The 1,153,433-nt window shown below is 40.8% G+C and overlaps 4 protein-coding genes and 3 long non-coding RNA genes across 15 annotated transcripts; 2 read left to right on the forward strand and 5 right to left on the reverse strand.

Moving 5' to 3' along the window:
• LOC110256799 lies at positions 83,055-135,042 on the reverse strand. Its single transcript, XR_002338807.1, has 4 exons — positions 133,800-135,042; positions 128,251-128,323; positions 120,072-120,153; positions 83,055-83,151 (listed from the first exon to the last, which is right to left on the reverse strand). It is a non-coding gene; the product is annotated as an uncharacterized LOC110256799 (long non-coding RNA).
• Positions 136,963-219,439, reverse strand: SLC16A9 (solute carrier family 16 member 9). 3 transcript variants are annotated; one of them, XM_001926829.4, is made up of 6 exons: positions 219,074-219,317; positions 180,230-180,461; positions 159,650-159,793; positions 144,978-145,073; positions 140,539-141,456; positions 136,963-139,840 (listed from the first exon to the last, which is right to left on the reverse strand). In XM_001926829.4, exons 2-6 carry the CDS (start codon positions 180,423-180,425, stop codon positions 139,653-139,655), a joined length of 1,542 nt encoding a protein of 513 aa, XP_001926864.1. In that variant the 5' UTR covers positions 180,426-180,461; positions 219,074-219,317; the 3' UTR covers positions 136,963-139,652. The 3 variants fall into 3 exon arrangements, with proteins under 3 accessions (XP_001926864.1, XP_020928347.1, XP_005671068.1); XM_021072688.1 differs by lacking the exon at positions 219,074-219,317 and adding an exon at positions 200,302-200,474 and having other exon boundaries at positions 136,971-139,840; XM_005671011.3 differs by lacking the exon at positions 159,650-159,793 and having other exon boundaries at positions 136,971-139,840; positions 219,074-219,439.
• On the reverse strand, positions 234,490-263,147 carry MRLN (myoregulin). 4 transcript variants are annotated; one of them, XM_021072068.1, is made up of 3 exons: positions 262,792-262,953; positions 237,575-237,686; positions 234,490-235,670 (listed from the first exon to the last, which is right to left on the reverse strand). In XM_021072068.1, exons 2-3 carry the CDS (start codon positions 237,651-237,653, stop codon positions 235,510-235,512), a joined length of 240 nt encoding a protein of 79 aa, XP_020927727.1. In that variant the 5' UTR covers positions 237,654-237,686; positions 262,792-262,953; the 3' UTR covers positions 234,490-235,509.
• CCDC6 (coiled-coil domain containing 6) lies at positions 285,952-410,327 on the reverse strand. Its single transcript, XM_001929282.5, has 9 exons — positions 409,281-410,327; positions 347,500-347,649; positions 331,286-331,414; positions 313,428-313,531; positions 310,746-310,906; positions 304,049-304,205; positions 300,864-300,964; positions 291,477-291,601; positions 285,952-290,262 (listed from the first exon to the last, which is right to left on the reverse strand). Exons 1-9 carry the CDS (start codon positions 409,593-409,595, stop codon positions 290,068-290,070), a joined length of 1,437 nt encoding a protein of 478 aa, XP_001929317.3. The 5' UTR covers positions 409,596-410,327; the 3' UTR covers positions 285,952-290,067.
• LOC110256850 lies at positions 438,746-546,997 on the forward strand. Of its 4 annotated transcripts, XR_002338892.1 has the most exons (5): positions 438,746-438,833; positions 457,536-457,640; positions 489,880-489,970; positions 542,326-542,407; positions 546,493-546,653. It is a non-coding gene; the product is annotated as an uncharacterized LOC110256850 (long non-coding RNA). The 4 variants fall into 4 exon arrangements; XR_002338891.1 differs by having other exon boundaries at positions 542,326-546,997; XR_002338894.1 differs by lacking the exon at positions 457,536-457,640 and having other exon boundaries at positions 542,326-546,997.
• On the reverse strand, positions 526,456-919,522 carry ANK3 (ankyrin 3). Its single transcript, XM_005671012.3, is given in 47 exon segments — positions 526,456-527,889; positions 538,578-538,668; positions 552,498-552,876; positions 555,815-555,905; positions 559,392-559,535; positions 560,425-560,556; positions 564,212-564,286; positions 564,916-565,246; positions 565,249-567,926; positions 567,929-571,876; positions 571,879-572,721; positions 577,721-577,802; positions 579,053-579,079; positions 579,505-579,627; positions 580,377-580,502; positions 581,262-581,490; positions 582,213-582,309; positions 583,930-584,137; positions 585,799-586,010; positions 605,391-605,545; positions 608,266-608,490; positions 613,080-613,186; positions 634,338-634,440; positions 640,280-640,403; positions 666,785-666,847; positions 667,010-667,082; positions 672,397-672,492; positions 673,762-673,860; positions 673,948-674,046; positions 676,369-676,467; positions 682,972-683,169; positions 690,248-690,346; positions 690,634-690,732; positions 692,790-692,987; positions 696,624-696,722; positions 699,123-699,221; positions 702,325-702,423; positions 704,945-705,142; positions 710,811-710,909; positions 735,510-735,608; positions 770,999-771,097; positions 772,984-773,169; positions 780,436-780,534; positions 790,576-790,674; positions 790,886-790,984; positions 791,792-791,893; positions 915,529-919,522. Coding segments are annotated over 46 exon segments (13,122 nt in total). The 5' UTR covers positions 915,643-919,522; the 3' UTR covers positions 526,456-527,889; positions 538,578-538,599.
• On the forward strand, positions 641,365-646,224 carry LOC102158192. Its single transcript, XR_307563.3, has 2 exons — positions 641,365-641,656; positions 642,026-646,224. It is a non-coding gene; the product is annotated as an uncharacterized LOC102158192 (long non-coding RNA).

Raw genomic sequence — 1,153,433 nt, forward strand, 5'->3', positions numbered from 1 at the left:
TCAGCTTTCAGAGTAAACTCTACAGGTGTAACTTAGGTGACTCCCTCCCTTCTTTCAATAGCCTTGAGAGAAAGCTAGTGGCCCAATTTGTTCAGAGAGATACTTGGAAAAAAGACTGTTTTGCATCCAAAGAAAGGGATTTATTAGAAGATCAGCCAGTTTCCAGGAATTTGTGACAAGGCAACATTAACATTAATGAAACATGTGACCCAAAGATAGCATCTACTTTTTTGATTATCATTGCACAGAGTAAGACTCAGCAAATGACAACCCAGTGCCTTTTTGGGTAAGAGCTTATTGAGAAAGAATTCACATACCATATAATTCACCTATTTAAAGTATACAATTTAATTATTTTTTTACTGTATTCAAAGCGTTGTAAAACCATCACCATAGTCCATTTAGAAAATATTTTCCTCACCCCAAAAAGGAAATCCTTACCTTTTAATAGTCATCTCCAGTCCCCTTAGCCCTAGGCAACCACTCATCTACTGTCTGTATAATTTTGCCTATTCTGGATATTTCATTATTTTTTTTAAGTTTTATTGAAGTATAGTTGATTTATAAGGTTGTGATAATTTCTGCTATACTACAAAATGATTCAGTCATACACATACACATATCTGTTCTCTTTCAGATTCTTTTCCTACATAGATTATCACAGAATATTGGGCCGAGTTCTAGACATTTCATTTAAATTTAATGATACAACAGAAGATCTTTGTAAGTGGCTTCTTTCTTTCATTTTACCTAATGTTTTCCAGGTTCTTCCATGTGGTAGCATGTCTCAGTACAACATTCCTTCCTATGGACGAATACACCATTGACGTGGCACAGAGGTACCATATTTTGTTTATTCATTCATCAGATGATGTATGTATGGGTTGTTTCCAACTTTTAGAAATGGAGCCAGTGTTCCTGGCTCTAGGCTGTCCCCTCCCCATCTACTGTTGCCTTGAGAGATCAGATTAGGAGGAGAGAAGTGATTGAAACAAGCAGGCTCTCTATGCTTTCTGCCCAGAGTTGGTTTATGGCCTTTAAGATCATCTCCTTTCCTGGCTATTGTTTTCAAAGACTAAATTCATATATCAGATGTGCTATATGGTCTAGAGGGAGAGAAGCAAGAAATGGTCTCTAAAGAAAGCACAAGAGAGAGGAAGGTAAATCTCTATTTCTAGGGAGGAGGAGAACAAAAATGTAGAGAGACTCTGGGTCTGAGGAGCAGTGGGCCCCACCCTGTCAGTGCTCTGGGACTCTCAGCAGGGAATATGTCAAATGCAGTCAGCAAGCAGCAGAGGGCAGCCCTGAGTCAGGGGGAAATTCCTTGAGAGGGTTCCCCAGTAGGAATGGAAGTTCAATTCCCCTTTGACTGCAGGCTTCTAGGCTCAGAGATAATGCCACCTTAAATTACAATTTCATGCAAAACTAGGTTTGTGGACTGAGATTCATAAAACAGAAGAGATAAAAAGAAGTCAAAAAGGAGACTAAGTGTGTGATTAAGACTCAGAAGACCAGTGCCTCAAGCCTTCCTTTATGGGGGCGGGGGTAAGCAAGAGCAGATGAAAAGCAAGAAATCTAAACAGGTATATGGAATGACTGACAGGTCAAAGGGGACCTGCTGTATAGCACAGGGAACTCTACCCACTATTCTGTGATCATCCACATGGGAAATGAATCTGAAAGAGGATGGTTGTGTATATATGTATGACTGAATCACTTTGTTGTACGGAAGAAATTAACACAACATTGTAAATCAACTATTCTCAATAAAACTTTAAAAAATGTAAAAAGAAAGAAAGAAATTCAGACAAACCCAGAATGGCAGCCAGTCTCAGATGTTTATTTTAGATTGAGGTGTGGCAGAAGCCAGGGAGAGTATCTCCAACAATTAACAGATGCTCAACAGACTGCTAGGTACCCTGAGCATGTCCTTCATGTTAATTTCTATTTGCAATTTATACTTTATACTGAGCTCCATGGTGGGCTTTAAGTTTAAGTAAAAGATTTTATTTAAGTAAAGGTTACATGCTATGTTATGTTGGAAAAAATATATATACATATATACATATACACAAAGATATATATATATATAGATATATATACACACACATATATGGTCACAAAGATATATATATGATGTGACCATAAGCAATTCCTTTGCTCTACTATAGTGATGGATTTCTATAATCACAACTCATTTACTCCTGCCAAAACCTATTTTACAGCCAGCTTGCAGTCACCAAAAACCAAAAGTGGGTGGATAAATGTGAATTTGGAAGTAAATTTTAGTAATGTCTTGTGATGTGCTTTTTAACAGAAAATTTTCCTCCCGCAGGAGGCAAAGTCATTATGCTTGTCCTTTCCATCAAAGGAAAGCTTATTTATTTACAGTTTACAACTCCTACCTTTCCAACTGAGTCTCCCATTTACAGTTTACAACTCTTACTTTCCAACTGAGTCGTCCATTTATAGTTTACAACTCTTACCTTTCCACCCCATCACCCATCATTTAGGAGCCAAAAAGGACCTACTTAACATTTCTCATGGACATACTCTATGCCTCTGCGCAGAATGTTCCATTTGTCCCATCTGTCTACACAATCCTTCCCTTCTGGGTTCTCTCAGAGCCACTTGATAAGGACTTCTGTCTCTGTCCAAAGTTTATCGATAAAAGCTAAATTCTTATTTTTTTTTTAAATGTCCACCTTATTGAAGATTCAACTATAGATCTAATTTAAGGGCAATTCTAAATGTCATTAGAGACAAAGATTTTGAGACCTTAGTCTTAATTGCATTTCCAATGCCTAAACTATGCATAGTTCAATAAGTGTTTGATGAAGCAATGAACGGATAAATGAATGAATGGACAAATGTATGAATGAAGACCCATATTTTACCCTATCCTGTTGCTTTACTCTACTCTGTTTTGCCCTGTAAGGGTTACAAACAGAATATATTTCATATTTCCTTTTTCCTAAGCCATTATCATGGATGTTTGGCCCACCCTTCTCCTCCCTACTCAGGCCCTTTCTCTCCATGCTGAAGTCTCAGGAATCTTAGCATTGTGCAGTCAGATGACATGTAATACTTGGAAACCGACTGTTACTATAGAAATGACCAGGTACCTGAGAGCACAGGAAAACTATTGGAAAAGCATGCCTTTAGCTTTCCTTACCTCAGATACACTCACCTCCATCTCATTAGTGTCCCATTGAATCAGTTTGTTTCTATGTCCGTGGATTTTCTCATAGCTCAAATTATTCTTCATTACTTATAGATCCATCACCCCACTAATGATCTTTATTAACATACAGCAAACCAAGAACACTAACCAGACACTTCAAAAGGAAATGGTTTGCAATCTTCGGAGTGGCCCAGAAGCATGTATTGCTTTTCATTAGAGAAAGGAAGTTTTTGGCATGCATTCTGTTAGCTCCTCATTCTCTTAAACAAACCCTTGATATTCATTTCCAAATCCATCATGAAAATTAGTCTGCTCAGCACTTCACTTTCCAAATAGAAATACAACTTGAGAATTCGCCTACCAGTCACTTTCTGAAAGCAGAAATTCCAGCAGGCAGTTGAGCAGGGAGCCTCAGTATAGGGGATGGGAAGGGATATATAAGCAACTTTCTAGCTCTCTTTTTGGCACGGTGACTGAGATTCTACTGAGTTCAAGGACAGGGCAACAGGAAAGAGTGGAAGCCCTGGGTGCAAGTCACAAGACCTGTGTTCCATAAGGTAGTCCATTAATCTCAAGTCTAGAGTAAGTTCCCAGCCAAGAAAACTTTGGCAAGTCCCATATTTCACTTTTAGAAATCTAGATCAGTGGAATAGGATAGGAAGCCCAGAATTAAACCCACACACCTACAGCCAACTAATCTGTGACAAAGGAGGCAAGGATATACAATGGAGAAAGGACAGTTTGTTCAATAAGTGGTGCTGGGAAAACTGGACAGCCACATGTAAGAGAATGAAAATAGAACACCCCCTAATACCATACACAAAAATAAACTCCAAATGGATTAAAGGTCTAGATATAAGACCAGACACTATCAAACTCTTAGAGGAAAACATAGACCAAACACTCTCTGACATAAATGACAGCAACATCTTCTCAGATCCACCTATCAGAGTATTGACAATAAAAAGAAAAATAAACAAATGGGACCTAATCACACTTCAAAGTTTCTGCACAGCAAAGGAAACCCTAAACAACACAAAAAGGCAACCCACAGAATGGGAGAAAATCTTTGCAAGTGAATCGACTGACAAGAGATTAATCTCCAAAATTTATAAACAACTTCTGCAGTTTCATACCAAAAACACAAACAAGCCTATCAAAAAATGGGCAGAAGATCTAAACAGACAGTTCTCCAAAAAAGACATACAGATGGCCGAAAAACACATGAAAAGACGTTCAACATCACTCACTATTAGAGAAAATCACTCTGAGGTACCACCTTACACCAGCCAGCATGGCCATCATCAAAAAGTCTACAAACAATAAGTGCTGGAGAGGGTGTGGAGAAAAAGGAAACCTATTCCACTGTTGGTGGGATTGTACATTGGTGCAACCACTGTGAAGAGCAGTATGGAGATTCCTCAGAAAACTAAAAATAGAACTACCCTTTGATCCAACAATCCCACTCCTGGGCATCTATCCAGAGAAAACCACGACTCACAAAGACACATGTACTCCAATGTTCATTGCAGCACTCTTTGCAATAGCCAAGACATGGAAACAACCTAAATGTCCATCAACAGAGGAGTGGATCAAGAAGAAGTGGTACATATACACAATGGAATATTACTCAGCCATTAAAAGAATGAAATACTGGCATTCTTAGAAACATAGATGGACCTAGAAACTATCATGCTAAGTGAAGTCAGCCATACAATGAGACACCAACATCAAATGCTCTCACTGACATGTGGAATCTGAAGAAAGGACAGACTGAACTTCTTTGCAGAACAGATGCTGACTCACAGACATTGAAAAACTTATGGTCTCCGGAGAAGACAGTTTGGGGGTGGGGGGATGTGCTTGGGCTGTGGGATGGAAATCCTGTGAAATCAGATTGTTATGATCATTTATCAGATGTGATAAATTCATTTGAGTAATAAAAAAAAGTAAAAAAAAAAAAAAAGGGAGAGAGAATATTTATTTTCTCTCTGACCACCCATCCATTTCTTACCTATAAAAGGGAGACGATAAAACACAACTTTACCTTTCATTAAGAAAATCAGAACAGAACATGGAGTTTACTAATGGATAATTGTTATTAGCTGAAGTCCCTGTTAAATGTGACTTCTGTCAATTTAGCAGGGGCCCCAAAATGATGCTACTCTGTTCGATATAGTTCTTTTTTATTGAGCTATAGTTCATGTATCATAAAATTCACCATTTTAAAGTATTCGGCTTAATGGCCTTTAGTATATTGACAAGGCCATGCAACAATCACCACTATTCTAGTATGTTTTGCATTATTTATAGTACATTTAAAAAGAAACCTCAAACCCATTAGCAATCACTCTTCTTTCCCTCCATCTCCTCTATCCTAGACAACCAATAATTTACTTTCTGTCCCTATGGATTTGCCTGTTCTGCACATTTCATATAAATAGAGTCACATAATATTTAGCTTTTGGTGTATAGCTCCTTTCACTTAGCATAATGTTTTCAAGGTTCGTCTATGTTGTAGCATGTATCTGTACGGCTTTCCTTTTTATGGATGAATAATATTCCAGTACATGAACATACCACATTTTTTGTTTGTCCCTTCATGAGTTGGTAGGCATTTGGTTGTTTTCACATTTTACCAATTATGAATAACGTTGCCAAGAAGACTCATGTACAAGTGGACATATGTTTCCATCTCTCTTGGGAGTATAACTAGGAGTGAAAACACTGCATCATATGGTACCTATGTTTAACTTTTCCAGGAACTGCCAAATTGTTTTCTGCAACAGCTAGATCATTTTACATTCCCACCAGCAAAGTAAGAAGGTTCAGAATTTTCCACCTTCTCACCAGGTTCATTTACTTTTAGGATCTAATTTTCTTTAGGTTATGGAGCATTTCTCAGAGGAATAGAAATTTCACGTTTGTCTCTGTCTTCTTGACTTTCTGTTCTTTTCTTTTTCTTTCCTTCTCTCTCTTCCTTTCTCCTTCCTTTCCTCTTAGTGCAAAATGCCTTCCTAAATAGAAGCATGATCAAAGCAACACCAATTTTTACTAGGTTGTATTTGGAAAAGTATGGAAAATTGTGTAGCTTATATAGAAGAGCAATCTTCCTTAAAATTAACATGACCAAATGACCTGCTTAAAAAAACAACTACCAGGAGTTCCCATTGTGGTTCAGCAGTATGAAACCTGACTAGTATCCATGTGAACTCAAGTTTGACCCCCGGCCTCCCATAGTGAGTTAAGGATATAGTGCTGCCCTGTGCTGTGGTGTAGGTTGCAGAAACAGCTCAAATCCCACATTGCTGTGACTGTGCCATAGGACGGCAGATGTAGCTCTGCTTAGACTGCTAGCTTGAGAACTTCCATATGCCACAAGCGCATATGGAAAAAGAAAGAAAGAAAAAACTACCTTTTTCGCTCTGCTGTAATCACTAATTAGAGGGGGCCCTGGGGACTTGGGGTTATGTGATTTTCTCACACCCTGTGAAGAATGACCAGGTCTTTTCTTTTTTAAAAAGGTCTTTGGGAGTTCCCGTCGTGGCGCAGTGGTTAACTAATCCGACTAGGAACCATGAGGTTGCGGGTTCGGTCCCTGCCCTTGCTCAGTGGGTTAACGATCCGGCGTTGCCGTGAGCTGTGGTACAGGTTGCAGACGCGGCTGGGATCCCGCGTTGCTGTGGCTCTGGCATAGGCCAGTGGCTACAGCTCCAATTCGACCCCTAGCCTGGGAACCTCCATATGCCGCGGAAGTGGCCCAAGAAATAGCAAAAAAGACAAAAAAAAAAAAAAAGTCTTTGGTTAATATGAGTAGATAGGAAAGAGGCTTTAATATCAAAGTGTTAAAGGAAAAGCAGCCTAATCTTTGTGGTCCCCCTGAGACTCTGGGGGTCCAGAGTAGGAGGGTTGCAAGTCTACAGAGGGGCATGGACTCTGGAATGGGAGCTACAAGAATCCCTGGGGAGCATTAGTGAGGCCCCCTCTGACCACCCTAGCACAGAGTAGTGGTTTCTACTACGATTAGAACCAGCTACCTGTGTATACTCCAGTAATGACAATAAGGGATTAATAAACCATGACTTCTACTCTAATGGTCTTTTTTTTTCTCACATTAACAAGGGAAAAATAATTTTAATTTATATGACAAGAGGTCTCATAGAAAGGAGAAAGTAAAGCAGCCACATATATATCATTTTTAGAGAAAGAGACAATTATTTGTGAAGATTTTACAAAACAAAATTATTTTGTGCTTAGGGTAGCAAATTTGTGCAGAAGTAACAAAGTTTGTTTATATAACTTCATTAGCCTAGAATTCCCAAATCTGGTGATAAGATTTCTCTTCTCCTAGTAAATATAAAATACATTCACATGAGAGATTTATTTTCTCTCATTGTCTTATCATTGGACTTTTAGAAACCTTGGGGAGTGGAAGTAGATTTGATTTACAAATTAAGGAAGTCATCTTGTATATTTTGCATTGTAAAGCAGCTCACAGCTATTTACCTCTATGTATCTGTTTGGGGGCAGGAGGGGAGTGGGGAATAGGGCATCCTTGTTCTTATAAAAAGGTAATAGAGGTTCAGAGGAAGCAAGAAATTTGCAAAGCCTACAGAACTAACAAGGGGGGAAAGCTGGACTTCACATCTTAGTGGGGATGAAAAAACAAACCCTTTCCCACCATATCACTGTAGCCTTCGGGTACCAGGGCCTGCAATCTAGAATCGGTAATATTTGAAAAGGAAAAGAACCCCCTGTCAAGCAGCATTTTCCTCTGGCCTGCACTCCCCTTTCTCCATCCAATGCTATTGGTTGTCTGATTCATCCTTCCTAAAGGGGGTGGGGGCACAATGGACCTTATTTGTTATCAAAGGACAGCTAACTTTATCTCTATGAGGAGAGAAATGGTAAATGAGAAGGATTGTCTGTCTTTTTTACAGGATCAGGAAAATGTACTGCTTTGAAAAATTAGCACTTATTCTACTGAATGTTCCCCAAACTGGGAATAATCTTTCAATTTTTTCTGTAATTGCATCCAACAACTTAGATCATACATTTTACATTTGGTTTGGAGATTTATTTCATCTATTGCTTATTTGTTTCTAAATATTCTAACACTGCCAATTCTCTTTCTCTTTTTTAATTCAAATTAAAACCAGAAAGATGCAGTCATTTTTAAATGACTTTGCTTCATCCATCACATTCTTAGTTCACTTTCCTTTCGCTTAAGCAAGAAACCAGCTGGCAGGATCTTAACCCTGGGAGAGAACATTAGTCAAACTTTACACTTTGAGAAGATACATTTATAATGCAACACAAATTATTAATAACATCCTCTTTGTGAAACAGAGTAGGACATTAACATGAAAAAATTAATGAGAGAAAAATAGAAAGAGTCTGGTTGTATTGAGATGGGATGTAAAATTAACTTGTTAAAAAAAAGAAGAATTTTCCCTAAAAGTTTACATCTTTTTACATTTACATCACTTTTATCTTTAATCAGCATTTCCTAGAACCTACACTGGCCCATGTTTTCATGTAGTGATCAAGGTTTAATAGTCCCTTTTATTTCACTTTGAATTTTCATCAGCTCTTTTGTGGGAGTTTACAACATGATGTCACCCTCATGTTTACCCAAGTAAGGGCAGAGGTCACGTTGGTGTTTATGGCATTTGATGAGAGGGAATCACTGGATGAGGACACTGTTTAAACAAGTAAATTGGAGAAATTCCCATTAGAAATGTATCCCAAATATTTTAATTATATAATTCTATGCCTCAGAATAATTTTTGTAACACTTTCAAAGGAATGGGGAATTAACCAGCTGCAAGTGACAGAAAGCCAATTGAAAATGGGCAGGAAAACAAAGAGAAAGGAAGAATGTATTGACCCATGGAATTGGAAGGGACAATTTCTGAGGGCAATGGAAATTTTAATTTTTAAAGCCTTTGACAAAATTCTACATCCATTTATGATAAAAAAAAAAAAACTCTTATCAAAGTGGGTATAGAGGGAACACATCTCAACATAATAAAAGCCATTTATGGCAAGCTCATAGCCAATATAATACTCAATGGAAAAAAGCTAAAAGCTTTCCCACTAAAATCTGGAACAGGAATGCCCACTCCCACCACTTTTATTCAAAATTGCATTGGAAATAGTCCTAGCCACAGGAATCAGACAAAAAAAGAAAAAGAAAAAGAAAAAAAGAAGAAAAAGAAGAAGAAGGAAAAAAAGAAAAGAAATAAAAAGGTATCCAAATTAGAAGACTGGATACCAAAACAGTCACTATATGCAGATGACATGATACTATATACAGAAAACCCTAAGGACGCCACAAAAAAAATTACTTGATCTAATCAACAAATTCAGCAAAGTAGCAGAGTACAAGGTTAACTTTCAGAAATCAGTTGCATTTCTGTATACTAACAATGAAATATTAGAAAAGGAATATAAAAAATATATCATACCCCCCAAAATTAAATACCTAGGAATAAATCTGACCAATGAGGTGAAAGACTTATATGCTGAGAACTTTAAAATATTAATCAAGGAAATTAAAGAGTATTCAAAAAATGGAAAGATATTCCACGCTCTTGGATTGGAAGAATTAATATTGTTAAAATGGCTATACTACCCAAAGCAATGTACATATTTAATATGATCCCTATCAAATTACCCATGACATTTTTCATAGAACTAGAACAAATAATCTAAAATTTTATATGGAACCATAAAAGACCCAGAATTACCAAAGCAACCCTGGGGTGGGGGGGATCAGGGGTTAATCCTCCCAGATTTCAGACAATATTACAGAAGCTACAGTAATCAAGACAGTGTGTTAATGGCACAAAAACAGACATATGGATCAAGGAAACAGAATAGAGAGCCCAGAAATAAAACTAAATAAACTAAATACCTACAGTCAATTTTCAACAAAGGAAGCAAGAATATATAATGGGAAAAAGACAGTCTCTTTAAAAAGGAGTGCTGGGAAAACTGGACAACTGCATGTATATCAATGAAACATCCTCACACCATGCACAAATACAAGATACTAATGGCTTGAAGACTTAAACATAATATATGAAACCATAGAGAATATAGGCAAAACATTCTCTGACATAATAAATAGAAACAGACTCACAGACATGGAGAACAAACTTGTGGTTCCCAAGTGGAGAGGGGAGAGAGTCAGATGGACAGAGAGCTTGGGGTCAGTAGATGCATTTAAAAAGATAAGAAATGAGGTCCTACTGTATAGCACAAGGAACTATGTCTAATCTCTTGGGATAGACCATGATGGAAGATAATATAAGAAAGGGAATATATATTTATATTTATATTTATATTTATTTTATATTTATATATACATATTTAGGAGTTCCAACACAGTGGGTTAAAGGATCTGGCATTGCCACAGCTGTAGTGTAGACTGCAAGAGCAGCTCAGATTCAATCTCTGGCCCTGATTTATACATATATATAAATCAATCACTGGGTCACATTTCTGTATAGCAGAAACTGGCACAGCCTTGTAAAGCAACTATGCTTTAATAAAAAATATATATATTTTTAAGCTTTTTACTTCCTTCTTTTATTTATTCCTTCCTTCTTCCTCCTCCTTACTGCCTTCTATTTCACTATAGAATCTCTTTCCAAGTGTTGAGGAAGAATGTTTGTGCTCCTCCAAAGTTCAAATGTTAAAGCCCTAACCCCCATTTTGGTAGGTGAGGCCTCTGGAAGGTGATTAGGTTTAGATGAGATCATGAGGGTAGTGTCCCCCATCATGGGATTCGTGTTCTGATAAAAAGAAGAAAGATCAGATCTTTCTCTCTCTCCACCACAAGAGGGTGGCCATCTGCAACCCAAGGAGAGAGATCCCACCAGACACCAACCCTCACAGCAGCTTGATCTTGGACCTTCCAGTTTCCAGAGCTGTGAGAAAAAAAAAAAAAAAAATGTCTATTGCTTAAGCCACCCGGTCTATAGTATTCTGTTTGAGCAGGCTAACAGACTAATCCAGATTTTTTATAGCAATAATTTGAGTAGTTGATATTTTCACTGCATCATAGCTGAAGTATGAAAATTTATGACTAGCAGTGTAATTTTTGAAAAGGTAATGCTTACAGAATTTAATGATGCATTTCAGAGCCTGGCCTCTGGAATTAGACCTGGGGACTGAACTCAATACCTCTCTTGCATCTCATCTCAGCTTGTTTTCACATGTTCATCAATCTCATTACCTCCTACTACAGACATGACTTCCTGGATGGATGGCCAAAACACGGCCACTGAGAGTCTGGCAACCCTACCAGAAAGAGGAATGTGTTTTCCAGCCATAAAAACTCAATCTAATTCCAAAGATGGCCTCTGATTATCCTAGCTTGGGTCACATGGCCATCTCTGTGGTCAGAATCTTTCCCAGAATGGGGATTGGGAACCCTGACGCACAGGTCCAGTTAGTCATCACATCCACTACAAATGGAAGATTTATTTTGTTCCCAACATGCAGGCTACATATCACATGTCTTTAGGATGTGAAGACTCTTCAGTAAATGTCTATGTTTTCTGATAACATGCTAGACTTTATAAAAGGTCCCTTTGCAAATTCAGGCTCTTCAATGAGTCACACCACTTTTAAAAAGCCTGAACATCCTCTCCATGAGCTAACTGTCAAAAGCCATTAGAAATCACTGTTCATAATAAAATAGCAGAACTATAGCCAATCTCTTGGCAGAGACCATGATGGAAGATAATATAAGGAATATGTATCCATGTGTGACTGGGTCACTTTGCAAAAAATTGGCACAACACTGTAAATCAATTATACTTTAATTTAAAAAATAAGAATAAAATGGCAGAAGTTTCCATAACCTTCAAAAATGTACATATATAGGAGTTCTGGTGTAGTGGGTTAAAGGATCTGGTTATTGCCACAGCTGTGGTATAGGATGCAGCTGCAGCTCAGATACAACCCCTGGCCCAGGAAACTCCATATGCCATGGGTACATCCATAAAAAGATTTTTTAATATGCATATTTATATCCTAACATATTTCTTTATATTACAACAAAAAACTTGGTATTGCTATACCTTTTTCTTTTCTTTCTTTTTTTTTCTGGCTGAGGTGTGCAGCAGCTTGATGTGGCATCTCAGTTCCCAGTCCAGGGATTGAACTCAGGCTACAGTGGTGAAAACACTGAGTCCTAACCACTAGACTACCAAGGAACTCCCACTATACCTTTTAAAATAAGACAATACAGTGTTCAGGTTTCTGGCTACACAATTCATGAAGAGACTTTTTTTTTTTAAGATTTCTATCACAAAAGCTAACATTGTGAGAGTCCAGCCATGGCCACTTGATCCATCTGCTTATTGTGAGTGGCAGGAATTAAGCAAATCAACAGAAGCAGAAGTGGCTTTTGTAGTAGAACACCACTTGAAAGCTTTCCATCACACATATTTAATGATCATTATGTATTAATGAAATTTCTAAATTTCAAAGCAACCTATTAGTTCGCTAATTGGTTGCCTGCCCCTGAACAAAGGAGAAACTGGCATTTTCACCTGATATTTAGAACTTTCTAGATGGCACCACTGATGAGCTTAAAGTCACACTTTAGGTTGGGTAAGAACTTCTAGAATCAATAGTAATGGAATATAGCTCAGAGGTAAACACTGGTAGGAAACACAAGTCACCAGCTATTAGCAAATCTCATACCATACTTGGCTAGTTGAGAAGCAATTCAGGAAATATTCATGAAATATGCTTCTCAGAGAACAACTTAGCTTTATTTGCAATTACCATGGAGTAAAGAGCACAAGCTTTGTGTCAAAAGCAAGACAAACAAATGAATCTCCTAATCCTTCCTTTAAAACCTGCTCCTCCCATATTCTTTCCATCTCAGTCCATGAAAAGTCTATCCTTTCAGTTGCTCAGGGCAAAATCTTTGAAGGCATCTGTATCCATGAGCTTTCACTGACTTATGTTACTGTAACAACAATGACAAGTCTCAACTTCTTAAAAAGCAGTGTTTACTACTCACTCATGTTATGTATCAGTAGAGGGAGGGCTCTGGCTCTATTTCAAATCTTCTGGGGTCTAAAGTCCAGACTGAAAGAGCAGCCCCCTCTAAGACATTGATTTTTCTCCTGGCAAAGGACAGAAGTGTTCTAACATGATGGCATTCAAAGATTCTGCTAGATGGTGGAACATCACTTTCCATTCCAAATTCACTAGCCAGAGAGAATCACGTGTCCTAACCTGGTAGAATTCTCCCAGTAGGTAGCATCCATAAATATTTTGGTAGTAATATAAGAATCTTTGACTCCTCTCTTTCCTGTAGGCCTCATATCTAATCTATTAGAAAATAATGTAGGTTCTATCTTCAAAATATATCCAGAAGGCAACCATTTCTTTTTACCTTCCCTGCCATTTCCCTGGTCTAACATCCCACAATGTCGTGCATGGAATATTGCAGTAGCCCCTAACTGACCTCTGTGCTTCTGCCCTTGTCTTCTTATTGTCCATTCTTCACACTACACCCTGGATAATTCCATGAAAATGGAATTCAATCATGTCACCCTCTCTGCTTGAATCTATTGATGGATCTCTATTTTTCTTAAAAATAAAATCAAAGTCCTTACAATGGGATATGGTTCACAAGACATTACATTGTTTGTCTAACACCTCTATTTCCCTTCTAACTCCATTCCTTGATCTCCCACCAACCCCAGCTCCAATCCAACTACATTGAATTTCTTGTTCTTCCTCTCAAATTATAGGTACACCTCTTTTCTTTTGCTTGGAAACCTCTTCCCTTAGATATATGCTGGCTGGCTTCCTCCTTTGGGTCTTAAATATACCTTCTTAACAAGGCCTGACGTAGTTACCTCATTTAAACTTTCAGCTCCTTACACCACGGTAATTTTTACTCTGAGTTGATACATTAAAAATATAACCACAAATCATTAATAGCATCCTTTTCATGAAGCAGAGTAGGACATTTCCACTTACTATATAGTTTACTTATTATACAACAATATTTGTTACTTGTTATATAATAAGTGGAAATGTTACAACACATTTCAAGTTATTATGTATGTAGTTGACTTGTTATTTATTCTCTTGCCACATCCTGTTAAAATATAAGCCTCTCAAAGGCAGGAAACTGTTTCATTGTCAGATGCTCCTAAAGGCATCTAGTTAAACACATCTAATTAGACACTGACTAGAACAGTGTTTGGCACAAGTAGGAAATTCAACATTTCATTCATTGCTGAATGAATGAATGAATCTTGAATAATTTTCTTATACTGCCTTGTCGATTTTTCTCCCTTACATGGTAAAATTAAGAAGATATTCCAATTAAGTATAGGTGATATCAAAATTTTCTCCTTCATTAGGCTTCCTTACAACTTATTAATGTCCTGAAGAAAAAATAAGGATTGGAACAAATAAAATTGAGAGTCATTTTAGCTTAGTAAAAATTTTGCTATTTCTCTAATTGTATTAGAATTAGCATTTAAAACAATTGTTTTCTTTTATTGTTTTTTCAGATTTTGGGGGGATGGGCATGGGTATAAGAGATGGGGCCAAATATTTTAAACCAAAGTCTAGGTCTTAGAGACTTTGAAAAAGAAGCCCCCAAAGAATTCATCTAAAAAAGATGGAGTTCCTGTCGTGGCGCAGCAGAAACGAATCTGACTAGGAACCATGAGGTTTCGGGTTTGACCACTGGCTTCACTCAGTGGGTTAAGGATCTGGTGTTTCCATGAGCTGTGGTGTAGGTCACAGATGTGGCTCAGATCTGGCGTTGCTGTGGCATAGGCTGGTAGCAACAGCTCCGATTAGACTCCTAGCCTGGGAACCTCCATGTGCCATGGGTGCAGCCCTCAAAAGACAGAAGACCAAAAAAAAAAAAAAAAAAAAATCATCTGAAAAAGAGTGACATCTTAATTATAATCATTTTAGAAAGCAACATATTTATACAAAATAACTAGCTCAGGAAAAAGGAAAAATGATAAATAAAAATATTTTCAGATAATACTGGGTTATTTTTTATTTTGAATAAGACCTTATAGTTAAGCTGAGATATTTCTGCAATTGTGCAGTCTCCTTGTAAGAAAACCAATTTCTTTGGTTATTGGGCCCATTTTAATCTTTTTGAAATAGATTGAACCAATCTCTCCCTGCTATTTCACATGCCATCATTGATAAAGTCTCAACCAATTTCTCTATTTAGTAGCAGGAATCAACATAATTAACCAGAATGGTATAAGCATTAAAACAAAAAGTGACAAGTAGAGTTAGTCCAAGAAAAATAAAATTAGTCTCTACATATAACAAGTCTCAGAGTTCCCATCGTGGCTCAGTGGTTAACGAATCCAACTAGGAATCATGAGGTTGCAGATTCTATCCCTGGCCTTGCTCAGTGGGTTAAGGATCTGTTGTTGCCATGAGCTGTGGTGTAGGTCGCAGATGCAGCTCAGATCCCAAGTTGCTGTGGCTCTGGCATAGGCCGGTAGCTACAGCTCCAATTGGACCCCTGGCCTGGGAACCTCCACATGCCATGGATGTGGGCCTAGAAAAGGTGAGAAAAGACTAAATAAATAAATAAATAAAAATAAATAAACAAGTCTCATGAATAGATTATTGGAATTGACTAAGACCAAATATATGTCTCCTTTTCATAATCAGAAATAAATGCATGAAAATTTTTCAATGGGGATGTGCAAAATGTAATAAGTCACCAAAATGAATAGTGATCATACCACCAAAAATCTATAATTGCAGAGAAGACTAAGTGTCTACCCAAAATTCATGGTCCTCCTTGGAGATTATATAGCTGTTTCTGGATAGTGTCTGTCCAGTCAGGGCTGCGTTGCCAGAACTTCCTGCATCTGGGTGAGGCCATGTGTCAAGCTGTCATCAATAAAATGGAAACTGGAAGGATGAGTGCCACTTCTTAGCCACGTGGGTAAGAAACAGGTACCTTCCATGCTCTTGCCCTCTGTCAGCTAGAAGCAGACCCAGAGGTCATAAGGGATGGGCAACCACAGATGCAAAGGGCCTGGGTTCATAAATAACCATGAGGGAAACACTGAAAGATTGGGAACTTATCTGTACTGTTATCTTTTTTAAAAGTGAAATTTGGAAAAGAAAAGGGGTAAATAGGTTCCTTTGAAGCATTATTTATAACAAAAAATGGAACTAAAACTTAATAGCAAGAAAATTAGTAAATAATGGGACATTTGCTTAGAATGGTTATTATTATTATTATTGCAAAAAGTTATATAAAATATATCAGAGCTAATGTGATGAGATTGTTGTTGGACAGATGGTGAAGATGAAAGACAGATACGTACATACATACATACATGTATACATACATACTGTCTATGGAGGTATCTGTGGAGGTTTCAGCTATTATGTAGAAGGCTATCTCTCTCACTGAAATTTTAGTGACTGGTATTTTTTTCCCTATCATTTCCTGAAAGCCAGACTGTACAAATCAGGCTAAGATCAAGGAGCTCAAGTTTTCATCATCTATACTTCAGTGGCTTAGAAATGAGTACACTTTCTTCTAACATGTATCCTTCTCCATCAGTGACTTCCTTTCAGGAATAATTCCATGCTATTTCCTTCAAAAAAATTAAGCTCCTGGGGAGGAGGGCCATGTCTTGTGTACCTCTGCATCCACACCAATGATCGCACACAGTAGGCTCTTCATGAATTCATTTAGGCATTCATTCTACAAATATTTCTGTGCTTACTATGTGCTCAGCCTTTTTCCAGACACTAAGGACAGCGCGTGAACAAAGCCACTCTCTTTCTGCAGCTCACATCTGGAAACATGTGGGGCTGGTGCTATCTGCTTTCCTTTCTCACTCACAAAGAATCCATCTGGGCTGAAAGACATCACTAAAATACTTTCAAAATAATTTTAAGGAGCCTTTACCACTATACTCCCAGTAGGATGGCTATCATAAAAACAAAGAAAAATAATAACAAGTGTTGGAAAGCATGTGGAAAAATTGGAACATTCACACTGCTGGGGGAACATAAAATGCTGCAGTCACTTTGGCAGTCTTGCAGTTTCTCAAAAGTCTAAGTAAGCACAGCCGTATGATGCAGCAATTCCACTCCTAGGTATGCACCCAAGAGAAATGGAAACACGCCCACACAAAGGCTTGCCCATGCAGCACTGGGCATAATAGTCAAAAATGGATAACTCAGATCTCCATCCATAGATGAATGGATAAACACATTGTGGTACATCCATACAATAGAATATAATATGGCTATTAAAACAAATAGAATACTCATAGGAACTAGGATATGAATGAACAAATTTTGAAAACATTATGTTCAGTGAAAGAAGTTAGTCACAAGGGACCACATATTGTATTATTCCATTGATAGGAAATGCCCAGACTAGGCACTTGTCCGCACTTGCCTAGGGCTAGGGTGAGGTGCGGGGAATGAATGGGGTTGATAGCTAAGAGAAGCAGGGCTTCCTTTTGGGGTGATGAAAATGTTCTAAAATTGATAGTAGTTATGGCTGCATGGCTTTTGTAAATATACTTTTAAAATCATTGAATTGTACACTTTAAATGAGTAAATTATATGCTATGTGAATATCTCAATAAAGCTTTTTTAAAAGGAGGAAGTGGAGGAAGAGGTAGAAGGGGAAAAGAAAGAGAAAGAGGAAGCAGCAGCAACTGTTGCTACTTTCAGTGCATAAAACATGAGTGTTAGGTATGGAGATTGGGTATTCAGAGCCACTATGAAAGCTTCTGCATGGAGCCTGGCAAATTATCAAAGGATGTGAAGCTCCCTTCTATACAACTCAGTCATGTTTGCAAGAAAGTAATTCATCAATATTAAATCTTCCCGATAAATTGAAAAATGGCATCCCACAACAACAACACTTTTTTTTTTTAAATGGAAGGGACATTAGAAAAAGTTACCAACCCCTTTTCAGTGGAAATAATAATTTCCAAAGTTGCACAGCTGGAACACATCAATCGACTGAGAAGGTTTCTGCTTCCCTAACAACTGTTAGCAACAATGAGTCAGACAGAAAACAGATAGATCTGTCTGAACAGACAGATCCATCTTTCTGTCCAGCTGGAATACACTCATTGAATAATAGATGAGAAGTGCAATCATGTTAGACTTCTTTCTATATAAGCCTTAAAGTAAAATAACCCCAGAGTCCTTACTGGATACTGCAATATTACTATTAGAGAAAAGTATTTGGAGCAAACTGGTCTCTTTTACAAAAATGCAAATGAAAACATGAGTCTGATCACTGGCAGCAGTCTGAAATTAATACATTATCTGAATTATTATGCTGATAATTCATGGCCAGAAGGCTGGCCATGATTTGTATCCTGACCACATACAATTACCCCAATGACAGGGGCAGGAAGGCAGTGTGGCTCCGTCAGTGCCTGTCATGGCTGAGCTTTCTAGCCGGCTCTGGGGGCTGACCTGTCCCCTGCCCTGCCACGCCAGGCTGAGGAACCTTCTGTCCCATCCCCATGCATGCTATCCTATCGCAGCAAGCCCTAGTAATGTTTACTTTTTGGTTTTCTTGATAGGATTTCAACATCATTTCCATGTTTCATTCTGACAGGACCTTCCTCTGGGTTCAGTGTTCTGTGTCTATTGATTTAGACTTCCACACCACGCAGAGATCACAAAAAGCTCTTTTCAGAAACAAGGCTGCCGAGGCCATCAGGTGGATTTGGTCAAATAGCAGGCTGGCTTTCACATTCGATTTAAACAAAGACATCCTCTGGGTGCTGATGCTACACATGTGGCATGATTTCTCTGTCTATATCTCTTAGTTCTAAGGAATAAAATCTCATCCATGAGACATTCTTATGCAAATAATGGCAGAGAGCCTCGTTGGTAATGGTCAGAAATCTTAGAGAATTGACATACCAGAATGAGCACTGGGTGAGACGCCTCTCTGTCCTCCCTGTGTACCCAACCCACTGTGTGCTCTCAGACAAGGCTTTCCCCCTCTCTGGTCCCTTAAGAAGAGATTAAATTAGGTGTTCTCTAAGGTCTTTTCTGACTCTAAAGAATTTGTCTTTTAACTTAGCTAAAATTGGCCTCTATAGGACCTACTTAATTCTGCCAATCACTAACAGGCAAAAGTATTTTTACATGAGAAATTAGCTCTTGGCTACTCTTTCAAGGGAAATAATCAGAATTTGTAGCAAACGACACATGATTTATCTTTCTGCACTTAGGATTTTGGCTTCAACTTGAAAATCATTTCCCGAAATGCAAAATGAAAGAATTTAAAAACAAGAAGCAGCCAAAAGATTCCTGGCCAAGAAATTGCCTCAGCAGCATCTTGATTTCTCCAGTCACTTTTTGGATTTTACCCTGCAGTTGTGTTCTGGCAAATCTGATTGAATCAAGATGTCTTTTATGGCCAGACTGTGTCCTCTGGCTTCATCTATCATCTGCTCTAGAAAAAGCCATTAAGTCAGTATAAAAGACATTGGGAGAGATTCTACTGCAGAGACCGAGTATTTTTTTTTTTTTTCATTACAAATACTGACCCTACTGGAAAAGTGTGAATGTAGCAGTTTCAAAAATCAATGTCAAGATCGTCTTAACCAACAGAATAAGTGGAGACTCTCTCATTAAAATCTCCCTCTCTCTGACCCTCACTAACCCTGGACGATCATAGGAAATATCTCTCTGTGATCAGCGAGCATCTTATTCTCAAATGTAAATTTTCTCTGAGGATGGCAGAGGAGAATGGGAGCAGGTGGGGAGCTCAGGGCCGTGCCATGGGCAGGGCTGACATTTTGGAGTTGGACATCTGGAAAATTCCCCCAGGACACCAAAGAGCAGGAAAGAAAATAACTCCTGAGACAAACCTCCCCACATTGCTCAACCATCTTAACATTTGTTTTTTATTTCAAGCCATAGTCTATATTTCTGGTAAGCAAGCAAATCATACGACAGAACTATTGACTAGAGTTTGGTGCTGGCTGAAGCTGAAAGATTGCTGTTCTTTTTTTCAAGTTGGAAGGAAACGTTTTCGCCCATCGTTATTAGACAGGACTCTGAACTCTGTGGAAGCTCAGGCTTCAAAGAGAATTTATTCTCCACCTTTCCTGCCAGGTGCCTCCCAACAAGCTAACACGGCAGCTCTATTTAAGCAGAGGTACTGTGTGTCCAGGTTCGGCCTCTGGAAGCCTGCAAGCGGTATAGGGGAGGCTCAGTGCTTCAAGTGCAGTATTGTGTGAGTCACACAGCCTGAGATGCTGGTTCTGGGCACAGAGAAGGTCCATTTGCCCTGGGATTCTCAGGTGTGAGGAGTGGCAGCCCTGCGCTAGGTTAGCTTTTCCGAGATGCTTCACTGGGGAGAAGTCACTGACAAAAAACTTTAGCTTGCAATAACCAACCATTGTATCCCAGACCCATCCCTTACAGGGTCAGTGGCTACCCACCTCCCCCTCCCCTGCAGGGTCATGAAGGGGCAGCCCTGGTTGGGAGGAAATGTCAGCACCAGAGAGGAAAGGTAGGAATGGAGCCGGTCAGCAGCACAGCCCTCCCAAACAGACCTGAGACTGAAGTCCTTGCAGAGGCTCCAAGCTTCTTATATTGAAACCCAGCAGGACCCAGTGGGGCTCCAGACACAAGCCTTTCTGTGCCCCTCATTTCTTTCTTTTTAGGGTCTTACCTGCAGCATTTGGAAGTTCCTCAGCTAAGGGTCGAATCAGAGCTGCAGCTGCCGGCCTACACCACAGCCACATCTGTGACCTATGCCACAATTTGCAGCAATACTGGTTCCTCAACCAACTGAGCGAGGCCAGGGAGCAAACCCGCATCCTCATATATACTAGTCAGGAGCCACAATGGGAACTCCCCCATTTCTTGTTTTTAGGGAATAAGCTTCAGCCTCCATGACCTTCCCTGAGTTCCAAAGGGCAGGTTCCAGCAGTTGCTGATCAGGGAAGGGAGGGGCTGCAGAGACCAGGGAGGAGCAGTCAAGAAACCACAGTGCAGCCTTGGACAGGGTCCTGGTTTCTTCTCCAGGAATATACATAACAACATCTTTGAGTTCTTCTGCAGAATTAAACCCTCCAACAAATGAAAACCAGAGAGGAGGATCACCTGAACTAGTGCTGCCACCACTAAATGCCAACTTTGAAGAAGAATGAAAGCTTGCGTCTACCCTGATCCTTATCTTATCCATGGCCAAATTTTCTACTCCCAGACTCTAAAACCACTTCCATGGAGGACACTCTTTAGAGCATTAGCCTGCTGTGGCCTCCTTTGTCTGGCAAAGCAATAAAGCTATTCTTTTCTCCTTCACCTCAAACTCTGTCTCTGTGTTTCTATTCGGCACCAGTGGGCAGAGGCCAAGTTTTGGCAACAGTATGAGGCAGGAAGATGGATCAGGGTATGGACCCTCCCACTGGGTATGAACTGTGCTTTATGTGCAGATCAATGCACCTCCTCCACAAAGCCCTCCCCAGCCTCTGAAGCCCACATCCATCTCCTCGTGACTGCCTTCTGAGACATGAGGTGTTCATTTCACCACCTAATGATCCTGGTGTGGCTCTCCAGGGGACCAACTGGGAAAACATCCTGGGCCAGTCTCAGGCTCAGCAGGAAAGAATATCCTGGCTGAGCACTGATGCCTGCCCTGCACCCAAGAGCTGAGAGCAGTGGAGAGTCCACGGAGAGCAGTGAGAGTCCAGCTATGTTCTTGGCCAGCAGTGTATGGCTTATGTAACCAGCAAACCTATGAGGCTTTCCTAGGGCAGGCTTTTCCCCCATATGGTCTGTTGTATCTCCTCTCTGAAGCAGCCAAATAGCATCTCATGCATATTTCCTGAATTTTTCAGATGCAGAAAACCACCACCAAATGGAAAAAATTAACTACTTGAGGATGATGAATATGTAGCCCCAAGACCTACTAGTGCCTAAGGATTAATAAAATTAACCACCCTGTTACCTCAATATCAACCAATCAGAGAATTGTGCATAATCACTACCCTGCAGTCACCCCACCCACCCACCTGGCCTTTAAAAATGCTTTGCTGGAGTTCCCATTGTAGCTCAGCAGGTTTAAGACCCAATGTAGGCCCCATAGGGATGCAGGTTTAATCCCTGGCCTTGCTCTCTTGGCTAAGGATCCAGCATTGCCACAAACTGCAGTGAAGGATGCAGATGCGGCTTGGATCCAGTGTTACTGTGGCTGTTGAGTAGGCCCATGGCTGCAGCTCCAATTCAACCCCTAGCCTGGGGAACGTCCATATGCCACAGGTGTGGCCGCAAAAAGAAAAAAAAATTAAAATTGAAAAAAAAATGCATTGCTGAAACCCCTCATGGAGTTTGGGGTTTGGGAGCACAAGCCGCTCATCTCCCTTCATGACGCTGCTAATTAACCTTTCTCTGTTCCAAACTCTGATGTTTCTATTTGGTTTGGCCTCACTGGGCATCGGGCACAGAAACTCCCAACTGCTAACACTTACAATCAACCTGACCTTCCTTTCCGGGTGGGAAGTGACGTCCTTTGGCTTAATGACTATGTATTCTGCTTCTCATAAACTTTCTCCCAGTGCCCAGCATAACGCTAGATACATTTATCTACTTCTCTATAATGATCACAAATTTCCAGCGGTTCTAGAAACACTGGCACAGAGTCTTCCGGGACATCCTGTAAATTTGCTACATAATCTCTGGGATCACTGCAGAATCTCTTAATTGGCATAGGCTTTCTGTCTTTTACCCACTCCCCCTCGCTCACTCTCCATGTTAGTAGAGATGATTAGGTTGATGGGATGACATACATTAGAGAAGACTAAAAGTGCTAAATTATGTGGGACAAATTGTGGGAATTCAGGGATAATGAACACCAACCTTGTAGGCAATACCCTATTTGTCAATGGACTCTCTTATTCCACCAAGATTTATTATAAGGGATACAGTTTTATGAGCCAGGTAGAGAGAGGCAGTCACTGGAAATGATGGCACTAAAACTGGCATGGTCCCTGTCCTCTTGGCATTTACAGGCTTCTACTCCCAGCTATGTACATGCAGATGGGTACCAAATGTGCCAGGGACAGGTCTTAGATCTGTCACCACTGCCCTGAACCTCTGAAGGTCGAGGACCTCGGTGTCCTATTTCCAACTAAATATCTACCACAACCATTGCTTTTATCTTTTCCACTATAGACTGATTTTTCCTATTCTTGAATTTTGTATGACTGGAATCACCTAGTATGTATTCTCTTGTGTGTGGCTTCTTTGACTAAGCACACATGTATTAGAGGTTGGTCCACACAGCTGCCTGCTGTCACAGCTTGCTCCTTTGGGTTATTGCACTGGCCTGTCCTATGAATGGACCTCAGTTGGTTTTTCCATATCACTCTTCCTGGACACCCAGGCTAGTGCCAGCTTTGGGGTCTGCCCTCTTGTCTGACATTTTGCCTCCCACCTGCCCATATGGATTTCCTCCCATGGTTAGACACATGTTCTCTGGAGTCCAACTGAGCTACTTGCTGAGTGATAGTGTTAGACCTCTCTGATTCTCAGTTTGCTTCTTCAGGGGGATAGTTATAATTCCTTAGAGCAGAAAACAGCTCTAAGGCAGGGGACCTGGAATGTAGCTGGTGCTTAATAATAGGAGCTTTATTTTTTGTCTATTGTATTCATCTCTTAAGGCTGCTATCACAAAGTGCTGTAAACTTTGTAGCTCAAAACAGAGGAACAATATTCTCTCACAGTTCTGGAGGCTAGGAGTCTGAGATCAAAGTGTCCAGATGGCCACTACTTCTGAAGGCTCTAGAACAGGAGTTGTTCCATGCCTTTCTTAGAGCTTCAGCTGTGACCCCCAAACCCTGGAGTTCTTCAGCTTATAAACTCATCACTCCAATTTCTGCCTCTGTCTTCACATAGTATCCTTCCCTGTGTCTCTTTTCCATTTCTTATAAGCACACAAGTCACATGGATCCCATATCACCTCTTCTGAACTAATTACACATGCAGCAAACCTATTTCTAAATAAATTCTCATTCAGAGGCTTCAGGAAAGACCTGAATTTAGGGGTGGGAGGAAGATTATCCAGGCACAAATCCAGCTAAATTATAAAACCATTTATTTAAAAGATGGTGTCTTATAAACTATTGCTCTGCATCCCTTGCACACACTCAGTGGTCAATAAATATATGATAAAGCAGAAACTGATAATGATGATGAATTTAATCTATATTCTGAGGGGAGGTAAGAAAAAAAAGATCCAAGCACAGAATAAAACATAGATGTTTAGCCTCCATTTCTGTAGGTTTTGCTGTTCTATTTGGACGCTTTAAAGTCAATAAACTAAATGCTTCCAAAATAAAATAGTATTTTCATATAATCAGAGATCTACATTGTTCCATCTAGGAAACTTGATAAAAAATAAAATTAGGAGGAGTTCCCTTGTAGTGCAGCGGGTTAAGGACCCAGCATTGTCACTGCAACGGTGCAGGTTTGATCCCTAGCCCGAGAACTTCTACAGGCTATGAGCACAGCCAAAAAAAAAAAGTTAGAAAATACTGAAGATGACTTTCAGATTTTATTCCACCTATAGTAACACATTTTTGTCATATTTATTCTTGGCTGCAACAGTGCTCTGACTTTCTACTAGACCTGGCAAAGTCCTCCTAGGAGGCAGAGACTCTGAAATACATAATCACTCACCCACCCACCCCTAACCCAGAATCATTTATTTCTCAGTTCCTTAGCTAAGAGAGAAAAAAAATCAAGTTCAAATTTCTTGTTTTCACAAGTATAGATATTAACAGGGACCATAGCTACCCTCATTTCCTTTGCACCTTCTTTGTTATTTATGTAACTTTGCTCTCATGGCCTCAAATTCTGTAGAAGTAGAGTTGGTCAAGCATCAGAATCACAATTAAGTATAAGTTAGATGATAAAGTTCAGTTTTACTATCTATGACATCCAGAGGGTAGGACATATGAAGCCTGCCTGGTTTCCTCCTTATGGTCCTCAATCACTTTTTAGGATAAAAAATTACCAAAACTCCCCAACAGTGCTATATCTCCAAGATGGTGAAATGTTAAGATTTGTGTGTGTGTGTGTGTGTGTGTGTGTGTGTTTTGTCTTTTGTGGACCGCACCCACAGCATATGGAGGTTCCCAGTCTAGGGGGTCTAATCAGAGATGTAGCCGCCGGCCTATGCCAGAGTCACAGCTCATGGCAACGCTGATCCTTTACCCACTGAGCAAGGCCAGGGATCGAACCCACAACCTCATGGTTCCTAGTCGGTTTCGTTAACCACTGAGCAACGTTGGGAACTCATGTTAAGATTTTAGTCTTAAAAACTTTAGGCTCAAAAAAATGACCATTTTCTCATGACAGTCTTCTATTTAGTTCTGCAAGTAACCTAGTTTTAGGAATGTGTATATTTTTCCAAAGGATTCCCCCCCCCCAAAAAAAGTGCTTTTATTTAAAATGTAAACCAGATAAAAAACAGTCATTTTTATTTTTTCTAAGCTCATTTCAATTCTAAAGCAGATTCTTTCTACCCTAATGAAATTTTGCCCAAGTATCAAAGCAATTCTCATACCCCCTAGAAGAGGAGAACCAACTATACAAATAAAGAATAAAAGCCAATTACCTACATAGTGAGGTGTACAGCCCAAAAGGGGGTTCCCTATAGCCCAAATATGACCCAGGTATGTTCCTCCATCTTTCCTGAATTTCCTCCATTATAATCATGTTTGATTTAAATTCTTAAAGTCATGAGTTAAAAATGTGAACCCTTGCTGAAAAATACAACTAAAAAATAAAAATTAAAAAAAAAAAAAAGCTTGCCCAGTTAAATGTGTAATATTAGCTTATGCATGGGTAGGGTCATGAGGGAACGGGATCCTACACAGGTACCCTTCTACAAGTATGAAAACAATGTTTGCAATCATATCTTCAGGATAATCTAGCAGAAGATTTTTTAAAATCGAAGTTAAATTCACATATCATAAAATCAACCACTTTAAAGTATACAATTCAGTGACATGTAGCACATTCACAATATTGTGCAACTACCATTCCTATCTAGTTCCAAAACATTTTCATTTCTCCAAAATAAAACCCATAGCAATTAAGATATTCCCCATTCCTCCCTCTCTCTAGCCCTGGCAACCACCAGTTTGCATTTTGTCTCATGGATTTACCAATTCTGGATATTTCAAATAAGTGAAATCATACAATACATGGCCTTTTTGTGTCTGGCTTCTTTCACTTGGCATAATGCTTCTGAGGTTCACCCATGTAGTAGCTTATAGCAGTACTTCATTCTCATTTAAGACTGAATAATATTCCATTACATGGATATAACATATTTTGTTCATCCATTCATCTGTTGATGGGTATTTGCACTATTTTCACCTTTTGGCTAATGTAAATGGTGCTGCTATAAATATACATGCACAATTATTTGTCTGAGAACCTGTTTTTAATTCTTTGGGGTAGAATTAGAAGTGAAGTCTTCCATTTCTCCAGAAGTGGAATAGCTAACTCATAAGGTAATTTTATGTTTAACTTTGATGAACCGCCAAACTGTTTTTCATAGCAACTGAACAGTTTTATACTCCCTCCAACAATGCATAAGGGTTCCAATTTCTCCACATCTTCCCTAGAGTTTATTTTCCTTTTTTTTCCTTTTTCTTTAAATTGTAGCCAGCCTCATAGGTGTGAAGTAGTATCTTATTGTGTTTTTTTATTTACATTTACCCAGTGACTAAAGATATTGAACATAGAAGTCATTTCTTCTCAACCCATTCTCCAAAGGTGCAAAACCTCTGTAAAAACCTACATGATGTTCTGTGCATTTTTAGTAGCATTATGCAAGGACAGTGAGTTAATAAATGTGTTCTTGATTGTTCAATATCATCAAGGATCTTTTATGATTTCATAAGTATTTTTAGGTATATTTTTCAGGGTTAAAATTTACTTTGTACAGCTCTTTTGTAGAATAGTATGTATATATTTTTAAATACTTAATTACATATTATATAATAATCTTATACTTAATTGTATAATAAGTATTATATAAATAAAATTATTATTATTGTTGATTTCTTTAATACTTATCCTCAACAAATCTTCTGTCATGGATCACAGTATTAAAAGTGTGCTGTGTGGAGTTCCCATCGTGGCTAAGTAGAAACAAATATGACTAGCATCCATGAGGATGCAGGTTCAATCCCTGGCCTCCCTCAGTGGGTTAAGGATCTGGCGTTGCCATAAGCTGTAGGGTAGGTCACAGACCCAGCTCCAATCCATATTGCTGTGGCTATGGGGTAGGCCAATGGCTACAGCTCCAATTCAACCCCTAGCCTGAGACTCTCCATATGCCACAGGTATGGCCTAAAAAGACAAAAAAACAAAACAAACAAACAAAAAAAACCAAAAAACTGTGCTGTGGTTCATAGCAGCACTACTTACAACAGCCACAACATAAAATCAACTTAAGTGTTCATCAACAGATGGGTGGACAAAGATGTGCAGCACACACACACACACACACACACACACACACACACACACACACAATGGAATACTACTTAGCCATTAAAAAGGATGAAACAATGCCATTTGCAGCAACATGGATGGACCTAGAGATTACCATACTAAATGAAGTCAGACCAAGACAAATATTATATGATAGCACATATATGTGGAATCTAATGCAAATGAATTTATCTACAAAACAGAAAAAAACTCACAGACATAGAAAATAAACTTACAGTTTCCAAAGGGGAAATGTTGGGGGAGGCATAAATTAGGAGTTTGGGATTAACAGGTACACACTACTACATATAGGACAGATAACCAACAAGGAACTACTTTATAACACAGGAAGCTATATTCAAGATCTTATAATAACCTACAATGGAAAAGAATCTTAAAAAAAGAATATATATACACACAAACACACATATATATGTGAATGTATATGAATGATGTATACATAACTGAATCGCTTTGCTGTACTCCTGAAACTAACACAGCATGGTAAATCGACTACACTTCAATTTAAAAAAAAATAACCAAAATTGCTGTGAACATTCAGAGATGAGGACCACTAGGCTAGTCTATGTTTTCCAGTGTGTTTCCCACTCTGGAAGTAGTTTACATTTCCGTTTATGTAAAATTTGGGAAATAAAAATGAATCAATAGTAATAGGAAAGAGATTAGCAGTTGACTCAGAACAGGGCAGAGAGGTATTAAACTCCACTAGAGAAGGACTATAAAGAGATACAAGGAAATGCTTTGGGGTGACATACATATTCATTTCTATTGACTGTGGTTATGGTTTCACTCATCTATAAATATGTCAAAATTCATCAAATTGTATACTATAAATATGTACAGTTTAATCACATGTCAATTACATCTCAAAAAGCTGGAGAAAACTTTTTAAAAGAAGGACGTACAGTATGTATTTTATGATCTATTTTCAAAAAAAAATACCACACAAAAGTATGCATTCATGAAGAATTGGGAGTTTAAATAAGTAAAATTAAATAAATGAAAAAATTGGAAAAAAAAAAAGAACTGGGAGAATATATTCCAAAATATTAGCAACCCCCAGCTAAGAGTTTCTTCTATGTTTTCTTTTAGACATTTTGCAGTTTTAAGTTTGACATTTAGGGTCTATAAACCATTCTAAGATCTAAGATTTTTATATAGCAGTTGAAGGTGGTTTTTTACACATGAATATCTAGTTCTTTCAGCACCATTTCTTAAATCATCATTTCCCAATTTGATGATCATGGCACTATTGTCAAAAATCAGTTTCTATGTATTAATTATTTCAGTAGTCTGTTTTGTTCCATTGATCTGTTTATCTTAATACCAAATATCACAATGTCTTAATTATGGAAGCTATACAGTAAGTCTTGAAATCCCGTAGTATTAGTCATTCAATTTTGCTCTTATTTTTAAATTTTTTGACTATTTGATGTCTTTTGCATCTTCATATAAATTTTAAAATCAATCTATTAGTATCTACAATAAAGCCTCCTGGGATTTCAACTGAGTATGTTGGATCTATAGAATATTTTGGAAAGAAATGACATCTTAATATTCAGTCTTTCAATATAGGAACATGATGTATTTCCCCCCCATTTAATTAGGTCCTCTTTAATCTTTCTAAGCAATGTTTTATAGTTTTTAGTGTGCATTGCATGCACGTCTTTTGTCAGATTTATTCCTAAGTATTACTTGTTTTTTGATATTACTACAAATGATATTTCAATTTTCAATTGTACATGGCTAGTAGATGAATATATGATTAGCTTTTGTATACTGACCTTATATCCTGCAACACTGATAAATTCATTTATTATAGAAGCTTTTTGTAGATTAATAGGCTTTTCTATATAGACAATAATGATATCTGTAAGTATATAATAGATTTACTTCTTCCTTTCCAATGTACTTTGTTTTCATTTCTTTATTTTCCAGGCAGATATGCTCTCACTGTTTGAACTGATAAAAATGTGTGAGGTTTTGTGGGTCATGTAGACTTCACTCAAGGTAGCGAGGTGTCAACTCTCTGGAAAGGAGCCACCTCAGACTTGCAACTGCAGAAGGGAATTCCAGTAGCAACAGGACGTGAGGTGACAGTGAATAGCCTGGAGCAGGAACTGGGAGCAGGGATATTGGGAGAAGCTGAATTGGAGCAAGATCAAAGGAGATCTCTCACAACAAGGAATCAACACTGGGAAGGCTTCCCCCTTAAGGCAACTTGCCCCACAAGACCCAGCATTTAGACGCTTGCCATATAGAGGGCTTCAGTAGCCTCATCGTCAGCCTTGGCTAGAAAAGCATCATCAACCAACAGAGAGAACAACACAACCAGTCAGTTCAATAAGAGACTCTTGTTCTCTTTCTCCCTTCTCCTGTTTCAACGTAATGAAGGGTTAGAGCCCAGAAGGAGAGAAAGAGACTAAATGAGCTCATTTTGTCCCCTGATATGAGGAAGGGGCATACAGAATAAAGGAGCATGTCATAATCATCCCCCTACAAAAACACAGACAGATACTACAGTCCTTATAAAACTGAAATTTTTGAATCAGATATGAAATTGAAATTTCAAATGAATCAGTCTTCTAAAATCAGGGACCAAGAAATTATTTTTTCCTAAGATGCTATTATCTGGGATCTGTTATACAGGAGGGAAGGGAGATTTGACATAGGTCATGAAGGATGTGGCAATAGAAAAACAGCAATTCAATGTCATACCCCACTAATTGAGATAGGTCAGTAAGCCAGACATGTATGGTTTAAAGATGTCTATCAAATTAGTTGACTGAATAGAAATAGTGAATTTATCTGGCCAAAACGTGTTGGAAAGACCTTCCTATTTAATGGTAGAAGATCAGATATATTCTAGCAGATCCCATCACCTGGGACCTCTTGAGCTGGGCTGAAGCACTGATAAGCTCTTAAAGCAAAATTTAAAATGCACTGGTTGGGCAGAACACTCTTTAGTATAAAATGTAACAATATCTTTTTTATATATCTCCTAAAGCAAAGGAAATAAAGGAAAAAAATAAACGCATAGGACCCTAATTAAATTTAAAGGCTTTTGTACAGCAAAGGAAAACAAAGAAAAAATGAAAAGACAACCTACTGAATGAGAGAAAATATTTGCAAATGATATGACTGATAAGGGGTAAATATGCAAAATATATAAACGGCTCATATACTTTAACATCATCAAAAAAAACCCTGATTTTAAAGAGGGCAGAAAACCTGAATCGACGTTTTTTTCCAAGGAAGACATGCAGATGGCCAACAGGCACATGAAAAAACACTCAACATTGTTAATCATCAGAGAAATGCAAATCAAAATCATGAGATATTGGAGTTCCCATCATGGCACAGCAGAGACAATCCAACTAGGAACCATGAGGTTGCGGGTTCAATCCCTGCCCTTGCTCAGTGGGTTAAGGATCCAGCATTGCCATGAGCTGTGGTGTAGGTCACAGACAGGGCTTGGATTTGGCATTGCTGTGGCTGTGGCTGTGGCATAGGCTGGTGGCTACAGCTCTGATTCAACCCTTAGCCTGGGAATCTCCATATGCCATGGGGGCAGCCCTAAAACAAAACAAAACAAAAAATTTATGAGATATCATCTCACACCTCTCAGAATGGCCATCATCAAAAAAAAAAAAAAACCCACAAATAACAAATGTTCATGAGTATGTGGGGAAAAGAGAACTCTTATACACTATTGGTAGGGATGTAAATTGGTACAGCTACTATGGAAAACACTATGGAGGTTCCTCAAAAAACTAAAAAGAGAACTACATATGATCCAGCATTTCCACTCCTGGGTATTTATCCTAAAAAAAAAAAATGGAAACACTAATTTGAAAAGATACATGCAGCCCAATGTTTACAACAGCATTATTTACAATTACCAAGAAATGTCTATCAACAGATGAATGGATAAAGAAAATGTGGTACAAATATACAATGGAATATTAGCCATAAAAAAAGAATTAGATAATGTAACATGCAGCAACATAAATGGACCTAGAGATTATCATACTAAGTGAAGTCAGACAAAGAAAAACATTATATATTATCACCGTTTTTGGTTTTTTTTTGGTCTTCTTAGGGCTGTACCCTAAAAGAAGTTCCCAGCTAGGGGTCGAATCAGAGCTGTTGCTGCCAGCCTGCACCACAGCTGCAGCAACACAAGATCCAAGCCACGTCTGCAACCTACACCACAGTTCATGGCAACACCAGATCCTTAGCCCACCAGCAAACCTGTGTCCTAATGGATATGGTCAGGTTCATTACCATTGAGCCACCTTGAAAGGAACTCCTATGTTATCACTTATACATGGAATCTAAAACATGATACAAATGAACTTATTTACAAAACAGAAACAGACTCACAGACTTTGAAAACAAACCTATATTTACCAAAGGGGAAAGGTGGTAGAGAGGGATGAATTGGGGGTTTAGGATTTGTAAATGCACACTATCATATGTGTAATGGATGCTCAACAAGGACCTAGGGTATGCACAGGGAATTTTATTCAATATTTCTCTGATTATATGGGAAAATAATTTGAAAAAGAATGGATATGCGTATATGTGTAATTGAATTACTCTGCTGTACAGCAAAAATTATCACAACTTTGTAAATTTACTTTAATAAAACTCTTTTTAAAAAGAGAAGATGTGGTATGTACAGACAATGGAATATTACTCAGCCATAAAAAAGAATAAAACTTTGCCATTTGCAACAACATCAATGGACTTGGAGGGTATTAAACTAAATGAAATAAGTCAGAAAAGACAAATACTATATGATATCACTTTGATGTGAAATCTAAAAAATACAACAAGCTAGTGAATATAACAAAAAAGAAACAGACTCAAAGACGTAAAGAATAAACTAGTTGTTACCGGTGGGGAGAAGGAAGAGGGAGGGGCAAGATAGGGGTAGAAGATTAAGAGGTACAAACTACTATGTATAAAATAAATAAGCTACAAGGATATATAATACAACAGAAGGAATATAGCCAATATTTTATAATAACTATAAATGGATTATTACCTTTAAAATTGTGAATCACTATGCTATACAACTGAAACATATAATACTGTACATTAAATATACCTCAATTAAAAAAGAATTTTAAAACTAAATTAATTTTTTAAAACTAATAAAAATAATGTATTTGTTGGGCCTCCATCTCCTAGACAGTAAAATGAAAAGGTTGGGCTTGGAGTTCCCATTATGGCACAGCAGAAATGAATCCGACTGGGAACCATGAGGTTGTGGGTTCAATCCCTTGCCTTGCTCATCAGGTTAAGAGTCCAGCGTTGCCATGAGCTGTGATGTAGGCCACAGACGTGGCTTGGATCCTATGTTGCTGTGGCTGTGGCATAGGCCAGCAGCTGTAGCTCTGATTAGGCCCCTAGCCTGGGAACCTCCATATGCTGTGGTGTGGCCCTAAAAAGCAAAAAAAAAAAAAAAAAAAAGGTTGTGTTAAATTCTCTCTGATCCTCTTAGCTCAACTGTCTTTTTCAAAATAACCAATTTATATTTTCCTCTTGCTTCTAAATATTTGGGATTTATCTCGAAAAGAATAATTTATCTATTCCTCAAATACACCATACCTGTGCATACCAATGACTTTGGCATATGTTGCCCCCTCAGCCTGGAATGCTTCTCTCCCACTCGTCACCTGGAAAAACCCCATCATCCTTCCAAAGATTAGCTTCTGTGACTCCTTCTCTCTCACTCTCCAGGTGAGAATGACTACCTGCCCTTCTCTGACTTCCACTATACAAAATTTATTCCTCCATGGCATGGGTTTTTTTTTAATGATACTGAGTTGTCTTCTCCCTAACCCTTCTCTCCTTTAAGGCAAAAAACAAAAACAAACAAACAAACAAAAACAGCTTCTAGCCAGTTCCTAAGAAAGTCTTCATCCTACAAAACTTGAGTGAAACAGGAACAAGAAAAGTGAAAGCAATCAGAGTGGTTAAGTCAATGGATACAATAAAGACATGAGCTTGAGAGGAGGCTGGCAAGAAACCAGACAGACAGCATGGGTCAAATTTGTAGGAGAGTTTGGGGAAGCTTGCAGTGAAAGAGTGAGGTGCATTCAACAAATAGTGCTGTAATTATTAGATACTCGACATACCCAAAATGGTACCTCGGTGTCATGGTAGCTATTGCAGGTGTGAGATGCATGGAAAGGAGAATAAACAGATGTATTGTTAGACTGTACAAATGGGATTGCCTTTGGCATCCTTAGAGAAACTTCCACTGAACTTAAATTGTGTTTCAGTCATTCTGCATTCGAGCTATTTTTGTCTTTGAACATGACTGTGCAATAGGCTGGAGCTTTAAGCTAGTGACATCTGTCTCGTAAGCCTTTGCGACTTATAATAATACTTTTATGTCTGTTTTCTCTTCTCACCCACCCCGCCCCTGTTTCCAGACTCTCCTTGAGAGCAAGGACTATGTCTTGTTTATCCATTTACCCTGCTTCTATGAATGAAGATTCACCTAGAAATGGAGACTGGAACTCTGCACATAATCCCAAATCAGGTTCTAGAAGCACACAAATGGATACATATGGAAGGCTTAAGAGCCCGGAGGTTAAAGTGGTTTGGGTTCTAATCCCAGCTCTCCCCCTTACTAGCTTTGGGATCTCTAACTCCCTAAGTCTCAGTTCCCTCAACTATTAAATGATGGACATCCTTGAACTAGGCACAAAGAATTGTTAAGAGAACCAAATGAGATAACACATATTAAATACTAAGTACAGAACCCAGCCGAGACAGGCATACATATTATAGAGATATAGAGAAATAGACATAGTATACCTAAATATAGTCAAATATATACAGACACATTAACTTCCATTCCGAATCATCCCTTAGAAATATTCTTATCTTTTAGATATGTATATATTAAATCTGGCATTTTCTAAAAAGGAAGCAACAGTAACATGATCACAGTTATTATAAGTATGTTTAATTGACCGAAAAAATAGCATTGGGCACATGAAACCTAAAAGAATATGCATCACTTTAAACTATTGCTCTAAGTCATTTTATGTCGTATACATATCTGTCAGGCAAAGGTTAATAGAGAGTTTATGAAATTGGGAATGTAATTAAGTCTCCCAGGAATCTCAGTTGGAGGCCATGCCAGTTTCTATGGCAACCAAAGGGCTCAGGCAAAAAGTGGGGGGAGGGGAGTTAATTTAAAAGCAAGATAAGCACATAAATATGGTTCTTGTCCACATTTTCTTTGGAATTCCCATAATCAATCTTTGCTGCAATTAAATGATTATACAAAGGAAAGTGTAAATGAGAATGATTTTTTCACTTTCTAGAATTAAATACATTTTTGCAAAATTTTAAAGGTGATTCCAGTTTTTAAAAAATGTATCGCTTTTCTGGATATACAGTTTATGAAGTGTGTCATGTATGTCTCAGATTCTTCATGGGGAGGAAAAAATAGGAGAGGAGATTAAAATAACAGAATAAGATGTCCAGGATGATTAGACTATACCATGCATAACCTCAACAACAGCTAATTAGATCTTAGTTATGATCTCAGAAAGTGCATTCAGGCCAAAGGGAGAAAATGTAAAGAATTAGTTTTCCTATGACAAATTTCACAATATCATTTAATTAAAGACTTTAATGATCACCTAACAAAAAATCTTAATTTTATCACCAAAAACACTTACCTTGAGAAATTAATTTAGCTCCCTAATTTAGTTGAGGGAACAAGATACCAGCAGAACCATGGCTAGAATCTGAGATCCCTGACTGTAGCTCATTCTATAGTCCACATACCACTTTCTTCTCCTTCTCTCCTTTGTTATTTGCAAAACTTAGGAATGTCCTTAACCAAGTAGTTTCCAACTGTTGAGTTCCCTAATCTCTAGATTATTTCAGATTTGTTTCATAAAATTAGATGTATCTTATTTTAGTACACTCCACCTAAGCTCTTAATTTGGTTCACATTTAACAAGCAACTTCAGATTTGCCATAAAACTGCTTTATGGAATTTCTACAATTACTCACCTGCTTTATCTTCCAGTCCATCAGCTCCATGTTTATTGGCAGCTCCTGTATGTATCCCATGTAGTTTGTGTTAAGAGGGACCTGAAAGAAAGAAGAGGCCAGAGAAATTCACATTTGGAGCCAAGACATTTAAAAAAAAAAAAATCCCATGGTTGTCCCAAATCCAAGTCTCAAAGGGGAAATTTTACAATGGAAATCTTCCCCCATGCCTTTAAAATTGTGTTTGGGCTGTATTTGTTATGGTGTTGTGAGAACCTGAAGAGTGACATAGTAAAGGAAGATGAGTTGCAGAAACAAAGACCTATTTAGACAGCGGTCACCGTGAAAATTCCAGGTTCACTTACTGGCTCCCTCTTAGGGTTCTCTCCCTGCTGTCTAGTGGTTGGTCTGCTCTGCTGTGCTGGACTGACTTGAAAAGTTTCTACTCTCTGCAGAAGCAGGGGCCTTCTCATTAGCATCAACATCAAGGAACATTTGAGATTGCTATGGAAACTTGGTGGGGAAGAACCAAGCCTTGCACTAGTTAAATTGAGGGTCAGGAACACGGAATAGCTAAAGGCTGTTGAGAAAATGAGGAAAATTCTATTGCACAGTCAAATTTTCATTTTGTAATCTCAAGTGATTCCTTTGTTAAAAGGAAGAGAAAATGGGATACAGAAAAAATAGAATGTGGTTATAACTCAACCAGCATTGTTAAAAGAGTGATTTTCTGCTGCTCTCTCAAGGTTTGCATTAAATGAAATCTGAAGTTTCTCATTTTATTTCAAATAAATACAATAGAGTCATGGTGGACATGTTATGGCAATCTCTCTGGCTCTCAGCATACACGCAAAAAGGGTGCTTGGTACAAGTGAGGTGACATGTGGCTAGACCAGAATCTAATTCTCCATCTCTAATATTTCAAGACTGAGAAAGGAAATCAAAAGTATAAATAAAATGCTGACTCTACTTATCTCTACAAAACACATTCCCTCTGAAGTTCTGTCTTCTCATTCATAAAATGGAGATAATCCTAGCCAAGCATAGCTTGCAATGTTATTATGTGGCTGAAATGAGACTGTACTTGGAAATTTTGATTTATTGTGAAACTCACCCTGAGTATATCAGCCACTGTTCTGTGTCTGTGTCCTTCTAAGGGACACTTCCCCACACACGGCCTCTACTAAACAGGTAGCCATATTTTTTCACATAACCCTACTGACTTTCACGTGCACATTTAGCTAATGTAAAGGACTACCACTCCGATGCCTGACTAAACGCCTGTGTGGCTTTGCTCCAAACAATAGGCTAGATCAATCAGACTAACTTACCCAGACATTTGAACCAAGACACATTTTTAAAAAATAGTGCATGAGTAGTGGGAACTATAGCTAAAAGGTCCCAAAGAACTGAGGGGAGTTCCTGCTATGCCTCAGTGGAAAATAATCTAACATCCATGAGGACACAGGTTCGATCCCCGGCCTTGCTCAGTGGGTTAAGGACCCGGTGCTGCCGTGAGCTGTGGTGTAGGTCACAGATGCAGCACGGATCCCACATTGCTATGGCTGTGGCATAGGCCAGCAGCTACAGCTCCGATTCAACCCCTAGCCTGGGAACCTCCATATGCTGCAAGTGCATCCCTAAAAAGACAAAAATAAATAAACAAAAAAGACTGAGGTAGGTCAAGCAGCAGAAAGTATGAGAGAGGAGGCATCAGAAACAGAACAGAAAGGAGAGGACAGTAGCTGATTCCCACTGAGAGCAAAACACTGTAGTAGAGACACACTAGGTCTCCCCAAAGCTTGCTGGAAACAAGATTCACAAAATAGTTCTCTGTAATTCCTCAACTGCCACTTTGGTCCATTGTTATAAAATTAGTTAATCAATTAATTAGTTAATAACTCCAATCTTTCAACACAAATTCTTTCTTTTTTAATTTTCAGTATTTTTTTGAGGAAAAAATGGATTAAAATCAAGCAGCACCAAACCAGAAGTGGTTAGGAGAGCTCTACCAACAGGAGCTTGGAGAGAAACTTTCATAGAGAAAAGGCAGAAACCAAGTAAGGCAATTTTTCATTGCCTAAAGCTAGCTGGCTATTTGTGATTGGTTGTCCTTGGTGTTTTCATTTCATAACCTTGAAGCAGTTACAGGCCTTTGGGTTTGGGTTGCTTAGGGAGGCTGCCAAGGCACTAGAGCCACCTCAATCTGATGGCTTCCTTGTTTAATTAATCTAAAAACTCTCTCCTCTTGGTCATCCTCTCATATGTGAGAGATGAGCCAAAAATGTGTTATTAGCACCACTCTCAGTCACTATCAGAGTTAATTTTCTCTTGTCTCATTGTGAAACTTGTGGGTTATGATATCATATCTGTAGAAAAATTGTGCGTTTATCTCATTGTTCATCTTGTTTCAGTTTCTCTAAGCACAGCAAAACCTTCTGATTTGCTGCTGATGGCTATCAATAGGCATTTAAGACTTTTGAGGGAACACAGTGCATCACGGAGATTGCAATATTAGAAGAGTATTAGGAGTTACTGTTGTGGTGCAATGGGATCAGCAGCAACTCTGGAGCACTGGGGTGCAGGTTCAATCCCCAGCTGGCACAGTGGTTATCCATTGCTGCCACTGCAGCATAGTTTGCAACTACAGCTCGGATCTGATCCCTGGCCTGGGATGGGGAACTCCATATGCCGAGGGGCAACCAAAAATGATTTTTTTTAAATGTTAGATACTAGAAGGATAACACCAAGAAACTGATGTATACTCCAAAGCCAGAGCCCCACAAACCAAACCAAGTGGTATCAGACAAATCAAAGAATTTACACAAAGGGGCATCAATCTATTTGGCTATTTCTAGTAGTTGCTATAATATCAGAGGTGTTGATCCATCAGGTATTATTTTCTGTGGCACAGACTCTCCTTTGTCAGTCAATAAATAAGACAATTCTATTGTCTAAAATCACTTTAACAAGAAACTTGTCGTGCAGCTATCACCTTAGCAGTAAATTCAGCAATAGTTGCCAACTGTCTCCCTGTGCATTAAAAGAGAGAAAAAGTAGCAAAAAGGGAAATGAAATAAAGTTTTATATTGGAGATAAGGATTTTGATCCATGATGTTAGAACTGTTTACCACAAAATGCTGTATATTTCTGAGGAGGAGTCTTCCTAGTCATTTACATTTTAGATTCTCCAGTTGATGTTCATTTCCAAATATTAGGAGGGCAACTTCTTTTTTTTTTTTGGCTTTCTGTCTTTTTCTTTACACCCATGGCATTTGGAGGTTCCCATGCTAGGGGTCTAAGCGGAGCTGTAGTTGCTGGCCTACGCCAGAGCCACAGCAACATGGGATCCCAGCTGCATCTGCAACCTACAACCACAGCTCACAGTAACGCCAGATCCTTAATCCACTGAGTGAGGCCAGGGATCAAACCCACAAACTCATGGTTCCTAGTCAGATTTGTTAACCACTGAGCCATGATGGGAACTCCTCAGGAGGGCAACTTTTTAACTGAGGGATGTGGACGCAAGTTTTGAATCATTGCTGTTTAGCTTCCCTCTGGATAGCAAGGAAGATCTTCTATGATTCTGGGGCATTCTTTGTTTTTAGTGATTCCAAATCAGAAGGGTGGAAAATTATTGGAAATGTAAGTTTGGAGAATTGCAGCCAAATGTTTGAGGAAACTGTAAGAATTCAGGATCCAGTTCCATTTACAGATATAAAATAAAATCTCAAAGACAATGAACAAGGCTAGAATATGTTATATACAAGGTTGTATTACAATATTCTACTGAAACACATTTTTTTCCCCGCTGCAATCACCCTCATCTCTATCAAGGATAATCACAATAAGACTAATTTGTTTACAAAATAAGCCTAGTCTTATTAAGTGACCTTAGTAAGTGGCCTATTATCCACTTAAATATAGCAAGATTAGTGATTGGCCATATAAACTTTTAAAAATCTACTTTCCTGGAACTTTTCATAATGAGTCACAGATTGGACTTTTATTTCATTTTATTTTATTTTTTTGTCTTTTTGCCTTTTCTAGGGCTGCTCCCACGGCATTGAGGTTCCCAGGCTAGGGGTCGAATCAGAGATGTAGCCACCGGCCTACACCACGGCCACAGCAACGCGGGATCCAAGCTGCGTCTGCAACCTACACGACAGCTCAAGGCAATGCCGGATCCTTAACCCACTGAGCAAGGCCGGGGATTGAACCCACAACCTCACAGCTCCCAGTTGGATTCATTAACCACTGCACCACAACAGGAACTCCTAGACTGGACTTTTAAAAGCCTCGCCAGGATTAGAAGCCAACAAAGAACTCACTTTCAGACTCCACTTGGAATATCTAGATTTGTGCAAATTCCTCTCTTCTAGTTGTCCCCAAGATATTCTGAAGTTCCTGAGCTTATCAGGAAGTGATTTTCCTTTCTCACCTAGTACAGCTTCCAGGAACTCTAAGCAAGGCATCAGGTCAGTTTTTCCAAGATTTTGTTGGCTGCATAAATCAACCACAATTCCTCTAACCTGTCTGGTCATATCTGACTTTATGCATATTTTCAAACATGACATTCTAGTCAAAGCCTTAGTAATTTAACTAGTGTTTCCAATTGTCTCTTGTTATAAGAACAGATTCTTACTGAACTTATGCACATAACTATGGTATCACGAAAATAAGAATACTCAATAAGCTTCTGAATTCTGGAGATATCAGATAGGGAGGAAATGGTAAATATTTCAATTCTGTTTACAGAAATATACTTTACAAAATTATTGGAAGTCATAGATAGCTTAAGAGAAAAGAAAGGTTTCCTTAAATCTGGAAAAATAGGGAGGAGAGATCAAAGGTTGTGTGCATTAAAAATAGAGCCACTCATAGAGAAAGACAGAAAGGAAGGAGGTGGGGTGTGCAGTGGCACAGAGACGCAGTGGCTGTAACACAATATTTGAATTTCCAATTTTGTCTTGAAAAGTAAATCAATCTGAGAATGGCTCTACAGTCTCCATGGTTACAAGTGATTTGTCAAAAAGCTCCTGTTCTATCTCTTTGGAGATAGAGCCCAAGGGCCACCTGATACCTTAGCATTAAGATTAATCCCCCATGTTTGGAAGGGAGAAGTGGGCAAAATAAGCAGTGTGCATGGCTGAGCAGGTTGAATGCCTGAGGCCAAAGAGAAATGATGCCAGCATACATCAACATTTCTCATCATTCTCCTCCCAGGATCCTGTTCTTTTCAGGATACTGTGGGTGTACTTCATGGTTGATTTCTGTAATATTCATTTATCAAATACATTATACTATTAAAAATATATCTATATATGGAGAAGTTTTCACTGAAAACAAACTGGAGACTGGCAGAATGACTCCTATACAAATAAGACTATAAAGAGAGATCTACATGGTGTCAGTCAGGAAGAGAAGAGAAGCAATCAGGTCAGGACCTGTGCTCCTGGCAGGAGACACACAAGAGGAAGTGGATCACATGGACTCAGAGATCCTCCCAGGGGAGTAAGCAGTTCAAGCCACATATTGGTTCTCCCAGACCTGATGTTCAAAACCAGGAAGACAATCTCTTCGTTGACTTGAAAACCAGTGAGACTAACAGGAGGGTTGTAAGAAACCTAGACTCCACTTGTGAAAAGTACACACAGGCTTTCTCAATCCAGGAAAAGGGAGAGGAATGAGACTGAAACTGCCTCGGACTTCATCCAGTTTCCCACAACCACCCCAGCAGGCACAGTGGCCCACATCAAGTGCTCGCTCTGGTACAGCTTCCCACTAGGACAAAGGGTGCTATTGTCAAGGAGAGGCACAGTTGGTGGGATGGAGCCAGCTTGGACCTGGCACTCAACTGAACAGGGAAAGGGGGGCCATTGCTGGCATTTGTAGAGGCAGCAGATTGGGGGTGGTCTGGAACTCTGACTCAGTTCCAGACCCACAGTGAACACCTACTCTGTAGGCTCCAGCTCCAGCATTGCTCCAGAGCCCTTAGGTTTGGGTCCAAGCTGTTTCCATTCCCTTTAAGTGTGTCTCCCTCTCCCAACATTGGCATTTTTGCCTCACTGGGAGCACCTAAATATATAAAGCAAATATTAACAGATATAAAAAGGATAAATTGACAATAATACAATAACAGAAGGATAATTTAACACCTTAATTCAATGGACAGATCATGGAGACAATTAAAACCGTGGTCTTAAATGACATTAGATCAGATTAACTTTATACATATTTAAATATTATATATATAGATAGATCTATATCTATATCTACATCTATATAAAACATTCCATTCCCAGACTTTTCAAGTGCATGTGAAACATTCTCTAGATCATCTCTAAGCCAGAAAACAACTCTCAACAAATGTAAAAGGATGGAAATTACAGCAAGCATTTTCTCTCAAGCCACAACAGTATGAAACTAGAAATCAGTTACAGGAAGAAATATGCAAAAAGCACAAAAACATGAAGACTAAACAATAGGCTACTGAAAAATCAAAGAGTCAATGAAGAAATCAAAAAGGAAATCAGAAAAGACCTTGAGACAAATGAAAATGCAAACATAACTCTCTAAAATATACAGGTTACAGAAAAAAAGCCATTCTAAGAGAGAAGTTCATAGCCATATAGGCCTTCCTCAAGAAACAAGAAAAATCTCAAATAAACAACCTAACCTACCATGTAAATGAATTATAAAAAAAGCTAACAAAGGCCAATGTCAGCAGAAGGAAGGAAATAATAAAGGATAGAGAGGAAATAAAACAGAAATAATACAACAACAGAAAAGATCAATGAAACCAAGAGCTGTGTTTTTGAAAAGATAAACAAAATTAAAAAACCCTTAGCTGGGTTCATCAAGAAGAAAAGAGAGAGAAATAAGGAAGAAATAACATGGGATAGAAATCCTGTGAAATTGGATTGTTATGATCATTATACAACTACAGATGTGATTAAAAAAAAAAAAAAGTCCAAACTCTTTCTACCTGGGTTCAAAAAAAAAAGGAAGAAATAACAAATAACAACAATAACACAGATAAAGAAAAATATCCTAAGAGAATACTACAAACAGTTATATGCCAACAAACTGGATAACCTATAAAAAATGGTCAAATTTCTAGAAACATACAACTTGGCAAGACTGAATCAGGAACAAATAGGCAATGTGAACAGACTGATCACTAACCTAGTGAAGTTGAATTTGTAGTAAATAAAACTCTCAGCAAAAAAAGTTATCCATTGTGGTCACTGTAATTCAAGAGTGTCTTTGGTTAGGTTAACCTATTTGTTCAATCTTAAACCAAAATTTTACTCACTCAAAACCTCACATTGGACCTGGTTCAGTTTAAATCAGGGTAGTCTGACCCTGCACCCAGTCCAGTTTTAAGTTGAACCAGTCCAATACAGACACAGTCCAATTCCTGCTTATTCCTAGACCCAGTCCAAAAAATTAAATGCTCAATTAGTCTGAAAGGTCATAATGCAATAGTTGTGGAGCTAGGATCCAGGATCTGAGAGGGACCAATGAACTCCTGAGGTAGCAAGTAAGTATCAAGCTCAAGGGGCTAAGCAGGTATTCACTCCTTGCTCCAGGGAGGCCAACTGGGGTCTCCTTTGGTTCCTTCCTCCTACACCAGAACTGCTAAAAGATAAACTGAGGCATACAAAGAATTTTAAGAGTTTATTGGAGCAAAATATAATTAAAATCAGGCAGGGCTAACCCAGAAGTAGTTAGGAGCACTCCTCAACATAAATTCTTGAACCTACTTTACAAGAGCTAATTGAGTAGGTCTATACAAACGGTGTTTTTTTTAATTATTATTATTACTCAATGAATTTATCACATCTATAGTTGTATAATGATCATAACAATCCAGTTTCACAGGATTTCCATCCATAACCCAAGCACATCCCCCACCCCCCAACTGTCTCCTCTGGAGACCATAAGTTTTTCAATGTCTGTGAGTCAGCATCTGTTCTGCAAAGAAGTTCAGTCTGTTTTTTCTTCAGATTCCACATGTCAGTGAAAGCATTTGATGTTGGTGTCTCATTGTATGGCTGACTTCACTTAGCATGGTAATTTCTAGGTCCATCCATGTTGCTAAAAGTCTGGTATTTCATTCTTTTAATGGCTGAGTAATATTCCATTGTGTATATGTACCACTTCTTGATCCACTCCTCTATCGATGGACATTTAGGTTGTTTCCATGTCTTGGCTATTGCAAAGAGTGCTGCAATGAACATCGGAGTACATGTGTCTTTGCAAGTCATGGTTTTCTCTGGATAAATGCCCAGAAGTGGGATTGCTGGATCAAAGGGTAGTTCTATTTTTAGTTTTCTGAGGCATCTCCATACTGTTTTCCACAGTGGTTGCACCAATGTACAATTCCACCAATAGTGGAATAGGTTTCCTTTTTCTCCACACCCTCTCCAGCACTTATTGTTTGTAGACTTTTTGATGATGGCCATTCTGGCTGATGTAAAGTGGTCAAACAAAGAGTCTTATAAATACTTGCTGCTTAACCTTCACCCTTGGCTTAGAAAAAGGACTTTACTCAAATACTGTAGTAACACTTGATTTGACACCTCAGATTTGTATAATTTTGTTCTCCCTTACAGCAACACACACACACACACTCTCTTCTATACTCTTGTCTGGAGATTCTAGCATTAATATGTCTTATACTGGATAAGCCATTTTTCCCCCACTTAGAAAGGTAACACGGTAACTGGCTAATGCCTTCGAAGGGATGATCAGCAGATCTTTTCCTATCTTATAACAATAAGAGTACACAGAATAGCAATTTATGGATGGAAGTGTGGCTTAATGAGGTTAAAAAAAGAGTTTCAAGACCAACTGAATTGCCAAACAACCAATAGAAGTCCAAGCTAGCAGGAACACGGATCAGATATTCCTACAATTCAGAAAAGGCACAAAATAAAACATCATAGAATGCTGGCACCAGAGGAGACCTCTGAAGTCTCTGTGTTGTGACCAGAAAAGAAAATGGGCATGACAGAAAAGTCACATGACTTATCCAAGACACATCATTGTAAGAAGGCTCATGACCAGAACTCAGGGTCATCTGCTTCCCCAGCTGAGACCTTTCTCAGCCCACCTCATGACACTTGTCAAAAGCAGCTCCATTTTGCCATCTCATTTAGCCATGGACAAAGTTTGATCAAGATCCCAAAGAGCAACATTTTAGAACAGGGCTCACTGAAATAACCATGAATGTCTCATCTACATAACTACACTGGTAATTCGAGAGCAGAAGTGTGCTGCTTCTGGGACTTAGGAAGACTGATAGACCTGGGATACCGTGTTTCCCAGGCTGACCTTTCACAGCTAGAGACAGCATCCAGGGTTGTCTTCAGGGATTGACTTAAGTTTACATTCAGATAAAAGATAGTGCACAAATCCAGTCATCTACTTTCCACAGTTTTCACCTCTCTAGCTCTGAGCAGGGCTGTTTCTGTCATCTTATTTTCCGTCTGAGAGAAAAGGAGATAATGACAGTGAACTTTCTGATTTTCTGATTTGAATCTCCCACTGAGACTCTGCTGAGACACTGATACTTCCTGGCTTTTTCCTCTACTTTCATTTTTTCTCCTACATTACTCACAGGGTGGTGACCTCTCCCATGGCCGCTTCCATTTTCCTGCCTCTCTAGCTCACTCATACAACATACCAAGAGACAGACACCATCACTCTGCTTTGCAATCACAGGTTTTCCAGCATTGGTTCCATGTTTTCTGAGTATTTCAGGATACTTTCCAAATGACTGTATGTGTGAGTCATACTGCTATTTAACATTTCTCATTGTTCCAAGCTTCTCTTACCAAAAGAATTATAAGAATGATCCTCCAAACTCTGAGTTATAACAGCATCATGATAACACTCATGATGGATAAACTGAAAATATCCAAGGCATGTCCAGATTCCTTTGAGGAATAACATTCAATAATGCTGTCAAGTCTCCTGAAAAACTTAATTGACTTTGCAAAGCTATGCAAAAACTGACCAGAAAACATACACATATTGGCTAACTGTATTGCACTTGGTAAGTTTGTGTTAGGGATGCCTGACAATGGTCTGTTTCTGTTGGATGCTGATATTTGACAGAACACAAAATCTCCATTAAATACAACGCTCAGTCTTTGTGAGAAGCACCAAACCAAGAGCCTGGAGATGAGGCTCCCAATACCAGCTTTAGCAACCCACTAGCTGCATGACCTAGGGAAAGATATTTAACTTCTCTGGGTATCATTTTTGTCATTTTTCCAAATCATAGGGAATTTTTCAAGTCTCTGACACTCCTTCCAGCTCTATAATTCTACACAATAAGATTCAGAAAAGATTTTAGGATCACACAAGGCATGTGAATCATAACTATTCAATGAAATAAATGTTGATTGACAACTTTATAAGGAAGATTATTAGAAAAGAAACTGAGAGAACAAAGGGCAGGGCAGGACATGGCCTCTGCTCTCCAGTTTTTCTCAATCTAGGAGGCTGCCATAGGAATCATCAGCTGTAACGTTTTGTGTCCCCACACAAAAAAGCAATGGGTGGGGCAGCACTGGCCTATATCTGTGTAAGCCTGACTCCCTGGTCTGGCACATGTGAGATCAGAAGCCAAGAGGCAGAGGTTCCAGTTGGAAATCATATGGCATTGAAGGAGAGGGTGACAGATACTCAAGAATTGCAGAAGACAGAATTATTCATGCATTTGAAAAATCAGCAACTTTGGGAGGGGCAGGGAGAAGAAACTCCTAATCTGTAACTTACCTGGTCCCTAACCTGTTCAGGAACATAAAGAGCCAGGGATGTGATAGCAATGAAGAGGACTCGGACCCAAATTGAGGGGAAAAGGAGGAGGAGGAAGAAGTCATTAACCCTTGAGACACAGATGGGTAACCAGTGATTTGGAGCTGCAGGGAGCCAGCATCTTTGGTCCTGATGCCTAGAGTCCAACAAACATGTGACAGGCTTAGTCTCTGTGCTAAAGGCTGTTGCTGCTGACTGCCATCAGCTGAGTCCTCAAATGGTACTGGACAGCTGATTGCAGTGATAGGAGGAAATAAATACTGAATAAAGCCAAAGCATAGAGCTGGGCAAATGGCCACAAAATTGCTGAAAGACAAACTAAAGCCAAATAACTGCTGGAGCTGCCTTATCTAAGCTACGGGAAATCCTGGAGCTCTTTCCTTGCAGAGTAGGTCAGGGACCATACTGGTCAGAAGTTACATCTTTCCAAGGTCATCTCCTTTCTAAGCCCACAGACTGATGTGAATACTCCCTCCATCCTCTAATCTCTGAAGCCATTAGATCATTGAAGAAAGCGTCACATGAATATCTTATGAAATGCTGTGGTGTTATGTTATATGGCATTATGAAAGGCTGTGTGCTGTTGACCATGGTAGGAATAGCCTACAGGTCACAGCAGCTAAAACATTCACCTACCCTTGAACTTCATTACCTCGATGAGAAAATCTTAGCATCACTGGCCTGCATCCCAGATTTCTCCTTGCTTCTTGACTTCCAAACATCCCTATTTGTGACTCTGGGATAGAATTGTGTTCCTGAATGAAAAATGGAGAACTTGAGTCTCCCTTTGGGAAGGTGATATAATCACAGTGGACATTACCGAATGGATTCTGAAGGTCTGTGTTTGGTTGATACCTGTGAGTTTCTGTGGTGAACCTAGACTTGGAGGACAGCCAAGACCTCTGGCCTTGCCTTTCTTGGGAATCAATAATGAACAGCAAAGTCTTTGTAGATGAAAGACTTTAGCAAATTCTTTTCAGCATGTAGCTAAGTGTCTCCTGAAATAAAGATATGAGAAGCATATGAGGTGGTAAAACAAAGCCAGATTGGATTGAGGCCTGTAGGTCATGAGGGACTGTGTCCAGGGTGAAGAGAACCAATCAGAAGTGACCCCACTGGTTCTGTAAGCTGGAAGGGGGGCTCCCAGCAGCTTTTCTCCACTATGGTACAAGGGTTAGAGGGCACAGGGAAAGAGAGAGGAAAGAGGGAGCCCCTGGCTCTGACCCCATCTTTGGCTCTGTGAAAGGTCCCCACTGAGCCATACAGAGACTTAAGAGCACCTCCGGTTTCTGATGAACTTGATCTCAACATCTCCTCTCCCTTCTCTCCCTTGCCCAGGCATATTCACTTCCCTATTAAAGCTAAAATGATAAGTCCACAATTAACAAATGCTGGAGTGGGTGTAGAGAAAAGGGAACCCTCCTGCACTGTTGGTGGGAATGTAAGTTGGTACAACCACTATGGACAACAGTATGGAAGTACCTTAGAAAAATATACATAGAACTACCATATGACCCAGTAGTCCCACTCTCTTGGGCATATATCCGGACAAAACTTTCCTTGAAAAAGACACATGCACCCACTTGTTCATTGCAGCACTATTCACAATAGCCAAGACATGGAAACAAACTAAATGTCCATTGACAGATGACTGGATTAAGAAGATGGGGGGGAAATGCTCGACATCGTTGATTATAAGAGAAATGCAAATCAAAACTAACATGAGAAACCACCTCACACCAGTCACAATGGCCATCAAAATAAATCACAAATAACAAGTGCTGGAGGGGCTGTGGAGAAAAGGGAACCCTCCTGCACTGTTGGTGGGAATGTAAACTGGTACAGCCACTATGGAGAACAGTTTGGAGATATCTTAGAAATCTATACATAGAACTTCTATATGACCCCACAATCCCACTCTTGGGCATCTATCCGGACAAAACTCTACTTAAAAGAGACACATGCATCGCATGTTCATTGCAGCACTATTCACAATAGCCAGGACATGGAAACAACCCAAATGTCCATCAACAGAGGATTGGGTTCGGAAGATGTGATATATATAAATACAATGGAATACTACACAGCCATAAAAAAAAATGACATAATGCCATTTGCAGCAACATGGATGGAACTAGAGAATCTCATACTGAGTGAAATGAGCCAGAAAGACAAAGGCAAATACCATATGATATCACTTATAACTGGAATCTAATATCCAACACAAATGAAGATCTCCCCAGAAAAGAAAATCATGGACTTGGAGAAAAGACTTGTGGCTGCCTGATGGAGGGGAGGGAGTGGGAGGGATTGGAGCTTGGGCTTATCAGACACAATTTAGAATAGATTTGCAAGGAGATCCTGCTGAGTAGCATTGAGAACTTTGTCTAGATACTCATGTTGCAACAGAACAAAGGGTGGGGGGGAAATGTAATTGTAATGTATACATGTAAGGATAACTTGATCCCCTTGCTGTACAGTGGGAAAATAAAATAAAAAAATAATAATAAAAAAAAGAAGATGGGGGGTGTACACACACACACACACACACACACACACACACACACACAAAATGGAATACTACTCAACCATAAAAAAGAACAAAATAATGCCATTTGCAGCAACATGGATGGAACTAGAGACTGTCATACTGAGTGAAGTAAGTCAGAAAGAGCAAGGCAAATACCGTATGATATCACTTATATCTGGAATCTAATATACGGCACAAATGAACTTTCCACAGAAAAGAAAATCATGGACATGGAGAACAGACTTGTAGTTGCCAAGCAGGGGGGGAATGGGATGGATTGGGAATTTGGGGTTAATAGATGCAAACTATTGCCTTTGGAATGGATAAGCAATGAGATCCTGCTGTATAGCACTGGGAACTATACCTAGTCACTTATGATGGAGCATGATAATGTGAGAAAAAAGAATGTATACATGTATGTATAACTGGGTCACCTTGCTGTACTGTAGAAAATTGACAGAACACTATAAATCAGCTATAATGGAAAAAAATTAAAAAAAAAAAAAAACTAAAATGGTGGTCCAGGGTCAGGATGTTTGTTTTCTTGGCCATGCACTGAACTTGTGCCACAGCGGTGACAATGTCAGATCCTTAACTTGTTGAACCACCAGGGTTCTCCAAAAATGGCTTGTTTAAACCTTGTTTTCCATAACGTCATAGAAAGCATGGTGAAAGTGGACAGAGCTAATTTATAGAAGGGGCTATGTAAAAATAAAGAACTGGGACTCCACGTGGCTAAGAATTCACAGGCTGGGGTCCCATCTAACTACTGAATAAGATCCCGTCTGGCACTCATCACAGACAGTCACTATTCCTCATAATGCCTTGTGAATATAGATCACCCCAGAAATACCAAGGACACTGAGGGGTGATCATTGGAAGGAACAAGCTTCAATGCAGAGTCAAAGTTCCAGAGCACTGGGGAGAAAGCCCACAATTTCCTGCACCCACTGAAATGGGTGATGATAATGGCAGGGAACGGGAGGGCTGAGAGAGCAATGTGAACCCATGACTAGTGATGAAAAGCTCTTGAGCATCACTTCTTCTCACAGAGAGGAAAAAAAACTCTTGCAGGAATACAGGCCAAAATGTGTGGCGTGCACAAGGCTGTTGCTCTTTCTCTGGTCAACCGGGCTTTGCGGCCACTCTGACCATGCACCTCTAGGGACAAAAGAAATCAATAGCAAATTGAAAGAGCCAAGGCACCAAAAAAAAAAAAAAAAATCCCCTTAGGAGTTCGCACTGCGGTACAATGGAATCAGCAGAATCTCTGCAGCAGTGGGACACAGGTTCCATCCTAGGCTGACACAGTGGGTTAAGGATCTGATGATGCTGCAGCTACGCATACGTGGCAACTGTGGCTCAGATTTGATCCCTGGCCTAGGAACTCCATATGCCAAAAAGAAAAAAAATAAATAGATAAAATATGTGTTTAAAAAAAAAAAAGAATCCCCTTAAAGGCAACTCACTTACCCACCCTCCCTGCCTTCCTAGTCCTATTCCTTGAAGCAAAACTCACCTGCTCAGCTCCAGAGATCGACCCCACCCTCCTCTGCACTTATCATTGGAGTCATCTCCCCAGCAGAGCCCCCACCCTAGAGCACTGGTTTCTCTCACCATTTACTGCCTGAAATAGCCTCCTAAATCGTCTCCCCATTGGCACTCCTTAGAACCCGGTGATCTAGTCTCCGTGCCACAACCAGAGCAATCTTTTGTGTAATTTTATTTTGATATAATATCAAACTCAAAGTTGCAAGAATAGTACAAAGAATTTGTGCACACCCTTTATCAGCTGTCCTCATTGTTTGCATGTTGTCCATTTGCCCACATCCATTGTCTCTCTTTCTCTCTCAAACATGCACATAACATTTGTACATTGTTGTCAAACCATTAAAAGTAAATTGCATATATCATGCCCCATTACCTCTAAACTCCTTAGTGTGCGTTTCCTAAGACAGAGACGGCTCAGAGACCTCAGCACAACTACAGAGTGACCTTTGAAAAGGCAGATCTGCTCTTGACACTCTCTTCAGCTCTTCCACTCTTAAGGTTAAGACCAAAATCCTTAACTTGGCCTGCGAGTTAGACAAGACTTAGCCCACCTCATTCTCCAGGCTCTGCCCCTTGTCACTTGCTTTTTATTTGCTCTAGCCACCCTGGTCATCCTCTGGTGAGTTAACAGCCTTGTTCCTTCCCACCTTTGGGATTTACCTGCACAAGTCTTTCTGCACAGGCCCACCTCCAGCAGTGGCACCTGCCTTCTTTCTCTTGGCTAATCTCTACTTAATGATTAGGTTTTCATTACCTCCTCTGCTTACTGAAGTATGCAATCACCTTCTAAATTGTCTTCACCGGAGTTCCTGTCATAGCTCGTGGTTAACGAATCCGACTAGGAACCATGAGGTTGCAGCTTCGATCCCTGGCCTTGCTCAGTGGGTTAAGGATCCAGCATTGCCATGAGCTGTGGTGTAGGTCACAGACGCTGCTCAGATCCCACGTTGCTGTGGCTCTGGCGTAGGCTGGCAGCTACAGCTCTGATGAGACCCTAGCCTGGGAATCTCCATATGCCGCAGGTGTGGCCATAGGAAAGATGAAAAGACAAAATAAATAAATTAAATAAATAAATAAATAAATAGTCTTCACCATCAAATCATGGGCTCCTTAGGACAGAGATGTCATCTTACGTGTCTGTCCTTGCATTTTCCAAATCCTAGAACAGAACTTGATACATGATAAGCTCTTAAATAATATATGTGCATGAATGAACTAAAAATTCCTTCTGGATTATTGAGCAATGATGATTTATTTAATGTCATTTCCACAGATTGTCAACTCCTGTGATTCAGAGATGATTTTTAAAAATAAGATTTGGTATATCTCGTGCTTAGTATATGCCCTGACACCTGATAGGTGTTCAATAAATATTGAGTGAATGAACTAATAAATATGTATTTATTGAATGCTTAGTATTCACCCAAGCTGCAGTAGATATCATAGTGGGTAATGTATTCATGATCCCTGCTGAATCTGAAATCTTCATTTTTTACATATGAGAATTCAATCAGTTTGTAAATGATATTTCTATTTTATTTCAGGTTACAAGTTTCTCACTGAGGACTTGAACCAAAAGCACTATTAGTTCAATGACTCTGTGGGTGTATAGAAATTTGATTTCATTACTTTAGTACGTATATGAATTCAGTTCTGATTATTCAAGTATCTTGTTTACAAGCGAAAAATAAATCTATAACTATTTCAGCAAAAATGAGAAATTATCTGAAAGTCTAGTTCTCTGATGTAAAGTTAACAGCAGAAATCTCAGAGTTCAAGTGCACTGTGAATCTTCAGTGAGGACCATATTATGCATAAATTCCCTGATCTTATTTGAACACGAAATTGTAATCTGTAATTGATATTTTTCCTTTATACTTATTAATATCTTATGAAACACTGGATTTCATGCAATACACACTAGGAAATATTATATCAGAGAGGAGACCTTATGTCATTTCTCAACTTCCCACCCACCTTAACATATGGATAGGTGTTTGGACTGTCTCAACTACTCAAAAAACAAACATACCAGATCAGTAAGTGATCTTATCCTGGTTTGTGTGAAGGCCTAGAACTAAGAATCAGACCTAGTGAATGTGGAACTGGCTTCACCTGATTGAGCAGTGTGAGGTCGTGATTCCTTTTGTTTGTTTTGCTTTCTTTGCTCTGTTTTAGGTCATGGTAATTGAACCATCTACATATTAATGATGAATCAATCTTCTTCAATAAAGAGTGGTGTCGAAGTACATTAAACATTCACTTTGATTGCATATTGCTATGGATGCTTATGTCCCTCCAAAATGCATATGTTGAAATCCTAGCCTAGTGTGATGGTATTTGGGGTGGAGCACTTGGGAAGTGATTAGGTCATGAGGGTAGAGCCCTCATGAATGGGATTAGTGTCCTTATAAAAGATGCCTCAAAGGACTCCTCTCCCCTTCTGCCATGTGAAGTTACAACTAGAAGGTGCTATCTATGAACCAGAAAAGTTCTCATCAGACACCAAATTCAGCAGTGCCTTGATCATGGATCTCCCAGCCACAAGACCTGTGAGAAATAAATTTTTGTTGTCCATAAATCACATAGCGTAGGGTATTTTGTGACAGCAGCACAAATACAGTAAGATATATGCTTGTAACTTTTGAAAGGGATCAGCATTTTGTGGATTTATGGTGGATTTATGGTGCAACAAAGATAACATTCAAGCTCCCATATGAAACAACTAAAAAAAAAACAACTAAAAGAAAAAATGGCTCCCAAAACATCCAATATTAGGCAACAGAAGACAGTGATCCCAATTGTCTCAGTTTACTACCTGGGGAAAGTTTTCAGGCCACAAAGCAGGAAGGAAAAACTCAGGCTGAGAACAGCAATATCTATGAGCTGGGAAAACTGAAGTGGGACCACAGCAGCTACAGTCTGTAAGTCATAGTATACTAAGACAGAGATGTACAAAGACAGAATTCTGAATACTTGAAGAGGCTTTCCCTTAATTATTCACCGAGTACTGATCAGTGCATAAATGTGGAGAAGTATGAAGCCAGAGGGGAAAAAACCACTCAAATGGGTGTGAGGAAATAATCTCTGGCATTCATATAGGGCTGGGAATAGAGGCTGTTCTAACAGCCAGGGTAGAATGCGTCACAATCCATGGAGCAGTGGGAATTATACTCAAAAAGTATAGGTTACTTCAGTTAGGAAAAAAAAAAAAAAGAAATAACCCTAGAATAAATGCTGCTCTGGTTCCAGGAAAAATGTCCTTAAAGACAAGACCCAAAGGATCAAACCATCTTCAACTTACTAAATTCTAGCAAATGCAAAATTCACAATATCTGCAGCCAATAAAAAAATTACCAGCCACACAAAAAAGAAGGAAAATAAGACCCAAGAAGAAGAGAAAAATCAATTAATCAAAATGGACTCAGAAATGACACTGATGATAGAATTAGGAGCCAGGGACATTAAAACTGTTATTGGAACTCCATCCACAAACTCAAGAAGCTTGAGAAACATTGAACAAGACATAAAAAACAAAACAAAGATCCAAACTGAACTTCTAGTGATAAAAACTAGAAGTTCAGTTTGGATTGAACTTGCATTGTATGGGATTAAGGACAAACTAGATATTGTGAGGGGAAAAAAAGGTTAGAAAAATTAAAGACAGTAATATAAACTATCCAAAATGAAGCACATAACCAAAAAAAGACAAAAATTAATAATAGACAGAGGATTAGGGAATTATGGGAGCGTTTCAAGCCATGTAATATACGTGTAATTGAAGTCCACAAGGAGGAAAAAGAACAGAAAAATAATATTTGAATAAATAATGGGCTGAAATTTTCCAACTTGATGAAAACTATAAACCCACAGACTGAAGGGCTTGATGAAGTCCAAGCATAAGAAACACAAAAGAAACTACACCAAGGCACACCATGAGCAAATTACTTAAAACCGTAAACATTGGATCTTTAAAAACATACTCTAAATAACCCATGGGACAAAGTATACATAAAAGAGCAAGTATGAGCTATATCGAACAGACTTAAAATGAAAACACAATATATCAGTATTTGTGAGATGCAGATAAAACTGTACTTAGAAAATGTATAGCACTAAATGCCAGTATTAGAAAAGAAGGAGTTCCTATTGTGGCTCAGTGGGTTAAGAACCCAACATAGTGTCCATGAGGATACGGGTTTAATCCCTGGCCTGAATCAGTGGGTTAAGGAACCAACATAGTGTCCATGAGGATACGGGTTTAATCCCTGGCCTCACTCAGTGGGTTAAGGATCCAGCACTGCTGCAAGCTGCAATGCAGGTTGCAGATGCGGCTCAGATCCTGAATTGCTGTGGCTGTAGCAAAGGCCTGCAGCTGCAGCTCTGATTTGACCCCTAGTGCTTGGGAACTTCTATATGCCGCACGTGCAGTGGAAGAAAGGAAGGAAGGAAAGAAGGAAAGGGAGGGGAGGGAGGAAGGAAGCTTTCAAATCAAAAACCTCAGCTTCCACCTTAAAAAACAGTAATAGAAGAGCAAATAGAACTCACATTAAACAGGATAAGTAAAATAATAAAGATGAGAACAGAAATCAATTAAATAGAAAATAACAATAAACTTAATGAAACCAAAAAGTTGGTATCTGAGAAGATCGATAGCCTAGAAGATGAATAAATGTCTAGCCAATGTGATCAGGAAAAAAGTAGAGAAGACACAAATTACCAATATCAGAAATGGGAGAGGTGATATCACCTGAGATTCTATAGACATTAAAGGAATAATAAGGAAATAATATGAAGAGCTTTATGCCAACAAACCTAACAACTTAAATGAAACTGACAAGTTCCTTGAAAGACACAAGTTACCAAAAGTAACTCAAGAAGAATTAGATTTACAGGGTTGTATGTCCATATATCTCAATAAAAATGGAATAAAAAATGTTTTAAGAATTACATTAATTAAATCATCATGTATCAATTAATAAATTGAATTTCAGTTATAAATCATTCTATGAAGAAAACTATAGGCCCCGAGGGCTTGAGTGGAAAATTCTCCCAAAGGAAGAGATGATACCAATTTTATGCAAACTCTTCCAGGAAAGTGCACAGAGGACACTTCTCAACTCATTTGATGAGGACACTATTACATTGATACCCAAACTAGACAAAGACATTACAAGAAGGAAAACAACAGAGCAATATCTCTCATGACACAGATTACCAAAATTCTTTTAAAAAGTTAGTAAATTCAATCCAACAATATAGTAAAAGGATAATACATCATAAGTAAATGGGTTTGGTCAGTATAAGTTTTGAAAATCAGTGAAAATCAAAACCTGAAGTTTAAAGAAAGAAAAACCATAAGATCACTTCAATAGAAGCACAAAAACATTTAATAAAACCCCCCCCAAAAAATTTAATAAAACCCAAAGCCCATTCTTCATTAAAACTTTCAACAAACTAGGAATAGAAAAGAGTTTACTCAGTCTGAAAAAGAGGGCATTTTTGAAACCCTACAGCTAACATCATGTGTAACAGTGAAAAACTAAATATTTTCTCCCTAAAATCTGAAACAAGGCAAGAATGTTCATTCTCACTTCTTCTATTCAGCATTGTGCTGAAGATACCAGCCAGCACAGTAAGGCAAAAAAAGCAATACAAGGTGGCATAATTGAAAAGGAAGACATATAATTCTCTTTATTCACTGACATATGATTTTCTATGTAGAAAAATTTGGTGAAATCTACAAAAAAATACTGGTACTAATGAGTGAATTTAGCAAGATTCCAAAATTCAAGGCAATGCAGAAATATCAATTGCATTTCTATAACCAGCAACAATCTAAAATTAAATTTTTTTATATCCATTTATAAAAGCATGAAAAATATGCAATACTTAGGAATAAATCTGATAAAGGATGTTCAAGAACTTATCCTAAAAACTACAAACTGTTGCTGAAATAAAAGCACCCTAAATAAATTAAGCATACCAATCTATAGGGATTGTAGAAAATAGGCCAGTTGTGGCAGGGATGTCGGGGCGGGGAGGGAGGAAGGTGGGAGCGAAAAAGAGGAACTACCAAGGGGCAAAAGGAAACTTTTGTAGATAATGATTATGTTCTTTACCTTGAGGTTGTGATAGTTTCATGGGTATAACATTTGTTAACACTCATCAAAATTTATACTTTAAAACATGTCATTCATTATATGTCTATTATACTGCAACAAAGCTATTAAAAAAAAAAAAAAAAAAAAAGATCAGTAAGAATCTACCACTAAGTCACATTGACTCTGAGTAGGGAAATCTGGAAAGTTCCATATAGTACTCTTAAGAACTGAGTCAGGATATCCCTCAACCTGGAAATATAGAAGGCAAAATCTACAAGGTTATTTTCTGCACATTTCTCTTCTTATTCCATTTCTACGTTCAGTCTGCTTTCTTGACCTTAAAGGAAATAAAATAGGAATAAAGATAATTAAAATAAGGACAATGAAGATAAGAGGATTATTTAGACTGCAGCAGAACCTCAGCATTATTTTACTAAGAATGTTTTATATGGAGCACCATTTAGTCAGAGGGAGATGATCATCTTGTCATCTGTCCTCCATCCTTTCAAAGGAAAAGAGACTAGTTTTCACAAGAGGAAGTAAAAAGAAAAATATCGGAAGGTTCCCATTGTGGCTCAGCAGGTTAAGAACCCGACATGGTGTCCATGAAGATTCAGGTTTGACCCCTGGCCTCAGTCTGTGGGTTAAGGATCCAGCACTGCCACAAGCTGCAGTGTCAGTCAGATGTGGCTTGGATTTAGTATTGCTGTGGCTGTGGTGTAGGCCTCAGCTGCAGCTCAGTTTGACCCCTAGCCTGGGAACTTCTATACGCTGCAGGTGCAGCCACATAAAAAGATTTTAAAAATGCATTGGAGTTCTCGTCATGGCTCAGTGGTTAACGAACCCAACTAATAACCAAGATACTGCAGGTTCGATCCCTGGCCTCGCTCAGTGGGATAAGGATCTGGCGTTGCCGTGAGCTGTGGTGTAAGTTGCAGACACGGCTCGGATCCCATGTTGCTGTGACTGTGGCATAGACCAGCAGCTGCAGCTCTGATTGGACGCCTAACCTGGGAACCTCCATATGCCGCAGGTGTGGCCCTAAAAAGACAAAAAAGGAAAAAGCCTTGAAATGAGGGTTATTTTTGTGTGTGCTGGGGTGAATACTCATGAGAACAATTAATTTACAAGCATGAGACACATGGTCCTGATGGATGGCAGAGGATTGGACAATATGACTCATATGTTTCCTTCCAACCTCTGAATCTTACTTATGTCTTTTATAGCCATGGACAATAAGTGTATGGCTTAACACATCTTTTCATATTAGCCAAGAAACTCAACCTGAGTACACATGATCTTTTTCTTGAGAATTTGTATTTGCCAAGGCAGACAACTCAACCTCCAGATTATGCTCAGTTGGAAAAACACTCAGGATAAAGCCATTTGTTGGTTGAGGTCAACAAATATCCTGACCAAAAACAATTTCCTGGGTCGGGGGTGGAGTAGATGGGGTAGTGGACTTGATGGCTGTGGTAGCCCTTTCCTATGGATTAATCGGGGGTAGGATGGAAGATAGGGGACTCTGGAAATCCCAGCCACAGTTTCTAGGAATTCCTGTTGCATCCTATAAAATGAGACATGTCCTGAATTCCTGTGTAGCTCAGTGGGTTAAGGGTCCAGAATTGTCACTGCAGTGGCTCAGGTTGCTGCTGTGGCACAGGTGCAATCCCTGGCCTGGGAACCATATGCTGTGGGTATGGGCAAAAAAAAAGAAGACATGTCCTTGACATCCGTGTTCACCTGTATAGAACGTACCTCCAAACAGAGGTCTGAGATTCTTTTCCTGAAACAGTTGGTCACTGCATGGCAGCTGTTATCTCATTCATGTGGTTCATCATCCATGCCCTCATCTCCTGTGTGATCAGCTTAACCCACAACGTCCTCATTGCCTCTTAGTGGTTATCTCATCTCCCATTAAGTCCAGAGCATAACATTCCCTAATTCATTACTTACTACCCCATCTTCGAAGTTAGCAGCTGTGGTTTAAAAATCCCTCCACAAAGGTTCTTCAGCATATGGGCTTTTTGAAGATCCACCTGATGGTATAAGGGAAAGACTTTGAATTGGGAATGAATTGGGACTCCAAAGCTACTGCCAATACTGGAGAATCTCCTTAACCATTCATCTTTGCATAAGCAAATACAGAGAGAACAGGAAAAATAGACCCCAAAGCCTCAATTGCATTGCTTACTCATTTCCTTCCTAAACCCTATCTGCTCCTGGTAGCAGATTAAATAGGCTTTTGCCCAAAATGGCATTGATATGAATAAACAAAGTCAGCAATCAATACGCTATGCTTAACTTTTTGAGTAGAGTCTGGGAGGGGAATATTATCAGCATGAACAGACGCAACCCCCAACTTATTCTCTGGAAGGTCACCCAGTGTTTTAGAGGACAGGTGATGGGCCATAAAATTTTGGACAATAGAACAGTGGTCTTGGGAATCACCATGAGGCTCAACAAGACTAAGAACAATTCTTTTTTTGTTTGAAAAACATTTTACAGTCTGCAACTGAACATTTGCTAGGAAGTAATGCTTTCACCCCATTTCCAGGGGACACTAAAATCTGGTGAGACAGGAAAGTTAGAATAAAAGGTATCCACGTAACAATGTTTCCTGGTACAGCCGCAGATCTTAGTGCTTCTCGGTGACCTCCCACATTTCCCCCAGAATGGCAGGAAAGACGCTTTTCATTCCCAGGTACTGTGGGTTTCTGAGAAGACACCGTAACCGTGACTTTGGTCCTAATGGGAAAGGGGGAGGATATAAGGCATTGTGACAGGCTTTTTCCTTTCTCAAGTACAGAACACTTTCAAGTTTTTCTAAACTTCAATTTCAATGCTATCAATGGTAGGAAACTAAAGTGGAACTCATTCCCCGATTCCTTTTCTTTTGGGATCCTAAAGAGATGAGAGGTGTTGAATTTATGGGTTCTAGGCTTAAGTGGGTTAATCATACTGATCTCCCTCCCATCACTCCCCAGAACAAACATTTCAGTTCTAGGTTATGGCCTGGACATCAGGGTTTTATTTCATCTCCCCAGGTAATCACAACATGCAGCCAAGGATGGGAACTACTGTTCTTATGTCTAATTCTACCTCAAACATATAACAGTAATCTTTGAAGAAAAAAATCCAATGGGTTTTGCTAGTAGCAGCAAGGAAAAACAGCTGGAGGTAAAACATTGCCTTCTCAGCCCCCTTGTTGCTAAGCCTTTGTCACTATTGTGGGATGATAAGCTGTCACAGCAGGTCAGGTTTATAAAGCATTCACAGCGATCAGAAAGATTCAGAAGATAGGAATGTTAAAATAAGATGTCAAGATGAGGGAGTTACAACGAGTTGGCCACCGATTTTGTTACAAAGTGAGTTTGCTGCTCGCCATCGAGGGGGTGAAGGCAGCCAGGACCAGAGTGCTCTGGCATCTTCCAGTTTGGTTACTGTGAGGATATTTCTGCTGAAATTCCCAAATTAACGTTTTTAAATTACGAAATCAAGAGCACAGCAAAGATCAGGAGCACAATACTGACCCCAAGTGGAATGAAACTTAAATGGCACTTCATGTCCCTGAAAAGATGAAAACTACTGGTTCTGATGGAAAAGAAATGCTACATTCAAGACAAGCCTATTCTGCTTTAAAGATGCTTGGGAGAAACAGATAAGTTGAGTTACTTATCTGTAATAAGTTTTTATATAAAATATAGTGGTGATTCATGAGAGAACATTTGTTTTCCGGTTAAATGTCTCCTAAGGACATTACACACACAGATTTCCAACCATCAGTCTATACGGTTAAAGTTAAAATTTTTCAGTTTAGGCTATATGCTGATGGTTTGTTTGTTTGTTTGTTTTTTCCTGAGGACCTTCAGTAATGTGCTCAAAATGGAAATGTCCTCAAAATGAAAATGTTTTTTCCCAAAATATTTCAAAGAGGATTTTGTAATTTGGTTTATCAAAAATTTGAAACTCATTTCTGGGTTCAGTGTTTATGAGTAGATGCTGAAGGGTATAAAATTAAGTACCCTAAAGGGGGAAGATGGGGAGTTCCCGCTGGAGCAAAGTGTATTAAGGATCTGGCACTGCTGCAGCTGTGGCATAGGTTGCCGCTCCAGCTTGGATTCAATCCCTGACCCAGAAACTTCTATATGTTGCAGGGGCAACAAAAAAGAAAAAAAAAATTTTTAATAAGAATTTAAAAATTAAGGGGAAGATGGAGTCAGGCATTCCTAAGGCAAATGTTGGAGCTGCCAGCCTGCCTCTGCTTCTCCAGCTCCTTCACTGGTCACACATATGTGTTCACTTACCTGAGTGCATTAAGAGGGGGGTGGGAATGGTAGGAGATTTGGAAAGAAATTGCATCAGCTTTTAAAATCACTCTGAAATCTCTCTGCATCAGATTTAGCCCAGCCTATCGCTTGGTACTCACTTCTTAGGAAATTCCCAATGGCCAAAAAACTCATCCCAAATCCTTTTGACCAAAAGCCCTGATTTATTACCCCAGGACTGCTTGACTGCACAATATGGAGGGGGCTTGGGGGTGAATTCAGCCATAACAGAACTCTACAAATGAAGAGGATGCCCAGCAGTATATTTGCAGGGACAGGAAGGGACTGTTGGGCAGAACAGGTGTGATACGGCCCTTCATAAGAAAAGGTTACAGCGAAGAGTCTCCTTCTTACCTAGGAGCTAGACAGTCGCATCAGTCTGCATTATGAAGAAAAGGGCAAGGCTTCCCAAACGACAGCATGAAATGAAAACAGAAACTGGACATGGAAAATTATGTCTCTTGTCACTCGGCCAGACCTTGCTTCAGACTGAATATGAGCCTCTGGGAGCCTTGAGCAGCATCTGCCAAGTTTTCTTTTCTTTTCTTTTTTTTCCTTCTGCTTTTTAGGGCTGAATATAGAAGTTCCCAGGCTAGGGGTCAAATTGGAGCTGCAGTTGGAACCTGCACCACAATCACAGCAATGTGGGATCCAAGCCATGTCTGCAACTTCCACCACAGCTCACAGCAACACCAGATAATTAACTCCCTGAGCAAGACCAGGGATCAAACCCATATCCTCATGGATATTAGTTGGGTTCATTACCACTGGGCCACAACAGGAACTCCCTGCCAAGTCTTCTTGATAATAAGAATCACCTGCATCATCCTTTTTTAACATTTAATTTTTGGAGTTCCCGTAGTGGCGCAGTGGTTAATGAATCTGACTAGGAACCATGAGGTTGTGGGTTTGATCCCTGACCTTGCTCAGTGGATTAACGATCTGACATTGCCGTGAGCTATGGTATAGGTCATAGACAGGGCTCGGATCCCATGTTGCTGTGGCTCTGGCGTAGGCCGGTGACTACAGCTCCATTTAGACCCCTAGCCTGGGAACCTCCATATGCCGTGGGAAGCAGCCCTAGAAAAGGCAAAAAGACAAAAACAAAATAATAATTTTTATTTTATACTGGAGTGTAGTTGCTTTACAATGTGGTGTTAGTTTCAGGTGTATGGCAAAGTGAAACAGTTCTACATACACATATGTCTACACTTTCTCAGATTCTTTTCCCATGAAGGTTATTATAGAATATTGAAGATGCTTCCCTGTGATATACAATAAGTCCTTGTTGATTATTTTATATAGAGTAGTATGTATATGTTAATCCCAAACTCCTAATTTATACCTACCTTTCCCGTATGGTAACCATAAATTTGTTTTCTGTGTTGGTGAGTGGGTTTCTGTTTGGTGAATAATCTCATTTGTGTCATTTTTTTAGAAGAATCACCAGCATCCTTGTTAGATACAGAAATTCCCAGCCCCCGTCCCACCCCAGGCCTCTCCCAGACACATTGAACCAGAATCTCCAAGGCCTTGGAATCTGTAGGTTTCACATTGCCCAGGCTGTTCTAAAGAAAGAGATAGGGCAAAAGACCTGAATAGACATTTCTCCAAAGAAGATATACAGATGGCCAACAAACACATGAAAAAATGCTCAACATCGCTGATTATAAGAGAAATGCAAATCAAAACTACCATGAGATACCACCTCACACCAGTCAGAATGGCCATCATTAATAAATCCACAAATAACAAGTGCTGGAGGGGCTGTGGAGAAAAGGGAACCCTCCTGCACTGCTGGTGGGAATGTAAACTGGTACAGCCACTATGGAGAACAGTTTGGAGATACCTTAGAAATCTATACATAGAACTTCCATATGACCCTACAATCCCACTCTTGGGCATCTATCCGGACAAAACTCTACTTAAAAGAGACACGTGCACCCACATGTTCATTGCAGCACTATTCACAATAGCCAGGATATGGAAACAACCTAAATGTCCATCAACAGATGATTGGATTCGGAAGGTGTGGTATATATACACAATGGAATACTACTCAGCCATAAAAAAGGATGACATCATGCCATTTGCAGCAACATGGATGGAACTAGAGAATCTCATACTGAGTGAAATGAGCCAGAAAGACAAAGACAAATACCATATGATATCACTTATAACTGGAATCTAATATTCAGCACAAATGAACATCTCCTCAGAAAAGAAAATCATGGACTTGGAGAAGAGACTTGTGGTTGCCTGATGGGAGGGGGAGGGAGTGGGAGGGATCGGGAGCTTGGGCTTATCAGACACAACTTAGAATAGATTTACAAGGAGATCCTGCTGGATAGCATTGAGAACTATGTCTAGATACTCATGTTGCTACAGAACAAAGGGTGGGGGAAAAACTGTAATTGTAATGTATACATGTAAGGATAACCTGACCCCCTTGCTGTACAGTGGGAAAATAAAAAAATAAAATAAAAAAATTTAAAAAAAAGAGTGATCAAAAAAATAAAATAAAAAAAGAAAGAGATAGACAGTTATTAGGTAATTATATAAATATCCAATACCACAATGAAAAGAGAAAGACATGTGGGCACCTGACTTAGTCTGAGGAGTCCAGGAAGACTCCCCAGAAGTGTCTCTCAGGAGTTTGCAATGTGGCTCAACAGTTATGAACCCGAATAGTACCCATGAGAATGTGGGTTTGATCTCTGGCCTCGCTCAGTGGGTTAAGGATTCAGCATTGCCATGAGCTGTGGTGTAGGTTGCAGACTCGGCTCAGATCTAATGTTGCTGTGGTTGTGGCATAGGCTGGCAGCTGCAGCTCCAATTTGACTTCTGGCCTGGGAACTTCCCTATGCCACAGGTACGGCCTTTAAATTTAAAAAAAAAAAAAAATTGTCTCTCAGTCACCTGAAGATGAGTCTCAAGAGCTAATTAGAAAGGGTGTGGGGAGGGAAGGGAAGACAATTATTTCAGCTATACAGGGCAAAAAAAAAAAATGTGCAAAAGCTCAAGGTAGCTTAGAGTAAAAGCAGAACATGGACCTCTCACATTAGAAAACAAGGTAATATGTTTTCAGTGTCATGGGGCCAGATGCTGTGTAACATGCAATAAAAATTTAGAATAGAGATTGGGAAAGTGTGAGGGTGTGGGTTTGAGGAATTCAAAGAATTCCCATCAGAGATTACAGCTTGCTGAACAGAAGGGACAGGACAAGCAGAGATAAGGAGACAGAGGAGCCTCCGGACAGCCCAGGAAATGGGGGCCCAGGGCATGTGAAGAAAAGAGGGCAGAGAGGGTGAAGAACTTGGGCTTTGCAGTTGGCATATGTTTGAAATGTTGCCAGATTTCTTATTCTGACAAGCAAGGTTTGTGGAATAAAAACATAAATATATAAATATATCTTCCCCTCATCAATCTGCTAAGTGAAGATTAACTCATCCTGAGAAAGACATTTTAAAACAACTAGATGAAATTGGAGGAGAGACTATCAATTATTCAAATGGTAATGTGAATGCAATTAATTAAAATTTTTAAAAATGCTTATTTGCTAGCAGCAAAAAGTTCTAAGCAATGAGGTCTGTTAATCACAGAAGGAAAATACTATATATTCAAAAAATATATATGTCAGACTGTGAATAGATAAGGGATTTTTTTTCTCTCTCTCTCTCCCAAGTTGCATGATCCTCCATTTCTGCTCTAGCCCTTGGAATAATTTTGCCTATGATCCATAGTCCTACTTAAAATCTTCTCACCCTTCTCAGGCTTTGGTACTCCTAGTACATTTTATTCTCATTTGAAAGATTCTGTTGTGACAGAACTCTCATCAACTGTCCTCAGTTTCCCAGGAAGTAAGAAATTATAGACTCTAAAGGTACATCGGCGGCCGTATGAAAGCAGTGGTATAAATGGCATTGGCTGGTTATTTTCCATTGTTCCTTATAATTAACTCAGCTTAAATTAACTATGATTTTCTTTTCAAATTAGTGTTCTCAGAGGAAAATGTATTAGATTGAGGCTTTTCATTTGGAAAACCATAATATTCTCATTACCATTTCAATGTCCATTGGGTTATTAAAAGTGATCCTTCATGCTCATGGGCAGCAGCCCTGAATCAAGGCCAATTTGAGAAAGGGGAGCATTCTTTAGGCTTCTGGGCTTCAGCTGCCGACCTCTTCTAACCTCGGCACAGTGAGGGTCTCTCTCTTCAGAGCCCGGGCCGGTCTTGCAGATGTGCTCAAAGATATTCCTGGTATGGTGCTGCTTGCCATAAATTTTATGATTTCAGTGGGTCCTTGTCTTGGTTTCATTTAATGGAATGAATGACTATTGGCTTGAAACTATACTGATTTGTCTGGCTCTTTTACTTCAAGAACAGATTTATTCAGGAACCAGGGATTTGGTTTAGGCACCTACATGGAGTCTTAATAGAACTAGAATGTATTCAGTGATTGAAGTGGATCCTGGAACCGACTGTTCTGTCCCTCTCTCAGGCCATCTGTTCTCTCATGCTATCCCTCCCACCCCACCGCCCTCTCTCAGCTCTGTCTCTACTCTTTCCGGCTCACTGAGGCCAGCTTCCTCACATTTCAGTTTTTCCCAGAGCTCACTCTGGCCACAACTCCTCACAACCCTCTTGATGTTCCAATTCCTCCCTAAAGATCCCACTGCCCTGTCTTCTAGGTACAAATTCTTGAAAGAGAGAATATGATTGACTCAGCTCATCCTATTGACCAAAGGCACCAACACCAGGTTGGGGAGACATTTAAAAGACTGAATTTAGCCTTTCACTCTGCACTTGCACTGAAAGATCAGAGAGGCCTGGACCAGAGTCCCCTCAGTTCCTGAGCCTGCCAGGCTTAACTCTTTAGCTGCTGGATTGTGGGAAACTGAGGGGAGAGATGATAAAGACGATCAGGTCAGTGGAAGGGCACAAGTCCAGGAAAACCATGACCTCCAACAGATACAGAAATACTTCAATATTTTAGTCACCAGTAGGGCTGTACTGGTATACACTGCTGAAAATGCCAAGTCCCTGGGGGTGAGGAGGGACAGAGATGTAATATACACAATACGGTCTACTTCAAAGGTGGTCTGGGTTTAACAGGCATTTAAAGCTCAACCTGTCCAATACCTATGTGTATATTTGAAAGGGTTATGAACCATGAGGGCAGTAAACACTTAAGTGTTTACCTCTTATTCAACTCCCCAAAGAACCACAGATGCTTTCCTGCACAGAGGGGAACTGGTCCACCGCTCAGGGCTGTCAGCTAACTGGTGAGTGAGGGCTTCCCTGGGTATGAGTCCTGGCTTTGCACATCTGATTGTGGGGCTTGGGATGCAAGCTCTTTGTTTTCTCAACTTTAAAATGATGAGGTTTTTTTTGGTTAAACTCTGCAGTCCCTTTTCCATTTCGGAATCCTCTCATGTTCAAGGGGCTTTTTTTTTTTTTTTATTTTAATGGCCACACCCAGCATATGGAAGTTCCTGACCAAGGGATTGAATCCTATAGCCGCAGCTTCAATCTATGCCACAGTTACAGCAACACTGGTTCCTTTACCCCACTGTGCAGGTCCAGGGATTGAACCTCATGCCTCTGCAGCAACCCCAGCCAATGCAGTCAGATGCTTAACTCACTGTGCCACAGTGGGAACTCCTCAGAGGGCTTATTTTAAGATTTGTGAGTGGAGGTACAGCAGGACCAATTTCAGGAGGGGGAGGAAAGGTAGAAAACTAATCTTATTTGAAGAAATTCAGCACAGTGATAGAGAACACGGGCTCTGGGATCAAATCCCAACTCAGCCCATTGTGGTTTGTGTCACTTTGGACAGCTGACGCACACTCTCTCCACCTCCGTTTTCTCATGTGCAAAATGGGAATCATAATAAGACTTCACAGAATGGTAATAAAGTATAAATGAGAAAACCCATATAAAGTGTTTAAATCAGTGCTTAGTACACAGCAAGCAATCAATAACTTTTAGCCAATATTATTAGTAGAAGTCAGACTAGGACATTCCATTATGTCATTAATTATTTCAATAATCATACAAGATAGGTGCTATTAATCTCATATTATGGATGAGAAAATCTGAAGACTTTAATTCACCTAAGTCAAGGGTTGCTAAACTTTGTCTTAAAGGGCCAGTAGTAAACACTGTCACAACTACTCAACTCAGCCATTAGAGCTGGAAATAGTCACAGACAATGGTATATAAATGGGCAGGGCTGTGTTTCAATACAACTTTACCAAAACAGCCTGGCTAGCCCTTGGCAATCAGCAGTCCTTTGCCAACACCTGGCCTAATATCACATGACAACCAATTGGTAGTCAGAAGATGAATCCAAGAAAACATATTCTCTATACACCAGAAACTTTCTAATTCTTCTTTTAGTCATGGAGACATTTTCTGCAAATAAAATTCTATGGAGACACCAAGAGATAAATTACAGCTAGAAGCTTGCTTACCCTGTCTCTTCTCAACCAGCCCAGCTGCTGCCCTTAAAGAAGTCAATGGTTCTCAAACCCTAGGGGTTTGTTAAAAGTGCAGACCTGGAGGGCCCTACTTCCACGACTTCTGATTCAGATGGTTGGGGGTGGTACCAGGGGATGGCCATCATTTATAAACCACCCAGATGGTCCTGACTCAGAGGATCCTCAGACCACTCTTTGAGAATATAGTTTTAGGATCTTCCCATAAATGTAAAAGAATTTAATAACCTATATGGAAAAAGAATCTGAAAAGGAATGGATATATATATGTGTGTGTGTGTATAAATATAACTGATTCACTTTCTTGTACACCTGAAACTAACACAACATTGTAAGTCAAATATACACCAATAAAGTTTAAATTTAAAAAAGAATTTAATTCTTTTTTCATACCACACATATTTTTATTAAAGTATAATTGATTTACAATGTTGTGCCAATTTCTGCAATGCAGGAAAGTGACCCATCAAACATTCTTTTTAATTATTCTTTTCCATCATGGTCTATCCCAAGAGATTGGATATAGTTCCTTATGCTATACAGAGGGACCTCATTGCTTATCCATTCTAAATGTAAGAGTTTGCATCTATTAACCCCAAACTCCCCATACATCCCCCCTCCCCCCTGTCCTTCCCCTTGGCAACCACAAGTCTGTTCTCTATGTCTGTGAGTCTGTTTCTGTTCTAAAGACAAGTTCATTTGTGCTCATCTGTGTATTTTAGGTTGCACATATAAGTGATATTATATGGTATTTGTCTTCCTGTTTCTGACTTAGTATGAGAATCTCTGGTTGCATCCATAAGAATTTAATTCTTAAGTTTGGTTTTATTGCAGATAGGAGCACAAAACACAGAATCTGAGTTTCACTGACTTCCTAATTTTGCCTTGAATTTGGGTCAGGGATTAATATTTCTTTGGATCTTCAGTGCCTTTGCCTAAAAGCTTCTCATTTGCCTTGGAAAGCAATGAGCCTCTCCTATTTATGTCATAGATGTCCTTGGTACCTGATCTTATTAATGTGAAGTACCTACAGAATCTTTCCTTAATCCTGCTGTGACTCTAACAAGAAGCCAGAACAGCACAGGAAAAATTCCTTTAAGACATTGGGGTAGAAGATGGATGACAGGAAATTATTCCACAAGCTGGCCCCTGAAAGGAACTTCCTAGTGTTCTGACACACCTGCAGAGAGTAAAAGCCACATGAAGTCACATGACAGATATATCATATGAGTGTCTGACCTAAGTGGACAGTGAAAGCTCCTTTCAAGACAGGCTTAACTAGGGTGTCACACAAGCAGATGCCTGAGAAGCGTGAGCTGCTACCTGGTCCTGTTTCTGAAAGAATACTGTTAGCTGGAGAAAGCACAAGCATTAAATTTCAATATCATTGTAAGGGCTGGCATGTCCACATAACACTGGAGAATCTGTGCTTGCTGGGCCCTCAGAGGACAGTCTGCACTTTTCTGGGCTATATACTTGCCTAGGTAGAGTGCCAGTAAGGGGGGCCAGTTGGGAGTTCTCTGGTGGCCTAGCAGTTAAGGATCCTGTCTTGTCACTGCTGTAATGTGGGTTCGATCCCTGGCCCAGGACTTTTATATGCCACAGGTGTGGCCAAAACAAAACAAAAAAGAAAGAAGAATCAGTCTTTCCTTTAGCTGGCCTTCCCCATCCTTGGCCTTTCAGAGGCCACCTTCAGGAAAGATACTCCAACAGCACTGGCAGCCCACATGTGGCTTGTCCCGGAGCAGCTGGAGATGCTAGAGACAGACCCATTAAATAACACTTCCCCTCAGATAACTAAGGCTAGAAACAGCCTGGAGACCCTGCCTGGGAGGCTCTCCACCAATTTCCTTCTACTTTGCAGAACCTTCCACCAGACCCTGCTCAGACTTACAGGGCCACAGCTCTGCAAACACATTTATCAGGGGCCTTCCTATGAAGGCTAGTTGCTGAGCCCTTTATATACACTATGCTTGAATCTCCCCACAACCTTAGCAGGTGGTGTTTTGTAGGTCACTGCTACCTAAAATTTGGTGTAAGGACAAGCAGCATGGGCCTCACCCCCACCCCAACCTACTAAGCCAGACCCTGAGTTTTTTTCTTTTTAAAGCTCTATTGACGTATGCTTGATTCACAAGGTTGTGATAATTTCTGCTGTACAACAAAGTGATTCAGTCATACATGTACACACATCATTCTGTTTCAGATTCTTTTTCCACATATATTATCACAGAATATTGGGTAGAGTTCCCTGTGCTATACAGCAGGTCCCTGCTGGCCAGTCATTTCATAGACCACAGTGTGCATATGCCAATATTAAACCTCTAGTCCATCCCTCCCCAACCTGTCCACTTTGGTAACCATAAGCTTTTCAAAGTCTATGAGTCTGTTTCTGTTCTGCAAATAAGTTCTAAAAAAGGATACAAATGAACTTATTTTTGTTTTCTTCTTTTGTCCCAACCTGTGGCATATGGAAGTTCCCAGGCCAGGGACCAGATCCCAGCTGCAGCCGTGACCTGAGCAGCCTTCCCCGTCCACAAGCCACGTATGGGCTGCCAGTGCTGTTGGAGTATCTTTCCTGCAGAAACTACACTGGATCCTCAACCCACTGCACCACAGTGGGAACTCCCAGGACCTGTATTTTTAACAAGCTCCCCTGGGCAATTTTTGGGCACTCTGCAGTTGGAAATGCACTGACATATCGCAAAGTAATAGCTCAGTCATGTCCCTTAGTTTTGGTTTTCTTATCTGAAAAAATGAGGGAGTTGCTAATGATCACTTCCACATTGTGAGCACATTGCTATGCATGACTCCCCTCTCACCCTCACAAAAGCCCTGAAAGGCTGGTTTTCAGATGCCCAATGTAACACTCAAGAAATCAAGGCCAATGCAGTAAAACAGTTTCCCCATTTGCTTGGTTAAGAAGTCAAGTCAGGATTCAGAACTTCCCTGCTGAACTAAAAGATAATCCTCACTCTTCTTACCATGTTGCCTCTCAGATGATTTCAGGGATCTTTTAGCTCTTAGCAACTGGCTTGACCGTGGTGCTTCCTCTATGGACATCTTAACCAGCAGCCTTCTGCGACTCCGCCCCCTCCAGTTGGCTCCAAAGAATGCCTTGTTCTCACTCTCAGCCCCTCACTGACCTCAGAGCCTACCATTATCCACCCCTGTGAGGCCCCGGGCCCTTCAGACCTCAGGTCAGCAGTACACTGAGTAGCTGACCGGCCTCCTGCTCCCAGAATGCTTCACCACAATCAGCTCCCCCTGATTACCAGGCACACCTGTTTTCTGCAGGTCAAGAGACAGCCTCACCTGAAAACTCCTGGGAATGGTCCTGCCTTTCCCAGACCTTTTTTTTTCTTTTTTCTTTTAATGGCCACACCTACAGCATATGGAAGCTCCTGGGCCAGGGGTCAAATTGGAGCTACAGCTGCCACCCTACTCCTCAGCCACAGCAACGTGGGATCCAAGTTGCGTCTGCGACCTATGTCACAGCTTGTGGCAATGCCAGATCCTTAACCCACTGAGTGGGGCCAGAGATCGAACCCTCATCCTCACAGAGATGATGATGGGTTCTTAACCTGCTGAGCCACAATGGGAACTTCATCCCTGTCCTTTTTAGATACCAGGATGTTCCTAAAGTAGTTTCTTAGTAATAGAGACAGTCAGCTCAGTACAGTTTTTCACTACATCTGACCCATTCCTAGTGAGGGGAAAACACTGACATGTGTTAACGCAAAGAAAAACACAGCATAAGAGTTGCGAATTTCAGGACACTTACTGAAGACTACAGCCTGGAAAGCAGGCTCTGAGATAGCTCTGAGGAGCTGCTCTGAAGAGGTAGGGAAAGGATTTCCCACTGTGGCTCAGCAGAAATGAATCTGACTAGCATCCATGGGGATGCAAATTTGATTCCTGGCCTCTTTCAGTGGGTTAAGGATCGGCATTGCTACAAGGTGTGCTGTAGGTTGCAGATGCAGCTGAGATCCCATGTTGCTGTGGCTGTGGTGTAGACTGGCAGCTACAACTCCGATTTGACCCCCAGCCTGGGAACCTCACATACTGCAGGTACAGCCCTAAAAAGACCAAAAAAAAAAAAAAAAAAGTGGTAGGGAAGGAACCACTTTTTTAGCAGTAGGAAATACATGTAGTCAAGCATACATCTTGGTAAAAGATTATCGCTGGTCACCAAGAACAGATATCTCAAGTTAATGATTTTTGTGCTTTTCTGTATAAGATGCAAGAACCTGAGGTCACTGAAATTCTTTCTGACATAGCCAGCTAACTGTCTAGGAGCCTACATATCCAAAGCACAGAGTGCCTCATCCTGGTTTTCATCTTGAACTCCTCTCAGGCACATGGTTGTGGGCAACTGCAGTGGGTTGCGACTTAACCCTGTATAACTGGGTGCTGTTCTTCTCTGTTCAAGCATGTTATCTAGCTCAGCCTTTCATTTCACAGGGAGCTTTGCAAGGTCCAGAAAGGGAAAGTCCATCGCCATTTTTCTCGTGGTCAGATCTGTGTGACACTTGCCCTAAGTCTCAGGAATGGAATTTTAGCCCATCCTATTATACTCTGCAACATTATCATCCTTATTAGTACATTCAAGAATAATAACACAAACCCCTGCAACATGTCCTATTTCTCTAGGAAGCCTAGCAGAATGATAAAGGTTTAAAGAAGAGATAAGGTAGAAGAGGGAGAAACAGAGAGATGAAAGAAAAAAAAAAGGAGAAAATACAGAATCTTGAATCAGTTTTCACCAATTCAGGAGTGGGGTTTATTAAAATTCTTCAGTGGTAATAGTAAAAAGAGCTACCATTTTGTGAATATACTGTGCAGTTAGGCACTCTTATGCATTCTCCAGCTATTAAACCCCCAGGAAGTTTCCGTCCAGAAACAGTGGGTTAACTGTTTGGGCAGCAACTCGGGTTGCCACGGGGGTGCAGGTTTGATTCCCGGTCCAATACAGTGGATTAAAGGATCCAGTGTTGCTGCAGCTGCAGCTCGGATTTTTCCATATGCCACAAGTGTGGCCATTAAAAAATAAATAAATAGGAGTTCCCGTCGTGGTGCAGTGGTTAATGAATCCGACTAGGAACCATGAGGTTGCGGATTCCACATCCCCGGCCTTGCTCAGTGGGTTAAGGATCTGGCGTTGCCGTGAGCTGTGGTGTGGGTTGCAGATGCGGCTCGAATCCCGTGTTGCTGTGGCTGTGGTATAGGCCGACGGCTACAGCTCTGATTGGACCCCTAGCCTGGGAACCTCCATATGCCGTGGGAGCAGCCCAAGAAATGGCAAAAAGACAAAAAATAAAAAAATAAAAAATAAAAATAAATAATAAATAAAGTCCCCCTAAAACCAAGTTCCCTGAGTTTATGATTACCTCTCTATCCAAGACTATATTCCCTTTCTTTTCCCTTCTGACCTCAATCTTGTGCTAACTGAACACTAATCAATCAGAGTCAGATGACTGAAATTGCTTTTGTGGATAACATTGCTAACATACAAACTCAAGTTGTTTCTCCAGGGCAAGAGCAGCTAACAGACCCCTGAGCCATGGTCCACCCAACCTGAGAATCCTAAACCAGAGACATCTTGACTCCCAAAACTACAATTAAGAAACAATGCAGAATTGTTGCTTCTATTAACACAAAACTTGAAAACTGCCTAAAGGTGTGTTTAAAAAAAAAGCTCATCGACTATAAATTATGACAAACAGGTGTGGTATACCTCAGCAACATTGAAGGTTCAATTCCAGACCATTACAATAAAACAAATACTGTGACAACACACAGATACAAAGAACTGTTGTAGAAATGTCACAAGACCATAATTAATCCCAGCTTCTTTGCCCCTCCCCTTTTCGAAATCCCTCACTCAAAGACCAAGTCAGAGTAGATCTGGGCATGCTGCAAATAAATTCTTACTTTGCTGCAAACACCTGCTATCTGTTTAGTTTTCTGCACCAAGAGCACATAAACCCTTGCTCAGTTACACCCTGAATTTATTTCATCCTGACAACTCTGATAGGGCACTATTATCAGCTCCAAAAAGAGAAAAGCGAGACCTAATGATTGAAGAGCTTCCCAGAGTTGGTAAATGAGAGGGCTGAGATTCAAACCCTGGCTGGAAGCATGCACCCTTCACCCTGATGCCACAGGACGCAACAGGAACTGGGGGTTTTTGCTCCCCTCACTGCAAACTTCCATAGGTGCCCAGAAATGTCAGCTGTAATGTGACCAAGCTGGTCTCAAACTCAGGAACAGCAGTGAAACTGTAAGCCAGAGAGATTGAATTGGTGAATCGGGGAATTTGACGATAAAGGCAATATTCCCTCATCTCTTGGACACTTGTGCTACTGTGGACGCTTTGTGAACCAACATTGAACACTGCCCAGTTCCTGTGCTTCCCCCACCCTAGAAAAACAAAAGGATCTCCAGTTCCACATTAGCTGGTTCTCATTATATACTCTGAGCCATCTTCATTCAATTTATTGCTACATTAGTCTCTAACCTGGCTGGGGAAATACATTAACTTTTAATAACATGCCTTTGATGACTTGTACAAATCAGTCCCTGCCAGCTCCTTCTGAAATTTATCCTTGTGCATCAAGGAGCCACAGGGAAGAGCAGCAAATTAAACCTGGTGTCCGACTGCAGCAGAGGGAAAGAAAGGAATTTGGAATTCTTGGGAGAACTTCAAAAAGATAACTAATGTTTAATCATCTGCTGGATACATGCGGCAGTAAATAGCAAAAACTTTCTTGCAGCAGGTTCCAGGTACTGTTCATGCCTTTTCTCCAAATCCTGGTGCAAATTAGCATCAGGGCAAAGGGAGAAACTTAGACCTTCTTTGGGAGTGATTCTTCCTGATCACAGCCCTGCTCTTCCAAGGAGGGAGCAACTTAGGTTTTATTTATTGCTCTGATAGACCTGGAATTAATTCAGAATTTAATCACAAGAGGAGCCTGGAGAATCAATCCAGTTTTTGGTCAACATCATTATCCTCACCATCCACAAATGTTTATTGAGCATCTAGGACACTAGGTGCTAAGAATACAAAGAAGCCTGAGGCCTCTTCCTGCTCTGAAAGGGCTTCAACAGAGAGAACATTAACAACATATATTAGAATCCATTCAAGATAAAAGCTGTGACAGGAGGTAGGCTGGGACAATGCAGGAAAGCTGGGACAATGCAGGAAAGCTGGGACAATGCAGGAAAGCCAGAAAGAAGCAGCAGCAAGACACAGGGTCAGAAATCAGAGAAGCTGCCCCAAGGGAAAATTCTGGAGCGGGAGTGGGATTGAAACTGAGTCGATAGGGAAACTCTCCAAGGGCTTGTGCAGTAGGAGACAGGGATGTTGACAAACTCAGCCTCTATCCACAGATGCTGAATAGAAATTTGGAGGCAGAGCTTTGGGTGAAGGAGAGAAAGAGAACTTTTACTGCATTGCCAGGCAAAGGAGGCCACAGCAAGCTAATGCCTTAAAGACTGTGCCTTCCATTGGTAAGAACTGCAGGGAGTTTTAAGGTAAAAAGGAGAAAAACAAGTTTTCAGATAGGAATCAGGATTGGGACAAACATGCATTCTTCTTTCTTTGGGGAACTTAGTTGCCCAAGCTGCATCAGGGGATCTCAGCATCATCACGGTCTTCTGGGTTATTGCCTAGAATAACAGTAATTGCGGAAAGGATCATGGATCAGAGATTAGAACTAGGAAAGTTCCTGAAAAACATCATGTGCTAATAATCTTTAATCTACAGGCAATTATGCTCAGGGTGCCTGATCATTAGCATACAGGTGATTGTGTTTATGGTGCAATTAATCCAGGGAGAAGGACAAGGAAGGGCTCTAAGCTGTTCAGTTTTAGAGTATTCATTTCTAAAAGAAGCATAAGAAATATCGCTTAGGTGTATAAGATGCTGCATCATTTCGTGTTTCCCTTGAGAGGGAACCAGGACCCTGCCCAAGGCTGTACTATTGTTCTTTGACTGCTCCTCCCTCGTCTCTGCATCCCCTCCCTTCCCTGATCAGCAACCACCTGAACCTGTCCCTTAGACTGTGGAAGATGAATGAGTCCCACTTACTCAAAAGAAGAAATGGGAGACACTAAAAGGGTTTTGTGCCAGGAGCCCCACAGGGTCCTGCTTGGTTACAGGGTGATAAGTATGGGAAATGGTCCCTGGTTATGTGTGAGAATTAACATATGTCTTTTCGATCAAAGGAAGCCTTGGTTACTCCATTTTGTTCCTGCTTTGTCTGAGACACCCTCCTCTGCCCCCTCGCCCCTTTCTCTCTTCTCCCAGTGACAATTTGTTTCAGAGTAGCCGACTGAGAAGAGTGGGTGCCCTGACCTGATCAGTGGGAAGGGGGCAGATATACCACCTGTGTTAGGGATAAATGGGGGGGGGGGTCTTCTTTCTTCGAGAGCGCTTTTTCAGCATTGGCACCCTTCTGCAGAAGTAAAGAGCCTTGTCAAGATCCCCCTGTGTTTATGTGTCTCACTGTCCAACACTGATGATCCCAGCAGAAGTTACTTTTCCCCAACATACGTAAGGCAGATCCAGACTCTAGGGGCGGCCTGTGGGAGTATATAATAAAGGACACTATATCAGAGTTCCCTGGTGGCCTAGTGGTTAAGGACCTGGTGTCACCACTGCTGTGGTGAGGGTTGGCTCCCTGGCCTAAGAACTGCATGCCTTGGTTGTTGCCAAAACAAACACTTAAATAAACAAAGCACCACTATAATTCCGAACAAGAGGAAATAAGAAACCCACACTTTCCCCACCCTGTGTCTCCAAAACTCTCTGCAGTTTCTCTCTGATCATTCTACCCATGACACAACAGAGAAACTAGGTTCAAACACTTTTTCTCTCACTGATTCTTATACTCTTAAATTTTCTTTGATTTGGCTTGCCTTCTTTAGCGTATTTTTTTAAGTTTTTACATTGTACCCTTTTTGAAAAGAGGCTTTGTTTCAAGCCATCCCCTTTTAATAACCCATCTTCCTCAAAGAGCCTTTGTGCAAGTTGTTTATTAAGGTGCAGTATCAATGGAGTTTTGGGGGCTCCTCTAAAGATCGATGCTGGTTAATGTAAAAGCAGCTACAGGCAGCTGGTGTTGGTTTGCTGCCTGGGGCTTTATTCTTTTAATTAGCATTGGAATAACTGTGGCCTCTAAGAGCTGATTAATTTCTCCAAACAATGGCAGAAACAAACCATTTAGGTTGGACATCCCCAAGTTATGAATGGATTGTGTTCTGGAAATATGTGAATTTGTTATTTGAAAGTCAGGTCAAGCCATCCCATAAAGGTGAACAAAAAAACAATCCATAGGACAAGCAGTGCAATAGCCAGTGGTGCCTCTGCCCCTCCTCTTTAGATGGGCACTATACTGGGCTGTTCACATGAATTATTCCATTTATTCCTCACAGCAAATTTTGTAAATTTGGTGTGGTCATTATTCTTGTTTTCCTAAGGGAAAAGCTGGGCTACAGAGTATGTAATTAACATGCCTAGGATGATACAGCTAAAATGCAGTGCCAATGATCCCATCCTCCTTTTTCTTTTTCTTCTATTTTTCTTTTTTTGGCTGCTCTGTGGCAATGGAGTTCCCAGGCCAGGAATCAGATCCGAGCCTCAGTTGCAACCTATGCCACAGCTGAAGCAACAATGGATCTTAAATCCACTGTGCCAGGACAGGGATCAAACCTTCATCCCAGCACCCCAGAGATTCTGCTGATCCTGTTACACCACAGCGGGAACTCTGATCCCATACTCTTAACCAGTGTTTGATTCTGCCTTCTCTGGTTGTACACAGATTCCAAGCAGGGCCAGGACTAGGGTGAGGTAAGTGAGGGACTCCCTTGAAGCACAAAACTAAAGGGGCTGCAAAAAACTCAGTAGGCCAGTCCACACAGCCTGTCTAATCTCACCTAACATACTCTTCATACTACAGGGGTTGGCCAGCCTGGGCCGTCCAGTTTATCTGTCTTGCCAAACTTCAATGGCCCTCAAACCTTAGTTTGTATCAGAATCCCCTACAGCTCCTTGTCAATTTCAGATTCCTAGGCCCCACCCTAAGAAATTAGGATTCGCTAAATTTGGAATGGCCTTTGTTATCCTCACCTCTGTAGCTGGCATTGACCCCTCTGCCTGGCTACTCACCTGAGGCAGAGAGCCAAGCCTTGGATGGGGAATGGGGACAGGGAAAGGCAGCCTGAGAACACTTCTACTCGGCAGTGGAACAGAGTGGTAAAGCAGAGGGACGAGAAATCAAGGTTGGGCTCTTTGGGGATTGAGGATGGCACAATCAGGTTGGCTCTTCCCAGGAAGGGCAGAGCTATTTGAATAGAGAAATATGGGGGAAACCATTAAGAATTAGCCGAGCCAGAGTTCCCACTGTGGCACAGCAGGTTAAGGATCTGGTGTTGCTGCAGCTATGGTGTAAGATGTAGCTGCAGCTCAGATTCAGTGGTGAGCCTGGGAACTTCCATATCACAGGTACAGCCAAGAAAAAAAATTAGCTAAGCTGGAACAGCATTATGGAGAATCACTTTTAACAGATGCTACTTGTCATTACAACAAAACACATGCCATGCACAGATTAAATATGCAATGTTCAGAGCAAATTTTAAAATGTGTACTTGTACATATTAAAAATATTTCTTTGAGTATTTATCAAATACTCAAAGGAATGATGTATTTATCCATGTTTAACTCTTTCTCATTCTTTAGAGTTAATACCACCGAGGAAATGTCAATAAAGAAGGAGAAAATATGGATCTAATAATTAGTAATCACCAATGCTATATCACTATATACTATATGCAAAGAGCATATGCTGTATATATGGACTACATACATGTACAGACTTCATTCTATATCACACTATAATCCATGTACAGACTACATAGTTTCTCACTCTGTACTCAATGCACTGACTACAGACTGTATTACTCTATACTCCATGTATGGACTACATTCTATGTCACTCTATACTCCATGTATGGACTAAAGACTATGTCACAGGAGTTCCCGTCATGGCTCAGTGGTTAACGAATCCGACTAGGAACCATGAGGTTGCGGGTTCGATCCCTGGCCTTGCTCAGTGGGTTAACGATCCGGCGTTGCCATGAGCTGTGGTTTAGGCTGCAGATGCGGCTCGGATCCCGCATTGCTGTGGCTCTGGTGTAGGCTGGTGGCTACAGCTACCCAATTCGACCCCTAGCCTGGGAACCTCCATATGCCGCAGGAGTGGCCCAAGAAATAGCAAAAAGACAAAAAAAAAAAAAAAGACTATGTCATTATATACTCTAGGTAGAGACTATATACTAGTAACTCTATACTCTACGTACATACTATATTCTATATCACTACATAGTTACTCCACTGGGATGAAAATCCCTGGAGAAGCTTCCTGTCTATTTCACCATTATTTTGCCACCAGTGCCTAGTACTGTACCTGGCACATAAACAGTGACTATTCCTTTATTCCAATGAATATTCCAGTAATATACAAAATTCCACAGAATATATTTGAATGTTAAATTCCATCACATTGTTACAAATGGTGTAGGAAAAGCAAGAAATACAAATATAGGTATAGCCTAGATAATGAGAAGTTTTGAAAATGAAGTAAGACTTACTCTGAGTTTCTAAGGATTTAAGCCCATGAACCCCTTCTATCCCTGCCCCTCCCCTTCTAATTCTTCCTTTTCTCTTTTCTCCTCTCTCTACAACCACTCCTTGGTAACCTCATCTAGTTCTATGACTTCAAATACCACCTATAGCACAGCAATTCCACATGCGTATTTTCAGACCTCAGTTATCTCCATAAATCCACATTCACCTCTCCGGCTACGTGCCTGTCATTTCCATGTGGAGTTCAGTCAAAATTGAACTCTTGGAGTTCCTGTTGTGGCTCAGCAGAAATGAACCCGACTAGTATCCATGAGGATGTGGGTTCGATCCCTGGTCTTGCTCAGTAGGTTAAGGATCTGGTGTTGCTGTGAGCTGTGGTGTAGGTAGCAGACGTGGCTCGGATCCTGCATTGCTGTGGCTGTGGCATAGGCCAGTAGCTACAGCTCCTATTCAACCCCAATCCTGGGAATTTCCATATGCCACAAGTATGGCCCTAAAAGCAAATCAATAACATTTAAAAAAAATTTTTTTAAATTGAACTCTAAATATACCCCAGTACCCACCACCACTGCCAACCTGATCTTATCAATTTCCCCATTTTGGTAAATACACTTTCCAAGTTGCTTAGGCTGAAAACACCAAAATCACCATTGACTCCTCACCTTCTCTCCATCCCCACTTCCAAAACCAAGTCTTGTTGGTTAACATACCCATAAACTGATCATTTCTCATCAACACAATAATATCCTGCCAGAATTTCTTCTATAACTTCCTACCAGCCACCTGTTCCCACTCCCAGCCCCCTCTAGCCCCTTCTCCACACAGCAACCAGGGGAGCTCATCCTACATCCATGGCAACTTGGAACTACTCTGTTCAGAAGCCCCCACTGGTGTCTCAACTCTCTCAGAACAGAAGATACCCCAAGTTCTTACCACGATGCCTCCTGATCTCACTGACCTGTCTCCCATTCCTTATACTGGACGAGCTCAAACCATGCTGGACTGAAATTCCCTTGATCCTCCAAGCACAGTCCAGGCTCAGGGTCTTTGAACTTGCAGAGAGATTCCTCCAGAGAGCCCCAGAGTTTACTCTTTCACCTCTTTCAGGTCTTTGCTTAAATCTCCCCACAACACTATTTAAAAGAGCACTTCACTCACTGCTGTGAATCTTAGCCACTCACCCAGCTCTCACTGTCTAAGATTTCCACAGAACATAAATCCATGAGAGCCGAGACTTCATTATATCCACTGTTTTATTCCCAGCCCAAGAACAGTGCCTGCCTGGCACACTGTAGGTCTTAAATAAATATTAGCCGAGATAAACTAATAAGGAACGAATCTTTGATTTAGGCTGATGGAAAAGAGGATAAAGATTAGCCAGGCGGGTCCCAGTCTAAGTAATAGGTTGGGAGCAGATGGGAAAGAACTTGTCTAGAATGTGGTGGCGAGTTGATCTTAATATGCAGTTGGAACTGGTTGGATTTATTTAGTTTTATTTATTGCCTTTTTAGGGTCACACCCACAGCATATGGAGTTCCCAGGCTAGGGGTTGAATTTGAGCTACAGCTGCCAGCTTACACCACAGCCACAGCCCCACGGGATCTGAGCCATATCTGCAACCTACACCACACCTCATGGGAATGCTGGATTCTAAACCCACTGAGTGAGGCCAGGGATTGAATCTACATCCTCATGGATGCTAGTCAGATTCATTTCCACTGCACCACAACGGGAACTCTGGGACTAGTTGGATTTAAAACAAAGCTCTGGAATTCCTGCTGTGGTTAACAATCTGACTGCAGTGGCTCTGACTGATGAGTAGGGGCAGATTCAATCTCCAGCCCAGCACAGTGGGTTAAGGATCCAATGTTGCTGCAGCTATGGCATAGGTTGCAGATAAAGCTTGGATCAGTCTCTGGTGCTGGAACTTCCATATGCCATGGATGCAGCCATTAAAAAGCAAACTAACAAACAAAAAACACTCTAATGAGATTTAATGAGATAAAAAGCTGTCTAGATTGTCAGGGAAGATTATCATATGCCAGGCATTCTAAAGAGGAACAATAGTGTATGATACATATGACCGTACACAAAAGGAGAGAGAAACTAGCTGAATATTAATAATATTACCTCAGGAAAATGGAGTTATGGGTGGTTTTAGTTCTCTTCCTTTACTTTTCTATGTTTTTCATATTTTCTTAAGCATGGACTAAATTTACAACTAGAAAAAACACTTTTCAAATTGCTTTTGAGTTCTAAAGTACTGAAACATAAGTGCCTCTGTAAAGTCACTATTTTCTGTTTGAAATATGACTAATGAATGCCATGTATATTTATGAATAGGCAAAGATGGGAGAAGGGCTGCAAGAAAAAAAAAAAGATTTAAAGTCCTCTCTAAGAAATGATTTTTGAGGAGTTCCCATGGTGACTCAATGGAAACAAATCTGACTGGAATCCATGAGGACGCAGGTTTGATCCCTGGCCTCACTCATTGGGTTAAGTATCTGGCATTGCTGTGAGCTGTGGTGTAGTTTGCAGATGCAGCTCGGATCTAACATTGCTGTGGCTGTGGGGTAGGACAGCAGCTACAGCTCTGATTTGACCCCTAGCCTGGGAATCTCCATATGCTGCAGGTGTGACTCAAAAAAGACAAAAAAAAAAATAATAAGAAAGAAAGGGATATGACTTTTGGGCTAGATGTGAAAGATAGTATGAGCCAGCTGTGGAAGGGGGAGAAGTTTCCAAATTTTCCAAGGTGGAATAAACTTGAAGTGTCTGATCCTCAATGAGCTTAGAGGATCATTTATATTCTCTTTCTGCTGTGCAAAAAATGAAAGGGGTTGCAGGGTTTGGAGCAGATGGAGGGAAAAAAGAAGCATGGAATGCAGTCCAAAAAGCTAGTAATTAACCTAAAAGGATGATTTGGTCTGGGTTAATAATCGTAGAGACAGAGAGAAGTGCAAAGAGTTGGGATATATGTTAAGGGTAGAGCTACTAACTAGACTTGCTATTAGTTGTGGTAGGTGAAGAAAAAAAAAAAAAAGAAATAAAGGAAATCACTGCCAAGTCATATGGAAACTATCCTAAGCCACCATCACCGACAGCTTCTGGATTAGTGTCACACTTAGAGCACACTACTGAAATTCTGGCATTACTTCTCTAAAGGCAACTGCACCCCAAAGAGAAAAGTGTCGTCACTCACTGTTAAGCAGGTGTCCACTGGGTGCTAAAGCAGTGCAGTGGTCGGGGGAGCAGTACTATAAAAAGGAGTAAAAAATATGGAAGGGAGGAATATTTTTCTCTGAAGTTGATGCATTTACAGGTGAGAAAGGACACAAAGATATATATAAATAGGACTTCTTCGGAGGCTCAATCATTGACAGGAACACATGCTCTGATTAATCAAAGAGGCTGATGCGCTTGTTGCAATCTCATCAAGAATTATGGCTCTAGTAAATTACACTCAAAAATCCATCTCAGTGATTTATAATTATAGGATCTGGAAATGATCAGAGTTAAAAATGTTAATGTATAGAGGGAAGTTGATACACATGCCCGTCTTTATCCTTCGTGGTTCTATAATGGCATGTCCATCTGAAGGATAGATCCATCTATCTATTTGATTTTAGAGCTGAATTTACAGAGCACCAAAAAGAAAAGGCCGTCTGAATGATGGGCTACAGTTTTACCTGTCACACAAGTGTTTTGAATTCTGTAATCTAGACAGAACAGAAGGACATATAAGACACTTGCCTTCTAGGGGAGCTGCCCAAGACAAATTTGCCATCAGAATAAACCAAGGATAGAATTGGAAGAATTTCTTGACACGGTGAACCTGTTACATGTCAACTTGAACTCTGAGAAAAAAGCAAATTTAAAAACTTAGGTAATTATGGCATTGCTTGTAAATTAGGTATCATTCAGTACTGATAATTCATCAGATTCTGGAAAGTTTACTCATGCTCACAAGAAAAACAGAATGAAAATAACTACCAAACTGATTTTTTTAATTCTACATCATTATACCTATTGAATCTTAACAAGCTTCAACAAATGACTAATCAGTTAATCATTTTTCTTCCTCTCCCTGGTGGTTAAACTATAATTGCCAATTTTATTTTTCACATTTTTATTCACCACCAGGAGGAATAAGAATTTAACAATTTGTTCAATGGCCAAAGAACCTACAGGCCAATGTATTAATGTATTAATTGGGAAGATTCCCTTTCTTCTTGAAAACAAGTGTCACATGGACTTCAAGGACTGGAAGAATCAAGAGTCTATTCTCTCATCTGGGAACTGCGAGAAAGGAATCAAGGCAGGCAGAGTTATGGTTAAGGTCCTTGGCATTAGAGTCAGATTTTGAGTTTTAAACTCAGCTACTCCGTGTACTTGGAGTGGAACAACTGGCATATTACTTAAGCTCCCTCAGATGTAAAACAGGAATTCTAAAATCAACTCATAGGGATTAAGTAAAATAATGTGTTTTAGGTTTGGGGCACAGTGCCAAACACACAGTTCTAAACTGGCTAAAGGATTATCCAAAAAAACCCTCAAACTCTATGTAGTTTACCATGACTGCAGCCTTCTCCCATCTACCGCAGCTCTTAAATTATGCTTATTCCCTGTTCCTTGGTTTATGCCTTCACTTAACAGCTGTTTACTGAGCAGTTATTTGTGCCAGATGTTGGGCTGAGTGCTATAAACATGATGAATGGGCTCTCCATGCTTAGGGTTTTGTAGCCTACTTTGGGTTGGAGTCAATATAATATGATATTTGCCTTGGTGTGAGAAGTTTAGGCTATAATTGGACCCCTTAGCACAAGTTTGGTTGAAACCTGGACTTGAGGAGTCACAGAAGACTTGCTTGTGGTCAGTATATTTAAATGGTAAATAAAAGGAGAAGGAGGAGTTTCTAGGAGAAGGGAAAAAGAATAGTATTTCAGGCGAAAAGATCGATATGAGCAGGGCTCCAACTGTGGCTTGCCAGGTTAAGAGCTAGGTTAGATCCCTAGCCTCGCTCTAGTGGGTTAAGGATCTGGCATTGCTATAAGCTGTGGCAGAGGTCACAGATGCACCTTGGATCCGGTGTTGCTGTGGTTGTGGTGTAGACTGGCAACTGCAGTTCTTTTCAACCCCTAGCCTGGGAACTTCGCTATGCTGCAGGGGCAGCCATAAAAAGAAAATTAAAAAGATCAATGTGAGCAAAAGCCCGGGGATGAAAGATGTTGGTGCAGTGCTCTCAGAGGTGAAAGCATAAGAAGGATGCGGGAGATGGCTGTGGAAAAACAGCAGCGCCCCATCATAAAGACACCTACTACTGTCTTCTAACCAGTCACCACCAACCTGCCTCCCATTCTACCTAAGTGATTTTTACAGGGGCTGCCATGTGTTCACCAGATCCCACTCCCTCTCTATAGCTGATTGGTCCAGGAGTAGCCACTGGCCTAACCTTCACCAATGACCTCCTTCCCTGGGATTGTTGGTCTTCAAGGTGACAAGGGTAGTGTTGTTCTTTCTCTACTGGATGGAGCAGTAAGGTAAAAACTCAAGACCCACCAGCTCATGGTTTATGCTGTGGAGAAAGCAAGTCCGTGGTGAGAGACAAGGATGACAACTCAGAATCAGATACAGAAGAAAAAGTTTGAGGCTTGATTGTGTTTCAGTCTCTTTGTTTTCAGTTGTTACTTTAAGGCTCAACAGCACCTTTAACATCCACACGGCTTGCTTTTTCCATGAGAACCCTAGTACCCTTCCAATAGATTGACCTTTTTACTTAACCTGGTTTCTAATTGGCTTTTAACAGCAAATTTTTGGTTTGTTGGTTTTTTGTTTTGTTTTGTTTTTGTTTCTTTTTAGGGTCTAGGGTGTGAATATAGAGAAGTTCCCAGGTCAAATCCAAGCTATAGCTGATGGCCTACACCACAGTAACTGGAGATCCAAGCTGCATCTGCAACCTACACCACAGCTCATAGCAACTCCAGATCCCCAACCCACTGAGCAAGGCCAGGGATCAAACCCGCATCCTCATGGATACTAGTCAGATTCACAACGGGAACTCCCACAAACAATTTTTTAAACTAAAAATATTGATTCAAGTATTTTTAAGTTTAGTTTTTCACTCAGTTCTCTATTTCAAAAGAAGTCTTATTTTGTGATAAATAAATGGATATCTCTTGTTCAATAATGGAAATAAAATAATAGACACTGGAAAGAATTTTCTCTGGAGCCTGATTTATAACAATAATAGGAGATCACAACCCTGCATCCTCCGAAAAAATTTCTTAGGTTGAAGTATGTTAGTTTGTGCAGACCTGGCAATTAAAATTATTTCCTTTATTATCCAAGTATTTGATGTATGAATTGGTTATGAGAAAGAGTGCATGTTGATTAAAAGACACTCTGACAAATTCAACAGTATCAATATCAGTCATAAATTACAAACTTTGGAGTTCCCATTGTGGCTCAGCAGGTTAAGAACACAACATTGTCTCTGTGAGGGTACTGGTTCAATCCCTGGCCTCACTCAGTGGCCTAAGGATCTGGCATTGCTTCAAGCTGCAGCATAAGTCACAGATGCTGCTGTGGTTGTGGCTGTGGCGTAGGCCTGCAACTGCAACTTCAATTTTACATGTAGCCTGGGAATTTCCATATGTTGCAGGTGCAGCCATAAAAAAAAAAAAAAAAAAAAAAAAAATTACAAACTTTGAAAAATGAATCTTGCTAGGAAAAGACTGGAAAATACATCTTGAGAGCTTAAGTCCTGATAATTTTTTATTTATTTATTTGTCTTTTGTCTTCTTAGGGACACACTTGCAGCATATGGAGGTTCCCAGGCTAGGTGTCGAATCAGAGCTATTGCTGCCAGTCTACTTGAGAACCACAGCAATGAGGGATCTGAGCAGCATCTATGACCTACACCACAGCTCATGGCAATGCTGGATCCTTAACCCACTGAGCGAGGCCAGGGATCGAACCTGCAACCTCATGGTTCCTAGTCAGATTAGTTTCCACTGCACCATTACGAGAACTCCTGATACTTTTTTAAAAATATTCAGAATGCATATTCAAAATTTGCCTTACTTTCATTTCTTTAAATTTACAGATAAAGATCTGTAAAAAAAAGTAACTTTCAATAATGCATCAGTTTCATCAGTTTCTTTAAAGGAAGGGCAGGTGAAACTTCACAGATTTCCTGTCATGTGTTAGGCACACTGGGCAGAACTTTCACATATGCTATTTCATTTAATCCTAACAGTTTATTTACAAAGGAGGAAACAAAAGTTCAAAGATGTTGCTCTAAGTTCAGGGTTTTTGAGCACAAGTCATCCTTTCTACTGGCTTGGCCCTACAATAAACATTCTCCTGCTAAAGGAAAACAAAAAACAAACAAACAAACAAAAAACTGAAAACCCAAAAACAAAGATGTTGCTCTGCTTAAGGGTCGCCATAATGGTGGCTCAGTGGTTAATGAACCCAGCTGGTATCCATGAGGATGGGGGTTTGATCCCTGGCCTTGTTCAGTGGGTGAAGTATACCACATTGAGGTGAGCCATGGTGTAGGTTGCAGACATTGCTAATATCTGGCATTGCTGTGACTGTGGCATAAGCCAGCAGCTGCAGCTCCAATGTGACCCCCAGCCTAGGAAACGCAGCTGTAGCCCTAAAAAGAAAAAAAAAAACAAAAAGGAAAGGTCATGCAACATGAAGTGAATCTTTAAATTAGCTAATGATGACTATGTTTTAATGATGACTATTTTTTAATTGAGTTATGGGGTGGAAGGGAGATAATGTGGATAATAGTGTTTTTAATTTTTTGCTGCTTGCTTTGTTTTAGTTTATGATATAAGCTGTGTTAAACCTGCTTTAGGGACAAAGATTTAATACTCAGAGACCACAAGAACAAATGTGTTACTTCGGCTTCTATTTTACTTCCATCTGCTCTGTCTAAAAGCATTGCTGTCACACTGGGAACGGTGAAATCAATACTGTCAAGAAGGAATTGAAGCCACAGATGGATACAGAGGTTGTAAATGAGGACCTAAGTGTTCTAAACAAGTTTCAAGCTGGACAAAGAACAGTACAGGGATCACAGAGAACTGCTAAGGAATCTCTGAGGAACTGGAAAGAAGAAAATGTAATTATAATCCCCATTCACACAAAACAAAAGAAGACAATGGATTCTACAAGCTCTCAGTGGTTTAAATATCCAAAGAGAAATAGAAGGTTTTAATGCAATATACTAGTGATGCTATGACTGTGTGGCTGGTTGGGAGGTGACACAAGAAATCAAACCCCTTCCTTCCCTCCAATTAACTTCTCCTTTGTGCTTCACGAGGGTAGAAAGGGAGGGAACTGGCTATTCACTCCATGTTTGAACAAAAAGCAAGGATTTGGAGCAAAGATCCATAAAATGACCATGGTTGAATGGCTAGAACTCTCTGAGAGTTGAATGATTTCAAGTATCCAGTCCCAATTCTCATCTATAAGTAATGTACAAAGTAGGAGCTCCCATTGTGGCTCAGTAGTTAGCGAACCCTGCTAGCATCCATGAGGACGCAGGTTCAATCCCTGGCCTTGCCCAGTGAGTTAAGGATACAGCATTGTGGTGAGCTGTGGTGTAGAAAGCAGATGCAGCTGGGATCCTGAGTTGCTGTGGCTCCACCATAGGCCGGTGGCTATAGTTCCAACTGGACCCCTAGCCTGGGAACCTCCATATACCACGGGTGCAACCCTAAAAGAAAAAGAGCCAAAAAAAAAAAAAGTAATGTACAGAGTAGATGAAACACTTAAAAATTAAATTTTTATTCACATATACATTCCTTCCTGCCATAAATATATATATACTTATATATACATTATATATATATACATATGCCATATATGTGTGTATGCCATGTGTGTATATACATGTATGTACACTTATATGTGTGTATACATATATACATATATGTATATACACGTCACATGTGTATACACATGTGTATATGCATACACATATGGACACTCATACATCCCTACATATACATACATGTATACGCGTGTGTATATTGTGTGCACGCACGTGTGCATACACGTTTGTTTATACATGTATGTGTACGCCATATGCACCATATATATGGCAGCTTTTGCTAAAACTACTCTAAATATTGAGAATAAAGTACTGACACTTGCAGTGCACAAATATCCTTGCCTTCTACATGGGAATATAACTGAAATTATACTATAGGCCATTTGATGTAAAACACTCCTGAAAGGGAAATTTAGTAACAAGAAATTGTGTCTGAACAAAATTCACAAGACAATGTTGCTGTCAGGCTCCATGGCTTTTGGGTTCACTCCTGCAACAGGAGGCCCCAAGACCCCTATGTCACTTGAGGTGGTGAATACAAGACTTCTATAATGTGTGAGATGAATTCTATCATGTTTCTGTTTGATGCTGAAGAGCTGTCAACCCCATTTCACAAAAGCGTTGGCACATGAAGTCTGACTCATGTGAAGATAGTTGAAAATTATAACCTTTCAGTAGCACATTAGTCTTCATTTCCCAATTTATTTGTAGCATTTTCAGACTGCAAGGCATTTTTATAGCATACATATATTACTGTAGCTGCATAAAAGTCACATTTTGTTCTAAAGCAAAGATGGATGACAGATCGGCTGTCATTTCCCATCCCCCAGAGAAAACAGATTGTGGCGTCTGAGCTTACCAATATAATTTGAGATAGCAATTGAGGCGAGATAATAATTTAGCGAGTATCAGAATACTAAACTGGGAATTAAGGAGCACTTCTGTATTCCTAAAACTCATGATGTAACCTTGAGCATGTTAATTTTTGTATTATTCATCTTCCTTTTTGATACAGTTAGAATGACATGCCAAATCTTTTCTCTCTCCTGGGGATGTTCTGATGCTGGCAGAAATGAGGCTGGAGACCCGGGAATCATCAGAGAGTCCCAAGGTCTCTGCCTCTTTTTTTCCCTCAACTTGCTCATCAGAATAATAAGTTTCTCTTCAGTGCTCCTATGGCTCCTTCTCCATGTCTGTGTTATAGCATTTTCTCAATGATCATATGTGTGGCTTTTATATTGATTTTTACTAATGCAGTTCTTACCACTATTTAGAGGGGAAAAAATAAGTCCTAGCCACAGGCAGTTTATAAACTGGGATTGGAAGAAAAAATAAATCCTGTAGCTAGCTGACATACAAATGCAATGAATTCTCTGAAACCAGTGGGTAATATTTTCCCAAATTATTCCAAACTCGGAGGAACTAGTTTGTCGACAATGTGGTTGATGCCCTAGGCCAGGTGGTCCCTGGATGCTTATCATTTCGGTGCAGGTTGGCTCCAATTCCCACTGCCAATAGCTCAGCTCTTTGCCTAAAGGCGTTCTCTCATCACAGGAACCCACTCTTTTCCCCCCTGGGCAGACCAGGAATGCCAGCAATTAATGCTCCCCAGGACAGCCTTCAACCAATGACTGACAGGAGACAATGAACAGACACTCCAACTCTTGCCTACTTTCTGGAGCAATCAGCTCTAAGATCCAGAGCCAACCAACTGAAGCTACTGAAGTCATTCACCTATAATACCAGAGCAAGTGCACAAGAAGTTACTTCATGCATCCCCCCAAGATCCTTCGGTCATTTACCCATGTAATCATACACTGCGGAGAAGGGAATTGACCAGATCACTTGAGGAATGTTTGGTACAGGGTCTGAGAAAGTCACCATACCCCGGCAGAGTGGAGGGAGTGGCGATGACACAATAAACGGAGAATTGGCCCAAGTGTGTCTCTCAGTAGATGGCTTTTTCTTCATTCCTAGATGCAGAAGTGAGATGATATCCTTATGCTGGATAAAACTCCCACCTTCGTTCAGCTCTGGGGAATAAGAGTGTGGATGAGCCGGTGGTGAGGAGAATGCTTCTGCCAGAGAAAACAGTAAGGGTTTCACCAAATTTCTCATCATGGGCAGGTCAAGAAAGGAGTGTCTACACTGCCACAGCTCACTGTCTCAGATCATGATAAACTGATAAGGGTTGGTGCTACATGACAGGCATAGAAGAGAGGTCTGGAACCAGAGAATTCATCAGAGCCTGTCTTGATGCTGCCATGCCCTCCAGGAACTGTAAATAAGCAATTTAACTACAGAATCACTAAGACTCTAACCAGGGGCCAGACCCCAAGAGATGAAGGCATGAGTCCCTGACTGTGTAAGTGACCTCCAGGTGCTAAAGTGCTGGCTATGGGGGGGAGGGGCTCCAGAGTGGATGGTGGAGGAAGGAGATGATAAATATCAGTCATGTCCTTGCAATGAACTGCAGCAGTGGGGACTGTAGCTTGACCACTAACACCTCCTGATTGGCCTCAAACTTAGAAAAGAGTATAAGATAGTAATTCCTGCTGTGGCTAGGATTGATGCCATCTTGGGGGCACTGAGACACAGGTTCAACCCCCTGCCCAGCACAGTGGGTTAAGGATCCAGTGTTGCCACAGCTGCAGCATAGGTCACAATTGCAGCTCAGATCTGACCCTGGCCCAGGAACTCCATATGCTACAGTGGCCAAAAAAACAAAAGAGTATGAGATAAAGTTAAAACAGGATACAAGGGAATAGGAGAGGCAAGAAACAGACTGTAGCAGAAACCATTAAAGCCATGGCTGCATCCTCTTGACATTTATCATTTTCTTCACTCAGTTTCTCATTGCCAGCACCCTTAATTGCTTGCCTAAGGGCTCTCTCTGTCCCAGAGCCATGAGATGAACCAGGGATTTAATCCACGCCCACCCTGGAGCACCAACCCTCCAACGCCAAGGGAAATGGATAGAAAATACCCAGATCCCTCACACCTCCAGTGAGAAAATCCTGAGTCACATCTTCACACCATCTCACAGACTTAGAGGAATTAAATTCCTACCGCCTACAATGCTACCTTATGGATAACACATCTTTTTTTGGCCACCTTTCCTTCCTTGTTTCATTCGCCTACTCCTCTACAGTGTTTTCTTTGATCATATTCCAAACTTCAATTCTTAACTCAGGTTTGTTTTTGAAGGGACACATCTTGTTAGGAATGTCGTGACTCTTATACAATTACAAGGGGAGAGGTATTTACTGGATAACATCTCTTCTGTAAATAAGCAAAGAAGATTCACTCTTCTCCATGGTGTAAACCTACTGTGTGCAGCACCCCGCCTTAGGGGACCAAATACAGCTACTGCTTTTTCTCCATGTTTTCCTTAAAGATCTTTTTTTTTTTTTTTTTTTTGGCTTTTTGTCTTTTTAGGGCTGCACCCACAGCACATGAAGGTTCCCAGGCCAGGGGTCTAATTGGAGCTGTAGCCGCCGGCCTACGCCAGAGCCACAGCAACGTCGGATCTGAGCCATGTCTGCTAACTACACCACAGCTCACAGCAATGCCGGATCCCCAACCCACTGAGCAGGGCCAGGGATCGAACCGCAACCTCATGGTTCCTAGTCGGATTCATTTCCTCTGTGCCATGATGGGAACTCCTCCTTTTTAAAGATCTTGATAGGGGTGGAAACAGCTATAGAACTTTGAAAGACTTCGCTTTAGGTGGAAATCATCTCAGCATGAATACACACAGAAAAGTTATGATCAGAACGTGTAATTTATTCAGCACCTCTGTATACCTGATCCTCTGTAAAGTGTTTTGTGTGCATTACTCTTTCCTTTTATTCTCACAGCAACTCTATGAAGTAGTTAGGATTGTTATCCCCACTTTACCCTGAGAATGTGGAAGCATGGAGAGTTCATATAGCTTGGAAGATTCAAGTTTGAGCATGGCTGCCTTGGGATTCCATGTATGCACTTTCCACTATGCTACCAAGACTCTGTGCAATAAAACCAAACATTGGCTTTGTACGTGGCCTAGATTTGTAGCTTGGAGCACAAACCAACTAAGCATAGTTCCCCAAACAGAACTATTAAAAAGCTTGAGGAAGAATATCAGTTGTGGAGTTCCCCTCATGGCTTAGTGGTTAACGAATCCAACTAGGAACCATGAGGTTGCAGGTTCAATCCCTGTCCTTGCTCAGTCGGTTGAGGATCAGCATTGCCAGGAGCTGTGGTGTAGGTTGCAGACACGGCTTGGATCCTGTGTTGCTGTGGCTCTGGCGTAGGCCAGCAGCTACAGCTCCGACTGGACCCCTAGCCTGGGAACCTCCATATGCTGTAGAATCAGCCCTAGAAAAGGTAAAAAGACAAAAAAAAAAAAAAAAAAAAAAAAAAAGAGAGAATATCAGTTGTGAGAATCAAGAGGAAAATGTCTTCATAAATGCTGTTTGTATTTACCAGGTGTCTAGTTATCACCTGCACTGTTCAGCTGGCTATAAAGCAAAGAATTGAAGTTCACCTAACATGAGTAAACCGCTGAAAGTATGAAAACATACAGAACTCATAACAGTACCCTTCTCGAAGTGTTCCTTTTAGCTGCAAAAATGCATACCTCAAGATAATACATAGGGATAAAAATGAAGTATGATACCAGAAACATAGGAAAAATTAACTTTAAAAAACTGAAAGAATTCTCATTGTGGCTCAGCAGGTTAAGGACCCAGCATTGTCTCTGTGAGGATGTGGGTTTGATCCAGCATAGCTACAGGCTATAGCATAGGTCACAGATGCAGCTTGGATCCGGTGTTGCTGTGGCTGTAGCCTAGGCCCCAGCAGGAACATCTGTATGCACAAGTGCAGCCATAAAAAGAAAAAAAATAATAATTGAAAAATAGACTTCATCAAAAGCCAAAACTCCCTCCGCAAAAAACAAACAAAACAAAAACGCTTTTGCTCTGTGAGGTATCCTGTGAAAAGGATAAAAAGAGAAACTACAGAGCAAAAGAAAATATTTGCAAACCACATCTTCGATAAAGGACTTGTATCCAGAATATACACAAAACATTCCAAACTCAACAGTTTAAAAAAAAAAGTTAAAAATAAACATTTAGAAAATGGGCAAGAGACATGAACAAACATTTCACTTAAGAGGATAAACAGATGGTAAATAAGCACATGAAACAATGTTCAACTTCATTAGCCACTACAGAAACACAGGCGCTATCTTTATACACCTGTCAAAAGTGCTAAAATAAAAAATGGTGTTAACCTTCTAAATTCTATAGCATTGTGTCTTACATTTATGTCTTTAATCCATTTTGAGTTTATTTTTGTGTAGGGTGTTAGAGAATGCTCTAATTTCATTTTTTTACACATAGCTGTGCAGTTTTCCCAGCAGCACTTATTGAAAAGACTGTCTATTGAAAAGACTGTCTTTTTCCCATTGTATAATCTTACTCCCTTTGTCATAGATTAATTGACCATAGGTGCATGGGTTTATTTCTGGGCTTTCTATCCTGCTCCACTGAAAACATAGGCAGAACACTTGTTTTACATAAATTGCAACAATATCTCTTTGGATCCACCTCACAGAGTAATGAAAATAAAAACAAAAATAAACATATGGGACCTAATTAAACTTAAAAGCTTTTGCACAGCAAAGGAAATCATAAACAAAATGAAAAGACAACCGACAGAATGGGAGAAAAATCTCTATAAACAAAGCAAATAACAAGGAATTAATCTCCAAAATACATAAACAACTCATGAAGATCAATATTAAAAAAAAAACCAAGCCAATCAAAAAAATGAGAAAATATAAATAGACATTTCTTCAAAGAAGACATGCAGGTGGCCAAAAAGCACATGAAAAGTTGATCAATGTTACTAAGTATTAGAGAAATGCAAATAAAAACTACAAGGTATCACCACACACCAGTCAGAATGGCCATCATCAAAAAGTCTATAAACAATAAAAGCTGGAGAGGGTGCAGAGAAAAGGAACCATCCCACCCTATTGGTGGGAATGTAAACTGGTACAACCACTATGGAGAACAGTATGGAAGTTCCTGAAAAAACTAAAAATAGAACTGCATATATCCAGCAGTTCTCATTCACTCCTGAGCATATATCTGGAGAAAAATCATAATCTGAAAAGATTCATGCAGCCCAATGTTCATTGCAGCAGTATTTACAGTAGATAAGACTTGGAAACGACCTAAATGTCCATCAACAGAGAAAGATAATGTGGTACATACAATGAAATATTACTCAGCTATAAAAAAGAATGAAATAATATCAATTTTCTGCAACATGGATGGACCTAGAGATTATCATACTAAGTGAAGTAAGCCAGACAAACACAAACATATGATATCACTTACTTGTGAAATCTAAAAATATGATACAAATGAACTAATTTACAAAACAGAAACAGACTCACACACTTCAGAAAGAAACTTATGGTTACCAAATGGGAAAGGTTGGAGGGAAGGATAGATTGGAAGCTTGGGATTGGCATATGCACAGTATTGTATATGAAAAGGATGGTCAACAGGGATCTGCTGTGTAACTCTACTCAATATTCTGTGATAACCTATGGGAAAGAATGTGAAAAAGAATGGATATGTGTATATATATAACTGAATCACTTTGTGGTACAGCAAAAATTATCACAACAATGTAAATCAACTATACTTCAACAAAATTAAAAAAAAAAAACAGAATTATGATAACCCCAAATGCTGACAAGAATGTGGAAAAACTGGACCACGCATGTGTTGGTGGTGGGAATGTAAAATAGTACAGACACTCTGGAAAAGAGGATAGAGGTTTCTTCAAAAATAAGCTTACCCCTATTATTGGATCCAGCTGTTACTCTTGGTCATTTATCCCAAGAGTCATGAAAACTTATATTCACACAAAAACCTGTACACGAATCTCCACAGCAACTTTACTCATAATATCCAAAAACTGGAAGCAATCCAAATGCCTTTCAGCTACTAAATGGTTAAACAAGCTGTGGTACATCCATGTAATGGAACACTTCCCAGCAATAAAAGGAATGTACCATGTTTGTTTGTCTGTTTGTTTGTTTTGCTTTTTAGGGGCCACACTCGTGGCATATGGAGGTTCCCAGCTAGGGGTCGAATCAGAGCTACAGCTGCCAGCCTACACCACAGGCACAGCAACGCAGGATTCTAGCCACGGCTTTGACCTACATCACAGCTTGTGGCAATGCCGCATCCCCGGCCAAGGATTAAACCCGAATCCTCATGGATACTAGTTGGATTTGTTTCCGCTGAGCCAAAATGGGAACTCCCAGGAATGGACTGTTGATACTCGCAAGAACCTGAGTGGGTCTCAAGGGAATTGTGCTTGGATCTCAAAGTTTTCAATATTATATGAGCCTATTTATATAGCATTCTTGAAATGATTAAATTATAGAGAACTGATTAGTGGTTGCTGTGAGTTAGGGAGGAGGGGCAGGAAGGGAAATGGTGTGGTTGTAAAAAAAGTAGCATGAGAGTTCCCTGTGATGGAACTATTTTGTATCTTACACTGGGTGGTAGTCCCACTATTCTTAACAAATGACAAAATTGCATTGAACTAAATACACACACACACACATACACACACATTCATACAAGTGGCTGTAAAACTACTGAAATCTGAATAAGGTAAGTGGATTTTATCAGTATTAATTTCCTGGTCATGATACCGCACTATAAATTATACAAGATGTTACCATTGGGAGAAGCTGAGTGAAGGGTATGTAGGCACTACCTGTAATATCTATTATCAGCACATGTGAATCTACAATAATTTCAAAAAGTTTTAAAAGTGCTCTTAACACATGCTTTTAAATTGGATTATCTAACATAACCAATTTTAGGTTTGCTTCTACTGATTAAAATGTAGTTTTACCTTCACAAAATGATGAAGGGGGAGGTTTTTTACATGTTGATGCCACAGTTGATCACCTATTTCTTTTAAGTAAATAGAGCAATGAGGTCCAACAGTAAATTAAAATATATTTGGAACTTTTCATTTTTCATGTCCATATGAAACTCTTAACTCACATGTCTTCAGGTCAGAGTGCAAATGACCTTCATGTAAGGAGCCTCAGGTTCTAAGTCTGGTTTTGCCTCTTTCTAGCCTAGGTCACAAATATAATTTCCTTTATAACATCCAGTTTTAGAGTGTTCCTCCTTACTGAAGATTCTTAAAGTATCTTATTTAACTTACAGCAAGCAAGAACAGTTTTTCTCATATTTCTCCTACTCAACTCACATTCCATAAGCCAAACTTTTTTTTTTTAACAAACGAATGGAAGACCTCAATTATATATATATATATATAAAAAACTTTAGCCATCTGGAGTTCCTGTCGTGGTGCAGTGGTTAACAAATCCGACTAGGAACCATGAGGTTGTGGGTTCGATCCCTGGCCTTGCTCAGTGGGTTAAGGATCCGGCATTGCCATGAGCTGTGGTGTAGGTCGCAGATGCGGCTGGGATCCCGCGCTGCTGTGGCTGTGGTGTCGGCCGGCAGCTACAGCTCCATTTAGACCCCTAGCCTAGGAACCTCCATATGCCACGGGAAGCTGCCCTAGAAAAGGTAAAAAGAAAAAAAAAAGAAAAAAAAAAAAACTTTAGCCATCTATCTGTTTAAAGATTAAAATGGGAGTTCCATTGTGGCTCAGCAGTAATGAATCTGACTAGCATCCACTAGGATGTGGGTTCAATCCCTGGCCTCACTCAGTGGGTTAAGGATCCAGCATTGCCGTGAGCTGTGCTTGGATCTGGTGTTGAAGTGGCTGTGGTGTAGGCTGGCAGTTACAGCTTCCATTTGACCCCAGCCTGGAAACTGCCATGTGTTGCAGGCACAACCCAAAAAAAGACAAAAAATAAAAAATAAAGAGTAAAATGTACCCAAGCCAGAAGCCGCCAAGTGTCCTAGCAGACTTCATCTCTTACACACACTGCTAATATCCTAGCAGAGCAGATTTTTCCCAATTATTCACTCCTTCTTTAGCCAAAATAAAACTTTCATTCATTCCAGAGGACTATGTCATTAGAGGAACATTTGCTAGCTAGTTGTGCTGATCTAGCTCAATTTCCACAAGAGTACAGCATGATTGATAAAGCTAGGGAGAAACATGCTGACATGTCCTCAGGGTTTTTCCTCATTTAGTTTATACCTGGACAAAAAGCTTTAAAAATGCCAAACACTGATTGTATCTTGCAATTAATGTTAATAGTATGTATCTGTTCTAAAGCATCTCTGACTGATACAATTTCTTTTTCTCTTGAACTTTGAGTCACGATGCTGGAATGTTGGGGAGGCTGCATTATAATGTGGGGACACCCCCCACCACTACCCTCAGACATCTTGTTCATGACTTTAAATCAGGTAGGTTTTAAAGGAACTTTGGAAAAAGGGATGGTCATCCCCAGTAAATACAGGTCATGGAAAGAGACTCTGGTAGAAATTCCTTCAGACTATTGCTGCAAGAGAAGGTTTTGATTAAAATAACTTGTAGCAGGAGTTCCCATCGTGGCACAGTGGTTAAGGAATCCTACTAGGAACTATGAAGTTGCAGGTTCGATCCCTGGCCTCGCTCAGTGGGTTAAGGATCTGGTATTGCTGTGGCTGTGGTGTAGGTCAGCAGCTATATCTCCGATTAGACCTCTAGCCTGGGAACCTCCATATGCCATGGGTGTGGCCCTAAAAAGACAAAAGACAAAAAAATAAAAATAAAATAATTTGTAGCAAATACTTTCTAAGGGAAAAAAAGGCTTTGGATTTGGGGTAATATATTTGAAACTTATAAGAGGTGGTAAATACAAAATGACCTTTAAAATAAATTCTGGGAGTTCCCGTCCTGGCTCAGGGGAAATGAATCTGACTGGTATCCATGAGGGCACAGGTTTGATCCCTGGCCTGGGTCAGTGGGTTAAGGGTCCGGTGTTGCCACGAGCTGTGGCGCAAATCGCAGAACAGCTCAGATCTGGCAATGCTATGGCTGTGGCATGGGCCAGTGTCCATAGCTCTGATTTGACCCCTAGCCTGGGAAGCTCCATATGCTGCGGTTGCAGCCCTTAAAAAATAAATAAATAAATAAATAAAAAGAAATTCTGAAGTTCAAAATAGAGCAAAGTTTTGCAGGACCATATAAATAAGTAACATTTAAAACTATCATCATAAAGGGAATCAAACCTTAAGTCACTGTGCAGGGTCTGAAGGCCTAAAATTTTTTTCTTTCTCTTTCTATCTTTCTTTCTTTTCTTTCTTTTTCTTTTTTTTTTTAATTTGATGCATTGGTCTGCAGTGGGTTTAAAATTTTGAAGCAGCGGTACAAAGAAAAAGAAATTACTTCAGAGACTAATGGATCTCCATCAAACAATAAGTAACAAATATTTATCATTATATTAAAAGGTTATTCGCCTCTAAAAATAAATAAGCAAATAAACAAATACACGTATTTCCATGCCACCGAACCCCTCCCCCAACCCAAATAAGTCGACTCCTTGGCAGGGGCTTCCTGAAGGTCTCAGTGCTAGGACTTTATGGGGTGAAGTGCAGGCATGATAATGTTAATGGGGAGGTTTTGGTGTGTAGAGCTATTGCTGATGATTTTTGCCTAATCTTCCTCTCATCACTGGCAGCCAGTACTCCCCCTACCATTATGTCAAAATAACAATTCTGAAACAAATAAAAGCAGGGGAGGAATTGAGTGAAGAAGTAAAAGAAAGTCATTTCCTGGATTTCTCCATTTTCTGGAGCCCCCACAGTTGGAACTGTGCAGAAACACCAGTGGCTAAGCACCAATTATACATGCTGCAGGGTCCAGATTTCGAGGTGCTGTCTGTAGTATGTTTCCCTTTTGATATCCCCCAGACTTTAGTAAAGTCCTTTCTGACTGTCCCAGCTGCATCTTGCAGGTGATGTGAGGACAAAAAAAGAAAAAAAAAGGTCAACAGACTAGCGTGGGCTGGAATTCTAAAATGAAGATGGAGAGCATGGCAATAGTAGTGGAAATAAGGAAGTCCCAAGGGGGAGTTCTCTCACTGTGGTGCAATGGGATCAGTAGCGTCTCCACAGCAGTGGGATGCAGGTTCAATCCCCAGCCCCACACAGTGGGTTAAGGATCTGGTGTTGCCAAAGCTGGGGCTTAGGTGCCTGCCAGCCCACCTAAAAAAGACATCCTCTTACAAAGCAGTCTTGGAGGTTCCGGGTTTGTCTCCTCAGTCATTGGTAGTAATGACATTTCTGCTTCTCCCTTCCCTGACCTCTTAGACCACTTCAAACCTATTCATTGCCTCAGGCTTCACCCCATGCATTAAAGCCACCAAAGCCAATTTGTCCAGAGAAGCATGCAAAGCTGGATATAGAACAGACCTTCAGGGTGCCCACCATGACCAGGAAAACTATAACCCTCTGGCCGAATCTGACCACCAACTGTTTGTATCAGTAAAGTTTTAGTGGAAACCAGCCATGTCCATTCATATTGTCTATGACAGATCTCATGCTACAGAGTTGAGCAGTTGTAACAAAGAGCACATGATCCTCAAAGCCTGAAATATTTACTATCTGATCTTTATAGAAACATTTTGCTGATCCCTGGTATAGATAGTAAAAATAAGGTAATAAAAAGAAATGGATACTTGGTACTAAACTTTTTAAAGCTTCTTTCACATACATAACCCTGTTTATTTATTTATGTATGTATTTATTTATTTTTCTATATAAGGCCACACCTGTGGCATATGGAAGTTCCCAGTCTAGGGGTTGGATCAGAGCTGCAGCTCTACACCACAGCTCACAGCAATGCCATATCTGAGTCGCATCTGTGACCTACACCACACTTGTAGCAACATTGGTTCTGTAAACCACTGAACAAGGCCAGGGATTGAATGGCATCCTTGTGTACACTATGTTGGAGTCTTAACCCGCTGAGCCACAATGGGAATTCCAATAACCCTATCTGAATCTCTCAATACACTCTCTGGTTTTCCCACAAGAACCCTGAATGAAAAAAACAAAAACAAAAAACTACCTTCTAAAAAACCATTCAGATAAGCACAGAGCTCTAGTAAAATGTGTGATGATAATCTGCTTACTATAATGTTCACACATTCTACTTCTATAAAGGGTAGAGTCCAATGATGTTAATTTCTGACCTTCTCAAGTCTGAAAAAGAAATTAACAGCAGGTAATTTAACTAGCAAATCCCCCTCCCGCCCCTAATCTAGGGATGTGACAATGAGAACAAGAAGACAGAGGGAACTGGGATATCTCTATAGGCCTGGCCTTTAAGAAAAGACATGTGGCAGCTTCCTCAGTTGGAAATACCTCACAGAAGGAGCTACACTTCTTGAAGTTATCCAATATCTTCAATGCCTTGTGCATTCAGACTTCTTTTTCTGAGATAGTTTTAAATTTTTCTTCTTTGAGTTTTTTGATATTTTTCAAATTTTCTGAGATAGATATTTATTTCCTTTGGCATCAGAAAAAAACTATTTAAAAATAAAATATACAAATACACACTGTTTTCGTATGCACTATTTAGATTACATATATGTCATCAAAAGCTAATTTTCTAAAGAGAGAACCATCAAAAACTGACCATTGGGAGTTCCTGTCGTGGCTCAGTGGTCAACGAACCTGACTAGTATCTGTGAGGACACGGGTTCGATCTCTGGCCTCACTCAGTGGGTTAAGGATCTGGCATTGCTGTGAGCTGTGGTGTAGCTCTCAGACATGGCTCAGATCTCACATTGCTGTGGCTGTGGTGTAAGCCAGTAGCTGCAGCTCTGATTTGACCCCTAGCCTGGGAACCTTCATATGCCATGGGTGAGGCCCTAAAAAGACCAAAAAAAAAAAAAAAAAAGTGAATGTTGCCATATACAGTGGTCTATGAACACCTAAGTATTTAATGTCTACCACAGAATAACTGTTCACCTATAAGGTCTAATACAGATCTCTCCAAACCTCCTTGGTAGAGAATTTGTTTTTTTAGAATAGTTTTAAATTTATATGACCATGTCCAAGAGGGATTCATGCAAAGTTCACAAGGATAGTTCAGCATACACAAACCAATCAATGTAATACACTGCCTTAACAAAAGTCAAAAACCACATGATCATCTAAATAGACGCAGAAAAGCATTTGACAAAATCCAACATCCATTCACTATAAAAAAAAACTCTTACCAAAGTGGGTATAGAGGGAAATATCCCAACATCATAAGAGCTGTTTATGAGAAACCCACAACCAACATAATACCCAATGGTGAAAAGCTGAAAGCCTTCCTGCTAAAATCTGGAGCAAGACAAGGATGCTCACTCTCAATGTTTTAATGTGTTCTAATCAACACAGTATTGAAAGTCTTAGCTACAACAATCAGACAAGAAAGTGAAAGTATCCAAACTGGAAGGGACGAGGTATGTGCTGATGACATGGTGCTATATATAGCAAACCCTAAAGACTCCACACAAAAACTACTAGAACTGATTAATGAATTAAAGAAAGTTAGCAGGATACAAGATTACACGCAGAAATCTGTTGCATTTCTTTATACTAACAATGAAATATCAGAAAAGGAATGTTTTAAAAAAATATCCTTTAAAATTGCAGCAAAAAAAAAAAAAAAACCTAAGAATAAACCTGACCAAGGAGGTGAAAGACTTATATGCTTAGAACTATAAAATATTAATAAAGGAAATCAAAGAAGATTCAAAGAGATGGAAAGGTATCCCATGCTCCTGGATTAGAAGAATTAATATCTTTAAAATGGCCATACTACCCAAAGCAATCTACAGATTTAATGCAATCCTTGTTACATTACCCATGACATTTGGAACAAACTATCCAAAGCTTATATGGAAACTATCCAAAGCTTATATGGAAACCTGAAACACCCAGACTTGCTTGCAAAGCAATCATCAAAGCTACAGTAACTAAGACAATGTGGTACTGGTCAAAAAAAAAAAAAAAAAAAAAAAAACAGACATGCAGACCAATGGAACAGAATAGAAATCCCATAAATAAATCCAGACACCTGTGGTCAGTTAATCTTTGAAAAAGGAGGTGAGAATATAAAATAAGAAAAAGACAGTCTTTTCAGGAAGTAGTGTTGGGAAAACTGGACAGCTGCATGCATAATCACTGAAACTAGAACACACCCTCACACCATGCACAAAAATAAACTCAAAATGGCTTAAAGACTTAAACACAGGACAGGACACCATAAAACTCCTAAAAGAGAATAAACATTTTCCGACATCAAACATACAAATGTTTTCTTAGGTCAGTCTCCCAAGGCAATAGGAATAAAAACAAAAATAAACCAATGGGAGCTAATCAAATTTATAAGCTGTTGTACAGCAGTGGAAACCATAAAAAAAAAATGACAATCTACAGAATGTAAGAAGATAGTTGCAAACAATGCAAACAACACGGGTTTAATCTCCAAAATATACAAACAACTCACACAACTCAACAGCAAAAAAAAAAAAAATCCAATTGGAAAATGGGCAGAAGACCTAAACAGACATTTCTCCAAAGAAAACACACAGATGGCCAGTAGGCACCCGAAAAAAATGTTCAACATCACTAATTATTAGAGAAATGCAAACCAAAACTACAAAGAGGTGCTACCTCACACTGATTAGAATGGCCATCATTAATAAATCTACAAATAACAAGTGCTGGGGAGAGTGTGGAGAAAAGGGAACCCTCCTACGCTGTTGGTGGGAATGTAAATTGGTACAACCATTATGGAAAACAGTATGGAGGTACCTCAGAAAACTAAATAAAGAACTACCATATGACCCAGCAATCTCACTCCTCAGCATATATTGGGACAAAACTTTCATTGAAAAAGATACATGCACCCCCATGTTCATTGCAGCACTATTCACAATAGCCAAAACATGGAAACAATCTAAATGTCCACCAACAGATGAATGGATTAAGAAGATGTGGTATATATACATCATGGAATGCAATTCAGTCATTAAAATAACAAAATAACGCCATTTGAAGCAACATGGAGGGAACTAGAGACTCTCATACTAAGTCAGAAAGAGAAAGAAAAATATCATATGATATCACTTATATCTGGAATCTAATACATGGCACAAATGAACCTATCTACAGAAAAGAAACAAACTTATGGACATGGAGAACAGATTCGTGGTTGCCATGGGGGAGTTTAGGATTAGTAGATGCAAACTATTCCATTTAGAAAGGATAAGCAATGAGGTCCTGCTGTATAGCACAGAAACTATATCCAAGCACTTGTGATAGAACATGTTAGAAGACAATATGAGAAAAACATATATATATGACTGGGTCAATTTGCTCCACAGCATAAATTGACAAAACATTGTAAATCAACTGTACTTTAAATTTTTTTTTTAAAGAATAATTTTAAATTGGAGTTACCGTTGTGGCTTAGTGGTTAACGAATCCGACTAGGAACCATGGGGTTGCAGTTCGATCCTTGCCCTTGCTCAGTGGATTAAGGATCCGGTGTTGCCATGAGCTGTTGGTGTAGTTTACAGACACGGCTCAGATCCAGATCCCACGTTGCTGTGGCTCTGGTTAGGCCAGTGGCTACAGCTACAGCTCTGATTCGACCCCTAGCCTGGAAACCTCCATATGCCATGGGAGTGGCCCTAGAAATGGCAAAAAGACCAAACAAAAAAAAGAATAATTTTAAATTTACCAAAAAAAAAAATTGAGAAGATTATACACATACCCATCCCAGACCCAGTTTCCTCTATCAACATTTTTACAATAGGACAGTTACATTTACTTTAATTAATAAACCAAGAGTGATATATTGTTAACTAAAGTCAATAGTATATTCAGACTCCCTTATTTCTTTACCTAATGTCTTTTTTCTGTTGTGGGATCCCATCCAGGATACCATATTACATTATATTTCCTTAGGCTCCTCTAGGCTGTAACAATTCTTTGGATTTCTCTTGTTTTTGATGATCTTAATTTGGAGGAGTAATGGTCAGGCATATTGTAGGGTGTGCCACTATTGGAATTTGTATAATGTTCTTATGATTTGACTATGGTTCTTGGATTTGTGGGGAGCAAGACCACAGAGGAAAAGTACCATTTTCATTACCTCACATCTAGGGTGTATAGTACCTTTTTAAAGTTGTATTGACCTTGTATAGTTGATACACAAGGTTGTAATAATTTCCGCTGTGCAAAAAAGTGATTCAGTCATACATATACACACGTCCATTCTCTTTCAGATTCTTTTCCCAAGTAGATTATCACAGAATATCGGGTAGAGTTCCCTGTGCTATAGAGCTTGTCCCTGTGGGCCAATCATTCCATATACTTCAGTGTACACATGCCAGTCCCAAACCCCCAGTCCATCCCTCCCTCCCCAAGGAGATGTATATATACATTAACATGACGTATAACTATTGTTGTTGACCTTGATCCATTGGATAAAGTAGCATTTGTCAGGTTTCTCCATTGTACAGATACTCTTTTCTTCCCCTCTCCCTTTCCACACTCTTCTCCTTGGAACCAAGTCACCATGAGCAGCCCACAGTCAAGGAGTGGGGTGCTAGACTTCACCTCATTGAGGGGTAGTATCTGCATAAATTACTTGGAATTCTTCCACCTAGGAGATCTGCCTTTTCTCCCCATACTTTAATCTATTCAATCACATATCAGTATGAGCTCATGGACACCGACCTTACACTTTGGGCTCTAGGAGAACACACTTTAACAGACCTGTAAAATGCAGTCTTCCCAAGGAAAACAGGAGTAAGAGTTCAGGCCCTGCCTGTGCTGCTGGAAAAAATCGAAGCTTTTAATTGGAACAACCTGTGTCCATGTCCGGCTCCATCCCTCTGGGGATGCTTCTTCCACAATAGAAAATAGAATAGATTAAAAGTCAATTCCAGCAACACCTGCCTTATGGTTTCTGCCTGCAATACTCATCTAAGAAGTGCTTGCAAAATGATCCGTCAGCGGACGACTGAGTCCAGTAAATCTCTGAAGAGCGCTGAGTATCAGAGAATGTGGTGAAGAACATTCTCCTCCAAACCTGCCCTGGTTCAGACAGAAACCCTGGTTTTGCACAGAACTCCTTCCCCTGCCCCATATAACCATAGGATTACTGACTTCCAGCAAATCAGGCAAGGCACAGGCATGCCCCCTAATTGAATCTTGTTGTTGAACTAAGAATCTATCATTGGGCACATGAAAAATTCATGTAACACGTTTGGATTTTTTGTACTTTACCCAGAAGGCAAGCCTCTTTTGAACCAGGGAAGGGCTTCCCCCCAAGGACAAAGCTCTCCTCTAAGAGGGGATCAGGACTGTCGGAACAGCAGCTGCTTCACTGTAGCCCCTCATGCTCACAAAGAAAAGAAGATAAATATAGATGAATGAATTGGAAGAAAGAACAGAGGATCATGCATCAGATGAACTGTGGTACTGTCCTCTAACTAGCTTTCTGTCCCAGAGTAGTCTCTAGGAATCACTTCCTAACTCTGGGTCTCAACTTTTCTCTGGCAGGGATAAGGAGAGGCTCTTCTTTCCATTAAAAAGCAAAAGCAAGCATTCCCACTATGGCACAGTAGATTAAGAATCCAACTGCAGCGGCTCCGGTTGCTGCTGAGGTGAGGGTTCAATCCCGGCCCAGCACAGTGGGTTAAAAGACCCAGCGGTGCTGCTTGGATTAAATCCAAGCCCAGGAAGTTCTATATGCCATATTTTTTTTTATTTATAAAAAAAATAAAAAGCAAGGAATTCCCATTGTGGTTCAGCAGGTTAAGAACCCAACTCATATCTATGAGGATGTGGATTCAATCCCTGGCCTTGCTCAGTGGGTTAATGATCTAGCAAGCTGCAGTGTAGGTCACAGACATGGCTCGGATCTGGGGTTGCTATGGCTGTGGTGTAGGCCAGCATCTGCAGTCCTGATTTGATCCCTAGCCTGGGAACTTCCCTATGCCACAGGTGTGGCCCTAAAAAAATAAAATGAAAATTAAATTAAAAAATAAAAAGCATTCAACATACCTTGTACTGGACATTCTTTATCTTTAAAATACGTTCCAAGAACCCTGCCGTGAAAATGCCTTTGCTGAGTGGAAGTAGCCAGATTGTTTACAATTGCGTGAGAGTCGCAGATAATATTTAAGGCAGCCACTTCCAGCAGCTTCAGCAATTGCTCTTGAAGGGAAAGGAGGAGTGAGAATAAATAACACAGCTAGTTTTCATAGCTATTCTTCTCAATGGAGCCAGATTTCAGCAAAATTGAGAATTAAATAGACAGGGCTTTTCCATTCTCTCACCTGTGTGTGTGTGTTTGGTTTAATAATTTTTAAAACCACCTTTTAAAATGACCTGTTATTTACAGAAACAGGACTTAACATCGTGGAAAATCATAAAATGCAAACAAGTGAAACAAAAAATAAAACTATCACCTTTTTATCATAAAGATCACCTCTGTTAACATCTTAGTTCATGTCTTTCTGGATCATTTTCTACATGTATATATTTAACTGACATGAGCTCATACAGGTTTTGTTTGTTTGTTTGTTTGTCTTTTGCTATTTCTTGGGCCGCTCTCACAGCATATGGAGGTTCCCAGGCTAGGGGTCTAATCGGAGCTGTAGCCGCTGGCCTACACCAGAGCCACAGCAACAAGGGATCTGAGCCTGGTCTGCGACCTACACCACAGCTCATGGCAACGCCGGATCTTTAACCCACTGACTAAGGCCAGGGATCGAACCCACAACCTCATGGTTCCTAGTCGGATTCGTTAACCACTGCGCCACGACGGGAACTCCGCTAATACAGTATTTTATCTATTTTTTTCAATGAACAATCTCTACAGTATTATATCTGCTAATATCCCGATGATATTTAAATATTCCTAACTGATGCTAAAATGTCATTTAGCTGGTTTGTTCAAACCAATGTCTAATCCAGGACGATGATGACATCTCATCTTTTTCTTTTTCCCCTCAGTCTCTTTTAACTTAGTTCTGACATGAAATAGGTGGCCCCAAATATCTTGGAAAATGCACCCCCTTCTGGATTTGGATTTATCTTTGCTGCTATCTTAGAGTCTTGTTTAGCTGTTCCTGTACAAGAAGTTCAGCCTAAAGGCTTGAATGGATTCACGGTACAGCACATCGGAAGACATGTAATAACTCAGTGCACCAACTGGTGGTGCTAAATCGGGTTCTGAATTACCCTGCTGGCTGTCTGGTGTCCCATTGGACTGTAGAGCCTGTGCCTGGCCTCTGAGTGCCTATCTGTGTGGTATTACTTTGGCACTATTGGAATGTTCTTTAACCATCCATCTAGTGACTTTTTATACAGACTTATCACGTCTGCCTGGATCAATACTTTCACTATAGCTGCCCAAATGACATTTTCCCTATTTCTTTCCTTCTTTGCAGATTTCATGTCCCTGTCCCCTTGAGCATCACAGCTGTCATAGCCACTTGTGGATTTAGCCATGGTAATGGTCCCTTTAACCTTCCTGCCAACACAGATACATGTGAAAGTACAAGTATCCATATTTGCATTTTGTGTTAAATATTCAGGAGTCTGGTCACATCCTCAGGAAATGATGCCCAGGGCCTTTCTGTTTTACAATTTTACAACCACACTCTTTGAAATGAAACCAATGGGAGCTCCCTGGTGGCTCAGTGGGTTAAGGATCCGGCATTGTCACGACTTTGGTTCTGGTTACAGCTAGGGTGCCGGTTTGATCCCTGGCCTGGGAACTTCCACATGCCATGGGCTCACTCTCCCTCAAAAGAAGTGACACCCATGCAGGGAAGCCAGGAAAGGGTTTTCAACTTCCTAAGTAGAATTATGAAACAAATCTAGGAAAAGACATATTCTGAAGTGCTCTGTATGTGTTATTAGGAAGTATTCAAAACTTTTTTTTCCCCTGGTAGAATTTACTTTCTTCCCCACCTCAGCACAGCACCATCTTACTCTTCTGTGAGGCCTAGTAGAAAGGCGCAAGCTCTATCTAAGTCAAAGTCACTTGCCTTGGTCATCTGTCCTATCTGGCCCACACAACCCAAGAACAGGTGACCATTGGGATGACAGAGTTCTGAAATTCTTGAGCTGTGGAGGCTGGAAGCAAAAGAATGCACATTTTAATGAGCTCATCTTGTGTCTGTATTCTGATAGGAATGTGTCTAAGCTCTGGCTGCTCTCACAGAAAACCATAGACTGATTGGCCTATAAACAACAAAAATGTATTTCTCATGGTTCGGGAGGCTGGGAGGTCTGGGAGCAAAGTACCAGCAGCTTGGTGCCTAGTGACCATTTTTCTGGTTTGTAGACGTCTGTCTTCTCCCTGTGTCCTCATGCGGTGGAAAGGGCAAGGGAGCTCTCTGGAGCATCTTTTCTTTCTTTTTTTTTTTTTTTTTTTTTTTTTTTTTTGTCTTTATAGGGCTGCACCCTTGGCATATGAAGTTTCCCAAGCTAGGGGTCTAATCAGAGCTGTAGCTACCAGCCTATGCCACAGCCACAGCAACTCAGGATCCAAGCTACATCTACAACCTACACCACAGCTCACGGCAACACCAGATCCTTAACCCACTGAGTGAGGCCAGGGACCAAATCCGCATCCTCAAGGATGCTAGCCAGGTTCATTAACCACTGAGCCACAGCGGGAACTCCTGGAGCATCTTTTATCAGGGCATTAATTCCATTCATGAGAGCTCTGCCATTAGACCTAATCACTTTCCAAAGGCCTCACCGCCTATTATCATTACATTGGATATTAAGACATCAACATATAGGAGTTCCCCCTAGGGTGCAGTGCGTTAAGAATCCCACTGTAGTGGCTCAGGTTGCTGGGGAGGTGTGAGCTTGATCCCTAGCCTGGCACAGTGGGTTAAAGGATACAGCATTGCTGTAGCAGCAGCTCAGATTCAATCCCTGGCCTGGGAATTTCCATATACTGCAGGTGTGGCCATTAAAAAAAAAAAAAACTTAATTAAAAAAAAAAGATTTCCACATATACGTTTGGGGGAGATACAAACAGTCTACAGCAGAACATAATTCTGAAACACTGAGTTGTGGATGAAGAAACCGAGGATAGAGATAATAAGGTTCTCGCCCTGTGTTTCAGACCCTTAGTTGCCTATCTGATCAGGTGACCCCCCACTTCTTCCCTGCTGGCAGAGTCCACCTCCCATGCTAGAGGCTAGAAACATCACAGCTGGAGCATGAGCAGTGACCCATCCAGGCCAGTGGTACTCGAGGAGTCTTCAAGGGGCTTCCGAGAAAGCAGTGCAGGAGAAGAAACTACCCTCTCTCTACTTTTTTTTTTTTTTTTTTTTACATTCTTTCCTCTGCAATCAGTTCCAAGTCTCTTGTACTCTCCTCTTCTTCCCCCTCCCACCTCAACTAGTCCCTGTTAAAACGTCCTCTGAGCTCAATCTTAGGGAAATATCAAGGACAGGACGAGAGCCTAACGTGTAGCTCTCCTGAGGTCTTCTCGTGCCTTACCTAGGATTGAAGCCCTTACAGTGACATCTCAGAAGGAGAGGAAGAAGCAATGTGATCAAGGCTGTCTAGCTCACTCAGAATGTCTCTCTGGCTCACCTTGAGCTCAATAATATTATTAACACTCTGAATAGTGTTGTTATGGACCAAACACGAATGTTCCTTTAAAATTCATGCATTGAAATCCTAACCCCCAAATGTGACAGTACTAGGGGGTAGGGCCTTTGGGAGGTGATTAGGTCACCAGGGTGGAGCCCCAGGTTGGGATTAGTGTCCTTCTAAGAAAGGAAGAGAGGAGTTACCATTGTGGCTCAGTGGTTAGCGAATCCAACTAGGAACCATGAGATTGCGGGTTCGATCCCTGCCTGGCTCAGTGGGTTAAGGATCCAGCATTGCCGTGAGCTGTGGTGTAGGTTGCAGACGTGGCTCAGATCCTGCATTGCTGTAGCTGTGGTGCAGGCTGGAGGCTACAGCTCTGATTAGACCCCTAGCCTGGGAACCTCCATATGCCGCGGGAGCGGCCCTAGAAATTGCAAAAAGACAAAAAAAAAAAAAAGGAAGAGAGCCAGCTCCCATCTCTGCTCTCTTCCAAGAGAGGATATAATGAGAAAACAGCCATCCACACACCAGAGAGTCCTCACCAGAAACCAATTGTGCTGCCACCCTGTCCTCAGACTTCCAGCTTCCGGAACCATAAGAAGTATATTTGAGTCATTTATAATAAGCCTGAGGTCTTTTAATACAACACTCCAAATGGACCAAGGCAAATGGCACATCAGTCGTAGTTTCACCATCTTTGTCATTAGGATCAGGACTGGAGGGAGACCCTCACGTTCAGAATCATTTACAAACTCACTAGCCTCATCTCAGTCTTAGCCCTGATTCTCAACATCAGTGAATTCCTGGCATGTCCCAGGGCCTGTTGTAAAGCCTTTCTATGTTCTTAATTCATCTAATGAGAAGAAGAAATTGAGGCAAAGAAATCTCACCCGTAGCCCTTCTGCCCAAGTTACACAGCTAAGGGAGGCTAGAGTTTAGATTTGAATAGGTGACAACAGCTAAGCACATCCCCTAAGGTTCTGATGTTTGGAGACATAGGCTTCTGCATATTGTCTCCATTCCTCACGCTGAATACAAGCATATCTCTGCAACCAAAAAAACCTGATGACTTATTTCTAATAGGAAATCTGTGGATGAAGCAGACAATCCATTAAGAGTGTGAAATCAGTCTATAAGGTCCGGCCAGTAACTAATGAATAGTGTGATCACAGGGCAATCCATTGTCCTCTCTGGACAAGTAAGGAAACTGCAAACTCAGGCACTTTTTGCCTGAAGCAAATGATAAAGGGATAAAAGCATAGGGGAGCCAGATAATAGCAAAGTAGGTGAAGGGATGGGGATGGGTAAAACTGTCTATCAGTTTTCTAATGCCATTTCTTTTCTTTTGTCTTTTTAAGGCCCCACCCACGGCATATGGAGGTTTCAGAGCTGTAGCTGCTGGCTACACCACTGCCACAGCAATGCAGGATCTGAGCTGCATCTGCAATCTACACCACAGCTCATGGCAACGCTGGATCCTTAACCCATTGAGCGAGGCCAGGGATCAAACCTGCGAACTCATGGATGCCAGTCAGATTCGTTTTCACTGAGCCACGACGAGAATTCTGCCATTTATTTCAACTAGTGCTGGCCAAATCCGTGTGTCTTACTGAAATTCAGGTGCAGGTTGGGTTACAGATCCTTGAGTGAATGCAGTTTCCAGGGCGTATCACTGACGTCCAGAAGCTAATTCCTAACTTGGAGCAACTCAAAACATGAGCTCAACATTTTACAGTAACAGCAGCTGGAGATGCCAAGTTCTCTGGCTAAGCCAAGTCATGTGTGAAATGTGGACACAATTCAATTTAAATAATAGAACAGTAGCAGCCTGGATTTATGTTTCTGCCTGACTCTCTGCTTATTCAAATTGGACCCACTACACCGCCTGATTTCTCAGCAGGCAGTTAGCCTGTAGGAGACGTTCCATATCCAGTAACAAATCTCATTTCCTCTCAGACTAAAGGAGACAACAAAAGCCAGATGGCCCTTCAAAGCTGTTAATTTTGCTCCATGATCCAAGATGGATGCGGCCTACTTCTGGACTTTTCCCCCACACACCACAAGGTGGCGCTAAAGCACAGGAAATGCTTCTAAAGCTTTGGGTGTCACCAGCCAGGAGGAGGGAAAAAAAGGAAAGCAAAGATCCCTGGTCTCAAGTGGCTGAATTGAAAAAGAAGATGCAGGCCTAGGAATGGCCTAGCAAGGAAGGTTTTCTCTGCACACAGTGAATTCCCAGTTATCCTTGTATCCACAGGTGCCTGAGTTTCAGGAGCTTGAGGTTGCAGGTAAATTAGGTCTGAAAATTCAAAAGAGCTTGAAAAGCAATTAAGTCACATTTTGGTCTGTTAATGAAGCCAGCATCAAGCAATGGGGCAGGTAATTACTGTAACGTAGCTCAGAGCTGAAAAAGCCACCTCATCTCTGTTGTAAATTCTATACCTGTTAAGGGCTGCAGGTGTGTTTTATAGGTGGGCTCAACAGTGAAAGAAACCCCAGAAAGATCCTGCAGGAAATTGTAGACAACTAGGAGGTCTCTTCCCTCAATATCCGGGGAGCAGGGAGACCGCCACTGTCTCTCATGTGCCCATTGGGTACTTTGTGAATTGAAATGGGCTATAATTTTTTTTTTTTTTTTTTTGTCTTCTCTAGGGCCGCTCCCATGGCATATGGAGGTTTCCAGGCTAGGGGTCTAATCGGAGCTATAGCCACCAGCCTATGCCAGAGCCACAGCAACGAGGGATCCAAGCCTCGTCTGCAACCTTCACCACAGCTCACAGCAACGCCGGGTCCTTAACCCACTGAATGAGGCCAGAGATCGAACCCGCAACCTCATGGTTCCCACTCAGATTCGTTAACCACTGAGCCACGACAGGAACTCCTAAATGGGCTATAATTTTTAACTATACACTAGATTTAAAAAAAAAAAAAAAAAAAAAAAAGGAGTTCCCACTGTAGTGCAACAGGATCAGCAGCATCTGCAGGGCGCCAGGACACAGGGTCAATCCCCAGCTCAGCACAGAAGGGTAAGTATCCAGCATAGGTTGCAATTGCACTCAGATCTGATCCCTAGCCCTAGGATTCCATATGCTGCGGGGTGAAAAAAAAAAAAAAAAAAAAAAAAAAAAACCTGTAAACCATCTCATTAATTACATTGTATATTGATTTAAAAGTTGAAATAACATTTTGGATCTATTGAGTAAAATCAAATATTAAACAATTTCTAGAGTTCTATTGTGGCGCAGCAGGTTAAGGATCCAGCATTGTCACAGAGCAGCTCAGGAACCTGCTGTGGCAAGTGTTTGATCCCTGGCCCTGGGAACTTCAGCATGCCATGGGTGCAGCCAAAAAAAAGAAACGGGGGGAAAAAAAAAAAAGGATTTCCCATTTATTTTTACTTTTTTATTTGGTCCTTAAAATATTAAATTACGTATGTGGCTAACATATTTCTATAGGATATTTCTGCTCTAGGAGCAAGACACTGGTGCAACAATATCCATGGGAAAATATTGAAACACTTCCATAGGAACAGGATCCTAACATTGCCCTGGTCCCTCCTTGTGTCCCCCTTGGCCACTCAAGTTCCTCAGCCTTGCAGTGCCCGCCACTCAGCCAGCTCATGGTAAGTGCCTCATTCCCTTGTGTCCATCCCACCACCCCCAGAATGTACTAGGATCCATGGCACTCTTGGGGGGTGGGTGCTGCCCCTCTGCCCGGGCCCTGCCACAGTTGTTGGTGACAAACACAGCCTTTGCAGTGACTCTACATGTCAAATATTTTGCCCCTCACCCATACCTGTAAAGCCTGCACTTGTCTCTATCAGATATTTATCACTTTGTGTTCTCTTTGTAGGTTGGTCTCCCCAAGTGGATAGAACATGAGCTCATGGATGCAAGGCAAATCCTAACCAGACTTTCATTCCCTGCTTGAGGTACTATGAGTACATGCATAGATGGAGGTTGCACATATGTCCTTTGTATATATGTTGGTTGAAGGTAAGAAATGGAAAGACATCTGAGCCGTGTCAAGAGGCTGGCTCCTTAGACCTGCCTCCACATCCAGAAAGGAGGCAGACCTTTCCCAAAGAGATTCCAAGGTCAGTTTCCCCCTCAGGGTTAAGCTACTTAGGAAAAATAAGGAGCAGGAAGTCTCTGAAGGGTTTACATGGTGAAGAAAGCTAGAATCAAGTTGAACTGCTTTGTCAGAAATCCTCATGGTGTAAAATGACCAAGTCACTTTCAGTCTGTGCTTTAAGATCTCAATCTAATTTGAATTTTCAAATCCCCATTAATTCTGTTTCTCATTTATAGATGTCTTTGTCTCCCTAAAACCGAGTCCCCCTAAAACAAAGTCCCCCTAAAACCAAGTTCCCTAACCAAGTTTATGGTTCACCTCTTTAGCCAAAACTTGATTCCCTTTCTTGTCCCATCTGACCTCAATTCTGTGCTAACTGAACACAAATCAGAGTCAGATGACTGAGATTACTGTTGTCGATAACATCACTAATTCACTAAAATTGCTATTACAGCTATCATTGTACAAACTCAGGTTATTTCTCCAGGGCAAGATGAGCTAACAGACCCCTGGACCGTGGGCCACCTGGCTTGAGAACCATAAACCAAAGATATCCTGAATCCCAAACTATGATTAAGAAATGTCACAGATGAGTTCCTGCTATGGTCATCTCTGGAGCTCTGGGATGCAGGTTCAATCTCCAGCCTGGCTGAGTGGGTTAAGGATTCTGCATTGCTGCAGCTGTGGTGTAGTTCGCAACTGCAGCTTGGATCTGATCCCTGGCCTACAAACTCCATGTGCTGCTAAGTGGCCAAAAAGGAAGGAAGGAAGGAAGAGAAGTCACAAGACAATAATTAATCCCAGCCTCTTTGTTATTCCCCTTTTCGAAACCCCTCACTCAAAGACCAAGTTGGAGGGCATCTAAGACTTGTTGCCCACTCCCCTGTTTGGTACCCTGAAATAAACACTTTACTTTCCCTCACCACAACCTGGTGGCACCAGATTGGCTTGGTTGCTTGTCAGGTGCATGGACCAAGTCCAGTTTGGTAAATTATCCAAGCTATCACTGGACTCAAAAATTTCAGGAGACAGGATAGTTTTCATTTCTCAGAAAGTAGCTCTTACATAATACCTGCCACAATAGACCTTGTAAATGAAGGCTTTTTACCTAGATCTTTGGAGAAAGAGCTGCCCCAGCTCACCAGCAGTGAATCCCTTGTCAACTTGAAAGGATGAGGCAGGGAATGACTGTACACCCTGGGGGAAATCGAAACCCATCTGCACATCTATAGAAATCAGACCGTGGCCCCACGCCTGGCCAGCACAGCCAGGCTTTCATTGTGCAGAAGAACTCTGCTCCAGGGCTTTCTTCTCTAGTCACAACTGCTGTGGAGCTGACAGAAGGTGTGGAGGAAATGCCTTGCCCATCTAAATGCACAGTGCCTGGGGTGATTCTCCAGAATTCCAGTGCTTCTACTAGATGAGGAGGCAGAAACAGCAGATATGGGTCCAGAGTGACAAAAGTAGGGTAGCCTTGACCGAAAAGGAACATCATGCCTTCCAAGAGAAGAGCCCCCAACCATGGCCAGTCTTGCAGTTACCCTTTATTGCCTGCTCACACAGAGCCAAGCTCTGTGCTAAATGTTATCTTAAATCAATATTCCAAAGAGATCAGTACTGCTACTGATCCCTGCTTTACAGATGAGGAAACTGACATTCAGAGGGGTTGAACAACTTGCTTGATATCACACAGCAAATAGGTGCTGTGGTCTGTCTAAATTCCAAGCTTTTTTTCTTCTTCTTCCTACGACCACAGCCACAGCATATATAAGTTCCCAGGCCAGGGGTTAAATTGGAGCCACAGCTGGGGCCTACACCACAGCCATGGCAACACCAGATTCAACCAGCATCTTTGACTTATACAGCAGCTTGTGGCAATGCTGGATCCTTAACCCACTGACTGAGACCAGGGGTTGAACCTGCATCCTCACAGAGACAATGTTGAGTCCTTAACTAGCTGAATCACAAGGGAAAGCCTTAAAGTTCATGCTCTTAATCACTACAAAATGCTACTCCTCATACACAGGAGATTGTGATTAGTCAAGAAGGGACCATGCAGAACATTAGCCTGGCAGCAAGATACATCTTAGCAGCTCCTCTCTTTACAAGCAGTGTGGAGGGAAGGGATGCGACTCAGCACTGAATAGGGGAGATGGTATCACCTTGTATGTCTATGGTCACATCTAACATCTGATGACTCTTCTTTGAGTTCTAGTGGCTGATTTGGGGGCTGTTTGATGAGCATGATAACTGTGAGTCAACTGTGAGTGAGAAAAACACAGCTGTGATCACCTCCTATTGAAAAGGACAGAAGAGAGGAACAGAAAACTTACTGAGGTACATGTATACATCACTTCAATTTAACCTTCACAACACAGGAGGGACCAGAGGCTCAGAGAGGTTAAGTGATTTGTAATTGTCACAGAGTAAGAACCAAAGCAAGGATTTAACCCAGGACTCAATCTCCAAAGTAACAGAAGGCTTCTCCCAGAAACTATTCTCAAGCCTCATGATTTATGACTTTAGGAGGAATTCAGATGCTAAAAAGAATTTGCAATTACAGTGCCTGGCAAAAGGTAATCCTCATTAATTAATGTCATATTCCCTTTCCTCTGTATGATAGCTCTTTGTGATAGGATTTATCACATTTATACTAGTTAAAAATACTGATGGAAATGCAATCATCTAAGGGATGTGGAACTTTCTCCTTTGAGGCATGGATCATAAGAGTCAAACAGAAAATGTTATTTGTAGCTTTCTTATTTAGACACAGAACTTAAGAGAGTTTAGTGAATAAAGCAGAATGACCTGTCAGGAAAGTCAGACACAAAGACTCCTCCTTTCTCCCTAGCCTTTCACAGATAATTCATTGAATATTACTCAGCTGTAAAAAAGAATGAAATGATGCCATTTGTAGCCACATGGATGTAACTAGAGATTCTCATACTAAGCAAAGTAAGTCAGAAAGAGAAAGAAAAATGTCATATGATATCACATGTATGTAGAATCTTTAAAAATTGATACAAATGGAGTTCCTACTGTGGCTCAGTAGGTTAAGAACCTGACTAGTATCCATGAGGATGCAAGTTCAATCTCTGCCCTCGCTCAGTGGGTTAAGGATCCACTATTGCCGCAAGCTGTGATATAGGTCACAGATACGGCTCAGATCTGGCATTGCTGTGGCCATGGTGTAGGCCGGCAGCTGCAGCTCCAATTCAACCCCTAGCCTGGGAATTTCCATATGCCACAAGTGTGCCCCTAAATGGGGGGGGGGGAGATACAAATGAACTTATTTACAAAACAAATAGACTCAGACATCAGAAAAAAATACCTATGGTTATGAAAGGGGATAGAGGGGGGGTGGGGTAGGAGGGATTAGGATTTAAGGATTTAAAAAAGGAAAGAAAGCCTCCTAAAATAGCTCTGCCTAAAATATCTCTCTTCTCATCCTCTCCACCACAATTCAAGTATCCATCATCTTCATCTAGATTTTTGAAATGGCCTCCAACAGCCTCCCTGCCTCCAGTGTTACCCCTGCCTTCTACCACCTGCTTAGATTTCTACCAGAGGGAGATTTCTAAAATGCAAATTTTGGAGTTCCCGTCGTGGTCAGTGGTTAACGAATCTGATTAGGAACCGTGAGGTTTCGGGTTCAATCCCTGGCCTCACTCAGTGGGTTAAGGACCCAGCGTTGCTGTGAGCTGTGATGTAGGTCACAGATGTAGCTCAGATCCCATGTTGCTATTGCTCTGGTGTAGGCCAGCAGCTACAGCTCCGATTAGACCCCTAGCCTGGGAACATCCACATGCCGAGGGAGCAGCCCTAGAAAAGGCAAAAAGACAAAAAATAAATAAAAATAAATAAAATAAAATGCAAATTTTACCATAGCACTCCGATGCTCAAATTTTTTCCACAGAGTATAAAATGAAAAACTTGGTGGTTGTTACAACCAAAGATGCATTTCTAGTTCACTACTCAGCAATTCTACTTCTAGGTGTTTCTTCCAAAAGAAATACACAGCATCTTGGGAGTTCCCATTGTGGCATAGCAGAAATGAATCTGACTAGTATCCATGAGGATGCAGGTTCGATCCCTGGCCTTGCTCAGTGGGCTGGGGATCTGGCATTGCCACGAGCTGTGGAGTAGGTCACAGATTTGGCTCAGAGCCCGAGTTGCTGTGGCTGTGGTGTAGGACGACAGCTCTGATTCAAACCCCTAGCCATGTGTGAAAGAAAGAAAAGAAATACACAGCATCTTAATTCATATCAACCAAAATCAACTTAGGAGAAAAAAATGACCTAAATGTGGTACATTCATACTATAGAGTACAACTCAGCGTTCTTTTAATGAACTACTAAAACAAGACAATATGGATTAAGTTTACCAATATGGATTAAGTTTACAACTATTGCATGGAACATATCTGAAATTCAAAATTAAATGGGCATCCTATACTTTATTTCACAAGCTTAGCATGGCTTAATCTCAAAACTACTATTACATTAAGAAAACAAAGCCAGACACAAAAACATAGACCCTAATATATTCCTTTTATATGAAGTCCATGAGCAGGCAAAATTAATATTTGGTGATAGAAATCAGAATAGTAGTCACCACTGGATAATGAAGATTAAATAGAAGGGAACCTAAGGAAAATTTCCAGGGTAATAGAAATGTAGATTAGGATGGAAATTAGATCGGTATATACATTTAGCAAAATGCACTGTACACTTGATTTTATCTAAAAAAAAAAAAACTATTTCCCATGGATTTTCAATACCTAAACTCTTGATGATAGCATACAAGTCCCTTCCTTCTCTTGCAGTTATTTATCCATTATCCTTAATGTGACCTACTGGCCAAGAATGATGAAAATCTTACTCAGTGTTTCAGCTCAGATTTGGCTCTATCTCCTTTAAGATGAAGACTTGCTAAGAGAGATTTAGACCCACTTTCTTCTCTGGTCCATTGCACCTTGCAGTTCACCTCCATTTACAGTGCTATCCCATTGTTAGAGAACCACTGACCGAAACCATCCACCGTTGCCAGGCATGACAAATACTACTTGCATGAGTTATCTCCCAACAGGAGGGCCCAATAAGGAACACATAACAGACAAGCTACCACCAGCCAGAAGAATTCAGGTTGAGGCTAAAAGGGGTAAGGGGATCCTAGCCCTTAATATGACCTGCCAACTTCCCCGAGGCCCTCGCACTGGAATCCTTCTTGACTAAGAGATGCATGCTGCTAGGAAGGACCCTGAGTCAGACCAACTATGGGCACCAGCAAGACAATTAGCTAGAGAAAACCTGAAAACTAACCCAATTCCCACAAAACCACAGACTGCAAGCCACCTGGCAGAGCGGTTCTCCTGGTTTCCCTTACCCTGCTGTTCTCTGCTCAGGCACCACTTTCTAATAAAGTCTTTGCTTTGTCAGTACCTTTGTCTCCTCAGACCATTCATTTCCAAGGGTTAGACAAGAGCCCACTCTTGGGCACTTGAAGGGATTCCCCTTCCAGCAATACCATGCATTATTGTCATCATCTACACCACACTAAGCTGGAAATTCCTGGAGAGCAGAGAACTTTCCTCTTTGAATTCATGCAATTCATTATAAGGCACCCAGTATCCACAAGTATTAAACATATATGGACATACATTAAAAAATTTTTTCAAGTGGTCAGAAAAGAGTGAATGAAGGGCAAGTCTCCTTCCTATCCTAGTTGCGTAGTTGCCCTAACCTCCAGAAACAACCACTACATTTTATTCTAGGTCATTTCAGAAATGTTGTATGCATAAACAAGCATATTTTATATGTTATTAGCATATCTATTATGATATGCATATATTCTTACATACATGTATATATCTATATATTCCTCCTGTCTATATAAATGGAAGATACTGTGCTACTTACTATCCATTTGCTAGTCTCATTCTCAATTCATTTTGTCCTATTTGCCCCCAAGAGGTGGTCCCTGCATACCTCATCACCCAGACTCCCTTGCTGGCTGGTTTCCAATTATGTCTGTCCAGTGAGAGACATGGAAGGGGCTTGGAGGGAGAGAAGAGAGAAAAGTTTTGGTGTGTCTTCTTCCTCTGCTCTGGCCCCATGTCCCTGGTGGTGGCTATACACCTCCACATCTAAAGCTCCTGCATGCAGCCCCTACTCCAGGCTCCAGCACTTTAGTCTCTTCAGCTCCAAAGATGTACCTTAATCTAGGTTTCCTGGAAACAGACTGAGATGGAGACAGCTTGCACATGGCTTACTGAGGAATAATCTTGGGATATACACCTGTAAGGAAAGGAGGAAAACAGGATTAGCCAGAAAGGAAGACTAACATGAAATACAGCTCAGTGAGCCCTCGGATGATGCTCTGGAACTCAGGTGGCCCTTCAGAAATGTCCCAAATTGAGAAAAGGGGGTTGGGCTTTTGTGTTCCTGCATCAGATAGTCATTGGCCATAGCCAACCCCAGCAGGGAGTGTAACCTGAATGAATCTGTCTCTTGCAGTGGCTGAGGGCAACTCAGTGCAGGGCCAACTGTGAGCCAACAGCAGTTGGTATTTCCCACCCCTGGGAATGGGTGCATCAGCCCTGGAAAGGAGACCTGGGTAGAGAACCTCAGTTTCCATTCTAGGGAGATGGTAGCTTCTTCCCCCTGGTGCTGGCATCTAGGTGCTTCTGACCCTATCTCTGCAACACTATCCTTTCATTAAAGTCTCAACATTTAACCGTCTCATGACAAATTGTTTCTTGAGGGGTCCTGACTAATACAGTATACACATACCCTGCTCCTTGCACATATATACACTTATACTTACCATGTATTGAGACACATCCCACCTCAGTACATTATTACCAAAGGTCCCTACTGTCATCACTGTATCAATACAATATAATGCAATTTTCTAATTCCCTTATTAGACATTGAAGTTATTTCCAGCTTCGCTCTTGCCAATGCTGCCAACAACAAGCACTGTGGGTACATCTTTGCACACATCTCTAAGAAAAAGATAAATTCTCCGTAGTACAATTGCTGTATCTAAGAGTATATTCATCTTAATCTTGATAGATGTCACCAAACTGCCCATGAATAGTTTTCTTCATTATCTGCTATCATGAGTATATGACAATGACTATATCTGCCCTGACTCACCAAATGTGCACTCACTACTTTTAAAGCGGCCCATTGGATTGGAGCTCTCCCAAAGGCATGGATCCTCTTCTCCATATCTTTCACCGCCACCCTACTTGCCTCTTTGGACACATGCTTTTTGCTGGGCTGGCAGGAGACCACTGTTGGACAAGTAGGGCTTCACTACCCATTTTCCCACTTTCCTTTTGCCTTCCCTTCATGTAGACTGACCTAGGATGCTTGACCCTCAGGGCTACAGTGACAAGTGTGACTCATGGAGGAATTCCATCTGTTCCTTCTCCTCTGTGAGTTCAGGATGCCCTTAGTCATTCCATCAAGTGTCTAGAGCCAGAAGACAGGACGTTAACTGGAATAATGAAACCTGGCCTGTGTGAATGTCCCTTACTGTGGAATTCAGCAGATGCTGACACGCTATATGTGTTTGCTCATATAGGATGCTACTGATCTCACCTAGATGCCTGCCTATTTATTTATTTATTTGTTTGTTTATTTTGCTTTGTAGGGCCAGAGCTGTAGCTGCCAGCCTACATCACCACCATAGTCACACCAGATCTGAGCCACTCCTGTGACCTATACCACAGCTTATGGCAATGCCAGATCCTTAACCCACTGAGCAGAGCTAGAGATCTAAGACACATCCTCACGGATACTAGTCAGATTCGTTACCACTGAGCCACAATGGGAACTCTGGGACGCCCATTTAAATAATTTCTCAAAGGAGGAATGACCCATTTCAGAAAAAAAAAAATCAGTTTCACCCATTCCACCACCTCAGTTCCAAATTTCCCTTTGAACGCCCTCCTACCCAAGCCTCACATTATAGATATAGCTCATTTGTTTTGACTGGGAACACAGATACGTGAATTATACTCTCTAAAATTAGTTCTGGAACATTCTTAGAAATGGAAAAGAAGTTATATAATCTCAGGCACACAACATGAAGGCACACCTGACATTTCATCTAATACGTCATTTCATCTAATGCTTTAATCCCTTGGTTTTAAAAGGAGATATGCTTGACTTAATAGAAGTGGATGTCATCCAGCATGATCCCATGGGCTTGTCATAGCCCATCAAACTTTGAGACACAACCCATGAAAACAATCTGGAAGTGTCGGTCCATGAGAAGAGAGCAGAGTCTCCAGTATGACTTCTAGATGCTGAGGCAGGGCAGGGCAGCCTCAGGCTATTCAAGTACTACAGTAAGGGCTCAAGGCTATCCCCCTTTCCCTTCCTGTTGCCAGGAACACATGACACAGGGGAAAAGATCTAGGTTGCTGATCACTCGAACTAAGTGCAATGGGGCTGACTTAGCCAGTGGAATCTGAGTGAATTAGAGATGGTTAGAAGTCCTAGGTGCTCAAACCAGCTCTGTGCCCTGAAGCAATGCCTCAGCCACTGGAGTCTTCAGTTTCCTCCCCTGTTAAACGGCCCCTGTTAAACATCATTGGTCTGGTCTATATCACATGGTTATTATGAGGATCAAATGCTGGATAAGAAAGAACTTTGTAAACCAGGTAGTGCCGTGCAATCAAAGGGGATTATCATTTTCCACCCTCATCCAGTGACCTGCCATCCAACAGGCCCAACCAGACTGTCTTGTCCCAGTTTACTGCACACAGTAGAGATGTCTTTCATAGCAGAGATGGCCAGGAGCCACCTGTTAACCAGACAGACATTGCAAGTTGTTTTTCCCGGGACTGTGGCTGAGTTTGCAATATTTGTCCACTTTCTCTCAGGTCATCCCCAGAGGTGACTGTCATGTATGATCAAAGTCAGGAATTTGGTTCTGGTCATGAAATAAAGCAAAGCTAATTGGCCCTGTCTTTAAAGCTCACAAAGGGACAGAAACAGTCATTCTGGGCTAATTAGCACGAGGCCCAATTCAGCCACAGAGTTAATGATATTTTCGTCATACATAAGAATAAGCTTCCTTAAGAGACTTCTGTATTCATGGTCTCCTACCACTTTCACCCATTCTCTTTTGAACCTAATCTCATAAGACCCTTGGGTGCTGTTTCTCCACATAACATCAAGACCACCAAGGTCTTGGGAATGTAAATTGGTGCAGCCAATATAGAAAACAGTATGGACGTTCCTCAAAAAACTAGAAATAGAAGTTTCCATCATGGCTCAGTGGAAATGAATCTGACTAGTATACATGACAACATAGGTTTGATCCATGGCCTTGCTCAGTGGGTTAAGGATCTGGCATTGCCGTGAGCTGTGGTATATAGGTCATACATGGCTTGGATCTGGCATTGCTGTGGCTGTGGTGTAGGCCAGCAGCTACAGCTCTGATTCAAACTCCATATGCCTTGGGTGCAGCCCTAAAAAGAAAAAAAAATAAAAAAATAAAAATACCATATGATCCTGCAATCCTTCTCCTTGGCATATATTTGGACAAAACTACTATTCAAAAAGATACATGTACCCCTGTGTTCAAAGCAGAACTATTTACAGTAACCAAGACATAGAAGCAACCTAAATGTCCATGGACAGATGACTAGATTAAGAAGATATGGTATATATACCATGGACTACTACTCAGCCATAAAAAAGAATAAAATAATATCATCTGTAGCAACATGGAGGGACAATACTAAGTAAAGATAGAGGTTATCATACTAAGTGAAATAAGTCAGAAAGAGAAAGACAAATGCCATAGGATATCACTTATATATGGAATCTAAAATATGACACAAATGAATTTATGCATAAAACAGAAACAGACTCACAGATATAAAGAACAGACTTGTGGTTGCCAAGGGGGAGGGGGAGGTGGGAGAGGGAAGGCATGGGAGTTTGGAATTAGCAGATGTATACTGTGATATATAGGATGGATAAACAACAAGGTCCTTTACAGAGCACAGGGAGCTATTTCAATATCCTGTGACAAATATGGAAAAGAATATATACATATGTATAACTGAATCACTTTGCCATGTAGCAGAAACTAATACAACCTTATAATCAACTATACATCAATAAAATATTTTTTAAAAGACCAAAAAAAAAAAAAAAACCCACCAAAGGATCTCCATGCTGCTCAAGACAACACCACATCTGCAGTGCTACTTCACCTGGCCCATCAGCATCATTTAGCACAGTTGATCACTCTCTCCTCCATGAATCACTTCCTTCATTTGGGTTCAAAACACTATTCTTCTTTTATCCTCCTATCATACAGTCTTGCTCCTTTTCGGCCTTCTTTGTTGATTCCATCTCATCTTCCAAATTTCTAAATGATAGAATGCCCAGACCTGCCCTTCTTCTCTTTCCTATCTACATTCACTTCCCAGAGCTCTCATCCTGACTCCCGTCTTTATTCCAAATGCACAGACAGTGGCCCTAAACACTGTGACCTGTGCATCCAACTGCTCAGCATCTCCAGGTGAATGTAGAGCAGATCTCTCAAGCTTGATACACCTGTAGCAGAACTCTTATTTTACAACCCACAGAACGTCTCTGAAAATGGCAGCCCCATCCCTTCCATTGATGATACCAAAGCCTAGGAATCCACTTTGTCTCTCTCCCTCTCTCTCATAATCCACACCAAGCCCATCAACAGATCACCTTGGCTCTACCTTCAAAGCATAACCAGAATCTGGTCCCTTCTCACCACCTCTGGTCTGTTTCCAGTCATTTCTCAACTGATCATTACAACAGCTTCTGACCTCATGTTTCAGCTTCCCACCCCTGTCTTCCTATAGGTCATTCTCAAAACCAGAATGATCTTCTTAAAGCATTATTCGGATCGGTCCTTTCCTTCTTTCTTCTCTTCTCTTCCTTCCTTCCTTTTTTTCCTTCCTTCCTTCCTTCCATCTTCCCTCCATCACTAGAGTGGTCTCTACCTCATTTAGAGGAAAAGCCAATGTCCTTACAACAACCTAGAAGACCCTGGATAAAGCTTAGATGCTCCTTCAACTCTCTGGTCTCATCTCTTGAATTCACTCTATCACCCGCTAGTCCTAAGAACACTCTTGCCTGAGGGCCTTGGTACCTGATTCCTCTACCCAGACTGATTTCTCCCTAGACAGTCATGTAGCTGGTTCTGCTCATGCCTCTATTCAAATGTCATCTCGTAGTGGAACTTCCCTAACAATCACATTTAAAAACACTCCTCATACCCTGGCACTCTCATCCCTCTTACTCTGCTTTTTTTCCATTGTATGCGTACAATGTACACGTACACACACACACACACACAGAGTATGTTTGCTCTTGTCTCGCTTCCTCATGTAAAATATAAGCTTTTTAAGGACACCATGTGGCTGGCACATAGTGGGCATTTAGTTATTTTTGTAGTAAATAAGATACAGGTATATTTAAGCATTCAATTTTTAAAAAGCTAACATGTCATGTGCCTTTTCAGCACAGGATTCCTGATTTTTAAGGCATATTTCACACTGTTTGTCTAGGGTTTAGATGTACAGATTACATCATTGATCGGGTTCTGACATTGTGGACTTGGCATGTGTAGGAATGTAATTTGAAAGTGCTGTCTCATGGAGTTTTATATGAGATAGTGAACTAAAAGAAAAAAACTTGACCCCAAATTCCCATGGTATCAGCAGATTTTCCTCAATGCTTCCTCTTAGAAACTGGCATAAGATAGCTGATTAAAAAGATAATTATTTAATAAGTAGGACATTTAACTATCTGTTTAAGGAAAAAATAATAAGCTTGATCCCTAGCTCACTGCTTATACCAACAAATATTTTAGTGGCATCAAAGATTTGTATGTAAGAAATAAATCTACAAAACTATGCAATAGTGATTCTTTCCTTCTTCCTTACTCAAAAAAAAAATCCAGATCATGTGTTCCCACTGTAGCACAGTAGGTTAAGGATCTGGCGTTGCTGCAACTGTGGCATAAGTCACAGCTGAGGCTTGGATTCAATCCCTGGCCCGGGAAATTTCATATGCCATGGGTGCAGCCATAAAAAAAAAATCCAGATCATGCTCAGATAGGTGATGATCATCTGCTTCAGGCTTTTCTGAAGGCCCGGGTTAAATCTTCACTAGTCATTGTTGCCAAGTTTATCTCCAACACCAGTGATGACATTGGAAATGAACAGAGGGCACTATTCAGACTTAAGACTTTCCATAGACCTTCAGAAAAATTTTCCACATTCTTAAAATCTAAAATTTGAGGCGGTACCTCATTTTCTACATTTGTAGTTGTTTGCATGTGATACCTGGAACAGAGGTGGCTCTCAGAGGCCAGGAGAAGGTTAATCTTAAAAGGATAAACTATCATGCCTATGAGCGCAAAATTGAAAAATGAAAGAGATTGAGTCCTTAATGACACTGTTGGACTACAAAGCTAACCAATGTTGGGATTGGCCTTGCTCCAGATTTTTGGCTCTGCAAAATAATGAATATTCTTAACATACTCACAACTTTTAATTTTATATTATATAGCTTATAGCTAAAAATATTGTGATTTTTTTTTTAATCATCTTGAAGTTGAGGCCTTCTTAAGCATGACATGAAACTCAGAAGGCATAAGTGGAAGAGTTAACAAAGTTCTCTCCATAACACATAAACTCTATATTATAATTACAAAAGTAAGTAAAATTTCCAAAACCTGCACACAGCAAATATTGGAAATATATAAATTCTTATTTAAAATCCAGTTGAAAACATCCAATTAAAAAATCAGTCAAATATAAATATTTAAGAAGTTCCCTAGTGGTCTAGCAATTAAGGATCCAGAATTGTCACTGCTCTGGCACAGGTTCGATCACTGGCTTGGGAACTCCCTCATGCTGTGGGCACAGCCAAAAGAAAAAAAAATTTAAAGCTTCAACATGGCAAAAGATATCTTTTTTTAAACTATTTTTTTGTCTGCCCCTTGCCATGTGGGAGTTCCTGAGCCAGGAATCAAACCTACACAACAGTAGTGATAACACTGGATCCTTAACCCACTGAGTGACGAGGGAATGCTGGCAAAAGATATCTTGAACAAAGTAAAAAGACAAATCACTTTCAACCTACAAAGGGCAAAGATCCCTAATATACAGTTTTAAAAGATAGAGAATAAGGGAGCTCCCATTGTGGCTCAGCAGAAATGAATCCAACTAGTATCCATGAGGATGCAGGTTCAATCCTAGTCGCACTCAGAGAGTTAAGAATCAGGCACTGCCATGAGCTGTGGTGTAGGAGGCAGACATGGCTTGGATCCCGCATTGCTATAGCTGTGGTATAGACTGGCATCTACAGCTCCAATTCAACCCCTAACCTGGGAACTACCATATGCCATGGGTTTGGCCTAAAAAAAAAAAAAGAAAGAAAGAGAGAGAGAGAATAAAAAAGGCCAATAACCCTACAGAAAAACAAAGTCCACAAAGAAAAAAAATTCTAATGTCTCTTACACATATGCAAAAATGCTCAACATCACTCATAATAGGAGAAATGCAAATTAGTACTGCACAACTAAACCTGAGTATCAAGTTGTGACTTAATCACATAGAGAGGAATTATTTCAAGGGACTAAAACATAACAATCTGATTTCACATCTTGAATAGTTGACCCTAAGGACAGAAAGTGCTGCAAAGCAATCTTAAAATGTTTTCAGTAATCGTGTTATCCATCATAACAGTAATGTTATTGTTTTGAAAATGTTACATACATGGTAGGATAGAACAAATACTATCATTAGAAAAATCAGAATTTTCAACATCAAAGAACGGGTTTTTAAATTAAAAATCAATGAATTTAGGTTAAAACATGTGATCCTCAATTTAAATTATAATTATTGGTATTAACTCATGATGAATTGTCTGTTTCCTAAAAACGATCTTCAACCCGCTAGTGATGAACACCCCTAGTGCCTAGATTGTGGTCTAACAACCATCCACAGGGATCCTTGAAGAAATGTCTAATTTATAATCTGGGGCATAAAATGTAAAAGATGAGCCTGAAATATCAGGTCACTTCAAAAAGTAAGACAACTACCAAAGACTACTGAGTTTGTGACATTAGGACAGAGGAGTCAACTTTATGGCAAGATTTGAGCATCAGAAAAGAAAAAAAAAAAAATAAAAAAACCTGCAATTTCTGGAAACTTACCACCCACCAAAATTTTAAATCCATGTGTTCATCATGAGGTCTTCCCCTGAGTCAATGCAAACCAACTCATTGGTGACATCTGGACTATGCCAGAAAACCAATTTATCTTTCTGAAACTGGTAAGTAAAAAGAAAGACTCAAAATACGTGTCTTACTTCGCTTGTATCCGCTGTTCCTTGGGGACACAGAAGTTGACAAGGGAAATCATATCGTAGAGAGGTATGTCAACTAAAAAGAGAAAAATGATAGAATATCACCATTTTGACCTCTAATGAAATAATGAGCATAAGCAATGATCATATATAATACAGAAGTCATACGTGAAGAAAATGTTATGGGGAAATGGATAATGGATGATCATGCTAACCCACTGCTCAATCTTAACACCAAAAAAAGAGACGGCCAGATATTTATGCACCTTGTTGGAAATATACACCTGCCAGTGAATTCTTCTTACCAAAATAAACATACTTGGATGTGACCAAGCCTCTAGATATGACCCTCAGTTTCCAGGTAATATAAGGTATGAAGGAATATATGAAATGACACCAGGAAGGTACAATCACAAAATTCAGAATGTGGGGATCTCTACAAGCCAAATAATCTGATTTCTTTAACAACTAAATCAAAGAAAACTCTTAAATGAAAAGAGACAAGATTCATATCACTATACTTTAATAAAAAAGACAGATTCATATCAACTAAATGTAATAAGCAGTAATAATTTTAAATCTGCTTTTGGATGACAATATCTACCAGAGTACTGCCCAGTAAATACATACTATGAGCCATATGCATAATCTTTTTTTGGACATTTGGACATGCCCATGGCATGTGGAAGTTCCCAGGCCAAGGATCGAATCTGAGCCATAGCAGTGACAACACCGTTCCTTAATGGCTAGACTGCCAGAGAACTCTCATAGGTGTAATCTTCAATTTTCTCACAGGCACAAAGTAAAAAGCAGATGAAATTAATTTCAACAATGTATTTAACATAATGTAACTACAGTATTATCTAATTTTAAAATAATTAAACATGTGCACAATATTTTTAAAGATTCGTAGGTATTTTATTTTTCTCATGTGTACTAAATCTTTGAAATTCGGTCTCTATTTTATACTTACAAAACATCTCACTTCAGCTAAGTCTTACTTCAAGTGCTCAGTAGCTACATGCTTTTAGTGGCTACCACAATGGACAACACAGAAGAAGGCTCTTACTGCTAATGAAGTTCTGGTTACATATTAAATGCCTGTTTGGGAGAAAATGTTTGCAAATGAAGCAACCAACTGGGATTTTTTTTTTTTTCTTGCCTTTTCTAGGGTTGCTCCCCCAGCACATGGAGGTTCCAGGCTAGGGGTTTAATCAGAGCTGTAGCTGCAGGCCTACACTAGAGCCACAGCAACTCAGGATCTGAGACGCGTCTGTGACCTACACCACAGCTCACAGCAATGCTGGATCCTTAACCCACTGAGCAAGCCAGGGTTTGAACTGGTAACCTCATGGTTCTTAGTCAGATTTGTTAACCGCTGAGCCACGACGGGAACTCCCCAACTGGGATTAATCTCCAAAATATGAAAACAGCTCAGGCAGCTTGTCAAAAAAACACACAACCCAATCAAAAAAAATGGGCAGAAAATCTAAGTAGACATTTCTCCGAAGAAGACACAAAGATGGCCAAAAAGCACATCAAAAGATGTTCAACATCACCAAGTATTAGAGAAATGGAAATCAAAACTACAATGAGGTATCACCTCACACCAGACAGAATGGCCATCATCAAAAAGTTCACAAACAGTAAGTGCCGGAGGGGTGTAGGGAAGAGGGAACCCTCCTGTACTGATGGTAGGAATGTAAATTGGTGTAACCATTAGGGAGAACAGTATGGAGTTTCCTTTAAAATCTAAAAATAGAAGTACCATATGATCCAGCAATCCCACTCCTGGGAATACAACTGGAGAAAACCATACTTCAAAAAAAAAAAAAAATACGGATGCACCCCAATGTTCATTGCAGGGCTATGCACAATAGCCAAAACGTGGAAGCAACCTAAATTGCCATCAATAGAGGAATGGATAAAGAAGATATGGTACATATACACAATGGAATAGTACTCAGCCATAAAACGAACAAAATAATGCCATTTGCAGCAACATGAATGGTCCTAAAAATTACCAAGTGAAGTCATACAGAGAAAGACAAACATATAATATCACTTATATGTGGAATCTAAAAACATGATACAATGACATATTTACAAGACAGAAACAGACTCGAAGACTTCAAAAACAAACTTACGATTGCCAAAGAGGAAAGGGGGCAGAGATGGGGGGCGTGGGCAGGTATAAATTAGAAGTTTGGGATTAACACATACACCCATGTATAAAATAGATAATCAACAAGGACCTACTGTATAGCACAAGGAATTCTACTCAATATTCTCTAATAACCTATACAAGAATCTGAAAAAAAATGGATATATGTTACACGCACAACTGAAGCACTTATACTTAACTGAAGCTGTATACCAGAAACTAACACAGCACTGCAGATTAACTATACTTCAATAAAAATAAATTTAAACACCCCCTCCCCCGCCCCACCCCGACACACTCATATGCCTCCATATGCTGCATGCATGGCCCTAAAAAAAAAAAGAAAAAAGATGAAAAAAAAGTTATCAAGGGAGAGGATAGGGACTGGTCAGCCACAATGCTGATTGCTGTGGAGACAAATATCATCTATGCCCAGCAATGCAGGGTCCAGAAGCAGAGCCTCAAGTGGTGAACGTTGAATCAGGCTATCTTATCATGCTGTTAAACATGTCACTTGACAAGCCACCATGCCCCTGATCCCAGGAACCTCAAATACCTTCTGATTAGAACTTGGCTTCTCATTGGGAAAGGGAGACAAGCAAGTGAACCAGAAAATTCTCATGCACATGAATAAAGTGGTATTTTGGCCCCTATAGCCATTATTGCAGGAATCTTAGTGTGAGTTTGAAATAACTAAACTGGGGCAGGGCTGAAGGGCCATCCCATCCAGAGCTCCCCATAAGGTATGAGGCAAGCTCAAAGAGTTGAGGAACCTTGCCTCTCTCACTCACAGTTGTATCCTATGTGCCTGGAGGAGTGCCTGCCACATAGTAGATGTTCAGTTAATATGTGCTGTGTGAATAACAAGTGAAGAATATGGACCTGCTCAAGAAAGCCAGACCCTACATATACAAAGATAAAAGGCACTTTTATGGCATCTTGACAGTTAAGCAGGTACACTTGCCTGGTGACAATCTTTGCCAAAGTCGTTGGAACTTAAACAGGTCAAGATATGGCTGTGAAGTATCTGGGACAATATTGGGCACATTTAGGCCCTCAAGGAAGATGTCTTCCTTTCCCCTCTGCTCTGATGACCCTGTGACAGTACTGGGATCACAGGTGTCTTCAGTCAGGTTTCCTGGTGAAAAGCAGACTATGCAACCAATTTTGCATGCAGGAAGTTGATTGGAGAGGGTTTTCCAGAAAAGCACCTTTAAGGGAGCAGGGGGAGCAAGGTTGAGCAGTAGGAAAAGTTGAGCTGTGATACAATCACAGCAGAGGCCTTAGTTCTGACCGGAAGCTCTGGAGCTAGAAGAGTACTTCTGAGTCATCCCAGTTGAGTCTTTGAGGCCAGGGTGATTGGGATCTGGCTTCCCATGAGGGAGTGTAATCCCTTTAGCTGAAGGCAGTGCCCAGAGCACAACTCAGCTGTGAGCCCTCAGCAGCCAATCCCAGCCCCTGAAGGACATTGGGGTGGTATAACATAGCACTCACCACATGGGTACAGCAAATATGGGTAAATTTTTCTCCCACAGGACAATCTCACAGAGAGAATTGAAATCTTAAAACACAAACACCAGTTAGAGTACCATAAGATCTAATTTTGGCTTTAAGAAATCACTGTGGGGGAGTTCCCGTCGTGGCCCAGCGCTTAATGAATCCAATTAGCATTCATGAGGACACAGGTTTGATCCCTGGCCTCGCTCAGTGGGTTAAGGATCTGGTGTTGCCATGAGCTGTGGTGTAGGTTGCAGACGAGGCTCAGATCCTGAGTTGCTATGGCTGTGGTGTAGGCCGGCAGCTACAGCTCTGATTCGACCTCTAGCCTGCGAACCTCCATTTGCCACAGGTGTGGCCCTGAAAAGCAGGAAAAAAAAAAAAAAAAAAAAAAAACCACTGTGAACACAAGGACTACATCCACCCTGTTCCTATCCATTACCTCAATCCCTATGTCCTCAGCACAAGGTGTGCGCCATATCAGAGTTTGCTGAGTGGATACATCAATTAACAAGTTTTAAAAGTGTTTCTGCATTTATACTTAACTGGAGTAAGTTGCTCCTATTAAACAATGAACTCCTCAGGGCAAGAGGGTTTCTTTCCGTTTTTGGGGAGTGGGAGTGAGGCACACCCAGGACATGTGGAAGTTCCCAGGCCAGGGATCAAACCTGCACTGCAGTTGCGACCTACACAACCACTACGATACTGGATCCTTAACCTGCTGCGCCACAGGGGAGATTCTGAGGCTTTCTCAATTATTCCTGTACTTCCAGCATCTAGGACAGGCCCTAAGAGTAATTCACTATCCCTCCCACCACCACCACCAAAATACACACAAAATCGTTGGCAGAACAATCACTTGATAATACGTTCCCTGAGGCAAGAATCCAATCTACCACATATATTGTGTACCTACAAGTTTACCATATACTTCCTACTTTTATGATATTGGGGTTCACTTTCTAAAATGCCACTTATAGGAGCAGGGGTTAAAAATACTTTTTTTTAAATAAACTACTATACACTGGACATTTTGCATCTATTATTTCTAAACCTGCCAGCAATAGAGTTCACCAATAATGAAAACTGAGCTCAGAGAGTTTAACAAACCAAAGGTTACCCATCTAATGAGATAGTAACTGGAGGAGTTAGGAAGCCAAAGGCTGCTCTGTTGGACTCCAAAGCCCAGGCTTCCTGTGCTAAGTCAGGCTTTCTTGTTCCCAAGTATCTTTTACGTCCAGCTTACCAGGCCTCAGGTAGTTATGACAGCCCTGGGCATTCCTCCAGATTTCCTGGAGGTAAGCTCCTACTCACAGAACTGCTCAGGCTACCTCGGCACTGAGCTGTGTCTCCTCTGTTACTAGGAGCCCACGCCCTCCCAGAAGTTTCCTTGAGGGGGGTGGGGTTAGCCAAATCCCTCTAAGGCAAAGCCAGCTACCCACGAAGGAAGCCCAGCTGAAAAGAGGCTGCCTCTTGCCTAAAAACAACCCAGCAGTTTTCAGGTCTTTCTGGAAAGGCTGGGATGCCCCAGGTCCTGAGACAAGGTCTTCTGAGATGTTTCATAATTGTTGCTTCAGTGGATTGAGATAACGAAGACACACCCCACCTCCCCACCACACACACACACACACACACCCACACACACACCCACACACACCTTCTCTCAGGTTTCTTTGGGACATCCATTGCCAGTCCCAAGAGCTGACCCCTGGGGTTCCTCACGTCTTCTGTTGTCATCTTTCCTTTGTTCATATCACTTCCTGGGGCTTTGAAAACAAGGCACAGACAGAGCCCGCCAGCCTCTCAGCTAGTGACTGCTAAAATGTCCCCTGGGAATTGGTTATTTTCAGTCTTGGACAGAGGAAAATCCCACATCATTGAACAAACTTACACTTTACAGTTCTTTCCGGGGACCTGAGCTCATCCCAACTCTGTGGACCATGGCACTGTCACTGATGTCAAATGATTCCCCCACCTGGGCCTTGTTCACGTTTGACCTTCGGGGAGATGCATATCCCACAGGAGGAGGTCCTGCCCAGAACTTTTCAAAATGGCATCCTCCCAGCAGCCTTAGCGACCATATGCAAACGAGCTGCTGACCCTGGTCCATGGATAGAACCAGTCCCACCTGATCTCCTCTGTTGTTATGGTGCTAGAGTCATCTGGGCTAGTCTTGGAAACGCTCTATTAAAACAGGTGTTCAGGAGTTTTCAAATCTAAGCTAGAGGAATAACAACCTGCCTTATCACATGAGGTACACTGCCAGGAAGGAAAAAAAAAAAACCAAACAGGCATATCTCTGTGGCTATGCAGTTTTAAGTTGACCTACAGAAGTTCAGCACTTTGATCACAGCTAATTCTTCTTTTTGGAAAACATGCTGTTTACCAAAGGCTTTCGGCTGTCAGAGAAAACTGATAAAATTTTTAAAAATATATGTTTCTACTTTTGAAGGGAGAGAAAATAAAAGTAAATGACACTTTAGGACAAGGAATGCATGTAGTAAAAAGCAACTAATATGACTGAAACCTACGGGGAATTGAATCCCAGAAGACCTGACAGGGAATTCCATTCCCTCAAGGGTCAATCTCCAAGGAGAACTGAGAAGGCAGGAGGTAAGGGCCCTGGGCTGAAGCCAATTAGTGCTCAATAAACAAATGGGAGTGTTTTGCTTTCTGCCCAACTTTAGTCCTGCCTTCCAAGCAGCTGGGGTGATGAGCTCCTAAGGAAAAAAAAAAAAAACAGAAGTTCCAATTCCCATGGTAATTCAGTTTACCAAGTGGATTCTCTTCGATTTGTGAAGGAACAGCCTGTGTTTTGTTTTACTTTGTGTCAGAGCTTCTGAATGGCAATTTCAGAAAAATGTGCTGAGTCATGAATCCCTAAGGAGAAAAGATTTTGACAAGAACAGGCTTGGGGGAGGCAAGGGCTGTGGCAGTTGTAGAAGTTAGGGATAACACAGGGCTCATTATTTTTCTTCTAAATGAGGCCCTTCACTGTAAATATTTACCCCACACCTGTACCCAGAAACACTTGATACTTTCCCTGGGTACTGAGAAGCCACACACCAAAGAGTAATGGCCACAACAAAAATAATAATAGCTAGGAGTTCCTACTGTGGCACAGAGGGTTAAGATCTGACTGCAGCAGCTCAGGTTGCTATGGAGTCATGGGTTTGAACCCTGGCCTGGCAGAGTAGGTTAAAGATCTGGCATTGCTACAGCTGTGGTGTAGGTTGCAGCTGCAGCTGGGATTCAATTCTTGGCCCAGGAACTTCCATATGCAGTGGGTGCAGCTGTAAAATTAAAAAAAAAATTGTATACAACATTGTGTTAATTTCTAAAATAATTATAACAATAGCTAATATTACTGATATGTACCAGGTCTATATGTATGGGTTATCTTATTTAATTCCCACAATAGCCCTATGATGTGTATAAAAAATGAAGAAACAGGCCTTGAGAGACTGAATAATTTGTTGAAAATCACCCAGCCACAGAAACTGGGCTAGGATCTAAACCCAGAAGGCACTATTTTAATAAGTATGTACGCTCTCCAAATATGAGAGACTCTCTAGGACTCTAATCATTTTAACTGACTGTGGTTAAACTCATTACGCAAAGAGGCATCAACAAATTGACATTCTTCAAATACAAATGACTGTAGAGCGAAAAGTCCCAAGATCATGATTAATGAAGGAGAAATTGTACGGTGCCGCTCATATAAAGGGTCTATTTTATGTGTTGATATTATACTCCTTCCAAGTAAAAGAAAAAAGGAGACACTCTTTTATTCAAAGCAGAACTCATTTCCTCTCAAGTCCTAAGCTGAAATAATCCTACAATGATTGCTAGAAGTTGAGGCTATCTCAGGTCACGAGGATTTCTGGCAGCACAGAACAACTAACATACAGCAAAGTCATGACCTCCCCATGCAGAAACTCCTAGTTCTTGGGAATTGTTCCTCTTGGGGCCTTTAGAAGCTGATGGCTGAAGCCTCTCCCCCTGGAGACACAGTCACTCTAGACAAAATGAGATCACAGGCTGGCTCCAGGAGGCGCATCAGAGAGAGAATGAGAGAGAAAGAGGGAAAGGGAGGTGCAGGAGGAGGAAAGGAGAATTGAGGAGGTATTCAAGTCAGGGAAGAGGGCCCCAAATAAACTTTCTTATTTCATGCATTCCACCAAACAGCCCTAGGCACTTGGAATATCAAAAAAAAATCTCCTAAGTCATAAAAGAAAGATCAAATTCTCTCAAATTTCATTATTAAATGAGTTAAATTCTTAGGAAGTAGGCAGGCATGAGTAATTACTTACCTAATCATGACTCTTCTATTCACTCAAGAATTGGATTTAAAGCCACCCTCCCAGCTAGGTCCCATTTCCTAGCCATGTAAGAAATCAAAGGGTTTGGGAGTTCCTGCTGTAGCTCACTGGGTTAAGGACCTGACAGTCTCCCTGAAGGTGTGGGTTCCATCCCTGGCCTGGCTCAGTGGGTTAAAATCAGGCGTTGCTGCGAGCAATGGTGTAGGCCAGCAGCTGCAGTTTGATTTGATCCCTAGCCTGGGAACTTCCATATGCCACAGGTGCAGCCATAAAAATAAAATAAAAAGTCAAAGGGTTTGCTGGAAACCTTTCTCATTTTGCTTTTGAAAATTACCAGTATATGATATCTCTATCATGACAATTATATTTCATACCATACAATGAAAATCTTTGTATGGTATAAAATCCCCATCTTTGTATGGCCTTCATGAGGGATGAGTATTATAATGTGCTTACAATATACCAAGAATTCCATTAATGATTAGTAAGATCAATATTAAGAATCTCAAAGGGGAGTCTGTCCCTCTTTCCTCCAAAGGATTCTGGGGGACTGACATTTTAGCTTTTTGGAAGGTGATGGTCAAAAGAGTTTAGCAAATGGACTTTTGAACATGTAAATGTCTAATCTCCAGATTCTGGATCAGAAGTGAAATCAGATCATTTGTATTTTTACACCCAAGTGAAGTGTACTGTAATTCGGGGCGCTAAGAAGAGAGAAAGCAACCAAGCCGATGCAAAACAAAGAAAAAATATTTTATTGTAACTTAAAATTCATTCCTAGACAATGGATAATGCACACACTGGACGACATTAGTAAACACAGTGAAGACGCACCTGGACAATTACCAACATTGATGGACAGGGGATGTCCTTAAGAGTTAAGAAAACACTACTGGATTTCCAGAGCATGATACTGGCAAAAAGGGAAACTTTGACACAAAAACGCCTAGTTTAATTTCTTTTGAATGTTATTTTACTTACTATCCTTGACAGTGACCAAAGAATGAGGTACAGAAAACTTTTCAGAAGTTTTGGAGCAGAGTATGGAGCAGAAGTTCAAGGCGCTTTGGAGCCCCATTATTGCGTGATTGAGTAGGATTCACTCAGCTATGAAGTTCCCCATACTCCAGGGTTACTGCATAGAAAAGCACTATTTACCTACTTCACTGAGGTGTTGTGGGGATTCGTGTTTATAAAGTGCTTCAGGCGCCTTTGAAGAAAGGCAACATAGAAATATAAAATAACCTTACATATTTCGTAAGAAATGAAAAGACAATTTTGGCACAATGGGAAAAGTGCCTCCTATTTAAAGAACCAAACTTGGCTATTTATAAAAAAAACAAACAAAAAAAAACAACCCTCATCTCAAAGGGTTATTGTGTTTTTTATTTTTTAAGAGGAAAAAATGTTTCTCTATAGCCAATATTATGAGTCGTTCTCAACTCAGGCTGTGCTATCAGATTTGAAGAGTTCATTAAAAATATAGATGCTTAGGGAGTTCCCACTGTGTCACTGCGAGTAAAGGATCCAGCATTGTCTCTGAGGTGGCTCAGGCCACTGCTGAGGGGCAGGTTTGATTCCTGGCCTGGCACAGCAGGCTAAGGAACAGGCGTTGCCGCGGCTGTGGTGTAGGTCGGTCTCTGGCCCAGGAAATTTCATATGCCACAGGTACAGCAACAACAACAATACACACACACACACACACACACACACGCGTGTGCACACACACACGTATATATACAAACATATACATATATATATGCATATATACATATATATGTGTTTGTATATATATATGCTTAGTCAATTCCCTGATAGTCTGGTGATTAGGACTTGGCACTTTGGCACTTTCATAGGTGTGGCCTGGGTTCAATGGCACACTGCAGCCTATATAAGCTTAGACCACAGCCTAGACCTACATAATTAAAAATCTCTACTAGTGGTACTCAAGCAACTACCTTTTTAAAAGGATCTATAGAAGATTCTGGTGCATACCAAAGCTAAAAAAACCATTTCTTTAGAAAAATGTCAATTCATTAAATGTTGATTTTCTTCCTCGATGAGGGTATCAATTTATTGCCTTTTTCCCTTTCCATGTTGCACACGGACTCAGAGCATAACACACATGCACGCGCGCGCGCGCACACACGCGCACACACACACACACACACTTTTTAGTTCTGCCCTTGAATTAAAACTTGATGGTGGTAAAATCTGATAGTAGGAAAGAAACGCTTCACTGAGAAACATGCAAGGACTTGCAATTCATTCCCACTGTGCCTGAAGCAAATGGCTGTTTCCCATTTGCCAGAATGGAATGGTTTAAATATGCATTTCCAATTTGGAAACAGGTAAAATCAGCACTTCTTGGGAAACATCAGCTAAGTCGATGCTAGGAAACAAAAGTGAGCAAGGTTACAGCAGCCAACCATGAAAAAAAGCTACAGGGACTCCTCCTCCATTTGGACACTGCCTGCATCTCAGGCAACACCTTGGGAATTGAAAGGATGTATGCGTAGCAGGTACCAAACATGTGGGTGCTTCATCAAGGGAAACACAATCATGAAAACTGGTGACTGTCATTATAATATTATTTTTTAAAAATGATTGGTTTGTGGAACTCCTTTGGGGCACAGAGGGTTAAGAATCCAGAGTTGTCACTGCAGCAGCTTGGGTCACTGCTGTGGTGTAGGTTTGATCCCTGGTCTAAGGAACTTCCATGTGCCACAGGCATAGCCAAAAAAAAAAAAAAAAAAAAAAAAATCCGTTGGTTCCACTGCAACCCTTAATGCTATTTTAGCAACCACTTTCATTTCCTGACTGGCTCAAAGTCTTCTATTTACTAACTAGCCTAACAGAGAGAAGAGAATGATTTAGTCCCCAGCAGCCTTCACACAGGTTTAAAAGAGAAAAGTGTTGGAGTTGCCGCTGTGGTGCATCGGATTAAGAATCTGACAGCGGTGGCTCGGGTAGCTTTGAGGCACTGGTTTGATCCTCAACGCAGTGCAGTGGGTTAAGGATCTGGAATTGCTGCGCCCACAGCTCAGATTCAGTCCCTGGCCCAGGAACTTCTATCTGCTGTGGGTGCAGCCATAATATTAAAAAGATTAAAATAAAAAAAAGAGTCCCCTCTGGCTACCCTAAATGGAACTAAATGGAGCCTGCAGAGAAATTACACTTCTTTACACAGAGAAAGACTTCTGAGGCTGGCCAAAATTTTCACAATGTCAAGAACTCATGAATAATAATAGCAAAACAGAATAGTCCCACTTTTTGGAAAAAGAGAAAAAAATAATACAGGAGATAGAGGCTACATATACAGTACATAGAAAATAGGATATATAAAAAGAAAAGTTCATTCAAATCAGCCACAGTGAAATTTTGCTATGAAAAAACAGTCTTGAGTGCCTTCCAATATTCCTCTAAACATTAGAGGAATTAGAGGCAACTTTGTACAAAAAGGTTGTGGGAGCGGGCTTGGGGAGTTGCTTCTTGCATGTATCACAGGAAGGCAAGGCTGCCAGCAGCAAAATAAGACCTCCCAGCAGGACGCAGAAGCCACTAAAATAAAATGCAATGTCATAGGTCTGGGTCCAGTCATAAAACCAACCTGAAAAAAGAGGAAGAAAACAGTGAATTTGATTGACATAGTATGAGTGTAAATACTCTAATTTTGTCAATTTATATGCAGTTCAGATTAGGATATATGTCACCCAATCTGCTCCCAGAGTGGCCCACTGGGAATTAGAAGAGGAGAATGTCTCAGACCAGACATTCTGGTCCAATGTTAGACCAGAATAAGCAGGCATTTGGGGTTTCTCCTCAGTGAGGAGTGAACACAAATTCTTGAGCAAGTATACTGGCTTTTCCAACTCCATCAAAGCGATTTTGAATGAATCATGGCCATAAGACACCCCTTGAAGATTTATTTTGTATAAATCTGGCTGTCATTACAGTCTGAATTTCTATACCCAGAGATGTTAAAAAGAAGAATAGCAAAACGGGTTGACTTTAGGAGTTCCCGTCGTGACACAGTGGTTAACGAATCCAACTAGGAACCATGAGGTAGTGGGTTCAAACCCTGGCCTTGCTCAGTGGGTTAAGGATCCAGCGTTGCCGTGAGCTGTGGTGTAAGTCACAGACACAGCTCGCATCCCGCGTTGCTGTGGCTGTGGCGCAGTCCGGCAGCTACAGCTCTGATTAGACCCCTAGCCTGGGAACCTCCATATGCTGCAGGTGCAGCTCTAGAAAAGGTAAAAAGACAAAAAAAAAAAAAAAAAAAGGTTGACTTTAAGATAAACATCTTACCAACAATTGGTGGTCCAAGGCTATTTCCAAGTCCAGCAAAGAACATTAATATCCCATAGGCGTGAGCTAATTTTTCAATTCCCACAGTCTTCGTGGTCACATACGGAAAGATGGACCAATTACCAGTAAGAAACCCTAGGATCCCAGAAAGTAATGCCAATGTGACGTAACTTTTGGCAAATGGAATTGCACACAAGGCTAGGCTCATGATTATTAAGGTAGCTACGTAAAGATATAAGGTATTAATCCACTTGAAGTCAGCCAGTATTCCTAAAAGGAGTTTACCAACTGCTGTCATGATGCCGATAATGGAAATAAGAGGCATCAGAAACTCTTCTTCTTTCACATTTGAACTTCTTGCTACATCTTCCATGAGTAATGAAGGCGGAAACCCTCCAATGTCGAAAAGAAAGATGGCAATGAAGAGGGCTGAAAATACTTTGTTTTTAAAAAGAGCCACAGTTTCTCCACAGTAGTTTTTATATAGCTGCCATTTCCTCTTGGCAAGCTGTTTGCAAAAATATGTCCGTTCTGCTACTTTCTTTTTGTACGTTTCAGTTTCTTTTGTTTGTGCTGCTGTTGTTGGGTTTTGATGAAGGAGACTGTCTGATTTCCAGTCACCATTGGCTAAAGTGCTCTTACATGTTTCCTCACCACTGTAGCTCTTTTCAAGAATGTTTATGTTTTCTTCCAGGTTCTTTTCTTTTTCATTATAAATTGAGTATCTATCTGGTATATTTTCCAGAGCTGTTTTTTCAGGCAAAGGGCAATCAGAGGACTGGAGGGGTCTCATCAGACTGCCACAGGCTAGTATGTTTAAAGCTAAAGCACCCACAATCAGCAGGCATCCATCCAGTCCATATAAATCAATCAGCAGCCTCTGCAGAGCAGCATATATAAAAAGTCCAACACTTGAACCTAGAAAGAAAATGGGAACTGTTTAATCTCTTATAATTTGGGGCTCTTGGGACAAGCATTATTAGTCTTACAATTTGATTTCCTTTTTACACTGATATTCATGTGTGCCTTCATATTAAAATCACTACAGTGGAGTTCTCATTGTGGCTCAGTGGTAACGAGCCTAACTAGTATCCATGAGGATGCAGGTTTGATCCCTGGCCTTGCTCAGTGGGTTAAGGATCTGGCATTGCCGTGAGCTGTGGTGTAGGTAGAAGACGCAGCTTGGATCTGGTGTTTCTATGGCTGTGGTGTAGGCTGGTGGCTGCACCTCTGAATTGACCCCTAGCCTGGGAACCTCCATATGCCTCAGGTGTAGCCTTAAAGAGATTTAAAAAAAAAAAAGTCTAAATAGGTCAGTCATACTTTTTAAATGGTCCATATCAAAATGCCTCAGAACCCCAACAGGATGCCAAGCTTATGGGTAAAACCCAGCAAAAATTCTTACAAAATAACAAATGAGGACACATGTTCAATCCCTGGCCTCGCTCAGTGGGTTAAGGATCTGGCATTGCCATGAGCTGTGGAATAGGTTGCAGACTTGGCTGGGATCCTGAGTTGCTATGGCTGTGGTATAGGACAGCAGATGAAGCTCTGATTCAACCCCTAGCCTGGGAACCTCCATATGCCACAAGTGTGGCCCTAAAAGCAAAACAAACCAAAAAAATTCCATAAGTTGAAAACTTAACCCCAAGCATGATGGCATTGGGGGCGCGGCCTTTGGGTGATTACATCATAGGGCAGAGCCCTCCTGAATGGAACTAGTGCCCTTAGAAGAGACCCCAGGGAGCTTCCTCCCTTTCTGCCCCGTGAGGACAAAGGGAGAAGACGGCAGTCTGTAACCTAGAAGAGGGCTCTCACCAGAACCCAACCGTGCTGACCTTGACATCCTGACCTCAGACGTCCAGCCTCCAGAACTATGAGAAATAAACTTCTGTTGCCTAAGCCACTCAGTCTATGGTACTTTACAGCAGGTTGAATAATGTAAGACAGTGGATTCATGCTTCTTCCTAATTTTGCCTTAGCTAGCTTCCTTTGTGTTGCAACTAAAAACTTCCTAATTCCACCAAATCTTGACTGTCTCAGTCAAATCTTTTTTGTTCAATGGTCCATGCCCCAGGCCCCTATGCCCTCCTTTTTAGACTAAGTGAAAGCCAGAGAAGCTCTTTCAGTGTTCAATTTCCCACATCTTCCTCACAAATGAATCTGGGTGTTAAGGGAAACCTAGGTCCTGATTATAATGGTTATTACTTTTAGGGCCCTCGTGATGTGCTGTTTACCCATATGGTCCTTTAATATTTCCAAAAACCCAATGGGATGGGTACCATTATTATCCTCTTATTACAGTTCAGAAGACTGAGGCTTTCACTTAACAGTTAATTTCACAGAACAGTTCAGTAACTTGTCCATCACCAGACAGCTAGGGATTCAGACATAAGATGGGATTCAAAACCAGGGGGTCTGGCTCCAGGGGCTAGGCTTGTCACTATGTTATAGTGCCTCCACAAAATAGGTAGTATAGGAGAGTTCCCGCTGTGATGCAGTGGGTTAAGAACCCAACTGCAGCAGCTCAGGTGGTTGTGGAGGTATTGGTTCGATCCCCAACCAAGCACAGTGGGTTAAAGGATCTACCATTGCTGCTACTCTGACATAGGTCACAGCTGTGGCTTGGATTCAGTCCCTAGCCCAAGAACTTCCATATGCCATGCATGTGGCCATAAAATATATGAATACTGTATATAATATAGTGTGTGTATATATATACACACACACACACACTATATATACTATACTATACATACTACATATAGTATGTGTGCTATATATGCACACTATATTATACTATATACACACTGTAATACTATACTACACATCCACAATACTATATACACACTATATATAGTATAGGCAAGAGCTATTATCTTTTAAGCTGCCAGGCAGGCTCTCACACTCCCTCTCACACTTGAGGGAGATACTGTCAGGCTCTTTAAACTGCTTTCCAGTCTTCATCTTTTGTTTTTCTATTTCTTCTCCCAATTCTTCCTTAGTCATGTCCTCAGACTCAGGCCGTGTTGCCTCCTAGACACATATTTCACCTGGAAATGCTTCCTTAAACCACCCCTTGGGTATACATCCAGCTTGATTTAGTTTGATCTAGAATCACTTTGTTACCCTGTGTTGGCCTCAAAGACAAAACATTAATTTGGATCCTGTGGCCAGAGAGACGATAGAAGGAACTCAACATATGAAAATCTGACCTCCACGGAATAGCCACCCCATTAACAAGCAGCATGTAAACTTCCAACTTCTAGTTAGCTTGGCAATCTTAAGTCCTAAGCAAACTCGTAAAACATTGGCCACAGAAATTCTGATATTTCCTACAGAGCTTTGAAAAAAATCCATCTGAAAAGTAAAACACCACGTTCAAATATCAGGGGACGTCCAGAAGGCTTTTATACTTACGCTGCCCCCCTCCAAGTGATCATCTCTTGATTATTAAAGGAATATCAAGAGTAAACAGTCTGTCATTTGGATATGCACATAGGCTAGTGCGATGTACTCACAAATCGTACTTTAGAAAAACTGTAAATTTCATAATAAATGGAGATGGAGAGGTGTCAGCCAGCTTCAGTCTCCCTGACAGTGGCCTCAAGAGTCCCCATTTTCCTTCCATTTCTTCTATCTTTCTCAGGGATCAGGTACTTTATTTTATTATTACTATTTTTTTTAATGCTGTACCCATGGCATATGGAAGTACCTGGGCCAGGGATTGAATCCAAATGGCAATGCCAGATCCTTTAACCCATTGCACCAGGCCAGAGATTATACCCATGTCTCTGCACTGTAGTCAGATTCTTAACCCACTGCGCCATGGCAGGAACTCCCTCAGGTGCTTTTCTTAAGTGCTTCTCTGCTTTTTTTTTAGCACCAGCATGTTCTCACCACCATGTGTCTCATTTACTGGACCCATAAGCTTTCTTTTCCTGTATTATATTGGACAGCTAATCTCCCTTATTTTTTATTTATGAATCTTAGGGATTTTTTTTCTTTTGGGGGCTGTAACCATAGCATATGGAAGTTCCCAGGCTAGAAACTGAATCAGAGCTGCAGCTGCCAGCCTACACCACAGCCACAGCAACATGGGATCTGAGCTGTGTCTGTGACCTACACCACAGCTCACAGCAGCAGTGGATCCTTAACCCACTGATCGGGGTCAGGGATCAAACCCGCATCCTTATGGATACTAATCAGGTTCTTAACCTGCTAAGCCACAGCAGGAACTCTTTAGGGATTTTTATTTAAGCTTTGCCTATAGTTAGAGTGGAAAATAAAAATTTCCTTCTAGGATTAGAGTTAAAAAAAAATTATTTTCCTGGGTGGTAGCTGGGGAGTGGCTGGTTAAACACATCTGTGCTTGGTAACCTTTATCTTTCATTAGAAGGCTGAATAGTGGCAATGCTATACTTATATTGAAAATGTACCTGTTGAAATCAGGCCAAGTGCAAGGCCACGGCGGCTGTCGAAATACTGGCATGTAATGGTCACTGTTGCAGTGTATAATAAACCACATCCAAGACCTAAACATAAGAAGACAATGCATAAATTAAAACAGACTCTATTACTTCAATGCAAAAAAAAAAAAAGGAGTAATTAAATAACTCAAATAGGACATTCTGTTACTGAATGGCTAAAACTCTTCCAAGATGGATTCCTAGATCCCTCTGATATTGGTTGTACAGTGCAATGGACATATTGGGACAGCTTGTTTTCACTCTATATCCACCCTAAGGTCAGGGTCAAGTCAAATATATAATCCCATTTCTAGAACATGAATGAATAATACAAATTTACATTAAGACGTAATTGGGAGATAGAAAAAAAATGGTTAAATGATATACCAAATAGTAAAACTGAATCAAACCTGCCCATTAAAATCTCTCTTTCACATCCTTACCTTCAGCTGTTCTGCCTCCTATAAGTCCTCTAAACAATTTTATAAAATCCCCTTGTCAACCCAAGTTATTTTGCTAGACTTCTTAGCTTACACATGCCAGTCTGCAAAACAAAGGCCCTCAGGCAGGTCCTCTGGGGCTCTCAGATAACCCCATCATCATAAAATGTATATTTGTAAGTTTTTATCTTTTAGAAATGCAAACTACCTTATTTAGGAGTATAATGTCATGTATTTAGTTTAAATTCTTTGCAAAAAAGAAAAAAAAGAGAGAGAGAAAGAGAGAGAAAGAAAATAGAATAAAGTATTAAAAATGGTTAAATTTAAGTGGTGACCGTATGGTTGCTTAATATACTAGTCTCTGCTTTTCTGGAAATTTGAAAACTTTTTTGGCCATTCCCATGGCATGTGTAAGTCCCCAAGCCAGGGATCAAACCCATGCCACAGCAGGGACCCAAGCCACTGCAATGACAATGCCAAATCCTTAACCTGCTGTGCCACATGGGAACTCCCTGAAATTGTTTTACAATTAAAATAAAAAATAACTTACAACTAAATATCCCTTTCTTGAGACCCCAGGACAATATTTAAGGCTCTCATTTGTTAGCTTAATCTTTTTCTCCCTATTAAGTACCTAATAACCCCAGTTATGTTTTTCATAAAATTTTCCTCTGGCTTCTAATTCATAACACTTTGTCTTTTTTCTGCAACATCATTTGTTCTTGGGAATCACTCTACAAACACAAATGCCATAGTCTAAAAATTAATTTTAACCCACGGTCCATTAGGTGAGTTATGAAGATCATTTTCATTACTTTCAATTGTTACCTGGACTATGATTAGAAAGAATACATGAGTTTAACAAACACACTGCATAAACATTTTAGGAAATTGGTGCTTAAAACCACTAGGACTCATCTGTGTTTGCATAAAAAGTCTTCTTAACAAAATGAGATAGATTAAAATAATTACACTTTAAACAAACCTTTTAAAATGTGCCACCCTTTTGTATGATTGAAGGGAAGAGACACTATCATATTAACTGAACCATGAATTGGACTTATTCACACATTTACCACTATTATATATAGGATACTACAACGAAATAAGACCTGTTCCTGAATGAGCAATTTTATAAAGCCAAAAAAATGTCACCTTTAACTAAAACTACATTTCAGAAAGCCTTTGGAGAGGGACTGGATTGACTTTTATGTAATTTGTCTGTCAAGGCTCTTTCAAATATTAGGCATCAGAGACAAGAGAAAAAAGATATTTCTGATTACTAAAGGCCAATGCCAGAAAAGTTTAAAACAGTAACTTTTAAACATTTTATATTGAATGAAAAAGAAAGAAGATTTTTAAAAAATTATTTCAAGGCCATGGGTTTCAAATAAGATCATTTCACTTTTTTTTTTCTTTTAATGTAGCGGAAATTTTAAATGCTTTTTCTCTAAACTTTTCAAAAAGCAGAAGGTGACATGACACTTTCCCACATCGGTATTAGGATGACTTTGAACCATCAGTTATTAAAGAGACAGTCCTCAGGTCTTTCATGAAGTCCCTAAAATCAAAATTATTTTTATAGCTATACTGAAATGTTCTCTAGTTTTTGTTTGTTTTCTTCCACTGTGTTCACATCTATGCTATTGGTACAAAAGAAATGGTGAGTAAATCTGCAAAGACTTAGAACAAATCAAGGTATTGATATCCAACTTTGTAGCTTATGTTTCAACACCACTCAGAGTAAAAACAAATACATTTTAAAAACATCAACAACAACAACAAAACCCTTCATGTGAATTACAATTGTTGCAAGAAAAAGCACTTGGGTAATTGTTTTAGCACCCGCCAGCTAACATAGCTACTTTTTCCATGTAACACTAAGTATTTGAAAGAATGTCTGAGGAACTGTGGTTACCCAGCCTTGAGTGTTGGGTAGACATTTTCTTGAAAACAAACCAAAAAGGCAAATAACTGATAATAACTGTTACCAATGATAAAATTCAAGCCTTTCAGCAAAAAAATCAGAATTTTTGGAAACTTGTATCCATATAATGACTTGACTGCTTCCCAACCAACACATAAGATTTTCTGAAGAGCCTATTGGTGATACTAATAACCAAAGCAATTTTTCAGCTGTCCTTTAATTAAAATGTGTCAACATTTTAAAGCTCTTGCATAGCTCAGAGAACCAATATTTTTCACATAACCACTTCATGATGTTACAAAATCAGACTTGAATGCACATCGATTCCAAGTACAGAATAAACAAATTGATTTAATGTTATAGAGCACAAGTATACTGATGTGATTTTCAGGTTCCAGATTGCAATTAACCCTTAGAAAACTATCATGTATCAAGTTTTGGGATAGTATCAAAGAAGAGAATCTTCAGTTACCTGAAAAGACTGTTAAAAACTCTTCCATTTTCCAACTACATCTTTGTGTGAGACTAGATTTCCTTCATACATATCAACCAAAAATACATATTGCAACAGACTGAGTACAGAACAGACATGAGAACCCATATATATTCTATGAAGCCAGACATTAAAGAGATTTGCAAAAATATAAAAGTTTCTAAAAAAAAAATTTTTTTTTTGATGGCCACACCCAATGCATGGGAAGAACTACCATTCTCCTCACTAAATTTTGTTTTGTTTTGAAAGACAGATTTGTTTTCCATAAGTACGTTTTCCATAAGTATGTACTGGGTTTGTTATTACTATCTTTCACTAAATTACTAAACACATGTTTTCAAATTTCTCAGCTTCTAATATAGTGAATTTTAACAGAATAAGTATAAATAAGTATAATCCACATATTTAAAAGTTCCTTGGGGTCTTAAATAAAAGAGGGTTCCAAGAATATATATAAAGTTTGGAAACTACTACCTTAAAACTTTCCGTGGTCTCTATCATTTTTGATCAGACTCCTCTCAGTGAAAAAAATTTTAGCATCAACCTCTAGTATAAGAATAATAATTTGTAAACTACTTATACTACTAACAACTCCAAGCATAAGCAATAGTAAAATATAATTGCTTTCCTTGAAGTTCCCATGGTGATGCAGTGGCTTAAGAATCTGACTGCAGTAGCTCAGTTCCCTACAGAGGTGGGGGTTCAACCCCAAGCCTGGCAAAGTGGGTTAAAGGATATGGCATTGCCACAGCTGCAGTGTAGGTTGCAGCTGTGGCTCAGATTCAACCCCTGGCCAGGGAACTTCCCGTGCATTGGGCGTGGCCATAAAAAATTTTTTTTAAAAAAAACTGTCTTCCTATACTTAAATAAATGAAACTAAACATATTTACCTGTTCTAACATTTTCCCCCATACCTTACATTTCATTTCACAAACCTCTAGGTGAGACCATAGAGATCTCTTTATTCTCATCTCCTCCCATCAGACCAGACATCCCACTCTTTATCACATCTACCGCCTAAATTATCATCGCCCCCACCTCTCTGTGAACTGCCACTGCCTCGATTCACCTCCTCATCTTTTCTCATCACTGTCTCAGTCTCCAGTACTTTTCGCACCAATCTATCCTCTTCCTGACTTTCACACAGTTATTACATCACTCTCCTGCAATAACATCCATGTAAACCCTTTATCACTGGGCCTCTGCTGCAAGCCATGCTTTGACATATTAGCAAGTCCCCTCAGGACGTGCATTCTTTAAACAAAGAGCCATAAAAAGACCTGTTCTGGGAGTTCCCGTTGTGGCTCAGCGGAAATGAATCCGACTAGGAACCATGAGGATGCAGGTTTGACCCCTGGCCTTGCTCAGTGGGTTAAGGGTCCCAAGTTGCTGTGAGCTGTGGCATAGGTCACAGATGTGGCTCAGATCCCGCGTTGCTGTGGATGTGGTAGAGGCCGGCAGCTACAGCTCTGTTTCAATCCCTAGCCTGGGAACCTCCATTCTACAGGTGCAACCCTAAAAGGACAAAAACTTTTTAAAAAGACCCCTGTTCTATTACCCATTGTATCTTAACCTCTGAGTATTTGAGCTCCTGGAATGTCTTTCTCCCACCACCCTCACCACTTTTTCAACCCGTGCCCACCTCATCACATCCCACCTGCCCTTCAAGACGCAGCTCAAGCACCAATTCTTGCAGGAAGCCTTCCTCAGAACCCCTCTCCCCAACATACATGCTATATACTATGTCTGCACTGAATGTTGCTTTTTTTTTATGATTGCACTTATTTCACAGTGTTACAAGTTACATATTTACACATCTCTTCCCCTAACTAGACAATGAGCCAGCTGTGGGCAGGCTATGTGTGCCTTATGCATCTGAGTACCCCAGTTCAAGGTCTGGGCCTGGTACAGAGTGTTAAAGTAATTCTACCTTTCCCCATAAATCCCACTTAAGTTGCCCAATTTTAAGTCACACTGGCTAATTTCAACCATTGCTATCTATTCTTTTTTGTTTGTTCTCTTTTTTGGGCATACGCACGGCATATGGAAGTTCCCAGGGACTGAATCCAAGACAGAGCTGTAACCTACACTCCAGGCTGCAGCAACATCAGATCCTTAACTCCATTGCTATCTATTCTTAATTTGGCTGTTACTCTTGCATTTTTCTCTTCCTCTATATGTCATATTTTCTCTTTCACATAACACAAACAATGTATATGCTTATATGTGTGTAAACATATGTATTTTAAAAAATAATATCTTTATGTCTGCTTTCCAATTAAATGATGCTGATTTTTTTAACTTAGCCCAGAAATTCAATCTTAGCTGAAAAATATATTAAAGTTTTTTTCACAACAATTCATGCAATAGAATAGCATCATTACAAATACAGAATTAGAATTCTTTGGTTTGAAAAAAAGATATAACTAATTTACAACTTGTGGAGTTCCCATTGTGGCACAGCAGAAACAAATCTGACTAGTAACCATGAGGTTGCGAGGTTTGATCCCTGGCCTCACTGAGTGTGTTAAAGATCCAGCGTTGCCATGAGCTGTGGTGCAGGGTGCAGATGAGGCTCAGATCCTGCATTGCTGGGGCAGTGGCATAGGCCAGCAGCTGTAGCTCAGATTCAACCCCTAGTCTGGGAACCTCCATGCTGTGGGTGTGGCCCTAAGAAGCAAAAAAAACAAAAAACAAAAAAACTTAAAACTTGTATGCATTATATGATGATGCTTTGGGCAAATCTCACTAAACTGCCTTATTTCCTCATTTTTTTCTCAATCCTTATCTGTAACTAAAAATACCGAAATCAGTTAAGCTGATGAGAGATATTAAAAAAAAAAAAACTGATGTAAAACACTCTAATATTATAAAATGCATCAATTTCAGAATACATGAAGCAAGTATCTCTAAGGAATCTGTATATAGATAAAGTCACACAAAATGGAATTTTGATTTATTTTAGGGGGACAAGCAATAAAACACTGGCAATCATGTACATATTTTGAAAATTGTTATTATTTTAAAATATTCTTTCATTATATATATATTCTTGTGTGTAACTAAGCAGATACCTATCAAGCCCCCACATTTATATATGAAATTTTCTCCCTGCCTTACTATGATTATTATTCTTTATCACCACATCCATAGCATATGGAAATTCCCAGGTGGGAGACTATATCCAAGCCACAGCTGTGACCTACACTACAGCTGCAGCAATACCAGATCCTTTAACCAACTGCACTGGGCTGAGGAGCAAACCTGCACCTTGACAGCGACCCAACTCACTGCAGTCAGATTCTTAACCCACTGCACCACAGCAGGAACTCCCCTGCAGTACTATTTCTCTGAACGGGAACTATTTAGTAATAGTGCATTCTAATACAGCAGTCCTAAAAAGTGACGAGGGTAAAGTCACAGAACCTAGACTCTATGTGTAAAATGGGGGTTAGGGGTAACACCCAGGACCTTCTTGGTTTGGTTACCAGAAGTCTTATAGCCTAGAAAACCCCTTAGTACTGGACAAACCAGGACAGCTGGTCGCTGTGTATGGGGACCTGCTTCTTGATCATTTGGGAGAATTCTCCGTCTCTCTGTTCTGAAATAAGTATTTGAGCACCTCTGAGAATAGCTGAGCCAGGATGATTTATCACCTTGACCAAAGGTTATAGGCAATTGCATATGGTACTCTAGAAATAATCTACTGCTAGAAATGAAATTGTGAGAAGGTAACTTTGGATGATGACAAAGATAAATAAGTGTAGGATATACACATGAAGTTACTGTTCATGTTTCTAGGCTAAAACATCTGCAAAGGAAAAGTTTGAAAGTTTAAGCAACTGGCTAGCTTTTTGACTGACATGGCTTTACAGAAGCACTAATTCTACATGCTTAGCATGAGTATACCCTGAATATGACATCAACTGGTCAAGAGCACAGGCTTGGAATCAGGTAGACAATGGATTCAAATCCCAATGCTACTACCTACTGGCCATGTGACTTTTGGTTTCCTGAAGATCATCTTATCTCAAGATAGTTGTAAAGTTTAAGAGACATAAAAAGTGTAAAAGACTTTATTATCTGTGCTTAGAATATAACAAAGTATAAAAAAAAAGCTGCTGAAGTGATATTTTTTCACTTTTCACCTGAGTATTAAGGCATTATATAGCTAGAGCCTCAAACTAATTAGAAAATCATAGTTCTTACATCTGAACATCTATGAAAGACAAAAGACAATCTTGAACAGCATAACCATTAACAACAAACAAAAAAAGGACTTATAAAACTCTAACTGCTAAACCGAATATCCAGAATACCCAGAAAAGGATCTTTACCTAACTGGCCTTTACTAGATTAGGAGAATTGGATTGTCCATGAATGTGGGTTATGCCACCTGCATAGTCCATCAAGCTCAATGGACTATGCAGGTATTACCAAGAAAATGAAGGAAGGAAATTGATTTTTTCCCAAGTCAAGGAAGGACTATTAAAAGACTATTAAAGAAAACAGTAATCAAGAGTTTCCACTGTGGCACGGGGGGTTAAGAATCTGACTGCAGTGGCTTGGGTCACTGCGGAGGCTTGGGTTTGAGCCTTAGCCTGGCACAGTGGGTTAAGGATCCAGCATGGATGCAGCTGCTGCATAGGTCACCACTCAGCTCAGATTCAATCCCTGGCCTGGGAACTTCCATATGCCACACAGGATGGGTGAAAAAGAAAAAAGAAAAGAGTAATCAGGTAGCGAAACAACAATATGATCTGAAATTGATTTTGAGTTGTGGTTTTCAGAGAAGCAAAAAAAAAAAATAATTGGGAAGAAGCTTGAGCAATTCATTAAGGACCTATTTCCTGCACCCCCTCTCCCTGAACCTCCCCCTCTCCCACCACACTTTTCTTTTGCCTGATTTAGTAAAGTTATTGAGAAAATAGGAGCCTGAATGACCAGGTTTGGCAGAATGACAGACAATCACTCGAAAACTAGTAAGCTGTCATTTTTTGTTTTAGCTACAAAAACCAAACAAGATGACATCGTATTTCCAAAATGATATTTTTAAAAAAGAGTAACAGAGAATTATTCCAATTAATACACTTAAGTATTCTTTTTGATGTTTTATATTATAAACATATTATATAGCTTTCACTTATTTTACATGTTACTTAACCTGTTATAAAAATATTTCTGATTCAATAGAGCTTCTGGGAGTTTCCATCGTGGCTCGTGGTTAATGAATCCGACTAGGAACCATGAGGTTGCAGGTTCAATCCCTGGCCGTGCTCAGCGGGTTAAGGATTCGGCGTTGCCATGAGCTGTGGTGTAGGTTGCAGACGCAGCTGGGATCCCACGTTGCTGTGGCTCTAGAGTAGGCTGGCAGCTATAGCTCCAATTAGACCCCTAGCCTGGGAACCTCCATATGCTGCAGGAGCGGCCCTAGAAAAGGCGAAAAGACCAAAAAAAAAAAAAAAAAAAAAAAATTGAGCTTCTGAAGTTGCAAAAATACTGCTGCTGTGGTCCTGAACCAAGAGGTCAGAAAGGAATTTAGGGGAAGGCCTAATATGTATTAAACACTTGTGTGCCTCGCTATAGACATTATCTCATGAATAGTCACAATATTTCTGTGAAGTCATATTAGTCTCATTTCCTAAGAAATACAAATGGAAGCTCAGAGAGGTGGGAGAATTTTCCAAGGTCACAAAACTGATAATGATGGTTATGCTAGCTAATGTTTGTTGCATTAACTCATTAATTCACAAAACCCTATAAGGTGGATACCATTATTATGCTCAGTTTAAAAAATGAGAAAACAGGAGTTCTCATTGTGACTCAGTGAGTTAAGAACCTGACTAGTAACCATGAGGATGTGGGGGTTGATCCCTGGCCTCACTCAGTGGGTTAAGGATCCGGCATTGCCATGAGCTGTGGTATAGGCACAGGCACCGCCTGAATCTAGTGTTGCTGTGACTGTGGCGTAGCGCTGACAGCTGCAGCTCTGATTCGGCCTGGGAACTTCCACATGCTGTGAGTGTAGCCATAAAAAAGACCAAAAAAAAAGGAGAGAGAGAGAACAGTACATAAGTAACTTGTCTGCAGTCCTTGGCTGGCAAGTGGGTAAAATAAGATTAACCCACACGGTCGAACCCCGGAGCCTGCCTGTGCTTGTTCCTGATGCCATGCTGTTTATCTTAAGGGGCCATCTTATTCATTTGAGAGAAATGAAAATGCTTGGAATTCTGCACAGAGTTGGTGCTCAATATATGTTATCATTAGACTGAATCTTTCTTGATTTTTTTCCTAAGGAACTCATGATACAGATGGGAGAATGAGCTTAGACTGTGTAACAATTTCCTGTCACTTCCTTTTCAACTGGATAGCCTGCTTCAATTGGTAACAGAATGGGAGTGTCATTGTTCATTATTATCCTATTCATCTACCCCACAAATATTCCATGAGCCCTAGACTCTAAGCCTATTGATGAAACAAAACCACAAAGAAGTCAGCCATGATAACATGTGTTAATAATCTCCCAGCAAGGAATAGCTCGCTGGGGCCCAACAATGACCACAGTGAACAATTTTTAATTATTGAAATAAAAACTTATATTTTTATATATTTTTTTCTTTTTACAGCTGGTGGCATATGCAAGTTCCTGGGCTAGGGGTCAGATCAGAGCTGCATCTGCTGGCCTACACCACAGCCATGGCAACACAGGATCTGAGCTGCATCTGTGACCTACACTGCAGCTTGCAGCAACACCAGATCCTTAACCCACTGAGTGAGTCCAAGGGTCGAACCCACATTCTTATGGACACTGTGTAAGGTTCTTAACCTGCTGAATCACAACAGGAACTCCAAAACTTGACTTTTCAAAAAATTATTTAAAATTACTGTAAATTTTAAATTTATCATCGAAGTTAAAATTAAACTGATTTTTATTAGTGAAATCCAGTGCAACTCTCTTTTACTTTTATTTTGCTTGACTTCACTTAATCCTCACAAGACCTCAATGAGGCAGGTTCCTCAGTCTGCCTTTACAGAAAAGGGGACAGTGATTCATGGAGATTGAGGGGCGTGCTTAGGATCAAAGGATCCCTAGTGCCCATGCACTCTCCATGAGCTGACAATTCCCTCCAAAGTCATGGGGATTCAGAACCTGTTGCCAAATCAGAGTCATCTACAGTCTTCAGATGTGAGCCTTGTGTTTTTGACCCAAAGTGAAGGAGAAGCCATGATTCCAGAAGGAAAGACCTGGCAACAAATGCTGTGACAAACATACAGATAATAATGCCCTGAATCTTTCCCCAAGGAGAGCCACAGTCACTTATTTAGGTATCACACATTAGGGACAGTGTGTGATACCCTAAAAAGTGACAGCCTTTTAAGAATTATGGGACACAAGAAATGAACTGACATTTTTTTTTTTTTTAAGGCCACACCTGCAGCATATTGACGTTCCTGGGCTAGGGGTTGAAACAGAGCTGTATTTGCAGCCTACACCACGACTGTTGCAACACCAGATCCTTAACTCAGTTGAGCAAGGCCAGGGATCGAACCTGCATCCTCACAGACACTACATCAGGTTCTTAACCCACTGAGCCACAACAGGAACTCCTGAACTGGCAGTGTTAACTAGGGGCCTGAAACATTTACATGACTTCCCCTTAGAGGAGGGTCTCATAGTGGGTCCATGGAGTCCAGGGACCCATCCTACAGTCATTTTCCCACTTCCTGATATTTAACTGGAGCACATGCATGCGGCAGTTTGTACAACCTTCTTTCTACATTGTTCTTTGTCCAGTGGAATAAAAGTTACCATAGTGGGGAGAGCCCAGTGGAAGCCCTATAAGCCCAACACCACGTGCAGCAGTCGGAAGAGTAAATCAAGACCAATGTCAAATCCTATCTAATTAATTGAAGATCATCATTCATGGTGAAGGGAGGACAGAGTTAGCTATTGAAAGGTTCCAACATCAGCCAAATCAAAGTCAGTTTCACAGCTTGGTCTCCATTGCTATAGAAATTTTCAAATTTAGTTATGGGAATAAATTAATTTTGTCTTTTTCTTTCTATATACCTTTAGATATGCTTCCAACACAATGTATATAAAATCTTAGACAATGTATATACAATCTTAGACAATGTACACTGATTTTTTTTCTTTTTAAAAATTCATTTTTACCTATGGGTAATGCAAATACTATGCTATCACTCACTTGTCAATTTTTAAGTCAGTGACAACTTTGGATATGTAACCATATGAGGGAGCAGAACCCCAGGAAATTTTAAATGCTTAGTCCAAAGTTCTGGAGAAAATGCCCTAATCATACCACTGACATAATGATTCAGTTTTGCTATATAAAAAGGAGTTTGTCCTAAAAGGAATAATTCAATGTTCTTGCACAAATATCAACATATTTATTTCCATGATTTTAGACGAGAATGTAAGATGACTATTCCTTGAATACTTTCAAATTTTACACCAGAGATGAACACATTTGCATGTACAGGTTTAAACTGTATTAAGCTTTATAGAGAATGGGTAATATAAAATATCAAACATAAAACCTGTTCTCAAAGAACTCACAAGTGACCTGCTTATTTAGACTATGATTTGAGTAGTATTAGAGTATGTAGTTAAATTCAAAATAAACTTAAAGAGTTCTAAAAATAATTACAAACATGTAAAAGAGGTCAGGATCTGGTGTCAGACTGAATGGACGCAACTCCAAGCCTCCTAGCTATGTGGCTTTGGTAGGTAGTATCACTTTGCTGAGCCTCACTTTCCCTCTCTGTAAAATGGGTTCATGTGAAGACTGACTGTGATCATAAAAAGCAGAGTTTAATAAGAGTTCCTGCTGTGGTGCAGTGGGTTAATGATGAGGCTTGTCTCTGGTGCTGCCCAGCCCAGTGGGTTAAGGATTCTGCATTGCCGCAGCACTGGCATATGTCACAGATGCAGCTTAGATTCAATCCCTGGCCTGGGGAACTTCCAAATGCCACAGGTGTGGCTGAAAGAAAAAAAAAAAAAGCAGACCTAGCACACAGTACATACTTGAATATTAGTAGCTATTATTTTAATTATTTATTATTGGGGAACAAGTCCCTTGTGAAAAAGAGGAATATTGGTAGTCAACAAAATCAAGTTCTTTCAGACATTAAGAAGAAATTTTGAAAGCCAGAATCTTTTAAAAATTCCCTACCAACAGCCCCTAGGAATATTGAGTTCACAATAATGGGACACTGAATAATTAACATTGACTATAATGAGTTCAATACCTCATAAAAGCATCCCCCCCTCAAATTGTCAGTGTTCTCAGGCCCTGATTCCTCTATTTTTTTCTCTCCTGTAATCAAGATCATCAACATCCCTACCACTCATTCAGTTTTCTTTGCTCATGCTTTTTCTTTCAAAGAAAAAAAAAAATTGGGAGTTCCTGTCGTGTGCAGTGGAAATGAATCTGACAAGGAACCATGAGGTTGCAGGTTTGATCCCTGGCCTCGCTCAGTAGGTTAAGGATCTGGCTTTGCCGTGAGCTGTGCTGTAGGTCACAGACACAGCTCAGATCTGGTGTTGCTGTGGCTGTGGTGTAGGCCAGGGGCAACAGCTCCAATTAGACCCCTAGTCTGGGAACCTCCATATACCATGGGTGCGGCCCTCAAAAAAAGACAAAAAAAATTCCACCCCGCCCCTACCTCGTTGGGGGTTGGCTAGTGAGCACGCGGGGGTGGGGTCTGTGAGGTGCAGAGTTGGCGGCTCTGGCACCTGTTCGTCGCCCCTGAGCACCAACCTTCCACCGCGCCAGTCCTCACTTATCTTTCAGGTACCAGTGCAAAAGTGACTCCTGCTTTGGGGCTGTAGCAATGTTTTATCTTTAAAAAAAACATTGTTGGCATAGGCATGAGGTTTAGGTGAAGGGCTTTTAGGGTTTAGGTAAAGAACACAAAGGAGTTCTCTTGTGGCACGGTGGGTTAAGGATCTGGCGTTGTCACTGCAGCGGCTTGGGTCCCTGCTATGGCACGGGTTCCTTCCCTGGCCCAGAAACTTCCACGTGCTATGGGCAAAGCCAAAAAAAAAAAAAAAAAAAAATCAGTTGGGTATTTGTTGAATGTTTCTGGGTTCTCTGCCCTGGTCCATTGATCTCCATGCCTTCTTGTCTGCCAACACCACAGTCTTCACCAAAGTAGCTTTACAGCAAGCCACAATATGGGGTGGAAGATTCCTCCCACTTTATTCTGTTTTTCATTTTGGCAGACCCTCAGCATAAGAAGTTCCGCAGCCAGAGATCAGATCCAAGCCAAAGTTACCACCTATGCCACACCTGTGGCAACCCACAGCTTAACCAACCATGCCAGGCCAGGGATTGAACCTACGTCCCAGAGTAGCAGAGACACTGCCAATCCCATTGTGCCACAGCAGGAACTCCTTATTTTTATTATTATTATTTATTATTAAGGTATTATGTGTATACAATATAATTAGCCCATTTTATGTGTTCAGTTCAATGATTTTTAAAGTAAGTTCAGTTACACTTACTAAATTTTAGTAAATAACACTGAGCTTAATCCATTTAGTTGAAGCTGGATCTATTGCAGGCTGTTGTAGAACATTTTGATAGCTCCAAGGATCCCTCTTGTCCATATACACTCTGTTCCCCTCCACCAGCCCCTGACAACCACTAATCTGTTTTCTTTCTCTATTGATTGGCCTATTCCATACATTTCATATAAATAAAATCTCACACCATGTGAAAAAAAAAAGACAAAAAAAATAAAATAAATAAATAAATATTATTACTGTTTTAATTAAAGTTTATTGGAGTATAGTTGATTTACAATGCTGTGCTAGTTTCAGGTGTATAGCAAAGTGATTCAGTTATATATGTAGTGTGTGTGTGTAAATGTCTGCATACACACACACACACACACACACACACATTTTTCAGATTCTTTTCCCTTAAAGGGTTCCCTGTGCTATATAGCAGGTCCTTGATGGTTGCTTATTTTATTTTAGTGTGTATCTGTTAATCCCAACCTCCTCATTTACCTCCCTCCACCCCAACATTTCCCCTTTGGTAACCATAGTTTGATTTTGAGATCTGTGAGTCTGTTTCTGTTTTGTAAATAAGTTCATTTGAATCATTTCGGTTTTTTGTGCTTTTTTTTTTTTTAATGATCTCATACGGTATTTGACTTTCTCTGTCTGACTTACTTCATTTAGGATGATAATCTCTAGATCCATCCATGTTGTGGCAAATGGTATTATTTCATTCTTTTTTATGGCTGAATAATAGTAATTATTATTATGTGCTTTAAAATCTACTTGTTACCTCTGCTATGACTTTGTGATTGGGGCCCTGAGCACAGATGCTGTGAAAGCAGGATGTTTAGAGCACCAACAAACAATTCAACAGAGCTCTGCTCAACAGCCCAATAGGAAAGGGACCACTTCCTAAATTAGTGACAAGTGACAGGTGTCATGGACATCTAAGTTTCATGCCCTCCCTTTTCTTTTTCTGTGCTAGAGAGACAAGTGCTGAAATGAAAAGCCTCGCTGTGCCTTGCAAGAAGACATAATGTACATCATATGACACATTTATCCTTTGAAATATTTTGATTCACTGGGCAGACATTTCACTAAAGCAACAGTTTTTGGTGAAATGATTGCTGGAAGTGAATTATCCTTGAACATTTTCACTCCTTATAGTAAGTGAACAATAAATGTCACACTGGTAAATGATATTTGACTCTCAAAGCTTAGAAAAGTTACAGTGACCAGGTTTCTTACCTACAACAATGCCGTAGGAAAAAAACAGAAAGTAGATATTGGGGGCAAAACTGCTCAACATGAGGCCTCCTGCTACCATGAAGCCACTGAAGATTGTCACGGCTCTTGCTCCAAAAGATGAGACACATAGGCTGCAGACAGGACCTAAAATCATACATGAAAACTTCACTTATTTAACAATAACCTCCTCTCTACAATGCAAATTACTCATCCCATCATAAGTTTAAAGTGATTCTTTCCATTATAAAATAACAATGATAGGGAGTTCCCATTGCAGCTCAGCTGAGTTAAGAACCCAACTAATATCTATGAGGATGTGGGTTTGATCCCTGGCCTTGCTCAGTGGGTTAAGGATCCAACATTGCCATGAGCTGTGGTATAGGTCACAGAGGCAGCTCAGATCCTGTGTTGCTGTGGCTGTGGCATAGGCTGGCATTTATGGCTCCAATTCAACTCCTAGCCTGGGAACTTCCATATGTCGTGGGTGTGGCCCTAAGAAAAAAAAAACAAAAAGAAATTGGGGTTCTGGAGTCAGACTTTATTCAATTTGGCAGGGAGCGTTACAGCAGCAGTCTCTCCCAAGTAGCACTGAAGAAATAGGAACCCAGCAATCTGATTCTGGAACCCGTCCTCTTAACCCTCACACTCTTCTGAGGACTTCCTTCTCCCATATGTGCCATACATCGCTTCTACTCAGAGCTCTAATCCAGTACCAGGCCAGTCACAGAATGGATGATAAGCATAACCTTGATAATGCACTACATGCAATCAAGAGCAACCCTATAGCGGGATGAAGTGAGGGAGAGGTGATTGCTCCCTTCCTAAAGAATATTCCGGCAGGTGCGGCCAGTGCCTGCACCCCACCCACCCAGGCCTGAATGTCAGTATCACTGTTCTGCATCCCACATGTAACCTGGAACTGTGGGGAGGAAGTACACTGTTGACTGATAAGCAAAAGAGACCATTATCTGGACAAGTTCTACCCATGGGATTTAAGGGGTAGTGAAATTCTTTCATGGGAGGAAAATGAAGCTCAGAGAAGTTGTCCAAGACCATGGTAGAAAACAGAGCCCAACATTTGAAAGCAAAGAGAGGCATTCCCATTATGGCTCAGCTGGTTAAGAACCAGACACAGTGTCTGTGAGGATGCGGGTTCGATCCCTGGCCTGATTCGAGCCCTAACCCAGGAACTTTCATATGCCACAGGTGTGGCTATAAAAAGGGAAAAAAAAAAAAAAAAAAAGGAAGAAAGCAGAGAGAAATATCTTGAGTTGACCACAATCTTTCAAGGTACAAATTATTATAAGCGGTATACGGAAATGGTCACACAGCAGAACTAGTCACAGTAGCCAGCCAAGATATTCTTCAGATGTAAAAGGCATAAGTAGATTCTGGCATATTCATACAATGGACTACCTTTGGCCATTATAATGAAGGACTTACAGCTACACAGGGCCCTGTGGGTATATCTCACAAATGTATGTGGAGTGAAAGACACAACACAGAAAAGCATGCTGTGTAGTTCCAATCATAAAATGTACAGGAATTCCCGCTGTGGTGCACAGGGACCAGTGGCATCTTGGGAGCACTGGGATACAGGTTCAATTCCTGGCCCAGCACAGTGGATTAAGGATTCAGGGTTGCTGTAGCTGTGGCACAGGTCACTGCTATGGCTCAGATTCAATCCCTGGCCCAGGAACTTCCATATGCCATGGACGTGGCCATAAAAAAAAAAAAAAAAAAAAAGGACAAAAACAGGCAAAATTAATCTACAGTCAGAAGGGGCAAGGAGCTATTAACTAGAAAAACACAGTCCAGCTTCCAGGTATTGCCAACATCCTTTTTCTGGACGTGTACGTGCTTGTTATGTGGGTGTATCTGGCTTGTAAAAAATTCATTGAACTACGCTTTCATGACATGTATATTTTCTGTACCTATCTTCAACGCTGACAAAAAAATTAAGAAACCTCAGCTGAGACGGTGTTGTCCACTTGAAGTCTCATTGTTATAATAAGTGGTACAGCCAAGACCTAATGATGCCAAGTCCAACATTCTTGCTGATACCAGAGTCTCTTTTTTGGCTATGCCCATGGCATGTGGAAATTCCCAGGCCAGGGACTGAACCCACGTCACAGCAGTGACAACACCAGATCCTTTACCTGCTGAGCCAACACCAGAGTACCTTTTTGTTTTTTCTTTTTTGGCCACCCCATGGCATATGGAGTTCCCAGGCAAGGGGTAAGATCTGAGCCACAGTTGTGATCCACGCCACAGCTGTGGCAACACTGGATCCTTTAACCCAATACTGCTGACCAGGGATCAAACCTGTGTCCCAGCGCTCCAAGAGATGCTGCCCATTCCATTGTGCCACAGCAGGAACTCCCTAGAGTACCTTAAGTGCATAATTAAGACCAGGTTATAACCACTGAGATGCCATTAGCTTTCAAAGCCTACAGCTATCCCCTGCTCCTCCCCAGATAGCATCTGGCTCCTGTCATTTCAGGACCTTGTGAGTGAGTCAGTACAGGAAAGCAGACACATATTTATACATATTTATTCATGTTACATATTTACATGACAAACAGAGGGGAACATTCTATACCAGTTTTGGGAGGAAAATCCATTTGAAAGACCAAACTTATCATTGATAGTTGAGCTGTCTATATACCTGATGAGAAATACTTAGATACCTCAAAAATAGAAATGATTAAAAAAAATAGAAATGATTTTTAAGAGTCAAATTTCATAAATGGATGTCTGACATCATAAAGTCATGACCCTTCTCTGTTGTTTACAAACTGTATTGACATTGAAAGTCAGTGTTTACAAATTGAACAGGCACACAGAACTGAAAGAGAGATTTTTACTGGCATACTTGAAAAGTTTCAAGTTTCCTTCTCAGAGTAGGACTTTAAATTTATGCTCCTTTTAATACATGCTAACTCCACAAGGAATCCCAGGGTTTGGGAAGCTGAGGGTGGGATGAAGGGTAATAATTTTTACAGCATGTACAACCAAAAGCACTATGTTATAAAGTACATAGTATTATCATCAATTTTTGGATAAATTCTTAAATCACTTTTGCCTAGTACATGACTCTTTGGAAAATAATTAAGCATAAGGAAGAAATGAGCACTCATTCTATGAGGCCACCATCACTCTAATACCAAAACCAGACAAAGATACCACAAAAAAAGAAAACTACAGGCCAATTTCACTGATGAACATCGATGCAAAAATCCTCAACAAAATACTAGCAAACCACATCCAACAATACATTAAAAGGATTGTACATCATGATCAAGTGGGATTTATCACAGGGATGCAAGGGTTCTTCAATATCTGCCAATCCATCAGTGTGATACACCACATTAACAAACGAAGAATAAAAACAGTATGATCCTCTCAATAGACGTGGAAAAAGCCTTTGACAAAATCCAACACCCATTTCTGATAAAAAACCCTTCAGAAAGTGGGCATAGAGGGAACCTACCTCAACATAAAAGGCCATATATGACAAACCCACAGTGAACATCATTCTCAATGGTGGAAAAGCTGAAAGAATTCCCACTGAGATCAGGAACAAGACAAGGATGTCCGCTCTCGCCACTACTCTTCAACATAGTTTTGGAAGTCCTAGACACAGCAATCAGAGAAGTAAAAGAAATAAAAGGAATCCAAATTGGAAAGGAAGAAGTAAAACTATCACTATTTGCAGATGACATAATACTATACCTAGAGAATCCTAAAGACTCTACCAGAAAACAGAGCTCATCCACGAATTTGGCAAAGTCGCAGGATACAAAATTAATACACAGAAATCGATGGCATTTCGTTTTTTTTTCTTTTTTTGTCTTTTTGCCTTTTCTAGGGCTGATCCTGCGGCATATGGAGGTTCCCAGGCTAGAGGTCTAATTGGAGCAGTAGCCACCGGCCTACGCCAGAGCCACAGCAACACAGTATCCGAGCCGTGTTTGCAACCTACACTACTGCTCACAGCAATGCTGGATCCTTAACCCACTGAGCAAGGGCAGGGATCAAACCTGCAACCTCATGGTTCCTAGTCAGATTTGTTAGCCACTGAGTCACGATGGGAACTCCTTGATGGCATTTCTACATACTAACAATGAAAGATCAGAAAGAGAAATTAGGGAAGCAATCCCGTTTACCATTGCATCCAAAAGAATAAAATACCTAGGAGTAAACCTACCTAAAGAGACAAAAGACCTATATTCTGAAAACTACAAGCCACTGATGAAAGAAATCAAAGATGACACAAATAGATGGAAAGATATACCATGCTCATGGATTGGAAGAGTTAATATTATCAAAATGACTATACTACCTAAGGCAATCTACAGATTCAATGCAATCCCTACCAAATTACCAAGGACATTTTTCACAGAACTTGAACAAAATATTTTAAAGTTTGTTTGGAAGCACAAAAGACCCAGAATAGCCAAAGACATCCTGAAAAAGAAAAATGGAGCTGGAGGAATCAGGCTCCCGGACTTCAGACTATACTACAAAGCAACAGTCATCAAAACCGCATGGTACTGGCACAAAGACAGAAATATAGATCAGTGGAACAGGATAGAAAGCCCAGAATTAAACCCACACACCTACAGCCAACTAATCTATGACAAAGGAGGCAAGGATATACAATGGAGAAAGGACAGATTGTTCAATAAGTGGTGCTGGGAAAACTGGACAGCCACATGGAAAAGAATGAAATTAGAACACTCCCTAACATCACACACAAAATAAACTCAAAATGGATTAAAGACCTGGATATAAGACCAGATACTATAAAACTCTTAGAGGAAAACATAGGCCAAACACTCTCTGACCTAAATGATAGCAACATCTTCTCAGATCCACCTCTTAGAGTATTGACAATAAAAACAAAAATAAACAAATGGGACCTAATCAAACGTCAAAGTCTTTGCACAGCATAGGAAATGCTAAACAAAAAGAAAAGACAACCCACAGAATGGGAGAAAATCTTTGCAAGTGAATCAACTGACAAGGGATTAATCTCCAAAATTTATAAACACCTTCTGTAGCTCCACACCAAAAAAAAAAAAACAACCCCATCAAAAAATGAGCAGAAGATCTAAACAGACAGTTCTCCAAAGAAGACATACAAATGGCCAAAAAACACATGAAAAGATGTTGGCCAGCATCAAAAAGTCTACAAACAATAAGTGCTAGAGAGGGTCTGGAGAAAAAGGAACACTAGTACACTGTTGGTGGGATTGTAAATTGGTGCAACCACTGTGGAAAACAGTATGGAGATGCCTCAGAAAACTAAACATAGAACTACCATTTGATCCAGCAATCCCACTTCTGGGCATCTATCCAGAGAAAACCATGACTCACAAAGATACATGTACTCCAATGTTCATTACAGCACTATTTACAATAGCCAAGACATGGAAACAACCTAAATGTCCATCAACAGAGGAGTGGATCAAGAAGAAGTGGTACATATACACAATGGAATATTACTCAGCCGTTAAAAGGAATGAAATACCAGCACTTTTAGCAACATGGATGGACCTAGAAATTACCATGCTAAGTAAAGTCAGTCATACAATGAGACACCAACATCAAATGCTTTCACTGACATGTGGAATGTGAAAAAAGGACAGACGGAACTTCTTTGCAGAGCAGATTCTGACTCACAGACATTGAAAAACTTATGGTCTCCGGAGGAGACAGTTTGGGGGGTGGGAGGATGTGCTTGGGTTGTGGGATGGAAATCCTGTGAAATTGGATTGATATGATAATTATACAACTATAGATGTGATAAATTCATTTGAGTAATAAAAAAAAGGAAGAAATGAGCAGAAATTCTTTGACAGATGAAAACAGTACATTGAAAACTTCTTTAAAAATTGTCACCTAAAAAAAAAATTAAAAAAAAAAAAAAAAAAAAACAAAAACACAGAGTTCCCATCATAGTTCAGTGGTTAATGAATCCGACTAGGGACCATGAGGTGTCAGGTTGGATCCCTGGCCTTGCTCAGTGAATTAAGGATCTGGCGTTGCCATGAGCTCTGGTGTAGGTCACAGACGTGGCTCGAATCTGGCATGGCTGTAGCCGTGGTGTAGGCTAGCAGCTATAGCTCCAGTTAGACCCCTAGCCTGGGAACCTCCATGAACTGGAAGTGCAGCCCTAAAAAGACAAAGAAAAAAAAAAAGATAGCAAATAACAAGAGCTGATGAAGAAGATGTGGATAAAAGGGAGCCCTCAGGCACTCTTGGTGGGAATGCAAATTGGTGTAGCCACAATGGAAAACAATATGGAGATTTCTCAAAAACTTAAAATTAGGAGCTCCCTGGTGGTAAAGTGGGTTAAGGATATGGGGATATGGAGTTGTCACTGCTGTGGCTCAGGTCACATATATGGCATGGGTTCAATTTCCGGCCCTGGAATTGCCTCATGCCACAGGTGCAGCAAAACAAACAAAAAGCTTAATAATAGATCTACCATATGATCCAACAATTCCACTCCGGGATGTTTATCCAAGGAAAACAAAAATAATAATTCAAAAACACATAAGCATCCCAATGTTCGAGCAGTACTATTTAGACTAGCCAAGATATGAAACCAACCTATATATCCATAAATAAATGCATAGATGAAGAAGACGTGGTACATATTTACAATGGAATATTAGTCATAAAAAACAGAAATCTTGTCACTTGCAACAGCATGGATTAGGGAGTATTACATTAAGTGAAATGAAGTCTGACAGAGAAAGACAAATACTTGTTATGATTTCACTTATATGTGTAATCTAAAAACCAAAACAGGAGTTCCCATCGTGGCACAATGGAAACGAATCCAACTAGGAACCATAAGGTTGCAGGTTCGATCCCTGGCCTCTCTCAGTGGGTTAAGGCTCCAGCATTGCTGTGAGCAGTGGTGTAGGTCGCAGACATGGCTCAGATCTGGCATTGCCGTGGCTGTGGTATAGGCCAGCAGCTTCAGCTCCGATTAGACCCCTAGCCTGGGAACCTCCATATGCCACGTGTGTGGCCCTAAAAGGACAAAGACCAAAATAAATAAATAAATAAAAAATAAAAACCAAAACAAATGAACAAACATATCTAAACAAAAACAGAGTCATAGATATAAAGAACCAACTGGTAGTTAGTTGATGGAGAGGAGAAGGTTGTGGGGAGGAGAGGAATGAATGAGCATGACTAAGTACAAACTTCTAGTTACAGAATAAATGAGTCACAGGTATGAAAGGTACAGAAATATACAGTGGGGAATATAGTCAATAATGATGTAATATCTTAAAGTATGGCAACATATTGTAATTAGACTTACTGTGGTGATCATTTTGAAATGTATAGAAATATCAAATCACTAAGCTGTGTAGTGGAACTAACACAGTGTTATAAGTCAGACATACTTCACAAACAAACAAACAAGCCAACAAACAGGCTCACAGGAAAAGACATCAAATTTTTGGTTACCAAAGGTAGGGGAGGGGAGGGGAAATTAGATGAAAGTGGTTAAACGGTACGAACTTATAATTAGAAGATAAATAAGTACTAGAGATTTAACGTATAACATGATAAATATAAATAATGCTGTTGTATGTTATATATGAAAGTCATTCAGAGAATAAATCCTAAGAGTTTTCATCATGAGGAAAAAATATTTTTTTCTATCTCTTTAATGTTGATCTGCAGGAGATGATGGGTGTTCACTAACTGCGATAATCATTTCATGATATATGTAAGTCAAATCATTATTCTGTACACTTTAAATTTATACAGCACTGTATGTCAATTATATCGCAATAAAACTAGGAGGAAAAAATTCTCTTTCACACATCAACTGCTGCTCAAATAGAGGAAAAAATCTTGATGTCAGAGGTTAAAGACAAAGAATTTTAGAGCTTGAAGAGACCTTGGAAAGCGTCCAAAGACCTCATTTAAAAACGATAAAACTGGAGTTCCCATCGTGGCTCAGTGATTAACGAACCCGACTAGCCTCCATGAGGACACAGTTTCAATCCCTGGCCTCGCTCAGTGGATTAAGGATCAGGCATTTCCATGCGTTGTGGCATAGGTCGCATACGTGGCTCAGATCCCAAGTTGCTGTGGCTGTGCCATAGGCCAGCAGCTACAGCTGATTCGACCCCCTAGCCTGGGAACCTCCATATGCTGCAGGTGCTGCCCTAAAAAGAAAAAAAAAGACCAAAAAATGATGAAACTTTAGTTCAGAAGGATCACGTGATTTGACCAAGAATCCATAGCTAATCAATGGCACAGCTAAGGCCACCAAAATAAGTCCAGCATTCTTCCCAATTGACAAGTTATTTCCCGGGATGGGATTAAGATGGCGAATAGAAGGACTGGAGCTCAACTTCTCTCCTAAAAACAACAAAAACTACAAAAAAATGCTGAGCAACCTTCAACCAAATGGACTAGAAACTTTCAAAAAGATATCCTACTCCAGAAGACAGAGGAGGCCACATCAAGAGGTAGGAGGGGCAATTACACGCTATAAGCAACCCCATACCTCCTGGGTGGGAAGCCCCACAGACCGGAAACTAACTGGTTCACAGAGACTCACCTACAGGAGTGAGAGTTCTGAGCCCTACATCAAACTCCCACGTGTGGGGATCTGGCACTGGGTGAAAGAGCTCCCCCCACCACCCCAGCATCTGGCATTGAAGCCCAGTGGGGCCTGTGCGCAGGAGCTCCACAGGACTTGGGGAAACGGAGACCCCATTCTGAAAAAGGGCACACAGACTTTCACATGCACTGGGTCCCAGGGCAAAGCAAAATCTCCATAGGAATCTGGGTCAGACCTGACTGAAGTTCTTGGAGGACCTCCCTGGGAAAACAGGGGTGAATGTGGCTTGTTGTGGGGGAAGGGCATTGGAAGCAAAGCTCTTGGGAATATTCAGCAGCATGCCTTTCTCTGGAGGTGGCCATTGTGGGAAAATCTGGCCCCACCCATCAGCGCTGAGAAGCCCCAGGCAAACAATCCAGGTGGGATCACAGCCCCGCCCTTCAGTAAATCAGCTGTTTAAAGACCCCCAGGCACACAGCTCCCTCTAATCTCACCCAGAGACAAAGCCCCACCCACCAGAGGGATAGTAATCAGCTCCACTTACCAGTGGGCAGGCATCAGTCCCTCCTATTGGGAAGCCTATAGCAAACTGCCCCCTCCCCCCATACCAACTTCAGCCACAAGGGGGGCAGATGCCAGAAGTAAGAGAGGCTACAACTCTATTGCCCACAAAAAGAGAAGTATTTGCACAGGCACCTTGATTTTTCTCAAGAAATCTAATAAAAGTCAAAAAAAAAGTACGTACTTTTGTCAGTGTCTCACAGCTTAAGCAGTTTTAATTTATGGAAGATGAACATATTTATGGTTATTTTGGTGTTTAAAAGCTTACAGAAAATTATTTTATTCTCATCCTCAGAACCAGGGTTATTTTTAGACTTGATTCACACAGCTTTAAACCAGGAGACCCATGTTTCATCAATAACAATAAGGGCAAAGTGTAACTGGAAGTGACCATTGAGTCACAACCGCAAAATTTGATACATTTCCACGTTTAGCTCTTTTTAATAATCGGTGAGCTCTCCAAGATGACAAACCATAGACTACACCCCAGCACTGGACTAGATTCAAGAGATTAATTAAATCAAAAGACCACCCTCAGGAGAGATTTCTTATGAGGCTGCAGGTCTTTTACTTTGCAGAAGGGACCTTTGGAACAAAAGTTGGTTAACTTGTAATATGAACAAGTGACTTCACTTCTTGGGATTTGTAATGTTTTAGAAAAAGGGGAAGGGAAGTGACATCATGGGGTTACCAATTTTTATTTCAAAAAGTAAAGGCTTTTTTTTTTTTTTTTTTTTTTTTTTTTTGGCCACACCTGCATCATGCGGAATTTCCTGGGCCAGGGATCAAATCTGAGTTGTAGCTGTGACCTATGCCACAACTGTAACAATGTCAAATCCTGTGCCAGGCCAGGGGTGAACCTGAGCCTCAGCAGTGACCCAAGCCACTGCAGAGACAATGATGAATCCTTAAGCTCCTGCACAACAACTATTACTCCAATAAAAAACATTTTTTAAATGTAACATCTATTAACACTGCCAAATCACTACAGAAGTAGAGGGACTATTTTAATAAGGAAATAGTGAGGATATAATTTCAGAGTAAAATGGAAGCCACTAAGGAGACAGTTTGGGGTTGCGAGGGAAGGGTCCCATTGTGGCTCAGCAGGTTACAAACCCAACTAGTGTCAATGAGGATGCAGGTTTGATCCTTGGCCTCACTCAGTGAGCTAAGAATCTGGCACTGCCAGGAGATGCAGTGTCTGGTGTTGCCATGGCTGTGGCTGCAGCTCCAATTCAACCCTAGCCTGGGAACTTCCATATGCCCCAGGTGCAGCCCTAAAAAAGCAAAAAAAAAAAAGAAAGAAAGAAAAAAAGATGATCTCGGGAACTTTACACACACACACATGTGCGTGCACGCGCGCACTGCATTTATATTCTTTTTGACTTTAGAGAGAAGTTTTCTTTAACTTACAGCTACTTGTATGTGTATTGGTATTTAGGAGCCGTTATTACTATTACTACCTTCTCTTTGGGTGATTAATCTTGACTGATTCAATGAACTGAAAATGTTAAGTAGCAGGGCTGGTAGTCAGCACAGAAGAATGGGCTGAAGATGGCAAGTGGCAGTGTGGGGCACTGAGAGGTGTACAGACTCTTAAAAGATCCTCTATGCTCCTGCATACTGGCCTGGAAACATCTGTGGCACAACGCTGACCCGTACTCTCAAAAAAGGCAAGAACCTCTCTAAGAGGAGGATAAGGATGGGCTTTTGAGCCCTACAACCTCTTTATTTATTTATTTATTTATTTGCTTTTTAGGGCCACACCCACGGCATACGTAAGTTCCCAGGCTAGGGTTCGAATCGGAGCTATAGCTGCTGGCCTACACCACAGCCACAGCAAATGGGGATCTGAGCCATATCTGCAACCTACACCATTACTCATAACACCACCAGATCCTTAACCCACTGAGGGAGGCCAGGGATCAAACCCACATCCTCATGGATAACTAGTCGGATTCGTTTCTGCTGAGCCACTGACAGGAACTCACCCTACAAGCTCTTAAATACTAAATGAAACAAAAATATAAAATAATTTGTTAATAGTCATCTGCAAATCAGACTGATGAATGTAATGCTCAGCCAATGAGGGGAATAAAAATGAGGGAAATTAAACTGAAAACTAGCCAAAAAGGGTTCGGTTATGATCAAGAAAATGAGAAGGATGAGTTGTTCTAAGAAAGTCAGAATGAGCTACAGGTAAGTAATGAAATTGTTTCCTCTAGCTCTTCAGGGAAATGAGGGAAGAGACAGGTAAATTTTTGCTCGCTGTTGAAAGTAGCATGAAGCAAGAAGACATTTCTTAAAATTTAAAAGTTTGCTAAGGACATAAATTTAGGTCTGCATTAATCAAACAAAAAAATAAATATCCGACCACTGTCATTCCTTCACTATTTACCCAAGCATCTGCTCAAGCAGCACTGCTGCAAAATGGACAGGTAAGGAGCCACACATGGAATTTTAAACTTTCCAGTAGCTACAACAGAAAAATGAGAAGAGTTCCCATCGTGGCACAGTGGAAACGAACCCGACTAGGAACCATGAGGTTGCGGGTTTGATCCCTGGCCTCCCTCAGTGGGTTAAGGATCTGGTGTTGTTGTGAGCTATGGTGTACGTTTCAGACTCGGCTCAAATCCCGAGATGGCGTAGGCCAGCAGCTGTAGCTCTGATTAGACCCCTAGCCTGGGAATCGCCATATGCCACAGGTGCAACCCTAAAAAGCCAAAAAAAAAAAAAAAAGAAAAAGAAAGAAAAAAAGAAAAAGAAGAGGTAAATTAACTTCAATAATACATTTTATCTAACCAAATATATCAGAAACAATATCATTTTGACATTTCAATATCATTAAAGAGATATTTTACATGCCTTTGTTTTGTACTAAATTTCTGAGATCCAGTGTGTATTTGTTATAGCACATTTCATCTTGAACCAGCCATATTTCAAGCGTCTGATAACTACACATGGCTAGTGTCTACTGCACTAGACCACACAGCACTGGAATCTCACATCACCATAGAAGAGGACACAGAGAACACACACAGTCCAGGATCTAAACCAAAAGGCAAAACAAACACATATTAAAATCTAAGGCCGAGAGTAACAAGCACCAAAAGCAAGGTTTAGATCATGAGTTTGGTTGATTTCAGAGAAGGGCAGTCACCATGATTCTTGAACTGGGCTGTAAAGAGTGGTTATATTGACCAAAGGGATGAAAATACATTCTAAGTGGAGGGAATAGTATCATAATGTGGTTTTTCCAATGTATAGTATTTCTTTTTGTCTTTTTGTCTTTTTAGCGCCGCAACCTCAGCATATGGAGGTTCCCAGGCTAGGGGTCTAAATGGAGCTGTAGCCACCAGCCTACGCCAGAGCCACAGCAACGCGGGATCTGAGCCGCATCTGCAACCTACACGACAGCTCACGGCAATGCCAGATCTTTAACCCACTGAGCAAGTCCAGGGATCAAACACGCAACCTCATGTTTCCTAGTCAGATTCATTTCTGCTGTGCCACTAAGGGAACTCCCCAATGTTTAATTTTTATAAGCCAGTTTACGAAAGAAAGTATTCCCTTTGGGAAATACATCAACTTCCATGCCCTTCTCTCTCTCCAAAAAGTTTCAAAGAGTCCCCAAAGCAGTAGGATGGCCAGCCTGCTGCCAGAAGTAGGCTGATAGTGCACTGAGAAATAAATTATTGCAGTAACCAGGTTGTGTGCTTGCAGCCCCTGCAAAAAAACGCTTACATGCAGAGGGAGTGGGCCCATGAGTCCTACCCCTCCACTCACAAGGCAAGGAGCCCAACAAACCTCCAGGTTTCTCACTCATTACTCCCACTGAGAGCAGGAATTTTAAGTTCATCTTCCTGGGGAAGAGAAAGCCAATAAGGAGTCACACCCACTCAAATCCCTGCTCTCAAGTATCACCTTGCTTGTCGGTTGGTTTGTGGTATTATGTATATCTGCCTTCTTCAAGTCAGCAAAACCTGTCATTACTCACACCAACCCTAGACCTGCCTCGCACACTGGGAATTGGCCCAGGTAACAGAATCCTTATAGGAGGCAGAAACAGGGTTTGGGGGTAAAACTGTACAGATATGCTCAAGCCCAGCTCTGCCAACATCAAAACTCATGCAGCTGGAGTTCCCGTCGTGGTGCAGTGGTTAACGAATCCGACTAGGAACCATGAGGTTGTGGGTTCGATCCCTGCCCTATGCTCAGTGGGTTAACGATCCGGCGTTGCCGTGAGCTGTGGTGTAGGTTGCAGACGCGGCTCGGATCCCGTGTTGCTGTGGCTCTGGCGTAGGCCGGTGGCTACAGTTCCGATTCAACCCCTAGCCTGGGAACCTCCATATGCCGCGGGAGCGGCCCAAGAAATAGCAACAACAACAAAAAAGACAAAAAGACAAAAGACAAAAAAAAAAAAAAAAAAAAACAACTCATGCAGCAAGCCTGTGGCTGTACTGACTCACTATCTTAACTTGGAAGTAGAGGTACTGACTCATTAGAGGGGACTATTAAATCTATTTCGAGTACACAACTACAGAGCAAAAGATCTCCCTGCTGTACCAGCAATTCTATTGTCTGAAAAATGGCCCTACCCCTTCTTCTTCTTCTTCTTTTTTTTTTTTTTTTGTTTGTCTTTTTGCATGTTCTAGATCCGCCCCCACGGCATATGGAAGTTCCCAGGCTAGAGCTCCAATCAGAGCTGCAGCCACCAGCCTACACCAGAGCCACAGCAACGCCAGATCTGAGCCGTGTCTGCGACCTACAGCACAGCTCACAGCTGGATCCTTAACCCACTGAGCAAGGCCAGGGATCGAAACCGCAACCTCATGGTTCCTAGTTGGATTCATTAACCACTGAGCCACGACGGGAACTCCTAGCCCTTCTTCTTGAATTTGAAGAAAGACATCTACCAAAGAGTGTCCTCTCAACTTAAAACAATGCAAGGCCATGATCACTCTCTAGTTCTGTTACCTCCCATTCCTTCTGTATCCTTCAAGTTTCAACCAGAGAAACAGAACCAGAAGAAAACATACATTAACAGATTTATTACAAGGAATGGGCTTATGTGGTTGTGGGGCCTAGCTAGGCAAATACACATCCACAGGATAGGCCACCAAGGAAGGTCAGGTGAGAATTCTCTGGCACAGCCCGAAGGCAGAATTTCTTCTTCTAAAAAAGCTCCTTTCTGCTCCTAAAGCTTTTCAATAAGTTGGATCAGATCTACCTAGATTATTTAGAATAATCTCGCTTACTTAAAGTCAACTGATTATGGACTTGGAACATATCAACAAAGTATTTTCACAGCAACACCTCCATTCATGTTTGAATAACTCCGGAAAGTAGCCTCGCCAAGCTGACACTGACTACCAACACAATTCCAACACGATCCTTCCTTCTCCAGCCAAATTTACTCTAACGTATCACCAGCAGCCCAGACTTTGCATACAGCGACTTTCAGTGGACTGCCCTCTCCTTGCCCATTCACCTTGCACAGACAGCCCTCCTATTTGGCCCACTTCACAGCCTAACTCTATAAAACTCCATTCTTGCTATTCTTGGTATTTGTGGTAAAGTCTCAAAGTACCACTACTCTGTTGTTTCCTGTCTCTCCCTTAAGGCTACAAATCCCTTGCAGCTCAAATGATGTCTTTAATCTTGACTGCCCCAACCTAGAGGAGAGGAGGCTCTCTGCAAGTAGTTAATGATGGTGTATAGCCCAAAGAGGCAGAATCCTTGATACTCAGCTTTCTTCATCCAGGATCGCCTGGAAAAGACAATTCAGATGAGAGGTCTACTTCTTAGCGTTTTCTCAATTACTCAAGTTTCAAAGAGAAGGAATGGAGATTATAGAGAGTGTAAAGTTAAGAACTGTATGTCTTTCCACAGTTTCAATATGGTATTCTGAGCTACTGCCAAAACCTAGCTTTGCTAAAGACAAAGTGTGGGCCTTTAAATTCCCGATGCATGGGTACAATCTTGACAGAGTTGCAGCTCTCCCTCCTGCTTATTTTCATAGAAATGTCTCTGTCTTTCATGACAAAGTCTCTTTCTCTTGCAGGTTCTACAGTTTGGCTGGAATTGCCTGGGAGAATAATTTTATTGGTGGGTTATGCTTGTTCTCCAATAACTAATATTGGTTGAGTTCCTACCATATACCAAGCACCATTTCAATTATTCTACATAATAATCACATAAGGTAGGTACCTTTATTATCTCCAATTTAAAGATGAACAAACAGGAATTCCTGCTGTGGCCCAGTGGGTTAAGAATCCAACTGCAGGGGCTCAGGTTGCTGCTGAGGTGTGGATTTGATCTTGCCCTGGCGCAGTGGGTTAAAGGACCCAGTGTTGCCACAGCTGCTGTGTAGGTTACAGCTGCAGCTCAGATTCAGTCCCTGGCCCAGGAACTTCCATCTGCTATGGGAGCAGCCATTTACAAAAAAAAAAAAAAAATATATATATATAAATATAATCATACATATAAATATATTTAAATTAATTTTTACCAGAAATGATGCAAATATGTCCATTCTTGTGTTTTTTCACCATTAACTGGCACTACTGGATACAACTTATTTGTCATAATTTACATGGAATAAGCAGTGATACATTCCAACAGAAACCTATAGTTTCTTTTAAAAAGAAGTTGAAGCCAGGAGTTCCCACTGTGGCACAACAGAATCGGCAGTGTCTTGGCAGCGCCAGGACACCGGATTAATCCCTGGCCTGGCACAGTGGATTAAGGATGTAAGTGTGGTGTAAGTAACAACTGGGGCTTGGATCTGATCCTTGGCCCAGGAACTCCTTATGCCATGAGGCAGCCAAAAAAGAAAAGATTAAAATGAGTCAAAGCTAATTGTACATTGGAGAATTATCAAAAAGTGCGAGGTTGAAATCTAAGTAGAGAGGGCTTAAGCTAGCAGTGGTTCCCAAATGAAAATCACTTTGGAGGCTTAAAAAAAATTCACGTAGGAGTTCCCGTTGTGGCGCAGTGGTTAACGAATCCGACTAGGAACCATGAGGTTGCGGGTTCGGTCCCTGCCCTTGCTCAGTGGGTTAACGATCCGGCGTTGCCGTGAGCTGTGGTGTAGGTCGCAGACGTGGCTTGGATCCCGTGTTGCCAGTGGCTACAGCTCCGATTCGACCCCTAGCCTGGGAACCTCCATATGCTGCGGGAGTGGCCCAAAGAAATAGCAAAAAGACAAAAAAAAAAAAAAAAAAAAATTCACGTAGATAGGTCTCATTATAGACTAACTGAATCAGAATGTCTGAGGGACAAATCCAGGCATTTATGCACTGAAACTTTTTCTATAGATGATTCTAATGATCTCCTTGGTTAAGAGTCACTGATAACCATCATGAGATCTCCTTTTCCTATTTCCAAGGTAGTACTGATCTGTTCTTTCTATTCAGAACTAAATTATCAACAAGGCAGAAGAATATGGCTGACACACTATAGACACTTCTTGCGAACACTGTGTTACCACAGCTTTCAGGATTGGTCCCTTAATTTACACTATAAAGAGCCAAAGGAGAATTGACAGAACACTATAAATCAACTATAATAAAAAAACTTTTAAAAGAAGAGCCAAGGAAGGCCAACATCACATCTGTTCAGTAGACACTAAAATGCACACACACAGACACTCATAAGCAGTAGGTCTCCAGCCATCATTTTTTCTCATGGCTTCCTTGTTCTAGGACCCTTTGGTCTCCATATTCTTTGCTTAGCTTCAAAACCTTTGATAAGCTGGTCCAAGTGTCTCCTCATCTAGCTGAAGACACTGAAGATAAGTGACTTGTACGGGCTCCTTCAGCTACATGGCAGGAGACACCGGACTTGGATAAGCTCTGACTTCAGCCCAACGTTCTCTCTGACTTTGGTTGGGATGCGCTCTCCAGCCTGAAAAGAAGGGCTTACTCATGGGCACATGACCAGCGCAGTTACTCAGGGCTCAGCTCTGAGAAGGGCCATGCACTTGGACTGCTGCTCCACTGATGCTGATACTCTTAATTCTTAATTTTTTTCCTTTTAACAACTGAACCTGTGGCTTATGGAAGTTCCTGGGCTAGGGGTCAAATCAGAGCTGCAGCCGCCAGCCTATTACCACGGCCACAGTAACACCAGATCTTTAACCCACTGAGTGAGGCCAGGGATCAAATCTATATCCTCACAGACACCATGTCAGGTTCTTAACCCACTGAGCCACAACAGGAACTCTGAAATTCTTAATTCTTTTAACAGGATACCCTGCATTTTCATTTTGCACTTGGGCTTGCAAATTATGCAGCTGGCCCTGTCTAGAAGTGAAGGGGACTGCTTGTGGCCCCTGAGACAAACTGGTTGTCCACCTAGGGACTTAGAGAAAGAGAAGAGCTGCAGCTCAGTTTTCAGAGTGCCAGCCTCAGCTCTAACCACGAATGCTCAACCCATCTCTAAGAAAATCTCAGCTTTACTGAACCCTCAAGTCCTACCTGGACAGATGCCACAAAGAGCTTTATTTTCCAGGTATGTGCTAATGGAGGTTAGCATTTCAATTACCCTTTGAAATGAAAGGTAATTGCACTTCTGTTTAACTTTGTATTTGCTTATAGAAATGATGACTTTTAAAGTCATCAAAAATGAGGTACCACCTCACATCAGTCAGAATGGCTATCATTAACAAATCAACAAATGCTGGAGAGCTGTGGAGAAAAGGGTACCCTCCTACACTGTTGATGGGAATGTAAATTGGTACAACCACTATGGAAAACAGTATGGAGGTACCTCAGAAAACTAAATATAGAAATACCATACGATCCAAAAATCCCATTCCTGGGCATATATCCAGACAAAATGTTCATTGAAAAAGAAAACATGCACCCCTATGTTCATTGCAGCAATATTCGCAATATCCAAGACATAGAAAGAACTTAAATGTCCATCGAAAGAAGACTAAGAAGATGTATATATACACAACAGAATACTATTCAGTCATAAAAAAGACAAAATAATGCCATTTGCAGCAACATGGATGGAACTAGAGACTCTCATACTAAGTAAAGTAAGTCAGAAAGAGAAAGACAGATACCATATGATATCTCATATCTGGAATCTAATATATAGCACAAATGAACCTAACTACAGAAAAGAAACAAACTCAAGGACATGGAGAACAGACCTGTAGTTGCCAAGGGGGAGGGGGAAGGAGATACTGGGCGTTTGGGGTTGGTAGATGCAAACTATTGCATTTGGAGAGGATTAGCAATGAGATCCTGCTGTATAGCACAGGGAACTTTATCTAGTCAACTGTGATGGAACATGATGGAGGATAAGGTGAGAAAAAGAATGTGTGTGTATATATATATTTATGTATATACACTATATATATATATATACACACAAATATACATATGTATGACTGGATCACTTTACAGCAAAAATTGACAGAACATTGTAAATCAACTATAATTTTTAAAGATCTTTTAAAAAAATTCTCCTCTCTTCTTGGGAGTTCCCTTGTGGTTCAGCAGGTTAAGGATCTGGCATTGTCACTGCTGTGGCATGGGTTCAATCCCTAGCCAGGAACTTCCGCATGCTAAGACCATGGCCAAAAAAAAAAAAAAAAATTCTCTTCTCACCAGATAATTTTCTAAAAATTTATACTCTCAAACCTATCAACCATCATCCACTTGTACACTGACAGCTTTACAAACAATCCACATTTTGAAAACTCTTCCAAACAAATCTTGGCAAACATTTCCTGTTTTTCTTGAACTTATAATTCATTTGTTTAGTTATGTTTGGTTATCTTATCTGACACGACCAGATGATCCAGCATTGTTTTTCAAGTCTTCTTTTTAATTTAACAAGGTAATACATCAATTGGAAGCAACCAGTTTTGTTTTGTTTTGTTTTGTTTTTTAAAAAGTCCCTTTTAGTGATCAGGAAAGATAACAGTTTCAAAAGAAGGAATGGCCAAAGCATTTCACTTGGATATCATGTTAGATCTGAAAAATACCTTATAAAGCACCACATTCAATGTCCTTTTTTCCTCCATAAAAATACAGACTATGATTTGCTCAACAAATCATGTCAAGTTCACAGTGCAGGAAGAAACTCCAGGGCTATGTCTTAGTACTCAGTTTTTTGGTTGTATTTTGGGGGGTTTTTTTGGCTATAAGCAAGGCATGTAGAAGTTCCCAGGCCGGGGATCAAATCTGAGCCACAACAGTGACAATGCCAAATCCTTAACTACTAGTTCACCAGGAAACTCCTTAGCAGGTCTGTTCTTAACTAGTTCCAAGTAAGTTAGACTTATGATCACTAAATATTACTTCAGCGTTTAAACAATACCTCCAGAAACTGAAGTTCATGTGATTTTAACCCTTAAAAAAAAGCCCCTCTACTGCGTTCTCTGACAATAAGAATCACGATTGTACCATACTTGATAAATGTGTATCAAGAATATTACTTCTGGAGACATTATATGAAAGTCACATAACACATCATGTGCATCTTACACTGTATTTAAATCCTTAATGGCATTATCACCGTGAGATGGGACTACCCTTTGCTGTATCAAATTTTTCTTACGAAGGTGACATAAATGTCGGACATACCATTTGATCAAGGTATGTCTGAATCAGAGAGGAGTAATCATGAATCACAGAGGAACTGTTCCCAGGGATGCTGAACATTTGGTCCTTTGATCACCAATACTCATTGGACTTATCTGGATCACTGCCCTGCCCCTGTATCTTTCTTACTCATAACATATGTGTGTCTCACTAGACTGTGAGCCTCTTAAAGGCAGAAATGGTGTGGTTACTGTTCAGCCTTTCATACCCAGCATTCATCATACTGCCTGGCACAAAGTAAATAAACAGCAAATACATGAATAAAGAAACGAATGGATGAATGATTGAATATCCCCTGGAATTCCTGTATTTTCACACAGATTTCTTTTCTTTTCTTTTCTTTTTTTTTTTTTGTTGTTGTTGTTATTGTTGTTGCTGTTGTTTGCTATTTCTTGGGCCGCTCCCGCGGCATATGGAGGTTCCCAGGCTAGGGGTCGAATCGGAGCTGCAGCCACCGGCTTACGCCAGAGCCACAGCAACGCGGGATCTGAGCCGCGTCTGCAACCTACACCACAGCTCACGGCAATGCCGGATCCTTAACCCACTGAGCAAGGGCAGGGACCAAACCCGCAACCTCATGGTTCCTAGTCGGATTCGTTAACCGCTGCGCCACGACGGGAACTCCCTCACACAGATTTCTTACAGTGAGAGAACCGTTGATAACCTCAGTGAAGGCAGCACTCTGGGTTATACTTTTGAAAACAAAGAGCCTCCTATGTCTTGCACAATATTAATGATGCAGCAAACATAAATGCCTAAGGAATGAAGAGAAGAAATTTATCCACTTACTTGCAAGCAAGCCAACTCCACTTGCAAGGGATCCGACCCAGGCTGTTTTTCCTTTCCCTTCACCAAAGGCGTCCAGCCATTCTACGTATAAGACGCCAACAGCTAACGGAGATCCATAGCACAAAAACTGAGTACAGAAGGAGACAAACACAATTACCCAGCCCCAGCCTCCATCAGGGGACTTTTTATATTCCATCGTAATGTGAGATCAGCAAGTGTTCCTTTGGAGGTCCTAAGCAAAAACAAAAAGAAAAGAAAAGCATATTTAGAGAGTAGGGAGGCATGGTATTTTTTTGGTAGAGGCTACAGAACACAGAAATTCCCAGGCCAGGAATTGAACCCTCTCTACGGCAGTGACCTGAGTTGCTACAGTGACAATGCAGGATCCTTAACCTGGCTGGGCCACCAGGGAACTTCAAGGCACAGTATTTTAGATTAAAAATACCTCCTCCTAAATTCAAACATTGAAAAAGTTCTCCATAAATATACAAAGAAAAGGATAAAAGATCACAGACATATCAAGTTAACTTTAAAATTTATGACTTGAGGGAGTTCCCATCATGGCTCAGTGGTTAATGAATCTGACTAGGAACCATGAGGTTTCGGGCTGGATCCCTGGCCTTGCTCAATGGGTTAAGGATCATGCGTTGCCATGAGCTATGGTGTAGATTGCAGATGCAGCTTGGATCCCACATTGCTGTGGCTGTGGTATAGGCTGGCAGCTACAGCTCCGATTCGACCCCTAGCCTGGGAACCTCCATATGCCGCGGGAGCAGCCCAAGAAATGGCAAAAAGACAAAAAATAATAATAATAATTAATAAATAAAATAAAATTTATGACTTGAATAAGTAATATATCCACATTTCCAAAAAAAATTTTTTTTAATTATAAAAAGGCACAGAGTAAAAAATCTCTTTCTAGGACTTGCCCCCCATTCCCCAGGTCTCACCCCCACTCATAAGTTGGGTGGTTTCTTGTCATACATTAAGTTCCCCAGGAAGCAAGAGGTTTATTAAAAGTGCTCTCTTTCTAAGGAAGAGAACAGACAGCAGCAGGAGAGGTAAGCATGTTGGGCTAAGGACAGGGATTTCTTTTTTCTTTTTTCTTTTTTTTTTTTTTTGTCTTTTTAGGACCACACCCACGGCATATGGAGGTTCCCAGTCTAGGGGTCTAATCAGAGCTATAGCCACCAGCCTACACCACAGCCACAGCAACTCGGGATCGGAGTCGTGTCTGCGACCTACACCACAGCTCATGGCAACGCTGGATCCTTAACCCACTGATAGAGGCCAGGGATCGAACCCCGCAACTTCATGGATGCTAGTCGGATCCGTTAACCACTGCACCACGACAGGAACGCCTAGAATTAATTTATGAATACATTAAGCCAACTCAAATGAAGACTTCTCTTAATTTTTTACACAAAAACAGAGCATGTAACATACACTCGTATGTGTCTTGCTTTTTGTATTCACTTGACAAATACCTTGAAGATCTTTCACATCAATGCATAGTAACCTTCCTCATTCCTTTCTTTCTGCTACATTGTGTTCCAGTAATTCTTAATTCTTAAACCAGTCCCTTTGGCTTTCTAATGAAAAACAACACTGCAGTGAATGACCTTTCATACACATATATCTTTCTGCATATATGTATATGTCGGGAATTTCTGAGTCAATTACAAATGTACATTAATGAATACTATATTTAGTATTAGCAAATTAACTTTAGGGGATGAATTATATGACCCCCAGCAACAGTGGCTGTGCTGTGAAACTTCTAGATTTTTGCCAATCTGTTGGCTTTAAAACAGCGCCTCATAGTTTTAACTTGCATTTCTCAGCATTTTCTGAATGATGTGTGTCATTTCATAGGTGGAAAACCATTTGTAATTCCTATCTAATTCTCGAGTACATGCGTTTGATTTTCTTTTCTGTTCCACTGATCCGTCTATTCATTCACCATTACCACATTAATTTAACTACTAAGGGTTTTTTTTTTTTTTTTAAGTCTTTTTAATATATTTTAAGTTCCAGTGAGAAGAGTTTCCTCTCTCTCTCTCCATCATTGTACAACTTTTCAATATTTTTCCTGGCTCTTCTTGTTTACTTTTTTCTATGAACTTCAGAATCAGTCTGTTTGGTTCTAAAAGAAATCTGAGGAGTTCCCACTGTGGTGCATTGGGATCTATGGTGTGTCTGCAGTGGCAGGTACTCCGGTTCTATCCCCAGGTTTGTACAGTGAGCTGAGCTGGCCTTGCTAGAGCTGTGGCATAGGTTGCAACTGCAGCTTGGTTCTCTGGCCCAGGAACTCCATAGGCCAAAGGGCAGCCAAAAAAGAAAACAAAAAACAAATGAAACCTCATGGTGTTTTCATTAGCACTGAGTTAAATTAGAAGTTGATTTAGGAAAAATACTTCTTTTATGATGCTGCATTTTTCTATCTTCCATTTCATATTTTTCCATTTGTTCAAGTCTACCTTTATTTTCTTAGAGTTTAAAGATTTTCCCAACATTTTTATTCTTAGATATCTTATCCTTTTTGCTAATATTATAATTGAGTTTATTTCTTTGATTTGTCTTCTTTTAGTACATGTAAAAGCTATTGATACCTGTATGTTAATTTGGATTCCACTACCTTGCTATAAAACCTGTTGATTGCAGTAGGTTTTTGGATGACTCACTTGGATATATACAATACATAGTAAAACACAGTTACACAACTACAAAGAGTGAATAGTTTTACTCCCTTATTTGGATTTTTATGCTTCTAATTTCTTTATTTTGTCTTTGCATGAAACAAGTCATCCAGAATAATGTTAAATAATAAAAGTATCCCTCTTTGTTTAGTTCCTAACTTTAATGGGAATGCCTTCAAGTGCCAAGGTACTGCCTCTGAGACTTAGATATATTTCAAAGAGTTAGGGGGAAAAGTTTTTACTTTTGAGTGTTATTATAATGAATATTTATTATGTTTTTCTCAAATGCATTTCCAGTGCATAGGGAGATGATACTGATTTTCTCCTTTTAATTTTTAATGTAATAAAATCCATATTTGAGTCATCATTAAATCAGTGGACTAAATCTTCCTTAGAACATGGTACTATTTTGATTATGTCAGTCTTTGTGGGATGAGGTTTAAATTCATTAGTGAAATCTATTTTGGTGGGGTCACCCATGGCATATGGAAGTTCCTGGGCCAGAGACTGAATCTGAGCTACAGCTGCAACCTATGCCATAGCTGCAGCAACACTGGACCCTTTAACCTACTGTGCCAGGCCAGGGATCAAAGCCATGCCACTACAGAGACAACGTCAGATCTTAACTCGCTGTGCCACAGCAGGAACTAAGATCTAATATTGCTTTTAATTTTGACTAGGTTTTGGTGTCAAAGTGATATTGGAAAAAAATTTTGAAAACATTGTTTCTAAGTTTTGAGACATTTTACATGGCAATAGATTTGGAGACCCAAGGCCTGAACTTCCTGCTCCCAACAGGGCCTCCCACTCAATCTTCACCTCGCATCTCTCTTCACCATGCCAGGTTTACAGGCAGGTTCAGCCGAGTCTTCTATGCCTGAAGCTTTGCCAAACCATCCTCTTGGCTGTGATTTCATCAGATAATAACTAGACAGTAGGAATATCATTCATCCATTCATGCACATCTATAATTAGGCACTTGGCTTGCTTAAGAGAGTCCTAGTTACACCCATTAATTTACCTGGCTTCATTGAATTTCTTTACACTGACATTCACAGCACTGGGCAAAAATCACGTCACTACCTGCCACAGGCTTCTGTACAAATTAACTTTTGATATGTCATAACTGAAAACTGAAAGATGTTACAGTTTGTGTACAAAACTGCAGAGTCTAAAATCCACTTCTCTCAGACCACCTGATTGTGTCAGCAGTCAGAATACTCCCCACTTCCAATTATTAACATGTTTTGAAGTCATCAGATATACCCCTTCATCAGAAGTTTCCTCCCTCTAGTACCTACCCCACTGTAAAAGTAAATAACCTAATTCTGTTCCTCCTACTGACAATTTAGTAGTACTTTGGAATTCCCATTCAGAATATCTTTTAAAGGAAAGAGAGTTTTAATTCCCTGAAGTAAATAATATATGATAGCAATAGCTAAACACCTCATGAGACTAAGAGGTTGTGTAAAAACATAAGCATAAGAGATTGTCCTTAACATAAACCTTCAAGTTACAGCACTCCAGGAAAAGTACACATTTACCAAGGCAAAGCATCACAAGCACAAACAAAGCCAGTATTTTCTGCAGGGCCAAGGAAGGGGAGGAAAAGAGTGAGACGTTATCGCCTTTGCCAGTTTTCAAACTGCAGTAGACAGAAATGGCTTCATACACCAAATACCTTTGCCTTGCCTTGTTTTGCTTTGTCTTGCCTTGGGTGACATTTCAACATGCCAGACAGGAGCCAGAGAACTACTTCTCACAGTAAATATTTGGGAGAGAAAAACTTTGAAATACAAAGCTCCCACATACATCAACATGGACTAGAAAGACGAGTTTTTATAAAGAGTTGGCTAACAGCTTCTAACCTTTTTAACTGGCTCATTGTTTGAGATATATGTCGTCTCAATAGAACATGGTGAAAAATACCACTTAGTGATTTCTTGTTTTCTGTCAGGGCAACACCTTTCTCCTGCCATTTCCACTACCCCTTAGAGGTCTCTCTATAGTTCTGCTATTTCTCTGATATTCTATATTCTGTAAGGTGATTTCACAAATAGACTAGCCTTTACTTTCTCACTTTTGCAATAGTACCCATTTTCGTTTGGGGCACATGGGTCTTCCTCATGGGTAGATGGTTGATGGGCTGCTCATCACGGTTCCTTGATTTTGACCCACAGAGTAGAACCTACTTCAAGCAAGGCCAGTAGGACCTCTCTCCCAGGATCCTGAAAGGGTCTAATAAAAGAAAAATATCTGGAGTTTATTGATCCCAGGGGCAGTGCATTAAAAAAACCCAGTCTCAGATCCTACAACCTTGGATTCCTAAGGATACCCAAGCCTGGTTTCTCCAGCCTTCCATTTCATTCTATGAGCTAACCTAGTAAATTATTTTATAAAGTTAGCTGGTATTTGTTTCTTTTAAGTGAAACAGAATAAGCATGTGAGTATGCATAATTTCAAGTTTATTATTTTAACTGTCCATACCCTACTTGATTCTATTTAGGCCAAAGATTAAGCTTAGGAGTATAGTCTATGGCCACAAAATATAGGAAACATAGCCATGCCATATTTCTATTTCCAAAAACTTCACTTACTAACCCTCCTTCACAGCTTATGATCCAAAATTATAAAATATTTTCCCTCACATTCTTTTAAATAAAAATTCTAGGAGTTCCGCTGTGGCACAACAGGATCAGTGGAGTCTTGAGAGTGCTGGGATGCAAGTTCGATCCGCAGCCCAACACAGTGGCTTAAGGATCTGGCACTGCTGCAGCTTTGGCTGGGGTCACAACTGTGGCTCAGATCTGATCCCAGGCCCAGGAACTCAATATGCTACGGGGCAACCAAAAATGAAAAAAAAAAAAAAAAAAAGAAGCAGCAGCCTAAATTAACTGAAAATTTCCACTAAGCATATTTGTCCTAATATTTACAGATATGCAAGCTTTCTAAAAATGAGATCTTCATTCAGGGGGTTCCTTGGTGGTGCAGTAGGTTATGGATCTGTTGTTGTTACTGTAGTGACAGGTTACTGCTGTGGCGCAGGTTGGATCCCTGACCCAGGAAGCTCCACAGACCACGGGCACAGCCAAAACAAAAAACAAAAAAAGGGATCTTCATTCAAAAAGTTTTTGGAGGCGTTCCCATTGTGGCTCAGTGGTTAACAAATCCGACTAGGAACCATGAGGTTGGGGGTTCGATCCCTGGCCTTGCTCAGTGGGTTAAGGATCCGGCGTTGCCGTGAGCTGTGGTGTAGGTTGCAGACACGGCTCGGATCCCACATTGCTGTGGCTCTGGCATAGGCTGGTGGCTACAGCTCCGATTGGACTCCTAGCCTGGGAACCTCCATATGCTGCAGGAGCGGCCCAAGAAATGGCAAAAAGACAAAAAAAAAAAAAAAAGTTTTTTGATCACTTTCAATGTAAATTATATTGCACTAGGTACCAAGGGAAATTAGAAATGTAAGGCATCGCCCTTGCCATGGAGAAGCTTGTAACTCCATTAGGAGACAGAGCACCACAGAGGTGGATGGATATTAAATGTTTAGGAGTCAGAGGAAAATGAAGGCAAGCAAGGCAGAAGCAGGAAAGGAAGGCCTCATAAGGCAGGCTGATTCTAAAGAACAATGGAGAGGAGTTACTGTTGTGGCTCAGCAGGTTAGGAACCCAATTAGTATCCATTAGGATGCAGGTTCGATCCTGGTCTTGTTCAGTGGGTTAAGGATCCATCATTGCCATGAGCTACAGTGTAGGTTTCAAACAAAGCTCAAAATTGGTGTTGCTGTGGCTGTGGCATAGGCCAACAACTGTAGCTCCAATTTGATCCCTAGCCTGGGAACTTCCCAAATGCCACAGTTACAGCCATAAAAAGAAGGGGGAAAAGAAAGAACAATGTAGAGATTTATGAAAAAGTGGTCAGGCAAGATGATTAACATAAACAAAACATGGGTGTGGAATCAGTCCTGATAGGTTTGGTATAAAATGAAGAGGGCAGATCTTAAGTCTCACAGAGGAAAACAAGATTAGAAAGGCCACACCCTCCATTGAAATATAAGAAGAAAGTGCCTCAAGAAGCCTGTGCTTATAGCCCCAAAACAGAATTCCTTTCACACCTTAGGTGATAAATCCTGGCATTAATAATCCATTCATTTTATCTAAGTGGTGGATTTTTTTCCCCCTAAAAAAATAGCAAGATTAGTAAGTACCAGAACATGTTGTTTTATCTGGACCAATGTTGCATGAGTATATTTAAAGTTTAGGCTTTAATTCATATAACTGTGTAAAAATATGCTTCTAGGAAACATATACATTGTAGTATATTCAAGAATTTGAAATCTTGTAACCTGTGTTAACGAATTCAGACTCTGCATGACAAGACAGCTTATAAAACTCAAAATTAGAAGACATTTTGAAAGACAATTTGAGGAGCAACTGTGACACTGTCATGGTACAGTGTCTGACAGAATACCGTAAAATCAATGTTAACTTATAATTTCAGTGTATTTATCTTTAACTTAAAATTTAAATATATTGCATAGAGCAGTCAAGATGGTGGAGAAAGACCCTGAGCTCAACTCCTCTCATGAGCACACCCAAACCACAACTATCTGCAGAACAATCATCAATGAGAAAGAATGGAACCTACCAGAAAAGATCTTCTACAACTAAAAACATAAAGAAGGGACCATAGTGAGACAGGCAGAAGGGCAGACTTGTAACACAATTAAGTCCCATACCCCCAGGTCAGCGACTAGACTGGAAAATAATTCTATTGCATAGGTTCTCCCCTATGAATAAGAGTTCTGAGCCCCACATCAGGCTCCCAAGCCCAGGAGTTCTGCACTGAGGAAACAAGCCCCCAGAGCATCTGGCTGTGAAGGCTAGCAAGGCTTAACTTTGGCAGCCCCAAAGGACTGGGAGTAATAGAGATTTCACTCTTAAAAGGGTACATACAAAATTTCACATGCACTGGGACCCAGTGCGAAAGCAGCAATTTGATAGGAACCTGGGCCAGACCTACATGCTAGTCTTGAAGAATCTCCTGGAGAGGTCGGGGCAGGGAGGCTGTGACAGACCCTGGGGACACACACACTGATGGCAGAAATGTTTAAGAACATTCTACTGATGCTAGTGGCTTCCATCTTGGCTCATTAGTGCCAAGATCTGGTTCCACCCAAAAGCCTGCAGGACACATCCCCACCCATCAGCAGAGAGGCTCCCTAAACACTTCCTGAGCCCACAGTCACCTCTAGACATGCCCCTAAACATGTCTTTGTCCCATCAGAGGGCCAAGTTACAGCCACCCACCAGTGGGCGAGCACCAGCCCTTCCCTCTAGGAAGCCTGCTCTAGCCTCTAGGCCAGCCTCACTCACCGGGAAGCAGGTACCAGAAGCAATAAAATCATAATCTTATGGCCTGCAGACCAAGCCTGCTCAGAGCTGGCCAGACCCTACCCTATCTGGCCATTGGCCTTGCCCACTAGCAGACCAACACAAATTTAAGGACACACTGGACCCCATATCCAACTATGTCAGGAACACCTCCTCCTCACCTCAATGATGTGAAATGAGCTCTGGGATCTCTGGCTCTGTGGCCAGAGTCCAGGAACCAGCTCTGCCTGCCACTAACCCAGGACCTGGCTTCACCTGCCAGTGAGCAAGCATCATCCCTGGACTCTTTGGGACCCTGACTCTGCCCAGCAGTGAGCCAGTACTAGCCTTGGGGCCCCCTAGGTTCTGCAGTCAGCTGCCTGTGATCAGACCCCACTAACAAGCAACCAACTGCCACTGCACAAGGCAGGGCCTGGCAACCAGTGGGGCTGGGATCATGGATACTAGTCAGATTCATTTCCACTGAGGCACAATGGGAATGCCCTTAAGAGATTTCTGAGACATAAAATGCACTATTATTTGCATTATAGGGGGTCCCAGAAGGAGAACAGAGAGAGAGAAAGGGTCTGAGAAAATATCTGAAATCATAATAGCTGGAAATTTCCCTAACCTGGGAAAGGAAAGACACCTAAGCCCACAAAGTACAGAGACTCCCATATAGGATGAATCCGAAGAGAATTATACCAAGATATAATATAATCAAAATGACAAAAATTAAAAATAAAGAGCATATCAAAAGCAGCATGGAAAAGCAACAACAACCAAAAACATACAGGGGAACTCCCATAAGGCTAGCAGCTGATTTTCTCAGCAAAAACTCTGCAAGCAAGAAGGGAGTGGCATGATATATTTAAAGTGATGAAAGGGAAAAGCATAACTAAGAATACTTACACAGCAAGGCTCTCATTCAGATATGATGGAGAAATCAAAGGCTTTACAGAGAAGCAAAAGCTAAAAGAGTTCAGCACCACCAAACCAGCTTTACAACAAATGTTAAAGAAACTTGTCTAGGCAGAAAATCAAAGGCCACAACTAGAAACAATAAAATTATGAAATATGGCTTGCCAGTAAAGGCAAAGATATAGGAAAGATAGGAAATCACCTGCTCATGAAACTAGTAGGGAGGTTGAAAGAACAAAGTAGTAAAATCATCTATATCCACAATAAACAGTTAAGGGATACATAAAACAAATGTAAAATATGATATTGAAATCAGCAATCATGAGAAGAGGAGAGTACAAATGCAGGGTTTTAAATGCATTTGAAATTAAGAGATCAGCAACTTAAAACAGTCATATATATATATAAACATACATATATATATACATGTATATACATATATGTGTGTGTGTGTGTGTGTGTGTGTATAGTGCTATACAAAAACCTCATGGTAACTGCAAACCAAAAATCTATAATAGATATACATATAAAAAAGTAAAAGGAATCTATATATAACAGTAAATTCATCAAATTGCAAGAGAAGAGAACAAAAGAAGTGAGAGGAAAAAAAAGACCTACAAACACAAAACCAAAACTGTTAACAAAATGGCAATAAGAACGTACATACTGATAATCACCTTAAATGTAAATGGACTAAAGGCGCCAACCAAAAGACATAAAGTGACTGAATGGATACAAATATAAGATTTGTATATATGCTCCCTACAAGAGACTCCCTTCATATCTAGAGACACAAACAGACTGAAAGGGGTGGATGGAAAAAGATATTCCATGCAAATGAAATCAAAATAAAGCCAGAGCAGCAATGCTTATAGACAAATAAATACGTAGCAGAAAAAAATAGACTTTAAAATAAAACACTATTACAAGAGACAAAGAAGGACACTACCTAATGATCAAGGGATTAATCCAAGAATACATAACAACTGTAAATATATATGCACCCAACACAGGAGCACCTCACTATGATAGGCAACTATTAATAGATACAAAAGGAGAAATCAATAGTAATACAAAATAGTTGGGGACTTTAACACTCAATCAATAGACAGATAATTCAAATAGAAAGTCAATAAGGAAACACAGCCCTTAAGTAACACATTTAACAAAAGGAACTTAATTAGATATAGCGCATTCTATCTAAAAACAGCACAAAACATTCTTTTTATTCTCCAGGATAGATGCACACTAGGCCACAAAACAAGCCTCAGGAAATTTAAGATAATTGCAATCATATCAAGCATCTTTTCAGACCACAATGCTAAGAGGCTAGAAATAACTACAGAAAAAAAAACTGCAAAAAAACCACACAAATACATGGAGGCTAAACAATACAATATTAAGCAACTAAATGGATCACTGAAGAAATCAAAGAGGAAATTAAAAAAAAAACCTAGAGAAAAATAAAAATGGAAACACAAAGATCCAAAAACCTACGGGATGCAGCAAAAGCAGTTCTAAGGGGAAATTTTATAGCAATTCAAGCTCACACAAGAAACAAGAAAAATATCAAATAAATAACCTTACCTTACACCTGAAGGAACTAGAAAAAGAAGACCAAACAAAATCCAAAGTTAGTAAGTAGAAGGAAAGAAATCATAAATATCAGAGCAGAAATAAATGAAACAAAAAAAATAGAAAAGATCAATGAAACTAAAAGCTAATTCTTTTTAAAAAATAAACAAAATTGACAAAACTTTCACCAGAATTATAAAGAAAAAAAGGGGAGAGGACCCAAAATAATGAAATCAGAAGTGAAAAAAGGGGGAAGTTACAGCAAACACCACAGACATACAAAGGATCCTAAGAGACTACTACAAACAACTATATGCAAATAAAATGGACAGTCTGGAAGAAATGGAAAAATTCTTAGAAAGGTGTAATCTCCCAAGACTGAACCAGGAATAAATAGAAACTATGAACAGAAAAATTATCAGTAATGAAATTGGATCCATAACTTAAAACTTCCCAACAAACAAAAGTCCATGACCAGATGGCTTCGCAGGTGAATTCTAGCAAACATTTAGAGAAGGCTTAACAGCTATCCTTCTGAAACTATCCCCAAAAAAATCACTCCCAAATTCATTCTATGAGGCCAGCATTACTGTGATACCAAAGCCAGACAAAGATACCACAAAAAAAAAAAAAAAAAAGAAAACTATAGGTCAATATCACTGGTGAACATAGATGCAAACATCCTCAATGAAATTCTAGCAAACCAAATCCACTAATACATTAAAAGAATCAAACACCATGATCAAGTGGGATTTATCCCAAGGATGCAAGGATTCTTCAATATCCACAAATCAATTAATGTGATAGACTACATTAATAAATTGAAGAATGAAAAACATGTGGTCATCTCAATAGATGCAGAAAAAGATTTTGGTAAAATTCAACATCCATTTATGATAAAAAAAAAAAAACCTCTCCAGAAAGTGAGCAGAGAGGGAACATACCTCCACATAATAAAACCCACATATGACAGACCCACAGCTAACATTGTACTCAGCATTGAAAAGCCGAAAGCATGTCCTCTAAGATTAGGAACACAAACAGGATGCCCATTTTTACCACTTTTATTCAACATAGTTTTGGAAGTCCTAGCCATGGTGATCAAAGGAGAAAAAGAAATAAAAGGCATCCAAATTGGAAACGAAGAAGTAAAACTGTCACTGTTTGCAAATGACATGATACTATAAATAGGAATTGCTAAAGATGCCACTACTATAACTCATTAATCAATTTGGTCAAGTTGTAAGATATGAAATTAATATATAGACAGCTATTGCATTTCTATACACTAACAATGAAATATCAGAAAGAGAAATTAAGGAAACAATGCCACTAATCACATCAAAAAGCATAAAATGCAAAGGAAAAAAACCTACCTAAAGAGGCAAAAGATCTGTACTCTGAAAACTGTAAGGTGCTGATGAAAGAAATTGAAGATGACACAAACAGATGGAAAGATATACCATGTTACTGAATTTGAAGAATCAACATTGTTAAAATGACCATACTACCCAAAGCAACTTACACATTTGATGCAACTCCTACTAAAATGCCAACAGCATTTTTTATAGAACAAGAAAAAATAATTTCAAAATTTTTGTGGGAAAAAAAAAAAGATTTTGAATAGCCAAAACTATCTTGAGAGAGAAGACCAGAGCTGGCAGAAGAATGCTCCCTGATTTCAGATTATACTACAAAGTTATAGTAATCAAAAGAGATGATACAGGCATAAAAACAGACATGTAATCAATGGAACAGAAATAGAGAGTCCAGAAATAAACCCACACACTTATTGTCAATTAACCTGCAACAAAGAAGGCAAGACTATATGATGGAGAAAAAACAGTCTCTTTAATATGAGATGCTGAGAAAACTGGAAAACTACATGTAAAAGAATGACATTATAACATTCTCTAGAAAAATAAAACCAAAAATGGATTAAAGGCCTAAAGGTAAAACCATATCCCATAAAGCTCTTAGAGGAAAACATAGGCAGAACACCCTTTGACATAAATTGAAGCAATATTTTTTTCGATCCATCTCCTACAGTAAACAAAATAAAATCAAAAATAAACAAATGAGACCTGATTAAACTTAAAAACTTTTGCATGGCAAAGGAAATCACTGACAAAACAAAACAATCTATTGAACGGGAGAATATATTCGCAAATGATATGACTGATAAGGAATAAATATCTAACATATGAACAGCTCATACAACTCAACATCAAAGAAACAAACAACTGATTTAAAAATGGGCAGAAGAACTTAATAGACATTTTTCCAAAGAGGAAATGCAGATGGCCAACAGGCATATGAAAAGGTGCTCAATTGCTAATCATCAGGGAAATGCAAATCAAAACCACAATAAGATATCACCTTAGAATGGCTGTCATCAAAAAGAACACAAATAACAAATGTTAGAAAGGATGCAGAGAAAAGGGAACCAACCTACACTGTTTGTGGGAATGTAAACTGTTGCAGCCACTGGGGAAAACATTTATGGAGGTTTCTCAAAAAACTGAAAATAGAACTACCATATGACCCAGAAATTCCATTCCTGTGTATATATCCAAAAAACTCCACTAATTTGAAAAAGATGCGGGCACATAAATGTTCATAGTAGCATTATTTACAACTGCCAAGGTATAAAGGCAACATAAGTGTCCATCAGCACAATAAATGGATAAAGGAGATGTGGTCAATGTATGCAATGGAATACTACTCAGCTATAAAAAAGAATATTTCTGCATTTCCAACAACACAGATAGACTTGGAGGGTATTATGCTAAGTTAAATAAGTCAGACAGAGAAAGACAAATAATGTTTTATATCACTTATATGTGAGATCTAAAAAATACAACAAATGAGTTAATAGAACAAAAAAGAAGCAGACTCATAGATATAGAGAACAAACTAGTGGTTACCAGTGGTGGGGGGGTGGCAATATAGGGTGGAGGAGTCAGAGGTACAAACCACTGGCTCAAGGATGAATGGTACAATGCAGGGAATATAGCCAATATTTTATCACAACTGTAAGTTGAAGGTAAGCATTAAACACTATTAAATTTTAAAATTATTGTATTTATAAAAATTCCTAATGAAGAAAAACTATAGTTACCTTTTTAAAAAAATTAAGTATATTCCATCTATTACAAACCTCCCTTGGAGAAGAAAGGAGGGCATGAAATAAACCTAACCATAAGATATCATTATTCAATAAAATCAGATAGTCATTAGTATAAAGGCTCTCCTAAAGCTAGAATTTGTCTTGTTAGAGGGGAAGGAGAGTTAGGTAAATTCCAAGATATTTTCTTTGGCAAATGAAAAGGACTGTTGGTGAAAGTATATTTTCCCTCCCTCATGGCAAACTTTTAAGCTCCAATGTCTTAGCATTCAATTCTGTTCAAATGATGCCAATTCTTTGTTATTTCCTCAAGTCTGCCATGGCTGAAAATTTCTATTCTCCCGGATACAGGACGTCAGATTTGTGTATCTGACATTTCTGAATGTGTAATGTTGACACAGAAGCTTTCTGTCCATGAAATGTATTCAAACATTCTGTATTCAAACATTCTGTACTATTTTCTGCCTAATACAGAGTGATTTACAACCATTTGATGTTATCTTGGGTTAACAGTTGCCTGTTGCCTTTGGTCCACTGACAATAATAGTTCTCTAATAACTCCTTTTTGAAAGTTATCTTTAAATATCTTTAAAGATACCTAGGTAGACTTTTTTTTTTTTCACTTGAATTATAGAAGTAAGTAAAAACAGCAAATTTTTATTTGAATCTCAATCACTACTAAATTTTCTGGTACTGAATTAGCACTTTATGGTAATTGAGAGCCTAGGATCATGTGACTCCATCCTAGGGGGGAAAAATGGTTGATTCCAAGTTGATTTTGTCTTGGATCTAGGTATCCATGAGAAGTGACAAAAATGAGGGTTTTTTTGGTTTGGTTTGGTTTTTTTGTCTTTTTTTTTTTTTTTTTTTTTTTTTTTTTTTTTAGGGCCACACCTGCGGCTTATGAAAGTTCCCTGGCTAGGGGTGAAATCAGAGTTGTGGCTGCCAGCCTACACCACAGACATAGCAACTCGGGGTGTGAGCCTTGTCTGCCACCTAACCACTGCTCATGGCAACGCAAGATCTGTAACCCACTGAGGGAGGCCAGGGATTGAACCTGCATCCTCATGGATACTAGTTGGGCTCATTACCAACTGAGCCACAATGGGAACTTCCAGTGCCAAAAGTTTAAGTCATACTGAGTTTCATGACCTTCCTTCAGTTACATTAATGCCAATTTTATTGGGTGGGAGGCTCTAAACCATGGGCCAGGAGGTAGGGAGTTGAAACCTTCTCATGTTGCTGGTGGGGATGAAAAAGCTGTAGCCACTTTGGAAAACAGTTTGAGGAGCAAGAATGTGGCATGGCAGTTAGAAGGACAAGGTTTCTTTAGGGGTGATGAAAATGTTTTACAATTATTATTGAGGGTTTTTTATGGCCACACCTCCAGCATATGGAAGTTTCCCAGCCAGGGATTGAATCTGAGCCACAGCTGCAGCAACACCAGATCCTTTAACCCAGCAATCCAGGCCAGGGATTGAACCCGCACCTCCCTTCCAAAGGAACACAACCCACCACACCACAGTGAGAACTCCTACAATTATTTTTAAATGTCTTCAAAGCAGATTGTGGTACAGTCTGTACAACTCTTGAATAAAATCCAGTCAAGTGTACACAATAAATGGGTGAATTTTATCATATGTGAATTTTATCTCAATAAAGCTGTCAAAACAAAACACATGCAGAAAGCTGCTAGACTTGACTCTAATATAGGTAACACATTTCATAAATTAAAAGGCGGGCCTGCTCTGCCCAGAGTAGTTCTTGTGTTAATATTGCTCTTTCTCTACTGTGCTTTTTGTCCATCCAAACATATACCTATTCATTTTCTAGGACCATAGTTTGGGTAAAGAGATTCTGGGGATTAGGGGAAAAAATTCTTTGGGAATTCTAATAAAAATGAAGGTAAAAAAAAATCATTCTTTGGGAGTTCTAATAAAAATGAAAATAAGTAAATCCTTTGGGAATTCTATTAAAATAGAGGTAAACATATATAATAAATATAACTAGTACATACTAATGCTCATAGTTTAAACATAAGTTAATTAAATTTCATTGAATAGGAGACAAGCATAAACAAGGTAGTTAAGTTGTGTATCATATAATACCACTTATATGTGGAATCTTAAAAAACAACACAGGAGTACCCTGGTGGTGCAACGGGTTAAGGATCTGGCATTGGTCAATGCTCTGGTGTGGTTTCAATCCCTGGCCCTGGAATTTCAGCATGCCATGGGCACAGCCAAAAAAAAAAAAAAAAAAAGTATAAATAAACTTTTATACAAAACAGAAATAGACCCACAGACATAGAAGACAAACTGGTTACCAAAAGGGAAAGAGGGGGTAGAGATAAATTAGGAATTTGGGATTAACAGATACACACTGCAATATATAAAACAGATAAACAACAGGGACCTAATGCATAGCACAGGGAACTCTATTTTGTAATATCCTATAAGGGAAAAGAATCTGAAAAAGAATATATATATATATGTGTGTGTGTGTGTGTGTGTGTAAGTGTGTGTGTATAACTGAATCACTTTGCTGTACACCTGAAACTGATACAATGTTGTAAATCATCTACACTTTAATTTAAAAAATTTAAAAATAAAAGACACTACCAAAAAAAAAAGATGTATAATAATGCCTGTTCCTAGGTCTTCTTTCTATCACGGCTATTATTCCATTTCCACTTTTACTTTCCAACTTAAGTACTTCCACCCTACAATGTTTGAGGAGTGGAAAGTGCAACGTCTACAGTTACCAGCAGCAAAAGTGTCAACATTGTTATGACTGAGCCACATCAGGAAATCCAAAATTGTACATGTTCAATTGATGAGTTATAAAAGGTATGTGAATTATATTTTAATAAAACTGTTATTAAAAAATTAATGCATGGAGTTCCTGTGGTGGCTCAGTGGAAACAAACCTGACTGGTATCCATTAGGATGCAGGTTCAATCCCTGGCCTTGCTCAGTGGGTTAAGGATTGGCATTGCTGTAAGCTGTGGTGTAGGTCACAGACATGGCTCAGATATGGAGTTGCTGTGGCTGTGGTGTAGGCCAGCAGCTGCAGCTCTGATTGGAACCCTAGCCTGGGAACTCCCATGTGCCACAGGTGTGGCCCTAAAAAGCAAAAAATTAAAAAAAAACTTTTTTAAATTAATGCAGAATTCCCTGGGGGTTCAGCAGGTTAAGGATCCAGTGTTATCACTACAGCAGGAATCCTGATCCAGGAACTTCCATATGCCATGGATGTGGCCAAAAAGTAAATAAATAATGAAAAAATTAAAAATTAATGCAAAAATCCAACTGAATATATTTGTCAAAACCCATCACATTGTACACATAACTCTTGGATTTTACTGTATGTAAATTATACATCAAAAAAGCTGATTTTATATGAAAAATAATTAACACTTTAAACACACATACACTTGCAATGACAGTATACACGGCCTGATTTGGAGATAAAATCAGCAATATCTGTTTGAGGCCTTGCATGAATGTGAGGCCCCTCCCCCAGGCTAATGGTGCTCCTCCCCACCCGTGTCCACACAGCTCCCAACACACATACACCCAGACTTTTAACTCAGAAACAGGTTTAAACGAGGGCACTAAAATCAGGAGATTATGTTTTTACTGCAGCTCCTCAAGTAAAGGAGAAACAGCTTCTGTTCAAGCGCGGGAATGACTACACATCATAACAGAAGAATCTAAGCAATGAAAATAAAACATAAATCAGGGTTTCTGAAGTAAACGCCAGCGATCTTTGGCTGCTTTGAGTACATACTGAAGGGGGTAAAGAAAATGATTTGGAGCAAGTTAAGCTCAAGAGCTTCCCTTTATTCCTCTTCATTTTACCATAAAGATGGGCTAGAGAGAGGAAGAGGAGACATTTTTCTAGGATCTGGTTCCGCAGTGGTAGGCACTGAGTAATGGTTAAGATCATGAGCTTTGTAATTGCATGGATATCTGGGTTCCCATCCAGTCTATGCTATTTACCATGTGTTTTTGAGCCAACTACTTAATGGCTCTAAGTCTCAGTTTTCTGTGAAATAGGACAATAGTGAATTTGTTTGGGGGAGGATTTTCTGGCTGCACCCACACTTATGGAAGTTCCAGGGCCAAGAATCGAATCCACACCACAGTGGCAGCCCGAGCAGGTGAAGTGACACTGGATCCTTAACCCACTTTGCCACAAGGGAACTCCAATAGTGAATTTAAAGTGCAAAGCTCAGTGCCTAGCACGCAATAAAGCAATTTGCTAAATATTAGCTATTGGTTTACAACTATAAGAGATTTTTGCTAATTTGATTAGCCACTTTTTAAGAAGTAGTTCCCAGTTACTTACAGCTGAATTCTACAGCAACTAGTTACTGTATCATTTCTAAATCTAGGACTTCTTGATTTTTAGTTATTTCTTAATACTTAGAACATTTGAATCAAGATCTGGTATTGGCAGACTACAATTTGGAATGATTCCAAACTGGTGTTTACAAGTAAGATTTGGTTTCAAGGTTTAGGTACAAGGCCTATGCAGTTTTAATGTGTTAGGAATCCCAGAATTTGCATTTTTAAAAAGTCACCCAAAGATTCTGTCCCAGGACATCCATAATCACACTCCAAAAATGCTGCCCCATCACAGTGTTCTTGACCTTGAATGCACTCATCTGGGAAGCTTTTAAGCATATCTGACGCCATGTCCCATTACCAGCCTGCTCAGGGGTGGAACTTGACTCTTCCTGCCATGCTAACATGCACCAGGGAATCACTCCCCTATAGGGCAGAACACCTTCTGACCAACTGCCCTGTTTTCTGTCCCACTGGAAGAAGGGCACAGATGAGGGAGGAAAGAGGATAAGATGCAACAGGGAGTAAGTGCAAACTCTCTGCCTGGAGCCCCCCCACCCCAGGGCAACAGCCAGAACACACTGTCTTTTTAGCTCTATCCTGTCATTATAGTTTCAAGGACAAAGCTTATTCAGCCTCCCTAATCTACTGATTATCACAACTAGGTTTCAAACAGAATTAAAAGCAAAAATTTGGAGTTCTTGTTGTGGCTCAGCGGGTTAAGAACCCAACACGGTGTCTGTGAGGATACAGGTTTGATTCTTGGCCTTACTCAATGGGTAAAGGATCCCAAGAGCTGCAGTGTGGTGTAGGTCACAGAGGTAGCTTGAATCCTGCATTGCTATGGCTGTGGTGTTGGCCAGCAGCTGCAGCTCTGATTCGACCCCTAGCCTGGGAACTTCCATATGCTGTAGGTGAGGGCCTAAAAAGAAAAAAATTAAAAAAAAAAAAAAAAAAAAGGCAGAAGTTCTTCTAGGAGTGATGACCATGGCAAAAGTTAGTTTCTTGATTTTCTATATAATGTTTGGGATAAAAATGCAGAAAGGGATCAGTCTAGCCTACAAAATTTAAAAGATGATTACATCCATTTATCTGCTTTTTTAATGAAAATAGGAGAAAGTAGTATAAGAAAATATATCAAGGAGTTCCCGTCGTGGCACAGTGGTTAACGAATCCGACTAGGAACCATGAGGTTGCAGGTTCGATCCCTGCCCTTGCTCAGTGGGTTAAGGATCCGGCGTTGCCGTGAGCTGTGGTGTAGGTCACAGATGCGGCTCGGATCCCGCATTGCTGTGGCTCTGGCATAGGCCAGTGGCTGCGGCTCCAATTAGACCCCTAGCCTGGGATCCTCCATATGCTGCGGGAGCGGCCCTAGAAAAGGCAAAAAGACAAAAAAAAGGAAAAAAAAGAAAATATATCAAACAATTCAAAGGGAAAAAACCCTCTGCCATGCTAACGCGCCTAAGTGAATGGAAAGGTTATGGAAAAGCAGCATCTCTCTCCAAAGAGTCAAAAGTTTACAAAACAAAAGAGCAGAATAATTAGACCATCTCAGGAGAGCATGACTTTTTCTCCTTTTTACAAGTTTAAACTAATTTAGTAGATACACATTTACTGACTTAGAATGATAGAAGAATGTTCATCATATGCTGTTAGGAAAAGAGATTATAAAACAGAATGTATGCTGACATTCTGGTTTTGTTTAAAATACATACACTTGGAGTTCCCATTGTGGCTCAATGGTTAACAAATCCAACTAGGAACCATGAGGTTGTGGGTTCAATCCCTGGCCTTGCTCAGTGGGTTAAGGATCCAGCGTTGCTGTGAGCTGTGGTATAGGTTGCAGACACAGCTCGGATCCTGAGTTGCTGTGGCTCTGGCGTAGGCCGGTGGCTACGGCTCCAATTAGACCCCTAGCCTGGGAATCTCCATATGCTGTGGGAGCGGCCCTAGAAAAGGCAAAAAGACAAAAATAAAATAAAATAAAATAAAATAATAAAATAAAATAAAATAAAATGCATACACTTACTTCTATGTAACACTGAACAAAAGAATGTAAGTCCGAAACGGCAGCAGTCATCTCAGAGTGGTAGAATAGTGGCTGTTTTTTTAATGTTCTTATAGATTACATGTCCTTTATAAAAGACTACAATAAAAGTATATTCCTGTTTTACTGATACAAATGCCAATGTTACTTATTTGCTAAAAAAAAAAAAAGTCACTTTTAAAATTATTACAACACAAATGAGGAGCGCATGACTTATTTTTCCGGGCACCCTTGATGGAGTAAAAAGGAATGGACAGTTGCCTGCTCCCTCTTCACTTGTGACATTTGGCTCTGTCCCCACTGGTGGTAGCGATGCCCCACACTTTGATGTGGCAAGTCCCCAAAATCTGGTGGCTGGTTTCTGGTGAGAAAACAAGTAGTTTCACCCTTGTAGCTCCAGAAAAAGCAAACACACACCATCGCCAGCCAGATGAGAAAAAAAATATATCTTTTCCTGGATCTTTCCCATTCACATGGCTCAATCATCCATAATGCCATCCTGCTCCTGGACAGCAGCCCAAGAAAAGACCTGAGAGGACCAGCTTCATGAATCCCCAGGCCAGAGTTCACTGGTGGCACAGCAGGTTCGGGATCTGGTGTTGTCTGTGGCTCTGGTTATAGCTGTGGTACAGGTTCATTCACTGGCCAGGGAACTTCCACATGCTGTGGGTGCAGTGAGGGAAAAAAAAAAAAAAAAACCTCCAGATAGCCTGTGCCAAGATAATCACCCCACCTCTCTGGGTCCAAGCCTCACTGCCCCAGTCAGCCTCTGCCAGGCCCACCGAAGCACAAGGGTGGCAGGTGAAACTAAGAGCAGATTCTAACGATGGTGATATTGTTAATGACGATGGTGAGAATTATGATAAACTGTTAACATGACTATGAAGTCACCTATTTGGTCAGATTAGCAAAGCATCTCAGTTTGGGGAACACAGTGGGAGAGAAGCTGGTATCTTCTAGTAACATTATTATGTGGTCCCCAATTATGGTTAGAATTTCCACCTTTCTGTTATGTCAGTAGCTACAGTTTCATCACAAGTACCTACACAGATATTTGTATTGATTAAATACATTGACACAATATTCTTGAAAATTTAGCATAAGGAATAAGAGCATGGGCTTGGGTCCTAAATAACCTGAGTGTCCATCCCAGCTCTGATACCTGCAAGTTACCTAAATATCTCTGTGCCTCACTTTATCTATAAAATGGGGGGAATGATGACACTTAACCCATCAGACTGTCTTGATGATTAAATGAGTCCATTATATAAAGCTTTAACACCCCTGGCACACATGAATCTCAATATTTTTTGTCCCTTAATAATAATCCCATCATCAAAATAATCTCATCACTTAATAATTCCATCATCATTTTTATCCCTTTTAACATTAAACCTTTAATCCTCTTAGACATTGAAAAGTGTTATAAAAAGATAGTGTTTTGGGGCTTTTTTGTGTTTTTTGTTTTGTTTTGTTTTGTTTTTTCCAGCTGCCTCTATGTCATATGGAAGTTCTGGGCTAGGGGTTGAATAGGAGCTGCAGCTGCTGGCCTATGCCACAGCCATAGCAACGCCCAGGATCTGAGCTACATCTGTGACCTATGCCACAGCTGAAGGCAATGCCAGATCCTTAACCCACTGATGGAGGCCAGGAATCCAAACCCACATCCTCACTGATACTATGTTAGATTCTTGACCCACTGAGCCACAACAGGAACTCCAAAAGATTTTTTTTTTGGACTTTCCTAGGGCGCTCCCGTGTCATATGGAGGTTCCCAGGCTAGGGGTCTAATCGGAGCTGTAGCTTCCGGCCTATACCACAGCCACAGCAACTTGGGATCCAATCGGCATCTGTGACCTACATCACAGCTCACGGCAACGCTGGATCCTTAACCCACTGAGCAAGGCCAGGGATCGAACCAGAAACCTCATGGTTCCTAGTCGGATTCATTAACCACTGCACCATGATGGCAACTCCCAAAAGATTATTTTTTATCTTGACACAGATCCCCCCCGCCATTGCAAAACAAAAGTACTATCCCTACAAATACAGCTGGTCAGAACATCTATGACCCTCTGCTTTCCTGTACAGCTGCAGAGCTTCTCTTATTAGACACTTGTTTCTAGGCTTTGGAATCACCTGCATTGAAAATATATACACAGCAGAGGCACACCAAAAAGATACAGGTTCTTCATCTTTTCATGTCACATATTTGCTATTATTTTCTTTCTCCATAGGGGAAGTCAAACTATGTACCAGAAAGCTTATAAACACAGCATACCATTTTCCCAGATTCCAAGTTTCCATCAACCAAGGAGCATTAAGCCCCTGATCATAAGTGGATCCACCAAGCTTGCTGTCCCTGGAATAAATTCGACACTGAGGAGCACACAGTCCAACTCAAGACTCAGATTCACCAGGTTCTCCAAAGTCAATCAGAACTCAAATAGCAGGAGGGAGGCAGTCTGGTACCAGGAGGGTGTCAGAGGGCCTCTTTATTGGGGGCTTGCTGCCCCACCCAGGGAAAAGTGGAGCTGCCTAAAACTTGCCTGATCCAATAATTTTCCAAACAAAATGCAAATCCATCCATAATTGGCTTGTCAGGGACTCTAAAAATGAAAATGTCTGCTTCAGAATCTCCTCACTGGGTTAAGTTCTCATGAATCACAGAATCCCTACCCTAGCTCTCAGTTTCAGTGGTTTATTACCTGGGGGTCCCTCACTGGTAATTAAACACTCTCTTTCGTGATTGGGGAAGATGACCCTATTATACCTTTTACCTTCCTTGAATTATAAAGCTGCTAGCCCTGAAGAAAGAAAAAAAGAAAGGAAGGAAGGAAGGAAGAAATCTCGTCATTATTTTTATCTCTTTAAAGATTAAACCTTTAATCCTTTTAAACATTAAGCAATTGTTATCAGCAAGTGAAGAATCTGACTAGTATCCACTTGAGGATGCAGATTCAATCCCTGGCCCTGTTCAGTGGATTAAGGATCTGGTGTTGCTGTGAGCTGTGGTGTAGGTTGCAGATGCAGCTTGGATCCCATGTTGCTCTGGCTGTGGCATAGGCCAGCAGCTGCAGCTCTGTCTGACTTGACTCTAGCCCTAAAAAAACCAAAATGAAACAAAAAGCCAAAGGTCCCTGTTATAAGGTTGTATTGCCATCGTCAGAGCACAAACTCTGCAGGGGATTTCAAACCCCGCTGCACACTAGAGGGCTTACAAATGACCAATATCAGAGTTCCCATCGTGGCTCACTGGAAATGAATCTGACTAGCATCCATGAGGACGCAGGTCCGATCCTTGTCCTTGCTCTTGCTCGGTGGGTTAAGGATCCGGTGTTGCCGTGAGCTGTAGTGTAGGTCGCAGATGCAGCTTGGATCCTGTGTTGCTGTCGCTGTAGCGTAGGTAAGCAGCTACAGCTCCAATTCAACCCCTAGCCTAGGAACCTCCATATGGTGAGGGTGCAGCCCTAAAAAAAAAGGCAAAAAACTCCCACAAATGACCGATATCTAGGCCATCCCTAGACCCATGAAAACAGGATCTCTGGGGAAAAAAAAAATAAAGGATCTCTGGGGTTGAGACGAGGTTGCTAAAGGGCTCCAGTAGATAGATCCCCAAGTGAAGTCCCCAAGCAGAAGGAGTGAGACCCAGCACCATCAGACAACTGCAGGTCCTAGTGTCCAAGCATAAAAGGAAAGCCTTGACTGCTTTTATTTACTTATTTATTTATTTATTTATGTTTTGCTTTTTAGGACCACACCTGCGGCATATGGAGGTTCCCAGGCTAGGGGTCCAATCGGAGCTGTAGCTGCTGGCCTATACCACAGCCAGAGCAACATGGGATCCAAGCTGCCTCTATGACCTACACCAGAGGTCATGGCAACACCAGATCCTTAACCCACTGAGCGAGGCCAGGGATCAAACCCGCAACCTCATAGTTCCTAGTCGGATTCATTTCTGCTGTGCTACAAGGAAACTCCTTTCGTTATTTAAATTGATCTTTTTTACATACTTCAAACATGGGTATGGGAAAAAAATGTATCCAAATTCAAATATCCTGAAATCCCAATGATAATACCATTCTTTCTTTGGAGTTCTTTCAACTGTGGAATTAAGAAAAATTCTAAGAATTAGAAATTTTTTTCTTTTTTTTTGGCCACACCCCAGGCAAATGGAAGCTCCTGGGCCAGGGATCGAATCTGAATCACAGCTGTGACCTACACCACAGCTGCAGCAATGTCAGATCCTTGACCCTCTGCACCACAGTGGGAACTCCTTAATTACCATTTTTTATGAACACTTTCTATGTATCAGACACAGTACCAAGATTTTCAAACAGTATCTTTTTAATCTATGTAAGATACATTAGGAAAATATGAATAACCCTCTTTCTACCTTCAGGGTCCACAGGACTTTTGCTAGATTCTACTTAAGGCTCTCTCCACTTAACCCTAGGATTTATCACCAAATACAGCTTAATAAATAGTATATAGGGTTTTCATTTTTTTACTTTGGGAAGTTGACTGGAAACTTTTTTTTTCTTTTTTGGCAGTCTCTCGGCATTTGGAGTTCTCCAGGCCAGGGATCAGACCAAAGCCACAGTCATAACCTAAGCTGCAGCTGTGGCAATACCAGATCCTTAACCTACTGTGCCAGGCCAAGGATGGAAGCTGCGTCCCAGCATTCCCAAGATGTCACCATCCTGCTGCACCACAACGGGAACTCCTGGAATCTTTTTTTGAAAATGGATCCTCTTTAACATGACTGAACATGCTAACATTCTTCAGGGGCTCATACTGGACAAACTAATATCTAAATAATAATGATGATACTTTGACCACTTCAAGGACTTTGAGAATAATACAAAGACTATTTCAGTCTTCAGATTCCCTTTGGCCTTAAGTCCTAAAGATCTTTACCAAAGACATTTTCATTTATTTGGTAAAAGTCTTTGAATGTTTTCTTGTAGCACACACACAAAAAACCCCACTAAATACTACTGTTAAATCATATACATTTAGAGGGAGTTCTCTTGTAGTGCAGTGGGTTAGGATCTGGCATTGTCACTGCAGTGGTTTGGGTTGCTGCTGTGGTGCGGGTTCAATCCCTGGCCCAGGAACTTCTACATGCCATGGGTGTGGACCAAAAAAAAAACACATTTAGAGCTAGTATCTATCACTTCTTCTTCTGTGTTCTCCCACTATATATGGCTTGTGCCTCTCTTATTTTTTTCCTGGCATGCATAATTATTAGCCATTACTTGTTTTTCTCTTGACTACACTGAAAAATTCCTTGGGATCAGGGCATACCTTATATTCTTTATGTTCTTTCCACATGTCTGCATATAATAGGCGCTGAATAAATACTTGCTGAATTTAACAGAAAAGGGTTTTAAGGAGTCCCCTGGTGGCCCAGCAGTTAAGGATTCAGTTGTTACTGCTGTGGTGTGGGTTTGAACCCTGGCCTGGAAACTTCTGCATGGTGGGCATGGCCAAAAAAAAAAAAGAAGAAGAAGAAAGAGAGGGGCATTAAGTTACAGTTTGGGAAGCAATGCAAAGCAGAGGGCTAAAAAGTATTGTCCAAATTCTGCAATGCATTATGTGTCATGAAATCAATTGTGGATGGTGAGCAGCATTGCCTAATACTGAAATTTAAACTAGAATAAAACAGATGAAAGGAAGAAAATAGAAGAGCACCTCCTGCACAGTGGTAAGGGTTAAGCACTATTTTGAGAAAATTTCTGGAGTTCCTGTCATGGCTCAGTGGAAATGAGTCTGACCAGTATCCATGAGGACACAGGTTCGATCCCTGACCTCGCTCAGTGGGTTAAGGATCTGGCATTGCCATGAGCTGTGGCGTAGTTCACAGACGTAGCTCGGATCTCGTGTTGCTGTCACTATGGCTATGGCTACTGCTCCAATTCGACCCCTAGCTTAGGAATCTCCATATGCGATGGGTGCAGCCCTAAAAAAAAGAAAAAGAAAACATTTCCTTCATGTTAAGATGTGTGCCTGTGTATGTGGGCAGGGTTGGGCTATAAAATGCATCTTACTGTGGGTCACGGTCGAAAACATGGAAAGTCCCTTGTCTGGAACATGGACCCTTGAGTCATTAATCTTGGGTTTGTAGTTAAGGTTCTGCTATTAGCCATGTCACTTTAGTGACTTTTTTTTTTTTTTTTTTTTTTTTTTTTTTTTTGTCCATGCCCATGGCATGTGAAAGTTCCCAGGCCAGGGACAGAACCAAGCCACAGCATCAACCTAAGTTGCTTCAGTGACAATGCTAGGTCCTTAATCTGCGGCACTACAAAGAGAACTCCTATCCATGTGGCTTTCAGCAACTTAATAACCTTCTCAGTTTCCTCATTGATAAAATGAGATTAGGAAGAACTCCTTCCTCATGGGACTTTTATGAGGAATAGGAAATAATCTCCACAAAGCATTAGTTGTGGTCCTTGGCAGAGAGTAAATGTTTATAGACACTATTATAGTTGTGGCATCTTTTAAAGATTTTCTTAGAAAAACTTGAGAGTACCTTCCCCACTTCCACTTCCTCAAGACCTAGTCACTCATCTGCTCAATGTTTTTTGGCTTCTATGCAACCAAACAAGAAAAATGCTCTTGGAGTTCCTGTTGTGGCACAGTGGTTAACGAATCCGACTAGGAACCATGAGGTTGTGGGTTCAATCCCTGGCCTAACTCAGTGGGTTAAGGATCCAGTGTTGCCATGAGCTGTGGTATAGGTCACAGATGCGGCTGGGATCCCGCATTGCTGTGGCTCTGGCGTAGGTTGGCGGCTACAGCTCCGATTCGACCCCTAGCCTGGGAATCTCCATATGCCATGGGTGTGGCCCTAAAAAGACAAAAAGACAAAAAAAGAAAGAAAGAAAAATGTTCTTACTATGGTTTCTATTTAACTTCTAAGTTCAAAAGAAAATCAAAGGCAATTATTCCTGCACTCACGAAGTTCACAGCTCTCCATCAATACATAATGTTCTTCAAAAATTATAAATAGGAGTTCCCACTGTGGCACAGTGTGTTAAGAATCCAACTGCAGTGGCTCAGGTCACTCTGGAGATGCAGATTCAATCCCTTACCCACCACAGTGGGTTAGAGATCTAGTGTTGCTGCAGCTGCAGTGTAGATTGCAGCTGTAGCTTGGATTCAATCCCTGGCCCAGGAATTGCTATATGTCATGGGTATGGCCATAAAAAAAACAAATTATAAATAAAAATGAAAAAATTAGTTTTACAAATCATATGCTATTAGGTATTTAGATCTTTCAATACCAAGCTACCTACCTCATTCTTTTGGTTTTCCTCTAAAGATTTGCAACAATCCAGCCCCCAACCACCTCTCTAGGATGTCCCCCAAACCTGTGCTCCCCAAGCCACTGTCACAACTCAGCCCCCGAGCCCTGCTCCTTCCTCTTCTGTGCCTTTGCCTCTTTGGTTCCCAGCAGCTTGCTAAAGGGGCTGTCATCCTTTCTCCAACTTGTCTACAGACAACTCCTGCTTTTCCTTCAGGGCTTGGCCTAAATGTCCCCTCTTCCTTGATGCTATCTGACCCTCCAACAGTTAGTCATTCTTCCTCTAAGGTCTGACAATAATTTGGGCAATCTTGCTATTATAACATTAATCACAATATATTATTAATCTTTAAGGTATCTAACCCACAAGCCTGTCCCATCTCCCCAGCACTAAGAATTGCACTTGGCACATAGTACAAGTCAACATATCTTTAGGAATTCAATGAATGAATGCAATAGGGAACTTACCTAAATCTCCTGTATAGTAAAATGATACATATCTCTCATTCAACAAAATGAACTGAGTACATTTGGAAGGTATTGTGCCTTTCAAAGAAAATGAATTGAGTGCATTTAGAAGATGTTGTGGTAGTTTCCGTTGTAGTTCAGTGGGTTAAGAACTCAACTAGTATCTATGAGGCTGTGGGTTCAATCTGTGGCCTCACTCAGTGGGTTAAGATTCCAGCGTGCTGTGGCTGTGGTGCAGGTGGGCAACTGCAGCTCCAATTCAACCCCTTGCCAGGGAACTTCCATTTGCCACAAGTGTGGCCCTAAAATAAACAAATAAATAAGATATTGTAGAACAAAGGTGATGTGGTCTCTGCCTCCATGGAGTGTAGAGCCTGCTTCTATCACTTCATCTGAAAGGCTAGCTAAATATATGGGTGAAAATGAAGAAGTTGATTTTTTTTGGCCAGGCCCACAGCATGAGGAGTTCGCAGGCCGGCGTCAAACCCACACTGCATCAGTGACCTGAGCCATGGTAGTGACGATGCCAAATCCTTAACCCACTGAGCCACCAGGGAACTCCAAAAAACTTGATTTTACTTTATTTATTTATTTATTTATTTATTTATTTATTTATTGCTTTTTAGGGCTGCATGTGTGGCACTTGGAGGTTCCCAGGCTAGGAGTTGAATCAGAGCTACAGCTGCTGGCCTATGCCACGGTCATAGCAACGCAGGATCCAAACCACATCTGCTACCTACACCTCAGCTCACAGCAACGCCAGATCCTTAACCCACTGAGCAAGGCCAGGGATCAAACCCACATCCTCATGGACCTTAGTCGGGTTTGTTAACTGCTGAGCCATGAAGGGAACTCCCAAGAAGTTGATTTTTAAATCCAAATACTTTACCAATAAAGAGAGAAGGATCAAGATGGCGGATGAGTAAGATGTGGCACTAACCTTCTCCCACAGACAAATTAAAAAAACACATCTACATGTAGAACAGTTCACACAGAACATCTACTGAACACTTGCAGAAGAACTTAACTCACCAAAAAAAGGCAAGAAACTCTTCACATAACTGGGTAGAACAAAAGAAAAAAAGAGAAAGAGGAAGAGAGAGAAAAGGAATCAGGAAGGGACTAGTACTCCTGAAAGGGAGCTGTTAAAGAGAAAAGGAACCCACACCCTAGGAAGCCATCTTATCGATGGGGAGATGAGCAGAGATGGAAGGATCGCAAAGTCGCTGAGAAAAGCATAGCAGCTGGACTGAGGAGGGCAAAGCAAAGCGAGAGCCGCACAGATCATCTGCACCACTGCTCCAGACATCACAGCCTGAGACTGGGTGCTGAAACTCTAGCTCTGGAGGTCAGTTCCAGGGAGACGACTAGGGTTGGCTGTGTTGAGACAGCCTGAGGGGCTAGGGAGCAGTGTGCAAAGAGCTGGAGAGCAGAACACCACAGCCAAGGGAACCCAGGAGGAGGTCTGGGCCCACAGGAGAAGCCAAGAAGGCAAGAGGAGGAAGGGGTGACTGCCATAGGAATCTTTCCCAGTGCACTCGCAGGTTCTCAGAGGGCAAGGTGCCTCTGGCACAGGCTACGAGTAGCAAGAGGCCACTTGCTCGGGCTACCAGACACCGGGCACTTCTTGGGTGGGCTATGGGTAGCTGGGCACCTCTTGTGGGAGCTAAGGGCATCAGGCGGCTAAGCACAATGCAGCACCTCTTGCATGATCTACAGGCAGCAGGGACAAACCACAGCAGTCATCTCAGAAACCAGAGAGGGGCATGGCCCGCCACCACTAGGGGTCTGTGAACAGGCTCCACCTGCAGCCCCAGTCACCTCAGAGGTTGGCAAATAGGAGGGCACTGTAACCCAGAACCACCTGTTGTTGGCCTCACTCCCCTGAGAATACATCTGCCCTGCTGCTGCTATTGCCAAACACTCCAGGCAGTGCCCACACATGCCTGATCACTGTCACTTCCCAGGACCCTGCAACTTGGAGCAGCCTGTACAGCACTTCCTGAGTGGGCTAAGTGGGATGGGTTACTTCTTGTGAGGTCTACAGGTGGCAGAGGCAAACCACTGCAGTTATCTGACTCCAGAGGTAGGTGTGGCCCACCACCACTAGGGATCCATGAACAGGCACTACTTGCAGCCCCAGTCACCTCAGACAGCACCATAGAGGAGGGCATTTTGACCAAACCCCACCCATTGTCACTCTCACTCCCCTGGGTACTCACACACCCTGCTGCTGCCACTGCCAAATGCTCTAGGCACCATGTAAATATACCTGAGGCTCATTACCACTTCCCAGGGCCCTGCAACTAGGAGTAGCCTGTGCCACCATCCTGCAGGTCCTTGCTACTGTCAAGAGCCCAGCATCTAGGCACTGACTACTAGCCCTGCCCATTACCTCCTCCTCCCTCGAAACACACTCAGCACCCTATTAAGGAGGTAACAACTTGCACTGAAGAAAGAGACAGCAAATATCCAAACTCCCACACTAAAAATAAATAGTAACCCCCAACAAAATACAAAGGGGTACTCTTGCCTAGACATAGGCCTCCAAGACTACAGAAGTTGGTTTGCCTAAACTCACAGAAAAAGAAAAATATAAGCAAAATGAAGAAGCTCAGGAACCATTCCCATTTATAAGAACAGGAGAATTCGCATGAAGCAGCAAACAATGGAACAGACCTCTGCAGTCTAATAGACACTAGGTTCAAAAAGGAGATAGTGAAACTACTGAAGGAAGTAAGGGTGAATATGAAGGAATTAAGAGCAGATATAAACAGTAATGCAGATTCCTTTAGAAAGGAACTAGAAAATATAAGGAGGAACATGGAAAAATTATAAAATTCATTTGCAGAGACACAAACTGAGTTAAAGGCACTAAAGAGCAGAATGAATAATTCAGAGGAATGAATTAGTGACTTGGAAGATAGAATAATGGAAATCACCCAATCATGAGAGCAGACAGAAAACCAAAAGCAAAACGTGAAAGTAATATAAGAGATCTATGGGATAATATAAAGTGGGCCCATCTATGCATAAGAGGGATTCCAGAAGGAGAAGAAAAAGAAAAGGGGATTGAAAATATATTTGAATAAATCATGTCTGAAAAGTTTCCAAATTTAAAGAAAACAGATTTCGAGATACAGGAGGCACAGAGGGCTCCAAAGAAGTCAAACCCAACAGGCCCACAGCAAGACATATTATAATAAAAACAGCAAAACATAAAGACAAAGAGAGACTTCTAAAAGCAGCAAGAGAAACACAAAGCTTAATTATAAAGGAATCCTCATAAGGCTATCAGCTGAAAAAGAGTGACAAGATATATATTCAAAGTTCCAAAAAGGAAAAATTTGCAGCCCAGAATACTCTACCCAGCAAGAATATCATTTAACATAGAAGAAGAAATAAAGAATTTCTCCAACAAACAAAAACTGAAAGAGTAATCCAATACTAAACTCATTCTAAAAGAAATACTGAAAGGGCTTTTCTAAATAAAGAAGTGAAAAGAAATAGGATGGAGGAAACCACAACTGGAAAGCAATCACTTAAACAAGCCAGCATATGGATCTAAGAGTCGGGGGGGGACAAACGAACTACTGTAAAAGTGACGATAAATACAAGGAACAGCAAAAAGAGAAAAGCAAAAATGTTTAAAAAAAAAAAAAAAAGGACTTCAAAATCATAGAATGTGGGGAAGGAAGGTAAGAAAATCTAGATTCTTCTTTTTTTTTTTTTTCAGAATGTGTTTGAGCCTATATGACATCAGGCTAAAGCAGGCAGATATTGGAAGGGGTTAACATACTTGAAAAACAGGGATTAAGAAGATGTGATATATATACACAATGGAATAACACTCAGCCATAAAAGAAGAACAAAATAATGCCATTTCCAGCAACATAGATGGAACTAGAGACTCTCATACTAAATGAAGTAAGTCAGAAAGAGAAAGACAAATACCATATGAATTCACTTATATCTGGAATCTAATATACAACACAAATGAAACTTTCCACAGAATAGAAACTCATGGACTTGGAGAACAGACTTGGGGCTGCCAAGGGGGAAGGGGAGGGAGTAGGATGGACTGGGAGTTTGGGGTTAATAGATGAAAACTATTGCATTTGGAGTGGATAAGCAAAGAGATCCTGCTGTATAGCACAGGGAGCTATATCTAGTCACTTGTGATAGAACATGATGGAGGATAATTCGAGAAAATGAATATATATATGTATGACTGGGTCACTTTGCTGTACAGTAGAAATTGACAAAACACTGTAAATCAACTATAACGGAAAAAACAAAAATCATATAAACTTAAAAAAAAGTATTTTATTAATATTACATCAGATGGTATGTCTTTAATGATCAGATAATTACCTGATTCTTTCAGGTTTGGTTTTATTTTGTTTTATTTTTGTCTTTTTAGGGCCTATGGAGGTTCCCAGGCTAGGTTGGAATTAGAGCCTCAGCTGCCAGCCTACCTCCTGCAATGCCAGATCTGAGCCACATTTGCAACCTACGCTGCAGCTTGCAGCAACATGGATCCTTAAAACCCACTGAGCAAAGCCAGGGATTGAACCTGCATCCCCATGGATATTAGTCAGGTTCTTAACCCACTAAGCCACAACAGGAATGCCTCAGGTGTGGTTTTAAATGTTAAACTTCCAGAGCTTGTTGACACTCTCTGAAGGGCAAGGGAGAGTTGACCTACCACAAGAGCCAGGACAAGGACAAACTATGGCTCAGAACTATCATCCAGAGCCTTCTGTTGGTCCTGGCTCAGTCAGCCCAGTCATAATAAGGAATGCAGTTTCTCTGAACATGCTGTTCTTATTTTATTTACTCAGATGTTTCCTTCCCACTGTCAAGATCTGCTCTGAACTTTTCAGGTAGATTCAGGCCCACTTGTCTGTAAAATAGACTTTTGGCATAAAGCAAAGAACATATCTTAGCTCATCTAATCCAAGAAGCTCAGCTTTAAAAATACTGTATTAAAGAATTTAATGGCATAGTTCTTCTAGGAATGAGTTATTAAAAAATAATATGGGATTGGAGTCACGTGTCAATCCATTAGTTTCATTTTCATTTTTATTTCCTGGATCTATATAAAAATGCCTTTAAAAAAAAAAAAAAAAAACCTAGGAGTTTCCGCTTGTGGCACAGCAGGTTAAGGATCCAGCATTGCCATAGCTCAGGTCTAGGTTGCAGCTGAGGCTTGGATGCAATCCCTGGCTGGGGAACTTCCATACGCTGCAGGTACAGCCAAAAAAGAAAAAATAAATCTAAACTTCCATACTAACACAACTCATCAAAGCCAAACTTTTTCTTTTTGGCTGCACTCTCAGCATACAGAAGTTCCCAGGCCAGGGACCAAATCCTCACCACAGCAGTGACACAGCTGGATCCTTAACCTGTTGAGCCACCAGGGAACTCCTCAAAATTTTAACTTAGTCACCTCACCTTAAGGACATCCCCAGATAGCTCTATATTTTTTTTTTAATTTTATTGGAGTCTAGTTGACTTAAAATGTTGTATTAGTTTTAGATGTACAGCAAAGTGAATCAGTTATACATATTCATATATCCATTCTTTCCCAGATTCTTTTCCCATATAAGTTATTACAGAGTATTAAGTAGAGTTCCCTGTGCTATGCAGGTGGTCCTTGTTAGTTACCTTAGCTCTGTTTTAAGAAGAGACAGTGCTCACTTCAGCAGCACATATACTGGGGAAAAAAAAAAAAAAAAAAAAAAAGAAGGAAAAAAAAAGGAGCGACAGACTGAATGTTGAAATCCTGCTGGCATAAAGATGATAAAAGATTTCTTTGTCTAAGCACCATAAGACAAGCCTATATATACCTTCTCCAAATGGAAACCAAGATCAGTTTCTCAGCTGGTTGTTATCTCACGTTGGGGTAGAAGGAGAAGCAGGAAGGAAAATGCTTACAGAATCAGTTCTGGGTCCTGGAAGTAAACCACACTAATTGTCCCTGAAAGAGATAATTAACACACGCAATTAACTGCTGGGGCTTCTGAATTATGTCAACAGCATAATAATGTCAACACTGAAAAAGAGCATTCCTTGACCTTAAAGGCCTTGTAGATTTATCTGAGTCCAATCCTTGCCAAAGAACTTCTCTAAAGCCATCGTAACTTAGATATGGTGAGTACAGGAATATATTTTGGCAAAGGAGAAGAAATGCGGTACAGATCAGATGGACGAAGTATAGGCCCATGGCAGTCTGGAGCCAAAAGGAAGCTTGGAAATCAGCTAGCAAGGCAGCAGCAGACAGGTCAAATCTGATCTCTTGATCTCTAGAAGTGTTCTGTCTAGCCTGCCCTATTTATTTATTTATGTATTTATTTATTTATTTTTGGTTTTTTTAGGGCTACACCCACAGCATATGGAAATTCCCAGGCTAGGGGTTGAATTGGAGATGTAGCCACTGGCCTACACCACAGATATAGCAACTCTGGATCTAAGCTGCATCTTCATCCTACACAACTCACAGTAACGCTGGATTCCTCACAGTAACGCTGGATTCCTAACCCACTGAGCAAGGCCAGGAATTGAATTCACATCCTCGTGGATACTACTCAGATTCGTTACTGCTGAGCCACAGCAGGAATTCCTCAGAAGTCTCTTGAAAACTCAGAAGATCTGGCAACTGTTGGCCTTGTTCTTACGTAACAACTGGCTGGAACTGAGTAACTCCAGCCCAGGCTGAAGTGGCATGTTCTCTCTGGTTCCTCCCATGCCCTCTCATCTCCCTAAAACAGGACCAAAATTGACTGGGCATGGAGAGTTTCACCTGTGCTCTCCCCGCCTCCCATCTGGGTCTGCTCTGCTTATCTTCAATGCCAGTCTCCCTGGGGAGAACCTTGGGAACTCACCACCGCCAATCTTAACAACTCCTCAATTTCCTTCTCTGTGTGAGGAACTGAGGTTTCGAGAGGTCATGTGAGGGGAGAGACCAATATCAAGAACCCTTACTGACCCATCCAGCAAATGGTCATCTGTTTCTAGTCCTGCTATGAGGCTCAGAAGAGAAAGCAGTGGAATTTGTCAATCATTCAGTCTGAGAAAAGACAAAAAGATCCAGAGATTTAACAGAGTCATTGTAGGCAAAATGAGGGCCAGACACTTAGATATAAGTTGGAATTGTCATCTCCCTTTATCCCACACTCTCATGCTCCCTGTGCTACCAGGCTCTTGTCTCAATTTATTTACTCCCCACAACCCCATCCCATAAAGCTCAGTTCCACAAGTAGCCATGACGCCCTGGTGAAGAAATCTCTGATGATGCTATGTACACTGGTGTGTTCTTTTGCTTAGCACATGTTTTGCACAATTAGCACATGATCACATATAGTGTCCAATCTGTTGCCTGAATATACACACTGGTATGTCATGTACAAACTAGCAGATTTGCTATACCAATTTCAGTGTAAAAAAATCCATACACATAGTAATATATATGGGATGCTGAAATGCATCAGAATGATAGATTATGTGCACCGTGGTGACTACAGTTAATATACCCTATTGTATATTTGAAAGCTGCTAAGAGAGTGTATATATACATATACATACATATACATATATACATATACATACACATATATATACATGTATATACATATATATATTTTTTTTGTTTTGGTCTTTTTAGGGCTGCACCCACAGCATATGGAAGTTCCCAGGCCAGGGGTTGAATCAAAGCTGTAACTGCAGGCCTACACCACAGCCACAGCAATGCCAGATCCAAGCTGCATCTGCAACCTACACCACAGCTCAAGGCAATGCCGGATCCTTAACCACTGAGCAAGGCCAGAGATTGAACTCGCAACCTTATGGATGCTAGTCAGATTCATCACCACTAAGCCACAGCAGGGAACTCCAAAGAGAGTATATTTTAAAAGTTCTCACACATGAAATAATTGTCACTCTGTGTGGTGATGCATGTTAATTAAACTTACTATGGAGATCATTTGGCAATATACACATATATCAAATCATTACATGGTGCCCTTAAAAGTAACATGTTATGTGGCAATTACATCTGTTTAAAAAAAAATCAAATCAAATCAGAATGACAGAAATGGGATGCAAAGAAAAAAAAGAAACACTTCTACAGGTAGCAGGCCCAATTTCTAAATACTATTAATAACCTTTATCAAATATTATGCTCTTGTTCAAAGGATAGGCTCTCAAGACTGACTTCCTGCGTTCAAATCCTGGTCCCACCATTTACTTAGCTGAGTGACCTTATTAAAATTCTCAGACCAAGGTCAAAATCATGCCTCCCTAGATAATACAAGGCATTTGGATCACCTGACATATCATACTTAATAGGTAATTGAAACAGTAAATAAAACTCGCCTTTACATATTGGCTCAGAAAGGGGAGGTGTCTTCCAATTCAAAATTTTAATCAAACTAAGAGTTGTTACACCATAAGATTGCAGATTTAGGGGGAAAACAACCACTGGGTTTAAACAAAGCATTGAAGGCTGTTTGAAACACATTACTCTTACAGAGACATTTATAGGAGGCAAATATTGAGACTTCACTCATTTACTTATTGAGGGGGAAGCTCACAAAAAATGAACTTCAAGGTGTAAACTACAGTTAAGGATGTTAGTTTTGGTATCAATACAATAATAATGCTCAGTCACATTTTAATTTCTTAGCATGGCTTGTCATGTTCTCCATAACCTAGCTGCATCCTACCTCCCGGCCTTATTGATCTGAAATTCCAAGCTCCAGCCACTCCAAACCACTCCACTACCTCTGAAGACACCAGAGATGCATTCCTCCGTGGTACTCCCTTGTTTCAGCAGCCCTCCTTTCCAGCAAGGAAATTCTCCTCCTTCCTCAAAGCCCAGCTCAAATGCTACACCCACAACACAACTTTTCTCTGTTCTTAACCTTGAATGACCCTATCTTGTTCTCTTGCCATTTAATAGCACACTATTGATGTCACTGCCATATGACTCCATTTTTACTATCTTATACAGTAGATATTTGTAAACTTGCCTTTCCCACTAGACTAAACTCTTTGAAGGCGGGGGTCATGTGTTCTTTCCTTGAACTCAGTTTTGAGTTACAGTTCAATTTCATTATCTACAGGGAATACTCTGATGTCCTACAAATAACCTCCCAAAGAGGCCAACTAGCTCATGATGTATGAATTCTTGCCATCTTTAATTAATATTAAATTCACTAGGTGATTCTTTCTTATAAAACTATAGTTACACAAGCAAGACACTATTTCTTTTGTACTTTCTCAATGGCTTTCTATAGCCAGGTGCATTGTATGAATTAAGTTCAAGAGATAGCTCACTTGAGAAAATGATTACACAAAGTGGGGGTTCAAAGATTGTAGAGAGACATTAAAGTCTGCAAATTGATCACATCTGTCAAATTGTCATCCTCCAGGCTCTAGCTTCATGCTCAGATTCACCCAAATTCAGACACCAACCACTGCACCACCATCTTTTCAGAGTTGCAATCAGAAGTCAGAAAAGATACCCATTCTGAGCTACCTCTGCGGATCTTTTATCCTTCCCTTTTATTCATCCCACAGACAGGAAGGGTTCTTGTGATCCCCTACTTGCCTACACATAGAAGAGAAGAAACAGAGGAGAATGTTCTTAGGCAGTCAGTTCAGGGCTGCTAAAAGAACGAGTTGTGGCAAAATGCAGGTTAAGCTTTTTTTATTATGTAATTTCCACTTCCCAGGGCCTTTAAAAAAAGCAGATTTATTTCTGGCAATGATATGGACACTAACCCTGTTATCTGGATGCACATCTTATTTAAAAGGTGTAATCCTATCATGAATAACTGCTGCTTTCACTTCGGAATCTTCTCCAGCTCCCTCAGTCCTCTGCCTGTATCAGCCAGACCCATTTTGCACAGCTGATGCCAACTCAAATTTTAAAAACTGTTAGGAACAAATTAACAGGACTTGATGCAAAAGGCTACTTCGGGGTGGGGAATCCACCTGCTATCTGAATAGTTTCCAAGTAATTTAAGTTTAAAAAATAATTACACTCAAACTAACTGTGACCCAAGAAACTGATCCAAAAGGTATTATATTAAATAGCTTACTGTGTAAGTAATATGTATATTCAGCGTAAATCCTACCTAAACCTTCAGGATTGACTGCCTTGGGCTGGATTAGACGTGGCATCCTAAGAAGCATTGATGTGTTTTCAATGACCAAGGTTTTAACAGGTTATCAGTTCTTTCCAAAGCCTCTGTGAGCTGCTGAAGCTAAGGCAGGTTACCCAGGACGAGTCTCAGGTGGAGCGTTAAGCACCTGGTCCTTCCAAGTTACCGCTCTGCGTCCTGGCGGCCGAGGCGCCGCGCGTCTCGCGGCGGTCACGGAGGATGGGCTGCGCTCGCCCCAGCTGACCCCGCGGTGCTGAACCTGGCGCAGCGTGCAGAACCCGCCCGCCCCGCGCCCTCTTTTCCTCCCTCCCCGGGACACCTGCGCTCACCAGCTCCAACAGTGCGTTTGGAGGCTTGGCTGCCCTCTGGGAGACAGGGGCTCACCTGAGTGGCTTTCCCCCACCTCCCCTCTGCCACCCGCAGTCCCAGAAGCTGTCTCGGGGTTCCTGGAGCAGATCTCTACACAAAGCGCCCCCCCTCCAGGTCGCCCCCTCCCCGCCTCCCCCAGCTCTGTGCAAAAGGCCCCCCTGGGGCCCTGGGAAAACTGGCCCACCGCGGAGAAGCACCCCACCAAAGTGGGGGTCACCGGGTGGGCGCGAGCGCACTGAGGACACGCTCAGCCCTCGGCACACAGCCCAAACTAGAAACCAGTTCCGAGCTGCTCGGCAGCTGATGATGACAGCGTTGTTGCCGCCGCCGCCACCTCCTAGTGCTCGGAGTCGGCTGAGTTACTTGACGCTTCCGGGAGGTTAGACAGACGGGTGCCCGCCGACCTCTGGGACCCACCCCGCAAGCTCCAACCCTTTACCTGAGTACCAGCCTCGGCAGGGTCTCCGGGGCGCAGCACAGGGCGCAGTGCCCCGGGAACGTGGTCGGAGGTAAGACCGCTGCCGCTGCTCTCCCCTGCAGCTCCGGGCTTGCCGGGCGGCTATTTATCCGGGGGCCCGGCCCCGGCCCCTGCCGGAGTATTGGGCAATCGGTCCCGCTACGCGCTGCCCCGGGAGCCGCCGCCCTCTGCCCCCGCCGAGCCCCGCGGCAGCGGCGGCCACATGGAGGGAAGGAGCCGGCCCCTCCTCTGGGCTCCACCTTCTCGTTCTCCTCCTCCTGGGGAAGTTATTCCCAGTGTTTTCCCCCCCTCTCTCTCTTCTTTGCGGGGCACCCTGGCCAGTCTGAACCGGTTGTGACTGAGCTAGTGGCTGGGGGAAGGAGGCGGAGGAGATGGAGGTGGAAAAGCTGGCGGTAGGGGCGCTGCTTCTGCTCTCGCGGCGCTGGGCCGGGCCAGGCCGGCCTGGAAGAGGGAGGGCACGGCTGGGGCCACGGCCCCGGCCCGGCCCGGCCCGGCCCGGAGCCACCAAGGCCGCAGGAGAGATGGGCACCACCGGCCAGGCGCCCTCTGGGTGTGCGCACACGCGCGCGCGCGTCCCGGGCGCCGCTGCGTCCCCGCCGCCCACCGCACGCCCGCACCCGCTGCTCGGGGCACTGTGCATGTCGGAGGAGCCCGGGTCTAGAGATGAGTGCGAGTTCCCTCCTGGTCTCTCAGGCTCTTGGGCCGCTGGGCGCCCTCCTGGCCGGAGCTCTATCCCCAGCTGGCAGTGATCCCAGAGAAACGGGCACCAGAACTTTGTGGAGTCAGTGCTCCTGGGCAGTGAGGAGTGAGGGTGCCAAGTGCTGTCCTTTGTGACAGCTCCGTGGAAAAGGAGGGAGCTCCCCCCCACTCCCCCGAGTGCACATAATGTGCTGATTGGAGAGGCTGCATCTGAGGACGCTGAGTCTGTCAAGGCAGGTGGGCTTCACTAACAATACACTCCTATTTTTGGCTGAAAGGTAAAGGGCTCTGAGATTCCCAGTCACTGCAGCAGACTGGAGACAGTCCGTAGGTAGGACACTAGGGCTTTCTAGGTGTGCCCCCCTCCCAAAATAATGTGCACTTTTTTGTGTTCCTGTGTATATAGGTATTTGTGGGAAGGGGCGCCATACCTTCTACTAACTTCTTAAAGGGGGCTGGGACCACCCATCACCGGGATGAGAATTCCGTTTATACACTGAACCTCTATTCTGACGTACCCCCTGGAAAGGGTTGGTTAGATGAGGCTTCAGTTTCTCAATTTTCCCACATCCGGGAGTCTATGTGAGATGAGAGTCCAAAAAAAACCTGTGAACATCCTGGTGAGTTTTCTAGAAGACAGGTCATCAGTTCATCTCTTTTGCCTCACATCATTCCTTTCCACTCAATTTACTGACTTTCCTTTAGGTTATGGGAAGAGAATGGCCAGTGCTAATTGATATAATTTTAATTTGTCCTAAGTAAGATGGGGGGATTAAGTACAAGTAAAAATCAGAGAGAGGTGGTCCCAGGAATAGTTTCTGGAAGGAAAAATGAAGTGATTCTCTCCACACCATCAAAAAAATGTACTCCAGAGTTCCCTGGTGGCCAAGCAGTTAAGGGTCCCGCATTGTCACGGCTGTGTCTTGGATCCCTGCTGTGGCTATGGTGAAGGTTCAGTCCCTGGCCTCGTCTTCAGCATGCCACAGGCACAGACAAGAAAAAGAAAAAAAAAAAAAATGTATTTCCAAGGAGCGAGGATACAAAAGGAGCTTCTCATCCTCTTCTGTTTTTGATCTGGTTTGTGGTTACTCAGGCGTGTCTCTTTATAATAATGCATGAACCTATACACTGATAATCTGTGTGATTTTCTCTCTACGTGTCAATAAAATGTATTTTAGAAGGTTTTTCCTTTGATTTAGATATCCCCTAACCACCACAGCAAATGTCACCTTGATAATTAGTTGGAGTCATTGAGGGGACAAGGAAACCTTGCTCAAAAAATACTTCTTTGTTCGCCATTTGGAAGAAGCTGCCATGTCCACATCCTCATCTTGACTGAGTTTTCCCAGATTTCTTTTAAAGAGGATGTTATGACCAGCCTTGCCATTTCCGCTCAGCCAGTCCACACCTATCAACTAAGAACTGAAAATTAGCTCCTTCTTAGGCACAGCATGGTTCCAACCTCTATCTAAGACTGAATCACAAGTGTCAAAAACTCAAATGGCTGGGGTGGAGGGTGGGGAGTCCAGATTATAATGCAGTGAATGAGGTGGGTAGAATGTAGCCTTGGAGAACTTGGTGAGCCATGGAAGCTGCCTTGGGGATGGGGGTAGGGACAGTGGCCATTTGGCCTAGGGAATTATTGCCTGGCTAGAGTGTGAAAATCGCCCCCACCTCCTTGTGAAGGTTCATTGTTCAGTCACACCTCAGCAGAGCATTTAGACATGCAAGAGGACTCAGAAATCTGGTCCAAATTTGACACTTTATACCATCAAATGGAATTTGACCCAAGAAGCCAAGGATGAGTTCCCTGATCAACCCCTGCCCTAGGACAGAGTGTGGTGGAAAGCAGGTTTGGCAGAGGCCGCACTATCTCAAAGCAATCTCAAGTGGTTAAGTATAGTTAGCTCCAATTACAGACAAAGCAACTGGTTGAGAGAGGTTGTTACTTGCTAAATTCCTCAATCTGTAAAGACAGAAATGACCTCCCTACTACCCAGGGTCTTTATTCCCAGTGACAGGAAGATGCAAGTTCTGCTTATGAGGGTCGGAGTAGTTCAGTGTTGCTGGTTTTTAGAGCTCTGTGTATCCCCTGCCCTTGGGGGTCTCTCTTGGGCCCAGAAGTGGATGCACTTTCAACAAGGTGGAGTGAGAGGCAAAGTCAGGTCATAAAATAAGCCTGGATTTAAATGAGCCTCCGTTGGGAGTTCCTGTCGTGGCGCAGCGGAAGCAAGTCTGACTAGGAACCATGAGGTTGCAGTTTAGATGCCCGGTTAGATCCAATGGGTTGAGGATCCGGTGTTGCCGTGAGCTGTGGTGTAGGTCTCATGCGCAGCTCGGATCTGGCATTGCTCTGGCTCTGGAGTAAGCCAGCAGCTACAGCTCAGATTAGACCCCTAGCCTGGGAACCTCCATATGCCGAGAGTGCAGCGGCCCAGAAAAGACAAAAATAAATAAATAAATGAGCCTCCCTTGGGAAGAAAGAAACCTGAGAGAAAGCACTTTTTTTTTCTTTTTATGGCTGCACCTGTGGCATATGGAAGGTCCCAGGCTAGGGGTCGAATCAGAGCTGTAGCTGCCCACCTACGCTTCAGCCCCAGCAACCCAGGATCCAAGCTGTGTCTGTGACCTACACCACAGATCATGGCAAGCCGGGATCCTTAACCCACTGAGCAAGGCCAGGGATGGAATCTGCGTCCTCATGGATGCTAGTCAGATTCGTTAACCGCTGAGCCATGACGGGAATTCTGGGAAAGCATTTATTTATTTATTCATTTATTCTTTTTTTTTTTTTTTTGTCTTTTGTCTTTTTAGGGCCGCACCCACGGCATATGGAGGTTCCCAGGCTAGGGGTCTAATCAGAGCTGTAGCTGCTGGCCTATGCCAAAGCCACAGCAACGCCAGATCCAAGCCTCGGGATCTGAACTGTATCTGCGACCTACGCCATAGCTTGCAGCAAAGCCAGATCCTTAACCCACTGAGCAAGGCCAGGGATGGAACCCACAACCTCATGGTTCCTAGTTGGATTCGTTTCCGCTGAGCCACGATGGGAACTCCCTATTCATTTATTTATTTATTTTTATTTTTTGCTCTCCGGAAGTTCCCTGGCCAGGGATCAGATCCCAGGGGCGATTTTGAACCATGCCCCTGCAGCCGCAGCAATGCCAGATCCTTAACCCACTGTGCTGGGCAGGCAGGGGAGCGGGGGGGAATAGAACCTGCATCCTAGTGCTCCAGAGACATTACCTGTTTTGTGCCACAGCGAGAACTCGGAGGGAAAGCATTTAAAGAAAAATTGATGGAAATTGTCACAACATTGTAAAAACTATAATATGAAAAAAAATGATAGAGATGGTGCCCTGGATGAAGGCATTTGTTTTTTGCTTTGTGATATTATTATGGCACATTTGTAATTTGTCAAGTATTCTAAAGGTCCCTTCTTAGACTATCTGCTGTCTCAAGCTTTTAGAGCGTAAGACAGAGAAGTTAACCTAAAATCTCCCTACGCTCCTCAGCCCAGCAAGGAAGCCTGGAAGCATGGAGGGCAGAGGAAGGTGGGGGAGGGCTAGGACTTCCGCCCAGCCCTTCGGGCTCTGGTGTAGCACCTGCCGGGCTGACCAGACTTTTCTTTCCCACTTACTGCATCAGGGTAGGTTTCTTCTCTTTTGTACATCTTGTTCTTCCCCTGTTTATGAATGACAGTGTAGACACTGTCATAGACACTACAATTTGATAAAAAAAAAAATAACTAAAGAAAACAGACTTAAGAGTTTTTGTAGCAGTTAGCTCAGAGATTGAAAGATCACTGTGTTAGTGCCATTACATTCACTCACCCTGTAACAAATAAAAGATCAGAAAATAGAAGAAGTGGATAAATCCTTCCTCCTCATGCTTCTATAGCTTTTGCTGAAAAGGACAAATTTTCAAGTGTCAAAAATGATCTTAAGGAGTTCTCTTGTGGCACAGCGGATTGAGGATCCAGCATTGTCACTGCTGTGGTTTGGGTTTAATCCCTGGCTCTGGAATTTCTGCAGGTGAGGTAAAAAACAAAAGAACAAAACAAAACAAAAAAACAAACCTTAAAGACATACTGTATCATTTTTTTTACTTGTAATTCTCCAAAATATTATTTCACCTTTTTCTTGCCTTTTCCTTCATCATTCTCTCTCACTCAAATAATGTTTAATCTTAGAAGAATGTGGGCCGAGAAATAAATGCAATTCTTTGAGTCCCTGGTAATTGCCAAGAACTCTCCTATCTCATTGACTCCTCCAAGCAATCTCCTGTGGGTAAGTATTGTTATCTTCATTTTATAGACCAGGAAACTGGAATTCAGAGAGGTTAAGTTACTTGCTGAGTCACGCAATGGATAGATGAGGGAATCAGATTCAGGCCTTGGTCTGGCTGACTGCTAAGCCTGTGTGCTTCCCAACACTAACTTAAGAAAAAATAATTCTAGGATGGTACAAGCTAACATTGAGACCTGACTTCCAATTTGTATTAACTCATCTAAGGCTCACAATAAACCTAAAGAGTAGGTGCTATTATTATCACCCATGCATTGCCAGTGATGAAAAAGAACTAGAGAGAAGTTAAATAATTTGCGCCCCATTACAGAGTTAATGAGGGGCAGGCTGGGTTTCAAATCTGGGCATCCAGGCTACAGAGAACTGTGTACTCTGAACCACCACTCTGTCTCATGAAAGTGGAAATTAGAAATGTAAAATTACATAAAATGCACACATCCGTGTGTGTGTATGTGAGTGTACACATACACATACTTCCCACTTTACAACCTTCTGACTTGCATTGCCTGGTTTCAATGCCATAATCAAAAGCGATACCTGTTTCCAAACACCCAGTTTGTCTCCACGTGTTGGATTGACAACATCAGTAATGTGCTTATCGTCTGTTTGCACAGCGAAACTATAAATTCCTGAGAGCAGGTACCAGATCTGTCCTGTTCATCACTGATTCCTAGAGCACAGTGGCAGCAAGAGTAGAACTTTCTTAATGACCTTTTGTTGAATGAATGAATGAGGGAAGAAATGAATGATTAAACCAGCAGGGGGATGAATGCATGCTCAAACTGTCAGTAATATTTCTGCAACAACTAATCATTGAAATTCTGCAGTAGCCTTACTCTGCCAAGCTCTAGTCATCCAAGTAATTATTACAATCTTCTCACTGAATCCCATAGGACGAGTGCTTCTTTTTACCTGTTTCATAGATGAGAAACTAAGACCTCCTGGGGTTAAGCGAGCCTCCCAGAGTGAGGGCACCAAAGCAGCAGAGACAGGAGGTCAACACTGGCAATGGGAACCCAAGGTGTGCCTATGTAAGGCTAGGCACACAGTCCCCTGCCTCACTTTGTTCACAGCTCTAGCCCAGAATCTAGCGCAGTGCTTGGTATGTAGTAGATCTCCGTAAATGTATTGAAGGAGAAATTTCCCCAGTCTAAGGCCATATCCCATATCTTTTAATTCACTCATGGAACCATGTATCTTACAAATTCAGCTTGGGTGATCCATGATGTAATCATACTAGATAATAGATTATCAAAGAAGGATTTACTCCTAAAGGTAGGTTCTCCAGTTCAAATGCACCAATGGATCCAATTGCTTCTTGTGAAAATACAGATGCAATTGATGAATGTTATTTTAAAATTATCAGAAGACCATTGAATTGAATCTGTTTATGAAGCAGTGCCAATTTTTTAAAAAATATGCCTCTGCCTAATTGGCTATGTGTATTACCTAACAAAGTTTCAGACATCTTCAAACAATATTTCAGTTCAACATAGTAAGTCTTAGCCTTCTTGCCTTATTCCTTCAGTGATATAGGAGAAAAAGCATGACCTCTACTCTATGTTCAGGGTCATCCAAATTCTGTGGGCAGCGCTGTCCTAACCAAGAAGAATCAAGGTTGATTATTAGGCTAAGGAGAACTTAGAGGCAAGGGACCAGATCTTTTGGCAGCAAACAAGCAAACATGAATCAACCCCCGGATGTACAGCTGGGCAGACAGAGGTATGCCAACAGCCCTAATATCCACGACCAAATCCATCAGTCTGTACATAGAGAAGAGTCATTACATTTCTAAATCTAGAGTGGGATGACCCACAGTGCAAATACTTGGATTGATCGCACAGACTCTGGTACCCACCAAATGATAGCTGAATGAACTCCCAACATCATGGACAGAAATGATTACAGGCATCGCCTTCCATGGAACCTGGATCTGCAGACATCCTTGGAGGCTCGAAGAGGCTGCTTCTGGATATTTCAACACTCCCAGGATCCTCTGTGTCTTGATCATTTCTCTTAGTCACACATAGTCAGGTGTGCTTCTTTTGAGATTGATGAATTTGAATCCATCTTAGAAGAGGCCCTGGAGATTAGCAGGTATAACCTCACATTTGGTCTGGGCTTTTTTTTTTTCTTTCTTTTTTTGGTCTTTTTAGGGACACATCTGTGGCATATGGAAGTTCCCAGGCTGATCAGAGCTGTAGCTGCTGGCCTACGCCACAGCCACATCAACATGGAATCCGAGCCACATCTGCAACCTACACCACAGCTCACAGCAACACTGGATCCTTAACCCACTGAGCGGGGCCAGGGATCAAGCCCGAGTCCTCATGGATAATAGTCGGGTTCGTTACCACTGAGCCATGATGGGAACTCCCTGCTGTAGTACTTAATAAACTAATTTTTCAGGTGAAGAAACAGAGGCTCCAAAAGGTTGAATGATAAGAAGTAGAGAGGAGAGGATAAGAGCATACAGCTTGAAGCCAAGACTAATGATGAGCTCTGTAACCTTGATGAGCTTCCTTCTCCTCTCGGTACCTGTTTTCTCACCTATGAAATTGGGAGAATGACAACCATCTCATATGGTGGTTGAGAAGAATCAGTGAATTAAACCAGATATAGCACTCTGTATAGCCTCACAGGAAATATGTGTTATATAAGTGCTTGTATTCATGAACAGATCAAAGAACTCGACAACAACTAAGAATCTGACCCTACATTTCCTATATGTAGTTAGAAGAGAAAACTTGGGAATTCCCATTGTGGCTCAGCAGGTTAAAAACCCAGCATTGTCTCCCTAAGGATTTGGGTTCAACTCCTGGACTCACTCATGGGGTTAAGGATCTGGTGTTGCTGCAAGCTGCAGTGTAGGTCGCAGATACAGCTCAGATCTGGCATTACATACAGAGGCCTTAGCTGCAGCTCCAATTCGACCCCTAGCCAAGGAACTTCCATATGCCACAGGTGCGGCCCTAAAAAGAAAAAAAAAAAAAAAGAGGAAAACTTGACCTGTGGGCAAATTTACAATGATTATGAATGGTTCTCATATGTAATATCTTTTTAGGATGTCTTGTCAAAACCTGCATCTGAGTTCTTGAAATTCACTCAAAAAGAGTGCCTGTAGTGACAAGTAGGTATGATAACCATCCCAGGAAGTCAACAAAGTCTGAAAATAACCTTTTAACCAAGGAATCTCAGGTGTCTCCCTCACCCCACTTCACACCAATCTTTCTACAACTTGGGTCTGTCTTCTGTCAACAACTGGTCTTAATAAAGTGAAGGACTGGAATTTGGCTTAGATGTAATTCTTGGCAAGTCTGTTATTTCAACTTTTCTTGGGCTGGTCAAGATCATTTTTCAACAGGTTCTGAAACCAACAGTGTTACAGAATACCACTAAAGAGATCAAGAGCGAACATGGCTGTAGGTGGGAGAAGAAACATCTAATGGAACTGCTGTCAAGCTGGTAACTATCATCTACAACATGTTTGATGCACTAAGTTTGACAAATAGAGTATATTTTATGAGATGTTTTCATCTCAGCATTCCCATCATGGATCAGCAGAAACAAATCCAACTATTATCCATGAGGATGCAGGGTCGATCTCTGGCCCTGGTCAGTGGGTTAAGGATCCAGCATTGCTGAGCTGTGGTGTGGTTCACAGATGTGGCTCGGATCCCACATTGCTGTGGCTGTGGGGTAGGCCAGCAGCTGTAGCTAGGATTCAACCCCTAGCCTGGGAACTTCCGTGTGGCCTTAAAAAGCAATAAACAAACAAAAAAGTTCATCTCATGAATACAAAGGCCAAAAACTCAAATCTGTCAGCCTGCAGGGTCTGCTTATGGAAAATGAGCTCTGAGAATCATTTGCACTATAAAATATTCCTCCAACCACACAACTAATAAAATGAACCTCCTAGAGTAAAAAGTAGCATGGAAAATATCCAGCACCTTGAACATGCCTGGCTTAAAGTATCTATCCAAGGAAAAGTAATTGAATAAATCTAATCTCTGCCAATGAAAAAATATCCCACATTAACTTAGATCTTTATTATTCAAGCTATTTGAAGGAAATGTGAAAATTTTCTTATGTAATCAACTCTTTGACTTGAAATGGGTAATAAGGAGCCCAAATAATGAGCTATGATTGCTAGGTAGCACAAAATAGAGATTTCAAAGGAGTTACCATTGGGGCTCAGTGGGTTAAGAACCCAACATAGTGTCTGTGAGGATGCAGGTTTGATCCCTGGCCTCACTCAGCAAGTTAAGGATCTGGCGTTACCACAAGCTGCCATGTAAGTCGTAGATGCAGCTCAGACTCAATGTTGCCCTGGCTGTGGCTCCTTTTCAACCCCTAGCCCAGGAATTTCCATGTGCCATAGATATGGCCTTAAGAAGAAAAAGAAAAAAATAGAGATTTCAAGAAAATAGATGAAGCTTTTAAAATTTAAATCAAAAGGAAGAGAGCAAACATTTTAATCTTTAGCCTTTATTTCATAACCTACCCGTTTCGCATTTGGAATCCTGAAGATTATCAGGGTGACAAAAATGTTTATTTTCCTTTAGAGATCAAGAGAAAACTTTTCCAAAATTATAGATGTTGGGGTGTATGCTTTGTAAAGTAGTCTGGCATTCTCTCAAAAGATTAAAGTTACCACATGACCCAATAATTCCACAAACAGGTACATACCCAAGATAAATGAAAACACATGCCTTTGCAAAAACTGAGTTTTCATACCAGCATTATTCATAATCGACAAAAATAAAAACCATGCAAATGTTCATCAGCTGATCAAAGGATAAATAAAATGTGGTATATCCATACAATGAAATGTTTTTCAGCCATAAAGAAGCCAAGCACAAAAGGCTATGTATTGTATGATTCTTTTATATGAAATGCCCAGAATTGGTTATTCTATAGAGAAAAAACAGTAGATTAATATTGCCTAGGGCTGGCAGGGGTGGTGGTTGGAGGTAGGGTAGAATGGGGGACAAAGTTAATGGGGACTAATGGGTATGAGGTTTCTTTTTAGGGTGATAAAATTCTTTCAAAATTGATTGTGGTGATAGTTTTACAACTCTGTAAGTATAATTTAAAAAATCATTGAATAGTACACTTTTTAAATAAAGTAGTCGTATAGCATATGAATAATATCTCAGTAAGGTTGCTATTAAAAGAAACTGCAGCAGGAGTTCCCTGGTGGCATAGTGATTTAGGAGCTGGCATTGTCACTTCTGTGGATTGGGCCACTGCTGTGGCACAGGTTCAATGCCTGGCCCAGGAACTTCCACATGCTGTGGGAAATAAATAATTTAAACGTAATAAAATAAAATAAACTACAGCAGTTGCAATTTTAGGTCTGCTCATGGTTTTTCAACAGCCCTCCTATAAGTGAAGCAATGAGATACAGGACTTATTTGGGGTAAGACATTCAAAGCCCTCCTAAAAGTACAGCTTATCTAGTAGAGTGATGAGCTGCCTAACATTGTAACAAGGGAGGGGCCAGACATGATCAGCCTGGAGTAGCCATGGCAAAATTGGAACCCCCAGAGAGAGGATTCATTGTTTAATATAAGTTGGGATGTATACCATGCAAAGGACACGGAACAGCAGAGTCTCACATTCTCTCTTTATTCTGCCATGTAAAGATTTTCCTAAACTATCCATGTTGTGGAACAAATGTCAGAGAAGTTGTGTAGAAGCTATCAGTTGTCAATACTAAAAAAATCTACTCCCCAGAGTTCCTGCTGTGGCACAATGGGATTGGCAGTATCTCTGGAGCGCTGGGATGCAGGTTCGATCCCCAGCCCAGGACAGTGGGTTAAAGGATCCTTCTTTGCTGCAGCTGTGGCATAGGTCCCACCTGCAGCTTGGATCTCATCCCTGTCCCAGGAGCTACTTATGCTGTGGGGTGGCCAAAAAAAAAAATGTACTCCAGGAGTTCCCATTGTGACTTAGTGCGTTAAGAACTCAACGTAGTGTCCGTGAGGATGCAGATTCAATCCCTGGCCTCACTCAGTGGGTTAAGGATCTGGTGTTGCCACAAGCTGCAGTGTAGGTCATAGATGTGGATCGGATCTGGTGTTGCCATGGCTGTAGCTGCAGCTCTGATTCAACTCCTAGGCTGGGAACTTCATGTGCCATGGGTGCGGCCATAAAAAAAAAAATGTACCCCTCACTTCTTCACTAAGCTGTAGCCATACTGGACATACTGGACCTCCTAACGTTTTGCAGAGCTCTCCCTCCCTCAGGGCCTTTGTACCTGCTATTCTCCCCATATGAAGTCCTTACTGGTCCCCAGGTCTTCACCCAGTTGGCTCCTCATCAGTCAAGACCCCTGAGCTCCTCCTAGTTAAGACATTCTTACCCCCACCCCCACATAAGTCCTATCTCTCATTGCTTCGCTTTTTTTCCTCCTCGCACCTAGCACTCTCTGAGATTCTCACATGTTTATCAGTTTGTTGTTTGCCTCCCCCAGAGGAAAGCAAGCTCCTGGAGGAAAGGGATCACAATACTGCCCGGGTGCCTACAAGGCTATCCCATAAGCAGCGAGTGCCTGATAAAGATTTACTGAGTAAATGATCTCCACAGGGCAAGTCATAATTAACTCTACAACAACACCGGAAAGGTCAGACTCTGTACCTTAAGATCACAGCTCAGACAGGAGTCCAGAGACACTGACACTACTTCAGAGAACAGTCTGTAGCCACCTCCAGGCTGAAAGGGCAACCGGTCCAGACCAAAACCCCAGTTGGCCACCCAAGGCTTCCCAGCCTCCGGCAGTAATCTTCTCACATCATGGTGACAGGTCAGGTGGCAGATCAGCTCTGGGGCCTTTCCTGTGGGTTTATAAATAAGTCTGGGCTCATGGCTGATCCCAGAGTGGCCTACATGGCACCTTGCCTTCAGCTTGCTCAGTTAGTAGGGCCGCTTACAGGAAGAGCAGTAAACAATAGCCATGCAGAGAGCAACCCGGAACAGCAGCCTGCCTCTGTGTGGTCACACACCCGCCACACGCTGAAGAGCCTCTCACAAACCTTGACCCTGGTCCCTACAGAAGCACTTCATCCCAGTCATGTCCCGAAGTTAGGAACTGTCCATTCTAACTCAGAAGGGCTATCTGGCTAAATTTTCTGGTAAGTCATATCATTCAAGTGAACACTTAAAGAATCACTAATGCTTCATAAGCTGTAGAGTACTTGTCACTCAATTCCAGGAAAAAAAGTGCTTCCCTAACCCAGGCTGCATATGTATACATATGCCATGGATATTGTCACTGTTCATGAATATGATCCTTTTCCAATCCTACAGAATAGGATCCCAGGTCCCTTACCTCACAGAGCTACTCTTGTTTTCTTCTTCTTCTTCTCCTTCTTTTTCTTCTTCTTCTTTGTCTGTGCCCTCAGCATGCGGATGTTCCCAGGCCAGGAATCGAACCTGCACCTCAGCAGCAACCTGAGCCACAGCAGTGACAATGCTGGATCCTTAACCCACAGAGCCACCAGAGAACTCCTACTCATGTTTTCTTTTTCTTTTCTTTTTTAATAGGGCCATGCCTGAGGCATATGGAAGTTCCCAGGCTAGGGGTCAAATCAGAGCTACAGCTGCTGGCTTACACCACAGCCAGAGCAACACAGGATCCAGGCTGCATCTTTGACTTACACCATAGCTTAGGGCAATACCGGATCCCCAGCCCACTGAGCGAGGCCAGGGATCAAACCCGCATTCTCATGGATACTAGTTGGATTCATTTCCACAGCACCACAACAGAAACTCCCTACTCATGTCTTATTGATGTTTATAACAATGTCTTAAATTTATAGGACTCCTGGAAGTTCCCTGGTGGCACATTGGTTTAAGGATCCTGTGTTGTCACTGCCAAGGCTCAGGTCAGTGTACTGAGACAGGTTCAATCCCTGTCCCCAGGAACTTCTTCATGCCAAAGTTGTGGCCAAAAGAAATTAAACATTAAAAAAATTGGAGTTCCTATTGTGGCTCAGTGGGTTAAGGACCTGATACAATATCCATGAGGTTGCAGGTTCGGTTCCTGGCCATGCTCAGTGAGTTAAAGATCCAGCATTGCTGAAAGCTGTGGCATTGCTGTGCTGCTATGGCTGTGGAATACGCCAGCAGGTGCAGATTGGATTCAACTCCTAGTCCAGGAACTTCCATATGCTACAAGTGTGACCATAAAAAGAAAAAAAAAAGATTTATAGAACTCTTTTCTGTTATATATCTTCATAGAAGTATCAGTCCAGTTCATTGAATAGTCACGGTGTTTCTACATGATGTGCAAAGTGGGTGGTATTAATCCCACTTTGGGGTTTTTTTCTTGGTTCTAGCAGAGGAAGAGCATGAGTCCTAAAGAGGTTAAGCAACTTACCCTGAGGTCACATAATTGTTCAGAGCCAGACAGTAGGAACACTTAGTCCATGAGCTGCCCTGCACATCAGTTTCTCAAACTGCAGAGTGAACATGAATCACCGGGGATCGGGTTACAGTGCAGGTTCTGAATTCAACAGGTCTGGAAGGAGCCTGGATTCTATGTTTCCCAAACTCCCAGAAGTTGCTGCTACGGGATGTCCTCAGAACTTCTTTCACCCCACCCTTCATACACCCTGGGCATGTCCATCCTGCTACCAGCTCCACAGCATTCCGTCATTCTCCCCCACTAACCCATGAACTCCAGGAGAGCAGGACATGGGTTTTACTCACCACTTTGAACTGGCCGCAAAAAGGAACTGTTTGGAGAGTGAAGGAAAAGTGACCTCTTTCCAACTACAGAGCCACAACCATCGCACATGAAGCCTCTGATTTCTTATTGAAAAAAGATATTTGTCAAGTATCCTTGTTGTCTGGAGTCATGTTATCTAATTGTCCCTTTTGGGTCCCCAAATGACATAAGCAAATTAAATCCTGGTAGGGTCAACCGGTTTATACCTATGTTTGCTGCAGACTCTGCCTGGGTTCAGTGAGTCTCAATCACATCCTTGGGGCAATGGGATGGGTTAATGCGAGGTCATTTTAAGGGCAAAGGGGAAGCATAGAACAGGCAGGGTGATTGAGGCTGCAAATAGCCTGAAGTGAGCCACTCTGACCCATTCCTGATGAGGATGCTGCCAACATACTGTCCGTCTCAATGGAGATGGACTGTGCATTTTCCGTAAGCCAGGCACTCAGCTAAGCACTGTGCACCCATCATCTCATGTCATCCTCTCAACAAACCCATGACAAAAGCACTTATTTTACAGGTAAGGAAGCAGACAATGATTAAACCATAAGGGATGAAGCCATGATCTGGACCCAGGCAGTTCCACTTCAGCGTCAGTGCTTCTCACCACCTTGTCAACTGCCTGGAAGCATCCAGAGAAAAGAAACAATCGCCCAGGACTGGGGATGTCTTGACTCCCCTGCCAGCAATCTGATCCTAGGCTCCGACAAACCCCAAACAGAGCAGGGTGAGGAGAACCACAAAACATCCCTATAATATCCAAAAGGAAGGACGCAACAATACAGTATAGGGGAAAAAAGGATTTTTCTGTTACAGCAAAGGTGCACATAGTTTGACTCCATTTGGCTTATGGTTAAATATACAACACCGCTGCAAGGTTAAGGAAGAGTCAGTGAAGTAATAAGTTTCAAAGGTCCCAGATTCCTTTCACACCTCATTAGGTCTCTTATGAAACCTTGCATTAATGACTGGGCCAAATCGCAAAGATGGACATCACATGGAAGAGATCAGAATTTTGTGAAGCATGTGTGTCCAATGTGAAAAATCAAAAAGTCTAAAGGACAGAGGGAACTTGTTTTTCAAGGTCTTAAAGAGCAGAAGTTCAACAGTTATATTTTAACACAGTCAGAACATGGGGTCGGGGAAGAGAATGCATTGTCAAATTGGATATGAGAACATGGTAAATCTAACCTCTTTTTTTGATACAAGATTTGTATATGTGGAATAACAAAACGAATCAGAGCAATACTAAAATACAGCCATGGGTCTTGAATGAAACATTATCGTGGAAGTTGCCTGTGGCATAGCAGGTTAAGAGTTGCCCAAAAAGTGAGTTCCCTTCATGGCTCAGTGGTTAACAAACCTGACTAGGATCCATGAGGATGCAGGTTCTATCCCTGGCCTCGCTTAGTGGGTTAAGGATCCAGCGTTGCGGTGAGCTGTAGTGTAGGTCACAAACGCGACTCATATCTGGCACTGCTGTGGCTGTGGTGTAGGTCGGCAGCTACAGCTCCCATTCGACTCCTAGCCTGGGAGCTACCATATGCTGAGGGTGCAGCCCCAGGGGAAAAAAAAAAAAAAAGAATTGTCCAAAAAAAAAAAAAAAACTGCTGTGAAAGAACTTGGGTTCGACAGATCAGTTTTTAATCACCCTTGTTTTATTGTAATTATTTTTCTTTGGAAGCAACATGATATAAGGGATTCTGAAGGCCCAAGACCTGGATCTGCCACTTCCTAGTTAGGGTCTCAAGCTTAGCATAATTCTCCTAGGACTCAGTGTCTTCATCTGTGAAATGGGGACAGCTAACACCTGTCTCCTAGGATTCCATGAGTCTTACATCAAGTGACATACTATGACTGTTAAGTCCCAACTAGAAAGTCAACACAGGTTGTACCATTTTCTTTCCTCTCTTATAAGTTCTATTTTCCTAAAAGAATCTCTTTTAGGTATTTCCATTCCTAACTTTATTTTTTTGTGGATAGAAGCATAAAATTGTTGAGGATTAAGGAAAACAATCTACATTTTTCTTCTAAAGTAAAATATATATATATATATACTTACACCCAGATGAAATGTATATATAAGCAAGTGAGTGTAAACTATTAGTATATCATATGGAAAGATTATTGTATGTTAAGCTGAGTGTGTTAAAAATAGACCATATAAAATTTCACACAGGCATACATCCTTAAAAAAGCAACTTCACTCATAATTATACCTGCAAATTTTAGTCAGTCTACCAACCAACAATCCTGTTAGAAAGTGAGTGGCTTTAGGAAGTTGCCTTGTGGTGCAGCAGGTTAAGGATCTGGCATTGCTTCAGCAGTGGCCCAGGCCACAACTATGGTACAGGTTAAATCTGGGAACTTCCACATGCTGCAGGTGCCCATCCTCCCCCCTACACAAAAAAAAATCAAGAAGATTTATGACTCAGTAATGTAGATTTGGGGGAAAAAAATTTTCCACTTTAACTTATGCGAATGTTTTAGAAACCATAAGGTACTAAATAATAGACAATATTGATTTTTATTGTAGCGTCCTGTTTGCTTCTTGAATAATTGGAGATATCCTCAAAAATCACTAAACATATTAAATTACAAAAATTTATTCACAGGAGTTCAATATGAAATTCACATGTAAAGTAAGGGAAGTCAGTTTTCTAAGATGTTATAACAACATACATTATAGACAGAAAGTCAACAAAGATTACAAACAAAATTTTTAGAAGTCTTCCCACAATTTCATCTTCCAGACTTGTGGGGGTAGTAGTAGAAATGAGCATCCAGTTTTTACACGTCATAGCCAAAATTCTCCTGCTCCCTAGGAGGGGGGGGAAAGAGAAAATACCCTTAAATTAACATATTTATAATCCTGATTCTTTAAACTCGATCTAATATTTGCCTTGTAAAGAAATAGTGATGAAGAGATGTCTTTCAACCAGGACTCACATAGTTGCAAGCAATAAATCAACTAAAATATTTTTTCTTCTAATGAATGAAAACATTTCACTCACTCATTTTGACCACTTTATGTTATAATTATAGATTTTTCTACATGCCAAATTTACTTTTCTTTAAAAAAGAAAAGAAAGAAAAAAAAAAAAAAGCTCAAGGAATGTCAGGATTACCATTCTCTTTATTTAATCAATTTTTTTTTTTTTTTTTTTTTTTTTTTTTAAGGGCTGCACCCGTGGCGTACGGAGATTCCCAGACTAGGGGTCGAATCAGAGCTGTAGCCACTGACCTACGCCACAGCCACAGCAATGCAGGATCCGAGCCATGTCTGCCACCTACACCACAGCTCACAGCAACACCAGATCCTTAACCCACTGAGCAAGGCCAGAGATCAAACCTGCATCCTTGAGGATACTAGTCAGATTCATTTCTGCTGAGCCATGATGGGAACTCCATCAATAATTAATTTTTGAAGTCTTATCTGCAAAGTTATTTACAATGATTTTTATAACATAAATGAAAGTACCATTTTTCTAACCTGTACAGTCAGTATTACCAGGAAATGAGAATTTGAAGGCATGGGAAAAGGCTAGTAACATTCCTACTTTTTTTAATTAAACAACAAAAGATCTTTCTCATTTCCTCAATCTTTCCTCAGAATCCTTTTTCACATATTTGGGTCACTTAATAAGACATTAAATATTTTAATTTTTTCCACACTTCTGTGTTAATCAAGTAGTTTTTTAAAAATAGCTGGTATTTCTTTTGGAGTTCCCGTCGTGGCGCAGTGGTTCACGAGTCCGACTAGGAACCATGAGGTTGCGGGTTCGGTCCCTGCCCTTGCTCAGTGGGTTAACGATCCGGCGTTGCCATGAGCTGTGGTGTAGGTTGCAAATGCGGCTCGGATCCCGCGTTGCTGTGGCTCTGGTGTAGGCCGGTGGCTACAGCTCCGATTGGACCCCTAGCCTGGGAATCTCCATATGCCGTGGGAGCGGCCCAAGAAATAGCAAAAAGACCAAGAAAAAAAAAAAAAGCTGGTATTTTTTAAAGTGCAATGGAATTTTAAAAGATATTTATTTGTGGTCTGTTTAGCACACTGTCAGAGCATTTTACTGAACGTCTGTCAGGTAAGGAATTAGAACCATTTTAACTCCTTTTTCCAGGAATGTAAAGCCAAATGAGTTAATTTTCAAAGTCTTCCATTCAAGTCCCTTATACTCAACTTATACTCAATTTAAGCACTGATACTTTTAAAAAGTGGCAATATGAGGGGTAAGAAGATATTTTCTGCTATTTTTCATTCAAAAACCAAAAAGGCAGGTTGAGTTTTAAGAAAGAAGAAGAAAGAGAGAGGGGGAGACAGATGAGATTTATGCAAGGATCAACTCCTACTTTTAGCAATTTTCATGAATTTCTGCAATAAGTAACCCCCTTTCTAAAGGAACAACCACGTTCCTAAAGGAGAGAATAACATGCCCCAAGTTATACAGCAATCACTAGCAAAGTGAACACCTAGGATTTCCCCACATTCAACAATTCTTTATGCCTATGTTTGAGAAACAAGGAGTAAGAATAACACATGGCTTTGCAAAGTGATTTTCCTTGCCTCCTGTGGCCTCAGCCTTCAGCTTGCATTTCTCCAGTCTGTGCTCTGAGCGATACCTTCCATTTTTTCCAACAAGGTGAGAGAGACTGAAATAGGAAGCAAGGAAAAGACAACTGGGGTGGGGGGGAGTGGCTTGGAAGAATGAGCAGAAACCCATTTCTCACCTGACTTAATCCCAGGCAGTGGTAAATCACGCTGCTCCTTGGTTTTCTCTCTGGCTGCTCTTGCTAGAACAAAGTGCATGCAGTACAGGTGGTCTCTTAGCAACCTTGGTTCCTGTGTCAAAGCACATTAAAAGCTTTTATTGGATGGTGAGGTGGTCTGTGAAGTGGATGGACAGGGAGCCTGCATGGAGAAACTCTAAAATGAGTCTCAAAGAAGTCAGCAAGGAGATGTTAAGGAGTGGAGTTTGGAAAATGTGACATGTTGATTTCAGTTTATCATAGAATTGGAGAGCTGTAAATGAGACTTTTAACAGAAAGTTTAAACTGAATGCTAGAATTTTCCTGGTGAAGCAAACATTTACCATGCTCTTAAAACCACCGTTCTCAGGGAATGAGGGGATGGAAGAGATGTTGTTTAAAGGGTTACACACTTGCAACTAGTAGATAAGTAAGTTCTGGAGACCTAATACACAGTACAGTGAGTAAAGACATAAGAGTGTATTATAAACATTAAACTTGCTAGGAGACTAGATTTAAGTTGTTTCCAGCACTAGAAGAAATGATCATCATGCAATGCAATAGAGGTGTTAGCTAACACCCACTATGGCAACCATATTGCAGTAGAAATATATCAAATCTGTGTGTTGTACACCTTAAATTTACACAATGTTGTACGTCAAATATAACTCAATAAAAAATTTCCTAAAATTAAATATATTTGCTTCGATATCTTCCATGATACAACTAACCAACATAATTTCTCTATGTAAAAGACCATAATTCATGAGGTTTTTATATCAGCTATAAATTCTGTAAGTTTTAAGATTTTGTATCACTTTTACAAATTAGAAAGTAGAGGAGTGAATTTATTACAGAAGACAGGCTATAAAAATCAGCCACAAATGAAAGACTGCTTACCCCACAAAATGATGGTTATTACCACTATGAAATAATAGAAACGCTACTTTGAAACTATGCTACAATATTTAGTCATGATTAAAACCCACACCTTATGGCCACCAATTACATATGGGTAATATACCCTAAAGAAAAGCATGGATAACCACACCAGGACACATATCCAAACACTAATTTTAACTTCCTCAACTTAGAAATAAGCCAAGTGTCCATTAGCAAATAGATAAATCCACATAATGAAATATTACACAATAATGAAAATTAAGTTAGCTACATACAAAAACAGTGGTAAATTTCATAAACATAATATTGAGATTGTAAAAAGCAAGGCACAAAATAAGACACACAGTGCAAGTATATTTATATAAAGTAGGAAAACAGAGTTAAAAATACTTGGTTTGGGGTACCTGTATGGGTGGCAATGTTGTAGATGGTTAATTTATCAAGAAAAGCGAAGTATTGGCTTCTATAAAATTAGGATAGTGGTGACATTAGGGAGAGAAAGGGAAGGGATAAATGGGGATGGGGAGCTTCCAGCAATATTTCATGTCTTGCCCTGGGTGGTGGTTACATTAGCAATCACTTTGTAACTACTTGCTAAATCACACAGGGACATTTTATGTGCTTTTCTATATGTATATTAGCCCTTACAACTGAAATATTTAAAAAAAGAAAATAGAATTACCTACAAATGTTAATAATGATCATAGCAGTCAAGTTTGGATGAAGGACTCTATGTAATTTTTTTTTCCTTGCTTTTTCCATTTCTCCTGTTTCATTTAAAAGGATGATGCTTATGCTCTATTCACAATGGCCAAGACATGGAAACAACCTAGATGTCCATCAACAAAGAAATGGATTAAGATGATGTGGTGCAGGAGGCGGAGCAAGATGGTGGAGGAGTAAGATGTCGTGCTCACCTTCTCCCACAAATACATCAAAAAAACACATCTATGTGTAAAACTACTCACACAGAACATCAACTGAATGCTGGCAGAACTTAAACCTCCAAAAAGGGCAAGAAACTTGACATAACGGAGTACAACAAAAGAAAAAAAGAGAGGGAAAAGGAATTAGGATGGGACTAGCATTCCCAAGAGGGAGCTGTGAAAGAGAAAAGGAACCCACATCCTGGGAAGCCACCTAACTGACAGAAAGATCAGCCAAGTCGGCAGGACCTCAAAGCTGCTGAGAAAAGCACAGCAGCTGGACTGAGAACAGCAAAGCAGAGTGAGAGCCACACAGGTCATCTGAACCACTGGCCCGGACACCACAACCTGAGATACTTGGGCAGGGCTGTGCACTGAGACTCAGGCTCCAGAGGTCTTGCTGCTGTTGCGAGCCCAATGACCAAGCACTAACTGCTGGCCCTACCCATTGCCTCCTTCTCCCTGAAAACACACTGAGCATCCTGGGAATAGCAGCCTGCTCATACCAAAAAAAGAGACAGCAAATATTCAAACTCTCACACCAAAAATAAATAGTAAACCCCTCAAAAATACAAAGAGGTATTCTTGCATAGAAGTAGCCTTACAAGACTACAGTTTTTGCTTCCTGAAACTCACTGAAAAAGAAAAACACAAGCAAGATGAAGAAGCTCAGAAACCATTCCCAGTTAAAGGAACAATAGAATTCACCTAAAGCAGTCAGCAATGAAACAGACCTCTGCAGTCTGACAGACCTTGAATTCAAAAGGGAGATAGTGAAAATACTGAAGGAATTAAGAGAGGATATGAACAGCAATGCAGATTCCTTTAGAAAGGAACTAGAAAATATAAGGAGGAGCCAAGAAAACCTAGAAAATTCATTTGCAGAGATACAAACTGAGTTAAAGGCAATAAAGAATGGAATGAATGATGCAGAGGAACAAACTAGTGACGTGGAAGATAGAATAATGGAAATCACGCAATCAGGACAGCAGACAGAAAACCAAATGAAAAAACATGAAAGCAACATAAGAGATCCATGGGATAATACAAAGTGGGCCAATCTACACATAATAGGAATTCCAGGAGAAGAAAAAGAAAAGGGGGTTGAAATTACATTTGAAGAAATTATGGCTGAAAACTTTCCAAATCTAAATGATACTGATATCAAGAAACAGGAGGCACAGAGAGCCCCAAACAAGCTGAACCCAAACAGGCCCACACCAAGACATATTATAATAAAAACGGCAAAAGTTAAAGATAAAGAGAGGATTCTAAAGGCAGCGAGAGAAAAGCAAAGCATTAATTATAAGGGAATCCCCATAAGGCTATTGGCTTATTTCTCTACAGAAATACTACAGGCCAGAAGGGAGTGGCAAGATATATAAGTGCTGAAAGGAAAAAATTTGCAACCTAGAATACTCTATCCAGCAAGAATATCATTTAAAATAGAAGGGGAAATAAAGAATTTCTCCAACAAACAAAAGCTAAAAGAGTACAGCAATACTAAACCCGTTCTAAAAGAAATACTGAAAGGGCTTCTCTAAATTAAAAAAAAAAGAGAGAGAGAAAAAAGAAAAAAAAGAAGAATTAGGATGGAGGAAACCACAGCTAGAAAGCAGTCACTTAAATAAGCCAGCATACAGATCTAAACATGAAGATGTTAAAAAAAAATACATCAAAATCATAAAATGTGGGGAAGGAAAGTAAGAAAATATAGAGTCTTTTTTTATTTTAATGATGTGTTTGAGTCTATATGACTATCAGGCAAAAGCAAGTAGATATAGGAAGGGGTTAATGTACTTAAAAAACAAGGCAACCACAAATCAAAACCAAACATTACATTCACAAAAACTAAAAAGAAAAGTACACAAGCATAAAATAAATGGAAATAATCAAACAACAACAAAAAAAAGGAGAAACACAGAATCGATTGGAAAACAAGGTTTAAAATGGCAATAAATACATATCTATCAATAATCATCTTAAATGTCAATCTACTGAATGCTCCAATCAAAAGACACAGAGTAGCAGATTGGATAAAAAAGCAAAAACCTTCCATCTGCTATCTACAAGAAACTCACCTTAGGGCAAAGGACACATATAGATTGAAAGTGAGGGGATGGGACAAGATATTTCATGCCAATGGACAAGATGGAAAGCAGGAGTTTCAATACTCATATCAGACAAAATAGACTTTAAAACGAAGTCCGCAAAGGAAGACAAAGAAGGACACTATTTAATTGTTAAAGCATCCAGTCAAGAAGAGGATATTACAGTTGTCAATATATATGTCCCTAATATAGGAGCACCCAGACAAATACTAACAGACATAAAAGGAGAAATCGATGGGAATACAATCAGAGTAGGAGACTTTAACACCCCACTCACATCAATGGACAGATCCTCTAGACAGAAAACCAATAAGGCAACAGAGATCCTAAAGGACACAATAGAAAAGTTAGACTTAATCAACATTTTCAGGACATTACATCCAAAAAAATAAGAATATACATTCTTCTAAAGTGCACATGGAACATTCTCAAGAATTGATCACATACTGGGGCACAAAGCTAACCTTGACAAATTTAAGAATATAGAAATTATTTCAAGTATCTTCTCTGACAACAATGGCATGAAACTAGAAATCAACCACAGGAAAGGAAATGAGAAAAAACTTAGTACATGGAGACTAAACAACATGCTACTAAAAAACCCATGGGACAATGTGGAAATCAAGAAGGAAATTAAAAAATACCTTGAGACAAATGATAATGAAGACACAACCACTCAAAAAAGGAGAAAAATCTCAAATCGACAACTAACCCACCAGCTAAAAAGAACAAACAAAACCAAAAGTCAGCAGAAGGAAGGAAATCATAAAGACCAAAGAGGAATTCAATAAAATAGAGATTCAAAAAACAATAGAAGAAATAAATAAAACCAAGAGCTGGTTCTTTAAAAAGGTAAACAAAATTGACAAACCTCTGGCTAAACTCACCAAGAGGAAAGAAAAACCCAAATAAACAAATAGGAAATGAAAATGGAGAAGTCACAGCTGATACTACAGAAATACAAAAAAAACCACGAGAGAACACTATGAACAAATGTATGGCAACAAATTGGACAACGTAGAAGAAATGGATAATGTTCTAGAGACTTACAGCCTGTCAAAACTGAATCAAAAAGAAATGGATCAACTGAACAGACCAATCACTAGAAATGAAATTGAATATGTCATAAAAATACACCCTACAAATAAAAGTCCAGGACCACATGGTTTCACAGGTGAATTCTACCAAACATACAAAGAGAAGCTTATACCCATCCTCCTTAAACTTTTTCAAAAGGTTGAAGAAGGTACACACCCAAAGACATTCTAATTCCAAAACCAGATAAAGACACCACCAAAAAAGGCCAATATCTTTGATGAATATAGATGCAAAAATTCTCAACAAAATTTTAGCCAACTGAATCCAACAACATATAAAAAAGATTGTATACTACAACCAGCTGGGATTCATCCCAGGTGCACAAGGATGGTTCAACATACAGAAATCAATCAATGTCATACACCACATTAACAAAAGAAAAGTCAAAAACCACATGATCATCTCAATAGGTGCATAAAAATCATCTGACAAAGTACAACATCCCTTCATGATCAAAACTCTTACCAAAGTGGGTATAGAGGGAACATACCTTAACATAATAAAAGCCACTTACAACAAACCCACAGCAAATATAATACTCAATGGAGAAAAGCTGAAAGCTTTGCACTAAAATCTGAAACAAGATAAGGATGCCCACTCTCACCACTATTATTCAACATAGTAGTGGAAATCCTAGCTGCAGCAATCAGACAAACAAAAGAAATAAAAGGCATCCAAATGGGAAGAGAAGAGGTAAAACTGTCACTGTATGCAGATGACATGATGCTATATGTAGAAAACCCTAAGGACTCAACCCATAAACTACTGGAACTGATAAATTAATACAGCAAAGTAGCAGGATGTAAGATTAACATTCAGAAATGAGTCTCATTTCTGTATACTAATAATTAAATATTAGAAAAGGAATATAAAAATACAATACCTTTTAAAATTGCTCCTCAAAAAATCAAATACCTGGGAATACACCTGACCAAGGAGAAATATTCCTTGTAAAGGACTTATATGCCAAGAACTATAAAACATTAATCAAGGAAATTAAAGAAGATGTAAAGAAATGGAAAGATATTCCATGCTCCTGGGTTGGAAAAATTAATATGGTAAAAATGGCCATACTACCAAAGCAATCTACAGATTCAATGCAATCCCTACCAAATTACCCATGACATTTTTTATAGAACTAGACCAAACAATCCAGAAATTTACATGGAACCACAAAAGACCCAGAATTGCCAAAGCAATGCTGAGAAACAAAACCCAAACAGGAGGCATAACTCTCCCAGACTTCAGGAAATACTACAAAGCCACAGTCATCAAGACAGTATATTGCTGGTACCAAAACAGACATAGAGACCAACAGAACAGAATAAAGAATCCAGCAATAAACCCAGACACCTATGGTCAATTAATCTTTGACAAAGGTGGCAAGAACATAAAATGGGGAAAAGACAGTCTTTTCAGCAAGTCTTGCTGGGAAACCTGGACAGCTGCATGCAAATCAATGAAACTAGAACACACCCTCACACCATGCACAAAAATAAACTCAAAATGGCTGAAACACTTATATTTAAGACAAGACCAGAGAGGATTAAGATGGCAGAATAGAAGGACTGGAGCTCAACTTCTCTCCTAAAAGCGACAAAATTCACAACTAAAGGCTGAGCAATCTCCACCCAAATGGACCAGAAACCTTAAAAAAGATACCCTACTCCAGAAGAAAAAGAGGAGGTCACATCAAGAGGTAGGAGGGGCAATTTCACGATATAAACAATCCCATACCTCCCAGGCAGGAAGCTCCACAGACTGAAAACTAATTGGTTCACAGAGACTCACCTACAGGAGTGAGAGTTCCAAGCCTCACATCAAACCCTCATGTGCAGGGATCTGGCACTGGGAAAAAGAGCCCCTGGAGCATCTGGCATTGAAGGCCAGTGAGGCTTGTGCACAGGAACTCCACAGGACTGGGGGAAATGGAAACCCCATTCTTAAAAGGCACACACAGACTTTTCACGTGTACTAGGTCCCAGGGCAGAGCAAGGTCTCCATAGGAATCTGGGTCAAACCTGACTGCAGCTCTTGGAGGACATCTTGGGAACACTGGGGTGAATGTGGCTTGTTGTGAGGGACGAACATTGAAAGCAAAGCTTTCAGGAATATTCAGCAGCATGCCTTTTCTGGAGGTGGCCATTTTGGGAAAATCTGGCCCCACCCATCAGTCAGGCTGAGAAGCCCCTGGACAAACAACAATCCAGGTGGGATCACAGCCCCACCCCTCAGTAAACAGACTACCTAAAGACCCCTCAGGCACACAGCTGCCTCTAATCCCATCCAGAGACTAAGCCCCACCCACCAGAGGGATTAGAATCAGCTCCACCTACCAGTGGGCAGGCATCAGCCCCTCCCATCAGAGGGCCTACAGCAAGCCCCCCATACAGACTTCAGCCACAGTGGGACAGACAACTCTATTACCTGTAAAAAGGTCACTACACCAAAAACCTATAAAAATGAAAAGACAGAGAACTATAACTCAGATGAGGGAGAAAGGAAAAACCCCAGAAAAATCAGCTAAGCAAGGAGGAGATTCTCAGCCTCCAGGAATAAGACTTTAGACTGTTGATGCTGAAGATGATGCAAGACATTGGACATAAACTGGAGGCAAAGATAGATAACTTACAGGAAACACTGACCAAAGAGATACAAGATATAAAAATTAAACAAGAAGAGATGCAAAATACAATCACTGAAATAAAAAATTCACTAGAAGCAGCTAACAGCAGAATACAGGAGACAGAAGAACGAATAAGCAAGGTGGAGGACAAATTAGTGGAAAATACTAATGCAGAACAGAAAAGACAAAGATTGAAAACAAATGAAGAGAGTCTCAGAGAACTCTGGGACAACGTTAAATGCACCAATATCCGAATTATAGAGGTTCCAGGGGGAGAAGAGAGAGAGAAGGGGACAAAAAAAATATTCCAAGAGACAATAGCCGAAAACTTACCTAAAATGGGAAAGGAACCACTCACTCAAATCCAGGAAGCACAACGAGTACCATATAAAATAAACCCAAGGAGGAACACCCTGAGACACACATTAATCAAACTGACCAAAATTAAAGACAAAGAGAAAATCTTGAAAGCAGCTAGGGAATAAAAACAAGTAACATACAAGGGAACCCCAATAAGGTTATCAACAGATTTTTTCAGCAGAAACTCTGCAGGCCAGAAGGAAGTGGCATGATATACTTAACATGAGGAAAGGAAAAACCTCCAACCAAGATTATTCAACCCAGCAAGGCTCTTATTCAGATTTGAAGGAGGAATCAAAACCTTCACAGATAAGCAAAAGTGGAGAGAATTCAGCAACACTAAACCAGCCTTACAACAAATACTAAAGGAACTTCTCTAGGCAGAAAAGAAAAGGCCGCAATCAGAAATAAAAATACCACAAATGACAAGGCTCACCAGTAAAGGTATATATACAGTAAAGATATGAAATCATCCATGCACAATTATACCACCAAAATCAGAAATCATGAGAAGAGGTGGATACAAATGCAGGACACTGGAGATGAACTTGCAATTAAGAGAACAACTTAAAACAATCTCATATACATATAGACTCATATTAAACCAAAAATCTATAATTGATACACAAACAAGGAATCTCTGGAGAAGAAATACATCTCATAGTAAATAAGTGCATAATCCACCATGTGGGGGGGTCATTTGACATCATTCTTGGAATGCTGAAGTCTCCTTAGATCTGATTCTGATTTCCTCTCCATCAAAGAATTTATGATAATTATAATTAAATAATGCAACTGTACAATTAAAAAATACAGTTCTACAATTGTATTATTAATAACCATTTCTCTCCATGGTACAATGTAAGGTCTATAATGTCTTGTTTATCACACCACCTAGAATGGCATAATGCCTATATTGAAGAATCAATAAGATGTACAAATTGCAAGGACATATTTATATAGTTACACTGTTTCTTAACTAATTTATGCATTTTATATTTTACTTATTTTCAGAGGGTGTATTATTTTTGTTATTCTTACCAGTTATGTTATTCTTTTTATTATGCTATATAAAATATTTAATGGTATATAAGGCTTTCTTTATAAATTTTAGTTGCATAATATACACAATTTTAATATAATGCTAATTTTTAAAGAAAAATTGAAATGTAATAGATAATACTAAATAGTAAAGATGAAAGCCATACAAAATGGGATAAAGTATAGAATAAATTTCCTATTTGTCTCAGCATATTTCCCATTCCACTTCTCCAGAGGGAGTCACTTAATCTCTTTCTTAAGATCCATGATATAATAATCTGTGTGAACGTAATTGTGTTTAAATATATGTATTTTATTCTATAACAAAAATAATAATAAAATTAAAAAAAAAAAGACAAGACCACCATCAAACTCCTGGAAGAGAACATAGGCAAAACATTCTCTGACATCAACCTTACAAATGTTTTCTCAGGTCAGTCTCCCAAAGCAACAGAAATAAAAGCAAAAATAAACCAATGGGACCTCATCAAACTGACAAGCTTTTGCACAGCAAAGGAAACCAAAAAGAAAACAAAAAGACATCTTACAGAATGGGAGAAAATAGTTTCAAATGATGCAACTGACAAGGGCTTAATCTCTAAAATATACAAACAACTTATACAACTCAACAGCACAAAAGCCAACAACCCAATGGAAAAATGGGAAAAAGACCTGCCTGAATAGACATTTCTCCAAGGAAGATATACAGATTGCCAACAAGCACATGAAAAAAATGCTCAACATCCCTGATTATTAGAGAAATGCAAATAAAAACAACCATGAGATACCACCTCACACCAGTCAGAATGAGCATCATTAATAAGTCTACAAATAACAAATGCTGGAGCGGTTGTGGAGAAAAGGGAATCCTCCTGCACTGTTGGGGGGAATGTAAGCTGGTACAGCCACTATGGAGAGCAGTATAGAGGTGCCTTAGAAAACTATACATAGAACTACCATATGACCCAGCAATCCCACTCTTGGGCATATATCCGGACAAAAATTTCCTTAAAAAAGACACATGCACCCGCATATTCGTTGCAGCACTATTCACAATAGCCACAACATGGAAACAACCCAATTGTCCATGAGAGATGATTGGATTAGGAAGAGGTGGTATATATACACAATGGAATACTACTCAGCCATAAAAAAGAACATAATAATGCTATTTTTAGCAACATGAATGGAACTAGAGACTCTCACACTGAGTGAAGTAAGTCAGAAAGAAAAAGACAAGTACCATATGAATTCACTTTTATCTGGAATCTAATAGATGGCACAAATGAAACTTTCCACAGAAAAGAAAATCATGGACTTGGAGAACAGACTTGTGGTTGCCAAGGGGGAGGGGGAGGGAGTGGGGTGGATTGGGAGCTTGGGGTTAATAGATGCAAACTATTGCCTTTGGAATGGATTAGCAATGAGATCCTGCTGTAGCACTGGGAACTATGTCTAGTCACTTATTTATTTTTATTTTTTATTTTTTTCCTTTTCTAGGGCCACTCCCGCAGCACATGGAGGTTCCCAGGCTAGGGGTCGAATCAGAGCTGCAGCTGCCGGCCTACACCACAGTGGGATTCGAGCCACGTCTGCAAGCTACACCATAGCTCATGGCACCTACACCACAGCTCACGGCAATGCTGGAACCTCAACCCACTGAGCCAGGCCAAGGATCGAACCCACAACCTCATGGTTCCTAGTCGGATTTGTTAACCACTGACCCATGATGGGAACTCCTGTCTATTCACTTATGATGGAACATGATAATGTGAGAAAATAGAATGTATACGTGTATGTGTAACTGGGTCACCATGCTGTACAGTAGGAAAAAAAATTGTATTGGGGAAAATAACAATTAAAAATTAAAATTAAAAAAAAACGATGATGTGGTGCATACATACAATGGAATACTACTCAGCCACAAAAGAGAACAAAATAATGCCATTTGCAATGACATGTATACAACTGAAAATTCTCATACTAAGTGAAGTAAGTCAGAAACAGAAAGACAAATATCATATGATATCATATATCTGGAATCTCATAATATGGCACAAAAGAACCTATCTTAAGAAAAGAAATAAACTTATGGACAGACATGGAGAAAAGACTTGTGGTTGCCAAGGGGCAGAGGGAGGAAGTGGGAAGAACTGGGAGACTGGGGTTGGTAGATGCAAACTGTTGCATTTGGAGTGGATAGGCAATGAGATCCTGCTGTATAGCACAGGGAACTGTATCTAATCACTTGTGATGGAACATGGTGGAGGATAATGTAGGGAAAAGAATGTGTGTCTTTTTTGTTTGTTTGTTTGTTTGTTTGTTGCTATTTCTTGGGCTGCTCCTGCGGCATATGGAAGTTCCCAGGCTAGGGGTCCAATCGGAGCTGTAGCCACCGGCCTACGCCAGAGCCACAGCAACGCGGGATCTGAGCCGCGTCTGCAACCTACACCACAGCTCACGACAACGTCGGATCCTTAACCCACTGAGCAAGGGCAGGGATTGAACCGGAAACCTCATGGTTCCTAGTCGGATTCATTAACCACTGCGCCATGACGGGAACTCCCAGAATGTGTGTATATGTGTAGCTAGATCACTTTGCTATACAGCAGAAATTGCCAGAACATTGTAAATCAACTATAATAAAAATTTTCTTAAAAATAAATAAAAGTAATTATACTGAGTTTTTATCTGTCAACCCAATCATTTTAACAACTATGAACTTGGGGAAAATGAAATGTATCAGTGAAACCTTTTAATGAAAGTATGTAACTTAACTTAAATGTTTCACTGATACATTTCATTTTCCTTGAGTTTATATTGTCTTTTTTTGCCCAAGAACATGTTCTTATTTCATTCAAAATGCTCATGAGAAACAGGGGTGTGGTGGTTCCTGTTTGGTTCTTCTCCTTGATATTAGATCTATTTCCAGATCTAAATCATTGGAAGAACATGAATCTGTACCACTATAAGTTTACTAACACATGCAGATTTTAGCGTAGACCAAAATTACGAGTGTTACAGTGCTTGATATATGTTTTGCCTGATCAATTCTTACTTTACCTAGCTAGAGCTTGGTAATAATGTTTTTTCTTTGCAGGAATTTTGTTTTGGGGGAAAGGCTATTTTTTTTTTTTTTTCTTTTTCAGCTGCTCCTGCAACATATGGAAGTTCCCAGGCCAGGGATCAAATCTGAGCTGGAGCTACAACTTATACCACAATTGTGGCAACACCAGATCCTTAACCCACTGCACCGGACTGGGGATTGAGCCAGTGCCTGCACCAAGAAAAGCCAGATCATTAACACACTGCGCCTTTCCAAGAGAAAGGCTATTTAACAGGAGAAATTTTCAGGAAAAAAAAAATATATTTGTAGTTTTTTTATTGGATAAAATAAGCACCCTCAAAATAAATTAAAACATAAATAAATACATATATTTCAAACAAGTTAGGTCTCATCTAAAAGTATGCTAGAATGTACTAAGTGTGACTAGCCCAAGACTGGTCTGATCTTGAGTGTAGTATTTAAAAATCATAGCCAAAATGGCATCATTTCTCATTTCTGATATAAGACATCTTAGGTCATCAGGGGCCAAATATAGTCCATGTTGTAATTGCAGATGACCGCAAATAATTTCCCCTCCCATTTGAATGTCTCTCCCTACCTTTCTTTTCCCTGCTTCCAAAAGGCCCTGAGAATCAATTTATTTTACAGAAATTATTTTATAGAATGTTATACTGAACTTAGAAAGAATACTCTTACCTCGTTTTTAAAACTTGTCTTTATTTTTTCTTTTGACTCCACCAAGAGTCCACATAACCTAATGCAAGTTGACCTGTTCATTGAGTGGCTAACAATGGTATCCCACCAAGAAAGTTAGACAAATGGCTATTAGCAGTAACATTTGGTCTCTGGGGGTTGAACTTCACTGCATTTGCTGTCCTCACCATGTCATCAGCTTGCAGACTCTGGCCTTTCAAACCTTTACAATCTTTTATTTTTCTTTTTTTCCTTTTTATGGCCATACCTGCAGCATACAGAAGTGCCCAGGCTAGTGGGTGAATCAGAACCACACCAGTGACCTACTCGACAGCCACAGCAACACCGAATCTGAGCCGCATCTACCACCTACACAGCAGCTTGTGGCAATGCCAGATCCTTAACCCACTGATGAGGCCAGGGATCGAAACTGCATCCTCATAGTGACAATGTTGGGTCCTTAACCCACTAAACCACAATAGGAACTCCTAAACCTTTACAATCGTGTTTTTATACAAAACAAGGTTTCTCAAGTCAACTCTGACTCCTGGGGCCATAAGAAGAGTACATTTGCTAAATGGCTTGGTCCGCCGGCAAAAACAAAACAATGTGAAAGAAACAAGTCAAAACCCCTCTATTATATAAAGTTATTACTAGTACTAAAACATCACCCATTTCTCAATCTCTCTCAACCTTTCCCATTTTCCCTTATTAGGCACGGAATCTTGGTCAAGACAAAGAACAGAACATACTTTGCAAAGCCTCTTTTTCAGTCGAAAGAAAAACACTTTTCATTGGATTCAAGATCATAGTCTTAAACACATGAGGCACATTTCAAAAATATTTTCCTTTTTGATAAGAATTTGCTAATCCTATTCCTTGTTTCTGTCAATATCTAATGGCCAAGAAAATATTGACCAAAGTTCCCTAGAGACACATGTTGGAAAATGAGACACAATTGAAATCTGTTCACTCTTGCTTAAGTAAAGTATAATCATATATCATTTATGAAAGATCTAGTATGTGCCCAGCTGGGATTATCCACTGTTGGGAGATGGAACAGCTGCCCAAGGCTCCTCAGTGTTCTCTGCTGGAACCTCGAAGCTACTAACCCAGGACTGAGTCTCCAGATGCCACTCACTTTCAACTACTTGGATTTATTCTTTCTTTCTTCTCTTCTACTTTCTTTCTTCCTTTTTTCCTTCATCTGTCTTTCTTTCTTCCTTCATCTTGCTTTCCTTCTTGCCATGCCCAAGGCATGCAGAAGTTCCGGGGCCAGAGATCAACCCCGAGCCACAGCAGGGACTGTGCCAGATCCTTAACTCACTGCATCACAGGAGAACCCCTTTTTGTCTATTGTTTTATTAGCTTTTACGCTCTGCAACTTTATTCTCTTTTATTATTTTTATCTAGCCACTGATCAACTTATAACTAAGTTTCTCTCCTTGATCTTATTAACATTAGTTGGACAGAGAAATAACAAGATTGCTTCTAGGACTTGATGGTTGACAGATGGGTTAGGAATAAGACTGATGGGGTTTGACTCGGATCAGCCATTTAGCGTGAGCCCTTGGACAAGTTACCTGAATGCTCTCTGTGCCTCAATCAGCACTTCTATAAAGTGGAGATGATAATAACAGTATCCACTTTTTTTTTTTTTTTTTTTTTTTGTCTTTTTAGGGCTGTGCCCTCAGCATATGGAAGTTCCCAGGCCAGGGGTTGAATCAGAGCTGTAACTGCCAGTCCACACCACAACCACGGCAACACTGGCTCCTTTTCTTTTTTTTTTTTTTTTTTTTTTTTTTTTGCTTTTTAGGGCTGCACCCACGGCATATGGAGGTTCCCAGGCTAGGGGTTTGTGAGCTGCATCTGTGACCTACACCATAGCTCACGGGAAAGCTGGATCCTCAACACACTAAGCGAGGCCAGGGATCAAACCTGCATCCTCGTGGATGCTAGTCAGATTCATTTCTGCTACACCACAATGGGAACTCCAACACCAGATCCTTTAACCCACCGAGCAAGTCCAAGGATCAGACCTGCATCCTTATGGATACTAGTCGGATTCTTAACCTCTGAGCCGCAAATGGAACTCCCAGTATCATATCCACTTCTTAAGATAAATGTGAAAATTGGAGTTCCCGTTGTGGCTCAGTGGTTAACAAACCCGACTAGCATCCATGAGGATGTGGGTTTGATCCATGGCCTTGCTCAGTGGGTTAAGAATCTGGCATTGCTGTGAGCTGTGTTGTAGGCTGCAGATGCAGCTCAGATTCCAAGTTGCTGTGGCTGTGGCGTAGGCCGGCAGCTACAGCTCCAACTGGACCCCTAGCCTGGGAACTTCCATATGCCTCAAATGTGGCCCTAAAAAGTCAAAAGACCAAAAAAACAAACAGAAAAAGATAGTGTGAAAATTAAATGGGATAATACTTGTGCCTAGGGAATTAACATGTAAAAATTGGGGGTGATTCTCATTATTGATTCTACTCTATCTTATTACCTCCTATATGGCAACCCTTGAATAAATGTCTTCTCAGTTTCTCTTTAGGCACCCAAACATGCAAAACTCTCACACACCTACTCAGCCTTTGAGACCCAGCGTTACCTCCTCTGTGATCCATTCTGACGTTTTCAATTGCCCACTTGTCTGTAACCAATGGCAACTCACTCCAGTGTACTATGGTTATTTGCTTGCATGCACCACCCCATAAACAGGTGGTATCTTCCTAGAAAGTGGGGGTGGTCCTTCCCATCCTGGATCCCAGTGCCTCATGGGGTTTGAGGCTAATCAGTTTTCAGCAACTATTATTCATTTAGTAAGAATCAAGGAGAAGGTTTCTCTTGGAAGACTGATACTTCATTTTGTTAAAAAGACAACTATAATAAGGAAATCGTATATTAGGTCTACTTTGCCCAGCAAGTATTTCAAAAATAAAATCCCACAGTTGGGTATTTTCAACTTGGTCCCCACATAAAAAAACATCTCTTTCCCATACAATTTATAATCAATACAATTATCTTTAGAAACCTGAGAAATCATATGGGAACTATTGACTTATTGATGTTTCTGCTTTTGTTTTGTTTTTTTGCTTGTAAGTTGGGAATCTAGTCAAGTTGTTGGAAGGCCACAAAAGTTTGGCACCAGCCTACAGGGTTTTAAGTTGGAAATGTCCTGTTGGGATGGATATGGTTTCTGCAGCATGGTAGATATTTGGCCCCTTAAGTTTTCAGAAATGGTGTGGTAGACAGGAGACATAAACTTCTCAATTCTGAGTCATTCAGAAGTTAACTGAAAACTCAGGCTTATTCAATGGGTGAGTGGATTTTGTGTGTTCCGCAAGTTTCGAACATTGAGTGCAAGTTTTATTTCCTAAACAAATTATGTGAGGATTTATATGAGGGATGGAATTTAACAGACATCTGAGAAATGAACTTATCAGTGATATGAGCCCTGTATGAGAGAAAGCTTGAATGAGAATATTGATAAACAACATATGGCTTTACACTGAAACGATTATAGGCCCGATTATCATACCTTGTTTCCTGACTAAGATATGATTTCAAAGAGATTTTTCTCTCTCCAACTAAGAAAAACAACTGTAGTGAAAGGCTTGAGATATCACAGAAATGCTGACGCTGGAAAGATAGTTGAGATTTCTTGAACTTCTTGTTTGTCAAAAGAGGACCAGAGAAGTACAGCAACTTGTCTGAGGTCACACAGTTACTTTTCTCCAGAGCTACTGTAATAATTTCCTCAGTGAGGTTATTTTTTTGTTTGTTTTTGTTTGTTTGTTTTTTCAGGGTTAGGCCTGTACCTGCAGAATATGGAAGTCCCAGGCCAGGGGTCGAATAGGAGCTGCAGCTACAGGCTTTTGCCACAGCCACAGCAACACCGGATCTGAGCCGCGTCTGAGACCTACCCCACAGCTTGTGGCAATACCAGATCCTTAGCCCACTGAGCCAGGGGAGATGTCGAACCTGCATCCTCACAGACACTATGTGGAGTTCTTAACCCACTGAGACACAATGGGAACTCCTCCAGCCTTAGCAAGTTTTTGACATGATTGTGATAAACTGGATTCTGCATTTCCCCAGAGTTGGCTATTTCAAGATATTCTACCTTCCTGACCTCCCAACTTCTTTGAGTAAGAACTTCTTTCAGGTCAAGGTAAGACCAGAGAGTCCAGCAGAAAATAAGGTACAAGTGAAAACTAGAAAACTTGGCAAGTCAGACTCACACAACTTGACAGAGTGGACTTTGCCTGAAAACAAAATCACGTGCTTTGTCACAAATGGTCTTGTCAGCAAGGTGGAGCGGGGAAGAGAGTGTGGGTTTTGAAACAAGATGGAACTGGTTTGCCATCCCGGTTCTGGCTGGTATTAGTGCTATAGCCTTGGACCAGGCATCTCACCTCAGCTGCTACCTCTTCTGGAGACAAAGAAAATATCTATCTAGCAGGGGATTGAAAGGATTTTATTTGTAATGACAATTAAGAAGGGCTGACCCACACTTTAATTTTAATCTCATAAAGACTTAAGAGGTGTTACTAATACTCCACTTTCCTGAGTTGGAGGGATCTAAGACCAGAGACTTTGGTGAGCTGGTTCCAATCACAAGTGAGGGATGACCAGGGATTTGAATGAAAGGATGTTTGGCTCCAAAGCCTCAGCCACTGCAGTGTCTCAGGACTGGTATAAAGATGAGCCAAGGGCCTGGTATGCTGCCTGGCACTGCATCAAATAGTGGTTGGTCTGATGAAGCCATGGAGTCAGAAATTGGCCACTTGCTTGCAGCCCAACAATGGTGAAGGCTGAAATGGTCAAGATGAAACAGGTGGACTTAAGAGATGGAAAGTCCTAGGAAGACAAGATAGACCCAGAGACATGTGGCCACAGGGCATTGGCGCCAGCCCTGTGTGGCAATCACTCTCCTTTTCTTCTCTTCAGCTGGACCTCTCATGCTTTCCTCCATGCCAACACCTGTTCATTTGGGGCCCTCCCAAGCCACCTATGACCAAATGCCTCAAATGTTTTGTGTAAATATTTCAGCCCTAAAATGAACTAGTTTTCAACCTATGAACAAACATCTCCTCTTAATCATCCACAGTGAAGCCTCCTGAAGGCTGAGACTTTTTGCCATCCCATGCCTGCCCAAATAAACGACTGCATTGCCCCTAAGACGACATAAATTACTCAGTTACAGGCACTTAACATTAAGAAAGATTTTGGAAGCAAAATAATCAAAATGTTTCCACCTTCCCCGTGCCAGATTCCACAACCTCTCCAAGAATCCCAGCTGTAGAGTACCCCTGCAAGGCCAAAGGAACTGCCCGGAGTCCCAGCCCCACCAGGCTTCCTTGGGAAACCCCAACAGGGCAGTTTCCTCTGAGGTGTGATGAAACAGGGTGGGGCTTGTTTGCTGGGTCTTGTGTCTTTACCTGCATAACTCATATATCAAAGCAAGTGTCATCCCAATTTGGGGGTTGGTGAGTGGAGAAGAATGGACAATCTCTGGACCTGTTTGACATCTTTTTTTTTCCAACTGCACCTACAACATATGGAAGTTCCCTGGCCAGGGATCAAATCCAAGCTGGAGCTTACACCACTTACACCACAGCTGCAGCAATGCCAGATCCTTAGCCCACTGCTCTACAGTGGGGACGCCTCATTTGACTTCTTAAAAGCATTTGGCAAAACCTTCTCAGCCTGCCACACACCCTCCTCTGCATAAATTCATTGGTGGCAGTTTTGATCTATTGTTAAGGTGCAGATTTGATTTCTGAAACCAACTAAATGTGACTTGGAGTCAGGTTGAGTTGAGAAGGTAGAAGGCCAGGTTGAAGAAGGGAATGTCAAGGTAAATGAAAGACTGTGACCTCATTTAAGGCCATATTATATATCCAGCCTTTAGCATAGGGCTCAAAAGAAAACAGGTGCTCAAGGAGTTCCCATGTGGCACAGTGGGTTAAGGATCTGGTGTTGTCATTGCTATGGCGAGGATTTGATCCCTAGTCCTGGAACTTCTGCATACTGTGGGCACAGCCAAAAAAAACAAAAACAAAAAATAGGGGCTCAACTGAAAAAAAGAAATTGGGGTAGGTAGGATGAAATGCAACTTCTACAAAAAAGAGCCCTGAAAGTCACTGATGCATTTTCTAAGAATGTTCAGCTCTCCCAGGGGAAGTCTGATCAATAATGCCCATTTCTGGTGAATAAGTTTGGGGCGTGATGGCCCTGCGGGATGCCCACCGGGTCCTGTCCATAGCCCTTGTGGACTCTGGAACCAGTCCATTCTGACTTATATCAGAGCTACTCATGAAACGACTTCTTTCTCCTGCTGTTTTTAGAGGTCACTGACCCCTCACTAACCTAGTGCCACATCTTCACACAGTGGGAGTTAAACATTTGCAGAACAAAAGCTTGCAGCGGAAAACAAAAATCCTTTCCTATCCCGAGTGTCCAGGGTACAACTCTGGGAAGCAAGTATTCTCTGAGACCCACCCTTTTATCTGTCTCAATCCAGACACAGGATCCAAACTAGCAAAGGGGGTAAACAATCCACCAAAGCACACGACCCCAAGGCTGAATGCTGGTTATAGTTGCAGAGAAGTTTATTAAAATAGTTTATGCTTTGAAATTGTTTTGAAAGGTCCCCCATCATCATTGATCTTAGCTTTCGCCCTACTATCCTAAACTGCTAAACAAATACCATCCTCCAAAGTCTCTCTCCTCAGCATACCCACGGCTTACACTGTCCTAAAGATGAAGTTTCTTTTTCTTTTTTTTTTTTTTTTAATGAGAGTTGCAATGTTTACTTCAGGTTCTCCCTTTGTTTGTTTGTTTTTCTTTTTTTTTGCCACACAGGCAGTACGCAGGAATTTCTGGGCCAGAGATTGAACCTATGCCGCATAGCAGTAACCAGAGCCATAGCAGTGAGAACGCAGGAGCCTCAACCCACTAGGCCCTCAGAGAACTACCTATGAAGTTATCAAAAGCAGTAAAAGCTAATGATTGTCTCTAGAGTTTAAAGTTTCCCACCAAAGGCCACACGGGAGGTTCTAGGTTTGAATTTGAACCAAATGAGAGATGATATGAAGATTCAGGAAAAATTCCAGTGAAGGATTTCATGAAGAACGTCACCATGCTGCAGAGCAGCCAAAAAAGAAAAAAAAAAAAAAAATGTTGCCACACTTGGTCACTTATATACATTAGGAGTAAAAGCCACCAACTTATCAAAAAGGTTTAATTCTCATCTCACAAACAAGGAGACTGAGGCTCAGAAATGTTGAGTACTTGCCTAAGGTCACACAGCTTGGTAGCGGTTGAGCCAGGGCTCAATAGCCAGCTGACATCTGCCTCCTTCCAGTTCACTGTGATGTCTCCCTTATTAGAAGCCTGATGCACATGTTGAAGAGAATTGGACATGTGTAACCAATGCAGAAAACAGGACCGGTCCATCGCCCTGAGGAAGGGCTAAAAGGTCAGGTTTTACCTCTGCTCAGAGGACTGGGCCCTCCTGGGCTTCCAGGTCCTCCTTTTCCAGACAGAAAACACAGTGACCTACTTTGCAGGACTCTCCAAAGCAACCATTATTAAAAACAAAAACAAAAACTACAAAAACAAAGCCTTTGGCCAAGAAACCAAGAAGACAATGAATCTGTGGAACACGACAGGTGCTGCTCTGAACCAAATCTCAAACATGGAAAAATGACAGGGCCCGAGTTTCCTGTCCAGCATTCCCCTGCGGATACCTTCCATATGTGACATTTCTCTTTGAAATCACTGAAATCTTCGATCTGGAGAGGAGGCGCAGAGAGATGGAAACATCTAGCCCAGCCCCAAGGTGTGCTCAAGACATGTAGCTTTTAGGAACCCCTCGCTCCTCCACCTGCCTTTATTTAGCCAGAAGGAAATGAAGGGATCCGATTCTAATTCATTGATTTCTCTCTCTCTTTTTTTTTTTTTTGTCTTTTTAGGGCCGTAACCATAGCATACGGAGGTTACCAGGCTAGGAGTCAAGTTGGAGCTACAGCTGCCAGCCTACGCTACAGCCACAGCAATGCCAGACCTGAGCCTCATTGGTGACCCACACCACAGCTCACGGCAGCACAGGATCCTCAACCTACTGGGCAAGATCAGGGATCGAACTCATGTCCTCTGGATACTAGTCGGGTTCATTACCACTGAGCCAAGATGGGCACTCCTGATCTCTCTTATAATCAGCCTTATGAAGACTGGAGAGACAGTGAACAGCAGGGCAGGGAAACAGGCTTTCTGACCCCAGAGTTTTCCATCTTCTCCCTCCTCCAGACGCAAGCAAGACCCACTCTGAACTTTCCTCCTACGTCAACATTTTAAAAGACCACATTTAAAAAAAAAACCCAAACTTACTGTTCAGGGGTTCAACAAGCGAAGTCCAAAGTCAAGGAGACAGTCTCTCTCTTTTGTAAAAAAACACCATATGCTGTTAGGTGGCCTGGGAGACTCACTGGGCTGTTATTAATAACTGGCTTGGAGCTTACGGAAGAAACATGAGCCAAGCTGTCACGGGAGGAGGCGAGTGGAGAGGAACTGACAGACACAGGTGGGATAAATTATGACAAAAATATATTTGGGCCCACACAGGAGCACAAACAGCCCCTGATGAGGGGCTCAGCCCCTCCACAATAGACCCTTATGTCAAAGTTCTAAGAGTTCAACAGTCAACTCTCAAAAAACTCTACTGTTTCACTCTCTTGAAAAACATCATGACTCATCTATGCTACCCTTTGTCCATCTGAGCAATTCTTTTCCAGGGATATCTGAATAACTTCTCAAATTATACATATTGGCCTTGTTTCCTTGGACTTCCCGCTGTTTTTAAAATATATAAACAAATGGATTTTCAAATACACATTAGCAACTTGTTGAGGGTAGTTTACCTGTGAGCCTATCAGTCTCTCTCCCTTAATGATCCCAAAATCATTCCTGCAAAAAAGTGTGTGTGTGTGTGTGTGTGTGTGCGCGCTGGGGAAGGGGCGGGCCTTGTGATTGTGTCATACATAACAGGGAACCTGTCCAATTCAAGTCCGAAGAATGGAAGTAGAGTCATGACCTGGCTCCTGGTTTGCAGCCAGTCTCCCCTTGTGAAAAACTTTATTTCCAAAAATCCCAAGTCTATGCCTCCCCTCCCCCAACCATGGACATCAAATTGTTCAGAACCAGCCACAACATGTCTTTGGACCTAAATGATATTAAACAATAGCTCTGGGTCTGTCTGAAGCGTTAAAAAGAAAACTGAGAATCGGACAAAAGTTATTGGACAATATAAAGATACAAAACTGAAAGGAACAAATGCTTGTCAAGTTGTGTCATTCTCAAGGATCCAGCTGCTTGTCACCCTGGCTCAGGCCTGATAACTATTCCTTTCTCAGCTCAGTGCTGGGGGCAGTGGGGAGGCCAGAACCTCTCACCTCAAACCTCTCACAATGAGTGTGTTCTGTGGCGGGGGGTGGGGGTTGGAGGAGGAGTGTTGTTAAAATGAGAAAGTAATACACCAGTGACCAGTGGCCACCAGTTTAATAAAAGCAGGAGACAGAGTAGGGTAGGTACAGGGCTTTAGTCTTTCTTTTTTATTTAAAATGTTTTAATTATGTCAAGTATTTTTCTTAAAATATTCACAATTTTAGCATTTTCATTGTCTTTCTAGTTGCCAAAGTTAAGAATCAGCATAAACTACAGAACAGAAACAGACTCATAGACAGAGAGCAGACTTGTGGTTGCTCAGGGGGAGGGAGTGGATGGAGGGGAGTTTGGGGTTAGCAGATGCAAACCATTACATTTATAAAGGATAAGCAATGAGGTCCTGCTGTATAGCACAGGGAACTATATACAATCACTTGTGATAGAACATGATGGAGGATAAAGTGAGGAAAAAATGTGTATATATATATATGTATGTGTATATGTATGGTTGGTTCACTTTACAGCAGAAACTGACAGGACATTGTAAATCAACTATAATGAAAATAACAACAAAACAAAAAAGAATCAGCATCAAGAAACAAAACAAAAAAAGCAAAAACAATTTTTTGGAAAGAATCAACATCATACTTGAGGGATATCACCCCTAGATCTCACATATACGAATTTTTAAAATTATAGTTGATTTAATTGAAAGGTCTTTATTTAAAAAAAATTTTTCATACTGACCAGTTTTCAAAGATTGACAGTCCACAGAGTGCATGTATTTTTACAGGCCATATTCATGTACTATTGTCGACATATGTATCGCAGAACACAAATAGAAATGTTCAAAAGATGGAAGTTTAACATGGACATTCTAACACTGTCTTAGCACTCCTCCTGCGTCATTTTCGTCTTTTTGCCATTTCTTGGGCCGCTCCCGTGGCATGTGGAGGTTCCCAGGCTAGGGGTCTAATCAGAGCTGTGGCTGCCAGCCTACACCAGAGACACAGCAACACAGGATCCGAGCTGAGTCTGCAACCTACACCACAGCTCATGGCAACGCCAGATCCTTAACCCACTGAGCAAGGGCAGGGACCGAACCCGCAACCTCATGGTTCCTAGTCGGATTCGTTAACCACTGCGCCACGACGGGAACTCCTCGTGCGTCATTTTTACTGGTCTCCGGTGCATGAACACCCCAGTCTGCAGATGATTAGGGAGTAGTTCAGGCCTTCATTCCACCACTTCTTAATTCTACAAGTGGAAGTGTCTCCCTCCAAAAGATGGGTTTGGGTCTAACCCTGCACCTGTGAATGTGACTGTATTGGATGTAGGGCCTTGCTGATGTAATCAAGTGGAGCTGAGTCAGACTGGATCAGAGTGGGCCTTAATCCAATGGCTGCTATCCTCACAGCAGAGGGAAACTTGGACAGAGTGAACGCCACGTGACGAAGATGCTCGCCAAGGAATGCCAAGGGTCACTGGCAGCAACCAGAGCTACGCAAAGGCCAGGAAGTGTCCTCCCTGAGTGACTTCAGAGACAGATGGCCTTGCTGACTCCTGGATTTTCTTTCCAGTTTCCAGAACCGAGACAACAGATGTCTGCTGTTGTAACTCACCAAGTCTATGGCCATTTGCACGGTGGCTTTAGGAAAAGTACACACTAGTCCTGTGACGTTTGCCCAGGGACATCAGGCATGTTATTTACTCTCTTGGTGTCTCAGTGTCTTCAGCTAAAATGGCAATTACAACCTCCACATACCTCATCAGATTATTTTGAGAAATAAGTGCCAGAAGGAGTATGGTGGCCTCCACGTGGACAGGTAAGCAATAGCTCACACTCACTGGGCCTTGACACATGAGGCTGGGGCTGGCCAGCTTCGGCAGAGCAGCCCTTCAAAAACTCACAACTCAGAAACTCACCATCAGGGTAGGGGCTGGGGGAGGTGGAGAGCAGCTGCAGGGGCTGACAGCGTGGAAGAGCACCTGAGTCCTGGGCCCCTAGAAAAGAGCTGGGTACAGGGATCCCCACCCTCTGTGTTCCAGGAAAAGCCTTCCTGCACAGAACCACCCTTCCTCGAGTGGCTTTGATGAGACTGGAGGATGACTCCCTTGTTTACCCAGGACAAGGCCAAACACAGGCTCTCAGTTCCCATTCTCTGTGTCATAAATGACCAGCCAAACTGTTTGTTCCCACCGACCAATCTGGACGAGATGCTCCTGAGTTGCCTTGACCAAATTCAACTCAGGCTTCTCCTTTCCAGGCAGGACCTGTCCTCTGACCCACCTTCAACCTGAGCCAGCCCTGGAATGCACAGTAGCCTTTCCTTAACGACCTCCTCAAAGGAGCTGACCACAAAGAAAGACCTTCCCTGGTCTAGTCATAAACCTGCCCACCCCATGGCCAACATCCAGTTCTTTCTAGCTTTCTTTACTCTTTTTTTTTTTTTTTTTTTTTTTTGCCTCACCTGCAGCATGTGAAATTTCCTGGGCCACGGATCGAACCCTGGGCCACAGCAGCCCCATCCTTAATCACTAGGCCACCAGGGAACTCCTACTCCTTTTGAATAAAAGAAAAGGCTATTTTCCTGTCCAATCTTGAGATCCTTGCAGATCTGGTTGTCAATGTGTTCTCAATTTTGCAGTAGGCCCCCCTTCCCTATATTTTAAGTCTTTTTTTATTTTGCTAAGACTTTCGAAAATGCATGTACGTATCAAAAACTTTAGCACCTTGACCCTTTCTAAGTGTGTGATTCAATCGCATTAAGTACACTCACATGGTTGGGCAAGAGATGGCCAGAACCTTCTCCTCTTGCAGCGCTGAAGCTCTCATATGCATTAGAGAACCCCTGCCCTCTGGTCCTCTTCCCCCACGCCCAAGTTCTGGCAACCACCAACCACAGTGTTTTCGAAGAATCTCCACTTACCTAAATCTGGGTTTGTCTTCCCTGATAGTCTTCAGGTGCTGCGTCTCAGACTGAGGGCCAACCATCCTTCATAGCACTCTGTCTTCACCCAGGTGTTCGCGGTGGCTTCTCCAACCCTCTGTGTCCCGGGGCTGGGGACCCCAACAGGGAGCCACTGGACATCTATGCTCTGTCACAGCACACTGAGGAGTTACATGGACCTCGTCTTTCAGGCAAAGAGATTTTTCTCTGGCTCTTTTTCCAAGCCTCGTCTGTTTCTCCTTTGTTCCTCTAGTGGAGATTTTTCAATCAACTTCCCTCAGATCCTCAATGGAGGCTTGAATGAAGGAAGCTTCTGTGGCTTGGGCTTGAGTGGGGAGCCCTGGCGCAGGAACCCAAGGAGGATTATCTTTCCTGTCTTCTTTAAGGTCCTACATCTGATTTAATGATCTAAGCCAAGGTTACTAACCGTACTAGTTTCCTAGCACTGGCATGACAAAATACCACAGCTGGATGGCTTAAAACAACAGATAGTTGTGGTCTCAGAGTTCTGGAGGCTACAAGTCAGAAATCAAGGTGTCGGAGTTCCCATTGTGGCTCAGTAGGTTAAGAACCTGACATGGTGTCCATGACAATGTGGGTTCAATCCCTGGCCTTGTTCATTGGGTTGAGGATCCAGCGTTGCCACAAGCTGTGACATAGGTGGAAGATTCGGCTCGGATCCAGTGTTGCCGTGGCTGTGGCGGAGGCCAGCAGCTGATTGATTTGACCCCTAGCCCAGGAACTGCTGTATACAGCAGGTTCAGCCAAAAGAAAGAGAGAGAGAAAGAGGGAAGGAGGAAGGGAGGAAAGAAATCAAGGTGGCAGCAGGGCATCCTCCCTCTGCAGGCTCCAAGGGAAGACCTTTTCTCACCCGGTCCTGGCATTTGGTGATGGTCTGCAGTTCTTGGCAGGCGTTCCATGGTTTACAGCTGCAGCACTCAGATCTCTGCTCCATCATCATATCCCTGTGTACCTCTAGCTTCCCTTCGTATAAAGGCACCAGGCGTACTCGATTAGGGCCAATCTTAATGACCTCATCTTAAATTGATTACATCTGCAAAGACCCCATTTCTAGAAAAGCCTACTTCACAGGGTCGGGACATCAACATATCTTTTTCAGGGAAGGGGGGTGGGGGTGGGGGAGACAATTCAGCCATAGCAGTACTTTTCTACCCGATGACCACTCACTGCCTGCTTCACCCCTATGGTATTCGTTCCGTATCTTCGGTAATTGCCCAATTTTACTCAAGACCACTGGGAATTTCAGTGGCTTCTTGGGGGACTATAAACCGCCCCCATCTGACTCTCATCCAGAATCGCTCCCTCCCCATCACTCCCTGCACTGCCCCCCCACCACGTTTCTCCCTCTTCCTCCTTTTTACCAAATCCAACCATCCCTTAAACTCCCTTGAATTGTTAGATCTATTCCCCTTCAAAACCTTCACTGCCTCCACCCCTTGATCCACCCCTCCACCCCTTCCCCTTCCCACTCTGGCCCCTCAGTAGTACAAATTTAGGTGGGCATCCCCTTGCCAGGGGTTCTAGTGTGTCTCAAGGACCCCAAGCACAATCATCTACCACTAAAAATACTAATTGGAAGCCGGATGGATATTTTACCCACTTGGCTGAGCCTTGGAGACACCTGGGTGGCCATTTGGTCCTCCTCAGCCATTTGTCCCAAATGTTGCCGTGAACTTCACACACCAGGGAAAAGGAAGTCTTAAAAGAATCCCCTCCACAAGTATTGGTGGGTGCTTCAGAACTCATGTTGAGCAGATGATCTCAACTTATCCTATCTGCCAGAAACACAATCCTAGTAAAAGCGTAACGATGGTGGAGTTCCCTGGTGGCTCAGTGGGTTAAGGATCTGTTGTTGTCACTGCTGTGGCATAGGTTTGAACCCTAGCCCAGCAATTTCCACATGCTACAGGTATGGCCAAACAAATAAAATGAATAAAAAAATCTAACAGTGAGACAAGGACAAGAGCCCACATCTTCATAGCAACCAGGGAATTGAAATTTTATAATTGGGAGATCCCCTTGTGGGCTCAGACGGCCCCGACATTGTCTCGATGAGGATGCGGGTTCAATCCCTGGCCTTGCTCAGTGGATTAAGGATACAGCATTGCCAAAAGCTGCAGTGCAGGTCACAGATGTGGCTGGGGTGCCACATTGTTGTGGCTGTGGTGTAGGCCTGCAGGCTGCAGCTCTAATTCAATCCCTAGCCTGGGAACTTCCATATGCCACAGGTGTGGAACAAAAAAGAAAAAAGAAAAAAATGAATAAAATGAACAAAAAAAAGTTGTAGAAGATTCACAGAAAGGGAAATGCATTTGTTATGGTTAATGTTAGCTAAGGTTTGATGGGCTTATTATAAGATTTCTTTAAAAGACCATTAGTGTTAAATATTAAACTGATGCCAAACTGAAATTTTCTTTTTCTTTGCTAAATAACAAAATTTTCTTGGATTATTGATTGGCTTCTTAGGAGGTTGTAAAAGGTTTCTCTTCGCCTTCTGAGAAATCTGCCTTAAAGGAAAAGATTCTGTGTCTTACCGGGATACTTTTCTGTGCTTTAGGTGAAATTCATCGTGTCCTTGATGACTTCAAAGAACAGTCTCCTCACTTTGGAAGAGCCAAAAGTTCTTTACAATCATATTACCTCTTATTTAAAAAAAAAATTGTTATTTTGATTTCAGATTGATTTGATTTTGTTTTGAATGCCCAGAACCAACCACATTTCCTTGTCAACTGCATTGCTTCTGTAATAAGCTCTTATCAGATCTTTCAGCTTTGAAAATTATCATTGATCACCTAACCATGGCCAGTTGCAGCCTCTTGCCATCTACAGATAAGTTTTTTTTTAATTACTCAATGAATTTATTCCATATACACAGATGGTTTTTTAATTTACTTGGTTGCTTTCCTGAACATGTTTGCAAATCGGCTACAGGCCAGACGGCTTTGAGTTTAACAAAGGATGGTCTCAGAGCCACAAGGAAAAGGGCTACGCCAAGTACCCTTGAGCAAAGTTCTGATGCTATTTGTCCAGCGCTGGATTGAGTCAGGATTTTCAGCACACTCTAATGGGTTGCTGAGACTGCTAAGCCACAATGGAGTAGAACAAGAGTGACACAGGAAAAGGAATGAGCTGATGGGGGATGATTGGGTTTTGTTTGGAATGTTGCTGATATTTAATATTCCATTTTCTGTATAGAGGGAAACCCTTTCTCTTAGGCTGTCTATAACAATTCTGATGACTATGTTTTTAAAAAAAGGGAAATGAAATACGGACCATTTTCTCCCCAATTTCTCTAGAATTCAGCAACACTTATTGAGTATTTTCATTTTTATGGCAATGTAATTATTTGCATAAGTTAGTAAGAATCCGACCTTCTTATTAACAGGATATGATTGCAAACACTGATTATACAGCAAAGGCTTTGTGTGGAAGGTCATATTTGAAAATGAATCAGGAGTTCCCGTCGTGGCGCAGTGGTTAACGAATCCGACTAGGAACCATGAGGTTGTGGGTTCAGTCCCTGCCCCTGCTCAGTGGGTTAACGATCCGGCGTTGCCGTGAGCTGTGGTGTAGGTTGCAGACGCGGCTCGGATCCCGAGTTGCTGTGGTTCTGGCGTAGGCCGGTGGCTACAGCTCCAATTCGACCCCTAGCCTGGGAACCTCCATATGCCACAGAAGCGGCCCAAAGAAATAGCAAAAAAAAAAAAAAAAAGACAAAAAAAAAAGAAAATGAATTAGCTATGACCTGTCAGTTCTAAGGAACTAGGGTTGATTTTAGGGAGCAAGTGGTTACAAAGCTCTCTTGGGAAATTCTCACTGGGAAAGGAGGTGCTGTCTCTCATCTCATGGAAAACAGGGCTCTTTCCAGTACAAACACGCCCAGCCGTGGTCAATTTTAAGGGTAGGTTTGGGGAAATCATTGCAAAAATTTGATGAAAAAACATTCTCCAGTGTTCCAAGAAAGGCAAATTGGAGAGTGAAAGAAATAAATGGGGAGTTCCTGTTGTGGCTCAGCAGTAATGAACCTGACACAGTATCCATGAGGATGTGGGTTCGATCCCTGGCTGTGCTCAGAGGGTTGGGGATCTGGTGTTGCCATGAGCTGCGGAGTAGAGCGAAGACGTAGCTTGGATCCCAAGTTGCTGAGGCTGTGGTATAGGCCAGCAGCTGCAGCTCTGATTTGACCCCTAGCCTGGGAACTTCCATGTGCTGTGGGTGTGGCCCTGAGAAGAAAAAAAAAAGAAAGAAATGGAGTACTCAGAGCTTCTGGGAACCACTTCTAATCTCTGGAAATGAATGAAGGCCATCCAAGTGAGAACAAAGAAAGGATATTTATTCAGAGCTTGCTCTGGCAAGGGAGTCGACCTCACTCACTCGAATTTGGTAGAAACTCAAAAGCAGGCAGAAGAGTGTGGAAGTTTTCTAGTGGCAGCAAAAAGAAAGAGAGAGACAGAGAGACAGAGAGAGAAGGCATCAGGTATGTCCCGATTAGAGGCGGTTAGGCTGGGGAAGCAGGCCAGCTGGAGGGGAGTGTCCTCTGGGATGAGTCAGGGGTACATCTTGGCTTTCTCCTGATTGTCTTAAAATAGAAGTGGATGCAAACATTAGGGAAGCTATCAGTTATTATTCAGGTCCTGGCTGTTTGGGACCCATATGATTTGGCTTCCTGGACTGGTTACTCTTACTGGTAGGCTGGCTTCCTGGATGGATTGCAGCCCGTGGTGGGTCAGAGTTCTTTGTTTATTTTCAGTCTGACCATTGTGTATTTGGTCTCTCATGTCTCTACAGAGACCCTGCATTAAGAAAAGGCTTTCAGGCGTTCCCTGGCTGTTCAGCGAGTTAAGGATCTGGCATTGTCGCTGCAGTGGCTCAGGTCACTGTTGCAGTGTGGGTTTGATCCCTGGCCTGTGAACTTCCATACCCTGTAGGCATGGCCAAAAAAGAAGAAGAAGAAGAATAGGAGGAAGGAGAAGGAGAAGAAGCAGAAGAAGAAGAAGAAGGGGCTTTAAGACATCTAGACAACCCTGAAGATGATTCCACACTCAGCCAGGGGTATTGACAGGAGGCTTTCTGCTTCTGGTCTGTAGGAGGGAAAGTAGCTAGCAGCTAAGTGTGTCTTAACTACAACTCCTCCCTGACCCCATAACCCTCTTTTTTCACCAAGAGGTTAAAATCAGGGCCTGAGCAGCACCTCCAGTAGCCTCCCAGGACCCTCAGGCCATCCTCAGACCAGCCCTCCTTCTTGCCTTCTTTTTCCTACATAATTCATAGAATCTCAGAAAATCCAAAGGACTTTCTGAGCAATCTCCTCAACATGGCCCTTATCTTTAACAGGTGCAGACAGGATCCCAGAGATTCCAGTGTCTGGGTTCCAGTCTCATATCCACTGAGACCTCTCTGAACCAGCCAAAAGGGGTATGGCATCCTTGAGGAGCCCAGCCAAGTGGCAAAGAACAGTAAATAGGTGAACACACTCACTAATTGCCCCAAACCTCCCTTAGGTTGTCCTAGCTCTGAGCTTGCAAATGCCAGTCCTTCTTTCTAGACAGCCTTCCCTGCCCCCGGCTCCTCACTGTGGATTTCTTTCCATCTGTGAGGCCTCAGCTTCAACATTCCCTCCTCTAGGAGGGCCTTCTCCACACCCGAGGCTGGAGTCTTCAACCGCTAGTGTGTCCTCTCGTGGTGCCTTGTGCTTACCTTTCCAGGGCTGCTCAGGCTCTTGAGCTCCAGGGGTTTTGCCACTTTTCCCCAAATGACCTTAAGATCCTAAGGGCCACCTCCCGATTTTTGTTTCCATAGTCCGTCTCCTCCCTGACCCAAAGCAGCCCCTCAGGTCTTCGGAGGTGTGCGCAGAGCCCTGGGCAAGCCAGGTGGGAAGACTGAGTGATGGGGGAGGGGATGCCAAGGTCAGGTCTAGAAGGAGAAGTCAGAGCGTGTCAAGGAGTCAACAGGAAAAGCATTCCAAGCAGAGCTACTAGGAGCAACAGAAGCACGGGAGGAGGAGAAGCGGGTCTGTGTGGGGGAAGACAAGCATGTAGCTTGCATTGCTGATGGGATAAAGAACAAGGCAGAAGTGGCCAGAGACAAGTCTGAGACTGAGCAGGGAGCATAAGACTTTCATATTCTCGGCTTCCTCTCTTACTCGCAGTTGAAAGCCAATCAATTATTTAACCTCTCCTATGCCTTAGTTTCCTCACTAGTTAACTGATGATCATAATAGTTATTCTGATGGAAATAACATATACGCACTACTATGTATAAAATAGATCATTAACAAGAACCTCTGTATACCACAAGGAAACCTCCTCAATCGTCTGTAATAACCTATATGGGAAAAGACTCTGAAGAAGAATGGATATATTGGAGTTCCTGATGTGATGCAACAGAATCAGTGCTGTCTCTGCAGCAGCAGGACACGGGTTCGATCCTTGACTCGGCACAGTGGTTAAGGATCCAGTGTTGCCACAGCTGCAGCACAGGTTGCAACTGCAGCTCAGACCTGACCCTGGTCCAGGAACTCCATATGCAGCAAAAAAAGAAAAAGAAAAAAAAAAAAGGATATATGTATTCAATCTGGTTCACTTTGCTGCACACCTGAAACAACATTGTAAGTCAACTACACTCCCATAAAATTTAGAAACATTAAGAGTCATTCTCATATAAAGTTGTTGCAAAGGTGAAGTGAGTTAAAGTGCATGGAACTTTAGAAGAACACACAGTAAGAAGGATGAAAGTGGCTGCTATTTTTATCATGCTGAAGCCTTCATTCTACAGGCCAGGTGGGGCTAATGCTTCTATCCTAAGCCGGGGTGAGTACAGTTAGTGCAACAAGACCTGAGGCCAGAACAGAGAAGCTATTGCCTACAAGAGTCCAGTGAGTGATGAGGACTGAACTGACCCGGGGCAGGAGTGGAGAGGACAAGCAAGAATAAGCAGCTTTTAGCGGGTGTAACTGGCAACACATAGCGCCTGGCTAGAACTGGGTAGGGAGAGACTATGAGAAGCCCAGAACAAGCCAGACGGGCCATTCGGAAAAATTGAGTGAGTAAGATACAGCAAGACAAGGAGTTTGTGAGCATTTCCTATGTGCCAGACACAGAGCTCGATGCTTGATGCCAAGAGATGCTGAGCAACTGGTCCAGAGCCAGAGCCAGCAAGTGGCCAAAGAAGACATGAAACTCTGTCTCCTGATGCCCAGTGTATGCACCTTCCAGCACACTCCAGAATTGGGTCCTTACCAGAGATAAGATTTCTGCCCCACACATCACAGCTTTTAACCCTTAAGAACCAACAAGGGGAGTTCCCATCGTGGCGCAGCGGAAACATATCCGACTGGGAGCTATGAGGTTGCAGGTTCGATCCCTGGCCTCACTTAGTGGGTTGAGGATCTGGCGTTGCTGTAGCTGTGGTGCAGGCCAGTGGCTGCAGCTCTGATTAGACCCCCAGCCTGGCAACCTCTATATGCCACAGGTGCGGTCCTAAAACAAACAAGCAAGCAAACAAAAACCGAACCAACAAGGAAAATTCAGGCACTGGAAGAGATGAGAGGGGGTACTTTTGAACTGCATGGGCTTTCTACACCAAATAATAATAGTAATGATAATAATAATAATGAGTTCCCACTGTGGAGCAGTGGGTTAAGAATCTGACTTCAAGGGCTCTGGTCACTGCAGTTCTCACAACTGTGGCTCAGATTCAATCCCTGGCCCAGGAAAATCCATCTGTTGTGAGTGTGGCCATAAATAACAATAATAAGAATAATAATAATAGTAATAATAGTGTGGCACAATCCTCCTCCCATTGGCAAATTCCTTTTATTCCATTCACTCTGATGTAATCCATGTTACACAAATTTCAGTGCTTTGCCTCTAACACCCATTTTTATTGCTGGAGGCAGACTTCCCACATGTATCCCATAAATTTCAACAAGGGTTGGAGTTTTCAAACTGCCCTCGAGTATAAGAAATGAAATAAAGCATCCTATGGAGTTCGGTATGCAAGCTGTTTTTCAAGTATTTTCCCCTAATTTCATTTCAAGAAGCTGGTTTGGGTCTTTGTTATTAAGCAGAACCTGGCTTGATATACGGGTGTGGAATGAAGGCGTCAGTGAAGCTAGTAAGAAAACCAAGCAAACTCTCAATCACTAGCTGAGAAGAAAACTAACCAACGCCCTCTCTTCTCTCAAGCCAGCCCCTCCAAGAATCCTCCAGCAGCAGAAGGGAGTGTTCATCAAACTCCAGGCTCTGAATGTCCCTGGGCAATACTGTGAGTGTCAGGGAGAGACTGTTTGTGTTTTCCCTTAGCGGAAGGCACAGAATGTTTGAGGAAGGACTTCTTGCAGGTAGGTTCATTCAAAGTGAAGATAATTGGCAACAGGCAACTCAAGGACTGCCCTTCAGTCCTTGATAATGTTTATCAGGAAATTGACTTCCTGTCCTTAATCAGCCCACTATTTTTTAAAGAGACAAGAATGGCTTGGACAGTGGAGAGGAAGCGACAGAGAACAGTACTCAAAAGCTGTTGCTTATGTCTCTGCCCTGTCTGGCTCAATTTCAGCCCCGTCGCAACTTCTGGGCAAGATGAGGGCAACTTGTATGGCAGATGCAGGCATGGACCTTGGAGGCTGAAAGTTCTGCTCAGTTTTTGACCCTGACACACATCTCACCAGAACCAAGCAAGTCCCTATGGGGCCTTCGCAGGTCTTCCCCCTACCCCTCCATGTCCTCCTTCTGCCTTTTGTCTACAGAAAAACCTTTGTCAAAGAATCAGTTTACTCAGAGAGGTGAGAAAATGCCGAAAGAAAGGAAAACAGGTAAGGCAAAAATAGTAATAGTTTAGCTATTAAACAAAGTCAAGGACCTTTAAGTTCCTCCTCAAGGACTATAGATACTATTCTGAGCTGTGTCCTTTGAGCTGTTTTGCAAAGACTGAAACCCCCACCAGATGGAAGAAGTTAACTCTGTGTTGCCCACAAGCACGTAGACCCAGACTAGTTGGAACCAGAAGGTTGATAATGTTGATTCCTGATTATCTCACCCACGACCAATCAGAAGAGTGTCCATGAGCTGATCACACGACCCACAACCCTCCTCCCTCACCCTGTCTTTAAAAACCTTGCCCTGAAAGCCTTCAGGGAGTTTGGATCTTTTTTTTTTTTTGGCTGAGCCTGAGGCATATGGAATTTCCTGGGCCAGGGATCAAACCTGCACCGAGCAGCAACCCAAGCTGCTGCAGCGACAACACCAGCTGAGCCACCAGGCAACTCCCAAGTTAAAGTCTTTTGGCTTCTTTTTTTTTTTTTTAAAGGCTGCACCCACGGCATATGGAGGTTCCCAGGCTAGGGGTCTAATCAGAGATACAGCTGCTGTCTGCCTCTGCCAGAACCACAGCAACGCCAGATCCAAGCCCTGTCTGCGACCTACACCACAGCTCACAGCAACGCTGGATCCTTAAGCCACTGAACAAGGCCAGGGATCGAACCTGAAACCTCATGGTTCCTAGTCAGATTTGTTTCCCCTACGCCATGACAGGAACTCCCTTAAAGTCTTTTAAACACCAGCTGCCTGGACTCCTTGCCTGGCACCTGGCAATAAACACTGCACTTTCCTTCACCCCAACCGAGTATCAGTAGGTTGGCTCTACTGTGTGTGGGCAAGGGGAACCAAGTTTGGTTTGGTAACATCATCACATTTTCCAGGTGGGATTAAGCACCTAAGCAATTCTCTTTTTTTTTTTTTTTTTTGCTTTTTAGGGCCGCACCTGCAGCACACGGCGGTTCCCAGCCTAGGGGTCAAATTGGAGCTACAGCTGCCGGCCTATGTCACATCAAGGCCAGATCTGAGCCACGTCTTTGACATACATCACAGCTTGGGGGAACACCAGATCCTAACCCACTGAGTGAGACCTGGGATAGAACCCGCATCCTCATGGATACTAGTCAGATTTGTTTCCGCTGAGCCACAATGGGAACTCCAGTACCTAAGTACTTCTTAAGACACTACAGCACTCCAAAGGAGTCTATATAAAACTCAGACAAAAATTGGTAATCTTACATTTTTACTGTATTTTATTTTTTGGCCACCCTGAAGCATATGGAATTCCCAGGCCAGGGATCAGATCTGAGCTGCAGTTGGGACCTATGCTGCAGCTATGGCAATGCCAGATCCTTAACCCACTGGGCCAGACCGGGGATTGATCCTGCATCCCAGCACTCCAGTGACACTGTGATCCCGTTGGACAATAGCTGGAACTCCTACCTCACGTATTTAGATGCAGCATTCTCATACCACTACCGGCAAGAAAAGTAAGTTTGGTTTTGAAAAATAGCATTGTCTTTTTTTGTTGTTGTTTTTTAATTGTGCCTTCAGAAAATGAACACTGAAAAAAGAAAACCTTAGAGATATGAGAAGCTAAGTTGACATCTACTGTTAGAACTTAATATCATGACAATCCTAGAGTGAAAAGCCAGGGAATGCAGAAATATGTAATGACATTTCTCATATAATACGGGTTTGAATTGTCCTAAGTTCTAAGTCCTCATTCTAAGAGCTTCATCTACAGTGATATATTTATTCTACACAGCTCTGTGAGGAAGATGAGAAAGAGGACTCTGAGTGGTTATGCAATTCATCCAAGGATCTGAGTTTCAGAGCTGATATCTGAAATCAGGCACAGAGGTTCCAAAGCCCAGTCTCTCACCTATGCTTGCAAAATACACAATATTGTAAATGGGAAGCTATAACAGAAGTGTATGTGTTGAGGAGTTCCCTTGTGGCTCAGCCAGCATTGTCACTGCTGTGGCTCTGGCTCAGGTTCAGTCCCTGGCCTGGGAACTTCTTCATGCTGAGGGAGCTGGAAAAAAAAAAAAAAAAGCAGATGTTTTAATGGTTTTAATGCAAAGAAATAAAGGTGACGGAGCCATAGCTAGTATCAACTGATGGGCGAGAGAGATCAAGCATGCTGAGTGCCAGCACCCTCTTTAGATATAGACTTGAGTTTTCCTTCAGAGACAAAAATGGGCTGATCCAAGCTTCTGGACAATTCCATTTATCATGCAAAACCAACCAACCAACCAAAAATACAACTCAGCGTATCGGGTTCATGGTTATTTCATTTCAAACTTGGCTCAGAGTCTGCAGTTGTGGGTATTTCCCATCTAACCTTTAGAGGGACTCTGAATGCATACGCATGGCCAATAACATAAATAACTTGTACTTGGTCTAAACGGTAATAAAACTTACTGAACAACTGAGGTTCTTAATGCCTATTAAAGGCACTTGTTTTCCTAAAACACAGTAACATTAAAAAACACTTGGTTTTTAATTGCTTGACAAATAAAATCACTCCTTTCCCCCTTTAAGCTGCTACAATTGCCATCTCAGTAAATCAACTCTGCAGAGCTGAGCTGAACTAGTCTCTGAAGTATTTTCTTTAGAACCAAGGAAACCAAAGATCTTTGTCTTTTTAGAACCAAGGAAACCAAAGATCTTTCTTTGTCTTTTTATTATTTCTGTCTTTTTATTATTATTTTGTCTTTTATTATTGTCTTTATTATTATTATTATTATTATTATTTTTGCTTTTTAGGGCCACACTGGAGGCATATGGAGGCTCCCAGGCTAGGGGTCTAATCAGAGCTATAGATGCTGGCCTACACCACAGCCACAGCAACACCAGATCCTTAACCCACTGAGCAAGGCCAGGGATTGAACCTGCAACCTCATGGTTCCTTGTCAGATTCGTTTCCACTGTGCCACGATAGGAACTCCATGTCTGTTTTTTTCAAATGGCTGCACCCAAGGCATATGGAGGTTCCTGGGCCAGGGGCTAAATCCGAGCTGCAGGTGCAGCAACACCAGATCCTGTAACCCACTGCACCAGGCCGGGAATCGAACTCACACTTCTGCAGCTACCTGAGCCACTGCAGTTGGATTCTTAACCCTCCGTGTCACAGTAGGAACTCCCTAAAGACCTCTTTTCAGATGAGGGAATGGGCCTTGAAGACAGGGTTCCTCAGAGGAATCTGAGGAAGAGGGTTGGAAACCTGGGGACCAGTGGAATCTAATCAAACTTTTGCTGGTTCTATGACTCAAGATCACTGTCCTAACCTCTAACCCAAACTAACAAATTCCACCCTTGTGGGGAAGCTAAGAGGAGAGTAGAGAATTTAAGAACTTTCCTCCACCTTACATTTCTTTATATTTAGTTTTATTAAGCCATTTGGTTTAACAGCCAAGACTAATTATGTGATGATTCCTTTAGTGAAGGAGTTCAAGAGTATCAGAAATGTGCTATCCACATCCATGTGGCCATTTAAATTTCCTTTCTTTCTTCCTCCTTCCCTTCACTCCCTTCCTTCCTTTCTTTCCTTCACAGATGCACTTGCTCCATATGGAAGGAAACAAAAAATAGGAACCCCCCCCCCCAAAAAAAAGGAAGCTTAGAGAGATTTAGGAACTCCTGTAAAGTCCTGAGCCAAGCAAGAGTCAATCTACCTCTAACCTGCATCTCCTGTTGCTTGAAATTCTGCCCTTTTGGAGCCATACCCTGTGACTTCTCAAGCAACCCTATCTGTCTCAGATGGCTCTGCTGAGTAAGCCTTTGAACTCATGTTTAAGGGCAAAGCTCCTCCAACTACAAAATCTGCCTAAAGCCATGAGAAACATCTCAGCGTAAACCTGGAATCTTCCCCAGATGGATTTCTGTCTCTCTGGCCTTCCCCAGCACCCTCACTCCAGGGTCCTAATATCTTCTGATGGATCTGGGGCCCAGGTTCTATGGGAAAGAGTCACTGGTTAAAATAAAAACCTTAAAAAAAAAGGGGAGGAGTTCCAGTTGTGGCTCAGTGGGTTAAGGACCTGACTTAGTGTCCATAAGGATGCTTCACTCCCAGGCCTCGATCAGTGGGTTGAGGATCTGGCATTGCCGCAAGATGTGTTACAGATCACAGATACGGCTTGGATCTGGTATTGCTGTGACTGTGGAATAGCTACAGCTCTGATATGACCCCTGGCCAGGAAACCTCTATATACTGCAGGCATGGCTGTAAAGAGAAAAAGAAAAAAAAAAAAAAAAAAAGGAAATATCTACAATCTTTTCATAGCTGGAAAAGAAATTGACAATAATTTTTTTTTTTTTTGTCTTTTGTCTTTTTTTTCAGGGCCTCACCCATGGAATATGGAGGTTCCCAGGCTAGGGGTCTAATCAGAGCTGTTGCTGCTGGCCTATGCCACAGCCACAGCCACGCCAGATCCAAGCTGCATCTGCGACCTACACCACAGCTCATGGCAACGCTGGATCCTTAACCCACTGAGCGAGGCCAGGAATCGAACCTGCCACCTCATGGTTCCTAGTCAGATTCATTTCTGCTGTGCCACGACAGAAACTCCAACAATAATTCTTAAATAGCAACCCTCCAAGGGGTGTTTGATCCATTTCCCCTTGACCTAGGTAGTCCTGGTCTCTCAGGTGCTGGACTGGACACGGGGAGGGGAAACCTCTTTGCTCCATGGGTTCCCCCAATCCCAAGCCCACTTCTCTACTCCTAGATCCCCAACATCTGCCCAAGGACTTGTGGCAGTCATCCGTGACCACCGCTCTGGAATTCTGGAATTCTGTAAATCTGCAAGGGCTGACTCATGGTCATACACCCATCCTGTCCTCACCTGCCTGTCCCACCACAGTGGTTAAGACCGTCTGGGCTTGCTACTTCCTGCGTGATTTCAGGCAAGTTATTTAAACTTCACGGGTCCTACTCATTTCATAGACCAATTAAGACAAAGAGGAACGAAATGAGGGGCAGACTGTCTAGTCTAGGGAACATTTGAGGGAGAGAACTCAGCTCCCTGAAGAACAAAGTTCTAACCTCCTGTGCTGGCTGAAACCTGGGATGATGGGGAGGAAAGGTAAAGGCAGAATAGGGGGAAACATGATTGCAGAATCTGCAACTGCATGTGCCTGAGGCCAGGGTGTCTGGGTCTGACAAGTCATGGGATCCTTCCCGAGAGGGCAGTTGCCTCAGCTGCCTTGAGATTCCTCAGGAAGTCTTACCCTCAACCTTTTGCCCTCTGCCAAGTCCAGATCCAGCCTTGCACAGGGCTTTGCACCTGTGCTTGGGGTTTGAGGGCTCCTAAATAAATCACTTTCCCTGCCATCAACACTGCCCTGGCAATGGGACAGATAAACATCCAGAGGCCCCTGGTATAAGAGCCTCCACCTACCCCTGGCCCAGAGGGATCCTAGAACAAGTTCCGAAGGCTCAAGAGAAGAGTTCCCTGGTGGCTCAGTAGGTTAAGGATCTGGTGTTGTCACTGCTGTGGCTCATGTCAGCCCTGTCACGACGGTTCAATCCCCGGCCCCAGGAACATTGGTATGCTGCAGGTACAGCCAAAAAAGAAAAAAAAAAAAGGCTCAAGAGAGCTGATTGTTAAATTTCCACCAATTTTGTGAGCTAGTTATTAAACACAGACACTATTAAAACTTATAAAAAATAATTCAAGGAGTTTCTATTGTAGCTCAGTGAGTTAAGAACTGGACATAGGGGAGTTCCCGTCGTGGCGCAGTGGTTAACGAATCCGACTAGGAGCCATGAGGTTGCGGGTTCGGTCCCTGCCCTTGCTCAGTGGGTTAACGATCCGGCGTTGCCGTGAGCTGTGGTGTAGGTTGCAGACGCGGCTCGGATCCCGCGTTGCTGTGGCTCTGGCGTAGGCCGGTGGCTACAGCTCCGATTGGACCCCTAGCCTGGGAACCTCCATATGCCGCGGGAGCGGCCCAAGAAATAGCAACAACAACAACAACAACAACAACAACAACAACAAAAAGACAAAAGACAAAAAAAAAAAAAAAAAAAAAAAAGAACTGGACATAGTGTCTATGAGGATGCACGTTCGATCCCTGCCTCACTCAGTGAGTTAAAGATCTGGCATTGCTGCAAGCTCAGATCCGGTGTTGCCATGACTGTGGCATAGGTTGGCAGCTGCAGCTCTGATTCAATCCCTAGCCTGGGAACTTCCATCTGCCACAGGTGTGGCCATAAACAGAAAAGGAAAAAAAAATGTTTTTAAAGATTAAAAACATAGGTAATACATACACATTTTACTACTCTTATGCATTTAATGCTATTTACACCTAAAATATCTGTACAGTAGAAATATCATGTCATGGTGTTAATATTTCGTCAGTCTCTCCAAGTTTAGTGACTTCCTGGTGGTGGTTTGAAATCAGCCATCGTGGGGAGTATTTACACCAGGAAAACTGGTAAGCAATACAAACCAATACAAACCAGGGCAGACTTTGCTCAACATCCCCACCTGCCCATCTCCTCGGCCATTCTCCACTGTGGGCACATGCTCCTCTCGGCCTACCGAGAGCATGCTGTCTGCTAAATCTGGGGAGAGCAAGAGGCAACCTAGATGGCATCACAGCTAAGAGGATCCAGGAACACTTTAATCCTATCTCAAATCCTGGCAACCCTTCCCATGAAGCTCACAAAAAAAGACCTATTTCCCTCAGTCCATTGTGTGTTTATAAACTACCTTCTTATTAGCTGGACTTGCACTGGGAGCTGGTGGTGTAGACCTCTCTCCACACAGGGCTTCAGTGCTTGCCTCTCACTCTCCCACTCTTCTCCCTTCTCTCTTTCTCATGCACACACAAGCTTTGGCCACATCATACCTCCTTCATTCCTTAAGTATCCCCTGTCCTGGCTTCACAAACTCAATGACTTGTGTGTTGGTGGGTTGACACTGTGGCTCTGAAAAGGGGCAGATGTTCTCTATTCCCCAGACACAGTGATTACTCAGCCCCGGCTGACTGAGTGATGGAGGGGCAAGGCCCTGCTGAGGTCTTATTTCTTCAGAGAAATCAGACACCTGAATTTCTTCAAAATAAAAATCTCCCTCATTTCAAATCAAGAGGCATTTCAGATGTTCATAAATTGAGTTGCCATTGTGGCTCAGTGGTAATGAACCTGACTAGTATCCATGAGGACACAGGTTCAATCCTGGCCTCGATCAGTGGGTTAAGGATCCGGCATTGCTGTGAGCTGTGGTGTAGGTTGCAGACAAGGCTCAGATCTGGTGTTGCTGTGGCTGAGGTGTAGGCCAGTAGCTACAGCTCCAATGCTACTTCAGCCTGGGAATTTCCATATATGGTGGGCATGGCCCTAAATAGACCAAAAAAAAAAAAATCATAAATTGTAAATATGTGAGATGACAGATGTGTTAACTAACTTTATTGGGGTAATCATTATGCAATATATGTATGTGTCATCATTACACTGTATACCTGAAACTTACACCTTGTGTTCTGTGTCAATTATTTCCTAATAAAGCTAGGTGTGGGGGGAAGAAAAAAGGAAAATAAAACACATTACATTTTTCCACATTTAAGGAAAAAAGGAAAATAGGAGTGCCCATTGTGGTTCAGCAGATTAAGAAACTAACATCCATGAGGATGCGGGTTTGATCTCTGGCCCCACTCAGTGGGTTAAGTATCCAGCATTGCCATGAGCTGTGGTGTAGGTCACAGATGTGGCTTGGGTCCACCTTTACTGTGGCTGTGGCGTAGGCCAGCAACTGCAGTTCCAGTTTGACCCTTAGCCTGGGAACTTCCATATGCTGCAGGTGTGGCCCTAAAAAGGAAAGAAAGAAAAAGAAAGAGAAAAGAAAGAAAAGAAAAAGAAAGATAAGGAAAATAAAGCACATTATAGTTTTCCACATTTGGGGAAAAAATCATGCAGTATGTGTGTCTCAAACTATGATGCTGTACAACTTAAAATCTTAATTATTATGTTGTACAACCTAAGATAGGGAGAAAAAATAAAAAAGGAAAATAAGATACATCACATTTTTCCACAATTGGGGAAAAAACACTATGTAATATATATGTATTACATCATTATGGTATACAACTTAACCTTACACCATGTTGTATGTCAGTTATTTCTCAATAAAACTGGGGAGAAAAAACAAAAAAGGAAAATAGAACACATTACATTTTTCCATATTTGGGGGAAAAAAGGAATAGTTAGGCCAAACCAAAGGATGGTGAGAGGTATTTAGCCTCCAGGCCACCTGTAGCATACCTGATGCAACGCATCACAGCCCCTTGGCCCACCTGATTTCACTGCAAACACTCGTGTACCTTGCCAGAACCCCTCAGCAAACACGAGGTGGCCATCATAGGGCCAGAAAACAGATCAGTGTGGCTGCCCAGTAGGGGTGGAAGGAGGTAACTGGATATAAAAGGGAATGAGGAAACTTTGGGGTGGGTTGATGAAAATGAAAGAGCTAACTACTTCTGGTCCTAGATGATGGTGTGAAGAGGAACAAAAGGACATTGCAGGAAAGTTATTTTGAGCATACAGTTCCATTGTCTTGAGCAACAGAGTCATCTGCCTGGGTTTTGGCTTTGGAAAATGGTACTGATTTCATTTCCATGTTCTTTACAACATCAACGAGAAATTAGCAAGCACAGAATCTGCAAAGGATTGAGGATACCCTCAAAGCTGAGCTCTGGTTCTTAACTACCTGCAAAAGACATTAAAGGGATTAAAATATGGTTCTCCTTCAGAAAGCATTGCCATGTTTTACAGAGGAGTTATGTGTTCAATTGCAGTGTTCTGTTTTGGCGAGGCTACCTGTGGTTTGTTTGAGAATTTTGATAAGTTTGTAATGGAAAGATTTTGCCCCAATAAAGTGCAGCACATCAAAGTTCCCAGGCTCGGGCTGAATCGGAGCTGTAGATGCCAGCCTACACTACAGCCACAGCAACGCTGGATCTGAGCTGCGTCTGTGACCTACCTCACAGCTCATGGCAACGCCAGATCCTTAACCCACTGAACAAGGTCAGGGATCGAACCCGCAACTTCATGGTTCCTAGTTGGATTCGTTAACCACTGTGCCACGACGGGAACTCCTGGTATAGGTTTTTAAAAACTTACTATTGCTGCTATAAATTTCTCCCCTGTGTATCGGCTGTACATAGTCACATGCCTGCACACTGATTATTAAGCACTGGGAGTTTGTCAATAGGCATTCCACTCAGATATTACTTTTACTTCTGAGTTTAAAACATTACCATTTCAACACCATGGTATAAACACGTCCATTTCCAGACACGGGATTTTCAAAAGTGCAGATTAAGTGCTAAACAAACAAATGAAACCATGGGGCAGCCAACTCTTGGCTTTGCTATCTCAGGCTTTCCAGGAAGCCTCCTGCACAACCCAGAAAATCCAAATGGCATCTCCCCAGAGGCACCTTCAACCCATAGATGAAAGGAGCTGGGGAATTCAAGTCCCAGCATTCCTGTCCTCTGGCGGGATATTCCTGAGGCACGTTCTAAATATTCCTTGGGGAGACTCATTGGAGTTGAACTCCAGGTGACCACAATGCTACCAGGCTCATCCACATACCCCTCATGTTCTCACCTTCTCATTCTGCTTCCTGGATTCACCTCCCAGATAAGCTTCCTGCGCGCAAGTCCCTTAGTTTGCTTTCAAACTTGAACCCAGATAGCCAGCACTTAGATCATATCTTACCTCCAGGTTTCCACACATGCTGTTCCTTCTGTCCCAAACAGTCTTCATTCAGTTCCCACCTGCTCTTCAAGAATGTGCTTAAAGAGCAACCTAAATATCCATCTACAGAGGAAAGGATTAAGAAGACATGGTGTGTGCGTGTGTGTGTGTGTGTGTGCGCACGCACATGCTCACACACAAATGGAATACTACTCAGCCATAAAAAGAATAAAATAATGCAGGAACATGGATGCAACTAGAGATTCTTTTCCAGCCTATGCCAGAGCCACAGCAACGCCAGATCGGAGCTGCGTCTGCGACCTATACCACAGCTCACGGGCAGCGCTTGATCTTTAACCCACTGAGCAAGGCCAGGGATCGAACTTGCAACCTCATGGTTCCTAGTCGGATTTGTTTCTGCTGCACCATGATAGGAACTCCTAGAGATTCTCATACTATGTGAAGTCAGAAAGAGAAAGACAAATACTCTATGACATCACTTACATGTAGAATCTAAAATGTGGCCCAGGAGTTCCCATTGTGGTGCAGAGGTTAACGAATCCGACTAATCGGAGATTAGTCAGATGCAAACTATTACAGTTAGAATGAATAAGCAATCAGGTCCTGTTGTATAGCACAGGGAAGCTATATCCAATCTCTTAGGATAGACCCCGATGGAAAATAAGAAAAGGAATATATATATATATATATATATATATATATATATATAAATGACTGGGTCACTTTGCTATAAACAGAAATTGGCACAACATTGTAAAGTATACTTTAATAGAAAATTAAAAAATAAAAAATTGCTTAAAGATCAATTTCTCTGGAAGCCTTCTCTGACCCTTGCTCACTTCTAATGCTATGTGATCCCACTGTGCTATTTCCTCAGCCACAGCACTTACACATTCATAAAGAGTAAACACCGCAAGAGAAGGAAGTATGGTATTCTTGTCTCCACCCCCACTGTGTTCCCAGTACTGTACATAATGGCTGGCATGACTCACATTTTTAACATTTGTAGTATGAGTGAAATGATATTAAAAATAGTTTAAAAGTGACAATATGAGGAATCTTACACACTCTAAAAGTTTTAACAATGTTCAGTGGATCCCCAAAAGCTTCCTTGGAACAGAGAACAAAACTGTTCTCTGACAGCTATAGATCCATGTTGGATCTGTTCCTATAGCTCTAACCCTTTGCTATGTGATCTGTGCTTAGTCAGCTCATTCTGCACCTTTGTGAAAGAATGTTCCCTATAGCCTGAAATACACAAGACTCTGACCTTCAAAGATAGAACACTCTTTATTCATATAGAGATAAAGAGTTGCAGAACGAAGAATAACATTTGTCTTGGAGGTTTACAGGAACATTGTGACCTAACCTACGCCACCAGCAGCAAGAACAAAGGATACCTGCACCAAGAAGTTTGCAACAAACAGCCACCCCTCCTGCCTCTACCCCCATCCCTGATTAGTATTAAAAAAAAAAAAAAAAAAAAAAAAAAAAAAAAAAAAACCTGAATTCTTTCTCAGGTGAGATGGTTCTTTGGGACATTAGTCCACCATCTTCACAGTCTGTTGGCTTTCCAAATTAAGCTGCTGCTACTCCTTTCCCCAACACCTGTCTCTCAATTTATTGGCCTGTTGTACAGGAATCAGTGTGACCTTAGCCTCAGTACCACATTCTCATTAAAGTGACAAAGAGGAGTCATCAGTCAGTTCCCAAGGTTAATGATTTCCCAAGAGCAGTTCACCAGAATCCAGACAAAGAAAGTGGTCCCTGAGGAGAGGCAGTAGGAGAAAAGGAGGTTAACTGGGCTTAACCTGAATTTCAGTAGTTGCCTTTCAAAGGAACATATTTAAAGAGCACAAATACAAGTCCATGGAAGAATTAAGTTGTCTATTATTTTTAAAAAAAGTTTCAGATACCATATTTTTTGGTCTCTAGAAATTCAACTGGGGTCTTTTTTTATATGTTGCATTTTTCTCATCATGCTGGCACATCTTCTGCCTTCTAAGAACAGACGAAGAACATTTACTACAATAGCCATCTTCACACTCTTGTCTAATTCTATCCTGTTTAACTTCTCGGTCTGGCTATTCCTTTCTTGTTTTTTTAAAAAAGTTACTTTATTGAAGTATAGTTGATTCACAATGTTGTTAGTTTCAGGTGTACAGCAAAGTGATTTCAATCATATACATGTATTTTTTTCTTTTTTCAGATTCTTTCCCCTTATAGGTTATTGCAAACTATTAAGTATACTTTTCCCTGTGCTATACAGTAAGTCTTTGTTGCTTATTTACCTTTTCTTGATTTTAAAATGAAAAATTTTCAGATAATTACTAAGATAATTAGTAATATTATCTTAAAGTTGCACTCAATCATTAGTAGGGTATCAGAAAATAAGATCTTTAGAAAAAGATTTAAATACATTTAGTTCAACAGCATGCAAGGAAATATGGAATTGGGGTGATACATAAGGCAGAATAAAAACTTTTAAGGAACAGAAATTCAATGTCTCATGTTGACAACCATTTGACACAAACAATATTTACCATGTACTGACCTCTTCCTCTATTTCTAAAGAGAATATTAAAAAGTTTGGGCCTGGGAGTTCCCATCGTGGTGCAATGGTTAACAAATCTGACTGGGAACCATGAGGTTGTGGGTTCGATCCCTGGCCTTCCTTGCTCAGTGGGTTGGGGACCCGGCATTGCCATGAGCTGTGGTGTAGCTCACAGACAAGGCTTGGATTCCCCATTGCTGTGGCTGTGGTATAGGCCAGCAGATGCATCTCCGATTGACCCCTGGCCTGGGAATTTCCATATGCTGCAGGTGCAGCCCTAAAAAGACAAAAACCAAAACAACAAAAAAAAAAGTTTTGGCCTGAATTTGACATTAGTGACAATTACAATTGCATTTCCCCAAATATTTTTTAAATATTAAAAAAAAAAATTTATGGTCACACCCACAGCATATGGAAGCTGCCCAGTCAGGGGTTGAAATCTGGCCACAGCTGCAGCAATGCGGGATTCTTTATCCCACCGCACCAGACCAGGGATTGAACTCGCATCTCTGCAGTGACCCGAGTTACTGTAGTCAGGTTCTTAAACTACTGTGCCAGCAGGAACTCATTCCCAAGGTATTTTTTAATTTAAATAGCCTATATGTTAAGACAAGGACCCAGACTTACCTTTAGAGATTTACACAAACACACAAAAAATTTCTAAACCAACCTTTTCCATGTTAGAAGTACCATGTAGACAAATAGCCTCCAAAAGCTTTTTAAAGAAAGAAAGTGCACATACAGCTTAAACCTTACAACTTACATGTTGTTAAAGCACTTCATTTTATCCTGTGTTCTTCAAATTCTACCTGAAATAAGAATGGCTACCCCCATTATATAGATTAGAAAAGTGAAGCTGGCAGATGAAGCCAAGTCCTCAATTCAGAGGTCCTGGGTAGTGTTTTAGTCAACACTTTCATCAAGTTACAACTAAAACCTCACTGCCATGAGAAGAGCAGCATTTGAGATTTTGGTCAATTCATCAGATCCTGCCATGGCACAGTGGGTTAAAGGATCTGGCATCGCTGTAGCTGTGGTGTAGGTCACAGCTGTGGCTTGGTTTCAACCCTTGGCCCAGGAACTTCCATGTGATGAGGGTGTGGCCATAAAAAGAAAAAAAAATGAAACTTTTCATTAATTAGTGAGATTTTGCTTAAGCCAAAGTGAGGCAAGACTTACTCAAAGTTTACTTAGCTCTTTAATATAGAAAAGGACCTAGATTAAAACTATTTCATTCCTAACACAGTATCACAATTGGATTCCTGGAAAACTATGCTCCTAGGACAGGATCCTGCTAAGTCCTATGCCCCCACACACACCCCCACCCCCGCCCTAGATCATGGAATAACTGCTTATTGAAATGCAATGATCGTACACCCCCCAAACACACATAAAACATCACCCCAAATATTCATTCCAAGCTTCTTTCCTAAATTAATGGATATGCATGGGACTTGTGTCTTACCGTGTGTATAAAGGACTGTACTGAAGGGTTTCATCTCGATTTTCTCATCTTAGCAAGACATATAGCATTGCTGTTTTGCAGGTAAGGAACTGGAGTTCCAGGGAGGTGAAGTAACTGAGCCAGTGAAGCAACTAGTACTGAAACCCAGAACTGATTCTAAAGCCATGTTTTCAACAGGTAGGAAGAGAAAACCACAAAGATGGACTTAAAAATTTAATAATAATATATATAGGAAGCGTCATTCCCAAAGCCTGACTATACATGTAGGTGTGTGTGTACATACATATGTGTCTATTAGTTTATATGGAACATTGGGGAATGAGTGTGGTTTTCCCTTCCTTTTCATAATTTCCTAGGGTTAATGGTTTTCAAGTGAAATACAGCACAGATAAGGAACAGTGTACAAATCATAAACATACAGCTCAATGAATTTTCAAAAACCCAGAGGCTCATATTCAGAACCTAAGCCAGATGTCTACCCTAAGCAACAGGGAAACAATGTGCATTTTCTGACTCAAAAAGACCAGATACAAAGAGAGAGGGTGTAAGGCTCAAGAGGTTCATTTTAAAAAATTATCTTTATTTAGGTTTCTGATTCAGCACATGTATCAAAGACTAATCAACATAAAGAAGTAAATAAGACATTAATTGGAAGTCTTACATCTCTCTAAACTCTGACCAAGAAATGTCAAGATTGCCACTATTACCAGAACTCCGACCTAGTCAAGTTGTAGACAAGCTATATCATGAACGACATACAGTGTGTACAGATAGGCAGAGGCAAAAGACACGCTAGCACTCGGCTCTCCTCTCTTCCTTGTCGATGTCTTTCCATGGGACAGTCCACTTTTGCTTTCCATGCCTAGCTCCAAAGAAAGTCCAAAGGCGGCTCAGGGTCAACCTCATCAAACGCTTTTCTGGAGGAATGCATTCTTAAACTGTTGTGCCCGCAACTTTGTTTTTTTGCCAGGATGAAGTTCAGATCGAGATGTACAGTACAATCTAGATGACGGTGCAGACGAAGTCAAGAACTAAGTTGAGCAGTAACCCAAGTTAAGGCATGAATACACACACACACACATACACACACACACACTCTCTCTCTCTCACATATACACAGCACTCACTCTATCATGAACATAGGATTCCTTCCATTGCCTAGTATGAGGCAACCAGGGCTTGGCAGTTAACTACAACCAAGCATTCTGAAGCATGCTCCCTGGAATTTTATGCTAACAACTGTGTGTGTGTGTTTTATCAAAAAAAAAAAAAAAAAAAAGTCAAAAGGAAAGGAAAACTTAAAAAAATAAACAAAAAAACCCAAAACAACGCCCCCCACCCCAAACCTAAAAACCTCTTAATCTCTTACAATGGCTCTTGAGCATGGAACTCAGGTAGCAGCGTCAATGGCTGGCTCTTTAATAATTTGGAAATAAAAGGTTGTTTTACTATGCATTTCTTTGGTAGTCATTACTACAAAGTTCTCAAGTGTTGGTTACCTATGAGACAAATACTAGATAAAAGATCAGGTTACACAGAAATCTTTCTTCCATACTGATAAGATTTAAAATATTGAATGAGCTCTGAAAGCACAAGTTACTATGCTTTTTCTTGCCTTTTTGGGCCTCCTCTACAAGCAAGGCTTTGTGCGGGAAAAGTTCATGTCTGCCTAACAAAGGGTGATACATACTCTATTTTCCTACAATTGAACAGTTAACAAAAATTCACATTGGAAGTTATTTTGGTCAAATCAGAAGCCAATGACAAAGGGGCAGCAGCACTTGGTGTCAAAGCCACATTCTGGTCACACATTCATCCCATGGTTGGGCTCAGTCTCTCTGGAGCTCAGAATTTAAAACTCCTTTTCCATTCCCAAAGGAGCAAGTCAAATCAAATCTTTAATACTTCCACCCTCTGCCAAAGTTCTAGAATTTGGTCTAGCATGCCAGCATGATTGATGAGAACGATCAGTTCAGAGCCCAGAGGGGTGGCGGGTCTTAGGGAAAGTAATTTGGTTTCGTATAAAAGGCATGGTAATCTGGCGATGAGGTCTGATCCTGTTAGCAGCACAGTGTGTAGCCAATGGTCTCTGTCAGCAAGACAGGCAAGTGAAGCTACTGAACCTGCTGTTGCTCCCACTTGCCTTCCAGGGCCTCTGGGAGGCAGGAGGGGTTACCTGGGGCGGGGAAGGGCAACAGCAGGAACCGCATTCAGCCCCTGAGGGGCAGCTTCCTGTGGGCAAGCGGGCTTTGGCCTCTCTGGCCTTGGGATCTGAATCTTCGGGGTCCTTGGGGCTGAACAATGGCCAAGGAAGGAACTGCCCCTAGCAGGTACTGCCCAAATGTGACAGGCTCCACACGAGGGCCTTAAACACTCGAATAGGACACGAACCAGCAGAGATTCCAAAGAGTAGTGTTTGTACTATCAATCCAGAACAACTGCCCGGACAGGCAACTAATTTATGGGGAAAAGGTACTGTTTGAAGGAGCTGTGTTTTATTCTGCAATGAAATAACGAGTCTGGGGAAACCAGCATTACATTTCTGCAGAGGTCTGGATGTCAACAACCTGTCTCTAAAAGGCATTTGTCAGCAACTGTCTGCTCACTCCCAGATCTTTTTCAGTCACCCCATGGCCACATTCTCTCTTGTGCTTTCGGGAGTCTCTAAATTGCCAGCAAGCGAAGGGAACAGCGTTACCTTGTGGACATTCTTGCTTGAGTACAAGACACTATCCAACAGCGCTGCGTCTCGTGGAAGATTCTTGTAAACATGTACCATATTTCTCCTATAGGAAAAAGAGAACTGTACCAACGCGGCAGCATTTGCTGGCCGGCTCTCAGAATTCCTCAGAAGGGCCAGGTACCAGGAGGACAGTGAGCTGTTGGCTAGAACCCCGTCTGATCGAATTAAAAGCCTCAAGCCTCAGTAATTAAATGCCAAACACTTCTTCCCCATATTTGAGAACCAGACGATGATTATGTATATTACACATCATAAATAAAACAGATGCAGACCTACGATTTCTTTCAAACAATGGAGGAGGGACACTCTCAGTTTGGGGGCCGGAAGCTGAAAGAGCTGAAAAATCCTATTGTTGCTTTTACTCTCAAATTCTTAAGCTTCTAGTTGAACGCTATTATCCAACAAGACTTTTGTTTCATTCTGTAACTCTTAAATATGCATTCAAAGGCAAAAATGGAGGTTTCTCTACTGTACAGTATTAAGTATCTACAATGCCATGGTTCCTTATGCTTATGAGCATGTTCAAGAAAGGGCTAGCTATCAGAGATGCTGTCACAAAACATGGAGTCTGCAAAATTACGGATAAATTAATTTTCAGTTCTCTGATTATATTCAACAGATACACATTCTCATCATAAAATATACATTCTCTAGTAAGTTATTTTCATCCACAGCATATATAAATATGCGAACACAGGTGGTAATAATCACTTTACTACCAAAGTACAAAACAGTAACTGCTGAAAAGCAAAAATAAAGATGTTGCAAGTGTTAAGAAAAGAGTGACTCACGGTGTTCCACTTCCAAGTGAAACCAAACGATTTATTTGTGCTGAATGAATGGAAATAACGCATTCAGGATATTATACTTCTTTGTACACTGCACTTGCCTTCACTGGGCGAAACAAGCAGTCTTCAATGCTAATGTGCTACTTTCCTCTATACCTCTTTTCTGCCAAGCAATAAAGTATTTTGTGGCCATTATGCCAAGATATTCCTATAAGGTTCATTTCAAATAGTATTTTCTAATAGTACTCTGCACCTTTAAAATATTTGTTCGAACTCTGTTTTCGGGACACACAGGTAAAGAATGCAAAGGGAGGACCACTGTTTCTGTTACAGCCACACTGCCCTCTGCAGCAGAAACCACATAGCACGTTCTCATCAGCCATCGCAACCACTGGTGGGTGGGACAACCTTTACCACCTCACGTGAGAGGGGGCCGGTTTGGGTAGATTAACATCAGGGATAAAGAAAGAATCATACCTTGATGCACAATTATCCAAAGGTACAGCCATGTGACCCGTTACTTCAGGCTGTTTTACAAGAGACACGCGGATGGTGATATATACTGAAAATAACCTAGACAAAGAGTATCTGTAGAAAGCTCTATTAAACATTGGCTTGGGCATGGATCCAGCTAAGTTCCCATTCTAGACTGAAAGCTAGATCCTCAAAGGTCTGGACTGTAGTGCTGAATTATTGGTAGGTTTGGGAAATACCATTATAATGGGGGGAAGGGGGCCTAACAGCTCAGTAATATTCTGCCAATTCATGGGGGGAAAATATAAAAAGATATCCCTTTTTTATTTTACAAACCTACAGGCCAGGGGAATGAAGCTCTGGGGCCAAGCGAAAATTGCACACCGCTGCTGAACTACCAAACATCGAATAGCCAATGTTCCAGCCAGGGAATGGACGTACGTGTAGATTCAAGTAAAACACCGATGGAAAAAAGTCGTCGTGTAGTGTTGTAGACCCACGACACTGGCTGCGTTGCCGACAAACATTTACAACATAATGAAGAGTGAAGCCTACATAACCTCAGTGCAAATAAGTCAGATCCAAATATGCCAGGGAAGGAAGCCTTTGGCGTCGAGGAGACGGCTCCACTGTACGAGTCCCCACGTGACAGTCGGACTAAGCACATGCATTAAGGCTGGGAGGAGGGGTGCACCGAATGTGGCGAGGGGGCGGGCGGCGAGGTGGCTGCCGAGGGGACCGCGGGCTGCATGGGTGGCGGAGGCGGAGGCGGCGGTGGCTGGACAGGGGTCTGTGTGTTGGGAGACGGAGGCGGTGTGGGCCGCTTGAATTTGTCAGGACTGTTGCTTCTCCGCGGTGAAGGCCTCTGTGGAGGGGGCAGGAACAGCAGGTCAGTCTGGGCACGGACCTCTCTCATTTCTAACACAGCCCGAGCCAGAGCCGAGGCTGCTGAAAAGTGGACAGAGACCAGACACTGGAGATGTCCTTGTCTGTCGCTACTGGTTTCTGAACTAGTAATGAAAACTTAACTAAGGCAGAGTTTACACTGACGCCTAGGAAAAAGCTGTGCAAAATGACTATGAAAACTGCACTGACCAGGATCTCTGAAGGCCCAGTGGGTTAAGGATCAGGCACTGTTGCTGCTATGGCTCTGGTTACTGCCATGGCACAGGTTCGGTGCCTGGGCTGGGGAACTTCCGCATGCCATGGAACTGGCCAAAAAAAATGTATTAATTAAAAAAAAAAGGAAACTTGCATTGACCAAGCTATTGGACTCAGGCCCTCCAATGAGACAGTCGTAAAATTGAAAAAAATGCTGTCACGTCCTCCCTTTAAATATGTGTATACCTAGGTCCTTCCATGCCTCAAACAAATTTTCAATATCCTGAAAGCTCCAGCTCAACCAGAAGTTCTCCTGCTTCTATGTAAGACTCATCGAACCAGCAAAACAGCCCCAGAAATATCTTACAGGCTTTTTTTTTTTTGGTAAAATATGGTTCTTCGTTTAAAGATATCTTCCCTAGGAATACCCTCAAGTCTACCCTATTCTCAAAGTCCTACCAGCTACTCTTCCAACTGGCCTATGAGTCAATTAAATAATCAGCTCTAAGGAAAACACTCCCCAGAGTAGAGTTTGAACCTGATGCACTTAAGGTTCCTTCTAATTCCAGGAAAGAAAATTCTGAGTGAAACTAGAAACTAGTCTAATTTCAGGAAGGATCCTGAGGCTCAGTGGATTGTGAAGGTGCAGGCAATAAATATTTTAGATATCATGGCACCTAGCGACAATTCGTTATGGCAAGGAGCTGGCCAGAGTTCAAATTACGTTTCACAAAGGGCAGTTTTTCACAGAAAGTGAAGTTCAAGTTTTGCCTCCTGGGAAGGATTTTAGTTTCAACACCAGAATGTGGTATTGAACTGCTTGCTAGGAGGCCTCTAGAAGTTGAAGGTGAACTGATGGAAGGGGGAAGAAAAAAGACACCAGGTAAATATCCAAGTTCATCAGTGCTGGCCTCCCATGGAGGATAAGTCGCTACTATCGGGAAGTAAAGCGCTGCCTCCTGCCCTGGGCACACTTACCGTGACACCATGGGATGCTCCCATATGCTGCACGTGGAGACCTGGGGAAGTGTAGTAAGACATTCCGGCTCTAGTCAGGGAAGTGGGTGGCGTGAAACCAACCGTGTGACTTGCATATGAGAGACCTGAAATACAACAACAACTTGTGAGGATTACTCCAAACTCAATTACTGGATGTCTTTAAGCACTGAGAAGGCTTTCCAATGCCCAGGTTCTTAGTTACCCACAAAAACGCAAGCAGGTGAAAGAGGTGGTGGGCTGACTAAATGGTCTGCTGTATGGATAAAAGGGATATCAAAGTCAAGGCCTGGAACAGACTAGAAAGCCCAGAAATAAGTCCACGCACAAATGGTCAGATTGTCTTCAACAAAGGTGTCAGGAATATGCCATGGGTAAAAGGTGGTCCCTTCAACGAATGGTGCTGGGAAAACTGAAGATCCATGTGAAAAAGAATGAAATCAGACTCTCATCTTACACCATGCACACAAAAATCAACTCCAAGTTGATTGAAACTTAAGACCTGAAACTGTACAACTCCCAGAAAGAAAGACAGGGGGAAAACTAGATGCCACTGGTCTTGACAATGACTTCTTAGATATGACGCCAAAGGCAGAGCCACAAAAGTAAAAACAGCCAAGTGGGACTACATCATACTGAAAAAGCTTCTGCTCAGCAAAGGAAATAATCAACATAAAGGTAACCTGTGGAATGGGAGAAAATACTTACAAACCATACATCATGTAAGAGATGAGCATCCAAAATATACAAGGAACTCCTACAACTCAAAAGCAGAGCCACAAATAACCTGGTTAAGAAATGGGCAAAGGGCTTGAATAGACAGTTCTCAAATAAGGCAACAGGTATAGGAAAAGATGCTCAACACCACTGATCGTCAGGAAAAAGAAAACCAAACCACAAAAGGATATCACCTTATACCCGTTACTAAAAAAAAATAAAAATAAGAAACATTTTTAAAGATAAATGTTGGCAAGGATGGAGAAAAAGGAACCCTGTGCACTGCTGATGGGAATATAAGTTGGTGTGGTCCCTATGGAAAGCAATATGGAGCGTCCTCAAAAATTAAAAAGAAAAAAAGAAAAAGAAATTAAAAATTTAAAAATGGAGTTCCATTCTGGCTCAGTGGTTAACGAATCTGACTAGTATCTAAGAGGATGCAGGTCTGGGATGGGTCCAAATGCCTACATCTTTCAAACATTCCAGAAGTGGTCGTCACCACATGCAGCCTACACAGCCCCGGTCCTTGCGAGTTAGGAGCTAATGGTCCAGTGGTCTGGGGCATCACTTATTTAACACTGTGTGAATGCAGTTATCTTCATACCTCTGAGTTCCTAGCATCTGCCAGGGTATCAAGCACAGGGTAAGTTCCATCCAAATGAATGGAGTAAAGCAGAAACAAAGGAGCAACTGGGAGAGTTTGGACAGAACATCTCTAAGGTCACTCATTCTACAGCTAAGATCAGCGGCTGGATGCCAAGCAACGTGAACTTCATTCAGCTCTTTTATGAATGACATAAAAATAGGAAGCTGTTCAAGATGCTATTATGGTGCCTCTTGACCTCCATGGCTGGGATAAGCAGCCACCATGCCTATCTTTAGTGGTCCCGTTGCAGACTGTGTCTGTGCCCTCAACATCTAACGGGAAGGATTGTATTTCTTTGTTTGACTATCAACTCATGCTGCTTTCTACTTGACATATTTCCATTTCCGAGTGTGGATTTCTGGTTCATATTTACACAATGGAGGTTTGGGGCAAAGCAAAAGTGTTTGCCAGGCAAGTGGTCATTTATTGGTTATCACAGGGACTTTTTGTTCCATTGGAAGGAAGGAACAGAGGTTTTCTTTAAGAGGCTTTGGGGAATAAAACCCTAATTCCATTTCTTAAGAAAGTGATGAAATTTAAGAGAAAAGCTTGGAAAGTAGATCCTTATCTCCAGATAGAAAAGTTCAGGGGTTCAGTTCATAATAAAAAAATAGCTAAGATCAAGCCCATGGTCTAGTATTCCAAGGTTAATTATATGAATATGTTAAACTGCTAATCAAGAATCTTCAAAGACTCCCTATTGCCTACCTAAGGGGAAAAAAAAAAAAAAATCTCTCCTCTGGCTGTTGGAAATTTGTCCTGAGGTTCCAGGTCAGTGATTCTCAATACTGACGGTCAACGTCCTCATCCAACCTCAAACCCAATGAATTGGAATTTACAAGGAGCAGGGCCCCAGGGCAAACGATAAGAACCAGAGTGACCTTATCACTCTTGATTCCGACCTCCACGTCTCAGTCCATACGGTGCCCTTTGCCTGGCATGTCTTTGCTTTGCTATAGGACTTGGTTCTTTTTTCTCCCCATGTCAATCAGTCTTTTTTTTTTTTTTTTTTTTTTTTTAATATATTTGTTCATTTGTTCCTTTCTGGGCTGCACCTGTAGCATGTATAAGTTCCCCAGCCAGGGATCAAATCTGATCTGCAACTGTGGCAACGCCAGATCCTTAACCTACTGCACTGGGCCAGGGATTGAACTGGCCACCACTGAGACAAGCTAGATCATTAACCCACTGCACCACAGCGGGAACTCCCCATCAGCATTTGAAGGGGCAAAGAGCCCAGACTCTAGAGCCGAATGCTGTGTTACTCGGACTCTAGTTCTGCCACTGATTGAGTGTACCTGAGTTCCCTGAGCTATAAAACAGGATTACCACAGTGACCTCATGAGTGAAATGAGCGCCTGGCACAAGGTAAGGGCTCAGCAAGTTTCAGCTCATTAACCTCCCCTTCGAGGTCCATCTCAAAAGCTCTCCAAGCTGGAGGCTCTCTTCTCTTTGAACCTCTTTTAAAACTATTTAGCTTTCTTAATTATAACTTTTAATTTTATCATAACTCTTTGAGATAGTTTATGATTCATAACAAGTTGCAAAAATGCTGCAGGGTCCTTGCATATCCTTCCCCAGCTTCCTCCAATGATAGTTTACATCATCACAGCACAACATCAAAACAGCAAAACTGACACTGATCCAAAATAAGTGACTAAGGTCCAGACTGTATTTGGGTTTCATCAGTTTTTAATGCACTGTGTGTGTGTGTGTGTGTGTGTACAGCTCAATGCAATTTTATCACATGGGTAGATTCAAGTAATTATCACCACAATCAGGACACAGAATTGTTACAAAACCATAAAGTAATTCCCTTGTGTTGGTCACTTTAATAGGCACACCTTCCTTTTCTAATCCTAACCACTGGCAACAATGGATCTATTCTCCATCACTGTAATTTTGTCACTGAGAGAATGTTACAGAAATGAAATCACATAGTATATAAGCCTTTGAGATTAGTTTTTCATTCCCTGTGATGCATCCAAATTATTGTATCAAGTTAATTCCTTTTTAATACTGGGCAATACGTCATTGAGTGGATGTACCACTTCTTAACTTTTTAAGTGATATAAAATACATAAAACTCACTACACTTGGCCTTGTATTAAGAGTTTCTTATTTCTCATGTTTCTACCCCTACTTCCCTGCGCTCTCTTGTTGATTATAACCTCTTAGAGGCCACAAACTATGCCTTCCTTTAAGTTCTAATCATCATGTGTCTGACTCTCTGGCCCAGGAATATAAATAAGGATAAGAATCCCCAAAAATCTAGGTGGAAATTACCTCCTGAATAGATTATGACGCTACAAAGCTATTCTTGTAATAAATTGCTCTTAATCCAATACAGAAATGCAGTAACTAAAGTAAAAATTTTAAGATATACTTCACTGTCCACAAGCTCAAGACTGTAAATTTTTAAATGATTCATTAAAAGCAATACATGACCAACCCCCCCCTCCAAAATACTAAGCAAAATGAAACAAGATACAAAGCGCATAATCCATAGAAAACCAGCTGCCTTAAAGAAAACTGCAAAGGGTGGTGGGGCTAGGCAAGAAGGGGCACTTGAAAATACTAAAATATTAACACTGTCTTTGGATAAAAGGATTCTGGCTGACTTTTTTCCTCCTGCTTCTTACCCTTCTAACTGACCCCAAACTTCCTCTAATAAATCTTTGCTAAAGAAAAAAACATTGTAAAGCCAAACTAAAGGCAGACACTTTCTGTTCCTCTGAAGATTACTTTTTAATTAATTTATTTTTTTGGCCACACCTGAGGAATACAGAGGTTCCCAGGCCAGGGATCAAATACGAGCAACACCAATAACCAGAGCTGCAGCAGTGACAACATCGGATCCTTAAACTGCCGAGCCACCAGGGAACTCCTGGAGATTATTTTAGTTCCACAAAACATACATAAAAACACTGTCTCTGTAAAAATCCATACATGAGAGATACGATGTCATCTCAAACACTCCCTGATCTGGCTCAGTCCCCATCCCTCCATCAAGCTGCTCTTGCCAAGGCTGGCAGTGCTCTCCTGCTGCCAATCGCATTGCTGTTCTCCACTTCTCATTGCACTTGACCTTGGAGCAACGAGCAACAGAGCGGACCGCTCCTTCTTGCTGACATGCTTTGTCTTAATTTCAGTGACACTGGATACTGGTTTTCCTTTCCTTCCTTGGTAGCCACTTCCCAATCTCCTTTGCCAGGTTTCCTCCTGCACTTGACCTCAAAATATCAGTCTCTTCAGGATCAGATGGGAAGGTTTTCTCTTCTTCCTCTACCTTCCAGGACTAGGTGATCTCATCTGTTTCAGGAGCTTCTTTCAAAATAAATCTTCTAGCTGTCAATAGCTTCAAGTTTACAGATGAATAGTAAAAACAGTAGAGATAGTTCCTGCATACCCCACACTCAGACCCCTTATTTTTTTTTCCTTTTTTAATGGCCCCACTTGCAGCATATGGACGTTCCTAGGCTGGGGGATCAAACCTACACCTCCACAGCAACCCAAGCTGCTGCAGTTGGACAGATCCCCTATTATTACCTTCTGATGCTAGTATAATACATTTGTCACAATGGATAAACCAATACTGATACATTATTATTGACTCCACTCCACACTTTATCTGGATTTCCTGAGGTTTTTCCTAATGTCCTCTTCCTGTTTCAGGAACCCGGTTAGGATACCACGTTATACTTAGCTGTCCTGTCTCCTCAGGCACCTCCTGGCTGAGAGAGTTCCTCAAATTTCCTTGTTTTTGATGACCTTGTCAGTTTTAAGGGTCTTCATTAGGTACTTTACAGACAGACTCTCCCTCAATTGTCTGATGTTCTCCACGCGGTTAGACGAGGGTTACCGGTTTGGGGAGGAAGACCTCAGAGGTCAAGTGGCCCTTCTCAGCACATCCCATCTAGGGTACACACCACTCACGTGACTGGCCACTGTCCATGCTGACCTTGATTACCTGGCAGCGTCCGCCAAGTTTCTCTTCTGTAAAGGTACTCTTTCCCCTCCTTTTCGCACTGTATTCTTTGGAAGGAAGTCTCTAAGCACAGCTCACACTTAAAGGGCGGGGAGCTAGTTCCACTTCCTTAAGGATAGAATAGCTACATAAATTCTTTGGAATTCTTCCGTGTGGGAGATTTTTCTCTTTTCCCTTGTTTATTTATGTATTCAGTCATTTATATCAGTGTGAACAGATGGATATTTATCTTTGGGTTACGATCTAATATTACTTACTTCATTGTTCAAATGGTTCCAGTTCTGGTCTTTGAGAGCTCTTTCATTTAGCTTGTGTTTTTGGACATACCATCACCCGTGTTTTTTTTTTTTTTTTTTTCTCCCGGCGTCTCCTTACTTTCTGACATTAGCAGATTGTCCAGTACATCTTGTATGTTCCCTGCCCCAGCCCTAGAAACACCCATTTCTCCAAGGAGCCCTACTTCTTTTCGTTGGAGACTGAAATTAGAAACCAAGATCTGGAAGTCTCTATTGCGGCTCATGGGTTAAGAACCCAACACAATAGCCATGAGGATGCATATTCAATTCCTGGCCTCGATCAGTGGGTTAAGGATCCAACAATGCTGTGAGCTGTGGTGTAGGTTGCAGATGCAGCTCCAATTCGGCGTTGCTGTGGCTGTTGCACAGGCCAGCAGCTGCAGCTCTGATTTGACCCCTGGCCTGGGAACTTCCATATGCCGTAGGTGCGGCTGTAAAAAAGAAAAAAAGAAACCAAGATCTGGGCAGTGAGTGTGCTTGTTGCTAATGGGGTGTAGACCCTTCTTAAAACTTCATTATTCCCCATGCCTGATGTATTCACATGAAAATACGCTAACTGAGGATGTCTTTTCCTTAGGCTGCATAAATTGGTGAACTACCTGCAAAGTAATTGTTGAAAAAATAATCTTGTCTGTCCCCCTATATAATCCACATATAAGCAAGAAGGTGATTTTCTTAAATTCTAGGAAACATACCTTTCAATCAAGTTGTGATATATATATTTTTTTTTCTACACACACACATATATGGAATATATATTAATGTTCCAACAAGTTGGTGGAAATGCAAGATTGCCAACGTTAATCAGAAACGGTAAGGGAGGAAGAAGAGCCAAAATGCTTAAAATGGAAATGAAAACTATACAAAGAGCATAATTCCACTAAAGAAGTGGTTAGATATTCTTAATACTGAGAACCACAAATTCTTCCAGTAAAAACTTAAGTGAAAAGAAAACTTGAAAATCCAGATTTTGCTAATGTATTATGCATGCGATGGACTAGATTAGGAGTAATTTGACTGCCAAAAAGGAGATTAAAATCTACTCTGATGATACTACAGAACTTAAAATAGGATATGAATGTTCTCACTTAGACTGGCTGAAAGAAGAACCTAGGTGTTACTTATTATGATGTAGTTTAAAGGAAAACCAAGCATCTTGTCCACACAAGCAGGCCCCATGTTATAGGAATGGAGCATTGGAAGCCAAAATTCTGTACATGGAATAAAATCTTCCTGCAGAGTTATTTGTTACCATAGAAATTAATATTCCCAACCAAGGTCTCACGTTTGTTTTTTCTTTCTTCAATGACCACAAGACTATATTTAATGAATTGGAATTGACACGCCTTTAGATTTCAATAAATCAAACAGAACATTAAATTACACTTAATATGCATCAGCATCACTATCTGTGAAAGCCCCCTCTTTCTTGCTTCTTCCTAACTCATGACTTCCTTTTACAGCAATAAATCAGGAGGTAAAGAAGACTTTCATCTTAGTAATGAAAGGCCAAGCAATACTGGGGGAAAACTGAGAGGCAGCAAGGGGGAGAGGCTCCTGGAGAGACCAAAAGGCCACCACAGAGCAGGAGAAACAGATTCAGGATCATACTTTGGGCAAGAACAAGTGATGATTGTGCTGCTGATCCTTTTGGTTTGCAAACAGCCCCTCTTTACTCTGTCAGCTGCCAGAGGGATATGCTGGCCCCAAGTGCACCAAAGCTGCCACACTCTGCGGTGAACTTTTAAAAAACTACCTTCTGGAGTTCCCGTCGTGGTGCAGTGGTTAACGAATCCGACTAGGAACCATGAGGTTGCGGGTTCGGTCCCTGCCCTTGCTCAGTGGGTTAACGATCCGGCGTTGCCGTGAGCTGTGGTGTAGGTTGCAGACGCGGCTCGGATCCTGCGTTGCTGTGGCTCTGGCGTAGGCCGGTGGCTACAGCTCCAATTCGACCCCTAGCCTGGGAACCTCCATATGCCGCGGAAGCGGCCCAAGAAATAGCAACAATAACAACAACAACAAAAACTACCTTCTTAGAAAACCAGAAAGTCACAGCAGCACAATGGTGGGCTGGATGCTAAACTCACAAAACCAAGCCATGTTTACCTCCCGCCATCTCTGCAACTTGCAATACTGCAGCATTTCCTCTTTACCAACCTGATGGGCCCCCCCTTCCACCCCCAACTCCGGTGTCTATGACAACCACCAAAATGAGATGTCACCCTAACCTAAAGCTGTTTTACTGTCCCAAACCACAACATCTTCATGGCTGCCATCCTCCTAAACTGTCACCTCACTTTATTCTGCTGTGAAACTGCTCCTCCGCCCCTCCCCCCATCACTTTTTCCCCCCCGGGCTCTGTTGAAAATCTGTTTACCAGTGAACACAAGAAGATCAGCCTGGACACTCCAGTCACAAGACACACTCCCTTGGCTGGCTCCCTCTTCTCTCCTCCCTCCCCTCCTGTCGCCAAACCCCTCAATTCCCTACCCCCTTCTTCCCTGCTGGATCATTTACTTGCCCTCCTGGCCTGAAAGCCCCATGCTGTGCTGGGACCAAGCCAGAGACCCTGGGGAGAGAGTTTTCGGGGTCAAATAAAGACAAGCATGCCTTTGAGGGAAAGGCTTCTGAGGTACAGAGCCAGAGGCAGCAGTAAAGCCGGTTCCTTCTCGAATGGCCTGCCCACTACGGCCAAGGCCCACTCGCCCAGCCCTGGAAATATCAGGTGGCTCGAGCTCAAAAAACACAGGCTTTGGACACAAGATAGGCCCTGCCTCGCCATTTCCCGGCCACAGGACCAGCAGCTAAGGAACCTCTCCATCACTGCTTCCTCAACTTTAACATGATGCCTGCGTTATTCTGAGGATGAAAAAAAAATGAGATAATGCACAGAGAACATAATGTGAGAACCCAAAAAAGATATGCCAGGATGCACTTTGGAAATCTACACAAGGTTTCTGTCAATCCATTGGTACTTAAAATCATAGTCAAAGACAGTCTTTTAAAAAAGGTTTTTTACACTTACTTTTTTTAGCATCGAAGAAAACTAAAGAAAACCACCAGCTGACACTATAGCATTTACGCTTAAAAATTTCAAGCTAAGGAGTTCCCGTCGTGGCGCAGTGGTTAACGAATCCGACTAGGAACCATGAGGTTGTGGGTTCGGTCCCTGCCCTTGCTCAGTGGGTTAACGATCCGGCGTTGCTGTGAGCTGTGGGTGTAGGTCGCAGACGCGGCTCGGATCCTGCGTTGCTCTGGCGTAGGCTGGCAGCTACAGCTCCGATTAGACCCCTAGCCTGGGAACCTCCATGTGCCATGGGAGCGGCCCAAGAAATGGCAAAAAGACAAAAAGACCAAAAAAAAAACAAACAAAAAAAAAATTTCAAGCTAAGACTCAGTCATGATAGTTTTGATCGTTTTTGATATGTTTGGAAAACACATGACCATCCTCTGTTGGTAAGATTTGTATATGCTACAAGGAAACATATTCAGGGATGCCTACCTCTTTAAGACAATTTTTTGAAAAAATTTTTGGCTGTACTTACAGCATGCAGAAGTTCCCAGGCCAGCGCTCGAGCCTGTGCCACAGCAGCAACCTGAGCCACTGCAGTGACCATGCCGGATCCTTGATCCACGGAGTCACCACAGAAATCCATGCCTATTAGATACCTATTAAACACAGCAGAAAGTAGGCACAGAGCTGCCCAAGACCATGTACTCACCAGGTGATATGGGCCTGCTCGAACTCGGAGAAGGTGTGTAAGGGATCGGGCTAGACACAGTGCGAGGTCTTAATCCTTGGGCAGACATCTCGTTAAAATACCTAGGAGGAGAGGAGAAAATGGTGAGAACTACCTGTATGCCAACAGTTCTTTAAAAAAGCTTCTAGGAGGGAGTTCCCATTGTGGTGTAGTGGAAATGAATCCAACTAGCATGGATGAGAGTTCGAACCCTGGCCTTGCTCAGTGGGACAGGGATCTGGCATTGTTGGGAGTGGTGTAGATCACAGACACGGCTCAGATGCCATGTGGCTGTGGCCAGCAGCTGTAGGTCTGATTTGACCCCTAGCCTGGGAAATTCCATATGCCGCCACCTGTGGCCCTGAAAAGCAAAAAAAAAAAAAAAACTCCTAGGCGAAAATGTTGGGGGTTCCCATCTTGGGGGCAAACTCCTGAAGGTTTAGGAAGCTATAGCTAGGAGCCTTGTATCATACAGACCCCAGAGCCACCCAGCCCCACTGCTCAGCCAAGCTCTCCCCAGGGGCATAGGTGAAGGAACCTGAGGTGCTTCTGATCAGGATGGAGGCCTGGTGACAGAGCTCTGTCACACAACAGAGAGCCAGACTTTTCTCCATCACACAACAGTGACACAGAACTTTACCTCCAGTGTCCCAAGAAGAAGACACGTCCACATTCTGGGGCTAGGTATAAACTGTTACTTGACAGGCAAACCCAGACGAGCCCTCTGAGATTTAAGTTGTAGAATTAAAGCTTAAAGATATGTGTTCCCCTGAACCAGTGTCAATCGTTTACAAGGCAGACCATGCTCAACAAGCAGCCAGGCATTCGAATGTAATAAAAGACATGTGGGCCGAGCACCCACGGCAGGGTCACGCTGAGCCGTCTGACTTCTCCTGGATTTGGAAATCACATCAGATCTCATTTTGTGGGCAAGTGCAGAGAGATGACCAGGAGGAATTTCTGCCTGAGAGGCTCCCTAAGAAGCGATCCTTCCCAGGCCTTACAGTCAAAGGAAGGAACAGACATGTGTGCAGGCATTTTTCTCCCTGGGACATCTCAGCTCTGATATTCAATCAGTTCATGTGAGGACCTTGAACATGGCCATTCCTACGCTGGCTCATTCAACTCAAAGAAAACCAGGCTTCCCAGTTTGGCATGCACCTCTTGGTGCTCTCCCTACCACAAATTCTTCCTACTCTGTTCCGTGTAGCCCACAGCAGCGCCTCCAGGCTGGACCTCTTGTATCCTACAGCCAGCTAAGACGGCCCCTTGGCCTTTTATGAATTAAACATGCTTACAGACGTCTCACATGGCTATTTCTTTCTCCCAAGTGTTACATCATCATTCCCAGTAGGCAGCTGTACTCTGACTGGGATAATCTGACCTAAACAGGTAAGGCAGGTTTACCTTCTTGTGGCTCAGCAGATTAAGTACCCGGCATTGACACTGTAGCAGCTTGGGTCACTGCTGTGGTATGGGTTTGAGCCCTGGCCCAGGAACTTCAGTATGTTGCACATGGCCCCCAATCAATCAATCAACCAATCAAGACAATCAGTCAACCATAATTCAGTGAATGAAGGACTCAGAGGTGTGCTTAGGACACTATCTGCCTCACCAATGTGGAATTTAGTTTTGCTATTACAAAATCATGTCACCCAGCTCCTTTTTCATCTCAACCTATTATCCTTTTATCTTGTATTATTTTTCTCTTTTTACTATTCATTTGTTTTTGGCTTCCTATGCATTTTTACTCAAGTCCATGCCAAATAAAAATTTTCTAGGATTAAAAAAAGGGGGTGGGGTAAGGCAAACCTTATGGAGTGAATACCAACTCAGGAAAAAAAAAAAATATCTGGAAGTCTGAGACAGCTTAAGGGCTGTCACAACAGTCAGAAGAAACTGTCCCTCAGAGTGTATCTTACTCAAAGTCAAGCACAGGGTGCTGTATGTGTTAATACATGGTCTGCTCTGTATCTTAAGGTAGTTAATAAAGTAGTTAATAAGTTATCTAGTATTGTAGCTGATGTTCCCAAATGGTTCAAAGATTTCAGAAAGAATGAGACACTATAAGAGAAACAGACCAATGACATGCAGACTTAAGGATGATAGTTTTATAACAGAAACTGCTGAGACTCATCTTTATTCTTTTCAAATGAGGGAGATATTTTAAATAGGGTGATCTGTTAGTCTGTTTTTATAAAATCTTTTAAATTAAAAAAAATAAATCTTCGTTATAGAAAATCTTGCGTTTTTCATGCCATGAGAATACGGCTGTCCATAGCAGATTAATCAAAGCCATGCTAGTCCTCTGGCTCTACTCAATAAAGAACACAAGAGGGCTGGTCGACTAATGCTACCCACATGTTTGCAAACAGCATGTTTTGGCCTCAGCAGCCAGTACTTGTCATCACAGCCACTGGCAGCCCTGGTCTGAGACACTGGCGGCCCAGGCCTGTTGGATGGTACTTATTTTAGCAATCACCTCACTCCCAAGTCCAGAGGAGGAGAGGCGAGGGGGTGTGGTGGGGGGAGGGGGGGGGAAGGAAAATGTGGGTGAGAGAGAAATGAGACATTTCCTCTAGTTTATCCAAAGGCTGACTCTCTTATTCTAGCCCCTTTCTCAGTGGGATAATGAGGGTACTTGATGTTGACGCTTGAGCAGATTAATGCACTCCATCTGCTTTATTTTTGTAGAATAGCTGCAAAAAGACTGCAAAGTTACCAAGTATGTTAAAGCAAAGCCTCTAGCTTTCAAGAGCCTCCACTATCTCTGGCAGATTCTTTCGCCCCACAGGGCTGTACCACGCACGGCCTATTTATCTGCATCTATGACTTCAGATGCTCCCATGCTCTAAATAGACAGAGCACAGGGTTGGACCAGATCAACTCAGTGACAAGTGCAGATGCTGCCTCTCCACCTGTAACCCACCTCCTTTTCTCTGCCACCAAGTCGTTTTGGAAAGGCAATTTTTTTCCTGTCTTTTGTATTTAGGGAAAGCAGTTAATCTTTTTTCCCACTCTCAGCATCTACTGTAGGACAATGGCATTCGTCATCATGCTAAATCACTCTTCCAGCCATCTCCTGCCACATCTCTCAGGCTGTGAAGAGAAGCTGGAGCCTGGGTTTTGGTTGCTGTCTCCACAAGGCCCACTGTGCCTGCACGCACCTTTCGTCGTCCATCTCTAAGCTGGACTCGCTCTCGGAGAGCTGCCGACAGAGGGCCTCCCTTCTTTCCATCTCCCTCTGCAGCTTTCTCTGCAGCCTCAAGTTCTCTTCCCTCATGTGACGCTCCTCCTCCAGGTACTGTGCCATCTTCTCAGAATCTGAAATGCCAGAGTTTCCAATGAAACCACGGTCTGTGCCGGCATGCATCCCCCAACCACTAAAAAGACAGTGGTCCAGCTCCCGTCTAGGCCACCAGTCGAGGGTTGAGAGGTGGTCGCTCTCACTCTCCCACACACAGAGGAGACCTGGATTTCAAGTTCATCCCAAGCGCCATGATTGATCAATGATTTGCAATGAGAGAAAAAAAAAAGAAAAGTAGTGCTGGGAGATTAGGCACCTTCGCTCCTACTGCCTTGCCTTCTACAGCACTTTCCATGGAGGAGAGGATCCTGGAGCTGCAGCCAAGTCTGGACTGAATGGCTACCAAAGTTCTGCCTACACTTCCAGAGCTGAGAGGGGAGGAGGTTGAGGGGAGGAAACAGACTCAGCCCATGGGCTTCCCTCCAGACACAGTGGGCTAGGTCACCTATGAGATACCCACAGGTCATACTTGTTAGCACCCCCAGTAACACCATGGAGAGGGGGGCACACAGAGAACCAGTATGATTAACACGCGACATAACAATTACAAGTCTTCTGATAAAACTAGAAACTGACTGGAGTTCCCAACGTGTGCAGCGGAAATGAATCCGACTAGTAACCATGAGGTTGTGGGTTCAAACCCTGGTCTTACTCAGTGGGTTAAGGATCTCGTGTAGCTAGTGAGCTATGGTGTAGGCTGCAGACATGGCTTGAATCTGACACTGCTGTGGCCAGTGGCTACAGCTATAATTTGACCTCTAGCCTGGGAACCTCCATATGCCATGGGTGCAATCCTAACCCCCCCCCCAAAAAAAGAAAAGAAAAATTAAAAAAGAAACTTTAATTAAAAAAAAAAAAAACTTTCCAGTTGTGGATCAGTGGGTTAAGAACCCAACTAGTATCCATGAAGATGTGGGTTTGATCCCTGGCCTTGCTCAGTGGGTTAAGGATCAGGCATTGCCATGGCTGTGGCATACGCTGGGAGCTGCAGCTCCAATTCAAACCCTAGCCTGGGAACTTACATATGCCACAAGTGCAGCCCTTAAAAAAAAAAAAAAAAAAACAAACAAACAAAAAACCTCTAAAAACTGACTTAGTACACTACATCAATATTTCAAATTCATCTATTTTGGGTGCATGTGTTACTCTGCTTCCATGAAGTATGCAGTCTTTGGAGAAAGCAGGTTAACATCCACATGCAGCCAGGCTCTTGGGATGACATCTTGCTTATGACAAAGATCACTTCCTCAGGCTGCCCCCTCTGTGGCTCTGCTCCAGGGCCAGCCAGAGCTGACCAGCCCCAGGGCTAGACGATGGACCCAGGCTAAGCCAGCCAGATTATCTTTCCCAGGAATCTGAAATGTGGAGCTGATATCTTCCCATGGCTCTGGAATCTCCTTCGGCTGAGCTGCCTGGGGCCACTGTAACCCCTTGTCCTTATGAGTGACTCTGTGCAGGATTCTGTGGCATGACCAGACCCTGCCAATCAAATGTAAAGCATGACCCTCCCTCCCTTTTCTGGTTTACTTGAGACAGAATGTATCGTTACTAAGTAACCAAAATAACCTTAATACAAACCTGAGTGTCTGTCCAACTTCTTGTGTCCTGCTTTTTCCCTGTCTCTGCCAATGAACTTGGGAAAAGCAAAAATCTCCATCTACTTCTCTTTTCTAAAAAACTGCTACAAGTTCAGAGTGGACATAAACATCCCTAAGAGACCTTCTTCCAGGATACTGGCCATGTTTTCAGCCCAGTACAAGTTTAAGAAGGAAGGAAGGAGCTGAATGCCACTGACTATTTCTCTCCCACAAACTGACCCTATTTCAACTGCCAACTCTATCCCCTTAGTTTCAGCTTTAAGCGCCTCTATGGAGGTCTGGCATTTTAGCAAGTAGCAACTCTCAATAAGCACTCACTGATTTCCAACAGCATCATTACAGAATATAGAAAAGTTCTTGACTACCCTTATTTTTAGAAATTAAAATGCAAATACCAAAATTATTAAACACTATTATGTGCACCAAACACTAAACCCTTCAGCCGTTTTCAATATATCCAGGAAACCCTGCTGTCTAATCCAGATGTCAAAAATCTCTTTAATTGAAGGCATGCTGGGGAAATAATTACAAAGTACACTTTTAATATAAATGATTTAAATGATTTCATCCCAAACATGTACGTGTAAGTGGGCAGAATTTTTTGCTTGCTCTACAGGAAGCACTACCTTGGCCTATTGGGAGTATTTACTGTTTCTACAACTAGAAGGGCAGTGATCAGAGCAACATGCCTTGCTCTTTCATAAATAGGAAAGCGACATAGAATTGAGGATTCATAAGGCTTCAAGAATAATTCTTTTTTTTTTCTTGCTTTTTTTTTTTTTTAGGGCCAGACTTGCGGCATATGGAAGTTCCTATGTCCAGTCACTTATGATAGAGAATGATATTGTGAGAAAAAAGAATGTATACATGTATGTGTAACCGGGTCACCATGCTTTACAGTAGAAAAAGAAATGTATTAACAATTAATTACAATTAAAAAATAACAATTACAATTAAAAAAAAAAAAAGAAGTTCCTAGGCTAGGGGTCAAATCAGAGCTGTAGCTGTCAGCCTATGCCACAGCAACACAGGACCCAAGCTGTGTCTGTGACCTACACCACAGCTCACAGCAACGCTGGACCCTTAACCCACTGAGCAAGGCCAGGGATGGAAAGTGCAACCTCATGGTTACTAATTGGATTCATTTCTGCTGTGCCACAACGGAAACTCACAAAATAATTCTTTAAGTAGTTCCCATTGTGGCTCAGCGGGTTAAGAACCCAACTAGAATCCATGAGGATGCAGGTTTGATCCCTGGCTTCACTCAGTGGGTTAAGGACCTGGTGTTGCCACAAGCTGCAGTGTAGGTGGCACATGTGATTCAGACTTCGTGTTGCTGTTGCTGTGGCTGTGGTGCAGGCTGGCAGCTGCAGCTCTGATTCAACTTCTAGCCTGGGAACTTCCGTATGCTATAGGTGCAGCCCTAAAAAAAATTATTAAAAAAAAGTATAATAGGAGTTCCTGTCATGGCTCAGTGGTTAACGAATCTGACTAGGAACCATGAGGTTTCAGGTTTGACTCCTGGCCTCACTCAGTGGGTTAAGGATCTGGCGTTACCATGAGCTGTACTGCAGGTCACAGACAGGGCTCGGATCCTGCGTTGCTGTCCTGTGGTGTAGGCCGGCAGCTACAGCTCCAATTAGATCCCTAGCTTGGGAACCTCCATATGCTGCAGGCCTAGAAAAGACCAAAAAAAAAAAAAAAAGAATAAAGAAAATGGCAACCCTTAGCATCTGGAGAAACCAGCAGGGGGATCCTTAAACGATAAGCTGTAGACCAGAATGTGAATGACCAGGAGTGATGGCTGTCCAGCTTCCTAGCAGCTTAGCAATTAGCCCAGAAGCCAGAGGCAGAGAGAAGGCACCAGGCCTGCAGCCTCTGCACCTCAGGGACCAGGCACAGATGGCTGACACCAGGGCATTCCTTGGGTGCCCTCTGCTGGCAAGCCGCCGCACTGATTTCAAGGGACGGGATTTACTCCCATGAGTCATCTTCTTTCTCCCACCCAGAGCTTTCTAGGACTCAGGGGCTTCAGCTTATATTTCCCCTGCCTTCAGCCATCTCACAACATTCAGTCAAAGAGTGTTAACTGCGGGTGACTTTCAGATAGTCTCCAAGAGACAGTTCCAGGGCATCCAAAGGGTGGCTGTATATTTCGCATGCCCTTTCAAGTTTATTGGTAAAATATACTGATGCCAGACCTCACCACAATTAAGTCAGAATCCCAGAGGATGAAGCCTCTCCACTGGGGACTCTAATGCTCAACCAGCATTGAAGACTATTGGGAGAGAGGTTCAAGTTTAGACCTAGCTGGGCTAGGGGGATAGGGGCCAATTGCCCCAGGAGCTTTCAAAGGGGACCAGTTACCTGATCTGAAGAGGCAGAGACAGGTGGAGGAGGAAAGTCACTCATTCATCCTCAAAACGCAACCCAAACCCACAGTGCACAGCGCAGTGCAATGTGCTACTGCTTCGGTGTGGCCTTCCTTATCCTTGCAAAAACTCAAACAGCACTAAAACAGGTGCCTGTCTCCGTATCTTCAGTCTCTCCAAAGACCAAATAAGGCAGTAGGGAGGAAGCTACTTCTTCCCAAATTTCTCCTAAAAATGTTGTCTGGGGAACAACAAGGTAAGTATAGAAAAGAAAGAAAAAATAGAAACCAACAGCCCTGGAAAGAGTTCAGAAAGTTGCTGAAAAGACCTGTGCTTGTCCAACAGCAAAAACTCAAAAAACATCCCAACCCAGAGTTCCTGCTGTGGCCCAACAGGATCAGTGGCATCGCTGGAGTGTTGGGATGCAGGTTGGATCCCCGGTCTGGCACGGTGGGTTAAGCAATCAGTATTGTCACAGGTGCAGCTGGAACCCGATCCCTGACCTGGGAACTCCATACTCTTCAGGGCAGCCAAAAAAAAAAAAAAAAAAAAAATCTCAAAATATCCCAACCTAAAACAACTAGTATTTGATTTGTTTTCACTGAATGTGGACAAGCCTCAGAGGCTGGAAAAGCAAGGAAACAGATTCTCCCTTAGAATCTTTTATAGCCTTTTATAAGGAACCAGCCTGGCTGACACCTTGATTTCAGTGCAGGGGGACTATTTTGAAGCCAGACCTCCCAAAACCATAATCAATCTGTGTTGTTTGGAGTTACCAAGTTTGTGCTCATTTGTTAGAGCAGCAATAGGAACCTAACACACTATATTTCTTCCTTCCCTTCCTCTGTTTCTTCCTCTCTTTTTTCTTTTTGGCCATACCCGCAGCATACAGAAGTTCCCTGGTTAGGGACAGAATCCGCATAACAGCAATGACCCAAGTCAGATCCTGAACCCACCAGGCCACCAGGGAACTCCTAACACACTAGTTCTTAAAGGCTCCTAGGCTGACTCTGACGCCTTCATCCCAGATGCACTCATGGACTAGAATGTGCAATGATGAACTTCAGGGAAGAAAAGGTAAGAATCAGTGAAATTTTAAATGCACACGCTATCTCAGCAAATCCATGTCCTGGAACTTATCCTGACAGTGTTCTTGCACAGGAATCCCATATGTGGACAGAGATGTTCACTGTGGTTGCAGTATCCCAGAATAAAAGGGTCTGTTGGTAGAGTTGAGTTAAATAAATTACAGTATATCCAAATAATCAAATATCACACAGCCTTTAAAAAAGGGAGTAAGGCAGCTCTGTAGGTATTGGCAGGGAAAAAACTGTAAGATATAGTAAGTGAAAAGAGAAAAATGCAAAAGACTATGTACATTGTGCTACTATTTGTATACAAGAAGTCTACACCCCCCCCCAAATAATATATTAAAAATGTGTTAATTGTGAGAACTAGGGGGCTGGGGATCAGAGGTGAAGGTAGGACTTACTTTTTCCATGTAAACCTTTCACTGTATTATCAACACAAATTTGAACAGCCTAAAAGCCAAAACAGCAGAAATCCAAGCAAATGCACAGTGAGTGACCTAATCGGGTCCAGCAATCTAGTTCCTTTGATTTTTAAAAATAAAAAGTAATCAATTTCAAAAGTATTTATTCTTCAAGTACCATGAACAATTATCAGGTGAGGCCCAGTTTTGGCAGTAAGGAAGATAAACATTGTTCTCTGCCTTAATTCTCCCAAAGGACAGGGTGGTCTCTTCCTGGCTCCATCCCCTGAACTGCTTCTGTGAGCACAGTCCAGGAGATGAACTTCTGGGAGAAGGTTAGAAATGGCACGTGTGATTCCGGTCCCTCCTAAAATGATATGCTGTTTTCTGGAATTATTCTAAAGTTATTTGCCCCACCCTACTATAACTTTTTAAATCCAACTAGTAACCATGAGGTTGCGGGTTCGATCCCTGGCCTCCCTCAGTGGGTTAAGGAACTGGCGTTTCTGTGAACTGTGGTGTAGGTTGCAGACGCAGCTCGGATCTGGCATTGCTGTGGCTCTGGTGTAGGCCAGCAGCAACAGCTCTGATTAGACCCCTAGCCTGGGAACCTCCATATGCCGTGGGTGTGGCCCTAAAAGGACAAAAGACTAAAATAAAACAAAAATCACCTATTCTAGGAGTTCCTGCTGCGGCTCGGGGGATTGAGGACCTGATGTTGTCTCTGTGAGTATGCGGGTTTGATCCCTGGCGTCACTCACTAGGTTAAGGAACCATCATCGTTGCCACAAGCCAAAGTGTAGGTTGCAGATGCGGCTCAGATGTGGCATTGCTGTGGCTGTGGCATAGGCCTCAGCTGCAGCTCCAATATGACCCCTGGCCTGGGAATTTCCATATGCCGCAGGTGTGGCCCTAAAAAGAAAAAAAAAAAAAACATCTACGCCAGGATGGCAGACTTATATACATGTGTACTGGCAATGGAATATAATATGAATTCAATTTATACAAATTCAATGGTAAATATTGGTAGAACCCTGTAGGTGGTACGTGGATTAGTTCTTTGGACAGACAGTCAGGGACACCAAGGCTACGTACGCTGTAGCTGGGCAGCTCTCAGTTGCTTCTTCAGCCTCTCCACTTCATTCTTTAGAAACCTGATGTGTCGCATCATGTTTTCTGGAGAGTCGATCTCCATGGAGATGTCTCTAGGCGATGGGGGAGCTGAGACCGGCTGATCTAATTTCTCCTGCAGGATTCTTTATTGAAAAGAAAAATTCCAACAATGAGAAACAGGTTGCCTTTAAAAGACAGAATAACAAATGCTAGCTGGGAGGTTTGTGCCTGTTAAATGGCCAAAATTCACTGAATTGTTTAACTCCTCTGTCCATTTTCCATCCACTTCTGGTCACCCTTATGGGATATTCAGATCAAAGAGCAGAGCTGAAGGAGCTGCCTTCCTTTTTTTTGCCTTTTAAATCACTACTGGTCATGAAGCATTACTGAACAAGTCTCTAACACTGGCTTTTCTTTTTTTTTAACAGCCACACCTGCAGCACATGGAAGTTCCTGAGTCAGGGTTTGAATTGGCACTGCAGCTGCAGGACTACGTCACAGCCACAGTAACACTAGATCTGAGCTGCATCTTCGATCTAAGCCTCAGCTTGGCGGCAATGCCAGATCCTTGATCCACTGGGCGAGGCCAGGGACCAACACACATCCTGTTGGACACTATGTCAGGCTCTTAAACCCTCTGAGCCACAATGGGAACTCCTCTAACACTGGCTTCTGAGCATTGTGCTGGAGATAAAATGGGCAAGCAGAATGTCCACTGACTAAACGTTCCATGCTTTGGGTTTGAGGCTGTGGGGTTACTGAGGGAATTTTACTCTCAATGCACTCAGCTGAAATTTACAAACTACAGACTATCACTCTCGTTGGAAGATAGCATCATATAAAGAGACCCACTTCTAAACTTCCCTCCTGAAAAGTGAATCTTGAGTCTCCTGGTGGCTCAGGGGGTTAAGGGTCCTGCGTTGTCACTGCTACGCCTCAAGATTTGATCCCTGGTCCAGGAACGTCTGCATGCCAAGGTGTGGCCAAAATACAACAACAACAACAACAACAACAACAAAAACTAACCCCAAGGTCATGGCAAACTGGACTAAAGCCCCTTTGGTTCAGTAAAGGTGAGAAGATTTAAAATAACAAAAATAAAAAATTTATTGGGTTAATAATTGATGGTGCCACCTTCTCTACCAATTATCATTAGTTTGAAGCACCTAAAACATTAATATTCTACAAAATAACAGTGTCATACTGTTCAGTGCAATAATTTGGTACTTAAATATATAAAACCTCCAAGTGGCTTTCTGCAAAGGAAGACAGACTGGCAATGGATCTCTAAAAACTGCTGGGAAGCTTTTGGTTTAGTTTGGTTTTGAACTTTTTAACCTTTGAGTTTATCCACGTGCAAACTGTGAATTACCATCAGGCCTGGCCTTCTGAGAAAGCTAGTATGTTAAATACGGTAATGGTCCCTACATTTATTACATAAACAGCTTCTTCCGATTCAGTTTATTCATATCACTACAATGAGGCAAAACATAGCTGATTCAACTACTACTTGAATAATTTCCTATAAAGGCATCTTGAATTTTCATTTTTCTTAAAGCCTGTGGTACGACTCTATTTTGCAAACCTTAAGATGAACTCAATTTACGGATGTTCATCCAAACCAAAGACCTATGGCAAAATGGCTTTGGTTAGCAAATAAAAGGTCCTGGTAAAGTAAATTCGTGAACATTTTCAAGGAACACTCTTTCCACACATACACACGTTCTGCCTACAGAACCTCCTCACCACCACTGGACCCCTGCCCTACCAGCCCTAAAGAACACAGTATTTAAATCTAAGGGCCTGAATGGATCTTGCACGAAGGGTTCAAGAAATGTGTGCTGCTGAGTATTTCATAACCATGTATGTACATTTAACACCAAGAACCCTAATTTTAAATACGCACAAGTCTTTCTTTACAGTAAGTCTTAAAACACATAGGTGATAATTTTTCTATTAAAATTCCAGCCTTCCTAATGAAGTACATTCTAGAGGTGTATGATAATTCATGCAACATAGCTCCTAGTCTAAGTACTTCAGAAAATAACCGGTGGAGAAGTTCCTGTTGTGGTTCAACAGTAACAAACCCGACTGGTATCCATGAGGATGTGGGTTTGACCCTGGCCTTGCTCAGTGGATTAAGGATCTGGCATCGCAGTGAACTGTGGTGTAGGTTGCAGATGCAGCTCAGATCTGGTGTTCATGTGGCTGTGGTGTAGGCCGGCAGCTGTAGACCCCTAGCCTGGAAACTTCCATTATGCCTCACGTGTGGCCCTAAGGAAAAAAAAAAAAAAGCAGAAAATAACTGGGGAAGCCATCTCAGTAAGGTAAAACGTTGAAACTGCAACCATCCTCCAGAACAATAATAATAATAATAATGAGGCAAACAACAGCTCCTTAATTAATTTTTTCATAACCTTTAACACCAAATGAAGAGAAATTCTACTGGGACAGTAAGAGAGAAACAAAGAAGTGGCTAATATGAAGATAGGCTTTCAATAGTTCAGAAGGCTTTCAACATTTTTTTCACTTGTCAAATTAAAATAATGTGCATTAACCAAGGAATTAAATATCTACTGTTATTCCTCAGTCACACCCAGCACAGTATCTGCCGCCCCCACCACCCAACACATACACAATACTGAACAGCAAGACTAAACAAACCGCTTTTCAGCTTCAAGTTTATCCATCCTTTTCCAGAGACGATTAACTAGTGCTTCCTGTTCTTGTTCGAGGGTGTTTTCAAGGTCGATCTTCTCTCGTCTCAACTAAAAGAGGAAAAAAAAGTTCTACTGAGAATTGCTGGCCACTTAAATTTGGTTCATTAGATTTTTTGATTGGACTGTTAGGACCCCTTTCCATGGAGAAAACTGCAAATAAATGGCCAATTTCCTGACACAGACACATTAAGTGCATATAGTTCTTAAACTCTGAGAAACCAAGACAGGCCCATTCTTTGATGTTAAAGCTTAACTGCTCCCTGGTACTCAAATCACAGTGGTTGTTTCAGCATTTATTCAAGGCACATGGAAAGTCTTCCTTAAGGAGGGTTTGAGAAGTTCTGCTTTATCAGTTGTACCAGGGCTTATCTGGGTTGTTCCCCTAGTCCTGCATGTGGTACAATGTTAAATCAGAAAGTTTCTAGGTTCTATTACCTTTTCCATCATAACTCAAACACCTGAAGACAATTCTACACAGTGGCAAATGGGTGCACATAAATTGTACTAAGTTACAAAAACAGGCATAAAAAGGATAAACACGAAATTCACAATACTGGTTAACTTCGGGGAGGTAGGGGAAAAAGAAAATTGGATTTGGGGAAAGGCAGGTGTTGTAGAGGGAAGCCCAAACTGCATTCTACTTCATAAAAAGCAGCAATACGGGAAGCAATTAATTTAATCACTTCATATAGAACAATATGCAGATACTGGGAACAATGCCAGATCCTGGGTTAATAGGATGTAGCAGAAACCAAGGAGTCCAAAATGTATACCCCTCAGGAAAGTAACATTTGAGTGGGCTTCAAGACAGTAAACAAAATAAATGACAAACTTTGGTAGAGAGTGACAGAGATATGAAGAAAAAGAGGGCTGGTGAGGGAGACAGAAAGTGCAATGATAAATATATTTCATAGTGGCAGGTAGAGGGAATGTGTTATATTATTCTTTGTACTTGCCTATGTGCTTGAGCTATTAAGTAATTTTAATTAAAAAAAAAAGTTTTTACTTTAACTTTTTTTTTTTGGCTGCCCCTATAGCACATGGAATATTTGGGGTTAGGGATTGAATCCAAGCTGTAGCTTGGACCTACGCCACAGCCATGTCAACAATGGATCCTTAATCCACTGCACCAGCTGGGGAACAAACCTGAGACTCCTGCAGTGACCTGAGCCGCTGTAGAGAAAACACAAGACGCTGGACCAGCTGTACCACAGTGGGAACTCCTAATAGGAATCTTTTTTAAAAGAGAAAAAGGTTATGTTAAGGCCCCTGATGCTGTCTCTCCAAAACCAAAAGCAATTTATCTTTTCAACCACTAACACTCTTTGATTGCACAGCTACAAAGATGTCAAAGCAGCAGAGTTTCTATTTCTTTAGCAGTTACAGAGACAAGTTCCTCATTGATCAAAGATACCTATATTTACAGTAAAGTGAAACCAATATCATGGACAAAATATAGTCTTTTAAAGCAATCAAAGCAGACCTTATACAGCAAGGGAATAAGCCAAGATCACACAACCACCTGAAAAAAAAAAAAAAACAGCTTCAAGATATTTTCTTTGCATGGGGCAAGGGAGTCAGAATATGTTGGAAGTATTGTGTGCTGTGAAGCTAGGAGTGGGCTGATGCACAAATGCTTCTCAAGATGTTAAACACAGTCCCTGCCCACAGCAAGGAAGGGAAGCCCAGAACACTTCATACCTCCTGTGACACTTCATGATCCCTGGTGCTAATCACATTGCGGCCAAGCTTTGAAGTACAATTCAGTTTGTTTAAAGGAAGGTAATTCCAAGGCATTCACCTTTAAGGACCCTAGTCCCATGTTCAACTAAAGCATGATAGAGGGTACCTGGTAGGCAAGAAAAAAATTCAAGCAAGGCATCATTTCATAACAGAATGCCTAGCAGAGAAACTTAGGCCCAAGGACTTTTAATTTTAGAATAATCATGCACCATGATAATCAATAACCCTAAAAAGCAGAATCAGAACAAAGCTGTCTTTACCCATATATAATTTACTTGGCTTGTGGCTTTAGGCAGGTATGCACCTGCCCTCATCTATGAAATGAGAAGGTTGGCCTCAATGACCTCTGAGGTCCCTTCGAGGGCCAACCCTTCTATTATCATCCTCTGTCAATCTCAAGATAGCAGCTGTTTTCAGTCTGAGCTAGCTCAGATTTTTAGAGCTGGAAGCAGCAAGGTAAATCATCAGAATCCACACTTTCATTTTATTTATTTATTTATTTTTTGTCTTTTGGGGCTGCCCTTGCAACACATGGAGGTCCCCAGGCTAGGTAGGGGTTGAAGGAGAGCTGTAGCACCGGTCTACACCACAGCCACAGAAGCGCCAGATCCAAGCTGTGTCTGCGACCTACACCATATCTCATGGTGACACCAGATCTTTAACCCACTGAGCAAGGCCAGGGATCAAACCTGCATCCTCATGGATGATAGTCAGATTCGTTTCCACTGAGCCATGACGGGAACTCCCAACCTTTCATTTTAGAGCTGAGGAAACCACTAGCCTGGGAGATGGCAGAACACAGGAAAAGTGAAACCACCGGAACAGGAATGGCTATTGGTCACCTTGGTGGCCAAAAGCTGAGTCCTGGCCAGCCAGCAAGTATAGAAGATCTTGAGGAGAAAGTAGGATTTGGGGTATGCTACCCAATAATTCTTGGGAGTAGTGGAGTAGGGGGTGGCCTAGTGACTTTGAGAGCATGCAGAAACAACTAAGAGAGCAGAAGAAACAGAAGCTGAAAATGAACATGAATCTCAGCTCTTTTCTGGCACCTGTTGGCAAAACTACCAGCTATCCATTTACTGCCCACTTTGGTGAACCAAGGCTTCCAGGGGTGAAACTTGGGTTTGCTATACCACTATGCTCCACTACTTTATTTCCATGAAGCAGGCATCACAGGAAGCCCCAGAGCAGCAGCTTAGATGTGGGTATTTCATTACACAGCTGGCAGTGCTATGGGATCCCATATTCTCCCTAGCCTTAGAAAGAACAGGGTTTCTAGCATTTTTTTTTCTATTAAAAAAAAAAAAATCTTAACTTTTCAGCATCGTTCAGGAGCTCTCACTGACACTAAAGACCAGAGAAATCAGAATGGTATTGTGATTATGATCAATTTTCCTCAAGTTCTTTATCAGAGCTGCCCTTTCATCTCCTTTCCATCTAATTCCATAACCTAGATATTTATGGCCACAGTCCACAACAGTCTTACCAGTCAATTCAGAGAGAAGTACATTTTCAGTGCCTGCATTACCCTGATAGCAAACAACCTTCAAATTAGACAGTGCATGTTAAATTTATAGTCTCAGAAGTCAGAGAGCCTTGCTGGGACGGAAACTGCAGCCCAGGGAGGCATCGCTTTTGCTGTGCTGATCTCTATATGTAATACTCTCGCCTATCTATCACCTAATAATCTCTGATGGCTTTTTTTATTTAGTGTTCACACAACAGGTACCCACTCTTCCAACACCAAACATCAGATTCTGAGGCTAACTTAAGCCCCTTCGAACTGCTTGCTCCGTGAGCACACAACACCAACAGATACATCTGATCTGCGGAATATTCATTTGAAAGCCTTTGTCCTGCTGTGGGGTCAATGGACTGTCAGCCAAACTCTTCCTTCAACATCTCTCTTCCCCACTGTAAGTCATTAACATCACACCGAGTTCTTACCATGTTCTCCAAATAAATATAAAATGTCAATGGATAAACAATGTATAAAAATAGCCAAACTATTATTAGCTGGTTCCTATGAATTCACAGCCCATCCTAGCTGTGTCTTTTCAGTGGGCAGACACCACCAAAGACCGCAGAAAAGGGAGAGAGCTAGCCAAGAGATGGCTCCCAACATCACTACATTTCTTTTTCATTATAGCATTTTCCCATTTCTTTTATTTTTTTCTTTTTTTCGGCCAAGCCCATGGCATGTAGAAGTTTCCAGACCAGGGATAGAACCCATGCCACAGCAGTAGCAACGCCGGGTCCTTAACTGCTAGGCCACCAGGGAACTCCTGAATTTTCCCATTTAAAGAGAACCATGATGATGCTGGGATGGAGACAGAGGTGGAGGAGAGGAATACTTGGCAAAAAAAAAAAAAAAAAATCCTGATGAGAACTTTAGCATGACCACTGTGCTCAACTATAGAGCTAGGAAAGGGTTTTAGTGGATCTTTTCAATCTGCTTTGAGAAATTTTAGTCTAACTGCCATATTATCATTATTTCTATGGGAAAATATATTTTGAACCCCAAACATCTGTCTTAAGAAAGAAATTTTGGAAGACAGCCTATGACAACTAATCCAAGAAGATAGAGAGGGGAAATCCCATGAAATAATGGCTAACATATACAGAGAACACAGATGTGAAGTTTCTAACAACAGAACATAAAAGCACTTAGAATGATGATGATGCAAGAAGTGTACCTGATATTTAAAAATAAACAGCAGAGCACTCTAAGATCTGCATCAACCAAACTATTATTAGCAGGCTAAATGCTTTTTTTTTTTTTTTTTTTTTTTTTTTAAGAGAAAGGGGCAAATCCTAAGTAAACAAGTGGGTGCCGGAGATTAACACAATTCTCAAAAACCTTCCTAGCTAGGTAGCATCTGCGGGCCAAAAACAGCTCAGCCCAATTTCCTATCAGTTTATTACATAACACCATAGACGTTCAAAGTGGAGACCCTGAAGTGCACCACAATTACTAGGAATTCCCTGGTGGCTCAGTGGGTTAAAGGTCTGACATTGTAACCACTGCAGCTCTGGATGCTGTTACAGTGCAGGTTAGATCCCTGGTCTGGGAACTTCCGCATGCCACAGGTGTAGCCAAAAAAAAAAAGAGAATTACCTGGGAAAATAAAAAGTATAATATTCAGAAAATGACTAAACCCAAGTCAAAAAAATGAACACCGTTTTTGCAATGGACTGAATGTTTGTGTCGAAAATTCACATGTTGAAGCCTAGATCCCCAGTGTGATTTGAAGGTGGGGCCTTTGGGAGATAATTAGGTTTAGTTGATGGGGGGCGGGAGGGTGGGGAAATGGGATTGGTGTCCTTTCTACACAGTCCTTAATGACCTTGCAGCTTGCTGCTCTGTGCTACTAATGCAGGACATAAAAAGTCAGTAATGATCAGAACTCCATCAAGCTGGCAGCCTGATCCTGGACCTCCAACTTTTAAAACTGTGAGAAATAAATTCCAGTTGTTTATAAGCCAGTGTGTGTTATTTGTAATAACACCCCAAGTGGGCCAAGACAGTTTTTTTCTACCACGAGAGTAGAGACAGTAAAAGATCTTCCCTCATTCCATCAGCCTACTTTGCCAGTACATTTGAGTTGATCAAGGTTTTCCTTACACATAGGAAATGACTAATAGGATTCATGAAGGGACTATTTAAACATACTGTGTGCAAATGACGTGAAAAGAGCTGAGAACCATAAACAACGGTCTCAGCTCCATGGCAAAGCCCACACAAATGAAAGCAACAGAGACAAGTTAGGTATAACTTAAACACGGCCTCTGTTGGTGTCTGTTCATACAATCAGGGGAGTTTTGCTCAGCCCTGGGAATTCTCCTAGGCTGGAAGACATCTGACCTTTGACTTCAGGGAAAACAAACAAAAAAATTTTTTTAAAGAAATAGAGCAGCCAATCTGTGTTACAGATAAGTTAAGACAGGTGTTCATAGACCAGAGTCCCAGAGGTACCTATTTGATTAGTCAAGCTGTGGCTGGCTTCAGAATTAAAAGCAAGTCCTAGGGTTATTATACACAGGTTCATGCAATGCTGAGCCCAGAAAGAGGCAACTGAAGTTCATCGGTGAAGAGCAGGAGAAAAGAACAGAAAGGATGAGCACTTTCAAGTCCAAGAGGTCCAATATTACAGCTGAAAAGAACGTGATCTATGTGCATAAGAGATAAACTGATAGGCGTTCCTGTTGTGGCTCAGCAGGTTAAGAACCTGACATAGTATCAGTGAGGATGTAGGTTCAATTCCTGGCCTCGCTCAGTAGGTTAAGGACCGATGTTGCTGCAGCTATAGCATAGGCTGCAGATGTAGCTCAGATCCAATGTTGCTATGCCAATGGCATAGGCCAGCAACTGCAGCTCCAATTTGACCCCTGACCCCAGGAACTTCCATATGCCGCAGGTGCTGCCATAGAAAAAGGGGAAGAAAAATAAATAAACTGATAGAGAAAAGATGCAAAAAAAAAAAAACCAAAAACCATAAAGAACTACATAGCAACATAAATAGGGCTGGCCTAGGGTATAAGCAATACTGGTGGTAATTTACCCTTCTACTTTTCCCTGCCCCCACCCAATTTTTTAATAAACATCTACTATTTTTGTAACACAAAATTTTAAGTTATCTAATCTTAAAAATTAACCATTTCCTAATAGAATATCTGTTAATTTAGGATGTTAATTTACATATCTAAAATATGGAGTGAACCAATAAACTTATATCACGGTGTATGTTGTAAATACAGTATCACAGCAATGACTACCATAAGCTCATTATCTAAAATAAGCCTCTTTAAGAAAACAATGTTAGGGAAACTTCTCTCCATGTGCTTTATCCTAAATGGAAGTTTCCTGGAAAAAAGAAATCATTTCTTGGAGCTCCCATTAAGAACCTGACTAGTATTCATGAGGATGCAGGTTTGATCCCTGGCCTCGTTCAGTGGGTTAAGGATGTGGTTTTGCCACAAGCTGCAGCACAGGTCATGGATGCGGTGTTGCCATGGGCATAGTGCAGGCCCCCTACCCCAGGAACTTCATATGTCGAAGGTGCGGCTGTAAAAAGAAAAAAAAAACACAAAAAGCAAGAAATTGTTTCTTTCTAGTCATCACCACATCCATCCACTTCCTCAGAGATGTAGGATTTGTTGGCTATTCATTCACATACTGTGTATGTTTAGCTAAAAAGACCACCTTTTCTAAGTCAAAACCAAATTCTTATTCTGGTCAGAAAGAAACGAATGGACTTTGGGCCTAACGAAGGAATTCTGGGGGATTTTTACAGCATTCCTGCAGAGACTGATCATGTCCCGGGCAGAGCTCGGCGTTTACTCCCACAGGTCTGCAGGAGAGATCTCTCAGTTGGCTTCGTGACATCCTGACAGCTCCTGGATTACAAATCGACTGAAGAAAGCCTGCCGAAGCTTCCTAAGCAGCACCTGTTGTCCCTGGTTTGCATGCTACCAAAGCATATAACCCCACTTATTTTCCAGCTAGGCTCCGAGGCTTTTCCCACCCTCCCCAATAAGCAGTAGGTGGGATGTTTATACTCCAGATTCAAGTGACGCACACATTCATCCTCAAGGACTTGCCAGTCAAATCCCCCCCACCTCAAGCTGACTTCAGAGTTTACTATGATTACATCTGGCCATGCCCCTATGCAGCTCGTCTAAATGTGCAGAGGTAGATGATGTTTTATTTAAAAAAATTAAAAGCAGGGCAGCGGGAGTTCCCTAGTGGCCTTATGGTGAAGGATCTGGCCTTGTCACTGCTGTGGCTTGGGTCACAGCTATGGCTCAGGTTTGATCCTGGCTCCAGGAATTTCCACATGCTGAGAATTTTAAAATCAAAGCAGAGCAGCAAATTATAATATACTATTGTTAGGGAGGAAAAAGAGAAGAAAGAGGAAGAGGATGAAGAAAAAATGTGAATAGCAGTTGTCTATGGTAATATTTTTTTTCATTTTTGTACTTCTATGTCTACGTTTTCCAAAGAGCAATGGGTTATTATTATTATTATTATTCTTTTAATGGCTGCACCCATGGCATATAGAAGTTCCCAGCCTAGGTTCAAATACAAGCTACAGCTGCAGCCTATGCCACAGGTGCATCAACCCCAGATCCTTAACCCACTGTACCACAGCAGAACTCCAATGGGTGACATTTAATAATGTAAACACTTAATATTTAAAGTTTTCAAGACTTTCCTAATTTGTGATTAAGATTTGAAATCAAACTTCAAATATGCCTAGGGGTCACTAAATTTATCTCCTTAATGCCAATGAACCCTCAAGAAACATGGTTGTTTTTTTGCAATTGATCCTTCCCACTGCCAGTATCTGCAAGGTCAGCTGCTAGTAGGAATGGAATTTCCACAAAACCCAGCATGGCCATACTCCCCATGAACTGAAGAAATACTTCACACCAATTACAAGTATCAATCAAGGATGCAAACCTGAACATGAGCCACTAGCCACTTAACTCACTGCTAAGTCACAAGAACACAGAATATCTAGAGTTAGTCACTATAGCCTCAGAACTGTACGTGGGAATTCCCACGTGGCACAACAGGATCCTCGGAGTCTCTGGAGTGCTAGGATCAAGATTTGATAAAGGCCCAGCACTGTGGGTTAAAGACGCCCTGTTGCTGCTGTGGCTCAGATCTGATCCCTGGAATTCCATATGCCTCAAGGGAGCCAAAAAGAAAAACAGAAACAAACAAAAAACACCCCAACTGTATGTGGACTGAGTGGGATGTCAGTTGGTTTGTATCATTTAGACATTGATCTAAGAGCTGGAAACCTAAAACTTTCCTTTCTTCTTCACAGAACTTAAAATATGCTAAATGTGGCCTAATTTCACTTTTTAAAATTGAACAAAGGAGTTCCTGTTATGACTCAGCAGTAATGATATCCATGAAGACACAGGTTTGATCCCTGGCCCTGCTCCAGTGGGTTAAGTCTCCGGTGTTGCTGTGAGCTAAAGTAAAGTCACAGACGTGGCTCAGATCCCTCGTTGCTGTGGCTGTGGTGTAGGCTGGCAGCTGCAGCTCTGATTCGACCCCTAGCCTGGGAACCTCCTTATGCCTCAGGTGTGGCCCTAAAAGGAGGAAAGAAAAAAAAAACAAAAGAAAGAAATCTGGTTGAGTTCCCTGCTGGCTCAGCAGGTTAAGGATCCGGCATCATCACTGCTCTGGTGGGGGCCCGATCCCTGGCCTAAGGACTTTGTATGCCATGAGTGCAGGTAAACAAACAAAAAACTGGTGCCAGGAATTGAAATTCATTCTAAATCCAAGCATCTGTGACTTGCTCCAGTTAGAGATGGCGAGGGACACTGGGAGAGGTAGGGACAGCCCTGCAATGCTCCTGGGATGCTGGGGTCTTGTCAAGCCTCTGTGGTCATCTGATGCTGGCTAGTGGCCGATGGTAACCACTGGGCCCTGTACGTGTCCTAGTCCTGTGATTTGGCTGCCCTCCACCAGACATCCCCCAGAAAGACCAGCATATGCAGACTGCCAAAGCCCCTTCTCTTTCCCAGCCCAGGGACACAGAACTGGGATTCAGGACCTCTCCTCTCTGCTCTGAGCATCTTTTCCCCATGGGGTACCTGCACCCACTTTTTACAGTGTATCTTCTCTCCAGTGTCTCTCTCCTGCACATCCCCATCTCCCTGCACCAGGTGAACTTAGATGAATCTATCCTATGTGTGTCAATTAACAACAATTAAACCAAGTGTCAGGTCCTTCTCAGTGGGGCTTGGGGAGGTGGGGAGCCTGCTGCAGGAGTAATGCCGCGCCCCCCTCCACTTCAGCACTTCACAGAGCAGCCCTCATCACTGTGCATAGTTCTGCTAGGCTCCCCAGACCAGGATCCGCCAGGCCTGCAACCTAACGTCATCTCCTTAGCAGGGCTTATGGCAGATGGCAGACAGGTAATAAAGGTGTGCTGAATTAACACAGGATGTGTGCCACCCAAGTGCAACAACTGCAGTGCAGGCAGAAAGAGATGCACGGATCCATGAATTAACCAGGTGGATCACCAGGTCAAGGAAGGCGGCAAGACATTCGGGGCTCATTTTGTTACAAGATGGGGACGGCAAAGTACCATAGAAATTAGATGGCAACTTTTAGGGCAGCAGGTACCATTTTTGGAGAGCGTACCCCAGGTGAGTCAGCAGGGATACAGAGGTGAGGTTAATTTCGCTCCTGTCCTTGTAGGGACCCTACAGGGAAGAAAGGACTGTTAACCCTTCACTGCTGTTGTGTGCCAAGTGTGACGGGAGAAGGAGAACAGTGTGGAAACACTTTACAGCACAGACCTCACTACAGGAGGGGAATGGGTAATAAGTAAACAGGGATGGGACAGGAGAGGGACAAAATGGTCCAGGCAGAGGAAACAGATACACGGAGATCTGGGGGCAGGAAATGGGCCCATCAAAGCACGATTTTCAAACTGCTGGTCATGACCCATTACTGGATTATGAAATTAGTTTAGTCAGTAGTCACCTACATTTTGCTAAAAAAAAAAAAAAAAAAAAAGAAAAAGAAAAAGGACTGAATGGGAAATCAGTGCAAAGCACACAGACATTGTTTTATAAAACTTGTCCTAGTCACATATATCGCTATAAAAACATCAGTGTCCTGAGTTACCATATAAACTTATTTATAATGCTATGCAGTCCACACTGAATGACTCTGCATTAGAGTATAGGGGAACATAATTTGTCATCCTAAAATAGGACTTTGTGGCATGAGGATCAATGTAGGCTGAGTGTTTTTAAGGTCCCAAAGAATCAGGAAGAACCCTTGACCTTCCCCCAAATTGCCTAAAAGACAGAAAACCTCCCTCAGGAAGGGGGCTGTCACTAGAGATAACTAGAGTAGGAACAGGTGAAGCACACAGGGAGGAACCCAGCAAAGTCTGTCAAAACTCCTCTCCGTGTCCCACCACCTTCACAGGGCCCAGCAAACACCTGTTCACCTAACCTTTGCTTTTCCCTGTGAGTGTCAACTGCCTTCCTCCCCCTCCTCTGCAGCCCCAAACCTCTACGCACAACATCCTCATTTGCCTTTAACGCTGAAGACAGTGCTTCAGTGAGGCTTTCGACCATTTGGACGAATGTTCTGGGTTTCTCCCATGTCCCCGTGTCATTAACCTCTTGTTGTTAATCTCTCTCATGTCAATTTCATTCTTAAATCAGCCAGGAGAACCGAGAAGGGTAAAGCAAAGTGTCTTCCTCCATGACAAGAGAAATGAAAGAAACCCAATATGGATGGAGTGTGAGGAGAGGCAGAACGGAAGGTCAACCTTCCCATCAAACCTCAAGTTAGATACTATATCTGACTCACAGAAGAGGGCACACAGCTCACCTGAAGTCACAAGCTGATTTGGATGAAGGGGAGATCTGAACCCGAGAGTGTCCCTAAATTACAGGAGCTAAGACACTATGATTATAAATGGATGCTAATGAATACAATTACCATTCCAATCCAACCTTTAGAAAAGGGCATCTGTGCTTTGGGAAGAAAGGACATTTTTGGAGTTTCCTTTGTGGTGCAGCGGAAATGATTCTGACTGGCATCTGCGAGGATCAGGTTCGATCCCTGGCCTTGCTCAGTGAGTTAAGGATCCCACATTTCCGTGATCTGTGGTGTAGGTCGCAGACATGGCTTGGATCCTGCATTGCTGCGGCTGTGGCTATGCTGTGGCCAGCAGCTATAGCTGCAATTCGATCCTTAGCCTGGGAATCTCCGTATGCCTCAGGTACAACCCTAAAGAGACGAAAGACAAAAAGGAAAAAGAAATGACATTTCTGACAAGGGAATAATGCCAGAAATAACAGAAAACTTTACTGGGCCAACTACAGGAAACAAGATGTTTAGCACATGACAGGCAATCCTGTTCATCGTGTAAGGATTAGCTAATTACATGACTAATTCTCAACTAATTTATTCCAGATTTTTCTATTGTACTAGCTAATAATAAGGCATCAAATCTACCTGTTTATGACTACTGTTTTCTTCTTTCCCAAAATTTTCTAAGCAAAGTGCACAGAAGGTCCTCATATCTGCTGAGCTGAACTTTGCTTAATAAATAAACTCATCTGTGCTTTTTCATGCTAGTTATCCTCCAGAGAAGGAAAAATTCTTCCTAGCAGGCAGAAAACATTCAGATGAAGAGGTCTTAACACTAAGAGAATACTTTAAGTTCTACATGTTTTAGCAACACCTGAATGTAACAGTGACCATATGATGGAAAAAAATCTTCAAATAAGAGCTTATATTGGGAGTTCCTGTCATGGCTCAGCAGTAACAAACCAGACTACAATCCATGAGGATGTAGGTTTGTTCCCACGTCTCGCTCAGTGAGTTAAGGATCTGGCGTTGTCGTAAGCTGTGGCATATAGGTCGCAGACTTGGCTCCCATCTGGCATTGCTATGGCATAGACTGGCAGCTGCAGTTCCAATTCGAACCCTAGCCTGGGAACTTCCATATTCCATGAGTTCAGCCGTAAAAAAGCAAAAAAAAAAAAAAAGTTTATAGGCATTGCTCACCAGCACTTATTTAAGAGATACTAAGAGTACTAAAAGTCATATTGACTAAACTATTCCAGCTTATTAGGCCAATACTAACTATTAGTAATGCAAAGACCTCATAACTTTACATTTTGCTGAACATGCTTTTCTTTTTCCTTTTTGTAGATTCACCTGCAGCATATGGAAGTTCCAGGCTAAGGGATGAATCAGAGCTGCAGGTGTAAGCCTACGCCACAGCCACTCTAACACCACAGCTTGTGGCAATGCTAGATCCTTAACCCACTGAGCGAAGCCAGGGATAGAACCTTCATCCTCACGGAGACTATGTCGGGTCCTTAACCCAATGAGCCACAATGGGAACTCCTGAACATGCTTTTTTACATCTGCTTATAAATTGTCTTTGAGAGTTACACATTCAAAATGCTAGGTTGTATGATTTGAAAAAAGCCTCTGAGTCTCTTGGTTTCCATTTCTGAAAAAGTGTGAGCAGGTATGAGTGGGCTGGGCCACCTACAGGTCAAGTTGGTCTATCACCCTCCTAAGCCTCCTCCATGGATAGCAAGCTCTCAAAGGAGAGCAAAAGTACAGGTAGCTGTGGTTCCAAGTCCTAGAGTGAATCTGATGTCCCTTGCCTCTGAATTTCCTCAGGATCTCCCCATGGAGGATCTGGGGAGAATGACAAAGGTAGTCTTTCTTACAACATGGCCATCCAGCTCTAAAATTCATATACTACAAAACATCAACAGAAGTTTCCACTGTGGCATAGCAGGTTAAGGATCCAGGATCCGGCATCACTGCAGCAGTAGCTTGGATTTGATTCCTGGCCCAGGAACATCCATATGCTGTGGGTATACACCAAAAAAAAAAAGGGGGACAAAAACATCAACAACAACAAAACACCACCAGAACCATTTATAACCCAGAGACCCTGATGATCAAGCTGGTAACATTTCCTAAATATCCTTTAAAAAAAAAAAAAAAAAAAAAAAGGAAAGCATTCCAGATTCTGAGTCTAAGAGAACAAATGCTACATGATAAAGTGTCTATGCCGAAGGACCTTTGGTGAGATCAACTTAAAATTAGGCCTCCAGCACCTGAGGTAAGTGGAGCCTACTTTGTAAGGAGTTGAAGACTTAGTCTCAAACCCAGGTAAGTTCTGCTTTACAGAGAACAGGAAGGTGCCTTCTTGAAAACCCTTACTACCAAAGCCACACCTTCAAAATAAACACATATCCCTGGCAGATAGACCTTCCAGCATCCCTTCTGAGGTTCAACCTATTAGGTTCAAAAAATTGATTATTTTTAAATTAACAGCAGTAACTACCTCATATTGAGTGCTGATGTAGCAGGCATGATGCAAATCACTTACCACTCCCTCATTCATTATACCTGACACAGGTTTGCTATTTATTGCCCTTTTACAGAGAAGAAAACTGAGGCTCAGAAATGAACTGAAAGAGACAACTGGATGGCCACATGCAAAAGAATGAATTTGGACCCTATTTTACACATATAAAAATTAACTCAAAACAGGAGTTCCCATTGTGGTCAGCAGGAACAAACCCAACTCATAACCATGAGGATGCAGGTTCAATCCCTGGCCCCACTCAGTGGGTTAAGGATATGGCATTGCTGTGAGCTGTGGTACAGGTCACCAATGCAGCTCGGATCTGGCATTGCTGTGGCTTTGGTGTAGGTTGGCAGCTGTAGTTCCGATTAGATCTCTAGCCTAGGAACTTCCATAGGCTGCAGGTGTGGCCCTAAAAAGAAGGAAAAAAAAAAAAAAAACTCAAAATGAATCTAAATGTAGAGAGCTAAATGTAAAGCCAAAAAAGAAAACAGGGCTGAGTCTTTGTGACCTCAAATTCTAAGATATGACACCAAAGCACAACAAACAGAAGGAAAAAAAAAAAAAAAAGAATAATTAGACTTCACCGCAACTAAAAATCTCCATGCTTCAAAGGACCCTCTCTCCATATGCTGCAGGAGTGACCCTAGAAAAGGCAAAAAGACAAAAAAAAAAAACCAAAAACAAAAACCAAAGGACCCGCTCAAGAAAATGAAAAGGATATACACAGAAAAGGAGAAAATATTTGTAACTATGTATCTGGTAAGGGTGTCTAGAATATATGAGGAACTCTTACAATTCAATAACAAAAATACCTTGAATAGACATTTTTCCAAAGAAGATATACAACAGTCAATAAGCACCTAAAAAGATATTTATTATCATCAGCCATTAGGGGAATATAAAGCCACCCTGAGATACCACCTTACACTCACCAGGATGCTAAAATCATATGGCACAGCCACTTTGGAAAACAGTCTGGCATTTCGGCCAAAAAGTTTGCATGTGACCGTTCAATTCCACTCCTAGGTATGTACCCAAGAAAAATTAAAAGACATGTCCAGAGAAACGGTTGTTCATGAATGTTCACAGCAGCATTTCTCATGATAACCAAAAGGGTGAACAACCCAAATGTTCAACAAATGAAGAATGGAGACACAAAATGTGGTTGGTATATCCACAGCATGGAATATTATTTGGCCAGGAGAAGGAATGAAGTCCTCATCTGTCACACCATGGACAAAAATAGGATGCCACGTGAAAGAAGCCAGTCACAAAAGACCACACACTGCATGATTCCATTTATATGAAGCATCCAGAATAAGCAAATGCACAGAGAGAGCACAGTAGCAACTGCTTCAGGAGATCAGAGTCAAGTGACAGCTGAAAGGTACAGGCTTTCTTTTGGAGGTGATGAAAATGTCCTAAAAATCTATTCTGGTTATGGTTGCACAACTCTGCAAATAGGCTAAAAGCCATCACATCCTACACTTGAAATGGGTGATTTGTATGGTTGGTGAATTATGTCTCAATAATGCCCCTACCAAAATTAATTATTAATTAATTAAAAGATATGAGGCAGAGGAAACAGGTTCACATCTGGTTCTATTCAGGTCCAGTACAAAGGCCCCGAACCTATCCTACATGGCTTTTCAAAGTACAAATGAGAGCTCTTCAGTCACCTGTCCGAAACCACACTTCTAAAACACTTCCAACAAAGCAGTGTTAAGACACGCGACACACTGGGTAACTGCCTTGAGAGAGCTTTATTGTCACAAGAGCAAAGGTATGTATCACATATATACTGTACACATATGCATATATAATGCATAGTGACGTCCACACCTTGGCTCTTCTGATAATCATTTCAGGGTAGGATATATCATATAGATTATGACCTACAGTAAATACTATAATATAGATGATACTCCCATGAGATGGTCAGAAGAGAGGGCCAGATCCTATCCATGGAAATATGAAGAGATTTATTTTTACTGGTGGAAAAAACAAAAAACAAAAAACATTGCCCTTAGACCCTGACTTTTACTCATGGCAAAACAAAACATAGTGGAAAATCCCCGATGTCTAATCATCCTGGACACATCCAAAACAAAGAGAGGAAAGTTTTATGATAATATTAATGTCTCCATCTTATTTACATAGGAACTCGATATCCCAGCTCTGAAGGTTACCTCTAATTTAGGGCTTTGCAATTCACATTTCACCGTGGAAATCCATTTCTTGAGTGCAGGGGTCGAAAAATAAGCCTTACCATGGACTAAATCGCTAACGTGGGGAAAATGTTCATCTTGGACTTCATTTTACAGGGGTTTAGTGACTAAAGTCCCAAAGAGCCTTAAGACTGTGCAGCAGTTCATCCTCTCTCCCGGCGGCCCTAGGATGGCTTTCTGACTCTAGGCCACTACCTCCACCTTGTGGCCACAGCTAAACTGTGGGGGGAGGGGGGTCACAGCCCCAGTCCGCAAGTCTCCTTAGGAGATGGTGAACAAATATAAGACATAAGCTGTTTGAATCACTGACAGCCAGCAACGTGAAGGTTTTGACCAGGTGACACTCTTATAATGCCAACCACTGTGAGAACTGTACTCAGTCACTTGGTTAACTCTAGATTAACATGTACCAGTAACAAGATCTTGGTATGTCATGGACTCAAATAAGAATCTTCACAACTTTAATGTGAACTGAACTGGCTACCTGCTTATCCCGGAAATTAAACAGGTGAACTTCAGAACATAAATGTCTTTAAACTGGAGGGTGGGGGGTGGGGGTGGAGGAGCCTTCTAAATTTAGAAACTGCATCTGAATTCCAAAGATGAACAGTAAGAATAGATTACTCTGCATATGTATAAACTAGTCAACCCTTGGAAAGAGAACTTTTTGTTCTTTAGCCTATAAAGAATGGAAAAAATAAAGTCATTATTCATAGTCTTGGAAAACCCAGTATCATTCCACCCTTTGATATAGGGAGATACAAGAATAACACCAAAAACAAAAGTTCGTTTAACAAGAAGTACGGACTTCCTCTCAAACCTGATATTCCCATCATGGTTCATCTCAAATACAATGAGGAAAATATGAGGTCCTTGGGGTGATTCAAGAACCAGTCAGCCTGGACTAAGATGCCCAGCAAGATCTTAAAATTGGTATAAATGAGACAACTTTCCATGAAAGGCTTGGTCAAATCATCAAAAATGGCAATCAAGATCCAAATTACAAAGAGCTAAAAGATGTTAATACATGGAATTTTACATGGAAACCAGGCTCTTCTGACCTGGAACATAAATCAGCGTAGGGCAAAGCATTAGGGTCACTAGGCCAGAGATAACAGGTACTTCTGTCTGTCACACCAACTTGGATGGACTGGTATCGGCTGTCCAGTTCTGTGTGTTGGTGGATAAGGACCAGCATGGATGCCTGAGGCAAAGCCAATGCTCCAGCACTGTCTCCCAAAGGCAATGGTCAAAGGGCCTGTGCACTCTTATTACCTTCCCCCTTTTGTGCCTTTTTAAGCCTGCCAGTTCCTGATTGTAGTCCATGCTGCTCTGTTTACAAATGGAAAACATGGGCCCAGAGAAGTTGATGAAGTTAATGCAAGGTCATATAACTAGTCTGTGGTTGAACCAGGATGAGCAACGAAGTCTGTGATTCCGTATCTGTACCAACAAATTGAGCTGGACAAAGACAGGGTTGGTATAAGGTTGCTAGTATTTCAAAGAAGAAAAATGCTAGTTGTTCATTCTGAAGAATCCTTGAAAGAAAAGCTTTGAGTTCCACAGCCATGCTGTCTCAGGAACTTTCACTGAAACTATCTTGTGGTTAAAAACACATCTTTCCCCCCCTCGCAAAAGGAACCTAACATTTCCTGCCTATAAATCAGCACATTGCAACCTATCTCCTGAAACTTTATTAATTGTGGTTAAAAAAAGCAAGTGTGTGAGAGAGAGCAGGTGCTATGCAGATCTGTTCCTGCTTTGCTTCAGATGTGCAGTCTTCACTGTGGGAAGACGAAGTAGAAAAATATTTTTCACTGATGAAAATTCCTCAGGGCATGTTAAAGCTTGAAAGAACAGTTGATGATATGAAGGGGGGGAAAGAGAATGAGAGAACTATCCTAATAGAGATACAGAGAGAACCCACACTTTCGTACCTGTTCCAATGTAAGCTGCTTAGAAATGGTATCGTTCTCCAGTTTTTTAATTTTCTTCATCAGTTTGTTGACCTGGAATTCCTGCTCCTGTTCGAGATGCTGTTCCAGCTCAGCTTTCTCGTGTTGCAACTGGAAAATGAAAAAAAACAGAGATGGGGAAATCAAGACACCCAAAAGTCAAGGAAACAGTGGCTCCAAAAGCTGGTTAAACTGAGTAAGAGGGATCACATAAAAGTTACATTACTCATGTCTGCTTATATATCCAAATGTACACCTAGTAACTTGTTCCAAACTGATTCCTCTAACTTATAACCAAAAATTCATAGAACACAGACAGAGGCACTTGATCTTAGCCAAAAGGCCAAGAAATGATAGGGTGAATATATCTGAGCATCGAACCATGATTCAACACTGATTTCAATTTTTAAAAGCATTTAAGGGGGTTCCCACAGTGGCTTAGCAGGTTATGAACTCGACTAGTATCCATGAGGATGAGGGTTCGATCCCTGGCCTTGACCAGTGGGTTAAAGATCCTGCGTTGCTGTGGTTGTGGTGTAGGTTGCAGATGCAGTACCAAATTTGACCCCTAGCCTGGGAACCTCCATATGCCACAGGTGCTGTCATAAAAAGACAAAAAAAATATTTAAGTAGTTGTCTCTGTGGGAAGAATAAGGGATGAGGTACAGAAGCCAACTTTTCAGCATGTGTATAACCTTTTGTGCTTTAAAATTTTACACCATGGGCATAAAAATGATTAAATTAAAAAATAAAAAATTTGGAGTTCCCATCATGGTGCAGCACAGCAAATCTGACTAGGAACCATGAGGTTGCAGGTTCCATCCCTGGCCTTGCTCAGTGGGTTAAGGATTCGGCGTTGCCGTGATTTGTAGTGTAGGTCACAGAGGCGGCTTGGGTCTGGCATTGCTGTGGCTGTGGTGTAGGCCGGCAGCTATAGCTCCAATTAGACCCCTAGCCTGGGAACTTCCATATGCCTTGGGTGCGGCCCTTAAAAAAAAAAAAAAAATTGTAGCTGTCCATCTTTATAAGTGAATTACAGTTTACCTGCATTTATACGATGTGTATAGAAAGGGAAGAGATGTTAAAAATCACAAAAAAATACTTAGTACATTATTCCGAATGCTATTTCTCAATGTACTAGTAAGCATGATTGACAAAAATCAGTACAAATCATTAACTTTCTGCAATGAGAGGAGACACCACACTTCCTACATCTTTCCTAAAAACCAAGAGGGAAGGCTTCTTATTTATGCCGTTATGCTGTTGCTGCAAAAGAAATTTAAAAAAAAAAAAAAAAACACTCCAACCTTCAAAACCAAAAGGGAATAAAAGAAATTCAGTGGACACATGACAACCAGGGTTCGTGTTAAAAATGATGCACTGAAGTTCCCATTGTGGCTCAGCAGGTTAAGAACCTAACATAGTGTCCAAGAGGGTGCGAGTTCAATCCCTGGCCTCACTCAGTGTGTTAAGGATCCCAAGTTGCTGCAAGCTGCAGTGTAGGTCACAGATGCGGCTTGGATCCGGCGTTGCTGTGGCTACAGCACAGGCCGGCAGTTACAGCTCCAATTTGACCCTTAGCCCATGAACTTCCATATGCCAAGGGTGCAGCTATAAAAAGAAAAAGAAAAAAAAAAAAAAAGATGCATTATTTCCAACATTCTTAATTGGGAGGGGCCGCTGATTCGTAGTGGGGATGAAAGGGAGTGAAAGCCAAAGGGCCCAATATTTTCAGAACCATGGGGAGATAACAAAAGCTATTAAAAACAATGAAGCACATAGAATTTGAACTGCGAGTCTAAGATGACACAGCTCCCTAATTCTATCTTTAAAACCATTTCTTCAGACAGGCACTGCTTACTAGGCTCATCACAGGCATTAGGCAAGCCTAGTCAACCCTCATTTCCAATGTGACAAAACACATCACTGGACCAAAGTTACTGGAAGACAGCAGAGCTTGGAGCCCAAACCCTGCTCTTAACCCTGAACTACAGTTCTCCCCGGATCCTGAGCAAACCTCAGAAGAGTAGACCTCAGACTACTCCATCCATATGCCAGTGCACCCTTGGCATTTGTAATGTCACATGATTAAACAGAGAAAACAACAGACCAAGCACACTCGCCCAGAGGATGCTAGGTCTCTCTGTAAACCCTGCACAGGGTGCGACGGACAACAGAAACAGCTCAGCTGGGCTGGATCAGCCTCGAAATGGCCACACCTAGCTGTTTCCACACTTGAAGCAATTGCCACTGCTCTGAGAGCACCAGAATTGGTTTGAGAGAAAAAAAAAAGTTTAAAATCTGACATCGTCTTCCAACACTGGAAATGTTGATGAAACAGATGCTGTTTTTCCTCCAACTGTTTTTGATGTGCAACTCCAAAAAAGGCTGGTCAACCTTGCAAAGACTGAGAAAAAAAGCAGATGTGAAGAGGTGCTTACAGTGACAAGTCTATTTTTAGCTAGCCCTTTAAAACTCAGGTTCTGCACAACCCAACAGTAATTAAAAGAACTGAGAGGAACGGACAGAGGATGAGAAAAGTTCCCAGCATGTCCAATACAAAGGCCCCAATGGGACAAATATCATTTATGAGGAAAAAATAGCAAAACATGATCATCTTCATTTAACACTTTTATTCTATAAACATGACTGGTGTGGCATGTCTTCTCTCTGCAGGTGTTATGTTAGAGGTAGTAAAATCTACAGTTAAGATATCATCCTTGCCCTAAAGTGGTTTCTGAATGCTAAGCGTAAATGCCATCTCCCAGTTTTAGAAAAATGAACTTTAGTATTAAAACCTTTAAACCATTCGCATGGTTTTTTTTTTTTTTTCTTACATTAACTGTTTTCCTCCAATATGTTTTCAATTGCTGGCATTTTTATTTGAAAGAGCCCCCTTCCTCCATTTTTTTTTTTTTTTCTAGGGCCACACCCTCTGCATAAGGAGGTTCCCAAGCTAGGGGTCTAATCGGAGCCTTTGCTGCTGGCCTACGCCACAGCTACAGCAACATGGGATCTGAGCCACATCTGCAATCTACACCACAGCTTACTGAAACGCTTAACCCACTGAGTGAGGCCAGGGATTGAACCCAAACCTCATGGTTCCTAGTTGGATTCGTTTCCGCTGCGCCACGATGGGAACTCCCCTGCTTCCTCCATTTTTTAGTGTTCTGCTTTGAGGTAAAATTAAGACAATAAAGGATGCAAGCTAATGTCAAAAAAAAAAAAAAAATCTCTTGCACCCCAAACAGCATTTGTCATAGAACATTAATCTGAGGAAAGAGAAGGTTCTCCTTGGCTTAGAGGAAAATACTCAGATACAGGCAGATGGCCTAACACGGTCAATATCTGATTAAGTATTTCCTTTAAGAATAGAGATTAAACTAGTAATGATATCTATCAAAGCTCTTAATTTTAAAAGGCTTTTTTCCTCTCAAAAGCTATACACTAAGGAAAATTTGGTGGCTGAGCTGTCATTACCAGACTTCAAGCAAGGTCCCTGGGTTACGCTAACCCATTTGGAAAATATCAAGCCGTCCTGAGCTCTAACTCTGCCAAAGATTCACAGTTTTCATCATCCCCCAAAGACGGGCCTGAAACAAACAGCTCTACTGCCTGCTTTGTTCTGCCAGCTCTCAGGTGACAGGCAATGCAGGGGCAGGGCAGGGAGTTCCTGAACAGAACACTGGAAACAGAAAATACGGTTCTTCCTTGGAACAAATAAACCCGCAAGAAAAAAAGAAACACAGAAATACAGAAAAACCCTCCCCAAACGATCATGAGATGGGAGTTAAGATGGGCAAGGAGAAGGGGCAAGCCAGGGAAGAGACCTTGAGGAACTAATAGCCATAGTGTTTGCCTCAGAACCTTTTGCCTGAGAAAATTCAGATACTGTTTCTCTTTTAAACAGATACGACATAAATTCAAGCCATTTGGCCCCAAGGGGGCTTGAACCAAAACCACCCTGAATCCACCTGCCTATTTTAAAGCTGTAGCCCAGGACACCACAAAAACCCAAAAAGGAAGCCTAGTGTAGGCAGACCCAGGACCTATCAGAAGAAATAAACTCCAGTTTCATCTCTGAGTAGCATCTTCGACATGGGCATGAAATTCAAGACAAGATTTTAAATTTCTAATCAAAGGTCTTAACACCTTATGAACAATTTTTAATCTTCCAAATGGGTCAGAAACCTAGAACAAAAATCATTCAAACTAAGAAGAGTCAAAAGAATGGATGTGTGTATATGTATGACTGCATCACTTTGTTGTACAGTGGAAATTATCACTACACTGTAAATCAACTATACTTCAATAAAACTTTAAAAAATGAAAAAAAAAAGTCAAGCAAATTCGATTAACATGTTTGAAAAGAACAAAACTCATATGTTTGCCTTAAATGTTTCTAAAGCAAAATGCTTAGGTAGATGAAAATTTGCTGTCAAAACCAGAATTGTCTGTAAATACGATTTTTTTTTTCTTTTTTTGGCCATGCCCACGGCATGTGGAAGTTCCTGGGCCAAGGGGTCGAACCCATACCACAGCAGCAACCCAAGTCACTGCAGTGAAAATGCCAGATTCTTTTCCTGCTGTGCCACAAGGGAATTTCCTGTAAATACCCTTCTTACAAAGTCAATCTCCAAGATTATGGAAGAGCTTGTTAACTCTTACTTGTGCAATCTATTAACGTGAACAACAAAAAGCCTTGTAGAAGGGAAATTATCATCTATCCACCGGCCTCACATTTTCAACAGAATTAGGGTTATACAAATAGAGGTTGTATAGGATTCAGCATGAAAAACATATTAATGTAAGTGAAAAAGCCATGAGCAAAAATACAACTATAACCCTGTAAAATTAGAAGTAGTAAAACGGAAGCGTTTTCTGACTGCATCCATTCCCATATGGAGTCCCAAAGCAAATGTCTAGCCCATTAAAAATACAAGTAGAGCATTAATTTGATCTAAAACAGGCTAGCCCTAAGCATCACTGAATTACCAATAATTATTGTCTTCCTCATAATTTACAGAAGCTTTCTGGAGCCACTTCAGGGACCCTGGCTTTGTCTGTAAGAGATTCAGGAACTCTTCACTGCGTGGCTTTGATTCTGTGCACAATCCTCTCCAGCAGGTAATGGCCTTGAGCCTTGTTCACCTGCAAGAACCACCACAGGTGCACACATAGGTTGGCTGTCTAGCCAGGCCACCCACCCAGCATGCAGCAGGTTTGCCAAATCCCAGGCTGGGCGAACAGTGTTTACAAGTCTGGGCCTGTTGTCAATCCAGCCAGTGCCAAGTGAGGCATGCCTTCTGGCCACCAGCCCCAGGACTCAGCTTTCTCAAAGCAACTTGAGAATAAACTCAAAAGATGTCCCCGTCTCTGTTGTCACTAGTCAGTGCTAGCCTAGCAATTTTCTCTGTGCGCTACCCACAGTTCTGCAACCAATATGCCTGGTTTATTAACAACTACCCAGGAATAGTCACCTGCACTAGGCCAAGTAAAGGCCACCATAGGACAGCAACTACATTAAGTCACTGGATTGTCAAAAACAATTCTCATGTAGTTACTACCGGCTTTGAAAAGAAGCCCAGAACCATCACTCACCATACTGGGTCTCTTAACCAACTTTGAACTGCTCTGCTGAACAGCCTGAGCAGGAAGCCAGCCTCCCACCTCAAATTCTGCATCACCACTAAATGTCTCTTGGGCCCACACTTATGCCCACCTCCTTCCCCCTTCTGTTACTGGTACCATTCTTCTCAGTCAACACCTCATATCTCATCAGTTACTGAGTGGCACTAAGTCAGCCCCCATAGCAGCTGTCACACACACCTGTTCTTTAGGTGCTCTAGTTTTTTGATCGAAGCCTTCCAATGGAGCTCCCCAGGTCCAGTGCAAATCAAGCTAAAGTCAACTAAGAAAATTTTCTATTACTTCAACATCCTGCTCAATGGCTCCTCACAGCCTACAGAGCAAGTTCAAGCTCATTAACATGACGTTCAAGTCCTTCCACGGTCCAGTCCCCATGCAAGTTTCCTGTGCTTTCCTCATGCTACTTTCACACTCAGCCCAAGTGCTAGTCTCAGGTTTGCAAACATCAAGGCCTGCCGGCAAAGAATGATGGTTCTAAGCAAAGAGAGTGGTGGTAACTGCATTTACAGGCACAGCCCCTGCCTTTTTCTAAAGACTCTCTTCCTGCAAAGACACTTTTTTAAAAATGAAACACATCATCCTGGGCAAACATGTCTGGAGACCTCTCCAGTTCAGGGGCCTCCAGGCTGCAAGCTCTGCCAGTCACATAGGATCAAGCTAACACCAGCCACTGCATAGCCCTGGTCACACCCCTGCTCACGCTGTGCCCTCTGCCTAAAGTACCAGAATCCCTCCCTCCAACTTACTGAAACTGTGTGATGGCTCAAAAGACATCTCCCCCCAGAAACTTCCCACACGTCCTCAGCATCACGTACACTCCCCCTCCTTCAGGCTGGGATGAGCTCAGTGTTCTTCAGAGGCACCTTCATATCTAGTTCATGGTGGATTCAAATCCTTTCTATGAGTTATTTCTAAAAGCAGGGAATATTCCATAGTACTAATTACTATGCAGCAAGCCTTTTACACAAACCAATGTACTTACTGGGCTTAACTCTGTGGTAGATACTATCATCTGCATTTTACAAATGATGAAAGCGCAGGTGACAGTAATAAGACGAAATTCCTGCTGTGGCACAGTGGGTTAAGAATCCAATCAAGTCGCTGCAGAGGCTCCGGTTCAATTCCCAGCCTGGCACAGCAGGTTAAGGATCCAGGTTACCATAGCTGTGACATAGGTTGCAGTTGCAGCTCGGATTCATTCCCTGGCCCAGAAACTTCCATATGCCACAGGTGAAGCCAAAAAAAAAAGAAAGAGAGAAATTAGGTAATCTGCCCCGAGTCACACGGCTCATAATGGGAAGCTCCTGAGTTGAAACACAAGCTTTTGCCTTCCAAGCCTGTGTCCTTACCTCTGATGTGAGCTGATCCTCAAGCGCCTGGGTACATTCTCAATCACCCTCACAGCACTACAAGCTCTACGAACTGTAGTGACCAGGACTTACTCAATTCTACCCCAGAACATCTAGACGCCTGATCTATGCAAATATTGACTGGATAAATGGTAATAACCTCACTTGCTACAGACTGTTTTCCCCTCGATTAAGTCTCCGGATGAAAACATCACAATTTATCCACTCTACAGATGATGAATACTTAGGTCATCTCTAGTTTTTCACCATTATGAACAATGCCACAAAGAACATTCTCCTACACATCTGGTGCACATATGCAAACCATTATCAAATATATTCAAGAGTGGAACTGCTGGGTTAAGGACAAAGACTATTTCCAACTTCATTAGGTAATGCCAAATTATTTTTAAAACAGAATAAAACCATTTCCATCCTCTGATGGTATGCATGAGAATTCTCTAGTAATATCTTTTTGCAGTTTATTTCACTTTCCTGATTACTAATTGGGTTGTGTACCTTTCCTTTCCCTTTTTTGGTCCACACCCATGGGATGCAGAAGTTCCCGGGCTAGGGATCAAACCTGTACCACCAAGTCACTGCAATGACAATGCCAGATTCTTAACCCTACTGCACCACACTGAAACTCCTGTGTATCTTTTCATATGGTGACTGGCCATTTAGCCATCTGCTTCCATGAAGAGCCAGTTTAAGCCACTTGCCTGTTTTTCTTACTGATTTGTAGTTTTACTGTGGTTACATATGTTGACAATATCTTCTTCCATGCTGTGATTGTCCCTGCATTCTCCCTATATGATTTCCTATGATGTACTCTGCCTCAGGCTTCCCTTCCACTCAATACCTAAAGGGCTAAGCTGAGTTTCCTAAATTCCCAATAGCATCATGCTGCTGAAAGCATTAACCTTTAAAGAAATCTGGTTAGAAGGAAGATTTTTAAAAACATGCTCCACAAATAAGATAAAGAAGTCCTTTAGGCTCTGGAGTCAACCTGCAAAACAAACAAACAAAAAAATAAAACAAACAAAAACAAAAAAAAAAACTGTTTTGTAAAAACTAGCCCTTCCTTCTTTGAGAAACAGTATTTAAGCCAAAGAAAGAATTCATCCTAAGCCAAGACCTCATGGTAAATTAAAATAAAAAGCCACATCTTTCTTACCGAGTTTATGAATACAGAGGAAAAAGGAAAGTAAAGATAATCAGCAACAGGATAAGACTCTATATTTTAAGGTAACTACTAATTGGGCTGACTGTTCTGAAAAGGAAAAAAAAAAAAAAAAAAACTACCCAAGAAATTCAAACATCACAACATTTATAACTGCAAATTTTGACATCATTTGAAAAGCTTTTCCAGGAGTTCCCGTCTTGGCGCAGTGGTTAACAAATCCAACTAGGAACCATGAGGGTGCGGGTTCAATCCCTGGCCTTGCTCAATGGGTTAAGGATCCAGTGTTTCCATGAGCTGTGGTGTAGGTTGCAGAAGCAGCTGGGATCCCACGTTGCTGTGGCTCTGGCGTAGGCTGGCAGCTACAGCTCCAATTCGACCCCTAGCCTGGGAATCTCCATATGCTACAGGAACGGCCCTAGAAAAGGCAAAAAGACGAGGGGAAAAAAAAAAAAGAAAAGCTTTTCCAGTGACAGCTGATGTCCATTTACAAGTGGAACCAAACATCCTTTAATAGCCAAGATTTACCTCTTCAACTAAAATGGATAAGGGTTATCTCCCCTACCCTGCTGAATAAAGCAACCGCGCTCCAGCTTCATCTCATTATTTTTAATTTCCTTTTCCTCCTACCTTTACTTTCTACCTGCATTTTCCCAAATTTTGTCAAAGACAGCCTAGGAAGCTTCTAACCCCCTACTCTTGCTCTTACATTTTGAGGGGGTCCAGGCTGGCATATAACTCCAGCCACAATGGCAACACACACTGTGGGAAAAACTCAGTGATACCCTAAGACTAAAAAACTGTGTCCAGTTTATTGTATTTTCTAATCATAATGCAAATTACATTGGACAGAGAGATTTCTGGCATGCTACTAAGAGGAAAATTCTGGCTTATAATTTGGCCTCTGGTGGTTGCAGCATTTAAAATGCAATAAAAACATTCCAGAAGCCTTTTGCAGATGTATCCTGAACACAATGCATAAGCCCCTTGCTCCACAAAAAGAAACAGAGAACACAGAAAGCTGAGGTTTGGAGAATCTGGAATGAAAAGCAACAATAAAAACAACAGCAACAAAAACCCCAACTTTGCCTCCAAATGTGCTGTTAGCTATCAGCTGACAGCAAATTTTTTCTGATTAGCATTAATAGCTCTGAAAAACTAAAAGGTTTTTCCCGGTTGAGCCACCTTGATGAAGAAGAACGTATTTCAAGGTCTCTCCGCCCCTGCCATGGAGAGAAATGAATTTTCACCTGAATGGATGCAATGGTGCAGTGTAAGCCTTGGTGTCTTTCAAATGAACTAGCCAGTTTCATACATATTTATCACCCTGACACGTGATTCTGCTGCCTGCACAAACAAATTCACTTCACTGCCACCTCGGTGACATGGAGAACCTGGGGTCAAAAGGGCGGCCTCAGATGCCAGTGCACATGCCTGAGAAGGAACCTGAGAGACCAGACTCACTTCTAAGGCCTGTACACTTGCCTGCTGCCCAGAGACACAGCCACGCAGGGGTCAGGGAAGTGCAAGCTCCAGAAAAAACCTGAATCCACTGGGATGGTATTGCAAGGAGAACCAACTGCTCCAGAATTGAGGGGAGGAAGGGAGAAGGTAAATTTGTCTAAATGAATAGGCAGATTTGGAGACTTACTGCAATCCCTTCTCTGGGTTCCATTCCTATGCAAAGGGAGATGGAAGAATAAAGCTGTTTCCTGACAGCCTTCTGAACAGCTCGGCTACAAATCACTTGGCAGTGGCTTTTGCCCACAACTTCCTTCCTCTCCTCCACGTAACATCTTGCCATAGATGCGAGACAACTTCAACTGCTTTAAAAATTCCAGGAGTCATCACCTCAGGGGCCAAATCGATAACAATAAAAAATAAGCCCTGCCACACTGAACAAGAGACTCAGATAACTTTCATCCTTAAGTGCTTTCAGTCATCAATAAGCATGTGCCTCCCCCATAAGGAAATGAGTACAGTAATTTCTATTATAGCTCTAGCAGCATTATTTTCTGAAGGCCAGATCCAAATTCAAGTGTGAAGCAAAGGACAAACCTACGAACCTATTTGTTATTTTAGGTCTAAAATTTGGAAACTGGGTTAGAGGGAAAAGATTCAGAGGAGTAAGTAACACCTGGTTCTCTTATCTCAACCCTGTTCCATGGTTTTCAAAACAGAAAAAGTACTCGTTCACTTTTGGCAGTGGTATTGGTGGAGAAGAGTGCCAAGCAACCACTGAACAAGGGCTCCCAAGAGCAGGAAGTGAACCTGATGCCTCAGGCTTACATAAAAGCAAGTGAGCAAATCCCTAATTGCCAAAACCATTCTTAATCTCAGCAACACCAGGTCTTCCAGTTGGCCCTGGTGGTTGGTGGTTAACAGTTAGCCAGAGGATATAGGGATTTTTAAAAAAGTGATTTTAGGATGGGGGGGGGGGGCAGTGGAATGAATCCTATCAAGACTGACAAGACAGCTAAGCTAGTAAGCTAGTCATGAGAGCCTTCTGGCTTCGCTAGTTCTCAATGATCTGGGCGGTCCCGAACCTTGCCTCGCAGCAAATGGGCCTGACTCTGCAGGAGGCTCCTGTGCCCTGCTGTCCATGACAAATATGCAACTATGACGATAAAACTGAGCAGGAGCTTCCTAAGCATGGATGTCCCATCTCACCTCAGACCCCACCGTGTCCTCTGCCTCTTGTTTTCAAAAAAGCTTTAGCCTCTGAGGCCTTCTCTGAGTTCCAAAGAGCAAATTTAACCAGAGAAGTGAGGAAAACAGTCAAGCAAGACAAAATTTAGACATAAAACAAAGCAAGGACCTTTAGTTCCTCCTCTAGGGCTGTAAATAATATCCTGAGCCATATCCTTGAGCTGTTTTGCAGATACTAAAACCCCCACCAGGTGGAAGAAGTTAGCTGCTTGTGGATCACCAGCATGGGCACCTCAGACTGGTTGGAAACTGAAGGTTGATGACTGAGATTAAATGTCACCATTATCTCACCATCAACCAATTAGAGAGTGTGCACCAGTGGATCACACAGGCTGTGACTTTCCTTCCCCTCATATTGTCTTTAAAAATTCTTCCAAAGCCATCAGGGAGTTCAGGTCTTTTAAGCATGAGCTGCCCATTCTCCCTGCTTGGTGCCACTGTATCTTCCCTTCACCACAGCCTGCAGTTAGTGGACTGGCTTTGCTGTTTGTGGGGTAAATAGACCCAGGTCTGGTTTGGTAATGGCAGCAGGACTGTGAGCTTTCAAAGTCAGTGACACAGAAGGAGGTTCCAAAAGCTAAGGACAAAACATGCATTAAAATTTTTAAATTTCCTTTTTAGGAAATAAGATGTTTTCCAATTACAAAAGTAACGCATGTTGCTTTTACAAAGTTGGAAGGAAAGGGATGTAAGAAAATTAACATAACCTATAAGCTCAGCACCCAAATATATAGCTAACATTTCAGAAGAGTCTTTTAGATTTCTCTTTTCTAACATAAATATTATATATCATGTTCTGATGAAGAGTTTGCTTACAAAACATTTCTTATAAATTTTAATTACAAATTCTGATTAAACGACAACCTCTCTGCAAGGCATTCCAGAGCTGAATTTAGTTCTGATGCAGGCCTGTGTTAGGCTTGGCAAATGTACTAGAAGGTTCTTTTTAGGACAGTTCTCAGCAGTCAGATCATCAATCCCACAGTCTGGGCTCAGAAGGATATAGACTTTTCAGACAAGAGTTTTTACAAAATCAAGGTATGATTTCTGCCTACCTGGTAGATATGCACAAAAACTGGAGAGAAAAGCTACATGCTCTTTTTTGGCTTTTTGTTTCAGAGAGGATTATCATATTTGGAGGTGTCAAAGCTACCTCCTAAACTTGATCTTCTAAAAAGGCAAGGGATTTCCACTCATCTAAACTTAAATGTGGTTCAGTTTTTAAAGGTACTAGCTAGCATCTCTGTTGTAGCAGGTGGGAAGGGAGCCATCTTCTCTATAGCAATAATCTCATTTTGTTCTCAGGACCAAAGAATTCTTTTGAAATGCACATAAAAGCATTGTTCAATCACTATCGGACTCAACAGCCAGAGTACAGTGACAAAACCCAAAACCGTTCTAGAAATAGCCTCTCAGGGGCCTTTGGGTGAAAAACACTAAGCACTTTCCTGGTGAACAATTTACTCATCTGTCCATCAGTGGCACCTGCAGCAGAGTTTCTCTTCGGAGGCCATCACAGTAAGGTCTTATCCAGAAGCCAACATCCTAGAGAGCCATATTCAAGTAATCACACAGTTGGGAAAAGTCTATTGGTACCAATTACTCTTAAAAATCTTCCAGATGGAGATCAGTTCTTCCATATTGGGTGGCAGAAAATGTGAGACTTCAACAAAGGACTGGCTGAAACCCTTAAGTGGGGACAGCAGGCCTATAGCCCTTTGTCCACAAAGCCATACAAAAGCCTTCCAACTGGCCAAAGAGGCGTTCTCAGGAATTTACCACAAAATGGCATGTTGTGATGCCTGGTGTCTTAAGTCAGGGGCCACCCACCATGCCACAGGACAGACATAGCTCCAGAACTTGCCAGAGACCTCAACCTCAAACAGCCAGCCACCCATGTCCTTTCAAAAGTCTAAATAAGAACCAGGAGCGAGGAACGAGGGGCTATTTTTAAATGGGTTCGGAGTTACAGTTTGAAAAGGTTCTGGGGATAGATGGTGGTAACAGTTGCCTAACAATATGAATGTACTTAATGCCACTGCATTATACACTCAAAAAAGACTGAAGTGGTTAATTTTACATTATGTATATTTCCCCAGAAAATAGAAGCTGGGATTAATGAAAGATAGTCTCAGAGACATGCTGACCATCTGTCCAGATTCTACAGGTGAGATCGCTAACCGGCTACAGACCCACCTAAAGCTCCCCAAAGAACAGATTTACACCCTCACAAGGGATGCTATGTTTTTTTGAATTTTTTTCTGTTTTCTTTTTAGGATCACACCTGCTGCATGTGGAAACTCCCGGGCCAGGGGTCAAATCAGAGCTGTAGCTGCTGGCCTACACCACAGCCATGGCAACACCAGATCTGAGCCACATGTGCAACATACACTGTAGCTTGCAGCAACACAGGATCCTTAACCCACCAAGCAAGGCCAGGGATGGAACCGGCATCCTCGCAGACACTATGTTGGATTCTTAACCCACTGAGCCACAATGGGAACTCTGGGACTTTGTCTTTTAACTGAGGGCCAAAGACCAATGTTCCACATTACAGACTACTTTTGGCAAGAACAGTTTCTTACGTTGTTCAGTTTGAATATTATTCAGTCTTAAAAAGATCCATGTCCCTCAAAAAATTTGTTTTTAAATATATGAACATTTTTTTCTCCTGATCAAGTAAAACTATTTTTTTAATGGAAGAACTATGAAAACAAGTCATTACATTTCTCCAGGTTGTAGATTTACAGGATGCTCAGAGCTTAAATTTCCCATTCAAATCTTCTTCCACCAAGTGTATTCCTACAACTAACCTTGTTTTCTGTTGCACATGGCTCTTACTCATTCTTTCTATTCAGTAGCTTATTTAAGGGACATCCATGTCCTTGGAAAGTATGTAGGTCATGATTGTAAGTGAATCAGAGGCTGGTTATAAACTACACATGGCAGAACCACTCACAATGAAAATGAATCTTTATAGAGAAAAGGGGCATATCTGGCTAGGTTCTGACTGCTTTATAGCATACTTCAATCAAAGATTCCAAATACAAGAACTATACAAGCTAAAAATAAAAAGTGTTTCTTGTTAGTTTTGGTTTTTCTGGATGTACCAGCAGCATGTGGAGGGTCCCAGGCCAGGGCTTAAACCCACGCCACAGCAGTGACTCAAATCCCTGCAGTGACAAAGCCAGACTCGTAAGCCCCTGAATCACCAGAGAACTCCCCAAAAGTGGGTAAGTATTAAAAATGAAGGCATCTGGGAGTTCCCTTCATGGCTTAGAGGTTAATGAACCTGACTAGGATCCATGAGGATGCAGGTTCGATTCCTGGCCTCACTCAATGGATTAAGGATCCAGTGTTGCTGTGGCTGTGGTGTAGGCCAGCAGCTGCAGCTCCAAATGGACCCCTAGCCTGAGGATCTCCATATGCCAGGGGTGTGGCCCTAAAAAGCAAAAAAAGAAGGCATCTGATTACACACTAAACTCAAAAAAAAAAACAAGCAAACCATAATTGCATCCTTCTAGTTCTAGAAGCAACATGCAGCATAATTAGTCTAATGCTGCCAAGATGAGATAGAGTCAAAGGTCAAACTCACCTTCTCCCTCATGGTCTCTCTAAATCAGAATGCACAGAGATAAAGAAAAGGTCTCAATGCAGAAATTATGCCATAAATCTCTGCTAGACAATAATGCCTGGGTACTTCTATCCTTCACATTCCAACAGTTACCATATAAATCAAATTTTGTACAAGACTGTAATGCTGTCTTTATTCAGTAATTAGGTAGGAAAATGAGAATAAAAAAAAGATGGGGTAGGAGTTGCCCAGACCACTGCATAATCTTAACACTAAAGCTCCTGATCCTCTCTTCCAATATTTTATATGTTAGAAGGTAAGAAGGGAATTTAGAAAGTTTTTTAAAAGCCCAAATATCCTTTTATCATAATCTCACTAAAACACACATTTCAATCAAATCAGTGAGTGAAATTGTTAGTAATAACAGTGAACAGAAAATATAAGGAAGTATTTCTACCTTTTACAGCCATTTGACAAAATGGTAATAATGGTTCTCCTTAGATAATTTTATACCTGCCCACTATTCTGGACATGCTGTGCTAAATAATGAAAACTCAATGTCCTGCTTATTCTCAAGGTCATACTAAATAACCCACAAAATATTTGCCCCGAACAAATTTTACTTTCATACTTGACCGGTAAGCGTCAAGGGGAAAAAACAAACAAACCAACAGGAGGGGGAGCACTCCTGTGGCACAATGGTTAAGGATCTGGTGTTGTCATTGCAGTGGCTTGGGTGGTTGCAGTGATTCAGGTTTGATCCCTGGCCCAGGAATTTGCATGTGCTACAGGTGTGGCCAAAAAAAAAAAAAATTTTTTTTTTGTTTAAAGAACCAGGAAAGGGGGAGAATCTCTGAACTAGAAGAATCAAAACTTTTATTTATATGTTTTGTGTGTTGTTTTCTATATACTGTCAGTGATTAATGTTGTTTCAAAAGCAGTCGGAGTTCCCGTCACGGCTCAGTGGTTGACAAATCTGACTAGGAACCATGAGGTTGCAGATTCAATCCCTGGCCTTGCTCAGTGGGTTAACGATCCGGTGTTACCGTGAGCTGTGGTGTAGGTGGCAGACTCGGTTTGGATCCGAGTTGCTGTGGCTCTGGTGTAGGCCGGCAGCTGTAGATTAGACCCCTAGCTTGGGAACCTCCATATGCCGTGAGTGCGGCCCTAGACAAGGCAAAAAGACAAAAAACAAAACAAAAAAACAGAAGCCATCTGTTATTTGTTCAGTAACATATTACCCATTTGAACAAATTGATTGTGTATAATTTTAACTATCACAGATACGTTTATTTTTCTCCCCCCAAATTGACATTTCACTTTGCGTTCTCATCTATTAGTGCAAAAGACCCACTCTGGTTGCCAAAAACGGTTATTTATCATAGATTCAACATTAAAGGGGAAAGAAATCTTCCCTTTGGTGTTACTCCTCCCGTTTCCAAAATATCACATACAGCATTTACTGTGACTCTGATGAACTCAGGCTCATCAGCAATTTCTGGAAACAGTCAGGGAATAAAATCTCTTACCTTTCCTAAGCAGATGAGCTGGGAACCACAGTCTTGAGTATTACACTGCTGCCATCTTTACAAGGTATTTCTAATCTCTAAAGAATTTTACCTACAACCTCATCAGCAAATGTTTCAAGCAAAGTGCTGTATCAAAGTCATTTTTTTTTTTCCTGGAGAAGAAAATAGGCAGAGAAGATGAGAGGGTAGGAAAGGTAATTTACCTGCATCAATTTTCTGGAGAGCTCATTAGTGAGGAACTCTTCTTCCTTCTCATAATTTACAGCAAGGGTTTCCTTCTCCTTCTGCAAAGCCTGAATTTTCTTGAATAAAGTGTTACTGATGAATTCTTCTTCCTGCTCAGCCCTGGCTTGCTGTTAAAACAGAAAAATAAATTAAAAATAAATTAAAACCAAAAAAAAAATATGTTAAGGAAACAGGAGTTTACTTATTGAAACATAGTTCTTATTTCCAAAGAGGGCACCTGTTTTAATTAGAGCTCTATTTTTAACTGTGAACCAATACACCCCAAGAAGCACAAAAGACAGGAGGAACTCAGTAGCAACCATCAAAGCAAATCTTCCCCCAAAGGACCTCCCTGTACTCTGCACCCACCCCTCTTATTACAAGGAGATTCCAAATGCATTAACAAAGACGGTTTTGCAATTTCTGGACACAATCCTGAGTCCATCACCAGAATGCAAAAAGCTGCTTTCATATGGCAGACAGGTCCAATGCTGCGGTATGTGCATCAATTAATGATCTCTTTCTTCAAGTCTCCACATCACAAAGGTTCAGAATCAAAGTATCTAGGGATCATATTCTACTGAAGCATAGAAGAGTGAAATCATGTCACCTCTTTAAGATGTTACTGAAGGGGTTTGGATGTGCAATTTAAAAGGCAATGCAGATATACATGGATTAATTTACATGTTCATGAGAGTTTCTGCTGTGGTGCAACGGAAACAAATCCAACTAGTATACATGAGGAGGCAGGTTTGATCCCTGGGCTGCTCAGTGGGTTAAGGACCCGGCATTGCCGTGAGCTGTGCTATATAGGCGGTAGATATGGCTCAGATCTGGCATTGCTGTGGCTGTGGGGTAAGCCGGCAGCTACAGCTCCAATTTGACCCCTAGTGTGGGAACTTCTATATGCTGTGGGTAGGGTATAGCCCTAAAAAGCAAGAAAAAAAGAAAAGTTTACATGTTCACTGAATATTTACTAGAAGGAAATAGAGCAAACGGCTAAAAAGTCATTACTGCAAAGTAGTGAGAATCCAGGTGGTGAAGAGTAAGGATGGATGAGAGGAGTTCCATCTTCCATTTATTTATTTCCCTACAGGGAATTTTTTGGAGATGAGGGCAAAGACAGGCATCAGGGAATATTAAAAACAGAAGAAGAGGATCTGGTATCATTCAGTGTAAAGGAGAAATTTCTTTTCTGTAGATCTCTTCCTCTACCTATGTTTTAAGAGAACAAACAGGAACATCTACCCATCCTTGAAGGAAATGCATCTTTTTAGAAAAAGAGTACTTACTTTTAACAGAGGCAACTCTATTCAAACAGCTTTTTAAACTGCAACATTTTGACACATTAATCCCAAATAATGCATTTCTGTTTCACCTGCTAACTCTAGGAAAGGAGAGCTGCATCATCAACTCCAAACCTCTAGAACCTGTCGCTTACCATAATACAAGAGAGCCAGAGGGCAAGAGACAAAAGGGCATCCACATTAAACAATTACCACCTTTTATCTCAAAAGGTTCAACAACTACTTCCGCCTCAGCTGGTTTGGATTTCTGTATGTAGGCACTGGCTTCCCCAACACCCACACCTTGAGAGCCATGGTTTCTGGGGAGTTCATCCTCCCTGCTCTCCATCACAGTCGCCTGGGGGGGAAGACGCCAGTGCCTGGCAAGCAAACCTACCAAAGAGAGCCAAATGCAGTACTTAGACTGAAAAACAGGGCTACATAGAAAATGGAAACTTTGGGAGGAGGTCTGGCACTCCAGTCCTTCAAGAAGCCACCTGGGACAGGCCAGGATGGTTGGGCAACAAGGAACACGGCGCTAACAAGTTTATTAGTGGCCAAGAGCACAGGGTAAGCAGGCCCTAGGTTCCCAGGGGCTCCCTTACACACTCCGTAATTCATTAGCGCTTCCCAAGGTCGTAAAGCTTCTCAAGGTCATACCCTTTACGGGGGGGGATGGTCTAGGGATTCTGAGGACTGGCACTTGGCCTCCTCTTTAAATTCATCCCCACTCGGCTTCAAAACTTGCAAACTTCAAGCTCTCCTACCAGTGCAGTGGGAAGGAATCCAAAGCATTTATTTAAGGCATATTTGACACACATATCCAACCCGGCAATCTGTTCGAGCTACCTGTTTTTCTGGTTTTGACTGATGAAGTTCTATACGATTTGAATTCTGATTATTCTAAAAGCTACAGGACAAAAAGGTCCAGAGGAACTGTAATGCCTTTGCAGGTGTTTCTGCACTTAGAATTCAGAAGTCTGCTGGCCATCAATTCATTTCATTATCTGGTCAGACTCGACTTCTTGCATGTTACCAGACCTTCCCTGTTTTAGATGACTGGTTAATGCACCCATAAACAGTAACTGAGAACCACTCAGAGGCTCAGCAGACCACCTTCCCCTTGGCATAGGGATTTAGAAATGAGAAGTTAAAAGTAAAAGGCTAGATCCTAAGAGTTTATTCATGTAACTTCCAACCACCACTCCTCCCTGTCCCCACATTTCATCTAACCACTGAGTTACAGGGACAACAAATTTCAATGTAATATAAAACAGAACTTTGGAACAGAAAGTAGCTTAGTGGTTGCCAGGGGCTGGGCGGTAGAGGTGGGGCAACGAGAAGGACTGCTTCTGAGTACTGGGTTTCTTCTAGGGTGTCAAAACGTTGTGGAATTAGTACCAACAGTATATGTAACCTTGTGAATATACTAAAAGCCGTTAATTGTACATTTTAAAAGGATGGATTTTATGGTATGTGAATTATAACCCATTAAGGAAAAAAACTTTGATCAAAATGGCAGGGTCTGTGCTTCACAGAACACCTAGTTTCCTTTGAAATTTTTCCCATGGAAAGTAGCACATTTAGAAAGGATTGGGAGGAGTGCCTGTTATGGCTTAACAGGTTAAGAACCTGACAGGGTGTCGGCGAGGTTGTGGGTTTGATCCTGGGCCCTGCTCAGTAGGTTAAGGATCCAGTGTTGCTTCGAGCTATGGTGTAGGTCACAGATGTGGCTTGGATGCGGTGTTGCTGTGGTGTAGACGGGCAGATGCAACTCCAATTGGACCCCTAGCCCAGGAACTTCCATATGCTTCAGGTGCAGCAGTAAAAAGAACAAAAGAAAAAGGACTGGGAGAGGGAGATGTTAGAGCCAGATCTGCTCTAAAGGGCCTTCCCAAGTAAGTAACAGTCATGAGAGACTGAGGCTTTAACAGACAAATTCTTCACTGTTTCAGAACAGGCACTTATTTCTAGGCAAAATCTATTAACAGAAAATGCCACTCTCAGGACCCATGAAAAACAGGAGGAACTGTTCTTTGGAAACTGGTTGAAGCCTATCTACTTAAACAAAGGCTTAACTAGGCCTAACACAGATCTTGATAAAGGCCTCCTTTAACTAAGTCTTCGCACCAGGGACTGTTACTCTGCCTCCCACAGCATCTGAACACCTGGAGGGTAAGAGTCCAGGTCCCCTGAACAAAGCCCTAGCTCGCCCTTGTTCCAACTGGTCACAAAGCATTTTTAGGAACTCACACATAAATGAGGACAAAAGACAAAAGTGCTGTATCCAATACAGCCCCAGAGAAAATTGTTTAAAAGATCAGATCTAGGGTACCGACAACCACGGTTAAACGTGATTATCAGAGTTTGTGCCATGCATCGCAGACAAGTGGGAAGCATCCATTTGGATTTCTCCCTGAAGCTTTCTCCCAGTTCTCCATACATTATCTTCTCAGTTTGAATCTGAAGTCCTGGCTTGTTGTTCTCCTAAACTCCAAAATAGGCCTTTCCTCGCACCCCACCCCCTGCACCCCCTGCTCTTTTTAGGGCTGCAAGCATACTAAGTTCCCAGCTAGGGGTCAAATAGGAGCTACGACTGCAGGACTATACCACGGCAACACCATATCCAAGCCGTGTCTGCGACCAACACCACAGTTCATGGCATCACCAGATCCTTAACCCAATGAGCAAGACCAGGGATTGAACCCGCATCCTTATGGATACTAATTGGGTTTGTTTCTTCTGAGCCACGATGGGAACTCTCCAAAATAGGCCTTTTTATTTAGGCTGTAAAACAAACTACCTTTCCAGTTTATTTCCCCTAAAGAAGCCAAGAGCTAGGTAAACAAAGGCCTAGGAGCAAAATAGGCAGCCTCACGTGCCATTTGCAACAGGTGGACAGAGTGGAGATAAAATAGGCTAATTTATGAAATCTCATCAGGTTTTAACACTATATTTCCCTTCTTACCTGAAATGCTTGAAAATCTCAGCATACCTAATACATCCAAATTCAAAAATCAAACTCTGTTTCCAAAGTTAGATAAATCAATCAAGGTTGGCCTGTAACTCTGAGACTCTCAAAAGAAGATATGGACCCCAAAATTAGGAACGCTGGTGTGTATGTTTGTTGAGTTGAAGATTAAGAAAATCTAGGGGAAATTTAAAAATCTGTGATTAAAGACATAAAGAACCAATGGTTACTAGTATGGAGAGGGAAGGGAGAGAGGGGCATTCTAGGGGTAAAGGAGTGAGAGGCACAAATGATTAGGTATAAAATAAGCTATAGGGATATATTGTACAACACAGAATATAGAGAATGCTTTATAATAACTATAAATGGAATATAATTTAAAACTGTTAATCAATGCTTTATAATAACTATAACAGAATAATTTAAAATTGTTAATCACACTACTGCACAGCTGCAACTTATTTAATATTGTACGGCAACTATACTTCAATTTTTAAAATGTGATAATACCTTCCTGTTCAGTCAAGTTCTAACTGTATGCTCAAAAGTAGAGTGATATGTTATAATCTTACTGAGCAGGGTCGGGCGATTTTGCTGCTCACCCAGCGGTGATCACTCCATATCTGGGGGATATGAGGACTAGAGCATAAAGTAAATCTCCACCATTCTATCCCTCTTCTACAAAAACTGCCGCCCCAAAAGGGCGAAGCTGGTGGGGTGGGAGGAAGGGGAGAGACGACAGCAATTTACCAAAGTCCTCTGGGAAAAAATAAACACACACACAAAAATTCTTAGAAGAAATCATTTCCTCCTGAGTCACCACATATGTAGGCAACCATAGTCGTGGTGAGCACAATTTTCTGCTGATAAGGAAATCATTCTGACCCACTGCTATTATGACCGGGATGCAAATTTGAGAGGAGATTCCAGTGTGATTGTTCAGTGCTTCTGCTCTTTACCAGGGCTATTTTGGAGATCCAGGGTTAGGACAGAAAGAGAATTCAAAAACTCTCAACAATAGCTGACTGCTGATGAGAAAAATCCAAGTGCCAAAACCAAAATTATGTAAGATGATGAAACTCATGATCTGTCAAGAATAAGAAACAAGAGAGCTCCCAAAGCAAGAAATATGGGCAACCTCTATTTGATAGCAGGTGGAGGTCAAGAATATAATCAAGAGAAAGTCCAAGTGCCCACCAAGATAACACATTTGCATTTGTTTGAAAACAATTAGTTTTAAATTGAATGCTGGCTTGCTTTAATAACAGAAAATCATAATAAGATACGTTGAGGCACTAATGCTTAAGAATCCAGGCAGGCTCTATTGAGTATTTTAATTATTTAAATTCTTTAAATTTAGGAATCTTTTTTCATTTTTTAAAAGTGTATTGAAGTACAGTTGACTTACAGTGTTGTGATACAGTGCTGTACAACAAAGTGATTCAGTTATACATATACACACATACATTTAGGAATCTATTTAAATGTATTATTCTAATTCTTAAAATTTGCTATTCTGTTGCTTAGTCACTTACATCTAAATTTTAACGATCTTAACGCCTCAGTTTGAAATAGCATCTGAAACTGAACTGTCTGGATAGCAGAATCCACCCAACTGAATAGCGCTCTGTTCTTTCTCTGCTGTCATTTATTAGGTGCACCGCTGCCCAGATCGATTGTCCTGGGCAATGCACGGCATTCGGCAGAGCTCCTGACTGATGGTTGGCACCTCTGATAGGATAGGCCTGAACATCAGTCATGCCCGTGGTTTTATCAACACAAACGACCAGCCTGCAGCAGTCCTGCAGTCGAACATTTGAAATGCCAGTACTGCAGGGGCAGATGACAGGTGGTACATGCGACAAGCCCAAAGCCCATGCCCGCATTTCTTCTATTAGAAGGACTAGGGAGGCGATTTCAATTCCGTGCCTGAGAATTACAATTCTCTATTTAGTCGGTGGAAGCATTGGGTTATTTTGTGCTTCCTCCACACACTGCATACCGGCCCACAAACACAATTAATCGCTGATAGATGAAAGCACTTCTATGATTTACTTTCTTCCAGTGCACTGCCAGCAATTCACTCAGCACAGAGGGGTCAGAGCAGAATCATTACCAGGCCTCACGACCGTGCTATTCTGCCCAGGCACAATGCCTAGGCCAGTGCTCCAAGAACACAGGGCAAGAGAGGAGAGAAACAGCTACAAACAGTGACTTGCAGGACAAGAACAACTCAGAGAATTTTGATGTTAAAAAGAACCCTGATGGTCACCAAGTCTGATCAAGCTGTAGTGCCTCACAAACCAGCTTTAGTGAGAGATCAGTCCTCACCACCCATCTGCAGGGGACAATACATCCCACTGTGCACATCTGATTAGACGGGACCAGAACACAGCTCCACACACAGCCTTTGCTCCGTGAATTCAACAACACCCAAACTAGTTTACATCTGGTACAAGAAGTCCACTGGTCACTTGCTCGGACACAGAGCAATGAGAAATTGCTAGAGAAGTTGCCAAATGTTTACACTGGATGATGGATTAAGAACTTATCCCCCTTGGTCTGGTAACGAAGAAGAGTGGCCCATATGCCAAATTCTGAATAGCACAGGCATGGGGGGAGGCTCAGATACACCATCGACTCTGGAGTCAGGCTGCCTATGCTCACCCTCAGCTGCGTGACCCTGGGGGAGTCATGGGACCTCTCTGGGCCATTGCTTTCTTCTCTGTAAAGTGAAAATAATGGCACCTCGCTCTGGGTTGGTTATGAAGATAAATGCACATAATTCACATAGAGAGCTTATCATCATACCTTGCATGAGTAAGCACTCAAGCGATATTTACAAAAAGCTTAAGGAGGGACTATGTCCAGGATGATTCATGAGAAGACAGTGAGGTCTTAGGGAATCTGGCTGCATTTAGCTAAAAGGAGAAATGGACGGAATTATGGCACAGCCATAGGAAAAAATACAGTGGATCCATTTTATATAAAATATGGTTTGAGAGTTCCCATTGTGGCTCAGCAGAAACAAATCCAACTAGCATCCATGAGGAGCCAAGTTCAATCCCTGGTCTCGCTTAGTGGGTTAAGGATCCAGCATTGCTGTGAGTTGTGGTGTAGGTCGCAGACATGGCTCAGATCTGGTGTTACTATAGCTGTGGTGTAGGCCAGCGGCTATAGCTCCGATTCAACCCCTAGCTTGGGAACCTCCATATGCTGTGGGTGCAGCCTTAGAAAGACAAAAGACCAAAAAAAAAAAAAAAAAAAAAAAGAACTGCAGGGTGAGTGGGTAGGTGGAGGGAGGAGGGATAACTGTGCTGAGACACATTTCAATCCAACTGTACAACATTAAGAAAAAGCTTTAAAAAATCCTAAGAGAAAAGACGGATGATCTACAAAGAAACAAGCAGACTGACAATCACTTCTCAATATCAACAGGGAAAGGAGACAGTGGAATGTTCTCAAAATGCGAAGAGAAAACAACTACGCATTCTCGGATATTCAAGAAAGACTTTGAAAAAAGCACATTTCCGATATACACCCAAATGGAAAGACCTGATCACCGACGGACCTACACTAAGAGGGTGTCTACAGGATGGACTTATTCCAGAAGCAAGGTCTACAATACACAAACAGAATGGTGGGCAAATAAAATGGTAAAAATGTAGGAAAATCTAACAAAAGTTACAGCTAATCTGTGAGCTTCTAACTAAAATACTGAACCATAGCAAAAGTCAAGGGGCAGTATGAAAATTAAAATATTTTAAGGTCTTCTTATTTTCTTTTTTTTTTTCTTTTTTTGGCTGTGCCCACGGCATGCAGAAGTTCCCAGGCCAGGGGATGAACCCTTTACCATAGCAGCGACCTGAGCTATAGCAGTGACAATACCAGATCCTTAACCTACTGAACAAACTCCAAGGTCCTCATATTTTCTCATGAAGAGATCTAACATACGACTTTTAAATATTCATGGTAAAATTTCAAGGGCAATAGTGAAAGAATAGCAATGGAAAACTTCTAAACCAGTGGTATAGTAATTTAATTTAAAAAGGTACAAATAGAGGTTTTTTTTTTAAAAAAAAAAAAAGGTGGCAGAAATAAGTTAAGTCAGTTATAAAAATAAAGAAACCCAAGTAGACTAACCTCGCCAGACCATGAAATTGGGGGTGGGGAGTGCAGGAGCAAGCGACACCTAAAACATATGGATATAAAGGTTGAAAATGAGGAAGTTTTTTTTTAAGTGCTACCACAAACATAAACCCCCCTCACACACACAAAAAGGGTAGTTATATTAATATCTATCTTAGACTTGAAGAAAAACATATTTTTAGGAAGTTCTAGCCAGCAGGGGTGAGGGGTGGGGTGAGGGGAGGGGGGAACCAAACAGTATAAAGATTGGCAAGGAAGAAACAGACTTGTTATTAGCTGCATTATTTGAAAACTCTAAAGCTATACCAAAAATTCAAATAACTAGAAAAAAGACATAGACCATGGCATTTTGTATTTACCAGCCATAAAAACTTTAAGGCACCTAAGAATAAATTAATCAAAAGATATCAAGGAGCTATATGAAGAAAAGTTTTGACTGAAATATACTTAATAAATGAAAATTGATGAACAGACATACAAAACTTACTACTGTAAACATGTCAGTTCTTTCCCAAACAGTTCATGAATTCAATGCAATTTAATAAAACTATCAACAGGACTCTTAGAGAAATTGGACAAGCTGATTCTGAAATTCATACTAAGACACCAAAGCCTAAAAGAGGCAAGACTCATGAAAAAGACTATGAGGAAGAAATCTGCCCTATTACAGATAAATACCTATTTTAAAACTCCAGCTATTACCTCATACGCTGCTGCTATAAAGGTCAAATGCTGAAATCACTTTGCAAAATAGTCTGGCAGTTTTTCGAAGTTAAACCTAAAGTTACCACATGACTCAACTCCACTCCTAGGCATGTATATAAGAACAATGAAAACCTATTTTCTTGCAAAAACGTGTATGCAAATGTTCATAGAGGCATCATTTATAATAGCCCTCCCCATGGAAACAATACAAATGCCCATCAACTGATGACTAAATAAGCAAAATGTGTTCTGGACATTAAAAAAAAAAAAATGAAGTACATGATATTACAGCATGGATGAACCATGAAAACTTCATGCCAAGTAAAAGAAACCAGACCCAAAAAGTCACATATTGTATGATCCCATTTATAAGAACAGGAATCTTAAATCCAAAGGGACAGAAAACAGATTAGTGGGTGACTAGCTGAAGGGAGAATGAAATGAACTCTCTACCAATCAAGGGTAGAGATTTCTGGGGTTCCCTGGTTTGCACAGTGGGTTAAGGATCTGGCATTGTCACTGCAGCAGCTCAGATGACTGCTGTGGCAGAGGTTCAATCCCTGGCCTGAGAATTCCCACATTCTTCAGGTGTGGCCAAAAAAAAAAAAAAAAAAAAAAGAGAGTTTCTTTTTAGGGTGATGAAAATGTTCTGCAATTAAATAGCGCTTCTGGTTGAAAAAATTTACAAAATACTACTGAACTGTATATTTTTAAGGGATGTCATGGTATATGAGTGAGATCTCAATTTTTTTTTAAAATGGCCTTAAGGAAGAGCCTTAAGCCATTCTGGTAAATAAAGCAAATCCTCCAGTGCCCAGTCCCCAGGCAGAGACCCTGCTTTGGGAGGAGGAGAAGCAGCAAAACCTGTCTGCATGGGGGAGCAGAGGCAGGAAACCTTCCTCCCTTCCCAGGACAAGAGCAAAGCTCCACCGCCTCCAGAGAAAGGGCAGGAAACTGTCTCCCAACACCCTCAGTGGATTCTGATCAGGTCTGGCTGCAGCAGAGGGGGCCCAGCATTCCCCAGGGCCCAGGCCCACAAAGCTTCCAGAGGAACTGAGAACCACCCCCTTCCTCTACCAGGAGCCTGGTAAGGAGAAACCACTACCAGCAGCCTGTTGCAAGGACGTGATGTTAAGGTACAGCCAAAGCTGAGAAGGGGCGGCAGGAAGACTGAGGACAGCGAGGTACCACAGACCCTACTTTAAAGATAAGGCAAGAGCAGCCGGCCCCTGGAATTCAAAGCCTGTGGCACAATGACAGAAAGACCACCACCAACAAAATTTAAACGCATCTCAACTACTGATGAGACCAACTCAATCCCACACTGATGGCTCAACCAAAGAAGAGACATGTGCTTTTCTGGGGATAAATACTATTTATCAGCAATCTACATAAAATGTCTATAGTTGATCAAAAATTATAAAAATCATAAAAATGCATAAACAGAAAAATCTATTACTCAAGAGACAAAGTGATCAACAGAATAGACTCAGGGATGACCTAGGCATAGGAATTATCATACATTATTTAAAAATAACTATGGAGAGTTCCCATTGTGGTGCAGCAGAAACAAATCCGACTAGTATCCATGAAGATGAGGGTTTGATCCCCTGGCCTCACTCAGTGGGTTAAGGATCTGATGTTGCTGTGAGCTGTAATGTAGGTCCCAGACGCAGCTCAGATCCCGTGTTGCTATGGCAGCTATAGCTCTGATGCAACCCCTAACCTGGAAACTTCCATATGCTTGCCATGGGTGTGGCCCTAAAAAACAAAAACAAAAAAAAAAGGAAAAAAAAAGAAAGAAATTATTCAAACTGGAATAATAATTGGGAGTGGGGATTAAAAAAGTGGGAAGGAGCAGCAGACAGACAGAACATCCATGGAGCAATTTCAAAGGGTCCAATAGTGTAACTGGAGTCCCAGAAGAAGATGGAGCAATTTCAAAGGATCCAATAGTGTAATTGGAGTCCCAGAAGAAGAGAAAGAGATCCAAACAGAAGAGTTATTTGAAAGGAAAATAACATACAGAACTACCATATGATCTAGCAATCCCACTCCTGGGCATATATCCATAAAAAACTCTCATTCAAAAAGATGTTCACAGCAGTATCTCATGTTCACAGCAGTACTACTTCTAATCGCCAAGACATGGAAGCACCTAAATGTCCACTGACAGATGAATGGATTAAGAAGGTGTGGTACATATATACAATGGAATACAACTCAGCCATAAAAAAGAACGAAATCATGCCATTTGCAACAACATGGATGAAACTAGAGATTCTCATACTAAGCAAAGTCAAACAGAGAAAGACAACTACAATATAATATCTCGTATATGTGGAATCTAAAATATGGCACAAATGAACCTATCTACAAAACAGAAACACACTCACTGACAGAGAAAACAGACTTGTGGTTGCCAAGTGGGAGAGGGGAAGGAGTGGGCTGGACAAGGAGTTTGGTTATTAGTCAGATGCAAACTACCACATTTAGAATAGATAAGCAATGAGGTCCTGCTCCACAGCACAGGGAAACTCTATCTAACCTCTTAGTATAGACTATTATGAAATATAAGAAAGGGAATGTGTATGTGTGTGTGTGTGTGTGTGTGTGTGTGTGTATGACTGGTTCACTTTACTATAGAGTAGAAATTGACAGAACATCCATGTAAATCAACTGTATTCTAATAAAAAAAAAATTTAGAAAAACCAAAAGACAATGACAAAGAATTTTCCAAAAATTAACAAAAGATAACAAATCATAAAATCCAAGAAGCTCAGAGAACCCCAATCAGGATAAATAAAACAGACATATACCCGTAATAATCAGAATCAAACTGTGGGGAAATCAAAGAGAAAAGGAAAATCCTGAAGCCAGCCAGAGGAAAGGACTTCATAAAAAGAGTAAAAAGGCAGCCCTCAAGTTGAAGGATACTTGAAGTACATATAACAAATGAATAGAATCCCAAATACACAGACAACTACTGTGAAGAAACATAACCTTCCAAGAGAAAAAAAAAATGACATAAATAGGAATTTTTTTAAAGACGGAGATTTGAATGGGAGTTTTTAAAATTTCATAATCAACCTCACAAGTAATCAAGAAGGTACAAATGAAGATCCCCATTTTCTGCATTCTTTTGGATTGGCAAAAATTAAGAAGTCTGATTATATCAAGTGTTGATGAGGATGTGGATCATAGAGAATTCCCATGTGATGCAGATTAAAGTGTGAATTGGCATAGCAACTGTGAAGAATCAAATATCCTCATAAACCACCACGTGCTATTTCTACTGCTAAGAATGAGCCCTAGAGGAATCTTTCCTCATGTATATAGAGCAGTTCAAGAAAATTTGTTGCATCCTCACTCCTATTAAGTAAAATAGTAGAAACACTCCAAAAATCTACTCATTCTATACATTCACATTGAAAACTAAAAAAGCAGTGAAATCCAAAAAGGCAGAACTAAATGCAACACAAAGCAATCTAAGAAACATAATATGGGGGGGGGGAGCTGCAGAAAAATCTATTTTTAATTAAATAGCAAGCAAAATAAATGTGTTGTAATAGGAAACATGTGTAAGGTAAGAGGTTGGGGAATAGGGAAGGAATGAAATTCCTGGGTAGAGACAACGGGATCAGTACCACTCTTGTTCTTGAGTGGTGGGAACCCAGCTGTTCATTTTGTCATGTTGTGTAGCTTACATGTGTTATACAGCCCATTTGTTGTTTCTGTTTGAATAAAATACACGGTAAAAGTGTTAAACGACGGTTACACATCCATGGTGGGTAAATTATTTTCCTTCTTAGTGTGAATACATGCTACAACATGGACAAAGCTCAAAAACATTACATCAAGTGACAGAAGCCTACCATAGAAGACCACATATTATATGGTTCCATGTACATGAAAAGTCTAAAACAGGGAAATTTATAGTGATGGAAAGATTTGTGGGGTTGGGGTGCGGGGGGGACAAGATCGAGGAGTGGACCACCAATAGGTACAAAGTTTCTTCTTGGGGTGGGAAACTGTTCTACCATGAGATTATAGTAATAACTGTACAACTCTGAAAATATACGCAAACCACTGAACTAAACCCTTTAGATGGATGAACTTGACAGCATACAAATTATATATCAAAAAAGCCATTTTTAAAAAGATATTTTTTCCTAACAAGCATGTTTTCATTTATGTCAGCAATATCAATGGAATATAAAGATGTTAAATGGCCTTAGAAAGAAATGGAGAGAAAGAGGCTTAGAAACAAATCTATAACAGAATTAAATATATGAAAAAGCCCTAACTTTATATCACTATAACAATTTACTGACTTGAAAAACAATTATTAGGCATGTCTAACATTTACTATTTTGAGAAATGTAGAAAATAGCTGGTCTATTCTTCAAATGTCAGCTCTACCATGGATATAAAGCAGGCCGCAACTCACCAACACTCTGAAGTTAAAAATGCTCTAATTTACAAGTTGGTTGTTGGGATAACATTTTCTATTGCAACAACATAAATTGTGGTTAAATTCCCAAAGCCAGCTTTCAAAAACCCATTCATGCCATGACCCAACAGAAAATAAGTAGTCTGAGTCTGGGTTCTAGAAAAGCAAAGAGGTCCTGCATGAAACGAGTAGGATAAAGGAAGATTCCCCCCGACCCAAAACACACCTTCTTGCTTTAAGAGTGAAACCAATTCAAGACACTTGCAAAAATTTCCTTGGTACTTTCTCATTTTTCCTCTCAAAATTCTTTATCTCCTACTGCAACACTTATCAGATCCATAGAATACTCTAACTGCTATAGGACTTGTTCTCCTAAACAATCCTCCCTCCAAAATGAATCATGCTCCCAAATCAGCGACCTTCCTTCCTTTACAAAACAAAGTTGTGAGCACCTAGCAGCCCTTTCAGCTGCCAATGAAGAAGAAAGCAATCAGGTTGATCTAAGTCATACTAGAATGTGAAAGACCTCTTTCCCTAACCCTGATGATGCGGCAGGGGGCGCGGCGGGGAGGGAGAACAACACACTACAGGAAGGTATAATAGGATCCTGGCTTGAGTGTTTTCACCCAGAACAAGTTTGTTCTATCAGTTACCTATTGCTAGGTATCCCCAAACATGTACTATTTGTCATTATCCTGTAGGTTGATGGGTGACTCCTTGGTTTCTCGGAGCTCACTCATAAAGTTGCATTCAGCAGGAGGTTCAGTGGAGCTAGACTATTCCAAGATCAAGGGGAAGGAAATAGACTCAAACAGATTCCATCTCTTAACAAGTGGAGCAGGAAAATACTATGCTGGTGATTTTCAAGTGACCACACTCTACCAGGATACTTCCCTTTTTCAAAGCTTCTTCCCTTCTTCTAAAGCCACAGATGTCCTAAAATCTCTCAAGATTGGTAACTGATCAGCCCAGGAGAGAAGCAACCATGGAATTTGGTTAGGATGTTTAATCAGATGAAGTGGGACTGCCCATATTGGTAATGACCACCAGACAAAGTCCAGTCAGAAGCTTATTTCCTTGCAATCTGACATGATATATTTGTACTCTAAATTCATTTCCTCTCTTGCTGACAGCACTCAAGAACATAATCTCATGGAGTTCCCGTCATGGCGCAGCGGAAACAAATCCGACTGGGAACCATGAGGTTGCGGGTTTGATCCCTGGCCTCACTCAGCAGGTCAAGGATCAGGCATTGCTGTGAACTGTAGTGTAGGTCGCAGACGTGGCTCAGATCTGGCATTGCTGTGGCTGTAGTGTAGGCTAGGGGCTACAGCTCCGATGAGACCCCCTAACCTGGGAACTCGCATATGCCACGGGTGTGGCCCTAAAAAGACAAAAAAAAAAAGAATAGTCTCACAGTTAAGTAACAACCCATTTTCCCAACATAAACATGGGGACTGGTCCTGCAGAATTAAGACAGGTAATCTCAGATCTATTAGCAATATATAAAAAGAAATCAGACCAAACAATGTCTGTACCTAACTCTCAAGCCACACACAATTTTAAGAAGTGGGGTCATAAGCTAGACAGATACAGAGATATATGGACAGAAACACAAAGGAAGAAAAGAGCATATCGGTGTTTGTGATTCACATCACTGATTAACTTAAATTCACAATCTTCACATTGATCAAATTTGTTTTTCTTTTTTTCTTTTTTTTTCCTTGTCTTTTTAGGGCCACACCTGCAGCATATGGAAATTTCCACGCCAGGTGTTAAATTGGAGCTGCAGCTGCATGCCTATGCCACACCTCGTGGCAACGCTGGATTCTTAACCCAATGAGTAAGGCCAGAGATCAAACTCACATCCTCACAGACACTATGTCGGGTTCTTAACCCACTGAGCCACAATGGGAATGCCTTTTTTCCCATTTTTTAAAAGTTTTATTGAAGTATAGTTAATTTACAATGTTATGATAATTTCTGCTGTACAAAAAAGGGACTCAGTTATTCATATACACATATCCATTCTTTTTCAGATTCTTTTCCCATATAGATTATCACAGAATTTTGGGTAGAGTTCTCTGTGCTATATGGCAGGTCTCTGTTGGCCAGTCATTTCATATACCAGCATGCCTACACCAATCCCAAACCTTCAGTCCCTCCCTCCCCCCGAGCTGTCTCCTTTGGTAACCATAAATTTGTTTTCAAAGTCTGTAAGTCTGTTTCTGTTCTGTTCTTATTCCACATAAAAGTGATATTATATGATACTTGTCTTTCACTGACCAACTTCACTTAGTGTGATAATCTCTAGGTCCATTCATAATGCTGCAAATGGCATTCCTTCTTTTTTACGGCTGAGTAATATTCCATTATATGTATGTACCACATCTTCTGTATCCATTCATCTGTCCATGGGCACTTAGCTTGCTTCCATGTCTTGGCTACTGTAAATTGTGCTGCAATGGACACTGGGGTGCATGCATCTTTACAAATTACAGTGTTTTCTGGCTATTTTTTGACAGAAGGCTTTTTTTTTTATTACAGCTAAAGAGGTCTACATAAACAGGTAACATTCAATTAGTAAACAATCTCCAGGGTTTATTTTGGCCCTGAACCGTAAGGGAAGTTACCCACTGCTCTCTGAAGATGTGTTCTTAAATCTGAGGTCTCTCTTATTTTTTTTCCACAAGAAAACCACCAATGCCACATTCTCTATAACTCTGCCTACCCCCAGGCACCCCAGGGTTTCTCAACTTGGTGCCAGGGCAGTAACTGAGGCCTGGAGTACAGGGATATGACATTCCCTGTCTACATTCTTAGAAAATTAGTGTTGCTTCTTAGTTACCACCTGGGCAGAGAAGTTAGGCAAGTGCTACTCCAGAGAACTGACAGGGAGAGCTACGGTAAAGTGACCTCTGGGACATGAAGGCAGGAGGATTCCAGGCAAAAGGACAGGAATTCACCTCTCATTCAACTCTTTCCCCTCGTACAAGGGACTTTTTTGAAGAAAGCAAAATTGTGAAGGAAATTAAAAGCAACAAAACAAAATGCTAAGCAAAGAGTAAACTTGCTGGCAGGCAGTTTCACCCTGGAGGTAAAGTTGACTGCAAATGAATATTATTCCAGATTGAATACTGGCCATGTACCACTCACCATATGCCTAACTTGAAACTTCTCTACAACCAGGAGCCCTGTGTTTCTACGCATGTCCCCATTATTTATGACAGGAGTAGGACTCAGCATCAACACTATTCCCAGAGGCACTCCCCATTCTACCTCCTCACTCCAATAATAAGTTCCTAACCGGAAATGCCGACAAGTAAAGGCCAACTACAGTTATTTAGATTTTTTAAATTGAATTCAACACACAAAAAAGAGCATCTCTAACACAGTAAATGCTGTGTGGACACGACAGTGAATACCAGACATTCTTCCTACCCTGAAGGGGTATATCATCCTTCTAGCAATTAAAGAAAAGTAACATCATTCATCCATATATTTAGCAATCGGCCTTGGAATGATTTTGGTTCTGTCAAGTAGCATCAAGAACCAAGGGATTTAAAATAAGATCAAGCTGTTATATCAAAAACACAAAACACCTAATCAAAAATGGGCAGAAGATCTAAATAGACATTCCTCCAAAGGAGACAGAGGGCCAAAAAACACATGAAAAGATGCTCAACATCACTAATTATTAGAGAAATACAAGTCAAAACTACAGTGAGGTATCACCTTAGAATGGCCATCACCAAAAGGTCTACAAATGCTGGAGAGGGTGCAGAGAAAAGGGAACCCTCCTACACTGCTGGTGACAATGTAATGTGGTACAACCACTACGGAGAACAGTATGGAGGTTCCTTTAAAAACTAAATATAGAACTTCCATAGGATCTATCAATCCCATGGGCCTGGGCCTGGGCATATATCCAGAGAAAACCATAACTCAAAAAGATATGTGCACCCCAATGTTCACTGCAACACTATTTACAATAGCCAAAACATGGAAGCAACCTAAATGTCCATTACCAGCAGAATGGATAAAGATGTGATACATATTTAGAGTGGAATATTATTCAGCCATAAAAAAGAATAAACCAACACCATTTGCAGCAACATGTACGGACCTAGAGATTATTGTACTGAGTGAAGTCAGAGAAAGACAAATATTGTATGTACCACTTAACACGTGGAATCTAATAAAAATGATACAAAAGAATTTTTGTCTTTTTTTTTTAGGGCCTCACCTGTGGCACATGGAAATTCCAGGCTAGGGGTCAAATTGGAGCAGGTAATCTTTAAGAATCGCAGCCACCGGCCTATGCCACAGCACAGCCACTGCCACGTCAGATCTGAGCCATGTATGTGACCTACTCCACAGCTCACAGCAACACTGGACCCTCAACCCACTCAGTGAGGCCAGGGATCCAACCTGCATCCTCACAGATGTTAGTCAGATTTGTTTTCATTGATCAATGATGTGAACTCCCCAAAAGAATTTATTTATAAAACAGAAACAAACTCACAGACTTCAAAACCAATCTTATGGTTATCATAGGTGAAACCAGGGGGGAGGAAGAACTGGGAGTGTGGGAATAACATATACATACTACTGTATAAAATAGATGACTAGCAAGAACCTATTCTATAGCAGAGGAAAACGTAATCAATAGTTTTTAACAACCTACATGGAAAAAAAGAATGGGTATACTTATATGTATGACTGACTCACTTTGCTGTACACCTGAAACAATACAACATTGTTAAGTCAACTATACTCCAATAAAATTAAATTTAAAAAAAAAATGAGGGAGTTCCTGTCCTGGCTCAGTGGTTAACGAATCCAACTAGGAACCACGAGGTTGCAGGTTTGATCCCTGGCCTTGCTCAGTAGGTTAAGGATCCGGCATTGTCTTGAGCTGTGGTGTAGGTCGCAGACGTGGCTTGGATCCCGCATTGCTGTGGCTCTGGTGTAGGCCGGTGGCTACAGCTCCGATAAGACCCCTAACCTGGGAACTTCCATATGCTGCGGGAGCGGCCCAAGCAATGGCAAAAAGACAAAAAAAAAAAAAAAAGAGGTTAAGCTGCACAGAAGAAAAAGCTAGAAGAAAAAGCTAAGTATTTTATCCACTACAGTAACAGAAGAAATCGCCCAACACGTAAGCACTCATACAGCCACTGAATGATGAAGAGCATGATCATATAAAAATATAAAAACTTTATACTATTTATATATGTGTATATGTATACTTAGAATATTTACAGAATCTCTTTCTATAATAAATGATAATGGAAATCAATGCTGAGGTATTTATTTTATTTCTGGCTCTGTTAGCAGGCTCTTTCATAGTCTCTGATTTAATCCGCCCTCTGGCTGTACACCGCTCACCCCCACATCAAACACAGGGAAACAGGGGCTGAGAATGGTGAAGCAACTTGCCCTAATTATTAGGGTTACACTTCAAACCTCAACCATGGACTGGCCCCAAAGCACCGAGTCCTTCTATGGTCTACCCCATCAGCCAGTAACAACATCTTCCACTAGTTCGAGGGATGGAGAACCAGGCTCCAAAAGCCTGACCCGCTAACTTGCTACCAAAGCCAACATTACTTGTGCTGTCACACAGGCCTGAACATCACTAGGCAGTTCATCTTTGGGAGGAGATACCCTGTAATTTCCTTGCCTAAACAAAGTAACTAAATGCTAGGTGAGTGACAGGTAATCTTTAAGAACCGCAAAAGAGCCACTTTTTGCTACTACTACCACTGCTGCTTACAAGTTAGAGACAACCTATTTTCTGGTGGCATACACGTCATACTTGTCCATGTCTGTATCATTCCTGTTGTTGACAGTAAGCTCTGGTAATTTCACTTTAACACTACACGCCCTTCTTCCCTCCTTTTTCAGAGAGTGAATGAAGGTGTAGCTGTTGGGGGGAAGAGAAGACACATCAAAGAGAACAGGGGGACAGGTCTGCCTTAAAAGCAAGTCAGCTGGGAGTCTGGGGTAGCCCTTGGTTGGAGCCTGCGAACTTGGACTTGGGGAAAGTTCCCACCACCCTAATAAAAGTGGCTTGCTGTGTCCAAACTTTACAAACAAGATGGTTTGCTTTCCTTGAGAAGTCTGGAATTTGGGCACAGGTTAAGCAGAGGGCATCTTTACAGGACCAGTCACCAGTGAAAAGCCTGGGTGCTGTGTCTCTAATTGGTAGCCAGCATCATACATTCGCTGTCACAACTTGATGCTGGGGGAAGGTAAGTGCCACCTAAACGACTCCACCAGGACAGAACTCTTGGAAGCTTGCGCCTGGTTTCCTACGGACTTCATTCCATGCACCTTTTTCCTATGCTGATTTTGCTTTGTAGTCTTTTGCTGAAAAGATTGCAGTCCTGAGTCTGACTACATTCTGAATCCTGTGAGTTCTCCCTGCAAATCATTAAACCTGGGGGTGGTCTTGGGGACCCTCAACACACCCCATATCTAAAAAGAATGCTCTTTCATCTCTCTCTCAAAAGCCAGAGGGAAGCATACAGGAGAATCCACCTCATACCAATCGCCCTGATGATCTCAGCACAGGGGTATAAACTGTCGTGCAAAGTATTGAATTTAAGTGCATCCTAAAATGGACTGGAGAGCTCTTAGCCAGAAAAATCTCCCCAGATCTCCAGACTCTTAACCAACTATCTACTTGCCAGCTTCCACTGGAGACCATAAAGCCATCTCCAACAACCAACCCCAACACATCTCTTGAACGAATCTTGGTTTTTCTTTCCTTCACTGCCTCGTGCCCATTCCATCAGAAAGTCACACACACGCCCTTTTTAAGGCCACATTTGCAGCGCAGGAGAGTTTCCGGGCTAGGGGTCAAATTGGAGCCCAGCTGCAGGCCTACATCACATCCAGGGCAACGCAAGATCATCAACCTACTGAGCAAGGCCAGGGATCGAACTGAATCCTCATTGATACTACATCGAATTCTTAGCCCACTGAGCCACAGCGGGAACTCCCAAACAATTTTTTCTTTGTCCCCCTACCCCCTGTGGCGTGTGGACGTTCCCAGGCCAGGGAATGAACTCGTGCCACAACAGCTACACCAGCCACAGCAGTGACACAAGGCATCCTGAAACAGATCTGGAATGTGCCTATCTCTTCTTCTCGTGGCCTTTGGTCCAAGAAGCCACTTAGCGGGCCCTGTTGACGCTTCTATTCTTGCTCTCATACAATCTATGCTCCATTTTACATTTTAAATTTTTGCAAAAAAAAACATCTGGTGTTTTTAGAGGCAGAAAACTGACTCGGCATCAGGTCCTCCTAAGGCTTTGGGTCATTTTCAGAAGTAGCCATTCCCTCCTACAATCCACCAGCCCTCCCGGGGTAGAGCCTCTGCCCCTCCCCAACCCATGCTCATGACACACACCAGCAAGTCTATCCCCACAAGTTCCCGCTGTGGGACGTGGGCGCTAACTAGACCCTCTGCCCCAGGGCAAGCTGGCTACCTGTCATTCGCCATCTCCCCATAGAGGCTGTCCCTGCCACCAAGCCTAAAGGCAGCCCTCAAGTGGCTGGCCAGCCCACTACCTTGCTTTCTTTACATCAGAGTATCCACTGCTACTGGAGTTTCTTCCCCCCACCCCTTTCCTGTGTCACCCGGTGACTCTTCACCAGAATGTGGGCTTATGAGGCAGAGCTAGGTCTGGTCTGCTGGGAGCTGTTGAGCCTGTGAGCCGAGAACCACACCTGGCAGAGGGCAGGCACTCAAACGCCGGGTCAACAGGCACACACTGAGATGCGGGGAAACATTTCTCTTTGTCTCTGGGCCTTTTTTCCCTCCCTCCACTGCTGGCTGGCTCACAGTCAAAACCTTAGGTCAGGTTCTCATGGCAGAAAAGTGATGAAAAGGAACACACAGTTCAACAGTTCCAGACCCTTCACAGCCTTTCACACCCCGACATCAGCCTTCAAGATGCTTGCTGCCAAATCACAGTCCTGTGCTGGGCAGCTCTAACATCCACCTGCCCCCCCAGTACCACTGCAGGGCAGTGGCCGAGCTATAGCAGAGGGCAAGTGACGGACCCCCAGCATCCTTCTCCCTCCTTGTGCTAATAGGATCCTGCTGCATACTAGCTGGACCACACCTCCCAGCCTCCCCGTCTGCTAGGTGCAGCCATGAGACTAATTTCTGGTCTACAGGAGGTAAAAGGAAAAAGCAGGCAACAACTCTCAGGAGTCACACCTTTAAAAAGGAGGCGAGTGTCACCCAGGCTTGTTCCTGCTTCCCACAGGCTGGAATCAGACCCAGCTCCCAGCTCAGGGGCCAGGTTTACCCCCAGACCAGTCAACAACCTCATGGAACCCCAGGCTGTTATGTGAGAGTGAGAAAAACTCAGAGCCACTGGACTTGGGGGTCTCCCTGTCAGCAGTTTAACATCTACTTTAACACAATTCCCTAAATGAAAACTCATTCAGTAAGAGAGGAGAGGCAGATATAAGTTCAGAAATGAGAAGTTCCTCCAGGATAGCATAAATTAAAAAGGCAAAAGGCTAGAGCATGGGTATCAAGTTTTCCTAACAAGTGTATTTAAAATGCATTCATTTATTAACAAACTATATAGTACGATATAAATGCATATAAATATCATGTATCTAAACCACTATAATATTTAAAAATCAATTGTACCCCAGATATGTTGACAGTGCCTCTGGAGTTGTTAAGTGGCTAATTTGCCACACAACATCCACAGGACTGAAAACATTGCCTTACACATACTAGTCACTCAAGCACCATAAAAATGAGTATTCACCTTGCACTTATATGTACACACACACATCTGAGAAAGACTGCCTTGAAGGCAAAGGATTCCCAAAATCCAGTACCAAGACTGCATTAGCATCACCTAATACTCATTTTTTAAAAAGAGGAGGTTAAAACTACTGATGCCCAGCCCCTCCGCCAACACCCTGGGCCAGCTCTGAGAAGCAGGGCCCAGAGGTTCCGAGGAGCAGCCCGGGTAGCAAACCAGAAGCAGATGAACGGACATTGTACCAGCCATTGGAAGACCTCAGTTCTGGCCCTGGCTTTGCTGTCAACTTCTAATAAACCTCAGCAAATGTCCTTCTTCCCTAAGCCTACATTTCCCCCATGTAAAATATTAGGTAATCCCTTATGACATAGAAGCTGAGAAAAAAAATCAGTCACTACTCAAGAGGGATTCTAGGAAACATGTGCTGCCACCAGAGGACACAGAGACCAAGCGAGTTAGCTGGTCAGGAGGGAAGCGAGAACTGGAGCCAAATACCCCTAGAGCCCATCCAGTGTTCCTCCCTCAACACCATCCTGCCCTGGTATCCTGCTTGGAACAGTAACTCCTATGGAACAGTTACCCCAAACTCAGTTGGTAACTGGCAGCAATGAAGGACAGTACTGTGATTAAATATAAGAGAATCCAATCCCCCGCCCAAAGTAACAGGCCCCTGGACCAAGGAATTTAGAGGGGACAAAGAGGGAAAAAAAATAAGAATAGATTACAGAAAAGCAGAAAACACTCAAGTAGAAAGCAAATAGTCTATTGTGAAATGCACTGCTCACACTGTTATCCATCCCTTCAAGACCCAACACTTCCACATTTGATAAAACTGGTTGACATTCTAAAGTGTCCTGTCTCCCTTCACCTCCCTTACTCTAAATATTCTCTGCGACTAAACATTCCTCTGAGGGTTTTTGATGTCACAAATGTCCTTTCTCACTGATGGGCATCTCCCTGACATTCCAGATGTTGCCAATACTTCTGCCGTTAAGGACTGTCGTAATGAATGTGCATGAACGAGGTCTGATGCCATTCTAGCTGGATGTTCCTTCTAGCAGTTCTCTGTGTGCAGTCAAGATACGGGGATTTAAGCAAACTGCCTATTTTCGCAGCTAGAAAACAGGGTCTGTTTCTTGTGCAGCTGTGGGTGAGAAGGCTGCAGCCAATTTACTTCCTATTCATCCTCTGCCTGCTCCTTCAAAGGTGTCTAGGGGTTTGGCTTCTACGCTGACTTTCTGTGGACACAAGCTCCCCTGAATAGGGGAAAGGCATGGAGCTTTGGTTAAAGAGGAGACTGGCTTTGTGACTTGGGGTGGTTGGTGGAGCGATTCTGTTTTTCTCTGAGGGAGAAGGGCAAGGAGGTTTACCATTTAGCACGAGTCTAACTTTCAGCATAAAGTTTCTACTCTGGTTGAACAGGAGCATGTGATGGTCAAACTACATTACCTCCTTGCTACCTGGGGCTGAGTCTGTGCAACCAGAGAGGTGACTTCCCAGGTAGGAGAAAATGAACTAGAACAAGATAACATTTGATAGCACATATGAAGAAACCCTCCTCTGTCAGAAATGACAAGCAAGCTCACGAAATCACTGCTGGGAGTCAAGGTCAAAATCTAATGCAGATTCTCTAACTTTAAAGACAACTCCAAATCCAAGAGATTCTGAAAACCAAAAGCTGCAGCCGTCTAGGAAGAAGCCAGCCAGCCTGACCAGTTGCGTTTTAGTGTGTTTGGTGGTGAAACCTGCTCTGAAAGGCCCTGAGGCTGCTTGCAGCTTTAATTACCAGCCCTGGGGGGCCTGGTCACTGTCTGATGGCAGGTTTGATGATGGGCTGCTGTTCCCACCCAATGGAGATATCATTACACACTGCATGTGCTCAGCATTACTGTCCTATACCCCACTTGGTTATGAGTTGAAATGTGTCCCCACCCCCATCCCTGAAAAGATCTGCTAAAGTCTTAACTCCAAAGTACCTGTGAATGTGGCTTAGTTTGGAAACAGGGTCTTTGCAGATATAATCAAATTACGATGAGGTCATTATGTCTGATGTCCTTATAAGAAGGGGAAACAGACACACAGGGACTGTTGACAGTGGACGCAGAGACTGAAATGTTGCAGCTGCAAGCCTAGGAACGCCTGGAATCAACAAAGACAGGCGGGGGGCAAGGAAGGACCTCCCCTAAAGGCTTCTGGGTGGGGGGGCACAGCCCAGCCAATGCCTTGACTTCAGACCTTTAGCCTCCAGAACTGTGAGGGAATAAATTTCTGTAGTATTAAGCCGCCCAGTGTGTGCAACTTTGTTGTGGCAACCCTAAGAGACTAAAACCCCATCCTCACCACCCAAAAACCTTAATTCTCAAACACATCTGGCCCCAGGGATAAGGGACTGTGCAGCAATCATTTAAAGCATCATTTTAGGGAGTTCCCAAGTGGCCTAGCAGTTAAGGATCCGGCCTTATCATTCCTGTGGTATGGGTTTGATCCCTGGCCTGGGAACTTCAGCATGTGGTGGGCATGGTCAAAAATAAATTTTTAAAATAAGGCATCATTTTATTTTGCCTATTTCAACATAACTCAAGGTTTCATTCACTCTTTCTGGCATTTATACAAATTTGTGATGATTTTAAACTTAACTTTTCCTATTAAAAAAGAAAAAGATGTAAACTATTCCATTTAGAATGGATAAGCAATGAGGCCCTACTGTACAGCACAGGGAACTATATCCAGTCTCTTGGGAGAGACCACGATGGAAAATAACATAAGAAAGGGAATGTATATATGTACGGGTGTGTGTGTGTGTTTGTGTATGACATATATATATGTGTGTATATATATGACATATATGTGTGTATATATATGACATATATGTGTGTATATATATGACATATATATGTGTGTGTATGTATATATATATATGACTGGGTCACTTTGCCGTACAGCAGAAATTGACAAAATACTGTAAATCAACCATATTTTAACTTTAAAAAAAAGAAAAAGAAAAGAAAAAGGAGGGAGGGAGAAAGAGAGAACACAGGACACATATTTAACCTTTAAAATCAGCAAGACAGAAGAGTTAAAAACCATCCAAGTATACCTTAAATGCTTTATGTGAGAACAAACATCCCTCATTTCAATGATGTTGAGGCAGTGTTACATTTAAACACAAAGCAGCTGTCAACTCCCAAAATCTACAAAATTAACAGTGGTTAGTAATTCAGACAGATTATCTATTAAGATTTAATACTGGAAAAGAAACAAAGCAAAAGGAGTTTAATGGAAGGAGTGACGTACGTGTGTGTGTAATTTCCTTACTCGTTTATCTAGCAAATAGATAGCAAATAAACGCATATTACGTCAGTCAGAAGGTGCAGGGGATATAATAAAGCTATAATGAGAAACAGAACCATACATTCTAATTGAAGTGCAACTAAGGAAGAAAAGCATCTCTTCCCTGCGCTGAAAATTTCTCTTTGGCATTCAACTTGCCTTCTGTTCTCCTCCCCAACCAAGACTGGAGTTTCGGTAATTCGGTAATTTTTGTCAGAAATGTGAAAATTCTCACTTTGAAATATTCCATTTACAGAAAGGTGGTCTGTGGATTAACCAGAGATCAATATGAAGGTGCTCACTGAACTGTCATACACACTGATGCACACAACCAGTTCATCAACCATGGGAGGCCAGCGCGGACAGGAGAATGGCCACCTCCCCAAAGATACTGACACCCTAAATCCTGTGACTATAATACTTCCATGACAAAGGGGAAATAAGGGAAGAGATGGAATTCAGGCTGCTAATCAACTGACCTTAAATTAAGATTATCCTTTATATCTGGGTGACCTCAGTGTAATCACAGAGGTCCTTTACAATTATAAATGGAGGAGTTCCTGCCATGGTGCAGTGGGCTAAGAATCCGACTGCAGCGGCTCAAGTCACTGGGGAGGCGCAGGTTTGATCCTCTGCCCGGCGCAGTGGGTCAAGGATGTGGCATTCCCACAGCTGTGACTCAGATGCGATCCCGGGCCCAGGAACTTCCATATGCCACAGATGCAGCCATTAAAAAAAAAATAAAATGGTAAATGGAAGCAGAGATGTGGTCAAAGAGAGGCCAGGTGAGAAGGACTTGTCCTGGAGTGGCCGGCTTTGAAGATGGAAGAGGGACCACCAGGCAAAGAACGGAGGCAGCCTCTACAAGCCAGACGAGACAAGGGAATGGACTGTCCTCTAGAGCCTCTAGAATGGAAGGCAGCCCCACCACACCTTGACTGCAGCTCAGTGAGACCTGAGTTGGACTGTTACAACACCATAAGATAATAAGTTTATGTTGTTCCAAACCACTAAGTGTGTGTAATTTGCTGCTGCAGAAGCAGGAAATATAGGCACCGATTAATACTACTTTATTCTAACAATGGAATAATTACACTGCCCTAATTCAGAACAAGTGACAGTTGGAGTTCCCATCATGGCGCAGAAGAAATGAATCTGACTAGGAACCATGAGGTTGTGGGTTTGATCCCTGGCCTCGCTCAGTGGGTTAAGGATCCAGAGTTGCTGCAAGCTATGGTGTAGGTTGCAGAAGTGGCTTGGATCTGATATTGCTGTGGCTGTGGCGTAGGCCAGCAACTGTAGCTCCGATTCTACCCCCTAGCCTGGGAACCTCCATATGCCACAGGAGCAGCCCTAAAAAGCAAAAATTAAAAAAATATATATAAGAACAAGTGACAATTATCACATGTATTCCATAGGTAAGAACAGGACTGGATGGACAACATGACCCCAATTCTGCTTGCTTAAAAGATCCACGGAGGAGTTCCCTGGTGGCCTAGTGGTGAAGGAGCCAGCATTGGCACTGCTGTGGCGTGGGGGAACTTCGAGCATAGTCAAAATGAAAAAAAAAAAGTTCCACCCCCAACCCTCAGATGCATTAGAAATGATGGAGGCACATAAACCAGAGCAACAGAGGTGGTTCTGAAGGATGGCACTGATGACAGTCTTTTTACAGGGAAGCTGTTTTTCCAAGTTTCCTCAATAAATTGTTATTTATCCTCCAGAAAAAAACACTTGAAGTCTGGCAGGCCTGTTCATAGAGAGAAACTGTGACAGGCTCCTTCGTGACTGTATCAGGTGAGGCCTGGGATGAACAACCTCTTTTTTTTTTTTTTTTTAATCTTTTTAGGGTCACACCCACAGCATATGGAGGTTCCTAGGCTAGGGGTCGAATTGGAGCTGTAGCCACTAGCCTACACCACAGCTCACAGCAGCACTGGATCCTTAACCTACTGAGCGAGGCCAGGGATTAAACCTGCATACTCATGGATGCTAGTCAGATTTGCTTCCACTGAGCCACGACGGGAACTCCTGGACAACCTCTTTCTAAGGGGTAAGAGAAGAAGAAGTTTGAAGTTCAAAGATTCTTGTCCAGGAGAACTTCCAGGACAAAGACCTTATTTATCTTTTTATCTCAAAGGGCTGAGTCCTGGGCACACAGCAGGCACTTCAGGCATTGGCAGTTCATCATCCAAAAGCTGCTCATCTCCAGAAAACCACTCCACAAGTCCAAGTTGCATGTCCCAAGTTACTCAGAACTACTTGGTTAGTTCTCCAAGTTACAACATCAGGCCAAGAGCGTTCGGCCTCAACACTGCTGTTCCCTCAAGCACTGATTATTTTTAGGTGTTATTTTGCAGAATGCAATATTTTTCAGGAGACACATTTCATGTTAAGGCAGAAACCTCTGGACTCAATATGATGTTTTAAGACCTTCATAGGCACCAAACTGGCTGAAACGTACCAAGCCAAGAGCCCTGACCACCCGTCCCCACAAACCTGCCAAATGGCATTTTGAAAGTGTCAGATGATATTATGCCAAGAACATGGACATGTGGACATAATTTGGTACTATTTACTCCTACCAAAATAATAGATGCAATTCTGCAATCCTGAAAAAAAAACAGCGCTTGCTAAAAAGTCCTGAGGAGCAATTTCACAACCCTGAGCGCATGCGGGAGCAACACACATGCACACACACGGATGTGTATACACACCTGTCACTTTTTTAAAAGTGCCACCACTGATGTGTGATGTATTCAGCTCCCTCACTAAATAGGTTACTTGTCACCACTACTCTTCCACCATGAGCACTTGTGACATTTTTTTAAAGCCTCCCCTATCTAGAAAGGATACCATCCCAGATGCTGGGTTTTTTTGTTTTTTTTTACTGCCGGTTCTTCCAAACTTTTAAGATAAACTGCCATGTTATACAAACTATACTTGTTAATTAAAATGAAAAACAATCAAGGAAAGCTACCCCAAAGTGACCTTGCTTCCAAAACTATCCAATGAAAAAAGCCAAAGGCAATTTTACATAATATATGTACAGAGATCTTGAATAAGGTATTAGCAGAGTATGAATTCAGCAATGCATCAAAATTAAATATATTACCTAATAAGGTTTACCTCAAGAATAAGTGGATACTTCAACATTAGATGATGTCTTACTGCACTTTATTCATATTTTTAAAATATTAACAGATGTACAACATTTGCCCCCAAACTCGGCTCCCTCGTGATAGCCAACAAAACAAAGCAAAATCCTCTGTCCAAGCTTCTACCCAAAGCTTTCGTCAAACAACATATTTATGAATAGAACACCAGAAGCACTCCCATTAAAACTGAGAATGTGAGAAAGACATGTGCTATCATCAGACTGTCTCAGCACAACCAACAGGAAATCTGGTGAAGGGGCTTTTGACATTTGGGTTGGCTTCCAAGGTCGGGCTGTGACTGGGAAATGGCATCAAGTCATTTCTCCTTTGCTTATGATATGGTTGGGTTCCTGTTCAGCCAACAGAGAGAAGGCAAGAATGACCCAGGGCCTACAAATGCTCATGGAGCAAGAGAGGAGGCGCCATCACGGTCTAAATCAGTACTTTCTTCTGTTTACTAGGTACAACTAACTAGCTGAACACATTAAGTTAAATGTAGGACATGATTCTGCAGTAAGAGATTGGGCAATGCTAGGAAGGAGGGAGCACAAATCTGTCATTCCAGATGTCATCCACCTAGAAAGCCCAAGAGAAGCAACCAATAGCTGTCCAGCAACATCACCAGAAGCCAAGCAACATATTAAACATACACACACAAATCCTCCCCAAATAGGAAAAAGTAAAACAGAAGAATTCCTATTCATAAAGGCAAGAACAAGATACCTAAGAAAAAAGATGAAGAGCTTGCAAGATCTACATGAAGGAAAGTAGTTTTAAAAGCCTCACTAGGAGTTCCTGCCATGGTGCAGTGGGTTAAGATTCCAACTGCAGCAGCTCAGGTCACTCTAGAGGCACGGGTTCGATCCCCAGCCCAGCACAGTGGGTTAAGGATCCCGTTACTGCAGCTATGGCACAGGTGGCAGCTGTGGCTCGGATTTAATACCTGGCCCAGGAATTTCTATATACTTCAGGTACAGCCATTAAAAAAAAAAAAAAAAAAAAAAAAAAAAAAAAAACCTCACTAGAGAGCTAAAGAAATATGAACCTTAATAAATGGATTAATAGAAGATTTTTAGGATGCAGGTTCTCCCCAAAGTAAAAACCCATTAAGATTTAAGGGCCATGACATGGAAGGGGAAAGTTAAAACAGCCATGACAATAATGAAAACAATGTGTCACAACCTGCCATATGGCAGAGTAAAACCTACTCTCAGGTGATTAACACAGGAACACAGATTAAAAAATCAGAAAAGTGTATATAATTAAATCTTGGTATTTATGAATATAGATGCCACTTCAAGGACTTTCAGTGGGATAAACAGCCATATATTTATTCAAAAATAAAATCAAAACATCACAACATGCACAAGGAGTTCCCTGGTAGCCTAACAGGTAAGGATCCAATGTTGTCACTGCTGTGATACAGGTTCCATACCTGGCTGGGGAACTTCCATATGCTGAGGGCATGCTAAAAAGAACAAACAAACAAACAAATAAAAAACACAAAAAGCACGACTCTTGGCTCCAAAATATCTTTCTAGCTCCTTTTTTTTTTTTTTTTTTTTTTTTTTTTTTTTTAACCTATCCATTGGTTTGAAGCTCTTATTCAACTGCTCCAAATACTCCTCTCCTCTTTTCCCTTCTTTTTCTTGAATATTGTCAGGCTGGATGTTACAGGGTAAAACTCATCATTCTCACTAGCCAGTTTCCCTTTCTGGTCCAGGAAACGGGATGAACATTCATACACTGCCATTCATACACTGCTGCAGCACACAGAAAAGGCTACATTTTACAAGCAGTCAAGCAGCAAACAGAGGGAGAAGAAACCCAAAGGTAAAATGCTCTGTTCCACAGGAAAATTAAAAAAGCATGTGTCCATCGAATGCCATCCCTCGCCCTTATAAAAAGGTCAGGAGTCTAAGGTGACCCAGCATGTAAGGCACAAGCCCCTAACTCTTCACAAACCACCAGAATGCAGAGCTGGCCAAAATACAAAGCCTTCTGTTGCACATACCCTACATTAAAAAGCAATCACAGGGTTCCCACTGTGGTGCAGTGGGGTTAGAATCTGACATAGGGATATGGGTTTGATCCCTGGCCTGGCTCAGTGGGTTAAGGATCCAGCAGCACTGCAAGGTACAGCATAATCACAGCTGTGGCTCAGATTCAATCCCTGGCCCAGGAACTTCCATATGCCAGTGCAGTGCTATCCAGGTGCAGCTGAAAAAAAAAATTTTTTTAAAGCAATCACAGCAGATCTAGAGAACAAACCAGTGGTTACCAGTGGGGAGAGGGAAGATGGACAGCCAAGTTAGGGGTAAGGGAGTAAGAGACATAAACTGCTACATATAAAATAAATAAGCTACAAGGATCTACTTTTGTACAGCACAGGGAACATAGCCAATATTTTATAATAGCTATAAATGATAAACTTTAAAAATTGTGAACCACTATGCTGTACACCTAAAACATAAATATTGTAAATCAACCATATCTCAATTTTTTAAAACTAAAAAAAAAAAAAAAAAAAGAAAAAAGAAAAAAAATTACAATGTGTTATCTCAGTACCTCCACGGGGCATCTAAGATGCAGTTTTCTTAGAAGAAGGAACCCTCCTCCCCCTATGTCTCAGAAAATTTTTTTCTTTGTGGGCAGATTGTCTCACAGTTGTGACTGCTCATCTAGGCCAGGCCAGGAGGGGAAGGAAAGGGGAAAAAAAGGGAAAAGGCGTGGTTAGAAGGCTCAGAGGAAAGGCCCATGGGCCTGGTCAGCTCGAATCCTTTTTGGAAGCAAGTGCGGTACAAATGAGCAGATATCGTATCTCATCACCGGGAGCCTGAACCATTACATCACAAGAAATGTGGGTCACTGTTATAATTAGCTTCACTCAGCAGGTAAGGGGAGAAGGGGCTAGTGTGAAGGAGCCATTGCCAAAGGCCCACGTGACTTCGCAAGGATTACCTAAAACCGCCACAAACCAGTCCACACAGGCCAACCCCGTCACTTAAAAAGCCTGAACACAAGGCTCTAAAGGGTAAGGTTCTAAATATACTTTCTGTTCACAATCCTTATTGAGTATCTTAAGGCCTAAGTATCTACTAAAGGTCAGTCCTATTTTAAGACCACCCATACTATAAAAGTGTAGGTTTATGGAAAACAGAAGCCTAAGAAAATTTCCTTGAGAAAGAAAGAAAAAAACAAAAACAGCAACAGCCCCTAACACCCAGGTGTGGGTCTGAGGCTCACAGCTAAAGCTCAATGTCACAAACCAATGTGACATGGCTAGGCCACGATGTTCACAAACAAGCTCACAGGACATCCACATCAAAGTCACTCTGAGACCAAGACAGAATGAGACAACACAAGATCACTGTGAAACCCACAAACTACCAAACATCCCCCCTCTCAGCTAATGGGAATGCCTGCTACTGTTTCGCCAATTAACTAATTATAGCTTTCATCTGACTCCACTCCTCTTTGGGTATGGAGGTACCCAATCACAGAACTGATCCCGCCTTTTTTTACCCTTTTTTGGCTACACCTGCGGCATGTGGAAGATTCCAAGCCAAGGATCAAACCCGTGCCACAGCAGTGACATGCTGGATCCTTAACCCACTGTACCACAAGGGAACTCCTGCCTCTACTCTTTCAAAAACACTCAATCCAGAGGGAACTTGTGCTTTGCAGACCACCCCTCACTCCGCCCCCAATATTAGCCGAATCCCAGGGATAGGTGCTTTCTAACCTCTCCTCTCCAACCAGTGCTCTCCTTCACTGCAATGAGGCATAGATTTAATTTATTTAATGATAGGTGGTTCCTGATGGTCTTTTGCAAAACAGCACAACTTCCACTTCGCCAATTTCCAACTTCTTTCCCCATACGCTGACACTTCAATAAAACCAAATTTTATTTCATTTACAAACAAGCTTTTCAGGATCCTAGCTACCGTATAAAAACACATTTCATCTCTAAAAGAAAATGTCTCTGGCAGAGACACTGAATGCACCAAGATCTTACTCTTTTAAAAATATGAAATGTAGGAGTTCCCATGTGGCTCAGCAGGTTAAGGACTCCTGGCATTGTCACTGCTATGGCTCAGCTCAGATTCGATCCCTGGCCTAGAAAATCCCACATGCTGTGAATACGGCCCCCATCCCACCCCCAAATACTCAAAGCATTTCCCTGAATATAGAAGGAATCCTTTATACCAAGGAGCTGAAAATCCAGATGGCTTTTTCTTCCAAAGGTCAAAACACAAGAAACTGTGATGACACCTAATTAACTCCATCTTCCGAATTTTAAGTTTTGAAAATACCTACTGTACCCTAAGGGGATTTTATAGCCCTAGAGTACGAATGGTTTTTCTAGACACAATCTGAAAAACAAAGAGGTCAACAACACAAATGAATCTTACAGATATAAGGTTGGGAGAATGAAGTCTAACTTTTCTAACGAAAAGAGTATATACTGTAGGACTCTGGTTAAAGAGAGTTCAAACTCAGGACAGTGGTTGTTCTTGGAGGAATCATGATTGAAGGGCATGCAAAGCAGGTCCAGAGTGTTAATAAAGTTCTGTTTCTTGATCTGGGTCCAAGTTATTAATACAAGTGCCTTCAATCTGTGAAAATCCATTGAGCTGTGCTTTCAGTTTATGTGTACACTACTTAGGTTATACTTCCCAAAAAAGTTTTTTTGAAAAAAGGAAGGATGGGGGAGGAGTTCCCGCTGTGGCACAGTGGGTTAAGAACCTGACTGCTGCAGCCTCGGGTCACTGTGAAGGCGCAAATTCAATCCTGGCCCCGGGAACCTTCATATGACCCTGGAGGTAGCACGTGTTCACATGTGAGGCCAGTTTCTTAACCTCTCCAAGCCTTATTTTCCACTGGCAAAGTGAGAATTGCTTACACTTCACAGGGCTCTTCTGAGGCCACGTGAGATGACGAAGGTACAGAGCCTGGCCCAGAACGTGGCAATTCTACCAACTAGATGTCCTGCCATCCAGTCTCCACCCTGAGTCTCCCCTCTGCAACTGAGGAGGGGTGGCCATCTGTGGCATGATCCAAGGAGAGGGCACAGGGCAGAGTGACATCTGGCCAACCCCGTCCACACTCCCTTTATCTCCTCCTCCCGGGCCTGGGCTCTAGTCCAGGTCAGCAGGTCTCAGCACTCTCCTCCAGCAGCACGTGGCTTCCAACCATCCCCACAACCGGTACTAGTTCAGACAATATCCATGTGTTATGAACAGCCCACAGCACTGTCTCTAGCATTCCATCAAGACCCTTTCTGCCATCTTCACTTAGTTCCCACAGAGGTAACCAACAACAGGCTGCTCACGTCCCACCCAATGCCAGGGGCCCCTGGTTCCCAAAAGTCACACCAGGTCCGAGTGGGCAGAGCCACTCCCGAGAGAACATGAGGCTCGGGACTTTCTCGGAGAGGTGGGTGTGTGTGCCGGGGTGTGACTTGTCCTGTACCACCTACGATGACAGTGCCTTTAAGATTAAGCTCGAGGAAGTATATTCAAAAGAAAAAAGCAAGTAGGATGGCTTTAGGTGGGGGAAATTCCAGCCGCGTAGTCTTGGTGTCCCAGAAAGGGCATGAAGAAGCCAGATAACGTTGACCTGTTCCTCTTTGATGGGTCAGCTGAGGGCACACTGCAATTTCAGATTCACTTTGAGTGAATTTTTATACACCAACTCATTCTAAAGTTCCTGGGGGTTCTCTGCATAACCATATAAGATTTTAAAAGGGAAAAGAGTTATGAATGGTCACAGGAAGAAAAAAAGTCTAATAGCCAAATAAGGTCACAGTTACAGATGCTCATCAACAGGTCCTATGCCTTTTGAAAATTGAATTGAGTGTCCTAGCAGCCTCACAGTGTTTCTTGCCCAAAAGCTGAGGAGCTTTATTTAGTATTAAGGCCTAAGAGAAGAATTTCTTCTGTGAGTCCCCATAAAGGGGACACTGTGTGACAGGGTAGGTGGCAGCTTCCTCAAAAATATTCTCACTCTCATGTCGCTGCTCCTGGGAGATGCACACTGAATACTTAGGAATGAAGTAACCAATATTTAAAGCCTACTTTCAGATGGCTGGGCAAAAGCAAACAGAGAGGAAAGGAGAGGTGTGTGTATGTGGGAGTGGTATGGTGTTAAAAAGGGTGAGTTTACCCCTCTGTTCATAGCAGTACTATTTATAGTAGCCAAGACATGGAAATAACCTAAATGTCCATCCACAGATGAACAGAAAAACATGTGGGACATATATATACATATATATATACACACACACACATAAACAGTGGAATACTACTCAGTCATAAAATGAAATAATCCCATTTTGCAGCGACATGGATGGACCTACAGATTATCATACTAAGTGAAGTAAGTCAGACAAACCAAGACACATACCATATATCATTTATATGTGGAATCTAAAATATGACACAAATGGGGGGGGAGGGAGTGGGAAGGATTGGGAACTTGTGGTTAACGGATGCAGCCTATTGCCTTTGAAATGGATTAGCAATGAGATCCTGCCATGTAGCACTGGAAATATGTCTAGTCACTGACAATGGAGCATGATAATGTGAGAAAAAAGAATGTATACATATATGCACAACTGGGTCATCATGCTGTACAGTGGGGGAAAAAATGTATTGGGGAAATTTAAAAAAATAAAAATTTTTAAAATAAAATATGACACAAATGAACTTATCTATGAAACAAACAGACTCACAGATACAGAGAACAGACTTGTGGTTGCCAAGGATGGAGTGGGAGTTTGGGATTAGCAGATGCAAACTATTATATATAGAATGGATAAACAACAAGGTCCTACTGTGTAGCACAGGGAGTCATATTCGACATCCTGTAATAAACCATAATACGAAAAAGAATGAAATATATGTATAACTGAACCACTCTGCTGTGCAGCAGAAATTAACACTGTAAATCAACTACATGTCAATAAAAAAATTTTTTACATTGGTATGAGTGTTTGTTGCACTGATCTGTCTACGTCTTAATTGAAAAAAAATTCAACTCAGTAAGAAAAAGGGGAAAAGGGGGGATATACTGTTACCCCCAAAGCACAGTGAGTTAACAGCAATTCTGAAAGATCATATCAAGTTAGTAATGCACTGGGTTCACTGCGCCCATTGGTCCTTTCTTTCCATTTCCTTGTACTGGCAAGGGCCTTCAGAGTCTCAGTCTTTCAAGGAGTACAAACTTGTGGTTGCCAAGAGGGAGAGGGAGAGATTGGGATGGACAGGGAGTTTGGGGTTGGTAGATGCAAACTATTCAATTTAGAACGGATAAGCAATGAGGTCCTACTGTATAACACAGAGAACTATATCCAGTCTCTTGGGATAGAACATGATGGAATATGAGAAAAAGACTTACATATATACACACACACATATATGAGTGAGTCACTTTGTGTACAGCACAACACTGTAGATCAACTCTATTGTATATGTGTGTGTATGTGTGTATATAAAGAATCCTAGTCTTTGAGTTCCAACCCCACGCCTCTTTGCAACAGCCACCAACTCATCAGTTCTGCAGAAGATTCAGGTTTAGCTATGCAGGAAATGCGAGATAAACACACCCTTTTGTGACATTCAGTACCTTACAAAACATGAAAAAGGGTCACATATAAGACACGCTTTGTGTGACCAAGGATGCAATCATCCTGAGAGATACCAGAAGCAGTCAGTGCTAGCACCTCTCGTAGGAGCCATCACCTCCCACGGCTTCACAGTCAGAAATCCAGGCTTTCCTTTTTCTTCTTCTTGCACTTCCCTTTTCTATTAACTGAACCCACGTAAGCATGGGGTTAATGATAGGAAAACTGCCACTGACTAACTGATGAGCAGGTTTTACTGCAAGGTTGCTCAAATGATAAATCCTGTCCAACTGAACCATAATATTAAAAGCTGGTGTTCCTTTTATAGGTCAAACTTACATAAACTGGAGTGGGTTCAATAGATTATGTACTCAATGACGAAATCCACTTTACTCTAAAACTCCCCTAAATATGTATTTCAGAACATGAGGCTAAGATTCCTATCAAGAAAGTGACCTGATGGACGTCAGGATAGAGAGCCTGTTTTAGGAACATGAATCTATAGAGTTTGTACACAGTATGCACCAGATTAAGTTTAATGTGTGTTAGTCAGAGTTCAAAAGCCTCAACAGAGAGCCCCAAACTTTTGACGAATTTCCTAACATTTCCTGGCTTTCTCAAAAGACCATCACCTTCTTCTGTGACTTGGGCAAATCAGCCCTGCTAGGGACAAGCCTTTAGCAGCACCCCAAAAAAAGAGTTCTGAACTCCCAATATCTACTCAGATACAGATTCCTAGTAAAAGGACAATTTGATCATAAAAGCCATTTATTTTTTGTTTTCTCACTCCTAAGTTCTTGAGACAAAAGGAGAGTTTTCAATGCTAAGAAAGCTGAATTAAGTTCCTGGCCAGGGGATTGGGGGAGGAAGCAACAAGGCATGCTTGAGGTCCTGGGCCAGGGATCAAACCCAAGCCACAGCAGCAACAACACCATATCCTTAACCCACAGAGCCACCAGGGAACTCCAACATGGCAGATTTCTGAGGAAAACTAATTCCTTCAAAACTCAATAAAGAATAAAAGGTATTTCCACAGAAGGGATAAAGAAAAAAAAAAACAAAATGGGTAAGAGAGCAAAAAGAAGGAGGAACTATGAGTGCAAAGAGATGAGAATAAGCAAAACGGGACAGTACCACCCAAATGAATATATCAACAAGAACACTGGAAAACACATCTGCTCTGAACTGGGAATTCCACCACTAGATATTTATCCCATAGATAACATTCACCAACTATTGCTAAGATTCATGTTAAACATTTTTTAAAGAATGTTTACTGTGACTTTCTTTGTAAAAAACCAAAGACTGGAAACAATCAATTGAGGAAGAGTCACAAAAATACAGTGCACTCCCCTCTTGTGAAATCCTTAACGGGGAGTCCTTTATAAGCACAAGGCAGCTCCATGCTCGACAGGGACAAAGTCATGAGCTGAGCTGACAAGTGAAAAAGAAGCAAGAAACAGAAGAGCGTGCACAACACGCTCCCATCTCTGTGTGTGTTTTACGCATAAAATACACCCAGAAGAAAACACTTAAGAAACTGCCTAAGAACCTAGTGACAGTGGCTGTGTCTACAAGGACAAACCAACGTCCAGGATAAGAGAAATTTTAACTCTCTTTCATTTGTACACAGCTTGAATTCCAAAGACACCAATTACATAATTTTTTTACACCTACCTTTCCTAAAAATATAAAACTATGTACATGTTTTCAGTCTTATCATGGAGCCTGTGCATTTGGATCAGTGAGACAGGAATCTCAGATGATCTTTACAAAGTGAAGAGCCGTGGAGGGCTCAGCGCTGGGGACAAAACTCAAGCAGTTAATAACATTTAATGATGGAATGGGGGTAAAGTGAACACACAGAATATATAACGGGAAAACGCTAGCAGGATATTCCCACTTGTCTTCATCTATAGGCTTAAACCCACCAACAAAGAGAGAGGGAACAGCCTTGGGCAGAAAATGCAGAAGGGTTCTCTCTGCCTTACCAAATGGCTCCTCAAGCCCAGTTAAGGCTCCCAGTGCCCTCTGCTGATCAGATCACCCCCCTAAATAACCTGATTCTTCTCCACTCACCTCTCCAGGTGGGAGATCCAGGCATGAGGGAACTTTCCTACATCTGACCCCTGCCTATCACAGTCCCTAAAAGTTAACTGTTCCTCCATACTCGCCTTCACCTCCCCTCTGGCCCTCCTCGTCGGTAGTACCACCAAATCCACCTTCGCGTCCAGGCTTTCTTCCCATCCCCTACACAAGCAGCCAAGATCTGAAATGTGCATGAGACATTTCAGAGATAACTGCAGCACAAAAACATACAGGCTCTGATTGGAAAGGTCTCGAGTCTTTGACTCACTCAAGATGCCAGTTAAAGGACCCCTTAACTCATGGCACGTAAGTAAGATGCCAAGAAATTCCACTGAGGACAGAGAAGAGCCTGACATACCTAAGGATCTAAGACTCCAGGAGAAGAATGTGCCTGCCACCATCTTCCTTTTTTTTCCCTTTGTACAAGGAAAGCACAGAGCAGGCTACTCATCTTTCAATTCAGAATGGATAGAGAATAAAGCGTGAACCAGGGGTAGGAAGGGAGAAGATACATTGACTATATATCGACAGTCGTCCCATCTTGACTCCTTCCCTCAATCCTCCAGCCAAGTGGAGGTTTGCTTAACAAGCAGTAAATCTTTTTGCCACACGTGGGTTTTAAAACATGCAGACTATTGGCAAAAACACATCTTAAAGAAAAACTCAAACAGGATGGATTAAAACGCCATTTCTGCAGGCCAAGTTTATTCCTCTGAAGAATGTTCTAGATTGGCACAAACACTGGAATAAACACCTATTCCTAATTGAAAAGACATATACGCCAGCACTGCTCCTTGAGTGAGATGCACTAGATACTACGGGGAATATAGGAGCCATGGGACCAGAAGCACAGATGTGGTCTCAGTAGATTCTACCTTCTAGAAGGCCGTCTCCCCGTTTGCATAGTGTTTTTAATAAATGTTATGCCACAAAATTCTTAAAAGATTTGTAATACCGTCATTAGATTTCTCATACAAATCAAGGAAAAAACTACACATCAAAACGCATTTTCATTTTTAGACAGGACACAAGTGTTCTGAGGGAAGAGGAAGTGCAGAGAGAACACCGTCTATGAGCCAGGAGACCAAGGTTCAAATTCTGACACTGGCTACCCACGTAGGTTTGAGTAAGGTCATTTCACGACCCTGGTCTGTCATCTGTTAAAGTGAGCAGGAAGGTATTCTCAGCTCAGAAATGTGAAGACAGCCAGGGATAAAGCTAAAGAGCAGGTTTCTCCCCTTCAAACTGACGTCTTACATATGTCCCCAAAGGTTCAAGCTTTACTCAAAGGAAAACTCAGTAGCATCCAAAGACAAATCAACCCTGTCAAAACTGGCCCCACCTACTTCCAGATCCTTCCTCGGGCCACATCCAGATGCTACTCTGACCACACTCTCTTTCAGTTCCTCAAACTCACCATGCTTCCGTTGCTTTCAGGATTTTTGCATGGCCTGTTATCTTGGCCCAGAACATGTATTTTATCAACCCTCTGCGTAGGTCGCAGTTGATACATCTTTAGATGATGACAGCCTGCATGTGCCCTCGGGGGAGCTCTCCCTGGCTGCCCCAAACTAGATCAGTTCCCCAGTCCTATCCTCTGAGAACCATATGCGTATCTTTCACAGCACCTGTCGCATCTTTAATGCTATAACTTGAAATTAGTTGTCTGATATCTATTCTCCCCACCCCCACTCCCTTTAGAACATAATCTCCAAGAGGCCAGGGACTGTCCCCTAGACCCTAGTACAGTACCTAGCACACACAACAGCCTCAGAAATATTGGTGAGATTCACAAAGACGACAGGCTAACTGGTCGATATGGCAGATGATTAAATGGATTAAATTTCCCCATTCTCAAAGCAAGGGAAATGGAAAATACCGCAGAGTAAAATAAAAGCTCCAGATACAGAGTTTGAAGCTGACCAGGAAAGAGAAATAGTATCAATTAAATGTAAGGCTATTTAAGAAGGTTCTGGAAAGAGGAAAAGGCTACAGTAATCTTATCTGAAACTGACACAATTCAGTAACTGATCAATTCATCACAGGAGAGGATTTATTCTGATTTAAAATCTTCTAAGAAATATAAACTGATGCTGTAGAGAAAGACAAGGGGGAGAGACCCCAGGCGATGTGCCCCTATTACTCAGCCACAAATTCAAGTAGTTTAATGCCATGTAGAAGAGTATCTGGCCTTTTACTTCTACAATTTCTCTTAAATGAACTGTTTATCATTCAAACAAAATCCAGTAGTCCATCCTATATTTTTTTTTCAAAAGCATACACAGTGGTTCTACCCTAACGTCCTAACAGTATTTCCTATAGATTATAAATGGCATTAAGAAAGCATAAAGAAACTTCATTGTGGCAAAAAAAGAAAAAAAAAAAAAGCCAAGTCCAAAGATAAATGACAAGTGGGAAATTTTTTTGGAACTCAAAATTAGAAAACAGGGCAATATTCTGTAATATATAGAGTACTGAGAAAAATGGCTAAGAGAAAGATCAATGTCCCAATAGACAGATGAGAATGACTATGAACTAAGCGTTTACAGAAAAGGACAACCAAATGCTTTTACACACATATGGAAAGATGCCTGCCCACCCCCTGGAGAGAAATGCAAAGAGACTACACCAAGATGCCATTTTTGATCCACCAGATTAGCAAAATCCAAGCTTGATAAAAATGTGGGAAGAGACCACACACACTCTCTCACACATCCTACAAATGGAAGTGTAAGTAAATTAATACAAGGCCCATCCAGGCAACTTGGCAACATCTACTCCAATTACACATGCAAAGTGTATCTGACCCCCAATGTCACATCTGAGAATTAACCCAGAAAGGCAGTGTCTCAAAGTGAAGGAACTCCTCTGGAATTAACTTGCCTAGTGTGAATTCTGACTTTGCTACTCTCTGAGGTGTGATTTTGAGCAAGTTACTCAAGCCTCTCTGAGCCTCAGTTTCCTTGGCTGTAAAGTGGAGATAATAATACTGGCTACTGCACAGACTAATGTGAAGATTGAACCAATATAAGGAAAAGGTTTAAGAGACTAGCCAATGTGTAATATACTCTAGGTAAGCATTAACCAATGCACTGTACCCCCTCAGATATACTCACCCACATACAGTTACATGGTTTCGGAAACCAAAGACTGAAAACAAATTAGATGCCCAATAGTAAGAGCCAGCCATACAATGGATTATTATGCAACTATAAAAAAGAATGAGGAAGCCATCAATGTACTGTTAAGGAAAAATCTCCAAAATATAATTAAGGGGGAGAGGAAAAAGGCACAGAACAAAGAAACATTTGTAACGCCTTTTGTGTAAAAGGGAAGCGGAAAGCATATCATGAGCTGTCTCTGCCATTTAAAAAACTCAATTAAGAAATAAAAGAACATTCTAGGTAACTAGATGATGCCATGCAGGTGCCATGCAGGTGGTTAGCAGTCATCATTTTGGCTCAGGAACTTGCACATGCTGCAGGCAGAGTCAAGACAAAAACCAAAACAAAACAAACAACTAAAGCCTAGCTCTTCTCGCCAGACTTTAAAGGATGTGGCCCCAGGTATCATGACTTTTGAAGTTCTCCAAGTGATTCAAATAGAGCAAAGTCTGTGAACCACCCACTGAAAGGTGGAAGGTTATTGCCTACAGAGGTCAAATAATTCCCACAAAGGCTCCAAAAGTGACCAAAGGTCCAATCCCCCAAGTCAGCAGCCCACTTCAAACACTCAGTGACACAGGCAGATGAGAACAAAGTCAAACAATCCAGACCAGCCCTTGGAGCTGGGCCCACCCACCATTTCTTCTCCTGGACTCACATAAGCTGTCCTGCCCCAGCGCCCCCAGGGCTTCATTCCCCACTGGACAGGCCCCATCCCATGGGGTAACGGCTGGTAAAAGGACACTTGCTACCTGTCACCTCACTCTCCTTCAGGAACTACTGTCGAAGTTACATCAGTCCCCTCTAAGTGTGGACCTACCAGATCCCTGGCCGGGGAGTAAGGCCATTACCCGGCAATCTCACCGCCCCATTGACCAGCACTCCTCCGTGGCCAAGAATTTAAAAGCATTCCACTGGAACCCCAGATCTTTTGTTCTTCAAGTGAGGCATCCCCTACCGACCCCACAGACTTGCCATGAGATTCAAGAGAAATCGCCAAGGCGAAACCATTCTGCAGATGCTGGCCTGGGTGCAGATTTCAGAGCTGGAGATTCTGTGCAAAGATGCTCATTTCCTACCTGTCCCGGAGACATGTGTCTGCACACACTGCCCACAGATTCCTGTCTGGTGCTCTTGAACCCTGTGAGGCTTCACACATAACACCACACCCAACTTTCTGGAAGCCCTAGATGCCTGCCCATTTGGCTATACGGCATGATTCCTCCAGCTCTAAGCTTCCAGGGAAGTCTGAAGAGATCTCTTTGCAGCAGAGCTGCAAATGCCAAGATTCTTGCCCTATAGTCACAAGGCACTGACCTGAGGCTCACACGGCTGTGTGCCATGGGGCTGGGAAGCCAGTCTGCATACCTTCCTGAGGGCAGATCCAGCATGACTAGGATGCATGGGAGATTAGGACCAAGAAACAGGGCAGCAGGTAAAAGGTCCCAGAGCCTGCAGTCAATATACAGGGAGGAAGAGGAGGTTTCTACCTGGGGCCAGCAGACTCAGTGCATAGGGACAAAGCCTTAAAGCGGAGGTGAAGCAAGGATAGCTCATTTGATTCCAGAAAAGCTATTTACCTATCAAACACAAATCTACCAAGGGGAAATACTACTATTTTTTTAATGTGATAATGGTATGGTGGTTATAAAATCCTTATCAGAGATACAAACTGAACTATTTTTGCATGAAACCATCTCAAGACTGACCATGTGTTGATAATCGGTGAGGGTGGGTGGTTTGTTCGTTCACTCTCCATTTGTGCATGCTTGAAAATTTCCATGATGAGAAAAAGTTTAAGCAAAATCTTCTATCATCATAAAAACAAATTTCACAGCAGGGGCATGTGAGAAACATTCTAACAGCATGCGGAGTGCCTGATGTTCAGGGTTAGAAGACAAGCCACTAAAAGCACTGATGTTAGCAGCTCTGTCCTCCCGAGGCATCAGCATCCTCATTAGGGCTCTGCGGATGCAGGGACCCAGGCACCAGATAGATGTAACTGGCACTGGCCAGGAACTGCTTTCTGGGGCTGGTGGGGCACCCCATCTGCTGCCCACTGTGAACTGATGCCTGCTCTGTGAAGGAAACAACTGGTCTTCAGGATATTTGGGGTGCAGAGCTCCCCACCTGCTTTCCCTGCCAGAAATGAGAACATGGACACGAGAAAGCACTGCGGGAAAGGGGCTTCTGAGACAGGACAAAGAGGGACAGGAAGAAGACCTCAAGTATTGCTTCAGCCCCTCAGAGCTCTGTGATGCTACAAGGGGAGGCTGCAGTTTCAAGCTGCCCTGCCTCTGTCCATGCTGTTCCTCCTCCCAGAACACCCTTAACTCACCTTCTTTGGAGGGAATGAAAACCTACAAGTCCAACATTCTGTCATCTGTGAAGCAGGAAGGGACTGCCAGGGCCCAACTGAGTCACTGCATTTGCATTTCAAGCCAATCCTGGGTCTGCCTGGCTCACGATCCCTGCACTGCCCTTCTCCCGCCCTGTGCAGGAGGGGTGACCTCTGTGGGCTGCATCTCCGGGCTACCTTCCAGCTGGGTGCAGCCACTGAGAAACACAGGCAAGAGGCTAGAGGAGGAGGGGGCGATCGGGGCGTTTCTCCCCTCTCCTCTCCACCTTGGGCAGTATTCCTACCTCAAGGTCCCCCAGGTTCCAGCTCTGAGTGACCCCTGCCCTGAAGCTCTGATGACGCCACCTCCACCTTTGCCCTCCAAAGGCCACAGGGGAGTGGTGTCCTGCTGCTTCAAACCTCCGGCTGCCGCACTGCACCTCCCAGGGAGCTATACTCTCAGCAATTCTCCCGCCAGGATAACCCAATGCTGGGGATGAAATTCTCTCCCTCCTACTTCACATGGTCTGTTTTCCTGTGTGAACCCAAACTGAGTTCCATCTTCTTTCAACCACACTGTGGTCACTGCTTCCTCACCTGCCTCCTCCCAGCCTCTGAAGTCCCAGTGAAGACTCACAAGGTCTTCTTGGGCTTTGGACGCCATTAGCCCGGGCAGGGCACTGAGTTACTACTCACATCCTTGCTCCTAAAAGGACATCAAGCACATAGCTGACACTTAGCAGGTATCCCAAAGCTAAACTGAGTTAAATGAATGCCAAGGTTACCTTATCATCTATAAAGGTTAAAGGAAGGCCACAGGAAGAGAAAACTCTCAGAAACATCTTTAAGGTACAGGGAATAAATAGGGTAGAGGGCTACCCCAGAGAAAGAGAACCAGGCCCAGCTTTCTCTCTTTTCCTTTTTTGGCCACGTCCGTGGCATGTGGAAGTTTCCAGACCAGGGATGGAATCTGCTCCATAGCAGTGGCCTGACCCATAGCAGTGACAACACGGGATCCTTAACCAGCCGAGCCACAAGAAGCTCCCATGACATAAGAGAAGTCATTTATGGACTAAGTCATTTTGATAACTAAGTCTGGCCACAATGCTTGCCCGTGAACAGGTCTCAGTAAATCAAGATATTAAGGGAAGTGAGGGGATGCAGGAGCAAAAGAAAAGCAGTCAAGAAACAACAGTTCAGCAAAAACAGGATCCTACTTCCTCCTCAAGGGATATACATCACAACCGGATACAGATCTTTGAGTTCTGCAGGTAAAGGCTCCCCACCAGGTGGAGGATGGGAAATTCAGGCTGAGATCCCAGGCTGCTCAGAGCCTCAGGAATGATGGTGTTGGCCTTTTCTGACCCTTCTGACTTCAATCAACTAAAGCCTGGACTCTGTCAACCTCGCCCCAATTCTGTGAGTTCTTTGAGCTCCTTCATATGCATGTGCCCATAGCTAAGAAGTTCTCCAGTTTTGCTGTTGGAGAGACATTGCTTTGGGAAAGACCCCCAGTGTTCTCCTTATTTGTTGCTAATAATAAATCCTTCCTTCTCCAGATCTTTGGCTCGGTTGTATCTTTTGGCTCAAAACCCACCAGCTTTCAGGTAATCCTTGACAGGAAACTGAGTATAAGGATTCACTACCTAAGCGTCAAAGCAACTGCCCAGACGACAGGGCAAGGACTTATGAATTTAAAAAACAAACAAAAACTGTGCTCTACTCTGAGCTCCCCCGAGGAATTTTACAGAACCTCATAGCTGTAAGTGGTCACAGGAATGAACACAGTGGTTAAGGACTGCAGGGCCAGGATGCCAATCCAGTGACTGGCAAGTTAACCACTCTGTACCTCAGCTCTCTCCATCTGTGAGGTTGCAGTAACCATGCCCTTTGGTTTTGCTGCAAGAGCAAAATCAAGTAGTGCACGCTGGTTTCCTTAGTCATTATCTGCCGTATAACCCCGAAGGTCTAAAACCCTTCTACCATCAGGGCGGAAGTGTATCAGCAACAGACAAAGGTGATGCCCAAGGCAAACTGAAGCAACAGTGCTTTTCCTAAGACCTCCTTCCAAGGGCTTTCAAAACTCTGAGGCCATAAAGTTTGTCTTCTATATCTGTGAGTATATTTGTTTTGTTCGTAAGTTGTATTTTTTTATATTCCAAGTGTAAGTGACATCATATGATATTTGTCTTTGGCTTATGTCACTTAGTATGATAATCTCTGGGTCCATCTATATTTGCTGCACATTATCCATTCTTCTTTTTTATAACTGAGTAATATTCCATTGTATAAACATTACCACATCTTCTTTAGCCATTCATCTGTTGATGGACACTGAGGTTGTTTCCATGTCTTGGCTATTATAAATAGTGCTGCTGTGAACACTGAGGTGTATATCTTTTCAAATTATGGTTTTCTCTGGATAGATGTGCAGGAGTGGGATTGTTGGATCATATGGTGGCTCTATTTTTTCAGGAACCTCCATACTGTTTTCCATAGTGGCTGCATCAATTTACATTCCCACCAACAGTGGAGGTGGATTTCTTTTTTTGGGGGGGGGGAATCAGTATTAAAATATACACACTACTATATATAAAATAAATAACCAACAGGACCTACTGTACAGCACAGGGAACTATACTCAATGTCTTGTAATATAATAAAGAATGTAAAATATATATATGTGAATGTATGTATATACACACACATATATATAACTGAATCAGTTTACTGTATACCTGAAACTAATACAACATTGTAAATGAAACATATTTCAATAAAAATTTAAAAACAAAAACAAAAAACTTCTGAAGCAAAACCACTCACCCATGGGCCAAAGGCAGCCCACCAGTTTGCAAGCCCTGAACCCTTAACAAGCCTTCTCAGAGAACTGAGGAGAAAACAAAGGCCCCATAAGTACACATGATTGCTGCCTGGCCCCACAGTGAGAGGCTAAAAGGCCCCCAAAGTCAAGCTCAGCCAAAAAGGAGAAATGAAACAAGAGGGCTGGTAGCACACAGAGAGGGAAACACCTGAGACACACAGGCAACGATGGCTTCCAGAGAGGAGTAAACACGGGAGCTGGAGGTGGGAAGACAGAGCAAGTGACAGCAAAGTGAAAGCAGCTGGAGGAAGATGAGGAGGTGATGTCCTGAGACCCCAAGGGACCACACCAAAGGAGGGGACAGTGGGTTGGCTGAGGAGAAGAGGAGGAAAAGGAAGATGGGCAAGAAACAAATCCACAGCCACCACAGAGAGAGAGAAAAGGAAGATAAAAGTGTTCAAGCGGCCTGAGGGCTTCAGGAGTCTCACCATCTACTCCCCAAACCTGGGCGCTAAGAGAGCAGCAGGAGCCCTTTTCAGAGCGGCTCAGTGGCTTAGCGGTCAAGGTGCCATATGAACAGAGGGAGAAAGGAGTGGATTTTGGGGGGTGGGGGGAGCACACGCATGGCATGTGGAAGTCTCCGGGCCAGGGATCACACTCATGGCACAGCAGCAACCTGAGTCACAGCAGTGACAATGCCCGATCCTTAACCCACTAAACCACCAGGGAACTCAAACAGTTTTTTTTTTAAGACCTATGGGTCTTAGGATTGCCAGACAAGATATAGGATGCCTGGTTAAACTGGCATTTCAGATAAACAACAAATAATTTTTCAGTAAAAGTGTTCCTTGCCACTCTGGGGACATACATATACTTAAAAAACTACTCTGTTTACTTGAAATTTACTCATTTATTTTAGCTTTTTAGGGCTGCATCTGCAGCATATGGAGGTTCCCAGGCTAGGGGTCTAATCAGAGCTATTGCTACCGGCTTACACCACAGCCAAAGCAACTCAGGATCTGAGCCACATCTGCAACCTACACCACAGCTCACGGCAACGCTGGATCCTTACCCCACTGATCGAGGGCAGGGATCGAACCTACAACCTCATGGTTCCTAGTCGGATTCGTTTCCGCTGTGCCACAAAAGGAACTCCCTACCTGAAATTTAAATATGATGACTCCTCCTGTATTTCTATTTGCTGAATCTGGCAACCCTATCTAGTTTCCAAGTCTCTCCCCATTACACCAAGATCTCTCCAAGGACCTTGGGTTGGAAACACAGAAAGGAGTTAATGAATAAAAGGAATGAAGGGATGAGTCACACAGCCAGCTTCTGGGAGAAGGCTAACCTGCAACACACAACATTAAAGCCTAAGAACAAAAGAGTTGAGCTGTGGAACCACAGGAATCTGAGAGAAAGAATACACTGTCCTTATGAGAAGCGGCACAGCTGGCTGGTTTTCATGTGGGGGCTGACAGGTGGACTCCAGGTGCCTTTTCACATCACCCACCAGGTACGGCACTAGAGCTGCAAGGCTCAGGGCCAAGTAAGAACCAGCCAATCAGGAGTTAAAGTCATCAGTGCTAACCTTCCCCACCTAAAAGAGTTCAATGGACAGGCACTCAAAGTAGCTTTGGGAATGGAGTTCGCTGGTGGCCTAGAAGTTAAGGATCTGATGTTGTCACTGCTGTGGCAAGGGTTCCATCCCTGGCCCGGAAATTTCTGCGTGCCTGAGGCTTGGCCAAAAAAAAAGTTGCACAGAAGGGAGGTGGGGAGAAACCGAAGACTCCAACAGCCTTGGCTCGAGCTAAGAGATGACAGCGAGACAGGTATGTGCCTTCCTGGGTTCGCATCAGCTTACTTTTCAGCTTGTTTACTTACAATGGTAGCTGAGTCCCTGAAGTGCACCCACAGCCTGTCTGTCCTCCTTTCCCCCTCATCACACCAAAAGCCTTCACGCAGGGCAATAAATCCCAACAGGGCCTTAATGAAAAGCATGTTCCTTCAACCTTCAGAAAGTCCCCAGGCTACCACTTCTATGGCTAGAGGGGGAGCCAGAGATGACAGAAAGACAACTGGGTCCATTGAGAGGTCCCCTGTGAACAGAGCAAACTGCAGGCCTCCCACAGACCGGCCCCCAACCAGTTCACAGGCTGAGGCGGTCCCTCCATTCCTCCAGCAGGTGCGCACTGCAAGCCCCAATGTCATCAGATTCAGGGAGTCCTGTTTTGGTTTCCATTTTTTAGACAGGTCACTTGGCAGGAATGGCACTCGTGTCTCAGCCATCAAAGTCTACCCTCTAGAATTGGTACCCCCACGAAACAGGGTTAAGGGTGACACCACAGAGACGCTGGTGGACTATCTGCTGCCGGCTGTTTCCAGACAGAAAACCGGGGAAAGGCACATGTTGGGTCTTTTTTCAAGAAATAACAGAAAAGAGCCCTACAACCGACTGACAAGAAAAAAGCAGATCTTTTAGGAAAAGTGTTTCCCTCCTGCTGGCCTGTAACTTTGACGCGGCCACACAGGCTGGCTTTATCCTGACTCACCAAACCCTAGGAAATCGGCCGAGTTCCCAGGCATCCCCAAGTGCCAGAAAAACACAGGCCCTAATAAGCCAGGCTGCAGAGCTCTGCAGCCTGAGGTCTCCAGAGAGCTCCGAGCTTGCGGCCTCTGCCGCCCCCTCTCAGCTTTCCAGAGGCTGTTTTGCACCATCATATTATGTACAGGATGATATTATATACCAAAACACTTGGATGTGTACTGTTTCACCCGATCCTACTAAGAGAAGGTGGAAGCAAGACTGGTACTAATCCTAAAAACTGTTGTTCTGTTTTGTTTGGGGGTTTTTGGGCCACACTCATGGCACGCATAAGTTCCTGGACCAGGGATTGAACCTGTGCCACGGCAGTGACAATGCCAGATCCTTAACCCACTGCACTACCTGGGAACTCCTAAAGACTATAGTTTTACCAGGTAAGTCCACCGAGGCTCAGAGGGCAATGTAACATGATTAGCGAAGTAGCCAGAACCTCAATTAACTGGAACCCACATTCTCTAGGGCCTTGTGTCCTCTGTTGTGCCACACCTTCTCACGTTGTCCCAGTGCCCTGATCAACACGTCCCAGTGCCCTGATCAACACGAACGGAAGGGGGCAGGGCTGTCCAGGGGCAGGGTTACAACTAGAAACAATCCCACAGATACTTGGGCAGGGGAATACTGCACAGCAATAGCAAAGAACCACTGCTACAGGTAACACGGATGCTGTTAAATATGAGTCACTGCAGGAACTAGGATAAGAAATCAAAGCATCTACACAAATCCAAAACACATTCTATCTAAAGCCACTTATAATACAAAGCTCAAAAATAAGCAAAATTAATCTCCAGTAAGAGAAGTTAGAACAAGGTTACTTTTAGGGGATGATGACAGAGCACACGGGAAATGTGGGAGTGCTGATCCTGGCATGCATCTTGAGGAGTGTAATGACTGACACTGGTGAATTCACCTCTAAATTCACCGGGCATTTTTCCATCAATTTGTGTATTCAAAGCCCGGGTACTTTACTGTATGTCATACTCCATTAGAGAGTTTATAAAAAGTAAACCTGGGCGCCCCCCCAAAATAAATTCCACAAACTTTACTGAACAGCTGCTGCACTGAGGACGTGGAAAAGGCCAATGATACTTCAAATGTAGGCTCTGATGTGTGGTCTGCACGCAAGGAATGGTCAGACTGACTGCCCGGCTCGAACCCTGGACTCACCTCTCGCTGCCACCTTCGCCAGGCTGCTGAGGCTCCTACACGCTGTTTCTTCATCTGAGACACAGAGACGGTACAGGGCTGCTGTGAGAGTGAAGTGAGTCCCTGACCGTAGCTCTAGTATCATGGAATAAGATGGACCATCTTAGAGATGACAGATGACAAAGTACTCATCTCACAAGAATCTCGAAGGAAAACACCGTCTGCACCAAGCAGCCAAGAGTGGATTAAGAGCTCCTACTGCCACCCCACCCAACCGCAGCCCCCCGGTTCTGTCATCAGCCCCTGGACAGAACCCAGGAACAGAGCCCAAACAGGGCTCTGCACACTCATGGATACCTCCTCCTGCCCCCGCCGAGATTCACTTCAATTTATCCTCCATGTTTCAGCTTAAACATCACCTCCCAAGCGAGAGCCCAGCCCCACTCTCGGCTGGAGTCAGGGGCCCTCCACCAACTCCCCAAGGGCAATCTCATCCCACTTGCTAACCGTGGCACACTGCCCAGCATACAGCAGATGATCAATACATTTGCTGAAAAAAACCCACTCTTACTGCACTCGTCAGACTATTTTTGAGTAGAAGCTATAACATAAGTATAAAGAAACTGGTTCCAGACTGGGGTGTGGGGGAGGGATTGGGGAGGCAGGGGGAGGGGCCCAGATGGCTGGGCTCTCAGCAGAGGTGGCACCTACTGGGGTACACTGGACAGGATAAGGGGTGGAACAGACCAAGGCCCAATGCTGGAGGGAGACAGAGCTGGAAAGGGGTGCAAGAGACAACTCCACACACACTGAAGGCCCCCTCTTTACCACTATTTCTTTTCCAAAGTAGGGAGTTTGCTACCTGGGAAACATTCCCTTAGGCCTGGGCTGGTAGTCTGGGAACTTGCTGCGGGAATGGGCCCTAACTACTCTCAATAGGGGAAGAGGACAATGAAAATGAAAACGTCAACAAGATAAAAACTTCATAAATTGTGTAGCCTTGTGCTTAGCACAAGGGTGCTGAGGCCAGACCAGAGTCCAAATTCCAGCACCCTGATAAGCCCTGGGTCCTCAGGCAAGTCACCTAACCTCTCTGGGCATAAATTTGCAAGTTTGCAGTCATGGGGCAGTGCAGTGCCGAGGGTTCAATCAGAGACTACAGGCAAACCCCCTCAGACAGCATCCATTCCAGAGTAAGCACCAGATAAACACCAGCTGTTGTCACAGCAATGCAAGACGACATGCAAGGAGAGCAATGCTGGCAAGTAAGGGCTGCTCTTCATTTCTCCAAACTTTTCCTTTTCAAGCTTTCTTAAATGATGGTTTACTTAAAATGCTATCAAGGAAATTAAGTATAAGAAAGGAGAAAGGAAAGAAAAACAAAAAAAAAAAAAAAGGAAGGAAGGAAAGAAGAAAGAAACAACCAACCATCATCTACAAGGTGCTAGGCCAATTCTTTTCTCATTCCCAGAGGACAAGCTTTCCCTGCAGGTTCCAGACTCTCAAGGGCTCTCCACAGCTGGGTGCTTACTCTAAAGGCAAATGAGGACCAGTGGTGCGGGGCTCAGGGCTGGGGTGCCATGTGTTTGCTGAATGACAGAAAAGAACCAGATGGGGGATAGCCAACAGGCAAGAAAAACTGAAGTCGGAGCAAGATATCAACAGCACTTTAATTAAAACGCTTTGGGTCCAAATTCATAACTTCAACACCAGAACAATAACAAAAAGCAGGTAGCTGCTTTTATAGATCAGAGAAAAATTTTCCTTTAAAAAATAAAAAAAAAATTTTTTTTGGCTGTACCCATGGCATGAAGAAGTTCCCAGGCCAGGGATCAAACAAGCACCACAGTGGCAACCCCAGCCACTGCAGAGACAACAATGGATCCTTAACCTAAGCTACATGGGAACTCCCAAAAAAAAAATTCAATCACTAGAAATAGAGGTTTTTCAGGGACGGAAGGTAAGGGAAAATGGAGAGTCATTGTTTAATGAAGGCAGTTTCTGCTTGAAAAAGTTCTGGAAATGGATAGTGGTGATGGTTGTACAACACTGTGAATGTAACTGTGCCAATGAATGTACACTTTAAAATGATTAAAATGGTAAATTTTGGAGTTTCCGTCGTGACTCAGTGGAAACCAATCTAACCAGTATCCATGAGGACATGGGTTTGATCCCTGGCCTCACTCAGTAGGTTAAGGATCTGGAATGGCCGTGAGCTGTGGTATAGGGCAAAGGTAAGGCTCGGATCCGGCGTTGCTGTAGCTGTGGTGTAGGTCAGCAGCTGTAGATACAATTCAGCTCCAAGCCTGGGAACCTCCATAAGCCATGCGTGCAGCCCTAAAGAGACAAAAAAACAAAACAAAATAAAATGGTAAATTTTATGTCATGCATACATTCCCACAAAAAACAATCACCAAAAAAAAGAGTCACTGGCCTTCTTCTCTGGGTACCTAAGATATTTCTCAATAATAAGCTACATGCAATCAAGGTTTAAAATGATGTGAAATAATTAATATACTTTTTAAAAGACAAAGCACTTTATCCAGTAGTCATGTCGACCTAAGGTAGTCCACACCTCTGCTTTATGGTATATATTCTTAAAATTGTCCTCCTTGGTTAACAAAGATGTTAAAATTATATAGCTGATTTTTTTTCCCTCAAATCTTAGTGTTTCTATAGTCAGGAGCTACTATACGAAGCAGAGACACAATGTTTTGACTCCAAGCAAATGTTTTTGTTTAGATAAATTAAGGCCTGTCTAGTGAAGAACCAAAAACAAAAACAAAGACCTCAATAAAAGTTATTATTTGAGTTGGTATATTAAGATAATTGGGGGAAAAAAAAAACCCTCTGCTCACATGCAAATAATTTCATGAGTTGAGAAGATCTTTCTATAATTAAACCCCAAATAAATTATTTTCCTCTCAAGACTATTTTAAGCCCTTCTAATTCAATCTCAAAAGCTTTGAGAGCACTCTGTTCACTTAGGAAAGAAACACCTGAGGAGTTTAATGCAGATACTAGATTTCTAAGAACTTTCCTTAGCTACACCCCTAACTCCATGTTGTTTATTTTCATTCTTTTACTTTCCTCTTTCCTTCCATGGAAAACTTTTTTGAGAGATGACCTCTGGCTGGCTGGCTAAGTATCCCAGCTCTGCCCCTCAGTACCGCGTGGCCTCATTTGATCCCAGGTGCCCTGAGATGCCCTGGAGGGAATTAACCAGCTCACTCAGGACACACACCTGGCGCCCCCTGAGCCCGCGTTGATCTGGAACAGATGCGGGGCAGATTACCCCGTCAATCAACACTGCTTTTTTAAAAAACTGGTTTGAAACCGCCCATAAACTAGAATCTCGAATCTGAAGCTTAAGAAGTTTTTGCTTCACAGTTCCCGACAAAAGACTTAAGAAATGTGGTCCATTTTCTGTGAAAGGAAAGTGGGTGGGCCCTAGAGTGTAACAGGAATAGAGGGAAATAACATCTAGATGATTTCGAGCTACAGGCAGATGTAAATGATGAAATTAAAAACATTTATGACATTTCCTCTCAATCATCACCACGTAAGAAAGAAAATTAAAAACCAACAGCCTTTCGGTGCCACCTGGACACAGACAAATTGAGCAACAGTTCTCTCCATTTCTGCCATACAAAATAAACGACAAGCTAATTAAACTAGCAGGAGATATGACATACTGTTTCCCTCCAAGGTGTTCACGCAGAAAGATGCACTTCATTTCCAGATTGATTAGATGAACTTCGATGTGGATGGTGTAAGGTACAAGACCTCTGTGGACCCCGTGCACCTGTCTGCCTGAAGGGCCTATCTTGCTTGAACTTGCATGTGGGTTATTTCTGCACTTTACAACTATCTGGGCTGCAAAGTGCTGGAGGGGGAAGGACCATTCCTTCTGCTCAGAATTCCTTACAGCACCAGCCAGGGCCAAGCTGAATGAAGTCCAGTGCAGTCCTTGGTAGGAGAAGCCCTTTGAGTCTTGCAGAGTATTTGGCACAAGAGAGATAGGCAGTTCACAAGTACTTATAGGTTGACTCCTGCCTATTTCAGGCTGTATTTATCACACCCCATTCTGTGCCTTACTGGCGGGGGGGGGGGGGGGGGCAGTCACAGACAATTTCCCAGCATTCAGCAAGTATTAAGATGAATTTTAATCACCAACCCCCATACATCAGATCCAGGGACCAATAATAAGGAAGGGGGTGAGTTAATTCTCAATAACCATCAAACTATTAGCCCCTTTTTCCAGTATTCTCCCTAGGAAAACACCTATGCAAAGCGACACTTGTGATTTACCGATAGGTGCACTGCAATAAAATCCACAGCTCTGAGCTTGACAGCCATAAAGATAAGAAAATATAACCAGCATGGCGAATAAAGAAGAGTCTCCAAGTTAACCCCCCTCCAAGATCCTGATGATTAGACATATTTTCCAGAGCATTCGCTGCCCTGTCAGGAAAATTTCAACCACCCCTAAGCAGGAACACCCTGAACCCGTGAACATTTACTTTGCCAGCTTTGACAATCACGCCATCGATCTAAAAGCAACTGCACTGTGATGGAAAACAAAAAGCAACACCTACCCACTGAGGGGGAAAGGACAGGAGGGAACAAGGAAGATGACTGTTACTCCTTGCTCAGCCTGGCTGTCTAAATTTAAAAGCTCAGATTAGCCTTTCATGGTGCAAACACAATTATCTCGGCAAGGCATGACTTGAGGAAGAAGAAAAAAATGCAAGCCAGTCAGGTGTGACACTGCGTCAAACCCAAGCCCCAGGTCGACGCCCACAAGGATTCAGCATGTCTCCTGGTCCTGTTTGGAGATAATTCAAGTTTCAGGCATTTCAGGTGCCTAGGACTTGCACTGATGCAGCCCCATCCCCATGGCCCACTGCTGTTTCCCAGAAGCGGCTGTGGAGCATTTCAACCTTAAATCAAGTTATAAGTAACACCTGCGGTGATCTGTCACCATCACCAAAACAGAGGCAGCAAATCTGAACACTTCCAAGAGAGCCACTTTTCCCCCTAAGCCTTGCTCAAAAACCCTTGGAAATGTGAACCCAAAGACACTTTGTCCCCTTTTAGAAGTGAAATGTATCATGAATACCTAGGTATAGGCTACAGTTAGAAGTCAAAGGCTGTAGGACATATGTTCTCCAAAGTATACAGTGTAGCCATTCATTATCCAACTGCAGTGAAGATGGTGTTTGCTGTGGTTCTGGACACAGGCCTGAAGGTGGATCTATGAAGCACAAGGTCAGGAGACAGTCTCCCTTACCCAGCAGAAAAACAAAAACACTTCATCAGCAATGCCTCTGGGGCCAACCCAACATCCCCTTGAGTGTCTACTGCACGGCAGGCACTGAGGAATGGAAGTGAACAAGTCAAATGCTGCCCCCAAAGGAATGAACACATCTTCCATCTCCCAAAGGGGAGACTGATGTGATGGGGGGTCAACTGCAGGAAGTTTCATGAATGGGCACATAACCCAGTGTGTGGCTGGCAAAGGGGCAGTGATGGTGTTCAGTGGGGTCAGGGAAGAAGTACAGTCTACTTGGATTTACAAGGTGGGGGGTGGGGAGAAGAACATTTAAGGACTTTAAAGTCGACGTACATCCTAGAGAAGCCAGAGAAACCTACTGAAATTTCAGGAACTAGCAGTTGAGCATAGTGAGAGCTTTAAGAATGTGAGGGTTGTGTCTGGGGCCAAATCACACTGGGCCTGGTAAATCACAGAAAGTTCACCTGGATCCAGAAGGCAATGGAAGCTTTTAAACAATGACTACTTCAGATTTTTGCTTCAGACCAACGTCTCTGGTCTTGAATAAGTAGTCACCACAAACTAGATACTGGCAATTCTCTCAACTACTTCCCATCCTCAGCAAAATAAAGAAAAGCTCAATAATAGACTGTCACAACCTCCTCTACGATTTTGTGGGTTTTTTCTTAATCAAATACAAACATTACATGAAACACCAAGAAGAAATCTAAGAATAGCCCCTATTTAAGACTGGACCTGTGGGAGTTCCCATCATAGCTCAGTGGTTAATGAACCCAGCTAGTATCCATGAGGACCCAGGTTCAATCCCTGGCCTTGCTCAGTGGGTTAAGGATCCAGCGTTGCCATGAGCTATGGTGTAGGTCACAGAGGCGGCTCGGATCCCGAGTGGCTGTGGCGAAGGCTGGCAGCTACATCTCTGATTCGACCCCTAGCCTGGGAACTTCCATATGCCATGGTGCGGCCCTAAAAAGATTAAAAAAAAAAAAAAAAAGACTAGACTTGTGGATAATGAGACCCAACTGTGACGCCATTCTTTTCTCAAAGTTGTATCTAAATTTAGGTGCTTCCCTAAGAATCCAAGAAAATAGAAAAATTTTTTAAGCAGGAAAAAAGAGAAAGACACACACTATACCTTTTTGACAAGGGCAATATCAATCTGATAGCTATATAGTCTGCTAAAATATAGTCTTTAAAAGTGGAAAACAGTGTATTAGGCTTCCAAAGTAAATAATCCAAAATCCATAACATTAACTACACGACGGCCTTATTTGGTGAATAAAATCATTACACTGTTCATGTTTAAAATAGCCAGGTTTTCTAATCATGCCACACTAACATGTTTCTTTACTATAACTTCAAAACATCTTTGTATTTCTGTATTTTCCTAAATTTCCATAATGAAAGACTGGTTTTATAGATAAAGACACTTAAATTCTAGTGATTTATTATAGGCCTTTATTTCCAAACTAAACTAATGTTGAAGTTCTGAACTGGCCCAGAAAACACATCTTAGAGAACTAGCCATGCCAGGTATGGCTGAGAAACTAGTCAGAACTTATAAGCCATTCAATTACTCCACACAATTGCATTTCCGCACCATCTCAGAGACCGTGACCCCTGAACACCTCTCACCACACTGAATCAGATAATCTCCAACTACATTTTAACCCATGGTACAAGCCAGATAGATCTAGCCTAACATCTAAAAGCTGCTCAACAGCGTGACTGAGCGTTTGTTTTTTGTTTATTTTCTCTGCTCCAAAGAAGAAATTATGATCTATAATCAGCAGCCTAGTTCCACTGCTGATTTACTGGGAGAAATTGGATAATCATGCAAAACATTCCATTCCACCTCTAACCCAAATAAAACACACCAGGGGCAAGCTGGAACACCAGAACTTGTAGCACATGGATGAAAGGCTTGGTTGGGTTGATTCTTCCCTATAGCTGATGTTAACCTCTCAAATACATGCTGAGAACAGACACCCAGGAAGCCAGTCCTTTATTATATGGGTAACTTGACCAGACAAAGCAACTACATACCAAAAGAAACAAAATAACCATTGGTTAAGACTATGGTTCTACTGGCTTTTGGACTTGGCTTAAAAAAAAAGAGAATACAGGAGTTCCCTTGTGGCATAGCAGGGTAAGGATCTGGCATTGTCACTGCAGTGGTTCAGGTTGCTGCTGTGGTGCAGGTTCAATCCCTGGCCCAGGAACTTCTATAGATTGCGAGCACAACCAAAAAAAAAAACACAATACAGAGATACCACTGCACACCTACCAGAATGGACTAATTCAAAATACTGCTAACACCAAATGCTAGCCAGGGTGTGGAGCCACAGGAACTCTCATGCACTGCTGGTGGGAATGTGAAATGGTACAGCCACTTTAAAAAAAAGCCTGGCAGTTTCTTAACGAAAGCAAAATATTCTTAGCATACCATCCAGTAATTGTGCTCCTTGGTATTGACCCAATCGAGCTGAAACCTTGAGTCCACACCAAAACCTGCACACAGATATTTACTGCAGCTTTATGCATAACTGCCGAAACTTGGAAGCAACCAAGTCCTTCAGTAAGTAAATGGCAACCAAACAATGGATTATTATTCAACACTACAAAGAAATAAGCTATCAAGCCATGAAAAACATGAAGGAAACTTAAATGCGTACGACTAAGTGAAAGAAGCCAATCTGAAAAGTCTGCAGACTGTATGATGCCAACAATAAGACATTCTGGAAAAAACTATGGAGACAGTGAAAAGATCAGTGGTGGTGAGGAGTCAGTGAGGGACGAAAAGGCAGAGTATAGGGGATTTTTAAAGCAATGATCTGCTCTGTATTCTATACTGGAGATTTATGTCCTGGCACACCTGTCCAAACCCATGGAAAGTACAGAAAAATGAACCTTAATATAAACTGTAGACCTCAGGTGACTATGATTTTTCAATGTTGGTTAATCTAATGTAACAAACGTACCACTCAGGTGGGGCATGTTGCTAATAAAGGAGGGGAGGAAAGGCAAGGGCATTTTGGGGAAATCTCTGTAACTTCTCAATTTTGCTGCGAATCTAAAACTACTCCAAAAAATAGTTTAAAAAAAAAAAGAGGGCCCATTCTCTTCCCGGGGTGTGGCTGATTCACGATGTACCTTCCTGAATATGTTCAGGGAAAAGGAAAAACATCCATAAACATCACCTTTAGTTCTCAAAAACATGAAAGTTAATACTAATAATTAGAGGCGCTAGTAAAGAGCCATGAGAGTAAGTAGTAATAGGATTAGGGTACCATCTTCTCTTCAAACAAACATTAACAGTGAAAAATCCCGCAAGGCTTCATTGAATTCAATTTCTAGGCCTTGTCACAAACTTCCCAGGCAGCTACCAACAAGGGCTATGTTTCAGTCAGAAGTGTCAGGGGCTGTGAAGTTTAACCTTGACATGGATTACTACATAGTGTTGTTCAGTGGAATCCTTACATCCACAGATCCACTCCACGTAGTCAGACATTTCTCCTCCCAAATTATATACCTGAGGAGTCACGCCCACCCAACACAATCTGGGTCCTAGGTCAGTTGCTTAACTCTAACAAAAGTCTCAAAAGCTTAAAGGAATCTCTTCTCTCTTTGGCCTTAGGAACACCTGCCAAGGACCAGGGAACTAAGTAAACTGCAAGCACTTTGTTTCCCTGAATATATTCATCAGAGATTAAAGAAGTGAGAGGCCTCTGGTATGTAGAGCTGCCATCTAAAACAATTTTAAAATCTGACTCAGTGTGGCCACAGAACATTTCACAAAGCATATTTGGTAGGGTGTCAGTTTTAATAGAGGCTAAGGGCAAAGAAAGCCACCACCATGCACACTCTTCAAGCCAAGCTCTCAGAGGCCTCTGATCTTAGACACCAGGAATGAACATGTTTGTCCACGCAAAGCCAACGTGTTTGTGTCCAATCTACGGACTTACTTATAATATGGTCAAATGTCAAACAGATAACCCTTTTATTTTATCTCCACTCCCCCAGCCTCCCTCCCAAACAAACAAAAACAGCCTAAATTGCTCATTATAGGCAAGAGGCCAGAGATTCGGCTTCATAGAAGTTTTACTACTTTCGGTGGTTCACATTTTCCAAGAGGCTAGACCAATCTTCTCATTTACCAACCCCAATCTTAAATAAACTGTTTCCACCAACTTTCCCCTCCTCTCAAACCCCCACTCACCAAAAACATCTCTTTCAGCCAAGAAAGCTGCAGAAGAGGCTTGGAAGTGGCTGCCTCTGCAAATTCCTCCCCCTTCCTATCAAAAGGGCACTTCAAGAACTTTACAGTCTGGAGACTTGTGAATATTGCTCCAATTCCATTCACCAGAGCTGGATTTGAGCATGTGAAGTCTCTTTAGGCAATCAACTTCTCTCCAAGCAGCCAATCCCACAGAAACTTTGGTGGAAACCTGCTTCCTAAGCAAATTCAGGATGCCATCCAGTTCCCAAGCGTGAGCTAGCACAAAGGAAGCTTCCACACACGCTTACTCCTCCACTGCAGACTTTTCTCGCAAGGGGGGCATCCTAAACTTGCCCCATTTCCTTTTCTAGAGTGTGATCTTTGGTCCATCCCCACGTTCATGCCTTTTTCTCCATCTGCACGTTCAGTTCTAATCAGCTATTGTGCAACAGCTGCGGCAATTTAGCCCCTTGATTTCGTGACATAGTCCTCTCTCCTCCCGGCTGGGAAACTGTTTTGATCTGAATAGAGTTGTCTGTATGGGGATTCTGCATGTTAATGATGTGGCTAGCTGGCAGGGATGTTAGGTGAGAGCACACAGTGTACTTTTTCCAGTTACGTTTCGCCTCATCACAGCTAATAGGGGCCTTTCTAAGGGCCTGCTACGCTAGAAGGGAGAACTGCACACCTAATCTTATCCTCTTCGGGGGAGCCTCCAGGGGCCAGGTGGAAAGAGAACAGACAGCCTGTTCTCCCACCAAGTCTCTGGACTCCGAAGCAAAATAACCGAGACACTCCACCGCCCGTGAAGCAAACACGTATATCTTGCTCAGCCAAGGAGTCAGTCGATCCCCTTCACCCAGGCTTCAGCTTGTCCAGGCTTCAAACCGTTCCCCCCGTCCAGGCCAGTCTAAGATGCTGCGTTCTCCCGGCTATATACCGCCGCCGCCACCCCCACCCGCCCCCTGTCCAAGGAAAGGACTTCCAACGTGGTGGGAGCATCAGCTCCGGTACCCGCCCTTCCCTCTCGATCCCGGCCAGAAAACTCCACTTCCCGGATTCCCGGCCACTCTCTCCCGCGCCCTCCCCGGGCGACCCAGCCAGCGCCGTCCAGATGCCAGCCAAGTGCCCAGCCCAGCTGCGCACTCCCCGCACCCCAAACTAGGCCCCTGGAACAGGCCCCAGCCGCCTCTCTCTCCCTCAGCCTAGGTCTCCCAGATTCTGGACGCACCCCTCAGGCAGACGAGGACTGGAAAAAGTCCCACCCCGCCCCCCAGCCACGCCGCCGACCTCCAGCTCTGCCCAAGAGGGGCCTCCTCCCCAGAAGCGACAAGGGAACGTGGGTGGCGGTCCCAGCAGCCTCCTCCCGCACCCCGCGAGGGGCCTGGACCCCCGGGGAGGGCAGACCCGAGCGGCCCCGAAGGGACACCTCCCTCTCCCCCACCCTCCCGGGCCGGCAGGTCTTGGCAGGGAGCTTGCTCGCTGCGGGTCCTCGAGAGCCTGGGAGAAGTCCGGGGGACTGCCCGGGGTGGGGTGCAGCCTCTCCCCGGGGCGGGAGGAGGTCGCCCGCTGCCGCGCGCCCCCCGGGAGGGGGGGTGCACTCACGATGGTCACGCTGGCTTTGCGCAGGTCGCGGTTCTCCTCCTGCAGCGCCTTGCACTTGAGTTTGTAGGTCTCCAGCTCAATCTTGAGCACCTTGTTCTCCTGCTGCAGCGAAGCCAGGCGGTTGGTGAGCTCCTCCAGGCGGAACGGCGAGATGACAATGCCCCCCGATTTTCCCCCGCCGCCGCCGCCGCCTCCGCCTCCCCCGCCGCCGCCACCGCCGCCCGAGGTCGACGAGCAAGACGACTGCATGGCTGCCGAGCTGCCGCTGTTGCCCCCCGCCCCGTCCGTGTCGCTCTCGCTGGCGCTGTCCGCCATGACCGCGGCGGGCTGGGGAGACAACCAGGAGGAGGAGCGGGGAGGCGGCGGCGGCGAAGGCTGGGCTGCAAATGAGTGGGCGCCGGGCGAGCACAGGGGAGCGCCGATCTGGGCGCCTGGCACCAGGGCGCAGACTCCGAACGGCGGCAAGAGAAAGAGAGGGAGCTTCCCGCTGCCAAGGGACCTCCTCTGCCAGAGAACAGAGACCCCGCCCGGGCTCGGGCAGTATTGCACTGGGGCTCGCTCCAGCCGGGCCTGGCGCGCTCGCTTAGGCCGCCCAGCAAAGCAGGCCGAAAAGCTCCGAGACCCGCCTGCCGCCGCCGTCAGCCTTCTGGCGTCCGCCGGCGGGCTGGGGACGCGCGGGGCGGGCCGGTGCCTGCCGACCAGGTCAGCCTCCGCACCAGCTGCTCCCCCGCCACACGTGTTCAGAGGGAGGGCCTCCCACCTCTCTCTGCCCTAAGCCCGCCGCCGCCCAGCCTCTTCCGGGCTCGCGCCCGCTCCTGGGAAAAGGAAACCTAATGCCCCACTAGCCTCGCAGGTGCTGAGGACACGTGGAAAGGTCAGCCCGGCTCCGGCACCCAGCCCCAGCCGAGTTGTGGCCCCATCTTCTGGCGACTGTTGTGTGCTCCTGTCTCCCTCTGTCTGCTTCAAACACAGACGCAGCCCTTTTAGTTGGATCTCAGCGAGCTTGCCTAGGAAGGTTTGGAGAGCGTTCACAGAACGTTAAGTTCCTCTGCAAGGAGCCAAGGAGGGCGACGCGACAGCACCCACAGGTTAACCTCCTTAAGAAAAAAATTGCAGGAGAGACAATGTCTTTTCTCCTCCTCCTAATCATCTCGTAAACCACACTGTGCTCAATTGTTTAAACAAGGTGCAAGGTTTTTTTCCTTTTCTCTCCGTATCTTGCAGACAATGCCAGGACCTGTCGTGCAGTAGGATTAAGACAGTAACATTTATCTAATCCAAAAGAAAAAAAGATAAACACTTTTTGTGGATTAAAATATCCCTTTAAGTGCCAACTTTCCAAAGTAACTGCGGACAGAGCATTATGCTATACAAATAGTGATTAAGTGGAAATAGAACATGACCATCATTTGCCTTTACTATCATCTTGCCCACTCCTAGAAAACTTTAAGAAGTCAAAAAAAAAAAAAAAAATTACCCTACTGTGGTCTAATACAGGGTTTTAGTTTTGAAGCATAAGAAATGCAAGATCAAAACTTGTATTTCCCCTTTACCGTCCCAAACAAAGGCTTACAGGAAATTGGCCCAGCAGGTGAGGTGATTCTAAACACTTTACACTGTTGACACAAAACAGCTTTCACTTATGTATAAAAATCAGAAAATGAAACTGACCAGACTAGTTTTATTTTCCAAGCTTAGTCAACAGAAGAACAAACCTGGAAACAGGGGAAAAAAGTGTAAATTTTTTTTCTATTGCTTTGAACTTCTGGGAAAGTTTGTAATGTGTTAGGAAGGATAAAGAAGTGCTTTAATGATTTTTATTTCAACTCCTCCATTGTCTTTAAACCTAAATTTGACCTAATGATTACAGTGTTAATTCAACAGCTAATTCCTAACAGCAGGTACCTGGGAATAAACTAAAATGCCAAGGGTTCCAAATGACATCATCTTTTACCAAGATGGCTGCTTGCAGCAGACAGCTCCAAAATGCCAATGGCAATTAAACCCCAAATTTGTCCTAATTATTTAGTTTAGTACTAGAGGACTTCTGAACTCAGCCATTATTGGTGTAGCAGGAGAACAAAAAAAAAAGTTGACTTTACTCTTCAGAAACATATAGCCAATGTCAACAATTCTGTTAGAAGTGATCCAGTTTAGTATTCACTGAGACTTAACTCCTCTCCCTCACTTTTTCCTTTTGAGGATGTGCTACTTAAGACAAGCAGCTCCTCAGATTGGAAGTGGCTTCTGGAAATCTCACTTGCTGGGTGAAATGGAGGGGTAAAGCTAGCAGGGAGTCGTGCCACATGGGGAAACTCAGACTTAACAGCATTCTTTCCGCTTTACCCCAGCACCGTGATAGAATCTTAAGAGCCAGTCTGGCTTCCATACTTCACAAGTTTCCATTGTTCCCTATCCCATAGTATCTTAAAGCTTCCACTTTCAGAGCTTACTTAAAAACATTCCTTCCAGGCAAAGCTGGGAGCAAGCTGGCTCTCTCTCAGCTTTATCACCAACTGCCTCAGAAAGAGGACTTAAATGCTTCAAGTCAGCGGAGGGGTGGAGTTTCAAGAGCCTGACTTTCTTAAAGGGCCCACGTTACAGTAACTTAAAATGGATTGGTCTGAATAGAATTAGGACAAAAACTGCTTTTTGACACGATACTTGAGGCAATAACTGCGTTTAAAAGACATTAAGAGGAAAGCCATCTTCTTAAAGCTTCCCTGCTGATACAGATGGAAATAAACGAGGGAATTTTTTTTCACTGTGGTTTTTATTGTTATTGCAAAGCAGAAGCGTGTCTAATTTTCTACTTCTTGTAAAAGTGATTACCCTTATAAACAGACCGTTTATCACAACATTAGTTCAGTAATAGCATTACGATGGAAACACTAGTTAGAAAACCAATAATATCATTTCTCTGCTTTCTGGGGGAAATGAATCAGAAGTGTGTGCTGCCTGGAGGAAGAAGAGACCAATGTAGGCCATCATTTTCATTGGAGAAATAACAAAATCTACCTTTGTCCTAAATTCAAACTGCAAAAATATAAAAACAATGAAAAAGAATACCTAGAGTCTAATTGCAAGGCACAACATCAAAATCTTTTGGTCTAATGCCATTTTTGTAGCTGATTTACTCTCTGACCTTGGAACTTTCAATAACAAAGTTAAAATAAGGGCATAAATCATAGGAAATTTGTTTAATTCTCTTTTTTTTTTTAATGGCTGCACCTGTAGCATACAGAAGTTCCCTGACCAGGGATTGAATCTGAGCTGCAGCTGTGGCAACACCAGATCCTTTAACCCACTGTGCCAGACCACAGATGGAACCAGCAACTCTGCAGTCACTTGAGCCACCACAGTCAGGTTCTTGACCCACTGTGCCACAGAGGGAACTCCTGTTATTTAACTTTTAATGCTGTACACACCTAGTTACATTACTGTCAAATATAAGTGATTTCATGCAAATCGAATGGATTTGGTGGTTGCAGAACCCACCATTTCAGTTTTAAAAAGAACTGGAGTGAAGCAAGTATGAGCTGACTATCACAGAGGGTCAGAATTTGGATAGACTCATAGAATGTGCCACTGTGGTGCTATCATTTCTTGAAAGGTAGTTGATAGTATTTATTTAACTGTACCTTGATTTAGAGGCTAAGTCTGCTCCCTGGGTCCAGTATAAGGTTTCTTACCCTTGGCACTGTTGACACTTAAAGCTGGGAAAATCTTCATTGGGGGTACAGGGAGGGGGGCTGTCCTGTGAATTGTAAGATGTTTAACAGCACTCCCAGCCTCTAACCCACTAGATACCAACAGCATGCCAACCAAACGTATCTGCAGGAGTTCCAGCTATGGCATCGTGGGTTAAAGGATCCGATGTAGGTCACAGCTAAGGCAGAGATTCGATCCCTGGCCCAGGACTTCCATGTGCCAAAAGTATAGCCGTAAAATAAGATAATAATAATAGTAATAAAAAGTGTCTCCAGACATTGCAAAATATCCTCTGAGGCGCAACATTGCCCGTGGTTGAGAACCGCTGATCTAGTGAAACAGTTACTTTTGCAGGGCAAAAGGAGGCCCACTTGGGAGTGGCTCAGGCCACATATTGATAGCATACCACTGAGTCATTAACAGGAGCTCCCTCTCATTTCAAATTCCTTGTGTCACCTAGCCAGCTCGGAGATACTGGACCCAACAGCCACATCCACACTTCTTACTATGGCTTGTCTTCAACCACCCTATTTCTTTAACACACCTTTTCAATATTTTACACTTATTCATGTTTAACTGGCCTTGCACATGCACTATCCCACCCAGGAAAGAGATCAAGTCTGCAAGATTAATTACATATCATATCTATATCCTGCCATTTGTGTTTTACTCATTATTGGTTCACAGGGAATCAAAACCCCTTCTACAAACAGCAGTCTAAGGAAATAAGTCATTAGCTAAAATAAATCAGGATGCTATTTAATTATTCCCTTGGCTGCAGGGTGTCCTTCTTTCTGTCTTGTTCCAAACCTCTAGATGGAGAGCCTTATCTGGTCATTGTTTTTACTCTATTAGCATTGTCTTCTTTCAATTAGGAACAACTGAACTACTACCTGCTCAGTTTTTTACTTTATTAAGTGATTAAATTTTAAAACCCTCAAGGAGTTAAATTATTTAGCAGATTGACATACCTGAACAGAGAACTATCAAAGTAGAAGATAAATCTGAGAAAATTAGGATGCCGCATAGAGACATACCAAGTTATAAGAGCACACAGGAGATGGAGTTCCTGCTGTAGCACAATGGGTTAAGAACCTGACTGAAGTTGCTCAGGTGGCTATAGAGGCATGGATCAATCCCCAGCCCTGTGCAGTGGGTTAAAGGATCTGGACTTGCAGCTGTGGGTAGATTCAGTCTCTGGCCCAGGAACATTCATATGTCACAGGTGTTGCCATTTAAAAAAAAAGAGGATAGAGCAACAAATCCTGACACACATATAATAGGTATTCAAGAATTATAAAACAAAGAGGAAGAATGAAGAGGCAATATTTAAAGTGATTGCTGACAACTTTTTGGAACTTTTTTGGAACTTAATATGAATGGTCATATTAAGAATGTAAAATGAGAATGGAATAAGATAAATAAAAACAAAGCTATATAAAAAGAAATTCACACATATACTGGTAAAAATTCTGAAGACCAAATGCAAAAAAATGAAAGCAATCTTATATAAAACCAGAAAGAGAAAAAAACAACAACAGAAAAATTGTTCTTTAAAGAAAAGTTACTAACAATTAGAGTGTCAATAGATTTCTTAGCAGCAATAGAAGCCAAACGACAATGCAATTATGTCAAAATGCTAAGAGAAAATAACTATACTAGGATTCTATGCATGGATATTCAAATTTTTAAAAATAAAACTCAATTAAAGATATAAGACAAATACAATGCCACTAACATGGTCCAACTAAAAGAATTTCTAGATGCTTTACTGGAAGAAGTAAGATAAAAGAAAGTATCATGGGCAAAGAAACTTGGAAGGAAGTAGATAAATTTAAACAAATACTAATTATGTAAATTAAAATAATAATGATAGCGAATAATGGGAGTTAAAAACAATTTTAATAATTACTATCTTAGGGAGAATTACAATACTGGGAAACAACAACAAATTAATAGAGCAGAATTAGAGTTAAGGCATTCTAAAAACTTTATGTTCAAAAGGAAAATGGAGATCATGATTTGCTTAAGTTTTTGAGTAACATATGTTAAAATTTTAGAGTAATCCACTAAAGGAATAGAAATGAAAATTTTAACTTCCAAATCAGTAGAGGGGAATAAAGGAGAACAGCAAATGCTTGATCAATCCACTAGAGGATTAAGAGTTCTCTTATAATAATAATGAGTTCTCTTGTGGCTCAGCAGCTTAATGACCTGGCATCACTGCAGCAGCTCAGGTCACTGCTGTGGTGTAGGTTCGATCCCTGGCCCAGGAACTTTCATATGCTACTGGGTGTGGCCCAGAAATTAAAAATTAAAATTAAAAAATTAAAAGCTAAAAGGAGAAAAGAGAACAGAGAAAATCAGAAATAGAAACCACACACATAAGCAAAAAATCAGAGAAATTCATGCAAATATATGAGAAAGCATAATAACTATAATTGATCCTACCTATAAAAACAGCAAGATAATCAGACTAGGAAAAAAATCAGCCATATTTTTATAAGACCATAAGACATTTAAACTAAGTACTTTGAAAAAAAATGAAAAATGGTGTATTTTACAAAAACCTACAATAGAAAACTGAAGAATCATGGACTTGGAGAAGAGACTTGTGGTTGCCTGATGGGAGGGGAAGGGAGTGGGAGGGATCGGGAGCTTGGGCTTATCAGACACAACCTAGAATAGATTTACAAGGAGATCCTGCTGAATAGCATTGAGAACTATGTCTAGATACTCATGTTGCAACAGAAGAAAGGGTGGGGGAAAAACTGTAATTGCAATGTATACATGTAAGGATAACCTGACCCCCTTGCTGTACAGTGGGAAAATTAAAAAAAAAAAAATTTATCATAGAAAAAAAAAAAAAAAGAAAACTGAAGAAGCCATATTAAAATGTCTCTCAAAGAAATCAAAAGTGCTATCAGTGCTATAAACTACAACAGAAAGCAGAACATAATAACTAGAGAAAGAAATTACATTTTTATGTACCTAGTAATATAGCCTCAAATATATGTATTAAAAATTAACAGTTATAAGTTGACAAATCCACAATTATCATCTGTGACTGCAGCACATCTCGCTGTTGAAAGATTAAGCAAATAGAAAACTTAAAAGAATGTGAAAGATTTTGACTACAATTAACAAGCTTGATCAAATATGTGTGTGTGTTTGTGTGTGTGTGTGTACACCTGCACTTAACAATTGTAGAACACATGGAACAAGCCTTATTTTCAGGCACATGACTTACCAAAACTGACAATGAACTAGGTTACAAGGCAAGTTTCAACACATAATATCTCATATTTATTAGGTGCTTACTCTGTGCCAGACACTGGCAAAATGCTTCAGTGCTTCACATGTGTTAACTTGTTTAATCCTCACAATAACCCTAGAGGAGTAGTTATTATTATCGCCATGGTAAAGATGAGGAAACTCATGCTAGGAGAAATAAAGAAAATTGCCCGAGCTCATCAACTGACAGATTGGACTGTGGTTCAAACTAATGTAGTCTGCAGATACACAGTTGTGTTGTTTTTTTGTTTGTTTTTTTTTTGTAGAGAGAAAAATTTTAAAGATACATTCTAGTAAACATTCTAAACACCCTGAATTGATAAGTTTTGCCATTTGGTCCTATTTCTTTAGTATTTTCCTCCTTTTCAAAGTCATAGAACACTTACAGGTAAGCCCCTTTAATAAGGACTCAGAGTTTGATTTCCAACCTCTTCTCCATTATAGATATATATCCTTCTAGTTTTATATGTATAGATATGTATCCTTCTAGTTTTGTATGTATTTTATACATTAAAAGACCAATATGTGCCACTATTAAACATATTTAATATTGTTTTTTGATGAGCATGTGCTAATTGCACATATACATAGATATCAATTTTTTTTTTTTTTAATGACTGCACCCATGGCATATGGCAGTTCCCTGAGCCAGGGATCAAATCTGAACCACAGCTGCAGCAACATGGATCCTTTAACCCACTGTACTGGGCCAGGGATCAAACCCAAACCTCCACAGTGACCTGAACTGCTGCAATCGGATTCTGTACCCAGTGTGCCAAGTCGGAAACTCCTATATGGGTATCAATTTTAAAAATTATATGGAGAGGGTAGGGAAGGTCATCTTGTGTAGAAAAAATGAGATTGCGGTTTAGACCAAAAAAAGAGTGAATACTTGAGTGAGGTCAGAGGAGAAGCTCTATGAGAGCAAGTGACAAGAGATGGAAATTAAGACAGATTTCCAGCATTTTTCTATGCCACAGGAAGGAATTTAGATTTTATCCTGTAGGAAATAAATTAGAACTCTTTTCCTTTCTAAAGAGGAAAGTAATATGTTCATCTTAAAGCAAAATAGAGACATCATAATATTTCACTCCAAATAATTTTCCTACATAACCACAATACAATTATTATCCCTGATAAAATTAACTGCATTTCCCTTAATATCATTTAATACTCTATTGATATCAAATTTTCACAATTGTCTCCAGCATGTCATCAACAGCTGGCTTATTCAAATCAGGATTTAATCGAAGACCACATATTGTATTGCATTTGGGGCTTTTTTGTCTTGTCTTTTTCATTGTAATAAAGCCCTCCCATCACTTTTTCTTTTTTTTTTTCTTCATCACTTTTTCATTTCATTAAAATACTGAAGATAATTGTAGAATATCCCACTTATAGCTTTGCCCAATTTCTTTCTTTAGAAATTGTTTTGGAGTTCCCGTCGTGGCGCAGTGGTTAACGAATCCAACTAGGAACCATGAGGTTGTGGGTTCGGTCCCTGCCCTTGCTCAGTGGGTTAAGGATCCGGCGTTGCCGTGAGCTGTGGTGTAGGTTGCAGGCGCGGCTCGGATCCCGCGTTGCTGTGACTCTGGCGTAGGCCGGTGGCTACAGCTCCGATTGGACCCCTAGCCTGGGAACCTCCATATGCCGTGGGAGCGGCCCAAGAAATAGCAACAACAACAACAACAACAAAAAAAAAGACAAAAAAGACAAAAAAAAAAAAAAAAAAAAAAGAAATTGTTTTAATTTTTTCTCTGCCCTTTGTATATCCTGTAAATCAGAATTTAGATATGAAGCTTCTTTTTTTTAAGATTTTTATTTTTCTATTATAGCTTTTTTTTTTTTTTTTTTTTTTTTTTTTTGTCCTTTTGCCTTTTCTAAGGCCGCTCCCGAACATGGAGGTTCCCAGGCTAGTGGTCTAATCGGAGCTGTAGCCGCTGGCCCACACCAGAGCCACAGCAACGCGGGATCTGAGCCACGTCTTTGACCTACACCACAGCTCACAGCAACGCCAGATCCTTAACCCACTGAGCAAGGCCAGGGATCGAACCCGCAACCTCATGGTTTCTAGTCGGATTCGTTAACCACTGCTCCACGACGGGGACTCCAAAAGATGTACTTTTTGTAGAAAAAAATTGCTTGCCAAGAATGAATAGTAAACCTAAATGTAACCATTTAACATATTGAATCTGAAGTTTAACATGTACCCCTTCCCCCAAAGAAAACTCCCTTGTGGTCTGAAAGTTTTATAAGATGGTGCTACCAAACAAAGAAAACAAATAATCCCTGTCTTATACAAAGTGTTCCAGAAAATAGAAAAACAAGGAAATAACCCACAACTATTTTATGAGGATAATAAACCTGGTACTAAAACCAGACAGGGGCAGTACAAAAAAAAAAAAGAAAAAAAAAGTTAAGTGTTAGACTTCTAACTATTCACCAAAATTGTTCATATCCCCCAACCTCCCTTGCAGTCAGTTATGAACACATGACATTTTTCCCCAGAGTGGATATGTGTCACCACCACCATACACAGAAAATGAAAAATTTCAAGCACGTGGGGGGTCCCCTGCTGGTTCAGTGGGTTAAGCTTCCAGCATTGCACTGCTGTGGTTCAGGTCACTGCTATGATATCAGTTCAACCCCTGGCATGGGAACTTCCTCATGACACAGGTGTGACCAAAAGAAGAGTTTCAAACATAGTCTTTAGTACTTTTTTTCCTTTATGATTAACTGTAACATTGACCTCCAGGTCTACCATAAAGAACCCACATTCAAGATGGCAGAGCCTCTGTCCACCTTGATCCCTGAACGATTACATGTAGCAGATGAGATCTTGGCATCTCATATAACTGACAAAGGATTAGTATCAGAATATATGAACAACTCCTACAAGTGGATTTAAAAAAAAAAAAAAAAAGGACAAAAAAAATCCATTAATTAAAAAAAAAAAAGGCAAAAGCTATTGATCAGGCAAGTCAAAAGAAGTACAAAACCAAATCATCAGCAAACAAATGACAAAATACTCAATCTCACAGTCTCACTAGTAATCCAAAATAATACCACAGTGCGAAGTTCCCATAGCACAGTGGGTTAAGAATCTGACTGCAGCAGCTTGGGTCCTACAGAGGTGCAGGTTTGATGCCCAGCCCTGCGCAGTGGGTTAAAGGATCCGGTGTTGCCACAGCTGTGGCTCAGTTTTGATCCTGGCCTGGGAACTTCCATATGCCCCAGGCATGGCTTTAAAAACAAACAAATAAAAAACAAGAGAAAATAATACCACAGTGAGATAACCTTGCATAACCTTCAAACTGGCAACAAAATTTACATCCAACAATATCAAGTGTTGGTGAGAACATCTCATTTGTTATTGACAGAAGTGTAAACTGGAGAAAAAATTGGTAATAACTAATAAAGTTGAAAATGCACATTTCTTATAATTAGCAATTCTATTACTTAGTATACATTCTAGAAAACAATTGCACACAAACAAGGAAACAAACAGAATCTTTGTAAAATTTTGTGAAAGAGCAAACATAGGAATAAATAAACGTTCATCAGTAGAAAAGCAGATAAATAAATAATTAAAGCAGATAAATAAACTCATTCTATGCAGCATAGATAATTCTCAAAAACATGTTCAAGGAAAACAAAACAAGTAGCAGAGATATAGTACATATGATACAATTTACATAAAGTTCAAAGGTGGGCAAAACAGTGACCATTTGTGGTCATGTGTAATAAATATATGCAGTAGTTATATAAAAGATATACATAATGATAAACAAATACAGGATAGTGGTTGCTTCCAGGAAGAGAGAAAAGATAACAGAGGGCTTTGCCTGTCTCTGTAATGTTTTATTTCCTTAAAAAAATAAGCACAGAAAGGATTACATGTAAATGTAACAAAACGTTAAGATTTGATAAGACTAGATCCTACATGCCTGTTTGTTCAATATTTTTCTGTATGTTTACAATACAATTGGCCATATTTACGAATTTGCCTACTCCCTAAAATTTATTTGTAATTCCCAAATCAATACACACGGTGCTTTTTTGGTCATGAGAAGACATGTGCTGAAGACAGAAAACTTGAGTCACTTGATAGGCAAGTTCCCAGCTGAGGCAGAAGAAGACAGCACTGTCTTTTTGTTTCCGCTCTTAACCTGTAAATAGTGACCTCTTCATGGTCTATTTGGTGCCTCACCTTTTGCATTGTTGTGTTTCTTTGTTGATGATTTCATTGTTTAAAATGGCCCTCCAGTGCACAAGAAAGTTGTGGTGCCTTAGGGAGGAAATAATTTATGTCAGATTTGCTGCCTTCAAGCATGAGTTATAGTGCTATTGGACAGGAGTTCAGTATTCATCAATGAACAATATATATTAAACGAGATGTCTTTAAAGAGAAACTCACATAGAACAAGCCTATGTATTGATGGACATGAAAAATTGTGACCAGAAGCTCATAGGAACCAAATTCTGTATTTCCCCTAGAAGCAATGGCTCAATATTTGCTAATTTCCTAGGTCAGGGACAGGGAAATTTCCCCCCTACACACCTCTAGTTCTTTTCACTGGTCTAAGGATTAACGTGACACATGAAGGTTTAACAGGAGAAAACCAAATTAATTTGTACCCACAGAGATCTGATGGAAATGGGACCTCCAAACTGATCAAAGCAGGCTGTTTATATATCATTTTTAGACAAACAATTATTTGTAGAGATTTAATGAGTGTTTGTGCTTAGGGTGGCAGAATAATGAAGAAGTAACAAAGTTTGTTTAAAGCTTTCTTAGCTTTAAATTCCCTAATTTAAATAATCCTTATTTCCATCTCTGGAAATAAGAATGTTTTCTATCCTGGTACAGAGAGAGGACTTTCACATGGGAGATTTATTTCCTGCTTTCAGGGAGAAAGAATGGGGTGGGAGTGGTTTTTTGTTTGTTTTATTGAAATAGAGTTCATTTACAATATTATATTAGTTTCAGGAGTACAGCCAAGTGATTCAGTTGCATATATATATATATATATACACACACACACATATCTTTTTTCAGATTCTTTTCACTTATAGGTTATTGAAAAATATTGATTATAGCAGTTCCCACTGTGGCACAGTGGGTTAAGGATCCAGTGTTGCTGCAGCTGTGGTTCAGAAGAAATCCCTGGCCCAGAGACTTCCATATGCCACAGATGCAGCCACTAAAAAAATAAATAAAAATATTGAGTACAGGAGTTCCCGTCATGGCGCAGTGGTTAACGAATCCGACCATGAGGTTGCGGGTTCGGTCTCTGCCCTTGCTCAGTGGGTTAACAATCCGGTGTTGCCGTGAGCTGTGGTGTAGGTTGCAGATGCGGCTCGGATCCCGAGTTGCTCTGGCTCTGGCCTAGGCTGGCAGCTACAGCTCCGATTGGACCCCTAGCCTGGGAACCTCCATATGCCGCAGGAGTGGCCCAAAAAATAGCAAAAAAAAAAAAAAAAAGATAAAAATATGTATATATTGAGTATAGCTCCCAGTGATATACAGTAGGTCCTTGTTAGTTATCTGTTTTATATGTAGTATTGTGTATGTATTAACCCCAAACTCCTAATTTGCACAGTCTTTCTCCTTTGGTAATCTTAAATTTGTTTTCTATATTTGTGAGTCTATTTCTGATTTGTAAATAGGTTCATTTTTATCTCTTTTTGTTTGTTTTTTAGATTTCACATATAAGGAATATCATATGATATTTGTCTTCCTCTAGCTTACTTCAATTAATCTCTAGATCCATCCATGTTGCTGCAAATGACATTATTTCCTTCTTTTTGATGGCTGTTGTATAAATATACCACATCTTCTTTATCCATTCCTCTGTCAATGGACCTTTAGGTGGTTTCCATGTCTTGGCTACTGTAAATAGCTCTGCAGTGACTGGGATGCAGGTGTTTTTGTTTGTTTGTTTGTTTGTTTGTTTTTTGCCACACCCATGGCGTGCAGAAGTTCCCAGGCCAGGGATCAAATTAAAGCCATAGCAGCGACCCAAGCCACTGCAGTGACAACACTGCATCCTTAACCCACTGAGCAAGGCCAGGGATTGAACCCGCATCCTCATGGATATTAGTTGTGTTCATTACCGCTGAGCCACAATGGGGACTCCCATTTGTTTTTAACATGTGTGTTCTCTTATGATGAACCAGGGATCACTGATCACAAAGCAGAGTCTGTTGAGTGTGATTCACTATCTCATCCATGTTTGTTACTCTATCTATTCCTTTCTCCCCTCTCTTCATTCCCCGCTCCTTCCCTTCCTTCCTTCTTTCCTTTCTTCTGCCCTTCCTCCCTTCCTCCCTCTCTTCCTTCCTTCCATTTCAAACTTTTCACCATGGAAGTTTTAACACAGATTCAAAACAAACTGTATAATGAATTTCCTATGAATCTGAGAGTACTGTATGTGGTCAGAAAGATTCAGCATCTAGCTTCAACTATGACCATCATTACATAGCCAATTTAAAAAAAAAAAATCAAGGGGGAGGCAGAGGGAGTGGGATGGACTGGAATCTGGGTTAGCAGATGCAAACTACTGCATTTGGAATGGATAAGCAGTGAGATCCTGCTGTATAGCACAGGGAACTATATCTAGTCACTTATGATGGAACGTGATGGAGGATAATGTGGGAAAAAGAATGTAGATATATATGTGACTGGATTACTTTTCTGTAGAGTAGAAATTGATAGACCACTGTAAACTAACTGTAATGGAAAAAATAAAAATCATTAAAAAAAATCTATGGGCCGATTGATTCTTGTGTTAGATGTGGTACTCTGACAAATAAATATGAAGACAGGATAAGGTGAACAGAGATTTTTTTAGGAAAATACCTGAGGGGAAAGGGGAAGAGAGCCAGAGGAGGCTAGGAGAGCTGCTAGAGGGCAATGCAAGGTCTAACCCCTGTGGAGAAGAGAGGGGAGGCAGGGTGGCTCAGAAAAGTCTCAGACCTCAGTGCATGTTTAAAAAACCTTTCACAAAGCCACTGGGGAATTTTTGAGCCTAGGTGACAGGTCAGATGAGTCCTCCCCCATCCTAGGGATGGGCCTGCCTTAGATCTCTCTGCACTCAGCCATTGGCTGGGAGTAGTCCATGGGAAGCGTGGTCTCCGTGTACACTGGCAATTTCAGAGTACGAATCAGCTGGGTGCCATTTCCTACATCCACCGAGCATTTTCACAGACAAAATTGCACATAAATTCAAAATTTGCATTATGCGCAGATCATTTCCTAATAAATCAATTGCACTGGAATAAATTCTCATTTTCAAAACAAGTGTTATAGCAAAACTGACAGAATAGCAAAGGCTAGGGAGTTCCCATTGTGGCTCAGCAGTAATGAACCTGACTAGTAGCTGTGAGGACATGGGTTCAATCCCTGGCCCCACTCAGTGGGTTAAAGATCCAGCATTGTCATGAGCTGTGGTGTAGGTCATATATGCAACTTGGATCTGGCCTTGCTATGGCTGTGGCATAGGCTGGCAGCTCGAGATCTCATTTGACCCCTAGCCTGGAAACTTCCATATGCTGCTAGTGCAGCCCTTGAAAGAAAGAAAGAAAGAAAGAAAGAAAGAAAGAAAGAAAGAAAGAAAGAAAGAAAGAAAGAAAGAAAGAAAGAAAGGAAAGAAAGAAAGAAGGAAAGAAAGAAAGAAAGAAAGAAAGAAAGAAAGAAAGAAAGAAAGAAAGAAAGAAAGAAAGGGAAAGAAAAGAAAAGAAAAAGAAAAAGAAAAGAAAGGAAAAGCAACGGCCATCTCTGCCTCTCCTTCAAATAGCACTGAAAAAATCCATTGAAAAATAAGGGAAACTGGTAGATCACTCGACTCACCCCCACTCCAGGAAAGATTATGTGCTAGAGTTCAGTCTCATTTCCTTGATACGAGTGTGTTGATCAATTTCTAAGTGTTTGTCAGAAAGAATGAGGTAGAATCAAACAGGCCTTTGGAAAAAATACAAAAAACATGCATTTGATACTATGTTTACATGGCCAAAACCTAAAGGAAATTCTTTGGAGAAATTGATATATCATCTGGCAAATTGCCTCTAATCCTTTGACTTTTTTTTAGGTTGTTCACTGTGACCACTTTATTTTTTCTTTTCTTTCTCTTGACCCCAAAGTTTGTCAATTAAAAAAAAATTTTCCCCCCAGATTTCCCTGGAATACATTTTTTGTCCAGGAAAGTACTAATCAAAAACTTTTAAAGGCCTTGAATTCCCTATTCTCTACAGAAAAAAAAAAAAGTGATTAAACATCCGACTTTGGCAATGTCAGTATAGTGTTTCTTTATAGTAGCAAATTTATGAAGAAAATTTTCCTAATATTTCTGTAATCCGGGAAGGAATGGAGCAGTATAGGAAAAGGTACCAAATGGACATAGGAGATTGAATTATATAGCTTTTGTTTTTATTTTATTGTGATATATTTATAATTTCAGGCTCCACAACATTCGCTGGAATGAATATTTATTGGAGCCTACTCAAAAATAAATTTTAGGGAGTTCCCGTTGTGGCCCAGCAGTAACGAACCCAACTAGTATCCATGAGGATGCAGGTTCTATCCCTGGCCTCGCTCAGTGGGTTAAGGATCCGGCATTGCAGTGAGCTATGGTGTAGGTCATAGACTCGGCTCAGACCCCGTGTTGCTGTGGCTGTGGCGTAGGCTGGCAGCTATAGCTCTGATTCGAATCGTAGCCTGGGAACTTGCATATGCCTTGAGCGCGGCCCTAAAAAAAGAAGAAAAAAAAAGAATAAATTCTAGGAATTCCTGCTCTGGCACAGTGGGTTAAGAATCTAACTGCAGTGGCTCAGGTCCATGCAGAGGCAAAGGTTTAATCCCCTGGCTTGGTACAGTGGGTTAAAGGATTCAGTGTTGCCACAGCTTCAATCCCTGGTTCAGGGAACTGCCATATGCTGCCTGTGTGGCCATTTAGAAAAAAAAAAAAAGATACATTTTAGAGACTCTGTTTTCCTCCACAGAAATTTTGATTTTTTTTCAACTATATTGACCAGTTAATTAATACTGGTTCACTTTTTAACCGCCCTATATTTATATTATTTTCCTCCACAACTCTGTGATTTGGGTTTTTAAGATGATTTTATTGGACTATACAAGGACAATAAATATAATTTTATGGGTGATAATTTCACTTTTTGGCAAATAATCCTTCACTTGTTCTACTTTGTTATTCATTTCTTTAATGAAGAATATTCTAATGTGATTCTTTTTTTGGGGGGGTGCCTCACCCACAGCATATGAAAGTTCCCAGGCCAGGGATTGAATCTGAGCCATAGCTGTGACCTACGCTGCAAGTGTGGCCATGCTGGATTCTTTAACCCACTGCAACAGGCCAGGGATCAAACCCAACCCTCTACTGCAACCCAAGCCGCTGTAGTCGGATTCTTGTTGTTGTCCTTTGTTTTTGTTTTTTTGTCTTTTTAGGGCTGCACCTGATGTATATGGAGGTTTCCAGGCTAGGGGTCAAATTGGAACTGTAGCTGCTGGCCTACACCATAGCCACAGCAATGCTGGATCCTTAACCCATTGAGCAAGGCCAGGGATCAAACCTGTGTCCTCACGTATGCTAGTCAGATTCATCTCTGTTGAGCCATGTCGGGAACTCCTTTAGTCAGATTCTTAACCCACTCTGCCATAGCAGGAATTCCTTCAATGTGATTCTTAAAGTAATGTTTGCATAAGTGATACATAATAATGAGTTATTAACCACTTTAATACTGCTTTTTGAAACTATTACAGTTTAATTCTCATGTAACAACCTAATAATTAAGAAATAAATTGCATTTTGAAGATGGCAATTAAAATTCTGTTTTTCTCTTACTGAGAAAATTAGAAACAATTTCTTGCCTTTGGTTTTGGGAAATTTTACTCTATTTCAAATAGTTGAAACTGTCTTCTGAATAAAAATCATTAAAAAGCCTTATGTTTTTAATTAAAGGGAAAGAATTAAGCATTTACTTGCTGTTTTAAAAGGAAATGTAGTTCAGCTTCAGTTAATGAGGATAAATGCTCCTTTACAAAAGCATATCAGCTAATAAAGGAGGAAGAGATGATCCAATTAGAAAGTCAGAATCGTGCATCCTCTACCCCCATGAAATAAATGATGTAGGCAAAAGTCTTCAATCGATAATAAGTAATCAGGTGGAACGTTGTTGAAAAACAGGATATTCTCATGAAACCAAAGCATTTGTTCCAGACAAAGGGAAAAATTATCTTTATGATGAAGCAACATGACAGTCACTACCTTAACCAAGTCATCAAATTTAGAAATACAAATTGTAGAATAGGCAGAAATTGGCTGTCTATTAATAGAATGCTGAAAGACATTCTATGAAATATATGTGCTACAAATGTCTAACTCAAATTGAACTAGGTCTTTAGATTTAATATCCAGTGTATAGTAAATACAAGTGTTAGAGGAGCAAATTAAATGCACTGTAAGGAAAAAACAAATCAAATACTGAAGGCAGGACATTCTACAACATAGCTTCCTGGTCTCATAAAATACTCAATATCATCAAAGAAGAGTTGAAACAATACTCTAGAACAATATGTAAGAAACACAATAGTCAAAAGCAATGTATAGACTTGATTGGATCCTAGTTCAAAACAAAAACAAAAACAAAAAACCTATGAGAGATTTGAAAAATTGTTAAGAGAAATTAGAATTCTGACTCAGTATTGGATGCTATTAGAGAATTTTTTTTACATGTGATACTGGCATTTTAGTTACATAGGATAATTTTATTTTTATTTTTTATTTAATTAATTTATTTTTTGTCTTTTTGTCTTTTCTAGGGCTGTACCCTTGGCATATGGAAGTTCCCAGGCTACGGGAATAATCAGAGTTGTAGCCGATGGCCTTTGCCAGAGCCACAGCAATGCAGGATCTGAGCTACATCTATGACCTACATCACAGCTCATGGCAACGCCAGATCCTTAATCCACTGAGCGAGGCCGGGGGATCAAACCTGCAACCTCATGGTTCCTAGTCGGATTTGTTAACCACTGAGCCATGATGGGAACTCCTTTCTTATTTTTAGAAAATGCCTGCTGAAGAATTTAGAGGTAAACTGACATGTGGTCTGAAACTTCTTTTCAAATGGTTTAGCAAAAAAAAGTTATATAAGTATATAAAACATATAAAAATATTTTTATGGAGTTCCCGTCGTGGTGCAATGGTTAACGAATCCGACTAGGAACCATGAGGTTGCGGATTCAGTCCCTGCCCTTGCTCAGTGGGTTAAGGATCCGGCGTTGCCCTAAGTTGTGGTGTAGGTCGAAGACGCGGCTTGGATCCCACGTTGCTGTGGCTCTGGCGTACGCCGGTGGCTACAGCTCTGATTAGACCCCTAATGTGGGAACTTCCATATGCCGCGGGAGCGGCCCAAGAAACGGCAAAAAGACAAAAAAAAATATATATATACACATATATATTTTTTTTAATGGTAAAAGATTTTTTTAATTGCTGAATAATAAATGCTAGGTATGTGGATAATTATTGCGCTATTCTTTCAATTTCCCTGCATTTTTTTTTTTTTTTTGTCTTTTATTTTAGGACCTCATCAATGGCATATGGAAGTTCCCAGGCTAGGGTCAAATGGAAGCTACAGAGGCCAGCCTGCGCCACAGCAACTCCACATCTGATCCGAATCTGTGACTTACACCACAGCTCATGGCAACGCTGGATGCCTAACCTACTGAGAGAGGCCAGGAATGGAATCTGTGCCCTCATGGATCTTAGTCAAGTTCGTTACTGCTGAGCTGCAAAGAGAACTCCTCCCTGCATATTTAAAATTTTTCATAATAAAAGTATGGGTAGCATGAGGAAAGCTTCCTTTTTTATTTCAGTTAGTTAAATATTATTTTATACAATTTATATAAGCATAGCAGAGATTTAAGAATATGTAGGAATACAGCAGCCCAGGAAAAGTTTGAAGAGAGGAAAAAAGTTCAGTTTCTTAGCATCAAATACACTACAGACCAAGCTTTTTGCTTAGAATGAGAAGCCATATCTGAAGTAATTTCTAAAGTGCTAACCCAGGGCAACTGCCCTGGGGAAAAAGTAATTCTCCAAGATGCTAAAACTATCCATGAATATAAATATAATTAGACAGGAAGGAAAGGTAGGCGCAAGACTCTGAGATGCCACTCTAAAACTGAAACAGGAGGGAAGAGGGTAGGTTTAAAGAAAAACCTTTAAAAAAAAGGTGACAGGGATTTCTCACTGTGGCTCAGTGGTAGTGAAAGTGACTAGCATTCATGAGGATGCAGGTTTGATCCCTGGCCTTGTTCAGTGAGTTAGGGATCCGGCATTGCCATGAGCTGTGGTGTAGATTGCAGACATGGCTCATATCCAGTGTTGCTGTGCCGTGGTATAGGCCAGTAGCTGCAGCTCCAATTTGACCCCTAGCCTGGGAAACTTCATATGCCGTGGGTGCAGCCCTAAAAAAACAAACAAACAAAAATAAATCAATAATAATAAATAAATGAATTTTAAAAAGATGACACAGCCACTGAGGACCAAACAAAAACTGGTTAGAAGCAACGAGGTCCAAGATGGTGGATGATTCGACCTCCAGTAGATCACAGAAGCGACCCAAGCCACTGCAGTGACAGTGCCAGATCCTTAACCTGTACAAGAAAACTCCCAGGGGTTATTTTATTTTTTATTATTTTATTATTACAGTTGCACCTGCAGCATATGGAAGTTCCTGGTCTAGGGGCTGAAGCCACAGCCATAGACATACCGGATACAAGCCACATCTTCCACTTACACCCCTATGCTGCAGCTTGCAGCAATGTTGGATCCTTAACTCACTGAGTAGGGCCAGGGTTCAAAATGGAATCCTCACAAACACTATGTGGGTTTCTTAACCTGCTGAGCCACAAGAAACTCTCAGTGGTTCTTAACCCGGGGTGATTTTTACCTCCCAGGTGACACTTGACAGCGTTTGGAGACATCTTTGGTTGTCACAACTGGAGGCTGTTACTAGTATCTAGCAGGTAGAGGCCAGGGATGCTGCTAAACATCCTACAGTACACAGGATAGGTCCTCAAAGCAAACAATTATCTGGCCCAAAATGTTAATAGCACTAAGGCCAAGAAGCCCTGCATTAAACTGCAAATGTCAGTTGTTATCTGTTCTAGCATGAAACATGTTGAAATAATTTTGAATTCTGACTCTGAACTTTCTAAAGCTTTAGCTCCTCTTCTCTGCTTTAGATTATACTTAAATTGGTGTGCCATCTATATCTTTATCCAAATTACTATTAAAAATTGAGGAGTTCCCTGGTGGCCTAGCAGGTTAAGGATCCAGTGCTGTCATTGCTGTGGTTTGGATCACTGCTGAGATGTGGTTTCTATCCTTGGCCCAGGAACCTCTTCATGCCACAGGTGTAGCCAAAAATAAAAATAATAAAAAATAAGCAAACAAAAATTGATAGCGTATAAGGATGGAGGACTCCAGTCAGGTTACTGTTGAGGCAGTATGCATGGCAGTTAAGTGCACTGATAGGAATTTGTTAAAGTCCTATCTCTATCTATTACTAGCTATGTAATTGTGCAAGTTATTTAAATAATGTGTGCCTCAACTTCCTAATATGTTAAACAGAAAGAATAATAATATTCCCATAGAGTCTCATAGAGATTAAATGAGAGTAAAGCAGGTAAAGCATTTAGTCTGGTGACCAGCCCATAGGAAGTATTCCGTATTTAACCAATCACTATCCACTAATTGAGTATCCTTTTTCTTGTGGGGGGGCACCTGTGGTGTGCAGTGGCTTGATGTAAGATCTCAGTTCCCAGACCAGGGATTGAACCTGGGCCAGACTGGTGAAAGTACCGAATCCTAACCACTAAACTACCAGGGAACTCCCTGAGTGAGTGTTTTTTAGATGCATTTGGAGAAGTTATATATTACTTTCTCTGTACCCTGATTGAAAACACATTTCATCATTTCATCAAAATAACATTATGACACTACTTGTCATATGCTTTGTTGAAATCCTTTCATCACACACACTTTATAAAAATATTAACTCTAATCATCTTCCTTTCTTTCTTCCCTCTCTCCCTCTTTATCTCTCTTTTTCCTAAGATCGTTGTCAGCATTTCAGAAATCTGAGCTCTAATTACCATAAACGCTCCCTTTGAAATCACTGTAGATGCTTTCTAACTTTTATTAGTTAATATTCTATTATAAATTTAATGAAGCTATGCATGTAAATCACCTATTGCCATGCTTGCCACATTCAAAGCTCTAAAAAAAATCATAAGAAAACTTTAGGAAAGCAGCCAAGGGAGTCCAAAGAGGGACAAAGTGATGGAGAGAAAGAGCCCTTGTCATGAGATAAGGCTGTGGGTGATGTGGAAAGAAGGAGCTGGCCTCTGGCTTCCGAGGGCCTAAAGGAGGCCTGGGCAATACAAGAGCAAGATTTGGGGATATGACAGAGTAAGAAGTGAGCCTTGCTGTCCTCCAGACCCCGCAGGAGAGGTAGTGGTACCAGGGAAGCAGGGAACTGCGCAGGCGCAATGTCAAGCTGGACGAATGCTCCCAGAAGGCACTGGGACTGGAGGCCGCAGGGAAGGACGACTTTGCTCCTGCGCATGGGCGGGCTCATAGCTGACCTGCCACAGCTTCCCCCTTCTACCAGGGTCAGACGGTGGTGAGTCACTGCATGAATGAATGTGTATAGGAGCAGATAAACACGCAGGGCCCATACTCAAAATCCAGGCACTTCTCCTGAGGCAAGTGCGGAGAGGGACCTGATGGCCTCAGGCCACTGACTCCACCCACACCTGGATTTCTGAGGTGCAGTGGGATTTAGGGGTCGGGAGGAGGGGGCAGTGGAAGCCTCCAAGCCCAATGAAGTTCCGCCTGAAGAGCATAATTTTTACTTTATTTTAATTTCATTTTATATGTGTGTGTGTGTTTTCAGTGATTTTTTTTTTTTTCATTTTTAAATGTTGCATTGAAGTGTAGTCGATTTACAGAGTTGTGATAATTTCTGCTGTACAAATGATTCGGTTACACATGTACACACAGCCATTCTCTTTGAGATTCTTTTCCCATATAGACCATCACAGAGTATTGGATAGAGTTCCCCATGCTATACAGTAGGTCTCTGTTGGCCAGTCATTACATATACCTCAGTGTGCATATGTCAGAGCCTAACCCTCCATCCATCCCCGCTCCCAGCTTGTCCCCTTTGGTAACCACAAATTTGTTTTCAAGGTTTGTTTCTCTTCTGCAAATAAGTTCATTTGTATCTTTTTTGGATTCCACATATAAGTGATACCATATAATGTTTGTCTTTCACTTTCTAACTTCACCTAGTATGATAATCTCTATGTTTCATTTTATTTTTTAAATTATGGTAAGGTACATGACATAAAATTTACCTTTCTAACCAGTTTAAAGTGTACATTCAGTATCATTTAAGTATATTTACAATCAATTTTTATTTGCTAAAATGAATTTTAATAATAAGACCATTTATTGAATTCTTACCATGTTGTGGTGCAGCATTAAGAATAAAATTCAAAGTTCTTACTGTGGCCAACAGATGAGTTGCTTTGACCTTCAGGAAGGGTTGGACGTATTCATTCCTTTTTTTTTTTGGCAGTTCCCAAGGCATGTGGAAATTTCCCAGGCCAGGGATCAAACCTGCACCACAGGTGCAACCTGTACCACAGCTGCAGCAATGCCTTATCCTTAACCCACTGCATCACAAGGGAACTTCTTCGATGTATTCATTTTTTAAGTAAGTATATATGTTGATCACCAGTTGGTCTAATGGAGAGAGGATCAGTCAGCTCAGGGAGAGGATGACAGTGTCCTTTTTTTCTCCCTGAATTGAGATATTTTATATATATATAAAAATATATAATTGAATATATTGTTTAATATATATTATATTACATTAATATATAAACAATATATTCAATCCACTATGAAAATAGATTTTTACTGAATTGAGATATTTATTATTATAAATAATATATTATATAATATATAAACATATAATATATAAACATATATTCAATCTACTATGAATATATATTTTTTCCTGAATTGAGATATTTTATTATTATAAATATTATAATACATATATAGTATGATATATAAATAATATATAATGTGTAAATAATATATATTATAATATATAAATAATATATTAAATCTACTATGAGGATAGCAGATTGATTAGCTCAGTGACTGTCCTTATTGCCTCTTCGTGTACCTTTCTGTACCATGACATCTAGAAAGCTAAGTACCATATTACTCAGCCATAAAAAAGAATGAAATAATGCTTCCTGCTGGAGTTCCCATCATGGCTCAGCAGAAACGAATCTGACTAGTATCCATGAGGACACAGGTTCCATCCCTGCCCTCACTCAGTGAGTTAGGGATCTGGTGTTGCCATGAGCTGTGGTGTAGCTTTCAGAGTTGGCTTGGATCTGGTGTTGCTGTGGCTGTGGTGTAGGCCCACAGCTGTAGCTCGGATTCGACCCCTAGCCTGGGAACCTCCATATGCTAGGGATATGGCCCTAAAAAGACAACAACAACAACAACAAAATCCCATTTACAGCCACATGGATGGACTTAGAAATTATCATACTAAGTAAAGTCAGACAGAGTCATAACAAATGTATGTTAAATGAAAGTTAAGTACCCAGCTTCATAGACCCTTGCAGCTAGGGTCTTGATAGGTTTCCTTTTTTACTAAACAGATTGTTGACATGAGATTTAAATTCAGAACCAAATGAAGTACAGAGAAAATATTTGCATTTAAGGCATCAGACTAAACAGCTCATCAGCAATCACCTTGTTCCTAGAGTGCAGCTAAGGTGGTACTGTCCTGGAATCAACAGTTGTCGCAGAAGTTTCTTGCTAAATCACTCCCTGATGGTAGCAGAGGTAGCTATTTCCTCAGATGGCCATTTGTGGGTTGGTTTGTTGAGAATGATCCTGGAAGCCCAGCCTAGAGCCTATTTTTGGATGCACATAATCCACGGTATAACATGAGAGTGGATGGATGCAAGATTTTTGGATGCACATAATCCACTGTATAACATGAGAGTGCCTTTTTTACAATGGAGAGTTGCATCTTATCAGGTGAAAATCATTATCTAGAAGTTCCCATACACATAGTTGTAGAAGGATGAGCAGCTGAGGGGTGCAGACTTTTAAACTACAACTTTCACTGACCAATTTGTAGGAAACTCAAAGGGCAGAGGAATATGTGACCCTTGTCATGTGCAGGCACTCAGTGAAACCTGTCTGTGGGAAACTCTATAAAGACTTGAGAAAGACGGGAAACATGTGTGCCAAGTGGAATATCTTAGGGGGGATTCAGGAAGGAGGAGTGTGGCTTCCAGGCAGAGGAAACAAATGCAAAGACCCCAAAACAGGAACATCCTGATGTGTTTGAGAAGAAGCTGGGAGCTAAAGTGATGAGGTCCACTGAGGGCAAAAATGAGGGAGACTGAGAACACTTGACTGCCACTGGAAGGATTTTGGGTTTTATTTTCAATAAAATAGAACATCTTTGGAGGGTTTGAACAACAGTTCTACTATGGTGGGGAGAAAGTGGATGGTTATATAGATGAAATAAGAATGGCCATGTGTTGAAAAATGTTGAGGCAGGGTGATGAGCAGGTATGGGGTTTCATTATGTTATTCTCCCTTCTTTGGTATTTGTTTAAAAGTTTCCACAATAAGAAGTTAAACAACAGAGTTCCTCTGTGGTGTGGGGTTATGGATCCAGTGTTGTTGGCTCTGGTTGCTGCTGTGGTGTGGGTTGGATTCCTGGCCCAAGAACTTCCATGTGCCATGGGCGTGGCCAAAAAATGTAAATAAACAGGAGTTCTCAGGTGGTCTAGTGGTTAAGGATCTGGCATTGTCACTGCTGTGGTGCAAGTTTGATCCCTGGCCGGAAACTTCCACATGCTGCAGGAGTGGCCCCCCTCAAAAAAATTTAAATGAATGAACAAGAGCCTTTCAGCTGCTGTGTTATAAGTAGTTGGAAGAGGGGCAAATGTAGAAGCAAAGGGGATCCATTAGAAGACTCCTGTACTTTCCCAGGAGAGAACTGATGGTGGCTTAGGATGGTTACAGTGAAGGTATGGAGAAGTGGTGGGTTCTGGATGTATCCTTAAGGGTTGGTTAATGGACTTGGATGTGGAATGAGAGAGAAACAAGAATCAAAGATGAATGAGCAACTGGGGAAAAAAAAAGGTGTTATCAACTGAGAGGGAAAAGGATGAGGAATTGGGGGAAGAGCGAAAGTTCAGTTGTAGTCTTGTGAAGTTCTAGATGCCTATTAAAATGTAAGTGTCATGCAAACAGTTGGATGTAAGAATCTGAGGTTTGGGGGCAGGTCAGGGCTAGAGATATGAATTTGGAGCTAGCAGTGTATATAGATAGCATTTAAAGCCATGAAGCTGGATGAGGTCACCAACTCTAATATTCTGTGATTCTTTTGAAAAACAGACCTGTCTACAAAGCGTGTGCTCTCTCTCTCTCTCACACACACACACACGTGTTGGTTCTCTGAATGTAGAAACAATAGACTATCTGAAAAATGACTGTACTCAGAACTCTGAGGGCACATATATTAATCACTTTTATGAGGGCTTCCAAGTGTCATTTAATAAATTGTATGGTCCTTGGCCACACTAAATGGAGTCCACTTGTTCTGGCAACATGAAAAGAAATAATTTTACATCTTAAAGGGTACATTGAGAGATAAATTAAGTCATTTTCTTTTTCAATGTCAGTTATCTTAGTGGTTTTATTGAATATAAATTGTTTAGCTTATTAATACGCTAGTCACTCTTCTAATCATCCACCACTGAAAATGCCCACAATTATTTAAGGCAAAAACTATGTGTGAGCGGTAAAGAAGTAACGTTGTGTTTTCCCAGGTCAGTCCTGCTAAGCATCATGTTCCATGGGTATTCTAGACTTTTTTTTTTTTTTTAGGGCCACACCTGTGGCATACCGAGGTTCTCAGGCTAGGGGTCAAATCGGAGCTACAGCTGCTGGCCTACATCACAGCTCACAGCACCATTGGATCCTTAACCACTGAGCTAGACCAGGGATCAGATCAAACCCGTGTCCTCATGGATCCTAGTCGGGTTCGTTAACCACTGAGCCACAGAGGGAACTCCTAGGGTATTCTAGATTTTTCCCCACAGATATCTATAGTGTTTTCCAAACTGGCTGATCCTTATAATCACTGGAGGTGATTTTGGGCCTAGAACTTAGATACTCTGTGTGAGTTTAGGGTGGAGCACAGGAATTAGTATATTTAACTAGTGCTCATGTTTGGGATTTTTTTTTTTTTTTTTTTTTTTGCTTTTTAGGGCTGCACCCATGGCATGTGGAAGTTCCTACGCTAGGGGTCGAATCGGAGCTACAGCTGCCAGCCTACACCACAGCCACAGCAACATGGATCTGAGCCACCTCTGTGACCTATACCACAGCTCACGGCAACACTACATCATTAACCCACTGAATGAGACCAAGGATCAAATCAGCATCCTCATGGATGCTAGTTGGATTTGTTTCCATTGTGCCACAGTGGGAACTCCTGGGAAATATTTCTAAGCAAACAATTTTAAGAAGTGTTTGATTTCTTCTTTATCTACAAGTTTGCTTACCATGCCCCATTTTCCTGCCTTATTATAAAGTGGTTTTTTTTTGTTATTGTGTTGTTTTGTTTTTGGCTCCAGTGTGCAGCAGCTTGATATGGAATCTCAGTTCCCAGATGAGGGATGAACTTGGGCCGCAGTGGCGAAAGTGCAGAGTCCTACCCACCAGACCAACAGGGAACTCTCTATAAAGTATTTTTTATATCTGCTTCTCTTTTGCAGTTGGCTCCTGGCAACCAGACTGAGATGAGTTGGGGTGGACTGTGGAAGTGCTGGGTTCAAGTTGTGGGAACTCTTCTCTCCTGACCACAAAGTCACTCTAGGTCTGGTCTGGTCACTAAGGCTAGGTTTATTTTTGAATCTAAGCCTTTTAAGTTAATAGACCTCCAACAGGGTTTAGGTTTATCTTAAGGGAAAAACCAGAAAAAGGAAGAGCCTGTCTCTGAAGTCAGGAATCCTGCCACTATGACACTCTGGTAACCAGAGACAATATTTCATTTTTTTGTTTTTTTCTTTTTTTATGGCCGTACCTGTGGCATATGGAAGTTCAGGGATTGAATCTGAGCCACAGCTGTGACAACACCGCAGCTGCAGCAATGCCAGATCCTCAACCCACTGCACCAGGCCAGGGATCATACCTGTGCCTCTACAGTCACCGGAGCCGCTGCATTCAGATTCTTAACCGGCTGCACTATGGTGGGAGTGCCCAGATATGATATTTCAAAAAGAGGAATTGGAAGATAGATGAAATAGAACCATTTGAGATTTCTGCTTCTTTAAGGGGATGGGCCAGATAATTTTCTCTCATTCAAGGCATGAGCCCCTGAATTCTATCTTTGGAATTCTTGGCAGTATCTGTGGCCCTCGTATTGGGAATCCTTGCTCTTAGTATATTCTCCACAATGAAGCCAGAGTGAAAATTTAGAACATACAGATCAAAGCAAATTACTCCCCTATTAAAACTCTTCAGTGTCTTTCTCTTGCACTTAAAGCCGAAATTCTTTTGATGCTCCCTTCCCCAAAAGCCCTTTGTGATGTGTCCCTGACTAACATCTCCCACCACCCTGGCCTTTTTCCTGTATTTGTCTTGAGGTTTTTTTCTTCCTATTCTTCTCTGTACTTGGCAATATCTTCCCTCAGTCTTCACTGGGCTGATTTTATCTTCACAGTTTAATCTCAGTTATAATATTGCCATCTTGTTTTCTGTGTGACATTTTTTACCAGCTGGTATTTTTATGTTTATTTGTTTGTTTGCTCGTTTATTGTGGGTCTTCTCTAACTACACCGTAACCCATGGGAACAGAGATCTTATCAGATTTAAATGCCAGTGAAACAGCTATGTTTAGAATAGTGTTTGGCCCAGGGTGCACACCCAGTAAATATTTGCTGAATCAGTAAGTGAATAGGCAAGAGAGAAATTGGCAAGGCCAATAAGGACCAAATCGATAAAGGTGGTTATCTCAGGGAAGTGCATTGTGAGGTTGGAGAGGAAGAGGAGAAGGTTACGATGTTTTACTTTATACTGTTTCCCACCATAAAAGGGGGAAAATAACTGCGGGTAATTTTAAGTTTCCTTTTTGTGTTTTTTATGTGTTTTTCAAATTTTCTAAAATAAACACGTTTTACTTAGAAATCAGAAAAGTGAAATAGAAGGTAAATAGTGACTGTAGTTACTTATCAAGAGTTGCATTTTCAGGGATCCCTGGCCTCCACATTCTTTCATCAACACTACTGCTTTTGTTTTCTACAAAGGACCTAGTCATCTATTTTGGTGTAAAGCCATATATTAGAATAGTTTCTGAATAGGTATCTGTCTAGGTTTTCTTGGACATCACCAAGGAAAAGCATAAGATTTTGATGGTCTCCGTGGTAACTAATTCGGTGCCAGGATTGATCCTTGAGGATAACAACAATGGATATTCTAGCACTAGAAAATGTTTTGGATTTCCCTCAGGTTGCGTAGCACCTTTGTGTTTTGTTATCTGAATGCCAGTCTCAAGAACCTTCTTTATCATTATTATTATTTATTTTTTTTGTCTTTTTGCCTTTTTTAGGGATGCTCCCACAGTCAGGAACCTTCTTTAGCCAACAATTTCACTACAAATGCCATCTGAACGTAAACTGGAAAAGAGCATTCTGGGTTGAAGCTCTTCCTCTGTCTTTAGGATCTTGCCCCCACTTATCAGAATCTTACTCGTCCCTCACTCCTCAGGTAAAAATTTATCTCTTAGATGAAGTGAAACTCGAAGCCTCTATACCCTTCATTAGCTGTATTTTATTATGCTTTATAACTGTGATCTTTACGTGTCTAGTTTTCTGAAGTATTGATGGTAAAGATCAATACAGAGAAACATTAATTAATGTGGTAGTTAATTTTTATGTGTCAGCTTGGTTGGGCCACAGGGTACCCAGCGATTTGGTTAAACATTATTCAGGTGTTTCTGTGAGGCTGTTTTTGCATAAGTTTAACATTTGAATGGTAGACTCAGTCAAGCAGATTACGCTCTCTAATGGGGGTGGACTTCTTATCAACTGAAGGCCCAAGTGGAACAAAAAGGCTGAGTAAGAAGGAACTCTTCCTGGAGTTCCCTGTTGGCTCAGTGGGTTAGGGATTGGTGTTGTCACTGCTGTGGCTCTGGTTACTGCTGTGGCAAAGGTTCAATCCCTGGCCCAGGAACTTTGCATGGGAAAAAAAAAAAAAAAAAAAGAAGAGAAGGAAGGAGAAGGAGGAGGAGGCGGAAGAGGAGGAGGCGGAGGCGGTGGCAGTGGCGGTGGCGAAGAAGAAGAAAAGGAGAAGAAGAAGAAGAAGAAGAAACAGAAGAAACTCTTCCTGCTTGAGGGCTTTCATGGTAGGATATCTGTTCTTTCCTGCCTTTGGACTTAAATTGAAATATGGGCTCTTCCTGGGCTTTAAGCCTATTGGTATTTGGCCTAGAACTACACCATTGGCTGTCTTGGTCCTTCTTAGCCTTCCAGACTCCACCATTAGCTTTCCTGTGTCTCCAGCCTATACAAGTGTATATGTGTATGTGTGGCTTGATAGCCATAGATATACATATAAATAGATATAAGTATATTCCTCTTAGTTCTGCTGCTCCGGAGAAACCTGACTAATATAATAAATAAGATCCTATTATGTGTCAGGTCCTGGGGTAGGAGCTGGGTTTCCCAGCTCTCCAGCTTAAAGGAGATGATAGACTAACTTCAATGTGATAAGTGATCTGGTTGAGTTACATAGCAACAAAATGTTCTGAGACCACAGAAGGAGCACCTAATTGCATAAGGAGTTGAGAGAGAGTCACTTAAGAGTTGACATGATCAGGGTTGTGAAAAACGACACCGGGTTGAGGAGAAGATTGATGAAATTGAACTGCTGGTATATTCAGCAACATGGATGAATCTCACAGTCATAATTTTGAGTGGAATAAGTCAGATGCGAAAGAAGACATATGAATAAAGGTGCTATGGACATCCTTAGAAAACAAGCCCTTGATGATGACCTTGGGAAGAAAGTTTTCAATGTTTCAGCATTCAGTGTGGGGATAACAGTGATTACCCACGTGTGTGTGACATCCCAATAGGATCATTTGTTAACATCCCCCTCCTCTCTATGACAAAATTATTTCCAACAATAATAATGAAATAACTAGGAAAAATAATGATCTTCTTGATTTGTTCTTTAAGGTAAAGACAATGAACTATTTATTTATTTATTTATTTTTCTTTTTATGGCCATACCTATGGCACATGTAAGTTCCTGGGTTAGGGATCAAATCAGAGCTGTAGTTGCTGGCCTACACCATGGACATAGTAACGGCAACACCAGATCCGAGCTCCATCTGTGACCTACACTACAGCTCGTGGCAATGCCCAATGCCAGATACTTAACCCACTGAGCAAGGCCAGGGATCGAACTTGCATCCTCTTGGATATTAGTTGGGTTCTTAGCCCACTCAGCCACAAAGGGAACTCCAACAATGAACAATTTAAGAAGAATACATTTCAGTTTTACGGATATTAAAATTTAGCAAAATATTTCACAAATGAACTAAAATTTACTCTTAAAAAATTACACTAGGAATTCCCATCATGGCTCAGTGGTTAACGAACCCGACTAGGAACCATGAAGTTGCAGGTTCAATCCCTTGACTCGCTCAGTGGGTTAAGGATCCGGCGTTGCCATGAGCTGTGGTGTAGGTCGCAGACACGGCTTGGATCCCGTGTTGCTGTGGCTGTGGCTAGACCAGCAGCTACAGCTCCAATTCCACCCCTAGCCTGGGAACTTCCATGTGCCTCGGGCGTGGCCCTAAAAAGCAAAAAAAAGCAAAAAAAAAAATTACACTAAACAGCTCACACTGTTTCACTGTTTAAATTTTTTTTTTTTTTTTTTTTGCCACACTTGTGGGACATTAAAGTTCTTGGGCCAGGATCAAATCCACACCACAGCTGTAATCTGAACCACATCAGTGACAATACCAGATCCTTAACCACCAGGCCACCAGGGAACTCCAAACTGTTTTAAATTGAAAAAAAAAAAAAAGCTTAGCGTGGTCAAATGGAATTACAGAACTGAAGTAACTTGAGTTCTGTTTGTCTTGACAATCACTGTTTTATCACTTTATTTTGAATCCAATTTTTAAAAGTAAGCATGTGTAGTACTCTAGAGATGGAGATAAGAACTATGCATGAAGTAAGTTTGATTCTGAATTAAGAATTGTGCTCTCTTTTCCTGTGTGGCTCAGTGGAAACAAATCTGGCTAGCACCCATGAGGACAAAGTTTTGTTTTTGTTTTTGTTTTTGTCTTTTTGCCTTTTCTAGGGCAGCTCCTGTGGCATATGGAGGTTCCCAGGCTAGGGGTGGAATTGCAGCTGTAGCTGCCCACCTATGCCACAGCCACAGCAACGCCAGATCCGAGCCTCGTCTGCAACCTACACCACAGCTCATGGCAAAGCCGGATCCTTAACCCACTGAGCAAGGCCAGGGATCGAACCTGCAACCTCATGTTTCCTAGTTGGATTCGTTTCCACTACACCACGATGGGAACTCCAAGGACGAAGTTTTGATTTTTGTTGCCATGAGGTATGGTGTAGGTCACAGACACAGCTTGGATTCTGCATTGCTGTGGCTGCGATGTAGACTGGTGGCTACAGCTCCGATTTGACCCCTAGCCTGGGAACCTCCATATGCTGTGGGTGTGGTCCTAAAAAGATAAAAATAAAAATTATACTCTCTGAAATGGATGCATGGAGCTGAATCTGTGTGTAGTGAGCTAACTGTAGAAGTGAACTTCTTTGAATGAACTCCCACATAAAATAAAATGTCTGTTACAGAGAAAGTAATAAAGATGTGCTAATTTGACATTTAAATGTATTACTAGAGTTCAACAATAGCAGTTCTTTAGAACAGCAGTGCTCAGACTTTTCAGTCTCAGAACTTCATTGCACTCTTACAAATTTTTGAGCTCTTTGCTTTTGTTGATGGAAGTTATTGACTGTTGACATTTACCTCCTTAGAAATTAAACTTGAGAAAAAATTTACATAATTATTTTAAAATCAAATGTCTGTCTTGAAATTACATAAAATTACATAAATCCTCTGCATATTAACATACATAACAAACATTTGTTAAAAACAGTTAATTTTCCAAAACACAACAAAGGACAATTTAATGATAAGAGTGATTATCATTTTACGTTTATGCAGCTGGAGTCTCATAGTTGCTTCTGCATCCAATCTGTTGCCATAAATGTTGTTTTAGTTAAAGTATATGAAAAAAATTTAGCCCTACACAGAATGTAGTTGAGAAAGAGAGGGTTTTTTTTTACAGTCTTTAAAAATAATGAAGATACTCTTCTTTGAAATTATACCAACATTGACAAAGGAAGTAGTTTCTTACAGATTAGTTAAACTGAGTTCTGAAACCACATAAATGAACTTTCCATACTCTGTTACATGAAAATCTGTTGGTCTACCTTACATTCTTTTTTGGGAGGGTGGGGGCACACCTGCAGCATGTGGAAGTTCCCACGCTAGTGCTTGAATCAGAGCTGCAGCTGCAGGCCTATACTGCAGCCACAGCAGTACCGCATCTGAGCCACATCTGTGACATGTGCCACAGTTTGTGGCACTGCCGGACCCTCAACCCTCTAAGTGAGGCCAGGGATCAAACTTGAATCTTCATGGACACTATGTTGGGTTCTTAACCCCCTGAGCCACAACGGGAACTCCTACCTTACATTCTGAATGAATCTTTTTACTCATGCCTGACTTTGTAGCGCTATGCATTACTTCCTGGAGTAAATGCAGCTTTTCTAAATGTTGACACATTTAGTTTTGTACGAGCAAAACCATCACATTCATGAATATCATCACAGATCTCTTCAGAGGAGTCTCTAGGCTCACAGAAGCTTTCAAGCTCACGTTGTTTCCAACATTCAATTTTAGTTTGAAAGCTCAAATTTTAGGTAGCAAATATTTAAGTTGTTTTCCTTGAAATACCACACTTACTTTGTTCATTTTTGAGAAAATACCTGTTGAATAACCAGGTCTGAATAACTATAGTCTATCAGTTTTTTTTCCCAAGTGAAAATGGTGTTCCGTAAAAAAAGTGGATATATCAACTCACAAGTCAAATAGGCACTAATGTGATTTCCCTTAAGACACCTGAAATACTTTTTTTTTTTTTTCCATTTCATTACACAAAAAAGATGGGTGCTCAAGGGTTGAGATTTAACGAAATGTTTACTGTTTCACTAGGGATATTTTTAAGTAAGGCTAGGTTTTCGTCATTGTTGCTCGTGTGTCTTGGTGAAGAGGAGAGTGTACCTGAACAATTTGTGCCACTGCTTTGGCTCGTGCTGGGGAGTGAGCAGTTTTAATCACCATTGTTTCTGGGCCACCAACACACAGAATTAACGCAGTGAGAAGGCCAAGAATTTTTATATTATTATGAAAATATTTTTACCCCATGGACTCTCTGGAAGAATCTTAGGTTACTATAGGTCTGTGGACCATGCTTGAAGTTCAGAATTTACACCAACAAAAGGACTATTTTATTACGACATTGGTTGGAAATTCCAGTGCCTGGTAATAAAGTGTAGACCAATTTTTAGTCAGTTTTATTATTGCTTTTACATTCTCCACAGAATGTAATACACAGACAATACACCATCTTAAGGTATGTACCCAGGGCAGACTTTCCCACTGGCCTGCCCATGTTTTTATATATATATATATGTATGTGTGTGTGTGTGTGTGTGTGTGTGTGTGTGTATTCACATATATATGTTTTATGTATGTCTACATAGTATATACGTATTTTTTTTTTTTTTAATAATTTAGTCTTGGAGTTCCCATTGTGGCTCAGTGGGTTAAGAACTTGACATAGTGCCCATGAGAATGTGGGTACGATCCCTGGCCTTGCTCAGTAGGTTAAGGATCCAATGTTGCCACAAGCTGAGGCTTAGGCTGCAGATGTCGCTTGGATCCCGTGTTGCTGTGGCTGTGGTGTAGGCCAGCAGCTGCAGCTCACATTCAACCCCTAGTCTGGGAACTTCTGTTTACCACAGGTACAGCCCTAAAAAGAAAAAAAAAAAAATGAGTTCTTTATTAGATACGTTTACACAGATATTTTCTTCCAGTCAGTGGTTATCATTTCCTTCCCTTAATGGTATCTTTTTTTTTTAAATGGAGTCTTTTGATGAACAAAAATTTTTAAAAAATAAACTTTTAGAATGGATTTAGGTAAAGGTAAAGGTAGGATAGAGAATTCCTGTGTATCTCTCCCTCAGTTTCCCCTAACACTAACGTCTAGCACTACTGTGGTACATTTGTCACAACAAGCAAACCAACATTGATCCATCACAGTTAATTAAACTGCAGAGTTATTTAAATTTTGATCTTTTTTCCACTAATGTCTTTTTTAATGTTTCAGAATTCCATTGCATTTAGTCATCCTGTCTCCTAGTATCCTCTGTTCTGTGACAATTTCTTAGTATTTGTATGTTTTGGATGACTGACAGTTTTGAGGAAGACTAATCAGATATTTTGTGGAATGTCCTTCAGTTTCAGATTGGGTGATGTTTTTCTCATAGAAGGGAGTTATGGGTCTGATGAGGAAGTCTACAGACGTGAAGTGCCCTTCATGTCACATCATACTGGGGTATGCAATGTCAACATGACTTATCATTGGTACTGCTAATCTTGATAGGTAGTATTTGCTGGATTAAAATTGCTCAACATAATGATGTATTTACCCTTTTGTAGTACCATCATTTCTTGCTTTAGATATTTCAGAGGTATAATGTTATGCATACAGAATTTTCTTCCCCCATACCTGTGGCATGCATAAGTTCCCAGGCCAGGGATCCAACTCAAGCCACAGTAGTAACCTGAGCCACAGCAGTGACAAGGCTGATTCCTTAATCACTAGGCCACCAGAGAACTCCAAAGGAGTGTTCTTCCCCACCCCCCGTACAGCATTGAGGTTATTGTATTTTCCTAATTAATTGAAACTTTTTCATTTCCCAGTAACTATTTCTAGCAGTCTTTAAAATTTTTTAAATTTATATGTTTGCTCTTAATGTAAGCATACTGGTTTTTATTAGGGTTAGTTTTTTTTTTTTTCCATTAGTATGTCTTTCTATTCATTTTTTCCTTTTTTTTAAGTTTTTGAAATTGAATTGTAATTGAATGTAACTTTGTATTAGTTTCAGGTGTAGAACTTAATGACTTGATGTTGCAAAATGATCACAGCAGCAGTTCTAGTTAATATCTGTTAACATGCATGGTTACATTTTTTTTTTTCTTATGATGAGAACTTTTAAGATTTACTCTCTTAGCAACTTTCAAATATGCAACACAGTGTTATGCACTGTATTTGCAGCGTTGTACTTTATATCCCCAGGACTTATTTATTTTACAACTGGAAGTTTGTAACACCCAGCTTCTGCCAATCAACAATCTGTTCTCTGTATCTTTAAACTTGGTAAATTTCAAAAAAAAAAATTTAGATTCTACATATGAGATCATACCGTATTTGTCTATCTCTGACTTCTTTCACTTAGCATAATGCCCTCAAGTTCCATCCATTTGTCACAAATGGCAAGGTTTTCTTTATTCATTCATCCCTTGGTGCACCCCTAGGCTGTTTCCATATCTTGGCTATTGTAAATCATGCTGCTGTGAACATGAGGGTGCAGATATCCTTTTAATTTAGTGTAATTAGTATTTTCATATTCTTTGGATAAATAAATACTCAGAAGCTGGGTCATGTGGATCCATATGCTGGATCATTTTTAATTTTTTGAGGAACCGTGATACCATTTTCCATAGTAGCTATACCAATTTATGTTCCCACCAAGTGTACAGGTTTCCCTTTACTCTATATCCCTGCCAACAGTTGTTATTTCTTTTTTTACAGAAATTTTTTACTTTTTGTGAAATCTAATTTAACAGTCTTTTATAAGTCCTGCTTGTTATGCTTATTTCAAGATCACATTCCTGGCATAAATTCCCCTTGGTCATAGATCCTTTTTACATAAAGGAGAATGCCCATATAATCATCTCAGTAGAGGAAGAAAATTTTTTTTGGATAAAATTTAACAATTCTTCTTGTTCTCCTGTGGTGCAGCGGATTAAGGACCTGGTCTTATCACTGCAGCTGCTCAGGTTGCTGCTGTGGTACAGGTTTGATCCCTGGCCAGGGAACTTCCACATGCTGTATCTGGGGCAAAAACAAACAAAAAAATTTAACAATTCTTCATAAACTCTCAGTAACCTAGTGATAGAAGGAAACTCCGGGGTAACTCTAATCTACAAAATGGGTTGGAAAATATTCCTCTTTTCTAGTCTCCTGGAGAGATTTTTGTTTGTTTGTTTTGGTAAGATTGGTATCATTTTTTTCCTTAAGTGTTCTGAAGAATTTACCACTGAAGCTGTTTTGACTTGAAGTTTTCTTTGACAGAAGGTTTTTACTTAAGGATGTAATGTCATTGATATTTAATTTCATTCAGATTTTCTGTTTTCTTCTTGGATTTGATGTGGTAAGTTGTCAAGAAATTCATCCATTTCATCTATATTTTTCACAGCTTTGTTGAGCTATGATCAACATGCCCTAAAACTCTCTCATTTAAAGTGTACAATTCAATTTTTTAAAAAGTCTTCTCAAAGTTATGCAACTGTCCCCATGATCTATTTTTAAAACATTTCTGTCACTCCACACAGAAACTTCATGCCTGTTTGCAATCACTCCCATTTCCATCCCTAGGCCTAGGTAACCACTAATTTACTTTCTGCCTGCAAAAATTTGCCTTTTCAAGATGTTTTGCATAAATGGAATCAAATAGTAAGTGGTGTTTTATGTCTGGCTTCTTTCACTTAGTATAAGGTTTTTAAGGCTCATCTATATTATAGCATATATCAATACTTTGTTCCTTTTTTTGTTTTAAAAATAAATTATTATTGTAAAGTATAACTTACCATGGAAGAAATGGACACAGCTTAAGCACAATAAAAATTTTTAAGTGAACACTTCCATGAAACCTCCAGACACATCAGGAAATAGAACATTACTAGAATGCTAAAAGTTTATTTTTGTGCATGGTATGAGTGTGTATTTTAGTTTTATTGATTTATATGAAGCTTCCTAGTTTACCCAGCAATACTTGCTGAAGAGACTATCTTTTTCCCACTTTATATCCTTGCCTCCTTTGTCAAAGATTAATTGACTGTAGATGTCTGTGTTTATTTCTGGGCTCTCTATTATGTTCCATTGAGCTGTATGTCTATTTTTTTTGTACCAGTATCATACTGTGTTGATTACTATAGCTTTGTAATATTTTCTGAAGTCTGTGAGAGTTATGCCCCTTGCTTTTTTTTTTTTTTTTTTTTTTTTTTTGTCCCTGAAGATTGCTTTGTCAATTCTGGATTTTTTATGGTTCTATATAAATTTTTGGATTATTTGGTCTAGTTCTGTGAAAAATATGATGGGTAATTTGATAGGGATTACATTAAATCTATAGCTTGCTTTGGGTCACATGATTAACAATATTAATTCTTTCAGTCCAGGAGCATGGGATATCTTTCCATTTCTTTGATTTCTCTTTCATTTCTTTGATTAATGTTTTGCAGTTCTCAGCATATAAGTCTTTCACCTCCTTGGTCAGGTTTATTCCTAGGTATTTTATTTTTAGAGGTATGATTTTTTTTTTAGGGTGTGATTTTAAAAAGGTATTATTTTCTATATTCCCTTTCTAATATTTCATTGTTAGTATATATAGAAATGCAACTGATTTATGAATGTTAATCTTGTATCCTGTGACTTTGCTGAATTCATTGATCAGTTCAAGTAGTTTTTGTGTGGAATCCTTAGGGTTTTCTATATATAGTACCATGTTGTATGCATGTAGTGACAATTTTATCTCTTCTTTTCTAATTTGGTTACCTTTTCTTCCCTCCCTCCCTCTCTTTCTTTCTTTCTTGTCTGATTAGTGTGGCTGGGACTTTCAATACTATGTTGAATAAAAATGATGAGACTGGGCATCCTTGTATTGTTCAAGATTTTTGCGGGAAGGCTTTCAGCTTTTCTCTGTTGAGTATTATATTGGCTGTCTGTTTGTCATAAATGGCTTTTATGATGTTGAGATATGTTCCCTCTATACTCACTTTGGTAAGAATTTTTGTCATGAATAGATGTTGGATTTTGTCAAATGTTTATCTGCATCTATTGAGATGACCATGTGGTTTTTGACTTTTCTTTTGTTAATGAGGTGTATTGCATTGATTGATTTGAGTATGTTGAAGCATTCTTGTGAAATTGGAATGAATCCCACTTGTATGTGGTGTATGATCTTTTTTAATGTGTTGTTGGATTTGGTTTCCTAAAAATTTCTTGAGAATTTTGCATCTATATGCATCAAAGATATTGGACTATAATTTCCTTTTTTCTTGGTATCTTTGTCTGGTTTTGGTAATAGGGTGATGGTGGCTTCATAGGATGTTTTTGGGAGTGTTCCTTCTTCAATTTTTTAGAAAAGTTTAAGAAGGATTGGTATAAGTTTTTCTTCGTGTGTTTGGTAGAATTTGCCTGTGAAGCCATCTGGTCCTGGACTTTTGTTTGTAGGGAGTGGTTTTTTTTTTTAATTATTATTACTATTCAATTTCATTTCTAGTGATCAGTCTTTTCAAAGTATCTATTCTTGATTCAGTTTTGGTGGGCTGCATGTTTCTAGAAAGTTTTCCATTCTAGATTGTCAAATTTGTTGGCATGTAACTGTTCATAGTATTCTTTCTTTCTTTTTCTTTTTTTTTTTTTTTTTTTTTTTTTTTTGTATTTCTGTAATATCAGTTGAGATTTCTCCTTTTTCCTATTTTGTTTATTTGGGTTCTCTTTCTCTCTCTTCTTTGTGAGTCCAACCAGAGGTTTGTCAATTTCATTTACCCTTTCAGAACTAGCTCTTAGTTTTATTGTTTCTACTTTTTTAGCTTGTTTTATTTCTCTCTGATCTTTATTTTCTTTCTTCAGCTGACTTTAGATTTTGTTTGTTCTTCTTTTTCTAATTCTTTTAGGTGGTAGATTGGGTTGCCGATTTGAGATTTTTCTTGTTTTTTGAGGAGACCTGTATCACTAGGAACTTCCCTCTGATAACTGGTTTTGCAGCATCCCATAGATTTTTTTATGGTTGTATTTTTATTGTCATTTGTCTCAAATTATTTTTTATTTCCTTTTTGTTTTCTTCATTGACCCATTGGTTTTTTAGTAACATGTTGTTTAGTCACATGTAGTCAGTTTTTTCTCATTTCTTTTCCTGTGGTTGATTTTTATTTTATTTTTATTTTTATTTTTTGTCTTTTTAGGGCCACATTTGTGGCATATGGAGGTTCCCAGGGTAGGGATTGAATCAGAGCTGCAGCTGCTGGCCTATGCCACGACCATAGCAATGTGGGATCCAAGCCACTCTGTGACCTACACCACAGATAACAGCAATGCTGGATCCCTAACCCACTGAACAAGGCCAGGGATCAAACCTGTGTCCTCATGGATACTATTGAGATTCATTTCCACTGAGCCATGACAGGAACTCCCTGTGGTTGATTTTTAGTTTCATGCCATTGTAGTCAGCGAAGATGTTGAAATAATTTCTATGATCTTCAGTTTGTTGACACTGGTTTTGTGCCCCAGTATGTGGTCTATCCTAGAGAATGTTCAATGTGCACTTGAAAAGAATGTATCTTCTGGGTATTTTTTTTTTTTTTTTTGATATAATGTCCTGAAAATGTTAGTTAAGTCTAACTGTTCTACCATGTCACTTACGATCTCAGTTGCTTTATTCACTTTTTAAAAATTTTTATTTTTAATTTGTTTTTAAGGGCTGCACCTGCAGCATATGGAGGTTCCCAGGCTAGGGGTCGAATCAGAGCTACGGCTGCCAGCCTATACCACAGCCACAGCAATGTGGGATCAGAGCCACCTCTGTTACCTACACCACAGTTCATGGCAATACCAGATTCTTAATCCACTGAATGAGGCCAGGGATCAAACCTGCATCCTCGTGGATACTAGTTGGGATCATTACCAGGGAGCCACAACAGGAACTCCTCAGTTGCCCTCTTGATTTTCTCTTTAAAGGATTTGTCCATTGATGTGAATGGGATGTTAAAATCTCCTACTATTATTGTTTTCCCATCAGTTTCTCCTTTTATGTCTATTAGTATTTGTTCTATGTATTTGGGTGCTCCTATGTTGACAAGTATAATATCCTCTTCTTGAATTGATCTTTTTATCATTAAATAGTGTCCTTCTTTGTTTTTCTTTATGGCTTTCATTTTAAAGTCTATTTTGTCTGACATGAGTAGTGCAACTCCCACTTTCCTGTCATTTCCATTTGCATGAAACATCTTTTTCCATCTCCTCACTCTCAATTTATATGTGTCCTTTGCCCTAAGGTGAGTCTCTTGTAGGCAGCATATTGTAGGCTCTTGTTTTTTTTATCCAGTCTGCCACTCTGTCTTTTGCTTGGAGCAGTCCGTCCAGTTGCCATGGTAATTACCTTGACATTTAAGGTGATTATTAATAAATATGTAACTTTTTTCCAGTTGATTCTATGTTTCTCCTTTGCTCCTTTATTTTTCTTTTGTTCATTGGATGATTTCCTTTTATTTTATACTTGTGTCCTCTTCTTTGTGTGTGTGTGTGTGTGAATGTATTGTTTGTTCATACATTCTATGCATTTCAACAAATGTATTTTGACATCTATCATTTTAAAATCATATAGATACAAAGCCACAGTCATCAAAACAGTATGGTACTGCTACAAAAACAGAAAAATAGATCAGTGAAACAGGATAGAAAGCCCAGAAATAAACCCAAAACCTATGATCAACTAATCTATGACAAAGTAGGCAAGGACATACAGTGGAGGAAAGATAGTCTCTTTAGTAAGTGGTGCTAGGAAAACTGAATAGCTGCATGTAAAAGAATGAAATTAGAACATGGTCTAACACCATACACAAAAATAAACTCCAAATGGATTAAAGACACAAATGTAAGGCCAGATACTATAAAACTCCTAGAGGAAAACATAGGCAGAACACTCTTTGACATAAATCACGGCAACATCTTATTTGACCCACCATCTAGAATAATGACAATAAAGACAAAAATAAACCAGTGGGACCTAATTAAACTCAAAAACTTTTGCACAGCAAAGAAAACCATTACAAAAGTGAAAAGATGAGCCACAGAATGGGAGAAAATCTTTGCAAATGATGCAACCAAAAAGGGTCTAATCTCCAAAATATATAAACAACTCATACAACAAAAAAAAAAAACAACAACCCAATTGAAAAATCAGCAAGACCTAAATAGACATTTCTCTAAAAAAGATAATACAGATGGCTAGTAGGCACGTGAAAAAATGTTCAACATCACTAATTATTAGAGAAATGCAAATCAAAACTAAAACGAGGTACCACCTCACATGGTCAGAATGGCCATTCATAACAATTTAACAGATTACAAAGGAGAGGGTGTGGAGAGAGGGAACCCTCCTTCATTGTTGGTGGGAATGTAAATTGGTACAACTACTAAGGAAAACAGTATGAAGGTTCCTCAGAATACTAAATATAGAACTACCATGTGATCCAGCAATCCCACTCCTGGGCATATATCCAGACAAAACTTTCATTCAAAAAGATACATACACCCTAAGTTCTTTGCAGCATGATTCACAATGGCAAAGACATGGAAACAACCCAGATATCCAATCACAATAGAATACTGCTCAGCCATAAAAAAGAACAACAAAATAATGCCATTTGCAGCAACATGATGGAAGATAGTATGAAAAAAAATGTAAAAAATGTACACTTCGCTGTATAGCAGAAATTGAAGGAACATTATAAATCAACCATACTTTAAAAATTTTTTTAATTTTATAGAGAATTTTCACTGTTCTAAAAACCTACTTTGCTCCTTTTTATTGCCAAATGATAATTCATTGCATAGATATATGCTATATTTTTTTTATCCATTCACCAGCTGATAGACATTGGGTTATTTTCACTTTTTTTTGACTGTTTTGAGTAGTGCTGTTATGAACAAATTTAAGTACAAGTCTTTGTATGGAACATTTGTTTCTCTTATGTTGATACCTAGGAATGGAATTGCTGAATCATGTGGAAACTATGTTTAACATTTCATGAAACTGTTTTCAAAAGTAGCTTGTACCAGAACAAACAAACAAAAAAACAACCCAAACCAAAAAACAAAACAAAACAGCAATAACAACAAAAAACGAGTAAGTTCCCATGTGGCACAGCAAGTTAAGGATCTGGCATTGTTGCATCTGTGGCCCAGGTTGCAGCTGTGACATAGGTTTGACCCTTGGCCCAGAAACTTCCACATTCTGTGAGTGTGGCAAAAAAAAAAAAAAAAAGTGGCTTGTACCATTTCACATTGCTACTAGCAATATTTGAGGGTTCCAGTTTTTCAACAGTTTTGCCTACATTTGGTATTTTATTTTTCTTTCTTCCTCCATTTCTTCCTTCCTTCTTTCATTTTCTTTCCTTTCCTTTCTTTCCTTTCCTTTATCTTTCTTTCTTTCTTTCCCTCCTTCCTTCCTTCCTTCTTTGAACTTCAGCCATCCTAGCAGTTATGAACTGGTATCTCCTTGTGGTTTTCATTTGCATTTCATGAATAATTAATGATGTTGAGCATTCTTTTGTGTTTATTGACTATTTGCATGTATTTGTTTGGGGAAATGTCTGTTGAAATCTGTTGCCTATTTGCTTTTTCAAATTTCTCAAAGAAAATTTATTAGATCTCTTGGTTGGATATGACTGAAACCACTTCTACTTAACTGAAAGAACAGAATTTATTTTGAGGATGGTATGGAGGAGAGGTATTCATGGTAGTAAAAGGGCAGCATACAATGAAACACAGGAAAGACTATTATAAACACTGATTACTCTAGAATACCCAGGAAATCCTCTATCCCCAGTTTATATCTCCTTCTTCTCAGTTGCTTCATTCATTTTTTTTTTTTTTTTTTTTTTTTTGACGGCTGCACCTTAGGCATATGGAATTTCCTAGGCCAGGGAATTGAATCCAAGCCATAGCCGTAACCTACATTGCAGCTGTGGCAAAGCCAGATCCTTTAACCCACTACACTAGGATCGAACCTGCATCCTGGTGCTGAAGAGATGCCACCAGTCCCATTGCGCCACAGCAGGAACTCCTCTCCATCTTCATTTTAAAAGAACAATGAGATATTTATTAGTCATAATAATTTCCTATGGAAAATTTCTAATTTCCTATGGAAAACATTCTAATTGTCACAGCTTGTGTTATTTACCCACCTTGAGACCAAATAACTGAGGTCAAGAGAGTGTTAACCCACAGATAACCATGCAAATTCAGATCAGATGTTGGCAACCCTGGCCCTCTAGCACCCAGGCCATTGAGCAAAAAATGGTTTTTTGCATTTTAAATAATTTTGGGAATAAATCTAGCAATCAAATAAGAATATGTGATAGGGACATAAGGGGCCAGAAACGTTTAAAATATTTATTTTGGGCCCTTTACAGAAAAAGCTTGCTGACCCCGATCTATTGGGAGGGGGAGCAGTTTTTTCTCCAAAGGAAGGGTGAGAGAAACTGGTCTGATACTCTAAAAGAAACCTGCAGGACAACAGTTCTACAGAATATTAACAAATGATCCCATGCTCAATATGCTTGGGAAACCAGATGGAAAATTTTAAAGAACTTCTGTATTGAAGGACTTCTCATAGTATTTTTTTTTTTTTTAACTTTCTCAGGCTAGGGGTCCAATTGGAGCTACAGCTGCCAGTCTACACCACAGTGACAGCAACATCCGATTCGAGCTGCATCTGTGACCACAGGTCACGGCTCCTTAACCCGCTGAATGAGGCCAGGGATCGAACCCGCAACCTCATCATTCCTAGTCGGATTTGTTTCCGCTGTGCCGTGACGGGAACTCCCCATAGTATTTTATATGCTAGAAAACATTATGAATCTTCAAAAATCTTCTAGAGGAAAATATAGCATGTTCTCTTTCCCAAACTTATTTGACCACAGAACCTTATTTCCTCCCAGCTCTAAGGAAGTACCCTTTCATGCAACATACTTTGAGAGAGCTTTTTATATGTGAGCTCTCACTTGCACTCATGTGAGTTTTATTTCCAGTCTTCCCTGAATTTGAGTTCAGCAATGACCATGATGCTCATGTGTAATGGGAGGCCCACAATGAATTAAACAAATTCTCTGTCTTCAAGGAGTTTTTAGTCTAATGAAGGAGATCAATTAAAAAAAAAACCAAGCTATTCTAAAGGTATGAAGAATGGTATAAAGAATTACTTATTGGAGTTCCTGTCGTGGCACAGTGGTTAACGAATCCGACTAGGAACCATGAGGTTGCCGGTTTGAGGTTGCTGGCCTTGCTCTGGGTTAAGGATCTGGCATTGCCATGAGCTGTGGTGTAGGTCGCAGACACGGCTCAGATCCTGCGTTGCTGTGGCTTTGGCATAGGCCGGCGGCTACAGCTCGGATTAGACCCCTATCCTGGGAACCTCCATGTGCCGAGGGAGCGGCCCAAGAAATGGCAAAAAGACAAAAAAAAAAAAAAAAGAATTACTTATTGACTCAAGTACATAGAAGGCACACGTCCTTAGCCTTGTGGGGTAGGAGTAGGGACATCAAGGAAGGCTTGATGACTGAACCTTAAAGATCAACCAGTAGAAGTTAACCAGGTGAAAAGGGAGAACAAAAGATGAACTTTTTATTTTTTTTAATTTTGATTTTAATTTTTTTGTCTTTTTGTCTTTTCTAGGGCCGCACCCCCGGCATATGGAGGTTCCCAGGCTAGGGGTCTAATCGGAGCTACAGCTGCTGGCCAACGCCAGATCTGAGCTGAGTCTGCAACCTACACCACAGCTCACAGCAATGCCAGATCCTTAACCCACTGAGCGAGGCAAGGTTTCGAACCCACAACCTCATGGTTCCTAGTCAGATTCATTTCCGCTGAGCCACTATGGGAACTCCAGCATTTTCAAATACTAACGAAAAAAAAATTATAATGATTTATTTAACTCTGAGTTTTATTACATTTATTGTTGTACAACGATCATCACAACCCAGTTTTATAGCATTTCCATCCCAGATCCCCAACCTATCCCCACCACCACCCAACCTGTCTCTTTGGAAACATAAGTTTTTCAAAGTTTGTGAGTCAGCATCTGTTCTGCAAAGAAGCTCATTGTATGCTTTTTTTAGATTCCACATATAAGTGATAGCATATGGCGTTGGTGTCTCAGTGTCTAACTTCACTTGGCATGATAATTTCTAGGTCCATCCATGTTGCTACAAATGCCATTATTTCATTCCTTTTAATGGCTGAGTGGTATTCCATTGTGTATATGTACCACATCTTCTTGATCCACTCCTCTGTCAATGGACAATTAGGTTGTCTTGGCTATTGTCTGTAGTGCTGCAATGAACATTGAAGTACATGTATCTTTTTGAATCATGGTTTTCTCTGGATAGATGCCCAGGAGTGGGATTGTTGGATCAAATGGTAATTCTATTTTTAGTTTTTGTAGGAATCTCCATACTGTTTTCCATAGTGGTTGCACCAATTTACATTCCCACCAGCAGTGTAATAGGGTTTCCAATTTGTGCCATATTTTATATTCCACATAGAAGTGACATTACATGGTATTTTTCTTTCTCTTTCTTTTTTTTTTTTTTTTTTTCTCTTTCTGACTTACTTTACTTAGTATAAGAATCTCTGTTTGCATCCATGTTGCTGTAAATGCTATTATTTCATTCTTTTTATGGCTGAGTAGTATTCCATTGAACCCCATCCTCTTAATCCATTCACCTGTTGATGGACATTTAGGTTGTTTCCATGTCTTAGCTATTTTGAATAGTGCTGTAATGAACATAGGGGTGCATGTATCTTTTTAAATTATAGTTTTGTCCAGATAGATGCCCAAGAGTGGGATTGTTGGAGCATATAGCTCTGTTTTTATTTTTCTGAGGAACGTCCATACTGTTCTCCGCAGTGGTTGTAGGTACCCTGTTTTAGCCTTCACATCATATCCTCTCACTACTCTTTCTTCTCAGTCCCCACTGTTATTGCCTCAGGTCCTTTTTGTCTCTTGCCTAGGTTACTGCAGTTTTCTGAAACTGGTATCCCTGGTTCTAGACTGCTTCCTTTCCAATCTATTCTATGTAATACTGTCCAAATGATTGTTCAATAGTACAAGTATTTATTTACAAGTATTTACAAGTACTTGGCCCCTCAAGTCGTTGAGATAAGATCCAAGCTCTTTGTGGCCCTCCAGGCTCTGCCAATTTTTCTAGTTTTATCTCCAACATGAAACCTACTCTCTTCCTATGCCAGGTTGTTTGGTTATTCATTACTTTATGACAAGTCATCACAAAACTTAGTGCCATATAGCAACAACCATTTAGGACCTAAAAGCCCCAGAATTTCATTTCTACTGTATTTTACTGATTAGGCAAGTCAGGAAGGCCAGTCAGGAAGACAGTTAGACCCCCCCCATTTCACTAGGATGAGTAGAAAAGAATGTTCAATACGTCTAATCTAACACACCAGGTATACCACATCTATTGAGCCAGGGGTCTATTTTTTTTCAAATACGATTCCATTTGCATCTTCTGCAAGTCTTCAACTTGGCAGATTATGCAGTTATGCTCTTCCAGACTTAACTCAAGTGTCACAAAGCCTAGCTTCAGTCAGAGGGCAACTGCATGCTGTTTTTTTCTGTGACTTAGCATTTACTTGAGTACCCTAAAAAAGAATTATCCAGGCTCTGGCTGATGGGTCAGCAACTGTCCAAACACAGTTGATCCTTCTCTCTTCGGTGCTGTTGACTGCATATTGTACTTATGCCTACATTATGTTTTTGCAATTACTTAGGTGTGTGACTACACTGCTACTAAGTTGACCTCAAATTCTCTGATTTCAAATAAATCCTCTCAGTTTCAGTTGGCTAAAATCAGTGTAAGCAGAAAGAAAAATTGTGCTTGGTGGGGAGGGCAAGATTTGTTGCCTCAAGATTGTGAAAATGACTTTATTTTCTTTTTATTTATTTATTTATTTTGCCACAGTGGTGTGCACTGGCTTGATGTGGAATCTCTTTCCAGACTAGGGATTGAGCCTGAGCTGCAGTGGTGAAAGCCCTGAGTCCTAATCACTTAGGCCACCAGGGAACTCCCCAGAAAGTGATTTTTAAAAAGGAAAGGGCAGTATTGATATTTGGCATGATTGGATCCAAGCAGCAAACAATGCCCACTGGTCTCCCTCTAAACCTCCTTACACTGCCCCTCCCTCCTTCTCCCTCCTCCTCTCCCCTCTTCTGTCCTTTTGCTTCAGTTTCTATGCTGGCTTTCTTCATTCCTACAGCAGACATTGTCCCTCCACATAATGGATGGTACTAAGTTTCCAGAAAGGTGTCCGCTGAGGCAAATGGCAGTCTTTCCTACTGTCCCAGATAAAAATTCCTGAGAGTAAGGGCTTTGAATGAGGACAGGACATGGAGCTCTGCCGTTGGCCAACCCTATAGTTCCGGGGAAGGGCTTATCTATTATCAGAAAGATGATGGGGAATTGTCCCAAGTCAAAAACTACAGGCTACATTGTGTTCATCTCTGTTCCCCCGTACGTCGCCTGAGTTGTTGGCACAAAGCAGAAGCTTCCAAAAAAATGTTTTTATCTTTTTAGGGCAACGCCCATGACATATGGAAGTTTCCAGCTAGGGGTCTAATCTGAGCTGCAGCTGCCAGCCTTAGCCACAGCCACATGGGATCCAAGCTGCACCTGAGATTTACGCCACAGCTTGAGGCAATGCCACATCCTTAACCCACTGAGTGAGGCCAGGGATCAAATCTGCATCCTCATGGATACTAGTCAGGTTCTTAACCTACTGAGCCACAATGGGAACTCCCCTAAATGTTTACTGAAGGACATGAATGAATGAATCCTTGCCTTGAAACATTTCTCTCTCCAGACAGAAGTCCTGACTCCCCTGACTCTCTCCTCTTTCTCGGACATTCCTTACTGACTACAGAAGACAAGGATTTTGCTGTTCAACCACTTCATGGCCACCTTCGAGGTACTGAGACATGAAAGAACGTGATTAAGATGCTAAATCTCTAGGCTTTTTTGATTTCATCTTCAATCTGGGTTAGGTCAAGAAGGATTTAGTAAGTGTGGGTGTCCTTGTGAAAGATCTTTCAGGAAATCAAAGAGCTTCTAGGTGAGTTAGTGTTGAAATGGAGATCTGAGTCCCAGCAGCTTCTGGTTACCAGCAGCATGGACTTACCTTGTAAGTTTCTATGGACCTTCACCCTTCACACAGGCAGCGGTCAGTCCCCAGTTCCTTCCAAAGCTTGTCAGTGAGCAGTAAGCTTTTTGAAGAATTTTCCTGAGATCTTTACATTCACTGTTTTCAGAGAGATGAGAGACTTTCAAACACCCTTCTTCATTTCATTCTCACTAGAGCTTATTTCTTTTGTCACTGGTAAGAAGAAACAGAATCCTAGGGAGGAAGAGAAAGAAAGGCTAAAATGATTTCTGCAGCACTCATACCTTCCCAGAGTAAATTCTAAGCCTGTCAGCCAGGGCCGAGTTCATCCCTTTTTAGGATATGGTGCTGTACTTGATAATCAATACACAGAAAAACAACATGTAATACTCTCCTATTCAAAGAAACACTGTACCACTGCCATTGTCACTGGGCTCTCACCCCAATGGATCCTTGAATCATTCAAGACACTAGGATAGTGATAAATAAACCAAGTCCCTGCGTTTAGTGGCTTTTTTTTTTCCTGAGGGAGAACACAAGCAAACTTATAAACATTATGTTTAGAATGAATAAGCAATGAGGTCCTGCTATATAGCACAGGAAACTATATCCAATCACTTGTGATAGAACGTGATAGAAGATAATGTGATAAGAATAGTCTGTAAGATATGTATGACTGGGTCACTTTGCTGTAGAAGTGGACAGAATATTGTAAATCAACTATAATTTTAAAAAATTTTATTTTATTTTATTTATTTTTGTCTTTTTGCCATTTCTTGGGCCACTCCAGCGGCATATGGAGGTTCCCAGGCTAGGGGTCGAATCGGAGCTGTAGCCGCCGGCCTACTCCAGAGCCACAGCAACGCAAGATCTGAGCCGTGTCTGCAACCTACACCACAGCTCACGGCAACGCCGGATTGTTAACCCACTGAGCAAGTGCAGGGACCGAACCCGCAACCTCATGGTTCCTAGTCGGATTCGTTAACCACTGCGCCACGACGGGAACTCCTAAAAAAAATTTTAAAGCAAAACTTTCAAACATTTGAATAAAGACTAGACATCCCTCCCCCGAAAAAACTTATAAACAAATACATAGAAACAAATAGTTTTGGTTTATGATATATGTTATAAATATTTGGTTTTGGATTTTTTTGTTCTTTTATTTTTTTATATATTTAAATGTGGTTTTTAATGTGTTAAATATGAAAGGATTTAGGACAGACTTTAGACAGGCTGGTTAGAGAAGTCTCTCTGAAGCAGTGACATTTGAGCAGACGTGGATGAGAAGGAGTTGATTATATGAGTATCCATGGAAGAAGGAACAGCAAATGTCACAGGAAGTGAACATGATGTATTTGAGAGACATGAAGAAGGTCCTTGTGGCTAGAATGTATTGAGCTTGGGGGAGAAGGTGGGCAGGGGCCAGACCAGGAGGGACCTTGTAGTCCAGGCAGGGAATTTATATTTTATTTTAACTGCAGTGGAAGATTTCATTTTTGTTTTTGTATTGACCACACCCATGGCATATGGAAGTTCCAGGGCCAGGGATTGAATGTGAGCTACAGCTGTGACCTGGGCCACAGCAGCTGTAACACCAGATCCTTTAACCCACTGTCCTGGACCCAGGATTGAACCTACACCTCTGCAGCAACCTGAGTCACTGCAGTTGGATTCTTAACCCACTACACCACAGGGTAAGAACTCTAGTGGAAGATCTTAAGCAAATAAATTATGTGATTAGACTGGTGTTAGTTATCTGTGCTGTCGAGGATGGTAGCCACTAACCTTATGTGGCTACTCAAGTTTAAATGGAAATTAAATGAAATTGAATTCCTCAGTTGTGCCAGACAAATAAATGGGGCTGATGGCAAACATAATGGACTATGCAGATAAAGAACATTTCTAGTATTGCAGAATGTTCTGTTGGACAGTATTACCATAGAGAGAGTGAAAGTAGGAGGACGAGTTAGAATGCTGTTTTTCAGTGAGACTACAGGCTGTAACAGCAGAGATGGTGAAAGTAGTTGTACTTAGGGTGGAGTTTGAAGGCAAGGACAAACAGGACTTGCAGATGAATTGTTTATGAGGGGATGAAGGAAAGAGATAAATTAGTTATGTTTGCAGTTCTACTTCGGGGAGGTGGAAGGATTCGCAATGTTTCCACGCAGAAGAAATCGATCTCTGTTGGCTCAATGTGATGGAACTCATCCTTTACCTGTAAAAGAGCAAGAAACATTAAAAATAGCTGAGATGCATACATGACCCCCCGCCCCCCAAATAAAAATGCCTACAGGAGTTGGCAGGGAACTAGTGGATTTTGGAACTTGTAAATATCTGTGACTGACAGGTCAGGGAAGTCTCTCACTGAAAAGTGGTGAAAATCATTCTGAGAACATTTTGGTCACTGCTGAATCAGGTACATGGAAACCCTGCAAGTCTCATTACTGATTTCACAGAGAAGGTCATCTTTTTTCAAATCTCCTCCAAGGAAACTGTTTTCTCTGCCATTTACTTTTTCTCAACTTGACAAGTTCAACCTGACACTGCAGGTTCTGAAGGTCATCAACAGGAAAAACCTGGGCACTGGGAGGCCGATGATGCACTTCGACGGGAAATTAATAATTTGAAAATGGTGGGAGCAAACATTCCACTGTTGTTTCTGGCTCCTGCACCTGAAGGGATTTGTTTGTGGGGAATAGGTGTGCCCTGGAAAAGGATTCACAAGGTCAAGTCTTAAGTGCGCAGTTGACTCCTTATAGGCTCCATGATATCAGACCTCTTACCACCTCTTACCACTTACTACCTCTGGGCCTTCATTTCCTCATCTATGAAATGAGATTAGAAATCCCTGCCTTATGTAAATATTACAAGCTTTAAATTAGATGAAGAAAATAATGATAATATCGCTGTGTAATAAGTACTTATTATGTGCCAGACACTGTGCTAAGCAGTGTGATGAAGCTGAGACAGATACTATGCTAAACTTAGTGGCTTAAAACAACAACCATTTTATTTACTTACCATTCTGTGAGTCAGCAATTTGGGCTCAAAGATAGTCATGCACATGGCTGGCAAATTATCTAGCAGTTCCAGTGGGCCTAACTTGTCCGCTCTCATATGTCTGGCAATTGGTGGTAGCTGTTAGCTGGTCAGTCTAGGGGGCTTCAACTGAGACAGCTGTTTCTCCTCCATTGACCTTTCATCCTTTAGTAGGCTAGACCAGGCTTCTTCTTTTTTTTTCCTCTTTCTACATCTATTTCTTTGTTTATGTCTTTGGAGGGGGGGACTGCACCGATGGCATATGGATGTTCCCAGGCTTGAGGTTGGGCTTATTAGCTGTTTGACCTCTTTTCTTATCAGTAAGATCAGGACAGTAAGAGGTCCTACCTCACAGGGCTGCTGTGAGATTAAATGAGACGGTGCATATAAAATACCTTGCACAGTGCCAAGATGAGTAAGCACTCAATAGATATTATTATTCTGAATACTCTGAGTACAGTTGGTAGAGAAAGTACAGATCTCCAACAAGGACAGGACTGGCTTAGATTTTGGCAATATATTTATTTATTTAGTCTTTTTGTCTTTTTAGGGCCGCACCTGTGGCATATGGAGGTTCCCAGGCTAGGGGTCTAATCGGAGCTGTAGCCGCCGGCCTACACCATAGCCACAGCAATGCCAGATCCGAGCCACATCTTCGAACTATACCACAGCTCATGGCAATGCCAGATTCTTAACCCACTGAACGAGGCCAGGGATTGAACCTGTGTCCTCATGGATGCTAGTCAGATTTGTTTCTGCTGAGCCACAATGGGAACTCCCCTGTACATTTATTTTTTTTGGACTTATATTTTTCGAAAAATCTTTTTGAGTTCCCTTGGTGGCTCAGCAGGTTAAGGATCCCGAGTTGTCACTCCTGTGACACAGGTTTGCTCCCTGGTCTGGGAACTTTTGCATGCCATTGGCACCGCCAAAAAAACTTTTTATTGGAGTATAGCTGATTTATAATGTTGGGTTAGTTTCAGGTGTATAGCAAAGTGAATCAATTATATATATATACATATATCCATTCTTTTTCAGATTCTTTTCCCCTCTGGTAGCCACAAGTCTTATTTCAAAATATGTAAGTCTGTTTCTGTTTTATAAATAAGTTTTTCTCTTTTTTTTTTTTAATTTTTAGGGCTGCACCTGTAGCATATGGAAATTCCCAGGTTAGGGGTCAAATCAGAGCTACAGCTGCTGGCCAATGCCACAACCACAGCAACTCGGGATCAAAGCTGCATCTGTGATGCTTGTGGCAACGCAAGATCCTTGACCCACTGAGCAAGGCCAAGGATGGAACCTTCATTCTCATGAATACTAGTCAGGTTCTTTACCTGCTGAGTGACAACGGGAACTCCCATTCCTCTAGTGATGGACATTTAGGATGCTTCCATGTCTTGGGTACTGTAAGTAGTGCTGCATTGAGCATTGGAGTGCATGTATCTTTTTGAATTACTAGACTGGGCTTCGTGATGTGGGAGTTTGAGGGAAGAATTCCAAGAGGTGAGAGCAGAAGCTGCATCACTTCCACCATATTCAGTTGGTCAAAGGAAGTCACAGGTACAACCTAGATCTAAGGGCAGGAAGATAAACTCTACCTTTTTAATGGGAGGAATGAAAAATCACATTGCAAATGGGTAGGTGCACAAGGATAGGAGGAATTACCATAGTCTTTTTTTTTTGTGAATAATTTTAGTGCTTAACATATAATCTCATCTAATCTGCATAGCAACTTTGTTATCCTCATTGGGCAGGAGAGGAAACTGAGGCATGAGAGTCATATAGTCAGTCATTGGCTAAGCTGAAATATGAACCCAGGCAGCCTGGGTTCTAGAGGTCATGCTCTTTTTTTTAATGGTCTTCAAAATGGAAATAACATCATAATAGAAATTACTTGCATTCGCTATATTCAGTTCTTTCCTTCTGGAACACTTCCCACCCCTTGTACTTTATGCAGGGCTGAGCAACTGATTTTGAGCTGATGGAGGCATTTAATAGGAGGCATTATTCTCCTCTCATTCTCTTTCATCTACCTCTGAGATCCTAAAAATCAAGTGTTGAAATGGTGGACCTTTAAGATAGAAGTAGACTTGACTGGAATTCTTGCTATAGTGCAGCAGGTTAAGGATCCGGTGTTGTCTCTGCAGCAGCATGGGTTCTATTCCCTGTCCTGCTGTAGCTGTGGTGTAGATTGCAGCTGCCACTCACATTTGATCCCTGCCTGGGGAACTTCCATATGCTGCAAGCATGGCCAAAAAAGTAGTGTTTACTTACTGTTTACCAGGTTATTACAAAAGGATGTGATGAAGGACATGGATGAACATCCAGATGGGAGAGATGCAGTCATTGGGCAAGATATGCGGAAGGGGTCACAGAGCGCCACACCCTCTCCAGCCTACCACTCTCCCAGCACTTCCATGTGTTCACCAACTTGGAGGTTCTCCAAACTTCCATACTTCTGGGATTTTTATGGAGGCTTCCCCATGTAGACAAGATTGATCATTAATGTCATTTCCAACCTCCTTTCCCCCACTGGAGATTGGAAACTGGGACTGAAAATTCCAAGCTCTACTCATGGCTTGGTCTTTCTGATGACCAGCTTCCAGCCAGGCATCCACTTAGATGCATCTCAGTAGAACAAAAGACACCCCTAACACTCTGAAAATTCCAAGGAGTTTAGGAGGCCTGTGTCAGAAACTGGGGTCAAAGACCAAATATTAGAACAAAAGATACTCCTGGTGCTCTTATCCCTTAGGAAATTATAAGAAGTTTGGGAGTTCTGTGCCAGGAACCTGGGTCAGAAACCAGTGTATATACATTTTCTATTATCTCATAGATGGTTTCTCTGTGTAGGGAAAAAGATTATGAAGTCTCCTGGTCACAGAGGAAGTTTACACATTATATCTTAACTTGTCTGGCTATGGGATGGATGGTTTAGTCTGTACTGCTATCCACTGTGGGAAAACTAGTTCCATTTGATCTTTTAGTCAGCAGTGGTATCTGCTACTGTCTGTTGGTGACTTGACATTGTCACCAGTCATCGAAGGTCTTTTCCCAACCTTTGGCCCCTGCCAGTTCCATGGTCCTCCCAGCCTCCCGCCAAACCCTCACCAAGGTGCATGAGAACTTTCCGTGCACACCATGCACAGACCTTAGGGAGCAAGAACCCTGCCTCTCCTACCTTTGCCGAGCCCATCCACCCTAATCCTTGACCATAGGCCTGTAGGCAGAGTCCCTTGCATAGATGCCTCATTCCAGGATCCCCAATGAGGAGTGGGTCAAAAACTCCTCTGATTTTGGCCTTTTATTCAAATCTGTGTGATAATCCTCTGCCCTCTTTGTCAAAGTCAGGTCATGCATCAGACAGCTTACTTCCCTTCCCTTCCCCACCCCATGATTTCCAGGTGCTGGTTGGGGTAGGCTTTCTCCTTCATCTTTTGGTCTATAGGGACTTCAGGTAAACCATTAAGCCTGTTGCTCAATGTTGATGGCAGAGAGGTAAAATCTCTACATGAGAAAGAAACCCCATAGCTCTTGGTATGAGAGTCAATTAGGAACTAGAGTTAACTATGAATACAAATATACTTATTTAATCTCAAATGTTGACTCAGGATAGTATATCGTAATGACTATTATCAGCACGTAGGAAGTGCTTATTTCTCCCTCAGTTGCCCTTCCACCTTTCTAAGGAATTTACTTAGCCCGCCAAATTCAGGAATTTGTAGCAGTTTTGCCTGTTAAAAGTCCTTTGGAAGGCAGTCCACCTGCCATTTGTCTAGCATGCAGGAAATGAGCATCATAGCATATGGGCTTCTCAACACCCACCCACATGGACTGAGGCACAAGCGGCAGATCCTCAAGCAACTGCAGGCCAGATCCCGATGACTGCTTTGGTTGAGAATAACGCATTTAAAATATCTTAATTACTTTTTTTCTTTTAAGGGCTGCACCTGCAGCATATTGAAGATCCCAGGCTAGGGTTAAATCAGAGCTGTAGCTGCCGGCCTAAAGCACAGCCACAGCAACACCAGGTCCTTAACCCACTGAGTGAGGCCAGGGATGGAACCCGCATCCTCAGGGATACTAGTCAGGTTCTTAACTCACTGAGCCTCAATGGGAACTCTTTTAATTACATTTTTATCACAATCATACAAGATTAAATTTTTGATCTAGTATCTAGAAACCAACCTAAGATTTTTCTCCCTCTCTGTCCATTCTACAAGTGACCAATAAATGTTATTTCTGTGGCAGCTGCCTAATTAACACTCTCAACCTCAGTCTTACTTAGATTGAATAAAAAAAAAATCTGTCTAGGTGAGAGGGCAGAGGCTGCCATGAAGACTGTTGTTGAAACTTGGCTTCTGTTCACCAGGGCCAAATAGAATTGTGGAGACAGAGTTTTTGGGGAAGTAGAAAAGAAGAGCTTTTTGATTTGCCATGCAAATCAGGAAACACAGTGGGTTAATGTCTCCAAGAACTGTGTGCCTCCCCGCTCCCCCCCACCCCCTGGACGGGGTAGTGAGGAGCCTTACAGTGCTCAAGAAGCAGAGTGTGGTTAGCTCGTGGACATTCTTCTGATTGGTGGATGGTGAGGTAATTGGCAGTCAGCATCATCAACCTTCTGGTTCCAACTGGTCCGGGGACTACATACTGGTGGGCAGCATACTGTTAACTTCTTCCACCTGGTGGGGGCTTCAGTATCTGCAAAACATCTGCAAGGACATGGCTCAGAATATTCTCTATAGTCCTTGAGGAAGAACTAAAGGTCCTAGACTTTTTTGAATGGCTGCACTACTCTTACTTTGTCTTGCTAGACTGTTTTTTTTTTTTTCTTTCTGCATTTTCTCACTTCTCCAATTAAATTTATTTTTTGACTAAAGTTTTTCTACACACAAAAGGACATGGGTGGAGATCTATTCTGGGAAGGCCCCATAGGGTCCTGCTCAGTTACAAGGCCTCTCCTAACTGGGCTAAAGCCCCAAATATCACACTCTGGAATTTCTTTCATTGAGAAGACAGTTTTTGTACCACGATGTCAATGAATTTACCAGAACATATAAGAGCCCAACGGGTCTGAATGAATCTGACTTTTAACCAGCACTGCAGGTAATTAATGTGATCAACTTCAACCACAGTTCTTTCTTAATGACTGCATATTATTTAAAAGCAAACCCCAAGCCTGTTATTCATTTAACTTTAGGTTAAGTTATCTCAAGTGAGTCCAATTAAGGAAACCTCTTGTGTATTTCTTTAAGGGATGGCCAGAAAGATCCAACAAAGTTCTAAGGCATTTTTGAGCTCTTTCCCCTGACTTCCTTGTAGCTGAGGTTTTGCTAAAATAAAATAAGGAAGACTTGTGCCTTGGGGCAGAGCTATAGAACTAGAGCATGACTCTTAGTTTTCATTTAAGACAAGAAGACCCTTCAGGAAATCAGTGTTTGCTTGCCCTCATCATTAGGTAAGCACACAGCTGGGAGTGGGTGGGCGCACGTTTCTGGAACGTGCCCCACCTCCTCACCCTGCTCTCCTGAGGTGACGTGTGTTTTGAGGGTGCACTTCTCACTCCTAGGATTCCTGCCTCTCTCCTCAGAGACTTGCAGAAAGCTGCCTCCAGATGCAAGTTCCAAGGTAGGATTTCTCTAATTTCTTTCTTTCTTTTTTTTTTTTTTTTTTGTCTTTTTGCCTTTTCTAGGGCCACTCCCATGGCATACGGAGGTTCCCAGGCTAGAGGCCTAATCGGAGTTGTGGCCACCAGCCTATGCCAGAGCTATAGCGACGCAGGATCCGAACCGCGTCTTCGACCTACACCACAGCTCGCGGCAACGCCAGAACCTTAACCCACTGAGCAAGGGCAGGGATCGAACCTGCAACCTCATGGTTCCTAGTCAGATTGGTTAACCACTGCGCCATGACGGGAACTCCTCCAATTTCTTTTGAGTGGGTGAGACTGAGAGTTAGGCTGCCTCTAACCTTGAGAGAGCCACTTCCACATCATCCAAATCGATAGTGGACACTGATACTGACTTTCAGTGGAGGGCAATGAATGTAAATGGCGGTGCTGGAGAAACGTGTTTCTCTTTAAACACACGGCAGTGCTTTGCTCCTTTCTTACCCATAAGTTTTCCTTTCTCTGTATTGAAAGTCCGCTCTTCCTCTTTCATGTGTTGTTTGTGCAGTAGTTGTGTGATTAATATGATATAAGAAGTGAAAATGGTGTTTGGAAAAAAGTGTCAGGCTGCGTTTCCAAGAACCAAGTCTCCTCTGGCACCACTGGGAATACCAATGGCATGCAGTTTCTTTAAAGCAGGGGTTTCTTTTTATTTTGTTTTATTTTTATTAAAATATAATTGATTTACAGAGTTGTGTCAATATATGCTCTACAGCGAAGTGTCCCAGTCATACATATATATATACACACTTTTTCTCATACTGTCTTCCGTCATGTTCTATCCCAAGAGACCAGATATAGTTCTCTATGCTGTACAGTAGGATCTCATCACTTATCCATTCTAAATGGAATAGTTTGCATTTACTAACCCCAAACTCCCTGTCCATCCCACTCCCTCCCCCTTGGCAACTACAGATCTGTTCTCTATGTCTGTGAGTCTGTTTCTGTTTTGTAGATAGGATCGTTTATGCCCTAGTTTAGATTCCACATGTAAGTGATATCCTATGGTATTTGTCTTTCTTTTTTTGACTTAATTGACTTGGTATGAGAATCTCTAGTTGCATCCATAAAGCAGGGGTTTATAATCTCATAACTTTAAACCAAGTCTTGGGGGTCATCAGAAAAGGGGAGTGTTTGTGACCATGGATATGCATGGAGGATGGGGACTCTTAGGGAGGGAAAATTTCCCTTCTATTCTCTCGGGTTCTCCTAGCTGAACTCATAAACTGGACCAACAGGTTGATGCAAAACAGATAAACAGGAGAAAAAGAGATGCATCTGAATTTGTATGCAAGGAGGCCTCATAGAAATAGGACCCAGGAAGTGGCCAAAGAAGGCAGCTTTGGTAGTTTTTAGATGAAGAAACAATAAATTTGTGAGGAATTGACAGGTCAGAGAAACTTAGGCTTTGAGTGCCCAGTTAGTGAAGAATCTAAACAGAGTTTGGATTTGGGTTAGTAAATTGAAGAAGTAACTAGCTTTGTTTATACAGGCTTTTTGGCTCAGTTGCCTCTCTGGTGATAAGAATGTCCTTCAACCTCTAGATCTGGGAGTGAACCTTTTATAGGATAGATTTATTTCCTGCTTTCAAGGAGGCTGAGAGGAGGGTCAGAGTGTCCCTCTGGCACTGGCCATTTCTTAAGTCACTTCAGTTCAAAGTAATCACTCTGCCACTATGGTGTACTTTGGGGCGGCCTGCCCTGAACCCCAACAGAACATTGCAGCACTCTAGGCTGGTAAAGGCTAGAGGAAGAAGGGAGGACAGGCATAGTTCTTTAAATTGATAGATGCTACAGTGTCTGTAGAGTCCAAAGAGCCTCTTTAAACCCATTTTTAGGTCTCCCCATCTCAGTTCCTTGTGTGTTTCTTCAGGGACTTAATGTAGTTTTCTATAATTACCTTCGTTATATATATTAGTTTAATTTAATTAATTCTATTTATTAGTCTGCCCACTTTTGTTCCTAGAGAGCAAGGACCTTACTTGTCTTTATTCATCAGTGAATTTCTAACTCCCAAGAGATGCTTGATAAAACTTTGCTGAATGAATAAAGGGTTGAATGCACTTAGCACTTTTCCTATATTGCCTCTCAATAACCCTCAGTGTAGAACAATTTGAACTAGAAATGGTTTTGTGTTTTTTTAACCTGCTTTTTACCCCCTGTTTATAAATACTTAACAATAAAAATCTGTGGGTGAATAGTTTTAAGCTTAGAGTTTGGAATTTGGAATCTGATCATTTTATCACTAGATATGTGGCACCTGCTCATTGCTTTTATGATGACTACATACATTTTTCTGATAAACAGTAAGAAATTGAAAACCATCTAAAACCATCTCGCAAGTTTTCATCCAGTGTTTTTTAGGACTACAGTCTGACCACAGCTGTTGAATGTGCCTGTCATTTCAACTCTTCATTGTCTTAAGTCTAGCCCAGAATGGCTCATCTTTCTTGGCAGAATTCCAGAGTTAAAGACTGTTCCAGAGCCTACCTGGTGGACCATATCGCCCACCTTGGCCTGTTACCGCTTTCTCAATAAAGTGCCCTAGAGCTTTACAGCTTGGCTACAAGGTTCATACCTTGGAAAAGAGAAAGTATATGCATCAAGTGTTAGGAAAACATGGGATATTTCTGGATGATATTAATTCATAAATTTTAATCCCTTGGTGACTCTGTCAAACCTCTCAGAGGAAATCTCTGGGTTTTTCTCCCTCTGACTTTCATCTTTCGTTACTTACAGTTTTATCTTTATAAAGTATACCCCCCTTTTTGGAAGAGTATAAAGTGACAAATTTGTCCACGTAACTAGAACAAACAATCCAAAAATTTATATGGAACCATAAAAGACCCAGAATTGCCAAACAATCCTGAGGAACAAAAACCAAACAGGAGGCTGAACTCTCCCAGACTTCAGGTAATATTACAAAGCCACAGTCATCAAGACTGCATGGTACTAGTACCAAAACAGACATACAAACCAATGGAACAGAATAGAGAAGCCAGAAATAAACCCAGACACCTACAATCAATCTTCAACAAAGGAGACATGAATATAAATTGGGGAAAAGACAGTCTTTTCAGCAAGTGGTGCTGGGAAAACTGGATAGCCACACATAAATCAATGAAACTGGAACACACCCTCATACCATGCACAAAAATAAACTCAAAATGGCTTAAAGACTTAAACATGAGACAAGACACCATCAAACTCCTAGAAGAGAACATAGGCAAAACATTCTCTGACATCAACCTTACAAATGTTTTCTTAGGTCAGTCTCCCAAGGCAACAGAAATAAAAGCAAAAATCAAACTGACAAGCTTTTGCACAGCAAAGGAAACCATAAAAACAAAAACAAAAAGCCTATGAAATGGGAGAAAATAGTTTGAAATGATGCCACTGAAAAGGGCTTAATCTCTAAAATATACAAACAACTTATGCAACTCAACAGCAAAAAAACCCCCAGCAACCCAACTTAAAAATGGATAAAAGATCTGAATAGTTATTTCTCCAAAGAAGATATATAGATGGACAACAAGCCATGAAAAAATGCTCAACATCACTGATTATTAGAGAAATGCAAATCAAAATACTGTGAGGTACCACCTCACACCAGTCAGAATGGCCATCATTAATAAGTCCACAAATAACAAATGCTGGAGAGGGTGTGGAGACAAGGGAACCCTTCTACACTATTGGTGGGAATGTAAACTGGTACAACCACTATGCAAAACAGTCTGGAGGCACCTCAGAAAACTAAATATAGAACTACTATATGACCCAGCAATCCTACTCTTGGGTCTATATCCAGACAAAATTTGTATCCTTGTTTTAATACTCTGCAAAACCAGAGTCCTTCTTGGTAGGATAGCATGTCCATGCAAAATTACATTCTTCTCTGTAATTTAAGGTGTCTAAAAGAAGGAAAAGAATTATAAACAGTATCGGTTAATAATCTTCATTTTTGAGAGGTTTATAAATAGAAAATTTACATACTTGCAAGCTTTTATTTTTGCTTCGGTCTTAATTATTTTCTTTCTGAAATTCAGATTTTAATTTATAGGGTGTCCACTAAGAGGTAACATACTATACATGTTATTCAAGAAAAGAAAAATCAGATAACAAGGGCAAGATATTCTGTATTATAAGTGAAACCACCATACACATACACCCACACTTGCTGGTGGTGGAGTAACTCAGGAAAATTCTTTGGGTAATTTTACATAGAATGCAGCAAGAGCTGATCATATATTTTTGACTCAGTAATTCCATTTTTCATTGTTACACTACTCATAATATATTTGGGAAAAAACAAAAATGTCCAACAACTGGAGAGTTGTTTAGGGTATAGCCAACAACACAAGAAGGAAAATAAGGCTCAAATTATACAAGTAGTGAAGGGTGCTGTACCTAGAAATATGGCATTTAACCCTCCTAGGCCAACTTCAGAGAGGAGCTGATCTGGGGACTGTCCTTGGGACAAAGCCCTGAGGCAGAGAGGGCAAAACCAGGTGGGAACATGCTGTGTGATCAGGGAGAAGACAACCAGCAAGTAAACCAGTGAGTGGCTCTGAGACTGACGCTGTATTAGAGCTCTTGTTTATTAGGGACAAAAAACACAACTCAGTATATTAAGCACAAAGAGACTGGCTTATATATTTCTAGGAGCTCAGATGCCATCATCAGGACCACCCCACCTTCTTTGTCTCTCTTTCATTGTCCATCTTTGAGATCATCTTCTCTTTGTTCATTCTCTCCTATTTCAGGTGGCCTTCCTCCAGGGGTCAAGCTTTGCTACTTACTGACAGTCCCAGGTGTATATCACCCATCTTAGAGACCCCAAAAAATAAGAATAAGGGGGCTCCTTTCTTGTTGTGTTACATGTGCGAAGGGCGGCTGGGGTTTTGTTCTTGTGGTGGCTATGAACTGTACTTACCAGTGAATGCCTCTTGCTGAGGATACTGTGCCTTGAGTGCTGCCTATCTATCATGGTTGATGAAGTCAGAGCACCTTTCTGTCCCTGATTATAATAGTTACATTAAGAATCCTATCATAAGTGAAAAGTTAGCCCCAAAGTAATAGAGTATTATGGCCAAAACTCCCATTAGAAGTAATTGTCTTTTTAAAAAGTCCTGCTTGCTAGTCATGGCCCTCTATAATTGTGAAATCAGGCAATGATAGAGTTGATGTTTGGGAAGACAAGCTATTCTTTTCTCAGTTCCTTCCCTATTTTGGACCCCCTGATTTTCTAAAACCATGAGATTTCCACCCCCCCTCCCCCTAGTGGTTCTATGACCATAGCAGCTTGCTCCTAGCATTGGGGTTGGGGTAGGAAGTAGTGTGTGTCTGGGTCATTTGTAAGCAGAATGTTTAAAAGGTGGGAATTGTCTGTACTGCATTAGTCATGCCTATCTCAACCTTTAAGTAGGTCAGTTGTCTCCTCTCTAATGAGGAAGAATCTGTTCTCTTAACATTTCTGGCAAGCTGGTTTGTTTATTCTCTTTCTCGTCCAAGACATACAGAGGAATATGTCCTAGGGTTTTGCTCCTCAGGAAGGATGTGGAGGGAGAGGAGACCTTGTGGCTGGAGAAGGGGAACAAGTGGGGTGGGAGGAGTAGCCAGTATCTGTAAGGATGTTAGTAATTCTGAAACAAGGTGCAATAAACGCTCATGACAATGAACATTGTCCACCTCTCAGTCAGGTTCTGTGTGAAAGAACAATCAGTTGATGGCCCTCCTTATTTAAACTTCTTCCCATTAGGAGTTCCTGTCCTGGTGCAGTGGAAATGAATCCAACTAGGAAATAGGAGGTGGTGGGTTAAATCCCAGGGCTTGCTTAGTGGGTTAAGGATCCAATGTTGCTGTGAGCTATGGTGTAGGTCGCATATGCAGCTCAGATCCTGCGTTGCTGTGGCTATAGCATAGGCTGGCAGCTATAGCTCTGATTAGACCTCTAGCTGGGGACCTCCATGTGCCGAGGGCGAGGCCCTAAAAAGAAAAAAATAAAATAAACTTCTCCCCATTAGACTGTCAGTGTGCCTTGCCACCCTCATTAGTTGTATTCCTTGGGATCAGACGGGGTTGATTTCTTTTTGGCAAGGCAAAAGTACAAGAGTGGTTATATTTTATTCATTTTCGTACCTCCTGCACCAGCTCCAGTGTCTAATAAATATGGAGTAATGGACGTGACCAACATACTCGGCTAAGAGCAGTTCACATTCAATATTTTGAGCAGATAATTCAGTATTTTGAGCAGTCATTCATTTAATCATTCATGCAGTGCATATTATCTGATTATGTAGAAAAAAGCAATGTTTATTGTGCATGTGCCATAAATGAGGGAATGAGCTAAGTGTTTTATTTCCATTATTTGAATAATCACAACAATCCCATGAGATAGGGTTTTTTAACAGGTGAGGAAACCTAAGCTTGACTATATGTCTCTGATACATAGCAGCTGTACTTTATCCCAATGCTGTTGAGTGTTAGAAGACAATTCTTCATGGTTATCTTACATCTTCTTGTAATTTATTTTTCAAAGAAACTGAGATTTTGTCTTATAAATCCAGCCTGGATTTTGTCAATGATGTTCCTGTAGTAACATTTAATATTTTCATCTTCTGTATTTTCTGTAAATTAGTATTTGGATATAGAAGCTTGATCAGCTTTCAGCTTAAGGTTTTGGGCAAACCTACTAAAACAAATGTTATTGTCTTCTTTCATATGCCAGGAGACAAGTAAATGATAATGTCTCTGTATAATTTTAGCAGCCATTCATATTGACGATCTGGTTCAACTGGTTTTTTAGAGATTGCAGAAGAGTAATTTTCTATTACAGTGATATATATACATAGAGTGTGTGTGTGTTTGTACACTTCTCCAACAGTATTCTTGGAGTTCCCATTGTGGCTTGGTGGGTTAAGAACCCAGTATAGTGTCTGTGAGGATGTGGGTTTGATACATGGCCTTCCTCAGTGGGTTGAGGATCTGGTGTTGCAACATAGGTCACAGATGAGATCTGGTATTGCCATGGCTGTGGTGTAGGCTGTAGCTGTGGCTGTGATTCAACCCGCATCCTGAGAACTTCATTACGCTATGGGTGTGGCCATAAAAAGAAAAATAAAAGAGGGGTATTCTTATCCATTATTTGGTTACTTTGTTTAGGAAAGGCAAGATGACTGCTTGAATCTTTCCCTTATGCATTTTTAAAATATTGAGTTGGTTCCCAAGCATCTTCCATGGTTATCAATTAATTGTTTTTACTACGATTATGGACTAACACATTTAAATATATTTAATAGTTTTTAATTCATTGTAGTAGTTCTTGTTGATGATAAAAATCATTTCATTATCTCTCTGAGCCTCTTCCAAGTTTGCTCCTGAATTATTGGAAATGACCTTCAGTCTTTGATAACTTCCTTACTCTGTTGTATGAAAAGATGTTCCATCTCATCATTTACAGTTTCCTGCCCAAACCTGAAATTGTTCTCCAAAGAATCCTGGTTCTCCTAAGTGGAAAGTATCTGGAGACTTTTGGATTTTATCTTGGTAACTAATTTTTTTGAAAATGTCTCCTGCTTGAATTTAGCTTGTGAGTGGTCTGTTGCTGACCTCTGGCCAGATTTAAGCATTGATGTGAGAATTAAGAGAAAAGGATGGATGATGAAATTTTTTTCCAAATTTTTTAATTGTGGTAAAGTATACATAACATAAAATTTACCATTTTAACCATTTTAAGTGTTATGGTTCAGTGGCCTTAAGTACATTCATAATGTTGTACACCCATCCTTACCATTCATTTCTATGATTATTTCATCTTGTGAAACTGAAATCCTGTATCTATTAAATAGTAACTCCCACTCCCCTCTTCCTCTGCTCCTGGCAAACACCATTCTACATTCTGATGGGGTGATTTTGACTAATATAAGTATCTGCTGTAAGTGGAATTATGCACTGTTGCAATATTTGTCTTCTTGTGACTGGTTTATTTCACTTAGCTTAGTTTCCTCCAGGTTTATCCATGTTGTAGCAAATGTCAGAATTTTCTTCATTTTTACACTGAATAATATTCCATTGTATGTATTATACCACATTTTGCTTATCCATTCATCTCTCAGGGAACACTTGGTTTGCTTCCACAGTTTAGCTATTGTGAGTAATGTTGCTATAAATACAAGAGTACTAATAGCTCTTTGAGATGCTGATTTTGATCCTTTTTGAAGGATTCTACTCAGAAGTGGAATTGCTGGGTCATATGATAATTCTATCTTTATTTTTTTGAGGAGTCTCCATACAGTTTTCTACAGTGGCTGTACCCTTTTGTATTCCCCCCATAATGCAAAAGAGTCCCAATTTATCCACATTTTTACCAACACTTGTTATTGTATTTTGTTTTATTTTTTGGTTTTGGATAGTAGCCAAAAAGTATTGACAGTGTGAGATGGTATCCTATTGTAGTTTTTTTTTTTATTACTCAAATGAATTTATCACATCTGTAGTTGTATAATGATCATAACAATCTAATTTCACAGGATTTCCATCTCACAGCCCAAGCACATCCCCCCACCCCCCAAACTGTCTCCTCCAGAGACCATAAGTTTTTCAATGTCTGTGAGTCAGCATCTGTTCTGCAAAGAAGTTTACTCTGTCCTTTTTTCAGATTCCACATGTCAGTGAAAGCATTTGATGTTGGTGTCTCATTGTATGGCTGACTTCACTTAGCATGATAATTTCTAGGTCCATCCATGTTGCTAAAAATGCTGGTATTTTGTTCTTTTTAATGGCTGAATAATATTCCATTGTGTATATGTACCAAATCTTCTTGATCCACTCCTCTGTCAATGGACATTTAGGTTGTTTCCATGTCTTGGCTATTGCAAAGAGTGCTGCAATGAACATCGGAGTACATGTGTCTTTGTGAGTCATGGTTTTCTCTGGATAGATGCCCAGGAGTGGGATTGCTGGATCACATGGTAGTTCTATGTTTAGTTTTCTGAGGAATCTCCATACTGCTTTCCACAGTGGTTGAACCAATTCACAATCCCACCAACAGTGTACTAGTGTTCCTTTTTCTCCACACCCTCTCTAGCACTTATTGTTTGTAGACTTTTGGATGATGGCCATTCTGGCTGGTGTAAGGTGGTACCTCATAGTGGTTTTGATTTGCATTTCTCTAATAATGAGTGATGTTGAACATCTTTTCATGTGTTTTTTGGCCATTTGTTATCCTATTGTAGTTTTGATTTGAATTTCCATAATGATTGGTGATGCCAAACATCTTTTCATGTACTTCTTGGCCATTTTTTTGTGTGTGTCTTTTTTTGTCTTCTTTTAGGGCTGCACCCGCAGCACATGGAGGTGCCCAGGCTAGGAGTCAAATCCGAGCTGTTGCTGCTGGCCTACTCCAGAGCTACAGCAATGCGGGATCCAAGCCGCATCTGAAACCTACACCACAGCTCATGGCAACACTGGATCCTTAACCCACTGAGCAAGGCCAGGGATTGAACCCGCAACCTCATGGTTCCTAGTTGGATTTATTTCCACTGAGCCACGATGGGAGCTCCTTTATTGGCCATTTTTATATCTTCCTTGGAGAAACATCTGTTCAAGGCCTTTGCCCATTTTTAAATGGGGTTGTTTTTGTTGCTGAGTTTTAGGAGCTCTCTATATATTCTGGATATTAATCTCTTGGCGGATATATAATTTGCAAACATTTTCTCCTGTTCTATGGGTTGCCTTTTTATTCTGTTCATATTGTCTTTTTTAGAAAAAAAATTATTGGAGTATAGTTGACTTACAATGTTGTGTTAGTTTCAGGTGCACAGCAAAGTGAATCACTTCAAAAGTTATACATATATCCTTTCCATCTCAGATTCTATTCCCATATAGGTTATTACAGAATATTGAGTAGATTTTCCCTGTGCTATACAGTAGGTCCTTATTACTTACCTATTTTATATATAGTAGTGTATATACAGTAATACCAACCTCCTAGTTTACCCCTCCCCCCAACCATTCCCCTTTGGTAACCCTAAGTTTGATTTCAAAAAGTTTGAGTCTGTTTGTATTTTCTTTTCTTTTCTTTTTTTTTTTTTTGGTTGCATCTGTGGCATGTGGAAGTTCCCAGACCTGTGACTGAACTCATGTCACAACAGTGAATCGAGCCACAGCAGAAACAATACCAGGTCCTTAACTTGGTGAACCATCAGGAGACCTTGAACCTGTTTCCATTTTATGAGGAAGTTCTTTTGCATCATTTTTACAAGATTCCACATATTATGATCTCATATGTATTTGTCTTACTTCACTTAGTATGATAATCTCTAGGTCCATCTATGTTGCTGCAAATAGCATTATTTCATTTTTTATGGATGAGTAATACTCCATTGTGTATATGTACCACATTTTCTTTATCCATTCCTCTGTTGGTGGACATTTTGCTTGCTTCCATGTCTTGGCTATTGTAAATAGTGCATTGGAATGCATGTATCTTTTTGAATTATGGGTTTTCTCAGGAATAAGCCCAGGAATAGGATTGCTGGATCAGATGATAGTTACATATTTAGTTTTTGGAGGAACCTCCATAGTTATTCCGTAGTGGTTCCACAATTTCCATTCCAAATAACAGTGTATGAGAGTTCCCTTTTCTCCACACCTACTCCAGCATTTATTGTTTATAGACCTTTTTGATGATGGCCATTCTAACTGGTGTGAGGTGATAACCTCATTATAGATTTAATTTGCATTTATCCAATAATTAGTGATATTGAACATCTTTTCATGTGCTTTTTGGCCATCTGTCTTCTTTGAAGAAATGTCTGCTTAGATTCTTCTGGCCATTTTTTTGACTGGGGTTTATATATATATGAAGCTACTTGAAACAGTTATATATTTTGGAGAGTAATCTCTTGTTGGTCACTTTGTAGAGATTTTCTCACATTCTGGGAGTTGCCTTTTTGTTTTCTTTATGGTTTCCTTTGCTGTGCAAAAACTTCTCTTTTTTTGGTCATTTTAGGGCTGTACCTGTGCCATATGGAAGTTCCCAGGCTAAGGGTCGATTTGGAGCTGTAGCTTCTGGCCTATGCCACAGCCACAGCCACAGTAGCACCAGATCCAAGCCATATCTATGACCTACAATGCAGCTCATGGCAATGTGGAATCCTTAGCCCACTGGAACAAGGACAAGGATCAAACCCTCATCCTCATGGGTACTAGTTGGAAACTCCTGCTTCTCAAAAGCTTTTAAGTTTAATTAGGTCTCATTGGTTTACTTTAATTTTTATTTCATTACTCTAGAAGGTGGATCAAAAAAGACAAATATTGCTGTGATATATGTTAAAGAGGTTCTGCCTATATTTTCCTCTAAGAGTATAGTATCTCGTATTACATTTAGGTCTTTAATCCATTTTGAGTTTGTTTTTGTGTACAGTGTTAGAGAATGAACTAATTTCATTCTTTTACATGTAGCTCTCCAATTTTCCCAGCACCACTTATTGAAGAGACTGTCTTCTCTCCATTGTATATTCTTGCCTCCTTTGTCATAGACTAATTGACCAGAGAAGTGTGGGTTTATTTCTGGGTTTTCTATCCTATTCCATTGATCTATATTTCTGTTTTTGTGCCAATACCATTTCGTTTTGATGATGGTAGCTTTGTAGTATTGTCTGAAGTCAGAGAGCCTGATTCCTCAAGCTCCGTATTTATTTCTCAGATGGCTTTGGCTATTAGGGATCTTTTAGTGCTTCCATAAATTAAAAAAATTTTTTTTGTTCTAGTTCTGTGAAAAATGCTATTAGTAATTTAATAGGGATTGCACTGAATCTGTATATTCCCTAGGGTACTATAGTCATTTTGACAATCTTGATTCTTCCAGTACAGGAGCATGGTATATCTTTCCATCTGTTTGAGTCATCTTTGATTTCTTTCATCAGTGTCTTACAGTTTTCAGAGTACAAGTCTTTCGCCTCCTAAGTTAGATTTATTATTAGGTATTTTATTTTTTTGATGTGATGGTAAATGGGATTGTTTCCTTAATTTTTCCTTCTGATCTTTCACTGTTAGTGTGTAGATATTTGAGAGATTTCTGTGTATTAATTTTGTTTTTTTCTTATTTTATTAAATTTTTTCCATATATTTTAAAAATTTTATTGGAGTATAGTTAACCCACAAAGTTGCATTAGTTTCAGGTGTACAATGAAGTAAATCAGTTGTACATATACATATATCCATTCCTTTTCAGATTCTTTTCCCATATAGGTTATTACACAGTATTGAATAGTTTACCCCATGCTATACTATAGGTTCTTGATACCTATCTCTTTTACATATAGTAGTGACAGAATTAAGTTGCTGGTCTCTTAATTTTAAATGCATTTTCAATATTTGTCCTCCCTCTTCTCATGACTGCTGGTTTTGATATAAAAATTTGAAATACTGGAGTTCCCGTCGTGGCGCAGTAGTTAACGAATCCGACTAGGAACCATGAGGTTGCGGGTTCGATCCCTGCCCTTGCTCAGTGGGTTAACGATCCGGCGTTGCCTTGAGCTGTGGTGTAGGTCGCAGACGTGGCTCGGATCCCGCGTTGCTGTGGCTCTGGCGTAGGCTGGTGACTACAGCTCTGATTGGACCCCTAGCCTGGGAACCTCCATATGCCACGGGAGTGGCCCAAGAAATGGCAAAAAGACAAAAAAAAAAAAAATTGAAATACTTTACAAATTTGCACACCATCTTTGTGCAGGGCCCATGCTAATCTTCTTCATATTGTTCCAATTTTTATTATATGTGCTGCCAAAGCAAGCATTCTGTGTATTAATTTTGTATCCTGTACCCTTACTGAATTAATTGATGAGCTATAGTAGTTTTCTGATAGCATCTTTAGGGTTTTCTACATATAGTATTATGCCATCTGGAAACAGTGGCATTTTGACTTATTTTTCAATTTGGATTCCTTTTATTTCTTTTTCTTCTCTGATTGACATTGCTAAGACTTCCAAAACTATGTTGAATGAAAGTGGTGAGAGTGGACATCTTTGTCTTGTTCCTGATCTTAGTGGAAATTCTTTCAGCTTTTAACTGTTGAGAATGATGTTAGCTGTGGATTTGTCATATGTGGTCTTTATTATGTTAGTTTCCCTCTGTGCCTTCTTTCTGGAGGGTATTATCATAAATGGATTTTGAATCTTGTTAAAAGCTTTTTATGCATCTTTTGAAATGACCTTATGTTTGTTATTGTTCAGTTTGTTAAAGTGGTATATCACAATGATCGATTTGTGGATATTGAAGTATCCTTGCATCCCTGGGATAAATCCCACTTGATCATGGTCTATGATCCTTTTGATGTATTGTTGGATTCAGGTTGCTAATAAATTTTGAGAAGTTTTGTATCTATGTTCATCAATGATACTGGCCAGTAATTTTCTTTTTTTGTGGTGTATTGTTCCTGGTTTTGGTATCAGGGTGATGGTAGCCTCGTAGAATGAGCTTTGGGAGTATGCCTTCTCTGCAACTTTTTGGAATAGTTTTAGGAAGATAGGTATTAACTCTTCTCTAAATGTTTACAGAATTTGCCTGTGAAACCATTCAGTCCCAGACTTTGTCGAAAGTTTTATTTTTTATTATTATTATTTTTTTGTCTTTTTTTGTTGTTGTTGTTGCTATTTCTTGTGCCGCTCCCACGGCATATGGAGGTTCCCAGGCTATGGGTTGAATCGGAGCTGTAGTCACCGGCCTACGCCAGAGCCACAGCAACGCGGGATCCGAGCCACGTCTGCAACCTACACCACAGCTCAAGGCAACGCCGGATCGTTAACCCACTGAGCAAGGGCAGGGACCGAACCCGCAACCTCATGGTTCCTAGTCGGATTCGTTAACTACTGCGCCACGACGGGAACTCCTGTTGGAAGTTTTAAAATCACAGTTTCAATTTCAGTACTTGTGATTGGTCCATTCACCTTTTTTATTTGTTCCTGGTTCAGTCTTGTAAGACTGTACCTTTCTAAGAATTTGTCCCTTTCTTCTAGGTTGTCCATTTTATTGGCCTATAGTTACTTGTAGAAGTCTCTTATGGTCCTTTGGATTTCTGTGATTTCTTTCTTTAGTTGCTTTAGATGTAAAGTTAGGTTGTTTATTTGAGATTTTTCTTGTTTCCTAAGATAAGCTTGTATTGCTATAAACTTCTCTCTTAGAACTGCTTTTGTTCCATCCCATAAGTTTTGGGTCATTGTTTTCATTATCATTTGTCTCCAGGTATTTTTATTTCCTCCTTGATTTCTTCAGTTACCCACTAGTTGTTTAGTAGAATATTGTTTAGTCTCCACATGTTTGTGGTTTTTTCCTGGTTTTATTCTTATAGTTTATTTCTAGTCTGAGAGCACTGTGGTTGGAAAAGATGCTTGGAATGATTTCAGTTTTCGTAAATTTACTGAGGCTTGATTTATGGCCCAGAATGTGATCTATCCTGAAGAATGTTCTGTGTGCACTTGAGAAGAAGGAGTATTCTGAATATTCTCTAAATATCAATTAAGTCCATCTGCTCTGGTGAATTGTTTAAGGCCTGTGTTTATTTTCTGTTGGGATGACCTGTCTGTTGATCTAACTTTCTTTCATGCCTAGTCCTCTGCTGTTATTGTGTTACTGTCTACTTCTTTTATGGCTATTAGCAGTTGCCTTATGTATTACAGTACTCCTATGATGTAGGCATATCTATTTACAATTATTATATCATCTTCTTGGATTGATCCCTTGATCACTATGTAATGTCCTTCTTTTTCTCCTATAACATTCTTTTTTATCATTTATTTATATATTTTTTTCTACTGTACAGCATGGTGACCCAGTTACACATACATGTATACATTTTTTTTTCTCACATTACTTGTTCCATCATAACTGATTAGACAGAGTTCCCAGTGCTACATAGCAGGATCCCATTGCTAATCCATCCCGAAGGCAACATTCTGCATCTATTTACCCCAAGCTCCCAGTCCTTCCCACTCCCTCCCCTTCCCCTTTGGAAACCACAAGTCTATTCTCCAAGTCCATAATTTTCTTTTCTGTGGAAAGGTTCATTTGTGCCATATATTAGATTCCAGATATAAGCGAATTCATATGGTATTTGTCTTTCTCTTTATGACTTACTTCACCCAGGGTGAGAGTCTCTAGTTGCATCCATGTTACCATAAATGGGATTATTTTGCTCTTTTTTATGGCTGACTAGTATTCCATTGTGTATATATACCACCTCTTCCTAATCCAGTCATCTGTGGACGGACATTTAGGTTGTTTCCATGTCTTGGCTATTGTGAATAGTGCTGCAATGAATATGTGGGTGCATGTGTCTTTTTTAAGTAGAATTTTGTCCAGATATATGCCCAAGAGTGGGATTGCTGGGTCATATGGTAGTTCTATGTATAGTTTTCTAAGATACCTCCATACTGTTCTCCATAGTGGTTGTACCAGCTTACATTCCCACCAACAGTGCAGGAGGGTTCCCTTTTCTCCACACCCCCTCCAGGACTTGTTCTTTGTGGACTTAGTAATGATGGCCATTCTGACTGGTGTGAGGTGGTATCTCATGGTAGTTTTGATTTGCATTTCCCTAATAATTAGGGATGCTGAGCATTTTTTCATGTGCTTGTTGGCCATCTGTATATCTTCCTTGGAGAAATGTCCATTCAGGTCTTTTGCCCATTTTTCCATTGGGTTGTTGGCTTTTGTGCTATTGAGTTGTATAAGCTGTTTGTATATTTTAGAGATTAGGCCCTCGCCCATTGCATCATTTGAAACTATTTTCTCCCATTCTGTAAGTTGTCTTTTTGTTTTCTTTTTGGTTTCCGTTGCTGTACAAAATCTTGTCAAGCATTGCTGTGCAAAAGCTTGTGGGTCCCATTGGTTTATTTTTGCTTATTTCTGTTGCTTTGGGAGACTGACCTGAGAAAACATTTGTAAGGCTGATGTCAGAGAATGTTTTGCCTATGCTCTCTTCCAGGAGTTGATGGTGTCTCGTCTGACATTTAAGTCTTTCAGCCATTTTGAGTTTATTTTTGTGCATGGTCTGAGAGTGTGTTCTAGTTTCATTGATTTGCATGCAGCTGTCCAGGTTTCCCAGCACCACTTGCTTAAAAGACTGTCTTTTCCCCATTTTATGTTCTTGCCTCCTTTGTCAAAGATTAATTGACTGTAGGTGTCTGGGTTTATTTCTGTGTTCTCTTTTCTGTTCCATTGGTCTGTATATCTGTTTTAGTACCAGTAATACACTGTCTTGATTACTATGGATTTGTAATATTGCCTGAAGTCTGGGAGAGAGATGTCTCCTGCTTGGTTTTTGTTCCTCAGGATTGTTTGGCAATTCTGGGTCTTTTGTGGTTCCATATAAATTTTTGGATTCTTTATTCTAGTTCTGGGTAATTTGATAGGGATTGCATTGAATCTGTAGATTGCTTTGGGTAGTATGACCATTTTTACCATATTAATTTTTCCAACCCAGGAGCATGGAATATCTTTCCATTTCTTTACATCTTCTTTAATTTCCTTGATGAATGTTTTCTAGTTCTCAGCATATAAGTCCTTTACCTCCTTGGTCAGGTGTATTCCCAGGTATTTGATTTTTTGAGGAGCAATTTTAAAAGGTATTGTATTTCTGTATTCCTTTTCTAATATTTCATTGCTGGTATACAGAAATGCAACTGATTTCTGAATGTTAATCTTACATCCTGCTACTTTGCTGAATTTGCTAATCAGTTCAAGTAGTTTTTGGGTTGAGTCCTTAGGGTTTTCTATATATAGCATCATGTCGTCTGTATACAGTGACAGTTTTACCTCTTCTCTTCCTATTTGGATACCTTTTATTTCTTTTGTTGTCTGATTGCTGTGGCTAGGACTTCCAATACTATGTTGAATAGCAGTGGTGAGAGTGGGCATCCTTTTCTTGTTCCAGATTTTAGTGGGAAGGCTTTCAGCTTTTCTCCATTGAGAAATAAATGGCTTTTATTATATTAAGGAATGTTCCCTCTGTCCCACTTTGGTAAGAGTTTTGATCATGAATGGATGTTGGACTTTGTCAAATGCTTTTTCTGTATCTCTTGAGATGATTATGTGATTTTTTTACTTTTCTTTTGTTAATGTGGTGTATGACATTGATTGATTTACTTATGTTGAACCATCCTTATGCACCTGGGATGAATCCCACCTGGTTGTGGTGTACAATCTTTTTGATGTTGTTGGATTCAGTTGTCTAAAATTTTGTTGAGCATTTTTGCATCTAAAATTCATCGAAGATATTGGCCTATAGTTTTCTTTTTTGGTGGTATCTTTGTCTGATTTTGGAATTAGGGTGACGGTGGCGTCATAGAATGTCTTTGGGAGTGTTCCTTCTTCAACCTTTTGAAAAAGTTTAAGGAGGATGGATATAAGTTCCTCTTTGTATGTTTGGTAGAATTCTCCTGTGAAGCCATCTGGTCCTGGACTTTTATTTGTAGGGAGTGTTTTTATGACATATGCAATCAGCCTTCTTTATCCTAAAGCCTGTTTTGTCTGAGTACTGCTACTCTAGCTTTTTTGATTTCCATTTGCATGGAACATCATCTTCTATCCCCTTAATTTCAGTCTGTATGTATCCCTAGACCTGAAGTTGTTCTCTTGAAGATAGTATATATATATATATATATAATATATATATATATATTTTTATATATGTATATTATATATATATTATATTTTATATATGTATATATTATATATATATTTTATATATGTATATATTATATATATTTTATATATGTATATATTATATATATTTTATATATGTATATATTATATATATATATATTTTAGGGAGAATACAAAAACAAACCTAGTTTTTTTATTCATTCAGCCAGTTTATGTCTTTTGGTTGGAGCGTTTAATCCATTTACACTTAAGGTAATTATTGATATGTATGCTCTTATTGCCATTTTGTTAATTGTTTTGGATTTGTGTTGTTGGTCTTTTTTCTTCCCTTCTTTTGTTCTCTTCTCTAGTTGTTTGATGACTATCTTTAGTATTCCGTTTGGTTTTCTTTTTTCTTTTTTTTTTTCTTTCTTGGCCACCTCACAGCATATGGAGTTCCCAGGCCAGGGATCAGATCTGATCTGTAGTTGTGACCAATGCTGAAGGTGCAACAATGCCAGATCCTTTAACCAACCCACCATGCCAGGCCAGGCATTGAACCTATGTCCTAGTGCTCCAGAGATGCCGCCGATCCCCTTGCATCAGGAACTCCTAATTGTTTTTTAAGTTGCTGGTCTCTTAATTTCAAATGTATTTTCAATATTCAGTATTATCCTCTCTTCATGATTGCTGGTTTTGATGTCATATTTGTCTGTGGATGATTTCCTACCTTTTTTTTTTTTTTTTTTTTTTTTTTTGTCTTTTTGCTATTTCTTGGGCCACTCCCTCGGCATATGGAGGTTCCCAGGCTAGGGGTCGAATCGGAGCTGTAGCCACCAGCCTACGCCAGAGCCACAGCAACGCAGGATCTGAGCTGCTTCTGCAACCTATACCACAGTTCACGGCAACACCAGATCGTTAACCCACTGAGCAAGGGCAGGGACTGAACCTGCAACCTCATGGTTCCTAGTCAGATTCAATAACCACTGCACCACGACGGGAACTCCGATTTCCTACTTTTATTTTATGTTTGCCTTTACAGGTGAGCTTTTCTATTTGTAATTTTCTTGTTCCTAGTTGTGGCCTTTTCTTTACAACCTAGAGAAGTTCCTTTTGCATTTGTTGTGATGCTGGTTTGATGGTGGTGAATTCTTTCAGTTTTTGATTGTCTATAAATCTTTTTTTTTTTTTGTCTCTCTCTCTTTTATTTTTTTTGTCTTTTCTGGGGCTGCACCTGTGGCATATGGGGGTTCCCAGGCTAGGGGTCTAATTGGAGCTGTAGCTGCCAGCCTATATACCAAGCCATTGCAACACCAGATCCAAGCCGCATCTGTGACCTACACCACAGCTCATGGCAATGCTGGATCATTAACCTACTGAGCAGGGCCAGGGATCAAACCTGCAACCTCATGGTTCCTAGTCAGATTCATTAACTACTGCACCATGATGGGAACTCCAGTCTATAAATCTTTTGATTTCTCCATTGTATCTGAATGAGAGCCTTATTAGGTAGAGTATTCTCAGTTGCAGATTCTTCCCCTTCATCTCCCTAAATATGTTGTGTCACTTCCTTCTGGCCTGCAGAGCTTTTGCTAGAAAAATCAACTGGTTACCTTATGGGGGTTCCCTTGTATATTAGTTATTGCTTTTCCCTTGCTACTTTTAATATTTTTTCTTTGTGTTTAATTTTTGTCAGTTTTATTAGTATGTGTCTTGGTGTGTTCCTCTGGGTTTCTCCTGTATGGGGCTCTCTGTGCTTCTTCACTTTGAGTGAGTGTTTCCTTTGCCATGTAAGGGAATTTTTTGGCTACAGTCTCTTTAAATATTTTCTCAATAGCGAGGTGGGGTGGGGCCACAACTGGAGTACATGCAGGCCTTTTACAGCAGGAGGGAGTGAGGTTGTAATCTGGCAGTGCAGTCCAGCTCAAGTGGGAGCTTCCTGTAGAGTTCCCAGTGGCAGGGGCTTGTGTGGGGAAGCTGGCTGTAGCGGTGGTCCCACCCCTTGCATGCCACCTAACAATAGCACTTAGCCTCTGTGGCAGCCTGGGCCTCTTCTCAAATATTCCCTGTTTTGGTGCTGTGCCCTCCCACTCTTCCAGGCTGAATTGCCTAGCCAACAGACATCCTATCCTGAGGTTTGTTCTCTAAGCACCACACTCCAGCACTCAGCGACCCTGACCTTAGCCCCCATATCAGCAGATGTGCAGCTCAGCTAGTGCATGCAGGGTGGTTGCTTGGTCCATCTATTTATGTCTCATTCTATCCTGCCTGTCTCAGCCCAGCCGTTGTGCTTTCCTGCAAGCTTCTGAAGCTCCTTTCCTGTCCCATCTAGACTCCCTACTGGTGAGGGGACTCTCCCAGCTGTTACAACCTCTCCTCTCCTTGAGGTCCCTCTCTCTAGGGCGCAGGTCCTGACCTGCTTCTGCTTCTTTTTTTTTTTTTTTTTTTTTTTCTCTCTCTTTGATCCTACCTGGTTACATGGAGATCCCTCTTGTCCTTTCAGGTTCTTCTGCCAGTGTTCAATAGCTGTCCTATGAGGATTGTTTCATTTGTAGATGTATTCCTGATTTGTTTATGGGCATAGGTGGATTCCATGTCCTCCTACTCTGCCATCTTTATCTGTCACATTGTCTTTTATCTTTCTTTTCTTTTCTTTTTTTTTTTGTCTTTTTGAGGGCCACATCTGTGGCATATGGAGGTTCCCAAGCTAGGGGTCTAATTAGAGCTGTAGCCGCTGGCCTATACCACAGCCACAGTAACACGGAATCGAAGCCATGTCTGCACTACACCACTGCTCACGACAAGTGGATCCTTAACCCACTGAGCGAGGCCAGGGATTGAACCCTCAACCTCATGGTTCCTAGTCAGATTCGTCAACCACTGCGCCACGATGGGAACTCCAGATTTGCCAGTATTTTATTGAGGATTTTTGCCTCAGTGTTTATGAAGGATATTAGTCTATTTATATTTATTATTATTGTTATTTTGTGATATCGTTAGCTTTGATATCAGGGTAACACTGGCCTCAAAGAATGAGTTAGGGAGTCTTCTTCCTTTTTCATTTTTGGGAAAAGTTTGAGAAGGATTGGTATTAGTTCTTCTTTAAATGTTTAGTAGAATTCACCAATGCAGCCATCAAGTTCAGGGTTTTTCTGTTGTTAGGAGATTTTTGATGACTGACTCAATCTCCTTACTAATTATTGGTCAATTCACATTTTCTATTTCTTTGTAATTTAGTCTTGGTATGTTTGTATTTATAGGAATTTGTCTATTTCATCTGGGTTATCCAGTTGATGGCATATAGTTCTTTTTAGCACTTTCTTATAATTCTTTTTATTTCTCTAGAATTGATAGTAATGTCCTTACTTTCATTTCTGATTTGAGTCATTTGAGTCTTCTCTTTTTCTTTTCTTTTCTTTTTTTTCTTTTTTCTTTTTCTTTCTTTCTTTTTTTTTTTTTTTTTTTTTGCTTTTTAAGGCCGCACCCACAGCATATGGAAGTTTCCAGGGTAGGGGTCAAATCAGAGCTGTAGCTGCTGGCCCACACCACAGCTCATAGCAACACCAGATCCAAGCCACAATGCCAGATCCTTAGCCCACTGAATGAGGCCAGGGATAGAAGCTGCAATCTCATGGATCCTAGTCAGATTCATTTCCGTTGTGCCATGATGGGACCTCCAAGCCTTCTCTTTTTCTTACTCCATTTGGTTAAAAGTTTATCAAGTTTGTTGATCTTTTCAACAAACCTACTTTTGATTCTCAGCGATTTTCTCTATATTTCATTCTCTAATTCATTTTTCTCTTCTCTACTCCTTCTACTACTTTTGGGTTTAGTTTGTTATTCTTTTTCTAAAGTTACATTGTTAGTTTGAGATTATTAATTTGAAAAAAAATTTGAAAATTTAAAATGTAAGCTTTTATAGCTATAAATGTCCTCTTTAGCACTGCTTTCGCTGTTTCCTATACATTTGGTAGTTTGTGGGTTTTTTTTTTTTTCTTTTTCGCTAGTCTGTAATATGTTCTAATTTCCTTTGATATTTCTTCTTTGATCCCTTGATGGTTTAAGTGTGGTGTTTGATTTTCACAAATTTGTAAATTTTCCAGTTTTGCTTTGGTGACTGAATTCTAATTTATCCTGTTGTAATCAGAGAATATACTTTGTATGATATCCTTTAAAATCTATTGAAACCTGGAGTTCCCGTTGTGGCGCAGTGGTTAACGAATCCGACTAGGAACCATGAGGTTGCGGGTTCGGTGCCTGCCCTTGCTCCAGTGGGTTAACGATCTGGTGTTGCCTCATGAGCTGTGGTGTAGGTTGCAGACACGGCTCGGATCCCGCGTTGCTGTGGCTGTGGCGTAGGCCGGTGGCTACAGCTCCGATTCGACCCCTAGCCTGGGAACCTCCATATGCCGCGGGAGCAGCCCAAAGATATAGCAAAAAGACAAAAAAAAAAAAAAAAAATCTATTGAAACCTAATTTGTGGCCTAACATATGGACTATCCTGGAAAATGTTCCATGTGCACTTGAGAAGAATGTGTATACTGTTGTTGCTGGGTAGAGTGCTATATGCCTGTTAGATCAAGTTGGTTTTTGTGTTTTGGTTACCTATTTCCTCACTTATCTTCTGTGTGGTCCTTCTATTTATTACTCAGCCTGAAGTATTGAAGTCTCTAACTATTACTGTAAAAGTGTGTATCTCTCACTTTAATTCTGTCAGTTTTTGCTTCATACAATTTGATGGTCTGTTATTAGGTGTGTTATATGTTCTTGATGTATTGAATCTTAATAACATATAATGTCCTCTTTTGTCTCATGTAACCCTTTCTGATTTAAAGTCTGTTTTGTCTAATATTAGTGTAGCCATTCCTTCTTCCTGCTATTTACATGGAATATCTTTTTCTGTCTTTTCACTTTCAATATATTTTAGTTGTTGGCTCTAAAATGAGTTTCTTGTAGACAGAGTATAATGCTTTTATTCATTCTGCCAATATCTGTCTTTTGATAGGAGGAGTTAATCCATTTACACTTAATGCAATTGCTTTTGAAGAAGAACTTTTGTCATTTTGTTACTTGTTTTCTATTTGCCTTAGAGCTTTTTTGTCCCTTATTTCCTTCATTGCTGTCTTTTGTGGTTAGTTGATTTTTTTGTGTGTGTGTGTTGAAATTCCTTTTCCATTTCTCTAGTTGTTATATTTTTGTGGTTACCATGAGGATTCCATTTAACATCCTAAAGTTGTAACACCCTAATTTGGATTTATACAAACTTTACTTAAAAAACATACAAAATCTCTGTTCTTTTGCAGTACCCTCTCCACTTCATTTAGTTGTTCATGTCACAAAACCATATCTTTATATATGTGTATTCCCAAACATAAACTAATAATTATTTTAAGTGGCTTAAATTATGTAGAAAATGAAAAATGGGTTACAAACCAAAATTACGATGACACAAGCTTTTCTAATTACTGATGTATTGACCTTTGTTGACATCTTAATTTTTTCATAATGCCTCAAGTTAATGTCTAGTGTCCTTTTATTTCACTTTGTAGAAGTCCCTTCAGTGTATCTTACTGGCCAGGTCTAGTGATAACAAACACCTTCAGTTTTTATTTCTCTGTAAAAGTCTCAATTTTCCCTTTACTTTCGGAGGGCAGTTTTTCCAGATAAAGGAATCTTAGTTGACATTTTTTTTTTCTTTCAGCTCTTTGAATGTATCAGCTCACTACTTCCTAGCCTCCAAAGTCTGTAATGAGAAATCTACTGATAATCTTAAGGAGGATCCCTTGTATGTGGTGAGTTGCTTCTCTCTTGCTGCTTTCAAGATTCTGTCTTTGTCTTTGAAAAGTTTGATTATAATGTGTTTCACTGTCTTTTTGTATTCATCTTACTTGAGTTCATTAAGCTTCTTGGATGTTTATGTACATACATTTCATAAAATTTGTAAAGTTTTCAGCTGTTGTTTTTTTCAGATACTCTTCTGCTTTTTTTCTTGTTCTTCTTTTGGATCTCCCACAGTATTATATTAGCTTATTGGTAGTGTCCAAAACGTCTTTTAGAATCTGTTTGCTTTTCTTCAAACCTTTTTGTTTTGGGGATCATTTCCCTTGCTCTGTTTTTAAGTTCACTGATTCCTTATTCTGCCCAATCAGCTCTGCATTTGAATCCCTCCAGTTTTTTTTTTCTCCTTTTCAATCATTATACTTTTCAACTGCCAATTTTTTTTCATTTCTTCATAGGTTTTCTCCTTATTGATATTTTCATTTTATTCATACATCATTTTCTTGTCTTTCTTCATGACTTTCTTGAGATGTTGAAGCATCTTGAAGACAGCTTTTTAAGTCTTTGTCCAGTAGATCAGCTATTAGGTCTTTTTCAGGGAGAGTTTCTGTTGATTTATATTTTTCCTTTGAATGGGCCATACTTACCTTTTTTTTTTTTTGTATGCACTGTAATTTTTTGTTTAAAACTGGACATTTGACTCTAATAATGTGGTAGCTCTGGAAATGAGGTTCACCCTTTTCCCCAGGGCTTGATGTTTTTGTTGTTTTGATTGTTGTAGGCTGTCTCTGTGCCAAGGAGTCTGAGGTGTAAAGTTGAGGTCTTTCTGAGCCTGCACCTTTTGCTGGGCATGTGCAATAACTTCCTAATTCTCCTCACATATGGTGTTGCTTTTGAATGTCCTCATTTTTATGTCTGCCTCTCAAGAGAGGAAAAATAAAAAATGAAGGAATGGAGAAAAGTGTCCCAGCCCTTTAAATTCCCTGGTAGTCACTTCCTCTAGAAGGGGAGAGGCTTGCAGCAATACAGAGAGGTACAGCAATAATGCTCACTTGCCTCTTTGTCTGCTCCTCTGTGATTTGAAGCAGCAGTCAGTGATTAGAGCACAGATCCATGATAGTTGGATAACAAGATCCTTTATGTTCACCCTGACTCCTAAAAGCTGTGTGCAAGCTGTTCTGGGAACATATGAATGGCTGCCTGCCATGGGGGTGGGGTATGGGTAGCTGCTGCTGTGCTAGCAGCTGAAATTGACCAAAATTAATCACTAAGTTGTCCCCTGGAAATTGTAAGTCTTCAGTAGACTCCAGAATTCCACAACTGTTTCATCAGACACATTCTGCCTGTGCAATTGTTGTCTAGGTGGGGTGGCAGATTTCTGATGCTTCTTACCCTGCCATTTTCCCACAATCCTCTGATGAAGATATTTTCCACTTGGATATATGGGAAGGAAAGTACATTCAATGTTTCAAGTGAGAAGATTCTTTTTTAAAGCTAACATTGCTTGAAACCTTATGGTGTCTATTTAATGCATTACATACATTATTTAATTTAATCCTTGCAATAATACTGAAAGAAATGGATTATTCCTTTTTATAGATGAGGAAATTGGGCAGAGAGGAGTTGTCTTTGTGTGGCATGTCACTTCTGAAGAGTGACCTCTTAATCTTTTTGTTTGACTATAGAGTCAGAATAACAAAAGTTTGATGAGAATTAGTTTCTTTATCTCTCAATGATACATGGTAGATATACAGTCCTGGGTTTGTAGGCAGTTTTGTTCCTTGAGGACATCCAGGGACCCAAGTTCCTTCTATTTTGTTGTTCCACCATTCCCTGGTTTTTTACCTTCAACCACATATTTGAAGCTGGCTTGCCAGCACCCGTAGAGGGGGGAAAAATGAGTGAAGACTAAGTGACTCACCTTTTTTTTTTTTTTTTTTTTTGTCTATGGCCACGAAAGTTCCTGGGCCAGAGACCAAACCCGTACCACAGCTGCTGCTGTGACAGTGCTCTGGATCTTTAACCTACTCTACCATAGAAGAGCTCCCAAGTGACTCACTTTTAAGAAGTGAAGATGCTTTGGAGTTTCCTGGTGGCCTAGGGGTTAAGGACTTGACATTGTCACTCTGTGGCTCAGTTCAGTCTCTGGCCTGGGAACTTCTTCATGCTGAGGATACAGCCAAAGGGAAAGTGAAGTTTTAAAAAGTTGCATACATCACTCTGGCTCATAGCCTATCTACCAGTACTTAGCCCAGTCATATGGCCAGGGTGAGATAGAAGGAATGCTCTGTTATGTAATCTATAACTAGGCAGGGAGTTAGATTATAAAAATGCAGAAAGAGCAAATAGACTTTGGGGATATACTTAGCAATATCTTCCACTCTTCCAGTTCACATCTCTCCCCTCTCAAAACATGTTCTGGCATTCTTTCCACTTAAGGGAGAAAATAAGTCTTTTTTGTACAAAAAAGAGAGCCATGTCAGACTCTGCAGGGATGCAGTGTTAGTAGTTGTGGGGTGTTTCTCATGGTGAACATCCTTGGAACAGTGTATCAGTCCTAGGAACACACCTGGTGGCAGAAGGGGTAGGTAAAGTGGAGAGGTGCTGGCAGAATATTTGGCTGCTTCACCAAGAACTGTCAAGAGTGATTTATTTCTTTCAGCCCTGGTTTAACTAACTTGAGGTCCAAAAACTATTCTTGCAAAAAACATTTTGTTTTTTTCTCTTAGATTTTAAACACTTAAAGTTAGTTCACATGTCTTTATTGTGTAGGGATGAATGCGTTTTTAACAAATGACATTGTTACTTGGAAAGTACACGCTACTCCAGTGTTTGCCAAAGTAAAGAGTTCATTTATTAGGAAACAAACAAACAAACAAAAAAAACCCCAAAAAACCCGCTATATCTCGCCCTTAGCTGAATTTAAGTGAAGAAAGATGAAATGTCTTTGTTGATATCAGGACATTGATACATTTTTTCAACTACTTTTCTGTGCTGTTGATATTTTGGTTGTGTACAACTCTTCAAACTTGTTTTACTCTTGCTAGTGAAATCCGAAGTATTCAGAAAGCACATTAATCTTCTGCATTAATCTTTCACCTATGGGGAGAGGAAGATATCTAGAGAACATTTTTATTTCCTGGGAACTTTATTTTTAGATTCCTTATTTTCTGTCTGAATAAACAGACAAAAATAACCAAGTCAAAAAAAACCAAAGTAAGAAGTTTTGTAAAAGATGTAAACGCTACTCTAGTTGTGTGGTTGACCTGCACAAAGGGGAAATGGTACTGATTGGCCTGGGCTTGATTCTGACTTTGCCACTTAATAATTGTTTGAACTTGAATTAGTCACTTGACTTCTTTGAGGCTTAGGTTCCTTGTTCAAAAAGTAGGGAAAATTATCTGTACCTCATTACATTGTTATTAGAATTAAGCCAGGAGTTCCTGCTGTGGTGCAGCAGGATCAGCAGCATCTCCCAGAGTACTGAGAAACAGGTTTGATCCCCCACCCAGCATAGTGGGTTAAGGATCTGGTGTTGCCGCAACTGCAGCGTAGGTCACAACTGCAGCTCAGATTTGATCCCTGGCCCTGGAACTCCATATGCCTTAAGGTGGCCAAAGAAGAAGAAGAAAAAAGAAGTAAATCATAGTTATACTAGTTACTAACTGGATGGCCTTAGTTAAGTTACTAAATCTTCCTGTGTTTCGATTTCTTCATCTGTAAAATGAGGTCATAATAGTAACTACTATATAGGGTTGAGAAGCAAAGTGCTTATAGTAGTGCCTACACCACAAAAAACTCTTGATATTCATATCTATGAATTTGTAATAGCCACCTGTGTGCATTGGCCTTGGTTGGGACATTAACCAGATAGGAAAGGAGGAATTCCCACTGTGACATAGTGGGTTAATGATTGAGCTTGCTCTGGAGGCACCATTTGGCTCCCCTGGCCTGGTGTAGTATGTTAAGAATCTTGCATGGTGGAGTTCCCGTCGTGGCGCAGTGGTTAACGAATCTGACTAGGAACCATGAGGTTGCGGGTTTGCTCCCTACCCTTGCTCAGTGGGTTAATGATCCGGCGTTGCCGTGAGCTGTGGTGTAGGTTGCAGATGTGGCTTGGATCCCGCATTGCTGTGGCTTTGGCGTAGGCTGGTGGCTACAGCTCCGATTCGACCCCTAGCCTGGGAACCTCCATATGCCGTGGGAGCGACCCAAAGAAATAGCAAAAAGACAAAAAAAAAAAAGAATCGGGCATGGTGTAGGTTGCAGCTGTGGCTCAGATTCCATCCCTGGCCCAGAAACTTCCATATGCCCTGGGAGTGGCCAAAAAAGAAAAAAAAAAAAACAAATAGGGGAAGGGAGTCAGTTGGCCTCCAGCCTGCTTGTCCAGTACAGGCTGGAATTCTTATGGGCTCCTGGATTTGCAGGGAGCGGTCTGGAGGCTGAACAGAGGCCAAAGTTACAGCAACCTTTGGAAACTGCTGGGGATGCATCTGAGAGAACCTAATGCCACAATCTTGCAGAAAAAGGGGAAAAAATCTTAAAAGGAAAGTATCTTCTTAGGGGCCAAATGCCATAAATGTATAAATGGGTGACATCTCAGAAATAGATTCTGTTGAAATTCATTGAGTAGTAAGTTTATTTTGTTTTTAAAATGCTTCAATTATTTTATATGATTTGTTTCACTTTTTATCGCCATTAGTAACATGAAGTGCATGACTTATTTCCCTTCATCTGTGAAAACCCTTCCTGGGATCACATTATAGCCATGTAGTTCTGCATATTAACAGACTAGCAGAACAACTGTTTCACAGGGAACTCTCATCAAAGACTCCACCTTAGGAAGATGGCACTCAATAGGCTGTCCAGATAGGCTCAGATTTTCTGCACACTCCCCCCGCAATTTTCCCTACTTTTCAAATTCATCGTCTTTAAGGACACTGAGTACAAGAAGTGAGGGAAGCATTTGATTTTGGAAAACATATATTTTTAGCTCACAGAACTGTGTTGTTTCCATTTTAGCTTTCTTTTAGTTCCTCCCTTGATTCTGGAAGAAGATGGAGATTTACAGTCATGCTTTATTGGTCCTTTTCTCCATCACACAGATGATAAATTATTGAGAAGCCATTTGGTCTATAAAAATGAAATATTCAGCCCATCCCCTTTCAGCATGCTGCTTGGACTGGGTCCAGCTGCTGTGAACAGAAAGGGCCCTGTAGTCAGAAAAACAAAGCAAATCCCTTATACATTTGGGCTTGGTCCTTTGTTGGGGGATAGGGAGGAACAATGACCTGATGGACTATTGGCTCTCTGGGTGTTACTGAGGGCCACAGACAGAGTCAGCTCTTTTATTGCTCCAAAAAGATCCTTTGTTCTGAGTGTTGTGGTTCAGAGATGTTGTACCTATATTTTAGCTAGTTCTTGTTTTGGATTCCAATCAAAGATGTCCAGAACTTCCAATAATTGACACTGTTTAACAATTTTTTTTTCATGCTTTACTGCAGTCCATCTTAACCCTTGTTGGGCCACATACTCTTTTGAAAATTTGATGTTATGAAAGCCGTTTTCTCTTCTCCAATGAACTGCACTTATGCACAAACACAAAAAGGACTTCAGAGTGTTTATGAACCCCCTACATCCCAACTTTTCATTTCTTTACTGTTCCAAGAATCTCTCTGATACTGTTTTCTCTGTGGTTTTTAAAAGCATATGTTTGACAATATTATAATACATTTCTCTCTCTGAAAGTAGAAGATTCATTATTTCACTGTGACCTTGTCTTTTATGGAGATAGGAAAATCAGCTGAGGTTTTCAAAAATAAGATTTAACTTTATTTTAGGACACTTTCCTTACTGGATTCTTAATATTTTAACACTCAGGCATAGGTGTTTCATATTCCAAAATCTCTAAGATTTTTCTTTTTTTAACTAAAAGCCAGGAAATTCCAGGATGGGTCTAGTTTTTCTCCAACTGAAATTTGAATACATTTGAACTAATCTGTCTGCAGTATAATGTAATGCAAATTACCCTGTCCACCGAATTATCTTGATTACCTTCTAACACTATACTAAACATTTTCAAAGAACTGTAACTTTTCAGATATTTTTAGTAAACTGCTACCAATGCGTTTGAACTGGGGGTGTGCAGGACTCCTTGCTACCCATTATCATCTATATATTTATGGTGACATTGCTAGAATCATCAGTATGGTTTCTAGAAGATGCTTTGTGACTGGCAGGCAGTTATGGCTATCTAAGTCTTACTCATCACCAGACAGGAAGTATTTAACCTTGTAAGTGTTCCACTTAGGTGCTTCTTTTTTTCTTTTTTCTTTTTTTTTAGTTTTGATTTAAATTTTTTTATTATGGTTGATTTATAACTCTCTGTCACTTTCTGCTATACAACAAAGTGACCCAGTTACTTTTTTATCTTCCATCATGTCCTATCACAAGAGATTGGATATACTTTCCTGTGCTACACAGCAGGACCTCATAGTCAGAATGGCCATCATCAATAAGTTTATAAATAATAAATGCTGGAGAGGGTGTGGAGAAAAGAGAACCCTCTTTCACTGTTGATAGGAATGTAAATTGGTACAAGCACTATGGAAAATAGTATGGAGGTTCCTCAGAAAGCTAAACATAGAACTACCATATGATCCAGCAATCCCACTTCCAGGCATATATCCAGACAAAACTACAATTCAAAAAGGTACATGCATGTTCATTGCAGCACTATTCATAATAGCCAAGACATGGAAACAACCTAAATGTCTATTAACAGAAGAATAGATTAAGAGGATGTGGTTCATATACACAGTGGTGCTTCTTTAGCGTAATGTTTTATGTCTGAGGATTGTATACTTGGCTGCCTTCAGACTCTGGATTCCATCATAAAGATTGGCATCTGCTCTCTGCTGTTGCTGTGTTGTCTGTTATAGGCCATCACCTTCCTCTCTGTCCTTACTAAGAATGGTGTTGCCAAGACTTGGTGACCGGGCCAGCGAGACCATATCCCTTAGTGCCTGGCATAAATGTCTTGGTCCACATTCCTTTGGCACAGTCAGGATCTCCAACCAGTCAGTGTGGGAATTGTGCTGTGTGTGATGTCAAGTTGTTAAACCTCCAGTTTTCTGTGAGCTAAGGGTGCCTGTCTTTTCTATGGTTGAACTGACCTAGTGAGTAAGTTATGGCCTGAGATCCTGGGTTTTTGGGTTTAGGCAGATGTGAGTTTAAATCTCAACTGTAACACCAGATAATTCTGTATTAACTTCATGCTACCTTTCTTGCTGGGTTATTCTAGGATTAAAGATAGTGTCTGCAAAGCACATATTAGGTACTTAATAAATAGTAGTTGTTCTATGACCTTCTAGCCATAATCCCTACCTCTGAAATACTGAAGTGAATCACAAATTTTTCTGTTTGATTTACACAAGTGTAAATGAACAAAATGTTTGATGTTGGGCTGGGAGAGCCTATCATGGGAAGTGAGACAGAAAGAAGACAGGGACCAATGCCAGCTGCAAATGCAGTTCTCATTTTGGAACAGTGCCTCCTTGGACACACACAGTACAGACTTCCAAGGGCAGGATCCCAAGGTGAAAGTTCCTGTTATTTAGAAGATATGCAGGTAAAGTGAGGAGCTCATTAGCTATAAGTAGAAGTACCCACTGGTTTCAAACGCATAAAAACTCCAATCAAATTGTATGTATGAATGCAAAATAGATTGCCTGTGATGGGTACAGGCAGGGATAAAATTAATTCTTAATATTTTGCAATTTTGCAAATGTAAGGAAGATGGATTTTTAGTTTTCCTGCTTAGGAAAAAAACAAACAAACAAAAAAACCCCTAGCACTCTTTTTTTTTTTTTTTTTCACAGTGGTTTTCTTTTAGTTTTATATGTATGCTCTCTTCCATACTGAAATTTTATTTTCCCAGTGTTATTCTATTTACACTAAATTTTAGTCCAATGTACATCATGCTAGAAGTTATAATAGCACTCATTATAGGGTTGCTCTAATTGAGTTTTGGGTTGATTGCTTGGTCCTTGAGATCCTACTCTGCTTTGTGCACTAGAGACAGTCTCTCTGAACGGACATTGATTATAGCAGAGACCTGTATGTAGGCTTCATTGTACGCACTGTTCATATCTTGAAGGCTGGACTCAACATTAGGCCTTGGAAAGATGTGGGGCGTTTCTTATCTGAACTTGTGTGTGAGCCAGCTGTGAACCTGTTTTTATTGCGTCCCATATTTGGCAGAGAAAGGGGCACCATGGAAACCTGAGAGCTTACATAAGGCCCCAAACTCTGACTCTGCTGCACACTTAAGTGAGGTCTTCCTGGCTTTTATTTAATATAAATTGGCTCAATAACACTAGGTGTTATTAAAAATCTAGGTGCTTTCTTGAAGGCGAGCTGTTTTGTTCAGTGTTTGCTTAACTTAGGAAGGAGAATGGTACAGGGGCTCAGACTAGGATGGACTGTTGTGGTAACCTTGGCCATGAACCCTGCCCCACACTCAGTTCAGAGGACTGGGTCAGGGAGATTTCACACAGGCGGCTCAGCTCCTTTCTGAAGAACTGAAATGCTAAGGGCCTTTGCTCTCTGAGCTGTTGCAAATGGCGTCTTTCATTCTTCTCAGCCTACCCTATAGTTGACATGGTTGCAAAGGCTTTCTGTACTTAGAGTCCTGGATGCCACTGTTAATCAGCTAATTGGGGAGTGTCTGCCAGGATCTGTGCCTATGGCTGTGTGGTTAAGGGATGTTTGCTGCCCCCACAGCTGAGCATGGTTTGTACAGCTGCTGTAGAAGAACCATGGTACTGCTGTAAGTGCAAAGTGGCAGGACTTTGCAATTCCCTGTCTTAATGGTACTTGCGCTTCAGACATTGGCTTATTTGGCAGAAAAGCGTGGTCTGGTCCTTGAGTTCCTGCTGAACAGCAGCAGTTCTAAGAATTCTAGGAAATGTACTGCATCTCTATCTTCAGTGCTGGGGCCCAGAAAGCTCAATCCATCTGTACTAATATGATCCTGACTCAGGGTGCAGGTGCTGAGATTCTGCAAGTTTCTTCTCAATTTCTTCATGAACCCTGTGGGAGTTGGATGTAAGGCCGCTAAAGTACGAGTTGATGGAGTGGAAGTGGGGGTGAGGCACTCTTGAAGATCTGTGATTAGAGCCGGCCCCAGGCAGGGCTGCCCTGAAACTGGTTTGCCTCCAACACCTTTCCACTTGCTGTTTCAAACATGATTCTTAAGGTGGTTTTCTGTCTCTATTAACCAAAAATGGGTTAAGTAAAACTAAAGAGCATCTATTGGCTCATTTGACTGAAAAGTAGATGAGTATAGTTGGCTTCAGGTGATCAAATGATGACATTAGAATCTTATCTCTTTCTCTCTCTCCTGCCCTACCCTCCTCTCCATCTCTCAGTTCCACTTTCCTCTGTCTTGGCCTTGTTCCTTGGCTGCTCTTCTGCATCTGGCAGGTTCCAGAATTTCCAGGCATATATCCTATGGGATATATAGGCATCATAATTCCAGAAGAAAGGAACTTCAAATCTCTAAAACTCACCCACCAACCAACCCAACTCTTACCAAACCAAACGTGTAAAAATAAAGCCACACAAAAAGACCATTCAACATTCCCACTGTGCAATGGGATTGGCAGTCTCCCTGCAGTACCAGGATGCGGGTTTGATCCCCAGTCCCTCAAAGTGGGTTAAGGATCTGGTGTGGTATATGTTGCAAATGGGGCTTGCCTCTGATCCCTGGCCAGGCAACTCCATATGCCATGGGGCAGCTAAAAAAAACCAAAACACAAACAAAACTAGACTGATGGAGTTCCTGTTGTGGCTCAGGAGGTTAAGAACCTGATGCTGTCTCTCTGAGGATATGGGTTCAATCCCTGGCTTCGCTTAGTGAGTTAAGGATCTGGTGTTGCCGCAAGCTGCAGCATAGATGTGGCTTGGATCTGGCATTGCCATGTCTGTGGCCTAGTCTGGCAGCTGCAGCTCCAATTCAACCCCTAGCCCAGGAACTTCCATATGCCACAGGTGCTGAGGACATTAAAAAAAAAAAAAAACAAAAAAAAAAACAACCAACACAACAACACTAAACAGACTAACGGTAGAGACTTACACTTAGCCAGTCTCTAGCACACAATGCTGATAAGAAAGTGGGTGCTTCACAGTTGCTATTAACCTTTCTGGCCACTGAAGGCATTTGAGTTCCCTTGCAAAGTTTACTTAAATAAACTTTGAATATATAAGCTTCAGGGTTGTAGCTTTTGTGTCTTACTCACTATGCTTATCACATAGTCAATTCTCTGTGAATAAACAAATGAATGAATAGATGAAAAAATCCACAAGCTTGTCCAGAAGCACTCCAGCTTCTATGTTTTCTATCATTTCAGCCATTGTGAGCACTGTGACCGAGGTTAGGTGGGTGTGCTGTGGTCATCTTATCTCTAAGTGGCAAAACCTTGGACTAGACTATGGTTTTTTGGTTTTTTTTGTATATTCGTTTTTATGACTCAGGCTAAGGCTCATCTCACCACAGCCCTTGAACTCAATCACTCATCCTTTCTTGGAGAGATTTGGAGGATTTTTCTTTTAAAACTTTAGCCAGTAGCATGTCATGATTTCAGCATTATGTGCTAGTAGTCCTTTTTGTAGAAAACTTAACAAAATGAATCCAAGACAACTGAAGAACAAGTTCTAGGAACCCAGTGGGTTGGGAGAAGCTTTTCATATCCTTTCACACCACTGAGAATGAGAGAAATTGCATAGGAGGAGGTAGAGAGAAAAACACAGGAAGATGGTGAGAGAAAAGAATAACAAATAATAGGAAACTTTTTTTTTGGTCTTTTTGCTTTTTCTTGAGCCGCTCCGTGGCATATGCAAATTCCCAGGCTGGGGTCCAATTGGAGCTGTAGCTGCTGGCCTACCCCAAAGCCACAGCAACGCGGGATCCCAGCCGTGTCTGCAACCTACACCACAGCTCACAGCAACGCTGGATCCTTAACCCACTGAGCGAGAACAGGGATCGAACCCGAAACCTCATGGTTCCTAGTCGGATTTGTTAATCACTGCACCACGATGGAAACTCCAGGAAACATTTTTTTTTCGTTCTCCTTCTAGCACTTTTCTGTCCAGTCTTCTAAGGCCTTTTTGGTCTTCTTCCATGGCTTCTAAATTCCTGTCCTCTGGGGCCCCCATCCACCCCACCTATCCCACATTCATTGAATCTGGGCCTTTTATTGTTAGCCTCTGTAAGTGTTCTCTGAAGGTAAAGTATATAAATCATAAACACAAAAGAACACCTTCTGGAGGGAACCTTGATGTTTTGGGGGCACTGCCCACTATCCAAGCCTCTCTCTTTTTTTTTTTTTGGTGAGTCTGATAGGAGGTGGAAAATGCTAGTTGTAGAAATTGGAAAGTCAGAATTCTTTTTGACTCCTGGGCCCTTGGGCAACCTGAGCTCAGTCCGTCTGACCATCCTGCCCAGGACCTGGTGTCTGGAGCAAGTGTGACAAAGAAACAAGGGCAGTTCTGTGTTCAAACCCCTCCCAGCTGTGCTGGCTTTTGAGTGTCCCTGACAAGTTGTAGGATCTCCCTAATCAGGCCTCTCATGCGGCATGACACTGCCTCCCAATTCTAGCCTCTCACCTTCACTTGATCTGCAGTAGTTTCCCAAAGCTCCAGCCTTTCCCTGGATTCTGTGAACTGCCTGACATCCTGTCAATAATCTCCTTTTTGTTCAAGTTAGCCAGGTGGATTTCTTTTGTTTTCAACCAAGAATCCTGACTGATAACCTTCATTTATCAGCATTAGAAAAGTACAGAGAAGAAACAGGCAGCCTTATCATGTGGCACTTCTTACCCAAGTCTCCTTCACTCTTTGATTTTATTTTTTATTTTTTTCTCCTTCTCTTTCGTCTTGTCATTCCACAGCTATCAATACCTCCTTTCAACTCCATTTCAGTTCAGGCTGGATTAATTATGCCAGATGCTTGTATTATATCTGAATCCTGAATAATGAGCTTTCTTCTGTATGGGGTTGGCAAGTGTGAAAAATACTGGAAATCTCTTTCCACAGAATACCTAGTATTTGACGGCGAGGGAATGTATTTCCATGACAACAGGGTATTTAAGATTTTAGACAAATACAGGGAGACAAATGTACTTAAAACCATTTCTTCAGGACAGACAACAAGCATACCTCTGATTTTAATACCGGTCTGTAGAACTCATTTTTGGAAGTCAAGAAAATGTACTTAATAACAAGGTATCTTAAGCATTATATACTTTCTAAGACAAAAGAAAATTTCTCTCCCCCCGCCCCTATAGGGGAGGAAGTAAAGGTGGACATTTCTGGTATAATCTATTAAGAATAGAAAGACCTTTTTTTTTTTTTTTAAACAATTTACTTCTCCATAAATAACATGATCTGTATGTCCTTAGTACAAATAGTTTTCAGAGCAATTAAAATGAGACATGACTAAAGAGAAAGCATGTTTTTGACTCACAATCCGTTTGCTCCCTGCCCCTCAGATACAGCTTCCTTTTGTTCCCACCCAACCCTGCTGTGTGCCTGCCACAGCACAAAGAACCTTTAAAATGATGCATCTGCTATGGCTGCACTGTGTTCAAGCTGATTCTATTAGTGCCCTGGTAATTTAATTCCTGGTCAAAATTTTGCTGTGATTAAAATAATAAGGACAAAAAACCACACTCAAGTCTGAGTTCCCACTGTGGCACAGCGGGTTAATAATAATCCAACTTGTCTCTGTGGCATTGCCGGTTCCATCCCTTGCTCGGCATAGTGGATTAAGGATCCAGCATTGCCGCAGCTGTGGTGTAGGTCATAGATGTGGCTTGAATTTGATCCCCAGCTTGGGAACATCCATATGCCATGGGTGTGGCTGAAAAAGGCATTGCTGGACAAGACTTATACAAATATTCTCTTAAATCCTCAAACAGCCTTGCAAGGAGGGGTTAGTACCCATTCCATATATGGAAAGATCATTTGCCCAGGATTGCAGAGTCAGAATGTGAACCCAGCCTGTCACACTGAGAAAGCTGTGCCTGTCCCACTTCTCCATACTGTCTCTACTTGCTTGATGTCTTCAGGAAGATTGAGATATGATTGACATAAAACATTACATTATTTTCACGTATATACCATAATGATTCAATATGTATATATATTGCCAAACAATCACTACAGTAAGTCAGTGTTTGTCACCACATGTAGTTCACAAAATTTTTTTTGTGATGAGAACTTCTTTTAGCAACTTTCAAATACACATACGGTATTATTAACTATAGTCTCCACACTCTACATGACATCCCAGGACTTATTTATTTTATAACTGGAAGGCTAACCTTTTGACCACCTTCACCCATTTTACAGCCCTGCCCCTTCTCCCCCACCACGAATCTGTTCTCTGTATTTATGAATTTGTTTTTTATGGCTTTTTTTTTTTTTTTTTTATTCCAGATATGTGAGATCCTATGGTATTTTTCTTTCTCTGTCTTATTTCAATTTGCTTAATGCTCTCAAGGTCCACATGGCTTGTTGTCACCAATGGCAAATTTCCTTCTTTTTTTTTTTTTTTTTTTTTTTTTTGGTCTTTTCTAGGGCCGCACCTGTGGCATATGGAGGTTCCCAGGCTAGGGGTTGAATCGGAGCTGTAGTTGCTGGCCTATGCCAGAGCCACAGCAACATGAGATCCAACTGCATCTGTGACATACACCACAGCTTATGGCAATGCTGGATCCTTAACCCACTGAGCAAAACCAGGGATCGAACCCACAACCCCATGGTTCCTAGTTGGATTTATTAACCACTGCACCATGGCCATGACGGGAACTCCAGGATTTCCTTCTTTTACACATTCAAATAATATTCCATTGTATATACACTCACACACCACACACACACACACACACACACACTTAAACACCATGTTTCCTTTATCCATTCATCCATCAATGGACATGTAGGTTATTTCCCTATTCTTGACTATTGTAAATAATGCTGCAGTGAACACAGGTGCAGATAGCTGTTTGAGTTAATGTTTTCATTTTTTTTTCTAGATAAATACCCAGAAATGGAATTGCTAGATCGCATGGTAGTTCTATTTTTAATTTTCTGAGGAATCTCTATATTCCTATCTATAGTGATTGAACCAATTTACAGTCCCACCAACAGTGCATGAGGGTTTCTTTTTTTCCACATCCTTGTCAACCCTTGTTTTCCCTTGTCTTTTTGTTAATTAGCCATACTAACAGGTGTGAGGCGATGTCTCATTATGGCTTTGATTTGCATTTCCTTGATGAGTAGTGATATTGAGCATATTTTCTTGTACCTGCCAGCATGTTTCTATGTAGTCTTTGGAAAAGTGTTCTCATCTTCTGCCCATTTTATTTAAAAAAAAAATTTTTTTTTTGTCTTTTTAAGCCTGCAACCACGGCATATGGAGGTTCCCAGGCTAGGGGTTGAATCAGAGCTGTAGCCACTTACCTACGTCACAGACACAGCAATGCCAGATCCGAGCTGCGTCTGTGACTACATCACAGCCACGGCAACACTGGATCCTTAACCCATTGAGCGAGGTCAGGGATCAAACCTTTGTCCTCATGGATACTAGTCAGATTTGTTTTCTGCTGAGCCATGATGAGAACTCCTCTTCTGCTCATTTTAAAATTGGAATTTTTTTTTTTGCTGTTGAGTTCTTTGTATATATGTACATATAAAATTTAGAACTATGGTTGACTTATAGTGTGTTAATTTCTGCTCTCTCTATATAGCTCATTGATTCAGTTATGAATATATACATTCTTTTACAATATTTTTTCTATTATGGTTTATGGGGTATCAAATATAGTTACCTGTTCTGTACAGTAAGACTTTATTGTTTATCCATTCCAAATGTAATAGTTTGCATTATACTCCTTAACTCCCAGTCCATCCCACTCCCTCCTTCCTCCCTCTTGGCAGCCACAAGTCTGTTCTCTATGTCTGTGAGTCTGTTTGTGTTTCATATACAAGTGCATTTGCGTCATATTTTAGATTCCATATATAAGTGGTATCGTATGGTGATATCATAGTGTCCCCTGGCAAGAGCTTCATGTGTAAGGAGCCTGCCTGGTTCCACCTCGTCTTTGCAGATAACCACCTCCTGCTAAGAAGCACCATGTATCAGTTCCATCAGGTGCTACTGGAGCGGTAGAGGAATTGGACAAGGAAGCAACTGGAGGATGCAATAACGGAGGACTTGTTTACCTCCAAGACAGTGGCTCCAGCCAGGTCCCACTCCTCAGATCTGGAAGGCTGATCAGTGGACTCCTCCAGACATGAACTCCTTAAGCTCACCATCTGTCATTTTGGGAAGCTCTGCATCTTTTTAGTCTCTGCTAAGCCATTGTGTATGTGCAAAATGTTTTTATGGGGATTCCAGTGGAAAAGCCTAGAGAGGAATGAAGAGAGCTCCTTGGGTGCCTGTTTAGATGGGTTTATTTTTATATTCAATACCTAATAAATTCCACATTCTCAAAAAAAACAAAATCTTTCTGATACACTTCACTTAGTATGGTTATCTCTAGGTCCATCCATGTTGCTGCAAACAGCATTACTTTATTCTTTTTTATGGCTGAGTAGTATTCCATTTTATGTACCAAGTCTTCTTAATCCATTGTCTGTCAATGGACATTTAGGTTGTTTCCATGTCTTGGCTATTATGAACAAGTGCTGCTATGAACATAGGTATGCATGGATATTTTGAATTATAATTTTGTCTGGATATATGCCTAGGAGTGGGATCGCTGGATCATATAACAACTCTAGTTTTAGTTTTTTGTTTTGTTTTTTGTCTTTTTGTCCCTTTTTAGGGCTGCACCCATGGAATATGGAGGTTCCTCAGGCTAGGAGTCCAATCAGAGCTATAACTGCTGGCTTACACCATAGCCACAGCAATGCCAGATCTGAGCCGCATCTGCGTCCTATACCATGGATCACAGCAACGCCAGATCCTTAACCCACTGAGCAAGGCCAGGGACTGAACCCTCAACCTCATGGTTCCTAGTTGGATTCATTTCCGCTGAGCCATGATGGGAACACCTATTTTTAGTTTTTTGAGGAACCTCCATCCTGTTGTCCATGGTGGTTGTACCAACTTACATTCCCACTATCAATATAGACGGGTTCCCTTTTCTCCATACCCTCTTCAGCATTTGTTATTTGTAGACTTTTTAATTATGGCCATTCTGGCCAGTGTGAGGTGGTACCTCATTTTAATTTTGAATTGCATTTCTCTAATAATTAGCAATATTGAGCATTTTTTCATGTGCATATTGAACCTCCGTATGTAGTCTTTGGAGAAATGTCTATTTAGTTCTTCTGCCCTTTTTTTTATTTTTATTTAATTTTTTTTAAGAATTATAGCTGATTTACAATATCCCATCAATTTTTGCTGTGCGGTGAAATGACCCAGTCTTACTTGTATATACATAATTTTTCTCACGTTATCCTCCATCATGTTCCGTCACAAGTGATTAGATATAGTTCTCTGTGCTATACAGCAGGGTTTCATTGCTTATCTTCTCCTAATGCTATAGTTCGCACCTATTAACCCCAAACACCCAGTCCATTCATTTCTGTCCTTCCTTCCCCTTGGCAACCACAAGACTATTCTCCATGTTCACGTGTCTGTTTATTTTCTGTAGGTAGGTTCATTTGTGCCATATGTTAGATTCTGGGTATAAGTGATATCTCATAGTATTTGTCTTTATCTTTCCGACTTACTACACTTAGTGTGAGAGTTTCTAGTTCCATCCATGTTGCTGCAAATTGCATTATTTTGTTCATTTTTATGGCTGAGTGTATGTGTACCGCATCTTCTTAATCCATTCATCTGTTGATGGACATTTAGGTTGTTTCCATGTCTTAGTTGTTGTGAACAGTGCTACAGTGAACATAGGGGTGCATGTATCTTTTTCAATGAAACTTTTTTCTGGATATATGTGCAGAAGTGGGATTGCTGAGTCAAACAGTAGTCCTGTATTAATTTTCTGAGGTACCTCCAAACTGTTTTCCACAGTGGTTGTACCAATTTACATTCCCATCAGCAGTGTAGAAGAGTTCCCTTTTCTGCACACCCTCTCCAGCATTTGTTATTTGTAGATTTACTAATGATGGACATTCTGACCGGTGTGAAAGGCACTTCATTGTAGTTTTGATTTGCATTTCTCTAATAATTAGTAATGTTGAGTACTTTCATGTGTCTTTTGGCCATCTGCATGTCTTCTTTGGAGAAATGTCTATTCAGGTCTTTTCCCTATTTTTCAATGGGTTGTTTGTATTTTTGCCATTGAGTTGTATGAGTTGTTTGTATATTTTGGAGGTTAAGCCCATGTTGGTTACATTGTTTGAAACTGTTTTCTCCCATTCTGTACGTTTTTTTTTTTTTTTTATGGTTTCCTTTGCTGTGCAAAAGTTCGAAAGTTTGATTAGGTCCCATTGGTTTATTTTTGTTTTTATTTCTATTGCTTTGTGAGACTGACCTAAGAAAACATTTGTATGGTTGATGTCAGAGAATGTTTTGCCTATATTCTCTTTTAGGATTTTTATGGTATCTTGTCTTAGTTTAAGTCTTTAAGCCATTTTGAGTTTATTTTTGTGCATGGTATGAAGGTGTGTTCCAGTTTCATTGATTTACATGCAGCTATCCAGTTTTCCCAGCACCACTTCCTGAGGAGACTTGTCTTTTTCCCATTTAACATTCTTGCCTCCTTTGTCAAAGATTACTTGCCCATAGTTGTCTGGGTTTATTTCTGGGTTCACTGTTCTATTCCATTAGTTCGTATGTCAGTTTTGGTACCAGTACCATGCGGTCTTGATTACTGCGACTTTGTAGTATTGCCTGAAGTCTGGGAGAGTTATACTTCTTGCTTGGTCTTTGTTTCTCAGGATTTCTTTGGATATTCTGGGTCTTTTATGATTACATATAAATTTTTGGATTGTTTGTTCTACTTCTGTGAAAAATATCATGGATAATTCAATAGGGATTGCATAGAATTTAGAGATTGCTTTTGGTAGTATGATCATTTTAATGATATTAATTCTTCCAATCCAGGAGCATGGAATATCTTTCCATATCTTTGAATCCCCTTTAATTTCCTTCATTAATGTTTTATAGTTCTCACATATGTCTTTCACCTCCTTGGTCAGGTATATTCCTAGGTATTTAATTTTTGGGGTGTGATTTTAAAAGGTATTGTATTTTTACATTCCTTTTCTAACATTTCATTGTCAGTATACAGAAATGCAACCAATTTTTGAATGTTAATCTTGTATCCTTCTACTTTGCTGAATTCATTGACCAGTTTGAGTAGTTTTTGTGTGGAGTCCTTAGGGTTTTCTCCATATAGTATCATGTCATCTGCATAGAGTGACAGTTTTACCTCTTCTCTTCCTATTTGGATACCTTTTATTTCTTTTGTTTGTCTGATTGCTGTGGCTAGGACTACAAACACTATGTTGAATAAAAATGGTAAGAGTAGGCATCCTTGTCTTGTTCCAGTTTTGAGTGAGAAAGCTTTCAGCTTTTCTCTGTTGAGTATTGTATTGGCTGTGGGTTTGTCATAAGTGGCTTTTATTATGTTAAGGTATGTTTCCTCTATACCCACTTTGGTGAGAGTTTTTATCATTAATGGATGTTGGATTTTGTCAACTGCTTTCTCTGTATTTATTGAGATGATTATGTGGTTTTTGACTTTTGTTAATTTGGTGTATGACATTAATTGATTTACATCTGTTAAACCATCCTTTGAGCTTGGAATGAATCCCACCTGGTCATGGTGTATGATCTTTTTTATATATTGGATTCAGTTGGCTAAAATTTTGTTGAGAATTTTTGCATCTATAATCATCAAAGATATTGGTCTATAATTTTCTTTTTTGGTACTATCTTTGTTTGGTTTTGGTATTAGGGTGATGGGTGGCTTCTGTCTTCCTGAACCTTTTAGAAAAGTTCCAGAAGGATGGCATAAGTTCTTCCTTGTATGTTTGGTAGAATTCACCTGCAACACCATCTGGTCCTGGACTTTTGTTTGTAGGGAGTGTTTTTTATGACATATTCAATTTCATTTCCAGTGATTGGTCTGTTCAATTGATCTATTTCTTTTTTATTCAGTTTCGGAAGGCTGTATGTCTCTAGAAAGTTGTCCATTTCTTCTGGGTTGTAAAATTTGTTGGCATACAATTTTTCATATATTCTCTTATCTTTTTTTGTGTGTGTATTTCTGCAGTGTCCATTGAGATTTCTCCATTTCTGTTTCTTATTTTATTTGAGTTCTTTCCTCTTCTTGATGAGTCTAGCCAGAGCTTTCTCAATTTTCTTTGTCCTTTCAAAGAACCAACTCTCATTTGGTTTCTTTCTTTCTTTTTTTTTTTTTTTTGAATCTCTGTTTTATTAATTTCCTCTTTGATCTTTATGGTTTCCTTCCTTGTACTGGCTTTAAGTTTTGTTTGTTCTTCTTTTTGTAATTCTTTTAGGTGGTAAGTTAAGCTGTCAATTTGAGATTTTTCTTCTTTTTTAAGGAAAGCCTGTATTGCTATGGATGTCCCTCTAAGCATTGCTTTTGAGGCATCCCACAGATTTTGAATGGTTGTGTTTTCATTATCATTTGTCTTGAGATATTTTTTTAATTTCCCATTTTGATTTTCTCATTGATCCATTGTTTTTTTAGTATCATGTTGTTTAATGTCCATGTAGTCAGTTTTTTCTCATTTCTTTTTTTGTGATTGATTTCTAATTTCATGCCATTGTGGTCAGAGAAGATAAATGGTTAATTTCTGTACTCAAATTTCTTTTTTTTTTTTTTTTTTTGTCTTTTTGCTATTTCTTTGGGCCGCTCCCACGGCATGTGGAGGTACCCAGGCTAGGGGTTGAATCGGAGCTGTAGTCACTGGCCTATTCCAGAGCCACAGCAACTCGGGATCCGAGCTGCGTCTGTGACCTACACCACAGCTCATGGCAACGCCGGATCGTTAACCCACTGAGCAAGGGCAGGGACCGAACCTGCAACCTCATGGTCCCTAGTCGGATTCGTTAACCACTGCGCCACGACGGGAACTCCTCAAATTTCTTGAGGTTAGTTTTGTGGTCAGTCCTCGAGAATGTACTGTGTGCACTTGGAAAGAATTGATATTCCGATTTTCTTGGATGAAATGACCTGAAAATATCAAATTAAGTCTGATTTTTCTATTGTGTCATTTAAGATCTCTGTTGCCATATTGATTTTCTGTCTAGAGGATCTGTCCATTGATGTGAATGGGGTGTTGAAGTCTCCTACTATTATTGTATTCCCACCAATTTCTCCTTTGATGTTTGTTAGTATTTGTTGTATGTATTTGGGTGCTCCTGTATTAGGGGCATATGTATTGACAAGTGTAATATCCTCTTCTTGAATCAACCCTTTTATCATTAGTGTCCTTCTTTGTCTTTGTGGCCTTCACTTTTAAGTCTATTTTGTCTGATAATGAGTATTGTAACTTATGCTTTCCTGTCTTTTCCATTCTTGTGAACTATCTTTTTCCATCCTTTCACTTTCCATTTATATGTGTCCTTTGCCCTAAGGTGAGTCTCTTGTAGGCAACATATTTTAGGCTCTTGTTTTTTAATCCAGTCTGCCACTCTGTCTTTTGATTGGAGCATTCAGTCCATTGACATTTAAGGTAATTATTGATAAATATGTATTTATTGCCATTTTAAATCTTGTCTTCCAGTTGATTTTGTGTTTCTCCTTTGTTCTTTCCTTTTTCTGGTTGGGTTATTTACTTATATTTTATGCTCGTGTCTTCTTTTTATTGTTTGGTTTTGATTTGTAGTTGCCCTATTTTTCAAGTATGTTAACCCCTTCCTATATTTGCTTGCTTTACCCTGATAGTCATTAAGGTACAAACACATTCTAGAAAAAAGTCTAGATTTTTTTACTTTTTCCCCCACATTTTGATTTTTTTTTAACATCTTCATGTTTATCCTTTTGCTGTTCCTTGTGTTTATTGTGACTTTTATAATTTTTTTTTTCCTTTTAGTTCTGAATACTGGCTTATTTAAGTGATTGCTTTCCAGTTGTGATTTCGTCCAGCCTATTTCTTCTTGTTTTTTATTTAGTGGTGCCCTTTCAGTATTTCTTTTAGAATGGGATTAGTATTACTATACTTTTTTTAGCATTTGTTTGTTGGAGGAATTATTTATTTCTCCTTCTATTTTACATGATATTCTTGCTGGGTAGAGTATACTAGGCTGTCAATTTTTCCCTTTTAGAACTTTGGATATATCTTGCCACTCTCTTCTGGTCTGTAGTGTTTCTGTAGAGAAATTGGCTCTTAGCCTTATGGGAGTTATTTTACACTTAACTCTTTGTTTCTCTCTTGCACACTTTAGAGTCCTCTCTTTATCTTTAAGTTTTGCCATTTTTATTATAATATGTCTTGGTGTGGACCTGTTTGGGTTCAATTTGTTTGGGGCCCTCTATGCTTCCTGTATCTTGATATCTGTTTCCTTTAGATTTGGAAAGTTTTCATCCATGGTTTCTTGAAATATATTTTCAATCCCCTTTTCTTTTTCTTCTCCTTCTGGAATTCCTATTAAGCATAGATTGGCCTTCTGTATATTATCCCATGGATCTCTTATATTACTTTCATGTTTTTTCATGTGGTTTTCTGTCTGATGTCCTGATTGGGTGATTTCCATTATTCTTTTTTCCAAGTCACTAATTCGTTCCTCTGCATTCTTCTTCTTCTTCTTTTCTTTTTTTTTTTTTTTTTTTTTTTTTTACTGTTGGGGAAAAAACAAACCTAGTTTTTTTTTTATAATGATTTTTATTTTTTCCATTATAGCTGGTTTACAGTGTTCTGTCAATTTTCTACTGTACAGCAAGGTGACCCAGTTACACATACATGTATATATTCTTTTTTCTCACATTATCATGCTCCATCATAAGTGACCAGATATAGTTCCCAGGGGTATACAGCAGGATCTCATTGCTTATCCATTCCAAAGGCAATAGTTTGCCCTCTGCATTACTCATTCTGCTCTTCAGTGCCTTTAACTCAGTTTGAATCTCTGCAAATGAATTTTCTAATTTTTCTTGGCTCCTCATATTTTCTAATTCCTTTCTAATGTAATCTGCATTACTTTTCATATCCATTCTTAGTTCCTTCATATTCCCCCTTAATTCCTTCAGTAGTTTCACTATCTCCTTTTTGAACTTGGTGTCTGTTAGACTCCAGAGGTCTGTTTCATTGTTTGCTCCTTCAGGGGAATTCTCCGGTTCTTTTAACTGGGAATGGTTCCTGAGCTTCTCTATTTTGCTTATATTTTTCTTATTCTGTGAGTTCAGGGAAACCAAATACTGTAGTCTTGGGGGGCTATTTATACACGAGAGTGCACCTATGCATTTTGTGAGTGCTTACTGTTTTATTTTGGCATGAGGTTTTGGATGCTTGCTGTCTCTTTCCTTGGTGTGTGCAGGTTGTTATCCCCTTGATAGAGTGCTGTGCATGCTTCCAGGGAGATGGAGGCAATGGGCAGGGCTAGTAGCCAGTGCCTGGTTGCTGGGTCCTTGACAGTAGCAAGGACCCACTAGAAGGTGGTGCAGGCTTCTCCTAGTTGCAGGGTCTCAGGCAGGTTTGGGTGGTACCTAGAACATGTGGCAGTTGCAGTGGCAGGGTGTGTGCATTCCTGGGGGAGTAAGAGCAACAGCAGGTTGTGCTTGGTTGCAGTGCCCTCCTCTGTGTTGACCTCTGAGGTGACTGGGGCCACAGGTGGTGCCTGTTCATGGACCCCTAGTGGTGGCTGGCCACGCTCACCACTGGAATCAGAGATAACTGTGAGTGTTTGCCCCTGCTGCCTGTAAACCATGTGAGAAGTGCCCCGTCATGCTTAGCTCACACAGGAGGTACCACCATCCTAGTTGGCACAGGAGGAGTCATTGCCTGTAGCCCATACAAGAGGCACCTTGCTGCCTGTAGGCCTGCCTTCCAGCAGTCCGTGCATGCACAGATAAAGACATTCCTATGATGGTCTGCTCCTCCTACTCTTGCCCTCTTCAACAGTGATGCCTTGCTTCTCCTGCAGGCCCAGACCTCCTCCTTCCTCCTGGGTTCTCTCAGCTTTGGTGCTCTGCTCCCCAGTTCCCTCAGGCTGTCTCCACACTGCCAACTCTAATCCTCCCCCTGGAACTGACCTCCAGAGCCTGAGTCTCAGTGCCCAGCCCCTGCCCCAGCATCTTAGATTGTGGTTTCCAGGAGTGATGGTACCTGTGGTCTGTTTGTGTGTGTCTCTTTCTCTCTGCTTTGACCTCCTCAGTCCAGCTGCTGTGCTTTTCTCTCTGGCTTTGAGGTCCTTCCATCTCAGCTAATCTCCTAGTCAGTTAGGTGGCTTCCCAGGGTGTGGGTTCCTTTTCTCTTTCACAGCTCCTTCTCAGCAGGGCTGGTCCCATCCTGATTGCTTTTTTCTCTCTCTGTCTCTCTCTCTCTCTGTCTCTCTCTCTTTTCTTTACCCTTTGTTCTACCCAGTTATGTGGAGGGTTTCTTGTCCTTTTTTGATGTTTAAGGTCTGCCAGCATTCAGTAGATGTTCTATGCAAATTGTTCAACATGTATATATATATTTTTTTGTCTTTTTAGGGCTGCACCCACGGCATATGAAGGTTCCCAGGCTAGGGGTCGAATTGGAGCTGTAGCTGCCAGCCTGTGCCACAGTCAAAGCAATGCAGGATCTGAGCCATGTCTACAACCTACACCACAGCTCACAGCAATGCTGGATCCTTAACCCACAGAGTGAGCCAGGGCTCGAACCCTCAACCTCATGGTTCCTAGTTGGATTCATCTCCACTGCGCCATGACGGAAACTCCTAAATGGTTTTTTTTTTTTTTAATGTGTTTGTGGGGGAAAGTGAGTGCCACGTCTTACTCCTCTGCCATCTTGATCCTACCTCCTTCTGCACATTTTTTGATTGAGGTTTTTGTTGTTGTTGAATTGTATAAGCTGTTTGTATATATTGGGATTTAAGCCCCTGTTGGTTGCATCATTTGCAAATATTTTCTTCCATTCCATACATTGTCTTTTTAGGTTTTTTTTTATGTTATCCTTTGCTGTGTAAAAGCTGGTAAGTTTGATTAAGTCCCATTTATTTATTTTTGCTTTTACTTCTATTGCCTTGCGAATAAGAAAACTTTGGTACAATTTATGTCAAAAAATATTTTGCCTATGTTCTCTTCTAGGAGTTTTATGGTGTCATGTTTTATGTTTAAGTCTCTATGCCATTTTGAGTTTTTTTTTTTGTATATTTTGGATAGTAACCCCTTATCTGTTATGTGATTTGGAAATGTTTTCTTCTGTTCTTAAGGTTGTCTTTTCATTTCGTTGATGGTTTCCTTTGTTGTGCAGGAGAATTTTTATGACAATAGGACAAGTTCCTTTTAACTAGTACTTAGATTTTAGTACTTGTTTTTAAACAGACAAAAACAAGGAAAATGTACAGTACCTAGAAAGCTGGAGAAATCAGGAGAAAACAGTTCTTTAGTGTCTAATGCTCTTTCTTGTTCCTATTGGCTATATAGTAGCAAAGTAATAAAAACAACAAGGCCTTAAAATTAAGAATGACTTCTCCATTGGCCAAGATAATAAAGCAGACATTTGTGAAAAGCAGATAGGGTCAGAATGATTTCTGATGAATCAGCCTCCATTCATTGTCAATACCAGGTTCATTATCAATACCATTAAAAATAGGTACTTGGTGTTTTGCTAGAAACGTGTGGCTGAGGCATATGGTGGCTTTAAGTTGCCGCTGGAGCAAAAGCTGCCACACTTGAAGGTGGTGTAATAGAAATAGGCTCAGGTGGAGTTCCCGTTGTGGCTCACTGGATTAAGAACACAACATAGTGTCCATGAGGAAGTAGGTTCCCTCCCTGGCCTTGCTCAGTATGTTAATGATACTAAAAAAAAAAAAAAAAAAAAAAAAAAAAAAAAAGGAAAGAAAAGAAATAGGCTCAAGCAACAGGGAAAGCATTAGACAATAATCCTGTATCCAGTTTCCTGACTCACCTTTTGTCCTCACCACTGCCCCTGACTTAGCTGCCTGTGATGTCAGATCCTTAGTATGGGCATCGTCTCTCATATGTACCTGCAAGTCAGCATGTTTCTGGTTTCAATCCCTGCCCAGCTGGTACCCAGACGAGGCAACTCTCCATTTTATTTATTTATTTATTTTTTTATGGCTGCAACTACAGCATATGGAAGTTCCTGGGCTAGGGGTTGAATCAGGGCTATAGCTGAGGCCTATGCCACAGACATAGCTCTGGATCCAAGCTACAGCTGTGACCTATACCTTGGCTTGCAGCAATACTGGATCCTTAACCCACTGAGGGAGGCGAGGGGTCTAACCCGTATCCTCACAGACACTGTGTTATATTCTTAACCCGCTGAGCCACAGTGGGAACTTGTAACTCTCCATTTTAAAGTCTGATTTGATTTTTGCAAGGAGTTCACACTCATATATGACCTGGTAAGTGGTGAACCTCAGTATTGTTTTGGATGACCAGAGGCCATTTAAATCATCTAAGAATCAAAGTTATTTTAATCTGTTGGTGGTATTGTGGGCCCAACTCATTAAAAATCATGTCTGGGTACAAGTTCCCCATGACTCAACCTTAACTCAACTCCAGATACCCACACATTTTACACCTCTGTGAACAACTACCAAAAAACCACTTCTCTTTTCTCATGGTGCCGAGGAAGTGGCTTTGGAGAAATGAGACTCTTGTGTCAAGAGGGGACCTTCCTTCTTAGAGAAGGAATTCATGAGTAACTAGAGAGAGGGGTGGGGCTGTATGGTGGGGACAGACGGTGGTTTCATAGCAGTATGCTCACTTTGAGTGCCTAGGCTGTGGAGAGAGGCCCCTTTGTCCTTGTGCAAGGGTGAGAGGTGGGGCTGCAGGAGCCCTGAGGCCTGGGGGGCACTGGGGACAGGGCTGGGCTACAAGTCCCAGAGTGAATGTCCCTTGGCCTCTGGGGCAGCACATAGCATCCTAGAACATATGAGACTGCGTCACAGGACCCATATCAACACCACCGCTCACAAACCATAGAGGCCCAAGTAAGGCATTTTCTTCTGTTTTACTTCTCTGTATAATACATCACCACAAATCATAACAAGTAGGCAACATTTATGGAGCATTTTACTTTGTAAAGCAATTCAAAAGTCCCTGCATTTATGTGGATGATCTCATTTCCACCATTTGTGCTTGATAGACATGTCACCACCATTTTCCGATGAAGAGCTATAAGGCTTAAGTACATAATGAGCGAGGTCGTATAGCTAGGATAGCATGATGTAAACTACATAAAGGCAGGCATGCATATGAAACGCTGTTCTCTGTGTCCTCAGTTTCTTAAAATTTGGAACTGCTTTTGAAAATGGGTCTCCCTTTGGTGTGCATAGTCATGTATGCCAGTGAGCAGGCTTTACATGGAATTCAGGTGCCTGTTGTGGTCCACGTGGAGTCTTGGGTAGCATTCAGGGCTCTCCATGGTGTCTTTATTTTTCCATCCTTGCCCCCTCTTCTTGTTCCTCATGTTCCGACTAACATGAACTATGTTCATGCTTCTGGATGCCTTTATCCTTCTAGCTCCCTCGTTCCTTTTGCCTCAGCCTCCTTTCTTTCTTCATATGTTAAAATCCTTTAAGTTCCAACTCATAGGCTGTTCTCTCACCAAGCACTCATTCATTCAGGTTCTGCCTGTTGAGTCCCTGATATGTGCAAGACTTTGAGTCAGGCCTTCTCCAGTTCCCTAGGTCAAGAGTAATCCCGAGGTCATTGTTGAAATGATAATGTCATGGTACCACTAACAGTAGTCAACACTAGGAGACAACACTTGTGTCAAGACTGTTTTGTGCTTTATACACATTTACTGATTTAATACCTAGCATTCCCTGTATTGTCTTAGGCTCTATTTACTTAAGAACATGTCTTGGTTTTCTGGTAAGATTAAAGCTTTTGGAGTCCATGGATCCCAGCTCTTATTCCTTTTTACTTTTGATAAGTAGCCATATCTAGGATGTGTATAGATGCCTAGGAAAGTGACTTGGACACAGTATGAACTAAATAAATAGGATTTTAGTTGAATTTGATGTTTATTCATACTCATATACATCCCTTCCCTACCTTCATCCCTTCACGGAGATTTCCATTTTCTCTTGAAATTAAGAAGAGCTGACAATTTCTGGGCTGGTATTCCTGCATTATCATATTTTGTTAGAGCTGGCTAATCCCTGTGGTTTTTGGTGGAGCATGGGCTTTCAGGTTTTCCAGAGTCTCTGCTACTCTAAACACCAGGCCCAGTAGCATCTAACTTTTGACTCTTGTGAAGCCAAAGGAGAATTTAGATTCCAGGTGTAGGCGGGCCTAGGCAGGATAGGAAGAACAGCAGCCATTATACAATGTAGCCACTCAGGCCCTGTTATCTGTTACTGTTCCACCAGCAAGATTTTTGTTTCAGTCGGAAGAGATGGCTCAGTTTTTGAGCACCAGTTGAGCAGGGGCTGGGCTTTTTTGGATGATTTAAAGAGTCATTTGAAGCTTTGATGCCATGACACTTACCTGATGACTTTAACAAGCTTCCCATCACATGGCCTTGGCACAAGATGGAAAAACACCACGTGATGCCTAACAGTCAGTACTAGGGCTCTCACAGGAGGCTATGGAGGGGGAACTGAGTTCTCAAGCTCTTCTCAGCAAGTGGGCACTGGGGGTGGGAGCTCAGCAGTCCTCCCAGGAAAATGACATCTTTTTGATACTTGACAATGAGTCACTGAAGTCATTGCTTTTTTTTTTTTTAATGGCTGCACCCACAGCATATGGAAATTCCCAGGCCAGGGATTGAATCTGAGCTGCAGCTGTTACAACATGGCCTCCTTTAACCCACTGTGCTGGGCCAGAGATTGAACCCGTGCTTCCACAGTAACCTGAGCTGCTGCAGTCAGATTCTTAATCCCCCTGTGCCACAGCAGCAACTACAAGACATTGCCAGTTTTCCTAGGTATTCACAGCATTCACCGATATGTAGAATAAGCCATACATGTCTGTGCTTCACTCTCTGCCCCCCAATTCATTTATTCAGCTCAAGTCAGAGAGCCTCCAAGTACCATGGCTGAGCTGGAGGCTTTGGGTTTAGCGGTGAATAAGGAGGACAGAAAACAAGTGTACAGATAAACAAAAAGATGATCAATGTTGGGAAAGGAAAAAACTCATGTGACGGGGAGCACTGAGGTTGAGTGTGGCTGCTTTAGAGAGGCTGTGCAGGAAAACCTGAGGAGGGGCATTTGGAGATGGAGCTGAGTCCCCCAACTAAGGGTAAGCCCCCTTGGGAATAAGATGAGGAGGAAATTGGCATTTTTTGAGGAAGAGAAGGGGAGCTAATATGGCTAGAACTGTACGATGCAGAGCACCAATCTATGACAAGATAAGAAACCTGTGCACCAGTTCCTTCTTAAAAAGGATTAAAAAAAAAAAAAAGTCCCCTTTGGCAATCACAAGTCTGTTTTCCATGTCCATGATTTTCTTTTCTGTGGAAAGTTCCATTTGTGCCATATATTAGATTCCACATATAAGTGAAATCATATGGTATTTGTCTTTCTCTTTCTGACTTGCTTCACTTAGTATGGGAGTCTCTAGTTTCATCATGTTGCTGCAAATAGCATTATTTTGTTCTTTTTTATGGCTGAGTAGTATTCCATTGTGTATATATACCACATCTTCTTAATCCATTCATCTGTCTATACATTTAGTTGACATAAGTGACTATGTCTGGTCCTTATGATGGAACATATGTGAGAAAACGAATGTATATGTATGTGTACTGATCACTTGCTGTACATGGAAACAACCTATTGTGAATAGTGCTGCAATGAACATGTGGGTACATGTGTGTTTTTCAAGAAAAGTTTTGTCCGGATATATGCCCAAGAGTGGGACTGCTGGGTCATATGGTAGTTCTAGATATAGTTTTCTAAGGTATCTCTATACTGTTTTCCGTAGTAGTTGTACCAGCTTACATTCCCACTAACAGTTTAGGAGGTTCCCTTTTCTCCACACCCTCTCAGCATTTGTTCTTTGTGGACTTATTAATGATGGCCATTCTGACTGGTGTGAGGTGGTACTTCATGGTAGTTTTGATTTGCATTTCTCTAATAATCAATGATGCTGAGCATTTTTTTCATGTCCTTGTTGGCCATCTGTATGGAGGGGGAAGGAGTGGGATGGATTGGGAATTTGGGGTTAATAGATGCAAACTATTGCCTTTGGAATGGATAAGCAATGAGATCCTGCTGTATAGCATTGGGAACTATGTCTGGTCACTTATGATGGAACATGATAATGTGAGAAAAACGAATGTATACATGTATGTGTAACTGAGTCACCTTGCTGTACAGTAGAAAATTGAGGGAGCACTGTAAACCAGTTATAATGGAAAAAATAAAATCATTATAAATGGAAAAAAAAAAGTTGACCAAACTAAAGAATATGCCTAGTAATATAGTTGATTTAGAAGCTGGATCAGATTTGTTATCTTATGGCAATAGGCAACCCCAAATGCTCAGTTCCAAATGGTCTGGAACATAGCGAGATGAACAGGAGATAGCATGATGGTTATGGAAATGGGCAGAGTCGCATCAGGCCAGGTGGACAAGTGAAGATCTGCTCTTCACTAAAATGCAATAAACTCTGAGTAAAAAAGTCATGTGAGGAGTGGAGTTCCCACTGTGGCACACTGGGATCAGCAGCATCTTGGGAGCACTGGAACACAGGTTTAAACCCCTCCCCGGCATAGTGGGTTAAGGATCCAGCATTGCTGCAACTACAATTTGGATCTGATCCTTGGCCCAGGAACTCCATAGGGAGGCCAACAATGAAGAAAAAAAAAAAAAAAAGTCAAGTGACTCCGTCAGACCCTCAATGAGCATCTCAGTGTTTGAAATGGTACAGAGAGAACAAGCATGTGGCACTGAGGTGGGGGGGGCGGTGTGAGTCCTCCATCAGCCAAATTGGGAATGAAGATTTTTGCTTACACACACCAGCTTCAGACTGCATCATTCTGTACAGCTACCCGTACATGTGTATAGCACGACCCAGGTATGTGTTCATTCTGCAAATGCCAACAACCAGTGGCTGAGGTTGAAGACGCATGCTCCACAGGCACATTTTGTTGGAGCTACACAATATCACTGGGAAAAAAATCAAATTAATGGCCAACATTTAAAACCTGTGAACATCTGGCCGAGCTTGGTGTGTATCCCCACATGGCAGACTTTTAGAAGGAGAATGGTTTACCCAGTGCCTGCCACCCCTTGACGTCCTCCTCCTGACTTGGGCATCAGTTGTGGGTTATGCTCTCCTAACAAATGGCTGCAGCACCTCAGTGGCTTTCTGGAAATGTTTGTTTCTTGCTCACCTTTCAGGTGCATTGTGGGTTGACTGTAGCTCTTCCCCACACCATCTTCACTCCAGCACCATGGTGGGAAGCAGTCTGTGGAGCATCCCTGGTGTTGAAGTAGGAGAGGGGGCATGAAGAAAAATTCACTATCCATCCACATGGCCTTGAAGGGGTTAAGGTTTCACAGACTTTTCCTTAGATATTCTTTCTTTCCTTGCATTAGGCTCCACCTGGCAGTGTTAGGCAGCCAGGCTGGGTGGCAGCTCTAGCTCTGCTCTTTGCTGACTCAAGCACTGTCTCCCAAAGGCAGCAGTGACTGCCAGCCCTAGCCATCTGTGTGTGTTGCAGCATGGCTGGAGTCCAGCAAGACAGCTGTAATGAACAAGGAAGCAATCAGTCTGGTGAAGCTGAGTATGTCATACACCCTTTGTGCATCCAGCTCTGCTCTGGTGGAAAACACAGTCCATGTTCTTCAAGTAGAAGAAGGTGTCCAGAGGAACCACCAAGGATGCAGACTCAGGTGCAAAGTGTTGTGGGTCGGCTTTCATGGAGGAGGTTGGGTGGAGAGGTCAGGATTAGGAGGGACTTGATGTAGGGAAGTCCTACATCATGAAGAACACTGAGCATGAGTCTGCAGTTTCAAATGTTCATCCCCACATCCAGAATCTTGGGAAGCAAAATGGCTGTGTCCTCTTTAAACAACAAGAAGGCTGTTTAAATACCTTCAAGATGTTTTTCAAGTTTCCTACTGATGTTGACGCTTTGGTCAGGCTGGAGCCTCACTTCATTGTGAGGAGCGAGTATGTTAGGAAGGCACAGCGGCCATTCCTCTCCTCCCCCTGTGCTGCTGAGAACATGTGGGGGCAGTTTGGCTCCATGCCTTTTGAGAGCATGCTTTCTTGAAAAACCCTAGATTTAGGTTGTACCCAGAAGCGTTCTCCTTATTTTGAAGGCAGTGGGCAGGAAAGTGATGTACCTTGTCAAGGAGAGCTCCTGGAAAGTGGCAAGCAGTGAATACACAGCGTTGGATGAGATAGGTGGATGGGTCTGGAGAACCTCATGAGTCATCTTCCTCTTCTCAGTCACTCGATCCTTTATTTCGTCATCTTATTGGCCCTGAGAGAGACAGGGTGGAAATGAGGTAGAGGTTTGGCTGGCCATAAGGAAGGAAGGATATCAGCAGGATTTCAGTAGTTTGCTACATCCTCCTTCCTCGCATCAGAACAGAGATGGGATAGAGATGAATAAAGTAGATTGGGTTTTGGAAGCCATAGGAAGAGGTGGAGCCATAGTGAACAGTAAAACACATGCTTATCCAAAGGTGGAAGGTGCAGTTCTGATCCACTTGCTTGTTGTCCTCAGGCATTTCGGAAACCACATGGTCACTTCTTCAGATTTTAAAGAGACGTCAAAACCTTTTTTTTTTTTTTTTTTTTTTTTAATCTGTGGTCTCCTGAATTTTAAAAGGTGTTGGTTTTTTTCAAACTCTTTATGGTCAAAAAAAATATTTTAGGCTGAGCTTGGTCCAAGGTCTTTTAGGGTATAATTTTTGCATCTCTGGTCCTCTATCAGCCCAACGCTTAACAACACTGAGGTAGCATTAAAAGAAATTGGGGGGGTATTCTGTCTGAAAGAAAGGAGACTATGTTGACTTTTCATGATGGGTTTTCCACTCTCTTGCCTGGTTTCTCAGTGACTTATTATTGATAAAGATAAGGACCATAGCCCATGGCCATGGGAAAGATACCTAATCCAGCAGTGTGACTGATGGGCTGTTTGCTTGCAAGGTAAACCTAGTTATTGAAGACTTAGTGGGAGGTCCCAATGTGGCGTAATGGGACCAGTAGCATCTCTGTAGCACTGGGATGCAGGTTCGATACCTGGCCTGGTACAATGGGTTAAGAATTCAGCATTGCTGAAGCTGAGGTATAGATTGCAATTGCAGCTCAGATCTGATCCCTGGCCTGGGAACTCCCCATAGGCCAAAAAAGGGAAGAAAAAAGAAAGACTTTGTGGCTAACAAGGGGATTGTGCACTGGAAGGAGCTAGTGGAGGATGGTGACACTAGTCCTTGGTAAGTGAAGTCAAGAATCAATGATTGTGCTTTCCTTTGATGTCCAGCTTGCTTGAGCCTATAAAGAAAGTGGTGCACAAGATGGTGGCCAGAGGAGGTCTCTTGTGGCTCAGCGGGGATTAAGGATCTGGCATTGTCACTGCAGCAGCTAGGGTTGCTGCTGTGGCATGGGTTCCATTCCTGGCTCTGGAACTTCCTCATGCTATAGGCGTGGCAAAAAAAAATTAAAAAAAAAATAAAAATAAATAAAAAAGATGGTGTCTAGAGTAACATTTATCATTTACTGTTGTTGCTCTCTGACATTTGTTGATTCATTCATTCATGTACTCAACACATTTATTGAGCACCTCTGTATGAGGTGTCAGGCAGTACTCTAGGTTCTGAGGATGTAGCAGAGAACAAAACAAAGGGAGTGTGCAGTCTGGTATGAGGACCTGGTGGTATGCCTCACATGCTAGAACTCTCTTGAAAAGCTGGCAAATCACGATTCCTTCCCAGCTCTCAGAATTATGCCCTTGCTTGAGTTAGATGTCAGAAAAGAAGTGGCAGTTGAAGATGGGGGAGGAAATTAGGCAAGGAGGGCCCCTATTTATGGGATGTTCCAAGGTGGTCCTAAGAGTTCTCACTGCTGGGGTACCTTCCGTGGCCTCATAGTTCCTCTCACTGCCTTTAGAACCCTTTGAAAGTATTCACCTCTGCTTTGCTTTGGAACTGCTTTGCTTTGGAACTCCTTAGGAATTGGCAAGGAATTTCAGGAAGTCCTGTTGGAAATGCAGCCCTCAGGGTGTTTATTTCTTAACTCAGAAAGCACCAAGGGGTAAGGAATAAAATTTCCTCACTCCAGGTTCACCTAGTTGTATGGATCATTCATACCTATCAGTCATTGTGTGTAGCGGATATAATAGCAAGTCTCACTTTGCTCTGTGTTGAACTGTCTGCATTTAATTCTGTTTAAAAAGTGAAAGCCTTTGGGCCAGTTACCAAGGATGCTCATCAGAGTCCATTCTGTTTTTATTTAGTTATTCTGTTGTGGTGCATGGTTATCCATATGAGCTTTGTCTCTATCATTGAATGGACACTTGTAAAGTTGGGCTCAAATCTCACCATGTTGGAAATGTTTACTTCTGGATTATTTGATCATAAATTCATGAAAGAGAATCACAGTGCCACATGACTAGGAAACCACACATCTTTTAATATGCCAGGGCCTCTTTAACAAATCAGCAATCACCCAGATAGGAAGTTAGCCTTGAGTTTACTGGCTTCTTCGGAGACTCATGGGGGTGTGTTATCATTCCTGATTTATATTTCTGGGTTTTTCACATATCCCTGTTATACAGCCAAATGTGACCTGAGGCTTGTAATAAAGGCTAGCAAATAAATTTGTTTGTTTATTTGCCATGGAGAAAAACATGTCTTGATGGGGCCCCAAGACGATACAAAAATGAACATGGTAGAAGATCAGGATGCCAAGGCAGAAGTTATTAATAGAAGGCTGGCTACTTAGTGTTTTGTAGAAGTAGATTCCTCTTAGAAATGATGAAATAACCATGCACAGTATATTGCCATAACTTGGCAATATAATAATGATGATACATTTTAATTTAACAAACTCAGGAATTTGGTAGGAATATAAAATTGAAAAAAACACAGCAAATATATCAGGAGTCTATCACAGATCATTTTCTTTTATAGCAGTGTAAATCAAGGAAAAGCTAAAATACATTTTTATAAGCCAGCAGGCTGAAGACTGTATTAGGAATATATAACATATGTCCCTATTCCATGCATACATATATAAATATGTACATATACACATATAGATGTAAATAAAATCTTGACTGTCCTACTTTGGATACTTCTCTTTTTGAATAAATTCATGTACTTTTGCTTGACCTGAAGTTTAGCTCATAACATGTCCCTAAAGTCAAAATTTCAGATACATAAACATAATGACCATTTAGTACCCAGACAAGTACACTTCATTGAGTTTGTATCAAGGACTGTGAATCAGAAATTCGTAACACTTAGATGGGAAGAGAGGATACCTGGATTCTTTTTTTTTTTTTTTTTTTTTTTGGTCTTTTTTTCTTTTTAGGGCTGCACTGGCAGCATATGCAAGTTCCCAGGCTACAGGTTGAATCAGAGTTGTAGCTGCTGGCCTATGCCACAGCCACAGCAACGTGGGATCTGAGCCATGTCTGCAACCTACACTACAGCTCAGGGCAACACCGGATCAACCTATTGAGCAAGGCCAGGGATCGAACCTGAATCCTCATGGATACCATTCAAGTTTGTTAACCCTTGAGCTATGATAGGAACTCCTGATACCTGGATTCTGACTCTGGTTTTACAGAAAAAGTTTTTGGGGCAAGTTTTTTTTTTTTTTTTTTTGTCTTTTGTCTTTTTAGGGACTTACCCCTGGCATATGGAGGTTTCCAGGCTAGGGGTCAAATCAGAGCTACAGCTGCCAGCCTGTGCCAGAGCCAGAGCAACAAGGAATCTGAGCCATATTTGCAACCTACACCACAACTCACGGCAATGCTGGATCCTTTACCCACTGAGCGAGGCCAGGGATCGAACCCGCAACCTCATGGTTCCTAGTCGGATTTGTTTCTGCTGTGCTACAACAGGAACTCCTGGGGCAAGTTCTTAAAAAAATAAATAAATAAATAAAAACACCAAACTTTCAGGAGTTCCCACTGTGGCGCAGTGGGTTAAGAATCCATCTGTAGCGGCTCAGGTCACAGCTGTGGCTTGGATTCACTTCCTTGCCTGGGAACTTTCATATGCTGTGGATGCAGCCATGAAAAAGAAAAAAAAAAAGATAAAAATTAAAAAATCAGGTATCTCAGTTTGCTCATCATAAGATGATTTTGATGGAGGGGTAAGGGCACCAAGTAAATATCCATTTATTGGGAGTACCATGGAAATGCAGGCCAGCTCCATCTCTATTCAGCGTAGATTCCCTACATAGGTGTTCTGCATTGGTATCGACACCTGCTTGGGAACACCTCATCCCATTTGGCAATAATCTTCAATGACAGGCACTCTGCGACATTTCTGAATGGCTCTAAGCACCCACTTAATATTTACTCAGGGACTATTACTATCAAAGACCGTATCTACCTCCTAAAGTGCTTATGAGGACTAAGTGAGTTAATAAATGCAAAGGACTCAGAACAGAGTCGGGCATATGGTGAGCATTCCAATGTCAATGACAATGATGATAGTTGCCACCACCCTCCCTTCTATTTGCCAGGCTCGGGGCTAGAATAAAAATGAAAACAACCATGGTCTTTGCCCCTGCTGAGCTGATCATATACTGTCCAGTTACAAACTCCAGTACTTCCTGGGCTGGTCAGAGCACTCACTTGGTGTTCTTATTTGGTGGGGCTGGGACTGTGGTGCCTGGGGACCACACACCTGGCCGCAGGTGTTGCTTTCTGGAAATGAGGCCTGTACATATTACTTTTCAAGATAAGTTAGACATTTGGGTTATTATGTGCCATCTCCCAATTTAACAAGCATTGACAGTGCATGTCCATTAAAGAAAAAAGTTGCTTCCTGGGCTACAGGCAACTGCAGGCTGGGTGGTTGCTAGAGGTGCTCTTTTACGACTTCTGGCCAGCTGTTGGAGCTCCAGTTCACCACTTTTGGGGGGGTCAGGGGGAGCACCTCAAACCAGATGTGGACAGAAGTCATTTGTGAGTTAAGCTTTAATTTTTGGCTTCTCCATGACATGCACAGAATTTGTGTTAAGTTAGGAGTTGGTACGGCTGCACTGACCATTAGGGATGATCTCTTTAGTGCCCAGAGAGGCAGGAAAGGGACAGGCAAAGAGGATGGCTGCGGCCAGGTGATGAGGAGTTAAGACAATGACCTTTTGCCAGAGAACACAAGGACACTGTAGAGCACAAATCAGTGAAGAGTTGAACACAATTTATTTTATGCTTAAATAATCGACTAGGTCATCCAGTGTATGGTTTTTTTCATACATATGTCATTAGAGCGATGTGTCAATGAATGCTGATTTTATATGAATATAATCAAGAAATTAAAGAATTTCACCAAAACCCAAATAAAAATGCCCTTTAAAACATAGCAGCCTTATTAACCTAATATGACACTGCTAGAATGGTTACAAATGATTGGCTTACTGAAAGGTGTCTACATCTTAGAGCCAGTACACGATACAGTAATAATTTTACAGCGTGCTGCCATTCTACTAGCTAAGAATTTCTGTTCAGTCCATTGAAAGCACCCCTTGCTGGGGCCTCTTACGAGCACCATCCACCTCTAAAGCGGCAAGCATTACTCCCCTTTTAAGCACTAACAGCACCCCCCTCCCCCTAAAGCAACTACTGTTTAGGTTAATTTTTTTTTCATTTTTAGGTCATTTCATTGAAAAATTGGCAATAGCAACAAATATTAGATGAAGGGCTTTGTGTTTACAGATAAAATCTTCTGTGTTGCAGGATACTGTAGTGTTTGCAAAATTGGAAAAGATTTAATCAAAATAAGGTGATACACATGCATCAAAATATTAGTATTCTGAAGAAAAAATTTTTTTTCACAGAACTACAGAATTCCTCATTTGGGGAATTATTTAAATTTGCAGCAGATTTTAAAGATTTTCTTTTTTAAAATCAAGCTAGCAGTTTTGCATATACAAACATTATAATTGCTAATATACAAGAATCAGTGAAGACCCCCTCCCCCCATAGCCCCTCCTTCCTCTCCTAGGGCGAAGTCACTTGAGACCCCTATTATGTTAAATGCATTTGCAATATTCTGTTTGTGTTCTAAGAGGCAGTGCCTTATGGACATTTATTCTATTTTTTTTCTGTTAGAATTTATACAGTGTTATTATTTACAGCAAAACTATAGATGTTTTTAAAAAAGAAACAAATAGTGTTTATACCCTGACAGTTTGGGTCCAAGAAAAATAAGGCGAGCTGTTGTGGATTTAGTAATTTTAGTGTTTCTCCATGATGTGTTCATTCCATGTCCTTCTGTCCCTTCTGGCGGCAGGAATTTCTTCCTTTTTGTAAATGACACCAAATTACTTGAGAGAAACTGTTAACAGCATGGCTTCTTGTATATACACTGCATTGCTAATTGCACACGTGCCAGTCCTGGGAATGAAAGTGAATTTCCATGCTCTGTAAATTGGCTCATGCTAAATTAAAATGTGGGCGGTTTTCGTTTTCTGTTTTCTTTTTGCATAAAAAAAAAAATCATGCCATTAATGTGTGGAAGCAGCAAACACACACACCCTCCTCTGTAAATTTTTACTTCCTGCTGACTTATCTTCCATGAATTTCTCAATACTGGCAGTAATAACACATGATCCTGTAGAAAGAGAAATAATAGGTAGTGAGTTTAGCTTTCTTTTTTCCCCTTTCCTTTCTTTCTTTATTTTTTTAAAACATCAACTTGCTCAAGTCTTGCCATTCCACAGAAAAGCCTGAGAGAATGCCCCCCCTCTCTACTTCCTGATGGGGGGGTTTAACATGCTTCTGAAAGAAACTCTTTGTCAGATGCCTCGGGGAACAAGGCCTGAGATGTACCAGGGAGCTCTTTTTTTTTTTTTTTGTCTTTCTTAGGGCCACACCTGCGGCATATGGAGGTTCCCAGGCTAGGGGTTAAATTGGAGCTGTAGCTGCCGGCTTACACCGCAGCCACAGCAACTCGGAATCCGAGCCACGCCTGTAACCTACACCACAGCTCACGGCAACGCTGGATCTTTAACCTGCTAAGCAAGGCCAGGGATCAAACCTGAGTCCTCATGGATGCTAGTTGGGTTCGTTAACCACTGAGCCATGATGGGAACTCCACCAGGAAGCTCTTTGAAGGCAGAGACCTTCTCTGGGTGATCCTGTGCCCTCCACAGAACATTGTTTGCTCTATTTGTGGTCTCAGAGATTAAGTCAGAAACGCCCTCATCTTGTTCTCTCTCTGGTACTCTGGTAATTCACTCAGGTACTGGGAAAAGCCATTTATAGACCTCGGGGCCTGAGTCTTAGCTGTCAAATGAAGAGGCTGACAGAGGTGCCCTTTGAGATTTCCATCAAAATGTCTGGGTTTTTTGTGGGCTCACAGGGTCAGGCATATGGAATCAGCAGAGAGTATCTCAGTGAGGTCTGCATTTTTTATAACATGCAGCGCGCAAAATACAACCAATCTTTCGAAAAGGGAGAACAGTGCCATTACTTCATGACTATGAAATTGCTTTTCCACATGCAAATTCAAATGAAAGCCTATCTTCTACAAAATACCTTCCCTTCTCCTGCAAAAGAATGCTTTTCCTTCTCCTGCCTTGCATCAGTCATGACAGGGTAAATTAATTTTATTTGAGCTTTTTTATGGAGGCTCCATTAAGCACATCTTGTCTTACTGGATAATACTTGCATAAACTATCAGTGTTTGTACAGCCGTCTTCACATGTCAAAGTAAATTAATACTCTTGTGCAGTACTGTGCTTAGTAGGAACTCCTCCTCCATAAAACAGTTCTTCCTCCATATGCTCCTTCCTCGTTGTTCAGTATGCAAAGGTGACAGGCCTGAATGCCTGCCTGAAAACTAGGCGGAGCCCCTATAGAGAAGGTAAGGCAAAGTTCATTTTGGCAACAACCCCTGTTCACTCACACATATGCAACAGACTGTTTTTGCCAGTCTAGGAGAACCTTTAGAATTCTGCTTCTGTTGGGGCCTCAAGTTCCCAGTGACCTTGAAGTTTACTTATCCCCAACAAATTTCTTTCCCTTTAGATAGATCTCACTCAAGATACCTTGGCTTCTGTCAACATGTTAGTACAACACTTTCTCTGTCTGTTCCACTGTGGTTCTGCCTTCCTTTTTTGTATTAAAGGTGCTACTGACCTCCCTGCCCCAGATCACTAATGCTAGGAGCCAAGAATGTCAAAGTATCCATTCCTTCTGGGGTGATTTCAACACCTGGCCCACTCCTATGACTCTTCCAGAGAAGGAAAGTGATCATTTGGGCAGACCATGTCCCAGAAAGCGTGTAAATCAGAGTAAGAAGATTGGGATTTTCTCACTTCTATTTTTACCATCTATTCCTAATCTTCCAGGCACCAGGCTTCTTAGATGGTCCTATGATAATGTTACCTCAGTGATCTCACTTTGTTTTCTTAGGGAGAATTATTTATTTGTTTGTCTTTTTTTAGGGCCGCACCCACGGCACATGGAGGTTCCCAGGCTACGAGTCTAATTGGAGCTGTACCTGCCGGCCTACGCCACAGCCACAGCAATGCCAGATCTGAACCGCATCTGCGACCTACACCACAGCTCATGGCAACGCTGGACCCTTAACCCACTGAGCGAGGCCAGGGGTAGAACCCGCAACCTCATGGTTCCTAGTCAGATTTGTTTCCACTGTGCCACGACAGGAACTCCTGTTTTCTTAGGGAGAATTCTCAGCAAGTTTTTCTAATTGAAACCCCATCCCTTTGACAGCTTAACTGATAATGTGATTTATACACCTTACAATTCATCTATTGTAAATATATAGTTTGATAAATTTTTTTCTTGGCTACACTAGCAGCATGCAGAAATTCTTGGGCCAGGGATTTAGCCTGTGTCACAACAGTGACAATGCAAGATCTTTAATGGCTAGGCCACCAGGGAACTCCTATAGTTTGCTAATTATTAGGAAACATATATAGATGTGCAATTGTCACTACAACCTAGTTGAATTTTGTTTTTGTTTTGCTTCATCTTCCAAAAACCAATCTAGGTTCTTGGAGTAAGAACAAAGGTCTTTCTCTTAGCACATCAGTCCAAGTGAACATTATCTTTATAAAAATGGTGGATCTGTTTCTATAATTTTAAAAAACCTATTATGCCCATTGTATATGGGTATAATGTGGGTGATAGTTTAAAAAGCTGGGAGTTAGTTCCACTTTATAAATCTCTCCTATTCTTGGAGTTCCTGTCGTGGCTCAGCAGAAACGAATTTGATTAGCATCCATGAGGATGCCGGTTTGATCCTTGGCCTTGCTCAGTGGGTTAAGGATCTGGCATTGCTGTGAGCTGTGGTGTAGGTCACAGATATGACTTGGATCCTGTGTTGCTGTGGCTGTGGTGTAGGCCAGCGGCTATAGTTCGGATGACCCCTAGCCTGGGAACCTCCATATGCCTCGGCTGCGGCCCTAAAAAAATAAAACAAAAAATAAATCCTTTTCTTTGCTCATGACTTGATAATCCACCTATAATCCCTTTCTTTAATCTTCATTTATCTCTAACTCCTCTTTACCCTTCGAGTTTTTTTCAAGTGCCATCTCCTTGAAAGTGTAATAAGCTCTCTTCCCTCATGAGATCTCCCTTTGCAGGCAAACCCTTACTCATTTTTAAAGACTTAGCTCTGTTAGGCCCTAAGGAAAGCCTTTTCTGCTGTGTCTTCCCTGTAGCCCAAGAGAACCTGTTATTCTAGTTCTTGTCTTCCTAACCCACCTCTCTCTTTCCTTTCTCTCCTCTTTTTTTCTCTCTCTCTCCTTAGGGATCATGAGGCTAAGAACATTTTTTCCTAAGCAGTCATTCTAATTACTTTATGTAATCACAACAAACTACTGTGTGACTTAAAAGTCCCAGTTTATGGAGATTTGTTCTTTAACTAATACCAATAAGTGGGAGGGTTTTTTTTTGTTTGTTTTTTTTTTTTTTTTTGAGTTTGTTTAAACTTGTGACTTGTGATTAAAAAAAACAACAACAACAACAAAAAAAAAACCTGAGGTTACAGGACCAGTTAAAAAAGAAAAAAAAGTAATTACTGGGCAAGTACTGATTTACATTTTGGCAGTGGAAGAAAAATATAACACTCATAAAGTTGTAAAGTTAATTTATTACAACTAAGAATATTATTATTATTAAATGTTTATGATGTGCCAGGTAACGTTCTAAGGCGGTTTAGCTCATTTAATCCTGGTAACAACGAGGGACTATTTCTTCCATTTTACAAATAAGGAAATAGAGCCAGCAAGCGATTACACTGGTGGCACACTTATTACATGGTGGAGCTAGAACTGGAAGTCATGCACCTGGCTCTGGACCCCTGCACCTTTACTTGAAGCCAAGGCTTTTGGTTAGCTGGGGATTTTTTAAAGGGTTAGAAAAGTGAAAAATACTACGTAAAAATGTTATCTACTCCAGATGACTTCTGGACAGTATTCTGAAGGGCAGGGTCCTGAATTTGGAGTGAAGACATTCAGGCCATAGTTCTGACGTCCTGGAAGCAGAATCAGGAGGTCTGGGTTAAAATCCAGACCTGTTGTTAACTACATTCAGCCCCAGGCATTTCATTCTCTTTCCTTAGTGAAGAGGAAAGAGAAGACGTATTTTACTAATTTCCCAGTGCTACTGTGAGAAACAGGTGGTAGGAAATGATTGAAAGTGTTCTGAAGTGTAATCCGATGTGACATGCAGAGGATTTCACTGACGTCGCTGTTCTGACGTCCCCCATTGCCCTCTTCCAGCAGGGCTGCTCCATCCACGGGCCTCCTGGATCTTCCACCTGCCATTCTTGGCCCCTTCTCCTCACCTCTCTCTCTTTTTGTTAAATTTATATCACTTAAAATGTAGAAATATAGTTAATTTATAATGTTGTGTTAGTTTCAAGAGTACAGCAAAGTGATTCAGTGATACACACACACACATATTCTTCTTCAGATTTTTTCCCATTTTGAGTTATTACAAAATATACATAGAGTTCCCTGTGCTGTACAGTAGGTCCTTGTTGTTCTGTTTTATTTATAGTAGTGTGTACATGTTAATCCCAACCTCCTAATTTATCCCTCACACCCAACTGGCCCTGTCTTAACACTGCTAATAATAGCTGAATTTACTGAATGCTTACTATGGGCTTGCCAGCCACTGTTTTAAGTGATTTACATGGATGAACTCATTCAATTCTAGCAACTCTGTGAGATGCGCTACTCTTATCCTAACCATCACAAGGAAATAAAGGCACAAAAGTGACATAATTTGGCCAAGCTTACACAGCTGGTAAACTCGTGATTTACATTCACTCAGGCCACTTCTATACCAAAGATGACCACACTAGGCTCTTCAGCCCAGATTTCCTTCCTCGACACACACGGAGGACACTGCAGTTTGACCTACTTCATCACCCAGGCTACTTCAATCCGTAATTTTTTGTCATCTTAGGTTCTATGTTCTGTTAGTATGACACACAGACCTGCAACCCTCACTCCTCTATAGAATCAATCTGCTTGTCATATTTGTAAAATGTTCTTCCATCTGCCCTCTCCTTTCCATTGTCTCTGCCCCGGTTCAGGCCCTCCTCCGTGTCTCAGAACTGGGTACGTGTCTTCCAGCTCTCCTGACCACTAACTCCAGCTCCTACCACTAGGGTTACCTAATCACCACCGATCCTATTACTCTCCTACCACAATGCTCCCAGTGGCAGCCTACCATCTCCAGGATAAAGGAGACGCAGAGCACACACCATCACACTGCCTGGTCTTAAATCCTACTCCTTCTTCAAAAGCCACTTCAAATGTGCACTTCTAAGAAGCTTTGCAAGATCTCCTCTGTTGGCGTTTATTACATCTTCTGGTGGATTCTTCTAGCATTTTGTTTATACCTTTTATTGTAGTTATAGATCTTATTATATAGTTAGAGATTTTGATTTGTGTTACATATGATTATGTTTGCTCCTTGGACGAGACTGTAGTTATGTGCCCTCAAATCAAGTGGTAGAAGTTTATGGTAATGTCTTAAACACTGCACCCCAACACCAGCACGTGTGTGTCACACACTAAGAAGTAAAGGGGCTCTAAAGGCGCACAGTCTCTTATTTACAGACGCTTATCAGCTCATCTGAAGGAGGAGGTCAGAGGCAAGGTTTTAAAGCTCTTCCTCTTCAGAATGTTCCTTGAGGCTCAATCCTGAGCCCTTTCTTGGCTCACTTTAACTCTCTCCCAAGGTAGTCACATCTGTTCTCTGGTGTTCCCTTTCTCTGGTATTCAGTACTCACTTCTTTAGTGACAATGCTCACATTTTTGTATGCCCAGGCCCAGCCTTCCCTCAGAGCTCCAGACTTGGGTATCAACCAAAGTCTGAATGCTTGAATATTCTTCTTAAAACCCATTCTGTTCCTTTCCCCACCCCCCACATGCTTAGGCCTGAAACCTGGGCATCATTCTTGACTCAACCCTTCTTCTCCATCCTGCCCCCAAGCTAATACATCGATACTGTCGATTTTCCTAAAACTGCTGCCCAGATCCTGGCCCTGCCACCACTGTGGCTTATTTGGACTATGGCAATAACGTCCTACCTTGTCAGTTTCAGTTTATTCTTGCTTTCCCTCCAGTCCTGTTTACATAGCTGGTGTGTGTTTAAAAAAATACAGTAGGTCAAGCTCTTGCTTAAAATCTTTGGAAGCCTTCAAATTCTTGTAGAATGAAATCCAAATCCCATATTCTTGCCTATGACGGTGCATTTCTCACTTCATCATGGGCCCACCTCACCCCCCGCCCCTAGCTTATCAGGCTCTGGGGTACCGGTCTTTCATTTCCTCAAAAGTGTTAGACCTTTTCCCACCTTAGGGCCCTTGTACATGTGGACCCTTTCTGGAGTTATCCTTTTCCCACTTCTTTTCATGGCTGGCACCACCTCTGAGGTCTTAGACTAAATGTTATGACTTCAGAGAACCTTTCTCCGATCCCCAAGTCTAAATGTGTTCCCACATTTTCATCCACTGGATCTTGGACTTCCTATTTTTAGCCCTTAAATAATACACGTCCCATCTTTTTCCCCCTTGCAGGCTGAGAGATCCAGAAGATGCAGGGGCCATGGAGGTTTCATTTGCCACAGTGTATCTAGTCTTTTTCACTCTAAACTGGATAGAAGGTCAAATACTTTCAGAAGGAATGAATGAAATGAGTCAACCCTTTAGCCTTAGATAAAGTGCTGCCCCTGGCAAGCAGGGGTGCTTTTGTTGCTTCTGGCTCCCCTATGGCTGGGGAGCCTGCCAACTGCTTTATAAAGTGGATTATTTATCCTTTTAAAATCTCTTGTACATCTAGTGAGCAAGTTATTTCTGTATTAATTCACTCTAGAAGAGGACCCTGGAAGCACAGCCCTGTCATATCTTTTTTGGTGTCACTTATTTATTGATATTAGGTATATGTTACTGTAGAAAAATGATTTAGCTGGTGTTGGTATCTTTTTGGTTCTTTCCCACCCAGAGTCTGAATTTCTGACTAAACAAGTTGCTCAACTTTTAGAAGCATCCCTAAAGTAGACTGAACCCTCTTCTGATTTCATTTCATCACTCAGAATTGCCAAAATAGGGGAATTTAAGACTGCAAACTCATGCTTAGTGCTTTATTAATCTGTCATATAAACAAAGTCTTGAGAAAGAAGAATAGAGTTGGAGGTATCATGCTGACTTCAGACTAAATTACAAAGCTACAGTCATCAAAACATTATGGTACTGGCACAAACAGACACATAGATCAATGGAACACAATAGAGTCTAGAAATAAACCTACAGGCTTATGGTCAATTAATCTATGACAAAGCAGGCAAGAATGTACAATGGAGAAAAGACGGTCTTTTCAGTAGAAAGTGCTGGGCAAACTGGATGGGTACATATAAAAGAATGAAATTTTTATTTCTCACATCATATACCCAAATAAACTAAAAGTAGATTATAAATACCTAAAAGTAAGACTGGAAACCATAAAAATCCTAGAAGAAAACATGGACAGAACACTCTGACATAAATTATAGCAATATTTTTTGGATCTGTCTCCTAAGCCATAGGAAACAATAGCAAAAATAAACAAATGGGACCTAATTAAACTTAAAAGCTTTTTGCAGAGAAAAGGAAACCACCAATAAAACAAAAAAAGGCAACTTACTGAATGGGAGAAAATATATGCACATGATATAGCATATTAAGGGTTAATATCCAACATATAAACAGCCCATATAACTCAATCAATCAAATGAACAACTTGACTGAAAAATGGACAGAAGACCTGAATAGATGTTTTTCCAAGAAGACATACACATAGCCAACAGACACACACATAGCCAACAGAGACATGAAAAGATGCTCAACATCATTAATCATCATGGAAATGCAAATCAAAACCACAATGAGCTATCACCTCATACCTGTCAGAACTGTTATCCTCAAAAAGACTACAAATAACAAGTATTGGCAAGGATGTGGAAAAAAGGGAACCCCAATACACTGTTGGTGGGAATGTAAATTGGTGCAGCCACTATGGGAAACAGTATGGAGGTTCCTCAAAAAAACTAAAAATGAAATTACCACATGATCCAGCAGTTCCACTCCTGGGTATATATCCAAAGAAAATGAAAACACTAATTTGAAAAGATTCATGTACCCCAATGTTCGTACCAGCATTACTTACATTATAATAACCAAGATATGGAAGCAACCTAAGTGTTCATCAGTAGATGAATGGATAAGGAAGCTGTATAAGCATACACACACAGACAATGGAATATGATTCAGCCATTAAAAAAAAATGAAATTATGCCATTTGCTACACATGGATGAACCTAGAGGGTATTAGTGAAATAAGTCAGAGAAATACAAATACTATTGTTGTTACTTATATGTGGACTCTAAAATGAATAGAACAGAAACAGACTCAGATTTAGAGAACAAACTCGTGGTTATCAATGGGGAGAGGGATGGGAGACTGGCAAGTGGTAGGGAATTTAGAGGAACAAACTACGATGTATCAAACTATAAGGTTGTACTGTACAGCAGGGAAATATAGCCAGCATTTTATAATTACTATATTTATTTATTTAGTCTTTTCAGAGCAGCACCCATGGCATATGGAGGTTCCCAGGCTCGGGGTCGAATCAGAGCTGCAGACGCCAGCTTATGCCAGATCCTTAACCCACTGATCAAGGCCAGGAATCGAATCTGCATCCTCATGGATACCAGTCAGATTCATTTCTGCTGAGCCATGATGGGAACTCCAACATTTTATAATAACTTTAAATGGGGAATGATCTATAAGAATTTTGAATCACTATGCTGTACATCTGAAATGAATATAATGTTGTAAATCAACCACACCTCAATTAAAAAAAAACCCTGTATTTACATCCTCCGCCAGGTTCAGTTGTAACACAGGCATAATGGGTGGGTTTATTTTAGATATTGCCTTACTGATGTCGTCCTTAATTTTCTCAGCTCTCACCCTTGTCATCTGATAAAAAGCAATTCATGTCACTATCTCTTGATTCGGCCTCCCTTTTAGTATCTTCACTGCCCCAGCCACCTCTGCAATAAGCTGAACAAGTTTTCTGCTCATCCATTATGCCACGTCCAGATCATTCTGCGGCATCTAGAGCAAATGATGCGGAACGTAAACGTTTAGTGTAAGGATGCTTATGAGGCCTGAATATGCTGATCCTTCCTACCTTTCCAGACACAATGGCAGGACTCCCATGCCTGCTCATAATTCCTCCTTTCTAGCTTCTTCTCACTCCTGGCCTTTATAGGATGCTACTGCCTGTGCCTAGAAAGCCACCTCCAAATTTCCTACCCCTTATCCAGCTGAGTCCTAGTCATCCTTCAAAACTCAGCTCCGACATTATTTTTTCAGGGAAACCTTCCCTGTCTCCTCAGACCCAGGTCTAGTCTCCAGTTAACATGACTGAGAATGTGGGCTCTGGAGGCAACCTGTTTGGGTTTGTAGCCTATTTTGACCACTTTTTATTTACGAGACTTTGGGCAATTTGGGGTCTGTTAAACGAGCATGTTTGAGGCACCTCTCCAAGAGGGCTGGCTGTGAGAATTAACTGAGGCGTATATTTGAATCACTGGAAGAGTCTGTACAGCACAGCAAATCCTGTTATTTCCGGAGCACCCTGCCATTCTTAGTGGTTTTCTCAATACCTTTAAATTCTGAAATGATTGACTAGCAAGGTCAGTGAGGGCAAGGGCATTGCTTGTGCTGTTCACTAACCATTCCCAGTGCGTCTGGAGAGACCCTCCAGAGAGGAAGTGAGAGGAATCTTTAAGTGACTAAATAAAGAAGTTACTTTTTTTTTTTTTTTTTTTGGAGGAGGGATTAAGAATTTTTTGGGCCTTAGTTACAGTTCCCTCATGTACAAATGTGGGGCATTGAGACTACGAGATTTCTGTTCCTACCCCAACACTCCAAATACCGGGACTCTGGCAACTGAAAGTGAAAACCAGGATCTTCTTGCTTTTTATTACTTTGACCAATGGCGCAAAGACAACTATTGGTGAACAGCCCTAAAGAAATCACCCTGCTGTTTCTCACAGACTTACAGAGAGATTTTCAAAGCTCTATCTGTTTTTTTGCCCCAAACGGGCTTTCTAATCGTAGCTGTTGTAGAGAAAAAGAGCATGAAGTTCAGAAAACAGTATTAAAGGAAAAAAACATCTTTCGCCGTGAAGAAAAGTTGAGACAACTTTAAAGAAAGCCCCCTCGCATTTTACCTTAGAAAACACAGGTGTGCCTTTAACCTGTTTAATCTGCATTGGTTTATACAGAATACGTGAAGGAATATATAGGGATTTCAGTCATTTCATTGAAACTTGGCAACCAGTGCATTTCAACCAGTATTACATCCTCAGAGGCTGTTCTGCTAACATGGTGAAAAGCTGGGTCAAGACAAATCCCTGAGTACATCTGTACAAACTATTTGTTGCCAAATAGTCTCCCTGTTAGATTGTATAATGCTCCTGCATTTCATCCTGAGACTTTGCTCTTAAGGGCAACTCAAAGATCACTGTTTACATTTGCTTCTGCAAAACATCATTTGCATTTAAATTCCTAATTTGTGAAGAGAAGTGTTATGGACTGTGAGCTAGATTCCACAGTTTTGGTGGGTGTCTGCATGCACACATAAAAATAACTCCAACAACCGCATATTGGATATTCAAAGAAGCAGATTGGAATTAGGAATTTGGCGAAATGAGATGCTGCCCAGGAAATTACATCCTATTCCAGTTTATAGGAGTGCACTTACCACTGTGATTGACCGTTTACTGTTAGGAGTGGCTCTTCTTTTCCACGTGTCGGATTTCTTTCTTTGTCTTCACCTTGTAACCTTCTCCCTGCTTTAAAAGGAATGCACACGTTAAGATCTCATGGTTACAGGATTTTCACTACAAAGCGGTTTCTGTCCTGGTCCCTTGAGGCTGGATTAGGATAAGTGAAACACAGTTTAAAGCACTTTGTCATGTCACGTCCCAAAATACACACAATCTATTTGCCTTCACCACGGAGCTTAGCATCAAGGCAAGCTAGAGAATCCGGTCAGGAGGAATACAACATTATTGAACTTCACAGTAATTCAGTAGGTTAGTGATTAAGCAAACAGCTGAACAGCTTGTCCATTTCCCTTAGAGCTAGAAGAAATCATTACTAAAGCTCTCAAGGCACTCAAACCCCAATCATAAAACATATTAGTGAGTTATAACTTACACCTAAGCACCAAACACCAACTAAGCACCATGGAAATGCTGTTGAGCTGAGAGACTTTCTTTTTTAATTTGTGGAAACACCAAGCCCCTTCTCTTAGCCAGACCAAGCAGGCATCCGTTTTCCATAACACAAGACCTCGCTTCACCAAGCACCAATGACACACTTTTCTGAGAGCAAAGCAGCTGCAAGTACTCAGCTTTTATCCTATTTATAATGGAAAACAGAGTAGTAGCCTTTCCAATTTTCTGATTTAGTCCTGAGAAATTTTCAGTTTACTTTCTTCTTATGTGAATGCAGGGTATTGACAGTCTCTCTCTCTCTCTCTTTTTTTTTATGGCCCCACCTGTGGCACATGGAAGTTTGTGGGCCACGGGTCTAAGTGGAGCTGCAGCTGCTGGCCTACACCACAGCCACAGCAACACCAGATCCTTAAACCACTGAGCAAGGCTAGGGATGGAAGCTGCATCTTCAGAGAGACAACCTGCTTAACCTTAACTTGCTGAGCCACAACAAGAACTGACATTTCTATTTTTTAAATGGAAAGGGTAGAGGTCTGAAAAAAGAAGAAATAAAAAATAATCAGAGATGTTTTCTGTGGGAGATAGAGATTCACTTGCTGAGTTACACTGCTCAGTTATGAGTTTGGTTCTTTAACTGGCACATTGGATTTATTTTTGTGCATGGTGTGAGGGTGTGTTCTAATTTCATTGTTTTGCATGCAGCTGTCCAGGTTTCCCAGCAATGCTTGCTGAATAGACTTTCTTTTTCCCATTTTACGTTCTTGCCTCCCTTGTCAAAGATTAATTGACCATAGGTGTCTGGGTTTATTTCTGGGTTCTCTATTCTGTTCCATTGGTCGGTCTGCCCGTTTTGGTACCAGAACCACACTGTCTTGATGACTGTGGCTTTGTAATATTGCTTGAAGTCTGGGAGATAACTGGCACATTGGGAACAGGCTGTTATTAACCCAAAGAGGAGAGTCCTTCTTAGCTAGGATGGAGGAATTCATACTTCCCTATCGAATATATTGGAAAGAGAAAATGTATAGATGTGATGTAAGGATCTTGAGCCAAGCTTTTCATCATTTTAACTTTTGATTAAACTCTGTGCCTTTGCTGGAAACAAGTGCTCTCCATCTGGATTCTAGGCAGGAGCTGGGGTAGGGGTGGGGTGAGGCACTACTGAGGGGTTTGGTGGTGGTAGAGGGTTTTTATTTTCTCTCCCATAAATGAAATGATCTCTGAAAACTCTAAAGATAGTAAAGTATATAATGTTAAAGAACATCAGGAATAAGAGTCTTTTTCTTGGACCCTGATCAAATGCACAAGATGTCAACAGCTGCAAATGCTTCAAGCTGCCACACTGCAGATGCCAGCCTGTTAGGAGCATAGTCTAGAGTTCACAAAGCTTTTGTGAATCTACGTTCTTTCTGACAGTCCCCCTCCATTACCATGTCATCGTGTTTTCTCTCTTGAGGGATAACAATTCGTCTTAATACCTTCCGAGTGATCTGTAGGGAGCAATAGTGAAAAGTAGAGATTTTCCTGTCTTCTATTTCAAGAGGTGACACCACAGCCCACAAAGAGTAGAAAAGCTAAACCCTCAAAGCAGCATGAAATCCCAATGATGATTACTTTTCTGGTGACGAGGTTGCCTTCTTCATCAGTAAACTGTTCCTCTGTGACAGATTCACCAGGAATGTGTTTTGCTTCCTCGCCCTAAAGGATGTGGCAGAGATGAGCAATATGCTTGATGGAGAGAACCCCACACCACTCCACACACATGCTCTATGGAATTTTAGAAAAGAGAGGTAGGTATACATTCTACAGGCAAGGGGAAAAGGCAGACTCCACTGATGGTTAGTTAGCAGTAAGCAACATTCAAAGCATTAAACCTCAGGTTGGTACAAGAATGACAGCTAGACACAGACCCCAAGGAGGAAGAATCTGAAAATAGGTAATTATAGATTGCAGTTATATACTGATAAACAGAAAGGTTTCATTTGTTGAAAAAAATATTTAGCCAACTATTAGAACTCTAATTAGATCATTTCAATTTGAGTAATGTTTCTTCATTGGTCCTAACAAATCTTTCATTTTGCTGGATTGCATTCTGTCTAACTTAAGACAGCACCTCAGCTGGGGTATTGTATTTATCATCCTTTGTTTTATTTAAAAATTCCTTCACTAAGCATAACACATACTTATGTACATATATTTACCCCAGGGGCTAGGGGTCAAATCAGAGCTGCAGATGAGGCCTATGCCACAGCTTATGGCAATGCCAGATTCTTGATCCACTGAGTGAGGCCAGGGATCAAACCCGCATCCTCACAAACAATGCTAGGTCCTTAACCTTCTAAGCCACAATGGGGACTCCTAATATATGTATCTTTTTTTTTTTTTTTTTTTTTTTTGAAATACTATGAGAAAAGTTCAGGTTAGGGAGAAAATCTTAAGTTTTTTTTTTTAGACTGAGCCTTTCATATGCCCTAAAGAAGAATAATTATGTCTGATGAAATAGTTTCAGAATATTATTTTCAGGTGAAGGAGTCTTATGTGATAACTGATTCATTACTAAAGGAATGTAAGACGCCATCTTTCAGTGAGTGACTATGCCCTGATTTAGAAGGGGAAACTGTTAAAGAGCTTCCTCTGGTGAGTTAAAAAAAAAAAAAAAAGGAATAAATTCTTGACTTGCCAAGGTGGCCTTCTATTTTCTGCTAATAGGCAGCTCAGTTGGTTTAGATGGTGTCTGAATATCTATTAGCTCTATGACAGTATAAGAAAAAACAGAGAGCAGAATTAGGACTGCATTTGTAATACATAACTTTCTAAACTGTTGGCAACTTTAGGTTGGTCTGTCTTGCAGTTTTGGGGGGGACAGGAATAAACACCTTAAGTGCAGACCTATTCTAGGGGTCCACTGACTTAGTCAAGCTTGGTGAAGTGGTGGCCTGGATTATGCTAAAGTACCATGTACTGTAGTTATCTAGTTATCATGCACCAGTGGATTTTTTTTATTTGTTTTTAGGAAAAATGGCAAATTATGAAGAAGAAAGCTGCATTTCTGGGAGGGCCAGGGTTCTCTTTCAGTGTTACTATCATGGAAAAGGTGGTAGCCCTGTTAATTTGTCAGGGCCAGCCACGGGTGAGAAAATTCTACCACGGTTCTATGTCACAACCAGAGGAAGGCAGTTCTGGTTTAAAATAACAGAGGAGAGGCTAAAGCACTACCTTGTTTGGCTAACAACATTCTGTTTTCATTCTTTTTTTTTTTTTTTTTTCCAGAGTGACTTAATCCTTTATAGACTATGGGCTCATAGGTCATGGATGGGACATTTGACTCATTTTTTCTCACTGTGATATAGAGGTGGGTGAAAATAAAACACAATGTTCCTTGTTGCTCATGTTTGTTTAGTTCACCTTGAACCTTGCTTATAATTAATTTCAATCAGCACAATTAAGAGAGGGAAGGAAAGTGGAAAAAGGCAGAGGTCTCCTGCTTGAATGCACTAAAATCTGCAACAAGTTCTTATGGGAGTGTTATGTTTCCTATAGTTGGGGAAAAACTAACTTCATTTTATTTTAAAAGTAAAGGCTGAACGATAGCAGAAAAGCCAAAAAAAGGTCATGAAAGGTCTCACTGTAGTTTAAACCTGAGTAAGTGAAATATGTTTAAGCTAAATCTTGAATGTGTCCAGCTTTTTGAGTATTGAGACAAATCAAGGATCCCAGGAAAATCCAGTAAAATAGCATCCAATTGGATATAAATTGACCCTTTGATGCCAGTTAATTTTCAGCCAGTCCCTGAAAGAAATGTGAAGTTGGTATATTTATAAACATAATGAATATATTTAAGTATACTGATTTATATTAATAGCCTTAGAAAAAAACAAAGCCCTACTTATAAATAAAAAGCCACATAGGTTGCTGAGATCTGCTTGGTATATAGGTATTTTCATGGTGTTCTACTGAAAATTTATACTGTTTATAATTAAGGGTAAAAAGGCTTCTCTTAATCTTAAGTGGGCACTAAATATAATCAACTAGTGCTTTAATAAGGTCAAAATAAATTGTATGGTTATGTGGAAACCCACTAAATTGAGGGAATGGATTAGATAATAGTTGATTAGATAGAAAGGAAAGTTAGTAAGGAGTCACAGAATAAATTAAAAAAAATGTATCCATCTTTCTGTCAAATGCAGTAGAGACCAGGTGTTCCCAAGGAGAGGCTTGGCGGGGGGGGGGGGCTTTATTTTAATGAGAGAAAATAATCTCTAATTAGTTGCTAAAGTTCTTGAAAACATTTGTACTTGAATAAAATCCCCCCCAGTCTTGGTGATGGCATTATTTTTTGCGACACCTCCCTATACTTTTTTTCCTTTCTAATTTCAAAGGAAATTTCCAGCACAAATGGTGTCACAGTAGCATCCTTGGTGGCCACCTTAATGAAGACTAACTGTACTTTTCTTTGGACCCCTGCTGGAAGCATTTTATAATTTTTACTCCTCTCTCCATGAATAAAATGAAAAAATAACAACATGAAACATACACAACATTAAAACTAGAGTTCCAAAAAAGGGAGTGTGTGTGTATATTTGCTAAGTTTATATATATATATATAAACTTAGCAAATTACTAAGCAATGTGTATAGTAGAACCCATTTTTGTATTCTGAGAAACCCACTTGCTGAGAATGCATTATATATGTTCATAGCATATGCATATACATACATATTGTTATATATGAATAAAACAATCTGAAGCTTAAGAATAATGGTTATTTCTGGGAAGTGGATCTGATAGATTGAACTTTTTATATTTTTGATGGGTGGCAAACATACGTATAAACTCTTATTTTGAAAGGGGAAAAAACTCAAACATAGAAATAAAAATATAGTTGGACCATAGAGTAAAAATTCAGTTATTTGAATCATATCAAACTTCACAATAGTTTGAGTTGGTTTAAATTTATCTTTGTAATCACTGAATTTGCGAAGCAAATAATGTAAAGAAGTGCACAGGGACTGGTCAATTAAACTGCTTCCAAGCATTTGAAACCACTGTGATATTAACGTATTACATAGAAATAAGTAAATATACTTATAAAATTTTAAAAAGAACCAAATAAGTGGGAGGGCTTGTTAATTTGACTCATTTCTTAGGGACTTAAATATATTCTATGTAAAAATATAAAGAACCTTATAGCAAAATGAGTAAGTCCACATATGAACTTAAAGAGGAAAATCATTATACTTTGGCTCCATTTATTATACAAATTGAAGGGCTACAAAGGTAGATTTGCCGACCCTTGTGGATGTAGAATCTTTAACACAGCTACCGCTTCCATTGACACGTTCTGGCCAGAGCTCCCTCTGGGAAGAGCAGAATAAGCCCCAGATGGTTTCCAGCTCTAAGAGTCTCTGTGCCTAGGGCACTATTTACTATGGCAAACAGTACAAATATGCTGGTTCAGTCCAAGGTTGGATCACCTCCATGAAGGTCAAATTCCCAGCATTCCAGCCCCATCTAGTAGCTTCCAGGAAAGATGGTCGTCTTCTCTGCCACTAGAAAAGTCTGAACAGCCAAGTGCCCAAGTTAGTCTAGAAAAGGTTATTCCTTTTTAACTTGTTCTGGGAGAGAAGGAAGACAGTATTGTGGAAAAGCGGGTAGAAGGCATCTCACTGGAGGCCCAGGGGTTAGGTTCTGGTCCCAGACCTGCCACTGTCCAGCTGCGAGATTTGGGTATATCAGTTGATCTGCAATCCTTGGTTTTGCCATCCAGGAAAAGAAGTCATTTTAGTCTCAGTGACCCCTCTAGGTCCTAACATTCTCATTTTGGTTTTTTTGGACAGAGATGGATCCCAGTCATATTTACTGTGTAGTGTTGCTCTTTATTATTTTTTCTTTCTAGGGCCATATCTGCAGCATATGGAAGTTCCCAGGCTAGGGGTCAAATAGGAGCTGCAGCTGCCAGCTTATGCCACAGCCATGCTGGATCTGAGCCTCATCTATGACTTCCGTTGCAGTCTGTTGGAATGTCAGATCCTTAACCCACTGAGCGAGAGTAGGGATCAAACCCACATCTTTGTGGATACTAATGGGGTTCTTAACCTGCTGAGCCACAATAGGAATTCCTCAAGCTCTTTATATAAAGAGAAAAAGCAACAGCAGTGTGATCTTTTTCAACTGCCCCCCAAATCTGAATTAAACAGAAAAAATATTAACCAGAAAAATTTCTACATGTGTAATTTACAGATTTTTTTGTTATACCTATGGCTTCCAATTATAATTATCATTCTTTGTCACACGTCAAAGACATTTCTCAAAGCTTAAGTGATTCCGTTGTTTATACAAGTGCCCTCCTCCCTCCCACATATAAAACCCATTCTCTGATGATTCCACTCAACCTCCTTTAAGTTACGCTGACTTCAAGAAGTGGAGATTTTGGGAGAACACAGTCCCCTCTATTTCATGAAGCCTGTAACATCATCGTTTGTTTCAGTCTTTTAAACTTAAGCTTTTAATTAAAATGTTACAATATATAATTAATTATATATGAAGATTAACTATATAAATAACTCATTCTAACAAAGTTACTTAAAAGCTAACTTGCTAATGCATGTCTAGAATTCTAGGAGACCCAAAGAAATAACCCTCACTGACTTGGAGCAGGACAGGGCAGTTGATAATCCCATTGTTTTATTGTACTATTCTCCAGACTACAACTTCTCTACCCTTTCCCACTTTTTTTCTTGTAGGATTGTTTATTTTCTTCTGTCATAGATAGAAGAGTCAACTTCTACAATGGGCAGCTGTTATAAAGAGATGAGGCGAATCTGGATGCAACACGACTATGTCACTTGTCAAGCATCAACAGCAAGTGACAAGACAATATGGCTGGTGTGCTTTTTCTAGGTGTTTCACTTTAAAATATTATTTCATGAAGACACTACTTAAGGGACTAACAAAGCCTGAACAGAGCATGGCTTTAATATGTTCAGAAAAAGCAAATTAGTTATTTCTTCCCCCTAATCTCAGGAATGTGTGGGAGGGGACAGATTACAAGGACGTGATAGATAGGAGGTTGAATGGTTGCAAATATGCTAGATATTTGTGTGCCCATGTGGAATTTTCAAAGAAGTGATTCATACTTTTTTGGGTAGTTACCTCTTGAGCTTAAGGTTGATTTGTGGGTAATTTAAGATTTAGACAGGACTTATTTTCTTCTCTAATGTTTCCGGAGTCTGAGAAAAACTACACTAGAGCGGATTTGGTGGATTTTCTTCTCTTCTTTCATCTGGTCTACTGAAAAGTACAAGCAGCAGGATTAAGAAGTTTGGGACATCTAAGCCCACTTCTCTGACTCCCTGTTGGGTCTCTTGACACCTTGGAAATGGGTGAGTTTGATAAATGGTTTTAAGTAGGTATTTCCTTTCCTTTCTTTCTCTTCAGAGTTGCCAACCAAGGAGCCTCAAGTTATTTGGACCACATTCAAAGGCCTGGGTATTGAAAACGGCTTCCTAGTTCTCTGCACTCAATTATTCTAACATCAAGAAAGAGCTCTCTAAAGACAGAGTAATGAAGACAAGCAGCAGACTGCAGGACCTCCCATGCATAAGGTCAGTGCATCAAAAGGCCTTTGTGGGAGAAATCAAGATTTATTCAAGGTATTCAACTGTGCTCTAACAGGGTAGAATTACTTTTTTTTTTTTTTTTACACTTCCAGGAAGAGTTGCTTCCTCTACTTGAAAATACAGACTGGTTTTCTGTATGTTAGTAAAGTTAGAAACCTATTTCAGAAGTTTTTGCTTGCTTTGCATTATGTCACATAATGTCACATTATGTCACAGGCTATACAGCTCACAATTCTTAGTCATTGATGAAAAATGAAGTTTTCATTTTGAAAGTGTTAAGGCTGAGAAGGTGGCGTTTTAATTCATTCCATTTCTTCTTTATCTTACTTCATCATAGCCCTTGGGATTTCACTTGAACATTTCTTCTAATATGAACTATTCTCTCACCAAGATAAAATCTTTGTTCATACATACAACACTTCCACAAGGAAAGCAGGCTACAAATGCCAAGAATTCTCAGGTAAAATTATAACTGCCATATGTCAAACACAGGCCTAGACAGAATACTCACTTCCATGCAACAGGAGTTTTTCCTTTTGGCGGTAGTTTTTACACGTTTTCAAAAATGCAGAAACATACAGAGCCATTTAGTTATCAAGCATGCTGCATTTTCAAAACCACAAGAAAGGAGTTTCTAATAATACAGCAGTGCCCCATACTGATCCGGCTACAGGATACCTTTATAATCAAGCGCCGGCGAATTACTCGGGTAGTGACTTTCCGTTCTTCCTCTGAGCTTGAGTCACTCTCACTGCCTTTCGAGTCCTGACAAATGCATTTTTAGTATAATTTTACCATCATGTTTAAAGTAGAAGATATTCTGACAAGGGGAATCAAGAAAATTACTTTTTACTGTTGGTTCCCCCCACTTAGGAAAATCATGATGTACATTTATGGAAATCTTTAAAAAAATTTAAGTGAAAGAAGATTTTTGAGCAGGATTCTAAATGAAATTACTCTGTATATGTAGGTATGTACATTAATATATATACAATATATATAAGGCATATATATAACAGTTACCCTGATATTTATCTGAATAGGATATATGCATATACACTTATGTGTATTTATAAATATAATGCATATATAAATGCATAAGTGTATGTGTGTGTATATATATGAAGGCAACAAATTAATAAAACTGTAAATTATTAAAAACAATTCTTTGGCATCTGATGCCTCAACATGCTACTAATTATTAAATAGTTTAGAGAAATATTACAGATTTAGAACTAGTTGAAAATGAATATTATACATTTGACATGAATGCATAATCTTATATTTAAGGCTGTGTTTCACTTGACCTACAGAAAGAAGCATGGTATTTCTGATTTTTCTAAAATTTTGGTCAGATTTGGCAATTTTATCACAAGCTATTTTGAACATTTTGAAAAGTATACAGTTTATATCAGCATAATTTGCCAGGATATTTTTATTAGCATAATTGGTACCTAATGCATAATGGATACTCATTAGGAGTTTATTCAAATGAATGAAGGACTAATGTAAAACACATGAAAGTCTGATGTCATATTTCAAAGAATTAATATGAAATTAGAATAGAAACTATAGTTCACAAAGAATACAGTACAGCTAAGAATATGGTAATTATACAAAACATTAATTTTTAGGCAATAAGGATAGGAATAAAGAAAAACTACCAAGTGAAAAACAGTTCATAACTGAAAATTATCTTCACCTTCACCTTGAAATGTAATGGTCAAGAGTATATGCTGAGTAATTATATTTCTAAATTTTTATGGTGGAATTCTGAAAACAATTCTGGTATTTATTTTCTAAGTTTACTAGTTATCTCAACTCTAATAGTCTCAGAGATAGAAGTTGTAGTTAATATCCGTTAACTACAAATCAATGGCAGCATTGGTAAAAATATGAAAAAAAAAATAAGTAAAACTGTTACAGGAGGTACAAGTGTTAGCAAAAATGATTTATGAAATTTTTAGCCTAATGGATAATAAAGTAGACCATTTTCACCAAAGGCAAACTTACCAAATATTTTGGAACGTTATAGTAATATGAACTTTAACTTTGTAGGAAATTTCATCTGAACAAAATACCCTACCGAATAATATGGTGTCAAAAGGAAGTAGTTTTCAAGTTTCTTATTTCTTGCAGAGATACTGGCTGCTAAGTTCCTGTTACTTTAAAATGTTTTCAGAAAAGGATCGTAATTCAGGACACTTAGAATGATCTAAATATTGTGAAAGGAGGCCCTGCAATGGCTCAAAAAGGTGAAAAAAGTTCAGAGGAATTCATATTATGAAAGAAAAAAATTACTAAGCACATTCAGGGATTAATGGACTAGATGAGGCAGAAGAGAAAAATTCAGCCTGAATTATCCACACATGGAATCTTAAACTGGGGAAAGGTTTTCACTTGGAATATTTAAAAGCAGACCATATGTTAATGTAAACACTAACAACAAACCCAGATGTCAATCCTATCATAATCCTATCAAGCATCATCTGAGACCAGCCCATCACATAAAGAAAAAGTGGCCATGTGGCTAATGTTTCAGTTCCCATTTTCTCCCTGGAGTCTGCCAATCTTAAGATGAAGAGTAGAGAGAAGACGGTAGCATAATCTTTTCTTATATATGTATGTAAATGTTTAAAGTTATGGTTGATTTACAACATTGTGCCAATTTCTGCTGTACAGCAAAGTGACCCGTCATTTATATACATATAAAGCACATGTATATATATATATATATATATATACACACACACACAAATATATATAATATATATTCATTTTCTTATGTTATCTTCCATCGTGGTCTATCCTAAGAGACTGGATATAGTTCCCTGGGTAGCAGAATCTTGATCAGGATTCCTTTTAGAGAATTCTTTAGGATATTTGGCACAGAGGGTAACTAGGAGACCAAATGGAATTTTCTCAGTATTCCTTGCCATGGTTTGCTGCATGGAAAAAGGTGGAAAGAGCAGAATTTTACCTTGTAACAGCAGGCAGTCATCCGTGTAAGAGCTGTACCTGGACTTTTGACCTAATTTTTTAGGGGACAAAAAGGGGACTGTTTTCTGAGATTGTACACCTGATGACCTAGTTAGCTGCTCTTGGACTATGGTCTAGCTACAGAAGATAGATCCTAAACATCCTTGGGATTTCTTGGGAGGTCAGGCTCCTGTCTTCCAGAAGCTTTAACTTCATTCACTATGAAGTTACGCTCATGAAGCCTTTAAGCTTTGGAGTAGGACCGGTGACCAGTACTAAAAGCACACACTCATTTTTAAGAAATCTTGAAAACATTTTCTAATCGTAATTATTTTCCATTACTGATGAACTCAGGTCCATTTCTATTCAGGGTTTAGACTCTGGTTTTCAAAACTTCTCTAGGCCTTTTCCATGGTTCCTCAATGGCCAATATGTAGGCACATGTACACACACAGAAATGCTTACTGATATTTATACTGTAATTTGATTTCAGAACTTTCCTATTGATTTTTTTGTTGCTGTCGTTGTTGTCTTTTTGTCTTTTTAGGGCTGTACCCATGGCATATGGAAGTTCCCAGGCTAGAGGGTCGAATCAGAGCTGTAGGTGCTGGCCTACACCACAGCAACACGGGATCTGAGCTGCATTTGTGACCTACGCCATAGCTTGCAGCAACGCCAGATTCTTAACCCACTGAGCAAGGCCAGGGATCGAACCCGCATCCTCATGGATACTAGTCGGGTTTGTTAACCACTGAGCCACGACGGGAGCTCCCCTATTGATTTTTAATAGGCTTTTACAGAATACATTTTCATAGTTAGAATACTACCATGTTACTGCTCCTCCCTGTATTTTCTGGACTCATTTTAAAAGGGAACATTTCATCCAAAGACATACTGCTTATATATACTAAGAGTTAACTAAAAGGCAGAAATCAATATTTAAAATAACACTTGTCAGGAAGGAAATGAAAGAAACGCCACGAGAATTTTACTTCCTCTCACTTTCCCTCAACAAGCAGCAAAGTGATTAAAAAAAAAAAAAAAGCCTGCAGAAGGGAAAAGGAAAGGATATAATTAGTTAATAAGCTGATATTAACTCCTGAGTGAGTCAGAGTTTACTAGGTTTTGTGAAACTTTAAATTAATCACAGACTCATTATTTTACAAGAGACTTGGTTTTTTCTACCCGACACTGCAAAAGCTCTTAAGTAAACTAGCTGTTTTAGGGAAGGCTTCAAGTGCTACTATTCCATATATAATTCTCAATCTATGTCTACTGCATGGTTCATAAGAAGACACAAAAATTGAGAGCACAAAAAGCAGTCTAAAAATGTAGGAAACAGAACTGATTTTAAATTTCTTATATCCATCTATGAGCTATAATTTCAACTTAAATTTTTTTAATATCGAAAAATAGGTAAACCTCAAAGAATAAATAAGTCTATTAGGTGGTACCACAAAATATAAGTACAAAAAGCAAGCAAATAATCCTACGTGTAAGATTTTTAAATTATTAAAAACAAAGGTTAAGGTAATTATCAACTTAAATATGAAAATGATTTAAATGATACTTTTTTTAATGACCACACCCATGCCACATGAAGTTTCCCAGGCAGGGACTGAATCTGAGCCACAGCTGTGGGATCCTTTAACCCAATGTACCAGGCCAGGATGGAACCTGCGCCTCCACAGCAACCTGGGCCATTGCAGTTGGATTTTTTAACCCATTGCACTACAGTAGGAACTCCTAAAATGATACTTGTTATATTTTTAAATGCTATCAACCAACAATAGTATACGCACCTCACTTGAGGCTTAGGAACTGTGTTTCTTTAATTTTTAAAGACAACAGAGCTTATAGGGTAGAACTCTTAGATGGGTCACATCCTATAAACTCTTTAAATGGTGCAAAAGAACCAGAAAAGGGTTGGAATAACTATCCTCCATCCTCAAGAAAGAAGACTGGCTGGGGAGTCAGAAAACCTAAATTCCAGACGAAATTAATACTGGACCATAAGCTACTTACTTATCGTTTCTGTAGTTCTTTTCCCTCCTGGAAAATGGCTAAAAACATGTTTATGCCTTTTTTCTGCCCACTGAATGAAGGCGTGACTCAATGGCATACGTTTTACTCAGTACTTGCATTACCCTCATTGTGAGTTCTACAATTTTTAAATCACATGTTTGTAATTTGGAAATAGTAAGAAACATTAGGCCCAATGCCACAAGAATCATCGAGAGAATGGAAGTGTCAGAACTTTCAGTTTGTTTTTTAATTTTTTTCATTTTTTAAAGGTTTTTTTTTGTTTGTTTGTTTTTTGTCTTTTTGCCTTTTCTAGGGCTGCTCCCTGCAGCATATGGAGGTTCCCAGGCTAGGGGTCCAGTGGGAGCTGTAGCTACCGGCCTATGCCACAGCCACAGCAATGCGGGATCCAAGCCGCGTCTGCAACCCACACCACAGCTCACGGCAATGCTGGATCCTTAACCCACTGAGCAAGGCCAGAGATCAAACCCGCAACCTCATGGTTCCTAGTCAGATTCACTAACTACTGAGCCACAACAGGAACTCCTCATTTTTTAAAGTTTTACTGAAGCATAGTAGATTTACAATATTGTGATAATTTCTGCTGTATAACAAAGTGACTCATGTACACACATCCAATCTCTTTCACATTCTTTTCCCACATAGATTATCACAGCATATTGGGTAGAGTCCCCTGCGGACTGGGACTTGGGGATGGGCGTATGCATGCTAAGGTATATGGAATGACTGGCCCATGGGGACCCGCTAAAGCACAGGACTTTCAGTTTAAATGACAGCATAGTGGGAGATGGGGTGCCGTACCTTTTGCTCAGACCCATTCGACCCCTCTTCCTCATGGAGGTTAAGCCTTGGCTTGCCATCTGTAGGAGAAGTCCTACTCATCTTTTTCATACTGACAGGCATACAGGGTTTAGGCTCTTCTATTACAAACTTGCTGGTTTCTTCCAGAGCTTTCTGATAAGCTGCTAGCGATGATGATGGTTCATCAACACGACCAGGTCCTGGTATTTTTGGTTTCAGAGTTTCCTTTGCACTCTGTTTCCCGACATCATTTTGGGATTCTGGAAAGTAAGATTTCGTCTTTGCTTCTGGAGTGACTTCTGCATGGCTTCCATTGGCTTCAAATTTCCCAGGTTCCCCTTTGAGATACGAGGTAATGGAATCTCTACACTGGTCAGGGCTGCGCGAGATAAAAAGTGGACATTTACAACGGTAATATATGGCTGGAAATGAGCTGCAGAAGCTCTCAATTGTTAACAACCATGTTTTTAACTACTTATACAGACGTACAATAGAAAAGCATGAAAAATCTGCTTCTTGGATTTCAAACTATGAGCGTCTGTCATGGGTGTAGGTGTGGTTGTGGGGTGAGATGTCACACAGGCTCCAGGCATCCCCTGCCCTCCAACTCCCAACCTGGCTGGCTAGGCTGTCCTTGTTTTCTGGCCATGCCCACAGCATGCGGAAGTTCCGGGGCCAGGGACTGAACCTGCCCCACAGCAGTGACAACACCAGATCCATAGCCCACTGAGCCACAGGGAACTCCTATGCTGTCTTTGTTTTTGTTTTATTGAATTGGATTCTCTATCTTAAAAAGTAATCCCGGAGTTCCCATTGTGGCTCAGCATTAACGAACCTGACTAGTATCCATGAGGATGTGGATTCGATCCCTGGCCTCACTTACTGAGTTAAGGATCCAGTGTTGCCATGAGCTATAGTGTAGGTCATAGACGCGGCTCAGAACTGGCATTGCTGTGGCTGTGGTGTAGGCTAGCAGGTGTAGCTCCAATTCGACCCCTAGCCTGGGAACTTCCATATGTTTTTTGCAGGTGCAGCCCTAAAAAAAAAAAAAAAAAAAAAAAGTAGTTCTGAGAGATTCATGGATGTACTCAGAGTTGACCCACCAATGTAAAAGAGGAGGAGATCTCAAAATGCTTTCATCCTGCCCATGAAAAAAACTGATGACAAAGAACAAAACTCCCATAAGGAGAGCTCCGGCACACCAAGAACCCTGGGTTCCAGTCTTCGTATTTCCAGTTGTGAGTCCTGCCATCACACTCTTCCAGCTATAATAACCTGACTTGGGTTCTCACCTTGCTCTACTCCTGACCTCCACTGCCTCCCCCTGGTGAACAGGCTGTATGTACGGGCTCACCTGTGGCTTCTACTACTTGTGAGGACTGTTTTCCTTTCAACTATTAAAAATCTTTCTCTTCCATCACATTCTCTGAAGTGGATTTTGAACTTTTACTAGTTTCAATAGAGATGTTTATTTCATACTTTGCTGTTTTTAGCATCTTTGCTTATTACCTGCAGAATTCTGAAAGGAATAACTAGTACAGTGTTTTACATATATTTATATATAATGTATATGTATGTACATATTCTTATAAGTCAAATTCAGATTAAACACATTTATCAAAAATATTAATAGCATATTCTATTGCATATGTTTAAGGACAAACAGTCCCAACATACTGTCAAAACCCTGTATAATAACTACATCTAACTCCTAGCTATAATCTAATTTCTTGTCAAGTAGCTATAGATTATGTGACTATATCTGAACATAAACAGCAAAATTAGCACTATTTCTTGTCTGTTGGTACTATTTCATGATTAGGAATTTTCAGTTTCTTTAGTAGGCTGAACAGAGAATTCACTGATGGAATTCTTTAAAAAGAGTTTTGTGAACTCCTTGTAAATGTTGGAAACTCCCTCTTTGGGAATTTTTATTGAGCAAGAAGCTTATCAGCAATATGAAAATATTAAATATGGTTATGAAATAAGTTAGATAAAAAGAACTGAGGTTAGGGTTATCACTGGTGGCCACTGAAATAAAATATGTTTTAGTTTGATGTTTGCATAAATAAAAATAATGACAACTACTACTGAGAGACCATGAGCACCAGCCATTGGGTAGACATGCTACATGCTTGCTTTGTTAGTCTGTAAACCTGTTTGATGAAAGTAGTAGTGTTCTTGTTTTTAAGGCCAATTACAGTGATGTTCTAAGAGTTTAGAACCTGAAGTCACAAAGTGCAACCCTAATGGTGGTGGTATTTGAACCAATGTTTGCAGGACATCAAGACGCTAACTTTTCTAGGGGAATGCCAGTATAAAAAGAACCAGATTCACAATTAGGAAATTATTTTGGTTATAAACAAATTTCTATCATGCCAATATTATTTAGGGTAAAGAAATACATATGCTATGTTGCAAATTATATAAAATTTGCATGTAGAAAAAAGGACAGATATATAAAATGTTAAGTGTTTTTCACTTTTGAAAAACTTTTTGGCTTCTCTGCATTTAAAAACATGTATGTAAAAGAAATCCACCAAAATTTTTGTAGTGATTATTGCTAAATGGTGGCATTGTGTTGATTTTTTTAAATCTGTATTTTAAAATTTTGTGTAATAAGCATATTGATGTTTGAAGTTAGAAACAAGAGAAATGTTCCTATTTCTAAAAGACTTAGAATTCTATTTGTTACATTGTTTTAAATAAGCATTAATTAATTACTGGCTAGTGAAAAGAATCATACATCAGGTAATAAAGTAGAAAAGAATAGCTTTTGAAAGAGAATGTGTATATCTTTAGCATATATAAAGCTTTTTGCATTTTACTTCAGCGTATCAGTAGTTTTAAGAATTACATTTGAGTTTAATGTAACTTTCCTTCCTCAGATTAGCAGAATGAACCAACTTTTTTTTTTTTTTTTTTGGTCTTTTTACCTTTTCTTGAGCCGCTCCCACGGCATATGGAGGTTCCCAGGCTAGGGGTCGAATCGGAGCTGTAGCTGCCAGCCTACACCACAGCCACAGCAACGCAGGATCCAAGCCGCGTCTACAACCCACACCACAGCTCATGGCAACGCTGGATCCTTAACCCACTGAGCAAGGCCAGGGACCAAACCCGAAACCTCATAGTTCCTAGTCAGACTGTTAACCACTGTGCCACGACGGGAACTCCAAATCAACATTTTAAAGCAAGTGTTATCCCAAAATTAGAATGGTAATTTAGGAAAAAAGTAATTGGTAAAAAGCACATATTTAAAACAAACTGTTAACATGTAACCTGAGTTTCACTTTGCTTTCTCTGACCCGGAGCCATACCTGTCATCCAGTCGATCAAGTAACCCACCGGTTATTCTCCGAGCTTGAGCAGGGGGCTCTAGGTTTCCACTTGACGTCTCGTTCTGCCAACCTGTAATTGAAGACATTTCCAGTTCTGCTTGCTGAACATGTTTAAGAATAGCCTGTACTTTTTCTTCTGTCACCTCCTCAGAGTCTACTCCTTCTTCAAGTTGAATGTCCTCAAATAGAGATCTGAGTTTTTCTTCTGTCATCTCCTCATCAGGACCAGATTTTCCTTTCTCTTGCTGCTCAGAGTGGACTCCTACTTTTCTAGTCTGTTTCAATGCCTCTGCTGGCTTAACAGCTTTTGGGACCCTGGGCATACTTCCGAGGTATTGAGGATACTCACTCAGATAGACATTCTCCGACTGGCTCTCATCTACAGCCACAGCTTCAGGTATTTCTGTTAAAGGCATTGAGTCTTCAAGTTTGCTGTCTTCTAAGGATGTGTCTTCTGCAGTTACGACCGGAGGTCCATCTGCTGAATGCTCTACGTCTCCCTGGGAAGGCACTACCCCATCGCTCAGTCTACTGGGGGTTCTAAGGGGAGATTCTATGCTAGAGATATCACTAAAATAATCATCTTGCTGGAAAGGGGTGGGTGATGGGTAGTGCAACCCTGTGGGAGTTTCCAGTTCCACTTGAAGGGAAGGATGACCTATGGAAGACAGTACATTGGGACTGACTGGAATGAATTAGAGTACATCAAACAGAAACACATGGAATGACTTAAATGATAGCAGGTATGAAATGTATGATGAATTACCAAATAACGTTGGTAAATGTATGGGTTTAGTTCAATTAAATGTAATACAATGAAATCAAAGACTAGAGCTAATGACAATAAAATAGGATACTAATTAAGATTTAAATTGTTTCTATCAATGTTGGTAATTTTAATACAGTAACTTAAATACACAAATTTAATCCAATATAAAGTTAGCTGTTGTTATATAAGATACATTTATGCCACGCCCAACTGAATATCCTTCAACTTTGAGCATGCAAAATCCACGCCATGGTGGACTGAATCCAGCAAGCCACAAGGAACTGATTTTTATAATTAATAACTTACACCATATAGTGAACTCTACATAAGAGTGATGCCACCCAACTCTTAATTCTTACTTATTTCATGTGATATTTACAGCAAAGAAAAGTGAATTTAGTCTTTGAAAAGAAATGACTATTAGATTTTAGAGCAGTAGCACTGGGAAAAATCTAAAAAGATGTTAAGGATTTAAAAAGCACATAAAACAGAAGCGACACCATGTAAGCTTTTCAGGTGTCATAATGTGGCAGAGATGAAAGGGTTGTGGTACGTGTGGCGGTCTTGGTGAACTTGGTGACAGGAGTCCACTGAGAACCACGAATCAAAGAGCCAAAAGAAATGATACACAACAGAGACAGGAGGAAAACCACTGCAAAGAGAGCTCTGAATATTTATGATGATGCTATGAAACACAGAGGTTTATTAACCAGCCTACACAAAGGGGAAAGAGGAAGCAATTCTTTTGTTTAAAACTTTGCTGCATGGACTAAGGGGGTATTTTTATCCTTCAGCAGAGAGAAACATCAACAATGGTCTGGTCATGGTGAGGAAAGGAGGTTTCACAAAAGTTCAACAAAGAGGAGAGACAGGAAAAAAAAAAAAGGCAACTGGGTACATTTTCTGACTTAACAGTCTACAAAACTGAAGCCTAATTTTTCCATCACTCCAAGATAAATACCGACTTAACTTTGTTTGCAAACTCATATTGCTACAGTAAGTAAATGTTTTTCTGTTATGGTCACCCATAAACCAGAATGTTGTTGAAAAGCTGGCTAAGACTAGCTGAGGTTTATAATCTGCACAAGTGAAATTTATCTCACACACATATTCCTAAATTTCCCTAAGAATTTTTAAGATAAGAAATATAAAATTTTAAGATGTGGCAACAAAAGTTCCCAAGTGAATTTAATTAATGACATTCTGATTTTAAAATGTTAAAATTAAATGAAACCTTCAATTCTATTGAAACGTTCCATTGTTTTCTGATGGTCTTTATTAAAACTACTTTTCTTAAATTTTCCCAATGAATAATATTAATATATTCTATAACTTGGCAATAATTCAAAATTCGATATTAACACTTAATCTTATACAAAAAGAGTCTGGTCACCAATATATGGTGTCATATATAAGACAAAGCCTTGAAGAGGGCTTTTTCCCCAAGGTTCTATGGTATTAATAAACTTAAAAAGAAACAGCTTTTGAAATTATTACTATCATGTTTATGTTATGAGGATAAGAAGGTACACTTTAAATATTCTGTTGACTTTAAGAAGCAGAAACTTTCTAAGAATTTGAGATATTTTGTCACATATGCAGAATTATGTTATTGATTATTCTTAAGTCTAAGTTTGCCATTTAAAATAGAAAAAAAATCAGCATATTTTCCAAAACTTGAAATAATAGGAAAATATCCTTAACTTCATTCTTCCATATTGTCAACATTTTTTTTTCTTACTCAAAATTCATTATAGGAATACATATAAATTTGAAGGAAGATAACCATCTTGAAAAATATAGTGTTTGTTATACTTTCTCTCTCTCTCTCTTTTTTTTTTTTTTTTTTTTTTTTGCTTTTTAGGGCTGCACCTGCAGCATATGGAGGTTCCGAGGCTAAGGGTCCAATCGGAGCTATAGCTGCCGGTCTACACCACAGCTACAGCAACACCAGATCTGAGCTCAGTCTGCGACCTGTACCACAGCTCAAGGCAATGCCAGATCCTCAACCCACTGAGTGAGGCTAGGGATCAAACCCACAACCTCACAGTTTCTAGTCAGATTCATTTCCTCTGCACCACAACAGGAACTCCTGTTATACTTTTCTTAATATTTTGATGAAAACAGCCCCAATTTACATAATGAAAGGGAAATGACAGTATTATATAAATTAAGCTAAAGTAAAAGAGCAATTACTGTGTTACTAGCAACATCTATGCTCGTTGAAATAGAAATTATGCTACCTTTTATATATGATGGGTCAAGTAGGGTTTTTCCAAACAATAAATGGCAGCATATCAAGTTAAAATAATGCTAAATAACTAAATCACCTTTTTGAATGATACATTAGACTCTTTCAGTGCATGCTTAAATACTTGGTCTCAGAACAGTAATTAACCATTTTACTTAACAATTTGTAATAACAGCTCACAATCTGGTTTTACTTATATATGAAAAAGAGTTTTTAGGTTAACATAAAAATGATAAAAGCAGAGCATTCTCTAGATAGTAAATTTTCTTTCTTTTGGTCATAAAATATTTGAAATAACTCTTTTAGTTAATTTATGCCTCTATACCTCATTATTTGTATTTTCAAAACAGAGACATTTATCAAGTTTGTTCTATCATAATATATGTTTGTGGATGCTGGCAGAGAAAATGCTGTGAAAATGAGAAATTAAATCAAGCAAATCACAATTTCACTGGTTTTGAGCGACTGCCTTGTTCCTACCTCACTTTAAAATTTCATCAAACGATTAAGTAAATATGAACACTGAATTCAATTACCATCAACTGGGTCATGGAAAACACTGTTCTCATCTGCAAAACTTCTGGTGCCTGAAATATTTCCATAATCAAATATTGGTCCTTCTAGCAGAGTCACTATATCTATTCGATTAATTTTTGTCAAGACCGAAGTTAAGGCATCAGCTGAAAAAGGAGGGGAAAAAAAAAAAGGTTGAAAACCCAATTACATTATTTTCCTCTAGTTATCCCAACATCCATACAAAGGGCCCTCCTGGCGTAATAGTTACTCCTCACTCCAGCTCTGCAGCGTTCACTATCCAGAGGGCTCAGAAAGCTCACCGCTACAGGGAAGACAATGTTAGGGTCTTTTAAGAATCATTTTGTGAAGCTGTGTGTGCTGACAGCAACATTCATTCCACTGTAAGATGCAGAGCAGATGGGCCTGAAAATAGCTAGACTCCTCTCAGTTTGAAGGGGATCTAATAAAATATTAAACACATTCCTGTCCTGTTGGACTGTCAAAACAGGTCACCCTTCTATTTTGCTGCTTAGCATTTTAATGACTCATTAGGTCAGGCTGACACAGGCAAACCCACAATAACATATTCCACACTGCGGTGGGTTGGCATTTGTTACAGGGTAGCGCCCCTCCCCCACCCCCACAAAACTGAGCCATACAAAACCCAACAAAATTGGAGAACTCTCTGCCATCACAGACCAGGCTGGACAAAATGATTTGATCCTATCCTTCTCTTTCTACCTCCCCTGTACATCCATTTCAGTAACTTCACAGTGTTTCTCACCCCACCCCCATGATTTAACAGCTAGAATTATGTTTTCATTTCTGATGGTCTCAGAGAGAACGTCAGACAAGATGCAAAAAATCTCCTAATACTTGCTTTCTAAAAAGCTTCCTTAGGACAAAAGTTGAGAATATTAGCATGAAATTAAACAAGTATAACTTCAAAAAACTTGCTTTTACTTTATGATCACTCTGATTTTATTAACAGGCATATCTAAAATAATGGACATAGGCAGTTCTGTAAGTTAAAGTAAAATAATTTCAGCGTACTTGTAGCATTTTTTCCGTCTCTGGTGACCCATTTTTTTAGTAACATGAAGCTTTGAGAAATTAAAGAATTTGGATTTTCCACACGTATTTGATTGATTTCATCCACTGAAAAATTCAGTTCCCTTGCCAGTTCTGTAGAAAAGAAAAAGAGTTATTAAGATTTCATACTGTACTTACATCACATATATTTCATAAAAGTAATGTTCAATTGCCACAAAAAAAAAGAAAGGAATTTTATAGTAAAACCCAAGTACAGCCTTGGGCATTAATTTTTATATTAATAGATTTATATAATTTCATAGGAAAGCAGTGATCATACACAGGCTGTGACTTCTCTCTCCTGAGGTAATTTCTGAATTATAATCAAATTCCCTTTGGAGAGTCTTTTATAAAGATTCTTCATCTGTTCAAAAAGGATGTTGTTAGATTCTTTTAATTCAGCCAAGTTCTTCTCTGCAATTTGAGCAAAATTTGCATGAGGCAGGTTGGGATATACAGTTCATAAACATGCCATGAGGGAAGCTGGTCAGGTTTTCTCTGGGCCATCTTCAGGAAGCAAATCTTTAATCACATAATAGTCTGCTCTCTATGCCTTCAAGTTTCATCAGCTCCACTTGGGAGGTTAAATCCAAGCCAGATCATTGTCTGTGATATGCTGCCCACGCATGTACAAAATAAACAAGAGATAAGTTTTCTGTCTAGCTACATGTATATAGCTATATAGCGTATTATATTAATGCAGAGAGTGTCTTTGGAAAGATAATACATGGGTATTGGTAGCCTCCCTGGGAGAGTGAAACTTGGGCATCAAAGATGAGAAGGAGACTTACTTTTCACTGTATATTTTTTGTACAGTTAAAAAAGTTTGTTGGGTATGTATTACCTTAACCGATGATAAAAAGTAAGAAATAGGGGAAAAATTCACAGAAAAGGAATTGGCTGAGATTCTTTGCTGCTTAAGAACTGTTTCCAGTAATTTGGCAAAATGCATTCAGAGGCTCAAAAAAGATCATATCCTGTGACCAAGTGATTTCCCTTCTAGAAATCTGTGCTGCTGATACATAGGGTTGTATGCAATGATTGACATACATGAATGTTCCCTGTAGGCTTGCACTACTGAAATATTGGAAACAAAGCAGGTGTTGAACAAGAGGATAGGAATTAATGTAATGTAGTAGCTTGCAAACTGATCACAGCCTACAGTTAGAAACACACTATATGTCATAGTGTTTATAGAAATGAAATGACAAATTTATGAAGCAAAACTTAGCCTTAATATATGTGATATACATTTTCTTTTCCATTCAATTCCTTTTAACAGCAAAAACTAAGCATGAATTAATTTCACTACTCACTACCATATTCTGACTGACAGCAAAACAGTATTCTAAAGTATGTCTACTGGATGTTATTTATCCATTAAAACCAAGATCAGAAAGAAAATAAAAAAGCAGAAATTTACACTGTGTATATAACATTTTTAAAGCTTTTCCTTAAAAAAAAAAAAAAAAAGTACATTAGGAGTTCCCATCATGGCTCAGTGGTTAACGAATCCAACTAGGAACCATGAGGTTTCGGGTTCGATCCCTGGCCTTGCTCAGTGGGCATTGCCATGAGATGTGGTGTAGGTTGCAGACATGGCTCAGATCTTGCGTTGCTGTGGCTGTGGTGTAGGCCGGTGGCTGCAGCTGGATTAGAATCCTAGCCTGGGAATCTCCATATGCCACGGGAGCGGCCTAAGAAATGGCAAAAAGACAAAAAAAAAAAAAAAAAAAAAAAAAAAAAAAAAAAAAAAAAGTATGTTAAGCTACTTGTTAACAATGGTTCTGAGGAATGGATTTACGTTTTGTTCTTCTAAATGCTAATTTTTCCTAATAATCTTCATTGAGTGTATAGTAATTCAAATAAGAAAAGTTAACTTTTTAAAGTTCTTTATCTCTTTGTGTTTGAAGAGACAATAATCCTTACTGCCCTCATGACCAAACTGTATCCTCTGTCTGAAGACTCAGTGAAAAGCAGACGCAATGTCACTAAGTTTTAAGACTCTATGTCCCACTATTCTTATGTCACATCTCTAGAAGTTTACTCAGATAAACTAAGGACTGGATTTGCTTAAAGAAAATAATCTAACAGTAATACCATAAAATGAGTCTTAGCTCCAGGATATTTTCAGATTACAGTGTCTAATGTTAAAACTATAAGTATTATTATTAGTTTTATGTTAGGAAATATTTATACATAATGAATTGCTATTAATGCTGAGCAATCTGCAAAAGGATTTCTCTGACCACTTATCTTTCCAGAGCTCCACTGGGCTCCTGGCCTCCCACTTGAGGGTAGGGCTGGGTGGAAGGAAAGAGAAGGCTTTAACATGTGTGTGTGCTGGGAAAGGGGGAGGGACATGGGATTCAGAATTTGAAGGAAAAAAAATGTAGACCCTTTTTGCCATGATTGAGTTTCACAGTCTCCCTTTTGACAGCATAGATAATTGTTTCCCTGAGTAGAGAAAGTATGCTGCTGATGGTATGCAAGATGACTTGAAATATGACAATAATTAACATTTATTTACTTTTAACTACTATGGATTTTGGCCGTGCATTAAAAAGAAAAAAAATACACTCAACCTCTAAAACCTAAAATGTCTCCGACTGATGTGACATAAGACTTGGGAGGCCCACTTAAGATCAAAGCTACAAAGGAGTAATGTGCAGTTGACACAGAGCCTTATTTTCATCTTTAATGAAGTGAAATCAAGCCAACTTGTTCCTTTTTTACACATTGATCATAAAATATTTCATTCATTTTCAGAGAACTCAACTACTTTTGTATAATTGAATAGATTCATTTACATGTATCCTATTTTTAAATATTTAAATGTGAAACTCATAGTCATTCTTTGGGTTTTTTTGTTTATGTACTTATTGAAAATGATCCTTGTTTTCCATTATCAACGTGACCTAAGATTTTCTTTTAAAGAAATCTTTGAGCATAAAAATGAGTCTCCTTCAAAGTACTGAGTAAACATATCGATAACATGTGAATATCACAAAAAATCATGAAGATGACTCATGAATGATTAAAATCTGTGAAACCCAGACATGAGTTAGTTGAACTGTGGCCTACAAGAGTTGCTCTAAGGACATAAATGATGTTTAAAAATTTTGGATTATTTAAAAACCACAGATAGGCCTTTGCTATGTTTTCCTTTATGTCACAAAATAAATTTCCTATGAGTTAAAAGGTTATAGTACCAGAAATGGCATTGTGAAGAAAATGCTTAAATTTAACGTAGAATAAGATTTAAATTTTCTATTCTTTAGTGTATATGCACAGGAAAACACTGAAAAACACAGTGTACAAGAAATTATCTGTGGTAAACTCTGGGTAGATAGAATTATGGGTAATAAAGATTTTTTTTTACTTATTGCGTTTTTTTTTTGTTTGTTTGTTTAATAAACTGTGCGAGTTCCCATCGTGGCTCAGGGGTTAACGAATCCGACTAGGAACCATGAGGTGCGTGTTTGATCCCTGGCCTTGCTCAGTGGGTTAAGGATCTGGCTTTGCCATGAGCTGTGGTGTAGGTTGCTCAGATCCCGTGTTGCTGTGGCTCTGGCCTAGGCTGGTGGCTACAGCTCCGATTCGACCCCTAGCGTGGGAACCTCCATATGCTGAGGGAGTGGCCCAAGAAATGGCAAAAAGCCAAAAAAAAAAAAAAAAAAAAAAAACTGAACTGCTTGTGAAAAAGACAGATTAGGAAACTCTTTCATTCAGGTGTATAGGCACTTACCTGTCCAACTAAGTCCCAGGTGATCAGCTACTATTGCCATCCTGATATCTGTCCGTTCACATGGACTCTGTGGACCTACGATTTACAATTTCTTAATTAAAATAATCGTCAAGAAAGAGAACGGTACTGGAAAATTGCTTTTAGCAGTATGCAGATTTTACAGAGAGACTAATGCTAACACTGTACACTTCAATGTGTCCTAATCGCCTACATGAACACTTCTCTTTTCACATGGCTCACTTGACTTTCACCTGCATCAGGCCAGATGTCAGACTACATGGATGCTCAATGTAATGGAATTCAACATGCTGACAGGCTAGCTAGTTTACAAAAAGTCACAGAAGTGTCGTGTTGGTGAAAACACCACGATGGCCTTTCAACATCTGTGCTTTGACTCTGACAGAATCATATCCATGAGCACATTAAAGAAGAAAAAAAAAAGTTGCTCATCTTGAATGACACCGAAATCTTCCAGCATGCGTCCCTGACTGTCTACAGTGTCGCTGGGTTAAAAGGGAGAGAGAAGAGAGACAGCACACACAGATGACAATGACAGAATGAGAAACTACGGTTAAGTCACTCCACAGGCAACCACGACAGTTCATGCACTAGGGTCTACGCGTTGGAAAGTGTTTACAAACTACGCTTGTTCTCCAGGATGTGAGCAAAGAGTGCTCGAGAGACCTGACTGCCTTCATTCTCACCAGTCCTCCTCCTGCTCCTTTTCTCACTGCCGGCCTTTTCACTCTTTGATTTTAAAGGTGCTGCCTCTGTTTTCTTATCTCTAGCAGACTTCGTTGTAACCGAAGGCTGGCCACCCCGGGAAGTCTCGGACAACGACGTGTTTCTTGAGGTACTGTCTTCCTCATCGGACACCTCGGACTGCATCTTTTTGTCTTCTTCCGAGAGGCGGTCCACAAGCTTTAAGGTCTCACCACTAATTCCCTTAAAATATTCAATGGAATGTTTACATACTTCCTTAAGCTGACTTTTCCTAACTTTAACAGTGGTGGTGGTGGTGGTGGTGGTGGTAGTGGGGTGGTGGAGGTGGTGGGGGTGGTGGAGGTGGTGGTGACACAGGTGGATCTTACCTTTACTGGCAACTTGGATGGAAGCTGTTTGGCCCTGCCTTTCTCTGGCTGCCCTTGCTTCTGTGTGGCACACGGTTTTCTAAGTGAACCCGTGTCATCCCTGTGTGTGTCTTTCACTGGAATTCTAGACTTTACATCTACACATGAAGAAGCAGTAAGGGTTTTGGTTTTCTCCGACTGACTAGCCTGCTTCATTTTACTCACGTTAATGTTTGGCATATGATTTGGTGGCAAGAGCTCTTTTGGTGAAGTGGCCTTTATGGGAAGTTTGGATTTTCGCCTAATCCCTATTGATTCCTTTGCCTTTTGCTGCTCTCCGAGAACCTTCTGCTTATCTCTTACACAGTGTCCTTGCAGAACCCCTGTCTTTTTTCCTGGTGAGCTTCTCACTGGATTAGCTTTCTTTGTGGTACAAGTGGGTGCAGAATGTTCTGTCAGAACTACGTGACTTGTAATGTTATCTGTCTGTATGGTGGCAGAATCCAAATTGTTGTTGTTATTAAAGTTATCTCTTTGGAAATCATGTTTGTCCTGGGGCCTAACGCCCGTGAGGCTATTGGCTGTGTTTGAAATCACTGTTATAGTTTCATTCTCTAATCCCTGACCACTGGTCATCACAGCTTCTATCTTATCTGTCACTTCGCCAGGGCCTTCTTTCTTCATGGTCATGGTGGATGCGGAAATTCCCATTTTTATAGGCGTGCGCAACTTGGGGTCAACTTTAGAGGCGTTAGCGGCCGCCGCTGCTTTCTCCTGGGAGCCACTACTGGCCGTGCCTTCCTGACACTCTCCGCTGGTCAGGATGCTGGGCTGAGGTTCCACTGAAGGTGCCTCTACATTGCTCTCTACATTGGTGTCTACAGTGGTGTCCCCTGCCTGTGGCTGTGGTGTGGCAGTGACCATACTTTTATCCCCTTCCCCCTGGTCCCCTGACTTCCCTTCAGAAGTATGCTCACCAATCTGGAAAAATTGGAGCCTCTCTTCAACAAAATCCCTCTTGCTCATGTCAATTGCACCACTGCGAGTCATCTCAAACATTTTCCCTTCGTGAAATGGGAAGGGGTTGGGCTCACTAGTTGGGGTACTTTCGTCAGTTGGCGTGCGGGCCGGCGTTGTATCGGGGGTGGTGGCCGGAGAGCGGTCTTCCACAGCCAGACCAAAGGGCTTACTCTCATCTTCCCGGGACTTGCCGTCATAAACGTCGTCATCCCCTCGGTTGTTAGACCAAGGGTCAAAATCAAGACCTTTGGTGGCTACTGTTTTGAAAGGAGTGGCAAATTCTTCGTCTACTTTGTAACTGAAATACGTATCGGGAAACACTGACCGGTCAGGATGTCTGCCTTCTAGGGTGAAAAACTGGGCCCCTGACTTTGGATCAGTCTTATCGGAGCTCTTTTCAGAGGAAGAGCTTCTAGGGGGTGGCTTCTCTTCATCTGGTCCCACCCTCCCCTCCTCCTCCTCGATAACCTCCAGCTTGCTCTGGCTAAAGGAGCGGTCGGCTGGTTTCAGAATGCCCTCCGTGTTCCAGATGTCTTTCTTCACCTCCAGGGTTTGACTCGGGAGTTTAGAATCACTCTCGGTCAAGCCGTCGTCTTCATCCTGCAGGTCGTAGCCATCCAAGGAGTCGATCTCGGTGGCATCTGTATCGTGAGAAAACTCGGCTGTGGTGGCAATGGAGCACTCGGTGATGGACTGGTCATTGTTCCCGTTCTGGGCAGTTTCATTCTGAGGCGAGTCAAGGCCAAGGCCAAAGTCATGCTCTTTTCCAGATCCGTTCACTTCCACCAGGGCTTTCTGGTCAGAACCCTTCCCGGTAGAGGTTTTGGGTGGGGTCCTCTCTTTCTGCTCATCATCCACGTCCTTTAACTTGAAGGTGTACTTCTTGACGGGGACCGGCTGGTAAAGGGACTCGTCATCACTGGAGTCGCTGACGTCTGCCCCCGGAGGGACAGGCGAGGGTGGCTGCACTCGGATGACTGGCTCAGCCAGCTGGTCCTTGTCATGTTCGTCTTGGAGGCTGACCTCGATCAAGTCAACCTCTTTTTCAGGGAGGTGAGGATGTTTCCTATCGGACTCCACTGGGTCTGCATCCAGTGGTGGAGGAGGAGGAAATTCAATGTAGGCCACCCTGTTACTTTTGGGTCTTTGGCTGGAGTCTTTGCTCACATCAGGAGGTGCCTCCCGCTCGATGGCTGCAGTCCCCTCCGCCGCAGTCGGCTTTAAGGAGGCCGACTTGGCCGGCTCCTCCTCCTCAGATTCCTCGGAAACCTCGGGAATGGGGCTGGGCTTGCCCGGGATGTAAGCTATAAGCGAGTCTGGTGTCTTAGACGTAAATTCATAACTCACTTCCTCTGAGCTGGGCGTTTCTGGGGTCAAGGGGCTCTTCCCTGAGCTGTCTAGAAAGGAGACTTGCTCTAGGGTATCATCTTCTGGGCTGCCTTGGGGAGAAGGAGGTTGCTTTTGCTGTCTGGTTGTGTAAAAGGCCCCCCTGGTCTCCTGGACTGTCTTACATTCCTGACTTATGATTTTTTTCACACCCCCTTGCTGTATCTCCTTTTCGTACTGCTTCCCCACCTGGACAAAGCTGACATAGACAGGTAGAGTTCTGATCTCTTTACCCCCTCTGTCTGGACTAGTGGTGCAGCTTTTTCCAGTCCATCAATGGGACTGCGGTCAAATACATCGCTAGAGGGTGATTCCTTTCCTGGACTGAACTCTAAAGAATCAGGAGACTTGATCGGGGAGACCTCAGTTTCCTCAAAAGGCGGGCATAAGCCTACGTAACTCTGATGTTTGGACACTTTGCTGATTTCTGAATAGGTCACTTTTTCCTTGTCTATCGAATTAAAATGCTGAGTCTCAACTGTCTCTTGACTCATTCTCGACTGGGATAACTTTGGGGACAGTTCATGTTTTGGAAACACCGGCGGCTCGAAAAAACCATCGGGGATGTTAGAGGTGGGCGTCGTCCGTTCGCCGGCCACCCTGACGGGGATGTGGGACACCGCCGAGCTGTCGCTTCTCCTGGGAGGTTGGTCAAGAGATCCACCTGGACGCTCCCCTTCTTTAACAACGTATTCCCTATATAAGACTTTTTTGGAGGGAGATTTTACAGTCATTTCCTTAATTTCTGAGAGAGAGCCATTTGTTAACAATGTGTGTTCTCTCTCAGTCACAGACAAAAATGCATCCCTTTGATCGACAATTTTACTCTCGGGGTGACCTGCGTGATTCTCTCTTACATCGTGAACAAGTACATGCGAAAGTTTCTCTTTCTGTGGCTTATTATTTGGGGCTCCAGAACTTTCCCACGTTCTAAAGACCTTTTGGTCCCATGGTCCCTTAGTGGCTACATCGGAAGTTACATGACAGGCCAAGTCTTTAGCCTGCTGCTCAGAAAAAGAGTCAGGCATCACTTTACTTGACATTTCAGGTCGCTGCTTTTTCACATCATCAGAGCCAGAATCATTTACAACAATCTCATTGCTCTGGGCATGCTCATCTTTAGCTTTTAATACCATGAGATCTTTGGGCGCAGAGCCGCTCTCATCGGAGGCCTTCTGTGGTTTCTCTCTAGCAAACACTTGGTAGACAGGTAGCTTGCTCTCCTGGATTTTTTTAACTGGGATTCTGGACTGGCCCTCAGGCTTCTTGTCTTCTTGAGAAACGTCCTTACTTTTGGCCTGGGCGCCTTGTTCAAATTTTAATCTGATGGAACTGAGTTTAGATTGTTTGAGCTGAAACCCAGACGGGGGCCCTTCCGGTTCCTTGCTCTGTGAGATACTGGCTTTGGCTTCCTCGGTGGCCTTGCTGTCCTCGGTCTGTTGGGAAAGAACCGTCTCGGGGCTACTGGGTGGACTGGCTGCGTTCCTCTCGTCGGCTTTGGGGCAGCCTTCTCCGTCGCGGCCAGGCTGCCTCGCCTTGACCCATTCCTCACTGGACGCCAGCAGTGCTTTCTCAGGGCTGCTCCCGGGAGGGCTCTGGGATGAGTATTCTTTGCCATTGCGAGGGCGGGGCTTTTTCTCTGGGGACTGCAGTTCATCGTTGAGCTTCTCCGTTTTGTCACGAAAAAACTGTGACACCTCAGTCAGTTTCTCTTCAGCTTCCTTCACGGTCCTGTCCACCCTATCTTCGTATATCAACTTCTCTCTACCTCTCTCTAATCTGTCCTCAGCCAAGCGCATCCACATGGCCTGTTTGGGACCACTAACATCGGCAGGGTAGTGCAACACTGCCACTTTATCAAAATGCTCATCTTTAGACACTTTACCTACACCATTTTCAGACACATCTTTATAGACTTTGGAGAGAATTTCTTTTGGGGGGGCAGTGACTACTTTTTCTCTGGGCCGCTTATCAGACCCCTGTAACTCTGAACTAGGGGGTCCTGCATGGTCTGTAACCGATTCCTCAGTATCAGACTGAGACACATCTAGCTTTTCTGACAGAAGCATTTTCTCAGCAAACCTGTACGACTCCCCTCTTAGTTCTGACAACTCATCGTCATGGTATTCTATTGAGTGTTGACTCAAAAGCTTCAATGTTTTATAAGAGTCATCAGATATGAGTTGAGCAGAACTAGGGCGACTATCTTCTTCTTGGGACACAGGAGTGTTTACTCTGGAAGATTCCAGATAAGAAGGCAGGGACTCTTCAGCAGTGAGTTCTTCTTCTTCTTGCTGACCCTGTTCCTCTGGACAAGGAAAAGCATCGTGTTTTTCTGGCAGAAAATCTTTTAGGTTAATATCTGCCCGGGATAAGTCTTTCTGATAGACATACATTTCCTTTTCTGGATGCTTTTTGGTTTCTCTAATAATGACTTCAGTGGGCTCAGCTTGGTTACCTTTTTCGATGTGGACTTCTATTATACGCTCCAGTTTGGGTTTCATTTGGTGGTCCTTCTCTGCATGCTGGGCTGAGGTTTCAGCAGCAGACCTGTGTGCGTCTGGAGACACTGTGGACTTATGTTCAAACAGACCTGCCAGCTCTTTGGAAGGGTCCCGCCCGGACTGGAAGGCCTTCATGATGTCATGGACCGACATGGTTTCTTCGATCCTCTCAGAGGCACCTTCACTACCTGGCGGGGAATGATAAACCATTCTGGTGGTGGTGGTGATGTGAGTTTCCTCCTTCACACGCATGCCTTTGCCCAGAACCCGACCGTGCTCATCTTCCTCGCCACTGGCTTTTATTTGAAAGGCTTTGACTTTCTCCTTAATGGTGGAAGGGGTGGGCTTTGGTTCCAGCTCCATAAAAGGAGGTGATGGTTTGGGTGACACGGGCTCCTCGGGTTGGGAAGGCGGAGCATCTCCAGCCGAGGGCTCGTAGCTCCTGATCACGTGAACCACCTCAGTCCTCGTTTCGGTAATGACCGGGGGGATGGGGACGTCATGAAAAAGCGGTTTGGGGCCAGTGCTTTCAGCGCTCTGGGGGGCCGAAGGTGTTTTCTCACTTCTTGTCTCGAAGCCGCTGTCTGACAAGGGGCTCTTATCTTGGTCGTGCTGGGAAAAGTCATCTGGAGACTCCAAAATGGTATCCGTTCCGAAAAAGGAATCGGCCATCTTACACAACTCCTTCTCGGAGGTGGAAGGCCTCATGGAGGCTGGAGGCATTTTGAGTTTGTGTTCCTGCAGGGCGATGGCGGGCTTTAAGATCCTTTTCTGTCGCTCTTCCCCATCCTTTTTTACGTCCTCAAACTTGTACTTCAGGTTGGTCAGAGAACTGCTCCCTATGTCGTTTGTCAGGTAGTCGATGACTTTGGTCAGGTTGTAATCCTTCTCGGAGGCGGCCTTTGCCTTGACTTGCACTCTCTCGGGTAGAGACGGAGCAGGACTCGTGGGCGCTTGCTGTCTCGCTTCCCTTATTTCTTCTGAGCTAAATTCTATCCAGTCGTCTTCGGGAGAATGTCCTTTGTCACTCTTGGGTGATTTGGGGGGTCCCTTGTCCTCTACACAGACGTCCTTTTTAAGGATCTCACTAACTTTCACCAGGTCTTCCTTGACTTTCTCAACAATTTTGAAAGGTTCTTCGTCATCGATCCTCCCTTCCTTGGGGAGTTCGGGTTGGAAGGGCTTCTCCTCGGGCACGTCGGTCTGGAGGATGGCCGTCATCCGCATTAAGTCCTCCTTCATCTCAGCCACGTCTTTTAATATCTCCTGGCTGGAAGAGAGAGAAGACGGCGTGGACAGCTTAAGGGCAGACGGTGCAAGGAACAGAGATGACTTAACTGGAGACGCAGTTCGAGGGAAATGGGGCTGGGGACGGGTCTCCGTAGCCAGTGTTTTAACGGGCGACAGCAAGGCTGCTGCCGATTTGGTGAGCGAATTAGAGTCTGGGAGTTTCTTGAACGCTGGTTCTGGCAAAACACTGACCACAGAGTATACTGGCACTGTTATTACTGATGAAGTTACAGATGAGGTAGTTGCAGATAGTGACGACCCGAGGGATGTGTAGAGTGCACTGGCAGAAGGAGTTCTTAGAGCCTGAAAAGCTGATGGTGCTGGAGAAACAAAGGACCTGAGTGGGGAAAAGGGCATCGCTGTGGTGACAGGGTAGGCTTTCTCAACCGTGTCGGGGCTGCATTAAGCACGGAGCTCACAGAGTTTGTAGCCGTGGAAATTTTTTCCTGGAACGTGGCAGTGGCTTTGCATCCATTCATTAAAGTCGAGGACGATGGATATTTCAGAGGGGAAATCGACCCGTTGACTAACACTACCTCGGCAGGTCCAGGCATCTGTTTCACGGGCGATGAGAGAGAAGAGGCCATGGTGACTTTAGCGGCTGAAACGACATCAACTGTGGGTTTCGCCGAAGATACCACTGACTTTAAAGGTGATGATATCAGAGGTGCTGCAGATGTGATAATGGACTTAAATGGCAGGCTGGAGGAATACATATTAATGTTGGATTTGGGGGAGGCAGGGGGGGTCATGGTAATGGATGACCTCTCCAAAAGGGACCCTGCCGTTGTCACCGGAGAGGTTCGAGGGGAAAATGTAGAATTGGATGCCAGCCCTTTTAAAGGCGAGGCCTCTGTGACCGTGGGGGCTCTAACCAGGGTACCAGAGGAAACTTGGATATTGTAGGGAGACTGTGATACCACTGTTTTTACTGGTGAAGAAATTGTCCGAAAGGATCTAATTGGAGATGCCACGTCACTAATGGATTTCACGGAAGATGTAGTTGATGCGCCTAGCGTGGATTTGATTGGCGAAGGAGTTGAAACGGACCATATTGATTTTAATGGAGAAGCTGATGGCGTATTAGAGGAAGAGCTTGATAAGGAAGTGAAGCCTGACTTGGCCGGCCCGGGCACTGTGATCGGAGCTGTTGTCCAGGACTGGTATGGTCTTGTAGAAAAGAATGGCTTGTATGAGTAAGTGGTGGGGAGGGATCTTGTTGCTCCTGCACTCCGTTCAACTGTTTCTTAAATTGTAAAATGAAATCAAACACAAAAATCAACAAAAATGGTTGAGAAACAGAGAGACCAGAGAAAAAAATTGGTCAGTAAACTTTGAAATATTACAAAAGCAAGTACAACTGTTTGCATGATTGAGAATGGAAGAGGCAAAAAGAACAATTAAGAGGGGAAAATAAATTTCTACAGACATAACGAATCCAAAGTTCAAAATAAAGAACACAGAGCAATGTGAAATGAAAGACAAAAAAGCACATTGCAACCAAAGAGGCCAACAATGAAAAATTAAAAAACACGAGGAAAGAATTAATGATGAGAAAAATAAAACCACAATGGAAAACTGTTCCCTTACTTCCTATTGACTTTCTTATGTGCTGGTTTTGAAATATCAATAGCCGTTCTATTTTGCCTGTATAGGAACATGTTTGTTTTGTGCAACCATATAACCCTCATTTTAGGAATTTCTAATGTTCCCTCTCCTTGGACTTTTCGGTGATACGGATTGCACCTACGAAGAACCACATCAATGTGCGTAGCTATACAATAAATGTCTGAAACTCTTTTTTTAGAAATTCACTCAAGCCTATTTCATGCAGACTCCAAAATAGCTTTTAAGTGACAGGCAACTGATGTGCAAACTGTGAAGCCACTGGCTTTTAAGTCTGTATCTTCCATGCACAATTCGGTTATGCTTCACACCCATAAAAAGCCAATAAGAGCAAGAAATTTTCTGAGTAAGAATGTTAAAAGAAAAAAAAAAAAACAAAGAAAAGGAATGTTTGCATTTATCTTTTCCATGCAGTATATTCCTTTTGGTGAGAAAAAAAAAAGGAAAATGTAATATGAAATGATTTTAGAATGCATATGTACACACACATAAAGGGGGAAAAAAACCAGAACTATGGTTCATGGTTACTATAAGCAAGCCAAGCAACTGAAAACATTTTCTCATGCGCGATAGATCATGGCAAACGGGCCAAAGAAGTAATACAGTTCTTATGCCATATTATGCACAATATATAGACTTTAAAAAACACTTTCACAAGAGCATTTCGAAAGAAGAGTACACTTTTTCCATGAGATGTGGAGTCTTGGTACCTTTTGAGATTTTAGGAAAACATTTAATACTGCATATTAAAAATCCATCTGCAACTAAATATATCCATGTCTGGTGTTGCCTTCATTGTGGATAAAAGCACACAGTTTACTTAGTTATTTTTCATAACCCATTAGACTTTTAATTCTCAAAAGGTATCGGGGAAGGAATTTAAAAAGCGTAGTCAGATTTTTAACACCCTGAATGTAAGGAACTACAGGGGGATACAGTCTTTATCTGTCTATATATTTCATCGATGTCAAAGGTAATGATTCTGGTGCCATCCCGGAATAGTCATGGGATTCACGGATACCCCAAACACGGGAGAAGTCATGAGGCAGACCTACCACTAGGAAAGGTGGATGTCACACCAGCATTCTTCTGGCAGGGGGACAAGAAACACAAATGAGGAACGCACACTCACAGGAGGAGAGCAAACACACTTGGTCCCCTTTCCTTCTACCAGACTAAGAAACAAACCGAGCTGGTCACAGAGGTTTGGAATGCCTGCCAAGGGCTAGTGTTCTATGTCAAGGTTGAGTACAGTCTCGCTCCCAGAAAGCACTGGTTCAGAGTAAGAGTGAAACGTGAAGAAGGAATGAGAATCAGCTCCATCTTTATGCTCCTCTTGATGCTGTGCTGGTGCCACTGCTACCATCCAGTCCTTGGATTAGCAGCTACTCCCACAAGAGTGAAGATTTTCATTCCTAGTGTACATTTAAATTCAAACATTCAGAATAGATCCTTTTCTAGGCTTACACATTATCCTAAAGACAACTGGAAAATTCAGGGAAAACTCACCCATTCATTACTTGTCCTGGCCATAATTCTCAATATCGCATTGCTTAATTCTTTGGGAAATGCCACACAGTGGATGGAAGATTTGGGGGATTCCTTCCATTGGGTGACTCGGGCTTGGTTCAGTATCTCAAGAGCACTAATTGAGGTCGTTATTTTTATTTTATTTACTTATTTATTTTTATTTTATTTATTTATTTTGAGGTCGTTATTTTTAGAACGACCAGAAGCTGCCGAGGCTTCTCTCCTTCACCACTGAAGTCTGGCTCCACCAAGCAGAGATAGTCTTCTGAACCATGTCTATGGTTTTAGACTTTGCTCGAAGCAGCCAATGTTCTGATTAGTTACATTTTATGCTTTCATGATAGCTATTTTTTTTTTTTTGTCTTTTTATGACTACACCCATGGCATATGGAAGTTCCCGGGCTAGGGGTCTAATCAGAGCTGCAGCTGCCAGCTTACCCCACAATGCAGGATCTGAGCAGCGTCTGTGACACCACAGCTCACAGCACCGCTGAATCCTTAACCCACTGAGCAGGGCAGGGATCAAACCCGTGTCCTGATGGATACTAGTTGAATTTGCTACTGCTCAGCTCAGTGGGAACTCCCAATGATACCTGTTTTTTGATACCCATTATAACAAAGGGAATTTCTGGATTTCAGTCACTGAATTACACCAGAATCTTTTCTTTGGAGGTATAGGGAGTTTGGAAAAGACAAGGAAGGTGGGGAAAAGTTGCATTCACTTGGAGTTCTAGTGCCAATTCAGGGGCCATAACATTTCTTTAGTTTTTCTTTCAGTTCCTTTTACTTCTTCCCATTCTTTCATCCACCACCACTATACTTCTTCTCATAAAACAGGGAAAAGTACCCTCTTCCTTCTATCAAAAGTCAAGAAAGACAAACTGCAGATACCTTAACTGAAGCTAACCAAAAAATTAGCTACACTTTTAGAAGTGGGACGAATTCAACGGACTTAGCACACACACCTGACCTCACAATTCATCTCTTCCCTAAATACTTGAGGGACTAAAATCAGATGAGAGCTTGCCCGCGCAGAGCTACCCATGACCTCTGGTAGCTGGTCCACAGCGCCTGTCCAAAAGCTCAAGGATGCTGCCTGGGAATCCCAACCAGCTCCATCATGAGAGCCTTAGCTCTGGGGCTAAACAGTATCCCAAGGAAAACTTCTCCCCAGAGATTTACTTGTACTGAAAAACCATCTGGTCACACACACACACACCCTACTTCCCTGCGTCACAGCATAATGGGAGTTAATGTCAGCCCTTTATGGTTTTGGAAAGATTTAGACATTTATGCTAAAGGCAAATAGACAGCTGGAAGAATATTCCTGAGTGTGGTAGGATTTCATTTCTCTTACGCTGCCCATTTGGTGTTTGAATATAAAAGTTTCCCTAGTATGTACTCAAAGAGACAGACTGGGAGTTTGGGGTTAGTAGATATAAACTATTCCATTTACAATGGATAATCAATGAGGTCCTGCTGTACAGCACAGGGAACTGTATCCAATCACTGGTAACAGAACATGATAGAAGATAATATGAGAAAAAGAATGTGTATATATACATATATATAAACCTGGGTCACTTTACTATACAGCAGAAATTGACAGAACACCATAATCAAATACAATAAAAAATCTTTTTTAAAAAAGGCTATGCTGGAGTTCCCGTCATGGCGCAGTGGTTAACGAATCCAACTAGGAACCATGAGGTTGCGGGTTCGATCCCTGCCCTTGCTCAGTGGGTGGACGATCCGGCGTTGCCGTGAGCTGTGGTGTGGGTCGCAGACGCGGCTCGGATCCCCAGTTGCTGTGGCTCTGGCGTAAGCTGGTGACTACAGCTCTGATTGGACCCCTAGCCTGGGAACCTCCATATGCCAAGGGAGCGGCCCAAGTAATGGCAAAAAAAAAAAAAGAAAAAAAAAAAAAGAAAAAAGAATTTAAAAAAATAAAATAAAATAAAAAATAAATAAAAAAGGCTATGCTAAAACCACCTGAGCTAAGTCATGGAATAGTTTCTGTCTGTGTGTTTAGTAGGCTAGGTTGGCCCACAGAAGCAGAAATTCAGGAAAGATGGGGAAAATCAACACTGCAGTGCTTACTGGTATGCTTCCAATCCTCCCCAAACTCATGTAACTGGGAGTGATGGGAAACAGCTAGAAATTATGCATGCATTTAAGAATAATTTTCATATAAATCCTCCTCTGATGGTTAAAGTGGCACCGGGCAACATGAATCTGACACATCTTCTACCCTCAGCACCCGTACCCCCTGTTGGTGGAGGGCATTATCTCCGTTATCTCGAGGGCTGGAGTCATAACCTGAAGTGATGCCCATAAGGATGAGGGAAGCAGAGAGGGGGAGACCCAAAGAGAGAATGAACTGGCATGACTCAATGAATCTCTGCCCTGATATCTGCACGTCCATTAACAATGAACTAAAACCGTCATCGAGAGAAGAAAAAGCTTTCACGAATCTCATGAAGACCAGCCTTAGAGTTGATAGTTAATAAAAAGTAGAGGGAGGGGGAAAGAGAGAGGGAGGAAGGAAACAAGAAATTAGTAAAACAAGTGCTACCTCAAGAAGGTGGGAAAATATAGTTCTTGCCGACTGGGAAAGGAATCAGGATTAAGATATAATAACCTACCTATATTAAGAAAAATGAGATGATGACGAGAGTTACGTTGTCATCCTTTACATCACCCTACATATGTGAAAGTAAACATTTTCTCTTTTGGGCACAGCTTTAAAGCAACATTACTACAACATCATCTCCTAGCATAGTTAATAATCCGAGTGAAACCAAGGTTTTTCAAAGTCAAGTAATAGAAGTTTCTTATTTAAAAAAAAAAAAAATAGCTGATGGCTATTAAAAAGTCTTTTAAAGCCATGCTGGGGGGGGGGGTGTTATACCTCACATCTCCAACTCTGTACAATATATCACTTAAGTCTTATGATAGTTTTCCTACAGGCAATTTTCTTTTGCCATTGGGTTTTCAAATGACCTCAAAATTCAGGTGGTATAGAAAAAATGTCTCTTCTTATAAAAATCCACAAAGATTAGTAAGTGCATTAGGAAACTCACTCATTCCAGGCTCAGTCAAGTAGCTGTAGCGCTTACGTAAGGCTAATGATGCAAAGGTCTGTCGTCGTTCTGTTTTCTCCATCTGGAAAAGAAAAAGAAAAGAGAGACTATGTCCACCCTCCCTGTGACACTTTCAATCCTCTCAAAACATTTGGTAAGCTAGCATGTTGATATCTGGTTTATCCTTATTTTTCGTCTTATGGCTTTTCCTATGGTGGTTCTACAACCCCACCCCAATGTCTTAACCAAAAAACCATCACTTAGCAAAATATAAGCGCACCAACACAGCAGACTACAGGGAACTACAAATAAAAGACGAGCATTACAAAGACTTCTGATGCCGAGCAGTAAATTTCCCCAAATTGGTTCATATTGAAAGCACATACATCACAATGTACACTCATTCTTTGTGAGTACATTCAAGGAAAAAAGGCACACAAAGTTTATTACTCTGATTACTGTTGTTGTTTGTGTTAATAGGCATAAAGTGTAGATGAGGCCATTAAAAACAGGGTAATGGTTTTATTAGGAGTAATGTTACTGAGCCTTAAGACCACTGATTCTATTTATTATTACTGAGGTGTGAGTTTTAAAAATCCAATGATGATAAAACTTAGAGAATTAGGAGCTAACTTACAAGGAAAAATTCGTTTAAAACTTATTTGAGTAATCATACTCTTAAAAAATGGCCAGGATAAATTTCTTTAAATAGTATATCAAATATTTATCTATGGCCATTGAGCACATATTTTATAGTATATAAAACTATAACATTTCATCTATTAACCATCTTTTTTTTTTTCAGCTGCACCTGCAGCATATGGAATGTTCTGGGCCAGGGATCAAATTTGAGCTAGAGCTGCAACCTATGCCACAGCTGCAGCAACACCATATTCTTAATCCACTGCACTGGGCCAGGGAAAGAACTGGCATGGCCACAGAGATAAGCCGTGTCATTAACCCACTGTACCACAGTGGGAACTCCTATATATTAATCATCTTTGATTTTAAAGTTATAACAATAGATACTAGTTGAAAATATGCCCCAATGTATAATTATACATGCCAGTCCATCACACTTAAAAATGCTTAAAGAACTTTTTAAACCATTAGCCAGATTATAATTCTATTGAATGGACTGAAGTATTCTTCTGTATATGGGGAAGAGTAAACTATTCTTTAAGAAAAAAATACATATCATTTACCACATTTAAGCTAGGATCTGCAAAAATATAATATGTTTCCCACACTTTAGCCCTCTGCAACTTCTTTTCTACAGATTCCATCCCTATTCTATCTCTGATAGAGTAAAAGCAGAAGTGGTCATATTACCTCATCATCTGGATCTGACTCTGTCTCCTTTTGGTTCCAAGATGCATTGCAGAGACAAGGAATATTATAATGGACAGCAGGGAAAAGAATATCAGGATATGAAAAGGACTGAGTAGGGAGCACAAAAATGCAAGCTGCTTTAGAAAGCAAAGCAAATCAAAAACCAACAGCAACAAAAAAAATCAAGAGCTGTACATCCATGGCAAATTAACGTGTGGCGTTATCCGCGAGCATAAAAATCTACGAACTGCCAGCAGAAGCAATAAACAGGACTCCATCATACAAATCAAAAGAATCTGACACCACAGTCATAAGACTACACAAAGAGACTAATAAAACTTGGGTTTCAAGAGCTTTCATCATGTTACAAAGCATTCCTTAATGGCATACCAAAGGCCCACCTCTTCAAGACCAGGGAAGGAAAGTGAAAATAAACGAGTATTAAAAGATACCTTCTTGTGTGCTGGCAGAGTGATGTTTAAGTTGCAGACAGCTGTTTGAGGCAGGCCTTTCGTCGTCTTTGGTTCTTTCAGGAAAGATAGACGACCACAGGGCTCTTGGCTGGTGTCTCTAATCTAGAAGAATTTCGGTAGTTGACAGTTACAGAAAGAGACTTTTCTGAGGATTCCTGTCTGTATACGAGTTAAGCATGTTTGTTTTATGGAGCCCTTTTCAAGAGGCAGTAAGAGTAAAGGAAAAAGATGAGAACAATTATATGTCAACAATGTAGTCACATTAAACTTGGCCAGATTTAGAATGGCCAGTTCCTAGTATAAACACAGGAACGATGTGTCTGCTTGTCTTATCCTGACAGTGCACTGTACAGTCTGGCTTATGTGCATTTTCATCCTAATAATATTTTCGAAGACTCATTTTCAGCAACAATAACAACAGCAAGTAATAATAAAACAATTCTCCTATGCCCTTTGGTTCTCTGGAGAAGAAGTTTCCTCCAGAATGTCCTTCGGCTCCACTGGAAATAGAGATGAAACCTGAACATTCAATCTGGACTTCATCCATTATTTGCTTGACATCCAGATATGAAGCCTTTTGTTATTCTAGACTGCTTGGTCTTACAAACATGCACTTAAATATAAATGATTATTTAGCTCTTTAAAAGGTAAAGACTCTTTGGACTAACCGTAAAGCTTTCCTGGCTCAGAAGTATACTCAGGTAGAACTAGGACAAAATCTGACCTTGTGTGTATGAATGCAAGTTTGGTGGGATACTGCAAACTGAATCATGAGAACCTTTTTTATTCTTTATGAGCATTAAAAAAAAAAAATACAATAATCCACAGAGTCTTGGTGGAAGGTGATTTACCTTGATGGAAAAGGGCAGTCTGTTCTCTTTGAAAGCATAAAAATTAAAAACAAGTTGCTGTCCTCCTTTGGTGAGTGGAGCCAGGTTTCCATAACAATCAACATAAATAGGTTTTCCTTCCAGGACCTTTTAGAGTAAAAAAAAGACATAGTTTAATGTTACTTTCAGAGGAAAGAATTTTGAGATTTTTTAAGTCATGGAACATTGAAAGACTGACATGTTTCTATGTCACATTGGTCTCCTAATATAGGAAATTACTTCTGTGGTGCTATTTGCCACAAAAATAATGCTCTTGGTTTGTCATTAGTAGTTGTGATTAGAAACTGAATCACGGACATGTACAAGACAGAATTATACATTTATTTCTATGCTGGCAACTTTAAACATGTTTGCAAAAGTGCCTGATGTCAATCACTTTAATCTAGAGAATTTGCAATTTTTTTTTTCAGCCTCCCTCAGAGCATAATGGAAGTTCCCAGGCCAGTGATTGAATCTTAAGCAGCTGTGGCAATGCCGGCTCCTTAATCCACCATGCCACAGCAGCAACTCCTTGAAAGTTTGTTTTTTCTGGACTCCTAAATACTTCTCTGATCCCGAGGGTTGACAAAGCAAAATCATGGTATTGTGTATAGACTGTAATCATGAAAATAAGTAACCACAGGAAAATGGCACCATGACTTAGACTCATGGGTACTATGTTTTAACCAATTAAGACAACCTCAAAGATACTTAAAATAATTTGAAAGTGGATCTGTATCAGCTTTTTAAAACAAAAACTAATGTCAGCCATACTTGACATTGACAGTAGGTGCTGTGTTATGACCTCAAAAATAAAACTCCTGATCTGGACAGAGAAATTGAATGAACTTGATGTGAGCAAGGTACCTCAATATCTTTGCTTCTTGCAACTTCCTCGAAGTTCTCTTGCTGCTCTAAAGTTTTGTCCACTTTATCATCGGTCATACAGAAGCACCGCAGTGAGGACTCTACAGGATCATTCATTTTGGCAAAAACAACAAACTTGGCCATATATGGAACACATATTAATTCTCTGTACAGTTGTGTGGCTAACCCCACGGTTTCTAGAACTTGATGGCAGTCTGCAAGCCAAAATCTGAGAAAGACAAAAATGAGTATAAAAATGAGGTAATTTCTAAGCCAAATCTTTAAAAAAATTACCATTAAAAAATGAGTATGTATGAGAAAATTAATGTGTATATATATATACACACACACACACACACACACATATGACTGGGTCACTGCTGTACAGCAGAAATTAGGACACTGTAAATCAACTACCCTTTAATTTAAAAAATAAGAGTATATAAAGGAACTAAGCCAAAACTTAACTTGTCCATTTAAACAAACAGCAAAGATGTTTGCTCTGTTTATCAAACACAGAAACCCTACCTTATTATGTTATAATTTTGCTAAGAAAATGCTAAGGATTTTTTTCCCTCTATTTTCTTTGCCATAAAATTCTTATTCCTTTCTTATACATACTCATGATAAGCCTTCCTGTCTATTCCTGCCTCAGAGCTTAATTTCTTACTTTGTCATTGGAAGGAATAAGAGTTGTAGAGGGAAAAATGGGAAAGGGAAATCCTATCAGTTTTTATGAACTGCTAACAACTTCCACTGGCAGTAGCACGCTTACCACCTTATAGTGAAAACTGGGTAAAATGTGAAATTCTAAAGTTACATCCAAGTGAATTTAGAATTTCGGAGTTATGCCCAACCTCGCCATCAACATTTTAAAGAATAATAATGTTTACTTTCCAGAAGGTAATGAGACTAATTCCTAGTGATTTTTGGAATCTTTCATTTTCATACCTGGCTGAAACATTGGTTGTAAAGGAGACACAATCCTTTATAAATGTCAAAGGAGTAGTTCCTGTGATGTCTTCCCACTGAGCCGGCGATGTGCCCCCTGAGAGAACAATAGCAGAAATGTGGACTTTATTAGGGGAGATGCTCCTTATAAAATTTTTATCATCATCCTGTTCTTTCTGTACAGTTAGTAACTTGCACAACTTCTAATACTTTGAAGTAATGACATGTACTAAAGGTAGTTTTCCTCTCTACTCTCCTTTTATACTTTTACCAGCTTAGAGTGATCTCCTTGTAAGATACTACTATTTGGAATTCTCTGGTGGTGCAGCAAGCTAAGGATCTGGCGTTGTCACTGCTGGGGCTCAGGTTGCTGCTGTGGTGTGGGTTCGATTCCTAGGCTGGGAAATTCCCAGTGCCATAGGCAAGGCCAAAAAAAGGATAATATTAGGTTAGAAAAAAAATTATTTTCTGTTTGGAGACTAATGAATGGTTTAAACTTGGGGCACACAAGCTTAAGCCATTCATTTTAAGCCACAATTTTTAAGTGCTTTTTATGAGTACAAAGATTTGTTGTTTCAGATCGATAATATAATCCTTTTATTTTTTTTTAAAAGGCAAGAACTTTCAAGAAAGTTAAGAGGCAGCTCATTTTAGTATATCTGAATCACTTAATTTTCCAGGCTAAGAGGGGAACCAGCCATTAAAATTATTGTTCAGTTCCCGTTGTGGCTCAGTGGGTTAAGAATCCAGCATAGAGTCTGTGAGGATACAGATTCAACCCCTGGCCTTGCTTAGTAGGGTGAGGATCCAGCATTGCTGCAAGCTGCAGCATGGGTTGCAGATGGTGGGGCTCGGATCCAGTTGCTGTGACTGTGGTGTAGGCTGGCAGCTGCAGCTCCAATTCAGCCCCTAGCCTGGGAAATTCCATATGCTGCAGGTGCAACCTTAAAAACAAAAAAGAGAAAAAAAAATTTTAATTTTAAAAATAAATTACTCTTCAGAAAACAACAAACAAAAAACCTATCTTAATCTTGGACTTTAAAAGTTACATTAGGGAAGTTCCCTGGCGGTGCAGTGGATTAAGAACCCGGCATTGTCACTGCTGTGGCGCTTGTTCGACCCCCCAGCCTGGGAACTTCCTCAAGCCTTGGGTGCAGCCAAAAAAAAAAAAGCCAGGTTAATCAAATGATGAACTGGCTTGGGGTTCCAGGTGCTGATCACAAGCTGGGTTCCCCCTAGGCCCTGTATATTCAGTCTACTGGATTACACTTGTGAACAGAGTTAAGTGAGAAGAATCAAGGACTCACCCTGCTCCTTCCTACCCCTGGTGCTCTGTGGGAGCCTCTATTTTCCCCACAGTCCATTTAATTTCCTGCAGTCCAAGGGGGCTGCCAGGTCTATTACCTAAGTCACCAGGCGATTACCTGATGCTCTGGTAGATTCAATAAAACCCTCAATAACCTTAACAAAAGCACTCTTCCTAACACTAATCTGAATAGCAGGAAAAGTAGTATCCCTGAATTTCCAATGTCATGACATCAGCATCTTAAAGAATTACAGGGAGAAGAGAGATGAGGTGATGGACAAGTGAAATGTTTTACTCTTTTTTTCCCCTACTCTGATCATGTTGGCGGGGTGTTGAAAGATTATCTATCTCTGTACAGAATCTCTGCAAATGCTAACATCAACAGCAAGTACAGCCACAACGGAGGCAAACCTGTAATGCTACACAGAAGGCGCAGATTGGGGGTGGTGTCTCCCTTGTACCCGTTGGAAGCGCCCTCCCCAGAGGGCGGGGGTACTGGAATGGTCATCGTGATGGGCTTATGGAATTTCCTTCTTCTTGGCTCCACAGTGACAATTGGGCTGAATGTTGCTTTGTTTCCAAGGATCTTCTTCACGATTTCATCAGGGACAGGCTGGGCCTAGAGACAGAGAGAGCACCTTACATGAAAGGGGACATTTTTCTTTTTCTCTTTCTCAGAATGTTGACCTTTTTTTTTTTTTTTTTTTCTTTTTTGGGCCACCCCACAGCATATGGAGTTCCCAGGCCAGGGATCAGATCCGAGTCACAGCTGTGGCAACGCCAGATCCTTAATCCGTTGTACTGGGCTGGGGACTGAACCTGTATCTCAGTGCTCCCAAGACATTGCCAATCCTGTTACACCACAGTGACAACTCCCAAAACTTCACTTATTGATTGAGGAGGGGAAAAAACCCCCTCAACAACCACCTTCAAAATGTCTTTCATTTTCATCCTTTCTCACTATATCAGGAAGGCATAAAACACCAACAGAAACAATCTAACCCTGGAGCTGGCCAGCCTGATTATGTCCCCAGCAAAACACAGATAGCCTGGGCTCCCATGAGAAAGAGAGAAGGAATCAGATCTCATAGCAGAGAAGCCTTGGCGTCTAGTCCAAATGACCACAAACACTGAGTCCAGTATACTTCACACCTATGCAGGGTACGCGGTAAAACATTACAGAGGCAACTTATACCCCTGCAAAAAGTGAGGTTTCCAGAGTTAAGAAACAAAAGGGTATACAAGAGGTCAAAATCAGCTCTAGCCTATCAAGCCTAAAATTCTTTCTTTTTGTTTCTTTGCTATTTGGTAAAATATTCAGTATGGGAGACAGTGGAGAGGAACTTCAGACCACTGAAACATAAGGTTAGTCTCTTGAGCACAAAATGTTTACTGAATTTTAGTGCCAAAGGTTTACTGAACAAATGTAAGGTAGTCTTTTTAGCACAGAATGTTTATTGAATATGTGAACTATTCCTATATGAATTAACAACACAAATTAAGTTATGTCAGGTTATTTTTCTTATCCAATGACAAAAAACTACTGGAGAAGTTCTAACCAAAATGGACACATACAAGAAAGACCCTGCTTGCCAAGCTTTTCAGCCAGCTTTCCAAACCAAAACAAGTTCCAACTGGTTTGGATAGAGCCTAGCATTTATGATTTACTTCAGTTGAACGAAAATTTGAAAGCTTACAAATCACCATTACTGATTTTTATGATGTGGCGTATTATGAACCAAATCAAGTATGGTTTGTTTCTCTAATAATATATATGTGCTCTTTGGTGTGCTGCTACTCTGCATGCTGAGTCCAATAAACCACTGGTTAAAAAAATGATCTTTACAGTTCCCTCTTCGGCACAGCAGTGGCATCTCTGCAGTGCCAGGACACAGGTTCGATCCCCAGGCTTAGCACGTGGGTTAAAGGATCTGGCAGCTGCAGTGTAGGCAGTAACTGGCTTAGATCTGATCTCTGGCCTGGGAACTCCATGTGCCACAGGGCGGCCAAAAAAAGAAAAAAAAAAAAAAAAAAAAAGATGTTCCCCAGGAACCAAGTGATAGGTCTCAACAGAAAAACCATAAAATATGTACCTTACTTGATAAGCCACTAAGCTAATTTGACACTTAATACTCTTTTATTTAAAGCAGGCTAATGATTCCTCAAATGCTGTGATTAGCAATGTATCATTAGGATGAGTCCTGAGCACAGGTTTCCATACAGAACATGCTCTCGTGCTCGCTGCGTGCACCAAGGAAAACAATGTTTTGTGAACATTACCTGGAGGCCCACTCGAATTCTTTTGGTTAAAGCACCCTCTGGGAAAGAAGCTTGGACAAGGGGCACAGTGGTGCTGCTCAGAATGCCACCTTCGGGACCAATCTGGTTGCTTTCCTGCTTAATCCGTGAAACCACTGCAAAATACTGCGGGAAATCCTTAGTGATAATCCTGCAGATACGCTTCTTCCCTAATTCTTCTGGGCTATCAAGTTCTGAAAAGAGAAATGAATGAAAAAAGCCATGAGAATAAGCCTACTCATACAATATCCTGAGTCAAGCGGACGTGTAACTTTGACTACAGTTCTTTAGATTCAGTAGTCTAAATGGATTTTTTATGATAAAGAGAAAACCACAGTGACCTCAGTATCAAGCATCGCAATGATGTTATAAAGCTATTCATGTAGAGTATTTGTAGAAAACTATTTCTACTGAAGAGGAATAAGCATCTTCAGAAACTGGCATTTCACCACATCTGGACAAACTTCTATGCTTCAAGAAGGGATACTTTAATTCTGTGATTATTTGCAATAATCTGCCCACAAGCTGCCCAAAGTAAGAATGAGTCAGAAAAAAGTAGAGCCCCACAAGAAAGGGAGTAAACATTTCACCCTGTCTGAAAGGCTCTAGAACTTTATCAGAAAGCTCCTTTAAAATATTTTTAAGTTACCCAAAGGATGTGTACCATCATGACCAACTGCTGTCTGGTCCTCAGTGGCCCTTAGGTATCAAACTCAACCTGTTTCCAAGTGGTCACATCTTCTTTGCTTCGGTCCATCCCCACACCTACTTCTTGCCTTGCAGCCCTCACTCTGATGGAGGGTTTATACTCTTCCCAGTCCTCCAGTTGAACAGCAATGACTGACTTTTCTTTGTACTTCACATCTAAAGGTCAAAGTCCAATTGATTCTATTTTGGAAATGGCCTGCTCTCCAGCCATCCCCTTATTCAGACCATGTCTCCACTTGCCTAGGGTATGAGAGTACCCGCCCTGTCACCACCTCCCCTGACTCTGGTCCACCTCCTCTAGTGCAGCCAAACGGGGCTCCTTCAAAGCCCAACTCCATGCAGAATTCTGCTAGGTTTCACTGAAAGAAATGATTTCAAAAATCTTACAAAGTCGTATTTGAGCCTAGCCAAGTATTTTGGAAAAGAGGATTTGTGAGGGAGAATTTATCTTATAAGATTTAAAAACAGGAGTTCCCATTGTGGCTCAGCAGTAATGAACCCAACTAGTGTCTATGAGGATACGGGTTCAATCCCTGGCCTTGCTTAGTGGGTTAAAGATCTGGTGTTGTGATAAACTGTAGTGTAGGTCACAGATCCTGCATTTCTGTGACTGTGGCATAGGCTTGATTTGACCCCTCGCCTGGAAATTTTCATATGCTGCACATGTGGTCCTAAAAAGCAAAAAAAAAGAAAAAAGGAAAAAAAAGCTGAAAGTATCACAATAAAACAGTTATAGAGAGATGTATAAGAATATAAGAAATACAGAAGAACAGAAAAATAGGTCAGGAAGACAAAAATAGAGAATCAAGAAATAGATTCAACTTTATATATGTATATACATATATAGTATATTTGAGGGGGTTTTTTTGGTCTTTTTAGGGTCACACCCACAAAGTATGAAAGTTCCCAGGTCAGAGATCAAATCAGAGCTACAGCTGCCAGCCTCCACCACAGCCACAGCAACTTGGAATCTGAACCACGTCTCTGACCTACACCACAGCTCATGGCAACACGGAATCCTTAACCCACTGAGTGAGGCCGGGGATCAAACCTGCATCCTCATGGATACTGGTGGAGTTTGCCACTGCTGAGTCACAATGGGAACTCCTAGTACATTTGTAAGTCCATATATCTGCTTTTATATGTGTATCATATATTTAATACACTTAGTTATACATTTAAACTTCAATTCAGTCGGGGAAAGACAGTTTACTTAAAAGCTGGTGTTGGGAATTCCTATCGTGGCTCAGTGGAAACGAATTCGACTAGTAACCATTAGGACACAGGTTTGATCTCCGGCCTTGCTCAGTGGGTTAAGGATCAGGTGTTGCCGTGAGTAGTGGAGTAGGTTGCAGACTTGGCTTGGATCCTAAGTTGCTGTGGCTGTGGCACAGGCCCACAGCTGTAGCTCCAAATCAACCCCTAGCCTGGGAACTTCCATATGCCACGGTTGCGGGGCCTAAAAAGCAAAAATAAATAAATAAATAAAAGATGGTGTTGAGGTAACTGAAAATATATTTGGAAGAACAAAGCTAAATCACTCTCTCTCTCATATATTAATCAAGATCCCAGCTGGACAAGAGACTTAATTACCTAAAAAGTGAAAATATTACCCTAAAAAAATCAAGAGAATATCTTTTAGCCTTGGATAGGGGAAACTTTCCCATTTAAAATTGGACACCTAGAGGCCTAAAAAGCAGTTTTAACTCTATAAAAACATAAAATTTTCTATGACAAAAATAGTAAACCTGAATGACAAAAGCTAGGCTGGGAAAGATACTAGCCACACATGACAATAATATGCTCAATACCAATGGCAGCTACACATTGATAAGATGACAGGAAAGCTGATAGAAAATGGCAAACTCTAGGAGTTTTCATCGTGGCTCAGTGGTTAACAAACCTGACCAGTAACCATGAGGTTGCGGGTTTGATCCCTGGCCTTGCTCAGTGAGTTAAGGATCCAGCATGGCTGTGAGCTGTGGTGTAGGTCACCGATGCGGCTCGGATCCTGCATTGCTATTGCTGTGGCTATGGCACAGGCTGGCAGCTACAGCTCTGATTCGACCCCTAGTCTGGGAACCTCCATATGCCACAGGTATGACACTAAAAGGGCAAAAAAAAAAAAAAAAAAAGAAAAAAGAAAATGGCAAACTGTATGAAGAGACAATTCACAGAAAACAGACAATAAACATATATTAAAATGTTCAAACCTAATAATTTACATGGAGACACTAATTCAAACAAGATACAGTCTCCTGGCACACCCACCTCCTAGTAAGGCTATAAAATAAAGGGAAAATGCCCCAGCTTCAGGGAAGGGTGTTGGTTTTGTTTTTGTCTTTGCTACTCACATAAGCCTCTCTTCATACCCTTGATACATACAGCACATGCCCTACCATCCCTCACTATGAACATATCTGCCTCCTTTATCAGACACAGGCTGAGGCGGTGGAGGAAGCTAATAGAAATTTGTACAATCTAAATAGAAATTTGTAGAATGGCAAAATAGATCAGTGACATCTTCTCATTTTATAGATTCACCACCACCAAATTAATTCTCAACTAGGAGAGAAACAGGGGTCAACCAGATCAAAAATGGAACTGGAGGAGTTCCCACTGTATTTCAGTAGGAACAAATCTGACTAGCATCCATAAGGATGCAGGTTCCATCCCTGGCCTTGCTCAGTGGGTTAAGGATCCAGGGTTTCCACGAGCTGTGGTGTAGGTTGCGGACACAGCTCAGGCCCCGTGTTGCGGTGGCTATGGCGTAGGCCGGCAGCTGTAGCTCCGATTTGACCCCTAGCCTGGGAACTTCCATGTGCTGTGGGTGCGGCCCTAAAATGACCAAAAACAACAACAACAAACAAACAAACAAAAAAACAACAACAACAGAATCTTGGTCCTTTTTTATTTTTAAATTGGCTACACCCACAGCATATGGAAGTTCCAAGGCCAGGAATCAAATCTGACCTGCAGCAACAACATATACCAGAGCTGCAGCAATGCGGGATCCTTAACCCACTGCACCACAGCAGGAACTCCTTAACTGGCACTTTAAAGATAAGCCTCAACCTCAAGGAATACCTAATGTGTGGATTTTAGGCATTAGAGTCTCAAATGCACCATTTTTAAAGTAGGATTGTATACACATCACCTTCCTGAATTATTCATATTTCCTCTGATGAAATGGAGAAAAGATGTTTTCCCTTAACCAGATTACTTTCTGTACATATGTGTACTTAAAATACTTTTAAGTTTTTCCCTCTGAGAATAAAAGTTAATAGAAATGTAAGAAGACAAAAACGATTATTTAAATAGTGGTTTATATAAGAGCTAGAGTTGAAGGCGAGGCCATTACACTCTAGAATATCTATGTAAATAAGAAAACAACGCAGATAGTAGGAAAGTGAGGAGGCAAGACGAGGAGGTGAAAACCAGTCAAGTCACTACAGAATTCTTATGACCTAAAATCTGTTCCAGGACTTTACTGGCCATCAATAGACAGAGGTTAAATGACTTAACGATATATTCATACTATGGTACACTATGCAGGATAAAAAGAAGGGGGTAGAAGTATGTTATAATATGCAACACTCTAAGGCGTATTTAATAAAAAAGTCAGAAAAATGTAACTGGAACTAATCACATCTTTCCATGTCTGTGTAAATTCATATAATTTATATAAAAATTATGGGAGGGGGACTGAAGAAAATTATACAGATTATAATGAATGCATACTCATATATTATTACATAGGTAATACTAATGTTAGTATTAAATAATAAATGTAATAGAGATGAATATAATAACTAATATAACAGACTTAGTATTTTAATGTGGATTCAACTCAAGCACATTTTTTTCTCAGTGTCTTGCTTTCAAAAAGAGGAAACTGAAATACAATAATGAAATGATTTAGCTCAGCATTTGAAAACAGGCAATTAAAGACCTAGATGGTTAGAAACATGGAAACAACCTAAATGTCCACTGACAGGTGAATGGATAAAGAAGATGTGGTACATATATACAATAGAATATTACTCAGCCATAAAAAATGAAAAATGCAGCTACATGGATATACCTAGAGATTATCATGCTTAGTGAAGTAAGTCAGGAGGAAGGCAAATACCATATGATATCATTTATATGTGGAATCTAAAATATGGCACAAATGAACTTAACTATGAAACATAAACAGATTCACAGACATAGAGACCAGACTTGTCGTTGCCAATAGGGAGGAGGGATGGGGAAAAGGTGGACTGGGAGTTTGGGGATGAGCAGATGCAAACCATTATATATAGAATGGATAACCAATGAAGTCCTGTATAGCACAGAAAACTATAGTATCCTGTAATAAACTATGGAAAAAATATGTATAATTGAATCACTTTGCTATACAGCAGAAACTAGCACAACCATTGTAAATCAACTCTACTTCAATTAAATTAAAACACAAAACAAACAAAAAAAGACCTAACTGGCTAAAGAAAACTGCAGGAGGAAATGAGGAAAGTGTCCTTGACAGCTGGTTATTGTGAAGCCCTGATGTGTGGCCATGTTACTAAGTATTGTGAGCACCTTACGGCAAGGCTTTTTTTTTTTTTTTTTTTTTTTACAATTTTGATATATTATTAATATGTATTAAAGTCAGATTTTTCTTCATAAAATGTGAAGTAACCATGGTTAAATTGCATGACATTAAATGATGTTTGATGTTGAGGCCTGGCACATTGAAAGCGTTCAATTAGTACCCTGTGAATAAGAAATCAATTGGGAATTAATGAGACTCATACTTTGCATACCAAATTATTGGTTTTTTTTTTTTTTTTCCTTTTCTGGGGCCACACCTGCAACATATGGAGGTTCCTGGGCTAGGGGTTTAAGTAGAGCTGTAGCTGCTGGTCTATGCCACAGCCACAGCAATGCCAGATCCAAACCACGTCTGTGACCTACACTACAGCTCACAGCAATGCCGCATCCTGAGTGAGGCCAGGGGTCGAACCCGCAACCTCATGGTTCCTAGTCAGATTTGTTAACCACTGAGCCACGACAGGAACTTTTTTTTTTTTCCTGTGCTAATGGCATGTGGAAGTTCTGAGGCCAGGGAACAGCAACCAGAGCCACAGCAATGACAACCTTGAACCCTTAAACCACTACACCATGAGGGAGTTCTGACTGCCTAATTTTTAAAATCTTGCTCTAATAGATGTAGTAATTGAGACTGGTTATCATTTGTTCTTTATATATATATATATATATATTTTTTTTTTTTTTTTCTTTTTGCCATTTCTTGGGCTGCTCCCATGGCATATGGAGGTTCCCTGGCTAGGAGTTGAATCAGAGCTGTAGCCGCCGGCCTATGCCCCAGCCGCAGCAACTTGGGATCCAAGCCGCGTCTGCGACCTACACCACAGCTCATGGCAACACTGGATCCTTAACCCACTGAGCAAGGTCAGGGATCGAACCTTCAACTCCATGGTTCCTAGTCAGATTCGTTAACCACTGAGACATGAGGGGAACTCCTCAATGACTATTTAATACAGAGTCTTTGTCTACTAGCTGGCACATGGGTGGTGGCTGATAAATGGATAAGTAATGGATAGATCTGCAAACACCCTGGTCCAAAAGGTGACGTGACTTCCTACTGGCCCACCCCAGGAGCAGAAAACCCTGATTACCGTGGCACTTTCTGCTGTGTAAGGAATGGAAGTTAATGGCCTGCAGCATTCTTGCCTCACTGATTAATGATAAATTTCTTAGGCAACCTGGAACTCAGTTTATTTGTAAAAGGTTGGATAGCATTTTCTGTAACTGATACTCTGCAACAGAGTAATGAGGATCATAAAATGCTTTGCACTTATCAATGGTTATGAAGGTCATAATAGCATGAATCATAACCGACAGGGCAGAAATCAGGTTCCCACTAAATGAGTTCTTCTTAGAGCATTCAAATGATCATCCTGATTAGTTCTGTCTCACTCTTCCATACACCTCATTAAGTGTCTTGATTACTTGGGCAAATGGGGCCATGACACTCTTTCCTGCCTGGGATTTGTTTCTGAAGGCTGTTGGTGACCCCGTCGGGGTCAGGTTTGAGTGTGAACAGTCTATCGCAGGAATAAAATCTCAAGGTTTCATAGAGGATGATTTCCATATCTAGGGGTTAGCTTCTGGTCATGTGAATGCTCTTAAGAAAGGAGTATTTGGGGGTCACTTTGCTGTACAATAGAAATTGACAGAACACTATAAACCAACCATAATGGAAAAAATAAAAATCATTAAAAAAAAAAAAAGAGTGGAGTATTTAATGGAGTTTCTGTTGTGGCTCAGTAGGTAAAGAACCTGACATAGTGTCTGCGAGCATACGGGTTCAATCCCTGGCCTCACTCCGTGGATAAAGGACCTGGAGTGCCTCAAGTTGCAGCACAGCTCACAGATGGGGCTCAGATCTGGTGTCGCTGTGGCTGTGGTATAGGCTGGCAGCTGCAGCTCTGACTTGACTTCTAGCCTGAGAACTTCCATATGCTGTAGGTGCCACCATATAATAATAATGATGATGATGATAGAGTATTTGATACTGAGCAACAGGAAAAAACGGAGTCTTGGAAAGTCAGAATTCAAAAGGGCATACTAGCTAGCATGGGTCCGTGGACAGTCACTGGAGATAGGTGCCTTGGGTTCAAATCCAACTCTCAAACCAGTGGGCTTGGAACTTGGACAAGTTCCTGAACTCTGAGTCCAGCATTACTTGCTTAAAATATCAGCATAAACAAGTTCCTGTTGTAGCTCAGCAGAAACTAGGATCCATGAAGTTGCAGGTTTGATCTCTGGCCTCACCTAGAGGGGTTAAGGATCCGGTGGTGCCCTGAGATGTGGTGTAGGTTCGGATCTTGCTTCGCTGTGGCTGTGGTGTAGGCCGATGGCTACAGCTCCAATTCAACCCCTAGCCTGGGAACATCTATATGCTGCAGGTGTGGCCCTAAAAAGACAGAAAAAAAAAAAAATCAGATAAGTTTCCTCTGAGGTTGATATGACACATAAATCACACACAACCATTAGCACAGGTCAGTTCACATAATAATTTTGGTTATGTATTCTTTCCAATGTCATGCAACTTTGGAGATAAGAGGGGAGCCACGGAACTAGTCTGTGGTAGATCTAAGGTTGGATTTTTTTTTTTTTAAATCACAGTGTCTCTATTGTGTATCTCTACAAGCGTATAAATCTGAATTGCTGGAGTTCCCGTCATGGCTCAGTGGCTAACAAATCCGACTAGGAACCACGAGGTTGCAGGTTCGGTCCCTGGCCTTGCTCAGTGGGTTAAGGATCCAGTGTTGCCGTGAGCTGTGGTGTAGGTTGCAGACACAGCTTGGATCCCGAGTTGCTGTGGCTCTGGTGTAGGCCAGTGGCTACAGCTCCAATTAGACCCCTAGCCTGGGAACTTCCATATGTCACGGGAGCAGCCCAAGAAATGGCCAAAAGACAAAAAAAAAAACAAAACAAAAAAAACAAACCCTGAATTGCTATCATTTTAATTTCATTCTATTTCTAAAAGAAAATCTCACCATTCACAGAAAGTCAAGTATCAGGTAAATTGGGGGAGATGAAGTAAATAAAAGATAAATGTATAATATTTAACTCTGGCTTGTAGAATATATGGAACAATAGAGCACTTGTAGTATACTCACTCGAAATATCTCAGAAAATTGTAGATATTCATTTCTTTGAAGTTCAGCTCCATCTGAATATGCAACTTTTGTAACAAGCTCACCCATGATGTTACAGAAAAAAAAAGCCCTCAGATGATATAATTTGACCCTTCTTCCTCAACATAAACATAGTAGGAACCTTTTCAATTTTTATTTTGAAATAATTAGATTCACAGAAAATTGCAAAGACCATGTAGAAAGCTCCCATAATTTTAGTAATTCACCCCATATTCTTATTGAATTCTGGCATCTGATATATGTCTGTCTGAATCAGCATTATTTTACATCCTTTTTTTAAGTGATTTTTTATTTTATTTTTTAATTTTTTTTTTTTGTCTTTTTTTTCGCTATTTCTTGGGCCGCTGCCGTGGCATATGGAGGTTCCCAGGCCAGGGGTCGAATAGGAGTTGTAGCCACCAGCCTATGCCAGATTCACAGCAACATGGGACCCGAGCCACGTCTGCAACCTACACCACAGCTCACGGCAACGCCGGATCCTTAACCCACTGAACAAGGGCAGGGACCAAACCCGAAACCTCATGGTTCCTAGTCAGATTCGTTAACCACTGCGCCATGATGGGAACTCCCAAGTGATTTTTTAAATGTGATTTACAATGTGTCAATTTCTGCTGTACAGCACAGTGACCCAGTCATACATATATATATACATTCTTTTTCTCATACTATCTTCCAGCATGTTCTATCCCAAGAGATTGGATGTCATTCCCTGTGCTATATACAGCAGGACCTCATTGCTTATCCATTTTAAATGGAAGAGGTTTCACCTACTAACCCCAAACTCCCCATCCATCCCATTATTTTACATCTTTAACTAAACAAAGTAGGAACTTTCTTTGTTATTCAGATTTGCACAGATAACCGAGTGCTAATGATGCCAAAGATCTGGAAACAATGATTTACCTGTTTTTCCTTCCACTTTTAGCAATCCACATGATTTCTGATGATCCTGTATCTTAAAGTTATAAAACTAATTTCTAATCATTACATGCCCTCCCCCTGGCCCCCAGACCGCCTCTCCTCCTTTGGTTGTGGCATCCCTTCTTTTAGACAGCTGCTTTCTCTTTGGGTATGGGTCCCCAGTTTATTGAGGAAATGTATCACCAAGAGTGACAGCACACGCCTGGATACAAATCATTCATTTCTTCATTCCCTCAGCCGCTCTAATTTGTCGAATGACAACACTGCTAAGAGCCGTTATATGCACTGGGCGTAATAACCATCACCGGGGAGAGCCAGACGCTGCCCTCATGGACTTTACAGTCTGCCAAGAAAGAGAGCAAAGTTCAAGTTGCTTGTAACAGAAGAGGGCAGGCCAGGGGTGGTAGACGTATTTACCAGGTGGATCTGCCTTAGACTGAGGCTTAGGGAAGGCTTCCTGAGGGAAGAAAAGTGAGATAAGGGCATGTTTGGCCAGGATGGAATAATCATCCCAAGGTTTTCCTCCATCACTGCAGAAGCCTCATATTCTTTGCATCTGCTTCTCCATGTCATTTTCCAGAAAACTGTCCTTCCACCCTGTGATCTGGAGATTGGCACTTGCCATCTCTATACAGGTTGAATCATGAGCCACTGTAGCTGCCGACCCTCAACACCTCCTGAAAGGAGCTCAGGGTGGAGATGAGGAGTGAGGCCCTCTGTGCTCTGAGAAAACTGGAAGAACTGGTCTTTGGATAGGTATTTTCAGGAGATTTTATGAACCCAATTCTTGCATCTTCTTGTATCAAGAAAAGCGCTAAAATCCTTCATGCTTCTCGTGACTAGTGGTGACCCTCATCAGACTAGCAGCAAGCTTCTGTAAAATACATGCTTGATTGCCTGTATCTCCTGCTTCACCAGAATCACATATATACTGCCCTTCCCCCCTACCTCTCTGGAGAGGTATTTCAGAGCTATAGTCCTCATTTTGCCCTCCAAAAAACTTAACTCTCAACTTTTAGGTTGTGTTTTTTAAGTTGACAACCATCTGCTTATTTTTCTATTTGTGCAAATAAAAAGGCCTGACTTTCAGGCAAATAGCCCCCTTCTTTAACCTTCTTCAAACCCTTTGTCTAACCATTGTTACCTATCCAGACCAGAAACAATGAATACAATCCTATCTTCAAAATCAGGATCATATATAGTGTTTTAAAGCTAAACACTGGAAATCAGCAACCCAGAAGTGCAAAAAAACCACAAAAGTGCCCTGGGCCATTGGTATCCAGCACATCAACCTCTATTCACATCAGCACTAAATGGGAGGCTAACAACAGGTCTCTCAGACCCCTTCACTGTCCTTGGAGGGTGCAGGGCCCTACTTTGTCTGACACAGGGGTCAGGGTGTCCTATGTCATTTTTGGTCCACTAGTGTTTCATAAAGACATGCCATTGCTAGCAAATCCATACACACAGACATTTATAAAACTAGGCATTATTAATGTTCATCTATTTTGGTCCCCTTCTCATTCCCTGACTGGTAGGTAGGAAGTTTATGCACACATTAGATAGACATCATTCAACCCATTTAAAAAATGACAATTTTATGGCAACGGACTGAAAGCAAATTATTTTATATAGTTATGGTTTAATTAGTAGTTTTTCATATACTTTTTTTCTTTCTTTTTCTTTTTTACACACCAACCACAATCTTGATTTGGTTAAGTTTAATTTTTACTTTTTCCTGCAGAATTTTTCAAAATTATTAATAGACTTCTCCAGCAGATGGTGCTGCGTACAACATAAAGCCACATATTTCACTCTTTGGTGCTCAGCTGCTTCTGCAACCTAACTTGACACCTTAAGATTAATTTGGTCTCGTGGTTGATCAATTAAAAACAAGTTCAACTGAAAAGAACCAAAGTCGCAATTTCTAACTGAGAAGCCTGTTTCTAAAACATGATTGATATAGCTAGACAATAAACTATGATATTTATTTTGTTATATAATAAGCATTAATTTTCCTTTCCTGCTTCAATTATAATAAAATATATATAAGTATTTAATCTATAATGTATGACTTTAAAATCTCATTTACTCTCATCTGAGCCTTAAGTAACAGTAACAAGTGAGACAATATTTTCCTAGTACTGTAACATTCTTTGGATAAATGCAGCAACATTTTGTTCCAATACAGTGGTTGGTATTTTAAAATAACAAAATTCATGTATCTTCAGAGCATGCTTGTGATACTGAGGAGGCAATGATTTTGACTGATAAACCCAAATAAATTTTAGACCTAATAAATGTGAAACAAAATCTACCACTGTCCAGGGTAACGCTGTCTAAGAGAAATATAATGCAAGTCACATATATAATTTTAAATTCTCTTATAGCAACACTAAAAAGAAAAAAAGGAACAGGTGAAATTGTTTTTTTAACAGTTTTTTTTACTTAGCTCTGTATATCCAAAATGTTACCATTTGAACAAGCAACCAATGTAAAAATTATTAATGAGCTATATATTGGAGTATACTAAGTCTTCACAAATCTGGGGTATTTTATTTATATTTGCAGCACATCTGAGTTCATACTAGCCCAATTTCAAGTGCATGCAGAGCTAGTGGCTATGGTACTGGATGGTACAGGACCAGAGCATTTCTCAAGCTCTTCAATTCTCAAGTCCTCTAAGGAGAAAGGATTCTTCTACTAGCAAATCCCACTGCTAGGTCCAACATGACCACAAACTACACCCTTTTGGGGTCTGACTTCAGAGGCACTATTTTATTTTATTTTATTGAAATAGAGTTGATTTACAATGTTATTTTCTGATATATAGCAAATTGATTTAGTTAAACATATTCTTATACATGATATATAAATATATATACTTATATGAATATACATAACATATATTCTATATATATTCTTCTTCATATTCCTTTCCATTATAGTTTATCACAGAATATTGAATATTGTTCCCTGTGCTGTACATTAGGACCTTGTTGTTTATCCATTCTTTTTTTTTTTTTTTTTTTAGGGCCGCACTCGCAGCACATGGAGGTTCCCAAGCTGGGGGTCTAATCGGAGCTACAGCTGCCAGCCACTGACACAGCCACAGCAACGCGGGATCTGAGCCATGTCTGCAACCTACATCACGCTCACGACAATGCCAGATCCTTAACCCACTGAGCAAGGCCAAGGATCGAACCCACAACCTCATGGTTCCTAGTCAGATTCGTTTCTGCTGTGTCATGATGGGAACTCCTGTTTATCCATTCTATATACAACAGTTTGTATCTGCTAATTCCAAACTCCTAATCCAACCCTCCCCAACCCCCCCCCCCAAAGGCACAATTTTAAACCTGTTTAAATGAACTTTGTGAGTTAGCTCAAAAACAAGGTAGGTAGCGTTTTAATGAAACAAAGTGGATTCAATTTGGTGCACTTGAAAGATGATGTTTTTGTGGGGAGAGAAATGAACATTTTTTGTTTGGCGATATCTTTTTCTCCCCTGAGAATACACGCATTAGCAAGTGCCCGGACAAGATCTATGTCTGCTGGCAAAGAGAAAAGTTGCTCCTGCCACATGATACCTTAGTGATAACGGCAGGTTCTTCACACCCAGGCCAACTGTCCTTTGTGTCATTCTAGCCTCTTGTTTTGATAGAGCTTTGCTGGCACACCTGCTTCATTAGCATAACCATTGATGCCTCCGTCTCTGAGCTTGTTAGTGACATAAATGACTCTGGATTCTACCTTCTTCTGCAATGAGTTTTTCCTGAATACATACCACATCCTTTTAAGTCATATAAGAACTAGGAGGGTACCTTGATTTCATAATGGAAAATTTAAATGGCAGCTGACATTTCTGTCACCTTTTGTTCTAACACAAAGCACTTCCATTGGCATCTTTCATTTGAGAAGATACAGGGGCAAGGGCTTACTGCAGAACAACAACCAGATTTGGCATCAGAAGTCCCAATTTTGGAAGTCTAGATATCTATTTATTATTTCCTGCCAGGGTGGCAGTGACGGGGTAACCATCATCAACTGTGACCAGGGCTTCCACTAGCCCTGCTGGCATTCTCCTGTAACTTGGAGAAGGGTGTCCACTTGGTATATGGCTTCCACTAGCCCTGCAGGTATATGGCTTGGCAACCAGACAGTAGCTTTGAAAAAAATTAGATAAAACTGCCCCCTTTGTCCTAAAAGCCAGCGTCAGAGCAGATGGCCTGGCAAGATCTCTGCCCAGGCCCTTGCTCTACTGCACAACTGTAAGTGGCAGCCATGTCTATGACTAACTTTTACTGAGCAGTTCTTACCTATCAGACATTGTGCTAAGAACATTACCTATAGTAGCTCATCTGTTACCCATCAGTTTTCTATGAGTTTAGAGAAACTAAAGGCTTTGTTAGCGACACAGCTAATTAATTATCAATGGAATCAAGATGGGAATTTCAGTTTGTGTGATGTTCACAGATCATGATCCTAAGGATCACACTACATGGGGCCAAATAATTTGCCTCCTTGGACTTATTTTTCCCTGGAGTTCTAACCAGTAATTTTTTTCTTTTTTTTTTTTTTTTGCCATTCCCTGGCCAATGGAAGTTCTCAAGCCACGGATCCAGCCCACACCTCAAGGGAAGCCCAAGCCACTGCAGTGACAATGCCCAATCCTTAACTTGCTGAGCTACAGAGGAACTCCTCTAACCAGTAAATTTGCACATATGAAAAGGCTTTGCAAGTAGTAAAATATATAGAACCGTAATTGAATCTTTACAATTATGTTAATAAAAATCTCTCATCAAAATATTGGTAGAGATGATTTTTAAATATTTAGGTTTTAAGATTTTCATAGAAGAGGATGCAACAAGCCTAGTTATAAAAATAAAATACAGATCAGTTATAAAGTACCATATAGAATTCATTTATGGAAAAGAGGGCTAAAATGAGGCATTTATAATAGAACAGGTATTATCAAGGGTCTTTTGCCATAGATAACAGATAAAGCTTGGTTGTTATGAACTGGGGAAATTAATAGGTTAAATAAAATAGTGGAATAATTTATTTTTCTTTTTCTTTAAGGAAGTCTTGGGTCATCTGGTCACTGGCTTATTTTAGGTACTATTTTTATTTTGCTAATTAACAACTATCCAGGGTGACAGAGTGGACAGGGTAGAAAATAACATGAAACCTCCTAATCCATGCTTATGCTTCTCTTCCCAGAACTTGGTTGAGCCTTGAAGGAAAAATAAAGTTAAGGTTTTTTTTGCTCCATGTCTGTGGCATGAGCAAGTTCCAAGGCCAGGGATCGAAACTGCACCACAGCAGTGACCAGAACCACTGCAGTGACAATGCCAGATCCTTAACCTGTTCTGCCACCAGGAAAGTCTGGGTTGTTTTTTGTAGAGATGGATTGATTTTTATTTATGCCTGTATGTTTTTAGAAGGAGGATATTCCAATTAAAACAAAGTTTTGGTTGGGGGGAGGGATAAATTAGGAGTTTGAGTTTAATATGTACACACCATAATATATAAAATGGATAACCAACAAGGACCTACTGTATAGCACAGGGAACTATACTTAGCATTTCATAATAACCTGTAAGGGAAATGAATCTGAAAAAAAAAATACATATATATATATAGTTGAATCACTGTGCTGCACACCTGAAACTAACATGATATTGTAGATCAACTATATTCCAGGTTTTGTTTTTTTTTTTGTATTTGTTTTTGTTTTGTTTTTACAGCCACACCTGCGGCATATGGAAGTTCCCAAGCTAGGAGTCGAATCTGAACTGCAGCTGAAGCCTACAGCACAGCCCATGGCCACTCAGATGCGAGCCACATCTGTGCTATGCTGCAGTTCATGGCAATACCTGATCCTTAACTCACTGAGTGAGGCTAGGGATCAAACCCACATCCTCTTGGAAACAATGCTGGGTCCAAAGATCTGCTGAGCCACAGTGGGAATTCCTCCAAGTTTTAAAAAAATGATTTAAAAAAAATCAGGTTTCTTTTGGGACAAGATAAGAGCGATGGTAAATAGAGCTTGAGCTTGGTATGAAATCTAATTGAGCTTGAGTTATAAACTATGTGCATTCAGACTTCCCATGTGGCTTGTAGCATAACTACTCGGTGTTGCTTCTACAGTGGCTGTGGCTCGACTCCTGGCTTGTGAACTTCCAAATGCCGCAGGTGTGGCCACTTATTTAATAAAATTATACAAAAAAAATTATGTGCATTGCTTCCTTCATTATTATTACTTGCAAATGTAATACACAAAGAAAACCACTTTGCCTTAAAAACTTACTCCTCACTTTTGCTGTTGTGGCCTCCAGTGCTTGAATCTTTAAACTTAGAAGGATTTACATTTCCTTTTTTTTTTTTTTTTTTTTGTCTTTTTGTTGTTGTTGTTGTTGCTATTTCTTGGGCCGCTCCCGCGGCATATGGAGGTTCCCAGGCTAGGGGTCCAATCGGAGCTGCAGCCACCGGCCTATGCCAGAGCCACAGCAACGCGGGATCCGAGCCGCGTCTGCAACCTACACCACAGCTCACGGCAACGCCGGATCGTTAACCCACTGAGCAAGGGCAGGGACTGAACCCGCAACCTCATGGTTCCTAGTCGGATTCGTTAACCACTGCGCCACGACGGGAACTCCTACATTTCCTTTTAATTATCTAAAGTGGAGCCAAAGTTTATCTGGCCTTTAAAAATGTAGTAAAGGAACTCTACCCACTATTTTCAAGATAATAGAGGACAGAATCCAGGACAGAGGGCTATATCATCTTTCCTTTAAAACATCTGACAGCTGCCCCTTTATGGAGTATTTGGGGGGCATTTGTCTAAGCAAAGATATGAAAAATTCCTATTTGAGAATTGGTTTATTAAAAAGAAAATGAAGACATGTCAGCATGACATCATGGAAGTTCATTCCATAAATGAACCTTAAAATAATGAAGAACTACTTGTGCCTGATAGGACATATGAAAATCTATGCTCAAAGATGAAGATCATATTATTAGAATACATGGTATTTTCTGTCAGAACTGCAGTGTTCAAAGAGTTAGCCATTGGCCACATGTAGCTATTTGAAATTAAACAAAATTAAAAATTACCTTCCACTGTAAATCAACTAGGTCAATAAAACCTTTTACCAAGAAAAAAAAAAATTACCTTCCTTCCTTGCATAGTTATATTTAAGGTACTCAAGGGTCACATGTGACTGGTGACTGGTGATCACTGTGGGACAGCACAGATGCGGAACCTTTCCATCATCATAGAAAGTTCTATTGGACAACATTCTCTTAGCACAGTCAGTAGAATTCCTAGCATATTGTTACTTTCTAAGAACTCTCCTCAAAGTGAATGCTCCTCTTTAAGTTTTTTCTCCCTGGAGATTAACATTAATGAAGTTTGGGGTAGAGGACACAGACTGGTGAGAACTTTCCCCCAGATACCTGCATATGATGAACTCGTTCTCCAGGACCGCATAAGTGCCTCACTCGGCAGTCCTGATACTGGGGATCTAAAGGTGGGTAAGACACCTACCCTGCCCTCAGCAGCTTACAATATCAAGGTAGCCATTAATTTTAAAAATAAATAAAGAAAAAAGAAAAAAGAAAGAAACAAAGAAAGAAAATCTTTGTGTAGAGTTTGCTACATTTTATTTTTCTTTTATTTTACTCTATTTTATCATTTACTTTGGCTGCACCTGCGGCATGTGGAAGTTCCTGGGCTAGGGATCAAACCCGCACAGTGACCCGACCCATAGCAGTACAACGCTGGATCCTTAACCCATTGTGCCACAAAGGAACACTTACATTTTAATAACTAGTAATCTACAATAGCATTTAAGAAATACTGGAAATATGAAAATATTTTGATACTTTTCCTTAAAACAAACAAAAAAGATCCTTCTTGGAAAACCCATCCATTTTTATTCTCTCCAATTTTTAATCCTGAATCATCCATATTTTTTTAAGCTTTTCGAAATGCTAATTTAATTCATTCCCTTAGGATTTTATTCTTTTTGAAACTTTTGATTGTGTTTTCTTATAAATTTCCTTATGAAAGAATGACTCTATTTCATGATTTATAATAAGGCAATAAAAATTGGAACTCAATTACCACTGCATGTTTCCACCAATTAGAAATGATCTGAAGCTGTGAATGGTACAGGATATAAGTGTTAACTAGCATTACGTATAAACACTTCATGTACACTCATTGCATGTATAATATTTAAAAAGACTATTCCGAATCTTTAAATCTAGAGGTCCTTAGGAATTTTCTTTAGGTTTATTTTCTTCTCCATGGGACACACATTTCTAAAATAAGTGGGATAGTTAAAAGTCTTTGAAAACAGAACTAGATTTCAGCCCGAGCACTGCTCTTGACCTAGGGTAACCTTAGGTAAATAACTTGACTTGTTTTGAACTTCAGTTTCCTCATCTATAGAGTGGGGTTAAATCTACCTACTTCTTAGTACAATTACAATTATTAGTGTCCCCCTATCCTGCTGTAAAGACATATTTATTTATTTATTTATTTATTTATTTATTGCCATTTCTTGGGCTGCTCCGGTGGCATATGGAGGTTCCCACCCACTTCTTAGTACAATTACAATTATTAGTGGCCCCCTATCCTGCTGTAAAGACATATTTATTTATTTATTTATTTATTTATTTTTTGCCATTTCTTGGGCTGCTCCCGTGGCATATGGAGGTTCCCACCCACTTCTTAGTACAATTACAATTATTAGTGTCCCCCATCCTGCTATAAAGACATATTTATTTATTTATTTATTTATTTTGCCATTTCTTGGGCGGCTCCCGTGGCATATGGAGGCTTCCAGGCTAGGGGTCGAATTGGAGCTGTAGCCGCTGGCCTACACCACAGCCACAGCAACGCAGGATCCTTAACCCACTGAGCGAGGCCAGGGATCGAACCTGCAACCTCATGGTTCCTGGTCGGATTCATTAACAACTGAGCCATGACGGGAACTCCAAGACATCTTTAAATTCCTGGCTGGCTATGATTCACGGTGTCTTATTCAAAGCCCTTGGCATGATGATTTTTTCTATAGAATGAATATCATAGTGACAGTAGCTGATATTGATCAAGAGCTTAGTAAGTGAAAAGCAAGGGCTATATTTCCAAAGTGCTTCACATAATTACTTTTTCTCAACAGCAACCCTATGAAGTGAGGACGGTAATCTCCATTTTACAGAAGTACCAGAGGCTCACAGTGATCAAAAAGCTTCCCCATGGTTGTTCCTCAAACATCCTTGAGTCTGTCTAGCTCCTTTGTCCAGACTTCACGACCAGGAGTGACTATGCTGGATGCATTCCCCAAAAGGAATTCAATGCTTAGAGACTGAATTTTATGGGATGTGAATGACATCTCCAGTAAAGCTGTTACAACCAACAACTGCTGGACTTGTAGTGATGAGCAAGTCAGTATAAAGATTCGCTTTATTTTATGATGAGCTTGCTCTCTGAATTTTTGTTTGTTTGTTTGCTTTTATTTTTAAAGGAAAATACTGCATCAAGTATCTACTCTCAAAACAAGGCTATTTCCAGTGTCTCCTAAGAAAAATGACTATGACCCTAAGGGACAGGCAGCCTGAAGAAGATGTGGATAAGAAGGTCTTTTCAGGTGAAAGAGTAAGATACTGGAAGCACCACAGACTCCAATAATTAGCTGAAACTTATATTTAAACAACAACAACAACAACAACAACAACAACTGAGTAGGGCCAAAGAGAAATTAAAAATCCGTGAAGAATACTGAAATAATCTGGGAGAAGACTGAGAGAAAAGAAAGGGTCCAGAAATAATAATTCCAAAAATAAAAAAATGAATGTATTTTCTTAAAAATATTTCCCATTATTACTGCACCCCCTCCTTACACATTTTTGACTTAGAAAACTTTCTTAAGTTTTGGAAAGATGCGTAGATTTGATTAAAGACTGAGAGAATTATCAGAAGATCTGTACATTAGTACTGGCATTGGGAGGGAAGGAGAGTTTCTTAGATTAGATGGAACTTTATGCCTTAGATGCAGAAAATAGCAATAAATGCGGAGGAACCCGATGCCCAGTTTAAAATACAGAGGTGTGACATTCAAGTACTGGTGCCTTGAGTCTAGTTATTGCTTTGATCTCTGCCTGCAGACATTTATAGAAACAGTGAGCCATTGTAATTACCTTCATCCATGCCATTAAGTAATTCAGTTAAATCTTCATTTTTGCTGTCAAATTGATGTTCCTTCCATGTTTCACCATTTTCACTTCGAAGAACAATGAGTTCTCTCTCTTTTCCTCTCATTGACCCAAAGTGAGGTATTTCCACTATGACAGGGCTGGAAAAAAAATCCACATTATTTTGATATCAAGTGAAATATACTCATAACATCATACTTTTTAAAATGTCACATTAACTGGATTCATTTGAAAATCAGAGGTGCCACTAAGGTTGGGAATGATTTCAAAGCTGCAGAATCATTTGCTAATTAAATAATATGTTAGAAGCCTGAAAACATGCCATCATTCATTCATTCACAAACAATTCTTGGGGGCCTACCATATGTTAGGCATTTTATTGAATGGGGGGGGATATTTGGCACACATAAGGAATTAAGGAATTGAAAGTTATTAAAATAGACCATAAGAAAGTTGGTCCATTTTTAAAAACACAATAGGTTTATTATATTATACAAAATGCTCATGACTTAAAAGGACACAGTCATTCTTTTGAAAAAGAAATTCTGGAAATTTCCTATTTTAAAAGATCACTGATTTTTCTCCCTTAGCAAGAAATCAATATAACAATCCATTCCCTCCAGTGGTCAGTTTTCATAATTTTCATGGCCTGAATATAGTCAGGACAGTTTCTCTGACTTTCATTTTGTGCAATGTCAGTGGGTGGCTTAATTTCCTAGCTCTCGCAGGCTGGCATAGGAATGATTTAAACTTCTTGAAAAAGTGCAGTTGGTTTGAAATTGCCATATAATGATAGATTGATTTTTGACAGTGTCCTTTTGCAAAAAGGATGTGAAAAAAATGGCGGCAAATTGAAGATGGCCAATCAAGCACAGGAATAATTTTGTTCAATTTTTAAGTTGGATAGATGCTAAAAAAGATGAATGGAAGTAAGCAGACCACAATCACACACAGTTCATGTAGTTGGATTGTGCAGCTTTATTTTACGACATTTAAGTAGACAGTATCATTATTCCCCTACAGAGGTTGTATGTAACCTCACCTCTTAGCCTATGTGTTTATATACATGTGAAAACAAAAGACACAGGCATAAAAGGGATAGTAGTTGTAATGATCAAATAACATAAAAACATTAATATCTGATTTATTACAAAAGCATTTACTTAAAATGGGATGACAAATATGGTAATTTTATTTTGGCAAAATAATTAATTCAATGAAGGGTTTGAAATTTTTTTTTGTAATTCCTTAATTTTTTGATGGGTAAAAACAAAATCAACTATTCCTAAGAGTGTCAACAGTTTCAAGAGTCATTAAGATGTTTACCAAAGTTTTTAACCATACCTGGTGATTAGACATGATTTTTTTGTTGAGACCTAGATACAATCTTTGCAGGTTAATTTATCAGATACTGTCACTATAAATATTTTAGGAATGAGGCTTTGTGTATGACATTCAACAATACTGAAGAGAAGAAATGAATGAGGGATCTTGGACCACCGTGAAAGCCAAGCAAAACTTTTCATAACAGGTTTCTTCATGCAGACTGCCAAGGCCAACACACCAACCAGACAGACAAGCAGACAGACAACAAATACCAACACATTTCAGCTTAAACAGAACAAAACAAAACAATTTAATAACTTGAGCAGAACATTCTACCTGCTGCTTATTTGGTTTTCCTTAAGTATCTTGTATTCCCAACATTTTTCTAAAATCAGTTTACTTATTGATGACTTTTCTTTCTCAAAGCCCATAAAGATTATTTAATAAGCATAAGAACTTTAAAAACTGTAACTCTGCACACATACATATATATATACAGATATATATATATATACACATATATATCACTTATAGCAAATGTTGATTCCAAGCCTGCAAATAAATACCTTCTTTTACACTGGGTTAAAACTAGACTGTCCATCTGTCTGAAAAACTATCATAACCACTTGAAACATTTCAAATTAAAGAAAGGTTTACAAAAGCACAACGTTATGAAAGCAGAATGCTTGCAGTGAATTCCACATGCTTGAAAAGCACAAGATAGGGAGCGGTGCTACATTAAGTCAAGCCACTATGATTTATTTTTTTTCTCTTTCAGTGACACACATCAACTGAAAGCATTAAAAACCGAAAATAAAATTAAGACAAGAGTAAGACCATGGGTGTGACAGAAAAAAATTGAAAATGGAAAAAAAAGAATTGTAGACATTCTGTATCTTGTCTATAAAGATCCTACCCAATAAATTTTGTTCCTTGAGGCCCAAGCTGCAGGATTCGGCTAACCAAGCTCTCACCCTCATTTACAGGGGGAGGATTGGTAGGAAGATGCAGTTTACTGAATAACATCCATGCAGCAGGAAGAGAAACAAGAAGGGGAAACTGTGAACAAACTGTCAGTCACGACAGAGCCTGCCTGATTGCACCCAAGTGCCACCTCAGAAAATAAATTTATTTTTTCCTTTTTGTAAAACACCATATCATGATGGACGGTTCCCAGAAAAATGAGCATTAAAAAGATCAGTACCCAAAGTAGTCACTGAATCAGTGCTGTGACATATAAGAGAGGTGCCTTGACTTCTAGGGGGGTCGGCTGGGGTTCCGTGCACTCACTGAGCAGAGAACATGCTTCTCGGTTAGTAAAAGCTTTGACCAGCACACTGAGTTAAGGCAGTATCAGCCTACCAGCTTTCTACAGAATCACACAGCTCTGGGACCTCTGATACTACGTGAAGGCTGTATTCAACCCAAAGAGTCCAACTATGTAGATTTCATCATTAACTACTCAAGTTTACAAGGGCAAGGGAATCAAGGATGGGCCATGAGGGCCAAGGTTAAAATTGACAAGATAACTTACCCTAAAAATTGTGCCCCTGCAGGACCCATTTCTACCAGCCTACTGGCTAATCCCTCTCCTTCCACCATGGGGGGTGGGTTGGCCAGTTTATGTCTCTTTACCAAACGGCAGGTGATGCGGGTGGGGGCCGTACACTTGCGTGGAGGAATGATGATTCTCATCCCGTGGTGACGGCTTCCTCTCATGGAGCCGCCTCGTGCATCCACCATAAAGCTAACCAGAAACCTGCAGCGGGGAGACCAGAGGCCAGGTCAAGGGGAGACGTCAACCATCTTCACAGCAGCTTTTGAAATGAAATGTTCAAAGTTTCAAGTGACAGACGATGTAGCTACCATGTCCTTTCTCTAAGAATAAATCGATACAGTGGAGTCACATCAAACATGCATTTAACTTAGCAACTGAGCAAGAAGTGAAAACCCACAACTTACTTTTGGTGGATAGGGGCCTCTGAGTAGAAGCCCACCACTCGGTAGGATGCTGTGGATCTTTTAACGTTGGAATAAAAACCGGCTATTAAAGGATGGTCATGCACTTAAAAACAAAAAAACAAAACCACGGTGTGTGGTCTCTGAGGGTGGTTTAAGTTATATTCAAGGGTCATTTTCACTATCAATGGTTTAAGCCGTATGCTGACTTCTGTCCGCTCTCCCCAACAAGTAAGATGAAACTCCACAGTATGTCTTAACATGGACCACTCATAAAATGAATGCAGAATTAATTAGACCAAGAACCTTGATCTTTACTCTTTTCACAAAGCAGAAAATAAGAATAAAAGCAGAAAGACTAAAGGTTGCCTAAGGCAATTTTGATGAAAGGGATTTAATCTTCTTAGTGTACATCTGGCTTTAAAACTGTTTAAAATCACTTACGTTTGAGTATCTGTACAGCAATACAAAAGAGATGAGACTTTTTAGAAAATACATCTAAATAATAGAATTCTGTTACTGGCCGTTATGATAAAGTGAGTGAGGAAAAATTGTTTGCCTGCATATAGCGATTTGGGGAACATTTTGATTCCTATCATGTGTTCATTTAAAAAAATCGTGACTCCTCCCACATCCTCACAGTATCATCAAGCACTCCAGTGAACGTAAAGCAATGAGCCCAACCTATAGAAGAGTGCGAGTCAGAGAGAAACATGTATTTCTGCATTCTAATTTTTACATGTGAAACTATGTTTATTAGGGGAACATAACCAAATGTTGATCATTAGAAAATTCTTTGAATACCTACAGTATTTGGGGGCCGGAAATAATCCCATCCGTCAAAATCCTCTACTAGGTACTCTTTTAAAAAAACAGTCTAACATCTTGCAAACAGATTTCAGGCTTTACTTGTAGGTCCTAACTGGAGATCCTTTCCTAAAGAATGAATGTCCTTTGACCTTGGAAGAGTAACCTCTTCAACAAAGCAAATTGAGCACCCCCACCTCCCCAAGGAGAGAGGCAAGAGCAGGGGACTCAGTTTTCTGCGTATCAGATTTCCAGATCCAACTCTGGTCATCGTGAGGTGAAATCCACTTCACACCCTTTGCTCATTTTGGATTTAGCCATTTTCCTCTGGATTCATGAATGGCTTTTATAGGTTTCTGATGTTATCATACCTACTTTGACAGACTGGAATTGCTATAATATTCAAAGTAGGGCAAGAGAAGGAACCTCTCAAAAACAAAACAAAACACAAAACATTCCTCCCCAGTCAAAGACAAAGATACTCATGAATTGTCGCGAGGGTGGAATGATACAAGGTTCACTTGAAACTGCTCTGGGGAGCCTTCATTTTCTTAGACATATACTATTTAACAACTACTTTTACTCAGTAACAAAAAACAATATGGCAATATTGCAAAGAAGCCTAAGACAAACTCTGATCTTTTCCAGCTTTTATTAGAAAATCAACTTGTGGTTGCGCATAGCAGTAACAGAATGGATTAAAAATAATTCAAGACAAACCTTGGGTCTGAAAATTCAGTTGCATTAGTACAAATAAACACAGGGGTGTTTACACTGAGAAGGCAGTGTTTACCCTGGCCACAAACAACTGAGTCTCACTAATACAGATAATAATTCCGATCAGGTTTGTCTTGTTCACTGTTTGATTGGCAGAGCTGGGTTCCCACACATAATAAGGACACAATAAATGTTTATGGAATAAACTGATGAACAAAACCATTTTGTTAAGTGTGTCTAGAAACTGCCTAGGTCAGACTTGGTTACTAATACTGAAAGAAAATATGAAAAAAATATATACATCCATAAAAAAAAATACAAATATATCCACATATGTATATAAAACACTTTTAGCTGAGCAGGGTGAAAGTAGGGTAAGAAGATTGCCAATGTCAATCTAAAAATACCCTAGCAGAGTTCCCACTGTGGCAAAGTGGGTTAAGAATCCAACTGTAGCAGCTGGGAGTCACTATAGAGGCACAGGTTTGATTCCTGGCCTGGCAACTGCCACAAGGCCATTAAAAGAAAAAAAGAAAAAAGAAAAAAAAAAAATACCCTAGCTACAAAAAACATCAGAACCAAATGGAAAAAAAAAATGGCTTAGAAAATTTAAATGACAAATGGAAGAATCACTTTCTCTGTGTCCTACATAATCACCCACTGAAGATTTGGTGCTTATTACTGATACAAGTTTTCAACTTTATCAAATCAAAAAGACTGAGGAAAGGTGGGAGTAGGTGATAAGTAGGATATGAGTCCTCTTATTCAATAACATTATGAAATACAGTGATTTGTTTTCTAAACTCATCCCTTACATAATCTATGCAAAATAAAATTTTGTGCAATTTAACTTATAAAAAGAAATTGAAAGGTGATATTTAATCATATTCATTGTATCTTATCCATATTTAAACTAAAGAAGGAATTCTACAATGGATCCTAAAACTAACACGTAAATGTTTCTAGTTTTAGGAACAGCAGAATGACAAATGCTGATACACTAAGACATTGACACAATCTAACTGTGGGGAAAATTCACATTAATTAAAAATACAGAAGGGGATGGTTCACATAAAGGACACAGTTATCACCTTGAATCATACTGAGGAAGTGGAGAAGAATAGCTGCAAAATAATTTAGAAAGCAAATGGGAAAAATTAATGTAAGATAATTAGAAGCAAGCAACAAAAAAGGTCAATGATAAGCAAAGGAAAAAGAAAAACCATCAGAAAATGAAACCAAGGCATTTGACATTTGTGGGACAACTTGGAAAAATATCTGCCTTACATGGCTACATATAAGCTACTCCACAGACCTTGCATTAATGAAATATTTCCAAATGTATATACTAAGTGTCTATTTTCCTTTTTTAAAATAAACCCAACTAGCTGCCATTACTTTGGCTTTCCTGAATTCAAGGGGAATGAGAAATAAATTGCATATTCAAATACTACATTGTGTCCAATGCAGGGGAAAGATCATTGATGATTTTATCATCCTATGTTCCCACAATTTCTCAGTTTCCTAAACTAAACCCTAGTACTCTTCCTTCCTATATAGGGTGCAAACTGCTGGTTCTAGATTTTTGTAACGTGGTGGCAACTCACCAAGCTTGGTTCAAAGAACTCTGTGATATATCTGCCCACTGAATGAATGTATTTTGGGTGTTTTATATTTTCCTTCTCAATTTTTTTTCCTTTGCAATTTTAGACCCATAGACATCTACTATAAATCATGTAAATATTTTGTTTGTTTGTTTGCCTTTTTCTAGGGCAGCACTGCGGCATATGGAGGTTCCCAGGCTAGGCGTCTAATCGGAGCTGTAACTGACGGCACACGCCACAGCCACAGCAACTCGGGATCGGAGCCGCGTATGAGACCTACACCACAGCTCACGGCAACACCGGATCCTTAACCCGCTGAGTGAGGCCAGGGATCAAACTCGCAACCTCATGGTTTCTAGTCGGATTCGTTAACCACTAACTGAGCCATGATGGGAACTCCTAAATCATGTAAATATTTTAAGCAGTTTAAAAATTATTAATACTATGATCAAAGGTTTTTCTAATTGAATTTAAGAAATGTAATGTTAATGACTCAAAGACCACCATGTAGTTTATAGTTAATAGTTTATAAAGCACTTTCATGTAAATTATTTCCAGTGAAATGGCATTGGAGTGATTTGTTTTTCGCAACTGTGGTGTTACAAGCCACAATTGTGTAAGAATTCTTTAAATAATCTGCAGCACTACTCTGAGTCTAGGATTTCTCTGTAAAATGGGGATAATGAATAAAACCTAATTCACAGTGCCATTTTAAGGTTCACATGAATATTAAGTAAAACAGGTAAAGGATTTGGCATAATGCCAGGTACACGAAAAGCACTAGGTATGTTAAGTATTACAATTTATTGTAATTACAAGCAGCAGAAAGTACTTCATAAAATATATAAGGCATTTCGCAAATGTTAATTATTGTTAACTTATTTAATTCAAAATTAATCTGCACTTGTCCTGGATCACAACTAATTTATAGCCTGTCACTTTAAAAGGTGAAAATACCTTGAAATTCTCATCAACTTAATGAATTCTTTCTATTCCATTTGTATGCATATCAATTATCTTAAGTTTCAATCACCTATAGGTGAAGAATCCAATATCTAAAAATTTAACAAAACAGATATGCAGATTTGTTTAGAAAAAATACTTACTAATGATTACAAATACATGTCACATATACTAACTAATGAAGCCTTTTAGGACATCAATATTTCACACATATGCAGCTTGTCAATATGAATTAATAAGTGCAAATAATTAATGTGAATTTAATAGGATGGGGAGAAAGTGATTTTTGGTTACTTACCCAGAATGAACAGGACTCGAGACAAGATTGACATTGTCCAAAGTGTCTGCAGCCCAACTATAATGTCTAAGAGAATCTGAGTCAAATTCTCTTGTGAATGTGAGATGCTGAAAAATAAAGCGATACATTGCATCAACAACCCACACAAGACATTAGAAAATATACCCACCTAGAATGTAAACTGGTACAGCCACTATGGAGAACAGTTTGGAGATACCTTAGAAATCTATACATAGAACTTCCATATGACCCCACAATCCCACTCTTGGGCATATATCCAGACAAAACTCTACTTAAAAGAGACACATGCACCCGCATGTTCATTGCAGCACTATTCACAATAGCCAGGACATGGAAACAACCCAAACGTCCATCAACAGATGATTGGATTTGGAAGATGTGGTATATATACACAATGGAATACTACTCAGCCATAAAAAAGAATGACATAATGCCATTTGCAGCAACATGGATGGAACTAGAGACTCTCATACTGAGTGAAATGAGCCAGAAAGACAAAGACAAATACCATATGATATCACTTATAACTGGAATCTAATATCCAGCACAAATGAACATCTCCTCAGAAAAGAAAATCATGGACTTGGAGAAAAGACTTGTGACTGCCTGATGGGAGGGGGAGGGAGTGGAAGGGATTGGGAGCTTGGGCTTATCAGACACAACTTAGAATAGATTTACAAGGAGATCCTGCTGTGTAGCATTGAGAACTTTGTCTAGATACTCATGTTGCAACAGAACAAAGGGTGGGGAAAAAAAAAATGAATTGTAATGTATACATGTAAGGATAACTTGATCCCCTTGCTGTACAGTGGGATAAATAAATAAATAAATAAAAATAATAAAATTCTTTAACAGGGAAAAAAAAAAAAGAAAACATACCCACCTATGTGTCTCCCTAATTCCACACAGTCTAACATTCAAAATAAACAATTTTTTTTTTTTTACAGTTGTCATTCGATAATTCTTGGGGGATCAGTTCTGGGACACCCTCCCTCAGCCCCTGCCACCCACCGATACCAAAATCCAAGGATGCTCGAGTCCCTTATATAAAATAACCAGGACCATTGGTTATGGACTGTGAACCATACTGTATACTCCTCTATAGTGCTACACAGAAGTTTCAAGAGTTAGAAAATAAAGTGTATTCATAGGCTGTGTTGTTTCCATCTTTTAAGAAATCATCTTGAGTATAGCATGACAAAAGGACTGTCCCGGAAGTAATTCTAACCATGATTTTAAGTACTTCAACAATCCCTAAATGAATCCTATAGCACTTATAAAATTCTTTTCCAAATGTCAAAGTAAAAATGTAAAAATCAGGAGTTTCCTGGTGGCTCAGTGAGCTAAGGATCTGGTGTCATAGAAGCAGGTCAGTTGCTCCTGTGGTGTGAGTTTGACCCCTGCCCTGAGAACTTCCATATGCTGAGGGTACAGACAAAAAAATAAATTAAAATATAAAAAATTCAATCTTGGGAGTTCTCGTCATGGCTCAGTGGTTAACGAATCCGACTAGGAACCATGAGGTTGCAGGTTCGATCCCTAGCCTTGCTCAGTGGGTTAAGCATCTGGTGTTGCCACGAATTGTGGTGTAGGTCACAGATGCAGCTCAGACTCCCCATGGCTGTGGCTCTGGCATAGGCTGGCGGCTACAGCTCTGATTAGACCCCTAGCCTGGGAACCTCCATATGCTTCAGGTGTGGCCCTAGAAAACACACACACAAAAATAAAAAAAATAAAAAATTCAATCTTGGACTTCCCATTGTGGCCAAGCGGAAAAAAATCCAACTAGGGACCATGAGGTTACGGGTTTGATCCCTGGCCTTGCTCAGTGGGCTAAGGATCTGGTGTTGCCGTGAGCTGTAATATAGGTCATAGACGAGGCTCGGATCTCACATTGCTGTGGCTGTGGTGTAAAGCTGGCAGCTGTAGCTCTGATTGGAGCCCTAGCCTGGCAATCCCCAAATGCTGCAGGAGCAGCTCTAAAAAAGCAAAAAAAAAAAAAAATTCGATCTTGAGGACTTCTGTTTCTAAGTGAGGTGAGTCACCAGCAGCAGCCTAGTGCTGTGCCAAGCAAACCAGGTAAGTATGGAAGTCACCTCTGCAGGTAGCAGAGACCAACAGGCACAGAGAACTAGAGGAGCTATCCTTGGAGAGGGAAGATGTTTCAGAGCTAAGCCTTCTGTTGCCATTTTTTAGATTTCTTTCTTTCTTTGCTTTTTTTAAGGGCTGCAGCATATGGAAGTTCCCAGGCTACGGGGCAAAGGGCAAGTCAGAGCAGCAGCTGGAGCCTACGCCACAGCCATAGCAACACAGGATCTGAGCCACGTCTGTGACCTACACCATAGCTCTTGGCAACACCAGATCCTCAACTCACTGAGCGAGGCCAGGGATCGAACCTGCATCCTCATGGATACTAGTCAGGTTCTTAAAGCGCTGAACCACAATGGGAATTCCTTTGTTGCCATTTTATTATTATTATTTTTTGTCTTTTTTCTAGGGCTGAACACACAGCATATGGAGGTTCCCGGGGTAAGGGTCTAATTGGATCTGTAGCCGCCGGCCTACGCCAGAGCCACAGCAACATGGGATCCGAGCCCTGTCTGTGACCCACACCACAGCTCATGGCAATGCCAGATCCTTAACCCACTGAGCAAGGCCAGGGATTGAACCCGCGACCTCATGTTTCCTAGTTGGTTTCGTTTCTGCTGTGGCAGGACGGGAACTCCTACAAATTTTTTAATACATCATGTCTAGCATGCAATGAAAAACTGGCATGGCCAGAGCACATGAACAAAAACAGAAAAAAAAAATTTCCAGTTCATCCTTTTTTTTAAGGGCCACACCAGTGACATATGGGCTAGGGACTAAATCTGAGCTGCAGCTCCAACTATGCCACAGCAGTGGCAATGCCGGATCCTTAACCCAACTGGCTGGGTGGGGATAGAATCCACACCTCCACAGCAACCTGAGCTGCTGCAGTCGGATTCTTAACCCACTGTGCCATAGCTGGAACTCCTCATCCTGCATTTCGAAGTAAGCTAATAAAATTTTGATTCTAGTTATCAAAATAACTATGATTTGTATGTTTAAGAAAATAGGAAAGAGAAAAGAAACTAAAACGTGGCTAATTCAACAGAGCACTGGAATATACATAAGCAAGAAACAAATAGGCTTTTGTTCAGTTCTAAGTATAATGTCAGTTGTTGACTGGACACAACAGAAAACAGGTTTAGTAAATTGGAAGTGTAAATGGAAAAATACACAAAATGAAGAGTAGATTTTTTTTTCTGTTTTTTTTCAGGGCCACACATGTGGCATACGGAAGTTCCCAGGCTAGGGGTTGAAATGGAGCTATAGCTGTCAGCCTACGCTACAGCCACAGTAATGCCAGATCTGAGCCACATCTGCCACCTAAACTGCAGTTCATGCTAGATCCTTAACCTGCTGAGCAAGACCCGGGATCGAATCTGCATCCTCATGGATACTAGCCAGGTTTGTTACTGCTAAGGCACATAGGGAACTCCTAGATTAAAAAAAAAAAAAAAAAAATGGAAAATACAGAAAATAGTATGAGACATGTGGACATAGTGACAGGTTTTAATATATGTCTGATTGGACTCTCAGAAGTAGAAGAGGAAAATAAGGCAGAGGCTATGTTTGAAGAGAGAATGGCTAAGCCTGTTCCAAATCTGATGAAAGCTATTCTCTCACAGACCAAAAATGAAATATTTTCTCAATTTTTGTTCCACTGAAGATCTGTTTTCTACTAAAATCCCAGTAAAATGACAGTCAAGCATCTTCCAGACATACACACACACAGAAAGAATAATAAAAGACATCAACAGAAAAACAAGGATTGGTTGAAAGTCACTCTAAAACCTGATCTGCTCCCCAACACCCTCTCAATGGTTTATCAGTTGCCAAGCAACTCACCCCATCAACCCTGGCAGAAGACTAGAGGCGTAGAGACCAGAGGCAGAAGATTAGAAGGTAAGAGGCAGCACAATGAAAGTGGAGATTAACTGAATGTGCATATACCAAATGTTCAAACCCAGCCTTCCTCTACTGGTCTCCTAGCCCGACAGTTAAGGACAAGAGACTTTAGGCAGAGAATGGTAAGTCTTCTCTGGGGTTTTCCAGTGAAATGTCCCAGGCTTATTACTTCAGTGGAAATCATGGACGGTAAGCCCTCCATTACACAGAGAGCCAGTCATCAAAAGTTACTCTAAGAGAGTTGTCTCTGGAGAGAAGCTAGGGGCTGAAGGCATACGGGGATTCTTTTTTTTTTTTAATCCTCACAAGTATGTCCCGTAAAAGGACATGGCTTTTTCTTACTGTACAGCATGGGGAACTAGATCCAATTCTTGGGACAGAACATGATGGAAGATATAATAAGAAAAAGAATGTATGTATTTATGACTGGGTCACTTTGCTGTAAGCAGAAATTGAAACACTGTAAATCAACTACACTTTAATAACAATAAATAAATATATAAATAAAGGGCATGACTTATTTGTATAACTTTGATAGTAATAAAACTTAAATTTAAAAAATTACTGTCAATTACAAAATTTAAAAAATAGCCCTGAAAATCAAATTGAAAAATAATTGGTAGAGCACTTAGGTGCAAGTCACCATCCTACCTCGTCCTAGGAAAACACAAAAATGAATGAGAAGCAGCTCTCTGTGCATTCAGTGAGAGGGGACACCTTTGGTGGATGAGTATTCGATTATCGGTGTTCGTAAGAGTTTATAGAACCAATGCCTTAAACCCCCAAAAAGCAATACATCACCTCATAAAGTTCCCAGATTCTTTTTTTTTTTTTTTCTTCTGGCCATGCCCACAGCATGTAGAAGTTTCAGGGCTAGGGATCAAACCCATGCCACAGCCATAACAATGCTGGATCCTTAACCTGCTGAGCCACCAGGGAACTCCCCCAAATTCTCTTTGGACTAACCACAGATTAAGTGTTGGTTTTAGTCTGACCCATTTACCAATTTTACTGACTTTTACAAACCCCAACCAACCCTCCTTCAGAGTGGGGCAGAATATGTAACATAAACTAGGTGGTGCCACTCACTTTCTTTTTTTTAAGCAAATGACAATTCCTACGTTGGGAACCCTAAGGTTATTTGTCAACCAAGGGCCCATTTTTTTTCAAGTTCTAATAAATAAATAATATCACTTCTCTTTGGTAATTACAGTAAATTATTTACCTTTGGTTCTCTTAGACACATGCATTGGCGACATTAATTATTGAAACAGTGAATTATATCACCCAAAAAGGTGTCATCGCCATCATGTAATATTGATTGAGGTTGCAGGCGGCCATAAGCAGGGATCCCACAGAGCTTTGAGTCTCTTCCTAACTCCCTGACTTTTGCAAGCCCTAGCCCCTCATAGGAACCTTGCCAAAACACAAATGAACACATGCATAATGAATACATAGACTTGTTCAAAATGGTGAGCCCTATGTCCAATATTTTTCTGTTCTTTTTCCCCATTGAGTTTTGCATAGATTTATGGGAAAACTGAGCAATTTTTAATAACCTAAATACAGACCAATAAAATGCTCTTGCTACAGGGCATCCATCTACATACAAAATAAGCTATTCACCTGAACCTACGGCTTTTAAAGAGATAAAGTGGTAGCTCCAATTCCAAGCTCCCTGTCTCTGAATACCTACTTCTACAGACTACCATCTCCTTAAAACTGAAATGTGAAATTTGACCTGTTTACTTATTTTAATAAACAATATGAATATCCAAAATGTTCTGACATTTGATTGTGCATGGGACCATGGGACCATGAAAAGCTCATCCTCCATTTGGTTACTGACCCAAAAGACATTTAAAATGATCAGTACGGAAGTTCCCTTGTGGCTCAGCGGGTTAAGGATTTGGTGTTGCTGCAGCTGTGGCACAGATTGTACCTTGCACCTATGGTACATGTTCGATCACTGGCCTGGGAACTTCTACATGCCAGCAGTGTGGCAAAAAAAAAAAAAAAAAATGACCAGTAGAATGACATGTGGGAACTCTCATCATGACTCAGTGCTTAATGAACCCAACTAGTATCCATGAGGATGCGGGTTTGCTCCCTGGCCTCACTCAGTGGGTTAAGGATCTGGCATTGCTATGGCTGTGGTGTAGGCCAACAGCTAAGTTCTGATCTAACTCCTACCCTGGAAACTTCCACAGGCCATGGGTATGGCCCTAAAAAGACACGTGATGATGGTTAAAAAAGAATTCCCTGGTGGCCTGGCAGTTAAGGATTCGGTGTTGTCACTGCTGTGGCATGGGTTCAATCCCTGGCCCTGGAACTTCTGCACGCTGTGGGTACGGCTCAAAAAATCCCCCAAAAACTAAAAGACTTTTTCTGTGACTCAGTGGGCAAAGGACCTGGTGTTGTCACTATAGCGACTCAGGTCACTCTGTGGCACAGGTGCTATTGCTGGCCTGGGCACTTCAGCATGCTGCAAGTGAAGACAAAAAAAATTTTTTAAGCAAGATGAACTAGAGATGGATTTTAAATTTCCCATAGCACGTAGGGGGGTGTTCCCAGGGCTTAAAGGAAAAGCTTGCATTCAGACTTGAGTCACAGACTTGGATTAGAAATGGTCTTTGCCATTTGTTTATAGACAGACAGTACTTCTTTCCCACTCCTGAGTTTTCCATTTTGGAACGGCAACTCAATTGTGTAACTGTGGGCCTCTCCCTGTCTCTTTATTTTTACTTTAGCCCTGGAAATATGTACTAATTTATTTATGAGGGGTTGATTTGGGAAAGGTAGCTGGAAAAGCTGCTCAGATCTAGCTTTCATTTTCACAGGCTTGAGTCTGGTCACAAAGGGCAGACATCCTCCTCTGGTCCCATAAGCAAAACCCTGAGAGGGGGGCTGCTTGCCCTGGGTCACTTCTGCTGCCACAGGGTGCAGGGGGTCTGCTTATTCCAGGGGTCCAGTTACCAGGCCCACATGGCTCAGACACTCTGCCAGCCCTCAATCCAGCCTCCATCAGGAAGAAAGGAGATATTCTGCCTTTGACCTTTCTTGGTCTTTATTTACTCAAAGCCCCTTTGGAGATGCTCCGGCATTACTTTATGTTGCTTAGAAGGTTTCTTAACCTTTCCCCACCTTAGTTTCTTCATTTTCAAATTGATGATTGAGTGATGCGGAGATTCAATGAAAATGCGTATCAGAAATCTGGCACCCAGGCCAGGGCTGGCATGGTGTGGTCATCTCTACTTTTCTTTTTCTTTTTTTCCTTTTGTCTTTTTGTCTTTTAGGGCCGCTCCTGCAGCATATGGAGGTTCCCAGGCTAGGGGTCAAATTGGAGATGTAGCTGCCGGTCTACACCACAGCCATGGCAACTCGGGATCCAAGCTGTGTCTGTGACCTACACCACAGCTCACCAGATCCTCAACCCACTGAGCAAGGCCAGGAATTGAACCCACATCTTCATGGATACTAGTCGGGTTCATTAACCACTGAGCCATGACAGGAACTCCTGATGTAGTTATTTATATATATGTATACATATATACATGTATTTATGGACATATAAATTATGTGAGTCTATATGAACACACACGCACTCACACACCTTTTTCATATTCTTTTCCATTATGGTTTATCACAGGATACTGAATATAGTTCCCTGTCCTATACAGCAGGGCCATTTTGTTTATCCACTCTATACATAATAGTTTATATCTGCTAATCCCAAACTCCCAATCCATCCATCCCCTACCCCACCACAGCAACCACAAGTCTGTTGTAAGGAGGTAATAGTAAAATATCACCATCTTAAAGATGAGGAAACTGAAGTTGAAGGAGAGACTTCAAAAATTTGACAATACAGGAGTTCCCGTCCTGGCGCAGTGGTTAACGAATCTGACTAGGAACCATGAGGTTGCGGGTTCAGTCCCTGCCCTTGCTTAATGGGTTAACGATCCGGCATTGCCGTGAGCTGTGGTGTAGGTTGCAGACGTGGCTTGGATCCCGAGTTGCTGTGGCTCTGGCGTAGGCCAGCAGCTACAGCTCTGATTTGACCCATAGCCTGGGAACCTCCATATGCCACGGGAGCGGCCCAAAGAAATAGCAAAAAAAAAAAAAAAAAAAAAAAAAAAAGACAAAAAAAAAAAAATTGACAATACAAAGTCCATACCCAGCACTGAGTAGCTTTAATAAAACACTACATTAAGTCAAAGTTCACACTGACTTACTAAGACCTTTTACTCCTACGTCAAAACTGATTGTGAGTAATCAAATCATTTTTCATCTTGGCAGTGACGTCAAGGATACTATTAAAATCCAAATGAACATTATTCAATAGAGCCCAAAGCCTGACTCATGATGACATCACTGCCTCTGGGAGCTTCATACTTTCCAGAAATAGTCTCTCACTAGCTCCATTCATCACAGGAAAGAGGAGAACAAGTACACCTTGGTCTCCCCAGTGAGGAAACACTCAAATGTCCGGGTCTGGAAATAAATGTCCAGGCACAGAAGAAAAGAGGCAGGAGGCAAGAATTCCTTGCATATCAAGAAAAGAAAGAAACCAATCGGCTCCACTATTGGCTAATTTTCCAGGCTGCAGACTATCCACACCACACCACACTACCCACTGGGGGTGTGACACCAGTTAAGGCTCTTGTCTGTCAGCTCTGCTGCCCTTGGCAGCCAGCAGCAGGGGGTCCTGCAGAGGAACCAGTGGCCTTGCTATGTTAATGTCAATGACCTCAGGGAGAGCTCACAGGAGCAGGTTACACATGGAAAAGCCAGTGCATCTAATCTGAAAAACTGCACCCACGATGTAGGAAGGAAACGGCTAGGGAGTTCCGGTTGTGGCTCAGCAGTAGCAAACCCAACTAATATCCATGAGGACACAGATTTGATCCCTGGCCTCGCTTAGTGAGTTAAGGATCTGGCGTTGCTGAGTGGTACGGTACAGGTTGCAGACGAAGCTCAGATCTGGCCTTGCTATGGCTGTGGCATAGGCCAGCAGCTGTAACCCCAATTTAACTCCTAGTCTGGGAACCTCCATATACAGCCCTAAAAGGACAAAAGAAAAAAAAGAAAAAGAAATAGCTAGATGATGTAACCAGCCTGGGAGCCCGGGAAAGCACAGGCTTGTCAAGGATAACTTCATCTCATGGCCACACACTGGACAGAGCGAGGACAGGGAGACCCATGTGGGTCAGACCCCTGCAGACAGAAAAAAGATAATTGGGTTGACGCAGGATCCATCACTTTATAGCCCATGAATAGCAAGGCAATAAACTTCCTGGAGTTTCCACTGTGGTAAAGTGGGTCAACAACCTGGCTGTCTCTGTGACCTTGCTGGTTCGATCCTTGGCCTGGTACAGTAGGTTAAGGATCTAGTGTTGCTGCAACCATGACATAGTTTGCAGATATGGCTCAAATTTGATCCCTGCCTCAGGAACTTCCATATGCTGCAGGTGTGGTTGAAAAGGGGGAGGGAAAAAAAAAGAAACACTTCACTGATCTCCATTTTTGGAGTTGAATAACAGGTGAATGATATCAACTGCTCCAACTCAATATGAGAAAGAATGACCCAAGTAAAGTGAAAGGGATTTGAAAATTCTAAATTGCTATGTAGGAGTTCCCTGGTGGCTCAGTGGGCTAAGGACCTAGCATTGTCACTGTTATGGTGCGGGGTTCAGTCCCTGCCCCAGGAAATCCTACATGTCATGGGTGCAGCCCCCCCAAAAAAAATAAAAAAGAAAAAAAAACCACCTAAGGAGTTCCCACTGTGGTGCAATGGGATAAGCAATGTCTCTAGAGCACTGGGGCATTGGGGCACTGGGACACAGCCGTTTGATCCCCAGCCTGGCACAGTAAGTGGGTTAAGGATCCAGTGTTGCTGCAGCTGTGGCATAGGTTACAGCTCCAGCTCCGATTTGATCCCTGGCCTGGGAACTTCCATGTGCTGAGGGGTGGTCCAAAAAGAAAAAGAAAAAAACACCTAAACTGCTATGCACAGATAATAATCATCTGGATATTTTCAGATTTTTTTAAGTTGAATTTGTTTCTTAAATTTATATAATATGGCAGCCCCTTATGTAGCTTTTTAGGACTGTATATGTTTTATCAGGTTATTGGAAGCAGCCAGCTAGATTAACAAACAAGAGTGGCACTGTGACAAACAGCCTCACTGACAAACACAGGCACACTTGTCTGAACACCGACCCCTCCAGGTGTACGGGCTTTACTCAGGTCCACCATGCTTTGCTTATTAGAGTGGCACTGCGGCCTAGTGGTCACAGCAGAATGGCTTCAAGCAGCGGATCTAAGTTTTATTCTCAGCTCTGTGACTGAATGACAGCTAATGTGATATTGGGCAAGTAAAATACTCCTCTCAATTCCAGTCTCTTTGTCTGTAAAGTGGTAACGATAATACACAGGGCACAAGGTGGCTCAAAGCATGGAATGAGGCGATTCATTTAACAAAATGTGTAGCAGGTATGGCAGATACTGAGTGAGACAGAAAATTGTTACTGAAACAGAAAGTAGGTCTGTGTGGATATCTACAACTATGAAGAAATATTCTTTTTAAGAAATGGATTCCAGGAGTTCCCATTGTGGCTCAGTGGTTAATGAATCCAACTAGCATCCATAAGGTTTCGGGTTTGATCTCTGGCCTCGATCAGCGGGTTAAGGATCCGGCGTTGCCGTGAGCTGTGGTATAGGTGGCAGACACATCTCTGATCCCGCATTACTATGGCTCTGGCGTAGGCCGGCGGCTATGGCTCTGATTAGACCCCTAGCCTGGGAACCTCCATTTGCCATGGGTGTGGCCCTGGAAAAGACAAAGAAAAAAAAAAAAAAAAAAAAAAAAAAAGAGAAAGAAATGGATTTCATCTTAAAAGAAAAGTCATCTATGGAGTTCCCATTGTGGCTCAGCGGGTTAAAGACACGATATTGTCTCTGTGAGGACGCAGATTTGATCCCTGGCCTCACTCAGTGGGTTAAGGATCTGTCATTGCCATGAGCTGTGTGTGGTGTAGGTCATAGATGTGGCTCAGATCTGGTATTGCTGTGGCTGTGGTGTAGGCCAGCAGGTGCAGCTCCTATTTTACCCCTGGCCTGGGAACCTCACATGCCACGGGTGTAGCCCTAAAAAGAAAAAAAAAGTCTAATTCTAACAGAATAGAATGGTGGTTTCCATAGGCTAGGGGTTGGAGGAAAAGGGGAGATACTGATCAAAGAGAACAAACTTTCAGTTATAAATGAATAAATTCTGGAAACCTGATGCACAGCATGGTAACTGCAATGTGTTATGTAGTAGAAATTTGCTAAGCAAGCAGATCTCAAAGGTTTTCATCACACACCAAAAATTGGTAATCACGGGAAGTGATGGATGTGTTAATTAGCTTGACTATGGAAACCATTTCACAATGTACACATATATCAAAACATCATGGACACCTTAAAAATGTGGGTATCATTTCTTTTTTTATGGCCACACCTATGGCATATAGAAGTTCCTGGGACTGAATCTGAGCCACAGCTGTGACCTTCCAGATCCTTTAACCCATTGGCAGAGAGGAGGATTGAACTTGAGCTCCACAGAGACTGGAGCCACTGCAGTCAGGTCCTTAACCCACTGCAGCACAGTGGAAACTCCCATGGATACCTTAAAAATGGATCCTATCAAAGAAAATCTGATTCAAGTAGCAAAATAAAAATTCGAAATTTAAAAGCTTACTGAAGCAGATCTTTTTTCTTCCAAAGTATTTCTTTTTATGAAATCAACCCTAAGACTTATTTGAGACCAGAACACAAAACAAATTATGAGTCTGGGGAGTTCCTATTGTTGCATAACAGAAATGAATCCGACTAGTATCCACGAGGACACGGGTTCAATCCCTGGCCTTGCTCAGTGGGTTGGGTATCCAGCATTGCCATAAGCTGTGGTGTAGGTTGCAGACATGGCTCTGATACAGTGTTGCTATGGCTGTGGTGTAGGCCTGTAGCTGTACCTCCAATTTGACCCCTAGCCTGGGAACCTCCATATGCCGAAGGTGCGGCTCTTAAAAAAAAAACCTAAAACAAAAACAAAATGAGACCGGGTTTTAGGGATTTTTTTTCTTTCTCCTTCTTCTTTTTAAATAATTCCCCTTTCCTCAATTTTCTTTATTGCTCTTAGACATTCATTTTTCTTTCTTTTTTTCTTTAATGGCCACAACATGCGACAATGGAAGTTCTGGGCTAGGGGTTGAATTGGAGCTGCAGCTGCCAGCCTACACCACAGCCACAACAACAATGGATCTGAGCCACATCTTTGACCTACATCGCAGGTTGCGGCAAAGCCAGATCCTTACCCCAGTGAGCGAGGCCAGGGATCAAACCTGCATCCTCATCAATACTAGTCAGATTCTTAACCTGCTGAGCCACAAGAACTCTGGATTTTCAAATCTGATTGGCTTCACGATAATAGAGCTACCAACTTCAATAAGAGAAGGTGAATCACAATCAACACAGAAGCCAAGGGCAAACACATCAACATTCAGCTCAAGATGTCAAACAAACTGTACTACCTTAAGGAAGTCATAGCCCAACCTCTCCGCCTGAAGAAAAATCTGTAATCTTGCTGACCAATCTGGAGAGGTGTTGAATGGATCAGCTGAGTAGTGCTGGCAAAGCACTTTGAAGAGGAAAAAGCAGCGTATTAAATGTCACCTGTCAAAGGTGCTTATTGTCCAAGAGACTATCTCTAACAAATCTTTAATCCCAGGCTGATTACCTTCTGCCACCATGCACATATTTAAGAGCCCCCTTAGAAATGAGCTTAAAAGAAAGAAACAGGAAGGTTAATCTGCTGATAAGGGGGAAGGGGCATGCGGGGATAGAATGGGGTGGGCAGGGAGAGGAGGGAAGATTATCAGCAGAACCAGCCTTGGGTTCTTCCTTTTTATTATGAGGTCCTTGACAAGTGCATAGGTCTTGGACAAATATACATGAATTTCACCTGCAGAACTCTCCAATTCTCACATTCTTGCTAATATATCAAGCAGTAAACAGCACATGAGGTCATCCTTAGCCTCAAAAAAGACCAAGCCCAACTCAAAGGATCTGGAATGAGCCTATGGTGTGAGACAAATGAGAAGAGGTGACAACTGCCTCCAGGTATGGGGCAGCTATACCGAGGCCTCCAATACTGACTCCAGAATTATCTCCCCAGTTACCATTCCAACAGCCAGTGCAAGTATTCACACACTACTTTAGATGAACTTTCTACACCAAAGACTGTTTGAAGCCCTGCTACTAGTCCCCTCAGACAGAAACCATGGGGGCAAATCTGCTCTGAAAAAGGAAGCCTGCAAAGTGAAAGCAATCTAATCAGAGAGAGACAGCCCCCCTCCCACCTGTCCCCCACCCTGACTCCCTCTGCCCCAAGGCCAGCTGCCTCCCTTCCCTCTTTCCATAGACGCAATGCCTCTGTATCAACAGAACTGAAAGGAAATGGAAGTGGATCATTCCTTCGTGGCCAAGTAGCCAAGAACCCCTTTCTAAGAGTTTTGCTTGGCAATACCCAGGTTTATAGCTAGTCTCTTACATCCCAGCTCATTTTCTTTTTATTTAGTTAAAATGAGATTTATTTATAGAGAAAAAGCATAAAATAAGAGAACCTCAAGGTGGCACTGTCCTTCAAGATGCTAGAAGACTTCCCATGTTGCTTTGAGATGCGGTTGTTCATGCCAGGTTTGGCCACCACCAAGTGCAAGCAGATTAGTGAGGAAAGAAATCCAAATGAAACTGGCTAAACATGGGGCAGGGAGACTAAGATTAGTTTATGAGTTTATATATACAGTGGGAAAATCTGAGTGGTATAGCTTCAGGTGTGGCTGAATCCAGCCATAGCTCAAAAGATGATAGGAATTGTTTTTTCTCATGCTCCACACCCCTGTCCCCAGTTTCGGGTTTATGTCACCTTTACTGCTTAGCAACCCTGAAAGCAGACAAAGTCTCGTTAAATTGGCTTAGATTTTATATTTCGCCCTCCTGTAATCACTATAACCTAGGAAGAGGAATCCTTTGAATGCCCAGATTCAAGGCCCATCCTTGGCAGAGAAGTGGGAAGGGACTCGGCCCCTTTTAAACTACACTGGCTGAGAAAAGGATGGGCATAAGGGTTTGATCATCAGATCCTGTCACTGCCACCTAAAGTGGGATGGGTGTCTACAGGTGAAAACCCATGTTCCTAGTGATTTATAACTCTTCTCTCATCTTTGAAGAACTATCAGAAATCACACTGAATTGACTGTTTCTGCCTACAGTGTGCATCCCAATGACTTCCAGGGTCATTGAAAGAAGTGTAATTGACTGGGAAGCTTGTAAAATATTTTTAGAACACTAGAGCTTCCACCTCATATCTAAGCAAAGGTCAAAAATTTCATTCTTTTTTTTTTTTTTCTTGTTTTGGTCTTTTTATGGCCACACCTGCAGCATATGGAGGTTCCCAGGCTAGGGGTCTAATCAGAGCTGTAGCTGCTGGCCTATGCCGGAGCCACAGCAACACCAGATCTGAGCCGCATCTGTGACCTACACCACAGCTCATGGCAATGCTGGATCCTTAACTCACTGAGCAAGGCCAGGGATCAAATCTGCAACCTCATGGTTACTAGTAGGATTTGTTTCCCCTGTGCCACGACGGAAACTCCATATTTCCATTTTTTTAATGATGCCTTATATGTTATAGTTTTTAGTATAATCATTTTCTCCATCATTTTCATAAAGTGTTGCTGAATATAAGCTGGACCTGTTGTCAGTTCCTTTTAGAGCACATTCAGTAAGAACTTTTATTATTAGAATACAAATAAGCGTAATGAAGAACACATGTCTAAATACAACCTATCATGATGAAAATATGGATGTGGATGATGGTATGGGGAGTTCCCTGGGGGTCTAGTGGTTAGGACATGGTGTTTCCACTGCTGTGGCCCAGGTTCAATCTCTGGTCTAGGATCTAAGACTTCCGCTGCATGAGGTGGCAAAAAAAGGAAAAAAAAAAAAAAAAGGATATAGATGATGGTACAACACCCACCCCTGTTAAGAAGTCTGAGATCCTGGAGGCCAGAATGTCAAGTTATGGGCTCTCTCACTGGCAGTGCGGACAGACAGCGGGGTAGTATTAAAAGGAAGCAGCCTGGAGCCAGATGGCCAGTGACTCTGCCATTTGCCAGCTATGTCCCTGGGGCAAGTTATATCAGCTGTCTGTGCCTCAGTTTCTTCAATTTTTTTTTTGGCCACACCCTTGACATATGGAAGTGACTGGGCCAGGGATCAAACTTGTACCACAGCAGCAACTCAAGCCACTGCAGTGACAACCCCAGATCCTTAACTTGCTACATCATAAGAGAACTCATCTTCATTTTTTTAATGGGGTGATAACTTCATAGAGCTTTTGTGAGATCTAAAGGAGTCAATTCAAAACTATTCTCAGTGAATTCTCAAACACTCAGAATAGTGCCTGGCACAGTATAGGACATGTTTTCTTTTTCTTTGTCTTTTCTGTCTTTTTAGAGCTGTACCTGCAGCATATGGAAATTCCCAGGCTAGGGGTCAAATCAGAGCTGCAGCTGCTGGCCTACACCATAGCCATAGCAATGCTCAACCAGGGCCACATCTGTGACCTACACCACAGCTCATGGAAACGCTGTGAGGCCAGGGATCGAACCTGCATCCTCATGGATACTAGTCAGGTTCACTTCTGCTGAGCCACAACAGGATCTCCTAGGAGATATTTTCAACACCATCACTGCAAGCATCCTGTGAATCGCATTCCATTTATGTAATGCGAACTGGTGGATCTGGATCACATAGGCAACTACCTAAGCCCCATCAGACAGCTGCTTTTAATAATTATGTCAGAAGAAATCAAAGAATCTGCCTATTATATTCATCCTAGACAAACAGGCTTTAGTGTATAGTAATCTCTTTTCATTATTACCTCCAATTTGGAAAGCAATGATTCCAAGCACAGATTTTGCCCTAAGACATCCAGATACATAAAATTTCAGCTTTTAAAACAAATACATTAGTTGTTGACTGACCAATACACAAAAAGATGCCAGCCAGAGCTGCTTTAAGTCAGTGGTTCCTAACTGGAGGTACACCCCAGAATCACCTGTGGAACTTTAAAAAAAAAACAGATGCAGGGAGTTCCCTGGTGGTCTAGTGGTTAGGACTGGGCACTTTCACCGCTGTGGCCTGGATTCAATCCCAAGTCTGGAAACTAAGATCCATCATCAAGCCGCTGCACACTTCAGCCCAAAACAACAACAACAACAACAACAACAACAACAAAACAAACAAAACAAAAAAAAAAACCAAAAAAAACACATGAATCCAAGAACCCAGCCAGGGAGACTAATTCCATCAGCATCTTATCTCCAAAGGGCCCCTTGATGATTCCAAACTATGCCCACAATTAAGAACTCCGACTTGGGAGTTCCCATTGTGGCTCAGCAGGCTGAGAACCTAACATGGTGTCTGTGAGGATGCAGGTTCGACCCCTGGCATGTCAGTGGGTTGAGGATCCAGTGCTGCTGCAAGTTATGACATAGGTTGCAAATGTGGCTTGGATCCAGAGTTGCTGTGGCTGTGGCGTAGGCCCCAGCTGCAACTCTGATTCAACTCCTAGTGCAGGAACTTCCATATGCCATGGGTGCTATGGCTTTAAAAAGGAAAAAATAAAAGAATTCTAACTTGGAATCAGTGCCTTTCAACTCTGGGCCCATTTAAAAATCTCAAGCCCACGCCCCTCAGACCCCCTGAATCAGGAACTGACCAATCATCTCTTTAAAGGTTCTCCAGGTGATTTTCAGAAGGAGTCAGGGCTGGGTGTTACTGCCTTCAATAATAAAATCTTCTGACAAACACGAGACATGATTTATTACATATACATTTTCAGCAGTATATCTGCAGGTGACTCTTGATTACAAGGTAGAGGAATACGGAGTCCACTGATAACCCAACAGCACAGTACAAAAGAGTCCCCTCCTGGTATCCAAAGGGGATTAAGTGGCTTAGAGACTAAGCATGTTAAGGCCCAGCAGAGAATGGGGATGGGCTTCCTTCTCTCAGCCTGGCTCCCCAGCTCTGGCCTCCATACCTGCCTTCAAATCACCACAGGTTCTTAGGAATACGGGGCTGGCAGACCTGTGCTAATTATCTTGGGTCTCAATTGTACTTTAACTGTGGTTAATGTGCAAACTGACTAATCAGCAGCAGGATAATAAAGAGGTAGCTCTGCTTTGTATGGGTGAGCTCTACTCTTGTTTAATAAAAAGAAAAGAAACTCACAGTGAGTTAATTTTTATTCATTTTTCACCTTGTCAATGCAACTTGAACTGGGCAAAGACAGGGCAGTTTTAAATCTGACAGTAAGTCATATGTCATTGCTTTAGGAATTCTAAATATTTAAGGGTGCTCACATGCTTTCAGATAAAATCAATACTGTGGAGAAACTGTTTTGAAATTTATATATGCCAATTTGGGGATATGATAGACATAAACTAATAATTTTGTCCCTTAATTAAAAAAAAAATGTTCCAATGCACTTCTGAGGTAAATGCTTCTCATGAGTCAATGGCCAGTGGAACTAGACTCCTCTCTTAAAGCTTCTCTTTTGAGGAATTAGCCTTTTCTTTCTCTTCTATAGTGAATAAGACACTAGGGACTAAATAAGTTACTCCATCTCCTTCAGAATTTATTTTCCCCTTTCCTCCAAGTTTTATTTCATTTTACTTTAATTTTTTTACAAATACAAAAGTTGAAAAAACTATATAAGGAATACCCATATATACTCCACCTAGATTCAACAATTAATATTTTGCCATATTTGATTTTTTTTTCTCTCCCTCTACACATAGGACTCTTGGCAGAACCACAGAAAATAAATGGCTGGAGTTCCCATTGTGGCTCAGTGGTTAATGAATCCGACTAGGAACCATGAGGTTATATGGGTTCAATCCCTGGCCTTGCTCAGTGGGTTAAGGATCCGGTGTTGCTGTGGCTGTGGTGTAGGCCAGTGGCTACAGCTCCGATTAGACCGCTAGCCTGGGAACCTCCATATGCTGCGGGAGTGGCCCTAGAAAAGACAAAAAAAAAGAAGAAAATAAATGTCTGACTTAAATATTACTTCATTCCTAAAAACTTCAGCAATGCATACCCCCTGGAAGAGAGAGAGTTCCCTGTATAGCTTCGATACTATTATCACTGTTAAGAAAATGATCAATAATTTCCTAACGGTATAGCCAGTACATTTCCAAGTGCCCCTAACTATTCCTAAGATGTCTTTGTACTTTTCATACCTTTATTTTTCTTTTTAGGGCCATACCTGTGGCATCTGGAAGTTCTCAGGCTAGGGGTCGAATTGGAGCTGCAGCTGAGGCCTATGTCACAGCCACAGCAACAGTAGATCCCAGACACATCTGTGACCTATGCTGTAGCTTGCAGCACTCTGGTTCCTAAAGCCATTGAGCGAGGCCAGAGATTGAACCTGCCTCATCATGGAGACAATGTTGGGTCCTTAACCCAATGAGCCACAACACGAGCTCCTATATATATATATATATATATATATATATATATATATATATATTTTTTTTTTTTTTCCAAATCCCTGGTGAATTTATCATGGAGTCATGTAATGTGCTCACTAAACACACTAGTTCCATGAGAAATGCCTGTCAGACCATGGATTCTTTGTGGCCATTAAAGAAAGCAACTTCCTGCTTTTGCAGTTATTAACTTAGGATTTATTTGTATTGCTTTCAGTGTGTCCTAAGCTCTGCTTTCTTTTGACTGGTCTACAGGAGGGTCTGCGATGTCCACAGCGGTATCCATGAAATTGAGTTAGTAACGAAGTGTACAAAAGAAGATCAGTTTTACCTCGAAAGTTCTCTCTAGCCTTCATTTCTTTTCACAAATCTTTCGTTCAGGGTAAACGCTGCCCTGCCATTCTACCTGAGTAAGTAAATCTTGGTAGTAGCTAACAGGTCATGGTATGAGAATCCTTAGAAGTGTTTATAGGAGTTCTTGTCGCGGCGCAGTGGTTAACGAATCTGACTAAGAACCATGAGGTTGTGGGTTCGATCCCTGGCCTTGCTCAGCGGGTTAAGGATCCAGTGTTGCTGTGAGCTGTGGTGTAGGTTGCAGACAGGGCTCGGATCCCGCGTTGCTGTGGCTCTGGCCTAGGCCGGCGGCTACAGCTCTGATTCGACCCCTAGCCTGGGAACCTCCATATGCCGCAAGAACAGCCCAAGAGATGGCAAAAAGACAAAAAAAAAAAAAAAAAAAAAAAAAAAGTGTTTATAGCCTTGTAGCATCGCAAACATTTAAATTTTACTTTAAGGCTGATGTGCAGAAACTGAGAGGTTGCGTAACTATGGCGGTAAAAGTGGTGGTGATGGTAGTGGGAGAGGTGATGGTGGCAGTGATGGGGTTATGGTGATGGGGAGTTATGGGGGTCATGGTGATGGTGAGGTCATAATGATAATCGTGGTGGTGGTGGTGATGGTGGCAGTGATGCGGTCATGGTGATGGGGTAGTGGTGGTCCCCATTTCAGGTGCTTGCCCCCAAACAAGTATATATTCTGAAATATCAGCCATAGTTAGGTTCACTCGAGGACCTGCTACTCCATTATAGATCTAGGCATATGTGCTACCTCACAGCAATGTTTTACTGGTAACCAAGGGATCACCTTTCACCTGCAATTTTGTAAGTTTTATGGGGTTTCCTTAGAGCATAGAGAATTTTAGCTATGTTGTTTTTTTCTGTTTTATTTTGGATTCATTTTTTTGGCTGCATCAGCAGCATGTGGAAGTCCAGGGGCCCAGGATCAAACCCATGCCACAGCAGTGATGATGCTGGATCCTTAACCCACTGAGCCACAAAGGAACTCTAAATTTCAGGTATTTTGACATTTCTAAGTGTTACCAATATATCCAGTAACATTCCACTTCAATTGAGACCATAAAGAGATCAGGATTACCCAACTAGGATAATGACCACAGCTAACAGCCAAGCAGAGAGTTCTTCAGAAAATCTCAACTAATACCTGGGGCCACACTTTACACCTAAAAGTTTAGCTTCATTGTTTAAGCCAAGTACTTCCTCTGGTGCTAACACCCACTTAAACCATGGCATGCCCCTACAATCACTCTACAAAGGGTGTTTTGTTTGACCAAATACTGAAGAGCCACTATAGTCACCTCTGTAAGGCTTGCAAAGAATGTTCTAGAGAGTATACAGCATTACACTAGGCACTGCAGGTCTTTATGAAGCACGACGTACACCTGTGAGTCTGGAGGTCGGCATCTCCAGACAGGTGGGAACAACCACGGTCTGACTATCTGCTGGTCGACCTTTATTTTGGTGATAATAAGTGTCTATCACTTATTTATCTGCTCCAATTTACCTTCATTATGTAGTGAATCAAGAAGTCCAGCATGATTTCACCAATTATTGACATTGCTAAATATTATAAGCCATCTTCCAAAGTAGTTTTATAGCCTAAATGGTTTCATTCATCATTACCCTGACCATAACACATTTCATCCTGACTCTGCATATTTAAAACCATGTATTGTGTGTTTCTAGAATAATGACCCATTCTGAGCACATACGCAGCAGGACTCTGGTGCTAGGACCTCTTAACCAACCTCCATTTAACCACCATTACCAGAAAGAAGACATTGCATAAGCACCAAATGATCCTAGCAGAGATTCTGGAAGAAAGCAGAATACCGGCAACACCTTGAAAAGGCCCATCCCAGGCTAAGGGACCAAAAACGTGACCAATCTAATCTTTAACTTGCTGAAAACCATGTCAGCAAATTCCACTGTGCATACACAGTTTGTTGAGAAAAATCAAACATCCATGTGGATAATGTCAGTGACTTTAGCTACAGATGATTATTAACTCTTTAAAACATGGCAAGATTTAGCCTAGAAAGGAGAAAGTTATCCATGCCTTTCCCAGGGCTTTCAAAGTGCCTCTCTGTGGGATTTCAGAGATGGGTCTGCAGAGGAGGTTCATTTGTGGAACACTGATTTTTTTCTTTAACTGGCAGGACAGGAAGACTTACAAATGTTATATCACACATGCAGAAATAAGAGTTCTCACCGTGTGACCAAGAGCGTGATTCGATCATACACGTGAAAGTTTAACGATGAGAGATTATTCTGCGAAGGATGCATACCTGCTCTTTGGATGGCACCAGGAGTTCTTCGATCATCATGCTGTCCCGGGCGTAGGAGCTTCTGTTCAAGGTGTAAGACCTATCCGAACTGAAGGAGCGGAGGCTGTTGTAGTTACAGTTAACCGTTCAAGGGTGGGAGATGATGATGAGATGAATAAAAGAATATTAATGCATGCACTTTTAAGAACAGGCAAGATGGCTAAAAACATCAATGAAAGGCATTCTGGAAAAGACATCATCAAAAATAAAATTCCTTATTTTTGAGGACATTTCTTAAGCTTAGACCACCTGATGATCAGGTTTTGTTTAAAATCAGGCCATTGGGTGTTATGTCTGTGAGATGAAATGAATGAAAACTTGAGATGTTTCACTATGACAGTCGAACCACTATGACAAGTGAGAAAAACCAGATGACTCTGGATAATTTGAGAGATTTTTGTTGTTGTTAAGACCTCATTTTAGAGTTTCCTTTCCATTTTTACCTAGTTTGTACCATTTTTTTTTTCTGCCTTTTTTTTAGGGCCATGCCCACCGCATATGAAAGTTGCCAGGTTAGGGGGCGAATCGGAGCTATGGCTGCTGGCCTATGGCACAGCCACAGCCACGTGGGGTCGAAGCCAAGTCTGCCACCTACACCACAGCTCATGCAACGCCAGATCCTTAACCCACTGAGTGAGGCCAGGGATTGAACCCACATCCTCATGGATCCTAGTTGGGTTTGTTAACCACTGAGTCATGAAGGGAACTTCTAGCTTGCACTATTAAATGGAATTATGCCTGCTGTAAATGTACCCATTAATAAAACTTTGGGAACTAACCTATCCAGAGCTCTGATTTATAGTTCTACTCATGGAAAACATGAAAAAAGAAGTACTAGTATGAATACCCCTTACATGATCTTCTTTGCCATCTTTCTGGCCTTAAAAAAATTCAAATTCCATGTATGATTATTTGGTCTTCCTTTCCTGTGCTCTTTTTTCTTCACTCCTTTTACTGTTTTCTCTTCTAGCCTCTCTCAAATCCTCCACACAGCCTTGAACTTCCCAGAGTGCAGGACCCCTGATGTCCTGAAGTGCTACTCACCACCTGGGCCTCTTGGGGGATGGGCAACATGGGCGAAGGTGGTCAGAGGTATAAACTTCCAGTTATAAAATAAGAGGTCCTGGGGATGTCATGGAGAGCCTGCTGCCTATAGTTTATAATCCTGTTTTGCCTACTTGAAAGTTCTAAGAAAGTAGATCTTAAAGGTTCAAATTGTTAAAAAAAAAAAAGTGCAACTCTGGATGGTGATGGAGGTTAACTAGACTTAACTGTGATCATTTCACAATATATACATATATCAAATCATTATGTTAGATATCTGAAACTAGGTTATATACCAGATAAATCTTTTTTTTTTTCTTTTTTTTTTCTGTCTTTTTTTTTAGGGCTGCACCTGAGGCATATGGAAGTTCCTGGCCTAGGAGTCGAATCAGAACTGTAGCTGCTGGCCTATGCCACAGCCACAGCAATGTGGGACCCAAGCCCTATCTGTGACCTCACTGGATCCTTAACCCACTGAGTGAGGCCAGGGATTGAACCCACATCCTCATGGATGCTAGTTGGGTTCATTACTGCTGACCCATGAAAGGAACTCCCTATATCTCAATTTAAAAAAAGAAACCCATAGAGTAAGTGACTCTGGTAACCCTACATGTATCTATAGAGGGTACGCTGGCAGATGGGGATGGCAGTTCATCTGAGCCTTGGTAGAACCCCTCGTGATCCTTCAGGAACAGAACTGATGGAGACAGGAAGAGATATTTCGAGGCCATTTCCCATTACCTCCGTACCTCGCCTGTCATGGTAGGCTGTCGTGAGGTAGCTTTTCACTGCCTCCCATTTTGAAAGGGGTCTGAGGCTTCCTACAGTGTTCTCCTTGGAAGAGAGCTGCAGAATACGAGACTGCTTAGCTGTAGTCTGGAATTGGCTCCTTAATGATGGGCAGCCCAGAACCAGCATGGTGGACATACAGCCCCTTCTCTTTCGGTGGCATCCTTTCTAGGGTAGAGGACAAGGACCATGGGAAGTAGCCCTACCTATGAACGAATAAACTGAATCTAACCATGGCAGACTTTGACCTTGTCTTGCTTTGTCTGTGCTTGACAGGGGAAAGAGCAAAGAAGAGGTAAACAAAGAATGACTCTGTGCTTACACAAAATGATACATTTTCTCTGCCACCTTTACTAAAGGCATCTACGGATATATTTTGGATATACTAAATATTATCTAAAAGTGGGTATTTTTGTATCAAGACACAGAGGTGTCTAAATGAGAGGCGTTATTCTAAGTGTCTACACAAATGAATGGGTACATTCTTCCAGGATTAGAGCCTCAGCCTTCTCCAGAATCTCAGAGGGATCTCTGACCTCAAAATAGAGCCATCATTTAGTGCATCCAGCAAATACTTACTAAGTGACTATTATGAGCAGCACACAATATTGGAAACTGGATATAGAAATATATATATTTAAAAAAAAAAAAAAGGAACATTATCCCTGCCTAGAGCTTACCTAGCAAGCTGTGTGACTCTGATGGCTTGCACGGCCCTCTAGGGCACAATCATATAACCCAACACTTTCTTTTTTTTTTTTTTTCCCTGTTTCCATTGCAAAACTTCATTCTTGTTCTTACTCCTATTCCTAGCCCCTTCCCTTCTCTCAGGCACAATATAAACTTCCTAAAGGCAGGAATTCCCTTTCTAGTCCCTCATTCAACACGATCCAACAGAATTTTCTTCTTCAGCCAAATGATGCACTTGTACTCTGCCTACACTGGCCCAAACACTGAGCACCTGAAGTGGGGCTCGTGTGATGGAAGAGCTGAATTTAACTTTATCTCATGTGGATTTAAATAATCTTGGGGGCCACACCAGTAGCTAGAGCAACTTCTAAGTACTTAGAGCAAGACTCTACTTTACCCCAGTGGGTGTGATTTGAGAGGCTTGGGAACCTCCTCACTCTGCATCAGACATTCATTTCTTTAAATTACGGTTTCCATGGCTTATGCTAATATTGGTGGTACGTGAGAAATCTTTTATCGAATATAAGAACAAATACTTAAAAGTTTTTTTTAAGGATTTTATATTCATTTTAGCTTTAGTTTTTAAATCTAATATTTGCTGAATTTTTTTTTTTAATTTTTTGTCTTTTTAGCTATTTCTTGGGCCGCTCCCACGGCATATGGAGGTTCCCAGGCTAGGGGTCGAATCAGAGCTGTTGCCCCCGGCCTATGCCAGAGCCACAGCAACGTGGGATCCGAGCCGCGTCTGCAACCTACACCACAGCTCACGGCAGTGCTGGATCGTTAACCCACTGAGCAAGGGCAGGGACCGAACCCGCAACCTCATGGTTCCTAGTCGGATTCGTTAACCACTGCGCCACGACGGGAACTCCTGAATTTTTTTGATTAATTTTTTTTTGGCTAAGCTCGAAGCATGCGGAAGTTCCTGGGCCAGGACCTGAACCAGAGCCATAGCAGCGGCTGGATCCTTAACCTGCTGAGCCACCAGGGAACTGCTGCTTATATTTTTTAAAATATCCTTTCTTTCTTTTAACTTATATATGAATGCCAACTAAAGAACAGAGCCTAGAATTGGGACCTATCAATGGCAAAGTCTAAAGATGCCTTCGTTTCATATGTCACTTAACATCATTCTTACGCCTGACCAATTTACATTAGGCAGGTGGAGCCCATGAAATGCATCAAGCTTCACTCTGAATCCTTAATACAAAGAAGTACTTTCAGCTACTAAAGTGAGAGATTATTTGCATGGGGGTCTGGAGGGAATGGAAAGTATTCAATGGTTTTTCATTGAGGTTGAAGGTATTATTCACAGCCATCAGTACACCCTAAGTGTGAAGCAGAGGAAGTGTGAGAAAAACACATGCCTCGGAATTCCAAAGTTACACTAATGCACCTAGCACAACTCAAATAAGATAGCACAAATGACAGCCCTTTGCATCAAGACTTTCCCTTTAAACCCAGTGCAATTTTACCCAGAACTTCATGCACCAGACAACACTGTTAAGGGAAATACATTCCTTAAGTGTTCAGTCAAATTTGAATAAGTAACATGGCTTATCATTTAGTTACTTGCTAATTTTCTCAAATCACAGAACGGATTTTCTAGAGCTGAGCAAGGAAACAAAAAAGGAAAAAAAGCACATGGCAGCACAGCACAGCACAGCACAATGCTTAAGAAAATAAAGATGAGAAAATGAGTCAGGGAAGGGTAGAGAACACTGTCAAAGTGCTGTATCTTCTTACCTGATCTTGGGGCTATTTTTAAGTATTTTTAGAAAAAACAGGAGAAGTGGAAAGCAAAAAAAAAAAATCAGGGGAAAAAAGAAAAAAATGTTATGGTTGAATGAGTTACACATTGAATGTATTCCTTTTTAAATGTTACACTCAGAACTTGGTAATACTCTTAACAATATTGAAAAATAACATGGAGGCTTTACAAATTTTTAAAAATGTTTACCTCTGAGCATAACATCAGTTGCCAATGTAAAAAAAAATGAGTTACATATAACAGCAACAAATAATAATGGTGCAATCGAAGCTAGAAATGTGAAAGCCTCAGAACTGTCTTCTAAAAAAATGATGAGACAATATTCTAGTTTCATCTCTCATGGGAGGTCAGCAGCTACAACTTTCTATATACAAAGGATTAAGTCATGAAATGTAGCTTTTATATATTTTCTGAAGAAGAGAACCAGCTATTAGATTACAAAAGCTATTAAATTGCTAGAGTTTTCCCTTGAGACTCTTTGAGTCTGCATATTTTCAGCTGAAACTTGTTATCTGTGATTACCTGAAATACGACATATTTTTATAAAGGTATTTTTCCCTTCTTTGATAAAGACATCTGCTACAAGGACACTTTAAGGCCGTTTATAAATATACATGTAAAGCAAAATTCTAAAAAAGTTACACAAGTTTCCAAATTCTATGAAAAAAAGAAAGACTGATTCCAAGAAAAATCAATTCAGCATCTAAACTGGCAGCATAAACTCTCGGGTTTACTTTGTGGGAAGTGCCATTTACTATCAGACAATGAAACTTTTTACAACAGATCCTTAAACTGTAGGAAAATGTCCCCAGGGCTCTGGCTTTAGAAGGTTTAATTATTAGCTTTAAAATAACTTGACTGTCAGCAAACATGCTGTTAATCCAACCAGGGGAAAGAGGTCCCCAAATTCTGTATGAGGTCCTGTTTCTTTCACCCCGTGTCAGATAGACTGGAACCAAAGTTTTCCACAAGTTCTACACTTTGGTTTTAAGCACTAGTTTTTTGCCACCATTCCTGCCTGACTTTTGGGGATGTGCTGTTTCACTCTTCACATGTCCCTTGTAAACAAACAGATGGCATAGTTTTCCAAGAGGTACTCAAACCTTAATAGACAATTCCAATACACAACATGTAATTTTTTCCCCCAAGAATGCTCTTTTAAGTCTCAATTATAAATTGCTCTTTGAGCAACAGAGAGAAGGGTGAGCAATCAACACACACACTTCTTACACATGGGAAAATAGGATTTTCCCTTCACTAGAGAACCAAATTTAATTTTGAAACACGTGACCCAGATGGGTTCTCCCAGTTTGGAGGGGGGCTCTTTTGCTATTATGCTTGAAGCCCAGCTGCAGCTCTAAGGGATAGGGTGGTGGGGGAGAAACAGAACAAATGATTAACATGTCCAGTAATGTAAAAGTAAGGACTGAAAACCACAAAGGAAAATAGCAGAGCATGTGTACTGGAGTTGAGAACATTTCAGCACTTTCATGTCCTCATCTAAAAAGCGCATCTGGGGATCATGTGAAACATGAGAATGATTTTGGTTTATGACACATCATGGTAGTTTTAAATTCACGATGAACAAAAAGAGCAATGATAAAAATACCTGGCAGACCGGGCCCCCAGACTGAAGCCCACGTAACCCTCGGCAGGCAAAGAATCATCACCCAGTTCCTTAAGGTCCTGTGGTCCAAGATACTTGTCAGTGTCACCTGTCACTGCATCTTCGCCTGCGGATGTACAAAGCAAGCCCTAGTCAGAAGCATCCCTTTGGAAAAACGTGTCCGTTGTGGAGAAAACGGTTCCTTCGGTCATTAGCAAATCACCCATTTTCTCATATCCATTTTCCCCATCCCCTGGATAATATTTGTAACTGCTGTTTAGAAAGAAAAAGTATAGATAGAGGTTAGTCCACAATTTCACAAGTGCATTTAAGTGGCAGAAAGAGCTCCTGGCATTGAGTACCAATTTTAAAACACTTCCCCTCTCTCTACTTCTTCCCTTCTTCAAGCCCCAGCTGACCAGAAACGTACATCTTTTACCGTCAGCTAGAGTTTTCCTGGCCTGACCATGATGAGGGCAGCTTGTTTGAATGGACCTGGATTGCAAAGCAAGAGGCACCGCTCCATTTCCTGTTCTGGAAATTACACGAGGGACGATAACAGACTTTATTGTAAATGGTCTTCACACACATAGAGGATTTCAATTTTTTTTTTGTCTTTTTTGCCTTTTCTAGGGCCACACCCTCGGCATATGGAGGTACCTAGGCTAGGGGTCGAATCGGAGCTGTAGCTGTCGGCCTACGCCACAGCTAGAGCAATGCAGGATTCGAGCCGCCTTTTCGACCTACACCATAGCTCATGGCAATGCTGGATCCTTAACCACTAAGCAAGGTCAGGGATCAAACCCGCAACCTCATGGTTCCTAGTCGGATTCATGGACCACTGCGCCATGACAGGAACCCCATCAATTGTGAGTTTTTGTAAACAAACAAACTAACAAACAAAAACAAGTTATGGAATCTGAACTACAACTGCTCAACTGGGGAGCCTTGAAACACATCCATTTTGAACCGTTCTGAAGTCTAGCCAATTAACAGTGCTTGAACCCCCCTCAGAAAGCAGCTCTGCCTTCTAGAGAGATCAAATGGGGGCTTCAGCAGTCAGAAAGAAGCACTAGGGCAGTGGCTCTTTCACTGTCAGTACAAAGAGTTAATTGCGTAAAATACTTTTACTAGCTACACACGTATAACATGACCTCACACGGAAAAACCACATTCCAGGAGTGACAGGGCAGGTTTTCCAGATGCCTTTTGCCCTCTGGGACGTTTCCTATCCTTCTCAAAATGCAGCATGGGCTGTGGAAAAGTTCCTTCCACAAACAGGCAAACCCTACCTTCTTTTTACTCTTGTTCTCCTTCTGGATACAAGCTTGGCTGGCCGAGCAAGATTTCAAAGGCGGGGGATGTTATGTTTTCTCAAAGGTAAGCGATTTCACCCATTCCAGCTATATTTTTCCAACCCTTCACTCAGCACCGTTTATAATTTCCATTCATTTAAACTCAGGAAACCGCAAGAGCTCTGCTTTTAAATTACCAATCAAAGCTAAAAATACACTATCAACTACGGGTTTTTTTTTGGCAAGTGTAAAAACTAAACAGATCAACTTTGGACGGCCACCCGGTACACAGAGATTATTTTAAGTAACTTATTTACGGCTGGGCTATTTGCACATTCACTACATAGAAAACAAAAACAGCACACACCAAGCACGACGTAAAGTAAGATCTTACTCTGTGGTAAAGCCATTTCCACCAGGCTGGGCTGATCAAATGTCTTCCTGATGTTTCCAGGAATTCCTCAGGCAGTGATTTAGAATCTACCTCCAAAATCAGCCCAAACAAACCAATCCCTGGGTTGGATCCACCGTCTTCATCACCACCTCCAAGTTCCCCTCATCTTCTCCCCATAGGCACCTGAGAAATTACACATCTTTTCCGACTCATCAGTGTCCCAGGATTTTCAGTATTTTTGATGGAAAAAAAAAAAAAAAGAAGAAAAATCTGGCTACATTTAATTGAGATTAAGATCCTTTTTGATCAGTCCGCAGACATCCTTTTAAAGCTCCTTCTGATTGGATTAAAAACTCCTCTGGCAAGCCTCTAGCAGGACCGAATGGTGACATAAATGCAAGCCCCTGAGTTATTTGTATGTAAATATGAGGACTCCTCCAGTGTAGACTTTCCGTAATTTGATACCGTCGCCCTGATGCCTAACCGGGTAACCGAGACAGCCTTCCATCCAGGGAGAGCCAGCAGCAAGAGCTCCCGCGTTTAACTAGGAGGACCTTATTCTCCAGCCTGAAAGAAGAAACAGCCAACCCAGGTGGAGGAAAAGCAGGAGAAGAAAACAAAGAAGTGGCCAGAGCAGGGAGTGGCCTGAGAGTTCCAGGCAAACTGTAACTTTGTTCTCAGCTGGGAACACCAGGAGCCTGGGTTATTTATGGTCCCCGTCAGGTGGAAGGGGTGGGGGGGGAGAGAAAGAGGGAGGGCCTGCCCTGAAGTTGAGCTTGGGAACCTGCAGGGCAGAGGGAAAGGGTGGTGACTGCCACAATTCTCCAAGCGGCGCTGCAGGACACCCTCCTCAACTGCTGCTTTTTATCCAGAGTGGGAGGAAAGGAGCAGAAGTGAGACAAGCTGGGGAAACAGTAGTGGACGTTCTGTTTTATCTTCCGCACATGTTCTTTCAACTCTTTAATCGGCTCAGAGGAACTAACTGGTCCTGTCTCCTGGAGGGATCCCTGGAGAGGATGCAAGGCAGGAGGGAGCTGGCTCGGCTGTGGAGGTCTCGGCTGCCTGCTGGGTGGGGGGGATGGAGGCAGCCGGGAGGGGCTTCTATCACTGAGCTATTGCCCTGTTACCCTTCCTGGGGGCTTCTGGCCTCCCCTCCCAGCGCTCTACCCTGTTTCTGTTGGCCGTAGCGGGACTTCTGCATCCTGCATCAGGGTCCACAGGAGAGGCAGTTTCAATCGCTTTTTCTCAGAATGGCTAGAGCATGAACTAAAGAGTGTCAAGGGTTTTGAAACTGAAGTAAGTGGTCTGCAGCACTTTTTCATGAGGTAGCATCTCTCCTGGATTGTTACCTAAATATACAGAAACGTGAATCTGTAGCGGCCGATGAAGTGGAGAACAGATTTGTCGTTCAGGGATAAATGCATAAATAATGACTCATGTATTAAGCTGATATGACACCCAGTGCTTTCAATTGATCAGCCCAGCTTTAATCAACATCCTCAATAGGCAGAAATACAGGGAAAGCCATTCAGAATAAGGCCTGGCCCATATTGAAAAATATTCCAAAAAATAATAATACAAACGTAAGAAGAAGAAGCATTTCCAACCATGTAAAGAAAGGAAGGGGAAAATCGTGGTTAAAGATGGTAAAAACGTCTGAGGTTGAATCTGTTTTGCACTTCTGCACTTAAAATACAAACTTCTTAGCAAAGCCTGGTTGGATGAAAACATTCATTCAAGCTTCCCAACAAGGCCTACAATGAAAGGTTCCTTTCTTAAGACTCCTGGGCCAGGAGTTCCCATTGTGGCTTAGAGGAAACAAACCTGACTAGCATTCATGAAGACTCAGGTTCTATCCCTGGCCTCGCTTAGTGGGTTAAGGATCTGGCATTGCTGTGAGCTGTGGCGTAGGTTGCAGAGGTGGCTTGGATCTGGTGTGGCTGTGGCATAGGCCAGTGGCTATAGCTCCAATTCGACCCCTAGCCTGGGAACCTCCATATGCTGCGGGTGCGCGCGCACGCACACACACACACACACACACACACACGCACACGCACACACACACACACACACACACACACACACCTGGCCCAGACTCTCACCACATCCCTCCTGTCCCTCTGTTATGCAGAATTCTTTGAGGCCCTAGAATTCCTGAAAGTCTTTAGACTTTGAACCACAATGGGTGGACTCCCTTGAAGGAAGCTTTACCCCTCTTCTCCTGAGTGATTTCTCCAATTTTTTACTTTTTCTAGAACTCCTCTCTCCCACCATTCACCATCTTAAATTAGGTGCCACTCAGGCAGGCTTGTCTTATTAGACTATATTGGCAGGAAAAATACATGCTGAGTCTCTCCTGTGGGTTAGTGAGAACCCCAAATCAGGAACCCAAATTTTCCTGGGCCTAGTGCACCATAAATATTTTTGGAACTCATGACTGCTTTTATTAAAGAGGTGGGCGGTTTGGCCTTTTCTCCCATCTACATACCACACAACTTCATACTCTTTTGGCACACCAAGCTTGATGACTGGTATACAGTAAAATTTTGATAAAATTAAGCTTCTAGTCTTTTTTTACACATCCTTCTTAGACTTCAGAAATGGTCACTATGAAACCAAAAGAAGCCCAGAGTTGGGATGGGGGTGGGAGGTGTCAATACGTTTGGCCCGAGATTACTCAGAATATTCTTAGGACTATTTAGTGATAGTAATTAAGTAATTATGTATTTACCATTTTAGAATGGTGAAAACTGTTCCTAAAGGGCAAGGAATTTAGAAATAAAGGCAATGATGTTATCTTAATGCAATTTTGCCTGGATTCAAATTGAAGCTTCATCGCTTATTGATTAAGTGACCTTTGGAATGCTGTTTACTCTGAGTCACAGTTTCAACCTCTAGTAAACTGGAAATAACAACTCTGCCTAAAATCTCTTGGGGGGGGATTAAATGAAATAATGCACAAAGAAAGGGCTTAATCAGCACTAATTGTTAGCATTATTCTGTAACACAGCCCAAACATCTGAACTCACATAGTTATCACCTAAAATGCTACTATTGGAGTTCCCGTCTGGTGCAGTGACTGACTGAATAAATGAATGAATGAATAATATTAACAACTAAATCATTCTCAATGAACAAAATAGTCTATAATTATCATATAGTGTAACACACTCCTATACCAAAGAGCAGAAAGGAATGAGATGAACTGTACTGACTCATTAATGGCCTCTAATCCATTTTATAATCCAAAAATATTTTGATTAGGTAGCAGCTTCTGACCAACAGGTACAAATGTGTATAAGCCAACAAAAGTAATTCTATGAATGAACAACACTCATACAATAGCAGATATCTTTAGCTTAAAAAAAAATATGTATAGATTACCAAAACACACACATTTTTACTTACTAAGTATTCGTGTGGGTTTATGTTTCCTAGAAGAGTCTGGTGCAGTGGCCTAACTGTTGTGTTAAAGATAAATCTGACTGTTTTCTGGCAAGGATGGTGTGGTAGCTGGTCTTTAAAGATGCTGTTGGAGTTCCCGTCATGGCGCAGTGGTTAGCGAATCCGACTAGGAGCCATCAGATTTCGGGTTCAATCCCTGGCCTTGCTCAGTGGGTTGGGGATCTGGCATCGCTGTGAACTGTGGTGTGGGTCGGCGGCTACAGCTCTAATTGGACCCCTAGCCTGGGAACCTCCATATGAGGCAGGAGCAGCCCTAGAAAAGGCAAAAAAAAAAAAAAAAAAAAAAGATGCTGTCTTCATCCCATCTGATGAGCCAAGTCCCCTTGTATCCATGCCTTGTGCACTGAACTCTTTTAAAGTCTGGGCTGGCTCGATCTTTGAACAATAAACTGCAGAGGAAGTGATTTTACATGACTTTGGTGTTTGACATAAAAGACACCTTGCAGTTTCAACCTGAGTCTCTTTGGAACACTTGGTCAGGGGAAGTCCATCCCAAGGCAAGAAACTGGAGGACCATGAGGCCACCTCATGTACAAGTGTAAAGAAAGTCAAGGTAGCCGTGTGGCCAAGGTAGCCGTGTGGCGAGAGATGCCAGTCAGCGCTCGGCTGTTCCTACCACCCTCACTGAACCCCCGCCATGCTACTCCTGATTCAGTTGCTCTTTGACTGGAGCCTCTTGAAAGATCTCAAGAACCCAGCTGAACCCTGTTAACTCACATACCCTTGGGAGATGATGATAACACATTAAACTACTGAGTTTTTGTTTCTTGTTTTTTGTTTTTTTCTTTTTAGAGCCACACCTGCAGCATATGGAAGTTCCCAGGCTAGGGGTTGAATCTGAGCTGCAGCTGCCAGCCTACACCACAGCCACAACAACGCCAGATCCATGCTGTGCGTGTGACCTATGCTGCCCCTTGCGGCAACACAAGATCCTTAATCCACTGAGTGAGGCCAGGGATCACACCTGCCTCCTCATGGACACTAGTCGGGTTCTTAACCCCCTGGGCCACAATGGGAAGTCCAAACTACTGAGTTTATAGGTGGGTTGTGACATTGGAGTAAGTAGTGGGAACAGAGGGTAATGAAAAATGACAAGGTTCAAAGGTAAAGCCAAGAGGTCACAGGTCGGTTGCCTAATGCATCCCTAATCAATTAGAATTAGCTCTGCAGCTCGGAATATGATTAGTGTAGACAAAATCCAGGAGGAGCACAGAGGTAAATGCCACAAGAGGAGGTCTCGCCTATTTGGAATAGATGTTACATCTTTCAAAATCAGGAGCAGTGATGTTATTATTGTTAATCCATTTCTGACAATAAAATACCAGAGGCTGGGAAATGTTTATAGAAGAACACAAAATACCCCAAATCAACCTGGAATCCCACCATTTCCCAAATAATAGAAGCTGTTCAGAGGTATTTCACTTCTACTTTCTAGTCCTCTTTCATGACTAGGTTAAGAGGTTTCCTGAACTAAAGTCAACCTTTCAGAGATCCCCACACTCTGTCTACCAGGAAAGGATACAAAATAGAATCAGGGGAGTTTCCGTTGCGGCTCATCGGAAATGAAACTGACTAGGCACCATGAGGTTGCAGGTTTGATCCCTAGCTTTCTCAGGGGGTTAAGGATCCAGCGTTGCTGTGAGCTGTGGTATAGGTTGCAGATACGGCTTGGATCTGGTGTTGCTGTGGGGTAGGCCAGCAGCAAAAGCTCCGATTAGACCCCTAGCCTGGGAACCTCCATATGCTGTGGGTGTGGCCCTAAAAAACAAAAGACCAAAAAAAAAAAAGAATCAAGGACAAAGGCGAGAAAGAGAACAGAATAAATGGTTATCAGGACTGTGGTCAGTTAAAGAGCTTTGCCTCATTTCCTTCTAAGAGTCCAATTCACTGGTCCAGTGTTGGTACACTGGGAAGCTTCAACTTTCTTGCAATCTTCCTTGCAACTTTTCCTAACCCAAGTTCCTTGCAATCTTCTTGTGTTTTTTTTTTTTTTTTTTTTTAATGGCCTCACTCATTGTTTCTGGAAGTTCCCAGGCTGGGGGTTGAATCTGAGCCACAGCTGCAACATACACCACAGCTGTGGCAACACTGGATCCTTAACCCACTGTGCCACCATGAGAACTCCTGTAATCTTTCATTATGTTAATGACTTTTATGGCCCTTCCCACAGCATGGGGAAGTTCCTAGGCCAGTGATCAAACCCACACCATAGCAGTGATCTGAGCCACAGGGTGACAATGCCAGATCCTTAACCCACTGCACTACCAGGGAATTCCACAAATGACTTTTTTATGCTGAATAAATGAAACAGTTATTGGCCTAATATTTAAAAGTGTATTTTCATGCCCCAGGAGTTCTTTTCTTCTCTCCCCTACCCCCCCTTTTTTTTTGCATGTAACTTTTTTTAGCCTTTTCCATCTTAAGTCCATCACCAAGGAATACTTTTATTCCTTTTCCAGGGGTTGAAAGTTGTTTTCCCATCTGGCTGGAGACTAAAATCATAAAGAACATTCCTTAAAGTACCTATACTAAATTATATTGCCTGAAACTTTGCTCAGAAGGGCTTAATTCCTCTAATGTGAAATGCAGAATCTCCCCAAGGAATGTAGTTTTTAACATTATAAAGCCAAAAACAACAGTTCAAAACACCTCCAAATGAATTGATAGTAGAAAACCTCCAAATTACATGGGATTTTTTTTAAAAGCTAGATTAAAAAGAATAAAGAGGAATGTAGTCTCTATATATAGTCTCTATATGCTAGTGATTTATTAGGAGTTGATTACTTAATAGAACTCAGAAAACAGTCTTATGGACAAGTAGTTAATGATCAGAATTGAGAAGACAAATTTACTGTGCTTATTCTGAAAAAAAAAGTGATTTTTCTGATCATCACATAGCAAAGAGAGGAGATGGAAATTACTGGGAAGATAAATCCTTCAGCCATCTCTAGTCTACATTATAGAACAGAGGAATGAGATCACATCATTATAATCAACACCTATATTTATTGAGCATTTACTATATTCTAGCCATCATTTGGTTCTCTGTAAGTATTATCTTGTATAATTTGCATGACAACCTTACAGAATAGAATTGTTATCTCTCTTTCAAGATAAAGAAAAGCCAGTTCACAATAGTAGAATAAACCACTCAAGATCACTTAGCATATGGGGGAAATTGGATTCAAAATCAGATTGTTTGACTGCAGAGCCCTACTTTTAACTGCTGCCAAACTCTGTGCTATTGTACAAATACAATGGGAAATTGGTAACCAAAATATCAGCTCCATGAAGGTGGAGGTTTTTGTCTGTTCCATATCCGGTGCCCAGTACGATGCCTGACACATAGTAGGTGCTCAATAAACATGTGTGATGAAAGGTCAGTGATTGCCCTTGGAGAAGGTGACTATTACTGGAGCAAGAAGAAGGGAGACTTACTTTTCACCGTAAACCCGTGTACTTTGGGAATTTTATACCACGTGCATCTATCACCTATTCAAAAAATGAATAAAATTAAAACAAAACAAAATATAGGGACTACAGATAAGTCACACAGGCTGTGTGTTCCATACACCAGAAAAGGTGCTTTGACATCCATCCATCTGCAGGTAGATATTAAGACATGTATGTGTACCAGCAAGTGTCTGGCAAACATGGAGCAGAACTGATGTGACATTTGACCTTACGTGCTTCTTTAAGAGATGGAAGAGAAGAAATGAAGTGACAAGGCAAGAAGAAGGGGATGTACATCGTTGACATGGTACTTCTGGTAGCTTTCCGATGTCCTAAAGCAGCAGTACTCAACCTGGAGGATGCATTAGAGTCACCTGAAAACTTGCTTTTCTATTAAGTTCCCAGAATCTGATACTGCTGGTCTAGGGACCACACTTTGAGAACCACTGGTCTAAAGGATCCTAAATGACAGTGATCTAATGGCATACAGAATTCAGTGTCTGCTTTCCTGGTGGCAATTACTAGCATCATTAAAACGTCAGCTTCAGCAACTGAACTCAGTGAATGAGTACAGTGTTTCTCAAATTTCAAGACATACATTTTGTCACCTGGGGATCTTGCTAAGATGTAGATACTGGAGTTCCCTTCGTGGCTCAGTGGTTAATGATCCTGACTAGGATCCATGAGGATGCAGATTTGATCCCTGGCCTCTCTCAGTGGGTTAAGGATCCTGCATTGCTGTGGCTTCGGTATAGGTTGGCAGCTGCAGCTCTGATTTAACCCCTAGCCTGGGAACTTCCATATGCTGTGGGTGTGGCCCTAAAGAGAAAAAAAAAAAAATGTAGATGCTGATTGCACAGGTCTATGGTTAGCCCTGAGATTGTACATGTGTAACAAACCCCCAGGTGACCTCAAACCCCACTTTGAGTGGTGGGACAGCAGAGCACTGGGTTAGTACCTAGGCTGTGAGGCATTTAGTCTCTAGCAAAGAAGAAAAGACCGGGAGTTCCCTTGGTGGCGCAGTGGTTAACGAATCCGACCAGGAACCATGAGGTTGAGGGTTCGATCCCTGCCCTTGCTCAGTGGGTTAACGATCCGGCGTTGCCGTGAGCTGTGGTGTAGGTCGCAGATGCGGCTCGGATCCCGCGTTGCTATGGCTCTGGCGTAGGCTGGTGGCTACGGCTCCGATTAGACCCCTAGCCTGGGAACCTCCATGTGCCGCAGGAGCGGCCCAAGAAATGGCGAAAAGACAAAAAAAAAAAAAAAAAGAAGAAAAGACCGGGATGCAATCAATGATACAAATACTACAAGTCTGCTCTTTCTGGCTCTGAGGGATTCTGTACTACGTAACGTGCTAACCACTTCATATGTAATCCTCAATCCAGTGAAGCAGCTACTATTATTTCCAGTTACCATAACACACATCTAGTTAGTGATGGAGTCTGGATTAGAACCCACACTCTCAGGTGGTGGAACCCAGACTCTTTCCCACCACACCACCCATGACAGAAGGTGTGCCAGAAGAGTTACAAAGTATTACAAGAGGGCAAAGGAAGACGGCAGCATAGCACATCTGACTGCGTATATCTGGGAGATGTGGAATGGAGGGTGTGTGAGTAAAGACTGGGAGAGATGAATGGAAATGGCTGAGAGGGAAAGAACAGGAATGCTACAGAACAGCAAGCTCCTGACTTTCCTAAAGTCACAGGTGACTTGGTTGTAGGAAATGGGCTGGTTGGGTCACCTTTTTAGGGCTCCTGAAATTGGATGATGATTAACCATTGCCATCCAAGTGACAAGCAACGTATACCCAACGGTGGGTGAGAATGCAGTGACTCTGTCAACCCACAGTGCTTTTGTTTTTTTTTTAAACTGAAGTCCTAAACTCTTAAAGCCCCCACTTCCTCTCATGCTCTCCTAGCCTAATTCCTTATTGTTATTATTACTACTGTTACTGTTATTTTGGCCACACCTGCAGCATGTGGAAGTTCCTGGGCCAAGGATGGAACCCAAGTCCCAGCAGTGGCAATGCCGAATCCTTAACTACCAGGCCATCAGGGAACACTTCTTCTGGCCTAATTCTAACTCTATAGCAGGAACCAGGTACATCGTTGTATCCATCTAATTAAAAAGAAGAGGGACCATGATTTATTTTGTACCTACTATATATGGTGGTCACTGTTTTAAATGCCTTATGTGTATGTTATTTTTTTGTCATCACAGCAACTCTATGGTATTATTAGCCCCTTTAGAGACAAATACCAGCATATATATATATATTTTAAGGTTTAAATAAGGGACATAAAGATCCAGATACTTTTAGAGAGAAAAAATCTTTCCCATCAATTCAAAACCTTAATAATACAATGTCTACCTCCCCTAATATTCAGGCAGTAAATTTTCATTATAGAAAATCCAGGAGTTCCCGTCGTGGTGCAGTGGTTAACGAATCCGACTAGGAACCATAAGGTTGCGGGTTCAGTCCCTGCCCTTGCTCAGTGGGTTAACGATCCAGCATTGCCATGAGCTGTGGTGTAGGTCGCAGATGCGGCTCGGATCCCGCGTTGCTGTGGCTCTGGCATAGGCCAGTGGCTACAGCTCCGATTGGACCCCTAGCCTGGGAACCTCCATATGCCGCAGGAGCGGCCCAAGAAATAGCAAAAAGACAAAAAAAAAAAAAAAAAAAAAAAAAAAGAAAATCCAAATGACTCTATTGGCTCACATTTTTTTCCTCAATCCTACAGAATCTGGATTTTCAGAACAGCAAGCAAATAGGAATAGGAAGGAAGAGGAACATGGTCGCATTAGGACGCTGATTCACTCAAATTTAATTCTAAAAGTCTACCTCTCACCTAGAGTCACATAATAAATAGGGCAAAGTTACTTAGATTTCAGATCCGCTTGCATTTCATCTTTTGGTTTGCAGGGGGAAGAGCTGGTATAAATCAAGGATCCCTGTGCATATTCTGAGAGACTGAATAAAAGGAAGGTATAGTGCAGACAACTGCAATGGCAGTGTTCTGTTACTTAGTTCACAAGGTTCTGGTGCGTGGCTCTGGCACTTCCAGGTCAGGCTGGAGGACAGAGTGGGGGATGGGGGAATCCTCGGGACTCCATTGTCTTCTAGGAAGGCGGGAGGTTCAGGGTGAGGCTGATCAAGCCCAAGGTAAAGAAGGGAGTTCGTGCTCTTTCCTGCCCCCTCCTCTCCCCAGAGGCTCCTCGGTTTGGCTGGAGCTGGAGAGTTGTGGTTGGGGTGGGGTGGGGGCTTTCACTTAACCCTTTGTTTTCCAGCCTCTCCTGGCAGCAGTGGTTGTCTTTTCAAAACATAAGCAAGGAGCTCCCATTGTGGCTCAAGGGAAACAAATCTGACTAGTATCCATAAGGACGCAGGTTCGATCTCTGGCCTCGCTCAGTGGGTTAAGGATCTAGTGTTGCCGTGAGCTGTGGTGTTGGTTGCAGACTTGGCTCAGATCTGGCATTGCTGTAGCTGTAGTGTAGGCCGGTGGCTACAACTCTGATTCGACCCCTAGCCTGGGAACCTCCATATGCCGTGGGTGCGGCCCTGAAAAGAAAGAAAGAAAGACGAAAAACATAAACTAAGTTCTGGAATGGTCTATATTCTTCTTTCTTCTCTAAAGATGTGAGAGCAAAGGGGTAAGTTGAGGCAATGGGGTAAGATGAGCAGTGGGTGACATGGGTGGTCTTGAGAAGCCCCTCTCCTTTTAAGGAATTCATGTACCTCTCACCTTTCCCCTCTCCCAGGAGGGTCACCTGCTGAGTTCTTTCTGGCCTTTCCCTAACTCCAGGTGCTCTGAAGATCTTGGCTTCCTAGGTGGCCCAAGGGAACTGGGCTTAAATGGCAAAGTTTGCAAATCTCTTAAGAAACAAGAAGGAGATGCTGTTATCCCACAGGACAAACGACGCTTTCTGCTCAGGCTGGTTGGTTTTTTTTGGGGGGGTACAAAGTCAGTTTGGTTCTTTCCTCCTAAACATCATTCTGCTCTTTGTGGCTAGATGTACCTTTAAAAAAAAAAAAAAAAAAAAAAAAAAAAAAAAAAAACTGTATAGCAATTGACTGTTCCTTAATCCCAGCTAGATACAACTTCTAAAGAAAGCGTGCATGACTCAGTGTTGGAGCCTTTCCAGGTGGAGCAATGAAAAACGTCCCCTGTGATCTTGGTTGGGTTAATAAACAAACCCATCCCAGAAAGGAAAAAGGATTTTGTGTCTTTCCTAGAAGAGGTAGAAAAAGAAAATTACAGACACTATAATTTTCTCCTATTTTTATCGATACTCATTGTCTGTAATCCAGAAATTACCCTCAGTCACCTAAGTAAGATTCGACATTACACTGATTTGGTCAAACGAACACCTTATTTTTGTTTTTTGTTTTCCTCTTTTTGTCCTTTTAGGGCCGCACCAGAGGCATATGGAAGTTCCCAAGCCAGGGGTCGAATAGGAGTTGCAGCCAGGCCTACGCCACAGCGACAGCGATGCGGGATCTAAGACACATCTGCAACCTACACCACAGCTCATGGCAATGCCGGACCCAGTAAGCGAGGCCAGGGATCAAACCGTGTCCTCATGGATACTAGTTGGGTTCGTTACCACTGAGCCACAATGGGAACTCCAAATGAACACCTTAGATGAGAGAGAAAGTTCAGGTAGTGAGCAGTATAAGGTTAAACAGTTCTCATTATCTAAAATCAATGCCACATTAAAGACTAGGCGAGTAACAGATAAATTACTCGCCACAAACTAGCCCTGTGAAATCAAGGCTAAAATGAAACCAATTAAAATGATTCTTATAAAGAAATTAGGTTGCTAAATTCAACGTGGCCATGTTGTACCAGTTGGTTCTTTCTGTTCACTCTTTCTTTGCAACTAACTCGTCTAGACTCCACCCGACATCCAGCCCTCACTGGTATTGGCTCTTCATTTTAGGTGTATCAGGACCATGTGTGCAAAACAGGAAGATGCTGTCTGCGCCCGGGGGTAAAGCAGTAGCAGTATGGTGTACACTTTGTGGGCAAGGATTTGGCCTCTTTCTTCCTCCTCTTACACCCCACCTGCCTTTCACTGTGCAGGGCAACTAACCTGTTACTGGCTTGTTTTCTATTTCCAACCTCTACCAACAGGTGTGCACATACAAGGTAGAGACAGGACAGGCCTGCTCTGTTCTCATCCTCACTGAGCTTTGGGCCTGGATGCTTGGAGCATCCCTTCTGTTTGTAACCTCCTGTCTAACCCTCTCCTCTCTAACCCCTCCCGCCTTCCCCTGGCCAATCACTCTCAGTGCTGCTGTTCCCGGCTTCATCCTCCATAGTAAGAAAACCTTCTGCCACCACACACACACACACACACACACACACACACACACACACACACACACACACACAAGAAAAGAAAAAGAATCCTAATCGGGGAGTTTCTGCTGTGATGAAAGGGGATTGATGGGAGGCTGTCTCTACAGCGCCAGGACACAGGTTCAATCCCCAGCCCAGCACTGTGGGTTAAGGATCTAGTACTGCTGCAGTTGCAGCTTAGAGGAATTGCTCTGATCCCTGGCATGGGAACTCCATATGACATGGGGCAGCCAAAAAAGAAAAAAGAAATATTTTAAAAGAAAAAAAAAAAAAAAGGCAGGAGAATCCCAGTGAGGAGGGGAGAGGGGAGGGGGCAGCGTGGCCAGATTAGGACCTGCTTCCACCTGAAGCAGGTCAGCCTTTCCAGGTAGATGGGCAGAGACTAAAATAATGTGGGGTGGGGAATCCTATTAAAAGTTACAACTTGTTTGGACAAATGAAAAAAAAAAAACCCACTTCTTGTCCTTAGTTAGTAAACAGGCTTAATTCTCTGCCATCACTTACAGCAACTCCTGTTCCCACTCATTCCACAGGCTGCTCCAGCTGCTCAACTATCACAGCCTCTTGGAAAAGTCAAACCTCAGGCTACATCAGAACTACTTGTGCTGTGTCCATATCCATGCTGTCATGGATACAGCAGCTGTTGCGCCTGCCGGGATGCCCAAGTGCCTGTGCTGATCGGACTGTTTCTCCCTCGGCGTCCACTAGAACCACTCTTCTGCTTTTCTCCCTCCACTGGTACCACTCCCTTTCCATCCCCTCTGGCATTCCTCTTCCTTTTAAAGCAGTGTACCTGGCATTTTCTAGAACCACTTCCCTGCTCTGGGGTCCTCATCAAGTGCCCCCTCCCCTCCTCATGCCCAGCTCTTCCGTGGAGACCTCTGCTTTCTATCTCTGAAGCTTTGACCCAGTTTCCTGAAGTTGCAAACTTTCTTCCAGTCCCCCCCCCCAAACTTCTGCTTGTCCACGGGCTGTCTATTCCTTAAAAATTCTTTATTCCTGAGGTTTTCAATAATCTCCCCTTCTTTTGAATTTCCTTATCTGTTCTCTTACCACATCTCACTGAGTAGAAAGTAAAAAACAAACAGACAAACAAAAAACCCCCTAAATTCAGATTCCAGTATCATGAGCAGATATCTTTAACTCTTTGAGCCTTGGATTCTTTAATCGAAATGAGGACCAATAAAGCTTTAAATTAGGTTTGTGAATTAGGACTAAATGTAAATTAGGAGTAACGATAGCACCCAAGATGCTCTCAACTTACTTTGAGAAAATGAAGCAAGATAAGGTGCCTTGTAACTAACATTCACTGAGCTCTCTGGGCTACACTTTGTATACTATCTCATTTAAAACTCATAATAATCTGATCATTGTAGGGCTCTTATCTAAATTACTAGGCACAAGGCAGGGATGTTAGAGTTAAAACGGGGATTTGAATATAAGCTCCTGCATTGACTTTTTTTTCCTCTTTGGCCATGCCCTGGGCATGTGCAAGTTCCCAGCCAGGGATCAAATCTACACCACAGCAGTGACAACACTGGATCCTAAACCCGCTGAGCCACCAGGGAACTCCCTGACTTGTGTGATTTTGACCAAGGAACTTAACCTTGATGGAACTGACTTTCCACATCTATGAAATGGGAATATGGGAGTTCCTGTGTGGCTTCGAGGGTTAAGGATCTGTCATTGTCATTCTCGTGGTGTGGGTTCGATCCCTGGCCCAGGAACTTCCACATGCCAAGGGCATGGCCAAAATAAATAAAATAAAATAAAATGAGGGAAAAAGATAAAAAATACCAATGGCTCTAACTGAGAAGGTCCCTGTGAGAGTCAAATGACAACAAGCATGGAATGTATCTAAGTTTAACGTCTAGCACACAGAAAGGGCTCAATAAATGCTAAGTATCTTGTTTGTGATGTTGAGGGTGTTCATTTACAAGGAATTTGGGAGGTGGGGTGGGGAGGGGAGAGACACAGGTAAATGGGTGGAGTCAGGATGCCTGTCCACATGAATGAGGACCTATCCACATCTGTCCTAAGAGCTGTGACAGTCATAAAAATGGCTCTGCTCCCTTGAAGTTAACAGCCTAGTGTGGAAGAAATGAAATCAATCACACGTTGGCAAACCACAGTCTGGGCAAAATCCACCCTCCTGCCTATTTTTGTGACTCAGGTTTTATTGACCCACAGCCAAGCCCATTTGTTGAGTTAGGGATTGTCTCTGGTTGCTTTGGGGCTATGAAGGCAGAGTTGAATGGTCAGGACACAGACCACATGGCCTGAAAATCTGAACTACTGGTCCCTTACCAAAAAAAGTTTGCTGCCCTCTAAAATTAATGACCAATATATTGAGATGAGCATTAGAAGAAATCAAGGAGTCCGTCGTGGCGCAGTGGTTAACGAATCGACTAGAACCATGAGGTGTGGGTTGGTCCTGCCTGCTCAGTGGGTAACGATCCGGCGTGCGTGAGCTGGGGTAGGTGCAGACGCGGCTCGGATCCGCATTGCTGTGGCCTGGCGAGGCCGGTGGCTACAGCTCCGATTAGACCCTAGCTGGAACTCCATATGCCGTGGAGCGGCCAAGAAATAGCAACAACAACAAAACAAAAAAAGACAAAAAAAATAAATAAAAAAAAAAAAAAAAAAAAAAAGAAGAAATCAAAAAGTGTAATTGGGAGGAGGATGGAAAAGAGGCAGCCAGGGGCCACATCGTACAGGACTCAGCCACCCCAGAAGGCCCTGAGTTTTATTCCAAGTCCACTCTAAAGCCTTGGGAAGTTTTTATTTTACTTTGTATTTATACTATTTTGGGGGGCATCTGTACTATTTAGAGGAGTGGCTACTTTATCTTGAAATACAGTAACCACACAGAACAGTACATAAAATGTTAAAGTATGTTTTAACAAATTATTAGAAAAGAAATACCATACAGGTTTAGAAGCAGAACATTAGCAACTCAGAAGCCATCCCCCACGTTCCCCACCCCCATCACAGCCTCCTCCTCCCTCTGCACTCCTTATGATATTCTTTTCCTAGCTTTTTTTTTTTTTAATAGCCTCACTATCTAATTTTATAATCTTAGTTTAGGGCTACCTGGTCTTGATGACTTCTGTTGCATCTGCATAACCTGCAACCCAGCAACTATAATCCTAAGTCTATATCCTACAGAAATGTCTATATCCTACGTGTACATGTACCAGGAAACACATATAAAGCTTATAGCAGCTTTGTTTGCAATAGCCCCCAAACTGGAAACAACTTACCTTTCCATCAACTGTAGGATGGACAACTTAATTATGATACAGTCACACAGGATATTATACAGAAATGAAAATGAATGAACTACAATTATATGCAAGAAGATGAATAAATCTTAAAAAGACAGCTATGAACTTTGGAAGGTCTTAAGCTGGAGAACAGAATAAGATGATCCAATTTCCTTTTTTTTTTGGCCATGCCCCTTCATGAGAAAGTTCCTGGGCCAGGGATCAAACCTGTGCCAGCACTGGCAATGCTGGATCCTTAACTCACTATGCCACAAAGAACGATTTACATTTACTTTTTTTTTTTTTTTTTGGTTTTTTTTTTTTGACCGCACCAGCAGCACATGGAAGTTCCCAGACAAGGGGTCATATTGGAGCTGTAGCTGCCAGCCTACACCACAACCACAGCAATGCCAGATCCAAGCTGTGTCTGCAGCCTACACCACAGCTCAAGGCAATGCCAGATCCTTAACCCACTGAGTGAGGCCAGAGATCGAACCCACATCATTGTGGATGCTAGTTGGGTTCTTTACTGCTGAACCACAACAGGAACTCCCCATTTTACATTTTTTAAAGGGTACCATGCAGAAAGCTGAGTCTATGAGAAAAGAGCAGAAGCAGAGACATATAAAGAGGCTCCTACATTATCCTGCAGGAAGATGGTGGATAGGAAGAGGTCAGTAGTGGGGGTAGGGAGAAGAGGGATGTGGGATGTATTCTGGAAGCAGAACTGGTGTGTCTTGCTGATGGGCTGGATGTAAATGGTAAGGACTACACAGAACCACAGGTTTTGGCTTGGGTGATGGAGCCATTTACTGAGATGGAGAAGTAGGAAGAAGCACTGTTTTAGGGAGCGGTATATGTTCAGGGTAGGATGAATTAAGATATATTAGAGACCATGTGGGAATGTCAAGCACACAGCTGGGTAAGTGGATTGTGTGGATGAAGCTCACCAACAATTCCAATTCCTAAGGAAGGATACCAAAGATAAGACAGAACCTGATTTAGAATAAAGGCCAAGAGGCCATAGATGTTTTTATTTATTTATTTATTGCTTTCTTTTTTTTAGGGCCGCACCCACAGCATATCGAAGTTCCCAGGCCAGAAGTCAAATTGGAGCTGCATCTGCCGGCCTTTGCCACAGCTACAACAAGGCAGGATCCGAGCCGCATCTGCGACCTACAGACAGCCTGTGGCAATGCCAGACCCTTAACCCACTGAGCAAGGCCAGGGATCGAACCCACAACCTCATGGTTCCTAGTCAGATTCAGATTCGTTTCTGCTGCACTACAATGGGAACTCCCATAGATGTTTTTCTTTAGCTCAAAACTCTTTTTTTTTTTTTTCTTTCTTTTTAGGGCTGAAACTATGGCATATGGAGGTTCCCAGGGTAGGGGTTGAATTGAAGCTACAGCTGTCTGCCTACACCACAGCCACAGCAATATGGGATCCAAGCCGCCTCTGTGATCTACACCACAGCTCATGGCAATGCTGGATCCCCAACCCACTGAGCAAGGCCAGGGATCTGACCCGTATCCTTATGGATACTAGTCAGATTTGTTTCTGCTGTGCCAAGACAGGAACTCCTGGAAATTCTTTCAAATTCATTTAACTGCTCTTTGAGATGCTGATGCCTCTGCTGTTTATTTTTTTGTTTGTTTTTGTTTTATGATCATGAATTTTAAACATTTTTTAAATTAAAAAAACTGTATTGGAATATGGTTGACTTGCAAAGTTGTGTTAATTTCAGGTGTACAGCAAAGCAAATCAGTAATAAATATTGATTCAATATATAGCCTGGGGGTGTCTCAGGGAGAAGGAGTTGAATAGAAGGAAAAGGGAGCATGGCAGGCAAATTTTCTCCATGCTGCCTGTTCTTCGACACCCGTAAAACCATCCTTTCCTGGAGTCTCCCTCCATTTTTAATTTTTTGGCTGCCCTGTGGCATATGGAGTTCCTGGGCCAGAGATCAGATCCAAGCCACAGCTGCGACCTAAGCTTCAGTGGCAGCAATGCTAGACCCTTAACCTACTGTGCTGGGCCAGGGATGAACCTGCATCCTAGTGCTCCCAAGACACTGCCAATCATACTGCACCACAGCAGAAACTCCTCCCTTTATTTTGATGCAGCTGTCTGAACAGAGATTAAAAAGCTGCTGTGGGTGAGGGGTACTGCACTAGGCTCTGGGGATACAACAGAGACTAAGATGAGGTCCCTGCTTCTGGTATTTCCTCTAGACTTTATCAGCAAGAGCAGCACGCAGTTACATAATGTCTGTTTGAAAGGTCACTTGTAAAGCAGAGTGATTTCAGGCAAAAGGCTAGATGTTATGATTTAACAGGTGTTCATAAAATGATAAAATTTCAGCTGAAGAACAATTTCTGCAAAACGACTACCACTCCTTTGGGCCACCTGGAGGCAAGTTAATCTCCAAGACTTCTTTCCAGATTTCTAAAGCTAAAGACACAGTAGTCTAATTTATTTATTAGGATGACTAGGAGATCAGTAGGAGAGCCCTAAGCACTCAGTGGGAAGAAGTCCTACAGGGCATTTCCCTGATAGCCAGCTTTCAGTTTCCCAAAGTAATTTCAGAATGTGCCAAGTCCAATTCTACTTATTCTCCCCTAATGGAGAATATGTGCATATGCTTACTAAAACCACTTGCCTTGAGTTCTTAAAATTGATTCTAATTATGTTTGTATTTATTTTATGTGAACTTGCATCTTGGTCCGCATATTCCTTTTGCCAAGATGGTCGGGAGCACCATCTCTTGTAGTTTCATTAAGGACTTAAAAAATTAATTATTATTACCTTGAGGAAGTTCCCATGCTAGGGATCAAACCCGTGCCACAGTGGTGACAATATCAGATCCTTAACCCATTGAGCCACCAGGGAACTCCCTAAGCACACATTTTCTTTTTCGAAGCTTAAAAAAAAATTCATCCTTTGGTTCTGTACATAAGAAGACAGATCACATTAGAGGAGCTATGAAAGAGATGACCTAATGCCACTGACAGTCTGATCTGCCTTCTCATCCTACCTGCTACTAACCCGGTTGGCAAGTCACTCAACATTTATTTGGCCTTTAATTCCTCATCAGCATAATGCAGAGCGTGGGCTGTGTGATACTGACCTGCCCTTGCAAGTTCTTTGAAATCTGTGGATTTTTCTTTGCTGGGGCTTCCATTAGTCATTGAATTTAGTACAAAGATGTGCTTAGCCAGGATCTCCTCACCCTTCATGTCACCCTAATAGCTAATGAAATCTTAGTGCTTTATTATATCTCAAACTACACTTATCTGATAATTGTTTTTCTTTTTTTTTCTTTTCAGGGCCACACCTGTGGCACATGGGAGTTCCCAGGCTAGGGGTCAAATCGGAGCTGCAGCTGAGGCCTGCACAGCTGTAGCAACACCAGATCCAAGCCGCATCTGTGATCTACGCTGTAGCTTGTGGCAATGCTGGATCCTTAATCCACTGAGTGAGACCAGGAATCGAACCCTCATACTCGGGGATACTAGTGGGGCTCTTAACCCACTGAGCCACAATGGGAATTCCCTGATAATTATTTCTATAACTCATGTATTTAGACTCCTTCTTACTTTTCTTTTTGATATGCACAAAGATGATTTGGTACATCTGTCAGTTTCTACAATAATGTAAGTGGCCAGAACAGTCACATTCCATGTCTAAAATGATTTGTTCAATATGGGATTTTGCAGGGCTAGAAAGAAGAGTCCATATTTCACAGTATCAGTGAAAACTGTTTTATCATGAAATAAATTCCATACATTAGTATTTCATCCATTTTCTATCAGGAAACAGCAAAATCACATTGTTAGGTATGTTACTTACGTAAAAACTTGAAAGATTCAACAAAGCATCAGTGAGTTTATCAACATACCTAGGAAACTCCCTGCCCCTCCTTTCAAGGTCTTTTCCTTTGAAATGGAACTTGTTATAATCAACCTTTATGTACTTTTAAGCACCAGCTTGACAATTTAAAGTTTTCTCTCAGTTTTATAAAATATTCCTGCTTTGAAAGGTATAGTGAATGTAAAAATGTGAATGTAATTAAACATCACTGGCCTGGATACTTTTTATTGCAATCGTTACAATGTTTTCCAACTATAGTCAATTCTCTGAATGAATTTGCTTGTAGGCTTTAAACAGGATATTTGCCTTTTGTCTTGAAAAATTTCCTTAAAGAATTAATCATTAGGGTTTTTTGTTGTTGTTGTTTTTTGTGGCCATGCCCGTGGCATGCTGAAGTTCCTGGGCCAGGGATCGAACCCACACCACAGCAGTGACTGGAGCCACTGCTGTGACAACACTGGATCCTTAACCCACTGAGCCACCAGGGAACTCCTAGACTCTTGCTTTTTCTTTTACTATTGAGTGTCTGCATTTGATACTAAAAGAGATTGCGCAGCTGAGAATTAAATAATGCTTCCCAGCAGGGCTGTCTCACCCAGTTGTCTTGTAAAGCTGTTCAGCAGAGTTGCATTTCACAGCACTGCCCTTTTGCTTCTTCCTTTCCATGGCTTAATTCCAGTTCTCATTAGGTCCCATCAACAGTTCTTTAAATCCATTACTGTAACCCCACCCACTAGAGTTTTGCAAGTTTACACTACTATACATGTTTTTAAATTTTCAAAATACATTTTATGGGTATTTACAATTTGAAATCAGTGTTAAACAAAAGCCAAGGGTGAAGTCTCTTGGAAGACTTCAAGACAACTTGAATCCTTATTTTTCTGTCTTTTTTTTTTTTTTTTTTTAGGGCCGCAGCCACAGCATGTGGAAGTTCTCAGGCTAGGGGTCTACACCACAGCCCAAGCAATGCAGGATCTGAGCCACATCTGTGACCTACACCACAGCTCATGGCAATGCCGGATCCTTAACCCACTAAGCGAGACCAGGGATTGAACCTGAGTCCTCATGGATACTAGTCAGGCTTGTTACCACTGAGCCACGACGGGAATTCACAACAACTCGAATCTTAATCTCAATTTCTTTCCTTTTTCTGTCTTTCCTTCCTCCCTCCCTCCCTCCTTCCTCTCCCCCTTTTCTGTCTTCCCATTCTTTCTCTTCTTTGCCAACTTCATTTTTCTTTCTTTTTAAAATTATAGTTGATTTACAACGTTCTGTCCATTTCTGCTGTACAGCAAAGTGACCCAGTCATTCATACATACATATATATATATATTCTTCACATTCTTTTTCACATATTATCTACCATCATGTTCTATCAAAAATGATTGGACACAGTTCCCTGTGCTGTACAGCAGGACTTCATTGCCCATTCTTTCTAAGTGTAATAGTTTGCATCTACTAATGCCAAACTCCCTGTCCATCCCACTCGCTCCCCCTCTCCCTTAGCAACCACAAATCTGTTCTCCATGTTTGTGAGTTTGCTTCCGTTCTGTAGATAGGTTCAACTGTGCCACATTTTAGATTCCGCATATAAGTGATATCCTATGGTATCTTTCTCTTTCTGACTTACCTCACTTAGTATGAGAGTCTCTAGTTGCATCCATGTTGGTGCAAATGTTATTATTTCATTCTTTTTTAGTGGCTGAGTAGTATTTTTCTTTCTTTTCAGTTACACACTGAATTACAAAACATAAGGCTCCAAGTAGGACTGGAATCAACATTGACTTTACATGTATATTAATTTTCCATGCATGGAACACACTTTCTGGGGAAGAAGGAAGTAGAGCACCAAGATATCTGTGAAGCAGTCTGGCCCTCTAAGGATCTCTGCTTAACCCCTACCCGTATAACATGAGGGCTTATCACCTGCCTTAAACATATTGTGATATTTCAACCTTTGTTCTACTCTCTAACTTGGCTCCATCGTTCCCTTAGGCCATTAATTGCTAACATTTTCTAGCCTTGTTTTCCTGAACTTTTTTTTTTTTTTTGAGAAATGAATCCAAACATTTATTCAGCTAAACTAATTTCTCATAGTGGACCAAAGAAAAAAGAGAAAGAGAAGGAAAAAGCAAATAAAAAAGAAAAAAGAGAAGGAAATGCGGCACAGTTACCTTAATTGTCATTTGATTTTTATCATTTAGAATCACAATTATATTTTCCCATATGACAAACTCATCCTTTCTTTCTTGAGAAAAACCAGCATCATAGATTATTATTTTTACTTGTTTTTTTAAAAGCTGCTGATTTTCTGGAGTTCCCGTCGTGGCGCAGTGGTTAACGAATCCAACTAGGAACCATGAGGTTGCAGGTTCGATCCTGACCTCGCTCAGCGGGTTAAGGATCCGGCGTTGCCGTGAGCTGTGGTATAGGTCACAGACGCAGCTCAGATCCCGCATTGCTGTGGCTCTGGCAAAGGCCGGCAGCTACAGCTCTGATTAGACCCCTAGCATAAGAACCTCCACATGCTGCGGGAGCGGCCCTAGAAAAGGCAAAAAGACCAAAAAAAAAAAAACAAAAGCTGCTGATTTTCTTAGTACCTGGGATACCTAAAGACATTATTAGTCCTTAGAGAGAGAGATTCATAACATGCTGTGATTTCATGGAAATAAATGTTTGCCTCTATCCGTAAGGGCTTCATGCAAAAGGCAGGACCAAATCAAACCATGGTGGCAAAGCTCTGGCCAGACTACCAGGCCAATGAGTCAAAAGTAAAGAGCATGATTAAAGTTGTAGGGATCCTTTTAGACTTGACATTTCAAAATGATTTGTTGTGGGATTTGGAATAAAATAGAAATGCTACTTCATGCAACAGAGAATGATACAAATATGTGATAAAGGGCTAATAATGTTGGAGTTCCTGATGTGGCACAGTGGGTTAAGAATCCAATTGTAGCAGCTTGGGTTGCTATGGAGATTCGGGTTTGATCCCACTGATAAGCACAGGGGGTTAAAATGGGCCAGTGTTGCTTCAGCTGTGGCATAGGTCAAAGCTGAGACTCAGATTCAATCCCAGGCCTGGGAGGTTCCATGCTTCATGAAAGCAAAATTTAGGGACATTAGCTGACAGTAATATTAACAAGAGTCAAGTAAGTATATATTATAAGCTCAAAATATCTTAATCTTCAAATGATAAATTTTTCATATCTTCCATGGACAAAGCAATAGCCCTGGTACACTCTGCTTTGATCAGACTATACCTAGAATAAAGTGTTCGGTTCTGGCCAGCTCAGTTTGAGATGGATAAAGACACACTAGAATGTACACTGGAAATGGACCAGGAGGGAAAAAGAACACTGAGAAGAAATATGAAAAGTGTTTTAAATATCCTGAAAGATTGTCATATGAAAGAGGCAAGATTTTGTTCTAAAGAGTGCCAAGTACATCAGAGCTTGAATCAATGACAAAGACACTCAATCAAATGAAGAAAATTTAAAGTCAGGGTTGTTTGCAGTCTGGGAATTAGGGAATTCCCATCATTGAGGCATTTGGGTGGAGGATCTCCAGAGGTTTTTACAGAGGGAATTCCAGCAGAAGGTGGTGGTGATTCTGATTAAGTGACCTTTAACCAACCCCCTTTCCACATTAAATTTACAACATTATGAAATCAAGAGCCATTTGAATCCAACAGCCCATGGACACATCCATAAAGCAGGGGCTAAATTTAAAGAAAGATAAAATGAGAATTTAAATTTGCTTATTGATTTCAAATTCCCAAGCTGAAAAAAACCTAATGGAAATAATTGCCATTTCTAATTAAGCAGCTAAATGAATTATCTTCAAATAAAGAGATTAAAAATTTCCTCTTTTAGGAAATGAGTTAGCACATATATAAAGTTATTATATGGTCCATTCAAACTTGGCCTCTCATCAATCCAGCAATTTTAGGATATTTTGTTAGAAAACTAGCAAATGTTTAGGTTTGCAATTGTCATATTACATTTAATAATAATTTCATTTGCAAATGTACTTTGGGCATCATCTCTTGTGTGCGTATGCATTTTTGAAGAAAATTTTATCTTCTGCACATGAGAAATTATTCTGAAAATGTGGCATAAGAAAGCACTGAAATATAATATGACAGCAATATAATATGAATTGTAGAATCCTAGAGATGATACAAATATTATCCATTGGGGGATAAAAGAGTAAACATATAGTGGATTTTACAGAAAAATAAAGAAAAGAACAGTTTTACAGAAAAATAAAGAAAAGATGATGAGTAGAAGCCTTTAATATTTATCAAAACAACATTCACAAGGAGACAGGTAAGTTCAGGTCCCTAAATGACCATCAAGACATTAGCTCTCCTAGGCAGGCTATCCCCAGCCACAATGTACTTTTACTTGGCATCCATTGGACCCTGAAAAAGTTTAAGTGACTTTGGCTCAGGTAGGCTTTCCCACTATTTAGGTTTCCAATGAAATTTGTGCAAATCAAAAAAGGAACCAATAATTACAATAGCGAAGATTACCTAGAGGCAGAGAAAGACTAGCCATATTAAGACTGACCCAAGAGAAAAATATGACATAAAAGATGGCAAATGGAGATGTCATAAGATAGAACATCATCTGGGAGAGACGAACGATGCAGAAAAGAAACATAAATATAATACAAATTCTACTCCAAGTGAATATCCCATTATTTCAGTAAAACATTAACACTTGCCATCTTTATCAAATGTATGCACTGAAAAAAGGCTAGTTTTCCAATTAACAAAAAAGATGTCACTCTAATACATCTATATATCATGACCTGGTCAAATGCACTGATTTTTACGTAAGACAGAAAACTAATAGTTTGTTTTAAGCTCATGAAGAATAGATATAATCATCTATATTTTGCCTCTTTCATGAAATCAATATTGAAAATTCATATTTTGAGAGCAGTTCTGGTCAGTTTGGGTTTTCATTGCTGGTTCAGGCTCAAAAGCAGCTGTTCCTGCAAACCTTAGAGTCCATCTTCAAATGGGCATTTAATCCCTTCCCTATAAACCTTCTTTTACTTATTTAAAAAGTATTTTAAATATAACCATAAATCAGATTTTCCTTTTTAGATTTTCAAAAGTAAACAACAGAAACAGAAAGAAAGTAATCCAGAGAATTAGCGCCACTTGTATTTTCAAGTTGGAAAATGGGTTCAAGGAGAGAAGATTTGAAGAGACTGAAAGAAGACAGTCAATGATACCAAATACATGTTGTTTAAATGACACATTAATTAATAATCGCAAGATAAAATGAAAAGTTAGTAACTCAAGGAAGGGTTACATTTTAAAGATAAGAAATGGAAGATAAAGTTGGTAGTTAGATTTTATCACAAGAGAAGTTCACAAATACCTTCTTCAACATCTGAGATATATTCGCCATCACTGAGCATTTCAGGGGCGTTGGCTTTACGAACTGCATGATTTAAGTGAACAACGTGAGTGTGAAAAATGCATACCTTGATACGACAACAAAATATATTAATGCTTCTAAAAACATTTTTTGCAATGAACTTTCTTCAGGAAACAAATACATAGTCACTCTCTGCTACGATGAACTCAGAGGAGATTTTCATACCTTCATCATCAGACATATCAAGAACTTCATTCATCGTTTCCGGAACATTCATTTTGTGCTTCTCTATGATAGTCTAGTAACAAAAAGAAAAAAAAGCAATCACTTTAGTGTGAGCAGACTGCACATTATAATGAGACTATTTATTTCTTCCTGAATTAATCACTTAGTTTACTGTGGGATTCATGTGGTGACTATCTTGAAGCCCCCGCATATAAAATGCCATCGAAATTGCCTCTTCATGGCACTAAGTTCCTCACCATATACATGAAAAAGAATGAATACAAGGTGGAAGAATTTTAGCAGCAAAACACACCAGCTTAAAAGGTTTAGGTCCCTAGTAAAGCATTTCAAAGTTAAAGAGAAAATATTGCCTCTCTTAGGCCATTGCTACACTTTTTCATGGTCTGATGAACCTGCCATCCCTTTCCACTAAAACTCTTGGCTGAAGATAAGCCAAATGAAAGGTGAGAAATACGCCTTTTTCGCTTGTGCCAAGCCATCCACTTATTTTGTTTTCCCCTCCTGTGTGTACATTTTAATTTTTGGAACAAATCAAAATACTAAAATTCCATAAATTACATTTTTTTTTTTGTCTTTTTGCCTTTTCTAGGGCTGCTCCCACGGCATATGGAAGTTCCCAGGCTAGGGGTTGAATTGGAACTGTAGCCACCATCCCACAAACCTGCAACCTCATGGTTACCAGTTGGATTTGTTAACCATGGCACCATGACAGGAACTCCAAATTACACAATTTTATAACTGTATGCAGCAGCTATTTTAGAGGTAATGCATTGATCTGATAATTTTAACCTCCACAAATTTTTGTTTTTTATTTTTAGGGCCATACCTATGGCACATGGAAGTTCCCAGGCTAGGGGTTGAATTGGAACTGCAGCAGCCCGTATATGCTACAGCCACAGCAACCTAGGAATCCAAGCCATTTTTTTGACCTACACCACTGCTTACAGCAATGTTGGATCCTTAACTCACTGAGCGAAACAAGGGTTCAAATCCATATCCTCAGGGACACTAGTCGTAACCTCCACAAAATTTTAAAGAATGGTATATTACAGAGCAAAGACCTCACGGAATCTTTTCCTTGCTCTTGGATGACTTTTTATCTATATAGATTGTATCCACCCAAAAGACACTGACAATATTACTTGCCAGAAAATACTAATGACTTAATATATTTTAGTTTTAAAATGAGTCCCTCTTTCAATCTGAACATATGAAAGACTAATGGTACAAGTCATATTGGAATAAAACATTATTTGGTGTTTTTTCCAACATGCAATGTTGCAATTGGACATTTTCAAAAAATATTCTATATTAGAACAGTTTTAGATTGACAGAAAAGTTGTGAGGATAGTATAGAGTGTTTCCCCAGTTTACCCTATTATTAACACATCTTAGCATGTACCCTTGTCAAATGAATGAACCAATATTGATATATTATTGTTTATTAAAATCTGTATTTTTTACAGATTTCCTTAGTTTTTAACCAACTATCCTTTTCCTGTTCTAGCATCCCATCCAGGACACCAGGTTATCTTTAGCTGTCAATCTCCTTAGGCTTCTATGACCACGACAGCTTCTTAAACTTTCCTTGTTTTTAATGACCCTGACAGTTTTGAGGTGCACTGGCCAGGTGTTTTGTAGAATGTCCCTTCACTGGGATTTATTTTATGTTTTTCTCATTGATTAGACTTGGGTTATATGTTTGGGGGAGGAAGAACATTGTGGAAAAATGCCATTTTCATCACATGACATCATATCACATCACATCAAGGGTATGTACCATCAGTATGATTTACCAGTGTTGAAGTTGTGCTTGGTCATATGGCAGAAGTAGTGTTTGCCCGTTTTCTTCATTGTGGTTACTCTATTCCCCACCCCCACCCCATACTGTTTGCTTTGGAGGGAAGTTGCTATAATCAGACGCACTTTAGCAGTAGGGAATCATGTTCTACCTCCTTGAGGGTAAAGTACTTTCATAAAATATTTGAAATTCTTATATCTGAGAAATTTGCCTCTTCTTCCCTATGTATTCGTTATTTATATGTGTCAGTATGGACTCATGGATTTTTGTTTTATTCTATTTTATTTATTTTGGCCATGCCCAAGGCATGCAGAAGTTCCTGGGCTGGGGATCAATGACGGATCCTTAAACTGCTAGGCCACCAGGGAACTCCTTTTTTTTTTTGGCTGGATATTCATTTTACACTTTGCACTATACCCCAATACTATTTTATTTATTTCTTTTGTTCAAATTGTTCCAGCTTTGGCCTTTGTGAACTCTTTCAGTTGATTCCTGTGTCCCTTTAACAGATCCCATCATTTTGTGTATGTGTGTTTATTTATTTATTTACTTATTTATCTTATGGCAGGGGGCGGGTAGAAAAGAAGGGTCCTTACTTGCTGGCACTATGAGATGTTCCAGGCTCACCCTGTATATTTTCCGCCCCAGTTCTAGATTTTGTCGTTTCTCCAGGGAGCTCCGGTTCCCTTTAGAGCAAATGCTACTAAAAACCAGTATCTCAGTGAAAGATGCACCCAGCTCATGGTTACTGAGGGAACTTTAAACAACGCAACTTAAATATCTTCATTCATATCTTTTGATTATCAGCTTCTAGCCCCTCCATTTTCTACTCTGCCATGATCATAATGTCATTAACTAAAGCATCCTTCTCAGATGTGCCACATTGAGCATGGCACTCCTACCTAATTTACAGTCTTATAGTTAAGGTTTCTGAAAAACTGATGTCTGCTTATGGAGGCCGTGGCTGCTGGGGCTTCCATAAGGGGCTGTACACAGATCCACGTGTCATAGAGGTTCTGCTCTGCTTAGTCAGTGGCAGATCATGGACTCCACTGGGAACTGTGTCTGGCATGTCCAAGTTAGACAATATGTAACTGCATAGGCAGGGCTGTCAAGGTGGTGCCTCAGCTTAAAGTCTCAAATACTACAATGATGGACTAGGTGGTAAGGATTTCAACACCTCCTATTAAGCCTGAGGCTTTTCTCTCTGGCAGAAAATCACTAAGTTAGCTGATGACGTTGAGTGAGAAATAGCATGACTCCCATGCATTTTTTGACTAGGAACCCTAGCCTTAAAACCCTTTTCTTTCTGTACATTTCCTGAGGCTGATCTCCCATTGCACCACAGTGGAAACTCCTCCTAAGGCTTTTTTCTTTTTTCTTTTTTTTGTCTTTTCTGGGGCCACACCCGTGGCATATGGAGGTTCCCAGGCTAGGGGTCTAATTGGAGCTGTAGCTGCCAGCCTACACCACAGCCACAGCAATGCGGGATCTGAGCCGCGTCTGCAACCTACACCACAGCTCATGGCAACGCCGGATCCTTAACCTGCTGAGCAAGGCCAGGGATTGAACCTGCAACCTCATGGTTCCTAGTTGGATTTGTTAACCATTGTGCCACAATGGGAAGTCCAAGCCTTTTTTTTTTTTTTTTTTTTTTTTGATATCAGAGAAACATTGTGAACTTCCCTACTGGGTGACAAAGTCATTTCCCTTCAATCAAATAAGATTTATATTTTGAACAATTATACCATTTTCAATTCTCTAACATTGAAACAGAAGTCTCGTGTATTTATTGCTCAAATCTTTTACAGCATCGTGACACTTCACCATTGTTTAATACCTCGTTCTTTTCTCCTTCCCAACCCTAGAGAGAATTACATGGCATGTCTAAAAATAAACATTATTTATTTAAGCTCTTTTCTTGAGAATAGTAGATTTTAAGATAATGAATTATTCAAGCGGCATATAAAAGCCATATGTGGGAATTCATCTCTGTTCAAACTATATCTTGAAGATGGAAATGTGACCTGGTTGACAACCATTGCTTTTGTCAATGTTACTGTTTTCTCTTTTGCAAATCACAAAAGCTCTCTTTTGTGATCAGCAGGCTGAATTTTTAGTTTCTCAAACCTATACATGGCCTAATAACTCAACAGGCAGGTAGTGACAGAGTTCCTCAAGCCGTAATGTTTTCTGTGAAGCACAGTGAATCTGGGCCACTGTGAATCCAGTGTAGATGTGACCATGCCTTATTCATGATGGAAGGGTGGGTGGATGAGGAAAGAAAGCACAGCTAATAATTCCAAGTGTTGCAGAGACCTAAATTTACAGTGAATGAAGTCAACCTCGGGCCTGTGTGTTGAGTCATAGAGTCAGGAATAACTCAAATAAGCCTCTGATATGGTGCAATATCTTGATTCCAAAGTGACCAAATCCTGATGGAGTTCAAAGGCACAGGATGAGGTTCAAAAGAAATGACTTATCCTAGAGGCTGGGAGCTTATAAAAATGTATCTGATGCAATAAGGCCTCCTGGTAAAGATTTACCTTAAGTTGTAATAAAATACCCTATTGTTTTTCCTATGAAAACTCCAACAGGTGAATGAGGTAGAGTGAGTACTCCAGGGGTAAAAAGTGATTTTGAAAAATAAAAATTGACTTTGATCCTCTCTCTCATGTTTCTATTAACCATAAAAATATTAACATAAAAATATTTTTACAAGAATGATTCCAATGTATCTATTATCACTTGTGAGTTGAAATATTTTAAAGAACCAACTTAGAGTTTACACCTCTATTACTAAAGAAGGATGTTAAAACATTTCTGCCTTCATCTCATTATAATATTTTCTATCAAAGTAAACCAAGAAATACATTTACCTTTTTTTAAAAAAAATTTGTTTTGGCTGTGCCCACAGCCTGTGGAAGTTCCCAGGCCAGGGACCGAACTTGTAAGTGCTACAGCAGCCACCCAAGCCACAGCAGTAGCAATGTAAGATCCCTAACTGGCTGAGCCATCAGGGAACTCCACATTTAATTTTACGTAGAAATAAAAACTAAAAGCTTTTTTAAAACTATTTTATATATATATATATATTTTAGGGCTATACCCACAGCATATGGAAGTTCCCAGGCTAGGGGTGGAATCAGAACTGTAGCCACTGGCCTATGCCACGGCCACGGCAACATGGGATCCCAGATGCATCTGTGACCTACAACACCACAGCTCAATGCAATGCTGGATCCTTAACCCACTGAGCAACGCCAGGGATCAAACCTGCATCCTCATGGATATTAGTCAGATTTGTTTCTGCTGAGCCACAAAGGAAACTCCTAAAAGTATAACTTTTAAAAAGGTATTTTTAGTGTTTTGAAAGTTTTCTTCTGATCAGAAATGAGAGTTTTGCTTTGCTGACAGCCATCAACGAGGTGACAGCATTTGGAAATAGGCGATTAGTCTCTGAATGGAGGGAAAATGGTTCATCTCCCCAAAGCCTGGGAAATTCTATAGTCTGAGCACTGGCTCTGGGGTAACAGGGTGACAAGGTCCAGCATCTGCTACTTACAGTCGTGGTCATGGTCTCTTCAGTCACCACCTTCAGGGTGTCGACCACGGAGATGTAGCCAAGCCTCCGGGCAATGGCCAGGGCAGTATTCCCGTTCTGGCAAGAGGGAAGCGTAGACCAGGAATTACATGTCACTCCATGTGTCTCTGAGCCTATCTCTATCCATTTCTACACAGTTGGCCTGTAGCAATGTCCCCAGCCCCCTCCCGCCATCATATGCTAAATGCTACTTCATGAAAGACAGACCTGGTACAAACCCATCTAACCTGTTCAGTCTCATACAGCACAGTCTGGGCTACTAAATGAAGAATCTAAGAGACTTTTTTTTTTTTTTTCTTTTTAGGACCACAGCTTCAGCATATGGAAATTCCTGGGCCAGGGATGGAATGAGAGCTGCACCACAGCCACAGCAACACCAAATCTGAGCCACAGCTTGTGGCGACGTTGGATCCTTAACCTAACCTAGTAAGACCAGGGATTGAATCTGCATCTTACAGACCTACAGAGACAATGTTGGGTCCTTAACCTGCTGAGCCACAACAGGAACTCCTTGAGAGGATTTTTAATGTTCTAAGTAATTAAGGAAACAAACACATGCTTCTTATACATGGACTTCCTACTGAGCAGCAATGGATTCATAATTTTTTGAGGTTTTTTTTTTTTTTTTTTGGCGGTGCCTGTGCCATGTGAAAGTTCCCAGGACAGGGACTGGACCTGTGCCATGGCAGTGACCCAAACTGCTGCAGGGACAATGCAAAATCCTTAACACGTTGCATCAAAAGGGAGCTCTGATTCACAGAGGTTTTTTTTTAGAAGTACATTTATTAATATAGGATGCTTGTGAAGGATACAAGCAGACAGGTGAGGGGACTCCGCCCCGAGAATTAGGTGGGCTACATTTTTTTTTCTTCTTTTGGGGGGCCTCACCTGTGGCACACGGAGGTTTCCAGGCTAAGGGTCAAATCAGAGCTGCAGCTGCTGGTCTACACTATAGTCACAGTAACACTAGATCCGAGACTCTTCTATGACCTACACCACAGCTCATGGCAACGATGGATCCTTAACCCACTGATCAAGGCCAGGGACCAAACCCAAATCCACATGGATACTGGTCGGGTTTGTAACTGCTCAGCCACGATGGGAATTCCTGATTCATAGTTTTTAAGTGGGAAACACTAATTACATCTCTCTCTTTCTCTGGACAGCTCAGAGCAATACAGTTATTGTCCTTTTCCCTCCCATGCTCTGTTTACACCTACTATTGAAAATCAAAAAGCAACCCTGGTGCACAATGAAAAATTTAAGAAGATACCAGCACCGAGGCCCATCTCTTTCCTCTTCCCTTAGCTGGCTCTTGACTCTTACCACCGTGAGTTCGTTGGGTGAGGCATCGTTCTGAAGCAGGACATTGATTATATGTGTGTGTCCCTGTTGGGCTGCTTGGTGTAACGGCGTGTACCCATTCTGCGAAAGGGAGATGGAAGAAATGACTCCTCCTTCCTTGGACACAAAGTCAATGACTTGCTGGATACAAAGGAGAAAGGAGTTTACCTTTGTTTTGGCATTCACTTTTGCAGAATGCTGGAGCAGGAAGTTCACGATCTTGATGTTCCCATAGTGGCAGCCCACATGCAGTGGTGTGTAGCCCATCTATAATTATACATATATATATATATTTAAAAAAAAGAAACATCCTAAGTACACTTTCAGTAATAGCCATCCTAAATAGAAACCAAAGTAATCTTTCCTAACAAGGCAGAAACCCTTTATTCCCCCTCTATAAGACAAATGTCTCTGAAAATTCTCACAACTGGTCTGAGATATAAACAATACCATCTCACATGGAAATTAGTTATTAAACTTCCCAAAGTGCTGTCTCGAGCATGGACTCATTTTGTTCTCCTAACAAATTTTCCAGATAGGATGAAAAGATGGAGAAATTGACAGCTTAGACAGACTGGTTCAGTGGCTTCTTGCTGAGGCTAAGAGTGCTCAATGGCCAGAGGTGGACTAGAATTTAGGGAACACTCTACTCTCTAAAAGCATAAAATGAAGGTTGACAACATGTGAAGTCACTAAAACTCAAAAGTCACTTGTGCAAATCAGAAGCGGAAGGGTCACGGCACTATATCTTCTCTTACCCTGCCCTTGAGAACCGCTGCCTGAATTCCTGACTGAACTAAGAAACACAATCCTGTTACTACCTTCTAGAACTTTTAATTTATAAAGGGAGAGGTAACCAAAAAAAAAAAATGTTTTTAAGTCTATATGTGTCTATGTGTGTGTAGATGAAACAACATAGGGTCAATATATTTACCATGAAGTTGCAAATTTCTAAAGTAAAGATTTTTGATGAAGGTATACAAGCGACATGAAGATAAGCTAAATCCAGTCTTCCCCCCACCCCCCCACCCCCCTGCCCCAGATTTAAAAACACTGATGCTTTCATGGAAATAACAACACACCCTTCACTTTGGGGTTTCTTTATTAAATACTTAGCTACCTAGGAAGGCATTCAGGTCTAAGGACAATGAGATTTTGCAGAATGAAAAGTCTGGGAGGGAAACTGAGTGGAGAGCTAGGCAATTAGGCCACCAAAGAGGCCTCAGGGACTTCAAGAATACAGGGTGTTTCAGAAATGGAAATGAGGGGTCACAGCTCTATTTAGGGCTATCCCAGCCCAGGGCAATTATACTTGCTTTACTATTTTAACACAGAGTTTAAAAAGCGTGAGGGATCTTGCCTGGTCACATCACATTGGGGCAGCTTCTAGAATACAGCATGGGTGGAGTAGGCATAGCCATAGAGAGTCGGAATATTGTGCAATAGATGTGGTGTACCCAGGGCTGCACCCTGTGTTTATCCTGTAAATCCTGAGTTTGACGTCTGCAATTCCTTTTTACCCAGCGAATTCCCAGCGATCCTTCTCTATTATTAATACCTTCACTATCTCTCCATTCACCTCAGAACTGATCTTATACACAAAAATGCGTTCACAATATAACATTTAATAAATATTCATTTTGTGTCAAAAACATGACACACAGAAAGAAAGAAGAGTTATGTTTTGAAGTAGCTAAAACAAGTTGAATATGAAGAGTAACAAATCACATGTCAAAAGAAAATGTTCGGGGAAAAGCAATGTGAAGTCATCTCTGATGACAGAAAAACATCCATTTTTCTTTCTTCCTTCCCCCCCCCCCCTTTTTTATGGCTGCAATGGAGGCATATGGAAGTTCCTAGGCCAGGGGCTGAATCCAAGTTGCAGCTGCGTCAACACCAGATCCTTTAATCCATTGCGCCAGGCCAGGGATCGAACCTGCATCTCTGCAGTAACCTGCAATCGTATTCCTAACCCGCTGCACCACAACAGGAACTCCAAAAACATCTGTTTTTCTTATCTGAGTTTGAAATTGTAGCATTATGTGAGATTAATCAGAAACTTCTTTTCGAAAAGATAGCTATTTTGGCTGAGGAGATGGGAGCTCGTGATCACACACGCTAAGGAATTTAGCAAATGAGTAATAATTGAAGCAAGCAATTTATCCCTTTTCATTAACTATGTCTGAACAAAGTTAGAGGTCACAAATTACTGAGAAATTTTCCACATGCATTTTTTTAAAACTCAGTCACAAAAACTAAGAAAGGTACAAGCTTTCACATGTTGCCCTTGAAGGACAGGTGTGTTGTAACAAGGCTCAATAAACGCGTTACACAGGAGGTATGGATATGCAGCTGGATAGAGTATCCAGGCCATGGTGTCCCTTGTACAGATATATGTTAGAAATACTCTGTATAAAGGTAAACCAACTTTACTTTATTCAAAGCAAATCAACTACACTTTAATTTTAAAAAGAAGCAGCAGCAGCAAGAAAGGATATGATGGAAGATTTGTTCTTCCCCCTAAAAAACTGTACTTGATCCATACAGAGTCACAGTGACACTCTGGATGGGCACAACCTTTGTGTATACCTTTGTCTGGGCATCCACATGTGCCCCTTGGTTTACGAGGACTTCAGCCACATTCACTCTGTCTTCTTGAGCAGCCAGATGGAGGGGGGTCAGGCCACTCTGCAAAAGAGCAAAGCAGTCACTTTACAGGAAGGATGGTGTACACACAGGCATGCCTGAGAGACAGCTGATGAATTCTAGGTAAGTAAGCCTAGATTTCTTTTTTTTTTTTTTTTAATCTATGGAGTAAGTGTACATACCAGCATGTGACAACACTGTTCATCCAGCCTTATTTCCTGTTTGTTCTTTCCTTTAAGGAATTTTTTTTTTTTTTGGTAGCTGTTTTTGTTTGTTTGTTTTGCTACACCTGAGGCATGTCGAAGTTCTCAGACCAGAGATCAAACCCATGCTACAGCAGGGACAATTCTGGATCCTTAAGCTGCTGAGCCACCAGGAAACTCCTCTTTATGGAAGTATTTTATTTTACTTTTTTTTGGCCACACCATGACAATGAAAATTCCAAGACCAGGGAGCAAATCGGAGCCGCAGCTGCAATCTATGCCCCAGCTGTGGCAACACCACATTCTTAACTTGCTGTACCACAGCAAGACGCCTATGGAAATACTTTAAAGCAAATCCCAGACATTATAACATTTCTCTCTTATGCACTTCAGTGCTTGTTTTTGTATTTTTTTAATTTAATTTTATTTTTTTAATTTTTTTTTTGTCTTTTTGCCATTTCCTGTGCTGCTCCTGCGGCATATGGAGGTTCCCAGGCTAGGAGTCAAATCGGACCTGTAGCCGCCAGCCTACGCCAGAGCCATAGCAACTTGGGATGTGAGCCGCGTCTGCAACCTAACCACAGCTCATGGCAACGCCGGATCCTTAACCCACTGAGCAAGGCCAGGGATCAAACCCAAAACCTCATGGTTCCTAGTCAGATTCGTTAACCACTGAGCCACGACGGGAATGCCAGTGCTTGTTTTTTTAACAGAGACTTTTTTAAAAAAAATTATGCAAGAGTTTTATCACATGACCAACAATTAAGCTTTAGCAAAAATTATTAAATAAAAATTATCTATAAATTGAATACTGACCTACAGTGATAATATTTTCTCCATTAAATATTAATACCCAAGGCTGAGAAATAATTTCTGTATGTCACCTCTGGGTAAGAAAGATGGCCTGTGAAATGTAATATGAAGGCTAGCTCATGAGAATGTCTAAGTCATTTTATGAGATTGGATGTTTGAAATTGACTCTCCTACAGAATGGGCAGGCTACAAGGGTGTTCCAATAGCCATGAAAAGATATCGCTAAGATTGCACTCTGGTTTAAAAATCCTCTGTAGTTGTATTTTTTCATAAAACATATTTAAGAGAAAGTAAGGTGGTATAAGTGCTTCCAGATTCTTTTCTTTCACCCATCATGATCTGAGACGTTAAGGTCTTTAATCTTGGAGGCCTCCTTCCTTCTCCTCTGCTGTGTGTTCAGCCAGGCTATCAACCTGTTCTGTTTGTCAGAGGAAAGGCATGAACCAAAAGCAGCACAAGGAAGGACACAGAACCTTCTATGTGCTGAACACTCTTTATTTAGGGGCTCCTATCTGTCACACAAAAGGTAGGATTCACAAAGAGTCATTCTCTCCTGCCTTTTTCTTTTTCGGCCACACCCATAGCACATGGAAGTTCCTGGTCCAGGGATCGAATCCAAGCTGCATCTGCTACCTGCACCACAGCTGTGGGATGCTGGATCCTTAACCCACTGCACCACAGCAGGAACTCTGCTCCTGACTTTTTAATACTGTTTACAGACTTTTGGAAGAAGCCCACCCAAACTGAATCCAGAGGAAGTATGAAACTGAGAACTAAGGCAGTCACTTGACATCCAAGAAAAATAAGATGGGGCCAAAACTAGCACCACCCAAACACTGACATAATCATGGAACAATGTTCCATGTTCTACTTAAGAGGAAACAAATATTTGCCGCCGTAATATTTTGTAAAATGTCATGATCCCCTATTTAAAGTTTGCAACTTTCTTAAACTTCTGAAGAACTTCACTGAGTGGTTCTCAGCATAGCTGGGGAAAGGTATTCTGGCACGTGCTCTGCTTTCTGTGTCACCCCAGTGGGTCACCCCAGCTATGTTCACGCTGTCCCAGGGTGACCCATCCAACCCTGGGCATGAGCCCCCTCCAGCTTTTCTGGCTTCTCTCTCTTCCCCCTTGTCTCACAAAGGGCCGGTCTCTCTGCTAACCGCATGTGTGTACCTTCTCCAGGCTCACTTATATTAAGAGCATCATATTCCTGCATCTAAACTCTATTTTCTTGTCTGTCTTCCTCAAACCATTATGAGCTTGTTGAGACAGCTTACTGCAACTTTCATCTTTGTATACACCAGGGTCTCGTATCTAGCACTGAATTCATCTACTCATTGATTAAGACAGAGGAAAAAGCAAACAACTTTAGATAAAAGAGGCTAAATTAAATAAAGAACAATTTTTTTTTTTTTTTTTTTTTTTGGTTTTTGGCTGTGCCCATGGAATGCAGAAATTCCTGCACCAGGGATCTAACCCACATCACAGTAGGGATCTGAACCACAGCAGTGACAATGCCAAATCCTTAACCCACTAGGCCACCAGAGAACACCAGAAAAAAATCATTTTTATATTCATAAGTTTATTTAAAAATATTTAAAAGAATAATGTGATGGTTAAAACAACCTTGAGTTCAGAAGTCATCTGTTCATCTTTTCTGGGGTTTTGACCATGGCTCATTCTAAAAATGGCATTTATTTGGAACAGAGAGAATACCACCAACACAGAAGAATAACACTTTGGTTTCACATTCTATTAGCTGTGTAAAGAATATAGCTGCTTGTAGTCTGTAAACTTCATGTGGGAAAGCAGGAATGAAAGGGCAAAATTAAATCAAATCAAACACTAGCACTTCAGCAGTAACTTGGGTTCATGGTCTCTTTTTCTTAAAAATCTGGGAACTGCTGGGGAATAGTAAGCAAAGAAACAAGTGAAAACAATCAAGCGTTGAGTTCAATAGAACTTTTCACAAAAGCTCAATTTTTCTTTTAGTATTTATTTATTTATTTTTGTCTTTTTGCCTTTTCTAGGGCTGTTCCCGCAGCATATGGAGGTTCCCAGGCTAGCGGTCTAATTGGAGCTATAGCCGCCAGCCTACACCATAGCCACAGCAATGCCAGATCTGAGCCGCGTCTGCGACCTAAACCACAGCTCATGGCAACGCTGGATCCTTAACCCACTGAGCAAGGCCAGGGATCAAACTCAAAACCTCATGGTTCCTAGTCGGATTTGTTAACCACTGCACCACGACGGGAACTCCTAGTATTTATTTTTTAGTAAGGAAGTCAAGTCTACTGTGAAATGGAGTGATAGGATGGGTAGAGAGAAGGGAGAGGAGGCCCAGTAACTGACATATATATATTTTTTTTATGGTCACGCCTGTGGCATGTGGAAGTTCCTGGGCCAGGGATTGAACCTGAGCCACAGCAGTGACCTGAGCCATGGCAGTGACAATGCCAGATCCCTAATCCACTGAACCACCAGGGAACTCCCAGTAACTGATGTTTAAAACTCTGACAGAAAAATGGTCAGATTTCCTCATTGAACAATAAAGTTCTGCTGATTCTCTATTTTCACATTGGGGCTTATTTAATACTTTTTACAGAAAATGATTGCCAAGAAAGGAAGCAAAGACTTACAAGTGTGTTTATATTAAACCATTTCTAGGTATTGCAAAGTTCTTGAAAGTTCCTTAAGCACAGTGTGCTACAGTGAAACCAGCTGATCTGCTTTTGACAATGTTCTTGGCAGTATTTCTGCTTATATAGAGTTTATTCAGAAGATGGCTGGACATTTCCAGGTTTCCTTGGTTTATGATGTCTTCTGGTGCTCAGAATTCCCCTCACTCATGTCCAGTCTACCAAAGTCAATACTGATAAATTCTCTCTAAAGTTTTCTTAGAAAGCCTAAGGATTTTTTAAAAATGATTTTAAGATGTATTCAGGGCTGGATATATATTGCAACCAGTTGACTGCAGGAATTTAAAAGAAATAAAACATCAGTTACACTGTACGCTGGTATTGAATCTATTGAAAATGTTCACCTGTTAACGTAACTGTTCTAGTCTATACTGTCTCTTGAAGACTTAATGAGATATAACATTCTGAACTCCTAAGAAAATATATACTAATGGATGCCAGAATTTGCTTCAATTTGAGAAGGCCAGGTCCTCTATCTCATTAAGATAGGTTGAATTTTGCAGCAAACTATTATAAGGCTGGTTTATATATTAGCATATGAGTGAGCCTTAGAAATACAACTCAAACAAATCCTGATTATAATGACTATGTGAAATTGCTTCGTGATTCCCGTTAATGCTGAGACATACAACCCAAAAGGAAGGTTTAAAAAGAAAGATATGAAAGGAGTTCCCTGGTTAAGGATAGGGCATTGATGCTGGGGCTGGGATTTGATCCCTGGCCCCGGGAACTTCATGTGCCATGGGCACGGCCAAAAAAGAGAAAGATGGGGGAAAAGCAAATCAGTACACCAGAAAAAAAATGAAAACTATATTTGCTCTGAAATGATCACAAAGGATTTTCAAGATACTAAAAGAGAAAAAAGGTTTCCCTGTTTTCTTTTGTCTTTTTTAGGGCCGCACATGTAGCATATGGAGGTCCCCAGGCTAGGGGTCTAATCAGAGCTGTAGCCGCCAGCCTTCAACACAGCCACAGCAATGCCAGGTCTGAGCAGCATCTGTGACCTACACCACAGCTCATGCAACACTGGATGCTTAACCCACTGAGCAAAGCCAGGAATCCAACCTGCAACCTCATGGTTCCTAGTCAGATTTGTTTCAGCTGCGCCGCAATGGGAACTCCCCAGATTTCCCTGTTTTCTAACATACGTCCTTTGGTTTATAGAATGTGTTAAATTACCACCTTGGGAATTCACATTCGTGCAGTTAGCCTTTTTCCCAAGGTATGCAAAGTCCAAAATTAAGACAACTGTTCTTTTTCTATTTAGAAGAAGGTGCTGAATGTTACTTCATCTTCATGATTTTCGGGAAGTAAATATTGTTGTCTTTCTTTATTAGAGGACAGAACTGAGGTTTAGACAGGTCATGTGACTTGTCCAACCAAGTTACATGTCAAGCAGTAGGACTCAGGTTTAGGGTTAAGACCCGGGAGATTCAAAGCTTCTGTGATTACCAAAAATAGGCCACATCCATTAAGATATTTAAACGACTTATTATGTGTTGCCATCAAACTATTACCATCTTGAAACTCTCCTCTGACATCTGAGCTATGACTGAGAAATGCCACAACTGTGCCATCACCAGTCCACAGAGGAGAAGCTAAATGTCAGCAGTTTGGATTATTAGGAATTGGGGGGCATTCTTGCAGGCTTCTGTTTTATCTGAATTTTAGGAACATCTGTCTGGCATTTTGGGTAGATCTCAGACTCATGCATTAACAAGTAGGTCAGCAAACCCAAATTCTCTGACATACACAGCAAGAGGCAGTGACCTCATTAACATGCCTCTGGTTAATTATGGGCGGGACTTCTACTCAGCTTCACCCGGCTTTTCACTAATGATGGGGGTGTCAAATGTGAGGGCAGGGGAGTTTGAAGACTTTTGGGAACAGAGACTTGAAAATTCCTTGGAACTGCCAATTTACATACAAAGACGAGCCTCTCAATCTATTGAATAAAACAGCTACTCTAAATTTCTGTTATGAAAATGAACTCTTGGAAGGCAGACCTGTTTCCAATTTCTCTTTGCAACTTAGGACTTAAAACCAGGACAGGCAGAGTAGGTATCCCTAAATGTTTCTGGCAAAAATCAACGTACAACTTATTTGCTACATTCTAGTGAGGTGACAATGTTGTGTTTTGATTCAATATTATAGCAAAACTTTAGGTTGTTAGAAATTTTTTTGTGGGAGTTCCCTGGTGGCCTACCAGTTAAGGATCCACCATTGTCACTGCTGTGGTGCAGGTTTGATCCCTGGTGCAGGAACTTCTACGTGCCTCAGGTGCAGGAGGAAAAAAAATTTTGCAGACCTCATTTTTACAGCTAGATGTTACTCAACTGTATGCCTTTTTAATTATTGACTTACCGTTCTCTTACTGTTTAAAATGAGTTTTTTCAAGTTTTCCCCATGATAAATAACATGTTGGTGAACATCTTCATATAATATTACACTTTACACATTCTACTTGATCTGACTTTTTCATGACTTCTTAGTGACCTTTCTGAAGGTGAGGCTTTGTTGTAGTATATGCTTTTTATTTTTATTTATTTACTTTTTCCTTTTTAGGGCCACGCTGCAGCATATGAAGTTCCTAGTGCTAGGGTTTAAATCAGAGTTGTAGCTGCCAGCCTACACCACAGCCACAGCCATGCCAGATCTGAGCAGCATCTGTGACCTATGCCCAAGCTTGCAGCAGCTCCGGATCCTGAACCCACTGAGCGAGGCCAGGGATGGACCCTCGTCCTCATGGATACTAGTTGGGTTCTTAACCTGCTGAGCCACAACAGGAACTCCCTGTATGCTTTTTAGAGAGACATAAAAAGGTTACCTTATTGCTCAAGTTCACATTAGCGTTTCTGCTGAGGAGCAGCGACACCATGTCCACGTGTCCCTCCTGAGCTGCGAGATGGACAGAAGCAATTCCTTGCCGGGTAACTGCATTTGCATCAGCACCATATTCCAGCAGAGTGGTCGCTATGTCCATCTGGTTCTTTTTGGCAGCGATGTGCAGTGGGGTATAGCCATTCTGTCAACACAAATCACTTGGTCACACGCTCAGGAACAAGATAAAAATGTGTGCAGCCCATTTTAAAAGAGTAGGCTTCCCTTTCTACTGATTTTCTTTGATGATTTAAAAAAATCGTGATCAACTCATAAGCAAACACTGATAAACCAAGAAGTGCTATCACTCTAGGACCCTCATGTCTTCCCAGTGCCTAAATAGGGAGACAAGCTGAATTCTGTCTATAGACTATAGACAGTTTAGCACAAGAGAGTCAAAGTGCCACTGGTTTTACAAAAGGAAGCTAGCGCTCCCTTTCACAGGTAGTTATGTTAGTAGGTGCTCAATAATTACTTGCCTTTATTCATTTATTTGGCTGTGCCCCTGGCATGTGGAATTTCCTGGGCTAGGGACTGAACCCGTGCCACAGCAGTGACCACACTGGATCCTTAACCTGCTGAACCACCAGAGAACTCCTACTTGCCTTATTTAAATCAGGAATGAGAAGAAATCCAACTGGGAAACAAACAAATGGGACCACTGTGGCAAGATCGGAGCCAGTATTTTCCCTTCAAAGTCATTTTACTACTTTTTTTTTTTTCTTTTTTGCTTTTTAGGACCTCACCCATGGCATATTCAGGTTCCCAGGCTAGGGGTCGAATCGGAGCTAAAGCTGCCAGCCTACGCCACAGCCACAGCAACATGGGATCCAAGTCCCATCTGTGACCTACATCACAGCTCACAGCAACACCATATCCCCAACCCACTGAGCGAGGCCAGGGATTGAACCCGCATCCTCATGGATACTAGTCATGTTCATTACTGCTGTGCTACAATGGGAACTCACCCTTCAAAATCTTTTTAATGACCTACTGCTTACAAGTCAAAAATCTTAATTTTCATGGTAGTCAAGGTCCTGTAATCTACTTCCATTTGCCCCTCTGACTGCCTCTTTTATAAAACTCTAGTTTCCATGTCATGCTTCCATTGGACTGGTCTCCCAAACACACACAAGCTCGTGTGTCTATCTTGCCTTACTCTACAAGGAACTCTTTTCCCCAACCTGCCCTTGGGGCCAGCATCTTTCAATGGAACATTCAGCTCAGGGACACCTCATCGAGTGTTTCACCTTCCTTCTCCCTCCTATACCTGCCCCCAACTAGACTGACTCTCATCAAAGTCCTGGAGATATTTAGTGGCACACTTCTTCATGTATCTGTCCATTCCTACCAAATAAAAATCTATGGAGGGCAAGTGCCATATTCATCTTCATAGCTCTACTACCTGGCAATGACTGGCAAATCCCTGCATTTGAGTCAAGCTTACTCGAACTGTCAGAACATCTCAGGACCCTTCTCTTGGTCGACTCCTAATGCTCAGAGGTGGAGGGAACCAAAATTCCTTGGACGAATTGTTAATGTGCTCCCTCAGGAGCCCTCAGAGTCCTCTGTCCAAAGAAAGAAAGGTTCCCTTGCCTTAGGGAACCCTGTACCTGGCTCACAGTCCTTTAAAAGAAATCTGAAGTTACATTTTGACCTGGCCATGAATCTGATGGCATAAAATATGCCAATGAAAAATCAGAATGATTCTTTTGGTAGGATTTTGAGACATAAAATAGACTTTATAAAACACAAATAGGATTTATATCAGGGAATATGATCCAAATCTAGACAACAGGTTAGTCACTGTCTTTCCAAGCCCTGTGGCTAGGTCAGAAACAACACAGAGGGCACCAGGGCTGCTGCTGGACCACCAGTTGGCCAGCCTCCTGTAAGGAACCCTCATATTTCTGTCACTGCTATGCTCTCGTGTGACAACATTTCTTACTTGCCAAACATTCTCTTTCTAATTGATTGTGGAAGATTCAGGCTGTTGGTTATCAGTCGATGAATGTGGAAGTGCCACTTCTAGACTCTTCTGAAACCAGCCTCTGACACATGGGATGGACCTGGGTAGCAGATTTTATACCCCTATTTTTAGTTGTGACCTATTACCATCTGGAAGCCCCAGCTGACCTGGGAAGCATTTGGCCCTCTGCTCAGACACACCCTGAAGAGAGGGCCTTCCGCGCCAAACGCAGGGCTTTGGATGGAGCCCAACTCTACGGTGAGTGACGGGAGGGGGTGAGCTGTTTCACCACCATCCCCACCCGAGAATAAAAGGGAAAAGTCACAAAGCAGTGCTAAAATAGGAAGCCTGTGATATCCTAACACCAGCTAATTAGAGTGGTAAAGGCAAGACAGAGTTCAGCTTCTTACGATACATCATAGCTCTTTTTGTTATTGCTACCGGCCTAAGCTTCAAGCCACCCACTTCTCAGCCTCTGAAGGCAAGTCAACAGCTTCTGTGACATGATCCTCTCCTTGATTACTTTTAACCCCCCCCCAAAACATAGGTTCTTAAAAAACAGAGAAGCTTTAGCACCTCTGAAATGTGTGCGCATTCCAGACGAGTTACCCGTCATTACTAAAGGATTTATCCTGAGCTCCTTACTTGAGTTACAAAGGAAAGTGTAAAGCAAAGGAAAAACAATTCCGGGTATGATTTTAGAATGGAAAGTCAATCTCAGAAAGATTTAGGAAATATTTCAAGTAATACACAAATGGTTTGAGACCTATCACAAGCTTTCCTAAATTTCCTAAATTCTTTCTCATTTCTAGAAAGTTAAAGGATTCTTACTTGCCTTAGAAAGGAGACAGATACATTTATCAGAAGGGAAATAAAATAGTCAGTAATTCAATTGGAGAGTAACAATAATTTTTCCTCTTGATGTAAAGGACGAAGTGCATGCTATGTGTTCTTTTGCACTTCAAGATAAAAACAAGAGCAAATGTAATTTTAAATTATCAAAAGTTACATATTTACACCAAAACTTTACTTATTTTTATTTTTTAAATGTAATTGGAGTATAGTTGACTTACAACGCTGTGTTGGTTTCAGGTGTACAGCAAAGTGAAGCAGTTATACAGTTACGCATGTACACATATCCATTCCCTTTTGGATTCTTTTCCCATATAGGTCATTACACAGTATTAAGTAGACTTCCCTGTGCTATATAGCAGGTCCTTGTTACTTACCTATTTTGTATATAGTAGTGTATATATGTTAATCCCAACCTAATTTATCCTTCCCCCCAACATTTGCCCTTTGCTCCCCATAAGTTTGGTTTTGAAAGCTTTGAGTCTGTTTCTGTTTTGTGAATAAGTTCTTTTGCATCATTTTAAAAATTAGATTCCACCTATTAGTGATCTCAAATGATTTTTTACACGACACTTTACATTGTTCCCAAGAACTTTCACAATTGCTACCAATCCGTATCAGTAGCTATATTGCATATTTTATGAAAAAGAAATCTGACAAATAATAAGTTAAGGCTCACTATACTTTCCACAATCTGTGCCTAAATTATGCCTGAACTCAAGCCAATTCTCTTTTTGGTATAGTCTCCTGCCTCAGGAAATAGATCTGGCTTCTGTTTTACAGAAGACCATCTAGTCTTTCAGCACCCTCCCCCCGCCCCATTACTTAATGTCACATTACGTTTCTAGGATATGTATGAGTAAGAACCTATGTCAGCAGTTCTGCAATAGGGAGGAAAGGCCAAGAAGACATCATCACATACTCTAAGAACCAAGGATGTGAAGGAGGAGTGTTAACACTGAGGTCATTGCTGTCATAGCAACATGCATGATTAGCTCTACTGAGGTTTTTATGCCTCCTTGCTCACCACTGCCAGAATTCAGACACCCTGTAGCCTCCCTTGAGTAAAGAAGGCTCTTCACCTATACTGTATCCATTCGCCCTCCTTCCTTAATAAAAAGCACCTTTGGCATTGTTCCCATCTGAAAACTACATTTCCCAGCTTCCCTTCCAGAAAGAAGTGGCCAGTGAGGTGTAAGGAGAAATGGTTGGGTGGAGCTTCTGGAAATGCCCTATTGTCTGACTTTTTTTTATTGTCTACTGCTTGAAAAGCGGACCTGGCAGCCTGAGCTACATCATCTGGAGCAAAGACCAAAAATCAACTGACCAATCAATCACAGGGACCTTTCATCAGCACTCTGGAAACACTGAACTAGCATCGACAATTGCCTCCCTCCAGGCTGCTTATGACACGAGAAAATGAGAAGCTCATCAGTTTAAACCGCTGTAGCTAGGTCTTTTTTCCTAGCAGATGAACCAAACTCTGAGAGAACTGGCTTTGCTCAGGATAAAAGTACAGAGAAAGCTCCTGGTCAGGATCACTGACTCAGAAAGTGGGCAGTTGGACCTGTGGCAGAGGTGGCATTACAGAGGCTCCTAAGGCGGCAATTGTGCAATGGGAATGAGACTGAATGTCCTATTAGAAAAGCCTGGGTTCAATCAACTGTAAAAGATATGCCTCAGGCTGAAAGGCTGTTAGAAGGAATTAATTAAACAACCTCTTTTCAACTCTTTGTCAAAGACCTTTTGCAGATAGGGAACCAGAAAGTCTCATTTGACAAATACAAAGCGGGAAATCTACAAATCTCTCAATTGTTGACCCGCTTAAGAGTTATTTATGGGAGGAAAGGTGCTTTACTCTCGGTGCTTCACATATTATTTATAACTTCCGTCAATTCTAAACTGCTTAGCACTAGTCGTGACAAAATTATTGCTCTCATGTGAGGAATGAATCGTTTACTTATCAATTATTTACCGGTTGTCTACTAGGAAACTGAAGTTATTTATAATAGAAGAAAAGTGACCCTGGCTTAAAAAGATATGAAAATAAATAAAATGGACAACCGCTAAATTTCACTGAAAATTTTCGTTATTTAAAAAATGATGTAATGTATACATAAAATATCCCATTGTCACCATTTTTATCTAGTCAGTGGCGTTAGGTACATTCACAGTGTTCTCCCCTTATTACCACCAGCCTTCCCTAAACTGAAACTCTACCCATTAAACACTAACCCCCATTCCTTTCTCCCCTCAGCCCTGGCAACCAGCATCCTTTCTTTTTTTCTTTTCTTTTCTTTTTTTTTTTTTTTTTGGCTTTTTAGGGCTGTACCAATAGCGTAAGGAAGTTCCTAGGCTAGGGGTCAAATCAGAGCTGCAGCTGCCACAGCCACAGCAACAAGGGATCTAAGCCACATCTGTGACCTACACCACAGCTCACAGCAATGCTGGACCCTTAACCCACTGAGCAAGGCCAGGGATCTAACCCAAGTCCTCGTGGATACTGGTCAGATTCCTTTCTGCTGTGCCACAATGTGAAATCCCCAGCATGCTACTTCCTGTCTTTACATATTTGAAATCTTACAGTATTTGTCCTTTTGTATGCCTGGCTTATTTCACTTGGCATAGTTTCTTTGAGGTTCATCTATATTGTAGCATGTTTCAGAAAGCCTTTCCTTCTTATGAGTGAACAATACTCCCCTGCATGTATAAACCCAACTTTGTTTATCCCTTCATCCTTCCATGAACACTTGAGTTGCTTCTATCTTTTGGCTGCTGTGAATAAGGCTGCTTTTTTTTTTAAGAAAAAGTTTTTTCAGAAATCAAAGGATGGCTTTATGATAGAAAGAACATCAGGGTTAGAAATTATAGGAAAAAGCCACTCTTAGATGAAAAGCAAGTTTGGGGGCTTGATTTTGAATTGTAGATCTCACTGGGTACAAATCTGAAACAGATAGGGCAGGAAATAATTGAGAAATACAGAAAAAGAGGTTCTGAAGACAAATACCAATCAAAGATTACTTGCTCTTTAAATGGAGAAAGTACCTAAAAATTTTATCTTTGAAAGTATCCAAAGTCATCTAGAATAGCCCAGTTCTTTGATTTATGCATATAACAGATTCAATTTAAATACAAAGTTGAAAGGAGAACATTCTAGCTGCCCACAAATGGAAGGGTGAAACAAATATAAAAAGCCAGAGGTAGGTCAACTATACTCCAATAAAATTTATTAAAAAAAAAAAAAGCCAGAGGGATACTAAAAGTTCCTTTACCCAACAGTATTTAGGAAAAGAATTGCACAGCATTTAAACTGTGGTCCAGTGTTCTCTGATCACAGCCACCTGCTCAACAACAGTGAGCTTCTTAAACCGATAGTACTGTATTAACTTCTCTTCGAATAAACTCTTGGTGTCTTCTCAAATCAGAACACCAGAGTCATAAGAAAGCCATTCACTCTAAGCATCTCTTTTTTCAGAAATCTGTGTGTTGTCTACTGGTTAAAAACAACCTAATCATAAGAAGAAAGATTCTCCTATTGTATAGCACAGGAACTATATTCAATATCCTGTGATAAACTATAAAGGAAAAGAATATGAAGAAGAATATATGGAGTTCCTGTCGTGGCGCAGTGGAAACGAATCCGACTAGGAACCATGAGGTTGTGAGTTCGATCCCTGGCCTTGCTCAGTGGGTTAAGGATCTGGTGTTGCCGTGAGCCGTGGTGTAGGTCTAGGTCGCAGATGAGGCTCAGATCTGGTGTTGCTCTGGCTGAGGTGTAGGCTGGCAGCTACAGCTCCAATTAGATCGCTAGTCTGGGAACCTCCATATGCCACTGGTGCGGCCCTAAAAAGACAAAAAAAAAAAAAAAAAGAATGTATATGTATAACTTGAGTCACTGTGCTATACAGCAGAAATTAACATAACATTATAAGCCAACTATGGTTCAATAAAATAAAATTTAAAAAATAGAATAAGGATTCTACTTAGCAATAATAATAACACAGAAGCAAACCCTCCTAGCTTATTCTATTAAACACACATAAACCACTTGAAGGCAACATCTTACAGCTAGGAAAATGTAATACATACTTTTACAACTTTGACAAGGGAGAGCTTTCTGACTCTCTCAGGCTGTGCTTATGTTTTTAACCTGGCTAAAGAGTATTTTTACTTTTTCTGCCCCCTGAATTTTCCTCAGGCTACAGGATGTCCTGGATTTTCAGGGATTATCAATGGACAAGAAAGTATTTACTGAGCATCTACCACAGGAGTTGACTAAGGAGCTTCTATTTTCATGATTTTTCAGTGGTGTCTAAACCAGGAGGATGCTACAGATGAATACACATATGGAGACTGATGGATGCTGCCCATCAGTATTCTCTTGCTGTTGAGTTACAGGTACCTTTGCAGCAGCATGGGGCGAGGCTCCTTGGTCCAGAAGCAGAAGGGCCACTTTCTGATTATCGTAATGTGCAGCTACATGCAGTGGAGTTAGCCCGCTCTGAAAACACGTGCAGAAACAACAACCAGTGTCAAAGTAGTCAAACCAGTGTCATAGGCCTAGATTAAGGAGATGGGATTAGAGCGGCTACAACATCGAGTGTCATGTACATTCTAGTTTCCACAATACTTGAACCCCAGCTTTCACCTCCTATTTCCGAAAGTGATCTTCATCCTATGAGATTTAAATATGGCTTAGTTATCATTTAAGTGACTGATGGCGTATACTAGTAAGTGCTTTTTGTTATCACACAAGTGGCCTGGGACATGTTGGCCAAGACCTCGTACCTTCCCAGCAGCATCTGGAGATGCACTTTTCTGCAGCAGGAGATTGGCAACTTCAAGCTTTCCATATTTTGCTGCCACATGAAGGGGAGTAAATCCTTTCTGGAAAAAAAAAAAAAAAGAAACATAAGAATAATGAATAACAGAAATGACACAAAGGCACCACTTTTCTGAATCTGATGAATTATTCTAATGGTGAAGAGCAATTAGCCTATATTTAAGGACCATGGTTGGTAGATAAGAGTTGAAGAGTCCCCTTGTCAACAATAACGAGCAGGATAGTTAATCGTTTTCTCTCTGTTGACTGAGCCACAAGAAGACACTAGTCCTGGGACTAACAAAGCATCTGAAAAGGATGAAGTTGGAAAGCTGTATCTGGGGCTTATTCTAGGGCCATTTTAGGATTTTGTGTTATGGGAAGAATAGGTTATACAGGGTCCCAGGCCCCATTTGGATTTGGAGGGCTTGGAAAATTCCAGGGAATGTCTAGACTGCCCATAATCTCACATCACCAGACTGGAGCCTTTCTCTTCCCCTTCCTCTATTTCCACATGTATACACAGGGCTGTGAGTCTATGCTGGTCCTTAGGGCGAGAAGTCAGAGATTTTCACCCATTAGCCAGCATGGGTGAACGTAACAATAACTCATGGTTCAATCTTGCTAATTCAATCATGGCAGAATTGAATCCTGAGAGTTGGGTAGCTGTACTTCCTTGCTTCTGGCTCCCACTAGGATCTGGGTTTTGACAGTCAGTCAACATGCACTGATAGGGCAGGCCCCAAGAATTACTAAGGACTGGTGGGTCATCAACATATTTGACCTCATAAGCCTAGAGCCAGCCAGAGCCAATGGGCAGCTGGCATGGTGGAGGGGCTGGGGCACCCCAAACCCTATCACCCACTGCTCCATTTTGATGTGAAATGACATCTAGGAACTTGCATCTCAACTCTCCTGAAGAGTCTAAGGAAGCACAGGGAGCAAATTTTGAGGTGGTCATCATTTATTGTGATAGTTTTCCAAGTATTTGTAATGACCATAGTTATCGTTTGCATGGATTACACATTAATGCTTCTTCTCTGCATCCAGAGAGTATCACACTGATTTCTAGTTCTCTAAGACATGCCATGGGCCAATTCATCTTGCTATCATACTTGCTAAGTTTACTTAATAGCAAAGAAAAATGAACTCTAAATTTTTTTTTTTTTTTTTGGCCTTTTGTCTTTTTAGGGCTGCATGCAGGGCATATGGAGGTTCCCAGGCTAGGGGTTGAATCAGAGCTATAGCTGCCAGCCTTTTCCACAGCAATGCAGGATCTGAGCCTCATCTTCGACCTATATCACAGCTCACAGCAATGCTGGATCCTTAACCCACTGAGCGAGGCCAGGGATGGAACCTGCCACTTCATGGTTACTAGTCGACTCATATTTGCTGCACTACAACAGGAACTCATAAAGTGAGCTGTTTTTTCTTAATGGCTGCACTTGTGGCCTGTGGCATATGGAAGTTCCTGGGCCAGGGATTGAATCCAGACTGCAGCTGCAACATACATGGCACCTGTGGTGGGCCGGGAATCGAACCTGCATCTCTGCAGCGACCTGAACTGCTGCAGTTGGATTCTCAACCCACTGTGCCATGGCGGGAACTCCTAGCTCTAAATTTTGCATTCTGCACTTAAAAAGCAACTGTGTGGTGGGTTATTAATTGAAGTCCTCAGAGTTGAGATTTAAAAAAATCCAGAAATCAGAAAATACAAGAACAACAACAAAACAGCAACAACAATGAAACAAGGAAAAGAAAAATCCACTTCCTGATGTAAAAGCATTACAACAGCATTAACCAACTGGACGTTGATAATATGGTATGTATACTTGGCCTTAGCAAGAGAAAGCTGTGGCTATGCTTTTAAACCTATCAAATCTATCAAATAACTTGCAAAAAAATATCTGACTCCAGATATCAACAAGGTTTCATTAGAAGATAATGTCCTGAGACAAGGAAGACATATAACCCACCAAATGACCTTGCCCCACCCTAGGGACTTGTTGACCATGTTAATCCTGGGATCCAAGGAGAGATGCAGTTGTACAGCTTTTGTACCTTTTCCCCTGAAGGAAACTGCAAAGAGGACAGAGCAGGATTCTTGGACTGGCTTTCATACCTTTGTTGTGATAGATAGAGATGCGCCATGATCCAAGAGGAATGCGGCTACATCTTCGTGCCCTTCTCGGGCTGAAAGGTGGAGTGGAGTGTACCCCGAAGTCGTGGCTGCATTTGGAGACGCTCCTTGCTGCAACAGCTGTTGTACTATGTCCGCTTTCCCCAACCGAGCAGAGATGTGGAGTGGGGTTTGGTCATCCTAAAGGGTCAGGTAGAAAGAATGCAAGGCTGATGAGCTCAGAAAACAATGTTGTCCTTACGAAAAATTCAGGCAACTTAGCTGCTTGGCGTCACAGGCTACATTGAACTTTGATTTAATATGTAAAAGAACCTGGCATAGGCACACCATGGTATATGGAATGGATGGCCAATGTGGACCTGCTGTATAGCCCAGGGAACTCTCCCTAGTATTCTGTGATAAACTACATAGGAAAAGAACTGGAAAAAGAATGGATGTATGTATAGGTATAACTGAATCCTTTGTTGTACAGCAGAAATTATCATAGTATTTTAAATCAACTATACTTCAATAACATTATAAAAAGAGAGGGGGAAACAAAAAGAACCTCATTGGGGTTCCCTGGTGGCCTAGTGGTTAGGATTCCTGCATCATCACTTTTGTGGCTTAGGGTGGTGGCATAGATTTGATCCCTGCCCTGGGAACTTCTACATGGCCAAAGATAGATAGATAGATAGATAAATTTAACAAGAACTTCATTAATTTTTTTCTTTAAGTTTCAGAAAGGTGGGGACGGTGAATTTAAGCACTTTAAATACCCTATGAAATAACCTATTAGCATGAGGATTGTGAATGGCAATTCTGTCTGTAAATTATCCCCACTACCATCTGCTATGCTTTAATCAACTTTTTAACCTCTTAATGACTCCTTTTTGGGGGAGATAAGGGATTGGATCCTGATAAAATACCTGGGAGGAAGGGATATGTTAGCTCTATCAGTTCTCATGTACTCATGTGGGATGAATTATTTTACTGGTGCTGCCTTCCCACAGTTAAAAGCAGGGGCAGGGGCAGAAGAGGGTGGCTGTAGAAGAGTCTCAGCTAAGAGGGCTGACTGGGGCTGATAGCCAGCCCTCCCCCTGCTTGCTGAGCTATCATCCTGGCATGGGCTGCATCCACCTAGAGTGGAGGGCCCCTTATTACTGCTCGCACAAAGACGCAAGGTGTCATTAAGTCCCGCACTCTTAAGGCCTTATCCCCATGATGGAGGGACAGCTTTTCTTCATTTGCCCAAAGTTGCCCTCTGGAGAGAAACCCTCTACTGGAATGTGAAAAAGTTGAGAAAAATACTTTAAATAGGGCAAGTTGAGAGAGGAGGCTGGAGCCCAGGCCACTGCTTTGGAAAGGTGAGGAGGATGAGGGTCAAGGTCAAAGCCCGGGGGTCTAAGTAACTAGTAGGAAGTGTGAGAAGTTAGGGGAGGTGCCACAAGGCAAAGGAATATGAAAATAGAAAGAGATGGTTGCCACAGAATAATCTCCTACAACTCAACTATTGCCAATACCACTGTTAAACACTAACCCAGTGGGTACACGCCCCAGGTGCTGTTCTAGGTGCTCCACCCACATTAATTCCTTAATCATCGCAACCATCTTATCAATGACAGCTGTCATTCTCAATTCCTATATGAGGAAGCTAAAAAAGGAAATGCAGCAGAGATGTTAATTAACTTGCCCAAAGTTATACAGTCAGAAAGGTGTGGACAAAGATTCAAACCCAGGCAGTCCGCTGTGGAAGATGGGCTAACAATGGTAGAGACTGTCTCGTTAATGACAAAATTATAAAGCCTATGGTCAATTTCAGCTCATGGGCAAAACTGTTTCCTAGAGGCAATGCTTCATATGTAACTAACCACACTCATATAAATGTGAGGTTTCTCGTCATGGGAGAGTATAGCCTCTCTTAACTGTTTAGTGGATTAACCCACATCCTTTAGATCAGGGATCAGAATAGTAAAATCCAGGGAAGCAAAAATCCAGCTGCTACATGGTTTTATTCTTTTTTTCTTTCTTTTTTTTTTTTTTTTTTTTTTTTTTTTTGTCTTTTTGCCTTTTCTAGGGCCTCTCCCATGGCACATGGAAGTTCCTAAGCTAGGGGTCTAATTGGAGCCGTAGCCACCAGCCTACGCCAGGGCCACAGCAATGTGGGATCTGAGCTGCGTCTGCAACCTACACCACAGCTCATGGCAATGCCAGATCCTTAACCCACTGAGCAAGGCAAGGGATCAATCTAACCTGCAACCTCACGGTTCCTAGTCAGATTCGTTAACCACTGAGCCACAACGGGAACTCCAGCTGCTACATGCTTTTATAAAGTTTTATTGGAACACAGTCATGTCCATTTGCTGATGTATTAAATGATGTACTGTCTGTCACTGTTTTCAGTCTATAATGACAAAGATGAGCAGCTGTGACAGGGACTGTGCATCTTGAGAAGTCTGAAATACTTAGATCAGGCCCCCTACAGATAAGGGACCTTTGTTTGCAGGCCCTCTGTAAAATCTACCAACTGGCCACCACAAACATTGGACAGCCAAGGTTTATGATCTGTGCCTAGAAGGTCACCATCTTTATACCCACCTGCAGATTTTATGCTTACGAAGATCTAGATGTGTCTGTTTCCACATTACTATGTTCATACTAGTTACTTTACTGGTTTGTACTATATTTACACTAATTAATTATACAATTACATAATACATTAACAGGTAAAATATGAGTATGAAAGGCTTTATTTTTCCCTAAGAAGACCAAGTTAAAAGCCTTGGAGAGACTAGATAGAAGTTGATAAAAACCAATTATGGTCAAATTAGAAATGGGTAGGAGAGGTGAATACATTGAGGGGGGGATTATAAAAGCCTAGAAATCTTCTGTACTCAAAGTGCTTCACAAATGCCTCTATTTTATCTCCTTTTAGCTCTAAACTGGAAACTGCAGAGTGTGTAAATAAATGGCAAATAAATGTACATTTCTATATTGAAGGGCTAACATTAACTGGTGGAGGTACTTACATATCTATTCATGATTCCTGACCTAAACTGCCACCTTGACAACAAGACCAACTACTTGTCAAGAGAGTGACAGATGAGCAAGTTTCTTCTGGAGGGTAAACACCAGGCAGAGAATGTCGTATTCATACTCAGCCCTGACATTCTTCTATATTCCATGTTCTGTGAACACCTCTGACCAAGTCTCGGGGTTTATGGTTTCGCAGCTTATGGGGAAAAGTTAAAACTTCTTTTTTTTCTTTTCTTTTTCTGTTTTTTTTTGGGGGGGGGTTTATTTTTTGGCCACACCCAAAGCATGGGGAAGTTCCCGGACCAGGGGTCAAACCTGCACCATAGCAGTGATCTGAGCCACTCAAGTGACAATGCCAGATTCTTGACCCACTGCACCACCAGAGGACTCCCCTTTTTCCTCCTGGGGCTGTGACAGCTGACATCTAAGTCAACCAAAAGAACTCAATTATGCTTCCAAATTGTGCTTGTTCTGGAAGCTTTGTGATGAGCCCTCTCCACAGAGTGCAGACAACTTTGGGCCAAGTCTAGGTTGGGTTCCTCAGCTGTTAGGGGCCAGCAGTGTGCCAAGTACACAAAGTTCTCTCTGGCACAAAGTTCTCGTTCCACTAAACTGTGTTGAGGAATTGAGCAGACACATGCGCAAGGAGTGGAGGTTTTCAGAGTTACTTGGGTGGAGATTTTTGTCACTGGTTGGGGTTCATTGCTTTAAAGACTCTCCCTGGGAGAGAACATGCCTAGGGTTAAAGGTTTTATGAACATCATTTCCTCTCTTGGAAACGCTTTCACGCATGGCACATACCTTAGCTTTAGCTTCCACCTGAGCTCCGTCTTGCACCAGATACCGCACGACTTCGGCTTGGCCGGACCGAGCCGCCATGTGCAGCGCTGTCTCTCCTCTCTGGGGAACAGGAGCCAGAGTAAGTTAATGGCAGCTCTGAAGAAGAGTGGTATATATGTATATATACATGTTTTGGCCATGCCACAGCATGTATAAGTTCCTGGGCCAGGGATCAACCTCAGCCACAGCTATAACCAGAACCAAAGCAGTGACAACATAGAGTCCTTAGCCCTCTGAGCCACCAGGGAACTCTGAAGCATGGCATGTTTTATTTGTCTGAAGTTTATGATGTAGGGAGTTCCCACTCTCACTGGGTTAAGGAGCCTATGATGTCTCCATTAGAATGTGGGTTCAATCCCTGGCCTAGCTCAGTGGGTTAAGGATCTGGCATTGCCACAAAGCATGGTGTAGGTCACAGATGCAGCTCAGATCCCAGTGTTGCTGTGGCTGTGGTGTAGATCAGCAGCTGCAGCTCTGTTTCGACCCCTAGCCTGGGAATTTCCATATGCCGCAGGTGTAGCCATAAAAAGGAAAAAAAAGTTTATGATGTAGGATTTTTTTAAAAAAATAAAAAGTAGTCCCAAGCACCTCCTTATTGAAAATTGGAAAGATAGCACGTGAAATACACATGCATTTCCCAGGAACCTGGTCCACGACAGAAAACTTCAGCATAAGCCCAGGGAACCTGGTTAATCAGCTACAATGTGGCCTCATTGGGGGTTGAAAGGCAAATGCTGCTGGGCCAAAGCAGGAAAGCAGATGAGTGAAGAGGGCAGGTGGGGAGGCCTTGTGGAAAGAAGCCAGCCCCTGTCCTGCCCAAGGAGGCTCGGCCCCCTGGCATGGGCAGGTTGCGGTAGGAACTCTGTGGGGTGCCAGCCATATCCTGCCACACCTTCCAACTTTGAAATAGCAGCAGTCTAGATATCTATCTGTGTACACTTCTTGAATGTTGGTCAAAAAAAAAAAAAAAATCAGAATTGAAAACCAAACAAAACCAAAAATGCTATGCGGGCAATACAAACACACCCAAGGACCAGATTCAGCTTGCCTGCCTTTGGTTTGCTTTATCCTTGGTTTATTCCCTGCTTTATCTCATCAGGTCATCATCCTGGCCTTGGGACATTACCCCAATGGTGATTTTCTCTGCCAGTGGTTTCCCTACCGCCACACCTGCCCCTTTTCACCAAATAGACTTTAATTCAGATTATTTCTTCAGTTATTTAATAATAATAATAAAAACAAAAGCAACATAGAAAACCCGGATAGAACGAAATGTACAAAAGTAATAAAAATCAAATATATTTTCTAGATACTCATGTTGCAACAGAACAAAAGGTGGGGGAAAAATGTAATTGTAATGTATACATGTAAGGATAACCTGACCCCCTTGCTGTACAGTGGGAAAATTAAAAAAAAAAAAAATATATATATATATATATATATATTTTCTTGCAAAAGGGAAATCCACCTTTAAATTCCTTTTATAAATTTTACTTTGCTTTATAGGACATCCACCTCTGTGGAAGGATATGCAGAGACACATTTTGCAGGAAACATGCTGCTGTATTTACTGGAAAGGCATTGAGGAGGTAAGCAATCCTGTTACCTAGTGTTCTCTTTGCAAATGAAAACATTCTCCCCCTGGCATGAGTACCAGGAAAGTTTGCATTCAGCTGAGGGCTGGTCTGTTTCTGTCTTATGGGTGTGCTGATTCTAGCTGCTAGAAGACATAGAGCCTTTCTGGGTGGCCCCCCTAAGGGTAAGGGTGCAGGACCTTATAGCTTGCCTTTTCTGTGCAGAACGTTGCTCATTTTATTTCACCTCTTTGGTGCTCATGAGTTGACTAGTGTTGTCACACTTGGGGTCTGGGTACGAATATTACGATGATGTTAAACTTAAAATCCTGAAAATAATGTCAAATGCCACATACAGATCTAGGGTGATAAATTATTCCTCTGACATTTAGTATGAAGTGAATCTTACAGTTCTGCAGAACAATGCTTAGTGTGGGAAATTAACAATATCATCCAATGATGAATTGAGTCATAGGTTTGCTATAACACCATCCAATACATTAAATTAGGATAAATTACTCGGAAGTTACTTGCAATCACAATAACGATAGTTTTGGAACCACCTTCTCAACATGCAACATTTCTTAATGCTTCTATTGAAAAAAAAAATTCTCTCCCTCCACAAAGCTTTACTTTTTAAAAGCGTAATATTCACTAGTAATATGCACAGTCCTTAAGTCTTAGCAGTTTGTGACCAGCTAGCGATTGAATGGATCTTGCCTTTGAATTAAAGGAAACCACAGATATTTTCAAATTCTGTCCTTTTAAGTAGTCAAGTTAAATGGTGACTAATGTATTTACAACAAAAAATAAGTAGATTGAGAGCAATCTTCGCCTGTTTCTTAAATGCACACAACTGGACGTACTTTGTTAAAAGGGTACTTACCACGTTAGTGGTGTTTGGTGAGGCTCCATGATGCATCAGTTGTGACACAATATTTACATGTCCCATGAAGGCAGCAACATGGATTGGAGTAAGGCCCGACTGGGGGAAAAGAGGGAAGTGTCAGTTTGTTGACCAATCATAAAAAAGGTTTGTCTGCCTGCCATCTACCCATCTATCCATCCATCCATCCATCCATGTTAAGATGACCAGTTTACCAATCAGATCAGAAAACATCAAGACATCACCCCTCCATCATGGATTCTATAAGGTATCAATAATCATCATTTCCCTAAAGCAAGTTCTGTGATTATGAAAGGCCTATGTCATAACCATTAAAGAAGAAAGGCTTACTTCAATTATTTTATTTTTCTTTTCTCTTCCCTTCTCTTTTGTCTTTTTAGGGCTGCACCCATGGCATTTGGAGGTTCCCAGCCTAGGGGTTGAATTGGAGCTGCAGCTGCCAGCCTATGCCACAGCCACAGCAATGCCAGAGCCACGTCTGTGACCTACACCATGGCTCATGGCAATGCTGAATCCTTAACCCACTAAGTGAGGCCAGGGATCAAACCTGAGCCCTCATGGATATTAGTCTGGTTCATTACTGCTGAGCCACAATGGGGCCTTCTATTTTACACATTTAATATAGCTCTATAAAAACAATTTAGAGAGAAACAACTTGAAGGTTTTTTCCCTTTGCTACTAAGTCTTCCTTATCCCTACAATTGTGTGTGGGTGTGTGTATTTGTGTGTGCATTGTGCACATATGTATGGAGGGGGGACATGTGTGTGATTACATACACAAGAGTAAAAGGTCACCTTTATTTCAGACCCTATTCTGGCCTTTAATAAGGACTCCCATGCACTCAGAATAACTGATTATACTACACATGAAAGAGCAGGGCAGGAACACAAAGCCATCCCTCTAATAAAAGAGCAGATCAGCATTAATGGTCCCAATCATGTAAATTTTTAACTTGATGAGGATTATAGATTATGATAATTAAGGCAACTTGAACAGTGGTCACTAGACTAGACCCTAATTTTTATGTGTACTTCAAAAGCTTACACACTGCCCCCTCAAACACTGGTGCTTCGTATATAAAATGATTCCATTTTAAAAAGTGAATTCCATAATTTGGGGGAAAAAAAATTAATAGGGCTAGAAAAAGCTAAGAGCAAAGGAGATAACTAATTCCGACAACAATTTTAGTATGTTGAAAAATTTGTGAAAAGAATTTAAATACAATGAAAGTGAGACAGATCTGGTTGCTCAGATTTCAACTGGTGGGAACTGTGGGAAATAGGGAAAAGAACTGTGTTCTAATTTGATGCCTTTTCCCATCAGCAGGGGGCGTGGGCGGGACGTGGTCTGCACCGCCTTTCCAAGCTCTCAGGGAGCACAGAGCTGGCAGTGGAACCTTCTTGTCACAGGAGGCATCTCTGCACCTGTATTGAGACACCACTCAGAAATCTCCTTTTATTTCAGAGCCCATTCTGGTCTTTAAAAAAGGGTTGCTGTGCATGAAGAATAAAGTTATTATTTTACATTGAGAATAACTGGGTGGGAGTTCCCATTGTGGTACAGCAGAAATGAATCTGACTAGGAACCATGAGATTGTGGGTTTGACCTCTGGCCTCGCTCAGTGGATTAAGGTTCTGGCGTTGCCATGAGCTGTGGTATAGGTTGCAGACACGGCTTGGCTCCTGCACTGCTGTGTGCTGTTGTGTAGGCTGGCAGGTCTGGCTCCAATTGTACCCCTAGCCTGGGAACCTCCATATGCTGTGGATAGGGCCCTAAAAAGCAAAAAAAAAAAAAAAAAACCAAAAAAACCCCCCAAAAAAACAAACAAAAAAAAACACCACCACCACCACCACCAACAAAAAACCAGAAAAGGAATAACTGGGTGCCTACTATGAAGCCAGAAGACTCCTAAAAGAGGGAATCAGTATTAGTAATTCCATCATTTAGTATTTCAATGTTATAAGTGTTAGAAGTCACAGCAAATATTTCATTTTCAGGTAAGAAATTGAGGCAAAGCAATCAACAAAGATTAGACTAGAGCTTAGTGTTTATATTTGCTTTAAATCCTATAGTCTTTATGGATACAGTCAACAAATCTTTACTGAATGATCTGTTGTGGGATCTACTGGGTTGTGGGTATATTAAGACCAATAAGACCTGGGCCTGCCTTGATAGAGCCTGTGATTTCTTCTGGGAGAGCAGGGGGAACGGCTGGGTCACAAGCAATCTGGCTGGACAGGAGCTTAAGGGAAATATGCACAGAATGAGGTGATGGTTCCTCAGAGAAGCTCCTGAACCAGGACAAGGGTTAGGGAGAATTCCTGGAGAAGGTGGCCCCAGATGTGGTCCCAAAAGTCATGCAGAACCAGGCCGGAAAGGTGGTGTAACACATGGAGGGTGCAGAGACATGGAGTGACCAAAAAGGGAGTCCAGTCTGGGGAAGTGCCAATGATTAGAGTCCATTGGGACCAGGGTGTTTGGGGGTAGGTGGGGGAGGGGTGAGTGTGGAGGGTGGAGGCCAGGCTCGGTTTGCTGTGGTACCAGCTCAGCCCTGATCCCGGTGGATCACTTTGCTGAGTTCCCTGTCAGTGTGCACAAAAGAAACCCACAGCTAGTCCTTTACTAACCTGGGCAACCCCGTGTTGCCTTAATTCTGGGCTTTTCCCCAGCGCAGTCCCCGCTTCACAAACACACGGAGGTTATGTTATATAGAGTTTCTTAACTGGCATGTGTGACCTTCTGAGCCAGTTGTGGGAGGCTGGACTGCACACCATAAAATGGTCAGTAGCGTCTCTGGCTTCCATCCACTAGATGCCAGTAGCACCATCCAGTTGTGCAACTAGAATATTTTCAGACATGGCCAAATGCCACTCCCAAATACAGCATTACAGGATTTGAGAAGCACTGCATTACAGGATTTCATAAAAATTATGCTTTTTCTCACATAAACTATCCCTTGATCATGGCATACAGGTCTAGGTTATACTTCTAGTCACAAGAAGATGTGTTTGTACTCTCTCGCCCCGACTTATCTGCCCTCCTTAGGACGGATGGCCCCTTAGGCAAAGGGTTCAGAAAGTAGTCTGACAACCACAGACAGCAAAACTAGTTTGTCAGTTTGTGGCTGGTGAGGCTATCTTCCCAGCACATGGGGAACCTCAGAAACCCTCCACTTCTCACCTCGGTTACGGCTTGGATGGATGCACCGTGTTTCAGTAGGAGTTCCATGACTTTAATTCGGTTTTTCTTGCAGGCGATATGAAGAGGGGTAAAGCCATTCTGCAAGAGAAAAAGATATGCGGGTTCCATTACATTCCACCAAGATCCTCTTCCACTGGACACGGTAAAATCGATTTGCTAAAGTAAGGTTCGGCCAAGAACTGGAAATGAGCAGAAACGACGAGGATTTAAACCAAATGTTGATTCTTGTTTGGAAGCAGAGATGGCCTACCTGCTCCCAGGAACCCAAGGTGCCCTGCTAATCACAAACAGGAGGCAAACGTTGGTGACAATCTCCTGGTAGCTAAAGCAAAAGGCCGTGCATTTTCTTAGACTATTTTATTCTGGAATTCACTCTGAAATAATTGGTCCTTCCTCTAGTTCCTTTCAAACACAGACTAAAAACAGCTGGGCCAAACTTTTGCTCTCACCGCCAAAACTTCACCAATGCCTATTCTGACTTCTCTGCTGCATTTTAGGACAACTATTCAATCAGAGCTTAAATACTGTGATTTCTTCCAAGTGTTACGATTAACTTCTTAAGATGGACACTTAAGGAGTTCCCATTGTGGTGCAGTGGAAACAAATCTATTATCCATGAGAATGTGGGTTCAATCCCTGGCCTCTTTACTCTATCCTCTTTTGGGTTGGGGATCTCGCTTTGCTGTGGCCGTGGTGTTGGCCGGCAGCTGCAGCTCCAATTCGACCCCTAGCCTGGGAACTTTCATGTGCCGATAGTGTGGCCCTAAAAAGAAAGAAGAGAAAAAAAAGATTGACAGTTAAGATTTTTTCTAGGCGTTCCCATCGTGGCTCAGTGGAAATGAATCTGACTAGCATCCATGAGGATGCAGGTTTGATCCCTGGCCCTGTTCAGTGGGTTAAGGATCCAGCATTGCCATGAGCTGTGTTGTAGGTCACAGACATGGCTCGGATCTCACGTTGCTGTGACTGTGGTGTAGGCCAGCAGCTACAGCTCTGATTCAGTCCTTAGCCTGGGAAGCTCCATATGCCATAGGTACAACCCTAAAAAGAAAAAAAAAAAGATTTTTTTTTTTCTAAGTGTGAAGTAGTTGCTTATGTCAAGGAAACAGAAAGTTAAATAACTCAACACTATTTGGATTATTGGGTTGAATATTTCACCCAATAAAAGAATCTGCTTTTAAACAAATTATCTACCAAATTGGATTGCCTGCTAACTGAGACCATGGAGCCTATTTGAGTTGCCACGGACAACTATAGAACAACAGGGTCCACTATGAAAGCTTAGGTCAAAGTTACTGCAGGTTCTTCTGTGGCTGTTTTAAGACCATTTGCCAGGCCATAGTCCATTCCAGATGACCAGCTACATACAACCTCCATGACCTCCTAAGGTTGTGAAATCTTCAGAGTCAGCGGGAAATGAAGTTGACAGCCCACACCCTGTTTTAAGGCTTTCTTTCTTGCATGGAAAAATGAGTCATGACTGTTCATTTCTTTTCCTCCTTTCAAGTCAGGATCCAATCTATGTCTGATATTCCAGGCTGATCAACAGCTCTTGAAATGCTACTCTGGGAAAAGCTTTTAGAATTTCAGTGGAAGCTTCCTAGGGTCTTCAGTGCTCCTCTCTGCCCTCCCTCTCCTTCCCACTCCAATTCTCAGAGCCCTCGGAGCCCCAAGGGCACTGGGGACCCATGCTGCTAGGGTGACCCCATCAGCTGCAGGGGAGCAGAGACCCTTCCTAAAAGGCTTGATCACATGACAGCCTATACTGCCAAATTGTTAGTAAACACACACACATTTTCCCTAGCACTTGGGGACATATTTTTTTCCATGTAAACCTATGTTTACGTGGGTGCTTATACTGAACTGAATCCAAAGAGCCCACTAAATTGCAGCCATTTATTTTTCTAAAGACAACAAACACCATCTCATTATGAAAATCAAACTATGTAGTACAGCTGAGGATTAAAACAGCAACTCATTGTAGGAATTAAGAATACAAACCATCGGATCTGATGTGGCTGTGGCATAGCCACAGCAGCTCAGATTTGACCCCTAGCTTGGAAACTTCTATATGCTGCATGCGTGGCTGTTAAAAAAAAAAAAAAAAAAAAAAAAAGACTACAAACCAGACCCAACTTTGTATTATAAGGAAAAAGAGAGGACAGGTACTATTTCATTAACTTACATGGTTAATGTACCATCAAATTTCAGCTCACAAATTCCTAGACCTCTCATGTTCAAGATAAAGATTTTTGGTTATTTTGCCTCATATTTTTAGATCTCAGAAAAAACTTTTAATTCACAGAGTGATAGATTTACCTACCAGAAGATAAGGTGACTGCCTCCATAGTTTTACACTTGAACAGTCTTTGGGCTTCATTTACATAAGAAAATCAGGAGCGTGACATTATGGTTAATGATTTAGCCTCACCAGCCACGCTATTTCCCTAAAGGCTATTTGAAGGTTGACCAGAAGGACACTTTACTGAACTAGATTTTCTGCGTTCACCTCCTGAAAAGGAATCCCTTCCCATGCAACAGTAGGTAGCCTGTGGTCAGCAAGATGACATAGGCTGGACTTGTTAGTTGAGCCACTCACCAGGGCTTTGGCATTGGGGTTAGCTTTTTTGTCCAAGAGAACCTTGGCGACTTTGTAATGGCCACAGTGGGCAGCCACGTGCAGGGCGGTCAGATAGTCATTGGTGACGTCATCCACAGGCACGTTATGCTGGAGGAGAAGCTGGACGCAGTTTAAATGATCCCCTTGTGTAGCCATGTGCAGTGGAGACAATCCATTCTAGAAATCAGAAGAAAAACAGAGTTTATTGTTTTACCTTCCAAACACGGATGTGCCATACAACATGGTACAAATACGAATGTAAGAAAACCCTAGATTTTCAACATGAAAATACCTTTTTTTTCTTTCCCTTTTCTGGCCATGCCCACAGAATGTGGAAGTTCCCAGGTCAGGGATCCAACCTGTGCCACAGCAGTAGCAATGCCTAGTCCTCAACCCACCAAGCTATTAGGGGACTCCATCTTTTGAAAAGGTTTTGTGACAAGTGTTTCCATCTATGGCTACTTTTCAAACTCGTCTTCCCACTTCTTCTATCAATGGAAAACAAAATTTCAAAGACAACTTCTTTCTTTGATTTAAAAAGACCGCGAAGTCCACTAAGGTCCATTATTTACTATATTCCCAATAAACTGGAATTCTTAATATTTAAGACTGAAAGGATAAAATAAAGGCGGCAACAGATGGGTGTTCACTAGACTGGTTTTTATCTTGTCCGTGTTACCACCACTTGGAATTGAATACTCTATTGATCACTTTTAAAAAAGTTCTGAATATAACACATTTCATCATCTATCACCATAGAAAGGAAAACTTTTCCCTTTTCTATCAATCTAGTGCCCCCATGTGTCTATGATGAGGAAAGGCAAGGCTTTGATGAACTCAACTAAGGCTGGCCTCAGTTAAAGTCAACTGGGCTCAGTGACAGGTCATCAAATGCAGTAAGAATAAGTAAAACAATCATTTTGAGAGCATGAGTGGGGCCAAAGGTTAAAAAAAAACCTTTAAAAAGGCTAGAGTAACATTTAGCATTCAACACACGTTTCCTAAGGAAGGCAAAAACAAGGTAGAAGATGTCAGTCCCTTCAGGTACCCTTTCAATGTGGAGGCAACATGGAGAAATCTGGGGAGTTCCTAGAGAATCCAATTATCAAGAGAGGCTCTATTAATTACTGTAAACTAGTTTAACCTATGCTTGAGGTGGGGGGAGTGAAAATTCAGTTTCCGAAAGAACTGTCATCAGTGGACTATCAAAATAGTGATTTATTAAATACACACTAATGGGAGTTCCCATAGTGGCTCAGCAGGTTAAGAACCTGACAGAGTATCTGTAAGGATGCAGGTTCGTTCCCTGGCCTTGCTCAGTGGCTTAAGAATCCCGCATTGCCATAGGCTATGGCATAGGTCACAGATGTGGCTCAGATCTGGTGTTGTGGCTGTGGCATAGGCCTGTAGCTGTAGCTCTAATTCGACCCCTAGCCCAGGAACTTCCATATTCCGTAGATGCAACTGTAAAAAGAAAAAAATGCATGGACAGACTCGGTATTTCTGAATCTTCTGGGCCAAGTTAAATTCTCCTAATTTATTCATGAATGACATAAAACAGGACTTCAAGATAAGGAAAAAACAAAAACAAAAACAAGCCTTCCTTTAGCTGCTGTCATGGCATCACTCACGCACCATGTCACATATTTCAACTATCTGTGTTACTCGAAAGCAAAAAGTTCATGGGTTCTACTTTCCCCAAATTGCCCCAGCAAAGAGCTGAGATCCATGCATAAATAGAAAGAGCTCCATAAATATCTATGTAAATGTAAAGCCCTCATATACTGTCAGTCAATCAGGATATTTCTGCCTAAAAAATTCCACTCAAACATTATGAACCAAAGTAGAAAGGAAGGTGCAACAAAGGATGAGGACAGTCTCATTTGAGATTCTCCCACCCACGAGCATATGCACTCATTTATTTCCTGCCAAAACATTCCTCTGCTTTATGTTTGGATACATTCTTGGGAGAAAATACGAAGTAAACAAAGCAACAAAATCTGAGAGAACAAATGACTTAGTGGAGAGTAGAGATGGGAAGCAGTGACAATAAATGAAGGAAATTCTCTAAGGAAACATAGAACAACCATATATGAGTGGGGAACTTATAGGTCATTAGGGAAGGACAAGGAAAAAGTAAAAATTGACACATAAATCAACTATACTTTAATAAAAATAATTAAAAAAAGAAAGTAAAGGTCATACATTCTTGAGGAGGGGTCTTATCACATACAGCATCTTTATCAAGCTGAAACTATGGATCCAGTATGAAGGGTTTTTTAAGCTCAGAAAGAGGGAAGTCATTCAATGACTATTCAGGGAGGGTCTCCTATGTGCCAGGATCTGCATTGTATAAGGCAAAGCTCTTTTTTTCATTGCACTGAAGGGGCAGCAAACAAGGAAAGAAAGTAAGAAGGCCTGTCTGAGAAGATAACATTTGAGTTGGGAAATGTGTGAAAACTGTAGAGATCTGGGACAAATGGAGAAAACTCAGTCTGGGGGAACAGGAAATGAGAATAAACTTAGTGTATTCTAGGACGTGAAAGGAGGCTGATTGGCTGCAAGATGGTAAGGGACAGAATGAGAGATGAAGCAGAGTGGTGGTCAGATTCTGGTAAGGACATATCTCAGGGCAGTGGGGGGGAGCTTCTGGATAAACATGGTAGATGTGACATCCATGTTCATCCATTCTTTCACCAACTCCACTCAAAAGCATGAACAGGATTTTTTTTTTTTTTTTTTTTTGTCTTTTGTCTTTTTGTCTGTTGTTGTTGTTGTTGTTGTTGTTGCTATTTCTTGGGCCGCTCCTGCGGCATGTGGAGATTCCCAGGCTAGGGGTCCAATCGGAGCTGTAGCCACCAGCCTACACCAGAGCCACAGCAACGTGGGATCCAAGCCGCGTCTGCAACCTACACCACAGCTCACGGCAACGCCGGATCGTTAACCCACTGAGCAAGGGCAGGGATCGAACCCGCAACCTCATGGTTCCTAGTCGGATTCGTTAACCACTGTGCCACGACGGGAACTCCGCATGAACAGAATTTAAAAGGAAAAATTCACAAGGCGTGCATGTATGCGTGCATGTACACCCACGGGCTCACATGTGCAAGATAGGAAGCGAAAACACATGTGTGACATCTACAAACTTAGGAACATGAAAAGAGCTTTTAAGTGTGTTAGCTCATCCAGCAGAAGAGAGAAGGCTGAAATCTAAGTTCTTGTTGAGGGGTATTGATAAATCAGTGTCTACTGCTAAATGTTGAAAAAGAAAAGCCCTGATATGTAGATTTGCCAATTACCACAGTGTAAAGTTTCCTATGCTATGACTGATTTCAAGCTATCAAAATGGTGCTACTGAATATGGAATTGGGAAGAGATGTACACAATAGGCTCAACAGTCTGGCTCCAATATACCACCAGGTATAATAAAGACAATAGATTTACCTCTCAAATGTCCATAAGGTGGAGGATATGGAAACATACTAACCTGGACAATAAAGATGAGGCTTGGGGCAAAAAGCAGGATTGATTTGCCTGCCTATGGAGTTGTCAGTCTCCAGGCTCTTACAACACAGCAAAGCCAGATGACTGCCCCCTTGTACCTTGTAGGAAACCTGGAATTTAATCTCCAGAGAGAGATTTTGGATGCAGGGGCCAGGGGATAGCAGAGGGCAGTGGTCAGTCTCTGGACTGAGAACAGATGCTCACAGAAGAAAGAAAGTTTAGGTGTTAAAAGAGTGTGGTCTCCAGAGTTAGACTGCCTGGGTTCAAATCCTTGTTCTGCCACTAGCTGATACATCTCCAGAAAGGTACTTTATCTCTTTGGGTCTCAGTTTCCTCATCTATACAAAGGGTGTAATAGTAAAATTAGTACCTCATAGAGTTATTGTCAGGATTAAATGGGTTCATATATGAAAGCACTTGGGACATCGCTATGTAAATATTGTCATCGTTGTTAGGATTAACGTATGCAGGGAGGACTGGGAGAATGACACATCTAGTTCCTTTTTCTTACTTTTTTTTTTTTTTTTTTTGTCTTTTTGCTATTTCTTTGGGCCGCTCCCACGGCATATGGAGGTTCCCAGGCTAGGGGTCGAATCGGAGTTGTAGCCGCCGGCCTACGCCAGAGCCACAGCAACACGGGATCCGAGCCGCTTCTGTGACCTACACCACAGCTTACGGCAATGCCGGATCGTTAACCCACTGAGCAAGGGCAGGGACCGAACCCGCAACCTCATGGTTCCTAGTCGGATTCGTTAACCACTGCGCCACGACGGGAACTTCCCTTTTTCTTACTTTGAATGCATTCACCCAGGTGTCCAGTGCAAAAGGTTAGAGGATTCACACCTCAAAAAACTGAACTTCCCAGAGAAAATGGCAACTTATCCCGAAATGAGGGACCTTCTCCGACCTACCACCACCTTTCTGTCTTTATCAGTTAAATGATATCTTGCCCTTGTTCCTTGATAGAAGATAATATGAGAAAAAGAATGTGTGTGTGTGTGTGTGTGTGTGTGTGTGTGTGTGTGTACAGACATATGTATGACTGGGTCACTTTGCTGTACACTTGAGAGGAGCCGTGGCCACACTCTTCCACCCTACTGTGAGTGCCTGGCACTTAACAGTGGGAAACCCTCATCAGGAAAGAGAAAGCCAACACCAACAAAGAGAAAAAAAGGAAATCTAAGGGGTTAGGGTCAGATGAGAGGCAGAAAGAATTTAAAGAAAAGTCATCCTGAATGTTCTCAGAAAGGCCACAGAATGTATTGCATCCATAAAACAAGAACTAGATGCTTTACGTAAAGAAGTTCTCAGAGGACAAGCAAATGTTCTTGCATTCTAAAAGCACTAAAGAAAAAAAATCAAGGCAATTTCTCAGGGAAAAAAAGCCAAGTAGATAATGAGATGAACAACAGGAGAAGAAAGATGAGACAATGATTTGCTTTTTAACTATGTCTATATTGCTTTGATAAAAAGATAAAATGCAACACCAGATCCTTTAACACACTGCTCCAGGCTGGAGATCAAACCCATGACTCTGCAGCAACCCTCACTGCCATAATCAGATTCTTAACTCACTGTGCCACAGCAGGAATTCTGAAACATCACTTTTTTTCAGGCAATCATCGTATGTTCTTTTCGGACATGTCAATTTTTCCAAAGGCCCAAAGAAAGTGTAATCCTTCTAAAGTTTTCTGTCTTTATCAGTTAAATGATAAATGATATCGTGGGCTCTGTAACAGTCTGTGAACTCTCGAGAAATACACTGATGGGCTGGAGAGAGCACCCAGATTTTAGACTGAGGATCTTGTAGTCTTTCTTTCCCCAACAAACCATCATTACTGAGCTATGAATATTTCACAGAATACGATCAAGCAGTAAGTGTTTCTTTAGAGAAGATAATACGAGAAAAAAATGTGTATCGTATATATATATATACATATATACACATACGTATGACTGGGTCACTTTGCTGTACAGCAGAAATTGATAGAACATTGTAAATCAACTAATAAAAATTTGTTGTTTTAAAAGAAAGATTTATGCATACTAAACAAAACAGAACAAAACAAGCAGTAAGTGTTCCTGGCACAAAACAAAAGAAAACCAAAAGCAACACACACACACATACACACACCAATATAGTCAAGTGTGTTCCCACCTAAAGGTGTCATAAATCCAAACTTAATTCTGAAGATCTCCAAAGCCTGGGTGTATAAAGCCACTCTAATTGCTAAATTCAAACTATGGCATTTTCTTTGTAATTCAAAGGCTGGGTTAAGCATCAGTCAAGGGATTTAAAACTAAATCCAATGTGATACCCAAACACCTGGGGAGAACTTACCTTGGTTTTTGAGAGAATGGGGGCAGCTCGATCAAGCAGCATTTCCACCACCTGCTCATGACCACTCCTGGCTCCACAGTGCAGCGGCGTCAGACCGTCCTATTGAATGAAGGCAATACCTTCAGTTACATCCGATGGGAAAGTCTATAAATGCACGTATTTCATCAGCAGAGCATCCAACATGCTGCGGACCAGTGAGATTTGCTCACGGAGCGCACAAAATAATTGTATATTTTCAACTAGAGGAATGAATTGTTCATAAGTTTAAGTAGTTGCCAAGTGTATAATTTCCCACATATTAGAAAGCTGACATTTAAAAATTTAATTGTTTTTTCACTCACAGACAGAGAGATGGTTGCCAAGGGGGAGGTGGGGGGAGAGGGATGGACTGGGAATTTGGGGTTAATAGATGCAAACTATTCCATTTAGAATGGATAAATAATGAGGTCCTACCGTACAGCACAGGGAACTACATCCAGTCTCTTGGGATAGACCATGATGGAAGATAATATAAGAAAGGGAATATATACATATATATATATATATGTATATATATATGTGTATATATATATATATATATATATATATATATGACTGAGTCACTTTGCTGTATAGCAGAAATTGGCACAACACTGTAAATTGACTATACCTTAATACAAAAAAAAAACAGTTAAAAAATGTTTTAAATTTAAATGCCCTCCCTCCCCCCAACAAAAAAAGGAGTTCCCTGGTGGCTCAATAAGGTAAGGATCCAGCATTGTCACCGCAGTGGCTCAAGTAGCTGCAGTGGCACAAATTTCATCCCTGGCCTGGTAACGTCCACATGCTACAGGTGTGTCCAAAATATATATATATATTATATAACTGTTTCACTACTCTTTTTGACTATCCAGTGGAATCTCGGGTGCTATAAGTAACTTGATATCCACCATTTTAAAAAAATATACAAAAAAAATATACAAACCTTAAAAATAGGAATTTGTAACAGAAATTTTATATTGTTCTTTTTTTTCCTACATGTCTATTTCCATTCCACTTCCCCCTCACAATTTTATGTTCACGTAATGTAACTTCATTCTTGAGTGTTTTTTTTTTGATTACTGTATCGTGTTTCTCTGCCATGAAAATATACACATTTAAATTTTAAAGAGTTTAATGATTTCCTGAGAACATAAGTCTTTATTTAAAAATCAAAAATAGGAGTTCCTATCATGGGGCAGTGGTTAACGAATCCAACTAGGAACCATGAGGTTATGGGTTCAGTCCCTGGCCTCACTCAGTGGGTTAACAATCCGGCGTTGCCATGAGCTGTGGTGTAGGTCACAGATGTGGTTCGGATCTGGCGTTACTGTGGCTGTGGTGTAGGCCAGCGGCTAAAGCTCCGATTGGACCCCTAGCCTGGGAACCTTCATATACTGTGGGATCAGTCCTAGAAAAGGCAAAAAAAAAAAAAAAAGACTTAAAAAAAATCAAAAATTAATCTCCTGATTGGAATTATCATAGCTATTCAAACATAGTGGATCAACAGAGCAAAAATATATTACAAATTTTATGCTTATTAAGCAAGAGCAACAATTTATTAAAAATTCCTCTTCAAACAAGATGTATTTTTTTCCACAACTAGTTCATGGATCTACTAATGAATATTATTTATTGCTAGAATGAGACAAAGTTCAGCATTAATCTCTCCCCAGTTTTTGTCTTTGTAAATGTTAGTGCTGAGACAGCTTGTCTGCATAAATAAGCAGTTGGATTTTTGTTTTGACAGTGCCACTAATTCTCTAAACTTCTGAATTATATGCCAGAAAAAATAACTTAATAACCTTTCATCAAAGATTTTGTTCAATGATCCATCATAAGACCACCCCATTAGGTCCTTCCTGTTTGTTGGCAGCCATAGGATGTCTAAGCATTTGATATGCAGAGGAATTGGTTATTTAAACAGTAGAATCATGTCTTTTTTGTTTTTTGTTTTTTTTTTTTTTTTTGGTTTTTGGCCATGCCCTTGGCATGCTTAAGTTCCCAGGCCAGGGATTGAAACTGTGCCACAATAGCGACCTGAGCCACAGCAGTGACAATGCTGGATTCTTAACCCTCTAGGCCACCAGGAACTCCAAAATCATGTAATTTTAACAGGATCCCAGGATTCTGAACTCTTCCCTTTGCCCTTCCCCCTTGCCCTCAGAGGTTTTGCATCCTGGGGCCCTGTGGGCCAGAGTTAAGATTCAGGGCTTTTGGAGTTCCCGTCGTGGCTCAGTGGTTAAAGAATCTGACTAGGAACCATGAGGTTGCGGGTTCGATCCCTGGCCTTGCTCAGTGGCTTAAGGATCCAGCATTGCCATGAGCTGTGGCTCGGATCCCATGTTGCTGTGGCTCTGGTGTAGGCTGGCAGCTACAGCTCCGATTGGACCCCTAGCCTGGGAACCTCCATATGCTGAGAGTGCAGCCCTATAAAGCAAAAAAAAAAAAAAAAGATTCAGGGCTTTTTTTGGGAGTTGGGGAGAAGGGCTATCATATTAAAGAAATGTATTTGCATTGTATTTTGAGAAAGAAGAATGAACAGAGTTGAGGAAGTGGAAAGTTACTCACTTAAAACTACCTCAGTGGCTCCAAATCCTGTGGAGGCGTTTTCACTCACCCTGGTTTCTGTGTTCCCCAACTTGAAAATTCCTGCTCTTTATACTTAATATCTACCCTAAGGGTAGGCAATTTGAAAATACATCAAAAGGAGTTCCCTTTGTGGCTCAGTGGGTTAAGAACCCAACATAGTGTGTCCATGAGGATGTGTGTGTGATCCTTGGCCTTGCTCAGTTGGTTAAGAATTCAGTGTTGACACAAGCTGTGGCAAAGGTCGAAGATGTGGCTCAGATCTGGTGTGGCTATGGCTGTGGTGGAGATCACAGCTGCAGCTCTGATTTGCCCCCTAGCTTGGGAACTTCCATATGCTGCAGGTGCAGACTTGGGGAGAAAAAAAAAAAAAAAAAAAAAAAGGAAAGAAAAAAATACATAAAAAGTTGATTCAATGGATTCTAGCTTATGGGAGCAGATCTTGAAAGTAAGCCTAATTATCTTCATATGTCATCAAAAAGGTACAATCCTATTTCTAAACTACTAGCCAAATCTCAGTAGAATGAAAAATCCCTTTAAAAATGAGGTTTGGATTGCAAATTTGACATGAGCTGGTTTGTATATTCTTTGAGCATGTTCAAATACTCTATATTTCATGCTGATTTGAAACAGCTGCTGTTAGAAAGCCAAGTAAAGTAATATAGTAGTCTTTTATGTTGCAAACACCATTTCGCTAATAGAATATAGTCAAACCTGAGAACAAGTTAGAAAAATACCATGAAGTCCAAATGTCTTCCCAATAATGTAAACCAAAAATACATCCGAAAGAGAAATAATACAATGATGACATCTGCCTTCCAAGACATAAACAATTTCACAGTCTCTGAGTGTGACTGTCTTTAACAAACTAAAAGGTCAAATTTGCTTTCTTTCATTTTCTCATAAGTAGACTCTAAGATATAACAGGTGACAGAATATGTGTAGGTTTTCTCAAACAATGGTCACAAAATAATAATTTTAGCCCAACTCATTTATCTTTGAAAATTATCTTTCCCCAAGTGATGTGCCACATACAGATTATAAAGTGTTTGGTTTTTTTTTTTTTTTTTTTTGTCTTTTTGTTGTTGTTGTTGTTGCTATTTCTTGGGCCGCTCCCGCGGCATATGGAGGTTCCCAGGCTAGGGGTCGAATTGGAGCTGTAGCCACCGGCCTACGCCAGAGCCACAGCAACGCTGGATACGAGCCGCGTCTGCAACCTACACCACAGCTCACGGCAACGCCGGATCGTTAACCCACTGAGCAAGGGCAGGGACCGAACCTGCAACCTCCTGGTTCCTAGTCGGATTCGTTAACCACTGCGCCACGACGGGAACTCCAAAACTTTGTTCGTCATAGCTTTTTTTTTTTTTTTCCTTTTTTAGGGCCATACCCACAGCATATGGAGATTCCCAGACTAGGGGTCGAATTGGAGCTACAGCTGCCCAGCCTACACCACAGCCACAGCAACACAAGATCCGAGGTGCATCTGTGACCTACACCACAGCTCAGGGCAATGCTGTATCCTTAACCCACTGAGGGAGCCCAGGAATCGAACCCGCATCCTCATGGACGCCAGTTGGTTTCGTTAACCAATGAGCCACTACGGGAACGTGTTTGGTTTTCTAAGACCAAAATCTATCTCAACTTCTTAATCCTTTAACGTACACTGTTTCTTATAGACATACATTTTTGCTGACTTCACCTTTTCAAAACAGTTTTTATTATGGAAAACTTCAAAGATACTTCAGACTAAAGTAGACTGAATAGTGTAATGAGCTTCGAGGTACCTGGTGACAGTGTCAACAAATGTCACCTCGTGATCCACCTTGATTCATCTATATCCTGACCTGGTCTCTTTTCTTGTGCTATTCTGAAGCAAATCCAAGGTATTCTATCATTGCCCCACACTGAAGGTATAATCCTCATTTTCAAAGTTTTATTTTATTTTTTTTTTAGAGTTTAGTTGATTTATAGTGTGTCAATTTTTGCTGTACAGCATAATAACCCAGTCATTCATATATATATATATATATATATATATATATATATATATACACACATTCTTATTCTCATACTATCTTTCATCACAGTCAATCCCAAGAGACTGGATATAGTTCCCTGTGCTATACAGCAGGACCTCATTGCTTATCCACTCTAAATGGAATAGTTTGTATCTACCAGCGCCAAACTCCCCATCCATCTCACTCCCTCCTCCACCCCCCTTGGCAACCCCAAATCTGTTCTCTAAGTCCATGAATCTGTTTCTGTTATGTAGATAGGTTCATTTGTGCCATATTTTATTTTATTTCTTTAATTAATTTATTTTTTTGCTTTTTACGGCTGCATCCACAGCATATGGAGGTTCCCAGCTAGGGGTCTAATCGGAGCTACAGCTGCCGGCCTATGCCACAGCCACAGCAACACCAGATCCAAGCCGCATCTGTGCCCTATACCACAGCTCATGGCAATGCTGGATCCTTAACTCACTGAGCAAGGCCAGGGATCAAATCTGCAACCTCATGGTTCCTAGTCAGATTCATTTCCGCTGCGCTACGACAGGAACTCCCATTTGTGCCATATTTTAGATTCATGAATGCTGGAGAGGGTGTGGAGAAAAGGGAACCCTCCTTTGCTGTTGGCGGGAATGAAATTGGTAAAACCACTCTGGAAAACTGTACAGATGTTCCTCAGAAAACTGAATATGGAACTACCAAAGGATCAGGCAATCCTACTCCTGGGCATATATCTGGATAATCTTCATTTTGTAAATGAGACTCTAAGGCTCAAAGAGGTTAGCTAGCTCAGCCAAGGCTGCACAGGCTGAACTTAGAACGAGGCCAGTACTGGAGTTCCCGTCATGGCGCAGTGGTTAATGAATCCGACAAGGAACCATGAGGTTTCCGGTTCGATCCCTGCCCTTGCTCAGTGGGTTAAGGATCCGGATCGTCCAAAAAGAACGAGGCCAGGCCAGTACTGATGGCAGGACAATTAAGCAATTAAGGCACACTTTGGGAGGAGTTTTTAAGATAAAGCCCCTCTGCTCAAACTTTCAGCCACTCTTTGCCTTCCTTTAGCTACATTCCTTAGCTGCTACCTTTGATCTCTGGTGTTTATTTATTAAAAACTCATAGAATCTAGAGACTCTGCCAGAAAAAGGTGACTTTTTTCAGCCGCATAAGCATTGTGAAGTGCTTTTATTTTATCACCTCGTCTCAACGATCAAGTCCACAAATTCCCCAAGGAAAGCCACATCAATTCCTAGCTGAATTGCGAAGAGCTACCCGAAGCCCAGCTCTTTCAGCTCTAGTTTTACTTGCAGTATTTTATTATTTTATTTTATTTTATTTTTTTTGTCTTTTTGCCATTTCTTGGGCTGTTCCTGTGGCATATGGAGGTTCCCAGGCTAGGGGTCTAATCAGAGCTGTAGCCGCCAGCCTACGCCAGAGCCACAGCAACGAGGGATCCGAGGCGTGTCTGCAACCTACACCACAGCTCATGGCAACGCTGGATCCTTAACCCACTGAGCAAGGCCAGGGATCGAACCCGCAACCTCATGGTTCCTAGTCGGATTCGTTAACCACTGCGCCACGACGGGAACTCCACTTGCAGTATTTTAAACATTGATTGCAAGCTGCTGACTCTCTTGGATCTTCTGCTAATCTGCTCTGAGACTTTTCAAAGGGGCACTGGCTCTTCAAACAGCCAGAAGCCCTACAGGAGAAATCCTTCTCAGCAGGAAGCTGTACAAGATGTCACGACTGTCTGCACAGGCGGTGCCAACCTGGCTGCTGGGACAGTCACAGGTCAGTAGAAAACTAGTGCCTAGAGTTAATGTAAGATCTTCAATTAGCACCATGGTTTCTACAGTCACAACCAGCTGATACACAGTGAGGTAGAAAAGTTATCTGCCACGTAGTGATTCGCAGTTCAGTTTTTTAAAAAAAGAGCAGGCAGTGACATTACTTATTACCAATTTGGGGGACATAAAGTAAACATTTAAATTTCAAACTAATTTCTTTGGTTTTGACATAATTATGGATTATGATAGCTCTGTGTTCAAAAAGATTGTGAATAACCATCATTCATTCCTCAGCCAAGTCAAAATTCCTCAGATTAGCATTCAAAGTTTTCCAAAGTCATGAGTTCCTGTTGTGGCTCAGTGGGCTAAGAACCCCACATGGTATCCATGAGGATTCAGGTTCAATCCCTGGCCTTGCTCAATGGGTTAAGGATCTGGCGTTGCTGTAAGGTGCAGCATAGATCAATAATAGAGTTCAGATCTGGTGTTGATGTGGCTGTGGTATAGGCCGGCAGCTGCAGCTCCAATTCAACCCTTAGTCTGGGAACTTCCATATGCTGCAGGTGCACCATAAAAAGAAAACAAAACAAAGTCTGCCCAAATCAGTCACTGCTACACTAGAACATCCCCCAATTCTCTTCCTTTCTACCTCAACTAAACTCTGTGCAGGTCCTGGCAAAAGCCTCTTGCTTTCTTTTTCTCTGCTTTGCCCATACTAATTCATATACCTTGAAGTTTCCTTTCCACTTTGACCAAGATCCAAATCCTTACTGTTTAAAATACAGTTTTTCTTTGAAGACTTTTCCAAAGCTGGACATAACCATTCTATCATCAGGACTCTCTTCACATTTTATCTGAACCTCTGACTTTTTATTTAGTATTTAGTATGTAGGCATGCACTATCATTCCAACTAGCCTGTTTCTGAGGACAAAGTTACTAGGTGAAAAGGGATATTTGAATCTTACAGAGAAGATAGCCCAATACCATGTTCGTGAAAGTTGCTCGATAAAAATGACTGAGTATGGAAACAACATAATGTCCATCCACAGATGAATGGATTAAGAAGATGTGGTACATATACACAACAGAATACTATTCAGCCATATAAAGAAATGAAATAACAGCATTTGCAGCAATATGGATGCAGCTAGAGGTTATCATACTAAATGAAATAAGTTAGAAAGACAAATACCATATGACATCACCTATATGTGGTATCTAAAATATGGCACGAATGAACCCATCTACAAAACAGAAAAAGACTCACAGACATGGAGAACAGAACTATAGTTACCAAGGGGGAAGGGGAGGGAGTGGGATGGACTGAGATTTGGGGTTAGTAGATGCAAACTATTATATTTAGATGGATAAGCAATGAGGTCCTACTGTATAGCACAGGGAACTATATCTAATCTCTTAGAATATACCATGATGGAAGATAATATAAAAAAATCATATATATATGACTGGGTCACTTTGCTGTACAGCAGAAATAGGCACAACATTGTAAATCAACTATACTTTAATAAAAAAGAGAAAAAAATGACTTAGTAAATAAATGAATAAGTAGGTGATGAATGTGTGGGCTTTTGGGCTAGTCTTTTAAAATGTTTTCTAGTTAGGTGCTTAAAATTCCTTTCCCTGTTATCCCTTTTTTTTTTTTTTTTTTTAGGACCAGACTGATTTTGTACTTTAGAAGTGCTATTAAAAAATATCCTATGTTTCCAGAAAAATAAAATTCTCCATAAGTGACTTATACATTGTAATTGTACTGAAGAATATGAATCGGTCTTCTCAGCATTATGAATAAGAAAGAGAAATATCAGAACATTTCCTCTAGTTAAGATTTTTTCCTCTAATTCAGGACATTATAAACTTTAAAAAAGCTATCATGGAAATTGTACTTTGTAAACATACCGGTGAAATGGTTTACACAGCAGGGGACTCCTTTCCTTAAAATTAGATCAATGCTTTTTCCAGTACAAAATATGGATTCTTATCTGCTCCCAATCCTTGGAAATTTACAATTAATGCACAGTCTCACTTAGAATGGGCCTTGGACCAAAAGGCAGTTCTTCAACCATATACAATGGTATAGTTTTGACCTCCAATTGAAAAATGCTCGACAAAGGCAATTCGCAGGGCTCAAGGGAGGCTGCCTCAAGAAAGGCAGCATATGCAGTTGGACAGGAGAAAGGAGAGGATGTGGAGTTGCCATAGTAACATTATGGGAGGGAAATGAAATTGCATGGGGTTAGCGATTTTTTTCCTTCCAATTCCCCTGATTTTAAAGCACTAACATAATGAACAAGTATTCCCTTGGGCAGAATTCTGAAGCAATGAAAACTGGCAAGTCTAGACCTCATATTTCATTTCAGTGACAGTAATCTTATTAGTGAGATGGGGAATGACGCTTTACTGGCTGGACAAAATACTCTCCAGTGTTAGATGAAGAGCAAAATCTTGCACACTCGAAGGTCAAAAAGATTTTCTTTCAGGTCTGGTTTTTTCTGAAAAGCAGAGAGCGGGGTATTAACGCATCACATTTAGGAATACTGAACCCAGATCATGTCCTTAACAGCTTGAATTTGCTCAAAGCCAGTACCGAAATGACGCAAATTTATGATTCAGGAAAGACTTTCAGAGACATTTATTTTGATTAGGATCATCTAGGTTCCTTTCTCTTCTTCCTTTTCAGCAGAAAACAAAACAAAACAGAAAAACAAACAAACAACACCAAAACCAAACCAAACCAAACCAAAATATCTAGAGAAGGAAAAGGAAATTAAACAGTGAGAACTCTGTGAAAACCTGCTTTTCTCTAAGTCATGGATATAAAACAGGATGTGATATTTAACTTAAGAGTGAACACAATGAAAGAAAAAGCAGGTAGTGCTCAGGAGAGGAGAGTCAAAATTATAGCCAGAGGTAAATTAAAAGGCACTGATTACAGTCTGATAGCAAAGCTATTCTCATATTGGTATTTTTCTCTCAAACTTCTGTGTTCTCAATTTGTACGTGTTAGACGATTGCAGATTTGGCCTGAGAGGAAGTGAAATAACATTGTTTGAAGCCCTTCTATTATCACAGGCACTTTATATTTGTGATCTTATTGACTTTTTGTAACAGTTCATGAGAAAGGAAGCAGAAGTTCCATTTATAGATGAGAAGGCTGCTCCAGAGGATTAATGCACCTATCCAAGGTCACATGCAAGTACATCACTGGCTTGAGAACTTGCACTCTAGGTTGCCTTCATCAGAGGGATGGGATTTCTCTTACTATACCAAGTGACCTCCTTTTAAGATCAAGAATTCATTTCTGTCATTTATATACAGGAGAGAGAAATATCTCTTTCTAATGCCCTTCCTTGTTGTCTTGCCATACACTCTATAGGTTTAGAATTAGACTAAAATAAGGTAAAATCTTCTTGTTCTTTCTGCTTAGAAAACTACAGTTTTCTCCCTGAGCCGAGAACACATCCTTCTGTTGTATATTTCTCCACTTTGTTCTTTGTGGGTTTTGTTCCCCTTTCTTACCTTCTTTTGGGTTAACTGAGTATTACTTAGTATTCTACAGATAGATTCATCATACATATCATTGGCTATCTTTTCCTTTAGCTTTTCATCTAAATCTCTTTTTTCTTTGCTTTTAAAGTGGTTATCCTGGAGAGTAAAATATGTATCCTTAACTTATCAGCCTAAATAATATTAATAAGATTAATTTAAAATATATAAAATATAATAAAATATTAGTCAATATTTTATTACTATATAATTATATTATATAGTAATAGAAATAGTATATTTTATGTACTGAATATACAATTTCATGTATGAAAATCCTGCAATAGTTCTATTTACATGATTAGTTTCATCCTTTATGTTATAAATATACATTTAACTTTTATATGCATTGCAATCCTCAGATGAGAGCAATATTTTAAACAACCAACTTTTTGAAAACTTAAAAAAATTTTTCCCCTGATTATCTATTACTTTTAACTCTTCTCAACTTTTTTTTTTCTTAATTTTTATGGCTGCACCTTCAGCATATGGAAGTTTCCAGGCCAGGGATTGAATGTGAGCCGCAGCTGTGACCCACACCATAGCTGCAGCAACACTAGATCCTTTAACCCAATGCGCTGGCCAGGGATTGAACCTGTACCTCTGCAGTGACCTAAGCTGCTGCAGTTGGATTCTTATCCCACTGTGCCACAGCGTGAACTCCTCTCCTTTATTTAGATCCACATTTCCATCTAGTATCACTTCCTTTCAGAAAGAAGTACTTCCTGTTGTATTTCTTTTAGGTGTGGGTTTGATAGTAACAAGTTATCTTAGCTTTTGCTTACTGGAAACTGTCCTTATTTTACTTATATTATGGAAATATACTTTCACAGATATAAATTATAGATTAACAGATATTTTAACTCAGCACCTTAAAGATGCTTCATTGTCTTCTGGTCTTCTTATTAGTGTTACAACCTCATGGTTCCTAGTCGGATTTGTTTCCTCTGCGCCACATTGGAACTCCAAAAACACCTTATTTTTGAATGACATACAGAAATATTTTCAAATTAGTCTTGAGTAATATAGAAATCCAGAGTCTTTTGCATTATTTCAAATTCTTCTGTGTTAGAAATCTAAGGAGCAATTATTGTATTAGAATTTTCTGTCTAATAGAGACTATTTTATGACTATGAAATATTTAATATTTTATTAAAGTATTTATTTATTTGTCTTTTTTTTGCTATTTCTTGGGCCGCTCCTGCAGCCATATGGAGGTTCCCAGGCTAGGGGTCTAATCAGAGCCGTAGCCACCAGCCTACGCCAGAGCCACAGCAACGCAGGATCTGAGCCGTGTCTGCAACCTACACCACAGCTCACAGCAACGCCATATCGTTAACCCACTGAGCAAGGGCAGGGACCGAACCTGCAACCTCATGGTTTCTAGTCAGATTCCTTAACCACTGCGCTACGACGGGAACTCCTAAAGTATTTATTTTTAACCAAGGCAATCACACTTCTGGAAATATAATGGAAAGCAAAACTCAGTACCAATATTTATTTTTCCTTCATATTTAACTTGATAAATATAACCAGTTGCACTTCTGGGAAAGGATAGACTAAAATTACAGGATACCTAAGTGTCTCCTGATATCTTCCCAGAAAAGTAAGAATTTAACAACTGATAGATTTGAGATGCTCTGAAAATCCTTTCCTGTGCACAAATACCTCCTTATTCTTGTAAATCAATTGGATGCCATTAACTTTAGGGAGCAAAATTATATAACCACTGAACATCAACTAAATTAAGACCTTTCGACAAATGTAACATTAAGAAGTGCATCTTATATGTATTTAGCAAATACATATAAGACTTCGTATGTGCCAGGGAGTATGCTAAGCACTTAGATATTAAGATGAATATGTGCTTCTGGGGGTCAAAGTGTAGCTTTGGATGTAACATTGTAGCAATGGGATTACATGGGGATGTGGCAGAGGCACCTTGCAAGAAAGGCTAGAAGTTGGGAGAGACATGGTTAAAGCAGCATTGGGAAATCAGAGTATTATTATTACTGACTCTGCCTGGAACTCTGAAGCACCAAATATAAGCACAGCTGCCTTTGTTATTGGGTGAAGAAGAGTCAGTGAAAAGAGATGGACAACTCAGAAACTGCCACAAAGTCTTAAAATGGTTCTCATTTAGGCTCATCCACACTGAGCCTCTGATTTGGCTGTGAATTGATGCAAAGGAAAACAAAAACGGTAAGAGATCACCCACGGCAAAGTATCTACCTTCAAAAAGTATACAAATACACATGCTAGCTTTGCAGAGAGTGAGAGTAAAACAGAAATAAACAGCAGCTACCCTGAGCAGCCATTCTCACATGTCTATACAGAGACAAAATAGGTTGCTGAATATAGACCAGATTGAAGCCCTTGCCTTGATAACTGTTTCTATCTTGGCACAACTGCCATTGCTATGACCTCACATAAATTATGTTGTTATAGTGAGAACATTAAAGCTCTACTGTCATAGCAACTTAAATTTTTTTTTTTTTTTGTCTTTTGTCTTTTAGGGCTGCACCCACAGCATATGGAGGTTCCCAGGCTAGGGGTCCAATCGGAGCTACAGCTGCCGGCCTATACCACAACCACAGCGCCACCAGATCTGAGCCATGTCTGTGACCTACACCACAGCTCAGAGCAACGCTCAGTCCTTAACCCACTGAGCGAGGCCAGGGATTGAACCCGCAACCTCATGGTTCCTAGTCAGATGCGTTTCCCCCGCGCCACGACGGGAACTCCAAAAAAATTTTTTATTATAGTTGATTTACAATGTTCTGTCAATTTCTGCTGTACAGCAAAGTGACCCAGTTATACATATATACGTTCATAGCAACTTTCAAGTGTGCAAGACAGTATTGTTAGCTACAGTCACAATGATATACCTTGGATCCTTGAATTTATTTATCTTATAACTGACAGTATGTACCATCTGACCAACATCTCCCTATTTCCCCTATCTCTCAGCCCTTGGTAACCACCATTCCATTCTCTGATCAGTGTATTCAGATTCCACATTTAAGTGACATCATGTAGTATTTTCACTGCCCACTTATTTCACTTAGCATAATGCCCTCAAGGTCCATGCATGTTGTAGCAAATGGTAGAATTTCCTTTTGTTTCTATGGCTGAATAATATTCCATATATACTATCCACCGATGTTGTTGATGGACACTTAGGTTGTTTCCAAGTCTTGTCAATTGTGAATAATGCTGCAATAAACATGGCAGTGTGGGTATTTCTTCAAGGTAGTGATTTCATTTCCTTGGAGAAGTGGGATTACTGAACTTTATTGAAATGTTCCAAAAGGAAATGCAGTTTAAATGCTATTTTATAGCTTTGTCAATTAATCAATAAAACTCTGCTTTTTTTTTTCCCCCATAAAACCAGTGGGTGCTTTTTTACCAATTTAAACCCCCTCCAGATTCTGCTGTATAGCCCAGGAATTGTATAACTTGTGATAGAACATGATGGAGGATAATGTGAAAAAAAGAATGTATATACATGTATAACTGGGTCACTTTGCTGTGTAGCAGAAATTGACAGAACATTATAAATCAAGTATAATAATTTAAAAAAATAAATAAAATTTAGGGGAGTTCACATCGTGGCTCGGTGGTTAACAAATCCAACTAGGAACCATGAGGTGGCGGGTTCAATCCTTGGCCTTGCTCAATGGGTTAAGGATCCAGTATTGCTGTGAGCTGCAGTGTGGGTCTCAGACACGGCTCGGATCCCATGTTGCTCTGGCTCTGGCGTAGACCAGTGGCTACAGCTCCGATTCGACCCCTCACCTGGGAACCTCCATGTGCTGTGAGAGCGGCCCAAGAAATGGCAAAAAGACAAAATAAAATAAATAAATACATAAATAAATAAAAATAAAATTTAGGCTAGTAAAACAAAATAAAACAACCCCCCTTCAATTCCCATATTCCAGGGGCACCACCTTCTTTGTCTAATGTCCTTTACCTGCTGACCCCCAATGACTTTCTAGATTTGGGGAGTGGTGTCATCAACCAAATTGTTAAGTCATCAGATCTTTCTCTTCTGTGACTCTTATGAAAGGTAGATTGTTTTCACGTAATGGTGTCCCATTCATCCTGTGGGTTTTCTTCATTCCTTTTCATTCTTTTTTCTTTTGTTCCTCTGAATGAATAGTTTCAAATGCTCTTTCTTCTACTTAGTGCAATCTGCTGTTGAAGTTCTCTACTGAATTCTTTAGTTCAGTCACTGTATTCTTTAGCTCCAAAATTTGTTCTGTCTTTTCATGTTTTCTAGCTCCATTTTGAACATCCCATTTTGTTCTTATATTTTCCCCTGATTTTTTTATTTTTTGGTCTTTTTTAGGGCCATACCTGTGGCAAATGGAAGCTCCCAGGCTAGAGGTCAAATCAGAGCTATAGCTGCCGGCGTATACTACAGCCACAGCAATGCAGGATCCAAGCCACATCTGTGACCTACACCACAGCTCAAAGCAATGCCAGATCCCTAACACAATGAGTAAGGCCAGGGATCAAACCTGCATCTGCAAGGATACTAGTCGGGTTCATTATCACTGGGCCATGATGGAAACTCCCATTTTTCCCTGATTTTGTTAATTTCTTTCTTTTTCTTTTTTTTTTTTTGGTGGCATATGGAGTTCTTGGGCCAGGGATCAGATCCAAGTCCAAGCTGCAGTTGTGACCTACACTGCCACTATGGCAACACTAGATCCTTAACCCACTGTGCCAGGCCAGGGATTGAACCTGCATCCCAGACCTCCACAGACACTGCTGATCCTATTGCACCACAGCAGGAACTCCTGATTTTACTAAATTGTTGATCTGTGCTTTCTTGCTAACTCTCTGGGCATCTTTAGAACAATTATTTTGAATCCTTTGTCAGGCAATTCCTGTATCTCCATTTCTTTCAGTTACTGAAAATTTACTGTGTTCCTTTGGTTGTGTCATGATATCCTGGTTCTTCATGATCTGTGTAGCCTTGCATAGAGATTGTGCATTTAAACAAACACTTACAGAATTTATGGGTTGACTTTAGTATTTAAAGACCATCATCTGTGGTTAAGGGCATGCTGGAGCATGCTGTAACCTTTAGTCTAGTGCAGGGTGCCAAGTTCAGGGGTATGTGGTGGTTCTGGATTGGGAGGTGGGAGTGATGTCTCATCCACTTAGGGCAATAAGGTTTATAGCATCGACTATTCTGAGGTCCTTAGTGAGCATTGTAGGGGGTCATACTGACTGCAAAGGCTGTTGGAAGTCCTCAGTGGCACCTCAGGTCCAGTGGTTTAAGATTTGGGCAGGCAGTAATGGTGGTTGGATTTGGTGGCATGCACAAACTTGGTTGCAGGGGCCTATTGTGTGGCAGAGGCTGGTTTCAGACAAACTCACAGAGTTGGAGACAAGGGCCAGATGCAAGGTTCTGGGCCAACTGCCGGGACATGGCAGCTGTGGGGACTCTTGGCTGTCAGTATTCATTATCATGGCTGCAGGTCTCACCATGGGTGCTCTGCAGTGAAGGCTGGTATTTGGAGCTAGGCTGGAACATGCAGGTATCCAACTGGAGGGGCTCACTGTAGAGAGCCCAGTGCTGCTGCTATTGACAGGAGATAGGGCCAGGTGGGGGCCCCAGCATTGGTGTGTACTCCTGGCTGCAGGGTCTTTCCATGTGTGTGCTTCTCATGAGGGTCTGGTCAGGAGCATGTAGATCCACAGCTGTGCATGAGCTGAGTGGTGGAGGCCAGTGACTAGAGGCAGAGCTGAATTGAGGCCCACAGACGCCTATGAGGGCCTTGGTTGTTGGCCTGCCAATCTGTGGCTCCAGGATCTTGCCACAGATGTGCGTATAGCAGTTGAAGCCTGTGGTGAGGCTTAGGCCAGCAGTGGGCAAGTACACAGCTAGAGGGGCCAGCCCCAAGTACATGCACAGAAGAGGAGGTCACCCTTGGAGGTCTAGGCTGGCATCTTATACTTCTGTGGCCGCTGAGGCCTGGGCTGACTGCTGGTGTGGGCAATGAGGAGCAGGGTGGGATTCAGGTGGCAGTGTCTGTAAAAGTGAATATCCATGGGGCAAAACCCAGCGACATCTGCAGGGGGTCTGTGGCAGCTGGCCTTCGGTTACTTCAGTGGTGAAAGGTGCCAGGGTCTCCTGCAGAGCAGGTTACAGGGAACCACAGTCATTCCCACCACATGGTTGATGCTGGTAGCCCCGGCTTTTTGACCTTGTTCGTCCTCATCTCTATTCATCTCTGCTTGGCCAGTCTGGAGGTGGGTCCTTTGTCCAGCACCCCAAAAGGCTGGGGAAGCTGGCCATTCACCCCACTCTCCCTTTCTTGATGAAGACAGCTCTTTCTGGTTGAGGTGGTCACTCTTGGCCCTGAGCAGTGCTGGCCTGGGGGATGGAGGATGCAGGCAAAATGAAGCCATTCTTCATTCTCTTTTTGTGCAGTAATCCTCAGGTCTTGTTTTAATTTTTCTTTTTTTTTTCTTTTTTGGCTGCCCCAAGGCATATGAGCTCCAGGAACAGGGATCATATCTGAGGCACTCTCTGTACCTAAGCCACAGCTGTGGCAACCCTAGATCCTTAACCCACTGTGCCAGGCTGGGGATCAAACCCACGTCCCAGTGTTCCCAAAATGCTGCCAATCCTGTTGTAACACAGTGGGAACTCCTTTTTAAAATTTTTTGAAATTATCTTTTGTTTTTTATTCTTTGGCTGCACTCTTGGCATGCAGAGGTTCCTGGACCAGGGACTGAACCAGAGCCATAGCAGTGACAATGCCAGATCCTTAACCAGCTGAGCCACCAGGGAACTTCCATATTCTCAGGTCTTCTGTTGCGCTGTGTTGCTGAAGTTTCCTAAGTGGACCCCTGAGTTCTTCTAGAGCTCTTTTAGACCATGGATCACCATCTGATTATTTATTTATTTATTTATTTATGCCTTTTCTAGGGCTGCTCCCGTGGCATATGGAGATTCCCAGGCGAGGGGTCTAATTGGAGCTGCAGCTGCCAGACTACGCCAGAGCCACAGCAATGCAGGATCCGAGCCGTATCTGTGACCCTGCACCACAGCTCACAGCAACGCCAGATCCTTAACCCACTGAGCAAGGCCAGGAATCGAACCCGCAACCTCATGGTTCCTAGTCAGATTTGTTAACCACCGAGACATGATGGGAACTCCTCTAATTCTTGATCTTTCTGGGTGATGGAGGCATATAGAAGTTCCCAGGCTAGAACTGTTGTGACACAGTGGGAGCTCCTTTTTAAAATTTTTTGAAATTATTTTTTCTACTTTCCCATCTTGGTCACATCACCTTAACATATGTAATCACCTGGGTCTTCATTGTAACTAATTATTCTTTTTAAAAAAGATTTTTAATGATTTTTTATTTATTTATTTATTTGTCTTTTTGCCACTTCTTGGGCCGCTCCCTCGGCAGATGGAGGTTCCCAGGCTAGGGTTCTAATTGGAGCTGCAGCCACCAGCCTGCGCCAGAGCCACAGCAACGCAGGATCTGAGCCACGTCTGCAACCTACACCACAGCTCACGGCAAGGCCGGGTCCTTAACCCACTGAGTAAGGCCAGGGATTGAACCTGCAACCTCATGGTTCCTAGTTGGATTATTAACCACTGAGCCATGATGGGAACTTCATGATTGTTTTTTTTAATTAGGAAATGTGAATACTCCCGCCACTTTTTTCAGCCACACACATGGCATATGGAAGTTCCCAGACCAGGGAGCAAGTTCAATCCACAGCTGCAACCTACACCACAGCTGTGGCAACAACGGATCCTTAACCCAGTGTACTAGGCTGGGGGCCAAACCAGCAACGACACAGAGACAAGCTGGATCATTAACCCACTATACCACAGCAGGATCTCTATTACTAATTATTCTAAAAGTTACAACATCCAGTGTCCTACCTGCTGGGAGAGCTTGTGAAATCACTGGGAACAACTCACCATCTGTACTGAGATGGAAACTAAGAGGATGAACTTTCCTCAGGTCATGATTTCACTTGCCAGTCACACTTAAGACTAGAGATCAGGCAGGAGGGTAAAAACAACTCACCCTCATCCTGCCACAATGGGAGCTCCTTTTTTAAATTTTTTGAAATTATTTTTTATTTTTTATTCTTTGGCTGCACTCGGCATGCAGAGGTTTCCAGCTGGTCAGATCAAGCTCAGATCCTACCTAAACTACTCTGACCACAATTCAAGTTGACTTCATTGATTGAAAGGACACTAATAGAGTTTTTGTTGTGGATTGGCAGGTTAAGAACTCAACTAATACCCAAGAGGATGCTGGTTTGATCCCTAGCCTAGCTCAGTTAAGGATTAAGGGTTAAGGATCCGGCAATGCTCCCAGGTGTAGTATAGGTCACAGATGTGGCTTGGATCCTGTGTTGCTGTGGCTGTGGTGTAGACCTGCGCTGCAGCTCTGATTCAGCCCCTAGCCTGGGAACTTCTATGTGCCACAAGCACAGCCTAAAAGAAAAAAAGGGGGGCGTTAAGAAGGCTGCTTTTATTTAATCAATTAATCAATTTATCAATTTATTTATTTTTGGCTGTGCCCCCAACATGCGAAACTCCTGGGCCAGGGATCGAACCCACATCACAGCTGTCCACCCTAGCCACAGCAGTGATGTCAGGTCCTTAACCCACTGAGCCACCTGGGAACTCCATGCTTTTAAACAGAATCCTTTATCAGGTCAGCAACACATGCAAGGAACAGGACCAGCAAACAAATTCCCTTGGAGTGTGCTGGCCCTCAAGGTGAAACCCAGAGCTGTCTTCCTGTCTGTCAACCTTCAGGATTTGTGTGTAGCATGTCTGATTACTGATGCAACAAGATAGCTACCAAAGTAGGAAACACCTGGCTGGAAGTACATGACAGAGTAGATAACAATATTTATTTCCCAAAGAGCTACTGGATTGGGTCACTAAAACTTGTATGTATAAATGATTCACTTTGCTGTACACCTGAAACTAGCATAACATTGTAAATCAACTACATTGCAATAAAATTTAATAAAAAAATAGAATGGATTGAAAGCAAGCAATAAGATGGTAGAAATAAGTCCAAATCTGTTAGTAATCACAATAAATGTAATAGAATTAAAAAAATCTTGCTTTCCATTTTTAGGCTTGTCCCCAGGGCTTTCTGACATTTTAACTGCCTCCCTACCTCCCACCCACATACCCAGTCAATACTCAGTTATTCCAGGGAGAGAGAAAGGAAGCTTTGATAGGGAGAACACAAAATAGTTGACATATTTGGGGTATGTGCCATGCTTTCTTCCATACGGTCTGCCAGGAATTCAGTCTGTGCCCAAGTGATATCCACCCCCCACCCTCCATGCAGGACAACAACAGAAGAATGACAGGCTTTTCTGTTCTCTGTTTCCCCAAGTCTCCTTCGTCCAAATGCCACTCATATAACCCAGAGGAAAGCAACTCCATGTGGAAACTGAATGGATGGTGAAAAGAAGCCTATATCGTATTTAAAGTAAGACAGCCCTGGAGTTCCCTGGTGGCTCAGTAGTAATGAACATGACTAGTATCCATGAGGACTTGGGTTTAATCCCTGGCCTTGCTTAGTGGGTTAAGGATACAGGGTTACCATGAACTGTGGTGTAGGTCAAAGATGCAGTTCAGATCCCCTGTTGCTGCGGCCATGGCAGAGGCCAGCAGCTGAAGTTTCCACTTGACCCTTAGCCTGGGTACTTTCATGTGCTGAGAGTGTGGCCCTAAAAAGTAGATAAAATGAATAAAATAAAATAAGATAAATAAAATTAAATAAAATAAAAGTGAGATAGCCTTGGAGTTGCCTGGTGGCTCAGTGGGTTAAGGACCCAGTATTGTTGCTTCTGTGGTGCCAGTTTGATCTCTGTCCTGGGAACTTCCCCATGCTGCTGGTGCAGTCAATCAATCAATCAATCAATGAAATAAGACAGCCTTTCCCAACAGGAAGGCAAAAGGGCATGGACACTAAGTGCATACTGAATTTGCCCATGTTCAGTACTCCTTATCTTTGATGGTTTTATCTATAAATTTTTATCCTGGCCCTCCTCTATGACCCTATGTGCACCTTTAAAATGGTGTCAGAGGAGTTCCCGTCGTGGCGAAGCGGTTAATGAATCTTACTAGGAACCATGAGGTTGCAGGTTCGATCCCTGGCCTTGCTCAGTGGGTTAAGGATCTGGTGTTGCTGTGAGCTGTGGTGTAGGTTGCAGACGTGGCTCAGATCCCGCATTGCTGTGGCTGTGGTGTAGGCCGGTGGCTACAGCTCGATTAGACCCCTAGCCTGGGAATCGCCATATGCCACGGGAGCGGCCCTAGAAAAGGCAATAAATAAATAAATAAATAAATAAATAAATAAATAAAAAAAACGGTGTCTGAATTTCCTATATACCTTGTCCTCTCACTGTACCAAATACACTTATCAAATAAAGTGTTTGTTAAGTAAGGCAAAATGACTGACAAGCAATTCTGCAGTTCTGGTGACTGGTGGTTGCATCAAGAGAGGGAGAAATAAGGTGATTCCCAATCCCCACACTCACTAACACTCCAGCTGGGTATCCAAGTATAGCTCTTCCAGCTTCTTTTCTGCCTAGCTCCACTGTCCTGGATCTGCCTGGGTCTTCACAAAAATTCTCCCTCTTCACCAGTGACCCCTTAGCTCTCTTGGTAACCAGATGGCCTAAGCAACGATTCCCTAACTTTTATCCTTTTTTTTTTTTCCTTTTCTAGGGCCGCTTCTGCAGCATATGGAGGTTCCCAGGCTAGGGGTCTAATTGGAGCTGTAGATCCCGGCCTACTCCAGAGCCACACCAACGCGGATCCGAGCCAAGTCTTTGACCTACACCACAGCTCATGGCAACGCTGGATCCTTAACCCACTGAGCAAGGACAGGGATCGACCCTCAACCTCATGGTTCCTAGTTGGATTCGATAACCACTGAGCCACTATGGGAATTCCCCTAACTTTTGTTCTTTACAAGTGCTTTCAACAGCAAGTACTCAGCAGAAAACGCTTGTCAGTTACTGATGATAGCTTCTTATCAAATGATGCCATGTCAATTCACTAAGACCCTCTTTTCTTTTCTTTCTTTTTTTTTTTTTTTTTTTGTCTTTTTGCCATTTCTTGGGCCGCTCCCACGGCATATGGAGGTTCCCAGGCTAGGGGTCTAATCAGAGCTGTAGCCGCCGGCCTACACCAGAGCCACAGCAACGCAGGATCTGAGCCGCGTCTGCGACCTACACCACAGCTCACGGCAACGCCGGAACCTTGACCCACTGAGCAAGGGCAGGGATCGAACCCGCAACCTCATGGTTCCTAGTCGGATTCGTTAACCACTGCGCCACGACGGGAACTCCAAGACCCTCTTTTCAATTGACTGCTCCAGACAGTCTTGTAGGGGTCAACCTTCAACTTCGTTCCTTCCTCCTTTCCAGAATGCTGGTTTCTTTGAGGTGAATACAGAGTTTTCAGGATTTAACAGTTACCAAGAAGAAGAAGTCTGTGTCTCCTGCTGGATTCTCATGGCTGGGCAGTCTCTGGGTCACAGTATAAAGGGGACAAACGACCCATCAGCTTCGTGAGAGTACAGCAAATGTCTTGTCATATTGCTCTATTACTCAACTGCATCTAGCCCATGGTAGGCACTTAATCATTTACTGGGTAAACACATGCAACGAATAATAAATGCAGTAGCGGGAGTTCCCACTGTGACTCAGTGGTAACGAACCCACATAGTATCCATGAGGACTCCAGTTCGATCCTTGGCCTTGCTCAGTGGGTTAAAGTATCCAGTGTTGCCGTGAGCTGTGGTGTAGGTCGCTGATGAGGTGTAGGCTGGCAGCTGCAGCTCCGATTTGACCCCTAGCCTGGGAATTCCATATGCTGTGAGTGCACCCCCCCCCAGAATAGATGGATAGATGGATGGATAGATAGATAGATAGATAGATAGATAGATAGATAGATAGATAGATAGATAGATAAATGCAGCAGTGAATCAAGGAACTACAGGAATCAAGTACCAGGCCAGTTTTAGAAAAAGGGAGATCAGGATTCCTGGAAAGGGGAAGCACAGGATTGCAAGCTGTACAAAGACAAAACAGGGAAAACGACCTTAAACACTTACATAGGAGGATGTTTATGGTGAGACCACATTTGGTTATCCTCACTCTTATGTGGAATGTTGAAAAAGAAAATCCCTGCTTATGGTCAAAAGGTACCAAGTTTCGGTTCTAAAATAAATAAGCCCTGAGGATGTCATGTGCAGTATAATGACTATAGTTAATAACACTGTATTATGTAGCTGAAAGTTGCTGGGAGAAGTATGCTTCAAAGTTCTCCTCACAAGGGAAAAAAAATGTTAACTATGTGTGGTGACAGCCATTAACTACAATTATTATGATGACCATTTCACAATATACACAAATATAAAATCAGTATGTTGTACACCTCAGACTAATACAATGTTATATGTCAATTATACTTCAGAAAAATAAATACTAAAGAAAAAAGGAAAATCCCTAGGTAGAAGTTTAATGTTAATTGGAGCTCAGAGTTGCACAGACATACCTCATTTTATTGTGCTTTGTTTTATGCTCATTGCAGATACTGCCTTTTTTTTTTTTTTTTTTTTCACAGCCCTACCCGTAGCATAGGGAAATTCCCAGGCTAGGGGTTGAATTGGAGCTGTAGCTGCCGGCCTACACCATGGCCACAGCAACACGGGATCAGAGCTGCATCCTCGACCTACATCACAGCTCATGGCAATGCCAGATCCTTAACCCACTGAGCGAGGCCAGGGATCGAACCCAAGTCCTCATGGACATTAGTTGGGCTTGTCACTACCAAGCCACAATGGGGATACACACATAATGCATTTTTTTTTATAAATTGAAAGTTTGTGGAAACCCTGTCAGGGAAGTCTATTGGGGCCATTTTTTCATTTTTCCGACAGTGTTTGCTTACTTTATGTCTCTGCATCACATTTTGGTAATTCCTGTACCACTTAAAACTTTCTCATTATGATTATACTTATTATGGTGATCTCTGGTCAGTGATTCTATGTTACTATTGCAAAAAGATATGACTTGCAAAATAGCATTTTTTAGTAATCAAGTATTTTTTAAATTAAATTATGTACACTTTAAAAGACAGAATGCTATTGCATGCTTAATAGACTACAGTATAGTGTAAACCTAACTTTTATATACCTGGGGAACCAAAAAATTCATGTAACCAGCTTAGTTGTGATATTCTCTATTGTGGTGGTCTGGAACTGAACCTGTGATATCTCTGAGGTGTACCTCTACTAGTAATGACTGAATGGTGCACACTCAGTTGTTTGAGAGTGTTCTTGGCCATGCCTGCAGCATTCACAAGTTCCCAGGCCAGGGACTAAACCTGTACCCAGTAGCAACCCAAGCCACTGCAGTGACAACACCAGATCCTTAACCCTCTGTGCCACAAGGGAACTCCTAGACTTTATATCTGGTCTACTTTATGCCAACGCAGTTTACAAACATTAGCTTGCTCATTGCAACAACCCTTCAAGGTGGCCGTTAATTTTCTTTATTTTCAGATAGAGAAATTATGTGCAGAAAGGTACATAGCTGACCTAAGTCAACTGGCTAATCTTACCCTCTGGGATTCCAACTTGATTCTAAGTTTCACTTCTCCTCGCCGCCGCCCCACGGACATAGTGATCACACTGAACAAGCAGCATGTCAAACACTGAGCTAGACTGATACGTGTTGAAAAAAGTTTTTTACATTGTGGTAAAAAACACATAATCACACATCTATAAGTACACTGCTCAGTAGTGGTAACATTTTCACATTGTTGCATAACATCTCTAGAACCTTATCTTGCAAAATTGAAACTCTATCTCATTTTCCTGTCCTCAGATTCCCAGACAATCACCTTTCTACTGCTGTTTCTATGATTTTGTCCACTCTAAATACCTCATCTATTGGAATCATCCAGTATTTGTGCTTTTGTGACTGGCTTCTTTCACTCGGCATAATGTCTTCAAGACTCATTCATGTTGTAGAATGTGACAGGATTTCCTTGTAAGGTTGACTAATATTGTGCTGTATGTATATCCCACATCGTCTTTATCCATTTATCTGTCTGGATATTTGGGCCGCTTCCACCTCTTGGCTACTGTGAACAATGCTGCAATAAATATGGTTGTGCAAGCTTGGCTTCAAGATACTTTCAGTGCTTTGGGGTGTATACCCTCAAGGAAAGTTGATGGAAAATATGCTAGTTCTAGTTTGTTTTTTGAGGAACCTCCAGACTGTTTTTCATAGTGGTTGTTGCATTTCACATTCCTACCAGCAGTGGGCAAAGGGAGACCAATTTGTTTTTAAATAGAACAACTGCCAGCCTTCGTCTCAAACTGGCCCAAGAGCTCTGCCTGCAGTATCAAGAGCGATTACATGCTTAAAATTTTAACTCGACTAAAACTCTAGACCTAGGCCTTAGTCTCTATAATGAAAGCCAGGAATGATTTAAACGTCTGTTAAAGACTTCTAAATATGGGTCATTATCCCATTTTAAGAGACATAAACTGAGCAGCCCTTTTTGAAAAGACTACAGAAATGAAATAAAGAGAAAGCCAGGACTGAACCAGCAATAAAGGTATCAGGAGAATTATTCCCGCTTCCTGAAAAGAAGTGTAAACACGTTCATGAGTTGTACCCTTACCCTTGTTTTGGCATCGATTTTAGCTCCTCGATCAAGTAATAGTTTCACCATATTGGCATTTCCTCTTTTTGATGCAACATGTAAAGGAGTGATGTCATTCTGTGGAAGAACAAAAAAAAAAAAAGCACAGTTTTATTATCTCTCTCTCTCTCTTTTTTTTCTTTCAGCCAGGTTCACAGAATGCAGAAGTTCCCAGTCCAGGGATCGAACCCTAGCCGCCGCAGTGACCTGAACCACAGCAATGACAATGCAGGTCCTTAAGCTGCTGAGCCACCAGGGAACTCAGTTTTATTATCTTGAGTTCAACAGAAACACTGCTTCATAAAACTTCCCCAACACGTTCTCAGGCTTTTTTTTTTTTTTTTTTTTTTTTTTTTTTTTTTTTTTTAATCCATTGTGAACAGAATGTTTCCCAGCATGTCTCTGTGTTAGGACTTTCACTCAGGAGGAGATCCAAAAGAAGGATGAATGTTAAGGGATACACTCTGTGGGGTAGGATCCAATTTTATTTCACTTGACTGATGGACGAAATGGTGATTGTTTTTGTCCTAACATTCTGTGCCTTTAAGTCACTGCGTTTCCCTATAAATGTGTCTAATGCACTCTGGCTACTGCGTGGTTGCCTAAGTGGCCGATGAGTCAGCTGAGACTTGGTGAAAGGAGTGTCATGTTACTCAGAGCCTGCTCTGGGTCATCTGAGTATAAGCTGTCACAGAGATTCAAGAGTAACTCAAACTGGGCAATTTGTCACTGCTCTACATGGTCACAGGGCTTCCCATGCATGCTGGGCTAAAATATGTTCACAGGCATTTATTAGCATCTCACAAAAAATGACTGTGATGATTTTTTTTTTCCAACTACTTCTGAGGAACAGACATACTGTCAGGACAATCTGATACTCCAATCATGGTCCCTTCAACACCATCCTTTTTTTCCTCCAAGTATCTTACAGGTGCTGTGATTCTTTCCAGGCTGTGAAGAAAATATATGTATAGAATGAAAACATTCTCTATTTTGCATCCTTATTCTTTTTTTTTTTTTTTTTTGGTAATGTAGTAGAAGTGGATTGCTTTAAACATTAATTTTTCAGTATAGCAGAAAAAGGAAGCTAAACCACTAGCCAAAGAGAACATCTATCTGCTCCTAAAGAATCAAGAACCTGATTCAATGTTTAGAAACACACATACTTAAATTTTGGTTGAATTGATCAATTTCAATGTGTCATCTGGTTTGAAACCCAAAATGTGAGACGTAAGGAGATATTAACATATTATGGGTCGTGAAGACCTCAGTTACACGGTCCTTCCAAACTCAGGAGATGTTGGGCATCCTTCTGCCAAAACAATAGCTCCCTATTCTTGTGTAGTAACAATATGAGTTTAAGGCTTGCAGTTCACAAAAGTCAATTACATGATAAATGAACAACACTTATAAGGGGTTACATTTTTGTCATGTGACAGCAAATACAACATAAAAGCTATCAAGTTTTGGAGTTCCTGTTGTGGTTCAGTGGATTAAGAACTCAACATAGTCTCTGTGAGGACACAGGTTCAATCCCTGGTCTTGCTCAGTGGGTTTAGGATCTGGCATTGCTGTAAGCTGCAGTGTAGGTTGCAGATGTGGCTTGGATCCCCCATTGCTGTGGCTGTGGTGTAGGCCTCAGCTGCCATTCAGATTTAGTCCCCAGCCCAGGAACTTCCATATGCCACAGGAGCAGCTGTTAAAAAAATAATAATAATAATAAACTGGGTAATTTATTATGTAAAGTTTGCTACATTCTGGATTTGGCTGATTGCACCCTCATGGAGTGTTAGCACATTCTTTTCGTATTTTCTATAAACTTTTCTACTTAGATACTTTTAGTAGTGACTACATTACCACATTCTTGCATCTGAACAACTTTTGTCTCATTATTCTTGGGTGCCAAAGTACAACTCAGTTCAATAATAGTTTATTAAGCGAAAGGAGAAAAAGATCCAAGCAAAACAAATGTGTGTTAGTGAGGCTGGTGGCGAGTAGACAGGACTAAATAGCTCTAGACCAACCGGTATGCATACTTTTTCTGCCATGAGGATGCAATCAGCCAAATTCAGATATCAAACATTTCTGGCTTTTCAGGCTGCACAATCTCCATTGCAATTCACCAGCACTGCCTTGATAAAGCAGCCTCACACAATATGCACAGAAATGGGAGTGGTTGGGAGTTCCCACTGTGGCACAGTGGGTTAAGAATTCAACTGCAGTGGCTAGTGTTGCTGCAGAGGTGTGGGTTTGATCCCTGGCCTGGTGCAGTAGGTTAAAGGATCTGGCATTGCCATAGCTGTGGCATAGGTTGCAGCTGTGGCTCAGACTCAATCCCTGGCCCAGGAACTTCCATATGCTGCAGGTATGACCATTAAAAAAAAAAAAAAAAAAAAAAAAAAAAAAGAAAGAAAAAGAAGAAAAGAAACAGAAGAAACAGGAGTGGTGGTGTTCCAGTAAAACTATTTACAGAAACGGCTGGTGTGCTGGATTTGGTGAGTAAGCAATAGTTGATTGACCTCCACTTCAGACCCATTGGCTTGTGGCTGAAGGTTTCAACCATGTGCTACAGATTATAGAAGAGGAAATCAAATTATAGGCTGTGCATTGTGTATGCTTTGGCCTACTTTGGTGTGGACACTTTGGGGTGTAAAGGAAAGCTGGAGGAAAGAAACTTCCTGATGACTTTTTGACTGTCTAGCTTGCCTCTTTGTCTGAGTGCAAGTGTATAACTGACCCAAACAGCACCACGGATGAATTCTAGACCTGAGGCAGATGGAGCGTCAGGATAGGCCTAGAGGAAAGGTGGTCTAACAGGAGAGCTTTCTTGAGCTCAGGGTCCTATATGGCATGGAGACCTCATTACTCCCCAACGTGTCAGGGCTGACATGCTATTTCCCTTTAAAAATGTGCCTTTGCCCTGGTGTAGAAGAACTTAATTAACCTTTATCACAAGTGGGATAATTTTAGTGAGAGGAAGAGCTCTCTTTCTAATTGTGGCCTCTTCCATATTCATGTGCTCTCATACGGTGATGCGAGGATGTCAAAAGGGTGTCTTGAAATTTGAACTCCCACGTTTTTCTACACTTCTCTGACCCCTTCTAGAGGGATACTTTCTATTTCTAGAGTGCTTTAGAAAATGCTGTACGTTACTTACATAATTTCATTTTACCTTCACAACAATCTGCTGAAATAAGATCCATAACTTTTTTTTTTTGTCTTTTTTAAGCTATTTCTTGGGCCTCTCCCGCGGCATATGGAGGTTCCCAGGCTAGGGGTCGAATCGGAGCTGTAGCCACCGGCCTACGCCAGAGCTCACAGCAACGTGGGATCCGAGCTGTGTCTGCAACCTACACCACAGCTCACGGCAATGCCGGATCGTTAACCCACTGAGCAAGGGCAGGGACAGAACCCGCAACCTCATGGTTCCTAGTCGGATTTGTTAACCACTGTGCCACGACGGAAACTCCAAGATCCATATCATTAATCCCATGTGAGTGATAAATAAACTGAGGAACAGACCTGGTAAGTAATTTGTGTATTAATAAGAGACAGCTAATTAGAGACAGAATTAGCAGCAGAATTCAGTTTTCTAGATGCTCGGAGTGGGGAGGGGGTGTGTGTGGTATTTTCAGGCAGGGATCAGAAAGGCTCTGCCTGAAGACTATTGCGTCTTATCTCTGTCAAAAGGGGCTGAACAGGTAGTGACTGCTTCCGTCAATTAAGAACAAGTTAGGAGTTCCCGTCATGGCGCAGTGGTTAACGAAACCGACTAGGAACCATGAAGTGGCGGGTTCGATCCCTGGCCTTGCTCAGTGGGTTAAGGATCTGGCATTGCCGTGAGCTGTGGTGTAGGTTGCAGACATGGCTCAGATCCCGCGTTGCTGTGGCTGTGGCGTAGGCCGGTGGCCACAGCTCCGATTAAACCCCTAGCCTGGGAACCTCCATATGCTGCAGGAGCCCTAGAAAAGGCAAAAAGGCAAAAAGACAAAAAAAAAAAAAAAAAAAAAAAAAAGAACAAGTCAAAAGGAAAGCGAGGCCTTGGGACTAGTCCATGGGACATTTCTATTTAGATTCCTCAGGGTTTTTTTTTTTTTGTTTTTTGTTTTTCTCTTTTTAGGACCTCACCCATGGCATATGGAAGTTCCCAGGCTAGAGGTCAAATCAGAGCTGTAGCCACTGGCCTATGCCACAGCCACAACAATGCAGGGTCCAAGCTGCAGCTTATGGCAACATCAGATCCTTAAGCCACTGAGCAAGGCCAGGGATCAACCCCACGTCCTCATGGATACTAGCTGGGTTCGTTACTGCTGAGCCACAATGGGAACTCCCTAGATTCCTCAGTTAACCAATAAAAAACTTATATGCCCTATCATGCACAAGGCCCAGTGCTTTTCCATTTCCATACTTCATTTCCATGATACCAGAGCCACAAAACAATGCAACTCCAACAAATTCAAAGAGTCCAAGGATGTTAAAGCCAAGAAGGCTTGTTTCAGAGACCCTCCTTAGCTGCTTGGAAAATGGAAATTTGTGCCTGCTTTCTGGGTTGCAGTTCATTAGGATATAGGAAGAGGCCTTCAAATCTGTAACCACAGATATGAGGCAGAGATTGGCTTGCACAGAAGAAAGGGCAGAAAGGCTCAGAGAGACCAGGACTGGAGGCCTCCTCATGCTTCCTCATTGGAGCAGATCCAGAATGAAGGACCCCTCAGTCCCAGCAGGAGCCCAGCCTAAGGTGGAGCAAGCTTGGTGAGTGGTGATTCTGTGCTCAAGGCGTGCAGTGACAGCTGAGGGGGCAACACAACAACCTGGGAAAATCTCTGACTCCCTGACCCTCTACCCACCCAACCTGGCCCTCAGCAGAAGGTCACGCAGAGCCCCCTAGAGAATGTGAAGCTGGAGGCACCAACAACATGGAAACTCAGCTGGAAGTTGACCATCCAGACTTTTGAAAGAGGAAGGTTAGACCTTCAGGAATTTTATCAGCTTAGTGTTAAATACAGCCATTAGTAAAAGACGATAATGATAAAAAAAAAAAAAATTTCAGTGGCACTTATAATTTAAGAGATTTGGGAAAATTATTTTGTTCTAATCAATGTACTACTTACACATTTTATTTAATAACCCCAGCAATGTTTGCTACCAAAAAATAATAAAACCTGGCACAACATTGTAAGTCAACTATACTCCATTAAAATAAAAATAAAAGAAAATATTATCTTCCATCATGTTCTATCCCAAGAGACCAGATATATGTCCCTGTGCTGTACAGCAGGACCTCACTGCTTATCCACTCTAAATGTAATAGTTTGCATCTACTAAACCCCAAACTCCCAGTCCATCCCACTTCCTCCCCTCTCCTTGGCAACCACAAGTCTGTCCTCTATGTCTGTGAGTCTGTTTCTGTTTTGTAGATAGGTTCATTTGTGCCATATTTTACATTCTACAAAAGAAAGAATGTATATATTTATGTATGACTGGGTCACTATGTGTATAGCAGAAATTGACACAACACCGTAAATCATCATACTCTAATAAAGAGTAATAATATATAAAAAAAAAAAACAAAAAGTAGGTTTCTGCAATAAACAAACAAACATGTGGGATAGAGAAACAAAAACAAAAACAAAAACAATACAACCAACCAGCTCTGGACCCACCTGGCTCAACTGTCCACATTTACAGCCTGATGGAAGAAGAGCTACGGACCTTTCCAGGCAAGAATATAATTTCCCTCAGTTTTTATGGTGTGTCAGCTTCTAGCTAGTGAAATAGGTGAGTAGCAGGCATCTAAAATTAGGGGGTTTCAGTCAAATGGAAACACTTGATAAGCAAACCACACCATCAGAAATGAAGCCTGCTTTGACAGGCTCATCAGTGGACTTCACACAGCTGTGGAGGGAATCAGTGAGCTTAAGGACATACCCATATAAATGATCCAAACTGAAACACAAATTTAAAAAAGAATGGAAAGAAAGAACAGAACACCCAAGCAAGAGCTGTGGGACAATATAAAATATCTGACTGGAGTCACATAAAGAGAAGAGAGGAAACAGGGCAGAAGAAGTATTTCAAGAGATCATGGCCAAGAATTCACTCACAATAATGAAATACATGAAACTACATATCCAAGAAGCCTCAAGGACATCAAACAAGGTAAGTAATACACAAGTGAACTCCAAGATAGGACACATCAGTCCAATGCTGAAAATGAAAGATAAAGGAAAAATCTTGAATTTAGCCAAAGAAAAAAGAAAATTGGACAGATTTCATATAGAGAAAAATGACAATAATTATAGCATCAAAAATTATGCTATGGAGAGAGCAAACTGGAATCTTTAAAAACTGAAAATAAACACCTGTCAAATGAGAATAGAGATGACAAAAGTGAAAGTAAATACAAAAGATAATTGTAAAAGATAAAGCAAAAACGGTAACAATGAATTATAGGGTTTAAAATATATGCAAAAGTAAGATGCATATTTTACAACAACTATAGGTAGATGGATGGGAGGAAAGAACTGGAATTATCCTATAATCAGAGGTCTCCACTATAGGTAAAGTGATAGAACATTTGAAGGTAGATTGTGGTAAGAACACAGGAAATACATGCTATTAGATTAACAAGAAAGATACAAAACAGTATAAAAATTATGCTCCCATTTTTATATATTTATATATTAATGTACAAAATTCATATACATTCTAAGACATCTGTAGAGATAGTGATCCAAATGTTAATAATCTATCCTTGGTGGTGAAATTATAGATGATTTTTAAAATTTTATGGCTGCATCCATAGCATATGGAAGTTCTCGAGGCCAGGGATTGTATCGGAATCAAAACTTTAACCTACATCACAGCTGAGGCAACACTAGATCCTTAACCTACTGCACCAGGCCAGGGATTGAACCCACACCTCTTCAGTGACCTGAGCTGTTGCAGTTGGGTTCTTAGCCCACTGTGCCACAGGGGGAACTCCTACAGATGATTTTTTTTTTTAACTTCATACTTTTCTAAAAAATGTCTCCTCTGTCCTTTTTAGAGTAAAATGTACAGTGTAAACAATGCACAGTGAAAAAATGGTTGTATTTCTTTTTCAATGTGGCCCATTTTGCATATTACCCCTCCCCCCATCTCTGTCTCAGCTCCCAACCTGGACTCTTCACTCTGATGGCCACAGAGGGGTTTTACCTGCTAATGAACTTTGCTAGTATTTGAACTTGGAAGGAATATGTTAAGCCTGGAGATACTCTGAAGGTAAATATATACTACTAATTTTCCCCATTAATATAGAAAATTAAATATGCTTGGAGTTAAAGGTCTATATGTTCTTTCTAAAAATAAACCTGAATTAAAACAGGTATAAACATAAATTCAACCTAGAATGTAGAAGCAGATCTGAATTTAGTGCAAACAAAAGCAAATAGTATTCTCATTTTGCATAAATTAGCTTATTAATAGAGTATTTTTTTCCTTGTAACAAAGGTTTAACACTTCAGAATATATTAGCATTTTATAAGTGTTTGTTTGCTTGTTTTTTAAACCAAGGAAGACCTCTGAGTTCATTCAGTCTAATCACTTATTTTTAGCCAAGGATAAGATCCAGAGAGGTTACGTGATTTGCTTAGAATCACAGAGCCTAAGGTTTAGTCAAAACCGTGGATTTCCCAATTCCCAGGAATTCCCCCCTCCTTCCATTTCACTAAGCTCCTTGGGCTTTTTTTTTTTTTTTTTTTTTTGCTGTTTCTTTGGGCCGCTCCTGCGGCATATGGAGCTTCAGAGGCCAGGGGTCGAATCGGAGCTGCAGCCACAGCAACGCGGGATCGGGATCTGAGGCGCCTCCGCAACCTACACCACAGCTCACCGCAACGCGGATCATTAATCCACTGAGCAAAGGCAGGGACCTAACCCGCAACCTCATGGTTCCCAGTCGGATTCGCCAACCACTGCGCCACTACGGGAACTCGTGGGCTTATTTTTGTTTTTGTTTATTTTTTGGTTGCACCTGTGGCATGCAGAAGTTCCTGGGCCGGGGATCAAACCCGTGCCATTGCAGGGGAAACCAGGTGAGCTACCAGGCAACTCCCATGGGCTTATTTTTAAGACCACTAGTTTCCTTTCTAGCACAACTGCATCTTAACTTTTCTATCAATTTATTCAGTGAAACAATTATTCACTCTAAAAAACTGAAAATGTAAGTCTTCTTTTCTCTGGTATTTACTTCTCAAAATTGTCTGTAAAAATACTTATACAGCCCAAGCTGTGGGATGGAAATCCTGTGAAATCAGATTGTTATGATCATTATACAACTACAGATGTGATAAATACATTTGAATAATTAAAAAAAAACTTATACAAACATTAATGGGATCTGGGTTAAGTATTCAGAATTTTGACTGAACGAAATTACAGCACTCAGCAGGTTTAATTCTCTTAAATTTCTGGGCCCATTACCTAATTAACTACTTAACAAAACAGCATGGACCACTGCCATATCCCTTAATGTATGGATTTGTCTTTTCACTGTAGTATGATTTCTAGCACTCTGTTCTTATATGCTAATTTTCTTCCATCTTGATTTTCCACAAAGACTTCACCTATTACCTACACTTTTTTTTTTTTTTTTTCTTTTTACAGTCGAACCTGAGGCATATAGAAGTTCCTAGACTAGGGGGAGAATTGGAGGTACAGCTGAGGCCTACATCACAGCCACAGCAACAATGGATCTGAGCCACATCTGTGACCTATGTCAAACTTGCAGCAATGCCAATCCTTAACCACTCAGCCAAGGCTAGGGATTGAACCTCCATCCTTATAGAGACAATATCAGGTCCTTAACCTGCTAAGCCACAATGGGAACTCCTTGCCTACATTTCTTCTTTTTTTTTTGCTTTTTTTTTTTTTTTTTTTTTGCTTTTTAGGACCACTCCCGAAGCATGTGGACATTCCCAGGCTAGGGGTCGAATCAGAGCTACAGCTGCTGGCCTACACCACAGCCACAGCAACTTGTGATCCGAGCCATGTCTGTGACCTACACCACAGTACATGGCACTGCGAGATCCCTAATCCACTGTGCGAGGCCAGGGATCGAACCCACATCCTCATGTTTCCTAGTTGGGTTCGTTAACCACTGAGCCACAAAGGGAACTCCCTTACCTACACTTCTTAAAGGCACCAATCACTGATGTTAAGAAGTTTAAAAAAAAAAAATCGCAATTTAGAAGAACAGGTTTTGCCTTCCATTTTGGGAAAAAAGAAGCATAATCATCAAAACAAGCTCTCTCAGCATTTCTACAAATTCAATATATTTCTTTATAATGTCATCATATCCCTTGACAAGAATACATATTGAATTATGTTCAACTATATTTTATACTATATAATGATCCCTGTTGACATTAAGATGTTTCAACTCCAAAAATAAAGATTAAATTTCAGAACACTGTAAACCAACTATGATGGAAAAAATAAAAATCATTAAAAAAAGATGAAATTTATTGTGTTTCTTAAATTATAAGACCAGCTTAGATGATTTTTTAATAATGAGTCTGGGGTGGGAAATGCTATCTTGGTTCTAATTTGATTTTAATCCCATTTCTTAGTGTAGCCCCAGTAGAAAACTCACTTCATTGAGAATGAGAAGATTGGGCCCTAATTCTCATTCTTCCAAACCCAACTTCCTTTTTTTGTTTTTGTTTTTTCCCCTTTTTATGGCCAAATCTGCAGCATATGGAAGTTCCCTTGCTAGGGGTTGAATCAGCAGCTGCGACCTATGCCACAGCCATGGCAACACTGGATCCTTAGCTCATTGAGTGAGGCCAGGGATCAAATTCACATCTTTATGGACACTAGCTGGGTTCTTAACCCAATGAGCCACAATGGGAACTCCCACACCCAACATCCTGATAGGTGATATTGAGAATGTGCCTAATCCTCTATGGATTATATTCTCACCTGTATTATGGACCTAATACTTCAGTGCCTCCATCACAGGACTGCCAAGGGGATGGATAGCTCATGTGGAAAGGGGAAAGGAAGCTCCCAGGAATTCTGTATCTCTGATCTCATTTAACCCACACAACAACCCTTGTAAGAGGTACTTTTTTTTTTCTCTTTATGTTACAGATGAGGAAACTAAAATTCAAACACATCAAAACAACTTGCCAAAGGTCACAAAGCTGCCATAATTTGACTCTAAAGTTCATGTCTCTTTGTCTAGACTAGACCATGCTGCTCGTGCACTTTTTTTTTTTTTTTTTTTTTTTTTTTTAGGGCCACATCCACAGCATCTGGAAGTTCTTGGGCCAGAGATTGAATCTGAGCCTCAGCCGTGATCTACATCACAGCTGTAGATCCTTTAATCTATTGCACTGGGCTGGGGATGGAACCCAAGCCTCCGCAGTGACCCGAGGCACTGCAGTCGTATTCTTAACACACTGTGCTACAGCGGGAACTCTGCCCCTGTACTTCTAATTAATATGAACACAGAACAAATTCTTATTACTAGAGCATTTCTGGAGCACCTAACAATGTACAAAGAAATAGCATGTATCGTGGTCAGGTCGTGCAGTAGTTAAAAGCTAATATTCTAGAGTGAGGCTGGGTAAGTTCAATTCCAGGCCTGCTGCACACCAGGTACATAAACTTAGACAAGTTTATTTCATCTCTCTGAATCCTCAAAATTAGTCTCATAATAATACCTATATTATAGAATTGTCATGAGCATTACATGAGTTAATAAGCATAGCGTCTTAAGAATGGTGCTTGGCATTTAGTAAACACCACAAAAGTGTCAAGTATTACTATTCTCTATTGTTTATCATGTAGACATTTAAAAACATATAAATTGATCACATCTCACAAAGATATCATGAAATAGTTTGTGTAGAAAAGACACATGGACCTGAAGTAACTTGTGAACTCTAAGAAGGAGTGAAAGTTGGTGGTTGTTAGGATGGATGCAAAAGGTGTTAGAGCAGCACAGCCAAGTCTGTGAAACTTCAGAAGGCCCCTGGCTGAGCTAAGTAGCGACAGAGAGGAAGGGGAGCCGGGGCTGGCTGAACACAATCCATACATATGGTGCATAAACTGGTATGTGAAAGAACGCCATGGAAACACTCAGTGTGACTATTTCTAAGCAGGGACCTGGAAGAAACCGCGCCCTCTGCTGGGATATGGTGGAATTGCAGGCTTATTTCTTTTAATCCTCACTGAAAAACCCAGCTGAGTAGCAGCCAAATTCCTTTAGGAAATAGCCACCAAGGAGTTCCGTCATGGCTCAGTGGTTAACGAATCCGACCACAAACCATGAGGTTGTGGGTTCGATCCCTGGCCTTGCTCATCGGGTTAAGGATCCGGCATTGTCGTGAGCTGTGGTGTAGGTCACAGATGCAGCTTGGATCCCGCGTTGCTGTGGCTCTGGTGTAGGCCGGCGGCTACAGCTCTGATTAGACCCCTAGCTGGGAACCTCCATATGCTGCAGAAGCAGCCCTAGAAATGGCAAAAAGACAAAAAAAAAAAAAAAAAAAAAAAAAAAAAAAGGAAATAGTCACCAAAGCAAGAACAATTTCTGCCACTCCCCAAAGTGAATTCAGGGCCATTTGCTACCTCACTGTGACAACCGGAAACTTTTCATTCCATGTAGATATATAAAGGGCAGCTGATTACTCATCTCCTCCAACTCCTCATCGCGCTCTCTTTTTCTTGAGAAATGTCATGGGAGGTTAATACTAAGCAAAAGAGTGAGTTCTATAACTCAAAATCTTCGAGATAAATAAGACACCATGACTCTCTTAGTTTAGCTCCTTGATATGGTTTCAGTTGAATACAAATTTTAAAACAATGAAATGCTAAGTGGAGAGGGAATCTGGATTCTTCTGCTAATTCTTCCATTCGCCCAATCATTTTTACCTCTAAATTACTCCTATGATTAACAAAACTCAAAGAAGCAAAACATGTCAGAAGATGAAGATTTCAATGTGTTAATGATCTGCATGTAAAACACACATTTTAAGATTTGCATGTTTTCTCATTCTATCCTCTTCCACTTCATCTCTTTTCCTAGTGTAAACAGCAACAGAAAAATGATTAGCAAATGGTTCGCAGAGAAAGCATGAAGACATTTAAGCAAGGCTTACCAGCATCCTTGTTGCCCCCACAGATGTGTATCTTTTAAAAAGTCTTTTGGCTTCTGAGAAAAGTAGGTGAAGGAGATGAGAGTTTACTACCCCAACATACATCACTTTGGCACAAGAATTGTTTTGTGCTCTCTGTTCTGCTCCTTTCTGACTAAAAACAGGGCATAAATTTCCCTTTGTAAAGGTGTCTCCTCTCCCTAGCCAGGAAGAGGAGGATGCCTCTTAATCAAAGGAGAAGGCTTGGGTTTAATCTGCATAACAAAGCTTACTAAACTATCCTTTTCGCTGAGTTCCCCACCCCCTCATATGTTTACCTTCCCACAATTGACCACCTCTGGAAGCCCAGACCCACTTTCCTTTGTCTTGTCACTTTCCCACAAATTTATCAACCATTAGGAAATGGTATATAATCCTCCAGGATTTAACTGCCTCTTTGGGTCTTCACTTCTTTTCTCGAATGGCCTCTGTTTGCATATTTAAACCGTTCTCTTGTTCATCTGTCTTTTGCCCATTTAATTTGCAGAACCCCAGTAACTAAACCGGAGAGAGTACAGGAAAATTTTTTTCTCCTTCTCCAAGGTTATATGTGCTAATCTCCAGGCACAGAGTGGGTACTTAGTAAATGTTTGAAAAATCATATTTAACAGTCATACAGATTTTGATACAATATAGAAAAAATACAGAATTTCTATTCCCTTTAATTTCCTTGAGAGTATAAAAACATATTTTTCTCTATTCTTTTTTCGCCACGGTGCAGGGGAACAAATTTGCCACCTCAAAATGTGTCTCTTTGGCATGAAGATGAATTCAAGATGAAAACAATCAAGGCCTTAAAGACTCAGGAAGACCCTGCGCTCTTCCCTCTAACGCCTAGAGAATTTAGATAGAGGGCATGTCCCAGAAATAGAGCTAACATCATCGAAAGGAATATGAGTGAGGTGTGGTGGGGGAAACTCAGCGGGTCTAGGGATCAGAGTTCACTCAGTGTACCACTGTCTCTGCCTGGCCCAGCAAACATTTGTTTACCAAACATTTGCTTTTGTATCTCTACCTGAATTGCCTCCCTCCCCTTTGAAGTCCCAAACCACTATCCCTTGCTTCTTCTTTTATCTTGTCTTAAGATGATATTTAATAGACATTTCTCCAAAGAAGATAGACAGATGGGTAACAGGCACATGAAAAGATGCCCAACATCACTAATCGTCAGAGATATGCAAATCAAAACTAGAGTGAGGTGTCACCTCACACCAGTCAGAATGGCCATCATCAATGTCTACAAACAATAAATGCTAGAGAGGGTGTGGAGAAAAGAAAATCCTCCTGCACTGTTCCTGGGAGATTAAATTGGTATAACCACTGTGGAGAACAGTATGCAAGGCCCTTAAAAAACTAAACATAGAACTACCATATTATCCAGCAATCCCACTCCTAGGCATATACCCAGAAATCAGGGAAACTGTAATTCGAAAAGATACATGCACCCCTATGTTCATAGCAGCACTATTTATAATAACCAAGACATGGATGCAACCTAATTCCTATGCCAGAGGAATGGATAAAGAAGATGTAGTACATATATACAGTGGAATATTACTCAGCCATAAAAAGAATGAAATCATGTCATTTGCAGCAAAATTGATGGACATAGAGATGATCATACTAAGTGAAATCAAAGACAAATATACAATATCACTTAAATGTGGAACCTAAAAATGATAAAAGTAAACTTATTTACACCAGAAATAAAACTCACAGATATAGAAAACAAACTTATGGTTACCAAGGGAAAGGGAGAGGAGAGATAAATTAGAGATTTTGGATTAACAGATACTATTATATATAAAATAGATAAACAACAAGGATCTACTGTACAGCATAGGGAACTATACTCAATACTTGCTAATAATCGATAAGGGAAACAAATCCGAATATGTAAATATATATATCAGAAAATATACATATATATCGGAATATGTACATGTATACATATATATCATTGAATCACTTTGCTGTATTCCTGAAACATTGTCAATCAACTATACTTCAATTAAAAAAAAAAAGATGGTATTTAAGGTGAGGATTTCAGCCATTTTGATAAGCTACTTAGTTTTCCTGGGTCTCATCCATGTAAACCTATTGTTAAACTTTGATTTTATCCTGTTAATCTGTCCCGTGTCAATTTAATTCTGAGACCAGCCATAAGAACCAAGAGGGGTAGAAGAAAATTGCTTCCTCCCTGACAACTGCAAATCTTCTTTCATACTTTATTTTTATAATAGGTTTATTAAGATATAAGGCACATATCATAAAATGGACCATTTTAGAGTGTACAATTCAGTGGGTTTTAGTATATTCACAGAGTTGTGCAACCAGAGTCTCTAGTTAGAACATTTTCATTATGCTATTAAAGAAAGCAACATCAGGCCCCAAAGAGAATCTGGTGTGCTAAGAGCCACCAAGACTTAATAGCTTACCTAATTGTGGCTTCAGCCTCTCCCAGGAATGTGACCTTTAACCAGTCAATCTGGAATTACCTGGTCAGCACCAGTGAGGTCATCCACCTGACCCTCGCCTTCCCACAAGGGAAGGTGACCTTGCCTGAAAGAATCTACTCATTGCTAGAACCACCCTTTTCCCACCTGCTTCAGCCCATAAGAGTCTTTCATTTTGCATAGCTCCTCGGAGCCCCTTTATATTTGCTAGATGAGATGCTGCCTGATTTATGAATTGTAATTGAATAAAGCCAACTGGATCTTCAAATGTACTCCTTTGAATTGTGGGTTTTTTTTTTGTTGTGTTGTTTGTTTGTTTTTTTTCTTTTTAGGGCCCCACTTGTGGCATATGGAAGTTCCCAGACTAGGGGTTGAATTGGAGCTACAGCCGCTGGACTACAGCACAGCCACAGCAATGCAGGATCCAAGCCGCATCTGTGACCTTTACCACAGCTCAGGGCAATGCCAAATCCTTAACCCACAGATTGAGGCCAGGAATGGAACCTGCGTTCTCATGGATCCTAGTAGGGTTCGTTAGCCACTGAGCCATGAAGGGAAGTCCTGAATTGTGTTTTTTAACAAGCACCAAAAGAAACCCCAGACCATTATGCAGTCACTTCTCATTTTTCTGTCCCCCCAGCCCCCCAGCAACCACTAATTGACTTTCTGTCTATGGATTTGCCTATTCTGGACACATCATACAAATGGAATCCTACAATGTGTGGCCTTTGGGGTCTGGCTTCTTTCATTCTGCGTAATGTTTTCAAGGCTTACTCATATTGCAGCATGTATCAATACCTCATTTCTTTTTAAAAGAATGACTGACTTTTGAATGCCTTACGAAATCCATGAAACACATGCAAACAAATGGTTCTTTCAGTGATAAGGATGAGAGATTTCAAGGATATACCTGGGAATATTTCAAACAAAGGAATGTAAGATAAGACACTTGCCTTCACAGTCTGACACATAAACAGGCATTTTCTAACAAAAACAAAATTCAATTTTAGATGGCCTATTATTAATAATACAAATATAGGAGTTCCCTGGTGGCCTTGCAGTGGTTGTCACTGCTGTGGCATGGGTCCCATCCCTGACCCCAGGGACTTCCACATGCTGTGGGTATGGACCCAGGAAAAAATAATGTTAAGTATAAATAAATTCAGAAACTTCCGGTATACTGCAGCCATCATTTAGATGACCATCGTTAAAGTCCATTCTCCTCTTCCTTCCTCGGGCTCTAATGAGATGACACAGCCTTTCTGGACAATGTCTTTTTCTTTCCTCTAGTTTTCCTAACTGCTTGCTCATTCCATGCCTACTTTTCTCTCTGTGTTTTCTGCATAAGGAAATTAAGCCCATGCAGATCTTGCTGAGATTGACACCGAAGGTACTGTTGCCACAGACATTTCCTCAACCCCCTCTCTTCCCAGGGATGCCAACCAAACCCCATCGGATTAGACGCCTGACAGTTCTGAGCTCCCCAGGAAGCAGCAGCAAATGCCGGATATTAGATGTTAGTTGTGAAATCATGCTCTGAGTGTGTGGATCTGTTCTGCTCTAAAATCCTCTGGTGCTTTATTTCATTTCACATAAGGATAATAGGAGGCTGAGTATCGTTACTACTGTCAGAGGCTTTCATTTGGATTAATGGAGGATGGCTCCCAGTCCATCCTACTCTCTCCCCTCTGCCTCTCCCCCTTGGACTTGGAGTTTAGGGTTGGTGGATGCAAACTATTACATTTAAAATGGATAAGCAAGGGGTCCTACTGTATTGCACAGGGAACTATATCTAGTCTCTAGGAAGAGAACAGGATGGAAGATAATGTAAGAAAGGGAATGTGTATCTGTGTGTGTATGTATATGTATGTGTGTGTGTGTGTGTGTGTGTGTGTGTGTATTATATGACTGGGTCACTTTGCAGACATTGGTGCAACTCTGTAAATCAACTATACTCTAAAGAAAAAAAAATTTTTTTTTTTTTTTGGCTTTTCTAGGGCCGCTTTCGGAGGCATATGGAGGTTCCCAGGCTAGAGGTCTAATCGGAGCTGTAGCCACTGCCTTACGCCAGAGCCACAGCAACACAGGATCCGAGCCGCCTCTGCATCCTACACCACAGCTCACAGCAATGCCGGATTCTTAACCCACTGAGCAAGGCCAGAGATCGAACCCACAACCTCATGGTTCCTAGTCAGATTCGTTAACCACTGTGCCACGATGGGAACTCATGAAATATTTTTCAAAAAATAAATTAAAAAAATTGAAGATGGTTCATCAACAATTCAGATAAGGTCTCCCTCTAGCTCTGCAGGTGATTCAGCAGTGGGGTAAGACAGGGAATCTTTAGAGTAAGTATTCCACACTCCTTTTCCTTCCCTACACCCTCAGCCATATGCACGATGCCAGCTGTTGCCAGAGGGGCCAGAAATCTGGGACTGAGCTGGCAGGTCTTGGACCTCTCCCTCAATTATTAACCCCTCTTCTACATTTGCATCATTGGAAGTTACAGCTCACTGAGTTCTGGAACTATCTTTACATCTCTAACATATGTGTCACATGAAAAAAAAATGAATTGCAGTAAAATACATGTAACATAAAATTTCTACCTTAACCCTTCTTAAGTGTACAGTTAAGTAGTGGAATCTAAAATACGAAGCAAATGAACACATTTATGAAACAGATTCATAGACATAAAGAACAGATTTGTGGTTGCCAAGGGGGAGTGGGGAGGAGGAGGGAGGGAAAGACTGGGAGTTCGGAGTTAGCAGATGCAAACTAGTATCTATAGGATGGATAAACAACAAGGTCCTACTGTACAGCACAGGGAACTACTATCGATATCCTGTAATAAACCAGGATGGAAAAGAATATGAAAAATAACGTACATATGTGTATGATTGAATCACTTTGCCGTACAGCAGAAATTAACACATGGTACACCAACTATACTTCAATAAATTTTTTTTTCAAGTAGTGTTAAGTCTACTCATATGGTTACATAACCAACCTGTAGAACTCTTTCCATCTTGTGACACTGAAAGTCTGTGCTCGTGACCTCTTTCCCCATTGGCCTCTTCCCCAGGCCATGGTAACCACTATTCTTTCTATCTCTCTAAATCTGACTATTCTAGTTACCTCCCGTACACGGAATGCCATACGATCTGTCTTTTGGTGACTGGCTTATTTCACTTAGCAATACTGTCCTCAAAGTTCATCCATGTTTGTAGCATATATTAGAATTTCCTATCTTTTTAAGGCCGAATACTATTTCATGGTATATATATATATATATATATATATATATATATATACACACACACATACATACAACATTTTGTTTATTCATTCATGGGTCAGTGGACATTTGAATTGCTTCTGTATTTTAACTACTGTGAATAATACTGCAGGAACATGGGTATGCACATATTTCTCTGAGATTCTGCTTTCAATTTTTTGTTTTATATACCCGGAAGTGGAAATGCTGGGTCATACGGTAACTCTATATTTAACCTTTTGAGAAACCTCTACACCCTTTTCCGTAACAGCTCTACCATTTTACTTTCCCACAGAGCACAAGGGTTTCCATTTCTCCATGTCCTTACTGACACCTGTTATTTTCTTCTTTCCTTTCTTTTCTTTAAAATTTTTCTTTTCTTTTTACAGCTGTACTTGGCAGTATATGGAAGTTCCCAGGCTAAGGATCGAATCTGAGCTGTATTGGTGACCTACGCCAAAACTTGCCGCTATGCTGGATCCGTAACCCACTGAGTAAGGCCAAGGATAGAACCCACATCCTCATGGATACTAGTCGGGTTCTTAATCTGCTGCATCACAATAAGAATGCCTCTTTTCTTTCTTTTCTTCCTTTCTTTTTCTTTCTTTTTTTTTTTTTTTTTGATAGTACCCATCCTAATGAGTGTTCAATATATGCTTTCTAAATATTTTTTTAGTATACATTTCAGGGTTTCCATAATTCCATAAACAATGAGAAATCATTGGCCATTGAAGATTGAAATTTAAACTATTTTTTGATCCTGTAATGATTTTTTAGGAAAAAAAAAAAGTGATACCTACTGACTTAGTGATACCTACAAACTCTTCATTTTAAATTTTGACTTAGTGATACCTACAAACTCTTCATTTTAAATTTTGTTTCATTAAAATGAAACAAACAAACAAAAACGAAATCTCTACCAATTAATTTGGGCAGGCCCAAAGAGACACATATCATTTCATTTAATCTCTACAACAATCCCTGAAATAGATGCTGTTATTCAAATTCACAGGTGAGCAAAGTGAAGCTGAAAGGAGCTACAAGAAGGTCCCCTGGCTAGAAAATTCCAGAGTTGGGATTTGAATCTGAGTTGTGATTCCAAAGGCTGTTCTGGCTCTTTCCAGTGGGTCATAAAGACAAAATATGTCCAGATACTGTGTCTCTTCCAATTTGGGCAAAAACCAGCTCTAGCTCTGAATCTAAGTAGCATACTCTCTGCACTGAAAATGCTGCCTGCATATACTTTCCAAACAAAAGGAAACAGCATATCTCAAAGCTATAAAAATATTCAATGTCTAAAAGAGTAGCTAGTTCAACTCCATCTTTTTTTTTTTTTTCTTTTTTGGCTGCACTCATAGCATGTGGAAATTCCCAGGCCAGGGATTAAATCAGCACCACAGCAACTACCTGAGCTGCTGCAGTGATAATGCTGGATCCTTAATCTGCTGTGCCACAAGAGAACTCCAACTGTGTCACTTTAAATACGAATTCATGGATTTCATATTTCTTTAAAGATATCACTATTAGTGCTGATTTAAAAGGAGCCTGCTCTCTGTGTTAAAGAAAGCCCTTCCCAGCTAGAAGTACCTATGAATAGAGAGACATGTAGTAATTGAACAAAAAGGGGCATTAAAAATTCAATTATAAAGTAATAGACTGCTTTCTACGTACTGAGGAAAGTTGTTTTTAAAATGTTTAATTATTTAAAATGAGTTAATCTAGTGATATTTGCTTTCTGGTAATGATTCTAATGAAAGCTGTTAACTTTAATTAAAAAAAAAGTCTACCCCCCCCTTAACACTCTGCTAGCAAAATTTCTTTCTTTTTTTTAATATTGTGACTAAGGCTACAGTGAACATCTATGACTGTCTTTTTTTTTTTTCTTTTTAGGGCAGCACATGAGGCATACGGAAGTTCCCAGGCTAGGAGTTGAATTAAAGCTACGGCTACACCACAGCCACAGCAATGAGGGATCCAAGCCTAGTCTGTGAACTACACCACAGCTCACGGCAACGCTGGATCCTTAATCCACTGAGCGAGGCCAGGGATCGAACCTGCATCCTCACAAATAATAGTCAAGTTCGTAACCTGCTGAGCCACGACAGGAACTCCTACAAAATTTCTTAAACACAAAAATAAAGAGGAGCTTTACAGTTATAAACTTTCCATACTCTTCTGTCATTGCGGATGAATATGGAGCTAAATTAATTTCTTTGTTGAATGCTTTCCTTTCCCCTTCAAGAAAACAAATCACTCTTGCAGGCTTTGGAGATGTCAGTTAACCTGAAACTGTTAGTTTCTCAAGTATCCTGCCCTCATTTGGCCTTCCAATAAATGAGATTCTTGCTGAAGCTTCAAACATGTCAAACAATGAAAACAATGCCTTTGAAGTTTCTAAAGAAAGATGGTTAGGAAAGAAAAAAAAAAAAAAAAAAAAGCCAGTAATCTAGTGCAAATGGCCTTATTTGTGTGCAGGGTTTGTGTGGTAAGGAGAGCTGTTCCTCCAGGGACCATGAAGACCTCAGGTCCCAGGGGCCAACATCCCACAAACATCAACCTCCACCTGTCACTGCTGCTGCGGGCGTATGGTCATCCATGAAGGCATTAAAAAAAAAAAAAAAAAAAGAAAGAGATCTGGGGATTCAAACCCTTGTTCTTCTATCTTACTCTTGGTAGGATCTGGAAGAAAGAACTTCTTGGGACCTCAGTTCTCATTTGTAAAAATATCTATTCTTGTGGGCCTCAAATGATGCACTGCACATAAAATTATTTTGTAAGATTAAATATGATGTAAAGTCAAGACTATATATATATCATTTTTTTTTTTTCCTTTTTTTGGCTGCCCTGAGACATATGGAGTTCCCAGGCTAGGGATCAGATCTAAGCCACAGTTGTAACCTATGCTGCAGCTGTGGCAATGCTGGATCCTTAACCCACTGTGCCGGGCTGGGGATGGAACCTGCATCCCAGGGCTCCAGAGACACTGCCAATCCCATTGTGTCAAAGCGGGAACTCCCAGATTATATTATTAAGGAGTTATAAAGAGAGTTGTTACAAGCAAAAGAATTATTGATATTTCTGTGACTCAACTTTGGCCAATTATTTTATTTATTTATTTTTTTGTCTTTTGTCTTTTGAGGGCCGCACCTGCAGCATATGGAGGTTCCTAGGCTAGGGGTCTAATTGGAGCTGTTGCTGCCAGCTTACGCCAAAGCCACAGCAACGCCAGATCTGAGCCATGTCTGGGACATACACCACAGCTTACAGCAACGCTGAATCCTTAACCCACTGAGCAAGGCCAGGGATCGAACCCGCAACTTCATGGTTCCTAGTCAGATTTGTTTCTGTGGTGCCATGACAGGAACTCCTGGACAATTTATATGGAGAAAGATTTTCATGGCATGGCTCAGTCAATGTTGTTAAGAATATGATCAATCAGAAGAATCACCAGTGAAACTCGTTAAAAACACAGAGTGTTAGCCCAGCCCTAAAGTACTGAATCCCAGGCTAGGGGGATGGGAGGCTGCTGGCCACTAGTGAAAACTGGCTGCAAAGCCTTGACTTTGAGGCTATGAAAAAAATGGTTTTTAATTTCCAAACTCAGAGGACTTGCTCCCTGTATTTCTTGTATTTCTTACCAGATAACATATACTCTACCTTTCTGACATCAAGCATTAAGTTTCTAAATATCAAGAGTCCATTTCAAAGCAGATCCTTAGGGATTCAAAAATGTAGAACTATAGAATAATAAATAAAATGTAGTGGAAATGGGAATGCAATATCTTTTAGAATGAATTTGATAATTTATTAGTTTTTAGGTTTGCGATCTTTCAATTAAAATATTCTTAAATGTGTCATGGGATTTCTCAGTAAATAAAAAAAAACCCATTTTAATATCTTTTAAAAAAATGTATTTATTTGGCAACTGGTGCAGGCAGAGAACAAACAGCGGCTGGTCCAGGAGAGGCTACTGTCAGTTCTGGTTTTCCTGGGATGACCCTGGATGAAGTACAAAGCCCAGTACACACTGCCTCCAATGTTAGAATATTATGAACCACACAGTCTGAGTGTAGTTTGTCTTACTTTATTATTTGTATTGTCTTACATTACTTGACTTATTTACTTTACTGTTTCTGAGCTGAAGCTCCACAATCTTGAAGCTGATGAATTAATTGAAACACAATTTATTGAATTTCCTACTTCCTGGGGTAAAAATGTAACTCATACCACACCTCACATGATGACCACGAGGATACGTGAAATAATGTACAGGAAACTTCATATAGTACATAGTAAAAAGTGAAAGCTAGTACCTGAATTAGCCTGACTTCTTTTTTGTTGTTGTGGTTGTCATTTTAGGGTCTCACCTGTGGCATATAAAAGTTCCCAGGCTAGGGGTCAAATTGGAGCTGCAGCTGTCAACCTACACCACAGCTCATGGCAATGCCAGATGCTTAACTCACTGAGCGAGGCCAGGGATTGAACCTGCATCTTCATGGATACCAGTCAGATTCATTTTCACTGAGCCGTGACGGGAACTCCTAGTTGACATTTTTTTTGTCTTTTTGCCATTCTTGGGCTGCTCCTGTGGCATATGGAGGTTCCCAGGCTAGGGGTCTAATCGGAGCTGTAGCTGCCAGCCTACACCAGAGCTACAGCAATACAGGATCTGAACCATGTCTGCAATCTATACCACAGCTCACGGCAACGCTGGATCGTTAACCCACTGAGCAAGGGCAGGGACCGAACCCGCAACCTCATGGTTCCTAGTCGGATTCGTTAACTACTGCACCACGACGGGAACTCCTAGTTTGACTTTTGAATAATTTTTTTTCATGTCATATTTCAAAGTCTCAGTAACAAAGCTGAAAGGACGCTTAGGGTCTCCCAGTCCAATCCCTATTAGAAGCTTGTCACCCTCTGAGGATCAGTCCCAGACTGAGCATGAATTGCCAGGCTCTTCTTCCTCATCTGAGGACATCCTATTTTTCACCTCTCAGCTATAACGAGATGTTCAATCCAGCAATGCTGTCTCAGAGGTGGCACCGTTGGTATTCTTGCTGGGACACTGTTATTGGCATGGGGCCGTCCCATGCACTGAAGGAGGCTTAGCTTCCCTGGCCCTCTCCAGTTACATGGCAGCCATCATTCTACTTCTTCATTTAAAGACCTACAACGACTTGTGAAAACAGAATAGGTTGGTAGTTACCAGGGACTGGGGGGTGAGTGAGTTAGGGAGATATTGTTTAAGGGCACAAACTTGTAAACTGTAGATAAGTTCTGGAAACCTAAGGCAGAGCACAGTGATACTGTATCATCAACTTCGAAGTTGCTAAGAGAGTAGATCTTAACTGTTCTTACCACAAAAAAGAAATGATAATTAAGTGACATGTTAGAGCTAATAGCTAACAATACTGTAGTCATCATTTGCAATATGGAAATGCATCAAACCAACACATCGAACACCTCAGACTTACATGCCAATTATATCTTAAAAATAAACAAACAAACAAATACCCCTGCAACTACTCCCTTCCACCTGCAGGACCAAGGCCAATTCCCTTAGCCCAGCATGGGGATCAGGGAGTCCCTTCCCACCCAGGGATGGACTCACCACTTGTCTCCAGCCTCATTTCACACTTGCAAATGAGCCTCAGTCTCCATTTCTTGGAGTTGATTCTAATCCCTTTATGTCCATCATAGCTTAGCCTTTCAATTTTTTTTTTTTTCTTCCGACTACGCTACTCTTCTACTTGAACTTGTTTTTCTTGGAACCTTCTTGGGAGAGTGCCAAGAAATGATGGTGCTGTGTCCCCAACTCACCCCCTTGCAACGTTTCAGTAGTGCAAAGTCCTCAACTCTAGGCAGGTACCCCTTAGCCCTTCCTGAACGTTCTTCAAACTCCCAGAAGAGCATTTTTTTCACGGAAAAGCTATGGTGCCCAGGAGGGGACCAGGGTGCATCTGAGCTCATCCAAATACCCCTTCTGACAACAGTGAGTGTCAGAGTGTTCAGCAGGGAGCTCTTTGCACACTCACAGGAAAAAACAAGACCATCCATAGCTAATGCATAATTTCTCTTTTAAAGTGCAAATGAATAAAGCGAGCTCTGTCAACTCCTACCTTAAGAAAACTTTATTTCATGGAATTTCAAAATAGGATCTATTCAGGTCATTTAAAAATGTTCTCAGAGCAACAATTCTAGAGTGGCGCTGCAAGAAGCAGGGCATATATTCAGAGAAGAGAAGTGAAACAAAGGGAAATATGAATCTTCTACTTGCTATGTGACTCCAACATACTGGGAAGCGACGTTTCTGACTAGCTCCAGAAGTATTCTGGAGATCTGTCCTAAGGCCATTTGTTTGACATGTGTCAAGCTTGACAGGTGAATGTGTCTTAGGATGCTGGGTCTCCTCCAAGATGGAAGCATTAATCACCAACCACCACCACTACGAGTATGGCTAGGACACTGTCTATTGGGCTAAGCACATTGTATGGATTACTTCCTATAGTCGCAATGATGCAATGATTTAGGGGCTATTGTTGGACCTGATTTATGGATGATAAGGCTGAAGCATAAATAACTTGCCCAGTGCCAGTGTGGAACGCCAGCTATTTGACTGCCATGCTGTTTGCTTTGACACTGCGCTAACACCTACTCACTAGAGGGGTAGGGAAACCGCATGCCTCCATCACTGTTCAGCAAGGTGACCAGGCACAAGGAGAGGGCTTATGGTTGACTGCTCTCTCTCTCATTTGGCTGATACAAAACCTGCAGCCTGCAGGCTGGAGAGACTTGCCCTTCACCACCTCAGTGATTGATGAGACAGCCAGGATGAGAGCCAGGGCTCCAGCACATACCTTCGGACTCTTCTCACTCCCTGCTGCTATACCTTAGAAACTTCACCTTTTCAGATAAAACAATGCAGATCCCATACCTCACAGTAAGATGATGGTGAGCTCAAGTGTACTGATGGCTTTAAGACAAACTCATGGTTAAAAGGGCAACATTGGTGGGAGGGGTGGACTGCGAGGTCGGGATTGGCACATACACAATACTATACATGGAACTGATCTGTAACAAAGACCTACTACAGAGCTCAGGGAAATCTAGTCAATACTCTGTGATGGCCTATATGGAGAAAGAATCTGAAAAGAACGGATAAATAAATACGAATATGTATGGCTGATTCACTTTGCTATACACATGAAACTAACACAACATTGTGAAATATCTTCACTCCAATAACATAACTTAAAAAAAAAGAAGAGAAAAAAACATAAAAACATTCCTTTAAAAAATTATATAGGAGATTCTCCTTTGATGTGGCATCGTGGCGTTCAGGGAATTAAATGGAAAAGGCAGGAGCAAAATTGCATGGCGTGCTTAGAGCAATTCTCTATAAAAGGTCTATCCCCCACCACGCAGCCCTCTGCTTACATACTGATTTTGTTCTTCCTGAGATGTTAATATCACCATGGCAACAAGAATATGGTTAATGCAGTAGCCACATGATGACTTTCCCATAATTCATAGTCCTTTGCTAAATGCCCCCAAATCTCCATTTTCATTCTGAAGGAGTTTTATACAACCCATTAAAAATGTCGTTAATGCTGTTGAGCTACATTGGGAGATAAACGTAATTTATTCCGTATATGAAAATGTGAATCAATAAAAGTGAATGTGTGCGTGTATGTGTGAATTTGGGCTTTATAAAGATAGGCGTTTAAATGTTAAAAATGTAGGTCTGTTAAGGGTGGTTTTTCTTTTCTTTCATTTGCTTTACTGCATTTTATTTAAAAAATGAACTGTACAGTAGAAAAAAATAATGCATTGGGGAAATAAAAAAAATTAAAAAAAATAAACTTAATACAAATGTATAGTTAAAAAAAATCAATTATATAATACGAGGAAATTGTATTTTAAAAACATATTTGCCATGGCACTACCACGCAAACTACAGTAGAGTCTCCAGAAGCCCTGTACCCTTATAAAGACAATACAAAAGCCGCCCCCTTACATAAGTGATGCTCACCTCTTCCCCATGTTTGAGTAGCTAATGTCCCTTCAGCACTGTCTGGTGGCGGCCTTGTTTGGGCTTTGAAAGCCTAGAAACTGAGGCTCTGCTTCAAAGACCCTTAACTGAACAAAGCTTGGCAGCAGCCCTTAGTGACTAAACTGCTTTGTTCTGGGCTTGTCTTCCAAGGTCAACTACACTGCTGGGTAACAAGACTCTCCCGTGCTCCAGTCAACTTGCCCCTCAGTGCCTGATATTTAGTAGCTGGGTTTGGTACACTTGCCTTAAGGCCCTCTGTTAGAACCCTATATTTTTCCCACCTCCCTTAATGCAGCTCAGGTCAGTTTGGGAAGCGTTCCCTAATACCAGGTAAAGCTCGGCCTGAAATTCTGATAGACCGGGGGAGGGGGGGTTTACGGAAAGCAAGTTTCAATAGGTACTGCGTGCCCAGGAGAAGTGGATAAGAAGGCCTGGAAGTTACTAGTTCATTCATTCTTTTTAAAAAATTTTTTATTATTTATTTGTTCATGTATCATTGTATATTATTTATTACTTTATTTTATTTAGGTTTACTCTTTTCCTAAGAAAGGTAAATTATTTTATTTTCCGTTGGTGTGCTTTTTCCCTTTATTTGTTTAAATTAAAGTATAATTGGTTTACAATATTGTGCCAATTTCTTCTGTACAGCAAAGTGACCCAGTCATATAAATAAATGCATATATATGTATATGTGTGTATGTATATATAAATGTATACATGTGTGTTTGTATACATATTAAAATACATTCCCTTTCTTATATTATCTTTCATCAAGTTCTATCCCAAGAGACTGGATAGAGTTGGCTGTGCTCTACAATAGGACCTCCTTGTTTATTCATTCTAAACAGACTAGTTCTATTTATTTGCTATTATTTATTTGTCTTTTCCAGATCTTTTTTAGATCATGGATCACCATCTAATTCTTTTTTTTTTTTTTTTTGGTCTTTTTTCCTTTCTGGGGCCACTCTCGTGGCATATGGAGGTTCCCAGGCTAGGGGTTAATTGGAGCTGTAGCTACCCGCCTACACCACAGCCACAGCAACGTGGGATCCAAGCCACGTTTGCAACCTACACCACATCTCATGGAAATGCTGGATCCTTAACCCACTGAGCAAGGCCAGGGATTGAACCCACAACCTCATGGTTCCTAGTCGGATTCGTTAACCACTGGGCCACAATAGGAATTCCCAAAATGGAATAGCTTTTTATTAAAGTATAGTTGATTTGGCTCATTCATTCTTGAATTCCATAAATATATATCAATGCTTTCCAATGCTAGGTGCTGGGTTATCTCTAGGGATTCCAAAAATGTGTAATAATACCCAGGTCTGCCTTTGAGGAATTCAAGGTCCTGCAGGAGAGCTGAAGCACAAGGGTGTGGGAGGCATGTTTCATCTCACCTCTACTTCAGCCTGAAGAGGACTGTTCAGGAACTGCACACACAATGTTTAACAAAGAAGTTTACTAAACACTCAAATTGTGACTGTGCTATATCATGATTACTTTAAACCTAAACCCACAGAGGAAAGGAAGAGGATGAGGGACCAATGAACACTTATTCTGCAGCAGGCAGGGTCCTGGATGCCTTCACACTGTCACTCTCTGGCTGAAGAGAATGCGGCCAAATATTCCGGTGGCTCCATCAATATATGAGAGGTACCACCTCGTGAAAGGCTGATTGAGGGCTGCCCAGCAGCAAAAACACAAGTTCTGCCTTCCCACAGTACTGTGAGGGATAGTTATCCAAAAGAAAATGTCTACCTTTCCTTCAAAAAAACACCAAAAAACCTAAGTGGCAAGAAACACGTTCTCTGTTGCTGAGTCCTTTACTGGAAGACTGAAAGAAGTGCATATTAAAGTCGTTGTGACAGAGGCAGGCCTGGGGTGAGCATTTGCAAAGAGGATGTTTTCCAGGTGAGAAAATATGTTCCGGGGGAGGAGCTGAAGACAGAGGGTGCTCACAGCATCTCAGGTTGCAAGGGGCTTAGGTCATACAGAGAATGTGCAAGACAAACACAACAGTATGATTAAGCTTCAGTGTCCACCAATGGCGGGGGAGAACAGGGCATGATGAGCACATGCAGTGGGATGAGGAGGGCAGCAATCTATTGTATGGGGTCAGGGAAAGTCTTTGAGGAATAGGATATGAACATCCTTCACGGAGATTTAAAAAACTGAGGATCATGGAAGTTAAGTAACTGTGTAGCATAATCTCTGGCAACTGGAGACCTCTCTTGAGACTAATCTCAATTTCTTTCCTTTTTTTTTTTTTCTTTCTTTTTATGTCCATACCTGTGGCATATGTAAGTTCCCAGGCTAGGGATTGATTTGGAGCTACAGCTGCCAGCCTACACCACAGCAACAGCAACACCAGATCTGAGCCACATCTGCAATCTACACTACAGGTAGTGGCAACACTGGATCCTTAACCCACTGAACAAGATCAGGGATTGAATCTGCATCCTTGCAGAGACTATGCTGGGTTCTTAACCCACTGAGCCACCACTGGAATGCCTTTTTTTTAAATCTCAATTTCTGATATCTCTGAACCTGCAACGGCATGGACTGGGGAGAAATTATTATGTTAAAGCTGCCAGTAGGATTTTTATTCCTCTTTGGAAGATTTCAGACTTATTGTTGGTGGTAGTGGTCTCTGGTTACGTAATAGGAAAGGCCAAGAAAGGGGGCAGTGTATTAGGTATAAAATTGTTCCTATTTAAAGAATCACTTTTCTAGGAGGAAAAGTTGTCTTTTTTTTTTTTTTTTAAATGGCCCTCGCAACATATGGAAATTCCTGGGCTAGAGGTAGAATCTAAGCCACAGGTGCAATCTAAGCCACAGAATCTAAGCCACTAGAATCTAAGCCACAGCTGTGGCAATGCCAGATCCTTAACCCACTGTGCCATAGCAGGAACTCCAATATTTGCATTTAGAAATAATCATGGAGTTCTCTTGTGACGCAGTGCATTGAGGATCTGGTGTTGTCACTGCAGCAGCTTGGGTCGTTGCTGTAGTATGGGTTCAAGCCCTGGTCTGGGAACTTCCACATCCTGCAGGTGCATGCTTGGCACACCCCCCCCCCCCCAAAAAAAAAGAGAGAGAGAGAAAGAGATAATCATGACATTGAAAGGAAGGTGGCCTCAAAGTAATGGTGTCTCAAAAGCACTTTCTGTGATGATGGAAATGTTAATACAGTGGCCACTGGCCACATGGGGATAGTGAGCACCTGAAATGTGGTTCTTGAGAATAAGGGATAGAGTTTACATTTACCTTAATTTAACTTTAACTTAGTACCCACTAGTTTAGTGGCTACTGAACTAAGATAGCCAGATGTAGAGGAAACAGGGTTCCCCCAATCTCTGGGCCCAGAGACTAGGTTAAGAGGCTTGGACACCCTAAAAGGGGTTCTCACTGTGGGGAAGATAGACCTCCCCAACAGTGGCCTTGGGAGGATGCAGAGGGGTGGTCTCCTGAGGAAGGGGGCATAGTCTATGAGCTGGGGGACACTCTTATCCAGAACCGGTCCTTCAGCTCTGCCTTTCTGCTCTGAACACTCTTTGTCAATTCTTAGGTCTGTAGAAAACTCCTGCTGGCATTACAGCCATAACTTAGTTGTGCTTTGGGGAATTAAGGGGAGACAGCTGTCTGGTTGAGATTTTTTTGTGGCCTAAACAAATTATTGTGTCAGGACAGTGGGTTACCTGAGTCTGAACCTCTAGGTCCAGCTGGTAGGAGAAGCACTTTAAGGAAATCTCTAGATAATGTTTATCCACAAATATTGTTTTGCTTATGCATGTGCTGCACCATGTCGGCCTCTTATTTGGGCAGAACATAAAATCTGACACTTCCAAGTCTCTATCAACCGGCTGAATAGTTCAAATATTTAAAAATGCTACTCTTGGAGTTCCCATTGTGGTTCAGTGGTTAATGAACCTGACTAACATCCATGAGGATTTAGGTTTGATCCCTGGACTCGCTCAAGGGGTTAAGGATCTGGTGTTGTCATAAACTGTGGTGTAGGTCACAGACACTGCTCAGATCCCGCATTGCTTTAGCTGTGGTGTAGGCCAGTAGCTGCAGCTCAAATTCGACCCCTAGCCTGGAAACTTCCATATGCCATGGGTGTAGCCCTAAAAAGACAAATAAATAAATAAATAAGCTGCTCTCACTTTAACTGAAAATCAAAATACTTTATTCAAGTATCCTTTCTTATGACTTAATTGAATTCTGAAGGTGGCTCAACACCTGCTAAAACTTTGTTCAAAACATCTGATATTTGAGAAAGGCAGCCCAACTGGACTAGTTAGGGACCCACGCATGACACAGGTGCCAAGTTCTAGTACACACAATTAGAACATCCTGCAGCTCAATACCTGGGCCAGAGTCTCTCAGCCTGCCTGGGCAAAGTGCTTTCACAGATGCTAGTTTGGATAGTATGGGGAGTAGGAATTAAACCTTTGGAAATGTAATTATCAAAGATATTGTTAACTATGAAACTCACTGTTTTTGATTTTAGTTTTTTTGGCCATGCCCATAGCATGCGGAAGTTCCTGGGCCAGGGATCAAACACCACAGCAGTGACAATGCCAGATCCTTACCGCTAGGACACCAGGGAACTCCTAAAACTCTCTGTTCTTAATAGAAGTATTCACATGATATAAAAATCTTATTTGTATAGTTCCTGCTGTGGCACAGTGGGTTAAGAATCCGACTGCTGCAGCTCAGGTTGCTGTGGAGGTGTAGGTTCGATCCCCAAGCTGGCAAAATGGGTTAAAGGATCCAGCTTTGTTTTACCTGTAGCTTGGATTCAATCCCTGGCCTGGGAGCTTCCATATGCCATGGATGCTGCCATAAAAAAAAATATTTGAGGTATTTCACACACAAAAAAACCTGTCTCTATAGATAACTAAGTTTTCCTTTGTCAAAAAGTGAAAACTATATAATCCATCATTCCCTCTCTACTAAATATATCAAAGCCGTTAAGGCCTAAATTTATTCTCCAATTGTATTCACTTGTTCTTTCCAGTGGCTTGGTAATATTTATTTTTTCTGCTTCTTCCTTACATGTCTTATTTTGTATATTTTAATCTATAAACCACCTGAAATCCTTTTGGATACAAGTGAATGTAACACACAAACACACAAATCCCTAATCCTTTCAGAGATCAAAACCCAAAAGGACTACATAACAAGACCAACAGAAGGATATTTCATTCAATGATCTTCCCTACATGGGAGGTCAAATAATAAAGGGCAAGCGAAAGGTCAATGGCAAGAGTGAAGATTAAGTTAGGTGATCCATTATATTCGATTAAAAAAACCTCTTAGCCAGCCAAATATTAATCTGTCTTCTTCAATGAAAGGAATTTTGCAGGCATCCAAAAAAAGATTACTGGGATGCTAATCAGTAGCAGCTCTGGTGGACCTCGGTTCTCCTCCCAAAGAGAGGTAGGATGATTTGCTAAGAGAGCAAGGGGCACGCATAAATTCAGATGGGGTCAATGCCATCTCAGCGGGCTTGACTCAGAGAATGAAGCATGCTGACGCTGCAGTGCAGTCTTCAGCAGCTATTTTATTAATTCCCTGCGGCGGACCCAGGAGGCTGAACAGGTCTTCGTGGATAATTCAAAAGGGAATATTTAGGATGTCAGACAGGCTATCTTACACATACAGGGCAAAATTATACTACAAACATCAAAATAACAATCAAAGGAAAGGTGTTCATCGAGCAGGTAATATGCTATAAATCAGCATCACTGCTCCTTGAGGTGGGGGAGGGGGGTACATTCGCCACTGGCGGGGCTCTGCTTTCTTGCTGCATACGTTAACCAGCACCACGCAGGAGCAGAGAATGCAGTCTGGACCAGACACAGGAAATGATTCCAGAAGGGTTGTTCCTGCTCCTGTCCCCAGCAGGGAGCCATTCTTTAGGTCCTGCCCTCAGTCCAAAAAACCTCCAAGACCATATCTGCCTTTCTCCAATGATCTGTCACAGCCATGAAACAGACATCACGCCCCACCCTAAGACAAAGATCATTGTTGTTTTTTAACTTTACTTTTTTTTTTTGCTTTCATAGTTGCTCATGTGGCACATGGAAGTGCCTGGGCTAGGGGTGGAATTGGAACTGCAGCTGCCAGCCACAGCCACAGCAATATAGGATCCATCTGAAGGGCATCTGTGATCTACAATGCAGATTGTGGCAGCGCTGGATCCTTAACACACTGAGAGAGGCCAGGGATGGAACCCGCATCGTAATGGAGAAAACATTGGCTCCTTAACCCACTGAGCCATAACAGGAACTTCTTTACCTCTAACTTTCTAATCAGTACCTCTATCTCAGCCAATTCCTGATGCACACAATTTATAGTTAAGCAACTGTGGCTTAATGATCCTTTTTTGTTCTGACCAGGCAAAATCTGGTCCCATATGTATTCCAGGGCATCATAACTTCACCTGCTGTTTCTGCTACATTCCTGAGAGAACTGTGACCTTACAAAGACCCAGTTCAGGTTGGGAAGGGAGAGGCCTCTGCAGAACAAAAGGCTAGACAATGGATCATTACATAATAAAATTTCTGGAGATTTGGAAACTAAAATAGGCTTCTGAAGGCAACTAGAAGTTGCCTCAGCTTATACTCTTTATGAAAATCAGTTCTGATCCGACATCCTACAGTGAGCCATCCATCACCAATTGCACAGGGAACCATGGGTTCTCGGCTGTAAGCAATGGTGCTGGCTTCCTTGTAAGTATAAACCAATTCCACCACAGCCTTCAGCTCAGGATGCTATTAGGCCTCATTAATGAGGAACGGCTGGAGAAAAATGCTTTTCTAAATCAGCAAAAAGTCTGACATATAACATCTTTTAAAGAAAAGCACAAGGTGTTTTTAAATCCCATATGGCAGTTCAGACAAGGTTAACAACATGGGTCTGAGATCTCAGCTGATCTTTAATCAGTAAGTTAGCATCATTTGTAATTACCACCATCATTGTTTTAATATAAATGGGTGCTTTGGAAGTGCCTGAAGGAGTCTGAAAATACTGTAATTTGTCCTCTTAAATTGTTTAAACATTGCCCCAATCTCCTTATTTTCAGCAGCATCAGGAGATTTCTGAACAATAGCACAAAGACAAACTTCACACACGACCCTGACATGAGTTTTCCAAATGTCCTCATTAGAAGATGTGACTTAATGAAGTTTTCATTATACTGTGGATCACAGAAATGAAACCAGTAGAATGCATCATACAGACACAAGCTCCAGTTTTCACACCAGCAAGCCTGGTTGATACGTGACTTGAAGTGCTTAACTTTGTCCTTCCACATGTCACACTAGGCCTTGGGTCTGCCATGTTCCTGAAACCCAAGGATGCTGTTAATGCAATAAGAACCTAGCTCTAGAGTGACAAGGGCTAGCTCTTTTAAAATCATAAATGCTTTCAGCAGTCTGAGGACAATGGGAGAGGAAATAGCTTTTATATGAGGACAATCTGAGCTCTTATTAATTTTTCTAGAATGAATGAATTATAAGAAGGAAAAGAAAAATGAACCCCTAAGGTCATCAGAGGGAAAACTTCGGGGCTGAGATTCTGCCTTTTTTCATCTGCTAGCTCTGTGAACTGGACCAGCTACTGCCTATTTCTATAAAACAGGGATAAGAAATGCTTCTCTTTCTTCTCTTTTTTTCTTTTCTTTCCTTCCCTCCTCCCTTTCTTCTTCCTCTCTTTCTTTAAATTTTATGGCTGCACCCACAGCACATGGAAGTTCCCAGGGACTGAGTTCAAGCCACAGCTGTGACCTACACCACAGATGTAGCAATGCTGGATCCTTTAATCCGCTGTGCCGGCCTGGGGCTCGAACCTTTACCTCTGCAGCAACCTAAGCTGCTACAGTCGGATTCTTAACCCACTGTGCCACGGTGAGAACTGCAACACTTTTCTTGATATAATAAGGAATGAGATAGGAGTTCCCATCGTGGCGCAGCAGAAATGAATCTGTTTAGGAACCATGAGGTTGCGGGTTTGATCCCTGGCCTCGCTTAGTGGGTTAAGGATCCAGCGTTGCCATGAGCTGTGCTGTAGCTCTCAGATGAGGCGTGGATATGGCGTTCCTGTGGCTGTGGTGTAGGCCAGCAACCATATCTCTGATTAGACCTCTAGCCTGGGAAGCTCCATATGTCACGGGTGCGGTCCTAAAAAGCAAAAAAAAAAAAAAAAAAAAAAAGAAAGGAGAATGAGATAAAAAACGCTCAGCTTGGCATCTGCTTCAAAGATGATATTACTTTCACTGCTTCTACAACTAGTATTACACCTGTTCTCCCAGTTTGGTGTCTTGCCCCTCCTCCCCTAACAAGTGAGGTTTTAGCAAAAATAATACTTCAAGTGCTATGTTCAGAATCACAGTGATGCTGCTTGTGATGGAGATGCTATGCCATTCACTCTGCAGAGTGCTTTGCATACATGCCCTCTCCTAATTCTCACCGTGACCCAAAGAGGGAGTGCTGACATTTATTAACATTGTTATTTAATATAATAATCCATATTATGTCATCTTATCCATGAGGAGACTAATGTTCACAGAAAGTTGAAAGCTAAGACTGGAGCCCAGGGGGTCTGAATCCTGGGTCTATACATTCAGCTAAGGTCTCTATTCTGCTTCCTACTTTGTTTCTCCTTTTTTTTTTTTTTTTTTAGGGCCACATCTGAGGCATATGGAAGAAGTTCCCGGGCCAGGGGTCGAATCAGAACTGCACCCTCAGCAATGCCAGATCCTTAACCTACTGAGCAAGGTCAGGGACTTAACTGGCATCCTCACAGAGACAATGTCAGGTCCTTAACCCACTGAGCCACAACGGGAACTCCTGTTTCTACTTCTGATGGTGCTCTTCCTGATGATCAAGCCTAGCATTGGACTGGTTTCGACATTCAGAGCCTTATTACCCCTGATGGCTGAATTGCTGTCTGGGGCTACACGTGATATGATAATTCTTTTCCCCCTGAATATGAGCTTACTCAACTTACAGACTCTTGTTACTCATTCTGAAAGTAGGGGACAGAAATAAAAGCCGAAGCTCATTATCATTTGGGTTCTGAAGTTCTGGCCTTTTCCACACATTCCAGCTCAGCCCCACCTGTAAGATCAAGACCCTGATAGCAGAGCACTGTCAGTGCCACCTGACCCATTTTTAACTGTCTCAAAGTGTCAATGTGGGGAAGAGCTCAGAGTTTGTGGTCATGATGTTCAAATCATATTTCTATCCATTCACTTACATATCATCAGTCCCCCTCCTCCCAACCTTTGATCTTGGTTTTCTTATCTTGCTGGGAAATAGGCACATGTGTATAAAAGCAAGAAAATGCACCGGGATAAGTAGAAAATTCCAGCTTCTACTGACTGGCACTGCCCTTGGAGGTTGTCTCTTTTGACCTCCTCCTCATGTCTGGGAAGGAATGTTAAGAATCGTTGCAAATTGTTTATGGGCACTTGACATGGCAGCTCTTACCCGTGCGGTGAAGTCCACAGCGGCCGCCCGATTTAACAGCAACGTGGCTACGTTGATATTTCCGTAATGAGCAGCTATGTGGAGAGGAGTGAAGCCACTCTGTCAAGAAAACACAGCAGACATTCAACCGACTCATGCTGGCTCCTTGTCTGACACGTTACTACCACCACAATCCCGCCCAGATAAAAACGAGGAAGCAAAATATGCTGAGGTCCACATTCCATTCTGTACTAGGTTTCTTTCCATTAGTGCCAATTGCTCATAGGGTTTCAAATAGATGCCAAACTCACAGGCAGAGGAAGAGCCAGGAAGGAACCAAGGGTGGAGACTGAGCAATTTTAGTAATCCAGGAGCAGAACTATACACAAGCCAACATTTCAAAAAGTTAAAAGTGGGGTGATAAAAAATAACTTGATAGCTCATAGAAAGTTCGATTAGTCCCACTGGTTTATTATTGATGGTAGAATTGTCCATTGAATCTTGGTCAAAATTTAAGTAGTATTAGATATTCAATATAGAGTCAAATTAACCACCAGTAGAAGTCAGTTTTAGTGATAAAAGCAATTTGGGGGAGGAGGAGTACAGATACCACTGGTCTTGAATAATGGTAAATGCATTATATAAAGATATTGATGTGTTGGTCTCTTTAGTAGCAAACGCCTATTCGATAACCCATATTTCTGGATTATTCATACCGAAGTCATTTTACTTCCTTAAAAAATGCTAAAACATGCAGCGATTCACTTAGTCCCCAAAGACGTAAACCTTTTAGGAACTAGATGCATTTCTAAATCGTCAGCAAGCTTCTCAGCCATGCTAGCTATCTTAACTGACTCTGGTGAAGGGTGGGTTACCTGGGTACCCTTCTTGGATAACTTTCATTTTGCAGACACCACAGAGGGTAAGTGTCATGCAGAACTGTCAAGAATCAGTCCTAGATGAGTAGAATGACAGGGTTGTCTGCAGCTTCAGGTACGGCTGACACGTTTCCAGAGTGTTAAAACTCGTAACTACTGCAATACCCGTCAGTGTCAAGGATTCCTCATACTTCCTTGCAACCACCAGGTTCAGCTGCAGAAAGCCCTGGTAATCAAACTACTATCTTCTCTGGCACATGCTCCTTTGAGGGCGGGGGGGTGGAAAGCAGGTGTCTAGCCTACAGAAGGCAAGGCAAAGAAGAAGGGAAGGAAATGAGGCAGCAGCACTACGGAAGGGGCAAATGATGATGCAGATATAGATCATATGGACACGTATATATATATATATACCTCTGTTGTTCTATTCACCACCATCTAGGTTAACACATTGGGAAGCAAAGAGGAGGAAAAAATGAACGGTTAGTTTGCTGTCGGTGACATGGGCAGCAGAAAGCTTGTGACGGCTAAGGGATGAGGCTGGAAGCTCTGAGGGAAGCACAAGAGGCACAGAAAGAAAGCTAGACTGAATGAAGGGCTCCACAGTGTACTACTGCACCGGCCGCATTTCCTTCACAGAGACTTTAAAGCAATACGTGTCCCAGACCACGGGGGATGCTGGCTGGATGCTCTGGCTGCCAGCATGCTTTCCGCAGCTGATCAATACTCAGTGCATTGCCTACTGTCTTAGATGTCAAACAAAGGTTTATTTTGTGCACCCTGTTATTAGCATTTTGTACAATTTTCACCCTGATGTTTGAGCTGAAGTGTTAAATATGTTAAAAAAACATATGTTCCAAGGAAGGAACATTATCAGGTGCATATCAGTTGATTTCTCTTGAGGTAGCCTCCTATTAGCACCCATAAGGTGGCACCCGCAGTCCCCAGCTTTATATGTCCCCAACCTTATGTGCCAAGGGGGGGACATGCCTTCAACCGGATGACTAGGAAGTAACATGTTTGGGGCAGTTAAGTGGCATAAGCTTGCCCGAAGGGAGCCTGGGCAGTCTTTAGGTTTGGGTGGCTAACAGAGGGTGGTGGCATGGCAGGTTCGTGTCCCAGGTGCCTCACCTTTGATTCCACATCTGCATTGTTGTCATTCTGCAGCAGCAGGGCGGCGGCTTTCGTGTCATCTTTTCGGGCTGCGATATGAAGAGCTGGAAGACGCACTTTTCCTTTAGTGTCATTTTCTAGCAGGAGCGAGACTACTTGATCATGACCTTGTTGCAAAGCTACTGCCAGTGGTGTGAAGCCATCCTGCAAATAAATGGATGAGTCAAAATTGGCCCCTGTGGATATTTCCTTTTTTTCCCCCCCTTTTTGGCTGTCCCACATTATTTGGAGTTCCTAGGCCAGGGGTCAGATTTAAGCCACAGCTGTGACATATGTCGAAGCTGAGGCGATGCTGATTCTTTAATCCACTGTGCCTGGCCAGGGATTGAACCTGCGTCCTGACACTGCAGAGATGCTGCTGAAGCCATTGAACCACAGTGAGAATTCCTGGATATTTTCCTTTTGATTAACACAGGAGAAGATGACTGAGTGACCAAGTGTCAGTTTTTGTTCAGGGTTACTAAAGCCAACATATTCAAGTAGACATATAAGTGAAAAGACATTATACATATATTTAATATAATACATGCATTTGTGTGTGTGTTTACATATATGTGCATGTGTATGTATGTATATATTTATACACCAAATCAGAAAATAATAAAAATTTGTAATAAGCTTATGGGTTTTTTCTGTGGAAACAGTGATATACATTAATTGGGCAAATTTTCAAAATACACAGAAGTACTACATACAGAAGAAAAAGATGCCAGCATGTCAGTATCCCTAAAATAATCTCAGGGAAAACAATAAACTTTCAGGTTAAATCCAGGCAAACTTTTCAAAGGAGTTCATTTAAATAAGCTGTAAACATTTTCAGTGATATTTGATTTGGCCATGCCTGCACCATGCAGAAGTTCCAGGGCCAGGGTTCAAACCTGCACCATGGCAATGACCAGAGCCGCAGAAGTGATACCACCAGATTCTTAACCCATTGAGCCACGAGGGCACTCCTTCCACTGATATTTTAAAACTAGGGAATATCATGTCTGGTACATCACTGTGCCTTGTTGCCTGGTGCATAGCCAGTGCTCCATTAGCATTTGTGAATTAATGAACTACAGTCGTTTTTAAGAAAGGTATATATGATGAGTTCTTGCTGTGGTGCAGTGGGTTAAGAATCCAACTGCAGCAGCTCAGATCACTGCATAGGTGTGAGATTGATTCCCATCCTGGGGCAGGGGGTTAATGGATCTAGTGTTGCCCCAGCTGCAGTGAAAGTCACAGCTTTGGCTTGGATTTAGTCCCTAGCCTGGGAACTTCCATTTGTTGTGGGTGTGGCCATTAAAAAAAAAGAGGCAGTATATATGAAAGACTATTGGCTTTTCTAAACAAGAAAGAAGGGATCATGAAAAATGTGACTAGAATAAATTCAGATGTACACATATATCTGTACAGAGTCTTCCCAGGGTGTTGTCCTGGGACTTGACAAAGAGATTTCACTGTGGTTAATTAATTTGTGGTTGATCTGCCATTGCTGAGTGTCAAATAAATAGCACAGAGTAGTATATCCTAAGACTGACCCACAAATTTTAATTCTGCAATGCTTTCATCATCACACACTTGAAAGAACATTTCAACATTACTTTTACTAGACAATTGGTAAGTATATTACTTATTATTTTATTCCGGTCATGATATTTGGTATCTGCAGTCCTTGGGGAAGAAATAGAAGACTGCTCTACTTGAAGAGTGTTTGCAAGGAAGAAAGAGAAAACAAGGTTCCTTGCATACTAATGTCTTGTTGGTCTTCCTAAAAGACCTTTTTCATCATTCTTTTCCTTCCTGGAAAACCAATAAGGGCTCCTACCACTTTTGTGACTGAATGCAAATCAACACATTTCTATTCAAGGATGTGCAAAATAGCAGCCCAGAGCACCTGACAGTATTGCCCAGGCTCTTCTCCTAGAAATTTTGTATAAATCTCCATTCTCCTTACCAACTGTGCAGATTCTTTCCACCTGAACATCTAAACTCAAGCTATATATGCCCTACGCTGAAATGTCCTCCTCCTTGCCCTACACAAATCACATCTACCTATGCTCCAAGCTTCAAGATTTGGCTGAAGTTCTACTCATTCCTTTCAACTCTTCCAAGATCCACATGAGGAACAGGATGAGCATGATTGTAACAGCAGGATATTCCCTGCAACCATAAGCTAGGTAACAGAAAGGCTGGATACAACCTAGAGGTCACCAAAATGATATCACAGGTTACACCTAAGGACAGAACATTGATAATTTAATTTAATAGTAGGAGAAAAGTCATTTACATAATTCTGTAAATATGTGGTTTTATTCTCACTAAGATAAGTGTGTGTATTATGAACATGTACTAAAAATCTGGATGAATAAACAAAATATTATCTCTAAGGAGAAATTAATGGTGGCTTTTTCTTCTTTTTGCTTCCTTCCTTCCTTCCTTTTTTGTCTTTTTAGGGCTGCACCTGCAGCATATGGAGATTCCCAGGCTAGGGGATGAATTGGAGCTGTAGCCGCCGGTCTATGTCACATCCACAGCAACATAGAATCCGAGGTGAGTCTGCAACCTACACCTCAGTCACAGCAATGCTGGATCCTTAACCCACTAAGCAAGGCCAGGAATCGAACCTGTGTTCTCATGGTTACTAGTGAGATTCATTTCTGCTGATCCACGATGGGAAATCCCTTATTGTACCTTCTCATTTATGTAACATATTACTTTCGTGTGCAGAAAAAAAAAAGGCACTTAAAAATGGAGTGGTGAAAGGTAAAGTGTGTATTAGGAGTTAATGTTGCATCCCACTTTTAAAACCTGAGCAAAGGTGTTTCCTAGTGGCTCAGTGGGGTAGGGATCTGGCACTGTCACTGCTGTGGTGCAGGTTCAATCCCTAGCCCAGGAATTTTTGCATGCCACAAGAGTAGCAACAGACAAAACAAAACAAAACAAAAATCTGAGCAAAATCTCAGAGGTAAAAATGACAGCTTACTTCTTTCTGAATCAAAATGAAATGGCTACATTTCCACTGATAGGAACTTTTAGATCCACAAGGCCTCTCCATAAAGGAAACTACTTTGCCCCAGAAAATCAACTGCAGCTAAGTCTGTTAGCATTGACAAGAATGTGCTTCCTGCATAAGCCAATTAAATACACAAAAGATACCAGCTCTAAGGTGTTAATAGCTAAAATTAGCAGCTCCAGATTTTGTTTTCAAACCAAGTTTAAATGGTTTGGTTTGCTCTGTGGAGTTATTCTTAGGAGAAAAATATAAACCAGAAGGAAATTAGTTCAGAGGCTCCATGAGAACCTTTGCTGCCTGATAATTGGTGCTTAATATATGTGTTCAATAAATGAACAAATAAATTTACCTCATACTTCAGAATCTTAATTAGCAAAAGAAGAAAGATACACATGGAAAAGATATAGTATGCAGTACACAGTCATACAGGAAAGACTGAAAACCACAAGCATGCCAGAATTATATATATACACACACAAGGTACATATGGAAAAAAAACTGTACTGGAGTTCTCACTGCGGCACAACAAGATCAGTGGCATTTCTAAAGTGTTGGGACACAGTTTGATCCCTGGCCCTGCACAGTGGGTTGTGGATCCAGCATTGCTGCAGTTACAGCTGGGATCTGATCTCTGACCTGGGAACTTCATATACCATGGGGCAGTCAAAAAAGAAAATAGAAAGTATTGAAGAAACTTGACAATAGCACATCACTTAACAAATTCAAAGTCTTATTAAAATTTTTCCACCTAAGGGATCCCTTCATTGCTCACTACTGTTTGTTCTGTAAATACACTTTGGTATAAAGTGACTAGTGAAAGAACAAAATCATAGTCAGAAAACTGTGTGAATGAAATAATCTTGTTTCTTGTGTTTTTAATTCTCTAATAACAATAATTCAAAAGAAGAGATGAAAAACTCAAAGCTTCAGGAAAAAGGAAAAAAAAAAAAAGCAACACAAACTTCAGCAAGTTTCCTTGTGGCACAGCAGGTTAAGGATCTGGTGTGGCGGCAGCTGTGGCACAGGTCATAAATGTGGTGCTGGTTTGACCCCTGGCCTGGGAATTTCCACATGTCACAGATGTGGCCAAGAGAAAAAAGCTCAAAGTTTCAAATATCTCTAGATAATCAGATAGGTGCTGTTTATGTAGTAATGTACCAGCAACACTCACAAAGACATGGATGTCATTTATTCTTAGAACAGTCATTCATTTTTATAACATATATACATATGTATGACATATATGATCTTTCCTAAAAGACTGAGTTAGTGGGCTGAGGATCTCATACACTATTTCTCTTTTTTTTTTTTTATTTTTAGTATTGTGTTCTAATTTGTTTTCAGCATGACTAATACCATTTCTGTGACAGCAATAGACAAGCATTCTCTTTAAGTTGGTTGTAATGACTCTTTTGGAGCTTGAAAGCTTAGGAAAAAAACAAAAAACAAAAGAGAACTCAGTGAGTTATTGATAATTCGCTCACAAGGTATTTTTGATCTAGCAATAAACTAGGCTTATGTTCGGTTTGAAAGGAGAGACACTTCACCATCTGTCTCTCATAGCCTAAAAAAGAATACTACCTGCCTTTCTTCACAAATGAAGAAAGTACTGTGGAATTGCTTTCACCAGGATATTTATTTCAGTATTTCCATCCAAAAATGGGAATGGGCTTTCTCTTTTGCAACTACCTCCCTCCTGCTGCCTGTCCTCCTACACATTGTGATGAGTGGGGCACGTCATACCTGAGGGACTTGCTTAGGCCACCTACTTCCCAGTGTGGGGAGAAGCCTTGCTCTGTGCCTACACATGCTGCTCCATTGTTATCAACCATTTGTGATTTCTCACCTAGCTTTAAGAATATTTTTATAAAAACAATATTTTTATTTTATTAAATATTTAACTATTTTAAATACATAAATATATATATATATTTTTTGCTTTTTGAGGGTTGCACCCATGGCATATGAAGTTCCCAGGCTAGGGGTTGAATGGGAGCTGCAGCTGCCAGCCTACACCACAGCCATAGCAACGGTGGATCTGAGTTTTGTCTGTGACCAGAGCTCATGGCAAAGCTGGATACTTAACCCACTGAGCAAGGTCAGGGATCAAACCCACATCCTCATGGATACTAGTTGGGTTCATTACCACTGAGGCACAATAGGAACTCCCCAAAATATAAATTTTATTATAAAAATAAAAGTACTTCTCAAGATAAAAATCCCAACGGGGAGCTCCCACCATGATTCAGTGGGTTAAGAATCTGACTGCAGTGGCCTGGGTTGCTGTGGAGGTGTGGGTTTGATCCCCAGTCTAGTGCAGTGGGTTAAAGGATCCAGTGTTGCTGCAGCTGTGGCAGAGGTCGCAGCTGCAGCTCAGATACCATCCCTGGCCCAGGAACTTCCATATGCGTGGGTGCAGCCATAAAAAGAAAAAAAATTCCCCAATAGTACTGAAGAGCGTAAAGTGAAAAGGCTTCCTTCTAATTCTCAGAATAAATGATTGGTAACAATACACCATGGACATTTTCCTGTATCAGTACATAGAGTCTTGCTTCATTGCTAATAATGCTGAATAGCATCAGCATTTTACTGTATAAGTGTAGCTCTATTTATTCAACAGCTTTCCCATTGGTGCATATTTAGGTTCTTTCCAGTTTTTATTTTTTGGCTATAACCAAAGCACATGGAGGTTTCCAGGCCAGGGACTGAACCCGTGCCACAGCAGTGACCTGAGTTGCTGCAGTGAGAGTGCTGCAATGACAGTCGGCATTGTCATGATCCTTAACCCACTGTGCCACGAGAGATCTCTCCCAGTTTTGAAAAATTTTTAAAAAATTGTTGTTACTAGTTATGCTTTTGAGCTTTTTCTATAATAAATACTTTTTGCCTTATCTTCTAATGTATAGGTAAAAGGTATATAACTATTAATTTTTGATAGTTACTTCTAAGTGCTCTGCACAAGTGTTGCAATCAATTGTCAGCTTCACCAATACAGTAGGAAAGTTCCAATTTTTTTCTACCCTTCAAGTTTTTTCCTCATGCCATAGGCAAAAGACTATCTCATTCTTTATCTGATTAGTAAAGTAACATTTCTTGAACTCTGAGTAAGGGTGAGATATTTTCATACATTTACAGGCATTTGTATTTCTTTTTGTGTGAACTGCCTCTTTGTTTATTTAGTGGTTTCCCCAGAAGACATGATCATGATCTAAAAAACAGGGAAAGGTTATATGCAATTCCTGTATTATCATCTTTCTTGTGCCATTCAGGAAACATGTCAGAATGAAAGTCAAAGAAGCTATGTGACATGGCTAACCCTGCATCTGTTCTAATTCATTGTATTATTAAAAATAAAGACTACTCTAACACTAGCCCTTTATTATTAGCAAGAGATTTCTAGTGATACACTTCATAGGGGATCACAATCTTTCATCCAGATTAGTCTAAAAAATACACTAGAGTTCCCATTGTGGCAAAGGGGGTTAAGAATCTGATGCAGTGGCTGAGATTACTTCGGAGGTGTGGGTTCTATCCCCTGTGCAGCAGGTTAAAGGATCTGGTGTTGCTACATCTGCAGCTCAGATTCAATCCCTGGCCCAGGAACTTCCATATGCTGTGGGTGTGCCATAAAAAAATAAATAAATAAACTATATTACCTAAAACAGTGCAGTACTAGTGACTCCAATAACTTTTTATTTTTAAATAACTTTGAGACTGCAAGGTTTGTTTTTTGTTTTTTTTTTAAATACCACCTTTACTAGTATTTTTTTATTCTTCTTCTTCTTTTTTAATAGTTATTTCCCCAATACAATTTTTTTTCCTACTGTATAGCATGGTGACCCAGTTACACATACATGTACACATTCTATTTTTGCACATTATCATGCTCCATCATAAGTGACCAGACATAGTTCCCAGTGCTACACAGCAGGTTCTCATTGCTAATCCAAAAAAATACTAAACTAGTATTTTTAAATATAGCATACTAGTTTTGTTTTGAAGTGTAAATAAACCCTATTGTTAAAATTATGCTAACTTAAATTTGGGAAAAACAGATTTAAAACTTGTTTTATCACAAAAATATTTCAAAACAGTAGTGCCTTTGAGGCAAAATTATAAGAAGCAGAAAAGTGTTCTTAAGCAAATATGTAAATAGTAAATAAATAGCTCAATGTTAGGGTAGAGCCAGGCATTTTTAAGAGCAGAAAGGGTATCTATGCCATGGAAGATTCCTTAAAGATTAAAAAATCAACTTTTCTAATGTATTTTATAAAAAACTTATGAACCCATACTTTAATATACAACAGCAACTGAAAGACCAGTGAGATGGATTTTTAATCTTATAACTCCAGGCTGATAAAATGTCATAGAAACACGTGAATGTACCCAGGGAAAGAAGCATAGTATCTTACCTCCGTGGCCAGGCTTTGGCTTGCACCATTGTCAAGAAGAAACTTGACAACTTCCAGGTGGTTCTCCTGGGCTGCCATATACAATGGCGTGAAACCATTCTGCAAAATAAGAAATAAAATGTTTGTGGCTTTTTAAAGCAAATCTCTTTCCACTGTAATGATGCTATTATATGTTCTGGGACATGCTCACATATAATAATTTAAATAATAATTATTAATAATTGTATATTATATACATACATTTGCTTTTAGGGCTGCACCCGTGGCATATGGAGGTTCCCAGGCTAGGGGTCGAATTGGAGCTATAGCTGCCGGCCTACACCACAACCACAGCAACGCAAGTTCCGAGTGGGTCTGCACCTACATCCACAGCTCATGGCAATGTGGGATCATTAATCCACTGAGAAAGGCCAGAGATTGAACCCGCATCCTCATGGATACTAGTCGGGTTCATTACTGCTGAGCTACGATGGGAAATCCTATAATAGCAATTTTAATTATAATTTTAAAAATATTTTGATGTAGATATTCATATTTATTAGAAAAACCTAAGCATGATAGTGTAAGTGGATTTTATAAGTATAAGTCACAATTATACTTCATAATTTATAGTTTGAATGTATGTAGTTCATAGCTAATAATCTAGATATATACATACCAATATATCCATCTTAGATAAATATATACATTAATTTAACCATCAACCACTTGTAGAGTGCCTACCCTAAGTAAAGGATTTTTACTAGATGCCATGAGGATATAAATAAAAATATATTTGGTCATTGTCCCAATGAGTTTTTTATTCAACACATAATTATTTATTTTAAATAAAATATATAATACTTTTACATAAAAGTAAGCACCTGAAATAGTTCCTACTTTGGAAGGAATTTATATTAACTTCATATAGCTTCAAATTTTCCACAGATGGGTGAGTTAGAGCGAAGGAAAAACACCAATTTGAAAATGATACACTTCGATTTTAAAGTAGAACTCAACTAGTAGTCTACTTTTTGTAAGTTCCCTTGTTGCATTTTTTTCTAAAGACATGTTCAGAATACATGCACACACACATTCGCATATTGTATATTCTAATGTGCATGTTTATCTGAAATGTGCCCAAATGCTAAGGAACTTGGAAGTAAATAACTATATCTTTAGCCTCTTACTAAAAATATGTTGCATATGTGTGTTTGTTCTCTAGAACAATGTAGTTCACATCTGTGAAACACTATAATATGAAAAAGTGTTGTAATACATATACATCAAAACAGGTAATTTTCAAACTATAATAAATTCTCTTCGAATAAATTTTTCTGAATTCCATTCCATTTAACTGAATGATCTGGAAATTTTGTTGTATACATTATGCAATCTCAAATATAAATATAAATACATTCTCAATTAAATGCTATCAAGTATTGATCAAACTTTTGTGATTCAAAAGGTTTAGGTTCATCATTAGAACTATCAATTACCATATGATTACTTTATCCAAACTCTGGAAAAGTAATGTGAATAATACATAATTCAGCCTCTGGTACCCACTTTTCATGGCTTATACTTCAGAATGAGAAAGTTCAAAAGATCCTTGAGCAGATCTCAAGGGTAAGTGATATCACATAACAAACCTACCAAAGTGTATTTACTTTTTCATCAGAGAGTACCTCTCTTCTACTTACTCTATGTGACACATAATTGCAACAGGCTATGCCATTTGTTTGCCAAGCTCAAGATTAGAGCCACAAAATTAAAGGCAGTAGAATATGACACAGTGTTCAACCTTCTTCCTTTTAAATTATCTACTTAGTAACATCACTAAATTTACTGTTATTTTGTTCTGTCATGAAAGGAATTGATGAAACATGGAATAACTGCAAGCCAGGGTGTGTGTGTGTGTGTGTGTGTGTGTGTACGTGCATGCATGCACATTTGAGTGGGTTTCATCTTTATCACTTTGCAGAGCTATGCAGGAAACTAAAAGGTAGTTTAGGATGATCCTTTATCATACTGCTATTTTCTCATTTCCTTATTTGGACAAAATGAAAGATTATTTAATCCTTGGTTGATTTAACTATCTCTTAATCAAAACAAAAGGAAAAAAATTAAAAAAGAAAAGAAAGGTGAAAACCAGCTTGGTGCACTATTCACAACAGCCAAGACATGGAAACTACCTAAATGTCCAACAGGCGAATAGATTAAGAAGATGTGGTACAGATATACAATGGAATATTACTCAGCCATAAAAAGAACAAAATAATGGCACTTGTAGCAATATGGATACAACTAGAGATTCTCATACTAAGTGAAATAAGGCAGAAAGGGAAAGACAAGTACCTTATAATGTCACTTATATATGACATATGAACCTATGTACAGAACAGAAACAGACTCACAAACGTAGAGAAAAGATTTTTGGTTGCAAAGTTGGAGGGGGGATGGACTGGGAGTTTGGGGTTAGTAGAGGCAAACTATTACATTTAGAATGGATTGGGCAGTGAGGTCCTAATGCACAATACAGGGAACTGTGTCCAGTCTCTTGGGACAGAACATTATGGAGGATGTTATGAGAAAAAGAACATATCTGTATATCTATATATATCTATGACTGTGTCACTTTGCTATATAGCAGAAAGTGGCACAACATTGTAAATCAACTATATTTTAATTTAAAAAAAGATTAAAAAAAAAAAAAAGACAACCAGCATGGATTTTTTTCTTATCACTCAAAGAACTACTGAGTATCTGTCTTTTCCACATCATCCAAGATTTCCAGGCAGAATTCAGATTTTAGGCCTTAGGAAAAATTCCAAAATGGATGTTCTTCTCTCAGTCATAAATATTAATAGATAATACATGTCAGTGTATTCTTAACTTCAGGGCAGAGGTCTGCTATAGTTCAAGGTTACCTCAGAAATACGGGTCCACCTACAAATATCTGGTTTCCAGCGCAATGTCCCTGTACTGTTCTTTTTTTTTTTTCTTCATTTTTAAAAATTTTATTGAAGTATAATTGATTTACAATGTGGTGAGAATTTCTCTTGTACAACAAAGTGACTCAGTTATATAAATACTACTTGGACCGTTATAGAGGAAACCTGCTAGAACCATACATTTCATGACCCATGAAGGAAATCCAAACCCAGGCACTGAGGTTTAGGAGATTCTGTTCTTACAAACCAGGAACTTCCATAGCGTGGTCATTAAGTACAACTTTTATTTTTTTATTATTTTGCTTTTTAGAAGCTGCATTTGCAGCATATGGGAGTTTAGGCTAGGGGTTGAATCGGAGCTGCAGTTTCCGGCCTACCCCACAGCCACAGCAACCCCAGATCCGAGCTGCATCTGTGACCAACACCACAGCTCATGGCAATGCTGGATCCTTAACCCTTTGAGTGAGGCCAGGGATGGAACCTGCATCCTCATGGATGCTAGTCAGGTTTGCTACCACCGAGCCACAATGGGAATTCCCCTAAGTACAACTTAAATCATCCCATGTGCCCTTCTCACAGTGAGAGAGAGTGAACTGTATACAACTGGAATGTCTCATAAATAATATTTATAAATGAGTCACAGCAAATGGGGCTCTTTAATTACCAGTTTCCACAACAGCTTTTCCTCTTCTGCACGCTTCCATTGTGTAGTTCTTATTTAGAAAGCTGGTCATATTCTGAGTGGTTACATTCTTTCATATATTTTTTCTTTTTATATATGTTTATGGATCTATAATGCACATATCATAAAAGTCACTTTTTCAGAGTGTCAAATTTAGTGGTTTTTTAGTATATTCACAAAGTTGGGCAGCCATCCTCACCATCTAATTCCAGAGCATGTCCTCACCTGAGGAAGAAACTCTGGATCATTAAGATCCACTTCCCATTTCCACCACTTATTTGTTTTCCGTGTCTATGGATTTGCCAGTTGTCAACATTTCATGTAAATGGAATCATACAATATATGGCAGTGGAATTTCCTGGTGGTCTAGATGGTTAAGGATCCTACTTTGCCACTGCTGTGGCACAGATTCGATCCCTGGCTTGGGAGCTTGTGCATGCAGCAGGCTGGCCAAAAAATATGGCCATACGTATATATGGCATTAAATGGTCTCATTCTACCTCTGCTGACTATAATGACAAAATGTTTTTGGTGAGGCCTCCACAACAGAAATTTCAATTTTACAGTAGGGCATTTGAGTGTGTGTGTATTAATTTTGCCCTATTTTCTCTAGAGGAAGTACCTCTTCCTTAATGGGTAGGTAGGATAGAGTCTTGATTGGACTCTGTCCTTCTTCAATCCCAGGGTTGATTCATGTTCATGACAGCCTCTGTTTGCTCTCCCAGGTCAACTCTCTGTCCTTCTCAACTTCGTTTTCTGCTAAATCTCCCCTCCCCACACTCGAATGACCTGCAGGGACCATAGTCAAAGGCAACTTCACCCCTTAGCTTTGGATAAGGTTTTCCCACTCCATCTACCTACTTTCCAAAGCTGCCTAAAAGCTTTAGCCTTCTATTCTGTGGATTCCTCATAGAATTCCAAATTGCTAAAGTTATTTAGGTTAAAGCAACAGAAACCAACACCAATTAATACAAATTCCAACTACTGAGAAAGGATCAACAAGGTGAGAACACACAACACTAGTTACGGTTCTAGGAAGATCATTACAAGCATCCTCTGGAAGAGAGTGAATAAAAATATTACCCTTACTTTCTAGCACCAAGAGGCTTAAGGCATAAGTAATTCAGTGTGGTAAACCTAGAGCTGTAATGATTTTCTGTGAAAAAGTACCTGGATTGGGAAGATGGTCAGATTTCAGAGAGAATCTTCTTTTTCTCGCAAGGAGAAAAAAGTACATCACTGGTTTTATGTGAATTTTCTAGCTTAGGAAGTTTCCAAAACAAAGAGCTGGCCAAAAAGAAATATACAGGGAGCCCAATTTACATTTCTTTTTCTATAACAACAATAGACTTAATTCTCAAAAGGCAGAGCAGCTCAAGACAGTACTTTTTTTTGGTCTTTTTTTGCCTTTTCTAGGGCCGCTCCCGAGGCATATGGAGGTTCCCAGGCTAGGGGTCTAATCGGAGCTGTAGCCACTGGCCTATGCCAGAGCCACAGCAATGCAGGATCTGAGCCGCGTCTGCGACCTACACCACAGTGCACAGCAACGACAGATCCTCAACCCACTGAGCAAGGCCAGGGATCGAACCTGCAACCTCATGGTTCCTAGTCGGATTCGTTAACCACTGCGCCACAACAGGAACTCCCGTTTTTGATGCCTGATTTTATCCAATATCGTCAGTATTTTCTGTTCTGCAGGTATTGTGGTGTTATTATAAGTGTTGCAGTATTATTTTAAGGATGTGAAGCTGCAGACTTACAATTTTATAAACAGTACTGAGGCATGCTGCCTCATAACTGCTACTGAAAGAAGAAAGTCCTATTTCATTTGAATAAGGACAAATTTCATCCATGAAATTTTCTTATTCTAGTTTCCTACAACCAAGTCTTTGTATATTATAAAATGCTGTTATTAACTAAAATGTTAAGGGCATGGTGACAGATGTGTACTGATTTATATATAATGGTTTTTGGGGTTTGGGTTTTTTTTTTTTTTTTTTTTTTTTTTTTGGGCTGCCATTTGCCATATGGCGCTCCAGGGCCAGGGATCAGATTCAAGCCATAGTTGTGACCTGCGCCACAGTTGTGGCAATGCCAGATCCTTTAACCCACTGCGCCAGGCTAGGCACTGGAGAGACACCCGTATCCTGGCACTAGAGAGACACCAGTGATCCTGTTGTACCATAGGGGGAACTCCTACAATGCTAATTTTTATGAAGGTCAGGTCTATCAGAGATATGCTACTAGGGTCAAAGGTCAGAAAGCTCTATCTGGACCACACCCACTGGCCCATGGCTGACTTCATCAGCATCTGACGTCCTGCCGTAGGATACATTAAAAAACACAGCAAGACTAAGGAGGCACTGGATTAATTAAAGGCTCTTGTCTTTGTTAACACCACTGTGAAAACCTGTCCATTTAGAATATTTTGATGGTCAAAATATTATTTGAATAGACTTTGCTTCTTTATAAACATAGTTGCTCCTTATATTACAGTATAAAGACAGAGGAAAAAAGAGTGAACGATGTCATTTGACATGGAAGTTTGAGGTTTTTTAAGAGCAAACACTGTTAATCATTGTTGTACTTAGTATAAAGTATTAAAGACTTAATCATAATAGAGTTCTTTAAAATCATGATTTAAGAGCTCCCTCTGTGGTGCCATGGGTTAAGGATCTGGCATTGTTGCAGCTGTGGTGTAAGTCAGAGCTGTGGCTGGGATTCTATCCCTGGCTTGGGAGCTTCTGTGTTCTGCGCATGTGGCCAAAAAATAAATAAATGAAGAATAAAAATAAAATCATGATTTAATTATCCAACCCAATCTCTTTCTTAGGATGGGCCTAAATGAATGTTAAGTAATATAAGGAAGAACCCATTAACTTATCAAGACCTAAGATCAAGGCAATGACAAGATTGATTACAATAATACCTAGAAATTCCTAGTTTATAGAGCCTCAGTTTATCAGAACTTAATATTGTCCAATGCCACTTTTATTTTCAAGGAGAATTTTTCTATTTAAGCAAGGGCTCTCTTTATACTATTTCTGGGTGGCTATTAAATACTCTCTGTAGGTTAAAATTTCACATAGGGATACTATCTTTCTTGAACATTAATAGTCCTGGGATGTTTCATATTCTGCCACCTAAATGGAATTTCATTTCATTTCATGGCATTACTGTTTGTTGTTCTTTATAAAAGTTGCTTTTGAAAAGTTATTACTTGGAATTATCTTTGAAACTCCATTCTGCTACATGGTGATCTCATTACTTATTCTGTCCATGGAATGATGTGGTTCAGAAGGCTTCTGGGGGCAGGTGTCCTGAGGAAGGGGGGCATGCTTTATGGTCAAGTGTGTGCAGGGCAGTCCAAGCACAGCTGCAAAGAAAAGGGAATTTCAAAGCCCATGTTCTTCTCCCACACTTCATCATCAGGAGAGAATGTGTGTAAATTGAAATCTAATCTGGTAAGGATTTTATTTCAACTAGAGCTTCTTCCAGACATTGCAGAGAAGGTTCAAAACTATGCCTCCTCTAAACATGAGTCCAAAATGTGTGCAATGTTTCAAAGAAGGAGGTTAATTTTTTTCCTTCCTCGGGGGGGGAGTTGGGGGGGAAGAAAAGAGAAGGAAGAGGAACTAAAGAGTGTTCCCACTATCTCAGAGCTTAACGCTAGTTATTCGCTAGTGTAAAAAAAAAAAAATACATAGGGGCATTTTTGAAAATTGGTTTAAAAGCATAATGCTTCTCTTGTGGTCAGCTGGTGTGCAGTTCTCTTAAAATACTATACTTGTCAATATTCAACTCTGTATTACTTCTTTCCTGAAAAGCATTATTACTCCAAGAGAAGGCTCATAGGGAATCAGAATAAGGAGCATAGATGCTGTAACAAAGGTCCAATCACAGGGAGATAGAGATTGGACCAGTTATATAAGAATTTATAAGCTCGGAAGTACAGTGCAATTTTTTTTCCATGACACCGATATTTAATGTTGTTTAAGAGCTATCATCGCTATGGCTGTGGTAACAAGGGAGGAAGTCACTGCAATTCTGTCGACCCATAAATATAGGATCCTGTTATCCAAAGGTAATTGGTACTGGAAAAGGATGAGAAACTCAAGTGCACTTAAAGCAGAGATCAAACAATAAGGTCATACTGTACAGCACAGGGAGCTATATCCAATCTCCTGGGATAAACCATGATGGAAAATAATACTTCTAAGAGAATGTATATATATGTATGACTAAGTCACTCGGCTGTACAGCAGAAATTGGCACAACATTTTAAATTAATTATAATTTAAAAAGTTTTTAAAATAGAGATCAAAGGTCCATGGTAAATAATGAAAAAAAGTTAGATTGAGACTTCATCTTGAAAGAGAAAACCAGAAATCGTAAAAGCAAGTTTATATGATTTAACCAAATGTAGTTTACATTGCATTTGTGGGCAAGTTCTCAGAAAGAGTGAAGACCAAACCAAATGTGCTTTTTGTGGAAAAAAGTGTTTGCTTTTTTCAAACAAAATTACACAAGGGCTTGATATCCTTCACTTTTTATTTTTACAACAAAAGCAAAAAGAGTCTTTTTGTAAAAAGCTATTTGGGTACCAAAGAGCTCATCTAGTTTTTTTTCTTCATTCCATCTTTTAAAAAAATTTTTTTATTGGACTATAGTTGACTTATAATGTTGTGCTAGCTTCAGGGGTACATGAAAGTGAATTCATTCTTCTGGTACTTATCGATTTTGTATATTGTAGTATGTATATGTTAATCCCAAACTCCCAATTTATCCCTCCCTCAACCCAATGTATTCTCTTTGGTAACCACAAGTTTGGTTTTGAAAGCTTTGAGTCTGTTTCGCTTTTGTGAATAAATTCTTTTGTCTCATCTTTTATTATTAGATCCCACTTCATTTAATTGTTTGATTTTTCGAATCATTCCTGTTTGAAACGCCTGTCAGGAAATCATCCTAATTCCTCACACCGTCTGGTCCACTACTGCTAGAAATCCATGTCCCCGCAGTGCGGCTGTGCACCCAGCTGTCCCTCAGCTTCACTTTCTCTTGATGTCATGAAATCCTGCACTGTTTGCAAAACTTGCAGCTCTGTTCTATAATCAATTTGTTCAATTCCGAACGCCCTGGGGTAGATACCAGGACAGAGGCCAGCCTTCAGCTGGAAGGAATGTTTGGGTAGAGACCTGTTTTAAAAATGGTCGGGTCCTTCATGGCTATTTGTGTGTTATGATGATGGTTGCTCTCCTACACAACCTCACGTCTTTGGAAATGAAAAATATGGATAACAGGAACCTATATTTTTAAACCAATAAAGTGAACTTAATTCTTTTAGACTTAAAGTCTACCCGATGATAATCTATTGATTTTTCTTAAAATTTCATGCGAGACTCTGAGAGGACCTTCTGAGTGAATGATCAGTGTATATCCATGACATGGAATCTGGATTTTCAATTTTATTATGGTAATTTCTTTTTAATCTGTTTCAGGAACAATAACAATAGCTGAATCAGTAAACAGGAATTAGCTAGTTTCTTCCCTTTTTCAACTAGATTAAAGCACTGATATAGTCTGAACTTCTAAGAGCTTTTTCTCTTTTACAGGCATGCTCATTTCCTTTGTCAGTTAGTAAATACTAATCCTGGACCTGAGCCAGTGTCAGAAAATAGTATAATACTCTGCATGGAGTTCCCATCGTGGCTCTGCAGTAACAAACTCGACTATTATCCACAAAGATGCAGGTTCGATTCCTGGCACCACTCAGTGGGTTAAGGATCCAGCGTTGCTGTGAGTTGTGGTATAGGTCGCAGACGAAGCTCACATCCCATGTTGCTGTGGCTGTGGCATGGGCAGGCAGCTGTAGCTCCAATTCAACCCCTAGCCTGGGAACATCCATATGCTACAGGTGTGGCCCTAAAAAGACAAAAAAAAAAAAAAAAAAAAAAATCCCCAAAACAAAGAAAGAAAATAGTGTAAGACTCTGCATTATAGGCATCCTCTCATCATCTATGTGTATGACTACCAGGCATTCAAACCAGTTTCACAGACGGATGATTTTTAAAAATCTCTGCCTCTTAGAGTTCCCATTGTGGCTCAGCAGGTTAAGAACCCCTCATAGTGTCCATGAGGATGCAGGTTTGATCCCTGTTCTTGCTCAGTGGGTTAAGGATCTGGCATTGCAGCAAGCTGTGGCATAGGCCACAGATGCAGCTCAGATCAGCCATGCCTGTGGTGTAGGCCTGCAGCTGCAGTTCCTACTCAACCCCTAGCTCAGGAACTTCTATATGCCACAGCTGCGGCCATAAAAGAAAATAAAAAACTAACTCTATCTCTCACGATATGTATTGCAAATGCGGATATATATGAAATTGAATAATGTAGAATAATATAACTATTCATTAATATAGCTCTTAAATACTGTATTTCTAGAAGATACAAGACCCAAGCAAGTGCCTGACCCAGAACATCAACTGTGAATCATGATAACATTTCCTTGCAGTTGAGCTGCAGGTTTACCTGGGATTGGGCATTGACATTGGCTCCATTGGTAACCAAAACCTTGACCACCTCGGCTTGCCCTGCCAAAGATGCAATATGTAACGCTGTGTTTCCTTTCTGCAAAACAAAAGGCAAGATACATCAACTCAATTTATAATCTTTCGTTCTCCTTTCAACATTTTACAAGACATTGCCCCCCTCGGTAGTTCCCCAAAGAGAACAAGGTCCACAAGTATCTTATGAGGAGTGTGCTCCAATTCTTTTCAAGGGCTGACTTCTCATAGCATTTGGCAATTGATAGAAAAAGCATAAAGTGCATGATACTGACCTTTGTAGCTGCATCCACACTGGCTTCCCTCTGGAGCAGCTCAGAAACAACCTCAACATGGCCTTCTTTGGAAGCGAGATGGAGTGCGTTCAACCCATTCTGATTAAGTGAAAGAAAGCTTTACTCAGCAGGTTGAAAATAGAGCACTAAACAGTCTACTAAGACACTGAAGAGAACATCTCACCAGCAACCATTTGTGTGTGCAGTGTAGGAACTTGAATTAGGAATAAAAGTACTTGGGGTAGTTTGGTGGGTTGCTCTGATATCATGACCTAATAAATTTTAGGAATTAATTATTAAAGGACACATATCTACATTTCTTTTTTTTTTTTTTCCTATTTCTTTGGGCCACTCCTGCGGCATATGGAGGTTCCCAGGCTAGGGGTCGAATCGGAGCTGTAGCCCCCGGCCTACGCCAGAGCCACAGCAACGCGGGATCTGAGCCGCGTCTGCAACCTACACCACAGCTCACGGCAACACCAGATCCTTAACCCACTGAGCAAGGGCAGGGACCGAACCCTCAACCTCATGGTTCCTAGTCAGATTCGTTAACCACTGCGCCACGACGGGAACTCCATATCTACATTTCTGAATGCTTCCTTAACAAAGCAGAGAATAATTTGATAATCTAACAGAAAATACTGGTTCAAAAGAGAAAGTCTTGGAGTTCCCTCGTGGCTGAGCAGGTTAAGGATCTAGTGTTGTCACTGCTGTGTCTCTGGTTACTGCTGTGGTGCTAGTGAGAGTTCTCCTCCTGGCCTGAGAACTTCTACATGCTACAGGCATGGCCAACAACAACAACAACAACAACAAAAGGAGAAGGTCTTGATAATATCTAGGAGTATAAAGTCTAGATTTTAAAAATTTTAACTCAAAAATTAAATCACAACAATAACCGCAACTAACCTGATTGCAGATGTTGATGTCAACTCCATTTTTTATGTAGTCAAGGGCCTTTTCCAAGTGTCCAGCTCGAGCTGCTCTTAAGTAACTTGCGTTGGCATCAGACTGAAATAAAAAAGAAAAGACATTCTGATGAAAAAGGAAACTAATATGCATGTTTCCAACTACTCAGATTATTGTTCAAACTAAAAAAAGTAAAACAGATTTTTTTCAATTGAACCATTTTATTTCTCACATGAAAATACTAAAAAAAGATCTTTGTAAAGTCTCCAGGAAAAAAAAAAAACTCTTCAAAAGTTAGAGTCAAGCGATAGCTGATTCAATTGATTTATAATTTATTCAGAACTGAAAGAGTTAATTACCTACCATATGTAAGGACAATACATTAACATACGATTTCAGGAGAGTTAAGAAAATCCTATCACCTTCTGGTAGTCACCTTGTGGTAAACCTCATTCATTTTATCAGAAATTTAATTATACAGATGTTGAACTATAATGTTACACCTGAAACTCATATAATTTAAAAAAATTAATATCTATTCCATTTTTTTATATCTAAGTATCATGGCCAATTTTTCAATTAATAGCTTCACAAATACATTTAATGTTGCCACTCTAGTTTAATAAGAATTTGTGAGTAATGATATTCTCTTACATTTTCACGTAGGCCTCAGCCATATGTCAGAATACAGACTGTATTTGAAAAGCATTTATAAAGGTCTACACAGTTTGCAAAGTGTACTTCCCATATATTTTTCAAACTCACTAAGTCCACAGCCTGCAGAAAACTTTGTTAGTAACATTAGCAGGTGCAAACAAATAAATACATATACATTTTGAAAACAATGAAAGCCAAGTCTGTAATTCATTCATTGAATGCTTACAACTTTGAACCATTGCTGACCTCTGAGACCTACAAATTATACATGTGAAATCATCTACCTTTGAAATTTTTAAGAGAAAGAAGGTGATGAGAAGAAAGACTGCAAAGGTGGGTCCACACAATGTGTAAAGGAGTCTTGCTCCATGTAAAACGACACAGAAGGAGATTTTCTTGAAAGGGCTGCCAAAAACATCTCATCACCGGTTATCAGAGCAATCATGCAGGGCATGGCTTCAAAGGAGAAAGTGTCTTCTTCCACCCATTTGGCAACCACCTCCTTCAAACTCTCATTCACACGGCACCTCATCTATGAAGGCTTCTCAGACCTCCCAAGCTGAGCTTAATTGCTCAGGGCTCACAAGGTTCATTGAGCACGCTTGGTATTTATCAACCAGCATCATTGTTTGGGAATATACCTGTCCTTCCTCCTCCCTAAACTGTAAGCACTTTAAACACAAGCAGAAGAAGATTAAGGGGTAGACAAGTGGAAAGCCAGCAAGATGCCAATCGTGGAGGAATGCTAATTCAACTCTGGAAATGTACTCAAGATGAAGGAAATGCCATCCCTCAGAAGGATCTCTGGTTCTGGTGTGGGTCGATTCAGATAAGAGTGGACAATTCAATTTAGTTAAAAGTAGACTTGCTCAGGATTTCAAAGGAAAGGGCACCGCTCCTCTGGTGGTCTCCCCCAGCAGTATGTCTGTCTATGAAGGAATGTTGCTTCTTCTAGATTATGGCATCTTTTTTTCTTTCTTTTTTTTTCTTTTTGCTTTTTAGGGCCACACCCACAGCATATAGAAATTCCCAGGCCAGGGTCAAATCAGAGCTGTAGCTGCCAGCCTACATCACAGCCATAGCAATGTGGGAACCTACATCATAGCTCACGGCAACACAGAGTGAAGCAAGGGATCGCACCTGCATCCTCATGGATACTAGTCGGATTCATTTCGTTGCCCCACCTCGGGAACTCCCTAAATTAGGGCATCTTAAACTTGGCACTATTGGCCTTTTGAGGCAGATAATTCTTTGATGTGGGGGACAGTCCTGTTCAATGTCAATATTTACCAGCATCCTTGGCATCTATCAACCAAGTACCAGTAGCATCTCCTATTTGTGACAACTAGAAATGTCTCCAAATTGCCAAATTTCCCTGGGCGAGGGGTAAAACCTCCCCAGGTGAGAACCACTGCTCTAAAGAAATAGTAAGCCAATTTATTTAAAGAGTGTAGGATCGAAAAGGCTTCCATCTTTGGCCTACTTGCACTGCCATATGGCTTGACCCTTCACTAGGCAGTGACTATTGTACAACATCCATCTCTCTGTTTCCCCTATAACAAGAAGCATCGCTGGCATGTAGCAGGTGTTTCCAAATGGTTTTTGAATGAATGAATCAATAAACAAGTAAATTTTAGAGAAACGACTAATTAAAATATTTTCCGGGATAATAGAAGAGGCTTCATTAACAACCACAAAAACAACCACAAACAGAATAGGCTATGATACAAAGCTGAAGGCAGAGGTCACAAAAGGAGCCAGGAGGTGGGTACCTGGGAGCACACATAGGTATGGCCAAAATAAAATCGAGATTTGAGTCAGACATGCAAATCATTTCATTAGAGCAGAGAGTTAAGGAAGAGGAAGAGGATAGCATTGGTTCAAATCAGACAAAGGACAAATCAAAATTTCCAGGAATGTAACGAAAAACAAAATCCAGTCTCTAAAGGGGTTTGGTACTTGGAGAAGGTTAATTTTCGTTTGGTTTGTCAGTTCAGTTAGAAATAAATTAGCTATGCAAGAATGGCTCATTGTACCATAAAATATCATCTTCTTTGTGCCTGCTCGGTGACTTATCAGTAAATTTGCCCAGAAGGGCTCTGATGCTGTTCTGTGGAACAAATGACATCAGTCTGCCTGGATATTTCAACTGCCGGAGATAACAACCCAGAGTTAAGTAAGCATCCCAAACCCAGACTCTGAGCACACAAAAACAGCACCTAAAGAAGTTCAAAATGAGGTGTCACAATTCCAGGACAGCCTTTGAAGAGATTCCAGATCTGAAAAGGTTTGGCAGTTCTATATTCTTTTCATTTTTCTCTCATGTTTTCTCAGAATGTTCCCACCGGAAACTCCACAGAACAAAATACAGACAATATACACCAAAGCTCCTAATTCAGTAGTTGTCTACCTCTTTGAAGTTCAGACTCTTTTGAGACTAACAGAAGTTGTAAATAAATCCCTTTCCTTTAACATCTGCACGTATATGCAAACGCGCACCAAATCTGCACACACACACATCAAATCTGCCAATGCCAACACCATTCGCCCACTATTTCATGCAGCACAGGATGGGTGTTCATAGGTTCATGTTTTAAAACACCTGCTCTAGGAGTTCCTGCTATGTTGCAATGGGATTGACAGCGTTTTTGGAGCACTGGAATGGAGATTCGATCCCTGGCCCAGCACAGTGGATTAAGAATCCTGTGTCGCTGCAGTTGTAGTGTAAGTTGTAACTGTGGCTTGGATTTCATCCCTGGCCCAGGAACACCATATGCCTCGGGTGTGGCCATAAAAGAAGAAAAAAAAAAAAGTACACCTGTTCCAATGAAAAGAATTCTCTAGCGGATACCTCTCCCATATCTGTTTTACCTAGTAACTCTGGTATCAGATAATCCTCTGAGGTTGCTAATTTATCACTAGAGAACTTTAGGAAGAAGTGATGGGACAAAAACGTATTTTTGTCACTCCTCCCAGCTCTCTATTACATGCAGACACGTTCAATGCATCAATATGTAACATTCAGCCACTACTTATACTTCAAAGAAAAAGCATAGAGGGGGAAAGAGCGGAAAATACAAAAAATGAGCAAGAAGAGGCAAATAAAGACTGCCTTGGCGAAACACGACCACTTACGAAGTGCAGTTATTAAAGCCCACAGGAAAAGAACCAAGAAGTTCCTCCTTCTATTTTCAACTACCTGCAAGCGATGCAGCCACAACTTTTTTCCAGATATTTGCTGAACATTGATTTTTAAATTATTATTATTATTATTATTATTATTAGGCTGCCTTTGGCATATGAAGTTCCCAGGCCAGGGATCAGATCTGAGTCACAGTTTCAACCTATGCCACAGCTGTAGCAAATGCTGGATCCTTAACCCACCGTGCTGGGCTGGAGATTGAACCTGCATCCCAGTGCTCCAGAGATGCTGCTGATCCCTTTGCATCACAGTGGGAAATCCTGAATATCAATTTTGTATTGTCAGCCAACATCTGGCTGTATGGTGGCAAACAAAACAGATGAGGTACAAATTAAGACTCGTATGCCTTCATCTCACTCTTATACTTCTCCAGACTGCGCTGCTTAAGGGGCAGGGGAAATAATGCACTCTTCACTTTTTTTCATTTTTTTCACATTCTGCCTATAGTACCTGTGACATTGTTGTTTATTTCCTTAATGTTAAATATGTATATAATATTTTTTATTAGGCTCCATACCACCATGATGCATCTCTCAACTGTTATTTCCTCAAGTAACTAGCTGTTACTCAACACAGCCACAGCCTGTTTTTTTTTCAATCCTGAGCATTCTATCAAAAGTATACATATATATACATGTATAATGACTGGGTCAATTTGCTGAACAGCAGAAATTGACAGAACATTGTAAATCAATTATAATAAAAAAATCTTTAAAAAATACAGTGTGAAATACAAAAAAATTTTAAAAAGTAAAAGAGCCATGAATATTGAGTTAGTTGGTACAGAGTGAATATAAACAAGGTGGTCAGCATTTCTTTTCCCCTGAGATGATGAAAATCTGAAGGAAGAATTTGGAAGATGGAAGTGCAGAAGATTTCATTATGTGGTAATAACACAAGTCTTTCCACTGTGGAGTTGATGACTGTGCTGTGTCTGGTTTCGGTCCACTATGAATGGTGCTGCCACGAACATTTTGGCACTAGACCTAGTGCACACAGGCAAGCTCTTTTAAGGTATATACCTAGCGTCACATGTGGTGGGTCACTGGGTATGTGCCTATTCAACTTTACTAGTTACCCGTTTTTCAAAGTGACTGTACCAATTTATACTTTCTCCAGTTTGTGACTACTGATTATGAGCTCATATTCCTTACATTTTTAACCACTGAGAATTCTTTTGGGTCTGGGTTAACGATGCCTTCTTCCAAAGAGGAAATTTAAGATTACTTCAGTGAATTGCCTGGAGGCACTATCAACCCAAAATTACTATTATTATTTTGCTTTTTAGTGCTTCACTCACAGCATATGAAATTTCCCAGGCTAGGGGTCAAATCGGAGCCACGGCTGCTGGCCTACGCCACAGCCACAGCAATGCCAGATCTGAGCCACGTCTGAGACCTACACCACAGCTCACGACAACATCTGAGCGAGGCCAAGGATGGAACCTGTATCCTCATGGACACTAGTCAGATTCACTTCCACTGCACCACAACGGGAACTCCTAGACAGGCGTGTTTTTACTGTATTCTTCTATGTAGTTGGGTTATTTGCAAGCCACTCCTTATACAGGGAGCTATACACTCTGGGGCCTGGCTTACTGGAATGTCTCTCATTAGACTATCTACCTTGGTCACATTCTAGGCTTTGTCTCCTGTGCCATGTGCCTATGCAGCCAAGTGGAAGGGGTCCTTAAGGGCAGATCATTTTTCACCTCTACAGATCCCTTACCTTTGTGCTAGTTCACAAGTGCACTTCAAAAGACTTATTTTTGTCATTATCCCAACACCTCTGCTTTTCTTACAGCTAGAAATACACTTAGCTAAAAATAAACTTTTAATTTTTAATTTAATTAAAAAATTTTTTTTCTTTTTAGAGTCTCACCTTCAGCATAAAGAAGTTCGCAGGCTAGGGATTGAATCGGAGCTACAGCTGCAGGCCTACACCACAGCCACAGCAACACTGGATCTGAGGCGCATCTGCAACCAATGCCACAGCTTGGGTCAATGCTGGATCCTTAACCCACTGAGCGAGGCCAGGGATTGAACCTGCATCCTCATGGACATATATTGTGTTCTTAACCCAGTGAGCCACAATGGGAACTGCCTTCTTTTTCTTAAAATTCACCCTACTACTCGCCCAGTTCGGTCTCTAGCCATGTGATGCCCAGCTCATTCTAAACACCTCCAGGAGGTTGTAGTCAGCACAGTGTCACTGAACACTCTTCAGGAGCTTATGAGGAGCCACCGAAAACTCTGAGAAAATCATGACAAGGATGATAGCTGCATATGAATAAGGGCCTACAGCACATCAAGGATGACCTGCTGTAATACGTAATACTTAATAACGATAATATATAATAATATGTTATTATTATACAGGCATAACTATTGTTTTTTTGTTTTTTGTTTTTTGTTTTTTTTTTTTCATTTTTGGCCACCCTGTGGCATATGAGCTCCCAGGCCAGGGATCAGACATGAGCTGCAGCTGCAACCTAAGCCAAAACTGTGGCAATGCCAGATCCTTAATCCACTGTGCTGGGCCAGGGATCAAACTGGCATTGCAGTGCTCCCAAGACGCCAGTGATTTCATTGTGCTACGTCAGGAGCTCCATATTATTTATTCCCTAACAGTTCAATCAATTTAGGAATCTTCAGGAATCCCTATCATGGCTCAGCCGAAATGAATCTGACTAGCATTCATGAGGATTCAGGTTCGACCTCTGACCTCGCTAAAGTGGGTTAAGGATCCGGTGTTGCCATGAACTGTGGTGTAGGTCGCAGATGTGGCTCAGATCTAGCATTGCTGTGGCTGTGGTGTAGGCGGGTTGCTGCAGCTCTGATTAGACCCCTAGCCTGGGAACTTACATATGCTGAGGGTACAGCCCTAAAAAACAAACAAACAAATACACAGACAAACAAAACCCAAAGGAATCTTTATTACAGATTCGAAAAACTGAGTTTCACAAAAGTTAAGTGACTTGCCCAAGGTCACACAGCTAATAAGTAGGCAGGCAGCAAGAACTGAAGACCATACTTGCTTGATAATAATCCCAGGCTCTTCCTCAGCACTAATGGTTCTGTGGAGTCCCAGGGTTAAAAAACAGAGACCAGGAGTTCCCGTCGTGGCGCAGTGGTTAACGAATCCGACTAGGAACCATGAGGTTGCGGGTTCGATCCCTGCCCTTGCTCAGTGGGTTAACGATCCGGCGTTGCCATGAGCTGTGGTGTAGGTTGCAGATGCGGCTCGGATCCCGCGTTGCTGTGGCTCTGGCGTAGGCCGGTGGCTACAGCTCCGATTCAACCCCTAGCCTGGGAACCTCCATATGCCGCAGGAGCGGCCCAAGAAATAGCAACAACAACAACAACAACAACAACAAAAGACAAAAGACAAAAGACAAAAAAAAAAAAAAACAGAGACCAAGAATAAGACTGAGTAAGCAGAGTTCTATATGCTTATTTTCAGTGTCAGCCCAAGTAGATTTACTTTTTTTTTTCTTTTTTCTTTTTTTTTGGCCATGCCTGCAGCACGTGGAAGTTCTGGGCCACGGATTGAACAGTAACAACCCAAACCACTGCAGTGACATGCCAGATCCTTAAGCTGCTGCACCCCAAGTAGATTTTTTTTTAAATCTGCTTTATCTATTAATGTTGGATGACATGCTTCATTTGTAAAAATGTGTCTGATTTTTAAACCATAGCGTTCAATCAATTTCTTTGGCATGGCTTCTGAACCAGTGCCACAAATACGGATCTTGAAGGCAGTCTAGACAGCTTACAAAGGCTTATGGTTTCTCAATAGGCCCCATGATTTCCTGGCCCTTGACTCTACCCAGGACATCCCTTTGGGAGTCATGCTCACTACCACCCCTCGCTCCCCCTCCCCTGCCAAGAGAGCCACAGAGTAAATCCTAGGTCTGGCTCAGATGCCACTGCATCTTTGTTATTTTCCCTGATGAACACCAGACATGACCCCTTCTCTTTCCAGACTCCTAATACACTTGGTCCATTCAGCTTGGATGCCAGCTACCCCATCAAGATAGACTATCATCTCCTGTAGGGCAGGTCCCCATCCTGCTCAGGGCTGAGTTCTGCATGACAGACTCTCAGTGGATGCTTAATGAAGATATAATGATCTCTTGCATAGTGTAGGACTCTAACTATTCCTTGAGAAACAGAAACCTACATCAACTTAACGGAGAACAAAAGCAGTCTGTTTCATATGCTCTCCAGTCTCTTCATTTCACTAAAGGAAGTACAGTCTAATGACAGAATGACAAGTTCTGAAATTCAAGAGAAGATAAAGGAGGGGATCTCAGTTATTCTGGTTTCCTCATTCACTTTGAGCATAGGGCCTAGTTTGTAATACACCTGCTGGGATCACCTTCGGAGCAAGGTTTTTGTTTTAATAGTAACTGTCAGAAAGAGAAAGACAAACACCATATGATATCACTGATATGTGGAATCCAAAATATGACACAAATGAGCCCATCTATGAAACAGAAACAGAAACAGAATCACAGACATAAAGAAGAGACGTGTGGTTGCCAAGAGGGGGGAGAGGTAGGAGAGTGATGGACTGGGAGTTTGGACTTAGCAGATGCAAACTATTGTATATAGAATGGGTAAACAGCAAAGTCTGACTAGAGAGCGCAGGGAACTAGATTCAATATCCTGTAATAAACCACAATGGAAAAGAACATGTATACATATGTATAACCGAATCACTCTGCTGTACTCCAGAAACTAACACAATATTGTAAGTCAGCTATACTTAATAAAAGAAGTTTTTTCGAAAAGAAAGAATACATAGGTAAAGTCTGCATTCTGTTGTGCCTAATGAATCCTAAGGCAGTTAAGTGTCCTGATATCTAATAATATAACATAACTAACAAGCATTGGGCACTTATAATACATGAGGCATGTTCATGGATTATCCCATATTCATTCTCACAGGTCTGTGAAGTCAGTGCCATTGTCATCCACATTTTACAGAGTAGAAAAGTCAGGTTAGGCAACTTGCTCAAAGGGCATTCTTCTAGAAACCAGCAGAGCCAGGGTTAGAACTCACATCTTCTGTAGCTTTAGAGCTCTGGCCTTAATCTCTCCTGTCTAATGCCCTCCTTGGTTTACTGTTCCAGACGATATCAAAGAGGAAAAAAGGAACTTAGATTCGCTAAGTGAAGAAGGAAAGAAACAGCAGCAACATTTAATTAGAGTCATCAGAGAGGCAAGCTCTCCACTAGGTCCTGTTCATGCGGGAACTTCTTTCAAATCCTCAGCATTTGATATTTGTGTGTTTTCAACGGCAAGATGGAAGCTCAAGGAGCTGCATAAACTTCCAGAGCCAAATGGGATTAAAACAAAGTCTGTGGAGTTCCCATTGTGGCTCAATGGTAACAAACCTTACTAGTATCCATGAGGACGCAGGTTTGATCCCTGGCCTCACTCAGTGGGTTAGGGATCTGGCATTGCCATGAGATGTGGTGTAGTTTGCAGATGTAGCTCACATTCTGCATTGCTGTGGCCACGGTGTAGGCAGGCAGCTGCAGCTCTGATTTGACCCCAGCCTAGGAACTTCCATATGCTGTGGGTGCAGCCCTAAAATGAGAAAAAACAAAACAAAACAAAAAAAAAACAATTCAGGTCTGTGTGATGTCACATCTCAGGGTTGGACCATGGGAATGTGGCCACCATTCTTTGAACCAAGCTCCCCCAGTCACCATTCCTTTGGTCCAACAAAACTGATGCCCAAATATAGTCACCTTTCCTAGGATTCCCATATCTTCTGCCTCCTAACTAATAGTCAACTGGGTTTTTTTTTTCCTCTAATATGTTTATGCCAGTTATTCTGGTTGTTAAAATTATTTAACTTAATTAGTATTATTTAAACTGTGAAACAATATATAGAGAAAGAATTTATTTATTTTTTTTTGGCAATACCTGTAGTATGAAGAAAGAAGTTCCTGGGCCAGGGATGGAACTTGTGCCAGAGCAGAAACCCTGAGCTTTTGCAGTGATTGGTTCCTTAACCTGCCGCGCTACTAGGGAACTCAGAAAGAGCATTTTTATGAAAATTAAATTCAGTGCTTTGCAAAGACTTATTAGAAAGACGTTCCTAAAAATGTTGCTGCTGAGTCAGATAGGGATGGGATGACTGTAAGGGAGGAACATAAAAATCAGAACAATTCAGAAATAGATTACTTCATAGACGACTTCAGTTTCTAGATTTCCTTTAAAGATACTGAATCTGAGACTTGCAGAAAAAGCACTGCATGAAATCCAGTCAGCGAATCCATGCTCAGAGAGAAGTCCTCCTCACATCCTACATTTTAAAAATGCATGCTTATCTGGCTTGAGGAAAGTCAAATGTTTAACAAATATGTAGACTTTTTATCATTCCTGGCTGCTAACCATTTTTAACAAATTAACCAAAGAACTACAGATATAAATTTGGGTGTATAAAAGGTCTTCTATTCACCATGCTTTCTACCTCTCAAGAAGATTCTAAGAGATCTCTAATAAAGTTTCTTTCAATAAAAATCTCTGTAAGTAATAATTTCTTATCTACGGGCCAGAGCCAACAGACCACACTGCCTGGTTTCTGGTTACACATCAGAAAATACAGCCCTTGAAGAGCATCAGTATCCCGGACTTCTCCTATCGGATGTGCTCATTTAAATGTGAATGGCCATACTCCTGTATCTAAGCAGACATAGCAGGAAAATAAATCAATATGTTTTCTTTTCTTTTTTTTTTTCCTTTGCTTTTTAGGGCTGCACCCACGGCATATGGAGGTTCCCAGGCTAGGGGTTGAATTGGAGCTGTACCCCCTTGCCTACACCACAGCCACAGCAATGTGGGATCCCAGCTACATCCACGACCCATTCCACAGCTCACAGCAATGCTGGATCCCCAACCCACTAAGCGAGGCTGGGGATCGAACCTGCAACTTCATGTTTCCTAGTTAGAATTGTTTCTGTTGCGCCATGATAGGAACTCCTCAATATGTTTTCTTAAATCCATGTTTTTTACTCCACTGTGAGGTTGTGCTGAAAGTGAAATCACAAGTCTGGGTCTTACAGTCATAAATATCTTTTGTAAATATTAAATTAAAACAAATCTTCAAAGAGGAGGATACATGGTTTATTACATTACCAGGATTAAGAGTTCATATTCAGGACTTCCCTAGTGGCTCAGGGGGTTAATGGTCCAGCGTGGTCACTGCTGTGGCATGGGTTTGATCCCTGGCCCTGGAACTTCTGCATGCTGTAGGTACGGCCAAATAATAGAATTCAAGACTTGTGGTTGCCAGTGGGGAGGGGGAAGGAGAGTGGGATGGACTGGAAGTTTGGAGTTAATGGATGCTAACTATTACATTTAGAATGGCTAGACAGTAAGGTCCTACTGTGTAGTGCAGGGAACTATACCTAATATCCTGGGATAGACCATGATGGAAGACGATATTAAATAAAAAAGAATGTACATACATGTATGACTGATTCACTCTGCTGTTCAGCAGAAATTGGCACTACATGGTAAATCAACCAGACTTTAATAAAAAAATTCAGAAAAAAATTCCAGGGAGGGAGTGGGATGGACTGGAAATCTGGAATTAATAGGTGCAAACTATTGCGTTTGGAGTGGAGAAGCAATGAGATACTGTTGTGTAGCACAGGGAACCATATCTAGTCACTTATGATGGAACATGATGGAAAATAATGTGAGAAATAGAATCTATATATATGTGTGACTGGGTCACTTTGCTGAACAGTGGAAAGTGACAGAACACTGTAAAATAATTATAATGGAAAAAACAAACATCATTTATAAAAAAAGAAAAAGAAAAAAATTTCAAAAAACATAAAGCACATTTATGGAAAAATCTAAAAAAAAAAAGACTCCATATTCAATAAAAGAGTTAATATCCAGCAGTGATAGAGTAATGTCTGCTCAGCCTCTACCTTTATGATGCGGTTATTGCTTTTGGCGATCTTATAATCTATCTATACAGACTAAAGGCAGCACATGGAATGATAATTCATAGTAGAAGAACCTGCAGCCAATGATGAAGTGCATAGAAGTTCACTGAGAAAGGCCATTTCTACATCCTGCCTATGGCTGGAAAAAGAACTAAGAGGAGGAGGCAGAACTTCAACAGGGAACTTGGAGGCTGGAGACAAGAAGGAGGGAGAAGTGGCTAGAGATACAGAACTGGGAAGGTTGGAGGGGATGGTAAACAGACCATCGCTCCTGAAAAGGAGAGTCCTCTGGGGAAAAGGTCAAGCAGAGATGCACAGAAGGTTTGGAAGGGCAGATAAATCTGATTTAACTTCACCCTAAAGAGACCAAGAGACAGTGAAAAGTTTTGAGGCATAAAAAGATGTCATTAAATCTATACTTTAGCCCGACTTAACTGATGGCAGATGAGTGTGTGAGAGAAAATAAGGACAAAAGAGATCTGTAGGTCAATGGTTGTCAATTCGCTATGCTTCAAGGATCCCAGGGGAGGATTAAAAAACAACAACCAACCCACTCGGTTCCCAGACAGAGACTCAACTGGTCTGAGATGGGACATTTTGATAAACTCAGTGATTCTCATATGCAACCAGAGGTGAGCCCTACTGAACTAAGTTGTGGAAAAATAGAGCTCTATGTGATATGGAGTTTGGGAGGGATAGCAGGTGGCTTGGAAAAGAAAGGAGTGCTGTGAGAGACATTCTGAACGTCCGCTGAATGATTTAATTTTATGTATTTATGTAAGAGAGGATTCAATTCTTAATGCTAGATTTGTAAATTTTGGCTTTGATATTCACTGCTCCCTCCCCTTTCTCTTACTCTTCTTCCCCTACTCCCACTTTAAAACAAACATATACAGAGAGTTCCTACTATGGCACAGGGGGTTAAGAATCCTACTATAGCAGCTCAGGTGGCTGCAGAGGTACAGGTTCAATCCCTGGCCTGGGGCAGTGGGTTAAAGATCTGCTGTTGCCTCAGCTGTGTAGGTTGCAGCTGTGGCTCAGATTCAATCCCTGGCCCAAGAACTTCCATATGCTGTGGGTATGGCCAAACAAACAAATAATATATGGAATGTCTATAGCCAGAAATCAAAGATGGGCAGCTTTTCTTGGTAGCATTGAGCAGTAATTATTGATGGATAAAATAATACAGATTTTCAAAGTATTCTCAAATGGGGGTGGGGGGGACTTACACGGTTGGGAGGCCTGCTTATCAAAAACCTTAAATCCTCAATGGCACTGCTCCTTAATTGCTGTTTTCAATGACAATTACAATTTTAAAATATACATGGACCTCAACTTTCTCAAAATCCCAAACTGGTGTATTTATCTGGAATAGAACAATTTTCAATAGAAACAAGTCAAGTGACTTGGGAATCACACTCCTCTGAGTTCAAGGCTTTGAGGTCAAACGTGGGACCATGGAGCTATCCAAGCATCTCCCCCCCTCCCGCCCCCGCCACTAGACTAGAGCAGAATCACTGCTTATACCCTGGGACATGGCCATTCAGAGAGCCCGTTCGAAGTTTCCAGCTACTTTAAAGTGAGATATTATGTGCTGAGACTTTATAGATATTTTACACAGTGATCTAATTTCTGACCAATTTCAAAAGAATGTGAGCAATTGTGCAACTTAAAATAACCATGACATTCAGGCAACAATCTGCCACCTGTCAATAAAAAACCTCAGACCTTTGGGAGACTGGTTTTTCTTTTTTTGCCCCCAAAGGACTATTAGATTTTTATGTCAGCAAAGAGATATCTTTTAGGCATGAGTTTGGAGGTGGGGTATAGAGATCTAAAATAAAAGGAAATCTGTGTGCATGCAGGTGTAGGGGTGTATATGTCTTTTGCATGGCAAGTGTCTGAAAAAACTTGAATGTTTTTATTTAGAGAAGATCCATGGTTATTAAGATTTCACGCTTTTTATTTAATTGCTACCGAGTTGTTGGAAATAAACCAGCATTTTCCATTCATAAAGGGGTAGAGGGAGAGGAGGGGGGAGGGGAAGGCAGGCTAGGGCTTCAGCAGTGAGGAAAATGCTTCTAAAGGCTATCCACGTTTGTAATCGTTGCCATCAAAACCACCCAAGTACAAGGGGCTGACTCCGTAGATTCCTCCCCATTGCTACAAGACTGCCTATGTTTGTTAAGAGTTTTGCTTGGAAGTAACCTCAGTTCATCCCTGAAAATGAGGTCACTGTCCCTGAACACATGTTAGGCACGGTCACCATCTTTTCCCTGGGACCTTTGCCAGGGAGGTCCCTGCTGTTGCACATTTCAAACCTGCCAGGGCATCTGTACACAGTAGCCCCTCTGAAACTGAAAGGCAAAAACAACATTCCCATCCTTACCCGTTATGGAGAGGGGAGTGGGAATCAGTTTAAAAAAATAAATCCGGTGCTGGCAGACTTTTGTTTTTATAAAGCAGTGGTTTTAGAGATTTACCTTGCCATGCCGATAAAACCATTCTCATCAAGTCTGTCTTGTGATCTGGTTTATGTCAAAAGGAAGACTGAGAATTCAGGCCCCTTAACGATACCTTTTCTCACCCAGAATTCAGAGCCCTAAAAATGCTCCTAGAGGCCGATTAGAAATAAAAATAAATGGAAAGAAGAAAGATGCTGCTCATAGAAAAACTAAATCAGGTATCAGTACTGGGTGTGGGTGGGTATTTCCAAAATTCTTCAATCTAAGGTTGATTCTATTTGGCTGCAAAACAGAATTTATTTGAGTTTGAAATTTTCTGAGAACACAAAGTAATTGTTTTTTAAAAATAAATATTCAAATTATTCTTTTATCATTTTTAATTTTTTTGGCTGCACCCATAACACATGAGAGTTAATGAGCCAGGGATTGAACCCACACCACAGTAATAACAACAGGTCCTTAACTGCTAGGCCACCAGGAAATTCCAAAGAAGATTTTAAAGTGGCCTCTTGAGGTATATAAGAGCATACACACTGGGGAGGAGGGTTTGGTGTGACTTGACAACCTGAGGTCAATATAATAATCTTTTGTCTTCATTTGTACTAGCCTGGGGCAGAATTTCAAATCATTTTGACTTAAAAATTTTCATTTAGGAGTTCTCTAGTGGCTCAGTGAGTTAAGGATCCAGCATCATCACCACAGAGGCTTGGGTCACTGCTATGGTGCGAGTTCGATTCCCTGGCCTGGGAACTTCCACATGCCGTGAGCATGGGCAAAAAAACCCAAAACAAAAAAAGCAACTTTCATTTAAACAACTTTCCTCACACTGTAGAAGCCGTGAGTTCTCTTAAGGTGCTGTAGACACTGATAATATCCTAACACCATTACGTGTTAGGTAGAAAGGGTAAATGATCTTAGAAATTGATAGACTAGAATGATTTACCTAATGACAGGTAAGGTCCCACCTCCCTTAAAAGCTCCCTGATAATGGACAATGTCAGAACATTCTTACCACCAGTGGTAAATAAGTGGTTTATTTCCCAAATGAGCCAAAATGGAAAAGTGTTCATGCAAGTTCTATTGTAGCCAGGGTACCTCACACAAAACATGTAGGTCTTTATCTAAAATATTTTGAATTTTTCAGTGCAAACAAAAGGAACTCCTCACTTCATTCAAGGACACTTCAGGACAAGCCGAGTTAGTCTTTAGTTGCATCAGAGTGAAGTTATTATACAACAGGGACATGTTAACCTTTGGATTCTTAAAGTATTTATCTTTGGTTATTCTGAAACATAAAGATCCAGATAAATAAGGCAGCGTGGAAAAGAGCCACAGATGGAGAAATTAGTTTTGAAAAGTATGTTTTGCAGGTATATTCATTACCAGGATTGTTTGATACCTCCATTGTGTTTGGACATGTTTCTGATTATCTCTTGGGACAAAGAGGCACTAGAGAAACGGTAACACGTTGTTTGGAAAAAACAAGTCTATCTTCAAGGCTCTCAGCATTGAGCAATTCAGAACATACAACAGCCCTACAGAATTTTCTAGTTTTTTTTTTTTTTTCTATCTTCATCCACAAAGATGGAATATTACTATAAGGAAGATTTATTCTTTTCAGAAATTTTCATCACCTCAATTTCAGGGATTTTTATTTCCATCGACTTAAAACGAATGTAATTGAAGATTGCATAAAATAGCCATTCCCATTGGTTTTGCAACGTGTATATTTTGTAGATCATAGGCTCTCCAAACATACAATGGAATGTCTTTTCTTCATTTGTTAGGCAGAAGTCAAGAGCCAAAGGAAAAAAAAATGTGGTGCCAGTAGAGTCATCAACTTTCTCATTAGCCGTCCCTTCCTCTTTTCTTGAAATGCTTCAACTAGTTCATCTGTCTCAATTATGTCCCATATGAACTTGTCTTTTATGAAATTCACTGTGCTCTCCCATGAGTGAGGCTGCCCATAAAAGATTTGAGGCATAATCAGGAAGCAGCTGTCTTAAAGGAGCAGGCTCTTCCATCCCAGGAAAGATCAGTTGACATGTACCTCATCATGTCTTCATTACGATTGTGTTCCAGTGTGTGTATGTATCATTTAAGTATACGCCCTTGACACACCTCAGCAACATTAACTAAATCTCAGAATCTCAGGAAACATAGCTCTGAACTAGTACACTGGTAAGCAAAGATTTAATGCACAGAAGATTAAAGCTTAGTTTTAAGAAATCGCTTGCTTTGTATTAACAACAACAAAGGTATATTTCTGTTGCCACTGTGATTTTTTTTTTTTTTGTCTTTTTAGGCCCACACTCGTGGCATATGGAGGTTTCCCAAGCTAGGGGTCTAATTGGAGATGTTGCTGCCAGCCTACACCAGAGCCACAGCAACACCAGATCTGAGGTGTGTCTGTGACCTATGCCACAGCTCACAGCAATGCCAGATCCTTAACCCACCGAGCGAGGCCAGGGATTGAACCCACAACCTCATGGTTCCTAGTCGGATTCATTTCCGCTGCACCACGACGGAATCTCCATTTTTTTTTTTTTTTGGTCTTTTGTCTGCTGTTGTGATTTTTTATACACGTTTCATTTTCTGAGGTCAAGGGAAATCACCACATCATCTCTACAAAGAGGAAACTGAAGCAAAGACAGGCATGATTTGCTTAACTAGTTAGAAAGCTGCTGAAAATAGAATTTGCTACTCCTGGATTTAATGTTCTTCTCACCACCTCATGGTACAAGAACAAGGATGAATTCGTCTGCAGTTTTATGGTTTGAACTTGTACAAAGCCTTGGCTCAAGACTCTTTTCTGCCAGACGCCCAAGACAAATGGGATCTTCAAAGTCAACTGGTCAACCTCCCCATCCCCAAACTACTATCCACGTTGTTACTCTCCCCACACAGCCCCCCCCGGATGCTGTGGAACACAATAGTCCAATTCAACAGTGTTAACCTCGCCTCACAGACAAAGAGGGCTAAGAACAACAGGCAACTCTGTCTTTTTAGACATCAAATGAAACTGTTCAGAGACCCAATGGTGTAGAACTTTGTAGCCAAAATTTGGGAGCGTTTGGGCCCCTATGTTTACAAAGCAAACACCCGGTTGCTGCACAGTTTGGCTAAACAACAGTGATACAGCACATTGCAGAGTCCCTTAGAAATGTACCTTGTAAGACTATGACACTGCTTCCTATCATTTAGGAAATATACAGCAGTTACTTCTGGCATTTTAGGTGGTGGCTTACATAAAACACGTCAAATGTTTGGGATTTTTCCATTTATTTAGTATGTTATGAATCAGAACAAGGATGTCAGGGCTCCATGCCTACAGATCCTTATTATGTAGGAGGTATTGGCATGAGTCCTAAAATATTTAATCTGGGGAACAATTCACATTTTAAATATAGCAACTGAAAACAGTGATAAGCTAAAATTGGTCTAGGTATCCAGAGAAAAGAGAAAGTATTTACTGAGTAGATGAACATTTTCCCAAAAGTTTTTTTTTTTTTTTTTTAAGATCAGGAAATAAATAGCTTGGTTTTGAGTGGGGACAGACTTAATATTGCAAACATGACTATTGTCTTGCAGTGCATAAATATACTTTATATGGTAGGGATCAGCCAGGAAATCACCATATGCTGGACTTCACTTCCTGGCCGGATAATTAGAGGCCTGTGGTTGAAAAGATACAGGAATTGAAGGCTGAGGCCCACGGTACCAGAGGGAGAGGAGGCGTTAGCTAGTGAGAGGAAGGGTTCTTGAATTTATCAGCCTAAAATGTTGTGTGCCAGCTGGTGCAGCTGGAGCCTTGCTGGTACATGAAACTAGGTGCCTTTTGTGGGGGGAGCCTTTTTTACAAGGAAGATGTTTCATACTAATTCTTTTCAAAGACAACATACCGAAAGGCGATTGTTCCTTTCCATTTTAACTTTTCACTTCTGCTTGAGTCTATGATCAACGAAGAGACCTCAGGAGCCCTTGGTGAAAATTTAGCTAAACAAATTATAATGAATGAATAAAATATATGTAAAAATAAGGTTAAGTCACTAGTGAAGTAGGAGGTAGATTGGTTTGGGATTCTTAAATCATCTTCAAGTGACATTTACACTTTTGCGGGCCAGATTCGTAACTAAAAGATGTAACATCTTTACATTGAGAGCAATAAAAGGGAAGAGAGAGAGAAAGAGCAAGTAGTGTGCAGATGTGCCAGAGATCTTTTAAAAAGTACAGTGAAAACACATGGGAAAGATAAAGAAAGATGTAATAACTACAGTGAAACAGTTAAGAGCAGACTTATTCCAAAGTTAAGGTAATCACTGGAAGGTGTAGTTGTAAGAAGTTACAACATGGTAGGAGACTTTGAAATGTCCAGCTATATTACAATCTAATAGCTAAGACATAGTGCGAGGATCCTGGGAATGATGGCTCACATTAAGATAAAGGTACCAAGTCAGGGTTACCATGGCATATGTGTTTTTTTTAAGTATCTGGAGGGAGATCTAACCTAATTCATCACTTTCCGTTGGCAAGTCTATATATGTGTGTGTGTGTGTGTCTGTGTGTATATGTATATATACGTATGGGTGTGTGTATATATATATGTGTGTGTATATATATAGATATATATATATATATATTTTTTTTACGGTCACACCCGTGGCCCATGAAAGTTTCCAGGCCAGGGACTGAATCCAAGCCTCAGCTGCAACCTACACAGCAGCTACAGAAACGTTGAATCCTTTAACCCACTGAAAAGGGCCAGGAATTGAATCTGCACCTCCATAGCGACCCAGGCCGCTGCAGTTAGATTCATAACCAATTGTACCACAGCAGGAACTCCTATATATTTTGATGGTTTTAGAATTCAAACTCTGGAGACAAAATGCCAGTTCAAAATCTAGCTCTACAGTTCACAAATTGTGTGAAACTGGACGAGATACTTAAATACACTTCAGCTCAATTTCCTCATCTATAAAATGAGAAAGGCAGTAAAATGCAACTTAAAGCCAGGCAATAAGATTAAGGGAAATAATATATGCAAAGCAGTTGGAAACAACCTGGTACACAGATGGCCCTCAATTAATGATATCCATTATTATTACTTCACAGATTTTTTTTTTTTTTTGGTCTTTTGTCTTTTTAGGGCCACACCTGCAGCATGTGGAAGTTCCCAGGCCAGAGGTTGAATGGGAACTGTAGCTGCCAGTCTGCACCACAGCTACAGCAATGCGGGATCTAAGCCGCATCTGTGACCTACACCATACCTCATGTCAATGCCAGATCCTCAACCCACTGAGCAGGGCCAGGGATCGAACCCCGTGTCCTCATGGATACTAGTTGGGCTTATTAAACACTGAACCATGACAGGAACTCCACAAATATTTTTAGTTAAGTTTTTGGCTTGCTTGGCTAGGATATGACCATGGGAGTCAAGCAAACATAACTGGTTATGTGGGAACTAAACTCATAAATTGACCTCATTTGACCAATGCTTTCAGCAAAGCTAAGCACACATACCCAGCCAGAAAACAGTCACGGTGCATTCTGTTTACAGTCATCTTTCTCAAACTTGTTTGTCTCAGGGTCACTTTCAAATCTTTTTTTTTTTTTTTTTTTTTAAATGGCTGCAATTGCAGTATATGGATGTTCCTAGGTCAGGAATTGAATCCAAGCCACTGCTGTGATCCGAGCCACAGGGATCAAACCCGCACCTCAATAGCAACTGGAGCCAAGCCACTGCAGTTAGGTTCTTAACCTACTGTGCCACAGCAGGAACTCCTCCACTCTTCAATATTACTGAAGATCCCTGAAAAGCTTTGGATTATTAGCGTTATAACTTTTTGTATTGACCACATTAGAAGACCAAACTGAGAACTAAATAAATATGTATTAACTTTAGTAGATATTTAAAAATAACAATAACACATTTATCACTTGGTAACATGAAAAAATAACTAGATTTTCCAAAACAAACCTAAAAGATGAGCAGACTGGTACTGTTCCACAGTTTTGCAAATCCCTTTCATATCAGATGGTAGAAGGTAGATTCTAATATCTACCTTGGTATTTAATCTTTAGCCATGTGTGGTTTTGGTTAAAGGATATGAAGGAAATCTGGCCTCAAACTGATAATGTAGTCAGAAAGGGGGACCTCATAGGTGCTCTTGTGGAAGGGTACAGGGACCACATTTTGACAATAGCTGGTTTACCACTAGGTCATCTAAGACTCAACAGAGTAAATGAGGCAAGAGCTATGTCAGGGCAGGAAGAAAATGTCTAAATGAATGCAGTGCTGCTATTTTCAAGAAGTAAGATGAAATCACTCTAATTGCTGCCTATTTATTGCCTTGTTGCTCCCTTTCTTCAGGTCTCTTCCTAGATAGACCTTTCGAATGGGCCACTGTGTACACACTCCAAATACTCCTACTATACTTTCTCAGGGGATGATATGGCCTTAAGAACATCAAATTAACATTCTTAGAAAATGACATGTGAGAAAGAAACAACATATCCCACTGCAAGTGGAGTCACCACATCAGAATAAAAGCATGAAAATTCTTTATAGAAACTTGTTCTTGGGTAAATGCAGCTATAGATACCCATCCTGTATTCTGGGAAACTTCTAGACCGGAAATAACAGTCATTCAGATGGAAAGTTAACTAGTCCATTTTCCTGTTTAAAAATATTAAAAATTGCCTCTTACTATAAGACTAACTGGTGGCTAGAGGGTCAAACATTATTTTAAATCTAATTTATGAAATGTGGGGGGGGGACTTCTTTTCAGCTATATAACTATTATTAACTTGACTTCCAACTTAATATTCTTTTGATGAGAAGCTACACTTCTCAAAGATACAGAATCCTTTAAAAAACTCTAACCAGTTATTTATTGAGCATTTAATATGTGACAAACTCTGGAGATCAAAAGATGAGTAAGACAGTCTATTTTAAAAGCTACAGACATTATTCAAATCATAATTTACCTTATTGATACAAGTGTTTTCAAATACGACAGGATAATCATTGAATGACTAAAAAATGTAAATCAGTAATAAATCAGAATGATGCTGAGTTAGAATATAATGCAATCAACAATTCAATACTAAATAAAACTGAAGTGTACACAGATTTTACAAAGCAATGTTTAACATTATTGACTTCTACTTTTTAAATTGGACCTATCCTTCAATTGCCACTTTGCTAAAGGAAAATGGCATTAACTTCCCAGTATTATTCTCTCTTAACAGTATCTTAACTATATATATATATATCTTCATTTCATGTAAGAGTAAAAAGTGGCTACTGAAATAAAAGATTCTTTACAGATTTTTATGCTTAAAATGATTAATTAGTAACTGTAGATATTTGATTTATTTTGAAATATATGTTACATACTCTAATGGTATATTTATCAACAATCCAATTGGAAGGCATAATTTAATTTTTTTTTTTTTGTCTTTTTGCCATTTCTTGGGCTGCTCCCGCGGCATATGGAGGTTCCCAGGCTAGGGGTCTAATCGGAGCTGTAGCCGCCAGCCTACACCACAGCCACAGCAACGCGGGATCTGAGCCGCATCTGCGAACTACACCACAGTTCAAGGCAACGCCGGATCGTTAACCCACTGAGCAAGGCCAGGGATTGAACCCGCAACCTCATGGTTCCTAGTTGGATTTGTTAACCACTGAGCCATGACGGGAACTCCTATTTATTTTATTTTTTTAAAATTTAATTCTTATAACTAGCTATTGCAATATATTCTGAGGTCCATGGTAAAAGGAAAATATACCAAAAAAATATGTGCATTAGAATAAAGGAGTTGGCATATATATTTTACTTTGTGACTAAAAATGCCTTAGCACTCATTATAAGAGAATGACTGTTCAAAAAGACATGACAGATTTTAAATTCTTTTTTGTTTTACAAATACTGCTTAAACTTGACTATTGTCCAAATTTATAACTGACAAGAGGTAGTATCTTTGTATTATTACAAAGAAGACAATTTCATTGATAAGTAAATGTCATACTTACTATGTAACTAAGTGTCCATTTTAAAACAAGAATCTATATAGACTCCCCAGCAAAAAGATAGCTTTTGTGATCCCTTTCTTGAGTTTGATTATACAGATTTTCCTACATGCCCCCTACTTCCTAAAGTGAAAATCATCAACGATAAAATTAGAGATTCTCCTAACAGATAAATATGTATTTGTTAAGGGATTATTGAAAACCAGATATTAAAAAAGAACACATCCTAAGTGGAAGATAGAAAATAAAATACTACCAAGAATTTCTATCTGATATTGTACAAGACCTTTCTAGGATTTAAAAATAACTCACGGCTACTGAAAGATCTTATCATTAGCTGCCTCTCAAATGTACATTAAAATTGTATTAAATTTGAGTTTTGTTCAATGTTGGAGTATAGCTTTTCTTTCTTTCTTTCTTTTTTTTTTTTTTTGCATGAGCATTATTTAAGAGTCCAAGTTTAAAAGTTAATTTTTCATCATCATTATGGCAAAGCTATTTCTTCTATAAAAGCTTGATTATTAGCAATCCATGAAAATTTCTAAAATGGACAAAGGTACACAGACATTCACATTTTAGAAGGTTTGTACTGCAAATGTTTCCCAATAGCAAGTTGTAAAAATCACTGGAAGTTTCTCCCAAAACAGACTAAGCGATCCTGTAGAAAATCTCTAAATAATAATCTAGAAACCACAAGCCAAACAGAGGTAGCAAGAGGTATTAATGATCATTTGTGAAAATGTAATTACTGTACCCTCTTTGCAGGATTTTATCCATAGTTCAGCTCATGCAGATGAATTGTTCAGTCTTCCATTCAAGTCAGAGTTGAAACCAGAAGATGAATAATTCTTATTCACTGTCCAACTAAACCCAGGACAGCAATAGTACATGCTACTCCATTGTGACGGGACTTCTGTGTGATCTGTATCGGGTCAGTAGCCTTACAGAGTAACTGCTTAGGGCAGGATAATTTCAAATTCAGCCTGTCATTTTATTACACGTTTTTTAAACAGCAGGCCCACCAAAACAGAAAACGTTGCACATATGGGCTGGGATCAAATGCTTTCAGTATTTAGTTGATATATTCTGACATGAGGCAGAAACAAGATTGTCTGCTTTTATTCAACTTTTCCTTGTGGACCTCAGATTTTTTTTAGATTAACTTATTAATTCATAAGAGGCCAAAGTTTTTTCAGGTACATTCTTTATGATCTGTTATATCTACACTTGGCTCAAAACTCCCAGCAATTAGTATTCTCAAAACCAAGTCTCATTAAGTAATCAGCAAATGTCATTATGATTATATAGAAAGTTTTTAGTTCTACAACTAATTGAACAGAATGCATATCCAACATTCAACCTTCAAAATAGCTCATAATTTCTGAAGGGTAAGTTGATTATTTTGGGAGTGATATAACATGATTTTTAGAACTCACCTGCCAATATGCTTTATTACCAGTAAATTACAATGGATGCCTGGAATTCATGAACAACATCTATATCTTTAGTATATCGTCAATGTTGAATCTATAAAGGTCTTTCTTGGAGGCACACAGAATGTTTACAAAGTTTTACTCAGACTAAAATCTCATAAATGTCTACTCTAGAATATAGCAACATTCCATAAAAGTCATAAAAGAATATTCTCTGCTAAAAGATTAAACTACCTCTAGGAATACCAAGGTTAAAACTGAATCCACTTCTTGGTAGAGGGTAACATGAGAAAAAGAACATACATATATATACGTGTGACTGGGTCACTTACTGTACAGCAGAATTTGACGGAACATTGTAAATCAACAATAATAAAAAAATAAAACCAAAAACAAAAACTGAATCCACTTCAAATGAGGTTCAAAGTTGTGAGAGTATTCTCCAAATTGCTTTTTGTGGCACTGAGAAATGACAGTTCTTTTCTCAAAACCATTAACATGTCTGCCTACCTAAGGTTAGATCTAGCACAATGCACTCATTTTTATTATATCTTCTTCTAGTCATTATGATCATTTTATACAAAATGCTCATCTTATGCTCAGAATTTAATATATTGTATGAAAAGCAAATATTTCTCCCCTCTATTCACAGTACATGCATGTTCTTGTAGTTACATAAAGTGATACTAACTGAAGAGATACAGGTAGAAACAAGAGAGCACATGAAATCTTGAAGTCTGCCATAATCTAAACAGTTTTTTGTGAATCCCTAAGAATCAAAGACATCAAAATTTTATAAACATACACCAAATTATTAACCCCTTTCTCCATACAGCATCCCTTAAGGGAAAATGGCTTACTATGTGAATTATTTAAAATTAAGAAGATAATGTATTTATATCTATGTGCAATTCTATGAAAACAAAAATAAAATTACATTTTCCACCCCCAGTTACATCCTCCGTCTACCATTTACATGAGTTTCAAAACCAAATTTTAACTCTATAATGTTTTCTCCTTCAACTGTAAAAGTCCATCCCCCCCTTGTAATTAATACAGAAAAGACTGAGTTTTAAAGCTCTCAGATTTCTCTTAGAAAAGGGTGAAAATGTAAACCTTCTTACATTCTTGGGTCTGCTAGGCCCTTCCGGCACCCCTAATCACCCACCATCTTTTTTTTATCTCAATAAGCATCCTCTTAAGACTGACCTGAGCTGAGCATACCCCAAATTACATCAGAGGCAAAACGTACCTAGAATCCAGATCAGAGCAAAACAGAAAGAAAGACAGCCCACTGTCCTACACACAGGGAACTCAGGCAGTCCCTAGTGCAGACTGACTGGCTTCTTTCCTTCTGGCAACAAACATTTTGTAAAAGGCACCCCTATTCAGGCTCAAACGGAACTTCCATAAGGAACATGCATTTCATTCGGAAACTGTAGATGCTTACTTGTTCTGGGGAGCCCTCTCCCTCTTCCACTGCCATTCTCTGTGGCCAAGTAGGAAACCTGATAACTCAGTTAGTTAACACTTTGGACAGAGCACCAGGTCTAAAAATATCCACCTTGGGAAACATAAAGGTTTCCCCAACCTCCCAGTAAGGAGGCCAGAGCTGGTCAGAATTTTCTTGACTCTTGGGGTGAGGGGTGAGCGGAGGCACACGGAGTCCGGACGGTGCCTTGGTCCTTACAAATACAGTTGTGCCTCCCAGAATTCCCCACAGAATGACCATATTTGTGGCTTCCAATCAAGCTGCGTGTATTGAGCCATGATGGGGGGATGCCAAAAATAGCAGGGCTATCAGTCGGGAGTGTACCCTGGCTGCTGGGAATCACTCGTGAAACCAGCTTTTGTCATTCTGCTTATCAGCACTTTCCTCATATGCAGGCTCCTCTGACATTCCTTCTGGAGACAATAATACCATTTTCTCCTGTCTCTGGGACCCAGTGAGTCCTGCCTTGGGCTTTTAAAACTTTTAATGTCTTTATTACCTTTATTATTGAATATATGTCTGAGTGTGTGCATGCATTTGTGTGCCTGTGTGCACACATGTGCGCCTGCATGCGCGCGCGCACACACACACACACACACAAAGAGGAAGCATACTGTACTGACAAGGAGAATTCTCTTAAGAACCTAATGTCCTTCTTTCTGAGGACAAATAAAATTGCTCATCTTTTTAAAAATACAGCACTAGGATTTCACGCTGCGGCATGGGCTCAATCCCCAGCTGAGGTCAGTGAGTTAAAAGATGCCACCTTGCTGCAGCTGTTGCTTGGATTGAGTCTGGGAACGTCCATATACCTTGGGTGTGGCCATAAAGAAAAATACAGCATGATACATTTATGATTTATTTAAACAAGTTCTAATCAATAGGTTTCTCAACCCTGTAAGGCTTGAAGGAAAAGGTCCCTAGTCAACTGCATTCAATTTTGCAAAGGCAGTGTGCAAGTCCCTTCATTCACTGCCTATTTAGAGAGTGTCTACTAAGTGTCAGACACTCCTTTAGGTGCTGTGGTGGGTGGGCAGAGAAAGATAATGAACAAAACAGAAAAGATCTCTGTTTTATTGAAGCTTACATACCAGCACGGGTGGGGCTGACAGACTCTAAGCCATAAACTTAATAAATAAGTTTTTGAATATGGTCAATAGGATAAGCACCAAGGAAAAAAGGAGTAAAAAAGGGGGATCATAAGTATGTGTTTATTTTATTTTACATTATCTTTTGTCTTTTTAGGGCCTCACCCGCAGTGTATGGAAGTTCCCAGGCTAGGGGTTGAATCGGAGCTGTAGCTGCCAGCCTATGCCACAGTCACAGCAAAACGGGATCCAAGTGGCATCTGTGACCTACACCACAGCTCACGGCAATGCTGAATCCTTTAACACTCTGAGCAAGGCCAGGGATCTAACCCATGTCCTCATGGATACTAGTCAAGTTCATTACTCCTGAGCCACAGTGGGAACTTCCTGTAATTATACATTTAGTGAGTGCGTATGTAAGCTTAATATTAATAGTAATGATAAAATAAGAGTTCCCATCATGGCTCAGTGGTTAATGAACCTGACTAGTATCCATGAGGATACGGGTTTGATCCCTGGCCTTGCTCAGTGGGTTAAAGAACCAGTGTTGCCATGAGCTGTGGTATAGGTCACAGATGTGGCTCAGATCTCTCATTGCTGTGGTGTAGGCCCGCAGCTACAGCTCTGACTTGACCCCCTAGCCTGGGAACTTCCATATGCCGCAGGTGTGGCCCTAAAAAGACAAAAATAAAATAGTAATGATAAAATAATATTAATATAATATTATTAATTAATGATAATATTATTTAAAATCCAGGGTAGGATTTTAAATTAATAGTAAAATTACTACTATAATTATACTATATAATATTTTTTAATTTTTTTTGTCTTTTTGCCATTTCTTGGACCGCTCCTGCAGCATATGGAGGTTCCCAGGCTAGGGGTCTAATCGGAGCTGTAGCTGCCAGCCTACGCCAGAGCCACAGCAACGCGGGATCTGAGCGGCATCTGCAACCTACACCACAGCTCACGGCAACGCTGGATCCTTAACCCACTGAGCAAGAGCAGAGATTGAACCTGCAACCTCATGGTTCCTAGTCGGATTCATTAACCACTGCGCCACGACGGGAACTCCTATATAATATTTTTAAAGAACATTTTATTGGAGTATAGTTGATTTACAGTGCTGTGTTAGTTTCAGGTGTACAGCAACACTGTATAATATAATGCCCACATGAAATTGCCATTTTTGGAGGTCGAGTCCTTAGGCATACCAGAAATTCCTATGCTTAATTTAATCATAATATAATCATAGCCATCATCATTATTATTTAACAGTTATTAAGTACTCTGCAGGCTAGGCACTGTATTAATTTCTTATGTATGTTCTTTAAGTGCTCATTGCTACACTGTGAAGCAGTATTTCTCACTACAGTTGTGAAAGAGAAACTAAAGTTCAGAGACATCAGGTAACTTGCCAAAAACACCAGCTAGAAGGCAGCCGGGACCAATTCTAAAGTGATTCTAAACGGAAGGTCACATACTGATAGCAAACGGCAAATGCATATTTTCTTGGATTCTGTGTTGTAATAAAATATTTTCAGTTGTCAACACTTACACACTGAGAGATTTCAAATCAAAATCTAGCGTTTCTGTCTAAAACAAAACAAAAAAAGCAAGGATCTGGCAAGTCTGAACCCACGTTTCTGCTGGGCTATGCACGCCTTTATCTGTTGAGTGACAGCTTCCCGCCTCTGCCCTCAGAACTCCCTGCAGTCTGACCTCCTCTTTTCTTCATTCCTTGACTTTATTTATTTATTTATTTTGTCTTTTTGTCTTTTCTAGGGCCGTACCTGTGGCATATGGAGGTTCCCAGGCTAGGGGTTGAATCAGAGCTGTAGCCGCCAACCTACACCACGGCCACAGCAACGCAGGATCCGAGCCGCGTCTGTAACCTACACCACAGCTCACAGCAACGCCAGATCCTTAACCCGTGGGACCAGGGATCGAACCCGCAACCTCATGTTTCATAGTTGGATTCGTTAACCATGGAGCCATGACGAGAACTCCATTGCTTAACTTTAGATGCCTGCTGCCCAGAGGTATTTGAAGCTGGGCCTCTATTCAAAAACCTGTGCTTCTGACTATAGCACTGGTGATTCCTATGGGAGTATGGCACCCCAGGAGGACACATGACCGCCAGGAGGACACATGACCGCCAGGAGGGGGGTGACACTCTGGGAGCATCAGGCATGGCTGTGAAAGGCCTGGGGGAGTCTGCTGGCTGTACAGCTCTGTCTTCTCTCCATCATGCATTCAATCACATGGGAGGTGAGCCTGATGCAGGCCAGAAACGATGCTTTGGCAGAGAAAAGCAGGAAAATCATCACTTGCTCTGGACTGATACTCAATACAGTGGAGCCAGAGTCACATCTGAAACAGCAAGTCTGGTCCTTTTGACACTCACAGGAGGTAAGGGACAGGCTCAGGAAGATGCCCAGGAGAGGGGGAGGCTGGCATAAGCCATCCTCCCCAGGAGTTCCCTTTGTGGCTCAGTGGGTTAAGAACCTGACTAGTATCCATGAGGACTCGGGTTTGACCTCTGGTTCCACTCAGTGCATTCAGGATCCAGTGTTCCCGTGAGCTGTGGTGTAGGTTGCAGATGCGGCTCGGATCTGGCGTTGCTGTGGCTGTGGCTGGCAGCTGCACCTCCAACTTGATTCCTAGCCTGCTAGCCTGGAAACTTCATATGCTGTGAGTATGGCCCAAAAAAACCAAAAAAAAAAAAAAAAAAAAAAAAGAAGAAGAAGAAGAAAAAGAAATCCTTCTTATCCACAGGCAGGGTCTTGCTCAATTGAGGACAAACTCTTCTGTCAAACTCTGGGCAGCATCCCCAAGCCCAGCTCTTTCTTCTGGAGCTGCAGGCTTCCTTCCAGTGACATTTGCTATGTTTTTTCTCCCTCTTCACCACACTGCCCTTGATGTCTGTGATAAGCACACCTGGTTTATCAAAACACTGGGGGCCTAGAAGCCCAGGCCCATGGATCCATTGGAGGGTCCACCTTAGAAATCAGCTAGACATCCCGCTCCAGGCGGGCGTCAAAGCTCCTGCCCACTCAGACCTCCCCTAAGGAGCTCACATCAGGGTTTAATCACATTTACTAATTAGCAAGGCATTTTTCCTCACATCTAATTTAGATCCTTCCCATCAATTTCTTAATCTCCTATCTTCAGTGAGAAGGCAGAAAGGCTGGTTTGCATCCTCCAAATATTCAAAACTGTTATCTCCTGCCCCTCAGGTCTTCTCTTCCCTACAATAAATGACCCCAACCAATTCAACCTTTCAACAGAGTTCAGAGAAAAACACTCTGTTACTGCAACCCCATAAGAACAGTAATAATTCCCATGCTTGTGTATTTTCATCCACCTCCTGACTAGGACATTGTTTCCTAAGTGATCATTGCTGATTTCTCAGATATCACAGCTGCAACAGGAGAAGCATGTGCGATATTTAACGTCCCCCAATGGTGAGCACAAGCTGACCTGGGAGACTGGTGGGTCCACTGAAAAAAACAAAATGCTCCATAATGCAATATAACATGAACATTTTCAGCCTCATTTTATGAAAACAATTGTGTGCTACCTCAAGGAAATTCAAGAGTTAAAAATATTTTTCTCGGAGTTCCTGCTGTGGTGCGACAGGATTGACGGCATTTCTGAAGCACTGGGATAGAGGTTCGATCCCTGGCCGGGCCCAGTGGGTTAAGGATCCCATGTTACCGCAGCCACAGCACTGGTTACCACCGCAGCTTGGATCGGATCCCTGGCCTGGGAACTCCATGTGCCGCATGGCAACCAAAGAAAAATGTTTTTTTTTTTTTTTTCCTCACAAAAGATAAATGGCAGAGTCAATCACACCACCCCAGAGTTCCTTTACTCAAATCTCATGACTGGAAAGATGAAGAGGTAGAAGGCTAAGTGGTTCCATGATGGCACATTGTGAATCAATGACACTGCTGCGCCTGGAATTCATCATGGATTCCTTTAATAAGCACCAAGACATGGGTTTTTCACACAGTGATTTCATTTACAAAATAAGATCCACTTGTGTTTTTTTTCAGGGTTACCAAGGCTGCTCATGAGGAGTGAGGGTACAAGCATCCTTCAGGTATTTATCATTTGGAGGATCAGACTAAGGGATAGAAACTTGCATCAGGTTGCATGTGAAAGAGCCTTTGGCTTAAAGCAAGGTCTGGGGATACTTTTCTGCACAATCTTTAAAGTAGAGGGCATCTTATAAGTTAATACCTTTTCCGTTAATCCAGGCTCTGACTAGGAACCTAGGATCCAGGGTCCATGCATATTGAGCCACTCTGAATCCACATCATCCAGCTGGGGCTGGCCTGGGAAGTGTCTCTGTGAGCAGAGGGTGAGGTCTGGGCAACGCAGAGGGCAGATGGCAGGATGCTGTGCACTGTCCCTCTCTCCCAACCACTCACCCTGAGTGCGGGGGGCAGGGGGGGGACCAACTCTGTTAGCTCTGCCCACAGGCAGTGAGTGCCCTGTGCCGTCTGTCTTCCTGTCACCCAAACTCTAATCAGGGCTCCTCCATAGATGCCCAATGGACATTTCAGGAGGGGAGGAAGAGGCAGAGAAACCAAGGAGCATCAGGTAGCATCTGCACTGTTAATGGATTTCCGGGATAATCCCCTGTGTCAGATACAATATCAAGGAAGGAAAAGAGGGATTTTGTGCCTGTGCTGAAATGCTTCCTGAAATTCCATCTCTTCACAAAGCCACTCAAGACCCAGCAGACCAATGCTTGGTGACCTGTCCCTCTCTCATCCTGTCCCTCCTGAAATGAGCCTCCCACATCCCAACCTTTTAATTGTGAAAGTCTATTTGTCTTGTGATGTCACTAATATCTAGGTCAGGGGTCTTCAAATTATGACCTGGGGGCCAGAACTGACCACTATCTGTTTTAGCTCATGGGTGGCGCGTGCGTGCGCACACACACACACACACACACACACACACAAAGCGGCAAAAAGCTGTTAAGGGGCCAGGGTTTGGGGGTTTTTTTTTGGTTTTTTTGGGTGTTACCCATGAACTAAAACTTGCTTGAAATAAATAAAATGAAGCTTGGTTGAAATAAATTAAAAGAATAATAATATTCTGTGACATGTGGAAATAAGACACAATTCATACTTCAGTTTTCAAAAATAAAGTTTCATTGGAACATGTGGGAGGTTGCATGGCCAACAAAATCTAAGACACGGAGTTCCCATTGTGGTGTAGCAGAAACGGACTAGTATCCATAAGGTTTCGGGTTTGATCCCTCGCCTCGCTCAGTGAGTCAGGGATCCCATGTTGCTGTGAGCTGTAGTGTAGATCACAGATGCGGCTTGGATCCCAGGTTGCTGTGGTTGTGGTGTAGGCCAGCAGCTACAACTCTGATTTGACCCCTACCCCGGGAACTTCCATATACTGCAGGTGCAGCCGTAAAAAAAACAAACAAAACAAAACAACAACAACAAAAAACCCTAAAACACATATTATCTATCCTCTTTCAGAGAAAGAATGCTAATGCCTCATCTACAGCCAGGGGGTCAAGGGCTGTGTCCTCATGGCACATTTGTGAAAGACAGTGAGGAATCCTGCATACCGAGAATGCTGTCTCACCTTTGCGATTGAAAAAGGGCAGCAAAACTCCAATGGAACACATTCACCCACTGTTTTTTTAATGACAGAAAACCTCACTGCCTTTCATGCAATGAAGTATTAATATACAATATACACTCTATCCTCTCTCTGTGTGTCACACAGCAAATATTAAACATTTGGGTGCTGGGTAATTTTTTCTGTTTAATATTCAGCCAAAACATACAGTGTTTTGTGAAAGGAAAAAAAAAAAAAAAGATGCCAGCATTTGCATCACTGATGGGAGTCCTGAGAACACAGAGTAACAAAGTGTGTCCTCTCTTCTCCTTGTTTTCTCCTTCTTTCCAGCTAAGACCACAACATTGTTCACAGGAACACATAGAAAAAGCAGCCCTTTGAGCTGTTGGGAGGGCAAATGACCCAATCTACAAGGGAGCCTTTAAACAGCAGGGTAAACTGGATTGGCCATACTCAGTATTTTCCCTATCTTTATCAGGGTGTATTCTCCCCTCCCTGATCAGAATAGAAATAGACAAAATAAAAGATAAAAGTTTAGAGGTCCAGACTAGACAGGAGACCCTTGACTTTGGAAGGAAGCTGGTTTGGGATGGCTCCTGCGGGGACCAGCAAGAGGAGGAGCAGAGGTCAGGGAGGGGACATTACCTCTCCTTCCTCTCCATTCCCAGGGCCCCAAGCCCCCACCATCCAGAGTTCAGTGAAGCCCCATGTAGGGGAGGGCACACAACTGCTCTATCAGGAGTTCCTTTTACCAAAACAACCCATTCTAAGGTGAGAATGACCAATTCTGCAAACCTTCAGGAGGCTTGAATTATCCCCAAGACAGTGGCTGCAAATGCCCCTTGCACTGATGTCTGGGAGAATTTTGCTTTCAGGGGCTGCTCCTCCACTGAGTTCACAGCTTCCTACCCTCATCCACATCTATCCCTACTCCCCAAACCCCACCACCATGCTCCACACCCACATATACCGTATTCCCCAAACCCTACTACCACACTCCCCATCCACAGCTACCCTACTTCCCAAACCCCACCACCACCCTCCATCGAAAGCTTGCATTCAGGGAGGAATGAAATCAGTGTAATCAAAGGAACTTCTCTTTACCTCCTTTTGCAAATAGCTCCTAATGCAAATGAGGCCAGTAGAATAAAGAAAGGAGTCCCCTCAGCAGAGATACAAAAGTACAGATGACATGTGATTTCTTAGGTTGTCTCCAGCACTTCATTATATATATATGCTTTCTCAATGCCTGCACACTTCACTGCTAACAGATTAGAAAAGGTGCTCTCCCTTAATAATGAAAGAACACTGAAATTTATGAGCCCACATCTCATTAAGAAAGCCAGGTTATTTCTGGATGACCAAAGTTGTGTTCAGTGTAGCCTGAAGAAATAGAATGGCAAGATATCTATTCATTATCTCTTGTGCTCTTGAATATATAAATACAAAGCATGCAAAATTCAGAACTGATAATGAAATGATCACTCCCCCCACCTGGGTCCAAGGGCTCCCATTGAATGTAAATATTCTTATATGAAACTCTGTTTCTGCAGGTGTGCATAATCAGGGTTTGAGATTTTGAAAATAACTCAAAATCATTTGATTAGTCTGAGAAAACACCTTTAAAGATGATCAGCCTAACAGTTGTGCATTCTTAGCTCTGATATATTACGCTGGGTGGGTACCCAGAGAAGGTGATGCCCATTCACATTTCCAAAGATGAATCAGAAGGCTGGAATAGGGATTCCATTGTGGCACAGTGGGTTAAGAATCCAAATACAGTGGGTCTGGTCACTGCAGAGGCACAGGTTCAATCCCCGGCCCAGTGGGTTAAAGGATCCGGCACTGCCACAGCTGCAATGTAGGTCACTGTTGTGGCTTGGATTCAATCCCTGGCCTGGGAATTTCTGTATGCCACGGGTATAGCCATAAAAAGAAAGAAAAAAAAGGAAAAAAGGAAGGAAGGAAGAAAGGAAGGAGGGAGGGAGGGAAGGAAAGAAGGAAAGAAAGAGGAAAGAAAGAAAGAAAGCTGTAATAACATTCTGTTTAACATTCTGTTTAACATTCTGTGAGGAAAGGAAAGATACTTGCAGAAATATACCAACCCTTTAAAATTCTGTTTAAACCATCAGAAAGGAAGAAACCAAAGGTAAGAAACAGAGGAATTACACTAAGGTCTAGAAAATCAATCAAGCCACAATCCAGCATATAGTGGTTTCCTAAGTAGTATTTTATCAAGCAGAAATCACTGTACCAAATTTCTTTAAAAATCTCATGGCATAGATTAAAATGTGGGCATATGTGCATGCACACACACAAAATGACCCACGTTTCCAAGAGTCTTCTTATGGTTCTCCAACTCTAAATACGATGCTCTCGTTCTGACTTAACGGCTGACAGATTTTTCACTCACAAATAAAATGAAGGAATTAAGATCCTTCCTCCAGATTGCCTTTGTTATAAATATACACATACATACTTGTATATTGTATGAGCCATGTTAAATCTGGATAACTCTTTGAAGAAAACTGGTTGTCTCTAGGAATGGAAAACACTATTTATCCAGAAAATTATTCTTTAGAAAAAATTATGCAGGATTTGAATACCTTAAGGCAAAGAGTAAATACTAGTTTCATAGAAGAAACTGAAAATACATTTATCAAGAAAAGCTGAGTGGCCATAACCATTTAATAAATCATTCTAACTAATTATTAGGCAGCAGGTCTGGACTCAGCAGCCCTGATGTCTTCCCCAGACAGACCCACAATCAAAATTGTGCCACGGATTCTAACACTAGTAACTCCCAACATCTAAAAGGTATAGAAATGGGAGAATGGCGGAAGCTGTTTCCTTTCTCCTGAAAGTACATAAAAAATTCAACAAGAGGGAGAACTAAATACTGAATATCTTCACACATCATCATTCCTATCTGCAGTGTCCTTTTCCTCAAGCCTGGAACTGAAAAGGTCAAGTGGAGCAAGTCACTTGACAGCCCGCTGCTGGGCAGGAAGGACTGGCAATCTGTCCCGTGTTGTGTTCTGAGGGTGAGAACAAGTAATGACTCCAGCCCGCATTCCAACCATCTTTAATCTCTCCTGGGCAGCAGGGGTGGGGGTGGGGGGGTTGGCAAGCAGCAGCCAGTGGTGGGAGAAGGCAAAAGTGCTCCTTTTCTCATCAAAGTGCCAGACTTGGTAGAGAAAGGCCATCTTGTGGTTGGTGGCTGTTCAATGACAAAGACTTGTGCAAAGGTCCCAGCTTCCTTATCTCCTAAACCAGATGGGGGTCTGTTGGCTACTGGCTCCAAGGCAACACACAGTCGAAACAGCACATGGATAAACTAGGAAGAAAGGGAAGATCATCTGCCCTCATCTGAGTACTGCTAAAGCAGCAGTGGGACAAGAATGCCCCCCCCTTCAAACTGCCTAGGTTATGAGATAACACCCCATACCAAATACTTCTAAGTCCAACCACTCTGAAATCTGTCTCTGCCATACTCAGGATATGTTCTATATACTCTGTCAATTAACTGAATATTAACTAAGCAATGGGGAACTACAGAGGACCAAAAAAGACAGATTTAGTACTACTCCCTTATTTAAGGAAATTATACTCTAAGAGGAAAAAAAAAACTTACTTGCATAAAATAATTTTTAGAAGAATCTATGCCTAAACAAATTCTCTGATATCACTTATTACCTCTACTGCCCCCTCCACCCCAGTTTATGCTAAGGCCACACAGGCTTCTTTTACATCCCTCCAAATGCTCATTTTAATCCCACTCCAGGGTCTTTGCACTTGTGGTTTCCTCTGCCCAGAATGCTCCTTTTCCCTAGATCTCCCAGGGCTACTGGTTCCTTCTTCTCAATGAGGCCAAAGAATAAAAAGCCTTTCCTCAGATGGCCCTTTCCTGGCCACTCAATCTAAAGCAGGGCTAACATGACTACCATGATACCATGATTTTCTCTGGAGCACTACCGGATACCTTTCTCATGTATTCATTCATAGTTTGTTTCTTCTTCCCCCCACCCCTCCCCACCCCCACAGAATTTTAGTCTGTGAAAGCAGAGCCCTGCTGTAATGTTCACAGAGAGAACAAGACCAGGAATATAGTAGCTGCTCAATAAATATTTTAAAAAGAATGAGAAAAACCAGAGTTCAGAGATTGTGGGCAGGAATGAAAGAAGACAGGCTTGAGGTGGCACTTAAAATTGCTGAAGGAAGAGGGGCATATACTAAGCTCAGGGGAAAAAAATCAAACCTAGTGAGTTCTGGAAGTGTCTTCCCTGGGGACTGCTTCAGCCAAGGGGGAGAGAGACATCAACAATTACTGAGCCCTTACCCTTTTTTTTTTCTTTCTTCTTTTTTTTTTAGCAGTAGCCATGGCATGCAGAAGTGCCGAGGTCAGGGATAGAACCCATGCCACAGCAGTGACAATGCCAGATCCTTGACTCCTAGGCTGCCAAGGAACTCCATGAGCCCCTATTCTGACCCCATCCCTAGGCTGAGTGCCTTGCACATCTGAGTTGGAAAGAATAAATTTCTTTATCTGCCTAAAGAAGCCTAAAGCATGGGGTCTGGCTCTGTGCCATGCCCTCAATGTCTATTGAGTGTTGGAAGCATCCACACTCCCTCTATTACTAGAGGCCCAGAGAGGCTGGAGTGTCAGCTGCTCTGTCCCCGCACAAAAGGGGCCTGTGTAGGCAAGGTGGGCACAGTCCCCTTATCTTCTGACCTGTCATGTCATTGCTATTCACGTGTGGCCTCCAAATATCAAATGCTGAATCTTAGTCCTGAAAGGAGGCTCACAGACAACCCCCAATTTTCCCCACTAGGAAAAGTTACAGGATAAATGACTTGTCCAAAGTCACACTGCTTGTTAGTGGGCTCCACATTTTCCCTCATTAAAACCTTCATTAGGGTCCTAACATAGTGTTTTTTCTTTTGGGAGCTGTGCCTACAGCACATGGAAGTTCTCAGGCTAGGGGGCAAATCAGAGCTGCAGCTGCTGGCCTACACCACAGCCACAGCAACCCAGATCTGAGCCACATCTGTGACCTACACTGTAGCTCACAGCAATGCCAGATCCTTAACCCACAGAGTGAGGTCAGGATCCAACCCTCATTCTCACAGACGCTATGTTGGGTTCTTAACCCACTGAGCCACAGTAGGAACTCCAAACTCCTAACATTAAAAAAAAAATATATTCAAAATTACTGCCATTATTAAAAAATGGCATTTCTCCTAAAAAGCCAGATATCTGCATCTTCTTAAAAAAAATCAGATGCTTTGGCAAAACCAGCTCTTCATTTCCAAATGGCAACAACTACCTGTAGTCGAGCCAAAGGTATGACCTTTAGCTGGGCATTTGCCCAGAAATTTGCTCAAGTCCTTCAGCATGGCCTCAGGAAACAGTGGACTTTGCAGCCCCAGGCTTGAGGCCCATCAAGGAGGCCCAGCTGGGAGCACCTGCATCCTCCTCAGGGTTCGGAACACCTTGCCAAGGACATCCGACTCAGTAGCATTTCCTTTCCAGGGAAGGTGTCCCTTTCCCCTTTGCACCTCTTTCACTTGGCACAGTACCTGAAACCTGTACTGAGCATGCCCAGTTTGCAAATAGCACTCACTGCTGGGCTGGGAAGATGACAGGAGCTGCGGTTTTATCAGACTCAATGAACAATTGGAGAAATGTCCTCAAGAGATTTTGGAATTGCACAAGTACAGCAATCCAGTGACTTGTGAGCAGTCTCTGAGTCACAGGAAAAAGAATATGCACGCTTCTAATAAGGACGGTGTGAAAAGAATATGCTAAAATGCAGCCAAGATTGAAAAAAAATGAGCTTCACTCGACTCAGGTGAATAACCTCCTTTGCAGAGAGTAGGGCAAAATGCTGATTTCAGTGTATCATTAGTTATCTTTACTGTAGGAAAGGGTAAGCTGGGATGTATAAGTTTTCTCCTGCTGTTCAATGCTTATCTCTCTGTCTATCCTCTGGGGCCATTCATTTTCCTTCTGAATTTTTTAAACCATCAATCACTTGATTTTCTTGAATTTTTAGTTGGTCTTTTTTTGACCTTGGCTCTCCCCCTGCAACTCAGCACTTCCATGAAATACTCCTTCCTCTACTTTCAAATCATGCTCACTAAACCCAGTTGTCATGATACGGTCCATACTTAGATAAATGGTCCTGCAGGAAATTTCAAATAAACCAAACAAACAGTTCAACAGATGATACTGTGTGAGTTTATAAATCATTTCTAATTGATCACAGCATCTCAGATGTTACTTTGTCAAAAACATCTATCCTAAACATTTTAGTTAAGCACCTCCAGTCCTCCCCACTCATCACACTAGCTACTGACTCTGTTCCACTTTACTTGTTGGCCCTTATCTCTATGAATTAATATATAGAGATAATATATAATGCGTAATTTAATGTCTATGTCCCTGCTAGAATGTAAGCTTCCCCAGGACAAGAGGCTGCCTGTTAGTTAATACAGTATCCTTCTTATCTAGAACAGCGCCTGATAGTCAGTAAATAATGTTTGAGTGATTGAAATAAATAACAGCTAATTCATTGAAGATTCTGATTTAGAAGGATGCCTTGAGAGAATCAAGTTAAAAAGGCAAAATTTTTAAATTACATAACATTCCTAAAATGATACAATGGATGAATACAGATGCAAAAATCCTCAACAGAATACTAGTAAATCATGCCCAACAATACATTAAAAGGATCATACACCATGATCAAGTGGGATTTATCCTAGGAATGCAAAGATTTTTCAATATCTGCAACTCACCTAGTGCAACACATCTTATTAACAAAGAATAAAAACCATAGATCATCTCAATAGATACAGAAAAACCTTTTTATAAAACTCAACATCTACTTATGATTAAAAAAAAAAAACTCTTTAGAAAATGGGCATAGAGGGAACATACCTCAACATAATAAAGGTCATGTATGACAAACCCATAGCTAACATCATAGTCAGTGGTGAAAAGCTGAAAGTGTTTGCTTTAAGGTCAGGAATAAGACAAGGATGCCCATTCCCACCACTTTCATTCAGCATAGTTTTGGAAGTCCTAGCAATAGCAATCTGAGAAGAAAAACAAATGAAAGGAATCCTAATTGGAAAGGAAGAAGTAAAAATGTCATTATTTGCAGATGACATGATACTATACATGGAAGCTATACATATACTACACACACAAAAACCCTAAAGACACCTTTAGAAAACTACTGGAGTTCGTCAGTGAATTTGGCAAAGTTGCAGGATACAAAATTAATATATAGAAATGTGTTGAATTTCTATATACTAACAATGAAACATCAGAAAGAGAAATTAAGGAAGCAATTCCATTTATCACTGCTTCAGAATAAAAAATGTAGGAATAAACCCACCTCAGGAGGCAAAAGACCTATACACCAAGAACTATAAGACTCTGAGGAAAGAAACTGAAGACTACACAAACACACGTTCTTGAATCAGAAGAATCAATATTTTTAAAATGGCTATACTACCCAAGGCAATCTACAGATTGAGTGCAGTATCTATCAAGTTGCCAATGCCATTTTTCACAGAACTGGAACAAAAAGTGTTTTTAAATATATTTGGAAACACAAAAGACTCTGAATAACCAAAACAATCTTGAGGCAGAACGGAGCTCAAGGAATCAGGCTCCCTGACTTTAGACTATACTACAAAGCTACAATAACCAAAACAGTGTGTTACTGGCACAAAAACAGAAACATAGTTCAATGGAACAGGACTAAGAAAGCCAGAAATAGGCCCATGAACTTGTGACCAATCAATCTATGACAAAGGAGGCAAAAATGTATAATGGAGAAAGGATAGTCTCCTCAATAAGTGATGCTGGGAAAACTGAACAGCTACAGGTAAAAGAATGAAGTTAGGATATGCTCTAACACCATACACAAAAATAAACAGAAAATGCAGTTCCCCTGTGGCTAAGAGGGTTAAGCATCTGGCCTTGTCACTGCTGTAGCTCTGGTTACTGCTGTGATGGGTTTGATCCCTGGCCTGGAAAATTCTGCATGCCATGGAGGCAGCCAAAATAGATAAGTAAATAAACTCAAAATGGATTAAAGACCTAAATGTAAGACTGAATACTATACAACTCCTAGAGGAAAACATAGCTAGGACACACTTTGACACAGATCAAAGCAATATTTTTTTGGATCTATCTCCTATGACAATGGAAACAAAAACAAAAATAAACAAACAGAAACTAATTTAACTTAAAAATTTTTTGCACAGCAAAGGAAACTATAAACAAAATGAAAAGACAACCTTTGGAATGGGAGAAAATATTTGCAAATTTTGCAACAGACAAAGGATTAATCTCCAAAATATACCACAGCTCATATAGCTCAATATCAAAAAAACAAACAACCCGATCAAAAAATGGGCAGAAGATCTAAATAGATAATTCTCCAAAGAAAACAGACAGATGACCAAGAGGGGCATAAGAAGATGCTCAACATTGCTATTTATTAGAGAAATGCAAATCAAAACCACAGTGAGGTATCTATCACCCGATACCAACAGAATGGCCATCATCAAAAAGTTTCAAATAATAAATGCTGGAGAGTGTATGGAGAAAAAGGAACCCTCCTACACTGTTGATGGGAATGTAAATTGGTGCAGCCATTATGGAGAACAGTATGGAGCTTCCCTAAAAACCTAAAAATAGAGTAACCATTTGATCCAGCAATACCACCTCTGGGCAAATATTTGGAAAAGATGAAAACTCTAATTTGAAAGGATACATGTACCCCGATGTTCATAGCACCACTATTTACAACAGCCAAGAAATGGAAGCAGCCTAACTATCCACTGATACATGAATGTATAAAGAAGATATGGTATGAGTGTATGTATATATATATACATCTCTGTGTGTGTGTGTGTGTGTGTGTGTGTGTGTGATGGAATATTACTCAGCCATAAACAAGAATAAAATAATGCCATTTGCAGCAACATGGATGGACCTGGAGATGATCAAACTAAGTGAAATAAGTAATATAGAGAAAGATGAATATCATGTAATATCACTTATATGTGGAATCTAAAACAATGATACATTGAACTTATTTGCAAAGCAGAAAAAGACTCACAGACAGAAAAGAATCTCATTGAGGAGGAAGAATAAATTTGGAATTTGGGGTTAACACACATACACTACTATATATAAAACATAACAAGAACCTATTGTGTAGATAGGGAACTACAGTCAATATTTTGTAATAACCTAGAGTGGAAAATAATCTGAAAAAGATTATTGCGACGTGATATACATATGCAATCATACATGCATTCAATGTACATATACATGTATACTATATATATATTTGGTATATACATTCAGAATGTATATATATTCAGTATACATATGCAATAATACAGGCATTCAGTATACATATATATGTATACAAACAATGCATTCAACCATACACACATTCAGTATACACTTTGCTTTACACCTGAATCACTGTAAATCAACTGTACTTCAAATAAAATGTTTAAATAAAATAAACTACATAGCTTTCATAGCCAGTTAATGTGATGCATGGGAAGAAATATGTAATACTTGTGATATTAATTGAACACTTACGATCTATTTTGTTCCACAATAATCACTGTGCATTAATCTTCTATTAATTTTCATAACACTATAAGAAATCACTGTTATTCTTTCTACAAATGAATTGTGAGAGGTCTCTTTACCTCTGTGTTATACAGGAGAGCATACCAGAGCACTAATTCCAACAGGACTTAACCAAATTAGCCCTTAAAATAAGTGTTCAACTGTGTTATGTAAACAGAGCCAGGTCTGGGTCAGGCAAGAAATGTAAGTGTGGAATAGGATGAACGAATGAGAAATATATTCCCTGGAATATGTGTCTTATGAGTAATAGGTGACTCACCGGAAAAGGAATATGCATATTTCTGTGAACAGTGCTATGAATATAAAGCTGTAAAAGCACAATCAGGACTGAAAACATGAGCCTCACTTTCCTGGATGGTTAACATTTTTATACAGGAACTGTAGGCCAGGCTGACTGAATGGGGCAGGGCCCACCCGGCTCAAGCTGATAGGTGGAGCTTCTGAAACTCCAAGACAGGCTGTGAATCTTGATATTTTTCACTGCAACTCACCATTTTTTTATGTCGGCAAATAAGTTAAAAATTAGAAATATATAATGAAGGGAAGATTTGAAAGAAAAACACTTGTGTCCCAGGTCTGAGGACCATATCAAAAAGCTATATGGTTTAAAATTTTTCTACATAATTTTTCATTTCATTTCTATTTATTTTTTTATTTTTTAGAGTTACATTGAAGTATAGTTGATTTAGAAGATTGTGATAATTTCTGCTGTACAACAAAGTGATTCAGTTATACATATAACCACTTCCATTCTCTTTCAGATTCTCATCCCACATGGATTATCACAGAATATTGGGTAGAGTTCCCTGTGTTATACAGCAGGTTCCCACTGGCCAAGCATTCCATATACCTCAGTGTGCATAAGTCAATCCCAATCCCCCAGGCCATCCCACTCCTAACACCTGTCCCCTTTGGTAACCATAAGTTTTTCAAAGTCTGTCTGTTTCTGTTCCGCAAATAAGTTCACTTGTGTCCTTTTTTTTAGATTCCACATATAAGTGATATCATAAGATATTTATCTTTTCCTGTCTGAATCTGAAGGTAAAGCTTTTCTGCTACACAATTGTGCATGGGAAATGATGAGATGATTCACTTACTAATGATAATTTACATTAGTGCAGAATTTTCCAGTCTACAAAGCCCAGTATCCATCCTTTTCTTGTTCGCTCATCTGGCCTAAGGCTATATAAGATGATGGGGGCTACGGGAGGATGAAGAAGAGTTTAAAATAGTCACAACCACTGAGACCAGAGGAAGAGGGGTGATAAGACGCTGGTACATGAAATAGTTTAGAAGTATCTGTAAGGTCTTTGTCTGATAAACAGAATGGATTCCCAATTTAGCATTTTAGAAAGGATACTTCCTAGAATATCACGTTATGATTTTATTTAAATCCTCCATAAAAGTATTTGTATAGTACAGTGCCTTAAAAATCTGTAAAATTTCACTAGGGTGTGCAAAATGAAATACACAAGCAGATTGTCTGACCCAGTAAATTCAAGGACTCTTTTAAGAACCCAAGAATTCTAGTATTGAAACCCAGTTGGAATCCACTAAGATTGTGATCATTCTAACACATATTGATTTAAAAAAAGAAAAATCAGATTCAAGAATCACTGTGACGTTTGCCAAAATCACTGGCATAAATGAATCACTTGTTGAAAATAATGCTAATAATTAAAATGGCAATGACCTAGGAAGTTGTCTCATCTATCCACCTGTCACTGTGGAGAGATCATTCAGTACATTTTAACTTGAAGATTTAGTTGCACTTGTTTCAATTTGTTCCATGGAATTTGGGAATGTTCCAAAATGAAAACAATACACTATTGCCTCTCCTACCCACTTTTAATCCATGGCCGTTGGACGGATCTGGGAGCGAGCTGGCCCCAGTTATCATCATTCTCTCCCTAACTAGCATGATACTTATTTTAGGTGCTCCATCAGGGGACTCCCAATGGATGATATGAGCTAAAAGGTGACCATTCAGAATAGTCCAATGGCTATATTTCAGGAGTGTATGAAATCTCCCCAGATTTCAAATTATGAGTTGAGGGAGACTAATTCTGATGGAAATGTATAAGAAAAGCTTCTGATTTTCTAATTTTCCCAAGTCGGCAGGGGAGATAGGATTTCCAGAGACCTCGGGTTCCCTTCAGCATCAAAACCCGCTGAACCTAAATTTCCCACACCATGGCTTCTATGCACAGCCATGCAGGACTGAGGAATTCTCTGGGCTTGGTGAGCCATGAGGATGTACTCATGAACCAGGGATTCTTCTACGTAGCCATCAAGGCAGGCTCCAGGCAGGCTGGTACTTTCCCCCGTGAAAACCATCAACTGTGAGGAACAGAAAGAGATCGAGAAAATCTAGGTACATTTATGACTTTTTAGCAAACTAGATGTCCTCATAAAAACACAGTGGCAGCAAGTGTCATTGTTCGTGTGTAAGTTCAAGAGGCCGACTACCTGTGCTCTGCTCCTTTCTTTTTAAAATTTATTTATTTGTATTTTTTATAAATATTTTTATTTTTTCCATTATAGCTGATTTACAGTGTTCTGTCAATTTTCTACTGCACAGCGAGGTGATCCAGTCACATATATATGTGTACACTCTTTTTTCTCACCTTATCATGCTCCATCATAAGTGACCAGACATAGTTCCCAGTACTATACAGCATGATCCCATTGCTTATCCATTCCAAAGGCAATAGTTTGCATCTATTAACCCCAAATTCCCATTACCTCCCACTCCCTCCCCTCCTTCTTGGCAACCACAAGACTGTTCTCCATGTCCATGATTTTCTTTTCTGTGGAAAGGTTCATTTGTGCCATATATTAGATTCCAGATATAAGTGAAATCATATGGTATTTGTCTTTCTCTTTCTGACTTACTTCACTTAGTATGAGAATCTCTATTTCCATCCATGTTGCTGCAAATGGCATTATTTTGTTCTTTTTTATGGCTGAGTAGTATTCCATTGTGTATCCATACACCTCATCTTCTTAATCCAATCATCTGTTGATGGACATTTAGGTTGCTTCCATGTCTTGACTATTGTGAACACTGCTGCAATGAAAATCTGCTGCTTCCTTGATCTTAATCTTGAGAAAGTCACTCAGCCTTTTATTTCTCAGTTTTCTTTTTCTTTTCTCTCTCTCTCTCTTTTTTTTTTTTAACACAGATGCACCTGTGGCATATGAAGTTCCTGGGCTGGGGGTTGAATCAGAGCTGTAGCCTACACCACAGCTATGGCTACAATGGATCCGCATTTGCAACCTACACCAGATCCTTAACCTGAGCGAGGCCAAGGATTGAATCTGCATCCTCACAGAGACAACATTGGGTTCTTAACCTGCCAAGCCACACCGGGAACTCTTCAGCTTTCTTATTTTTAAAATGTGGATAAAAATGGTTTTACTTCATAGGGTTTACAAGGAATAAACAAGTTAGTATATGCCAACGTGTAACATATTTGAAGAGGTTAATTAATATATATATACAGGAGATAGTAAAAATGATATAATTACCTTATTGATGTTTATAAAAAGAAGAGAAAATGCTTTTACCATTACCCTATTAAAATGATAGAGTTTTATGATCTAACTTTTATGTGGAATCTAAAAAAAAAAGCTAAACAAATCTAAGCTCACAAACAGAACAGACTGGTGGCTGGCAGAAGCTGGGGTGGGGGTGGGGCAAAATGGGTGAAGGAGTCAAGAAGTACAAACTTCTAGTTATAAAATAAATAAGTCCTGAGGATGTAACATTCAGCATTGTGACTATTGTTAGCAATACTCTATTGCATATTTGAAGGCAATGAAGAGGCTATATCTTAAAATTTCTCATCACAAGAAGAAACAACTTAAAAAAAAAGAGGAAGAGGGAGTTCCCGTCATGGCGCAGTGGTTAACGAATCCGACTAGGAACCATGAGGTTGCGGGTTCGGTCCCTGCCCTTGCTCAGTGGGTTAACGATCCGGCGTTGCCGTGAGCTGTGGTGTAGGTTGCAGACGCGGCTCGGATCCCGTGTTGCTGTGGCTCTGGCGTAGGCCGGTGGCTACAGCTCCGATTCAACCCCTAGCCTGGGAACCTCCATATGCCGCGGGAGCAGCCCAAGAAATAGCAACAACAACAACAACAACAAAAAAGACAAAAAAAAAAAAGAGGAAGAAAGAAGTTCTATAACCATATATGGCCATGGATGTTAACTTATCATGATGATCATTTTGTAATACATACAAATGTCAACTCATTAATTGTACACAAGAAACTAATGTAATGTATGTGAAACATACCTCAATCAAGAAGTGTCTGCACAAAAATAGAATAGAAATTTTTTTCATATTTGATAGAAAAAAAAAAAACAAAATGCTGGAGAGAGTGCAGAGAAAAGAGAACCCTCTAACACTGTTGGTGGGAATGTAAATTGGTACAATCACTATGGAAAACAGTATGGAAGTTCCTTAAAAAATAAACATAGGACTACCATTTGATTCAGCAATCCCATTCTTGAAATTTGAAAAGATATATGCAAGCAGCCCAATGTTCACTGCAGTACTATTTACAATATCCAAGATGTGGAAGCAACCTAAATGTCCACCAGCAGATGAATAGATTAAGAAGATGCGGTGTGCGTGTGTATATATATATCTTTATATATATATATACACACACAAACATACACATATATATACACACATACATACACACACATATATATTCCAGCCATAAAAAAAGAACAAAATAATGCCATTTGCAGCAACATGGATGGACCCAGAGATTATCATACTAAATGAAATAAGTCAGACAGAGAAAGATAAATATCATATGATATTACTTATATATGGAATCTAATAAAAACGATACAAAAGAACTTGTTTGTAGGATAGAAACAGACTCAAATATTTAGAACTCAAACTTAGGGTTGCCAAAGGGGAAACTGGGCAGGGGGCGGGGGATAAATTGGGAGGATAGGGTTGGCATATGTACATTACTCTATATAGGGTAAATAACTAACAGGAACCTATTGTATAGCACAGGAAGATCTGCGCAATGTTCTGTGATAACCTATTCAGGAAACAACCTGTATCGGTCATATACATATGTAAAACATTCACTTTGCTATAAACCTAAAGCTACTACATTGTAAATGAACTATACCACAGTAAAATTTGAAAAAAAAACCCAAACCCAGTATGTATACAGTCCTTTCTCATATACATCTATATTGTTGAGGTAGCTTATCTATTCATCCAATCCGACCATTCCTCTCCATGTATTATATGGATTTGCACATGACAGGGGCTAATTTTACACATACATGTGCTTGTCAACCTTTATTGAAACCCTCCTATGTACCAGGCACTTGGTATACTCAAAGTCCTTCCCAGGTCTTCTTTAACCACCACCACCCTGCTACTCCTCGCCCTTCTTAGTCTGCTTAACTTTTTCCATAGCACCTATCACCTTCTACCATATTATTTTATTTTTTTATTATATTTGATTTACAATGTTGTGCCAATTTCTGCTGTGCAGTAAAGTTACCCAGTCATACCTATACATTCATTCCCTTTCTTACATTATCTTCCATCATGGTCTCTTCCAAGAGATTGGATATAGTCCCCTGTGCTATACAGTAGGGCCTCATTGCTTATCCATTCTAAATGTAATAGTTTGCATCTACCAACCCCGCTTCTAACATATAACTTTCTTTTTAATATGGCTACTCAAAAAAATTCATTGAATAAATGAAGTTTGACTTAGTACAGCATTTCTCCAAAGTAGGTATTATTCATCCCATTGGACAAATAAGTAAACTAAAGTGAGAAAGATTACCTAAAGTAACATCATCATTTATATAATGAGCTGCTGTTATGGCTCCAAATATCAACTCATGAAAGAATTTTGACATAGTCATGAGGTCATAAAAACAATACACAAAGACTAAAGAAATATCCCTTACCACATGTAATTTATACAAATAATTCACCTAGGATTATCTGAACCTATTTCACATTTTTAAATCCTAGTGTTCAATTTATCTACTAAATATTCAATTATAAATATTTTTCTAAAGTACCTCTCTTTACAATTTCTAGTGCATTATATCCTAAAAATTTAACAGCTCAAAATGTGATCTTACAGAATCTAAAATCAATGACAAGAGATAATAGAATTAACTTTATTTTAGAAGCCTGAGCCGACACAGCTCTGAATTACTACAGATCTTTTATGACAATATACAAATGGCTCAAAGAGAAACTCTATGGGAATATACCAGACCAGGGCATCTTAACCTTCTGGGCATCAGCAGCTTTCTGAACACTGGAAGACAGAATGCAAATTCTGCTTTTGTGTTTGTGCATATGTGCCTTGGGGAAAGGTTCTTACCCCCCAAAATTAAGAACCATCAGCCCTGGACGCCAGGAAGAAGAAAAGGTTGCCCACTCTCTGTGCCCTGCCCCCTTTTCACAACACCATCTCTTAAGGCTAAGAGTGAGCTGATACTTACAAAGCTGGTTTTGAAAATTACAAAAGACCATGGCAACTGATGGAAGAAAACTTTCCTCAGCCTAAGAAACACGGACAATTACCCCAAGTGCCCATGGCATTTCAGATCATTGTGCTCCCAATACAAAGCCATTTAATGGCACCAAGTCCTGAAGAACACTTCACTAATCAGCAATGCTGCTTGGCAGAGCCTTGGGGACTTGGTAAAAAAGGCTCTCACTTTCACTCATTCACTGTGGAAGCGCAGTGAGCCGCTGTTCTTCATACAAATGATTACTGATTGCTTCAAAATATTACCAGACTATATAGCAATCTTAAAAAAAAGCTATACAGAGACTGTTACAATAGTTATGCATTTGCAAAAGAATGTTTATCATTTCCAAGATTGTGTTTACATGTATGAGTTTCATTTGTCCAACACTAGGACCTGAATGTACGAGGTACTCTGTGCAGGTGCCATCATCCTCCTTTAGTAGATCAGGGGACAATGCTCAGTTTGACCACCTTTCTTTCCTCCAATCAGGCGATTGGATCGGATCTGGGTGGACAAGAATATGGACTAGAACTAGGTCTTTTAATTTCTAACATCTGCATATCCACCTGGCCTCCCATCTTTGTGATGGAAACAAAGCAAAAATGCCAAATTGGGGGAAAAACAATTAGATGGCACTGTAGAATCTGTTCTAATGAAATATGTCTTCTACTAATATCAATTATGTATCTTAATATGTATATATATATATCTTACATTATTATAAGATAATAATATATGTCTTAATATATATTCATGTATCATTTGTGTAAGCCTCCAGCTTGCTCTAAGGCACTTTCACTGATGACTAAATGGCAATCACTCACCAGGCATCAGGCACTGTGCTCTGTGCTGGACTGCACAGTGAACAAGGCCTTGCTTCCAAGGAGTTTACACCCTCGGGGGGTATAAGCCACCTAGTAATGGGCAAAGGCTTTGTAGATCTAGCTGTTCTATGAAGAAATCTTTCTCTACCTGTCTATAAAAAGCCATGATATTCAGTTTTTTAAAATATATATATAGTACATTGAGTAGCTTGAGAGTTCTACCTGTACCTTGTCCATAAAAACCACACCTATTCATTTAATCACCTGATGATGATTATTCATCACCTAAACACTCTTCTATATTCTCTACCCCCCAATTCTTCCAATATCCCCCACAACCCTAGACCAGTGTTTCTCAAATTGGTGCTGCAGTGGAAATGGGCACCATTTCCCCTCAGCCTACGATGTATCCTCTTCATTACCTATTTTGCCTTCCTAAGCAAGGTTATCCTTCTTTAAACACCTTAAAGTGATTTTGATTTCCTCCCCGGTGCCAGCCACTTTCTTTGCTGGAGCAGCCAAGGAGCCAGGCTCTGTGCCTACCTTGGTGGCAGTGTCCCTATTCCCATCTATGCTTTCCCTTCAGAGTGGCTTGGAATCATTTGTGTGACTTTATCCTGACTTGGTTCCACATGTTCTCACTTGGATATCTTTCAGCAGAGAGGCACACAGCTGGATAAAGAACAGAAGCTCCCACTCCATCTAGCCTTCCCTGGGCACGTATTCGAGGCACCAACTTGTCTGAAGGCTGCTGTGGGCACAGCATTGGGGAAGTCTCAGTGGCGACAAAGATTTGAAGGGAGCAGAATGGAGTGGGGGCAAACCTGTGGAGGTGGTCTCCACTGTCTGTGTGGGAGGGGCAGGGAGTGTGGGGAGTGTTTCACAGTTGCACACAACTGTGAAATACCACTCAGCAGGGTGGGCTCCATCTGCAGGACCCCGTCCCTCTCCTTCTCTCCCCACCCTCTTTGCATGGCAGTGGTGCAGTCTCTCTGGGGGGTACATGTAGAGTGACAGATTCCTCCTGGCCAGCTCCTCTGCAAAGTCCCGGCCTTGATGAGAAGACTCTTACAGGGAAACTTCCTGTGACTCCTTAGTAAAATCAAGATAATTATATGTACTCTCCTGATTACAGAGGGGTTATTTTGAACATGAAATGTCAAAAAGCATTACAAATTTTGGAAAACATTATACATATGTGACAACAATGCTATGAGAAAAACCCAGCTTATGTCTTGGAACTTACAATGTGATCTGGGCCACGTGACAGGGAAATATATAAACCAACCAGAGGGGAGTTCCCTGGTGGCTCAGTGGGTTAAGGACCCTGTGTTGTCACTGCTGTGGCCGGAGTCATTGCTGTGGTGCAGGTTCAATCCCTGGCCTGGGAATTTCAACATGCCGCAGGCGTGGCCAACAAACAAATCAACAAAAACCAAGCAGAGAGAGTGATATTTCACACTTACTCTGTGCCAGGCGCTCTGCTCTGAACCCTGCTTTTATTAGTTCATTTAATCCTAACCAGGACGCCATTAAACAGGCACTGCTATTAGCCCCACTAGGCAAGTACAGACACTAGAGTGATCATGCTGCTAGCAAGCTGTAGGGCTAGGACTGAAATCCAGCAAGCCGACTTCAGAGCCCAGAGCCACCCTGCCTCCTTGGTTACCTTATGTTGATCAGAATGGTCATGATGACAGTTCATTTTTACTAACCCTGGGAGTAATTCACTTATTCAAATTGATCCTCGCAACAGCAATTTGTTATCAATATACCGACATGAATAGGTGTGATCCTGCAATGTTGAAAATGGAAAACTATTGGGTGGTGGAGGTGGGAAGAGTCAGACTTCATTATTAAAAATGATTCATTAGCCATTTGATCTCCTTGTCTTCATAACACAGCATCTTACTGTGGTCAGACTGTGTAGTGTACACCATGAGTATCTAAAATCCCCAGAGGATTTTTTTCTAACTGTACAAACATTTCAATAACAGAGAAGTTTGCTTTGGAAAAACACTGCATTTAACATCTTTAAGTGTTCTAGCTTTTTTTTTTTTGTTAATTTAAATTTTATTTTTGGCCACACCCATGGCATGTGGAAGTTCCCAGGCCAGGGATCAAACCTGTGACAGCAACCCAAGGCAATGCAGTGACAACACCAGATCCTTAACCTGCTGTGCTACAAAGGAACTTCCTCTTTAAGCATTCCAAGCAGCATCTTTTTACCCTTTCATCCCTAAAGCTTTTTTTCATTAATCAGTTTTTGTTTTGTTTCAGGGTCTTTTTCTTTTTTCTTTTCTTTTCTTTTTTTTTTTTTTTTTTTGGCCTCCCCGCAGTATATGGAGTCCCAGAGCCAGGGATCAGATCTGAGCTACAGCTGCAGCCTACGCCACAGCTGCAGCAGTGCTATATCCTTAACCCACTGTGCTGGGCTGGGGATAGAACCTGAATCCCAGTGCTGCAGATCTTGTTGTGCCATAGCAGGAACTCCTCATTAATCAGTTTTTTTTCATTGTCTATGCAATGCAATCAGCAAATACCTGAGGGTTTACTGTGTTCCAGACTCTTCTGGCCACTGAATGTACAATGGCAAACCAAAACAGATGAACATTCAGTTCCTCAGGAAATTATATCTAATTCTCTGGAGACGAAAAATTTTTAAATGTTGACTATTATACTATGCCAGAGATGAAATCCTATGGAGAAAAACAAGTGTTTGAGTTTTTGAAGGCGGATCTGCTGATTGTATATGAGGTATGGGAGACAGACAAGTGTCAAGGTCTTCGACAGTAACTGGAAGAATTACTCATTTACTGAGACAGCCAAGACCTTGGGAAGAGCAGGATCCGGAGTGAGGATCTTGAGCTTAGTTTGGACGTGTGTGAGGAGCGGGAGGCACATTTGACACTTGTCTAAGTACAGGTTTCCCCACAAGCAGAACCTGAGACAAGTATTTGAGTACAAGTAGTTTATTTGGGAGACAATCCCAGGAAACACTTAAGGGGAGTGGAGACACGAGGCAGGTATGCGTAAGGGCTCTATATAAAGTATATTACCAAGCCTGTTGGCACCATGGGTAAATGGAGCTCACTCTTTCTGGGAAAGAGAACATACCTCAGAACACCCCTCTAGGCAAAGGCACTGGGGCCTCTCAGGGGTAGGGGGAGGGAGCTGGGACATTTACCCATCAACCTCCATTAGCCATTGGTTGAAGGGCACTCCTAGAGAGAGTTAACTCAGCTGCATACTTGAGTATATAGATTCTTGCAAAGTCTGGTAAAATTATAAGTGTTTGCAAATGGAAATCAGGTCAAAATTCATAAATGAGACAAACAATATTATCTTCCTCAATATGCAAGTGGAGATTCTGAGTAGGCTGTGGGCTACATATGCCTGGATTGTCAGAAAGATGAGTGAACAGACATATAAATGTGGGAGAGATCAGCAGGGTTTTAAAGACATGAAACTGGATGAGGTGATCTCTCAGAGAAGTCAAAAAGGAAAGAGAATGTCCCCTAAGGGCTGACCTTAGGGGCACACCAACATTTAGAAGTTGGAGCGATGAGGATAGACCTGTCAAGTGACTGAGAAAAAGCATCTAAAGTGGTAGGAAGAAAAGCAAGAGAGGAGATTAAATATGTGAAATGCCAGGTCAAGTAAGACGAGGGCTGGGAATTGACTACAGTAGGGAACCATGGAAAGGGTTCTGTGCTTGCCGGAGCAGCATTTGCTGGAGTGACAGGAGGATGTCTGCTTCCTGAAGGCTCCTGGGGAAGGGGAGTGAGAACAACTCTTTGGAGAGTTTGACCATTAGGAGACAACTAGAGGCAGACAGGAGATAGAGACTGTCGTTTTTTTGTTTGTTTGTTTGTTTTTTGCCACCCTGCATATGGAGTTCCTGGGCCAGGGATCAGATCTGAGTCACAGCTGCAGCAACTGAAGCAATGCAGGATCCTTAACCCACTGTGCCAGGCTACAGATTGAGCCTATGTCCTAGCACTGCAGAGATGCCACAGTGAGGTGCACCACAGCAGAAACTCTGAGGGTGTCTTTTTAATGAAAGGAGAAATTACACACGGCAGTGCTAATTAGAACTACCCACAAAGGAGAGAAAAACTGTAATGGGAAGAAAAGAGAGAAATGCTGGGGTGATGACCTAGGGTGGGAAAGCACGTCAGGAGGATGGTGACGGGGTAGTTCATGCCAGGACAGAAGACAAAGTATAGGTAGTAGGTAAGCAGACGTGGTGGCCAGGCCTATGAATTTTGGTCACAGAGTGCTCTCTGTGTAACATTCTACTCGAGGTAACCTGTGGAGCCCTCTGTTGCCAAGAGGAAATGTTTCTTCCCTGGTGATCACACTGTTCACATTCTCATACCATGTCTCTATTTGCCAAGAACTTTACTTTATGGGGCCCTCATGAATTCATTAAAATTTTGAGCTGGAAGGAACTGAAGCAAAGGTTTTTCTGTCTCCCCCTCTCACATAATATAAATGTTATCATTATTTATAATACATAATACTATTATTGGAAATATACATAAATACAATAAAACTTTATAATTGTTTTTATGGCCATGCATATGGACGTTCCTGGGCCAGAGATTGAATCTGAGCCACATCTGTGACCTATGCAGCAGCTGCAGCAACACCAGATCCTTAACCTACTGCACTGGGCTAGGGATCAAACCCATACCTCCAGAGCAACCCAAGCTGCTGCAGTTGGATTCTTAACCTGACTGTGCCACAGTGGGAACTCAACTTTACAATGTTTGCAATAAAATTCAGTTGGAGTCAGTTTGAAATCTCCCAGGAATGAGGAATACAAAAACTTCAGCTTTCTAAAACTCTTTTTTTTTTTTTTTTGAGGGCTCTCACTTTGGCTGCTTAGACCATACAATCTTTTCCTATCCCTACAATTCCAGAATATTTTTCACACCAAAAAAATCCACCAATCATAATTATCTGAGCATTAAAACTATAAACTCAAAGGGGAGAGGGGAAGGAGAGGGGTGGCTTGGGAGTTCGGAGTTAGTAGATGCAAATTATTACATTTAGAATGGATAAGTAATGAGATCCTACTGAATAGCACAGGGAACTATATCCAGTCTCCTGGGATGGACCATGATGGAAAAGAACATCAAAAAGGAAGGTATATATATATATATATATATATATATATATATAGCTGAGTCACTTTGCAGTATAGCAGAAATTGGCGTAGCATTATGAATCAATTATACTTTATTAAAAAATTTCAGTTAAAAAAAATCAGAGTTCCCTGGTGGCTCAGTGGATTAAGGATCTGGCATAGTCATTACTGCGGCTCAGGTTCAATCCCTGGCCTGGGAACTTCCACATGCCACAGGCAAAAATAAATTTTAAAATAAAATTAAATAATTAAAAAACAAACAAAAGAAACCTGTAAGCTGAGTGAGAGGGAAGACCTTCTCTACTGTTCTCACAGCTGTACCCACCATTCTTAGAAGAGCCTGGAGTAATGTTCTATAACTATCCGTGAATATGGAGAAGAGAAGCTTCTCAGTGCCTCTCAATTAAGGTGGGTATTTTTGCTATTTAGTGAACACCTCATATGTATCACCTGGGCTGCTGCATCTTGATTCTCTTTGAATTTGATTTTCACCCATTGTCACTGCCCATAATGTGCCCGGCATCCCAGGTAAGATGGGAAGCATGGAACCCAATTAGGCCACTCAGACACTTCCTCCCTGACATGAGAATCTAACAGACAATGACAGAGTCTTGAGTGTTGTTTGGCTTCAATCCATCCCGACAGAAGCACCCAGACAAGACCATCCAAGCCAAGGTGCCTGTGATTCCCGCTTCTCAGGCTTTGCCTACTGCCCATCACAGAGACACAGATACCACCTCTATTTGGCTTTTCATTGTCTCTCTGCTGGTGGGAGGATAGCGTCTCTTTGCAGTTGGGAGGAGACAAATGACTAATTTTGGCCAATGGATTGTGGGTGGAAATTACATGTCATTTTCTGGATGGATCACTTAATTGCCAGGATAAGACCCTCCAGGGCTTTTTTTCCTGTTGCAACGAACCAGAAACATTGGGAAGCTGGTTTAGAATAACCCTGAGGTGTGGATTTTCCCACCCCTGACACATAGTATCCACAATCTACTTTTATTGATTCTCTGCTGTTTTCCAATCCAGGTTTTCCTAGCAGAGACCGCAATAGTTTTCAGTAAGTCACATTTTGATTAAGAAAGCCACAGTTGGTGTCAGTTTATTGCACTGCAAAAGCTCCCATAGTATCATTTCACTCAAGGTCAAGGGAAAGTTCTGATTATTGTGTTGAGTTTCCTTCTCTATTCTGCTGTGGGTATCCACAGCCTTTCCCCCCACCCCCTCCCCTAAGTATCTGGACTTGTGAAAGTATTTTTCCCCTCTGGTTTCTAATACCACACCCCTCATCTCCTTTATTTATTTTTCCTTTTTAGGGCCGCACCTGAGGTATATGGAAGTTCCCAGGCTAGGGGTCCAATCGGAGTTTTAGCTGCCAGCCTACCCCACAGCCACAGCAATGCCAGATCTGAGCCATGTCTGTGACCTACACCACAGCTTGAGCTGGATCCTTAACCCACTGAGGGAGGCCAGGGATTGAACCCACATCCTCACAGACACTACGTCAGGCTCTTAGCCTGAATGGGAACTCCATCCCTCTTCTCCTTTAAGTCTCAGAAGGGCTCCCCAGAAGCAGTCTTCTGCCATCACCACCTGATCCCTGAGGATCACAGGACCACCTTCCTTCCCCCTGACCCTTTTGCTGATGCTGTCCTGTTGTTTATATGAACAGGTAGATGTGGACAGCCTGCTTATCTTCTTTCCCTTATTAAAAGGGAATGAGCTTCATCATGGTAGTGACTGGATCATTCATTTTTATCTGAGCATGGAGCTTTCAATATTTATTCATGGAATGGGGAGGGAGAAAGTGAGGAACCAGATCAATTGATTTAATTGTAGGATTAATGGAGTGTAAGATGTCAAGTCATGATCATGCTCATTTCTACGCCGATCCATTAATATGTGCCCAGGGTGGCTCACAGTCAGTATATGCAGTGAGTTTGATAGATACATATTAAAGAGGATTATCGTCTCTCTTCTGAGATAGGGAAGGGACAAAAAAAAATTTCTCTTAGGTAGCATAGCAAGCTGTTTTTTTTTTCTTTATAAGCAGACAGATACACAAATACATATTAGTGTATAAATTTAGAACAGCAGGGAGGTTGGTAAATGCTGCCTTATACAAACACTTTTTTGGGGGTACTGACTCCCACATTCTACTCATCTTTTTTTCTCCTTATAGTGAAGCAAAAGAGTCCAGAAGAGTTAGACAACCTTCTAGATTCTGAGTCCTTCATTACCCCTTTTAATGGTCCAGAAAAGAATAGAGGTGACAATATTGGAGAATGCAGGAGGATTTCTTAGAAGTAAAAAGAGAGGCTCAAAGGCAGTGGTACCATAACTCATAGAGTCCACTGGCTCTTCCATGCCTCCTTCCCTTTGTTTGATGTCTTTCTGAATCTAAAAGCATCATAGGATACAATCTATAAGATGTTCTTGGTTTCCAGGATCACCCCTTGGGTACTTGCATTTAGTGGTCCCAGTAACTTGTTTTGTTAAAGCATTCTTCAGCTAACCTGGATCCACAGCCATGTTTGCACACACTACTATTTTTTTTTTTCTTTTCTTTTCCGGCCACACTAGTGGGATATGGACGTTCCCAGGCCAGGGATCAAATCTGGGCTGGAGCTGCGATCTATGACACAGCTGCAGCAACGCCTGATCCTTAACCCACTGTGACGGGCCAGGAATCAAACCAGCACCTCCACAGAGACAAGTGGAGATCATTAACCCATTGCCACAGTGGGAACTCCCATAGACAACTACTTTAGAGTCCAAATGATTTATTTTCCAAAAGTGCACTGAAGGTTAATGAACTTGTTTATATTTTAAACAGACTTGCATTGATATCAAATAAATGAACTCTTTAGTGAATCTTTTCTTTAAAAAGAATCCTTTCTAAGAGTTCCCTAGTGGCTCAGCAGGTTAAGGATATAGTGTTTTCATTACAGCAGCTCAGGCTGCTGCAGTGTTGTGAGTTTGATCTCTAGCACACTACACACTACCACACGCTGCAGACATGGCCAAAAAAAAAAAAAAAGAATCCTTTCTAAAAGGTGTACAATCATCTTCAAATTTGTTTTATCTATTTGTTTTATCTATTTAGGCTTGATTCATCTAAACTAGGTATTTCCAAGATCAGAAACTGAAGTCTATGCCAACTGAGAGAGAATAGTTGATGAAACAAGTAAATGAATATAACATGAAATGAATGTCTCAGTGATATTTATTACACTATGTATCTCTTTTATAGACATACATAGTCTTGAAATTAATTATAAAGCAGGGTCAATTTTAGATCATAGGACAAAGATGGAGTTAAAAGCCTTATTGCTAAAGAAACAATATTACACGTGGCCAAAGATTTACCAGTAAATATTTACTGCAACATTATTTATAAGGAAAAAGAAGCAATGTTAATGACAGAGTAGTGGTTAAATAAAAGGCTTATATCCCTCTGGTGGAATACCTTGCAGACCTTAAGTCAATATTTACAAAAATGAGAATGATTACTTCTATACATCTTGTAAAAGTTAAAATGTCAATAAAGTAGAAGAAAAACTTGAAAATACGATGATGTTAAACCAGCCTCATTAAAAAAAAAAAAAAAAAAAAAAAGGTGGTTGTGTAGATACTATCCTGCTTGTGATTCAGAATCTGTTTTCTGCTCATCTCTCTTCCACTGTGAACAGGTCATTCTTTTTGATAAACACATTAGCCTGTCTTGGAGTTAGCATAGGCTAATAAATATGTCAATTTAATTTTCCCAGGACATATAAAAAATGAGTCCATAATCTAAATTAAAATATACTATTTTATCACAAATAACAATCACATAAAACTGAAAAGTGAGCTAAGTCCCTTCAGATATGAATATTAAATGCAGCTTGGCTTCTGTAGAGATACTATTTTAAAACTAATAAATTAAAAAAAATAAATTTATTAGTTTTAAAATAATAAAAATAAGAAAGAACTTGGCTCATTTCTCCTTTCATTTTGTATAGGGTCACTACCTTCTTTTTTTAATTAATAAATTACACATCTAGTCTCTTAATAACTCATTTGAACAACTCACAGCAGTAGGAAATGTATTCATGCAGCTAACGCAACTTCCTTTGTTGCAGTCTAAGCCCATTTTCCATTGGGCTAAGCTCAGCATAAATGCACATCATCTAGTTACCATTCTCCTCATGATTAAAACTAATTAAGATACTCCCTCTATCTCTGCCATTGTACGTGCATGCGCATGGGCATGTTTCCTTAATGGTCTACCCCTAAATTGAGAAAAGCATAAGAAGCAATTTGGGGCTTTATCCAGAACGACTAGAGATTTCCTGTCAAAGACAGATGCAAGCTTAACTATATGCAAATTTTTTAATACAATGTGGAGGGAAAATGATATCCAAAGCTTTTCCTTTGGATGCTGACCCCAAATAAGTATGAATTCACCTAATGCAAGTCTAGATTTTGCAAGCTTGTGTCTGCCGATGTTGTCTCTACTGGTCTGATGGGAGGATCTCTGTAATACATTTAGTGTGTATTGCTTTCTAACTTTTAGAATGCTTTTTACTCATTTCTGTTGGTTGTACCTCTCTGTTGTCACCTCATTGTTGGCCCGGCTAGAGGGACACATGGAGGGGAACAGAAGGGAATGGCAAGGCTGCTTATAGTGGCAACTGTCAGTATTGCCACATTTGTTTGGCAGGAGCCTCTGAGCGGGAGACGAAGGAACATAGGCAGACACTCAGAAAAGGCAAAAATCAAATGTATAAATAAAAGCATCCTATTCTAAATTCTATGCCTTATTAAATAAAGGCATCGTTTTTGCCTTCTGCAACAGCGAGTTTGAGGCCGTTGGCTGTGTGCTACCTCTGGGGTTTCTGGGATGCTGTTTCATTCTGACCCTTTCAAGATACAGAACTTTAAGATCGTATCAGAGAAATTACTGAACTGTGAAAAGTGATTACACCACAAAGAGAATGGATCTGTTGAAAGGATGAAGAGAAATTAGAATAAACCATACTGTTCCAGGGTTAGAACTCTGAGCAAATTTTAGACTTACGTGGCGAGGTCTATTTAAAATGTGTATATACAACTACATATTTTATGAAGGCTCTTTAATCTTTTAATTCTGATAGAGAAGACTGAGTCACGTGGATATACACTGGCTGCCCCCAATCTCCACAGTATATTTAAAGTAGTTTTAATGTTCTTTTCTACATAAACGATGAAACAAGACATATATGTCCTGCTACTCTGAATCTTGGATACCATTTGATTTTTAATTATATTATTCTCTTCTTTATTTCCATCAATAATCCACTGATGGATGGCCAGCAAACACCTGAAAAAATGCTCAACATCATTGATTATAAGAGAAATGCAAATCAAAACTACCATGAGATACCATCTCACACCAGTCAGAATGGCCATCATTAATAAATCCACAAATAACAAGTGCTGGAGGGGCTGTGGAGAAAGAGAACCCTCCTGCACTGTTGGTGGGAATGTAAACTGGTACAGCCACTATGGAGAACAGTTTGGAGATACCTTAGACATCTATACATAGAGCTTCCATTATGACCCCGCAATCCCACTCTTGGGCACATATCCAGACAAAACTCTACTTAAAAGAGACACATGCACCCGCATGTTCATTGCAGCACTATTCACAATAGCCAGGACATGGAAACAACCCAAACGTCCATCAACAGAGGATTGGATTCGGAAGATGTGGTATATATACACAATGGAATACTACTCGGCCATAAAAAAGAATGACATAATGCCATTTGCAGCAACATGGATGGAACTAGAGAATCTCATCCTGAGTGAAATGAGCCAGAAAGACAAAGACAAAGACCATATGATATCACTTATAACTGGAATCTAATATCCAGCACAAATGAAGATCTCCACAGAAAAGAAAATCATGGACTTGGAGAAAAGACCTGTGGCTGCCTGATGGGAGGGGGAGGGATCGGGAGCTTGGGCTTATCAGACACAACTTAGAATAGATTTACAAGGAGATCCTGCTGTGTAGCATTGAGAACTTTGTCTAGATACTCATGTTGCAACAGAACAAAGGGTGGGGGGGAATGTAATTGTAATGTACACATGTAAGGATAACCTGACCCCCTTGCTGTACAGTGGGAAAAGAAAAAAATAAAAATAAAAAAAATAAATTCAGTCAATGTTTATACATTAAAAAAATAATAATAATCCACTGATGGTGCATAATACATTTTAGGTAGGTTTTGTTTCATTTCCTAGCTGGAACTGCTCACTAGAATTGCAAGGGAGTCGAGATTAACACTAACCTTTTATAAAAGGTTTTAAAAAAAAAACTTTTAACAGGCAACAATTAGGTACATTTCTGTTAGTATTCATAGTTCTTACAAAATGTTTTGCAGTTTTAGTATGTTAGAAACCAATTGTCTTATATTTTGTTACCTAATAAAGATTTTTATCAACACATAACACAATGAACAGGGCTCCACATATTTACACTTTGGCCACATTATTTTTTTTTTTTTTTTTTGTCTTTTTAGTGCCATACCCATGGCATATGTAGGTTCCCAGGCTAGAGGTCAAATTGGAGCTACAGCTGCCAGCCTACACCACAGTTCATGGCAATGTGGGATCTTTAACCCACTGAGTGAGGCCAGGGATCGAACTTGCGTCCTCATGAATACTAGTCAGATTTGTTTCCGCTAAGCTACAACAGGAACTTCTAAGTGACCTTTTTGATTTGGTAAACTTTAAAGTGTTCTTCAATAAAAAAAAAAATTATTTTTCTCGCTAGCATTTTATGGGTATAGAAATTATCATCTAAGCTCAAGGATTATATTTATTAAGTTGGATTCTGTGGGCCAACATCAGAAAATTCACGCACCCCCCAAAAGTATGTGCCCACTAGATGTTATTGCTAATCTGCAGCTCAAGGGAAGAGTTCATTGCGCTCATCAGATTCTCACAGGTTAAAGTCCTACTGTCAATGCCACTTTCTAGGAGGCACTTGGATTTTTATTAAAGATGAGGTCCTAGAGATTGGTCATTTATAAAATATGATGCTACTTTGAGAAATGGGACTATAGGAAAGCATTCCATGTTCCATGAAGGCATGTGTGTGTGTGTTGAGGATTATTAAAGAAAAATAGTGCATGCCAGGGTACAGGGAGGGGTCTCTGGGAAGCCAGGAACAAGCATGATGTTGTGGGTATTGGGAGAAGTTAGGGCTACAAATGAGTCATGAGGATAAACTTGTCTACTTTACAACCAACCTCTGAGTAGCTAAAAATAAAAATAAAAAAGTGTTTTTTTCCAAAGGAATCTATATACAAAACATACATATACAATACATATACACACATATATCTATATTACATGTATGTATTAGAACAAATGATTTCTGCAGAGAGGAGGGAATACTTTTTGGTAATATTTAACCTGAAAGTTATTCCTCCTCCAGGTAACTGATCTACAAAATTCTGTCTCCCGCAAATGAGAAAAGTTAGACCTGATCCATTTCTGCTGTTTAGTGGGGAGAATGACGAAAGTTCATGCACCTCAACTCCATCCTTTACGAACAGCTGTGGAATAGGGCAAAGAGTCAAGGCTATAGAAATGCAGGCAAAGAAGACAGTTCCTAGAGCTTAGAATTTTGAGCAATTATGAATGGAGTGATCAGAATTTTAATGAATCCATTAGTCTTGATTCAAAAACTAATCTTCATGAGATGGGGAGAAGGATTGGGAGCTTGGGATTGGCATATGCACACTAGGGTATATGGAATGGATGGTCAATGGGGACCTGCTGTATAGCACAGGGAACTCTACTCAATATTCTGTGATAACCTATATGGGAATGGATGTGTGTATGTGTATAACTGAATCACTTTGCTATATAGGAGAAATTAACACCACATGTAAATCCACTATACTTTAGTAAAACAAAACCAAAAACTAACCTTTATGGAATGAGGTTTGGCAGAGCATCATTCACAGGATCACGATCATTATTTTGTCAGATGCTTCTAAGTAATTTGTAACTTTTAGTTCATTGAATCCTTATAAAAATTCTATGTGGTAGGCAGGTTCTATTATTATCCCTAATTTACAAACGAGGCAAACAAAGCACAGAGAGGTTGAGACACTTGACTGAAGTTGCAAGGCTACCTCTAAGTGGCAGGGATGGAATGTAAACACAGGCTCAGTCAAAGAAGGCAAGACGGAAGCAATAACCCTAAATGCCAACTGCATTAGAAAAGCCCAGTCAGTAAAGGACCAAAAACTATTCCTTGGATTTTAAAGTTGGATGATCACTGGTGTATTATTGAGATAGATAGATAGATAGATAGATTGATTGATTGATTGATTGATTGATTGATTGATTTATTGTCTTTTTGCCTTTTCGAGGGCCGCTTCCCGCAGCATATGGAGGTTCCCAGGCTAGGGGTCGAATGACAGCTGTAGTCACTGGCCTACACCAGAGCCACAGCAACTTGAGATCCAAGCCGCGTCTGCAACCTACACCACAGCTCACGGCAACGCTGGATCCTTAACCCATTGAGCAAGGGCAGGGATCGAACCTGCAACCTCATGGTTCCTAGTTGGATTCATTAACCACTGCGCCACGATGGGAACTCCTTATTGAGAATCTTTTAAAGACAATTTGAGGGGCAGGGAAATCTATGGGCCAAGACCAGGCAAAAGTCATAGTGGGCAGGTTGATAAGGTTAAAGCAGTTTTTAGAGAACTCTTGCAAAAAGCAAAGTTAAAATGGGTAGAGAAAGGCATTGGGCTAGGGTCCTGTGGCCCTTTTTTTGTTTAATGGCTGCACCTGTGGCCTATCGAAGTTCCTGGGCCAGGGACTGAATCCAAGACATAGCTGTGACAACGTGGGATTCTTTAACCCACTGCACCAGATCAGGGATTGAATCCGCACCTGAGCCACTGCAGTTGGATTCTTTTTTTTTTTAATCAAAGTGTAACTGAATTACACTGTTGGACCACTTTCTGCTATATAGCAACACGACCACAGGGAACTATGTCTAATCTCTTGGGACAGACCATGATGGAAAATAATAAAAGAAAAGGAATGTATATACATGCAGTTGGGTTCTTAACCCACTGTACCACAGCAGGAATTCCAATACAGGCTTAATTTAGATTGGAAGAGGACTGAGCATATCTGCAGAGGGATATGCAAGATCTTGAGGAGAAGAGTTCAAGTGCAAGACAGGAAACATCTGGGGTTTCACTTTCTCATCATGTATCCCAGGATTCAATAAATTACAGCAGATCATGGCTCTCAATGAAGCAATGAACTATGGGACCAACATATTTTCCCACCAATGCATTTCACTTCTTCTAGAACGTACACACATAGATACAGAGCAGAGAGCACAATGCCAAGATGATGACAGTTATTTCTGGTTTGGTGGGATTTGAAGAAATCTTAATTTTTGTTTTAATTTTTTGCTTATCTACATTTTCTAAAGTTAACAAGCATTTCAAGTCAAAAAGTGATAGTGAACTATTAAAAATGAAATAAAACCTGCAGTGTGCTTAGGACAATGGCAAATGAGTAGCTTACAGATTTACTGATACCCGCTAATGATTTTGACTCCCATGGCTCTGGACCCATGACAGCCTTGGAATTGGCTGAAAGCATCCCCAAAGCACAGCCATGTATTGAGTGAGAAAAGTACCCAGTGCTGAGACAAAGAGTGGAAGTCCTTCCCTGGACCACTTTGCCATATATCTCCCGTCTCAATGGAGATGGTCAGGTAGATAGGTGATGGCTCCAGAGGAAAGCGCTAAGCCTGGTGCCCCCTAGCCCTTCCCTCTTAGTTTTCAGGGACAAATTAATAAGACTGAAAAAAGGGACTGCTGCTCCGTGGCTTGTTATCCAGAGAAAGCTTCTGAAACCACTTGAAGAGAAACAATTTACATTACCAAGGAACAAAATATCCAATAGGGGGCTCTCAGGGAAGATAGTGGGGCAGTTGTGGGGGCCTGACAGGTCACTTAACTGGGAGCTGGATGGTCCTCTGATAATGAAACAATAAGGCAACAACGAACTTTAAAGTCCCTAAGTCTAGCTGCTCAAATAAAAACATAAAATTCTCATTCCCATCCCTCCCCCCAAGCTTTTTATCTTCTGTGCTACTGTTCATGGTATTTCCTATCTTCTATTCAGTCTTTCCCCTGTGGCCCACAACTTGCTCCATTCTGAACACTATTCTTGTCAAATGCTACAGTCTGAGTTCCTCTCTTTGTGCATAACCCTTTCTGTTTTCCTGCAAAATCATTTTCCTCCCATCTCCTTCCCTTTTTCAATCATAGACTCATACTTCCTATCCCAGCATTTGCTCTTATCAGGCTCCCACTGAATATTTTCTCTGTTAAACTCTATCCTTCCTCTCTGACTCCACAATCTCTTAAGCTTTTCCCTACTTTGTGTTCTTTGTTTCCCTTTCACTCTCACTGCTACCCTACTTGGCAAACTTGAAGCTCCTCCCAAACTAGAAGTGCTTGCTTCCATTCAACGATATCTAATATGTACGAGGCAGGTACTAAAGGATACTAAAAATGAATAAAGCATGGTATTCCCTGCCTTCACAGGATTATGAACCTAGGTTAACCAGTAATTTCCATGCATCATGGTTAGCGTCACAGCAGAAATAACCTATTCCTGGAGTGGGGTAGTAGCTAAAAGCAGATTGCACATAACTGTCAATAAATAGAAGTGTCCGTTGTGGCTCAGTGGGTTAAGAACCCGACACAGTATCTGTGAGGATGCAGGTTCAAGCTCTGGATCTATTCAGTGGGTTAAAGATCTAGCATTGCCACAGGGTGTAGAGTAGATCATAGATGCAGTTGATATCCAGTGTTGCTGTGGCTGTGGTGTAAGCTGGCTGCTATAGCTCTGATTCAACCCCTAGCATGGGAACTTCGATATGCCACAGGTGTGGCCTTAAAAAGAAGAAGAAGAAAAAACAAACAACAACAACAACGAAATGGAGCCCTGAATTTAACCTATTATCTGCTTTTCTACTTGACTTTCCATATGATCTTTTGCCTTGCCCAGTTTTGTAATCTCAGTCCCAAAGTTCAAACATGCTTAACTGCTGCTGAGAACTATGAGGAAGAAGGCTGATGCCTGACTCCTCTCATCTGTGTACTAATATCCATGTCCCTGGTCCCTTGTTTCTCTCTCCATTTCTGACTCCTTCCTGAGTCTTGGGTTCCCATTCTCTGCACACTGAGGTTCAGTACAGCATGAAAAAGAGCCTGACTAAATACAATTGAGTGTGGTTAACTGGTATGAAGAGCAGACAAGAGGCTGGAATAAACCTCCCCTGACCCAGGAGGCACACAAATGCATTCAGATGCATTCAGTACCTCAGTCAGTACCTAGACCAGTGGTTCTCAAATGTCCACATGTAGCATGATCACCTGGAAGGAAGACTTGTTTAAAATACAGATTACTGGGTTGGTTCTTGTTTCAGAGGTTCAGGATGGAGTACATTTGGATTAGAGCTTAAGAATGTGCATTTCTGGGCATTCCTATTGTGGCTCGGAGGGTTAAGAACCCAACTAGTATCCATGAGGATGCGGGTTTGATCCCTGGCCTCGCTCAGTGGGTTAAGGATCCAGCCTTGCCATGAGTTGTGATATAGGTGACAGATATACCTCAGATCTGTTGCTGTGGCTATGGCTGTGGTATAGGCCTGAAGCTACAACTCTGATTTGACCTCTAGCCTGGGAACTTCCACATGCTGCAGGTGCAGCCCTAAAAAAAACCAAAAAGAATTGTGCATTTCTAACAAGGTCCCAGATGCTGATGCTGCTGGTCTACCACTTAAGAGAGCTGGTATTGAAAGAAAAACAAGCAATAAACAAACTCTTTCTCAAGGTGAAGAGCCTATAGAAATAATCTTTTTGTTATTGTTGCTCTGTAATGTCCAAGGCATTGGGGCACAACCATGATTTGTCACCACGGGCCAAGCAAAAGGAATACAATGGTGTGTCCCCAGCCCTTGTAGGGTCTACTGCCACTCCATTGGTCATCATCTACTGTGGTGAGTTGACAAGGTAGAGACTGGGCTGAACAATCCCTGACCTTCAGTTAAACTCTCTATGTTGCTTTTCTAAATACATCTGTGATACAGGCTCCTTCTCCGATTCTTTCTAGAAAAAAATTTCCCTACAGAAGTTTAACAGAGAAAAATCTGAAGGTTTGGTTTGTTTGGTTGTTTGCTTGTCTCCAAATAAATGGGAGTCATATTTAAGCCTGGAAGCCATCAAGTCTGGGGGAAAGTTTCACAGATGTTTGGTGAATTTCCAAAGAGAGAATCAGTATATACTCCAAGAGCTGAGTGCAACAGAAATGTGTGCTTGTTTCTTTTCTTTGTTAGCACAAAAATAGATTTGTGTTTATTTGCTGGGAAAAAATTTTTTCTAGCATGATTAAAAGGTTCAGACATTAAGTGGTACATTTTGAAAGTGCTGCAAAGCTATATGGCTTCCATTAACATCTGTGGGAGTGAAATCCTCCGCATTGCTATGAAAATGTAATCTACTCAGAGGCCAAGACTATTTCTGGACGGTGGAATAAAATGAAAACATTCCCAAAGAGATAAAACATCCGTGAGCCTTCTTCGAATCCCACTTCTCTATTAGGAAAAAAAAGAGAGTTGATCCTGTAACCTTTACCTGCACGTGTTAATGGGAATTCCTGGGCAGTCGCACATAGATAAGAAACATGGCACCATTTCACGTTCACAGAGTTATCCAACCCCAACCCTCATATGATCTCTGGGTCAGTTCTCCCTGTCACTGAAAGCAAGGATGGACATTTCATCTGGATATTAACAATAAGTGTCAATGGTGGGGGGAGGGGAAATCAGACAGACCTGGGTTTATATTCTAGTTTTATCTTTCATCCTTTGGGGGACATGAGCTTTTCAGCAATAAGCAGAACACTTTCCTCTTTTAGAAGATGCAAAACCTCATTTTTAGTCTACACAGTTTTGAAAATACTAACTAAAATAGTAAAACCAGAGTAGTTCTTCTGACCTGTCCAGATAACTTTCTCCTTTCAGGGTAGGGCTGAGGCTTTTGGAAGCAAGGGACAGGGGCAGCAGGAGAGGGAAAAATACTAGAGGTTCTAGAAATGGCAACAGTAGCACCATCTGTACTAGTTTGTGTTGAATATGCACTCGCTGCTAACAAATATGATGACTTGGTGCAAATATCAGAAAGATCTGCTCCTTCCTCAAGAAAATGTACTAATCGCTCTGTGTATTTATGATCATGATGAGGAGACTGATTCCCTCTGGAGACGTGCAATGCATAAATCATATGATAGCAAGTGGTAGCCTTTGTGAAGCATCTTACATGCTCATCTCCTTCAATTCTCACCCAAAAAGTCTATGCAGAGGAGTTGCTATTGTTATCCTTTTTAGAGATCAGGGAGGAGACTATAGAAGTAAGAGTAAAAATGGAAGCCACACGGAGCAGTCAGCATCGACTAAGCACTTAATCCGCACAAACCCCATTCTATGCCCTCCCTGTGTATTACACGTTATCTCCACAACCACCCTATACATTCTGCAGTTACTCCCATTTTATTAATATGAAAACTGAGGCACAGGAGATTAAGAAACTTTCCCAAGGCTTCAAAATGAGCACAACAGTAAACCTGGGACTCCAACCCAGTAATATATATATATTTTTAAATTTAGGACCACACCCGCAGCATATGGAGGTTCTCAAGCTAGGGGTCAAATCGGAGCTTCAACTACCGACCTCTGCCACAGCCACAGCAATGCCCGATCGGGGCTATGTCTGTAACCCGTACTGTAGCTCAGGGCAACGCCAGATCCTTAACCTACTGAGTGAGGCCAGGGATCACACCTGCAACTTCATGGATACTAGTTGGGTTCATTACTGTTGAGCCATAACAGCAACTCCGAGCTCAATAATATTTAGAACAGAAACTCTAAATCATCAATCTCTTCTGTCTGCCTCTTATTCTTTCTCAACATCTCCTCAAAACCTCTCAAAGCCTAACTACTTTCTTTGTCCGTAACTCCACTTCTGAGAATTCTGACCTTTCTTTTCTCTACAGCATTGACATGGGCTGCTCAGCTCTACCCAGTTATTACTTTTATTATTAAGCATCTGGGACAATCCAATTTCTTGAGAAAGTGTAAAAGACCAGTGGAAGCCGGTGGCAAGCATTTTTGAAATGCAAATCTATTTATCTGTGATTAATCATGTTCTGCTTTATGACAGCTCATATATCTCTTGGCTTACATTGGCTACCTCTCCTATTATTGCTTACATTTTTGCATTCACGGCTTGTCTCCTAATCAAGTGTTTCGAGGACAGAAACCAGGTTTTATGTTTCTTTATATTCCTCCCAGAAGATACTACTAGTTAGGATGCATCATTAGTTGATATGATTGGATAATATCCGAGGTTCCACAAAAAATAACCTATATACGATTATTTGAATTCAGAGAACTCCCATCTGCAAAAAACTGTGCTTGTGGTCATGTTACGTGCATGCCTCTGCTTTGCATTTTACCTACCTATGCGCATGTCTGATGTTCCCAATTAGAGGTGGGCATTTAAGGGTTAGGATAAAGCCTTCTTCATCTTTGTGTTCTGCTCTATGCTTGGCATGTAGTGCTTTAAACAAGAGTAGGCACCAAGGGGTTGGTTTTTGAATGAATGGTTATGCAAAATACTTGATTTAGTCAAAGAAACAGGAAGCGCTAATTTTAGGTTAAAAATATCTAGATTGGTTTTTAAGTATCTCATGACTGGGTTAATCCACATGAAGCATGGGTTTCATTTGAGAATGCCAGATTCTAGGGTGCAGTGGTCTGATTTAAGAAACAAGATATCTCAAAGATGGTTCAACTGGGGACATTTTGCAGAAATATAAATACAAACCAGGTTCCTTCTGATGAAAAATTACACATTGATAAGAGAGGGGGGAAAACAAACAAAACTGTGCTGAATTTGTAGAAGCAAAGGAAGGCATCTTTCATTCAGTCAAAATTGATTAATAGGAGTTCCCTGGTGGCCTAGGTAGTTAAAGATTCAGCATTGTCACTGCAGTAGCTTGGGTTGCTGCTGTGGTGTGGGTTGGATCTCTGACCTGGGAACTTCTGCATATTGTAGGCACAGCCAAAAATCGACTCTGTGTCCATTTACCATTCTCACCTAGATTCTGCAATGTGTCGCAATATGACGAGCACTTTGTTTTCAAGAATGGTCTAATTTATTCTTAAAGCATGAATCAGACCGAAATGAAATGTTCTTCTATATTGTTATATTCCAAAACAGTGCTTTCCAAAATAAAGGACCTTTTTTATTTAAGTAGATAAGAATGTAGATATTGAAATCTTAATAACTGGAAATGTACTTCAAGAGTTTTCTCATTATTAAATGAATCCATCAATTATTACAGGCTGTGCGTTTCGGAAAGAAAATATCTTCAGAGGAGTAGGCAGGTTAAGGTCACTACCTCCAGGATAAGTTGTAGGAAAACAAGAGACACCAGGCATTTAAGAAGCATGCAAGTTACATTCATATTATCTGAGACAAGAAAATCAGTGCACAAGCAGTTGGACAGAGAACAGATGGTGTTGCCAGTACTTGATTACATCAGAGATCACATCCACGTGGCTCTTAGAAGCTATTATGATAGCTGAGGGGAAAAGTACTTTCTTGGGTCCAGTAAGTCAGAGCTAGGATCTCAGTGAACAATGGTTCACTAAGTCTAAGCCCTGATCGCATAGGCAGGATGCAGAATGCAGGCAGAAAGGAGGTCTTCCAGATCAGAAGAACCACGGATTCAGAGGGCAGCATTTTCCATACTGTATTACACATAAGATGAAGTCCTTGAGATGCTGGTGAAACAGAGGTTCCACTTCAGCAATGTTATTTGCCAGTCTCTCTCTTGAAGATTCATAATTTTCACTAGAAATTAAAAGGGCAGCATTTTCCACACTGTGTTACACTTGAGACTAAGTCCTTGAGATGTCTGTGAAACAGGGATTCTACTTCAGAACATTATATGCCAATCTCTCTCTCTCGAAGATTCATAATTTTCATTAGAAATCAAAGACTATGGGTTGTAGGAGAGGGCTGAATTGTGAGTTTAGGACTAGCAGATGCAAACTATTGTCTATAGAATGAATAAACAACATGGTCCTACTGTATAGCGCAGGGAACTATATTCAATATCTTGTGATAAACAGTAATGCAAGAGAATAGGAAAAGAATATGCATGTATGTATGTATGTATGTATGTATAGCTGAATCACTTTGCTGTATAGAAGAAATACAATATTATAAACCAACTATGCTTCAATAAAACTTTTAAAAAAGAAACTAAAGGCTTTGAAGACTACAGTAGTGGGTTTAAGTTTGCTTGAGTGTTTCCCAAACTCACTTTCCCACATTTTTGCTTCACATCTAAAGCCAACATTTTGGGACATGTGGTCATAGAATAAGATAAGGCTGTGGACCAAATGCAGGAAGACACACACCAGTGAGGCAAGACATTAAGTCAAAGACTTTCTCAGTCAAGAATATTAACATACTCATTCTATGGCAATCACTGGTTCCAATTTTCAGAAGCAGCATATAAACTAATTATCCAATAAGTTACTGTAGCAAAATAGAAATGTCAATAGCCTAAAATTATCTGAAAGAAGAAAGGCAAAAGAAGGAGGTGGGCCAGTTTCTTCACTTGACATAGTACTAAGTGCAATGGAGGGAGACTTAAGAATTTAAGTGCATCACTTCAAGTTATAAAGGTAATCTCTAGTAGAACCAAAAAGTGTAGCTGATAAAAAATTCAGAAAAGGCAGGAGAAAGGGAAAGGAATATAAATAAACTAAATCCTTATTTCTCAAAGAAGGTAGCAATAAATACCTTTCACAGATGATATATAAAGACTATATATGTGTGTATATATACCTTTTTTTTTTTTTTTGCACCCACATCATATGGAAGTTTCCAGGCCAAGTGTCGAACCTGCACCACAGCAATGACAATGCTGAATCCTTTACCTGATGAGCCACCAGGGAAATCTGAAAATATCTTTTCGAATAGGGGAAGCACTCACTACTAATATATCTAAAAACAGAAATGATGAAAGATGGTTCCTCTGAGGATTGAGAGTAGAAGCAGATCTATAGGGTACCTCCCCCATAGCTTGAAATTGTTGGATCTTATGGATTATGCAGTCACAAGCAAAGAAAGATGGTGCTAAGAACGTGATTGTGGATTAAGCTTCTTCTTGTGGACCATTCTTACACCAATCCTGGTTGGTCAACTTGCTTGCATATCATTACCTGGAGGGCTTGTTGAAACACACTCTGGGGAGTCCACCCCAGAGCTCCTGCTCCCACGTGTCTGACATGGGGCTTGACATGCTATCTTTCCATCAAGTCCCCCGATGCCACTGCTGCTGTCTGGGTACCACACTTTGAGAACTGCTGTTTGATGGCAAAAGTGTTTTGATAATCCATAGACCTGTGCCTGTATTTTCTTTTTTTTTTTTTTCTTTTTTGTCTTTTTGCTATTTCTTGGGCTGCTCCCGCGGCATATGGAGGTTCCCAGGCTAGGGGTCTAGTCGGAGCTGTAGCCACTGGCCTATGCCAGAACCACAGCAACACGGGATCCGAGCCGAGTCTGCAACCTACACCACAGCTCATGGCAACGCCGGATCGTTAACCCACTGAGCAAGGGCAGGGATCGAACCCGCAACCTCATGGTTCCTAGTCAGACTCGTTAACCACTGCGCCACGACAGGAACTCCTATGCCTGTATTTTCAAACTGGTTGCACCTGCCTGAACACGTAAAGGAGTGGGGGTAGAAGCACATCCTAATACCATCTAGTTCTAAATTAACTGCCTCAAAGCACACCCTGCCTGTCCTTCACTGCCGTTTCCACTTAAATTACCTGCCATCATCACCCAAAACCCCAAAAGGTGACTATTTGTACAGATGCAAAGGGAGCATTCAAAGCCACCTGCGAACTGCCTCCAGGTGACTGCTATCAAGTCCACAGCTTCACAGCTCCCATGGCAGCCAAGACAAATGTCACCCAGAAAGGTTCTCCTGTAGGAGGAGAAACCTGCAGAATAAAACTGAAATATGGCTATGGAGCCAGCTTGTCCTGATGCCAAAGATATTCTGTGAGAATCTAGATCATTAAAGAAAAGGATAACTAAATACGTCTATTCAGGGAGCAATTTAGCAACTATTGCTGAGATTTCATATGTATATAATTACTCTGACAAATTGGAAATATACATATGTAGATATCTGCACATATATATAAACACACCCTCTCTCTCTTCCTCCCTCCCCCTCTCACTCCCCATCCCCCAACCCAGAGTAAGCCATGTCTCCTCATGTCTCTTTGCCCCAGGCTTAGAGTCACAAACTTCAATGTACTGATTCTATAGACTTATTCTTCTGGAAAACACTGGTGGGTTGAATAACCCTCACTGACCTCATCCTTTATTCAACCACTATTGCATCATATCACTTAGGCCCTGATATTCTATCTTTTATTGTTTTCTAATGACTCCATACAAAGAATCTATTAAGTGGCTTGAGACCATCTATTAATCCTTTTTTTAAAAGTGTCTACCCAGTACCTAATGCAGTACTGTACACACTAGATATATGTTTACTGAACAAATGTGCACACTAGCAGGTGTTCAAAACCTTACGGAGGTTTAAAATGCAACTATTTACACACGTTCCATGATTATGAACTACAGACAAAAAGACTGCTTGTTTAATCTCTATACCATATCTCTTTGAGAAAGGTTTATATTTTTAAGGGAACATTCACTTGGTTAACTCTCTGTATGCTGAAAAGATTAATTTCACTACCATAAGAGCATGAAGAAGTAGTGGTGTTTTCTAAATTATGTTATGTATTTATTTTCCTGCTTGCCCTAGAGTTCCTTGGCGTGCAAGATCGTAATTCTCAGAGCACATGTGCAGAAACTTGATTCAAATTCCAAGATGGCTGTGTGCTATTGGACAAGTCACTTCATATCTCTAACCTGTTTTCTCAACTGTAAAATCGGGATAAAGAACATCCCACAGGATTCTTATAAGGATGAAATTAATTGATATTTGTCAAAGTGCTTGGCAAAAAATGGTGAATGAATAAATGAATGGTTAAGTTCCAGATAGGTAAGCTGTTTTTTTTTTTTTTTTTTTTTTTTTTTGGCCATACACAAGGCATGCAAAAGCTCCAAGGCCAGGGGTCAAACTCATTCCACAGCAGGCACCCAAGCTGCTGCAGTGATAACACTGGATCATTAACCCACTGAGCCACATGGGAACTCCCCAGATAGGTGAGTTGGTATTATTATAAACCAGTCCCTTTTGCTTGCTTCACTAGACTCATTTGCAATGATGAGCAAAGGTATACCTTAAACTAAAGGCTGTCACACAGTATATCGGAATTTCCTTATAAAAAACAGACTGCTGGGACTCACCTCCTGAATTTCTGATTTAGTGGATGTGAGGCAGAGCACAAGAATTTGTATTTTCATCAAGTTCCAAGCTGACATTGCTCCTGCTGGCCTGGGGAACAAGCTTGAATAACCACCACATTAAACACTTAATAATGTGTGACCACTTTGAAACACGGCTTTTTTTGAGCCTAAGTGAATAAGTCTGAGATTTCAGGTGTGACCTTGAATTTGAAAGCCCTGTTCCTTCGCCACCGTCAAGCTCCACTTTGCGTGCTGCCCTTGCACTGAGGTGTTAGCCAGAAAATGTCTTTGTTTCCTATATATTCTATCTAGCCATGTTAGCTATGGAGCAAGGATGGAGTACAAATTCTTTGAAGGGCCAAAGGGACACCCCCCCCCAATCTTGCTGCTATTCCCCAAGCAAATTCATGTTGAGTATCAAGTGTCTCTCACCCCAGCTAGCCCATTCTGAGTCTGGGTGGTCCAGAGAGCTGGGTCCTTGGGTTTTACTTATTCATGTACCTGTCTTACTTGTTGTATGAAAGAAAACCCCAGAACTGGCCCAAATTTTCTGGCTGTGTCAGAATATACTGGCATTGGACAACCTCTGGGCAAAGTAGGAGGTAGTGACGAAGGACACAGACTTAGGGGTAAAACAGACTTAGGTTTGAACTCCAGCTCTGAAACATATTAGCCATGTGACCCAGGACAAGTAATTAAACTTCTGTGAGCCTCAAGCTTCCCAGCTATTAAACAGAGATAAATACCAATTTCAGAGGGCTCAAAAGTTTAAGTATTATACTTAAAGAATTCATGATAGAATTTAAACCCCTACACTCTGCTAGGTGCTAATAATAATATAAGCAGCAGCGGTAGTACTAGTGTTAGTAATATTTGTAGCAACAGTAATAGTTAGAGTGATAGTAATAGTAGTAGTAATAGTTATAGCAGGAATAATAATTGTTGTAGCAGTAATAGTAGCAGAAATAGTTGTAGTAATTGCAACACTTGTAATAACAGTGATAGTAGTAAAAATAGTTGTATTACTACTACTAGTAGTGGTAATAGTAGTAATAGTTATAGTTTTATCACTCATGAGATACTGTATTTCTTTTTTTTCTTTTTTGTCTTTTTTTCTAGGGCCACACCATGGCATACAGAAGTTCCCAGGTTAGGGGTCTAATCAGAGCTGTGGCCACCGGCCTGCGCCACAGCCACAGCAACGCCAGATCCAAGCCATGTCTTCGACCTACACCACAGCTCATGGCAATGCCGGATCCTTAACCCACTGAGTGAGGCCATGGATCGAACATGCAACCTCATGGTAACCACTGAGTCATGCCAGGAACTCCAAGAGATACTGTATTTCTATTTCATAAAAGGGGTTCCTCTAAAAGAAAATGTGCTGATTTCATAAGCCAAACAAGAAATCAGTTTACAGCTGTCTGATACAGACTATAGGCCACAATGCCTGGTACATACGACATGCACATGACAGGTTCTCAGTGATTGTGTGGTGAGGGAAAAGGAACACATCCAATATCTGCTAAGAGATCTTAGACTACAATGTCTAAAGACAGAAAGGATACAGATTCAATGGGCATATCTCCTACACGTAATGACAGCCCCTCTACTGCCATTTTGATCTCCCAGGCACGCATTGTGAGGAAGCCTTGCTGCTCCAAGGCTGAGTAGGTGGTGGCAGTATAGGCTCATGAGAGAAATACAGAAAGAGGAAAACCCCACCACAGCTTAGCGCAGCAACAGTTGCTTTAACTAGAGAAGTGCAGAACCTTTTTGGTGCCAACTGTTTGGTGTTACAACTTGGCCTTTTATTTGCTTCTTGAACTTCAACCTTTCATTTAACTTGTGATCTCATGAATTCAACCAGAGAAATGGGAAAAAGATCTCTTTCTGCAAGACGTCTCTGCAGAGAGTCTGAATGCTGGATTTCAGCAACTACTGGGGAAAGAAGTACAAAGACCTCATGTGTTATAGCTCTGGCAGGCAATTCAAGACTGAAGGAAATGTCTTTCAGTTCTCATGAAAGTAGTAAACAAAGATTAGTTGGGAAAACTGTTCGATGCTAAGGAAGATATCTGCTCAATAAATAAACCTGTGAAACATTCAGTGTATCTAAAATCCAACCCTCACACTTGCTTTTTCTTTTTCTTTCTTTATTGTGGCCTGAGAGTAATTTCATTTATTTATTTATTTTTGTTTTTAAAACTCTTTGATTGTGGAGTTCCCGTTGTGGCACAGTGGAAATGAATCCAAGTAGAAACCATGAGGTTGCAGGTTCGATCCCTGGCCTTGCTCACTGAGTTAAGGATCTGGTGTTGCCATGAGCTGTGGTGTAGTTCACAGATACAGCTTGGATTTGATGTTGCTATAGCTGTGGTGAAGGCCGGTAACTCTAGCTCCAACTGGACCCCTAGCCTGGGAACCTCCATGTGCCTTGGGTGGGACCCTAAAAAGCAAAAAAAAAAAAGAAAACCTCATTGATTTTTATTTTGCATTGAAGTATACTTGGTTTACAATGTTGCACTAGTTTCAAGCATACAATAAAGTGATTCAGTTATACTTATATCCATTCTTTTTCAGACTCTTTTCCCATATAGGTTATTACAGAATACTGAATAGAGTTTCCTGGGCTATATATAGAGTAGGTCCTTGTAGATTATTTTATATATAGTAGTGTATACATATTAATCTCAAACTCCTAATTTATCCCTCCCTACCACCTTTCCCCTTTGGTAATCATGAGTTTGTTTTCCATGTCTGTGAGTCTGTTTCTGTTTTGTAAAGTAGTTCATTTGTACCATTTTTTTTTATATTCCACATATGAGTGATATCATATGATGTTTGCCTTTCTCTAACTTACTTCAGTTTGAATGATAATCTCTAGGTCCATCCAAGTTGCTACAAATGGCATTATTTCATTCTTTCATATGAGTGAGTCATATTCCATTGCATATATATGCCACATCTTCTTTATTCCTCTATCAATGGACATTTAGGTTCTTTTCATTTCTGGGTTATTGTACACTTTTTCTTAAACACCAAAACACCTCTCAAATATGTGAAGGTTTTAATCCTCCCTCTTCACATAAATCAGTGTTTTACATACAGCTGGTTTCAAAATAACTCAGGTTCTGTGGATACAAATAACTCACCTTATCTGCTAAAAGCCCCTGGGAACCCTATTTTTTCCCTAAATACAAAGAAAAAGAGGAGAAAATATAAACACAGTAGCAATCATTGGAACAGGAACTAAAATGAAGACAAAATTCATTCTTACCATGTCTGTTCTCCCTTCTAACTGACACACTATTCATAGAAAGATAAGAAGCTTATGAGCACTGGCTCTCTGGACAAGACACATCTCCAAGAGGTCAGTTGAGACTTAGAGGAACATGTGATAAGATAAGAAAACAGCAGGAGAATGGGGGATGGGGAGGGCAAGAACCCCATCCAGTTAGGAAGCACTTTCCTAGGAACAAGTGGAATAGCACAGTAAAGACTACATGCCTAATAACTAACATATCTATCATTTACATTTTTTTCAACTCGAATGAAAACCGTAATACCAGCTACATTAACCTGTACTGACTACATACTTTGTATAGACACTATATTAGGGAGAGTCAAAGATGGATAGTGACTTGTCTTTTTTTTTTTTTTTTTTTTTTTCTTTTTAGGGTCTCACCCATGGCATATGGAAGTTCCCAGGCTAGGGGTCAAATCAGAGCTGCAGATGCTGGCCTACACCATAGTCACAACAACGCAGGATCTAAGCCACATCTGTGACCTACACCACAGCTCACAGCAATGCTGGATCCCCAACCCACTGACGGAGGCCAGGGATCGAACCCGCATCCTCATGGTGGCTAGTCAGATTCGTTTCCACTGTGCCACAACAGGAACTCTGAAAATGACCTGTCTTTAAGGAATTGACAATCTAGAAGAGGAGATAAGACAATGAGTACAAGTATCTATAATATAATATGCATAGTAAGGTTCACAGTAGACAGCTGGTATCATGATGGAGCTGAGATGGTAGCTTAAGGTTCTGGTTTTCAGAAGAGACTGAATAGGTATGAAAGAGAGGGAATAAAACAGGGAGGGAGCAGCCTAAAGGAAGAGAAGCAAAAAAAAAAAAAAAAAAAAAACCTTTAAATGAATGTGATAAAAAAATCTTTAGAGGATGAACAGATCTTCACTTTCCTGTGAGCAAGCAATATGGGATCCTCTAATGCCTATAAGTTAGAGACAAGGGAAGACAGGAAGATATGAAGTAATGTGCAGAAGCTCTTCCAGATTTGTCTTGGATGAGATAAAGCAGGCCCCTTAGGTTGCTCAGGCCAATCCTCTCAATCCTACTTCTCTAGGAAAGAGACTTTAGAAATCTAACCCAGAGAGTCTATTCAGCCCCAGCTCAAATCTCTAAAGGAAAAGCTATTACTGAGATAAAAGAGAGAGAAGGAGAAACAGGGAACGGAGAAATGTTACAGTAAGCAGTTTAGGTCAGTGATCAGGAAGGGTCTTCTGGATGCAGTGCTGGAAAACCTCAACCGGGTTCCTGTTGGGGCGGGGCTGGGGGGTGGGATGGTAGTTATTGTTACAACAGCCCCTCCCTCACCAGTTGGGAGAAGATAAAGACGCTTGCTGCTGCCCCACCTTGAGTTCCCCATGCCCTTCTGTGCTTCCCAGGCCACTGACCTGGCTATGCTCCAGGGAGAATAATATAGCTCCAATTACTTTAGTGCTTCCTTGGTTTCACATGGACAATTCCCTAAAATGACTTTCACAAAAGCAAACAAAGCCCACTCAGAGGGCACATACATGTATTTCCTCAAATGCTTTCCTTTCAGAAACAATTAGGATTTAAACAATGAAGGAGGTCAGGCTGGCTTCTCTTAATTGAAACCCTCTGATCCAAAAGCTTCCCATAATTTCAGGACCAAACATTGAAATAAAAAAAAGGTTCGGTTGGGGATTCAGACTCAGAAGCTTTTTCTTTGGGGACAATGGCTGAGAAGATAAAACAATGCAGGGGAAAGTCCCCGGTTCCCGGCCTTTACCATCCCCCTCCCCAAATCTGCCAATAACCAGCAAATAACTCCCCAGATGCACACTAATGGCAGTCACCCAGGACGTACATCTGCTGCGTTTATGAGACTTGCTGTGACATATAACCGCCAAATATAGAATTATTCACTTCGGTGCTAACGTAGATGGTTCCATCTGAGGGCAGGAGCATTTGGGAAGTTCTCTATTTGAAGAGGGGAAATAAAAGACCACTCATTTGCATCTTTTGGTCCAGGTTCTCTTACTGAAATATGCAAAAACTACAGATCATGGCATGGTGTTCATTTTCATTTTGAATCCTACTAATTTGAGATTTTAGGGGGAACGTGTACGGCAGGATAAGGAAAGGAGATAAGAAAAGAAGACAGGCTCCTGAAAGATCAAGGTGAGTCACAGGGAACTTACAGGGGAAGGGGCAATCAGACATAGGCAGGTGACAGCTGCTCAGGCCAGCAGGCTCCCACGGATCAGCTTAGCAAGCATCCAGCATCCGGAATGAAAAGGTACATCCTTATTACTTTAAAAACTGCTTTCTAACATAGATTATAAAACAAAAAGCTCAGCTGCCACTGCATTTAAAATGAAACATCCAGAAATGCATTTAAAATGAAAAAAAGCAATACCACTTTAAATCTAAAATACAGGCAGACAATGGCAACCAATTTTTCATATTCATTTGAATTCTGAATTAAAAGCAGCAGCAAATTGAAAATGAGAGCCTGAGGAAAAAACTCTCCCACTGCTGATAATAAAGCCTTTGCTCCTGAAGATCTGCCTTCAGAGGTCAGTCACACCTGACACACAGGCATACTGAGGTATTCGGAATGACTGGCCAATGGGGATGTGCTATATAGCGCAGCGAACTCTACCCAATATTCTGTGATAATCTATGTGGGAAAATAATCTGAAAAAGAATGGATTTGTGTATAGGTAAAACTGAATTGCGTTGCTGTACAGCAGAAATTATCACAACATTGTAGATCAACTATACTTCAATAAAACTGGGAAAAAAACCCACAGGTGTTTGTGAACTGGCCAGAGTCCACAGCTAAACAAATGCAGATAGTCTAATTTCACAGGAATGGCACAATTTACAAGTTCAAGTTGATGAAGAGCCGGCTAAGTAGGGCACCAGATCCCAGGAAACCTTGGTGTCTGAATTTATTGATAAAGTGAGGATCCTTTAGAGCACAGGTGAAAACCCTCCTCAGTGATGTTCTTATGAAATGACCCCCCCACCTTTGAACTACTCCTTCAACGCTTTCAACATTTGTTTCTCCCCTCCTTCCTACTTTTTCCAAAAAAGGGGGTGGGGAATGATCAGCAAAGAGAAAATAAAAGTGTATGAACCATTTGCTTTTTTAATCCACTAAGGTTTCTAGGACTCAGGGATGGCAGGTACTGTGTGGTTGTCGATGTACATTCACAGACATGGGGCTCATATTTAGCTTCGTAAACTGAACTGGATTCTCTTGGTAGAGGGAGGAAGGAAAAGAAGACAAAGGGATGAAGAAAGAGAAAAAAAAGGGAGAATAAGAATAAGTGAATCAAAAATAAAAAACCAAATCCTAAATCTTTTTTTCTTTTTTTTGCCTGTACCTGTGGCACATGAAGTTCATGGGTCAAATCCGAGCCACAGCTGCAACCTACACCAGAGCTGTGGCTACATAGGATCCTTAACCCACTGCACCGGGCTGGGGATTGAACCTGTACCACCACAGAGACAATGTCAGATCCTTAACCTGATGTGCCACAGCTAGAACTCCTGAATTCTAAGTCTTTAAATTCCTTTAGTCCAGACGAGTTTTCCATAACTATTACAGTATGCACTGTAATAAGCAAGCATTGGAACATCATCTAATTACATATCTATGTATTTCAATATAAGTCCCTTTATAAAAATTTTCTTGATTATTTTTTCCCAACACACCTCTTTGGATTCTCATACTATTTACTGTCTACAGGATTTTTTGTCATACCATCTTCCTTTCATCATGAATTTTGTTGACTGATTTTCACAAACTGAGATGAAAAGAGGGGACTTGTCTATTTTTATTCTGTTTGTTTCTTTGGTTTTGGCCCCACCTGTGGAGTGTGGAAGTTCCTGGGCCAGGACTGAACCTGTGTCATGCCAGATCCTTATTCCACTGAGCCACCAGGGAACTCTTGGAATTGTTTGTTTCGAAGATGCTATGTGTGATGGAGACCTCTGGACCACTTGCTCCCAGCTGGTCCAGGCAGAGTGTGACAGGCTCCATCCCTCACTCCGTTCTCTGCAGGAGCTTATTCGGGGGCAAGAGGAGGTCAGGAATGTTCAACAACCGCTGAAAGGATACAGAGATCATAGGGGCAAATTTTACAACAAAGACTGATTCTAACATAGAAACAGCGCCTCTGGAACCTCCTGTTGTCCCCACAAGCCTCTGCACTTAGTGTCTCTTAGGCTCTTCAAGGGAGATCCCAGCCTGTCAGCAGGCAGGGCCAGGAGAGCCACGTGCATTGCTGTCATGCTCAGCTCAGCCCGTGACCAGGCACCAAGTGGCCGTGCTTGGCTGGGGCGTCTCTAGCCCGCGTGGGGTCTACGATGTCATGGGGAATGGGCTGTCCCCTGCAGAGAACTGTGCACCATCTATCCAAGTCTAACGCACAGCCTGGTTTTCAACCCACCTTCGACAATCGGCTAGACTCCATCACTGAACACTTTGTGAATTGTGAATTGTTCAGTGGTAGTGAAAACAAAGCCTTAGGATTTAAGCCATTCTCCCCCTCCCTCAAGACAGAGGACCTATGTGTTAGAATAAATGTGACAGAAGACTTGAGAATTTTTTTAAAGTGAGAGTACTTGAAGCCTTTTGATAACAGAGCGATTCTCCCAGAATTACAGGTATCTTTATAATTTGTTTCCCCTTTTTTTGGCCACTCTGTGGCATATGGAGTTCACAGCTGTGGCAATGCCAGATCCTTAACCCAACCTAAGTGCCAGGCCAGGGAATGAACCTGCATCCCAGTGCCCCAGAGATGCTGCTGATCCCTTTGTGCCACAGCGGGAACTCCTATAAAGCATCTTTAAAGAGGAAGATGGCACACATCCTCATGTGCTTGAAAAACTCTTATCGGGAGTAAACTCTTTCATTACCAGGAAAAAAAAAAAAAAAAAAAAGCACAGACACTATCTTCAATCTCAATAGAAAACTGAATTTGACATTGTTTGGTAAATCCTTAAGGAAAAATAACTGAAGCCATGTTATTTTGAAATAACACTTTCCAAATAAATTGGAGTTAAGAACAGCAGACAGGAAGTTCTTTGCCACCATTTCTCCTGCAAATCCCAGGAAGAAAAAAAAAAAAAAAAAAAAAAAAGAACATATAATGTAAAAATAGCTCCTTGCCCCAGTTCTTCTTGGCTCTTGCTTAGACACTGATTGAGAGAAAGACTGTGAGAGAAGTTGTTAATGTTAATTCTTTGCTTTTATCCTTTTTAAGGAAGCTCCCCCAACCCAATGTGGTTGTATAAAAAGTGGAAAATTTTATCTTATGCTTACAGATTTTTAAATTAATGATACCATTCCTTTCATATTAATTTTTAGACATGGATAGTTCTGTGTTCTATAGAGAAGTCCATGTTCCATATTTCTGAAGAAATAGGCCTGAATCCAGTAATCTTCATAATTAATTTTTGAACTATAAGATCTTATATTTTGCAACTTCATCTAAGAACAGATTTCAAATTTATTTTACCAAGACGACTTACAGAATATAACTTAGCTACTTAAAAAATTGGGACAGGAGTTCCCGTCGTGGCTCAGTGGTTAACAAATCCAACTAGGAACCATGAGGTTGCGGGTTCGATCTCTGGCCTTACTCAGTGGGTTAAGGATCCGGCATTGCCATGAGCTGCGGTGTAGGTTGCAGATGCGGCTCGGATCCCGTGTTGCTGTGGCTGTGGCGTAGGCCAGCAGCTATGGCTCTGATTCGACCCCTAGCCTGAGAACCTCCATATGCCACGGGAGCGGCCCAAGAAATGGCAAAAAGACAAAAAAAAAAAAAAAAAAAAAAAAAAAAAGGACATAGGAAAAAAAAAAGGCTACAAGGAAATAGGCTACATTGTTCATAAGAGTTAATCCTGGGTGTTGAGACTACTCTACATCGCTTTTTTCCTCCTTATAATCTGTATTTTTCCCAACTTTCAAGAATTGTAGTTTTTGAGAATTATTTTAAAATAAACAAAAGAGGGAGTTCGTTCCCTGGTGGCCTAAGCAGTTAAGGATCCAGCATTGTGACTGCTATGGCACTGGTTCAATCTCTGGCCTGGGAACTTCCACATGCCACAGGCATGGCCAAAAAGACAAAACAGAACAAACAGACAAACAAAAACAACCACTCTCCTCAAAAAGTTTAACTGAAAACAAACTTTGTCAAGAAATCTTTTGCTTTCTCCTCAAAGACACTGAAGGAGTGAAAATCAATGAACACATTTTTCATTTTTATTTATTTATTTTTTATCTTTAAATTTTTTTTTTTTTTTACCACCAGACAATTTTATTAAAAAGGTATTATTTTGTTTGCAAAAATATATTCAAGTTTGGCTTTTGTTTCATGGTTTTGAACGGCTGGTTCCCTCAGAGGCCTTTCTTGGCATAAACAGTCCTTATCGGGATTATCACTGTCCATGTTCTGAGAGAGTAAGACTCTGTCAAAAGGAGCCTAGATTCAGGGCAAAGGCTTTTTCTACACTTTTATCAAATTCATTCTCTGTGAGGCATTTGAGGCCAAACATAGTTCAGAAAACACTTCTTTGAAGGGAGAGGAAAAAAAACCAAAAACAAAAACTACGAGCTGGCTGAACAACTGCCTTTTCTACATGCTCACAAAACCCCATGAGGTACCTTTTTACTTCTATAGTCACAGTACAATATTTCTTTGTTCACGGAGTATAGCCTTATTTTCAGTGCATCTCAAGCATCTTTCTCCTGTATCCCTTTCTTCATATGCCTAAATTTAGTTGGGACTCTTGCCCTCTGATAACCTTAGGCAAAATTCTACATCTCAGACAGAAGAGGGAACATGAGACCAGGGAGCATCCTCTCTCTTCTCTGGTGTCTCCTTCTTGTCTTCTCACCATGTTTTCCTTGCCCTACCAGGAAGGACAAGGGAGGAACAGAAATGAGATGTTTCCCAGTGATTCCAGACCTACCTAGCTCTGCCTCCAAAGATCTTCTAGTCTAGCAAGTGCAATACATAACATAAAAAGTTCACAAGAAAGGAGTTCCCATTGTAGCCCAGCAGGTTAAGAACCTGACATAATGTCTGTGAGAATGTGGGTTGGATCCCTGGCCTCACTCAGTGGGTTAAGGATCCAGCATGGCCACAGATCTGGCATAGGTTGCAGCTGCAGCTACAATTTGACCCCTAGCCTGGGAACTTCCATATGCTTCAGGAGTGGCCATAAAAAGAAAAAAAAATAGTTCACAAGAAAGAATGAAATGTGTTTTGCTGCTTCAGTAGGAGCCCAGGATGAGATACCCAGAGATTCCCCCTGGCTGCTTGTTCATCTACAGTAGATGCAGGCATGGCAGCTACTGGCTTGAGGAAAAGACCATCCCGGTTCCTCTCCTGGGTATGCTCAGCTCTGGAAGCTGGCCAAGGGAGAAGTCCCTGGAGAAGTTCTTGTCCACCCACCATGTCTGGTGGTTTGAGGATGGAAGAGCTATGCCGTGGTGCCAGCTAGGTGCTCTGACCTCTGCTGGATGACCCCTTTCTTCTGAGAATCTTCTAGATGTAGTCACATCCCACCTAATATTCACCATCACCTTGTTCACTGTCACAGCTCCAACTGTCCCAGACACACATGGCATTTCCTGAAGCCCTCTTAGGCTAGCAGAGACGGGCTGTTTTCCTTAGACACTCCCGCAAGCCTTTCATGTGTCTGTTTTACTCCCATACCTCAAACAGTTCAGGGCCTGGAATGCTCTCTTTTGCAGCTTTCAGACCATATCTCTTCCCACCTCCCTCAAAACCCCAGATCTTCTGAAACATCAAACTATCATCTAGGAGTCTTTCTTGCTTCATTCATCCACTGACATCCCTGGTACACCACCTTCACCACTAACAACAGCATCCTATGGCCTGCTTTGTCTCCATCACTGCTGCTGGCAGATTTCTTAGCAGCTTCAGCATTCACAGAGCTGATATTTCTAAGGCTCTGGCCTCTCAAGTCCTTGACCTTCTGCACCCCAGTCCAGTGCACTCACATGATCACACACTATACCTTATGAACTATAGCTGCATCACCTCCAAAATACACACTGCAAGCCTCTCAAGCGTCAGTCACTACCATGTGTCCCTTGGCTGTAGGACTCCCACCCCGTACAGACCCTTCCACTTTTCCCCTATCCAACACCCCCACCTTATCCGCAATTTCTCCCTTAGTAGTTTACATTCGACATCCTAGCATGACTAGGCAACCACCCCCTTTATATACTATGCCCTGGTGTTTGAACCACATCCTCCTGGAAACCCCCTGCACAGGTGTAAGCACATCTGATTGCTCCTGGATCTGACCAGATCAACCGCCCAGAAGAAAATCATCTAACTTCACGGACCGAACTGACATTAAATCTGTTGCCATAGGAGTTCCCGTCGTGGCGCAGTGGTTAACGAATCTGACTAGGAACCATGAGGTTGCGGGTTCGGTCCCTGCCCTTGCTCAGTGGGTTAACGATCCGGCGATGCCATGAGCTGTGGTGTAGGTTGCAGACGCGGCTCGGATCCCACGTTGCTGTGGCTCTGGCGAAGGCCTGTGGCTACAGCTCCGATTAGACCCCTAGCCTGGGAACCTCCATATGCCGCGGGAGCAGCCCAAGAAATAGCAAAAAGACAAAAAAAAAAAAAAAAAAAAATCTGTTGCCATAAATCTTGAAGGGACACTCCATGGTGCCAGATGGTCTTATAAAACCTCCCTGGCAAATTCGCTTCCAAAATGATTTCAAAACCCGACTTCTCTCTTCATTTTCCAAAACCTCCTTCGTCCCCCACCTTCAGCTGCTTCATACCTCACAGAGAAAACAGACGTAAGAGGATGAGTACAACGTCATCAACTGGCCAGCCCTCCTCCCACTGCCTTCGGGATCCGACTGAGGTCCCCTGCTTTCCTTCTCTCTGCAACAGGAGTGTCCCTGCGTTCCCTTTAGGTCAACCCTTCCCCATGGGCACTGGCTCCCTCACTTCATCCACGGCTTCTCTTGGCTTAAGAACTTAGCTCCTGTCATTATCCCCTCTCTCTCCTGCACTACCAGTTTCTCCAGCTCTACAAACTCTTTTCCATCATCAAGATGCTCTTTTCATCCTTCCCAGGCTTAAAAACTAAACCTGAGCTCTGCCTTGTCCCCACTTCTCTTTCATCAACTCCCTTATTTCCTTAAGCTAGTTCACCATAAAAATGCCTCAATATGAGGTCCTTTCCATTCCTTCCCTTCAACAGCCTTACTAAGAGCACCAGTAGGCTACATCTTACAAAGTCAATTGCCAGGTTTCTGTTTAACGTTACAGAGCACCCAGCATGGCTGGCTATACCCTCCTTCATAAACCCCTTTCCTCTCCAGAAACTAGGCAAGCTTACCTGGTCTTCTTCCCACCTCACTGTGTGGTACGTGTCAGTCTCCCTCCCCTTCTCTCTCTTTTTTCTTGGTTCCTTCTTTTCTCACTACTGGGAGACTCCAGAGTTCTGCCACCCTCTGTGCTTCAGTTACCCCCTCAGTGAGTCCCATGGGTTTAAAATCACTTAACACATTAACAGGTGACTGTTTCAGGTCTCAGGTCTCAGTTCTGGACACCCGATCGTCATCCATACGTGATACCTGGCCGTCTTGCTGATGGGGCTGTGGTTACTGCTCAGACATATCAAGGTTCAATTCATCTTTACTTTCTACCACTCTTCTTTTGTACACTTTGCTCTTGAAACTCTGGCCACCTTTGGAGCTGAAGACATCCAGCTCTGACCCATCCACCAGGCCTTTGCACCTATGGTTCCTTCGGCTTGATAAACTCTTCTTGGGAAAAACGTCTTCCTTTAAATTTTTTTTTTTTTTTTTTTTTTTGGTCTCACCTGCAGCATGTGGAAATTCCCGGGCCAAGGACCAAACCCACGCCACAGCAGTGACAATGCTGGATCCTTAACCTGCTAGGTCACCAGGGAACTCCACTTCTTCCTTAGAATAATTCACGCCATATCTCAAATGACATACCCTCTGAGTGGCCTTCTCTGACCAGACTAAATAGAGCAGTTTTCCTAATGACTACCCAGGCCAGACCCACCTTCTTTGTAGTACTTTGTTGGACCTATTATTGTCTTACTGGACTATTTGTCTGCATATTTATTAACATGTTTAGTAACTTCCTCTTCTAGACACAAACTCTACCCTTGCAGGATCTCAGGCTGTATCCCTAGATTTTGGGACAAGGGAAGGGGCTCAGGGAATATCTCACGTTTGACTACTCTCCTTGTCTGCCTCAATGGCGACGAGGATTAACATCCATTAGTAAGGCGTTCTGACGGCATCCTCTTACAAGCACCTCCTACCCTCACTTTCACAACGGAGTTGGTACTGTCCTCAACAACGATGTCAATGTCCTCAGCAGCTCTTCTCTAGCTAGAGCGTACATGCCACCTTGATTGAAAGTGCCAGGCAGAGGAGTGCCCTTAGCACAACTTTTCACTTCAAATATATCCCTAGCATTAAGGTGGTAAAGAGCTAACAGTATCTCTCCAAATCATACTCAAATGAAATACTACTTTTTATTAGAGCACCTATCATATACTAGTCAGCTTGAGGTTCTTCAAAATATGTTTCACGTGTAGTCTTCACTCTCGAATTTATTTTGTTAGTGTGGTTTATGCTTTCCGTAGAAAAATTCAGTCTCAGTCCTTATCAATTGGCCTTTGGAAGACTCCTATTAAAAGAAAACTAAAATAAATAAATAAATTAATTAATTAATTAATTTAAAAAAAAAAGAAAGCTAACTGGTGCTCTCACTGTGGCACAGTGGCTTAAGAATCCAACTGTAGCAGTTCAGGTCACTGCAGAGGTATGGGTTCAATCCCCGGCCTGGAGAAGTAGATTAAGGACCCAGTATTGCCACAGCTGTGGCGCAGGTCACGGCTGCAGCTCGGATTCAATTCCTGGCCTGGGAATTACCATATGCTCTGGGGGTGGCCGTAAAACAAGCAAACAAAAACACAAAGTTAATTTAAACCACATCCAGTTTGAATCGAAAACATTCAGATATGCTGCCTGAAATTTTAAAATTCCTGCCCATAGTGGCCAAGAAATCTACTTTGAACAAACACAGAAGGTTAAGAATGGCTCTATTTTTAATTTCTAAAATGTTTGGTATCATTAATTCTCTCCTTATTTCGGAACTATAAAAAAAGAGACAAAAAAATGAACTGACTCTGAAAAAAGCTTAAAATTCTATTTTTTTCAAAATCCAGGCAACAGTTTCGATAGTTTTTAACCCTGGTTTATATCTCAATATGTGCACGTGTGTGTGTGTGTGTGCACAGGCACGTGCATGTGTGCACATGTGGTAAGGCAAGAAACAATGGCACCTTTCAGCTTACAGTATTTTGCTGTTTTGACTAAGACTTTAAGTGCAGATCTAATTTTATTAAAAACAACTATTTTATTCCAGACTGTCAAATGAACAAGACTACCGAGCTAAAATGCCAAGGAACTCAGAATATGATACTTATTTCATTTTGTTTTAATAAAGTAAATGTGAAATATTTCTCAGTACATAAGGAGCAAATGAAGGGCACTATCTAAAATACTTTTCCTTTTTAGTGACAGGAGATCCAAGGGGATGGAGGTAGCTGGGTTTATTGAAGGTAAAGAGATCTTTGGGATGAAAAATCACTTCTAAATTTTGAATCTAATATTTCAAAACCTTCATCTAAAAACAGCAGCTCTTGGAATTCCGGCTGCGGCACAGCAGAAATGAATCCAACTAGGAACCATGAGGTTGTGGGTTCGATCCCTGGCTTTGCTCAGTGGGTTAATGATCTGGCATTGCTGTGAACTGTGGTGTAGGCTGGCAGCTGTAGCTCCAGTTAGACCCCTAGCCTGGGAACCTCCACATGCCACGGGTGTGGCCTTAAAAAGCAAAAAAAAAAATAATAAAAATAATAATAATAAAATAAATAAAATAAAATGGAAACAGCAGCTCAACTATTTTTCTTGGTTTCTACCTGTGATCTACCCATAAAAGAAAAAGGAAGTTGACATTTACCAAGAAGGATTCTTTCTAAGAAAGATGGGTGAAAAATGAAAAATATCACCCCTGCTTAAGCTATTAATGAAAAACCAAAGTCCAAATAGACCTATTTTATTAAGAAATACAATTTTAAATCTTCAGTCTTTGGCCTGAAAATTCTACATTCACAAGCAGGCTCATATCAACAGGATGATCAGTGATAATGGACAAAGGCAAGAATTAAGACATTAGAATAATTCTGGTTTTTCAACTCTTTCTTCTAGGGTTGTCTTTTCATTCTCAACTACCTAAGGAAGCTATTCAGTATTCCACAATGCTGATGTGTGCCCTTATCTTTTCTAATACATTTTGCATTTGAGTCAATCAGAATTTTGCTACTAGTATTATTATATGACATAGAAAAAAGCAAAACAATAGAAAATACATGATTTGCTCTTGGAAGTTTTCACTTATACTTCTGATCTTTAGTAACAGGCATGAGACACACTGGAATTCCAAAGAGGAATTTTTAAACCACTCCTTCGAAATGCCCTTGGTGAATGCTTTATTAATTGGATTGTTCAGGGAATGGAATTGTAAATCTAGTTTTTTAGTTTTTGTTTACACTGAGCTTAAAACTTTCCAGAAAATACTTTTTGTTTAGCCCTTGATGTTGAAAATATTTCATAAATGCATTAGTTCAATTGTGTTTCACAGAGTTCCAGCCACTTTATGCAGTAAGAAAGGAACCACCAAGAGTTCACAGTCATGGATCTTATTCATTGCAGAAGAATAAGGTAATAGAGGAAATGGAGGAGATACATTCCAAAACATATTCGGAAAACCATTACTTACGACATATTTCTGATTTCCTACTCTTGTGAACATAAAGTAAAGAGGAAAGGGTCTGTTAATTCAGGTTGGTGTTAGTTTGGTTCTAGTCAACAGAGGTTTCATGTGCAGCAACTCACACTAGGTTTCCGTTAACTTAACGTGTATTTTTATGAAAATTATTTTGATGAAAATCATACTTTCTGGTTATAAAACAAATACACGTTGTCTTAAATGTTAAACAATACAGAAAAACAAAGTAAAAAAAATCATGTTTTAGAAGACAGTCGTTGTCTACCATTGTGCAGAAAATGCATAATCTCAGCTTTGTAAATCCGTAAGAATGGATTATGCCTCACATCCACACAGCCTACTTGACATGCCTAGCAGCATCTCTAAGCTATGAGGATATCCTACATGATCATTTTTAATCCTTCCATAGTGTTCCATTATCTACTTAACCCAAATCCTAGTGATGAGTTAGAATGTTTCCAAATTTTGTTATAAAATACCACTACAGAAATCCCCCAAGCAGTTCCCACCATGGCACAGTGGGTTAAGAATTTGCAGCAGCTCAGGTCTTTGCAGAGGTGCAAGTTCGATTCCCCAGCCTAGAACAGTGGATTAAAGCTGCATAGGTTGCAGCTGTGGCTCAGCTTCAATCCTGGCCCGTGAACTTCCATATGCCACAGGTGCAGCTTTAAAGTAAGAAATTTAAAATTTTTTTAAAATCCCCCAAGCTTTGCGCATTTATCTTTGCACACTTGTTTTATTATCTTCTTAGGATAAACTCTAGGAAGGATAAAATACACTTTACATTACATGCCTGTTCAGGTACAACCAAGAATATTTCCTATAAATAGATGTTTTTGTATATTTTGTCATTTCAGAGAACTGTAGTGATTGTTACTCTGAGCAAAAATTTGCATCATCAAGCAAGTGGGTGACCATAACTATCTAAAACTGCATATGAAAGTTCTAGGAAGACAGAAAGCCGACTGTCCCAAACTAGAAATTTCCATCACACATGAGCCAGCAGTGCTTTGGCAAAAAGCTCCCCATAGTACCTTAACGAACAAAAGTGGTCAGCATTGTGGTTTCGCATTTCATCAGGGGAATGCCCACGGACCAGGATGGAATATCAGGTGGAAGTGATATTTCTCATTCAGCACTCTCCATTTACCTCCAGCAGCTGGCTTTAGGCAACATCCAGGGGCTCCAGACACCTACACGTTGATCCATTCTTCCCGTAGCCCTCAGTGGGCACCATGGGTAGTCATGTGGCCCATGCTGAGGAAGAATGCTCCGTATAGCTGATGACAACTTCAGGATCCTCTGCCTGAGCAACTCAAGCTTCACACATGCTGGTCTTGGGAGGGTGAATGGGTTGGGCTACCTTGAACAGCAGAAGACTTGTTCACTGGTCACCTACTGGATGACCCAACCCCCAACTCTTCTTAGGCTACCTCCACAGGAAAAAGCCTAACTACCTCCCTTTTCAGCCCCCCCTTGCAGCTTGAGGGAGCTAGAACATATAGTGCTGGTCAGTCAGCAAGAAGAGTTTCTAGAAAGGCATTTCCTTTTACAGATAAAGGCACTGAAAGGATCCAGCCCTATTCTCCACTTGTTTTGTCTCTTAGTGAAGATTTGAGGTATGACACTAGACCAGCAAGGAGTGAAAGCCAACAGCACTAAACCTCTGAACTAGAACCAGCAGCTGCCTACACTTAAACTAGCTGTTTTGTGGGGAAAAGAAACCATCTTTGTTTATACAACTGTTAGCCAGAGATACTACTCTTTATAGCTAAAGGCAGTCTTAACCAATACATCCCTCCTCCCACCAAGATGATGTCTGGATGGAGGCCAGAATTATTAGTGGAGAGGAGAGGCCAAGCTAGGGCAGGTATGGAAGACAGCTGTAGGGTTCAGAACATGCGTTGCAATGACTTTATTATGCTCAAAACACAGGCCCTTTCAAGCTCAGGAGACATGGCTAGGAATATAGGGTGACATTTTCCTAAGTGTTAAGGTCTGAAGGAGCATGTGAATGTCTTCTTATTGGAAAATATATTGACACTCTCTGATCATGAATTTGAAGCACTATATTTTCCTTAAGATGCACAAACTTCAAAAGTACCAGAAACAAAACAAACAGACCTTAACATATACTATAGAATCAAAGATAAATTATGGAACCAAATATAAGGTAGGAATCAAAAGTGAGAGTGAAAAAGCCATCACAAATAGGGAAAGGGAATGTATGTGTATAATGTCCTTTCTATATTCTGTCTTCTAGCAGAAATGTTAAAAGTTTATATGAAAATATTAGGCCAGTTTTTGGGTTTTTAAGTATTTGGCCACAGCCAAGTGCAGGTAGCCCATTGAAGTTAAATGGAAGAAAGTATTTTGTTTGTTTGTTTGAATTTTAAGAGAAAAGCAAAGAAGAGCAAGAAAACTATTATGTATCTTGGTCAACTGAACAGTCGAAAAGTATGATTCTGCAAGGCTGTTCAAGTGATTGACACATGATGTAAAGAGGTGTCTCAGTGGGATGGACTGGGAATCTGGGGTTAATTTAATAGATGCAAACTATTGCATTTGGGATGGATAAGCAATCAGATCCTGCTGTACAGCACTGGGAACTATATCTGGTCACTTGTGATGGAACATGATGGAGGATAATGTGAGAAAAACAATGTATATATATGTGTGACTGGGTCACTTTGCTGTATAGTAGAAAACTGACAGAACACTGTAAACCAACTATAATGGAAAAATAAAAATCGTCAAAAAATAAATTTTATTGGTCAACAGAAAAATTAAAAATAAAAATAGTTTTAAAAAAAGAGGTGTCTCAGGAGAAGAAAGAACTAATGATAAAAATGTATCTAATTTGTTAGACAAAAAAAGGCAATGAAAATGCAGACTGTTGCCATAAAAAAAAAATGAAATGGGCCAATAAACTGTTTCCCAAAGTAATGGGAAAATATGGTAATCATTTTTAATATGGGCAATTAATACAATCATAAATAAATAGGAAGAACCATATGTTTTGAAGAAAATAGCAACAACAAAAATAATAAAACCTAAAGAGGCAGACATTTTCCATATTCTCAGGTGATGTGGGACCATATCCTAACAGGTGCTATTTTGTACATCTATTTCTCTGAGAAACAACCAAAAATTACCACACGTTTGAGGGTAAAATAGAAGATGTGTTGAAAATTTCTAGGTGTGAAAACACACAGACCTTAAAATCTAAAGGAGTAAAGCGCTGACCGTTATTTACCACTACTCTTCCCATCCTCTTATGCAAAGCCTGACAAACAGGTGCTAAAATATTTGTTGGAATAAAGGGAACAATAGACGGAAAAGACAGGAGGAAAGTGGAAAACTTCCTCCATGTACAAAATTTCTTTAGAAACAACTCAGTTTTTCAAGTCACAGAGATATTATTCAATATCAAACACACCTCAGTTGCAAAATGGTATTAACGAAGTCAACACCCACAGTGGACACATTCTTAGGAAATCCGTTATGGATGAGCGTATTTTGAAGCGCCCTCTCAGTTTCCATTCTTGGTTCTGTTAATCGAACCCTTAGAGATAAGATCTATCATCCTTTTCACTGGACAATTTTCAAATATTTGTTATAGAATAAATCTCTACAACAAAAGGCCAATCTGTTCTTAGAAGGGAAGCTTGAATGACATTACAGTGAGTGAGGTTAGAAGCACTGCCCACGGGTGAGAAGTATTTCTCTTGGTTGCCTAAGTGTTTAAGAAAACACCTCCTGTTGGCTAGTAATGAGAACCTTATCTCCAAAATTCTCAACCAAGATTTAATCTGAAGGTTGTTCTTGCATGGGGCAATTTAAGAAGGCATCAGAGATTTATTTAGCAGTTCCAAATGTTGAGGTAATGTTATGCTCACCAGTTCAGGAAGTTTCCCCACAACCATCCTGAGACAAGGAAGATTACTGTCTCCATTGTATAGATAAGCAAAGAGACTTTGTAGGCTTAATTAACAAATCCAAGTCCACAGAGTGAAAGCAATGGAGACAAGATAAATCACAGGGACTCTGAAGGCAGAGCTGACACCCAATCACTGGGATAAACTAGACCTGGGTCAGTGGTAGTGACAGTGATAATAATAATTGATAATACTACTACAAAGAATACAATGGCTGCCAGAGCAACCTCATACATACTTAATCTTTGTAAAATATACCAAACCTCAGTAGGCCCTCTCCTGCCAAGGGCAAGACATTTATTTTTTAGGATAAAAGTTTTAACTCACTATACTTGAAAAATGTTTTAATCAGAAACCTTGTTACTTAGCTATTTTATATATAGTGGTGAGTACCTATTAATCCCAACCTCCTCATCTATCAGGATCTACTGTATGGCACAGGAAAATATACTCAATACGCTGGAATAGCCTATATGGAAAATAATCTGAAAAAGAATGGAGATATATATATATATATATATATATATATATATATATATATATATATATATATAACTGATTCACTCTGTTGTACACCTGAAGGTAACACAATATTGTACTCAACTATAATCCAACAAAATTAAAAGGAAAAAAGCCCAAAACAAAAAACCCCAAACATTTTGTCTCCCTTTTAATATTAGTGCTAATGACCTTACCAGGATAGGAAACACTTTTAATATCTCCTCCAGGCCAATGGGATACTCTCTAGACAGCATCTTCACTGCTGTCCCTGTGGTTACATGCCTGAAATTGTTACATGCCTGAAGCTTTTGCTCTGGCAGAGTAAGACAGAAGGTATTCGATTTTTCAGGTGTTTGGTGCCAGAGAGAAAAGGAATAGCAACACTGACTGTGCTCTGAATGTACACTTAAGAAACAGCATCTTAGTTTTCTAAAACAAATGATATGGAAGCAACGAAACAGATGTGTTCACTTACTTGGTTTACACCAAGTCTGGGAACTGCTATCCATAGCAGGTATTGCTGTGGTCCTAACTTGGCCTTGTCTATCTTCTTTTTTTTTTGTCTTCTTAGGGCCACACCTGTGGCATATGGAGGTTCCCAGGATAGGGGTCGAATTGGAGCTGTAGCTGCTGGCCTACGCCACAACCACAGCCATGCCAGATCCGAGCCATGTCTGCAACCTACACCACAGCCCACGGCAATGCCAGATCCTAAACCCACTGAGCAAGGCAGGGATCGGACTTGCATCCTCATGCTTGTAGTCAGATTCATTTCCTCTGTGCCACAACGGGAACTCCTGCCTTGCCTATCTTTTTTGAAATGTTAAAAATCTATACCATCTGAATTTTTCTTTCTCTGATTCTGTGACCAGGGAATTGGTTATTTAAAAATAGATCTTAGCTTTAATGTTTTATGTTGGTACCAACTCAATCTCTACTTGTTTATGGCATGTTACAAGAATATGAGAACCACATGAACTGGCCTTCGTAGTTACTTCTGAACTGAAAGACAGGGATTACTTCTGAACTGAAAGACAGGGATTATTCAAAATAAAAAGGAAAAATGACAACCGCAGGAGACATGAGTCAGGTGAAGAGGCAATTCATAAATGAAAAAGGCAAATGGCTAACAAACATAGGAAACAACACTTATTTGCACTAATAACAAGGTAATACAAACTGAAACAATAGTGACATGAATACTGTTCAACTATGAGGTTTGCGAGAAAGAAAGAAAAACTTAATGCTTGATGCTGGAGTGGGTGTGGTGAGGCCAACACATGGCAGGAAGTGTATAGAGAGCAACAGGATGGTATGCTTTGTCACCAAGCATGAAATTTTCCTTCCATCTTCAGCTGTTTTTTAGTTTTTTGTTTGTTTTGTTAATGGCCACACACCTAGCATATGGAAGTTCCTGGGCCAAGGAAGCTGCCCCCATGTTGGATCCTTAACCCACTGCCCCACAGCGGGAACTCTGCTTTCATCTCCAGTTTTAGTCTCACATAAGAGACACAGACACAGACACACACTGTTCTTTATATATGTGTGTGTGTGTGTGTGTGTGTGTGTGTGTGTGTGTGTGTGTGTGTGTGTGTGTGTATACTTTGTTTGTTTGTTTGTTTGTTTTTAGGGCTGCACTCAAGGCATATGGAGGTTCCCAGAATAGGGTCGAATTAGAGCTGCAGCTGCCAGCCTGCACCACAGCCACAACATCAGATCCGAGCCATGTCTGAGACCTACACCACAGCTCATGGCAATGAGGGATCCACGACCCACTGAGCAAGGCCAGGGATCAAACCTGCAACATCATGGTTCCCAGTCAGATTTGTTTCTGCTGCGCCATGACAGGAACTCCACACACTGTTTATATTTTATTCGGGGGCTCAACCACCACTCCTGTGTCTCAAGGCTTAAACTGTCCTCAAGAGCAACACTGGAACCTGAGGACGCCAGTGTCCCTGGCCCTGGGAGGCCCATATTCAGAAGACAACATTCTCTGCTCTCACGTGTTGGAAGAAGGAAAGGAGGAGGGAGAAAATTCACTCAGGCATCAGTCACCTGGTAGCTAACTCAGCTTGAGCAAGGAGTATAACTTCTTGAATATGGGAATATCCTTTTCACAGAGTTACAAGGATCAAATGTGCCAATGTATGTGCCAGTCCTTTGTAAATAAGTCAATATATACCTTTTCAGATTTCAAAACATTGACTTTTTCCACAGTTTCTTCAGTGTCCTGAGACGTCTCTTTCCAATGAATGCAATATCCTATCACTTCATCCAGGGGACAAACCTGTGCCGACATCATTTTTGTGGCCACACCATAACATGTAGACATTCCCAGACCAAGGATCGAACCCACACCACAGCAGTGACCAGAGCCACAGCAGTGGCCACACTGGATCCTTAACCGCTAGGCCACCAGGGAGTTCCTCTGACATCATTTTTATTCTTACTGAATTTTCATGATTGTACTGCTGAAGGGACACCCTACTTTACCCTCTGGCATAAGGAAACCCCCAGAGCCCAACCCCCACCCTGGCCAATGATATTCCAGCAGAGTAACATTAAAGTTTTCTATTACACTTAAGTTAACCCAGGCAGAAATACCATCAACATGATGTCTTCAGGAATGAGCCAGCACAAGGGCCCTGGGTTCTATTATTTAGGGAGATGGCACAGACCACCTTACATAACTGTCCCCACCAAAGCGGAGCTCGGCCTGACACCTGACAGAGGCTTGCTCCTAAAAGAGTGTGTTTAAATTTTTCATCAGACTGCCTTTATAAAAAATTGAAACCGAATATTCTCCAAAGTAGGGGAACGGTTTGCTAAAAAGATTAAAATTTACAATTACCTTTCAAACCATCTTTTCAAGACTCTCTGCTTTCCATGGCTAAAATGTCCAGCAAGCGTTTGGCTTTGAAATTATCAAGAGCAGACACACACGTGAGAGAGGAGGCAAGAAGGCGGAAGAGTAAGAGGACATGCTCACCCTCCCCCACAAACACACCAAAAAGCACATCTACATGTAACACAGCTCGCACGGGACATCAACTGTATGCTGGCAGAAGAACTTAAACCTCCACAAAGGGCAAGAAACTCTTGACATAACTGGGTAGAACAAAAGAAAAAAAAAAGAGAGAGAGAGAGAGAAAAGGAATCAGGACAGGACAAGCATTCCCGAGAGGGAGCTATGAAGGAGAAAGGGAACCTACACACTGGAAATTATCAAGAACAAAAGTGACTTTCTTCTTTAGCCCAAGAAGAAGGTGTTCACGTTTCCCTGGAATGGTTACTTCCCATTATGAAAAAGCCTTTTGTCCTTCAGGCAACTGTAGAAAATGTACTAAAATGACAATGGGTGTCTGATGACGGATCATCGGCACACTGTGTCCAAATGCCTTTTGTTCACCTTCTCAAGGTGATTAGGCTGGTGAGGTGATGAAAGCAGAACTATAGCAGCATCACCAAGCCGGGAGCCCATTCATTTCCCTCTGCTGCACTGCAGATTCTTTCTGACCCAACTCCCGAGACATGTCCTAAGTGACACCCTCTGAAAGGGACATAGTAATAATCCAAGGAACCGATGAGGGGGACCCATCACTTTCAGAAACAAAGTACTATAATTCTGTCGGTCTCCAAGAGTAAAATGTTTCAGTCCCGGGTGTTTTAAAATGAAGCGGGTATTTTGGATGGTGGAAGCCTGCTGTTCATGCAGATGGAAATTTTATGGCTTGTCTAATGCTTGTCTATTTTAATAAAGAGAATAAATTACAACGGGCACTGCAATTTCATTCTATGTTCCATGCATTGCAATCTTGAAATAGGAGTAGCCCTCTATCCAGGAATCTTTTCTCTCTCTGCCTTGTTCAGATCTATCCTAACCCTCCCTCTGAAATTTAGCTATCAAGAAGGGCTTATTAGCTAAAAGGAGAGAAAAGAAAATCTTTAGAGGTAATACATAATGCTCAACTCTAACTCTCCCCCCACCCCTTACCCCATTCCAGAGGGAGTGAACAGACATGCTCTTTGTCTGGTTACTATGAGAACCAAATGATAGAGCTTCACCTTTGAGGCAATGGAACATACTCATGGATAAAAAAAATAGATGGGAAGAACATCTTGCTTATTCTCCAATCGCCTCCCAGAGGCCGCAATGATATCAAGGCAAACATTGGTACTCACATTTGGGGTGCAGCAGGGGAGGGTTGTGATTGAGATCTTCAGCTTCACCCATGACATTTATTGATCATTCTTCCAAATTTCCATGAATTAATCAATTATTCCACCCACACAAGGGTGTACACACCACACAGAGTTAAGGTCCAATCACAAGGCATTGCTGGCAATTTTCACCAGTAGTGGGAATTAAAATAGAGCCAAATTTAAAATGCAACAAGAAGTAAAAGTACTTGAAATTTTTTTGACAGGCTGGAAATGGACCTGCTCTTCCTTGAGTAGCAGTTGGACACTCAGGGTGCTAACGGGTGTGGATTTTTTGTTTGTTTTTTGTTTTGTTTTGTTTTTTGCTTTTTAGGGCCACATTTGCAGCATATGGAAGTTGCCAGGCTAGGGGTTGAATTGGAGCTATAGCTGCCGGCCTACACCACAGCCACAGCAATGAGGTTCTGAGGCACATCTGCAACCTACACCACAGCTCATGGTAATGCTGGATCCTTAACCCACTGAGGTCAGGGTTTAAACCTGCATCCTCATGGATCCTAGTCGAGTTTGTTAACTTCTGAGCCACAAAGGGAACTCCTAGCAGGTGTTTTAGACACAACCCATTGAAATTCTATATGGTCAAGTTTTAGACCCTTATTCTTGGTCAATGCTGTACTTCCTAATATCTCTGAAATATTCCTTAAAAAGAGAGCATATTTTTTGTGGTTGTGCCCTCAGCATACAGAAGTTCCAGGGATCAAACCTGCACCAAAGCAGTGACCCCAGCCACAGCAGTGACAATGCTGGATCCTTAACCTGCAAAGCCACCAAAGAATTCCAAGAAACCATAACTTTAAAGATACCTCTTTGATCCTGGATCAACAATGGTGCTGGAAATCCTAACACTGGCTGCTCCAAGAGGAAGGGAGATGCTGACTGGGAAATGGCACAATGGAATTTTCAGAGCCAGTGAAACGTCAGACATGTATTATTGGGTGAATGAGTTCAACAACTATGCATTTTTGTTAAAACATTAAATATACACTTCGCATCACTGTATTTGGTTCAAGTAAATTCCAACTCGATTTTTAAAAATTCTCCTGTAAACAGTAAAAAAAAAAACAAACAAAAAAACAAAAAAACAGTAAGATTCTAAGCAGAGAGTTCCTTTTAGAATTTTCCAGACGTATAACTGTAAAGCAAATAAACAAAAAGAATGCCTTTTGCTGTAGGTTCACATAAAAAATCAAGGGATTCCTGGTGCCACAGTCTCTGCCTTGGTGTGAGTGCATTGCCATGAACAGTTTATTATTATGAGATGAAAGTAAATATTGCTGAGACTTCAATTAAAAGCTCTACATTAAACTGCAAGTTCAAGCTAAAATTCTGGGTCAGGCATTCCTGACACATTCCCCATTATGACACAAGGGACCTTGGGACTTCCAGCCATATCTGAAGGCAATGCCCCAGCTGTGGTTACAGCACAAAACACTGAGTCTAGGAAAGCCTCTCTTCATTAACTATGTGTGTCTCATTTTATGATCATTGCATAGAGAACCTCGAAGACAGACACATTGAGACTCAACTATCCTAATATAAAAAGATTCTTTTCAATTGTCAAGGGTCATTACACAGTTTACAACATTCTATCCAGGCAACTTCCTGTTTAAGCTCACTATCTATTGCACTTAGCAGCAGATACCTGTTTTATCTTTACAAAAACAAACTGTGGACTGTTTTCTCTCATTTTGTCTATGTTGACTCTCAAATAAGCTAAACTCAGATTAGATATCTGTTCATTTCTGCTGGAACTAATAACTGCAAATACCGATACACAGTTGTCAAGCCAGTGAAAGATATACAACCGACAGGAACACAAACATTCAACAAGAATGAGAAAAAAAAAAAAAACCTTATGAATTTGGGGACAATGACATTCCTTAGGGGTATCTGAGCTTCACTATTTGAGCAACATTTTCCATCAAAATACTATATACATTTCCCACAAGTGGTTTATAAAAGGTCAGTAGAGTGCATTTAATATTTTTGAAGGAGTCTTTAAAACACAGCTCCAAATGTGAACTATTCTTTCAATAAAAGTAGCACATTCCAAAAAAGTTAAAACTAATGCATGATATTAGAATCCATTTGGCAAACTTTCAGAGCACTCACACATTTCACGTGTAATCAAGCCCATTTTTGTTAATGAACATATTTGTTAGAAAAAACTGCTCTTATGAAACTGTTTTCTTTTTAAGATGTTTTTTTCTTTCATGTCTTTAAACTTCTGAAAAATCAAACAAGGACATGTGAAAGAAACAGATTGATCATGTAATTTAGTGTGGATGATTTTCTTCTATTTTTCTACTTCTATCTTTAACAAAAACCCCTAGTGACATTGCTCAGAAAATGGAAGGATACATTAAAAGATGTCACATTGTCATAAAGGGTTTATTGTAAATATAACAAATGCTTATAGTCCATAGGCGAACATGATTATAATACTACAGTTCTTTCTATGAAGGTTATCATAATCTAAAATTAGGAAGCCTTCGAGTTCCCATCATGGCTCAGTGGAAACAAATCTGACTAGCATCCATGAGGATGCAGGTTCAATCCCTGGCCTTGCTCAGTGGGTTAAGGATCCAGTGTTGCTGTGAGCTGTGGTGTAGGTCATAGACATGGCTTGGATCCTGCGTTGCTGTGGTTGTGGCGTAGGCTGGCAGCTGTAGCTTTGATTCGACCCCCAGCCTGGGAACCTCCATATGCCATAGGTACAGCCCTAAAAAGTCCAAGGAAAAAAAAAAAAAAAGGTTAGGAGGCGTTTTCACTAGCATTTCTAAATTCATCATGTCCAATGAATGGCAGCTTAGACCAAAAGCAACAGCTTCAACATTTCTCACAATAATTCGGTAATTATTCTCTGGGTTTCTAATTTATCAGCTGAGTGGATTCCTATGCTCTCGGGTGTTCCAAGTATAGAACTTTGATATTTCTGAGATAATATGGAAGATCCGAGTTAAAAGTCAACATGACTTTTTTTACTTTGCAAAAATATTAACAGGTGACACAAATAAGGGGAAGCAGGAGAAAGGGAGGCAGCACGTCTTGTACAATGTAAGCCAATCCCTCTGCATTCCTCTTTTTTTTTTTTTTTTTTTTTCTTTCCTTCCTTTCTATAGCTGCAACTGCAGCATATGGAAGTTCCCAGGCTAAGGGTTGAAATGGAGCTGCAGCTGCTGAGCAACACCACAGCCATGGCAGCAATGGATACAAGCCACATCTGTGAGCTACACCACAGCTTGTGGCAACGCCAGATTCTTAACCCACTGAGCCACAAAGCAAACTCGCATTATTTTATTTTCTAATCAGTTTTTAAATCATTACTATGCCTTGCCATCACTAATGTTATTATTCATCTGTTTTACATGGTAAGTACTAGTTAAGATGTGCTTTTTGAATAGTGATACATGACTTAAGCTCTATTTTCCAATGTCACATGGGGACTTTAAGTATTACTGCAAAGCACAGCAATTTTGAATCAGGTACCAAAAGATCATAACTGACATGAACCGTGGATTCACAATAGTCTAGGGAAGCAACGTTTGTCCAAGCTATAACCTTGAGCAATATGTTTTGTTTTCTATTAGTAAATCATCTAAAAGTCTAGTCTCATCATTCCCGGCTACATTCCTGCTACCTGGCTGCCAGACAACTTCAGGTTCTTAACCAGCTGAGCCACAATGGGAACTCCACCACATTCCTTTCTTAATGCAAGGTGTAACCAGCCTCTCAGATGCTCACATTTGACATCTCTAACACATCCTTCTTGGCCCCTTCCTTTCTCTTCCATCCCACGTTAAGCCATCATGTCTGAGCCATTCAACCTCTGAAAGTCTTTCTCACCATGCTCTCTACACCATCTGCCTAGACTTCTCAGTCTTCCAGGTCAGCTTTGACCTCCTCCTCTATAGGTTCAATCCCTCCTCCTTCTCTGCCCTCAGTCCTGATAGACCTGCCTCTCATACAACCTCCATGTCACTTTACACATTTTCTATATCAACAATGAGATGATTTAAATTCTTCTCAACTTGTCTCCCTTGTGAAACAACTAGGTTCCAAAGAACTGGAAGCATGTCTTATTCCTCTTTGCACTCCCAAGTCATATACATATTTGTTGACCTGAAATGTTTCTGCATCAAAGCAATAGGTGTTGGCTGCCATGTTTGGCTGCTTGGTGGCAGGGAGGCTGTTCCAAGGAACCACAGAGATAAAGTGGAGATGGCTGTCCGAGAAAATTCATTGTCTATCCCTTGAATGACCCCTTTTGGTGATGGTAGATAATACCAGTGCAAACCACTGCATGGCAAGTGGCAGAGGGTAAATTTGTTTTTGATTTGCCTGCTGATGAAAATATCAACAATGTTGTGGGTTTTATGCTGGGAACAATCCCATTTCCTAAGGGAATGGGAGGATCTGTTTACTTTTTTCTATCCTGATTCAAATGGAAGGCTAGGATGGCAACTCCTGGGATTTGTCACCAATGGGAAACCAATCCTCAAAAATTTCAGATCTTGGAGTTTCCATCATGGCTCAGAGGAAGCAAATCTAACTAGCATCCATGAGGATGCAAGCTCAATCCCTGGCCTTGCTCAGTGGGTTAAGGATCTGGCGTTGCCATGAGCTGTGGTATATGTTGCAGACAAGGCTTGGATCCTGGGTTTCTGTGGCTGTGGTGCAGGTTGGCAGCTGTATCTCTGATTCGACCCCTAGCCCAGGAACCTCCATATGCTATGGGTGTGGCCCTAAAAGGACAAAAAAAAAAAAAAAAGAAAAGAAAAGAAAAAAAAATTAGGTCTCGTCTCCCAAAGCAATAGAAATTAGAGCAAAAATAAACCCATGAGACCTCATCAAACTGAAAAGCTTTTGCACAGCAAAGGAAACCAAAAAGAAAACAAAAAGACAACTTTCAGAATGGGAGAAAATAGTTTCAAATGACGCAACCGACAAGGGCTTAATCTCTAGAATATATAAACAACTTATACAACCCAACAGCAAAAAAGCCAATCAATCAATGGAAAAATGGGCAAAAGACCTGAATAGACTGTTCTCCAAGGAAGATATACAGATGGCCAGCAAACACATGAAAAAATGCTCAACATCGCTGATTATAAGAGAAATGCAAATCAAAACTACCATGAGATACCACCTCACACCAGTCGGAATAGCCATCATTAATAAATCCACAAAGAACAAGTGCTGGAGGGGCTGTGGAGAAAAGGGAACCCTCCTCCACTGTTGGTGGGAGTGTAAACTGGTACAGCCACTATGGAGAACAGTTTGGAGACATCTATACATAGAGTTTCCATATGACCCTGCAATCCCACTCTAGGGCATATATCCAGACAAAACTCTACTTACAAGAGACACATGCACCCGCATGTTCATTGCAGCACTATTCACAATAGCCAGGACATGGAAACAACCCAAATGTCCATCGACAGAGGATTGGATTCGGAAGATGTGGTATATATACACAATGGAATACTACTTAGCCATAAAAAAGAATGACATAATGCCATTTGCAGCAACATGGATGGAACTAGAGAATCTCATACTGAGTGAAATGAGCCAGAAAGACAAATACCATATGATATCACTTATAACTGGAATCTAATATCCAGCACAAATGAAGATTTCCTCAGAAAAGAAAATCATGGACTTGGAGAAAAGACTTGTGGCTGCCTGATGGGAGGGGAAGGGAGTGGGAGGGATCGGGAGCTTGGGCTTATCAGACACAACTTAGAATAGATTTACAAGGAGATCCTGCTGAATAGCATTGAGAACTTTGTCTAGATACTCATGTTGCAACAGAACAAAGGGTGGGGGGGGAAATGTAATTGTAATGTATACATGTAAGGATAACTTGATCCCCTTGCTATACAGTGGGAAAATTAAAAAAAAAAATTAGGTCTTAAATCTGAAAATTAAAGATAAAGAAAAGCAGAACAAATGGAATATTGAACCCTTCTCAAGTCATACCCAGCTTCAAAAATGACCAAATTATAACTGAATCACTTTGATATATACCTGAAGCTAATACATCACAAACCAACTCTTCTTCAATGTAAAAAAATGACCAATAAAAGTGTGTATTTCATATTCACTGCACTATAACAAATTATTTCTAATTTTTATTCTTTTTATGTCCTTTTTATTGGCTAAATTTTCCATCAGGGTAATTCCACATGTCTTAGTTTCTAAGGATTAAGTCCATAAAAGTGAGTCTCTAAGAAGCCAACTGTTTACCTATTAAATTGGTTGATCTGAAATATATGAAAAATCAACCTTTGATAAGGTTTGCCACATTACACAATTTGTTCCTCTCTGGTATCTAACTGATATTGAAATATTTCCATCTGTTCTAATGAATTCTAGTAAATACTTTTATGATCAAGAAGACAAGAAAAAACAAAATGGAAGGGCAGAACCAAGCAGAAGAGAGAAAGAACAATGCAAGACATATGTTTGGTACTTAGTAATTACTTAGGAAATAATTACTTAACAAGAACCTACTGTATAGCACAGGGAAATCTACCTGATACTCTCTAATAACCTAAATGGGGAAAGGATATGAAAAAGAATTGATACATGTATACATATAACTGATTCACTTCACTGTATGCCTGAGTCTAACACAATATTGTAAGTCAACTACACGCCAATAAAAGTTTTTTAAAAAGAAAATAATTATGAAGTATGAGGGATAGGGGTTCCCATCATGGCTCAGTGGAAATGGATCTGACTAGGATCCATGAGGACTTAGGTTCAATCCCTGGTTTCTCTCAGTGGGTTAAGGATCCGGTGTTGCTGTGAGCTGTGGTGTAGGTCAAAGTTCTGGCTTGGATCTGGCATTGCTGTGGGTGTGGTATAGGCCAGCAGCTACAGCTCTGACTCAGCCCCTAGCCTGAACACTTCCATATGCCACAGGTGCTGCCCTAAAAGGACAAAAGACCAAAAAAAAAAAAAAAAAAAAAAAAAAAAAAAAAAAAAAAGTATGAGGGATAAAGTAATGGGAGCTATTCCATTGGCAGATACAGAAGATAAAGTATTAGAAGGGACAAAGCTTTTGCATCTTTATAAATCAATTTTTAGGTACTGTTTATAAACGTTCCAATGTATTCACAAACCAGCCAAATGTATACACTGCCTTTCCATGACAATCAGGAGACAAAACTAAAAGTCGAAAAGGAAGGATAAAAATCCATATGCAAAACAGAGACAAAGTTCCCAGGAAAAGGGACTGAACAGGTTCTTAATGGTCTTCTCCCTAAAATGACTGTGACCTTTTGCAAATAGTGCAAATAGTGGCAACAGCTGAGGCTGTGCTGTATTAACCTAACATGAGCTGGACAATCCACACGCAAACCATTATGCTAAGTCGGGGTACACACGGTGGCTAAGCGGGGAATTAAGGGGTCTTGCGACTATCTTATGAGGACTAGCTAAGGAAACAAAGAACACTGAGCTTGGAGGAAAAAGGCATCACTCACTTCATCTATATAAAGAGCTGGCATATGGGCAGACATAACAGGGTGCTAGATTTAGTCTCAAAATGAGAGTATATTCTAACATTTAGAACTGTCCAGAAATGGTGTGGGCTATGTTTAGCGGTAGGACACTGGCAGTCACAGGCAGTCCATACGCCCAGACTGATAAGCAATTCACAGAGCTATTGTCAAGGAGGGGCAGGCTCTGCAGGGGGCCTGGCTCAGTGACCTCAAAGGTTCCTTTCACCTCTAACATTCTGTGACTCTAGACACTCTTTGGGAATTTTCCACACAACCCTGCCCTTCAAAACTGACAAATGTGTCCTTCATGTGAGTCCTATAAGTTCAAATTCAGATTTCTAGAATAGCTCTTTTTTTTTTTTTCACTAAACAAAATGAAACCAATCATTTACTCATTCTAATGAAGTGATCAAATCATAGATAGATTTTAATCTGCAGTCCATAAAGACATTACCAATGCATCATATATGATTTGAGTGATTGGTATGAAAATGGAGGCCTGAGAAATGAATGTTTTAATCCAGTATTTATTGTGAAACATTTTGAAATCACATTTGTTGTCTTAACCATGTAAAGTGGAGTAAAATGCGATTCGCTTCCACATGTTAACATTTTTGTCCTATTGTTGTGTTATAATCCCATCTAAATATTTTCAGTGAAACTAGAGGGATTCCCTCTGACTAGGATGTAAGACTCTAGACTGGAATTAAATTGCAAAGTAGTAAGTTTCTTTATATCTATTGTGTCGAGTGTCCCAATATATGAAAGTGGCAACCAAGCCAGGGGTGAGCCTGGTGGAAGGTTGGGGTGTCCTTCCTTTGACTCAGGTGGCGGGGGAAGGAAAAGAGAGTTTTGGGAATACTCAAAACAGGAAGGTGAGTAAAACACACAGTGGGAGTTAAAGAGACAGAGAGAGAAAAAGCCAAGCACAAGATGTTGAGCCCAAGATAAGACCATATATAAAGAAAGCTAAATCTGATGCATTTTCCCATGCTCGCTATGGCATGGCAGGTGGAAGGGTCCACTGTGCTTAAATGATCAGGGAATGGCAGAAAAGTTGGGAAGAAATAAGGCCCACAGATGACACTGGGCATTAAAACATGGGAGCTGGACTCCTAGGGTAGAAAGAGCTATGTCTTACTCATAGATGGAAGGCAAGAACCTCAAAAGAAGCAAAGCTGAGAGGACTATAGAGACAGATGGCATAGAGGACACCCCCGTGCTCTATTATTTATCCCCATCTTCCTCCCCTGCCCTGTCCTACCAATTCTTTTTTGTTTGTTTGTTTTTATGGAGGCCCTCGAGGCATATGGAAGTTCCTGGGCCAGGAACTGACCTCTTGCCCCTGCAGCGACCTGAGATGCTACAGTCAGATTCTTAACCCGCTGCACCACAGCAGGAACTTCCTCTACCAATTCTAATATCCCCTTGAGGAGAGGGGCTGGGTTGTCCCATATTTAGCACTGAAGGTCCTGCAACTTGGGAAGCCCTTCACTCCTGGACGAAGCAGGCTGGTTGATCATACTATCCCCGGGTGAATGTGACACAGCTTCTTCTCTTGCCACAGGCCTAAAAACTCTCAGGGGAGCTAATAAAGGCTGGAGAGGGAGCACAGAGCCCTGGGCAGAGTACTGTGTAGTCACAGCCACTTATTCATTTCAGAGGACAGAGCCAAGGGAGTCTGGGGAAGACACTATGCATCAGTAGTGATCTGGATCCCAGGAGTTTATAGTCTAGCAGGACCATGAGAGAATTCTTGGCTCTGGGAAGTACTCTCCATATCACTGTGCCATGGCCCTCAATATAAAATACAAGTTAAAAAAAAAGCAGAAGTTGCCAACTAAGGGGCCTGACCAAATTCCAAATCAAGACTTGTGACTTTTTCATCTAGAGGAATCCACATACAAAAGACGAGAATTCCATGGAGAGTATCTTAAGATTCCTCAGAGGTACAAAGAGTTGTAATGATTAAGAAGAAAAAGGAGTTCCTGCTGTGGCACAGTGGGTTAAGGATCTGGCATTGCTGCAACTGTGGTGTAGGTTGTGGATGTGGCTTGGATTCCATCCCTGGACTGGGAACTTCCATATTCAACAGGTGTGGCCAAAAGGGGAAAGAAAAAGAGGAAAGAAATTATAGCTGGTAAACTAGTGTCCCAGGAAGAAGCGGGGATTGGAGATAAGCCTTAAGAGTGGGGGAGGAGATATTGCAGGCCGAGTCACACAAAGACCAGCGGTGGGAGACTAGGGTTATGCCCCAGGAAGGGTGAAAGGTGGAGCTGTCCTGGGTAGAACTAAGGTCAAACAGTGCACTTGTGGAAAGTGACATTGCAAATGTTGGCTCTGTCTTGAGAATGAAGGACCTTGAATGCTATGCTAGGGAACCATCAGAAATACGGAGAGCAGAAATGGAGTGCACTGTGGTTTTGGGAAAAGATAAAGCTGTATTGTCCTTTGTGCCTTTTTTCACAATAACGAAAATTGAAATGAACTAAGTATATAAAAATAAGAGGTCGGCTGGATACAATTTGGTACATCCATTAAGTAGAATAATATAGATCCACTCTTAAGTCTTACCGAAATACATTTGTTGACATGAACGTACGCTCATAATGTAGTGCTCAGTGAGAAAAAACTGAGATTCCAAAAAAGGAGATACCACTATTATCTCACCTCCATTAGTTTTGGGGGAAAAAGGGAGAGAGGGAAAGGAAGAAAAGGGAGAGAAACACAGACGACACTAAGTATATCCACACACAGAAAAATACTGGGAAAACATATTTCAAAATGGTAACAGTTATGCTCTCTGGGTGATCTTGGCCTTCCAGTGTTGAATGTTGTGTCTATAATGGACTGTGATTCTTTTTTTTTTTTTTTTTTTTTTTTTTTTTGTCTTTTTGTCTTTTTGTCTTTTTGTTGTTGTTGTTGTTGCTATTTCTTGGGCCGCTCCCGCGGCATATGGAGGTTCCCAGGCTAGGGGTCGAATCGGAGCTGTAGCCACCGGCCTACGCCAGAGCCACAGCAACGCGGGATCCGAGCCGCGTCTGCAACCTACACCACAGCTCACGGCAACGCCAGATCGTTAACCCACTGAGCAAGGGCAGGGACCGAACCTGCAACCTCATGGTTCCTAGTCGGATTCATTAACCACTGCGCCACGATGGGAACTCCGTGGACTGTGATTCTTCACATGAAGAGAAAAACTAAGTAAGAGGATTCACAGATTGCCCCAGAAAGTCATAGGTAATCAAGCGGGGAGCAGAAGTGGCACAACAGGTATTAAATACCGTCAAAGGCTCTCAGAGAAGTCTTCTCTGATTGGACAGTGATATTTAGCTAGACACTCTGTCTGTCCATGGTGTGCCTACTACTCTTTAACTGTCCCTGGGAAACACATATCAGAGACAAGTGCTCTGAAGCACTTGTAGGAGAGCCAAGCTGTGAAGTCAACTTGCACTGACTGGTTCCTCCAAGTGGATTTCACTCCAGGCGTCCCTTTAATGGGAAGGCAAAGGTAAATCCATTAAGGAATATGCAGGGAAAGGGACTGGCTTCTCAGCATAGAAAGTCCACCAAGCAGATGGAAACACCTGCATTGGGGGCGGTGGTGGGGGGGCAGGAAGGGGTGCAGTAGAATAAGCCAGAGCTGTGCTCAGTGACCTTGGAAGAGCCTTGTACCGCCAGAGGACCCCAGCGTCCTGCACTGCAACCTACATTCCATGCTCTCTACACACCACATTTCTTCCTAATGGGAAGTAATGCAATCTGGCCTTGGGCTTAACTGTCCTCTGTGGACTCTACCATTGGAATATATAAGTGTATATGTATCTACCTACAGAATGCATATGTGTATATGAGAATATATATGTTTATATGCATATGTCCACATATATTCCATAGGCAAATATATGTACATCTGTACATAATATACATACAAATATACAAAATATAGAGAGTATAAGTAACATATATCTAAATATAAAAATTATGATTACGTTTTACATAAATATCTACTTTTTGGAGTTTTCTGCTGACTCAGCAGGCTAAGGATCCAGCATTGTTACTACAGTGGCTTAGGTGGCTGATGTAGCACAGATTCAGTCCCTGGCCCAGGAACTTCTACATGCTGTGGGTGTAACCAAAAAATAAAATGTGTTTTTTCTTTACATACCTAGGCTTCTAACTTTTTTTTTTTTTTTACCTCCTGCTTATAATTAATATCAGAAAGCTTACTTTCCCCATTTTAACTGACGACTCTCACTAAATACACTGAGCATAAAACAAAACTCATTTCTTCCAAGTGGACCAGGGAAAAAGGAAAGGAGCAGGGAAGTGGGAGGAAATTAACATTCGCTGAATCACTGCACTGGGCCAGATCCTTCGTGCCCCATTTAATTTTGTCTTCTTAACCCTTTTTGCAATGGGTGATATTATGGAAGAGGGCACAGAGGCTCAGAGAGGTTAAGTAACTACCTTGAAACTACTGAGCAAAGAAGTGACAACAGGGAGACTCAAACCCAAGCCTATGTGACTCCACAACTCATGCTTGGACCCATTTGCTCTTTCCACAGAACCTCGAAAATCAATTTTCCTATTTCAGAGATCCCTACCACCACTTAAAAAAAAAAAAAAAAAAAAAAAAGGAGGCTGGATGAAGCGCTGTGTGCAGATACAGCACAGATCATATTAATAATTTAGGTTCCACTAAAGCTGAAATGAAGCTCTAGGAAAGCAGGTCAAAGCTGAGGATGCCAAATGCACCTAAGAACACTCTCCTTTCCTGCCACTGCAAACAAAATCCTAACTAATCCACAGGAAAACAAAAAGATAATGCTTATCAGATGCCAAATGGATGGCTACATCATTCTTTTAATCTTATCCCATTGAAAATCCACTGAAACATGTTATGTAAAATCACACAACGAAGCCAGCGAAGGCAAGGCTTTCCCATGGAGAGCTTGGAGAAAGGCCAGGATCCAGACCCATACACACCGTGGAGTAAGAGAAAGCCCAGCTGTCTTAACCACACTGAAAGTCTGTGGAAAAATCACAACCAGGGGTCCACATTAGCCAGGTTGTAATACAGACACAAGGGGAAATTTTTTTTTTTTTTTTGCTGCGCCCACAGCATGCACAAACTCCCAGGCTGGCGATCAAACTGTTCCACTACAGTAACCAGAGCCACTGCAGCGATAACACCAGATCCTTAACCCACTGCACCATGAGGGAACTCCCCCAAACACCTATTTTCAATGCATTCATTCACCATCAAAGATCCCATTTCAGCTCAGATGAAATCAAGCAATCAAAACCCCTCTGAAAAGAATCACCCATGATTGAATGAAAAGGGTGATCAGGATCACAAATTCTACACTAATGAAGACACGTGAATGTGTGGATTTCGTATGCCGAAATGGCCAATATTAATACATTAATTCCATTTGGAATGAATGTGGATGGAATAAATGTGCATAACTAAATCATTTATTTTTAGGTGGCAGAGAATGAAGAGGCATAGTAAAGCTGGGATGGTTAACAATGGCCATTCTTCAAAGGAAAGAAATTAATTGCATTCAGCATTTTTGAACATCAATATAGTTATCTTCCTGTTACTTAAGGGCGGGCAAATGTATTTGGAGTGTTGACAGAGCTAAGTTAATATACTCATTATGTGACTGAATTAGGCTGCAGTGACCAAGACACTGCACAGAGGGACAGCAGGTCGTTTCAGGAGAGGGAGGGAGTAGTGGATGGTGTGGAGAGAGGTTCAGTGGCTTCACAGTTTTCGAGCACATCTTTTCTCCTTTACCCCTAAGCAGCTGAGTAGCTGGAATGTAGCCGGGAATGATGAGCCTGGATTGGACATTTTGAGGATTTACTGATAGAAAACAAAATGCACTGTTCAAGGTTATTGCTCGGACAAACGTTGCTTCTCTAGACTATTGTACATCCATGGTGCCAATGTCATTTACGATCTTTTGGTACCTGATTCAGAACTGCTGTGTTCTGCAATATTTAAAGTCCCCATATAACATGTAAAGAGAGAAACCGAGCTTAAGCCATATATCATTATTCAAAAAGCACTCACCTAGTATTTATCACATAAATGATAATATTTGAGATGGTGAGGTGTACAAATGATTTAAGAACTGATTAGAAAATAAAATAATGTAAAATAAAAGTGAAAGATGTCCCCAAACACAAGGATCTCATTATAAGCAGAAAAGTGAAATGGGCGAAGGGGAAGTTGGACAGCCATGCATTCAAGTTCTGCCTCTCCTTTTTGCTACCACTGACATATTCAACGTCTGAGCCTCTCAACTTCTGATCTGCAAAATCAGACTAAAGCCAGCTGATTGGAGGGTTCATTTGAGTATTAACAGAATGTGCCTCTGGCACCTACCAATTATTTTATTGTAAATAGGACCCAACTTTTGCTGCTAGTGAGTTTTCTGAGAATTCACACTGAGGCCGGCTAGAGAAGCCTAAAATCGTCTATTCTAAATAAATTTTTTGGAGTCTCCAGTTTTTACCAACCCCCCTCCCCAAATTAAAGTTTTTTACCCACTGTCAAGGAAAAAAAAGGAATATCACTTCATAAGCCCTAAGATATCTTTCTTGTTCTGATGATGACAAAATAATCTGGCAAGTTGATGGTGACTCAAATTCTAACATTTGTCAATGTCATCGGCTGAAGTAGATTTCTGATATTGGTGTTAGTTTCTTACCATCTGACAAATTGTATTTTAATTTTTAATCTAGGCTCTAAAAATTAGTCTGTTTTGAGGGCCTGCGTGAGTTATTTAAAACCAGCTTCTTCTATAGTTTTCTCATTTAAAAAACGATAGGCATATCACAAGGCATTGGCAAACGTGGAAATATACTCATTTCAAAAGCCAAGAAATTAGGGAGTTACCATCATGGCTCAGTGGAAACAAATCTGACTAGCATCCATGAGGATGCAGGTTCAATCCCTGGCCTTGTTCAGTGGGTTAAATATCCAACATTGGGGAGTTCCCATCGTGGCTCAGCAGAAACAAATTTGATTAGGAACCATGAGGTTGAGGGTTCGATCCCTGGCCTCACTCAGTGGGTTGAGGATCTGGCGTCACCGTGAACTGTGGTGTAGGTGGTGTAGGTCACAGATGCAGCTCGGATGTGGCATTGCTGTGGCTGTGGTGTAGGCCAGCAGCTGTAGCTCCGATTAGACCCCTAGCCTGAGAACCTCCATATGCCATGAGTGTGGTCCTAAAAAGAAAGAAAAAAAAAAAAAATCTGGCATTGCCATGAGCTGTGATGTAGGTCACAGATGCAGCTCAGATCTGGCATTGCTGTGGCTGTGACGTAGGCTGGCGGCCAAGCTCCAAATCACCATATGCCACTGGTGAGGCCCTAAAAAGCCAAAAAAAAAAAAAAAAAGCCAAGAAATTAGCCAACACAAAATGATTTCGCCACTATCTTCAAAAATACATTTAGGAATTAATTATACTCACATTTCTTTATTTTATCATTAATGTGATTATGATCTTGTTAAGGTGGGATGCATTTCTTTTATTTATTTATTTGGCCATGCTTACAGCATGCAGAAGATCCTGGGCCAGGGATTGAACCTGTGCCACAGGAGTGAGAGCACTGGATTCTTAACCTGTTGAGCCACCAGGGAACTCCTAGGGTGCGTTTCAAGTAAGAGTGTAAAGTGAAAGCAGCATCAACTTAAGTATATTGATTTATCAACAGCAGAATTATCACCTTCCTACCCTCCATGCCCCAATGTGTAATTTTCTTTGGGGTCGGGGGGAAAGGGTAAATCACGAGATGGATTCTATTAGGTTTTCTAGGGGCAGAAACCCTAGCAAGGCATTCCATGGTCCAGGAAATATTCATTTAATGGAGCCCAGTATTCTGGGAAAAATGGGCTCTCAATGGTCACTTGCAAGTGATTTGGGGAAATAAGGGGTGAGGAGTGAGAGAATAAGCACAGGGATGGGAACCAGGCTGACTTAGGTCAGTCTCTCTGCAGCTGGAACACAGGATCGCTCCCCAGCCTGGCACAGTGGGTAAGGGATCCATCGTTGCCACAGTTACGGCTCAGATCTGATCCCTGGCCTGGGAACTTGATATGCCATGGAGCAGCCCCCAAGCAAACAAACAAAAAATGAAGTACTTTTCCTCTATAAATACTTCATTTATGCCCAAATCTGCAAAGTAAAGTTCATTTGTTAAAAGAATTATTTGATACTTCTATCTGGATATATGGTTCTTAAGCATTCTTTACCATCTACCCAGGCTATCATTTAGCTACCAAGAGAAGCTAATTAATAATGGTGTTAATGGATGGAAAATGTACTTATCATATGAATCTTTGGGAGGATTTCTGATAATACCAGATTTAAACTCCCCGAGGGCTCTATGAAAGTTTGCAAAGAGCTGAACTGCAGTACTCCAATGGCTGTTTGCAGGTGCCAATCTATTAGGAAAATTTCATTCATCAAATAGTTTGAGTACTTCCTGAGCATAAAACTTCTTCAAAACGTCCCTCCTCTTCTCGGTTCCCCTGTCCCCTTCTTGGGTACTGAAGCCACTTGATTACACTTGAGAGCCTAAACTATACAGGAAGATGGAAGTCCTCAGAAGGGTTCCCATTACACCAGGAACCTGGAGAAATGCCTTTTCAGTATTTCCACGCTTAATGATATGTATGCAAGTAAAGGATTAACAGCCCTATTTGACCAACTGAAGCCCAATGAAATTTAGCTAATCAGTAGCAACTACGATATGAACTCAGGTTTAGTCCCAAATCCCATTCTTTCCAGAACCATGAATTATAATACTGCCTAACCTTCTCCCCACACCTTTCTCCTTACAGCATGCCTACTTTTTCATGTTTTTAACCTTCTACTAAATGAAATTTACCGTTTACCTCTCCAATGGCATAGACCTCTTAAAACTGCTATTTCATTAGGATAAAATAATGCTGTTCATCTTAAAATTACAAAGCTCTTAGGGGATCTACAAGCAGATTTATAAATGTTTCTGTGTCACTGAATTCCAGTCCCTAGGAAAGCTTGGGCTTCCCTTCATTCAACCCTCTCTGGCCACAGCCTCTCTCCCAGCTCATTTCCATGCAGTCGCACATCCTTCTTGTATGGGGCTGGTGCTAGTTGGCTTTTGTTCTGCCAAAAAGCAAGCCACAGAGCTGGCATATAGGACCATTGGTTTCTCTTCTACCTAATTTAATGGGCTTCAGTTCACCTCAATTCACACAGAACTCCTGATAGGATCCTAATGAGTAGAAGACCACCTATGGATTGTGAAATAATTTACTGGAACCAACTAAGTATACAATGAAATCTACACATGTTATGGGCAGCCCCTATATTTGACAAGGATGGACTGTTTTAGTTCATGACACCACTTTGTGGCCAGGAAAGCATGATCTTGAGTGAATGGGATAAGCGCCAGAAAAATCTGATTTATATGTAAAAGATGCAAGCTTGATTTCCACTGCTTTGCTTTCAACACTTCTACTTTCAATTTGTACAAACTAGAAACACCAATTTGGGCACAATTATAGCAGACTGCTTGTTTCCAAATGTCACCTTTCTACCCAAATATCTCTAGAATAAAGTTCGGATTATGTAATGGACAGTATAACATTGCATCGAGACATTCTCTTTCAATATTTAACCTATACATCAATAGATATAAGCCAATGGTTCTATTTTGTTTGTTCAGTGACTGAATTCCTCTTCAAAATTGCTTTAATTGTAGAATTACACTAACTTAAGGGTAATGGCTTCTACAGTATTTGATTTTGCAGTTAGGTTTAAATGATTAATCTATAAAAATCCCAATTACTAAATAATTTAACTTTTAACATTTCAAAGGTGACCATTCTTCCCTTAACATAAGAATTCACCATAGATGTCTATTAATAAGAACCTCCCTTAAAAACAAACAAACAAACAAAAACCATTCTGTAGAGGTTCTGGTGGACCAAGCAAAGGACTCACAACCACAGAAACCTTGACCCTCAGCCCAGCTATTTCTGTAACCCAGGCAAGTTACATAACAAGTTTAGGCTAATACCTCTGTACATGTGGGTAACACTATGGCACAGTGTGGTCATGAATTTGTATAAGATGAGGAATGCAAAAGGCACCCAGCACACTGGAAGTTCACTAAAAATACTCGTTTTTTCCTCAGTCCTTCACCCCTACCTGTATAGAGTAATACAAGTAGAATCTAAAAGAAAGCAGGTAGCTGGACCTACAGGTCCCATCCTTTATCGTTCCAGTCCCCATACAGCAACAGGCATAGTGGAGGTGCGTGATAGATCTTTATTAAATGCACCAATGCAGGTAAAATGTGATAGGACTAATGTAAACCTTTCTTTCCCTTCCTTCCCTCCCTCCCTCCCTTCTTTTGGCCATGGCTGCAGCATGCAGAAGTTCCTGGGCCAGGGATCAAATATGCGCCACAGCAGTGACAATGCGGGAAACTTAACCCACTGAGCCACCAAGGAATTCCCAATGTAAACTTTTCTCATAACTATAAAGAATCTAAAGCATTGTTAAATCCTCTTTTCCTTCAAGCTTACCTACAAAATCTATCACTTTTCCATACTGACACGCAATAAAACACGTAATACACACATGTAAAAATTTACCATCATGCCAAAGGAAAATGAAAAGACAGAAAATATCAAGGGCCTGAAGAGTAAGGAAGAAACAGTTCAACTGCTGCAGCGTGTTGGTGACAAAACTAACAAAAACCTTTCAAATAACACAGTCAAAAATTAATAAATATATAATTTATCCCCTAACATGAACTTGTATGGTTATAAAGGTAATTGATCAAGAACAAGTGTTAAGTTTTTTTAATGAACAGATAATTTTATTGAGGGGAAAAATGTACCACGATTGCAACAGAGAGTACAGAGAATGATCAGCTGGCATGTCTTACCCAATTGCCTCCCTACTCCTAAATCTGTGGAAGACCAACGGACAAAGCTTTATAGCCTTTCCCATGAGTGAAAATACTTCTCCCACCCATTCTTTTCCAAGTGGGGAAGAGTGGAAAAAGCAGTAGCGGACTGTGCTCCCAGGGAGCTTACCTGCCTGGCTTCAGGGAGTTGACTTGTTGGTACACTCCCTAGAGGCTCAGGTTGGAAGGAGTTCATTCATTCTATTAATGTGTCTATCCATTATGAACATCAACTACCACTGTATGGCTCCTACTTTGTGTCAAGCACTGGGCCAATATTAATCCATTGACATCTTATTACAACCCTGTGGCCAAGTACATACTATTATGATATTCATTTTGCATGTGAAGAGACTGAGGCATTGAAAGGTTAAATAAATCCTCCAAGGTCACACCACCTAAATGACAGTAGCGGCATCTGAACTCAATCTTATTTTTTTTTTTTTTTTTTTTTTTTGCTTCTTAGGGCCACATCTCTGGCACATGGAGGTTCCCAGGCTAGGGGTCTAATCGGAGCTACAGCTGCCAGCCTACACCACGGCCACAGCCACACCAGATCTGAACCACATCTGCGACCTACACCACAGCTCACAGCAATGCCAGATTCCTGACCCACTGACAGAGGCCAGTGATCGAATCCCATCCTCATGGAAACAAGTCGGATTCGTTCCCACTGTGCCACAACAGGAACTCCTCAATCTTATTCTGTGGTGCATGTCCTTAATTGTTATATGATACTGTCTCTCATTCACCAATGCCACCTACCCATCCATCCATCCACCCATCCATCCATCCATTCATTCACCCACCCACCCAACCATCCATCTATCTATCTACCTCTCCATCTATCCATCCATCCTTATCCTTCCCTCTCTTACCTTCCACCCACTTCTCACCCACCTGCCTACTCTGCAAGCCCTAGTTTGGTAATAGGTGAACTATGATACCACTTCTGCCCTCAAAAACTCATAGTCTCCTGAGTGAGACACCCAGGTAAACACATAATTATACTGCAGAATATCAAGTATGCTGACAGAGAAACCAGGCTCCCCAGAGATCTGGTGATTACATTCAATAGTCCATGCCTTCTGAAATCTATTCTCAAATTCTTAAATTGCTTGAGCTCTTAAAGAGATTGCTAGAGTTGAAGCCCAGTGATTAAATACTCATTCCAAAGTCCTCTGAGCTAAGTTTAAGCTCAGACCTACCACTCACTAGCTGTATGACCTCAGGCAAGTCCTTTCTTCTCTTTAAGCCTTGATTTTAGCTATGAAAAAATGGGGATGAAAGTACAAAAAATGGAATAATCCATGGGAAGTCACTCTGCACACTGCCAGGTATATAGCAAGCACCCAAGACACTGTTGTGTTGTTACGACAGCAACATGTCTTTGAGGATTTGCTGTCCTGGTGTTTTCTATTTTTCACTTCATTTTCCAATTTTTTTTTTTTTAAAGAAGAGTTCCCTGGTGGCTCAGTAGATTAAGAGTCCAGCCAAGAAGATGGTGTGGGATTGAGCCCTAGTTAAGGAATTTTCACATGCTATGGGTGTGGCCAAAAAAAGAAATTCTTAAGATAAAATATTAAAATCTATTGCAGAGGGTAAGAAAAAAAAAAAGACTCACTACAATACTTAGAAATATAAAGCCTGTTATTCAAGGTTCTGGATGTCTGGAAAATAGCCTATTATTTAGAAGATTCTCTGAATCAAGCCCACTTTGAGGTGTAGCTGTGAAAATATTAACTACATACACAGTATAGTGCAATAGATAAGAGCATAAGCTAGAGAGTTAGGGTCCAAATTGGAATCTCATCCCTATCACTAAATAGTGTGGGAACTTTGAATGAAAAGCTTACAGGCTCTGTCTCGGTTTCCTCGTCTATAAAACTGGGATAACAGTAACGCCTCCTTCACAGGGTTGTTGTGAAGATTCAATGAACCCCCACCTAAAAAAAAAAAGCAATTTTAAATCCTACCTGGTGCCTTTTTAAGAGGTCAAGAAATGTCCTGGGAGAAAATAAATGAATCCAGGAAATTTAATTCTTCATCTTCCGCTTCAAGCCAGAAACTTGGCAGTTACCCTAGAATCCGATCTCTCCCTCTCACATCCTACATACGATCCACTGCCAAGTTCTACTGAGTCTTCCCCTAAATATCTCTTGTAGGCAACACCCCCTTCTCCATCAGCCCTGGTTCAGACCCTCAGCATCTCTCGTGCCTGCATCACCATGTGCTTCCTGGTGGTTCTCCTGGCTGCTGTCTACAACACTGAAGCTTGAGAATTGGTTCTCACCCAGAAAGCTACTGAGTCTCCTCTCTCTATGACTACCAGGGAAGTCCACTCAGGTCCCTCTCTCCTCTGAGCAGGATAATTTCCAACCCTGTAAGATGACATACAAAGACCTTCATGGACCAGCCCCAGCCATTTTTCCTGCCATATATCCTGGTCCCCTTCTTCCAAAATCCTATTTGTTTCTTACACGTATGAATGTTCTCTCATACTTCCTCCACTGGGGGACTGGGATTCCTATCCTGTTTGTCTGCATCACTTACTCCTCCTCCAAGGCTCAGCTATTCCCAGAACCTTCTGTGAGCCTACCTGAGTTGCACTGGGGGTCTAGCTGGTGGCTCCCTCTCTGTAGGGTCTTAAATGGTGTTCTCCTCTTCCTTCTCCCTCTACAAGGAGCTCTTTAGCCACCCTCTGCAGAGAGGCTGCCACTCTGCCTCCTTCAGCTTTGTCTCCAACATGGAATGCAATGCCTGACACCAGAAGTCACTTAGTAGAGGTTTGCTGAATGAATGCGTGAATGCAAAGATGAAGCTATGAATATTCATTCCTGCTCTGCTGCTGCCTAGCTGCGTGAGTTTGACATAAATAATCAGAAAGGATATTAATCATGGAATTAACTGCCACTTTATCCCCATATATTCATGTGTCTCATACAGAGAGAGACGGGAACTCCATAAAATTTCAGTATAAATTTCCACAGGTCATCTTAATTTTTTTTTTTTTTTTGGACAGGATGTAGTAAATACATACAACAACACATTTAAAATTACTGACTAAATTTAAGTCAATTCTCCTAATATCCCTCACTACTGAAATGTATTTTATTTTATTTCAGCCATGGCATGCAGCAGCTTGATATGGAATCTCCATCCCCAGACCAGGGATCAAACCCAGGCCCCAGAGGTGAACGTGCCAAGTCCTAACTACTATACCACCACAGAACTCCCTGAAGTATATTTTATAGTTTTTGGGGAAGGTAAAACATGTAGGTCACACTGCATGAGAAACCAATGGCAACAAGGAAAAGTATGAGATGGAGGAGTGTGTGTGACTTCTCACCCTTGTGGGTTCATGGTGGCTTGGAACCTCTACGAACCACCACCTGTGGTCAGGGACCCAGCTGGGTTCCAGAGCTATAGCGTTTCTTCCTGGAAGTTGCTGAATGAGGGCATGGGTCCAAACTCACCCCCCCAAAGGCACTGTCTGCCTTTGGCAGGCCTCCTACTTGCTGCCAACCTATCAGGAAAGGAGAGGGAAGGGGGGATCTTTCAGGAAAGAGCAATGGGGGTAAGAAATGTTAATACTAGATCCTCACTGAAACTTTGTGGTTTTTTTTGCTTCAAGCCAGAACACTTGATGATAAAATGATTACGAGTACATCCATCTAGACAAATTTCCTTTTAACAAACAGGAAGATTTCCTTTTTCTTAACACTAAAGTTGTTGTGATGAGAACAAACCACATCCTTTAAAAAATTCAACTAATGATAAATTCCTAGAAGTTTCCTACTTTTTTTTTTTTTAAATCTTTTTAGGGCCGCACCTGCAGCATATGGAGATTCCCAGGCTAAGGGTTGAATCGGAGCTGTAGCCGCCGGCCTATACCACAGCCACAGCAATGCAGGATCTAGCCGCATCTGCAACCTACACCACAGCTCATGGCAACACTGGATCCTTAACCCACTGAGTAAGGCCAGGGATCAAACCTGCAACCTCATTTGTTTTCACTGAGCCACAATGGGAACTCCTTCTACTTTTTTTGATAGGTAATCACTTATTCATGGTTATCAATATTTACAATAGACCTAGTGTGTAACTCATTGGGTTAAAAAAAAAAAGATGAAATGTAAATCAAGTGTTAATTTTACATGTATGATTTGATTATAATGCTTAGTAATATCCCATACTGTATGAGTAGATGTCATATAAATATAATCAAGAAAGTTTCGGCTTGGACTTGCTCAAATGTGAATTACAGGGGTACTGTGAATCAAACTCCTTATTTTATAAACTAGATACTCTTTAAAGTTTTTCTTTTGTATTTCGTGGTCTTATGAGAGTACTCAGTGTTCCTTAAGGCAATTAAAAGATCCTAGAAGTTATTTCCGCATATGAGAAAGGCAGCATTCCCCATAATAACCCACAAAATACTTAAAAGCAGCTTTTCCAATTGACATGGGGCCTGCAGCTTGGAGCAAAGTAGCCTAGAAGCTTTCTTCAGGATCTTAGAAAGAAACTCAAAATAATTCACTTGGTAGAGAATGAGTGTTACATATATTAATATCACAGAAAGAGATCTACATCTAGTGTCTTTGGAGGCATTTAATCTTAACTTTGCACACTGAAAGCAGTCTGTGCGATCATTGGCCTGTGAAAAGTCAATCTTCTGTGATACATGTGCCTTTGATGGGAAATAGACATAGTATACTGTGCTGTGAATTAACAAGCCCAACAGCAATGAAAGTGTTATCCACGAGCCCCTTTTTGGATCTACTCTGTGAGTGTCCTGAGAACAAAAACATTGAAATCTGCCTGCGCATTGACAATAGCGATATTGATATTTCTCCATGTGCCCTTCTGGTTGCTAAGAGATTTACATTGGACAGACTCTGTTGTCCTTATAACAAAGCATTTTGGTCCACAAAGCATTTGCTTCAGCTCAGTGAGCCCAGAAATTCCCTTTGCCTCGACCCTTCCTTTTTCTCCTTCCAAGTCAAACAGGGGACCAGTCACAAGGGCAGCAGACCTGTCATTGCTCCCAAAGGAAACCGCTGTCCCTAAGCCTGGCCCAGCTAGTAACTCTGTATTGACATTAAGGATGACACTGTGTCTTGAGCCAAATATATGCTCCTGTGCCCATGTTTCTCAGAAGCCAGTTTACCATGGTGGGATGGGGATGGGGATTAGAGATTTGCAGAAAGAGGGGACAATCTAGAGTGAATGACCCACAGACAAACCCGAATTCACTAAAATTAGACCAGAATCTGGAAAAACATGGCAATTCCCTAACAACTCTGCTCTGAGAGGCTATGAAACACACCTGCGGAGAATTTCCTAACTTTAGTTTGTACTTCTGTCAAAATATAGTCAAGAAGTTTTATTTACAAGAATCCTGAAGCAGGAACTACCTAGATTTAGCATCTTGCAGGAGAACTGCAGCCCTACAAACTCAGTCTCAGAAAGCCTGCCAGCTAACAGAAGGCAGAGGCGCCACTTCTCTAGGTCCTAACTTGGAAGAAAATGGCAAAGACATGGAAAATAATCACAATTCATCCCCCTGAAAGGAAGGTGTAGGGGACGACACCAGCATGTCATTTGGAAAGCACGTGCCTTGCTGCTCAGAGCAAATTAAGAGGATCGTTCCCTTGGGAATTTTCACAAAGAGACATCAAAATGCTTTATGACCTGACTTCTGTATTCAGATCACAGTCCTTTTACTCAATTTGGATTAATTGTCATGGAAGAAAAGTACATTAGGGTCAGTACCTAGGAGTCATATTTAAGGGTACCGCCATCCAACAGTAAGTACTCTCAGGCTGTAATAAAACACTGCTGACGTAGAATAATCCTCCTCTTTGCTCCCCGGAATCAGGCTATCAGTAGCAGAGCATCAATGCCCATGCTTTGATCTAAAGCAATCAGTGTTGAAGGTTGCAAGTCCCTGCCATGTCAGGGGACGTCCTGCATCCAGGACGATCACTCCCAGCTGGCAGAGAAAAACCAACCTCTCTGATGTTAGCTGCATTTAACAAAAGAAAGTTATTGCCGGCAGCTTATTTCCACTGCACAACCTCAGTAAAAGTACCTTTTAGAAATGAGAGGCAAAAGGAAGGAAGACACCAAAAAAGCGCAGCAGGAAATGACTTTTGGGACTACGTCTTTAAGGTCACAGCTCTGCTGCCCGAGAAATGCACACATGTGACACAGTTCTAGCACAAAAGCTCCTTTTCCACGAGACGGAACTGTAAGAAGTACAAAGCCTGGCTCTCCGGCCTCTCCCTGGATCCTAAGTCACGGCAGTCCATTTAACCTTGACTGGGCTGTGAAGCAACTACTTTTTAACTCCCTTGCAACACCTTTCTGTGTCATGGAAACATGCCCATGTGAAGTAAAAGCCCGCAGAGGCACTGCAATCACCCCCACACAGGAGAAAATGTCCCCCTGCCTTGCCCATCCTACACCCATGGTGGACCGCAAGGCTTAGATCATCTGTGCCCAATTTACACACCCAACTTACACACCCAATTTACACTCGATACAGCCTGTAAAAACAGCCCCCGAAGCTTCTAACAGATGCCAAGAGGAGAGGAAAACAAAAAGAATCCACGCAAGATCTATGCGCTGGTATACATAGCTACCTTTTTCTTCCGATCCCGGGACCGTTTGCGGTGTTTCCTTTTCTTCTCAGTCTCTTCCTCAGCATTGATTTCTAAATCCCTGTTTTTCTTTAACTGTGAGGCTGCATGAGCCATAATGCATTGAAAAAGATCCTCTCAAGCCGGCAGGGGCTTCCTGGTAAAAGGTGATATCCTCAGGCACCTTTAATCAGGCTTCCAGCAGCATTCTAATCACTGGAGAGAGCAACCTTGGACTCAAAGCAGGAAGGCATTCAAAAGGCAAGGATGCTGGCAAAGCTGAAGCTTTAAAAAGCCCAATGACGGTCTCCAGCCTTCATCCTACACCTTCCTCTACCTGAGCCAAGGCACGAGAGTGCAGCCATCGCAATGCATGTACCGTGGTGCAAAAGACAGCTGGGACAGAGGGAGCTGTATTATGGCTGTATCCCCTGCCACCAGCTGGAAGTGTCTAAGTGAATCCACGGGAGGGGGAACGCGGCAAAGGATGCTTCTCTGAAGGGGGGAAAATTCAAGAGTCACCACGCAGGCAGGAGCAAAAATCCAGCCCTAATTCTGAAAACCTATTTTAGAATCCCTCGAAAAGAAAAAAAAAAAAAAAAAAAGACAGGGCTGCAATTTATACATCACCACTAGGTCTGCACACAGCAGAATTTAACCCATAAGAGAATGAGCGGTTCCTACTTGAGTCTTAACTGCTGGTGGTGATTTTTAAAACATAATGTAAAATAAGATTTTATGAAATGCACAAAATTCTGCTCTGGAGATTCTGACGGGGAAAACAATGCATGCATTGCCGCCTCCACAGTGCATCCTTTATGCTGAACTCTCTTGGCCTAAATGCATTTTGTGGGGGAGGGCTACAGAAGGGCCTGTTGTCTTTTTAAAAACAACACACTGATTACAACACATCATACGGAAAGCCGTGAGCATGTTGGGGTTTGGAACAGATGCCTGATTCATAGGAGTTTCCCCAGGACTCCCCTCCCCTGAGCTCCAAGGGGCAGAGAACAGGCGATCTGGGCTGAAATCAGGGGTTCAGAGGCACTAAACTGTGGACTCAGCGTGGACCTTAGGGTGTGCTTCCATCACCTTACTATCTTTGCCACCTGAGTCCTCAGTGACTGCAGCCTCTGAATATTCATGATGGCAAGAGAAGCAGCAGCGGTGCTCAAGGCCTGCTGGGGTGTCTTCTGCTAGGACGCAGGCACCGGAAGAAATTGAATCAGTCAGGAATCACTCACGCACACAAACACACGGTGTCCACACTGCTTTCGCAAAGAGATGGCGGAAATGTCAGCCTGGACCTAAAACGTTTGAGTCCTTGTGGGAAAACCTAAACTCACCAAGAAAAGGAGCAAGAAAAATAATAAAAAAAATTTTTTTACAGATGATGCTTCAAGGAAAAGACTTAGTGTATGTGCTTTCAGTACTTTCAAGTCCCTAACTTTGACGTTTGACTTTGCAGGATTGACTGTCAAAAAGCATGAAGGCCAAAGCACAAAGTCCAAAACACAAGTCAGGGGTGGCGCATGGGGACGTGGCTGGGGTTCTGTAGAGCTGTCATCCACTTGTTTAAGAGCTCATGTGAGCAGCCCACCAACCACTCCTCACTGTAGGTCTGATTAGGAGATCAAGGGCCTTTCTCCTTCTTCCCTTGCAGGGCGCCTTATATTTTCTGCTGGGCAGTGACAGATTATGGAAGGGAAAGGAGGACCATGACCGTGACCTCTTACTACAAGTGCAATGCACGCACCTCTCAGGCTTCACTGTGAACCACATGAAAATCACTCTGGCCAAGCACTCCCACTGCGTGCACAGATGCTCATGAATTTGTTTTCCCACAGAAACTGTGTATAAGAAGGAAGAGTTCAAGGTTCTCCACTGTCTATGAAACCATGAGGGGAGGGAAGGTGGGGGATTAAGTGAGACTCAGATCTGACTCTACCTGGATCTTCCTAATAATGTCTTTTTCTCACAGAAGAATTTTTTATTGTAATAGTAACAGGTTGGGTGAAGAAAAGAATACCAATTAAAACTTTTGTATGCTTTTTCCATAGCATGTAGAAGATCCTGGGCCAGGCACTGAACCTGAGCCGCTGCAGTGACAATTTCTGGTCCCCAACCCCTTGAGCCACCAGGGAACTCCCAATCATCCTGTACTTTTCAGGAACATTTGTATAATTTCCTTTCCTTATTTTCAGCAAGCTCAAAAGGGTGGCCAGCTAAAAAAATTGGCGGATTTCCCACTGGCTCCAGGATCTTTTGTTTTTTCTTCCTTCATAGACACTAACGATAATTTGAAATTTATTTATAAGCACCCTCGATCAAGGTAACTTCTCAAGCTCAGGCTGGCAAAGCTACACTTTCCCATTGATCTCTATCAGCAAAAGCATAGCTGGAAATTAGGAAAACAGGCTCAAATATTTCCAACACATTCCACTTTGGAATAATTCTTTGCTTTCCCAAAATGTTCCAAAGTTGAGAATCTGTCATGACTTTTATGCCACCGTAATATGAATTTGTATGTTACTGGCTTTTGCTAAGTGGTTAACCCCAAAATAAATTATAAGATATAGCTTGTTTAGATTTTATTTCTTACTGAAAATATGAGCTTTTTGCCTGCCATTTCTAAACTAGAAGAACTTTTTTTTTGGCAGTGTCTACATCATGTGGAAGTTCCTGGGCCAGGGATGGATCCCGTACTACAGCAGAAACCCGAGCCACAGCAGTGATAACACCAGATCCATAACTTACTGAGCCACCAGGGAATTCCTCAACTAGAAGAAATTTAAATGGCAATACTGCCAAAGAAAGCAGCCTTGTGAGTCCTAGGTTTTGCTGGTAATATTACTAAAATCTTAGTCCTGCCCAGAACATTCCCTGGCAGGTAATGTGCAAGCCCCTTGTGTTCTTATTCTCAAAACAAAGGCATATACCCAAGATTGCCACAAATATTAGCTTTTGTTCCTCCCAAGTGGAACTGACACTTCTGTCAATCATTCTAGAAAGCAATCCCTTCTGAGAGCTGAAACAAACATGAAAAGAACTTTTAAAGACTTCATCCTTTGGCTGAAGTTTTATGAAACGTTGCCACTTCATTCTCAAGAGTATGTTCTCTTCTGGGTGATTACAAAATTAGGATGAATCTTCAAAGTAAAGCTGTGCAGCTGGTACGACAGTATGTCTCTAAGCAGAGTGACAGGTCTCCAACAGCAAGAAAAAGGAGATGCAGAAACAGCATTATAGCAAGCACCCCACTTAAATGAGAATGCAAGCTTCCATCAATGTATTGGGTAAGTTCTCTAGCCCTGCTCCCTGACATTGGCCATGAGGGTGTAATGAATAGGGCTTGTATAGGGATGGCATATGCCTGGAATGTTGGAACTACTGAAAGTTAAGGGAAAAGAGTTCTTAAGCCACTACTCTCAAGGGAAAAAAAAGAAATTGTTCTGGCGTTATAAAAATTCCAGGTACAAGAATTCCTAAACCATCCTTTTGAAGTAACATAAAAGTGATCTTTCGAATTTTTATTAACTGGAGGAGTTCCCACTGTGACACAGTGGGTTAAGAATCCTACTGCAGCAACTCAGGTCATTGCAGAGGCGTGGGTTCGATCCCCGGTCTGGCACAGTGGGTTAAAGGGTCTGGCATTGCCACAGCTGCCGCTTGGATAAGAAAGAAAAGTATTTAGAATAAGCATGAGAATGGAGTTGCCTGGCTGACTTGAAGAAGAATGTCCTAGAGGAACAGCTTTTCTTTAGAAGACAGCTTGGATGAGCATGGTTTGAAATCCTGCACAGCCCAGCAAGGAGGAGTCCTGGTCTTTCCTTGGTTTATACCTTTGACAACTGAAGTTTTAGTCAGTTAAGTTTCCTCATAATCTTGGTCAAAATAGTTCCTGATTTCTTACCAGAGGGTGATGAGACTTATTGAGAGTACTTTTTTTTTTTTTTTTTCCTTCTTAGGGCCATACCCATGACATATGGAAGTTCCCAGACTAGGGGTAGAATTGGAGCTATAGCTGCCAGCCTATGCCACAGCCACAGCAATACCAGATCTGAACTCATCTGCGACCTACACCGCAGCTCACAGCAACACCGGATCCTTAACCAAGGAGTGAGGCCAGGGATCAAACCCACATCCTCATGGATACTATGTTAGGTTCTTAACCCTCTGAGCCATAATGGGAACTCCCAGAGTCCTTCTTGTCCATGAATTATTAGAGCATTAAACTAATAGAAGAAAGAGGAGTTCCCGTCGTGACGCAGTGGTTAACGAATCCGACTAGGAACCATGAGGTTGTGGGTTCGATCCCTGGCCTTGCTCAGTGGGTTAATGATCCAGCGTTGCCATGAGCTGTGGTATAGATTGTAGACGTGGTTCAGATCCTGTATTGCTGTAGCTCTGGTGTAGGCTGGCGGCTACAGCTCCGATTCAACCCTTAGCCTGGGAACCTCCACATGCCGCAGGAGCAGCCCAAGAAATGGCAAAAAGACCAAAAAAATAAATAAATAAAAGAAAGAGAAAAGCACTTTCCAGTTTGGCATCTGGAGGAACAGTTATACCCCCAAATAAATTCCAATCCAGGAATCCAAACACTGTGACTAAGTATGCCAATGAAAATAAAACTTAATCAATACACCAGACATTTTACCACAGCCAGGGCAGTTTTCTCCCCAGTTCTGGCATATACCTTGCCAGGAATTCACGACAAGCTTTGACCATTCTTCGCCTCTCCACACTGCTGACACACAGACAGAGATGCATCTGATCTCCATGGAGAGGACACTGTCACTGGTGATTTGGAAGTCACAATAGCTGTGCACTTAAAAAATACACAACACAGTGGTATGGAGAAGTGGAGAATAGGAGTGAGGAAAGAAATGGAAAAAAAAAAAAAAAAAAAAAAAAAAAAAAGCTTCCAGTCACCAGAGAGGCTGCACCTTCTCAACCCTGCTCCTGGCTCTTGATAACTAGCAAAGTGCATGTTTTGATGGGCTGAGAACCATTTAGTGCTGCACCCACTTGAGTTTTCTCAGAAGCAGAGCAGTCTCACCATAAGTGAGTCAAAATATTTTTCCTTCAGAAAGAAAAAGGGATCCATCGTCATCGCATTAATTCTGGCACCCTAGATAAAGATGATGTCAAGAGACCTTGAGTGAGTTCTGAACCATGTGGGGGAAGGAGAAAGAAAACAAGCACTAAACCTGTCAGTGATTGTAAATGACAGAAAGGCACCCTAAGAAATTCGTAACTCAGAGTCATAGATTCTTCTTCATTTTAAGATAAGACGTGAGAAAAAAAAAAAATAGGGCGGTGACTAGGTAGCACTGAGGGGTTGGTGGTCCTTTCCACACTGGCGGCAGGCGCAGTGCCTTTGCATAAATGAGCACCAGCCTCAATTCCATCCATCTTAGCGCTCAGTCTGCCCTCTGTCCCTGGAGTAGGCTGTTTGTCCGACTCACCAGCATGACCTCAGCCTGGAGAGAGCCAGCTGGCCCAGGCTGCCAGCTGCTTCTGTCACCTCCCAGGGGCAGTGGGGGTGGGTGGTCAGGGACGGCTTCCTTGGGGTGTCTCTGTCACACACACAATGGCCAGCAGAGAGAAGGGGAATCCCTCACTGCTAATGTCAGACTCCCCCAGGCACAGCCCTTGACTCTGTCCAACCCAAAGGAGGTACTTGGTAGTGCCTGGTAGAGCAGTAAGCAAAAAGCTGGCACTGAGAGTCATGGACAAACAAATGTACTGGATAAGCCACATCCTCTCTGGGCCCCTGGACCTATAAAAGGAGCAAGCAGGGCTGGTGGCCACAAAGACATCCACACAGGAACCCAAAAACACAGTGATTCAAGGTGGTAGAAGGTGGTGGGTATTTGGAAATAAAGGAAGAGAAATAGGAAAGGTTGAAGTTCCCACCATGGTGCAGTGAGCTTTAGAATGTGACTGTAGCTGCTTGGGTAACTTCAGAGGCCCAGGTTTGATCCCTGGTCTAGCACAATGGATTAAAGAATCCATTGTTGTCGCAGCTATGGTGTAGGTCACAGGTGCAGCTAAGAATCAATCCTTGGCCCAGGAACTTCCATATACTGTGGGTATGGCCCTTAAAAAAAAAACAAATAGGAAAGGTTTATGAAGAAGAGTTTACAGTCTGGGCTGGCCAAAATAGTAGCCACCAGTCAGATTTATCTCTTGGCACTGAAACAGGGCTAGCCTAGTATGAATGCAGAACTGGGTTTCTGAATTTTATTTAATTGAATAATGTAAATTTAACAACCAGCTTAGTTCAGATATTGGCACACATTTAAGTGCAGAAACAACATGAATCTACTTTTTCAACTTTAAAATTTCATGAAACAAAATATAGATCAAGTATTTCTGATGATAATTTAGTAGCCATTGTGAGATATAAAATACACAGTGGATTTCAAGACAGTAGGAGCAAAACCAATGCAAAATATCTCAGTAATAATTTTATATATTGATTTGTGCTTAAACAAGAATATGTGGATACATTCAGTTAAATAAATTACATTAAAAGTAATGTCACAGCACGTGTTCCCATAAGTTTCGTTGCAGCACCATTCACAATAGCCGAGACATGGAAACAACCTAAATGTCCATCGACAGATGAATGGATTAAGATGTGGTGTATGTATACACAATGGAATACTACTCAGCCATAAAAAAGAACAAAATAATGCCATTTGCAGCAACATGGATGGAACTAGAAACTCTCATACTAGGTGAAGTAAGTCAGAAAGAGAAAGACAAATACCATGTGATATCACTTATATCTGGAACCTAATATATGGCACAAATGAACCTTTCCACAGAAAAGAAAATCATGGACATGGAGAACAGTCTTGTGGTTGCCAAGGGGGAGGGGAGGGAGAGGGAGGGACTTGGAATTTGGGGTAAATAGATGCAAACTATTGCCTTTGGAATGGATAAGCAATGGGATCCTGCTGTGTAGCACTGGGAACTATAGCTAGTCACTTATGATGGAGTGTGATAATGTGAGAAAAAAGAATGTATATATGTATGTGTGAGTGGGTCACCTTCTGTGCAGTAGAAAATTGACAGAACACTGTAAACCAGCTGTAATAGGAAAAAATATAAATCATTATGAGAAATAAAAGTATGATATCACTTTTTAAAATCTTTTAATTTATTTTTCTTTTTATGGCCCTCACATGTGGCATATGGAAATTCCCAGGCTAGGAATCAAATCAGAGCTGCATCTGGGCCACAGCCACAACCACAGCCACACCAGATCTAAGCCACATCTGCAACCTATGCTGCAACTTGCGGCAACACCCAATCCTTAACCAACTGAGCAAGGCCAGGATTGAACCCACATCCTCATGAATACTATGTTGAGTTTTTAACCTGCTGAGCCACAATGGGAATTCCAAAAGATTTTCATTTTTTTAATTTTTATTTTTAACCATGTCCAAGGCATGAAGAAGTTCCTGGGCCAGGGATCAAACCCACACCACATCAGCGACCTGAGCCATGGCAGTGACAATGCTGGATCCTTAACCTGCTGAGCCACCAGGGAACTCCTTAAAAGCTTTTTAAATGTGCCTGTTTGAAATTTAAAAATCAATGTGTGGCTCACCCTAAATTTCTCTTGGACAGTGACTGTCTGTATAGAGAACTTACTTTAATAAAAAGAGAGCTCAGCTTTCCAGAAATTGTTTTCCTGAAGGCAGATATTTGTCTAAACAAGCCTTAGGAGACCCTAAGCAGTGAAAAGGGGAAGCACAAAAATACAGTATGTCCTCTGGTGCTCATGTTAAAAGTAGCACTCGTGTACTCACTCACTCTGCTGGTCACCGTCTTTGGCACTTAGGCAGAGAGGTGAGTGGAACTTGGTCCCTTTCCTCAAGTCATCGATGGAAGGGTGAGAAGTAAACCAACAATTACAATACATGTACAGGTGCTATGGAAGCGGGTAGGGACATTTACCATATAACCAAGAGGTCAGCATGCAGAACAAAGCTTTTGAGGCCAGGTATGACAGCTCTCCTCCCCATCCATGGAGTTAACACTATCTGACAACTGCCACTCGAGTCAACCTGACCAACTGCTCAGTCATGAAGAGATAATACAGAATTCCCTTTAGAGCCCAGGCACTGTCCCAGGTGTTGGTGATACAATGGTGAATAAGATGGACAGGGCCACCTCTCTGCAACTTCCCTTCCTGTGAGTATGGGACAGGGGAAGTAAGCCAGTCAACAAATCCATGAAAAAGAAAAGTTCAGAGAGTGACACGTGTCGTGAAGAAAATAAAGCACACAACTGGCTGGAAGTGTCAAGAGAAGGAACAATTGCTCCTGGGTGCTCTGCTTCTTTGCATTTTTAGATTCTCTAGGAAAAAGAAATAAAGATAATGAGGGGCCAAGTGAGTTGAGCCTTCCACTCTTCTTAGGGAATTCCCTCCAAAGAGCCCTCTTAACCAAGAAACTGATCACAGTGCCAGATACTGAATGTCCATGGTTTTGCAAGCAGTCAGTTTGGTTCAAATATATTTACTTACTATTGAAGATAAAGAGTACATATACTTTTGTATTACCTTTCTCTTAAACACTCTGGATAATCGTAGTTTCCATTACCTTTTATTAACTATTCCAAAATGGCTAATGTAATCTATCCACCGAGTCATGGAATAAATCGTCCTATGTATCTTGGGGAATCAAGTCTCATTGTTTCATAGACATAATATATTCTAGAAAATGATAGTCTTTTGATTTTTCACTGAACCCTTATTATTTAATGCTTCTAGCAGAATCATACTTAAGGTGGCCCATGGAGAAGCAAATGCAAATAACCAAGGAAGGCACAATAGCTCTTCCCCCCAACTTTGCTACAAGTAATTATAAGACCTCAGAGAAGCCCCTCGCCCTTCCTGAGTCCCTAGTTCCATATCTGTAGGAATGTAAAGGAATTCTAAAGGCTCTCTCCTGGCAAACACACTCTGTGATGCTGAAATACAATTATGGTAGGATGCAATGATTGATTTTTCTATGCTGCTTCTACTGGTGTGTCCACTTTTAACATATTTCTTAAAAGATACAACAAAAAGACAAAAATATAAAGAAGGAGATGGGATTTGAGAGTCATCAAACTACTGGCCTACTCAGTGGTCATTTGCTGACCCTGAATATAAGAGTGTGGGGCACAAAAGAAAACAGAGACTCAGTGTTGGAGAATAAAGTATCTAATTAGTTGATTCATGAGGCCATATTATAGCAGCCGTGGATAGGAGAACAACAACTAAACACTATGCCAGAGGCTGTAGAGGAAATCACACTAAATAGTCAAATAGAACAGGACAGATTCACCTACATGGAGAAAAGACTTGTGGTTGTCAAGGGGGAGGGGGGAGAGAGTTGGATGGATGGGGAGTTTGGGGTTAGTAGATGCAAACTATTCAATTTAAAATGGACAAACAATGAGGTCCTACTGCATAGCACTGGGAAATACATACAACCTCTCAGGACATAAAATGGTGGAAGACAGTAGGAAAAAAAGAAAAAATATATATGTATATCATATATATGATTGGGTCACTTTGCTGTACAGCCAGGATTGGCACAATATTGTAAATCAATTATTCTTCAATAATTTTTTTTAAATAGTTGAACATTCACATTAAAACTCGGGTAATAATTCTTCTTCATATTGTGGACCATATCAACCATGCAGAGATTTACGTCTGACAAAAAAGTCATATTTTCTTGACATATTTTACTGTCATAGAAAGGGCTACATGCAACGTTTATAGCAACTTCCTTCTGTAAAATGGAAAGAACAATACACGCATCTTACTAATATATTTCAATAGCTAATGTTTATGTAACAACATGTCACCACAAAAGACAAAAACAGTGCATATGAATACAAGGCAGATTGCAATACAGACTGGTGCTAGGGGGTCCCTAAATATATTTGGGATTCCTCCTCTTCCTTCCTGTTCTACAAACTTGGCGAGTCTTGGTAGATCTTCTCTTCCAAGTTGATTGAGAAGGCAAATTGTCAATCAGACTAATTCAACTTTTTACTATATGTTCCACAACTCAGCACCTTTATATCTACTCTTCCATTATATCATTCCAGGATACAGTCACAAGACTTAGTAATGGGACATAAAGTTCTAGTTCTGGACAAAACAAAAGTTATGAGGCCCCTCTAAAAACAGATAAAAGCTGAGAACAATTTTCTTATTCTTTCCAATTTCTCCTAAAAGAAAAGACAAAGAGGGGGAAATATTTTCTCAAACACTGTGAGGTGTGCCTTCATTCAGGCAGATTTCATTCTATTCATTTTTGTATCATTTAAGGTAGGGGTCAGCAAACATTTTGGTAGAGGGCCAGCTGGCAAGTATTTGGGTTTCTGCAGGACAGCTGGCCTCTGCCACACCTGCAGGACTTCACTGCCATAGAACAAAGCAGCCAGCGACAGTAGGTAAGTGAATGACTGTGGCTGAGATCCAACAGAACTTTATTTATGCATACTGAAATTGGAACTGGATATAAGGTTCAATATTCTTCTGCTTTTGATTTATTTCCAACCACCTAAAAATGTAAATACCAGAGCTCCCATTGTGGCTTAGCAGGTTAAGAACCCAACATAGTCTCCATGAAGATTCGATCCCTGGCCTCACTCAGTTAAGGACCTGGCATCGCTGCAAGCTACAGCATAGGTTGCAGATGCAGGTCGGATCAATGTTGCTGTGGCTGTGGCATAGGCCTGTAGCTGCAATTATGATTCAGCCCCTAACCTGGGAACTTCTACATGCCACAGGTGTAGCTGTTAAAAAAAGAAAGAAAGAAAAAAGAAATGTAAATATCACCCTTGGCTTGTAGGCTGTACAAAACAAGGTTAACCCCTCTTCTAAGGCAACACATTTGAGAAAGAGGGGCTCTGAGAAAGAGGGAGAATGGACAGTAGGGTCAAAACCTGATGCCAGGAATGTTTACGTGTACATACAAACACATGTGCATACGTGCAAGTACATATAGGTATGAGTTTACCTTGTACCTGTGGAGCATTTGAACATAACAACTGTCATTTGAGTGATATAAAGACATATGCTGTGATGGGTGTTTTCTATATGCTGTATGAACAATTTCTACACAAATAAACTTTCTTTATTAAGTCACTTATTTACAATATCTATCAGGCACCTTCTTGATTGAAGTAGCATAATCCTACATGTGCATGTAAGATACCCAAATTCAACAAATACTCAGGAGAGCAATGAGTGAGAGAACAATTTTAAGGAGTACAGCTGATCCCATATGCCATTCCATTCGGTGGCCATCTGCCCCAGAGTAAGCCTCCAACAGGACTACAGCCATGCTATTCTCTATGTAATGCATAGGAGATCTGGTTCACTGTGTTCCATTTCCTCCCTGGGGTGGGAGCAGGGCAGAAGAAGCTGTGATGCTATCATATCCTATATTATTTCTTACTAAATTACTTCAACACCTTTGTAGAGCAAAGCACAGGAATCAACAGGTATTTATGGAGTAATTCTCATATGTCTACGAGTATGCTAAACCTAGCAGAAAATTATAGAGAAGATGTGTGTAACCTTTGAAAAAAAATGAGAATCATGATTACAGACTTAAATGCTTCCTTTTTTTTTTTTTTTTTTTTTTTTCCTTAGGGCTGCACTGGTAGCATATGGAGGTTCTCAGACTAGGGGTCCAATCAGAGCTACAGCTGCAGGCCTACACCACAGCCAAAGCAACACAGGGATACGAGCCGCCTGTGTGACCTACACCACAGCTCGTGACAATGCCAGATCTTTAACTCACTGAGCAAGGCCAGGGATCAAACCTGCAACCTCAGGGATATTAGTCGGATTCATTTCTGCTGCACCACAATGGGAACTCCAGAGACTTCCATGCTTCTTTTTGGCATCATTTTCTTCAAAGAATTAAACTTGGAGGTTTGTCAATAGTTAATGAATGATGCAAATTTCCAACAACTCTCTGGCAATTGAAGGTGGGGAAGCTATGGAAAGAACAAGCTCTAAGAAACTATCTGCTCTGAAGGAGAGTGGATTGTCCTTTAAGAAATGTAAGATCAGTTTGTTCCCTTTTTTCAGCCCTCCACCACCCTCCTCCTTTCTCACACACACACACACACACACACACACAAAACTGGTTATTCAGAGAAAGGGGAAGCCAGATGGTTTTGGGGATTAGCAATGAGGAAAGGCCCAAGTTTCACCTCAAGGTTGTTATTAAATTCTAGTGCGGATTGGCAGGAATACAAAATTTGGGCCATCTGAGAGCTCTTTGGGAGTCTTGGTCCGGTTCCTAATGAGCAGGTGTTGACATGGAAAAGGCTGCCCGGACACTGGCGCTGCAGGCATGGAGCACTCTGGTTACCTAGTGGGGGAGGGGGACCAAATCCTCCCAGCAACCTCCTCCCACTCCAGAAACCCCCACACTCAACTCTATAACTCCAGTCTTGTTAAGGTCCTTCTGGCAGCAAACCAGATAAAATACACCAATAAAGCATTTTAAACTGTTGACTATTCTGCAGATGTCATGATTTCACAATGCTTTGCCCCACTGTTTAAAAATCCTTTCTCAGAACCTGAAAAAGAAGAGATGTGTGTATAGGCATAATTGAATCACTTTGTCATAACGGTAGAAATTATCCCAACATTGTAAATCAACTATCCTTATATAAAACCTTTTAAAAAATGGAAAAAAAATCCTCTCCAGGGGGAGAGATCAATTAGGAGGATGGGATTAATATACACACCACTGTATATAAAATAGATAACTAACGATGACCTACTGCATAGCACAGGGAACTCTACTTAATGTTCTCTAACTATCTATATGGGCAAAGAATCTGAAAAAGAATGGATATGTGAACCAGTACAACTGATTCACTGCTGTACACCTGAAACTAATACAACACTTTAAGTCAACTACACTCCAATGAAATTTTTTTAAAAAAATCCTCTCCGGCATAATCAAATTTAATTTGTTCCCCAGAAAGTTTCAATACCCCTTTGGAGATGTGCTTGCTCATTACAGATGACACACTGTATTAACCATTTCTTAGATGGAAACTGGTCTAAACAGTCCATTCAGTGAGAGGAAATTAGAAACCAAAACCTCCAATACAGGGTTTGGCTTTGTTTAGTAAAACCAAGTAAAATGTGGCCAAAGTCTATATTCCACCATTGAGAAGAGTGATAATGGTGGGAGTTACTACATAGAAACGTCACTTCACTACGGATGTGTCACATATGCTACCCTATCAGGGAGATCACCAATTAGACTGGCAAGAAAAGCACGGAGTTACCGCTAGCAGTTTAATACAGAAGCAATACCTGTGTCTACTTTAAACAATAATTTTCCAGCCAACAGATTTTTTAAAAAGACACTGGATTTGATGACTCCTTGAGTTTTTAAAAAGAAATAAGAATGCTGATTCTGCTTCCAAACTAAACTTTTACAAGCCTTGGAGTTCCTATTGTGGCTGAGTGGTTAACGAACCCGACCAGGAACCATGAGGTTGCAGGTTCAATCCCTGGCCTTGCTCAGTGGGTTAAGGACCTGGCTTTGACGTGAACTGTGGTGTAGGTCGCAGACACGGCTCAGATCTGGTGTCACTGTGGCTGTGGCATAGGCCAGCATCTGTAGCTCCAATTGGACCCCTAGGCTGGGAACCTCCATGTGCCGCAAGTGTGGCCCTAAAAAGAAAAAAACAAACAACTTTTGCAAGCCTTTTTCGCAATGCCGATGTTTTCAAATAAAAGCATGACGCTTATTAGAAGCAAATCTGCCCAATCTTTATGAAGTCTTGTGAATGTTAATAGCAAAACAAAAATCCTAAAGGAACTACTGTATTTCATGATGCCATGTTGTATCAGGGGGCAATAAAACCAGTCTTTTGCATAAGCATATCATCTTGACTTTTAGATACTTCTATACATTTTAATAAAAGTTCAAAAGTTCTTATTATATAGAGAGGAGCAATTAAAATATAAATAATCCGGACATTGTGGCTCTGTAGGGCTTTTTTAGAAGTAATTTTTATTTACTTGTTCCCTACCTTCCATACATATTCATTCTCAAAATTTCGAATCATGGATTAAAAACAGAAAAATAAAAACCATTTTGCCAGCATGGCTATTCATCTGTTAGAATGGCTATAAACCAAAAAGACCATTCTTCTGGGTATATATAACAAGTGTTGGCAAGGATGTGGAGAAAAGGGAAACTTTGTGCACTGTTGATGGGAATGTAAATTAGAAAACAGTACGGGAGTTCTTCAAAGAACTAAAAAGAGAACTACCATATGATCCAGCACTTCTACTTCTGGGTAAAGAGCTGAAGGAAATGAAATCACTATCTCCAAAAAAATATCTGCACCCCCATATCCACTGCAGCATTATTTACAATAGTCAAGACATGGAAACAACCTAAGTATCTACCAATGGATGAATGGATAAAGAAAATTTTATCCTTGCACATATATGCACAGAAATGGGATACTATTCAGCTGTTAATAAAGTAAATTTTGCCAATTAAGGCAACGTACGTGGATCTTAAGGGCATGATGCTAAGTGAAATAAGTCAGACAGAGAAAGACAAATACTCTATGACCTCACTTACATGTGGAATCTAAAAAAATCAAAGTCAGGGGTTCCCAAACAAATCTGACTAGTATCCATGAAGATGCAGGTTCAATCCCTGGCCTTGCTCAGTGGGTTAAGGATCAGGCGTTGCTATGAGCTGTGGTGTAGGTCACAGACATGGCTCGGATCCCGAGTTGCTGTGGCTGTGGCATAGGCCGGCAGCTACAGCTCTGATTTGCCCTCTAGCCTGGGAACTTCCATGTGCATATGCTATGGATGCAGCCCAAAAAAAAAAAAAAAAAAAAAAATCAAAGTCATGGATATAGAGAGAAGAAGATTGGTGGGTTGCTACAGGAAGGGGGTGGAGGGTAAGTGAAATGGATGAAAATGATCCAAAGGGTACAAACTTCCATTTATAAGATAAGTTCTGGGAAATATACAGTATGGTGACTAAAGTTAATAGCAGTGTGTATCACAGATGGCCAAGAAGCACACGAAAAAATGCTCAACATCACTGATTATTAGAGAAATACAAATCAAAACTACCATGAGATACCATCTCCCACCAGTCAGAATGGCCATCATTAATAAGTCCACAAAGAACAAATGCTGGAGAGGATGTGGAGAAAAGGGAACCCTCCTGCACTGTTGGTGGGAATGTAAGCTGGTACAACCTCTATGGAGATCAGTATGGAGGTACCTTAGAAAATTATACATAGAACTACCATATGACCCAGCAATCCCACTCTTGGGCATGTATCCAGACAAAACTTTGCTTAAAAAAGACACATGCACCCACATGTTCATTGCAGTACTATTCACAATAGCCAAGAGCTGGAAACAATCCAAGTGTCCATTGACAGATGATTGGATTAAGAAGATGAGGTGTATGGATACACAATGGAATACTACTCAGCCATAAAAAAGAACAAAATAATGCCATTTGCAGCAACATGGATGGAACTAGAGACTCTCATACTAAGTGAAGTAAGTCAGAAAGAGAAAGTCAAATACCATATGGTATCACTTATATCTGGAACCTAATATATGGCACAAATGAACCTTTCCACAGAAAAGAAAATCATGGACATGGAGAACAGTCTTGTGGTTGTCAAGAAGGAGGGGAAGGGAGTGGGAGGGACTGGGAATTTGGGGTTAATAGATGTAAACTATCGCCTTTAGAATGGATAAGCAATGGGATCCTGCTGTATAGCACTGGGAGCTCTGTCTGGTCACTTGTGATGGAGCATGATAATGTGAGAAAAAAGAGTGTACACATATATATGTGACTGGATCACCTCGCTGTGCAGTAGAAAATTGACAGAACACTGTAAATCAGCTATAATGGAAAAAATAAAAATCATTATTAAAAAAGTAGTGTATCAAATATTTGAAATTTTCTAAGAAAACAGATCTTAGAAATTTTCATCATAAGAATAAAGTTTTGTAACTATGTGAGGTGATGGCTATTAACTAAACTTACTGTAGTGATCATTTCCCCAAATATTAATACATCCAATCATCAAGTTGCACACCTGAAACTCACACAATGTTCTATGTCAACTGTATCTCAATAAAACTAGAAAAAATCCTATTACCATCATGCAGAAATAACCACCATTAAAATTTGTTTTATAATCTTTCAAGCCTTTCTTTTTGCATACTTGTATTTATACATCACTACCTACCAAAAACATAACACACAAGTAGCAACACAATCTGCTCTTAAATATATATTATACACCAACTGTATAATGAACATCCATGCAGCTCACTGAATACTCTTCTCTAACTTTTAAATGGCTCTATAATAGTCCATGTGATGAATATGCCACATTTTTAGTTAAAATTTTTTTTTCTTTTACTGCTGCACCTGTGGCACATGGAAGTTCCCAAGCTAAGGGTCGAATCAGAGCGGCAGCTGCAGGCCTACACCACATCCATGGCAACATCGAATCCTTAACCCACACAGCTGAACCCAGGAATTGAACCCACATCCTCACAGACAATATGCTAGGTTCTTAACCTGCTGAGCCATAACAGGAAATCCCCCTATTAAAAAAAAAAAAATCAATCTCTATCAGGTATTTAGATTGCCTCCAATTTTTCCATGAGAGAAACAATGCTGTAAATGACCACTTATCACCAGATGACTTCACACTTGCATGAGTTACATAGAATCAATTCCTAGAAGTAGATTTCTGGAAATGTAAAACAAGTCTGACTTAACAGCTAGGCTGAAATATATACTTAGGGATTGATATAATTAAATGGTATTTCTGTTATCCCATTCCCAACTCCACTTAAATTTTCTGTGCCCAAGAATTTCTCTATTGACAGATAGGATGAGAAACCTAGTGAAATATATTACATATGCTAGGTAAATTGACTACTTTTCATTTTACTTAAAATTTATCTACAAATGGGAATTATTTCAGACCTGGGCTATTTTTAAGCCCAAAGTCAACACATCCATGATAATTTTTACGAGTGCCACATTTTGAATTCCTAAAATATTATGAATCAAAAAATAGTTTGTAGAATTCCCACTATGGCGTAGTGGGTTAAGAATCCAACTGCAGAAGCTCGGGTTCTGTCCCCAGCCCAGCACAGTGGGTTAAAGGATGTAGCACTGCTGCAGCTGTGGCACAGGTCACAGCTGCAGCTCAGATTCAGTTCCTGGCCTGGGAACTTCCATATGCCATGGGTGTGGCCATAAAGAAAAAAATAAATATATCTTGATCCCTATAGGTTTAGGGTCGTGTAGATAGTCAAATACATACTGACTTTTAAAACAAAAACACATCAATAGTCAAAAATCTTCTGAAGTATTAATGGGAGAAAAAGAATTGCTTTTGATGAGACATCAAAGAACTTAATGTTCTACAAAATGCAGAAAGCTGTACAAAGACTATTGTATCACAATATTGTTAAAACCAGACTATTTACACAACACTTGCCAAATCCACAACAGTTGTTCTGTAATAATACACCTTAAGAGGTGGGAGATTGCAAAAATGGTGCTATTTCTCCCCTGCCCCACAGCTGTTTGGAATGAGTGGTAGGTCTGTTTTTCCACCTTATAACTCTGAGTTGTTCTTGTGACTTACTTTGGTCAAAAGAATGTGGGGAAAAAACACATGTGAACTCTACCTAGACCTTAAGAGGATGTCCATACTTCCCTTCTCTCTAGGACGATGATGAGTCACCAGGTAAACAAGCCTGGGTTAGTCTAGACATTGAGGAGACACACGATGCCTCACTGCCCTAGCTAACAGCCACCCAGGCCCCAGAAGCAGAGGCACCTAGCAGACTGGCAGCTGACCAAACATTCCTGTGTGAGCCTGCCAGACCCTAAGAACTGTCTAGCTGACCCTAGCTCAAATGGCCTACCCACAGCTAAATAAATGGTTACTCTTTTAAGGCATGAAGTTTGGGGTGGTGTGCTACACAGACTAAGTAACTGATACCTGAATAGTCGGAGAAAACAAATCACAAATACAGATAACATAAGAAAGGGAAGGTATATGTATGTATATATACATATATATATGCCTGGGTAACTTTGCTATATAGCAGAAATTGGCACAACATTGTAAATCAACTATACTTCAACAAATTAAGAAAAGACAAATCAAAAATACTAAGAATGAAAGAGAGACTATCACTACAAAGTCCAGAGATATTTAAAAGGTAAGTGAGGGAGTTCCAGTTATGGCTCAGTGGATATGAATCTGACTAGCACCCATAAGGATCTGGCATTGTGGTGAGCTGTCGTGTGGGTCACAGATGCAGCTCAGATCTGGTGTTGATGTGACTGTCGCATAAGCCAAAGGCTACAGCTCCAATTTGACCCCTAGCCTGGAAATCTCCATTTGCAACCCCCCAAAAAATAAATAAAATGAAAGGTAAGTGAATATTATAAACACCAATAAACTGAAAATTTAGGTGAAATGGACAAATTTCTCTAAAAAATACAACTTATCAAAACTTAACACCAGACGAAAAGGAAAATCTTAACAGATTATTGTTTCTTTTAAAGAAACTGAATTCACATGAAACCATCCCACAGGGAAACTCCACATCCATCTGGTTTCACTAGTGAATTCTATCAAACGTTTAGGGAACAAACATCAATATTATACCAACTGTTTCAGAAAACAGCGGAGGTAGAGAATCAACTCATTTTATAAGGCCAGCATAACCTTAATACCAAAACCTAACAAAGAAATTAACAACGAAAAACAGGATAGAATGATTTTTCTCACCAAAATGAATGCAAAAATCCTTTAGAAAATATTAGCAAAATTGATTTTAGCAACAGAGTAGGTTTAATTCCAAGAATGTAAACTTGATTTAATATTCAAAAAAATTCAAGGAAAACAATTATCCTAATAACTAATAGAGGAAAAAACTCTATATGATCATTTCAACAAATGCAGACAATCCCTTTAACAAAATTCCACCCACCTATGATATTTTTTTAAAAAACCTCACCAAATTAGAAACTGAAGGAAATTTCCTCAATATGATTTTTTAAAAGTCTGTGAAAAACCTACAAAAGCTATTATGATACATAATGGTGAAATAATGAATGCTTTCTGGCTAAGAGTAAAGAAAAGGTAAGCATGTCCACACTTATTGCTTCTATGCAATATTATACAGAAGATCTTAGCCAGTGTAACAATAAGGGGAAGAAAAGAAATAAAGTCATAAAGATTGGAAAGGAAGAGTAAAAATAATTCTTTTCACAGATGACATGATTATTTACATAGAAAATCTTAAGGAATTGACAAAGCAACTCCTAAAATGAATAATGAATTTAGCCTGGTTTCAGGATACAAGATCAATACACAAAAAATCAACTGTCTTTTATATACTTGCTATAAACAACTGGAAAATGAAATTTTAGAGTGGCCTAGGTACACTGTAGTATATGGAATGACTGGCCAATGGAGATCTGCTGTATAGCACAGGGAATTCTACCCAATATTCTATGATAATCTATATGGGAAAAGAATTTGGAAAAGAATGGATGTGTGCATATGAATAACTGAATCACTTTGTTATACAGAAGAAATTATTACAATATTGTAAATGAACTATATTTAAATAAAACTTCAAAAAAAATAAGATAGAAAATCCCACATTTAAAAGCACCAAAATCCATAAAATACTTAGGAATAAAGCTAATGAAAAACATGCAAAACCTCCACATTAAAACTACATTGAAATCACTGTTGAGAGAAATTAAAGACCTAAATAAACATAAAAATAGTCCCCATTCATCGACTGTCAAGTCCCAACATTGTTAAAATATCAGTTTTCCTCAGATCCATAGAGTCAATGAAATCCCTATCATAACTCCACCAGGTTTTTAAAAAAACTAGACAAGTTACTGAAACATTTGTATGAGAATGTAAAGGACCTAGAGTATCTAAAGTAATCTTGAAAATAAAAATAAAGTTGGATGACTTACACTACCTGAATGTAAGATTTACTATAAACTCACAGTAATCAAGAGAGTATGGTACTGGTGTTAACATAAACAAGTAGATCAATGGAACAAAAATAGACCTGCACTTATAATTTTGATTTATTTATAGTAAAGGAACAAAGCAACTCAACAAGGAAAAGAATGTCTTTTGAACAAACTGAATAAAGTGACCACATACCTGTATGGATTATAATAACTTTTACCCTTGCTTTATACTATACAGTAATTCAACTTTGCCAGATACATATAAATGACCAATACACAAAAGCTGCTCATCATTGTTAGTCATCAGGAAAATACAAATTAAATCCACCATGAGATACCACTATCTCATCTACCAGAAAGGCTAAAATTAAAAAGATGGATACCATCAAATTTTGGCAAGAGTGTGCAACAATCAGAACACTAACCTGTTGTTAGTAGGGGTGTGAAATTGTACCACCACTTTGGAAAAAAGGTTTCCCAGTTTCTGGTAAAACAACCTTTTGACTTCACTCCACTCCCAGATGGTTATGCAAGAGATTTAAAAAAGCAAGTGTCCACAAAAGATCTGTATCAGAATGTTCAAAGCAGATTTATTCACAATAATTAAAAACCAGAGAAAGACCAGGTATCCATCAACAGGTGAATGAATAAACTATGGTGTGTTCATAAAATTAATATTACTCAGCAACATAGAGCAACAAGCTACTGTTAGACACAACAATACACTGAGTCTCAGACATAATACTGAGTGAAAAAGATCAGGATAGGAGTTGCCTTGGGGAGCATGGTGGGGTGGGAATTGACTGAGAAAGGGGCATGAGGGAACTTTCTGGGGTGACAGTAATGTTTTACATCTCAACCAGGCTCACTTATGAAAACCCACCACTTACATGCTGAGCATTCCACTGTAAGAACATCTTACCTAACGAAAATAAACTTTGATCTCTAGTTAGTTGTACTGATGTCAACACCTTACTTTGAAACGCATAACTAAAAAATAAGATGGATTAATGGGTGGATAGAGAGATTGGCAGATGGATATATGGACAATAAAACAAATACAGCAAAATGTTAAGTATTAGACTCCAGGTGGTGGGTAAAATAAGTATTCATTGTATACTTAACTTTTTAAAATACATTTGCAAATTCTCTTAATAGCATGTTGGAGAAAAAGCAACTGATGCTACACAGTAGACCATTTTAGTTTCCACACAATTTTCACATACAAGATACTACTTTCTCACAAGGCTGGTGCCATTAATTCTGCTTTAGAGCTGAAGAGAGTGTCTCATAAAGGACTTGTTCAACGTGTCCAAGCAGTAAAGTAATAGTTTAAAGGATGTCAAACTTTCTTGTCAAGGGTCAGTTGGGAACTACCTTGGGCCATACAGTCACTGTCATAACTACTAAATTCTGCTTTTGCAGCATGAAAGCAGCCACAGACAATTTGTAAACAAAAAGATATCACTGTGTTCCAATAAAATTTTACTTAGAAAATACGGCAGAGGCCAGATTTGGCCCATGAGTTATAGTTTGCTGATGATAGTTCAGATTTTCTCATGACAGAGGTTACAGGTAAAAGGACTGATTTTAAAGCCAGATTGACCCATGTTTTACCTACTACATGGAGTTATTATAATATTTTAATTAGAATATGCTTATGAAGTAGCTAACATAGTGCCTGTTTTACATCAGATCCTGAATAAATGTTGTTGCTTTTTTTCTCACTACCTTGCCTTTTGCTCATTCATTATTTTTGCCACTACCTCTTATAGCCTGAACAAATTATAACAAGAAAACAAACCGCTTAATGTTGCTCGACCCAATTAATCAAGCATCATAGACCTTTTGTTTGGTACCTCTCTACTAGCTGCACTGTCAGTGGAAATGCATCCTTTTCCCTGCATTTTCTAGGATCACCTTCTGATAGAAATGCATTGAGAGCCCCTCAGGTTTTCTACTGTTACATCACAGGGAGGTACCAGTTACTACCCCATTGTCCGTATTTCAGTGATTAAGTTGGTTCACTCATTCTTTGTTTCTCTCAGGCCATTTCTCCAATCTTCATGATTTCACTTACTTGTTGTCCAGCTGGGTGTTATTTGAATTCAAAATCCCAATGAAAATCAAGCTCTTCTGTAAGTCTGTGGTGCCTCTACATTCTTTGATTTTTGGCCTCTCTCCAAACACCTTGAAGCAACTGAGGCAGCAAAATGCTAGTGATAATTCTAATTTATTCCCCCTACAGAATGGTGTAGATGCAAATTTTTCAACCATATTCTAATTATTTAGCCTATCAACACGCAAAGTTGTAAGAGTATAGCCAAACATCAGTTTACAAGGCAAGAGATACAAAATAATGCCATAAAACAATAATGGATCCATTAAATGAGTATGTATTATGTTCCAGGCACATTTTTTTTGTTTGTTTGTTTTTTTGTCTTTTGTTGTTGTTGCTGCTGTTGTTGCTATTTCTTGGGCCGCTCCCGCGGCATATGGAGGTTCCCAGGCTAGGGGTCTAATCGGAGCTGTAGCCACCGGCCTACGCCAGAGCCACAGCAACACGGGATCCGAGCCGCGTCTGCGACCTACACCACAGCTCACGGCAACGCCGGATCGTTAACCCACTGAGCAAGGGCAGGGACCGAACCCGCAACCTCATGGTTCCTAGTCGGATTCGTTAACCACTGCGCCACGATAGGAACTCCCTTTTTTTTTTTTTTTTTTTTTTTTTTTTGTCTTTTGTTGTTGTAAGGCACATTGTTTAACTGTTTCATTCTTCCATTTGTCCATTCATTCATCAATATGTAGGAAATGCCTACTGTGTGCCAGGATTTACCTAAATTATCTAATTAATCTGTACCAAAATTCTGTAAAGTGGGTATTATAATTCCTGTTTTACAAACTGTATAAATTGAGACTAAAGAGTAATTAAATTACTTCCTCAGTGTCCCATGATGGGGAGTGGCAGAGCCACTATGTAGCACAGACCTAACATTCCGGAGACTTTTAGTAACTATTGTGAATATACATTTAACGTCTCTTGTTTATTATGTTTCTGTCAGTGCTTTGCCCTTTTCTGGTAAGTTTGTCCTGTATCTGCTACTTAATTATTACCTCTGTGAAGGACCAGACCAGGGGCTCCCTTGCTTTGACCATCCCCCATACCTCCCACACTGCTCTGTGCCCAGAGGAAGATGAATAACTTCTGTGATTTTTACTCTCAACCTCCACCACCATCTGTTCCAACTCATTTTCCAGCACAACCCCCAGATGATATATTCTCACTGTATTCCCAGCTTCTCTAGAATTAAACTACGGAAGGCATTGGAGTTAGGGACTCCCCTTCCTATGAAACAGTCTTTCAACTTTGAACTTGGCCAGTTATACTTGAACAGTCTGCTACACTGCTCAAGTTTTCTGTCATTGAAACAAGAAAGAATAACTGGGGGAGTGATTAAAAAGAAAAGAAAGTGGAGTTCCCACTGTGACTGCAGTGGGCTCAGGTTGTTGCAGAAGCATGGGTTTGATCCCCAGCCTGGTACAGAGGGTTAAGGATCTGGTGTTGCCACAGCTGTGGCATAGATTGCAGCTGCAGCTCAGATTCAACCCCTGGCCTGGGAACTTCCATATGCTGTGGGTGCAGTCTATAAAAAAAAAAAAAGGAAAGAAAGAAAAGAATGCACCAGTCTATAAACTCCTTTAGAGAATAGCACCCAATCGAAAATATATATCCCCCCAGCAGATATGTATAAATCCCATTGGTCCCTGCAGCCTGGTAATGAAGCATTGCTCCTGAAGCATTGTGGTTTCTTCTCTTGCTTTCTTTTCCTTCTTCCCCTAGCCAGGCATTCATATGAACTCAGAGCCTGCTGGGTAAGACTCCACCTTCTCAGATGTGCTTTTGAGATCAGCTAGGAATACTGGGAACATGAACCAATTAACAACAGTAAGGAGTTTGGAAAACAAACAAGTACGCAGCAGTGCTATTATTTTGTGGCTTCTGCTTGACACTGTGGTCCTCATTAAGAAGCAGCCATGTCAATATACCTAGGAAGGAAGGCAAAGTAAAAATGTAGACATAGCTCTGCTGCAGTGAAGTTTGCAACTGATTTCCTGTTTCAGTTTGAAAAAATTTTTCTTTTTCTTTTTCAGCCGCACCTGCAGCACTGCAACTGCAGTGAGATTGCAACTGATTTCCTGTTTCAATTTGAAAAAATTTTTTTTCTTTTTCAGCCGCACCTGCAGCCTAAGGATGGTCCCGGCTAGGGATTGAATCCAAGCTGCAGCTGCAACCTACACCACAGCTGCAGCCATGCTGGATCCTTAACCCACTGTACTGAGCTGGGGATAGAATCCACATCCTCACAATGTCATGTCCTTAACCCGCTGATCCATAGTGGGAACTCTAGCCAACATGATAATTGACATACGAATGAAAGCAGAACAGCAGTGACCTGAGCCATAGCAGTAACAATGCTGGATCCTTAATGGCTAGGCCACCAGGGAACTCCTGCAGTGTATATAAATATCGAAACACTGTATTATACACCTGAAACTAATATAAGGTGTTATCAATTATGCCTCAATAAAAAATAAATATTTTGAAAAGTCTCCCTTGGTTCCCTGGTGGCACAGTGGGTTAAGGATCTGGCACTGTCACTGCTACAGCTTGGGTTGTTGCTGTGGCTTGGGTTTGATCCCTGGCCCAGGGCACGGCCAAAAAAAAAAAAAAAAAAAAAAAAACTCCCTTCACTGCCATAAGCCATTCAATCACATTTTACCTTGCTTGGTTCATGTAGCTTCTCACCAACCCAAACAGCACCTTCTCCAGTTTCAGGTCCACCAAAAGAAAATGACAGTATTATCCCAACCCTTCTCATGAATTTGCATTAGAGGCTCCTTTCCAAAATGAATTTACTGTGAAATCCTTACATATATCACATTGTAGAGAGTACCAGTCTATGGGCATGTTGTTAGTTAAAAAACAAACAAAACTGAGTTCCTTTCTGATTAAATGAAAGATAAGAATATAAAGGCTTTGGTTGGTTTGCTTTCCATTGGTCTAGTCATTGCAACTGAAGTTTAGGAGGGAGCTTTTGTGAAGGAGTTTGGCTCCTTCTCTGTTCCCTTTGCAGACCCAGCCTGCTTTCCCACCCAGCATCAGAGTCCTTCCAAGGTTCCATCCTGAACCTTCTCTTCCCACTCTATGCTATCTCATGGACACCCAAAACTCAACTGCCTATTTGACGTCTTCCCTTGGATGCCTCAAACTCAACAACACCCAATGGGAAACACATGATGTGTCTCCCAGTAGTCTAGCCCCACTCCTGTGCTCAGTGAATGGCACCACCATCCATAAGTCAGGAGCATCTGGGCCTCCCTTGGGTCTTGAGCCATGTGGTCAGACCTCCACTTCTCTTCAGCTTCATCTCACATGCATGCCCCTCACCCCTCCTGCTGCAGCCACTCCAGTCTCTGCCAGTCCCTTTACTACCCTTCCTGCCTCCCCTCCTCACCTAAATGATGTCTCTTCATCCTTCAGGTATCAGCTCAAGCACTACATCCTTGATATCTTGACAAAGTCAACTCCTCTCACTGCAGGTTTTAGAGTATCACACACCTCCCTTCAGAGCACTAGTCGTGGTTGCAACTTTCTTTTCTATATATGATTATTTGATCAATGTCTGGCTTCCTTACACTAGACTATTAGCTCCACAGGGGTGGGGAAGAGGGCGGGTGGGGCACTGTCTGTTTTTACTCAAGTTGTATTCCAGAGAGCTTAGAGTGTCTGACACTTAATAGGAGCTTCTCATTAAATATTTGTTGGAAGGGAGACAAGGAGGGAGGAAGAATATTTGTGCTTATCCAACTTTGGTTGGTCTAAAAGATACCAACTAGATTGTCTGCACACAATTTGCATTTTCTGGCTGAACACATTTCCTGACTACCCTTCCCAGGCTCCTGGCAGCTGGGTGACACCTTGTGACTGAGAATGGAAGATAAAGATTGATATGATATATGGCACCTCTAACCTGGTCCTTTGCAACATCCTACACAGCCTTTGCTCCCCCTCCCTCTTTCTGGTGGCTGTTGATCACCTACCTGGGATCCAGTAATGGACTCCAAGGTCCTGAATGATGGGACCCCAAGTTGTCCTCTGAGCAACTGCACAGCCCCTGCACCAAACCCCACTGGACTGGACTGTGGACCAGAAACAAACCTTATTGTGTTAGATTAGAGGTTGTTTTATTTTTTGTTGTTGGTTCTTTGTTGTTGTTGTTATTGTTGTTTTTGTAGCGACTCTGGTGGGATATAAAGGTTGTTTATTTTAGCAGTTGGGCTATACCAATTTATAGAGTTCAGAAGAGCCAAGGTAAAGCAGTTATCCTCTGTGAATTTCTTTATGTGGACTATCTCGCTTTTCTCACTTGGACAAAAGTTATGCTAGCTGAGTTTAGGAGTCAGAAGGTAAACATATTTCAATGTGAAATATACAACTGGCTAGCAATAACTGTACTTTCTGGTCAGGGCAACCTAAATGGAATATGCTAAATTTCTCTCTGTCAGATAAAGTTGTGCTATTAAGGAGAAATGCTTTCTGTTTCCTTGCTGGTTCTTTTGTGTGTATGCGACAAGAAAGACAAGTTAAAAAGCAGCGCTTCTAATAGAGTGGTCTTGGGGAGATGGGATCAGTTTAGAGGTGGTCTGTTTCTAATACCTGGGAGAGGGGGCATGGGAAAGTCTGAGATGGGGCTGGACCACAGCTGAGGGTGAGGTATTTCTGTGCAAACCTTACCAACCTTGGGATACCTGAATACAAATGAATTCAAGTGAAAACTGTTAACAGAGAAGATCATAAAAGTCTTCATCACAAGCAAAAAAACAAAACAAAAAAACAAACAATAACTCCAGTTGACCATTGAACCACATGGGTTTAAACCACACTGGTCCACTTATATGGGGAATATTTTTTTCAATAGTAAGTACTACAGTAGTACACAAATCTTGGTTGGTTGAATCCACAGATGCAGAACCATGGATATGGAGGGCCACCTATAAGTTATAAACTGATTTTTTTAGTTTTTATTATAGTTGATTTACAATGTTCTCTCAATTTCTTTTTTTCCCCTTCTGTTTTTTGTCTTTTCAGAGCCGCATTTGCGGCATATGGAGATTCCCAGGCTAGGGGTCTAATCAGAGCTATTGCTGCCAGCCTACACCACAGCCAGAGCAACGCGGGATCCAAGCTGCATCTGCAATCTACACCACAGCTCACGGCAATACCAGATCCTTAACCCACTGCACGAGGCCTGGGATTGAACCCCCAAACTCATGGTTCCTAGGTGGATTCGTTTCCACTGTGCCCCAACGGGAACTCCCACACAATGTTCTGTCAATTTCTGCTGTACGAGCAAAGTGATCCAATATATATTGCAAAAGGATAGCCACAATAAGTTTAGTTATCCATCACCTCACATAGAGTTGACCCTTGAATTGCGCAGGTATTAGGAGAATTGACCATCCACAAAGTCCAAAATCAGATTTTAATATATATTATATATATAAAATAAAATTATTATATAAGTCCAAAATCAGTTTATAATATATATTATGCTATATATGAATATAGTATGATATGAATATGTAATATATTATAACTAAACTTATTGTGGCAATTATTTTGCAATACATACACATATCAAATCATCATATTGTACAGCTTAAACTAATACCAAGTTATACGTCAATTATAGCTCAACAAAACTGGAGTTGGGGGGTAGAAGCCATAGCACATGAGAGATGAACCCAGATTCCAGAACCAGACTGCTGGGCTTGAAGCCAGAGTTACTGTGAACTGAAAGAAGGGCTTCAGACACAGGACTTAACCTCTCTGTGTCTCAGTCTCCACATTTCTAAAATGAAGATACAGAAATGAAGATACAAAAGAAACTACTCATTGTGCTTGATGGAGATAAAATGAGTTAGTATTTGTAAAGGGCTTATCCCAGGAAGGGCTACATAAGTGTGAGATTAAAAAAGCAGACACACCAGAGTTTCTGCTGTGGCACAGCAGGTTAAGAATCTGACTGCAGTGGCTTGGGTGACTGCGGAGGGGAGGGTTAGGTCCTGGCCCAGCGCTGCTGCCGCTGTGGCATAAGTCACAGCTGTAGGTCAGATTCAATCCCTGGTCCAGGAACTTCCACACGCTGCGGGTGCAGCCATTTAAAAAACAAAACAAAACAGACTGAGGGAGCCAGGGCAATTAATCTCAGTTGTGTACTATCTACTTCTAGTAGGTCCTACAGTTTTTCTTGAAGAGAAACTACTCGTGAATCTCCAAAAGGCTTCTGAGCACCATTGAGGAGGGGGATTCCTCATGGCTGCTAGTTAAGAAACATTTAGGGAGATGCTGATAGCCACTATCATATGATAGCACTATCATAGTTTAATCACATAAATAAACTATGTAAATGTTTAAAAATCTCATTGTTGGAGTTCCCACTGTCGCGCAGTGGAAGCGAATCCGACTAGGAACCATGAGGTTGTGGGTTCGATCCCTGGGCTTGCTCAGTGGGTTAAAGATCCGGCATTGCCGTGAGCCCTGGTGTAGGTTGCAGACACGGCTCAGATCTGGCGTTGCTGTGGCTGTGGCATAGGCTGGTGGCAACAGCTCTTATTAGACTCCTAGCCTGGGAACCTCCATATGCCACAGGTTCGGCCCTAAGAAGACAAAAGACAAAAGACAAAAAAAAAAAAAAAAAAAAAAAAGAAAAAAAAAACAGAAAAAAAACCCACAAAAAACCTCGTCATCAATTATTACCCAGCTATTTGGAAGGCTGAGCCATAAGAGCTCTCTGAGAGCTGATACTGTCTATTATTTCACCACGGTATCCCTGTGGTTAATTATTGCACCTCCACAGAGAAAATGTGTAACAAATATTTTAACTGATTAGTTTTCTCTCTCAAATGAGAATCAAGACTTGTTATTTAGGATTATGATAATTTTAATGTGTATATTCATCTTTCCCTCTCAAGTCACTGGAACGTGGATTCCATACTTCATTTATTTTTTCATTCCAGCCTCATACAATGTCTGGTACATAACAGAAACTCAATAAACCATTGGAAAGAATTAAGGAATCAATAAAGGGATGGATCACCCATTGTCTACTCATTAATAATATTTCTTCCCCATTTGTGAAATGGGAGATCTGAGTTTACAAAACTGAACTGTGAAGTTCAAAATAATCATCATCTTTCTATGATACCAAGCTTGAGTCCTTTGATAAAAGGAGATTGCAGCAATTCTAGCCACTTCTTTCTCATTAAAGTTTTATCGCCTTGAATGAAAACTTAATTTTAGACAATTTACTAGAAGGCATACTAGTTCATAAAAGTCTATTTTGTCTCTTTGAGGTTATGCCACACAGTACATAGGGAAGGAATTCATGATATGTGAAAGTACTGGTTACTATGTTGCTTTATGTTTGTGTCTATAATACAAGCCAAATGCCCAAGGCTAAGCTCCACAGAACAAGTTTTGAAAAGATGATAGATAAAAATCTTTATTATATTAACGAGCTTCTCATCCAGCTCCCAGGATAAATATTAAGTAATTTCTCTTTTCTTTGGAAACAGTAATAAAAATGTATGAGACCTATCCTTTGAATTCTAAAACAATATCGTTCACCAGCAAATATCACATTAACTTTGGGGAAATCTAGGTGATTGTGAAAATAAAATAAATATGTGACTCTGCAAAAGTATGGAAAAAAAGCAAATTTATTTCCAAAAAAAAAAAAAAAAGACTTGGAAATGTTTTATTCAGAATGATGCAGAATATTTGAAAACTATTTAATAAATGAAATAAAGTAAATGCTCGTGCTAATAATTCATAATTTATAATTCATAATGAAAATGGAGCACAGAAAAAATTGACAGTATTATTTTGTCCCAGATTTTTAAAACCTTCACAATTTGAAAAAGACGGTTGCCATTCTTTTTGGAACAGAGAATCAATGGCATTTTAATTTAGCAAATATTTACACTCATTGGGTACAACATGCCAACAAGAGATGTGTTCTGCCAAGTAGATTAAATCCTCTTCTCAGTAAGTCCCCAAACATACCTCCTGCCCAAAAATGCACCCTCTTTGTGTTCAGCCACTGAATGTATTTCCCATTCTCACATGGAGTAGACTCCAGAACATAACGGGAATCCACAAATCTTTAAGTATTTCTCAGAAATGTACAAAGTTATTTATAAAATAGAGATCGATCTTCAGTGCAATTCAATAAACACAAGGCATATCCACAAACAACGGCAGTGACAGACAAGATCTCATAAGCAATTACACAAAGCTGATAGAAAAAGAGAGGTCTCCTCTGAAGATCAGGGAAGGGAGCCACTGGGAGGAGTGGGCTTTGGAGGCGGTGGGGTTTATGTTAATCAACCTTCTCTCCTATAAGCTGGAGAAAGACTGATGGTGTCATGCTGGCAGATTGATGCATCAAAATTTCATACGTTTAACAGGATGAAAGGAGACTGCTTCAATCACCCCTTTGGTGGGAGTGGGGCATAAAAAGGCTGTGGCCACCATGTCCACCTTTGGGAGTGAGATAAGAGACACCTAGGCAGCATTTGCAAAAGGGAGTGTCAGAGCCAGTTTGGAGACCTGGGTTTACCTCTCACCTCTTAGACCACAAAGGGTTATTTAGAAAGGCTGAGAGGAGACAGCTGGAGATTAGAGAGGAAGCATCTGGAGATGCAGTCTGCTCAGAGTCATCCCCACCCACCCATAGTGACCGGGAGAGTAGAGTCATGGCGTTTCCTTGGAAGTCTGATGTCTGTGCCAGGGGCTGAGTGAGTCTCCTTGCAAGAGGCTGCAGAAGAGCCAGGCTGCACTGGCAGCTGCCCACAACTCCCTGTCCCACCTGAAGCAAAGCTAGAGTGTCCACGTGCTTCTTGTGATTACCTTTGGCCACAGGGCTGAAAACAGCCTGAAGCTACTGAAACTCCAGTCCAAGTGGGCAGGTGGAAGGAACGAGCTGCTTGCCTTCTGTGGTTCCAGAGGTGGAGGAAGGCAAAATGAGTGGTCAGCCTGTATTGTGGGAAGTGCAGTTGAGTATTTTCAGAGGGGACCCCCTAAAAACTCCAATTGCTGGAATTCCTGTCATGGCATAGTGGTTAACAAATCCGACTAGGAACCATGAGGTTGTGGGTTCCATCCCTGGCCTTGCTCATTGGGTTAAGGATCCGGCATTGACATGAGCTGTGGTGTAGGTCGCAGATGCGGCTCGGATCCCGCATTGCTATGGCTCTGGCGTAGGCTGGCAGCTACAGCTCCGATTGGACCCCTAGCCTGGGAACCTCTATGTGCCATGGGAGCGGACCTAGAAAAGCCAAAAAACAAACCAAAAAACCTCCAATGGGGCAGCTGTGATCATCTGCAAAGCTTTTCAAAGAGAAGAACCCCTGGAGTTCCCTGAAGGCCTAGTGGTTAAGGACTTGGCATTGTCCCTGCTGTGGCTTCAGTTTGATCCCTGGCCGGGGAACTTCCTCAGGTGTGGGAAATAAAACAAATGAAAATAAAAACAAAAAGCAAAGAGAAGAACCTTTAAATTCTTCCTCAACAGCCAGAGGGAACCACTGCCAGATTTCAAAATGGGTGGTCCCTGTTTCTCCTCCCTCCACCTGCTCTTTTGAGGCCAGAGTGGCTGTGAGCTAGGTGAGTGAGCTGGGACAGGGGATGGTTGCTCAGTGAGGAAGTGGGGACCAAGCCCCCACACTCCCCTCTGTGCTACAGGCTTCCACTCAGGCTGGAGCCAGAAAGAGGGAGGGGCTTTCACTTTCAATAAACTTCTGAAGTTTTAAATTACTTCTCTATTTGAATGAATCTGTTCATTTCCTAAGTGTGAGTATTTCTGTGATAAGACAGACCCCCCCCCCATCAAAGTCATGGGTTTGCCCTAATATTTAACCCATGTAGCAAAGAAAACAGCACCTCAGAAAGGATTTCAGTGGGCAGCAGGGACACTGAACAGAGCTGTTTCTGATTCATGAATCCTACTCATTCAAACACTGGACACACTTACATTTAGCCTGGGCTTACAGTAATTGTAATTTGTATTTTAGTTTTCCTTTCAGATAGAAAATAGATTAAACAACTAGAGTTACATGCAATTGCATGGACAAATCTTACAAAACATGTTGAGCAAAAGAAGCCAGATGCATGCACATCTGTGAATATTCTAAAAACCACAGCACTGTATATCTTTAATGGGTGCATTGTGTGGTATGTGAATCATATCTCAATAAAGCTGTTTTTAAAAGCCTAACGTAAAAGTGGAAAGCAATAAGCATCTACATTCTAAAGTAAGAAAATCCTGTCTCAGTGTGGCTTGGTAAAAAGGGATGGGGGGACTGACTGGAAAGTGGCATTAGGAAAACTTCGACATGATGGCAAAGTTCTGTATCTGGGCTGCACAATATAATAGCCATATTCTAAATTTTTTGAAAAATTTGATTCATTTTGAGTTCCCTGTTGACTTAGCAGGTTAAGGATCCAACATTCTCCCTGCTCTGGTTTGAGTCATTGTTTGGTGTGGGTTCAATCCCTAGACCGGAAACTTCTGTATGTTGCAGTTGCAGTTAAAAAAAAAAAAGAAAAGAAAAAGAAGGAAACTGATTTATTAAAATTTAAGTGTAAATGTATTAAAAATTTTAATGAATTAAAGGTTCGGTCCCTCAGCCACACTGTCCACCTTTCAAATACTAAGAGCAAATCAGGGCCAGTAGCTACTATATTGAACATCATGGAACAGATTTTTTTAAATCAGTGCCCAGTTTCATTGGGCAATGACCATCGATATCTTGACTTCGCTGGCAGTTATGAGGGTCTCCTTTGTTCCTAATCACCAAACACTTAAAATTGCATTGGCTATTTTAACATGCGTGTGTGTATGTGTATGTTAATTACAGCATAATCGAGTTGGCTTTAAAATAGTTTTTTGAGAGAAAATGATGCTGACAATAGAGCAATTATGAAGGGAAGTGGATGGGGGTAAAGAAAGGACATCAGAGTAGTGAGAAGACAGGGTAGATTTTTCAAGAAGGCAGGAAGCTTCAGTGTAGGACATTTTGCAGCATACAGCCGACTGAAAACAACTACATTACCGAACAGAGGTGAGTGGGCAAAAAGTTGGAGTTCTAGAAGAGACCCATAGAGAACACTTAGCGAAAAAAGAGGTCCTGGAAGAGAGATGTTACACATACAGGTTCTGGAAGGTGTCTTGAAGAAGAATGAATCACTGCACCAAGATTCCAATGGTTTGGGAAAGAGCAAATTCCCTGGGGCCATCAGAGAAAAGTGAGTGCCTCAAGGGTTAGAGAAAAAGGCATCAGCATGGCCAGGTCTGAAACCTGGACTAATACCCCCTGTAGGAACTGATCTATTTGTCAAGGTAGTGTAATAGTACAGGCCTGTTTCCTGGAGGCATGAACATTCTGGGATGGTGGGTGTTTTGAACAATAATTTTAAGCTCAAAAAGAGAGGTCTGAGCATGCATTGTTTGGAGGAGGTGGTGGCTGAACAATGGATCCAGAAATAAAGATGAAAGTGAAAGGGTGATGTGTCAGCAAGTGGTCAGCATCTTGCAGAAAGAGTGATGAATACCTACCTGAATTGTGGCTTTCATGGACAGCCTGGGTGGGGGGTGGGGTGGGGGTACAGGGAACACAACAGCATGGGTGGATGATACCACAACAAAGGCCAACAGAAGTAAATTAGATTCTACTCCTTGTAGAGAACTTGAGGGGAAGGAATATTGATCAAATAAGAACCAGTGTTTTTTTCTTGAATACCCTTAGACCATTCTCACCGGCCTGGTAAACAGGCATCCGTGTATGCACACTTTCAAGATAATTACACAAAAGAAAGCTGGTGCACATGTGAATTACAATGAAAAGGGTCTTTTAAAAGTTGTAGGAGTTCCTGTCATGGCTCAGTGGTAACAAACCCAACTAACATCCAGGAGGACTCAGGCTCAATCCCTAGCTTTTCTTAGCGAGTTAAGGATCTGGCGTTGCTATGAGCTGTGGTGTAGTCACAGACCAGGCTCAGATCCTGAGTGGCTGTGGCTGTGGCCGGCAGCTACATCTCTGATTTGACCTCTAGCCTGGGAAACTTCATATGCCACAGGTGCACATACCCCCCTCGCCCCCCCCCAAATAGAAGAAAATAAAACCCCTGTAGACGGCATTTACCACACATACAATCCTGTTGTCCTGAAGTGAAAATACCTGTTTGGTTATCGCCTGCTAGTTGTGAGGCCCACATCCAACAGACCAGCAAGGCCTGGTGATTTTATCTCTGGAATTTTTGCTTGATCTATTCCTTCTCCTTCAACTACCACAGCCTTAGTTCTGACTCATCATTTCTGAGGTGGACTATGACAGTAGCCTCCAAGCTGACATTCTTATCTCCAATCCCATCCCCCCCAAAATTATGCCTCCAGATCACACCAGAATGATCTGAAGCAGGAATCTGACCACCCTTAAAGCTCTGTTCACTCACCAGATCCTACACACACACACACACACACAACCTTGCTGATTCACACCTCTTAGATTTCACTCTTTCCATTGCTTCTGCCTGGAACACCTTTTCTACATCTCATATGATGAACTTTCCCTCATCTGTTAAACCTGAGTCCAGCTCATACCACAATAATAATAACAGCAAAACCCAAACTACCCAATCACAAAAATGGGCAGAAGACCTAAACAGACATTTCTCCAAAGAAGACATACAGATGGCCAACAGGCACAAGAAAAAATGCTCATCACCACAAATTATTAGAGAAATGCAAATCAAAACTACAATGAGATACCACCTCACACCAGTCAGAATAGCCATCATTAAGAGGTCTACAAGTAGTAAATGCTGAAGCAGAGTGTGGAAAAAAACGAATACTTCCACAGTGTTTAGGGGGAATGTAAACTGGTGCAGCCACAAAGGAAAACAGTAAGGAGGTTCCTCAAAAAAACTAAAAATAAAGTTACCATATGATCCAGCAATCTTACTCCTGGGCATATGTTCAGACAAAACTATAATTCAAAAAGATACATGCACCCCAATGTTTACTGTAGCACTATTTACAATAGCGAAGACTTGCCTTGGAAACAACCTAAATGCCCATCTAAAGATGAACGGATAAGGAGGATGTGTTATTATTATACAATGGAATATTACTCATCCATTAAAAAAGAATGAAATAATGTGATTTGAAGCAACATAGATGGACCTAGAGATTATTATACTAAGTGAAGTAAGTCAGACAGAGAAAGACAAATACCATATGATATCACTTACATGTAGCATCTAAAATATGGTACAAAAGAACCTATCTACAAACAGAAGCAGGCTCACAAATACAGAGAAAAGACTTGTGGTTGCCAAGGGGGAGGGAAGGATTGAGAATTTGGGATTAGCAGAAGCAAACTAGTATGTATAGAATGGATATGCATAGGATAAACAACAAGATCATACTGTAGGGTGCATGGAACTATATTCTATATCCTGTGATAAACCATAATAGAAAAGAATATGTGTGTGTGTGTGTGTGTGTGTGTGTGTAAAACTGAGTCACTTTGGTGTACAGGAGAAATTAACACAATTTATAAATCAAATATACTTCAATAAAATTTTTGAAAAAACCCTAACCCAGGTAACACTTTCCGTGGAAGTTTTCCCTAAACCACTTAGTTGGCTGTGTACCATTTTTCTTTCCTCCCATAACTGAACTTAATGCAATATTAACATGGTCTGTTCAACCCTGCTTTAAACTTGTTGAAAGAAAGATGTGTTTTATTCATTTTGCTCTTGAGACCTCAACTGCTAATGACCTAAATACACTTCAAAAATCTAAACATAGTGTCAAAAATTATAATAGTAATAATGTTGCCCGATTTAGCAAATAACCTACGAGACTCCCAGTAAAATTTGAGAATCAGCTAAACAACAAATAAATATTTTTAGAATAAATATGTCCCAAATAATGCACAGATACACTAGAGAAAATTATTTTTTTTGAAATTCAAGTATAACTAGGCATTCTTGTATTTTACCCTGCAACTCTAAACAACATTTTTCAGAGAACTTAAAAATTATTTCAGTAGTCTTTATTTAGAGTGATCTTTTCAGAATATGAAGTACTCTGAGTTTCAGAAGATTCCATTTTCTTAATCCAGTCAAAACCCAGGTTTTAAATCCACATTGTTATTAAGTCTTGTAAAGAAAGCAAAAATGTTACAGTTGTATTTACAACCTCTATTAGGAGAAAGAATTCTCTTTTAAGAATTTTTAATCTAAAAAATAAAGCACAATAAATTAAACTTGGATTTATGTAACTATTATGTAATTTAATTCATTTTAAATTAAAATTCTCAATTTGATTATTTCAAAGAGCTAATGTGTGAATTCAGTCTTCTCCTGGATATAAACAATCTGTGTTCTCAACTTAAGTTTAAAGTTTTGGAAATATTTATAAATGTCCCACAAGCTCTCTCACACATCCTTTGAAAAGACACAAATTGAAGATAAAAAGTACCAGGACAGGAGTCTGGAAACCTCCGTTCAGGCCATCCCCCTCTTTTGCTTGAAAGGTGAGCCTGGGCATGGCCCATAACCCATTCTCTCGCCTATGAAATGATTTAAATGATTTCAAAGATTCCCTTCTCCAGCCCTAATAGCCTGTCACTGGAGGAAGCCAAAGCCATGGGACCAGGTAGGAGGGAAGGAGCCCAGGCTGTGCATCAGCAGACCTGGGCTACTCCAGAGTCTGCTGGGAAACTTTCATCGCTAACTTTCATTCCTCTGGAGATGGCAGGAAATCTGCAGACACCTCAGTCCTTACGTCTGCATAATACTGTAGACAAAACATATTGCTCCTAATATTGAGCGAGTCTGCATCAATATGGTGGGTATCCTCTTGGCTGTACCGTGAAAGGGGAAAACAGAACCTCTTCTTCTACCACAACCTGCCTTCTGGTTGTGTATTTTTGATCCAATCACCTGCCTTTATTACAGAAAAGAGACTTCTGGAAGGAACCCTTACCTTCTGAGAAGTCTGCCCTTTCACAAGGAGGTAGACCTCAGGACATCACAATGATGAGAACACAGCACGATAATCCCAGTGCTCTTCTGCCAAAGTCATTCTCTTACATGTTCTCTCTCTGAGCCTTGCTTTTATCCATTCATCTCAGCACATCTTCTAACAGCCATTATCCTTGCTTTTCCATTCAGATTTGTCTCAGATGCAGGAAATTGGTCAGTAACCTCTCACTGACAACAACTGAGCATTGCACCTGGACAGTCTCTGACTAACATGTCCACCACAACACCACTGAGCAGAGTGTCCTTCTGGCCGCTCCTGAAGTGGGGGCCCTGTGATCCAGGGCAGCTCTGTTCATACACCCAGTGAGCAGACTCAGAGAGGTGCCCAAAGTGGGTTGTTTCTCTCTCTCTCTCTCTCTTTTTTGTTTTTTTGCTTCTCTTTTTTTAAGTGTCACAGAGGCATATTTTACCACCCAATTTATTCGATGTCCACACAAGGCTACCCAAAGGCAGAATAAAATGGTGTACAAACCATAGGTATTATTCACCAGCCCTCTACTGTGAAACACCATGTTCAAGGTACACCCATGTGAAGACCCTGGGGCACAGAAAGTCAGTCCATCTGCCCTTGAGTAAAAGAGGGTTGGGAGTTATATGAATAAGCATCAAAAGAGAGAAAATGACCCCAATCTTATTACTATCCTCTTTCCTCATCAGAGTGTGGATGGTACAAACTAGAGATAGAGTGATTGGTCAGCCTACTGGATAAAGAGAGTGAACACCCAGAACAGAGGCAGCCGAGGTTCTGGAAAGTAAGCTTAGAGGAGGAAAATGTTTCCAGGACAACATTGTGTCTTATATTGGTCTGGGTCAAAATGAGCTATTTTCTACATCCGGTGTTTCTTGCCTCCTCAAAATGAGCCAGTATTTACTTATAAAACACAGATTCTGGGGTACAAAGAAAATGATAGCAAACTTTATTAATGCTTCTGGCCATCTCCAGACTTGAGGAGAGATGATACCTCCTACATAGTTTGGTGGCTCCTCAAAAAGTTAAATACGGAATTACCATATGACCCAGCAATTCCACTGCTAGGTATATACCCCAAAGAAGTGAAAACCTGGATGAAAAGAGATGCTCATATGTGAAATGTTCCTTCCAGCACTAGGCACAATGGCCAAGAGGCAGAAAAAAGTCCAAGTGTCCATCAACAGATACATGAATAAAAAAATGTGGTGTAGACATGCAATAGAATACTGTTCCATCATAAAGAAAAGAATGAAATTCTGGTTCATGCTACAATATGGATGAACTTTGAAAACATTATGCAACAGTGAAATAAGCCGATATAGAAAGACAAGCCTAGTATGATTTTACATGAAATATCTAAAATAGGCAGTTTCATGAAGACAGAAAGTAGAGTAAGGTTCCCAGGGGTGGGGAGAGAAGGAAATAGGGAATGAACGCTTAATGGGTATAGAGTTTATGTTTGGGGAATGCAAGGGTATTGGAAAGAGATAGTGGGAATAGTTATATACAACATTGTGAATATAATTAATGCTACCAAATTGTACACTTAAGGTTACAATGGCAAATTTTAGATTTTATATATTTTATCTCGGCAAAAAAACGGGGAGAGGAGTCTTTAATATAGGTCCGATGAAAGTGGGGAGGGTGTGATTGAAAATCTCTCAGCAGTCCGTGCACATTACATGGAGGGCAAGGAGGGGCATTTGCGCCACCTACTGGCCTTTGGGATCGAAAAATTAGATCTTGATTTGGGGCAAGAAACAGTTACACTAAGGGGCGGGTCTCTGCAGATACAATGGTGGCAGGGTTGTATGACCTCTCGCCTTTCTCCCAGGTAGCTCCCCTCAAGCCCTAACTCTAAGGGGCTAGTTAAATGAAATCCTAGCACTTACATTGAGCAGACAGATACTCTAGGACTGTGCTAAGTGAGCACAAGAGACCTATAAAATATATTGTGAAAATCCAACATCACTCTTACATTGTAAATACAGCACTTGTAATCAAGTTGCATCACTTAGGTCTATATTTAAAACCCACGGGCTTCAATTAATTTAGGGGACACACGGGTGGTCAAAAGGAGAGTTTGTTGAAACGTCGCTTTTTGTTAAAGGGTCCAGATCCCGAAGTAGATCGCTAGAACTAAATAGTATAAAATATAGAAGAGCTGGGACAAAAATTCATTGCATACTTTATGGATAGAGCTTTGGAAGTGGGGTGGGTGTTTTCAGACTCTGATCTCTGCTTGGAATATTTTTTAAATGTAGACTTTGTTTTGCCTTTTAATTTTTTATTCTTTCTTTTTATGGCTTCACCTGCAGCATATGGAAGTTCCTGGCCAGGGATCAAATTGAAGCTGCAGTTGCAGGCCTACACCACAGCCACAGCAATGCCAGATCCAAGCCACATCTACAACCTACACCACAGCTTGAGGCAACACCAGATCCTTAACCCACTGAGCGAGGCCAGGGATCGAAACCGCATCCTCACAGACACTATGCCGAGTTCTTAACCTGCTGAGCCACAAAGGAAGCTCCTTGCCTTTGAACTTTGAACAACTTCTACCAAAGTCTTCCCCCTAAACAAGTCTACCTTTAATTACTTTGACTATAGCTTAGAGCCATAGAATATTGGCCACTGAAAAATCACAAGAAACTTTCTTTCTCCCTCTTATCTGTTGACCATGTCCTACCTACAAAATTATTCTGCCTTCATGTGTGATTAGCAATGTGAATTTTAACTGAGAAAGACTGCTCTAAACTTTGGGTGATCTGCCAGAGATCTAGACCCTATCAGTTGAACTAATCATAAATAACTGCCTAAAGTCCAAGCCTAGAGGCAAGAGGTAGAACATCTTATAAGATTCTTATCTTTTGTATTTCAATTGTATTTTGATTCCATAACAGGTTATTTTATTCATTTCTAAGTCACAAACCTTGGGCAAAACACTCCTTTTGCTTTTCATTAATTTGCTTCCTAAAAATAATTTTTCCCCTCCTAATCTGTAATGGCTTTTTACAGCTGTAGCAATAAGGGAAGATTTTAAAATGGAAATAGCAGCAGGTATATTGCAAAAGCTAAGAGCTTTGCCAAGGATTTTTTAAATTCTAAATTAATCACACTGACTAAGAGAATAAAAAGCTCACCCAGAAGCCATTTTCTGTGACTTTAAAACCTAAAAACTTTGTTTCACCTTTCATACATATGGAAAAACAGAATATACACTCCCAGGATTTCCCTGGTAGCTCAGTGGATTAAGGATTCAGCATTGTCACTGGTGTGGCTTGGGTGGCTGCTGTGCATGGGTTCCATCTCTGGCTCCAGAACTTCTTCATATCACAGGTTTGGTGGAAAAACACACACACGTGCGCTCTCTCTCTCTCTTCAAATCAGAACAGTATATGCCTTCCAAGACATTTCACAATGGAGCACCATTGACATTGAGGAAGGACGATGCTTTACTGAGCAGGACAGTTCTGCGCAGTGAAGGGTGGAGGATTATTACTACCCCTGACCTGTACCCACTAATGTCAGTAGTGCCCCTCCTGTCACTCTGACCATCAAAACCCTCCAAATAATTCCCAGCTCCTCTAGGGATGAGGTATTAGTCCAGATAAAAAACAACCCAGTGCAATTCTCCAAAGGTGTATGTCCTAAGTATCTTTGGAGGGCAATGGGAGAACCAAAGAGGAGAAATGTGACTGGGTCTGGAAAACTTGGCATCTATTTCCACCTCAAGTATCTATGCATGAACTTCCCTTCATTACGACAAAGTTGGTCAAAAAGAAAGAATAAAGAATGTCCACACTGCCTCTCAGTCCAAAAATATATATATATTAATACAAGGTGGGCTAGAGCGAGATGGGATTCCTACTTTGCAACTGTACTTCCCAATCACACTCGAGAACTTTTAGTAACCAACTATAGGACACACTGGCTCACAGAGTCTCTAACAGCATCTATGGTTGACTCGATCTTTACATGGACACCCTTTGTACTGAATGACTCTTGGAGGACCACAGCATTGACTGTATCTCTTACATATCATCAAAGCAATGTTATTTTTAAAATTTTTATTGGAGTATAGTTGATTACAATGTGTTAGATTCAGGTATGCAGCAAAGTGAATAAGTTATACCTATACCCATTCTTTTTCAGATTCTTTTCCCATATAGGTTATCACAGAATATTGAGTAGATTTCCCTGTGCTATACAGTGGGTTTTTGTTACCTATCTATTTTATATATAGTAGTGTGCATATGTTCATCCCAACTTCCTAATTTATCCCTCCCTACCACATTTCCCCTTTGGTAGCCACAAGTTTGGTTTCTAAATCTTTGAGTCTGTTTTTATTTGGCAAGTTCTTACATATTTCAGGAACAACAGTTTCTCTTTGACAGTGGCTTCAAGTTGCCAAATATTTTATCTTTCTTTTTTATTTTATCGAGATATAGTTGATTTACAATATTGTATTAGCTTCAGGTTTAGAACAAAGTAAATCAGTTATACATATTCATATATCAATCCTTTCCCATATAGATTATTGAGTAGACTTCCCTGTGCTAGACAGGAGGTTCTTGTTAGTCATCTATTCTTTATGTAGTAGGGTGTATGCGTCAATCTCATACTCCCAACTTTTCCCTCCCTGTCCCCAGACATTTTATATTTTAAATAAGAACAAGTTGGTCCCTCCTCTCCACTGCATTTCATGACCCATTACATCTGTCAGGAGACAGCACACAGGCTTTCCAGTAATGACATGAAGACCCACAATATATGTTTTACACAATGATCCAAATTCTACAGTATTCCCATGAAAGGCTTATGGAACACTACAGTTCTACAGCACCAGCTGCAAACAATTCTCCTGCCACCCTTCCATCAAAATTACTTCTAATAATGGTTTTAAAGAAAAATAAAGTTTGAAGTTCATGCAAACATATAAATGTTAGCAAGTACATATTACTTCTATGGCCATTTCAGATATCTTATAGGAAGCTTACATTTTGATAACCACTAGAATGCCAGAGCTTTTCTATAATGCCAGAAACTCAGAAGACAACACAGGTGTGATTTAAGGGCTTGGTCAAAAGCACTGGATTAAGCCTCTCCTACTGGTTATTTATTATGCTTAAGGTGACAACACATCCAGTTTTCCCAGGAAAGTTCCATTCCCATCTGTTCTCTCCATGTAATTATTAATAGCACTCCCTTTCATTCTCAAAAGTATAATCAATTATGTGGTCATTCTCATTATATTCAGAGTCACTGGGAGACAAATGACAAGGTCACCAACAAGAGGATCTAGGAAGCTAATATTAGGGGAAAAACAAGTCTTTCTTGAATGTTTCTTGGCCATAAAATAGTTTAAATAGTGACTCCTTACTATATATACAAAAGTAAAGATGGGCCCTATCTTTAAAACAATCAGGAGTTTCCACTATGGCACAACAGGATTGGGGGTATCTCTGCAGCACCGGGACACAGGTTTGATGCCCAGCCCAGCACAGTGGGTTAAAGGATCTGGTGTTGCCCCAGCTGTGGTGCAGATTGCAATTGCTACTAGGATCTGGATCCCTGGCCCAGGAACTCCATAAGCTGTGGGTGCGGCCATAACAAAATAAAAATACAAAAATAATCAAAGGGGTATATAGAGAGAATTTAGGTCAACCCCATTGAAAATTATTGGGCACCTACTATATTAATATGCTGGGCTTTAGGGAATGAGAAAAAAAGCTATCATTTGTATACTTGGGAACCTTCAATTCTATCCCTACAATGTGGTTGAGCAGATGGAACTTAAAGCAGAATTTTGTATGCAGTGTGGCATAGCAGTTAGCTCTTCCATTTCCTAGCTGAAAACCTTGGGAAAACCAGCGAATCACTCTGAAAATGGGTTTTATCAAGTGAGAAATTAATCCTCTCTCACAGGTTCATTGATTCCATTCAACAAGCTTTTCCTGATTGCTTCCCACATGCCAACTGTGATGTGATTATAGGGATTAAAGAAATATTAACACAGCGATGATGCCTGGTAAACAACAAAGTTCAAAGACATTATTAATAACATTTCAAATATTCAGCATATGATCTCAATTATAGAACAGTACACATAAAGGGACATGTGCCTCCCAAAGAGGGGGTCTTAGGCCAGCTAGAGATGGGAAAGCCATATGGTGCAGGGTTGATCGCTGAGAAGAGATGGGGCCAAAGTTGAATTTTGAAGGATGAGTAATAGTCATGTCAATGAGGGAGATAAAAGCTATCTAGGCAGAGAGAACAGAAAAAGGAAAGATATAAAAAGATGCTGTTTCATAGCAGGATGTGGACATACCAGCATGGTGGTATTACATTTCCAAGTAGGTAAGTGACAAGAAGGGAAGCTGGGGAGGGGGGGTGCAAATGATGGGGTCTTTGTCTATCCAGCTAAAAACACTGGGTTGTTCTTTCAGGCCCACGGGGAGCCACTGAAGGGTTTTAGTAGGTAAGTGACATAGATATGTTGTAGGCCATTATCTCTGGCAGTGTTGGAAAGACAGATCTGAGTTCGGAGGACAATAGCAAAGACAGGAAGAAGTTTGGAGGCTATTGAGGTAAGTACTGGGAAATAATATTGGAATATGCAGTGATTCTGTTTCTCCTCCCACATCTATTTTCAAGTCCTATGGGTTTAAATCAGATTTCTTGCAGCAGCTCTGGCCATTAGCAAGTAGAAAAGGTTCTGCCTTTCAATTTACCTCTGGGTGCCTTTCATTTCACCTCTGGGAGCCATGCTCCTTCAACACTATTCTTCACCCCATGCCTTTCACCTAAAGTCCTTGCTGAAATAAACAGCCAATCCCAGCGGGAAGGCCATCCTTTCCTCTCTGAATTTAAGTTTTTGTTTCTGAGGCAAGCTATTGCCTTGGTTAACACATACATAGCAAGTAGTTCATGAAGATGAATGCAGTTAAGGGGGTAGGGGGCTCACTGTCACATAAGGGAATGACTAAGGGAAGTCAGCAAATGCCTCATAAAGGACCGAGTTTGGGGCATCAGTTCACACACGCTCAAAGAAAAAAAAAAAAAAAAAGGTGAAGAAGAAGAAGTAGGAGAAAGAGTGTGAGTTACTGGAAAATCAGGAGATACTAGGTTCTTTTGGTCTTTACTTATCATGAGACCTTAAAAAAGCCCCTTATCTTCTCTAAGCCTTGATTTTTCCCATCTGTTAAAATAGGTACAACACTCAACAGCCCATCTATCCTTCAGGTCTGTGAAGAGGAAAACAAGAGTAGACTCCTAAGTGTGACCAAGAACAAAACTTAGAGATTTCATAGGGGAGTAAAAATACTTTAAAAAGTTTAGAGTGGTATGCAAATGTAAGCCAATTTTAAACTGATTTTCTTCCTCTTCAGTTGATTTGTAGTTTAACCTCTGCAGCCCATCACATTCTCTAACCTTCTCCCTTGGTCTTCCCTTGCTTCCTGTGGCCAGTGAAACTTTGGTTGTATCACTGATGCCTCACTATGAATCATAATCCTAGTTCTCTCTCCCCCATCTCCTGGTTTTAGCAGAATATTCCATCCCACTTGTTCTCACAGGTGTTATGACCCATAATTAGCTGTTACCTCCAGTTGTGACATTACCATCTCCCACTTCTCATGACCTAGTGACCTACACCAAGCCTCAGATGGTCTCTCTTTTGCCTCTTAATGGTATATCTTATTATGACCATGAATCAAGAGCCAGGACTTTGCCTTATAATTTTTTTTTAAATCCCAAAAATTTAGATTTAGTTCATGGGCAAGATACATAGTAAGTCAGTGAAGCCTTGATCAAAGTTTTTGTTGATCCAGATGATCAAATCTGTCCCTGTAGTTCCCCAAAGATGTTGAGGATAAATATGCTAATATGTAAGAGGTGCTTTTAGCTCTTGTAAGAATGAAGCTATCAACCCAAGAGATTAGTATTTCAACTGAAAGCCCATCAAGCATCTTCCCACAATTACTTATTTACAGCTTGAGAAGCTTTTAGCAAAGCAAAAATCAGCATCTTCAATTAGGTCACCCAAGTTCTACACTTACGAAGGATGGAAGCCAGAATGTAAGGAACAGCTGACGGGAACAGAGCCTATGAAAAACGGTAGATGTCGTATAACCATGTCAAGAGAGAGGCCTCAGTTTGAGCAAAATCATAGTGACCAATTCTCAAAGAGACTCAGTTGCAGTGAACTTGGAACATTATAGTGTTTTACCCACCTGTAGAAATTAGAGGGTTGAGGAGTTCCTACTGTGGCATGTGGGTTAAGCATCCTACTGCAGAGGCTTGGGTCATTGTGGAGGTGTGGGTTTGATTCTCAGCCTGGCACAGTGGGTTAAGGATCTGGCATTGCTGCAGGTATAGCATAGGTCACAGCTGTGGATCGGATTTAATCCCTAGCCTGGGAACTTCCATGCTGTGAGTGTGGCCAAAAAAAACCCAAAAAGAAACAAATAACCCCCCCCCCAAAAAAAAAAAAACTAGAGAGTTGAATCCGATATGCCAAGTTCTTGTCTAGCTCTAATGTGCTACACCACCAGGCTGGCAAAATAAGTGCAAAAGAATGTGTTACCACATGCAGAATTAACAGAACATATGATGAGGGTCCTTCTGAGAATAATCCATAGACTCAGGGCAATAGCGATACCCACAGGTAACCAAGTCAGCAAAATACTGCCTCTAAAGTAAGTAGCAAACTATTATATTTAGAATAGCTAAGCAATGAGGTCCTACTGTACAGCATAGGGAACTACATCCAATCTCTTGGGATAGAACATGATGGAAGATAAGAAAAAGAATGTGTATATGTATATATGTATGACTGGGTCACTTGGCTGTACAGCAGAAATTGTCACGACATTGTAAATCAACTATACTTTAATAAATAAGTTATAAGGATATAATGTACAGCATAGGGAACATAGCCAATATTTTATAATTTTTTTGTGGAGTATAATCTATAAAAATATTGAATCACTATGTTGTACACTTGAAACTAATAGAAGATTAGTCAACTACACTTCAATTAAAAAAAAGAGTGGAAAAAATAAATCGAGTAAGTAATCAAAGATCATCAAAGAAGATGGTAAATAAAGAAAGTAAATATTTTTGGCAAAAAGAAATAAATATTTCTTTCTAGGACAAAGTAACTACTGAAAGGTATTGAGAGACAGACATAGACTTTTCTGACTCTGTACTATGCAAATGTGGACATCTGATGGGAAAGTCCAGGGCAGTTCACACCCAGAATAAAGTGAACAGTGAGGTGAACTTTCCTGACTTTTTTTGTGGATGAGCCACAGAGAAGTGATAAGGTGGTTCTTTTAAAAGTACTTTTAAAATAGGTCTCGTGATATAGATTACAGGGTTTGGAGCCCTCAGAAACATAGAGTTTAAACTCAGAAAGTCAAAGAAATGGCATCATGGAGTTGAGTCTGACAAATACCTTTCAAAAATTATATATTTACTTTATGACACTGTTTTGACTGCATGCACCATGGGCATTCTGTAATTAAAAAAAAAAACAGCAAGGGTATAAAATTTTTACAATTTTAAAAGGGTTCATAGATGGATAAAGAAAAAGCGTGGAAAATTACTGATGGTATCCAATCTTCATGCTCTAAGAAGTAAAGCAACTTTCCCAAAGTCATCAGGTTAGTTGGTGGCTTAGATGCAGAGCCAGACTGGAACCTAGATTTTCTGCATGTACATAGAGTACATATGCATTACCTGAGCTCCTTCTGGGAAGAACACATTTGCACCAGCAGTGAGACAACAGTTACTAGTGAGCATCCTGGCTCTGCTCACCCAGGAACCCTTGCTTTGCAAAATCAGAGGTGGCCAGCACTCAGTTCGGAAGGCAGCCAGAAGTGCTAGGTCTCCCTGGCCCAGGGCCCATGGCAGCTGTCACCAGCTCTGTGTCTTCTCCCAACTGCTTTGTTTCCTCCAACACTCAAAGTGTTTTCATAGAGTGAATCCAGGCAGCAAACTCATGGATGGTTATAAAGTCCTTTCCAAGCCTGCTTGGACCTTCACTGAACTAAACAAGCATGTGGAGAAATGAAGTTCAAATCACAAGGCTGTCTGAGACACAGCCAAGCCTGAGGAATGTGCTTCTCTCAAATGCTAAGAAGGCTGAACCCCTCCTAGGCTCCATGCTTAGCAGTCCATTCAAAAGATGGCTAGCTTCTGCAAACACAGCTCAACATTTTTCAAGGTGCTCTGGCTTCTTTAGTGGCTCAGCCCCAAGACAGACTGTAAGAAGCCACTCAATTAAAGCACCACCCAAATCAGCCACTCCCCACAATTTTCAGGCTTCTGACCTGATCACTTCATCACTACCCCCTGATATTCACAGGGGTGGCAGAGCTGTAATAATGTTAGCACAACCCTGAATGTGGGCTTACTGGCAATACCACGTGATACTTGTTTCCAGAAGTTTCCAGAGTTGAAATCACACCCTAAGACTTCAAAAGAGCCTGGATATGAGGCTATTGCCTTTCACTGAATAAATCGATACTATCCTCTCCCTTGTAAGTTCAACAGAAAGAGTTGGGTGCTTTCCAACCTAGTTTCCACGGGTAGAAAACAGGCTATGACATTTTGGCAAATGCATCCACTTGCATGAAATACATACAAACAAAGGAGAAACTCTAGCGGGTAAGTGTTCCCTGTGTGGTAAGAGGAAGACATGTCTTAACTTGCCATGTTCTGAGAGAGGCAATTCAATGACAATTCTTATTCAATTCCCAGGAAAAAGCACTGCTCTTTACGGTGAGACTTCTACAAGTTTTACTGGTTGATAACACCAACAAAAGCATTTGGCAATCCAAGAGTTCAGTATTAAAATCTGGCTGTAATTCCACTGCCAAATATCCATGTGGTCCTAGGTTCCAGGGCCCCCATCTTCAGGTATAAAGTCGTGTGGTTTCGAAGTTAGGATCCTAAATCTCTGTAGTCCATGAGATCCAACTAACTGACCATCGTGGAGTCACTTATAAACATAAGTTGAGGATCTTTTTGCTTTTTCTCTTTCCAGGCAGCCTATATTACTACCTGCTTCTCTAAAAAAGCAAGGAAAAAGTCAGAGAGGAAGTGAAAGAGATTTATGTAACAAGATGTTGAATAGGAAGGAAAGAATGGGGAAGAGAAAAGAGAAACAAGTCTGAAGAGAATAGTGTGCCCCCACTCCAAATAGAATAAACATCACTTTCTCTATAAGATTCTTTACAGATTAGTGTTTTATTTTTATAGGACAAAACAAGAAATGAGTATAATTAATCAAAGCAAGCATGATTTTTCTTTTCCTTCTTAGTGCCACACCCACGGAATATGGAAATTCAAGGCTAGGGGTTGAATCAGAGCTACAGCTGCAGGCCTATTCCACAGCCACAGCCACCCCAGATCTGAGCCCTGTCTGCAACCTACACCACAGCTCATGGCAATGCCAGATCCTTAACCCCCCGAGTGAGGCCAGGGATGAAACCCACCTCCTCATGGATACTAGTTGAGTTTGTAACCCACTGAGCCACAATGGCAACTCTGCATGATTTTTTAAATGTTAATTTACCATGAGCTTTTTTATTAAGAAGGTATGATCTAATCAACTTGAAAAAATTTCAAAGTTTATCACTACTTGAAATATTTTCTGGTTTTGTTTTCAGTTCCCAGAGCAGGGAACTGAGGGAACTCCTAAAGCAAGCACAATTTTGGAACTTTTGGGTAAATGTGCTGATGAAATGGAAACAATCAGACAAGGCTTTCTTGGGTTTGAGTGGAAGAGCCTTCTGGGAGGACAGCTTCCAGTTTGGGCCTTGGCTTTACCTTCAGGTGGCAGAAAGTCACTGAGCGTCCTCCAGCTTGGGTGCTTCTTCTATAAAAACAAACAAAATTTTCTGCCCCGATTTAATCCTAGAAGTGTTAGAAGATCAAATAAGGTAACAGATGCAAAAATTCTTTGAAAAACCACAGCACCATAGGCAAATATGTTATTAAAAGTATACACTGTACACAGGACACTACATCTAAAAAAATCAGAATACACATTCTTCTCAAGTGCGCATAGAACATTCTCAAGATTTGATCACATATTGGGGCACAAAGCTAACCTCAACAAATTTAGGAGCATAGAAATTATTTCAAGTATCTTCTCTGACCACAATGGTATGAAACTAGCAATCAACCACAGGAAAAGAAATGAGAAAAAAAAACCTACTACATGGAGACTAAAAAACATGCTACTAAAAAAACCATTGGGTCAATGAGGAAATCAAGAAGGAAATTAAAAAATACCTTGAAACAAATAATAACGAAGGCACAACCTCTCAAAATCTATGGGGCGCTGCAAAAGCAGTGCTCAGAGGGAAATTCATAACAATACAGGCCTTCCTCAAAAAAGAAGAAAGATCTCAAATTGACAACTTAACCCTCCACCTAAATGAATTAGAAAAGGAAGAACAAAAAAGACCTAAAGTCAGCAGAAGGAAGGAAATCAAAAAGATCAAAGAGGAAATCAATAAAATAGAGATTCAAAAAACAATAGAGAAAATTAATAAAACCAAGAGCTGGTTCTTTGAAAAGGTAAACAAGATTGACAAACCCCTGGCTAGACTCACCAAGAAGAGGAGAGAAAGAACCCAAATAAACAAAATTAGAAATGAAAAAGGAGAAATCACAATGGATACTGCAGAAATACAAAAAACCGTAAGAGAATACTATGAACAACTATATGCCAACAAGTTTGACAATCTGGAAGAAATGGTCAACTTTCTAGAATCTTACAGCCTGCCAAAACTGAATCAAGAAGAAACAGACCAACTGAACAGACTGATCACTAGAAATGAAATTGAATATGTCATAAAAACACTCCCTACAAATAAAAGCCCAGGACCAGATGACTTAACAGGTGAATTCTACCAAACATACAAAGAGGATCTGGTGCCCATCTTCCTTAAACTTTTTCAAAAGGCTGAGGAAGAAGGAACACCCCCAAAGACATTCTATGGTGCTACCATCACCCTAATTCCAAAACCAGACAAAGATACCACCAAAAAGAAAACTCTAAGCCAATATCATTGATAACTATAGACACAAAAATCCTCAACAAAATTTTAGCCAACTGACTCCAACAACATATCAAAAAGATCGTACACCATGACCAGGTGGTGTTCATCCCAGGTGCACAGGATAGTTCAACATAACACAAATCAATCGATGTCATACACCACATTAACAAAAAAAAAAAGTCAAAAACCATATGATCATCTCAATAGATGCAGAAAAAGCATTTGACAAAGTCCAACATCCATTCATGACAAAAATTCTTGCCAAAGTGGGTATAGAGAAAACATTCCTCAACATAATCAAAGCCATTTATGACAAACCCACAGCAAATACAATACTCAATGAAGAAAAATTGAAAGCCTTCTCACTCAAATCTGGAACAAGACAGGGATGCCCACTCTCACCACTGCTATTCAACATAGTTTTGGATGTCCTAGCCACAGCAGTTAGACCAACAAAAGAAATAAAAGGCATCCAAATAGGAAGAGAAGAGGTAAAACTCACTGTATGCAGAAGACATGATACTATACATAGAAAACCCTAATGACTCAACCCCAAAACTACTTGAACTGATTAACAATGTCAGCAAAGTAGCAGGATATAAGATGAACATTCAGAAATCAGTCGCATTTCTGTACACTAACAATGAAATATTTAAAAAGGAACAGAAAGATACAATACCTTTTAAAATTGCACCCCAAAAAATCAAAAACCTGGGAATACACCTGATCAAGGACGTAAAGTCTTATATACCGAGAAATATAAAACATTAATCAAGGAAATTAAATAAGACATAAAGAAATGGAAATATATTCCATGTTCCTGGATTGGAAAAATCAATATTGTAAAAATGGCCATACTACCCACAGCAATTTACAGATTCAATGCAATCCCTATCAAATTACCCATGACATTTCCCACAGAACTAGAACAAACAATTCAAAAATTTAAATGGGCAAAAGACATGAATAGACCGCTCTCCAAAGAAAATACACAGATGGCCAACAAGCACATGAAAAAATGCTCAACATCCCTGATTATTAGAGAAATACAAATCAAAACTACCATGAGGTACCATCTCACACCAGTAAGAATGGCCATCATTAATAAGTTCACAAATAACAAGTGCTGGAGGGGCTGTGGAGAAAAGGGAACCCTCTTTCACTGTTGGTGGGAATGTAAGTTGGTACAGTCACTATGGAGAACAGTATGGAGGTAACTTAGAATCTACACATAGAATTACCATATGACCCAGCAATCCCACTCTTGGGCATATATCCAGACCAAACTTTCCTTAAAAAAGACACATGCACCCACATGTTCATTGCAGCTCTGTTCACAATAGCCAAGAGCTGGAAAAACAACCCAAATGTCTATCGACAGACAATTGGATTAGAAAGAGGTGGTATATATACACAATGGAATACTATCAGCCATAAAAAAAGACATATGCCATTTGCAGCAACACGGATGGAACTAGAGACTCTCATACTGAGTGAAATTAGTCAGAAAGAGAAAAACAAATACCATATGATATCACTTATAACTGGAATCTAATATATGGAACAATGAACGTGCCATGTATTAGAACATGCCATATCTTTTCTATGGTTTCCACAGAAAAGAAAATCATAGACATGAAGAACAGACTTGTGGCTGCCCAGGGGGAGAGGGAAGGAGTGGGAGGGATCAGGAGCTTGGGGTTAACAGATGCAAACTATTGCTCTTGGAATAGATTTACAATGAGATCCTGCTGTGTAGCACTGAAAACTATGTCTAGATACTTACATCACAACACAACAATGGGAGGAAAAATATGTATACCTGTATGTGTAACGTGGTCCCCATGCTGTACAGTGGAAAAATAAATTAATTAAAAAAAAGAGTATACACTGTTCAATACTTCATCACTCTTGAGTTAAAATATGGAATGAACTGAAACTGAAAAACAAAATAAAACCCATTACTTGGATCCTCATACTCTTTTTCCCAAAGGTAACACTAAAGTGTGGAAACTGCTAGTTCTATTTGACTGTGATGGATAACAGCATCTACCTTTCCTTTGCAGTTCCAGAACTGCTTATACACAAGTCATACACAATCATATAGAGTTGCATTTTGGGAAATTTTACTTGAGCATCTTATCTGGTCCATAAGAATAGAATGTTCATGAGAAGAGCCATTATTTTGAGTTTTCCTGGAGTTCCCCTGCGGCCTAGCAGTTAAGGACTCAGTGTTGTCACTGTTCACTTTATTCTGGGTATAAACTGTCTTGGACCTTCCTATAAGATTTGTTTGAAACAGAGGTTTGTGGCATATCAGATGGCCATACTTAGTACAGGTTTAGTCAAATTTTAGCTGTTTCTTGGTCTTTCAGAAATAGGATGGAAGTTCCCATTTCGGCTCAGTGGGTTAAAGACCTGATGTAGTGCTTGGGAGGATGCAGGTTCAAATCTCTGGCCTCGCTCAGTGGGGTGAGGATCCAGCATTGCGAGAGCTATGGTGTAGGTCACAGATGTGATTCAGATCCTGTGTTGCCATGGCTGTGGCATAGGCTGCAACTATAGCTCTGAGTTGACCCCTGGCCTGGTAATATCCATATGCTGAGGGTGCAGCCAAAAAAGAAAAAAATAAGGAAAAAAAAAAAAAAAAAGAGAGGGTGAGGTATGTTTAGATACAGGGAGTGTAAAGGAACACAAGCCAGAATTTATTGATCTGCAGTGCATAACAGTGATACTCAAAACATTCCAAAGACCAAAAAATGCCTGAAGTGGAGTGAGACAGGTGATCCACAGGAAAGCAAGAGATGGGGAGCCCAAAGGGGACAGGTCTTCTCTTCTCTGCACTGGCAGATGTGAAGAGGTTACCTATAGGTGCTCATGCAGTTTGTTGTCCAAATTGAGACACTAGTGAACATGAAAGGGTTTACTGCCAATAAATACACCAAGGCCACAGATATGGACAGAGTTTGTGCCAGGCAATCCATGGGTATATCATCCTAGTTACACACATCATTACTGTTTTGTTACAGGTGTTCATGTCCTCCTAAAACTCATAGGTCGGATTTTTTTAAGATTTTTATTTTTTTCTGTTATAGTTTATAGTGTTCTGTCAATTTCTGCTGTACAGTAAGTGACCCAGTCATATATAATATATATATACACACACATATAAATATACTTTATTTTTTTCCCATTATCCTCCATCATGTTCCATTTCAAGTGACTAGATGTAGTTTCCTGTACTATACAGTAGGATCTCATTGCTCATCCACTCCAAAAGCAATAGTTTGCATCTACTAACCCCAAACTCCCAGTCCATCCCACTCCTTCTCCCTCCTCCTTGGCAACCAAAGTCTGTTCTCCAAGTCCATGAGTTTATTTCTTTTCTATAGATAGTTTCAAGTCAACAAATAACAAATGCTGGAGAGGATGTGGAGAAAAGGGAACCCTCCTGCACTGTTGGTGAGAATGTAAGTTGGTACAACCACTATGGAAAACAGTATGGAGGTACCTTAGAAAACTAAAGAGAGAACTACCATATAACCCTGCAATTCCACTCTGGGCATATATCTGGACAAAACTTTCATTGAAAAAGATACATGCACCTGTATGTTCACTGCGGCACTATTCACAATAGCCAAGATAAGGAAACAATCTAAATGTCCATCAACAGATGAACGGATTAAGAATGTCTGGTATATATACACAACGGAATACTACTCAGCTATAAAAAAGAACAAAATAATGCCATTTGCAGCAATACATAGATAGAACTAGAGACTTCATGCTAAGTGAAGTAAGTCAGAAAGAGAAAGACAAATACCATAGGTTGAATTTAATCTCCATTTTGATGGTATTTGGAGGTGGGGCTCGCTGGGAGGTCATCAGGTCTGGAGGGTAGAGCCCTCATGAATGGTTTTAGTGCCCTTGTGAGAAGAGGCCAGAGTGCTAACTAGCTCTCCTTCTGCTGTATGGGGACACAATGAGAAGTGGACAGTCTGACAGCTGGAAGAGAGCTCTCCCCAAATGCGACACCCTGCAGGCATCCTGATATCAGACTTCCAACCTCCAGGAGTATGAGAAACATATTTTTGTTTATAAGCCACTCAGTCTATGATACTTCATTACAACAGCCCAAACAAAGACATGGATTTTTTTCCTAGAGAATTTATTAGAAAAGAATATACTCAAGCAGCTTGAGGAAAATGAGAAAAACAACCCCCCCCCAAAAAAAAAAACCCACCACCAACAAAAAAAGAACTCTTGTTCCTTCATTTCTGGGAGAATCAGTTTAATAGTTTCAAAAACTTTTTTTTATGGCTGTACCTGTGGCATATGGACGTTCCCAGGCTAGGGACTGAATTTGAGCCACAGCTGCAGCAACGCTGGATCCTTTAACCCACCGTGCTGGGCTAGGATTGAACTTGAGCCTCCACAGTAACCCAAGCCACTGCAGTCAGATTCTTAACCCACTGCACCACAGTAAGAACTCTCCAAAACATTTTTCTAAGTTAAAAATCTTAAGTTTGGAATTGAGATTTGGATTAAATTCTAACTCTACTACATCCTAGCTGGGTGACCTCAGCCTCAAGAAACGACCACCCTGAGCTTTAGTTTCTTCATCTATAAACACAGGGAAAGAATATATTACAGGTTTGAGTATTAAATGAGCTAATGCTTGGCGTTCCTGCTGTGGCACAGTGGTTAAGGAATACGACTAGGAACCATGAGGTTGTGGGATTGATCCCTGGCCTTCCTCAGTGGGTTAAGGATCAGCGTTGCCCTGAGCTGTGGTGTAGGTTGCAGATACGGCTTGGATCCCTCATTGCTGTGGCTCTGGCGTAGGCGGCGGCTACAGCTCCAATTAGACCCCTAGCCCAGGAACCTCCATATGCTGCGGGAGTGGCTCTAGAAAAGGCAAAAAGACGAATAAATAAATAAATAAATAAATAAGCAAGCAAGCTAATGCTTATACAGGATTTATCATAGGGCCTAGAATTTGACAAATGCTAAGTTACAGTATCATTATCATTAAAATGTAAATTCTACAACAATAACTGGCACGAAAATGTCCCAGGTCCAACCATATACTTCTCAATGATTCTTCACTTTAAGACCATTCTTACCCATCTGTCTGCTAGTCTGTTTTCAAGCTACCTGGGCCCCAAACTGTCCCTATGTCATCCTCTATCCTACCTACTCATGGAGTGAAGTAAAAATTCACAATGTTCAAAAAAGCTTAAAGTGATCAGGAAACAGTGTTTGGAGGCTATTTGCAAAGTAGATAAGGATATCTTCACAGCCACAGGCCTAAAGGTGTAGGGTTCAGGGCTGCCATCTTCACAAATGGAGAGACAGCTCAAGGATGGCTATTCACATATGAAAGCTGATTTTTCTTTTTCTGTCTTTTTAGAGCCGCACCTGCAGCATATGGAGGGTCCCAGGCTAGGGTTCTAATCAGAGCTTCAAATGCCGGTCTACACCACAGCCACAGTAACGCCAGATCCGAGCCATGTCTGAGACCTACACCATAGCTCATGGCAACACTGGATCCTTAACCCATTGAGGTAGGCCAGGGATCAAACCTGCATTCTCATGGACACTAGTTGGGTTCATTAACTGCTGAGCCACAATGGGGACTTCCTCTGATTTTTCTTCACCAGTTTTCTCTTGCTTTATCTGAGGACTCTGAGACTTAGGTGTCCTAACTTCCCAAAAAAGAGATGGTCTCTGATGTGTTTTGTATTTTCCTGAGGATAAGATCTCAGAGAGCTGACCTAAAGGTCTTCTGTGAAGGCATTAGGCTGACAGGAGCTAACGTCCTGTGACCGACACTTCCTAGGTTCTGCTTTAATTCCAAGTGTCAGTGAGAATAAAACACCTGCTAACACTTAGGAAGTTAAGCATCTTCACTGCACTCTTCATTCAAAGACATCTATTTTATTCCTTATTAACTCCAGGAACTGACTAGACACAGAGGAATATGCCATCTCCCTTCCTAAAAAAATGATGACAATAAAAATGGATGACTTTTAAAATGTCTGAGCTGCATTCGAAAAAGCTGAACCAGCAGGAGACTGGAGAGTACAATTTTTATAGATTAAGACTGAAGCATGGGAGGAGGCTCTGCCTGGGTTTGGGAATAAAATGTTTATCAGCATTGCTCTAAGATCTTAACAGTAATGAGGAGAGTTCCTGTCAAAGGAAATTACCCCAGGGTGGCTTCACCACCGTTCTGAGAAAGTCATTTACAGCATCAACTCTTACAGCCTCGTGAATAAGCTGAATATCTGTCCCAGGGCCTCTCTCCCTGCATTAGGCCAGGGCACCATCAAAAACCCTCTTTTTTTTTCCAGTTGCAGCCAATGGTTGGCCATGGGGAAGGAACTTCCTTTGAGATGGTGGGGTAATGACAACTGAAACCCCAATGCTTTTTAAAAAATCACCCCCACTTGGAAGGCCATGTGTATCTAGGGGCAGAGAGTGTGTGAGGAATCACTGTATACTCTGCCCTAAAAAAATTAAATCCATCATAATTAAAAAAAAAAGCTCCATATCAGGTTGTAATGATAGCCTAAATGGTCGAAAATTGTAGCCAAAAATAAACTTAAAAAGGACAAATGAAGAGTGCTGAAAAGAGAAATATAAACAGTGGAAATGAGTCCTTAAGTAATCTGGGCAGGGGTGCAGAGGGAGGTAGGGGAGGTACAGAGCAGAGACAGGATCAGGAAACAAGAAAAAAGACTTGAAATTGCTTGATTAGGCTACAGAAAAACATCCTTACTTCACCACTCACAGAATCGCCCAGAGTAATCCAGGTTCTTGATCTGTTTCCAGAACCTGAGTACCCATCAAATGCAGCTCAGATAAATATTGCTTTCCTGGTTGAATCCTGCCAGCAGGATTGGCTTGGGCTGCAAAATAATTCTGAATTTCTCTTACTTTGCATTGTCCCAGCTGGTAAAACTTTTTAGACTAGACATGTATCAAATGGCTTTTGTAGAAATTCACAGCAAGCATCAACTATCCATTCTGTTCATGAGCTTTTTTTAAAAAGTTAAATGTTGCATCAAAGCAAGGCAGATAGAGTGTACAAGCAAGTGATTTAAAAATATATTCAAAGCTGTGTCCATACATAAGGAAGATTTTGGTTAAACATTCAAAATCTCTATGCACTATCAAACAAACAAACAAACAAAAAACCTTTCATGCTATCTCGTATTTTTGATTAAATAACACTGCTTTAGCTTAACTTGCGTCTTTTCATCCTATTTTCAACACACTATGTAGGTGCATGGAGGAGCCTGCAACTGGTTTTCAAGTTTATTTTCATATATGTGACTATCACAGCCCACATTTGCAGTACTACGGAGTAATCTAGTGTAATTACTCTGCTATGGGGTTACTGGAATGTAGCATGTAAATCAAATTGCATGTTGAATAATGTACATGAACTCATGTGTAAAGAATAATTGTGTTTTTTTTAATTAGCCAAAAATTTGTAATGTGAATCATTTTTCATCTTGTGCTTCACTTTTTTTTGTTGTTTTGTTTTTTGTTTTTTTGTTTTTGTTTTTGTCTTTTTGCCATTTCTTGGGCGGTTCCTGCGGCATATGGAGTTTCCCAGGCTAGGGGTCTAATCGGAGCTGTAGCTGCCAGACTACGTCAGAGCCACAGCAACGTAGGATCCGAGCCGCATCTGCAACCTACACCACAGCTCACGGCAACGCCGGATCCTTTAACCCACTGAGCAAGGCCAGGGACCGAACCCTCAACCTCATGGTTCCTAGTAGGATTCATTAACCACTGTGCCACGACGGGAACTCCGTGCTTCACTTTTTAAATTTAATCCAGTTTATCATAAAACTAGGAGTCAATGTTCAGAAAACAGGGGGACAGCCTGTAGGGGGACAGCCTTACATTCATTCTCTGGCAGGTCCTATCTGGGTACCAGAAAGCTCACCCTGAACAGAATTAAGTTTACAGCTTTCCCGCACTGCCCCCTTGTGGAATATTTAGAGAAGACACTCAGGCTTGAAAGCATAACTTTACTAGGAATACCACCACCCCAAACCTCCCCAGAGTTCATTATTTACTACAGTCCATGAATTTTTGCAGAAGCTCAAACCCCCATGGTTTCAGAATTTATGTATCTACAATGACTATACTGCAGAATTTTTCACTGAGCATTTTTCCGAATAACTAAAGACTCACTGAAATTCCATTTAAACATGTTCACTCTTTTCCAAATAAGATTTTATGTAAAGCTCTCTGAAAATGTCCAACAGAAGTAAGAGAGGGAGTTCATGAGGCAAAAAGCTGGGACAGTTAAATCTTACTGAAAAGGTACTTGTGATCACCTGAATACTGCATCTATTCCTACAGTCCAATCTCATTCCTGAGAACAATGAAAAGATTATTCTAATAGAACTGGACTAGCACAGGGAAAAATGCTTTTTACAAGAAGTCATAGCGTTTTGCTCAAGATTTTAATATATTATTTTCTGGTATAATGAGATAATATTATAGATTGATATTTGGCTTTTACATTGGTTATTGGAATATTTATTTTTGAAAGCTTGTAAATAAATTTTATTTTTTCCTGCTAGTCTATTATAAGTGATATATTACATGAGAGATAATGATTTATCTATCAAAAAAAAAAAAACCAAACTAATGCCTTGAGAAACAAAAGTAGTTCTGTCTCCCTAATGATTTTTCTTACTTCCAGTACATTTTCTTTCCTTATAAAATCTTTTCCTCTAGATGAGCTCTAATCACCATAGAGCCCTTTCTCAAAAAACTTCCTCAGGTAAAAATTCTATAATATGTAAAGTAGTTCTTACAACTCAATAAGAAAAAGATAAGTAACCCAATTAAAAATGAGCAAAGGATCTCAATAGATGGTTCTTCAAAGAATACATACAAATAGCAGACAAGCATATTAAAGATGCTCCACATAATTAGTTATGAGGGAAATGTAATCAAAACCACAATGAGATACCACTTCACACCCACTAGGATAGCTATAATTAAAAAGATTTACAGAACAAGTGTTGACAGGATATGGAGAAAATGGAACCCTCACCCATTGCTGATGGTAATGTAAAATGGTGCAAGGCTTTAGAAAATAATTTGGCAGTTCCTAAAAAAATATTAAGAGTTACCAGGAATTCCACCCTGAGATATATTCCTACAAGAATTAAAAACATACTGCACCAAACTTGTACACAAATGTTCACAGTAACACTATTCATAATAGTCAAAAAGTGGGAATCATAATCGTTGAACTATCCATCCACCAGTGAATGCATAAATAATGTGATACACTCACACAATGGAATATTATTTAGCCATCAAAGGAATACAATGTTGATACATGTCACCGCATGGATGCATCTTGAAACATTAAATGACAAAAGCCAGGCATAAAAGGACAAATCTTGTACAGTTCCATTTATATGACAGTGGAAAGAAGAGTGTGATGGGGAATGACTGTTAACAGGCACGGCATATTTGGGAGGAAAATGTTCTAGAATTAGATAGTGGTGACGGGCATACAGCTTTGTAAATATACTATTGACTATCTGTCAAATAATTTCCTAATATATCTCCCCCTCTGTGAATCTGTCTCACTTTCCCACTGGTATCCCTTTAAGCAGAAAAGTTTTTTTTGTTAGCTTGTTTTTGGTCTTTTTAGGGCCGTGCCTGTGGCATATGGAGGTTCCCGTATGGGGTCAAATTGGAGCTGTAGCTGCCAGCCTACACCACAGCTCCTTAACCCACTGAGCTAGGCCAGGGATTGAACCTGAGTCCTCATGGATACTAGTCAGGTCATTTCCACTGAGCCATGATGGGAACTTCAAAGCACAAAAGTTTTTAATTTTGTTAAGTCCCACCAATTTTTTTTCCTTTGGCTGCTTCTGGTTTTATCAACCCAATCCATCTTAATCCACAAATACTGTGGTGGATTTAAACAGAAATAGGACAAGAATAGACCTAAGTTTGGCACGGCAGGGTATGTGTTATCACACAGTGTCTGTCTTATCTTTACTCAGTCAGATGGAGATGGGGGTGAGGGTACACAATCCCGCCCCCCACCCCTATCATCACCCCGTGCTCAGAGATTCCTTCCTTAGCACATACGGTTCCTTCCTGGCAGCCGGAACACCATTCCTTGTAACAAAACCTCTGTTTCACAGGGATTCAACTGACTCCAGAATGGGTGTAGACACTTGTTCAGGCAATGCAAATTCACAATTACTATCTAAAACTGGTCAAAAGCAAAATGTAGTCTTCAGATGCATGGTGCCAGGCAGATAGCCCTAATCAGGGGAAGTCGGAGTCCTAGAAGACTCAGTATTAGCCAAACAGCCACTGGGGCATGATTTCTTTCCCTCCTTCCTTCCCTTCCTTCCTTTCTTAACACAGCTGTACCTGTAGCATATCCAAGTTCCTGGTTCCTGGGCTAGTGGCTGAAATCGGAGTTGCAGCTGCAGACCTATGCCACAGCCACAGCAATGGCTTGCAACAACCCCAAATCCTTAACCTGCTGAGCAAGGCTGGGGATCGAATCTGTGTCCTCATGGATACTAGTTGGGTTCTTAACCTGTGCAGCCACAACGGGAATTCCTGGGGCAGGATTTCTGGGTGCCATATTTTAAAGAAAACTTAAAAATTGAAATATAACCAGTAGCTGGTAGATGGGACAGTGAGGGGGCTGAAGGACACAGAAGACACATTTCTGAAGCAAAGAGGCATGGAAGACATGGGATTGTTCTCAGTTCAACAAACGGGTGGGTGTTGGAAACTGGCATCATTGCAGAGACCAGAAGGAGGGTCCAAGGGCAAAAGTTACAGGGATATGGACTCGGGATTCGCTAGAAAGAGAAGCTAGATTTCCAACACAGGGCCTGGCACCGAGGAGGGAATCAATAGTTATTACTGAATGAAAGCTTCCCAATGGCTATTCTAGGAATTAGTGAGCTCATCTCTCGAGACACTCAAGTGGGAGAAGGTGGCAGAAGAGATTTCTGTCTCCATGGGCCCGGAAGGGGCCAAGGGAGCAGAGAGATGAATGCATGACCCTTTTGACTAAGAACAAGTACTCAGAAGAGCTGATGTGGCAGATCTCTTCATCCTGATTGTCCTGCCAGATGAAGAAACAGATTTAAAAGGATTACCTATCTTCGCTGGGACCCTTACTCTCTCTGAAAGTAGGATTTGATTGATGTTTGCCTCCAGAATGTCTGCTTTTCCATTTACTCACATGGTTGAGAGTTAGCTCTGATGTTCTTACAAGCTCCAAGTTTCTGTGCTTGTCTTAAAATTTTGACCATTATGATCCAAAAGAAAGGCACTCTTTATTCATTTTTTAAAATTCAAGCATAGTTGATTTAAAATATTGTGCCAATGTCTGTTGTTCAGCAAAGTGACCCAGTCATATATATATATATATGTACATATATATACACACACACACACATCCCTATCTTATGTTATTTTCCATCATAGTCTATCCCAAGAGACTGGATATAGTTCCCTGTGCTGTACAGTAGGACTTAACTGCTTATCCATCTAAATGTAATAGTTTGCATACTAATGCCAAACTCCCAGTCCATCCCACTCCCTCCCCACTCCCCCTCAGCAACCACAACCCTTTTCTCTATGTCTGTGAGTCTGCTTCTGTTTTGTAGATAGGTTCATATATGCCATTATTTTAGATTCCACATACTAGTGATTTTTCAAAATGAAGATCCTGAGCAATCTACTAACGGTGATGGTGATTGGAGCCTGGCACCTTCTTGGAGGAACATTCACTCCAGATCACTGCCCTTACTTTTCCAATCTTAATTCCTACAACAACTAGTGCCTTATAGACAGGTCTAACTTAACCCCCTGTTCTCCAAAGTTGCAGGCATATACATGGGTTTGGGAAGGGCAGGAGAACAGATATAAAAAACCTTGGACTCTACTTTCTTAAATAACAGCGCTGCAACCCTGCCTGCTATGTGGTCTCCATTTAGAGGGGACATGGGGCTCCTACTGAAATTTATTCCCCCAACATCTTCCTCTACTGTATCCCTTGAAGCATCTACCTAGTTCCTGATATCCCAACCTCTGGTGCTCTATTTCTTGAGTTAAACAATAAAAAAGCCTCATTTCAAATGCAAGTGGGGAAGGAAGTTGGCCAATGTGAAGGCATAAGCCATTTTTAGCCATTAATGGCCTCATGATGGTCAGCCTGATTAGTCATTAGATTATTAGATAATAATAATAATCTAATAATCTAGATTATTAGATTAAAGGGAGAAAAGTTTTAAGAGATGAAGAACGAACAAATAAATGTTGGAGAAGGTGTTAAGAAAAGGGAACACTCCTCTCTGTTAGTGAGAATATATGTTGGTGCAGCCACTATGGAAAACAGCATGGAGGTTCCTCAGAAAACTAAGGATAGAACTACCATATGATCCAGCAATCCCACTCCTGGGCATATATCCAGACAAAACTATAATTCAAAAAGATACATGCACCCCTATAGTCATAGCAGCACTAATCACAATAGCCAAGACATGGAAACAACCTAAATGTCCATCAACAGAGGAATGGATTAAGAAGATGTGGTACCTATACACAATGGAATACTACTCAGCCATAGAAAAGAAAGAGATCATACCAGTTACAGCAATATGGATGCAACTAGAGATTCTCATACTAAGTGAAGTAAGTCAGAAAGAGAAATACCATATAATATCACTTATATCTAGAATCTAAACTATGACACACATGAACTTACCTACAAAACAGAAATAGACTCATGGACAAGGAGAACAGACTGAAGTTGCCAAGGAAGAGGGGTGGGTGGCAGAGGGATGGAACAAGAGTTTAGGATCAGCAGATGTAAGCTATTATACATGGAGAGGATAAAGAACAAACTCCTACTGTAGAACACGGAGAAATATAATCAACGTCCTATGATAAACCATAACGGAAAATAATATTTTTTTAAAAAAGTATCTGTATGTATAACCTAATCGCTTTGCTATACAGCAGAAATTAACCCAACATTGTAAATCAACTATAACTCAATTTAAAAACATATTTTTTAAATAAAAAGAGAGAGGCATATGCCAATCCTAAACCATACGCACACTGAGGTATATGGACTGATTGGCCAACAGGAACCTGCTGTCTAGCACACAGAACCCTACCCAATATTCTGTGATCATGTATGTGCAAAAAGAATCTAAAAGAGAATGGATGTGTGTACATGTATAATTGAATCACTCCACTGTACAGCAGAAACTATCGTAACATTGTCAATCAACTATGCTTCAATAAAACTTAAAAAAAAAAAAAAAAGTTGGGGGCAGTAGAATGGAGACTCAAGCCAGCCTCACACATGGGAAGGTCAGGCAGCACAGAGCAGGAGTCTCACCAGAGTGCAATGGTTCAGAGACATGATTCCAGTTCTTGGATAGTTAACAAGACAGACCCTCTTCGTAATGGATGTGCTCATTAAGTCAATGGCGGGCATTCTTTCACTAGGTATACATATATCAAATCGTCATGCTGCAAACTCTAGGCAAAGTAGATAACAATTTTGTCAATCATACCTCAACAAAGCTGAAAAAAGACAAAAAAAATTAAAGAAAGAGGAAGACCGAGTCTGTGCCTAGTACAACACCTCCATAGAGTGGCTGAACCGCCAGCGATAATGACCCCAGGGAGGATCTGGTGGAGAACAGCTCTGCTGTTTGTAACTGACCACAAGAGAAAAACGCACCAGAGTCCTGGCATCTTCCCCCTCCTCCCACTCGGCTTCTGTTCCTCCAAGAGCACATGAGCTGGTCCTTCGCTGCGGGGAGTGAGTGAGTCACATGGTAAAAGTCTGGACAGTCCCTCTGACCATTCCACAGATGGAGCCTACGGTCCCCAAGTCCCAAAGCTGGGTAGCAGAGTCTGCTGGGCCCTCAGAGAGGCTCAGGGTCTCCCGGATGTGGGAGCCCCCATGATGCTAGTGTTAAGAAGAGTATTTTTCATGTACCGCCATCCTCAAATGCAAACCAGCCCACTCAACCAAGAACCAAAGATCTACCCCAAAGCTGGAGGAAAAAGTGGTGCTGTCAAGCTGACTGAGAGCTGATATGTGACTAAGAGCTTTTCATGGCTAATTTTAATACAACTTGACTTTCAGACCTTAGCCACTGAGTAGGCTCTGACTGCATTTTAAACAGGATTCCATGGGGGTGGTTTAGCGTAGCTACTTTTGCAAACTGCTAGGGAAGGGAAACTTTTCTTGATCAAAAATACTACACTGGCATTCCCTCGTGGCACAGAGGGTTAGGAATCTAGTGTTGTCGTGCAGCAGCTTGGGTCACTGCAGTGGTGCAGGTTCGATCCCTGACCCAGGAACTTCCACAATGCTGCAGACGCAGTCATAAAATAAATACATAAGTAAACAAACAAAAACCTCAGATGCTACATTAAACAAAGTCCCATAGAAAAGACTGGCACAAAAGTTCTTTAACACATAATAGATCTTGTTTGAGATCTTATATTTGGGGTGAAACAATGGAACCGGGAACCACGGCGGGGTATTAAATATTAAACCCTGTGGGCCTCGGGAAGGATCCAGTCTGGGGTAAGAACAAACACTAGACAGAGGTGGTATTCAGGATGAAGAACTAAGTTCTAATTCTGCAAGTTCTAGGTCTGAGTCTGACCATAACTTGCTGGGTGGCCAGGGGCAAGACACTTTACCTCTCTGGGCTTTCATTCTCTCCTCCATGAAACAAGAACAGTGGTTCCAATGACCTCTGAAGTCCTTGCAATTCTAATGATTCATCTGTTGTATTTTAATTTTTTCCTGTTCCCACCCACCATGGCTGGAGATCTTCCTTCCAGCAGCTGAAAAACCTGGGTCAAAACCTGAACAACTGGTAGCAAATTCCACTTCACAGGGGTGGGGAACATCAAGTAATTAACACATTCAGCATGCTTGAGTTTTCAACCTGTACAAAGCACATGTCAATATGGCCTTTCCTGCTGAGTGTCCCAGGAACTTTCCACCTTACACAGAACACTCGAGCTGCCAGTGCATATTTACGAGCTTGGCTGTTCCCATCAACTTATGCAGAAAAAAAAAAAAAAAGAAAGAAAGAAAGAAAAAGAAATACCCCACCCCCAAACAAAACACACACACACACACACACACATCCCAGGCTGGGAGTGAGAGGAAGTGAGAATAACAACTTAAGTAATGTTCATCTGTTTGTCTTTGGCAATCTGTGGAGTTTCTTGAATTATAGGTTTGAGACTCACTATCCCAAAATCACCTGTGGGTGCGGTCAGTCTGGGAAGCCACATAGATTCAGGAGATGCTCTGCAGAAGACCCATTGACTAAAGGTCCCCAGGAGGGGGAAACAGGAATTTGCTGTCTGTGATCCCTCTGCAGTTTGAAATAGTGTGGTGTCGAAAGTGCGGTGTTGAAAGACTTAGGTGGCAAAAAGTACATACATTTTATCCAAAAACTTTAAGGTAGGAAGTACAGAGCCTGCGTCAATAGATCGTCTTGAAGACTGGAACTAACATTGAAGAACTATATACAGAAAACTGACAAGATGTGGGTTTTCATTCACCGACCTTCAAATGGTACTGAGCCTGATCAGCTTGTGGGACATTCCAGTCATTCTTAGGAGACAGAGCTCAGCTGGCAATGTTGATTCTTATGGGCAAGAGGATGGCCATAAAGGGACAGGGGAACAAACAGAAGGTGGGACAAAGCATTAGCAGTGGTCATGTCGGGATAGTGACACGGGATGGGGGTGATTTTAACTTGCTTTTTAATATCCTTCATCTTGTGTTGTTTGGATTTGCTTTCTTTCGTTTTTTTAAGATAGCTTTACTTACTTTTTTTTAATTAATTTTTTTTTTCTTTTTACAGCCGCATCTGCATATGGAAGTTCTCAGGCTAGAGGTCGAATCAGAACTGCAGCTGCTGGCCTACGCCACAGCCATAACAACACTGAATCCAAGCATCCAAGCCGCATCTGTGACCTATGCTGCAGCTGGTGACAATGCTGGATCCTTAACCCACTGAGTGAGGCCAGGGATAGAACCTGTATCCTCATGGACATTATGTCGGGTTCTTAACCTGCTGAGCCACAACAGGATTTTCTTTTTGATGAGCATTTCTACTTTTATAACCATTGATCAAAATATCATTCCATGCCTGATATAATACAGATAAGGAAATTGCTAAAAATAGCCTGAGAACAAATAACTTTTTGGGAATTGAAAATCCAGGGCTAAATTCCTAATATACTTCTAAAATTTTCTAAGTAGAAGCATTACTTTTATTACTACATAATGAATTAATATCATACTTGGAGAAACCTCTAGTTCACATTATCAAAAGCTGTATCTTTTTGCCTCTGGATTTTGCTAATAAGTGAAGTTTCTTCAGCTTCATCTCTGCTTCCTAAATTTAGCATTTTACTCTCAGAAATGCTGTGTGCAGGTCCTATACAGACACGACAGCAATTGCATGAGGATGCTTGTAAAAATCTGTTTAGTGCGTAAATAACTTGCTCAGGTTTAGAAAATGTTTATAGCCAACCTAAGTAAATAATAAAATGAAATACGTATGGTTTTTATTAGGTTCAGTGACGTGCTTTTATTATTTTTAATATATATTTTTATTAAAGTATAGCTGATTTACAATGCACCGATTTTTGTCGTACAGCAAGAAAGGTACATTACCTTTCTTATATTATCTTCCATCATGGTCTCTCCCAAGAGTCTGGATATAGTTCCCTGTGCTGTACAGTAGGACTTCATTGCTCTTCCATTCTAAATGGAATAGTTTGCATCTACTAACTCCAACTGTTTTGAGTATGGTAAGATCTCTTAATTCCTATCTGTTTGTGTTCATTTGCTGTTTACAGCACGTCCCCCTACTGTCCAACTGAAGGAAAGGCACAGAGGTGGGGAACAAAGGACATCATTAGAATAAAATGCTGTGTGTATGGGGGTGTGGGGGTGTAGGGGAGGTGGGTAAAACGAATCAATGGATCATTGCTGTCTGATGACCGAGATGAAATGAGGTTAGCTTTTCCTGCCCTGTATCCGATTCCTTACTATATCTAGATGAGATAATGATGAGAAGGAAAAAAAAAAAAGAGATTCCACAGAAGTCTTTCCTAACTAACAAACCACAGTTTCCAAAACTGCCCTCTCACATCTTTCAGTGCTCACTCCCAATCTCAACTTGATTTCAGAATCTCCATTCTCTTTCACCCAATTTACTTCAAGTTCAAACGTTACTCCTTCCTTCCGGGGGAAACTGTACTAGAGCAGATTAAAAATAAAAGCCTTTGGAGTTTCTCCTGTGGCTCAGAAGAACCCGACTAGTATGCATGAGGAAGCGGGTTCGATCCCTGGCCTCACTCAGTGGGCTGAGGATCTTGTGTTGCCATGAGCTACGACATAGGTCGCAGATGCAGCTCAGATCCAGTATTGCTGTGGCTGTGGCATAGGCCTGCAGCCCCGATTTGATCCCTAGCCTGGGGACATCCATATGCCACAGGTGTGATCATAAAAAGAAAAATAAATAAAAAAATAAAAGCCTTTGAGATTTCTAGCATAGTGCAGGACACTGACAGATGCTTAGGGGCAATCCTAGCGAAGGCTGAGGAGCTTGATCAGTATCATCACCAAGTCCACGCATTAAATCTCATCTAAACAGGGAGGTTAGCGCCTTCATTCTTTCAGTGAACATTGTCTGACCCCCTGGGATGGGTCAGGCAAGATGGTAGGCACTGCTGGAGTCCACCCACCTCAGATGTATCAGAACAGATACAACGCTATGTATGTTTCAGAGGCATCTTAGGCCCTCAAACTCACTCACTTTCATTTAACCAGCAGGCCACCCCATGCCGCTGATGTGCTGATGTTAAGCATGAAGATGACAGACATTTTCATTAAAAAATGAGAAAAGATACAGATCTATCTCAAGTTTCAACAATAATATTTCTGGGCAATGAGACTGTCACTGTTTATTTTCTTCTTTTGGCTTCTTTATTGTTTCTACTTCCACCTTATAAACAGGTATTATGCATCACTAGTACTGAAATTCTGGCAAAGTGCAACAATATTAGACCTAAAAAAAAAAAAAAAAAAAGCTAAAAAAACCCAAAACTGAATATTGCTGGGAGCTCCCTCATGGCCTAGTGAGTTAAGGATCTGGCATTGTCACTGCTGTGGTGTGGATTTAAGTTCCAAAGCCTGGGAACTTCCGCATGCCTCAGGTGCTGCCAAAAAAAAATCCAAAACCAAAACCAAAACAAACAAAAAAACTCTGAATATTATGAGAGTTAAAAATTGTGAAGGAATTTCTTCCTTTTTTTTTTGGTCTTTTCAGGGCTGAACCCACGGCCTATGGATGTTCCCAGGCTAGGGGTCCAATTGGAGCTGTAGCCGCCGGCCTACACCACAGCCATAGCAACTCGGGACCCAAGCTATATCTGCAACCTATAGCACAGCTCACGGCAACACCAGATCCTTAACCCATTGAGCAAGGCCAGGATCGAACCCACCACCTCACAGTTCCTAGTCGGATTCGTTTCCACTGTGCCACAACGGAAACTCCAAGGAATTTCAAATCAACCTTCAAGACCTTAAATTTAAACCCATTCACATGACATACTTCTTCTCAAAAAAAAAAAAAAAAAGAAAAGAAAAAGAAAAAGAAAGAAACCTGATATTATGAAAGTAAAGACTACTAAGAAAGGAAAGAGAGAGACTAGGTAGGGAACAGTTATTAACACTTGAAAACAGGAAGTAAAGCTTCCCACACACTCACTTCCCCACAATTTAATTTCTGTTGATTTCAGCCATAAATCCTGTCTTATCTGAAAAACACAGGGTTTTTTTTTTTTCCAGCCAGTATTTAGAATTTTAACCAAATTGCATCTTGTTGCTAACTTATCCTTTGTCACTAGAGGGAGCAGTTGTTCTTTTCTTCTTAAGTTTTTAAACAGCTAAGAAAAACATTCTTATATTTGTTCTTTAATATGCCTAACATATATTTAAGTACTGAAATGTGACTATGTCATAAAGGTCATGGCTGGCCATGTGGTATTTATAGGACCTTCCAATCTTCTGAGTTGCTTTGGTTACAATTTTGTTGCACCTCTGGTTGAAACCAGCATAATCTGATGTTGATAAATTTAATGACACTTTTTTTTTGCATTTCCATTATTTCAAAAATGAATCCCTTCTGCTAGCATCACAATTCTATTGCTGTGAACATGCAAGCAATTAGAAAAAAAATCACCGTTCTGAGAGCTGGTTTTCTTCTTTAATAAACTTGATTTCGAGGCAATTCTGAAGTGCAAATTAATGCCATGCTCCAGGTCCCAAGAAAAAATTCATTTGAAATTCCATGAGTAGGAAAAAGAGGAAACATGATAATTGGTATGACCTAGGATCACAAGAAATACTTGTTAAACTGACGATACTGATTTAAAAGGAGACGTCGGGGGTCCAGGGTTAGTCTACCCCTAGTCTGTTCCCCTCCACCTTATTGTAAAAGGAAAACTGAAAATCTGATGTAAGGTCCCATTTCTGCATTTACAGATCTCACTATCCAATGCAGGTTTCCTACCTCATCAGCAAACAAGATTTCTTAAATAACTGTCATGACAGCTTCCAACAAGAATTTCTGGATAACTCCTAATCAGAATAGGAACCTCGACAATGCACCATCGTTCTCAACCTTTTCAGTCCCTCCAGGTTGATCAGGGAAATTTCTGAAGGAGCTGATGCAGGGTTGCATCTTGTTTCCCAGGCCTGTCACAGCACATCAATCAATGACAAGCATACAGACACCAAGCAGACAAAGGCTTCCTCACATGATCATGGACCAGGAAGGAAAGAGAGCATGTCTTGAAAGCTGGTGTGTGTTATGCCCGCCCAGTGCAACCTCTGACATTTATCATCAACATGTGTCTCCATTAACACCGTTTTTAAAATTCTAACCTGTTTGTGCAGAGAACCAGGAGGAAAGGAAAGAAGAGGCTTGCTTGCTATAAATACCCATCTTGAAAACAAAGGAAAGCTAGTGCCAAGGTGTTTGATGCCCTTGGTACTTTGGACAATGGCTAGCCACTTGGAATTTTATTATTACTTTATTTTTATTATATTCATTTAAATTAATTTAATTTTTATTTTTTAGCAGCACCCTTGTCATGCAAAAGTGCTCGGGGCCAGGGATCCAACCCATGCCACAGCAGTGACAAAGCCAGATCCTTAACTCCCTGTGCCACCAGGGAACTCACCACTTGGAATTTTCAACCATGAAGGGTTATATGTTTCTCAGTCATGGAGAAGTATATTTTCAAGAGCAATTTTTCTTGCCTGCAGTGAAGGAAAACACTCCCAGAAAGCAAGTATCTCATCCATCAGAACAAAATGCACCCATCCAAGGCCAAAGGAGTTTGAGAAAATTGCGGCTCAAGGTGTGCTCTGCTATGCCCTGGAACTCAATCATCTCTGAGGCTTAAGCAGCTTGACTTGGGATCAATGAATATTCATTCTGGGCAGCATCTGATAGTCTCAGTGTGCTCCCCCCCCAGCCGCCTTTAATTCTTTTTTTTTAGGGCCACACCCACAGCATATGGAAGTTCCCAGGCTAAGCATCCAATTGGAGCAGCAGCTGCCAACATACACCACAGCCACAGTAACGCCAGATCTAAGCCACGTCTGTGACCTACAACACAGCTCACGGCAACGCCAGATCCTTAACCCACTGAGCAAAGCCAGAGACTGAACCCATATCCTCATGGATACTAGTTGGGTTCCTTACAGCTGAGCCACAATGGGAACTCCCTCCCCTACATCTCTCAACTCCTACAATTAGCAGGAATCAATATGAGTCCACAGTTTAGAAATGAATTAGAGATGTAGAGACTTTTTGGTGACTTCTTGGGGTTCAGAAGGATATTCCATTCAGGAATTTGGGTTCAGAAAGAATCACATTCAAAACCAAATATTTTCATGGCCTTTCCCTCTCTCCTTGTTCAATCCTTTGAGCGTTTCTACACATTTAAGGGCAAACAACATGTACAAACTCTGGAGCCTGAGACTGTCTTTTTCCAAATAGCAACTCTATGCTTGTTTTAAAAGCAGCTCCAACTTCAAAGGTTAATTTGGGGGTGTATCTATGGAAAAGAGACCAAGGAGACAGAAAGGTATTTTTATATTATTAAGAGAAATCCAGCCTTACCCCAAACTACCATAACCAATGAAAATACCCTCAGAAAAAATTATCGTAGGGCACCCAAGGGTGTCCGGAAGTAGAGAGCCATGTAAGGTGAATTTACTTGGCTACTTAGTCATTCCTTTTGATCCTGAGAATACTCTGTGTCTTGTGTATGTAAGTGCTCCGGAAGCAGGAAGTGTCTGCTTAAAATACAAGCTTTCACGGGTTAGCAAGGGTAACAGGAAGCAAATTCCACAAGTGACAGGAAGTATCAGTGGAGTGTGAGAACAGGCACTTTCTCGGTGTCACTGGCTCTGCCAAATGCCACGCAGCTGCACCACAGGCCTCAGGGCACAGCCACCTGGGTGAGCAAAATGGAGACACGTGCGTTTAAAGACCAGAGGGCTCCCCTCAGGTAGGAAAACAAAAAACAAAAAACAAACCCACTGAGAACGTGAGGGCATTTCACTTTAAAGCACGGGGAAAATGGCACAGCCTGTGATGAGTTGGGTGGGCGGGGTATCTACACAGAGAGAGGATGAAGATAAAGGATCAGCCTGAGGGTGGTGAGGAAGATGGTGATGGTTCAGGAAAAAGACCAAAGGAGGGAATGGGATGGACAGGGAGTTTGGGGTTGGTAGATGCAAACCACTATACTTAGAATGGATGAGCAATAGGGTCCTACTGCACAGCACAGGGAACTATATCCAATCTCTTGAGTTAGAACACAATGAAAGATACTATGAGAAAAATAATATACATATGTATGAACTGGGTTACTTTGCTGTATAGCATAAACTGACACAACACTGTACATCAACTATACTCTAAAAAGATTTTTTAAGGTAGAAGCATTTTTTTCAGTACTCTGTGGTGCCCTCTATGGGAAAAGAATCTGAAAAAGAATGGATATGTGTATATGGATAACTGATTCACTCTGCTGTACATGTGAAACTAAGACAAGACTGTAAGTCAACTAAACGCCAGTAAAATTTTTTTAAAAAAAGAAAGAAAAGAAAGTAGAGGCACTTCCATTGCTGCTAGAGAGGGTCATTCTCCACAAGAAAACACACTTTTTTTGTTGTTGTCTTTTTAGAGTCACACCTGCAGCATATGGAGGTTCCCAGACTAGGGGTCAAATTGGACCTACAGCTGCCAGCCTACACCACAGCCACAGCAACGCAGGATCCGAGCCATGTCTGCGACCTACACCATAGCTCACAGCTTAATACACTGAGCGAGGCCAGGAATCGAACCTGCGTCCTCATGGATGCCAGTCAGATTCATTTCCGGTGAACCACAATGGGAACTCCGTGGATAGAAACACACTTTTTGAAGGATACTAAGTTCACTTTTTTTTCCCTGTTGAATGAGAAGGAGAGAGGTCTGTGCTGTTTCCAATAAAAGAATTTTAGTACCTGCTACCTCCATTAATGGAAACAAATGCTGTCTGCTGTGAAATGGACGCTGCCGGGAATTCCCAGGTCTTAGCAGACTGGGAGTTCCCTGGGCCCAAAGCATCACAGATTCCCACATTTTCTGCCCCCAGATGACAGTTACTTCATCCTGACCTTGATTTACAAATAGGATCATGCCATTCCACTTATTCCTATGGATGAAATGAGGACCCAGAGGTTGGGCAAGGAAATGGGAGGGCTGTGTGGGGGAGGGGCTAGGCCAGTCGTCAGGAGACCTCGATTCTGTGACCCTGTGTAAATGGCTTAACCTTGCTGGGTCACTTACTTTAAAAATTAGGGGGATTTATTACATGGAAAAGCTAGGGAAATATAGGGGGCAGCACTAGGTGATTTTAGGAATCTTGACCATCTGTAAAGCTCTATGGGTTTTGTTCTCTCTGGAGGAATGGTGTTTATACACACAGGGACCTTTGAAGTTAACACTGTCCTCTGTGAATGAAGGAGGAACAGACAGGCACCCCGCCCCCCACCGTCACCTGAAATACCGTTTACAAAGCTGCTTCATTCCCAGCATTCGAGTTTAGGTAGGATTCAGTCACAAGCATCTTGGAAATTCAGAGAAGAAATGGCAGAAAATGCCCCCTGCAGCATTCTGCAACTGCCCATTGGAGACAGCCATAAACCCCACAGCCTGCACTCAAAGGTCTAGGCTCTGGACCTGTAAAATCACAGAGATTGATGGTATTTCTGGGGCTGACCATCAGAGAAACTTGGAACACTTATGAAAATCCAAAATAATGACACAGGAAACCAAGGCAGGCTGGAGAAAAAGAAAATGTCATTCTAACATCTTCAGAATTTAGTTCTTCATTAGAAAGACAGGAAAATGAGGGCTCCAGCATCTTTTTTTCTTCTGACTCAGAATGGAGTGTATGAGAGCTCCCCTGGCCATGGAAACACAAAAGCAGGGAGGCTGATGGATTCATTTACCGACATTGATCGGTATGCCATTTTTTGTTTTCCAAAAGATGTGACCTATTTCCACAAATCTGACCTCATCTTCCCTTACTATGTGCCTCCTGTGATAAGCTGGTGGGGATAGAATGGCTCTTAGTTGCCTGCCTTGTGTATTTTCTCTACTCTTCTGTTTGAAAGTGACTCCCCATCCCATGACCTCAACCCGCTAGCTGGGGAGAGAGCTGTGAGATTCTAGCATGGCCAATTTTGTGTTTACTGGAAGCAGCTTCCTGCCAGAGAGGAAGAGAGGAATTGATTACTAATTCCTTTGAAATATCGTCTTTGGAGCTGTGGCTTCCTTCCCACTGAGCAGACACAAGATTTCTTGTAAACTGATATTCATAGATTACTCAGAGATAAAAGTTTTGGCCAGTGGTTCCAACCTTGTTCCATGATTCCTTGGATGCCCAGCCTTTTCACAAGATGCCAATTCGACTGAAGTACTGACCTTTATCCACAATAAATGCCTCGTCTCAAAGAGTCAGTTAGACAGCCAAAAGACAGCTTTCAGAGAAACCTAATAGAGCCACATGGTTTTTTTAAATGTTCTAGTAGCCATATTAAAAAGGTTAAAGATAATATATCTTATTTAACCCAATATATGTACAAAAATACTATTTCAACATTTTGATATTTGACTTTCATTTTCTTCATACTAAGTCTTTGAAATCCAGTACTTGTCTCTCACATCTCAATTTACACAGGCTATATTTCAAGGGCTCAATAGCCACGGGGAGCTAGTGGCTACTCTATTAAATGGAAAAGGTCTCGGATAGGAAATTTCATCTTATTCAAGAAAAATTTAATGTATTGAAGAATCCTGGCTTGTTCATAGCAGCATTATCTACAATAGCCAAAACATGGAAGCAACTGAAATATCTAACAACAGAGTAATAGATAAAGAAGATATGGTATTTATATGTGTGTACCCACATACACACACACTACACAATGGAATATTACTTGGCCATATAAAAGATAGAAATCATGCTATTTGCAGAAACATGGATGGACCTAGAGATCATCATACCAAGTGAAGTAAGTCAGAAAGACAAATATATGAAATCACTTATATGTAGAACTAAAATGACACAAATGAACCTATCTACAAAACAGAAACAGATTCAAAGATACAGAGAACAGATTTGTGGTTGCCAAGGAGGAGGTGTTGGGGGAAGGATGGATTAGGAGTCTGAAACTAGTGGATACAAACTATTATATATAGAATGGATAAATAACAAGGTCTTACTGTATAGTACAAGAAACTATATTCAATATTCTGTGATAAACCGTAATGGAAAAGAATATGAAAAAAATATACATGGGGAGTTCCTATTGTGGTACAGTGGAAACAAATCCAACTAGTATCCATGAGGATGCAATTTTGATCCCTGGCCTTGCTCAGTGGGTTAAGGATCCAGCATTGCCATGAGCTGTGGTGTAGATCACAGACGCAGGTTGGATCCTGTGTTGCTGTGGCCGGGGTGTAGGTCTACAGCTATGGCCCATTTTGAACCCTAGCCTGGGAACTTCCAGATGCCATGGGTGCGGCCCTAAAAAAAAGATTATATATGTATAATTGAGTCATTTTGTGGTATAGTAGAAATTAACACAACATTGTAAATCAACTATATTTCAATAAAAGTAAAACAAAGAATTTTGGGTATGGAGTCAGACTTTGACCTTAACCATTAGCAGTGTGACTCTGGGCAAACCACTCACCATTTTAAGTTTCAGTTACCATCCATAAAATGGGTCTAAAAATAGTTCTTTACAGAGTTGCTGTCACAAAGAGTAGGCTCTATAAAAGGTGATGGTCATTATTCTTCATTCCTTCATCTTACCTTTTATATATATATATATATATATATATACACACACACATATATGGCCATACCTATGGCATATGAAGTTTCCAGGCTAGGGGCTGAACTGGAGCTGCAGCTGCCAGCCTACATAACAGCCACAGAAACATGGGATCCAAGTTGCTTCTGCAGCTTGTGACAACACCAGATCCTTAACCCACTGAGTGAGGCCAGGGATTGAACATGCAGCATCATGGATACTATTTGGGTTCTTAACCTGCTGAGCCACAATGGGAACGTCCATTCCCAGATCTTAAATGAGCAAATATTTTGAGCATCTTGTCTGTATCAAGTGCTATATTAGTCTGCTTGGGCTACTATGAGCAAAATACCACAGACAGGATGGCTTCAAAAACATTTATTTCTCACAGCTATATTGGCTGAGAAGTTTAAGATGAAGGTGACAGTTAGGTTTCTGGTGAGGGCTCTCCTCCAGGTTTATAGGTGGCTGCCTCCTGCTGTGTCCTCCTACAGAGAACAAGCTCACTTTCTGGTGCCTCTTCTTCTAAGGACACTAATACTAGTACAATCAGGGCCCCACCCATATGACTTCATTTAACCTTAGTTTCCACAATTTCCAAATACAGCCACCTTGGGGGTTAAGGCTTCAACATATGGATTTGGGGGGGGTGGGGGGGTAGACATCAGTCAGTCCATAGCAAGTGCGATGAGAGATAAGATGGCTCTACAGATCACACAATACTCTTTTGGTCTCAAGGAATTCAGTCTATCAGACTGGTGGCCATTTATAGAATATAGCATCTGATGTTTAAAATGGTAAAACAGAGATAAAAACAAAGTAGTATCGAGGTACACAGGAGGGAAAAATTCAGTGGTGTTCTGAGAAAAGAAAGAGAGAAAGAGGGAGTAAGGAGGAAGGGAGGGAGAAAGAAAAAGAAGGAAGCTCTCATTTGTGGGAATTGCCAGTTTCCCTGATGCAAATACACCCACTGCGATCGATTTCAAGCTGCCAAAGGTGTTACTGAATATTTAATAATCAGCATTGAGGTCTCCTCAGTAAGAGCTAGCTGCAGTACATTGCTGGAGAAATTTCAACTTAAGGAAAGAACAGTTAGCCCAAGAAGTGCAGTATCAGCCTGGCCTTGAAAGCTAAGTAGGAGAGAAAAGAGAATACAGAGTAAGATGGGAGAGTAAGTGGGAAAAAGTAAGAGCATCAAAGTACATGATAATTCAAGATGGAAGTAATCTCTTTAGACTGGACTATAAAATACCTTAGGAAATACAACAAGAAGTGAATCTAGAAAGATAGTTTTGGATTGGATGATCACAAAAGGGAATACAAGAAAAGGCAGGGGACTTTCTTCCGTTAAAAAGGGGCATTTACAAAGGCCTCCATGCCAGAGAGGAACAAGAACACAATGTAGCACGTGAGCTTTCACAAAGCACATGTGCCTTAGTGCCCTTGTTTCTAATATGGACCTGGGAAGTAGGCTGAGCAGATAGTACCACCTCTGTAGTGGCTGAATGCCAAAAAGGTATGTCCATATATCGAGACAAAACTCTAATTTGAAAAAATACATGCATTCCTATGTTCACTGCAGCACTATTTATAATAGCCAAGGCATGGAAACACCCTAAATGTCCCTTGACAGATGAATGAATATAGAAGGTGTAGTACATTTATACAATGGAATACTACTCAGCCACAAAAAGAAGAAATAATGCCATTTGCAGCAACGTGGATGGGACTAGAGTTTATCATACTAAGTAAAGTCAGAAAGAGAAAGACAAATAGCACATACTATCACTTATATGTGGAATCTAAAATATGACACAAATGTATCAGACTCATGGAGAAGGAGAACAGACTTGCAGTTGTCAACCAGGGAAGGATTTGGGGGAGGGATGGAAAGGGAGGCTGGGGTTATCAAATGTAAGCTATTATATACAGGAGAGAAAAACAAGAAGATCCTACCATATAGCAAGAGAACTATATTCAATGTCCTATGATAAACCATAATGGAAAATAATATATACATATTTAAAAGAGGGTATACATATATATATATATGCATAACTGTATATAAATATGCATCAATTTGCTGTACAACAGAAACTAACTTTGTATTTTTTTTTTAAAGGTATGTCTACTTGGATCTTCCAAAGGTAACCTTGTTTGGAATCAGGGTCTTGGCAGATGTAAAGGTATGGCATTCAAGAAGACTTTATCCTGGATTAGGGTGGACTCTGAATTCAATGCCATTAATGGCAGAAAAGGAGAGACAAGGAAACACATAGAGGGAAGGGCCCTGTAACAATGAAGAGATTAGAAGCCACGGAGGGCCAAAAGCTGTGAGACAGGCTTCAAATAGATTCTCCCTTAGAATATCCACAAGAGGCCAACCTTGCCAGTACTTGGACTTGAGACTTTTTGCCTCCAGAACAGAAAAATAATCCATTTTTGCTGTTGAAGCTACCCAGTTGGTAGTCATTCATGACAACAGCCTTAGGACACTCCTAAAACTGCTAAAAAGAGATGAGCATTAAATAAAGGCTTTAGAGAGGTGAAGTCATCTGTTCAAAACCATTGGTCTAATAGAGAACAGACTTGTGGTTGCCAAGAGGAGAAGGGAGGGAGTGGGATGGACTGGGAGTTTTGGGGTTGGTAAATGTAAACTATTCCTTTTAGAATAGATAAGCAAAGAGATCCTACTATAGCACAGGGAACTATATCCAATCTCTTGGGATAACAAGATGGAAGATAGTATAAGAAAGTGTGTGTGTGTGTGTGCGTATGACTGGATCACTTTGCTATAGAGCAGAATTTGGCACAACATTGTAAATCATTTATATTTTAATTTTTAAAAATATAAAAAACAAAACCATTGGTCTAAAACTTGGTGAGGCTGGAACTGGGACCCAAGTTTCTCCAGTGACCCATCTAGTACTGCACATGGCCTTGCCTTGCAAAGAACACATGAGAGTCCAGGAAAAGCAGAGAAGCAGCATAAGGTTGCCTCAGGATGGGAAGAAGCAGAATGTTGACTTCACTTCCCACCCAGCAGATCACGCCTTTTTTTTTTTTTTTTTTCTTTTTTTTCTTTTTTAAAGCTACACCTGCAGAATGTAGAAGTTCCCGGCTAGGGGTCGAATTGTAGCTGCAGTTGCTGGCCTACAACACAGCCTCAGCAATGCAGGATCTAAGCCACATCTGTGACCTACACTGCACCCCACGGCAACACCAGATCCTTAACCCACTGAGTGAGGCCAGGAATCGAACCCACCTCCTCATGTATACTATGTCGGGTTCTTAACCAACTGAGCTACAACAGGAACTCAGAATCATGCCTTTTGATCTATCTTTTCCTTGTGGCCCTGATTGCGTGCACCCATGAGAGCGTGAGTGTGCACCCAGGCCAGGGCAAGCTGCTGGAAGAACACAGCGCCTCTGGGCAGCTCCAAATACAGCTGTCTCTGGACTGTTTGCTCTCACAACTCACCCTCTGCTGGTGTGTGCGGAGCCAACCTTCAGCCTTGCCCAAGAGAGAAAAGTCACTTAAGGAACTGAGTGATTTTTGCCATCACTGAAGGATCTGACAAGTATATCCCAAGGGTTTCTACCCTCTTCTAGGATACTGAACGGACACTACAGGCCCTGTGGCAAGGTCACGTCTAAGGCCAGAGAGGAATCTCACCAGCACATAGGTGTCAGTCATACTCTACGTCCCACTCCATAAACTCCAAAGTGCTTTGCCTTCCAGGGGAAAAAAAAAAAAAAAAACCAGAATAACACATCCGTGTAAACTCACTGAAAATGTCATTTTTAAACTTAGAGAAATCTTAATCACCCTGAGGGGTAAGAGAGATGACATCTGTCCCCTAGCAGAGAGCACAGTACCAACCCTCAGAGTGGATGGATCAGCCCTCCACTCTGCCAGGAATGTGCCCTTGTTGATCTCAGCATGACCACCATTGCTAAAGGTGCCCTCTCTATCACCAATCCTTTTACTGTGGTTTCCTCCCAGTGACCAGCGTTGTTGCTCTGGGATGAAGACCCAGCAGGGCCAAGAATGGCTGCTCTTGGTCAAGAACAACAGTGATCTTGTTCTTTCCAAGAGAGCTTGGATGAGTGTCAGAAATAACATCAGGCAGCTTGGGGTGTCTTCCAAGGTAGGAGGGACAAGCCCTTGCTATAGACACCAACATGTCAAACAGAGGTGCCAACCAGAAGGATAACCTAAAGTGGGAAGAGAGACCCAGAGGAATGGCAGAGCCAGCCCCAAAGAACAAAGCAATGGGCAGAGTCCCAGGTAGTATTCTCTGCTGGATCTTTCAAAGGAAACATCACTGAAGAACCACCTATTAGATGCTTTTAGTATTCTTGATACTCTATACCCAGGGAAATGAAGGGGGACTTCAGGGAACATTCTTCTTGCCAGCAATGTCTTGGAAGTCTTAAAAGGAGGGCAAGCCCTTGTAAAGAACTGGCCTGATATCACTGAAGAGTGATGAAGGCCAAATACGATCCACAAAGTCAATCTTCTCATCTGAAATGCTTTAGAACTTTATAAAGCTACCTACAAATTCAAGCTCCATACAATTATATGAGGTTACATATTTTTTAAATGAGGTTTTTATTTTTATTTTTTTGCTTTTAGGGCTGCACCCACAGCATATGGAGGTTCCCAGGCAAGGAACTAATTGGAACTACAGTTGCCAGCCTATACAGAGCCACAGCAACACCAGATCCGAGCCGTGTCTGTGACCTACACCACAGCTCATGGCAATGCTGGATCCTTAACCCACTGAGTGAGGCCAAGGGATTGAACCTGCAGCCTCATGGTTCCTAGTTGGATTCGTTTCTGCTGTGCCATGATGGGAACTCCTAAATGAGGTTTTTAAAGGCAAAACTTTTTTTTTATTTTTTGTTAAGGAATAGTTGATTTATGATGTTGTACCAATTTCTGCTGTACAGCAAAGTGACCCAGTCACATATACAGAGAGTCTCTTTACATTCCCTACATCCTCTATCATGTTCTATCCCAAGAGACTGGATGTAGTTCCCTGTGCTGTACAGCGGAACTTCAATGTTTATCTATTCTAAATGTAATAGTTTGCATCTACCAACTCCAAACTCCTAGTCCACCCCACTCCCTCTCCAACCCCTGCCCCTTTGGCAACAAGTCTGTTCTCCATGTCTGTGTCTCTGTTTCCATTTTGTAAATAGGTTCATTTGTGCCATATTTTAGATTCCACATAAAAATGATATCATATGGTATTTGTCTCTTTCTGACTTACTTCACTGAGATTGAGACTCTCTAGTTACATCCACATTGCTGCAAATGGCATGATTTTGTTCTTTTTATGGCTTAGTAGTATTCCATTGCATATATGTACCACATCCTCTTAATCCATTTGTCTGTCAAGGGACATTTAGGTTGCCTTCATGTCAAAGACTAGACTTCTGATCTAAATGGTATATAGGTTGCCTGTCAAATCTGGATGTCTCTTCTCATTTAATTCTCCTTCTGTGGCATGGTTGGGAAGGGTTATTGTTTAGTGACTACTGGCATGTTTTGCATAAGCTGAATTCAAGGAATTCAAGCGTGACGAGCTTTTGGAGGAGGATGCCATTGCATATAGCTGGGCACAGTTCATCTTGGACACACTTCCTGTGAGACCCAAGGACCTGCTGACCCTGGTGGTGAGCTAATGGTTATGTGTCATACAGCAGCAGGGGGCTGAAAGAAACCTTGCAAGTCAAACACATTGTCTGCCTCCGAGAAAATTAAACTGATGGAAATGAGCTCTATGGCAGGCCGCACAGTGGCGTGGTTCAACAACACAGCTTGTAGAAACAGAAGACCTAAATTTGGATCTTGGCTCCAGCAGTTCTTAGCTGTGAACCCCTGGGCACAGCGCTTAAACTCTGTACTAGTTGACTCTTGCATTGAGCATCGGTAACAGCACACCATCTACAAACTGGTTATGAGGCTTGAATGTATGCATCCCTGGAAAACACCAGCCCAACCAGGTACTCTTCAACCCCTCTTTTCACTCTGTCCCAGATGCTCTTGAAAATAAAATCCCATGACCTACTTCTATAATCCAGTCCAACCCTTTCAAGTCTTGAGTTCTTTGTTTAATTTAAATACATTTTCCAGCCATTTAAATTGTTCTCATGCTGTTCTGTTCTCAAAGGAGATTAGGAGTTCCCACCATAGCACAGTGGGTTAAGAATCTGACTGCGGCAGCTCAGATCTCTGCAGAGTCATGGTTTCGATTTCTGGCTGGGCACAGTAGGTTAAAGGATCCAGCACTGCCTCAGCTGTGGCATAGGTTGCAGCTGCAGCTCGGATTTAGTCCCTGACCCGAGAACTACCATATGCCATGGGTGCAGCGTAACATTTAAAAAAATTTTAATTTTTTTTTTATTTTTTTAAAAAAAGAAAATGAAAATGTCTCAGTTTCTCTCTCTCTCTGTGAAGCTACCAAATTCTCAAAGTCTTCGAGCCTACACAGTGAATGACTTTGGGGTTTAGAAGACATATGAAAAAAAAATGGCTAAATGAAGGTTTGAGAAAGTTAAATTCTGCTTGACATTCTTCCTTGTTCTCCTCTTTATTCCAACTGAAGGGGATCTTTTGTGACATGAGCCCCAGTCAATGAGAAATAGCCAGAGAAAATATACCTAAGTAGGAATTTCCTGGGTTACAATTACTTCTGAAGTAGCTTGAAACATCCTAATTTTTCACACTTTGTCTAAATATTAGCAATCATCCTGGATGTCCCCATTAGTGCTGATTTATGAGAATCTGCTTACTGTTGGTAACCAGACACTGAACACCAGTGAAATACAAATTGACAGCCAGACTGAAAATGACTGGTTTATAGGTTTCTCATCATTTAAGTTTTCCAATGAATCAAACAGCTGGCATGTTTTCTTTGTTATATGCAAATCAGGTCTTTTAAAAATCATTTTTATCCACCGCTTGGTTATTAATGCACAAGGAACTGGAGGCTTCTTTTGTGTTTTGTTCCCTCTACAAAATCCTAGTAACAGTTGGAATTTTAACTATTGTCATGCTGCCTCGGAGTTGGATGCTCTAGAGACCTGTATGTTTTGCTAACATTGTTCTTGGTCTTCTCTGACATGAACATGTCCTGTTTCCTACATGCTGGAAAGTGAGAAGGAGGAGAAGTCCAATCCGTGGAAAGTCAGCGGAAGGAAAAGTACTATCGAGAATGACACTTTCCCTTCTCTTTTCCTAACCACAGACTGCCTTCTGGCTTTTTCCTCAGTTCCCGTTAGTGCCAGCCCAGTCTCTTAGGATCTCTTATGGGTTTCGAGGCTTCAGAGTCCCATGAAACTGTGACCTTGATGTTGATAAGGACAGGAAGAGCACTTCCTCTACAACAGAGAAGAAGGCCAAGTGGGTTGGTTTACAGGATGCCCCCTGCCAAAGAGAAGCCCCATTCAAGGCACTAGGATGAAAACAGGATACCTTGGCTCTTCCTAAAGTAGGACATCCTGGGATGATGCTTTCATTACATACACAAAAGGGGTCCTCTGTTCAATGTGCCTCTACTTGAAAATCAAAGATAAAATCATCTAGCTCCCTACTTGAAGTTGTTGCAACTCACAAATAAGCTTTCTGGGCCTGGAGCGCTAATGGATTGAGTTATGACCAAGAAAATTCAGTCACAAAAGACATAAACATTATGACGGTAAAAGTGGATACAGCACTGCTGTTTAAAAAAAAAAAAAAAAAAAATTTCCCACCTTTTTTGGCAGCTCTATGACATACAGAATTCCTGGGCCAGGGATCAGACCTGAGCCACAGCTGTGATCCACACCCGCAGCTGTGGCAACGCAGAATCCTTCAACCCACTGTGCCAGGTGGGGATCAAACCTGCGTCCTGGCGCTCCAGAGATGCCACCGATCTGGTTGCGCCATAGCAGGAACTCCTCTGTTTGTTTGTTTTTTAAAAATCACTCAAAACAACTTGAACAAGTGGGAAAAGAAGACCACATTCTTAAATTTGAAAAAGTTCTAAATTATTGTAAAAACTACATTTCTACATCATAATAGGTAGCAATAAGTACCATTCTTTGATGTGGTACATCCAAACATCTGTTGTTGTTGTTAAAATGTTTTTAAAGCAATGTAACTGTTTTCAAAATCTTAGGACACCATTAATGTCTCAAAAAGATGCAGAGAGGTTTTAAGGATTAAACATTTTATAAAAATCTCATTTTACTACTAAATTTACTCAGTACAAGGTTAATCAGTGAAGACAATAAGGTGGTTTTGATTTATCCCCAATATTTCAAACTGAGCTCATAGATAATAATATTTGTTTCAGCATTCAAATGAAGTCTGTTTGCTTTTTGGTTGCCCAGTACTGAAAAATACATAATTTACATAGAATAGCTGCATAATAACTATTAGTAACTATTATTAACTAATAGTAATTTTAAAATTTCCCCTGCCGTGTCAAAGAGTTTTCAACTAGAGATGATGCTACAAGCTTAAGTCAAAGTTTGTACAACATAATTCAACCAGGGAATTCCCTTGTGGTGCAGCAGGTTAAGGACCTGGGATGGTCACTGCAGCAGTCCAGGTTGCTACTGCGGTGCAGTTTTGATCCTTGGCCCGGGAACTTTCATATGCTTCAAGTGCCGTCAAAAAAAAAAAAAAAAAAAAAAAAAAAAAAAAAAAAAAAAAAAAAAATTCAACTAGGTAACAAAAGTTAATGTACTAAGGGGCTTCAATGTACCAACATTTTGTATTTTATTATCATTTTTACATAGTTTACAACTAGTCACTGTCTTTACTGCTTGATAAACACAGTTTCAAATATATTTCTTTTATTTTGCCCATAAATAGAAATCATTTGCCACATCATACTCAAAAACTACTTTGACTTTACTCAAAGAGTTAATGATGTATAATTTCAGTGCCTTCTTCTCATAAGCCACTCTAAGTTTAAATTTCTGCATTTGAAGAGTTCCCGCCGTGACGCAGTGGTTAACGAACCTGACTAGGAGCCATGAGGTTTCCGGTTCGATTCCTGGCCCTCACTCAGTGGGTTAAGGATCTGGTGTTGCCGTGAGCTGTGGTGTAGGTTGCAGACATGGCTCAGATCCGAGTTGCTGTGGCTCTGGCATAGGCCAGCGACTACAGCTCCAATTGGACCCCTAGTCTGGGAACCTTCATATGCAGAGGGTTCGGCCCTAAAAAAACAAAAAGACAAATAAATAAATAATAAAAATAAAATTTCTACATTTAAGGCACTGTGCATCCATCAACAGTTAGACCATAAGGCCAGCTCTGACACCCTTCTTGCCTTCATCAGTCAATGTCAACTCAGTCTTGGCTGACGGTCTAAAAATGAACCCTTCCTGGGTCGTAATGGTGTCAATTCTTTTTCCACTCTAACTTCCTTTAAGAGTCACTCCTCTTAGGAGAGGTGATGATGAGAGGTGAAAGCATCAGTAACAACATGTTTTTGTCTTTGTAGGGCCACACCTGCATCATATGGAAGTTCCCAGGCTAGGGGTAGAATCAGAGCTACAGTTGCCAGCCACAGCCACAGCAACACCAGATCCTTAACCCACTGAGCAAGGCCAAGGATCAAACTCAAGTCCATGAGGATACTAGACAGGTTCATTACTGCTGAGCTACATACAACAGGAACCCCAGCAACAAGATTTTTAAACAATTCCCTCCCCAATCTAGCCAAACAAATCCTTTTTTCACCCAAGATGAATCTCCCCTACAAGCAGCCTAGGAAATGCTTGACCTTCACAGCCACTTTGGCTCAGCATGTCACCTTTTAAAAAGGTCATGCATGCAACATCATTTGGAGGTCCACTTAGAGAAAAGAGCCTGAATCAATTGCCCTCCAAATAGTGGAGGATGGCTGCCAAGGATTCCTTCTGAAGGCATACTATTCTTCCCTGCATCTGACCAGGAAAATACAATGCCTGTGAGAGCTAGCAAAAAATCCAGTTAGGAACCCAGCCATCAGTGCCCCTTCTGGATAAACAAAATAGCTCACCTTCCTGGGAGACTGTGCTTCATTTCCTTAGGGTGAATCACTGAATTTCCTACTACTAGCCATGGACCTTTCGTTTCTATATCTTGCTTTACAAAAATAATAAGGCTATTGAATTATATACTAATCAGTATTGCATTTTTCCCATAACCCTGATGCCTCCCAGCTTTGACCCTTAACGAAGCTAAGAAGGGATCAGACTGCTATATAACACAAGACTGAAACTGAACATTGTCATTTTGATCACGTGTGTGTCTCTTTACCATGTATCCTGATTCCCTGCCTCTGAGGCACTGTGATGTTAACAGGATGACCAATAGCAGGCTGTGGCACCACCTTGGACCTTCATGAGCCAACGTTAACTCAGACTCAGCTGCGGATCTTGCTTTGATACCCTACCCAAATTTCTCCAAAACTCAAGTCTCGCCTTGTAAGTGTCAACGCAGGAGCTGATGTCTGATTCCCAAATTCTGACCTCCAAAACTAGGTATCTGCTTCCTGCTGTCAAGCTCCTCATGCTGGCCCTCCTTAGCCTACCATCTGACGGCTCACTACTACTAAATAGGATGTGTCTCCCCCACCATCCTGAGCCCGACTCTTGTGCTAATTTTCCTGCCCCAAGTTTCAAGCACCAGCTCAATTTGGGACTTTTCTTCCAGCCAACAGGCCAGATATTGGTGGGTGTCCACTACTGACATCCCACTACTGAAGAAGAAGCATCCCTCTTAAGAGGTTGCACCTGTAAGATGGCCTTGAATCAGAGATGAGGAGGACCTCTCTGCCTCAGCCTTAATTGTGGCTTTTCACCAATACTGGGAAGGGGATCCTGAGTAGAGGGTGATCAGACAGCACCCTTCATTTGGAAAGAAGCTAAACCTGTGCAAAATTAGAGCAGAACTGCAGCCACCAGAAAGAGGTGGCAGTGATGAGCATAGCAAGCACAAAAGGCCTACAAATTCACCTGTGCAATGAACACTGCATACTCGGTATAGACAAGTTGTCTGCATAACGGAGCAAACCATTAGGACTCACCATGGTATCATATGGATATTGAAGGAAATGGGGGAAGGGGCAGAAAAAGATCTGCTGATCCTGGTGGAAGTGACGTCAGGTACAAGAAACTTGGAATATGTAGACTGGATTGCTAATACGTTTTAATGTTGTGTTTGTGTCAGTTTTGTTCTCTCTTGGCATGTGGCAAGTTCTAGAGGTCCCTGCTGGGTTCACGGAACCAAAGGAGGGGTCAGTTGATGTTACCCCTTGAGTCCTAGGATAAAAAGGCCACCAGTGTCCCCCTGGGGCAGGGTGGGGGCTGAGGAACATGAAGGGCAAGAGGCCCCCTGGGGAAGATGAAACAGAGACAAAGAGTTAGGGCCTCATGCTTTCCTTCAAGAGAATCTCCTTGAAGGTTTGGGGTTCTGGGGCGTAATTAAAGGAAGCGATTCTCTTTTCATACCTAGCTCATCACTGTTCCTAGTCTGGTGAATCCTGCCAGCAAGCAGATGATGCTGAGAGTGAATTGGTGGTGAAGTGTGGTGGCAGCAGTATCGTCTAAAGAGAAGATATAATCTGGATCAGAAACAGGCTCAATCACAGGTCTGCTGTGCTGTTTCTAAAGAGGTCTTGGTTAAGGCCCTTAACCTCTCTTGACAAATTATCACCAATGGAAGAACATACTATGTTTTATAGGGTCATTTTAAGTATTTAAGTAGGTAGGGGACAGAGTTCTCTGGTGGCACAGTAGGTTAAGGATCCAGTGTTGTCACTGCTGTAGCTCTGGTCACTGCTGTGCCATGGGTTCAATCTCTGGCCCTAGAACTTCCATATGCCACAGGTACAGCCAAAAAAAAAAAAAAAAAAAAAAAAAACGGTAAAGGATGGAAAGTACATTTTCAACAATAGCTACTTAGAGCAGGAATAAAAACTATTGAACTATTATTATTTTCAATGTGTAAAAATTTTCCAGGCAAGACGTGTTTTGTGCAAAAAGCATTTTCTCTGAATTGGCGTCTTATGAGTAAGGAAGGAGACTGCTGGGAAATGGAAGCACAGTCTCTTCTGCCACATCTTTTCTATTTGAAACTAGCGTCTTCCAACAGTCTCATATGGCCATCAAAGTCACTTGAGAAAATGACATTTGCTAGCAGCCCAGGTGTTCTAGAGCCGCTAAGTGTAGTCTATCACTCCCTTTCAAGGAAGATATAATTTAGCATTTCCTAGGATTCTACCTCGAATCTGGTATAGTTTGGGCCACCATGATGAATTATGGTAAGATATCCGCCCCCCCCAAAAAATAGGAGTTCACAATGCAAGAGACGCTAACAGACAAAGACCAGCTGATGGTAACACTTCATACAAGGGGTATACGTTACAGCAGCTGTACTGAGAAAATTCATCAAGGACATGAGGGAGATAAACACAGAACACTGATTCCGTCCTTTGGGAGAAGGGAGATTAAAGCCGAAAGGCTGTTTTTCCTTAGGAGCCTGCAATATTGCTTTGAGTAGAAGAAAGGGAAACATTAAAAAAAAAAAAAAAAAAAAAGCTTTAGCAAAAATATCCACCACAGAACAAGGGTAGTCTAGGAAATGGGAGCAGAAGTTACTAACCTCACCCAGAGCTATATAAGGTTCCCAATCACTTCCTTGGAGTTTTGCCTGCATGAAAATGAGAAAACTCGGCTGGTGTTTTAGGGTCTATAAATGGCGTGTAAGACCTGTTATTCATACCCAGAAAATCACAAGGAGTTTATGGATATGCATCTCCTTTATCAAAGAGAATTGGATTGGCCTTAATGCTACCGGTTTAAAAAAAAAAAGTCAATGACATATTTATTCTCCTTATGGGTGGGAATTTTTTTTATATGAAATAAAAAGCGAACTAAAAAGCACCACAAAGTACGGTACATCAAAATGAGTGATGATGCATCTCTCACAAAGAACCTCAACTGAAAAGTACTCACAGTTACCTTGGGACAATCAGTTTACAAGGAACAAATATATTCGCTCTTCAAAAGATCGATGTGCTATATAAACAACAATATGAGATTCTGTTCTTGTGACATAAACAACAATATGAGATTCTATTCCTGTGACATTTAATAGAATAGGTCTCTTGGTCTGAGAGTCCAAACTTTGCCCAATATTTTGTTTTCCTTCATCTGAAAGCTGTCTCCATCTATAATAGCAGCATGTCTGTCTCTTTCCCCATATTCCTCACTTCTAACCTCCCTAAGATCTGGCTGGTCTGAGAAAGCACTACTGAGTTCTGTACCAACTAGAAACTTCTACCTGAATCATACACCTGGATGAGATGGGTGAGGCACCGTGGACTTTTCCAGATCCTGCAAAAGGGCAAGTTGTTTTTGCACAGGCTTGGGAACCTCCTTTATCTTATTTTAATCATCTGCTTTCAATGCTAAAGCATTATTCTCGGTCTTTTCTCTTTCTGACTGATTGCTTCTTTTGTCAGCTCTGATTAATGATGCATGATGGTGCTTAAAACCATTTCCTTAAGCTTTCCCAGCCTCTGTCACCTAGAAAGCAAAGTGCTGACCTTTTGGGGGAATATGTCCTTAATTAACCAAAGTGATGTCATATCAGTCACCCTGAATTTCTTCAACAGACTGTCCAGGGGAGGCCACTGACAGTAATTGACTACTTTTAGGAATCTACACACACTTTCTTTTTCTTCTTTTTAATGGCCGCACCCACAGCATATGTAAGTTTCCGGGCCAGGGACTGAATCCAAGCTGCAGCTGTGATCTATGACACAGCTGTAGCAATACCAGATCCTTTAACCTAAGACACTGGGCTGGATGTGGAACCCACACCTCTGCAGTGACCGAAGCTGCTACAGTCAGATTCTTAACCCACTGTGCCACAGTGGGAATGCCTACAAACAATTTCTTAGAAATATTTTCTAATTGGTCTTTGTCAAACTCCTTTCCTCTTGTCTCTGATATACCCATCAGCTCCAGGGATGGCAGCTTCAAAAGTCAAGTATGAAGAGTTCCTGACATGGGCCGGTGGTAACAAACCCAACTAGTATCCATGAGGATGCAGGTTCAATCCCTGACCTCACTCACTGGGTTAACGATCTGGTGTTGCTGTGAGCTGTGGTGTAGGTCACAGACGCAGCGTGGGTCTACAGTTGCAACGGCTGTGATGTAGGCCAGAGGCTTCAACTCTGATTCAACCCCTAGTCTGGAAACTTCCATATGCCAAGGGTGCAGCCCTAAAAAAATGGGGAAAAAAAGAAAGTCAAATATGAGACACAAGACAGAGCAGGATCAACACCTCAGCTCAGAAAAGCAGATGGCAGACTTGCCTTCTGACATCAGGAACAAGGGCTGAAGATAAAACCTAGTACCAAACATATCACCAATTCCTCTGAGCACATTCACTGCGAAATCTCCTATTTCTGAGCTTGGCTGCCCACTTGCTCTGCAGCAACTGTGATTTCTCTAAAAAGAAGCCGAACAGCAGAAGCACCTAAGCTGCTAATATGTAGGTAATCACCTCTTCTCAGGAGCGCATCCTTCGGGAAATAACTGCCTGTCTCCCAGAGGCTTAGGCAATGATTCAGCAAACTAAAGAAGCCAGAAAAGCTGTATTTAAGAGAGCCGGAATCATTAGACACTCGGGGAGAAAATATAACTGTGCATGTTACTTACCTAAGCAATTTGAACGCACAAAAAGATAACTGCCAGAAAGCACTGTGTGAGAATAAACAAACCCATTCAGTTTAGAAAAGGAATGGTCTTAGAGAATTACTTTAAAACAACAACACTACCACCACGTCCGAAAAAAACAAAAGAAGAAGAAGAAGAACAAAGAACATCTGGGTGATTCCATCAATTGTCCTGGCTGGCTATGATCAGTGATCAATGTGCCAACTCTTGATTTTCACAGAATTAAAACTGGTATCTACAAAGAGGAGGGGTAGAGACCGATTGTTCAAAAACACAGTAGACATCATGCAGTTTCAACAACTAGATCACTTCATTTTTCTTCTATCTTGGAATGGTTCTGAAACTGACATACCATCTTCTGTGGCAAAGTTGGTCTGGCTGGCATTTTCCAGGGCTTTCTGAAAGACACTGTATAGGTGTCACGCTCCTGGGTTATCTATTTTGTATCATTTTACACCTGTATTTATGTTGAATTCATATTCTCACTAATATTTCGATGTCTCTAAAAATTTAAGGGGAAAATGTTCTCCTGATTTTCACAGGATTATTCCCCAAAATTGTACGCTCTAGTCCTTATTGCCCATCTTCCCAGTAATTCTTTTTATCCTCATCACTTCTATATAAAGATGCCAACAACAATGTCAGCTGAACTGCAAGTTTGTAAATATGGATGAACATCGAGATGATGACTAAATCTTATTAAGATACACTTCTATGGCTTGATACTATATACAAATAGGGTATGGCTTTATAATGATCACATCATGGTTATGATGCCGTGTAATAAAATCATACCCTACAATTATAAATGTAATACCATTTTTTGAGTAGGGAGAGATTTTACAATTAATAGTTCAAATATTCTGACTTTATAGAGAAGGACACTTCAGCCCAGAATCTGTGGCCTCTATTCAATGACTGGGTGGAGGCAGGGGTCTTGATCTAAGCCCAGGTCACAGGACATGCTTCAGAGGTCCATTGTAACTGGGTACAAATCTCCCCTGAATGGTCCCACTGGCCTTTATCATACGGCCTCTTCATGGCATTACATCCTAGGCTGCTCAAGTTTCATTAATCAAAGTAGGTCCTAGTTTCTGACCCACTTTCTCCTGGAGCAGCATCCTTTCCCTGACACTAAGTTTGAGGGGAAAACTCTTCTCAAATGTAAACAACAAATGAATGTTCTACATCCCACACCACTTCATTACACAGCACAATAATAATTAAAATTAGAATGAAAACAACACATGTTAATAAATCATGCTTCACAGTTACTAAAATAGAGTCCCCATAACATAACCAGACCGCAATGATCATTTCAGTGCATAGATTGATTGCTAATGAAAAGCAATGTCCAAACATCTGTTATGGAGAATTTCTCCTGCTGGTGCTGTAGATCAACAAAGCAGGGAAAATATAGACTGCCAGCTAGGACGGGTTCTATACCACATGGGTGAGAGTGAATTCTATGTAATAAGACACACGTGGCCAGACTTCTTAGTTGAGGGGTATGCCCCGACTTCAGCATCTGATCAAAAATCATAGCAAAAAACTGTCATCAGGAAAAGACCATGAGCCAAGGATTAGTTAATAACAGGGCAAGGACGACCATTATTCGAATGGCTCAGTATCAGCTCAACTGTTTCAAATGACTCCCTGGCATGCTCCGATTGGGCAAGGTCAAAGATTACGCAATCAAATACCAACTCACACATTTCAGTTTTGACAGAGTAAGGAGACTGAAGTGAAAATAGCATCTTCTCACACTGTTCCCTGTTTTGTCATCACCAAGGCGGCCTCAGCTGCCTGCCTAACTCAAAGTGGAGAGAAAGGGGAGGGGTCTTTAGAACAGCACACTGTGACCTGGGTGCCCAAGGAAACCAGAGGGAGAACGGAGAAAGCACAGGTTGAGGGATGTGAACCATGTGCTCCAAAGAGGAAACCACATTATTTAAAACAGCCAGTGGCAAAATGGAACAATTTCGTCAAAGATCAGTAGAAATCAGTGCTTTTCCATGATCAGAAAGCCAGGGTTCTATATTCTAGACCAGCTTGTTGACAAAGCTAAAAAAAAACATCAGAAAGGATTGATACACATGTACAACCCCAAACTGTCAAAAGTTGACTTGTTTTAATGAGGCCGTATTTCTTACAAGAAAGTCTCTGTAATATTCTCATCTTTTATAGACAATCTAGCCTATTATTTTCCAGTGTTTTATTTTTTCTTTTTGGACATGCCCTTGGCTTGCAAAATTCCCAGGCCAGGGATCAAACTGGTGCCACAGCAGTCACAATGCCAGGTCCTTAACCACTAGGGCACCAGGGAACTCCCTAGCTTAATATTTTTTGTAACATTCCCAAAATAATAACTCAGAAACTTTTCCCTTATAAACCTGAGTATAAAGGCATGCATGCTGAGATCTCTTCTGTAAAACTGTTTACTGCCTTATGTTTATATTAACCATCTAAGCATTTATAATTATTTCCATAGTTCTCAGACAAGACCTTAAATCATGTCACCATTTTTACCTTGTTCTTCTTGACAACACATCCCCTGTCTCACATAATACCCTAATGTGGCCTGATTATTTAAGAAAAAAATTCCTTTTTTAAAAAGAATTGGACAGTGGCATCTTAGTATTACTTCCATGCTGGGTTTATAACTTATTCACAAAATAAACATCAGTTTTCCAGCGTAGGTGAACAATAAAATCACCTGGAGAGTTTTCAGACATACCAATACCTGGGCCTCATTCCCTGAGACTCTGACTTAATTGTCTGCAAAGGTACTTAGGTACTGGCATTTAAAAAAACTTTTTTTATGGCTGCACCCATGGCATATGGAAGTTCCTAAGCTAGGCATCGAACCTGTGCCTCTGCAGCAACCCGAGGCGCTGTTGTCACATTCTTAACCCACTGTGCCACAGAAGGAACTCCAGTACTGGCATCTTTCAAAAGTTCCCCAGGTCTCCACTCATGAGATACTAATATATAACCAAAGCTGAGAATTTGTGCCCTATACTTGTTTCCCTTCAGTTTACTAGTGAAGAATTTCTGTCTTCTTCTGAACTTGTTCCATAGATATTCTTGAATCTTCCATTTCCCCTAGGAAGATTCACCTCTTTGATCCCCTATTCCAGATCTTGCTATGGTATTCTTTTGTCAGTCAGTTTATGTCCTGTCCTTCCAGAGTTGAGGGGATGTGTATTACATAAGCGTGTTGTCTACATTTTATCCTACCCACTGCCAAAAACCATGGATAGGTCAAGGCCCAAGACCAAATCATGTGGTATATTTTGTTTTTTATAAACCCTGACATCTGGAGGTAAGCTCATTCAACTATTGACCATGCTCCTCTTAGCATTTCTCCATCCTTTCCACAAGAAAATCACGAATGACCTTAGCAAACATACAACAAAATTCCCTCATCAGCCGGGTTAGCAACTCTGGCAAAGCTAAGGAAAGCCTGACATGTCAGAACCACTTTGTCCCATTCTCAGCTGTCACAGTTTAATAATTGTGCTTTCTAAAACCCCAGACACCCAAGACTTTTCCAGATTTGAGAGCGCTGATAGATTTCTTTGCAAATCCTTGTCATTTTAATTTTATTTCCTGAGCCTAGTTTAATAAACCAACATAACAAAATACGCTCAACTCTTCTTTCTCAAGGAAGATTTTGTATTTATTTGGAGGAGAGCAGCTCTACAAGTATATAACACTCCATGGGGACTGATGGCTCCGTTCCATCAAGAAGACATTTTAATTCTCTGCTAAGGAATTAAACATTCTTTCTTCTTTGCCAAGAAAGGTACTTCTCTAAAACTCCAAAATGGTCCAGCAGCACAGAGGAGATGAGTGTTATTTAACAAGGAAATTTTTTCTCCACACTGTATTAAACATCCACTCCCTTCTGGCCACTCTCGGCACACACGTTAAGGAAGAAACAGCTCAAAGTCTACAGGGAGACGTTAATGCCAGAGGTTGAGTGTGCTAATTGGTGCTTTTGTCACCACTGATTAGAACAGCTTCTACCATGGAGCTAATCAAGAGGTGAGCATGATATGAATAATTTATTCAGGAAAGAAGCATTCTATTTATGAGATTTCTGGGAGTATTTTTCCTTCTGTTTTCACATTTTTAAGCAGTAAATATTTGTGTTCATTTTTTGCTTCAGAATGTGGTGCTTTAAAAGAACAAATCTTCCTTTTGTTGAAGTATAGTTGATTTGCAACATTGGGCTAATTTTTGCTGTACAGCAAAGTGATTCAGTTATAAATATATGTACATTCTTTTTCATATTCTTTTCCATTATGGTTTAACACAAGATACTGAATATAACTCCCTGTGCTATACAGTAGGACTTTGTTGTTTTATCCACTCTATATATAATGGTTGACATCTGCTAACCCCAAACTCCCACTCCATTCCTGTCCCAGCTTCCTCCCCTTTGGCAACCACAATGTGCTCTATGTCTGTGAATCTGTTTCTGTTTTGTAGATAGAGTCATCTGTGTCCTAGTGATATCATACGGTATTTGTCTCTCTTTCTGACTTTACTTAGTTTGAGAATCTCTAGCTGCATCTACGCTGCTGCAAATAGCATTATTTCATTATTTTTACATGGCTGAGTAGTATTCCATTGTATATATGTACCACATCTTTGCTATGTATTCATTTGTTGATGGACATTTAGAGAAACAAATCTTTTTTAATAAACAATTTTTCGGTAAACCAGATAATAGTGGGTAAAGAAATACCTATTTCAATATTTCTGTCATAAGTGATCAAAGATTCAAAAACTCTTTCTTTATGAGGACAGAGAGAGATTCAGTCTTTACAAGAATATTCTCCAACTAAAAAATCTTAAACATTATCTAACCAAAAGTGATCCATATGCACAGAACACTCTAACATAAAGTACTGAGGAACTACTGTTGGTCAGTGTCTTTGTTTTTCTGCTTTAGCATATGATGATGGAACACTTTTGCTGTATTTCTTGTCTTTAGAAACTTAGTATATTATGCTTAACTCAAACTGGTATTACACAATGTCAATTCGCCTTGTGGCAAATATTCAACAACGAGGTTTTTTTTCTTTTTAGGGCCGCACCTGCAGCCTATGGAAGTTCCTGGGATAGAGGTCAAATCAGAGCTTCAGTTGCCAGCATATGCCACAGCTTGCAGCAATGCCAGATCCTTAACCCACTGAGCAAGAGCTGGGATCGAACTCACATCCTCACGGACATTATGTTGGGTTCTTAACCTGCTGAGCCACAATGGGAACTCCACAACAAAATTCTAACACAAGTGTCGCTTATAATTCAGCTGCAACATGTAGAGCTAATTTTATATCCATGATCCTAAAAACACAAGATACACATCCTGAATTTTTTTTTAAAACAATGCTTATAAGAATATTTCCTCCATATGTTACAGCTCATCCTTTACTCCCCCAAGCAAAGGGTGCAGTGCTCTACTTTCTCATCTTGTTTCTATGGCAAAGTAGATACTCAGAAGTTCCTCATTTACTACTGAGACCTGTATAGGAGGTTCATTATTGAGTCCCAAAATTCTAGGAAGCATTTGAAAGAATGATTTCCCTTGTGTCTAACAAGGAAGCAATTCAGAATTTCTGGACCCTATTTGGGCCATGAAAATTCCTATGTACACTGCACAATGCTGTAGAGCAATTTTCCTGGTTTCCAAGTTACTGAGAATATTAACTCCACATCTATCCATTCGATATCCAACAAAAGTCAATATAGTCCTGATCAGCCCTCATTTATTGTGCCCCTAAGGCAGGAAACTGGAATGCAGCAGAAAGGAAAGACATTCCTGTAGAAGGGCTTGAAGCATAATTACACCAAACTCACATGAGGAAGGGAGTAGGATGAGAGGGAGAGGGAGAAGTGCAGGCTGCCCCTGCCACCATTCATTTTAGGATAATTCTCTGCACTAAAAGGCATGGATATCTATTCCTTTTTAAAAAATTTAATTTTATTGGGGTATAGTTGACTTACGATGTTGTATTCTTTTCAGGTGTACAGCAAAGTGAATCAGTCATACATATAAACATGTCCATTTCTGTTTTCCCCCCACAGAAGTTATTATACACTGTTGAGTAGATTTTCCTGGGCTACACAGTAGGTTCTCATTAATCATCTATTTTATACAGTAACGTCTGTATGTTATTCCCACCCTCCCAGTCCTCCCCTCTCCCAGTGGTTTCCCCTGTGGTAACCACAAGATTGGTTTTGAAATCTGTGAGTTTGTTTCTGTTTTATGAAGTTTATTTCTGTTTTTTTTCTGCACCCTTTAAAAATTGGATTCCACACATAAGGGATCTCATTTGGTATTTATCTTTCTCTATCTGACTTACTTCACTCAGTATGATCATCTCTGGGTCCATCCATGTTGCTACATGGATATCTATTTTTAAATGACTTCCTAGTTTTTGGAATTCAGTAGTAAAACCTGACCAAATTAGAAGCACTGCAAAAACTCCCAACAGGGATAAAGCTTTCAATGGTGGGGGAGGGGGAAGACCACAATAACTTAGGAGAAAGAATTTGCGAATTTCACTGGGAAGAGTCAAGATATTTATCAAGTTAAGCTACTTTTCTGGCTATGTTAGAAGTCAAGTGTGGGAGTACTCATTGTGGCTCAGCAGAAACCAACATATTGTCTGTGTGGATTTGGGTTCAAGGATCCTGCATTGCTGCAAGCTACAGTGTATAAGCTGCAGATGTGGCTTGGACCTGACTGTGGCTGTGGTGTAGGTTGCAGCTGCAGCTCACATTAGACCCCTAGCCTGGGAACTTCCATATGCCACAGATGTGGCTATTAAAAATAAACATATGGTTACCAAAGGGGAAAGGTAGAGGGGAGGGATGGATTAAGGGTTTGGGATTGACATATGCACACTGCAGATATGGAATGAATGGTCAATGGGGACCTGCTGTCAGGGAACTCTACTCAATATTCTGTGATAACCTATATGGGAAAAGAATCTGAAAAAGAAGAGATATGAGTATATGTATAACTGAATCACTTTGTTGTACAACAGAAAGCAACACAACATTGTAGACCAACTACATTTCAATAAAACTGAAAAAAAGAAGTCAAATATTAGAGCTGAAAGCAACCTAGAGATCATCCCATCTGAGTGCTTATTTTTGAGACGATTTAAGTCACAACTCAACGAATCATAGCTAGTGGAAGAGATGGGAGGCAATTCTAGCAAGAGCTCTTGCCCCTTCCTCACACTGAGGGTCACATCACTCACTCCTTGGTCTGCTTAAAGACTTCTGCAATTATAGAAGAAAGACTATGCAGGTCTATTTGTGTACAAGGTAAAGCTATCAGGGATAAGACTGAACTCGTTAAAGCTGGATCATGGATGAAGAGGGTCACCATAACTCCCTTCCAGTAGCTGGAGGGCTGGCTTTGGCAAAGGAGCCTTCATTTTGGTTCTCGTCAATGGGATTCCGAGGCTCAAGATTCAGGCTTAAGATAAAAGAGGTCTTCTAATGATGACAAAACCACTAAGCCAACATTTAGTGAGCGCTTCCTATGTGCCCAAACCGCCATAACCACTTCACATGTGTTGTCTTGTTTACTCTTCCTGACAACGGCGGGGAAGTGGGTTTTATGATATCTATTGTAGAGATATGAGAATCCTCATGTGGGAATATAACATGGCACAGCTGCTTTGGAATGAAAACAGTCTGGGAGCCCCTCAAGAGGTTAAATATAGAGTGGCTACATGACTAAGTCATTCCATTCCTAGGAATATACCCCAAATAACCAAAAGTGTTATGTCCTCACAAAATTTGTACATCAAAGTTCATAGTAATATTGTTTCCAAAAATGGGAAGCAAGCCAAATGTCCATCAATTGATAAATGGATAAATCAATGTGGTATGTCCCCATGACGTGTATTTATTCAGCCACTAAAAGGATGAAATTCTGTCATGTGCTACAACATGGATGAACCTCAAAAACATTATGCTAGGCCAAAGAAGCCAGTCACAAGAGACCACGTCATGAATGGTTCCATTTATGTGTAATATCTAGAAAAGGCCAACCTAGAGAGTCAGAAATTAATGAGTGGTTGCCTAGGGGGTAACTGGAGGTAATGAAGAGGGGCTGCTAACAGAAATGGGATTTCTTTTCAGGGAAGGAAGATGAAAATGTCTTAGAGTTAGTGGTGATGATTATACCTTCCTAATAGACTAAAAAACACTGACTATTAGGCTTCAAATGGGTGAAATATAGTATAAATTCTGTCTCAGCAAAGCTATTACAATGAAGTAGAGGGAATGAAGCTCTGGGAATACATGCAATTTATCCAAGATGAAAGATGTATTAACTGACTAAAACTCCAATTATTTGGCAATTTAATGGGCTATCATAGCCCCCTCACTTAACATAAAATCAACAGTAGGAGAAAAGAAAACAACAGGAGAAAAACAATAGGAGAAAAAAAAAACGCAACTCAAATATTACTATGTAGTCGTTTCTCACGTTTCAACTCAGCAATTCATTCATGTGTATTAGCTCTTCCTCTCCCTATGTGGCTACTGTAGAAGTTTCATTTCATTTTGATAATAAAATTATTCCACCAACATCTATCATCCTGATCCTGAACTCATTCATCTTTCACAGGATGTGAAATCATGAGATTTGCGGAAAAGTATGGCTCTACTCCTTACAGAAAATTTCAAAAGTAACTGCCAAACAAATTTGTGTTTATTATATTTAAATGTCAAAATTATTAATGAATACGTATTTAGTCACAGCCTGGCATTGATAATTTTTCATGAGAACATTTTTCACCTAAATATTTATAAGAAATATTTAAAACACATCTTATAGTCAATTTGTTTCATAATTTGAGCATAAAAATGGTTCAATTATATTTTTTAAACCAAAAAGACTTCCCAGTAAATCATGTAAACTATTCATACTGTTTCCTCAAGACAGAGGGGAACAGGTAATTAGATGAAGAGGAAACTAGTTTACAAACAATAAATGAAAAAATAATTTTTCTCCATAGAATTTTTAGACTATTCATAAACACAAAAGTTGAGGAAAGCTAGTAAAAATGAGTGGCGAATCAGTCAAACTAATTGAATTCATATACACACAACTTTTTTTGTCTTTTTAGGGCCGCACCCATGGCATATAGAAGTTCCCAGGCTAGGGGTCCAATCAGAGCTATAGTTGCTGGCCTACGCCACAGCCACAGTCAGGCCAGATTCAAGCCATATCTGTGGCCTAAACCACAGCTCATGGTGACACAAGACCCTTGACCCTCATGGATGCTAGTCATGTTTGTTACCACTGAGCCACGACAGGAACTCCATATACACACAACTTTGAAACTAGTAACTAATACAAAGAAACTTAAATTTATCAGTAAAATGGAAAAACAATAAATGTTACATATTTATGTGATCCAACACCATTCATACTTAAAATAGATAATGCCCATAGATTGTAGGGAAGTGTTCATTTGTGAATTAATCAAAACAGACTTTTGTACATCCTATTTTTTTGCCTTTTTTTTCTGGCTGCACCCATGGCATGTGGAAGTTCCTGGGCCAGGGATCAAACCCACGCTACAGCTATAAGCAGAGCCACAGTGTGACAATGTCAGATCCTTAACGGCTAGGCCACCAGAGAATTCCTTGTACATCCTATTTCTGAAAGACAAAGAAACAGCTATAATTTGGCTATACTCATATTTAAATATGGCTATCTGATATTCCACAAACCTACATTTCAACGAAAATTGCAAAACCACAGCATGAAGATCAGACTGTCTCTATTCCTATTCCACTCCCAATGGACCCCTAACCAATCTCTTATTTACTACGGATATCAGTTCATCCACTAGGGTACTCTAGCCTCATTTCAAATCCCAGCTCTGCTCCCTCCTAGCTGGATGAACTTCGTCGGGTTCATTTTCCTTTAAAATGGAACTGATGGTAAAGCCAGTATTAAGGTGAGAATAAATGCAACCACAACTAAGGGAATTCAACCTAACACCTTACCTGCTTAAGTAAACACAGGTTAATACTATTTGTTACTATATGCCGTCCATTTGTTGGAAGCTGATGCTAAAATGAAATACTAAGACAGCCTTGTCTTGATCAATGTTCTTTTAAATATTTCTTTGGGGTCATCATCCTAGAGACTACTTTTAACACACATTAAACATGAGCTGGACAGACTAATTCTCTCACAATGATGCACTTTTATTAATATTTCAAATCTGGCCATCAAGGTATTATCAATCAGTCACATCCTTTCATTTACCCGATTGGAAAATGAATCTGTGCCAATGTAACCCATTCTCTCATCTAATCATCTGTGACACATGTATGGACCTCAGGCATCACAGGCATTTATAAGTTAGAGTGAACAGTCACATCAGTTCTATGATAACCTGTTTATCTGTGTGTCATTTCTTTCCCCAAGTTCTTAACTTCAGACTTAGGGATACAGAAGAGCCAACAGGGACCAGAATCCAAGTTGAATACTGTTTTTCTTGGAAGATTTTTAATGATGCTCCATATTGGTATGTGAAGTACTTTGGAATTTTCTTTGCTTTACCAACTAGTCAAGTCAGGGGGGAAAAAAAAGAAATCACAGTAACAGCGGGATATTAAGCATTTGAGCTTTGAGAAACCCACAATATCACAGGGGAAATGAGCATTTTACAGCTCAATGTTATTGTTTAATTGGATAGGGATTAGTCAGTTTGGGTAACTCCGTAGGCCTCAGCTGTTCAATTATATGATTACACAGTAGGGGAGATGTGTTTGGTAAATTAAGTTAGATAATCCTGATAATAAATAAACCACCATGATTTCTTGCAAAGTCAATCTTCTACTAGGCAATACTTCATTTTCCCACAATATCCATGAAGCGACATGGCAAAGCAATTTCATAATCATTTTTCAAAAAAAAAAAATTTCAGCAATTCACTGTCTCCTCACACAAGGCTAGATAGACAACATCAGAGCCAGTTTGTGATAAGGGAAAAGAAGTTCAGAAGTCAGGCTGAGGGCAGGCATCAACCATGTGTCTGGACTGCAGTGAGCTCATAGTCAATGCTGAAGTCGTCCTGGTCACAACACCCAAATTCCTGCTCCTCACTGCAACCCTCACCTGACACAGGGACAACGAGAGCCACCCAGATGGGGAGCAGGAGAAAGTGTAACTGCACAGACTGAGATGTAGTTCAATGCAAAGAAGCCAAAGAATAAGGCAGAAACACAACTGTGAAAGAGTAAGATTGACAAGAGAGAATAAAACTTAAAAGGAAAAAAATGTAGTAGGTAAAGTTTAAAAAAGCCATCCTTTCCCATAACTGCCAAACAAATCTTCCCTTGCATACATTTTCCCCGATTTCCACTCCCCTGACCTTGCATGGCATATTATGTTTCATCCCCTCTGGCTCTCGTTATTTCTGAACACAAATTTTTAAAGAAATCATATTGAAATGTCAATGGAACACTGCTCTAGGCTTTTTTTAAAAAAAAAAATGTCTTATTTCATTTAATATCCAAACAAGACCCCAAATCACACCATATGGATAACCCCACTGACAAAAAAAGTAATAAATGTAATTAGTTAAGAAGTCCAAATTAAAAAAAAAAATACAAAAGGCAAAATACAAGGTCTCAGCTCCTATCCGAAAAGGAAACAAAAGCAATAGTTCTTTCCGATGTTGCCATGAGCTGTGGTGTAGGTCACAGATGTGGCTCTGATCCTGTGCTGCTGTGGCTGTAGCATCAAATGGCTCAACCCCTAACCTAGGAACCTCTATGTGCCACAGGTGCAGCCCTAAAAAGACCAAAAACAAACAATCAAAGCAATATTTCTCGTGCAGCGTTTTGGAGAAAAAACCCTATATACATACATACACATACGTGTATGTACATGGGTTTGTGTATGTTACAAAAGTGTAATCCTTTTTGTTAGTATTAGTTTTATTTTTTTTTAATTTATTCTTTGGCTGTGCCCATGGCATACAAAAGTACTAGGGCCAGGATTGAGCCTGCACCACAATGGCAACCAGAGCCACAGCTTGACAATGCCAGTTTCTTAACCTGCTGAGCCACCAGGGATCTTCTGTTGGTGTTAATTTTAAATAAAAAGTATTATTCTGTGTAGGCCTCCTGGCATATTGCTATTATTATTATATGCTAGAGATATTCCCATGCAGATATGTTTATACTTTTTAGTGACTTCCTGGTATTCAACCGTATGGATACAATGACATTTATTTAATATCTTATAGGCAGACCAAGCTATAATGACTATCCTTAACATCCTCATAAAAAGAAGCTCCCAAGATGATGTATAACTGGATAAATTGCTAGCAGTTAAATTGTTCAAAGATTATACACATTTTAGCTACTGAAGAAACTTCCAAATTCTTTCCAACAATGTTAGGATCATTTAAACTTCCCATCAATGGTATGAGAAACTACCAATTTTCCCATACTTTCTATGTATTAAGATACATTTTTTACCTATGGCCTGACAATAGGATATCTTTCTAAAATATTACACAGGCATACCACATTTTATTGTGCTTCAGCTTATAACACTTCTTACAAAGTGAAGGGTTTGTGGCAACCTTATATTAAGCAAGTCTATTGGTACCATTTTTTCAACAGCATTATTATTATTATTATTATTATTATTATTTATTTTATTTATTTGTTTTTTGTCTTTTGCCATTTCTTGGGCCGCTCCCACAGCATATGGAGGTTCCCAGGCTAGGGGTCCAATAGGAGCTATAGCCACCAGCCTACGCCAGAGCCACAGCAACGTGGGATCCAAGCCGCATCTGCGACCTATACCACAGATCATGGCAACGCTGGATCCTTAACCCACTGAGCAAGGCCAGGGACCAAACCCGCAATCTCATGGTTCCTAGTTGGATTCGTTAACCATGAAAAACGACAGGAACTCCTCAACAGCATTATTTTTAAATTAAGGTACATATGTTGTTTTTTAAGATATAATATTATCACACACTTAACAGGTTGCAGTGTAATGTAAATATAACTTAAAATACAATGGGAAACAATTCATGTGACTCATTTCACTGTGATATTTTCTTTATTTTGGTCGCCTGGAACCAAACCCATCATGTATCTGGGTATGCCCGTACCAGAAAATATTTATGAACACCAAATAAATAAGTCAGCCATGATGGAAATGTGACTTATAAATACCTGTCAATACTGTTTTCATTTAATGGTGCCACCACTGGATACTGGATGCCTGCCTATATTGCTAATAAAGGTTCTCGAGAGAAGAGTTCCAAAATGGAGCCAAGATTATGAATATTTGATAAGGAGTCATTATCAGCGAAAGCCCGTGCATTCTCAGAATTTATTTCAGACAAACTTAATAGAAAAGGTTTTGGAGAAGGAGACTTAAGATCTTATCGGATTAAGCGCCTTCTCATTTAACATTTCAAGTCATGCTTATGACAGATGTCAAATGACAGACTTGAAAAGAGAGGTCTTCAGGGGTTCAAGGCAGAGACTAATTGAACTTTCTCCAAGCAGACATACATGGTTAAGCACCACCGCAATCCTCTTTATAATTACGGAGCAGCGCTGAAATCTTAGGAAAGCATGTTGGCATCAGTGTCCTCAGGCAGTTATTTGAAACTAACTCAAGACAAAGGAAAGTGTCTATTGGTAATTTACACCATTACATTGATTTTTTTCAGTTATAATCCAACCTCCAATTGAGATCTGAAATTAATAAAATGTTTTCATAAACATATAAAAACAATAAAAATATTCCGTGGTGCTAAATAATTTACTGTATTATTTATCATGTTATTTATGATTATGTTTATTTCGGTAAGTATTATCATTATTTATATTGTTTATTATTATTTATATGTTAGGAGAATTTGGGAGAATCCTTGTATGTTGGGATAAATATTTCCATGACAAGGTACATTCAGGAAATACTTGATTTAATGAAATTGAGGATTTTGTTTTTCCAATAAGACTTTTGGTAGAGATTTCTAAAGAGAACACTCTATGAGCTTTCAAGAGTAAGACACAGTTGCAGCACTTTGCAAACTTAGCAGACCAAGGAATGTTTCTCCCCCCAAAATCTTCACTCATGTCCTAAGTAACAGCACTGTTAGTTTCAACAGTGACCTAGACAGGTGCCCATGCCCCAGGATGGGACCTGTCTTGTTCTTTCCCTGCTGCTCCCACTTTCCTTGGCACATGGTGGAAACTAACTAGGTATGTGGTAAACGAATCACTCAGCATCACAAAGAAACTGAGGTTTTAAATGTACCCTGCATTTGTAAACTCACAGCATTCACTGCATTCTCTTCCTCACCAGGCACATGGAGCTTCTGGAGAGTACCTTGCAATGCCTGCTAACAGGGGCACCAGCCGTTTACCAGGCCTAGAACCTACCTTCCCAGGCCCTCCCCCCAAACAGCTGAAAGGTGGGTACTATTTAGTGTGTAAGTAATGCAGTGCACAACTGAGAATATGTTTAGCACAACTATTTTTTAATGACCCCCCCAAATGCTCACAATATCAAAAAAAGAGAGCAGGACACCAAACTGAACATACATATTGGACTCCAAGTTTGTAATAACCACAGACTTGTCTACACACACACACATTCACACGCATCTGTGTAAACGGAAAAGAAATTCTTGAAAGAAATGCCTAAAAAAGTGATTTTCTTTATCTCAGTGACTGATTCTCTGTATTTCCACTTTATACATGTTGACAAATAACTACATTAATAGTCAACAGTTATTCATTTCTTAAAATTATAGTTGGGAGTTCCTGTCGTGGCTCAGCAGAAATGAATCTGACTGGCATCCACGAGGACATAGGTTCGATCCCTGGACTCGATCAGTGGGTTAAGGATCCGGCATTGCTGTGAGCTGTGGTGTAGATCACAAACATGGCTTAGATCTCGGGTTGCTGTGGCTGTGGTGTAAGCTGGCAGCTGTTCCTAGCCTGGGAACTTCCATATATCACAGGTGCAGCCCTAAAAAGCAAAAAAAAAAAAAAAAAAAAAAAAAAAAAAGAAAGAAAAAAAGAAAGAAAGGCACTGTTTCCCCATGGTGTTGAGGAAGGAACACTGGGTGACTGGCTTCACTGAATTAATGACTTCAGTGGCCTCTGAGCCTCATGTACACAAGTTGAAGGTGAGGAGGTTGGGGTATAAAAACCTAGAGAAAAACGTGGCCATCTTCCTGGATTGTCTGTTTAACGCCCTAGGGAGGAGTGGGTGGTAATGGTTGGTCCCATTACCTCCCCCCTTTTTCTTCTCTTTTTACAGCTGCACCCACGGTTTATGAAAGATCAGAGCTGGAGCTGCTGGTCTGCACCATAGCCATGACAACACCAGATCCGAGCCACATCTGTGACCCACTCCATAGCCTGTGGCAGCACTGGATCCTTAACCCACTGAACAAGGTCAGGGATCGAACCTGCATCCTCATGGACACTACGTCCGGTTCTTAACCTGATGAGCCACAATGGGAACTCCTGGACCCATTACCCTTTGATTGAAACAAACACTGACCTATAACAGAGCAGAATGCTAGGCTTACATGAACCTCTAAAAGAAGAGAAAAATTTCCCAAGTTTCCAAAAGGAATTTCAAGCGGGCTACACTTTGGGACAGATATAAATGCACTGTCCTTAAGGAGTAGTTCCAAGAAGTCTGGGGAATGCAGGAAAAGGAGGTGAATATAGAGAGGGTGGAAATGCGCAGACTTCTTCACAGAGACTGAACACACACTGACCCTTCGAGATCTTTTGGGCATTCTAGGGACAGAGGAGGCCCAATGTTTCTTTAGATTGCTAATGTCACTCTGAAGAAAAGTCAGTCAACGAGAAAGAGGGGGCTAAAGAGGGCTTTGCTTCTCTCTGAAAGCAGGAGCACCAGGTGTAATCAAATGAAATACACATTTCTCGGCTTGATCTTAAAAACTTCAGGGATGTGCAAGAGGATGGTAAGACTGGATCCTTGCAGGATCTGAGTCCATACTTTGGCCTCCAGCAACTATAGGTCTTCAAAGGACTCAGCCCCGAGTTTTTCTTTTGGTTAAGAAAGAATATGATTTAATGAGAGGTTCTGTAGGATTTATGGGGTTCTCCAGTATGAATATTAAATCTAATTATTATACATGCAATGATACTGTTTTAAAACAGCCACTCTTATTTTGATGTGCACTTATGTGTGTATGTGCAAGTACTTTTTAAAGCACATATATATTAGTATGTGATTAGTAGCTATAGTTCTAGAAGGGGGGATATGAGAGATTTTTGTTTTCTTCCTATTTTTCTTTTAAAAATTTTTTCATATTAAAGTATAGTTGAGTTACAATGTTGTGTCCATTTCTGCTGTACAGAAAAGTGATCCGTCAAACATATATATATATATATATATATATACACATTCCTTTTCTTATATTATCTTCCATAATGGTCTATCCCAAGAGACTGGATATAGTTCCCTGTGTGTATTTTTCTGCACTTAATTTATTCTGCAAGGTTTTTATATGTAGAAGAGAAATCATATACACACGCATAAATACATACCTATATGAATCTAAATATATATTCATCACAATCTTATTGTGATGCATAAACCCAAATCTTCATTGTCTATCCACTGAAGTAATATGTGCCATTCAGGATTTACTAACCAAATCAAATTAGAAATTCAAATAAAATATTCATGGATTTCCCTTGTGGCACAGTGGTTTAAGAATCAAGCTATTGTCACTGCAGCAGCTCAGGTCACTGTTGTGGTGCAGGTTTAATTCCTGGCCTGGTAATTTCTACATGCTGTGAATGTGGGAAAAAAAAAAAAAAACCTAAAACTTGTTGGCAGCATTGACTCATTTGAAAATTAGGAAGCACATATACCATTATACTCTAATGCTGAATGATAATGAAACCTTGATTACAAATCTTTATTTTTTATATAGGCAAATGGACCCACTGATAACCAACCCTATCAACCGTAATCCTTATTGGAAAAGCACATGTGGGATAAACTATGAGTAGGCAAGCTTACCATCTCTCCATTTTATATAAAGCCAAGTTGAAAATAATAATCTCACTGTAACTATGGTTACCAATTGTCGACAAGAGATGCATTTCCTGTTTACTGGTATTAGCTGTGTCCATAAATTTCAGCTTCTGTTTGTCACGTGAGCTCTATGGACATGTTATAGTTCTATTTCAGAATTGAGAGAACTCAGATTTTACCTATTTAAGAGAGAAAACACCTTTATTTCTACGTTATACATTTTTCCAAGCTCCAACAAATGCACCTGAAAAACCATTTTTAAAAAGGAGATCATCGGGAGTTCCCGTTGTGGCTCAGTGGGTTAAGGACCTGATATAATTCCTGTGAAGATGCCTGACCTTGCCCAGTGGGTTAAGGATCTAGCATTGATGCAAGATGCAGCGTAGGTTGCAGATGCAGTTCGGATCCAGTGTGGCTGTGGCTGTGGCATAGGCCTCAATTGTAGCTCTGGTTGACCCCTAGCCTGGGAACTTCGATATGCTGCAGCTGTGGCCATAAAAATTTTAAACAAGAAAAGAAAAAAAAAAAAAAGAAAATGGAGACTATCTAGTTTAATTTTGAAAGAGTGTATCAGCTCTGGAAATAAAACCAACTTATCAAGTTTAGAATGACCTTTTTTCTCATCAAAGAAAAAAATGTTAGTGACCACTCCCATGACATCTGGGTGCATTATGACTAATCAGAGAGCCCACCTCAAAACTGGCCATATCCCGCCAGGGTACCTGTCCATCTTGCCACCTCATCTGCCTTGGTCTCACAGCATTCAATTACTTTTTAAAAAATCTAGTTCCACAGCAGCTGAGAAGCACTGAAACACAGCAGTCCAAGAGGTGCTCCAGCTCAGTCTAACAGCAGCCTGTTTTTAAGAGCAAGCCTTGAAAATTCCGCAAACATATCATCTCGGACTAATGTGCAAAGTGGAAACAACTAAAAAGGAAAATTTTCGTTCAACAGCAGCAACAACAATAACAACAAAAACAGGACCTCACATCTTCACCATTTGTTGTTTTTAACATTTTGTATTCAGTTGGGAGGCCAGAAGCGAAGTAAGTGGTACCTAGATGTTTGTCAGGAATTTGGTAACTAGGATCTCGGATGAAAGAATACAATGGTTTTTAAAGGACGTGAATGGAGGAAAAAAGAGCAAGAGACTTTCAAATCTGCCCCCCAGAATAATTTTCAGAATTGACAGAACGAAGAGGAAGGGAGTTAGCAGAGTTTAAGGAACAGAAGCAATGACCTTAGGACCTATCAATATTCAAAATGTTTGACAATCCACACGTAACTTGATAATGTCAACTGTATAATTAGGAGATAACAATTTCTCCAGGCATTGCTGATTATGACATTATTCTTTATGATTTTAACCTGTTCAAGAAACAATGGAAAATAGTCAGAAACTGTCTTGTCCCAACTAACAAAGAACTTCACATAAAACTGTAAGCTCCTGTAGTCCTCGTTTTGGTGCAATGGGATCAGCAGCATCCCAGGTTCAGTTTCCAGCCAGGAGAGTGGGTTAAGGGATCCAGCATTTCTGCAGCTGTGGAGTAGGTCACAACTGCAGCTTGGATCTGATACTTGGCCCAGGAACTACATGTGCCTTGGGATGACCAAAAAACAACAACAAAACAAAACAAAAAACCATGTAAGGTCCTAATCATAGTTACTCTGCTATTTTGAACTATCTTAGGTGATGCCAAAGATGATATGTAGACACTCGTCATATGATGAAATTTTAAGGGGGCAGTTTCCAAAACCATAACTCTGCTTCCGTGGTGAGAATATTACATTTATACTCCAAAGTCTGGATTTGAATTCTGGCTCTATTATTTACAGGCTATATCTATCTGATCCAGTCAATCATCTCTGGAGGTTCAGTTCTTTCATCTGTAAATGTGGTCCTTGCTTAAAAATTACATTAGAATATCAATGCAAAATGGAAAAAATTGTAATCATAGCCAAGATACGGAAGCAACCTAAGTTTCTATTATTAGATGAGTGGATAAAGATACGCACACACACACACCACTGGAGTGTTACCCATAAAAGAGAATGAAGTGTTGCCATTTGCAACAACATGGATGGATCTGGAGGGTATGATACTTAGAGAAATAAGTCAGACAGAGAAGGACAGATACTGTATGTTGTAATTTGTATGTGGAATCTAAAAATATAAAGCAGGAGTTCCCTTCATGTCTCAGTAGTTAATGAACCCCAATAGGATTCATGAGGATACCATTTCCATCCCTGGCCTTTCTCAGTGGGTTAAGGATCCAGTGCTGCAGTGAGCTATAGTGTAGGTCACAGACATAGCTCGGATCCTGCATTGCTGTGGCTGTGGTGTAGGCTGGCAGCTCTAACTCTGATTTGATCCCTAGCCTGGGAACTTCCATATGCCACAGGTGTGGCCCTAAAAAGCAAAAAAATAAATAAATGAAACTAAAACAAATGACCATAACAAAACAGAAATTGACTCACAGATACAGAAAATAAACTAGTGCACTGTAAACCAGCTATAACAGAAAAAATAAAAATCATTACAAAATAAAAAAAGAAACTAGAGGATACGAGTTGAGGGAGAGAAGAGGGAGTGCAAGATAGGGTAGGGAATTAAGAGATACAAACTACTATATATTAAAATCAATAAGTGATAATAAGGATATATTGTACAGCACAAGGAATATAGCCAATATTTTATAATTTTAAATAGAGTATGATTTTTAAAAATATTGAATCACCATGTTATACGCCTGAAACTAATATTGTAAATCAACTATATATTAATAAAAAAAGAATGAAAAATCAACAGTTACGCATTTTCCAAGTCTAGTTGAATACTTAATACCATAAATGGAGAAAATATGCCTTTCTTCTAAATTTATGTGAAAGGTTGTTTATGAGCATCTTTCAGCCTCAGATTGCTAAAGGTAGCATACTTGAGGAAATAAGGCCTACAAACAATCTTTTAAGACACTCACCAAAAGAGTCATTCTTTAGGTGAGCCCCCTTTAAAAGCATCTGCAATTCCCTAATTCTACATGCCACTGAAAATTACTGCTTCAAACACACATTTTAATTTTAAGAATGGGTAGTGTTGATTGGGTGGGTAATGGGTAGCCTTTGATGCTACCATTTTTGAAAATAAAAATAAAATCCTCCCACCCTGCCGGGAAACTTCATAATTATAGGATTTAATTTATAGGGAATAAATATGGCGAGAAATGAAAAGCCTAAGGGGAATGGCCAATCTCTGTTTGAAAAAACCAAAGAACCCTATACTCAACTGGACCTGGAACAAGACCTTGCAAAGCCAAATCCTCAAATGTAAAGAAGCAGCAAAATTGAACGAGGAAAGTAAAAATGAATCACAGACACCATTTTTCTCTACTGTTAGGTCCTGAGTTGTTTTAACTTCTAAAGGAAAAGACAGTTCTTGAGACACAAAGTGTAGGTGAATGGAAAGCAACAACTACACACAAACACACACACACACATACACCTGGTAGCATGAAGAATAGCAGAAAACATAAAGTGCTATAAGACTACTGCAGCCAACCAGAGCAGTAAGATGTTGAATGTTGGCTACAGTTTGGTCACTTCAATTTGAAAGAAAAAAAAAAAATTCATAAATGTTGAAAGCTTTTAGGGAGCTCAGGAAACTCCCACATTAAAAAAATGTCAAAATGACAAAGAAAACAGGTAAGCCAAAAAAGATGGTAGAATCATTCTGAAAACCACTTAGGGAACTCTGGGTGTATGTTCCCATTTTCACCACAGTGCAAAAGCATTAAGATTTTTAAAAAGAGGTTGAAAATGGACAAAGTGAAGCAATTTCATGGAATCTATAGTTATTCCAGAGGAAGGACCTCCTGGGGTAATATGAGAGCAGGTAAGCTTGTGAAGTATAAAATTCATACTCAATAGTTACCTAAGAAGTCAACGACTAATACCCACTAAATAAGATGTTCTTTTAGTGAGAAAAGAGAGGCCATCTTCATGTGGGGAAAGGGACAGAGGAGAATGAATTCATCGTCATCCTCAAAGATCTGAGTTTCTCTCCTGAGACTTAATATTCACGAAAGATTTTTCCAAAGTCCATCTGTGAAACAAACAGCCAACAGTCAACATTTTTAGCAAGTGAATAAATGTAGGTTATTTGTCTGTTCCAATGGGGTCCTTTTCACAGTCTTATTAAAAGTTCATTGGTGCAACCACTGTGGAAAGCAGTGTGGAGGTTCCTTAAAAAACTGAATATGGGAACTACCATATGATCCAGCTATCTCACTCCTGGGCATACTCAGAGAAAACCATAATGCAAAAGGAACATGCATCCCAAAGTTCACTGTAGCATTATTTATAATATCCAAACATGGAAGCAACTTAAATAGCCATCAACAGAAGATGTGGTACATATACACAATGGAATATTACTCAGCCGTTAAAATTAAGCAAACTGCAAATGGATAACACCATTTACAGCAACATGAATGCAGCTAGAGATTATGAAACTAAGTGAAGTAAGTCGGAGAAAGGCAAATATATGAGATCACTAATATGTGGGATCTAATAAAAATGATACAAAAGAACTTATTCACAAAACAGAAACAGACTCAAAGATTTTTAAACCAAACGTATGGCTACCAAAGGGAAAATGGTGGGGGGGAAGATGGAGTGGGAGCTTGGAACTGGCATATACACACTACTATACACAAAATTAATCAGTAACAAGGACCTATATATAGCTTGGGGTAATATATTCATATTCTGTGATTGCTCATATGAAAAGAATCTGAAAAAGAATGGATATATATGTATATGCAGAGCTAATTCACTTTGCCGTACACCTGAAAGTAACACACTCTAAGCCACCTACATCCAGTAAAATTTATTTAAAAATGAATTTAATGATTAAAAAGTTGAGATTAAAAGCTTTAGAAAACTGCCATTTCCCACACTTTGAATCTCTTCGTAAGTTACACATTTTTAGTAATCCTCAAAAAAAATTTGTAGCTGTATTAGTAGGTTATATGGTAGAGGGTTCTTACAGTAAAACAACAACAACAACAAAAACTGAATGGAATCAAGAGTATAACTAATGGGACTTTGTGAAATAATTACCAGTATAGCTCTGCGTTTCAAATCCGATATCCTCACTGGGATATCACAGTTTTCTCAAGCTCTACCTCTCCCTGATTAATCATCTAACGCTGAAGCTTTCCTTTAAAGGTTGCACAGAGTGACCTCCATCAGTCTGAACACCACAAGATACTATCTGCCAGAGTATCAAGGAGTAATTCACTGCTAAATGCTGATCTTTCTACCATCATATATCCAACCCCAAGTTGTCATGATGAGGCTCTTTGGAAATGGTGGCAAAGGCAAGAGAAAAGCCTGACACAAGGCAACATGCACACATGTTTTTAAGGTGATTTCAGCAGATCTGTCAGCATGACTAATATCAAGGCCTCTAGCCAAAGCCATGCCTTATATGCTGTTGTCTGGCTTTTGAGTGAAATTCCATGGTCTCTATTGGCTACCAACATGAATCACACATTTGGATCTCTTATTACATTTGAGAACAAAAGCCATCACCTCCTTCTTTCATTTGCATCCTAGTACAGATATCACAACATACTGTCTTCATCTTCAATAAGCAGGAAAGAGCTTCTGAGAATTGGGGTGGATGGCACACAACATTCACTGAAAGATGTTCCCCTTAAAAAGTATTTACCAGGGAGTTCCCCCCATCGTGGCTCAGCGGTAATGAACCCGACTGGTATCCATGAGGACGCAGGTTCAATCCTTGGCCTTGCTCAGTGGGTTTAAGGATCCAGTTCATGAGCTGTAGTGCAGGTCAGCAGCTGCAGCTCCAGTTAAACCCCTAGCATGGGAATTTCCATATGCCACAAGTGCCAGAATAAAAAGCAACCAAAAAAAAAAAAAAAAGATAGAAAAAAGAAAGAAAACAAAATTTAAAAAAGGTATTTACCAGAAGCAATAGTGGACGTTGCTATGAAATCCTGGTATTGCTCAAAAACTAAGTCAGACTGAAGTCCTGGCATCACTCTCCCTTTCTGTTCCTCATTTCTCTTATTTCCTCCCACTGCCCATATTGCTCCCTTCATTCTGAAAAGTAATGCCTTCTGTCATCCCCTGTTGTTCCTTAATTCCCAACTCCTACCCACAAGCCTTGCTCCTGTGTTGCTTTCTCTGAGACTCAAATGGCAAAACTACCTGCCTAATTACAGCCCTAGGAATGTTGAGACCTAAGACATTTGCACAGTCACCTATTCTAATCCCCTCCTTCCAGCAGAGGACTATGGTGTCCAGACAGATTAAGCAAGTTGCCTGAGGTCAGGGAATTGGCTTCTGTCCTCCTAGTGCCCAAGCCAGATGTATTTCCAGTCTTTCCTTCATCTAATCCCCAGCCATTTTAAAATAACATCTCTGGAGTTCCCTGGTGGCTCAGAAGGTTAAGGATCCAGCATTGCCACTGCTATAATACAGGTTTGATTCCTTGCAGGAATTTTTGCATGTAAAATAATATAAAATATAAAATTAACATCTCCATCAGATTCCCAAGTGTTCTCAGAAACTGAATAAAAATAACCACCATGGGCCCCATCAACATCTCACTGATTCAAGTGAAATAAAGGCAAAACTAAATTACTTAAAATGTCACCCAAGACTCTGACCTCAAGTGGGGAGAAAACCCCACAATATAGCACATATATAAAAGAACCATGTTCACTGAGAAAAAAATGAATGAGCCAATCACAGGGTAAATGAACCTCAATTTTGATCATCAAGAAAGGACATATAACAGTTACATCCTTCTAGTGCTTCCTGGGTATGTGTCAGTACTGAGCTCTGTTAGGTCCATTATCTTGCTTAATCCTTTTAACAACTTTTAGCAGCAATTTTCCTCTTTTGTAGATGAATCAACTAAGTTTGGTGAAATTATGATATTTGCTAGTCCTGAGAGAAATGTCAGTGACAGAGAGCTGAGATTTGAGAGTCTGTTTGACTTCAGGGCCTAAGCTTGACATCATCCAAAAATGTCATTTTTCCTGGGGGAAGAAAACATGATCCACAGTAAGCAAATTGATTTCTGCCTGCAATATCTGTATCACAAAGAGGTAATTCTCAAAATAACAGAAATACCTAAAATTTCCAAAATATTTTACAGGTACTATCCCTTATCCTCTTCAACAAATGTCTAACTATGGCATTGAACAGGTAGGCTTGTGAACAACAGTATGTTGTTTTATACTCTTTGCCTATTCTCTCCTATCTTCATGCTTATACTCTTGCATAGATGATTTTCTGCATGGCAAGAAATTAAATTGAACAGAGCTTTTTTTTTTTTTTTTTTTTTTTTGTCTTTTCTAGGGCCGCACCTGCAACATGCGGAGGTTCCCAGGCTAGGGGTCGAATCGGAGCTGTAGCCACTGGCCTACGCCAGAGCCACAGCAACTCAAGATCCGAGCCGCGTCTCCAACCTACACCACAGCTCAAGGCTACGCTGGATCCTTAACCCACTGAGCAAGGCCAGGGATCGAACCTGCAACCTCATGGTTCCTAGTTAGATTTCTTAACCACTGAGCCACGCGATGGGAACTCCAAAATTAAACAGAGCTTTGATCCAATGGGCTCCACTCCATTCTTTTTGTGTGCTTACCAAAGTTAACTGGCATTCTTTTCTTTTTTTATATCAATATGTCATAGCAATTTGAAAATAACCCAGACTCTATCTTGCTATGTTTCTGCTTTTTGTGAAGTCACAGCTTTTCAAGCCTATGTGCTTTTCTGTTGAAAAGCTCCCCCCACCCAGCCCCAGGAACTCATGGACCCCTTCAAACTGTGGACCCAGGCAACTGCCCACTCCTCATGTTTGACTATCCCAATGACAGAGAACTTAGGAGAAGACGAGGATGTGTTATTATTTATGCTGGGGTTTGGGTGAAAGAGGGCTAGGGTACGCTTGTAAAAGATACATCTGGTAGTACAAAATCATGTCCAACTACTGGCTTAATTTTGCAGATACAGACTCAAAGTGACCAAGAGACTTAGCCAAGTTTACTCTATTAAAAAAAATAAAGCTAATTCAACCCTGGATATTTACCTCCTGATCCACCTGCATGCTTCTAGGGACATATTTTGTTCGTACTAAACTAACATCCTAAATAAGCAACAAAGTATTGCTACAATTTACCACTACCAATGGTGCTAAGGAGAAAGGCATCCAAAATGTGTAAGGCATTCAGAGATCTAAGATTGGCAAACAGAAAAGAGAGATCACAAGGAAAACTAAACGTCAGTAGGGGAGAATGGAGAATAATGAGAAACCACTGCAGGTAACATCTGTGATGGCCAGGTTTTGTAAGCAAGGATACAGTGGGGAGTTCCTGTCGTGGCACAGTGGTTAACGAACCCGACAGGAACCATGAGGTTGCGAGTTCAATCCCTGGCCTTGCTCAGTGGGTTAAGGATCCGGCATTGCTTGAGCTGTGGTGTAAGTCGCAGACGTGGCTCGGACCCCACGTTGCTGTGGCTCTGACGTAGGCTGGCAGCTGCAGTTCCAATTGGACCCCTAGCCTGGGAACCTCCATATGCCTCGGGAGCAGCCCAATAAATGGCAAAAAGACAAAAAAAGGACACAGTGGGAGTAAAGTTTTATCAAGTTAGAGAACAAAGGTGGGGAACCAGCTTACAGGATTCATGATTCAAATCTTGGCTTTTCCAATTGGGAAATTTAAACAGATAGGTATTAGATGATATCAAAGGATTTTTTATATGCAATAATAGGTATTTTAAATTATTTTAAGTCCTTAGCTATTAGAGATACATACAAAAGTATTTATGGGTGAAATAATTAAGATGTTTGAGATTTGCTTTAAAGAATTCCAGCAACAAGTAAATAAACGGCATGTGTAATGGGGAAGAAAAATGAACCAAGAGTGGGAATAAACTGATCATTGATTACTGGCTGATAGGTAAGCAGTGGTTCATTACATTATTTTCTTAAAAGAAGTCTAGGATGCTTATTATCAGAAAGAGTTAAGTAAAAGGCTTAGGTAACACACATCACAGAAGCAGGAATGTTCAATTAGTTGGAAGGATTTCTCTTCCCCAATGATAGATTCAATATTACTACTATGCAAATACAAGTAAAATTCAAGCAACTTCCAACTACCACACAATGAGCCACAGAATTGAGAATTTCCAATTCCTAACTCTAAGTTAAGCTTTTGATAAATCACTATATGGTTATACAATGAATTTAAGATGACCTCAATGTTACTTATCCCTTATCTTTTTTTAAAAAAATTTTTTTGGCTTCATCCACACCGTGAGGAAGTTCCTGGGCCAGGGATTAAACCTGCACCATAGTGCTAACCAGAGCTACAGTGGTGACAATACCAGATTCTTAAACCAATAAGCCACCAGGGAATTCCTTTCCCTTATCTTTATATCAAGTAAAATAATGATTTTGGAGCTATACACAGATACACATACATATGTCTATATTTTTGCACTTGTAAAAAGTGATATTTACTTAACTATATCATTGACATAGTTAAACTTGGTCATAGAACCCACAAGACTCAGCAAAGGAAAATGACAACTAATTTCAAAGAAGCAGTAGAGGAGAAAGGACCAGAATGAGTGAAGAATTAGAAGACCTAGGTAATTATACTGGCAACTATTACTATGTGAATTCAGGCAAGTCATTCAATGCTTGAGTGCCAGTTTCATCATCTGTGCTATGACTGGATTCTATTACATGCCAAGTTTCCTGCAGTTCTAACTTCCTAGAGGCTGGAATCTGTCTTTTCTGCTTCTACACCTGTTCAGGAACCTAGTGCTCATCACAGATGATACCTCCAATTTTAGGAAGGCTCCAGGTCTCCACACATCTGACTGATGGAGCAGCAAAGAGAAGTCTATTTCTAGCCATTCTCATCAAATCTTGCAAACAAGCAGGGAGTCTTGGAGTTATATCCCAGTCATGGGCAAGGGATTATGCCCAGGGAAGAGTTAACAGCAGGTTCAGTTCCATAACAGAGTTGTCGTGGGGTCTTAGGGACCCCAATAAGGACACCAGATCCCTGGTAGCGATGGAGGAGATAGGCAGATGGGCAGATGCTGCTGATTAACCTGCAAGCCCAGCTCTCCCATGGTGGGCTAGGTGTCCCCACCTAGTGTTCCCATCCTCCCTGTGAATAAATCTCTGTGCACTTGCTGTACTGACTTATAATTAGCTCTGTGACCTGTTGGGACAGCGTGGCTTTCTGATTCATGGTGCATGTCTGGCATTCCTGACTCGTGCTTGTTGAAGGAGTAATGCTAACACAGGATGCCATGGCGCACGTGAGCATAACTAGCTCATGGAGAAGATCTAAAGTGGCTATAAATTTAATTTAATTTAATTTAATTTAATTTTAATTTTTAGGGCTGCATCCGCAGCATATGGAGGTTCCTGGGCTAGGGGTCCAATTGGAGCTATAGCTGCCGGTCTATGCCACAGCCATAGCAATGCAGGATCCAAGCCACATCTGTGACTCACACCACAGCTCACAGCAATGCCGGATCCTTAACCTACTGAGCAAGGCCAGGGTTAGAACCTGCCTCCTCCATGGATGCTAGTCAGATTCGTTTCCATTGAGCCACAACGGAACTCCTTTCTTTTTTTTTTTTTTTTTTTTTTTTTGATCAAGTCTTAGAACATATTTCAATTTCAGACTTTTCTGATTTGATCTGAGAATCGATCTGCAGTCAATACTTCCTTCTCAAAAACACTCCAAGCCATGGGAAGCTAAAAAGAAAATGTTCAATGATATATATACTGAAGGAAACTGATAACTTCTATTATTGATCCTATACAAACTTAAGAAATTGGTCTCCAACTTTTTGTAGCAAAACAGTAATTTTTAAAAGATGGTTTTCAAAATGAACTTCTAAAATTTACACAGTAAATGTTAGTTTGTAACATATATTGTTATTTATGGTTTTATAAACAAAAAACCTTTCAAGTTAAAGTTCCATGCTACTTATGCTCAATACTAAATGTTCCAGCTGAGAAACTGAAAATATTTCTCTCCAGATTTAATTATGCATATATACTTTTTGCTGTAAAACAGATGGGAGTGCTTAAAGATCTAATTCTTTAGAGGGGAAAAAATATGTTGTGAAAAATCTATACTGTAAGCTTTTTTAAAAAGATGTCAGCTGTATCTGGTGCATCCTAGAACACCTAGACTATCTAGTACCACACCTAGAATCACCCAATGTACTGTACTGAAAAATACAAACAAGGAAGTAGAAAGGAAATAGGTTAATTTAAAGAAAAAAAGAAAAACATTTTAAAAGCAGTCTTCAAAAGTCAATTTAATCTCTCAAATAAGCATTTTGGTCCAACTCTTCAGAAAACAAAGGAGTTTCCTAATACCCAGAAAGAATAAACCAAATGAAACAGCTGAGCCTCAGAGATGGACCAGATCTTTAATAAAGTGATTTTCAAATTTTGGTGCAAAGAATCACTGGAGGACAGAGGAAAGAATACTTGGTAAAATGCATATCTCCAGTTGCCAGCAAAGAAATTCTGACTTGGAAAGTATATTCTGTAACCCCCAAGAATCTCTGCAAATTGGACTCAGGCTCTGCATTTGCCATAAATTACTCAGATTATTCTGACCCTGTCAGTTCATGGGTTATCCTTGGAAAATCCTGGGCACATTATCAAAATTTTTTGTCCTGATGGTACAAGAAAAAATTATACCTAGGAATAGAATTTTGATAGTGAATGCTTTTTCTACTATACCAGTACGAAGTCAAGCACAGGAAAAGAAGAGGTGTGGGAGAGGGGAGAGAATTGAGAATGAGTTTTGAAGTGTTTAATTATGTGAGAAAGATACCATCTGGGTTTTCCTTGCCTATCAGCTCATTAAAATGCTTCCCCAAAGTAATTCCCTTTAAGAAACTCCCTTAGGCCAAGTTTTCTTTCACTTCCAAGTATAAATGCTCAGACCATTCTTCACATTCTGCCGTGGAAGAGGAGTGGGGAGATGAGTGGGGAAGGATGCTGCGGTGGATGCTTGTGCTAATGCTCCCATCAATCAGCCAGGGAAGATGAAGGTGCACCAACTACAGAGGAAGAGCTCCTGAGATGCTGAGAAATGTTAAAGAAAAAAATTTTTGTAATAGTTTCACTGAATTATAGCTCATATACCATAGAGTTCACCCCTTGAACATGTACAATTCGATAATTTTAGTATATTCACAGAGTTGTGTAAAACCACAGCCACAATTTTAGAAAATTTCATCACCTCCCGGAAGAAACCCCATACTTATTAGGAAGTACCCAGTCTTCTCCTCCTTCCTGTCTCCAGCCCTAGGTCACCATTAGTCTACTTTCTGTGTCTATGGATTTCCCTATTCTGAGTACTTCATATAAATACAATAATATGTCGGTCTTTTGTGCCTGGCTTCTTTCAGGTAGCATCAGTTTTTGAGGCTCATACACCTTGGTGTACATACCAAGTTCTTCTACAGTTTTTCAGCAATAAAAAGATTGGAGATGCAAGGTTTCAACTGCAACCTTGGCATGTGGAAGTTCCCAAGCCCAGAGACTGAATATATGCCATAGCAGTGACCCGAGCCACAGCACTGACAACGCTGGATCTTTAACCTGCTGTGCTACAAGAGAACTCCCAGGTTTTTAAGAAATCAAATGTTTAAAAGGAAGAACTCTTATAAAAGTCTTCATTCATTCATGTATTTGACTAATATACCATATGCTGGAGACTTAAATTGTTTAAATAAAAGAGTTGATCCTGTGTGATATGATTCAGTATTACATTCTTGGCAATTTTTGCTCCTATCTATGAACAAACTCCAACCTAAAATGCATACATTATACTCTATTTTTGAACTGTCAAAATGAATTCATTCCAGTCAAAATTATAGCATTTGGCAATAAATGCTATAATTGTAGCATTTTACAATTATAAATGGCAATTTCTTTTACAATGGCCACAGTTCATTATAAGGAAATTCATAATCCAAAGGAGGCAAACAACATAAATGTGAATAATAGTACTTCAACACCAAATACAAATTTGCAATCACCCTATGCTGAAATATTTAATAGGATCAATAGCTTCACTAAGATGCAGTGATTTAAATCACTGATGCCCCGAAATATAAATTCTGAAAGGACAGGACCATTTTTCTTGATTATAGATCTATCCCAAGCATCCAGGATTCAAGGCTGGTGCGCTAAAAAAATTTCAGTTTGTATGTTATTACGTTATATTATATTATTATGAACAGTATTTATTTTTAAATGGCTTGTGAAAATAACTTACACTCATTTTAGAAGCATGAAAAAACATAAAGATGAAAATTGTCTGTGGTCACACAACTCCAAAAAGCTACAGCTAATATTTTGCACATTTCGTTCTAGCTATTCCTAAGAAGCAACAAGTATATTAATTGAAATATTGTATTTATAGCTCAATTCACATTTCACCATTGCTTTGCCATAGATTATGTATCATTTAAAAGGCCTTGAAATATTAACTTCGTCGATAGCATTTTTGCAATCATATTCACATGATCTTATTTATAATATATGAGAAGTAGAAACACTACGTCTGAAGGAAAGCAGATGTTTGCAAATGAAATAAGTACCAACCTTTAAAAAATGTGATCACATCTCCATTAAGAGCAAGCCTTCTTTAATAGAAAACACAATAAAGCCCTTCTATAATCCACAGCTTTGCTCTTATATACTGAACAAGGCAAAAACATTTTCTTGTCTACATTTGTTCACCAGAGCACTGGGCACAGGAAACCACAGTGACCTTTGCTTTAGTAACCCCAGCTTCTTTCTCCAAACTTCCCCCTCTCCTAGTGCCGGCCCCCTACTTTACCTCCAGCACCCATTGCTCTCCACCATCTCCCTAACTCAAGTCAGAGAGGGCACCCAGGATAAGCCTGGGCTGGAGGCAGCAGCCTGGGCTATTTACTCGTCATGGGTCCAGCGTCTCCGATGAATCATTTTATTATTCAAAGCATGACAGCCTCAGTAATAAAAATGCAAACTTTAACTCCGAGGTTCTTAAGAGTCTTGTCCAGATCGGCATCGCCTATAAATTTGTTGGCACATTCTCAGGGTCTTTCCCAGCCCTACTGAGCCAGGAACTTTGGAGCAGGCTCAGCAAATTTGTCTGAACAAGCATAATGCGCCTGTTCTACACTTGCTCAAATCTCCTGTATTTCCTCCTCTGCCTCACTATCAACTATTATCCTGATTCCTATTCTTCTCAGGAAAAAAAAAAAAAATCAAACAAGAGTTGCACAGACTTGAACTATCATTTGCAGCCACACACAAACATGAACCATCATTTGCAGCTACCCCTACCCTACCATATCCGTGACCTTTCTGAAGGAGTCCCTTCACTTGTGCACTTGGTCCCACCATCCTCTCGCATCCTCATGTGCTCAAGTACATGATTTCACTACTTACCCCTTCTCTTTTCTTCATTGATATATTTCCTTCAACTGGATCATTTTCATTTGCATACAAATTTGCTATTATTTTTCCCGTCTTTTTTTTTTTTTTTTTTTTTTTGCCACATCTGCAGCATAAAGTTCCCAGGCCAGGGATCAAATCCTGGCTGCAGCTGCAACCTATGCCACAGTTGCAGCAATACCAGTTCCTTAACCCATTGTACCACAATGGGAACTCCTTTTTTTCCCATCTTAAAAGAAATTCCTCTTGACCTCAACCTTCCCTTGCCAGTTACTGCCACCATTTTTAAAAACTGAGATCTGATTAACATACAATAAAATGCACAGATTCTATGTGTTCAGCTCAATAGGTTTTGATAATTGCCTAAACCCAGGTAAACATACCAAAATCAAATTATAAAGCATCTTCAAGAAAGTTACTTTCTGCTCCTTTCCAATCAACTCCACTTTATCCACTCAGGTCACCAGTGATCTGATTTATAGAACAAAGATTAATTTTGCTTTGTCTACAAGTTCATAGAAATGAAATCATACAATATATACTCTCTCGTGTCTGGTTTCTTCTGCTCAGTATAATGCATTTATAATGATATTCATTCATGTGGTTGCACAGTATCTATTGTTCATTCTTTCTTACTTTTTGCTTGCTGAGTAGTATTCCATTATGTAAATACACTACACTATGCTTATCCATTGACCTATTGCTGGTATTTGGTCTGGTTCCAATTTTTTTTAATATTATGACAAAGGCTACAGTGAATATCCATGTCTGTCTTTTTGTAGACTGATTTGTGTTTGATTAAACATAAATAGTGAGGATACCTGTCCTGAATAAATCATCTGGTCTTAAGTTTCAGATTCTGAAAAATGCAGGAAGACCTCTTTCCTAAAGACACCAGACTATGCAATCAGAAACACTCCCACTACATGTGTAAAGCTGAAGTAACAGTTTTAAAGGGTTTGAGGAATTCCCATTATGGCACAGCAGAAACGAATCTGACTAGCAACCATGAGGTTAGGGGTTTGATCACTGGCCTCACTCAGTGGATTAAGGATCTGGCACTGCCGTGAGCTGTAGTGGAGGTCGCAGACGCGGCTCGGATCTGGGGTTGCTGTGGCTCTGGTGTAGGCCAGCGGTTACAGCTCCGATTCCACCCCTATCCTGAGAACCTCTGTATGCCGCAGGTGCGGCCCTAAAAAGACTAAATAAATAAATAAATAAATAAGGAAATCTTGTAATATATTGAAAAAAAAGTTTGAAAAAAAATATATGATTCATTTTTCTTTTTTTGGCCATGCCTGCCAAAATCTTTCAAAAGTTCCAGGGTCAGGGACCAAACCCGTGCCAGAGCAGCAACCTGAGCTGCTATAGTGACAATGCCAAATCCTTAACCCTCTGCGCCACAAGAAAACTCCTGACTCATTTGTTTACACATAAATACTACAGAAAATATTCTTTTCATTCCTTTCTCACCCTACCGACACTTGCTGCCTATTGTGTTTACAACCACATGTGAATAAGAAATAATCCAGTCTTTAAGGAAGTTTTTGTATAGTTTGTGAAGTAAGACAGAAAAGACAGTGCAGTGCATTATTTTAAGTCCCAGACTAAAAATACCCAAAGTACAATGCTGCCCAAGAAAATACTGATTGACACACTGTAAGGTCTAGTGCCTAGGAGCACAGATCTAAGAGCAGACTGAATAAAGTCAAATGCCAGAGTCATTTGCTTATTGCCTCTGAGTTCATAGGCAGGTCGCTTCCTCTCCATGCCTCAGTCTCCCCAACAACAAGATAAGAGATATAATAATGCCTACTTTATAGGTAGATTTTGTGTGGCTTAATATGCGTAAGGCACTTACAACAGTACTTATCACAGTGTAAGCCTGAAATACAATATATATTAGTTATCTCCACCAGCACCATGACTACATCCTCCTTCTCAGTTCTCCTGGGGAAGTAAAGAGAGTAGAAGAGTTATGAGGTCTTTAAAAGAGGACACCGAAGAGACCCTGTCGTGACTCAGGGATAATGAATCCGAGCAGCATCTATGAGAAATTCGGTCTTGATCCCTGGCCTCGCTCAGTGGGCTAAGGATCTGGCATTGCCATGAGCTATAGTGTAGGTCACAGATGCAGCTCTGATCCTGCACTGCTGTGGCTGTGGCTTAGGCTGGCAACTGCAGTTCCAATTCACTTCCTAGCTGGGAACATTCATATGCCTTGGGTACAGCCCTAAAAAGATAAAAAATTTAAAAAAAAGAAGATGCTGACTGAGCTGAGATATAAAAGATAAGTAGATGAAAGAGCATAAACACAGGCAATTTTAGGAATAGCACTGCACATTTCGGGGGGAATAAGTAAAGCCAACAGAAATGCAAGTTTTGAAGATGAGTGTACGAGAAAAGGCAGGGTAGGAGATGAGGCTAGGATGTGTAAGATCCCAGTAAGTTACGGTGAAGATTTTCACTTGACAAAGCAAAGCTGTTGACTGTAAGGAGGAAATAAAATGATCGGGTACGACTTTAACAAGTTGACTTAAGAGATGTGAAGAAGAAATTGCAAGGTGGAGCGGCAGGAGTGGATAGAGAAATTGTTAAAATACTCATGGAATCCCCCTTGTGGGGCAGTGGGTTAAAGATCTGGTGCTGTCGCTGAGCGGGGCATGGGTCACTGCTGTGCTGCAGGTTCAAGCCCTAGCCCAGGAACTTTGACATGTCATGTGTAAGAAAAGAAAAAAAGACAACATCTATGACCAGAAATAGCAAGAGCCCAAAGTGAAGCAGTAGGAACATGGAAAGGAGAAGGAAGACAGACCAAGAAAAAAGAAGGAAGAAGAATCAATAGAATTTGGTTTCTGACTGGTTCAGTTTCCAAGACGATGTTGGTGGTTTTGGTTTAAAGGATTTACCAAGCTGGGGGTAGAGGAGCTGGGATTTTTCATGTAAAGATATTAATGTCCATTTTAGATTATCTTCAATTAGAGATCTGCCTGGCAGTTCCTAATTGAGTTTTCCAGGAAGAAACTAGATGCATAGGTATTATATTCTCCAAGATTTTGGATTGAATGTACAGGTGCAAGAACCATCATCCCACATAAAGGTGGTAGTTAAGCCATGGGAGTGGATCAGATTACAGAGAGAGCATGCAGTGAGAAGGAAGAGATTCTCGAACATAATCTGCAACATTTTAAAGTTGGCAGAGAAAGGACAGCGGCCACTTTGCCCAACATCCATTCTGCCTTGCCATCAGTGATCAGAATACATCAATCATGATCGTTTAACATTCCTTGTTAATAATTTAGATAGACATGGGCCCAATTATAATCCAAGAGAAGAATGGTAGGAGACTTTCAGAGAATGTTTTCCTTGTTTTAGGAGAGGAAAGAATCTGACCTTTAATGAAATTGCTGAAAACTAACATGTCAAACCCGATCTGAAGTCTGTCCTACTTCTGGACTTTGTGCTATGTGAGAAAATAACTGTGAGCCAGACTCAGTCAGGGTTTCAGAAAACGCACTGACTGATAAAAGCTATTGACACTGGAAATGGGAGGAAATTATTAGATCGAAAATAGGAAGATAGTGCTATTATCACAACAAAGAAAAAATTTTAATTTGCAAAGAAATACTACTTGATTCATTATTCATGTATATGTATGTATATATAAACAATCATTTATATATTTATATATACCTCAAGACAGGTGCTCTCTTTCTGGACCATTGTATTAAAAAATGCATGATTAATAATAATAAAAATGCTAGATATTTATCTGTTCTTTCTCAAAAGACTGACATGACATCTGGCATATCCTTTGCAGTAAATATATAATTATAGAGCGAATGAAAACTGGTTCCCATAAGGTAAAGTGTTTAATTTTAGGCTTTCTTTTAAAAACTTTCATCAGTTTAATTTTTTAGTTCGTCACTAGGAGATGGTCTCTCAATTACATTTAATAAATACACTTAAATGCAGAAATCTTGACAATTTTATGTTATGATTTGATGTTCTTATGTATTACTCAAAGTTAGTTTCTATGATATAACATGGAATTGATGGCATAAATACAGATAGATACAAATAAATATAGACACAGCCTAGTGCTAACTGACTTTATCATACTAAAACCACGCCAAAGAATAAGATGAACGTTACAGGGATTAGCAAAGACATTTATAAACCTAAATAACTCTACCTTTGAAAAGAACTGAGAAATTTACAATGCCTTCTCTACCAAAGTATCAGTTTAATAGCAGAAGGCAGGAAAAAATGTGTAATCCCCTCAATCTTCTGTAGAAGAAAGAAACCACTTTCTCCTATAATATCCACGAAGGAGCAAGATGTTTAGATCTATGTCAAGTTGCAGTTGTCTTGCGTAAACAGGACAATTTTAAGTAGTCCCACCCAAAGTTTTACAAACCAGTACTAACACTTCAAAGTCAACATCCTATAAAACTATACTAAGATCCCTCAAGTTAAGACCTATGCTACTCAAAGTGTGGTCCATGGACCAGCACCACTGGCATCATCTGAGAGTGTGTTGAAAGCAGGTGTATGGCTCCACCCGGACCTAGTGAATCAGCAAGTGCACGATGATGATCCTTAAATGCTTGATAGACACATAGTTTGAGAAGCATAGCTTCTAAGACTATTTACCCTTTGACCTCTTGCTTCAGTTCTTAGTGAAATAATACAGAGTCCATGACTCATGACAGCTAGTCCCAATTTTAGCGTAGGGCTCAATTGTACATCATGCACATGGGGCTGCAACAAAAAGCAAAAGGCCACCAGTCTGGTTCAAGTCCAAACAATGACACGACAGCTGCCTCTTCACAAAATACTGTGAAAAGCACTGGAGGTAATTTTTAATACTTAGGCAATTGCTATAATCTGATCACAAATTCCAGTATAAAGGGGAAGAGGAGGAGGAAAAAAATAAATTTGCAATTATATAATTATAATGTGAAGTGGGACAAAGAGAGTTGAAAGACTTCAAGCCTCAAGCAGAGAGGCAACCGTTAGTTATGAATTCTTTAGAAGACTCCTGAGGCTTGTCTTTAATAATTAACTTGTCTTTGTAAATCCCTATTCCAAAAGGCATTTAATAGGGGTTCTTATAGCTGATGTAATCTGATTTAAGGACAGATCCCTGGTGAGTGTGTGTGTTATATTTTTCTTTTTCTTTTCTTGTCCCCCTCCTACCACCCCCACCTGCCTCTGGATTTCAAAAATAGCAAAACTGCATGGTCCTAATTTATCTGACCTGCTGGACATGGTGGCTGGCACATGAAGCACAATACTGGATAAATTAATGAATGAATGCAAACAAAAATGACTCTTTGCTTTTCCTGATGAATAAAGATTCAGTATTTGGAGAGGGACCCACAGTGATGACACCAAGGTTCAACATCGAAATCCTTTCCTTCTTTCTTTCGTTTTTTTTTTTTTTTTTTTTTTTTTTTTGGCCATGCCCATGGCATGTGGAAGTCCCTGGGCCAGGCATCAAACCTGCACCACAGCAGTTATAAATCCAGGCCCTTAACCTGATGTGCCACCAGGGAACTCCAACATGGAACTCTTCTTGCTATCCTTACAGGCAATACCAAGTAGTGCTTACCAATTCTACCAAGTCCAAGGACATCAAGAAGCATTTCCTTCTGCCTCTCCATGTATTAAGCTGACATGCTCTCAACCAACTCCATTAGCTTTATAATGGCAGAATCATGAATGAAACCCTTTCCTCTGCTTCGAGCAATCCAGTTGCTACCCAATAACTGTAGATAAGCTCGAAATAAACCGTTAATAAGGCAAGCAGGGCAAAATTAGCTGCATTCCACTACTTCTTTATAATTATGATTTCTTCATAATTAGAAACCCGCATAGCATTCTATCTCTAGGGAAATTTAATCTCACTTTTCTCCACAACGACTTTCAGGAAACCTTCCATATAAATCTTCGCTTTCCTTTTTATTACTATGGCTCAATTTATTCCACTTTAATTACTTTTAAAGACAAGAGAACTGCCCTTCCTAAATAAACATGCTACACTTCTATTTGGTATTCTCCAACAATCTTTTGAGACTGGAAAAAAAAACAAAACAAAACAGAGCATCCTAATTTACAGAGGAGAAAATCAAAGGTGTGGTCAAGTTGAACTGCTTGGCTGGGAAGTGATTTAGAAGCAAATAGAGGAATAGGGCCTGAGTCTTTGATTTTTCACCTATTTGTACCCCCATCTTTGCCTTTTTGTAACCGCCCAACATTTAGATAGAATAACACAGGTATTCAGTTCTACCCAAGAAGGATTTCTTGCAGGAAGAATTTGTTTTTATTTTTGAATACAAAACAGGCTTTGGGGGGAAAAAAATGGCCCAAGTGATTTGTAGTAAATGTCCACCTGGAATCAACCCTCTGATGGCATCCTCAGAGATTGTGGTTGCCATGGTACTTACTCAATTATGCTTAAAAATGCTCAATCTCAAGGTCAAAAACTGTGAGAAACTGAAGTCGCAGGAAGCCATGTGTGCAGATTTTGCTCTTTTGAGTTTGTGATATAAGTGGGTACAAAAATTTTTAAGGCAGAATCCTACAGGGGAATACAGCAAGCAGAATGGATCTATTAAGCTTTTGTTATTTCATTTTGGTACTCCTGGACATGGCTCTTGAGGATATACTCTGTACATTGTTCTTCAGTAAAAAACAATGAGACGGCTCCTGTATTTAGGACTTTGTATGTTAATTCATCTACTAAAATGCTTCACATGTTGAGTGACACTGCGGCCGTCTATTTAAATCAGCTGCTCAGATCCCATTCACAGCTTTAAACAAAACACTGAGGTGATGCTAATGCATGTCAAAGTTGGAAAAGCCCTGTCCTCAGTCATAATACAGGGATTAAGACATACCAGGCAAAGCACAGAAAACTCAGCAAGACAAAATGTGGATGCTACCATTAGATAGAATTCCAGTCCCCCATCTCAGACAAGAGACCTTCCAGCAGCTCTCAATAAAATAAAGAGGTTTTTATCTGCAGTAGTGCCTTCCCCTTGTAGGAGCATGCGTGGTCACCAGCAGATGCCTGACAATCCACCCACCACCCTCCAAAGTTGCCTTTCATCTCTTTTCTCCTCCAGCTTCTTCCTAAGCCTCTCATTTCCATCTCTATTCTTGACTTTTTCTCCTTTTGTTCTCCTCGAATCATAGGACGTATTCAACCTTCCATATGGGATTAGAATGACTGCTCTACACACACTCTTGAGGTCCAAGAGAATTTCCTAAGAAATCAAACTCCCACATGCAAGGTGCTGTTCTTTTTAACGTGTAGTTCTTTAAATATGTTGACTCTGGGTCTATTACTGTTTAGTGAAGAATCTTTCAAAACAAAACTGCCACTGTGGAATAGCTTACTTTTGACATCTAATTTTACAATAATCCATTTTGCAATACATGCATTAAATTTTTTTTAGGGCCCCACCCATAGCATATGGAAATTCCCTGGCTAGGAGTTAAATCAGAGTTACAGCTGCCGGCCTACACCACAGCCGCAAGGCAAGATCCTAGCTGTGTCTGTTAACTACACCACGGTTCACAGCAATGCAGAATCCTTAACCCACTGAGTGAGGCCAGAGGTTAAACCTGTAACCTCATGGATCCTAGTTGGGTTTGTTACCACTGAGCCATGACAGGACCTCCCCACATGCATTAACTCTTTAACTCAACATTTTTATTCTATTCCCTCATCATTCTACAGACTTGACTGATTTTGGCATGTAGACTGAATGTAGAGAACTAGATAATAGCATATGCCATTACAATACCAAATCTCAATGTGGCCAATAAAATCTATTCACGAAAAGATCAATAGACCTATGTTAAGGATAAAATATTAGAAGGGCTTTCAACTAAGCCAATGAAAGTGATTGATTTCAAAGAACACATACTTGTCATATCAAGTGATTGATTAAAACAATCCAGATACATCATCTTCTTAATCACAGTATGGCGATGTGGCTGTTTTTTTAATCACTGTTCACTTTATTGTTATAGGCAAGGTCCCTGTGATATTGTCCTCCAGGATGCTTCAGGGGAGAAAAGACAGATAAAGACATGTCCCTGACCTGCCAGGGTCTAGCAGCATAGGTATATTCTTAAAAAGTCATTAGTACCTTGGTTACTTGATGAAAAGATATAGTCTCTCTCAAAAAAGTCACGTATAAAGCCATACCAGCCATTTCTCGAAGTTCACAGACATCTTACTTATACCATGTAAAAAAGAAATATAGGAGTTTCCTGGTGGCTCAGTGGGTTAAGGATCCAGGACTGTCACTGGTATGACGTGTGTTTGATCCCCTGCCCAAGAACGTCCATGTGCCAAGGGTACAGCTGAAAAAAAGAAAAAGGGAATAAAGAAATAAACCTAGATGGTGCCTATTCAGCTGCAGTTGGACACCTGAATTATCAGTCTTCTATTAAGTGTATGATTTATATCATAAGTTATACATCAAATTTTTTTCATAAATAGTCAAAAAGGGAAGACTTGAAAAGTTCAATTCTTTTGAAAACTACACATAATTCATGAGACATGAAATCTCACAATCAAGGAGTTCTCATCGTGGTGAGCGGAAACGAATCTGACTAGGAACCATGAGGTTGCGGTTCAATCCCTGGCCTTGCTCAGGGTTAAGAATCTGGTGTTGCCGTAGATTGAAGACACGGCTCAGATGTGGTGTTGCTGTGGCTGTGACAAAGGCCGGCAGCTACAGCTCCGATTAGACCCCTAGCCTGGGAACCTCCATATGTCATGGGTACAGCCCCAAAAAGACAAAAAAAAGAAAAAAAAAAAAGAAATCTCACCATCAAGAAGTCAAACATGGAGTTCCTGTTGTGGTGCAGCAGAAATGAATCCGACTAGTAGCCATGACGATGTGGGTTCAATCCCTGGCCTCACTCAGTGACTTAAGGACCCAGCATTGCCGCGAGCTGTGGTATAGGTCACAGACACAGCTCGGATCCCGAGTTGCTGTGACTGTGACATAGGCAGGCAGCTGCAGCTTCAATGTGACCCCTAGCCTGGGAACTTCCATATGCCATGAATGTGACCCTAAAAACCAAAAAAAATTAAAAAAAAAAAATAATAATAATAAAAGAAGTCAAACAAAGGAGTTCCTGCTGTGGCACAGTGGGTTAAGAATCTGACTACAGTGGCTCAGGTTGCTGCAGAGATGCAGGTTCAATCCCTGAGTTAAAGGATGTGGTGTTGCCAGAATTGCTGTGTAGGTCACAGCTGTGGCTCAGATTCAATCCCTGGCCAGGAACTTCCATGTGCTGCACATAAAAAAGGAGTCAAGCAAACATCTAAACGTCCAATTAGTTTGACCTTTCTGGTCCAGATTCAAATGTGAGATATACGGAAGGAAAACACCACATTCATAAAGGCTACTCAGAACAGAATGTTTGTGTAAGGCTGGAAATCTTCCCCTCCTGTGCTCCGCTCTGTGGGTGCAAGCCTGGCCAGCAGAGAAGCCAGAAGCCAGGTCCGGAGAGCAACTCAACACCACTTTTTCTGAAGGATTGGATTCAACGTAGCAAAAAAGATTGTTGGCCAAGTTCACTGAATACCCTAAACTCATTTTAAGTTACCGTCTTATTATAAAAAAAATCTCAAGCACACGCAACATATAAAGAACTGAACGATTAAGGACAGAGAACCATGACATAGCATCACTGATTATCAACTTAAGGATAGTCTCCTTTCAGCCAGAATTCTCACAATCCCCCACCCCCACACATCTACTGAATTATTTTAACGAATTCAGAAACATCTTTCAGAAACATCTAGATTACCTAAAAGCTATCCATTAGAAAACAATGGCTGCACATCAAAAACCAGAGCACGTAACTCAATTAGCTGCATCTGTTACTTTTTTAAAAGGAAATAACAATTGACATCAAACACTGTATTAGTCACAACATAGTGACTCAACATTTGTATATACTGCTGTGTAAGTTATTGACCAGAAAAAAGGTATTATCATGGTTTGGTTTACTAATAGCGTTATAGCTAAGGTTGATCTTGCTCCGCAAGTGTTGTGATTGGAGTTGTTCCAAAAAGAATGATCCTGGACCCCATCATTTCTGCCAACTTGTCTACCCCTCAAATCTACACTCTTGACTAAATTCTTACCCTGAGAGTTATTCATCTGGGTTTTGTAAACTGCAATTTGGGAAGGGGTGACACAGAGCACCTGCCAAGCATGCATACCCTGCCCCAAATTTGTCTTTTGGTTTCCACTGGAGACAGCTAGCTATGCATGATGAAGAAACAAGAGTTTCAATTCATGGAAGGAATTGGGAATATATCTGTAACACAGAACATGAGGATACCAGATGCCTTCTATTCATTCTCTCTCTCTTTCTGTCTCTCTGTCTCTGTCTCTCTCTGTCTCACACACACACACTCATACACACACACGGAGATGGAGGACACAGGAAGAGTGGGAGGCTTCCACCAGCTATTCAACTGCTTAACAGTTTTGGGGCCCTACCCTCAGAGTAAATGCAGGTACTCTGAAAAAACACTGAAAGTACAGTAAGGTTTTAAGATAAAGGGCCCTAGAGCAGTGATTCTCAACATGTGGTAAGAGGACCACCAGCACAGAGGCAATTGGGAGGATGTTTTAAATAGATTCCTGAGCCCTGCCCCAGATCCACTCCATCAGAATTACTACTGGCAGGGTCTAGGAAACTGTATCTTATAACAAGTACCTCAGGTGATTCCTACAGTGCCGAAGTTTGAGAATCAAAATGTTCGAACACCTTTCCTTGAAGGACCCAGTTTCTCACCTTTAGATCTCTATGTCAATATACCTGCAGAATATAGCATTTACCAATTAGATGATTGTGGTAATTGTATCCCTTTATTAAGCAAATATCACTATTTAAAATAGTATCTACCTTGAGAGATGCAAATAAACTACATAAATATTCTGCCTTCCAAGACTTTACAGTCTCAATTATGTAATCATTACACTGGATCACTTAAAAGGTAGGGGGGGAAAAAGGACACTGTCAAAAAAAAAAAAAAAAAAAACAAAGTAGCTTCTCTATTCAAAATTATTCTTGACCAATAAGGGAAATTTTTCTGTAAGCCCAAATCAATACATTTCTAAGAGCGTCTGAACTTTAAGATGAGCCAAAGAGGAAGGGAGTAGGTAAGACAGGGGGTGAGTACAGACAGGAGGTGGGGTAGAGCTGAACACCAGTGCTAATCTGCATCCTAGCAGGATGCAACCTACATTACAGGGAACTCACTTTCTTCCCACATTACAAACCACAGTGCTGACGAAGGAGAATACAGCAGCATTTAGAAATGAAAAACAGTCCTTTAAAAAAAAGACACATAGGAGTTCTCAGCAGGTTAAGGACACAACATAGCATCTGTGACGATGTGGGTTTGATTTCTGGCCTTGCCCAGTGGTTTAAGGATCCAGCATCGCTGCAAGCTGTGGTGTAGGTCATCGACCGGCATTACTGTGGCTGTGGCGTAGGCTTCAGCTGCAGCATCAATTCAAGCAATGCTTAGCCCAGGAACTTCCATATACTGCAGGTGCAGCCATTAAAACAAAACAAACAAAAAACACATTACAAATGTTCTCTTAAATTACTACAGAGTGTTTTAAATGCAACTAGAATAACAGAAAATGCTTTATCTAGAACTTTTGATTAAACAGAAAAGTCTTGGCTGAAGTTGCAAAGCTGTTTGAAGCCTCGAAGATGAGCTGACAGTAACCAAGGTACCAGAACTGTACTGGCGGTTCAGGTGGCCACAGCTGTAATTGAAACTCTCAGATCACAGGATGCAAACACTTACTCTTCCCTCACGGCAGCACATATCACATCAGCAAACAGAAGACAGTAAGAAAGCCCTGGAATGACAATAGGTTCCAAAAAGCAGAGAGTGCATATGTACCATAACATAGGGCTCCAGAGTAAGAAAGACCTGAGACATGTCTTGGATCTTCTATGTTTTAGCAGTGTAACTCTGGGCCTCAGTTTCCTGATCTGTGAAATGGGATAATAGTGGTATAGATGATATGATTGTTACAAAGATGAAATGAAATATTTCTAGAAAATGTTTGACAGAATATCTGAATGCTCTTTAGTTAGCTATTGTAACTGCAAATCTAATGGTTCATCAGATGGGTTAGATACGCATGCTTAAATATGTAGCCTTGTATACGTGACTTTATACATTTGAAAATTTACATCCATTCTTACTGATGTAAATCAACAATTAAGCAAACAAGATGATTATGCTTCTGCTGATGTTTTGGTCTTTAAACTTTTAAACTTCAGTTTTATCATTAGAGGACTCTGGCATACAAATACAACAATTTTTGGAGTTCCTACTATGGCGCAGTGATAACAATCTGCTGCAGGGGCTCAGGTTGCTGTGGAGGTACCAGTTTGATCCTCAGCCCAGTGTAGTTGGTTAAAGAGTCTGGCGTTGCTGCAGCTGTGGTGTAGGTCACAAATGGGACTCAGATTCAGTTCCTGGCCCAGGAGCTTCCATATGCCACAGTGCAACCATTTTAAAAAAAAGACAGAAAAGAAAAATTTGTTAATGAAATAATTATCATTAGACAAAGAAACCTAGCATTAAGAGAGTACAACTTGTATTTCTCTGCCAGGATTTGCTATGAAGTTCTTAATGAAGGGAACAACCATTAGTTACCATCAATAATAAAACAGTAGTGATGACATTTATTGATCATTTCCTAAGTACCAGAACTGCATCCACTTATGTGGATAGTCTCACTAAATCCTCATTAACAGTTCAGTAAGGCCAAGATCTATTATTATCATCATTTTACAGATCAGGAAACTGAGGTTTCTCAGAAAGTCAAGTGTATTTCCTAAGGTCATATGGGCAAGAGCAGCAATTTCAGGTCTGGAGCTAAAATCTGGAGCTTGCTCTCTAGACCACCGAGCTGTATTGCCTGAAGTCCAGGACTGGAACTCCAGGTCTCTTTATTCCTAATCCACTGTTTCCTCCACATGCCAGGGAGTCTGAGACAGAGATTATCAATACAATTCAATTTTATCAGAAACCAGAGTCAAGAATCCCTTTAGATCTCACATTCTCTTTTTGAAGGTCCCCCTCACTCCTACAATGAGATTAAGGCTTTACAAGCTGCTCCCCAAATGTCCAAAAGGCTATACAATATCCCCCGATGAAATGACCATCCAAGGTCAGAATATTCTTCACATGGGACCACCATCTTGGTGGGAAAATGGCAAGTCTTATGGTATCTTTCCCAGGTCATGTGTTTTAATTTTACTTTGAGACCCTTTCCTCAAGCCCATAAGGAATGATCCCAAGAGTAGAAATTTCATGCTGAATAGAAGTAAACAAATGTTCAATGAAATATTAAAATAAGGGAACCAAAAGGGAGCCAGCAAGGTCTGTAAGCAAAGCACACATTTGTCGTGCTTTCTTGTGATTCTATTTCTAAGTGACATGTATTAGATGTTTATCCCAAACCGAAACATATTATTTTAATATAGCAAAGGAAGTGAAAGTGGACATCCAAGATCCAAATGGCAGGTCTGGATCACTAAGGATGTGCTACAGCATGAGGGTAACAGCTAGCAGGACAGTGTGAGGGCAGCAGGTGCAGTCTGGCTGGTCATTTACTGTTTATGGCAGACATGGGGAAGGCAGCTTACTCTATGCATGGCCAAACAGATTAAAGGGTTCACCCTGCTTCTGGTACTTCGTGCATCAATTAATTGAAGTCAACTACTCACTCTAAAGGGTTTAATCACAGTAAAGTCCTAATGGGCAGGAAAAGACTTTTTTTTCTGGAATGAAATTATTTTTGAATATTACAGTAACAAGTCCATTGGAAGAAGAGAATGAAATGAGGTTAATTATTAATTAACCACTGGGATACTGAGAGGATCTAGCCAAGCTTAATCTATGAAATATTCTTGTTGAAAATGTTAAGACTGAACATCATCAATCCTATAGATCCAACTTCTAGTTTATAGAATTTTAGGGGATAGAAGAACAAATTAAAACACATCATAGAGATGAAAGCAGAAAAATGCATATTGTAGATCATCTATGGCACAGCTGACCGGGTTTCCTCAACAATTTAATGGCAAGGAAAAGAAATCCTCTACAAGGATTTAATCACGACCCTCAACACCCTCCTCAAAGTTGCTCAGGGCAGAGATCAGGAATGAGGCCCCTGTGCCCTGGGAAAACTGGCAGAGCAGGCCTTCAGATAGTTAGATATTTTCAGGAGATTTTTTGAGCCCAATGATTGTATCTCCTCATATCTAGAAAAGCACTGAAATCCTTCATGGGGACATCAGCTCCTCTTGACTAGCAGTGACTTTCTGTAAAATGCTGGCTTGGTTGCCTGTACCCCCGCTTCACCAAAATCACATAGAGACTGACATTCCCCCTACCTTTTTGGAGCAGTTTTTCAGAGCTGAAATGCTGTCTCGTGGGCTACATTCCTCATGGTGTCCCAAATAAAACTTAACAAATACATGCACAACCTAAAAGTTGAGAGTTAAGTCAACAAAACCCTAACCAAATCTAACAAGTAGAAACCAGACTGGACCCTGATTCAAACTAGCTCTAGTAAGTCACATTTCAGCCAATATGGAAAGTTGGAACATAGACTAGATAGTAGAAAGTATGAAGGGATAATTACAAATTTTCTAGGAATAATATCATCATTGCGGCTAAGAAAATGCCCCCCTCCCTTTTTTTGACAAGCACAAGCCCAAAATGTTTAAGAGTGATTGACAGGATGTCTAAAATTTGTTTCAAAATACCTCAGCAATTCCATGTCTAAAACAAGCTGGCAATTTTGGCAAAATGTTAGTAATTGTTGAATCTGGGATATGATGAAATTTGTAAAGTTTTAAAAAGAGTCTAGAACTCCAAATGTAAAAAATATAGTAACTTTTTGCTTTGCTTTTTAGGGCCTCACCCACAGCATATGGAGGTTCACAGGCTAGAGGTTAAATCAGAGCTGCAGCCTCTGGCCTACGCCATAGCCACAACAACACAGGATCCGAGCCACATCTGTGACCCACACTACAGCTCACCTCATGGCAATGCCAGATTCTTAACCCACTGAGCGAGGCCAGGGATTGTACCCCATTCTCATGGATCCTAGTCGGGTTCTTTAACTGCTGAGCCATGAAGGGAACTCCTATAGTACATTTTAAATCAAGATGAATTATAAAATGCCTGATCTTTGCAAATGATAAGAGGTAGATAGATAAAATTGTTTTTGAAAGAGCTGTCATTTTACTTGCAGATTGAAAGAGATTCATTTATATCAAAGTTTGTTCAATGTTAATTTCTTCTTTTTCTGTGCACTAAGATTTTCCCATTAGTTTGTCCTTAATATTTTAACATCTGAGGGCCAATTATTGCTCAAATTAAGCATCAACTATTCTTCTTGGAAAGTTACAAGGAAAAAACAAAGAAGAGTTCTTCCTTGTCAAGTTAATATAAGGCTTAACTAATAGTAGTGACATTTCCAAACTTATCGGTAGCTATTTGATGTACAGTATGTACAGTTACTTATGATGCAAATTCTGTCAGAGGCTGGGTCCAGAGGTGCAACTGGAATGGGGAGAAAATTAAGACACTCAACTGATTCACCATATTCCAATTTTTTTTTTTTTTTTGATGGAAGGGGCAAAGTTACTAGTATCTATATTTGGAAAACTCTGAAATAAGAGGTTTCAGAAAAAAAAATATTGATATAGAAATTAAACTTTGTATTTTCCAATGACAAACTACAACAACAAAGAAAAACACTATAATCCCAAACAGATCAAGTAACCTGTCACAATTCACTGCAGGAGCTAAGTTCAAATTTGTCCAGCCAGTCCTCCAAAACACTGGACCTCCACAGCTCCCTGGATGGAGTTTCCTCATAGGATTTAGTAACTATTCATATTCATAGTAAACCCCCCAAGTCCATTTCCTTAAGAAGAGCACGGCAGAGCAGAAAAGGGGCTGGGTGATGACTTCATGTTTTCAAATATAAAAAATGAAACTGGTGAGAATACTCCTGTTCAAAGAAAAATATGCAAAGACAACTATATCTATTCCCATCGAGTGGCATTATTTTAATAAAAGGAAGGGACTGTCCTTCTAGAAAAACCACCAAAATGATTTAGCTCCTACAAGGAAAGCAGCATGGATGCCATCAGTATTGACGGACTGTGCAAATGACACACGTTGCAAATTAAAAAAAAAAAAAAAAAAAAAAAAAAAAATCTCGCAAGGAAATTCCAGAGTGGCTCTAGAAACCTCACCCAAGACTAACATTTGTGCTATTTGTGAATTTCTCATTAAAGGGAAAGACATGGCTGGGGCATCATCTCGGACTTAAGAAGATGGTGTAAACTGTACACTTCAAACATAAAACAATTTATCGAGTATTTTAAGTGATCTTAAACCTTCTCAGAGATCTAAGGAACCTCTGACTTCCCCAAGATTCAAGGCTCTGGAGTTCAGCAATTTAGGGGTGCAGACATAACTGCTTCTAATCAGAACTGACAACTTATATGACTAAATGTTCCCCAGTGAAATCCGTGACATTAGGAACAGATAATCATATTTATTGAGTCAAATCATAATGTTAATTCAGTTTTCATTTCTGATGAACAAACCAGCAATAAGACTTACAAAAGATTTAAGAATCCAGAAGAGGAGTTCCCTAGTGGCTCAACGGGTTAAGTATCCAGTGTTGTTACTGCTGTGGCACAAGTTCAGTTCCTGTCCTGGGAACTTTGGCATGCTTCGGGCATGGAAAAAAAAGAATCCAGAAGATGAAAAACTAAAGTTTTCATAGGTCTGAATTTCATTTCCAATGCTCTCAGGGCCTCATTTTGAAAGTTCAATTTTTATGACTTATTTTTTAAGTATAAGTTTTTTTGGCCACACCCACAACATGCAAAAGTTCCCAGGACAGGGATCGAATACATGCCACAGCAGCAACCTGAGCCACTACAGTGAAAACACTTGATCTTTAACCCACTGAGCCACCAGGAAACTCCTAACCTTTTTTAAAGGCTGTCTCCCATTAGCAAAGTCATTATGTTGCAATAAAATTAGTGAGAGTAATATTTATTTATGAGTCAGAGCTCCCTTATTTGTGAAGTGTGAAAAATAATACTTCACTGAGGAAAACAACCACCAGTATAAAGTTAGATTTATTCATATATCCATCCTACTACTGCATCTATACCATTCTACCTCTAGGTATAGATACAAAAAAAATATATCCATCCAGCATTTAGAAATTGGCTGTTTGAAGGTGTCAGGCAAATGAAATTTGGAGAGTTAAAATGAAATGTTTCCTATTAAAATCATCACCCCAAAGACTATTGTGTCACAGCAGCGTAATAATTAAGAGTTAAAAGAAACACCCTCAAATACATAACATCTAAACAAACCTTAGAAAAAAGTAAAATTGAAAGAGGTCGGCATTTGGTATACTCTTAACATTGAGCCTCTCAGTGAGTAAATCAAAGTAAATTTTCTAAAGGCAATGACTATTTCTATTCATTTATTGCACATGAAGCTATAACAAGAAGTCAATTCAAAAAAAAAAAAGCCATTTCATCCAGATATTTTCTAAATATGTCAACTTGAAAATACATTAATGCACACTTCAAAAAAGAAACCACTTTTACACAATATTATGTTTTCCAACATTAACGAAAACAACAACAACAAAACATCCACCAAGGATCTATAAATATGGCTTCTCTGGGTCTCATTTTTAAACAAAGTGAAATATAATTCTCAACAAAATGCAATGGCCAACTAGTAAATCAAACTTCCAATCTCAAAAAAGACAAAGTCAAAATGTTACTATAATTTTAACTCCTAGAGAATTAACAATGGAAATATTTAAAGGATTTCGCTATAACAGTCATAAAATATTAAAAAGCTACTAAATACTTTAGAAAGTCTTTAATGGTAGTACATCTTTTCAATAGTGAATTGAATAAGAATTCACATTCCTATTTAGCTTAAAATGCTTTAAAATCACCTTCCAAATATAGATCTAATATTTGAACAGTATAGTAAATACAGTCTTCAAATATTTAAAAAGGAAACTCCAATTACACTTCTTTGATTTAGAACTGTGAATTCAAAAGAGTTCTAATAATACTCTAGACTTTAGGCAACTACCAATTTAGAATGTTTACTTTGGGTACAACTTCAGACTCTTTCAGCCTGGAGTTTTCTTTCTCTGAGCTACAAAGACCATGTCGTAAGGATCACATCACCCGCAGTACTGCAAAATAGTACATTTCATTCCGAACTGGCCAGATGTGAACGACAACACACGGTGACACAGATTCACTTAAAACACCAACAATGTCAAATGATTTCAGGCTTTTGATAAAAAAAACCATCCTCCAAAAAAGCATATCCGACAAGCCTGAAAGTGAAACTTATTTTTTTAGCCATGCCAGCTCGAGATGCTTACTAAACCAATAAAGCCACTTTGGCTGGGAGGAGTGGGAAAGAGAGAGAGGCTGCCCAGCTTGGTATCAACGAGGAAACTTAAAACAGACCACACTTACCATCTCTCTTAGAATACATACTTCCATAGTATCCACAGTACCTGCATATTTTTTCTAACTGCCTTGTTGAGTGTTAGTCCATAAAAAGGCAACATGAGTCAAGGCCAGATGGGAGGCGTAATGAGGAATGCCCAGTGCCATGTTCACTTACCTGTAAAAGGAAAGGCAAAAGGGTTAAAGCTCTCAAATCTGGAAGGTGTGATGATCTCCTTACATCTCTACTAATTAGCTTTGACTTAAAGCAGATTATGGGATAAAGAAAAAGACAAATATAACCTTATGGGCTTTAGTAACACCATTTGGAAACAGAAGGTCCCTTCCCCCATCAATACACTATGAATTCTTTTTTTTTTTTTTTTGGTAGCTTGTAAATCACATTTTATTCAATTTTTCATCCAGGTAAAACATACATGTGCATGAAGATTTCATACATACGCACTTTTATATACACATACATGGACATACATATGTGTACATTTATGTGAAATATCTATACTGATATGTAACTTCCATATCATGCAGTTCATATGTTTCAAGTATACATACAGCTTCTTTGGAAATCAGACTGACATTTCCTCAAAAGTTTATACACAGTTTCCCATGTGACTCAGCAATTCTACTTCTAGGTATAGATACAAAAAAAAATATATGGTATGTTTTTACAGTGTAATATTATTTAGTGGTATAAAGGAATGAAGTCCTGATTCATGCTACCACATGGATGAGCCTTGAAAAAATTAAAGTGAATAAAGAAAGCTGATCACAAAAGACTACATATTTATGTAGCTCCATTTATGCAAAATATCCATAATATCTATAGAGGGGAAAGTGGGTGAGTGGTTACCTAAGGCTGGGGTTGGCTGGAAGGAAATGGTAAAACCATGAATACTTTAAAAGGTAAAGTTAATTGGATACAGAAGCAGAGTCACTATTTTCTCCCCCCCTTTTTTTAAATTAAAGCATAGTTGATTTACAATGTTGTGCCAATTTCTGCTGTTTTGCAAAGCGACCCAGTCATACACACGTATACCTTCTTGTTTATATTCTTTTCCACCACGGTCTATCCCAGGAGATTGGATATAGTTCCTTATGCTGTACAGTGGGACCTCACTGCTTACCCATTCTAAATATAATAGTTTGCATCTACGAACCCCCAAATCCCAGTCCACCCCACTCCCTCCCCGCCTCCTCCTTGGCAACCACAGGTCTGTTCTCTATGTCTGCAGAGTCACTATTCTCTTTACGATGTGATAAACAAGTCTTCTACAGTGTGTTAGAGAGATGTGGCCACACAACAGGTGATGGAAATAGAAATCTCTTAGATTCCATTCAGGAAGAAGATCTTGAGGGTGTTTCCCCAGGAAGTATCTAATGATCGTCAGTGGATCAGTTGCAGCTCTCTCTTTATAGGATAAAATGGTGCTAGTTATTGCTGGAATTTTGCCAGTGATCTCCTAGGCAACTGACACTTAAAAGAGCCATAAATAGAACATCAAACACCAACACTGTGTGCTACTCCGAAGAATTTTGCCGTTACACATTTCAAGATGCATGTTTTAGCATGAATATTCCTCTTATCTTAAAGAGTCAAATACTGATGCACCAAGGACATAGAAGTAGCCAAAAAAAAAAAAAAAAGTAAATGTAAATGAACCGTATCCAGATCTATCCACCTAAAACCATTACACTAGCTTATCAGTTCTTTTCTTGTACCAAGTACCAAAGGGTCTTGTGTGTATAAATTAATGTTTTAAACAACTATTAGAGACAAGAACTAGTAGTCTCATTTTCTATAAATCATGGAGTTAAGAAATAAACTTGCTCAGAGAGTTAAGCAATGAACTACTTGAACTAGTAGTCCCATTTTCTATAAATCACAAAGTTAAGAAATAAACTTGTTCCCACTGTAGCTCAGGAACTATTATCCTTGAGGATGCAGGTTTGATCCCATGCCTCACTAAGTGGGTTAAGTATCTGGCCTTGCTGTGAGCCATGGTGTAGGTCGAAAATGGGGCTGGGATCCCATGTTGCTGTGTCTGTGGAATAGGCCGGCAGCCACAACGCAGACTTGACCCCTAGCTTGGGAACTTCCATAAGCTGCAGGTATGGCCCTAAAAGGGGAGGGAGGGAAGGAGGGATAGAAGGGAGGAGGAAGGAAGGATCTTGCTCAGAGCCACATGCCCAGGAGTGACAAAGCTAGAATAAAGATTATTTTTATCACTATTATCGACTCGATTTCACAGATTCCTAAGTCAAGACATCAAGTTCTTTCCCTCATGGGATGCATTTTGACATGTTACTGAAAGACTGAGGCATAGCCTATAATTGTGCACTTCAAAAAACATCAAAATGACAATGGTGTGGTTTTACAGCTGTTTTCCGTAAAGCAGAGAACATCATTCCCTTAGATTAACTATTAACAATAAGTGCTTAATAGAAATAAAATGCTTCAATGGATCCAAGTCTGCAAGTATCAAATCATCCTTTGTCCTTAGAACGGCCTCACGAAAGCTGCTTCAAGGATTGTGCATAGGATTAATAACCAGGTATATACCTTATATATATTATAAATAGGTATCTCAGAGCCTTTTATAGTCAAGGGCATCTTACTTCCTTTCAGTGCATGGAGTTTTAATGCATGAAATTTCCCTACATGGAAGCTATGGGCTTGTTCCACAGCAGTAGCTTTTCTGTGGCAAGTTTGAGAACAGTTTTTGGAGCTATGTTCAGACATATGAGTTCCACAAGACAATGGCCACACTGCTTTATGGGAGCATTTTATTGTTGACTAAAAAGCTTATTACCTGGGAGGAGGAATCCTTCACCTAGTACCATATAACATTTTCAAAAATTAAATCTACCCTGTAAAACACTTGCATTTAATAAGCTTATCATGTAGATAAATAGGTAGGTAGGTTGATGATATACAGGTAGATGGATAGAGCTGTACAAAGACAGCTATACATCAAGGTAAGTATCTCTGGAATATGCAGAGCACTTTCCAGGGTAAAAACTTTGAAGGGCAACATATTCCTTTGAATGGTCTGACATATATGTGGTTTCTTTCCTTCATTAATGTATTTCTCCTTGAGGCCAGTCATGGAAAGAGTCTGATTCAATTAACAGTCATTGATTACAGACACGTGCCAAACACAGTGTTAAGCATTTGTATTTATGTAAGCTAAATTTACTTCGGTAAAAATTCTCTTAAAATATTCCTATTTTAGGATAAGAAAACAGATTTAGCAATCTAGCATAAGGGGTTCAAGTCCACATGGCTATTCCCTGGAATTCCAGCCCACCTCTCCAGACCAAAAGACAGTCTTTGGACCCTCTGCTTCCATCCAACTGCATGACTGACCACCTCTTCTTCATTAGGATAATGTGAGATCTAGGTCTATGAGAGCATTTTTCTTTAGAAGGGAGAACATAACATTTACCAGGCCTAGTCACCTTCTTTCTTATATTCCTAAATTTTGTGGCCATGCTTACGGCATATGGAAGTTCCAAGGGCCAGGGATCGAACTTGCGCTGCTGCAGTGACAGTGCTAGATCCTTAAACCACTGTGCCACAAGGAAACTCACTGTATTCGTATTTTAGAACTCTGTCCCATACACGTTGACTGCTCTGGATATCACCTGAACTCTCTGGAGAGAAATTAAGCTTATATATTCACTCACCAACCAATTTTAGCTCAAATAGAAATCAAGATTATCCAAGCTGTCTCTCGTCTGTTTCCTTTTCTGCACTGAATTCGTTACCAAGAAGATGCTCTTCACTGAGAACTATGTCTGGGATGGACATTTTCTTACTATGGCTATAATTTTTAGCTGTTGGGGAATTACAGAGGGAATATGACAGGAAAAGGAGTCAAACCAAAGACTAGAAAAAGCAACTCCAAAAGCCATTGTGTTTTGTGTGAATTCCACAAGATTATAAAGTAATGGTTGTGCTGGAGGAAGAGTAGTAATAAATTTGTGCTTTGTTCTACTAAAGTTCCATTGCAGAAGTACATAACAACAGCTATTCGTACCAAGAGGTGAAATAAGTGCTTAATGCATCTTAGAGATTCTTTAAGACAGAAATTATTTTATGCAGATAGCAATTCAAGTCTCAGAATATTACTTTCAAAGCGTTTGCAGATAAATGCATAGGGCCTCCAACATCTTTTTAAGCACATTCATCCAGAGACCAAACCTCCATTCTTGTAGAATATTGAGATGATAAACACCATTCCCCCCAACACCCAACTGCCCTCCTGCTTCTCATCTACCAAATTCAACCCTTGACACGACCATCAGCAGGACAGTAGTGAAGCTCCTTTCTTTCAAAGGCAGGTTTTGCAAACTGAGTAGCACACAGAATTTTTTCCTTTCTACAGAAGAATTCAAACACTCCAGGTAATAATAGACTTCCTGAAATATTTATATGTCTCAATGGCAAAGGCCCACTGAGTCAAGACAAACAGTCATCCTAGAGTTATCGACGTTCTGGAAACATTAACGGCTCTCCCTACAGAGCATAGCGTATTCAGTTTCATTATGGATGACTCCCGGGGAAATCATCTTTCCTGTACACAGACACATGTCTCTGGTTTCAGAGAACTTTCACCATTTCCATCAATTAAAAAAACTACAACATTGATAAGCAATGAGCTCCTGCTGCATAGCACTGGGAACTATATCTAGTCACTTATGATGGAGGATAATGTGAGAAAAAGAATGTATATATGTACCTGTGACTAGGTCACTTTGCTGTACAGTAGAAAATTGAAAGAACACTGTAAAGCAACTATAATGGAAAAAATAAAAATCATTAAAAAAAAACTGTAACATGCAGTTATCATTGTGGTCTTATACTGTGCAGAAAAAGGTCGTCTTAACCTCCTCAGGGACTGGGGTGTAAATTGAGCAAAACAAAACCATAAAAACAGAATTGAATAGAAGTTCCTGCAGTAGGTTAAGAATCAGACTGCAGTGGTTCAGGTTATAGCAGAGGAGTGGGTTGGATCCCGGGCCAGCCACAGGGGTTAAGGATCTGGTATTGCTGTAGCCATGGGGTTGGTCACAGATGCATCTGGGTTTCAATCCCCGGCCTGGGAACTTCCACATACCGTGGGTATGGCAAAATAATTTTTTAAAAGGGAGTTCCCACTGTGGCTCCGTGGTGATGAACCTGACTATTATCCATGAGGATACGGGTTTGATCCCTGGCCTCGCTCAGTGGGTTAAGGATACACATTGCTATGAGTTGCGGTGTAGGCTGCAGATAAAGCTCTGATCCTGTGTGGGTATGGCTGTGGCATAGGCTGGCAGCTGCAGCTCTGATTGACCCCTAGCTTGGGAACTTCTATATGCTGTGGGTGTCACCCTAAAAAGCAAAAATAAATAAGTAAAATTAAAAAAAAATTTTTTTTTAAAGAAATTGAATAGTCATTTTGCATCAGGTCTCTTAATGCAGTGATTGAAAACCAACACTCACTCAAACCTTGAGCTCCTTTTGCCCCTTTATCAAGCAATGCTAATATTCCTTGGCCTTTTTTTAAACTAAGATTTGAAAAGGATATATTCATCCAATTAGTGAAAAAACCCTACTGGCTTTAAATGTTAAAGTTACCACCAAGTGGGAAAGTGTCATGGTATATATGCCAGGGGTTGTTTTCACACTGAGGTAATGGTAAAAAGATCCTTCCATAGGAGGAAAAAAAATTGTAAGCAAAAAAAAAAAAAAAATCAATTATTCATCACATTATAAGAAAAACGATTTTGCTGCTGCCTTAGGATTTCATCAATAATTTCCTGGCTTTAGACCATTTTATCATCTTAATTTCTTAGCCTTTTAATTTAATAGGAGGATGATTCTTTCAAAGCTTTCTGACAATCTGGAAAAATCACTGAAGGAAAAAGATTTTATACAACAGCATTATATTATTGACTGTTATGGTTCTGATGCAGAAGAGAGAAATATTAGGCATTAGAAAACTTCCTGTTTATTAGTTGGGATATATTTATGTATCACATTAATTAGTATATATGTATTTGGAATATTCATATATATTAATTACAGGCAGGGTTAAGCACTGCAGGAACAGGTGAGAAATAGCAGTTATGGTATTGAGGGAGATCCCAGAAATTCACCTAAATTCATCTAAACTAAACATAGAAACAATAAGGAAGAACAGTTTTTCATAATTTAAGTGATTCATGCTTACTAATTTTCATTGAAAACCTACACTGAGGAATTTTCTAATCGCGAACAATTTAGACATTGAAAACAATAGCTTTGTTTCAATTCATGGGATAAGGAATGAGATCAACTAACAAAGAAACCTGAGTTTGTTTCAAGAGGAGCATACTTTTATTAGCGTTTTCTTCACTAAACCATAGGTCTGCCTCCTTCAGGAAATTGTTGAGAGCAGCTCATCTGCCTTTGTACCTCTAGACTCTCCAACAGTACTTGACCTCCAAACTGTGCTCAATATTGCCCCACAAATGAATGAAGACACATATAGGCGTGAGGGGCCCTGGTGGGTACAATGATGGTCAAACATGGCCATTGTTCTCAAAGACCTGAAAAAAAATTAGTTGGGGATATTTAAACACAAAAAGCCAACTACCTATCAGGATTCTACTTTGTGACTCTTTGTTCTGATGGGAAGTGCTATCATCTGTGTTCAAACCAGGATGGGACCACTCTAGGTTGGCGAAGGGAAACAGTTAGGCTTCCTTGAGAAAACCAAACTTCAAGGAGGTAAAAACTGCAGGGGGAGGAGTCTTTGGAAGCTAAGGGCTGTTCGGTTGAAAGAGAGTTGGTGTTGAGTAAGTGGCCAAAAAAGATTGAAAATGAAATATGTGGCCAAATTTGATAGTCAAATGGCTTCCAATTGATAATATACCACCACCACCACCACCCCAATATACTTTACTGTTTGCCTTCTACATACTGTGAGAAATTAGAACTTCCATCTGTATAATATTTTTAAAGCACTGTATAGCATTCATGAAAGGGGAAACATTTTTTAATAGATATTCTTATGGATCATACCAACTCAGGCAGTAGTAAGAAACAGGTAGTTACTACAAGACTATAATAATCTTAAAATGTAGTATTTATGAGCAAGAACAGGTTGATAAAAATGAGAATTCCCCCAAAGGGGGAAAAACTCTAGATTAGGTATGATATTCAAAATCTCATACGCTGTAAGGTTCAGGCAATAAATAACCAAAAGGACTCACTGCCCATTAGAATGGTGGCTGGTTCACCTGGTGGATTTTCAGCCCCAGTTCTAACATTTCATTGCTTAAAATTGCCTATCATTTAGCTGCAAGATCAATTTAACCATCATTGGCTAGTGAACTGATTGACTGCATGTAGATGGATAAAAGTCCAGACGAGAGACATCTATGTTGTACAGCGATCAGGGAACCAGAATCCCCTATCTACCAGCCACCTTGGGTCACCTTGAGGGCTTACCTCACACACCTAAACCTAATTCCTTACCTACCAAGTCAGGGTAAGGAGATACACTGACAGCAATGCAGAGAAGATTAAGAAAGATACTGCATGGAGTTCCTGCTGTGGCACAGGAAGGTAAGATCTGACATTGTCTCTGTGGAGGTGCAGGTTCAATCTCCGGCCCAGTGCAATGGGTTAAGGATCTGGCCTTGCTGCAGCTATAACATAGGTCAAAGTTTTGGCTTGGAGTCAACCACCTGAGAACTTCCATATGCCATGGGTATGACAAAAAAGATGCTGTATGAGAACATTGCTGTCATCTTGTCACCTGTAGCACCTTATTCAAATATAAACTTTTAAAGACCAGAAATTATCCTCATGACTGAGGACAATATACTTTAAAAGAAAAAACTTAAGCTACCTATGCAGATCTTTGCCTCTTTGCTCTCATGTAATTCAGAGTCTACCCCACCCCAGGCGCTCCTGGAGGGATGGGCCTGGGCAGTCCTATTCCAACTAGATGCCCCAAAACCTACCCAGAGCTGGTTAGAACAGAGACGCCTGAGGAGTTTTCCAATTTAAACTAAAATCTGAATTTAAAATGCTGAGCCCAAGATGGTCAGCCTTTGGAGCAGAGGCACTTGCCATGGGAGGCTGTGTGGGGCCATGTGGAAGTGAATGAGGGGAAATTCTGTCAAATAAAAGCAAAGAGAAAAAAAGAAAAAGAAAAAAGACAATGAAACCAAAGAACAGAGGTAAGCAGAGATGGAAGATCACACAACTTGGACATAAAGGAGAAGACAGGGTAGCGCCTGATGATTTTCCTGATCCTTTGAGTATTAACACTACCTCTTGTAGTGGGATTCCCCAACATCCATTCCTTTAATGCCTCCAAATCAGCTTCTTACTATTTGAGCTTTGAGTGGATTTCTCTTCCTTCAAATTCAAAACAGACCAAACACAAAAAACAAGGTGTGGGCCCCCTTGTCTCTGTGCCCCATACTCTTCCCTCATTGCCCATCAAACTCCCACTGGGATGTCCTTTCTTCTCTGCAACTACTCATGAAAAAGCCCTCTACATCAAGAAGATAATAGAGCCACTAGAGGATACAATGTATCACTGGACTCAAGAGAGGTTTCCAAGTTGCTTAGAACAAGGGCAACCTGAATCAAACTTGTACTAAGTAAAAATAGCAAATAAAAGGTGCATTCAGTAAGCTGCTTTCCCCAGATAGTTCATAGAAAATGCAAATATTTATTTGTAAAGAGTTGCACTCTAACACTAGATCTCTAAGAAGGCTCTAAAATAACAAGACTGCTCATTTTTTTTTTTTTTCCCCCACCGCGCCTGCGGCATGTGGAAGTTCCCAAAGCCAGGGATCAAACCTGAGCTGCTGCAGTGACAAAACTGAATCTTTAACCCACCGTGCCACAAGGGAACGCCCCAAGACTGCTAATTTTTTTAAAAGAAAACAAACAAAAAAGACTATCACCATTGGATAAAAGTGAATATGCTGAGCTTAAAACTAAACAGAGTTAATGGCAAGTTAAAATACGAGGCCAGTGCTATTTATTCACTCCAAACATTCTGACCAGGAGCCTACGCTAAGCAATGTATGAGGCTACACACTCTGGAATGATGCTGGTATGAAAAACTTCTAGAAAGCTGACATCATAAGCCAAACAAGGACAGGGATGATTAAATCAACTTATCAGCTACTTTCCAGCTTTTTCATTACTTGGGGAATAAAGTGTGACTGCAAGAAGCACTGGCCATAAATATTCCCCAGTGGTTCCAGCCTGTGCACAGTTAAGTAGGGTCTGGAATGAAACTAAAATTAAAATTTTACAAGAATTGATATTCCAGAAGGAGGATCATCATGTTCATATGAAATTAAATTCACAGTTTATGACGAAACAAAAAATTTTAAACATAAAAATTCTTCTCTGCCCTTTGGCCTCCCCTCTCCCCACACTGTGCCTTATGTAAATGCACTAGGCATCGATTAGACCTCCGCCGTTAGCAGGTATACCTGCTCAACCATCAAGGGCAATTTTTGTAGCATCAACAAGAAAACTCCTTAAAGACAGCATTCCTTCTTGAGCTTGTAAGGGGTCTCATGACCCACCAGGATGATACATAGATCTGGATTGTGTACATTGTTAATAATACATCATGGAGTTCCCACTCTGGCCCAACAGGATCAGCCACGTCTCTACAGCACCTGGTTGCAGGTTCAATCCCCGGCCTGGCACAGTGGTTTAAAGGATCTGGTGTTGCCACAGCTGCTGTATACATCGCAACTGTGGCTCGGATCTGATCCCTGGCCCAGGGACTCCATGTGTCCTTGGACAGCCAAAAATAATGATAATAATAATAATAATACATCATTTCATGTACAGCCCTCTGTCTCAGAAAACATATAAACTGTATCTCAACTTCTAATGGGTAAAAGAGTTCTCATTGCTTTCTGAAATGCTCTTCCTGGGTTATAATTCTCAAATTTCACTCCAACTAAAGTTTCCAATTCTTCCTTAGAGCAATTGATCAATTTTTCGTCACCATTCCCATAGAAGCCTACTGGAAGAAGAGAAATAATCTTTCAATGCCAGTGATAGATAAGGCGCAGAAAAATATTAATTCATTTTAATAAAGTGCTTTGATGTAATTGTGAACCATTATTAAAATACCAGTGCCTGGTGCAACTAGAGATTCTCATACTAAGTGAAATACCAGTGCCTGGTGCAACTAGAGATTCTCATACTAAGTGAAATAAGGCAGAAAGATAAAGACCAATACTATAGGATGTCACTTACAAATGGAATCTAAAATACAGCATTAAACAAATCTATCTACAAAACAGAAAATGACTCACAGGCATAGAGAAGAGATTTGCCAAGAGGGGAGGGAGTGGGATGGATGGGGAGTCTGGGGTTAGTAGATGCAAACTGCTACAATTAGAATGGACAAGCAATGAGGTCCTACTGTATAGCACAGGGAACTATATCCAGTCTCTTGGGATAGACCATGATCAAAGACAATATAAGAAAGGGAATGTTTAAAAAAAAAAAAAAAAATATATATATATATATATATATATATACACACACACACACATATAAAAATCAATGCCTGGGATTTACATGAGGCTATGTGGGTTCACAACCAGTAGGGTATTTTAGGACCAAAACTGTCTCTTATCAAAACCAAGTTCTAGTCTCAAAGGAATAGTTCTGTTCTCTTCAGAATTCATAGCTGTAACAGCAGAACACAATAAATTCTTCTGTCCTGATATTCTGTCTTGCTTAGAATTAGAAGTCAAAGAAAGCAGCTAAACAGAGACTAGAAGCAAACAACTGTTGAACACTGAAAGCTAATAAAGTGTCATTACATTGGTAAAAAATGATTCATTCCACTGGTATTGATGAGGATGCAGGTTCAATCTCCAGCCTTGCTCAGTGGGTCGGGGATCCAGCATTGCCCTGAGCTGTGGTATCAGTCACAGACAAGGCTTGGATCCCGAATTGCTGTGGCTGTGGTGTTGGCTGGCAGCTGTAGCTCAAATTCAACCCCTAGCCTGGGAACTTCCATATGCCTCGGGTGCGGTCCGAAAAAGAAAAGAAAAACATCAGTGTAGCCTTATTTCAGGGTCCTGGTTCCTCCTCAAGGAATATACATAACAACATCTTTGGGTTCCTCAGTAAGAACTATAAGCCCTCCACCCAGGCAGAGTACTAGATTCACTTATTACTACCAACCCATCAGAAAAAAATCTGCACACAGTAGAAGATAAGAAAGACTCTGAACCCCCTCCCCAAATGATTCTTCCTTTAAAAACTTTCATGGCCAAGTGGACTCTTCAGAGTTGATTTTTGGATGCCAGTCTGCCTTCTCCCTGGGTTGCCAGGCTCCTGAATAAAGCAGCCTTTACTTTTCCAACCAACCCTTGTCCCTTGAGTACTGGCTTTTGAGCGGCAAGCAGCTGAACCTGGGTTCTGTTAACATTCCGGTAATCCTCATTTCATCTTCACAATCCCACTAGCTTCACAGGTGAGGAAAATGAAGATCAGAATGGATCAGGTACTTTAGCCGAGATCACATGCAACTGGTAGATTGAAAGCCTGGGGAAATTGACACTCCAACACTCTTTTCCTAAGGTCTGCTATTGTCACAGTGGTCTACAACAGCCTGATTCCCTTTCCCCCCTTTTTAGAAGAAAATTCTCTTTTGTGATCACCTTTAGTGACAGCTAAATGTACATGCTTAGCATGTTGGTGCCTGGTGGGGGTGGGTAGAGACGGTTAGAAAAGATGGTCAGGAGTTCCCATTGTGGCTCAGTGGTAACGAATCCAACTAAGAATCATGAGGTTGCAGGTTCGATCCCTGGCCTTGCTCAGGGGGTTTAAGGAACTGGCGTTGCTGTGAGCTATGACTTAGGCCGCAGACGCGGCTGGGATCCTGTGTGTCTATGGCCGGTGGCTGTAGCTCCGATTGGACCCCTAGCATGGGAACCTCCATATGCTGCAGGTGTGGCCCTAAAAAAAAAAAAAAAAAGAAAGAAAAAAAGAAAAAGATGGTCACAGCAGGAGGACCCACATTATTTTATCTATAGGAATAAGTTGCTACAGTCTTTCAAAATATGAGGCACTTGACAAATCAAAATTTGTAGTGTACATGTAAGGATAACCTGACCCCTTGCTGTACAGTGGGAAAATAATAATAAAAAAAAAAATTAAAAAAAAAATTGTAGTGAAAGCTATAGACAGAAGATTCCTGAAAGCTGCCCTGGAAGGAAGCTAATGAGCAGTGGGGAAACCGCAAGCTTAGTTAGCATCAGTAGTGCTGAGCCTCCAGCCCCGGCTTTGCCTCTGGGAAAGGCAGCACCTGGCTTTCACAGGTGCCCTTTGCACCGATTGAGTTTTCCGCCATATGTACTTATTACCCAGGCAGAAAGCTTAATTCCATTTTTTTAAAAAGACAAGTAAAAGGAAAGAATAACGGGCAACTCGGGACACGTCATTATCTCTTTAAGGCTCAGTTTTCTCCTTTCTGAAACTTGCCTCTCAGGATGGTGTGGGGAATCACATAAAATTTTACATGGGAAAATACTTGCTAAATTGTAAAATACAAACCAATATAAAAAACCATTTTTAACAAGAAACAAGAGAGAAGTGGACTCTGCTAAAGAGAGCAATGAAGGTGACTCTGGGGTATCCAGGGAACAAGCATTGCAGGCTTGGTCCCCAGCACACAGCAGAGGGAACCAGTTAAGATCAAGGCTTGGGGGAGTTCCTTGGTGGTGCAGCAGATTAAGGATCCGATGTTGTCACTGTAGCAGCTCAGGTCTCTGCTGTGGCGTGGGTTCAATCCCTGGCCAGGGAACTTTCATATGCTGCAAGTATGCCCTACTGCCAGCACCAAGAAAAAAGAGCAAGGCTTGGAAACCAGAAAATCACATTGACTAGCATGTAACCTCAAGCTGGTCAACTCTCTGTGCTTCCATTCTCATTTCATCTTCCCTGTAAGAATAATACTATGTCTCAAAGAGTTCTAGAAGCTTAAGTGGCATCATTTGCCTGCCAAAGTCAGAGTATGCAGTAAATCATAATAAATTTTGGCTAATTACTTTGAGTAGCCAAAATGCCTTGGAACCAAACCATCCTAGAGGGTGCCTGAGCTCAAAGTTAAATCTAAAGCCTGGAGCAAGAAGGAAATCACGGAAGACCTATTCCACATTGCAGGACATTTCTGGTGCAGATATCCAATAATTTATGCAAAATTCACTTACTTCTTCTGTCTTCAAATAACAGGGCGGATGTCAGAGAACATCAAAGGGGAAAGATGGTGAGCTCCCTTTTCCCAGAAGATCAGACGCTGAGTGTAATGATGACCAGGGCTGCACTGTTGCTGCCCTGGACCCCATTTGATGATATGCTCGCTGGTGTTACCAGTTCAAAATGGGTCCTTTAAATACGCAGGAACTCAGCCGGTGTTTCTCACTCCCATCATGAGAATCACTTGGGGCACTTGTTAAATTTCTGGGTTCCCATCAGGAAGTGGTTCCGGGAACCGTTCAGGTTCAGGCACAGAATCCCTGAACCTGAATCTCCAGGAAGAGCCTAGAGAAGGTGCACCCCTGCCATGGGACTTCTGAATGGGACTGTTTGGGGTACACTGTACACAGTGTCCTGAGCAAGCAGACAGCTAGTGACTAAGCATTATTTGGTTACCACTTTTTCTCTTTTCCAACTCCCAGACTCATTGAAAAACCCATTTCTTCAGCCTCCTAGATAAACACACATGTAATTAACCTTAATGACAGGAAGACTATTTTCACCTGAAGACTACCAATGGCTGGAATACAAATTTGCTGCTGGAAACAACTTTTAATTATCCATGCCAGTGTGCAAATCTGCCTGACAACACCTGCAGGCATTTGGATCATTCCTAGCTGATCAAAGGATAAAAGAACCCATCCTCTGGGTTGCTGGGAGCACTGGATGGCTTTCCCATCTCACCCTTGGCTCTTTTCCCAGCCTTCTTTCTGCTGGTTTCCTTTTGCCTCCAGGACAGGAAATTTTAAAATGTCCCCCTTTGTCATAAAAGCCATTCCTGCAGATGCTGGGGAACACAGTGAGAGACTCTCACCTTTGGCTCTCTCCTTCCTGGAGGCATAAGGAGAATAAAGGAAAGCAAGTTTGCAATATATAAGGTGCTGAAAGGTGTTCTTGGCCCATACTCGATGCCCTGGGTAAGACATTAAAGAAGGACAAGCCCCAGCACGAAGGCTAACACAGTGCCTCAGGGTACAAGCTCTGCCATCCATCCACCCACTCACCCCCAAACTCCCAGAGGGCCTTACACATTCAAGGCTCCAAGCAGGTGCTAGAGGAATTACAATCCTTGTTCGCACAAAGTCCCAGCACTGCAGGAACTTACCATCCAACCAGGGCTGAAACATGAATAACAAGGAAGTGTTAGGGGCCCACTGACCTAAACCGACCACCCTGACCAGTGGCCAGGCACATCAATAACTGCTTGCATGAGGTGTCCACAGCAGGAGGCCCTGATAAGGAACATGGTGCTGCCCTGAAGACTAACCAGGAGTATGTGGGAGGGGACAGTAAGAGGGAGGAGACAATCTACCTCCCAGGATCCTTGGCGCTGGAATCTATCTCGGCTGAGAGGTGCTCAGGCCACCAGGAAGAGCTCCAAGCCAGACCAAGTACAGGCAGAGCAAGAGGCCAGAGACAACCAGGAAACCAACCCCATTCCCATAAAACTGTAGATGGTGAGTCACATGGCAGAGAAGTTCTCCTGGGTTCCCTTATCCTGCTTCTCTCCACCTGAGAGCCCCTTCCCAATAAAGTCTCTTGCTTTGTCAACACATGTGACTCCTTGGACAATTCATTTCCGAGTGTTAGGCAAGAGTCCACGACTGGGCCCTGGAAGAGGTCCCTTTCCTGCAACAGAAGGGCAAATGAGGAGTTCCCGTTGTAGCTCAGCAGTAAGGAACCCAGCTGGTATCCATGAGGATTCCAATTTGATTCCTGGCCCCACTTAGTGGGTTAAAGATCCCATGTTGCTGAGAGCTGCAGAATAGGTCACAGATGCAGCTCAGAATTGGCTCTGGCATTGCTGTGGCTGTGGTACAGGCTGGTAGCTGCAGCTCTGATTGCACCCCTAGCCTGGGAACTTCCACAGGCTTTGGATGTGGCCCTAAAAAGAAAAAAGGGGGGGGGGTAAATGAAAAAAGGTTACAGAAATTTGGAGGAGGGAGAAATCATTTTCCACTAATTGATCTGTAAAATATCTTGGAGCAAAGTATCTTGCTCGGCCCCTCCTTTCACCAGTAGGAAAGTTAAATGTCACCCTGAATTGTTTTGTTTCTAAGTGGTTCTTAGAGAAGAGGCTTGCCAATCAGTTAAGAACAAGGCTTGGTACCCACCCAGGTTTTCTAACTGGAAAGTAAGACAACTAATGTACATGTAACACCTACTATGTTCTAGGCACCTTTTAGGTACTGAGATACAGGAGGGAAAAGACCGAATCTCTGCCTTCAAAGAGCTCATTCTAGTGTTAGTTTTTCTTATGCCTCACCACAGTAAGAACAAAGGCAGAGAACCATAAAGATTATACTTGGAAATACAGATGCCATTAAAGCTGAGGGTATGTGTGTGTGTAGCATCATGAGGATGGGTTTAAAGGGTTAGTTGTTATTGAAATTACCTTGTCATACAGTTATAGGTGTGGGGTTCTGGCTGTGGTATCAATTTAAGCAATGTTATCACAGGCACACACACAAAATCACATAACTCCATAGAATGATCTATTCTCAGGTCTATTGATTTTAAATCCCACTCTCATTCCAAACCACACACAGGGATGGAAGAAATCATGACATTTCAAAGGAGTAAAACAAATAAGTAAGAGAAAAAAAAAGTTCAACCAAGACATTTTCTAAGAAGCCTTTCCAATTTGTATACAGTGCCCAGTACACTAGCAATCCTTTAATATTTTTTTCTCCATAAATTTCTTGTCTGTATATCCTGCCTTGCTATATAGGACATAAACTACTCCAATAAAGGCTTCTTTATTTTTGTGTGTATGTTTAATCCCAGGTATTTATTATGGTGATTTTTTGTTGTTTTTTTGTTTGTTTTTGTTTTTTTGTTTGTTTTGCCACCACTTAAATCATACAGATTAGCAAACAGAAAAGATGTCCTTCTGAAAATACATATGTTTTGACCTACTGGCAAAAGTAAACATCCCCACTAGGCCAGAGATTGAATCTGAGCTGCAGCTGTGACCTACACCACAACAGTGGCAACACATCCTTAACCCACTGCCCCAGACTGGGGATCAAACCCACACCTCAGCAGTGACTGGAATTACTGCAGAGACAATGCCAGATCTCTAACCCACTGAACCACAGTGGGAACTCCGGGTTTTTAGATATTAATAGACTAATTACACATGGAGTGACATGTTTCACATTCTCTGCATTCATACATGGCTCAAAAGTCTTAATCATGTTTCCATTTTGTAACTTTGTCTTATTTTGTTTTTAAAACATAATTCACAAACTAGCTCAACTCATGATACACACAAGCACTACGTTTTAGCAGCAAAACAGCTATTACTTTCTACAAAATCCATTATTTCAAAAATAAAAGTAGTTACAGTCCTTTGACAAGTATAGCCAAGTTTCATCTATTCGGGGGCAATATAAATCATGCCTGTGAATAATCAGGGACTTCTTATCATTTTCTTTCCTTTGTGTATCGGCTATAAAAGGGTTATTTTTCTTCCTCATAGGAGCCCTCCAGTGTGTTTGTATCTCTTGAGATCCAGTGAAAGTAAGAGTCAAGTCATTGTATATTATTTTAAGAATGAATTGTATCGTATGGCAAATAACTTTCTAACAACCTAGTACAGAGACTTCCATCATATAAAGGCGTGCATTAGACATTAGATAAGGCAAAATCTAACGCATCAAAAACAAAGTACTCTACTAATTAGCCTTTAGCTACTTAGGGTCCTGATTAGAGAAGACTGGCGGGTGGGTGGAATCATACCTGTTCTAAGCATCCTAGAGTTTAAATAAAGCCTGCATTTCTGAGCAGAGGTTAAAATCTGAGCATCTAAAATGATTAGCAAATTTATGACAGGTCTGATCAAAGTTTATTGCTAATCGTGGTCAATTCACTTCGTTAAGACCTCACAGTTTAAATTAGAGATCAATGTAAAGCAATGGATAATGTCGGATAATGGGGTGGAAGAAAGCACCCAAGTCACTCTTAACATCTTGCGTTTAAACATCATTCATGGTTTCTTACAAGCCATGCAGGGCCAATCTGGAATCGCTTTTTCCCTTTGTGATATAATTGATCAAAGCTGTGAGAAGGGCTGCCTTAATATGAAGATTGTTCTACCCACCCCCCAAAAGTAATTACCAAATCGCCACTACTTCCTAAATTGCTTCCAAAACATTACCATTTCCTGTTTCTCTGTAGCAGATAATGAAAGCCACCAAAATATCTACCTTGTTTCCAAATTAGAAGGGTAGCAAATACAACTTGGGGAATAGGTTCAAGTCAGGGTTGTAGGGGAGAGACCAGGTAACTGGTTGCTACCATCAGAAAACCAAAAATAGCTTGGCCAGAGAATGTTTTTTTTCACTTAGAACACAGTTTGATTAATCAGAGTGCTAAGAAAATGTCAGCTCCATGGGGATTTAGGGAATGTGTGCAGTTTTCTGAAATAAACCACATGGCCAAAAGATCAATGCACTGCCTTGCAGCTGAGCCCAGCTGAAGGCCATTGTCCTGAAGTGGGTTTCAGGAGTCCCTGCCTGCCTCAACCCCTGAGCGCCTTCAGTGGGCCAGGTGTTTCCAATTTTATGCTTAGTTTAAATGCCCACGCTGGGGTTGCTTCCTGCTGACACTGGACCACAGAATGGCCCTAACACAAAGGACTTTTGAAGGCTCCGTATCAAGATACGCTTTTTTTAAGCATAGCAGCCTGTTTGGTCAGGTTTCTGCTTGGATCATGAGCTCCTTACCATTTCACTCGCCCTTTTGCTAGATTCAAACTTTGAAGCTCATCTGCTTTAAAGCCCACAACTGCAGTTTGTTTGAATCTTTGATGCTTGCCTTTCCATCCTTGATGCAGGTTCTGCACTTTTGCCTTTGACCTATTGGATTCTCAGTTGCAGATCCTCAGGTCCAGCATCACCAAAAGCTCTTAAATGCATCCAGATCAACTGGATTAGAAATTCGGGGTTTAAAAAAAAAGAAAGAAAGAAAGAAAGAAACTAGGGGTTTCTAATCCCAGCCACTGGCTGAATTTTGCTCATCTGTTAAATGGAGGTGATAATGTCCATTTTATATATTCTCATAAGGCTCTATAAGGATGATAGGAATTAAAGGATACTCTTTTTCAAGGTTAAATGTTGATTCTTACATGAACGTAAAATAAATGTGTTTGAGACATTTTCTAGAAGTCATTAAAATATTGAGAGCACCAATAAAACGTCACAATCAGGTTAAAGAGCAGATACATACATAAGCAATCTGGAATGCTGAGATGAACTCATAGATACTAAACTGGTCTCTTCCACTAGGAAGATGGGTAGCATCAACTGAGTCTCCATAAGACAAAATTTATTTGCCTGACTCTCAGTGTTTTTGCAGCCTCAATTAAAGATAATGAAAGACACACACATTCTGAAGAATTTGACGATATGGAAGAAAGAATGCAGTAGACATCACCTACTGTTCCACTGAAGAGACATTTAGGCAACATTTTTTGTCCATTTTACAATTTGCCAGGTGTACACAAACATAGATTTGTGTAAAAGACCTTTGTGAATGAAAACATTTAGCAAAAGTAATTTGTCAGAGACATATATTTCTCAATGACAAAAGATGTGGTCATTGACTCTTTTTGTCACCACCATTAAAAAAAGTTGTGGGGAGTTCCCATTGTGGCACAGTGGAAATGAACCCAACTAGTATCCATGAGGAAGCGGTTTCAATCCCTGGCTTTGCTCAGTGGGTTAAGGATCTGGCATTGCTGTGAGCTGTGGTGTAGGCTGGCAGCTGTAGCTCTGATTTGACCCCCAGCCTGGGAACTTCCATATGCTGTGGGTGCGGCCCTGAAAAAAAAAAAAAAAAAAAAGTTGTTGTAGCATTAAATGAGACAGTGCATAGGGCCCACCAGCTGCTTACCAAATGGCAGCTATTCAAAAACAACAAACATGAATATGTGCAACCTTATGTATAAATATACACTGCACTGTTCAAAAGGTAGACACAGCTTTGGCCAGGCCTCTTCTTATATTAAATTAGAGGAGTGCCTTTTACACTGTTGAGGGGAATGTAAATTAGTGCTGCCACTATGGAAAATAGTGTGAAGATTCCTCAAAAAACTAAAACTAGAGGTTCCATATGATCCAGCAATCTCACTCCTGGGCACATACCCAGCTAAAACTCTAATTTGAAAAGATACACACACCCCTTTGTTCACAGAAGCACTATTTACCAAAACCAAGACATGCAAACAACCTAAATGTCCATCAACAGATAAGTGGCTAAAGAAGCAGTACATATACACAATGGAATATTATCTGGGCATTTAAAAAGAATGAAATAATGCCATTTGCAGCATCATGAATAGACCTAGAGATTATCAGAGGAAGTACGTCAGACAGAAAAAGACAAGGGAGTTCCCTGGTGATCTAGTGGTTAGCATTCAGCCCTTTCACCACTGGGGCTCCAGTTCAATCCCTGGTCTGAGAACTAAGATCCCACGTCAAGCTGCTGCACATCACAGCCAAAAAAAGAAAAGAAAAGAAAAGAAAGAGATAGACATACCATATGATATCACTTATATGTGGAATCAAAAATACAACACAAATCGGCATATCTACAAAACAGATTCACAGACATAAAGATCAGGCTTTAGGGTTGCCAAAAGGTGGGGAAGGACTGGGAGTCTGGGATTAGAAGAGGCAACCAAGTATATATAGGATGAACAGATAAGGTCCTATCATATAGCTCAGGATCTATAGTCAATATCCTGTGACAAATTATAATGGAAAAGAATATGAAAAAGAATACATCTATGTATAACTGAATCACTCTGCTGGACAGCAGAAATTAACACAACATTGTAAGTCAACTATTCTTCAATTAATTTTTTAAAAATTAGAGGGGGCTATGGAACTCCGGTGTCCACAAGAGTGAAACATCCCATTCCTTATGGCATTCCCTCTCTTCCCTCCCCCTGGTTCCCCCCTTCCCTGGTTATCCTGGTTATCTCTAGGTCAACTAACTACCTGCCCCAAGGCATGGTGCTATAACCCCGGGGCTATAAACTGCTGAGGACAAGCACTTCCAAGGCTAATTACTCTCCTGTCTCCAAGGAAAGGTCTTGGGGATTTAAATCAAGTATTCCAGATAATTTTAATCATCAGGCAAGTTGGAGAAAAACAACACGGGGGAGCATCCCGGAGCCTGGCAAAGAAGAGAGAAGTACATCGAAGAGAACAAACCATCACAGGTCCTAGGGGAATAAAGCCACACATAAGAGGCAAACAATCGAGACTGGGACTGGGGTCAAGTGAAATCTCTGCATCTCAAGCTCTTGTTAGGGCACGCTCTCAAGGATGAAGGGGGGAATCACCCCAAAAGCAGAAAGAGGCCGCAATCCTGCAGTTCACACGATGAACGGAACCCAGAAAGTGAGCTGCTTTGCCCTGTAACTGGACATTAGAAGCTGAATTAGTAATAAAGGAAACACTGTCCTCTGGCAGTTTGTATTTCTTTAAATCACTGTGATCTTCAACAACACAACATTAAGTGTAAACACTTAATTTTCCTTCTAATAATTTCATTTGACATTGATTTCTTGGTAGACTCCACCCCTAAGAACCAATTCTTCAATGGGAACTTGTAGGAGGGGTTAGCTAAGTTTAAAATTGTCAACAGGGAGTTTCTGCCGTGGCTCAGCAGAAATGAATCTAATATCCATGAGGACGCAGGTTCGATCCCTGGCCTCGCTCAGTGGGTTAAGGATCCGGTGTGGCTGTTGAGCTGTGGTGTAGGTCACAGATGCGGCTCAGATCCTGTGTTGCTATGGCTGTGGTGTAGGCCCACAGCTGTAGCTGTGATTCAACCACTAGCCTGGGAACCTCCATATGCCATGGTGTAGCCCTCAAAGACAAAATAATAGTAATAATAAAATAATAAACAGGAGTTCCCTGGCGGCCTAGTGTGTTAATGATCTGGCTTTGTCACTGCTGTGGTGAATGTTCAAGCCCTGGCCTGGGAAGTTCAACATGGTATGGGCCCAACCAAAAAAAAAAAAATTTTTTTTTTAATGTGAATAGAAGCTTCCCAATTTGAACAAGAATGTCAGAAGATTCTATTACAAGGATAAACATCCGTCTTGAAAAGAGACAGGATTTTATCATTTTCGCTCTCAGGAACAACATAAAAATTTCAAAGCAGAGTCCCAGTATTAATGGCCACAATTGTCCCTTAGCAACTCAGAAAATCCATGCAAATATTGTTTATTGATAGAACTGCAAAGACACTAGGAAAAATCACTACAGAATGTTTCCATAGACAGAAACTTGAAGGGTTGAAGAAATTATGCCTTTTGAAACAAAGAAAACAGGATGTTAAAAGAACTCAGCGAAAGGCATCTTTGGAAAAAGAGAAGATGGTAATTTCTGAAAGCTTACTCTGTCCCCAAAACTGCACTGGATACCAATATCTGAGGTGAGAGTTGTGCCCTTGGTAGTTGCAATCCTTTTTGAAGGGAAACATTGGATTCTGTCAACTATCAGAGCCAACAAAAAGGAGCCCCCCCCCCCATTTTACTATGCATTTTGTCCCTATCTGTATAAACTCTGTGGATTTAGACAATCAATTTAATTCCTTGAACCCCATGTGCAACACAGAAAGAAAAGAATGCCTCCATCATCAGCATTTCCATGGGGAGCAAAGGGGATAATGTGTCTTGTAAATGACCAAGCCCCCCCAGAAGGCTCATTACTGTCAGTTCAATTATTCCACACAGATGTGAAATCTATAACACCATTTGTATAAAAAGGAGCTGCGCCAGAGCACCTGGTCCTGGGTCAAGGAATACCACCCCTACTGATGAAGCTATTTCTAAGATTGCAAAGAAAGGATGTATGAATCTTAAAAAGCAGAAATAAACTATATGAGCTAGCGCAGGTTTTATGGCATTTGTCAGAAACTCAGACTCCTCACGACAATATGAAATAAGTTGGCCATGAAAGAATCCTCCATCCTAACAGAATTTTTTCACTTGTAAACCTTCCTTTGTTAACAGAGTCCTTGCAGTGAAATCAAATGCACTCATCTTTCTACACAGAGGAACAGGAAAATGAGAAGGGTTTTGAAAACTAGGTTTCTTCGCTACACAACAGATGTGTTTAACCAATTATTCTCAGAGTACTGGAAGGCAGGTTTCCCCTGGAATGATTTCATCATTGTTACGGGAACAGTGAAATCAGTAGCAACTTTAAAGACAGTGTCCATCTCAGTTGAGGCCACTATAATACATAACTCTATTCTTGACACCATGATTCTATACATATGAGTCCCTTTTATTGTGCATTCCATCACACAGACATTCTTTGAATTCTGCAGTGACTCATAAAAAATGTCAGTGGCGATTATTCCAGACCATTGTGATAAAACAACTCTTTCATATAATACGCTTACCCATAAAGAATTTGAAACAAAAAAGGCATTGTTTTAAGAATACATCAGAATCTTTCTAAAAAGGCTGTTAGGAGACAGATAACCAGCTTTTCCCTAATGCCAAATTATTATTTTTCTCCCATAGATTTTCAAAGACATTAAGTCAATGCAGTGGAAAAGGAATGAGAGGCTTACAGTGGAATATTTAGAAAAAAAATACTAGGAAATGTAGATTGGTAAGGTGGTGTTCGTTGTTTTGCTCTTTATTTTTTTGAAGCTGAAGTATAGTTGACTTACAATGTTGTGTTAATTTCTGCTGCACAAAAGGAAAATCTACTCAACAGTAATACCCTATAGGGTAAAAAAGAATGCCTCTGTCTATACATAGGACTGATTCACTTTGCTGTACACTTGAAATTAATACAACATTGTAAGTCAACTATACTCCAATAAAATTAAATTTTAAAAGAATGAAAAAAAATTTCTGCTGTACAGCAAAGTGATTCAGTTATACACACACACACACACATATATATACCCTCATTTTTTATATGTTTTTCCATTAAGGTTTATCACTGTTCTAGTTTTTAAAAAAATATGCTCTGGGGAAGCAATGCAGACTAGACAGCTAGTGAGTTCCCCTTTCCACACCAAACTCCAAATCCCACCCAAGGGATAAGTATTAAAAATGTTGGTACATCTCTCCATAAATTCTTTCCTGAGTATAAGTATATGTAAGTTTCTATCTCAAATATGGGTGTATGTATATACATTTAAACTATATCCATACCTTGTGTTTTTTCCACTTAAATGTAGATATTAAAGCCCTTTTGCATAAAGTGCTAGATAGGCAATTATATTTTTTAAATGCTGCATGAAACAAATGGTATTTAATTTAATGAGAGGCTCTCAGCTCTGATTGACAGCGAGAACCACCTAAGGACCACTGAAAAAATACTCATGTGAGGGACCTACCCCAGATCAGGTATCTGAATTTTTAAAAGCTCCCCAGGTTAAGTCTAATGTTTACCCAGGGCTTGAGTACCAAAATGATAAGCACTGAATTTCTTCAACCTGCTTCACAAAATCTGTGCTCATCATGCAACCATATGTAGGGAGAAGTCTTTTGTTTTTACTAATCCATATTCATTGCAGATAAGTTAAGAATAATACAAAGGAGACTGAGAAGTTCAGAGACACCCACACTCAGATGAGTTCTTAATAAATACCATCGTATAAATCAACAAAGTAAAAATAGAATATAAACCTGCCTAAGAATAAGAAACTTGCCCCCAAAAAAGGAGTGCCCTGGTGGCTCAGTGGGTTAAGGGTCTGGTGTTGTCACTGCTGTGGCTCAGGTCACTGCTCTGGTGTAGGTTCAATCCCTGCCCCAGGAACTTCTGCATGCTGTGAGTGCACCAAAACAAAACAAAAAAGAATTCAGGAAAGTCAGATTATTTGATTATTTCAAGGATGTTATTAAAAGAGTCTCCTCAATTCAAGGTCTTCAATTCAGGCAGAACGTCCTCTGGAATTCATTCAAAAAAGCATTTATTGAGCTGTTATTATATGCTACATACTAAGGACACCTAGAAAGAAGAGAGTCCTCAGGAGGTCATTGTCCAGTGCAGTGACTGTCAAAGTATAATTCTGCCTGCTAAACCCTCTCTTTATATGGAATCTCTCTTTCTCTTTTTTTTTTTGGCTGCACCCACAGTATATGGAAGTTCCCAGGCCAGAAGTCAAACCCGAACCACAATTGCGGCCTCCACCACGGCTGCCAAATCCTCAACCCACAGAGCCACAAGAGAACTTCCTTCAAGATGTCTTATACCTAAGTTTTGTTGGGGTAGAGCTGCTGTAATTGAGGTGGCAAACAAGATCAGAGCCAGATTCCTACAGAGCTACCCTACAAGCAGCAGCATGTCTCCCCAGACACCACCAAAGAACACTTATCTTCCAAAGAGCACAGTATATGACACTCTAATCTAGTAAATCAATGACCATTCCATCAAACTTCAGATTCAACTACAGTCTAAAGCAGTACTTTCCAAGGGGGGTGGGGATACATGCAAAATGATTCAAAGGAACTCAAGAAGAAATTACTTAAAATCTCTATAGATCCATTTTCAAAGAACCTAAAAGAGCCTCTGGTGAATTTTACAATGTAAATAATTCATTCGTAGAACAATTCATTCATACAATCTATAATTACACATACTATGTTGAAATGTATGAAACTACCATTTTTTTAAATAAAATTTGATGGAATATCAGCATTTCATATGATTTGCCCTGTTATGTATAATTAGAAATTGGGTGGAGTTCCCTGCTGGCCTACTGGATAAGGATCCAGGGTGTTCACTGCTATGGTATAGGTTTGATCACTGGCCTGGGAACTTCCACATCCCGAGGGCGTGGCCAAAAAAGAAAAAGAAAAAGAAATTGTGTGACTTCCATATGGTTCTACTTGTATCTCAGAGCTGTTCAACCTCAGCACCATTGACACACGAGGCCGCACAATTCTTTGTTTAGAGGGATGTTGCCTGCATTTAGTATGTATAGCTGTATCCCTGGCCTCTACTCATTAGATATCAGGAACAAACACCCTACCCCAGTTGTAACAAAATGTCTCCAGACATTGTCCATGGTTCCCCAGGGAAGCAAAATCATCCCCTTTAAGAACCACTGCTATATACTGAGTGCATGAGCTGGTTTTTCATTAATGGAGTGAACGATCAAAACAGTGTGGGGAGTTACCATCCTGGCGCAGTGGTTAACGAATCCGACTAGGAACCATGAGGTTTCGGGTTCGATCCCTGCCCTTGCTCAGTGGGTTAACGATCCGGTGTTGCCGTGTGCTATGGTATAGGTTACAGATGCGGCTCGGATCCCACGTTGCTGTGTCTCTGGCGTAGGCCGGTGGCTACAGCTCCAATTCGACCCCTAGCCTGGGAACCTCCATATGCCGCGGGAGCGGCCCAAGAAATGGCGAAAAGACCAAAAAAAAAAAAAAAAAAAACCAAAGAAAAAACTTAAAAACAAAACAAAAAAAGTGTGGACATCCTGGCCTAGAGAATGTTGATGGTTGCCATCAACATTTACCATCACACCAACATGTTCGCCAAAAACAGCAGTTTTCAGGAGTCTCACATTTGAGCCCTCTGTGAAAAAGAATAAGCTCATCCTCGCTGTGAATGTGATGATGGACCAGCCCACCAAGGATGCTCCCCGAGAGCACCGTGCCAGGCATGGCACGCATGCGCAAAGCCCCGTTCACAGGGGAATGTGGTAGCAACTGCTTCTGCGCGCCAAGCTGGGGATATACATCACAGGTGAGGGAAAACACGCCGGTGAAGCGCCGAAAACAGTCTCAGAGAGGCCAGCCCACCATGCAGTCGTCAGGCCTGGGTATGCTCTTCCAGGAGGTTCTGAACACCGGATCACAAAATGTTCCCAAATGCCTAATCATAAACACGAGGAGATTGCAATCAGGAGCCAAGGGACTGTCTTCCCAGATGCCCACAGTGGAAGAGGCTGTTAGTTACAAACTGATCTTCCGTGAATCACTCCCACAAGGTGATGGAGGCTTTGTCAATACCACTTATTTCTTTTCAATTCTATTAAAGTACAGTTGATTTAAAATATTGGCTTAGTTTCTGCTGTATAGCAAAGTGACTCAGTTATACACGCATATTCTTTCACACATTCTTTTCCGTTATGGTTCATCACAGGATGTTGAATATAGTTCCCTGTGCTCTATAGTAAGACCTTGTTGTTTATCCATCCTACATAAAGTAGTTTGCATCTGCTAACCCCAAACTCCCAGTCCATCCTGCCCCCACCCCTTGTCCCCCTTGGCAACCACAAGTCTGTTTTCTATGCCTGTGAGTCTGTTTCTGTTTTGTAGATATGTTCATTTGGGTTGTATTTTAGAGTCCATGTATAGGTGATATCATATGATATTTGTTTTTCTCTTTACTTTGCTTAGTATGATCATTTCTAGGTCCATCCACATTGCTGCCAATACCATTTTTTGTTTTGGTGGCACCTGCAGCATGTGGAAATTCCCGGGTCAGGGATCAAACCTGAGCCACAGCTGTAACCAGAGACATAGCAGTGACAACGCTGGATCCTTAACCTGCGAGCCACAATGGAACTCCTACCATTATTTATGAAAATTAAGATTGGTATTCAATTGGCTCCTAGGCACACCCTCCAGGGTATAGATCTATGTACAACAGCACTGAGCTCACGTCCCTCTTATCAAAAGCAAACATGGCAAAATTCAAACACATTCTCCTTTACTCATGTGGTCTGAAGGCACATTCATTCTTAAAGAAACAAATAGGCCTTCAAAACATTAGGTTTTAACCATGAATCTGTTCACTTTGGTTCCCATTAAGCACTGGCCTATGTAAGACGCAACCATCCAGCCATTAGACATCATCACCATCTACACACAAACACCAGCTTTGTTACATTTTAAACAATTTACAAATACATAAAGACACATGACAGACATTTTTGAAGTACTTACTTAAAAGCCTCAGAATTGATTTTCTTTCTCCAGCATTAATATTTTGGGGTCTGAGTGGGAGGATGTGTAGGATGGAGGGAATTCTTAAAAGGAACTGAATAAAAGCTGGCATTAAATAGGAGCTGGGATTCCCCCATCCCGCCTCCTGCCCCTGAAGGGGAAGAAAATAAAACTTGAGTCACAAGAAAGCTTGCCCCTGGCCTGACCCCTCAGGGCAGGCCAACATTTGCCACAGTCCCGTCATTTAGCCCCCCAACCCTGAAACAGAAGCCAGCCCCAGTGGCTGGACAGTGGCTTCTGTTGGGTAGATCTTTAGAAGATGATGACTTAAAAGAAGATGTGAGGAACTTCCCATTGAAGTCAGGTCATAAAAGAAAGCTCATAAAAAGCCGTAAAAATATTCCTTTGTTCTTTTAAAACATTTTTTAGCTTCCAGAGTTCCATTACTTAAGCAGGATTATAACTGTTCTATGAAAATGAATAATCAAGAAATTGAACTTTTGGGGGCCATGCCAGAGGCATGTGGAAATTCCTGGGCCAAGGATGGAATCTGCTTCATAGCAGCAACCCAAGCCACAGGAATGACAAGGCTGGCTCCTTAACCTGCTATGCCACAAGGGAACTCCCAAGAAACTGAACTTTAATTGTAATTAACTTGAACTCATTGTGGGCCAGGTACGGTTTCAAATAATTTATGTACGTAAATTACAATAACCCACAATTTCATTAATCCTAACGCACACACATAACCCTACTGGAAGGTGCAATATTTTTTTATTTCTTTTTTGGCTGCGCCAAGGCATATGGTGTTCTTTGGGCTAGGGATAAGATCCAAGCCACGGTTGTGACCTACTCCGCAGCTATGGCAACGCAGGATCCTTTAACCCACTGTGCCAGGCTGGGGATGGAACTTGTACCCTGGTGCTGCAGAGATGCCCCTGATCCTGTTATGCCACAGTTGGAGCTCCCGGAAGGTGCAATTTTTATCCCCACTTTAAAGATAAGAAAACTAAGGCTCGGGGGCGTGACTAGGTTAAGGCGAACAAGATGGTAGGGAATAAGTGCATGACTCCAAGAGGAAGCCCCTCCTGGAATTCCACACCCTGGTGCCTCACTGACCTCAGCCTGGAACTAGACCCTTCTGAGGAAGGTGCAGTGACCTCACAGATGAGGAGTGGTGGGTCTGGAATTTGAACCCCCGAAGTCTTAGCCACTGGGATTTGAAGACCACCAAGAGGGAGAGCACAGGGTGCTGGAGTAAGAAGGAAGTTAATACTTTGGTTCCACAGTTTACTAGCTATAAACCTTAACTTCTCTGAGCCAGATGCTACTCCTGTGGAAAAACATGAGCGCATCTCCCACACGTTGCCTCCTAACGAGTGAGTTTGAGAGCACATTAGGCGAAGGCCTGGCCCCCAGGTGTATACAATAAGCATTGCCCTCCACCCTCCCTGACCCACCAGACTCCATTTAATCCTTCAATGGGAATTTTTTAAGTTTACATTTTACACCAATCAAAAGCAAACTTTCTCCTTGTTTCCTTAGAATCAATGGAAAGATAATTATCAAAAAAAGGCCGAAAGCCTTTGGGAGGTAATGGGAAATATGAGGCAATTTGCTCAAACGTGAGGTTTTTGGGGACATTGAGTGTCTGCTCTTTGGTTTATTTGTGGACTCCAGGTCTGGAAATTTAGTTAGGCCCATCAGTTGGAAGCTGTTTAAATAGATTATGGGACAGTCATCAGTTGAGTACCACACAGCAGCACACAAAGAACCAGGGAGCCTTCCACGTACTGAAATGGAAAGACTATCTCAGTAAGGTGGAAAAAAGCAAGGTATACAACAGAGAATGCTACAGCATTTTACTTAAACAGCTTTCGCATGTGTACTATATGTATGCCCATGTAAACATATCTCTCTCTAGAAACACACAGAATTTACTAAGAAAAGGCACTGGCTGTGGACCAGAAGAAGTGAGCTCATGTAAGGAAAGTGTACCATGTATTTGGGACTCATCATTGTATCATGTGTGACCAGAGCTGAGGTGCAAGAAACAGCATCACCCAGAGGCTGTTAGAGAGACAGGTTCTATGTCCCATCCAAAACCTACTAGAGAGGACTCCCAGGGGAGTGGGGCCAGGACTCTGTTTACAGAAGCCCTCTTGGTGAGACTAAGGCCCCCTGGAAACAGAGGTCCACATCACTGATTGACAAACAATCTGGACCCACAGCCATAGTGGTTGCCAAGGGGCAGTGGGAAGGAAGTGGGATGGAGGGAGAGGTGGTGGTTAGCAGATGCAAACTATTCCATTCAAGCCACAAGGTCCTATTGTACAGCACAGGGAACTATATCCAGTCTCTTGGGAGAGAACATGATGGGTGATAATCTAAGAAAAGGAATGTATATATATACATTATATATATATGTTCGACTGGTCAATTTGCTGTTCAGCAGAAATTGGCACAACAGCTGTGGACACACCTGGAGACTTTATTTAACACAGGTTCCTGGGCCCCACTCTAGACTGAATAACAATACCCAGGATGAAACATAGGAATGTAGGTTTTTGAAAAGCCTGAATCTGACACACAGCTAGAGTCTAAAAATCACTTCCCAAGACCAAACTGTAGTGTGACTATCCAAACGCCCAGATGCTTTACTGAGATGAATGCACATAGCAGTCGAAAGGGACCCAGTTCCATGCCTGCTTCTCACAATTAGTTAGGCTTCTCCATTGAGTCTATGTGTGGTAATAATTCTCTTTAGACAACGGATCTCAAATTTTTGCATCAGGATGATCTGGCGGGCTTGTTGGTTGCGGAGTTCCCGTTGCGGCGCAGCATAAACAAATCTGACTAGGAATCATGAGGTTGTGGGTTCGATCCCTGGCCTCACTCAGTGGGTTAAGGATCCAGTGTTGCTGTGAGCTGTGGTGTAGGTTGCTGACTTGGCTCGGATCTGGCATTGCTGTGGTTGTGCCGTAGGCTGGCAGCAACAGCTCCGATTAGACCTCTAGTCTGGGAACCTCCATATGCCACAGGTGTGGCCTTAAAAAGGCAAAAGACAAAACAAACAAACAAAGAAAAAAAAACACTGTTGCAAAAACCCAACTATAGTTTCTCATCCAGTAGAATGGGGGAGATAGGCTGATAACCTGCAAGTCCAACAAGTTCTAAGTGCTGTTGATGCTGCTGCTGCTATTGGTCCATGAACTTGGAGAACCACTTCTCTAGTCCACTGGTTCTCAGCTGGTATGCTACATGCCCTTTCTAAGCATGCTGCCAAATATGGCCCCACGTATAATTATTTTTGCTCTAAGTGAAGATGCAAAATTGTATGGGTGTAGGTATGAGTCAGAACTTTGAGCCAAGCAAGTTATGTTGTACAGTTTAGACAAGGTACATCCAATAAAGGTAATTAATAAGAAGCATGGCTATGCATTTAACAGGTACCCTTAGGAATACGTATGAAAGCTGGGTCAGGGCTAAGGGGTTTTCACAAGTGGCATAAAAGTCATAAAATAAGAAGTGAAATATGTAGGAATGCAATTTAATCTCTTCAGATGTTACTCCAGGAGTTCCCATCATGGCTCAGCATAAATGAAACTGACTAACATGCAAGAGGAAGCAGGTTTGGTCTCTGGCCTCACTCAGTGTATTAAGGATCTGGCTTGCCCTGAGCCATGGTGTAGGTCGCAGACATGGCTCAGATCTGGCTTTGCTGTGCCTGTGGCTTAGGATGGCGGCTGAAGCTCCAATTCAACTCTTAGCTTGGGAACCTCCATATGCTTCTAGTGAGGCCCTAAAAAGACAAAAAAAAAAAAAAGGATGTTCCTCCAACATTTCTTTCTTTCTTTTCTTTTTAAGGCTGCAGCATCTGTGGCATATGGAAATTCCCAGGCTTAGGGGTGGAATCAGAGCTGCACCTGCAGGCCTACACCACAGCCATAGCAATGTGGGATCCAAACAGCATCTGTGACCTACACCTCCGCTTGTGGCAAAGCCAGATCCCTAACCCATTGAGTGAGGCCAAGGATTTAACCTGCATCCTCACAGACACTCTGTTGGGTTCTTAACCCACTGAGCCACAAGTGGAACTTGCCTCCAAATTTTCTTGCATGTTAAATTGACCTTGAACACTCAAGGCTGGGAAACAGTGCTCGCATCAGGACAGATCCTGCTGGTCCCACCCAATGACCTTGCTGCCCAATCTGAACTGGGCTATGAGACTAAGTGCAGATGGCACCAGGCCTGGGTCACACAGGGGCTCCCTGGCTGTGTAAATGAAGGAGTGACTTGGATTGATAAGACTTACTAAGTTGCAGAGCTTTAGAGCTGGTCTGGCTCTGTGTGACCCAGGAAAATCCCACTACTTTACAGTTGAGGAAGCTATGACCCAGAGGAGGTGCTCAGGAGCTTCTGGGGGCCAAGGAGAACCTGTTCCTCCTCCAGGAACAGACTCAGCAGCCCAGCCCAGGGGCTTTCCTAGTCCAATCCACTTAAGCACTCCCTCTCACATGTATCAGTGAGGGCTTCTCGGAAACAAAAGATAAACCCAGGAGCTCTAATGGCTTAGTAGCTCAACAGGAGAGTGGAGTTAAGAGGAAGATATTTTTGTGGGCTCTGGGGGAAGTATCAGTGACACTGGAAAAAGCAGCTGAGAGTAAGAGGTGAGTGGGGAAGAAAATCCAGAGTAAAACAAAATTCACTTCTGACACCACTATTTGTTTTCATTTATATTTTTTACTTTTATTTTTATGGCTGCACCAATGACATATGGAATTCCTGGGCCAGAGATTGAATCTGAGCCTCAGTTGTGACCTACGTCACATCTCCAACAATGCAGCTTTAACCCATTGTGCTAACCTGGGGACTGAACCGGTGCCTCTGCAGCAACCTAAGCCCTTGCAGTCAGATCCTTAACTCACTGATCCACAATGAGAACTCCCCCGACTCCATTATTTGTAATGACGATTATTTTTGTCATGAGCTGGGCTGAATTATGTTTAGGCAATGGTTGTTTTACATTCTAACACTAAATTGTCAATGTAAAAAGACTAGTTGGTGGGGGAGAAAATTGGAGGAGGAGGTAGATTGTTCTCCAGCCCCTTTACATCATTCTATTGGTATTTATCTAATTGCAATAACGATTGAACTTTATTTTTTAAATTTTATTGAAGCATAGTTGATTTACAAAGTTGTGTTAGTTTCCACTGCACAGCAAAGTGACTTAGTTATACATATATACATTCTTTGTCATATTCTTTTCCATTATGGTTTATCAAAGGACATTGAATATAGTTCCCTGTGCTATACAATAGGACTTTCTTCTTTATCCATTCTCTATATAATAGTTTGCATTGGCCAATCCCAAACTCCTAGCCCCCCCCCCTCCCCCGCCACAATCCCTTTTGCAACCACAAGTATTTCTCTTATGTCTGTAAATCTGTTTCTGTTTTTGGATATGTTGATTGGTGTTGGGTTTTTTTTCTTTTTTTTTTTTAAGAGTCACACCTGCAGCATATGGAAGTTCCCAGGCTAGGGGTCAAATATGAGCTGTAGCTGCCGGACTACAACACAGTGACAGCAACACCAGTTCCAAGCCACGTCAGCGACCTATGCCACAGCTTGTGGCAATGCCAGATCCTTAATCCACTTAGCCAGGCCAGGGATCAAACCTGCAGCCTTACAGAGACAACATCACGTCCTGAACCCACTGAGCCACAGCAGGAGCTCCTGGGTCATATTTTAGATTCCACATATAAGTGAGGGATGGCATATGGTATTTGAAGAAAGAAAACTTCAAAACCATTTTCTCTTCAACATCATTGATTATTAGAGACATGCAAATCAAAACTACCATGAGGTACCACCTCACATCAGTCAGAATGGCCATCATTAATAAGTCCACAAATAACAAATGCTGGAGGGGTTGTGGAAAAAAAGGGAACCCTCCTGCACTGTTGGTGGGAATGTAAGCTGGTACAACCACTACGGAGAATAGTATGGAGGTACCTTAGAAAACTATACATAGAAGTACCATATGACCCAGCAATCCCACGCTTGGGCATATATCCAAACAAAACTTTCCCTGAAAAAGACACATGTACCCACATGTTCACTGCAGCACTATTTACAATAGCCAATACATGGAAACAACCTAAATGTTCATCAACAGATGATTGGATTAGGAAGTTGTGGTGTGTATATATACACAATGGAATACTACTCAGCCATAAAAAAGAACAAAACAATGCCATTTGCAGCAACATGGATGGAACTAGAAACTCTTACTGAGTGAAGTAAGTCAGAAAGAGAAAGACAAATACCATATGATATCACTTATATCTGGAATCTAATATATGGCACAAATGAACCTTTCCACAGAAAAGAAAATCATGGACTTGGAGAATAGACTTGTGGTTGCCAAAGGGGAGGGGGAGGGAGTGGGATGGATGGGGTTCTTGGGGTTAATAGATGCAGACTATTGCCTTTGAAATGGACTAGCAATGAGATCCTGCTGTGTAGCACTGGGAACTATGTCTGGTCACTTATGATGGAGCATATATAATGTGAGAAAAAAGAATGTATACATGTATGTGTAACCGGGTCACCATACTGTACAGTAGAAAATTGACAGAACACTGTAAACCAGCTGTAATAGAAAAAAATATAAATCATTATATTTAAAAAATCCGAAAAAGTTCTCTCATTCATTGAAGTATCAACAAAATTTCTTCTTGCAATACAGTAACACTGGATATATGAAAATAATTGACAAGGAATTAAGGGGTTTTATTTCTACTGTATTCTTTTAAGCCTTGTTCTAGTTGGTTCCTTATTCCAACTTTTTTTCCTTCTCTGACCCACCTGAGGTTTTATGACACACTCTATCACTATGGCAGTGATTCTCAGGAGGGCTTTATTAGGAACTCCAGTTAGATTAGCTGGTAAGAATCACAGCTCTAATATTCCAAAATAGTAACAACAATGACAATAGCATCCTGACAGGTATAACCAGAAGAGCCAGAGACATCTGTGGCTCTCCAAATTCATGGATCCCTCCCACATATAATTTTCTCCACCCCTGTGTAAGCAGCAAAGAATACAGGACAATTTAAGTGCAATCTGTGATAGGGCCTGAGTGGACAAATGGATTAGCTCACCAAATCACCTGCTTCTACACACCAGTCTCTAAGAACCCCAAACAGATTCAGTAAAATTACAGATTACTCTGGATCACGTGGAAAATGGGACTATGCTATTAGATTTGCAAAAGTCAAGGGTCAATTATACAATAAAAGATAAATGGAGAAGCTCCCTGGTAGTTGAGTGAATAAGGATTTCGCATTGTCACTGCTGTGGATTGGGTCACTGCTGTGGGGTGGGCTTGACCCCAGGCCCGGAACTTCCTCATGCTTTGAGCACAGCTTGAAAAAAACAAGATATTCACTTATAACTGGAATCTAATATCCAGCACAAATGAACATCTCCTCAGAAAAGAAAATCATGGACTTGGAGAAGAGACTTGTGGCTGCCTGATGGGAGGGGGAGGGAGTGGGAGGGATCAGGAGCTTGGGCTTATCAGACACAACTTAGAATAGATTTACAAGGAGATCCTGCTGAACAGCATTGAGAACTTTGTCTAGATACTCATGTTGCAGCAGAACAAAGGGTGGGGGAAAAATGTAATTGTAATGTATACATGTAAGGATAACTTGATCCCCTTGCTGTACAGTGGGAAAATAAAAAAAATTATAAAAAAAAAAACACAAGATATTCTAAACTGCAATAACAAGTCAAAGAAGACTTCAAGATATATTTTTTTTTATGATTTGAAATTGGTTCAAAGAGCCCTACGTATAAAATATAGACACAGTCAAGAGAAATAATACATCTCATTACAGTAGGTCAGGGCATTAAATTTGTAACAACCCAAATTTCCTCCAGGGGATGTGCAAAGTTTCCATTTCTCAGAAGCTTATTAGTTCCACCTGAGAGTGTGATTATTAAAAAGTTCTAAATTAGAGCTATTAGAATATGTGAGAAAATTGTAATTGGTCTGGAATCATAGCCATAAGCCAGCTGTAACAGTTAAAATGACAGCTTCCTGTCTTTAAGAATGGAGAAAATGCATGTGTCTTATTACAGAAGTTGGTAAACTACTGGCTTGTGACAAAAGTTCCAAGGCTGAAGGGTGCAAAACTATTTCCCTAGCCTTTCAGTAAGGAACAAACTCAAGAAAGGAGCCTCAGCAGGATCAACCAGTGTCAAATGGCCTCCACTGTTAGTCCTCCGTAGATTCTCAGAACCAAACCCACTTTCATCACAGCTGGGGAAATATCCACACAACTGCAGGGGCTTGCTGTGCTCCCTGGAACTAGGGCTGTGAGCCCAAATCATTGAATAGTACCATAGGAATGTAGGTCACTATAGGCTGGCGACCAGGGAAATCAGAGCTTTTCTCATTTTTAAAACAAAATTTTGGCCTCTGATGTTTGCAGTTTCATAATCACTCAGTAGCAGTGGGCATTTTATTTTTAAGAGAATTATTTTATTATTTTATTTTTTGGCCACACCCATGGTGTGCAAAAGCTCCCAGGCCAGCGACTAAACTCGTGCCACTGCAGTGACAATGCCAGATCCTTAACTGGCTGAGCCATAGGGGAACTCCACCAGTTGGCTTTTTAGATTTAGCCCAGATATTAAATGAATATACTATGCATGCCAAATTCTGACTGGGAAATTCCTTACTTTCCATTGTCCTAGTTTATTGGCAGTAGAAGAAAATCAGGTCATCTGAAGTTTCTGACTCAGTGACGTCCAGCCAAATTTATCCTTTCTGGACCCAGGCTCCCTTTACTTGAGAAGGCTCTGAAAGCCCCTCCGTCTGAGTAGACCATTATCCTTTTCCCCTTTGAAGCATAATTTGCAAATATAGATTAGCTATATGTCATGGAATAACATGACAAGAAAGCCCAATGTTATAAGGAAGAAAAAACTATGTATCCTTCACTTTACTTAGCAATAAAGAGGAGGGACTTTAATTTCTTGGCTTGATATTGGTCTTACCTTAAGTAGGGCTGAATGCAGTCTGCTCTGGACCTTGCATTCTTTTTATTTTTTTGGCCACACCCACAACACGTGGAAGTTCCTGGGCTAGGGACTGAACCTGCGCCACAGTAGTGACTGGAGCCACTGCAGTGACAAGACCAGATCCCTAACCCACAGTGGCACAAGAGAAGTCCTCACAATCTTTATTTCATAAATAACAATTTGTTGTTTAAATTCAAGCTTTCAATAATCAAATTATTTTCTTTCATCTTGAGGATAGCCACTGGAAATGGCAACAAAGGAAATAATTCTATATAATAACAAGTATTTTTACAAAAGGCTTGTGATCTTGTAGGGAATGACCAAAAATGTTTCTTACTAAGCTAACTGTATCATTTTTTCAGATTCACATACTATTTCTCTTATTAAACATAGTAAAATATATATAATTATCTTCACTCAAACTCCTAATCGCAAGTAATTTCATAACTGCTGATGAAAAATTGAACAGTCTTATTTTAAAGATGTAATCATCTGCATCCCTTCTGTTAAACTCCAGAACACTTGTTTGGCATAATAATGCACACATTTCAAAAGCATGCATGAAAAATTGAGAAAGCCGTGTACTGTTACAATGATGTAATAGCCAAAACGAAGCAAATACCACCTGCAGCTCATCTGCTTTCCTCTTCAAAAATTCTTTCAAATCAAATTCTACAGTCTAAACATAAAATATTTTCCTCATTTAAAAGCTTAACAATAGGTGAGTTTCTAAAACACTGCATGTTCAAGGAAAAGGACACTCTTTTCTGAATACCCTGAAACCTACTCAAAACAAGTTTATGCACAAAATTCCCTTTTCTGGGATCTTCACATGCCAATTTCAAAAAAAAAAAAGATGAATTATACAAACAACCAAAAATGGCCACTTCTGCCTTTGGAAGGAAAGGCAAGCAAGAAGCTCCAACCAGTTAACTGCAAGTCAAGTGGTGACCGAGAACTCCATTACTAAATGCCTCATCTCTAATGATAAGTCATGTCTCCTTTCTTCCAGATCCTTCTTCTTGAGGTAATGGCACATCTGAGAATTACAGAGCCAAGAAGACAGGTCTGCTGCCATAAAAACTTCTCCGTTGATTTATGCAAGAATAAATCATGCTCACAAAAATGGCCTGGCACTCTGCTAAATTAAAGTAATCCCAATAATTACAATCAAAGTTCTTCAGTTGGCTGAAACAAAGCCAGCAGAAGCATTAACCTAAATGTCTGCTTCAGCAAGAGTCAGAAAATGCTAATGTTGACATTCAGCTTCAAGAAAAATTATACAGAAAAAAAAAATGGCACACACAAATCACATATCAGTAGAAGGACTTGTAGGAAATGAAAACTTGGGGGAAAGATTTTAAAATTCCACATTCAACTAAACAAGGTTTTTGTTTTCATGAGGGGACTGTCATTTTGTAGAATGAAAACAGTTATCTTATTTTCTGAAACGGCATTGTGATAGCTGTTCAGCTTCTTAACCACTGATGTAAGATTTGGGGAAAAAAATTAAAAAGTGATGTGTTAAACAATTCAGCAATTTAATGTAATGCAAATCTAGTTTTAGATTTTCCATGTATTTCCTGAACATACTAATTATGTTAAGGTTATGACATAAAAGTACTTTTAAAGAGAACAAAGGAGATCATCTTCAATTGAGAACCTCAAACTGCTATATGGGTACCTAGCTCACACACGGAAGACACAGGAAGTTATGGGATTGAGTAAAATTTCTACCATGTAAACCTCCAGATTAATCAGTCACTCTTAATATATACTGTTGTGTTATATTCATGATAGTACCCCGAGTCATTGGCCAAAAGAAGTTTGCTTTTGAAACAGACAAAGTACACTTAAAACTTTCTATATTATGAAAATAGAGTAATGCTCCAATGGAACAAATATTATTGAGAGCCTTGTGTTACAGAAATAAAAATTCTCATATTTGATTTTCAAAAATATGATGAAATTGTAATTGCGTTATACCTATGATATAACCTCAAATAAAATCTGATTTGTAAGCCACACTTAACATCATGGAACAAACAAGGTGACATTTTACTTTCTTTTGTGTCACCATTTCATTTGTGGACAATGACTCAGCTGCTCCTAGAATGTGTGATTCATGATGAGTCATTCTTACAAGGGAATACATTTTAAATGTATTAGCGAAACAAATCAATTCTAAACTCTTTTTTTAAAACAACAGTAAGGAATCTGAGCACATCAAAAACTTACAGAGAAACACCATCTCACTCTGAGCAGGGAAACGCGATGATACTTAACTTTGTGCTAATTCTGTAACCGTGAGGCCACCGCCATGGTCTCATCCTTGGGTCACATGTCCTTTGACAGTTGTTTTTAGAAGTAGAATAGATATTTCAGGATGATATTGAGATTGAGTAAGGCAAAGAAGAAGAATCAGTGGTGAACAAGAATTAACAGATAAGGGGAAATTTACTCTATAAAATTCCAATAAAACAACCGACCATCTACCACTCAAGAAAAGTCCTGGAATTCCCGTCGTGGTGAAGTGGTTAACGAATCAGACTAGGAACCATGAGGTTGCGGGTTCGGTCCCTGCCCTTGCTCAGTGGGTTAATGATCCGGCGTTGCCGTGAACTGTGGTGTAGGTTGCAGACATGGCTCGGATCCTGCATTGCTGTGGCTCTGGCGTAGGCCGGTGGCTACAGCTCCAATTCGACCCCTAGCCTGGGAACCTCCATATGCAGCAGGAGCGGCCCTAGAAAAGGCAGAAAGACAAAAAAAAAAAAAAAAAAAAAGAAAGAAAAGTCCTGTACGCTAGTCTTGTCCTATGGTCTTAATAGGCAGCCCCTCAGAGTTGGGAATGTCCTGAGATTTTACACCACAGTACATTATTTTTTGTTTCCTTGGAAGAAGAAAATGTTACTCATGTTAATTCCCTATGCCTGGAATACTCACCTTCTGACCACTGCATTGTCCCTTAAGATTTTGCTTTAATCATTCTGCTTATTCAGTCATTCATTTACTCGATCACTTAACACCTATACAGTCTATTCTACATGCTATGGAATCTGGTTAACACTGGGCCAGATGAGAAGGAATGTCCACACCCACTTAATATACGATGTGGTCCTGCAGTTATTTTTTTCAATGTAACTTTCCTTCTACATTTAAAACTTCCAAAGATAAGGACTATCTCCCTGCATATAGAAAGTACCAAATACATATTCACTGCTCAATGAGACCCATACTAAGAGTGCCCATTTAAACTACTTTTTCACCTTCTCAGAAGTAGTACCTTTAAAATGATAATCTCTGTATTACAGTCATCAAAAAAACAATTTCTTTTCCTTTCTATGGCTGTACTTACAGCATAAGGAAGTTCCCAGGTTGGGTATAACTACAACCTAGGCCACAGCTGCAGCAATGCCTGATCCTTTAACCCACTGCACCATGCCAGGGAGTGAACCTGCACTTCCACAGCAACCCAAGCCACTGCAGTCGGATTCTTAGCCTACAGTGGGAACTCCCAAAACAATTTCTCTCTTTCTTTCTTTCTTTCTTTCAAGAAGTTTCTCAACTACTATTCATTTACTATTTTTAAAAGGATTTTAATTTTTCCATTATAGTTGATTTACAGTGTTCTGTCAATTTTCTACTGTACAGCAAAGTGACCCATTCTCTCTCTCACACACACACACACATATATATTCTTCTTCTCACATTATCCTCCTTCATGCTCTATCGCAAGTGACTAGATATAGTTCCCAGTGCTAAAGAGCAGGATCTCATTGCTTATCCATTCTAAATGCAATACTTTACATCTGTTAATTCTATATTCCCAGTCCATCCCACTTCCTCCCCTTCCTCCTTAGCAACCACAAGTCTGTTCTCCAAGTCCATGAGCCAAAACAGCAATTTCTAAAAGACACACTGGCATACAAGTTTTCAATTTGGTATTTATTGTTGGTTTATTTAACTAGCCCAGGTAGTATCCATAAAGCTCCTGGTACACAACACACAGTAATCTCTCTGTTAACGTAGTGAGTGAATTGTGGCAAAAGCCAAATGCTAAAGGATGCCAGAGTCATAGCATTTGTTCTCTGTATTACATCTTCCGAGATCCATAACCAAGGGAAACATAAAACAGGCCATCAAAACAAACAAAATGAACACTTCACAAATGAAATGTCACAATTACACTGCCACTGTATTAAAATAGAAGTTTATGAATATACAACTCTTACGATGAGAAGCATCATGTCTATATATGTGACTCCAGAAGAATTTTAAGGTATATGCTATAATACCATTGATATATTTTTACACGATCCCTTGCATTATCTAGTTAAGAAATAGTACTTTGAGGTCTGAACTAAAAGTTCCTTGCTAACTCCAAATAATGAATCCTAGGAGCTAGAGATTACTGAGATTAACGCTGGTATAGCAACCAGAGTACCTGGGTTCTAGCGTGAGATCTATCATCTACTAGGTTTTTGGCTTTGCGCAAAGTACAAAATCCTCTGGTATCTCAGTTAGTGCTTCCACCAAACAAAATGATACCTGAATTCCTTACTCAGGGTGGTTACTGTGAAAATTAAATTAATAAAACTGTAAGCAATTGGAAGCTGGCAAACCCTATTTAAAACAGGAAGTAGGCAGAGGAGTTCCCAATGTGGCTTAGCAGGTTAAGAACCTAACATGGTATCCATGAGGATGCAGGTTTGATCCCTGGCCTCTCTCAGTAGGTTAAGGATCTGGTATTTGCCACAAGCTGCGGTGTAGCTCACAGATACGGCTCAGATCTTGTGTTGCTGTGACTGTGGTGTAGACCAGCAGCTGCAGCTCCAATTCAACCTTTAGCCTGAGAACTGCTATATGCTGCAAGTTTGTCATTAAAACTAAAAAAAGAAATAAAAAACAACAACAACAACAAAAAAACCTAGGAAGTAGTGAAATATTTGGTTCTTCAAATAAGAGAAATAGATACACAACAGGAGAAAACAGTTGAGATGCACAATTTCACTGATCATTAAAAATACTCATGGGACAGCCTCTGCAGGATACAGGAGCATTTTTTTTAGTCTGTCCATCTGTGTCTTCATTCAACACATATATATTGAGTGCCTACTGAGAACCAAGCAGTATTTTGGCCATGGGATTGTAGCAATGAATACAATGAATATGCTCCTTTATGCCAAGAAGCTAACATTCTAATGGGAGAAAAGGACCAAAAAACAAGTAGCTCAATATCAAGTGCTATGAAATCATCATGCATAATCATGACAGGGAAAGTCATGGGCAAACGCACATTCTGGATGGGTGGGAAAGTGCTCTCTGAGATGGAGAGGCAGGAAGTGAATGGTAAGAAGAAAACTTTAGGTGTGTTGCTGTTCCTTCATCTCAGTTCCCTGGCTATTAAGGCTGAACACACGACTAAGCGATCCAGTGAAATATCCTGTCCTAGGAATTTGGAATCAGGTTTCCAAAACTGTTATGTTTTAAAGTGTGCAAACCAGGCAGTGATATAAATATGGCTTGGGCAGCTTATTTCTGCTGGGCAAGCCAAGACCATGGATCAACCAAAGAATGAAGGAGATGAGCACAGAGAAGGAGAGAGGAGAACTACTGGTCCAAGGGAGATGGACCGACCTCAGTTTTGCATGGCTTTCCATGGTTCCAATCCTTTTGGAGGTACCACTGTGTTTTAAGCCCATGGGATCCATGAGGTCCATCTAGATCCTTCAGATAAATTCCCCTCTTTTTGGCTTGAAGTGTTACCAAAGAATTTATCTTTCTAAAAGATGGTTACTACAACTGGGTTACATTGCTATCCTAGCTCCATCTGGAAACGCATTAGGAAGCCATTTATCAAATTCATCCTAAACACTGTCAGCTAAGAGAAAGCATGATATGGTGGGAGGCGCATGGGATAGAGATGTGAGGATAGCCAGCCAAAGGGACAGCTCAGAATGTCCCCAAAAATCAGATTAGGCAGACTCTTGCATCATGGCCGTCCAAATGGAGAACTGCTGGGCTCTATCACCTGGTTTCCTAAAATAAGCCTACCTCTGAAAAGCCTGTCAGGACAAGGGGGCCAGTTTGCTCATTTTAAAATCTTCAGCTTTGTTTGTTTGTTTGGCTGTTCTGCAGCCTAAGGAAGTTCTCAGGCCAGGAATCAAATCCAAGCTGCAGCTGCAACCTATGCCATAGCTGCAGCCAACTGGATCTTTAATCCACCACGTCAGGCCCAGGATCAAACCTGTGCCTCAGCAGTGATCCAAGCTGCTGCAGTCAAATCCTTAACCTACTGTGCCACAGCAGGAATCCCAAAATCTTCAGTTTTTTTTCTTAAAATATATATCAAAATTTCACTCCAAACATATTACGGAAGTATTTGCATGAGCATGCATTTTTACACATACAAGGATTTTTATTGCAGCAGCCTCTAATAGTGAAAATTGGAAATAACAAAAATATGCATGAAAAGGCAACTGGTTTACTGAAGTATAAACCAGGAACATCAGATAGTTAAAAAGTAATTAGGTAAATCTACATGTCTTGGCATGCACTGTCGATCAAAATATATTGGCAAGGAGAAAAAAGCAAAGCTTCAGGAAAGATTATATGTTATCTTAGGTTCAAATACAAGCATATATGTGTGCAGATTTATCCAGTGTAATCTGAATATGCAAAAAAAAAAAAAAAGTCAGTCTTCTCCAGATTCTTCATTAAGGAGATTTTTGTCAGATCAGGATTAAAGAGGTACTTTCACGTTCTGATTTGTTATTTTCTCCCTTGTTAGCATTTTTCACAAATATGCACCACTCTTCTAATCAGTGAGCCAATAGAGATATTAAACTCCATCTGTGCCTGTGCAGAAAATGAAAGAGATGTCCAACTGTACAGAAACGGTGGGCAAACGCAGAGATTTAGAAATGTGGGGGAATATAAATTTTCCTCTCTTTTTAACTGTACTCCAGTCCTATAAAGAAAGAAAACCCTAGTGATTTCACATCCTGCTCATAGAAGCCGGCAGTTTTAGCAAGGCACAAAGTGCTGAAGGTACTAAAAATAACCTCCATACCACACAGCACCCAGCTTTCATTTAACTCCCTTGGCTATAAATATCTTTAAGAATAACACCCATACTCTCGAGAGTACTCCTAAAAGTGAGGCTGGAGAGGAAGTCGCGCTACTTTCTAGGCTGGAATATGGCTTTGGCAAAAGAGAGAGCTCTTCTGGGGAAGGAAGAACAGGGTTGTCATAGCACCCTGACAGGCTTTCCCCAAAAGGCTAAATTGGGAGATCACTGTACTGGGTTAAAAATAAAGCAGAGACTTTTCTGCAGAAACAGGTGATGGGAATTTTGCCTGTTGGTGAGGATTCTCTCATCTGGCACAGCAGGCAAAGTTCCTGGTGGGGCCCTTCCCTTTGTGAGCAAGCAATGCGAGATCCGCTTCCTTGGGACTGGGCTGCCATAGACGCATATGCTCTTCATTTGTAAACACGTTCGTAGTTTATTTAGGAATGTGCCAAGACACGTCCTCTCACTTCCCCTCATACTTAGGAACATCACACACCAATTACCAACTGTTTGGCTGTAATTTTTTTTTTTTTAATTTCTTTTCTTCCTTTCCTGCGAATTTTGGACTCATTCAATGGAGCTCAGAAGGAAAAAAAAAAAAAAGAGACTCCTCATCCCCAGCACTTATCTGGTTCTTTTATTGTGTCTGAGGTCTACATCACAGTTACAAGAGCAGAAATATACCTAAAATCTCACGTTCTTCCTCATTTATTTTGGGGACAGTATTCCCTTCAAGACACTAGCCCACATGAAAAAATGCTAAGAATGTTTGGATTGGCTGGATTTTTCCTTGTAAGCAGTTTTGTTTTGTTTTCTTACTAAAATGATAAATCCTACAGCTTTATTATGTTACAAAAGGCCTCCTAGCAGGTTGTGGATATAAAGAGGTGGGCAAAACCACACAAACAAACCTAGAGCCATTTTATCTGTAAATTACATTATTTATGATTTCAGGAAACCAAAGGTGAGATAATCCATGTATCTTCATCCTTTCTTCACCAGTATTTGGGAGAAGAGAATTAAAATAATTATGTAACTAGAGAGTAAAACTGGAACAGCATCTTTGTCTTTTCCACCTTAGAAAACTGGCCTTTCTAATGGTTAAGATTCCCATTCACTCACTGGGTCATTCATCCAAGCAATGAGAGCCTGGCCAGCCAGTGCCAGGCTGAGGTTTGAAGCTCTGCATTCCTCCTTGATGATTTTAATGGGGCTTACGCTGTGGAAGCCAGAAAATTGTAGAGGTCATCTGTAGCCCACATACCCCACATGATTCAGCTTGCCCTTAGTATGGCTTTTTTCTAACACAGAAACGTGATCTAAAGAGTAATCCTTCTAGTAAAAAAAATTCACAGCAATTCTTTTGAAAACATCCTGTTTTAAATAGCCCATGAGGAACCACACTGTTTATATTACTTAAAATGTTGTGAACCTAAGATATGCAAATTTAACTACAGTGACATACATTTTTCACTCTTCGTATAGACAAATATCAAAAAGTCCGACAACACTCTGACTTTTTTTTTTTTTTTTTTTGTCTTTTTGCTATTTCTTGGGCCGCTCCCGAGGCATATGGAGGTTCCCAGGCTAGGGGTCGAATTGGAGCCTACGCCAGAGCCACAGCAACTTGCAGGATCCGAGCCGCGTCTGCGACCTACACCACAGTTCACGGCAACGCTGGATCCTTAACCCACTGAGCAAGGGCAGGGACCGAACCCACAACCTCATGGTTCCTAGTCGGATTCATTAACCACTGTGCCACGATGGGAACTCCAACACTCTGACTTTTTGATACTTGTGGTGAAACAGGAACTACTGTAAGTCACTAATAGGAAAATATGGAATCAAATGGAAGCTACTCTGTAGATGAAAATACAGAACTATCTACTAAGGTGACAACATACCCATCTTTTGTTTCCAAAATTGTATTTCTGGAAATGTATTTCACAGACACATGGACACATAGGTGCAAAGATAAATGTATAAGGTATTTACAGCAGCAGTATTTGTAAAAGTCAAGATTAAAACTAAGTCTAATGTCCTGCAATAGATGAGTGAGTCAAGTACTTAAATAAAGTAGGTTCTTCCATACAAAGAGCTAAGCTGTTACAAAGAGCAAGGTTTCTCCGTATGGAAAAGCAGCCTTAGTACAAAAATAGAGACAAATTGACAGACACACGCATACGCACATTTTAGTGTACATACCCAGACTCTCTCTTCTGGAAGGAAAAGACTAACAATGATTATCTCTTGGAAAAAAGAGCAACGAAAACAAATCCAGAGCAATTAATAAAACGGCAATAAGAACATACATATCAATAATTACCTTAAATGTTAATGGACTCAATGCCCCAACCAAAAGACATAGACTGGCTGAATGCATACAAAAACAAGATCCATATATATGCTTTCTTCAAGAGACCCACTTCACTTCTAGGGACACATACAAATTGAAAGTGAGACTATGGAAGAAAATATTCATGCAAACAGGAATCAAAAGAAAGCTGGAGGAGCCATACTCATATCAAACAAAATAGACTTTAAAATGAAGAATATTTTCAGGGATAAAGAAGGACATTACATAATGATCAAAGGCTCAATCCAAGAAGAAGATATAACAATTCTAAATATCTACACACCCAACATAGATTCACCACAACTGCTAACAACCTTAAAAGGACAAATTGACAATAACACGATAATAGTGGGGGACTTTAACACCCCACTTACAGCAATGGACAGATCAACCAGATAGAAAATCAATAAGGAAACACAGGCCCTGAATAATGCATGAAACCAGATGGACTTAATAGATATTTATAGGACATTCCATCCAAAAGCAACAGAATACACATTCTTCTCAAGTGCACACAGAACATTCTCTAAGATTGATCACATCCTGGGCTACAAATCCACCTCAATAACTTTAAGAAAATTGAAATCATATCAAGCACCTTTTCCAACCACAACGCTATAGGACTAGAAAGCAACAACAAGAAAAAAACTGCAAAAAACACAAGCACGGGGAGACTCAACAACATGCTACTAAACAACCAATGGATCACTGAAGAAATCAAAGAGGAAATTAAAAAATACTTAGAAGCAAATGACAATAAGATATGACACTCCAAAACCTATGGGATGCAGCAAAAGCCCTTCTAAGAGGAAAGTTTATAGCAATACAAGCCCACCTCAGGAAACAAGAAAAAGCTCAAGTAAACAACCCTACTTTACATCTAAAGCAGCTAGAGAGAGAACAACAGACAAGACCCAAAGTTAGTAGAAGGAAAGAAATCATAAAGATTAGAGCAGAAATCAATGAAATAGAAATGAAGAAAACCATAGAAAAGATCAATGAAACAAAAAGCTGGTTCTTTGAAAAGATCAACAAAATTGATAAACCCTTAGCCAGACTTATCAAGCAAAAAAGAGAGGACTCAAATCAATAAAATTAGAAAAGAAAAAGGAGAAGTAACAACAGACATCACAGAAATACAAAGGATCATAAGAGACTACTATATGCAACTATACACCAATAAAACTGAAATCCTTGAAGAAATGGACAAATTCTTAGAAAAGTATGATCTTCCAAGATTGTCTCTTAGAGGGGGATTTCCTTGTCCCTGTACACATACCACTATTTATTTATACATTAACATTTTTGTCACGTACATGTGGTACTTATTCTTAAATTTTTTTAATCTCATAAATTTTATCTAAATTTTCCAATTAGCTCAGCAATTTTTAAATGGTTCAGACAAACCCATGTTCTCACAACACCTATTTGCTCTCAATTACTTAATTAAATTTCTCAAAATTTTCAAGCTTAAGTACAGAATCCAGCTCCAACATGGAGCTCTCCCAGCCACTCTACCTGCTCAACTTCATCTCCTCTAAACTTCAGGAAGGAATCTATGCCTCCATTTTGCTTTATGTGTTACTTGCTTTGTTGTGACTGTTGCTTAAGTATCCCTCTGTCAACAAGAATGTCAACTTCTGAGGGGAAGGAAGGTGGGGGTGGGGGAGGCTCTGGTGACACCTCCCCCTTTGACTTGCTATAGTACAAAATACACAGTAGATCTAGATATATACATTCAGTATGCCCAGAAATTCAGAGAAAGAAAGCTGTACTGGGTAAACAGCAATATCCAAAAGGCAACACAGAGAAATGGGGCAGGCATCAATAATTCTCCATTTACACTTGATTCTCAGAGCCTATTCAATGTGCGCTTGCATGAAAGTGTATTAGTCTTGTAATAGTTCAACCCATTTTGAAGCATTACTCTTTAGGTCAATGAACCATCTGATTTCAATGCCATTATATTAGAATTTAAAATTAGGGTATCATTACAATTTCTGAGAGAGAAGAATATTGAAAAGATGATTACTATGAAGCTCCCAATGTGGTGCAATGGTATCAGTGGTGTCCCTGCAGCACTAGGACGCAGGTTTGGTCCCCAGCCTGGCACAGTGGGTTAAAGGATCCTGTGTTGCCATAGCTGTGGCTTGGATCTGATCCCTGGCTCAGGAATTCCATATGCCTCAGGACAGCCAAAAAAAAAAAAAAAAAAAAAAAATTCTTTATGTATAAACTAAGAATACACATTCTCATTTGCCATCCTTGCTACATTCCTGCTTTCTTCAGGACTTCAGCTGAAATACTGCTTTCAGTTTTTCTCTCATATTCGATCACCACTAATAATCTTCAAGGTTAACAAATTCCTCCATTAAAAAATAATGACTTTGCACTGAACTTCAAGTTATCTCTAAATGGGCAGTTACAAATATGAAAATATTATGAGACAATACACTTTAAAATGACAGATTTAGATTTTAATCTAAAATAACACGTGCAAACTTCTTTGCAGAACAGATACTGACTCACAGACTTTGAAAAACTTACAGTTTCCAAAAGAGACAGTTTTGGGGGGTGGGGGAATGCACTGGGGCTGTGGGATAGAAACCCTATAAAATTGGATTGTGATGATCATTGTACAACTATAAATGTAATAAATTCATTGAGTAATAAAAATAAAACAAAATAACACATGCAAATACTAAAATAATATAAAATAAATATGTCCTAGCAATTTCTTCTTATTTATAAGGATGTCTCCATCATTCTGTTTGTGTTAATCTATAGTACTGCTTAACCTAGGACATTTGAAGAAGTCTAAATATTCATGATGGATGGTTACAAATTTCCATATTGTTTGGTCTCAACAAATGATATTTCAACATTTAAAATCCTCAAGGAAATTGTTGCAGGAAGGGGGACCCCTTCCAGGACCCTAGCGTGGGCTCTTGTCTAACACTCGGAATTGTCAGAGGAGACACACCTGCTGACAAAGCAAGAAACTCTATTAGGAAGGGGTGCCTGGGTGGAAAGCAGCAGGGTGACAGAACCCAGGAGAACTGCTCTGACACATGGCTCACAGTCTCAGGTTTTATGGGAATGGAGTTCCTTTCCAGGTTGTCCCTATCCAATCATCTTGCTTGGCCGGATCCGGCTCAGGGTCGTTCTTGGTGGCGCGTGCACCTCAGCCAAGATGGATTCCAGTGCCAAGGATTCTGGGATGTTGGTCATCTCCTCCCTCCTGTGGGCCCCGCCCACATCCTCCCCCTTAAGACTTCAGGACAGCGCCACGGTCCTTATTAGGACCTCCTGCTGTGACACAACTCAAGCAGAAGGCTACCATTGTGCCTGGCCAAGGTGAGTGATTTCAGTCAAGGGCCCCCTAACAAAATCAGTTGAAAATGCAGAGTATGTGACTTTCTAGTGAATTCTGCATCATAGGAAGTAATGTTTTTGAAACTGGAAGAAAGCAACACATTATTTTGGCTAAGACTGTCCCTTTTCGATTCTTCCCAGGGAGTTCTCTTAATTTACCTACAAAGATCTATGTATTAAAAAAATTAAACATGGAATTCTTATTGTTGTCGCTCAGCAGAAATGAATCTGACTAGTATCCATGAGGACACAGGTTCTATCCCTGGCCTCAATCAGTGAATTAAGGATCCGGCATAGCCAGGAGCTGTACTGTAGATAACAGATACAACTCAGATCCCAGTTGATGTGGCTGTGGTGTGGCCAGCAGCTGTAGCTCTGATTCAAGCCTGGGAATTGCCATGTCAGGGGTGTGGCCCTAAAAGTGGAAGAAAAGGAAAAAAAAAAAAGAAGAGTGTAAAGGAGGAGTTCCTGCTGTGGCACAAAGGAATCTGTGGCGACTCTGAAGCACAAGGACACAGATTCGATCCCTAGCCAGGTACAATGGGTTAAAGGAGCCAGCGTTGGTAGGTCACAACTATGGTAGGCCACAACTGTGGCTCTAATCGGATCCCTGGCCCAGGGATCTCTATATGACACAGGGCAGCAACAACAACAAAAAAGAGTGTAAAGGAAAGCTATGGGCGCTAAAAAGATGATCACCAGATGAGTTGGAAGTCAGATGGAGAGAAGAGATAGAAATTAAGTGACACAAAGAAGGGGCCAGTGTCAGAGGGAAGAACAGAAAAGTGAGATTACAGAACCAGCAGCCTCAGAAATGATCTGTGCAGGGACAGCAATGTTCTCTTGTGTTCTGGCTATGGGTCTCCGGAGAGAGGGTCAGAATCTTTTATGGAACTAAATGTTCTTTGCAGTACTTCAAAGCTGAAGCTATAGTTCTAAATCAAATGAAGAAAAAATAGTTCTCGGTTACCAGGATTTCTGGTCATTTTGGTGCTAGCAAGTGTCCCTTGGTTACAAAACCTGAAAAACAAATATTCACAAAGCCCTTAAGGCTACAAATATGATGACAAGAAACATTTATATGGTAAGATTTTCAGGGATTGAAAGAAAGACTATATGCAGGCTATAGCACTTACCAAATCAAAGTAAAGGATAATTGTGTATCAGAAGCGAACTCACAAGTTCAAAGATGAGGACGGACATAGGAAGCGAGAACTCTAAATTATGAATCAAGTATCTGATATTTCGAGTTCATCCAATTGAGGACAATGCACAATAACAATATGGCCTCAGTTTATATCATTAAAATTACACAATTTGCACAATCCTAGACCTGTGCCATTAGCCACTTATAAGCTAAGATGACGCTTCAATGAGTTTTTATGAGGCCTTAGCCCAGAGGGTTTGAGAGATAAGAGGCTCTACAAATCAGCATGCTGTCTTCCAGAAAGCAGGGCTCCCAGGCAGAAGGCAAAAGATACAATAGAGTAACTAACATCTTGATAGTCTCTTTATAATTTACAAAGAATCTCCACATTTATACTTTAGTTACATTGAGATATTACGACAAACCTTAGTTCTGCTTCTATCCTTCTGAAAGCAATTGTGTTTCTCTAATTCAGAGCTTCTCCCTGAATGTAAGAGGATGCAAAGAAAAGACTGCCCTTTAATAATGTAAGGCAAACACAAGGAGTTCCGTGTACCTTCAGGGTAAACTGTCATATTCCAGAACATTCTGTACTGACTGTGACTTAGCTAGAATTTTAATACTCTATTTCATTCAACTGCCCATCTATTCCTTCAATCTTCATTTCCTTCAGACACATGACCCTTCCTAAATCAAGCAACTGAGCTTAATTTCTGCAAGGCAAGAAGTAGAACACACATATACATAAACAGGAAAAACAGAAATTACAAAAATGAAACCAGGCAGAATAAGAAACCACATCAAAAGGAGAGATCAAGAAAGGATACAGTATCAGGCCACTTTATTTGGCAGACTCCCACAGGGCGCCTTCCAAGTGCCAGGTAATATTTTAACAAACAAAGTAGATAATATTACCCCAATTTCACAGAAGATAAAGCTGAATGACAAAGAGGGGGAGTAATTAGTCCAACGTCACATAACTGGTAAATGCCAAAGCCTAGATTTGAAACCAGGCATACTCTTAACCACCATATGTGCAGCTTTTATTTTTATTTTTTATTTTTAGGTTTCTCAACATTGAGATATAATTGACATCTAATATCATATTAGATGTACAAAATAATGATTTGATATCTGTATATATTAGCAAATGATAAACACAGGTTATCCATCCCTGCAAGGAGACACAATTTATTTTTCTTGTGATGAGAACTTGGAAGAACTACTCTCTTAGCAACTTTCAAACATACAGTAACAGGATGTTAACTACACTCACCATGCTGTACATTACATGCCGGGGACTAACTCATCTTATAACTGGATGTTTCTGCCTTTTGACCCCCTTCATTCCTAGGTTCCTTCTCTCTGTCATTTTCTTTATCAATTTCTTCAGTAAAAGTTTTTTTTTTTTTAAACAACGTTGCAGTTAACCCAGAAAATATATGCATTTAAAGGAAAAGGGAGAAGGAAATTGTTTTCATTAAGTAGCTCAATCATGTGCTTAACAAGACAGAGCAAAAGGCAAGATCTCATTTTTTCAAACACTAAAATATACTATAGGAGTTCCCACTGTGACTCAGCAGGTTACAAATCCAAGTAGTACCCATGAGGATGTGGGTTCAATCCCTGGCCTCTCTCAGTGGGTTAAGGATCTGGCCTTGCTACAGGCCAGACCTACATAGGTGTAGGTCACAGATGTAGCTCGGGTCTGGCATTGCTGTGGCTGTGATGCAGGTCAGCAGCTTCAGCTCTAATTCAACTCTTAGCCTGGGACTTCTACATGCCACAGGTGCAGCCATTTAAAATAGCTATATAAAAATGTATTTATTTATATACATATAAAATAAAACTCTGGGGAACAACGGGCAGTACGGAAGGGTGGGGCCATCTCAATATCACAGCCCTAGGTTTTTTTTTTTTTTAATTTCTAAGGAAAAATAAATGGTATATAAAAAGGAAAGAATTAGTTAAAATTACAAGGACCTGCAAAGGGAACACACAACAAGTTTAAAATGGCATAATGAGCACGATTGCTCTATGGACAGGTTCTTATTATTTTCTCCCAAAGAGGAAAACACCCCAAAGTAAATATTTGAAAATATTCATGGAGGAGATTCACAAGATCCAATAATACATAAATAATTTCAGAAAATATCAAACCACCTATGTTATATATCTAATGAATCTCGAACTCATTTCAAATCTGTTTCCACACATTTCCCCCCAAATCTGAAGTCTGATGGTTCGAACTCCTTGAATTATTAACATCCTTCACTTACATACTCAAGAAAACATATTATACTAGTTCCCATTGATTATAACATTTTATCACTCATTTCTCACAGACAGCTAACTCTGAAAATACTATGGGATAGGATTCTTATGGTAGCTTACATTTATACTATTGTTCTACAGTTACGACCCACAGGGTATGTTCTCATTCAATTCTTTATTTTATTTATTTATTTATTTATTTTAGGGCTGCACCCTCAGCAATATGGATGTTCCCAGGCTAGCAACTGAATTGGAGCTGCAGCTGCCAGCCACAGCCACAACAACTCAGGATCCAAGCCGCATCTGCAACCTACACCACAGCTCACAGAAATGCTGATCCTTAACCCACTGAGTGAGGCCAGGGATCAAATCCGGGTCCTCATGAATACTAGCTGGGTTTGTTACCACTGAGTTTGTACCTTCTTGGAGACTGACTTCTTCCAACTCCCCTTCCCCCAGCCCATCCCCCACCACACTCTTATCCTGGTAACTACAAATCTGATCTCTTTCTATAATATAACTGACCAAAAAGAACAATCCGGTTCTTTAGGAAACCAAGCTCATCATGTATCAAGAGAAAAGAGCCCATTCCAAACTCTCTCTCTCTCTCTCTCTCTCACACACACATGCACACACACACACCACACACACAAACACCATGGTTTTCCAAAGAAATGTTATATATCATGAGTCTAAAATATTCAACAACTTTGAAATAGGTTTCAAAAACTATAGTTTAAAATATTAATGGTTAATAATTGGCTTATGGCTTATGATTCAATAATGTTACTGTGTTCTGGAATATCATTAAAATGTCCTATTTACATTACTATAATTTAACAATTCTTGCTCTTCAGGAATGTAAATGCGATAATGACGTGACATTTCTCTTACGACTAATGTTAGTGCTATTCAAAGACCAAAACTCTTATTTCTCCAGCAGGGAAAAGACCTAATAGTTCTCCCTAAGATACATAATTAACTGAACTAATGCTTACAATATATCTTAAACTCATTTATTTAAATTTTATTCTAGGCACAAAGTTGATTAATCTGCCTAGAATTTTAGGCAATTTGGCCATTTAACTTGGCTATTGAGGACTCTCATGTTTCTTATTGGTCAGGAGGAATGAAATTACATTTTGACATTTTTTTCTATATCTAGTCCAAATATTCTTACCATAGCCCACATTTGGGAACGTAAATAAAAAGATCCCAAACAACACATTACAAACAGAGCATTTCGACAAGAGCTATACTATCAAATGACTTAAACACATGCTGGATTGTTGACTGAAAACTGTGACTTCTTTATGGCATCACTAGATGGCATATAACTCTGGGTTCACTGCATAGGTACCTGTAAAGATTCTGTTATTAAAAACAGTCATAGAGGGCAGGGGATGCTGTCAAAGAAAGAAGCCAGAGTATTTACTATACTTTCATTAAAAAACTTTGTGTCTGCATGAACTAGAACTATTCAAACTAGAACAAAGAACTATCCAGTAATCTGTCATATGTGATGAAAAAGATACTGAAACTGAAAATTGGAACAGCAACTCTTGTGTGAATCATACCATAACCCTTTTCTCAATAATTACAAGGTTAAGAGACATTATATTTATTTATTTACTTATGTTATACAAATAAATTGACTATATTTATATATGGCATATTTTTATTTTATATTATAAAAATATTCTTGTGTTAGGGACCAATAAGTTTGATTAAAATAAGATGTATGAACAGCTTTTTTTTTTTTCCTTGAGTAGCTCCTAATGGTAACAGATTCCTTTCCTATAAACTAACTTGGTATAAATATATCCTGAAAAATTTCAGGCAAATATGTAATTTTTACAAAAAGAAGGGGTAAACGTGTTTGGAATTTTCTATATAGTCTAGAAAGAATCAGAATTTCTAAAAAAATCTAAAACATAAAGTAGAATTGTATAAGTGTTTATATAGCTTTCTTCCCTTTTTTTTTTTTTTTGTTTTGTATTTGCTGGTATTTCTAGAACAAATTGTATTGCTTGTACTCTTTTTAATTTTATTATAGTTGATTTACAATATTCTGTCAATTTCTGCTGTATAGCAACGAAACCCAGTTATACACACATATATATACACATACACACATTCTTTTTTTTCACATTATCCACCATCATGTTCCATCACTTCTCATGTGGCTCGCAGCATAACTACTTAGCATTGCTTGTATGCTTAAAACACAATAAAATACATTCTCCATTCTCTATAAGCTACGCTAAAGCAAGGTGACACACTGAAAAACAAGAATACAAAGAATTTTTTAAAAGTGAATTTTAACTCCACCATTATGTGGCCACCTTGTATATCCTGCAGAAAAGCATAAACAGACAGCATGCTGGGGTAGCCAGTCTGTCTTTGGAAAAGTCACTGCTGTAGAAAAGTGAATTTTACTTCAAAACACTGGCATTTTCACAAAATGGCAAGAGTTTTTTGCACTTTTATTTTTTTACTCATACACTGAATATTATGCCTTTTTATATTTCTGCTTAATACACCAACCACATCATTGCAAGTACTGTTTAGTGTCTCTTCAAAGGTGATCATGTCACTTATGCATAGTTACAGTTTAAGAGAAGGTTTATAGTGCCCTTACTGAGAATTTTCTACCCATAAAGTTCAAAATTTCCTATTTCATCAATCATATATTTTATTAATATCATGATAATGGTTCTCTTTTCAATAAAATGCCTGGTTCTAACATTTGTTTCTTTTTTCTTCTTCTTTATTCTGTTTTTTTGGCCACACCCTTAGCATATGGAGGTTCTCAGGCCAGGGACTGAACCTGCACCACAGCAATCAACCAGAGCCACAGCAGTGACAACGACAGATCCTTAACCTAAGCTACCAGGGAACTCCTTGCATTTTCAACTTAACAATATTTACTGTGTGAATTTAGAAACTGCATATTCAAGGACACCAACACTATAATACTTTTAAAATATGCTTTGAAAATGAAAAATTATGGCAAAAATGTGCAATAACAAAACATAATTATGTTTTAAAAAGTAAGAATCAGATTGAAAGAAAAGTAAAGGGCTACTATTGATAAAAATGTATTTATAGAAGGAACTATAAGTGAGAGCCAACTAACTTCCAGGCCATTCAATTATGTTTTAACTTTTGATTTGGTCTTATTTACCGGTGTAAACTGGTGCACACTGAACACTCCTGGGCTGTCATTTACAAAGTAGAATAACTTGATGATATGTACAGTTCATACATTTATTTTGACTTTGGCTTAACCTTGAAGAAAAATACTATCTTCTAGAACTAAACAGCATTTAAAAAATTGTATTTTAGATATTTTTAAATAGCATTTTAAAAATTACATTTTATATTTTAGAGATTTTCACACTAATTGAGGTCAGAGAAAGACAAATACTATATGATATCACTTATATGTGGAATCTAAACTATGGCACAAATGAACCTATCTACCAGAAACAGACTCAGAGACATAGAGAACAGATGTGTGGTTGCCAAAGGAGAGGGGAAGGCAGTGGGATGGACTGGGAGTTTGGGGATCACAGATGCAAACTATTCCATTTAGAATGGATAAGCAATGAGACTACTATTGTATGGCACAAGGAAGTATATTCAATCTCTTGTGATAGAATATGATGGAAGATAATATGATAAAAAGAATGTGTGAATATACATATGTGTGTGTATGTGTGTGCATACACACATATATGAGGCTGGTTCACTTTGCTGTACAGCAGAAATTGACACACTATTGTAAATAAACTATACCTTAAGAAATAAATTTTTTAAAATTATAATTTAGCAACACAGTATTATTGCAGCATATGACAGAAACTTAACACCATTAAGTTTCTAATTTTAGCCATGAAAATACAAACTATCTCTGAGCTTTGAATTTTAATTTGAAAAGTTAATTATTGGCATTCCCATTGTGGCTCAGTAGAAAAGAATTCAACTAGAATCCACAATGATAAGGGTTTGATCCCTGGCCTCACTCAGTGGGTTAAGGATCCAATGTTGCTGTGAGCTGCAGTGTAGCCTGCAGACGTGGCTCGGATACCCTGCTGCTAAGGCTGTGGCTTAGGCTAGGGGCTGCAGCTCCAATTAGACCCAAAGCCTGGAAACTTCCATATGCTGCTAGTGCCGCCCTAAAACAAAACAAAACAAAACAAAACAAAACAAAACAAAAAAAAAAAGAAAGAAAGAAAGAAAAGAAAAAAGAAAAGTTAACTACTCACTATTGGTAGTTCATCAATCTAGGATGTTATCGGTTATGCAATGTGACATTTTAATGTAACATAAAGCATGAAAAAACTTGCCAATTAAATTAGGACATAATGCATTACCGCATAAACTTTCTTTTTAAAAACACTTTTTTTGGCTGTGCCTATGGCATGCAGAAGTTCCCAAGCCAGGGAATGAACCTGTGCCAGAGCAGTGACAAAGCTGGATCTTTAATCACTAGGCCTCCAGGGAACTCCCATAAACTTTCAAATTTATTTTTTTTAATGATTATTTAGACTCCATTATACATAAAATCTTTATAACCTGTGACACTTATACACACTAAAACAGGAAGATAAGTGAAATAAATCGGTTAGGGCATTCTTAAAATTTTCACATTCAGAATCTTTCTCTTCTTTGTCATCAATGTCTGAACTTAAATCATCAATGCATTTGCACACCCAAGAGCAGTCCCTGTGCCATCAGAATGGAAGGTGATGCAGCAGTTCTTAAAATCTCCATAACTGTCTCCAGAATTTTCTCCTAACCCACTGTCACCTCCTCTGCAAATTCTTCAGTGGAAGGATCTTTAAATAGTTTGCTGATTAAAAATTTCAGGTCCTACTGTCGTGACACCTGGAATAACAACCAAGTGGATACACACATGGGGATGATGACAATTACATCATGGCTGCTTCCTGGACAACAGCAAAGGGACTCCATCATTGTAAGATGCATCCCAACTTCAGAAACATTAAAATGTGGGAGTTCCCGTCGTGGCACAGTGGAAACGAATCCAACTAGGAACCATGAAGTTGCAGGTTCAATCCTTGGCCCCAATCAGTATGTCGCAGACACAGCTTGGATCAGGCATTGCTGTGGCTGTGGCGTAGGCTGGTGGCTACAGCTCCAATTAGACCCCTAGCCTGGGAACCTTCATATGCTGCAGGTGTGGCCCCCAAAAATACAAAAGACAAAAAAAAGAAAAGAAAAAAAGGAAACATTAAAATGTGTAAGATATTCTCATTTAGAACCGGAGGAATCCAATATGCATATTCATTTCCTGTTAATCTGAAATTAGAAAAATGGGAGTCTTCATATCTTCTATGCTATAATTATAAAATCTAAGCTAATTTTTGTGCTCTTGACTAAATATTTAATAAGACTGAATACATAACACTTTAAAATATCTAAATCTGTGATTTCACAAACAACTAAAATATACATATGTTAGGTTTCAACAACATACTTGTATTACAACAATAAATATAAATATCACTGGCTTAAAGTTTCATGTATAATGACACAGCACAGACATATGTTTTTGTTAAGGATCTTGGACACCTTGTGAATTTGGTATGGCACCTTAGCAAAAATAGATGTACTTGCTACTACTGTTCAAGCACAGTAATGAACTCCAAATATGTGAGAGATTTTAAAAATCTAGTTTACTGTAGGATCCAAGAAATTTGCTGTATATAGTAATAAAGCATAAAAATTGAATTATTTTGCTAAATCTACAGGTATTTATGCTTCCTTTACTTCATGTTAATACCAATAGATAAATTACAATGGCTGAAATTTAATTTAATTGACTAAATGGCAAATTTTCTTAAAACAGGAAATTATCAAAGGATAGAAGAGAAGGAATCAGACTTCAGATAGGCTGGAATCTTAGGCCAGCCATACACCCATAAACAACGTCCTTTGGCCACACCCATGGTACCTGGAAGTTCCCAGGCCAGGGACCAAACCCATGACACAGTAGCAACCTGAGCCGCTACAGGGACACATGTGACCCTTAACCTACTGAGCCACATGGGAACTCCCCAGACAACTTTCTTAGGTTGCACATAATCCCTTGTGAAACAGAAGAAAACACTTCACTGGTTTGCTGTAGGACTTAAGAAAAGGAGATAAATTGCGTAAATCTCATAGACTATCCCTGGCTCACAGCAGAGATACAGAAATGTAGACTTTTATTTTTCTGCAATAGTTGATTTGCAATACATTTTTAATAAAATAAATTCCTGCCTGACACATGCTAATTTGGAAATGTGAAATTTTCAGCATCTACTTAAAGCTCCCAAGCTTCTCAGGAGTCATCCAGATTTTTCCAGCAACAACTTCTCTATTATTTTTACCATTTGAAATAATCTATTAACGGCCTTGAGGATTGTTTTCAAATTATTGTTAAGGGTAAAATTTGATCTCAGCATTTGGACAATCAAAAAAGTAAAAAAAAAAAAATTTCTAACCAAGAAAATAAAGGGAGCAAGATTTACATTAGATAAATATTTACCAAAGATTCTCTACATAGGACCTCAGTTATAAGCTTACACTCAGAAAAAACTGAAGACAGTAGCCAACCCTTTGTAACACAGCTAAAACAGGTACAAGCTTGGAATCCAGGAGACTGACTGGCTGATTATCAGTCTGTTCGATTGTTCTGGCTCATTGTGATACCTTTTGAAAATTATTAATTAGCTTCCATACATCAGTATCAATAGATTTTTAGATTTTCTTGAATAATCACTAAATCTGACCACATTGATTCAAACTGATTCATTTATACTGCTTCTTTGACTCTGTAATCATATGAGCCTGCCAATCAGACAAGCTTTCTCCAGATAAGACTTTTTATTTATTAATTTTTTATTTTTTGCTTTTCAGGACAACACCTGCAGCATATGAAGTTCCCAGGCTAGCTACAGATGCCAACCTATACCACAGCCACAGCAAAGTGGGATCCAAACCATACTTGTGCCTTGTTGCTCATGGCAACGCTGGATCCTTAACCCACTGAGCAAGGCCAGGAACTGAACCTGCATCCTCATAAATACTACTTGGGTTCATAATTTGCTGAGTCACAGTAGGAACTCCTAAAGGATCTGTGATCTTCTCTAAAGATCACAGATCCTTTAGAGAAACTGGTGGAGGTAATGAACTCTCTCCCCCCAAAAAATCACATGTAAACATACACAATGGGAACTCCCCAGATAAGCCTTTTTAGATAAACACCAAGTTGAAGTCACACACCATGGAACAAAATACATTATTTTTATTTATTATACACATTACTCTAGTCAAATTACAACACCTAAAGCTCCTTCACTAAGTAAAATCCTGAAACAGTCAACCATGAGCGTTCACTGTCCCTGAGAGTGAAGACAGGGCAGTACCCATGGAGCACAATACACTGTGTTTCAACTGGAATGCAGGTAAGCACAGGTGATTCTGCCTGAGCTCTAAGTCCCCTCATTCTGAATTCTAAGCCTTCCTTTCCTGGAGGACCTTTCTACAAATAGTTATCTGCTTACTGCTGACCAGTTTCAAAACCATAAAGCTAGAAACTATAATGGCATAAGGTTTCATAGTTCAATCAAAGTCAAGGGATTACATGACATCTTAAAGTCCGCAGACAAACCAAGAGCCACTGCGAATCTCATTAAAAAACCTAAAACCCACACAACAGACACTGATATCTTCAGTGATACCTATCAGATGTATTCCAATTTACATTTTCTCCCACACCTGTTAATAAACTTATTTTCCTATAAAAATCGACCATAGCTTATCATTTATCTTTATTTTACTATTCTCATAATTATATACATTTTTCATAATCTCTACACACTTTTCTAAGTTATATGTTATAACATCATATCAATATCATGAGTCAATATGTTTGTATCATATAAAACACTAAAAGAGATTTAGGGAAATTTTTATTTGAAATTAAAATACAAAATAGCTTTTTCACTTTTTATTTATTTGTTCTTTTGGACTTTTGTCTTTTTAGGGCTGCACCCACGCATATGGAGGTTCCCAGGCTAGGGGTCTAATCGGAGCTGTAGCCACTGACCTATGCCACAGCCACAGCCACGCCAGATGTGAGCCACATCTGTGACCTACACCACAGCTCAAGGCAACACTGGATCCTTAACCCACTGAGCGAGGCCAGGGATCAAACCCGCAACCTCATGGTTCCTAATTGGATTCATTTCCACTGCACCACGACAGGAACTCCAAAATACAAAATAGCTTTTTAAGTTGATTGTCTCAGGAGGAATATTTGTAACTTTTTCAGTTTTGTCTTACTTCCATTATTAAGTGGCACCTGAGTTCAAAAGCCTTAGAGAAGAAAGTAGAAAATAAAAAGTGGTAAGAATAGAAATTATACAAATTTCCAGTTAGAAATAAATTTAAAACAGGAAACTTTAAGAAAACATTTAGATAAGGATGGCATAGGGAGTTCCCATCAGCGGTTAACGAATCCGACTAGGAACCATGAGGTTGTGGGTTCGATCCCTGGCCTCACTCAGTGGGTTAAGGATCCAGTGTTGCTGTGAGCTATCGTGTAGGTCACAGATGTGGCTCAGATCCTGTGTTGCTGTGGCTCTGGCATAGGCCAGTGGCTGCAAAAAAAAAAGAGGGCATATTTTATTGAACTATATCCACTTAGAATTGAAATTATAACAAATTTCTAGTTATAAATAAATTTAAGGCAAGAAACAATTTTAAAGCATTCAGGTATGAAGATTAAGTTGTATTTTCTATTGGGAGACCATAAAACAGGCTTTGAAAGACTTTTCAGAATATTTAATTCTAAATCTATTTAGTTTTGCCCAATGGAGAAAGAAGGAAGGAAGGAAGGAAGGAAGGAAGGAAGGAAAGAAAAGGAAAGAAAGAAAGAAAGAAAGAAAGAAAGAAAGAAAGAAAGAAAGAAAGAAAGAAAGAAAGAAAGAAAGAAAGAAAGAAAAAAAAAAGAAAGAAAGAAAGAAAGAAAAAGAGAGAGAGAAAGAAAAGGAAAGGAGGAGGAAGAAAGGAAGAAAGATGGAAGAAATACAGAAAGATAACAAAAACCTACACTATCTAGAAGAGATTGAGAAATCTAATGAATATCTTGGGAATTGTCCTGCTTCTTCTCTAAAGATCATGTGACCCACGAGCAAATACCTTTCCAATACTTTTCTCTGTCCTGCCATGTCTACTTCAGAACAAAGCAAGTAAGACTTGTTTATTTTGATGTCAATCTTCTTACTAGTACAATCACATGTTCAGTAGCTCTTAGAGGAAACTCTCAGAGGTACAGCTCACCTGGTTTTTGCCCAAAAAAGTTGACCAAAATAGCGGCTATCATTGTCTGTCACAGCCCATCTGGTTCAGAAACCTCTTTGGGACATTCCCGTGGGGGATCCTCTCCCTCCAGATATTGAAAGAGAAACAACTGAGAATGACTGAAGCAACACTATGACATGAGAATCATATACTATTTGCTCTACAGTTAACCATAAACATATGCAACAGAGAAGTCATCTAGTATTTTAAGCCTCTAAATTACTTCTCTCTGGGAGAAACCTCAAGCCAGATGTGGCTCAATCCACCGCCTTTTTTTCCGGCTTCGTGTAAAGAACAGATTCCACCTCTCACCCTCTGATCTGGGACAGCCAATGACTTGTGTTACAGATTTAAAAAACCAGTGGGAAAGTTTCTCCGTTCTGCCACTGTTCAGGTTCACATTTCAAGTGGAAGTTCGCATCAGGAATGTTTCAAGGATGGTTTTGCTTTTCTCTGATGCTCTAGAATATATCTGCTGCCATCCACGAAAAGCCCCTGAGGGGCTCCTCTATTTTCCTTAGATAGGTGTCTCTGTCTTTCTTCACAGATCGATTCTTATGATCTCTCTCTCTATAACCTGTTTTCACAATAATTTACCCCTAAACCTCCAATAGAATAATATATTGTGACTGGATATATAATAAGATGTAGAAATATGAATACAATAGAAATCAAATATAAAAACATTCTGACAGTTCCTCAGTAAGTTTTATAATGTTTATGGAATTACTATATAATCAAGAAATTCCACTCCTAGGAATATACCCTAAAGGGACAGGAAACAGATGTTCAAAGAAAAACTCATACACTAATGTTCACTGAAGCTCTATTCAAGATAGCCAAAAAGCAGAAACAACCCAAATGTCCATCAACAGGTAACTGGATGGACAAAATGTGGACTTCCATACAATGGAATGTTATTCAGCTAAATCAAGGAATAAGGTACTGATACATGTGACAACTGGGATAAACATTAAAAATATGCCAAGTACCTAGAGATTATCATTCTAAGTGAAGTAAGCCAGACAAAAAAGAGCAAATATCATATGATATCTCTTAAACGTGCAATCTAAAAAAATGATACAAATGAATTTATATATGAAACAGCAGTAGAACCAAAGACACAGAAAACAAACTTATGGTTACCAAAGGGGAAGGTAGGAGGAAGGAATAAATTAGGAGTGTGGGATTAACATATACGCGATGCTATATATAAAATAGATAAACAACAAAGATCTACTGTATGGCACAGGGAACTCCACACAATATTTTGTAATGTCCTATTAGGGAAAAAAAATCTGAAAAAGAATATATATATATATATATGTCACTTTGCTGTGTTTTTTATTGAAGTATCAATTATACTTCAATATAAAAGCAAAAAAATTAAAAGGAGGGAAATCAGGTATTTGTCTTGTTCTTGATATTAAGGAAAAGCTTTCAATATTTCCCCATGAGGGGAAAAAAATGCCAAGCGAAAGAAGCCAGACCTAAAAGAACACATACCGTATAAACCACTCATACAAAATATCCAGAATAGGCATAAATCTATAGACAAAGAAAGCAGATTAGTGGTTTCAGGAGCTAGGGGAGGAGGGAATACGGAGTGACAGCTTGATGTGTGCAGGGGTTCCATCTGAGTGATAAAAAAGTTCTGCAACTGGATACCGGTGACGGTTGCAGAACACTGTGAATCAAGCTAATGTCACTAAATCGTACTGTAAAATGGTTGCAATGATAAATTTTATGTTATAAAAATGTATGCAGGAGTTCCCATCATGGCACAGTGGAAATGAATATGACTAGGAACCATGAGGTTGTGGGTTTGATCCCTGGCCTTGCTCAGTGGGTTAAGGATCCGGTGTTGCTGTGAGCTGTGGTGTGGGTCGCAGACTTGGCTCAAATCCTGTGTTGCTGTGGCTGTGGTGTAGGCCAGCAGCTGTAACTCTGATTAGACTAGACCCCTAGCCTGGGAACTGTCATGTACCGCGGGTGCAGCCCTAAAAAGCAAAAAAAGAAAAAAGAAAAAAAAAATGTGTGCAGTAAAAGTGGCCAACTGTCCACAGTCTAGATATATACAATGAACAAATTGTCCCTGAGTGGATTTCAATGAAAGGCCCAGACAAGAAATAGCCAAGTACTTACTTTGTCATCAAATAGGGTGTTTTTGTCTAAAATGGCTTCAGATGACAGACTTTAAATTCAAAATGTTCCACATGGTGGTTTTGCTACATGCAATAATGGAATGGCAACTGGAATTCTACCTTAAAGATGAAAGATTAGGAAATGTTCCTTGTTATCTATACACCTCAATTCTAAAGCTAAAAAATCTAGGAGTTCCCATGTGGCTCAGTGGGTTAAAAATCCAGCATTGTCACTGCAGTGGCTTGGGTCACTGCTGTGGCACGGATTTGATCCCTGGCCCCAGAACTTGCACATATCACAAGTACAGCCAAGAATAAATAAATTAATTACTGAAAATAAAATAAAATAAAAATACAAAAACTAGAGTGCAAATGAGGAAACAAGGGGGCTATGTTGTTAATGGCAAAATAACATTCAAGATGTTGACTAGAAGACAGCAACAAGAGGGTTCTGTTAGGCCTTTGCTTCCCTTCAGCAATCACACAGCATCACCCCAAATCTCACCTATCACACTATTGCTTTGAAAATATGAATTGTGTATCTTTGGTAGGAAGTAGTATCTTCAAACCCATAAGTGTCATAGTATCATTTGGTTCAATTACATTTCAGACATTAGAAAAGGGGAGGCTGCAGTTCAAGGTCACTCAGATCAACACGATGAACATCTTTAGATTTTCATAAAATTGTCTTAAATGTCTTCAATGTAAATCTCTTTGAATCTCATGTTCCTTCTATCATACTGCCTCTTGATGCTGTTACACCAGGCCAAGAAGGAAAACTACAACTCTTTCTTACACACCACCCTGTTCCCTCACCCTAAATAGTTAAGTAAAAGACAGAGTGGGGGGATTTTTAGAACACAAACACAAGAGTGAAATAGACACTAGCACATTAACGCTAATGTTAATAATCCAAATCCTCTCTGACGTCTACTATCAGAAGGTGACATTACACAAATACATAATGAACTATCTCTGCCAATTTTTATGAGTAGAATGCAGTACGTTCCATAAATCTGTTCCTAAATCGAGATTTCACTAGAGATAGACTAAATATGCAATCTTCTAAAACAAGTCAAAGGATAATTTTTTTAAAAGATTGTTATATTTGCAAGACAAATTTCTAATTTTCTGATTAAAAGGGTTGGCAATCAACACTGCAAATTAATTTTACCATCATGAAATAAGCTATTCTGATTTGTAAGAAGGAAAGGAGAGCACATCACATTTAAAATTACACACAAAAAATTCTGATTCGGGGAGACAAGGAACTATAATTATATTGCTCAAATTGTGCTTTTCTTCACAGGTAATATGTGGCACCAAAAATAATCTAATACCATCAATGTTTTTAACACACATGACAGCAACAGCTATTCTGTGCTGTAGGCCTACTTTTGGCCAAGAGCTGTGCCAGATACTTGACATACACTATTCCTATCCTCACATTAAACCTCATGGCAGGCACAATATTCCCATTTTACAGACTAGAAACGAAGGTCTTTGAAAATTTAAGTAATGTGACCAACTTTAAACAGCTGTTAAATGGTGGAATAAAGACTCAACCTCTCAGGTATGAAATTCTGGTCTCTTCTCTTGCCAGTTCATCATGAAGAAAATCTCCCTTTGACCGTTAGCCCATGATCATAATATTTTAGGAAAACCCCCACTTTTCTGGCCACGCCCATAGCATGTGGAAGTTCCCAGGCCAGGAATCAAACCCATGCCACAGCAGAACAGGAGCTCTTGCAGTGACAACATCAGATCCTTAACCCACTGCACCACCAGGGAACTCCAAAAGAACCCTCACTTTTTTTTTTTTTTTTTTTTTTTTTTGGTCTTTTTGCCTTTTCTAGGGCCTCTCCTGCAGCACATGGAGGTTCCCAGGCTAGGGGTCTAATTGGAGCTGCAGCCTCTGGACTACACCAGAGCCACAGCAACGCGGGATCCGAGTCACGTCTGCAACCTGCACCACAGTTCACGGCAACACCAGATCCTTAACCCACTGAGCAAAGCCAGGGATCGAACCCGCAACCTCATGGTTCCTAGTCGGATTCGTTAACCACTGAGCCACGACGGGAACTCTGAACCCTCACTTTAAAGATTACAAAAAAGCTTTAAAGTTAGAAGAAAAAAGGGTACATGTTGACACATGAGTTTAACAGAGCTACACTAGTCCATCTACTTTCTAAAGAGAAAACTCAATTGGCATGTTTATAAATTACGTAAAGTATTGTAACCTAATGCCTAAAGTTTATCCCCAAAAAACTTTTATATAGAAATAAGGGGTTATGGATGGAGTTCCCATCATGGCGCAGTGATTGATGAATCTGGCTAGGAACCATGAGGTTGCGGGTTTGATCCCTGGCCTTGCTCAGTGGGTTGAGGATCCGGCACTGCCGTGAGCTGTGGTGTAGGTCGCAGATGCGGCTCGGATCCCGCGTTGCTGTGGCTCTGGTGTAGGCCGGTGGCTACAGCTCCAATTGGACCCCTAGCCTGGGAACCTCCATATGCCGCGGGAGTGGCCCAAGAAATGGCAAAAAGACAAAAAAAAAGAAAAGAAAAGAAATAAGGGGTTATGGTTAAAACAATTTTCATCAGGTGAACTACCAGGAGAAAATGTGTCATCAATTTAAATAATTAAAATGATATTTTACATTTTTTACACTTCGAGAGTATAGAGGACCTTCACTTTTAGAGCTCTGTTCTACAAATCCCCTAAAATAGCAAAATTCTGTGAATGATGGTGAAAACTTCTCAAGCACTAATGTGTTGATGCAAGTTATTAGCACCCTATTTCAAGTGCACTCTGAATTCATCACAAGATCTGGCAAATTTTGAAAAGGAAAGGCTGGAATCCTGGAACCTTTCATATTATTCTAGTTTCATAAATGCCTACTACATTTTTTTTTCCTAATTTTAAGACATAAAGAACAGATGAGAAGGATGAACCCTGCTTACTGGATGGGAACAGAGAATTTCAAATATCTGAAACCAAGCTGTTTCCTGTGCTTCTCTATGTGTCCAAAACAACAGATTGAGTGAAATAACCCCACATGTACATATAGTAGGAGGCAATCCATTAAATTTCTGATAAACATCTCTGTAGGAGTAGTGGGGTGGGAAACCATTAAATCATAACTGCAGTTGCTTTTGTTTTTAAAAAGAAACTTTGAAGTTATCATAAATATTTACTTGAATACATGATACACTTAATTACCTATAATTACAGACAAGATCTTTTTCATTAATAACCAGATCACCATGGCTCAACTTCTGTATGTATTTTTAATGTTCCTTCCAGGTTAAAATAAACTAGATTGAAAAATGATGAAACCATCATTTAGGATAGCATGATAATGTTCCATAGAAATTTTTCTTTTGGGCCTCGCCCACGACCTATGGAAGTTTCCAGGCCTGGAAGTGAACCCATGACACGGCAGTGACCCAAGCTACCGCAGTGACAACACCAGATCCTTAACCCGCTGTGCCACAAGAGAATTTCCCACAGAGATTTTTCAATTCTGCAAAAGTGCTAAGGTAAATTATGTAACGATGAAATCACGGCATAGAAAGACTAAGTAAGCCAGTACCATGAAAACAACAAAGGGAAATCACACAATGTTTTCTGATAAATTATCTAGAGGTTGAGCTTTGTATCAAGGAATTAGCTTGGTTTGCTACAGTTATTGCTTACTTTTTCATTAATACCCACAAAATGCTGACATTAAGTATGACACACTATCATGGAGCCTATATTCTAGGGCAATGTATATTTCATAGGCCACACACATGCTATTTGCAAAAATAATTGTGCACAAACATCCTATCAAGGGTTATTCAGTTTCTGATGTGTACCTTTATTTGTATTTCTCATTTATCATGTAGACTGGGTACCAAAGAGGAAAGTAATGTTAATTGGAGGCTTAAGAGATGTGGGTGTCTGAAAGAAGTGTTTTGTTTTGTTTTGTTTTTGTCTTTTGCCTTTTCTAGGGCCGCTCCCACAGCATATGGAGGTTCCCAGGCTAGGGGTCGAATCAGAGCTGCAGCTGCCAGCCTACACCACAGCCACAGCAATGCAGGATCCAAGCTGCGTCTGCAATCTACACCACAGCTCACAGCAACGCCAGATCCTTAACCCACTGAACAAGGTCAGGGATCGAACCTGCAACCTCATGGTTCCTAGTCAGATTCGTTAACCACTGCACCACGATGGGGAACTCCTGAAAGAATTTTTTTAAATCTTTACCATAATGACATCACAGTGGTTAACAATGAGTAGCACTGAGGGGAAAGTGAAAAAGCAGAATAGAAGTTCATCATTTTCACAAATTCAGCAGGTGTTACATTGTACAGATACCACAGATTCCCCAGCTGACTTCCTAAAATATTATTCCTTACCCTTAAAACTAATAAAAAAAAATTAACTTAATTCCAGGAGGGGAAAAAATTTTTTGAGAGCTGTGTGCATAATTTTTTTAAGTTTGTGCCCACTGGGAGAGTCCACTGAAGTGATGTTTCTTCCTCAGAACCCAAACACCATAGGGCCCTTTTCCCACACAGTTCCTTCTGCCTAAAATGTCCTCTTTTAGACAGACCAAGTCCCTGGGTTGACTGAACTCGCAGCTCAAGGTTCACCTTTTCACCAAGGCATTTCCTGTCACCCTGGCTATAGGCGTTGACCCTTCTCTGACTCTCTCCAGGACAGCAGCCTCCTGTGGAATTTTTACATTGACATATTGCTAGTTACCCACTTTGTATGTTTATTGCCTGTCTTGTTCCCTGATGCATCCCTTGCACCTAGAAAGTGCTCAAAGAATACCCATCGAAAGAAAACGTGGTATAGGAGTTCCTGCTATGATGCAGTGGGTTAAGGATGGAGCACTGCTGAAGCTGCAGGTTGCAGCTCCAGCTCAGATTTGATCCCTGGCCTGAGAACTTCCATATGCTGCAGGTACAGACAAAAAAGAAAAAAAGTGAATACGTGATATGGTATTGAGGCAGAGACAAAACAACAAACTGATCTATTAAATGGCTCTGCATGATTATATTTAATTAATTAATTTATTATTATTATTATTATTTTTTAGGGCCACACCTGCAACACATGGAAGCACCTGGGTTAGGGGTCGGATTGGGGCTGCAAGATGAGGCCCACACCACAGCCACAGCAACACTGGATCGAATCCACATGTGCAACCTATGCTGCAGCTTGTGGCAACACCAGATCCTTAATCCACTGAGTGAGGCCAGGGATCAAACCCGCATCCTCACAGACACTATGTCAGGTTCTTCACCTGCTGAGCCACAATGGGAACAGCCATACTTTATTTTAAAACACACACATGGCAGAAACGCCAAACCAATGTTATCTCATGTGCTGTGGAACATATAATTTAAAAGATGAGTGAGTTGAGAGTGAAGGATAAACGTTCTGAGGCTGTACACAGAGACAGCTGGCCTTCAGCAGACAGCTTAATGATGATGTGAGTTTTACAATCTAAACGTTGCTCAAGCATTAAACCTTCATAAATGATTCAGAGTTTTGTTTTTCTTAAGGACACTGCTAAACCAGTATATGAACTGGTATCTCTAAACTACTAAAGAGATGTCTTAGGAAACAGGTTTTGTTTTGTTTAATTTTTTTGGAGTGTAGCTGACTTACAATGTTGTATTAGATGGCATGTTTGAAATATGCTTTGTTCCTACTACTTCCCAGGTGGTGAAAGGACAAATGGAATCCAATGACTAGAGTTATAAAATTAACAAAGGAAATAGGGAGGTGAAAGAACCTTCTAGATTTTAAGCTATTAACAGAACCATGGACTGAGTCATATTGCTGTACAGCAGAAGTGGACATGACATTGCAAATCAACTATACTTAAATTTCAAAAATAAAAAAAGTACTAGGTAATTTATAGTTACAATTATATGAAACAGGAAAGAAAGAATGAACACTTTGAAAAATAAAGTTGTGTAAAAAATGTAGCCATAAGTGGGAATTTTTATTTAAGATGAATGACAAAGAAAGTCATTTTATATGCTCATTACAGGAAATTAATTATCCTTCATATGATGAACAATATTTTTTTGCAAGCAGCCACGAAAATTCAAACAAGGTCTTCCTCAAAGTCTATAGCTTTCCTTTCAGAAATACATACCACAGGTATTTTTGGTGACCTCATCAAATGGTCATGAACAACAAACAATATGAGCAATACATTAGGACCCTTTCTTTTTCCTTTTTATTTACAAGCCGAAAGAAAGAAAGAAAGGAAGGAAGAAAAAGAAAGGAAGGAAGGAAGGAAAAGAAAGAGAGAAAGAAAGAAAAAGAAAAAAAGAAAAGACAAGGAAAAGACCAGGCTTTATAAACATATTTAAAACCCCCCTGTCCAAATGTTCAGATTTATTACCAAGCAAGCCAGTATCTGCTGGAATGTGCTTGGAAATAATTTTTCCTACAAGACTGAAAACTGCATTAGGGACCTTTGATACAGCGCCTGGTATTACGGAGCTCCACTCTGTCTGGAATTTATTAAGGACAAGACAAGCCCCCTCCCCCTCACGCCAAACTAACTTTTAGTCTGACTGGCTCAGGCCCAGACCCAGCTCAGAAGTCAGTACATATTCAGGTATCTGAACTCCCTGCAGCCAGAAAAGGTTTGGAATTGAGAACTTTTCAGATCTTAGAAAGGTATATACCAATACTATGACATCTCCGCAGCATCTTGGGTCAGGATCCCGTAAACAAGAAATTTTTACTTCCGCAGCAAAACATAGGAGTATTCACAAGAAGTAGGATAAATAAAGACTATAAATAGCTTCACATAAGGTCAGAACAGGTTTTGTTGCCAAATAAGTTCAGGTGAGGTCAGGTTTTGCCACCAAAGAAGTTGGGAAAATTTTTTTCAGGTTTTTGTTTTCAGGTTTTAAAATTACAGGGAGGGGACTGTAAATCTGTGGGAATATCAATACCTTATTTTAAAAGCCATGCTCAGAGTCCGTACCCCAAGGTTGTGCTATACATAAAATAAATTTAAACCAAGCTTTCACAAAAAATGTGAAAGTCGCCAGGTAAACCTACCTAACTATATTGGCTTTTTTTAAAGGTGGTATTATATTGAAAGCCTATTATAGTTCATGAAATTCTGAAATTAAGAATAATTCCCCAGATTTTCTTAATCCATTCAATCTCTCCCTACACAAAGACAGTTCCAAGTGGACAGAAAAACTTAGACAAATACAACATAGAAATCTATTAAAATGAGAAAATTCTAATGCAAAGTTCAAGAAAAGACCATCCAAATTAATTACCGGAAGAGTCAAAATTTCTGCTTCATAGACATTTAAACATTTTAAGTGCCTATTAACTATAAAGTTAATAGCATTTGTGATAGAAGGATTAACAATCAGGAGGAAGAATATGAAGAGAATAAAAAACATTTAAAATATTCTGACTCTAAAAGACTGATAGAAAAAACACTTGACACTGATGCAGACAGTGAAATGGGAAAAAACAGAAAAGCCACATGAGAAGGAGGATGTCTTTGGCCCCTCAGAAGTTACAATGCACTGGACACGTGATCATCCTCAGTGAACTGCAACTCAAATAATCCATTCCAATCACCAACAAAAGACTTCGAGAGGTTACTTAATTGTAGAGCAGTTGTGAGCAAACTGAGCAATGTTCAAAATACACAAGTAAAAATTACAGGTCAATACAAATGCTGCATGCACGTGGTAGGACAGTACATCATCACTTTGCAAGAGGGCACCAGGTATTCAAGGACCCTCAACACAGACTCTGGAACCAAAGAAAAACTTAACAATGAACAGCCAGGAGCATTAGAAATAGAGTGTCAACTGCCTGTCCCTCAAAAAATGAGGACACATTTGGATAAGTTAAGCTACATCAGAAGAAACAAGTACAGCTCACACAGAAGGCAGGGACATAGGAGAAAAAGGAGAACATTGTGATATCTACCCTTAGAAGAAACAAACCATAAAAACGAATTTACAGAAAGCATGCTATTTTGGAATCTGTAGATGAAAAAGGCAACTGAAATAAAACGATGAAAATGCCTTTACTGAAGTTTCACAGAAGACAAGCAAACTCATTGCAATGGCCCTTATTACCTAATAGAGTCTAAGTAAGTATTTTTCTTCCATCTGCCACTTAAAAAAAAAAAATCATTGAATGGAACACTCAAAGAACCAATTCCACAGTAATCATTGGCAATGAAACTATATGACATAATGACATATATTCCTACCAGATGGAAAGATGGTGTAAAATACAGAGCTGGCATTCTTACCAAACACTAGGGATGTTTTTCTAAGAAGCAAATTTTACTCTGATATAACTCCTCTACTTAAAGCCTTCTGCAGAATAACAGGACACACACAAAAAAAGAGAAATACCTTTAGCTTAAATCCTTGAGATGGTCCTTGTCTTTTTCTCCATTCTCATATTCTGCAGTAACACGTTCCTGTAGTAAGGCTTAGATTCCTCAGCACACCAAGCTACTTCAAATCTTTCTCTCTCTTTCATCCCACACTGTATCTAGAAATGTCTGACCCGAGAGAACACTTGAAAACACATATCCTTTAAACATCAATTCAAGCACGCCTTCCTCTATCCATCCTTTCCCGACATCATCCTCAAATGGATTCACCACTCCCTCCTTTCTGCAGCAGTAGAACCTGAACCCGTCTTTATTTGGTACCCTTCTACTTTCTGCCTGGATGGGTTTACCATAGCTGGTGCTTGCCCAGTAGCGAGTCTCAGGTTCTCCATCACATAGAATGTGACGGATAACTAAACTCATTGAAAGAGCTGCATCAGCATCACATTTTACTAAGCATATTTAAGCTGGGAACCTAGACTTCTTTGGAACCTTTCCTGAATGTGCCTATGGACTGGAACTGGATGCGCGCGCGTGCACACACACACACGTGTGCACATATGCAACCTATCCAATTCACATGGTGAAGCCCTAATCCCCAATGTGACTGTATTTGGAGATAGGGCCTCCTAAAAAGGGGATAATTAGGGTAAAATGAGGCCCTAAGGGTGGGGCCCTAATTTAGCAGGAGTGGTGGCCTTCTAACAAGGAGAGAGAGAGACCTTCATCTGCACAGAGCAAGGAAAGACTACACCAAAACAAGCGAGGTGGCAGCCAATTACAAGCCAGGAAGAGCCCTCACCAGGACCCAACCATGCTGTCAGTGGATCTAGGAGTTCCGCTCTCCAGAACCCATTGGGAGAGGATACATTTCTGAGAGTTCCTGTTGTGGCTCAGCGGGTTAAGGACCCGGCAGTGTCCATGAGGATTCAGGTTCAATCCCTGGCCTCACTCAGGGGGTTAAGGATCCAGCATTGCCACAAGCTGAGGCATAGGTCACAGATGCAGCTCAGATCCAGCATTGCTATGGCTGTAGCGTAGGCTGCAACTCTGATTCAACCGCTAGCCCAGGAACTTTTAATGCCATTAAAAAAAGAGAGAGAGAGAGAATACATTTCTGTTGCTTTAGCTACCCAGTCTATAGCATTTTGTTATGACTGATGCAGAGGTTAAATAAACAAAATCATTAAATGCCACATTTTTACACTTACTGCTTGGTGGCTACATTAAGCACCTCTGGCAGAATACTAGCAGGTGGGGCAATATGTCATTTGTCATTCCTACTATAGAATCAGCCACTCCACAGCAAATCTGAAATTCTATGATGATAGTCACTTTGAGTAAAGATTTTAAAATCTCTTTTATAAATATGACCTTACTATTTTTATTTTATTCTCACAATGTCAGTGACAGCTATGCCAGGTATATGAACCTAATTTTACAGATTAAGAGTTCAGTTGTTTTATCTAAGGCAAGCTATCAAGTTAGAAGTAGGACAAGATTAGAACTTAGCTCTCCTGACTTTCAGTAAATCCTTCTCTTGTAACTAGCATAAGGAGAGAAATTAGCTTGGGATGTGGAAATACACACACACATAACACAAACATATATCACACAAACATACCCTCTTCACACTCCAGAACAAAGTACAGAAATTATTAGGAAAAAAACATTTCCAGACATCAATTTCAATCCTTCTATTCCTGAACAAAATCAAAATATCCACTATGTGCTAACAAAGGAGTACTATAATGATTCCATCACATTTATCTTGCTGACTCCATTGGTAAATATGTCTCATGAGAGACGTTATACCCAAATGCCCTAAGCACGTGATCTGCTATGAAAACATTCAACATCAACGCATAATTTTTAAGGCCATTTTGAGGTATATTTCTATACAAAAAGGATTCCACACTAAATTTTATATTAAAATAATTCCATAACTAATTAGGAAAAATTTTAAAGACTTGGGGAGCTCGTTGCAATAACATTTGACAGGTCCCATATATTTCTCAACTGAAATGCTTTCATTTGACCACACCCACCAATGCTGCAGTGCAGGTCATGTAGAACACCCAGAGACCTTGTGAAATACTTGGTTTAGAAGGAGATAGAACACACACACACTTACATGTATGTACATATATTTAAAAACTAACAAAAAAATACTGCATCCCCTCTCCATAATATACGAAAAGGCTTACTCACTTAGAAGATAACTCTTATTTGATCAGCATCTGCTCTAACACTGAAAATTATAGGTGAACTCTGGTTAACAAATGGTAGCGATGGTTCAATGTTATGTGTGAACTGCAGACAAGGAGCATGCCGAGTGCCTCCTAAGGCAAATACCAGTAGGTTCAATGGGAGCAAGGGAATAGCAGGTATGTGGAAACTTGACAAGGAAGCAGAATGTGTCAGGTGTCCTTACAGGACCTGGTACCATGTCAATCCAGAAGATGGCCAACTTCTAACTAGCGTGAATCAACAGATTTCAAAAAGGAGGCAAGTCTGGGGTGGGACCTTCAAGGATGGATGGGATTTCACCCAGCCTCCTGGCATAGACATGTTTTCCCTATGGATCAAGGACAAGCATCAGAAGACATGGATTAATTCAGGGAACAGCAGGAACTACAGTTTAGATGGAATCAGATCTGAGTGAGGTCAATGGCGAAAGCAAAAGAAGCTGGGATGTGGGTGCAGGTTGGACTGTGAATGGCCTTCAGCTTTGTGGTCAGGCATTTGGATTTTACCAAGCAGGTGGAGGGGGTTTAGAGGTACTGGGGCAGAGTGTGAGGATGAAGGCTTTCATCAAGAGGACCCTGGCAGCAGCTGGAAGCTCATAGAATTAAAGGGACAAGAACTCAAAGCCATAAACGCTCTGAGTGGGACAGCCTGATAGGTTAAGACATGGAACATGGCTGGAAACATTACGAGGAAAAGAGAAAACAAAAGCCTATGTTAAAGGGTTCCACGTAAAAGCCTGATGATTTACAACTGACCCAGCCATGGTTCACTTTCATCTGGGCTGCACTGTTGAGGCTCATGATGTCTGTCGGGCTCCCTGTGACACTCTGTGTTCAGAATCATGGTGGAGCCCATCAGACACTTACAACCACATCTCATCAACATGAGCAAAGCTGACACCTTTCTCTGAGACCAGCAGCAGTCCGCCAGGCATTAAACACATCATTTGTGCTGTGCAGCTGCGACCTGCTCCCTTGGGAAATCAGGACAGCACCTTTGCAGCAGCATCAAGCTCCGCTAAGACAATGCAATCAGGAGTAGGGCTGACTTCAAGTCAGTCAGTACAGCTTCACCATCTGGAGGATGTTGAACCCTGTCTGGAGGATGCTGATGCCCTGGGATGTTGGCATGTTCCTCTGCGTGCCCTCTGAGTAGTTAGCTGAGAGGAGCTCCTTTAAGAACAGCATATTCAAATGACTCTTTTCATAAATAATAGATGATGAAAAAAATGTTTTAATGCCTGGCAATTCCACCAGTAGTTGTAATCTTTATCTTCTCTACGATAACCAACCATTCTCCATGTAGCCATTGGCTGAGCACACTTTACATGGGATCAAGGAAGCATTTAAAGAGTCACAATTACATTCAACAGTCCTAAGGATTAAACTAAAATCTCTGAAGATTTTGACTACAGATTTTTAAAAGTCATCCACGTTTTCTCTAAATAGCTCTGAGCTAGAATCCCATTTTAAGGATTTGTTTTTTCTTTGTTAACAGATACACAACTGTCTTTTCCATTGGTGGCACGCCCTATGGAAGCTAGTTTATAAACCATGCTGGATCAAAAGCAAATGCCAGACCTAGGGAATTACCCCCCACACCCATTTCAAAATATATTAAAAAGTTGGGAGAACATGTCACGATATGCACAGGCAAGAAAACCAAAATGAATCTACAGGTTTATGAGAATCATCTATTGCTATTTCGAAGATTTGTCCATTTCTGTGGCAAACGACATTAATTTTATAAATTATAATGGGCACATCAGGCACACGGGTGTACAGCTGCAGAGTCGACTGCAAATTCAAAATCTGTCAGCCATAAGCTGATCAATAATTAAAATGGAGTTCACCTCCATGCTGCAATTTTGAAGTATAACTATAGGCTTCCCTAAGTTTGCACAGAATATGTGTTAAAGCTAAACATCTATACTATAATAAATATTCATTAGTAATTGGTACCCTGTTGATTAACAGGCATTCTGGAAAATTTAAAAGGGGGGAAAAAAAACCCACCCACATAATTAGGACATGTGTTTACTTAATAATCCTGAATATCACTATGAAAAACACACCACTTCAGTGAAATCTAAATGACTATATTTAACTGTTTAAATATTTTAGCAATGTCTCTGAGTTGTGATGCTTTCCCCCAACACTGAACACACCCATTAAGAGACCAGAAAAACAAAAAGCATTCTGATTCTAGCAGCTTCTTAAAACCCAAGTCTCTTCAAAATCCAGCCTAAAGAGCACTCCCTCCTCAGGGCCAGAGAACAATACATGTTGCTTATTCATTTCTTACCTTTTTCCCTTTCCTTTTCCTGTGAGCAGGTTTGGCATTTTTCTCCTTCGGTTCTTCACTCATCTTTCCTTTAAATCAGGGGAGTTGATAAGAGACAGAAGATCACCGCCGGTATTCCAACATCCAAAGCCACGACTAAGAGTCACAGCATTGAGCCCCAAGTCCATTTACGGGTGCGCCCCAGGCCAGCAGCCGCTGCCTCAACCCAGCCCCTGCTGCTGTCAGAGAGCCGCGGGCTGCAGTGGCCCTGCTCAGCTTTCCTCGGTCAGACACTGGGGGTTCTCAACATCAAACAGTCAATTCTTCTCACGAAGAAAATCAGTATTTCAGGCTTTCATTTTCAACTAAGCATTACCCTGAGATAAAATCTTGACAAGACTCTATTGCTTGTTCCTCCACAGTGATCTCAGCCTGTAAATGTTAAGAGAGAGATAGACACACACACGCACACACGCACCCTCACACACACAGAAATAAGCTACAGACTGCTGACAAGTCTCCGAAGCCTTCCCAGAGGCTGATTCGCTGCCTCCAGCAGGCTGGGAAGCCGAATGTAAATTGCTCTGGTGCTGCCTGGCCTCCCAGGCGAACACATGTGTTGAATGCATCGGGCAGAGCAGAGGGGGAGGCGGTCCCTGGGAGTGAGAAAACGATCGGGTTACTGGTTCTGAAAAAAAAAAAAAAAAACGCTCAATGATTCAAACAATACAAGAGACCTACTACTACTAGAAAAACCACAGGTTCCAGTTCCTCCATGATTACTTTTTTTATGGGATAAGCCAAAAGACAGGCAGATGGCCAATCTGCAACTCCAGATTCCTAAATGAAGGGCTAATTACAGAAAGCCCCAGACCCAATTTGCTATCATTCCTACTGCATCATTGGTCTCTTTCCATGATACCAACCAACTAACCCACCAACGAGAAGTCCTCCAGAATATTCAGGAAATACTAAGAGCAAAGCTGCTGTCTCTATGGCAGAAACATTCTGTTCTTCTTGACTGGGGTTAGGGCAGGGCCCCTCTCAGATCACACTCCACACTCCACAGCATGCCACCCTGAGCCCCAGGCTTTGGGATGTTTTCTGAGGATCTGAGGGGGCTTCATACCTGGGTGCAAACTCCCTGACCAGACCTCCGCTCTATTTGAACATTGCTGGCTTCTTATCAGAAGCTGTCAATTAAGCATCTCTTGAAGAGTACCAGCAACACTCTGGTTCATGAAGGAACGAGTTCTCCAAGCTACCATGGGCATGTTCTAAGATGGAAATGGACCTTGTTGAGCAGAGATTAGACATGGATGCAGGGTAGGAAGAGAGGAATGAGCAGAGAGGGGAGAAGAAAATGAAAAGCAGGGCCAGATCCATCCTTGAGGGCCCAAAAGCAGGGACTAATAATCATATTACTTCCTTCCTCCAGTGATTTTATTCAGGAGAAACTGGATTAAAATTCATACTAACATTTTGAATAGGGACCAAGTAGATTAAAATTAATATAAAGCACAGCCTGACAGGGGAAAAAACACAAGGGCTAATTTTTAGTGGTGTGTGGGGAAGGCTTTAGCATTGGTCTGAGGACATGATGCTAAAATCTTGAACCAAAAAGACAGATGTGAATGCTAAAAAAATTCAACAGTCTTTACCTAACATACAAAAGGGGTTTGTGCCTATATGCAGTTGACACTCCTTCCCCTAAACTTCCAACCGCCAGTATACCAGTTCCCCTGAAAGACCTGAGGGTGAGGGAATGCTTTGAGAAGGCATCTCCAGTCCCGGAGGCTGGGAACAGGGATGTGAATGACCTAGCAAAGAGCCACGTGGATTTGACCAATCGTGGGTCCTTGCTATTTAGTCACAATAATGTACATCTCAGTAAGTCGGGTGTGGTCAGGATTCTGAAGGGCGTCAGACATCTGTCCTAGTTCTGCTCAGACTCTTAACTGCTACCGACTCAGTTCTCCCTTTCTGCTGCTGTTTCTCGACAGTCCTCCTGTCATGTGGAAAAGTAGAAAATCACAATGTGGCAGAATAAACCTTTCAACCTCTTCCATGAGGCAACCTTTGTTGATGTTCAAAACACAGGGAAATCGGGAGACTGTCAGTACTTTCACTGTCTGGAACCTTCCTTTAGTTCTATTGGATGAGACTGCATTTGTTAGCTGTGGGCTGTTTGAGGGACAAGGGTGAGGTAGGTGCTTTATACAAATTCTGTATAAGCTACAGGATGTAAGGCAGACGTTGGAGGAGGCTATCTAAAGCTTTGTCTTCCTCACTAGCCAAGCAACAAGGACAGTGTATCCACTTATAGTAGAATTCTGACATTTTGATTCCTAGTGTGGAAACAATTACTGAGTTGAATCATCTCCCCAGAAAAGTCTCTGTCAACAACTATTTACCGAGTATCCGCACTAGGAGCCTCTTATTTATTTATTCATTTTTTCTTTTTAGGGCCTCACCTGCCACATATGGAGGTTCCCAGGCTAGAGGTCAAATCAGAGCTGTAGCTGCTGACCTACACCACAGCCACAGCCATGCCAGATTCAAGCCACACCTGCAACCTATGCCACAGCTTGCAGCAATGCCAGATCCTTAACACACTGAGCGAGGCCAGGGATCAAATGTGCATCCTCAGGGATACTAGTCAGGTTCTTAACCAACTGGGGCACATGGGAACTCCCAGAGAAGCCTCCTCTTAAAAAAAAAAAAAAAGTGTTACAGATATTGAGACAAAATTTAGTCCGTTTATGGAAATGTTGACAAATTAGGATTGTAAAATGTAAAAATTATACGTAACATGAAATATTCTGGCCAAGTAAATAAGAAGGTTGTGTTTGGGGAAAATGTCATTATAATAACCATGAAAACACATTTAAATTAATGAAAAACTTAGGAAACTGATGAAACAAACTGGAATTGACAGGAAAGAATGAGGTGGTGTCTGAAGCTAACTGCCCATTTCTTTGATAAAGCATCATCTTGACTGTCCTCACTTATCTATACAGTGCTCATATTACAAGCTAAAGTGCTCTCTGCTGGTTGGATGAAAAAAAGACAGGACTTTTAAAGAGAATCATATGGCAAAAATCCTACAAAAGATTCTTTGAGGAAGGAATTATCCTTATTGATCATGAACTCATACATCTGATTGAACAATGCTTCAAGACGTCCTACTGTATAACCAGGTCTGTTAGAGAGCCCGGTTCTGAAAATTAATTTGACAAAAATATGTCAAATTGTGTATATATATATATATATATACCTCAATAACAAAATGTATTAAATGTATTTAATAATAAAAGTATGTGCTGTATATAACACGTTTTTTGTTCATTTTAACTTGATTAAGTTCCAGACTTCTTAGAAGGAACAAACTCTAAAATTGTAAGGCAAAAAGGTTTTCTTTTCAGAATTAAGGCCTTAAAAATCCCAAAACCAATGGTACTTTAATTACCAACAATATTAAACTTTTTTTGCAAAAGCTAACAAAGTTCGTTTAAAGGCTGAAAGAGTAAAACAAACTTAATAAATAAAAAAATTAATCTTTATTTCTCTTTAATGATGTTTCAGACACCTTATACTCCAGAAGCATGCATTCACAGAAATACTGTTTTTAATACGCCCACAATGTACAAATGCATTTTAACTAAAATTGCTCTGGGATAAAGAGTAAGTTGACTGATCTAAAAAAAACAGTCTAGTGGTGATTATGTGTTAGAAAAATGTTAAATGTTAACAACTTTCCAATGGTAATCTCTTTTACATCCAAATTATAAAATTCCCTCAGCCCTTGAGGAATTTACATTTAGCCTAAGAAAAAAAAACTTATAAGCTAAATACACTGAAATCATCAACCTGAACACAAAAGCCTTCTGTCAGGTCACCAAGGAGGAAAACATAACTGGACTATAATGCTCCCAAACATGACTCCACAGAACTGCCTGCCTAATTAGAGTTTACTCCACTAGAAACGATCATAAACTAGTTGATACAGATCTACTGAGACAGTTCTATTTTTAAATTAAATAACTCGCATAAGAGGACAACAACGAGAGCCAAGTGAAGTCTCGTAGAACACATCTATTTTTAAAGCGAAAGAGGCTTACCACAGAAGAAAGAACAGGGATGGGGTTATTCAGAAGCAATAGTTTTTAAACTACGCCCTGCAAAAAATTCACTTGAAAATACCCTGAATATAATTTCTTGGCTACAGTTAAAGTAGATCAAATTAAAAGTAAAAAAACAAAAAACAAAAAACTTGCCATTTCAGTTCAGCGGAAATACCTATATGAATAGACTAATTTTATTTTTAAGATTGGACGTCATAGACTTACTGTAAGTTACACTGCTGGTTGGCAAGCTGGAGTTACTAAATCTTACTAACAGCCTTGCCACACGACCGCTCATTGGTTCTCAATGTTGAAAATTCTTGTCATGATAAAGACAAAACTACAGGCCAAGAGGCTATTTTCTTGAAGTCTTGCAATCTTTATTGCTGAGAGAAACATTGAAATGTGGTTTCCTATTCACCGGCCTGTGGCCCTGACAGCTCTCCTCTGAGATCACCTGACCACCAGTTAATAGCAGACCTGGAACCAGAGCACTCCTACTGTCTCCTTCTCTGAAGGGCTTTCTTTTCACTACACAAGTATTTCCCAGAGAAGGTAAAATGAACCCACAGTGAGGTCTGAGATAATACTCAGTGGTAAGCAACTTGTCTTCAATAGTTATACATGTACTTTAAATTAAAAAAAATAATAACCAGGGCCCCCTGGGTGTATCTCATGGTACCCTCACTGTGGGGTTCTGGTATTTACCTTGCCCTATTTTGTGTGAATGCTGGGCCATCCCAAGTGAGGATTTTTAAATATGGAAAGTATTAGAGCATAACTGTATGTATCAAAGCCATTATGTTTTATAGGACGTCTCTTTTTAAGTTGTGTCATTTTATTTTCTATATAATATGGGTTTTACTTTTTCCTTTTTTGGCCACTCTGCAGTATATGGAATTCCCGGGCCAGGTACCTGATCCAAGCCATAGTCGAGACCTATGCCACAGGGGTGGCAACCCCAGATCCTTAACCCACTGTGCTAGGCTCGAAGTTGAACCTATGATCCTATGCTGCAGAGATGCCACCAATTCCACTGCACCACAGTGGGAACTCCTGTTTTATATAACATCTTTTTTTTCCCCACTTTTAGGGTTGTACCCATGGCATATGGAAGTTCCTGGGCTAGGGGTTCAATTGGACCTGCAGCTGCAGGCCTATGCCACAGCCAGGGCAATACCAGATCCAAGCCACATCTGCCACCTATGCTGAGCGAGGCCAGGGATTGAACCTACATCCTCATGGATACTAATCAGTTCTTAACCCGCTGAGCCACAACAGGAACTACTTATACAATGTCTTGATAGCTCTAACGTGAGTGAAAACATCTGAACAAACACATTTTGGGTATTCAAGCTTCCAGTCTTGAGTCTTCATACTGAACAATACGCATGGTGACATGTGTACATCTTCTTAGAGCAAGTGAAAATTCAGATAGGTGTGGGCATGAAAAGAAGCAGAATGAGATTATGAATTGAGTCTCAATTTTCAGTCCATTTTCCAATACTCATGTGATTTCGGCCATAGTCAATGGCCATCTCAATACTTTTTTTGGGTCCACCCACAGCACACGGATGTTCCCCAGCCAGGGGTCAAACCCACACCACAGCAGTGACCTGAGCTATCGCCGCAATAACTCAGAATCGTTAACCCACTGAGCCACAAGAGAACTCCTACTCAATACTTTTAAAAAATAATTTCTTTAAACCTAGCTTTGCTCTAAGCCACATTGTCTGGGGAATTATAGCCTTGACATGGCAGTTCCAATTTTGACAATGCAGCGGAATGCTTCTGGCAGATCCAGAGCAGGATTTTCCTGTTCTGTTCCGGGTGTTCCTTCTTTCCTGATTATTCAGCCATGTGCCCATTAAATATCTAATGATATAATCAAAGTGGATTAGTAAAACAGAGACAGAATGTTCAAAGAGTGAGAGACTGTAAATGGGTGGTTTGCTTATTTATTTTCTTTTCTGAACCTTTGCATTTTCAGCCGTATGATTTTCTGAGCAGGGTAATTTTCTCTCACTAGGCTAACAATTCTCTTTTGAGGTCCCAAGATATTCAGATGCCAGATTATTACATCCTTTTGTGAGGTGACAGACGGATGAGTCATTCCTTTGATCTTGCCTAAATCCATGTGTTTTACTTAATAACAATAGAGACGCTAAATGATTTTAAAAGAACCATGGTGACAGATTCTAAAGACATTCCCTTGCTTTGGAAAAGATAATCTCCAGCAGCGTTAATATTAAAATGATTAAGAACTATCATGCATATGTTTGGGTCCACACCCAAATGCATGGGGTCAGTGGTTGTGCTGGGCTTTCTTTTATTGCTGTAGAAAAGCCATGCAGAAGAGGGCCAGAAACAGCTCTACTGGCATCCTTTCTCATCAAATGTCCTCCCAAAATAGCAGCGTCTCAGCTCTCCACATCCCAACCAGCATAGTAATATTGAGACCCTTATTTTTTTAACTACAAAAGGAATTTAAAAAAACATCAGATTTCAAAACACTTTTCCTGAAGCCAGCTCTCATAGTATCCTAAAATTTTATACTAATATTAATGGCATCTTGACTCAAACTATCATAATTTAGTGACAAGTATGTCTGGATACCTCTTATATGTTATTTAGTTCTGCTTAATCATTGCTGCCACAATTGTCTGAAATCATTTGTTCATGGAACAGAAGGAATGGGCTTGAGAGATTTTTCTAGCAACAAAATAAAAAATAAAAAAATAAAGGAGAAACTACAATGAAAGAGGAGTTAGTGATCATGTGGAGAGTGTGTAGAATGAAGGTCATAACAGCTTCCTAAAGAGACTCCTGCCTTACCTGGACCCCCACACCTGTGAAACCATCATGTGTCCTCATTTAGCCCCATGGTCAAAGATGATGCTGGATTTAAGCCAGACCCAGGCTCTAGCCAACAATGGTTGCATCATGTCATAATTAATCTTCATATTAGTAAGAATTATAAAGTTAAGGTAATATCTTTAATTTTAAAGTAAGTTTTTTATCAGTTGCCAAACAGTACTCTGGATCGCTCATGGTCCTTGACCCATATTCCTCCAAGCAAATAAATGAGAACACAAATTCCTCTTAAAGCAAGGGATTCCAGGGCAATGTCAATCCTTTCACAATCATCCTCGAATTATTTTCCACAGTGATGCTTCTGACATCAAAATGTGCCTCTGATTAAAAAGGGTTGATCCATTTAAGACATAGGTAAGATTTTTACTCAAAAAGCCACATCAGGATAAGCAAGTCAAGATGCCATTCCCCTAGATTTTATCATTTGTTACCAATCTAAATGTTCCTCAACAATGTATAAAGATGTGTGTTTACTGATAGCTTCACCAAACGCAGGTGAGTGTCAATCTTTTGTAATATTTGTCAGATTGACAAGAGAAAAACAGTATTATGCTGGGTTTTCCTTTGTATTTCTCTGATGGATGGAAAAAGTGAATCTTTTCACATTTACTAATCATTTTTATTTCTTATTTTGTGGATTTTATTTTTGCAATAGTACTCAAGTTTATCCAGCTAACTGGTGGAGATGGATTTATTTCTAAGCCTAAAAAAAAAATCAGAGGACTGGAAAACACACAGCCTTTTTGCTAAATCAAAATGAAAAACTAATAAGTGATTAGGGGATCTGAACTGATATCTAAATCAGTGTCTAAAAAGTCCTATTCAGGAGTTCCCATGGTGGCACAGCAGAAAAGAATTCGACTAGGAACCATGAGGTTGTGGGTTCGATCCCTGGCCTTGCTCAGTGGGTTAAGGATCCGGTGTTGCGTGAGCTGTGGTGTAGGTCACAGACAAGGCTCGGATCCTGAGTTGCTGTGGCTGCGGTACAGGCCAGCAGCTATAGCTCTGATTGGACCTCTAGCCTGGGAACCCCATATGCTGCAGGTGTGGCCCTAAAAAGCAAAACAATTAATTAAAAAAAAAAAAAAGTCCTATTCAGATGACAGCCAGCATACACATGCCACTTTCTGGCATGAAATCTTCAGAGAACTCAAACCCAGCACTGCAATAATAAACACGTCCAAATTCTGCTTCTATAAAAGAGTTCTTAAAAGAACAAGAATGTCTCCACCAAAATGAAGGTTAGCTTGACCCAATTAATCTTTATGGTAGGATTCTGTATGAGACTTTATTTACTCCCTAGGATGATTCACTCTAACAGCCTACCACATTATAAAGAAAGTGCTCCAATTAACCTCTGTATACATATTTTCCTACTCAACTCTTGTAACATCGTCTATTAAAAAACAAAGTCCACAAAAGCAAATTCAACTCATATACTGATTTTGACTTAAAAATCAAAGATATGCTCATTCAGAAATGGAAAGTGTCCCCAAATAAGCAGACAAAAGACCTCTACAGGGAGTCTGGCCTATTCCACCTGACCCTTTTTTTCAGGTTTGAAGGGCAAAAAAAATTCCTAAAAATATTGACTCCCAGCCTATCTTCTCCATCCATGTGGGAGAAGACAGAGTATTCAAGAGGGCTACATCTATGTCCATGCAAGCTTTTTTCACCTTCCAAAATGTTATGCAAATAGTATGGTCCAGCACCATATGCTGAAATTTAATAAATTACGTCATAAGCTTCTGCTGCAACACTTGTATCATATCATGTGTATATATTAAGTGCCAGCCTAAGGCCTAGTCCAGAACAGGTGCTTCATAAATACCACCTGAATTGCTGAATGACAGAATTATGGATCCTGTGACATGCTAGGCATTGTCCTGCACTGAGAGTGTTATGCTATCTAAAATTTGATAAGGTTTGGGAGAGGGCATTGACACAGACACCTCAGCAGGCCACTTCCCACACAGCATCAAAATATATCATTATTTTTTATGTCCCCAAACCATCCCTTTCTTAACCTTGGCCCATCTCACCCCAAGTATGACCCCTCTCCACCACCCTTCACTGGAAGCTCGGAGGTGGCGGAGAGGGGAAGGTTGGGGAGCCACGGCTGGGGACATGTACATCGGGTCAATTATTTGCTAATTTTTCAAGCTACCTATTAAATGGTTCCTTATTAAGACTATATCAAAACAGCCATCTAAAAATGATGTCATCACAAGTTCCCATAGTGGCTCAGTGGAAACGAATCTGACTAGTATCCATGAGGACATGGGCTCGATCCCTGGCCTTGCTCAGTGGGTTAAGGATCTGGCATTGCTGTGACAGTGGTGTAGGCCAGAGGCTACAGCTCCAATTCCACCCCTAACTTGGGAACCTTCATATGCTGTGGGTACGATCCTAAAAAGACAAAAAAAAAAAAAGATGTCATCAATATGTCCTTACCTTTGTGATTCAGATTAAAAGCATGAATATGTAAAAAAGATACACAGCAAAGTCACACAGTTTTTCTAATCCATATCTTTCGTTTTGTTTTTTTTCGGGGGGGTTTACTGGTCCGTCCTTCCTTCCTTCCTTCCTTCCTTCCTTCCTTCCTTCCTTTCTTTCTTTCTTTCTACAGCCACACCTGCAGCATATGGAAGTTCCTACACCAGGGGTTCAAATCGGAGCTGCAGCGAGGGCCTACACCACAACCACGGCAACACCAGATCTGAGGCACATCTGTGACCTACACCGGATCCTTAACCCACTGAGTGAGGCCAGGGATCAAACTTGCATCCTCACAGAGATGACATCAGGTCCTTAACCTACTGAGACACAACGGGAACTCCTTTTTTTTCTTTTGTTTGTTTGGTTTGTAAATTTTATTAGAGTATAGGTGACTTACAATGTTGCATTAGATTCAGGCTTACAGCAAAGTGAATCAGCCATACATATACATATATATCCATTATTTTTCAGATTCTTTCCCCATTTAGGCTTTCACAGAGCCTTGAATAGATTTCCCCCAGTCTACAGTAGGTCCTTGTGAATAGTAATATGTATACCTTTCTTGAAGCATTTTTATTGATGTTCTAATTGCTTCCTGAACTTTCCTTCCTTCCCCTCTTTTTGTCTGAACTTCAGTGATGTCGTCATAGAGTCAGACTACACATTCCCAGTACAGGGAGTTCCTGTCGAGGGTCAATGGTTAACAAACCTGACTAGGAACCATGAGAATGCCAGTTCGATCCCTGGCCTCGCTCAGTGGGTTAAGGATCCAGCATTGCCGTGAGCTGTGGTGTAGGCATCCATGAAGATGCCACTTGGATCCCACATTGCTGTGGCTGTGGCTGTGGCTATGGCCAGGAGCTGTAGCTCTGATTCGACCCCTAGCCTGGGAACTTCCACATGCTGCAGGTGCGGCCCTAAAAATAATAATTCCCAGTACAATGGGCAATTACATCCACTAAGCCTGTAGTATGTGCTAGGCTGAGCTAAGGGCTGAAGGGGCCAAGATGGTTCGCCAAGGCCCAAACAGGCTGGCAATTGTATGGCTCCAGGTTACCATGTGGCTCTGGGCAAGACTCCATCTTGGTTCCTGATTCCTAAAATGGGGAGCTGGATGTACTGCAAGATCTCTAAAGTCCTTTTTTTAGTTCCAAAATCCTCTAATTCTGGGACCATCTCTATTAAGGCAGCTAGCATTACCCGAACAAATACAAAAATTAGTACCTTCAAGTGAGGTGCTGCCGTAACAAAAATCTAAAATTGGCCTCACTGTCAGGCAGCAGGCAGCAGGGAAACTGATGCTAGAAGCTGGAGGTCTGGTGATCCTCTGTGTACACAGCAGCAAAACGCCTGGTAAATCCCACCTGTGCTTGAAAGGCACATGGTACCCTTGACACACTTATCTGTTTTACATATGATGGTTATTATTGGCAGCATTAAGTAAGATTTAGGAAGACAGAGATGAGCTTCGGTGAAAATAATGCGAAAAAAAAAAATGGGATAAAGAAATTCCAGATGTCTGAGGACTTGAAAGGATGGAAAAGCCGAGTGTCTCAGGACCTTAAAGAGCAGGACAGAAAAGGCTTTAAGGACAAGGTGCTGTAACTGAGCAGGACCCTGTGAGATCTTCCCAGTGTGGACCCCCACTCATATCTTCCACGTGGCTTTTTTATCTATAGAAAAACTTTGGTCAAAGAATCAATTTAATCAGAGAAGGGAGAAAATACAGAGAAAGGAGTTCCCATTGTGGCTCAGCGGAAACAAACCCGACTATTACCCATGAGGATGCAGGTTTGGTCCCTGGCGCATCTCAGTGGGTTAAGGATCTGGTGTTTGCAGTGGCTGTGGTATAGGTCAGTGGCTGCAGCTCCAATTCAACCCCTAGCCTGGGAATTTCCACATGCCTCAGGTGCAGCCTTAAAAAAGCAAAAAAGCCAAAAAAGCCAAAAAAAAAAAAAAAAAAAGGAAGGAAGGAATGGAGGGAGGAAGAAAGGAAATACAGAGAAAAAGGAAAACATTCAAGCAAGTCAGCCATTCAACAAAGTCAAGGATATTTAGTTCTTCCTCAAGGACTATAGATAATAATATTCTGACCCATGTCTTTGGAACTGCTTTGCAGGTGCTGTAGCCCCCACCAAGTGGAAGAAGTCAACTGTATGATGCCCACCAGCACATAGACCCTGGACCAGCTGGAATCAGAAGGTTGATGATGCTGATTCCGTATTACCTCACCACCCACCAATCAGGAAAGTGTCCATAAGCTGATCAAACCCTGCTCTTTGAACACTACCTACCTCCTTAACCCCTCACTACCCCCTTCAAGGGGAGCACAGTCCTTTAGGCACTCGCCTACTGTGTTCCTTCTTTGCCTGGCAATTAAAGCTACTTTTTCTGTTTCCTCCAACTCTGTCTCCATGTTTCTATTTGGCATCAGTGTACAGAGGCAGCTGAGATTGCAGCAATAGGGCCACTGAGATTCAGGCTGGGGGCAAAGATCAGATGAAGAAGGTGGTCTCCTGACTATTTCAGGTGTCCTCTCAACAGTCACTTTCAAATGAGAGATAGAACCAAAGAATCAAGGAAGCAAAGAAAAGAATTGGACAGTTATACCCTGACAGACCTTTGGGTGAGGTTACTGTCACATGGAACTAACTAGAGATCATGACCCTATTAAGGTTTTAAAAGAACTATATGGGAGTTCCCATTGTGGCTTAGCAGAAACGAATCTGACTAGTATCCATGAGGATGCAGGTTCGATCCCTGGCCTCGTTCACTGGGCTAAGGATCCGAGTGGCCATGACCTGTGGTGTAGGTTGCAGATGCAGCTTGGATCCTAGCATTGCTGTGGCTGTGGTGTAGGCCGGCGGCTACAGCTCTGATTAGACCCCTGGCCTAAAAAGACAAAAAAAAAAAAAAAAAAATTATATGGCTAAAGAAATCTGAGCCTCTAAAAAAAAAAAAAAAGAAAAAAAGAAAAAGCTTTGAATTTCCAAACTTACCTTCCAATTTGCAGTAGGAAGTAGACTGCAAAAAATGGAGCACACCCAAGGTTGGCACAGGCTTCAGTAACCTTCCAACGTGGACAGGTATGAAAATGGGTAAGGGATAAGGTACAACCTTCCCAAGTGGAAGCAAGAGCTGCAGAGAGCAGCAGACAGGGATTCAATTCTAACCAAGGAATTTCATCAGTGCATTAAGACCTCATACTGAATACACAACTGCAAAATTGCTGTGGACCAGCAACTCATGCTCTACCTCCTTCTTTTCTTCCCAATGGGAGTGTTTCCTATGGTTATCCTTTTGTATTCCACCATTAGATACTGTTGGTTCTTCAGGCATCCCTCAAAGATACCACAGGTTGATACCAGACCATTGCAATAAAGTAAGTATCATCATTGAATCACACATATTTTTGGTTTCCCAGTGCATCTAAAAATTGTTTACATTGTACTATAGCTTATTAAGTGTGCAACAGCATTCTTTCTAATAAAACAGTGTACTTCATTGAAAAACACTTCATTGCCACAAAGTGCTAACCAACATCTGAACCTTCAGCGAGTCATAATCTTTTGGCTGGTGAAGGGTCCTGGCTCGATGTTGACAGCTGCTGACTGGTCAGGGTGATGGCTGCTGAAGGCCAGGATGGCAGTTGCAATTTCCTAAGGACATACAACGATGAAGTTGGCTGCATCAGGGACTCTTGCTTTTACTTGAAGGTGTAGAGGCCACTGGAGGGTTAGTCATTAGTCTAATTTCAGTATTGTGGTATTTTGGGGAATAGGGAGGCCTGATAGAAACCTAGTCCATTCCTGACTGTGTGATTAATCTCTCTATCGAAAACTTTATTCCTTTTCTTGTCCTTCCCCTATTCCCCTCAGGATTGAGGAGCTATCAAAGAAAAGGAAGGATTGAAACAAAGCAAGAACCTTTGTGGAGGATGGAAACAAAGCAAGGTCCTTTCTGGGTAGAAAAGCCCCTCCATGTCCCCTGTTCCTTGTTTATTAAAAAAAAAAAAAAAAAGACTTTAGTCTCCTAGGCCTTCCCTGAGTTCCAAAGAACAGGCTTAAACAGTTAGAGATTAGATTAGCCTAATGGAGTCACAGGCCTCCTATTCCTGAAGGGCTCTAAACAACCATCTGGTGCGTGTCTTTGAGTTGTTCTACAGAAACTAAGACCCTCCCCCTCAACCCAGGAGGAGGATGGTGACTACATGTTAACCCCAAGCACACAGACCCCAGACTGGCTGGAACCAGAAGGTTGATGGTTGAGATTCTTGAACCATCATCCTTCTACTTCACCACCATCAACCAATCAGAAGAAAGTCCACAAGCTAAGCCTACTCCTACAACACCATCTTTATAAAACCCTTTCCTGAAAGCCTTCGGGAGGTTTGGGTCTTTTGAGCTTGAGCTCCTTGCTTGGTGCCCTGCAGATAAAGCCTGACTTGGCTGCAAAAACCCACTATCAAGAGTCTGGCTTTTCTGTGCCGCAGTCACACAAGCCCTTACTCAGTTACATGAGGAGAGGAAACACTTGGTTGGGAGAACAGTCAAAAAACACACAACCTGGAGTTCCCGTCATGGCTCAGTGTTTAACGAATCCGACTAGGAACCATGAGGTTGCGGGTTCGGTCCCTGGCCTTGCTCAGTGGGTTAATGATCCGGCGTTGCCATGAGCTGAGGTGCAGGTCGCAGATGTGACTCGGATCCCAAGTTGCTGTGGCTCTGGCATAGGCCGATGGCTACAGCTCCGATTAGACCCCTAGCCTGGGAACCTCCATATGCCAAGGGAGCGGCCCTAGAAAAGCCAAAAGAAAAAAGAAAAAGAAAAAGAAAACACACAACCTGTATCAGTTAAGTTCACTGTCTTCTAAGGGCACAATTCATGGCATACCAACACAATGACAAGAGTAACATCAAGGATCACTGATCACAGAGCACTGTAATAAATATACTAATAATGAAAAAGATTGAAATAGTCCAAGAATTACCAAAATGTGGCACAAATACAGGAAGGGAACAAACAGTGTTGGAAAAATGGCACTGATAGCCTTGCTCTGTACAGGACTGCCACAAGCCTTCACTTTATAAAAAGCTCATGAACTGCCAAGAGCAGTAACTGACTGAGACCTTGGATCATCTCCTTGGAGGAAGTGGGAGAAAGCCCATGGATTTGGACGGCAAAGAGCTGGCTTCTGGCAGAGAGAGCCTGATGTTCCACAGAAATGCGTGCTCTACTATAGTGTCGGGTTCCCTCACCAGAGGCGACTTTTACTACCATGTCGCTTTGAGACAGGGCCCTATGACTAGTTCTCATTAAAAGAACCAGTGTAGAAATGATGTGAATCACTTCCAGGCCAATGCGGTTAAAAAGTAGATCCCTTCTCGCTTTTCTTTTTGCATCGCTCAGCTCAAAGAAGATAATTGTGAGGCACTACAGGTTGTTGGAGTTAAAAGATAGAGGGATTCTGGGTCCTTAAATTGCCACAGAAGGGACCACCTCACCTGCCAATGCACTAGAAAGAGGTAAACCTGGAATGCAAGAAGCCACCGAGACTGGGGCTACTTTCCCTAGAGTTTTCCTAACTAATACAGACTCTGGATTGAAAACATCTTCAGCTTAAAACCTGAGGTCCACAGGTATATTCAATAAATGCTGTGTTTTCACTTAGAGAAACCAAGACTCCCTGGAGAAATGGCTGATTCAAGATCTGGGACAGAACGGAGTTCCCGTCGTGGCATAGCAGAAATGAGTCCAACTAGGAACCACATGGTTGTGGGTTTGATCCCTGGCCTTGCTCAGTGGGTTAAGGATCCGGCGTTGCCACAAGCTACAGTGTAGGTCATAGATGTGGCTCAGATCTGGCATTCCTGTGGCTCTGGCATAGGCCGGCAGCAACAGCTTTGATTAGACCCCTAGCCTGGGAACCTCCATATGCCATGAGTGAAGCCTTAAAAAAAAAAAAAAAGATCTGGGACAGAGAAATGTAAGATGAGCCTAGAATATCTCAGCATTCCAGAAAGCAAAGACGCTATCAAAGTACACTGGAGTCATGTTAAAAGGACTCAGAGCCAACTTCAAGAGGCTTCACTTCTCAGAAGTGGGGCATCACAAAGAGTAATAAATAGAAGGGTTTGAAAAACATCAAATATGTTTAAAATCCACAAATTCTGATACTAAAAAAGAATATTACTTACCCCTGGAAGATATTTTAGGGGCCAACTCATCCTGAAAACTATTAAATAAAGAGAAGAATCAAATGTTCATCCTGTCTTTGCTGTATAAACTGCACCTCAAGTTAACCAAATTGTTGATAATGGAATAAATTAAGAAGGGATGACAGAATTAGAATATCATTATTATGCAATCCCTCAGAAAATGATGGATCAAAGCAATGGTCATCAGTGGCTGCTAAAACTATTTGCTGAAAAGTGTTTGGGGAACTTTAGGATGGCTAGATAGTTCAGGCTGTTGACACTATGAAAAGAGAGCTAGCCAGATATTATGTGGTTCCAGATGAAAGTACACAATAGCACCTAGTAGACCACAACTAACAAATAAACTTGAATTTGGTACCAAAAAAAAAAAAAAAAAATTCAATCTGACTACCAGTTTACCAAAAAATGCAGGGGATAGAAGCACAGGATAACCAACATCACAGGGATGCAATCAGCAAAATCCAGCCTGAAAGAAACACAGAGAACAAACTGCCTCATTCTCTCAACCAAGTTATTACATGAGTTTCCGCTGTAGTGCAACAGGTTAAGAATCTGACTGCTGCGGCTTTGGTGACTGTGCAAGCATGGGTTCAATCCTCAGCCCGGTGCAGTGAGTTAAAGGATCTGGCATTGCTGGAGCTATGGCATAGGTTGCAGCTGCAGCTCGGTTTCAATTCCTGGCCCAGGAACAGTTGCAGCCATAAAAAACAAACAAAAAATGATATTACTGGGGGCAGGGGAGAGAAGGAAGCCTATAGAGACTATCAATCAAATGCCATATGTACATAATGACTATATCCTGATTCAAACAAACTTACTATAAACAAACTTACTTCTTTTTAATAAAAAGATAACTATGGAAATATGAACATTGAGTGAATGTTTGATATTAAGATTATTACATTTTAGGTGTGACAAGAAATTTTCATTAAAGACACTAAAATCACAGATGAATTGCCAAGTCTGGAATTATGCTTAGAGGTAATTGAGTATGGAGCTATGGACAAAAACGAAATTAGCCATTAGTCAATAATTGTTGAAGTTGGGTAAAGGTTATTTCAGGGTTCATCCTTCTAATTTTGCATATATATGAAATTTTCCATAATAAAAAGTTCAGGCAAAATAAACACAGACATTAATCTCATGTAAATCCTTGATGATTTGATCCAAAAATGCAAATGCCTAATAAATAAAATGTTCATGCTTCTTCTATGCATAATGTTATCACATTAGCATGGTCTACGTGACTTATCATAAATTAAGTTATTTTTAAAGTTTTTTTTAAAGTTGCAGGTGGCACAGTGACTTGGATCATCAACCATATGAAAGACAAGTCACAGATGACAGTGGCATGATGCATGGAAAAACTCTGGCAACAGATGGCATGAAAGAAGAGAGTGCCTTAATCTCTACACAACTGACTTCACTCCACTGTAGACCATATAACAAGTTTAAAGAAAAAAAAACACTGGTACTCCCAATGGGAAAGGAAAAACACTGGAATTTCTCATTGACTACTATGGGTAATTTATCACACTCATTTTTTTTTTAATTTCTATTTCAACCAGCTTCCTTTCAACATCACTAAATAGCTGGTGACTTTCTTTTCAAACAATAATAAAGATACAACCTTTCATTAAGTATCCACAGTTTAGCTCTTTCCTGACAATTCTTTTTTTTTTTTTTTTTCATTTTAGGGCCACACCCACTGTACATGGAGGTTCCCAGGCTAGGGGTCGAATCAGAGCTACAGCTGCTGACCTACACCACAGCCACAGCAACTCCAGATCTGAGCCACATCTGCAAACTACACCACAGCCCATGGCAACATCAGATCTTTAACCCACTGAGGAGGCTAGGGATTGAACCAGCAACCTCATGGTTCCTAGTCGGATTCATTTCACTGCACCATGCCAGGAACTCCTTTCCTAACAATTCTTAACTGCTATTTGGATTTTTTAAAATAGCCAACATGGTCTCTGATCCACAAACTCCTTTTTTTAATTAATCAGTTTAAAAGAAAAAACTTTTTGGTTTTCCTGTGGCATATGAAGTTCCTAGGCCTGGAATCAGATACATGGTGCAGCTGTGACCCATGCTGCAGCTACTGCAATGCTGGATCCTTTAACCCCCTGTGCCAGACTGGGGATTAAAGCTGTGTCCTGGCACTGCAGAGACACCGCCAATCCCACTGCCACGGTAGAAACTCCCACGTGGTTTTTATTATGTTTGTCGTGGTTGAGCTTTATAAAAAACATGTACTGATAATACACTTTACATAACTTCAATTCATTCTTTCTCTTTCTGTATTTCTCCTTCCAGTTGAGAATCTAAGACTAGTCCAAAGCTGTTTACTAAAGACTACATGGCTAAGCCGTAGAATCTGGTAACATAATTTAGCTTTACTGTGTCCACTACAGTAACCACTAGCCACATGTGGAGATTAGGCACATGAAAGGTGGCAGGTGTGAACAGGTATGAAGTGTAAAATACACACTAGACTCCAAAGAGCATGAAAAAAGGAATGTAAACTATTTCATCAATCACTATTTATATTTATGGCATGTTGAAATCATGTTATTCTAGATATATCAGACTAAATAAAATACACTGAGTTAATGTCATCTCATTCACTTTCTTTTTTTTGTTTTTTGTTTTTGCTCTTCAGGATTGCACCTGAGGCATATGGCAGTTCCCAGGCTAGGGGTCGAATCAGAGCTGCAGCTGCCAGCCTACACCACAGCCACAGCAACTAAGAATCTGAGCCGAGGAGTTCCTGTCGTGGCGCAGTGGTTAACGAATCCGACTAGGAACCATGAGGTTGCGGGTTCAGTCCCTGCCCTTGCTCAGTGGGTTAAGGATCCGGCGTTGCCGTGAGCTGTGGTGTAGGTTGCAGACGCGGCTCGGATCCCGCGTTGCTGTGGCTCTGGCGTAGGCCGGTGGCTATAGCTCCGATTCAACCCCTAGCCCGGGAACCTCCATATGCCGCGAGAGCGGCCCAAGAAATAGCAACAACAACAACAACAACAAAAAAGACAAAAGACAAAAAAAAAAAAAAAAAAAAAAAAAAAGAATCTGAGCCGAGTCTGCAACCTACACCACAGCTCATGGCAAAGCCTGATCCTTAACCTGCTGATCGAGGCCAGGGATCGAACCCGCATCCTCATGGATACTATCAAGTTTGTAATATGCTAAGTGACAACAGGAATTCCGTCATTCACTTTATTTCTTTATGAAGCTACTAGAAATGTTTTTAATATCTTTTTAATGTTTAGAAATTTAGAGACATTATTTTTTGGCCATGCCTGTGGCATGTGCAAGTTCCTGGGGCCAGGGATTTAACTTGTGCCATAGCAGTAACCCGAGCCATTGTAGTGACAACTTAGGATCCTTAACCCACTGTGTCCCAAGGGAATGCCCGAAAATTTTAAATTATATATATGACATTTTTGACTTGCATTATATTTCTATTGAATAATACTGATGCAATGTTTGATGATTTTATGTATGCTAAATTTTAGCACACTGAGGAAGTCAGGATAGGGGGCAGAAAAGGAACTTTTATGTGCCCAGCATTTTACCACCAAAGCTTCTCACTACTCAGTGTCCTCCAACAGGAGCCAACTAGCAACCTGAGGTCAAGGTGAGCACATCATGTAAAAATCAGCATGGAGCCTTGATCATAGTCAGTATTTCAGAAATACATGCTAGATAAATGAAGTCTTAAGGAAATGAGCATTACAGATAATCCAACACAAAAGTTAAAAGCATTTATGTTTGGCATCACTTATTCTTTGTTTCTATAATTAAAACTTGTATAAGCTTTTCAAAATATATTAGCTAACACTATTAAGTGGTTACTATGTGTTATAGTTATTTAATCACATCAATATAACAAGCCTCTAACACATGCACTATTTCCTCCACTTAACAGATGAAGAAACAGCATTAGACATTAAATGACTCATCCAAGGTCACTTGGCTAGTGAGCAGCAGAACTGGTGTTCAAAGCCAGGCAGTTGGGCTCTGTTCTTAACCGTCTGCAGAGCTACATCACAAACCTAAAGCTGTGTGTGTTGGTAACAGGTCACAAGAAATGTTAAAGCAACACTGTACAGATGCAACTCAAAAGAATTAAGCATAGGACAGTGTGGCACGTTTCCATCTTCTTTATTCCCAGTTTCTATTTACTTGCTAGGAATGGAAAGGACCACCTCCCTGGAAGATAAAAGCCATCACCCTGTTCAGA

Source organism: Sus scrofa, chromosome 14, assembly GCF_000003025.6.
Source record: "Sus scrofa isolate TJ Tabasco breed Duroc chromosome 14, Sscrofa11.1, whole genome shotgun sequence".
Lineage (NCBI taxonomy): Eukaryota > Metazoa > Chordata > Mammalia > Artiodactyla > Suidae > Sus > Sus scrofa.

Coding starts and splice junctions, on each gene's coding strand:
- SLC16A9 (XM_001926829.4), bottom strand. CDS start 180,425: ATGGAATATAAAAAGTCCCCTGATGGAGGCTGGGGCTGGGTAATTGTG. Junction 145,074..159,649: donor TTCCTACGGCATTGTTGTAG/GTAAGAAACCTG, acceptor TCTTATGTTTAG/GTCTTGGATGTGGTTTATTA. Junction 139,841..140,538: donor CCTTGGACCACCAATTGTTG/GTAAGATGTTTA, acceptor CTCTTTTTTCAG/GTTGGTTTTATGACTGGACC.
- MRLN (XM_021072068.1), bottom strand. CDS start 237,653: ATGCACTTTGTTCTAGCAAGAGCAGCCAGAGAGAAAACCAAGGAGCAG. Junction 235,671..237,574: donor ACTGCCTGGGATTAAGTCAG/GTGAGAAATGGG, acceptor CCCCCCTCCTAG/GGAGCAGGAGAATTTTGGCT.
- CCDC6 (XM_001929282.5), bottom strand. CDS start 409,595: ATGGCGGACAGCGCCAGCGAGAGCGACACGGACGGGGCGGGGGGCAAC. Junction 347,650..409,280: donor GCAAAGCCAGCGTGACCATC/GTGAGTGCACCC, acceptor CTGTTTTAACAG/CAAGCCAGGGCTGAGCAGGA. Junction 300,965..304,048: donor TTAGAGATGGACGACGAAAG/GTGCGTGCAGGC, acceptor CTCTCCTCCTAG/GTATTTTAACGAGATGTCTG.